This window comes from Pipistrellus kuhlii, unplaced genomic scaffold, assembly GCF_014108245.1.
Source record: "Pipistrellus kuhlii isolate mPipKuh1 unplaced genomic scaffold, mPipKuh1.p scaffold_m20_p_1, whole genome shotgun sequence".
Lineage (NCBI taxonomy): Eukaryota > Metazoa > Chordata > Mammalia > Chiroptera > Vespertilionidae > Pipistrellus > Pipistrellus kuhlii.
The window spans coordinates 58,694,254-59,763,674 of NW_023425404.1; the positions used below are offsets into that span (position 1 = coordinate 58,694,254).

General features: G+C 40.9%; 6 protein-coding genes, 2 non-coding genes and 2 pseudogenes across 12 annotated transcripts in view; 5 read left to right on the plus strand and 5 right to left on the minus strand.

The window, feature by feature from the left end:
• FMN1 (formin 1) overlaps nucleotides 1-156,104 on the minus strand; it is a 373,318-nt gene extending 217,214 nt beyond the window's left edge. Inside the window, exons 1-4 of one of the 4 annotated variants that reach the window (XM_036446920.2) lie at nucleotides 154,117-156,089; nucleotides 75,599-75,777; nucleotides 55,451-55,568; nucleotides 12,987-13,048 (exon numbers count right to left, since the gene is read on the minus strand). In XM_036446920.2, the coding sequence (XP_036302813.1) occupies nucleotides 12,987-13,048; nucleotides 55,451-55,568; nucleotides 75,599-75,777; nucleotides 154,117-155,944 (2,187 nt within the window). In that variant the 5' untranslated portion in view covers nucleotides 155,945-156,089. Of the gene's footprint in view, nucleotides 1-12,986; nucleotides 13,049-55,450; nucleotides 55,569-57,207; nucleotides 59,803-75,598; nucleotides 75,778-154,116 lie in introns of those variants that run through there. The other 3 variants (XM_045583848.1, XM_036446945.2, XM_036446936.2) reach the window with 3 other exon arrangements.
• Nucleotides 18,468-23,965, plus strand: LOC118703051 (annotated as a pseudogene).
• Nucleotides 122,028-122,129, plus strand: LOC118710156. The gene has a single exon (XR_004985321.1). It is a non-coding gene; the product is annotated as a U6 spliceosomal RNA (small nuclear RNA).
• Nucleotides 156,105-433,846: 277,742 nt separating the features above from the next.
• Nucleotides 433,847-783,997, plus strand: RYR3 (ryanodine receptor 3). The gene is given in 106 exon segments (XM_045583784.1): nucleotides 433,847-433,858; nucleotides 434,701-434,820; nucleotides 465,226-465,333; nucleotides 489,063-489,137; nucleotides 491,317-491,395; nucleotides 497,178-497,290; nucleotides 498,428-498,527; nucleotides 501,409-501,502; nucleotides 506,706-506,780; nucleotides 508,902-509,058; nucleotides 519,455-519,628; nucleotides 523,482-523,603; nucleotides 536,472-536,640; nucleotides 538,256-538,391; nucleotides 542,255-542,350; nucleotides 544,069-544,187; nucleotides 550,073-550,206; nucleotides 552,661-552,902; nucleotides 560,258-560,450; nucleotides 570,811-571,027; nucleotides 574,608-574,712; nucleotides 577,195-577,298; nucleotides 579,296-579,379; nucleotides 581,005-581,164; nucleotides 582,495-582,642; nucleotides 583,429-583,601; nucleotides 583,603-583,634; nucleotides 584,208-584,245; nucleotides 584,248-584,382; nucleotides 592,875-593,083; nucleotides 594,744-594,919; nucleotides 595,798-595,834; nucleotides 597,519-597,682; nucleotides 600,986-601,151; nucleotides 607,628-607,714; nucleotides 608,047-608,273; nucleotides 609,806-610,601; nucleotides 612,607-612,807; nucleotides 616,110-616,212; nucleotides 616,985-617,122; nucleotides 633,986-634,259; nucleotides 635,790-635,904; nucleotides 637,404-637,533; nucleotides 638,873-638,976; nucleotides 642,110-642,245; nucleotides 656,120-656,300; nucleotides 657,482-657,590; nucleotides 660,887-661,007; nucleotides 669,461-669,630; nucleotides 671,880-672,100; nucleotides 676,745-676,835; nucleotides 678,741-678,881; nucleotides 680,520-680,683; nucleotides 682,899-682,977; nucleotides 686,922-687,011; nucleotides 687,941-688,087; nucleotides 688,255-688,317; nucleotides 689,319-689,394; nucleotides 689,504-689,627; nucleotides 693,202-693,317; nucleotides 693,912-693,979; nucleotides 694,869-694,990; nucleotides 699,283-699,332; nucleotides 699,716-699,776; nucleotides 701,500-701,738; nucleotides 703,093-703,174; nucleotides 708,069-708,199; nucleotides 714,820-715,140; nucleotides 717,297-717,537; nucleotides 723,885-723,972; nucleotides 724,075-724,167; nucleotides 728,377-728,391; nucleotides 731,002-731,172; nucleotides 731,463-731,522; nucleotides 733,304-733,435; nucleotides 734,093-734,205; nucleotides 736,979-737,075; nucleotides 738,631-738,737; nucleotides 739,113-739,164; nucleotides 740,309-740,365; nucleotides 741,316-741,415; nucleotides 741,580-741,659; nucleotides 743,240-743,316; nucleotides 746,299-746,372; nucleotides 746,651-746,668; nucleotides 747,093-747,173; nucleotides 747,614-747,702; nucleotides 749,511-749,639; nucleotides 751,842-751,946; nucleotides 753,653-753,734; nucleotides 754,378-755,708; nucleotides 757,866-757,924; nucleotides 760,215-760,383; nucleotides 761,532-761,618; nucleotides 762,365-762,565; nucleotides 766,205-766,335; nucleotides 770,660-770,702; nucleotides 771,179-771,306; nucleotides 771,728-771,788; nucleotides 772,091-772,237; nucleotides 775,925-776,059; nucleotides 777,777-777,933; nucleotides 779,065-779,129; nucleotides 779,615-779,715; nucleotides 782,008-782,059; nucleotides 782,964-783,997. Coding segments are annotated over 106 exon segments (14,568 nt in total). The 3' UTR covers nucleotides 783,060-783,997.
• A 412-nt stretch (nucleotides 783,998-784,409) lies between these two features.
• Nucleotides 784,410-929,211, minus strand: AVEN (apoptosis and caspase activation inhibitor). The gene is made up of 6 exons (XM_045583858.1): nucleotides 928,908-929,211; nucleotides 886,741-886,918; nucleotides 793,226-793,296; nucleotides 788,613-788,708; nucleotides 785,311-785,671; nucleotides 784,410-784,517 (listed from the first exon to the last, which is right to left on the minus strand). The coding sequence occupies exons 1-6, from the start codon at nucleotides 929,127-929,129 to the stop codon at nucleotides 784,411-784,413; spliced, it is 1,035 nt and encodes a 344-aa protein (XP_045439814.1). The 5' UTR covers nucleotides 929,130-929,211; the 3' UTR covers nucleotide 784,410.
• LOC118703244 lies at nucleotides 871,721-878,787 on the plus strand (annotated as a pseudogene).
• Nucleotides 884,851-884,952, minus strand: LOC118709982. Its single transcript, XR_004985228.1, has one exon. It is a non-coding gene; the product is annotated as a U6 spliceosomal RNA (small nuclear RNA).
• A 9,598-nt stretch (nucleotides 929,212-938,809) lies between the features above and the next one.
• On the plus strand, nucleotides 938,810-943,439 carry CHRM5 (cholinergic receptor muscarinic 5). Its single transcript, XM_045583859.1, has one exon. The coding sequence runs from the start codon at nucleotides 938,913-938,915 to the stop codon at nucleotides 940,500-940,502; it is 1,590 nt and encodes a 529-aa protein (XP_045439815.1). The 5' UTR covers nucleotides 938,810-938,912; the 3' UTR covers nucleotides 940,503-943,439.
• An 8,984-nt stretch (nucleotides 943,440-952,423) lies between these two features.
• On the minus strand, nucleotides 952,424-969,934 carry EMC7 (ER membrane protein complex subunit 7). The gene is made up of 5 exons (XM_036446990.2): nucleotides 969,623-969,934; nucleotides 965,700-965,819; nucleotides 961,330-961,468; nucleotides 958,938-959,018; nucleotides 952,424-952,884 (listed from the first exon to the last, which is right to left on the minus strand). Exons 1-5 carry the CDS (start codon nucleotides 969,856-969,858, stop codon nucleotides 952,732-952,734), a joined length of 729 nt encoding a protein of 242 aa, XP_036302883.1. The 5' UTR covers nucleotides 969,859-969,934; the 3' UTR covers nucleotides 952,424-952,731.
• Nucleotides 969,935-1,002,582: 32,648 nt separating this feature from the next.
• On the minus strand, nucleotides 1,002,583-1,048,523 carry KATNBL1 (katanin regulatory subunit B1 like 1). 2 transcript variants are annotated; one of them, XM_036447098.2, is made up of 10 exons: nucleotides 1,048,372-1,048,523; nucleotides 1,017,505-1,017,635; nucleotides 1,015,166-1,015,206; nucleotides 1,010,680-1,010,959; nucleotides 1,009,004-1,009,122; nucleotides 1,007,593-1,007,643; nucleotides 1,007,412-1,007,501; nucleotides 1,006,981-1,007,070; nucleotides 1,006,032-1,006,125; nucleotides 1,002,583-1,004,045 (listed from the first exon to the last, which is right to left on the minus strand). In XM_036447098.2, exons 2-10 carry the CDS (start codon nucleotides 1,017,619-1,017,621, stop codon nucleotides 1,004,013-1,004,015), a joined length of 915 nt encoding a protein of 304 aa, XP_036302991.1. In that variant the 5' UTR covers nucleotides 1,017,622-1,017,635; nucleotides 1,048,372-1,048,523; the 3' UTR covers nucleotides 1,002,583-1,004,012. The 2 variants fall into 2 exon arrangements, with proteins under 2 accessions (XP_036302991.1, XP_045439821.1); XM_045583865.1 differs by lacking the exon at nucleotides 1,048,372-1,048,523 and adding an exon at nucleotides 1,018,087-1,018,138.
• Between the last annotated feature and the right edge of the window lie 20,898 nt (nucleotides 1,048,524-1,069,421).

Genomic DNA, 1,069,421 nt, shown 5'->3' on the forward strand with positions numbered 1-1,069,421 from the left:
AATCAAAGGCACTCATTTTTAAACTATTGCCTTCTTATTTTAAAATAAATCCTTCCTTTCTCTACCCAGAGTTAATTTAGCATCTGGAGTCCCTATTCTCACTCTCCTCCACTTTCTCAAGGATGTTTTCTTATCAATTTGTTCCTGACTGGGCAGCTCTCCCCTTCACCTACACAGATTTCCTGTGGACAGTGCAAGGCTGGCTCCGCTGGTTCCAGGCCTAATCTACACCTAGCGCACATCTGTTCTTACTGCTGGGTGGTAACTTCCTAAATATTTCACTACATAATCTGGATTATGTACTCTGTTGGTGAAGGTAGGATCTGTGGACTGTCTGAAACCACAATCACACACACAAAGTGTCAGGGCAATGCCTCAAGGCTGGGTCTGACGCTGAAGCCTTATGCTGCTTTCTCATGTGCAAGCCTCTCTCTAGACACTTGTCAAGAGGCCGCGGTAGACTCTGTTTCTGTCTAAACATTACAAAGTACTGGCTTGCTGTCAGAGACCAAACGCTAAATGGCTGCAATCACTTGATAGATTGTGTGAAAATTTTATGGTCCTTCCGTCAGACACCATAATTTATTATCACATAATACACAGTCAGAAGAACCAAAAGAAACCATCCCACAAGGGCAAACAATGTGGAGGCAGTGGCCCTTTGACACTCTGAGGCCACAGGCATTACATGGATCCAATAAGAAAGCCGCCTCCAAGAGCGAGAGAACCACCTCTTGATCTTGCAAAATGTTTTTGGACACCTAAAGGCTCTTTTATTGCTGGAGCTGATTAAAATGAAAAGCTTAAACGACTAAAATGTTCTTTTTGATGAGTTTTTGCCATGAACTATGGACCCTGTAGTCCAGTGGGATTCAAGCCCTTTGATCCTGGGCACTCACATAAATTCAGAGTCATAAAACAACATTGGATTTGATTTTACTAGTGCGGCTGATGTGCCAGATTTGTAATGCAATCTTGTTTTCTCCCCTCCTTGTTTCTGGGCCCGTCCACCATTGTTTTATAGCAAAAGGAAAGGAGTTTCCATTTGCTTTTGGCAACCAAGCTTCAAGATTGAGCCACTACTCTGCAAAGTGGTAATTTCATACAAAAATAATGATACTCTATTACAGTCATCACCATTAGAATCCATGTTATTTTATGTGCTGAAAATAAAATACAAAAAAAAGACACCACCCTTTTATGCATAAAAAGAATTACAGTTTCAATATTAAAGAGGGTTAGAAGATCATGTGGTTGGAAACTATAATACAAGTTTTAAGTAGGAAAAATATAATCAGGGGTAACATTCATAAATTTATAGCAGGACTAACTGAAAATAAAATTTAAATAATAAAAGACCTCCAGGTTATTTAATATGTTAGTTTTCAAATTTCAATTATCTAAAAAAAAAACTGGTATCTGCGAGGGAAGTAAAGGAAGTAGTCAGAAACATTTGTGAAAATATATGAAAGGAAAGTAGCTGAGATATTTAATTCACTTCCTTTCCTAATAGTCTAATCATTTTCCTGTGTCTGTATCCATACAATAAAATAATCCTATATCTTCTAACTTTGGAAGTGAAAGTGTAACTATAAGACGTCTATTAGGAAATAAAAATGCAAATAATTTTACAAAAACCTGTATTACAGAGACCAAACTGATCAGTAATAGATCACAATTATGTATTTTTTCATGGCATGAAACATCAGTTTGGGCTCATTTAGAAAGTGCAATGATATATTCAGCCTGTTCATTAGACCAGGGAATGCTAATTTAAGTTGTATAAATAATTTTTAGCAATTTTATTTTTCATAGATTATCTGAATACTGGAAAATGGCTCACCAAAAGTATTTTGTAAATGACATGGGCACAAGAGACATTAGAGGGCTCAACGATTCTAATTTGAAAAGAAATAGGGTTAAATATAACAGTGTCATTATCCCATGGGCAATGCAAGATGAATTTTCAGTTACAATCTCTCAATCCATGTGTGAGGCTCAAGAATATCTCAGAGAATGTTCCATCCGGAGAATAAAATTCCAGCACACATTCACCTCCTTGCCTTTATGTGTGACTATATTAGAGTAAACCATATGAAATGTTTATTTTATCAGTTAAAATAGGTCAAATATCAGCAATTTCAGATGGATAAAATCCATAAAAATGGGGGAAAAACTATTAATTTGTTCTTCCAATTAATACTTCAAATTGTTATTCTATCTATGTATTTGCAGCAGATCGGGGGATCTTTTGAAAACCCAAATCTATTTTTGTCACAGTCCTCTGCTCAGAATTAGCAGATTCTCATTGTTCTGAGGATGAAATTGGGAAGCCTTAAAAAGGACCAACAAAGCCCTCCTGAATCTAGCCTCTGGCCCTCCTCCACTTCATTGTTTTCCAAGCTTCAGTCTAAGCAAACCACCTTATGCTTTATCACAGCATTTTTTTTCAAGAGAGTTGAATATACCAGGAGATCAGATTAAACAAATTCTGTTTAATAAAATTATTTCTCATATAGACACACATACACATGTAATCTGGGTTTCAATATGAAATGTGTTTTTTATTCTGAGATGCAGCCTAACAAGTCTGAAGTATGCTACTCCAGAGCTTCACCTGAGCCTTTCTCCTACTTGTCACTTACTGCTCCAGTCACACTGTCTCTCCGCAGTCCTTCAAACCAGCCAAGCTCCTATTCACCCTTTGGACCTCAGCTTAAATGTCACTTCCTAAAAATTATCCTCCCCTGACCTTCCAAATCTACATTATAGCCTATCATAGCATCTCGTTCTATATATTTCTCCAAAGCACTCATCTAATTAGATTTATTAAGTAGCTATTTTATTAATATCTTTCTCTCTGACTGGACTACAAGGACCAGAAATTAAGGACCAGGTCTGTTCTGCTCCCTCCAGCATCTATGGTGGTACAGGACCTGACACCCAGTACGTAATATATAGTGAGTGAATGAATGATAAAGTGACCTCTAATTTCCTTTTGATGACTTCATTCTTAGATGAAAGACAGATAACCAATTTCATTAGGCACTGTTTTTAGGTGGCTTTGTCTTTTTTGCATATAGAATGTGTGTGTGTGTGTGTGTGTGTGTGTGTGTGTGTGTGTATGCGTAAACACATCATATATTGCTTCTGTAAGTACATTAAGCATTATGCCTATGAGTACAGACCTATATGCACATATCTGTGAATGCTGCTCTGTGAAATAAGCTAAGGGAAATTTTATTTTTCATGTGTTTTGAGCAAAGCTCTGAACTGGAATGCTGTTTCAATCATCAAAAGAAAATCTACTTGAGTTTTAAGAGAAAAGGGGTCAAGCTGACCTCCAGTGGTGAGATTGGGAAATGCCTTCTAAAATAATTGTAAAATATCCAGATTACCTATCACACAAAGGGATACATGATGCAATATACCTGTCACAGTTGATACTTTCAATTATACATGTTATATCTATTTGAAACAGGTAGAGGTCACACCATACAGGGTATTAAAACAAAACAAGCACCAACAGTTTTTATAGAGATACCTACAGCAGTTTCCAAAGACACCAAAAGAAACTGCCACTCATTTATGGCAATCACTAAAATCTGAGACTTCACAAATCTTAGTTGAGATGTAAAATCTGGAATTCACAAAACACATTAAAAGCAGATAAATTCTAGATACTAACAGTCACAGTAGCATAGGTCCTAATATTAGCTCATATTAAAAACTTAGTTTAAGCTGCCTTAGTTTAAGTTATCATTCAGTTATTGCTTCTCAGGCTAGTATAAATTCTATTCTCCCAATTAAATGGTAATCACTGAGTCTAGAATCCAGGTTATGAGCTGAGTATAGTGTCTGGTATATAGTAATAGGCAATAAGTGTTTTAGCTGCTATTGCTATCATCATTATTAAGTGATGTTTTATTCTCTAGCACATCTCTTATATTTGACAGATGCTCAATTAGTATTTGATTACATAAAAGATAAATAATAAAAAGTACAGTTAGCTTATAAAACTAGAGGTCCAGTGCACAAATTCATGCATCAGTGGGGTCCCTTGGCCTGGCCTGTAGGATTGGCCTGAAACCGGCTCTCCAACATCCCCTGAGAGGTCCTGGATTATGAGAGAGAGCAGGCCAGGCCGAGGGACCTACTGGTGCACGATCAGGGCTGGGGAGAGACTTGGGAGACTGGCTAGCCAGGGAGGGATGGCAGGAAGGCTCTAGGGTGTGTCTGGCCCATCTGGCTCAGTCCTGGATCAGCACTCCAGCAGCAAGCTAACCTACCAGTTGGAGCGTCTGCCCCCTGGTGGTCAGTGCACATCATAGAGAGTGGTTGAGAGGCCTTAGCATATCATTAATATATTACACTTTGATTGGTTGAATGGCTGACTGGTCAACCAGACACTTAGCATATTAAGCTTTTATTATATAGAATTATACTTTAGAAAGTTAATCTTCATAGCAAAAACAATTTTGAAATGCAAATGCAACATCTTCCTCAGGCCCCCCAAATCTATGCTATAACTATTTGGGGTGTTTTTACATATCAGATATTTTCTTCATAAAATCATGGCAGCAGTAATAAAAATAAGATAACAATGTTATAGCAAAAATATTAAAAGCAATGCTCCTTGAAACATTAAGTGTACATTAATCACATAATTTTTTTCTTTTAGATAGGTACATGGTTTATATTGGGAGAACTTTGCCACCATAAAATACTCAACAGTCACTGACTTAAACTAAATGAAACCTGCTGCTCCTCAGAACAAATGCAATAGTTACCACTTATTGGACATCTACCACTTGCCATTGTACTTCCGATCCCATACTTAACGATCTCAACACCTGCAATCAGTATTCTATCCACCAAGTTAAGATATCATCACAACCACTTTTCAGAGGAGAAGCTGAAACTCAGAAAGGTTTAAATAATTAGTTCAGCAGATAGTGGAGACAGAATTCAAACTCAAGGAAGATTTCACATCTGTGTTTCTACTCGCTGATCTGCCTATAGTTATGCTGCATTTCTTTCAATGAATGACTAGATGACTTCAATATACAGATTTATTCTTTTTTTAATATATTTTTATTTTATTTATTTTTTAATAAGTTTTTATTGTTCATATTATTACAAATGTTCCTTCCCCCCCCCACCATTGCTCTCCTCCACCAGGTTCCCACCCCACCCTCTGCCCTTTCCCCACTCCCCATTGTCCTCATCCATAGGTGCACAGTTTATGTTCAGTCTCTTCCCACGCCTCCCTCTCCCCTTTTCCCCAAGAATTGTCAGTTCACTCCCCTTCCATACCTCTGATTCTATTATATTCAACAGTTACTATTGTTCATCAGATTTTTTTTTAATTTCCTTGGTTTTTAGATTCACTTGTTGATAGTTACGTATTTGTTGTTCATAATTTTTATCTTTGTTTACTTTCTCTTCTGAAAGAACCCCCTTCAGCAATTCATATAATTCTGGTTTGGTGTTGACGAACTCCTTTAGCTTTTTTTTTTATTAGATTTATTCTTTAACATATTTTTCTCCTGAAGTCAATAACTTTTAAGGACCAATATTCTATCCAGGGACAGGTCAAAGAAATAAGATCATGTCATGAATACTCTCCAGGAAAGGACCTTTAAGGTAGAGAAACTTCCATAGGCAGTTGAGTACAGAAGTCAAGAGTGCCACCTTATAGGGTTGGCATAGTAATTCATTTGATCCTAATTTAATTCTGGCACAGAGTAGGTGATCAATGAATACCACTAGGACTCAGAGCAAGCTAGGACACAGAATTGCTGTGAAATGGTCAAAGCATACACATGCTTACTTGTATGTACACAAAAAGACAAAATAAATTCACACTATGGACTCCAAAACTCATGAGGTTGTACTTATTTGAAGAGGTCCAGCATTAGGTCTAAACAGGCATTCAGATATCCCTCTCACAATCCAGGACTGCTGGTTCCCAACTGCTTGCCTTCCTGCCTGCCTGGTTGATCCTAACCGCTTCTGCTTGCCAGCCCGATCACACCCTAACCACTCCCCAGCCAGTCTGATTAATGAAAGTTGTCATTTTCTCATGGTGAAGGGACTGGAATCCATGTTGATAAAAACACCTTGGCAGCTGTGGTGGCCGGCATTGGCAGCAGCAGCAGGTAATGGGGGTGGCACCATCCCCTGATCAGACTGGTTGCCTCCTATAGAGGGATGCCAGACAGCAGCTTAAGCCTGCTCCCCATATGGAGTGGGCCTAAGCTGTCAGCAGGACATCCCTGAGGACTCCCGGATTGGGGAGGTTGCAGGTCGTACTGAGGGGACCCCCCTTGAACAAATTTCGTGCACCGGGCCTCTGGTTCATTATATTTTGACCAGTTGCCTAGCATTGCTGCAGGAAATGTGGGACATGGAGACTTCCAAATCTTTTAGATTGAGTTGAGGTAGACACATGGAACCACTCTACACAGTCCACAGTAATAGAACTTCAGAAGTAGAAGGAAACTTAGACCACTTAGTCCTACACTCTTAATTTATAGCTGAAGAACCTATTATTCATCCAATGGTACAGGATTATAGAAAACTCACAGAATTATTGGGCGAGGCAAAACAATTCTGGAGAGAAGGAAGCACCTCCACTGGCGCTAACATACCTCCCTTCCTCCTTTATGAAGAGTTAAGAAAGCAAAGGATACCACTCAGAAGGTCACCTGCTACAATATCAGTCTGTCACCTAAAGTAAAAAACAAAACAAAACAAAACAAACACAAAAAAGCAAACAACTATTGTAAAAAGGAAAATTATCTTAGTCCACACAAGTGGCTCATGTTTAGACTTTAAGACTCAGACTCAGCAAAGGTGATTGGAGCAGGTGGTGCATGAAGGGGGCATACACAACCTGCACCAGCTTCCATGATACAAATGAGTAATACACATATTCTTTGTTCTACAACCAGCTTTCCTCCATTTGCAAGCATGGCTTGACATACTGTCTGACTCACATGGGGCCAGACAGCACCCTGAAGGCTGAAACAAAGGACTCCTGGGTAAGCCTGCCAGGGAATTAATTGCTTTGTGTTTTTCATGAAAATTCAACTCCAAAGATGTCTTATGGCTTCGAGGTAGCCAGCGGCCTAAAAGACATCGCAATACCAGTGAACTAGCAAGTGTACTAAATTCATAATACTGTATTATACACCCACAATGAAACAATGAATTAAAACATTTCTCAGCATTTAATTTTCTTTCCTTCTTTTTGGCATCTCAGAAATGAGTTATACTAATATCAGCACTTAGGGGAATACCATAAGGGTTTGATGAAATCATTATATTTCATTTTTGTGAAAGATTTGTTTATTGTTCTATAAATTAGTCCTTTTTCATTGCAGTAATCTCCAGGAATTAACAGATTTGAATGTATTGTGTTGATAACAAAGAACATAATAAATGGAAAAGGCTCAGGATTTATGTCTCTATAAATTTAAGCTGTATCAGCCTAAGTGTAGTCTGCACTCAATTTTGTTTCAACGACAGCAATGTGTAACCAGTGGAGTGGTTTGAGAGAGAGAAAAGTAAGGAAACCTGTAAGTTTCTCTTCGTGGAGGCCAACATACCATTTGGTTCTCTGGGGGACAGCAAGGTACAGAGTAAGTTAATTTCCAGTTTGGCATTCATCCCTGGATCATTTCACAGAGAGAGTTACCATATTAGAAGTGTGACTGCATTGCACAATGAGCAGGGCCTGCCAGAGGCCATTGCTCAGCAAACTTTCCCTCAGTTTAGGGCTATGGTTATGATGAATGGGGTACAAGGAAAAGGTTCCTCTAAAGGAAATGTCACTGTTGGCTAGTCCTTTGTCTTCTAAACCACAACCCAAAAAACATTAGTTAAAAACAGATAAAAACAATCTGTCATTTCCATGGCACTTATTTCCAAACTGCCTAAAGTACTGGTCAAAAACCAATATTCTTAAATTATCCAAAGCTGCTCAGAGCCAGACAAGGGGTATGCAGGTTATTTTTCAACTTTCAAAGTTGAGGAAGCAGAGAGCCAAAGAAGCCCTACCCATCCTAGGCTCCCTCTCCCTCTCCCTTCCTTTCTGAAATCAATAAAAATAATAACAAAGTAAAATTGTTTTTAGAAAAAGTTCAGTTCTATTATTTTTCAATCACAAGTTGTTATATAAGAAGTATTTGCATGTCATCTATATGCCAAGCACTTTGGTAGGCACTTTGAAGAGATGTAGAGACAAACACCACTGCTCCCCCAGGGTGTGTGGCCTTGTTGGCATGAACATGATGCTGAAACCACTTCAAGAGCTTAACTTAAATCTGACATTGAAATGATAAGATTATATAAATTAACTTAGAATTGTATTCCAAAACATAGGTTATTTGGGGAAGGGGGGGAATTATGTGGGAAACAAGTTATACAATTTTCTCTCTTGTAGTTCTTCTCTATATATGGTAAAGACCCAAAAGGAGAATCAGATATTTCTCAAACTTATACAACCGTGAAATCTTCTTGTCAATAAGCATTTCAGAGGCTCCCAGTTCAGTTGAATGAGTTTCAGGAAACCTGGCATAAACTACTCTGATAGAGAGCACATAGGCAGAGAACAGCTGAAAGATCATGGAAAAATCATCCTAAAAGAATAAGTCAAATGTCCCAAGGAAGTCCTCAACCGAGAGAGTCCGAGGATCACTCTAAACTCAATCTTGCTTAATCATAAGGAGATCTGTGCAGATAAAAGGAACAAGAAATAACACATAACTAGTATGATTGGGTGTGCCCTGTGCCAAACAATTCTAGAAAGACATTATCAGCAGCAGCATGCGTATTATTGTACAGATGTAAAAACTGAGAAAACTAAGTCCCAAAGAAGTTGATTCATTTCTTAATGTCACAGTGGAAGGAGCTGGACTGAGCCCTAACTCAAAGATCTGAGTTCTTTCACATTCTCATCACGCATAAAGTAAAATCTCAGCTTTACAGCCATACAACCTGTACAACAGCCATGATGGTGGTTTTCAAATGTGGCTCCTAAGCAAACTCTCAGAAAAAACTCTATGTGTAGCATGAAAGATTTAGTTTTACCATATGCTTTGGAAGGGCATCTCTGAAGTATGTTTCTACCCAGCAGTCATGAACTATGTTTCTACTCAATCATCATGAACTCGTGTAATGGCTACCACAGGCAAAACTTCTCAAATAAGTGAAAACTTGTAAAGGTAGATGGTAACGTTTTAAAATTAAAGTCAGTAACACAGAATTATCTAAAATAGGGGTGTCGAACTCAATCAGAGAAGGGGCCAAAATCTAAAATCCAGCCTAAATCGCGGGCCGAATGGTTTACTGAACAGTCATAAACTGTCATTGTGATGGAAACGCAGCGGAGTGCAGTGATGACAGCGCGGTGCGGGCCACATTGCAAGGCCTGGCGGGACGGATTTGGCCCTCGGGCCTTGTGTTTGACACATGTGATCTAAAAGTTAAAAATGAACCAGATGATGCCCAGGATCATGAAGTAAGAATCATAAATTCTCAAGGTACAATTTGCTAAAGAAAGGACCCACTTGGACAAAATTTAGTAATTCTGCTGTGGCTATTTATCAATGACACAAAATAGTGAAGCCATAGGGAATGTTCAATGCAGGAAGCCACTGCTTGCCAATACTATCATGAGAGTGCACCAAGGGATGCAGAAGGCCAATGGACCCTGAGCGTTTGCAGGGCTGACATTAAGCACTGATTGTTGGTGTTGAGAGAGTGGTGGCTCGAAGCAATCTCCTGACCTGATAGGCTCCAAGTAAATGTTTACTGGACCTTACTGATCTTTACTGACCTTAGAGATAGTCGGTCTGCTACCTGTTTTTCGTGCTTTACTGAGGGCAAGATATGTACCTAAAACTGAATAAAAGCAGACGGGACCTAGTTTTGGTGTGTCTCTTCAAGAAAGAGGCTCCACATGACCCCAATGCCTTCTAAATTCATATTTCTTGTATTTTCATTTGTGCGTCAGCCCCTCTTTCAGAACCTGAACCCCACCTCGAAGGTAATGGCAGTTCAACCTGCCACCACTCTCCTACCAGAGATTGTAATAGAAAAGTCAGCTAAGTTGACTTTGTGTAGAAAAAATAAAAACATAGGATTCCTGAAATAGATTCATTCACATAAACAACAAACCTATGTTTTTTTATAAGGGGAATCTGTATGTTACTTGTTACACATCTTGAAAAACTGTTACCAAGACCAAGCCCTGTGTCCTCTCTATAGTATAGCACTTCGCAATGGCAGGCATGCGATTTGGAACTCCCTACTCTCCCACTTACAAGAGTTGGGACTCTGGGCTAAAAATTTCAACCTCCAACCAAATTATTGTAGGTGGTAAGAATCCCTTTTGCAGGTTGGAGAACTGAACAATTAAGGTTCTCTGAATTTAAGGTCTCATGTTGTTTCTTTAAACTCTCTGAAAACATTCAAAAAATTAAATGTGATACATGTCAATTCTTGTATTTGGTCACATAATTAATCACTTTTCCCTAGTCCTTTACTCATGAAATCTTTCTTATTCTAGAAGGGCATGCTGAAGAAGTCCTGAAACACGCTGGGTTGGCCATGAGTTATAAGTGGAGAAAGAAACTCTAACAGGCAATTGAAGGCTGCCAATGGAAACCACATATTAAGAAATGGACATCGTCACAGCAGTCCTCCCACCCATTCATTGCCTTCCACAGCTCCTGTGACTTCGTTGTTTTGTAGACTCAAGCAGGTAGAGGTGATATAATGGGGGTGCCCATGAGGACAGCCAGGCCAGATTACTGTCAGTTTTATGCGCACCTTCTGTGCAGACTAGTTGTGATGCTGCCAATCTAGTTACTGTATTTTCAAGATCTCCCAGAGAACAGAGATTAATGAAAGCATATAGGAACCAGGCCAGTGAAATGGCCCAGAGTAGGACAGTGGCAAACCAGAGAACAAGTGTACCAGTTGAAGTGGATACCTGCTATTTAACCCCTGCAAGTTGAAGACGTACAGGAAAATAAGCCACTGTAGACATATTTTCCTTTAAAACAAACAAACAAACAAATAAAAACAGCTAGAAATCCCTGCATATTTTAAAATATTTATCCCTAATTCAATCTTTAAAATGTTGTTTGCCAATAAAAACTAGAATATGAGTTGCCAGTTTCCTGTTGAGGGTTATCTGTGACTGCTAAAACAGTTCTGGACTACAGTTAACTGTACAGACTGGGCACCAGGCCTTGCCCTAGTGACCTTGGTATGCCATGGCAATTAGGTATAAATCACAGGTATATGATTTCAGCAATTAGTTATAAACCACAAATATGGGACAAAAATATTCCTTATAGTTTACTGGAAATAGCATTTTAAAGAGCAGATAATTCTTTCAGAGATACATAACACTTAAGATATAACTAGAAACATTTTTTTAACCTTTACTCTTGCCAGTCATACCTTGTTCTGATTTTATTTTAAATAGAGATCACAATTCCAATATACTTTTTTCTTTTCCATTTACTCTTCTTTTTCCCTTCCCCAAGCTTCCCTTCATTTGAGATGGAAGATTATAGGACTTTTATGGAGATGACACAAACTAAAGTATGTAATGTCTAAAACAATGGCCAGCACAAAGTGAGAACTCAAAAACTGTAAGTGCTTGCTATTTCTATGAATATCATTGAGCAGTCAAAGTCCTCTACAGGGCTGGTCTATAGCCTGTGGAAAGCTAGTGTTAACTTTTAAAACCAAACTGTTACATAAAATTTCTGCTCACAGAACCACTCTGTACCTATTCGAGTTAGCAACCTGTTTCTTAAATTAATCCCAGTTCAGCTCCTCTGAGACAGCTGAGAATCTTTTGCACATCAGAACACAGATAAAGAAAGAGAGGTCTCTGTAGAGCATTTTGCAACAAAGGAGATAAGGGCCTCTGCCTCTCTTTTTCCCTTAGGAGACTGAGGTACTTTTCCACCTTTTTATTTCTTTGTAAAATAGACTCATTCTCTCTTCCAAACTACTTAGACCCAGCTGGATGGGGGTGGCATGAATTTATACACCATACGATTTAATGATCTTTTTGCAACTTGCAATTGTTTCATGTATATTCCAAGACACTGTCTGAATTATTGTAAAAGTTATTTCAGCATTATTACTTACTGAAAAGGAGAATATCTGATCTACTATGTTATTTAATTAACAAGCAATCAGTTAACACTAAGCACCAAGTTTTATTTAAAGTTTGCTACTGTCCTCTCCTGAAGGACGGAGTCCACCCAGTCATCAGTGAGCTAGAATCGGTGCCTGATTCGATATTCACTTATTTGAAATTAAAACTCTGAAACTTCCTGTTACAGGCACAGCAAGCAAACCCCAAAAATAAGGGATTGACAATTACATGGTGGGAGGAAATGAGGCCTCAGTCTTTCTGAGCTTCGCCAAGGAGGATCAAGTCAGCCATTTCCAAGCACACCCCAGGGACACACAACTCAACACAACTCTTCCTCCTAGGAGGCTCACTTCCTTAATGCCTTAATCTGCATGACATCATATTGCAGGCATGTGCTAACAGGCAGACAAATACAAACACATGAGTGGAAGTAAGCCAAACAAAATGATTTACACTGTGCCTACAAAAATAACTATTTAAATACTTCTTATAAACAGCAAAAGACTAAATACACCATCATCTTTCCTGCTTTACAAATAAGCCCATCATTTTTCCTGATCAAATTCTTTCCTCAGGCTAATGCATTTGTGGTATTTTTTAAAAATAAGAATTGAATTATATTAAAAACAGAGTCCAAGGGTTTCATCCCCAGGGCAGACTCAGTGCCCACTGGCAGGTGCAAGCTGCAGGTGCCGTCCAGGTAAATATGCCTTCAAAGGGGACGTGTTTACTTCAGCACACGAGGAAACTAAGAATCAGCCTCAGTAACCAGTTCAATAGAATCAAAGAGACATACCTGTAGGTTTTCAATTTCCTCTTTGTGCTCCCTCTTCAAGTGTAAAATAGCAGCTTGATATTCTGCAAGATCACAAAAGAAGCCAATTACAAAGAAGCACAAAATGATACACAAAATTCCAAGTGAGCATCTCCAAGATTCCAGAGGTGCTTCTACAAGTAAACTTACTGAAACACATACACACAGACACACACACATCTGAGGAAATAAATGCCACAATTTGATATTCACTTGACAAGAGATGTTGCAAACTGAGACAAAACAGAACAAAGAGCTCAGGATAAAAGGAAGATTTCCTTCCATTTAGCAAACTTTGAATTATCATAAGCTTCAAATTAGGCAGATAGGAGAGGGTTAAAAAAAAAAAAAAGCTTGATGAGTGTTCCAGATAAAGACTGGGTCAGGGTTTGTCTTTAAGGAGGAGTTGGAAGCTAAGGCCCCACAGAGAACAAATACAGATGTGTTAAGAACAGACACACAGGAAATAAAACTTTCTATGTAAGATCAGAGAATTCAACTTTTAACTCCCCCATTCACTCCCCTCTCCATTTGAATGCAAGGCTAAGCAAGCACCCAAGGCTGATTTTAATCTTTAGATCAACTTCAGAAAGTCAAGACCATTTGTCATTTGGGTGAGAGAATAGAATGTAGGGTAAGTTGAAGTTGAAAGGAGGTCAAAAATAAAATCCTGGTCCAATTTTAGTCTGAGTCTAATAATGTTTATTCTAACAATAAGTCCCAAGTGTACACAGGAACTGCAGCCAACCACTAAAACGGCCATTCCCTGGCTAAGCATGAAGCAGCTATGACAACTTGATTCCCAGCAATACGGCTAAGTATGTGGGGTCACAGAACTATGCAGGCTGCAGAGAACCACAGAGCAAAATGCTGTGAGAAAACGTTTTTGTGGCATAAGCCAGTTTTTTACAAATGGGTGTTGGTTGTGAGTATGAATAAGAAAAATGTCAGTTAGATGTCATTTCAAGATGTGCCAAAAGACAGGCTATTTCTTCAAGTGAATTTCAGAATGAAAGGCTAGATTTCAGTTCCAAAGTTGATGCGGGAAATCTTTGGTAAAGCCATAACAAGAGGAATGTTGCTGTTGATAATTATGACTAGATACACCACTGCTCTTATGGGGAATGTGGTCCACTGAGCTGGGAATCCACCAGCAAATTTTGAGGTGTCTACATCCATACCATGTCCTGAATCAAACCACTTCTACCATCTCACAACCACCACTATGGTCCAAGCCACCAGCATCTTTTCCCTGGACCACTGAAGTAACCTGAAAAGGTTACCTGCTCTCTTACCACCACCAAAACTCATTCTCCTCACAGCAGCCTGAATGATCTGTTAAAGGCATGGACCAGATTACCACCCATCTCTGGGTTTCTGCTGCACACAGACTGAAATCCAAACTCCCCCCTACAGCCCATAAGGCCCTTTGGAACCTGATTCCTACATACCTCTTCCTGTGTTTTCCTTGCTCATCACACTCCAGGCACACTGGCTTTCTTACTATTCATTGAACTTATCAACTTCTTTTCTACTTCAAAATCTTTACTAATATTGGGGACAATAATAATGAATTATATTTATTGAGTACTAACAATGTACCAGGTGTTACCTAAGCACTTCACATGTATTAACTCATTTCATCCCCACAATAATCCTATGATGTGGGTACATTTTCCTCAGTAAAAAAGAAGAAACTAAGTAAGTTACAGAGCCAGAAGACACAGATAATTCAATGAGTGAATGTATAAACAAGCTGTGGTATATCGATAGAATGGAACACTCAGCAATAATAAGGAATGAACTATTAATACATACACCAACATAGATGAATCTCAGAAGCATTATGTAGAGTGAAGAAAGTCAGTCTCAGGAGACTAACTATTGTTTAATTCAATTTATATGACATTCTGGATGAGACAAAACCATAGAATGAAAACAGATCAGAGAAGAAGAAGTGGCTAGAGGTTAGAGATGAGAGAATGTTTGACTTCAAAGAGTCAGCACAGCACAGCTGGTGTGCCTTAGTGGTTGAGCATCAACACATGAACCAGGAGGTCACAGTTTCATTCCTAGTCAGGGCACAAGCCTGGGCTGCAGACTCGATCCCCAGCAGAGGTTGTGTAGGAGGCAGCCGATTGATAATTCTCTCCTATCATTGATGTTTCTTTCTCTCTCTCTCTCTCTCTCCTCTCCTCTCCTCTCCTCTCCTCTCCTCTCTCTCTCTCTCTCTCTCTCTCTCTCTCTCTCTCTCTCTCTCTCTCTCCCCTTTCTTCTCTCTGAAATAAGTATATCATATAAATATATCATATTTTTTTAAAATAGTCAGCCTGGTTGGCATGATTCAGTGGTTGAGCAACAACCTATGAACCAGGAGGTCACTGTTCAATTCCCAGTAAGGGCACATGCCCAGGTTGTGGGCTAGATCCCCAGTGTGGGGTGTGTAGGAGGCAGCCAATTGATGATTCTCTCTCATCGTTGATACTTCTATTTCTCTATCCCTCTCCTTTTCTCTCTGAAATCAATAAAAATCTATCTATCTATCTATTTATCTATCTATCTATCTATCTATCTATCTATCTATCTACCTACCTACCTATAATACCTACCTACCTACCTACCTAAAAGCTTATATGCAAATTGTCTCCTCGGGAGTTCAACCAGGAGACTGGGAGTTTAACGCTCGCTATGATGGCACTGACAACTAAGGGGGTGGTATGGAATGAAGGAAGGCCCTGGCAGGCAGCCAGCAGCTAGGAAAGGAAGGCCCTAGCCAGTAGCCAGAAGAAAAGTTGCAGCCAGTACCTGGAAGGCCCTGATTGGCCCTGATCGCTGGCCAGACTTAGGGACCCTATCCGTGCACAATTTTTCATGCCCCTGACCTCTAGTATGTATATATTTGTAAAAAGTCAGCACAAAAAGGGCCATTTGGGTGATCTGACTATTTTCTATACTGTCTATGATGGTGGTTACATGAATCTATATATGGGTTAAAAATTAGAGTACACCAAAAAGAAAAAAGAGAATTCTATAGTATATTAATTTTTTAAATCTATATCAAATATTATACTTATAAATATTTTTCCTAGAAGGTTCAGCATAACACAAAAATACATGTAATTATACTTTTATTCTTTGTTTTCCTAAGAGAACTACCAGGTGCAGTAGGACAAGAAAAAAGAAAACAAATATGCTCATGAACACATGGCATACACATGTATATATATGTACATATATAGGAAAATAAAAATTCCAAAATTCTCTAGATTTAATATGTGAGTTTAGTAGGGTTGCTTGATTTAAAATCCATATATAAAAATTCTTATACCAGCAAGAGTATGAAAAAATAAAATTTAAGATAACATTTACAGTGCCATTGCTTAGGACAACATACTTAGAAAGAACCTTAATAAAAATATGTAAGACCTGATGAGAAACCAGAAATGTTATATTAAAATATATTACAAAGGAAAATATAGACAGGTAGTGGGCAAGCCATTTTTGGTAAAACTCAATATTGTAAAGATGTTAATTTTCTCAAATTGATCTATGGATTCAGTGCAATCCCATTCAACATTTCTAATAGTTTTTGTGTGTGTTTTTTTAAAATTGAGGAGCTCAATCTAAATACCAGTTGAAGCACAGAAGTGAAAAAAAAAAAGAGCAAAAATAATCTTTAAAAAATAAATAAAAGGTAAGACCACCTAATACAAATTATTTTTTTAATATTTTATTGACTTTTTCACAGAGAGGAAGGAAGAGGAATAGAGAGTTAGAAGCATTGATGGGAGAGAAACATGGATTAGCTGCCTCCTGCACACCTCCTACTGGGAATGTGCCCACAACCAAGGTACATGCCCTTGACCAGAATTGAACCTGGAACCTTCAGTCAGCAGGCCAACACTTTATTCACTGAGCCAAACCAGTTAGGGCACAAATTATTTTTAATTATCACCACATAATTAAAGTGTTGTGGTACTGACCCAGGGATAACAAACACACTAAAAGAATAGACTAGAGAGCCCAGACATAAACCATGAATCTATGGTCGCTTGGTGTATGACAGAGTAGCATGGGAGATATTTGTTTACAATAATTATCTTATCATTAACTATGAGTTGGGAAAAATAAATATTTACATGGAAAAACATGAAACTGGACTCCAAATTTGTACCATATAATAATCTATTCTAAGTTAAGAGTTAAATTATAAAAAACAAAACCATCATTGTTTTAGAAGATAATATAGCATAATTTTTTAAAACCTCAGGCTAGATAAGAATTTTATTCAAACTGCATTACATATTAAGAAAAATAATAAATTTCACTACATTAAAATTAAGGACTTTTTTTCATAAAAATACACCATAAGAGAAAGAAAAGGCAAGCCACAGAGGAGAATGTACCAGAACTTGAAACAAATAATACTATAAATATATATATATATATATATATATATATATATATATATATATGTGTGTGTGTGTGTGTGTGTGTGTGTGTATGTGTGTGTATATGTGTGTGTGTGTATACACACACACATATATCAATAATTTCTACAAAATTATAGAAAATGTCAATAAGACATACAAATAATGTATAAATATATTAAAAGGTGCTTATTCTCATTAATATATTTAAGGCCCAAACTGAGTGTCAGTGAAGATGTGGAGCAATGGGAAATCTCATACACAAGTGCAAATTGGTACAATCCCTGTGGAAAAGGTTGGGCTTTTTCTAATAAATTGAAAAATACGCCTACTCCCTACCCAACAATCCTAATCCTAGGTACACATGAATGAAAAGCCACTATAAAAGAAAAGAAAATAATATTAACAAAAGTCAGGATAAGTGGTACCCAGGAGAAGAGAAATTGAGTTAGGTCATGATAGATTGAGCAAAGTGGTGTCACATAGGCATTCGACGAAAAGTTATCTTTTTAACCTCTGTGTTTTATGCCATTTTATGCATACTTACAATGTAAGAAATAAGATTGCTCTGGTTATTATCATATATCAAATAAAGAGTATTACATAGGCACAACAGAGCCTTTAGATTCATAAAATAAGAACAATTTAGTAAATGTGAGTCGTATAAATGTTGAGTCCTAAACAATATGATGATCAATAACTAAACCTTAATCAATTCTCAGATTCTATAAAGTATGCAAAGGATGGTTAGCTAAACCAACCTTCTTGCAAAACGATGCTCCTTAGAAACAATATCTACATTCTAAAAATAAATTACGTAGAATATATTTTGAAATGATTAATTTTGTGTAAACTGTGCCTGTAAGGGTGTGACAGACATGGTTATGACTAATTAACAGCTTGATAAAGGAGATCATCACAACGCTAACACCCAGGAAATATTGATTCATCTCCTCCTTAAACAAATAAATACTTTTACCAACAGCCCCAGTGTGACAGCTGGCAAGAAAACACATCCCCATTCGTGACAAGGATGACGCAATATGATGCCTGGGCAGCACGTAGAAGCAGTAAGCTAACGCCCTCTCTTGTAGAATACACATTTTGGGAGACCACAAGAAAGAAGATGAAAGAATAAAGATTACAGAATAATGAGGTAGGGGCTTTGTTATTGAAAGCTCCTGGGTTTTAGCATAGTTTGCCACAGAGCATTATTGCAGCAATAGCTGATGAATTCATTTGTTAAGTGTCTAGCTGGGTTTACTTTGGAAGATCAGACCATTTTGGAGGCTTAAAATAACTGGAATGGAGTCTCACCAACCAATACAAATAGACAGGGCTCAGGAGAAGAGGATAAATGAAGCAGGGGAAGAGCAACATACTTATATCATTTATGTCAAAAAATTATCTCAGTACAGCAATGGGTCTTTATGTACTAGAATGCTGGAATAAAATATACACAAAAGTCAGCTATGTCTCTTTGATTTTTACCTGGATTTCCTAGGTAAGTATTAAAGGCCAAACACTATTTGATGGACAGCTTACCTTGGAGAAAACAGTCATTAAATTAACTCCTAGCTGCCAACACTTTGATAAACTATCTTTTCATTTTGCTTCTCCTCTTGTATTTATTTTCTAGTCATTAAAATAGGGATGCCAAGAAGTTTAGAACTCTAGGGACACAAGCTCAGATAAATGTATATTCCCTTTTCTATCTATGTAGATTTATGTATGCAGTAAAGTATATGATTGTCTAACCACTATGCTGTCACCTGAAAGCTAATAAAAAATAATATTTAATATAGACTGTAATTGGGAAAGAAAAAAAAAGTCAAGCTAAATAAAATAAATAAAAGCCACAAAACACCTAAAGAGACACAAAACTTGTCAGAAAAACATTTAGTCTACCCAATGCCTGCCACTAGGTGGCAGACACAATACTTCATATTTAAACAAAACTTGCCACCAAGTGGCACAGTAACACTTGGAGTTGGCAGGGGCAGGCAGGTAGGGAGAGATGAGGGTGCACCGCAGCTATGAAATGAATGTTTTTATTTGATATGAAGGATAAACTAGTATGGATATGGTAGCTATATGAGAAAAATTAGAATCAGTAGGGGATATTTACAGCTACATTTCCAAAGTTAAAAGTGACCCAATAGACTTCCAGATGTTATAGGTTCACCCTTTTTTGTTCTCTCCTACGTCTGCATAGCTATGAAATCTAAAATATGAAGCAAGAAAGTTTAAAGTCATAGGCGAGTACCAAACAGAATAACATCTCTCAGAAACAGCAATGGAACAAAGCAGCAAAGGGGTGCTCTGGGCCGGAAGCTCTGGGCCTGCTGCTCCCCAGTCCCAGAGGCAGTCAGGTGGCCTGGAGTTAGGTTACTGCAGAGAACAGGGGCTGAAAGGGACCCTGTGGGGCAGGAAACCAGGGCCAGCCTTGTGGCTTAGGAAAGGGGACAGAGTGGGATTCCCAGAGGGTAGAGGGAAGCTAGGAATTGCTGTCAACTATTCCCTGGGGGCTTAAACAGGAAGCTATAGACAGGGATTAAGAGCCATCTCCAGGCCCTGTCCATTTCTGTCCCCAGTGACAAGACCTGCTACATCCATATCAACACCTTGGGTTGGGAACCCCAAACACAACTGTAAGACCCCCTTCTGGGCTGGCTGTCTTGCAAGGACCAGGGGAAGCTAATGCAAAACAGATCAGTATAAAGGGGAAGAGGAGACATCTTTTTTTAAAAAAAGCATCTACATGTCATGAGACTTCAATCCAAACTTCCAATAGACATGAAGGAACCTAGATGTCCAGACAGACAACAAAAACAACTGAGACAGGAAATCACACAAAACAAATTTTAAATGTTAAAAACTGAAATATTTTAGTAACATTTAGAATCCTTACAAAGATAAAATTATAACAACCATTATAAATAATTATGACAGGAACAGCATGCTGTGAAAACAAAATAAAACAATAGTAGGTGACTATAAAATTTAGAAATATTATAAATGTAAAATACAGTCATTAGAATGCAAAGGTCAAGAGCTGAATAAACTCTAGCACAGTCAAGGAAAGGATGTGTGAATAAAAGAAAATGCTAAAGAATAATAGAAATGTAGCAGGAATAAGAAAGGGAGAATACAGATGAATCATAATTAAGAAACTGGCACTGATATAGGGATATCAGGGTAGACCATAAAACAGAAGAAAAGAAAGTCTGTAAAAAAGAGACATGCACGTATTGAAAACTGACTGTGTGATCTCAGATTGCATTGAAGACTGGGGGGAGGAGGAAAAATAGACTATTTTTTAAATCCAGATTTAAGAAAAATATTCATTCTTTAAAAAGAACCAATCCCATGGGATTAAAAATCTGTGAAAGCTTAACAGAAAAAACCTTGGAAGAACATTAGATTTCATTTTTTATTGATTTTAGAGAAAGAAAGAGGAAGAGTGAGAGAGAGCAAGAGTGAGAACGAGAGAGCGAAAGAGCAAGAGCGAGAGCGAGAGCGAGCAAGTGAGCGAGAAAGGGAAAGTTTGAAGGCCTATGTTCTAACCATTGAGCCAGGGCAAGGAAAACATTTTTTAAACCCAACTATATTAAAATTACCAAATTTAATATATTAAAAGATATCATTAGAAAATGTTAACCCACAGCTTGGCAGTGTGGCTCACTGGTTGAATGTCAACCTATGAACCAGGAGGTCATGGTTCAATTCCTGGTCAGGATACATGACTAGATTATGGGCTTGATCCCCAGTGTGGGGTGTGCAGGAGGCAGCTAATCAATAATTCTCTCTCATCATTAATGTTTCTAACTCTCTCTTACTCTTCCTCTCTGAAATAAAGAAATCAATAATTTTTTTAAAAAAGCTTTTTTTTAATTAAAAAAAAGCAATAAACCCCATACATAAATGGAGAAACATTTGCAAAACATATGACAAACAAAAGATTAGTTTTCAGAACAAGCAAGTACTATAAAAAACTTTTGAAAAGCAATCAATATAAAAATGAGCAGGGAAAAATTAAGATGGCGGCATAAGGTATACACCTGTATGTGCTGCCTTTCACAACCACACCAAAACTACAGCTGAAAGACAAAACGACTATCACCCAGAACCATGGGAAAGCTGGCGGAGTAGAAGTTCTACAACTAGAAGGGGTAACAGACTGGCAAGGAGGTCAGTTAGGAGCAATCAGGACAACAGGAAAGGGCAGTTAGGGATGACAAGGCCAGCAGGGAAGGGCAGTTAGGGACAATCCGGCTGGCAAGGTGTCGATCAGGCTGGCAGGCAGAAGCAGTTAGGGGCAATCAGGCAGGCGAACGGTTGGGAGCCAACAGTCCTGGATGGTCTAGGATAGGGCCTAAACAGGGTCCCAGATTGGAGAGGGTGCAGGTTGGGCTGAGGGACACGCTCCCCCGGCCCCATGCACGAATTTTGTATACCGGGTCACTAGTAAACATATATGAATAAAAAGATATGCAACTTCACTGGTCCTCAGGATAATGCAATTAAAACTATAGTGGATGCCATTTCAGACTTATCAAATTTGCAAATATTAAAAAGTCTGGGTAGTTCATTTGAATTTGACTGTTTTAATATCTTTTGTTAATAAAAAGAAATGCTTGCAAAACAAAAAAGGTCTGCTAACACTATTTGCTGGTGAGAAAAAGTGGGATTGAGAATCCCACACACTGTTGATGGGAGTGTTGTTTAGAATCACTTTAAGATCATTTTTAGAATATCTAGAAGGTTAAAGGTGCACATAAATAAAACCAGAAATTCTACTCTAAACTTTAGCCCTAGTGAAGAATTTATTTACAAATGAACACAAAGGTTTAAAAGGACACTTATGGACATATTGTTTCAAATCATAAAAAATAGAAATAAACAAATTTTCATCAACAGCTATACAGATAAGCAAATATTGAGTGACACATTCACTCAAAGTGATGCATTGAAATGAATGAATTAGAGCTATACATACCAATACAAGTAATCAAACAAATAATCTTGAAAGAAAAAGTTGCTGCAATATGCCATTTCAAACACATAACCATATTTTTCGGACCATAAGACGCTCCGGACCATAAGACGCACTAGTTTTTAGAGAAGGGGAATGAAGAAAAAAAGATTCTGAAACAAATAGTGTCCTAAAATATTTTATGTGCATTTTAAAACCCAACATCACAGTCATAAACACATGTAATCAATCCTGTAAAGTAAACAGCAGCATTTAGAACCATTTTAGAGCCGGGCAAGCACACAGAGACCACACAGAGCCGGGCAAGTAAAAAAACTTTTTTTTTAAAGTATATGTGTAGGCTATATTTGGACCATAAGACGCAGGGACTTTTTCCCCCACTTCTGGGGGGGAAAAGTGCGTCTTATGGTCCAAAAAATACGGTATATATTGTTTGGGGATTTTTTTCCTAAGTATTAATAAGTACATAGGACTAAGAAACAAGTTCACCTAAGATAGAGGGCACATGGGAAATTTTAAATGTATTTCTAATGTTTTATTTCTTAACTTAGCTAATGAGTATAATTATGAACTTAAATTCAACTAACATCTTAGCCTTAAAATATATGAAGTAAAAACTAACAAAAATATAACAAAATTAACAAATAAATCAATAGGAGATAAGTAGTACCAGTCTATTAGACATTGATAGATCAAGCAAATGAAAACAGTGATTAACACAATTAACAATCTTGATTTTATATATCTCAGAGCCCAACCAAAGACAACATGCATCCTTTCAGGAGCATATATTTGCAAAATATTGATGATTCATTGGAACAATGCCACTGTGACGAGCCATAGTGAACCCCACCGTATTCTTCGACATCGCCCTCAACAGAGAGCACTTGGGCCACGTGTCCTTTGAGCTGTCTGCAGACAAAGTTTCAAAGACAGCAGAAAACTCCCGTACTCGGAGCACTGGGGAGAAAGGATTTGGTTATGAAAGTTCCTGTTTTCACAGAATTATTCCGGGATTTATGTGTCAGGGTGATGACTTCACACGCCATAATGGCACAGGCGGCAAGTCTATCAATGGGGAGAAATTTGAGGATGAGACTTCATCCTAAAACATACAGGTCCTGGCACTGTGTCCATGGCAAATGCTGGCCCTAATACAAACGATTCCTAGTTTTTCATCTGCGCTGCCAAGACTGAGTGGTTGAATGGCAAGCATGTGGTCTTCGCCAGGTGAAAGAAGGCATGGATATTGTGACTGCCACAGAATGCTTTGGATCCAGGAATGGCAAGACCAGCAAGAAGACACCATTGCTGACTGCGGACAACTCTAATAAATTTGACTTGTGTTTTATCTTAACCACCAGACCATTCCTTCTGTAGCTAAGGAGAGCACCCCTTCACCCGATTTGCTTGGAATATCCTCTAATCTTTGTGCTCTTGCCATAGTTCATTGAGTTCCATAATTTCCTTACCCCCTCCCAGTCTAGCTGGATTACATAGTTAAGTTTATGATTATGAAATAAAAACTAAACAGTTGTCTTTAAAAAATATTTCAAATATTATCATACAGATGATGTTCTTTTTCTATAATGTGGTTTCAAAAACAATAAAAGAATAGACTGTAAATGAGAAAAAACTAAAACTAGCAAATCTAAATAACAAGTTTGTGAAAGCAAACAAATCATACAACTATGCAGAGTTTATTCTAAGAATGTAAGATTTGATATATATTATCTGAAAATTGTATCAGTGATATATGCCACATTAATATACTAAGAGAGAAAAACCATTGCCTCAAAATGATACAATGATAAAGAAAAGTCTTCATAAGCTCAACACTTATTCTTCATATTTAAAAAATAACTCTTAACTAACTTAGAGTAAAAGAGAATCAGATTCACAACTATCGATCAAAAAATTTCAGCAAACTTCAAATGAAATAGTGAAACTTGAATAATGCCCACCATTGTTCTTATTTTTCTACTAGTGGCTAGGTGCATGAAATTCATGCATGGAGGGGGGTTCCCTCAGCCCAGCCTGCATCCTCTCCAATCAGGGACCCCTTGGGGGAGGTCTGACTGCCAGTTTAAGTCCAATCCCACAGGGCAGATCAGACCCTGCCTCTCTCTCTGGGCCTAAACTGGCAATCAAAAATCCCTCTCACAATCTGGGACCATTGGCTCTTAACTGCTCACCTGCCTGCCTGTCTGATTATCCTTAACTGCCTCTGCCTGCCTGCCTGATTGCCCTTAATCTCTCTGTCTGCCTGCCTGATCACCCCTAACTGCCTCTGCCTGCCTGCCTGAATGCCCCTACCTGCCCTCCCCTGCTGGCCTGATATCACCTCCCACTGCTCTCCCTCTCCCCTGATGGCCTGATCCTGCACCCAGTTGCTTCTGCCTGCCTGATCATTCCTAACTGCCCTTTCCTGCCAGCCTGATCTTGCTCCCAACTGCCCTCCCCTACCAGCCAATTTGGTTCTGATTGGTTGATTTCTATGCCAGTCAGTGTCAAAAGCTCCACCTTCTAATCAGCCATTGGCTCCTTACAGTTCACCCATATTTGGTTCTGATTGGTTGATTTCTATGCCAGTCAATGTCAAAAGCTTTGCCTCCTAGGCAGCCAATGGCTCCTCACAATTCATCAGATTTAGTTCTGATTGGTCGGTTTCTATGCCAGTTAGCATCTCTGGGCCCGTTCAGAGATACGGGGCTGATCAGCACCTCCCATGGAGGCCCAGAGAAAAACAGGGGCGTGGCAGCTGCTGGTGAAGCCTGGAGAGAAAGGGAGAGGCAACAGCTGATCAACAGCTGCCATGGAGGATGCAGATCAGACCCTGCCTCTCTCTCTGGACCTCTCTCCGGGCCTGATCTCCAGCCCCCCCCTCAGCAATCAGTGCTGGGTTGCTGCACCCAAACTGGCAGCAGTCAGTGCTGGATCACCATGGCAACCAAGCACTGACTGCAGGACTGACTTCCGGTATTCGTAGAGCCTTCGGTCATTTTGGACCCTGGGATTTTATATATTAGGATATGCTAGTCTGGAACAATGCAATATGAAGAGAAATGAGATGTAAAAACTGGAAAGAAAGAGACAAAACTGGTATTATTTACAATGATATGACTGTCAAAATTTAAACGGTGATACTGATACCATTATAATAGCATAGTTATTATTTAACAGGAAGGGAGCAAAGGGGAGAGTAGATAATATAGGCATGCGTTTATATAGCTTTGCCAGGAAGCTGCAGTAACATTCTCCAAGTCTGTTCCTCACAGATCACCAGGGGAAGGGATTGGGCAATAGACACATGCCCAGCAAGTCTGGGTGACATGGAGAGATGCTTACCTGTCAGTCACACCTGGGAGGGAGTCATTGGCCAGAAAAGGCGTGGCCATGGCGAAGGCCTGGAATCTGAGATCCCTTCCTCCTGAACAAAGACAGTTCTCTCCTTAGCGCTCCTGGCCCTCTTGCTCTCTTGGGATTCCAGTTGCAGGGGGTGAGCTCCCCTGCACTCATCCACACAATGGACAAATGGACTAAATCTAGCCTGATGCTACATCAGACTCAACTCCACTCTGGAATGGAAACTCTGGACACTGGCCCTGCTTTTAGCTCTGCTAAATGCCCAGCTGCACCTTCTTCAGGTCTGGTTTAAGGGACATGGGACGTTTGAACCTGAGGGATAGAATTCTACACAAATAAAGCTTTCTAATAACATCTCATCCTCCCATGGGGCCTTCACAAATTCTTATTCCAGCGGAACTCCAAGAACCCCACTCCCATTCCAATGAAGGAATTCCACCCACCCAGTCCTCCCACAGCAATACCATGTGTACAGGGTTTAGGAAACCTATGCTACGTATTGCCTGGGGGCACATAGGTTGATTGTGAATGGTACCACCCCAAGTTCTGCTGGTGGTGAACCCCACACAAACCTTGGGAAAGTGGCTATCTCTGGGGAGACAAGCAGATGAATTGAATTAAGAGGGATTTAAAAGAAAGCCTCAGCCACTGGCTTTAAAAGCCTGAAGAAAATATGGCAAACTGTTTAAATATAGATGGCTAATATTCAAGTGTACATTCACTTTGTTATTTTTCTATTAGTTTGAAAGTATTCAGGATTCTCTTCTATAAATGGTAATGACATGTCCAAAATTTCACATATAGATTTTTTTTTTACTTAAGACTAGGTTTAGCTTCATAGTTAGTGAGGCAAATTATCTACCTTCAACAGAATGAATATACAAAATCCTAATTAAAAAAAAAAACAGAATAGAAATAAAAAAGAAAACAAAACATATAAGCATTAGTTGACTTGACTGAAAACCCTGGGAGAAGTTCCCTGCTCTGTAGAAGGTGCCTGGACTCAGGAACTGACAGAGTTCTTTATTTGAAGCCGAGAAAATGAACTTCAGGAAGGGGGTGAAGGGCAGTCTCTGGAGAGGCAGGTGAAAGCCAGCCAGCTTTAACTCGAATGAGAATGGAATTTTCTAGTAAACCAGGCCAGACAAGTACCCAGGAGGCCAGGCCACCTGCCCAGGTTTCTAAGGGAGACTGGACACTTGAGTCTCCCACATGGTGGAAAAGTACTCCAAATGAAAACATATTGCACCTGCCACTGGGCTTGGTGCCTATTAACTATAAGGTCTTAACTTGCATTACTTCTACCATGAGAATTTAAGGGCTGACTTTTGTGGCTATTTTCAAGTCTCTTCTTATCAAATATAAAAAAAGCTATTAGACCTACAGGGGAAAATAACAAAAAAGTGAGAGCTTGGGATGGAAAGCCGTGTACATGTAAGGTCTTAACTCACATTACTTATACCAGTCAGAATTTAAGAATTGGTGTGTGTGTGTGTGTGTGTGTGTGTGTGTGTGTTTAAATCTGCCATTTCTCAATCCTAATAAGAAGATGAGATGAGAAGACCTATGAGATATATAGGAAAGCCAGTACAGCAAGCATTTGAGATGGAAAGCTTAGTAGCTTCTCAGTAAAAATATGGTGAGAGGTAAGGACACACCAAGGAGATCCAGCTCAAAAAAAAAATGGACATTTCTCTGGCCCTCTGGTTCAACCTCCACAAGGCTGTCAGACTCAGAAAATAAAGTTAGAGGATACTCAGTTAAATGTGCACTTCAGATAAACAACAGATACTTCTTTAGTATAAGTAGGCCTCATGCAATATAGGGGATGTACTTATACTAAGTAATTATTCATTGTTTATCTGAAGTGCACATTTAACTGGACATCCTGCGTTTTATCTGGTGACCCTAATCTAAGATCTCTTAACACTCTTAGCGGAAACTGTACAATGGGCCATTCCAATTTCTAGAAACTGAAGACTGTGTGCACACAGACAAAAACAGGCATCCCCCAAATGCTCCTTCACATTTCAGTGTAACATCATCCTAAAATCTGATGTTTTAGTTTTACCGTGGTAGTTTTAGCTTTATTTCCCCCCATGTAATCTGATTTTTTCCTTTTTTTTTTTTTTTAAAGATAATTCCTCACGGAAACAGCTATGATGAAGTCGATTATCTAGTTTTCCAAATGAACAGAAAGAATAAGGCACCAAATGAAATGGAAACAACACACATCTCCCAAATGTACACACCTCCCACTTTCATTCTGATACAGAGTGAGGAACACCACCGATAGAGCGTGTGAAAGAAGTGTACACTCACTCACAGGCAAAACACAGTTGCTACTCAAAGGTTGTAAAAACACTTCTGAAAAATCAGTCCTGTGCAGCTGGCCACCTCGGATCCTGCTACTGTGTTACGAAAGCCAGAATCGGCACAGTTAAACTGGAGAAACAATAGCTCACTTCTGAAAGCCAAGACTTCTCCACCAGCCAACCAATTTAATGCTCCCCTATAAAGGCTTTGTCTTCAAACTACGGCCCTCGGGCCACATGTGGCCCACAGAGGAGTCTGATCCCGCCCGCCAGGTTTTTTGGGCAGTGAGCGCAGCAGAGGTGTTACAGTAGGAATTAGTAGTTCATATAGTCTGGCCCTCCAGCTCTCTGAGGGACTGTGATCTGGCCCCCACTTTAAAAAGTTTGAGGACCCCTGCGTATTCAGTGCTTCTCAACCCTGGTTATACATTAGAATCACCTGGCGAGGCTTAAACACTGTGCATGGACCCAGGCCCAGAGACATATTTAATGGGTGTGAGATGCATGCCAGGCACGGGGATTTTTTAACTGTCCGGGTGATTCTGACACACAGCCAGGCATTGGTATTATCCTCAAACAACGATGTCAGCGAGGTGGAAAGCGATGCATTTGCCTAGGTTGTAAAGGGCCTGCTCCTCCATTCGTTAACTCCAAGCTCTCTCCTCTACCCGCGCTGACGAAGCCACAAAGGCCAATTGCATTGAGCCAAGAGCTTATACAAAGGAACCACAGTTTCTCTAAAATTTCAGAATCCAGAAATAATGTTCAAACACTGGGAATATATAAAAGGGACTTCAGATGGGAAAACAAAACAAACAAACAAACAACAACAACAAACACTCTTTGAGGAAATCCCACTTTTATCAGAAAACCCCAAACTTAACCAGCCAGATTATTGTTTTAGAAATGGCAGCAACTGGCAGCATGTGAAGGCTATCAGCTGGTTTCACAGAGATCTTCAGTTTGGTCTGCAGCACAGCTCCAGGCCCTGCTGGCCCACACGCCCCACCCACCCTTTGGAGTAGAACCCAGTCCCGAAGCACATCCTTCTTCCTCTGAAGCCCCAGGCTGAGGTTCAAGGCAAAGCTTAACTATTATAGAAACAAGACACTCTTAACTCTCTCCTCCTTCCTATTGATAAAATAAATGATGTGCCAAACCATAAGAAGTCATTTCACCAGTTCAAAAATAATAGAATAGTAAAAGAATCGGTCTGTCATATTAAAAGGTAACATGCCTTATAGGTTCCCATGATAAGTGAGACTATTCCTGTTTTACTTAAAAAATAGCATTGTCAGAACTAGTCTCTATCTGAAGATTAAAGCTGGTTTGAAAAAAAACACACACAACCATATATAAAACTTAAATCATAAAATCACAGAACCTTAAGATAGTCTCCGAATTCACTTAGTCCAGCACCCCTCCATCAAAGAACACAGGCAAAAACTAATACCGAAATAAAATCACTTACTAGTAACTGCTTTACAGCATAGAGAACCTCCGATCAGCACCCGGGGGAAACACATGTTCTGACTACAAGAGGAGAACAAGGTCACATGACTGTTCGGCGGTGTGCAGGTGTCCTGACCACTTCCAATCCACTTCCCACCGTGTTTCGCAGCCTCTTTACAGCGGTTAAGTGAGGTCAAGTGTTCAGACAAGAACTAGAAGTCCTGAAGCAGTAGAACATTATTTGAAAAAGCAGCTGCTGCAAACCGAACAACAGTACAGGCTAGGTACACATATTAGGGTCGGGAGTGAGAGATTGAGGGGAGGGCAGTGAGCAAGGCCCACTAGAAATTAGAGACCAAAAGTCACAGCGGCAGATCCTGGACAGTTGTGTCATTTTCTCCAATAGCTTCTCCCATTCAGACACAGGTAGGGGGCAGAGATTTGGATATCTGCAGGGCCAGTGCTTTGTCAGGTGGCTGCTGTGGGTGGTGACGGGGTACAGAAAGGAAGAGCATCATGAAGAATGTCTCTGAAGCCATACGGAGATCACAGAACCAACGTCATAAGAAGGAAGTGAAGACAGAATGGTTGGCAGCCGTGTAGAAAGGTGGAAAGATGCTTGGGGTCAAACTCCTGAGAGAGAAAAGGGAGAACTCGGGGAGTTCTATGATAGAATGATGGACAGAAACTGGGTTCTGCAACTTATCACTTCAAAGTTAAAGCTCTCTTGAGTAAGTTTAAGGTCTAGGATGTGGACAGAGCATTAGCTGACTGGAAGGGAAAAGAATAGCACAGGAATGGAGGAGAAGCCAGGATTTGAAATAGGTTATCCATGGGTCTGACAGGAAAGCAGAGGGTGTGGCCTGGCCTGGGAGGGCCATGGTAAGTGCAATAAGGAAAGTCACACAATTCAGCCCTGATGCCCCAACGGACCAAAAGTTCATGTGAGTCTTTGTGGATATATCTTCTGCCTTCTTACTTGGGGTTTTGTTTTGCTTTAAAGAACTCTCACAGTACAAGGATATGGAGCTTGCAATAAATGTATCCTTTCAGGTTTATTAAGGCCTTTGGATCTGGTTGTGATTATAAAGCCAGGTAAATGGTAACTAACAGTAGCATTTTCTATTACAAAGTCATGCCTAATGCTTTACTAATAACATATTTCATCAAATACAGAACACCATGAATCCTAAGATGCATCAGTATTTATATGTCCATACTTTCTTTATAAGAAAATAATTATAATTCTAAAATGTAAAACATGCCAGAATTTCAAATGTGGAAAATGTGCATCGGACGTTAGATAAAATAAGTTATTAACTCATTGAATTCTCATAAAAATTGTATGTGGGAAGTGTTGTTATTGCTACCCCAAATTAGAGATAAGAAACCAAGACAGAGAAGTGGAGTATTTTCCCATGCTCACACAGATAAAGAACACAGACCAGATTTGAACCCAGAAAGCTTGGCTATAGAATATACTCTTAATATCCGCACCATTCTATCCCAGCTCAGTAAATATTCATTCTAGAGGACAACAAACAGCCGGATACACCAACCTACACGTGCCTCATTCCCTGCGGGAGGGAGCTGGCATGTGTAGCACCTGCTGCTGGCGCAGCCTTCGGACATGGACTTCCTGAGAGACTCACATTCCCTGTCCTGACTCAGAGGACCCACCCCAAATAGTGGTTTCCTGAAATTCACTGCTCCAAGCACCAATTTCGAGTCATCCCCAAACATCCACAGGTGTTCTCCACGTGGCCGTTCCTATGCTCATACATCTACAGCCACGTTTACTTTTCCTCTTCTTCCAGTTGTCATCATGAGCCACACTTCACCAAAGGCGACTCCCGGAGCCACATTCACAGCTGCCACAATAAAGAAGCCTCAGCTGAACGAGCACCAGATGCATGCAGCCATCAGATCACACCGCCTCAGGCTGCTCCCATCTCTGGCTCTCATAAGGCGTAAGCTGGGCCGGGCTCATGAAAACCACACACTCCCTTTACAGCTCGCTGCCTTAGTTACTGTGGGAACAGATATCACACAAACACAAAGTCCGTGTCACTGTTTCCATGTCCTATAAACATACGAACAAATGTTCAACCCTGCCAGGCATTAAAGAAATATTAATAAAGCATAACATACTGTTTTGTCCCTCTATGTGAAAAACAATTTTAAATCAAGAAATCTAGTATTGTCTAAAAGGCAGTAAGTCATGAATTGTCAACAAAATCAACAACAAAAAATCACTGCAGTTAGAATTACTGTTAGCATTAACATTTATTGACTATCTCCTATGAACTAGGCATTGTGCTAAGCAGTTTACTTTCTCTAATCCTAGGAATTAGGCACTAGAGTATTCCATTTTGTAGGACACTGAGGGTCACTGGTTAAGAGAAATGGGTACTGCCTTTTCGAACAGGGGTGGGGAAATGTTTTTCTGCCAAGAGGCATTTGAATATTTATGACATCATTTCCTTAATATAATTCACTTAATAAAAATTTATGTTGCTATGATAAAAGCTCCTAGATTTATTGAATTTCGAGTCATTCCTTATCCCTATTTTAAAAGGTGAATTTGGCAATTGGTATCATCGTGACTGAGAGCAGATTCTGAACCCAGGAGGCCTGGTTCGAATCCTAGCTCTGCTACTTATGCACAGTAGGGTCTGGATTGTGTTTGTTTACCTCCTGTGTCTCTGTTTCATCATCTGTAAATGGTGATAATGATGATTTCTATCTAACAAGGTTGTTGTAAAGTTGAGATCTAATATTTGTACAGTGCTTACAGCAGTACCTTGCATATAGGTACTTTGTAGGGTATCCCCTGAAAATGTATATACACACTTTGAATAATTATAAAGGCAGTGTTTATTAAAACATATTTCGTTTTCAAAATTGAGTTATCAACTATTAAAGTATATATACATTTGGGGGACACCCTATGTGTTCTCAGATATTATTACTATTATTATTGTTTCATCTTCATTCTTAACTGATAGCTTTGCTTACTACTCCATTGACAAAAGTGAAACAGCCAGATGAATTTCCACATCTGCCCAACTCCCAGAACTGATGATATCCACGTTCTCCACCTTTGAATTTATTACCAGAGATGACTTTCCATGGTCCAATCAAAGCCAATCCCTTTGCTAGTCCACAACATCTCCATGAATCTCCTAATAACTATGACCTTGGGTCAAACCTATCCTCACACCTTCTCACCCCCACCTCATCCCCAAACTCTAGTCAAACAGCAGCCAGAGTGAGCTTTCCAGACACAAGAATAAACATGCCATTAGACAAGAGGAGGAAATAAAAGGCATCCAAATTGGAAAAGAAGAAGTAAAGTTATCCTTATTTGCAGATGACATGATATTGTACATAAAAAACCCAAAAGACTCCATTAAAAAACTAATTGACCTAATAAATGAATTTGGCAATGTAGCAGGATACAAAATTAATGCCAAGAAATCCATGGCATTTCTATACACCAACAGTGAAACTGCAGAAACAGAGACTAAAAAAGGAATTCCATTTACCATCGCACCAAAAAAATTAAGATACCTAGGAATAAATTTAACTAAGGAAGTAAAGGACCTATTTGCGGAAAACTACACGACACTGAAAAAAGAGATAGAGGAAGATGTAAGGAGATGGAAGAACATACCATGTTCATGGATTGGTAGAATCAACATCATCAAAATGTCCATACTTCCTAAAGCAATCTATAGGTTCAATGCACTCCCCATTAAAATACCAACGACATATTTCACTGACCTAGAAAGAACTCTCCAAAAGTTCATTTGGAACAATAAAAGACCCCGAATAGCCACAGCAATCCTGAGAAAGAAGAGTAAAGTAGGAGGGATCTCAATACCAGACTTCAAACTATATTACAAAGCCACTGTTCTCAAAACAGCCTGGTACTGGCACAGGAACAGACATATAGATCAATGGAATTGAATCGAGAACCCAGATATCAACTCAAATCACTATGCTCAATTAATATTTGACAAAGGAGGCACGAATATACAATGGAGTCAAGACAGTCTCTTCAATAAATGGTGTTGGGAAAATTGGACAGACACTTGCAAAAGAATGAAACTAGATCACCAACTTACACCATTCACAAAAATAAACTCAAAATGGATACAGGACTTAAACATCAGACGGGAAACCATAAAAATACTAGAAGCATCCACAGGCAGCAAAATCTCAGACGTATGCCAAAAGAACTTTTCACTGATACTACCCCTAGGGCAATGGAAGCTAAAGAGAAAATAAACAAATGGGACTACATCAAAATAAAAAGCTTTTTTACAGCAAAAGAAACCAACAACAAAACAACAAGAAAGCCCACTGTGTGGGAGAACATATTTGCAAATGATACCACTGATAAAGGTTTAATCTCCAACATCTACAAACAGCTTATACAACTAAATAAAAGGAAGATGAATAATCCAATTAAAAAATGGGCAATGGACCTAAATAGAACATTTTCAAAAGAAGACAGAAGGAAGGCCAAAAGGCACATGAAAACATGCTCAAAGTCACTAATTGTCCGAGAGATGCAAATCAAAACAACAATGCGGTACCATCTCACACCTGTCAGAATGGCCAACATCAACAAGTCAACAAACAACAAGTGCTGGCGAGGTTGCGGAGAAAAAGGAACCCTCGTGCACTGCTGGTGGGAATGCAGACTGGTGCAACCACTGTGGAGAACAGTGTGGAGTTTCCTCAAAAAACTGAAAATGGAACTCCCATTTGACCCAGTAATCCCACTTCTAGGAATATATCCCAAGAAACTAGAAACACCAATCAGAAAGGATATATGCACCCCTATGTTCATAGCAGCACAATCTACAATAGCCAGAATTTGGAAACAGCCTAGGTGCCTGTCAGCAGATGATTGGATCAAAAAACCATGGTACATCTACACAATGGAATACTATGCTGCCATAAAAAAGAAGGAATTCTCATCATTTGCAGCAACCTGGATGGAATTGGAGAACATCATGCTCAGTGAAATAAGCCAATCAATGAAAGAGAAACACCACATGACCTCACTCATTTGTGGATGATAAAGAACATTATAAACTGAGGAACCAAAAGATAGATATAGAGACAGTATATCAACAAGTAGACTGTCAAATTACAGTAGGGAGGGGAGGAAGATCTGGGAGAGATAATAGATCAACCGAAGGACTTTTATACATGCATATAAGTACAACTAATGGACACAAAACTCTGGGGAAGGAGGGGATGTGTGGGAGGAAAGGAGGGGGGCAAAAAAAAAAATCAATAAAATATATTAAAAAAATAATAATAAATAAAAAAAAAGAAAAGAATAAACATGCCAAAACCTCCCTAATAGTGCCCCATTTCACTCTCAGCACAAAGGCCAACATGAAACAACATCCTACATTGGCCTACAATGTTGCCATCAGAGATTCTTTCATCTTTTTGTGCCATAGAAAGTGGAAATGTCTACTGACCCCTTTTCAAAATAATATTTTTAAATGTATAAAAGTAAAATACAATAGATTATAGAGGAGACCAACTGAGCTATCAAAATATTTTTTATGTAATACAGTACCACTGTACCCCTTTCTTAATACATCAAATAACAAGATCTAGTGGCAGGTCTAACTGCTAACATAATTTCAATGTGACATGGTGATGAACACTATCACTACCTATGATGTGGTAATATCTGTGACTTCTGACAAGGTTGTAGACTTTATTAAGTTACTGAGGTTTTTTTGGCCTACAGTCATAACTGAAAGAAATGTTAAATTTCTTTTTTATTTATTATATATCTAATTTATTACATCTAAATTTCAGTTAGATGTAATTTATATATTATTATCCTATTAATAAAAGAACAATATGCAAATTAACCCAACCAAGATGGCTATGGAGTGAGCAGGAGGTTTGGGTTTCCTCAGCAATGAAGGAAGCCAAGCTTTCCGCATACCCTGGCAGGCCCAGGCCTCCACTCAAGGCCACAAAGTTTCAATTATAGAAGATAAATAAATCCGAGATACCAGGGCCTCTGCTTGGGTGGCCGGGAAGAGTGGCCAGCCTGCAAACCATCACCAGGCCCTAGCCCAGGCCACCGCATGCCCCAAGAGAATCCCCACCCTGATCCGGGACCCCTTCAGGGCAAACCAGCTGGCTTCCTTCCATGCACCAGGACTCTATCCTATGTAACAAAAGAGCAATATGCAAATTGACCAGCACTCCAACACACAGATGGGTACCCCCATGTGGTCAAAGATGGCTGCCACAAGATGGCCAGCAGTAGAGGGCATTTGAGAGGGACCAGGCCTGCAAGGGAAGACAGTTAGGGATGACCAGGCTAGCAGGAGAGGGCAATTAGGAGTGACCAGACCTGCAGAGGAGGCAGTTAGGGGCAAACAGGCTAGCAGGGGAGCAGTTAGGCATCAATCAGACTGGCAGGAGAATGGTTAGGGGGTAATCAGGCTGGCAGGCAGAAGCGGTAAGGGGCAATCAGAAAGGCAGGTAGGCAAGCAGCTGGGAGCCAGCAGTCCTGGGTTTTGAAAGGGATGTCCAACAACCGTTTAGGCCCAATCCTACTGTAATCGGGCCTAAACAGGCAGTCGAAGAGCCCTCAAGGCAGCTGATCAATGATTCTCTCTCATCATTGATGTTTTTCTATCTCTCTTGTCCTCTCTGAAATCAACAGAAATATATTTTAAACTAGAGGTCCAGTGCATGAAATTTGTGCAGGGGGAGGGGGGTAGAGGTGGTGGTCCCTCAGCCCAGCCTGCACCCTTTCCAATCTGGGTTTCACTCTCACAATCCAGGACTTCTGGCTCCCAACTGCTCACCTGCCTGCCTTCCTGATTGTCCCTAACCACTTCTGCCTGCCAGACTTATCACCACCTAACCACTCCCCTGCCAGTCTGATTGATGCCTTAACTGCTCCCCTGCCAGCCTAGTCACCCCTAACTACCTTCTCCTGCAGGCCCGATCCCCCACAACTGCCCTTCCCTGCAAGCCTGGTCCCCCCCCCCCCAACTGCCCTTCCCTGCAGGCCTGGTCATCCCCAACTTCCCTCCTCTACCAGTCTGATCACCCCTAACTGCCCTACCTTGCAGGCCTGATCCCTCCCAACTGCTCTCCCCTCCTGGCTTGATCGCCCACAACTGCCCTCCCCTGCTTGCCATCCTGTGGCAACCATCTTGTATCCACATGGGGGCAAGATCTTTGACCACATAGGGGCAGCCATCTTGTGTGTTGAGTGATGGTCAATCTGCATATTACTCTTTTATTAGATAGGATAGAGTCCTGGTGCATGGATGGGAGCCGGCTGGTTTGCCCTGTAGGGTCTTGTGTGTTGAGTGATGGTCAATCTGCATATTACTCTTTTATTAGATAGGATAGAGTCCTGGTGCATGGATGGGAGCCGGCTGGTTTGCCCTGTAGGGTGTCCCAGATCAAGGAATGTGGGACGGCCTGGGCGAGGGGCCGAGGTGGTTTGTAGGCTGGCCACACCCCCTGGTGACCCTAGCGGAAGCCCTGGGATCTGGGGTTTATTTATCTTCTGTAATTTAAACTTTGTAGCCTTAAGTGGAGGCCAAGGCCACCCAGGAAATTTGGCTTCCTCCATTGCCAGGAAAACTCAAGCCTCCTGCTTGCTCTTTGGCTGCAGCCATTTTTGTTGGGATTTATTTATCTTCTATAATTGAAACTTTGTAGCCTTGAGCAAAGACCAGGGCTGGCCAGAGGGGGTGGAAAGCTTGGCTTCCTCCACCACTGGGGAAACCCAAGCCTCCTACTTGCTCCATGGCCAGCCACCATATTGGCTGGGTTAATTTGCATACTTACTCCTGATTGGCTTGTAGGCATAGTGGAGTGATGGTTAATTTGCATGTTTCTTTATTATTAGTGTAGACTGGAGACCTGGTACTCGAAATTCGTGCACTCTAGGGGGAGGGTGGTCCCTCAGCCTGGCCTGTGCCTCTTGTAGTTCAGGAGCCCTCAGGTGATGTCCGACTGATTGCTTAGGATGTCAGTCATTCTTAGCACTGCCACAGAAATGGGAGAGGCTCCTGCCACCATTGCTGCATTCACCAGCTGGGAGCCCAGCTTCTGGTTGAGCAGCACGCCCCCTGTGGGAGTACACTGACCACCAGGGGGAAGATCCTGAATTGAGCATCTGTTCCCTGGTGGTAAGTGCGTGTCATAGAGACTGGTCATCCCACTGTTTGTTCAATTTGCATATTAGCCTTTTATTATATAGGAGAAAATCCCACCAGGGTTGTTACCATTCACATCTATTTTTTTTTTAAACAACATTGAACTCTATAGCAAGAGACTTATTTTTGACCCTTAATAAACTTCAGAAATGAAGTAAGGCAGAAACCACACTCCTGTCTTGCTGATCCAGAGACCAAGCTCATGTTTGGAAGACCAGCTCATGCCCCAGACAGAAGCCAGTTGGTTCCCCATGCACAGCACACAGGACAGACTCCTTTTGTTCCTGGTACAGACATGGGTGTTCTGACACTCTCCCTCAAACACCTTACAGATAATCAGAGGGGAAAGAGGTGTGGAGGATTAAAGGAGAGAGATTGGAAGTGTCTTCCCTAAGGCCCTACAAAGACAGGCTGGCTCCACAGGCAGGGGAAGGGAGGGACACAAGTTCTGAGCAGGCTCATGCTTGAGGGAATTGATTGTGTCCTTTGTAACCTTAGGTTGCAGTTACAGCCACTGAAAACCAGGCAGCAAGCCACGGGGAAGGAGCTTTGCCATGCCCTCGGGGAAAGACAAACATTATTGACATGTTTTGTAGAAATAAACGTCGCGCTTTCACTAGCTCTGACACAGAGCTATATAAATGTCAGCAGTTATCATGCACATTATCATTCCCTGTGGGACACAGTAATTTACATTTTTAACATGATCCCAGGAGACTCTCATGCAGTGTGTTCAAAGAATAAACTTAAACAGTGCTTTTCAAATTCTTCTGCTCATGCAAAACATTTTTCTAAAAAATAATGTACTTCTTACAGATTTTTAAGTTGACATCTAAAATTTTCATTACAAGTTTAAGTAGCTGCAAAGCACAAAATCATGGGAATTTATGAATGCTGATACCTTAAAAACAAAACCATTACACTTAATTTTTTTTTTTTTTACATTTCATCTTAAATTTAAATATAATTTATTTTTAAAAATAAATATTAACCCAGTGGTTCAAAATTCAAAAGACAACAAAGGGTAAACATTAAAACATAAGATAATTTGAATTTAAAGTCATATCTTTGTCCAACCTGAAATGAATGTGGGACTTACTAGTGATGTATGTTAGCCTTCATTATGTTTATGGATTACCCAGTTTTAGATAAAATGTATGTTCAGCTCTAGGTCAATTTGCCTGAAATGAACTCACATAAGAACATTTGTCTAACAGAAGTTTATCTAAATTAATATTATCAACAACATTTTTCTATTTTTAACAGTAATTGTCATGCTTGCAACAATCAAACCAAACAACCACTGCCATTGCACCAGGGTCTCTCTCTCTGATGAGCCACATACAGTGGAACCTCAGTTCTCGAACTTAATTCGTCCCAGAAGGCTGTTCAAGAAGCAATCTGTTCGAAAACTGAATCATTTTTCCCCATTAGAAATAATGTAAATTGAATTAATCTATTTCAGACCCACAAATAATTCCTTGTCTTAACTTTTGTTACATATAGTACATGACTAATGTACTGTTTTATCTATAAATAAACATTTATTTTCTTAAAGTTGTCAAACCACCTCCTACTAGCCTTAAACAAATCACTTTCAGCACTCATTTCAGAGGTGTCTTTAAGATGGTTAGCATCTTGACTTTTGCACATACCCATTGCCTTTGAAATGCTATCATTGGCTAATGGCTACCTGCTTTTCATTTATCCAAATCAGCAACAATATTTCTACTTCTTCAATTGCCTGTGATTGTTGTTTTGTGGGTGCTTTCACATCCTTAGCAATGTTAGCACTTTTTTTCTTCTCTTTTGTTATATTTATATGTTTTGTTGAAAGTATTACAGATGACCCCCCCCCCCCCCTTTTTTCCCATTGACCTCCTCCACTCCACCCCTTGCCTCTCCCAGGCCTTCACCACACTATTGTCTCTGACCATGGGCTATGTATATATCCATATAAATTCCCCTGTTAATCTCCCCCACCCCCTTACTCACCTTCCAACCCCTTTTTCCTCTGATCTACACCTCTGGATCTATTTTATTCATCACCAACATTAGCACTCTTGATATGGCCTCTATGTTTTAAAATTGTGCTAATCATGGATTTTGGATATAACTAGCAGCAAAAGCGTTCTCTCCTTTGAGGACTGAAAGGGTTGTCTGATGGAGAACCAAACTAACCACTAACTCCCCCCACCACCACCACCACACACACACACACACACACACACACACACACACACACACAACTGAGACATTTTTTTCCTTGAACTGAATAGTTCGAGTTGGGAGATATTCAAGAATCGAGGTTTGAATGTACTTTCTAAGGATGTTAACTGCTACTTTCTAGCCTACAAAATCAATGTCACACTTTTCAAACTTGGTAAGTTTTTTGCCTCTGCCTAGTTATCTTTAAAACCCTCCCGCCTTCCCCCTGACTCCCCACCAGTGTAGTTTCTTTTATAAAGCCTTTGGCTATCTGATCCGCTCCTGAGCTCTTCTGAATATCTTGGCTACTAGACATTGCCTATGATAGGTGTTTTATTATTGAAATTTATTTAAATATTATATTGTTTAACATCTTATGTGTTTGCTTTATTATCCAAATTTAGTTTCAGTCTTCACTGGGGGAAATAATCATCTCAAGAGTCTGTTATAATTCAAATATCTAGAGTGGGGTCTGGATATTTGTTTCTTTGATAAAGAAAGCACCAAAAAATCTGTCCTAATTACTCCAGACAGGATTGACCAGGCTCTCCTTTGTGTTTTACTATAAGCCACGCGTTCTTCATTAAGAGCATCAGGATGTTTTATTATACTTACTAGTGCACATTTTACCTCTCCTGACCCTACTCTCTACCACTTACCTACACTACCAAGACCACCACCACAACAAACCCAAAACAGAACTATAAGCTGTTTGAGTACAAGGATCTTGTCTTATTTACCTTTGTATTCCAGTACCTATCCCACATAGTAAATGCTCAGTAAATATATGCTAAATGAATAGACAAATATGTTATTATTTGTAATAATAGCATTAGCAACATCAATAAATGAGACACTAATCATGTGCTAGATGTTACTAAATAGAGTTAAATGTGATCTAGGAGCATCAGTAACTCTGATGTCACAGCCATTTACCTGAAACTCTGAGATTACAAAACAAGATAGAACATGTGTTCGAAGTCAAGAGAAATCAATCCCCTAGGAGTCAATCTTAGCCTTTCCATGCAGCTCAACACACAATAGCAGCTTTTTTTCTTTTCTTCTTTTTTTTTTTTTTTTTCCTATTCAAAGTTCACTTCTACTTATCCTGGTTGATGGTATACTGAAGTAGTTTTAACATTAAGGGTGATAAAAAAAAATTTTTTTTTTAAAGGCAGAATAACAAAGAGCAGATCTGAAAACCATTCTAGTGCTCTGCTGTGAAGTCACTGAAATATGGTAGCACTCATACTTGGGTAAAAACTGCTGTTTGAATTTTAACCTTGCTATCTGACTTCGACCTTCGATTACTTGCTTGAACAATAGGGTAGTTGCAGGAGATTGACTCCCACTGACTCAGTAGATAACCTTTAGTTCTGCTTTTGTATTATGGGCAAGATAAGGCCACATTCCAATGTCAAGCAGGGTGTGACTAGGAACCAACCCTGCAGGCGGTCCCCAAGCTTTAGAATTTAGTCCTGAGGGGCCAATCAGGGTTAGCCGAGGCAGTGACATCATCGACCTGAGTAAAACTTCTGGACTGAGCAAAATTCGCTCTCTTCCGCCATGCTGCCAGCATGAGTGGGATAGCCCATGCTAGCATGGAGATGGCTCTTTTGTTTATTGCATCGGACTCGGCTCCCTGGTGGTCCTTGGGGATCATGACTGGAAACCCCAGCCAGGACCATGAGGGACCCCCATTCCGGAGAGCCTGACTGGCCGCGGTAGGTGTGTGTTTGTCTGTGTTTTTGTGTGAGTGCTCTGAAGGGACTGCCCCTCCATCGGGGCTCTCACCTGGGTGTTTACCGGCTGCTGCGTCAGCCATGGTTTGAGTCCAGATTCAAATCTGTAATAAATTCTAGCATGCTTAATCAAATTGGCTCCGGTGGTCCATCTCTTGGGGACTTGCTTCATAACAGTAACTGCATATTTTACTACTGAAAATATAGAAAATGTCCCCATCATTTCCTTTAGTTTTCCTTTAACTTGAAGTCACAAAATTCATTGTCTTTGGCTAAGACCTTTCCTAATTTAAAATGACCAGAAAAATCAGTAAATCAAATTCAGCAATTTATCATGACAAAATAGGACTATTTCAAAAATGTAGAGATGGTTCTTCACTAGTATCTATAAAATGTAATCACTAGATAATCAGGTTAAAGAAAAATCACATGACTCGCAAAGTAATTCCAATAAATATAACCCTAATACATACATTCAAACTACTTTTTGTGATGCCAACACTAATGAGCCGAGGTATATAAAGAATGTTCCTTAACTTGATAAAGGTTATTGATAAAAAATATGACCAACATGCTTAACTGGAAAGCATTAGAAGAAAGCCTATATAAGCAAGAATAACACAAGGATGCCTACAACTCACTACTTTTCTAGCTTTGTTTTGGAGGTCCTAGGCAGTAGAAAAGGATTAGTAAGAAAATAGGAAGCAATTTGTGTTTTATTTTCTAATGTTAAAAACCTGCTTAAAAATGAGCAAAAGACTGGAATACAAATTTCTCCAAAGAAGATACACAAGTGGCCAATAAGCACATGAAAGACACTCAACATCACTTATCATTAATAAAAAATAAAAATCAAAACTACAATGAGGTACTACTTCATACCATTAGAGTTTCTACTAGTAAACAAACAAGATAAAAAGGGGGGGGAAAAAACAAACAAAAAAAACACCAGAAAACAAGTGGTGGCAAGGATGTGGAGAAACTGGAATCAGTGTGCACTGTTGGTGAGAACGTAAGGGGTGCAACCATTGTGAAAAACAGCATGGAGGTTCCTCAAAAAATAAAAAAGAGTTACCATATGATCTAGCCATCCCCCTTCTGGATATACACCCAAAAGAACTGAAAGTAGGGTCTCATGGTGTACATCTTTGTAAACCCCTGTTCGTAGCAGCATTATTCACAATAACCAAAAAGTGGAAGTAACCAAAGTATCAATTGATATTTGAACAGATAAACAAATATACATACAACAGAATATTATTTAGCCTTAAAAAGGAGACTGCCATGTTACAACACGAATGAATCTTGAGGGTATTATGCTAAGTGAAATAAACCAGTCATAAATACTGTATGATACCAGTGATTGCCCCTTACGAATGGTTTCATTTTCCACAGTTTCAGTTACCGTGGTCAACCAAGGACTGAAAACACAAAATGAAAAACTCCAGAAATAAACAATTCATAAGTTTTAAACTGTATTTCATTCTGAGTACAGTGATGGAATCTCATGCCATCCAGTCCCATCCCCCGCAGGACATGAAGCATTCCTTCATCATATTCCTTCCGCATATTCACCTTTTATAGTATTGCAGTGCTGGTGTTCACTTAAACCTTATTTTACTTAATAATGACCCCAAAGCCATTCACAAAACTTCATTACAGCATATTGTTACAACTGTTTTACTTTATTATTAGTTTTTATAGTTGATCTCTTACTGTGCTAATTTACAAATTAAACAGTATCACAGATATGTATGTATAAAAAAAACATAGTCTATATAAAGTTCAGTACTATCTGCAATTTCAAGGCATCCACTGGAGGCCTTGAAAAGTCTCTCCCACAGAGGAGGGAACACCTAAAGTATATGAGGTAACTAAACCCATAAAAAATGCATAGTAACAGAAAGTAGAATGGTGGTTGCCAGAGTCTGGAGGAAGGGAAGAAATGGGAAGTTGTTTAATGGGTATTGTTCATAAAACTTCCCAGGCCAAGAGACCAAAGAAAGGGGCTGACAACTCCATCATTACATCAAAAGTTTGCTAAGGGAACTTACCTTCCATGCAGCAAGGCAGGCACTAAACGATTATATGGATATAGGAAGGATGGATAAGGGGAAAATGCTTTGCATTCTTGCCCTGGGAAGGCCAAGGGCCTGTTCCAGAAACCAGCAGGCCTGGGGCTAAAGGGAGGGGTCTCTCAGACAGTCTCGGTGGGGATTTACTGGACTCAATCTCTGTTCTGACCTGGATCTAGTTGGTGGATCCTGCAGAAGTGACCTTATGGAACAGTTTCCTCTCCAGGAGTATAGTTTCAGTTTTATAAGAACAAAAAGTTTTGGAGAGCCATTGCACAACATGAATATATTTAACACTACTGAACTATACTTTATATTTTTTTAAATTTTTAAAAATATATTTTATTGATTTTTTTACAGAGAGGAAGGAAGAGGGAGAGAGCGTTAGAAACATTGATTAGAGAGAAACATCAATCAGCTGCCTCCTGCACACCTCCTACTGGGGATGTGCTTACAACCAAGGAATATGCCCTTGACCAGAATCGAACCTGGGACCCTTCAGTCCACAGGCCGATGATCTATCCAGTGAGCCAAACCAGTTAGAGCTGAGCTATACTTTAAAATGGTTAACACTTGCCCTGGCCACTGTGGCTCAGTTGGTTAGAGCATTGTCCCACACATAGAAAGGTACGGGGGGGTCCGATTCCCAGTGAGGGTGCATATGGATACGGATCTCTCTCTCGCTCACCAATAAAACATATATCCTTCAGCCCTGCACATGAATCGGTGCACCAGTAGGTCTCTCCTGTAGCTCTCTGCCCACTGCTCCATCTTCCTGTAGCTCCTTCCGTTCCCCCCACCCACCCCCTTTTCTCCCCATCAGAGCTTGCTGCCCTGCCCCCTTGTGTAGCTCTGGGCTGTCAGCTTGTAGTTTGCTGCCCCACCCTCCTGCAGATCTGTGATCTGGTCTTTATGTGGTTGGTTGTTATGCCTCAGGGCATAACAGATAATTTGCATATTCCTCTCTTATTATATAGGATATGTGCTACATAGGCAAAGTGAATAAATGCTTGTGAGTGAAGTGATAAATTTTAATGGTTAAGATAGCAAATTTTACATTATGTAAATTTTACTACAATTAAAAAAAATAAAAAAAATTGTTATGATTTTTTCTATCTCTTTGCCCAAAAAATCCAAGGCTCTCAACTAAAAAACTAGTGGAACTAATATGAGTATAAAGTCAGAATTAGAAAACATAAAAATCAATTGCTTTGCTAAACCAACAAGACAGACTTGAGCAGAGCAAGGATGGGCTAGGTACATTAGGTCAAGGGGTGGACAATCAAGTGTTGGGTGGGACCTCACCCCAACAGTGACTTTTCCTCCTCAAGCATATCGCAGACTTGGACCCCTGACCTTTCCTCCCTAAAGATAACATCTAGGCCTCTGTTATATTTATGCTCCAGGCCCAGATAAGCAACAAAACAGCCACAGCCCTCAGGACCAACTGCATTAAATAATGACCCCCTATTGCTGGCTAATCCATGGAGATCACAACCCTGAGAGGACATGCCTAGAAAGCTACTGAATACTCTACTGAGATCTTCTCCTAGGACTTCCCCTAAAATATCCACCCTTAAAACCCTTAGGAAGGAGGACCGAGTGAGCTCTCCCTCCTGGGAGCACATCAAGGCCTTTCCCTTTCTCTTCCCTCTCCCCTCCTCCCTCAGGAATGTTACCTTTAGTTGTCTAACTCCCAAGCTCCAGGGGGCTTTCCTTTACCTCTATAACTTGTTTCCTAAGCCCATTTCTTCTAGGAATTACTTCTACCTCTGTGATTTGCCCAATACATGTTTTTTTTTATAGTTTTGGGTCTTGGTTATGAATTCTTTCCTAGCCAGAACCCAAGTACTGAGGTTGCTGAACTCAGGTTTGATCTGACCCCCCTGGCTATATACTAGGGGCCCTTCCTGTTGCCACCAACAAAACAAATTAAAAGCAATTAAACCAATTTAAAATGGGAAATTAATCCCATCCTATCTTAAAAAAAAAAAAAGAGTAATATGCAAATTGACCATCACTCCAACACAAGATGGCTCCCCCCATGTGGTCAAAGATGGCTGTCCCCATATGGACACAAGATGACTGCCACAAAATGGCCAACAGGGGAGGGCAGTTGGGAGGGACCAGGCCTGCAAGGGAGGGTAGTTGGGAGTGATCAAGCCTGCAGGGGAGGACAGTTAGGGGTGACTAGGCCAGCAGAGGAAGGAAGTTAAGAGGTGACCAGGCCTGCAGGGGAGGGCAGTTAGGGGCAAACAGGCTGGCAGGGGAGCAGTTAGGCATCAATCAGGCTGGCAGGGGAGTGGCTAGGGGTGATCAGGCTGGCAGGCAGAAGCAGTTAGGGGCAATCAGGAAGGCAGGCAGGTGAGCAGTTGGGAGCCAGCAGTCCTGAACTGTGAGAGGGATGTCCGATTGCCCATTCCTAAACCAAGGGTCATCCCTCGAAGGGTCCCAGATTGGAGAGGGTCCAGCCTGGGCTGAGGGACACACACCCCTGTGCACAAATTTCATGCACTGGGCCTCTAGATTATAATAAAATATGCAGAAATTAATTTAAGTATGCACAAGCTATAAGAAGAGAATTATACAACTCTTCAGAAGAACATAAAAGAAATTCTGAACAGTTAGATAAATCATGCTGCTGGATGGAAAGATCTTATTATCAGGCCCCTTGATATTGATCTTAAATTTAATATAATTCCAATGGGATCAGATCTTGAGAAACTAACTTTCAAATTCATATATAATAATTTATGTTTAAAACTATCAAAACAACATTTAGAGAGGAAATAAGAATACAGGTGAATTGAATCACCACATATTTGAATAACTAGAAAACCACATTAATTACAAAGACATGCAATTACCACTGGGTCTAGCTAATCACCTCAACAACAACAACAAGAACAAATATTAAGGGATCTAGAAATAGATTAGCAGGTAGAAAGGAATTTATATATGAAAGTTGGCACTCCATATCTGCTGAGCAAGAATGATCTATATTAAAGAGTGTTGGAGCAAGTAGTTACCAACGGAAAACAAATTAACAGCAGTTTACAATGTTTGCGTTTTACAATGCTCCAGGCTAAGGTGTTTAAATGCAATATTTCATTGAATACTAAAAACAACATTTTTAAAAACATATAAGGAACCCAAGGCATAAATGGGTGATTAGCTTGCCTAGTAACTTGTCCAATAAAGGTGTGACTGCTTCAGTAACTACTAAAGCCTTGAATTTGACTCCACATTAGATTTCATAGCCCAAGCTCCCCTTCATTACAGCACACTGCCACCCTTAATACACCTTTATTTATACAAAAACAAATTCTAAATTAAAAAAAAAAGTAAACAAATATGTATTATTTTAGCTAAAATATATTTATTGTTAAAGTTTAGGTTAGGAAAAACTTCCTTAAACTAACAATAAATCCAGAAAAGATGTAACTATATAAAATATAAAATGTCCATATAATGAAAGAACGGGAGATAAAAGACATAGCAAGCTGGAGATTAAGAACGTAATATAGCCAAAATCCGTTTGGCTCAGTGGATAGAGCGTCGGCCTGCGGACTAAGGGTCCCAGGTTCAATTCTGATCAAGGTGGGGGGGTGTGGGGGGGGTTTGCAAGAGGCAGCTGGTTGATGTTTCTCTTTCATCGACATTTCTAGGTCTCTATCCCTCTCAATTTCTCTCTGTGTAAAATCAATAAAATATATTTTTTAAAAATAATGTAATATATACAACAGTCAAAGGATTCATTTCCTTGGTATATAAAAAGCTCCTTCAAGTCAAAAGAGTAAAGACTAATGATGCAATTTACAAAAAAAGCTAAGCAAGTCACAAAAGAAAATAAAATGAACAAGATATCCAACCATGCCAGTATCAGAAAAATAGACACTTAAAACAAATGTATGCAACTTTTAATTGCATAAATTGGCAAAAATTAATGAATATTGGTGAAATGTGAGTAGTGGTCATTCTTATTTTAATTTAGAATTGGTTCAATATTTTGAGAGGGCAATTGTGCAGTGTCTACCAGTGGTTAAAATAGGCAAGGACTATAACACAGCAATTCTGCTTCTATCCTATTGAACTATTTTTTAAAATATATTTTATTGATTTTCTTACAGAGAGGACTTGAGAGGGATAGAGTTAGAAACATCTATGAAAGAGAAACATTGATCAGCTGCCTCCTGCACACCTCCCACTGGGGATGTGCCCACAACCAAGGTGTATGCCCCTGACCAGAATCGAACCTGGGACCCTTCAGTCCACAGGCTGACGCTCTATCCACTGAGCCAAACTGGTTTTGGCTTATCGAAGTATTTATAAGTATGCACAAAATAGACATGAGAATTTCATTAAAGCACTGTTTGCAATAGTGAAAGAATCTAAGTGATTAAAACATCTGTCAGTAAAGGAATAAATCAATATTTTACAGTTACTATTTTATTAAATACTATGCAGCTATTTAAAAAAATAAGGTCGCCGAAGCAGGTTTGTCTCAGTGGATAGAGCGTCTGCCTGTGGACTGAAGGGTCCCAGGTTTGGTTCTGATCAAGGGCATATATCTTGGTTGCGGGCACATACTCAATGGGAGTTGTGCAGGAGGCAGCTGATCAATGTTTCTGTCTCATTGATGCTTCTAACTCTCTCTCCCTCTCTCTTCCTCTCTGTAAAAAAATCAATAAAATATATTAAAAACAATAAAAATAAAAATAAAAATAAAAATAAAAAATAAGGTAGAATGAGAATACTCTTTGTATATACTGCAAAGATCCTTATTGGGAAGAGCTCCTTATTCTTCCAAAAGAAAAAAAGCTGTGTGGTAGTGTTCGTGTTCTCTCTCTCTCTCTCTCTCTCTCTCTCTCTCTCTCTCTCTCTCTCTCTCTCTCTCTCTCTCTCCTCCTTCCCTCCATCCATACATCTCTTCTACATGCTCTAAATATCAATAGAAAAACAACAACAAGGAGCACACCTGGAAAGCTGATGAATATTATTTTGAGACCCTCCCCTAAGACCTCTCTAAGAATCCCCATCAGTAAGAGAGGGGACCCAGATCATGCCCCACCACCACCACCACCACCACCACTACACTACACTATCCCTTCTTCCCTCTCAGGGACCCCAAGCACTTGCAGCCAGGGGAGCAATGGTCAGTGGCAGCTCATCCAGGCTAACCCCCTGAAGCTATCCTCAAGGCCCTCTCTTCTCTCACTTCCCAGTGAGCCAAAGCAGCCCAGCCTAGGCTCACCTGCTTCTTCTGTGCGCTTCTGTCTCACTGCCCTAAGTGTATTTTTACTGTGGCCAAGAAATCATTGGATTGCTTTATTGCACTTTGTCTCTTGACTGAAATCTTTCCTTCAAGAAAACAAGAACAGAGGTTTCGTCACCTGGCCCGTAACAGTAACATACCACACAGGCCTATAAAATATACAATGCACAAACTCATTGCCTAAACCGAGAAAGAAGAAACTTAGCATAATCTTGTCTAGACACAGGACATTAAAGGAAAATCCATTCATGGCTAATGAAGCCTGTTAGCTATGAATGGAGAAATTTTTCATAGTATAATAGGCCACTAAAATATTCCAAAATATTTATAGCTTTCCCTGGCTAGTGAGGCAAGGATGTCTGGCTCACTAAAAAGGGTAGCCAACAGCTCTATAACTAAGGGAACCCAAATTAGAAACAAACCAAAAAGTAGGCACTTGATGAGAGAGGTGATTTATTTCTCTATTGGATCCAAAAATACTCTGAATAACGATGTTCCTGAGCTACTCCCAGGTTCTGGGTGCTGTGAGTAAGCCCCACATGCATCAACAGCTTGCTCTCCAATCTCCAGTGGCCATGGTGCCCCCTGCTAGGGCCTCTTTCCCATGCGCTTACTCTCAGGAGGGCAGTCTATATGCCATGCCCTGGCTGCAGGCCAGCTCTGAGGTACAGCCAGAGGAGAAGAGCTTTTCCAGATGTACACTGGAAAAGAAACCAAATATGCACAGTTCATTTTGTTTCAGAAAATTTGAGTACTTTTTTTCTCCCTCATTTCATGGGTAATTAAGTTACTGCCAGCTCCCCAAATGGTACCATTTAATCTCAAAACATTAACTTCATTAGGAGGACATGGGTCTGAAATATATGCAAAATTAACTGCAGTGTCTTCTATCATTGCTCTCTATCATCACTGGTTTTTAAAGGCATCACAGAATATTAAGAATTACTAATCAGAGCTGGTTTTCATAAGTCACAAGATTCTTAGGAACGAACTTGACTTTTAAGGAAAATAAATCGCAAGACACAAATTTATTAATTGTATTTATTTTTTTTAAAAATAATAAGCCTTGGAATATATTTAAATAAAAATAATAAAAGAAAATTTGAGTAGTTTTATAAGCTATGTTCCTAGGCAAAAATACTAAGCATTTTAAAGATCTCAGCTTTCATACCCCCTCACATCAATTTAAAAATTAATGCAATTCCAATAAAGGTCCCAAAGGAATACTTTAGAAACTTAACCAAGTAAACTAAGATTTTCTGTAAGAATAAATAAGAGAAACCCACAAGCATATTTCCAAAAAGTATGCATGACAACTTGAACAGATTCTGAGATACAGTATCATGCTGCAATAATTAAAATGCTGATACAAAATTTCAAACACATCAAAGAGAGCAGAAAGCCCCAAATAGTCCCAAACGTAGCACACAGAGGGATAATTATTCCAGAAGCCTGCTGTAAAATTAACAACTTAGAAAAAAAGAGATTGGCTTGGATTTCTACCTCAGGCTACGCACCAAAATTATTTTTTTATATGAAATTGAAGGAAAGCGAGAAGAAAGGAAGAAGTAGAAACAAATTATTTAAGAAATTTGAAGGTATAGATGATCTTTGAATACAGAAAATCTTCATAAGCCAATAGAAAAGATACACAATAAAATGAGAATATATGACTACATAAATATTTAAAACTTATGTACCCCAGAAATTACAATTAAAATTAAAGGCAAATGATAAAGGAAAACATTATTTTCAGTGTTCTAAAAATATTAATTTTTATCTAAAGATATTCAGTATGAAAACATAACTTTGGCTATTTATTAATATGCATCAAAACCTTAAAAATGCATATACCCTTATATTTAGCAATTCTACCAGAAGTAATTTTGTTAAAATATAACAAAAGTCATTAAAAAATAGTCAAGTTTTCAAGTGAAAAAAGCAGCCTGCAGAGTGTGATCAAATAAAATTTTAAGTCTTAAATTCGCATTGGCCTATCATGATGCAAAATGTTGGCAATGGTTTCTCTAAGGAACAGGATAACAGACAGTTTTTTTTGCTTTCTGATATTTCAGGATATTTCCAAAATATTATTTTGCAATATACAAAAACATTTCTAAAACTTTGAAAGAGAATGATCCTAGATGATGATCTGAGATGAGAAAACAAAGCCTCTATATTAAGGAGAAGTAGATATCCACAGAGCAAGGCTCTGAATGATGGCCATTGTATTTCCTATGAACCAACTGGAGCAGAAAACATAATGCTTCTACAGGATGATAAAAAAACAAACAAACAAGAGTTTTTGTTCATGCCATTGTATAAAGCCTGTGTGGTCAGGGGTACTAATGTATGTACCAATCCTGTCCATGCAGGCCAAAGAAGGGACTGGTGGGAAACCACAGAGCAGAAGAGGGTCAGAGTATAGGAACCCGCTTCCCCTCCCCTCCCCCATACACACACATTCCTCTCCCTCCTGGGGAGATCACTGCAGTCCTGCACCCAAGGCTCAAGTGCCCTGCTGGGTTCCTGTTAGGCAGTGTTTTCCATACTACTAAGCTTCTCTCTGAAGTTCTGGGTTTCCCAATAGCTTCTCCAACACTTGCCCCTTCAGGTCTAGGACCGCAAAATCTTCTCACTATTACCAACCCAAACTACTACTTTATCTCTTGTTCAGTTTCCTAAACCCGGTCCCCACCTTTATAAAGTCTAATATGCAAATCAACCAAACTGAGGAAGGACCGGTGGAATGACTGGTGCACTGACCACCACAGAAGCCATCCCCTGGTGGTCAGTGTGCTCCACAGGGGGAGCACCACTCAGCCAGGAGCCGGGTTCACAGCTGGCTAGTGCAGCAGTGGTGTGGTGGCAGGAGCCTCTCCTGCCTCTGTAGCAGTGCTAAGGAGCAGCCAGCCAAGAGGTAAGGGGCAGCAAGCAAGCGGGTGGTAAGAAGCGAGAGGTCCTGGACTGTGAGAGGGATCCTGGACTGTGAGAAGGCACAGGCTGGGCTGAAGGATCCTTCCACAGCCCTGACCCCCTAGTGCACGGAGCCTCTAGTTCTCTAATAAACTCAATCAAGTCACCCAATTGGCGTGTTGCCTGATTCCCAATGGGACTGTGCTTGATGTAGTAATACACACAATGAAAAGAAAATAAGGTCAAGTGCCTTTATACTGCACAAAATATCTGACCTAAGGTGGTTAATAAGTTATTTTCATTCAAGTGTGAGATAAAATGTTTAACCCTATGTTAACTCTTATTATTCAATGATTCTATGATACCGAGAGCATCTAATGCTTTCTAGGTTTTTGTTTTTAAAGACTAAGGAAGTTACTAACCCTTATATAACCTCAGCACATACAGGACAGTGTATTAGAAAAGGGACAGAATACTGGCTATCTATTTCTCATGAGACAAATTGCTTTTGCCACAAATTTAAAAGGTAGGCATTTTCCTCTCAGGTCCCCCTTGTATGTGTCACAGAACACCTTTTTACTTTGATGTGATTGGGTTTTGCTTAGCCCCGAGCTCCACAAGTTCACTGCTATTTCTGGTCGGCTCCACAGGAAAGTGGCAAGGACTCACACTGGGCTGACTATCTGTGAAGATGTGAAAAGTCCACTAAAGAATTCCTTCTGAAAATGTACAGGAGCTTGTTTCAACAGCAAGCTCCTGTGCTCTGAGGGGAAAAGACGGTTCTGAGAAGAGAACATGGGGTTTGTCATTCAGGTGGTCTCCAGCTCAAGTCCAAGGAAAAGGGGGTGGGAGGATTCTCTTTTCACACAAAACTGCAGTGGGGCATTCCAAACACAAGGAAGAATGTAAGAAAGCACAGCCCAAGAAATGGGAGGAAGTGATTCTCTCTCCTGGAGCAGAGCAATTCAGGCACAACAGTGAGCCAACACTGGGGCCCTCCCAGAGTAGTGGAGGTCAGCTCCAACACCTGAGAGTCCCCTGAGTGACAGCTCTGGAGATTCTGGTGTTTCTCTCAACGGGCACATCACCAAGGCTCCAAGAGCTCAGAGATTGGCAAAAGAATTGCCCTTGATGGTGGGCACAATGTCATCAAAATGGCATCAGAGACTCTTATGGGAGCCAAAGGCTTTAGCTGCCAAGGTAGTCACAATGATGCCGAAGGCCTTGGGAATGACAAGAGAGAGAATCCTTGGCATTGGCACCAGCAACAGCGGCTAGCTACCATCCTGTGGCAAAGAGGATTCAAGAAGCAGTAGTTTATGGAGACAGCTTCTCTGATATCAGCTCTCTCTTACTTTTTATTCTTGAACAAAGTGAGTTTACAGTATTAGGTGTTATCTTAAGCCTCAGAAAAAAGAAGATCATTGAACGATAAGCTCTGAATAGAGGGAAATCTAAGCAGTGGCAAGTCCGAAGTGGCCGAGGGCAGCATAAGGACAGCGTGAGACTCATGATGAAAAACATCATCTCTTTTCCATCTCTGCCAAGAACTACTAGTAGGCTCAGATGTCAACAGCTCACAATTGCTATCGCACAACAGAAATATGAATGCTAAAGTCTTGACCTCCTGTTTCACTCATTTAATGAATAATACACCCTAAAAAAAGTAAAAGCACTGAAGGCATAAAATTGTAAGACTTCAAATACCTGGAAATATTTTGTATCTAATTTTTCTGTCTCTGTGATTCCTATAGTGACAAATTTTGTATGTTTCCCTAAGGGCAGGGGAATCAATGAAAATACCATAGACTGCGTTGTTATAGGCCAGACACTTATTTCTCAACAACAGAGACAATAACAAGGAAAATGTTAACTTCCTCAAGATTAGCAATAAGTGACAAGGCCACCATGCTAATATTGAGTACTGGGTTAAAAACAAATTTGCTTCAGACATGGGGTATCTTATTCTTTTTATATATCCACCCCTCTCTCTCCAAGCCTATCCACAGGGCATTGTGTACCCCCAAGGCTCTCAAGAACCTGAGCACTAGCCCGAGGAACACAGTAATTAAGCCACAGTACTGTCACTCATGAGAACTGGCTGGGGACCTAGATGCCTTTCCTTAATAGTCATTCTCTTTCTGCTGCATGATGTCATTGTGCCGTCAGAGCCCAGCTAGGAGAGCTATCACTGTCTGGCCCTTCATCCTCATTTTCCCCATCTCACCCAAAACCTCAGAGACCTCTCAGGACACAGATCATTATATTAAAACAAGAAAGTAAGGAAGACTGGAAAAGCCACATATGAGGTAAACTAGGGTGCTCCGCTGAGCTTCAGAAATAAAAGAAGACAGAAGTGAAACCTATGGAATCTCTGTAGAAGTATAATCACCCCCCAAACACCACTGAGGTTTATTTCCTTCTCTATTACCAAATGGAATTTGGCTAATTATTCCCTGAAAGTAAACATGTTAATTCTAACATTAATAAAATTAACATTAATGGCCAGTTACAAGGAGGATGCCATGATACATTGGTGGGGATGAGACTATTACTAAATCACCTAAACTTTGATCCACTATATCTACCTATGAGTAGAACTGAAGAAAGCACTTTTTTATAACCAAATAGATTGACCTTAATATGCACACATATCTAAGGCAACCAGCAGAATATAAGCATGCATAGGTAAGCTACAAATGCTAGGATGACAGAGGATTCATTAGAGACACATGCATTCACATATATGCAATTAAAATACACTATCCTCTCATCTTTCATTTCTCTTTACAATTTCATGTGAACCTTTCACTTACAGAGTAAAAATGTAAGTGAAAGGTTCCCCACTCCACTTAAGTGAAAGGTTCCCCACTCCACTTAAATATATTCAAGCAAAGCTCTTAGGAAGGTTTCCAGAGAGTTAGGTTCCTTTAAAAATGGCCATCCATGAAATAAAGCTTTTGTCTAACACAAGTGAAAGAGTAACTGATATGGGATCTGTGCATTCACTCTGCACAAGGTAACTGTGGCTGAAAAGCATCAGTCACAGACAAACAGCAAATCAGATTACAGCTCTGGAGAACCATACTCTGCCTCTTCCAGAAACCCAGCCAGCTCACACATTATAGAGGGCCAGCCACCTGCTTCCTGAGGAATTTGTAATCTACCTTCTCCATTAGTTCCCCAAAGGGTCTCTTACTTCACACCGGTGCCCCCCTCCATTCATTCCACTGCATTCACCTTTCATTTCGAAAAGATTCGTTAACGATAAGAGTGTAAGGGTTCCCTTTAAAGGAGCAACCAAAGAGAAAAGCCTTCGGCATTACATTTTATAACAAAACAAAAACTCAAATTCCGAGAGTCTCCTGAGTTAGAACTAAAAGCCACTGCAGCAGAAGACCCGTTCCTGGGTGCCTGGCCTGCTTTCACATTACCTGCTTCAGTGTACTTCAATCCCACTTTTTCTTCGGTGTCCTTTGTCTTTGGGGGTGGCCAGACAGCTTGGAGTCTGCCAGGAGTCCTATCGTCCTGCTCAGTGGGGCTGTGCTCAGGCTGTTTAAAAAGCAGGCAAATAAAATAATAAGATAAGTGAAATACGACTAAAGCTAATTACTCCCCAAAATCAACATGTTAACTCTAGCATTAATAAAGTAATGGCCAGTTGCACATTGCATTCAATGATCCTTTCCCAGACATCTAAAGTGACCAGTGGGAGTGAAAATTAAAAAGAAAAAACACCTCAAGGCTATAGGAATATAATTAATGTACAGCACAGTAACTATGGTCAATAGAGTTGTAGTTTAAATTTGGAAGTTATTAAGAAGGTAAATTTTAAATATTCTCATCGTATGAAAAGAAATTTGTAATTCCGCATGGGAATAGAGGGTAAAAGCCTTACTTACTGTGCTAATTGTTTCACAATACATACAAATGTCAAATCATGTTGTATACCGGAAACTAATATAATGTATGTTGATTATACTTCAATAAACACACACACACACACACCTCAAGGCCAAGTATTACACAACCTTTGATAGATGATTTTTATGATGTAACTATCTTAAAAAAAAAATCACAAATACACTTTCAGCTGAAGATATACAAACGTAATCCAATCAAGTACACGTATAGAAATGTATCCCAAACAACTCCATGCTTATTTATGACATAATGACTACTTTTCTACTTTCCATCAACATTAGCTGTAGGCCAAGATACACTTCTCAAGCAGCCCACACTGCTATTTCAATCATCTTTTTCTTTCCTATTAAAAAAAATATAGTGAAATAACCTTCAAGCTATTTTTATCCACTGATTTTTATAACTATGCAAGTGTTACATAGGGTTTAGTTAAAAACTAAACTCTAAAATAATTCTACCAAAAACTTTTTAATTTTTAACATTTTAACTGATAAACTATATAAGAGGAAATAATTGTATTCTGAGTTGATATAACCCAAGACATTCTATTTGTTGTCCTTATGAACCTCTAAGAGTTCTTGGACAGGTAGTCTATAAATTACCAAATTAATTTTCTTTGAGTAAAAGCTTTTATTAATTAGTCACCATACACTAACTTTGCTTAATCTTCACAACCAATGTATAGGTTGAGGGTTAGCACTTTCTTTTTTTCTTTTCTCCTCATGAGGAGTTTGAGGCTCAGAGGTGATCAGGGTCACCCAGACAGTAAATGGCATTGTCAGAATTAAAATCCAGGTATCATTTTAAATCCAGTGCTCAGTCAGGATGCCTTGTCACCAACACGGAACATTTCAATTACATCACAAACAAGTATTCCGCCGAGTGAGTGGCAGACATATACAGGAAAAATACTTCTCATGGAGGTATATAATTAAGTGGTGAGGAAACCTGAGCTGTTTCCATATTGCATCGCATCCTCATGCTGCACAGTTTTATAAGAACATTTACTATTAATGTTTAAACTCCGAGTGACAGCTTCCCTTTCCCACCAGCACATAATTACATACACCTCTCTTATACCAACCCATAAAAATATAAGGAAGAAAGCGCTGCTGTTCTACTCCTTACAAGGACAATTTCAACAGTAGTCATCATTCACCTCAAAGACAGTCACTAACAATAGGTGACCGGAATTCACTTTGACAGGACACCTTAAATACAGCAGCATCACATTGCATGACAAAATGGAAGACCCAAGTCTACATACGCTTTTGGAATCAGAGGGGCCGTCCGCTGGCCTTGCCTTGGACCGTTCAAACACGGCCCTTAGGGACTCCTTCTCGTGCCTCATCTTGCGCTTGAGAGCCTCCAGCTCGGAGGTGTCCGCTGTGGTCCCCTTTTTGGGGGGACGGATGAACAAGGCTTTGAAGGCCTCCAGGGCGGTTTCCGGTGGCTTTGGTTTGACCTCTCCACCCTGGGTCTGTGCTTCTTCTCCTGGACCGCCCTGGCTCTCCTGGCCAGCGCTGCAGCCCATCTCTCCTTGCCTGGGCAGCTCAGGGTCTTCTGCCTTCACCTCGGCCCTGGGCATGTCGATGCTGAGGAGCTGGGAGAGCTGCTCCAGGAGAGTGGGAGTGGCCTTCAGGTCGCTGGCTTTCTCCCCAGTCTTCCCTGTCTGGGGCGCTGTCTGCGGCCCTGTCTGCGCTAGGGACTTCTGCACGGGTTGGGTCAGTTTGAGCAGAGCCAGGTCCCCATCCTTTGGTTTAATTTCGGTGATGGTCTCCCCACCGTCGGCGGGAACCCCCTTCTTCAGCACGCGGAGCCCGCTGAAGAAAGCTGGCAGCTGGAATGACTTCTCTCCGGGAGCTTCTTTTTTAGAAGAGGTGTTCTCGGTGACACCAGCACTCAAGGTCTGGTCTGTCCCCCCAGGCAGACCTTGGGCACCTTCTTCCCCAGCCTGTCCTGGCCTGGGGCTGTGCTCCGTCTGAGGACCACCATCACCAGGTTCCCGTGTGCTACATGTCTCAGGGGGAGTCCCCCGAGGAGGACCTTCCTCCCCGGGCTCTGCAGCATCCCTGTCCCCCGCGGCAATGTCCTCCCTACAGTCTCCTGGCTTTTCTTGGGGCTCCTCAGATGGCTCGGATAAAACAACACTGAGGGACTCTGAGCCATTGGTGTTGCTTCCCTCTTCTGGCTCCTGGCCACCATCATCCTCATCAGAGTCCGAGTCACTGGTGGTGGTCACCAGGGTCCCGCGAACCAGGATGGCATCGTCTCTGCCCACACTCAGAGCATTGAGGGGAAGAAGCTCTTGGCCAGGGAGAGGAGTCCCTGCCTCTGCTTTTCTTTGACTTCCCTCCGACTCCCTCTCTGTCTCCTCCTCCCTTGCGGTCTTCCCATCACCTCTTCCTCCAAGGCCGCCGGGTGCAACCTGAGCCCCTGCCTCCTGCCCATCAGAGCCCTCGCCGGGCCCATCCTGGGGGTGCGCGGGATCCACCACCAAGGCGTGGAAGGCTTGCAGCACCACGTCTTCCTCTTCGGGCTTCGCAGGCTCCAGCTTACTCGCAAAGCCGAAAAAGGATTTCATGGAGAACTTGCTCAGGATCGACTGGGCCATCTCCGGGGCAGCTGCAGGCGTGTCCGGCTGCAGGACATCACTGCCATTCACAGGGTCACCCACGGCCTCCATGCCTCACAGCTGTGCCCTCGATGGAAGTCCCGGCTCCGGTTACCTTCCCCTGCTCTCAGTCTATCCACTCCATCGGCTCTTCACTTACAGGACGGGACGGGAGCAACAGGAGCCGCAGCCCGCTCCGCGGCCGCTCCGCAGGCAGCACACTTGGGTTCTTTCAGGTCGGTCCCTGCGCTCCCCTTCCGGTCGGTCTGTGCGCCCCGGGGCGCCCGGGGCCACTGTGAAAAGTCCGCGGAGCTCTGCGCCCCGGAGCTGCCTGGGCTGTGCACCTTACTACTCGCGCGGGCCGGGAGGCTGCTCCTCTGGGACTTCCGTATTTATTTCCTCGGACAAAAGGCTTTTTGTCGTAAGGAAAGTCAGCCAGGCCCCAGTCATCCCAGCTCAGGACTTGGCCGCAGCTCCGCCCCAGCGCCCGTCTTTGCTCCTGGTTGCTTTCAACTTCCTCATTGGTGAGCAAGTGAGGCTCCAGAAAGTGCTGAGCCGGCAAGCTGCTCCTGACAGCCCTCCGCCACCCCAGCAGCCCAAGACATTCAAAAGTGAATCAGCAGAAAATGACTGAAATACTTTTTTTTTTTCTTTTACGGGCCCCAGGTTGCCATCTAACTTTATGGTCAGAAGCCTGTGTCATCCAGGCCAAAACACACAAAAAAAAAAACTAGCAGTGCACACAGAGCAACAGCCACTCACAAAGCCCAAGGCAAAGAAGTAAAAGTAAAGAAAGAACTAGATCATCTCAAAAACCCTGGAACTCAAAAGCAGTTAATTTACTGCCCTTGAAGTTTTTTTTTTTTTTTAAGTGCTTTCTTCCGCTTCCCTGCAGGTTTCATCTGGAATGCAGATTTTAGCTGCGGAGGCCAGAGAAGGAAAACCAACGAGACTGGTTTCAGATTACTGCTGTTTTAGCTCTGCCCTGGTGTCTCAGTGTTCCACAAACAGGTACTTAGACAAGCACGCCCACCACACCCAGTGTCCACCAGCCTCAGGGTGGCAGAGTAAACAGCCCCAGCCCGGCAGGATTGGTTCTTCTCCATGCTCCCTGCCAACCTCAGGCTTCTTCAGCAGCGCCAACTTCCTGGATCTCTCAGGAATCCGGGCGACTAAAGGGCACCTCTCTCTGCTTCAGTGATCCAACCAACTAAAGGAAGCCTGGCATGGTACATGGTAACACACAACCTGCCTTGTTAGGCAAAGCAATTCACAAAGTCCCCGAGGAGCCACATTCCTCTGAGGGACAAAACATCTGAAAGGTCTCTACCAGTCGGATCTCTATCAAAGACTCAATTTGCCTAAAACAGAAACAGAACAGACAAAACAACCGCCCAGCCTCAGCTCAATGTAGTTCCCAATCCTCTGATTATACGCTGGGAACCTGGCAACTGAGGTCGTGGAAAAAGTGCAGCCCTGTTTCCCAGCTGCATAGTTGCCTCTTGGGACAGCTTCCTGTCGCACCTGCAGCTCTCAGTGTTTCTCTTTCAAATCCTGTCCAGTCAGCAGGCATTGAGTAAGCACCTGGGATAGGCAAGGCACCATGCTGGATCAGGAGAGGCAAGCTAGCTTAATAGTTACCATCCCTCAAAAGTAATCACAGACTCTCTCTTTGAGCCCAAGTGTTAAACACAAACAGCAATTAATTCTGCAAAATAGTTGTTGCCACAAGCCAAAGTACAGTCTTGCCTCTTCTGTAGCAGGGAATGGCTGTGGGTGCCACGCTGATAACCTGTATCATGTTCCCCAATAAATATGAACACTAAGAAATTCTGATTGCAATAGCACGTCTAGCAATGTGTTCTGAGCTAAAACAGCAGTACACAAAGGAACCCTGGCACAAAGAGGGTACATGTTGTATTCCATCAGTCCTTATAGGAAAGTTAAGATAGCACTTCCTAATCCTGGATTTCACTGTGTCTAAATGGATACTTTCCTGTTTGCTAGTGATCCTAGTATATTTTGGGATAATTAACTAGGGAACGTGCAACAATAATAATTTAAAAAGTCCACCACACATGCAGAAATATGCATTGGTGCCATTTAAGTCTCAGAATCAGATTCCTGTCCAGAGAAAATGCACATTGATCAAATCAGACTTCTGCTTCAAGGTGGAGGGGAAAAAAGGAATCATCACACCTGCCCATAAGATCAGTTTTCCAATATATGGGTGACAGGAGGAGACATGGCACATATTTGGTGCTTTCCTTCTTTAACTGAGAAGGCTCCATTTTCTCAGACATATCAGAATACGTTTCAAGAATCCTCAGATTTGGCAAAATGTCACATAAACTAGAAAGACTTGTTGACCATTCTACACTATAGCGTGGAGCAAAATTATAAAGTTTCAGAATCCTCTCAATACCCACAATGCCAATACATCATTGGGGGGGGGGGGCAGTGGGAAAGCCATGGGTCTCAGGAGAAGATGTGACTCCAGCCCCTCAAGGTGGGTAAGGTATTATTAGGTTCATTTTTAAAAGTGAAGCAGCTATGGCCAAGAGAACATAACTGCCCCAGGTTGCACAGCTAATGAGTGGAGAATAGTAATCATATCTAACAGTTATTAAGTGTTTACTATGTGTCAAGCACTTTTCTACATTAACTGACTGATACACATAACTATGAGGTCGGTTTTATTCTCTTTTTCCTATTTGGAAGCACAGGAGGATAAAGTAGTTTTCCCAAGTTCATAGCATTGGTGAGCAGTGAAATGAGAACCTGAGTCCAGGCCATCAGGCTCCAGAATCCACACTCTTTATCACTCTCCTAAAACCCTGACTTCTACCTCCTGCCAAAATAGGATGCCACACATACCTGAATTGTGAGATATAAAGGCATATTGGCTTATGTGGTTGGTGGTCTCAGTAGGATGCGTAATGTACTTACCCTCTGAGATGACACAGAACACTGACTTCACAAAAAACGTAAGAACAGCCATTCTTTTCTCTTACTTTAATTTAGGGGGAGGGGGGAATCTAAAGGCACTGCTTAGAAAAATCAAGCAAAAATTCCTAGCTGGCCCTGGCTGATGTTGCTTAGTTGGTTGAGCATTGTCCCATGCACCAAAAGGTTGCTGGTTCAATTCCTAGTCAGGGAACATGCCTGGGTTGCAGGCTCAATCCCTAGTGGGGGCTTGCAGGAGGCAGCCATCAATGTTTTTCTTTCCCTCTCCTTTCTGTCTAAAATTAATAAAAACATTTTTTAAAATTCCTTTTTAAAAATATACTTTTTTATTGATTTCATATAGGAAGAGAGAGAGAGAGAGAGAGAGAGAGAGAGAGAGAGAGAGAGAGAGATAAAAACATTAATAATAAAAGAGAATCATTGATTGGTTGCCTCCTGCATGTTTGTTACTGGGGATGGAGCCCACAACCTGGACATGTGTCCTTGACCAGAATCAAACCTGGGACCCTTCAGTCTGTAGGCTGATGCTTTATCCACTAAGCCAAACCAGCTAGGGCCCTAGTTGACTTTTCTGCTGGTTACAATCAAGACATTGAATCCTCTGGACTAAAACACATCAAGAGGTTGTCCAGCTTGCCCCTATAATTCCTGTTCTTTCAAGAAGCATGACTCCTGCCCTAGCTGGTTTGGCTCAGTGGATAGAGGGGTCCCGGGTTTGATTCCAGTTAAGGGCACATACTTCAGTTGCAGTTCCCCAGCCCTGGGCAGGGTGTGTGCAGGAGGCAACCAACAATATGTCTCTCTCACATCAGTGTTTCTCTCTGTCTCTCACTCTCTCTGAAAGTCAATGGAAAAGTATCCTCAGGTGAAGATTAATAAAGAAGAGGAGAAGCATGATTCCTATCACAAAGATATATTCACCCAAAAATAATTATTAAGTGCTGACTATGTACAAAGCTCTGGTGATATAAAGGTGAAGAAACTCCAGCCCTCCACAATCATGGAATGTGTAGTTTAATGGGGGAAATCAGCCAAGAAAGAGGTGATTCTATCCATAGACTGTAACAGCTATACCCCAGCTCTAGACTGAACAACAATAAGTGGACCTAAAACAATTTTGAATGAAAGCAAGCCATGACTGCCTAAATATGAAGCTAAGAAAGAGCAGCATGTTTGTTCAAATAAATCTCTGAATATTGACTGTCTTGCAGGCCACTGGTCCTCATGACCATGAAAAATATTACTACTTCTGGGCATTTAGGGAATTAAAATTTATTTCAGACTGTAATGTTCAAATAAGCAACCAACAAATTTGATCTTAGTTGGTTTGAAAAATGATTCCATTTACAGTGCTATAACATTTGCAGGAGAGAAATATCATTTCTCTTGGACATTATTTAATTCAGTGTCTTATTCCACTATAAATACTTATTAAGCACCTAAAAACTACCCCAAACCAGGGACAGTCAATACTGTCATATTTACAGCCTCGCCTGATTTTTTTTTTTTGTTCTAATCTCAAGACACTTCAGCTCTTTGATGCTACACTTGAGAGCAGAAAACCAAATAAAAATGATCTACCTTTGACAACTAAGAAAACAGGCATGATAAATAATTAGGTAGCATTTGGCCCACATGATGTTCTTTCAACTATTTGTTAAAAAACAATCAGTACCCAGCTTCTTGAAATTGGAACATAGTACATATTTGTGTGGAGAATTTACTACCAGTAAATTTTCCATGTTTATTTCATCTCACTATCCTCTCAAATTGAGGCAATAAGAACATCTCATAGCAATAAGAACATCAGTCCAACTTGGTAAGATAAACCTTAAAAAAGTGATTACAACAACAAAAAAGATGCATCACCTCATGGGAGCAGTAGAACCAAGCTCCTTGATTCTCACAAGATTAATCAGCATTAAAAACTAAAAGAAACAACAACAAAAACACAAAATAAAATAATAAAAAACACACATCTATAAGCAGAAGTTGCCTAAAAAGAAAACTTCCTAGAACCACTTCCCCTTACTTTGTGTGACTTTCACCTATATCATTCAGTTTCGATAATCCCTTCCCACATTCTCATAAAACCCTGAAAGGCAAGAAAAAAAAGTAAAGCAAATGAGATTACATTTCACAGCATTAGGCTACTTAATTCTCATGTTTCTCTTTATCCAATTTATTTCAAATTCTGGGTCTGAATTGAATGACTAATAATTGCTTCCAGCTTCCTAAAGTGGTTCAACTAGGTTCATGTGAGGCTTGCTAGAGACAGCAAGTAGAATTTACATTAGTAAGAGAAAGTAAAAGAGAAGAAACTATATCTGTGAAAGAAAAAAGTTTGAGCAATAGATTGGGAAAAGTAAACTATAAATAAGGTATGAGTGGGGTAATGTATGGAGATAAGTTTTGAGGGTTCAGGAAGTATGTTTTAACTTACCAAATGAAGTTGAGATCTGAGGAAATTATGACATCACAAGTACTGATACTCCAAAGACATTTGTTACATGAGTCAGAGGCCACATGGAAGGAGTAGGTTATGAAAGAATGTTGGTAGAATCAAATAGTTGGGAGGTTGAATGGGACTTCAGAAATATTAGAAACCAATTAGCTTAACCTTATTTTATTTTATTTTAAATATATTTTAATTGATTTTTTACAGAGAGGAAGAGAGAGGTTTAGAGAGTTAGAAACATCGAAGAGAGAGAAACATCGATCAGCTGCCTCTTGCACACCGCCTACTGGGGATGTGCCCACAACCAAGGTACATGCCCTTAAACAGAATCGAACCTGGGACCTTTCAGTTTGCAGGCCGACGTTCTATCCATTGAGCCAAACCAGTTTCGGCAGCTTAACCTTATTTTAAAGAGGAAGTCAAGAGAAGCTAAATAACTGGTACCAGTTCACACTTCTCAAGCACAGCAGCAAGATGGAAATGGGTGTCCTGACCCCTGTCCACCCCATATCACACCCCCTGCTCCTGCCTTGGCATGTGTGACCTTACCTTCTTACAGGTCAGCATCCTCCTTATCCTCATTCTCCACATCTTCAAAATCAAATTATGAGGCCAAATGAAAGACAAAGCCAGAGACTTCCATAAGCTTCCCTTCTATTTTAGTTCTACTGGTATAGCACTTCCCCTGCCAACTAACACAACACTTAATACAGCCCCTCTGCATCAGCCTATCAGAAGCTGGCAACTGTTTTTACTAATTCGTTAAAAAAGAAAACAGGCCCGGCTGGCATGGCTCACCAGCTGAGTGTCGATCTATGAACTAGGAGGTCATGGTTCAATTCCCAGTTAGGTCACCTGTCTGGGTTGTGGGTTCGATCCCCAGTGTGGGGCGTGCAGGAGGCAGTAGATCAATGATTCTCATCATAGATGTTTCCATCTCTCCCTCCCTCTCTCTTCCTCTCTGAAATAAAAATATATATGTTAAAAAAAGAAAGAAAGAAAGAAAGAAAGAAAGAAAGAAAGAAAGAAAGAAAGAAGAAAGAACGAAAGAAAGAAAGAAAGAAAGAAAGAAAGAAAGAAAGAAAGAAAGAAAGAAAGAAAGAAAGAAAACAGGCTGCACTTGCACTTGCCTACTCAAAGAACAAGTTGCAGTGATTAAGGCCTTTTTCTAGTGAGCAGTATCAAGGATTGTGTGGAAATGTGTTGAATGTAGGTAACAAACTAGAAGACTCTTAAAGGGAAAAGAAGCTGTGGTGAAGCTAAAAGAAAGAAGAGAGCAGTGGGTATGTGATCTTTCAAGGATCAATTTAAGAACCTTTCCCTGAGTCCTGGGCTTACATCCTACTCTGCTCCTTCAAGAAGCTTGACCTCAATAACTGATATAAGCTCCCTCCTCAGCTTCCTTGCCTGGAAACTGGGAATGAGAAAAATACCTTATGGGTTGTTAAGAGCATTAAATAAACTAATATCTGTTTGACACCCTCATCAATGCCTGACACATAGTAAGTACTATATGATACATTTTCATGGGAAAGAAACTACTTTCTTAGAGATGTCAACCAGCATCCAAAAAAATTTTTTTTAACTCTGTCAGTATGAAACAGATATTTACTGAGAGCCAGAACACGAAGGTGCCCCTCCCCTACATGTGCACTTGGGCAGAAGGCCATTTGGTCTGAACAGGATTGTTCACTATAGAAAGACCTACTAAATATGCCTCGCCACGCCACATGTGTGCCACGAGTGAATGGAGTTCCAAAGAAAATTCTTTTAAGGGACCCCTTGGGGTGTTTCAGGGCAAGTGCTCTCTGGATTGTTTTTTTCCATCATCTGAAAAGAATAATTAGCTTAAAGCTTTCCCAGGTCATCACTGTAAAAGGTGACAGAGTTCACCCTGTTCTTTATTGCTTTTCCTATGTCCCACGATGATTTTTTTAAATCAACTCAATCACTCCAGGGAGGAAAAAAAAATCCATAAATTTGGATTCTCTAAAGAAAATCCTTGCCCTAGCCAGTTTTGCTCGGTGGAAAGAGCATCAGTCTGTGGACTGAAGGGTCTCAGGTTTGATCCCAGTTAAGGGCACATGCCCAGGGTGCAGGCTTGATCCCCAGTGTGGGGCGAGCAGGAGGTAACCTATCAATGATTCTTTCTTATCATTGATGTTTCTATCTCTCTCTCCCTTCCTCTCTGAAATCAATAAAAATATATTTTTAAAAATCCTTTTCTCAAGAGCCTATTGATAGACACTGATGATGAGACTGCATATGCAGTCCCTTAGCCCTGTTATGCTGATGAACAAAAAATGTAAGAGGGAAAAGGAAAGGCTGGGGCTTACTTGTGAAGCTGGAGAGGAGAGCTGGGGGAAAGCAGGCATTGTTTAAGGTAAAGATATCCTGGGACAAGTTTTTGAAGGATTTTGAGCTTTTCCAAAATGAATAATATGATGTCCCCTGTGAATAATCGCTGCACAAGCCATGAAATCCATGCAGAAAGCATTTTATTGTGGCGGAAGTTGATTATAATAAACATTTTAGATCACATGTGTCAAACACAAGGCCCGTGGGCCAAATCCGTCCCGCCAGGCCTTGCAATGTGGCCCGCACCGCGCTGTCATCACTGCACTCCGCTGCGTTTCCATCACAATGACAGTTTATGACTGTTCAGTAAACCATTCGGCCCGCGATTTAGGCTGGATTTTAGATTTTGGCCCCTTCTCTGATTGAGTTCGACACCCCTATTTTAGATGAAGGTCTGGATTCTAATAAACCATACGTACTTATTGCTGCCCATATGCTCCTGCTTCCCAAGTCATTAAACTAGACAGCCATTGGCTGTATTGTTACTGGGTATCTTTTTTTTTTTTTCCTTCCTTAAGTTTTTTTTTTAAATTTAAAAAAATATATTTTACTGATTTTTTACAGAGAGGAAGAGAGAGGGATAGAGAGTTAGAAACATCGATGAGAGAATTATCGATCAGCTGCCTCGAGCACAACCCCTACTGGGGATGTGCCCGCAAACAAGATACATGCCCTTGACCGGAATCAAACCTGGGACCTTTCAGTCTGCAGGCTGACACTATATCCACTGAGCCAAACCGGTTTTGGCCCTTTCTTAAGTTTTTAAAGTAAAATTTATTTTGAGACTAATATTTCAAACAAACAATGAAGTTCCAGGTATCATTTTCCCCCTTTTCTTTCAGGTATCATTTTTAATTATTTTTTAAATGTAAAGGATGCAATATAAAAATTAGGAAATGTGAGGACTTACTTAAAATAAAATGAAGGTAGATAAGAAGAGCACCCATAATGGGGAAAAAAAAAACTAGCATTTTTTTAGTGTCATTCTTGTCTTAAGTAGATACCATCCTAGATTCTTTAGGCAAGTTTTCTTGTACCTTAACTCCCTCATAACTCTAGAAGAAAGGTATCAGTGAGTTCATTTTATAGGTTAGCAATGTCCAGTGCAGTTCTCTGCAGTAATGGAAATGTTCTATATCTGTGTCATCAATATAATAGATACTAGCCACGGTGGCCTCTGAACAGTTAAAATGTGGCTAGTGTGACTGAGGTACTGAATTCTTAATTTTATTTAATTTGAATTAATAGTCATGCGTAGCTGGTGACTACTGTTTGGACATTGATGGAGATGTTAATACTGAGGTTCAAAGAAATTAGGTCAATTCTAAGATTGAACAACAAATGATTGGCAAAACCAAAATTTGGACTAGATCAATCTGATTCTAAAGGTTCATTCTTTTCATTACAATAAGTAAAACAAAAAACAAACAAACAAAAACTATGGTATTTTAAAAACAGTTCTCTCTCACATTGAAACATCAGAATGGGGGCTGAATAAATCACCTGGTTACCGGAACCAAATGGCTACTGAAGTTAGAAGGAATTTGCAGAGAATAGAAAGGACATAAAGATTATGAGTCCTGATTTTATCAGTAATGATTTCTTGAAGTTAATACTCACATGAGTTAGTCATTTTAAGATAAAAAAATGGAAACAAATGTAAATTCATTAAAATCACAAAGGAGAAAGGAAGCTAGGCATTGCCACAACTATGAACCTATTCTTGAACACAGCTGAGGTGAAAACAAAGTCACTTAATGTCTATGAGTGAGTGTCTGCATGTATAAAATAGAAAAAATAATTAACTCAGAAGGATTGCACTAGGAATTAAAAGCACTAATAACGCAGTGCCTTCTTGATTCACCACAGATCCAGCGTGTTGTTGCAGGAATCATCCGGTGGGAGAGAGGCATCACAGTTCTGAAATATATTCGCCATTGCCTCCACTTCGTACACCATTTTAATTTGGTGTTTAAACAAAACAAGTGCACACAGAACTGCTATCATTTTCAACACTTTAAAAAGTATCATGAAATATTTTGAAGAAATGTTCTAACAGTTCCTAGAATCTACAGCTGGAGAGGAAAGGTTATAATGTTCATGCACAGAACAGTTATGTAGCAGCTGCAGTTCGGGCCCTTTAAAAACTGAAACCTTATGTTAACATAGACATGATCTAACATTCTCTAGGCAAAGGCTACTACACTTCATATTCTAAATAGGTCATGTGGGACTGAGATTTTAAGCACAGATTACCATTTTTATCCTGGAGAGAGAAGAAAGAAAATGCTTTTCAGAAATATAAACATGGAACATAAATGATATGTGTAGAAAGAGACCAGGGTTTAAAAAGACCATATGAAGTTTATAGCACCCCAAGTCCAATAAATGCACAGGATACTGCAGTTTTTGTTTTAAAAACAAAACAAAACAAAACAAAAAAACAGAGAGGCTGAAAAAATTGAACTCTTTGAAAAGGGGGCAAAAAAGAAATTATTTTGATTTTAGAGAAACCAAATAAGATATTTCAGCTGCAACTCATTTAAATAAAATTCCTAGATAAATTTCTCAACAGTCGTATAAAATTCAACTCTATTCTATGTGCTCTCAGGCTCTGAAAGCATACCAATACTAAGTGTTCTCTTTGAAACTCCCAAAAGTCAAAACTTTACATGAGCAACTAATATATTTTACATCAGAATAGACCTGTGGGCAGCAAACTCATTAGCCAACAGAGCCAAATATCAACAGTACAACAATTGACATTTCTTTTGAGAGCCAAATTTTTTAAACTTAAACTTCTTCTAACGCTATTTCTTCAAAATAGACTCGCCCAGGCCATGGTATTTTGTGAAAAAGCCAGGCCATGGTATTTTGTGAAAAAGCCAGGCCATGGTATTTTGTGAAAAGGGGCCAAAGAGCAACATGTGGCTCGTGAGCCGCAGTTTGCCGACCACTGGAATAAACAAAGAGAGCATCAGCACACTGAATGTTATCAAGATCAAAGAAAAGAGAATCTGAGTTCCATTATCCACTAAGGTGGTTCAATGATTAAGCCAAATTTACTGTTCCTTTTGTTTTACGGAGAAATTTGAGATGATGCTAGATTTGAGAGGACAGGTGGGTGTTAAGGGAAGCAAGGGAAATGGCATAAGAACTGAACTTTATGATTGCCTACATTTTCCATTTAATTTAATGTGATAACAAGCTCCCACACCAATTTCAAAATTGGTACTAATTTGAGAAAACTGGGTAAATTTCATGGGATTTAGAAGTGAAACCAGATTACTTTTTATCAGTTGTTTTATTATGACTTAAAGTGACGAGGAGTTTGTAAGGTAAAAAAGGGAATTCTCCAAATTGATCATTAATTCATCAGTTCCCGCTGTTATTTTTCCCTGTGTCATTTCTTGATCATTTATCATACAGCCAACAGACACTTGATCTCTGTCTTTTGTTGTTAATCCTCACCCAAGGATATGTGTCCACTGATTTTTAGAGAGAGCGGAAGGGGAGAGAAAGTGAGAGAAAGAAACATCAGTACATCAATTGGTAGCCTCCTGCAGGGCCTGGGATCAAACCTGCAATCTAGGTACATGTGCCCTTGACCAGAATCAAACCTTGAACCCTCCAGTCCACAAGCTGGTGCTCTATCCACTGAGCCAAACTGGCGAGGGTGACCTCTTTCTTCCTTTCTCTGTTTTTCTCATTCTGTCTTTCACACGTATATACTCATATACAAAATAGCACACCCCTTCAAAAAACAAGCTACTTTGCAATTTCTGAATTCACTTGCATATACAAACCTCATTGTCATGATTATCCTACTGTTTTGGGTAAGTCTAGCTGTGGCCTTCAGCCTTAGGTGGAGGCTCCCATTGGCTTCCATGAAAGCAAGACAAGGAGGTGGCCCTTTTCCTGTGCTGGAAAGGCACCATCCAGAGAGCACTGTGCACTGTTTGCTGTTGAATTAAATTACCCTGTGGAGTTTGACATTTAGGAGTGAAGGAAGGTCGAAGCACTGATATCTGCTCATGCTCCCATCAGTGTTTCTCATGCATTTTAAAGGGACAGGATCGTTAAAGGGCACGTTGAGACATCTAGTGTTCCATGGTAGCCACTGCAGAATCTTCACTGGACTGAGGGGGTGATTTGGTTGTGATCTTAGCTGTTTAATTCTGAGCCTGAGTCTCAATCCTTCCCACTGGTTATGGGAGCTAACTTATACCCATTAAATGCATGGCTTTGTTTCGTACATTATAAGCAAAAGAAAACAAACAAACAGAAAAGTATCTGTAATAATGGGGAGGTAGAGAGGCTTACCATTTAAGCTCTTGGGTCTAGACCCAGACTTAGGTTCAAGTCCCTGCCCCTCACTTCACTGAGCCTCTCTCTTTATTTGTACAGTAGGTATAATGATATCTCAAAGGATGGTGCCTGGCAGTTAGGAAGTAATCAGTACCTGGAAGTTTTTGTTACTGGGTGAGACAGTAAAGGTTGGGTGTGGGCTTGGTAATTATGTCATTCCATTCATAAGATACAATTACTTGAAACCTGATGCTATGTCCTTCCCATCCACTTAGGCCAATTCAGTCAGAAGAGTTCAGGGCTCCACAGGTGAGAAGGAGATTGTGATGATCTTTGGAAATCAGAATCACTAAGAAGAGGTCAAAGTTTGTGTTTTAAAAACTGGCAAGCAAAATCCTACTTCCAGGATTTGTGCAACCAATAATAATCATAATGACTGCTTATCTTTTCCTATCTTTTTTTCAATCTCAGGCCACACCTTTTTTAGTGGGGTTTCTATCTCACCCATGTCCCATGTTTACAGACACTTTATAAACCATCCTCCATGGGGAGAATCCTCTCAAATGTGATCTTCGGGAAATTTCACTTATAAGAAATTAGGCTGCATTTGCTCTCCAGTATGTCCATCTTCAGTGACTTTGGCATTTCGGGGCATGGCTAATGGTAGCTTCTTGTTTGGTGGATACAAGAAACTTTCCTGCCGAAACTGGTTTGGCTCAGTGGATAGAGCGACAGCCTGTGGACTGAAAGGTCCCAGGTTCAATTCCAGTCAAGGACATGTACCTTGGTTGCGGGCACATCCCCAGTAGGGGGTGTGCAGGCGGCAGCTGATTGATGTTTCTCTCTATCCCTCTTCCTTCCTCTCTGTAAAAAATCAATAAAATATATAAAAAACATTTTTTTTCCTTTAAGTGTAACTTTATAATATTCAGCTCTAAATGGGGATTCTGGGGTGACTGTTCACCATACACAGATGCCACTGAGGGCAATTCACACAGTTGGTGCATTTGAATGCTGCCTGAAAAGTGATGCTTAGGGTTGCCAGATTTAGTAAATAACATACAGGACAACCAGATAGATTTTAATATGAGAAAAACAACAAGTGATTTTTCACTTTAAGTTCATCCTATGGACTATTTAGCAACCTCGGGACCTGAATGGAAACTGACTAAGCACTGGGTTGAGTATTTCAGGAGTTTTGTAGATCACCCAGAATGGTCCACAGAATTTGCTTGTACAGGTGTACAGGATAATCACCTAAACAGAACCCCTCTACATGACAGTCTGGCTGACATTCACCCAAGAGGCATCAAGACTAGCACTGGTTGTTTGAACATTAAAATACATACTGGTTGGTAAACAGATGCTGCCCTCAATATCTTTAGTGTCTATCCTACACCAGCCTCACATCCTGCCATTTCCCCAAGGATGTCCAGGACCTTTTCACAATTTAGTGATTGAAAGACAAATATCACAACATGGATGGCTCTGAGGCATATGCTATGTTAAGTGAAATAAATCAGACAGAGAAAGACAATACTGTATGTTCTCACTCATATGTGGAATCTTAAAACACACACACACACACACACACACACACACACAAATCAAATCAAACAAACAAACAAAAAAACAAGCAAACAAACAAAAACTGAGCTCACAGAAACAGAGAATAGATGGGTGGTTGCCAGAGGTGGGAGATGGGGGGTAAGAGAAATGGGTGAAGGCAGTCAAAAGATACAGACTTCTGGTTATGTGATTAATAAGTTCTGAGAATCTAATGCATAATATTGTTACTACAGTTAATAATACTGTATTACATTGTTAAACGTTGCTAGGAGAGTAGATCTTAAAAGTTCTCATCACAAGAAAAGAATTTGGTAATTGAGGTGATGGATGTTAACTAAATATACTGTGGTGATCATTTTGTAATATACACATATATAAAATCATTATGGTGTACACCTTAAACTTATACAATGTTATATGTCAATTATACCTCAATAAACTGGCAGGGGGGACTGCACTGGAGAAGCAGAAAGCAGTGGTGGGTGCCTTCCGAGTTAGCAGACTACAAATTTTGGTCTTACTATCAGAGATGTGACATTATTTCTCACATAAGAACAAAGATTCACATTGGGAATATTGAAAGGTTATTTGTTTCCTTTAAATAAACTAATTTCCATTCTAAATATCATTGCTCTGGTTGATTTATGTTCCTATAATAGAATCAGGAAAACCAATATTTAAGCTAAAAGGAACTTTGTTTCATCTGTTCCTGGTCCTCCCCATTCTGTTAAAACACATTTGATAAAAACAAAACAACAAAAATAACACACATACAACAAAACAAACGAACCAACAAACAAAACCCTGAAGCCCACAGAAATGCAGCAATGCCCAGGGTGCCATGGCTAGTTAGTGATTGAGCTAAGAGGAGAAGTGAGAGAGATCTTCAACTCCTGGTCTAGAGCAGGGGTGGGTCCACTTCCAGTTTCTGAGTGGCCTGGAAGCTAAGAATGACCTTTATATTTTTCTTAATTTAAAAAAATTGACTGTTATTGTCTTAAATATTGATATTCCAAGTAAGATTTTCCATTTGGAAGGGTTCTAGTGACTTGGTAAAAGTTTATATCCTGTTAATAATCAGCACACCAGCTTACAAGGACATGTTTCTCCAGGGGGACTTTGAACACTCGGTCAGGGAGGTGTTTATGACTGATATTGTGATCGGCCTTACAGCTTTGACAGGACTGCTCTGTTATGCATTGCCACCATCAGAAAGTTCCTTTCCCAGCCTTTTCCTATGGATGCGCTGCCACTCATTTGTATGCAGGGCGATAGCTAAACCTTAATAATCAGTGGGAGTCTGGCATCCACCAATCAAAATCGTAACTGGAAGCGGGGCTGGTGCTACTATGAAGACCCTTTCTTTAGCTTTGTTTTTTTTTTTTTCCTATAAAAAGCCGAGAGGCAATAAGAGTCAAATGGTACTGAGGGGAAAGGGCTTGGAGGTGAGGAACCCTAGGGCCCAAAGTGTAAAGAAAAGATAATGTAGAAAATAATTTTTAAAAAATTATCCTAATTTGTAAAAATTATAATTAATAGTAGACTAAGAAACATATAAATATATTTTATTATAATGTACATAATATGTAAATTATGTTTTATAAATGCACATATTTGCCACTAAAGGCTAGTTCAGGAAATAATTAATGCAATGATATGTATCAAAAGCGTAAAAATACTCAGAAGAGAAAGGGCATAGGATAAATTATATGTGTGATAGTGCTATTTACTTCCATATTATAGTATACTATTCCCAAATTGGAAAGAACTTCAACATCCAATAATAAAGAGTAATTAAATAAATTTTGGGATATGATATAGTGGGACAATATACAGTCATTTAAGATACATCTAGAAAGAATCTGAAGCAACATGGGTAAGCAATGTAAAAGTGATTGATAGAGAAAAAAAGAAAGAGAGAAAGAAGGATATAAAATCTATGTTTATATGTCAAAAAAATTCCTTACTGAACATAAATAATACATAGTAAAAAGCACAAAAAATTATCAAATTTTAACACTATTCTTGGCTATTGAGGTTACAGATTATTTCTTTTCTTTCCATTTAAATACATATTTCAAGTTTTCTAAAAGGGTTGGGTAAGATTCTTATAACTAAAAATAAACTAAGTAAAATGAAGAAATAATTTAATTCACAGGGGAGAAGGCAAACTATTTAGCCAGCGCCTAAAAAAACACACACATAAACACATACAAAAAATAAGTCTTTCAGAATCCGTTTCTGAACTTCCATGTTCTAGGCCTTCTGCAGCAGCAAGCTGCACTGAATAATCTGACCAGGAGATGTCACTGTTACACTTCTTACTTGGAGCACATCTCAAGATACACAATTGTACTCTTTCAGAGGGACAAAACAAACTACCAATTCCCACATCACCTCATGAAGGGTTGTAGATTTTCCATCTTTCAGTTCCATTCCAAACCTCCTTTTACAATAACTGGGATGTCAAATGCTTTTCTAAAAAACATACTGTGACTAAGGTTTTATAGTTATAATACAAGGTTTTATTGTTGGTTGCTTGAAAAAACCCATCACCCATATGAACATCACAGACCTAACCCACACTCGTCAAACACATACTTCCAGGCCTGAAAGTAATGAATTGAGAAGTATTCAAGATTGTCAATAGGCATGAGAGTTAACGGGGGAAATAAGTGCTTTCTGGATTTCTAATGCTCAATTCCATCTCTGACAGGAAACTGGAAGGTGAAGGGGGTGAAGAAGGGTGGTGAGAATGGGGCAGTTGGTCAATTCTGTCAGGTCACTACAATGTGGAAGTAGCTAAAACTGAGCCCCCTGCTTTGTATAGGGTCGTCAGTGCTTCTGTGTCAATGAATACAAGAATGCTGAGAAAGAAGAAGGCTATGTTTTTAAAATGGGTCATCTTGCATTCTGCAGATTTCCTGCCAACCACCTGTTATTTGGGTAGCTGAAGAGAGAAGAAAAAAGGTTTAGGAATATGCAAGAAAGGCAGACTATTTGGGTTTCACTGGAAAATCCAGAGCCTATCAGTCAGCTAACATATGTCTTCACCTTTTAAGAAAAAATGATATTAAGAGATGAACAGCATCAAATGATCATTCCCACAATGAGGTTTAGGCAGCTGAGCTGATGTGAACAGAGGACTTGAAAGGCTCAGATAAAGTGTAAACACAGTTACTTTCTAGCACATAAACTTTGGATAAACCAGGATCTGTTTTCTGCCATCAGTTGATTTTTAGACAATGACAGCTCCCCCCCCCCCCACACACACACACAATGAAGCTTCAGCAGCTTTATGAGCATGGTTTACATTAAATGCATATTAAATGAACCTATGTTGACTGCAAAGAATCACAGCACAAACACAATATTTCTACTTACATGGAGATCCAAGTGCAATTCACTTCTGTTTGTCTTCTCTCTCTCCTCAAGGAGCAGAAAGGGACAGGCTGGTCCAGCTCTATGGCCCAGGACCCGCGCACCTCCATCCCTGATGGGAAGGTCCTTAGTGGCTGACTGCTCATTGAAGCAGTCCCGGGGAAAGCTCTCGGAGGAGATGCCTAGACAAATACAGAGAAGACTTTCAGTGACACAGTGGCCAGAAAAACATCAAGCCACCATGTTTGGGGACTCATGTGGGCCATTTCATACTACCTTCCTTTCTGTAAGTTCTAGAGTTTGCTTTCCTCAAAAGTGCTTTTCTTAATTACTCTTCTGAATCACACTAACAAAGAATTAAAATATGTGTCCTCATACCTGCTTAAAAAAATAAACCTATTAGCTCAAATCTGTGCTCCCTATTCTTGCTTACCAATCTTGCTATGCATACCATTCTCATTCAGGATTGAATCAGGGAATGAGCTGGAGGACAGAGGCAGCCATAAGGCTGGGTTGTTGGCTTTGTTACTAAACGCTGTCACATGAGCCATGTCACTAGTGTGTGTGTCTTCTGGGTTAGGAATTACCCGGTGCTCATCTTCATTGTGGGGGATGGAATCATGAGTGGTGCATGTTGGCAGTTGGTCAGCTTGTTGAATGTGTGAGGCTGCCTGAGTGAACTACGTGGAACAGAACTCACTTTTCTCATCCCCAGAATGTTCATATCTACCTGCTAGGATGAGAATAGGCAAGTGTGTGCCAGGCACTGTTCTCAGCCCTGTGCTTTGATTTTTTTAAAAGGACTCTATTGGAGGTATCATTAGTGTTCCAGTTTTAGAAGAAGAAACTGAATCACTAAGCTCATATAGTCAGAAAACGGAAAAGCCAGAAATTGAACCCAGGCAGCTAAATGCTAGAGGCCATGCTCTCAAAGACCAGACTATATGGCCTCTGCCTGGCATTCTTGTGACAACAATGTGTGTTCTATCACAAAAGGACTTTGTGGTTGAATAAGTGTGAGAAAAGTGGCATGTCTTATCCCTTGACCTATGATTCATGTTAGCATATTACAGACCTTGAGTGTCCTTTAGTAAATAAATTTAGCTCTGTATAATAGTATTTCCACACTCATCTGACCACAGAATCCATTTAAAGGGGCACCCAATAACCTTGTTGAAAGCCATTAGCGTTCCAATGGAACACAGTTTGGAAAAAACTAAGTTAGATCACCTCTAAAGTTCCATCTGACTCTCAAGTTCCTGGCCCTCTTTTAATTCCTGGTAAGCAACCCTGGCAAAATATTATGCAACTAGGCAGAAGTTAAGGGTTTAGGCTCAGTGTACTTTCACAATAGAGATCAGCATTGGATATATGATAGGGTGTTTATTACACATAATCCTTGTAAGAACGTCTCTTTGGCAGTGACCCAAAGCCAGCCAATGACTTCCGCCATGCTGCAAGCCTGACTTACCAGTGACCCGAACTGAGAGTAAGCCAGCTAACAGAGGAATCATGGGGTGAAATGTTTCTCCTTTCTATGAGAATTGCATTTTAGAAAAAAATAGTATTTAAAAACGGCCAAGATTTTGCTTGTTGTTTGCTTGTCCAGTCAGCTGATTTCCAAACACCTCAGAGTGAAAGGTGAGACAGGTCCCAGCGTCTCTACAGTTGCCCTCTGGCAGGCTGCCCATAGAACAATCTCTGTGGAGACTGAGAACGTGGGAGTCCAGGGCCTCAGGTGTTTACTCTGCTGACATAGGGTGTCCAGATTATTATAACTAAGCTCTTCCTTTCTCTGTGCCAGATGTCTTAGAGAGTTTTTTCAGTCACCTGGCCTCACCCTCTCCATATGCTCCTTAGTATCTACACTCTCCAGAGCGTTTGCTTTGCCTCTCCTGTTGGTGCCCCTACTCTGGCTCTAAGAAGAGCACTCTGCTAAGCACCTTCCCTTTATCTTCATGGTGACCCTGAGAGGAAGGTTGCTGGCCATGCTTTCATAGACAAAGAGATTCAAGCCCAGAGCCTTTTTAGCTGCCATTTATATGGCTTATCACTCTCCCAGAATATTTCTGCTCATATTTGGCAAGAAATGGGAAAACAGACCTTGTTAAATGTATGGTATACTCTCACCACACTACGTTATCCTCAGAAATTAATTACTAGCCCTATTTTTCATTTTATGGCCCTCCACTTTTCATTTTTATTTTGGAATAGCTGCTGGCTTTGAGTAAAGTTTATACTGGTTAATAAAACGACATAAAGCATAATATATACATCACAGAGAACATAATGTACAACACCTAAGTTAGACATCCAGATCATCAAAGGCACATTGTCTGGTGAGCAGAAGTTCATCATTTGGGTTTAAGAGAGTGGTGAATTCCCACGATAACTAGTATCTGTGTCCTTAGAGAAAAGGCAGATGCACACACAAACTAACTCGTACACCCTGAGTTGCTATCCGGCACAGCATTCATGAGGTGTGGAGTACAACCCAATCCACTCCTGTGCAGAGGAAAGACAGTGTGCAGTTCAGGTAGAAACAACACTAAGGAACTTTGTTTTAGAAATAGTTTTAATTTTAAAGAGCCAATTTCTCAGTCCTAGTGTTTAACCAGACAAAATCCCTATGAAGGAAACATGCAAGGTAAAAATCATGGCGCACAGTAATTTTGGTGAGGATCAATTTGATAGCACAGGACCAAGGGCAAACGTAAGTAACATTAAAACATTATTCTTAAACGTCTGACAACGTAGGTTAAGACATGGGACAAATTCACCATTAGAAAGCACATAAACTTATAAAGTAAGTTTTTTAATGGAAATTTTAATAACACCAACACAAGTTTTTTTTTTTGAATAGTTAGAAATAAAGCACATGTCTATATTTATTAAAATGGGTAGTAGCCACACTCCTCTCTTCAACTGAATAAATTTAATACAGAGAAGGAAAACTTACCTAAAATTAGGTAACTATATTCTGTCAAAAGTCAAATGTCATTTAATTTTCTGATACAGATTTTGAGGTATTTGATTTTCATTCAACATTTTGTAAAAAGTTTACAAGTCTAATCAACCTAATCATGCATCTTTCCCTTTCATGTGCATATTGTGTATTTTTTTTTACTCAATATTTATTGCTTATTTTGCTTCTCAAAGACATCCCAACAGCTGGATGGGCCACACATACACACACAGGTTAATTCCACAGCTGACCACCATTAATAACACACAGCACAGTCACAGTACGGTAAGGGCGACTTACCTTGGGACAACCTGGAAAGTCTGCTTGTCTCAACCATTCAAATGATGAGCTGCACTTCCTGGTGCTAACCTACGACATCAGACTGGGGTTTTGCTGTCAATTATCAATGTAATAGAAGCAGAAAGAAAGGAAAGGTAATATGCCATTTACAACTGAAAGTAGTATCCTTACCTTATCTTTCCAAAATTGAATGTCTCTCTACCTATGGAGTATTGTTACCACTTCTTTACTCTCACCCTGTATGATTATTATGCACTCAGGGCCTTACCAGTTGTCTTGGTAGTTCCTCCCATTGGCCCATGGATATTGGACCTGGCCTCATGACCTGTTTTGGCCAAATTGAATGTGGGCATTGTGACACTGTGCCAATTCTGAGGCAAAGCCTTACTAGTAAGAAGCAGTGTGTGTTTTTACACTCTGCTTTGTGTTTATGCCATCATTATTTGACAAGTCCATCCTAGAGAGCCTAGAATTAGACATGCAGAGCAGACCCAAACACAGTCTTATTGCCTGGAGCCAACCTGGGTCAAATCAAATGAACCTTAGCCAACTCCTAAGCCAATGAATGGGAACAATACATTTTGCTGTGAGCCATTGAGATTTGGGGTTCACTGTTGAAATAGCTGCCTAATATACTCTCTATCACCTCCACCAAAAGTACTACACTTTAAACCATTTCACTTGAGCAGGCTTAAAGACTATGGTAATCTAATTTGTACTAAAAATAATTATTCAATGTATTAGCTTTCAAAAAAAAAAATCAAGTGAATACTCATAGCATGACCATTTCCTCATTCATACCAAGATTCACACACAAACTACATTTCATTTTAAAAAGTTAAACTTATTTATCAGGTAATGCTTTTAATTATCTAAAGAATTTATGTCCACATATATAAAGACATTTTCAAATAGAAGCTTGCAAACATACCATGTAATTTTACAAAATTATAGTGCCTTTTAGCCTTCCTTTGTTAATTTTTCTGTAATACCAAGCCCTCACTTGACAGCAATGAAGTAGTTATGCCTCCAAAAAGAAAAAAGGGAAATAAAGCCTGAAACTCTCAGGATTTTTTTGTTCTGATGCTGTAGTTCCCATGGCTATGCATCACACTCGACTTAAAATAAATCCAAGAGGTGAAGTTTCCCCAACCGTGAAAATCAGAACTGATATGTAAATGTAGACAGGTTGTCTTACGTTATGTTATTCAAACATGTACTTACAGGCAAGAGAGACAGCAATCTAGATGTGTAGCTAATGGAAAGTGACTTTAAGTACTTGTAGGGAGGTGTGTGCCTGTGTGTGCAATTATTCATGTCTATATCAAGAAAGGCAGTGATTTGGCAAAAATACAGTCTTGTGGCTGGTTTCTGTCAATTAGGGATCAACTCTTTCTCATTCTATTGCCCTCATTTTTATTTCTAGTGATGTTAAATGATACAATCCCAGCTAAGTAGATATAATTCTGAAAAAGCCTCTTATCTAGCCATCCCAGTCTCTAACTCTTCTTGCTAGAAGTATGTGGAAAGAGAAATTATGAGCAAGGCAGGTAGGTAGAAGGCTGACTTCCCCTGCCTGGGATTGTATCATTTAACATCACTAGACATGAAAATGAGGGCAATAGAACGAGAAAAAGTTGATCCCAAAATGACAGAACCGGGGAGTAAGCTATGTCAATTTCAGAATCCATGGGGAAAGCATCCATATCCACTAACAAATGCAATGTTGTCAATATTCAAATTCAAGTAAAATATAATAAAAATTAGAGCTGGGAGGAATTTTGCATATCTTCCCACCCACCTGCTCATTTTATGGTTGAGGGAACTGAAATCCAAGAAGATTGTGATATTTCCAACACAACCATCTAGTGGCAAAGGCAAACTAAAATCCAGATTCCAGGGAAATCGTGAATGCTATTTAGAGAACAATCCATAAATGGGGATTATTGCCAATCCATAAATGGGGATACTGAGGTCTAAGAAAGATGATGTCAATGGTTGAACAGGTGGGTTCAGCTCCTGACTCTGACCTTGGTTAATTGCTAGACCTTGGTGAAATTATTAAACCACCCTGGATATTTATGTCCTCATTAATAAAATGAAGATAATAAGAATATACCTATGCTCAAAATTGTGGGGGTTTTTTCAAGAACTTTTCCAGGGGTGGGGGTGATGTATTCATGAGAGATACAAACAAATCCCTTTTTCAAATAAAGAAACCTGTATGTAATGAGAGCATATTAGACAACACAGGCTGATGTTAAGAACTATTTTTTGTCAAAGAAGACAAAGAGAAAAATTATTAAACTTATAAGAGTTCTCAGTAGCACTGCACTGCAGCAGATTCCAAATCTGTTTAAGTCCTAAAAATAGAACTCACGTCATCAAATGCAATAGCTCCAAGAACATGGATGAAAATCTTCAAAAAGAGCAGCTCTTCAGGGGCCTTCACAGACACCCTATGACAGTCAAGCATGAGCCTGGAGCCATGAATGAAATTATTTATAGACATAGGTTTAAATGAAATCATATTTTAAAGAGGTATATGAATACATATTGTTATGATTATTATATTAACCTCTCTCCATGATGATTTCCTGTGAAGAATACAGATGATAGGCAAGAAGCAAATATTACTCAGGTCAGGACTCATTTACAGCAGTAGTTATACTGAGTATTTTAAACACCTGAAAAATAGGGGCATGTATTTAAAGTAGCACAAATGATGCTGAGTCACTCAGCTTTAAACTGAATAAAAGGTAGGAGCAGATGCATCAAAGTATGGTTTGGTACAGAGAAGACCAAGAAAGAATAAAATTTGGAAGACTGCAGAATTCACTGAGATTTAAAAAATATATATTTTATTGATTTTTTTTACAAAGAGGAAGGAAGAGGGATAGAGAGAAACAGCAATGAGAGAGAAACATCGATCAGCTGCCTCCTGCACATGCCCTACTGAGTATGTGCCCACAACCAAGGTACATGGCCTTGACCAGAATCAAACCTGGGACCTTTGATTCCACAGGCTAATGCTCTATCCACTGTACCAAACCAGTTAGGGCAGCATTTTTCCTTCTTATGTAATATTATTTTAGTTATTATGGGGATAGATGAACCAATGGGGAAACTGACTCTTGAAGAGATATCACATAATCACTAATTATCTCAATATCTAAGAAGGTGTAACAAAATCTACAAAATACTAAGTCTTGGATAAAAAAAAAATATCTACACTAATAAAAAGAAACATGCAAATTAACCATCATTCCACTATGCCCACCAACCAATCAGAGCAAGTATGCAAATCAACCCAACAAAGATGGTGGTTAATTTGCATATGAAGACTTGGGAGTGAAGGCTGAAGACAGAATAGAAGGAAGAGGGAGACACAGCTGAAAGGGAGGCAGCTGTGGCAGCAGGAGGGAAAACACAGGGCGGGGCGGTGGCTGTGGGAGGGAAAGCATAGGGGGAGGCGGTGACAGCAGGAGAGAAAGTGCGAGTGGGAGGCAGCAGCGAGGGGTGGGGGTTCGGGAGGGGTGGCAATAGCAGGAGGGAAGCCCGCTGAAAGTCCTGTTCTTGCAGGAATATTCCTGCAATGGCCTTGTGTGTGTGTGTGTGTGTGTGTGTGTGTGTGTAATGACTTTTTAAAGAACTCCTTTTAAGAAAGAAATGATTTTAAAAGATTCACAAAGACCAAATATATATAACAAGATTAATAAAAATAAATAAAGGCACATATGCCAATATTAAGGGTAAATATTTAAGAGATTAAGAACAAAATATGCCTTTGAATGTCCTTGCAAACAAAGCAAGAACATTTGGTTATTTCACTCCTATTATCAAAAGAAAGAAACAGTCCAGCTGGTGTGGCTCAGTTGGATGAGCATTACACCATGATAAGATAATCTGAGTCCCAGCACCATGATGTTGGTGAAATAGCACTAGAATATCACTGGCAATTGGAACTCAGGTCAGCAACCTCAGTTCTTGAGTTCTGGCTAAGAAAGAATTTGGATCCAAGACACTATAAGAGAAAGTTTATTTAGAAAGTCACATAGAAAGAAGAAATAAGTGGCAGAAGAAGTGAGCTCAAGTTACAAAGGGAAAAAAAGAGCCTTTGGAATGTAGGAGAGAGAAAGGTAAAGGGTGAAGAAGAGGAAAAGTAGAGAGGCATGGGTGTATTTCTAGGAGGGCGAGTGCCCACAAATTCATGTTCTTTAGGGCCAGCTGTGTCCTACTTGTGGGACATTTACTATATGTCACACACTTTACGTACATTTCACATTATTGAGAATCTTTACAATAATCCTGAAAGGTAGCTATAAGCAATCCCTACTTTAAAGATGAGGAAACTAATGAAATAGAGATGTTAACTTTGTCCAGGTTTAATCAGTAAGTAGTAGTACTAGCTTCTGAAACCAGAGCCTAGAATTAACCTCCTGCCATAAATAACTAGGAACTAAGCAAAACATAGCAAACAACTATTTTTAAATATTCTATTGCAACCAGCACAGTATTATAATACTTGAGATATGTAAAATAAATTAAGTGAGTCTAATAATTGCCTCGGCTAAAAGGTGATTTCCAAAAATAATTGATAGGGTCCCAGTTACCTCTGGAGCAGTATCAATTAGTCTAACATATGTAAAATTAGAAGCAGGGGTGTAAGAGAAACAGAAAATTATTTAAGCCAATACTGGCTAGAATTTTACAAATTTGATAAAAATTATAAACCTACAGATCAAAGAAGCTCAATAAACCATAAAGGAGATAAACACCAAAAAAAAAAAAAATCTCTCTATATAAAAGGCTAATATGCTAAGTGTCTGACTGACTGGTCACTATGATGTACACTGACCACCTGGGGGCAGATGTTCATTGCAGGCGCTGCTGTAATGTGCACTGACCATTTACAAAGAAACAGCACCTTAGACCTGATATACACAAAGCAACACCTAGCTTCCCCCAAGTGGAACAGAGGCCCGGCTACCACCACAGAGCAACAGCCGACCAAATCACAGCCCATGCTCTTGAGACCTCATGGTGCAAAATATAGCCCACAGCCCAGCCCAGCCCAAAAACGGTGGTTATGGATGCTGGGTAATGATGTCATGTAGCAATGCCCACCTTCCTCTTCCTAGTGACAGGCCTTTTAACAATAAACAGCACTATGAACCTGGTGCCCACAAACCAACACTCAGCTTTCCCCAAGTGGGACACAGGCCCCACCAACACCCCAGATTGATACCCCACCAATCACAGTCAATGATGCTGAAACCCCATGATGCAAAATGCAGCCTACAACTCAGCCCAGCCAGGAAACGGTGGCTGTGGGTGCCAGGTAATGACATCACATAGCAACTCCTGGTTTCCTCTCCCTAGCAACAACTAGCATCCTTGGAATTTCTTCAGCCCAGGAACACAACTTGCTTTATAGCAAGGTGGAAACATTTTACACTTTAACCAAATGTCTGTGAAGCATTTTCCCATGCCTCATCTCATTTGATCTTCACAAATGTCCTCGAGTAGGTAGATAGGACACTCAGTGAAATCCTATTTTTTTTTTTTTTCATTAGTTGGAAAATGGAGATTTAGAAAGTTTAGAAACTTGACCCAACTTAAAATAAGTAAAAAATAGTGGATCTTGAAAATGACTTTAGGTTTCCCCATTGCTCAGAATATAGTCAAACTCTGCTACAGTTAAATATTTTACCCTGTGTTCTTCCTGTGTGATTTACAATAATAATCTACTTCATGTTGACATTTACAGCTGTGTTGCTAACAATTACCTGAAAGAGAAGATAGGGTGCTTCACTATGCTAGAAAAAGTTTAGCTAAACCAGAAAGCAGGTCTAATTAAGTTTATTCTATCCTATACAAAAAAAGGCTAATATGCAAATTGACCAAACTGTGGAATGACTGGTTGATATTATGCACACTGACCACCAGGGGGCAGATGCTCAATGCAGGAGCTGTCCCCTGGTGGTCAGTGTGCTCCCATAGGGGGAGCGCTGCTCAGCCAGAAGCCAGGCTCATGGCTGGCAAGCAGAGCCTCTTCCTGCCTCTGCTGCAGCACTAAGGATGTCTGACTGATGGCCTAGGCTTGCTCCCCACAGCAAGTCAGACATCCCCAGGGCTCTCAGACTGTGAGAGGGTGCAGGCCAGGCTGAGGGATGCCTCCCTCCCCCAAGTGCATGAATTTTGTGCATCGGGCCTCTAGTAATAAATAAAATTGCTGAAAATCAGTGGTAAAAAGAATATTGTAAAAGAAGTCAGAGAAAAAAGTAATATTATATATAGAAAACCAAAGAATTATAACAAACTTCTTGTCACAACATGCAAGCCAGAAGACAATGGAATGACAATACTGAAGTACAGAAAGATTTTTAAAAAAATGCTAAAAAATAAAATATTTTAAAATTTAACCTAAAACTTTATTTTATTTGTTATTTTTTGTTCAACCTATAATTATATATCTAGCAAAAATACCTTCCAACATAAAAGAAAAATCCTACAATCAAAAGCTGGACAATTTATCTCCATTTGACTTAGACTAAAGAGAAGTGTTAATTTTTTTTCAGGCAAAGAAGGAAAAAAATGACCAGAAGAAAATATAGTAAACATGAAAACTAAATAAACATACGAATAAGTACAGAAGACATTTTTCTCAATATTAAAGTTATTTTAAAAATATAATTAACTATAGCAAAACAAACGAACAAAAACAATGTATTATGGAGCTTATAACATATGTAGATATAAAATATTGACAATAATAGCACTACATATAAGAGGATGAAATGGAAATATTCTGTTGTAAGATTCATATATTTATGAGAAGTGGAAAATATTATTTGAAAATAGACTGAGATAAATTAAATTTGTATATTATAAACCCTAGAGTAACCAGTTCTTAAAAATAATATCTTCAACAGCAAATATAATATTAAATCCTAGAAAGTACTCAATCCAAAGGAAGACAGAAAATTATGTAAAAGGAACAAAGAACAAATGGAAGGTAGATTAAAATCCATAGTGATAGTTACTTTAAATATATATAATCTAAAAATCTCTTATTTAAAGTCAGAATTTATCAGACTTGAATAAAACAATAAGACTAAACTATATGCTATCAACAAGAAAATTTTCTTAAGTATAAAAATCATAAATAGATTAATCCTAAAAGTATAGAAAACATTATATGGTGAAAACACTGGTCACAGAAAGCTTGAGTTACTATTTTTTAAAAATTAGTCTTTATTGTTGAAATTAATACAGATGTATCCTTTTTCCCCCAGTGATCCCTTGTAGCCTGCCCCTTGCCCTCTGCCCCGGTGACTATTTTAATATTAAAAAAAATAAACTTCAAAATGAGATATGTTAACAGGAAGAAAATCACTTAATAAATTTAAAAGGCTCAAAGTCATTAAACATGTTCATGCCCAGCGGGCATGGCTCAGTGGTTGAGCATTGACCTATGAACCAGGAGGCCATGGTTCAATTCCTGGTCAGAGCACGTGTCTGAGTTGCAGGTTTGATCCCCAGTGGGGGGCATGCAGGAGGCAGCCAGTCAATAATTCTCTCTCATTTTTTTAAAATATATTTTTATTGATTTCAGAGAGAAAGGGAGAGGGAGAGAGGGAAACAATTAATGAGAGAGAATCATGTACAAACAATTAATGACTATGAGACATCTGAGGAGAATGTTTTTAAAAATATATAAATAAAGAGCAATAAAGTAGAGGGGAAAAAAATAAAAGAGGTTGCATCACTCTAAACCTGCTGGTTCAAGACTGTGGAGGTGGCAGCTTTCTTTGGCAGCTCTTCCACATGGCTCTCTTCCCTTCCTTCAGCCCTGGCCAGCTTCCTGTGATTCTGTCCCCACCCTTTTCTCCTAGGCCCAGGTGAAAATGGCTTTTTGCCATTACTAATTTCCGGTAATCCCACAAACCCATGCTGGTTTCCTTAATCAGTCTGGACTTGATCTCTTCATTAAGTTATTTTCAGTTTAAACCCTTTTGAATGTACATCTCTTTTCTGCCAGGACTCTGACTGATAGGGCAATTGTTATCAGAAGTATTTCCCACCCTTTAGCATGCTGGTGTATTACTAAGGCATCTAGTGTGCTTGCTACCTGATGTTTACCATAGCCAGTGAGAATAATAGCAGCAATATAATGGGCCAGTGTAGACTTTTGTAGCATATGAAAATGATCAAAGTCCTTTCAGATTATATTATGAGAAAAGGAAAGTTGCCAAAGCCTTAAAGTAAGGCAGTGACAAGTGTACTGGCGTCTTTTCCAATTGAAGATAAATTGGTTGGTATGAAAACAAAGCATCTTCTGAATCAATAAGTGCACATAGCTCCCAGGGCCTGTGATGATATACTCAGTAAGTGAACCATATCTGAAACAGTGCTTGTAACTTGCACCCTTGTGTAATTAAGTTTACAATAATCCAATCACTCTCTAAAAGCCATCTCTCTTCTCACAGCCCTAAGAAAATTTAAACAGAAGTATGATAGGAATCACCATCCCTGCATCTTTCAAATCTTAGATGGTGGCACAAATCTCTGCACTTATCCCAAGAATGTAGTATATATTTTCAACTACTAAGGGGAATACAGTACTATTTCTCCCTGAACATCCAAACCTGGAAACCCAAAGTAAAGTGGCCCTTCTCATTGTTATACCTAAAAAATCACTTGGAAAATTTTTGCAACCTTGGGCTTGGTGGGTTTGGAAAACTCAGTGCCTAAAGGAGGAAATGCTTCCATTAGGACAGTGCTCGGCAAACTCATTAGTCAACAGAGCCAAAATCAAAAGTACGATTGAAATTTTTTTGAGAGCCAAATTTTTTTAAACTTCCATTTCTTCTAATGCCACTTCTTCAAAATAGACCTGCCCAGGCTGTGGTATTTTATGGAAGAGCCACACTCAAGGAGCCAAAGAGCCGCATATGGCTCACGAGCCACAGTTTGCTGACCATGGCACTAGGGAACAAAGTCATGGTTGAATGAAGCTGAGAGTGCTCCCAGGCCTTTTAGGTTCTTATACATTAGAGATACATTTATTTGACTTTAGTGTCTCATGAAATAAATGTCTTTAGTAGAATACCTTGAGCTGGACCTAAAATATTAAACTTCTGTAATCAAAGAAATAATAGCAGTTGTTGAAGCTGCATATTTTGAAAAATACTATAAAATGAATGTCCTCATATGAATATTAATATGATTAAAAAAAAACTGCTGTGAAGTAAATACTTTCAAAGCTTCCCAGTAAAAGAGTACATTGGTATACATCCCTGAAAAGTTATTGACAATATATATCTGAAACAGCCTGTAAGCTAAGAATGATTCTTTCATTTTTTCATGTTTAAAGGAGAGGAAGAGGTGGAAGAGAGAAGGAACAGAAGAAGAGAAAGAGAATCAACAGCAGTAACAGAGACCTATGACCTTAAAGTAAAAAATATTTACCATTTTTCTTTTTACAGGAAAGCTTGCTAGTTCCTGTTCTAAAATGTTAACATATCCTTTAACTAGCAAGATTGACTTGTGTGAATCTATCCTAGAAAAACAGGTGTTTTGCTGTTCAAGATCTTTGTGAAAAATACATTTATGGACCAAAGAGGGGGCTCTACAGAAAGTAACCTCACAGGATGATCCCATTATAAATTCCTAAGTGGGCAGGTCACAGTGGGCAGTCATGGCCCAGGCATGTAACTTCTTTAGCAAAAGTTTTTGTGCATCTAGTTTAACACAATTTTGAAATAACCACCCTCAAGAAAGCACATAATCTTAATCTCTTCTGTAATTCAATCCCTGCTTCACTTTCTCTCTCCTTTATGTAATCATCCTTACTTTTCCTCCTTAATTTCAAATGCATAAAAGAAATGCAAAACTCATCATTTGAAGCATTTGAGATTTTGCTTCTAGTAACTGTTGCCAGTTTGACTCAAATAAAATATTATGAAATTTCTTGCCTTGGCTAGTATGGCACTAAGAGGTCATTGGTTTGATTCCCTGGGATGCAGACTCGATCCCTATAGAGGGCCTGAAGGAGGCAGACAATCAATGTTTCTCTGTTTCCCCCTTTTCCTTCCTCTGACTGTAAAATCAATAAAAACATATTAAATTTTTTTAAAATAAAAAAATCTTATGAAAATTCTTTTAAGCTTTCTACATTTCTTACATCAATATATTATAAGTATAGGTTGCATATCAAAGTGTAATTTATGAAAGAAAAAAGTAGAAAACTAAACACCATAAACATATAAACCCTAATTGTAAGAACTGTTACTTTTTAAAATATATTTTTATTGATTTCAGAGAGGAAGGGAGAGATAGAAACATCAACGATGAGAAAGAATCACTGATCAGCTGCCTCCTGCACACCCCCAACTAGGTATGAAGCATGCAACCGAACAAGTGCCCTGACCTGGAATCGAACCTGGGACCCTTCAGTCCATAGTTTTACGTTCTATCCACTGAGCCAAACCAGCAAGGGCAGAATTGTTACTCTTTGTTCAGTGCTCACTGGAAGCAAAAAGGAAGAATGAGACAGAACTCCATTTCTCCAATGTGTTTTCTTTCAAGTTCAAATGAATAGTTTAATAAGTATGTTTTCATGTTCTATTTTATTCATTTTGAAATATTTCTCTCTTTGTTTTCATTTTGAAACATTTCTGTTATCATTTTCCTTCTGCTCAAAACAAACAAACAATAGATCCCAAATGAAATCACTTTGCTAAGCCCCCACCAAGACTTAATTCCTAACCTAACTGCAGTGTCAGCCTGTCCTAGGAGTGGAATTGTAGACCAACCAGTCTAGAATTTCTTAGTGGGCACCAAGGGGGTAATCTGCCTGATAGACCCCCTAAGGGAAAGTGACTTGCCTGAAATAATCCACTCTTTTAAATTTCTTATCCCACCATATTTCTGTCTCTAAAAACCTTCCATGTAGTACAAGTCCTTAGTGCACTCTTCTAGTTGCTTTTTGGCATACTGCTTGGTTCATGAAGACAATTAGATCTTCAGGTTTACTTGGTTGGATTTTGTCCTTTAACACTTTAAAGTATAATATGTCCCCAAACATTACAAAACAAAACATCTAAGCCTCCAAAATATATTTCAGGCAGAATATTAGAGGATTTAGTGTGGGGTTTTTTCCCCCTCAAATTTTTATGAGAGAGAGAGAGAGAGAGAGAGAGAGAGAGAGAGAGAGAGAGAGAGAGAGAGAGAGAGAGAGAGAGAGAGAGAGAGAGAGAAACTTATTTGTTGTTCTACTTATTTATGCATTCATTGTTTGATTCATGTAGCCCTAACCAGGGATCAAACCTGCAACCTTTGTATATGGAGACAACACTCTAACCAACTGAGCTACTTGGCCAGGAAGTGTCTTTTCAGAATGTTTTGTTCAGTTAATCTTTTGTTTATCATAGTTTCTTTTTCTTTATACTTTTCATCTATTTGTCAAACATAAAATCAATTTACTAAAAAACAATTCACTTGATAGGCAAATTTTTCAGCAAAGCAACTGATCCATAAAGTAAGCTAAATCTATACTAAAAATAAAATGGAGTTCAACATATATTTTTCAGCCAAGAAGAACTTATCAATATACTCAAGTTCATGATAAACATTTCTCTGGAATGACTCCAAACAAATAATAGAATAGAAACTTTTGAATCTATCATTGCTGAGAAATTATAAACAAGCACAAGATGGTCAATAAAGGCTTCAGAAGAGCAAAGAAAATCAGATGGCAACAGCATGGATGGGCCTGGCAAGCATTATGCTAAGCCAGTCTGGGAAAGATAAGTATCACATGATCTCACTCATTTGTGGGATATAATGAACAACATAAACTGATGAACAAAAATAGATCCAGAGACAGAGAATCATCTAACAGACTGTCAAAGCTCAGAGAGAAGAAAGGGGAGGGTGAGTGGGGGGATGGGAGGGTGGTGAGAGATCAACCAAAGATCTTGCATGCATATAAGCATAAACAATGGACATAGACAATAGTGGGGTGAGGGCCTGTGTTGGGGGTGGAGGAGGCTGGGAAAAGTCAATGGGGGGAAAAGAAGACATATGCAATTATTTCAACAATAAAGAATTAAAAAAACAAAAAGCAAAGAAAATCAGCCTGAATTGTATTGTGCTGACAGTATTTTAGGAGTAAGACTTTTACGATGGGTTCATGTTTTATTTATATACATAGAAGTAGACTTTCTTATAAAATGATCACAATTTACAATTTAAAATATAGTATTGGGCACTGTAGTGACTTATTGCTTATGAATGGTGGAAATGTAGAAAATTCCTAGAAAAAGCTACAGTCACTGAGGTACAAGGTTAGGGAAAAGTACTTATCAGAGGACTGAGCACAATTAAAACATGAGCTGTATCCAAGCTGACTCCAGTCATTGAGAACTAAAGAAAATGGAAACATAATTACTAGGGAAATTTGTAATATGTATCTATTACTATAGCAATGTCTTCCAACTAATTTAATTTTAAAAATAGTTTTGTAATTTGCCAGGAAAGCAAGCATATATTACATTAACTGAAAAGAGAAAATAGTAAAGAAAAAAAATGAATAACTTGATGTAAATCAGTAAAGGTATTAAACTTTGCTGAAGGGATTTGATGCTATTTTCTTTGTAGAAAAAAAAAGAAAAAACATTTCTATTTTTAAAATAATGCCAACTTGCATATTAAAACAAAGAGCAAAAGAAAGATTTCATTGTGATGGCTTCTGTGGTAAGCAGAAGGTAGAATTATCCTCTCCAAGGGTTGGTTCTCAGAGAGATGGTGGAACTGCCCTGAGGGGCAGCATTCATAAGCTGGGAAGTGTCTGGAAACATGAAGTACATGCTTTGACCTAATGACCAATGTACATGATGCTATCTCACTGCTTGGATACAGAGAACCAATATCCAAGGGGTTAATAGCAATGTTTTTATTCTAGTTCTAATGAATCTAAGCCCAATGCTGTGGGTGGTCTGGATGTTTCATTACCGAATGGAAGTATGCTCCCACTGGACAAGGGCTGGAGGCAAGAGTCTCCTCCAGAATTAGAGACATTCTCTGGGCCATTTTTAGCTTTTCCTGTCAGGAAATGAACAGGTAAAAGAAGGTCAGGGGTTATGATTAATAGCTAGCATGATTTATCCTATTAAAGGGAAGTAGGATTATTGGAGAATAATGAGAGGAATCCAAAGAACAGGTTAGCAGAACACTCTCATGACATTATCTAGTCTATACTGGATCATGAAAGTTCAGATCCCTAAGAAATAAAGGATTTCCCATGCTCCAAAGAAATTCAGATCAGCTGAAATGCTAGCTAAAGCCAAGGACAACTTGACATGGGTAATCAATGGGGAAAGACCCAATGCAGTTCATATGATTAGGTGGATAGGAAGGGAGAGGGAGAGAGAGAAATATCAATGATGAGAATCATTAGGTATGCTACCTCCTGCATGCCCCCTACTGGGGATTGAGCCCACAACCAGGGTTTGTGCCCTGACCAGGAATCAAGCTGTGACCTCTTGGTTTATAGGTTGACACTCAACCACTGAGCCACACCAGCTGGGCTAAACCTAATATTATTTACATTTTCTTTTTGTTTTCATAACCTACTGTCTTACTACTATGCTATATTAATTATAGTAAAAATATTCATTTGATTCATAAATTGCAAAATATTGACATGGATTGTGATGGGAGAGAGGAGGAATGAACACTGCCCAGTAACTGTGAACTCAAAGAACAATGTCCCCATAACATCACTTCTGGACTCAGTAATTGTATGAGCTTGTGTCATCTCCTAGTAAGGAAAAAGTATTTGTGTTTCTGCATGGCAGAACTAGAGCAGAACTATTGAGGATCTATTTGGATATATAGATGTTTAGAATAAAGAAGTAAGATCTAGAAGGTATCTCTTGGCATGGCTGTCTGTCCCTTAACTGTTCTCCTTTTTCTGGAAAATCCTCCCTGAATCAAAGGAGAAGCTCTGAGCAGCCATGCCCTAATGAAATGTGGACTTTTCAGAGCTGAGTGGTCAATAAACAACTATCTAACCCAGTTGATGCTAAATTTATGCTAAATATATTTTTTAATACATTTTTATTGATTTCAGAGAGGAAGAGAGAAGGAGCGAGAGATAGAAACATCAATGATGAGAGAGAATCATTGCTTGGCTGCCTTCTGTATGCCCCCCACTGGGGATCGAGCCCACAACCCAGGCATATGCCCTAACTGGGAATTGAACTTTGACCTACTGGTTCATAAGTCAATGATCAACCACTGAGCCATGCCAGCCAGGCTACATTTTTTTGTTGTGGTAAAAACAAAACAAAAAAGAGAGAGAGAGAGAACAAAATATTGAAAGAGACTGAAAGGGTCATTGGATCTGGGTTATGTAAATGATAGAAACGATCTATGGAATCTTGAAAAAAAAAAGGTGGATGTAACTTTCTTCAATATGTACTTGGTTTTTAGAAAAATGTATAAATATCATCATTTGAATTTATTAGTCTTTAAAGGAATCTTGGATCCTATAGATGTATCCCAAAGTCTTCTATCTTACCAAAAACCAGTGGTCAATCCTCAGACCTCATGTCATGAAATTTAGTAGTATCAAGCAGAGTTGAACACATTTTCCCCCTTGAAATTCCTTTCTAGAAACCATATCCTTAACACTCTCCAAGTTTTCCTCTTGGTTCATTACTCACTCCTCTGTCACCTCTTCATCCTGTCTACTTTTAAATCAGGGTTCTTAGCCTCAGTGCTGTTGACATTTGGGGCCAGATAATTCTTTGTTGTGGGAGGATGTTCTGTGCATTGTAGGATGTTTAGTAGCATCTTTGGCCTTGACCCTCTAGCTACCAATAGCATCCCCCTGTTCCAGCCAATTGTGACAATTAAAAATGCCCCCTGACTCCGACCTTACCAACTATAACTTGGATGAAAACCACTGCACTTATTGTTCCAACACCCAGAGATCTATCCTGATCCCTCTTCTCTTCTTCATCTTCACTCATTCCCTTGATTAATACTATTGAAACTAGGGACTCCCAAATTGGTATACCCAGCCAGAACTCTCTCTTCTCCTATCTCATACAGGAACTGACTACTCACTGCAGGGTTCAGATGTATTCTTCTTAATCTAGATTTTCCTCCTAACCTTGCTTTTTCTCAGTCTTTCTTACTTAAGAAAATGGCATCAATATACATAGTTTCTAAGATTAAAAATAGGTTCCAACTGTAATAATTTCAACAATAAAGATAAATTAAAAAAATAAAAATCATATAATATATGTGGAATGTGAGTCCTTTCTGTCTCTCACATTCCACATACATTATATGAACAAGACCTGTTTATTCTACCACTAAATGGTAACCTAAATCTGACCAGTTGGCATATGGCTACCACTCAGTCTAAGCCACTATCTACTCTCATCTGGGCACCTGAAATAATCTCCCAGCCCATTTCCTTTCTTCCACTCCTGTCCCCCATAATAGTCTCCAAAAGCACCCAAGGGATCCTTTAAACATCACACTAGCCCTCAGATGAAAATCCTGCAATGGCTTCCCAACCTCACTCCTGCCTGTGGCATTGGCATGTGTGTTTCCTCTGCTGGAATTCTGTCCCCCAGATCATCACATGGCTGACTTCTTTGCATAATTGATATTTCTGTTCAAATACCCTTCCAAAAGAGGTCTACTTGTCACTGCTCCTCTGCCAACATTTTTCTTTCTGAAGTATTGTATCATGACCTGACACTATATAACTAATGAGTCTCAGACAAAATTTACTATAGCAATGAACATTACCAGATCAGTTTTCCTCTATACAGATGGCATTATGGTAGTCCCTCTTTTAAGAAAAAGGAGAAAAATGCCGGTATATTTCAGATGTTTTATGTAGATATCTGGTGTTGGAACAATAAGTGCAGATGTTTATTACAGTAAACTTGAAATCCCAGAAGCATCTCTGTAGATCTTATATTAAGACAATAAAATAGGTTTTAGCTTGGAAGCCACATTATTGGGAATAATGGCTAGAGTGTAACATTGGCAAGAATTCGAGGCCATGTTCAGGCTCAATGGGAAAGAAGCTCAGTGATTGATTATTAATGCCTTTCCTAACACAAGAGTAAAAGAGTGGTTGTGCATGTGCCAACTCTTGGATCCTTCTTTTGTCTGCTCACTATCTAGCAGTTCTTAGTCATTTGCATCCTCACCAACTAAATAAGAAAACAGAAGAGATATGAAACTCAAACAGACAACTCAAATACTTGTGACTCCAGTAATAATTTTGATGGAGGAGGGGGAAAATAACCATGTAAGGCTAAAGGATATGCTGAAATAACCAGAAGGTGTGAATCATCTATATAGTGCTTACCTCCCACAATTAGAGAAAGGAGATATGGCATAGGAGAGAGAGAGAAAAAAAGAAAGAAATCAGTTTATAAGAGAATGGGATTTTATTTTCCTTGTCCTTCAAGAAAAGACAGATTGAATAATGAAATTATGAGATTACAATGTGAAGATATTTGAAGAATCTTTATTTTCTAATTCCCTAACTCTGCTGTTAAATAATTAAGCAAGGACAGACAGAGAAACTGAAGATGGAGGAGAAAGAAAAAAAGTGAAAGAAAAGGTCAATATATGACAAAAACTTCCCAGTCATCCATACTCCCCTCCCCACACTTCAGAAAGGTCAACTGATAGCCTTTGACTCCTGACTTGTAACTATATCCCATTCCTCTTTTGATGTTCTCACCAAGAGGGATTTAACTGCCCTTTCCTTGATTCATTAGATGATTACTTCAAAGAAACTCCAAAGAGGCATCATTTGCCCAAACAACTCCCCTGTCTTAATAAATCCAGACAAAACCTTAAAAGCAATTAATCCTAAACTTCACACATTATTATCTTTAGCCTCTGTCAGTGACCTCAGCCTACAATATTGATTACCACTCTGCCTTTTAATATGAATCATTCAGACGATCAATCAGTTTCCAGAACAGGGAAGAGTTATAGGCATTCTAATACTGAAAATATGCCACGGTCCACAATTAGCCCAAGAACAAACCAAATTTAGCAAACTTGTCATAAGTTTATTACAATTTATAATCAATTTCTTACCCCAAACTCAAGGAAAGAATAATCCATATTCAGTCTAAGGAAGCTTCAAGAGGGAGTGCATTTAAAATGAAGATGGGAAATAAGCCAGTTGGAAAAAGATATATATCACATGATCTCAATCATTTGTGGAATATAATGAACAACATAAACTGACAGAGAGGCATCAAACAGACCATCAAACCTCAAAGGGAAGGCAGGGGAGGGTGGGAAGGGGGACGAAGTAAGAGATCAACCAAAGGAAGTGTATGCATGCAAATATGCATAACCAATGGACACAGAGCATAGGGAGGTGAGGACATGTGCTGGGGTGGGAGTGGATGGGGAGAGATCAACGGGGGAAAAGGAGACATATGTAATACTCTAAACAATAAAGAATTTAAATAAAAATAAAATAAAATGAAGATGGGGGATTATGTGAAAAAGGTGAAGAGATTGGGAAGTACGGATTGGTAGTTATAAAAGAGTCATGGGGATGTAAACTACAGCATAGGAAATATAGTCAGCAATGTTGTAATAACTATGTATGCTGCCACGTGGATACTGGAAATATTGAGGGAATATTTTGTAGAGTTTGTGATTATGTGTGCTGTACATCTGAAACTAATATAAAATAATATTTAGTATAACTTGTATTGAAAAAAATCAATTTATAAAAAAATGAAGATGTGTATTTGATTTAGTAGCAAATGTACTAAAACACTTTTATTAAATGAACAAATATTTCCAACTATTCTAACATATAAATAAGATTTGTGAGGCCTCTGTGAAAGGACAACATACAAATCCATGTTAGTTTTCATGTTATTATATATTAAGACTTTAAATAGTCAAGGGGCAAATAAGATCAATGACCAATGAATATGGAGAAATGTTCAACATCATTAGTAGTAAGAAAACAAGTACAAGTGAAAGGAGCAATAAAATACATTTCCCCATCAATTCAGAAAGATAAAATCTTGAAAACGTGAACATGCAATGTGGGGAACAGAGCAGTCTTGTAGGCTCCCTGCTCTAAAATCACAGCTCAGCCGAGATCGGTTTGGCTCAATGGGTAGAGCATCGGCTTTGGGACTGAAGGGTCCCGGGTTCCATTCCGGTCAAGGGCATGTACCTTGGTTGCTGGCATATCCCCAGTAGGGGGTGTGCAAGAGGCAGCTGATCGATGACTCTCTCTTATCGATGTTTCTAACTCTCTATCTCTCTCCCTTCCTCTCTGTACAAAATCAATAAAATATATTTTAAAAAAATAAAAATAAAAAATAAAAGCACAGCTCAGTGCCAGCATGCTCTTTAGCTCCAGCCCTCCACAGGGGTGAACATAGCAAGTTTTCATTAAATATCTGTTGAGTAAATAAATAAAATAAGTATACATGGTTCTTGGCTGGAGGGAGTATACTGAATAAAATTTGGAGAAGCAATTGGATAATAAATATTAACATACAGATGATAGTCATACTTTTGACACTGCAATTCTTCTCTTAGGAACCCACTATAAAGAAATTCTTTAAAAATGTAAACATCCTATCCAAAAATGCTATCACATTATTAAAACACTGAAAAATTGTAAACCCGCCAAGATCCAAAATTAGGTAAATGATAATAAACAGATGGCCCATTCTCTGTACAGAATATCTTACAATAATTAAAATATTATTTTAAAATGTTTGGAAATATGGGGAAAGGTTTATAATATGTTAAGCCAAAAATTATGTATTAAGTATAGGAATTTTATATAAGCATAGTGAAAAATAACTTTAAAATGCAAATTTTAACAGTATTTTTTCTAAGTGTGGTGATAATGGAAAGGTGTTTTCTAGTCTCATAAATCTATCTATATTCTATAATTCTGTATTAAGAAAACAGAAAGATCATCTTCTCAGGATTATTCTGTCCCCCCCCCCCCCAAAAAAAAGAAAAATAACAAGTAACAAGGATAGGATATATCCCCCACAGCCTCTCAAATCAGGGCTTCTCTACTATTTTTCAAAATTGTAAGTAAAAAAAATAACTTATTTGTTTATTTACTAGAGGCCCAGTGCACAAATTTGTGCATTGGGCGGGGTCCCTAAGCCTGACTGGTGATCAGGGCCAATTGGGGCGTCCGGTCGGCTGCGGGGGAGAAACAGTGGAAGGCTGGCCTTGGGAGGTGGGCCAGCGGGGTGGGGGTGCCCATGGGAGATTGTCTGCTGGCTGGGGGGAGAGACTGCAGTAGAGGGTGGGAAGAGGGACTTCAGGAGGTTGGATGGCTGCAGGAAGGTGGCTGTGGGAGCACACTGACCACCAGGAGGCAGTTCCTGCATTGAGCACCTGCCCCCTGGTGGTCAGTGCACATCATAGCAACCAGTTGACCAGTCGTTTGGTCATTCGGCCGCTAAGGCTTTTATATATATATATATATATATATATATATATATATATATATATATATATATATATATATATACACTTGAGGCCCGATACACAAAATTCATCAATGGTAGACCTTCACAGCCCCGGCTGCCCCGTAGCTTCGGCAGCCAGAGTCTTTGCAGCCCCAGCTGCCTCCTCAGCTCTGGCTGTCTCCCAGCTGTCTCCTGACCCCACCTCCAGATCCCATGTCTGCATCCACCTTGGCCTGGCACTGCCCACATCTGCCACCACACACCCCTGGTTCCCTGGTTCCATGGAGCTCCCCAATTGATTGCAGAGGGTGGCCTGGGTGTCCCTCTTTAGGGTGATAGCCCCCTATCTTATTGATTGCCCCCTGGCTGGTGGTCTGGGCCTTCCTCTTTGGGCTGATCACAGAGCCCCCCGATTGATCACCCTACTGGCTGTGGCCTGGGCCTCCCTCTGCGGGGCAATCTTGGGACAATGGCAGGCCCCCCGATTAATTGCATTACACCCACCTTGGCTGGCCTGGCACCAGTGTGTGTCATAGCATGGTTGTCTGGACTGTCCTTTTGCTGTTTGGCTGTTTGGTCAATTTGCATATTACACTTTTATTATTATGGATTTAAAAAATATGTTTTTATTGATTTCAGAGAGGAATGGAGAGAGAGAGATAGAAACATCAGTGATGAGAGAGAATCACTGATTGGTTGCCTCCTGCACAACCCCTACTAGGGATCAAGCCTTGACCAAACTTGAACCTGGAATGCTTCAGTCCACAGGCCAATGCTCTATCCACTAAACCAAACTGACTAAGGCCCATTTTTCATTATAATGTTTGACTATTATTCAAGAAAGGTTTTATAAGTGTAAATCAAAAAGGCATATTTTTTCATTTTCTTTTTATTAAATTTACTGCATGGTAATTTACAGCCTGATACCTCCACCCCAAATGCTCCCCTTGCTGACCTGCTCACTCCCAACTTCCCCCCCTACCAGCCTATTTGCCTCCACCTGCTGGCCTGCTCACCCCCAACTGCTCTCCTGCTGGCCTGCTAACCCCCAACTGCCCCCCCCACACACACACACACCAGCCTGATCACCCACAACTGCCCTGCCCTCTTGGCCACTAACCTCCCCTCTTGGTCCTGTCACCATGGCTTTGTCCAAAAGAACATCTGGAAGTTCTTCTGGAAGGTCTCCCAGTCTAATTAGCATATTACCATTTTATTAGTATAAATAGAGGCCTGGTGCATGGGTGGGGATGGCTGGTTTGCCCTGAAGAAGTGTCCTGGATCAGAGTGAGGGTTTCCTTTGGGGGTGGGGTGGTCTGGGCGAGGGGCCTGTCATAGTTTGCAGGATGGCCATGCCTCCATTGGGGTGGGGTCCCCACTGGGGATGGTGCCGGCCTGGGTGAGGGGCTGAGAGCCATTTTCAGGCTGGTCACATCCCCTTCAGGGTGGGGGTCCCTACTGGGGTGCCTGGCCAGCCTGTGTGAGGGGCTGATGGCTGCTTGCATGCTGGCCATGCTTCCCAGTGGAGACTCTCACCCCATGGTGGCATGGCCAGCCTGGGTGAGGTGCTGAGGGCTATTTTCAGGCCCCTCCCTCAGTGGCTGGCCTAGGCAACCCAAGCCTCCCGCACACTCAGGCTGGCTCAATGGCCACCACCCACAGGCCCTTTCTTCAGCAGCCAGCCTAGGCGGTCGAGAAGTTTGGCTTCCTCCATCACCGAGGGCAGCTCACCCATTCCAGCTGGCTCCGAGGCTGCTGCCATCTTTGTCCCACTAATTTGCATATCCCCTCCTGATTGGCTATGGGTGTTGCAGAGTGATGGTTAGTTACTATATTTCTCTCTTATCAGTATAGATTGGCATGACATTGGTTAATAAAAGTACAGAGGTTTCAAATGTACAATTCTATAATACATCTTTTGTATACTGCACTGTGTGTTCACCACCCCAAATCAAGTCTCCTTCTTAACCTACCCTGTTCTACCTCTCTCCACCCACCTTTCTCTCTAGTAATCACCATATTGTTTGCTGTGTCTATGAATTTTGGTGGTTTTTTTTTGTTTTTTTGTTTTTTGGCCTAGTCTCTTCAACTTTTTCATCATCTAACCCTCCCTCCATCTGACAGCTGTCAGTCTATTCTCTGTATATATGAGTCTGTTTTTATTTTGTTTGCTAGTTTATTTTGTTCATCAGATCCCACATATAAGCAAAATCATATGGTACTTCTCATTCTCTGACTGGCTTATTTCACTTAACATAATACTCTCCAGGTCCATCCATGCTGTGGCAAAATGTAATATTTCCTACTCTTTTATGGCTAAGTAGTATTTTATTGAATAAACGTACCATGGCTTTTTTTTATCCACTCAACTACTAATGGGTGCTTTCAAATCTTGAATATTGTAAATAATGCTACAATGAACATAGGAGTGCATATATTCTTTTAAACAAGTGTTTCAAACAAACTCTTGTTTGTTGATTTTTTGATGGTAGTCACTCTGGCAGGTATGAGGTGACATCTCATTGTGGCTTTAATTTGCATTATTCTGCTTAGTGAAATTGAGTATCTTTTCATATATCTATTGGCCATCTGTATGTCACTTCAATAAATTTTTTTAATAAGCAGCATGGTATTGGAGTAAAAAAGACATATAGATAAATTGAGCAAAATAGAGAGTCCAGAAATAAACCCACACATATATGGTCAATTAATATTTGACAAAGGAGGCAAGAACATAAAATGGGATAAAAACAGTATATTCCGTTGGACAGATACATGCAAAAAATGGAAGCAGACCACCTTCTTACATCATTTACAAAGATTAACTCAAAATGAATTAAGGACTTAAATGTTAGAGTCAAAACCATAAAAATCCTAGAAGAAAACATAGGCAATAAAATCTCAGATATTTCTCATAGAAATATTTTTTCCCCTGATATATTTCCTTAAGCAAGGGAAACAAAAGAAAAAATAAACAAATGGGACTAAATCAAACTAAAAAATTTTTGCACAGCAAAGGAAACCATTAACAAAATGAAAATACAACCCATTTTGCTCCCACACACTTTGGTTCTGCCTGGCGCTTACACCTGCTGCCAGCACCAGCACTGCTTGCATCCACTGCTGGCACCGGAGCTGTTGCTCTCACCCACTGCCAACACCTCGCACCTGCCAGTCCCGATTACCCCTCAGGGCTTCTCCACCTCCACCTGCTCCTGAAGGGCAATCAGGGTAGCAGCAGCAGCAGCTCGCACCCGCTGTTGGCACCAGCCTAAATTGCTCTGCACTGTCAGCAGGTGTGAATGGGGCCAGGGTCACAAACACATGGGAATAGTGGTGGCAGGAGCACTGCTGCTGGCAGACAGGAGACCTGAGGCCATGGCAGGAGGGGCTAGGTGGGAGCATGGAGAACGGGCAGAGACCTCCCCTGTGACCACTGTAGCCTTGCAGCCCACAGTTCCTTACAAGATACACGAATTTGTGCACTGGGCTCCTAGTATAAAATAAATGACAGTAAAGTCATGTAAAAACACTATAAAAAGAGTTGAGATGATTGGATTGTAGAACATTTTTATTACTGTCTTTTTCTAATTGTTTTCTTATATAAACTTTTAAATTAAAAAATAGAAATTGTTATTGTTTAAACCACTAATAAGCACAGAGATCCAATAACATTAAAAGGTTCTCTGGAGATACCTAATGAAAGAGCATTTGGTACATTTGGGGGAAAATTTCAGGCACCAGTTTTTATTTTTAAATCTATGACAAACCAAAACCAAAACACTTTGATGACATTAGAGGCAACAAGGTGGTTACAAAAAGCCCAGTTCATCAAGTGAATGGCACATATACCTCTGGTATATACTATCTTGTGTTTTTCCAGTGCTGCTCAATCAATAGAAGTGCAAGATATTGTCCTTGTTCTCCCAGGGCTCATGACTGGAAGTGTAGGAATAGCATAATAACTAGTACTTAAGTAATAGGAGTGTGCACACTGATGCTGTGGATGTGCTTTGCTAGGAAGTGATGTGGGGAGATGGCAAGAAATGAAGGACATTCAGGCAGAGAGAGGTATACTGATCTCTAGGGTTATAGTTACTGTGCTTACACTTCTGAAAGATTTAGCCTTCACATTGTAGTTGTCCTTAGCAGTGCAGATGCACAAGGCATCAGTTGAAAGTAGAAAGATACTTACTAGAATATTTGCATTAGGTGTATTGACAAAAGGCCAGTAGGTATGTATATATATATGTATATATGTGTATGTATGTATGTATACATGTATATATTTTGCAGGGAATGAGGAAACGAAGTTCTTATAGGCAAAGTACAATAAAAATATTTGACACCCTCCAGGCACATGTACTTAAATGCTAAATAATTGTTTTCCAATGTCTATATTGATTGGTGTAACCTGGATACCATACTCCCAAAGCTTGACCTGTGTAGTGTGATCATTTGTTAATGAATCACTCACTTTCTGACATATTCCCCAAAGGTTAACTGTCTCCTTGACGTGAATTCAATCAACTTCCACATAGGAATTAAACAAAATGAGTATCTCCATGAATTTTGACTTAGGTGCATCACAATCTTTGAATCATCTGTTGTTTTTAACTATCTAAGCATCTTATCCCTTCAATGAGTAGTTAATAAAAATGAAGTAATACTGTGAAGCCTGAAAAATTTGGTTACTATCCTTCCTATGTACCTTTTTCAATTAATTGTTTTATTATTCATTATTAAGGTAGAATTTGCTTATGGTGAAGATTTAAAAAATATTATACCTATGAGTAGAAAGAAAAACAGCCAGCCATAGACTCCATATTCAGGAATGACTATCACAAACATTTCAGTGAATTTCATTCTGGTCTCTCTATACACAATTTTTGTTGAGACCCTGTATTATTTCTTTAAGTAACATAGCTTAAACATAGGTATACACAATTATAAAGTGTACTTTCCCCAATGACAGTTTGCTTCTCCATGAAGCACAACTCTGTTCCCCAGCCTCCACCTCTAGTCCATACCTGGGCATCTGCCGAAAACAGAAAAATCGCTCTGGGTCACATACTCAGGCACCATCCTCCATAGCCCACACCATCCCCCAATGTAAAGGGTCCTACTGCTCACCTCTGCTACTACTCTCTCCCTTCTAGGCAAGAGCCCCTGGGATAATACTACCAGTCACCATCAGGCAGACATACCATGTCAGCTAGAACATTGCTCGCTGCTTGTTGGATTTCTGGCATTACATCTCAGAGCCAGCTAGAGGCTACATCAGTTTCTTCAGCCCTGTTTCCTTCTAGACCTTAGAGTTCAGGTCCTTACCATAATTCAAAGCAGAGCCTTCTTTAATAATACAGCCCTGACTGAAAACTGATCCTACTGTCCCTTTAATTATTAACATTTATGTTTTTATCTACAAGTGTGGGAAACAAGATAAAGGGATCCTTAGCTCAGGAATTGCTCCAGGCCCAGATCTCCCTTCCCCCACCACACACCCACCCAAGTCCTAGTCAAGCTCCTCCCTGGTCAGCTCTCCATGCATTGTCTCCTAGGCTGGTTTCCTACTTCTTTCCTACCTTCCTGCTCTTGGAATAGTTTTGTTCAGAAACTCAATCTGGAGGGCCTAAAGCAGTGTTTTTCAACCGCTGTTCCGCGGCACATGTTGCCTGGTGTGCCGTAGGTGCAGACAAGACAAGAATTTTATAATTTTTCACTATTTTGTTTACTTAATATTTAATAATAAAGTAATTATAAAATACTTTCTTTGTGTTTATTTGATTCCTATTCAAGAGAATTACTTTATATATAGTCAATATAGGCACAGAGTTAAATTTTTTAACATTTTCTAATGGTGGTGTGCCTCGTGATTTTTTTCATGAAACAAGTGTGCCTTTGCCCAAAAAAGGTTGAAAAACACTGGCCTAAAAGACACTGCTGCTGGTGCTTTCTCTTGATCTCAATGCTCTGCAAGTGTGGACAAGAGGTTGCTCAGCCTCTGCCCAGTCCAGGCCTCTGAGGTATTACTTCCGGGTCCCTGCCTGTCCAAAGAGGAAGAATCAAGCAGCCAGGACTCGAAGAAAGTACTGTAATAGGCTAATTTTAGGGTAGTGACGTAAAAATAAAATTGGTCTCTCACTTCATGAATATTTAGACCTAAATATAAATAGAGAAAAACCATGAATATCTGAATATTTTCTAAGAAGTTTTCAGAAAAGAGTTTAGTATGTAATGTGTTGTTACTGGATTCCCAGAAACCCGCCTCTGCCACATCTGTTCCTTCTCAAGACAAGTCATTATTGCTTCAACATCTGAATCATCCAGCTGCTTATTTGTGTACACCACAGAACACCACGCAAACGTGAGTCTCCTCGCCTCATGACCGAAGCACTTAGGATTTCCTTCCCCGGCCACATGACTACAAGGCTCCTTTCTTAAACACAGTGAGTAATGGCTGCTGCGATGTCTCACCCAAACTATAAAGTCTGTATTTCTCATTACCTGAATGAAGGCACAGCCCTAATACGCATAAATACTGTAATTAAAAGAATGAAAGCAATCCTACTTTTACTGATCAGTGGAAGGTGTTTGACTTCTGGAAACACATTTTTTTCCCTCCTTCTTTTTGCCTATTGTGTTAAAAAGATGCAAACATTTATATAGTTACTGTTCAACCAACCACTGAAAAATTGAGGGGTCTAGGTTATTGAATGTACCTTGAAAGGTAACTGACCTGTGCCCATCTTTAATTGAATGCTTAATCAAAGCATTGATTTAACACATAATATTCACAAGGTCATCAAGACTTCACTTATCCATTCAGTCAAAACACTGATTAAGCACCTATTAGGTCAGGCACTGAATCATGCAATACAAAGATAACTAAGACAAGCCCTTGCCTTCACAGAGGCCAGTAACCCATAGGGAAAATGATGAAACAAACAAATCCTTGAGATGTAAATGCTACAAGGAGAATACTAAGGAAATAAAGAGCAGAACTAACTGAGTCAGTCCCAAGGAGAGTGTGTGTGTGTGTGTGTGTGTGTGTGTGTGTGTGTATAATGGGATACTTTTCAGAAGAAATAATACTTGTTACATAAAGAACAAGATTGTGTGTGTGTACAATGAGTTTATACATATGTATTATTAATCCTCATCTGAGGATATTTTTCCATTGATTCTTAGAGAGAGTGGAAGATAGAGGGAAAGACAGAGAGAAATATCAATGTGAGAGCAACTCATTGATTAGTTACCTCTTGCATGTGCCCCAACAGGGGCCCAGGCCTGGGAGGAGCCTGCAACCAAGGTACATGCCCTTGACCTGAATCAAACCTGGGACACTTATGTCCACAGGCTGACACTCTATCCACTGAGCCAAATCAGCTAGGATGAGTTCCTATATTTTGAAGAATAAGATGTAATAAGAAAGGACATTCACATGTAAAAGAATGTGTCCACTCAGCAGATGGCACATGCCTCACTATGACTGGAATGTGGGCTGCCGTGGAAGAGGCAGGTGAGAGCCAGGTGGCTAAGGCCCTTGTGTACAGCTTTGCTAAGGAAACTAAATTTCATCCTCAAATCACAAAAATATTTTTTATCAGAGGAGACCTGATATCTTGTCAGTCCTCTTAACTGCCTTGCCCCTGCCTTTTAAATTCAAATGGTTTATTTTCCCACAAGCCACAATGCACTAAGCCTGAAATCCAGCTTTGGACTGTACCTGCAGGTAATTGTCTGGGAACAGCTTACCTGTTTCATTAGACTTGTTCTTCCTTACTCTTCTTTGCCTCTCAAATACCTAAATCTATTCTTAGTTCCCGTATTGCTGCTTTCTGCCATGTTTTAGTTTCCACTTAGAAGTTTTCTTTCTGCTCACTACTCAACTCTTTTTAAAAAAATATATATTTTATTGATTTTGTACAGAGAGGAAGGGAGAGAGATAGAGAGTTAGAAACATCGATGAGAGAGTCATTGATCAGCTGCCTCTTGCACACCCCCCATTGGGGATATGCCCACAACCAAGGTACATGCCCTTGACCGGAATCGAACCCGGGACCCTTCAGTCCCCAAGCCGACGCTCTATGCATTGAGCCAAACGGGTCTCGGCTCACTACTCAAGTCTTGACTCTTTCTGGTCAGGTGACCTTACAGGCCTTAGCTTCAGGTTACAGGCATTCCCCATCACAGTAACCTGTGACCCTTTGCCACCAGACCCATGGTTGCATCACTGTTCCACTAGAATCCATAACATGCTTGCAATAATAATGTTTCTCAGGGTTTTTAGCTGTGTAAGAGTTTTCTTATTATGGATGGGGATTGTAGCCCTTTAACTTGAAAACACACACACACATACACACACACACACACACACACACACACACACACACACACACGAAGACTAGGATTGAAGGGCCTATTGAGAAGGAGAACCCAAATTTTAGCTATGTCCCCGGTGCTTGGTTCATCCTATGACCTTTTTTAGCCCTAGTTACTTGAACCCTCATTTTATAGAGAAGATAGAGACCCAGATACATTTTCTTACTGGAGTTCATCAAGACTAGAAGTCTAATTTTCTACCTTTCCTTGCATCTGGTTGGGAAAACCTTCTAGGTCTTTTAAAGTATCATTGGCTCACATTATTTCTTGCTTCACCCAATGACAAAACTTGAAAAAATTTAGATTTGCATTCAACCTCCCACAATTAAATTATTCATGTTCACTATTTGGCCCTCCATTCCAACTCTCCTAGCAAAATTAAAAGATCTAATTTTGAGACTGTTCCAGTAGTCATAGGGGAGTTTCTAGATGATTAATATAGGAAAAATGTTTATAACTATTGAATGTTGGCAAAGAACTTACTTCCCTCTATCAGCTCCCACTAGCACTCCACAAGTGATAAAAACAGGACTGGAGGGGAATTCATTTTAAAGCCCAAACATGATTACCATCCATATATTTGGGCAAGTTCTTCATCTATAAAATGGCGATAATAGAACTCTCCCTCCTACCCCAAGAATTTTGTGAGGATTAAACAAGATGAAATAAAAAAAAAATTGTTGTTAAGCCCTAGTCAGTTTGGATCAGTGGCTATTGTTAGGTCTGATCAAATAATTGAATCGATATCCCACCTTTGGGAACTGGCCTTTAGGCCATTTCACTATGGACATTTCCTTTTGCTGAGACCACACTCAGATGATCGAATAAACTGGTAATTTTTCACCATTCTGGCCTCGTGTGTTTCTCCTTCAGTGACCTAACAGATAGAGCATTGGCCTGAGGACTAAAGGGTCCCATCTAGTCAAGGGCACATGCCCAGGTTGTGGACTTGATTTCCAGTGGGAGGAGTGCAGAAGGCAGCCAATCAATGATTCTCATCATTGATGTATCTGTCTCTCCCTCACCCTTGTGACTCTTTCTGGTCAGGTGACCTTACTGGCCTTAGCTTCAAGTTACAGACATTCCCCATCACAGTAACCTTCCTCTCTGAAATTAATAAAAAAAATTTAAAATATATTTAAAATTGTTAATACTTTTATTACTATTAATACTACTAATATTACTTTTACTACCATAACCAATGAAGTATGACACTAAAGTCAATGGCCCACCTTTAAGATGAGCTAATGGATGATTCTGCAAGGATTTAGAAATATTTTATTTAAAACTAAAGTTAGGCTTATATCCAGGCATATCACTTATGTATCAAGAGGATGAGAAAGTATAGTGTAAGAAAAAATGAAAAGATCTAATTTTGAGACTGTTCCAGTAGTCCTAGGGGAGTTTCTGGATGATTAATATAGAAAAAAATGTTTTTAACTATTGAATGTTGGCAAAGAACTTACTTCCCTCTACCAGCTCCCACTAGCAGTCAGCACCCACTCCAAAAGTAGGAGAAAGAAAACAAATCCAGTTGCCACTGCTGGAAGCTATACGCCCTCAGTTCTGGCAATAACAACAAAAGCACTTGCAATTTCCTGCCATAAAGAAGACAATGCAGAAATCCTGCATCTAAGTAAGAGTAATTTAAAGTCTGGAGGTTATAGAAACTGCAGATGCATTTTGATTCCTGGCATTCTGGGAAATATAGGGTTGTCTGTGAGATTGACAAGATGCATTCATTTCTTGGAGTATTCTTATTGAACTAGGATATGCTATTAAACATCTTCTCCCCAAAATACATTATTTAACCTTAACAATTGCTGTTGGAAAATCTCTATATGAATTGAGTTTATTATTTGTTCCTTGCAACTCAATAAATTTGAGTTCACTTCTGAGATCAAAATTTATAGATATATAAAATAACAAATTAAAGTTAATAATAAATAAATAAATGATTCCAATAAGTAAACATTAACTTCTGAAATGGGTTTCACCTACATCTAGTAGAGATAATCATACTGCAAACAGCATTTTTTGTATCATTTTGATGAGCTAGAAAATGCACACTTAATCTACTTATAGGAAGAACTACTAAAGCAAATAATGGTCATAAAACATATTCAGGCCCTAGCTGGTTTGGCTCAGTGGAAAGTGTGTCAGCCTGCAGACTGAAGGGTCCCAGGTTCGATTCTTCCAAAAGCACATGCTCGGGTTGTGGGCTTAATCCCCAGTAGGGGGGTGTGCAGGAGGCAGCCGATCAATGATTCTCATTATTGATATTTCTATCTCTCTATCCCTCTTCCTTCCTCTCTGAAATCAATAAAAAGAATTATGTTTTAAAAAGAAAACAAAAACATATCCAGGATCATATAGCAAATTAGTGTTTGAACTAGGAATAAAATTCTGATTTGCATTCAAATGCCTATTATTAATCTAGTCTAGGTTATTGGTGATGGGATGGTAGTAGGGAGGGGAAAACATACTCCCCCTTCATGATCCTAGAAAGAGAATATTTGTTTTCCCAAATCAAAATAAATGTGTTACAAATTTAAACAGACTTTTTATAAAACTTTCTGATTGTCACAAGATGAAATCATATGAATTCTGAACAAATATGTATCTCTTTAAGAAATGCTTTTAGGTTTTAGGTTACAGAACATAGCTTGCAAACTTAAAATTATTTGACTCACTGCCTAATATTCTCCATACAAAACTTCAGCCTTTTCTATTTTAATTACTAGTTCCTATTAAGCAATTATAACTCAAGGAATTTTCTCATTAGCTTTATTAATAACTTTCCTCATAGTTTACTTTCTACTCTATTTGGAACCCTTAATGATCCCCTTTCCAAACACAGAGATTCTCAATGGCATACTAAGAAATCTGCCTAAAAGTTTAGAGAAACCAGAGAAACAGAGATTATGGCTTCTAACAAGTACCAGCAAATAGGGAGAAATAGGAGAATAAAAAATTGTCAATGTCTCTCTTAAGGCTAAAATTAATTTAGTTTACATAACTTATTTTTTCTAGGTAACTTCTCTAATTTGAATATAAAGTTAGATAGTATCTACTTCACAACCACAAAACTTTGTTTAATAGGAATGAGGGACTGGTCTTGTAGGAAAGAAGAAAATCTCTCCCTCTTAGATTTTTATAATGTCCACATTAGATATTGAAAGCAAAGAGCATATTTAAACAATGTCCATGTTAAAGATTAGATGCACAGTGTTTTTATATACTTTGGCTAAATAATACGGATTAAACATTTCTTGATATTGAGACAGCTTTTTATGACATCAACTTATCTTTAAAGAACTGTATAAAATCTTCACATAAATACAACTATCAATAATCACATTCACACTCCAAAGTCTTTTTAAAAAAAAATCTTTATTGTTGAGAGTAACACTCCAAAGTCTTTACAATGAAAATCTCTCTAAATGAAGATTATTCCTAGGCCTTCCTTTACAAATTAATCAATACACAAACTCTTAGCTTTGTTCAATAAAATTGAATGAGTATATTAATACTCAGCTAGTATGATTTCTAAAATTTGAGATCAGCAGCCCTGCAGGTTACAACTGGAGAACACCCGAACCTACTTGTCCTGTGCCAAACAATGACCTTCACCAAGAACTCTTCTTTCATGGTTCAGTCCATAAACTCTAGCAAATTAAAAGCATTGATTAAGTAAAGAGGAATTTAAACTCTGATAATCTGAAGAGATTTATCTCAACTTTAATAAGAAGCCTCTCTTTCCCCACCTGCCATCGAGAGCACGGGCTTCTGCTTACCTTCCTCTGGGGCCGCTGGCCTCCTGTGTCGGCACTTCCAGATCTTGGGAACTGAAATTGACTGACCATGTCTTGGGTTATAGTAGCAGCATGCACCCATGGTGCCAAAGGGCGGGGAGCCTGAGGCAAACATGATGGGCTCTCAGGACAGTTTGAGAGGAAGGAACGTGTGGAGGATGCCCTTCCCTGGCTCCATCGAAGGAGCAACTGGTACAGTGCCACCTGGGAAGAGACTCTGCCAAGCACTAATGAGTCAACCTTCCGTATGCACAGTGGGCCAGACAGGTTTCACCACTTTACAGTCATATTAATGACAAGACCAAAACTATTTTTCAAGAGCTTCTTTTTATTTTCTTTCTCTTTCATGGGAAAGGAGGTGATCAATTTTCAAAAGATGTTTTCAATTAAACACAGAAACTTAACTTTTTTTTTCACCTTTTTACCTATGGTTTTTTTTTTTAATGTTTTTTGTTTTGTTTTGTTTTTTAAATCATCCCTGAAAACTAAGTTATATATGAACTGTCCCTTATTCTATTCTAAAAACAGATGATTCTAGTATATCTGTCTTCAAAATGTGTTAGGGACTTCATCTTCAGATTTCAAAAGCCAAATCAACCTCCTTCCCTTCCTCCATGAAGTGACCTGCAACACTACATTTAGCCTTTTATGTAGATCTGAACTATGAAAAATCACTATATAATTACCTTAATGAGACTCTGTGTTTGTATATCGAGCCTTTTATCTAAAGAGCTCAAAGCCTTTGGCTAAGATGATCTTATGAAACTTCATAACACCCCACTTAGGAATGCAATAATAAGGAATATTACTATCAATTTGAACAGGTGGGGAAAACTGAGAGGTTAGTGATTACATGACTCAATTTGAGATCACAATGCCAGCTGAAGGCAGTGTGAGGACTCTGACCGTTCTTTTCAAGGACATACCCAATTGACCATAGGAGGGCTTCATGTTGAAATGAGAATTAGCTTTCACTTCTTTTGCTCTATGGTTTTAAAAAACATAAAAATAAGGAGAATATAAATTATTTTGTTTGCAAATTCTGGCACACGTGCTGAAGATAGCAGATGTGCTAACTCCAGTTACTTTATTGCCCTCTTTCCCTTTCCTTTCCCAAGGCCACCACCATCTTCCAAATAGGATGGTTAGCCAGTGCACTTTTTTCATACACCAGGAAGAAATAAGTTTTCAACATATTAGCCATCCTGTGCATGTTCACTGTGAGATATTCAAACACTATGGAATTATACCGTATTTTAGGTGGACTTCTAGTATGCCCTTGAGAATCTCTATGTTTGGACAGGGGATCATCAACAGTTCTAAATAGAGTTGATAATAAACTATGAGGAAAGTTATTAATAAAACTAATAAAAGAATTCCTTAAATTATAATTGCTTAGTAGGAGCTAGTAATTAAAATCTCATTTTGTCACTCCCAGAGATTAATACTGTCATATGTGGGGATGTATGAATACACACATGCAGTGAAGCCAGACATTCCATTCTGCATGTTTTGGTTGTCTTCATTTTCCTGTATTTCTTGGTCATCAGTTTTTGTCAGCTCATATATCTGTACACCATTCTTTTAAATGACTACATATCCCTTTCTTTTGTAATCCTCATCTGAGGATATTTTTCATTGATTTTTAGAGAGAGTGAAAGAGAGCGAGGGAGGGGGAGAAAAGGGGAGAAGAGAGGAAGAGAGAAAGAAATATCGATGTGAGAGACAGATCAATTGATTGCCTCCCACACATGCCCCAACCAGGGCTGGGATCGAACCTGCAACCCAGGTATGTGCCCTTGACTGGAACTCAAACCCAGGACTATACGGTTGGCACAGGCCAATACTCTAACAACTTAGCTACACCAGTCAAGGCTATATACACCCATTTTTATGTATATATGCATAAGAATATATTAAAATTTATTTTCCCTAACCCCTTTTACTGGACATTTGGGCATTCCTTTTCTTTTTCCATCTTATACAATGCAGTAAATATCCTTGTATGCTAACATTATGTGTTTCTAAAATATTTCTTTGGATCTACTTTCCATTTTTTACATGATCCTGACCTCTTGTTTGTGAGAATATACCTGTTGCTCTATACACTGAGATGCTGATGGTATTGTGACCCTTTCCAACTCTGCTTGGTTTTGTTTGTTTATTTGATTGATTGATTGATTGACTGATTGATGTGTGTGTGTGTGTTTACTTTATTGTTGATAGCATTACAGATGTCTCTTATTTTCCCCCTTCCTCCCCCTTTGTCCAGCCCCTACCCACACCCCAGGTTGTTTTGTGTGTGTGTGTGTGTGTGTGTGTGTGTGTGTGTGTGTGTTAATATGTTTTATTGTTTAGAGAGAGAGAGAGAGGAAGAGAGAGGGATAGATGGAAACATCAACCAGCTGCCTCTGGCACACCCCGCCAACTGGGGATTGAGCCTATAACCTGGGCATGTGTAATAACAGGGAATCAAACTGGTGACCTCCTGGTTCATGGGTTGATGCTCAACCACTGAGCCACACTAGTCAGAGGTTTTGACTTTATTTGCAAAATACTACTTTGCTTTATCCATATGACCAAAAAAATGTGAACTGGAGAACATTCCACATGAGATAGATGGAAGGACAGCTAGTGATGTTCCAAGAAAACAATATATACAATCACCCATATGGGACTCACAGCCCATTTTCTCCAAGACAGTCCAACAAAAAAATTAATTCCTGGACTTCTACCAAGACAGAGTGGTGGGTCCTATGTTTTTCTATTTGTTTTCCCAAGGGGGGGTATTATACAAATAAGACTTAGATAGTATGTCTAAATTTGAATTTGTGCAACATAGTAACTGATTACATTGTGCCTCTGCCCCCTCAGACCAAATGGAAGATTCAGTGTCACATTCAATCCAATACCAATGCCCTTCACAATGTTGTGGATTGTCTATAAATTGAAAGCCCAAAGGAGTGTTCTATTCCCTTGTTTCCAATGGTATTACCCCAGTATCACAATTATTTCCACATGGATATCCTGTGTCTATTACAGTGTTTCCCCGAAAATAAGACATCCTCCGAAAATAAGACCTAGCACATGGAAAAATAAGACATCCCCTGAAAATAAGACCTAGCACAACTTTGGAAGAAAAAAATTAATATAAGACACTGTCTTATTTTCTGGGAAACAGGGTATCTTACTTCCAAATAATGCACACAGCTCAAATTTTACTTTGTATTTTAAAAACTGAAGAAAAAGAAAGTAGTAGACTTAGAGAGCCACAACATGCAAAATCTAGAACTTAAGGCAGTCACCATTATTGTTTTTCCTATTAATTAATTCATTTGTTCACTTGCTAAATATGTACTGCAAGTAAACAATGTGAAAAAGACACAGTCCATGCTTTCAAGGAGCAGACAGAACATTCAGAGCCACTGACAAAGAAAACAGGCAATAAAAACAATACTCCTGAAGAGCAAGGAAGGGTTCCCAGAAACTGTTACAGTTAGCAAATAGAGAAACAACAACAAAAAACACACACCTTGCTAACACAATGGAGTGCAGTGTTCTTGGGCTTGTGAAGCCTAAAAGATTTTGAATACCCTTAGATCCCCTCACCAAGAAAGTGCTTTAAATGCTCTTTAAATGCTCCCCATAGTAAGTTTCATGCCTGCCTGCTAGGTTTCCTGAGAGTATAAAACACAGCAGGATAAACAACCAGGCCATTATCCTAACATCATCTTCTAAATAGTTCCAATCAATAACCTAGCAATGTTTGAATCTCATTGCCACTGACAACCCATACAATATGTGAGAGAGAAACCTTGTGTCTATGTCAAGTCCATGAATGTTGAATTGACCCATGTTGCCTGTCCTACTTCAAGTATGCTCCTCCAAAGAGCTGAGAATAAGGGTCTTTGTTCTAATTGCTGCCACGATCTTGCTATATAATTTAAAAGAAGAGGGAATTGATAATATTTCTTATAGTAGGGATGGCAGAAGATTGGCATAGTATAGACTATTTAATCTTAATAAAGGACACTAATATTTATTTCATACATATCAGATATTAAAACTAAGTATTGCTGTAGTCTTACAAGTAAAGCTCAAATTTTGGAACCATCTAGAACCATTCTCTCTCAATGCCAGAACATTAAGCTTTGTGGATTTATCTGTACAATCTATATAATAAAAGCCTAATGCGCAAATTATCCCCTCAATTGGGAGTTTGACCAGGAGGGTGCCAGCCAGCCTACTGTGGGACAGGAGGCCCTGGCTGGTGGCGGTGGCAGGCAGCTATAGGAAGGGAGGTCCCGGCTGGCAGCCAGCAGCCGGTAGGTACCCTACCTGTGCACGAATTTTGTGTACTGGGCCTCTAGTGCTTTTTTTTTTTTTTTTTTTTTTTAATATATTTTATTGCTTTTTTACAGAGAGGAAGGGAGAGATTTAGAGAGCTTTTCATGATCCATTAAATTAGGTAAGCATTCCCTCACATGGTGTTCAAAGCCCCCTACACTATCTAGGATATAGATTTGACACAACCAATGTTCGGTGAATGAATACAGGACACGAAATGAATGCTCACTGTATGTGCAAATAGTTCTCCAAAGTAGCATAATAGCATATCAAATATTGAATATATCTTCAAGAGATAAATAATGTCTGGATCTGTTTAGCCCTAAAACCAAGAATGTCTATTGAGAAAAAAAATGAAATCTCATGTATCTGGGCTGGAGAGATGGTATGGGATATTGCCCAAATAGAGGTGGCTATTTGAAGGAATGTGCACTTTAACACAGACTCACATGTCCCAGAAATATATGTCCCTTCCATGACTCCAATAACAACATATTACTTTCTCATTTGGCCTATTGGACCCAATGAAGAGAGTCACTTAGCTAGAATTCTTTATATATTTAATAGAAATACAACTAAACTAACATAAGAAAAAGGGAATTTATTAGCTCATATAATAAAAAAGTCCGGGGTATAGGCATGGCTGGTTCTAGGTACTCAAATAATATACAGAATCTCAAATGATATAAGGCATATTTTGATCCTGTTTTCTTATGTAGAATTAAGATAGTTATTACAGCTTCAGAATTACAGCCCTTCTACCATAAGTTACAAAGTATCCCAACTGTTCTAGAGAAAACCCAAAGATCACTCCTCGTAGAATAACTTGAAAAATGTGTCCATTTCTGAACTGATCATAGCAGCCAGGTCTTGAGTCACATGACTGGGTCACATGATCTCTGGGAGATTAGCCTTATCTTTTTTTCTTCCTTTTTTATTGAATTTATTGGAGGGACACTGGTTAACAAAATTATACAGGTACACAATTCCATTACACAACATCCATACACTATATTATGTGTTCAACTCTCAAGTCAAGTCTCCTTCCATCCCTTCATACCCTCCTCCATCTCCCCTACCCCCCTTCCCCAGGCACTCATGCTGACCATGTAAAGTGAGAGGTGGCTCCTGGTAAGAAAAGTAGGGCACTATTATAAGCCAAAGGGGAAATAGATGCCATGTGAGAAAACACATTGATGCCTACTGTAAAAAAGTTCTGAGACACAGAATGAGACAGAGATGGTCAGCTTGTTATGTTGTTATAACTTCTCTGTGCTATTATAGCTTCTGACCAACGAGGGAGCCCCTCAGTATGTTTCACCCACCCTTGTCAGTTGACTTCTTTACCAGCAATGCTTTCGATGACCCTATCACTCCTCAGGAGAGGGCCCATTGACTTCCCCCCTGGGAAGGAGTCTGAGGATTTCTTTCAAGTTCCCAAGTGATCTCAATGTATGGCCTGGGCTGAGAATCACTGGAGTAAAGAAGCACTTGGTCTTCACCACCAAGACATATAAACACTGCTTCAATCTTACAGCATCTGTTTTGTTTCATCTAATCTGCATTCTGAAGACAAATTTTGGGTGGCTGCTTTCATTTTCAGCAACATATCCACAGGTTTGAAGGAAGAAAGAGTAACATCCACAAATCAGATACTAGGCTCAACAGCACTCTGTTGCACTCTTATATTTTTTGAATAAGATCAATTTAATATGAGATGGGGAAAAGGGGCAAAAGTGGGCTTACCATAATTTTTATTACTTACAACTTTTCTTTATTTGGGAAGAGAAACAAACCATGGAGCCTTGCTTGACACAAGGACAGATGTTGAAGTTACTGTGTGCCACTTTCATCTACTGAAGTCAGAAGCAGTTCAAGGAGGTTACATCCTGCAGTATACCACTGCTTCCCTATCAAAGAACTCTGAGATAATTTAAAAGGACTGAGTTTATCTGTATCACCCTTCTTTCTATAATAGCATAAATCCATACAACAGATTATATCCAGCGGGGAGGTCATATGATAATAGTAGAATGCAGAGTTTGAATCCCTGATCAAAAATGTACTAGCTGTAGACACTCAGGTTAAGAAAGTTAACCTTTCTAAGCCTAGTTTTTGTCATCTAGAAATGGAAGCAATATATAACCTTTCTCAAACACTCTTGAATGGCTTCCAGATAATATACAGAAAGCATCTGACACACAGTAAACTGTAAGTAATTATTAGCTATTATCACCTGGGAAAGTAATTTTTTTTTTTTAGCCCAGTCTTTGAGGATTAGTTCTAAATGAAAAGTTACACTATTCCTGGGTTGTAAATGCCAAGACAGTAGAACAATACCTGTAAACAGTTATTTAAAGGAAATATCTATGGAAGAATACAAATTAATGTTTGGTGTTTAAACAAATGCTCTTGAATCTGGATGTCTAAATTATACTTTAAAAAATAAGAATAGGGCTCATTTAATGATCAACTTTGTATGGTGAAAATTTCCTAGCAGCTCCCACAGTTTCAGTAACTGGGGTGTTTTCCTCTTTATTTGAGTTTATCAAGGAAGTGTTTCATTAACATTAAATATCTAAATTTTTAACTTCCTAAATAGGATTGATTGCTTATTTACATCCCATTTAAAAATGCCTAATTTCTTTCTAAAACTATCTCTTTCATAATCCATGATTAAAAGCTCTTCTTTACAATAAGTCACTGGGCTGGGACTAAAGATCTATACGTGAGATAATAATAATAACACCAATCTTACAGTGAAGTTTTGAGAACCAGATAACACAGATGAAAGGGCTTTGCAAATGATAAAGCACTGTCTAAATGCCTCCCTTTGGTAGTTGCAGATGCCACAGCTGCTGACCAAAAGGAGTTTATCCTTGGTCACATGGGGTGTCCACCCTCATTAGAAACACAATTGTGATCAAGCACCGTGTGATGAGATACAGAGAGTTCTCCTAGATTGAGAGTTACAGAAGTAATACCGGGAAGGAGGCAGAATAGGGGGAGGGGAGTGGCCTCAAATGGGCAAGAGAGGGATGAGAGGAAGGAGAATGTCACTATGGGAAGGTGGTCCAACAGAGCAGCATGGAGTGTTCACAAATAATATGGAGCCTTTAGATACAGAGTTGGTGCAGGGAAGCAAATTGTGAGGTAAAGCCATAAAGGAAGGTGATTACAGGTGATGAAGAGCGAATGCCTACAACATCCAATATTTTTTCAAGTAGGTCAACTCTACATGTATTCTTACTATCTACTGAGTACTTATATTACTTACTAGAGGCCAGGTGCATGAATTCGTGCATGGGTGGGGTCCCTCAGCCTAATAGGGAGGAACTGCAGAAGGTTGGCTGCCTGGCCTTGCCCCTCATTGAGGTGATGGGAGGGTTGGGGGGAGAGGAGAAGGGCTAGCCAACCAGCTGTGGGAGCGCACTGACCACCTGGGGTCAGTTCCTGCATTGAGTGTCTGCCCCCTGGTGGTCAGTGTGCATCATAGTAGTCAATCCGGTCATTCTGGTTGTTCAGTCATAAAGGTCATTTAGGCTTTTATGTACTACATAGATATTTAAGGTTATCATTTATCAGCCTCCATAACTCATTGTAAAAGTCCCTCAGATGAAGGATATAGCTGAGGGGTCTTGCGCTTCTGCTATTCTTCAGTAGGTCAGAGAGATAAAGGGAAGAGACAGGAAATTGGCTGAAAAGGGAGAGCTGCATATCCTGGCAGCATTCCCAGGATGGAGGCAGCTCCGTGGATGTAAAGAGATAGCAATAAAGCAGCAGTGTAGGCTGCAGGCAGGTTGGAGCAGAAACCAGGGGAAGGAAGGAAGACAAATGACTGTAACTACCAATTTGCAGGGCCATGAAATCTGAACTCTTCTGGATCTGCCTTCCTGTTGAGTCCTCTGGCTCCAAAGCCCTGGAAAGGAAAACTGATACCCATAAAAAAACTGGCTGAGTAACTACAAAGTGTGATAAATGCTTCATCTTGATTAAAGGCAGTGGTTTTTCTGACAAAGAAAAATTGTGGCTGGTTGACTCCGCAGAGAGGTTATAATGCATGGTTACACATGGGAGTTTGAGAAAACTGAATAATGCATGTTGCAAACAGCATTAGGAGCTGGGAGGAGAGAGGCAAGTAAGACAGAGTCCTATCCACAATGAGCAAGGAGGAAATGTCACATCTTACATTCCCTCTAACAGAGGGGAAGTCAGGCTGAACTTGTTTTTCTTTGGGACTGTGATCTCCAATTGTATCAATAGTAGGCTGAATTATCGTAACTCAACCACAGATATCCATTAAATTTCAGTAATGCCATGGTTAATGCTCCTCTAGTTTCCACCTGAACCTTAAGCCCTTTTAACCTACTTTATTCTGTCTTTACATGGACTGTCACTTAACCCCAGTCTTCAGGGATAGACAAGCATAACCAACAAGTTGAGTCAATAAGTGAATTAAGATTTAACTGTCAACAAAACAATCCCTATTACTCACTAAATAAAATTCCAGTGTAGCTGACTTTGTTAAATTGAAGAAATATATTTTAAACACTGGTATACCTTTTAAAATAGAAGTCAAATCTGTATGTGTACTAAAGCTACTCAACCAGGATTAAAGTTGAAATAAATACTATGTTTCCAAATCAAACTCAGCTCCATTCTAACCAAAGCTCCCTTGTTTGAGCTCCTCTCTGGGACTGTGGAGCTTCCTTCTCGTGTATAGGCTGTGCTGTGCCCAGGAGACGATTTCAGGCAGGTTTTATTGTAGTGATACTTATGAGGACACCAATGCCACATTCACTTGCAGTGTCAGTGAGAAGTAGGTGCAGCAAATCCAAGATCCTATCCTTAAGTTTTCCTGAAGGGTTACAGAATGAGATGGTGGCTATACCTCTGAGGGATGTCATGTCTCTGTTCATGCTAAAGGAGGATTTGGATGGAGGATTTGAAAGAGGCAGCAACAAGATAAAGGAGACATGCCTGGCCAGTGTGGTTCACTAGCTGAGACATCAACCTATGATTCAGGAAATCATGGTTCAATTCCCAGTCAGGGCACATGCCTGGGTTTTAGGCTTGATCCCCTCTCTCACCATTGATGTTTCTATCTCTCTGCTCTCCCTTCCTCTCTGAAATCAATAAAAATATATTTAAAAAAATAAAAGAATAAAAAAAAAGAAGAGAGAGGGAGAGAAGGGAGAGGAGGAGACAGATTGAGGATATAAATGAATAAGAGACAGAAAAGTAGATCAAGGCAGATGTTCAGACACGGAGATGTGAGAGGTATGCAGGCTGCAGGCTTGTTGAAACAGAAACCAGGAATGAGGCCAGAGGAAGGAAGAGGAGAGCATGGTGGTGGGAGCAGGAGAGATGCCTAACAGAAATAGGATGGAGAAACAGAGAAAGCAAACAACTTGCCCTGGAAAAAGAGAATAGAAATCAGATCTGTGGATCACCGAAGGCCATAATTTCTAACAACCTCAGAGAAAGGCAAGAAACAGATGATCACTTGAAAATGTGGTTATGACTGTTTCTTAGACAAGACCAGAAATGAGGGTTCTAATTCTGGGCTTTGGATTCCTGAAGGATCCTGAAGATTCAACACCACTCTCTGTGCTCCCATAGCCTGCTTTTGTTCACCAGGGAATGCTCTCTCCATCACTTTATATTCCTATGATGTCTCCAGGCCCATTTATGAAATGCCTCACAGCAGTTACCACTGTCATTACACTGAGACATCTAGATAGTTTATGTAAAGACGTATTTTAAAGCTGAGGTAACACAACTCTCAGTGGAAACAGCAATCAGGCAGCTCCACAATGTGATTAACTATCAGAATTTTGGAGCAAGAATTGAAAAAACTCAGTGAAGTCTCAAAACTTTAGATTATAAATAAGTGCTTTACATAAAAATACTTTAATATATCAAATTAGAAAATGTTGGTAAACCACCAATCTTAACTGAGCTGAAATAAACCTGAGGCTGGAGTGGCAGTCTGTATAAATAATATTATTGATATTTTTTAAAAATGCTTAAAACTCAGTAACTTTTAGACCTTTGTCAGTACTTGAGCCCTCCCTCATTACTAATTTTTTAAAAGTATATTTTTATTGGTTTTAGAGAGGAAGGAAGAGGGACAGATAGAAACATCAATGATAAGAGAGAATCATCAATTGGCAGCCTCCTGCATGCCCCAACTGGGTATCGAGCCCGAAACCCAAGCATGTGCTTTGACAGCAAATCAAACCGTGTCCTCCTGGCTCATAGGTTGACACTCAACCACTGAACCAACCCAGCTGAGCCCTTATCACTAACTTGAAATACTTATTTTTAACATACATTTCATTAGCAGGTTAAACTGGCATTTTCTGATGTCTACTTTATAGCACACATTATGTGAGACACCCACATGATCTCACCTAATCTCACTACCGGTGTTATTATCCCAATTGTACAGAAGAGGAAACTAACTCTGGGGGTGGTTAAGATCACATGACTGGGAACTGGCAGAGCCAGGATACAGACAGAGGGCTCAGAGTCAAAGTCTGGCACATTTTGTAAGATACCAGACTGCCTCCATCATTCATACCTGTGGCCAGAAAGGAGCTGGCTACCATCCAGAAAGTAGGATGCTGGAATGTAAATATTATCTTCTGTTCATCTACAAGCATGTCAAATATTTCACAATAAAAATATATAAGAAGTAATGTAATAGTTCCCCCAAAATCAGTATGTTTCCCTAACCCTTAGGACTTCAGAATGTGACTTTATTTAGAGATAGGGCCTTTAAATAGGTGATTATATATATATAAAAGCCTAAGTGATCCTTGACCATCCAACCATCTGACTGTAGCTATGATGTGCACTGACCACCAGGAGGCAGATGCTCAACACAGGAGCTGTGGTGACTTGGCAGCTGCAGTTCTCAGGTGGCACACCCAGAACCAAAGAGGAGGGAGCCTGATTCCAGGATGCATCAGCTGAGAACCACCCTCTTGCAATCTGGGACTCCTTGGGGGATGTCAGAGAGATGGTTTCAGCCAGATCCCCACAGGTCAGGCCAAGGGATCCCATTGGTGCACAAATCTATGCACCAGGCCTCTCATATACTATAAAATTGGAACCATACAGAGATTAGCATGGCCCTGTGCAAAGGTGACACACAAATTCATGAAGCGTTCCATAGTTTAAAAAAAAAAAAAGTATAAATAAATAAATAAATAAATAAGCAAGCTGGTGTGGCTCAGTTGGTTGAAGCAATCATCCCCATACACCACAAGGTTGTGTCCAATTCCAGGTCAAACAATTGATGTTTCTCTCACACACCGATGTCTCGACCCCCTTCCCCCTCTCTCTCTCCCTCCTTCCCTCCCTTATTCTCTCTCAAAAAATTTTTAATATTTAGAAAATGGACTGACACCTTTCAGAGGAGAGGGGGTTGAGGAGCTGGGTGAAAAAGGCCATCAGGATATTGATCAGAGCAACGGAAAAGTGGGAAAAATTCAGTTAACATTAGATTACCACTAGGCAAATGCCCTCTAGGGGTAATCCAGGCTCTCATGACAGAAACACCTCTCTCAGCCACTAAATATTATTTAAGTAGATGTGAAAAAAGCTATTTCAGACCCCAGTAGAAAGCCACTGACCAGATGTAGTATGTTATCAAGATTTTCCCATGCCTGGACCCTTTCTACAAAAGAGAAAACAGAGATAAGGACTCTAGGAAGTGCCCTGAAATGACCTATGCCACTTAAAGCAATAATTTTCTTTTTCTTTCTTCATTTCCACCACTAACTCAAACTTGTCCCTCTTCCCCTGTCTTCCTTTCTCCTTCTTTCCTGGTTGTAAATGCTTTTCTGAATTCTGATAGTCCAGATTATGAGCAGCTGAATGTGTCCAGTAAGACAGTAATTCCCTAAAACTCCTCTCCAGCTTCAGCATCTCCAGTGAGAACTCTATTAGTACTTCTCCTTTCTGCTCTTCCATGCTCTGTACAGGGGAAATGGGCATCACATTTCTTTCTTGGGACTCTGTCTTCATGCACTGTGATCTGTCACTTTAACAAAAGATGGAAGAATCAGCTGGTCTTTTACCCAGGCCTCAGCACACAGGTCTCAGGTGTGAAGAAGCTACCTGCGTGCCACTGGTGTCAAGAGGAAACATTATATTTCTTCCAATGTAATCCACACTATGTCTTTGGAAAAGGAGCCCCAGACTGGGATTGGCATGACATCATGCATATTACTCACTACTCCTAAGAGCAGAGGGGAAAATCTACAATAGAAACATTCAAACCTGCAGCTTTTTAGTCCGCCATTCTTCTTGGTCAGGCATTAACCTGAAAAGAATTTCTGGTACCCTGGTGATCTGTTTCCCAGGAATACCTTTCATCTCCTCTGCTGATTCCGAGCAGCACAGCTTCTTGAACTCTCCACCACAGTCTCCAGCTCCTCCCAGGTGCTGTCATGCCCAGACTTGCATCTCTTTCACCACACCCTCCAGGTTCCTCCACAATAATCCAACTTGAAGAGGAGCCTGGGGGTCTGTTGGTCTGTGAGCACACACTACCCTCTACTGGACAAACACAAAGAAACATACAGGGCTGGAGGACCACAGAATTCCCCAACAGGAAGAAACATCTAAGTCACTATCCTTACCCTGTATATGAGAAAGCAGAGTCTTACAGAAGTTCCTGGAATCAACAGAATTACAAAGGGAATTGGAGGTTGAGCCCTGCATCTCTCCGCCTCCCATGTCAAGCTCCATCATGTGAAACTATGTCCTTCTAGTCACAAGAAGAGAGCACTGACTGAGTTCATGGGAGTCTCTAGTTCTGAGATGAAAACCTCTCCAAGGCACAGCCATCTATGAAGAAGTAGAGTGTTGGTTAAAAAGCACTGGGTTGGAGTTAGAGGACCTGGTCTCTAGTTCCATGTCTAGTATCTACAACCTCTGTGAAGCTGGACAAGACCATTTAATGTTAGAGAACAGATGATCTCTAAGGGGGCCTCTCAGAATAGGAGCACAATTGTGAATGAGTGGGCAAACAAGTGCAAACAGAATCACAGCACTCAAAGGAAAGTGCATTAACTGGAAACCTTATCCTAATCCTGGCTCTAGAACCAACCAGTTGCTTGACCTTAGGAAAATCTGTTCATCTTCAGAACTCTGTGTTAATACTATGGATCAAGCTAGATGATCTAGGTAGAAAGACTATACCTTCTCAATCCCTAAGTTCCTACAATCATGAGTAATGATAACTCTGAATATGAATGCTTTCTTCAAAGGATCCTAAAGCCACAGGGGCAAGTTAATACATTGACCTTTCTACTTGTTTATAATATAAATATAACTAAGAGTACATAAATTCAAATTATCTACATGAAGTTCAAAATTATCTGCACACTTACTTCAAACCTGTATAATGGATAAGATATTAGTCTAAGATCCTACCATCAAGAGCTTCTGTAAACCACATTACAGAACATCCAGAAGATCACTGTTTTCTATGAAATAGTAAGTATAACTAGTAAATTATCAAATTAGATAATTAATTTCACTAATTTTAAATTAGGCTGTAGGAATTGACATAAAGTTTAAAAAAAGAGAGACAAAGGAAAACAATGGCAAGGTTATTTTCCAATGGCCTAAGGATGACTCTGGAAGCAGAGGGGAAGGGCCACTGAACTATCAGGTCCAGCCCACCTCACTCCAAAGGCTCGATAAACAGAAATCCATATAAAAATAGTGTGCTTGCCATGGAAATGCAGTATCAAAACAGGTTCTGTAGGTGTATCACCATACACCTCCAACCTGGCTGCTACACCCTTGAGTTTGGATTCCTGCAGATAAAAGGGGACACAGTCCCCTGGAAGAACTTCATCACCAAATATAGGACTGGCAGCCACAAGTTCAAGTGGAAGGACAGTGAAAGGTTAAAGAAAACTATGATCCTGGAAGACTTGCTTAACCTCTCTGCCACTCATCTATCTCACCTTTTCTTAAAAAGACAAAATTAAAAATAAAAGCAAATACATCTGAGTCATAATGTTTTGCAGCTAAATTTAAGGCAGCCTATACATTTAAATATTTTCTTTATTGAGTTTCTCCATCCAAATTATTTTCCAATATCCCTACCTCCTTTCTGGCCCCTCAAAAAATTTTTTTGAAAGTGTTAAAATTCAAATGATGTTCTGTTTGACCTGTACCTACCAAGACTAATAAGCACTTTGGATGTTATATACACAACTGTTTGAGGACCTTGTTCCAGAAGTTTCTCTACATATTTTTGTTCCAAAAGGGCAGTGTAAAGTTTTGAGTCTTCAGAATCTCACTCCCTGTCCTAAGTCTACTTTTGTAAAGATGCATTCTGAAAAATAGAGAGAATATTGCTGTCAAATGTTGGTACAAACTGAACAAGGGTAGGAAGATCGCACAGTGAGATAAGCCAGAGCACAGACTAACCCAGTTAGCAAGGAGAATGTTGGCTCTGTCAGCTTGCCATGGAAATGCAGCCTTCACTGCTGCTGCTTCCCACTGGCATCCAGTAGGAAAGATCCCTTTCACACCTGACACAAGAATGCACTGTCCTCTGAAACATGAGCAAAACCATCCCCTGGGGAACAGGAGGCCTCTTGGCAGGAGTGAAGCTAGAGGAACCAAAGCGTAGCTGGCAGGGCCCACGTAAGAAGTGACTCTCCCTGGAATACTGTTGGAATCAGTTAGGTTGTGCAATATTCTTAAAAATATATTATTTAAAACTGGGTAGAATCATCACTATGCATTATGTTCCAATACAAAGCTTCCATAAAGCTATGGAACAGTATCCTGTTTTTTGCCTTGTTTCTCTCCATTACACATATCCCCACCAAACCAGTACAGAAATGACTGATTTTATTTTGGTCCACAATGTGAGCTTCATGAGGACAGGGATTAGCTTATTAACTTGTTTATTTATTTATTTATTTTGGTTTGTTTTGTCCACTACTGTGCCCACTATATCTAGAATAGTGATGCATACATGATAGGTAGTCAATAAATACTATTGAATAAATGAATGATTTTTGAGTGCCTCGCAGAGATATACACACATCACCACAGTGACAGGGCTGTGTTTGCTGTTACAGTTCAGAGAAGATGGCTCCATGGCCACAGGGGACATGGCAATGTGATGAACATCATCTCTCCTCTACTATTTAGCAAGTTACGCTCTCTGAATTTTACTTCCATCCCCATTCAGGTGGAGATGGCATTAGGAATCATCCAGAAAGTACATGGCATTGAAGAGGTTTAAACCTCTTGGGAGATTATGAAAAATAAGCATTTTATGCACATATACTTCATACCCATATAGACAAGGACAGAAGCATAGGCATAAAGAGAGATGGAAGGGTTTGGGAACAATTTCAAATAGGAATAGAAAGTAAGTACCTACTTCTGCCTATGGAATAGCTTTTAAACTGCTGCATTCTAACCTTATATGATAATATTTCTGGATGAAAGTGTCTAAGCAAGTGATTTTATTGATGAATAATGTTATTTTTTTCCCCTGAAAATGGAGCAAGGGTGGTGTTAAGGGTCCCAGAGTGTTTTGGATACAAAATTTAGGAAGGTCAACAGAACCCAACCAAAAGAATGTTTTTTTCTCTATTTCTTAACATTTTTTAAAAAAAAGCATTTTATCTCCTATATTGCATGCAAATTTCTTAAAATCCTTTCAGAAACAAGGTAGGAAATAAATCAATAAATGATTTTTAAAAAGCAGACAGAAATGTACCCACTCATCCAATGGGGGTTTCTGTGTGGATCCGATGATAAGGTATGTGGAAGTTCCAAGTAAGCAACAGTATGTCCCCACAGATGTCACTGCTGTGAGGGGTTCTTACCCACAGCTTTCTTTAGCCAACACAACCCTGTCCCCTGTCCCAGTGAGACCTTCACTACTGTCACCACTCTGCAGGCAGCTGCTCTTCCACATCTGCCTCTTCTGAGAGGTAGGGGCCACAAGGTAGGGGTTTTGAAAGCATTCTGGAATGGTGTCTCCTTTCTCTCTGACTATCTTAAGTGAGAAGGGTAGTTATAGATTCCTGAGAGAGGAAAAAAAAAAAAGAAATCTACCTGATTGTGAACCCTAGTAACCCCTGAAGAGTAAGCATGACACAACTAGTCAATAAAGGCTGTTGATTGATGTCACCAAGGAAGTGTCCTTCCCAGGGAAAGATTTTGAGTCTTGTTCATATTCCACTCAAGAAATTAAATTTTTCTGAAAGTAAACAATATATTTCCTTTCACCAAAGCTATGTGAAAGTCTCGCATATTTCTTTACACTGGGCATAGCTTTTCTATGTGATATTAGGCCTTAGGGAAACTAGGGGAGCCCCAGGTCCTGCAACCTCTTCCAGCAGCCTCCACTATGTGGCCCTTTTAACACACTACCCTGCTGCTCTGGTTCCTGGCTTTCCTTCCAGTCCATGTCACCATGGAAGAAGTACAGCAATGAGGCAGAGAGATGAGGGACAACAGTGGTAGTCAGTTGAACTTTAACTGCCACTTATTAGCTGAGTGACCCAGACAACTTACCTCATTCTTTCTATTTTTTACCTATAAAATGGGGTAGTAGCTATTGTATAGATTGTGGTTTGCACTAAATGTAATATTTGTCAAGTGTTCAATTCAGTGCCTGGTACATAAGTGTTCAATAAACAACAGTTGCTGCTGTTGTTGCTATTACAATATATTTTGGCCAATGTCCATAGGCATACTCTGTCTAGGACACAGGGAGGGTCAAAGTCAGTGCAGGAAAATGAAAGGGATGAAGGAACATGAGAAGAGAAAATAAGCAAATGCCTTCACAGGAAAAGGCCTCCAGGAACTGTCTGTCAGGGGAAACACGATCACTGATTGCCTGCACTTGTGGGAATTACACTTCTATCAGGTAATCTAAAGAGGTGTAGGGAGAGGATATATCACCATCTCCTGCCAGTGGATCCTGCAGCTGTTGTTCCTCATCCCAAGAGCTTCCTCCTGTTTCATTTTCCCTTCCTCTTGCCAATGGGATGTGTACCCTATACACTCACCTGTTCCTATATTCCCATTATCTCCTCCTTTGTTGTCCTCTCCTCAAGACCAGCCTGATGTGTCCCCCAGAAAGCTTCCCAGAGAGATGCTGCCCTCTTCTTGTCTAACCTTTTAACATGGATACCCAGAGGCTTGAATTAACCAAGCAATTCTTAATTTTCATGGTTTTCTAGATAACCTGACTCCACCTAGCAGTGAGGACACATTGCTGTCTGTCCAACTAGGCACACAGCTTTGATTATTCTAATCAACAGGCTTGTTGAAGTATGATAGCTATGAATTAGGGCTCCTGAACACACTCAGAGTTACATCCTGCATGAGGAGGTGAGGACCATGGCAGAGGTAAAGGCAAAAGAAAGGGCTCAAGGCAAATGACAGGAGCAGCAGGTACTTAACTCTGCTCTGGACCCTCGCCATCTCTGACCTAACCTGAAGGCCCCTCATATTTCAAATCCTTGGAGATCTTCTTCATGAAATTTCATACCTTGTCTACTCTGTCACAGGGTGACATGCCTGGGCTTCAGCCATCCCAGAGAATGTTGCTATTCTCTAAGATGGGAAATGGATTAAAGAGGGGGGTGGAAGGAAGAAAAGAAAAGAGGGGAGGGGAGGGGAGGGGAGGGAAGGGGAGGGGAGGGGAGGGGAGGGGAGGGGAGGGAAGGGAAGGGAAGGGAAGGGAGCATGCTCACTCACAGATCCAACCCCAGACCTGCTGAGGAACCTGACCATACACCTGACTGCTCAGTGAATCAAGAAGAGCAGCCAGAAAGTACCTTCAAAACAGATCACACATTGAACCTCCTTATTTCATGAATAAGAATGATGAGGTTCCTGGGAAACAGACTTACTAAGACCATCCAAGCTGAGACTTACTCCAGTCTTAGGCAAATTTGAAGTTTTATAAAATTTAAAATCAAGTTTTGCTTGTTTGTTTTCTCTGAGGATTCTGCTTTTGTATGTATGTATATGTGGGTGTTGTAAGGTTTCCAAAAATTGTCTAATGAACATTTACAAATATACATAAAAATAGAAAGAACATATAATGTAGCCATAGAAAAGTCTTACTCAACAAAACAATTATCAAGATTTAGCCACACTTGCTTCATCAAATTTTTTTAAACCTCACCCAAGAATATTTTTTCCATTGATTTTCAAACAGAGTGGAAGGGAAGGAGGAGGTGGGAAGAGAGAAACATCGATGTGAGATAGACACATCAATTGGTTGCCTCCCAACCAGGGCCGGAGATCAAAACCACAATTGAGGTATGTGCCCTTGACCAGGAATCGAATCCGCAACCTTTAAGTCCGAGGGCCACTTTCCATCCACTGAGTCAAACCAGCCAGGGTGCTCCATCAATTTTTTTACCTTCATTTTAAATACTGTAAAGCCATTCCTAGACCTTATATCATTTCACTACTGCATACTCTTTTAAAATGTGGATATTTTCTTGCTCAGCTGGCATAGCTCAGTGGTTGAGCATTGACCTATTAACCAGGTTCAATTCCCCATTAGGGCACATGCCCGGGATTGTGGACTCGATCTCCAGTGTAAGACGTGCAGGAGGCAGCCAATTAATGATTCTCCTCATTATTGTTTCTATCTCTCTCTCCCTTTCTTTCTGAGATCAATAAAAATATATTTGTAAAAATATGGGTATTTTCTTATATCAGTGATTCTCATATTTTTGTTTTCCCTTCCTCCCAAGAGTTTTATATTCAGTAAGTTTGGGGTGGGGCTGAGAATTTTCATTTCTCACATGCTCCCAGGTGATGCTGGTGATACAGTCAGAGGCCACACATTGAGAAGCACTGTCTTACATACTCACAATGCCATTATCATATCTAACAGACTTAACAATAATTTCTTGGTGTTACCAAATATCTAGTCTGTATTCAATTTTCCTGATTGTCCCAAAAATGTTGGTTACAACTGGATTCTTTCAATTATATTTTCAAGTCTACACATTATATTTTCTTGTTATATTCTTAAATTTCTTTTATATGTTTACCAGACTAATCAGTTTCCCCTTCCTCCCAACCTGTCTCTTTCATTTACTGCCTTATAATCTTCAAAGTTGATAAGATTTTAATTATTCTCACCACAAATAGAAAATAATAATTATGTGATATGATGTAGGGTTATGTAATGCTATGGTGGTAATCATATTGCAATATATAAATTTATCAAATCTACATTATAACTTATACAATTTTATGTCAATTATCCTATATAATAAAGAGGTAATATGTAAATTGACCACCACCACTCCAACATACTAAATGTCTGCCCTCATGTGGTCAAAGATAGCCACCTCCATGTGGACATAAGATGGCCACCACAAGATGGCTGGCAGGGGAGGGCAGTTGTGGGGGACCAGGCCACCAGAGGAGAGAAGTTAGGAGTGACCAGGCCGGCAGGAGAGGGCATTTAGAGGCAATCAGGCTAGCAAGGGATGGAAGTTAGGGATGACCAGCAGGGGAAGGCAACTGGGGATCACCAGGCCTGCAGGGGAGCCGTTAGGTGTCTATCAGGTTGGAAGGGGAGTGGTTAGGGGGTGTTCAGGCTGACAAATAGAAGCAATTAGGGGCAATCAGGCAGGCAGGCAGGCTGGTGAGCAGTTGGGAGCCAGCAGACCTGGATTGTGAGAGGGATGTCCTACTGCCTGTTTGGAATCGGGCCTAAATGGGCAATCAGACACCCCTTAAGGGGTCCCAGATTGGAGAGGGTGCCCGCACATGCACAAATTTCATGCACCAGACCACTAGTATCTTAATAAAAAAAGAACTTCAGTACAGTCCCACATATGGTCTTATTTGTTTGCTTGCTCATGGTGCTACTTAACATATCTCTCTAGCTTCCATATTTCCTGTGGACTGGAAATCAGCTCTGGGTGTCTAATTACCTCTACATTTAGCTCTTTGGTAAGAATACTCCAGAGATGGGGCTGGTGTGTGGTAAAAATCAAGGTTTATTTTAAAAAAATTATTGAGAGAGAGAGAGAAGATTGATTTGTTCCATTTTTAATGCATCTGTTGGTTGCTTATTGTATGTATCCTGACTGGCATATTGGGGTGATGCTCTAACCAATTAAACCTTGAGCCCAGGCCAGCTACCTGGCCTGGGCTCAAGGTTTAAATTTTAAACTCAGATCTGAAACATACATTTTTATATATTTGGAACATACATTTAAAAACACTAACTTACCTATCTTTAAAGCATTTTAAAAATAATCTATGAACGTTATACTAAAGCATACCTTTCTCACTTGTAAGGTTATGGATCCCCCTTTTTTTCTAAGGAAAAAAAAAAAAGAATTTCTCAGATCCCTCAGTAAGCCACACACCTGGAACTCAATTCTTGGTGACACCACAACACAAATGTTATAAAACCCAATACAAATTAGCATGCATTCCATGAAATGCCTGCAATCTAATGAGGATACTGATTTAGTTTGTAAACCACCAATACTACTATTTTCTACTATTACTACTGTTTCAACACCCACCTCTAAGCTACTCAGATCCCAACAGAAATGTCCTCTGGCTTATGCCAAGCAGGAGCCTGCCTCTCCAACCAGCACAATTCCCCAGGTGGATGGTGTCCTGATGGTGAGGAAAAACAGCAAACTGTTGGGGATGAAATGTGATCTAGTGGAGGAAAGTGACCAAAAAGAGCCAGCAAACAGAATTCTCCTTGAGAATAAACTGATTCTTAAAAATTAAAAAAAAGCATGGATGGCATTTTAAGTCATTTTGGCAGATTCAACTTTTATCAAAATGGTTTATATTGGCAAAATGACTTTCTCAGTCATAAAAGAGCACTTATCTGAGTAATTTTTTAAAAATATTCAAAAGATAGAAGTGCAGAAGGCAAAAACAAAACAAAAATTATACAGTACTAGGGCTCTGCATCAGCAAATCTCATTTCTTTTCTTTAAATTTATTTTTCATTTATAGATTGACTTTAGAGAGAAAGAGATGAAGGGAGGGAGATAGATGATAGATAGATGATAGATAGATAGATAGATAGATAGATAATAGATAGATAGGTAGATAGATAGATAGATGATAGAACGGGAATAGATTTGTTCTTCCACTTATTTATGCATGCATTGGTTGATTCTTGTATATACCCTGACCCCGAAACCCCCACCTTTGATATATCAGGACGATGCTCTAACCAACTGAGCTACCCTACCAGGACCATTTCTTTTCTTGTACACACACAGGCATGAGATGGTGTGAAAAGCACAGGCTCCTAAAGGTTAAGTGAAATTTCCATGTAATTAGCCTAGCAGAGTAGGATACACTATAATAAACGTTACTTCCCAGGTCTCAGTCAATTTTATAAACTTCCTTGTTGATGTTTCTAGAATTTTATGCCTAGGCAAAGGAGGGAAAAAGAGCTGTATTCTGGCAGTCAATTGACTAATGATGAATAGATCCTACTAATCTCTTCTGTTGAAATGGAGAAATAGAAAACATTGGTAAGCGCAAGCAAAGATAAATAAATTTTGTACACTGTAGAAAATTTTCAGTTGTTTAAAAAAAATAACTGTGAGTTGTAATAATCAACACTGAGCAGCAGTAGGGCACTGATAAAAATACTTATTTTATTTTTAATAAAGAATCTATATTTTATTTTATTTATTATAGTTTTATTGATTTCTGACAATAAGGGAGAAAAAGAGAGAGAAATAAGAAGGAAGAGGAGGAGGAAAAGGAGGAGGAGGAAAGAGAGAGAGAAAGAGAGAGAGAGAGAGAGAGAGAGAGAGAGAGAGAGAGAGAGATGAGAGAGACTTATTGATTAGTTAACTCCTGCATGAGCCTCAACAGGGGCCCTGGGATCAAACCTGCAACCCAGGTACATACCCTTGACTCTTCCTCCCTCCCTCTCTTCCACTCTCTAAAAATCAATGGGGGAAAAAAATCCTTTGGTAAGGATTAACGACAAGAAAAAAATCTTGTTTGAAATAATTAAGGTTTCTTATGTATTAAAACATTACACAGGACATGGGCTATGGTTTAAGTTATGAAATTTCCTACATACAAAATATTTATCATTAGAATTTAGAAGGAGGTTTTTCCTCCTCTCATAAGCTCTATAAAATGTTCATTACTGAATCTATTTATGCCAGCTGGGTTCTGGAAATGCAAACATGAACAAAACCTAGCCTTCTATGAAAGAAATTCACAGTCTACTGATTCCAGCTTCTAGGGAATCTACCCATTGGTCTTTTTGAAGACCTTTGCAGAAATCCAGCAATCTTTCTGCTATGCTATTTCAACAGAACAGAGGGGTGGGAAAGGAAAGTGAAAAATTTGTGGTGGAAATCAGAAACAATTACTCCCATCTTCACCAGCATATAATATTATGACCATTGTGAATCCACAATTAAAAAGTAAGTTTTTAAAAATACTTACTGCAGGATAGTAACAGCAAAGCACTTAAAGCTTTAATTAGATCAATAGGAAAAGTGGATTTCAGCACCAAAATGAACAATTGTACTGGCATTTAGAAGATCTGAAGTATTTTATCACTAAACAGTTAAAGCACTTTGGATGGAATCTCATTTTCGTTACCTTTACCATGAAGGCACTGGGCCAAAGGATCCCTCTCAACTTTACTCTTTTATAATCACAGTCCATTTGGTACACCCTAATGCTTGGCCTCTTATTTACTCTTCATAGGAATGCTATGCAGTACACTTGGTTACTCACAAAGTAGAAAAGAGAAAACTGAGACTAAGAGAGGTTGTATAACTTGCATTAGGCCATAACAGCAGAATTCAGATCCAAATATATACATCTGTGTCCTTCCATATAATGCCCCGTTAGAACCTTAAGTCCATCCAACCAAGCACAGAAAAGCCATGGGGTCTGGAAATTGTAATTTGTTTACTTTCAATAAATTGCAGTCATACCAAGTAAATGAAGGACAGAAACACATATATGGAGACTAATAAAGACAAAACAGAAAGACAAGGCAGCATTTCAGTGATAGTCACTTTTCAAAAACAATAATGAAGAAAACCTTCTTTGTTAAGCAATACCAAACATCAGCTAACTTTGCAATCCAAACCAAGTCTAGACGACTCCTCTGTTATTACAATCACAAAATGAAAATATTTAGACTTGAAAGATTCTCAAAGATAGATTGTCCTCAGAGATTTGTTATAATTATTCATTTTACCAATGAGCAAATGGAAATACAGATATATTTTCAACTTTATTTCAATTATCATATGAGTATTACATTTAAAAGAATATCATAATTTACTTAATAAATGATTAAGTAAAAATTTAATTTATTTTACAGGCCTTCACCTTTTACAACATATTGACATGAGCCTAAATAATTATAATCCTTTAAATGGAGTTATTTTATCCCCTTGAGTTTAGGTGTTAATGAAAATTAATTATTAATGGTACAAAGGCCATCAAGCAATTGCTTATTGGGGAAATTTCCAGGGCTCTAAAGTAAATACTTAAGTAGTTATTGTAACTCAAAGTCATTGAAAATCCAAAGAAGCTTCTTGTTACCTTCAAATTGGTGATGAGGACAGGATATGAAGATAAGGAAAGAAGCATAATTGAAGTTAGAAGATCTGACGTACTCTATCACTAAACAGTTATAGCACTTTAGATGGAATCTCATTTTCATTACCTGTACCATGAAGGCACTGGGCCGAAGGACCCCTCCTAACTTAAGTATTTTATAATCACTATAAGAGGTGACAAATAACAACTAAATCATATTCTCTCATGTGGAGTTTGTAGAACAGCTGCTGTCTTTTAAAAAAGAAATTTAAAAAAATTTCATATGACTTAAAGGTCAGTGTCTCCAAAGACTTAACTTTCCTGAGGGATATACTTATATATACTTAAACATGCCAACATATTTCATCTCTCTGGGCAAAGTATAATTCTTTCATTTTTTTTTTCAGGATTAAAAATAAATCCCAATAGTACCTCTAAGCAGCAATACAACTGGAAGAAAAGCAATGAATAATAAAGAAAAATAACATAGGGACAAAATAAGTGTTATTTTTCTTCATTATTCATTGCTGTGGTGAAAAGAACCAGCTTACTTTAAACTAAGGGTGGGAACCACATCTAATAATATGCTCCGTTATAGGTAATGAGTATTAAACGCTCTTTTCAAAATAAGAGTTTAATAATATTATGGTGCTGGGTGGATACTGGAAATATCAGGGGGAACACTTTGTAAAGTATATGATTGTCTGACCACTAGGCAGCACGCCTGCAACTAATACAAAATAATATTGAATGTAAACTTTAATTGGAAAAAAATTGTTTTAAAGGATAAATTTTTTTAAAGAAAAAATCTGAAGCCCAGAGAATTAATTTCTTTAAGGTAAAAAAAAAAAAAAAATTAAAGCTGATCATGAACTAATTTTAGTGATTTGATAAAAAAGAAAACAAAGCAAGCAGGACAATGACTTGCAGCTCCTATTTTATTTGTTGTTGTTTCTTAATATGTTTTTATTAATTTCAGAAAGAAAAGGAGATGAGGGAGAGATAGGAACATCAATGATGAGAGAGACTCACTGATCAGCTACCTTCTGCCCTTGACCAGAATTGAACCTGGGACCCTTCAGTCCCCAGACTGATACTCTATCCACTGAGCCAAACCAGCCAGGGCTGAAACCCCTCTTTTAAAGAGGTCTGATCTTATGGAAGAAACCACTGGAACTAGTCCATTCACCCACTGAATACATACCAACTGGTCAAGCACTGGACAGTATGATAAATGCCGGGGGGCACACAAACATTTTATGATTCCTGACATCCAGGGGCTCATGATCTAATTAGTGTCAGAGACTTGCCTGTAAACAACATGTCAATGCCAAGTGTTTTAAATGGAAGAAGCACAAATTCTAATCTGGAAGATTAATGGAAAAGATAACATTTGTGCTGTCTTCATGGATGAGTAGTTTATCATGAAAATAGCTTGTGAAAAGTACAGAAGCAAAGAATGGAAAGAAGGAAAAGAAGAAAAGGTATTATAAAATACATTTAAAATCATTTTTTACAATCCAATATGTGTGAAATAGGATCTTATTTTAAGTGTCATTTTCTTTCTTTTTTTTAATATATTTTATTGATTTTTTACAGATAGGAAGGGAGAGAGATAGAGAGCTAGAAACATCAATGATAGAGAAACATCGATTAGCTGCCTCCTGCACATCCCGCACTAGGGATGTGCCCGCAACCAAGGTACATGCCCTTGACCGGAATCGAACCTGGGACCTTTCAGTCCGCAGGCCGACACTCTATCCACTGAGCCAAACCGGTTTCGGCTTTAATTATCATTTTCCTAATTGCTGTGAGACTAAGCATATTCACATACTCATCATTCAGACTTTCTCTTAAGTGAAGTGACTATTTATCATTTACCCCCATTTTGTCCTCCTGGGTAGTTTGCCTTTTATTAATTTGTATGAATTCTTCATATATTTTGGATACTAATTCTTTGTTGCTCGTAAGTACTGCAAATATCTTCTCCCTGCTTTTCTTATTACTTTTAAAAATATGATACCATTTGTGACAGTAAATGAGTTTAAATTTACTTAATTTTAATTTCATATTATTTAGAGGCCCAGTGCACGAAATTCATGCATGGGGAGCCCCCTCAGCCCAGCCTGCACTCTGCAATCCAGGACCCCTCAGAGATGTCTGACTGCCAGTTTAGGGATTAGGCCTAAACTGGCAGTCAGACATCCCTCTCACACTCTGGGACCACTGGCTCCTAATTCCTCATCTGCCTGCCTGCCTGCCTGATTGCATCTAACTCCCCCCCAACACACACTGGTGGCCTAGTCACCCCCAACTGCCTCCTCTGCAGGCATAGTAGTCCCCAACTGCCCTCCCCCCCCTACTGGCCTGATCAGCTCCAACTGCTCCTCTGCTATCCTGGTGGCCCCTTAGTGCTCCCCCCACCAGCCTGGTCACCCCTCACTACCCCCACCTCCCTTGCCGGCCTCATTGCCCCACACTGCCCTCCCCCCCCCAATAATTTTCTCTATGGTTTGTGCTTTTAAGAAACCTTTTCCTGCTCGGCTGGTGTTGCTCAGTGGTTGAGTATTGACCTATGAACCAGGAGGTCACAGTTTGATTCCTGGTTAGGGCACATGCCCAGGTTGTGAGCTTGATCCCCAGTGTAGGGCATGCAGGAGGCAGCCAGTCAATAATTCTCTCTCATCATTGATGTTTCTATCTTTCTCTCTCCCTCTCCCTTCCTTGCTGAAATCAATAGAAATATATATATTTTTAAAAAAGAAATGCTTTCCTAAGACTTACATATTTTCTACAAAAAGCTGCAAAATTTTGCTTTTTACATATTGGTTCTAAATCCATCTGAAATAGATTTTGTGCATGGCACAAGGTAGCTCCAACTTCATTTTCTCTTTTCATGTAGATAATCAATCCTTCCAGCATCGCTTATTCAATAATGTATCATTTCCCAGTCTTTGTAACATCAGCTGTTGCAGGTAGGATTCCCTGGGAAATGGACTGAGAAAAGATTCTCATGCATGCTGGTGGAGAAAGGGAGGGAGGCAGGACCGGGCAGAGTAGGTGCAGCTGCCACAGAGGCCTCAGTTCACAGGGGGAGCTCTGAAGCAGGGGTGGCCCTTCAGAGTTGCCCTGCACAAGGCACCAGGACTGAGCCTTTGGACTGTCACACACAGACCAGTCACTGGACAGGACTGCCCTTGAGGAGCAGGTGGAATCTCAGGAGAGGCAGCTACTTTTGGCAGAGGGCAGTTCTGAGGGGTGAAGTTGGGGTGGGGTTGGGGAGAGATGAGATGACTCAGCCATGAACCATCAACTAGCAACTCTCCCAGCAGCTGAGGGAACTAGGGCCTTGATTTTAATGGAGAATTTGGGTGGCACACACAGTATCTTCTATAGCCTTTGTCATGTATGCCCTTTCCAATTTTATGGGCTCACTATTCTTTTGGAGTCTTTTTCCTATTAAATAACTTCCAGAAATGTCTCCATTCTGGTCCCCTGCATGTAATCCAATTTGTCAATGGCCTCCTTCCAATATGTTCCCATAATTACATCCCAAATGCCGTATTTGTCAGACTATTTACAGTAGAGTAGTACATTTTTTCCCTTGATATCAATATCTATTACTAATGTAGTCTGGCTTTTGCTTTAAACAGTCACATCACCCAACTGCCTCAAAAATCAATATGTTGTCAACTAAAACTGAAACTAAAGTCCCTGATATCCTTTGCTGGTAAGTAGATATTTTATTCTAAATGCAGGGTGTTTCCAGTATCCTCTTGAATTCAATCTTGTTCCATTTAGCTTAGGAAGGATTTAACAAGCTCTGATTCTGTCATCTAACACTTCTTTTCCATCTCAGTTTTTCTCCATTGACTAAGAACACCAATAAGATGTTGAAAAGAAAATAACTGAACAGGATTGGGAACGGTGAGGAGCCTTGGGACATGCAAATGATACCTTTCCGTTTTTTGGCACAGATCCATTCATCCACACTGCAAGGCTGAGGGCTCCTGGCTGCAGACCCTGTGTGTCTGTACACAGCACTTGTCTTCCCAGTCACTGGAGGCAGGGACCTTAGCGTGATCCTTGACTGTTTCTTTCCTCAACTTTAGAGCCAATCATCTTGTTTTGAGTCCACAGAATTTTGGGATCTATTTCTTATTATTAGCAAAACCAAGACAATTACAGACTTATTTGATTATTACTCCTATTTGTAATTTAGGACATTCCCACTGTGGCCAAAGCTATTTGCCTTGGAATAAAAGCTGATAGCTATTCCCCTTTAGGGGTTCCCCACCGGGAAGAGATAAGGGTAAATAGTGCCGCTGCGGGAAGAGAAGATGCATGTAGCTTCCCAGGATGCAGTCTGCTGAGAGCATCCATAGAGCCTCCAGACTATTGGGCTCACTGAGGATAATGGAAAGGCGGCAGCTCTTTGTGAGGCTGCGATTTGTAAACATAAATCAACTCTTCACATGTGTAATGCACATTCATGTATGCTGTCTCCTTTCATTATCACAGCAACTCTGAAAAAGTGATATTATTGACCCGTTGTTGAGTATGAGAGCTGGAGGAGTATGTTACTCAGGGACACATAGTTAGTAATTGACAGAGGCAAGATTTAAACGTGGGCTTCCTCATTTCAAGGCAGCTGTGAATCGGGAAACTAATTTCAATGAAACAGTTGTGTGAATTATGGTTTATTTTGCACAAAAAAGAAAAAGCCATCTAAAGGCAGAGGGGTTCTGAAAGAACAACCCCTAACTTGTGAAAGGAAAATATTGCCCAGAAGACACAGGAAGTGATTTTTCTTGTGACACAGAGGCTGAGATGGGTCAGCTGCTGCAGCTGAGAAGCAGATGCTTTCCTGATTTGGGCTCTATGTAAGATTAGTCATACATTATCATATGACTTTTCAAGACATTTGCTCTTAAAGGAATTGGAAAGATGGCAACAAAATAGCAGTGCTGTTCTTTAGAATAAAACTGCAGATGTGTGATCGCAGTATCATAGTTACTTACTAGATAGAATCCTGCAACTCCATAATATTTGCTGATAACATAAAACTGGTTGTAAAAGCTATATACTCAAAGCTTAATGGATGCTTAAAGACAATTTGGAAAAGTAGCATCTTGGACCACATGGCAGCAGCTGGCACTTGGAAGGTATAGGTAGTAATTTGAAGACATCTGTATTGAGGCCAGATATTAATATTATGATTAATGCAAAAAATAAGTTGTGATCACAGTAACAAATGTTAAACAAGAAACTAGCATTCTACCTTCAAGAATAGCAGTTTACCTTCCTATATTATGCAATGTACAATATCAGTAGAATAATACAAAAACAATAAACTTTTCATGTTTACAAGTGTATAGGTCCCTATCTCTGATACAGTCTATAATAATTATTACAAAAATGGTTAAGTGGGAATTAAACTGTTTCTCAAGGAAAACTCATCTATATCATTTCCCTTTAATAAAATATTTGCACTTACAAGATTGTGAATTCATTTAACAAAGCTATACTTAGTATAATAATTTATATTTTTACCTTGGTCTCCACTAATGTGGCTTAAGATAGAGAGCTCAGCCCCATCCCTAGGAATTCTGATGCAGTAGGTCTGGAGGATGGGGCCCAAGAAACAGCATTTTAATAAGTTTCCAGTTCTGGCTATAACACTGAGTGCTTAGAAAACCACACTTCTTTATAAACACCATTCTATAGCACATTGACCCTCCCTTTAGTTAAAATTTCAAGTAATCACATGTCATCTTGTCACAGTGAATCTTGTATGCACAATAAATAAAAACCCATTTAACAATCAGCATGTATATAATAATAAAGGCCTGGTGCACAAAATTCATGTATAAGGGAGGGGGAAGGGAGGTGGGTGTGTTTATCCCTCAGCCCAGCCTGCACCCTCCCCAATCTGGGATTTCTCTCACAATCCAAGACTGCTGGCTCCTACCCACTCACCTGCCTGCCTGCCTGATTGCCCCTAACCACTTCTGCCTGCCAGTCTGATCATCCCCTAACCACTCCCCTACCAGCCTAATCAATGCCTAACTGCTTCTTTGCCAGCTCGATTGCCCCTAACTGCCCTTCCCTGCAGGCTTGGTCACCCTTAAATGCCTTCCCCTGTCAGCCTGGTTGCCCCCAACTGCCCTCCCCTGCAGGCCTGGTTCCCCCAACTGCCCTCCCCTTTTCCTGGGTCCCACCCAACTGTCCTCCCCTGCAGGCCTGGTCACCCCCAACCTCCCTTCTCTGTCAGCAAGGTCACCCCTAACTGTCCTTCACTGCCAGCCATCTTGTGGTAACCATCTGAGTCCACATGGGGGTGGCCATCTTGTGTGTTGGATGATGGTCAATTTGTACATTACCTAAGGATATGTTTTAAGCTGTATCAAATGTGATGCTGTACTAGAGATACAAAGGTAAATAAAGCTTGGTCTCTTCGTCCATAAAGTTTACAGTTAGATGGACATGCAAACAAATAATTATGGTGTAATACGATAATGTGTAAAGTTCTATGAAATTTTTCATGCTACAGTGAGGGATGTTTTATAATGGAGATAACATTTAGAACTTTTAAAAGACTTTTTACCTTGAAATCATTTTAGACTTACAAAAAAGTTGAAAAATAGAGAGCTCCCTGTACCCTTCCCAATATTATGCAAACATTTACATTTTGTATAACCAAGGTTAGGGTGGATTTTGAAGAATGCCTAGAAATTTATCAAGAATCTCATATAAAGAAAACATTTATGAATAAACCCACTGAGTTATAAAATACTATAATAATATCTAAATATTTTTGCAGAACTATTGTGCCAAGCTTTTTAAATATATCACATAATCCTTAAAACAACTCATAAGTATTTAAAATATTATATCTATAACCACTCCCATTTACATACTGAGGCAGTTGCCAATCTTCTGGTAAGTAGCAGAGTTGGAATTTGACACTGAAGTGTTCAGCTTTCGCACACACACTCTCAACCAGTACACTGTGTTTAATGGTCCATAAATGGAGAACAGTCTATTGTTCATACACATTAGGTTACATTAGGGAAGGCTGTGGGGACAGTGGAAGGAGAAAATAAGACCAGAAAAAAGATGTAAAACCCTAAATAATGGAAGGATACCGGGATAGGCAGAATTCTAAGCTAGTTCCTGTCCCCTGGGGGACATGCCCAGAATAATCCCTTCTCCTTAAATGTCAGCAGAATCTGTGAATATGAATGCATATCACTTCCATGATCCAGTTATGTTATATGACAATGGCAATGACAAAGGAATTCTGCAGATAGAATTGTGGTCCCTGGTGTACTCACACCACTCCATTGGGCCTCAAATTCTCAAGCCATTTTCTAGACCTAATTACTCTTTTCCTGGCCTTGATTCCTGCTTCCACTCTTGGAACCCTGTCCCACACTGTAAGGATCCTGCTCTGCTAGGTAATAACAGGCGTTTTATGGGCAAATTAATATAATGAGTTTTGTGCAATCACACAACCTCAACTTATATTTGCATTGTATATTCTCATAACAGTGCTTTCACACAGAAGGCAAACTTCAATGGTGGACACCAGGCACCCCATGGGAGAGCCTTGTAGGACCTTTGAATCAGCCTAGAAGAGCTCCAAGTAGCTGCCCAGTCTTCTGGTTCATCAGCGTGTGGGTCATAAAGTAGCTTGGTGCAAATGTGCCGCCCTTTGATCATGCATAATACAACATTGCTGGTTAATCTGTGACCAGCAAAACACATGACACGGTAAGCTGCCTCTGGTTTCCATTTCAAGTTTGATCACTTGGCTCCACCTCAGTGACTGCTGTTGACAATAAAGTTAAGTCTCACTTAAGATAAAAAAAGGTCTGTTGTAGTAAAACTGATTATGTTGTAAAATTATTCCAAATAAAAGAACAGTTTCTTTGTTCACACAAAAGTTTGGCTTTGAGAACGCAAATTTTATTTAATTTCAGCCCCATCCCCTGAGCATATTCAGATTCTTAAACCTATGCTTTTAAGGTTAGTTTAAAAATAAAGCATCATGTACTAAACTAGCATGATAGTAATCACATAATATGATATGAAACCAATTTCATTCTGTTTAACATAGGATAGGTGAGGAAAATTTACCCGTTACTGGTTTGAAGACCAAGTTTTCTTATCATCTATTTGTTCTTCTACTTATACATTCATTTAATGAAACATTCATTGAATACATGCCATTGTCAGTTACTAAACCTGACTCCAGGTAAATAATGAGCATGACACTGTTATTATTTTTTATTTAAAAAAATAAAAAAAATATCTGTTTCAATTCTGACATACTCTATCACCAGCAGAAGCAGGTTCCAAATGAAGAAGGAACACAAAGAGTATGGCAGGGACAAACCCACTTCACGCTGCTGTATGGCAGGGCTGCTGAAGGGATTCTCAGACATTTTGTTAACTGCTCCTGGGGCAATTTGTCACTCACAGTCACTGCCTTGTCACTTGTAAATTGGAGGGTTTTTTGTGCGTGTTTATTTTTAAATCCTCACCGGAGGATATTTTTCCCATTGATTTTTAGAGAGAGTGGAAAAAAGGGGGAAATACAGAGAGAAATATTGATGTGAGAGAGACACATTGATTGGTTGCCTCCTGCACATGCCCTACCAGGGCCTGGGCCAGGGAAAAGCCTACAACCATGGTATGTGCTTGCCTATGGGTAGAAAGACTCTTCGGGCCACAGGCCGAAGCTCTGTCCAATGAGCCAATCCAGCTCAGGCTGGAGGGTGATTTTTTAATATACTTTTATTGATTTTTTTACAGAGTGGAAGAAAGAGGGATAGAGAGTTAGAAACATCAATGAGAAAGAAACATCAATCAGCTGCTTCCTGCACACCTCCTACTAGGGATGTGCCAGCAACCAAGGTACATGCCCTTGACCAGAATCAAACCTGGGACCCTTAGTCCACAGGACAATGCTCTATCCACTGAGCCAAACTGGTCAGGGCTGGAGGCTGCTTTAAATTAAAGTCAACAACCAAAAATTTAAATTAAGTCAATGCAGATTGACCACCAAGGAACTGCAAATCATCCATTTGAAGTATAAGACAGGGTCCTACGTTCAAAAGCTTGATGGGAATTCAAGACTGACATAGAAAACAATGAGAGAATACTGTAAAAATACACTGTATATACTAACATAATAATCTATATATATAAAAAGCCATCGCTATAATGACCCTAATGAACAGTTGCTATGACACCTTCTGTGTCCAGTTAAGTGGCCTGATCAGGGGGTGGTGCCAGCTGGCCAACCTTACAGCCCCTTCCCCTGCTGGGTTGCCCCTGTTCAGACTCTCCCACCCCAATCAAGGGTGGGGCCAGATGGCCAAACATCCTCCTTCCTCCCCCATTCCCTCCAACCAGCCCCACCCCTGATCACCAGCCCCACCATGATAGGCCCAAACCCCCTCCCCCCGGTTCATCTCACCCCTGATCACACCCCACACACCAATAGGGGATGGGGCTAGTTGGCCAACCTCCCCCAGCCTCTCCCATCACCTAGCCCCACCCAAGATCGCCCCCCCACCCTGATCAGGGGCAGGGCTGGCCAACCAACCACCCATGGCCTTCCCCCAGACCTCTGGCCCCCATTCAGCTGGGGCTGGGGCTGGGGCTGGTCAGCCTACCTCTCACAGCCACTCCCCATGGCTGGCCCCAACCCCCAATGGATCCCCTAACCCCAAAAGGGGCAGGGCCTGCTGGTCAATCACCTGCGGCCCTTGCCCCCAGCTGGCCAGCCTCCTGTCATTTCCTCCTCCCAACAGGCCTAGCCCTGATCCACCTTGATTAGGGCCGGGCCAGCCCAACCCCACCCATGCATGAATTCATGCACTGGGCCTCTAGTATGGAAATAATAGAAGTCCAAAATGTATTGCCTTCACAAAAAATAATATAGATATCAAGAGGGACCAAATTATTTTTTGGTTGAAAAAATTGAAAAAGCTTTGTAGGGGAACTTATGACTTCAGGTGGCTCAGAAATAATTGGTAGGAAGAAAGAGGACTTTAGTTTTTCTTATTCTATATCACCCTTTAACTTATGATTTCATAAGGGAATGATAATTAGTATTTGAAATGCAATTTTAATTTCTTTTTACTTACTTTAATATCAAAATAAAATTTCGCTGATTAAATTCAAAAGCTACTGAGTGAGCCAGTTTCAAGCTAGACTGTGTAATTTTTTAAAAATTCACTGGAAAATCAAAATTAACCTACAGAAAACAATGAGACCAAAAAAAAAATCTATTTAAGTGACTTAGAAAACAGAAGTAAATGTAGACGCTTTCATTGAGAACAAATTAAGAAATTCACATTGAACAACCAGTTGTGAGCTATTATTTGTAGCATCGTTTCATCACTGAGAAACAACAAAAAGTAAATTATTGAATTTTTTTCTGGTCCTCTGAGTCAACACTGGTCTGTAATTATAATAAAGCTATTACTTTCTAATATTATATGAAGTATTTTCATCAACATTATATTATTTGGTTCTAAAAAGAACCCTATGAATGTGATATTATTCTTTCTAGCAAATGTAGTCAGGGAAGTAGCAACCAGGTGCAAAATCGCTTTCTCTGGCTTTACCAATGCTGGTGCTCCCCTCCCCTCCAAAATTTCTTCTAGTTATTCTAGGAATCACATGTACTCTCACATGCAGTCCTCCCATCATCACTGCTGCTCTCTCCTGTTCTGTTTACTGTGCCTCTAGACACGCTAGAATCGTCAACTGGGCTTTTGCAGCTAAGATGCCAGATGCATTCCCAATGGACTACTGCCCTCCTTGTGCTCTTCTCCTTAGTATGAGGTAAAGTCTGGTTCACTCCACAAGCTTCCAGGTCACACTGCTTCAAAAGCATTTCGAGTAGGGATTCTTCATCCCCAAGTTTGTTATGCTGTTATGAGACCCTGCCTTCAATATCTAAAGGACATGTTAGTGAAATTACTCTGTAACTTTCTGCACTGCTTCTTTCATTGCAGTCTTCTCTCCCTATCATCCAGTCACTGAGAGCTAGGTCAGCAGAAAATCTGGAGTACATCCATCATGCTATTTTTACTGTTGTTCCTCCCCTGAGGTTGATACCCTCTCCTGCTCCACCCGGTGACAATCTTCGGAGCACTGAGGCAACAAGCTCTCATTAGGTCTAACCATCTCATTATCCAGACATGCAGAGACTCCTGTCTGAACTCCAGACAGCATATGTTTAGGCTTAAGCCACATGTGTTATTTGCTCTCTCCACAAGCCTTCTGTGCTGACCTGGAAACCAACAGCTTTAATCGGTCACAGGATTATTTCTGGGGCTCTCTTCCCAAATGCAAAACTCTGAGTCAAAATTTTAATTAAGGCTTAAAACAAAAAAACCTACACCACAACATTTTAGAATAAAATATGTGAAACCTTTATGATCCAACTTACTGCCTTAAGTTGAGAATACAACTGTCACAGGAATCACAATAATCTGAATCTCAGTAGCTGAAGCTCTCACTCACTAGCTTGGTAGGAAGTGAGGTCTTAGACTCTTTCTCCCATTATGCCCTCCAGGGGGCCCACAGGTTTCCTGCTTGGGAGTCTGTGGCCCTCGCCCCCTGGGGATCTGTTACTCTGTCACTCTGCCACCTTTGGGTTGCAAACAACCTCTTACTGACCCGTGTAGCCGGGACTGTGCTCTCCCTCCGATCAGAAAGTTTCTGCTTCTCTCAAATAGCTCTTCCAGGATGTGAGGGCGATCTGGCTTCGACATCTGTCACCCCATTGATCGCCAGGGTTGATTCGGCTGATCTGGCTGGCTAGGCAGGTGTCCCCCTCCTCCCTCACCGATCCATGTGCGTCCCTCCTGAAGCTGCGCGCTCGGTCGAAGAGAACGACTTTCCCCAAGAGGAGAGGATCGGTCTTCGGTCAAGGGTATACGAGTAGCTGCGCTCCCCTGCTAGAACCTCCAAACAAGCTCTGAAAAAGCTCTTTCACCTGACAAAGCACTGGGCTTCTGATGACTAAGACATTTCTTCCTAGAGCACATGTGTCAAACACAAGGCCCGCGGGCCAAATCCGTCCCGCCAGGCCTTGCAATGTGGCCCGCACCATGCTGTCATCACTGCACTCCACTGCGTTTCCATCACAATGACAGTTTATGACTGTTCAGTAAACCATTCGGCCCGCGATTTAGGCTGGATTTTAGATTTTGGCCCCTTCTCTGATTGAGTTCGACACCCCTATCCTAGAGCATAGTTAGGGCCCTTCCAGGAGTTTGAGAAAATATCTGTACACAGACTCTTGGTCCAGACTTGATCTCTCACAATACTGATACTTCCCTTTCCATTGTCCATTGTTCCTACCTATTATCGGGTATCCTTCAAAGACCCCACAGGTCCCTCTACATCCTAAGCATATCTGAATTCCAATCTAATGCGGTTTCAAGTTCTTTCCTATAAGGCATGGGGCCACAGAGACAGCCTCTGGCCCATGTGCAGAAGCAATGCATAACTGTGGGGAACTCCAAGGACCTTCGGGAGAGTGAAGAAACTCTGGAGCCTGGTCTGGCGGGCAGCTGAGCTACCAGGGCACAAAGGAACGCCAAGGGATGGTATGGCCTAATGTCACAACCCAGAGACCACAAAAGTGTACTCAGTAGCATGGGTTGATTCCCATTTGAGAACTAACAGGAGTTAAGATCTTTGTAAGTGATCAGAGAATGAAGTAAAATAGGCAGTGAAGGTCATTTACCTGATTAAAAGTGATCAAGAAGAAGAAAGTGGGCCCAGAGTCGGTGTGTACTGTTTTCAAAAGCACCCTCTCCCAGAAGGGTCCATGAAGAATAAAACAAAACATACAGCTTTAATATTCAGTACTTTACTTTGTCAACTTGATTAAATGCTTGTAATTCAATTATAAGCTTTAAAGTTTGTCTTTTTTAATGCCTCCCAGCAATGATGCTATGAGGTATAATAGCTGAGTCATGTGAAAATACAGGATGGGAAAAAAAGCAGGTTTATAGTTGTTCCTATGGAAAATAATATAACTGTTAATAAATAATAATACAAGAATAAACTGTGTTTGGTACACTCACAACTGTAAACATACTTTTGCCTCACCTTGTACATATGCAATAAATCTTCAAATTTTAATCTCTTTATTTTAAAAATGGGTTCTATCTCTCTTTTTTTTTAATGGTCTTTTCTTCTAGATTTTTCAGTGGCTATTACTTTTAATCACAGTGTTAATTCTGCTATTTCTATATTTCTTCAGAATCACTTTAGATGGATATATTTGGCTTAGGACCACAGACTTCCACCATTGCTTTAAATCTTATACTCTGAATCCAAGAATAGAAAAGAGACAAATAAAAAACAATTCAATAGAAGGTGTTATCTTTATGGCACAAATGGATACTATTACGGGAAAAAAACCATTTACCTAAAGCTGGTTTGGGATTTTAAAACATCAGATCTTGGTCATAGTCTTGGCCTTTAAAACAAATTCTCTTTTGAAAAACAAAATCTTAATAAGAGCAGCACTTTATTTTATATAGAATCTGACTCAAAATATAAATTGTTCATTTGTAGAAAATCTATTTCATATTTCATATGCAAATAAGTTACTTTCAATTTGCCATAATCGGAGAAGATATTTCTAAGTTATTTTTGTGCTTTGCATAAAAAGCAACCAAGTGCAATGTGTTGTCAATCACTGGTAAACATAAAAGCTATGCATTTAAAAAACAGGTTAACCTTTCTGAATTAACAGACTGAAACCTGAATCAGAAGACCTTCCAATTCTTTCACTTCCTCTATACTTAAACTTTAAACAATAAGACAGTTGATCTAATTAAATTGAGAGGTAGAAAGGTCAAACAACAAATAGATGAAACAGTGCAGTGATTATTTATTATCAAGATAACCAGTGTTCTATAACAAAACATATACTGCACATACACACATCCTTCTTTACCTCATTGCTCATTTAAAATATCATTCTATCTTTCTACACTTTTTGGTCCTCATGGCGCAGTCTATCTGCATTATCTTGTCTCACTCTTGCCCACCCTCCGCCTTTCTGCACATGCTCTTGGCTCCAAAAGCTGACCTTTTAGATCGCATCTACCAACTCTCTTACACTTTGCTTTATGGTTGGTTCTGTGAGAGGAGTTTTCTAGGCGGAAAAATCAAAGAAAAGTGAAGCCAGGATACTTGTTCCCAAAACTTCCTCTCTGCCAGGTACCTCTACCGCAGGCCACTGTTCCTGCCACATGGTCTACCTGATTAAGCTCCCCTGTCAGGTTCCAGTGACCCAAGCTGCTTCCCTTGTTCCTTCAGATCTGGGGATGTGAGTTATCTGTCAGGACCCTGTCTAACCCAGGAGCCTTTCTAAGCTTCCTTCTTCTCTTGGTTTCTGGATGATGCTCTGTCCTCATCCAGTCCTACCTCCCTGACTAGTCCTTTTTGGGCATTGCTTTCACAGGGCTCCAGCAGCCTGAATTTTCCTTCATAACATTGCTGTGTATCAAAGCTGCACTTTTGCTTCATTAAAGGACAAGGGTAAAATAAAAAAGTGTGGTTTTAGCTAAAATCTTACCATACATGCACATCACTCTAGAGATATCTCTTTTCTTTAAAAAAGTAAGTTTGGCTCAGTGATTAGAGTGTCAGCTCATGCACTGAAGTGTCACAGGTTTGATTCCCAGTCAAGGGCATGTATCTGGGTTTCAGGTTCTATCCCTGGTCCCAGTCAGGGCACATGTGAGAGGCAACCAATCCATGTGTCTCTCACAATGATGTTTCTTTCTCCACCCTCCATCCCTCCTCTCCACTCTCTCTAAAAATCAATGAAAAAATAAAATAAAAATCCTCTGCTGAGGATTAACCAAAACCAAAAAATAAAAAAGTAGTTACAAATCACTCTTTAAAAAATCATAGGTGGCCGAAACCGGTTTGGCTCAGTGGATAGAGCGTCGGCCTGCGGACTGAAAGGTCCCGGGTTCAATTCCGGTCAAGGGCATGTACCTTGGTTGCGGGTGCATCCCCAGTAGGGGGTGTGCAAGAGGCAGCTGGTCGATGATTCTCTCTCATTGATGTTTCTAACTCTCTATCCCTCTCTCTTCCTCTCTGTAAAAAATCAATAAAATATATATTTTAAAAAAAATCATAGGTGACACATTCACTACAACCAGTGCAACAATGTAAATATAAATAAAGAAAAAAGTGAGCCGAAACCGGTTTGGCTCAATGGATAGAGCATCGGCTTGGGACCTGAAGGGTCCTGGGTTCGATTCTGGTCAAGGGCATGTACCTTGGTTGCGGGCATATCTCCAGTAGGGGGTGTGCAAGAGGCGGCTGATCGATGACTCTCTCTCATCGATGTTTCTAACTCTCTATCTCTCCCCCTTCCTCTCTGTACAAAATTAATAAAATATATTTAAAAAAAGAAAAAAGAAAAAAGTGAGTGCTCTTCCCCAGTGCTTCTGGAGTCTTCATCTCAGTCCCCACCTTCTCCCTGCCTTGGCCATAAATACAGCATTGAACAGCCTGGCCAGTCTTCTCTGTACCGGTCTCCATGATATTCAAACCTAGACCAAAATATACACTCACACATGGAGAAGGTGATACACTCTCTAAAGGAACTGAGAGCATCTTACTACAATAGATGTATTGAATAGATCTAGTTCGCTACCTTAAATAGTCTCATAATATTACAGAGTATAAACATACTATAATTTATCTAACCATTTCTCTACTGATGAAAATTCAAAAAAATTTCAGCTGTCTTTGGTACTACAAATAATGCTGCAATAAATGCCCTTATGCATATATTCTTATTAATGCGTCTATTTATATAAGCTAAATTCCTAAAAGTAGGTTGCTAAATCAAAGTTATATATATATTTTTCAACTACTTAAGTAATTTCACTTACTTTCTTAAAAGTATATAGCAATGTATTTCCTGTTATCTTAATTCCTTATTTGTTCTATATGGATATAAGATGGCATATGCAGTTTTTGAACATTATTTTCTTTCTTAGCATTAATTACAGATAATTTTCTATATGTTTCCTGCAATAACTTTTCTATAGTAAATCTTAACATCTGTCCATTAATGTTGTAAAGTTTTTTTAAAATTTTATTGGAATTGCCTCAAACCTCAATATTACATCTACTCCCCTATAATATATATGTAGAGAAGAATTAAGGGTTTGACAGTAGCATTAGATATAATAAAATCTATTACACATATGCCTCTCAACCCTCAATCAGTTGACTTAACTACATCTTTTCATGGGCACAACAATTGGACAAGTGAGTCACCATATCAAGAAGAACTATGCCTGAGGCATATGTTTCAATCAAAGGAAAAGATCACGAGATGGCTGAGGAGCACACTACAGCACTGGACATTTTCCTGAGGATGGGGAGCCAAGTTCCATGTGATTCTGCTGGCTTTAAAAGGATCTACTGAAGATCAAAGGTAAAAGAAACCATCGAAACAGAAAGGAATTCAGCCCCAAGGCTGCTGCTATGCAGGCTGGCACAGCTAGAGTCTCTCAAGGTTTGAGAAAATATCACAAAGGCTTGGGAACATACTACAGCAGTTTCCACCCCAAAGTAAAAGACCATAAAACCAATTCTAAGGTGGGGGAGCGGGGTAGAGAACGAGGATGAGAAGAGAAATCTGGCCACTACTCATTGTTAGTATATTCTCTATTTGATCATATCACCACCAGACAAGAAAGTCCTGTGTGTACCCCTTGGAATGGAGAGTAAGGAAAATTACAAAGCTAGCAGGATGTGGACCAATAGGCTCTGTGATACCTCTGAGCTATCTCCTCTGTGGATGGAGATGTTGGCTTTAATGGCTTGGTCCTGTGGGAAGGAGAAGCGGATTTCACTCTTTCCTGGGAATTACTACTTGTCCATAACACTTAAGAATCTTCCAACTGGAAATGGGTCTGATTACTTTTGCCAGCCTTAATCTCCTACTAAAGCAGTTAATGGGAGCTTTCAATAATGCTAATCACATCACTTCAGTAAAATACCTTTGTGTTATTTCCACAGGAAATAAATGTCCACAGACCATAAACTCAACCTAGTAATAGCTGATGTGGGAGAAAAGCGGGGAGTGGATGCAGATAAAGGCGCACTGTACAAAGATAGTAAATGAATTACAGACCCCTCCCTGGGCTGAGTCCTCCATGGTGGGAGGAAAATAAAGTTAAAAAGGCAGCTGGAAGCAGGAAAGTCCCCCTGTCTAGATCCATCAGCTGCAGGAAGTCACTGATGGGTCCAGAATAGGAAGAGGACTCATGGCTGCAGAAAGGGGGAATTAAAGGGAGGGCAGGGGACAAGAATCCCTCCCTTAATGGTTTTTCAAAAGAGGACCAAGCTAAGAGCTAAAATTTGGATGTCCTGGGGCAGTGGTCGGCAAACTCATTAGTCAACAGAGCTAAATATCAACAGTACAACAATTGAAATTTCTTTTGAGACCCAAATTTTTTAAACTCAAACTTCTTCTAACACCAACTTCTTCAAAAGAGACTTGTTCAGGCCGTGGTATTTTGTAGAAGAGCCACACTCAAGGGGCCAAAATGCCGCATGTGGGCTGTGAGCCAGTTTGCCGACCACTATCTTGGGGGAAGGTCCTAGCAAAAGGGAAGTTATTCAGGCCAGGAAAAAAAAATAGTCCCTCCGAACCCCTATTTTCCTTTCCCTTTCCAACGCCTTTCATAAAGTTGGATGCACAGGGGGTGTCCCTGCCAAGGAATCCCTGTGATTCTAATGACTGGCTCAAGATCCCAATGGAAGACCTGGGACTAAAATACAGGAAGTGGTTTGAGCGATTGTATGGAAAAGCCAAGGAAGGAAGTGATCATCTGTTGAGCTTGCCTCTCAGTGGGCTCATGGTCTGTCACCTAGAAGCTGAATGTCCTTCGGGTTCCTGCATTGACCCACGTATGGCAGATAATATCTTTTATATAGAAAGAGAACAACAAAATAAAAAGATAACTCTAAGTCAGGGGGAAAGGTTTATGGATGCTCAATGCATGTACACTTTCTGGGATCAGGAACACATAGAATCCTAGGATTTGGTGATTTCTAAAAAGAACCGTCAGAGTGAAGATAGCCATTCTCCAAGAGCCTCTGACCTAATAATAGCAGAGAGCTTATGTTCCAAATATTTCAAAGTATGCATAGTATTCAAGAATTTTCATCACTAGGGTTTCAGGATACATGCTTATAAAATCTACAATTCTATGGCTTTCTTGATGACACAGATTGGTTATATTATGAAAAAAGCAAGAGTTATCAAACTAAGATCAATATATTGCAAAAACAAGATGAAACCATATACCGCGTTGTTTAAAAGCCAGCCCCTGGACCAATGATTTAGAAACATTTATTAAAATGTCAAGAATTCAAAATAGAAAGCTTTTGAAGTTTTTCTTTACTACGTAAATATTTTTATCTCAAAAAATTGCCATGATGTTTGCTCTAACCCGTGAGAGACCATATATTATGTTACAACTATTCCCTAGACAGAGCATTGACCATATGGTGCTAAAGCGCTGCTGAAAAAGAACCTGTTATCTGCACGATGGCACACAAGACCCTGCGCATCTGGCCACACTGGCCTGGAAAATGTAACGAATACTTCTTACACGCTGCCGTTTTGGGTCTTATTGGACCCACTTACAGAAACCCCAAATAATGTTCATGTAAAACCTTAAAATCACATTAAGCACATGAGCCAGACTGTCTCTGCAGCACCTTTTGCATAAGAAATGATGTTGCACCAGGAGTGGTAGGAACCCATAAATAAGTTATAACTTCAGAGTAAATGTTGCTTTGTGCTCCTTTAGGAAATTTAAAAAGAGAGAAGTTAAAAAAAATCTGAGTTATTCTCTTCAAAGTAAACTGAATTCATCTCTTCTCTGGTAAAAAAAAAAAAAAAAAAAAAAAAAAAAAAAAAAAAAAAAGTTTTGGTCATAAAATAATGATGTTACAAAGGTGATTACTAAAAAGAAAAACAAACAACAAAAACCTCTAACAACAGACACAGCGCGCTTTTGCTCTTCTCCTTGGAGAATCCCAACAAACTCAAGCCACTCAGCAGCACTGCAAGCAAAATGTGGCCAAGGGGCAGATTACCCAGGGTTTGCATCAAAGGCAGCGACAAGTTGCTGCTTCTCCCTGCTCGTTTGTTCCTGTTCCTTTGAGTCCTGTGGTAAGCAACCACGGAGGCAGCCTTAGCATATGCCCACCAAAATAAAACAAAACAAAGACATTTACAAAGTATTGCTTCTGGAAGCAACTACAACCTTGACTCCGTAAGTAAATACCGTCCCCTCAATCTCAGCACTCCCCTATACCACACCCAGTTTTCTTGCTAAAAGCAGAATTGACTAACAGGCCCAGGAATGTTGGTCCATTGCTCACTGACCTGTCCCTGAATAGCACAAGCAGTTTGTGAATCACCCCCCAAAAAAACTAGGTAAAGCATCTGAAACAGGGACTAACCTGGAGGTGACTGGTGCTGAGGCTGAGCTGTGATCCTCCCGGGCCCCAAGATCTTTTCCAAAGGTTCCCCAGGCACCAACCGAGGTTGGTCTGCTCTGAGGAAGGCCGAGCTGGCTCCTTTGGTCTCCGTGACCTTCGCAGTGGATGATGGCTCCAAGGTGTCAGCAGGGGTGGACTCAGGGAAGGTACCACTCTTTCTGCCAGGAGAGTCATCAAGAGTGGCCTCCCTCTCTTCAGGCAGCCGGAGGAGCCTGTGGTGCTGCGGAGGGCTGGGGAGCCTCGGAGAGAGAGGCGAGGGAACAGGTGACATCCGTGTGTGCGTGCCAGACTGAGAGGATGAATTATTAAATACCATGCCCAGAGCTGGTGGGGGCGGCCTCTCACCACCTCCGCCCTGTGAGGAGTCAGGGCCAGCACTGCAGGGCAGATCCAGAAACAAGGTCTTGTGGCCGCTCAGAGACCGCCCAGCTCTCCTCTTGCTTCCAGTGTCCGGGAGGGTGCGGGGGGCCGTCCTGCTGAGGGGGAAGCCCAGCCTCTTGCCCTCAGTGGCTTCAACTAACTTCTCACTCTCTATCACCTTCAGGAGGACCTTGTTCACAGCCCCCTCGGTGCTGGCTGGAGGACACTCCCAGGCCGGTGACTGCCATGACCCGTCCCCGCGCTGCTCCTTGCCCTGCTGCTTGGAACCAGGAGCCCCAGCCTTGGCTGCTGGGAGGGTGAGCAGGTCTGCACTGGGAATGAACTCAGCTTGGGCTGCTAGGCGAACAGCAAGCCTTCCTTCGCCTTCAGGATGCGTTTGAACTACTCTGTGCACCTGAGCAGACAGGTCCTGGACTTTGGCCACCACTTTGGAAACATGTTTCTTCCTGTGAGTCCGCTCAGCACACTTCTCCCTCCGGCCCCTATCTGTGGGTGGATGCTTCTTCTCGGGGTGCTTGTGACTTCCAGAGAAACCGGTCTGCTGATGTGCCGGCCTGTGAGGCGCCCTCGGTAGCCCCCCAGCACCACGGTCCCCTGGCTCCGTGGAACTGCAGTCAGGGGGCGACCCTCCTCTTCCAAGCTCAGCATCCTCAGAAGTGAGCCCGAAACTCCCAAAGCCAGGGTCAGGGTCCAGCGTCCTGGCTATCCCGGGGGGGCAGCTTTCTCTCTGCCGGGAAGAGGAACGGGCCCTACGTGGGAGCAGGTAGTCTCTCGCCTCTAGAAGCCCAAGATTAGGCCTCTCTCCAGAAAGAGGAAGGGAGTTGCCGGAACAGATATGGTCCCTCCCCATCGGAGGAGCCGATTCCTGGCCCCCACGCCCTTTTCTTCTTGTCCTCTTCTGTGGAAGCGCCTCTGTACTCTCTCCCCCTCCCCCAAACCTCCGGGGCTTTTTGCTCCTCTTATTGAGACAGCCCACGAGGGGCTCTCCCTGCAAATCGCTAGCACTCTGGAAACAGTCGTCCTCAGGGGCCAGACTCACGGACAGCTCCGGCAGCTTCCCCTCCTGGCTCCCCATCGTGACCCCCAGGATGTGGTCTGAGCTGAGGAGATTGGCCAGCAGTCTCTCCCTCTCTGCTGTGAGTTTGTACAGCTCAGTTAGGATGTCCTTCGTGGGAGTCTGCTTGAAAAATATGTCCCCTGGATGTTCCTCCGGCTGTAGACTGAGGCTGATGGCGTCTGACCCCTCCCTGACTTGGTAGCAGTTCTGAAATGCCTTATTGGATCTGTCTAGGGTTACAGTGCCCTTGTATGAAAATCCTCGGACTTCTCCCCGTGGAAGATAGAAGCTGATGTAGCAGAGTTCAGTAATGGGCTTACGCAATCGGAGGGAGCAGTGAGTGCCTTCCATTATGCCTGCCTAATTATTCATGCCTCAGAGATGCTGGTCTGTGGTCAGGCTTCCCAGGCTCCAAGGCTGGGGCATGTGATGGTGGCCACGCAGAGAGAGCAGCTGACCGTCATCTCCAGCAGTGAGACTGCCTGAGGAACAGGGGAAGAAAGTAGCTTGTCTAACAGAGTAGATAAATCACACACCAACATAAATCAAAGCATCCCCATGACTTAGCCTTCCTCTCGGGCAGACCTCAACCAATCCAGGCATTAGCCAGGAGGCTGGCTGCAACCTCTTCCCCACTCCCACCCCGCCCTGGACCAGGCAGAGCTTCTCTATAGCTGAGAGATGTGAGAGTGCTCAAATTTTAGCCCCAAGAAAAAAGTTCCTTCTCCCCACATGGGAACTCACTATATACCTTAGAGAAGGTCTCTCAACTTCACTAGGCTTCAGTTTATGTTCTTCTATGTATCTCCCATAAATCCTATGGTAAGGGGACTTTGAGATCCTTGGAAAACAGAGGCATTTTAATAACCTGTTTTTGGAATATCGTTTTTGCAAAAATAAGACAAGCCTTTTTACTCTCCAAAAAGCACTTTCTAAGATTTGACATTATCTATTTAACTTAGAGTACAATTGGGAAAAGGTATTCAGTCACATATTTGGATTTTTTTCTAAACACAATTCATATTTTGCCAAAAGAACTAAAAGTGAAAAATTTAAAGTTTAAAATTTAAATAAGTGATTCAGTAGTTTTAATCAAGTTTTTTTTTCTTTTTCTTTCATCCTTCTTGCCCACTTAAGACCAAATGGAATCAAGAAAAAGCAAAAATCCGACAGCCAATGCTAGCCCTATATGGGTTTTCAAATATCTTCACTATTGGAGTGACTAAAACATCACATAATCAGTAAAGGTGGCTGTTCTCTCCTGTAATTTGAGGTATTCCAGGAATATCTCTGTGGCTAACATCTTTACACATAAGCATGGAGATTAGAATTCTGTAATATAGCACTTTATTTCTTCATTTAAGGCTTCCATGCTTAAAGGAAATCTCCTTGGGAAGGAAAACACAATAGTCATTTATTCACCATTGATATCTTCAGTGAATTATTTTTCTCAAATCTTTTCTAACTGGTTCTAAAGAGTTAAAAGCTATACAAGGGTTCATTTTAAGTGGAAGAAGAGTAAAAGGAAGATTAATTTTATAATTGAATCTCCTCGAAGAAGAGTGATAAAATGAAGGTAAAAAAAAAAAACCAAACAGAAGTGCCAGGTGGGCTCAGAATATTTTCGGAAAAAGAAGTGGAACAACATTTTTAAAGTACTGAAAGAAAAAACCTGTTATCCCAGAATTTTATATCAAATAAAAAATATTTTTCAATAATAAAGATAAAATAAAGGCATTCTCAGATGTAAAAGTAAAAAAATTAGTTGTAAGCAGACTTGCTCTAAACAAATTTCTAAAGAAAGCTCTTCATACAATGAAAATGTTACAGGAAGAAACTTGTAACATCAAGAGTGAAGAAGAAGCAAAGGAAATGATAAATATGAATATAATATTCCTCCTTTCCTGAGTATTTGAAAAGATGTTTGGGGAGGAGAACCAAGATGGTGGCATAGGTAAATGCAGATACTCACTGCCTCTCACAATCACATCAAAATTACAACTAAAATACAAAACAGTCTTCATCCAGAACCTCTTGAAAGGTGTCTGAATGGAAATCCTAGAACTAGAGAAGTAAAGAATAAAGTACATTGAGACTGGTAGGAGGATAAGAGGCACAGAATGAGCTGGAAGGTGGGCTGCTTTTTTAATTCAGAGGGAGATTGTCTCAGCAGGGGCCGTCATGAGGAGCAAGGGATCACAGACCCACATCAGATACTCCACCGAGGGACCAGAACTAGGAAGAGAAGTCACCATAACATTGGGCTAATAAAAGAGTAATATGCTAATTAGACCAGACAGATTCCAAACATCCATCCTGACAAAGCCAGGGGCATCGCCAGCCTGCAAAGGACCCTAGGCCCTTCGCCTAGGCTCGCCATGCCCCCCAGTGGGGATCCTCACCCTGATGGGGGCATGGTCAGTCTGCAAACAGCCCTCAGCCCCTTGCCCAGGCTAGTCCCACCCCCAGAAGAGACCCCCCACCCCAAAGAGGGTGTGGCTCGCCTGCAAACAACCCTCAACCACTTATCCAGGCCTGCCTTACCTTCCAATGGGGATCCTCACCCCAATCAGGGGCATGGCCAGCCTGCAAACCACCAGGCCCCTCGCCTAGGCCAGCCCTGCCCGCCAAGGGGACCCCTACCTTGATCAGGACCCCCTTCAGGGCAGACCAGCCAGCCCTCACCCATGCATCAGGCCTCTATCTATATTAATAAAAGGATAATATGCTAATTAGACCAGACGTCCTTCCAAACAAAGTCATGGTAGCAGGGCCAAGGCAGAGGTGGTTAGGGATGATCAGGTCTGCAGGGGAGAGCAGTTAGCAGGATCAAGCCGACAAGCAGGCAAGCTGTTAGGAGCCAGTGGTCCTGGATTGTGAGAGGATTGGGCCTAAACCAGCAGTTGGACATCCCCCAAAGGGTCCCAAATTGGAAAGGGTGCAGGCTGGGCTGAGGGACACGTCCTCCACATGCATGAATTTTGTGCACCAGGCCTCTAGTAGAAGATAAAAGGAGTGAATTTTGGATTGTACAAATGTTAAGTTTGTGGCAGGGTACACAGAAAACATAAGTCCCCATCAATTGTAAAAGAAAAGTGTCCCATTCCTGGAATTATGAAAGAATTTTTAAATGTTGCAGAGTACCTGGCTGGAGTGGTTCAGTTGATTGAGCATTGTACTATGCACCAAAAGGTTTCCAGTTTAATTCCTGGTCATGGCACATACCTGCATTGTAGGATTGTAGGTTCGATCCTCAGTTGGTGAACATAGGGAAAACAACCAATAGATGTTCCCCCCCCCCTCTCTCTCTTCTCTCTCTCTCTCCCTGCCCCTTCCTTTTTCTACGTATATCCTCAGTGAAGATTCAAAAATGTTTTACTTTGCTTCTAAGGTAAAGTACTCTTCTAAAAGTTTCTGGGGAATCCAAATCCAGGTGCAAATAGGCTCTTCATGCCATGTGTTCATAATTTCTGAGTTTCCAATGATCATATAAGCAAGTAGAAAAAATACTTCTAGTACCTCTTTCTCTAGGCCTTATCCTTTAACAAAAAGTTAAAGCATAAGACATTATAAGCAATGAAAGGTATGGGTTGACAACTGAAGTGAATTATTTTAATTATAAGGATTGTTACTGGAAAAGAAGTTTCTCCTCTGAATGCACAACTGCACAGGTATTAATACATGAGTGGCACAAAGACAATCTGACTTGCCTGAATTTGGCAACAATAAAGCATGTCAGAGGAAACTTATTTTAAATTTTTCTTGTTTTCTGATCATAGGAGGAGTTTGCTTTGCTACAATTGGGGGCATCCAAAGTCTAAATGATTTAAGATAGATTACTGCAAAGAAACACAAACATTTTTCAAACGCTTAGTTTCCCATTATCTTCCATAGTTTGGACTTATTTTTACAAAGTTGTTGTGCACATCCTCCACTACCCTCAATGAATATTTACTGAGCTGCCTCCATCTGGAGCACAGAATAACTATCCATGGGTCTTCCCAACTCTCTCCTCAATCAAAGAGAAGACTGTCAGAATTTGGCCTAGCATCCTTGCCTGTGACTGTATCTAGATACATGCATCTCATGTACTTTCTTCTTTCAAATTTCATGTCCTTTGTGAAATGAGAAATTTAATCTATAAGTTTCCAATCCAATAATTAAAAATATTATTTGGTGATACCTACTAGATGACCAAAGATCACAAAACTCCTCCTTTTTGAAGAAGACAAATGTATGCCCTGAGAAAATGAACTTGAACCTCACACTTTAGTGCACACCATGTCACAGGAAGGCTTTGGAGCAAGGCACACTCTTGCCTGTGACAGTCCATTAGCAAGTCAGAGTACCATGCTGAATCATCACACATATTTTCCATCGGAGAAACCAAAGGTAAAAGGACTGTTAAATCTTAAGAGGAACAACAAGAAGAACAAGGAAAGCACTATGGGGTGGAGTTAAACACATCAGCACTGCAATTTCATGCTGAGTTCACAGGACTATTTCAAGCAACATTGCGTCATTCTACTTGAACTAAAAGGCAGCAACTTCACAGGTTGCACACACTAAATTACACATCTTAATTTGGTCTACGAAGTGACCTTCTTTGCTTGTGCTCAACACAAGAGCACTTTGTATCCTAAGAAATCTTCTTGTCTTCCATTTCCTCTGACAGAGTGCAGGCTGACATTCTCTACAAGACAATATTGCTAATGGTGACTTCTTCCCTGACTGTTTTTGTGACTCTACCCAAAATGGAAAGGTCTATTGTATCTCATTATAATGGGAAATTATCGCCTTTTAGTAGATGCTATTCAATGCTCATAACATATTTCACCAATGCCTAAAATAAGATCCAAGAATTAGTTGGAGTCATTCTGTCTGCTTATGTCTGCAGATTTTCTAATTGATTTTGGCCCTAAAAGACAATCAGTGCAAAGCTTTACTCATTCAGCTACGGGCACAGTCATACCCTATGACTCCATCTGAGCCAAATACTGCTAAGATAGATAACTATAACTTCCATTATTAAATTGCAAATTGTCTATTGTCCAATCAGATTCAAGCTACACCCTTCCATACACAAATATAAGTAAGCATCAAGAGACCAACTTTTATGGATTCAATCAATATGTTCCATTGAACTCTGACTTCTACTGGATATAGCCATTGGTAAATACTAGCAGCAGATGGAAGGAAGAATGGAAGAGGGTTGGAATACAGTGGTGCCTCGCATAAAGAACGCCTCGCACAGCGAACGCTGCACACAACGAACTTCATTTCATGATTCATACAACGAACTTCGTTTCACACAACGAAGTCGCACGAGCTTCCACGACCGCTTTGCCCGAGCTTCCACGACTGCTTCGCCCGAGCTTCCACGATCGCTGCCAATGTATTGCATCCTTCCGCGCAGGCACTGCAGGCAGTCGTTAGTCACTTAAGAACGTATCGTGGCAATCGTTCTTCATTACGAATTAAATCACGCACGTATCACGGCAGTCGTCCTTTTAAGTTAAACTCAATATTTTTTTTATATCATGGCTTCTAAAAAAAGCAGGAAGGTGATTTCTGTTGAAATGAAACAGGAAATAATTAGAAGGAGTGAATGTGGGGTAAAACAGTGTGACCTCGTCAAAGAGTTTGGCCTCAGCAAGACCACCATTTTCACCATTTTGACAAATAAGGATGCAATCAAATCAGCCAAAGTAGCCAAAGGAGTATCAAAACAATTTCATGAAAAACATAGGTCTTCAATCCACGAGGAAATGGAGAGGCTATTAGCGATTTGGATTAAGGACAGGCAGGTGAAAGGTGACGTAACAACCCAAGATATTATCTGTCACAAAGCCAAGAGAATTTATGACGATCTAAAGAAAAACGTCCCTGGAAGTAGCAGCAATCAAGATAATGAAGAAGAATTCAAAGCCAGCAGGGGGTGGTTTTTTAGATTTAAGAAAAGGTGTGGAATCCACAGCGTTACTATGCATGGTGAGGCTGGCAGTGCTGACAAGAAAGAAGCAGAAAAGTTCTCTATTAACTTTCAAAAATGTATTAAGGATGAAGGATACTGCCCACAACAAGTGTTCAATGCCGATGAAACGGGTCTTTTCTGGAAAAGAATGCCGAGCAGAACCTTCATTACAAAAGAGGAGAAGAAATTGCCAGGACACAAAGCCATGAAGGACAGACTTACCCTTATGTTTTCGTCTAATGCCAGCGGAGACCTCAAGATTTATCACTCTGAAAATCCAAGAATTTTCAAGAAAAATAACGTTATTAAGTCCAAACTGCCCGTCCATTGGAAGTCCAATCAAAAAGCCTGGGTGACCCAAGTTATCTTCAACGAATGGATTCTGGAAACCTTTGCTCCTGCCGTGAAGAAATTCTTGCTGGAAAAAGAACTGCCGCTCAAAGCCCTTCTGATACTTGACAATGCCCCTTCTCACCCAAAAGACCTAGAGGAAATATTGCAGGAAAATTATCCTTTTATCAAGGTGCAGTATTTGCCACCAAACACCACATCCATTCTTCAGCCAATGGATCAGCAAGTTATTGTGAACTTTAAAAAACTCTACACTAGAGCCCTCTTTAATAAGGTGTTTGAAGAATGCGAGTTTGGTGGAGACAATATGACTGTCCAAAAGTTTTGGAAGGATAAATTTGATGTCCTTATGGCAATACGACTTATACAGAAGGCCTGGGAAGAGTGTCACAAAGGACCCTCATTTCTGCTTGGAAGATGCTTGTGCCTTCGTGGACCCAGGAAGAAGCAGTAGTTGATGACACAGAAGTGGTGAAGGACATCATCACAGTGGCCCAAAGGTTGGAATTAGAGGTAGAGGAAGAGGATGTAGAGGAGCTTATTGAGGAACACAAAGAAGAGCTGACACCTGAAGAGCTCCAAGCACTTCTGGTCCAGCAACAGGACAATGCTCAAAGGGAAGCGTCATCTGATAACGAGGAGCAACAATCAAACAATCAACCAATCCCAACTGCTGACATCAAGAACATCCTGGTCAAATGGAAAGCAGTTCAGGAGTTTACCAATGCCCACTATCCGGATTCAGCTGAAGCAAACAGGATCAACGATCTTTACTCCGATACTCTTGTCCGTTATTTCCAGCAGATGTCGGAGAAAAGAGAAAAACAAACGACTTTGGACAGGTTTTTCATGAAACCATCGGCCAAAAAGCAGAAAATGGATGAAGATGTGCAAGATTCGGTAGACTCTACTTAGTCTGTCTTAAAATTAAAAAAATGTGTGTTTTTTTTAAAAAAAATTATGTTTTTAGATGTATCTAAATAAAAATAATAACAAAAAATTTATCTTTTTTTATGTCATCTTAGCATATTTTATGCTACAGAACGAATTATTTTTTTTAACATGTATTGTTATGGGAAAACGCATTTCACATAACGAACTTTTCGCATAACAAACTTGCTCCTGGAACGAATTAAGTTCGTTGTGTGAGGCACCACTGTATACATTTCCTGGCTCCATCCTTCCTAAGCCATGGTTTTTCAGTAGGTGTGTCCCAGCTCCTCTTGGGTAGCCTTTCCCCAGCTATGCTGTTTCCTCTGGGTATCAGTTACTGCTCCCTTCAATTACTCATTCAGGTCTAGATAGCTTTGAATCATGCCTCCCATGCTTGGTTTTGAAGGAGTGAGTACCTGCTTGTCTCCTTACCACTCACCCTAGAATAGAGTGCAGTGCTCTTGTTCTTCAAATAGAAGATATAAAAACAAAGGTAGATCTGCAATAGCATTCTAGCCCTTTTCCCCCTAGAGGAATTTTTCTTTGAACAATCTACATACTATAAGAGTACAAGAGTAATAACTAAATTACAACAATACAAAGTATTGTAGAAAGAGGCCCATTTAACAAGATATCAAAGAACAGATCAATAAAGGTCAAAGAAAAGAGAGACCACATTGTGTGTATAGATTCAAGAAAATCCTCAGGAAGAAGAACACATTTTAAGTAGCTCCTCACTAAAGGGTAATATTTGGACAGGTAGCAATTAAAAAAGGGAATTCCAGAAGGAGGAGCATAATTTTAGACTGCAAGATTTGCTAAAAAGGGAAAATTACTTACTTTGCTTTTTGTTACATGTCAGGAGAGATAAGTCAAGAGATAGAGTGATAACACATTGTGGAAATATTAAAATCCAGTTAGAAAGTTAACACTAACTTCATAGACAAATAGGAAGCATTTGGTGTGTTTTGATCAGGGAAGTGGTATGTTGAGCACTATACTAAGGAAGATGAAGTTAGCAGTAGTTTCAGAATAGAGTGGAGCAGGAAGAGACTAGTGCTAAGAATGAGGAGCTCAGAAAAACATCTTCAATGTCTTCAAAGAGTTTGAAAAAGAAACAATTAGAAAGGGAGATTACAGGCAAAATCTTAGATAGTAATTTCAATGGAGGAATAAAACACCAAAATACATTGCAAAGGGCAAACAAAAAGCTGGTGGTTAGAGAAGGAAGAGTAATATCCTGTACAGCTATCAATGCTTTGTTATTACTTTTGTCTTTGTTATTACTTTTGTTTTATTTTTTAGGACAAAGGAAACTTTGGCATGCTTTTAAGTTGAGAAGGCAGAGGTAGTAAAGAGAGAGATGTTGGTGATGCAAGTGATAGATGTGATAAAATATGGGACAACAGATGAAGGAAGGCACCAGAGGAAGAAGATATGGGCTGAAGGACACATGGGGAGGATCAGCCTTGCCAAGAAAGAGGGTTGTTTCATGCTCAAAGACTGAGGTTAAGTAAAGGAGAGAATATGATTATGCGACAGGAAGCAGTGAAATTGAGTTTACATATTTATCATTTCAATTATTAATTTTCTTCATAAAGACTACTGTAATTGTATGATTTTCTTTCATTCTTACAATGTTACACGAAAGAAAGCACCAAACCAGTTTATACTGTAGAAGCAACACTTCTATCTTTGAACTCTGACTTGACTATGAAACCACCAACACCTCAGGCTAGGTCTTATAACATACTGGCAAATCTCTACAAAAATAAAACAGAAGCCAAAGCTTATTCTATATAATTATTTTTGGTTGTGTGGTTCGGATTTGTATTTGAGTCTACAACCACTCTGTGAGGCAGACATGACAGTTATCATTGTCACTGCATACATAGAGGTTAAAGGACATCAGAAGGTTCAGAGTAACTTGTCTGTGGTTACACAACAAGTGAGTGATAAAATGGACTCTAATACCAGTTTATACACTCTTGGTTTGGTGCTCTTTCTACTATCCCACTACAGCTGACAATTAATTAAAAAACAAACAAACAAAAAAATAGCCCAGCCAGCATGGCTCACTTCATATGTCAATATTGACCTATGAATCAAAAGGTCATGATTTGATTCCCAGTCAAGGCTTGATCCCCAGTGAGGGGCATGTAGGAAGCAGAAGATCAGTGATTCTCTCTGATCATTGATGTTTCTATGTCTCTCTCCCTCTCTCTGAAATCAATAAAAATAGTTTTTAAAAAAGAAGTAAATAAAATAAAATTGTCCAGTGGTGAACTTGAGGGGGTGGGGGTGAAAGATTAAAGAAAACAGATAAGAGAATATAGCTGGGGCCAGATGGGACACTGTTTTTGGATGGATAGACAGTGCCCCAGCCTATAAATGGAGTCTTTATTTTATAGTCAGACCTCACTAGGCAGAGCAAGGGCCTGGACAAGATGCGAGTTTCAAATCTACTTGATTATGTACATCTGAGAACTCTATCAAGCTTTGTTTTGGCAGCACTTGCTGCACTTCCCACAGCCTACATCACTCAGCTACCTGGGATCACAGGTTAGGACCAATAGGTCAAGTTTACAACCATAGCCTTTGGCTCTAATTGTGCTGAGAGGGCTTTGCCACGAGAAGACTGTGCCCTCTCATTAGTCCGAGGCTTGAACCTATCTAAGCACTGTAGCTGCTCTCCACAAAAATAATAAACAAAATTTTATAAAAATATGTTGTTGGATAGAACTTTAATGTGATGTAGTACTACATAGAGTGAAGGAAGTGGACTCAAAGCCAACTCCTTGGTAAAAGTTTCTCATTTAAATATGACTTTAGAAGAGGTCTATGTCTGAGCAAATATTCAGACTCCTACAAAAGATTATAATTTATAAATACTAGTATTGTGTGTCTGCTTCCTCTTTGCTTTGCTGTGGGAGACATATTGGTATCAGGGTTTCACAAACTTTTACATTTACCATGGGAATCAAGGAATGCCCTTAATCATCTTAATCTAATGCCTTTCCATAAAATCTGCTTTAAGAGTTAGTTATTTTGAGATGTATTTTGCACAATACCAGTAACGCTATATAGAGTAAGGGTTAAATAGAAGACTCTCCCAAGAAAGGGACAAGGCAACCCCACACTGTATTCTAATTCAGAGTTCATGGCCATTTCCACAAAGACAGCTACAATCACCAGCATTATCCAACAGGTTCATTTCCCTTAGTTGACTAATTAAGAGGCGGAAAGATAATGTAAGGATAAGCAAAGGATAAGTAAAAATCCATAAACATTAAAGATAGAGGTGTGGCAATAAAATAGTTAGATTCATACCTGGCTGAGAAGAAAGGAGAGGAAGGGAAAGAGGAAGAAGAGGGGGGAGGAAAAGAAAAACGGGGAAGAAGAGGGATGAGGAAGAGGATATTTGCCAAAATTTCACAAGTTCTTAAGCAGGGCTAGGCTCTAGGCTAAGTGCTTCATATGCCTCCTTAATTTAATTCTCACAGTCCTATGAGATGAGTACCAGTAATTCCCACATTTTACCCGAGAACCATGTAAGCTTAGAAAAGTTAAGTAACTTGCCCAAAGTTACAAATTATTAAGTAATAAAATTTAACCTTGAATCCAAGCCTGAATGTCTTAAAAGTCTGCATGTAGTGGTTATAAAATATTATATTTTTTAAAACTTCAGGGAAAGATAATGAATCTGTGATGAGAGACCCATACGAGACTTCTAACACATTTACATAAGGATTATTTCTCTTCTCTTTAGAAAATAACAGTTAACAGATTAAGGTGATTTAAGAAAGTAACACCATGACCTGCTATGCCCCTCAGCCAGAATATAAATTATGGCAGCAAGGAAAAAAAGCATGAAATGTTTACAACATTCCCGCTAGTACTGCATGTAAGATAATTTCCACAGAAGGTAATTATCATTTCCCCAGTTTCACCAGTTCTAAGGCTGACACCTTCTATGTCACAGCAGCCACAGCCAGACCCAAAGGCTTGACTTAACAAAGAAAGCAGGACCCTTTTGGGCTCAATACACATCTTCCAATTAATAAACTGAGTTTCTCTGAGAATTCCATTTGATTGCTCCTCACAAATTTCACCACTTTATGCAAAAATATCATGTCCACTCTTCCTATATCTGTAAATGTTGCATAAAACATGTCTAACAGGTTTTTTTTTAAATTCTATTTCCATATAAGTTTAGCAGCATTTCCAGATGATTCCACAATTGAAAGACAAACATAAAAAGTGTATTACTATATTAGAAGTAAAAAATTGCAGCTATCTGAATGGCAGGTTGGAAAGAGTAAAGGTGAAGATAAGAATACATTTATGTAACTAATGAAACAGTTGATACTTTGAGGTATAGATGGTTGCCCTAGATAATTTGTTATAGCAACCTCACACTGCTTCTAGAAATTTCCCATGTTCCTGGGATTCAAAACACATCTAACGGGGGAAAATCCTTTGGAAAACATAAAACAATTTAATAAGAACATTTGTGAATTTGAGATTACTACGACCTTTACATAGATTGAAGAAATAGCAAAAAATTTTAACTGCATTTTGAGACAAATGGCTGTTGTTCTGGTTCCTAACAGAAAGAGTGGTGAATCTCTCCCTCTTACCAGCACACAAGGGAACCCTGGAGAACTAAAGGACTCTGAGCAGATTTCTGCTAGCAGGAAGATTTTACAAGGTCTGTAGCAAGTTGCAAAGGCAGCTTGAAATGAAAATAAATATATATAATAAGTACAGCAAATATGTCTGAAAATGTTGTTAAAATGCAGAATGAGAAGGAAACTAAGGCCTACAGTTTCATAACTTTTTATAATCTTCTATAAAAAGCTGCGATTGGCACAAATTTCTGTCTCATAAGTTGTAAAGCAAATCATGAATCACTAGGGAGTACACTATTATTTCTTTTTATAATCAGGTTAAATGATAATGTTCTCTAAAATGTACTTGCATGATTAATCAATTTTCCCATGGGGGGAGATCGTATATGGATTAAGAGATAAGGGTTTACTAAGAAAATCCCTCTTAAAGGGCCTCCTGCCACCAGGAGAAACATCTGTTTGGCTGCACTGGAGGACTATGTGAGCCAAATAAATTTATAGCATTCAAGTCATTCTTTTAAAAAGCATGTTCTAGGGCATTACCTATTTCATTTTATAATGAAAGAACTGCGGGGCATGGAAACTCAATTCCACTAATGGTTCTTTAAATGTAATTATTAACAGAGGAAAGATTAACTATGGTTTTTTTTAAATTGGATATTGGGAGACAGGACACAACATTTACTCATTCTTTTTCTTCAGTCTCAATTGCCTTCCCAGAGCCAAAATGTTACCAAGATACCTTAAGTACCCTAAGGTGTTTCAGTAAAACCTACACAATGAACACATTCACAAATGCAATTAGAAATGGTGTTAATATCACTGGCTGTCATCATAATTTATAGCCATATGTAGTGTATAAAGCACAATGATTCAAGTAGGAGATGTTTGTTTTACATCTAAGGGGTTCACAAGTTTTACAGTATTAATGAAAATTTGACATGATCACTGATGTACAAAGAGGTGGAACATGTGGATTTATGACTAATTGATCAACCCACATACTAACTCAAGGTTCCATGATGAGCTTCATAGAAAGGCCATTGATACTGAGTGACCTGGGAGACTAAGAGGAAGATGAGGAAAGGCACAATACATGCTGGAGGAGGGTTACATGGATCTGCATGCAGTGATGAACCACAGCTGTACAATGCTATGCACCTTGTCACCAAGTGATGAGACACAAAAGGGAAGAAGGAGGAGATTGACAGTGGTTATATGGTTTGACATTAAGTTAGAAATTCTATACTTGTCTCATTTCACTCTAGCAATTATCTTCTGCCTCTTAAGGTTGTCTATTTTCATTTTATATATCATAATAAATAAAATTCACAAGGAGGAAGTGGCAGTTAGGATTCAACACAAGGTTAGTCTAACCCCAACATTAACAGTCCTCTCAGCAGAGCACATTCAAGTAAGTGGGGCTTGAAGACTATCTCTCGGTTATCAGAAAATATTTTTAAAAAGAAAAAAAAAGTTAAAAAGAAAATTATTTCAATAAGGCCAGAGAAAAATTGAGGGATGGAGAATTAAAGAATGCCACTTTGAGGAAGAAGAGACTAGGGTGGGAGTGGGAAGTGATATCGCTTAAATACTACAATAAGTGCAAAAATGTTCTTCCTAGAGGTCTTCTGATAAAAGAACACCATCATATATATCCCACAGGAAAATGATGGTGTAGCTGACCAATCTAAAGCTGGTGTGGAACGGAGTGACCTACCTGAGCCTGGGCTGCGATATCCAGTCCACCTCTTTGTGAAACTGATGGGCGAGGAACCCTTCATGAGCTTATTATGTGAGCAAACACACAGGGAGAAGTTTTTGTATTGGAGGGACAGGAAAAGTAAGAAGACGTATCTAGTTATAGGAATCCAGAAAGGGCAAATTGTGGGTAATGGAGAGAGAGAGAGAGAGAGAGAGAGAGAGAGAGAGAGAGAGAGAGAGAGAGAGAGAGAGAGAGAGAGAGAGAGAGAGAGAGAGAGAGAGAGAGAGAGAGAGAAACACCAAAAAAAAAAAAAAAAAAAAAAAAAAAAAGGGAGAGTATGTGAACCAAACAGAAGAAGGCTGGAAATGTCTTTGTGTTCATAAAAGATTTTGTAATACTGTGGCTAATCAGTGCTTCTTCAGGTTCCAGGTGAGCAAGCATTGGAAAAGCGGCCATTCTTCCCCAGGCACCATCTTCTTCAGTCCCCTAAAAACTCAGAAAGCCCATTACAGAAGCCCGCTGTGCTCAGCAGTGTTTTCATGGAGGGCACTGGTGGCAGAGGCCAGGCCAAGATGAGGACAAGGCTGGAGCACAGTGAGATGAGTCTGACTGCTGAACATACGAGGCTCCAGGACACAACGACGGAGGTTTTCTGAAGTGGATAAAGTCCTAAGTAAACAGGAAAAAAGGAAGGCTCGCCATAATATGATATTATTAATGTGGCCTCATTGGAACCCATAAATAAGTGAATGAATGCTGGGTTACTAAGTTTATATATGGTAAAAAAGAAGCGAGTGATACAAAAATGATGAGAAGAAACTCAATGATAAATATGGCTCCCTTCCCAAAGAAGGGAAAATCAAAGTTACCCAAACAAAATGGGTTTCTTTGGAGGACTTGCTATCACTGCACATTGGAAGAGATCCTAAGGAAATTCAATTATTATCCAGTTCTATAAATCTACCAGTCCTCCTTAATGCCTCCTCCTCCTCATATTCCAGTCCATGGGAGGTCCTACTGATTTTACCTCTGTGGATGACTAGGTGCTTGGATGAAGTGGCCTTCAGAACCACTTCCATCCTGAGTGGTATTATTTTCTGCATATGTTATAATATATATTTCTCATGGAAAGTCAAAGCATCTTTCTTCTTTTAATAATATCCCACATGATTACATTTTCATTTCAAATAAAAGCAGTAGACCTCAATAATCATTAACATTTTCTTGATACAGTTACTGGGATCACTTAATTCTATAACACCCAAAATTTGATCCACTGATATTTAAAGGCAACCAGCCCAATAGTACCCACCAGATTCTTGGGAGCATAGAATCAGATGAGCAAATATCATAGAGTTTTTCATATTCTGAACTCCCATACTGCATGGATGTTATTAATGACAAGATCCTTGTGTATGATCGACTCCTTCATATACAGACTTACAGAATAGTTGGGCAATCAGAAATATGCCCATGTTCCACACTACACCGTTTCCTAAAGCCAAGGGTAATGGTTCGATTGCATGAGGAATTCTGTTTTAAAATGGATGTGGCCCACAGGGTAAATAAGGAGCCCAGGACACTAAGGGCACTTTCAGATAGAGAGACCTTTTCCTACCACATATTTGCTTTGATGAATAAAATGAGATTACTTTCCGAGGAAAGAACTATTCTTCAATAGCCAGGGTCTCAATCATGGAGAAGTCCTAGGTTATTTCCAGGGAGGGAATTGACAGACTAGGAGAAAATCCTCTTGGTCTTCTCAGTGTTTTACCTCCTATTTTCTCCTTTTATTACTCCTTAATAAGAAATTCAAGAAGCCAGGTGGCCCCTATTTCTCCACATCCACTCCCCTTTTCTTTGTTTTTACATAAAGAAGTAAATCATTAAAAGTTAAGAACACTTGACTGAAAACAGTTCACACAGTGCTTGCTGTGTGTCTGCAGCCTGGGAACTGGGCACAAACAGCTGGGAATGGTTCCAGTGAGGTCAAAGTTAATACACATCAAAGCAGAGACATTCTGAATTTACCTAATCCTCCTTCTGCCACATACACTTTGTAGTGCTCTCCAATGGAAGTCAAAAGCATCAAGAGATTCCCAGCTGTGTATGTCAACTCCCCCAAATGAGAGGCTCTGCCCCAACTGGATTATTTATTATTGTCAGAATTGAACTGAGGCTATGATGCTTCAAAATTCCACAATGCCTATGCGTTCTGAAGAAATCTCACATACACAATCACATTTAAATAAGCAATTTATCTGAAAACTAGAGGCTCAGTGCACAAAATTTATGCATAGGGTAGAGGGCATCCCTCCACTTGGCCTGCACCCTCTCTAACCTGGAACATCCCTCTCACAATCCGGGACTGCTGGCTCCTAACCACTTGCCTGCCTGCCTTCCTGATCGCCCCAACTGCCATCCCCTGCCAGCCTGATGGCCCACAACTGTGCTCCCCTGCCAGCCTGATCTCCCCCAAGTGCCCTCCCTGCCAGCCTGATCATCCACAACTGCCCTTCCCTGCCAGTTCTTTTCACTCCCAACTGCCCTCCGCTGCCACCCTGATCACCTCCCTGTCAGCCTGATCGCCCACAATTGCCCTCCCTTGCTGCAACCCACCTCCTCTGCCGGGACTGGCCTCCTCTGTGCTGCATGGAGGAGGAGGTCTCACCACTGCATTGCAGCCACCAGGCTCCACCTCATCTGTCTACACAGCCATCTTGTGGTGGCCATCTTATGACGACATCGCATAAAGGCATGACACTACCTAGCCTTTTATTATATAAGACTAGAGGCCCTGTGCATGAAAATCAGCCCAGCCTGCACCTTGTCCAATCTGGGGCATCCAGGACTGCTGGCTCCCAAATGCTCGCCTGTCTGCCTTCCTGATTGCCCCTAACCTCTTCTGTCTGCCATCCTGATCACCCCCTAAACCACTCTCCTGCCATTGATGCCCAACTGCTCCCCTGCCAGCCTGATTTCATCTAACTGCCCTCCCCTGCAGGCCTGGTCACCCCTATCTGCCATCCCCTGCAGACCTGGGTCTATCCCAACTGCCCTTCCCTGCAGGCCCAGTTGCCCCCAACTGTTCATCCCTAACTGATCATCCCTAACTGGTCATCCCTAACTGCTCTCCCCTGTAGGCTTGATCACCCCCAACTGCCCTCCCCAATTGGCCTGATCCCTCCCAACTGTCTTCCCCTGCTGGCCATCTTGTGGTGGCCATCTTGTGTCCACATGGGGGCAGCCATCTTTTATCACATGGGGGGAGCCATCTTGTGTGGTGGAGTGATGGTCAATTTGCATATTACTCTTTTATTAAATTGGATTGTAGAAAACAAGATGAGCATAGGAGACTTGGCTGAAGGAGGTTTGAGAGGAATATTTGGGTGCAGTGCCACTAAAACAAAAGGCCTATTTTCCATGGTAAAACTCATTCCCTTTCTGGCCGGTGTGGCTCAGTGATTGAGTTTCAAACTATGAACCAGGAGATCATGGTTCAATTCCCATGCCTGGATTTTGGGCTTGATCTCTAGAATAGAGCATGCAAGAGGTAGCAGACCTATGATTCTTTCTAATCACTGATCTTTTTATCTCTCACTCCCTCTTCCTTCCTCTCTGAAATCAATAAAAATATATTAAACACTCAAGAAGGAAGGTGGCCCCTATTTTTCCACACAAGGGCCAACTGTATGTCAGAAATTTTATCCACATTATTCTAGATTTGTCTCTGGCTGTTCTAACCGACCTCTTTGTGCTTCCTTTCTTCTCACTTATACCACATTCTCTTTCGTGTCCATAAGAAAATTCACTTTTAAAATATGACCAGATATGCATCATTTAGCTTTTGACTAAACTGATTTGGCCATCCAAGAAGTCTTTTCATTATCAGGATTACCCTATCAAATGGAATGATGGGCTATGGAGCCAATTTAGAGAATTCCAGCTTCACTTAAGAAGAGGTACTGAAATGGTCATGGGTCTTTCAGCATTGATAAAATCCTAATTTGTCTGCCTGCAGCTAAGACGTGACTTAGGAGTACTAACAGTGTTTCTGAGCTTTCGTTCTCAAGCAAAAGTTGAAGAAATAGTCTACATCTTTAAACACTTAAGGTAATTGCTATTATTTAGTGATCACTCACATGGTACCGGTCACTCTTCTTAGTGATTACCTGTTTTAACATGTTCATGGTCACACACTCACACACACACACACACATACATACAAAGTCTATGAGGTAGTACGATTATTATCCCATTCTAAAATGAAGAAACTGAGGCACAGAGTGAGTAATTCACTTGCCTACTAAGTGACTGAGCTGGGATTTGAACCCAGATGGTTTGCCCCAGAACTCTGGCTCTGAAAATCCTTTACAGGACTGACCAGGCTCACTGAATCTCATTCAGAAGACAGACCCACTCATTTAGTAATTCCTCTTCTTTAAGGCATATGTTGGGGACCACTCACCCCATGGCACATCTGGGATTGATAATTTCACGTAAGAAAGTTTCCATCCAGGTAATGCAGACCAAGGAAAAAGCAATGACTTCAGAGTGAGAAGGCTTGGGCTCAAGTCCAGCTCTGCCAGTTCCCAACAGCGATCTTTTGTGAGTCACTCTTCTTGAGCTTTAGTGTCCCCATCAGTAAAACAGCTTTGTATTGTCCCTCCCAATTCCATCACCCCTCATGCAGAGAAATGGAATCCACTCTCTGAATTACATTTCTAGGTGGATGACAAATTCAGGTCACACGTGGGATCAGAACCCAAAGATGGTAAGGGAAGGAAGTAGGCAAGGAAAACAGAATAAGAAATTTACAATGAGGGTTTCACAGCCAAACTGTCATTAGTAATGCAAGAAACTAGAAAGAAGGCAAGTGAATTGTGGAAAACAAGTAACACTAAATGTAAAAATAACATGGTTAAAAAATAAAAGAGTTAACCAAGGTCTATTATTTCCACCTCTATTGTAAACGGAAGTTCACTGTCAGCTTCAGTGAGACCCAGCACACAGTGATCTTTTCACCCTTGCACGTCAAAAGCATTTTTCACCTGTGGTCCAAACACTTCTTTTTTTTTCTCTTCCTTTTCCTCCCCTTCCTTCCCCTCCCCTTCCCTTCTCTTCTTTCTTTCTTCTTCTTTTTTAAAAATCCTCACCCGAGGATATTTTTCCATTAGTTTTAGAAAGAGTGAAAGGGAGAGGGAGAGAAAGAGAAAGAGAAAGAGAGAGAAAAACATTGATTGGTTGCCTCCCAACACGTGCCTCAATCAAAGCCAGAGATTGAGCCTGCAACTGAAGTATGTGCCCTTGACCTGAGTTGAACCCAGGACATTTCAGTCCATGGGTCGACGCTCTATCCACTGAGCCAAACCATTTAGGGCCAAACTCTATCTGGCACTTAGCATGCACTATATGAAGAGGTGTTTTAATCACTTCATGCACAAAGGCAAAATCTGTAACTCAAGATCCTTCTCAGGGTCTTACAGTCTAAACCAGCCTGTGATGTCTCCAGGCCCTGCTCTCAGTCTCCAATATTTTAGCCTTCTCTGGCAGAATGTTTGGCTTAGTCCTAACTGTGCCAAGGAACTCAGACTTCAGATGTCCTTGGGCTCCATGACTTATAGCACAGATTTAGGACCTATACTGCTATGGTTCAAATCCTAGCTCTTCCACTCAGCATCGGAACCTTAGCTACATAATTTCTATGTGCCTCAGTTTCTCATACCTAAAGTAGAGGTTATAATGATACCTCACAGGCCTGTTGGCATTTAGAATATATAGTTTAATACATCTAGGGACTATGTAAATAATTGACATTTTTGTTATGTGGTCCAGATTTACACTATCCAGAAATGGAATCCCAATACACTCTGGCTCCTATTGTCCATTAACCTTTTTGTATGTATTTTTCCTATTTGACCAAAATCTCTCTAAGGCAGTGGTTCTCAACCTTTCTAAAGCCACGATCCTTTAATACAGTTCCTCGTGTTGTGGTGACTCCCAACCATAAAATTATTTTTGTTGCTACTTCATAACTGTAATTTTGCTACTGTTATGAACGTAATGTAAATATCTGTGTTTTCCAAGGGTCTTAGGCAACCCTGGTAGTGGGTTGCGACCCACAGGTTGAGAACTGCTGCTGTAGAGCCTAAGACCATTGGAAAACACAGATATTTGCATTACGATTCTAACAGTGAGATTCATAACAGTGAGATATTTACATTACAATTCATAACAGTGGTTGAGAACCACTGCTCTAAGGGGAGGATGGTCATCATCATTGTTGTTTTCCCTACAGCACATGCCTTAAAGATGGAAGCTTTTCAGTAAAGAGTGGACCAAAGTATTATTATCTGAAGGTGTAAATCTAATGTGTTTCTGTCTGAAGATTCAGGTATACCATAATGTAGTCAGTGCTAATGATTAATGATGACTCCAGTTTTACTTTCCAACCAACACAATTAAAATAGACCAAAAAAAAAATCATAATCATCTCCATCATTACACATGTGCCAGGAAGAGAAAAATATAAAAATACATGCAGTCATATAAGAGAGTCAAAGACTAGATTGATACCAAGTTTTCCAATAAGGATCAGATTGAAATGGAAGCAGGAAATGTGAAAAGTGAATATAAGATATATTTTTTAATATATTTTATTGATTTTTACAGAGAGGAAGGGAGCTAGAAACATCCATGAGAGAGAAACATCGACCAGCTGCCTCTTGCAAACCCCCTACTGGGGATGTGCCTGCAACCAACGTACATGCCCCTGACCAGAATCGAACCCGGGACCTTTCAGTCCGCAGACCGACGCTCTACCACTGAGCCAAACCGGTTTCGGCCTAATATAAGATATTTTTTAAAAAACACTCCCAGATAAAACAAAATGTGGAAAAAAATAGATTTATGAAACCTTGACCCATACCGAAAAGAAAAATGAAAGCTGTGATTTCAGGATTTCAACATAAAATGAAAATACATATTTTCACGATTCCCTTTGCCTGAACTGCCCCAGAATCTTTATGATTCAATCTGTTCTCAGATGAGGCCTCATTGAAATACTGTCTTGGTGACTCAACACAAAACATGTCTATGACCTATGTCATTCTCCAGCCCTCACCTGATGCACCTGTGTCCATGAAACTTATCAGCTGCCTCGTTATACATCTCTGGTACTCAGTCTCTCCCCATGCACTGTAAGATTTACCATGAAAGGAGAAGCTTGCTCCCTGCTGTGTCCTGTGCTTGACAGGTTGCCTGGAAAGTTATAGGTGCTCAATAGAAGTCTGTCCAATGAGTGATCCATTTATTAATATAAATATTAATAAATATCTATGTAAAGTGTTTAAAATAGTGCCTGGCACACACAGTGGGCCCAATTAGCTATTTGTAGTGAGAGTAGAGTAGCCGTATTTCTTCCTCAATTCTTTTTGTTGGTCTAGTGATGTAAGTCTTCTGCCTTTGGGGACTTGGACAAAAGTGGGAAGAGTTAGAAAAGGGGGCAGGGGAGGCAGCTTTAAAATCTAAGAGTGGAGCTATTTACTTTACTTACGTGGCAACTGGAAACTGCTAAAGTGCTCTGTAGGGCAATATGGTCAAAGAGCATGCTTTAGTGGTATTGGGGATGTTACCAATGTGTGTGTGGGGGGAGACTGGAACCAGGAATCTGGGGAAAAGACTGGAACCAGGAATCTGGGGAAAAGAGTGGGCCAGGGGCCAGGGGCCAGTGAACAGAAGTACAACATGCGGCAATGATTTAATCCACCTTCTTACCTAGGTCTACATTTAGTTGGGCAGGCTCCAGGATTTGAGACGTCAAAAATGTGATGCCCCCAGGCCTGTGCAGAAAAAAAAATCAAGGCTTACCTGAACCAGTTTGTACATTAGGAGTGTGTGTGCACATGTGTGTGCGTGTGTGTGTGTGTGTGTGTGTGTGTGTGTGTGTGTGTATCTGTTGCTGCATTGCTTGGTGTATTTGGGGGCAGCCAATTCTAAGGGGCTTTAAGAAACAGGGTGTTATGATGCTGACCCTGTTTCCTCTGATGTGAACCTAGGAGAAAAAAGATCCTTCATCTTCCATGAGGCAGCCATAATCTCCAGCTGAATGGTGGCATAGCACAGGCTGACTAGTCGGCTGGCATGCTACAATGAAGAAGTTTCTAGGATGTGGGCCTTTCAAGGCTAAAACCAGCGAAGTCCTGGGCAAACCAGTACCAGGTGGCAACCTGACCACCAGAGTGCCTCCAGACTGACCTACGCCCCTTTATTTGTTATTCACAATCCAACCAGCACAATCTTTTTAAAACAAACATCTGACTTTATCACCTCCTCACCAGTCACATGCAGTCAAAACCCTTCAGTGGCAATCCTGTTCTTAAGACAGATTTCAGCCCTTAGCATGGCCTGAGAAGCCTTCTAGGAATAATGGGCCCCTAACTAATTTTCCAGCATCATTTCCTACCAGGCCAGGGCCCCAGCAGCCTGTTGGTGGTTCACGGGCAGGCCACTTCCTCCCCATGTGGCTCTGCAGACGCCGGTCCCTCTGCACAGAATGTGACCGCTGTCTTCCTTCACATGGTTAACTCATAACATCTCCGTCACCATCACTTTTCCAGAGAAGCCTTTTCTGATTTCCCCAAACAGAAAGCCCCCCTCCCTGTGCCCTTTGGTGCTGTAGCCACTGCCATCGCTGTCCACCCTTACACACTTAGGAGTTATCTCCTCACACCAAGTGCCACCCACTGCAAACACCTGTGGCTTTCTGCTGATGGCTGTGTCTGTCCATGGAGCACCCTCACCTGCACAGAGGCTGGTACCCGAGAGATCAAAGTGATAGGCAAGAGCTCCATCAGGTAGACCTGGGGGGTGGGGGGAGAGGGCATCATATAGAGTCCAAATTTTATTCTAAGTCCATTATGAAGCTATTTGAGAGTTTTAAGCTAGGGGGAAACGTGACCTGATTACATTATAAAAGGTCACTCGGGCTGCTATATGGAAAATCAACCGTGAAAGGGCAGGAGAGGAAGGAGAGAGAGAGAGAGAGAGAAAGAGATTGAGAGAGAGAGAGAGAGAGCAGTTTGAAGGTTAAGGAAGTAGCCAGATTAGTCTTCTGGAAAGAATCGCTGTGGGAGTGCACTGAAAGCAGAATAAAAAGTGGCAGTTTGTAGCACAGAGACAGAGCCTCAGGCTTCAGATCAGCTGCAGACCTGCAGCTTACCTGAGAAGGCCCTCTGGAGTCTATTTCATCGAGTTGGTTCTTAGGAGGGAGTTGAAAATCTTACTCTTTTTAAGCATGACATATAATAGGGATAACATATAGTACATAATCAGCTAAGCTAGGGGTGTCGAACTCAATCAGAGAAGGGGCCAAAATCTAAAATCCAGCCTAAATCTCGGGCCGAATGGTTTACTGAACAGTCATAAACTGTCATTGTGATGGAAACGCAGCGGAGTGCAGTGATGACAGCGCGGTGCGGGCCACATTGCAAGGCCTGGCGGGACGGATTTGGCCTGCGGGCCTTGTGTTTGACACATGTGAGCTAAGCAGTCTATTTATGGTATTATCAATTCATAGGTGGGGGTGGGCAATTAAGGAAAAGTCTAAAGGAGAGGGACAATGGGGGGAAAAGAAAAGTCGAGGAAGTGATTCAGAGCAGGCAGACTGCAGGCTCCTTAGGACCAGCAGGTGCTTGTACGCTGGCCTGGGATGGCCCCTGGCCTCCTGGACCAATAGCCCTAAATCTGCCCTGTCACGTTCCCTCAGAGCTGTACAGACACTGACTGATTCACCCTCTCAGTGGGAAGATGGTCCAGTAAGATACGATGGTCATTTGCAAGTCAGCCTCTCTAAATACAGATACTCCTGTGTGCACACTTTCGAGAAGTGCAGTGGAGGAAGGATGTGCTAGCAGTTGCAAATGCTGTGGGTCTCAGCAGGATCTCTTGTCCTGTGTTTTGTGTTTCTCTTCCTTTCCAGGCTCCATCTACCTCTCACCTGATGCATTCCTGTGCTCACAGCAGAGCCCAAGCCCAAATATCTCCTCCCCAGGAAATCCAGGGTACAAAACTGTCCCTTCCTTTGAGTATCCAGAGCACTTTGTAAAATAATATTAATGGCACCTATATCTTGAGCACTTGGGGCAGGCATTAGAATAAATATTTTACCTGAATTTACTCCACATAATCCCTTCTACTATTAATTCCATTTGACAGATAGGAAACGGAGGCTTAGAGAAGTGAAAGAGCTTGCTCCATGTCATATGGCAAATAAATAGTAGAGATTCAACCCCAAGCAGCCTCTTAACCTCCAGACTGTATACACATTATTATAGTACCCCACTGTATTATAATCAGCAGTCCACGTGCCTCTTTCCTCTATTACTCGCAATATAAGTGGCCCAGGCCAGGTGTAATGAAGCAAGAATGAGTGTTACAATCAAATTCTGTTGTATAACTCCAGGATATTACTGAGAGAGATTAAGCTTCCTCTCCTATAAAATGGAGAGTTAAATGCCTACCTAATTGGTTTATTGTCAAGATAAAATTAGACATAACTTTTAATGCACTTACCACAGCTCACAGCACATAAAGGCCCATTCAATTAAACAAGTATTAATTGAGGGCTTATGAAACACTAGGCTTTAGGATGGGCACTGAGGCTAAAAACAGTAGGAATTTAATATATTTTGGTTGCTCTCGCTTCTAGAGGGCAGGGACTATGTGCTATTTAACATTGAAATTTTGAAGATCAGTAATGCCCTAGACCAAAGAGGCACTTAAAAAATTGTTAGTGAATGACTGAAAAATGGCTTAAATGGTTTCAGAGATCCTAAATATAAGGGATTATGAATGACTGTGTCAAATTAGTTGGGTGAAATTTATCTACCGTATTTTTTGGACCATAAGATGCTCCGGACCATAAGACGCACCAGTTTTTAGAGAAGGGAAATGAAGAAAAAAAGATTCTGAAACAAATAGTGTCCTAAAATATTTTATGTGCATTAAAACCCAACATCACAGTCATAAACACATGTAATCAACCCTGTAAAGTAAACAGCAGCATTTAGAACCATTTTAGAGCCGGGCAAGCACACAGAGACCACACAGAGCCGGGCAAGTAAAAAAACTTTTTTTTTAAAGTATATGTGTAGGCTATATTTGGACCATAAGACGCAGGGACTTTTTCCCCCCACTTCTGGGGGAAAAAAAGTGCGTCTTATGGTCCGAAAAATACGGTAATTGTAGGTAAAATAACTGAAAATAAAGTGCAAGGATATCCCACCCAGAGTATGTACACATTAAATTCATTTAAACATAGAGTTACTATTAAATAAATCTTAAAATTAAATTCACAGAGACAAATGGAATTCTATAACTTGAACAAGAACTAATAATAATATATCTAATAATATCCAGGAGGTAGAAGAGAAAGAGGGGAGAAAGTTTCAAAAGTATTACCCTTAAAAAATAAAATCGGGGGCGGGGGTGATCAATTTATACTGTTTAAAGAAAAAAGTAGTCATAAAATCACCAATGAAATTAATGATAATAACTCCAACTTCTTAATATTTTATGACACTTTAGCTATAGATTTTTAAAAAGAAATAATATACCTTGAAATGAAGTAGCTATTTGAAGTTTGATTATTCTTTAGTTTCAATCCAGTTTTTTTAAATTGCTTTAAATTTTAATTATTTTTGTTATAAATAACATCTCTATTCAATTTTTAAAGTTTTTAAAATTATAAAAGTATTCCTATCTAAATTTCCATCAATAGATAGATATTTGTCTGAAATGATGTTCACCTAGGATAACAATGAGAATTGTATTACTATTTGAGAGGATTTTTAAAAATTGTCTTTTGTACCTTTCTGCCATATTTTAATTCTTGATAATAAACATAATGCAATTTTAAAAAATATCTGTTCCCTAAAAATAGAGAGAAAGAATATGACAAAATGTATTTGTTTCTTGAATATAGATCATTGTTATTTTCTTCTTTGTACCTTATTTGTAATTTTTACATTTCCAGAAATGATTTCTAAAGGGCTTTACATCAGACTCTACATTTATGATTATGTTTCTTTCCTTTCCTTTAAAATAGAAAGTAACTTTTATACTTATGTTGCCAATGGTGTCTTAAAATGACTTGAGAATCCAATTTGCAAAGCGGAAGAGACTGGATCCTTTTGAATGTTTTTTTTTTTTTTTTATAAATGCAACCCACTCAAGTAAAATAAATAGAGAGATAATAAATGGCTAAACGCATGTTTACATTGTAAAGGTTTTAACATGAAGATGAGATTATGAAAGAGATTATGAAAAGCTTCATGTTGTCAGACTTTGTCTGATGGAATCTTTAAGACCAAATTTCAAACTAAGTGGCTTTCCTTGTCCCTTTGTGTTTAAGGCATCCTTATTGAATGTTGACATCTGCTTGCTGTGGTAAATAACAAACTAAATCAATCCAGTATTATCCTCTAGTTAAGAATAATAATCTACCCGAGACCGGTTTGGCTCAATGGATAGAGCGTCGGCTTGGGGACTGAAGGGTCTCGGGTTCGATTCCGGTCAAGGGCATGTATTACCTTGGTTGCGAGCATATCCCCAGTAGAGGGTGTGCAAGAGGCAGCTGATCGATGACTCTCTCTCATCGATGTTTCTAACTCTCTATCTCTCTCCCTTCCTCTCTGTACAAAATCAATAAAAAAATATTTTTTTAAAAAAGAATAATAATCTAAAATACACAAATGGTTGCATAGTTGTTAAAGGGACTAACTTATTTACACAAGACATTTGGGGAATGGTGGCTAAAGTCTGAGCTTCTTAGGTTTCACGGAAGATGCTGTAGTAACAATTTTCCATTATAAAGGTTTGGGAGGAAATTGGGATTCTGATTTATTTCTTAAAATAACTCAACAAACATATTCAGTTTCATGTAGCCTAGAATTCTAGGTATAATAACTTAATAAATCTATTTAGTTTCATAAAGCCTAGAATTCTAGGTATCATTTTGTATTCCTGGGTTTTCTACGGTTTTGCATGGTTACCATTAGAGAAAGTTGTTGTTGTTTTTAAATTCAGTGAGCCATCTGGATGTAAAATCTTTAATAATCATCAATTTCTCTCTTTAATTTATAGAATATAAAATACATATACTTTTTTTTTTTACTTTCTGTTACTTTTTGGAACTGTCTTCTCTTAATAAAAGTTTGTAGCCTATGGTTCCTTTTCATCTTATAAAGAAAAAGGGTTTTCATAAAACGATATTTGTGAAATGCTTTAATCCTATTGCATTCTGTCAAAATGGGGGTTGATTTTTTTTTTTTTTTTTTTTTTAGCTAGGAGTTAACAATAATCAGAGAAAATATTGGAATTTTAGATTTAAAGAAAGTCTAGAATATATTCATCCTATTCCATCTCCCTCCCAACACAGGATTCTCCTTCATTGTAACCCTCATGAAAGACCACCCAGTCTCATCTTGAACACTTCCATGGCAAAGCATTCTCTACCCACAAGGAAACCTCATGGCATTCCAGACAGCCCTAAATGTAAAAAAAAAAAAATTTTTTTAAAAAGGCCCTTATTCTGAACCAAGTCTGTTTCCATTACCCTGGTGCTTGTTCTTATTTCCATTGTTTCAATGACAGAATCCAACTCCTCTCCTGCCAATAATCCCTTTGAACACCTGAAAGCCAGTCCTGTCTCCTGAGACATCTCATCATGACTAAAGCATCCCAGTCTCCTCAGCAAGCCCTCAAATGGAAGTGTTTCCATCCTCAAAACCCTGCATATCATCTCACTGTTCTCTAGTGTGTCACTGACAAAGCAGTGTCCACAGCTAAAAACAGCTTCACAAAAAATGCCAAAAGTTGTTCCAGGATCACAAATACAATTCTTGCAAGAGTCACTTTAAATCACTAGACAAATAAGTGTTAAATAGTTAGATCCTATCTTACTATCTCATTACCTATCTTGAGTTTCAGCTTCCTTTTCACCATGTTTTTCTGCCTTTGCAATGTTGAAGACATTCTTAAATTACTCTGGGTTGCAAGCAACTGAAACTGATTGTGTCTACCTTAACAAAAAAGAAGTATATCCGATTTCATGAAATTCATGGGCAATTTCATGAAATCGGAGAAAGAGTTGAAAAGCCAACAGCAGGAAGAACAGGAAACAGAGCCTACCAGTGGCCTCCAGCTGGGCCTCCTATGTTGTCTCCCTGAGGCCTTCACTTACTCTGACTTAACTCCAGAGATTCTTGGTCACTTCAGTCCTTCAATCAAAACTCTAACTCCTGGAGATGTCCCTGCTTTAGGTAGCTGGAGCCAGGGATAAGGTGCTGGGTATACGGCACCCATGCAGGTATCTGGGGATCATTTTCAGAAAAAAGGAAAACGGATGTAAACAAGGCAAACAAAATTACTTTACTTCTATAAGAAAGTAATGTCAGATATTTATCTCTTTCTTTTAATTTCTCTTTTGCCAGATCCCCAATGAGGCAGGTGCTTTGAAATTGGTGTTCACTGCATCAGGGGAGGTATGTAAGAAGAGGAAAAAGAGAAAAAGCAGGAGAATATTTCTGGATTTTGTTTTCTAAAATCCTTCATGGATCTCGGGGAATTTCTTAAAGCCGATATAAGGGAATAAGATTTATGAACACAAAGAATCTTTGAGAAACATAGAGCAATGTCTCTCCAGGGCTGTTGGGCAGGGAGAGAAGGAGGCCTATGAATATTGGAGGAGTGGGGAGCCAGGCCCTGCTGCCTGGCAGTGCCTCCAGAAAGTCCACAAGACCCCAGAGCTGTGTGTGGTGCATCTAGGTAGAAGGAACCATTGGAATATCACCAAAAGTTTTCTATGGACCAAGAATGACCTGGACAACTAAGAGTGCCATGTGAGCAGAAATCCTGGGTGCTACAGTGTAACCTGTGTGGTCAGGGGCCTCTGTGACCAAACGGTCCCCTCTCCCAATGCTGCCTGCCCTACAGTGTCAGCCCTGGCCTTGGCACAACTCTGGGGAGTGGTGTGACCCTAAGAAGGACTGCAGATAAGTCTTCTGCCTTCCCAGAAGGAAGATGCCTGAGACAGAAATGAACATGGTTTATAAAAAATAAAATAATATACAATATATAAAATATATAATATATAAAATAAATATATATAATATATAAAATTATATATAAATATATGTATTTTTTTACAAACCATGTCTCTTCCATTCAAAGGTAGCAGTGGAAGAGACAGAAGCAAAATGAGAATTGAGTGGTTCTGCTTACTCTCTCTGAATTTGACCTCATCTTTTTCAAACAGCAGAATCTGTATATCATTCATGATTGTAAAGTTAAAACCCCTCTTTTAGAAAAACTGGCTTAGCAACTTTTGTCAAGTCTCTTCTTATTCATGACTTTACTTTTCCTGATGCTGTTCTCCTGGGTCCATGCCATACCTCTGTATGCGCAGTCTTAGACATAGTCCCCTTCTTCCCTTTCCTGTGCATTTCTTCCTCCTCAGATGCGGTTCGAGAACAAGCTCCCTAAGCAACCCCTTTGGAGTCTTCACCTACTTCTCCCTTTTGCTTTGTCATTTGCCCAACTAGCGACTATAATATTTTGTTTATCTTTTTAAATTTGTATTTGTTTTGAAAGAACACTCAATATGAGCCATACCCTCTTAACAAATTTTAAGTGTGCAATACAGTATTATTAACTATTCATACAGAATTTTGTTTTTCTTAACAAATTTTGCATTAGTTAAGATCCTAAATCTAGTCAACACTGCAGCAATTTGGCAGCTATTGATAAGTTTTCCCAAAAATACCAAGCCCCAAATATTGCATTTGAGTGTTGACTATCCTTCCATTTTTGTAGTTGGCAGGGCTGTTACTTCCTGAAGAGAAGTTGAATGATGTAATGAACAAAGCCTGGGAGTCGGGTGACCTGACCTGGATCTATTCTTGGCTGTGCCACTGCCCATGAGTGACCTTGGGCAAATTACTTTTTATCTCTTCATCTCCATTTCCTCCACTGTACAACTAGATAAATATCTTGTCACCTACCTAGAGAATAATTTGGGCACAAGAATTACGGAATAAGAAATAAGATAATGCTGCTTGAGAAAACAGTAAGTTTATTTTTTTTTCCTATCTACCACAGTTTACCTTATGACATTAGAGTATCTTCAAATAATCATGAAAGTTAGAATTAACCTATATTTTCAGAACTTAAAAGAAATCAGGACCAGCTTATGAGAAATCAAAAAGTGACCTTGACATAAGTCCGGAGTCCCCTATTATGCATGATATGTCCTATTCAGATCATTGAGGAGTTGGTTGGGTAGGAAAGAATGGATTCAAAAGCCCAGCTGGTCTCCTGTAAGTAGAAGATGCTACAGCAGAAACAGACATAAAAGGAGACAGGGACATTGGCAAATGGGGACAGGACAGATGCCAATTCTGTAAATGAATTCTGTTTTTTGCAGACCTGTGGGCTTTTAAAAAATTATGTGCAAAGCTTTCTAAATATGAGCCAGGCTTAGAAAACTTTCTAAAGTGGCTGTCTTTATTTAAAAAGAGAAAGGATAATCATTTTAATACCTAAAAAAAAAAAAATACACCCACTCTTGCTTTGCACTACATCCATAACCAGAATACTAAACTATATTTATGGTTTATTCTGCTTTGAAAGTTTAAAAAAATTGAAAGTTAGGAATATTATCTGTGGCTTACTAGACAGAAGGTGGATTGCAAGCCCAGCAGGTAGAGTAAATGCCACCTGGATCTCATTTATAGCCATACTCTTAAGCAAGCACATTAACTTCTCTGAGCTCTGATTTGTTCATCTATACCAGAGGTATAGTACCATTTACATACTGCACAGAGGTACCTACTGACAGATTAGGAAACCCAGGGAATGTGCTTAAAGCTCCTGTTTTAAGCACAGGATGAACACAGAGGGAACATACCACTCATACTCACTGCTTGCCCTTGGAATAGACTCAAAGGGCATTGTTTTCAGAATATAACATCAAGTTATATGGACTCCATAGTGTAGAGATGAGAAGTCGGCCTTATTAGTACTGACAGAGCCAAGACCATAGAGCTTTCAGTAAGTGAACAGATCAAAGCAGCAATGCACCCTTTGGAAATGGGGACAAAGATTTTAGTTACTGCCTTCTGGGGACCAAACACATTTAACATAATATCCACCCTGTTGAAATTCTCAGAGGGTAAAGATCATTAGATGCTGAGATAGCAACTGTCATTCCAAAATACTTTCCCCATCCTTGCTCAGCAATCTTTACAACATCAAAGAACAGACAAGCTGTTCTGTAATACTTAGAGAAGCTGAGACACTGGGAAGAGCTCTTGGGGAGCATGGGAAAGTGCCATTATCTTCTATGTGCTAGTTATTCAGATGGCTTTCTAGCATACATATTTCAGAGAATTTCATTGGAACTTCACTTGTGCAAATATCAAGGTTTTGGAAACAGTGATTTCCCAAAATTACCATGGAGAGTGGATCACTGGGATTAGCTTTTCCTAATAAGTAGGTTCTCAGCCCTCTCACAGAAATAAATCATTGGAGAAAGCATCTGAGCCTGGGTAAGTGTGGACAGATACTCATGTGGGCAAAAAACAGGGCAAGCATAGCTAACGAGCACCCACACACTGCTCTGTTAGATGATTTTTAAGTATTCGTCTGCAGGCCATCTCATGTTTTCTGGGCTGCTTTCACATGTTCTCTGTGCTGCTTTTCACTAGAGTGCTTCTACTGGGATATTAGTGCCAGTGCCTTCAGAGTAGCAACAAGATGTTATTTCCTGCCCCACTTTAAAGTCTTATCTATCTTCCCCAATCAACTTTCTGGCTGCATTTGCTACGTGTCCATATCCTAATGGCCAATATGAAGATTAAAAAGTCCTGCTACCCTGCATTCCTGTTGTTGTACGGGCCACTCCAAAAGTTCATCTGAACATGCTTTCACCAGAGACAGACTATTGCCATGGACTCTTCTCACTCGATCTCTAAGGGTGCTTGGAGGCATCTAGAAATGTTTACTGACTGTGCTCTAGTCTAAAAAACTGGAAATACAGTGTTTTAACCATTTGCCTTTGTTTCTGTAAACATCTCCCCTCTATTAATTGCCTGATTGCTCACACTATTGTTAGAAAAGAAACAGGCCCCAAATGAAGTCACTTGTGCGAAGTGATGTCACCAAATCAAGACTGAATGCCTAACCTAACTACAGTGTAAGTCTCTCCTAATAATATAATCTTAACCAGTCAGTATGGAATGACCTGGTCAGCACTAGTGAGGTAATCTCCCTGATAGACTCCTGCCTCCCCCGCAAAAGGAAGGTGACCTTGCCTGAGAAAATTTACTAGAATAACTTCCTTGACCTGCCTTCATCTGCCTATAAAATTCTTTCTTTTGTACAGCTCCTCAGAGGTCTTTCTATTTGTTAGATGAGAAGCTACCAAATTAATGAATCATTGGATAAAGCTAGTTAGACCTCCAGATTTATTAAGTTGAATTTAGTTATTATAATTTTTTTTTTACACACTATAGCGTTCTAACTTAGGTGCACACCTGACTCCTTCCTATATCACTCTTCCCGGAAATGAGATACACTTGTTTAACTGGACTAACTTAGTTCCAGGACTGACAGACTGGTTCATCAAGATGGGCAATGCATTTAAATTTGTCATTTTTTGCTTTTTCACTCTTATTCCAATCTGTTTGTTTTCTCTCTTCCTTTGCAGATTTCTTATTTTGCAAATCCTAACTCCAATCTCTCTATTGCTATCAGCTTGGCTTTTGATACATGAAACTTCCTAAGGGGAAAAATGAAGTTTCAAAGAGCAGAATGCACAGTATGAAAACACACTACCCCAAAATATGCCTCTTGGTATATAGATTATTCTGTGTTAAAGGCCATTGAGAACCAACAGATGTAGGAAAAGTTCTAAAAACAGTGCACAAGTTTTCCTTTTGTAAAGGAAACATATATATATATATATATATATATATATATATATATATATATATATATATAAAGATATTTCCATTCATAAAAAAATATTTCCTCCCATGCCAGATAGAGGAAAACTCTTAATAACACTTATGAATGAAGAAGAAACTGACTTAAATCTCTATAACAAACCTTACTAAACAACCCTTGTTTATTGTTCTTTTCTGGTTACATTCCCATAACTTGCTTCTCTACCCAGAAGCTCCAAACTCTTTTTCCTTTGGCTTAAGTTGGTATTTAAGCCCAAGTTCTCTCCCACCCCTTGGAGTTACTCTTGCCCGGGTACTCTCGTATATAAGTGCGATACACATGATAATAAACTTCTCTTTGTTTTTCTCTCATTATAAAAATAAAGTCCTACTTGCCTCCAAAATATTCCCTCCAATAGTCTGTGACTCAGAAGACCAAGGTAAGAAAATATTTAATTTGAAATATATTGGTCTTTAATAATGATCTATGATTCTTTAGAAAAGAGAAACAGTTATAGCCTTAATTAGATGGGACACAGTACAGGTTAGTTTTTATTAAGGTCAGGAAACAGATGAATTGGTTTAAAAAAGCAAGAATAAAAACTGGCTAGCAGTCCAATTCCTGCAGAGGTGAATGAAGAGATCTTAATAACTTTAATAAAGAGGTTTGGTGAGGTGGCCCAAAGGGAAGATCAACTCTTTTCCCTCCACTAGTTTCATACATATATACTATAGCATGATATATCCAAAGCCTAAAGGAATACAAAAATACAGATTACTCAGGGGCATGCTTTACATCTAGTCAGAGAATTTGAGAAACCCAGGTGGGATGGAATGGTCCATTTCCAAGATCTTGCCTTTTACATGTTGATAAGCTAAAGAGGTTCATAGCCTTTTCCAACTTCCTACTTTTATAATCATCATATTACAGGCACACAGATGACTGCTTTGTCAGCTCTCCTACACAGACACTAAACACAGGGATGCTTCAATTCCCTCACAAGGCCAGCCTGTTGGTGCAAGCTCATATTTGCCTCCTGGAGGATACAATTTACATGGTTTAGCATCTCTACAAGATCAAGCAAATTAGATTAATGCCTGTAACTCTGTCAGCATACAGGCTGAGGCCTGCTGAAAACAAAGCTGATTTTTAAGACAGAGATTGTGTGCATCCAAAAATAATAACTCCTGTGAAAACTAAGGCCCAACAAGAGATTTTGAGTAACCCCCAAACATGATCTGCCAACAGTGGGATCTCTGAATATTATCAAATATCTGTGATGAATTTTTATAATTATACAAGTAAATTTTTAATAAGAAAAACAAAGGCAAGATCATCTAGAACACCTTTGCCTGGAGTGACATGCACAAGTCCAAAGCTTGAACAAAACTGGACTCTGAGGAGACAAGTGTTTCTGAATCCTGTCAAGGTTGCTTACCATCATCACATCCAAATCCAATATGTTCCCATTCCTCCCATTCCCCTTTCTTCAGGTCTACCAATTTTAGTCCTAGAAAAGGAGGAAGGCCAGAATATGAGATCCGCCCTCAGACAATGATAGTACTCATAGGACCCCATTCCCTGGCTAGAAGAGAGTTAATCCTGTAACCAGGACTGATCACAGTTCTTTCCTGAGATTTACTTTGGAGCCAGAGAAGGGAGCTATCCTTAGGTTACAGAGCTAGATGGATGTGAATCTAGAGTTCATGAAGGCACTGAGAGGACAAGGTCTGTGATAGAAGAGAATAAAGCCAAGGCAGAGAAAGAAAAGCCGACATAAAAGACAGAACTGAAAGAGATAGAAACAAAGAGACCGAACATCGCCAACCAACCACAAAAGCATCTGAATATCAGGACTCGCTGAGGGTAGACCAACTTCCTCACCAAGACATTGTAGCTTGCTAAATGACTCAGTTATGTTAGTCCAAAATGCTCATTTTTGCTTAGAGTTCTTTCTGCTGTCTAGCTAATACAATAGGCAATACACTAAATTTCAAAGTATCCAAAAAGCAGATAAGACTTTTAACCCCTCTTTCTAAATGAGAAAATGTATGCATATAGATATGTGGTAATCACTTGCTGTTTTCTGCACGGGCAAAGACAAATATATTATTCTTCAAGAAGAAAAATATTCTTAGACACAAGTTCTTCCATGCTGGCAAATTAGAGTTTCTTCAATTCCCAGGGACATTAGAAGATAAGCAGTTTTGTTTCTCCTGGGCAGAAGCCAATGCATTCACTAGTGTGTAAAAAAGCACAATTTACCAAGTCAGTGCACTGAAGAGCCAAGGAGAAAGGAGCAGCCTAGGACAGGCCCAGAGGTCCAGAAACCTTCTCAAGAGCTGCATCTTCAATGCATCTTTAGAGAGCATGCTAAGCATTTGTGCAAGCTGATGAGAGAAATGTCCATCCAAATCCAACACATGTGGCTTTAATGGTGCCACCCCTCTGAGACCTGATGACTGCCACCCCCATTAGCATCAGCTTTAATAACTAAAAAGGGGTAAAGACAATGGGAAAAATACACATTTCAGGGCTAGAATACTGGCCTTTATTATCATTGTTGGCAAGTATTATTAATATTAATAATAGTTACCATTCATTTCCCACTTACTATGTGCCAAGAACTACTCAGCATTCTAATTATATTATCTCATTACAGTTTCCACTATGAGGCAGATAATATCATGATTTTACAAACCAGAAACTAAAGTTTAAGAGAGTAAGTGACTTGACAAAATCACTCAGCTAGTAAGTGGTTAGTCCAGGATTTGAACCCATGAGACAGGTTTATGAGTTTGGCCTTATGATATACTGTCTCCCAACTGTTATCTATTGCTTCTCTCCAGTGGAGCCACTGTTTCTTAGTTCCTAGAGTATATCTAAAGGCATTTTATTCATGGGATATAAACACAGTTGAGAAAAAAAGAGGCTAGAGATTAGATATCTCTGACCAAGAGACCAAGAAGACCTGGGACTTTTTTTTGAGAGAGAGAAGTGAGCGTGCTTGTGTGTGTGTGTGTGTGTGTGTGTGTGTGTGTGTGAGAGAGAGAGAGAGAGAGAGAGAGAGAGAGAGAGAGAGAGAGAGAGAGACAGAGACAGAGACAGACATTGGTTTGTTGTTATGCACTCTTGGTTGCTTTTTGTATGTGCCCTGAGGATCCAACCTGCAACCTTGCATTTCGGGGCAATGCTTTAACCAACTAAGCTACCCAGCCAGGGTCAAAGACCTGGGACTTTTATAACATTTTTCGTGTGTCAGCAAGGCTCCAAACAATTGAGCCATACCAGCCAGGGCTTTTATAACATGTTCAAAGCAATATCTTCCACAATGACAATCTGGTGTACAACTCTCAGCTTTACTGTTTTCCCTCCTGGAAAAAGGTAGGTCTAAGATCCAAATGATCTTGTAATAAGTCCTAAGAAGAGCTGAAAACAGTTATTGAATCCAAATGGTCTGCCCATAAGATGCTACCTGCTGTAGGTAACACAACATAAATTCTCTCTCCCAAGAACTTAAACCCTCCTAGGTGGCAGGTAACACTTATCTTGTATACAAACATGGATCATGCTTTCATGCAACTGAACCGCTGTGGATGAAAGTCAGATGCTAAGCTACTTGATCTGGTCCTCCTAAGGGCCTGGGTCTGGACATTTACCTCTCCAAGACGGAAGCACCCATATTGCACAGGTCTGCAGCATAGGCCTGGGCCTCTGCATTCAGCCCTTCAGGAATGTGTGAGTGCCAGTGTCAAACTCCCCAAAGGCAGCAAGCAGCAAGGTGGATGATTAAAACCAAGGGTGCTTTTATTTCTTTCTTTCTTTCTTCTTGTGGCAATCTCAACTGGGAATGGAGATACAAAACTCCCCCAATTTTCACTCTGCTGCCAGCTACTTGTCCTTTAGTTAAATGAGGACTTGGCTCTGGCCTCAGAGGGCAAGCGCATTACTTGTTATTTGAGGGATCAGCACTTACATGCCTGAACAGATTCTGACCCTGCAGAACTTGAGGAGCTCTGATGACGAAGAGAAAGTATGACGGTGGAGGTGATGATGATGGTAATGAGGATGATGATGAAGGAAGAAAATGGTGATGATGAATGTCACCTATAAATATAAGCACAAAGCAGCAACAGATACCTTTCTATACATTGCCAGTCATCATCATGAAGCAGCTTCCGTCCCCAAACCAAACCCACTGAGGTGCTTGCTCCCCCTCTGAACTAAACACATCCAGCTTCAAAATAGAGCGCTGCATCCCTCCCTCCCCCGCCGGCCCTTCTCCCCATCCACCTTCCCGAGCCAAGCTGGGAATGAGGCTGCAGTGGCGAGTCAAGAGGGCTGGGACCTGAGAGTGAATGACAGTTTTGTAGTGAAGAGCATCGGGGTCACCCTGGGGTCCCCACCAACGCACTTCAAAACCGCTCTGCTGGGGAGCTGAAGGAACGGACATAGAAGGGTCAAAACAGATTTGGTGCCTACTTGCGAGAGCCCTGAAGCCCCGGGAGGCGGAGCAGGCAGCCTTCGGTCTGAGGTGGGGGGAGAAAAAAAGGAGGGGCAGACCGCCAGCAAGGCACCCAAGTCTCTCTCTTACCTGAGCAGGTGCAGCAGCCCCAGGCGAGGCAGCGAGGATGCTGCACCGGAGTCCGGAGCCAGAAGCTACAGCGGCCGCTGCACCGGCCTCCGCGGAGGCCCCGCCCTGTCCCCGCCCCCTGCCCCGAGGTCCCGCCTCCCTAGCACGCGCCGGCCCGATAAGCTGTTTGTGGGAGGTGAGCTGGGGACTGATCGGCAGGGCTGCCGACCAATGGCAACGTGCAGCGGCGCCCGGGGTGGGCGGACAGCAATTGGGGCGGGTGGCGACGGCGCCCATTCAGGAGCCCAGAGCGCCCTGAGGTTAGGGGGCAAAGCGAGTTCAGGCTGCTGGGTTGCAGGCTTAGGTCAGAGGTGACAGCCCTGCACCTAGCCAATCTCCTGAGTCCTGGAAGCGGGGAGAAGGCAGGTCCATGACTCCCTGATTCTCCAGGTGTCCACGCCTCCAGGACCCAGCGTGCCTGTGCAGCTCCAGGAGTCAAGTCAACGCCCCTGCCCCTCTACCCACAAGCTGGCCATTCTCGGGTTATAAGCCCTCAAGCAAGCCAAAGAGGAAAACTCAAGAAATAGAATCCACACGTAATCCCAAATTCATGTTAGTCTTCCTCACACCCCCAATTCCACCTCCAAATAACTGTCAGCAGGTAAATTATCTTGACTATTTAGAGTTAAGAGCTAAATGGGTTTGGAAGAAATGATGAGCCAGGGTTTTGGATATCTGGGAAAGAAAGACTGAGTCCCCGTGTCAAGATGCCTGGGCATCACAGCGGGGGCTACTGCTTGCTGGAAAACCACGGAGTTCTATAATAGATCAGGTTGCCCCTGTTTATGTGCTGGTGAATCAGTATGACCCAAGGTAAACTTTTGTCCCCCAAAGGTCAAACCATTCCTGAAATGAACAAACTAGGTATCTTCAAATGTTTCATAAGAGGATTTTAGGCCCTAATGGCATTGTGATTTGGACTGTGATTTGGATGGCGTTCCTTCCTGTTTCAAGTAGGTAGGCAAGAAAGAGCATTGCTTTTAATCTGCTTTTGGATAAATGCAAAGTTTATCATTCATCTGGTATGAAAGAAGAGACTATCCTGAACAGATTCTGTTTTCAAATAAGTGAGAAACACTTTGGTAACTTATTTTAAAGCGATTTTTCTCCCTCAAAATGTAATTTTCCCCCTGTCCGGTGTGGCTCCACTGTTTGGAACCTCAGCCAATACATCAAAAGGTAAAGGGTTTGATTCCTGAGGGGACACTTGCCTGAGGCAACCCACTGATGTTTCTCTCTCTCCCTCCTTCTTTTAAAAATCTATTAAAACACACACACACACACACACACACACACACGAACTTTTTAATTTTTTTTTCTAGAAATAATAGCTTATGGGAATTCTGATTTATTCTTACCCACAATATTAACCAAACAGGCTTTTTATCTATACTTATCTCCTCCAATCCATACATCTACTACGTGTAAAATTTATCTTATAGATAAGAAAACTGAAGGCTCAGAGAGATCAGTCAAGTAATTGTTCCAGGGTCACATAATTAGGAGTTGAGTTGATACTAGGTTAACAGTTCTGTTTAAAACTTATCATTATGAATTAGAAGCAGCACTAACACAACTCATTTATTTGAACTTTTGTTTGGGGTTTTATTTTTATTGTTGTTATTATTTGACAAACAATGTTAGAGGGACCCAATTCCCACACTACTGACTTCTCAAAACTGCAGCTTCAGAAGCACTTCCAGGAGGGAAGCAGCACCTCTGACCTATGTTAAGAACAATTGCAAGTCAGTTTGTTCATAGATGGGAGGTGGGATTTGATATTGATGGGAAGGAGGCACATTTTTTCCAGGGCTTGAGTCTAACTGGATTTTCATTGAAGTAGGAATCTTTGAAAGTAAACCAACAAAATATCATGGCCATAAGAGTTTAGTCCTAGGAATAAAAAAGAGAATATAACCCAAAATCTTATTCTAGCATTGTACCAAAGCTTTCTGAAGAGATTCATAAATCCTATTGTGACCTTTAATTAAACTTGGAAATAAGGTACTTGTTCTAAAATTGAGAGAGAGGAGTGTGTAGGAGGTGGTTCAAAAAGAAAGAAAAAGAAAAATATTCCCCAAAGAGTCTATTATAAAGACAAAATATAAATAAAATAAAGTTATAGCTCAATACAAAAATATACACTAATTAAGAGTTAGTGATTTGGACATTTAGGGTTGTATATGCTCCTCATTTAATAAACAGTTACTAAATGCCTAATACTAGATGTTAGATGATGTACTAGACTCTGGGGATAATTAATTTCAAAAGATTAAACCATCCTTTTCCTGCAAAAAATAAAGAGAAACATAAGCCAGGCTCTAGATTCAAATGGCTTCTAACATATACCTAAAGCTCCTCAGTCCTATGGTTGTATACTTCTACAGTCAATGAAAGCCACAGATGTCATAATTTAACCACTAAGTGCTTCCTTTCAGAGAATGAGATAAGTTTTCCTATTAATGTTCCAGCTTACAAGCCACTTCCTCCTGAAACCATCCCTCATTCCCTGTCAGAATTGATTTCCAACTCTGTGCTTCTGTAGTGTGTTGTTTGTACTTCTCTTCCACCCTTACCCTCCATAAAGGGCAGCAGATGTACATGTTTCTGCCTCTGGATTAAAAACAACTCATGGGAGAGAATTGGTTGCTCTTTACCCTTTGACCTCCAAAATGCCTTGCATATAATAAGTGATCTGCTTTGTTCAATTGAATCTCTGTTCTTCCTGGGGTGGGCAACATCAGTGTGTGACCTAGAAAATCAGAAGAGGGTCAAAAAAGAAGCAGAGAAACCAGACACACAGAAAACACAAACATTTTGGTGGTTCCATTTGGAAGAACTCCAGTCCAATGGGGATAAAGAGATGGGATGTGGCATGTTACATCATCTTTTCCTCAGGGCCCCGCATTCCCATGATATGGTCAGTCAGGAGCAAGGATTTCCTTTTACCCAAGAGCTGATTTCAGGGAGCAGGCATCTGTGGAACCCACGTGTGGATGTCAAGGAGGAGGACAGCTGCAATGAAAATGGGGACTAGACACTGCAAGTGAATTCTGGGAGATGTGAAGAGAACACAGACAGGAAGAGCACCCCAGCAATCACGCCCTGGGGAATGGCCTTTGTCCTCCCACAGAGAAAGACTGTATTCTGACAGGATATAACAGCATAACAAATAACTCTAGAAAGGGCCCATCATTTCATTATACTCACTAGTTACATGGCCTAAATCACCTCAACCAATCTGGACCTCACCGCCCTCATCTGTCACAGATTGGGGATGAGGAAGTTATTCCAGAATACCTACCATGCAACCCCCAATGTTGATGTTCTCTGTCCTGACTGAGGTAAATTTATACATGCAGCTTTCTCCAAGATAGATTTTGTTAGATTTATTTCAACTACAAGACAAAGGGAAGAGAAAGGCTATCCATGGGAGACATTAAACATGAAACCAATGATCACATCCCTGTGAAATGTAGGACACTGGGAGCAAACCTAATCTCCAAGATGTTTCCACCTCATTTGCCCTCAGCTGTGTAATCAGCTTTTCCTTCCCTCACCGGATAAGTGCAACTTGCCTGCTGCCACATTCATCCTAATATAGATGCTGTCCTGTTGATCAATAGCTACTCATCACCCACACACTTCCTGAAAATACTCAATGGCATCAGAATGTCAATCTCTGCAGCACATCTAGGGATCTAACTCAGGTAAACAAGGCTTTGTGCTGTGACAGTGTCACTTACCGTGGGTTCATAGTCTGAGAAAAGATAAGCCGGTCTGTGGAAAAGCCAGGACTTACATAACAGTTGAAAATACTTCCTGAAACCACCAGAATGGTACCACTTCATATTGAGTGGGCTCAATCTCTTCTGATGTATATTATTTATTTCCCAACTAATTTTGAAGAGGATTTGAAATGATAAATTCTCCTTGTAATGTTTCAATATGTAGGTGAACATTGTAGAGGATGGTAAAATGTTTGCAGACTGACAAGATTTTTTTTTTTTAGCTCGCCTACAGAAATATTAAAAATAACTTAAATGCCACCTGAAGCACCATATGGAGAAATTACTCTCACTTAGCTGCAACCATAATTGCATTTATGCAGTCCGTTTGTAGGAATATAGCAAGAACTTGGATCTTAAGCTGAAACCATTAATTCACTCACATAAATTCCCTGAAAAAGTTGAGATTTGACTCAACAGAAGCCATAATGATTATAGTTCTCTTGATGATGGGGGAGTAGAGTGGGATGATGTGTGAGGGTTTCATGCCCAGAAATATATCCTCAGACACTACAGCAGGGCTGACAGTCGGTGAAATCACACTGGCTCTTCATTAGCTGGCTCACAGGCGTGGTATGCAGCTTTGTCAAAGCCATGGAAGCCACCAGGATGCACCCTGGAGGGCAGGAGAGAGAGAACAGCAGGATTCCACGTCACCTGCTTTGTGGCAAATCAGCTAAGGTGATGGGCAGGAAAGAATAACCCCACTTGGGGAAGAACTTCAGACAATGCAGCTTAGTCATATGCCAGTTCGTAAACTAGCCCAGAACAGAAGCAGCCAGGGGGATCAGTGCCAAAGACAGAAGGATCTGCAGAGGACAGCTGCAACCTCACAGGGAAGAGAAGGCTTTTCTTTGAATTTTATTTTTATTATGAAAGTATCACATGATCATTGTAATTTGAAAAAATACAAGAAAGCAAAAAGGAAATAAAAACTGATTGTAATCTCACCATTCATTTACCTAACAGTATTTCTTGAGCACCTTGTAAATACCAGGACCTTGTCCTGGCACTAGAGATGGCAAGGTGAACAAAAACCTGCTCCTCTTGAGTGTACAGTGCAGGAAGAGAGACAGTGAATAATATAATCATACAAAGAAGAATGTCAGTACTTGCTAGGCTAAGTACCACAAGGAAAGGAATGCATTCCCTAAAAATGAAAGATAAGGGAACCTGTTCTCCTTAAGAGATAAGGGGACATGGAGTAGTGGTCTGAGGAGGCTTCCTGAGATGACTTCAACTGAGATCTGAGAGATGATCATGAATTTATTAGTCAAAAGAGAGATAAATAACCATCCAGGCAGAATAACTAATCTATGCTCCCTGACAGGAGGGACCATAAGGTGTATTGGAGAACCGAGAGAAGCCAGTGTTTATAGACTCAGAGCTCAAAGGAGAGGCTGAAACATGAGTCTGGAGAGGTCGGCAGGACCAGATTACACAAGGCATTGTTGACCATATGAAGCCTTAAAATATTTTACTTATGTATATATACGTACATATGTGGGTATATATGTCTACTTTAACCATTACTGTCAAACTGCCAAATTTCTTTAGAAAATATAAGCAAATCAATACTCTTCCACTATGAGTATCAACACTTCATCCTTGACAGCATTCGTTATCTATTTTTAACTTTAACTTTTGATAAGAAAAAAGCATATTGTTTAAATTTTCATTTAATAGTTCACAAATATGAGTTGCCAGCTGTTTCTTCACTTGACTCACAGAGAGCAGGACTTTCCTCCCAATGAATTAAGTTCAATATTGTCAATGTCAGACTAAGGCAGCTGGAATAGCCCCTCTGTTGGAGATCTCCTGCAGAGTTTCAGCCTGGGTACCTAATGTCCCCTCATCATTCATCCTTGAATGAAGGCATTATAAAATGTGAGAGCAATCCATCAGATTAGTGTTACCCATTAGTCTTAGTTCAAATTAAAACATGAGATTAATTTCCTCCTGGCCAATCACATGGTATAGTCCTGTGTTGAGAAGAGAGAAAAGAGTCAGGTCTGAGCTTGATGGGCAATGGGCCAATGTGAAAGAGATAAAGGAATAGTGGGACCCAAACCAAGGATGCCCTGAGGAGATTCATGCTAAGGAGAAAGGGATGGTCAGTGAGAGAGTTAGGCAGCAGAGAGAAGCAATTTGAACACAAGTTTGATGGCTTCACCATTCTGCCTATAGGAATCTGCGCTCATTTGCATATATATCACGGAAAGGCTCACTCCTTTTACCCTAAAGTTCTTTCTTCCCAAACAAATTTTGATCTCAGAAGATCAAAACTGTGATTGAGGGTGTGTAAGGGCTGTAGTGGCTTACGCAAAAGTCACGTGACTTATCTCTAGGACTGAAGTCACACGATAAGACTGGCAAAAGTCACATCTATAGGCAAATCTGGGGAGATATAGGAGTGGGGCAGGGAGGTTTACCTATTTTCACCCACTGGGATACCAGAATTTTGATAGTGTGGTCAAGAAGGACTCATCCAGAAAACATGCTATAAGTAGTTAACTTGATAACTTAATGAAACAACTAGAGGCCTTGTTCATGGAATTGATGCAAGGGGAGGAGGGTATCCTTCAGCCTGGCCTGCACCTTCTCTCAATCCTAAACCAGCAGTCAGACATCCCTGTCCCAATCTGGGACTGCTGGCTCCTAACTGCTCACCTGCCTGCCTGCCTACCTGATCGTCTCTAACTGCTCACCTGCTTGCCTGCCTCCCTGATCACCCCTAACCACTCACCTGCTTGCCTATTAACCCCTTACCACTCTGCCTACCTGATTGCTCCTAACCACCTCTGCCTGTCTGCCTGATCATCCCTAACAACTCACCTGCCTGCCTGATTGCCCCTAACCACTCATCTGCCTGCCTGATGGCTCCTAACCACTCTGTCTGCCTGCCTGATTACCTCTAACTGCTCACCTGCCTGCCCGATTGCCCCTAACCACTCTGCATGCCTGATCGCCCCTAACCGCTTGGCTGCCTGCTGATCACCCCTAACTGCCTCTGCCTCTGCCCCAACCACCATGGCTTCATCCGGAAGGACATCTGGAATGACATCCAGAAGGTTATTCAGCTGTCTGGTCTAATTAGCATATTATGCTTGTATTACTATAGATAAGTCATGAAAGATTGAAAGCTCATTACCCATTGAATTATACATACATCTTACTGAATAATCTATATTCTACAAACTACAAATACAAAAAAGTGTGCTTCCTATATAAATTTCCAGTTCTGACTAACTAAAGGGACTCTGAGGCTGTATATGTTCTCTCCTCTCATCTATGTCAAATTCATTTGTGTGTGTGAGTTGTTCTGTAAATGACGTTCTGTGGGTTTCAGTTCCATATTGTAATCCAAGTACAACTTCATAGGCATGTAACTTGTGCAGTCAATATTGAACTATTTTAGAGGATTCACAGTATAATTGTGTGATTAAGAGAATATGTTTGGAACAAGACAGATCAGGGGTCACATCTTAGTTCTGTCACTTCCCAACAGTGTGATTTTTGATGTACTAGGTGTATTGGTTAATAATGTGGATTTTGTAATCAAAGAAAACATGATAATTTCAAGAGAAACATCAAAAGTAATGTACATTGTTAGCTACACATTTCCCCCATCTTTCAGGTAATTTGTGGATACTGTCCCAATAGAACTCTTCTTGTGTTTTTTGTTGTTGTTTTGTTTTTCAGCAAAGGAGACTTTTATTAGCTTTTCATCTCAAGGTACCTGTGTGTACTGTATACAAACAACAGAAGTTAAAAGAAGAGTAACACTCAGATTAGGTATAAGTCTCTATGTAGTAATTAAAACCAATGTATATAACAAACAAATATAGATTATTAACTAAACAAGTCCCTTAGGTCTGACAGATTCAGTCATTGCTTTCTGTGGGCAATTCCCTTTTGCTGAAAACCAATACTCTTACCACTGAGCCAAAACTGCTAGGACCATTTATTAGGCTCTCAAAGAGGATCATAATTAATATCTAATATAAGTTAAGGAGCTGGGCTAAAATATTTTAAATGATTTTCAAATGAAAAGATGGCATCTATACAGTTAAATACACTGTTACATTAACCTGAATAGTAAGTTACCTGTCTGTGTATTCTTCCTGAACCAGAATGGATCAGGGATCTGTGTATAACAGTATGAGTGAATGACTGACTGAGTGAATGTGTGTTTAGAAGGGAAGGTGAGATTCACTGTAGATGAAGGACTAGTCCTCAAACACTCTATGAGCCAAGCACTAGGTGTCTGTGTTCATGTGCATACATAAGGCCCGTGATCACCAGGAAGCATCTTATGTGTATACAATGCCAATATAACAAAGCATTTTGGTGAGTCATATCTTAGATATTAACAGTTTCAAAACTGTTTCCCTCTTCAAGTCCTAGCTCTAAGAATGCCAATAATATCTGTATTCCTCCCCCCAAAAATAGACTCTAAGATTTCCTAGATTTGTATAGATAGTGAGAATTTATTATTCAAAGTCATACCTTGCTCATTTATGTCTTCCCCTCTTCAAGAATGTAAGACATAACCAAATGCTTCCTGTAGAAACTAGGGCAGTGGGGCTCAGTTGGTTGAGTGTCATCCCTATGTTTCAAGAAGGTGTCAGTTTGATTCTGGTCAGGGCACATGCCCAGGTTGTGGACTCCCAATTTAAGTTTCTATCTCTCCCTCTCCTTTCCTCTGTTTCTCTCAAAATAATCAATAAAAACATATTTTTGAAAAAAGAATATAAGCCCATCTACTGTGGCTCAGTGGTTGAATGTCAACCTATGAATCAGGAGGTCATAGATTGATTATTGGTCAGGGCACATGCTGGGTTGTGGGCTCCATCCCCAGTGTACGGGCATGCAGGAAGCACTAGATCAATGATTCTTTCTCATAATCGATGTTTCTATCTCTCCCTCTTTCTTCCTCTCTGAAGTAAAATATATATTTACAAACATATTTTAACCCTTTGCACTCCGCTGTCCCCTCTCAAGGGACATTGGAATTCTAGCATATCACTTGGATGTCCCCTCTCAGGGGGGACATTGCAGTTAATTAGTGATTATGGGGAATTGAGTTAATTCAACGCACGTGTCCGCCGCAAAGTAGCGTCGAGTAGCTGGTAGCCAATGTCCAGAATGGTTCGGAGTGCAAAGGGTTAAAAAGAGAATATATTCAAAATATGGGAAAAATGATATATATATATATATTTTTTTTTAATATATTTTATTGATTTTTTTGCCCCCCTCCTTCCCTCCCACACATCCCCTCCCTCCCCAGAGTTTTGTGACGATTGGTTGTATTGTACTTATATGGAAAAAAGATATTTTTAAAAAGCATATAAGAAGAGGTAGCTATTAAACACAGTTAACCTTTTCTTTTTATATGCAATTCTTTCATCAGCTTGCCTAATCCTACATAATAATTAGGTAATATGCAAATTGACCATCACTCCAACACACAAGATGGCCATTCCCATATGGACACAAGATGACCAGCACAAGATGGCCGGCAGGGAAGGGCAATTCTAGGCGATCAGGCCACAAGGCGGGGGGGGGGGGGGAAGTTGGGGGGTACTCAGCCCTGCAGAGGAGGGCAGTTGGGGGGGATCAAGCCTGAAGGGGAGGGCAGTTGGGGGTGACCAGGCCAGCAGGGGAGCAGTTAAGCATTGATCAAGCTGGCAGTGGAGTGCTTAGGGGTGATCAGGCTGGCAGGCAGAAGTGGTTTGAGGCAATCAGGCAGGCAGGCAAGTGAGCCATTGGGAGCCAGCAGTCCTGGATTGTGAGAGGGATGTCTGACTGCCTGGTGGGATCAGGCCTAAATGGGCAGTCAGACATCCCTTGAAGGGTCCCAGATTGGAGAGGGTTCAGGCTGGCTGAGGGACACCCCCCATACACGAATTTTGTGCACTGGGCCTCTAATCTTTCCATAATTCTGAGTGAACACAAACATAAGGAAGAAATGGATTTTATTAATATTTGATAATGTGTATTGTGAGCCTACCATGTTTCATGCAATGTGCTAGTCTTTGGGGATAAGAGAAAATATGACTAAATCCCTATAGTCAAGGAACATTTGTTATGAACACTATTGCATTGTTGCTCTGAAATATTACAAAACACATCTTTAAGATTCTGTAGTGTTAGAAATATAGCATTTTGCTTAAAGTTCTGGTGTGGATTACCAAAATATTAATTTTACCAATCCTGAGGTTTTGCCTTTCAGACCTTTCCCTAATCCCTATTCTTCAGAGTTAGTCACTCTGATTTAATCTCATGAAAACCCCCTCTCCCTCAGCCTATAGTGTTCCCAGGCAGCTGTGATCATTAGAGTTCATCAGAGTCTGGCCTTGGTGGTTGTGGGTGTATGGGGGAGGCAAGGCACAGAATGAGGCACATATCTAGGGGCAAAGCAAGCATTGGAGCCAGAGAGGTCTAGTGAAGGCATCAGTCAAAGGACACAGGCAGAGAAGTAGAATTTAGTTAAGAATCAACAGCAGGAGCTAAAATAGAGGTACCTGAATGGAGGGAATAAGTGGAAATATATAAAGATTATATAAGGCACTTCTGAAGCTTCTCAGAGGCAAAAGGGAACTGTCATGATTTGTGGCACATTTATACAATGATCTCTTGGGTCAACAATTTCTAGGCCTTTAGGTATTCCTCAATTAGTCATTAATATTTGCCATCTCTCTATTTTTGCTTCCCTTTCATAGTAAGCTCAGCCATTCTATCAATAACAGTCTTCTGAATCATTCTGTCTCATCACTTCTATTCTCACTGTATATAGGCACATCCATAAAAGTCAGTCTGGAATCAGACAATGTTTCCAAAGTTCTTCCAATGACAGAACCAAAACAAGAACTTGTACTTTAAGATTAAGCATAACTTTTAAGAAGTGACTCTTCTTTACTTAAATGAGCTGGAAGAGTCTTTGTAAACCCAACATCCTATATAATAAAAGAGAAACGTGTAAATTGACCATACATCTGCTATGCTCACCAGCCAATCAGGAGTGAATTTGCAAATTAACCCAAAGATGGCGGTTAATTTGCATACACAGGCACAGGGCAGAGAGCAGAGCGGGATAGCTGCAGGGAGTGTAGTGGCTTGGGGAACTTTGCTCCCCAAGCCACCAGATGGAGAGCAGAGAGGGAGAGCTGGTGGCTTGGAGGACTTGGCAGAGCAGAAGGCCATGAAAAGGAGACAGAGCAGGGAGGGAAAACCAAGAGTGTGGAGAGCACCAGGAATTCTGGGGATAGTAGTTCTGGTGGCAATCGGAGACACTAGAGCAAAGTGGGCCTGGAGCAAGTTACTGTTGCGGTGGGGGACGGAGGGAAAGCAAAGGTGAGAGACATAAGTAAAATCAGAGGGTCTAGGAAAAATTAAAGGGAAGATATCCTAAAACTTTCACGAAATCAGCACCACTGAAGCAAAGGAAAAAGAAGAAGAAGAAGAAGAAGAAGAAGAAGAAGAAGAAGAAGAAGAAGAAGAAGAAGAAGAAGCAGCAGCAGCCTCTATTATTCTGTGAGCAACAAAGCAAACTGAGTTGAGGTCTCAGACAATTCACTTAAATGATTGCAACAACAGAAACTCCTGGATTGGAGAGGGCTCACCTGTGGGCTCCCAGATTGGAGAAGGTGCAGGTCTGGCTAAGGGACCCACCTCACCCCCAGGCAGGAATCTTTGTGCACCAAGCCCCTAGTATTAATATAACACCAGTATATCACTCCATCTAAAGTTTATGGTTATGACCAGACATCCAGGCCCTTTGAAATAGGTACCAACTACTTCTGTAAATTCTTCAGCCATGTCCTCCTATTCTATTCATCTACTAAATTGGGAGCTGAGGCCAGTGGACACTGACAATCAGATCCATATATGACTCAGATTAACATGAACTTGCTCTCCCCAAAATCCTGTACCTACCCCTCCCTAAATCTTTTACCTACTCAGGAAACTCAGTAAAGTTTTTATTTCTTAGATTTCCTGAGTAAAGCAGAACCAAGAAGATGAACCTAGGCAGGATTTCTCAGCTTCATACTATTGACAGTTGAAGCCAGATAAGTCTTTGTTTGGTTGGGGAGGAGGAAGCTGCCAATTGCATTGTAAGACATCAAGAAGCATCCTTGGCCTGTACCCACAAGATGACAGGAGTACCATCTACCACCCCATTGTGAAAACAAAAAAAATCTCCAGATATGTTCAAATGTCCTATGGGGGCAAAGTCATGAGTGCTTCAACATTAAATACATCATTTAATTTTATATCAACACTTTATAGCTCAGAACATTTGAGATAAGGTAGAGAAGAACTGACTCTGGGCTCTATCCACCACATCATAACTACCCCAAACAATTGCTAAAATGCTAATGGGCCAAGTGTCTTTGGATTTTTTTCTCTTTAATGCTAATCCAGCTTTTAGAGATCAGAATGCAAATTAAAGTCCTTCCAGATGTCTTCAGATCTCTCCAGATCTCCAATCTCTCCAGATTGGGCTTACTGCTTTAGTGACTCAGCTTCACCTCAAGGTAACCCAATGTACTCATCAACAAATATCACTCCTGCTTTTGGATTTTTGGGTGGATTTCTCATTTAACACAAAGCACCTAATGCCTGGATACTGGAGTCATGTGAGGAAGAAGACAATGCTAACTACTGAGCTGGAACTTACGATTCCCTGTGGAAAAGGGAAAACAGGAGCAAGAGGAAGGCACACCTAATGGGGATCTGATCTTTCCTCCCATCCACACTGTTTATAGGCACTGCGGCCTATAAACCAGCAGGTGGCTTAGTTTACTGTTATAGTGAAAAGCATCTGTTTAGTCCTGAATTCTTGACAGGCCAGCTGTTTTACTAACTGGGATCATTAACAAAAATGCAATTATTTGTACAATGTCTCAGATGATTTTTTTAAAAACAAATCCACACCTGGAGTGAAGGTAGGATTAAGGTGACCAGGTGCCACTTCTGGAATTTTTTCCCCCAGGACATTCATTTGGCTCCAGATGCTGCAACAGAGACTCATTGGCTCCTTGCCAGAGGACACATGACATGAATTCCCAAATCTCACACAGTTCTAGAATATGAGAGAGGGAGAGGAGATTACCTGATAGGAGATAGTCTTCACCTTTGGCATTGCTTTTTTTTTCCCCTTCAAGTTTTATTCAAGATATCCATACACTCTATTAAATTAAAAATTATCAAGCCCCAAACAATGTCTAAAAAAGTTATAGAACTTTAACAATTTGAGTCAAGTCCCTGGCTTAAAATAATAGCATCAAACTGATAACATACTATGTCAACTGAATCCTGTAAACAGGACAGATTTTAAAATATCACCCAAATGTCAGACAATAAAAACGTACTGAGAGTAAACCTACACAAATATATAGACCTAAGACCTTGATGATTAAAATAACAATTCATGAAGACTTATTGTAAACAAACAAGTCAAGGAACAATCCACTCAGTTTATAAAGCCCAGTAGTATAGAAAGATGTCATTTCCCACCAGAAACATTTATGGATTTAATTCAATTGAAATTAAATGGTCTGCGAGGCTGGACTAGGTCCTTTGGAAAGTTTGTGGGCATCACCATTAAGTGGGCATCCATCATGAGCAGCAACTCTTTCCTAGACCTGAAAACCCACAGAAATGTCATGTGCACCCTGAGTGATGAGAAGGGGACATTGCTGTGCAGGACTCCGAGTGGCCTCACGGTGAACACAGCAATGCCACCTCCCAAAGTTGGGTAAATGGAGGTTCCTTCACGCTGCAGGAGAGTCACATGCAGTCACCACCTCCCTCACCCGCCTGAGTGCACCAAGCAGGCCAGGCACCTCTACAGTAGTTTGTGAGGACACAATCCCTTAAAAAGCCAGGGCCGAATCCTTCTAATCCACAAAGTCATCCCTTTCTTAGGACCCAGGTGGTGGAGGAAGAAGGTCCCTCCAAAGGGTCTTAGGGTGAGCGAAGCTCTGTGAAATCAGGAGTCACAACAGGGTCTGGCACAGGGCCCTGAAGCCAGATTGGGGCTCAGCTGAAACTGGAGCTGGTGCAGCCTGGACTATATTCCGGGTGCCCTGCGCAGAACATCACCAGGCCAGGCTGTGGCCAAACACAGTGGGTTCTGCTGCTGGGAAGACCGGGAAAGAACAAGGTGGAGGGGCGCTGCAGAAACATGGGCTCTCAGAGAACCCAGGGTCCCCGGTAAGCACAGGACCCTCTGGGGAACATAGGGCCCTCAGGGAACATGGGGTCCCTGGGTAACACAGGGTCTTTGGAGACCTCAGGGTCTGTGGGGAGCACAGGTTCCTTCGAGGACTCGGGGTCCTCAGCGTCCTCCAAGGGCTCAGGGTCCTAAGGATCTTCCCAGAACTCAGAGTCTTCAGGGGCCTCTGAGAGCTCAGGGTCCTCAGCATCCTCCCATGACTTGGGATCCTCCGAGTCTACCCAGAACTCGAGGTCCTCAAGGTCCTCAAGTTCTTTAAATAACTCTGAGTCCTTAGATAATTCGGGGTCCTCAGAGTATTGCAAAGACACAGGGCCTGCTGGTGCAGGACTAGGTGCAGGCGGAGACAGAGGTGCAGGCGGAGGCCGAAGCACAAGTGCAGGCGGGGGCCGAGGCACAGGTGCAGGGGGGAGCGGAGGCACAGATGCAGGCAGGGGTTGAGGCACAGGTGTAGACGGAGGCCAAGGCACAAGTGGAGGTGGGGGCCGAGGCACAGGTGCAGGCGGGGGCGGAGGCACAGGTACAGGCTGAGGCCGAAGCACAAGTGGAGGCGGGGGCCAAGGCACAAGTGCAGGCGGGGGCCGAGGCACAGGTGCAGGTGGAGGCTGAGGCACAGATGCAGGCAGGGGTCGAGGCACAGGTGCAGACGGAGGCCAAGGCACAAGTGGAGGTGGGGGCTGAGGCACAGGTGCAGGTGGAGACACAGGTGCAGGGAGAGGCGGGGGCCGAGGCTCAAACGGAGGCCCAGGCTGAGGCCCAGGCAGAAGGAGAGGTGGCCAGGATCCCGGGTCTTGGGGCACAGTCTTGGCTTCCGGCCTGGATTGTTTCTGTAACTTAGCTTCTTTGGCCTGGCGGTTCTCGAACCATAAACACACTTGGTTCAGATTGCAGTTCATACTGGTCGCCAGGACCAGGATTTCGGTAAAGGATGGGTCATAATTGCACTTAAAGAAGTTCTCCAGCTTTTGCAGCTCTTTTTGCCTGAACCTGAACCATGGCTGCCTGGTCCCGAAGTAAGGAAAGGAACCCTGGAGAGGCCTGGATTTCTCCATCCTGGATGCTGCTGGGCCCTCCCCACATCCCCGTTTTATTTTAAAGACGCATATTATTGGTTTTAGGGCAGTATTCTGCAATTCATTCTAATTACTTAAACTACTGACAAGATAAAGATACTTTATCTTGACCATATGAAATATATTTACATTAAAAAATTGGAAGAGTGGGGGATGAAGCAAGCACCTTGTTTTCAATTATTTACCCCAGTAAACTAATTGGCTTATCTTTGATGAATGTAAGGGGTTAAGCTAATTTTAAGCGTCCTTTCTATCTGAGTTCTTGGAAGAAATGGTTGGGGAGGTTTATACATTTTAAAAAGCCCCACATAAACATATCATTTACGTAAAGTCAATAGTAAGTTGAAACTTTTTAAAAAATAAACCTCTTTCATTTTGTGTATGTGGGAGATTAAAAATCCCCACCATTGTCAGATGGTTGATAGATTTATTGGGGTGATCACTTTGTAAATTATATAAATGTCAAATCACGATGATGGGCACCTGAAACTAACATAATATTGCATGTCAATTGTAATTATATAAAGGTTCCACCATTGAACTTTTACCACTAGACAAACGTTTTTAGTTTGACATAGTTGGATTACTCCCTCTTCTTTTTCCTTCATCTTTATATTAATGCATAAATGAAGATACTGTAGTTGAATTTTGAGCCTTCAAGAAACTGGGTTCTGCCTAGAGATAAACCTGGCAAAGCTACACCCTCGGCCCTACGGAATTTATTTAACCACACCAACAATCAGTGCCCTTGCTGAGCTAGCAAATCCAGTTGAAATTTAAGTCACCTGTCCCATAACCTTCACAAACCAGATTCTAAAGGTTCCCCCAACTGGCTAATCTGAAATAAAATAACTTGGGCAAAAAAAATACACACACCTATTAACCAGAATAATAAACCTAAGAGGACAGCAAGGCCATAATTTGACTCATTTGAGTGGAATTAAGCTCAGTTCTATGCCATTTTCATGTTTTAGTTTAGTTTTCTTTTTAATGTTTTTCAATTATAACAAGAAAGAAAAACCCTGAATAACTTTAGATCAGTAATTATGGATCATACTAGGGCTTAGACACTGAATATGCATTTGGGGATTGTTGGGGAAAGGTTGAGCTCATGGTATTAACAATAGCATTTTCCAGTACCCTCTAGAACCCATGTTCTTATAGAGAGAGCCTGAGAAAATATACCTTTAATTAAGATTAATATGAGAACACATAAAGGATATAGTTTTATCAAATATTCAATTGTAAGAAAACTCTTTCCCTTTGGGAAAACCTAACCAATCTTAAAGATTTTGACATCAAAGAATAAGAAATAAGAAAAAGTAAAAACTCTACCAAGATCAGAGGATCCCTATCATCTTATAAAGTTGGAGAGAAACTCCAAGGAAAAGGAGCTGAAGTATGGGTTAAAAGTTGTGTTTTGCCTGGCCAGTGTGGGTCAGTAGTTGAGGGCCAAACTATGAAGGTCACAGTTCAATTCCTGGACAGGGCATATGCCCAAATTTGGGGCATGCAAGAGACAACTGATCAATTATTCTCTCACATCATTTATGTTTCTATATCTCTCTCCCTCTCCCTTCCTCTCTGAAATCAGTATATATCTATATATAAGTAGATATGTAGACATATAGATATATAATCTTTTTAATAAAGTGTTGTGTTTTTATAACCTTCAATTTAGAACATAGATCATAAACAATAATTTTTTATTTATTGAATTTATTGGGTTGACATTGGTTAATAAAATTATATAGGTCTCAAGGATATACAATTCTATAATCTGTCATCTGCATATTGTATTGTGGGTTCACCACCCAAAACCAAATCTTCCCCTTTTCTACCCTACGAGCCCCCTTTCCCTTTCTGTTGTCTGTATCTATGAGTTGTGGGGTTTTTTTGTTTTTGTTTTTTTTGTTTTTATTAATCCTTTTACCTTTTTTCACCCAGCTCCCCAGCTCCCCTCTCCTTCAAAAGCTGTCAGTCTATTCTCTGTATCTATGAGTCTGTTTCTATTTTCTGTGTTAATTTTATTTTGTCATTTGATTCCATATGTAAGGGAAATCACATGAAAACAAACAAATAGAAAGATCTTATTTTAGTTGTCTAGCAAAGATTTTTACTCCATTCCTTGACTTTAGAACCACCTTGGAATTCCCCCCCTCCCCAGTTTTATATGTCCCCATTTGAATTTTTAGGTAAATAGTTTAAGATGAAAGTTAACCTTCTCAGACACATTTTTAGTTTTTCTCTGCACATCACACTTACCCATTATGCTTTCAGAAGTATGATTACTTTATGGCTTACTTTAGGCACTTCATCATGTGTTCTACTTTTATATTTCATACTATAGTGTTAGAAAGAATAATTTTATCTAACAAATATATTCAAAGGCTTATAGTTTTTATTTTCTTTGCATTTAATCTACAAATATGTAAAACACTCCAGAGTTTTCATTTTATTAAAGCTTAATATCAAACCTCTTATTGCTGGTGAAATTATATATATATATTGCTCCTGACTGTGGATCTTTGACTCTTTCATTTATAGCTCCTAAATTTTAACAAGAATTCAACTTAATCATAAGAACATGATCATTAATTATGGCTAATAATTCTTGGAAACCTAGTATCTGCCATACACTATAATTATTGGAAGAGGCAGTATGCTATGAGGTTTGAGCATTCCTGCATGTTCTTGGTGGGTATGCCAAGAATGCAAGGCTCTGACCACTCTAGCCAGACCATTTTTCAGAGTTGTGTTTGCAGCAAGTAACAGTGAAGGATAGGTAATGTCTTTCCCTGGGCAATGAGCAAGCTTGCTCCTGCTTATTAAAAAGTGGTAAACCCACAAATTTAGTGTCTCTCTCTTGTAAGTCAACCCAATGTGTATTTTAGTATCACAGGCCTTGTCCTGTCTTCATAGGACTTGGGGGACATACAGAACCAAATTAAACGAGCATGAAGCTCTGGCTACTGCTTTTGCTGTAAATAATAACCTTTTTTGTTTCTGTTTCAGGAGTCTCCTATCTCTTGTTAGCATCCTGTGGCAGGGTAGCTTGTAAGTAGAGTAAAATTATAGGCCCTGCCTACATATTATACTTCCTTATAAAGATTTGTATGTTGATTATTATATTTAATTTTCACCAACTCCCATGAGACTATGATCCCCACTTTTCTGAAGTTACCACAGCTTTCCTTTATTACTAAGTCTGGACCCCATTGTCAATTCTCTCATCAGTACCCTCAACTTTGTATGCTTGCCTTCCAACCAACAGGTAATACCCATAAAGCTGGAGCCATTCCATTGAAACTTCTCTACACCTGTGCTGTTGACAGCAGTCCTTTCACCTGTAGTCACTAAGATTCAGAACCTCCAGCCTCAGCTGTGCCTACAGCACCATTGATGACTCCTCTTGGCTTGTCCTTGGACATCTCATTCTATTTTCTTCAGATGCTAAAACTCTACTCCCAAAGATTCTTCTAACTCCTTGACTCCAGAGTCTTATGTCATAGGAAGAGTAGAAATTTCCAGAAAATATCTTCATCAACTCTTACACACACACACACACACACACACACACACACACACACACACACTTGAAGGTGTGTCCATGAACATGGCCACCACCACAATTTCATTCCTTAAAAGCCCAAGATGGTCAAGTCAAATCTGCCCCCACCTCAGGCTTTTGATATGGTCTCTGCTTATCTATTTATAGTCACATTTGGCTCACATTTCTTCAGCCTTTAAACTTTCTCAGGTCTCTAGCCTAAAATCAAAATCTTTTTCTCAAAACTTCTCTCCAAGGAACTCTTCTCATATTTCTTTCTCTTCTTTTCATAGCCAAGATTATTTCTCCTCACTTTCACTCCTCCTCCAGGTTTCCCATCCCTTGTACCAGAAGTGCTCTGACAAAATTCAGCTAAGATCTCAGTCCAGTAGATCTCTCTCTTCTCCACACACTTACACCACAGAGACCTAAGTTACCAGAACCTTGGAGGAGGAGGGCTGAGTTCTATCCTGGGGACACAGCCAGCTGGAAGTAACCTCAAAGGAAATAGTCAGAATAATTAATATCCTGCTCTCGTCCTTCTCTCTCTCTCTTATCTGCTACTGGTGCTCCACACTGACTGAACCCAACTGAAATTGGGGAGCTATATTTATGAAGCCCATACAAGTCAACCTCCAGGGCCAGAGAGAACATGTAGAAAAGGGTGAGAATTGACAGGAGAGCTGGTTGCCAGAGGCTGGGAGGAGGAGAGAATGGGGAGTTATTTAGTGGGTAGCATTACTTTGGAAGACAAAAAGTTCTATAGATTGGAAGTGTTGATGATTGCACAAAATTGTAAATATATTTAATGCCACTGAGTTGGATGCTTAAAATTGTTAAAATAGTAAAATTTGTGTTATGTACATTTCACTGCAATAAAAAAGTTAAAAATGTCAAATTTCAAAATGAGTACTTAATGCCAAGGCATTTTTTTCCTGACTCCTTCCACTTCCTACAGACTCACCTCACCCTGCCTTGATTGTGTAGGTTTTGTGAACATCACCTTTTTCCCCTCTGAAAAATGACACCAAATAGCTTCATAACTCCAGAATTATGTTGCTTTACCCCACAGGCAGACTACTTATTTACTTTAAGAGAGTGCAGTCCCATAACAATGCAATGAATGCCGCGGATGTATTTTAAAATTCTTTAGAAGTCATATTAAAGAGGTAAAAAGAAACAGGTAAGATTAATGTTAATGTTCTCTCTAAGTTAACACAACAAATCCATGCTTCAAAGAATTTAACACTTGATTTTTCTACAAAACAATGTAAGGGCTAGCATATGGAAATTTGTATCTTGTTCATTTTGTGATTTTTAAATTAGAATTAGAAATGGTGTGTGTTGATGATATGTGTCAGTTTAATTAGCAGTGTCTGTTCTTCCTAATGGTACATAATATAACGGTGAGCTTTATAATTACTGACATTTTGGAATTTATGAAATGTAAATCTTAACCCTCAGAGTCTTTGGTTCCTTCTCTATAAAGTGGGGCAGTAAACGGACCTTTGATATAAGATTGTCATTGAGGACTAAGTAAAATAACGTGTGTAAAATACTAAGCACCTTCTGGAGGCTGCCTGCAATCTTTGGCTCATGGTCTCCTTCCATCTTCAAAGCCATTGCTGTGACTTCTGCTTCTGTCAATCATATCTCCTCCAACTCTGACTCTCACTATTTCCTCCTTCATTTGTAACAACCTTTGTGATTATTACATTGATTTCACTTGGAAAATACAGGATAATCTCCCAAGATCCTGAATCATATCTACAGAGTCTCATACACGGTACATTTTGACACCTTTCAGAGGTTAGAATATGGCTATCTTGTGGGAGGGCTTTATTCTGCCTCCTACATCTGGAGAGGCGCTTTCCCCTGATCTCTATAGCCTTTCCATTCAATAGAAAGTACTCAGTATGCTAAAGAGACCGTTCTTACCAATAGGTAGGAGCAAATGTAGACCCAGTGGGAAAATGTCAAAGCAGCTGTATTATGAAGAAATAATAATTAGGATGGTGGCTTCATACTGAGGTGAACTCTGTCTTTCCATATAGAGCTGTCTCCCTGCCTCTTCTCACTTATTTTCCCAATTTGGAAATAGCTCTCCTCACCTCTGTGTTATTTTTCCATAGAGTCTGGCAGTTTCTCTAAGTGATTTTAGAGCAGTGGTTTGCAATCTTGGCTGCATACTGAAATCAGCTGGGGTGGGGAGGTGAAAGGTGCTTTTAAAAATTAACACTGCCCTTAAATAACATCAAAATACCTGGGTTGGGGCTCAAGCACCAATATTTTTAATATCCCCAGGTGACTCTAATGGGTGACTAAGGATACAGGGGTCTTCAAACTACGGCCCGCGGGCCACATGCGGCCCGCAGAGGAGTCTGATCCGGCCCGCCAGGTTTTTTGGGCAGTGAGTGCAGCCGAGGTGTTACAGTAGGAATTAGTAGTTCATATAGTCCGGCCCTCCAGCTCTCTGAGGGACCGTGATCTGGCCCCCACTTTAAAAAGTTTGAGGACGCCTGGTAGACTCTAGTATAAAGGAAATAATGGATTCCTCTTTCACAGGCCCACAAAATGCCCTTTACTTTTTTATTTTCTTTACTAAAATTTTTTTCACTTTGGTCTGAGTATCTCTGGGAATCAGTAGCGTGGAATATTTATGAATTCAGAATGATCAAAGTGGGAGGGTGCTGGAGGATCGCTGAGAGGACTTGACCACCGATGGGCCTGCAAGTTGGGTGGGGCAAGCATGTCCTTGGATTGTGCATTCTTCCTGCTTCCCCACACTGGAAGGTGCCCCAGGACATAGCCTTGAGAAAGTAAGTTGCAGTTGGTATATGTGACTGAACTCAGTTAAGGCCTCTATATAAACTTGAAAGGTTCTGGTGGGCAGATGTGGAGATCTACTTGTGTTGGAGCCATTCTAAATAAACCTTGTAGGGATATTCCCTTTCTTATGAAGCCTGCCACTTACCAATCTCCAGTGATGTATCTTTTTCTCCAGTCTCTCCCTGCTCTTTGTGTATGGGGGCCAGTTTGTGAACCATCAGAGGTCCCTTAGGGTTATTTGGTACATTCTCCTCCCACCATCCTGTCAAGGTCTAATCTATTGGAGACAAAGGTTTATTGAGTCTATTTTGAATGATTAAAAAAAAACCACACTTTTTTAATTGAATTTTTTTTTTTTTTTAGAACGAGAGGAAGGGAGAAGGAAAGAAACATTTATGTGAGAGCAACACATCATTGGCTGCCTCCTGCATGTCTCCTACTGGAGATCAAACCTGTAACCTGGGCAAGTGCCCTGACCAGAATCAAACCTGCAATCTATTGGTGTACTAGAGGAAGCCCAACCAACTGAGCAACACTGGCCACAGCTGTTTTGAACTCTTTCTTGCATAGCAAATATAAGTGAATAATTAATAATGTCTCTTGAACAATTACTAATCAAGTAAGCTGCTGTTAAGATTCTATGTTGGAAGAATTTTCTTTGAATATTCAAAGGATCAGGGTTGCTCTAGCCTAGCCTCTCCCTGAGCACTTTAGTTTATTTAAAAGCCTGGGGGAGTATTTGGATCACTATCCCTTACCTTCCCTTCCTCTTGCACGGGGTTGAAATTGTGTCTCTCTGTCACTGCTTATATCAAATAACACCTCCCCATTAGCTCCTTCCTCTTCTAGATGTAATCTGTTTCCTGTGAGCCTCCTAGGCACTCTGTGTCCTCTTAATGATACTTCCCTCTGTCTTCTTTGCATTACAGTGACTTCAAACTTTCCTTTTTCCTTGCTAATAGATAAACTCTTTCAAGGTAGGACTTACATAAAACACAATCTTTCTGTACCTAAGATAGATAGGAGGGACATAACATCTTGTTGAAATGGCATTTTCTCTTGTAAGATTGGTCAATGGTGATCTTCCTTATGGGTCAACCTTGGGGAGAGGATAAGTTTCCCATTATATAGGAAGTCATGGCTAGGCTCCAGGCTTTTGTTGGTTCAGCAATGTTCCAGGCCATAGGTACCATAACCCATGTCTGGAGAGATTTACCCCTTATGTCCATACAACAAGCTAACTGTGAACTGTAGATGTTCACACTGTCATGTGGTTTTGTTTAAAGCTGATTATAAATATAGTTCTAGTTTAAACTGGTTTAGAAGGTAGGGCATCTCTTAACCATCTACATTTGCTGCAGGACAATTCTAGCCAAAGAGAGGATCCATAGCCATGGAATTATTTCCCTTTTCTGTCAGATTCTCTCATCTGCCATGCTCCCCTAGCCCTCACCCCCACCACGTCTCTTCTTGCCCTGCATTGTAATTCTTCCAAGAATTTCTTTATATGTTATTCTCACAAAAAGAAAGCCACTGCCATTATTCCTTTTACTCTTCTGTGGCTTAGCTCAGTGGCTCTCAGAAATCCAGGGTCTAAAAAAAGCCTGAGACGAGATCCAGGTTTCACCAACCTTCTAACAAACCTGCCAGAATAAAAATGAATACCAAGCTCCAAGCTGGGGGTCTGGCTCCTACAGATTTCTGGCAAAGGGCAGACAACCCCACTCTAGGGCAGTTCTGTCAGCTGAGACTCAAAAGGACAGCACTCCAAAGTGAGTCCAAGCAGCAGCGTCTGCCCCCATGGTCCCTGCTCCCAAGGTCCCTACCGCAGAATTAGTGGCTCTCGAGTTCAAGGACCATAGGGCCCTCAGGATACAAAAGCACTGAACCAACTCCCATAGGGTAGAAACAACTTTCCTGTTGTTCTTTTAAGCTAACATCCACATACAGGGGGTGATGACCACTGCACAAAGGCAAGGGTTTCAAAGGAACTGATGAAATCCTAACTGGTGAGTATCTATGGAGTGTGGGAGAAAGACCAATCACGACCATTTCATTTGGGCTTTGCAGGTTATCAACTGGCAGGGGACAATGCCACCCTGTATTGGGCTGAGTTCCCACCGAGTCCAATTATGTTATATAAAAAGCTGTAACATGAAGGTGGCATGGCTTTGTGTGAAAAGTAAAGCTTTCACATGGGCTCCCTAAAGGCCATCCCAGACAAAGCTGTTCTCAATAGATTCATCATTCCAATGACCCTTCACCCACCTGTAGTGACATTGGCCTTAATATATCCTTAGTCTTACCCTAGAACAGTGGTTGGCAAACTACAGCTCGAGAGCCACGTGCAGCTTTTTGGACCCTTGAGTGTGGCTCTTCCACAAAATACCATGGCCTGGGTGAGTCTATTTTGAAAAAGTAGCGTTAGAAGAAGTTTAAGTTGAAAAAATTTGGCTCTCAAAAGAAATTTCAATCGTTGTACTGTTGAGATTTAGCTCTGTTGACTGAGTTTGCTGACCACTGCCCTAGAAAATTCAAGTCTCCCTGGTAACGCCTTAAGAAAGCATTTATCCAAGCCATTTTAATTTTAATGAGAATCAGTAAAGTATAATTAAACTCCAAAGTAAAATTTAAGACAGTGAATGGAAATGATATTGGATCTCTATAGCAACTGTAAATGGCTTACAGATGAGAGAGGAAATAGATAATGAAAAAGTAACCGATGACAATTAATATTCAATAGTTTTACTAATGCAGACTAATATTGGATTTGAAGATGACTTCAAGAGTCTATTATATCTGAAAATGAAAGGCAAATGTCCTGGAGAAGCCCAGAGGTGGCTTTGAGCTCTGGCTCTGCCATTTACTAGCTGTGAAATGGAGACCATATGAAAGTGTCTAACATAGTGTCTGCAATATAGTAGTGATCTATAAGTGAGGCTATCGATAGTTCTGAGCCCTCATTAAACCAGCAGTTATACTTCAGAGAGACTTCACAGTTACCACTAACCTCGATGTTGAGTTCTGGGATCTGATACAACATTGAGAGTTGCTGAGGACATGATTTATTGGCTATTTCTTGAATTGTCCCTCCCTCCCCCACTTTTCTCTGCATTCCTATGTATTCATTGTGCAGTGCTTGGCACAATGAACTTCCTAACTCATTCTTAAGATACACTATTTCTTCTCAAGAAGATAAGAATTATTACAGCATCACCCACTAAGACTCCTGATAAAAAAAAAAAAAAAAGTGAGAGGAGTACTTCCAGGTTTCGAGAGGGATCCCCGGTAAAAGAGGAAAGGGCAGGAAAGGCTCAGCTCACTGGAAGGGCCGAGGCCTGACAGGCTGGAAGAAGATGAGGAAGAAGGTTGTTTCTCACTCATGTAAGGATCTGAATGGACTAATTCATAGAAGCAAAGATGTCAGAATGAGTGATCTTAGAAAGCACCCAGAAATCAACCACAGGCCCAGAGAGTGTATGTAGCTGCTATAAAATCAGCTAACAAAGACTGGGACCAGGGTCTAAGGTTTGATTCCTTATTCAGTGCCTTTTTCAGGACAACACTAAAGTTTTCAAAAAGGTATTATAAAGTGCATTTTTAAAAGACATTTTCAATACTGTGTTTGAAATAGAAATGAAAGGGATAGTTTACTTAGGGTATGCGGTATAATGTTAAGAGATAAGAATCCTATTTCACATCAGCTTTCTCTTTTAAGGAAATTGATCTTTACCATGATAAAAAAAAAGGGGGGGGGGAGGGGTAAGTCCAAAACAGTAAACAGGTAATTAAGTTTTAAAATAGATGAGAAGATCATAAGGAGAGTGTCTACCTTGTTTAATTGAATTCAAGTCCCAAAGAAATTACACTTCAGAATAAAGGACTTGCAGCTGTTGTAACTCACTTCTGGGAGACAGTGTTATTAACCACTTAAATGGTAGGGCTAGCTAGCTGCCTGAGGTCACCAACTATTACAAGGCCAGTCAAAAATTTCATATCCACGCTTCTCTATACACAGAGTTCAGCAATTTCTACTGTAGCAGTTACTAGTATGTCTGGTCACCAAATAAGCTAGTTCAGTGGTAAGCAAACTGCAACTCTCGAGCCGCAGTATGCTGCTTTGTTGACTAATGAGTTTGCCAACCACTGACCTAGACTCTTGATTCCAAAAATTACAGGCTGTTGTTGATCCTGGTGATTAAGCCCCTATCCCAGTAGTTGGCAAACTCATTAGTCAACAGAGCCGCTGTTTGCCAACCACTGGGCTAGTTCATTTCTTCATACAATCAGGATTTTGAATGATGATGAAACAAGCAACCAAACCAATAAAATGAAATGTATAAGAGCACGTGGGAAGTCCAGCATTTCATATTGTTTTCAACCTGTACAAATACAAAACAGAGGAGATGTAAAGTAAGAATAATTCATCAAAGGGGTTAGGGATTTTGGTTGACTCCAAACTCCTATCTCTGTATGATATAGCTTTCCAAATGGATAATAAAATCTTAGGAATCACTAAGAAAGCCATAGTGTTCAGAATAAAAGGAGAATAGTGTTACTGTCCTTTGCTAGTCAGATCTCATCTGTAGTATTCTGTTCATTTCAGTGAGTGTCAAGGGACGGGTAAATCAGATAATATGAGATCTGGAAGCCATGTCATGTGATAGTTTGGAAATGCTCATTTGGAGAACAGAAGTCTGTTTGATTTAGAGATTAAAATATGAAGGAGGCAGTCATTTTTCTATGTGGCTTTATAAGACAGAATGAAGATTAACTATTGGATGGAGGCAAACTTTCATCTAATATAAGAGAAAGGAAACTCAATTTGTTTGAATACCCACCATGTGCCCTTTGTTGTGCTAGGTGTCTTATAATCTCTCAGAAAATGGTGGCTATTTGGTGATGATAAGCTCCCAGATGTTGGAGTCAGATGTCCAACTCAGCACCGCTTATTTAAAGCAGTGACCCATTTCTTCTGTTTCCCAGACTTGAGAATGCCATCCAGACCCTTCTAGAGCCAGGTTCCTACCTGGAAGCAGGTTCTCTGGTGGCAGAAAAGCCCACTGTGCTTCTGCCATGTGGACTTCCAGCACAGCTTCAAGGTTTCAAATCCCCACTGAGCACTGACTGCCAGTGAGGGGCCACCTAGTCTCTATTTTCCCAAGTCAGTCTTATCTAGGATGAGTCTGCAGGAAGAGCTGGGAGGTGGAGGAGAGCCTGAGCTCCATAAGCTTATGAAGGATTGTGTGACCAGAGATGGGAAGGGCTCAGGAAATAATACGTGGTGTGTACATTTCTTGGCCAGTGAGCCTCTGGTCTAAGGAATGTTTCTGGCCAAGGGACAATGTATCAGCCATGGTCCTGGCAGGAACCATAATTCAACTCAGAAGGTTTCAGTGAAGAGAGTTTAATGAAGGGACCATCACAGAGGAGTGAGCAGGAAATCAGCTAAGGAACCTAAATGTACCAGGCACACTCCAGCCTCAAGGCCATGCACTTGCTATCTCCCTGCCGGCCATGCTACCACCTTGGTATCCACATGACTTTCATCTCATTCAGGTTTGAATTTAACGCCAACTTCTCAAGTTAGCTTTGCAAATGCTGCTCCTAGGTACTCCTTTCCTCCTCCCCACTTAGCTTTTTTTTTTTTTTAATATCTCCTAATGTCATTTGATATTTCTATATTTTAATTATTATCTGCCTCTACCCTAGAATATGCACAGATATTTTTGTCTGTTTCGCTATAATCCCAATGCCTAGAACACTGCCTTCCCCAAGAAAGAGGATCAATAAATATTGAGGTATTTGTCGAATGAATGAACACTAATAGGACTTATTAGAGCTCATCAAGAAACTTGTCCAGGGGTGACAAGTGATCCATCTTCCTTTTTTCAACTTGCTAATCACACTCTTGCCTTTTTGGGTAAAGCACCCTTTGCTTTGATGCATTTGGCCACAAGAGGGTGATGTTGATCAGTTTTCGCTTTTTTAAAAGCCTTGTTCTGGGACAATTCACCCTCTTCCCTCCAAAACATCCTCAAGAAAATCCCAAAACATGGGAGAGCATCATGTCTACAGCCAAAGCAAACATGCACTGTGTTTTTCTTACAACATTGGTATCCAAGTGAAATTAAAAATAAAAATAAAACCTATATCAAGAATGGTTTTGGCCTAAACCGGTTTGGCTCAGTGGTAGAGCATCGGTCTGCGGACTGAAAGGTCTCAGGTTCGATTCCAGTCAAGGGCATGTACATTGGTTGCGGGCACATCCCCGGTAGGGGGTGTGCAAGAGGCAGCTGGTCGATGTTTCTCTCTCATCGACATTTCTAGCTCTCTATCCTTCTCTCCTCCTCTAAAAAATCAATAAATATATATATTTTTAAAAAAAGAAAGAATGGTTTTGAAAGGAGCTTCAGTAACCTATAGCTGTATGGGCAAAGAAGGTGCTCTTTTTGTTAATCCTCACCTGAGGATATTTTTCCCATTAATTTTTAGTGTGTGTGTGTGTGTGTGTGTGTGTGTGTGTGTGTGTCGAGGGCGTGGGAGACAGAGAGAAACATCAATGTGAGGGAGACATATCAATTGGTTGCCTCCCACACATGCCCTGACCAGGTCTGGGGATTGAGCCTGCACCTGAGGTACATGCCCTTGACCAAAATTAAACCCGGGACTCTTCAACCTTTGGGCCAATGCTCTATCCACTGAGCGAAACTGGCTAGGGCAAGAGTAGCTCTTACAACATAAGGTCTAGGCTTATGGTTCTAATCATCACTTTCTAGATGCTGTAGAAAAAAAAAATGAACTCTCCAAGGAATCATTCATTCTTTTACTAGGTACCTACTTTGTATAGATACTATGCTAGGGGCCACACAGGATGATGCAGAATAAAGTGATCAGAAGACCTACAGTCAGGACATAGAGTAATGACACTACAGAGTAGCAATAGGCAGGCCACTAAGGGAAGCCCAAAGATGATGCAGGGAGCAGACAGAAGAGGGCAGGTGAGGCTGTCTCTGGGCAGGAGGGATCAGAAGAAGCATTGTGGGAAAGATGGCATTTTAATTAGCACTTGAATTTCAGGTATGTGCAAAATTGTGTTTAGTCATGTCTAAAGTATTTTCTGATTTTACTCACTGCTTTTTATATGGCACTTAAATTTTAGGGTAATTTTCTTCTCAGTTGAGAAGAATAACTATCTGTGTACATGAAAAAGGTCATCTTTTCAGGACATCCACATTTCTAAGACATAGCATTATATAAAAAGAAACATTTTAAGGATTATAATGTGTTGTTAAAATATTAGACGAAAGCAATCCTTATATCCACCTAGTAGCTCCTCAATTTAATGGCCCTATGGGCCTACCCCAGAGTGAGTAGAGTAACTAAATTAAGAAATAATTTTTTCTCTCCTTTTTTTTTTTTTTTAAGTATGGGGAAGTTTTTTATTTCGCTTTTCTCAAACAGCACAGGGTGGAAACTGTGAGTGCCTAGAGAGGCCCTAGGATTCACAGACCAACACAAGCTCTGGTCAAATGTATTCTTTATATTAAAGGGAGTCATTTGAGAGGGAAAGCAAGGCAAGAGGATGAAATGCAGAGGTCATATGTCAGAGGCTCTGAGGCAAGGTTTCCACTTCCTTCCTGGCCCATCACCCACATGGAGCAAAGCCACACACAACACCCACTCCACTGGGGTGTGGTGTAAAGCCCTCATGCCACGCCTGACTAGTATGGTAGAACCTCTTCTACCTCTAGAATGAGGAAGGGAAATAAATGTCCCTCAGCCTCTTCCAGGTGTTCCTGCTCATTACCACAGGGAGGGCATCCATCCACCGGAAGGTCAGGTTTGTGCAGCAGTTGGAAAAGCACACAACCCAGCAGCCTAATGAGGATCATGACCATGAAGCCAGACACCGGAACAGCCTGCAAAGAGACATTCAGCATTAGCATGAGGAAAGAAACAGCCTAGGGTCCAGTAGTAGGACGTGAACCACACGCTAATAAATGACTGGGGAATTACTTTCTTCAGGCAAAACTGATGAAGAATTGGGAATGGAGATAGAAGGGGTAGAGAAGAGGTGATAGCAGAAGTTTGATGTAATGCTTAGGAGTTGAATTCAACCCTCCTGACAGTTAAGCCCTCCAACCAAATAGATGTCCACAAGGAAAAGTTGCAGGTGCAAAAGAGACTTCATAGGTAATGTATACGGGGCAGGCCTTTTGGGGTTGTCAGACACACTATAGCAAGATGTTCTAGAATTTGAAGTAAGACTGGCCATTTCTGAACTTAACAATCAGGTGAAATAACTAAGATTTTTTTTTTTCTAAACATCAAGTGCCAAAGAGACTAATATGTGCACTCAAGAAAATTCCACCCTGAAAACTTGTCTTTTCAGTCTTCAACTATCTTGAAATGTCACAAATCAAAACTTTTCTTTAAAGTGCCACATGAGCTTATCTCCTTGTTTCAAAAAACAACAAAAAAACACAGTTGTTCAAGTGATAAGAAAACTTTATTATTAAAAGTATTACATATGTCAAGTGATTTTTTTTTCCTCTAAAATTTTAGAGTCTTCAGTGAAAGAACTAAAAAAAATGAATGCACCAGGAACACTCTTCCCAGTAGAGTTTAGCAGAGATGATCAGGTTCAGGACCTGAATAATGGAAAAGGGCCATACCCAGGATCACATGAATGGCAAGTGCAGGTGAAATGCACCATTCAGCCTTCATCATGAACTTCTTAGAAACAGCCACTTTCTCCAACCACCAACTTCTTATAACTTTGGGGTTGAAAACAGAAGGAAGGAAGGGTTGGGAGAAATCTGGGGCTGCCTCATATTTTCTGGATGATGGATGTATTTATCCTGATTCCTTGTTCCCTTTTCAGGGCACTTGCTTCTACAGAGTCAATGTGGCCTGAACTAGAAAAAAACAACCAACCAAAAATCCCCCACAAGATTCTGCCACTTTCCCATACCAAAAGATTCTCCTCTGTTTCTCAATTGTTCCTGTGAAAAGCAATAAAAGCCACCTCTGTGCCTGTCTCCTGTTCACAGAGAAGCAGAATAGCCAGGTGCCTAAGAGCTTAGACCCAGACACAGACTGCCTACATTTGAATCCAGGCTGTGCCACTTTATAGCTGCCACAGGGTAGAGTACTGTACTGAAGCTCTTTATTACCCCACTCTAGAATTTTTGAAAAAGGAGGGTTGGAGACAAAGGAGGAAGGGATAAAGAAAAACTCCAATTTGGGAAAGGAAGACTTACCATGTTGTTCAGAATGGTTTCTACCAGAATAGATCCAAGTTTCATTACTTGGGAAGAGTTGTTCTGGGCTTTGAATCTGAATCAAAAAGATCTGATTAAGAATTAGTAACAGAATCTGAGGGGCTATTGAAAGGTGCTTTTCTAAGTCATGTGGTATCTATGATTTATTTCTTAGGTTCTTGATAACATTCACAATACTGAACATTCAAAATTCATAATGGCTCAGCATACTAAGAACCAGGAAAATGTGTTCCATTCTTAAGAGAAAAGGCAATCAATGAAGAGTAGCCCTGACATTGCCCAAATGTTAAATTCAAACTGCAAGGACTCTACTCTTGGTGCAGTTCAAGTTCTTTTTGTAAAATATATTTTTATTGATTTCAAAGAGGAAGGGAGAGAGAAAGAGAGAGAGAGAGAGAGTGCAACATCATGAGAATAATTGATTGGCTATCTCCTGCATACCCTACACTGGGCATTGAGCCTGCAACCCAGGTATATGCCCTGACTGGGAGTTGAACCATGATCTCCTGTTTCATAGGTCAGTGCATACCACTGAGCCATATTGGCCAGGCTCAATTCTGTTCTGATACTCTCTGCTGGGCTCCTTGCAGACTGCCTGGAGCATGCAGGGTTTTGAAGTTAGCCTACGAGCTGGGGTAGCATATAGACACACAATGTGAGGCTCTCCAACTCTGGCTCTTTACTTTTTATCTTGGAACTTTGACTGTCCCTAACTCTGTCCTCCAGGGTTTTTTTTTTTGTTTGTTTGTTTTAAATATATTTTATTGATTTTTCTTATAAAGAGGAAGGGAGAGCGATAGATAGAAACGTCAATGAGAGAGACATCGACCAGCTGCCTCTTACACACCCCCTACTGGGGATGTGCCCGCAACCAAGGTACATGCCCTTGACCGGAATCGAACTTGGGACCTTTCAGTCCACAGACCAACGCTCTACCACCGAGCCAAACTGGTTTCGGCTGTCCTCCAGTTTTGTTTTGTTGTTTTTTTTTTAGCTCAGAAAGACTACAGGTTTTCTCCTCTAAGTTCATTGCTCCCACAACTTGTCCTCAGGCTGATGGTAATAAAAATGGGGGAATCAATGGTTTCTCTGATATAACACATCCAACAAAACTTGGAATAACTTCTCATGGGTGGCAATATAGTCTGATCTTCCTGTGACATTATGCTCTACACATGTAAAAAATAAAATTGGGGAATTACCCACTCTCATTTCCTTCTTCTCAGTGTCAGCTTCCACCAATTTATGCCTTCTTTATTCACTCTCCAGTGCCTCCTGAATGCTCATGTGTTTTGTTGTCTAGGGTTTAGAGCTATTTCCTGCCAGAGGGTCAGCTCCAGTCAATCTTATCAGCCATTTCATGGGAATATTGGTTATAATCATCAGACAGGAGAGAAGGGAGAAGTAGCACAGATTTCGGGTTCTGGCATGATGGAATAGCCATCTAGAATTCATCGTCAAGCTCTAGGACCCTAAGATTTTCTCCTATGCTTTATTCTAAAAGTTTTATAGTATTACAGTTTATATTTAAATCTATGATCCATTTGGAGTTAATTTTTATATAAGGTGTGAGGTTTATGTTGAGGTTTGTTTTCTTGCCTATGGTGTCTAATTGCTCCAGAACCATTTGTTGAAAAAAAATTATCCTTTCTCCATGAATTGTTTTTGTCTCTTTGTGAAAATCAATTGGTGAGGTCATAGTCTTTCAAGAGTTTAGCTGGTTAGATCCAATTTTGGTGATACAGCATTTAGTTTCCCTATCTCCTAGGCAAGTGCTATTGTAAATGGGATTTTTTTTTTTTTAAAGGATTCAGCCTCAGGTTTATTTGTACAAAGAGCACAAGAGAACACTAGGCCTATGTAGCTCGGGGATTACACCAGTCCTTCCATCCTTGCATCAGCAGACAGTCTTCTATTCTGGAGTCTTCATGGGGGCCTGAACATCTTTGGGTTCCTGAGCCAGAACTGTAGCCACAGCCACAGCCTGGGCCTTGGTTTGAGCCTTGGCCTTGAACTTTGGGCAGCAGAGCCTGGTGATGTGGGCATGAGCACATTTCCCATGCTTGAGGTGAGCAATGTAGGTAAGTCAATTGAGCTTACAGCTGCTGCCCTTTGGAATCCTGGGCTTGGCCTCCTTGGGCTTTATGCGGGATTTGATAGCCTCAGAAGTGCATTCATGGTCTTGGTGTTGTTGGCCTGCACCCTCTTCAGGCCTTTCTTGTTGTGCTGCTTGGCAAAATGCATGTGTTAGTGGAGAAAAAGCACCAGGTGTTACTGGTAAAATTAGACTGGGTCTCAGTTCAGTAACCATGGTACTTGAGTATGGCAAATGAATTCAGAGCTAAGGAACTCAAATCAAAGGAGAAAGTTTACTTAGAAAATAACAGAGGTAGGGAGAAGTGAGCCAGTTGGGCTGTATGGGCTCAAGAAACAAGTTACAGAAGCCAAAAAAGGGCCCTTGGTGCTTAGAAAGAAGAAAGGCAAAGTGCCTGGGGGATGAAGAATGGGGAAAGGAGCTGGCTTTCTCCTTTTGATTGAGCGTTTTTATCTGGAAGTTTCAGGGGAGGATCTCAATATACTATTTACCAGTTTTCCAGGTGTGTTCCCTCATGGTCATGGTCTTTACTGATTGTTGTTGCCAGGATAAGAAGTCATTAGTCACTGTATCTAATCCTGCTGTCAGCCATTGCATTGCTCCATGTGTTTCTCTGGGCCTGAAGCTGAAACACATCTGAAGCCTAAATGTAATGTCTAGTTTGACCAAAATTCTGACTCTGTGGTCAGCAGCTCTAAAGTGTTGTTCTTAAGATTATTTGATGTGGACCAGAACCTCATTGTCCTGAGGGCTTCATGTGTAAATAGGTTATCATACAAGGGCTTGGATGGGAGTCATATGAGGCTAGTCTCCTGCCCCTTTTTCCTTCCATAAGGATGTCTATCACATGACTAGCAACATGCTAGGGAAAGGAAGATCAGGGAAGGGTCCAAATTGCATGAACAGCAGTATGAAAGTCAGGGAGTCTAAACTGCCCTGGTGACATTCCGTATTTTGTTCATACCTATCTTACTGTCTGCTATACATGTCCCCAGGAACTTGGGGTTTTCCCCCTAAAACAATTGGGGTTTCTTAGTGCCATTTCTGTACCATTTGAGGACTGGTTGTTTGTAATGTGGTTTTGGACTTGGCCATGTCTACACTGAAGCCCAAGGTTCCTGGAATACCTGTGATCAGAAGAGAAAGGGGGAATTTTTTTTTTCTTTTTCAGTGGCAAAGCCAGTGTAAATATATATAATTAAATATATTTTTCTTGGCTTCTCAAGTAACTCTATTAGCACTGAGATATGTATGACTAATTAGTAAAGTGTATTTTGGTCTTTCTACGGTATGTAATATATTTTGAAGTCGTGGGTCCCCATAGATACAAACTTTTAAAGGTATGGATCATGTATTTTATTCTCTTGGTTTATCTCTCCATAGTACTAGTTTATAAGCCATAAAAGTGAACCATTTGCTGTGAATACATACCCAAATACTCTCCTGCTTGCTATAGTTTCATTCATGTCATACTAGCAACTAAAAGAATGTTATATTTATGTATGTATGTATCTCAAGATGACAAAAGCATTTTAAGCACCTCAAATTTTTAAAAAATAAATGTAAAAACAGTCAGCACTTTGGATTTCCCATGGCCCTCCTTATATCTGGGAATACACTTGCAATGATGCACCAGGGAACTCTAAGTTTCAGCAACTTAGGAAAAGAGAATCTAAGTCTCCTTTTACTGTTTTGTTCTGACTTTTTATTCTCAGAGGCTTAGTTTTATGGAGAACTGCTCCTGTTTCCTTCTGGTATCAGCGGCTGTAGAGGATGTGTATGCTAATTTGCATAGCTGCAAAATACAGTTTTAACCTTTTTGTTAGAAATTCCACAAGTCAGAAGAGTTTGTGTCATTATGCTATTTTAGTTCTCTCCAAATACCATATCGTGGCAAGACACATATTTGCAGTGTGAAGAATTAACTGTTTTCTGATTAAGGAAAATTAGTTTTCAGTCATTAGACTGTATACTAGGAAGGTCAATAATATAAATTTAATGAGTTTTAAAGATTTTGCATTCATTTTTTACATGCAAATATGCAAAAAATAAATCTTTTGAGATTTAGAAGAGATCTAATTATTTTGCATTTTGTATAACTTTTCATAATATTAAGACTAGGTTGTCAATCAAAACTAATAGAATAAAATAAAAATTTCCTGTATTAAGAGAGAGTTGTTTACAAGTAATAATGGTATGTACAATTTTAAATCAAAGTTTATACCAGGATAAAAATGTAATGAATGGCTTTATCACTAAAGAAAAAAACTATATAATCATGATAACATTTTTTTCTCATGATATTTTCAATATTTGGGAGAGATCTATACTCTAAGAATCCCTCTACTATTTTTAGGACATCAGGATTATTATGATAAAAGTAATGATAACATTAGATTCTTGAAAACTCTAAAATCTGACTTCTCCTCTGTAAGACCACCTATAACAGACTCTGTAGTTGAAAACTTTGCTGTCTTTTATCTTTCTGGAATCACTGAAAAATAAAAATTTCACTTAAGAAATGTTAGGAATGGCCTAATAATGTATGCAGTAACAAGAATCTTTTTTAAAATATATTTTTATTGATTTTTTACAGAGAGGAAAGGAGAGGGATAGAGTTAGAAACATCGATGAGAGAGAATCATCGATCAGCTGCCTCTTGCACACCTCCCACTGGGGATGTGCCCGCAACCCAGGTACATGCCCTTGACCAGAATCGAACCTGGGACCCTTCAGTCCGCAAGCCGACGCTCTATCTACTGAGCCAAACCGGTTTCGGCAGTAACAAGAATCTTTTACACTGTTAGTGGTGTGTAAATTGGAAAAACCATGGGAAACACTTTGGAGAAAACAATCACTTTGACAATACCACTTTGGAAAACTATAAATGGCAAAATAGAACATGTACCCATCCAAAAAACCAGTAATGTCATTACTATTATACTCTAAAAAACACTCTTGCAAAGGTATCCCAACAGGGAATGACAATAATTTTTACACAACATTGTTAATAATAGAAAAACACTGAAGGCCCAAATTTTCATCAACAGTGGATGAAGAAATAAGTTGTGACATACAACAGAATAAATAATCTTCAATTATACTCAATAACATGGATAAATCTCCAAAGATGCAGGTAACAAATAATGTATGCATTTTAATTTGAAATATACAAAATTCAAACTAGATTATACTAAACAATCTATTTTAGAGTACTTATGCAGATAATAAAATCTACTAAGAGAAGCAAGGGAATAATTATTACAAAATCCATAATAGTGGTTAATATTTTGAGGGAGAGACAAGATAGGGTACAGGAGACTTATGGAGTATATATATATTTTTTTCTGGTGTATATTTTATTAGTCAATTGAGTGTTGACTAATTATTTCTTAAATACTACATATATGTTTTTGTAATATGTTTATTCAGTATTTCACAATAAACCATATAGAGGAAAGGCCTGGGTTTTGGGTTCCTGATGTCTGAGTTTAGTATACCCTTGGGAGGTATGGGGGATGAAGGAGAGGTGTTCACAACAGCTGAAAGGAAGAGAAAGGCTTTCTAGAAAAGGCAACTGCCAAACAGGTTTTTTTCTTTTAGCCCAAGTGTAATATAGGACTGCTGAAACCATCACTGAGAATCTACTAAGATGGGAAAGTCACAGCAGACATTTTCTTTTCTTCATAAAGTCAAATGAGCCAACTTTCTAAGATCAATGAGATGCCCAATATCAATACATTTCCATGGTTTCCTCTAAAAAAATTTTGACTTTATGAAGAAAAAAAGATAGATGGTCTTTTTTGCAGTTTGGTATGGTGGCAACATTCATTCATGTCTTTTATAAGGTGTTTTACTATTATCTTTTTTTTATGGGGGCTTAAATAAAAGATTAACATATACATGCTTCATTTCCCATTCAGAAAAATGAATCTTGTGTTTGCTAGTTTATCTTTTTGCTCTTCATTGCTCTCTGTTTATGGCTCAAAGAACAGATCATTGCTCCAGATGACAGGAGGAACAGAGAGAAAGTGAGGGAAAGAAGCCAAATTTGTCTTCATAATAAAGCTCAGGGACAGAGGAGAGGAAGAGAAATGTGGCTGGGTAGGAAGAGACAGGGAGGTGGCATGCGGGTGAATCAGTCTGAGGACCAGGTGGGGAGCAGGAAGGTTGTGGAAAACAGATTGAAAAATGCAAGGGTCACTAGTCATGAAATAAGGACCCCTTAATATTTAAGTTTTACTTAATATTTATGACAGACAGGAGTTCAAGATTAGAATTTCTTGCTATTTGGCAGTAGGTGAGGGTGAGAATCTGAATTCTCTTTTTGAATCTGATGCCAATACTTAGAAAAACAGAACAATGAAAGTCTAGGACTCATGAGTTACCATAGTGTGGAATCCAACAGACATAGGCTCTCTAGAGAAAATAAGAGGACTTTTAATTAAGAGGGGGTACCTGTGCAGCTTTAGAACTGGGCAGACAACAGAGCAGATCCCAATGGGACAGACAGACCAGACATGGACAAAGTCCTGAATCAAAAAGAAGACAGAAAAGATGGTGCAGGCAGCAGTGTGAGCAGTCAGTGCTAAAACAGAAGCCAAGCACTCTCTTCATTTCTAGACTGTTTGCAAGGGCGAGAGGCTTGCCTGCTGTGAAGTCAGATGAAAACAGAGAAGCCCTGTTGTGAAGTCAGATGAAAGCAGAGTAGCTCAGTTGGTTAGAGCATCGTCCTGAGAACCCAAGTCTGTGGGTTAGATCACCAGTCAGGGCATATACAAGAAGCAACCAGGGTGTGTGCAAATAAGTGGAACAACAAATCCCTCTTCCTTCTCCTCTCCTCTCCTCTCCTCTCCTCTCCTCTCCTCTCCTCTCCTCTCCTCTCCTCTCCTCTCCTCTCCTCTCCTCTCCTCTCCTCTCCTCTCCTCTCTTTTCTCTCTCTCTCTAAAATTAATAAAAAATAATATATTAAAATAAAAGATGAAAGCAGAGAAACACTGAGTTTAGTTTTCCATAAGTCACTAAAGAGCCTCACTATTTGAAGAAGAATACTTGGTTAAATATATTCTATTTATTTGCCTAGCCTGACCCTGCCTTACTGCTACTGGTGGGAGGGTATTTATTTGGAACATAAATAATTGTTGATTTTTATGATTATTGTAATATCAGTCATGCCACTTTAAGTATTATAATTCAAACATATTAAAATTAGATGAATTTAAATTCAATACATAGTTGCATAATGCCTATTACTTATATAGTATTTGAATTTTGTCAATTGTGCTAATAGTGTTCTTTATAGCATTTCCCTGTATCAAGGGTCCCATCCACATTGCATTTAGTTGTTACCTCTCTTTAGTCCCCTTATATAATAGATGGAATAGTTCTTTTGCCTTCTTTTATCTTTCATGACATTAATAAAAGCCAGTTGTTGCATAGAAAGCTTTTCAAAGTATATATATTATGTACTGTACTTTGTATATATAATCTTAATACTAAGAAAGATACAGACAGGGTTTAGTGCTCAAGGGACCTGAGAAATTATTCTACAGTGCTTAATTTTAAAGAAAAGAGAACTAATCTACAAGCTAATTTAAATGTAGAAGAGTAATTCAGACACTAATTTTCCATTAGGCAGTTGGCAGATAAAGAAAGGTTTGGTGAGGGCTATAGCATATTCAGAAGGTCCCATGGAGGAGCCATGGAACTGAAGACTGGGTGGACTTGGACAGAAAGAACACAGAGCATCAGGCACCTCACAGGGGCAGAGCACATTTCCAGAGAAGACGACAGAGAGAGCTTTTTCTAGGACTGGCCACGCCCTTATGAAGTTCAAGTCCCTTCCTCCTTGAATGTGGCTGTATTTCTAACTGCTTCCATAAATAGAATTCAGTGTAAGTGACACTGAATGGCTTCTGAAGCTATTAGAAAATGCCTCACAGCTTCTGCTTGGTTCTCTTTGAATTGGCCCCCACGCTTTGAGAAAGCCAGAGGTACCCATGGAAAGCACCAAAATGTCGGGCCCATGGGACAACTTTCCAGCCATGTGAGGAAGAAATCTTGAAGCTTGGTCCTCCAGCCCCTACTTGACCAGCCCAGATAACATTATAGAAAAGACAGTAGCTATTCCTGCTTGGTCCTGCTCATATTATAGATTGAGGAAAAAGATATTGTAACTTTTACCATTTAAGTTTTGTATGTGGTTTGCTGTCACATAGCTTTGGATGACAGCTGTGAGTTAGAATGCTGTCTAATCAGCAGGTGTCACATATGGAGGCAAGAAACTGAGAGTGAGGTGATTAGAATCTCTCCAGATACAAAAACAACAAGAGTATTTCAATTCAAGAACACTACAACTGAAGAGACCTAATGAGAAGTTAAGCAGGGGGATTTTTATATCCACTGGACCTCATAAGAAAGAAGCAGCAGGCTTAAAAAACTGACTGTCATCCCAGGTTCACAGCATGGCTCCAAGCCTTGCTGGTTAACTCTTCAACCTCCTGCACTCCATCCTAGTCCTTCACGGTAAAGACCACGTCTCGCCTTTCTCTGGTTGATAGTGACTGTCTTCCATGCACCTTCTTCCTCACCCTGAGGGCTTAACTCCAGGTAATTGAAACTGGAACACTTGAAAATGTGAACCTTCCACACTATAGTTCCAAAGTCAACAAAGACAAAAATAGTCATCCTGCCAATGAACAACCCAACTCCACAAGAGTCCATGCACAAAGAATCCAAGTCTGAAGACTGTCCGGGAACATAAAGATGGCCCAGATTCAGGGAAGAATTATCTCCCAGGCATTAATAGTGGCCCCTTGACAACCATAGAGCTTTCAATCATTTCTAAAATTTATTAGTAATTCTTTTTCCTTTTCTCAAGTACATCTAAGGGATAGTTGAAATACTTAATTGTAATACAGAATCTGATTAGAACATTTAATTAATGTATCGATATTACCACTATACTTTTACTTACTAGGGATAAGGAGGGGGACCAGAACAGTGATGAAAGGTTTTTCATAGAAATTTTTTAAAAGTTAGGCAAATTACCTCTTTTAAAAGCTTCATTAGAAAAGAAAAACACTTAATGCAATCTTGGTAAGCTAAATGAGTAAAAATGCTTCTTGGCACATTTTAAAATTGCCATTCCTCTTCCTAGTTTTTAAACAAATTAAGGCTCAAAAAGGCATCCCAGCTTCCAATGAAATCAGTTCATCATGGACTGAGAAAAATAAAATCTTGATTATAAAGGGCAAATGAAACAAAGATTACCATGGCTAACAGACAATATTAACATCTGATTATTCAAAGAAAGGATCATATTTCATATATTTTTTCCTACACAGTTTTGTTTTAAGTTTTTTGTTAATCCTCATCTGAGGATATTTTTTCTTTTTTTTTAACCTATATCTTAAAAAAAAATCTTTATTTTAAAAAGTATTACAGGTACCTCCTTTTCCCCCATTGACCCTTGCTTTTCAGAGAGAGTGAGAGGGAGGAAAGGAAGGGGTTGGAGAGAGACAGAAACATGGATGTGAGAGAGATAACATTTATTGGTTGCCTCCTGACCAGGTACATGTCCTTGACTGGGAATCAAACCTGCGACCCTTTGGTGCACAGTGCGGTGCTCTAACCACTTAGAACAATGGCCAGGCTCTTTACACTGTTTTAACAGACATTACTGCACTAAAATATGTCCCCAACAATCTGCCCAAATTCCAGCAATTTCAGAGATAAAGATTCATTAGTTTTCATTAAACCTTTTTGCATTTAGGGTCAACCTGTTAAAATATTACTATTTCTAGAAAAAGTACTCTATCAGTTATTATCAGTCACTAAGGTTTTATCTTGGACCTTTTATCAAAGTATACATTTTCATTGATTTGAGAGAGAGGAAGGGAAAGGGAGAGAGAGAAACAGGATCTGCTGCTTCTTGCGGCTCTCTACTTGAGATCAGACTGGAAACCCCAACATGTGCACTCAGTGGGAATTGAACCAGCAACTTTTCAGTGCCTGGGATGATGTCCAACCAACTGAGCCACAGCATCCAGAACTATCTTGAACCTTTTGAAATGAGAAATTGTTGCCTTGGAAAGCTAAAGCTAATGTCCTGACTGAAGGAGGAAGCTAGACAGGTACATTTTGATGTAAAAAAGGAGTTGAATAGTTTCTCAGGAGAGCTGGTCTTTGTGAGATGAAACAGATGCATAAAGTTGAAGATCAGTCTCATCATTTTTCAGGGTTGGCCCTCATCTTCTGTAGCAGACCAGAGTAAACTGGATTATGATTCCTTAAAAATAATCACTGAATTAAACATAATGAAAATTTACCCCCTCCATGTCTTTCCTCTTTACCTGAAGTCCCCTCACTTGTTTCTCTGGCAAACACTGAAGTCTTTTCTCAAGGGTTAGCTCTTCTCTGAAGCCTTTGTAAACCCCCAACCCCTAGAGCAATTAATTACCCCCTCTTCTTTAATCTCACAGAATTATGTATTGTATATACCTTCATTATAAATGTATAACCCCTTTAAAATTTGAGCTCCTAGAACTTGAATGGCGTCTAAACAGAAGTGTGTTTAAAGATTAAGAGATGAAAGAAGAATTGTGGCACCTGTAATGTCTTTCCAACTCCAAATGCAATACACATGTTATTTTTTCTGCAAATGCTTCAGGGACATTCAACTAATGAGTATATATTGGCAAGCATTTTGCCATTCTGGCTTAACACATGGCAATTTCTTAAATCTCCTAATAAATAAAACTAGTGGGGACCTCATATAACATATCAACCTGTACATCTCCTAATCAGAATGTGTTCTTTGAAATTGGCAACAAGTGCCTTGATATAAGGAAGCAGCCATTAATGGCCAGACCAGCATGGAGCAAGAATTGCTCCCAGTAGAATCTCAGGGAAGAGAAAAAGAATTTGGAGCTGAAGAGAAATAATTCACTAATTTGTAGTAAAGATGGATTAGAAGTTAATTCACAAACACCAGGATATAGCATTTTATTTATTCTATTTCTATCTCTTTATCTATCTGTCATTTAGTTATATGTAAGTTATCCACATGTTAAATTATTATTCTTGTTCGTCAATGTGAGTTTAGGCATTTTCAATCCTTTGATTAACTTTAAAATAATTAGAAATAATCTCTTAAATATTATAGACTAGAGGCCTGTGTACAAAATTTGTGCATGGGGGGAGGAGTGTCCCTTAGCCCGGCCTGTACTGTCTCACAATATGGGACTCCACAGGGGATATCTGACTGCCAGTTTAGGCCCAATTCCTGTGCAATCCAGGACCACTGGCTCCTAACTGCTCGCCTGCCTGCCTGCCTGATCACCCCTACCCACTCTTCTGGCTTCCTCATGGCCTCTAACCACTCACCCACCTGCCTGATTACCCCTAACCAATCTACATGTCTGCCTAATTGCCCCTAACTGCCTATGCCTGCTTGTATGCCTTCATTGCCCCTAACCACTCTGCTTGCATGCCTGATTGCCCCTAACCACTCTGATTGCCCCTAACCACTCTGGCTATCTGTCTGATCTCCCCTAACTGCTCGCCTGCCTGCCTGCATGATCGCCTCTAACCAACATGCCTGCCTGCCTTATCACCCCAACCACTCTCCTGCCTGCCTTATAATCCCTAACCACTTGCCTGCCTGCCTCATCACCCCTAACTGCTTGCCTGCCTGTGTGATTGTCCTTAACCACCTCTATCTCGGCCCCCGCTGCTGTGGCTTCATCCAGAATGCCATCAGGAAGGTCTTTTGGCTGTCTGATCTAATTAGTATATTCTGCTTTTATTATTTTAGTCTCTAAATCAATTCAGCCTACCTCAAAATTACAAAGGCAATCAATATTCTGGTGTCAGAATGAGTCCACCAGATAAGCAATTTTTTTTTTTGTTATAGAATTTTCCCTTACCAAGGTACACTTAACAAGAATGCTATGTATCTTTCAAGCACCCATGTGCCCTAGTTTTGTATTCTTTTTTTTTTTTTTAATATATTTTATTGATTTTTGTACAGAGAGGAAGGGAGAGAGACAGAGAGTTAGAAACATCGATGAGAGAGAGTCATCGATCAGTTGCCTCTTGCACACCCCCTACCGGGGATATGCCCGCAACCAAGGTACATGCCCTTGACCGGAATCGAACCCGGGTCCCTTCAGTCCCCAAGCCGACGCTCTATCCATTGAGCTAAACCGGTCCCGGCTAGTTTTGTATTCTTACTGGTACAGTGACTGACATATATCAGGTATTCAATAAATATTTGTGGTATAAATAAATTTAAAAACAGTTTACATTTTCACTTTCTTCTTTCAGCTGAATCCCCAAAACAAATTATTGAATTATGGATTGAGGATACACAATCTATCTTGCTGCTGCTGATAAGTGTCATATAATAAAACTATTGGTGCAACAATGACATTGATTAGATAAAACTATTTTGTTTGTGTCTTCACATCATTTACTGAATAACTGATGTGAATGCTGTCTTTTTTAAAACAATAATGGGGTTTCTATATTTTTTCAATGTGTTTTTGCAGAACAGAAAAAAAATTTTCCAAACCGAAATCAGATTGATTTGGATAAAAGTCTCAAAACTAGAATATGAATGGGGTTCTTAATGTTAGATTTTTTGTTAGGCTGCTTTAAGGCATTAAATACAATCTTTCCTCATGTGTTCTTCCAAAAACAGAAACGAAGATATTTCTTTTTCTGATAAAGACATGTTTGCTACTTGATAAAGTCATAATTGCTACTTGAAATGGAGAAGACTTAAGAAAGATTACTGTAGTTCACATTTGGCAGATATGCACGGTTACTCATATTTTTGATTAAAGTATTTGGAACTGTAATGATTGTCAACACAATCAGCTGTCACTACTTACACTGACACATCAAAGTAAAATTGTGACACTAAGATTGAGAAAAAGCAATGAATAGTGACAGTAAAAGAATACTTTTATTAATTGGTAAGTTGAGTTATTCACAGAGACCTTTTCTCAAATTAGAATCAGAGAGGTGATTCATGCAAACATGATCAGCTTGAAGGACTAAAATGCTAAATATTTCAATTTTCTTCTAATTGGATTAAAATAGCCTCTATTATTCCTTAAGAAGGGTCCTAGACTTTGAGACCCTTCTCACACAATGCTTTTGTGTAGTGATCCTATTTAATAAAAAAGCTATTGAGCTAGAAACAGAAGTATGCCAGCTTGTGAAAAATCTAAGTGGCAGGAGGGTTCAGAAATGACCCATTAGATGCAAATGGAGCTCCTGCCTCTTGTCATATGGTCTTACTGAGAGAAAGAGAGAGAAAGAGAGAGAGAGAGAGAGAGAGAGAGAGAGAGAGAGAGAGAGAGAGAGAGAGAGATTTAAAATATAATACTATGCTAATTGGACTCTTTATTACATTATATGGAATGAAGCCTTAGTCATTGAGTTAAGACAAATAAGGCAACTCATGAAGACACACAAGAACCAACTGTTGGGATCTGAGGTAGATCTGTTAACCACCTGCTCCTTGTTTCTACTCATGAGTCTTGCTTGACTGGGCATATCTCTTTCTTATTTATGCATGAGTCTAGTTCCTACTTTATAGAGCTGTTACAAGGATTAATGAATTAATTAATAAAAAGCACTTAGAGCAAGTTAGCATTCTTTTAATCCATTCATTCTCCCTTTCCCTTCAGAGCAAACCTTGCAGAAAGAATTATCTATTATATTTCCAATTCCTCTTCTCAAATGCTATCTTGAAACAACTCCCATTAAGCTTTCATTCTTCAATGCCTCCATTGAAATGGCTGTTGTTGAAGCCATTAATAATTTCCTCAGTGCCAACCCCACTGGTTTCCCTTCACTCTCTGCAGTATTTAACTCCCTTCCCTTATCCCTCACTTTGGCTTCCTATTCCTTGATTTCCTCCAACATCACTAGGTTCTCATGCTCAGTTTCATCACCTGATGTTTCTTTATCTCCCTGATCTCTAAGTAGTGGTGTGACTCAGAAATAGGCCTTTGACCTTTTTCTTCTCTACATGCTTTCTTCTTAGGTGATCTTCCATCTAACAAGCTGACTGCATGTTTATGCCTGTAGGACAGTTATGTCCACTTTTACATAAAATAGGTGCCTCAAATTTAACGTATTTAAACTGTACACTTGCTCTGCTTCTCCCACAGTTTTCTTTGTTGCAAGAAATGGCAACTTTATCTTTCCAGTTACCCTATCAGCCTTGATTCCCTTCTTTCTCTGGACCCCATTTCCAATCTGTCAGCAAGTCCTGACCCTGATGGTTCTATCTTTGACACATACCCAAACCTTGCCACCCACCTCTATGCCATCGTCCTCTCCCCTGGAGTATTACAAGTTCCCCTCTAACCTGGGCCCCAGCAGTGTGCTCTCAGCACAGCAAGCTGGAGGGGTCTTGTAAAAAGGGAATCAGAATGTGTCACTTCCCTACTTCCCTCTCCCAGGGGCTTCCCATTTCAGTTTAGGGTAAAAGCTAAAGTCATTATGGTGGCCTATAAACAGGGCCCAACACAAACTGTTAGCTCCCACCCTGGAGTCCTCTATCCTCCTGGCTTCCAGACTCCAACCCAGCCATTCTGGCTGCTCAGGGCCTTGTCACATGCTATTTCCTCTTAAAGGAATTCCCCCACCCCCAGATGCTTACATGGTTCTCTCCTTTACCCCCTTCTGGTGCTTAGTCAAATGCCACCTTCCCCAATACAATGCTTCTCCTAAGCATTGGATTTTAAAATTCTACTCTCCTCCAGTCTACCTCTGTTCCTGCCTTATTATTCTACATAGCATTAATCACCATTTAATACATACTACTTATTTTACTTGTTTAAAACTTTGTTTACCTCTACATGGGAATGGAATTTTGATGAGAACAGGGTTTCATTTTGTTTTTTCCTTTTCATTGAATTTATTGAGGTGACACTAGTTAACAAAATTATAAAGGTTACAGGCACACAATTCTACCACATATCATGTGCACACGGTAGTATGTTTACCATCCCAAGTCAAGTCTCCATCCATCACCATTTATCCCCCATGCCTTCCTCCACCTCTCCCCACACCCATTTTGTTTTATTTTATTTCTGTTTCTGGTGTGTGAAAAAAAAATGCTTGGAACCAAGTAAGCACTTAAGAAATATTTAAACACTGATTGGCATAGGATAAATGGTCCATAAGTATTATTAATAATTACTACCTCGCTCCCCACTGACAAGTTCTGCTTTCCTGAGTAGGGGCAGTTCATGGGAAATTTGTGGCAGATTCCCAGAGGGTTTGCCTCTGTATTTTTGTGCAACAGTGCTGCCCACTCAGGGTGCTGCCACCTCTGAGAAGGTATGGAGTTGTGTGCTCTGCTTGCCGCCTCTGCCTTACCCCAGGCTAGGATATACCCCTGGTTGGGGAGGGGAGTGGGAGCAGGAGCTACCATGCTCATAAGAGATCACAACAACAATTGATAGAAACAGAAGAGTCTGGAAGAATCTCCAGGTTGTTAATAGTAGTTTTTTCTGAGAGGGTGTCTTTTATATAGTGTGCTTTGATGAAATGAGTTGTGTGTTTTTTTAAGAACCTTTTATTTTATAGATGTATTAAATATGTTTTTATTGATATTTTGTTGTCAATACTCACCTGAAGATATATTTTTTTCCATTCATTTTTAGAATGAATGGAAGGGAGGGGGAAGAGACAGAGAGAAACATTGGTGTGAGAGAGACAGTGAGAGAGACACATCAATTGGTTGTCTCACACCTGCAACCCCCCTCCAACCCAGGTATGTCCCCTTGACCAGAATCAAACCCCAGACCCTTCAGTCTGAGAGCTGATTCTCTAAGCACTGAGCAAAACCTACCAGGGCTGTTTTCCTTCATGAACAAATAGGAGAAAATTTTTGAAAACTTTGTTTTGTAAAAATGAGGAAGAAAAATTAGATTTAGAGATTCTTATGCCAGATTGTGTCTCAGAAGTGTCCAGGATAGAAAATGCCTCACCCTGGGAGTGAGACCTACCGAGGAGGGACAACTGTGTCCCTAGGGAAAAGGAAGATTCATTTATCCCGACATCAATGGGCACTTGTTATAATGCCATCATCACCAAGCAATGTTCCTGGGAAATTGCCTGCAGGGAGAGGGTTCATCCATCTTCCTGATAGTTACATTTTCTTCATTAAAACATGAACCTATTAGCTTTCTGAATTTGGTTTCCAGGGTGATGGGATATTTTGTGTATTCTGGCTGAGAAAATCCTACCCTCAAAGCTACCCCATTCAGAAATCCCACCTTAGTCTCACACATTTGCTCTCCTAAGCCCCATGTGAATGAGGACCCTGAGTCATCTGATCGTGAGAAATGGATCTGAGTATCAGTTACAACTGTAACCAGTTACTGGGGCTCCTGCAGAAGAAGAAATGTTTTGTTGAAACTATGGCTGGGAACACATGGGAAACTGCACTGAAAGACGCCAGCATGTCTTCTCATGATAGTGAAGTAACTAAAGCTCGCTTTGGTGGATAGCTGCATGTTACACACTTATTGCATGCCTGAAGCTGCAAATGTTAATCTTCTTGGAGGGTGAATGGCATAACTAATGCCCAGCAATGTCTCTACAACATAATTTGCATAAAAATCTCCCAGGGAGCTTATTTCAATTGAAATCCCAGGCCTCACTCTCAGGCTCTGCTTTTGGTCAGCACCCACAGAGAGTGGCCAAACTGGAGCTTCTTTGGCTGCTCTGTTCTGCATTTGCTAATCCAGCAAGGCTCAGCCCCCACCCCTTGCCCTGCTTTTCCTCTCTTCTCCTCACTCACTCATCCTGGCCTATTTGTCCTGCAGCTTCCCCCTTGCCCACCCCTTGGGGCTGATGCTTGCCAAGTCTCCTTCAGCATTGAGCGCAGGCTTCTCTCTTTGGTCCATCTTTACTCTTTAAACCCATGGTTTGCAGTCATCCATGCCAGAATGATAATAGTATTTGGGAGCCATTGCCATAGGCACATGTATTCCCTTTCAGAGTTAAGGAAAGAAATGAAGGCCTCATAACATGCATTTTAAAACAAGAACCCCAGGAGGTTATGATATAGTGTGCATGGGGCGTTGGGGGGTGTCTTCGGATCACATTTTGAGAAACATTTTTATAGGCATTGTGTAAATGTACCACAGTTTTTTTATCCTCTCATCTACTGATGGGCACTTGGACTACTTCCAGATCTTAGCAGGGAAAAGAGAACACCTGTAATAATGTCAACAATAGAAAATAAATTTAAAAAATAAAGTCTGTATGTATTTTTTAAGCTATAGATGATAATCTACTAGAGGGCTATGACATTAATTTAGTGAGTCATTACCAGCATTTAAAAACAAACAGAATGGAGTACATCACAGAAAATAAAATGAGCCGAGACTGGTTTGGCTCAATAGATAGAGCATCGGCTTTGGGACTGAAGGGACCCGGGTTCGATTCCGGTCAAGGGCATGCACCTTGGTTGCGGGCATATCCCCAGTAGGGGGTGTGCAAGAGGCAGCTGATCGATGACTCTCTCTCATAGATGTTTCTAGCTTTCTATCTCTCTCCCTTCCTCTCTGTACAAAATCAATAAAATATATTTAAAAAAAAAAGAAAATAAAATGAATTTCTTTTTTTAAATTTTTTGAAGAGTTTTCATTTGTTTATTTTATTTTATTTTAAATCAATCTTTATTGTTCATATTATTACAAAGGTTCTTCATTTCTTCCCCCCTCCACCAGGTTCCCAACCCACCCTCTGCCCTTTCCCCACCCCCCATTGTCCTCATCCATAGGTGCACAGTTTATGTTCAGTCTCTTCCCTCATCCACCACTCCCCTTTTCCCCGAGAATTGTCAGTCCACTCCCCTCCTGTATCTCTGATTCTATTATAATCAACAGTTAATATTGTTCATCAGGTTTTTTAATTTCTTTGTTTTTTTTTTAATTAATAAACTTTTATTTTTTTAAGAATAAATTTTAAAATCTAATAATTTTAAACCTTGTTTTTTCTGCCCTGGGAACTGAGAAGCAAACTTGTTTACATGTAAACTTGCCCTTAGGCTATCAAAAGGCATAGCCATTTAAATGTAAACGGACAAATTGTTTAAAGATAGCTGCTGGCTGAAATTGGATTACCTGTTCTGGGTGGGAAGGGCTTGTCCTCCCCTTTCTCCATTGAAATTAAGGTGTTAGCTTTAAAACCTCTTTTTGGCAAGAGACCTTAAACTTTCAGAACTTTAAATTTTTCAGGTAGTAAATCAATTACTTAGTATTTTCTCAAACCAATAATACCTCCACATGCCCAAGGATACACTTCACACAAAAGACACTTCCAAATAGATCAACCAACCTCATCCAAACCCCACACAAGGCACTCAACACCCCAGCGCTATAATAACTCAACACATCCAGATCTAAGCCTTCATCACTTCATTCAGCAGACCCTCAAGTTCCCCCAAAAGTTTCCAGCCATGTCTGAGAGGCAGCCCTGGGGCATGGGCAGGCGAGGAGCGAGCTGTTCCGGGCCTGGCTGCTTCGGCCTGGCCTCTGTTGCTCTGGTCCGTTTCACAACCAGCTGCTCTGGGTCTGGCCACTGCCGCTTGGGGCCTGGATGCTGCTGCTCTGGGCCCGGCTGCTCTGGGCCTGGCTGCTCTGGGCTTGGCTGCTGCTGCTTTGGGCCTGGCTTCTCCGGGCCCGGCCGCTCTGGGCCTGGCCGCTCCCAGCCTGGCTGCTGCTGCTCTGGGCCTGGCCACTCTTGGCCTGGCTGCTCCAGGCTTGGCTGCTGCTGCCCCAGGCCTGGCTGCTCTGGGCCTGGCTGCTGCTGTCCTGGTTCTGGCTGCTGCTCTTCTGGTTCTGGCTGCTGCTATTCCGGAGCCAGGCTGCCACTGCCCTGGGCCTGGCCACTCTGGGCCTTGCCACCGCTGCTCCAACATTCTGTCTTTTTTTTTTTTTTTTTTTAAACGCATTTATGTTGCAATGTTGGCTGCTGAGTTGAGTTCTGCCTTAATCTTTGATTTTTGAAGATCTTTTTATTCTTTCTTAAGTAATTTTACTATCTTTTGCTATAACTTGATTTTCTTCACATTGAAAACTTCTTCGGTTTCTTCCTCCTCGTCCTGGAAGCTCAGTAGGCTGGCCTGTGGCGCCCCTTTGTTCTCCGTGGCCTTCTGCGTGGCTTCAGCCTGTTGCAGGGGTTGGCACCGCCCAGGAAGCAGCCCCCAGCCTCGGTTCCGTGGCCCGCAATCAGCGGTCGAGGGACCAGTGGCACCTCCCCCCCAGGAGCCCTGTTGCCTGGCTCCTTGCTGGCTCCCAGCTTGCCGGTGCCCAGCAGCAGCTCCCGCTCCTCATCGTGTTCTTCCCAGGCTGGAGTTTTTGTCTCCTTCCCGCTAGGGCAGTCTAGCATCAGAGTCAACAGATCGTCCTCTACATGCAATGTGCGCGACTCCGGGGGCTCTGCCTTTTACCACTCCCCTGGGATTCCACCTCACAGCCCCGTCTCCCTCTGTTTGAGGCTGGGTCCCCAGGGTCTGGCCTAGAACTGGGGTTCAGAGCAGTCGGAACTGAGGCTCAGCACAGCCGGAGCTTTTGTTTCCTTCCCGCTAGGGCAATCTAGCATCAGAGTCAACATTCCATCCTTTGCGCGCAATGTGCTTGACTCTGGGGGTTCTGCTTTTCAACGCTGCCCTGGGATTCCACCTCTCAGGCGCGTCTCCCTCTGTATGAGGCTGAGTCCCCAGGGACTGGCCCATAACTGGGGCTCAGCGCTGTTGGTTCTGGGGTTCAGCCCAGTCCAGGGCTTTTATTTCCTTCCTACTAGGGAACACCAGCAAGGAACTCAGCCTCCCTCTCCTCTCTGGCTCCATCCTCTCCGTGCGCGCACAGTATGTCTCCGTACCTTAGGCTTTTACAGCTCCTCTGATTTTCGTTCTGGTTTTATCTTTCCTTCTTGTAGAATTTTCAGTCAGTCGACTTCCTGTAGCTCTGGGCAATGTCCATTTTATATTTTAGTTGTATTTTATTGAAATTGTTGTGTGTGGCTGTGATTAGGTGTTTACCTGAGCAGCCATCTTGGATCCTCGGTGTGTGTCTTTTTTTCTAAAATGAATTTCTTATTATGGGTTGCAGTTAAATAAACAAACAACAACAACAAAAGGAAAGACCGTGGGTTAAGGAATTAAGGGATAGACTCTTGAATTAGCATATTCATCATTGAATGCTGAATTAATGTTCTATACTGAAAAAGTTAGCAATTTCCCCCTACCTTTCAGTTCAGTGTGTGCTTTGATATTGGATCTATCCCATGACAATTCCCCAACAAACATGGCCTCCTTTATTTTAATTTGAGATTCATTGAGACAAATTTATAGACCTTCTTCATTTAAATAGTATTTTTTCAAAGATTACCTGTAGCTTTTTTAATTTTATTCCTTACTGTAACAGTGGAGAAATCTGCAAGACTAATTTTAACTGTTCATCAAATCATTTAGAAAGGATGTATCAGTGATTAAAAACCCCAGAGAGCCTGCATTTCTGAGATTGGCAATGGGGCTATGGGAGAGGGGAGAAAGTGTTGTTTTAATGGGTAGCTAGGGGGATGCCACCCCCAAGTGTTTCCATTCAATCCCTAAACCTGAGTATGGCTAAATACATGTATACGGTATAACATAATATAATAATATTAACTAGTATATAATTACACATCTTTTTCTAGACAGGTAGATATAATTAATTTATTGTCTTTTTTTCCCTTTAACTCTAATACTCTGTGACCTCCTACCTCTAAGCAACCTTGGGACTCATTGTCCCACATGAGTACAAGGTTAATACTACATTTTTTAAAAAAAGGTAATTTTAATTTCAAACCTAAAGTTTTGTGGGGGATTTTGCTTAAGTAATTTAGTAAATTAAAAAGTCTTAAAAGGAAAGCTTTATGGAGCTAAAAGAGATATTTCTGTGTATAAAATCTCCCTTCTTTCGTAGATCTACATGTTGATAAACAAAAAAAAGTGTCAAAATCTATAGAAAAGTTTGATAAGAGTTTATTTAACCCAAATTTTGAGGACATTCTGGAAGCAAGACCTCAACAGATCAAGAAAATCTCCAGAGGATGGCAGTTTTGAAGCTTATTTTATACATTTAGAATCAAAGGAGAAAATATAAGGAAGGTATATAGAGTCTCCTGGTGGCAGATGAGGGAGAGGAGAGAAAGTAAAGTGGAGAAACATACCTTTTACACTGGTGGGTACAGTATAATCAACATTGAACATTCACAGCATACAGAGATGGTATCAGGCAACACGAGAACAATGAGGGTTCTGTGGCCCTGTGCTCTGGTACTCTTAGCTATGCCTTCAAATGGTCTTATAAAGAAAATTACTCTGACATTTCAAAGGTATGTTATCATAGATGCATAAGAATAATGGGCAGAGCTCATTTATGTAAGGACTGGCCTTTGCTAAGGAAACTATAGGCCTGCAGCATAATGACTGCTATGATCTGTCCAGATAGGAATTTGTTGTCAGATCAGCCTGTGTGGTTTCTTTCAGTTACTGAGCTGGCCAGGCCTGCCATGTGGCCCCCAAGCTTGTCAGATTTGTCCCAAGCCTCTTTTTTTTTTTTTGTTCACAGATGACTGGTGGTCTTGATCCTAGAACCTTAAGCTGCGGAGGCCTGTAAAATAAGATGGAGAAGTGATAAGCCCAAATTTTTTTTAACACCTTCAGGATTATGAAGAGAAGAAAGTAATTGACTACGGTATGTCCAGAGGGATTTTCTCCTCCTCTGGAGCCCAAACCTTGAGTGAGTGAAAGTGTGAGAGCATTAAGGCTGGTATTGAGGCATCCACAGTCCTGGAGCTCAGGGCTGCTTTCCTGGAAGAGGCCTGAGGAGGCGAAGCTTCTTGGGGAGCCCTGGTGTGCTGCTTGGCTTCAAGTACAACATGGGTCAGAGTGATGGAGAGGAGCCAATGGGCTTGGCAGGCAAGCCTGGGGCAGTGCTCCTGGCTCCTGCAGAGATACCCCCCTGCCCTGCTAAAGGGATGCGAAGGGCTGGCAGAGCCAGAGCACCAGTAAGATAAAGAGGCTCCTGTAAGAGGGGCCTTCAGAGGGACCAGGTGTCTAGGACCACTGACTCCAAGAACAGACACCATCCCATTACAATGATTAGCAGTTAAGGGTGCAGATTGGACATGGCTTACTATAGCAAGACAGCAAGGCCCCAGAGGACACCCACTGCAGGGACCCAGTCAGGTGCCTCGTGTACTGCTTGGGATGCTGAGGAGGGTTAGAGCAGCACCCTGGAAGGCTGAGAATTTACCCCAGGGACCAAGACATCCAAAATGCACGATTTATACCAGCCCCACTAGGAAAGTGAACTTTGAATGAACTGATTGCTTAACTAAAAGGAGACTGTTTAAACCCTAAGAGACAGAAATTTAATTAGTAAGTTAATTAGCAAGTTTCCCTGGTAGCTAGTGAGGATGGAGGTTTATAGAAAATTAACTACAGCTTCTCTGTACGTATGAGTATAGAGCCTGTGTTACTTATAATATAACCCTGGTACCCTGACTGAGAAAAATGCACATGAAATCTCAAGGAAGTTCTTTCTTTCAGTTTTGATTTGCTTTGCTTTTGCTTAGTCATGGAGGAAACTAGAGTCCCCAGTCTACTTAAGATACCCCCATGCCCGTCTATGAGCTCAGGTATGACTGTCCATCATTAAGCTTATGCCCTGGGGTTTTACCCTCACCCCACAGCCAGTCACTCCCCTGGCCTTTTATCTCTTCCCAGCTCCAGTGACCTGCTGATAAGGAAATGTATAATCTCTATAACTGAAGTGCAAAGGCTTCAGGCTTATCTGATTCTGTGGCTTGGCAATGCCATTGAAGCTCTGGTCTGTTGTCAGAGAGTCATCTTAGCTCTGAGATTGGTAAAAGGCGGCTGAGGCAGCTCCAAGGGTTATGCGGTCATAACAATGTCCTAAGGAAGTGACCATTTCTTCCTAGGTTTCCCCAAAGCCCTCTGCAGACTTCTCTCATTAGCAGAATTTTGTTGCCAGTCAATTCCTAGCCAAATGCTGAGGATGGAATTATAAAGATAACATGAACTTGTCCTGACATGAGTCCAGGGTTTGGTCCACACGGAGAAGGCTGAAAGCAGCCATTTGTTAGTGCACAGGGTTCTGGCAGAAGGTGGAGGAGAAGAGGGGCATCAGAAACCAGTGATGCTTCTGCTCAGAGCCTGCACCTGTCTTTTCATCCACATGGTCCATGTGGTGAACTAGGGCAGGTTTGATTGAGCAATCTGAATTGATAGCCCTCCTCCAGGAACTGACTTTTCAGGTCACTTCACTATGGATATTCCCTTTGCTGAGACCACATTTCACTAGAGGTGACCACATTCCATTATATCCCTTCTGGGTATGCATAAAGAAGTCTCTGCCCAGAAAAAAAGCCCACCAACAGTCATTTAAAAGCCGCTGACTCCTGTCACTGGATGCTGGAGCCATCCAGACTCAGCCACTTGGTGTACAGATGATAGAATAAATTTGTAATCCCTCACCACTCTGGCCTCATGAGTACCTCATTTGGTGACCTAACAGAAGGAAGAACTGTGAATAAAGAATACATTTTTTAATAATAAGAAAAACAACAACAAATGAACAAGAAATCAACCCCCACAACTGTTGAGAAGCGAATAAGCTTGTTGGGAAAAGCAAAGAGAGTGGACGCTTGATACTTCAGGATATGAAAGTGCAGTCAAGAAGGTACCAGCAAGTTCTGGTCATGAGGGGCCTCTCTTACTGAGCCTGGTCACCTGAGTGAACAGATAAAGTCACAGAACTTGGCTGAGGCAGACTTTCAGAGAGGGGAGTCAGAGAGGAATGGGCAGCCCAGCCAGCACCTGCCCTGTTTGGAGAGCTTATCTCACAATTGTGGAGGTTGATTTCTTATTCATTTGTTGTTTTTCTTATTATTAAAAATATCTTTATTGCTAAAAGTATTACATAAGTCCCCTTTCTTTCCCCTTTGACCCCTATAACCTGCTTCTTCCTCCCCTCTGCCTGACTCTCCCATCCCAGGCCTTCACCACCCTATTGTCTATGTCCTTGGGTTATGCATATATGCATTCAAATTCTTTAGTTGAGCTCTTCCCCCACAACACCCTCCCTCACCTTCCCTCTGAGAGGGGCTTGTTTTTACCTTTCAGCACTCAATCTGCATCTTTTCATCTTCACTGGGGATTCATGCGATTTTTTTCTGGTTCATTACATTGAATAAAAATTTATCAGCTAGACCACAATTAAATTTAATTGGATACTTTTGAGAAGGCTAACCCCTATTTTTTTTTTAAATACTGTTTGAAATTCTCTGCTATTAGATGGTCCCTTGCCTTTGAGTCAACTCAGTTATTTTTTAGATGACCACTTACTCTGTTAATTAACTGCTTTCTAGCTGCTTGAATAATAGGGAAGATAAACTTGGCTGTCTGACCTTGTAAGCTAGTTATCTGATATAAAGTCCAGAAAAACCCTTATTTGGGAGACAAAGGGAGTGGAAAGATATAAATAGGGAAAGCTTCCTCCATGTTTTTGCTCAGAAATTTGGGAGACATCTCCCTTTGGGCTGAGAGTAATAATAAAGTGGAACTCCATTTCTCTGGGGGTTGCTTGGTTTTTCTCCAGTCTTCTGTAAGCATTTCTTCTGTAACACTTTAACACACACACATACAAACAAACAAACAAAACAAAACACCCCACCACATTTTACTTGTCTATTAAGTGTTCAGTGATTCTAGACCCAGTCCATATTGAAGCAGAAATTTTAGGTGGACACATAGGCAGGCTTAGGGATTTAGAATTGGGATCCATGGAAAGCATGGGGCTGCAGACAGGGAGAAGGTAATTTCCATAACACAAAAGCCAGATGCAGTCATAAGACAAGGTAGCCAGGTGCAGTCACATCTCCATAAGACAAAGAGGCAGCAACAGGTATATTTCCATAAGACAAGGGAACTAGAAGTAGCCAAGAAAGGTCACACTTACAAAATAGAGAAGGAAGCCCTTCATTTAGAAGGAAGGAGGGTTGAGGTTCAACCTTTGAGCCCAGGAGTTACTGAAGTAACCAGTCTAAGGAAATAGTGACCAGTAAGAGGGGATATTAAGGCACCAAGTTTTGCAGCCTATATAAGCAGGGGGGAAAAAGAACCAATGGGACCCTTCTCCACCTCCCTACTTGGGAGTCCACTCTGTGGGACCCTTCCCCTCCCCACATGGGAGTCTGTACTTGTTCGTCAATAAATCTCCTCCTTTACTATACCACTTTTTTGTCGGTGGATTCATTCTTCGATTCTGGCGGACAAAGAATCCGGGTCCCAGTTCAAAAATTCGGTATCAATATTATTCCATTCACACTTCTTTTCTGGAATTGGAGATTTTTTTGAAATCTCTTCGGTAGCTCTCTATCAGAACCATTAAGTGGATGTTTCCAACTGTGAGCCACCTTAACTTGAAAACTTCGAGTCCTTTGAGCTCCTGCATCATATCTGCAGAGTTGCCATGTACGGGCAACTTGGCTTGTGGACTGTCTCCAACTTCCTTCTCCTGTCTGCTCCTGCCTCCACCTGATACTTGGCACCTCCACCTGGACACTAGCCTTTTGGGAGCCACCTAGTCACTACACTACACTCCATTACTACATTATGTGCTTTTTTTTTTTTTTTTTCTTTTAACTTTTATTTGGTATAATTTTAGATCTATAGAAACGTTTCAAAAAAGTACAAAAGATTTCAGAATACCTTTTACCCAGATTTATCCCACTTCAACAGGATCTCATTCCTTTTTGTGAGAAGGTTGGTTGTAAGACGGATGTCTCAGGGAAATAATAGAGGCATCTCCAACTGACCAAGGCATGTGACCACCTCTTGCAATAAGTACTAAGTAGCTCATATTTCTATAAAGACTGGGTATATAAATATGAGCTACTTATTACTGTGGATATACAGATCGCTGGCCTCTAGAGCCCTTCTCTCCCTAATCCTGGGACCACTCATTCTCCGCATAGGCTCAGCCTTACTGTTTCCAGGTAAGAGTTGTCAAGTGGTCCAGTCCAGGTCACTTGTTGCATTTCTAGGCTATTTTCTTGCTTCTGAAACCAAATTCTCACTTGGTGTTCAAGTTCTGATAACTACTTCCAGTACCTACTGGCTTCCTATGCTTCATTGCATTTTTGGTTTGCTTTCACCTCCAGGGCCATATTTTCACCTTCCTATATATTTTCCTCGGAATTGGAATTCTGCCCATAAACTTGACTAGTAGCTACGGTTCTTCTAGATCATAGACTATTATCTTGATTCTGAATGTCTCCTTGGATTTCCAAATATCTGCTCTATCACTAGGCTCTACTTCCATTTTGGAATTCCATTAGGTTATGAAATCCTCGTTCTCTGTCTTCCCCAGTTGACTACTTGTTTGTTGTCTGTTACCACAGTTTTCAGATACTGCTGTGCTGCTTGTTGGACTAGATTCCATCCAGAATTGACATGTAGATCTATCTTCATATGCCTGGCCTCCCCTTGGGCAGGTGCATGTATATGTCTGGGTCCTTTCCAAGTTATCCTAACCTGCCATTCCTGGCTATAGTTGTCATACTGTTTCTCATTACTGTGGAGTGTTAGCTAATTTAACATTTATATGTGTAGGATGTTGATTGCTAGATCAATGTCAATTTGGCAGGAGATCTCTAGAGACTACTGAAGAGCTCTGGACTTGACACTGAAATGTTCAACCATTTTTTTTTTAATTGAGGACTAAAAGGAAGCTAGAAAAAGAACATTCATCAAATTTTCAGATAATCTATAGCCCCGGAAAATAGTGAATCTAGACCTTTGATATTTTGAGAATATTCTAAGACTAATATGAAAGGGCAAAACAAATAATATAACTGTTAAGATTAATAAATGTTGGTCCTAAACATAATGTCACAAGTACAGGAAAGGAAAAGTCTGACTTACAGTGATTAACACTTGACAATCCAACAATGAAGAACTGCAGTGGCTCCTGTCCATGTCATACTGTGTCTCATTTTCTGGGCCTTCTCCTGATGTTTCTCATCCATACAGAAAGTCCTTTCCAATTCCATTCATCCATCTACCTCCCAGTTCTGTAGCCCCATGTGTTTCTGTGTCATTGTGCTGCCCACACAATGAGTAGGTAGATGGCCTGCAAAGAAGGCTGTGGGAACTCTGAGATCTGGGCATGGTCTTCATCATTTATAATCAGTGCTTAGCCTAGGACATGGTACATAGTAAACATTGATTAAGTGAAGATGCTGGAACTGGTTCTCTTAAGAGCTTCCTCTTTCTCTCTGAGCTCACCCCTGGAAGACCTAAAATTGCTTCAAGTTCCCTTTCTAGATTCTACCTCTGAAATCTGCTTTCCATCCTTGTCAGTTACTTATTGACACAATTTCATTATGTAGCTTTATGCTTTTTAAAATATATTTTATTGATATTACACAGAGGGGAATTGAGAGGGATAGAGAGTTAGAAACGTCGATGAGAGAGAAACATTGACCAGCTGCCTCTTGCACCCCCCAACCCCCCACTGGGAATGTGCCCGCAACCAAGGTACATGCCCTTGACCAGAATCGAACCTGGGACCTTTCAGTCCGCAGGCCGACACTCTATCCACTGAGCCAAACTGGTTTCGGCACATGTAGCTTTATTTTTAACTTGACTTGCACTTTAATGTTAAATTTTTAACTTTCCCTTGCTTTCTGGCCTACCCTCATCCAGGGCACCCTCTTTTAATTTCTTCTTAGCCTGGGTCCTCTATCCCAGGGCCAGGGCTAGCTTTGCCCACATGCCCAGATTCTGTACTTCAGATCTAGCTAGTGGAAAGACTATTTCATTAACTAGACCTGCCTGGACCCCTCTCCCTTCCATGGCACAACTACTTCTCCCAGCAGGACAATGGCTGCAGCAGCAGGAGCCGGGGCTTCAGTTGAATTCAAGTATAACACAAGTCATCAATGTGCCACAGGTGCCGCAGAAGCACATGCTTGTGAATAATTTGTTAGCAGGCATATAACAACTACCGTGAGATGAAGTGGCCCGTTACACTTCAACTAGATCAGACCCATTTTGACATCACGTTAAGGACAACACAAAATTAGTTTTTTTTTTCTAGAGGAGGGAAGCAGCACACAGGGAGTTTCAGGCCCTCCCCTGGAAACCTGACAACCCAGGGGGAGATGGGTATATTGTTAGAATATATATCATGAAGAAAATTTTACAAATTGTAAGCAAAGCTTTAGAAAGTAAAGATTAAATTAAGGGAAGATTTTGTTTGCTTAATATCAGGAGGAATTTATTCTTGGTGCAAATGCAAAATGGGTGGTTTTCATTTATATACATATATTACAGGGACATTTCTAAACACTGCTCATATATTTCAGGAGTATTAAGAAATGACCCTGGCCGAAACCGGTTCGGCTCAATGGATAGAGCGTCGGCTTGGGGACTGAAATATCCCAGGTTTGATTCCGGTCAAGGGCATGTACCTTGGTTGCGGGCACATCCCCAGTAGGGGGTGTGCAAGAGGCAACTGATCAATGACTCTCTCTCATCGATGTTTCTAACTCTCTATCTCTCTCCCTTCCTCTCTGTACATAATCAATAAAATATATTTAAAAAAAAAAGAAAGAAATGACCCTGGATACCAAGTATTCTTTAGAGTGTACATAATTTCTAAAGCCTCCTAATGTTCTAAAATTTCAATCCTATGAATGTTGAAAGCATCCATTTCAGCTTATTTTCTATATCTATACATATAGTTGCCTGATTGGTCCCACTATATTTCAAGCTTTTTAAATACAGGAATACTTTATCTTATTTACCTTTGCTACCCTTATAAAGATACATAAGGAATATATAGATTTAGTCAATAGATGTAACAATGGATGGTTGAGTGGGTCAAACAAGAACCATGTGAATTTTCAGGAGTATTTTTGTTACCTTGAGAAAGCCTTCAAATTTTCCCCCCTAATTAATAAAATTGACATAAACTAAAAATTCTACTCTCTGCAAGGTTAGAGGAAATAGCTAATATAAGACACTGGAAACATAAACCTGTTAGACAAAAACATAGTAAAAGAATACTTCATCAATGATCTTCGTTCCTGCCTCAAACTCTTCTATTAAAAATAGACTTTAAAAAACTATGGAGTTTTATAGCAAACATTATAGGCTCAGATGTATTTTTATCTGAGAATTTTTTTTTGTGCCATAATTGTTGTAATAAGTCTTCACAGAACCATAAAACCTTGTTTGTTTGTTTTTTTGTGGCATAAGTTAGAATATATTAACCAAATAATATAGCTCAAGTTTTACTACCTTATTCAATGAGATAAATTAAAAAAAATCCACTTCCTTATTAACTATCAAAAACGGCAGCAACACTTATCAAGGATCAAAGCAAGAGATTATTCACTTTTTTAAAAGAATAATATGACTTTGCCTTGCAGTGGACATCTATTGAGCTATCTGCCCCAGCCCCCATTCTCATACCATTCATTCCATTCATAGCTTCAGGCATATAGACCTGGGTTGTCCATGACCAAAGCTGGAGTCATCACAGCCTCTGCCTCCAAAACCTGAGCTTGATACCACCTGTCAGGCTCTCTCCTTGAAGCTGTGTCCATAACATGTCAGCTTTGATCTCACTTTGCCATATTTTCCAGTGCCTTCCAAATCAAGGAAGCCTTCCTCATACATTCATTGTTTTTTATTGTCTTTATAATGTAGATGCACATATTTTATTAGGTCTATGGTGACTGCAGTCTCCTGGAGAGTATTAATATTGAGTTAATATTAATTTCACTAATATTTGGGTTGCTAGTAATATCAGAGGTATTTTAAGAAAACAATAGGAAATTTATTTAGACTATTGGAGCAACTAATGAAATCCAAGAACACAGAGGTAGATAGCAACAATATCATGAATAGAATCATGTTTGTTGATTACATGTGTTTCTGGGACAATTATTGAAAGCCAATTATTAAAATTTATTTTTATCTCTTAGATATTGTCAATATTTGTTGGTCTTTTATTTCCCAGTATTTCAAGTAGGTTTATGCAGGTTGACCAGAGAATTTTTGATTGCCATAAACAGTGAACACTTATTTATCAGACATGGTATCAATCTCAGTACTATAGAATCCCTATTAATAACACCTCTTTGGATAGTATATTACAATGAGTATCACTTAGGTTCTTCAAGATCCCAAAGTGCTTTCTGAATTCTTTACAAGTAATTAAACAGAAACTATACTTAGGTGTACCCTGTTTCTTCATTTTGTAAAAATGATGAGGTTTGTATTTGCTATATACATATGAAAACACTACTTACCAGAATATTGAATTCAAATCAAAATAATAGCAGAGGACACGCAAGCTTTATCAGAGGCCAGAGTAGCTCTGTGCCACCAGAGGGCGACCTAACCTAATTATGTCTATGTGCAACTCTCAGGAAGGATAATTTGGAATGTGGAGTGAGCCCCAAAATGCGGAGGGAGGAGTGCCACAAACAAGAACAGATGCTGAAAATGCCCCCTTCTCACCGTTCCTACAGTACCAGAGTTCTCCTGGTATAACCCAATTGCTAACAGTCGAGTAGGAACCACTTCCATCGCCTCCGTCCATTAGTAATGAAAACAGCTTGTTAAATGTACAGTGTTTTGTTAGATCTTTTCCTTCATCTTTTACTTTTCTTTTAAAATAATATGCATTCTTTTTAGCTTCTTTTCAGACATTATCTAGTATTGCTACTTTCCAACTTTTCTATTATTTTGGTGCCCTCTTCTGAAACAAGTAGATTGGTTGATTTCATTTTCCACATCCTCTTGCTATGTCCCCTGCCTTAGTTTGCCTCTGTGGAGCCAAGCACATCACTGGGGCAAGAGCAGGTATTTTCTTGTTTACTTTGGTTTTAATTGAAACACACACCAGAGCCAGCCATTCAGTCTGAATCTATGCTGCTTTCTATTCCTTTGAAAGCAGTCCCCATTGCTGTCTCCATGCAAAAGCCTATCGTTGCCATAAATCAGCCCTTTGATTCTCCAATGCAAAGTTACGGTCCCCTCTCTGCTGACAGATCTTTTGGGGGCAGGCTGAGGACACAGCCCGTTTGCAGGGGCCTGTGAGGGAAGGAGTCTTTGAAGTTAGGTGGCTGCTGTCCCTGGTGCATACCGCTCACAGCATTCATCCCTAATAATATCTCATGAAGACAATCTTTCCTGAGAAACAAATCAGATGGCGGCTGCACCCTATACAGTGCATCCAAGCCCAATGTCATTCTGCAAATATGTGGGTATTTGAGAAGTGTGTTTTCCTGGCTCCAGACCTGAAAACCAATTCTGCCTGGAGACTCAACCAGCAGCCCCAAGACCAAACAAACATGCTGCCTTGTCACATGATGTCCTTTCTGCTCCCTCAGAAGCTCCTGTTAAAAAAAAATTGGACTCTGTTGGATGAAAGGGGATTGTGGCAAAATCACACAGCAGATGGTCAAAGTGAAAGAATGTTTTCTTTTGTAAATGAGTGGCTGTCCCCTACCTCCTCCTTTTCCTCAATCTTTGGGCTTTTGATCCAAGTAAGAGGAGATTTGTTTTTTCCCTTCCCATTCTCAGTAAGCATTGTGGATACTAATAGGTCTCTCTAGTGCTTAGCATATAATTAAATATTAGCTATCAAATAAGAACAGAGAGTCCATCTTCTAGCCCCTTTATGTTGCCTAACACAAGAAATATCTATACTAATAAAAGGGTAATATGCTAATTAGACCAGACATCTTCCAGATGTCATTCTGGATGTCCTCCCTGACAAAGCTGGGACTGGAGAGATGCCAGCCTGGGTCCTGAGTGCCTACAGGCAGCTGGAGGAGGGAAGCCTGGGTCCCAGGTGCCAGAGGGAAGGCCTACTCTTGCATGAATTTTCATACATCAGGCCACTAGTTAGATATATAATAGTCATAGTAGTTTGTACTTATTCTTTGCTATGCCAGGCTCCTATGCTAAGCACTTGGCATACATTTAATTTTCATTACAACCTTTTCAGGTAGTATTACTATCATTTCTATCTTACACATAGAGGAACTGAAGCAGGTAGAGTGTGAAATATTTGCTCAAGATCTCACAGCCAGTAAGGTGAGCTTAGATTCAGCACCTGTAAGTATATTCAAATCTGGACTTAACCACTGTACTAAAATGGAACACGTATACAAGTAGCACACCTCGGGGTTTATATCATTAATTACTCATCTACAGTTCATCTAAGACCCCATGCTCTAAAAATAGGCATATATCCGACCAGCTTCTCTAGCCAAAGGAACACTTCAGAATCTCCTGGACTTCATGACTCCATGCACTGGGGACTATCTCTAGGCTGGGGAGACCAGCTCCAGCTTCTTGAAAGGTTACTGGGCCTTCTTCCTGTCTCCTTCCCCAACCATTGGATTCACATGGCAGCTGCAATAAGCTGAGAGAGGGGGTCTCTCCAGTTGCTCAGGTTTTAGCTCTTGTGGTTACATTGAGCTTTTTGAGCTATATGGCTGGTATCTCCTAATTCTAAATTAATACATTTTACACAATTAAAAATGAACAAAAATCAATATATTTTTTAGAATGTATATAGTGTGATCACAGCCCTGATGGGCTCTGCCGAAGGTAAAGAAGGAAAATGAAAAAGTACCTCTGTTGTAGATATGGACATTAGACTCAAGGCTCCATGTCACTCTAATTTGCTCCTAATTCCTGAGTCTAGCCAGTCACCCCTAGGGGCCCACTGTGCTTCCTGACCCAGTAGAAATATAATCAGTGATTTATAGCAGCAGTTTTTCAAGCTTAAAAATTGAGGACACAAAGAGCTTTTGTTTATTGTGTTACATCTAATGACATTTATCATACTCAAAATTAAAGCAGATACATTTAAAATATTTATTAATTTATTTTAAAATAGCAATAATAAATTCATTGCCTATAACATGTTTTATGAAAAAATAATTGCATTTTCCCCCAAGTTAATGAGAAAAATTGCATAGTTTTACATTTAAAAGAATATCTTTAATTAAAGACCTCACAAAATACATCATGAATCTTACAATTGCTCTCCTTTATTTATAATCTATTGGGATATGTTGTTTTGATTGAAGTATGTGAAAAAAAATAGTTTCACCACAGATATGTAGCTAGAAAAGGATGACCTACTATTCCCCCCAGAAGTGTTTTAGGGACCTCTAGGGGTCCTCAAACCACATTTTGAGACCAATGATCTTTGTGTTGAGTTTGGGCACAGACACTTTGCAAGGCTTTATGTAAGCCTATGACGACATTGGCACAGATACGGAAGTGTGTGACGGGATGGCCACTTAGGCAGCTACCTGAGTGATAGAATTTGAGAAGCATAAAAAGGTACTCCTATCCCAAAGTATCTCCCTTTCACTGCCCCTCATGATGCCATAAATCTGATCATTAGTCTTATTTTTGGGTTAAGACATTGAATGCTTCCATTTAAATGTAAACTTAGCCCTAGCCAGTTTGGCTCAATGGAGAGAGCATCGGCCTACGACTGAAGGGTCCTGGGTTTGATTCTGATCAAGAGCATATGCCTGGGTTGCAGGTTCTATTCACAGTAGGGGTCCAGGAGGCAGCCGATCAGCGATTCTCATCATTGAAGTTCCTATCTCTCTCTTCCTCTCCCTTCCTCTCTGAAATCAATAAATATATATTTAAAATAAATAAATAAATGCAAACTTATCAATCATCTTCTAAATAAATTAAATGGGCATAAGTAAGACTTAGAGCTATGAACATAAATGTGAGTAAAAAAGAATAATAGAAAAGTTTATTAGCAAATTGTTCCCAGGGAGAATGAAAATATGACAAGTAAGATTTGATGGGAAAGAGAAGATTTGATGGCTGAATAAGACATCAAGACCTAACTCAGTCCAAAGTGGAGGGGGCCAGAAGGGCATAATTTAAGGGACATCCAGAATTCTCCTCTGGGAAAAATAAGTACCTCTGAAAACTCATTTTTTATAGTTATTCAACTCTTTTTTATTTTAATGAAAGCATGTCATCTGTAATTCAGGAATGTGCCAGAGAAAGAGTCACTAGGTTCTGTATTTATTTATATATCTAGATCTAAACCACAATGTCACCCCCCAACAATTAAGACTAATTGCTGCCCCTGAGGGAGTTAGACCTAAATTTTCAACATTAACTTCCCAAGTTCCCACTAAATCTAGATCTAGATATGTACCCACATATGTACATTACACACACACACACACACACACACACACACACACACACACTACTGAAAGAACTTGCCTTATAAGACTGCAGGATTGACAAGTCCTATATTCACAGGGCAAGCTGTCAGGACAAGAAAGCTGGAACCTCTGAGGCAGGAGCTTATGTCACTGTCCACAGGCAAAATTTCTTCTGCAAGGAAATCTTACTTTCAACTCATTGGATCAGGACTGCTCAGATTATCCAGGATAATATTTATCTAAAGTCCTTAGACTGTAGATCTTAATCACATCTACAAAACATGTCATTACGACATCTGGATTAGTGTTTGATGAAATAACTGAGTATAATCACCTAGCCAAGTTGACACATAAAACTCACCATCATACTACTTTTTCATGAATTTGTTTGATAGACTTCTTCCTCTTAGAAATTAAAATGTAAAAACATCCTGACTGAAATGCTTCATGATTAGAGTATTGGACCGCACACCACAGGGTCTTGGGTTTGATTCCAGATCAAGAGCATGAATCTGGATTTCCAGTTCATTCCCTAGTCCTAGTCAGTGCATGTTTGGGAAGCAACCAATTGATGTGTCTCACATCAATATTTATTCTCCCCCCCCCCGCCTTACCTACTTTCCATTCTCTTTAAAAATCAATGGAAAAAATACCCTCAAGTGAGGACTGACTAACTAACTAACTAAATAAATAAATAAAATACTAGAAAAAACAACCAAGACAAAGAATAAAGAAAAATCTAGAATAAGAAGATAGCATGTGTGTGGTGATGATGTGTATGTGGGAAGGGGAGGAGGGGGAAGTTGGGAGGAGGGACAAAGGAGAGACACAAAATAAAAACAGAGAAATTGCCACAGAGGTGTGCATACATACACACAGAATAATAGAGGGAAAGACAAAGAACTGGAAGAGGGCTGTAGCCAGTTTTGCTCAGTGGATAGAATATGGACCAAAGGGTCCCGGTTTCAATTCTAGTCAAGGGCACTTATCTCTGTTGCAGAGTCCTCCCAGGCCCAGGCCCTGTCAGGGTACTTGCAGGAGGCAACCAATCGATGTATTTCTCTCACATCAATGTTTCTGTCTTTACCTCTCTTTTCCACTCTCTTTAAAAGATCAATGGAAAAATATCCTCAGGTGAGGATTAACAACAACAAAAAGAACTGGAAAGGGGAGGAAGAGGAAAGAGTGACTATTCCTGAGTTAAACTGCCCCCATCACTAACTTGAAAGTAGGAATTAGGGAAATGATCATTATTCACAACTCTTCATTTTCATTACTCCGAGCTAAATGGCATAGGTGTCAGAGTTTGCCAGATGGGGAAATATAATTCTAGAGGCTCAAGTAACCTGAAACTACTAACTTTAGATTCTGGCTGGAGCTAGCCTCCCCATCCCTACACTCTTTATTGATAGGTTTGGTTCTTCTGAATTTAAACAGGAAAACTGTGTGACTTCGGTCCTCTCTTAGTCAAGGCTTTCTATCTACAGTCAGGTTGAATGGGAGGCATGCTTTAAGGTGGTTTCCAGAGAGCATGTCATCTGGTATTCATGACTTTTTTTTTTAAATTCTCCAGAATTTTACTTTATTTTCTTTTTCATTTTTTATTAAGGTAGTATATGTGTACATATCTTACCATTGCCACCCCCCTCCCACCCATACATGCCCTCCCTCTCCAGAGTTTTGTGTCCATTGGTTATGCTTATATGCATGCATAGAGTCCTTTGATTGATCTCTTATCTCCCCCATATCTCCCTACCTTCCCCGCTGTAATTTGACAGTCTGCTTGTTGCTTTACTGTCTCTGTATCTATCTTTTTGTTCATCAGTTTATAATGTTCTTTATTATCCATAAATGAGTGAGATCATGTGGTGTTTTTCTTTCATTGACTGGCTTATTTCACTCAGCATGATGTTCTCCAATTCCATCCAGGTTGCTGCAAATGATATTCATGACTTTTGTATTATCTGCTTTCCTTGGGTGTGGGTTAGAACTAGTGAATCACCTTTAATGAGTATAATATGGCCCAATGGGCTATCACTTCTGAGATTAGGTTTCAAAAGACTGTGACTTCCATCTCTCTCTCTCTCTCTCTCTCTCTCTCTCTCTCTCTCTCTCTCTCTCTCTCTCTCTCTCTCTCTCTCTCTCATTCTTGTTCTAATGAAGCTGACTGTCATGCTCTAAGCTTCCCATGGAGAGGCTGGAGAGATGAGAACTGAAGGCAGCCTTTAGCCATCAGTCAGAGGAGCTGAGATTCTCAGTGGCATGATTCACAAAGAACTGAACCCTGTCAATAAACACATGAGATGTTAGCAGTGGATCCTTCTCAGGTCAGACCTTCATATGACCAGCCCTTGCTGATCCCTTGAATGTAGCCTGTGAGACTCAGAGGACTCAGCTAAGCAGCACTCAGATTCAAGTCACTGACTTTTGGAGTAATTTGTTATATAGCAATAGATATTGTAACTAATACAGACTGCCTGAATTTAAATCCCACCATTTATTAACTATGTGACCTCAGGCAAGTAACTTGAATTCATTGCCACATTGTATGATGTAGACAAGAGTAATATCACTGCCTGCAGAGAACGATACTAGAAATAAATGATTTAATACACATATAAAAATGGATAGTACCTGGCACACAGTAAACGTTACCTGTTACTGCTACTACTGCTGTTATTATCATCAACACCATTAAAAGTTTAGGGAAGAATCTCTATATATATCCTTCTAGAGAAACACAATGTCACCTCCAGGCAATTAAGACTACTCACTGCCCCTTAGGGAGCTAGCTTAAATTTTCAACATTAATGTTCTAAGCTCCTGCTAGCTTCATGAAATTCTAAATTTGAAATGGCAGGTCCACACACAGAAGTGGTTTTAGCTCAGTGCCTTGCTAAGCCCAGAATATCCTAAATATTTCTGAAATATTTGGGGAGATGTCCTCTACTGATATCTTTTCTTTTTAATATATTTCCATTGATTTTTTATAGAAAAGAAGGGAGAGGGATAGAGAGTTAGAAATATTGTTGAGAGAGAAACATCCATCAGCTGCATCATGTACACCCTCTACTGAGGATGTGCCTGCAACCAAGGTTCATGCCCTTGACTGAAATCAAACCTGGGACCCTTCAGTCTGCAGGACGACGCTCTATCCACTGAGCAAAACCAGTTAGGACTAGGGCTACTATCTTTGTGTATTTGAATTATTTCATGTGGTGTGATTTTACCGAAGGATTTTTAATGCCCAGTCATGGGATTATCTTCTGAAAAACTGGAAAAGACCTTTAGCCTCTGGGATTAGCAAGCCATCATTTAAACAAAGGTGAGCAGAGCCTGCATCTGCCCTGCCTTGTGATCTACTCCAGAATCTTGCAAAGCCTTTTCCTTTGGGGATGCTGACTAGGTCAGGAGGAGGGAGATGTCAACAGAAAAAGACCAGCCTGGCCAGAGTAGCTCTGTGGTTGAACAAGGTATGAACAAGGAGAGCAGGGTTCAATCCCAGGTCAGGGAATTGCCTGGTTGCAGGCTCGATCCCCAGTGTAGGACATGCCGAGGGAAGCCAATTAATTGTTCTCTCTGATCATTGATGTTTCTATCTCTTCCTCTCTGAAATCTATATCTATATATATCTTCCAAATAGAAGGATCATTAATGGTCATCTCCCTTTTCTTCTAATGAATAATAATATTTTACCCTCTCTACTTTTTTAACCTGCCTTGTTAGGAATGAATGGATGAATAAATAAATAAATGATGGTATCTTTAACACATCTGTTACTGCAAAAGGAAACTTCATGTAAGGAGTACTTTTGATTAAAGAAAAATATCACAAAAACAACTGCCAAAAGGTAACAGATGGAATGTTAAATACTAGCTGAATAAGCCTTGCAATTTTTGTACAGATAGGGTTGAACTCAGATCTCAAGGAATTCTTCTACTTTTAGAGATCCAAAAATGCCATAAATGCACCATCTGTTGATCAAAGCCAAAAAGCACTCACTCAAATGGATTTAAATCTATTCTTCATTTCCTGTCTCAGTTTGTTGTCTATAAGCTTGCAGCAGTTGGACTGATGTAGCCTTAGAAGGAATCACTCTAGCTGTGTTGAGGGAGACTAAATAACATATAAATACAAGTGCTATGGATCAATCCACAAATTGAAAGTAACTAAGAGTTCTTTTTCTTCTCTTTGCTTGAACTGCAAGTATCAAAGCATGATTTGGTCTGGCTTTGGAATCAGATACACTAGGATGCAAATCCAAGTTTAGCTGTGAAATTTCAGGGGAATTCATTAAACCTTATTATCAATCTCTTCATCTTTAAAATGGTGATAAAAGTGCATGCATCATCATATTATTACTAGTGCCCCAGTGCACGGATTCTTGCACATTGAAAGGAAATTAATTAGGAGGTAGCTGGCAGGGTGGGACTGTGTGAGATGGGCCAGATACATCCTGGAGCCAACATCCTGTGGTCCCTCTCCAGTGGACCACACTTGGAGTGGTGCTGGGCTCGAAGGGTATCTTCAAAATGAGTGGAGTCTCTCAGGCAGGTGGGGTCCCTCAGCCTGGTTTGCGGGAATCAGGCTGAAACTGGCTTTCTGACATCCCCCAAGGGGTCCCGGATTACAAGACAGTGGTTCTTGGGTGACGCACCCTGGAATCAGGCTCCCTCCACCTATGGTTCCAGCATGCATCACCAGATCTGCTGCTGCCAAGTCACTGCAGCTTGGCAGCTCCTGCACTGAGCATATGCCCCTGGTGGTCAGTATATGCCACACCTAACAGCCTGTCAGATGGTCGTTTAGCCTTTTATATATGTAGATTATATGAAAGATCAGTGCAATGGTGGAGAGAAAGACTGAAAGCTGGATCTGCCTCTGGAAGTGGTATTTGGGGAAAGTAGCCTCACCACCAGCATAAGGTATTTTATTCCAGCAGAACTGAGGGACTGTGATAAGCAGCAGTCTCCGTATCTGGATCAGGGAAATTCTTGGGCCTAATGAATGTATTTCTACCTTCCTGGAAATTGTGCCTTGACTCTCCTCTTCTAATCTAACTCTAATCATTCTGTAGGGCTGAATTGACTCCTATTGACTCAGTGGAAACTGTTACTGATCCACAGTCCATGTGCCCAATAGACCCAAAGGCCAAAACTCAAAACCCCAGTTTGGAGTAAGGAAAGGTTTATTGATAGAGAAGGTGCCAACCAAGAAGATGGGAGACCTAATGGTGCCTGAAACCCATCTTACTTGCTGGACTAGGTTAAGTGTTTTTAAGGGGTTAGGGGGACAGGAATGTGTAAGTGGTGGTAAGGCAAGTTTTAACTGGAGGACCTTGGAACTCAGCCATTTATGGTAAAGGGGAGTCAATGTGAGATCTTCCCAGACAATACACCTTCTACTTCTGAAAGGATTCCAGTGTTGAATTTCAGGTTATGTCTTGGTGCTTTGGTTCTGTGTGTGTGTGTGTGTGTGTGTGTGTGTGTGTGTGTGTGTATGTGAAGACTTTGATCTGAGTGCAGCTGGAGGTCAAAATTCTTTCCTCTACAACATGATGCCACTGCATGATTTTTGGTTTTGGTCTGTTGACTCTAAAAAAACAACTCAGTATATCGTTAAAAAGAATAGCACCATTTTGAGGTGGTTCTGTGGTTACAAACCCATCTGACTGTCACAGCCAGTAGCAATCTCACCCCTCCAAACAATTGCTGCTCCACTCACTGAACACTTAGCAAACATAGCTTCGATTGCTGTACACCTTACTGTGTTATGTTTATAGTTTATCGCTGAAACTAAGTTACAGTGCCTTAAGGATAAGAAGTGGACTTTTACCTTTTTCGAATTACCCTCAGAGGTATGCAACATGAACTGTGCTCCATAAACTGCTCTGTGGACCTCTAATCTGTAGAGGTGACTCAGATATGTCACCTGGGATGAGAGAAATGAGCTCCCAAACCATGGGTTCATCACCTTTTCCTACCAGCTTCAGCCAGAGGAGTCTGGCTTTCATCTGTTTTACCTTTGGACTTTATGGCAATAACAGCAACGTATTTATTGAGCATGCTGGTAGACAATGTTCTCATGTATTTCCTTGGGCCCTACCACTGTGGGATATGTGCTAGCTCAGTTTTCAACTGCCTGAGGGTTTTCTCTGGTGGCCAGAATAGGTGGTAGTGCCAAAGTATTCACAACCCTGAGACTAGCTTTAACCACTGACTGACTGGAGGCAGTAATATAAAGACTAGTTTTCTTGTCCTTCAGAGGGTGACTATGCAATAGATGTTCCTCACTAATTCCCAGAGTTCCCATGTGAAATTAGGCTTGTCTTCCTCACAATGATATCTAGCTTGATAACTTACCTCTTACTGCCTTCCTTCTCTGCCCTGCCTCATTTCCTCACTGATAGGTATTTCATGGGATCATCTCCCAAAAACTTGCTTCAGGGTCTGCTTCTGGAAAATCAAACATTAACTTAGCATCCATTCTAAAAGCTTTACAGATATTGATTGCTTGTGTTCTTCAACCACCTTATTAAAATGATTTAATTTTATTTTCATTTTGCAAATAAAAAAATTGAGGCAAGGAAAGGTTAGCTGTCATACCCAAGTTCACATAGCTAATATATGTTGAAGAAGGATTCAAAACATAAATTTTCATAATGAAGAAACTCCAAAATTTGCTGATACAAGTAGATATCCTGCCTATTGGATAACAGTCGCAGCTTCCTCCATGAGTCCTTGGCAAAGCTCATTTTGTCTTATTAACTCCCAAATCTTGTCTTTGCTTTAAAATTTTTAGACTAGGTGATCTTGGTCTGTGGTCTGAAGGTAACTTTTTATTGGAGGCATTACTTTTGTTTCTCATGCGGCAAACTCTGTTATGAAGACCAAAGCAGGGGTGGAAAAACAGCATGTTCTTATGTCTTATTATTTTTTAATCTTCATCTGAGGATATGTTTATTGATTTTAGAGAGAAAAAGAAGGATGAGGAGGAGGAGGAGGAGGATAAAGATCAATCAGTTGCCTCTGGTATGTGCCCCAACCGGGATTGAATCTGAAGATCTAAGTAAGTGTCTTGACAGGGAATCAAATCAACAACCACCTCCACTCTTTTTTTTTTTTTTTTTTTTTTTTTTTTTTGGATAGGGCCTGGTTATTCCAACCAACCTTGCAACAGGTCAGGGTTCCTTTTATCTTGACTCATTATTTTTGCTGGTTTCCTTGACAGTGTCACTGGAAGAAAAAATGCCTTCATTCTAATAATTGTTCATCCAGGACAATGGGACCAATGATGGAGATAGAGATTTTGGGAGGAAGAAGCCAGGTGATATGGAAAAGGAATCAGTGGGAGGACCCCTACTATGGGATAAATTTTGTTTGAAGAAATAATAACATACACAGTTGTAAATATTTAGCATGAAGTTAGAAAAAAGTGAGTTTGGAATTTGGAAGAGCTTATAATAAAGAACTGGACATGGAAATAGTTGTGGCTGAAAGTTTAGAAGATAATAACACTTGAATTTACAGAGAATGAAGGTCAAAGGATTGAATCTTGGAGAAAGCCAAGTTTTGATGTCAGGATGAAGAAGAGGAGCCATCAAAGGAGGCATAGAAGTAGGAGAGTCAGAATGGTGCCATGATATAGAGCCCAAGAATGGGGAATAGTTCCAAGAAACAGTAACTACTCAACAGGTCCAAATACTGCAAGGTTCATGTTGTAGAATGAAGATCAAAATGAAAATGTAGTACTTAGGATGTCTCTCTTAAACTTTGAGCCCGGCAACTAGAATGTTAAGATAGAAACTAAGAAAAGGATATGAGAAATGTTAAAAGTGATATGTAAGTCATGCAATCTAGTAACTCAATCCTTTGGTTTTGCAAAGGATATTCTATAACCACCCCAAACTGTGGGCTTCAATAATCCTCAAACCTCCTCACCACATTGTTGTATTTAAGTCTTTAAGTGAAGAGTCTTTAAGATTGACCACAATTTTAACTTCATAGATTTGTTTTGTTTCTTCTCATTGGTTTTAACAGCTAGTAAATAGTTGGAAATCAGTACTCTAGCTGGCTATTAGAGAAGTTCCATATGTGTTGTATGTCTTTAAAGAATTAGACTATAGCAAATTCACTTAACATTATGACTTTATAGAAGACAAAATAGTTGTATTTGATGATTAAAAAGACACTCCAAGTTCTTTCTGTTCCTCTGGGCTATTACCTGAATTTCAATATAAAGAAGGAGGAGAAAAGAAATACTACACAAGGAGTCAGGAGATCTGGGCTCTAGTCCCAACTTTGATCAATTCAGTTAATCTCAGAGACCCTCAATATTCTAACCTTAGAACAGGGAGATTAACTTCATTGATGATTCCTAAAACAGTGTAACTCTCTGATGATATTTACATTTTCTTTGCAGCAAATGGGGGGAGAAGAGGGGAGAGAGAGAGAGAGAGAGAGAGAGAGAGAGAGAGAGAGAGAGAGAGAGAGAGAGAGAGATCAATGAGTTATTCATAACGTCAGATTTATTTTTAATTCCAAGATTTGTCCTTTCTACTATTATACAAAAATGTTTTCTCTTCTATAAAACAAGTGTCATAAGCATTAGCAGTTGGATTTCTCATGTTCTTAAGTAGCATCAAAGAAGGCTGGTAACATCATGGGACTACTGAAAATTTTCTCTAGATTTTTACTTGACTATGGACCCACTGGACTAGAATGCTTATTTTCTCTTCAATTCTAGGTCGAATGTGGTGAGTAGAGCTTAAAATCTCTGGCTTTTATTTGGATCTTAGATAAGAGCAACAGGAGTCACCCAGCAGCACTGTGTGTTTCCCGAACTCTTATTAGAGTTCTGTCATAACTGTCAGCAACAGTGACATTTTGGGAAGGAATGTGAAATGCAGAGCATACATCCCAGGACACTGGAGCTCTGAATGCCAACAGAAAAATGTGCATCCTAGTAGAGACAAAAAAGGTTCACTTTGTTAAATTATTTTATTTTTTAAATTGTTTTATTTATTGAATTTATTGGGGTGACATAATTAATACAATTACATAGGTTTCAGGTGTGTGTTATTATAATACATCATCTGTATATTGTATTGTGTGTTCATCACCCTAAGTTAAGTCTCTTTCCATCACTATATATATATATATATATATATATATATATATATATATATACACTTCTACACACAGACAACAGTATGGTAATTACCAGAGGGAAAGGGGGTTGGGAGAGGTAAAGAGGATAAAGGGGAGATAAATGGAAGGAAACTTAACTTAGGGTGGTGAACACTATATATTGTATATATATATATATATATATATATATATATATATACACACACACACACACACACAGGCAGTTCTTGAGTTACGTAGGACTCGGTGTACATTGTTTCATCACCATTTTCCATTTACTATTTATAAAATAAAAGTTCTGTCATTTTGATGTATGTACATATGTGCTTTTTTAAAATTTATTTTCCACAAGGAAAGGTGAGGAATTATTATTTTTCTTTTAAAGAAAAAACTGCCCTCGCCTGCAAGCCTGGTCTCACCAACTGCCCACCCCTGTAGGCCTGGTTCTTCCCAACTGCCCTCCCCTGGTGGCTATCTTGTGGTGGCCATCTTGTGTCCACATGGAAGTGACCATTTTGACCACATGGGGGCAGCCATCTTGTGTGTTGGAGTGACAGTAAATTTGCATATCACTCTTTTATTAGATAGGATATATATACACACACACTCTCTCTCTCTCTCTCTCTCTCTCTCTCTCACACACACACACACACACACACACACACACACACACACACACGCGCGCGCGAGGCCTGGTGCACAAAATTCGTGCACGGAGGTGTGGGGTGAGGAGTGTCCCTCAGTCTGGTCTTGGCCTGCAAAGACACCAGCATCCCTCACCTGGCCTCTAGCCAGAGGTTCCTCCCCTCCTTCCACACAGCCTCTGGGAAGATGCTTGTCCTGGGGCCTCCTCAAGGCCCTGGATCATGAGTTTATTCTTATGTATGATGTTAGAAGGTGGCCTTGCTTCATTTATTTTTTGTATATATCTTTCAATTTTTCAAACCATTATTGAATAGACTCTCTTTTAAAAAACATGTTTTTTATTGATTTCAGGGAGAAAGGAAGAAGGAATGAAAGAGATAGAAACTTCAAATGAGAAAGAGAATCATTGATTGGCTGCCTCCTTGCATGCCCCACACTGAGGATTGAGCCCACAGCCTGGGCATGTGCCCTGTCCAGGAATTGAACCATGACCTCCTGGTTCATAGTAGACTCTCAACTACTGAGCTGGGCAGAACAGATGATCTTTAAGCCATTGTATATATATGTGCCTCCTTTATTAAATATTAATTGACCATAAAGGCAAGGGTTTATTTCTGGGCTTTCTATTCTCTTCCATTAGTGTACATGTCTGCTTATGTGCCAGTATCATGCTGTTTTGATTTCTATGGCCTTATAGTAAAGTTAGATATTAACTAGTATGATTCCTTTAATTTTTTTTTATTAATATTGCTGTGGGTATTCTGGGTCTTTGTGGTTCTATACGATTTTTTGGAATAATTGTTCTAGTTCTATGAAATAAGCCATTGGTATCTTGATAGGAATTGTGTTGAATCTATAGCTTGCTTTAGGTAGTGATTAATGATTTTAATTCTTCCTATCCATGAACATGATATATGTGATTGTGACAAGTGACAACAAAAAATTCAAAGGATTATAAAAAAATATGAACAGCCACATGCCAATAAATTGGACAATCTGGATGAAATGGATAACTGCAATCTTCCAAAACTGAATCAGAAAGAATCAGAAAATCTGAATAGACAGGTTACAATTAATGAACTTAAAGAAGTAATAATAATAATAATAATAATAATAATAAAAAGCTCCAAGCAAACAAAAACTCTGGTCCAGATGGCTTCACAGGGGAGTTTTACCAAACATTCAAAAAAAGAAATAGCACCCATCCTTCTCAAACTATTCAGAAAAATTCAAAAGGAGGAAAGCCTCCCAAGTTCATTTTTTTTGTAAACAAGGCCAACATTATCCTAATTCCAAAACCAATAAATACAGTACAAAGAGAGAGAGTTACAGGCCAATATTCCTGATGAACATAGATGCTAAAATCCTCAACAAAATATTAGCAAATCAATCCAGCAACACATGAAAAAGATCATATGCCATTACCAAGTGGGATTTACTCCCAAGATGCAAGACTGGTACAGTATCTGCAAATCAATAAGTGTATTACAGCACATAAACAAAATGAAAGATAAAAATCCCATAATCATATAGATAGATGCAGAAAAAAACATTTGATAAAATCCAACACCCGTTTATGATTAAAATGCTCAGCAAAGTGGGAATAGAGGAAACATACTTCAATGTAATAAAAGCCATATATGGCAAACCAACATCATACTCAATGGGCAAAAACTAAAAGCATTTTCCTTAAGATCAGGAATAAGACAGGGATGTCTACTTTCTCCACTTTTATTCAACATAGTACTGGAAGTCTTAGCCACAGCAATCAGGTGAGATGAAGAAACAAAAACAATGGAAACCAGAAAGGAAGAGGTAAAACTGTCTTGCAGCCCTAATTGGTTTGGCTCAGTAGATAGAGCATCAGCTTGTGGACCAAAGGTCCCAGGTTTGATTTCAGTCAAGGACATGTACCTCGGTTATGGGCACATCCCCAGTGGGGAGTGTGCAGGAAGCAACTTAATGTTTCTCTCTCATCGATGTTTCTAACTCTCTATCCCTCTCCCTTACTCTCTGTAAAAAAATCAATAAAAAAATAAAAATAAAAAACTGTCTTGCAGATGACATGATACTATATATGCGGAACCCTAAAGATTCCACCAAGAAACTACTAGAACTGATAAATGAATTCAGTAAAATATCAGAATACAAAAATATCCATAAATTGGTTGCATTTTTATACATCCATAATGAATCATCCTTAGAGTCATTTTTGTGGAAATTTCACTAGCTCGAAGATACTGGAAATGGAATCTGCTCAGAACAGGCTGTAGGAACAAATTCAACCCTGGGGTTGTCCATAGAAACATTACCCTGAAGCCAGAATAAATTTACTTACCTATATTTTTTACTTACTGAAATGTGGGCTTTACCCTGCCACCTGAAATAAATGACACAAAACTTCATTGTCTCCTTCCCACTGTGTACCCACCTATTTCAGCAAAACTATTAAAACTGTAGCAGGTCAGAGCAAGTTGTTGCTGGCAGCAGCTTTAGTAAATCTGTGCCACCGAACTGCAGGAAGAATTAAAATGCAGACATTAGAAACCAAAGGCATTGAGTTTCATGTGAGTCCTATCTGATTAAGTGCAGTTTCATAAACCGTTAGATCTCAATCTCAGAAAGCCCGAGGGAAAACCTGAGGGGGTTGGAGGCTGACAGCCCCACCTTCCAGAAGAAGCCTCCAATTTCAATATGCCATAGCAACGGAATGCATTTCTCATTTAAGATGCAGACATAATACAGCTCAGAGAAAAACTCCTTAGGAAACAAAGGCGGAAACAGCATTGTTGTTCACCATTCACTTAACACGCATGAGATCTGCGCAGAATGTTTTGTTTACTGGGGCAGTAAATTGCTTCCTTAAATCAAAGACACTGTGTCTTATTGTGTGTGTGTGTGTGTGTGTGTGTAAAGGCCTCATGAAAAGTCAAATGCGAATGGAACTTTTAGAGACAGGAACAAACAGACCTGAAGGGCAGTCATCGGAAACCAATACAAAGGAGGAGGAAGCGGGGAACAGATCTGCAAGAAATACCTCAGGATGGTACACTTTTACAAGACACTTGCAACCATTTTCCAACTACTAAGTGATTTATCCTTACCTTGAGACGTGGGTATTTTTATCCCCATCTCCCAGGAGATGAAATAGGCTCTGAGGGTTAAAATTACTTTCTCAGGGTCATAGAATGTTACCCAGGACTCAAACCCTCATCTTCCTAAAGTCAGAGTTTATGTTACACAGTAGCCACAGTACAAGTTTGAGGTTAAACAGAGGTTGACTGGAGGCAGATAAAAATGAGCGATGATACTGTGGTTGGCTTAATCTATTGCTGTACCGAACGGTTCCAGCTGGAGATGTCCTGAAGATGGATCAGCTCAATGGATAACACATGGTGGGAGGATCCGCCCCCCAGCTTCTGCAGGTGTGCCCCCAGTGTACCTCCATCACCGTTAAGACTCAGAGTCAAAACCCCTCTCAGACTGTGTCCCCTTCTTGAGTGGTTTGGGTTCAGGAGCCTTTCCCCAGAATGGCATATTAATTTTGATCTTCTGATTTTAAGGTTACAAAAATAAAAAAATAAAAAAAAAAATAAAGACATTTCATGTGTTAAGTTACAAGAGGAATCCTTAACTGTGGATCCTTGCCTGTGTTAAGTAGCTGCAATGAGAGATTAAATAGCTGATAAAGCAGATATCAGAAAACTAAAACTATTTTTCTGCATCTGTCCCCTCCCTACTGAAGAAAGGAATTTAAGTCAAGGCTCTTTGGTCCAAAGGTATTTTATTACTCTGTGGGCACCTCACTGAATGACTAGTGTGGGCACATGACTAATAAGGTTCTTGGCTTTCAATTCTTGGAACCAAATGAATATATCAACTTAGTAGCTTATTGCAAATATCTTGGAAATGAATGCTAAACATTTCTTAATGTCAGCATTCTGTAAGTGTCTATGCCATCCTTCCCACTGGCGCCAAACCAAAGGCAAGGTGTTCCTTCAGGAATAATTTAAGTTCATGGGCTTAAGTCGTGACAATACTTTCTTGCCTTATCGCCAATAAAAGAACTTCACAATTTGAACACTTGAAGAAAAAGCACGAATGGGAAAAATAAGCAAATTTTCAGTAAATATGTGGATAGTATTTATATATATGGTATTATATAAAAAAAAGATGACAGCCAGCAGAGTCAGCCCCTCATGTCTGCAGTTACTGTCATTGTCCTTTATACTTTCCCTAGGCAGAGTCTGGATCAAGGCAGACCAGAGCCATGAACACCATTCGCTGGATAAATCTATTTTCAGCAAATAAATGACTCCTGTAGTTGGGAGATGAAGCTGAAATGGATATTGAAGACTGATTCAATGTTGTGTAAAGGTTAATGTAACTCCAATAATCTGGTGGAGCTATCTTTATACAGTGTAGTCTCTTAGCTTTTGTGCAGGTCTTAGTTAGTCACCAGACTTGGGCCTGCCTTCCCTATGGTTAAATCAACAATGATTTTTAAGGCTCTTGTCTAGAATGAAGGGACTGGTCTCTTTGGCCAGTATACAGAGTGAAGCTAGCCAGTCCTACTGGAATTAAATCCACAACCCTCATTAACACCAGGTGGGCAGTGGGCCACCATGAATAATGAAGCATACCAAATGAGATACTGAATTACATGACCATGGCCATTTTTCACCAGTATTTTAAAACTACATCAATCTTGCTGGTAAAACACATATAAGAAGCCCTGTTATGTGAGAAAACCCTCAAGACCAATATTTCATTTGAAGATCTTTCAGAGGGAAAAATAAATACACAAATTTTATTTCAATAATCAGGTTTCAGATTTTATCAGGCCTTTGAAAATTATATATGTAAAAGGTACAGCAGTGTTAAAAAGATAAAACGAGAACATTCTAATCTGGCCCTGCAAGCCTAAGACTGTTGTTATGTGCTTTCTATGTGTTTTCCAGTTGCTGTTGGCACCAGCTACACATACCCCGACATTCAAAAAAACTAAATACCCAAAGGTATTTTATTATTCTGTGGGCACCTCACTGAATGGCTAGTGTGGGCACCTGACTAATAATGGCTGATGACTTTCTCCAGGGGTTTAAAACCTGGGAGGCTTGATTTTTTCAGATGAGAATACAGTAGCTACTATATCCTCTAAGGCCTAAGGCCCACGTTTTCTGCTCTCTACAAAGAGTAACTGGTTTGGGAAGAGACTCAGTTTTGAATCTGACATCTTCCATCTTTCTGTCCTGAGACAAAGTGGTATAGTATGAAAAGTACTGGAAAGTATTAGACTTAGACAATGCAAGTCTGAATGCCAGCTCTGTCACTTACCAGATGTATAAATTTAGACAGGTAACTTAACCCTACTTTATTCTCTCCCAGGCTTGATGGGAGGACTAATAACAAAACATATGTCAGAGCCCAAAGTTTCAAATAAATCTACCTACCTACCTACTTACATACCTATCTATATCTTACCCTAGTTTCCTTTCTTCCCACTTTTTTCTTCAATTATTCCTGAGAACAAGAACTTTGACTTTCACATCCAATGCTATATATGCAGACTTGGATGAACTAACTTCTAAGAGTACAACATTATTATTGGTGAATTTTTGGAAAACCTTAGGAAACTGGCGAGGATTTCATATAGAGATATATGTGCTACTTTCCCCAAACTTTAGGTTGAAACTATAGGCTAAGAAACTATAGGTGGAGCACCAGAATATATCTTAGACTGGCTAGTTAAACAGCTCATATCTGAGCACACTAATGGAATTCTGTTGTGTGATCACCAAGAATCTAAGTGGGTGTTCTTATGCTGTCACAGCCCTCCTTTCCCTCTTCCTTTTGTAAAAAGAAAAGGTATTTGTAGTATCAAAATGAATAAGAAGAAATTTTCTCTGCAAATTAATATATTTAGTTAGGTTATTTACCTATTAAATAATCATAAAGAAATATATGAAAGTTAACCTAGAAGGTGTCTAGTGGTACTTCAAAGGTATGTCATCTCATAGTTTAGGTATAATTAGCAATTTGGATGGGAGGATCTATCAATAGATTTTAAAAAATCTTAAAGAAGCAAATATAAACAGAACTAATAAAATAAATTACAATAAAAAGAAATATTTTTTAAAGCTTGTACTTAACTGCTTGAATATGACCCAAATGGGAAAGATTTGACTTTAGTGGTTTATGTGGAAGAGATAAAAACCAACCCTAGAAATTCTAGTTAAATGCTAAAATAATTGGTGTCCTTAAAGCTGCTCCATAGTCCATCCAATCCTAAGCTGCATGTAGAGACGGTCTAAAACAAGGAGAGCACTACAATTTAGGAGGAAGATGACCAAGAAGGTGGAGGTGCTGCAAACTGTGCTACAGGGGATGGGTGAGGGGAAGAGGACTCTTCAGCCAAGAGAAGACAAGACTAGGAATGGTGGTCACAAAGGTGGGCATGACAAGTGCCCTCCAATATGTGAAGGGCTGCAATGTGCAGAGGGTTTGACTTACTCTCGGCAGGCTTCAGATAAGAAAGTAGGCTGAAAGTGCAGGCTCTAGAAGGAAGCAATTTGGATTACAACACAAGAAAAAAAAAACCACATAATTTTCCTCACATTTCTGATGTCTAGTAGATAACGTGGGACTTGAGCTCAGGAAAGAGATCTTAAGACCGAAAGGAGAGAGAGAGAAAAGTCCACAAGGAAATGTGAAACTGGTTGGTTTTCCAGTTTCCTCTGCTACCATCAGGCCAGAATCGTCACCCATACATCCTCTGGGTTTCTCTCCATCTGAGGTCCTCATCTGTTCCTAGGACCCCTCTCTGGAATGCTCCTCTTGCCCTGGAGCTTGCTGGCCAGCAAACAGAAGGGGGCACCCTGTACCCTCAGCTTTAGCGAGGACCAATCCAGACAGCCTTCAACCCGTTAAATGCCTAGGGCTGGGTGGGATGTCAGCAGCCCAAGGACACTGTGCATACTCCCCTCTGTCCTTTTTAGTGTTCTCAGAGCTGACATCAAACAATGCGGAATACGTTTAGGAAATGAGAGGTAGGCAGAGAGAAAGGATTCTGATGCCGTCTGACCTCTGAATTGCAGATGGAGTGGGAGCCTGGGAAGCTTCCTAAGGCACGGAGAAAAGTTCCCCTGTCCTGCAGCAATTGACAATCAAGGGGGCTGGTGAAATAGACTATTTGGATACGGAGGGAGCAGGGGCTCTCTGACTGCAGAAAGGGCTGTCCCTGGAGGAGCAAACTTTCTTATGAATGGGTAGACACCCTCCCTGCACCGTTTTCTCCTTGCCTCTCAGAAAGCCACAGGCACACCCCTCTCAGCCTTCCAAGGCACTGAGGTTGGAACAAGGCGTTCGAGTTCAACACACACATACACACACACACACACACACACACACACACACACACACACACAGCAAAGTGGGCAGAGGGTTGGTGCTCGGTTTTGCTGCGCTGGACCTAAGCAACTGGCCTTTGTGTGTGGATCTGAGCTGGGTAGGGGGGCACCCTCTCGTCGCCGCGGGGTGCACGCCTCCGCTGAGTGTGCGGCGCAGCGCGGTGCGGTGAGGGGAGGCCCCCACTCGCGTTCCCCGCCGGGCGCAGCACTGTTCCCGGGGCCGCGGCCGCAGCGCACTTGGCTGGGGCGAGAGGTGAGAGGGGTGGGCGGGCTGCGCGGTTGGCGTTGGCGCTCTGCAGTGCAGTGGGGTGTTAGCCCGGCTCCCTATATATGGTCGGGGATTAGCTCGGCGCTGCTGAGCTGAGTCGGGAGCCCAGGAGGAGGAGGAGGAGGAAGAGAAGAGAGGAGAGGAGCGCAGCAGCCTCCAGCGCAGGCAGAGCGGCTGCGGGGAAGCAGAAGCCCCGGAGGCTGGGGCAGCGCCGACGTCTCGGGAGCCATGGCCGAAGGGGGAGAAGGCGGCGAGGACGAGATCCAGTTCCTGCGGACTGTGAGTCTCCGCGGCGGGGCAATGTGGCGGGCCGGTTGGGAGGAGCGCGGAGCCGGGCGCGGAGGAGCTGCGCTGCGCCGAGGTGCCCGGTGCCCGGTGCCCAGCGCGTTCTCCGCACCCAGGGGCTGCAGCGGCGGACCAGTCACCCACCCGCGTGGCCGCGAGGGGCTGCGTGGGAAGAGGCTCTTTCTCCTGCCTGTCCCTTTCTCCCCTACCTCCACCCCCATCCCAGACCTCCACTTCCACCTCTACCGCTCTCCTGGCAACTTGCTACTTGACCTGAAACCTCTGGTGCCCAAACTTCCAGCCAGGGCTTGCTTGCTCCTGGTTGCCCTGACCCAGAGGATCAGAAGTAGAAGATCTCGCCCCAAAGTCGGCCCACTCTGTCAGCCCTAACTCTGCACCCCAGCTCCCTGCCTCGGAGGCGGCCCCGCGCACTGGGGAGCCTCTGGTAGGAACCCGAGGGGCAGGGGCCAGCCAGGGAATCCTAGAGCCCAAAGCGGGTACAGACGCTCTGTCTCAGTCCTGGACTCGCTGGGAAGGAAATTCACCCAGCGCCGTCCCTTTGCACCTTAAGCCCCAAGCCCACAACTGCTAGGGAGCGTTACTTGAGGAGCCTTGGCTTCTGCTCCGGGCTCCTTGGAGCCAGCCCTGCAGGACAGGGAAACCCCGGTGTGTGGCTCAGCGTCACTCAGGTCCCCTTCCTGGCACCGGAGGGCGCTGCTCTGCCCCAGATTTTAGGGGAAGCAGGGGTGCGGAGAGAGGGGTGTCTGTTGTAGCCACATCAGCCTTGCCCTTTAGAAGTTAATGAAAAGACTTTCAAGGTGAATGACAACTAGGATGAGTGTGTGGGAGGGTAGATGGGGGGGGGGCGGGGAGAGGGGAGAGGAGAGGGATGGGGTGCACCTCAGCTCTGATTTCAGCCAGGTGACCTTGAACAAATCAATGAATCCGCTCTTTTTAGCCTCTATTTTCTCGTGTAAAATGGAGAAAAGATAACCAGCGTTTCAGAGTGATAAGGATTAAATGAGATAATGACTGTCATAATGTTTAGTAAACTGTAAATTGCTCTATAAGTGTTAGATCCTTTTATATGTGCTGTCTGGCTCTGCGAAATTAGAACAAAATTCTTCTCTTTCTCTCCCTCCTTTCTTTTTGTGTACCCTTCTGACCTGGTCTCTGAAATTCATAACTTAGCTCTTGTCCATCTTTTGGACCATTCCTTCTTTTTCTTGAAGTGCGTTCTTACAATTCCTTTTCATTTCTCTTCCAAACATGGCTTCTCTATCAGGGCTGGGACTTGGGTCTCATTTGGGAGCTAGAGTGGTACCCACCACCCTTTTGGTACTGCAGTATAAGCCATCTGATCCGCAGACGCAGACCCCCTCCTCCTCTCTCACAGTGCACACAAGATGGGGCCCAAAATCGCCCTTGTTCACAGCCCGTTTGTTACAAAGCTGTCCGTCCTCCCAACGCTCTGTGGAGTTCCTAGGCCTTCCTTCTAATAGGTGTATTGGATGGGTGGCAGCTCAGGTACTCCCTTTCTTGTGCCCTCCTCAGTCTTTCATGTCTCTGTTTATTATCAGTGATCTTCTAGGCATTATTGATTGAAAAAAAGAAATCCCTTCTGACAGACAGAGTCAGTGTTGAATAGATGACCCAGAGGGTCAAGGCAAAATCCTGGTGCTTTTCTTGAGATCCCAGTCCTACATGTTCCTCTTGGCCTCTGTGGCCACCTCCCTGACTTTTCCTCTCTATGTTAAGTATACCTGCAGCTAAGGCTTACTGCAGAGCAGTGGTTCTTCAACTTTTATGTCTTAGGCATCCTGCTCCTTTTACTGGGAAAGCCCAGCCATAGCCCCTGGGTCCCAGGACCAATGTTAAGGGCCCCGGTTGCAGAGGTACCACGTATCAGTTATGGCTTCCAGAGAGAGCTACCGTGTTTCCCCAGAAATAAGACGTCCTCCGAAAATAAGACCTAGCGCATGGAAAGATAAGACATCCCCTGAAAATAAGACCTAGCGCAACTTTGGGAGAAAAAATTAATATAAGACACTGTCTTATTTTCGGGGAAACAGGGTAGAAGTAAGCATGGAGCGAGGGACTCCAAATGTGACATTACTGTTTCTTTTTCTTCTCGTAATCACCTTAAGTATTTTTAGGTGTGTTCCTCCGTAACCCTGTGAAGCAGCTGATCTTCTTCATCTTTGGCTTATTGGAGAGAAATAGGCTCAGGTGACCAAACCGAGGCACAGAAAAATCAGGGACTTGGCCATGGCTGCCCAGCAAGTTACTGATAATTGTCATTACATAGTGACAGATTAAATTCCCGCTGGAGCCGGGCATTGAGCATTATTCCAGAGGTAAGAGCCTTGAAAATATACTGAAAGGAAAACTGCTGTTTTCCAAATTCTGACCCTCTCCTTTGTTATCCATGAGTAAAACCAAATCATTTCTTTGAACCCAATCACCATAAATTTTGATCTGCGTAAAATTTTGTCTTTATCTTGCTGCTCTTAGGGGTTTCAGGAATGACAGGGCTGTGCTAGCACAGGAGTTTTCTCACTTTTTAATATGCCTTGATTTGAGAAGTTATTTCAGTGTGAATCTTAGGGTTTCTTTCTTTCTTTCCCAAAACAAAATCTTTTAAAGCATTTTGGTCATATGTCAGTCATGTAATGCCTCCTCACCGTAACATTGGTGGTTGATATAATGATGAAATAGAATCCTGTCTTTGAAACCCTGGAACTTTACAGGTTTTCCACTCCAAAAGCAGAAGTTTTTAAACCTGTTAAAAATCAATAGACCATAGAATAGCATTATGTCGAGGATCCTCATCACATTGGTGGTTATGGTGTTCTGCTTATTATTATGGTGACAGGCATGAAAGCAGCGAGACCTATCGATGGGATGAAATAGGCCAGGATCACTGCAGCCATGACTATAACGCATGGGTAGTGGGGCCTTAGTCTTTGGACGTGGGAGGGGTGATGTTAAGTAAATGCTCCTGTGCCCCAACGTTGAAAACAGCTGTGCAAAACTACACATCCTCTCCCGGTCTCTGAAGTCACTGGCAGTCGTACAAGTCAGTGAGAAAGAGTCCGCCAGACAAATAGACCTAAGAATTTTACTTAAGGCTAAAATTTTCCTCCTACCGCTGCTGGCCGTGGCATCAACCTCCCTTCCAACCGCTCTTGCTGACCGTAGCCAGTGTCACTGACGCGGCTTTGAAGCTGCTGCTCAGAGGCAGATAAACCTGCCAGCCGCTGATCTGGAAGCAAGAAGTTACGGTTAGAAGAGTGACAATTACTCTATCTCCAGACAGTTGGTGGAGCTGGCACCGCGTCATGCTTCGGGAGAGCCGGCCAGAGATGTTTTCTCCTCTCAGTGTTCCCCCGTATAGTATCCATTTAAAAAGAAAGGGAGAAAAGCCTCTAAGCTTTAAAATACCCCAGCTTTCTCTTTTCAAACGCCGCTCCGCCACAAAGTTCATTGAAACAGGACTATGTAGACATTCGTTCCTATTCATTTCCTACTGAAGATTGGTTTTTAGCCCTCCTTGTAGAAAGTTGTCCTCCTTTATCTAAATTTGCTGGTCTCATTGAACAAGAGAAGGAGACCAAGGCTGAGAATGGAGACCAAGGCCATCGTTAGGGTTCTGCCCTGCAGCGTGAGCAGGACTAATCCCTGCATCTGAGCTGCGGCACTAGTGTGAGTGCACGTCCTTCCAGAGCGGGCTCTCCCAGGTTGGGATGACTGGGAACGTCCACTTGGTGGTTTATAGATTACTGCTTGCTTCTTCCGTCAGTGGAGTCTGTGTACGTAACAGCTGTGTGATGCCAGCGTCATGCTTTTGATAGCCTTTCCTCAAGGAGGCAGGGGGAGGGAGTGCACACAAGTGACTTCTTCCTTCAGGATCAGCAGCTCAGGGTGACACTGAGCAGTAATGGATGGAGTGCTGGAAGGTAGGTCCATATGCCCCAGTGTATGATTTTGGAGAGCTGTTGGGCTGAATTAGTTTGATGGTTAAAATGAGAAAACTCACAACATTTCTAGACTGAGTCTCCCAACGTCACATCCTGCCCTTCCCAGACTCTCCCTTCCCTTCAGAGAGCTCATAATAAAGAGCAGCTGGGCGTCCGATATCTCCTCCTTGTCAGGGAGATGACCCTGGAGCTGTGAGAAGGAAGCTAGATCCTTCTCACAAAGGAACTAACTTGTGTCAGAAAGCCACATCAGGACTAAGGGTGGTGGCTCTTACCTCCAAGGCACTGACGGTCCATGGTGGTGATGTTCACCTTGGGGTTCAGACGTGGGAGCGGTAATGTTAAGTAAATGCTCCTGTGCCCCAACGCTGGAAAAGCTGTGCAAAACTACACATCCTCTCCTGGTCTCTGAAGTCACTGGCAGTCGTTCAGGTCAGTGAGAAAGAGTCAGCCAGACAAATAGACCTAAGAATTTTACTTAAGGCTAAAATTTTGGTTGTCCCAAGGGCTTTTAAGCTGCTGAGCTACTGGGAAAGAGGTGACAGTGACAGTGAACTTGGAAATATTGGGAATGTGTTGTAGCCCAGTGTAAGAGTGGATAGGCAGGCCTATAGTTGAAGTAAGTATGCCTGATGTCTGTGGATTTTTTTTTCTTTTTTTTAATGCTAATATGGTCTGGCCAGCATGGCTCAGTAGTTGAGTGTCAACCTATGAACCAACAGGCCAGGATTCAATTCCCAGCCAGGACACATGGTCAGGTTGTAGTCTCTATCTCCAATAGCAATCGATGATTCTCTCTCATCACTGATGTTTCTATCTCTTCCTCTCCCTCCCTGGCTGAAATCAATAAAAATATATTTAAAAATTAAATGCTAAGCAGAATGAGGACACTTCAGGGAAATACATTTTTTAAAAACAATTCTTTACTTCTTTTTCAATATTGATTTAGAGGGGGAAATATTTCTCAGGTTTCTTAGAGTTGATCTGAAGATAAAAGATGTTGAAGAAGAATATTTTATCTGGAGAGCAAAATACTCTGATGATTATTTTTGAAGGATTTGTATTTAAATGGGTCTTTATTATGTTTATGTTCATTTACTTTTTTGATTTTTTTTGTGATTGTCTGTTTTTACTTATTTCTGGAATGACATTTGATTTCATAATTTAATTGTTTCTTTACCTTACTATTAATACATTTGGCACCCTCCTAGTTAATTGTACCAATCTCTTGTTTAGGCCCAGGAGGTCCCATGTCTTTAGATACCAATACTTTTTAGTTCATTTCCCATAATTCCACATCCATATAACTCCTAAACTAGCTCTATCATGAAGGTACCTTTAATACAAGATTTACCCAGTAGGATGGAATGATGTAATTTAAAAATGTACTTAGAGGCAGGAATTCTTCTTTCTAGACCTAGTTCACTGTGACCTTGGATGAGTTACTTAAGAAAATTGAAGTTTTATTTGCCCCACCATATGGAGATAGAACATGCTTTGACAACTTCACAGAAGTATGGGGAGAGGCAATGGTAATTTCAATAATACCCTTAAAGAGTGAAGAAGGTATGTTGGAGATTAGCTTTGTGTTTCTCCTGCACTAGGAAATAACCCTACTGTGACTGGATCTTGTTGAAACAGAGCTACATTTCTTTCTCATATGGTCTCTGCCACAGGCCCACCCTTTCATCTTAGTGTCATTACGTCGTCTCCAGTGTTGGTCTAGCCCCAGTACATCTATCTGGGAAATTACTTGACTAAAGCAATTGGCCACTTTTCTCAAGTGATTTGACTAAAAGACTTGATGGAGAAGGTAAATCAGTTGGCGCAATATTCTTCATGAGGCTACGTAGGCTTCCTCAATTCTGAGCCAGAAACAGAGCATTCAGTTATTTTTTGTCTTCTTAGAAAATAACCTGAGCAATTATTTCCCATAGGACCACCTTTTCTTATTGAATCCCATATCTCTTCCTTTCAAAGCTATCCTTCCCCATGCCTCCCTTCCATTTCTTTTATGAGCCCATTCTTCCTTTTCCCTAGAGAATTGGGACCAGCTTTCCTGTAAACCAGCCCTGCTTCTCCTCCCAGGACTTTGCTGCTTCTTTCATGTCTTTTTAGGGAGTCAGGGCCTCTGAAGAGTTCCTGTTGGCTGCACCTGGATGAAGCAGATGCTTTTGCAGTGGGAGCCCAGCCAATGCTGAGGCTGCAGGGCACTACTTCTGCCCAGCAAGCCAAGTCCCATGTTTAGGGCTTCGAACTAGTGTCCTCTCAGCCATCCTCTTGTTTGGACGTCAGTGGGATATTTTAGGGACAAAGACATTTCCAGCCACTGCAGTTTCCCTTGCCCCAGTGAGTTTTGCCATCATAGCATCTCCTCAGTTCAGAGCAAGGGAAGAGAAAGTGCTGGCACCTTATGCCTGATCCTACTACAGGGATGAGCCTTGTGAGGTACCAAGACTATTTTTTCCCTCCTTATGTCATTTCTGATAGTTAGAAACCAAAGTTCAGATCAGCTCTGAGGCTGGTGATGCAATATTCAAAAACAGAAGATCTGTGCCTCCTCTCCTCACATGCTGTTCCTCCTGTCTCTAGCTCAGGGCACATTGCTGACTCCGCAGGACTATGCTGGGCTCTTTTCCTTTTAGGTGGGACACAGCCTTACAGGTAGGAGACACTGAGGCACCAGACCCCTTTTATCTGTGTGTGTGTTTTGTTTTTCATTCACCTTCTACCTTCTTAGACAGTGAACTCCTTGTTGATTTCAGGGCTTATCTGTTTAAGGAGGTCATATTTTTATTAGACTCGGTGCTCCAATAGAGGCATCCTTTTGGGGTGACATCTGCTTACTGTTGTTATTTTAAGAGTGCAATGGAGACAGGAGAGAGCTCTGGAGATAGAGCTGTTGCTGCCTGTAGAATCTTACTAGGCATCAACAATTTCTCCACTGAGTTCAGTTTATATGTTAATCTATGCTATGGAACTGACCAGGGATGAGCAAGGCAACACAGCTGTAAAGATAGTGTTAGAATAAAAATCTGGGTTGGTATCGATGTCAGTGTGACACATGTACAAAGGCTCTCTTTCTCCTTGGTCTTCCTATGGGATAAAGCACTGACTCAAGAAATTCCTTCGATCAAAATATAGAGATGCAAAGCTGTTACCTCAGCGGGTACCATTAGTGATTAGCATCATTAACAGCTGAGCAGAACCAATTCCTGAAGGAATAGGAATTGAATTGGTGAAAGATAAGAGCACTTGGGAATACTATCGAGAGGGACAAACCTCATGGCAGGCACTGGGAAAGCACTCTTTGCAGCCAGGACTGGTGCTCATAAATACTTCATTTTAGATGGCTCAGAATCAGAGACAACTATCAGAAAAAGAAAGTCTCAGATTTTTATAAGATGAGGTGTTCTACATCAAAGTGAGAACTAAGACACAGCCTTCCTGAAGTAGAAAAATGTTTGAGCAGCAAAATTTCACTATTAGTAATCATATTTGTTGATGTATTACTCATCATATCCCAAGAAAGTGATCCAGAGTCCCTGAAACCAACTTAGCAGTTCCTACAGCACAAAGAGAGAATGCCAAGAAGACCTGCATATCTCCCAATGCAGCAAACAGGAAAGGATCTTATTGGAAGGCTCAGGCTTCTCAACAGACCAGTGACAGGGTCTGACATTTACTCTCCAATAATTTCACAGCTGAGTTCTCTAATGGGCCTGAACTAAGAGAGCTACAGCAAGAAATGGAAAGTTCTCCATCAATGGCATGTGAGTGTCCACAGTGTAAGAAGTATTGATTGAAACTGCGGCACTCTAAGCCATGAGCAGGTCCAGACTGTAAGTAATACTAGGGCAGTAAGAGAGATCCAGCTTATCTCAACTCCATATTGGACCAAAGGCTGAATCCAAGAGGTCAATTCAAATAGGACAGCTACTCTTGGAGGAGGGCGAGCCCCTCATCACCCCCTTCAATGTTATTATTCAGGGCACGTGGCTGTTGTTCGTAACCTTAGAAGTGATTTCCCACCAAGTCATCCTCTCTTCTGTCCTGGCAGGCTAGAAAGGAGGTGTTCAAGGATAAGTCATAGTGATGTCTTGAACAAATCTCATTTATTTGTAAGAGGATTTTAGGATGAAAAACATAACAGAGAACATACCAGTCAACTGGGTAAAACTCAGAGCTAAAGTGTTTCTCTATTTGGTGGCATTTCTACTGCCAGATACATGCAGAATTGTCTGTCCTTCTCTGGGTTTTAGTTCATCCACTTATCAATCATGCAATGATGATTATAGATGACTCAAAAATAGTAGTGAAGTGACTCCAAGTTTCTTCTAAGAGAACTAGGTGTGTATATAGTACATGGAGGGAGTAGCTTGGAATAAAGATTATTTATTGCCAGATTGCCTGAAAAGGATGCTATCACTCTGAAGCATGAACCATAGATTATAAACTCCAGGGACACAGAGGTGTTAATTTCAGTAGACTTCAAATCACTAGGTACATTTAGGTCAGAGCTCACAAACTTAAAAATATTTTGAGTCCAGGCAGGTAACTAAATGCGTGAATAGGCCTTCTCCCTACCCCGACCCCCTTTTATTTTTATAAAAAAAGGTGGGTCTGGTCTACAAATTCATTCAAATAACAGAATTCTTAAACACTGCCAACCAAGCAAAACACATCTGCAGCAGGATTGTGAGCTGCCTGCCAGTTTGCAGCTTTGGATGAAATCTCAGATTCGGAGCAAATGCGCTCCCTAGAATGCATGAATATTTTTATGAGTAGGATCAGGCTCACAATCAACGTCCTTGGATGAGAATGTCAATGTAAATGACAACGTGTCATTAATCACAGAGTATAAGAGAGATATGGGCAGGCAGACAGATGAATGGGGTTTAATAAATGATAGACTTGATCCTGAAAATGAATTCTGATTGTGCTAGCTCTTTAAACACCCTTTAAAATTGTCACAAGGATATAGATATCATGAAATTTAGAGTAAGTAAGGTATCTATTCAACATTTACTGACCAACATCCTGATGCCTGGCTCTGAACAAGTCACGGGGAGAATTTTATAGGTGAGCAAGACACCTTAACATCCCATGCCTACCCCAGCTGAGTGATAAGAGGGAACTCAGTCTCGTTTTGAGGCAGCTAGGACATCAGTCACTTCAGGTGAATTTATAACAATTAACTTAAAATTTTTATACTTCTATAATACAAAATGTTCTTATTAAATGTGTGACCTTGGAGACATTTCTTAACTTCTGTGCCTTTTTCCTTATGTGTTAAATGAGAGTAATAATATTGCCCGTCTCAAAGGGTGGTTGTTAGAGTAAATGAATTAATCCTTATGAAGTGCTTGGAAGAGTGCCCAACATATAGTAAGTCTTCAATAAATTTGTATTAGCTATTAATATTCTCTCAACAAACAGTGTAAACATTGACATTACTCCAAATGTCATTGCACATTCATTTTATTGTTGAAAAGTATAAAGGGATGATATCATATAGCTATTCTGTGATCTTAAATTCTGGCATCCTGCTGAACTATAATGAGACCAGACTCTGCGGGTGGAAAGGTGTCTGGAATGGACATGGCCTCAGGAACACATATTGATAGGCCGATTCTCAGAGGGCCTATATTGTAAGGCTTCTTGATGTAAATGCTGATTGGCTTTTCCTCCAACAATTTTTGGTTACTCAAGGGATGGAAAACATGATTTAGAGAATCCTAAACACAAGCAACTCATTGTCCTTGGTTTGGGAGATTTCTTTTCAACTGTGTTTTAAATCTGGAAATTTACCTTCCTGGGAACTTGCTGTATTTTCAGCAACGCAAGGTCATCCCACTGTAAAGGTTTGGCTCTGCACCTTCTCTGATCCGTTCTCGTGTCTGTGGATATGAAGCATGAACCTATTGGAAAGCTCCATTCTTGTTACATATTTAGTGCCCTTTCCTCTGGGGGTCTTGTTGCTGGGCAGTGGCCCAAGCCTCTGAGTCTCACCCCCTCCTCTCTCAAACATTATTCTCATTTTGCTACTCTCTGATATCCATGAAATTAAGTTGGATGATGTTGGCTATTTAGTAACTCTTAAGCATTTTCCCCTCCTGGATAAGAGTAAATATTTACCTACTTAAACATTTAAAAGTGACAGACATACAGGGGGTCTAGGTACATCTTGTTTTTCATTAAATTGCATCACTCAAATTAGCTCTTCATTTTCACTCATAAAGCATGTCTCAATCACTGAAAGCTAAATTGGGCTAAGTATACAGGAAATTTCATTTAAAAAGTACAAGTGAGATTTCCCTATATGACACAGAATGGGTGGGCTTTTGATTTTTTTAAAAAAAACAATAGAGATTTATTTTGGTGTTAAATCTGGGAATTTTATTAATTAGCAATATATTTCACCATTTTAGTTGTGGATATAGAACTAAACTATATAGCTGAGAGCTATTTTATCTATTCCAGATTCAAGTTTCCTAATCTACAGAATCATAACTAATTCACTGGGGAGGGTCAGGCTAAAACGATTGGGCCCCAATATTCTCCAGAAGAAGGTCTATTTATTACTATTAACTACTCCTTCACCAACATCTGATAATGTCTGGCCTAAGGATGTGCTCTGAGAGCATGCTTTATAAAGTATAAAATACTGAGGAGATGTCGCACATGCATATCAGAACCCGGGCAATAGTGAAGCCTGACTATACAGAGAGCTCACTATTCTAAACAAATTAAATTTAAATCAAAGTTATTCTGACATTAAATTTTGTATGTAAATATTTTATTGGATCATAATCAGGCATAATTGTATAAAATTCATATAAATAACTATTAGTATAAATTTTGCCTAGCCAGACCAGATTTTTTTCTCTATTGAATTTCCTAGTTCTTTCCTATTATCAACCTAAAACTTGATGATTTCTCTGGAACCACATGTTACTTTCAGATCACCATGATCATTGTCAGCAGTGCCAATGTCATTATCACATGTGGTCTCCATTAAGAGAGTAGTTGAGAGCTTCAGGTAAGACAGACATGGGTTTGAATTCTGGATTCTTCATTTGCAAGCTATTTACAAGCTATGAGACCTGAAAGTTTCCTCATCTCTAAAACGGGAATAAATAACATTTCTCATGACTGTTGAGATATTAAATATGGTAATGTTTGTAGAACTATAATGAAAATAGCATCTGACTCATCTATGCATATTTTCTCTTCTCTGCTACAAAATATGATTTGATATAATTCGCATCTTGATGGTAGAGCCTACGATCCAGTAGCTGGGGATTCCCCTAGGCAGGCCCCCAGCACCCATGCTCAGACCTGACTTCTACAGCCACCTGGGATCCCGAAGCAGCTGCTCCTCAGTGATTTGGGAAACATTTGGGGGAAGGAGAGCAGAAGATTTACTTAAAGTGTTTATTTACTATAATTTCTAATTCAACTAATTGGGAAAATCTAAACAGCTCTCCCACCTGCTCCTTGGAAAACTTTGCCAAATGCAAACTTGTGGGTGTGCATGTGTTTGTGCTTGATTTTCTGAACCCGTGAAGCCCAGAATCACACTTTTAATGAACAACAAGAACCTATGCCTGACTGCCAGCTGTTTGTAGGTGATGACAAGTACGCTGACTGATCCTGGTGCTTTGCTCTGGTCTCTGACTGAGCTGAGTGCATGGTGAAGCTTTCAGAATGCATATGAGAAAGCAAATATCACAAAAAGCCAGAAGAGCCTCCCAGAACTAAACTCCCAAAATCAAAAGAAAATTGAAAAGTAGGTTTATTGGGGTTTTAGAGTAAAAGAGACCTAGGTTGGTATATGTCCTTGGGAAGGATGTGGGCCTTTTGCCTCATACTTGTCTCTTATCCTATGACAAGGTGCATGGAATTCCTGATGTTCAAGATACTCTAGGATTAAGGTATTGTCTAAGGGTAAAGGAGTGGGTTTAGATGTTGCTATACTTTTTTCTTAGATTGTTTGATTGTGTAGGAATAATATCTTGATCTGGTGATATGGCTATTGAGGTTGAAAGATAAGGAATGGCCGAAACCGGTTTGGCTCAATGGATAGAGCGTAGGCCTGGGGACTGAAAAGTCCCAGGTTCGATTCTGGTCAAGGGCATGTACATTGTTTGGGGGCGGGCACATCCCCAGTAGGGGGTGTGCAAGAGGCAGCTGGTGGATGTTTCTCTCTCATTGATGTTTCTAGCTCTCTATCCCTCTCCCTTCCTCTCTGTAAAAAATCAATAAAATATATTTTTAAAAAAAGAAAGATAAGGGAATGGTCACTAGGCACTAGCAGGTTTAATTCTGTAGCAGCTTACCCTGGGTCTCCTAGAGAAACAGGAGCAAGAGAGGCTACATTTTTAAAAAGGATAAGGATCAAGGAGCAGAGGCCAGGCATCACTGATTTCATCACTGATTTCATAATTTTTATGTCAATCTTATTTTGTAGATGCCAGTATATTAGATGAAACTCAATAATACGTTTCTATTATTAGAGGAGTGATTCTAATGTTAAATATCTCTTTCTGATGCCTACTTTTCTTCCTTTTGCCACTTATCAACATCTAAAATAACATACTACTCAATATATATTTTATTTACATATCCTGTTTGTGCCCCATGGGCAGAATTTTGTCTTTGTCTTCTTTGCTAAATTCTTACTACTAAGGATTGTGCTTGGCACATAGTAGGTCTCCAAAAATACTTGAATGAATAAATGATTCCCCACATCCCTAGTTCACTGAGTTATCTCTAAGTTTCTCTCTCTTTGCCCTAAGGTTGGTGAGACTGATGTAAATGTTACCATGAAGGTAAAAACCCAGCCATATCATGATGTCACTCAGACTTGGATTATGGAGACTAATGTCTCAGTGTCTAGCCTCAATGACTTACATGAAGTCAGTTTGTGAAAACAGAAATGAAGATCGCTGTGCCATCACATACATGTGTGCCCAATTCTCACTAGTTGAATGACTATTGATATTTTTGTAGTTTTGTGTTTCTAGGTGTTTGCAAACTGATGCTTTATTGAGAAATGTTTATTATATTATTTACTTTGGGAAGGATTTTTGTGTGCTTTTCAAATATCTAATCTGTACTGTACACAAACCAGAAACCACTTTAGATGGCTCTTTTATTTCCATGGGGTTATTGGGTGCTGTAGACAGCAGACTCCAGCATCCTCCACTGGCATGTGACCATGTAGGCTTAGAGGAAAACTTAGCTTCACTCCTAGCCACAGATAAAGAGAAGCCATTTTATTAATAGTTTGTTATTGAATCATTCAGGATTGATTTTTATTTGGCTTTGAAATATACTTTATTATTTTCATGTTGCTTAGCTTTATTTCTACTTCTATATTATCTCTGCTTCTCCCTAACCCTGGTCCCTTTTTAGGACCTACAGGTTCTATTGAACCTTCCTCTGAGATTTCCTCCTGAATAGACTATGATGAGTTTTCTTTCTCTTTCTTATATGAGTCAATTGAGGTTTGTTTTTTCAATGTCTGTTGACCTAGATAATAACTAATACCTTTATAAAAGGATTGCAAGACATTTATGATTATTATTATTACATTTATGATTTATTATTATATTATGCAAATAGGTAAAGGCCTTGACAATCCTCTGTTAATTTTTGTGTAGGGAAGCAGAGATGCTATGTGTTATTTGTCCATCCAACTCTCTAGGTGGCAAGCATTTGTTGAATATTTACTATGTGAAAGGCACGTGTAGGGACCAGAGATTTAAAAGTGAGCAAAATACATAGGGTAATCTTATTTCAATGGATCTTAAAATATAGATATACTAGGAGAGTCAGACATTTAAATAACTAACAATAAGTTGGGAGAAAAATGTGATAAATAAGTTATGTACTCTAGAGGGAATAGTTAATTTTGAATAGGGAGTCAGGGAAAGCTTGAAGAGAGGGATTATTTTAACTGGGTGAATTCTATAAGGTGTTGGTCAATGGAAAATGGACTTAAAAGTATATTTCGGACAGAAGGATCATTATAAAGTAAAACCCAGAGGTGTGAAAGTATATGACATGTTCAGGAAACTATAAAGATTAGAGTATAGGTAGTACATGGAAGACTATTGGGAGATAAGGTTGGAAAACTATTTGGGGAGCAAATCAAGATGATCTGGCCTTTACCTATAGGTAATGGAGAACTCTGTAATATAAATACAATTCATTCTAAAGATTTAAAAAGATATGCTTATATTAATTCAATATGCATGATTTTGGTAAAGTAGAATATATAGATATAGATTATGTAAGAGTGATCTTTTAAAAATTGGTTTCTTTAAATCACAGTTGGATATCTGATGCTTTGAGAATCTGGTTGGCCCTTTAAGGACAAACATAGATCACTGAAGCAAGTGCATCTGTAAAGACTGGCCTTGAGAGGTCTGGGATGATTAGCAAGAGAGAACCTCCCCTGACAGGGAACTGGCCTTGCCCCTGGAATGGAAATGAGAGAAGAGTCTCACGTCGCACCTAAACTACTTCTTCGTGGAATGAGAACTACTCTATAGCTACAGAAGATGATTCACCTTGGCTCAGGCCAAGGGGTTTGAGATGACAGAAAAAGAAGTAGGTACTTCAAGCCCATCTAGAAAATAGAAACTGTTTAGTATTGAAGGGTTATAGCCCTATTACAGGCCTTATTGAGGACTCTGTTAAGTACCAGCGGTGTCCCTCATACCTTAGATTGCTAAACTTGGGCTCCTGCACTCCTGCAATCCTAGTCCATGGAGTGCACAGCCCTCTAAAGCCACTAGAAGTGGCATTTTGCAACCCTTTCTTGGACAGACTTCATATACTTGCCCTTTAGTCATGGAAAAATAGATAAAAATTCAAAACAAATTCAAATTGTTTGCTTAACATTTTGCTAAAAATCTAGTGAGGAATATGACTGGAAAGTAATTGTTAACTATTGTTGCCTGCACTAAATAATCTGGTACTTCTTACATTGCACAAACTTTGTTTCATGGTAGAAAAATCTTTTCTTCATAAGACTCTTCTCCATGTAGTTTAAAAGGAGTGTGTGTATCCGAGATTAAGTCAAAGACTGGATTTTTATTGTTGTTTCTGATGTATCCCCAAATGGCCAACATAACACAGCCCATGGCATTTGCTGGATAAACATTTATAGAACAAATTAATAAAACAAAATGGAGAAAACATACGTTTATTTGAAATCTGATACCTCATGTTCCAGCTAAACTCTACCTCTAGGTCCACCTAGGAGGAATTATTGATTCCCTAGAGTGGGCTGTTATCACACAGCTCTGCTCACAAACATCCTTATCTTTCTGGAGTGCTTTCCAAGTTTAGCATTGTTCTCTTGTAAAAGTGCTAATCAAGAGGGCCATTCATCATTTTCTAGATGGGCTTCCTTCTCTCACCGAGTTTTCAGGTACCCCTTCTCAGATCCCTCCCTTCAGGTCTAAGATCCTGTGCTACATCTTCAAATGAGCCCCCTCTCTATTTCTAACCTACAGGAACCGTTAAGGTGAATGCTGCAGATATACTCTCTTTGCTTTCACCAAGAGCCTCCTTACAGTTTGGGGGACATTACATTTATGCAGTGAGGAGTCCACATATTCCCCATGTTTTAGTTAAGATTGATCTGCAGCATTCCTCTCCAAAAGTTACAATGAGTACAATTATTGTCTTACTTAGTCTTTGGGTCCCGGATCTAATATTGCCACTGAAATGTCGGAATCATTTTGCAGTGTTTTAATAAACCCAGATGCACACTCATTCAGACGTGTGTATATCTATAAGACTACTTTTCCCCCCTCCTCCTTTTCATGCATATGTTTTCCTTTATCCCTTGCCCACTTGCTTTTATATTGTGTTTTCTCTCTTTTGTCCTTGTTATCAGCTGCGTCTCTATTTCCTCATTTCTAGCTCTCTTTTTCCCAGTCTTTCTCTGAACATAAGCATAAGTTCACGTAAAGCATAGCTCTGGAATAATAATGTAGGCCATCAGGGATCCAGCTAAAGGAGATGTAAGGTCAGAGCAACAGCAGCTGTCCCTTGTTTACTGGCCTTCCGTAGTTATCCAGCATGTCTGGTCTGCAAGCCTACGGACTGTTTCTCGCCTCCTCCTCTTTCCCAAGCCCATTGCCTCCCCCTTGACTTAGAGAAGATTTTTAAATCATGTATCAAACACAAGTGCTAGTATTTCCCCCCCTCTTCTTTATATAGAAGTAAGAACTATGTAGGTAGTGAGTTCTGAGTTGGGTTTCCACAGTGGGTTAGCATCAGATATTTAATGTTGTCTCTTAAAAAAACTAAAAATGTTATGTTCCCAGGGACATCACTTCCTAAGGGACATGAGTGATGCTAATAAAAGTGCCAAAAAATTGATATAAAAATGAGAAAGTCAAGCTTCATATTTACCAGGAGAAATTACTTATAGGATTTTTTAAAGTTCATTAAACTGATGAGTGAAGAATTGATGGTGACAGATGGAAACATATTCCTGAAAGGATATTTGTGTCATGCTTACTCATTTTAGTGTGTGGAGAGATGTTCTACTCGGGTGCATATTATATACTTGAAGCTGGAGCCAAGCTAGTAAATGCTTAATCTCTAGTTCTCAAAATTCTCATTATGTATTTTAGCATTAAACCCTTTTGCTATTACAGTATCTGTTTCTTACAACCTGGCAAATGGTAATGTATTTTTTACTCAATGTCTGACCATAGGACTGGTTTCTTCCCAGTATAAGCAGCCCAGAATTGCAGGAGACTCCAGAGATGGTTGCACAGAGAGATATTTGTGGTTATATAACACCAAGAAGGAGCTATTTTGCAGAATCTAAGAAATGGAGCCAAAAGTTGGGAGTTAGGAAGGCAATAGTTGCTAAATCAAGACGACAGTGCAAACAGTCAAAAGGAAGTGATCCTGTGTCTAAAGACAAAGACCCTGAGGGTCCCTCAGGACCATCTGCTTGTACAGGCTTGAGGCATTCTGGGCAGGAGCCAGGTGGTCAGTTTTTGTGTTACATTTTATGGAGTCATCATCTGACCAATTAATCTCACGAGTAACATCTGAAGAAAATTCTTGTTGACTTCATTCCAGGGTAACATTTCTTTGTCCCCAAATTATTGGCGTATAACCTTTATTGGCTATTGTCTTTCATGTACCAGTCAAACCTACCTAAACTTCTCTCTCGTGCCTTCTAGTCATTCCCATAAACAAACTGATACTAAGATAAGAGAAAAAAAGAGTTTCTTTGTTTTTGTTTTCTCAATCCTTGCATCTCCCTTTATGAAATAATCTTATAAGAACAGTTGCCAGAATGCCATTTTTTGCTCCCCAGTGTGCCTCCCACTGGCTGACTGTATCTTCATACACACATACTAGAGGGCACAGCTCAGAGTCTGGCTCTCCTGTGCTCTAACTCCTCCTTCCAGAGCTGACCCATGCAGTGTTCCTTCACTTTGTGGTTCTGTTTGATGTCTTGCTACTGTACCTGTGAATTAATCTGAGCTAGAGTATTAAAAATTGACAAAGAGCTGAAACCTGTTTGGCTCAGTGGTAGAGCGTCGGTCTGCGGACTGAAGGGTCCCAGGTTCGATTCCAGTCAAGGGCATGTACATTGGTTGTGGGCACATCCCCGGTGGGGGGTGTGCAGGAGGCAGCTGGTCAATGTTTCTCTCTCATCGATGTTTCTAGCTCTCTATCCCTCTCTCCTCCTCTCTGTAAAAAATCAATAAAATATATTTTTTTAAAAATTGACAAAGACTGTGCCTAGGTAGTTTTATTTTAAAATCAGTCTCCATTGCTTTGATCCATATAAGTGGGCTAATAACTAGAATTCTAGGCACACTACCAGCAGGATGGCAGAGATCGCAGTTGCAGTAGGAATAGCTACTTACAGCCACGCTAGTCCCAGGTTATTAGTCCCCTTCATCAATCTTATGGGAATAGTTGCACAGAATTCAACTTTGAACAAAAACCAGTTAAATCTTAGTTTTCTCAGGATTTGCTCTTAAAAAGTATACTCATTCATTTAGCACTGGGGTCATAGTCTTAGCTCTGCCACTAGTTTGGCAAACTTGGTCTATTGTTTGTCTGGAGCCAATCTTTAAATTCAGTTCCAGGTCTAATATTATCTCACAATACTAATAATTGACAGGTTATTTATGAGTAACCATATTCTGTAGTAAGCACTTTATTTATTCTAGTATTTAAGAAATACTTTTGAGTTCCTACTATGTGTCAATTACTGCAGTGGAAACTAGGGATATGATAGGAACCATGGCATTTAGTACTCTCGAAGCTTACACTACAGTGAGGGAAACAGACAATGAACATAAAAAAAGGAGTAAATATAATTTCATATACTTTTAAAGGTTAAGGAGAATAAAATAATACAGAATCAGGGGAGAAGTCTGGTGGTTATTTAAGGCAAAATGATAAGATTATATCTTAGTCAAGTTCTGAATGGTATGAGAGAGAAGTCGCAGAGAAAAGGAGAGACAGAGATAAAGAGATAGATAGAGCTAGAGCTAGAGCTAGATATATAGATAGATAGATAGATAGATAGATAGATAGATAGATAGAGATTGTCAGTGGCCCAAAGGCAGGAGAAGCTGGTGTGGAATGAGCAAGGGGAGGATGAAGTTAGAGGTAAAAAGATGACATCATATATAACAGGACCTTGAAGCCAAGTTAATAGATCAAGTGGAGCATACTATTCTAAATGCCTTATGTATTAACTCATTTAACTTATATTTCAGGCTTATACATTAGGTAGGTATTGTATTATTAATTACCCTAAGTTCATATTGTATTAACACACCTGAGCCAGGATTCCACCCTTGACTACTGTGTTCCACTCTCTTTCTCTAGTAGGGAGTTAGGATGTAATTCTGTTGAGAACCCTTTGGTAGTTTATTCTTTTGTTTTTCTTTTTGTTAATCTTCACCCATGGATATTTTTTCCCATTGATTTTTAGGGACAGTGAAAGGCAGGAAGGGAGGGGGGCAAGAGAGTGAGAGAGAGAAACATTGATGTAAGAGAGACACATAGATTGGTTGTTTCTCACACATGCCCGGATGAAACTAGAGATCAAACCTGAAATCCAGGCATGTTCCCTTGACCTGGAATTGATCCAGCGACCCTTTGGATGTGTGGGCTGCCACTAACCACTAAGCAACACCAGCTAGGGCCTTTTGGGAGGTTTTAAGGAAGAAGTGACATGGTTAAGTACTCTGACTTCCACGTGGTAGGAAGGAGTGGAAGCTGGAAGACTAGTTGGAAGGTGACTAAAGGGTCCAGGTGAGGTGGCAGTGGCTTAGGCCAAGTTTTGCTGAAACACTGATCCATGTCAATGCTGGTCCATGTGCTTGTGCATGTTTATGCTTAATACTATGTGTTTTGGTTTTGTCTTTATTTTGGTGAATGAGGTATAATACATTTGATTGTTGTAATGCATACAGACTCATCAGTGCTCTATAAATTCAGAGGACCACACTTCATTTTCGAGTAGCTGCTTCCTCAGGAGCCCAGCTCACAAGTGACAAAGCTTTTTCTGCAGTTTTATGAGCAGAGTTGAAAGAACCTATTTTAAAGGTTGATGTTTAAGGTTTTCAGCCTCTTCGTCCTACTGTATATTTTTTAATACATTAGAGCTAATAAGTTTTTTCCAAGACAAATATTCTTTGAGCCTTTTGGAAGAATAACCTTTTTAAACCTGATTTATTCTCTTCCAAATATTAATGTAAAGATGTTCTTGATGCCTAGCCCTTTTAAGAGACATCCATATAGTCAAGAAGGCAAAATAACCTGTCCCTAAATTTATTCCATCTATTCTCTTATAGCTATTTGATTTGCTTATGTTTCTATGAAGTAGATCACTAGCTAAATCCACATTTTAGGGAGATGTACTGAAGCATAGTCCAGTTTAATTAAGTAATTTTTGGTAGCATATTAGAAACAGACTCTTAGCTAGAAAATAAAATAGACTCTTAATAATTTAACTAAAAATAGACTCTTAGTGTCTATGATTCACTTAGTGATGACAATGCTTCTAGTTATTTTGCTTTGACAAAAATAATGCATGTATAATGTATACATTCAATATAATAATTTTACAATTTCTTTAATAAGTATATAATTAAATAATTCTACTGTGACAAAAACATATACATATAACATATATTTGTACCTTAACTGCTGAAAATAATATATCCAGTGAAATGGTTTTTTAAGAGTAAAGACTAAACAAAAGCATTTATATACAAAACAAATCTAAGAAAGTTTGCTACCAACAATACTTCACTAAAGGATATACTATATGAGGAGTAAAAATTATCTCAGAAAGAAGATCTGAAAAGAAATAGCAAAAGGCAAGGAAAACAAAACTGAAACAAATAAAAATGGTGAACAAGCCAGGATCGGTTTGGCTCAGTGGATAGAGCATCGGCCTGCGGACTGAAGGGTCCCGGGTTCGATTCTGGTCAAGGACATGTACCTTGGTTGCGGGCACATCCCCAGTGGGGGGTGTGCAGGAGGCAGTTGGTTGATGTTTCTCTCTCATCGACATTTCTGACTCTCTGTTCCTCTCAATTCCTCTCTGTGTAAAATCAATAAAATTTATTTTTTAAAAATGGTTAACAAGTTTATATGAAATAGTAAGTTTGGGGTAAAAGTAAAACTACATATTCAAAATTCTGGACAATCAGAATATATAAATTAGGAAGGAAGTGATTGATGATATAGAATTATTGGGTCCTTTTATTGTTGTACAAAGGTAAAGATCTAACTTTAGACTTTAAGTTAAATATACAAGTTAAAAATTTAATCAGCCTATTAAAAAAAAAGCAGAAATTGGCAAACTTTTTCTATAATAAATAAATCATAAATATCACTACTTACCTTCACAATTCTCTCACAGCTACTAAGTTTTGCCATTGTAGCACAAAAGCAGCCACCAACAAGGATAAAATGAATGGGTGTGGCCATGTTCCAATAAAACTTTATTTATAATACAGTCAGGGGCAGTTTTGGCCATTGCTCTCAATTGCAGACTTCAGCCTTAAGGGCTGCTGTTAAAAAAAGAGAATAATTAGAATAAATGAATTAACCATTTAACTTAGAAAAAGAAAAACTAAAAGAACTTAGAGAAAGAAAAACAAAAACCAGAATAAACCAGAGAAAGGAAGAATAGAAAATGATGAAGTCAAGAGCAAAAATAAAAATAAAGACCCATAAAACAAAGCCAAAATCTGCTCATTTGAAAAGACTGCTTTATCTGGGTGCTCGTGAAAGCAGAACCTCGGGTAAAGACTACTTCCCATCTGGTCATAACTGAGTAGCCATCTCAGTTATCAGATGGGTTATCAGAGAGAAATTACATTCATATTACTTTTATTTTATTTATTTATTTTTAAATATATTTTATTGATTCTTTACAGAGAGGAAGGGAGAGGGACAGAGAGCTAGAAACATTGATGAGAGAGAAACATCAATCAGCTGCCTCCTGCACATCCCCTACTGGGGATGTGCCCGCAGTTAAGTACATGCCCTGGACCAGAATTGAACCTGGGACCCTTCAGTTCGCAGGCTAATGCTCTATCCACTGAGTCAAACCAGTTAGTGCATAATTTTTATTTTATTAGAGCATATTATTGGGTATTGTTAATCTGTTACTCTGCCTAATTTATAAATTAGACTTTATCATAGATATGTAAGTATAGGAAAAAACATAGTTCATAGAGGGTTCAGTACTATGTGTAGTTTCAGGCATCTACTGGGGTCTTGGAATGTGTCTCCCATGGATAAGTGGGGACCACTAAAAAGCACAGAGATGCAGACCTATACGTGGAAAACTATACTGAAAAAAAGAGAGGAAGAAATAAACAGATTGAAGAACATACCATGGTCATGGATTCATAGAATCAACATCATCAAAATGTCCATACTTCCCAACATAACTTATAGGTTCACTGCACTCCCCATTAAAATACCAACGGCATATTTCACTGACCTAGAAAGAACTCTCCAAAAATTCATTTGGAATAATAAAAGACCCCGAGTAGCCACAGCAATCCTGAGAAAGAAGAGTAAAGTAGGAGGGATCTCAGTACCAGATTTCAAGCTGTATTACAAAGCCACTGTTCTCAAAACAGCCTGGTACTGGCACAAGAACAGACATATAGACCAATGGAATAGAATAGAGAATCCAGATATCAACCCAAATCATTCCCAATTAATATTTGACAAAGGAGGCACGAATATACAATGGAGTCAAGACAGTCTCTTCAATAAATGGTGTTGGGAAAATTGGACAGATACATGCAAAAGAATGAAACTACCGTATTTTTCGGCATATAAGACGACTTTTGAAACAAAAAAAAGTCATCCGGGCTTTTTCAGTGGTCTGAACTCAGGTCTCAGCAGAGGGAACAGAGAAAAGAGGATGGATAGAAAGCACCTCACTTGGAAATCTAGGATAGCACTATACCACAGCCCTAGCAGGCTTTTTACTAGAACACAGTGTAGCTTCGGGTACAGAACATGTATAATTTGCATGCATAAAAAGCCTGCTTGGATTGGCCAGAGTCAGAGAGGTGGTCTATTAAAAAAAGAATTGGTGTTGCCTCGGAAGTGGGGGGTAGTCTTATACAGCGAATATAGGCCTAAGCCTATGTTTTAACTGTAAAATTAGGGGGTCATCTTATATGCCGGAAAATACAGTAGATCACCAACTTACACCATACACAAAAATAAACTCAAAATAGATACAGGACTTAAACATAAGACAGGAAACCACAAAAATACTAGAGGCATTCACAGGCAGCAAAATCTCAGACATATGCCAAAAGAACTTCTTCACTGATACTGCCCCTAGGGCAATGGAAGCTAAAGAGAAAATAAACAAATGGGACTACATCAAAATAAAAAGCTTTTTTTGCAGCAAAAGAAATCATCAACAAAACAACAAGAAAGCCCACTGTATGGGAGAACATATTTGCAAATGTTATCACTGATAAAGGTTTAATCTCCAAAATCTACAGACAGCTTATACAACTTAATAAAAGGAAGATAAATGAGCCAATTAAAAAATGGGCAATGGACCTAAATGGAATCTTCTCAAAAGAAGACAGAAGGAAAGCCAAGAGGCACATGAAAACATGCTCAAAGTCACTAATTATCCGAGAGATGCAAATCAAAACAACAATGCAATCCCATCTCACACCTGTCAGAATGGCCAACATGAACAAATCAACAAAGGACAAGTGTTGGCGAGGTTGTGGAGAAAAAGGAACCCTTGTGCACTGCTGGTGGGAATGCAGACTGGTGCAACCACTGTGAGAACAGTATGGAGCTTCCTCAAAAAACTGAAAATGGAACTCCCATTTGACCCAGTAATCCCACTTCTAGGAATATATCCCAAGAAACTAGAAACACCAATCAGAAAGGATATATGCACCCCTATGTTCATAGTAGCACAATTTACAATACCTAGGATTTGGAAACAGCCTAGGTGCCCATCAGCAGATGATTGGATCCAAAAACTATGGTACATCTACACAATGGAATACTATGATGCCATAAAAAAGAAGGAATTCTTATCATTTGCAGCAACCTGGATGGAATTGGAGAACATCATGCTGAGTGAAATAAGCCAGTCAATGAAAGAGAAACACCACATGACCTCACTCATTTATGGATAATAACACCACATGACCTCACTCATTTATGGATAATAAAGAACATTATAAACTAATGAACCAAAAGATAGATATAGAGACAGTAAAGCAACAAGCAGATTATCCAATTACAGTGGGGAGGGGAGGGAGATCTGGAGGAGATAAGAGATCAACCGAAGAACTTGTATGTATGCATATAAGTATAACCAATGGACACAAAACTCTGAGGAGGGAGGGCATGTATGGGAGGCGGGGGCAATGGTAAGATATGTACACAGATAATAATTTAATTAAAAAATGGTAAAAAAATAAAATAAAATAAAAAAATAAAAAGCACACAGAACTCTCAACAAGAACAGCATGTTGCTGGTCAGCACATCCAGTCAGCAGTGTGATTCTTCATCCAGATTTGATAGTGAAGAAGTGATCCAGAATAGATGGGCTCTGTGCAAGAGCAGAAGAAGAATGTGATACACAAAGTTTGTGTTGCAATGCAAAGACTAATAATGCTTCTCAGAGTCTGAAAGACTGATATTAATAAGAAAGGCATGAGTAAACAATATTAAGAATAATATTGTTAAATTTCTGGTGCAGTCAAAATTTAAAAGATAAGGGAATACACGAATAACAGTGTGATGAGTACCAGGGGAAAATGATGGAAGTGGAGGGGAGTGTGGGCGGGGGGCGGAGGGGAAAGAGATAAATGATAATGGACTAAGAGTTGATTTGGGGTTGTGAACACACAATACAGTGTATAGATGATGTGTGGCAGAATTATGCACCTAAAACCTCTATAATTTTGTTAATCAGTATCATCCCAATAAATTCAATAAAAAGGAAATAAATAAAATAAAAGACAAAGGAGTATTATAATCCACTTTATGCCAATAATTTTGAAAACTTAGGTGTTGGATCAAATTCCTTAAAATGTATAAATTATCAAAACTGATTCAAGAAGAAACAAAAAATTGGAATGCTCTATAAACTATTAAATAAAAAGAATCAACATATCAAAAATTTCCTCTGAAAACACAAGATTTAGATAACTTTATAGGCAAGTTCTATAACAACAGCAAAAGTTTAAACAACAGATATCTTTTCAAAAAATATATATTTTATTGATTTTTTACAGAGAGGAAGGGAGAGAGGTAGAGAGCTAGAAACATCAATGAGAGAAACATCGACCAGCTGCCTCCTGTACACCCCCTACTGGGGATGTGCCCACAACCAATGTACATGCTCTTGAGTTAAATTGAACGTGGAACCTTTCTGTCCCCAGACCAACACTCTACTCACTGAACCAAACTGGTTTCGGTGCAACAGATATCTTACAAAATCTTTTAAAATATTGTGAAGAGAAGAAACACTCTTAAATTAATGTAAGAGGTCAGTACAACCTTTTTTCCCCCCAGTACAATCTTTAAAACAGAATCAGTCGATGATTATTTTAGAAAGGAAAATTATCAAGTTCACTTTGAATACAGATACAAAATCCTAAACAAAATATCACCAGACTGAATTTATCAATAGGTGAAAAAGTTAGTACATCATGACTGCCAATTAGTGCAGCCACTTTGGAAAACAGTGGGGTTACCTGATAATATGGTACAGTTGAACATACACATATCCTGTGGCCCCATAGTTTTCTTAAATACAGCCTCTAAACTCATGCACATGTCCATGGTCATATGTTCAAGCATGGTAATAGTGTTTAACAACTGGAAACAACCCACACACCCATCAACAATAGAATGGAAAAAAGTGTACATAATATATAGAGAACAAGAAAGTGAATAAGCTGAAGTTACCACAATGATATTGTTAAATCTTATGAACATAACAGTAAAAAAGCAAGTCCTCAAAATGTACAAACATTTGGTTTTTCTTATAAACAAGCAAAACTAAACAACATATTATTTATGGATACATGTACATGTAGTAAAACTATAAAGGAAAGTGAGAGACTAAAATACCCTGGCAAATTAAAGGTATCTGCTACCTCTGACAGATGGAGGTGGGGAGGTAGGAGGAGAGAGCTTCTTAAGATTGGTAATATTCTGGTTCTTATTCTTATATTGGAGGTGGCAACACAAGAGTTGTTATGCCATAGGACATTACACACACATACACAAACACACACACACACATACACACACATGCACATATACACACCACAGAAAAACAGGCATTTTTCAGAAGGAGTTGGGACTACTACATATAGACCCAGAGGAATGAAGGAGCATGGGGAGTCAGGACTGGGGAAGTTAGCTGCTGCTCAGCAGGTGGAGGTGATGAGGGTGTGCCCGAAGGACAAACTGGGAGGACAGATAGGATTCCGAAGAGCTTTGTATGAGATTTGTGTTTTGGAGGGAAGATTTCTGACCATATTTTGAAGAGGATATGAAACAGTAAGGCCAGTTGCAAGTCTTCAGGTTAAGTTCAGGCAAAAGATGACAAAAGTGCCATCCAAAGTAGTGGTAGCCAGGATAGAGAAGGGATGAAGGATTTGTAGGGTATCTCGGAGGCCAATGGGCAGGATTGGTGCTGCCTGCTGGTTACGGGGGATGAGGGAATCAAAAAGTCAAAGGTGACCTCAAGGGTTCCAGGCAGCATATTCAGAAGATTAAAAATGCCAACATCTGAGCTGTGGAATGCCAGAGGAGGGATGTTTTGTGGCCCAATAGGGAAGAGAGAAGAAAGACCACAGATTGAGCTTGAAGTGTATACAAGGCGCTTTTCTCCAGTGCTGGCCTATCAAAGGGCATTTGGCTACTGCCCTTCCTAGAGACCTGTCCCAATACTACCACGTGCTCCTTCTGGAGAGACAAACAGTGCTTCCCCTGTGTTGTTCAATCTTTCCTCGCTTCTCCTGCTTTAGTGGCTGCTTTGAACCCTTCTATGAAGGAGCATAGCTCTCATGTTACTGTGATAAATTCGTAACCCAAGTCAGAATTTGTGTTGTAACCTTCAAACTTTGTGAGCAGAGTCTGACCTGTGTGCACGTTTGTGGTCAGGGGCATTGGGAGCCCTCCTCTCTCTGTCTGCTACACCGACAGAACAGCTATCCTAGAGATGCCTTTGCTTCTTTGTGCTTTGGAAGCTTGTTCCAGAACTCTAAAAACCACTTAATTAAAATGAAATATTCTTCTCAAGAGAATCAGAAAGCCTGGTGTATTCTTTTGCTAATGCTGTTACAATAAAATTCCACAGCTGAGGTGGCTTAAACAACATAAATTTATTTCTTACAGTTTTGGAAGCTAAAAGTCTGAGATCGGTGTGTCTATAGGGTTGGTTTCTCTTGAGGCCTCTCTCCTTGGCTTGCAGGCAGTTGCCTTCTCTGTCCTCACATGGCCTTTACTCTATGTGCACACATTCCTGGAGTCTCTTCCTCTTATAAGAACACTAGTCCCATTGGATGAGGCCCCAGCTTTATGACCTCATTTAACCTTAATTACATCTTTAAGACCTGCCTTTCTTCAATACAGTCCCAGTGAGAGTTACGGCTTCCACATATAAATTTGAGGAGAGGATATATTTCAGTTTATAATACCCCAGTTCTAATTAAAGAACCAGAGGTACCATTTTGGGCAAGTGACTTTTCCTGCACTCCTGTTCCCCACACCTGAAAATAAGGTGCAAGGACTGGAGCAGTGATTCTCAAACAAGAGCATTTGTCTGAATGGCTTGTTGAACTATATAGATTGCTGAGCCCCATTCTCAGAATTTCTGAATTGGTGCACTGAGGTGAGTGAAAATTTGCATTTGAACAGACTTCCAGGGACTATTGCTCCTGGTCTAGGAACACACTTTGAGAACCATTGGAATAGAGTGACCTTTACAGGCTTTTAGTTTTAATATTCCATAATGATTCTATGGGAAGGTGACAACTTGCAGTCTTTCTAAATCACACAACCTGAACATGGATCTGAGTGACTATTTGCTCAGTTCTCCTAAGGATGGTACATAACTAGTCTGCACCAATCTAGATGCATAGGAGGGAAATCATTCACCACAGAGAGGGGATGGCTTAGGGCATGAGAGTTTCACTCTCTCCTGGAACCCCTGTTGAAAAAGGCTCATGTGAAAGGCCCAAGAATGCGGAGAGGAAGGACTCAGTGATTAACATTACTTCCCTCAAGGTGGTGTCCACAGCCTGTAGGAGACTAGAAAGACTATCATATCTGTCACTGCCTTCTGTCCAAAAGGGATTTTAAAAAATCAAAAGATGTTAGAACTCAAAGAGATTGTAAGTCATTTCTAGACCAGAATTATGCTTTCTCAGAGGAAGCAACTGAGGTTCAAAGATGACCTAACCAAAACCTCCCAGCAAATTAGTGGCAGGGCCGGGAATAGAATTGAGGTTTGATGATTCATCTGGCCAGTCCAACTGCTCTATACCTACTTAGCATGCTAACCAGGACTCTGCAGGGGGAGAAGGAGAATTAACATGGGAACGGACGGGCAGCGTTTCTGCTTCCCGGTGAGCAGCAGGTCCTTCTCCTGCAGCTGTGGTGGGTGGATCACTTCAGCACTTAGGAAGGTGGCATATGTTACATAAGTGCTCCTGCCGGGAGCCTTCGCTGACTTCTGGCCCCTTCCATCTGCACATTTCCAACGTGGGGTTTAGAAAACAGACAATTGTTTGCATGGCCTCAAAATATTTTTAGAAATTAGGAATAAAATATAAGATGATGAAAGTTAAACTTACAGAACACATTTTTTTCACCTGTTGAAAGTTGAGGCATGTTCATTCTTTTCGGATGAATTGGGTTTTGACATTAATTTCTTGTGCTAAGAACTCAGCCCCGATGCCGGTTTTTCTTTACACTTGTGCTTGATGAGTTGCTATCCACTGATTAAGAATTTAAAATATACCAATACGTGGAATCCCCATACCTTGCAATAGTTTAAAAAATCATTTTCAAGGAAGGCTGGTCTCTAGTTTCATGTACACAATATTACCGATTATCTTGTTTACTATATTTAAAATAAATTTGTATCTGTCAGTGTCCTCAATTCAGAATCCTTCTTGCTTCCCTTAAATTCAAAATCAGGAACAAGATGCTTCTTTTCAAAATTACATGAGTTTTTATTTTAAAAAATATTCTCTAGCTGCCTGAATTTATGCCTCAGATTTCTGGTTCACATTGCTATTGAATTCAAACCATAAATTTCCCAGCCAGACTCTAAGACTTAACCTCACCACCAAAGGAAAAAAAGACATTTCTTATTGATATTAACTCATAGCTCAGAAGTTCTGTTCAAACTCTGACCCCTAGGTCCTTCCTCATAGTTAATGTTGGAGGACAAATTGCCTTCTGTGAGGAGGAATCTAGATACAATCCCTCATCTCAGGGGCAGAAGTGGAAGGCTTTGCAAAAAACCGGAGTGGATTGTTTTTAATATTCTGTTGCTTCAATTAATTAAGACACAAAAGAACATCCACAGCAAAGCTCTTTTTTTGATAATGGAAATGAGAACTTGGAGTCAGGAAGCATCATTTTATTACCTCTCACGCAAAAATAAATAAATAGAAAATGCTTAAAAGAACAGCCCATGAGCTAATTCGTGGAGCTGTCCATATTAGGGCTATTTGGCAGCCATGGTGGGAGTAAGGAGAACTGTTCCCACAGGACCTCTGAAAGTTCTGAACTCCTTAACAACATGGAGGTGGCTCTTTGCCTCCCACCAAACTCCATTCCCCTAAACTGCTCTTCCTTAGCAAATGCAAAGTTTAAAAAAGTACCTTCATCTTTTATTCAGTTTGCTTTTGCAGCCTAACAAACACCTCCCATTGTGCTTTGCTTTACACAGTCTTCTTTGTGGTACTTCCTGCTGAATCACACAGAGAATTTATTTTAGGTTATTTTGTCTCAGTTTCATGCTCTGTGCTCCCCCACCACCCATTTGACTTTTCAGACGCTCTTACTTAACTGTCTTTTGAATGCTCCAGCCTTTCCCTCTTAAGTGTGCTTTATGATTATCCTTGCTTATTTTTCACTGTCTCAGGAAAAGAGATGGTTTCTATCAGTGGAAAGATACCCATTTCCTTCAGATTATTTCCTGTCTACACATCTTGATATTTTCAGAATACTTTGCCATTTATTATTATACTCAGTCCTTCTTGTTTCAATTCCATTTTTCAGAGGAAGGAAGTTAGGGGCGGGGAGGGTTTCTAATTCCAGGAATGGAAGCAGGCTTTTGCTTCAGTTTCTGATTACCTGGCCCAGTTGCACATAGCTTGACTACTTAGTGATTCAGAAAGATGTCTGGGGCAACTGCATTTTTCCTATACAGAAGTAATTCTTTATATTTTCTGGCTTTGGAGCTGCGATTAGTGTAATGGAGAATGTTAAGAAGATTTCTGAAGATGGCAGCTCCTAGCAAGCTTATTTTAAGCTTCAGACAATTTTCAGCCAGAGGAAGAGAACCGAAATGCTGTCGCAAGTGGAAATTCAAACTGGCTGGGATTTTTGTTGTTGCTTTTCACAAAGCAGCTTTACTGCAGGCTACCTGTCTGCATTAGCAGATGAAAACTCTTTTCCTTCATTGAAGATGGGGCTTCAATCCATCCTTGTAAACCTGCATTGACAAAGGAAACGCCCCTGTTGACTTCATTAAACAGCTTGTATCTCGGAACCTAATCTGCCAAATGGTTGAATAAATGCGTTTTGGAAACATTGGGTTGAGCAATGAAAAGTCATTTCTTTCTAGAACATATTCTCCAGGACTGACCACTTGACAATTTAAATCTAATTTAGGAAAATTAGATCCAGTGATGGCTGCAGGAACACTGGCAAGTGTGTCCTAAGAAAGCTTTCAGTTATATATATTTTAAAAATATTTATCCTTATCAATGAATGCCCCTTTTCCCCAAAAAAGAAGTTTTGAAATCAGCCAGTTTGTATAGAAAAAAAATAGTGTTGGTTGTTTTGTTTTGTTTTTTTCTTAGGCAGAGTTTTATTTGTTGTTTTTGTTTGTTTTTCTGGGTGGTTCTTAAGACCACTGCCTTCAAGATGCTTCTCAAATGTTTCCATTCAACTCTAACTTCAAAAACCGGTTCTGAGTGAAAGTCTATTGATGAGTAAAATAGTACAAACATGCTAAGTTGGTCTCTTTAGGCAACCAAATCTACATTCAGTTCATTCCACTTTCAGTTGGGTTATCAAATGTCCAGCCATTAAATAGCTAAAGTGGTAAAGTGAGGAGATGTGACTTAATACACAGAATAAGAGACCAATATATAAAGATAATACTTAATAATATTGAAAAGTTCTGAGCTTAGGTCTGATTATTCATATTGTATGGCAGAAGTCCTAATACTGCTGTAGCTTGTTTTCAGAATTTTATTGCTAAAATCCACCTCCCCAGTCCTCCCCACATCTTACTGGTAGAAAAGAGGAGTTCAAAAGTGTGAAATGACTTCCTTACATTTGTACAGACAATAACTAGCACAACCAGAAACAGAACTCATGTTTCTTGGTTTCTGATTCATTGCTTTTTTGTTAGTTCACTATGACATAACTGTGTGATGTAGTGGCCCAAATATATGATGTGAACACGGGTGAAAGAAGAACAGAACAGAGTGAACAATCAACTAACTAATTCAATAATTATTACTTGAGTAGCTACTATATGCCATGCATTGTGCTAGGCATAGCATTAAAGTAGTTGTTTAGGATGTCATTGGAAGGCTACATTTTTAAGCAACATTTAGAAATTTGATTGGGGAGGGGCATTTATCATAAAACTCTTATGAGCACAAAGGCTGTTTTAGGGTACTTCAATCCCTGTGCCAAGCCAGCCTCTGGATAACCTCCAGGTAGGGATTCAACAGAGCATTTTAGCAATGTATGGAGGTTGAGTGAGATGGCCTTTAGAGTTCTTTACAGCTCAAAGGTCCTATGGTTCCTGGAAAGCTCCTATAAATGCATTTATATCCGAGTGCTAGATAACAACTGAGCACTGGAGGAGGCAATGTGTAACATAGGACTAAGGAGGAGGCCTCAGACTTCATTCTGTCATTCATGGGCCCTCTGTGGGTCCTGGCAGAAATTGAAAGGGAAGAGAGCACAGCTCTCTCTGTATCACCAGCACCTCATTCCATGAGGCCACATGGTATTCAGAAGGTATACCTAGACATTTTCAATATTAAACATTTTTCAAATTACAAAATTAATATGCTCCATTTATAAGTTTCAACATTACAGGAATCAAAGAAAGTGAAAATTATTTATCATAACACCCACCCTTCTACAAAGCAGTTTGAAGTTTTTTAACTTGCCATTTTTTAATAAAATCAAATTATGTTGCCCTGACTGGTATGGCTCAGTTGGTTGAATGTTATCCCCTATACCAAAGGATTGTGGGTTCGATTCCAGGTCAGGGCATATGCCTGGATTACAGGCTTGATCATGATGGGGGGTTGGAGGGGATAGGGCAGCACATATGGAAGGTGGCCTATCAATGTTTTGATTTCACATCGGTGTTTTTCTCTCTCACTCCTTCCTTTATCTCTTTTTAAAAATCAATACAAATATTTTTAAAGAAAATAAAATTATGTTTACTTAGTCTACAAATTTTTTTACTTAATTACCTCAGACATCTTCTCATGTTAGTATATTTAATTTTAAAAGGCTACCTTGGCCCCATCTGGTTTGGCTCAGTGGATAGAGTATTGGCTTTCAGACCGAAAAGTCTCAGGTTTGATTCTGATCAAGGGCACATACTTCTGTTGCCCCAGTCTGGGCTCATGTGGGAGGCAACCAATCAATGTGTTTCTCTCACATTGATATTTTTCTCTGTCTTTCCCTCTCTCTTCCACTCTTGCTAAAAATCAATGGAAAAATATCCTCAGATGAGAATTGAAAAAAAAAAAAAAGGCTAACATTCCATTGAATGGGTGTATCATAATTTTAAACTATCATTTACATATTTTTTTCTGTTTCTAAAACAGTACCATGCCAGCTTCTAAAAGATACTGACCATTCTTTATCTTTTTAAGATAAAGATGAAAACTGATTTTTAGAATATAAGGGAGAAACAAAATTGGATGCGTGTGTGCATGTGCAAGTGCATGTGTGTGTCTCTGTGTGTGTGTGTGTGTTTGTATAAGAGACACATAGCTGATGGGGAATTGGTCATACAATTTTATTGAAAAAAAAAGAATTGTAATTTCTCTACAGACGACACTCTGACATCCCATTGCTCATTCATACTAACCTCAGTGATTTCAAAACAGTGGTATTGAATGAATGGGGGAAATCAACTTCTCTTAATTATGTATCTGAATCCTCAAATAAAACTTGCACCAAAATATAACAGTACTATCCATGAAGCTACAAGACCAGGAACCCCAGAACCCTTTGGGAGGCAGTATAGTGGATTGTTTAAATGTGGCTTCACCTCCTAATATTGAACATCTCTATCCAGGGGAAGATTTCAAATATTCACATCCAGATGTAAGAATTGGCATGTATTTAAAATACTTCCAAATGCCCTGTTTTGAGGGGTATATTGTCATAAATAGAAGTCTGTTGACATCAAGGTAACTGTTAGGCAAGTTCTCCTGTGACTCTCTGTGAGAGACAGCAGAAAGAGCAACAGTCAACCAGCATAATCATGTTGCTTTATTTGTGCAGATCCTAAAAAATAGCATATTTGAACACAAATTAGTTTTGTTGATTTTGTTCATTATTGAGCTTTATTTTTTTTAGAATAATTTTCCATTTATAAAAAATTGAGCAGATAGTACAGAGTTTCCATATTACTCCCCTCTCTGCCCCAGTTCCCCTATTATAAACATCTTACATTAGGATGGTTCATTTTTTACAATTAATGGACTGATATTGATACATTATTATTAACTAATCTCCATAGGTTATTCAGATTTCCTCAGTTTTTAACTAACGTCCTTTTTCTGCTCCAGGATCCCAGTGAGGACACCACATTTCTTTCAGTTGTCATGTCCTCTTCAGCTCCTCTGGGCTGAGACGGTTTCTCAGACTTTCCTTGTTTTAGATGACCTTGACCATTTTGAGGCATATTCATCAGGTATACGGTACAATGTCCCTCTTTTGGAATTTGTCTGATGTTTTTCTCATGATTAGGTTGAGGTTCTCAGTTTTGGGGAGGAACATCACAGGGGCCAAGCACCGTTTTCATCACATTACACCAAAGGTACATACTCTCAACATGATTTATGACTCTTGGTGCTGACCTCCATCATCTGGCTGATAAAGTGTCTGTCAGGTTTCTCCACAGTAAAGTTGCTTTTTAGCCCCTTTCCACACTGTTCTCTTTGAAGGGAAGTCACTGTTCTTAGGAGTGGAGCATCTATGTAAATTATTTGGAAGTCTTCTGCCTGGAGGTTTGTCTCTTCTCCCATTTACTAATTTATTCAATAACATATTTATATCATTATGGAATCGTGGATAATTATTTTAGACTTTGAGTTATAATCCAATGTCACTTTATTTTTTTGCTTAAGTTGTTCTAGCTTTGGCCATTAGAAACTCTTTCATTTGACTCCTGTACCACTTTAATATCTCTCTCTCTCTCTCTCTCTCTCTCTCTCTCTCTCTCTCTCTCTCTCTCTCTCTCTCTCTCTCTCTTTCTCTCTCAGAACTTCCCTAATTTCTGGCACTTGAATATGCTCCATACTCACCTTGCATATTTCTTGCCCCAGTCCTAGAATCAGCCATTCTCCTTTTGTTGGAGAATGATTTTAGAAATCAAGTGCCAGATGCTAAATGAGCTTGTTGCTACTGGCACTGTGTTTATTTCAGGTTCTTTCAACTGACAAACAAATATATATGTATATATTAACCTTTATATGCACATATGTCTATAAATGTCTATACTAATAATAGAGGAATATTTAAATTGTCCAGGATGCTCTCATAGTAACAGTATCAGTAACAACCAATAGGCTGCCTGAGGTGACAAGGCTAGCGGGGGTTAGCGAGGGATGACCAAATGACTGAATAGCAGGCTGTATTGAGTGACCAGGCCTGCAGGGGAGTTAGTGAGGGACAACCAAACAACTGAACAGCAGTCTGTGTGGGGCGACCATGCTAGTGGTGGTGGGGGAGATAGTTGGGGGTGACCAGACTAGCAGGGGGGCAGTTAGGAGTGACCAGGTCAGCAGGAAGAGGCAATTAGGGGTGATCAGGCTGGCAGGCAGGGGGCAGTTAGGGCCAATCAGGCAGACAGGCAGGTGAGCAGTTAGGAGCCAGTAGTCCTGGATTATGAGGGATGTCCTACTGCTGGTTTAAGCCAGATCTCTGGGATTGGGCCTAAAGTGGCAGTTGGACATCCCCTGAGGGATCCTAGATTGGAAAGGGTCCAGGCTGGGCTAAGAGGACCATGTCCCCATGCATGAATTTCATGTACTGGGCTTCTAGTTCTGTATATAATAATATATATCTCTATTAAGTTAAACATGAGTGCTTTTGATGTCTCCAAATCTGATACATTACCACATGGATCGTTCTAGGCTTTCCCTTTGCTTATCTATAATTTCCACTCCCACAGTGAGAAACCTGTTTCCCACCATCTGCCATCCATTAACTTAATTGTTCAGTTCCAGTCTACCTATACAGCAGTATTAGAATTGTTAACCTATACCCCTGTGGGAAACAACTACATCCACTGGAGTACAGTGCTATGTATAGTTCATTTTGCTTTAGTCCTACAGACAGCATTTATTTCCAAAGTTACTTAGGTTAGCGAAGTTGTTTCCTCTCTCCTTTCAGTGAAGTTGTTTCATGTATTTGTATTACAAATAAATTTTCATGTCATTATCTTCATTCTTCTCTGAGTTTTTCTGATCTCCTAAATGATTTTTAAAAATTTGTCAGAATTAAAGTTTTTTTTGTGTGTGTGTGCTGTGAATTTCATTGAGTTCTGACAGATACCATGTATCAAGCATTAGAATATCATACAGAATAATTTCATCACCCTAAGAATCTCCTATGCTTCATCCCTTTCCTTCCCCTGAGACTCTGGCAATCACTGATCTTTCCTCTTCTCTGTTGCTTTGCCTTTTCCAGAAGGTCATATATTATTGATAGTAGTTAGCATCATACAGTAGGTAGCCTTTTCAAACTGGCTTCTCTTGCTTAGCAATATGCATTTAAGATGCCTCCATGTCTTTTTGTGGCTTGAGAGTTCATTTCTTTTTTAATCAATAACATTCCATTGGATGAATGTATTAGTTTGTTTATCCATTAACCTATTTAAGATCATTTCAGCTATTTCAAATTTTGGCAATTTTGAGTAAAACTGCTATAAATAATATTAATGTGTAGGTTTTTGTGTAGACATAAGGTTTCAACTCAACTAGGTAAATACTTAGGAACATAAGTGATGGATTGTATGGTAAGACTATGTTAACTTTGTGAGAAATGACCAAATTCTTCCAAATGTTGAATTTCTGGCAGCAGTGAATGAGACTTCATGTTGCTCAGCATCTTGCCAGCATTTGGTATGTCAGTTTCCTGGATTTAGTCATTCTAATGACAAATGATGTTGAGGCATCTTTTCATATGCTTTCTGCCATCTGTATATCTTCCTTAAGTGACTATTCAGATCCTTTATTTTTAAAATTGTTTGTTAATTGTTAACTGCTTGTTAAAGTTGTTTGTTTTCTTATTGTTGAATTTTTGAGTTATTTTAAAAAAATATATTTTAGATACAAGTACTTTACCAGATATATGTTTTGTAAATATCTTCTATTCTATGGCTTGTCTTTTTACCCTCTTAACAGTGTCTTTCATGTTTTGTTAATGATATTAATATTTTATTTTCTATCAAAGAGTAGCTTTAGCAACCTATAGATCAACACAATTCCTATCAAAATATCAATAGCGTATTCCACATATCTAGAACAAATAATCAAAAAATTTATATGAAATCACTAAAGACCCCAAATAGCCACAGTAATCTGGAAAAAGAAGAACAAGTTGGATAAATCATACTACTTATTATCAAACTATACTACAAGGCCATAGTAATCAAAAACAGCATGGTACTGGCATAAAGACAGACATGTAGATCAATGGAACACATTAGAGAGCCCAGAAATGAACCCATGCCTATATGGTCAATTAGTATTTGACAAAAGAGGCAAGAACAAACAATGGGGTAAACACAGACTATTTAATAAATGGTGTTGGGAAAATTGGACAGATATGTACAAGACTAAATTTGAAATAAAGATTTTAATGTAATTCTTAAAACCATAAAAATCCTTGAAGAAAGCACAAGCAGTGAAATCTTGGGCATTTCTTTTAGCAGTAGTTTTTCTGGCATATCTCCTCGGGCAAGGGAAAAAAAAGAAAAATAAATGGGACTACATCAAATTAGACAGTTTTCACACAGCAAAGAAAATTGTCAACAAAATGAAAAAACAAACCACTGAATGGGAGAACATATTGTCCAATATTACATCTGAAATGTGTTAAGATCCAAAAGTTGTTGAGTTGTATAAATTTATAAAAAACATATACAACTCAACACCAAAAAAATAAACAATCCAATTAAAAATGGACAAAGGGCTGAGTAAACACTTCTCTAAAGAGGACATACAGCTGGCCAATAGACATATGAAAAGATGCTGAACATCACTAATAATCAGAGAAATGCAAATTAAAAACACAATGAGATATTACCTTATATCTGTCAGAATGGCTATCATTAATAAATCGACAAATAACAAGTGTTGGTAGGGTGTGGAGAAAAGGGAGCCCTTGTGCACTATTAGTGGGAATGCATATTAGTGCAGCCACTGTAGAAAACAGTAGTTTCCTCAAAAAAAAAAAAAAAAAAATAGAACTGCCTTATGACTCAGCAGTTTATTGTGGGTATATGTCTGAAGAAACATGAAACACTAATTCAAAAAAATATATGCACCCCTATTTTTATTGCAACATTATTATTTTTTTTTAATATATATTTTACAGAGAGGAAGGGAGAGGGAGAGAGAGTTAGAAACGTTGATGAGAGAGAAACATTGACCAGCTGCCTCTTGCACACCCTCTACTGGGGATGTGCCCGCAACCAATGTACATGCCCTTGACCGGAATCGAACCTGGGACCTTTCAGTCCGCAGACCGATGCTCTACCACTGAGCCAAACTGGTTTCGGCCATATTGCAACATTATTTACAAATGGAAGCAACCCATCAATAGACGCGTGGATGGAAAAGCAGTGGCACATTTATACAATGGAATATTACTCAGCCGTAAAAGAGAGCAAAAGCTTACCATTTGTGACAACATGGATGGTCCATTATGCTAGTATAAACAAGTCAATCAGAGAAATACAAATACCATACTACTTCACTTATATGTGGAATCTAAAGAACAATATAAACAAGCAAACAAAATGGAAACAGACTCATAGATACAGAGAGGGAAATGGGGTTGTGGGGCTGGGTAAGAAAGGTGAAGGGATTGAGAAGTACAGATTGGTAGTTACAAAATAGTCATGGGATGTAAAGTACAGCATAGAGAATATATTCAATAATATTGTAATAACTATGTATGGTGCCTGTTGGATACTGAAAATATCAGGGGGAACTCTATAAATTATATGATCGTCTAACCACTATGCTGTACACCTGAAATTAGTATAAAATAATATTGAATGCTAATGTAATTGATTTTTTTTAAAAAGTGTGTTAGAATTGAAGCCTTCTGGTAGCAGACAAGATCAGTTGTTCTGAGTCAACCATTGCTTTCTACTCTGCCCCTCCCTGCCCCAGTCACTTTCTATCTTGATAACCACTGGTCTAGATTCTCACTGCTGCCAAGCTCATTACTCTTTGGAGCCTCCCTTGTTGATCTAACTAGGTTAAACTAATGGGGAGGCAGATACACAGAAACCTGTGAGATTCGGTGCTTAGTTCTGGCTCTGCTCATTATTAGTTGTATAGCTTGAAAACACAGTGGTATTAGTTCTCTGTACCTCAGTTATTTTGTATCTGATACTCTTTAACCTAATAGTTTGTGAGATGTTATTCACAAGCAAAAGCTTTAGTGTCAAAATATGTGATTTGTTTCACTGAGGTTCTAAGATGGCTATTATAATTAGCTTTTGTTCACACATGGTGCTTATGTAGAGAGTCAATGTTAAAGCAATAAATGGACCATTTCTAGAAAATATGTATAAGCAATTCCCAATGCCTCACTTAGCATATTAGGACTTTGTGGACCTGTTTGCTCTTCTCTCAGTGTATTTACTATAGGCTTTGAAATCTTTTCTAGACCTATGAAGTCTCCTGTGGAAAATGCTTCCTAAGACAGAGAACCTACTCTCTGATGTTTTCTTCTGACTTTTGTCTTGTCAACTAGAAAGGTTTAGAGCAGCAAATCCAGTATTGTTTCATCTCTATTCTTCTAAGGGATATGGGTATAATTTTTATTTAGTTTGAATTTCAGAGAGAACAGCCTAATATGTTTGTGAAAAACTAGTAATGTACAGCCAAGTCTGATTTTGCCTTGGTAAAATATTTCTAAATTATTTTATTTGCAAAAAAAAAAAAAAACAAATGAAAGATTTAAAGGAGGATATTGATGTGACTTTCTTTTTTTTAAAGAGGTTATTCTTATTGGTGTGTACAGAAGGGACTTTAGGAGGACAAGAATAGAAATAGGGAAACACATGAAGGAGCGACTGTGATAAGCAAAGGTAGACAGCAGTTTGGATTGAGTGGAAGCAGTGGAGTTGGAGAATAGGCATCATAAAGGAAGGAGAGCTACTTAGACTTGCTGACACATTGAATTTGATTGGGAAATAAGACAAATACTGTAGTGGTTTGCTCAAAACTGGTCCCAGTTTTTACACAGGTCATAATAGTGAGAGATTATCCACTCTTTAAAATCAGGTATCAGCTGAAACTGGCTTGGCTCAGAGGCTAGAGCGTCGGCCTGTGGGCTGAAGGGTCCCAGGTTTGATTCCGGTCAGGGGCATGTACCTTGGTTGTAGGCACATCTCCAGTGGGGGATGTGCAAGAGGCAGCTGATCGATGTTTATCTCTCATCAATGTTTCAAACTCTCTATCCTTCTCTCTTCCTCTCTGTAAAAAATCAATAAAATGTATTTAAAAAACTAAAATAAAATAAAATAAAATAAAATCAGGGATCAGAAGACTCTGTCCAGTAGCTCAGTTGGCTAGACCAGTGTCTTGATACCCCAAGGTTGTGGGTTCAATCCCCAGTCAGGTCACATAAAAGAAACAACCAATGAATGCATAAATAAGTGGAATAAAAAAATCAATGTTGTTATCTCTCTCAAAATCAATAACAATTAAAAAATAATAAAGTCAGGGATTAGATTCACAAATCATGATGGTTCTTCTTAGCTCTAAAGTTCTAGATGTCTGTGAGTCTATGAAGTACTCCTGCAGAGCAATTTTCCCCCAGGGAAGAGATAATGGCAATCCTGGTATGTTTTTCTGTCAGAACTAGAGCAGAAACCTCGGAAGGCATCCTAAGAATAACAACCCATCCTTATAACATCTATGCAAAAGAGAGCTCTTTCTCAGTAGGAAAGATTTAGCTTCTAAAAAAGAAATAATTTTCTAACTCTATAGCTCTAGGATATGGAAGCTTGTGAGTCCTCCCTTTTGAAAGGTCTTTGAAGAGCAGATTGGACAGCCAGTCATCTGAAGGCTGCCCAGAATCAAAGGAAAGATCGACATAACCTCCTGAGATCACTTTTGTGACTGTAGCAAATGGTTTAAATTGTGTAGCAAAAGAAATTGGCGAATACAAAATTTAGTAAGTCTTTATTGTCATGACCCAAGATACACGTGGCCTTGATGAGAATCCCTTAGAGACGCATTCAACCTTACAGATGTTAAATTCAGCTGCTCAGAAGCACCTGCCAAGAAACCTCCTGCAGAAACATGCCCAATTGTTACTGTTCCTCTGTCCACACAGTTCTATTTCTCTTTAGAATCTTGTCTGCCCTTCCCCCACTTCTGCAATCGTTTTTTTTTTGTTTTTGTTTTTGTTTTTTTGTGTTTTTTTTTTTCTCTTTTCTTTCTCCTATTTGCTTTCCTTTCTGCAAACCACACACATTAAGGGTAAACATTTTGACTGTTGCAACCCATGAAGCCTGGAACCTACATATGGGGAAATATCAAGAGGCTTTTCAAATCCTGTCAATGAGATCATCTTTACACATAAAGAACTGCTAAGTGTCAAGTATCACTTCATAATGATACTCTTAACTTTTTATTATTCAAGAATGCTAGACCTTTCATCTGCTTTGCAAACCTGCTTTAGACTTGATTTAATCAGCTTTCTGAGCAGGGCAGGAAGTTATGGTATAAGAGTGGGGGTAGGGGGGAGTTTCTTACTAACTCTTGCATATACTCTTTATAAAATAAGTAGATTTGTATTTCAGGGAATTTTAGCAAGATTGGTCTGAAAATATACCCTTTTCTGTGATCCTCAATTTTCTTAACAATTCTCAAGTAAAGCACTTGGATTTCCTTGCCCAGTCTAATATAGAACCATCTTGCGGCAGCATTCACCATGTACTCTGACGGCCAAAATCATGTAATTAGTTGCTTTGGATAGACTTGTCTTCCTTTTATCTTCCAGATGAAGCATGGGATTAGGGGAAATAGTGTGTTCAATATTTAATTATGAAAGTTTCTTACTTTGCAATCATTTAAAAGCAAAGAGAATAAGATTTATGCATCTAATAATACCTAGTATTTATTTAGCACCATACAATGCCTCATTTAACAGCCTACTACCAGCCCTGTGTGGTTGAATAGATGAGGAAACTGAGGTTTGAAAACTTTAAGGGGTTTTTGCAGACTCACATTGCTGGTAAGCATTAGAAATGGGTCTGCTACTACTGTGGATACCATAAAACAAAGACATGATGCTTACCTTCAAGATTCTCTTCTGCCATATTCCCTCATAGACTCTTTAATCCAGTCATAAGAATGTCTGGGTCTCCTGGCTGGTGGCCCTGTGGAGGCCCTTTGTCTCAAGCTCCCAAAGGAAATGGCTGCCTCTCACTCCTGGTCTTCTGGGCTGGGCAGCACTAATGCCAGTGATACTTAACTGGGTGCAGAGGAAGAGAGCTTAGTATCTTCCAGTACCTCCACTGTCCAGGTCCCTACTACACCACTTAGCTCAGTTGTAAGAGTTTATATTCTTTAAAATCCTTCATTTATTTATTCAAAAATTGTTAAATGCCCAATTCGTGCAGGATCCCGTTGCAGACACTGTGAGGGAACCAAGGGAATAAGGCCTTCAGTTATGACATTCAGATAGATATGCCAGCAAATGGACAGCAGAGCTGTAGTTGAATTTGAGAAATAGATAAAGACTGTGAGTATAGTTCTATGAATCATACATATAATGAGGTCTGCTGAATCTAAGTAAAGTAGCGTCATTTATTGGAAAGAGCCCAGAATTTGAAGTGAAAGGTCTGTGGTATAGCCTCATTTCTACCTCTTACATACTTGACCTTGGCAAGCTATGCAACATCAACTAAACATAAAGCTTTATTTCTAAAGCAGAATAATTACCATTCCTTCTTTACTGTGTTGTCATAAAGATAGCAATAAAGGTGCAATTTGCTATAAAAATTTCAGTTTTTCTCCTTCTTCTTCTTCTTCTTCTTCTTCTTCTTCTTCTTCTTCTTCTTCTTCTTCTTGCTATAAACAACTGAGAAAAACAAAGTAGGTGGGGCTGGATCCACGTAGAACCAACCCCCTGGTGATTGGCTGCCACTTTGGAGGTAGGCTTTAAAATTCAAATTTGAGTTTGTAGACTTTTCTCTTTGGATAGATGCAATGGCAAAGATGGAAGAAACAGTGATAGTTAAGAACATATCAACATAAATGTTTATAAGTAACATTTATGTTGATAAATAAATTACGTATGGGAAAAGATTAAATTGTTTAATTTCTATGAATCTTGGTTTCTCCCTCAATAAATGGAAGTGATTATATGCATATGTTCATTTTGAGTATTAAATGAGAGTTAAAAATGCATATAAAACTCCTTAACATAATCCTTGGCACAGCATAGCCAGGCAAGAAGTTGGCTCAATGGCTATTGAGAAGCAGCCTAGTGTACTGGTTGGCAAGCCCCGTCACTTGCTATGACCAGTTACTCAAGTTTTTCCCCCTCTGTTCCCTCTTCTCTATATAGACAGTTTATTGTGACAGTGACTGACACATAATAAGCATGCAATAAATAGTATGTATTAATAAAAATAAGTTTATATAATGAGTTAGTAGTGGAGTTGAAACCCATGGTAGCTAAATATTTAGACAGATGGAACCAAGTGGGAATTTCCCATATGTTTTTTCCATTAGTCAAGACCAGTTGTCAAGACTGGTAGGATGACCTGGCTGGCATGGCTCAATAGATGAGCATTGATCTATGAACCAGAAGATCAGGGCTCAATTCCAGGTCAGGGTACATGCCAGGGTTATGGGCTCAATCCCTGATGTGGGGTGTGCAGGAAACAGCCTGCCAATGATTATCTTTCATCATTGATGATTCTCCTTTTCCCTTTCTCACTGAAATCAAGAAAAATATATTAAAAAAAAAAATAAAGACCGTTAGGGCCTGCTTCTCACTATTCTAATATTCAACAGAGCTGGATACAAAGGTCCTAAAAAAGCCAGGTAGACATGGAATTGCCACGGGTGAATTATTTATAGGTAAACAGGAGAAGCACACATAGAAGCACAAGTTAGCTGGGTTTACTGCCCAGAATTATGTATGGAAAAGGAAAGATCAGCTAATTTTACTCACTTGAAAGAATATAGCCAAATAAAATATTAGCTTTATGGGCTTGTGGATTCATTAATTTCAGTAAGCATCACAGGCTGTCGAACAACAAAAGCTGTTAACACCAAAGCAATAATTAGAATAATGGATTGTTATGATAAATCACAGTTCATCAAAAATAATTTACAAACACTATTGTTGTGATTTTATGTAAGCAGCCCTTAGTTGTATTTATTATATAAGAAGCACTAGGATCTTTCTGAGTAAAGATCTATTAGCAAATCTGAGAATGGTTTTGTTAAAACCTGAAGATTTGGTGATTTCTGAAATTTAATTCTATGCAGCAGGCCACTAGAATTGACTGAATAAATGATAAAAAATATTAACACTCTGTAAACCCAATCTACTTTCAAAAGGTGTCATTTTGGATTAGGTTATCAGCTCTATGGCGCCTTGACTGAAGGGAGATTCACTTTGGAAGTGAATTTAATAATAGCAACATATGCTTCCTTTGTAATACCATATGCCCATATCTGTGTCTCTTTCCCTCAACACTGGCAGAGCTCCCCTTGTACTCAGCAAGGCTAAGCTCCTGAGGTCCTGGCTGAGGGCAGAGGTCAGGTGGGGCTGACCACAATGCATGGGTCAAGGTGACCTCAGAGGATCCTGAGAGTGAAGAGGAATTCAGAAGCTGGGCAGCCCTTCTGAAGAGGCTCCCAGGATAAGACCAAGATATAGGATGGAGGCCAGGGAATGAAGGGAATGAAGGCTCAGATCCAGGGAATGAAGGGCGAAGAGGTTCCCAGAGTTGCTGGGGTGAAGTATCCGATAAATCTTAGGTGATACTCATAAGCCTCCACTTAAGCTCTGGCATCTGAAAAGCAAACATTTTCCCAAGTCTTAAGGAAGTTGTTCAGCAGGACATGACTGAGATTTGCCGTCCAGAGACCAATGCAGCATTAATGTCCCTCTAACTTGGCTTACAGTAAGCATCTAAAAATGGTCAGCAGTAATCTATACATATAAAGAGGTAATATGCTAAGTATCCGTTATGGTGTTCCAGTAATGACCAATTTGCATATTGACAGACCAGCAGGAGGCTGCACATGCAGCAGGAGGTGGGCAGCTGACTCCAAGTTCCTGAGGGTCTGAGGAGAGTGCCTGACAGGAGCCTGGACTGCAAAGAAGGAAGAGGAAGTGGCCACAGGGAACACTTCCAATCCCCCTGCAGGGACACCCTACCCCAATCCCTGCAGCCTCAGAAGGACTGGGAGGCTGACTGATTGGGAAGAAGACCCAGCCTCAGGGTAGCTGCAGCCCAAACCTCCTACTCCTGATCTCTTCCCCCCCCCCCCTCCCCCGGGGCACCCATAACAATAGCACATGGGCGACCAAGCATCAGCGCCCTGAGGCACCTGAGGTCTCCTCTACTGGGGCTGGGCTCACCTCTCTTCCCTACAACTCCAGACTCAGGTGGAGGCAGGCCTGAGCAGCCCCCTTAGGGTCAGACCACCTTCCCCCACCCCTCCCACCTACCTTCCCTTCTCCCACAGCAGCAGCTCAGTCTCACTTTCCTCCTTGGTAAAATGAGGATAATAATGCCAGCTTGATGGACTTGTCTAGATTAACCCACAGTGGATCAAGCTACTACACCCTTAAAAAGTGCTAGGTGGGGTGCAAGTGTGACCCTTGTGCTGGATACCTACCAGTTGGGGCACCAAATGGGAATGTTTGACAGTTACTCCCTCTTTGGCCTCACCCCCCCTTAGTACCCCTTTAACACCCTGCTCCCACTAGTGCCTCCAGGGCCAGCCACCTCTACAGGGCTGCTGGCTAGAGCCTGCCCCTCCGAGACCTGAGAAACCCTCTGCAAAGCTTCCATAGCTACACTCCCAGGAAACAATCATGCCCTTCTCCCTAATCAGATATTTACATTATGATTCTAACCGCTGCTATAGAGCCTAAGGCCATCGGAAAACTAAGATATTTACATTATGATTCATTAACAGTAGCAAAATTACAGTTCTGAAGTAGCAACGAAAATAATTTTATGGCTGGGGGTCACCACAACATGAGGAACTGTATTAAAGGGTCACAGCATTAGAAAGGCTGAGAATAATCGCTCTAGAGGGAGCTGAGTCTTTAATTCCTGCCTAAGTCTCTCATAGTTACAGAGTTTTTACTGAGTCTCCTTGTAATACCTATTGAAACAAAGGTAACAGGGGAAAAAGGGGAGGAGGGGCAGAATTATTTTACTTAAATTTAACACTTTGTTAAAGTTTGCTTCTCTTCAGTCCCTAGCCCCTTTGCAGTAATTAAGCATGTGTGGGTGAGGCCCGCTCAAAACCCTTTGACCAAAGAAATGAAGCACTGCCTTTTCCCAAGGGATGATGGCTATTCTACCAAAAAGAAGCAAGAGTCCTAGCTCACAGGGCTGAGCACTGAACTCCCTGCCAGGTGCTACTCTCAGCACTTTCAGGGCCATTAGAATATTGGAAGTATTAGTCTAAGCAATATTTCAGGTGCTTAGAGTATGTGAAGGACTTTCCAGTTTTTCGTTAAAGCCACCCTAGAAGATAGGTTTTCTTTACTTCCCAAATTTATGCTGATCCCCTTTTACCATGACCACAGTTACACCTTAGTCCAGGTCACCATCACCTCTTGCTTGGGTGCTACAATAGTCTTACAACTATTGCTTCCATCTTTACCCACTTCCATCTCTTCCTATACATAACAACCAGCATGGTGCTTTTAAACCATTAACCAGATCAGATAAAAAAATATTCTTTTTAAACAAAGGAACAGCAACAATAACAAAATAAGCCTCAATGCATTTTCCTACATTCTTCATTTCAAATCCCTTGGACCGTCTTCAGAGCCTCTGCAGGATTAGGTTTTCATTGTCCCACTCACAACTTTGCTCTCTTGGCTTCAGCCATAGTGGTTTCTCCCAGACACTGTTCTCTCAGGGCTTTTGTACTTCCTGTTCCCAGTGCTTGGGATGGGATGCTCTTCCCCCACATCTTCCTTGGCTCACCCCTCCTCCTCTTTCTTCCTTTTTCTCTCTCTTTCACTCTTCATCGAAGTCTGTATTCAAATGTAGTTTCTTCAGAGAGGCCTTCTCTCGGCTTCCATCAAAATCTGCATCTCTGTCACTCTATCCCTTACCCTATTTTATATATGACATTTATCACCAAGAATCTATTTTTGTGCATTGATTATCTGTCTTCCTCCTTAAAAAGTAAACTTCAAGCCTCTTTATAGATTAGGTTTCTCTTTACTAGAATTTTATATAAATGGAACCTTGCAGTATTTACTCTTTTGTGTATGGTTTCTTTTCTAAGCATTAAAGATATAATAAAAAGCTAATATGCAAATTGTCCCCTCAACCTGGAGTTCTTCCTGGAGTTTGACTGGAGGTGGGCCTGGCCAACCTCCCATGGCTCCTCCCCCAGGCCAGTCCTACCCCCGACCAGCCCCCACCACCCTAAATGGGGCATGCCGGCCAGACCCCACCCATGCACCAGGCCTCTAGTATTTAATATATAGATTTAATACATAGACTTACCTTTGTTATTACAGTAGTTTGTTCCTTTTTATTTTTTAGAGAGAGAGAGGAGGAAGGGAGAGAAAGAAACAAAACTTCAATCACCTGCCTCCTACATGCCTATAGGGGATTGAGCTCACAACCTGGGCATGTGCCCTAACAGGGAATCAAACTGGCAACCTTTTGGTGCTTGGCACAATGCCCAACCAATTAAGCCACACTGGCCATGGCAGTTTGTTCCTTTTAATTGCTGAGTAGTATAGCATTCTGTGGATGTACCACAGTTTATCAGTTTACCAGCTGATAGATATCTGGGCTCTTTACAGTCTTTGGCTATGATAAATAAATCTGCTATGAACATTTACCGTATTTTTCGAACCATAAGATGCACTTTTTTCCCCCCAGAAGTGGGAGGGAAAAGTCCCTGCGTCTTATGGTCCAAATATAGCCTACACATATACTTTAAAAAAAAAAGTTTTTTTACTTGCCCGGCTCTGTGTGGTCTCTGTGTGCTTGCCCGGCTCTAAAATGGTTCTAAATGCTGCTGTTTACTTTACAGGGTTGATTACATGTGTTTATGACTGTGATGTTGGGTTTTAATGCACATAAAATATTTTAGGACACTATTTGTTTCAGAATCTTTTTTTCTTCATTTCCCTTCTCTAAAAACTGGTGCGTCTTATGGTCCGGAGCGTCTTATGGTCCGAAAAATACGGTATGTACAAGACTTCATGAAGATATTTACTTTCACTTCTCTCTAGTGCAGTGGTTCTCAACCTTTTTAATTCTGAGACCCTTTAATACAGTTCTTCATGTTGTGGTGACCCCCAACCATAAAATTATTTTCGTTGCTACTTCATAACTGTAATTTTGCTACTATTATGAATCATAATGAAATATTGGTGTTTTCTGATGGTCTTAGGTGACCCTGCTAGCGGTTCTCAACCTGTGAGTAAGTAGGTTGTTTACCTACTTTCCTCCTCAATTTCCTTCTTTCTTTACTCCCCCCCCCTCCTCTTCTTCCTTATTAGTAATTTCATCCTCTGACCACATAGCAGTCGTATTGAGGGAAAAGCTGCAGCAGCAGCTCTTGTTCTAATGGGAGCATGTGGCATGTTCCTCGCTAGAGGCCTCTCAGCTGCACCCCATGGAGCTGAGTTGCTGGTGGGCCTGCATGCAAGTCATCAGCTGGGCTGTGTGGCTTTGCTACTGCACCTTCCATGTATATGGTGAGAAACAGACACTAGATCTGAGTTCTCCCATTGGATAAAGACGTCTTTGTCTTCCTCACCTGGGGATCTCCACTGGGTGCTGCTGAACATGTGAGAAGTATTACAATGGACAGGTCCCTTAGCCATCTGCAGCCAAATTGGAAGGACGGCAAGCAAATATTCACTAGAAACATTAGAGGAATAAAAGTACCTGTCCTTGAATGGCTGTCTGCAGTCTAGCAGTGTGGAGATTGCATACTGGTATCAATAGGTGTGACTTCACAGAGGAGGGTGAGGAATTCTGTATTACACCTTTTAAAGAGCAGCCAGAGCAGAGGAAACGAAAATAAACTGCCCACTTTTTAATTGGGCTGTTTGGTGATGGTTGCAGGAGGGCTGGGTTGGTTCAAGGTGGAAGAGGGCATAAAGGGGACAAATGGTGATTTAAAAAAATGAAATAATAAGCTAGAATAGACTGTTATGTGGACAGGTGCCCAAGTCCCAGGCAGCATCGTAAGTGTAAAATATTAGCTAAATAAGCAGCAGAACACTTGTTTCACAGCTCTTCGGCCTTGAGGAGCCCTTTTATTCTATGATTTTCCCCTCTGGAGTGGGAGCAGCTTGGCCAGTATAAGAGCCAATGGTACCCAGTTCCTAGTGTGCGAGGAATAACCTGGTGGTGTGTTAAAAACTCCTACCCCCGGAACCTACTCCCAGTGGGTTGGAGCTAATCAGTCTGGTTCGGGACCCAGGAATCAGCATTTTGGCAATTCCCAGATGATTTGGAAGCTTGTCAGGGAAGTATATTAGGGAAAGAGGGATCTAAGCCTGACTTCTTCCTCTGTGAGCCAGGTTCAGTGGGAAACCCTTGAAAGTAACTGAATGGAGGCAGAACAGTGACTGGGCAAAGCCACCCAGCTACTGGCCATCTATCCGCCTGGCCACTGGCCAAGCCTGACCCTCTTTAGAATGTCTCAATGGAATCCCATGAGAGGTGAAGCTGACAGGGTTAATGCTGTGTTATTTATAGCACATCACTCCTGCCTCACGCAATGTGTCACCTCTTATTTTTTTGTACCGAATGCTCTGCAGCTCTTGTAAATAAGAACTCCCTGTTGGCCTGTGTTGCTGCATTTATTGTTTGGTATTTTTGTCTTCTGTTCTCTTTTGCTTTGCTGTGTTCCAAAATGAACAGCCTGATGTTTCTCCCTCTCCTCTACATCAAAGGGGTGTTGGGCAAATTAAATTAGATAATGCATATAAACCCTTTAGACAAGGCCTTCGTACATAATCACTCAGTAAGTATTAGTTGTCCACATCGTCATCATTATCACTATATCATGACTATAAGCTTGTACATTTGTATAAATACATGTATATGTTTCAACCTTCTATTCAAAGGGCTTTATGAATTCCAACTTTCCATTTAATAGGACTCAACTCCTAGCCTGGCAGCCAAGACAGACCTGCCTTCCTCGTCAATCTTCACTTCATCTTTCACCCACATGGTGCTTTGAGTGAGCCTAATGGCTCAGTGTTCCTTTCCATGCTTGTCTGTGTGTCTGCTCACACTAGATTGCACGCTTAGCAAACCCTTCCCTGAAGCATCACGCACTGTGACCAGCTTCAGTGCCCAAGATAAAGCACTCCGGTCACCTCTCCCCTAAGTTTCCCCAACCTCCCTGGACAGTTTTAATAGTTCCCTCCTATGGATTCTCCAAGGGTTGCCTGTATAATTTATTTGACCTCCCTTATTCCACCTATATTTTCTGCCTAGTGATGGAATCAGTTGGATTTGAGTCTTCTCTTCCCTATTAGAGAATAAGGGTAGTGGCTTTAGAATATATTTAGTGAATTACATACTTCTTTGTATCCTCACCCTGTCCCTTTCCTGTCCCTTTCCCAACACAGTGGTGGCATATGGTGGCATCTCCATGCCCATTGGTAGAATGTATAAATAAAAAATATAATGGACATCACGAGGTGCCAGGCCTATCAGTCAGCCTTAGAGAAGGTGGGCTGTTTAAGTAGCTCCTGCCTCCTTTCCCACCTCTCCTCCTCTTTGCAGAGAGGCTTCCTCAGCCAGTGTGGCCTTGGCTCCAAATTCTCTTGTCCTCCCTCCCTCATTCCAATTAAAACATATTGGTTCTGTGGTATTATTGGCTCGCTTACATTTGATGACTGATTTTTGTGAGTATGTTAAAGATTATTAATGGCTCAGGAGCTGTCTCTTGCATTTTTACTGGTAAAATTTTCTTTCTTTTTGTTTGCCTGAGGATATTTTTTTCGTTGATTTATTTTTTAGAGAGAGTGTAAGGGAGGGAGGAAGAAAGAGAGAGAGAGAAAAAGAGAGAGAGAGAGAGAGAGAGAGAGAGAGAGAGAGAGAGAGACAGAGAGACAGAGAGAGAGACAGAGAGAGAAACATCAATGTTAGAGAAATCATAAATTGGTTTCCTCCTACACATGCTGAACTGGGGCCAGGGGTTCAACCTGAAACCCAAGTATGTGCCCTTGACAGGGAATCAAATCTGCAACTATTCAATTTGCAACCCAGTGCTCTAACTACTGAGCAACACTAGCCAGCGCTTCTGGTACAAATTTCTAATGCTTGGTTTTGGGATACAAGGAATCCTTTGGCCAGGGGATTCTAGCTTGTGGCATAGAGCTTCTTGGGGTATGGTAGGAGTTAAGTACAGTAAGTTTTCAAATTCACATGTGTACCATATTAAGAAGTATGTGTTGGCTAAAAGAAATACTCTCTCTTGAGATGTTTGTACTAGAATTGTTTTCAAGTACATCTTTGTATTTCCGTGATGAGTAAAATTAAATTATTTGAAGGGATTACCTAATGCAGTACATTCTTTCCGTCGATTTGTATTTTCTCAGTGACAGTATGTCAGCTTAAAAATGACACTTATGAGTTGAGTCCTAGAAACTTTTTCAAGAGTGGTTATCACATTTAAAACTTGCTGTGTATCTAGACCATGCTGCCCATTGGGGTAAGCCACCAGCCACATGTGGCTAGTGAGCATTTGAAATGTGGCTGATGCAATTGAGGAATGAAATTTTATATTTTGTTTGATTTTAATTAATTTAAATGTAGTAACTGATACTGGATCCAGCTATTGGAAACCTTTTAAAGTATGTTTGGAACAACTTAGGATATAAGAATCTACTTATTACACATGGTCCAAATGGAGAGTAATTGGGCTGATCTGCAGAAAATATGGGAGATGCATTTTAGCCCATCAGAGGGAAGCATTTTCTAACAGCTCAGATAGAATAGAGCATCCCAGAGGGAGACAAGCCACCTTGTCGCTAGAGCAGTGGTTCTCAACTTTCCTAATGCCTCGGCCATTTAATACAGTTCCTCGTGTTGTGGTGACCCCAACCATAAAATTATTGTCGTTGCTACTTCATAACTAATTTTGCTGATGTTAGGAATCATAATGTAAGTATCTATGTTTTCCGATTTTATGGTTGGGGATCACCACAACATGAGGAACTGTATTAAAGGATCGTGGCATTAGGAAGGTTGAGAACCACTGCTCTAGAGGAATTCAAGGATGCCTAAGAGGCATTTCATATACCTGCTATCATAGAGGCCATTCTAGCACTTGAGCGTTGGACTCATTCATTCATTTAAATGCTACTGAAGACATTGCAGTTGATTTAAGAACTGTGAAAATGGATAACAAAACATTACTTTTATTTTCATAAGTAAATTATTTTAATAGCCAGAGGCTATAATACCTCCTAGTGGTTATATCATTAGAATACGTGTAGTCTATTGCTAGATGTTAAATTCTGTCACATTGCATTTCTGAAAAATGTTCAGGAAGTATAAGAAAAATAAATAACCAATAAATAGATATAGGGACATCATTTTTCTCCTCTGAATTCTCCCTTTTCTCTTTCTCTTTTTTCCCCCTACCTCCCTGCTCCTGCCTTTTTCTTACTACATATTCTTTTTGTGATTCTATTGTCATTTTCAGAGTTTTTAGATGTAGTTTACTTAATTTGTTTTTATTAGTTAATTAAGTAATTTATTTTGGCCTCAAAGATTAAACAAAGTAAATTAAAGGTATACAACATGATGATTTGAAAAAGTATGTATTATAAAATGAATTTTACAATATGGTTAGTTCTCACCTCCATTTCCTTACATAATTACCACTAGAGGCCAGTGCATGAAATTTGTGCATTTGGTGCAGGGGCTTGGGGGGGGGCCTCAGCCCAGATTGTGAGAGGGGGCAGGCCAGGCCTAGGGACCCAACTGGTGCACAATCAGGGCTGGGGAGGGACTCAGGAAATTGGTCAGCTGGGGAAGGACCTAGGGAGAGCTCCAAGACATGTTCTGCCCATCTCACTCAGTCCTGATCAGCTGGACTCCAGCAGTAAGCTAACCTACTGGTAGGAGCATTTGTCCCCTGGTGATCAGTACATATCATAGCTAGCAGTTGAATGGCCTATAATTAGCATATTATTAGCATATTACACTTTAATTAGTTGAATGACCAATTGGGCAACTGGACACTTAGCATATTTGGCTTTCATTATATAGGATTGTGTGTGTGTGTGTGTGTGTGTGTGTGCTGATAACATTTAAGAACTCTCTGAACAACTATTCTATATAATAAATAGATAATATGCAAATTGACCCTCACATCCTCACAAGATGGCTGCCCCCAGATTGTCACAAGATGGCCAGCAGGGGAGGGCAGTTTGGGGTGACCAGGCCTGCAGGGAGGGCAGTTGGGGATGACTGGGCCAACACGGGAGGGTAAATGGGGGTGATTGGGCTATCAGGGGAGCAGTTAGGGGGCAATCAGGCTGGCAGGCAGAGTGGTTAGGGGCAATCAGGCAGGCAGGCAGATGAGTGGTTACAAGCCAGCAGTTTGGGATTGTGAGCAGGATGTCCCAGATTAGAGAGGGTGAAGGTTGAGCTGAGGAACACCCCTCCCCCCACACGAATTTCATGCACTAGACCTCTAGTCTATAATAATAAAAGTGTAATATGCTAATTAGATAAGACATCCTTCCAGACGAAGCCTGGACTGTGTGGGAAGCCCAGGTCCCAAGTGCCTGCCAGTAGCTGGAGGGTAGCCTGGATCCTTGGGTGCCAAAGGGAAGTTGGTGCCAGCACCTGAGGGAAGGAAGGCCCTTCTCTTGCATGAGTTTTGTTCATTGGGCCTCTAGGCAGGTATAAAATATTGTATTGTTAACTATAGTCACTATGCCATATATTAGATCCCAGAACTTATTCATCTTATGCATAGCTAGAAGTTTGTATCCTTTGACCAACATCTTCCCATTATTCCCATCATTAAGGCCCTGGTAACCACCATTCTACTCCGTTTCTGAGTTTGGAATTTTTAGATCCCACAGAGAAAAAGGAAATACACTATTTGTTTTATTTTACTTATTTAGCATAATGCCTTAAAAGTCCATTCTGTTGTCACAAAAGGCAGGATTTTCCTTTTTTTTTATGGCTAAATAACATTTCATTATATATATTAAATATTATACATATCTCACATTTTTAATCTATTGACCCACTGGTGGACACTTAGGTTGTTTTCATGTCTTGGCTATTGTAAATAATGCTGAAATGAGCATGAAGTTGTCTCAAGATAGTGATATCATTTCCTTCAGATAAATACACAAAAATGTGATTGCTAGACAACATGGTAATTTTTTATTTTTATTTTTTTGAGGAATCTCTATACTGTTTTGGATAGTGGCTGTACCAATTTACATTACCACCAGCAATGCACAAGTGTTTTCTTTTTTCTGCCACTTTACCTGCATTTGTTATTCCTTGCCTTTTTAATAGGTGTGAGGTTATATCTCATTATGGTTTTGATTTGCATTTCCCTGATGATTAGTAATGTTGGTCATCTTTTCACATGCCTGTTGGCCATTTGCATGTCTTCATAGGAAAATGTTTATTCATGTCCTCTTCCTATATTTTAATTGTATTATTTGTTTGTTTGTTTATTTTTTGCTATTGATAGATGGTTTGAAATATTTTCTCCCATTCCATAGTTTGCCTTCTTATTTTGCTGACTGCTACTTTTGCTGTGCAGAAGCTTTTTAGTTTGATGAAATCCCACTTATTGATTTTTTGTGTTGGCTGATTGAGCTTTGATATCACATCCAAAAAATCTTTGCCAGGACTTGTCAAGGAGTTTTTCCCCTATGTTTTCTTCTAGGAGTTTTATGGTTTCAGAACTAGCATTTAAGTTATCAATGCATCAATAGTTAATTCTTGTAAGTCGTGTAAATAGGGGTTAAATTTCATTCTTTTGCATGTGAATATCCAGTTTTTTCCTACACCATTGATTGACAAGACTACCCTTTCCCCATTGAATGCTCCTGACTCATTTGTCAAATACTACCTGATCTTATATGGATATATCTCCCCTCTCCCCCCCCCCCCCCGGCTTTCTATTTTGTTCCATTGATTTATGTGTCTGTTTTTTATGCCAGAACCACACTGCTTGGATTACTATAGCTTTATAGTATAGTTTGAAATAAGAAATTGTAATGCTTTTAGCTTTGTTTTCCTTTTTCAGGATTGCTTTGGATATCTGGAGTCTTTTGTGGTTCCATAAAAATTTTAGCACTTTTTTCTATTTCTGTGAAAAATATCATTGAAATTTTTATATAGATTGATTGCATTGAATATCTAGATTTTTTTGGGGGTATTATAAACATTTTTAATAACCTTAATTCTTTTGATTCATGAACATTGATGCCTTTCCATTGGATTGTGTTTTTTTCACTTTCTTTCATCAATGTCTTACAGTTTTCAGTGTACAGATATTTTGTCTCCTTGGTTAAATTTATGTTTATAAGTATTTTGTCATTTTTAAGGCTATTGTGTATGTGATTGTTTTCTTTACTTTTTGGAGTGCAGACTTCTTCTCGTGGGTCCTTGTCCAATGAAGTTGAAGAATAAATTTATGGACAAACAGATCTCTTTAATAAAAATGTGGAAGTTTATTGGAAGCATATACAAGCTCCATCTGGGCAAGGGTGTCCCAAACGAGAACCCCTTGGGAGGAGCCCCCAAATAAAATAAGCCTGTATCCTCTCTAATGGGAAAAAAATCAATCTAAAAAAATCTGAAATCTTTAATCTCTCTCATGTCTCTATGTCTCTTATTTATAAAGATTGCAGTTCTTTATCTGGACCTGACCCTTTCTAACTGGACTCTTCCTTAATTTAGGGCCCCTGTGCTTTCCTCCCTGGTCACTCTGCTACATAGTACTAGTTTCAAAGCCCAAAGTCCAGTGGTGCCTTCCACCTCCTCTTCCCCTTATTTTGCAACATTATCCATCTTATCTGTTCAGATTGGAGTTGCTTTTGATCCCCCTTATGACTCTTTCAGCTGCTCAGGTCAGGGCTGCTTTTGATCTACCTATGGCTATTTTAATTGCCCAGGCCAGAAATGCCCCCATCCTCCCTGTATCTCCTCCCCTTCCTATCTGCCTAATTAAGCTAGCTAGCTAACCTTTATCAGTTTGTTCTTAGTGTACAGAAGCATGACTTAGTTTTTTTTTAATGTTGATTTTGTATCCTGTAACTTACTGCATTCATTTATTAGTTTTAAGAATTTGCTGATGGAGTCTTTAGAATTTCCTAAATGGAAGACTAAAGAATCTGCAAACAGAGACAAATTTACTTCTTTTTTTATGAGTTGGATGCCTTATATTTTTTTTTCTTGCCTAATTTCTCAGGCTAGAGCTTCCAGTACTATGCTGAATAGGAGTTGTAAGAATTGCCACATTTGTCTTCTTCCTGATTTAGCAGGAAAGCGTTCAAACTTTCACCATTGAGTATGATATTAGCTGTAAGTTTATTACATGTAGTACATGCCTTTTTTATTTATTTTGTTCAGAATGTTTATTAAAAAATGATGTTGAATTTTATCAAATGCTTTGCATCTATTTTTGCATCTATTCAGATCTTATGCTTTTTATTCTACTAAAGTGCTATATCACATTTATTGATTTGTGAATGTTGAACCATTCTTGCATTCTAGGGATAAAATCCCAGTTGATTATGGTGTATAAATCCATTTAATGCTATTGAATTTAATTTGACAGAATTTTGTTGAGAACTTTTTCATCTTATTCATCAGGGATATTGGCCTAGATTTTTCTTATGGTGTCCTTATCTGGCTTTGGTATCAAGGTAGTGCTGGCTTAAAAAAAAAAAAAATTCTTTCTTGTCATTTTCAAAAGAGTTTGCTGGAGGGCAGGTTTTGTGTCTGAGGCCAGCAGGTGGGCAGGCATGCTGCCTGGGTCTCTGGGGATAGTCCTGGAGTCTGGGGTCACTGTAGCAGATCTGGCATTTTAATCTTCAATGATAGGCCTGGGATATGGGTCATCATGAGTAGATCCGGATTGTGGGTCCACAAGGACCAGACAGGTGCTGGGAATCACTGGGGTGGTCCTGGCATCTAAGTCTGTGGGGGCCAATCTGGAACTGGGGCATGCTGGGAGCCTGGTTTCATAAGAGCTTAGGTTTGAGGGTGGCCAGCCTGACAGGGGTTTGACTTCTGAGTGGTCAGCTTGGCACTGGGCCCAGCTGGAGCCTGCGTTAGTGGGTACACACCTGGAGCCTACGTTTGCAGGAGCTGATGGCGAGCCTCAGGCTATAGGAGGCACCTGATCCTGGGACCAGGCCAGTATTAGAATGTGCTGGGATATGGGTTTGAGAGCACTGTGGGAGCCCCTCTAGGTGGCAGGAGTTAGCCCGGTGCTGGGGAGCATTGGTGCTGGGCCTGCAGTAAAATTAGGAGCCCATTTCATGCTCCTTCTACAGAGAAGGTGTCTCTGTCCTGCTGCGGGGCAGAGTGGACTGACAGGGATAATGTGAGCCTATCTCTCCTACCTTCCTCAATGCATTCTTTCTCATCTTTTCACTTCCTCCAGGGGCTATAATTCACCACCCAGATTTCTTAGCTCTAATAAAGGTCTTTTCATACATGGATAGTGTTTAAACTGATATGTCTGGGAGGGGACAGGTGTTAGAGATTTCTGTACTGTCGTTTTTCTGATGTCATCTCCATTTATTTAACTTAAATGTTGGAAAGCTGATTTAATTAATAAAAAGGTCTGAACTATAGGACATTCCATAAACAGAGTTTTTCCAGTCATAAGAACGCATCACAGAGTAATCCTGCAGCGAGAGGAAAGAGAAACGAGGCCCTAGAATTCCACCATTGCTGATGAGCACAGTTGTTGGTTGGATACCAAGGTTGACAGGAAATGGATTTGTTCTTAAGAACTTAAACAATGCTGTGCACTATGATTTAAAAACAAAACAGCTAAGTTCTTTCTTCATACCCACATAGTCTTGTAAATTTCTGAACTGCTCCCTGTATTCCTAAAACTATATCCAGGAGCAGAGTTGGTTGATCTGGTGATGACATATTTCCCTAAGTTTCCCAGACCTTGTATGTTGCAAGGAACCCAGAGACCTCCCTGTTCAGCCTTACCCTTTTGCAGATGTGAACATCGAGGCCCACTGAGAAAACGGACTTAAAAAAGGTTGTGTGGCTTCTCTGCTGCTGCAAATGATCTTTCACATGAAAAGTTGTCTTTCACCTCACTCATGTGACGCATATTTTCCATACAGAAAGAATAGAATATAGGTATTATGAGCAGTGTAGGTACAAAAGGGCAACAGAGGTTTAAACTGAACTCTAGTTTATTTATATCTCACTATTCTGCCAATAGATTGCAAAAACTCTTTAACTTTCCACAGTGTGCTTAATCATCCCCTTTGGAAAAACCTGCCTAGCAAGGAAAAACCTGCCTAGCAACCAAGTCACAAAAGTAAATCACAGAGAGATGTAAGGGCCCAGTGCAGGGAACAAGCGAACCCCTGCTGAGTTTGAATGACCTCGGCTCATCCAGATCTAGAAGTAGGACTAGATTCTGGGTCATGGCCTGGTTGTGTGGCTAGAGGACGGGAGTCGTGCCTCATTGCTGTAGTCATTATTTTCCTCTCTCTTTTCCCCACGCTGGTTCCCTAGCCTGAGGCCCAGCGAACCAGCGCCACCCTCTCCTGTAGAGTCAGCGGGGCGTGCATTTAGATGGGCATCAGGGCTCAGCGGCCAGCAGCCCCACATCTGCTCCCCGCCTTGCTGAGGCTGCCTTGCTGAGGCTGTTTAAGCTGCCACCACAGGGAGTGGTGAGGTGGATAACTGCGCCTCCCAGTCCACGTTAGTGGTATTCAATTAGGTGATCATACTCAGTATATAATGGTTGCACCATCCCAGTGAGACACGTCGTTTCCAAGAGAACTCAGTGCGCAGGCGTCTGCTCCACCTCGCAGGACTGCAGTCTCTTCCCCTGTAGTGGCCACAGCGTTGCGCCCAGAGCCAGCTGCTCCCTCAGCATGGAGAGCAATGGGAGAAAGCTTCTTTCTGGTGCGGGGTCAAGGGCTTTGAAATCTGAGAAGCAAGCCTTCATTCCAAACTTACAGCAAGGCCCAGAAGAATGAAGTATCCTGAAAGCTTTACCTTCCTCAGTCACCCCAAATAATGGCCTCCAGTCATCACCAGGGACATTTGCAAGGCTCGGGGCAGGCCTGCATGAGCTCTGGCTTGGCACCAGCACTGTCAGAGGCTTTACCTGACACCACCATTCTGTGCTCAGTCATAACATGCATTGCTAGCTGCAGGTACTACCTGACACATTTGAATTGTATAAAATCACTTGATCCTTAAATCACTCCATAACCCCCAGTTTATTGCAGAGAAGAAAACTGAATCCCTGAAACGTTAAGTCATTTGCTGAAGACCATACACCTAGAAAGTGACAAGCCAGGCAGGCGGGCTCCAGAATCAAGTCTTAACCCCTGTGTTCTGCTGTCCCAGCACAGACCTTATTACCTCTCTCCTTCCTCCTCCAAGCTCTCTCCTTATATTCTAACCAAACCCAATCTCTGTTGTCCACAGTACCACTGATAATTCAGACCTCGGCGCCTTTGTCCAATTCCTTGTCTTTGGATGCCCTTGGTTCATTTCATGTTTATTAAAATCTCATCATCACCCGTGATCGAGCTCCCCTACTGCCTGCCTCTTCCGTGAAGTTTGCCCATCTTCTTCCAGCGAAACTTTCCCCACCTCTGTGCTCAAGGAACATTTTTGTCATAGGATCTTGTCTGTTACCTTCAGTTTATCTATCTAGCTAGCTATCATCTATCATCTATCATTTATCACATTTACCATCATTCATCTATCTACTCTGTCATTGACTGCTCAGGTCTCTCCCTGCCCTGTACTACAAAGAAAGAAATCCAGTTTATTTTTCTTATTACAGAATACCCAGTGCCTGTAAGACAACTTGGATGCAAATATACTTTGATTGAATAAGTAAATAAATGAATAGGTTTTGTACCTTTCCTTTAATAACAATCATATTCTGCCTTATGTTTTACCTCTCCTTGTGAAATGTTTCTCTGCCAAACTTAAGTATAAACCAGTTGGGCTCTAAAACTTAGAGCATGGACAGTATCATATTCATCTCAGCACCCTTCTCACACCGAATATAATGTGCTCAGGACATAGGAAGAGCTCACTGATGTGCGCTTATTCACTCGAGTGGAAGGGACCTAATGACACTTTCAGCCATCTTACTGCCATTTAGTTGAATACTTTAAACAACTGTTTGAAAATGCATCGTTTTCCCCCTGTAGGATTCTTGGTACCATGGCAACCAAATCTGTTTGACTTGGAAGTATGTCTTAGTTTCTGAAGGCGTTTTCTTCTACCTGCTGCTATAAAAACCATATGCTGGAACACTCTTCAGAGAAAGATATTGTTTCCATCTGAGCAGATTTGAGGAGGTAGAGCCCTTCACCCTGCCTCCCTCTGCAGAGATCTACCTGGTCTGCACCACCTCCACCTCTCACCTGCTACTGACAATAATCATAAAGTCAGAAAATCACCAGCCATCATTGGCTCAGAATCCAGAGGTCCAGGCCCTAATGAGGGATGAGCTGGAAAATCCTCCGGCTGGCCATGCTGCTTGCCGACTGAACACAGCTGGCCATCGAGAGTGCTAACTCAGTTCCTGGCTGTGGTTCTCATCCCGTACATAGGCAATCACTATTGTGGCAGAGATGCAAAATAAACTTACTGGCAATGGAATATGTACCCATTTTTCCATTTTTCAGCTAGGCATTTTATGAGAATTGTCATGCCAGGATGTTGGCAGCTTTGGTGCAAGACAAGCAAGGCTGTGAGCCAGGATGGAAAAAGTCAAGCAAAGCATCCAGAGGAACCGCAGGGAAAACTGGAACCAAGGCAAAGTCAGGTTTAAAGAAACTTAAAGCAGGCAGGGAAGACCGCCATAAGACCCCAGGAAGGAAGAGAACTCATAACCAGAGCAATAGCTGTTGGAGATGGTGTGACCCAATTGAACATCATCTACATTCCAGGGAGATTAGGCCCTCGACCATAAGCACCACTAGGCAGGGATTGGGGGCTGTTTTGTCTCCTACTTGACCTCTAGCACCAAGAACAGTTTCTGGCACATAATGGGTACTTAGTAAGTATTTGACCAATGAATACGTGAGCCCAGGACAGCTATATTTTTATTTACTATTTACTTTGTAACTTAGACTTAGCAAAAGCACTCATGCATAGATTTAGCAAAAGCATCCATGTTTTGTGTGATCCTGCAGCAGCCCTTTGAGGAGGTACATTATCTTATTTAATGAATGAGGGAACAGGCAGGAGCTTCAAGGGACTGAGGGCCAGAGGGTCGCTCAGCTGGGAAACGGCAGTGCAGGGCCTTGGCCTCGGTCCACAGCTTCTTCTGTCACTTGTAGTCAGTTGCCTCTCAGCAGACAAGATACCAGGGACAAGGAGAGCTGGGAACTAGGGACAGGCTGACATCTAGCAAGAGGAATCTTTATCTGGGATGGGAACCACTGACTCTTGGAGTGAATGGTGCAAACTACAATTAGGAAGGCCTGAATTCTAGACTACTGCCCAGGAGTTCAGGGCCAGCTGGGAGGGAACAAAGGGCTGGGGAGCTGAGCCAGCAGTGATTATTGGGCATTTCTTCCAAGAAGCTAAGGCCTGGAGGTTCAGTCAAAGCTTACTCACCCCATCCAATGAGGCATTTACCTTCCTGAAACTGGTCTGCAAATGGCACCTGACATTTCACGGATGCTCACTGCATTCCAGGCACTGTGCTAACTGCTCCATGTGGGTGAGCCCAGTTAGTGCTCACAGCAGGGCTGGGGAGGAGGCACCACTGCTTTCCCAAGTAAGTGAGGAGACTTGGGCTCTTCCCTCGACATAGCATTTACAGAGCTTGAAGGTCCTATCTTTATTACCAAGAACCTGGCCTCCTTCCACTGGCGACTCAGGCGATACTTTGAGTGTGCCCTTTCGCTCTCTCCTGCTCCTCTCACTATGCTTTGCTGGCCTCTCACCTGCCAGGTCCTCTCCTCCAACAAGTTAAAGCTCTGCTCAAGTTTCAACTCTTTAGAAGCCTTCCTGAGTACTCCAATCTATGTTGTTTGCCTTCTCCAAAATTATACGACTTTTAATTTAGCGCATAATAATTGTATCACCCTTGTATCAACCATTGTCTCTGTGTTTATTTTGATGCCCAATCTGGATTGCCCATCCTTTGCAGGCAGGGACATTGTCTCAGTCTGCTTGGGCTTCCATACAAAATACCAGAAACTGGGTGGCTTAAAAAAGACATTTTCTTTCTCACAGTTCTGGAGGCTAGAAGTTCTAGAGGATATTGACATGATTAACTTCTGGTGAGAGCTCTCTTCTTGACTTGCAGGAAGCATCTTCTTAGTGTGTCCTTACGTGATTGAAAGGAAGGAGTGAGGAAGGGAGGGAGGGACGAAGAGAGGAAGGAAGGGAGGGAGGGAGGGAGGGAGGGAGGGAGGGAGGGAGGGAGAGAGAGAGAGAGAGAGAGAGAGAGAGAGAGAGAGAGAGAGAGAAGAAGAAGAAGAAGAAGAAGAAGAAGAAGAAGAAGAAGAAGAAGAAGAAGAAGAAGGAGGAGGAAGAGAATAAATGAATAAATTGAGGACAGAGGAGCTCTCTGTTACCTCTCCCTATAAGGGCACAGATCCCATCATGATAGCCTCACCCTCATGAACTCATCTAAACCAACTTTCACGCCAAAGGCCCTGCCTCCTAGTACTAATACCATCACTTTGGGGTTAAGGCTTCAACATGATTCTGGGGAATAGCACACAACATTATATTTCCACTTCCCATATATCTCTCTGCCATTGCTTCTTTCTACCAAAGACTTTACTGAGGGACCCAATCTCTTTGAGTCCATTATCTGGGAATTGAAAATGATCATGCCTTCTCATTCCTGCTCTTTCTAAAATTCACCAATAAGCATCTGCAAGTGGCTGACCTGAGAGTCCTTGTTCATCAATTTGTCTTAGGAATACATCTCCATATGGTGTTCTTAGAGTCCTTACTTGTTTTTATCTTCTTTTTCTGCCATCTGTATAGAAATGCCAGAGAAAACCAAGATCATGTGATGCATTTATCCCTAGTTCACCTAGCAGATGACAGACTTTCAACAAGTTATTTAACTTCTTTGATTTCTTTGATGATTATTTCTGTGTCTGTACATTGGACTGAGTAATACCTATTTCATAAGGTAGGTACAAGGTCTAACTGATACAATTCATGCAAAGGGTCTGGTATAGATGATCTTCCTGTTTTTATGAAGTATCACAGTGTTGGTGGTACACCACTGAGTGGAATTTTAATATGTTTATTTCTAGGCATTTGTCAGATATTGAGACAGCAATCGCTTGATGTTTTGTTTGGTTTTGCTTTTTGTCCAGGATAAGTTTCCAGGAGGTGACTTGCTTTTTATATTCTGATGTGCTTTAAATTGCAGATAGTCTTAGAAAAAGGCACCATCATGCTTAGTTCTGCTGCAGACCCACAACAATTAAATTGGATGCCCTTGAATAGTTCCCAAATGATTAAACTGAGGGCTGTGGGAAGTAGCAAACACGGGTGAGAAACAGGCAGTACACTGCTTCATTTGTTTCACAGTTACCGTGGTTACATGAAGATGCAATTGGTCCCCAGGGCTGGCACTGAGTGAACCAGGGAACGTGTTTTTCAGGACAGTGCAGCCCACCCTGTGAGCTATGGGGTGCCATAGCAGTGAGAGCTGTCACTCAGAGCAGAGGACGTCCCAAAGTGCTCTAATGGCTTAATTTTTAAGCAGCTTACATGGTATGAGGTGCTGAAAACATAATGTTTCCTTTAAAAATAGCCAAGAGTTCGGATACTGCACCCTTTAAAATACAATATACATCTCCAGGGGATTAAGCAGCCAGCCATTTAAATCCCGGCAAGGGATTTGGTTCTACAGGGTATCTGTTTCTAACTCCAAATACAAACCATTTAAGACATGACTCATGCCTTCCTCCAACAGCTGCCAGCATTCATGGTATTTTGTAATAGCACAAGGCACCAAATGGAAGTGAAAACCAGAGTTTAATGTGTTGCAGTAGAAATAGAGAATTAGAGACTGGAAGCTATAAAGAGTAATTGAAATTTACAGATAGTTAAAGAAAAGAAATCAAATTTCACCTGATGGTTTAAACCACCTTCTTCATCATGTCTTGATCTTGAATTGGGGCTTCTGTCAGGAAGCTGGTTTAATTTGGTATCTTTATTTGCTCTTTCAAATCTCCAGTGGAGCCCTGACTAAGTAGCTCAGTTGATTAGAGCATTGTCCTGATATTCCAATGTTGTGGGTTCGAATTTCAGTCAGGACACCAACCAATGAATGCATAAATAAGTGGAATAACAAACATCTCTCTCTCTCTCCCTCCCTTCCTCTATTCTTTACTGTCACTATATAAAAATCAATACATTAAAAAATTCTCCAGTGGAGCAGCTAGCTAATCAGTAGTGAAATGTTGATAAGATAGGTAACTAGAGAGAGGAAGATGAGTAATACAGAAAAAGTAATTTTAAAAAAAGGAAAAAAAGTTAATTTCAGAAGCTGAATCCCCAGTATGACCTGGTATAACCTGGTATGAACTGTGGCTGCCTCCCCAGCTGAGTGACATGTCACTAGTTGTCAACTCATCTCGCTAGCAGCCTAACAGAGGAAGTGGGAAATATCCACACTTAATGGCATTGATAAAGATTTCTCAAGTCTGCAGGTCAAGCATGCTCCTTTGGGACAGTTTCAAGTTGTGTCTGGTGGTCTGAATTTAATTTAATTGGGGTTTAAAAAAATAACACACAGCAAATTTGTGCTCTGAACAGTAATGAAATGGTAATGTTGTAATTGAGAGCAGGTGAAGTATATTGCAGTAAACACTCAATGGACAGAAATGTAATTGTGCTAGTGTGTTCTGGGGCAAATCTGAGGGCTACCAGAACCCACTGCTTGACCCATATAAGCACTGGAGAAATGGCAACTACTGTTATTGATGCTGTTATTAAGTCCTCACTGATCTGGGGATGGAGTAAAGGCTTATTCTTTAGCTGGAAAAATAGTGAGTCTGGTCAACTGAGCTCAGAGTAGGAGAGTATATGGAAAAGAAAGTTGTCACAGCCCTCAAAGAACTGTAAAACCCCTTAAAATAAGGAAATACAGCCAGTTGAAACCCAGGAGTGAATTAAAGAAGAGGGGCAGAGTCCTCGATGAAGCCATAGAGGGAAATTTCAAGGCTTCAGACTTCAACCTTTGGGAGTTGTGTTAAGAACCACTCTTTGGGAGTTGTGTTAAGAACCACCCTTTAAATCCAATAATGGTAGAACACCCTGCTCATCTATGGAAGGTAAAAGAGCCAGCCCAGATGCCAGGAAAGCATTTTTTTTAAAAATGTGTATTTTTATTGATTTCAGAGAGGAAGGAAGAGGGAGAGAGATATAGGAAAATCAATAATAAGAGATAATCATTGATTGGCCAATTCCTGCATGCCCCACACTGGGAATCAAGCCTGCAACACAGGCCATATACTCTGACCGGGAATTAAACCAAGACCTTCTGGTTCATAAGTTGATGCTAAACCACTGAGTCACGCTGGCCAGGCCCAGCAAACATTTTTTTATTGAAACATACAGGAAAATGTAGAGATCTTGAGCATAGAGTTTGATAAGATTTGACAATTGTATACCCCTTTGTAATCACCATCCTCACTAGATATAGAACAGTCCTAACAACCCAGAAAGTTTGTTTTCTGCCACTTCTCAAGCAACTTTCCCCTCACCATCCCAGAGACAGCCACTCCTAATTCCTAGTGTTATAGTTTTAACAGATGTGGTGTTTCATATAAATGGGATCATGCCATGTGTACTATTTTCTGCCTGGCTTCTTTAATGCAACCTAATGTTTTAAAGATCATCTAATACATCCACTGGGTGTATTAGATGTTTGTTCCTTTTTATTATTGAGTAGTATTTCCTTGTGTGAATATCCCACACTTGGTTCATTCTCTGATGGACATTTGGGTTTGCAGTTTGGGGCTGTCATGAACAAGTCTGAACCATGAGTACGTCTTTCTGTGTGCTCATGTTTCATTTCTCTTGGGATAACCCTTCAAAGTTGTCTCAACTTGAGACCAGGGGGCATGCCTTTGTATCCCAGTTTGACCAGTCATTGGATGAGGGCTACTCCTAGGGACAGAATGTAACTCTAGGTGAAGCAGATTTCTTTTTCTGGGGAAATGTCTAGAGAGAGACTTGTCTGTGAGTCACAATAGCCTACATCTGCAGCCAGGGGCCTGAGGGTTTTGGTCAGAGTGGGAACCTGGATGGTGCCTCACAGTGTCTACCAGAACTGTCTAAGAAATGTTCTTCAACTACCACGTCATGTTTTCTCCCATTTTCTTTATGAAATGTTATGGTTCTTTTATATTTATGTCCATATTCCATCTCAAATTCATTTCTGTGAATGGACTGAGTTAGGGGTTGAGGCTTGTGTTTTTAGATACAGACATCCAGTTGTTCCAATACAATTTGTTGAAAAGACTTTCTTTTCCCTATTGAACTCCTCAGTGTCTTTGTTTTGGATTCTCTATTTTTGGATTCTCTATTCTGTTTCATTGATCTATTTACTTATCCTTACATGAGGCAATGTTTTGAAAGAAATCTAGCAGAAACAGTAACCTCTCTTGATCAGGAAGGTAATTTGGAGCTTAGGGAAGCAAGGAAAGCAGCATGGATCATCCAGGTTCTTTGAGCAGATGCAGACAATAATGGGCCCTGAGATTTAAACTTGAAGTAGATCACATGGCGTGTGCTCAGAATTTGCGAGGCTATGCTGTAGTTACAAACTGATTTTGAGATCTTAGTGGCTTAACTCCATAAAAGCTTCCCTCATCCTCAGAGCACCGTGAGCTGAATGGCTCTCCTGGGTAGCTCTTCTCCAAACAATGAATGGGACACTCTAGTTCTTCCCATCTTATACTACACCATCTGGAACTTGTGCCTATTGAGGCTCTGTGGATGGGGAGGAGAAAGCTGAAGGATGCAGGAGACATTTTTTAGTGTCTGGCTTAGATGTGCTCACATCATGTCCATTCATATCTAGTTGTCCATTACCCAGTCACTTGACCCAACCTAACTTTTAGGGAGACTGGAAAATGCAGTCTTTGTTAAACATGAACATTGTTTCTGCCACAGGGGAGCCTGGGAAGAAGTTAGATTAGGAACAAAGTAGAATTTGGTAATATTCATTGTGGGACATTTTATAGCAGAGCTATTAAATGCATGAGCTAGATTCATCCACGTTCAAACTCCCCTCTGCCCCTTACCAAATGAGTGACATAGAGCATGTCACATACAGTTCCTTATCTATTAAAAGTCATGAATAATATTACTTACCTTAAGGGGTTGTGGTGAGAATTTGAAGAATTAGTATACATATAGCCCTTAACATAGTGCTTGGCATAGCATAATCATATAGTTAATAGTAGTTGTTGTCATGCACATCCATAGGGGCCTGTAGGCATTGCATTGAGTTCCAGGGGAGCCACCCCAGTCCAGCCAGGTTCTTCCCCTCTGTTCAGTATTTTCTTCCACAAACCCTGGGACTCGGAGGGATCAGAACATCAGGACTGAAACACCTCTGAGCCCCACAATACTTTAAATTTATGAGTTGTTTTCTGAGAGAAGTATTATTAAGTGGTTAGAGGCCATACATAGCAGACTTCTTAAAGGATTTCTGGTCCCAAGCATCTTGAATTGTGGGTCTTTTGAAACTTTCTCCTCATCTGTGACAGAGGATAATGTAGTTGCTGATAAGCTGGTTTGCAGTGATAGTCAGTGAAATCCTAGGTAGATGTGCAAAGGAGAAGCAAATGAGGAGTGAGAACCTATTATTTTTTTTAATGGAATAAATGAGAAAGGTGTTTATGCTCTGAGTATGTGTTTGGCTTTTCAGAAGTTAATTATAGGAAAAGAAGTAGGTTGAAAATATGTTTTAATACATTTAATCCAATAAAAAGCTTTTGAGTGGTTACTAAAAATGTTCTATTTTCTTCCTTCTAAGTGACTCTGGATAAATTATTTTATCCTTCTGGATGTCAATCTTCATACCCATGTAAAATGAAGGTGGTAAAGACAACAAATTCTGATATTCTGGTCAGGAAAAAAAATGAGTACAAGCAGTTCTAGTTGTTGCTTGGTAATTTCATGAAAGTGAAGAAGTGCTCGCCCATGACATTGTATAACACTAATGAACTGATGTAATATTCTGAAATAAGGTTAAAAGGGACACTTGGTTAATGACTAGTCATGTGGCCATTGCTTATTACAGTTTAGAAGGAGTGGAATTGAAGGGCTATGTTGAGAGAATTGGAACAAAATAAGCACTAAAAAGAGACTTTGGCTTGGTTTGATGTTGGGGGAAAATGCATTTGTCATTATTCTGTTAGCAAAGTCCACCTGACTTTGCCTTGAATTGTCCTGCAACCCTAGACTAAAACACTCATCAGTTTGTTTGTTTGTTTGCTTTTTACTGGATTGGGAGCAAACAATGGAATTTATAAGCCAGTCTTAGCGAAGGAGCTGACCAGAGAGAGTGCTCTTGGAGGCAGGAGGTAGAACTCGGGATGGGTGTTCTGAAGTAAGTGCCTATTACTCGCACCAGAGAGATCCTTACAACATTCTATTTTAAGGCACTTCTGGCAGAGACCATTTATCTTTGAGTGACTTCTAAAGTCTTTTAGCCATGGGAAGGCTGAACTTGAGATGGCTTAGCCATTAACTACTAGGGTGATAAGCACACTAGAATTTTCTAGGGAGAGGGCTAAAGATAGCAAATTCCACATGATATACTTATCAGAATACTAGGGAAGACAACTCCCATTACTTGAGCTGCATTCGTCTTACACAATACAGCCAGTCATAGTTATACTCAATGTTAAGCTATACCCTGCATAGTGTTTCACAATGGGAGGAGGCTGGTTTTTCCCTGGTATGCCATATCCTTTGGAGCTCAGGAATCAACACTTATGCAGTTAAGCTTAGTCTTTTACAGATCCAAAATTGTCTTTAGCCTACAGATCTCTCCCAGTTCTGCCAATTTTGGTTAGTATCATGGTTATGAAGTCATTATAGCTCACTATGTATTAAAGCTAGTATTTATTTTTTTTTAGGAAAACGTGCCTATTTATGGTCTATCAAATTTGTGCTTTTCACCCATGATTTTGAATCTTAAGATATATGTCTGAGGCTTCATCACCTTATAAAGATCAATTATCTTCTATACTGATTGTAACCTCTAGTTTTCTCTCTTCTGTCTTCAGTGTATTATACCAGTCTTCCTAAACCTCCTGAACTTCCAGTGTGTTCCCCATACACAAATCAGCAAGGCCCTCTTTGCCCAGATGGAATCCAGCTCCCTCAGCTCAGCATCATGTGATTCCACAAACATTTCCAACCTCTTCCTATTCATCTCAGAATATTGGAAATTGAAGGAATCTCAGAAATTCCCAAGGCACATTTGTTATAGACAAGGTGGCAGATACACAGTAGTGAAGCAATTTTCTCAAAGTGACACTGGCAATTAGCAACAGAACTAGAATAAAGAAAGCTCCATGAGGTCAGGGTTCCTCCCTTCCTTCCTTCCTTCCTTCCTTCCTTCCTTCCTTCCTTCCTTCCTTCCTTCCTTCCTTCCTTCCTTCCTTCCTTCCCTCCCTCCCTCCCTCCCTCCCTTCCTTCCTTCCTTCCTTCCTTCCTTCCTTCCTTCCTTCCTTCCTTCCTTCCTTCCTTCCTTCCTTCCTTCCTTCCTTCCTCCTTTCTCCCTTCCTCCCTTCCTCCCTTCCTCCCTTCCTTTCCTTCCTCCCTTCCTTCCATTCCTTCCTTTCCTTCCTCCCTCCCTCCCTCCCTCCCTCCCTCCCTCCCTCCCTCCCTCCCTCCTCCTTTCTTCCTTTCTTCCTTCTTCCTTCCTTCCTTCCTTTCTTTCTTTCTTTCTTCTTTCTTTCTTTCTTTCTTTCTTTCTTTCTTTCTTTCTTTCTTTCTTTCTTTCTTTCTTTCTTTCTTTCTTTCTTTCTTTCTTTCTTTCTTTCATTGTTGTGTCACCAGTGCCCAGAACATTCAGAAATTCAATAAATATTTATTTAATGTATTCAAAGTCATCACAATCTCAGGTCAGCCCTCTGTCCACCTTCCTCCTGCCCTGGGCAAACCTCAGCTGCCCCAGTCTAATTGTCCTCCAGGTGATTGCTCCTAGCAGTCTTCATACCCTGAGATTTTCTCTGTGGAATGTTTCCTTCAAGGCTCAATTCAACCCTACCATTCATTGAAATCATTCCTATAGCCCCAGATTTCAGGTCTCTCACTCAATTGGCCTCCTGTGGTATCTGCAGTATTCACAGCTCACCTAGCCCAGGCTGCTGTGTGATGGTTGTCTCCCATGAGCATGGTCTAATGTTGCCCCCACAACATCCTTTTCCTGCAGGAGCTCTGTTTGTTGCATGGCAATACCACAGAGTGTGAGTGTTGACTTTCATTCATGCTCCATTAGGCCTCATCTCATCTTCTTTCAATCCTCTAAACCCCTATCATTGTACCAAGTTATATGCCTGCCTTCATCTGTTTTGTGTTTTGACTGCTGTGCAGGGGTAAGTATGAAAATTATTACCAGAATGCATAGAGCGTACTGTAGCACAGGAATCAAGGGCTTTCAGAAGGGGAAGAAGGGACATCAAGATTAGAATAAAATCTGAGTACTTTTAAAAGGTGAGTGAGAGTTGGCCAGACAAAGAAGAGCAAAGAGCACATTATAGACAGTGTTTTAGGGAACTGCATGTAGCTTGGTGCGGCCAGAAGGAAGACTGCATGTGGGGAAGTAGAGGGGATGAAGCACATGTGTAGGCAGCAGCCAGATCCTAAAGGACTTGTCTGGAAGTATTTGAACTTGATTGAACATTCATTGCAATTTAGACATTTACTCTCAGAAACAAACAAAAAATACCCATCAAATTTCCACAGAAATGTGATTACATATATTAAAGTTTATTCTTAAATTGAATACTAGTCCAAAGAATGAAGTACCCCTGACTGGTTTGGCTCAGGCAATGGCCTTCGGACTGTTAAGATTCTGGTCAAGGTCATGTACCTTGGTGCAGGCTCATCCCCGTGGGGGGTGTGCAGGAGGAAGCTGATCAGTGTTTCTCTCTCATCAATGTTTCTAACTCTCTATCCCTCTCCCTTCCCCCCTGTAAAAAAAATCAATAAAATACATTTTTAAAAATTTTGATAAAAGAATGAAGTATTACTACTCGGCCATAAAAAGGAAGAAAATTTTACCCTTTGCAACAGCATGGATGGACCTGGAGAACATTATGTTAAGTGAAATAAGCCAGTTAGAGAAAGACAAGTACCATATGATTTCCCTCATATGTGGAATCTAATGAATAAACTGAACTAACAAGCAAAACAGAGACAGACTCATCAAGAGCAGGCAGACAGCACTGGTGGATGGGGTGTTGTTGGGAGTAGTGGTGGAAGGATTGAGCAAGAAAGAAAAGAAAAAAGAAAGAACTCATGGTCATGGACAACAGTATGGTGATGCTAGGGGAGAGTGGGTGGATAGAGGTCAAAGATGGGATAATGGGGATAAATAGTAATGGGGAAAAAAGATTAAAAAGGAAGTATGTCTATATATTTAAATGATTTAATTGTCAACATAAATTAGGTAAAAATGTAAGATTATATATATGTGTATATATATACACAGAGAAATTTTTTGATATGTAAGAAACAACAGGAGCTTTCAGGGTCTGAATTGAGGTAAAATTTGACATGAATTGCCATTGAATATCCATTGGTATTATTTAAAAATTTAACTTAGCTAAAAAAAATCATAATTAAAAGATGAGCAAACCCTTACACCTTGAACCACTGGCACTGAGATTTTTAAATAAGGAAGTGATGTGATCACATTAAAAAAGATCATAGGACAAATACAATATGATTTTATTTATATGTGGAATCTAAAGAATAAAAAATATGAACAAACAGAATTGAAACAGACTCATAGATACAGAGAATAGATTAATGGTTGCTAGAGGAGAGACGGTTTGGGGCACTGGGTGAAATAGGTGAAGGGGTTAAGAAGCACAAATTTGTACTTACAAAACAGGCATAGGATGTAAAGTATAGCATTGGGAATAAAGTCCATAATTATCATAATAACTATAAATTGTGCCATGTGAGTACTGAAAATATTGGGGGAACACAAGGAGACTTGACTTGGGATAGTGAACACATAATACAATATACAGTAAAGTATATGATTGTCTAATCACTATGCTATACCACTGAAACTAATAAAACATAGTATTGACTGTAAACTGTAATTGAAAAAAAAATTTTAAAGAACATAGGACAGCAATAAGAAAGGAGATGGAAGAAGTGCCTAATGGAGGCAGGGGGACCAGGTGGTTGTTGGAGACTACTGAAGGAATCTCAGAGCAAAATGATGGGAGTGCAGCAGTGGAGGTCAAGGTCAGTGGATGGAAAATAAATATGAGTATGTCCGAGCTCCAGGACATACTAGTATAGGAGGAGTAAGGAAGGGTGTAGCATGACTGCCAGCTTTGTAGCAACTGTCTGTCTGGTGATGTCACCAGAGAGAGAAGGAACATAAGAAGATGCCCCCCCCCCAAAAAAAAAAATGACTACAGTTTTGAAATCTGTCAGAGTTTGGGGACATGTCACATTTGAGGTGCTTCTGTTAGATAATTAGTATTCTTTGACTAAGAGGACTGGTGGTCCTTGTTGGTATCTTCAAGAATTTCCTTTTGGTCTTCACACCCAATAACATAGGTCAACATCTAGCATTTTTATGGAGTTCATAGCATCTAAGTCTTACCTTTACAACTATAGGAATCCAGTTCATCTCTAGTTAGTGGGATCATAGAGAGATAATCAAAGCAACATTATCCCTGTGCACTCTGCCCCTGTTTGATAGGGGAGTTAGTTCTGTCTACTCGGAATTATTTATTTATTTATTTATTTATTTATTTATTTATTTAAAAATCTTTAATGTTGAAAGTATTACATATGTCCCCCATTGTCCCCCCCAAATGACCCCTTATAGCAACTCCTCCTCTGCCCAAGCCTTCACCATTCTCTTGTTTGTGTCCATGGGTTATGCATATATGCATACAATGTCTCCTAGATTTTAAATCTAGGTCTCCCTTGAGAATCTTGCCACTGTGGATGGGGAAGCCAGACTGAAGATGACTTGACTGCATATGTTCTTTTTAAAAGCTTTGGAGAGCCCAGCAATCTAGATCAGCTGCCTCTCTCTTGGCACTTGAAAGGGAAAAGGAAGGGGTAGTTAGTCTACTAAACAGTACAGGCCGTGGGCATCAGAGTGGTTTTTGTCTGAATTGTCTGGATAATTCATTTGCTTCTCTGATTGTAATTCAGTTTTGTGAACACAAATGGAGTCCTTTGCATTTGTTTGGACTAATGAATTTTTACAGGTTTATTAAGGGTAGTGTGGAACTTATGAGGCTATATCATAAGCATTTAAAAATGAAGGGTAACTATGGAAGAGATGATAAAATATGACTGCAGTACATTAGCCTTGATCTTTTTCCTCTACATTTGGATGATCCCCAGAAGGTATAGAAAGAAGAAAGCTAACTTATTCCTGTGAAATTTATTATAATACCTGTTGCTACCATTTTTTCTTATTCCCCAACTTTTTTCCCCTCTATATTAAGGGTTATTTTCTGGATTTGTACACTTGCCATTCCGTTTAGAGAACTGAGATGCCACATGATTAGTTAATAAGTGTTTATTGATTACTTCTGGGCCTCTTGGCAGAATTGAGTTAGAGCCAGGTGCTATTCTTTGTGCTCAATGGTAATTTTTGTTTTTTTGTTTTCTTGTAGAAGATGGAAAAATATGTTCCTTTGGCTAACAACAGGGATAATGGAAATTTTCTCTTTTATCCCTGTAAATGCCAGAATACTTAAGCTCAACAAATTACTTTTAGCTGAGTGATTCGAATCATTTTGTTCTGTAACTGCATTCACTATGCTTTTATAAGTGTAGTGAGGAGACCCTGAAATTAACAAGTGTCTAATTATCTCCCTACATTAAAACAAACAAACAAACAAACAAACAAACAAAAACACCTCAGAGTGTTTTTAAAATCTGAATGGCAAAGCCAAATACTCATCTTTTAGGTTATTACTGTTTGTGGGAGGAAATGACTTGCTTCTACAGCAACAATTTTAAAAAATGAGCTGACACTAATGCCCTCTTTTCTTCTAAAAATGTCTAATTTTGTAAAACAGAAACAATATTTCCTTTTTTTAAAAATTTTATTGGCTTTATGAAAATGACACTGGTTAATAAAACCACATAGGTTTCAGGTGTACAATTCTATAATACATTATCTGTATATTGTATTGTGTTCACTATCCCAAGTCAAGTCTCCTTCCATCACCATTTATCCCCTTTTACCTTCCCCGATCCCCTTTCCCTCTGGTAATCATCATATTGGTGTCTGTGTCTAGGAGTTTTTTCTTTCTTTCCTTAATTTCCTCACCTTTTTCATCTGACCCCCTAAACCCTCTCCCTTCTTACAGCTGTCAAGCCTGCAGTCTGAATCTATGAGTCTGTTTCTATTTTGTTTGTTTATTTTGTTTATTAGATTTCACAAAGCAGTGAAATCATATGGTACTTGTCTTTCTTGACTGGCTTATTTTAGTCAGCATAATACTCAGTAGGTTCATCCACGCTGTCACAAAGTGTAAGAGATACTTCTTTTTTCTTTTTACATTTTTTAAATCCTCATCCAAGGGTATTTTTCCATTGAATTTTTAGAGAGAATAAAAGAGAGATGGAAATATAGAGAGAAACATTGATGGGAGAGGAATACATTGATTGGTTGCCTCCTGCACAAACCCTGACCCGGTACATACCCTTGACCAGAACCTTTTGGTCTGCAGGCCTATGAAGAGATCATCTATTGGAAGGTGTCTTTACTACATTGTGTACTCTTGCCTTGTATTTGAAATATTAATTGGCCATAGAGAAGTGGGTTTATTTTGGGGCTCTCAATTTTGTTCTATCAATCTATGTATCTGTTTTTATGCCAGTACCATGCTGTTTTGATTACTATGGCCTTGTAGTATAGTTTGATAACAGAAAGCATGATTCTTCCAACTTTTTTTTCCTCAATATTGCTGTTTCTATTTAGGGTTCTTTAGAAAAACAAACTTTATGGATTTAAAAGGTGAATCTTTAGAAAAATCTTTTTACCTTCTATGTCAGTTTTTTTGAAGTTAGTATCATTTAATTATGTCCATACACTCTGAAATTATTTCCCTCCCAACACTATCTGCTTGCTTGCTTTGTATCTCCCTAGGAGATGTGAATTAAGAATCAAAACTCCTGAGTTGTGAGCAGTTTTTCAACTAACTGTCCTTCCATTCCTTGGTGCCTTAATTTTAGCAAAATTATGAACATTTTTGCTTCCAGAATAACTTTAAAGGTGTCAGGCAGCCCATTTTCTTGGAGAAAAATGTGTATATGAATGTATAATATTAATATTGAGCTTGACCACATTTCAAATTGATAAAATTTCCATGAACTGGTACATTCAAATCTAATTGAAATTACAGCAGCATGGGATGCAGTGGTAATTACTGAGAAATAATGGGTAGGATCCCAATGTTTCTGCTACAGCTTTCTGTTTGTTTTTTAAAAAACCGTCTTAACTACTTTTAGATGTACATTCAGTATCATTAAATATATTCATATTGTTGTGCAACTGTCTTCAGAACTTTATCTTGCAAAACTGAAACTCTATACCCATTAAACAATCCTCATTTCCTCCTCCCCTCAGCCTCTGGCAACCACTATTCTATTTTCTGTTCCCGTGAATTTGATCTCTGTGCCTTGTATAAATGGAATCATACAGCTTTGTCTTTGCTACTGGCTTAGTTTACTTTATTATAATACCTCAAAATTTATTCATATTGCCCTAACCCATTGGTTGGCAAACTGTGGCTCACGAGCCATATGCAGCTCTTTGGCCCCTTGAGTGTGGATCTTCCACAAAATACCATGGCTGTCTATTTTAAAGAAGTGGCATTAGAAGTTTAAGTTTAAAAAATTTGGCTCTCAAAAGCAATTTCAATCATTGTACTGTTGATATTTGGCTCTGTTGACTAATGAGTTTGGCTCAGTGGATATAAAGCATTGATCTGTGGACTGAAGAGTCCCGTGTTTGATTTTAGTCAAGGGCATGTGCCCTGGTTATGGGCTCAGTCCCCAGAGGGGGGCATGCAGGAAGCAGCCAATCAATGATTCTTTTTCATCATTTTTAAAAATCTCTCTCTCCCTCTTTCTTCCTCACTGAAATCAATAAAAAATATATTTTAAAAAATTATTAACATTGTAGCATCTGTCAGAATTTCTTTCCCTTTTTAAGGTTAAGTATTCTAGCGAATGTATATACCATATTTTGTTCATCAATTCATCCATTGATAGACACTCGGGTTCCTTCTACCTTTTGGCTATTGTGAATAATGCTGCTATGAACATGAATGCACAGATAACTCTTTGAGACCCTGCTTTCAATTCTTTAGGACATATATCCAGAAGTGGAATAGTTGGGTCATATGATAACCTTTAAAAAATTTTTTCAATGAACCATGTATTATTTTCCATGGCAGCTCTACCATTTTACATTCCCACCAACAGTGCACAAGGGTTTCAATTTCTTTACATCCTTGCCAACATTTATTTTCTGTTTTGTTTTCAATAATAGCCATCTGATGGGATGTAATGCCTCTAAGCTTTTTATTGATGGAGTCTTAAATAGGAGAAACTAAGGGTCACCTGATATTTGAAGATGGTCTGAAAAATGATAAAAGAAAATAAGATGAAGAGACAGAAAAAAATACAGCCTCACAGAAAACAGAAATAAGTCCAATGAAAATGTGAATAAGTACTACATCCATAAAACAAGATGCTCTAAAAAAAAAGGAATGAACAACAAAACATTTAAAATATGACTTGAAATTTTTAAAATATTGGAAATGTTGAGGACAGTATTGAAACAATTCTTTTACAAAATAGGAGAGAGATAACAGTGATGGAAAATATGAAAGAAATATAGTAAGAGAGGATAAATCCTGGAGGCCCAGAAAGATTTAAGATTTAAGACAATTTCCTAAAATTGAAGGACCAGAGTGAAAAACATCATAGAATGTCTAGCACAAGTGAATCAAACACCATCTACAGAGAAAACACTGTTTCTGAAAGTTCACAACACCTGGGGCTGGTATTTTGAGCCTTTGTGAACTTTTTAAGGAAAAAAACAAACAAACATAAAAGCAGGCCACGCACAAAAGAACAGAATCATAGCCACAAGGGAGACAATATTTTAATAGTGTTAAAACTTCAAAATTTTTAGTGGAAATTATTTTCAGTTTAGATTTCTCTGTACTGAAAAACTATTAGACAAGTGTAAGGGTAAAATACAAATATTTTCAGATAAGTTAGAAGAGGGATGGGGGGAAACAAACAAGCAAAAGGGAAGGAGTAACCCTGGAAATAGTTTCAACCCAGGAGTGTAATGAAAGAGAATTTAGGATGATATTATAGCTAGGTGGTCCTGACCGACGGGTACCAATTAGACGTAATTCGAACAGGAGAAAAGATTGCTTTATAAAGGATATATCAGAGAATAAGGATAATTGGGGAAAGATTCTATAGACATGTTACTACCTTAAATTCTTTAAATAATATAAGTATGTGATATAGCAAACCATTGCAAGAGGGAAAACAAAGATGATTAGGAACTTCAGGAATAATAATAATAAAAAATGTCCAGAAAGGAGGTGTGAGCACACTATACAATTTAGCTCTAAAATAAGCAATATTCAGTCGATGAGTGGATGAAAAAGATATGGTATATTTACACATGGAATACTATGTATCAATAGCTAAATAATTTCCACTAAAAAGAAGAATCTCTTATCTTTTGAGACAGCATGGAGGCACCTGGAGAGTATTATGCTAAGTGAAATAAACCAGACAAAAAAAGACAAGTATCACATGATCTCACTTTTATGTGGAATCTAATAAACAAAATAAACTGATGAACAAAATAGATCCAGATTCACTGAAGCAGGCAACAGACTGTCAAATTTCAGGGGTAAGGGGTAGAAAAAGATTAATCAAAGAACTTACATGCAGATAAGCATAACCCATGGTCAGATAATAGTGTGGTGAAGGCGTGGGAGAGGGCTGGACACAGAGGTGGTCAATGAAAAAAGAGTAATACTTTCAACAATAAAGATAAATTTAAAAAAATAAAGATAAAGTGAACAATATTTATGGAGTTATCATCATATAGATATTGTTTATTAATTTCAAGTTTTAGAATTAAATTATAAATAAGCCATAGAAGACAGCCATGACCATAGAATCCATGTAAAAGATATCAATCTTACATATAAAAGCACAAATATGAACTACATAAGTTCAGAATTAGAGATTGGAAAGGAGGAATGAAGGGGAGGATAAGGGAAATCATAACTCTTCACATATTCACAAAGTGGGAAATTTAAAAAGTATTGCCTTAGTAGATAAGAAGAAGAAATAAAGATAAGTATGATACCTACTTATGAAGAAAAAGAGTAAAGACACTAAAAGTAATAATAGGTAATCTCTAAAGTCAAATTGATAATCACATAAGTATGTTATACAGTGAAATGGATATAATCAAAGAAAAAATTTAAATAGAAACTCTTAGCCTGGCTGGTGTTCCTCAGTGGTTAGTGTCAACCCATGAACCAGGCCATGGTTGATTCCCAGTCAGGGTACATGCCTGAGTTGTGGGCTTGAGCCTCAGTAGGAAGTGTGTAGGAGGCAACCCAGTCAATGATTCTCTCTTCCTCTTGCTTCCTCTCTGAAATCAATAAAAACATAAAAAATAAAATAAAACAGGAACAGTTATAAGCAGTTGATTTTGAGAAATGACAGCTGGTGGGATGTGGTATGGTAAGGGGACTGTAACATTTCAATATTACTCATTCTTAAATATGTGATTTTAAACAATGTGTACAGATTAAGAATTTTTAATAGACATTTATTAAAAGTAAAATGATTCTAAGATAGCAAATAATAGAATGGAATAATAACTATGATATTTATAGAGATACTTGCAAAATATTTGTAGTTTAAAAATCTGGGAAAATGGATGTACAACATGATCTTAAGTTCACAAAATATATATACATATGGACAGAGACCAAAAGTAACATGTAGATCAAATAGGTAATTTGTGTGAAATTTTGAATGCTTCTTTCCTTGTAAAATTCTATTTAATGTTTTTACATTGTTTTCTCAAGGATAGAGCTTAGTGTTTATGGGTTACTATTTTATGCAGCTATTTTAGCTTTCAGGAATATTTGTGAAATGTAATGTGACAGTGAGTTACATGAGAAAATAGCATCCCATAAATATGCTGTGTTAGCACTAAGAAAGGTCACTATGGCTATAAAAGAGTGACAATGGAGAGGGTCGTTTATTTAGGGTATGCTGATCAGTTTCCAATTTCTTTCATTTCGGATATGCAAATCATTGCTGAAAAATTGTTTATGTGTGTGGTAAATGGATTTTATGTCACTAGATGACTTGGCTTCATTACTGGAAATCTGCACATTTATTCCAAGCGGAGTCTTGCTGTTGGGAGGCAGGAGAAGAGATGGTGTCAATTTTAAATGGGTTTTTCAAATGAAAGCAAGCATTAAGTGTAGCCTATTTGTGTTGTCTGTTTGAGACTTACAAACCAGGAGTTCTTGGTCTATCTGTTATTCTATCTTGGCTTCAATACCTGAATACATGAGGGGCCCACATTTCACCCGAGCTGCTTAACACACTGACTTTTCCCAAGCACACAGGGCCAAGCTATAAATTCCTATAAAATGTCCTAGTAGATTGTTTATTTTTATCTGCTGATCTTCTGAAACTGAAAATAGGGGGAAATTAGGCCCATTTGTTTAACAGTTTCTCATTTACAGGGGTGGTGGCAGTGCAGAAGAGAGCTAACATAGCAGGCCAAGGGCCTTCTTTAGAAGGGTCTGCTTCTGAGGCTGGCCCTCAGCTGGCATTTGGGGATTTGGCTGTCACTTATTCTCCATAACATAAGGGTGGTCCACTCTGCCCAGACTGCTTGCACAAACAGTGTGATTGTGCTGGACACGGACTTACTTCTGGGATCCATAATAGCAATGTGCGCTGGAGGAGGGTGCCTCCGTGACCACACCCCAGGAAAGCTTGGGTGCTGGATCTCTAATGGGCTCCCTGGGCAGAAACATCACACGTTATTGCACTTTTAGTTTCCAGAGAAAGGAGCACACACAAATGCATCCCCTCAGAGGAGGAGAGGGCGTAAGGAAGTCTGATATTGATTCCTCCGCCTGTTGCTTTTCCCGTATGATCCAGCTGTGCATTCTTACTGTGTGGCTGTAATAAATCATAGCCAAGAGTCCTATAAGCAGAGTCTCATGAATCCTTCTAGTGAACCTCCAAATATGGGGGGATGATCTCTGGAACACATGAAACAATAGAAATTATATTAATCATGCACCTTTCCCCTCAGCCTTCCAGACCACCCAGCTGTCTCCCCACTAATCCACCCTCCCCTCCACACACCCACACCAGATCAAGGATTAGAATAATTCTCAAACATAGACAACATTTTCTAAGAAAGGACTAGTAGTCCGACCATTCTGAACTGGTGTGCCTCCACCGAGGCTTCACTTTCCATGAAGCCAAGTAATTTTACTTTAAAATAATTTTATCATTTCATGTTTTTAATGTGCAGTTTCTAAGTAATCACTTTTTGGAGGGCTGAGCCAAACAGAATTGAAAAATCAATAGATGGAAAAACAAAACAAAACAGTGTTGAGTTTTTATTTTTACTCCCAAATGAAATTAAATAGTCCTTTCAGTATTTTTTTAGGGTGTTTTGTCACAAGGGATTAGAGAAGGTGTAGGCTCTCCCACAATGCTCCAGCCCATTTGTCTTCTCCCTGCAAGCTGTCTCCTTAAGCCTCAGGGCTTTTACACTTGCTGCTTCCTCTGTGTGGGATACTCTTCCACCCACTGTTTACTGTGCTCATTCCTACCCATCCCTAGGCTTTTGGCTCAAAGCTGCTTCCTAGGAGAACGCTTCTCCCCAGACGTAGATAGGTCTCATTATACATTCATGTGCTCTGCACTTTGTCTTTATAGCATCCATCAATTGAAGCCTTGCTAGTTTGATATCTGTCTCTCCAATTGTAGGGGTGTCGAACTCAATCAGAGAAGGGTCCAAAATCTAAAATCCAGCCTAAATCGCGGGCCGAATGGTTTACTGAACAGTCATAAACTGTCATTGTGATGGAAACGCAGCGGGGTGCAGTGATGACAGCGCGGTGCGGGCCACATTGCAAGGCCTGGCGAGACGGATTTGGCCCGCGGGCCTTGTGTTTGATACATGTGAATTAGAGTATACGTTTAATGAGAAACAGATACTGTTTTGATAACTCTTACACCCCCTAGAACCTAGCACAGGGTCAGGTAAATGATGAACCCTCAATAATGCAAGCTCTGTTGAATAAATAAATGAAGAGACTATCTTGCGGTGATGGTAAGCCTTTTTGGTCATATTGAATGAATCAGTGTCTTATGTTGGACAGACTCACAAGCATATCTTGAGATGAGTTTGGAGTACAAGTAGTTTCTTTGGAAGGTGATTCCAGAAAGCATTGGTAGGGAGAGGGCAAGTGAGGCAGGGAAGGGAAAGAAGCCAACCCAGGGTAAGTAGCAGGTCATCCCTGTGGAACTGGGACTGAACCCCACGTGGGGCCTTGGATACTGTGTAGAACATGCCTCAGAGTCATTAACTGAGGGGTGAGAAATTGAGTATTTTTTTTTCACAAGTTCTTTTCTATCTTGTCTGAAGGCTACAAGATCCAGGGATCATTAACTTCCTGACACTTCCAGCCTATTCCACTTGTGGCTTCATTAGCCACAGGAGCTAATGAGTAAAGAGTAGAAAATGTTTGTAATAGCAAGACCTCAGCCTCCACTGGAATGGTATTACAAAAATGTTTGTAATAGCAAGACCTCAGCCTCCCCAATCACCTGAAATGCACCCAATCCATTTCAGGTGATTGGGGAGGCTGAGCCACTGGCCCCTATAGGTCACCTGCCACGCAAAGTCACTCCTGAGTGGGTCACCATCAGCATCTGCTACAGTCTAGAAACCCAGTGGATGAAACTGAAGCAAGGAGAATTTATAATTGTGTCATATGTTGAAAATGAAAGGAAGAAAGTTTATATGTGTATATGAAGTTATGATTGCTTAAATATATTTTAGGGACGTGCAGGGGCAGTGAGTTGCATGAGCAGCTGGCACGCTACAGATAAGTAGTTGTGGTAACAGCAAAGCTTACGTTGGGTATAGAGTTGGAAACTCTGCAGACAGGCTTCCCTAAGGACCCTGATGAGAAGCTGGTACCACCTCACCTATGTCACATGAGGCCATCTCTATCAAGAGGGATGCTGTTGACTGCAATTGTCTTTGAGCGTGTATCTTTGTGACTGGTTAAACATTTTAGAAAAACAGTTCTGTTAAGTAGATGTTAACAGGTAGAATCTAATAGTTGACCCGACTTAAGGGACTGAAACATCCGAGGACTGAGAAAACTGCAGTATTGTCTCATAATAATTACTTGTTTTCAAAACTTCAGCATAAATATCAAGTGAACTTTCTCCTTACCTCTCAAACATCCCCTCAGGGAGTGGTTTTATTTCTATAGGAAGCTTGTTATAAAGAGCACAGGGAACTACATAACAATTGTGAAAATGCAACATTTCCTAAGCCATTTCTGGAGAAAAAGAGAAGAATGAAGCACATATTAAAAAATAGAGGAGAAGCCCTAGCTGCTTTGGCTCAGTGGATAGAGCATCAGCTTGTGGACTAAAGGGTCCCAGGTTCAATTCCAGTCAAGGGCACATGCTCAAGTTGTGGGCTCAATCTCCAATTGGGGGCGGGCAGGAGGCATGTTTCTATCTCTTCTTCGCCTTTCCTATCTGAAATCAATAAAATATATATTTAGGAAAGAGAACTATGAGAGTATAAATTTCTGTTAAAAAAAATTGAGGAGGGAATCAAAAAAGTGTATTGTTTATAGTAAGGGAAACAAGTTATTTATTCAGTGAACCTCAATAATGAGCCTACTTGAACCCCTTATGGCTGAGGAGCAAGATGAGAACAATTCAAACACATGGAGTGATTATTTAGTAGGACTCAGGATTAGGAACTTTCCATTATGGATTTTAGGTTGGGCATGTTGCCAGGTAGAGAAGTTCTCAGAGTCTGTTGGACACTGGCAAGCTCCCAATCTTGGATCTTTGGAACATAACACGCCTTTTCCTATTGGCTTTTCCGATACACGGCTACTGAGCAAGGAACATGTTCCAGACACAATGTTCCACAGGGTGGTGTCTGATAATGCATCTAGCAGCCCCATGAGACAGATGATGCAATCCCTTTTACAGATGAGGAACCTTGAGACTCAGAAAGTAAGCAATTTTCCCAAGGTTGACCAACTTGTAAGTGGCAGGTTCCAAAGTCTGTGCCTCTGCCGACTCCATGTGGCACAGGTTACCTGTCCACTCTCCGCAGCCTTAGGAAGTCAGCTGAAGTGTTACTCTCCTCAGTTTCCATGTTGGGGAATGTGGAAGGCCACGCACTTAATACTCTATGGCAGTGTCTCCATTCAGAGCAAGGTGACAACTCCACGAGGGGCTGAGGCAGCAGGCAAAGAAACAGGGCATTACACCACACATGGACTTTTCACTTGAATTTAACAATGTTAAATTTTCTGCAGAGCCAGAAAAGAGAGACGGGGAATCGGAATATCAGAGCATGTAGTAATTTGGGTCCAGTGGTCAGGAGAGAGAAAAATGATTCCCATTTTACCTTCCATCTTCCCAGGCAGCTCAGATTGGCTCAGATTACAGATCTTTTGTTTTTAGGCCAGGGAGCATCTTGTTGATTTTTTTTTCTTTTCTATCTTGTTGAGTCACAAATTGTCACTTTGGCTGCTGAGCTGACTTTCTCCTCAGTATCTCTTTGGGGTGTTATTCTGTGAAGAGAACTGTAAACTCGGTGGAAGAATCCTTTCCTTCCTTACATGAGGTCCTTGGCTAAAGCCACAAACTAACTTGATTCTAAAATGATGCTGTATAAAAAAGCTCATCTTCGAATCTCTGGGGCTTTTACGGACCCAAGATGTGCTGATTCTGGTTTGTACAAGTCAAGCTAATTTCCAAATAATGTAGCAACCATATAGGGCAATAACAAAAGGGAGGGAAATTGAATTTGAAAGCCAATTCTGAGAGATAGATAGAAATAAATTTGGAATTTCAAAGAGAGGGAGAGTCAGACTGGTATAGAGTATACCACTTGTCTTAAGGAATTTTGTTGTTATTGTCAGCACTCACCTGAGGATATTTTTCCCATTGATTTCTAGAGAGTGGAAGGGAGGGGGAGAAAGGAAGAGAGAAAGAAAAACATCTAGTGAAAGAGACATATCGATTGGTTGCCTCCTGCATGTACCCAACCAGGGCCTGGGATCATACCTGCAACCTTGGTATATGCCATTGATCAGAAATCAAACTCGAGACCCTTGGATGCGCAGGTCAACGCTAACCACTGAGCAACTGGCCAGGGCATCATGGCTTTTTAAAAATACTGATGCCTGGGTCTCAGAGGTTCTAGTTTAATTGGTACAATATTATGTACAGTTTTGGAATTGAGATTTTACAAGTTCCCCAAAGTTTGAGAATCACTGGTCTAGAAAATAACATGTGTTTTCCAAAGATTGAGCTATCAAGGTAATTTTTAGAGGAAAAACAAGACATTTTGCTCAAACACATAAGTCTGCTTTAAGTCCCATTGTGAGAAACTAGTGTCCACTGTCATAGCTGTGCACACATCAAGGTAAGATTTTTTTTTTTCTTTTCTTCATAAATCTGGGGCTCTAGTTTCCAGCCATGGACCGATTATTGAAAGGTGCTTCTAATGCAGAGGTGATGTTTTTCTGCATTATTCTTTCTCACCATTAGTTCCTGGAGCACTGCTAGTTTCTTTAAAAATAAAACTTAAAAGTGGAACCCATCCAGGGCCCTTTTACCTCAATGACTGCTGTATAATCCTATGCACAGAAGTACTTAAACCCTGGGCATTTCTTCATGGCAGGCTCAGCTCTCAGATGACTGACAGGCAAACTAGGGAGACAGGCAGAGCATAAAATTTGAGCTGGCGATAGAATCAAGGCCAGACTCATGACAGACAGGCTGCCTGTAACATGGGCAGAAGCTCTGCTGTCCTTCCTCTGTAGCTAGCCCCTGTGTTTGTCAGACAGCCTAGAAAACATATCTGGTTGCTTCGTGCCCTGGATGTGGACATAGTTCACTCTGAGGATCTTGCTTGTTAAGTCCTGTCTGGTTAGCTAGGTGATTTATCTTGAGGACCGCTCGCCTTGAAATTGAGTTTTTATCTGTCCTGCCCTGCCTGTCCCCTATGGATGTCTGGGCCACCTATTTGTCATTCAGGGACACAGGCATTTTGAATTTATGAGTTTTCTCCAATGCCTGGAGGGATGTACTAGTAGGTATTGTCTGAGCGATCTCATATTCAGTTGTTGGTCCACTTGAGTAGTTCTGAAAGCTGGACATACTCTGACTCAGAAAGGCACACCTCACTAAAAGAGCCTGCACAGGCTTTTGGGGATTGCTCTCATTTAAATTAAATGGAAAATATAGCCAGTTTGAATGGGTGGGGAGTAGAGCACCTTCAACCCCTTTTGTGTTTGTTTCCTTGGCTGACTGACACCTTGCCCAACCGGGACAGTTGTGATTTTCACCTCAAGTGTCTTTTTCTGGCCTCTACCCACCTGAAAGCCATTCACCTGCTCTTTGGTAAAGTAGGGGGATTACTACAGATTCTCTTCTTCTCAGCTCCTCTCTCTCTAGATCAGAGGTCTCAAGCCTGAATGATCACATAGCCAGACAGCTGACAGGGAGTGAGACAGGCCTGTGGGAGGTGCTAGGAGTGCTTGGGCCTGTGGCACACGGAGAACATGTGCCTCATCTACAGGGAACACCTGCTGCTTCACTCCAGCCAGTTGTTACTGAGAAGGAACTCGAGACCAAAGAGTTTCAAGGGAAACTTTAAATACAAAATATTATATAAAAATCTCCTGATTTTATATGTTGACAACAAATTCATATTTTTGAAACTCTATTGGAGACAGGCGCAAATGTCTGTAGGTCAGATAGGGTCCGATCTTCCAGTTCTGACCTTTTTCAGAAGCAACCTCTTTGTGCCTTCGGGCCTCAGTGACCCCCAACCCCACCTCTGCTTCTCCCTGCACCTCTATGCTAGACATCAGCATGTAGGAGGGACCTGGCCCTGGTATCTATGCTGGCTGGCATCAGTGAGACAACAGGTGACCTGGGTCTAGAGTCCTAGGAAGATTTTAGCCTTTAAGCCACAGACCTCTCATTGTATAAGAAAGAACACTCAGAAAGTCACTTTCCTCCTTCAATCCCCATTATGGACGTTGAAACCCAGAAAAAGAATGCTTACATGGCCAAATATCACAAACCAACTCCTTTATTTCCTTGATCTAGAAACTAAGCCAGACATACTCTATTAATCCTATATAATAAAAGCCTAATATGCTAAGTGTTGGGTCATCTGTTCAACCAATCAAAGCATAATATGCTAATGATAAGCTAAGGCCACTCAATCACTTGCTATGATGTGCACTGACCACTAGGGGGCAGATGTTCCAACAGTAGTTTAGCCTGCTGAGTGGGGGAGGGGGGGGTGTGTTCTGGACAATCAGGACTGAGCAAGATAAGCCAGACATGCCTGGAGCCCTCCTGTGGTTTCTCCCTGGCTGGCCAACCTCCCGTGTCCCTCCCCCACTTTGATTGTGCACCAGTGGGGTCCCTTGGCCTGACCTGCCCTCTCACAATCTAGGTCCTCTCAGAGGATGTAAGAGAATTGATTTGGCCCAATTCTACAGGCGTAAGGGTGCTTGATGTTTTAGTCTTAAAACAAAAATTGGCTTCAAGTTACCATCACTCTCTCACTTTCTTTCCCTAACTCATAACTCAACACATTAAAGCTATGACTTGAATGGCAAAAAATACTCTGTGAACCTTCTTTTATAAATGTTTAAAATCCCCCCCCCTTCCCCCCCTTCACTTTTGCTCTCTGCACTACTGCTTGGGTCAGTCATACTCACCTAGAGGCAAAGCACCTTGGGAAGGTACATTTTAAATTAACAATTTGTCAGGCCAGCAGCCTTCATCACCACTGTGATCTATCTGGTCACCCTGAAACAACTGTTGGCTCTGTGAGAGAGACTGTCTGTTTACCGGGACATAAAGGCATAGCAGCCCTGGGCCACATGTGAGCGGGGGCTCTTCTCTGTGCTGTGTGTCCCTGTATGTACATTTGTGCTTTATGTTTTTTATTATTTATTTATCACAAGTAAAGGTCAGGAATTGTTATCTTTCTTTAAAATTTTTTTTACTGTTTCACTTCATTACTGCTGTGTATTTGCTCCATGTGAGTGATGTAGATGCTTATGTAGGTTCCGACTTACTGTGAAAATCACCGTAACAGATTTTTGACATAACCCAAAGACATACTGTATTTCAAGGAGATTTTCTTGGTCACAGAGAGTCTGTACAATGTACGAATATCAGATGGGAAAGACATAATAAGGCACTAATCAATTTATACTTGATCTGTGGTTGATTTCTTCATAAGTGCCTTCCTAGTAGGACAGGGAGACTGTAACAACTTCCATTTTATAGACCACTGAAGTGGTTGGATTAGTAAATGATAATGGAATTTAGATTTCCTAATTTGATTTTTACTCCCAAAATGTTGAAGGTACAAAGGAATCTTTTATAAACCAGTTGCATCAAGTACATGAAAAGCATTAACCAGGTGACTCTGTCCTAATCGTACAGTCACAAGTTGCCTGGATAAACATTGCTTCTTCCTCAGCTGACCCCAGACTTCTACTTTCCAGATGATTTATGGTGGAAATAGCAGACAGGCTGTGGTCGATTTTGTTAATATGAGGCTGAATATTAAACAGCTCTGCTAGACTTAGGCCTCTACCTTCGACAGTGAAAATCCTGCACGGACTATGAGCATGTCAGCCAGAACAGCCCTAAGGCAGGGACGCCAAGATTCCACCTCAAGGACTCAGCAGATTGGCTGCTGGGATGTCAAGTTTGTGTTTTGTCAGGTCTCAGTGGGACATGGTGCTATTTGTTGTTATGAAATCATATGTCTGATAGGGCCCAGACTAATTAGGTTGACCGTGGTGTCAGCTACAGAGATGTGGGCAGTTGTGAACTTACCACAGATGGATGTGGATGGGCAGTGCCGACCTCAGTCATGACCCTGCCATGGGTGACACAGTCCACCATCAAATGACTAGAGGCAGAATTAGTTAATGGCATTTTGCATTGGTATTTTAGTTTAGCTTGCATCTTTATTATGAAGCAGTGTAGGAATGAATGTGTGGCTGGAACTGCTGATTTGGACATGAGAAATCTTGAAGACTTTGTTTCTGAACCAGGACTCTATAAGGATGTTTGAAACCCACTAACTGAAGCCAGATCTCTTTAGCATGTCTGAACTGTTTATATTGTATTTACTTTCTAACCATGCATAGGAAGCAGATTAAACCAGTTTGAGATAATGCTTTTTCTTTTTTTAACCTTGGAACCAATATCTTTAGTTAAATTGATAAAATATTTGGGCTTGTAAAGATAAGCAAGTCGAAACTCTAAATAAGATAGATGCTTAAAGCTATGAAACTAATTCTGAAAACTATACTGAGAAATGCTGAGATTTGATTTTTTTTTTCCTATTGGTAGATGTCAGATGTTCTTAAGTAATCAAACAGATCAATTGAAATATTTTTAAAGTATCTATAGTACATTTACCCAGTGATGTATTATGCCTGGTACATATTAAATACAAACATTTTTTAGTACATGAATATATATACACACATATAAGAAATGAAGATGAGTCTTTCAATACTAACAGGTTTGATGAAATCTCTGAAAATTATTCTAGCTCAATTTGTAAAGTTCACTTTAGAATAATAATTCTGTAACAAAACTCTCAGATATATATGATGCATTGATCTAAATTAATAAAATTTTAGAAAACATAAATTGAATTATTTTTCTTTTTCAGCAAAATTGAGACATAATTTTGTCTCCCACCAGCTTTATGGACAATAATTATATTCAGGTATTTCTGTGTCTATGACATACAACACTGAACTTAAGTGATTAATAAAAGTAATATATCTGTGCATATTCCAGTAGTCCACTGTTTTCTCCAGTTTCTTCAAAAGATCTTTACACTTAGTTGGATTTGGCTGAATTTGTCTTTGAAGTATATTTTGGATGATTTCCAAATTACTGCCAGAAGAGATACACTTAGCAAACCATAATTTTAAAGAAGTTGTAAAAAATAAATATAACTGCCAAAAAGCATTTGGAATATCTTGTCAACTCTGAGACAAACAGTTATTTTGTATGCGGATTTCTCGTGTATAAAGCAGGCCACATGTTCTTGTTTTTTTTTTATGTGCTTACCTCTCCTTTTCAGGGGTGATGGGGAGGTAAAATGACAATTTGCTTGCATCTGAAATGCTACCTTTCATTAGTAGAAATGATAACAGGATGTAAAATCAAAATATTGCTTGCATTGTTTTTTAGCTTATGTTCTTGACTATAAATGAGGAACCATATTGATGATCTTAAAAGGGAAGGAACTTTTATTAAACATTTATGTGTTCATGTGTTCATTTAATCTTCACAAAAATTCTACATGGTAAATAAATGGTCACCCCTTCTTAGCCAATTAAAACAATGGCCCTCAAACCTGCTAACTCACCTAGATGGAAAGAGAGATTGTGATCTGAAAGTAACTTTATCTGATCTAAAAACTCATTATTGGGCTAGATTCACATGCGGCTCTTTGGCCCCTTAAGTGTGGCTCTTCCACAAAATGCCTTGTGCGAGCATTCACTTACAGTGCGATTGAAACTTCGTGGCCCATGCGCAGAAGTCGGTTTTCGGCTCTCAAAAGAAATTTCAATTTTTATACTGTTGATATTTGGCTCTGTTGACTAATGAGTTTGCCCATTACTGGGCTAGACCATTCTCTTGAGCCAGCTGGTTGGTTCTTCCTGGCATAACTATCATTGAAATAGCTAATTCACTTAGCACAATTGATATATCAATAAAATAGAGTACCTATATGTTATTTTATTTATTTTTAATATGTTTTTATTGATTTCAGAGAGAAGAAGGGTGAGGGAGAGAGTGGTGGAAATATCAGTGATGAGAGAGAATCATTGATTGGTTGACCCCTACTGAGTATTAAGCCCACAACCCTCTCATGTGCCCTGACCTCCTGATTCATGGGTCAACTCTCAACCACTGAACCATACCAGTCAGGCCTATTTATTATTTTAAACAAAGAATGACTATTAAATTGGAAAAACACTAGGCTTGAGTCACTGTTAAAAGTGTACTAATCAAGCAAATTATATTAAAAAAAAAAAAACACCAAAAAGTATTAACCACTATTGCAAAGTCTTAAGGCAAATGGAAAAAAAAAAAGTCCATAATAAAAATATAAACAAGACTGACACTAATTAAATTGATTTTTTAAACTTGCAGACTAATTTTTGTTTTTTTCAGACAAAACATATACCTTTACTATATGCATATAATCTCATAATATTTGTTTAAAAATGTCTTTATGTTTTTTAATCAGACATCAAGTGTTTGGGGGAAACTTGGAAGCAGAATGAAAAGAGCATGAATCCTTAAGTCAGGTGACTGAGTTAAGTCCTGCTTCTATAACTAACTAGCTTTGTGACCTTGGGTAAATGGCAACATTAGAAAGCCTTTGTTGTCTCATTTGGCAGATAGGTTGCTCCAGTGAGATAATGTTTATGGAAATATTATAAATGTATTCTCTAAATCAAAGGTGATGATTTTTTGGGGGGTGTCAAACAAAGACAAGAAAACTTCAGTCTTCTTGGGTGGGTATTTTTAGTGCAAGAGGTAGCTTAGTGCTCTAAGCAAGCAGTCTTGGATGGATGGTTTTCATTCTTTAAGGCTCTAAACCCCAGTCCTGACACACTGCCTTAAGCATGTGGTTTGGAGCTGACCCAGGTAAGATGTGACCTTATAAACTGTCTTGTGGTCACTCTCTAGGGATATTCCCTCAGCCTTTTCAGTAAGTTATTTGGCTAAGATGCCAGGCCAAAGACAAAATTCTAGGACCACAGGAGGTTTACCTTGGCTTTCATAATAGAAAGCAGGAGGATTGAACAAATCTGGAGAACCATGAAATCTCTGCTGGTGTGATGATGTATTCCTTTAGCCCGTACATATTATGTGTTCAACAAATAATTTCTCCAACAGAAAGCATTGTAGTCAGCTTAATTAATAGACTGATGCCCCTGATACAAGCAGATAAGGCCTGTTGATGTATATTAACGATGTATATTAACGATACCCATTCACTTGCAAGTGTCAAAAACCCAACTCAAATGAGCTTATAGAGGCAGAAACTTATTTGCTAATGTAACTGGATAGTCTCAGCAGTGCTGTTGGCTTCAGACCCAGTTGACAGGAAGATTTAGATGATGTCAGAACTCTGCTTTGCTTCCCTTGGTTGGTTCTGCTGTCCTCTGCTCCATTTTCAGGCAGGTTCTCTCTATGGGGGCAAAGAGACCCACAGTGGCTCCAGGCCCATAGCATCCTCACCACTGTAGACAATGTATCCTGGCTCTATAATTCACTGTGTTACCGTGGACAAATGACAACCTTGGGGAGCCTTGGTTGACTCACTGAGGAAATAAGAATGATAACACTTACTTAGAGAAAAGAATGTGTTCCTTCCTTCTCCATCATCCATATTAGTTCTGAAAAGGCCCTGTTTAGATCGTGTGCCTAGCCTTAAACTTAGCCATGGACCTGGAAAGATGTGCTATTCTGGCAGTTCAGCCTGAGTTACCAGATCACCCTTGTGTCTGGAAAGGGGGTTGGGGTGGAAAGAGTATCAAATTGGTTCATTTGAGCACTCTCTGTGCCTTGGCCTGGGTACATGGAAATAGGAGTCCAATTGGATGCCAAAGAAATGCTTTCTTCTCATTGCCACTTTCTCTGATTACATAGGTGATTAGGAAGGAAAGAGTCTCAAGGAGTACACCACCTGATAACAGATGGGCCAGCTCCCTTTGGCCTGACAGCTGGGCCTTTGGTGTTCCAGGTCTCCTCTCAGGAATCCTCCAACTGTTTTTCCTCTACTTCCATGAAACCTCTGTTTGTGATCTGTTCTCATCAGCCTGACAGTGAAAGTGCTGACCAAATGGAGATTTAATTGCCTCCCAAGAACATTTGCACTGGAGATTTTTTTCCCTCCAAAGATAAGCTTTTAAGAGCCAAAGACTAAAGAATGATCATGAAACAATGGACAGAAGTTATCTATTGGGTCGGCAGCTAAGTAATTGCGGATTTTTAAAGAAAATCAAAGACAATTTTTTCATGGAACTAAATAACTTTATTCTGTAATGTATTGCCCATTTTGATCAATGACCTCTTGCCATCTTTCAGGCAGCATCATAATTCCACGTTCAAAAAACTTCTGGTTTTTATTAGCAAAAAACTGAATCAGGTACGATTTGACATCATCATCATTATTGAAATTTTTACCATTCAAGGAGTTTTGTAAAGATCGAAACAAAAAGTAATCAGATGGTGCAAGGTCAGGACTATATGGTGGATGTGGCAAAACATCCCAACCAAGCTCCATTAATTTTTGCCGAGTGACCAAAGATGTGTGTGGCCTTGCATTGTCATGATGGAATACAACACCTTTTCGATTTGTCAATTCGGGCCGCTTTTCTTCAACTTCATTGTTTAATTTCGTTAGTTGTTCAATGTAGACATCAGAATTGATCGTTCGGTTGGGTGGTAAGAGTTCAAAGTAGACAATTCCTTTGTAATCCCACCAAACTGATAACAAAACCTTCTTTTGATGAATATCAGCTTTTGATGTTGTTTGAGTTGGTTCACCTGGCCTGCTCCACGATCTTTTCCGCTTGATATTGTTGTAAACAACCCATTTTTCATCGCCAGTTATCAGTCGTTTTAAAAATGGATCATTTTCATTACGTTTCTTTAGCAAATCGCAGCTGCTAATGCGTTGCGTTAACTGTGATTCTTTCAGTTCGTGAGGAACCCATGTATCGAGTTTTTGAACATAGCCAAGTTGTTTTAAGTGATTTTCAATGCATGTATGTGATACATGAAGCTTCTCTGCAATCTCACGTGTTGTACTGTGACAGTCCAAATTGATTATTGCTTTGATTAGGGCGTCATCAACTTCAACTGGACGACCAGAACGTTTTTCATCTTTGAGTGAAAAATCACCAGAACGAAATTTGGCAAACCAATTTTGACACTGCCGTTATTTTAAGGCTTCGTCACCATAAACAGCACATAACTTTTTATGAGCTTGCGATGTGTTTTTCCCTTTGCGGAAATAAAAAAACAAAATATGACGAAAATGTTCCTTTTGATTTTCCATTTTTCAACGAATGCCAAACGAAAACTACAAAACAGATCAAAAAATTTTTTTTACTGATTAACAGCTGAATAGCCAACTATCAAATAACAAAATGTGTTTTACATTTGTACTACGTCTGCAAACCTAAAAATTCAACTGAAGCCATATATGTGTGAAACCAGCAATTACATAGTTGCCGACCCAATATTTGTGGGTCAGGCAGCCTTGCCCTGAAAATCCTCAAATAATACAGTGTAACGCCTAGTCTGCTTCAGGCTACTGTCTCAAGCCCTGTGTTTTGAAGGATCAGTTTGGACACAGCTGAAAGCTAATTGTGGAGCACCACCTCAGGCCAGTCCAATGATCCCTTCCACAAATGTTTCTTGAATTCCAAACATGTGCCAGATTTGAGCAAGTTCTGAGACTATATTAGTGAATGAAGCAAAGTTCCTGCCTTTCTGGACTGTTCATTTTAAGAGAGAGAGTGACAGTAAATAAGCAAGAAAATGTATATGTCACAAGAGAAGTAAAACAGAGTAACAGGTGGGCTATGTGTGGGGGAAGGGAAGAGCCTCACTAGAAAAAGACCTGATGGGAAAGGGAGAGAGAGAAAGAGAAACAGAAAGAGAGAGAGAGAGAGAGAGAGAGAGAGAGAGAGAGAGAGAGAGAGAGAGAGAGAGGCTCTTCTCTAAGATAGTTTCAGGCAGAAAGAACAAGAAGTGTCTGGTCCTGAGGTGGGCAATGTTTGGTGTGACCAAGGAATAGCAGGTGGGGGTGAGAGAGCCAGATTGGAGACCACTGTGAGGATGTTGGTGTGTACTCTGAGGAAGATAAGAAAGCTTTGGAGAGGTGATGTGCCATTTCACCCTGATACCAAGACCCTAGTTGGGTAACTTTGATTTTGTGTCATTAGATTGAGTTGGATGGTAGACACATAGCTTCATACTCGCTAAGTAGAAATCTTGATACATGGTAGCAAAAGAGATGAGCAAAGAGAGAATGATGGAGTCTATAGAAAAGAGGCCTGTAAAATCATTTACTCCCAGCATAGTCCCTGGATTCTGGGTTAAGCTGTGTTGTGATGCTTAGACACACAGACACACTTTGAAGTAGGCTTTCCAGATTTAGAAGAAAAAAGAAAAAGGAAAAAAATAGACACCCAGTTAAACTCGGATTTTAAATAAATAATAACTTTTAAGTATAAGTATGTCCCAAATTCTAGGTATCATTTTATGTTTTATCTGGTAACCCTACTGAGTAAAACAATGTTGTAATATTTCCTATCTGAACTGCAATCACAGCTCCTCTAGAATGGAAAAATGGATCTTTAAGATTTACAGTCACCTTCTTACTCAGAGTTATCTGTGCCTAGAAATGTGCTACTCAGAGATCCGGCAGAAATCCACACTTTGCATGTTATCACCAGCTGGGGGTCAAAAAAGACCTAAACATCACTCCTTCACAAGGCAGCAGGCACTCTACTTTTTGATTGTTAACCACTGGCCCTTCTGTCTGCAAGCACTGACAGGCAGAGGATGTCCAGTTTTCCCATTTGCTTGGCCAATGGCCTAGGTGACAGCATTCTGCTTAGAAATTTAGGACAGACTTTCTTAACTCAGGATATTTTCTGGTCCCCTCTCTGCAGCTCTCGCCTCTCTGGCACTTGGTCTGTGAAACCTAGCTGCCTTGGTCTCCCCAGATTTGTAGCTCTATCTCCTTCACTCAGGCTCCTCCCGAGCATCCCCTCCCCATGTCCTAGCCTGGAATGACCTCAGACAGAAAGCTGGGGCAGTTTTAGGGTTCACAGGCCTTCCATGTCTGATGTCCAGTGTCTTGAAAACTATTGTTTCATATACAGTATTTTTTTTTTTGAGTTGTTTCAGGAGGGAGCATAAATCTAGTTCTTTTATTCCATGAGGTATGAGACAGTATTTCAAGGATTTTTTTTCATTCCTGGGGTTCTAGCTCTGCCTTCCCCTCTTCTCCAACAACAACAACAACAAAAAAACACTAAATTAAGACACACTTCTTGGAGGAAATCAAGAATTTATCTTGTAGACCAAGTAGGCCTGATTGGAGGAGGATTGTTACCTGAGAGACTCCTGAAAGAACTAGGATCCAGTTGTTCTGGGATTTAAGATATATCCCTAACTTAGAGCAGTCCAAAGCAAGTAGGAACCCTCCGCGCCCACCCCCCCCCCCTCCAAAAGTAGAGGTCAAGTTAAAAGAGAATACTTTCTTTCACTATTTGATTTTAAACATGGAAAGATTATACACCCCCTGAATAAATGCAATCTGAGGATTTGTGTACAGTGATAAATGATAGCCAGAGGAATATTTTGTAGTCAGAAACTCATAGAATGCAGCCACCTAGGGAATAGACATCACAGCCCTGATTAAGTAGATATTTGGTCTGCTCTGCTAGCTCATCAGACTTGGTGACATTTTTGCTCATCATGTATTTTTAAATAACTGAACATGATGCTTTGCTTATTTGGAACATTCAACAGTGCCCGGGCTCCCTATTTAGGATCATCTGAGATGAATTGAAATGAAGAGGCAGGTAGTCTCCATAGTGGAAATTAATTATTCACTACATGTCAAGATATTGAAAATGATTTGTTATAAGTTTAAACAAACTTTTTATCACTAAAGTTCATCCTCATTATTCAAACACCAGACCAGCCGTTTATAATGGATTTAAGAAGAAAGGCTTATCAGGTGAAGAAAACCAGCTACTGAGAAAGCAGTGAGCAGGGTATTCCTGGTTGCTTTATGTTCATCTCATTATCACTGAGACTCGGAATCCTATATAATAAAAGCCCAATATGCAAATTGTCCCCTTGACTGGGAGTTCCATCAAGGGCAGGGCTGGCCTGCCAACTGCCTGAAAGCCCTCCCCCCAGCCAGCCAGGCCCAGTTAGCCCAATTTGGGCAGGCCAGCTAGACCACAGCAGTCCACAAATTCATGCACTAGGCCTCTAGTTGAAATATAAAGATCTCTCAGAGAAGTTTCTTTTTCACTATAAATTCTTTCAGCTTCAGAGTGATAGTAGCAGTGCCCTCCTTTACCCATTCACAGCTCAGACGTGGGTATAGTGCCCATTGGTATACCATTGCTACTCACTGTCCAGCCCTGGCTCAGAAGCTGATCTGTTTGTGCCTCTGTGCCTGGGTTTCCCTGGTTCTGGGTATTTAAAGTCTGCTTCCCTAGTGCTTAAGTGTCTTGCTGAGCCCCTGAGAAAAGTTATGAGATGTCCCAATTAAATATAAATAATATATTGTTCTTGTCTGTACACAGCATGTGACCATCACCTTGGCATCTTTGGGGTATTAAGTAGCACAGGCAAATGTGCCTCCTGCCTTTAAGAATTATTTCCTAGCTGTGTGGCTCAGTGGTTGAGCATTGACCTATGAACCAGGAGGCCACTGTTCGATTCCCAGTCAGGGCATATGCTCAGGTTGTGGGCTCGATCCCCAGTGGGGGCACATGCAGGAGACAGCCAATCAATCAATGTTTATCTTTCATCATTGATGTGTTTCTCTCTCTCCTTTGCTTTTCCTCTCTGAAATATATATATATATATATATATGATTATGAAGACAGACATTTTTAATTGCCAGGATTGAAGGAAATGAATCAAAATATACACAGTGAGAGGGGTTAATGTGCCACATAGGAACATCAAAAGGAATAAGATACAAGGTTGGCTTAGAAATGAGACATGCAGAGTGATTAAGAAGCACCACTTGTTCCCTGGGCATGCTGTCTTCCAAATGAACTTTTTCAGTAAACTCACCACAGCAACAACGTTACCTTAAGAGTTAATTTCCCTTATTGCCTATGCACAAAAGGTTGTGTTTTCTGAGCTGCTATGTCTTTGATGTTTCTGAGCAGGTCTTTCCTTTTGGTTGTCCACTGATATGTACCGTGCTGATGGCATCACTCTACCATAAGTGTCAAGAAACGAGAAAACTATGAGACACTTTGCAAAGGTCTGGTCTGTCTTTCCTATCTTTTGGTTGTTTCCTATAGTAATTAGCTTCATAAAGACATTTTAGAGCTCAATTAACCCTACAAAAGAATTTGTCACAGTTGTCTGTCAAGAAATCTCATATTACTGTGGATGTAGTATCAAATTTAGGTTTCTCATGTGTCAATTACAGGCTCCTTAGTGAACAGTTTCTAAATTATGGGGAATAGTTCCTCAGGCAGAGAGATTATAAAATTACCCATGAAATGAAATAGACCCATTTCTTTTTTAGACACAGTTATGAGTCAGTAGTTTCTGGTGAAGGAATGCAGCTTTTCCATTTAGTCACCCTTTGGCCTGACACAGGGAAGGCCACAGGTTGTTCTGGGCACTGACTTGCTGGTGACCTCATCCAAGTGCCAGCGGTATGTTCTCGAGCTGGACCTGGGGTCTGATGCCATTCCTCCCAGGGGAGCAAACCGACAGCGGAAACCCCGGCTCTTTATGGCCCTGGGAGTAGCAGCAGGTGGTTGGGTGAGTTTTCATCAAATAACTTGGTTGTCACCAGTAGGATCACACTGCAGACATCCTAATGTCTGTGCTTGTTGACAGAGGTCTCTCTGCCCTCTGGTGAAAGGAGGGGAAAGCCCCATGGTTTCCCTTCATGGCCCAGGGTTTGTCAGCAGGGCCTAGGAGGATGAGACCGGGCCCTCTCCTGCACTACTGGGCATGCACCGGTTTGGATATAACTTTAATGCTGAGCGGTGTGGCTAAATCAAACTACTCCACAATTTCATTTTTCAGAACTGTCCTCCAGTTTGCAGGTTTCACACCCTCACACTTTGGCAGCTTCCAGTTTGCAAACAGATTTTCTCGTTAAATGGAGAAAACCAAGTTTGTTGGCATCTGTGTCAGGGAAAGGGGAGGAAAGCCAGTCTCCCTGGAGGGAAGCAACTGGGGTTGTGTGTGTGTGTTTTTTTAATTTCTTTATTGATTAAGGTATCACATATTTGTCCTCAATCCCCCCATTCCCATCCCAAACCCCTCCCCACGCATGCCCCCGCCTCCCTGTTGTCCACGACCACTGGTTAGGCTCATATACATGCACACAAGTCCTTTGGTTGATCTCTCCCCCTTATCCTCACCCTCCCCTATCTGGAATTGCATCTTGATCAAGAGAAAAAGATTCTGTTCATGCAAATAAGATTCCCTAATCCATTTTCTCCATATTTTTATTGCTGTGCTCTTGTGGAGGACAGGAATGATCTGCCCATATCTGAGCCTCAGAGGCAAGTGTACTATCTTGATAACTATGAATTTTAATTCAGAGATTATTTTTTAATAGATAAAATGACTGTCTTCTTTTGAAGAAAAAAAAATGCAGTGTTCATATAACATTTCATGCCACTGATGGGGAAATAGGAGTGGTTATGCCGTGTCAGAAAAAGAAAGTGATGCATTTCTCAGGAAACTTGGTAAAAACATATTTATTTTCTCCCAAAACTCATCTCACTAATTCAGATGATTCTCAAAAGATTTATGACTCAGACAAAAGTTCATCATATTTTAGCAACCTTCTCAAGGGATGAACGATAGGAAGAGATGCTATCTATCTATGGCAAGTATGGTTTCCAAACACATTGAAGAACTATGAAACCGAAGTAGAGAACGGTTAATTCCTTGGGGAAGAGCCATGCTTGTCTGATAGATGGGGTAGTCCTCTTTTAAAAAATAATCATTATGGTGCAGTATGTTAATTGTTGTAATAGAGAGTGTTCTGGTGCTTAGGAGCAGAGAGGACAGCGAGAAAGGAGATGGCCATTGCAAGCCAGGGAGGGAGGGAGGCTTCAGGGAGGAATCGACATGTGAGCTAGACTTTAAAGGAGAAGTAGAAATAGAGCAGGTGGAGAAAATGGGAAGCACTTATTTCAGGTGGTGAGAAAAGCATAAAGGGAGATAGTAAGACCTGAAAGAGCTGGACCAAGGATTCTAGCAAAAATTCAGTGTGGGCAGAGGTGAGAGCAAGTGGATGAATATGATCATGGAAAAATTGGGGAAACTGGTCTTTATCCTAGAGCATAGCCTATAGAACAAACTAGGCTATAGTGAGGCTTCTGAGCAGGGGGTGGCATCTGATTTGTATTTTTTTAAGACAACTAGCCCTGGAAGCAGTATCAGTGTGTTGCTGGGAAAGGCAAAGACAGAAACCCTCAGGAATAAAGGCCATTGTCCAGAGACATGATAGCCTTCACTTCAGACATTGGGAAGAGGTGTGAAGACACTCACAAAGTATTTAGATGGTGTAGAAACAGGAATTGCAAGTTAAGGTGCTTTGGGGAATCAAGGCAGTCTGCTAGCATGGTGAGGGCAGAGCCAGAGGTAGTGAGATAAGGGGTAAATGGAGTAAGGAAGAGGTATCCATGAGGATAGATGACTCCTCGAGGGTGCAGGAGAAGGCAGGGAGGTGAGTAGCCTCTGGTGGGAGAAAGGGGGTGGTGCACATCCACCCTGCTCTGTGTGCTTCCTGCTGAGGCAAGCTTAAGTTCCTGGTAGACAGGAGGACAAGACTCTAAGGGGAGAGAGAAGAGAGAAGATATAGAAGAGCAAGGGGGAAATTAGCAGGGGAAGGGTTCCAAGGAGTCATGGGCACACATTAGGAATCAAGAATTAGGTAAAGAAGTCAAATTTGAAAGAGCCACTGTGGTTCCAGAAACCTGCTTTATCTCTTTTGGTAACAGGAGCACATCAGACTTGACATGACATTCTTCCACTTGCAACAAGCATCTTAGAGGCTTCAGTCCTGTGTCTGCTTGCTGTGGGCTTTCTTGGAAGGGGCTGGGAATCCATTTCAAGTAGGAACGTTAGTATTGGTTATTGGAGGTAGACTCACTGCCACAAAGCAATCAGTTGGATATTGGACTCTCTTGTCTTTCATCACAAACACAGCTTCTCCTCCCTCCCTGTTTTAAAAAAAATAGATGTGATTTCCTTTGGACTTTCGTTTGAAAAGTTGTAAGGAAATAAAGTATCTTTCTGGTGAAAGGCACTATCAAACTTAATGAAAAATAGTGCCTTTACCTGACAATTATGACCACTAGATGCTCATACTTTCTTGGCTTTATTATTATTATCTACCTACAAAAATTAGGCATTAGACCTGATTGTTGCTAAGACTCCTTTTCATCCCAGAAAGTTGTGGTGGATGTTTCCAAGTTGCATTGGTGCCTACTGACAAGATGTGAAACAGAAGGAAAGTGTGACGCAGCATGTGCTTGTCAAGAGGGAGCTGGTGTCACTGGGCCGCGTGTTCATATAGTCCCCCGTTGCTTCCCCAGGCATCTGCAGTACAAGGACATTTTGCCTGCATAAGCAGCGTGTGCTTCGGCTCAGAATATATGCCAAGCATACTTGAGAAGGTTCATATTTTGCAGCTGAAGTACAACACAGCTGGTCTCTTAAATGATTTAACGTCTTTCTCCCCACCAGCAGAATTAAAAACTGAGACTGTTATGGTGCCTCTGAGGGAGCGGAGATGCAACCTATAATTATGAATTTATCAGACAATAGGTGGTGTCCCACAGCAGCCCTTAATGTGTTACCCCAATCACATTTTCTCCTTTGGAGAACCCAGCCTCGTTCTCAAGAATTTGAGTTGCAGGGAGGGTTGAATAGAAGAAAGGGATGTGTTACTTATCCAACAAAACTGAAAAAGAAAATTTGATTTTCTCCCTACATGCAGCCAAGCAACCCAGAGACAGAAGAGTCAGAGTGTCAGAGGAAGGTGCTCAGATGGCCTGGGGCTCTCGGCCCCAGGGCCCTGTGTTCATGCTTCAGCAAAGCATAATGCATTCTATGTGTAATGTTACTTGTATAGGTATTCAAGTTTGGCTAATATTTTTATAATGGCCTACAAGTGCAAGGCAAATCTGTTGGCTTTTTTGTAGGCCATGCTTTTCAGAGTTAAGGAACCTTCATATCTCTTCTTATTTGTTCTTGCAACATTCTGACAAGGTAGATTTTATCGTCCTCATTTTGCACAAGAGAGAGTTAAAGCACAAAATAGTTTTAGCAAAGCAGGTCAGGGACAGGTAGAGCATGAAAATAAGGTCTCAGAGATTCAGTATGTTCTTGTTCCTTTCCTTTAGAAACAGAAAGAAATGAAATTTTAAAAATCGAACCAATGTTTGCCTAGTTCTTTTCCTACCATATCAGAAAGGGATCTGTTTGCTTCTGTTAGGGCCCAGGATGAAATATGCCCAGATAGAAAAAATAAAAAAGCAAAAATATCCTGGCTCAGCACCCACCGTTGGTAAAATAGAATCCAAGCAGGCCCATCGCCTGTATGTAGCAAATGGCAAGCTGCTGTTTTAAGAGTGGTAGAAAGCACCTGTGTTGTGCTAGAGACTGAGGATTCATGGGGAAGAACAGACACTCCCCCTGCCCTCACAGACCTCAGACTGGTGGGAAACAGAAGCAAGTAAACAGATGATTCAAATTATATGAAAAATGCTATAGTGGCAGTAGTACAGGTATCATGGGAACAAAAAAGATGTGCCTCTAATCATTTATTGGGAGTGGTGTTTAGTTAGGGAGAATTGCCTTGAAAAGATGACTGAGTGAGACCTGAATAGGTTAGTCAGGTCAAAAAGGGGAAAGCGTTTGGAGAGGTTGAGAAGAGGACTTCACTTGTTATTCATTCTATCCAGAACACAGGTCTGGAGATAAGAAAAAGCCTAGTGAATTAGAGGAGACACCTAGGTCTGAATTTTAGAGTTGAGAGAGGTATTGTTGAGACTAGAGAAAGAAGCAGAGAGCAAATGCTATAAGACTTTGCAGGCTGTGTCAGGTACATGGAAGGGCCCTGGGCACGGGATTTATCCAACCAGGGCTGTTTTGAGTTAGTCACTCTGGGGCTAATGTTAGGTTGAAAGGAGACAAGGCTAAAGGCAAGTTGGAGTTGGTTCACACTCCAGATTGAAAGTCAAGGCCTAGACTAGGAAAACAGCATTGAGAACAAAAGTAATCTGGATGACTTTGGGAAGATGTGATTGGGCTTGGTGATAACTGGATGTGGAGGCAAAAGGCAAAGGAGGAAGACTTCAAGAATGATGTCAGGTTTCTGATTCTGAAACCCAGGTAAATGGTGAGGGAAGGAACACTGGAAGAGGAGGTGGTGGCTTTGAGGGATAATAGGAGACAATATGCTAAATTTTAGATACGTTTTAACTTTAAATTATCTATGATAAATTCAAGAAGAGATGCCCAGAAGGCCAGGAATATATGTACCAGAGGACTGTTGTGAGAGAGCTAGGCTAGAGATAAAGATCTAAGTCTTCCACAGAAGAATGAAAGCCTGTGAAGAAGCCCTAACCAGGTAGCCCAGTTGATTAGAGTATTGTCCCCAGATACCAAGGTTGCTGGTTCAATCCTGGTCAGAGCACATATAAGAATAAACAAATGAATGTATAGATAAGTGGAGCAACAAATCAATTCTTGGTCTGTTTCTCTGTCTCTTAAAATCAATAAATAAAAATTAGTGGTTGCCAGGGACTAGTATAAAGGGGACTGACTGCTAATGGGCCTGGCATTTCTTTTTGAGGTGATGAAAATGTTCTAAGACTAGATGGTTGTGAAAATTGCACACATTTTGTGAACTCACTGAAGCCACTGAATTGTACAGGTGGAAAGGGTGACTTTTATGGAATGTAAATTATGTGTCAAGAAAGTTGTCCTATGAAAAAGGAGCTTCATTAAATCAAGCACTTTAATTATGGGAGGGGAAGGGTTCATGCCCAGTACAGGGAGGGGCACAAGGATAATGTAAATTGGTGTCCACTTTCACCTGCTTTTTAAATCCTTCAGTAATCTGGCTGGGCCCATTACATTTCTCAGAATTGCTAGTATCTCGAAGTTTATGCTTGGAATTCAATAAATTAAATTAAAAACAACAGACCAACATGAGAAGGAGATCTCATTTCAAACCCATGAGACTGTGAAAGTGTTTTCCTTGGTACAATAAGCACAAAGCAGCCACAATGTAAAAGGACTCAGAAACATCCGAGTCATTGAATTACCATCATTTTTTATATCACCCCTGAGTGAACAGTGTTATCTTTATTTTTATTTAACCATGGAATAAACCGAACCTATTCTTGAAAAAAAGGCAATTTAAAGTCTTTTGACTTAAAGTCAAGAGTGTTTTCTCTAATATTGCTTTTGTGGTTTGGCCGCAGCCCTCAGTCTCCCAGGGACCCACACTGAGCTGTTGTCTCCTTGTTGCTTCAAGTCTCTAGAACTCCACAGAGAGTTAAAATGGATAAAATAAAATGGAAGCAATACAAGAAGCATCCAGCCCAGACTATAGTGAGAACAGCCCTGGGGCTTCAGATTTGGAAGAGCCAGGCTCATGAATCCATCTCAGTAATAAGTCAAGTTCAAGCTTCTGGCCCTTAATGTTTGTAATGGTCAGTTGTTAGCAGTGCTCTTTTGGGGGCCAGCTTTTCATGTTTCTGTTTGCCTAAGTTAAACTGGGAATGCAGAGGCCTAGCAGTGAATAACAGTGCCAGGTTCCCACATGGGATTAAGTCAAGGAGCCAGAGTTAAAACCCGAGGGCTTCAACCCTCCTATGCATCTCACCGTCTTTTCTTGCTGTGGCATCAGCTACAACATGGGTCTGGCCTCAGAGTGAGAGATGGGGAGCATGTGAGTAAGGAGTTATGAATTGGACTTGTTGAAGGACATATGGGAGCCTTCTCTGACCCTGGATTTATGAGCCTTAGGACTAGGCCAAGCCACGTCCTTCTGAAATGAGCACCTTAGGAGCCACTGTGAAGTTCTGATGAAATGTGGCATGACCTTTAGGTAACCTTCTCAGGTTGGCCCCTGGGGACAATCACAACAGAGTCCAGCTTCTTTCTTTTGGGGATGCCTCTGAAGACTAACAAGGCACCTGCTGCAGTGTCAGGTGGCACCTCCAGGAGACAAGACCCAGGACACAGTCATTTTCAAGTGCTTGGCAGGAGCCAGGCTGCCACATTGGAGCAATAGCTCAGGCTTCTCCTTGGCTTATTGATAACAAAAAGCTCTGAAGAAGCGCAAGAATGAGATTTTTTATGTGCATGTTTAATTTTCTGTTTTGCAGAGATCTACTTAGCAGGACCAGAGTAGCATAGGGGAGATAGAAATTCAATGATCACATCTTTAGTGGTGGTTCCTGGCCAACTAGGCCAAGGGTTCTTAGGGGACTTTAACTCATAAATTTTCAAATGTTTACTATCCCTCCATGCTGTCCCAAAAGGTAAGAGATCCTTCTTTTTTACTGCTGTATAGTATTCCATGGTATAAACATACCACGACTTTTATAACCACTCATCCACTGATGCGCACTTGGATGTTTCCAAGTCTTATCTATTATAAATTGTGCTGCTATGAATATAGGGATGCTTATATTCTTTCTAATTTGTGTTTTGGGTTTCTTAGGATGTATACATAGAAGTGGGATCACTGGATCAAATGGTAGTTTCATATTGTTTTCTATAATGGCTGCACCAATATGCATTTCCACCAGCAATGTATTAAGGTTCCTTTTTCTCCACATCCTTGCCAGTACTTGTCATTTGTTGATTTGTTGATGGTAGCCATTTGACAGGTGTGAGGGATAGAAGCCAATATAGGCAGGAAAAATCTTAGACATCTCTGGTAGCAATATGTTTGCCAATACATCTCCTATGGCAAGGGAATCTAAGGAGAAAATAAACAAATGTAACTACATCAAAATAAAAAGCTTCTGCACAGCAAAAGAAGCCATCAACAAAATAAAAAGGGAACCTACTGTATGGGAGAACATATTAGCCAATGATTCATCTGATAAGGGGTCAATATCCAAAATATATAAGGAAACAAATACCCAATTAAAAAATGGGCAAAGGATCTAAATAGACGCCATTTTAAGTCAACATACAGATGGCCAAGAGGCATATGAAAAAATGCTCAGTCACTAATCATCAGAGAGATTCAAATTAAAATGACAGTGAGGTATCATTTTAACTATTTTAAAGTTTATAATTTAATGACATAAGTAGTTTCACAATATTGTGCAATGGTTGGCACTATCAATTTCCAAAACTTTCTATACCCCCAAACCATTAGAAACTCTAACCATTATGCAATAACTCCCCATCCCCAACCCCCATGCCTTGGTAACTTCTAATCTTCTTTCTTTGTCTATGAATATGCCTATTCTAAATGCAATCAGACAATATTTGTCCTTTTGTGTCTGAATTGTTTTTTTCAAGTTTCACTATGTTGTAGAATTTCATTTTTTTTGTTTGTTTTTATTTTTTATTTTATTTTTTTAATAAGTTTTTATTGTTCATATTATTACAAATGTTCCTTTTTTTCCCCCCACCATTGCTCTCCTCCACCAGGTTCCCACCCCACCCTCTGCCCCTTCCCCTCTCCCCATTGTCCTCATCCATAGGTGCACAGTTTATGTTCAGTCTCTTCCCATATCCCCCTCTCCCCTTTTCCCCAAGAATCACATTCTATGTTTATACAGTAATCTGTTGGTAGAAGTTTGAGTTGTTTCTCTCTTTTGACTATTGTGAATAATGCTGCAGTGAACATTGGCCTAAACATATCTGCTTGAATCTCTGTTTTTAGTTCTCTTGCATATGTATCTAGAAGTGGGATTTCTAGGAGATATGATAATCCTATGTTTAACTTTTTGAGAAACCACAAAAACATTTTCCACAGTGGCTGAACCACTCTACACTCCCACTGACAGTGTATAAGAGTTATAATTTGTTCACATCCTGGCCAACAATTATTTTTCATTTTCTGTTGTAGTTTTGTTTTACTATTATAGCCATCCTACTGGATGTGAGTACAATTTCATTGTGGTTGTGTGCTCACTAATTGGGATATGCAAAGATGTTTTCTAGTGAGTAATACCATCCTTTGAAGACTTTTTTGTTCATGAGGCTTCTTAAGCCAAGTGTTTCTGCTTTTGCCGTAGAAAATGATGCTTGATTGTAGACTGTGTGCCTAAGTTAAGGCTTGTAGTTGGAGTATTCTTTCAAATTTTTTAGAGAATCATTTGTTTTGAAATCCCTTCTGAAGCATTCAGGATCAATTTGCTAAAACGGAAGCTCCTGGCTATTGCAATATGTCAAGCTATACAGCCCCACTTTCCTTGGCCTGGTTCAGACCCTCCTCGTCTCTGGGCTGGAGATCCTATTTGTGGTCTCCTCTCCTTTTACTTGTATGAGCACAAGCATCAGAATCAGACCCTGCTCTGAGTCCTAGCTCTGCCACACTGCTGTGATAAGTTGGATAAGTCATTTAATCTCATTAACTCTACGCCCTTGCCTACAGAATGGAAAAACCATAGTATCTACTTGATTGGCCTGTTGTGAGGACACTGCATGATGAGCTCTTGGTACTTTGCTTGGCACATAAAGCATGTCAGTAATTGTTAAGTTGGGGCCTGTTATGCAGCCTGCACTTACCTTTCTAAAATCATGATGATAGATCTCCTTTGTTTGAACTACTTGGTATTTCTATTTTCCCCAAACAAAGTTCATACTGCTTGGCAGTTCATAAAAGGCCCTTTGAGAGCCTGGGTTGAAAGCCTTTTCTGCTGCCTCACTCCTTCGCCTCAGCCCTCTGAGCCACTGGCTGCTATAGACCAGCACATTCATGTGACCAGAAACCAGTGCCTGCTCTTCCCTCTGCCTGATTGAACCGCATTTAAATAATGTATCTTGATTCTCAAGCCTATGGATGCCCTATCTGGAATGCTGGGTGGGTCATGGCTCACTTTTCTCTGATACAGTGATTGTTCAGGGGTGCTTTTGCTTTGGACAGCCTTCTCTGATAGATCTCATTTAGCATACCTATTTACTGTATATCATGCATACTGTAGGGGCTGGATCAGGATATGAATATGGAAATTACTTTACCAAGTCTTTTACAGAAACCAGCCTTTCTTTCTCCCTGTGTTCTCTAGCTTGACATGGTTGCTCAGACTTGGAAATACTGTTTCTGTGTCTTTATACTTATCTGTATTTTCATGTGGTCATGGAGTCATCAGGACAGATGCCTTAAAGGTGAACCAAGGGGAAATATTATTTGCTGCTATTACTCTTGACATTGTTTTATTTATTCAACAACTTTATTGAACACTCAGTTTGTGTAAGTCACTTAATAGTCTCCCTAAGGAGACATAGAATTTTATAAGATGCTCCTGTTAATGAGCCCTCTCAAGATAAATCTTCTTGCTCACATCATGACTCTGAGAATGTAAAATCTAGGAGAAATTGTAATCTCTACCATTTTTTTGAGAGGTACTTGGAAATTCTGACTCCTCATGGCATTATTTTATTTCCAAAATAGTGAGCAGATGGAACCACTTGTAGTCCTGACTCGGCTCTTCATTTTCTGGAGAAATCTGAAACTAGAGAGACAAGAAAAATCCTGCTGTTTACAGGTCAAGAGGGAGATCACAATAGGTAGTAATTCAGAAATAAACACTCAACAAGCTCACCCTGCTTTGTCTATAATCTCCAATGAGTTCTCTAATGCTGACTCTGTAGTCTGAAGTTTTTCTATTAGGTTGAACTCATAATTTTGTCACTTTATATATTTAAAGAAAATGTGTGTGTATATGTTCCTTCATTTTTTTTTTTACAACCTCCTTCCTGACTCTCTTGTCTTATAATAAGAGCTACAAAATCAGTAGCATACTTCTGAAAAGACATTAATAAAAGGGGGAAGAGATGTGAGTCAGGAGAATAGTTCTAACAAAAAGCAGAAGCTAAGCATTCTCTTCAAAGCGAGGCATAAAACTTAGTTCTGCACTTCTTGATAATTAAGGCAAAAGAGAATAATAAAGTCAATGTCAATGACTGAATTAGCACTTGGAAATACTATGATTTCAAAACTTTGAAATTGCTTAGTTGAAAGTTTTCTTTGTTTTTATGAAAATGTGTCAATGGTGGGCATCCACTGCTGTCCTTGATGTGTTTCAGCTCTGCTTTCAGATTTGGGATGAGGTTGGATCCAGCCTTGGAAGTGAGAATGGACCTTTGTTCCTGAGTTTGAAAGATAGTAGGCTACAGCCACTCATTATTCCATGTGTTTTTTGTTGTTTTTATCTAGTTATTAAAAATTATTGCCCTTGAAGTGGTACCTTGTCATCCATTTAGAAGAGTAATATTTTTGTACTAAAGGCAGTTTCATAGTTACAAAAACTATACAAGAGTTACATGGTTTGTTAAATGCTTTTACAAACCTCTAATTGTATTCAACCCTTTCAATAACCCTCTAAGGCAGTGGTTTTCAACCTTTTTAATGCCGCAACCCTTTAATACAGTTCCTCGTGTTATGGTGACCCCCAACCATAAAATTATTTTCGTTGCTATTTCATAACTGTAATTTTGCTACTGTTATGAATCATAATGTAAATATCTGTGTTTTCCGATGGTCTTAAGCAACCCTGACAGCGGTTCTCAACCTGTGGGTCACGACTGCTGTGGAGGCAGAAGATCACTGCTGTGATCTCAAGCCATGAACCAGGCTTTTGGCTTAGCGGCTCCCCCACTTGTAGGAGTGCACTGACCACCAGGGGGCAGCTCCTGCTTTGAGCGTCTGCCTCCTGATGGTCAGTGTGCATCATAGTGACCGCCCTTTCCATTGCTGGGCTGAAAACAGCTCTCTGACATCATACCCTGGATTGTGAAAAGGTGCAGGCCAGGCCGAGGGACCCCACCAGAGCAAGATTGGGCTGGGGAGGAACACAAGAAGTTGGCCAGCTGGAGAGGAACTGTGAGAGGGCCAGACACAGGGTGTGGGATCACTCATTCCTGATCAGCTGGACCCCAGCAGCAAGCTGACCTGCCAGTCGGAGTGTCTGTCCCCTGTGGTCATTGCACATCATAGTGACCGATTGAATAGCCTTAGCATATCATTAGCATATTGTGCTTTGATTGGTTGAACGGCCAACCAGATAACCAGACACTTAACATATTAGACCTTTATTATATAAAATTATATTAGTTTCATGTATAAAACATTATCCTATATTATAAAGAGCTAATATGTTAATTAGACCAAATAGCAGAACGATCGGATCACCTTCCAGATGAACTGGGGCTTCGAGAAGCTGAGAGGGCCAGCCGAGGCAGCTGCGGCTACAAGGGCCAGCCAGGACTTTGAGGGCAAGTCAGGACTGTGAAGGCTGGCCGAGTCAGCCAGGCTGCAAGAGCTGAGCCCCTTGCCTGAATTTTGTGCACTGGGCCTCTAGTGATTAGATATGTCTACATTTTGCAAAGTGGTCACCACAATAAATCTAATTAACATCCGTTACCATGGATAACTATAAAATTTTTATTCTTGTGATCAGAAATTTTAAGATCTACATTCTTAGCAACTTTCAAATACCCAATACAATATTATTAACTATAGTCACCATGCTGCATCATTACATCCCCATGACATTTATTTTAGAACTGGAAGTTTCTATCCATTGACCAGCTTCTCCTGTTTTGCCCACCACAGCCCAACTCTGACAACCATGATGTTTTCTATATATGAGTTTGTGTTTTTATTTACTTTATTATTTTTTTAATTCTACTTATAAGTGAAATCATATGGTATTTTTTTCTCTGGTTGATTTATTTCTCTTAGCATAATGCCCTCATGTTATTGCAAATGGCAAAATTTCATTCTTTTTATGGATGAATTTCATTCTATTGTGTGTAGCTATGTTTCTGTGTGTATCACATTTGTTTAATCTATTCATTTATCAATAGCCACTTAGATTATTTCCATGTCTTGGCTATAATAAATAATATAGCAATGAACATGAGGTTCAGATAGCTTTTTGAGTTAGCATTTTCATTTTCTTTGGATAAATTTCCAGAAATGGAATTGCTGGATCATATTGTAGTTTTATTCTTAATTTTTAAAGTAACCTCCGTGTTTACCATAGTCACTACACCAATTTATATTCCCACCAACAGTACATAGGATTACCTTTTCACCACATCTTTTACCATTAGTTCTTCTTGGTAATAATCATTTTAATAGGATAAAGTGGTATCTCCTTTGCAAATGAGTTCTTTATATATTTTGAATATTAATAACTTGTCACATATGTTTGTAAATATTCTCTCATTGAGTAGGTTGCCTTTTTATTTTGTTGAGTGTTACCTTTGCTGGGCAGAAGCTTTTTAGTAAAATGTAATTTCATTTATTTATTTTTGTTTTTGTTGCCTTTGCTTTTGATACCAAATCCAAAAACTTATCAACAAAACCATGTCAAGGAGCTTATTGCCAAGCTTTTCTTCCAGGAATTTTATGGTTTCAGGTCTTGAGTTCAAGCCTTTATTTTGAATTAATGATTGTGTAAGATCTAAGATAGTGGCCCAGTTTTATTCTTTTACATGTGAATGTACAGTTTTTTCAACATTTATCAAAGAGGCTGTCCTTTCCCCATTGTATATCTTGGCATTTTTGTCATAAATTAATTGACCAAATATGTATAGGTTTATTTATGGGCTCTCTATTCTGTCTTATTGATATTTGTTTTTGGTATTTTTATGACCACACCATACTATTTTGATTACCAATGCCTTGTAGTATATCGATACTTTGAAATCAGGGAGCCAGGATGCCTCCAGTTTTGTTCTTCTTTCTCAGAATTGCATAGGCTATTGGAGGCCTTTACTGGTTCCATGAAAGCTTAAGGGTTATTTGATCTGTTTCTGTGAAAAATGTTATTGGTGTCATGTAGGGATTACATGGATTTGAATATTTCTTTGGGTGGTATGGATATTTCAACAATATCAATATTTTATTATCAAAAGCATGGCATATCTTTCCATTTACTTGTGTCATATTCAATTTCATCAATCAGTATCTTACAGTGTTTAGTATACATGTCTTTTACCTTCATGGTTAAATTTATTCGTACCTTAAAAAAATGTCATGGGAATATAAAATACAGGATAGAAAATATGGTCAATAATATTGTAACAACTATGCATAGAATCAGATGCATACTAGACTCACTGAGGTGATCAGTTCATGTTATATAAAGGTCTAATCACTATGTTGTACACTTGAATATAATACAACATTATGTCAACTAAAATTGAAAAGTAAAAAGTTTTTTAAATTAAAAAAATAAAAGTATTTGAAAAAAGTTTATTTAGACACTTTTATTAAAATTTAGAAATGTTGTTCTTTATTTTTTCTTTGATTAAGGTAATACATATGTGTCCTTATCCCCACCATTGTCCACACCACTCCCGTTCATGCCCTCACCCCCCCTGGTGTTTGTGTCCATTGGTTATGCTTATATGCATGCATGCAGGTCCTTTAGTTGATCTCTTCCCTTCACCCCCTCCCTCCCCTACCTTCCCTCTGAGATTTGAGCATCTGATCGATGTTTCTCTGTCTCTAGATCTGTTTCTGTTCATCAGTTTATATTGTTCATTATAATCCATAAATGAGTGAGATCATGTGATATTTACCTTTCTCTGATTGGCTTATTTTGCTTAGCATAATGCTCTACAGCTCCATCCATGTTGTTGCAAATGGTAGGATTTCCTTTCTTTTTACAGTAGCATAGTATTCCATTGTGGAGATGTACCACAATTTTTTAATCTACTCATCTGCTGATAGGAATATTTTTTGATGCAGTTATAAATAGGATTATTTTCTTAATTTCTTTTTTTGATAGTTTGTTATTATTGTATAGAAAAATAATTGATTTTTTTTTATATTGACTTTGTATCCTGAAACTTAACTGAATTTTTTTGTTATAATAATATTATGGAGTCTTTAGGATTTTTTATATATAAGATAATATCATCTTCAAAGACAGTTTTACCACTTCCTTTCTGACTTATATGTTTTCTTTCCTTCTTTTATTCTATTTTTTTGCCTAATTATTATGGCTAGGACTTCTAATACTATCCTATATAGTAATCTTATATAATAATAGAGGAATATGCAAATTAGCCAGGATGCCATAACATCATGGCAGGTCAGCAGGAGGCATGCACAGCAGGAGCGGATGGGCAGGGACTGCCATCACCAAGAGGGCCTCCACGCAGCCCTGCCTAGGGTGGCTCCCCCGGCGTAGGCATGCATAGGCCTGCCACAATGCCTGGCCCAGAGGCCCCCTGGTCTGGGGGACCCCCCAACTCTGCTATCTTGAGTTTGTGGTTACCAAGGAAACAGCCAGAAGGGATGATAAACCCTCCACAAACGGCTCAGCCAACACCTATCTAAGCAACAGTTTCTTTTAAATCGAGCCTTTCCCACAGTGAATGACCCCAACCCTCTCTGGATCAGTCAGGTTCCTATGGAGTGCAATCTCCATGCAATACGACGGGGCCCGCAGTTTCTTTCGTCCCTGGTGATCTCATGCACGTTGGCTCGGGGCAGCGGAGAAGGAAGGGAAAAAGCATCACTTGGGGCATCTCTGGAGAGTAAGCAGAAGGAAACTATGTCTGGCAGACACCCCACTGCTACCCCCTTTAACATATAAGGAGAATCAAATAAACCAATACAAACCCCCCTCCCCTGCATTTTGGGAAAGATCTGGGACTGAGGGATATCCCGCCCAGGCATTGCGTACCTGCTTCCCACACACTTTATCCAAATGGACAGGTTAGGGGGTCAAGGGGCAGAGGAGGAGCCTCACAGGAAGGGGATCCCCAGAACTGCACCCCTTCCCTCCCTCCAGACCTAACCTCTCCAAGCACAGGGCCTGACCCCGCCCTTAGCAGATTTGCATATCCCATATCCCCTGGTGCTTCCAGGCACTGGGCAATCCCATGTCTTCCCTGTCTCCCAGCTGCTGACCCTCACTGTCTCCTACCCTAAAAGCACTCTGCCCTCCCCAACTTTCATTCTTTATAGCCTAAATGCATGGTGGGCATAACTGCTTCTCCACAGATTTTATTTGATAAGAACCCAGTGAAGTCGCTTAGCAACTGAGCTGCTCAGACTTCATCAGGGACAACAAATGACACACTTTAGTTGGCTTTGATAGCAAAGCAAGCTTATCCTTTTATTTTTTAAAATATATTTTTATTGATTTCAGAGAGGAAGGGAGAGGGAGAGAGATAAAAACATCAATGATGAGAGAGAATCATTGATCAGCTGCCTCCTGCATGTCCCCTACTGGGAATCAAGCCCGCAACCCAGGCATGTGTCCTTGACCAGAATCAAACCTGGAATTCTTCAGCCCACAAGCTGAATCTCTAGCCACTGAGCCAAACTAGCTAAGGCAATCAATCCTATTCTTAAAGAGTTGATTTTTGTCATAAACAAGTGGATTTGAATCATATCAAACCATTATACATTTTTAAATGAAGTATCTCTTCATTTCTACTAATGCAATTCTACCTTAAAGCTTAGGTTGTATAATCTATACTAATAAAATGTTAATATGCTATTTAGACCAGATGTCTTCCAGACATCCATCCAGATGTCCTTCCGCACAAAGCCACTGTGGCGAGGGCCAAAGCAAAAGTGGTTAGGGGTTATCAGGCATCAGGGGAGCAGTTAGGGGTGGTCAGGCCAGCAAGTAGAAATGGTTAGGGGTGATCAGACAGGCAGGCAGGTGAGCAGTTAGAAGCCAGAGGTTCCAGATTTTGAGAGGGATGTCTGACCGCAGGTTTAGGCCCAATTCCAGGCTTTTGGAAAGGCAGTGCTCTGTTAAATATTGTATGGCATAAAAAAGACTTCTTTTCAAAAGATGGGCCATTATTAGTGTTTCTTTAGCAAAGAAAAATAGTATCATTGGGATAAAGGTCTTTCTTTGTTTTCTAGGATACCTTTAGCCAGAGGGTCTCCAGATACCTATAGCCAGAGGGTCTCCAGAGCACACGAGGCCTTCAAGCTGGGTTTACCTGGAGTTGGTCTGAAATGAGAGAGGCATGTGTGCAAGTGGATGAGCGAGATTTCCAGCCAACATCAGGGGAAACTGGGGAAGAGGAGAGTATGTGTTTGTTTTGCAAGATGTGATTGCTTAAGCTCATCGACTGCTGGCAGCCTCTAAATTGCTTTCTTATCTCTTTGTTTTTATAAAAGCTGCCTTCTCTATCCCTGCCCAGGAAAATGACTAAACTCAGGGACCCAAAAAAAGAGTGGGTTGAAGTGCAGCGTCCTAAATAAAAATACTGAGAATATCAAGAATAAATGAGAATGTGGAAGTATAAATCAACACAGCCATATTAGAAGGTGACTTGGAAGTTTCTATTCAACCCACCCTTTCTACTTCAGTATATCCAGCAGGGGGTAAGCATAAGCATGTCCACTGACAACTAACAGAGGCATTTCCATACCATAGGAAACGAACTATGAAGCAATTAAAGGGAATGGTTTAGATCTGTCCAAGCTCAACACAGAAAATCACTGAGTAGAGGGGAAAAGTTGGCATATATATGAGTTTTATGAGATACCATATCATTCCTATTGCTGCATTTATGTACAAACACACATAGATATGAGTGTATGTGTCTATAGGTGTGTCTGGAAGGAGACAAATCTAATTCTTACCTCTGAAAAGAGAGAGAGGAGATAAGAATGGAGGATGATCATAGAGGATTTAACTTTTTCTGAAGTGCCAAGAAGACAAATAAATGTGTGTCATAACTGATTTAATTTAAGCTTAAAACAAAAAAAAAGAGCATTGCCCCTTTTGGGACTGGGTAGTTTGTGGGGCTTTGGAGTGGGGAGGTTGCATCATCATTGGTATGCTAACATATCCTATCTAATAAAAGAGTAATTTGCAAATTGACCATCACTCCAACACACAAGATGGCCTCCCCCATGGCTGCCACAAGGTGGGTGGCAGGGAGGGCTGTTGTGGGTGACCAGGCTGGCAAGGGAGGGTAGTTGGGGGGGGCACCAGGGGAGGGCAGTTGGGGGCTACCAGGCCTCCAGGGGAGGACAATTTGGGGTGACCAGGCCAGGAGGGGAGGGGAGTTAGGGGCAATCAGGCAGGCAAATGGTTGGAAGCAAGCAGTCCTAGATGGTGAGAGGGATGTCTGACCCCAGTGGGATTGGACCTAAGTGGGCAGTCAAACATCCTTTGAGGGGTCCCAGATTAGAGAGGGTGCAGGCTGGGCTAAGGGACCACCACCCCATGCACAAATTTCATGCACCAGGTCTTTAGTTTCAGATAACAACTTGACTTATTGAAAATATGGATTATTTCTGCTGCTAAGTCAGTGGGTTACCATCACTCATGGTCCTTTCCCAGGACTTATTTCAGATTTGGCTACTTGCAAAATACTATTAAATAACCGATGGCTCTTGTTTAATTTACAGGTGCCTCACAATTACTAATTATGCACTTCCAAATTAAAATAAATGCATGTTCTCTCATAGCTGAGTGAGCTTTTTAGAGAAAGCCAAGATGAGTGCCATGAATAGGAACTTGTGAGGATCATAAAATCATAGGTGCCAATGTGAAAAGATGACAAGCACAGAAGAAAAAAAAGCCAAGTGTCTGCTTTACGTTGAAAGGGAGAGGAGCTTGATATCTAAGGAACCCAAAGGACTACATAAACATAGTTTTGAAAATAGCACATCGACATTTAACCTGCCAGCCTTAATCCTGTAGCTGGATTATTTGTTTGAGAAAAATTGCTGTTCTAACACTTTTCCTTTCCTCTAGGCTGTGAAATTTCTTGTCAGTTCAGATTCCCATTCCTGAGCTTTGCAACAATGCTGCATTTACGTCAGCTTCTCAGGTGACTGTGGAACTAGTCTTGAGATAAAGTCACCCATCTTACCCATCAATTTTTAATTATGGGAACCACTTGCATCCCACCAGATGTGAATACATCTAGCCCCAATAATTCTAATTGAATGAATTGGTTTTATCAATGTCTGGCTTATATGAAGTGAGGATAGAAAAATCAATAGACTCCAACTCTTTGGCCTAAATTAATCTAGTTGGATAGTCTGGAAATAATGCCAGTCATGTTTGCTGCCTCAAATTAGTGTATTGATCAACCCTTTAACCCAGGGTGTCCATTGCCCAAAACCTATATTGACTTTTTCCTTCATTAGTCCTTGATCAAGCAAACACACTGGAGGAAGATTAAATGGGCTTCTAAACTATTGCTGTCTGTAGCAGAGAGATGCATCTTACATTGGATATAGTCAGGTACGTGCCTTCTGTCAGTGTGTGCGAGCATAAAACTGCTACCTGGACTGGATCCAAGTCCCTACACTGCTCAGCTTTCTGTCTCTCTGTTCTTTCATAAGAGCATCCTTGTGTGACATTTTTACACTAGAGGCTCAGAGCACGAAAATTTGTGTCCTCGGGGAGAGGGGTTCCTCAGCCTGGCCTGCACTCTCTCACAGTCCTCAAGCCCTCAGGGGATGTCCAGGGGGAGCAGGTCTAAACCACAGTCTGACCTCCCTCTGTGGGAGGCAAACAGGCGGGCTGATCAGGGGAAGGTGCCACCCCCATTACTCCACCGCTGCTGCCTGCCTCCCTCCAGGCAGGTGCGGCCCCGAGCCCCCTGCCCCTGCATTGCCCCTCCACCACCACTGGTCACTGCAACTTCTCCTGCCATCCCTTCCCTCTGCCCGCTGGCACACACCTTGGTTGGCCTGGTGCCATCTGCTCTCTGCCCCCTTTCCCCCTCCCCCCAGTCATTCCATAATTCAGTTGATTTGCATATTACACTTTTATTATATATGATTAGTGTCAGCAGTTAGGCATGTCTCCCAAAACTCTTTATTCATTATTATACCATTTGTATAATAGATTTACATAAATCTATTTTGTTCATTCATTATCTCATTTAATTAGTATATACCAGGTGTTCAAAAACTTGTCAGGTACTCTATGCTGGACATAAAAGATGAAAAAGAAGTAATACTACTCTCAAAGAGATTACAGGACACTACAAAAGATTAATGTGTAAAAATGAATGCAGTAATAGAGGTATGAACAAAGGGTAAAAAAAAGTAGTTAGTACATTTTAGACTTCCAGTTATAGCAGTTTTCTCTTCCTTCTCTCAAGCTTTGAGAGGCCTTGTCCATACCTTTGAATACATTGATACATTTCATTTACATTTCTTTTCAAATCTCACCTTACAAATTTGCAAACTCTTGAATTTTAGTGTGACCTGTTGGACAACTTCAGCTCTTTGATTACTATACTTAATATTATTAAATCTTTACCAGCTTGGTTACATTTTCTTCCAGTGCAACAATTTGAACTGTTCCAATTTGAACTGCACATAAGGTTCCAAGTTCAGAAGGACCCCTGTTCTCCAAAATCATAGGAAAATATTTTGTATCTTTTCTGATGGAAGTTGACAACTGGTTGACCACTTTTTTATTTTATTTTACTTTTTTTAATTAATATATTTTATTGATTTTTTACAGAGAGAAAGGGAGAGGGATAGAGAGCCAGAAACATCGATGAGAGAAAATCATCGACCAGCTGCCTCCTGCACACTCCCCACCGGGGATGTGCTCGCAACCAATATACATGCCCTTGGCCGGAATCGAACCCGGGACCTTTCAGTCCGCAGGCCCACACTCTATCCACTGAGCCAAACCAGTTTCGGCAGGTTGACCACTTTTTTAGACAATAGCACAGGAGGTCACTGTCATTAAAAATAGTTTATGAGGTCATCAAGTTGTCCTTTCTAACTTGTGCCAGAGAGAAAGCTCATCAGGCAAACTGTAAAGTATGGATTATATTTTCAGTAAATATTGACTGGTGCTTGCTTGCCCTTGGTGAAATATACAAGTTGTTTGCTTATTTGTTGATTGCTTGCCAGTTACAGCCTTTGGTGTTTGCTTTGTAGATTACCTCCAATGTCCTGGTGGTTGCAGTACTTAACAGTTTTTATTAGCTGCAAGAGCTTTGTGCCATCTGTACACTTCAAGATTTAAAAGTAGACCAGCCTGTGTGACTCAGTGGTTGAGCATTGGTCTCAGAACCAGAAGGTTACTGTTTGATTCCTGGTCAGGGCACATGCCTGGGTTTCAGGCTTGATCCCCAGTAGGAGTCATGCAGGAGACAGTCAATCAATGATTCTCTTTTATCATTGATGTTTCTATCTCTCTCCCTCTCCTTTTCTCTCTGAAGTCAATTTAAAAAAATAAATATTTGAAAGTATACTGACTGTCTCTAGAAGGTTGTAGAACTCCGTTGGATCTATTTATTCTTCACCATATTTCCATGCCTCTAAATCTATCTCTTCTCTGTAATACAGAACATTGACCAATTTCACAGCAATGTTTTGGAAATAGAGTTTTGTGTGGAATCGTGGCAATTTTATGAATTATTTTATTCAGATAAAACTTATATTATCCATATGTAAGGTACAAAGAATAAAAATTTTAAAATCCCATATACTTACTATTCAGCTAATGCAGCAAAATATTATCAATACCTGTATGTCTCTCCCTAATTGAATCTCTCCTTCCTCAGAGGTAACCTCTGACCAAAACTTTGTATTTGTTATTCTCTTGCTTCTATTTAGGGTTTGTTACATGTAGATATCTATCTAAATCCTAATAAATAATACCGAGTATTGAGTGAGTCAACTTAAAGTGCCAGCCACAGTGGCCTGTTTCTGAGCTACATTTTTTCACTGGTCTGTATACTTATATTTGCCCCAACACCACATTATCTTACTATAACTTTAAAAGTGTGTTGTACATGGACAAATGTCCCTTCCTTATTCCCTACTATTCTTCTTTCAAATGTCTTTGCTATTCTTGCTCCTTTTAACTTCCATATAATTTTTAGAATCAATTTCTCAAGTTAAACACAAACACTGGGTATTTTTGTTGTGTTATGCTGACTTTTTAGATTAATTTCAGGATAATTGACATCTTAAATATATGTTTTTACCTTTAATCATGGTTCATTATTCTGGTCTTCTTTAACTTCAATAAAGGTTGTGATTTTCTCCTGAAATTTTTAGATTTTAAAGTATAATAAGTAAATGAAAGAATGGAATCAATAGCACATTACCATTTATGTCAGGTAAAACTGTAATCTATACCTTATGAGAATTCATACTAAAGGGTAAACATCAAACATTAGAATGTTTTTATGGGTTTCGTGGAATTGAAGTAGAAAGGAAAGGGGATGGACCAATATTGATTTAAGAGCCAAGAGGTAAGGATTTCTATTAGTTTGAAGTTCACTATGTTAAAAAAATAAATAAGTCCTGTAATTGGTATTATATTTTCCTTGTTTATGCATTATTGCTATTGTTGTTATTTAAATCTGGGCATTTAAAAAAACAAAACAAAAACTTTGTTTTGTGATCCTTTACTGCTGTTTTGGACGTTGATCTTAGAACCAGAAGCCTTGTAAATTCTTAATATATTTATTTGTCTTTGAACTCACTTGGGATTTCTATGTAAGAAATTATATAGACTGTAAATAAGGACAAGTTTTTTCTTTGCCACATCACACAGTGCAATTTTGAATAGTACTACTGATAGTAGATATACTTGACTTCTTTTAATCTTTAAGAAGATTTCTTCCAATGTTTTTAATAAGTTTTAATTAATTTTTTAGAGAGAGAGGAAGGAAGAGGGAAATAGAAACATCTATGAGAAATATCAAATGGCTGCTTCCTACATGTCCCCCTACTGGGGATCAAGCCCGCAATCCGGGCATGTGGCCTGATGGGGAATCAAAACCCGTGACCACTTGGTTCATGGGTCAATGCTCAACTACTGAGACACACTAGTCAGGCCTTCCAATGTTTTATCATTGAATATGACTTAAGCAAGTTCCCTTTACTTCCTAGTTTGGTAGAGGTTGTGTTTGTGTTTGTGTGTGTGTGTGTGTGTGTGTGTGTGTGTTGTGTGTGTGTGTGTATTCCAGTGCTTTTCTTGCATCTATAAAGATCATCATATGATTGTTCTATTTTATTCCATTAATGTGATTGGTGAAACATCAGAAAGTATATTTGTATACTCAATCTTAAAATCCCTGGAATATGCTCAATTACATTATGACATAATATCTTTTTCTTTATTGGATTGAGCTTGCCATTATTTTGTCATTTTTTTAAATTTATACTCATTAATGAGAGTAGTCTTTGATTTTCCCCTATTCTCCTTAAGTGCTTTTAATCACATAAAATGGGATGGGGAACATTCCCTATTTATAATCTTTATTCAAGATATTTTAACACTAGATCAACTGCAACTATAAAATTGTTGTGTGATCATAGACAAGTTATTCAATCTCATTAAGTTTCTACTTTCCTTATAAATAAAATGGGAATGATAATAGTGCCAGTGTTATGGGATTATCGGGAGGATTAATTGAAATAATCCAAATGAAGCATTTAGCTCATTGGCTGATATATAGAAAGCAAGCACACACACACACAATGATAGATATGATTATATTATCATTCATTAGCCCCTTCTTGTCCATAAACTTACGTGCTTGCTCTTTCCTTATTGTAAACAGGTTGTCTTTTGCATGTTGTAATTACACAAGTAAGGCTATTCGTAACCACTCTATTCATAACCACTAAATGCACTGTGATTAATTTTCTTACACCACAGTTATAATAACCATGCATCAGAGGGCATGTCTGTGAGAGATTGCTCCTTGGCTTCAAACTCTCTGGGTGTGGTTTGATGTCAGAGCAACTAGCAATAGGGAGCTCAAAACAAAGTCCTTATGGCCCTAACTTGTTCGGCTCAGTAGATAGGGCGTTGGCCTGGGGACTCAAAGATCCCAAATTCGATTCTGGTCAAGGGCACAGACCCATTGAGGAGTGTGCAGGAGGCAGCTGATTGATGTTTCTAACTCTCTATTCCTCTCCCTTCCTCTCTGTAAAAAAATCAATAAAATATATATTTAAAAAAAAAACCCATATACAACAAAGTCCCTGTAAATTCCCAAGTTATAACGCTTCTTTTTAACAAATGGAGTCCAACCTCATGCAAGGTGTTATGGGAAATACAAAAAAGTATGAGCCTCAGTGTGTGAAATGCTACCTTGAACCCATTTAAACAAGGAAGCAGATGAATGAGCATGTGAGGCTCATGCTTCACTGGGGCAGTCCTCCAAGCCTTGCCCCCATGTGTGTTTAAGGATAGGCTAGCTCAATGGTTTTAGTCCGAGGGAACATTTGGCAATGTTGAGGAATGCTTTTGATTGTTGTTACTATGAGTGTATTGGTAGTGCTATAGCTTCTGGTGGGTAGAAGCAAGGGATGCTGTTGAACATTGTACAATGCACCAGGCAGCCCTGATAACGAAGAATTATCTGATCCAAAACGCCAATAGTGCTACCTTTAAAACCTGCACATATCAAAGTGACTCTCCCACATACTATCTCTAGTATATAGCTTTCGGGATTCTTCTTCAAAGTTCTAAAATTCTAAGGCCCACCCCTAGAGAATCTTTCTACTTGGTAGAGCCCTAAAACCTGGATTTTGAAACATGCAGATAAGTCTGGTGTAGGTGGTTCTGGGAGTTCACCTTAACAAATACTGAAATAGACACAGTGAGAGCATTTTAATAAATGCATCTGCCAAGAATGTAGAGGGCAAAAGGGAAAGAATGACAGTCAGGTCAGCAGTAAGAGTGCTTGGAGCTCTGCACTAAGGAGCAGCGAGAGTCATTTGCTCTTTCTTGTCATAACAATGATTTCTCAAGTCACCAGGCCTGTGTAGCCTGGTTTCTTACCCAGGTTACATGCACAGCACAGCTGAACGGCTTCTGTCATCATCAAGCACTTAGTGTTCAGCCAGACACATCTTCAGGGTCACATCAGTGAGGATCTGCCATCACTCTAGGCAGGCGCAAAGAAGGCTAGGTGCTATGGACAAAATGTATGGGACAGTTCACAGAAATTCACTTATTGAAATCCTGGTTGCAGTTAGAGTGAAGACTACCTAGAGGAAATTTCATGTCATGTTTTATTCTATATTTGACAAATTGTCATGGCTTTCTGACCATCCATTTCAGTCACAGAATTAACTAATGTCACTTTGACTAAAACCCCATTTGTAGAGATCATCTGTGCATAAAAGGTGCATTTTAGCCACTGCTTAGCACTTACAATTTTCCAGGAATTGCTCCAAGTACTTTCAATATATTAGATGATTTAAATATCACAGGTATCTGATGAGTATGTGCTATTACTATCCACATTTTTTAAGTGAGGAAACTGAAGCAGATGGGGATAATTAATGTTCCCTTATCACACAACTGGTACAAGTAGGGACTCAAACCCAGACATTCTCATTCCTAAGCCCCTGCTCACAGCTACTTGACAAAATCAGGTTTCCCAAATATTTTCTGTGATCATAGAATTAAATTTACACAGTGCTCATGCCCTATAAGTTCATTGTTTAAAAGACCTCTTCTTTTAACTGAATGCTCTGCTTTATGCATTTGGGTTTCTAGTTATACTTTATTTTGAAAAATGCCCTAAGGACCTTACCTCTATTAAATATGAAATACCTGTCTTAGATCCTTACATGGTCACCAAATTGGATTCCAGAGACTGAACCATTTTTTTTTTTCTGAAAGAGTAGGATAGAGAATTATTTATACAGAAAAAAACATACTTTTTGGACATATTGTTCAGTATATTAATTGTCAGTTATTTCTGTTTGGATTATGCATAGAAACTTCTAAGTTTTATTTTCTCTACCAATCAGTTGGGTCTTAGGGTATTGACTGTAGAATTAAACCAGGGAGAGTTCAAAGCCAGAGACTTGGGTTAGTGTCAGTGAGTGACTTCAGTGTGTGTCCCTACCAAATAGAACATTTTTGATTTATCAACTTGGTGTCATCTGTTACTTACATATGTATTTGAGAGTTGACAATAAACATACAGTAATCAATATAATAAATTATCTTTTTTTTCCACCTTAGAGAAAAGATGACTGTGAAAATAATATTCAGCCAAGCAGTTGGCATTTCCACTGTGAGTTAGGTACATTGTTTTATGTCATTTCCTATTTATGTTCTCTGAGAACCAAGTTAGCAGTTTTCATACAACTTATCTTGGAGCATTTGTGTTCATTGTTTTTTTTTTTTTTGGTTTATTTTGCTTACTATTAGGTAACTTAAAATTTTAATATATTTAATGCCACCTGACTTTGCTTCTAACATTTTTTAAAAGTTTCAAAAAATTACAGTTGAGGATTTCAACGGGAAATGGTGTTCTGTGATGCTTCTGAAAGAATAAAATAGGGGAATGAGTTTGCAAAGAAGTGACATTCAACAATGGTGATGCTGATAACAAAGACAATTAGAACCACCGGTTATAACTACGTGACTGTGTCAACAACTTGCTTGGAAATGCCACATTTTTTAAAAATTTCCTTTCATCAAGACATAAGTTTCAGACAAAAATTTCAACAATAGCAATACTTCATTTACTTGGAGATCACTTAATATCTGTGAACATTTAAAATATAACTGCTAATCTAATAATAAGCTAAGACGTCTGAATAGACAAAATAGATTTCACAAAGCCAAAACACTGAATGGATGTATTCATCCATAGAGAAGGCCATACTTAAAGTATATTTGTTCTTAAATTAGAATCATTATTTTACTAATGTGGATTCCAAGACCACAGCACATTAAACAGTGGGAGAAAGGTAGGAATTGCAAACTATATAAACAAAAGCAAAACATTTCTAGTTGACATTAGAAAATGAACCAAACCCTGGAAGTCAGAAAAATTCACAGGGCAGAGTTCTGGGGCTGTTCAGATAGGCTATCAGACACATTAAGGACACAACATAAATAATTAACTTGATTACAGTGGGCCTAAGTTATTAACATTGGACTAGATTATGTTAAACATGGGCTGCTTAATAAAGCAAGAGTTTGTAATCCACTTAAAAAGAGATTAACCCATATTCTGAGAAATTAGCAAACAGCCTCTAATAATGAGACAATATCATATCAGAAGTGTTGCTTACTGAAGAAGGTAAGGAAGGTTTTGATGTTGTTCAGAGTAGTACTCGTCAGGTGGTCAAGTCCTTTATTGTTTTACAAGACCCAGGGACCCCAGAGTCTGAAAATGATGGGGCAGACACAAAATGAACATGCCCATATTGCTCATCCACTCAGGGATTCACTGGATGTGCTGCAGCCACTGCGCACAGCAATAGAATGCTCTTTATTGCATTTGCCTTATTATTCCCTCTTGTTTTCAGTCTTCATGCTACTCCTGCCACCTTTGGTGATTCCAGCCTATGTGTTGACAATTCTTCTGGGGTTCCATGTAAGACAGCCTGAAACCCACTTCCGTTGGGACACAGCACTATTCTGGAGGAGGCAGCTGGAGCAGGAGATTGTTATCTTATACCCCATAGGTTATATTGGAGCAGTAATTGCAAGATGTCCCGTGTGCCTGAAATGAATTTGACAGCTTTGTGGATAGCATTTTTTGAAATGAAAATTTTAGCCAAAAAAAACCCAAAAAGTTGTTTCCACAATAATGAAATTTTGGTGGGATTTTGTTCGACGTCATGGGCTGCTGCTGACAGCATCAGTGCGCAAAGCTGGCCCAGGAGGCTATCACAGACTGGGCAGACAGGTAAGGGACATAGTTATTTGGCTCCACTTGTTGGAACAGGAAGTTTTCTTAGCAGCAGCTCCTCAAATGAACCTGATTTGCATTTTAATTTGCTTTGGGGAACATAGGAAGTTTAAAATTATTATTTTGCTAATTTCAGTTTTAGAGCAAGAAGCAAAAAATGCCCCATTATGCTGGGTTCAGCGTGAAGGGCCACACCCCTCCGCCAAGGTAAGGCTGCTCAGAGGCCACCAGCACAGCACAAGCTCAGTGGTGGAGGCAGAGGGGCAGGGAAGACAGGACCTGCCTGCCCTTGCGGAAATAACATATGGGCAAGGCTGTGGCAGGTGCCTTGACACATATACTAACAGCATGTGAGGGAGGTTAAGGCAAAGAGCTGTCTCAGCAACTATTATACATGTGAGCAGTGAGTGAGCTGCTGCACCCAGAGCTCGCAGAAGAGCATCACAGGCAGAGAGAACAGTAGATTCTGAGGCCCTGAGAGGGGGAGGGCTCGTCACATGGAAGAGACTATGATTGGGCCCATCCCAGTGAATTGGCGGGAGAATGATGGTAGCTGAGGTAGTGATGAAGGCAGTGGATGGCTCATGCCATGCCTTGTGGGACACATAAGGTCTTTGGATTTACCCAAAGAAAAATGACACCTTTGAAGGGATTTTAACAGAGGAGTGAGTTGTTGTGAAAAGATTCCATTTGTGTACCAAGGTAACCAGCCAGGCTGGAGAGAAGAGGGAGGTGGGAGGATGAGCTAAGAAGCTGTGACCGTGGTCAGAGCAAAGGTGGGGAGAGCATGTGTCTGACAGTCAGCAGTGAGGGTGCCATGAGACAGAAAGATGGGATATGTTTTAAAGGTGACAGTGATGTAACAGATGAGAGGTTGGGTGTTGGAGGGGATTAGGGAGAGGGTGGAATCAAGAATAAATCTTAGGTTTGAGGTTTGAACAACTGAGTGAATGATGGTATTTGCAGTATTGGGGAAGACAGGAGAGGAAATTAAAATATCTGTTTGGGGCATATTCACATTAAAATGCCTTTTAGCCATCTAAGTACAGAAACACATCTTATTTTTCCTGGTTGAGGTCCACTGTAAGGAATGTGGCAGACACATAGAGAACCTGCCTCTCAGTTTTCAGCCTCAAATAGTGAATGCCAATTCCTGTCCTTCCTCACTCATTTTGCCCCCCAAATACACACACACACACACACACACACACACACACACACACACACACGCAGCAATGTGAAAGCCCTTTTGAGACTCAAATAAGAAATTCAAGGGAAGATGTAATGAGTATTGTTTTGATGAAAGTTAAAACAAAGTTATTTTGTACGGTGATATTTTATACATCTTATAGAGGAGAATTGAGGTAATTTTTGTAATGTCATAAAGGACAGAGAAAAGTGTTTTAAGTTAGATAATGAAGATGAGCCTTAAGGCTCTTGGTCACTGAGGGGACTAATTAGATGTTATGGACTTGCTTCCCTTAAACCTTTACCTGTCTTCCCAGGAGTAGCTTCAGTGTCATTCTCCAGGGTACAGTCCTGAGGACAGTGGAGGCAGTTTCTTTACTACACTGCTATAAAAAGAGGAACTTTTATTATTTGCCACAGCATGGATGGACCTGGAGAGCATTATGCTAAGCAAAATAAGTCAGTCAGAGAAATATAAATATCACATGATCTCACTCATATGTGGGATATAATGATCAACATAATTTGATGAACAAAAAAGATCCAGAGACAAATGACAGGGGAGGTGGAGGGGCTAGAAATCAACCAAAGGACTTGTAGCATGCATGTTAGTGTAACCAATGGACACAGACACTGGGGCAGTGAGGGCTGGCTCAGGGTGGGAATGGCTGGGTGGGGGGGGGGTTCAATCAGGGAAAAAGGAGACATGTAAACTTTAGACAATGAATGAATGAATGAATGAATGAATGAATAAATAAATAAATAAATAAAAGAATATTTCTACCCCTGCCCAGCAGATGTGGCTCAGTGGTTAAGCGTCAACCCATGAACCACGTGATTCACCGCATCAATTCCTGCTCAGGGCATGGCTGGGTTGCGGGCTTGATCCCCAATAAGGAGTATGCAGAAGGCAGCTAACCAATGTATCTCTCTTTCCTTCCTCTCTCTCTAATATCAACACATATCTAAAAGCAAAACATATTTATTAACAAAAATGTTTTTAAAAAAAATATTCCCATCCCTAATATGTATTTTCTGCATGAGGGAATTCTAGGATGGAAACTAAGAATCAGTAGAAAATGTCGTTAATTATCACTGGCCTCACTAACTTCTATTTTCCTGATTCTCTTTCTCAAATTAGTGTTCCAATGGGGACCAGGCATAAGAGATTGGGGGAAAATATTTCCCTTTAAAATGGGAGACATAGGAAAGCTGAGCTTCTCCCTCCCAGGTATGGAAGTTATAGAAAAAATACCAACATTTCCTTATATGGGTGAAAATCAGTATAAAAATAGACTTAATATATAAAGTACCATATACTGAGTAACTTAAATTTATTTTCTCACAGTTCTGGAGGCCAGAAGTCTAAGATCAAGGTGTCAGCAAGTTTGGTTTCTTCTGAGGCCTCTCTCCTTGGTTTATATATGGCTGCCTCCATCCTATGTCTTCTCTGGCCTTACCCTCTGTGCTGGACTGTGTCCTAATCTCTTTTTCTTATAGAGAGATATTTGATTGGGGGCAAGCTTAATGAGCACATTTAATCACCTCTTTAGAAACTTTATCTCCAGCCCTAGCTAGTTTGGCTCAGTGAATAGAGAGTTGGCCTGCAGACTGAAGGGTCCCAGGTCCAATTCCACTCTAGGGCACATGCCCAGATTGTGGGCTCAATCCCCAGTAGGGGTCATGTAGGAAGCAGCCAATCAATGATTCTCATTATTGATGTTTCTATCTTTTCCTCTCCATTATGCTATGAAATATTTTTTTGTGGGGGGTGGGAGGAGAAAACCATATCTCCAAATATAGGTACATCTGGATGTACTGGTGTTAGGACAACAGATTAATTTGTGAGGATCAAGTTCATAACAGTATTTCAAGTTATCTAAATCCCTTCTCCCATAAAACTCAACCATTCTTTTAATATTTTAGCACTTTTAACCATTGTTGATTCCCCATATCTGTCCTTCCTCTCCATCCCGACCCTGACTTCTCACCTGTGTTAGTGAAGTTGTCTTCTAACTGACCGCATGCCTCCAGTTTTACCCTCCCTCCAGTCTTGCCCTCCCTCCAGTCCATTTCCCATACAACATTCAGAGTGATCTAAAACACAAATCTCAATGTGACTTTCCTATTTGACATCCTTCAGTGTTTTCCCATTTTCCAAAGGATAAAGTCTAAACTCCTTAGGATGGTCTTTGACATTCTAACCCCTCACTTTCCTTATTCTGCTCTTATTTGCCCCTCAATGTCATCATGAACTACTGATACTGCTTAGAGGTGTGGGGCTCGGCTTGTGCCTTTTGTCTGCCAGGAGCACTCCCCTTTTCTTATACATTTTGGAGAAGGCAAGTTCTATAAAAAGTTCTCAATTTTGCTCAACCAATTCTTGCACTGATTTTAACAAAAACAGTTGATTATGGACCCTTTTATGCAACCATATTGTACTTCTCACCCTGTACCACAACTCTTTAGTTGCATTTCTAAGTTTGATTAGAATGAGAGAAATGAGGTCAAGAACTGTGTTTACCTTGGATTCTAGTGTTTAGCTTGCCATAATAAATACTTAATAAATGAGAATAAATAAGGCGCTTATGTTAGAGCATCAGAAACAGTTTACATTTCATATAGTGTCATAAAGGTAATCCATTGTTCATAGTTTAGAACTTGATTTAATTACATTAAATTCTCATACTCTCCTTAGCCTCACATAGAGAACCCCATGACTTTAGCCAGCAAGTGCCATTGGGGTAAGTAGTGATAATGATGATAACTGGGTACAAAATAACCCTTTTCTTCAGTACAACTAGAATGGAATATCCTACAAATAGTAGGTCAGATGCAAAGTTTTTGCCTGAAAGAACTTTCCTCTTCATCCCATGCCTGCATACAAAGGGGTCTCCTCTGAGAAATATTAGGCTTTGAAACTCATTAAGAAGTAAAGGTTATATTTTGCTGTGCTCTCTGGTCAGTGCAGGCCATCTACTTGTGTTCCCTGTGAGTTGAATGTGAGAATGCTAGGCTTATTCATGGATAAGATATTCTTCTAATGCTGCATTGTCCAGTATGGTAGCCAGTGGCCATATGTTGCTATATAAATTTAAATTAATTAAAATTAAATTAAAGATGTGTTTTCTCACTTATGTTAATAACATTTCAGGTTCTCAGTAGCCACACATGACCAGTAGTTAACACATTGAACAGCACAGACTATAGAACATTTTAATCATCACAGAGAGTGCTGTTATTCCACATGGTTCTAAAGCTTAGGTCATAACTTTTAGTGGTCATTAACTTCAGTAGATGATAATTGTAATAATTGCCCTTTTGTATTTCATATGCACTCACCATGTATTAGAATCTAGTAAACCTCAAATTGATCAGGTAGAAATGGAGGCTCAGTGAATTAACTATTTTACCCCAAATTCCCAAATTAGAAAGTAGCAGAGCTAAGATAACAATAGAATATGCTATTTTTAAGATTACTAATTTAATAGATAGAAAATGGTACTGCACAACTTGCATGTCTTTGACAGTGAAGTTAGATAGTACAAAACTAGACATGTGAAGTGTTTGTGTCTCTGACTTAAGCTGGTTTCAGGTTTCTGCTGGCCACCTTGTCTTTGTTCCCAGTGCCTTGTGGAGGCTGAGTCTTCTATTGAGAGTCTTCCAGAGTATGATCAGCTCCTCCCAGGGAAAGCAGATGTCTGCTCAGCTGCTAACCAGGAGAGAGTGTGGAGGCATTTCCCATCCTGGCATCTCATTTAAACAGGTCCAAGTCATGTTTAATTGGGACCTAGAGTAGGATATGACTAGACAGAAAACACTCTGAGGCTACCTAATCTAACACTGAAAAGATGCACTGGCTGAAACCGGTTTGGCTCAGTGGATAGAGTGTCAGCCTGTGGACTGAAAGGTCCCAGGTTCAATTCTGGTCAAGGGCATGTACATTGGTTGCAGGCACATCCCCAATTGGGGGGGAGGGGTGCAGGAGGCAGCTGGTCTATGTTTCTCTCTCATCGATGTTTCTAGCTCTCTATCCCTCTCTCCCTTCCTCTCTGTAAAAAAATCAATAAAATATATTAAAAAAGAAAAAAAGAAAAGATGCACTGGTTGAACAAGAAAAAAACCCTAAAAGACTAAAGGAGGCCAATCTTTATGCATGTTTCTATGTGACTTATAAAACACCCTGACCAGAGGAGACTAGGAGACTTACTAGAAAAATTAATAAATATTTCTAAAGAAGGGAACAAAGAAAAAGCTTTGAAAGTGAAATTTGAAGATGGCTGAACACTAAATGAAGATGGCTGAACACTACATAAAATATCAATTATGGGCAGGAGTTTTTATGGATAGTGACAAAATAATGAAGATGCACCGGTTTCAGCCAGTGCATCTTTTCAGTGTTAGATTAGGTAGCCTGATGGAGCAAAGGTGAGATTTATTCAGAAGTCAATTATTTCTGTAGTCTTACCCTTTCAATGTAATTGGGCTCCTGAAGAAAATCAGAGAATAAGGGAACTGAGGGCACAGAAATATGATTGTAGGCCTCATTAGGTGATAGATGTTGACAGGTGATAGTACTTTTCATGCAGTAAGCTCCTGAGGACAAATGACTTTGTTTTGGTGGCCCTTTCTGATGGATTGGAAGTGGCTGCCTGGAGTGTGGAGGGAGAATGTGGTGATGGATTATCCACACCTTCCAGAGGTCCAGAAAGGGAAGTAGTTGTGACTTAAGGGTCTGAGAAGAATATCCTGGGGAGAGTTTCAATGCTCAGAATATTTAATGTGCAAGGTAAAGTGTTACCTATTATTATGCAACTAATTACCCACTAACTTAGTGACATAAACAACAAACATTTATGCTTTCCCAATTTCTGTGGGTCAGAAATCTGAATGTGGCTCTGCTGGATCATCTGATCCCAGGTCTCTCACAGGCTAAATCAAGTGTTTCCAGGATCGATTGTCATCTTGGTATTCATCTCAGTTTAACTGGGGGAGGATCCGCCTATTAGCAGACTCATCTGGCTGTTAATAGCCTCTGATTCTTGCTGACTATTGACCACATTAGCAGTTTCTGACCACATGGACCTCTCCATGTGGCAGCTGTCATTCACCAGAGAAAGCAAGAGAGGACATGCAATATGGAAGCCACCATCTCTTCGTAACCCAGTCTTGGAAGTGATATCACACCATTTTTTTCTGTATTCTTTCATTCAAAGGAAGTCACTAGCTCTAGCCAAACTCAAGCATCAGGGAATACATGAGGGTGTGAACCCCAGGAGGGAGGAATCACTGGAGGTCATTGGAGGGGGTGTTTATGAGGCAGGATATTGGATATATTAAAGAAATACACTTGTTTTCTCAATAATACAATATATTTTAAAATGTAACCTTGCAATGTGTAGTCCCATACTGAATATAAAAATAATATAAATGCCATAATAAAAGTAAAAGAATTATGATAGTTTCCTAAAGTTTAATATCAGATTGTTTTTGGGATAACATCAAGAGCATGGGTATTTGTTTTTTAATAAAATTTATTTCTTTTTTATTTTTCAATTATAGTTTACACTCCATATTTTTCTGTATTAGTTTCAGATGTACAGCAAAGTGGCCAGAAAAATTACGTATCCACTGACCACATACATCACATGTGTCAAACACAAGGCCCGCGGGCCAAATCCGTCCCGCCAGGCCTTGCAATGTGGCCCGCACCGCGCTGTCATCACTGCACTCCGCTGCGTTTCCATCACAATGACAGTTTATGACTGTTCAGTAAACCATTCGGCCCGCGATTTAGGCTGGATTTTAGATTTTGGCCCCTTCTCTGATTGAGTTCGACACCCCTAACATACATAGTTATCGCAATGCTGTTGACTATATTACCAATGTTATAATCTACATATTTGTGACTATTCTGTAACTACTAATTTTTACTCTTTAACTCCTTCACCTTTTTCACCCAGCCACCAAATCCCCTCCCCTCTGACAACTGTCAATCTGTTCTCTGTATCTGAGTCTGTTTCTATTTTTATTTATTTGTTTATTCTTTAGATTCCAAATATAAGTGAAATCGTATGGTATTTGTCTTTCTCTGTCTCACTTATTTCACTTAACATAATACCCTCTATATACATTCATGCTGTTACAAAAGATAAGATTTCTTACTTTTTTATGGCAGAGTAATATTCCACATCTTTTTAATCCATTCATCTATTGATGGGTGGTTGGTATTGTAAATAACACTGTAATGAACATAGGGATGCATATATTCTTTCAAATTAGTGTTTTGAATTTCTTCAGATATATTCCAGAAGTGGAATTGCTGAGTTATAAGGCAATTTCATTTTTAATTTTTAAGGAAACTCCACATTGTTTTCCATAGTGATTGCACCAATCTGCATACCCAGTAACAGTATACTAGGGTACTCTTTTATTCATGTCCTCACCAACTCTTTTTTGTTGGGAAAATTGGTTAGATAAATGCAAAAATAAAGTAGACCCTTTCTTATACCATATACAAGAATAAACTAAAAATTGATTCAAGATTTAAATGTAAAACTCAAAACCATAAAACTGCTAAAGAAAACATAGACAGTAAAATCTTGGACATTTCTCTTTAACAATAGTTTTTAAATATATATCTCCTCAAGCAAGGAAAACAATAGAAAAAAATAAACAAACGGGACTACATAAAACTAAAAAGTTTTTGCACAGCAAAGAAACCATAAAGTTTTTTAAAAAGAGAGATAACCTACTGAATGGGAGAAGATATTTGCCAATGATACATCTGATAAGGGGTTAATATCCAAAATGTATAGATAATGCAAGACAACTTAACATCAGAAAAATAAACAAATAGACACTTCTCTAAGGAGAGCATACGGATGTCCAATAGATATATGAGAAGATGGTCAATATTACTAGTCATCAGAGATGTGCATATTAAAACCACAGTGAGATGCATCTCACACCTGTCTGCATGGCTATCATCAAGAGCATGGACATTTTGACAAGGTGTGAGGGAGTAGGTCAGCAACTTTGGAACATGGATCTCTTTGCCCCAAAGATTGGGTGCCCATGCTGGCTTAAAAGGAAGGTATTGAGCCAGAAGGAAGCATAAAGACACTGACATCTTTAGAGGAGAGGCTAGTGGGAAGTGCGATAGGCAAGTGGGAAGTGCAATAGGTTCTGGATTAGGTAGAGAAATAATCAAAAGGAAATTCAACCTATTTTGAATGTGTACTTATGGGCAGTCCTACCATTCCCTACTAGAGAGGAAAGTATTCCCAAGTTCTCTCTCACCTCAATCCACTCGTCCTTACTGTGACTGAAGCACTGAGACCTAGAGAGAAGATGAGGCAGCAGGGAGCTAGTTCTGTTGACACCTTACAAACAGAAGAATGCCAGGACATACACACCCTACATGGCCTCTCCCAAGCAGAGGTTTGTGGGCTCAGGCTCATCAATAATCTGAGATTCTCTGATGCCCTTCTGCACAAAGAAGACATCCAGCTATATAATTGAGTCAGTCGGTTAAGAGTCTGATGGTGAGTTCATAACACACTAGAGACCTGGTGCACAAATTCATGAACCAGTGGGGTCCCTCAGTTGGGCCTGCAGGATTGGGCTGAAGCCAGCTCTCTAACATTCCTCAAGGGGTCCCAGATTGCAAGAGGGTGCAAGCCAGGCCAAGGAATCCCACCAGTGCATGATTGAAGCCTGGGAGGGACACAGGAAGTTGGCCAGCAGAAGAGGGATCATGGGAGGGCTCCAGAGCATGTCTGACTTGTCTCACTCAGTCCTGATCAGCTGAACCCCAGAAGCAAGCTAACTTACAGGTCAGAGCATCTGCCCCCTGGTGGTCAGTGCACATGATAGCGAGCAGTTGAGCAGCCTTAGCATATCATTAGCATATTACATTTTGATTGGTTGAACCAACTATTGGATGACTAGACACTTAGCATATTAGGCTTTAATAATATAGAATAATTGATTCCTAAGGCTCAGAGACAAAGAAGAGAGGGATTGGATTCCACCACGCCTTGCCATCTGCATGAAGCAAAGGCCCTCCAACCCCTGTCCTCATCTCAAGCTGTCCTAAATCAAGTATTTCCCCAAAACAGTTTACAGGGCCCTGAGCATAGAGAGGAAACTACTTGGAAGTTACTGAACCTTGCTTATAAGAAGTGGCCTTGCTCATTACTGGATATAGTGTAGTAGGCCTGGTCTCTTAATGCATTTGTTTGAATACAGAGGTGGTTTATGGGCTAATATGTAGGCTTTATTCAGATGGCAGAGCCCAGAGGATCTTACCTTTGCAGAAGCACTCAGTCCTGGCCAGGCCCAATTCACATGTAGATGCCAGAAAAAAAAAGCTTTCCAGAATCCATGATCCGAACCACAAAACTGTATGTCCGTACATCTCCTTCTCTGGTAGCTTCTCACTACTTTGAGGTAAAGATGCATATTTCGTGATTCTCCAGCTCACAAATTCAAGTGCCTATGCCCATCCCCTTTGAGACTTGCAGTGATCTCTGAAAGAAGCAGAATAAAGATGCCCTGTAGCCCTTACCAGAAACTTGTTGAGGTGGCTGAGGCTACCTGAAGCTGACAGAGGAGAAGCAGAGATGAGCTGACTTTTCTCTTGATTCATTCCAGCAGACCTAGATTCTTATTTCATCTCTACCACTGTGTAGATAGGGGTTGACGAAGTATACTGTGAACCCTATTAGTTTTGTTACTTATAAAATGCATGTGAGGTTATTGTTAGTATTTCATAAAGTTCTGTTTATATAATGCCTCTCATAGAACAGGCTTGTATAGGAATTCAGTAAATGGTGGCTTCCTTCATCTTTTCCTCAGCAGTTAGCAATCACTGGCAGTCGTTGCCTCAAACTTGCACCCTATTCTGTTCCTCTCCATCTCTTCCTACCCCCATACACCTTTCAAGTAGTAACAGTTCCATTTGCCTAGTAGAGGTTCAAATATAGAAATGGAATGCAAGCATGCAATTGGCTGAATAGCTCTGTTAGAATTTGTTGAGATTGTCAGGAAAGAGGAGTCCAAATTTAAACACAAAACTTGGAAAAATAGACTGCACATGAGATGAGGAGGCAGGCAAACCGGTTACATTCACTCCATGATTATTAATTCATCCATGACTTGGCTGAGTGGAAGGGAGCCCAGAAGATTTAGAGGCCAGAGATCAAGTCCAGACAGGAGCTAGGGGTTACAGGGCAAGGACAGTAGGACCCCAGGCAGATCGGGAGACTAAACAATAAAGTTAAAGGCTAAGAACTTGACTTATTTATATTTATTCTTGTCCTGTGTTTGACAGTTTATAGAATGCATCTCCACACAAGGTTATGTACCTCTCACAATAGTCTTTGACTTGTGCATGATTAACTTCACTTTGTAAGTAAAGCCTCATTGCAGTAAGGACTTACCCAAAGCCAGGCAGCTAGCAAGTAATCTAATCAGCTCTCAACCCGGAGACTTTGGAATTTCATTTTGGTTCTTTTTCTATTAAATCATGATCACAGACTTAATCAAACCGTCGAGGGCAATGGATGTCTGGTTGGAGGACAGGAAAGGGCCTTTGTACTCCAGCAATCACTGAGAACTGGAGTGCGGGGTGAAACCTTATGGGCCAGGCATGTTTATTTGTCTCTTCCCCAGAATTAGAACTGACTTCAAAGAATGAAAATGATCTAACCTTTATTTGGAGTGAATGTACAAGCTTAGTTATGGCGTACGGATGGGGCACAAAGCTAGTGGAACAGTTGTTTCTGGTTGTTTTTTGAGTCAGTCTTGGTGGGTATCAGTACCCAGGGTGTTGGCAGTTCAGTGTAAGACAGAAAGAAGACTTCTTTTCCGTTAACTTCCAAAAGCAGGACTGATAGAGTAGGTTTAGGTCAGTAATCTATTTAGGGGATTATATATTGTTTAGGTTTAAGGGGCATCTCAGTTGTAAGAAAAGCAACCACTAGATAACCTCGATCAAAACCAACCCGGTCAGCCTCCCCTCGGCCCTCCCGGGTCGGGGGGCGGGCGCCGGCGGCTTTGGTGACTCTAGATAAGAAAAGCAACCAAAACAAAACAAAAAAACACTAGGAGTGAGGGCATGTGCTTGGGAAAGGAGGTGGCAGGGGAAAGGTCAATGGGAGAAAAAAGGAGACTCATGTAATACTTTAAACAATAAAGAATTTAAAAAAATAAATAAAACACTAGCCCAATTTCTTCTTCTAATTCATGGTTGTAACTTTGGAGCCATCAGTGATATGTCTGTAAAGAGCAGAGTAGTCTATTGTTATAAGGAGACAGAGACCCTTGAATTCTGCATATTCATAAAGGGCTTCAATAAAATAATAGTAATATAAACAAAATACTATTATCAGTTGAGTGCTTGTTATGTGAAAGTACTGTTTCAGGGGTTTTATATTTACCAACTCATTTAATCTCAAACAATGCACAAATAAATTATTATTTACATTTCACAACTGGAAAAAAAAAATTGAGGCAAGAAGTAAATACAGTTTGCCCAAGGCCACATGACTCAATTCACAGATAAGCTTCCAACCTAGCCAGTCTGAACTCAAAGCCTGGTCCTCTTCTCCACTCTGCTATAATGGATTTCATATGAAAACCAAAGTAGCAAAATCAGTCAATGCACAAGACAGACTTTAAAAACATCTCAGTGCTTGAACCATGATTACATAAACACCTGCAGTAAAATGCATTAGTGCCCGATGGAGACTTTTTCTCTCTGGATGTGTAACTTATCATATGAACTCTCCTGAGTCACAGAGCCCAGGGCACTTTGCTCTGTCTTCTTTTCTCTCTTCAAAGACTCCAGTGAGGTTTGCTGCTATTGAAACTAGAATTTTCTTCTGGGGTCAAGACTTGAATAGTAGGTTATAGTTTCAAAGGGGAATATAGTGAAGCAACAAGTTCTATCTCAAAGCTCTAAACATACATACTAAGACCTTTATTAAAACATCCATTTGTCAACTTAAATTGTAGAAAGTTGAGAAGGTTAAGTGCCATCTTAAAAAGCAAGTCTTGTAGGAAAACAACAACAAACCCTTAACTAATGTTCAGATAGCTTTTAGGCATTTAGTTCCCATTTATCTGTGATCCTGGCCCCGATGCAGCTGATTCTGCAAGTTTTTCCAGTGGTTACCTTTAGCTGTTTGGGTGCCTTTTATAGCTTCCTTCTCTAGAGCAATCTCTCCATAAAATATATGATATCACAAGTGATAGACAGCATCTGCTCCCATGATGGCCTGCATGAGAAAGTCCTATATGCTAATTGCTTATCCATAAAAAGGCAGAAGTCTCAAGTAGAACATATGACAATTCTATAGGTTTATTGCGAAAAGGACCAACTGGTATAAACAATGACAATTTAGCCTTCCTAAAAACGTCCATCTGTATGCAGATGTTGACTGCCTTTCTATCACAGACCCTGTTATTTTTGGAAAATGAGCAGGTGGTGTTGCACTGTCCTTGTGTTTCTGCAATGGTCACATGGATTTTAGTTCATGAATTTTTACCTAAAGGAAAAGAAATGAGGGTGTTATTGCAAAAGGAAGCATTAGCTTCATAGTTGAGAGGCAAACATATGCTTAACTTGTACATAAAGGAGCACACAAATGATTAACCCTTTGGCTCAGCTGGAGAGGAACAAGTCTGACGTGGCCTTGCCTTTCCATTGTCTCCTTTCTGAGTGTCTCTAGGTAAATGAGTGACTCATTTTGAATAAGCTTTTGCTGGGTTCTTGTCAGACTGAGGCTTTGAGGATAGAATAGCCCCTGAAAATTGGCAATTAACCCAGAATCTGAAATGGCATCATGAGAATTTGACTTAAGGCTAGGAGACATCACCTCTTCTGGTCCTTTGGTTCTTTCTGAGGTTGGGGTTCACTCGACAAAGGGAAGATACTGGAGAATTGAAAAACAGGGCTCCTGAGAGAAGAGAAGATTGGAGGCAAAGAAACCAGAGTTAGACTGTCGAGCACTCTCAGTCAGAGTGCTGGCATGCTCCACAGATATTGTGGGCTTGGTTCCAGAGTACCACAATAAAGTGAGTATTGCAGTAAAGCAAGTTGTAATTGTTTTGCTATTGGAGGGTACTGCCTTCAATTTGTAAAGATTGCAGCATCTGTGATGCTCGAGAAAGCATGGAGAGTAGCACGAGATATGCCTGTTAACTGGCCAGACTAGGCAGCGGAGGCACTCATTTGTAAAACTTGGTTTAAACCAGCCTGTTACTCCATTTCATATAACATTGGCCTTTTCTTTTTACCTACTTTGCTATCCAATGACCTGGCCTAAATACTAAAAGGTAGAAATTAAATTGTGACTCTATCAGTGTAACATGCTGAGTTTAATCTTAAGATCCTGGGCCAACTAAGCTCCATCATCTATTCACTGGGAATTTACTGGGCACCTCCTTATGTAAGACCTTTTTCTAGGCACACAGATGAATCAGATATAGTCCTTGTCTTCAGTGATCTAACAGCCAACAGAAGGAGGCAGACAAAGCTGCAAAGAGCTGCTACAGAAGTACGTGATGGGCCTTCCCAGATTAGGTGAAGTGTATGATATCTTAGAAAATGAGGAGTGTGGCAGAGACAGGAAATCTAGGCTAAAACAGTGTTTGCAAAGGCTTAGAGGTAAAAGAAAAACTTATCACTTCAGCTAGTAGCTCCAGAGGGCTGAAGGTTAGGATTGGAATGGCAGGGGGCCTAAGGAGGGAGCGGTATGAACTGAGGCTGTGGAGCTGAGAGCAGGAGACAGACTAGGAGAAAGAATTTGAATTCTCTTCACAAAATCTGAGTTACGGGCAAACCACTTGAGATGTTAAGCTCTGCAGTGGTTGTCAACCTTTTTAATGTCTCAACACTTTAATACAGTTCCTCATATTGTGGTGACCCCCAACCATAAAATTATTTTTGTTGCTACTTCATAACTGTAATTTTGTTGCTGTTATGAATCGTAATGTAAATATCTGTGTTTTCTGATGGTCTTAGGTGACCCTGCTAGCGGTTCTCAACCTATGAGTCACAATGGAATGGTTGAGAACCACTGCTGCAGAGCCACAACATGAGGAACTGTGTTAAAGGGTCACAACATTAAAAAGGCTAAGAACCACTGCTCTAGAGTGAGATGCTCAAATTTGTCTTCTGGGGATATCACTCTGTCAGGAGCATGCAGAGTTGATGGAGAGGAGTGAACAGAAGGCCAACCTCAGTAAGGAAGCCATTGCAATTCTAGGGGCAGGGGCAATGGGAATGGAGAGGAGAGGCAAAGTAAAGGAAATTCTAATTGGATATGTAAGGAAGAGGAGCTATAGATGACTTCCACACTTCTGCCATGGGTATGTGGGTGAAGGATGATGCCTGTCAACCACACAGGGAGTGGAGAAGGAACAAGTCTGGAAAGGAAATATAATGAGTTTTGGATGAATTGACTCACAGTGAGTCAGAGATATCCAAATGGAGAAGAACAAGCAGCCTTCATTCTAACATAGAGATAAGAGAGATGGAGGCGTTATTAGTGAAGGATGAATGAGTTGAAATCAGTCATTTGGATGGAGTCAATAGGTAAACAGTGTGAATACAGCAGAAGCCTTAGGACAGAGACTAAACGAGAGGTAAGAAGAGAAGACAACTGGGAGATCAGTGCATTCCCTCAAAAGACAAAAGAGAAGACTTTTCCAGGAAAATGAAGGTATTGATAGTGTCCATTGTCACACAGAGAGGTCAGAAAAAACAGGATCAGAAAATGTCCTCAGATATGACAAATAGGAGATTGGTGACAACCTGAAGTGTAAGCAATTGACTCTAGAGCAGCTATAACATTGAACAAATGGATAAGGCTTGGTCACATTGTCACAAAGAACAGGCCCCGGATCCTGGTCTCTGGATATTGGTTCTAGAAAAAAGTATTAGGCAAATCAGCCTACCTTCTTATAACAAAGAGCAGTAAGAATACGTTATTGCCTATTTATTTGCACATAATGCCATGCTAAACAGAGTAGAGGGAGAATTAAACACAGTTTATGCATTCATGGAGCATGAGGCTCAAGACTCTAAAGTTGGGTAAATGGACCAAAAGTAATCTTTTTTAATGGCTATTTTCATAGAATATGTTCTCATAGAATTCTAGTCACTAGATACTTTACAAATCCCAGAAAAGATAATTCTGTATTGTTTGTAAGTAACTGGAATCCAATTTTGATAATTTATGGTAGTGTTTAACCCTCACTTTCAATAAGTCCATTTCCTATCTTATTTCATTCTCTTCAGATATATTTTTAGGGCTACCTTGTCTCATTTTGACCTCAGTGGATAATAGATGGTTACCATTTTCCATATATTAATCCTTTCCCATACTTGCAAGTGAATAATAAATTTACTTTCTGCTGGGAATTCCAAAGGCTAAATAACTCTAATAAAGATTAAAGAATTTATCTTGCAGAATGCCAAGAAGATTAACTAGTTATTGGACAGTGACTGTAGGCAGAACAGGCAAGCACATAACAAGGGAAATTTTAATCAAAAAGAGAAGTGTATAAATTTGTATTACATCTTTCAGTTGATTTTATGTTCTCTGTTGTTTTTTAATATATATATATATATATATATATTGATTTTTTTAAGAAAGAGAGGAAGGGAAAGGGAGACAGAAAACATAAATGAGAGAAAACATGGATTGGCTACCCCATGCATGCCCCTTACTGGGGATCGAGCCTGCAACCCAGGCATGTGTCCTAATTGGGAATGGAACCAGAGACCTCTTGGTTCAAGGGTCGATGCTCAACCATTGAGCCACACTGGCTGGTTTCAGCTGGGTTTTATGTATCTTTTGGTGCTTTGCATATCAATTCCTTGACATTTGTATAGGTGAATTCCCAAGAGATTTGGATTTAATGACTTTTGAGGTGCTCTCCCCCTAAACATTCTATGATTCCATATGGACCATTTTTCTTTCTTTATCTTGGTTTGGAGGTTTATTTGGAAGGCTTATGGTAATGTAGGAGGAATTAGATCATGAGCACTTTCTTAGGATTTTCCTAGTAGAGATGGGTACTGTTTTTGGCTGTTACTGGTGTGGTCTACTCTGTTTTAGTGGGTCAAGTGTGAATCAGCAGTCATAAGGGCCGCAATTAGTGCCCTCCAGGACAAAATAGGGGCCTTTCTGTATCACTGATCTGCTTTATGGAAAAGGAGCAAATATTGGTGATTAATTCTAAATTGGCTAAAAGACTTACAACCTAAAATTATTAAAGGAAAGGCTCTCAATCCCTAGGACTATAAACACTGCATAGTGAACAGAATGTTGCTTGTGTTCAGCACATGGATAGCTACCCTAAGATGAGCTATAATTTCAAAAGTTTGAAGTATACTCTGTATCATGCAAATTATTTAATATGTATGATACCAAACGAATACATTTCCTACATTTTGAAAAGAAGGCTAACGTTGTCTTGTCCATATTTCCAGGTAGAAAATATGTGCCTAAAAAAAAGTAAGATGGGTTAACTTTGGAGCATTGTTTAGATATTCTAACTTCTGCCACTGAAAAGGAAATGTGTTATTGAAGAGAGAGCAGGAAAACTTGATTCTTTTCCAAAATCCCTGTGAGTTCCCTTAGACATTTTGAGGCTCAATTAACCCCAACTATAAAGCACTTCAGTTTCTCTAGGGAATAGAAAGAATTTTATTCATTCAAAATAGTTTCACTTATTTTCTTTTGAAGTTATTCACAGTTTTCAAGGATGGGTTGGGAGAGAATTAGGAAGGGAGAGGAAGGATCCTTGAGTATCATGGCACAGATAGTGCCAGGGGCATTGAGGGCATTCCACAGGTACTTGCTGGTTGGTTGGCTATTTTTCTGTTTCAAACTTCTTGGTCCATTGTATATTTAGAATTTTCTAGTTTTGAAGAAGTCTGTGAGATATTAGTTTCTCCTGCTTACTTATAGCTGACAGATCATCTTACTAGTCCCTGTATTCAGGGAAAGAAATCTTATGAGGCAACATTATAAAGGCCTAGAAAGAAAGAGGAAGGGAGTCAGGCTATGTTCTAGAGCAGAGTGGGAACGTTCGGCCTGTAGTCCACATAAGGCCCTCGAAATCATTAGGTCTGGCCTTGCCAAGGCACTAAGGGTGAGTTATTTAAATGTCTGACCAAATATAGCAGGCTAATTTTTAAATTAACAATTTTGTTTGGCCCGATAATGATGTTATAAATATCCCAATGGCCCTTGGCAGAAAAAAAGGTTCCCCACCTCTGTTCTAGAGGAATACAAATGAGGGTATAGGCACATGGTATAGGCATTGTTGCTTGGAGGCTCTTGAGTCCATAAATGGCCTCTTCAGGATCCTTGACTAAAAGGAAATGAGGTCATACCTGATCTTTCCCCCACTATTTTCCTTTTATTACATCTAAAATGGAAGTGTCTTTTTTTATTTCATACCTGGAGAGGATATCTGCCAGCCTACTCTGATTTCCCCAGCTGTTACCTTTGACCTGAGTCACCTGGGGAGAGCTTAATTACCTGCACCCAGAACCCCTCCTCAGAGAGTCCCATTCATTTGAACTGGGGTGGGGCCCAGGCATCAGTATATTTTTAAAGTGCTCCAGAGGATTCTCATGTGTACATGGGGTTTAGCCCCACTGCTCTAAGTAGAGCCAGGTTTATTTTGTCTCCCTGTAAACTTATCAAATCAAGAGAATTTCAGGAAAAATATAGAATAAAAAATGAATTATTTCTTCCTTTCTTTGCTTTCTCCACAAGACAACAAGTGCTTTGTGTCCTAGAGATCTGGGGTTTCTTTTTATTTTGGACTGGAACTGAGACATGTTCCAAAGTCTCATGGAGGTGAAAATTTTGGTGGTCCTAGTGGCAAATGGACCATGAGGCTTGGACAGTGTAAGGCTAAGTGCCCAAACCTGGGAAAACCTTGCTTCAGAAGATGGAGAGAAAAGTGGGCGTTTTACAGGTAGCAGAGACCTACAACCCTACACATATACTCCACCTGGGAGATGGTAGGCCTGTGAGGGCCAAGATGCATGAGGACCTTAGGTTCCACATTCTCTGTGGCTAATAACATTATTAAAGAAGCAGTGGATACTTGTCATCAGAAGGACTACACAGATCTGGACAAGGGGCGTCTCCGCAGCAATCTTGATGGACTGTTGACAAGGTGCTTTGCTCCAAATTTCATGGAATATGTGAATCTCATACAATTACATAGCCATAGGAAGAATAAAGTTTCCCCAAACATGACTGAGATTGAAATTATTGCAAGTAAGGATTCAGAGCCAGACATTGCTGTTTGGAAGTTATTCTTTTCTTTTTTTTTTTTTTTTCATCTGAAGGATCTGGTGTATCTTCTAGTCTCCGTAGCAAAATGAATCAAGTAATGAGGCTTAAATTAATTGAATAACCACATCTCATATGCTTTTAATTTTATTGGGTTTTTATTAGCTTTTGGGTTGGCCAAGAGCTCTGAAAACTTTTGTTGCAGGAGAATGCTTGCATTTTCTTCATCTATCATAGGATGTAGTGGTTGCTCAGAAATTTTTATGGCAGGGCTAAGAGGTTGGAGTGTGGCCATGATTGGGGAGGGGAGCAGAGAGAATGGCCCAGGGGCTGAAAGTTTTATGCTCATTTGATAGAACAATGATAAACAGTTGAGTGTTTATTTGTTATTTAAGAAAGAAGAAGCTGTCTCTTTGATTAAAGCTTTCCAGCTGGAGCCTTTCCTCTGCCCCCCCAATAAGGTGAGAACTTGAAAAGCTGCATCACTAAGTGGTGGTGGTGAATGTCAATTATAGGAGCTACTGAAACACTTTCTTCCCAAGAGGAACTTCAGTATAGTTGGAAAAACTTAGGTTTTAAATTTGCACTGAGCTGGATTTAAATAGCCACTTTCTAGCTTTGATGTATTTTTGTATTCTCAGGACTTAACAATGCATGGTGTATAATAGGCATTTAATGAATACTTAATAAATTAATGAATAATGGATGGACTGAAAAAGTCGCCATCTGACTCTTTGCAGTCACTTAACATATATGAGCCTAACTGAACTGTCTTTACCTGTAGAATGATATTTGGGCAGGTTTTTTATTTTTTGTGTGTGCATGTTTTAAGGAATTTATGTTGGGTTTTAAATCTCATTTCTGTTGTTTTATCTTGTTAGAGAGTCTTTAAGTCAAACTGTCATATCATTTTACCCCTTTTTCTTTTTAAGTACTCGGCAATTATTCTTCCAATGTCCTGATTTTTTATAAATATCTACAAATGCCAGAAGGCAAATAGGAAAGGAGATGAGTCAACTTTGATTTTTGTTTTAATTTCTATCCAATTTTATTAAGAGAATCTTAATGGTTAGCCATTATATCAATATGAGACCTCTTTAAAAATTTTTTCTTCTCAATTTTGAAGTTATTCCAATTCAGGATCAACCTCTGACCATTCAGGGGCATGATTTATTCATCTTAATAGCTACTCAAACCGATAGACCTTTCATGGCTTAACCAAAGACATAAGAATGCAAAGGATGCAGCCCTCATTAGTTCCAAAAGTTCATTGCCAGAGTTAGCCTAAGAAAGATAAGGGGGCTGTTTCCAAACACAGGGGATCAAAGATGGACTATTGCATCTGCAACAACATGGATGGATCTTGAAAATATCAAACCAAATCTTTACTAGAGTTGCATTTGCCTAAGAAACTAGTTTTACCAATGCTTTCTCCTGCTAGTTTAAATTTAGAAAGACAATTTTTTCCTTTTTCTTTTTTAAACCAGACCCTCAGATAAAGATCTTAGGAGCTAAAGAAGGTAAGAAAAGCTTACCTGTTTGCCTGCTGAATTGTCAAACACCCAGATCTCTTCGCTGCAGTTGTCTCAGAAAAATCACTTTTCCAACTGGGAAATTCTCCTGGCTGGCTCATCAAAACTGTCAGGGAGAGGGAGGACTAATTTTATTATTAGTCCTACAGGTGGACTAATAATAAAATGATAAAACTGACACAAGACTAGATTAACAGGAGAGAAACCAAGTTCGTATGTGCACGTGGGAGAATAATAAGATGCTGACATCATAAAATGAGACTCAAAGAAATGATCAAACTGGGCAGCCTTTAATACCTTTTAGACCAAAAAAAGCAAGAAATTCACAAGAACTTGACAGGACAAAAAAAAGTTGCTGCTCATTAGAAAGGAACCTGTGCAAGATTTGGGCTGGGGAAGTAAATTAGGGAGGGTGTTACAATGTTTGTTTTTATAGGCTTCTTGACTCTGGATTTTTTAACTCTCCTGATAAGGTGGTCTTTCAGCCCTCAGGACAGGGAGGGCACCTTTAGGGGAACAGAGGAGAGTCAGAGAGCTCCTCTCACTCCTGCTGCTTCTCTAGGGATATTAATTCTGAATAATCACTATGCCATTGTGGGATGTCTTGGGGCAGCCTGCCCTGGGCACCAACCATGGGCATAGTGATAACTAATTTGATGAAGATTTTATGAAATATAAAGTGATTACACTAGTGCCTGGTGCAATCTCCTTATATTTGCATGGCCTGCCCACAGACGACTTCCCTTGTGCTGTTTATTGTGTCCGGATAGAAGGAGCCTGGTGGAATCGAAATCTTCAAGTACAGGCAGTTGCTGCGTACAATAGCCTACTTAACCCCACATGAGACTGAGAGCTAAACCCTGAGCCCAGCCGCAGGAGGTGGTATTGAGGAGTAGTCCTGTCAGCAGAAATAAGCTGGGCTGTCCAGGGTCCGCTGACTCCCCGTGAGGCGGGACCTAGGATCCCTGGCAGTGTTTGGATTTAATTCCCAGCTTTTGGGGAACCCAGTCTCTAGATTTTTCACTTAGATTTGACCCACATTCTGATCCACTATTTTTCCTGACTTTCATTCCTTTCAATTTACAAGCATTTGTGACATGTTTGCCTTCTGGTAGGCATCAAGGATACAAACAAACAAATCCTTTTGGGGATAGAGACAAGAATTCTGGAAAAGAAGGATTTAGATAAGAAATCCAAGAATTACTATGTAGATGGAGACACCTCTAATAGAATCATATACATGGGAACTCATCCTAGGGCAGAAAAATTGCCAGGGAGGAAACAGAAGTAGCTCAGACATTCCTCCTCTCTGTCATAGATTTTTCTGGTCTTCCATTATATCATTTCTGCAAACCACAAGCCAGTTTGACTCCGAATGTTCAAAAAGAACAGGGAAGCTTCAGGAGGACAGATCCCTGACCTGTCTTGTTCACCACTGTACCCCAGGTCATAAGACAGAATCTGGAACATCAGTAGGCATGCAAATACTTTTCTCTTGGATGTATGACTTAGTTCTCAATGGACCTAGAAGAAATGGTTGATTTTTTAAAAGGAATAAGTCCTGGACAGTTCATATGGCTTTATGTACCATTCAATTATAAAAACACTTCTTTTGCCTTTTAAGTGATCTGTTTTCAAAGACTTACCCACCTAAATGTCAGCCCTCTAAATTCATTAAGATCTACTAACATTATCAGCATCCTTTTTGAAAAAGGCACAGTGTTCATAGCTATTAGATTTTGTGTGGAAATTGCATGCTTTGTTCTGGCTTTCAGTAAATTGGTGTGATTATGCACATACACAGAGTATCTGAGTGTGTCCTACATGTTATGTATTGATATTTTCATTTCATTTTTTTCTACAAATCTTAAAGGAAAAAATTCCCAAAAGTACCCTGCCTGAGGCACTGCCTCATATAAGTAAAACGAACATCAATACTTACTTTATTCTCTAGAAAGAAGAGCAGATGGTAACATGGCTCACTCCCATAAGCATAGGTATTGTCAGGACATCAGGCTGTAAGTGGGTGGGCTGTCACAGGTGAATTGTATGGACAAGGGAAGGAACTATGCCTCAATTTAGAAGCCAAAGGTCCTGGAACCATTCATACAAGTAAAGAAAATTTACTTAAAAGTAAAGAATAGATCCAATAATATAAAAATACAAGTATCATTGTGCAGTTTTATCAAGGTCTCTCAGTAGTGCTGTAGTAGAATCAGAATGCTCTTTGTGTCTTTCTGGGGTCACAAGGCTTAGGTTGCATCAAGGTGGAGACAATGAAAACATCAGCATTTATAATGTGAAACTGGGAAGTTGAAGCTTCCTGGTCAAATCTCTTTTATAAAATCAGGTTCAAGGCAATGTTAGATCCAGAGACCTGAATTTTCCTTCTGTAAGTTTATTATCAACCCTTGCCATCTCTGAGGTTAGACATGGACCATTGTGATTTGCATTAGTATATTTCCTCATTCATTCCTCCTCTGAATGATATGCCTAAAGGAGAAAGAAACCAAAGGAGTGTGGGCATGTACCTAGGTGTGGTCACTGCCTCATATGTTCTCATTGGGTTGGGAGAGAAGTATTCAAAATACTGATATTACAATTCAATAGAAAACCTTTTTGTAGCAGTTGGAAGAAAATGATTTTTTAAAAGAAAAACATATTATGGGCCTGAAATTCCCTTGGTACCAACCAAGTCACTATTTGTCTATCCCATGAGAATAGAAAATTTTGCAAATTGACCATTGCTTCTAGGAGGACATTTTGTAGGCTACTGAATACTTCCATGTCAGGTAAGGGCATGTTCGACCAGACAGGGAATTAGTTACATATATAAACCCTAGGACCTGCTTGTCTCTCTAATCAATTTAGGGCAAGGCATGTGTATCTCTTAACTGGCTTCACTGCAAGTTCCAAAGGGACCCATCCATGGGAGATGCTGAGTAGATTTTATAACCAAGCCCCAAACTCTGCTTTCTTGGCAATGGGAAGAGGTATAAAGAGGGAACAGAACCTTCCTCTGGTGGTCCTATAGGCCGTGGTCCTCTCCAGCAGAGACTGAGGATTGTTTGTCACTTCCCATAAATAAATAAAAGAGTATAATGAATTCATAAATTTTTGTGGGCATTGTATTTAATAGGGGGAAATGAGTAATCTGTCATTCTGTAACTATTTGAGTGCCTACCATGTACTGGGCATTGTTTTAATCATTAGGAATATAGTGGTGAGCAAAGCAGTGTCCATGAGAATTATACCATCTAATAAAAGGGTAATATGTAAATTAACCATCACTCTGCGACAAAGATGGCAGCGCCCATAGCACCAAGGCAGGATGTTGGCATCATTGCCCTGGTGACAACATGAGCATCTCAGGCCACAGAGGGAAAAAGGGCTGCTGACAGAATGCTGGGCCATTGGGACATGGACATGTGACTTGGGGCACACCCCTGGCCCATCAGACAGAAGCCCAACTGACAGAAGCTCAGCTGACAGAAAGCGGGCCCTAGGCAGGGGCAAATTCTGAGCCACTGCTGCATGACTTAGGATACACCAAGCAGACAGATGCCCAGCAGACAGAACATGGGCTGCTGGGCCAGGGGTATGCTCAGAGTCACCACCACACGCTCAGGGCATGCCCCTGGCCCAGCAGGTAGAAGCCTAGCTGACAGAAAGCAGGGCCGCTTGGCTGGGGGCAAGCCTCCAAAAGACTCCACAGTGTGTTTTGGGGACATGCCCCCACCCCAGTGGACAGAAGCCCTGTGGACACAATGCAGGGGGTCCTCTATGCATGAGCTGCAGAAAAAACACCTTTTCTGAAGGCTCATTGGCCAAGCTCCTTGTAAGCTGCCTCTCACAGTGTTCTTGGTAACTTGAGTAATAAGAATCCAAGAAGGGCCGAAACTGGTTTGGCTCAGTGGATAGAGCTTTGGCCTGTGGGCTGAAAGGTCCCAGGTTCAATTCCGGTCAAAGGCATGTACCTTGGTTGTGGGCATATCCCCAGTAGGGGGTTTGCAAGAGGCAGCTGATCGGTGATTCTCTCTCATCGATGTTTCTAACTCTCTATCCTTCTCTCTTCCTCTCTGTAAAAAAACAATAATATATATATATATATATATATATATATATATATATATATATATATATATATTTTTTTTTTTTTTTTAATGCATTGTTATTAAAAAAAAAAAAAATCCAAGAAGGTAATCTATGGTTTTTCCACCTCACTCCTGGAGGAAAAGTTAAGGTCTGCTGCTGGAGGGGCTAAGAAATGTCATATCCTGCCCTTGCCAGTTTTGCTCAATGGATAGAGCCTCAGCTTACCAACCCCAGGGTCCAGGTTCAATTCTGATCAAGGACATGTACCTAGGTTGCAGGCTTCTCCCTGGCCAGGGTCCAGGTCAGGGCCTAGATCAGGGCTCATTCAGGAGGCAACCAATCAAAATGTCCCTCTCACATTGATGTTTCTGTCTTTCCCTCTCTCTTCCAAGCACTCTAAAAATCAGGAGGATAAAGAAGAAATATAATAAATGTAATATCATATGAAAGACACATCTTGAAAATGCCTAAAGAAAGTTGTCATTTTTTCATTATGCAAAGACTGGAGTCCATGTTGATGAAAACACCTTGGCAGCTGTGACAGTAGCAGCAGCAGAGGGGTGATGGGGCTGGCGCCTTCCCCTGACCTGCGTCAGAGGAAGGCCAGACTGTGGCTTAGGCCCACTCCCTGTCAGTAGGACATCTCCTGAGGGCTCCCAGTCTGTGATAGGGCTTAGCTTAGCTGAGGGAGAACCCCCCACCCAGTGCACAAATTTCATGCACTGGGCCTCTAGTGTTCTAATAAAGGAGAAGAGAGATAAGAAACAAATAAGTATACTGTATATTCTTAAGTAGAAAGTGAAGTTGGAAAAAAAAGGACTGAGCAGATCCTAAAGAAAATGAGGATGGGAGCCCTACTAATATCTGACAGAAGAGCACTATGGGTAAAGGGTTTGAAGAAGAGTCATGCTTCAAAGATTTGAACTCCTAGAAGGAGGCCAGTGCAGCTGATGCTAACCAAGCAAAAGAATGATGGAAGAGAGATTGTGGAAAGTGGACATATTTTTAGGACCTCGTAGATACTGATGAGACACCACTGGAGAGTTCTGAGTAGTGGAGATTTCAGTTTTATTTTCAAAATCTCCCTCTGGATACAGTGTAGAGAAGAAATGTGAGTGGGAAACAAGTTCAGAGGTGATTGCAATAATCGTAATAATAGATGATGGCATAAGCCAAGTGGTGGTGAAGAGGATGTAAGGCAATCCAATTGGATATATTTTAAAGGTAGAATGAGTAGAATTTGTGGATGTGAGGGGAGGAGAAAAAAAAAGGGGGGGGGTCAATATGACTCTAAGATGTTTTCCATTTCAAAATACCTATTTTTCCTGAGCCACCTGAAGAATGGAGTTGTCATGTCTTAATATAGAACAGACTACAGGGAGAACATACTTGGGAGAGATGATCAGGAGTCAGATGTTGCACATACTAAACTTGAGATGTCAATTAGACACCCACATAGAAATGTTAAATAAACAATTGGAGATAATGAGTCTGTAGTTCAGAAAAGTTTGAGCAAATTTGAAAATTATACAAAAGATATAAATTTGGGTGTCCTCAGTATACACATGGTTTTCAAAGCCAGTGGCAGTACAGATAAAGAGAAGCCTGAGGAGTACCCCTGGAGCACTATTTCAGCACTGAAGAGGAAAAGGTAAGGATGAGCCAGCCAAGGACACTGAGAAGGAATGCTACTATACAGGAGAGAAAAGCAAAAGAAAGTATACTCACCCTATAAGACAAAGGAGTAAAGTATTTAAACAAGAAAGGAATTATAGAGTATATCAACTTTGTCTCTTGGGATTCTGAAATTTCTATTTCACTAAATTTCGCAACAATCAACGAATAGCAAAGAACCAGAATTGGAGCCACTCTTAATTTTTTACCAATTCAAAAACAACAAGAATCTCTAGAGATGTCCCAGGGACACAATATATTGTCATTTTCTGAGAACTGTACATGGCACTAGTTAGCCTCTTCCTTTATGTATAATCTTTGGCTTCATAATTTTTTAAATTAGATTAAGAATATTTGTTTATGTCATGAGCCATTGTGGAAGCAAATAGGGTATAATAGATCACTTCATGTAATCTTGATTTTTTTCATGCTGGTATCCCAGATACTATGAGTAAGAAAATGTAAAAAAGATCTTTATTATGCAATTTAATGCATAATTATTTTGTTAATTGTATTAGTTGTTTTTTTTTAAAAAAAAATACAGTTCTTTCATTATTTTCACAAATATTTGTGCTTTTTACTCAGTACCAACCACTATGCTAGACACTGTGAGTTCACAGAGAAATGAGTCTCCTGCCCCCAGGAGCTCAGAATCTAAGGAAGCAAATAGTCAAAAACGATTGCTATTTAGAATATGCAAGTACCCACCTGTGTCATTAATCCTTGTGGAAAGTGGGGATAAATAATCTCATCATCCAAAAGCCCCCCCCCCCCTTTTTTTTTTTTTTTTAGGAGATGCTTTTGGGTAAAGCCTTAGAATTAGCTCTTTCACCTATGTCTTTGTTATATGCTAAATATAACTTAGCGTCAGTTGTCTAAAATAATCCCTGATGTTTAAGGTGAATGGCTAAGACACATCTTCCATTTTTAAAACAATAAATGACTATGGATTTTTCTCTGCAGTGATATCTGCACTTAAATGTGGGCCATGAAATCTGCTGGCCTGCACTCTGTCCCACATGCTCCCTGCTCACAAGCTTCTTGGTATCAGTGATATGCAGATCTAACTACAGGGCTGTCATCAGCTGCCTAATGATCTACCTTTAATAAGGCTGTCAGCCATTTTGTATTGCACCAAAAAGTTCTTTACAAATGATCCAGAGAGAAGAGAGAGACCCCCAATATCCCCAGCCATCAACTCAGAGATGGCAAACAAGCTTGTTCTGGCCTTGGGCTCTGAGCCAAGGTGTAAGAAAGAAAAAATAGGGATAGAATAGGCAAGTTCCATTCATTTTCAAGTTATAGCCAGAGGAGGGCTATAGTAAAAGCTTTACTTTGTCAGAGCTGACCTGTGATGATAAGATGAAATCTAAGCAAAGAGAGCCAATGACTGTATATCCATGTCCAGGGACAATCACTCAACACCATCACAAGCTGCATCTATAACAGGAATAGCTGGTGTTTGTATATTGAATAGCTTGGAGGGATGCAGACATACAATATACCTTGAATTTTAATCATCTTCCCCTTCTGCTACAAGTTTTGGGATGATGTTCACAATGACTATAGTCATTGGGCACAGAAAAATGTTGTTTTATAAGATTTTTAGCTCCCAGACTGTTCTCTCTGGCATTGTGCTCTGTGGTTAGGTTACTTTGCAGTGTTGTATGGCCATGTGAGAGGCTGGAAACTGTCTATTTTTATCAGCACCATCACCATACCTAGAGCCAGGAAGACATGAATTCAGACTTATTGGGAAGATCAGTCTCTTGGGGTTAAGAGAGCCAGTTTGGCACCATGGGAAAGAGGACTGTCTTCCAATTAAGATAGCCCCAGGTTCAAGGTCAGGATCTATTACTTACATGCTATGTCATACTCTCTGTACTTCAACCTTTTTATCTCTATTTTGAAAATATCTATATTAGTACTTCCCAATTGTAAGGATTACACTGAAATACATACTATGATAGCACATAATAACTTCATTAAATATTCATCCTTTAAAATTGCCTAATTCCTCTGAGCTTTGGTTTCCTCATTCTTATCATAGTTGTGTTGTGAATATTAAACAAGCTAGGGGGACATCTCAACAGTGTCCAATATAGAATGAATAGTTAATATAATCTATATATATAAAAGACAAGTGACCATCGCATCCAAAAAAACCGAACAGATGACCAAACTAGCTGTGTGGGGTGACCAGGCTGGCAGGGAGGTTAGTGAGGAATGACCAAATGACTAAGCAGCATGCTGCATGGGGCAACCAAGCTGGCAGGGGGGTTAGTGAGGAGTGACCAAACAACTGAGCAGTAGGCTGCATGGGGCTACCAGGCCCAAGGGGACAGGGGGCAGTTGGGGGCCATCAGGCTGGTAGAGGGGGGCACTGAGGGGTGACCAGGCTGTCAGGGGAACAATAAGAGACAACCAAGCCAGCAGGGGGTGGAGGCAATTGGGGCCAACCGGGCTGGTGGAGGGGCACAGTTCTGGGCAACTATGCCTGCAGAGGGGGAAGTTGGAGGTGGCCAGGCCAGAAGGGGGGGCAGTTAGGTGTGACCAGGCAGAAAGGCAGGTGATCAGTTAGGAGCCAGTGATTGTGAGAGGGCTGTCTGACTGCCAGTTTAGGCCCGAACCCCAGGATTGGGCCTAAACTGACAGTTGGACATCCTCCGAGGGGTCCAGGATTGGAGAGGGTGCAGGCTGGGCTGAGGAGAACACCTCCCCCGCCTACCCCTGGCACAAATTTTATGCTCTGGGCCTCTAGTTATCAATAATAATAATTAAGCAACAGACTAAAAATGTTTGCTCCAAAGCCTCATTATTGCTTATTCCTCATTACTTCTTTATGTCAATATCTGTTCTTTTTTTATTCATTTCTGACTCATGAATGAAACAGTGACTCTTTCCATATTAACTCTTGTGATATGGCTGAGAGTGGAGAAATCTCTTATTTCATTCTTATTCCATATTACAATCAGTCAGCATGTGTTTACCAAGCATTATGTTCCCAGCTTGGATGGGGGAGCAGTTTTCTGCTCTAACAGAGTTTATAATTAACTGGCATTACAAGTTAAAAAAATACCCATCTAATAAGTTACAATTGGATGTGAAATGTGCATAAGCTATTATGCTAGTGAGAAATCTGATAAGTGTAAACATGAACCAGATGTGGACCCTGCCTCCCAGGGTTACAGAGGCAGCTGAGAGGAGTAGGAGAGAGAACATGGATGCAGACTGCATGGACTGCATGCTTAGACAATTACTTAACTGCTCTGTATAAGGGCTCCCTGTTTGTCAAATGGAGATAACAGTATTTATCTGAAGCTTAAATAAGTTACTGTGCATAAAGTACATTGTCTATCAGAGAGTCAGAAATCAGTAAATGTTAGCCATTTCAAATTATCTTGTATAATGCGGATAAGGCATGCATGTAAATAAGCATAACACAGGAGTCTGGTAATATTGTTATGAATGTTCAGAGAAGAGAGATTACTTGGGTTTCATGAAAGAAGGTGGGATTTGAGCCCAAACCGGTTTGGCTCAGTTGATACGTTAGCCTGCGGACTGAAAGATCCCAGGTTCGAGTCCAGTCAAGGGCATGTACCCTGGTTGCGGGCACATTCCCAATGGGATTGTGCAAGAGGCAGCTGATCAATGATTCTCTCTCATCGATGTTTCTAACTCTCTAACCTTCTCTCTTCCTCTCTGTAAAAAATATCAATAATATATATTTTTTTTTTTAAAGAAGATGGGATTTGAGCTAAGCTTGGGAGGATAGGTAATATGTAAATATGGAAAAAGGGGGCAAAACAGGGCAGCTTTTGAATTAGAGATAGCATGAGTAAAGGTATGGAGGTAGAGAACACCAAGGAGTTCTACTAGTATAGGGAAGAAGTTGGGAAAGTAGGTGGGAAAGTGAAGGCCCTTGAATTTTATATTTATTATGTGGATAGTGGCGAGAGTGCCATTATGGATTTTCAGCAGGAAAATGAGAAGGTCAGAGCTATCCCTCAACAAATCAGAGGAAGAATGGTCTGGTGTAAAAGCCTTGACTTGGTCTTTAGACCTCCAGTCTCTCCTTCCCCTGGCCCATTTGCTATAGGAGGAAGGGAAGAAGACTCAGAGACAGGAGATACTGTTTGAGTCTGGGTTGCTGAGAGGTTAGATGTGTCCTTAACAAGCATAGGGAGCATAAAAACAGGCTGCAAAGGAAACCTGTCCGTGCACTGGGTCATACTGAGGTGTTCATAAGTCCATGTAGTTAAGAATAGGTGAAGGTTTGGAATCTTAGAATATCACCAGGTTGGAGGTAAAGATGATATAATAACTGCTGTGAATAAAACTGGAAGCCTAAGGAATAGATGAGCTTGCTAAGGGAAAATGACAAGGACCTACTCTTGGGTAATTCTTATATTTACAGGTGACAAAAGAAAGAGAACACGGGAAGGCTCCATCGGAAAGGCAGGAAAACCAGAGGAATTGAATAAAGGAATGGAGGGGTTTTCAAGAGGCAGCATTTTATGGAGGCAGAGCAAGACTTACTTGGGAGATAGTAAGGTAATAGGAATGAAGGAGAGATAAGGTTGGAGGTGGGAGGGAAAATTCAACTGGTGGGGAGGGCACCTTAAAACTCAGTCAGGGACCTTTGAATTCCTTGGTAGAAAGCAGAAAAACGTTTGTGATCTTACAGATATTGTTTCTTGGGAACTTAAGAGATTTTTACCCCTCACCCTTAAGGATGAGAATGGGTTTGAAAAGTCTTACCATTACTGATTATTGTGCCCTCCAACCTAGCACTTTCTTCTCTTTAGTTTGTTTCTCTTTCTCTTATAGATGGGAGGCGTAGTTATTTGATATTGACTGAGTTCAATCTGCTGTGGGTACTACAAAAAAAAAGGGGGGGGGGGTGGGAAATATTTTGGTCTTATTCCAGTGAAATCAGAGTTCAAAAAAGCTAAACATAATACAAAAACCCATAAATTTTTAGAAGAACAAACCCCCAGAGTTGTGATATTTTCTCTATCAAAAAATCTATCATTCTTCAGAAAGTCAAGAACTATATGATTTCACTCATACGTGGGATATAAAACAGAACACAACAATTGAACAAATAAGACAAACAAACAAAAACTCATAAGCACAGGCAATAGTATGGGGTTATCAGAGAAAAAGAGGAGGTAGGAATAGGTAGAAGAAGGTAAAGAGGGTCAAATACATGGTGATGGAAGGAGACTTGACTTTGGTTGGTGAACACAATGCAATATACAGGTGTATTATAGATTTGTGAACTTGCAACCTACATAATCTTATTCACCTAATTTTTTTATTAACCAAAAATTTTATCAGATTTTTTTATTGTCATTAAGTTTCAGGTAAGTGGTAGCTAGGCTGTAGATAAATTTTCAAAGAAGATGTGGAGATTAGCTATCATCTACTTCAAACCATAAGAGTGTTTGCACCTGAGTAAAAGAGTACCAATCTGAATTTGACACTGAAAAATAAAGGGAGAACACAGTCTTCTGGGGTGATATCAAATATGGAAGAATTTGCCATTAAAGGGGCTTCCTTGGAAATGGTCTTCTCTGGAATTCCCAGGCTTGGTTTAAAGCAAATGGAAAAAGGAAGGTAGATCATATAAGAATGAGTAAACTAAGTAGGGCGGGTAGCTGGAGAGGCTTGTGTTCTGTGCTTCACTAGGGAGTGAGAGAAGAAATGGGGTTAAATTAACTTATCCAAATGAAATGGTGGTGCAAAGATTTCAGTACTGGGCACTTGAAGACTCCAGATGTCTGTTTCTTAAAGGTTTGTGGCGATAATAGCTTCTGTCTGGTACAGGCTGCCACTCCAGGTGGTGCCTGTAGCCAGGTCAGCACTGAGCATACAGTTCCAGACAGCAGGTGGGGAGCAGTGAAAGTGTTTGGAAAGGGTAAATCTGACTCCAAGTCCCATACCCATCTGTGTGTCCCCCTGAGTGATGACCTAGGGAAGGACTTGTGTTGGACTGCTCTTCAGCAAATGGCTATTGAGCCAGGTTCCTTCATTGCATTAGTTGATTGGCAGCCTCGGTTATGAAGATGTGAATTATATAATAGGACAGGTACATTTCAGAAGACACATAGAGGCTCAAGGCAGTTAATGCAAGGGAAGCCAAGGTATTTTGGGCTCCTTTGGGTGGAAAGGACATGAGAAATGAAATCATGGAAAGAGATTCTTTAGAAAAATTCTGAAGGGAAACTTTTTTGACTTTCACTAGGTCATGAAAGTCTGGTTTTTTGCAAATCACGCTTCTGTGATTTGCAGATGCCTGTTTATTACGGTGAATTCTGTGTAGGTGTAACATATTTAATATTTATCAATAGGGGGTCCTCTTGACATTTTTTGGACAGAAAAATTATAAGTTTTGAAGACTACAATACAGACCATTTAACTCGCACTACCCCTGCTTCACAATGCATGTAGCACCTCTCAATCATTTTGACAACTGCAAGCACTCCACAATGCCCATGCCCTTTAGGAGGATGGTATTGCTCTGGTCATTCTAGGATCTGGGGGAGACTCCACCTGGGGAAAGTCTTTATTCTCTTCAGAGTTTTCACTGAATCCACATTTTGAAAGCAGTGATGTTCTAAAGTTTTCTTCTGTCTCGTTCAAATAAAGTCCATGAATCCTGACTTCATTATAAGCAGAGGATCTGGAATTTATTACTGATTCACTTTAATGATGAGCAGTGACATTCCAATGCTAGAAGAAGCATGGAACTTTTTCCTTCTCTCAATATTCATTTCATATTTGATTTTTATCTGTGGTTTGTGGCTTCTCTCATATCCTTGTGGCCCCCGACCAGTCTCTGGGCACCAGCAGACACCTCTATTGGAGTCTGGTGCTACTGAATCTCATCTTCCCACCAGATGGAAGGGTTTTATTTTTCCAGATGGCCAGGTACAGTGCAGACACCATTTCATAAAGCCTTGTTTCTTTTTCGTCTGCCTGGATAAACATTAACACCAGGGGACATGGGGGTGAAAGAGAGGACAGGAGAGGGAAGCTAAGGAGGAAGCTCCAACCGGCTCATCTCTGGTTAAGCCTTTAACTTAACCGCACCTGACATCTTTTTGAGACTTGAATTTCAAAGTCAAGTAGTGGTTCATACAAGGCACAGATGAGTAGATTGGAGGAGCAAGAATGGAGGAATTGGTAAGGAAAGGTTTTCCTCTCAGCCTCAGGCAGAGTTATGCAAGAAAAAATCATATCAGTGTACATGGAGGTCAGTCTTCTTTCTGACCATCGACAAGAAGGATGCAATTCAAACAAGATCTCTGAGATTGTAAGAGGCTGCTTATGAAAATGATGCACAGGAGGGAGGTATTTCCCTAGGAATTTAGAATGACTCCTCTACTTGACCTCCAATTCCTTCTTTTAATCTCAACTTTCAAGAAGTCTCAATCTTCCTTTCCCATATGTCTAAAACATCTGTTACCCTCCAGGTTCCTTCTGTCATATCTGGCAAATACACCCCCCTACATATACCCTCTCCCCTGACAAAACATGACTCTTGCCTCCTCCACAGCCCCCCACACAAAAAAGACTTTCCCTCAATGAATTCCACTTCCTTCCCATCTCTGCTGTATTCTCTTTTCCTTCAATCATATCTTATTGTTGTATTTCATATCTGGAGAGATAGTTTAGATTTTCTTTCATATTCACTCAAGTGTTGAAATGATCTGCTCCTCTGGGTTGTGTGTATTTATACATTTTACAAGTGAGGTCTATGCTGTCTGGATATGTATATAGTATGTCCACTCCATGTAGTACTTGCTCCTGGTGTCTCTATACCAGAATCTTCATCAGGGGAAGTTCTCAGTAATACCATGTGAACCAGGCATGTGAATAAAAGTCTCCTTTATCTATTTAATATTTAAAAGCATGTGCCTCTTGGTGCACCTGTTAAAGATAAAGCAAGGTGACTCAGGGGCTTGGTTCACATTGGGGCGGGGAGTCCCTGACCACTCACATTTGTGTGTCTGTTCTTCCTGCAGGAAGACGAAGTGGTTCTCCAATGCATCGCCAACATTCACAAAGAGCAGAGGAAGTTCTGCCTGGCAGCCGAGGGCCTTGGGAATCGCCTGTGCTTCTTGGAACCCACTTCAGAAGCCAAGGTGAGATTGGTTACCTGCCCGGCACCTTCTCCCAAGCAGTCATTTAAGGAATGGGGCTTCCAGAAGATGGTGATGAGGATGGTGGAGAAATGTGAAAGGACACATTTACTTATTTTTATTTTTTAAAGTTTCAACTGTGTAGCATTATAAGTCAACATCTGTATATACTACAAAATGATCCAAAAGTAAAGCCTAGTTACTATACATCAAAATGCATTTGACCCCTTTCACCTTTTCTATTGTTTAAAGTATTAGATATGTCTCCTTCCTCCACCCCATTGACCACTTTCTGACTGTTCCCACCCCCCAGCACATGCCCTCTACTGTCTTTGTCCATGGGTTATGCTTATGTGCATGCATACAAGTCCTTTGGTTGTTCTCTTACCCCTTCTCCTATACCCCACCCCTGCCTTCCCTCTGAGATTAGATAGTCTGTTCGATGCTTCTATGTCTCTGGCCTAGAAGTTCATCAGTTTATGTTGTTCATTATATCCCACAAATGAGTGAGATCATGTGATACTTATCTTTCTCCAACTGGCTTATTTTGCTTAGCATACTGCTCTCCAGGTCCATCCATGCTGTTGCATATGGTCAGAGTTCTTTCTTTTTTACAGCAGCGTAGTATTCCATTTTGTAGATGTACCCCTTTCACCTCTTTTACCCATCCCAACCTCTTTTCCCTCTGGTAACCACCAATCTGTTATCTGTATCTTTGTTTGTTTTTGTTTTGTTTGTTCATTTAAAAAGAAAAGGGCAGATTATTTCTCAAATGGGAAGCAGATCAGATTTAAAGCATAACTGTCTCCAACCCAGGTCATGTTTCAGTAGGAACCTAGAGCATTGGAAAGCATTAGAGGGCTTTGTCTGTCTGTGTTCACCAGGACATAGGGAGGCCTTGAGATCAACATCAGAACTCATGGAGGAGATTCTTTTAATACTTCCAGAACTCCCTTTCTGTTATTAATTCCTAGAAATCTGAGTGTGTGTTCTTAACTGCCAGCTGTCATTTATTGCTATGGGGACTGGGGACTGTGTTTTGTAGCAAGAAAAACACTCTTAGTTTTGACTGTGCTGAGACTGTTGTAATTATCAGCCTGTTGTGACCTGAGGGCAGAGAATATTTTGTTCTGGTCCCTGCCTGTGTGATAGCATGTGATGTCATGTCTCTTCAGCCAAACTTTTTGCATTTTTGGATTGTTTCTACTTTTTATGATCTCTATGTCAAGTAGATCTGTGTGCTCAACATTCTCAGTCCTGTCAAAATGCTTATATCATTTGGGGTTCTCCAGAGAAAGAAAACAAATAGAATCTCTCCCTCATAGATGGGTGGGTGGGTAAATAAGTGGGTAGATAAATGGATAGATAGATGATAGATAGATAGATAGATAAGATCAATGATAGATAGATAGATGATAGATAGATGGATAGAGATTTATTTTAAAAAATTGACTCATGTAGTTTTGGGACTGGAAAGTCTGAAATCTATTAGTTCAGGTCAGCTGGAACTTCAGGCAGGAGTTATGCTGTCTCAGGCACAATTGTCTTCTTTTAGTTTTTATTGTTAAGACCGCTGATTGGGTGAGACCCACCTTTGCTATCAAGGGCAATCACCTTTAAAATAAACTGATTATAGATATTAATCACATTTATGAAATATATGTTCACATCAAAACCTAGATTGGTATTTGATTAAACAACTGAATACTGTAGCTTAATCAAATTGACACACAGCCAATCACCACATTTTCCAGGCTCAGCTTTCCTTGCAGAACCATTTTTTTTTAAATTTACTATATTGTTGAGAGTATTAAAGATGTGATCTTTTTTTTTAATCAATCAGAAAATAGTTACATTTTCCAATAGGACCAGCTGATCTGCATGGCATTTCTCCACATGAACATATACAATACAAGCACATATGCAAAGTTTGATCCTATCCTAAAACACATCTTCCAGAGGCCTGAAATCAAGAAAGTGTATTCCCAATTATGCTCACTCCCACTGATCTGCACACAGGGCCAATACCAATAGGACAGAGTCACATTAAAATAAATGGCAGAACAAAGACACAAGGAAGATTTTATCTTTTTAAAGATCCTAGACTTGATTTCCCTGGCCTTTTCTCATTTGCTTTTGGTCTGAGTTGTATATTTTTTCTTTTCATTCCCAGCAGTCTGGAATATTAGGAAGATCATTTGATTAGAAGTCAAGCAGTTAATTCTCAACCTTTAGCTAGTCATCTGACTATGGGAAAGTCACTCAGCCTTGATTTCAGTTTTCTCATCTGCCAGAATGGCAGCCTGATACAGGAGAGTGTTGGCCTGAATTAGAAACCACTGCTACCATTTTCTAATCATCCACTGAGTGGGGCATAGGACAGAGGTGTAGGGCACAGGCTCTGGTGACAGACTGGCAGAGTTTGAATTCTGTCTCCATCATGCAGCAGATAAGCCAAGACCTTTCTGAGCTTAGTTTCTTCATCTGTTTAATGGGAATTTTGTAGTAACTACCGAATAAGGTTGTCATTAGGATAAAATAAGTTAATACATGTGAAGTGCATAGCACATGTAAGTTGCCTAGTACACTGTAAACTCTGTGTAACCATTGGATATTGTGATTTAATCTTACCTAAGCCACACACTGTAAAGCAGATTAAAAATAACTATATCTCATAACCTAAAAATGCTTTGTATCCTTTAGGTCAGTGGTCAGCAAACCGGGGCTCACGAGCCACAGTTTGCCAACCATTGCACTATTTATAAAAATAATGGTTCTTGGTTATTAAAAAAAAATTCTTGCATGTGGTTTTATTGGTTTACTTTTGCTTTCTGGAATAAGTTAAGTGTCTAGGGTAGAAATAATGGTGTCAGGAGCATGAACAGTATTAAACTGCTTTCCTAAAAGAATTTACCAATTGTTACAGTTGGCATGCCCACTCTCATTTCATGAGTGTATGCCTCTTTACACATAGTAATAAGGAAAGTGCACTATGAGAGCTTCTTACAGAGAAACAGGGTCAAGTTCATAGAAAGGCTAGAATAGGTAGGTTTTTGGAAATTTTGGGGAACAGCCTGCTAGATGAACCCATTTTCTGTGTCCTTAGTCTTTCCTGCAATCAATTACAGCTATACATACATCCCTCTGGTATGTCCCCTTCCTTTTCACTGAATATCTCACCGAATTCTCTACCATCCAATACACAGCTAGGTGAGCTATTGTTACATTCTTGGAAGCTAACTTAAGATCACTTCTTGCAATGAAGTGAGAAAGTGTATTCCTAAGCCTGGCACTGAACATGAGGCACAGACATTAACCACTGCTCTTATCAGAGTCAACCAATGACCTTGGGCTTTCCAATTCAATGGTTTTTAAATCTAGTTGAAACTCAGAGAGAGAATATTGAGCTGCACTCTAAGGAGAAGACAAACCTCAGAGAAAGAATGGATGAGATAAGATTGTCAAAGTATACATTTAGTGGACAAGCCCTGAGACAAGGAGGTCCTCTTGAAGCAATGAGAGAGGTGGTAGAAGAATAAGAAGCAAAAGTATAAGAATATTAACACTCGCTACACACATGGAGACTACTTAGTGCGCTGGAGAGCTCTTTTCACTTTGATTCCCATATGCCATGGCCCACCCTTCCCCTGAAACTGAAGATGTCAATTGATGGATATGCCAACATTCAGTGTCCTTTTCAACTAAGCACAACTATAGGAATTAAAAAGCATCTTGTTTTGTAGGAAAGACTCAGAATTATATCAAGACTAGGAAACATAGAGAAAAACATTGCTTCTTTATTTTATTTATGATAGCAGCAAATGTTTGTTTACTGACATTTTTTGGTAGAACATCTGTTCCCAGGAACCAGGATTAATTATTTTTCCTCTGGTCTTGTGTGTGTGTGTGTGTGTGTGTGTGTGTGTGTGTGTGTGTGTGTGTGAGATCTGTTGTGTATCTGCAACTTCCACCAAGAGATCTTGTTTTATAATACTTCATATCCAGACTCAAAAGACTCTCATAGATCACTTGGCACCAGTCTGCTCAGTGGGACTGGAGCTGCAGCTTGCCTGCTGGGAAGTGTAAGACATTCCTGTAAAGATTCTTGCAGTGGTACAGGTATTGGCTTCTGAATCTCTCCATTTGCCCCCATCACCTCATCCTCCCTAGGTGACAGCTTAGGTGTAAAGAGAGAGAGGTCCATATCAGGTGGGTATAATAATCACTATGGCTTAAAAGCCTCATGAACCTCAGGAACCAATGTATCTTGTAATAGTTTTGGGGCTCACAACAAAGGACCACAGCAGCTATAAGAGTCTTTATATTTAGGGAATCACAAAGATATGGCTTCCTAATAAGGTATTGGTAGTGTTCCCAGTCAAGAATCAAGATACTAATCAGGGATCATTTTTACTGTAAGCAATGTTCCCTAGCAACATAATTATCATATCAACTTTAGCAGGTTGTCCCAAAAAACAAAATTGGACAGCTAACTGAAGGTCGAAATCTCATGCAGAAGGGGAAAAGAATTTCATAAGCCATAGACCACAGTAATCTTTATTGATGACAATTATTAAACCACTGTAGTCTTGTCAGATGTTCGGGGAATACCAACACCTTTCTAAATCATTATTTCTACCATCTTTAATTTTAGATCATCAGCAAAATGTAGGAAGAATATGGAAACTTTTTAAACCAAGAGTTATTTGTTTGTTTCGCTGATTTTCGTGATGATAAAACTGAAATTGATGAAGTGAAACAATTTACTCTGGTGTCCTTGAAAATCCAGTGACAGTCTAAAGTCCTTGGGCTCTAGGTGTCTCAGAATGAAGGTTGTTCTCTGTTGGGTAACACTTTGTCTATCTTCTTGATTATGTTTTATTCAAAATAGAATTTCAGTTTCAAATGCAATATTCAAACCATTGTCTTCACCACCTTTTGAAAATGAAGAACAAGATGCTATGGTTTCTGAAAAGTTGTATAGGCTCTCAAGACCCCGGATTAAACATCTGAGATTTTGCAAACATCATTTTGCAGATAGCATAAATTGTGATATCGATAGAATTCTAGGCTAAAAATAACTTATTTTCTATTATCTTTATCTTTCACTTAGAAATAGATTTACTGTTTACTCCTAAATAACTAAGACTGTGTAAATTTGCAGTGACAAAGGTTCATCCCGGTATGTACACTGAACTTCCGGTTGGTATTTTAGTGTGTATTGTTTTCTAAGAGGCCTGATGCACAAAGATTACTGCACGAATGGGCCTTCCTTCCCCTGGCTGCCAGCACCACCTTTCCTCCGGCCAGAGCTGCCTTTTTGCTCCAGCCTAGAGCTGCTTTTCCACCTTCCCATGCTGCCCAGAGTTTCTGAGCCACTGGGGCAGTGCAGAACACCTGCGTTCCGCTCCCAGCTGGTTGGCCAATGAGTGTCACAAAGATACGGTCAATTTGCATCTTTCTCTTTTATTAGTATAGATGGGTTTGAGGCCTTATGAAAGGCCAAACTAGCATAAAACTTTTTACAAAAATTGCCCTTGTCATGTAATATAAAGAGACAAGTTGAAATTTTGAACTTTTTTTTTTTTTTTTTTACATTTATCAGGATCATGTTCTATATGCCCTGTACTGCAGTGGGTGCTGACATTCTCTCGTGTATTCCTTACAATCCCACAAGAAAGGTACAAAACTTTAGATAGTCCAATGACTTTCTTTGAGATCATTTCCAATCTCAAATCTCTGATTTCTATAATACTCACTAATAAAAGTATCATAGATTCAATTTAAGGCTAAAGAAGACCTATTTCTCCATGTGGTTAGAATTTAGGGATACCTAGGAAGCTCTTCATTTCCCTCCCACAGCCTTCCAGCATCTGTCCTCTAAATGCCTGACATTCCAAAGTTAGAAATATGTATTTTGCTTAAATCCAACAAATCTCTACAATGCAAATATACTGAGAGAGCACCTTAAGCAGTGTTAAAGTTTTATAGCTAATTTTTTATGGTATAAAATAAACTATATATTTTCTAGAAAATAAATTTATAAATGGGGTTGGTCAGATTACAAAATGCCTGTGTGTTAGTATATAAGGTACAGGTATACTGTAATTGGGGAAGTCAGAACACCTGCTGCATTGAATTATGATGGTTTACCTGTCCTCTACCATTCTGGGAGCACTGAAGTCCAGTACTGCAGTTCAGCAGTTAAGAAATATGGCCATGAAGCTAGTCTTCCTGGGCTGATAATTCTAACTCCACTATTTAATAGGTTTGTGAGGTGGGCAAATGACTTTCCTTTCTTTGACTTAGTTACCTTATCTTTAAAACTATATCCACCTCTTAGGATTATTATGAATATTTAGTTTCATAATTATACAGTTGACCCTTGAACAACACAAGGATTAAGGATGCTGATGCCTCCTACTTCCGCACAGTTGGAAATCCATCTATAGGTCCTGGCTAGGTAGTTCAGTTAGTTAAAGCATCATCCCCATACACTAAAGTTGCAAGTTTAATCCACAGTCAGGACACGTATAAGAATCAACCAATGAATACATAAATAAGTGGTATACCAAATCAATCAAATCAATCTCTCTCTCTCTCTCTCTCTCTCTCTCTCTCTCTCTCTCTCTCTCTCTCTCTCTCTTTCCCTCCCTCCCTCCCTCCCTCTTTCCCTCTCAAGAAAAAAAAAAAATCCATGTATAATTTTTGACTCTCCAAAAACTTAACTACTAATAATCTTACTGATACCATAGTCAATTAACACATATTTTGTATGTTATATACTATATTCTTACAATAAATTAAGCTTTAGATAAGAAAATCATAAGGGTCATCTACGAGTTTTGTTCAAATCATTGCAGATCTTAAAAACAAACAAACAAAAAAAACTTCCAGTACATTTAGTAAGAAAAATATGCATATATAATAAGTGGGTCCAGTTCAAACCTGTGTTATTCAAGGTCAGTTGTAAAGTGCTTATGACAGTGCCTGATACACCGAAAGTACCATTTAAGCATTCACATTTATTATCCCCAGCAAAGGCCAGACACATATTAGGTCCTCAGGAACCATTGTGTAACTCGGGTTTCCCATGTACTAAATCAATTAATTAAATAGTTTAAAGGCCTGAATTTAATGATTAGAAGGACCTTTCAAAGTAAAATATAATGAAGAATTAGAGAGAAAAAAAGTTAAACAATGAGTGAATGGTTTTAAAAATAAAACAGGGTATAGATTTTTTGTTACTGATTTCTAATTTAATAATAATATGGTCAAAAAACATACTCTGAATGATTTCAATCCTTTTGCAATTTATTGGAACTTATTATATAGTCCAGCATATGGTCTACCATGATGAATGTTCCATGTGTACTTAAAAAAACACCCTGTGTATTCTCTAGTTGTTGAATGTTGTGTTTTATGAAGATCATGATGGTTGATTGTGGTGTTAGATCTTATATAGCCTTACTAAGTTATACCTCCTTGTTCTATCAATTACTGAAAGAGGTGTTCAACTGTTATCTCCTTTTAGCTCTATCACTTTTATTTCATACATTTTAAAGCTCATTTTTAAGTTCATATATACTTAGGAATATTTTTGGTTGTTTTCTTAATGAGTCAATCCTTTGTTATCATCAAATGTCCCTGTGTCTCCTTGATCATATTCTATACATTGACTAATATTAATATAGCCATAAGCTTTCTTATGCTTACTCTGTGTGGGATTTGTTTTTTGTATCTTTATTTTCAACTTGTTTATGTCTTTATAAATTTACTGGAGGCCCAGTGCATAAATTTGTGTATGGATGGGGTCCCTAGGCCTGGCCAGCGATCAGGGCCAATCAGGGCTAGGCCAATTGGGGCCTGCCAGTTAGAGAAATTGACAGGGAAAGGGATCACAGGATGTTGGCAGCCAGCCATGAGAAGGGAGCCAGCCCTTGGCCCCCCTGGGAAAGAGGTCGTATCCTCCACCACCTATCCCTGGGTCCCCTTCCCAGCCCGGGCACCAAAGGCACTAGGGGGATAGGAGAGGAGGCAACGGTCACCAGGCTGGGAGGGGAAGGAACAGATGCTGATGCCACCATTGGCATTCTGCCACCATGCATTCCCCTACCTCCTCTCTCTCCTCCTTCCCTCTCTGCCATGCTGCCACCACAGAGGATGGATGGCCCCTGGGGAAGGGAGAGGACGAGAGTGAGACAAAACCTTGTGTTGAGGGCTGACTTTCAATAGATCACCATGAGAGAGCTGCTTTACTACAAGGAAACTCTAACCTAGAAGCAGGTCAACTATGAATGGTTTTACACCAGGGGCCAATAAGCGCTGGCCAGCCAGGGCAAGGGAGTTGGTTGGCCATAGGAGGTTGGTTGTAGGAGTGCACTCCTGTATTGAGTAACTGCCCCCTGGTGGTCAGAGCACATCATAGTGACTGGTTGACTGGTCTTTCCAGTCGTTCCAGTCATTCGGTCATAACAGTTGATTAGACTTTTATATATATAGACTAGAGACCTGATGCACAAAATTTGTATACTTGGGGGTGTCCCTCAGCCTGGCCTGCACCCTCTTGCAATCCAAGGCCCTCGGGAGAATGTCCAACTGCCAGGAATCCCTATGGGATTGGGCCTAAACTGGCAGTTGGACATCCCTCTCACAGTCCAGGACTGCTGGCTCCTAAACGCTCACCTGCCTACCTCATTGCCCCTAACTGCCTCTGCCTGCTTGTCTGATCACTCCTAACCACTCTGCCTGCTTTCCTGATGCCCCTAACTACTTGCCTGCCTGTGTGATTACCCCTAACCACTTTGTCTGCCTGTCTGATTGCCCCTAACCACTTGCCTGCCTGCCTAATCACCCCTAACCACTCTGTCTGCCTGTCTGATTGCCCCTAATTACTTGCCTGTCTGCCTGATCACCTCTAACTGCTCACCTGCCTGTCTGATCACCCCTAACTGCCTCTGCCCCGGCCCCCACCGCTGCAGCTTCATCTGGAAGGACATCCAGAAAGACATCCAGAAGGTCATTTGACTGTCTGGTCTAATTAGGATATTATAATTTTATTATTATAGATATTTAAAGTATGTCCCTTATAAACAGCATATATTTATATAAACAGCATATAGTTAGGTGTTGCTTTTGCCCACCATTTAAAATCTCTACTATTTTATTAGAGTACTAGAGGCCTGGTGGACAAAATTTGTATACAGGTAGGGTCCCTAAGCCTGGCTAGTGACTAGGGCCAATTAGGGCCTTCTGGCTGCCAGCTGGGTCCTCCCTTCCCTGGTTGCCAGCTTCTGGTTTGGGCCTTCCTTCATTCCACACTGCCCACTGGTGGTCAGCACACGTCATAACAAGCAATAGAGCTCTCCGTCAAACTCCCACAGGGACACTTTGCATATTAGCCTTTTCTATATGTTGATTCAGTTCATTTACATTCGTTGTAACAATTCATACTATTGAGTTTTTGGTGCACATCTTTGCTATTTGTTTTTTTGACCCTCTAGTTTTTGTTCCTCTGTTTCTCCTTTTCTGTCTTTTTTTTTTAGGATAAATCAAGTATTTTTAAGTATTTCACTTTACTAGTATATCATTTATTGGCTTTTTAAGTATTTCACTTTACTAGTATATTCTTTTTGGCTTAGTTCTACCTCTTTGTATTATTTTTTGATAATTCCTTTAGGGATTACAGTATGAATTTTTAACTTGCTATAATCTCCCTTGAATTAATAGTATACCACTTTCCTTACTTTTTTGTGCTATTATTATCATGTATGTTATTTAATGTGCAGTATTTTATTACTTTGTTTTAAGGATTGACTTGTCTTTTTAAAAAATTAAGAAAATAAAAAAATATACTTTTATAGAAAATGGTTACCATTTTTAGTGCTCTTCATTCTTTCCTCTATATCTAGATTTCTATCTGATAGCAACTTCCTTTATCTGAAGGATATCCTTTAGTATTTCTTATACTAAATTTCTTATAATTGGAGACAAACTTGCCCAATTTTTGTTTCACTAAGAATGTTTTTATTTTGTCTCTATTTTTGAAGGATTTTTTCTCTGGATATAAATCCTGGTTTGACTTTTTCTTTCAGCACTTTACAGATGGTATTTTGTTGTCTTTTGGCCTCTTTTTTAAATGAAAAATTAGCTATCAATTCCACTGTAAGTAATGTCTTTTACTCTGGAAGTTTTTTTTTCTTTAATTGTCAGAATCGGAATGATGTGTTTGAGGGTAATTTTCTTTGTATTCATCCTAACTGGGTGTTGCTGAACTTTATGGATTGCTTGGTTTTTGTGGTTTGTTTTTTCGTTTTTTTTTTTTTTTATTTCTTTTTATCAAGTTTGGAACTTTGGGGGGCCATTATTTATTAAAATATTTTGTCTGCCACAATTATTTATATATTAAACTATTTTATGTTATTCCATAAGTCACTAAAACTGTTCATAATTTCCTAAAATTGTTTTTCTCTCTGATTTTCAGCTTGAATAATTTCTGTTGACTTAATTTTTACTGATTCTTCTTTTTTTTAATGTAAATGTGCTATTAACGTTCTCCAGTGAATCAAATGTTATAAATTATAAAATTCCCATTAATTTATTCCCATTACATATTCTCCTCACATTCTCATTCTTTTCTACATTATTCCCACTTTTCTCATGAATTTATTATCATATTTATAGTAGTTCTTAGATTGTTTGTGGGTCTGCTTTTAATGACTATTTTTTTCTCTTGAGTATAAATCACATTTTCCTATTAATTTGAATGTATAGTAATTGTATACTGAACCTTGTAGGCAATGTTACTCTGGTTTATTTCATGTTACCCTGAAGAGTAATGTGTTTTTTCTGGCAGTCAGTTAAATTACTGGTGGGGTTTCCCTGATTGTGTAGAGGTTCGGTCTATTTTATTTTTGTCTTTAACTCTAAAGTATTATCATTGATCTGGGAATGCAGCCTTCTTGGGTTGTAATGAAAATCCTGAAGTGTTTCCTAACTCCTTCTATATAGCAAGACTTGAACACCAAATTATGACACTTCAACACTGGTAGCTGCTGAAACTTCTACTCAATTTTGCACTGCAGCTGTTTCTTTCCATCAGATACTTAGAGTGTTGCCTGTATAGTTGATGAGTTGAAAACCATTTGAGGGGAATTAGTATGCTGATTTGGGGGTTTTATTGTCTCTGGTGATTCCCTTCTTTCCAGCATTCTCCTCTTTAATTTCCTGACATTTTGACAGCCTCAAATTAAGACCTCTGACTGCATAGCAAGTTGTTTGTTTATTTGTTTTTATTGGATCTATCCCCCAAAGGATCCATAGACAGAGAAGTGAAGAGGGGAATGGGCAGGCAGAGTAGGATTTAGTTAAATGTGGATATCACCTAGTTAGCTTCCCATCTTTCAAGAGTCATATTCCCTCCAGCTTCCCAGTGCCTGCAAACAATTATATTTTAAAAAATTTTTCTGGGGTTGCCAAAACCGGTTTGGCTCAGTGGATAGAGTGTCGGCCTGTGGCCTGAAAGGTTCCAGGTTTGATTCTAACCAAGTACCTTGGTTGCGGGCACATCCCCAGTAGGGGGTGTGCAAGAGGCAGCTGATCGGTGATTCTCTCTCATCGATGTTTCTAACTCTCTATTCCTCTCTCTTTCTTTTTGTAAAAAAATCAATAAAATATATATTTTTTAAAATCTTTTCTGGAGTTGATAATTGTTATTGTCAGTAGAGTTATTATATTTTGAGCTTCTCTATCATCACCTGGACCTCATCAGTGAGTGTTTGCTACTCTTGAAAGGAGCTGAGTCATAAAAGAAGAGAAAATAGTCTTGAAGCAGAATCTAGGTTGTAAAGGAGTTTTCAAGATGAGAAATCCGACCATGTTTCTAGGCAGAGAGGAAGGAGGCTGTAGAGGAGATATTGAGGTTGAAAAAGAGAGAGGGAACTAACATATGATATTGAGGGCATTAAATTGAGTATAGCTTTGGCATAAGCAAAAGAAAGCAAGGAGGTAAAGGCACAGATTTTGAAGTAAGGACGGGGGCTGAACAAGAACAAGGGATTACTATCTGAGGAAAACATGAACTTGTGGAAGCTGTGTAGGTTCCTCATAAATAGAACAATGATGAATAGACTGGGATTAAATTTAATAGTTATAATTAATGGAATTCACCGGATGGTAAAGGGATTAAGGTAGAAGAAGTCAGGTGTGACTCTAGAGTTATGGGCTTTAGCTGCCTATAAAAGGTATATTATTTAGTAAAATGGAGTGTATTTAGGAAGGAAAGTTTTAGAATAAATGGTGGTGATGATGCTTATAAACTGAATATTGGGTATACTAAATTTAAAAGGCCTGGAAAACATTCAAGATAAAATTTTGATAGACATTTGGATATGTGAATTGGGAGATTAGAAGAGACGTTGAGTTGGAGGAGTTGTTGGCTTAAGGGTAGTAAACCAAGCTTTGAGAATGAATAGGGGAAATATGAATTAAGAAGAACGGATAGCCTGGAATAAGTTAATGTTTTAAAATGAGGGAAAGAAGAGAAACACAACAGAGAATAAAGAAAAGAATTCTGAGAAATAAGAGGGAAAATAGCCATATGAAATATCAGAGAAGCCACAGAAATCAAGGGACTAGTGTCAATAAGCATAGTCAATGGAATGCCACTTGGAGATCAAGTAATAGGATGGGGTATGTGGCATGGAGGCCAATGGCAACTTTGGTGAGAGCCCTTTCAATGGGTTTATTAGGGCAGAAACCAATTTAGCAGCATAGAAGAGTGAGAGAAACGTAGAAGAATAAAGACAACCATTGCAGACATCTCTGAAAGAAAGAGAGGGATAGCTGGAGAGGGTCTGGGGGTGGAAGGATTTTTGTAATAGGAAAGATGTAAGCATGTTTAAATGCTGGAGGGAAAGTACAAGTCGAGAAGGAGAAGAAGGTGATACAGGTGAGGGAAGGAATAGTTTAGTGTGAAAATTGATGACATAGTGGAAATGATTATTATTATGAACAGAGATAAGACATTGGCCTAAGGAGAGGAAGAACTCCCATTTCATTTAATAGAAAGAAAGAAGGCTAGGATGGAAGTACATCTGTAGGTTTTTGTGAAGAGTGAATTTTGGAGAGTGAGCTGCCTAGAGAAGAGTAATAGGATTGCTGGCCCAACATTGACAGCCAGCCGAGGTTGGTAACCAAGAATTTTTAGTGCTACCAATTTTCTGCAGCAGCCCTCAGCAGTTCCAGCATAGTCATGAAGAACATGGCTAGTTAAATTTAGCCAGTGTCAATGTGTTGCCAAGAGAGAGTAATGGACAACAAAGGGGCAAGAGAGTTTAAGGTTTCCGAGGCCCAACTGGACCATGACATCTGTAATTTAAACAGAATGAGGAGAGAATTAAAGATAGGGGAGAATGGTATTGCAAAAGGATATAAATAGTAATGGGAGAATTGAGTGAGCAAGCAAGCAAGCTGGAAGATGAGTGGATGGGTAGACAGTAAAGTGTGTCAATCAGAGGTTTCGGAGTGGAACTTTTTGGCTGAAAACAGGCCCCAGGTGTATAACCAGGATAGAGAGTGGCTGAACTAGAGTGTGGAATATCATGGACCAAAAGGAAGCAAAATAACTGAGAGACTATAAAATGGGGTAGATTATTCATAGAGCACATTACTTTCCTAGGGCTGCTGTGACAAATTTCCATAAACTAGGTGGCTTTAAAACAACAGGAATTTACTATCTTACAGTTCTGCAGAATAGAACCTGAAATAAAGGTGCTGGCAGAGCCATGCTCCTTCTGAAATCTCTACAGCATGTTGGTCTACGTGCGAATTCATCAAGCTGAAGGGCGGGAGTACAATCCTCACTGCGCTCAGATTCTGTAAAACATGGCACCATCTTCCAGACCTTCCCAAATAACAGCCAGACTGTTTTTCCCAGAAGTTTTATTTCTACATCCAACTGAACCACATGCCTGTTATTACTTGTAATCCAGTGTTGAGAAGAGAAGCAGATCCGAAGAAATAGCATAAAAGTCAAGCACAATACACATCAAATTTATTAATGCATTTGTCGTTTGCTGGCCCCAAGGACCTACTTAAAAAGAAGAAATAAAGTCCAATCTTTTAACCCTGAGATCTCTCCTCATCTATATTGTCCTCCTTCCTACTTGAGTTATTAATGCTGTCATGATAACGTATCTGCTTGAGGCAATACCAGCCCCCTCTTTTTTACTTAAAGAAAGCCTGTACCTTAGTGTAGGAGATCTTCACAAAGAATTTATTCGGTGTGTAAGGTGGCACTGCCACTCTGCTGTCCATTTGTCATTTACTTTTTCACAACAGGCAGGTGGCCCGGGTGAATTATGCACAGATATTATTCATACCCCCGCTCTTCTGCCATGCTTAGTACTTTGGTCTTCAGACCTAATAGCTGCTATTTTGGTCTCAATTAGCAGTATTTTTTTTTTTTTTTTTTTTTTTTTTTTGTCCTCCACTAACTCCTGAACTTACTAATTAGATCACAAAGACTTGCCAGTTTTTCTTTTTCTGTGATTAGGAGAATGTCTCTTTCCTGGTTGTTGCTTTTTCAATGGAAGAAAAACACTGCATCGCCTTTGTGTTAGAACTTGAGTCTTAAGTACCCAAGCCATGTCACATGTATCTTTTTCTCCCCCCATGATTATTTAAAAACCTGGTGATGAAACTTAAGTCACAATTAGGACTTTTTGCATGATCTTGTGAAGTTGTGCAAATCGTCCTAATTCACAGATCAAACTACAATATTATTTATAAAGAACACTGGATAGTGATTTAAGAGATCTGGTTTTGCTCTCCCTCCAACTTGCTATAAAATGTTATGCTGCATAGCAGCTCAGGTCTTCTTGCCTACCTGCCACACAAGACGAGTTTTATAAAGGAAATGTTTAAAACTGATTAGAAATTAAAAATTTCAGACATTTGTTTTTTTATATATTTTTATTGATTTTACAGAAAAAAGGGAGAGGGAGAGATAGAAACATAATCATTGATAGATAGAATCATTGATCAACTGCCTCTTGCACACCGCCCCCACTGGGGATCAAGCCCAAAACCCTTGTATGTGTCTTGACCAGGAATCAAACCATGATCTCCTGAATCATAGGTCAGTGTTTAACCACTGAGCTATGCTGGCCAGGCTAATTTTCAGACATTTAAATAGACAAGATTATTTCTCTTTTTCAGTAGTTTATTCGATCATTTTATTCTTTCAAAGTAGTGACTGGAAAAAATTATGTGAACTGGAGAATTTACTGAATCACAGGCAAACAATACCTTGTTTTTTCTTAATTTCCTGACAGGCAGCAATTTTAAGTAATTCAGAACACTGTGGAGGATTATTTTGTTTTTCTTCATTCAAATTCAGAGAATGATTTTTTTTTTTTTAAGTGTTCCTAATGCAGTCATTCCAGGACTTACCTGCTTTCTCTGCTAGGATATTTTCAAATCGTTTTCTTCCATTCTACTTAAACTCAGCTCAGCTTTATCCAAAGCCTTTGGAAGACGAAGACAACTGCTACAAGAGAGATGTTTGGAAACCTTTCTCAAACAGCTGTTTTCCAGCTATGGAGTGGATGACAAAATTAAAAAAAAAAAATAGACCTAATGTCCCATGTTTTATTGGAGCTCTTTCATCAAGGATTTTGCCTCAGTCCTATTTTAGCAATTCCCTGTACATCCCAAAATATTTCTACTTCAAAATAGAACAGATTATTACATCTTCTGGGTGGTTGAGGTACTTTCTGCCTGAGAGCACAGAGGGTGGAATAATTGATCTCTACCCCACCTCTTACATCCCAAGAGCAGTCACTTGATATTTGAAATGTGAATTATTACCCTAATTAGCTGTGGAATCTAGGTTCAAGCAATTTCACTTCTTTTGCCTAAATAAAGGTGAGGAAGGTTTTTAATATTTAATGCCATTCTGAAAGTGAGTGAATGCAGGAGGTCCAATATTATCCTTTAGCAAAGCCTCTAATAAACAGCTAAAGGTTACTACTTTTTGGTGAAAAATGCAGCCAAGAAAGATGAGAACTTTTTGATGCTCATGAGAAAGTGTCCACAATTTCCTCCCATCACGTTTCAAGTTGAGAACTTAGTATTGCTGCATATTTGATCGCTACCCAATTTCCAAGGAAGTTATGTCAAGAATGCTTTATCCTTAAAGATCATAAGCCCAGCCAGCATCAGGGGGTTTGGCACAGAATTTGCCCAGAAGGGCAGCCATTTCTAAATGGCATATCCTTCAATCCCCATCCTGGTTTGGGGTAGGGCCAGAATTCAGCTTTTATTTTTCTGAAATTCCTGAATGATTCTTATGGAGAGGTGGTCCTCGAACCAGACTTTCAGAAATTTTGGCAGGGCTGAATTTGTAGTCATCAGCGTTATACAACACTTGTTTCCTTGTCTGATTAAGTATTGACAAAGTACTAGTAGCCAGCCAACTTAGGTGGGCAGAACTCATCTCAAAATGAAGCAAAGCTAGGACTTTGATTTCATTAGGATCACGTTCACTTGCCTGAAGCTTGCCATGGAAAGTTTTCAATTGTTATAGTAATGAATGTACTTGCTTCTTTCCCAAAATGTGGGAGTCTAATAGGAAGCCAAACACAGCTTTCATCTCCCTCTTGTTCACTCAGAACGTAAGGACAGATAGCACTGGAGAGCAATCGGCTAATTTGAAGCATTAATCTTCGTAGTGTCTGACAAACTTTGCGAAGGTCACCATGAACAAGGACTTACTTTTCTGAGATATGACATTGCTTCCTTTGTTTCTATCAGTATGTTCATTCTCTTTCATGGCACCAAATTAACCATTATGTATTGGAGGTAACTCCTGATTATCCAGGAGGGGAAGAGAAAGGAAAGGTCACATTCTGCTCTCATTATGGGTGGGGACCCTCAGTTACCTGGGTTTCCTACTGGAGCTAAGGGAAAGAACTCAAGTGAAGGCCCAACCATGGACCTTGGATAGATGGGCAGAGGCAGTATTTGACATGGAATTTTCTGGCCAGCTTCACCAGATGCAGAGTGATGGGTTGGGTCCAAGAAGGAAGAAAACTGAGTCTCCTAATGCTTTTTCTTGTGTTGATCAGAACTGGCTCATGCCCAGAGTGACTTCAATAGGGGAAGGTTTGGAAAGAGTGAGATTCAACAGATATCCACCAAAACCAAAGCATTTTGATGATTGCCCATCCTCCATACTTGGATGCTTCCTGGTGAGGGTGATGGTATTAAAGAAGATGCACCCTAATGAGGTGATAGGTCTCTGTTACCATCCACTGGAGCAGTGCTTATTATTATGTGAATGTTTTTAATTCATGTAGCTACTGACTGGCAGTTCTAAATCTCTGCTTTAGGTGCATGTTTAAAATATCTGTGTTGAGCCCGGCTCTTATTGCTCAGTGGTTAGGCTTCAACCTATGAAGCAGGAGATCATGGTTCAATTCCTGGTCAAGGCATATGCCTGGCTCTGTTCCCCAGTAGGGGGCATGCAGGAGGCAGCTGATCAATGATTCTTCCTCATCATTGATGTTTCTATCTCTCTCCCCGTCTCCCTTCCTCTCTGAAATTAATAAAAATATATAAAATATATCTGTGATAAGAAACACATGCTCCCTTCCAAAGGGAAGCATGTAGTACTAATCCTTGCATGTAATACTAATTCTTGCAAATGTAAACATCTAGTGGTAGGAGTTTAGCTCATACTATGAGGTAGTTGGAGGGTGGAGTCTAGTTTAACATGAGGGTAGAGAAGGGCTTTTCCCATATTGGGTAAAAATATTTATCACTGCTATCTACTTCCACAAAGATTTTTAAAACTGCAACCTTAATGAACATCTATTCACATCTTCCTGCTAAACATGTTTTAATCCAGAACTTAGTTTATAGTAATATGCCAATTTGTATTGAAATATTTTCGCCCCTACATGGAAAAACCCATGTAGGGGCAAAAATAAAAACTGAATCTCCACACTATAATTTGGATTCTATCTGAGAGTGGGAAGGAAGCATTGGGGGAAATTTTAAGCCATTTGGAAACCAAGCTGCTGTCTTGCCCTTGTTGTTCTGAGCTGTGTGCCTACTTCAGATCATGAGTCCATGAGCCCCACAAAGCTGGCAATGCAGTCAGGGAGGTCCCAGTACAGTGGGATTCTTCCAAACAGGTGATCCTGGTGACAGCTATGCCTCAGGGGACAGCACTTCCTTGGACACCCAGTGTCTCCCTTCTTTCTGTCAGCCTTCAGTTCCAGCTCAGCATTTTCTCAGCTCTCCTGGGCGCCTCAGAATGCTTTCCTCAATCTTCTTTTCCTGTGTGCAATGAAAAGCCTCCTGTCCTGCAGCTGCCGGATACCACTGCAGGGTGATAGGGAAAAGCTTCACCATGGTTTCTGAATTCCTTCAAAACCACATCATGGGTCCAAAGAGAGGAGAGTGTGAGCAAAACAGAAAGAGACACATGGGAGGTGCATGCTCCACCCAAACTAAAGTAACCAAATTCAAGTCTGAAGTATGAAGGGTAAGCTGAGACGAGGCTTTCCTGCCAGCCTGCCCCACTCAGCTTTTACCTCATCCCTTGATTTGCTGCCCATCAGACCTGCTTCTAACCCCACCACCCTGGACGCTGGGCTCTTCTTTAGTGGATGCTGTACCCCTGATTTGTGGAGCATGGAACATGCATGCTGGTTTCATCTCCTTCCTCACCACGTGTGCCTTTATTCTTTCCAGATCTCAGCTATTTTTCTAATATGCGCGTTCTTCAGAATAACAGCTCTGGTTTCTCAGGGGAGTTCCCATTGAAAACTGGGAACTTCAGGATCCCAGTACTTATCCACAGAATTTGTTGCATTCTCTATGCCGCTCATCAAGCTGAATTTTCATTATGGCCATATTTTTAGAATCATAAAAAAGAGTAATTGTTTCGGTTTTCTCTGCCAACAAATAGTATAATTTGCTGCCTCTCTGTAAGTTTGTTTTTCCAGGTGCAAATGTTCCAGGTGTCCAGCCCTGGCACCTTTATTATTTAACAAGCTGACCATGCCAGGCAGGGAGAAAAGCTTGGCTCAATCAAGAACCAAATCAACCCTCCCGCCGTCAGTTATGCTTCCCCCAGCAGGCAGGCAGACAAGCCTCGGCCCAGCATTTTGTCTGATTTTCTTCTGGCCTCCCCTTATTTTAAAGAACACGAGCTTCACAGCAGCTCATTTTTGCCAGGCCCTTGGTAACATTTTTCTTAACTTTCCAGAAATAACTGATGCATGGCAGAATAGAGGTGACCAGGGCACCTTGGTGTTATTTTTGGTTGGGACCATATGAGGTAAGATCATAAAAGCAACAATCACATGCATTTCAAATAATAGGGTTACTCATTTGAAAGAAGGTCCTATATTTGGATGAAACCTTTAACAAAAGACCTAGAGGAAATCAGTTGCTCTCCAGGGACTTGATTTTCCTTGTTTGATCCAAGTGCTACACAGAGTCTCTCAAAGAGAATCAAAGGCCTCCTGGAGAACACCTGGACTACTGTTCTTTTTTCTTTTCTTTTCTTTTCTTTTCTTTTCTTTTCTTTTCTTTTCTTTTCTTTTCTTTTTTTTTTTTCTCACCTGAGGATATTTTTCCATTGATTTTTAGAGAGAGTGGAAGGGATCAAGAGAGACAGAGAGAAACACCGATGTGAGTAAGACACATTGATTGTTTGCCTTCCTCATGCCTGGATCAGGACGGCGAACCTGCAACCAAGGTATGTGCCTTGCCTGGAATTGAACCCAAGACTCTTCAGTCCACAGGTCAATGCTCTGTCCACTGAGCCACATTGGCTAGACCCTGAACACTCCTTAAGTACCCACTGGAGAAGGGTCCCAAGGTCTGGAATGTTAGCAGCCTTACCCAGGAGATCCTTCCACCCACCATATTTCTGCATCAATGCCTCCAGAGAAAGCTTATATTTATGAGCTCTACTGAGAAATCTCTGAGCAACATTACAAGGATAATCAATGTTGCAAATGTTGCTGTCACTTGAATTAATAAACATTCTCCCTAAAAGAGGCTAGATGTAATGGTTCTGTCGATCAGTGTCAGTAAAACAGCCAGTACCTGGGCACTTGAGGGATGAGGTAACGGAGCAGCAATTGTGAGTGTTTTCAGTGCTTTATTACCTGGGGTTGGCATTTCTCGGCAAGACTTTTATCAAGGGAAAATTGGCCTGCAACTTGGATTTCCTGCTCCTAGGTGGTGGTGTTACTTCCCTTACATAGAAAATGTTTCAGCAAGTGTTCTTAAGTAAATATTTAATTTCCTATTAGAAACCTTTTATTTTTAAAAATATCAACACCTTTCTATAACTTGATAACATTCTTCCTTTTCCTTGCATATAGCCAACTGTTATCGCTTCCCTTCTGAATACTGGCTCTTGTCTTGGAGTAAACCTCAGGCCAGAGTGGCATCAGATGCTGTAATTGCTCTGTTCGTGGCTGAGAATGATTCTGCTTAGTAAGTCTCCTTGCAGCGCCGTAGTGATTTTCCACAGCTTAGGTCCTCCCAGGGCAGCTCCCTCATCCTTCGAATGAAGAACCACTAGAGACTGCTCGATGCTGAGAGCATCACATTCCTGTGCTTGGTTCCTCAGGCATCAAGAGGGACCTTATTTACTTCATTTAAATATATATATATATATTGCCGAAACTGGTTTGGCTCAGTGGATAGAGCATTGGCCTGCAGACTGAAAGGTCCCAGGTTCGATTCCAGTCAAGGGTATGTACCTTGATTGTGGGCACATCCCCAGTGGGCACACCTAGGCAGCTGATCGGTGATTCTCTCTCATCGATGTTATAACTCTCTATCCCTCTCTCTTCCTCTCTGTAAAAAAATCAATTATACATATATATATATATATATATATATATATATATATATATATATATCCCTCTTCTCTTCCACAAAAATAAGTTTTTCCATTCATTTTCAATTTTGTGGACCTTGCAGTCTACATATAATGGCTTTTGTTATAAAAATCAAGCAAAAAGTTGAAACTCAACTGTTTTGAATAGTTTCTGTATGTATTTTCAGAAAGACTCTCTATCCTTTACCATAGCAAAATATTTAAAGAATAGAAAACCTAGGCAAAGTTTTATGTGCTGCAACCTTGTTCCATGGTAACAGCTCTTAATACAGGCAAAATCTCTTCCTTAAAAATGTTTAGAATCTGGATAGACACAACTTAAATGCATACATGTATGTCCTTAGATGGAAACTGTCCCATTATGCCCAGAATTGAGGTGCCTTTGGGAAGAGAAAGCTTACATGGAAAGTTTGTCTTAGATATTGAAAGTTCATGAAAAGATGGCAATGATCTTGCCTGCCAGAAATCTTGATTTTTATAAAGTTCCAGCACCCTAGGAGTCCCAGCAACTTCATTCTGGAGTCTTTGTATTCCTAGTTGTCATTCTGAAATAGAAACCTCTTTCTGAAATAGTCAAGAACTCAATATAAATTCTTTAAGTTTTTATTAGAGTATAAGAGTTTGCAGAGGGCATGGGAATAGAATTCTGTACTCTTGATGTCTGGATGCGAAACTTCTCTGCAGGAATGTTGACACAGCATGAGTCAGAAAGAGTTGAGTTTGAAATTCAGGATTTAAATGCTATCCACAGCATATGACTGTGGAGAAGTGTTTCAACCTTGCTGAGTCCCATTTTTCTCATCTGTAAAATGGCTATAATTTCTTTCCTTCAAAGGTTGAGGTAAGGGTTAAATGAGATAATATTTATGAACATTTAGAATAATACTTAATATAATTATATAGATAGGTAAATAGAGGCATTTAAAATGTGTTATATTGGTTCTATTCTTATTTCTCTACTTGCCCATAGAAGTTTTACCTAATATCTTTGTATCTCAGTTGACCCACCTCTAAAATGATTGATAACACCTAGCAGACAGATCATGAGAATTCTTGCTTCATATTACACAGTGTTTTATAAAGTATCATGCTTTTAAAAGATACTAACTTGTAAGAGCATGTAATAAATAACTTCAAAATGCAATGGGCACTTAATTTTAAAGTGTGCCTTTAACATTTATGTAAAACATTTTTTGTACTTGTCCAATAAAAATTTATCTGGCCACTGGGTAAAGCTAGCAATAAAACTACTGGTCCGCGATGTGTTAAGCTATCTGTTTTCATAGAAATCCAGAGACTTGCAGAAGCTTTCAATTTAAGCATCTACACAAATAAAAGAGAAATATGCAAATTGACCATACCTCAGTGATGCCCACTAGCCAATAAGAAGTGAGTATGCAAATTAACCTGGGTCCTGAGTGCTCAAGGAAAACCATTGCCAGCAGCCAGGGGAAGGAAGGCCTATTGCATGAATCTTTGTGCAATGGGCCTCTAGTCTATCTATATAAAACCCTAATATGCAAATCAACTGAACTGGGGAATGACTGGTGGAATGACCAGTTGCTATGACATGCACTGACCACCAGGGGACAGATGCTCAACACAGGAGCTTCCCCCAGCCCACAGGCAGCACCAATGGGGGGCAGGACTGGCAAGTGGGTGGCACCAGGCCAGCCAAGGCTGGTATGAGCGGGGACCCCAATCACCTTGCCGCTCACCCCACAGATCGGCCATGATCACCAGCCAGGCGTTGGGACCCTACCCATGCATGAATTTTGCGCACTGGGCCTCTAGTTCACTATATAACTCTATTATAAACTATCAACAACTTAGCAGAAGTGGCAAAGGTAGGTTTAAAAGCACTGAACTGCCTAAATGCTTAAATAAAACCTGGTTGGGATGGATGTAGGTATTAGGTTGGTTAATGACTTGCTCTAGCTTTGAAGTATAAACACAATACAAATAATTATGTATTATCAATAATAGATATGGTGTCTGTTAATGAGCTCATGTCTGCTGGAGGTGGATGAGATAATGTCTATAAAGTGCTTAGAGCTCCTGAAATGCAAATTACATGTGCCATCTCTGGCTATCCTGAGGCTATTCCATGGACAGTGGTCCTTCGCCAACATCACACTGTACCCAAGGGAGCCTGGTTGAGATGGAACATTTTCTGGAAGAGAGAATGGTTTTCTGCTCATGATGGCTTAGGAAATCATCTCATCTATGGTCTCTGAGTGGGACTACATTAAGCCATCATAGAGAGATGATTATCAGTCCTCTTTGAGGCAGTGCAGTGAAATGGAACTCAAATTATGTAGAAGACTGAGACCAGCTCTGACTGTTAAGACAAATTGCCCTTAGAGGAACAGTCTCCTTTTATACACCCAATTTGAAATCTAGAGCCGTGAGACTTGAGACTAGGCAGTCTCAAGCAGCATGAAGAGAGCACAAATGAGTACAATTGACGTAGTCTTCCTTAATAAAATCTAGAAGTTTCAAGGCTTATTCTTGAATAAAGATATCCTGTTTGTCAAGGACCTCCCCCTCCCACCCCCCATCCCCCCTAGCTTTGTCCCCTGAGTTTTGCGACTGTCTTATGGTTCTTCTGTTTGATTACGCCTACTAACATCTTGTAGGCCATGGGGGAGCACTTTTCTCTCTTTAATGTTCTGGCTAACTTACAGACCAAGAATTTTTTCTCACTTTACATAATCTAACCAAAGTAGACTAGAAATTCCAAAAAATTGTTTTTGTTAAACCCTATGGAAGTACACAAGAAAAGTAAAGATGGAAGGGCCAATGTATTCCTATATTCTGGATTAAAATTTCTGATTCTTAATTAACATACTCACTGCTCCTGTCCTTGTTTACATGGAACCCCAGAGGAAAGAATGACCTGTCTGAGTCCCTTGCTTTCTACCTTCAGACTTGTCACTGATTGGATGTTTTTGCAACATCTGCCCACGGGCTATGTTGACTCTTCATAAATGTGGGTCCAAGAATGTGAGATTCACTTCTCCCAGCTATCTCAGCTCTGCTTCCTTAGGTGTGATCTCTGTTATCATAGTCACTCCTCCTCATGTGATTGACATTAGAAGTCACTTCACTTTGCAGGTGAGACTCTGGAGCCTGCCATGGATGTAGGGCTGAGTTCGTGTAAACCCACAGCCCATAAGTATGGCATTAATCTAGCTGCTCAGTCCTGGGACTGACGTAGGAGGTATAGGTACAAAAATTAGTAAGCAGGAGTTATCTACTACTTTCTCCTTCCTTTGCTCACTCGTTTGCTGACTCATAATACTTCCAGTACTTGACTTTTTCTTTTGGTGAAAAAACAAAGGAAAGTAAGGGAAAAGTTTGTGTAAAGCCCATAACTTAATAATGCTATTTCAACTAATGGAATTTTAAACAAAAGAGAACACACACACACAAAATGGAAAGAATAACTCATCTTATTCATTTATTAAACAAAATTTTGAGTTTTGCTGTGTGCCAGGAACTTCTTGCCTACATAAACCCTCTTCAGGCCAAGAGCCAGCCTGGGCGGGCCTTTTCTAATCATAACATCTTTTAGAGGACCCTGGGTCCTACAAGACATATTCATACCCCTCAAATTCACATTGAATATACTCCTCTGCATTGTTTCATAAAGTGTCATGCATAGCAGGTCTGTCTCTTGAAGGTTAAAAATTCCCTAAAGGATAGAAAAAGTCTTACTTTTCTCTTTTGTTTCCCACAGCTGCTAGCACAGTCCAGAATGCATATTATTGTGCTCCCTACATGCTGACTAACTGCTTGAGGGACATGGGAAAGGAATGTGAGGTTAATTGGGGTGATTTTGTTTGCTAGGTCTCTAGGAATTCTCTTTGTAGAGAATATGTGTCATTTTCTCAAACTCTTCCTCTCCTCCTAGATGACCCTACCTTAGTGGCATCTGCAGAGATCTGCATATATAGTTAGAGCAACTTCTTTACCCTCCCATTATCATTGGCTTAAATGGGAGATTCCAGTGGACATTTTGCCAAGAGTAATTACTGTCCCTGTGGTACTTTGGACACTTGGTGTGGCTTGTTCTCACTGAATCCTACATTTTTTCACTCTGCACCATCCAATAGAAACACTGGTCTTCTTCCACTCCTTTCTCATCATCTCCCATATCCAATTAATCACTAAGTCTTATAACACCTAACTTCTCCAGATATTTCAAATTCATTCCCTTATTTTCATCTCCACTGCAGTTGATTTAATGCATACCATTGTCACCTTGTAATTACTTTATTGCAACCATTTCCTAATGTGTTTCTCTGCCTTTATCTAGCCCCCTTCACACCGGACCTTAATGATCTTTCAAAGATGAAAATTTTGTCACATTGCTTCCTGCAATACTTCCTTTAATTGTGTTCCATTGTTATGAAGATAAAGTCCAACCCTCTTGACAAGGAGACACAAGACTCCTCAATCTTACACCTATTTTTCTTCAGCTTCACTTCTCATCTTCCTTTGCTTGCTTCCCCATCCCCCTTCTCCTCCCACTTTTCCTTCTACTATTCCAGACACATTCATCTCTGTGTGCTTCTTTACATGCATTCTTACTCACCTCTGAACATTTTGAACCATATTTTGGAAGTTGTCCATTTGTTTCCCCAACTTTCCACTAGACCACACAGCCTTACAGAGCAGAGGTTTTGCCTATCCTTACACAAAATAAGACTTCAAAAATATCTATAATAATAAAAGTATAATATACTAATTAGACCAGACATTCTTCTGGATGATCTTCCAGACAGGGCTGTGAGGGAAGCCTGAGTCTCAGGTGCCTGCTGGTGGCCAAAGGGAAGCCCGGGGCCCGGGTGCCAGAGGGAAGCTAGTGCTGGCAGCCAGGGGAAGGAAGGCCTACTCTTGCATGAATTTTGACCATGGGGCCCCTAGTCTATCTATAAAAAAAGCCTAAGTGACCATTATGACCGGACACTGAATGACCAGCCAGTAGTTATGTTGCACACTGACAACCAGGAGAAGACGCTCAATGCAGGAGCTGTCCCCTGGTGGTAAGTTTGCTCCCACAGCCAATTTCCCCTGGCCAGCAACCTCCTACAGCCCCTCCTCTCACCAGCCGACCCTGATGGGCCCTGATCAGGACTGGGTGAGATGGCCCTAATCTGCCCCCATCACCAGCCAGGCCAAGTGACCCCACCCATGCACAAATTTGTGCACTGGGCCTCTAGTTGGTTATATAAATGAATATTTAAGTGAGTTATTGATTTTGTTTCTCTGTGTGGAATGAAATCTGACATTTATGAATAGTTATTATATACCAGATCCTGTTTTAATCTCTTTAAATATAAAAATGTAGTTCATCCTTAGAAGTAAGTACTATTACATCTTTATTTTACACATAAGGAAACTAATGTGCACGGAGACTAACATCATTTAGCTAGTAAGTAGTTGAACAGAGACAGGACCTCAGGTAGTATACACTAGAGTGTTCACTCTTAACCAATATGCCCTTTATTGCTTTTAATTCAAATTTACTGATGCATTTACAGGGCATATTATTTAGGCGTGTTTGGGAGAGAGCCAGATTGATTAACAGAGAAGTGGAAAAAGTCTCATGATAATGAAAAAAGAAGGGTCTCTTGAGCAATAAGCAGGAGATGAGAAGGGACTCAGCTGGGCAGGTGGATGCTCCATGCAATTCATCTGCAACCACAGCCACATATTGAATAGTGTTTTGGGACACAGAGAGTCAGTTCAAGAACACTTGTATTGAGCACTTACTGGTCTATGTATTGGGAATACCAAAAGTAGAATTAGACATACATTTTTCAAGATACCTGCAATCTAGTGAAACAGACTATAGTTCATAAAGAATTGTATAAGCCAAAACATACTATAGCTAACAGTGTAATAGAGGAATGTCAATCCCCCTTCTTATAATTAAGTCGCCTCTTCATTTCCCTGAAGGCTTGTCTGAATACCATACTGAATGCTTATTGTGGGATACTAGGTAGAAAAATGCTAAATAAATCTAGTAAGAGGACTATCAGATTCCCACAATTTAGATCTAGTAAGTCCCAGAAATTACTTTTATTGCAAGGAGGAAGATGTTACATAAATTTGTGGGACATGAACAGTCCATAGGCCTTCTTTTTCACTATTTTTTATGTAGTGGGGCTAAATGAATACCTAGTTCCTGGCTTACCCAGGGCCCTGGCTTTTCAAGGTTTTCTGTAGGACATTTGGAAACATAGAGCTTCTGTAGTCTGAGGACAGGTCTGGGGAGAGTGATGAGGAGCTATTTCTGAACAGATGTCAACAGAGCTCTCCTCTCCGTGCTAAGAATCATCAAATACATGCCCCATGCCTGCCAGACAGAGTGACTGAGGCACAGACTCCGGAGCACAGAGACAATGAGCTGGCCTCCTAGGGGACTATCACGCTGAAAACAAATTAGCTTTGCTGGACCAGTGGCTTTTGCTCATTCTTGGGCAATGTGTAGAAGGGAGCTCAGGTTGGTGTGGAGTTTAATTAAGGATGGCAGCTAAAGTAGCGGGTCAGATGGCTCTGTGCTCTGCACTCCATTCATGTCATGAAGATTTGTTAATGGCATTTTGTTTTTCTTCAGATATTCCTGTTGCCCTGTTCCTTCCTTTGCAACTGCCCATGTGATGTGATCTTATCTCTGAGTATAGAGTCCAGGCAGGGAGCACATTCCAGAGGTAGTAAAACTAACCTGTAAGGAAACTATGTAAACCAGTGGCAGATGGAGTGCTCCCAAATAAAATGCTTCCTCCCCTTGCTCACTGTGACCTGGTGTAATGTGCCCTTTCATTGCCAGTGATTAAATCATGACCACTATGGGCCTTTTAAATCTGGAAGGAAAAGAAAAATATGATTGAAGCATGCCTAGTGTCCGTGTTGTCAGTGGTGCTCCATCAGGATGGGTGAGGACAGTGTTGGGGAAGAGCTTCTCTCTTCTGTCCAAGCAAATAGGCACAGGGAGGAAAGAAAGCTGATTTAGAATTGCACAAGCTCGTGTGAAGGCAGAATCTCGAGCACTGGAACTGTGAAAAGTTTCCAACATAAAGAGAAAGTACTTGTAGAAGTGAGCATGAATGTTGAGATCATTCCATCAGTCAAAGAGCATACTGAAAAGTACTAGCCTAACTACAAGCATTTTTGGAAATCTTCAAATCACATGCTCCAGTGAAGTGGTGGAGAAAGAGTAGACAGTCAAACCGGGCTTTTTTTCTTTTTTTTCTTTTTTTTTTTTTTTCTTCCTATTCTGGTTACATGAAATACAGTAGACTAAGAAGCAGTGGGAAAGACCTCCTTAAAATCATCTGAGATGGCATCATATTTGGGGAGAATTGGATGATATGTTTATGGCATAAGGTCTTTAGAGAAATGCCTTATCCTATTATTGTATGCTTCTTGTAATGATGCTATATGTGCTCTAAAAACACTGGGTGTGAAGCTCTGCCCTGCATCACCTGCTGTCTGCTTGCTCAAGTCCCATACAAATGAGTTAATTACCTATAGCAAGAACAGACTTTGAAAACAAAGCAGGGGGTGTGAGGAATAATTGTTGCCTGCTGGTGTTACAATTTCTCCTAGGTTACAACACTTTCATAAAGAGAACTGGGCAATTCCCTATAATACCAAAATTCTAGAAGGAATGGGTTTTTAGGATTTCTGACTGTCAAGACCCTAAGCAGAAAAGTTATTGAAGTAGAAAAGTACTTAAAATGTATGTCACCCATGGACTAATAGCCTTTGGGATAGGATTACCCATTCTTGGCTTGGGGGAGGTGGGGTGGGTCTTAACACTTTAATGAATAGGATCAGTAGGCAGGACCAGCAAGTAAGGCATTGAGGTTGGGGAGGGGGATAAAGAATGTATAAACACTTGGAAATTAAAGAGGTATTTACAGATTACCAATTCTATAATCTGTATTTTAAAAATGAAAATGTTGGTGTCAGAGAGGTTCTCTGTGCTGGTTTTAACTTTTGAAATCGAAGCTCCATGGAAACAGCCCTACCTGTCTGGGAGTGTTAGACATAGCTGCTGGTGACTTCTGGTCCTCCTTCCTCATTCCTGATATTCTCATGGTGTCAGGGTTCTGCCAATATCACCTAGGAAACAAAGGCTTGGTATGCAAACTGATTGTAAATCATATTCCCAGAGAAATTTTGGGAGACTGGATTGTAAACTCCTGAAGAACAATGATTTGTTTTGTGTGACTTTTTATCTTTCTCAATCCCAACCACTGTCTTTTACATAAATGTCATTCATACTTAAAGATGTGCTGATTGAAAGTATTCTAGTTGTGAAAAATATCTTAATATTATCATCAGTGGCAGACACAGCATAGAGTTTAAGTGTCAGGGCTAGGGAGACAGACTACCTGTATTTGAATCCTGCTCAGCCAAATAAAAGCCTTACCTTGGACAGATGATTTTCAGGCGTCCTCAAACTTTTTAAAGTGGGGGCCAGATCAAGGTCCCTCAGAGAGCTGAAGGGCCGGACTATATGAACTACTAATTCCTACTGTAACACCTCAGCTGCGCTCACTGCCCAAAAAACCTGGCGGGCAGGATCAGACTCCTCTGCGGGCCGTAGTTTGAAGACCCCTGATACTTCTCTGTGCTTTAGTTTCCTGGGCAGGAAACTGGAATATCAACCATCTCTACCTTGTAGGGAAGTAGTGATATTTAAGTGAGGTAGTTATGTAGAGCACTTAATGTCTGGCAAAGAAAGTACTCAATGAGCATTAGACATTACTAGTCACAATACAAAGAAGGCTCTCTTTAATTGTGGTTGATAATGTTCCAGAACAGATAAGACATATCAAAACATGACCTGAGCACATAATAAATTAGAATGACTGTTATAGAGGTCATCAATTCTTATAATTCTGGACATTTCTTTGTCCATAACTACAATATATTTATATAGCTCTTAATTCCCCTTATTGGTTCTTTTTACACTGTAGTATTAAGGTGTGTTTTTTTTTAAATAAACAAATTTTCTAATCTGGTTATCATTATCTAGGTGCCACATTCTAGTCTGTCCATCAACATCTTAACAAATTTTTATGATGAGATCCTGGTGGCTTTCTTCCTTTGGTCCCTCCAAGACATCGGTGTAGCTCAGCCTATCCTTCCTGTCCCTTCTTCACTGAGTTATATGTGTGTTCTCCCCCTTGTATGCCTCCAATCCTCAGTTAAATTGATCCTGACATCTTGGTCACTGTTCCCTTAACACTTGAGAATTTTATTTTTCTCACCCTTTAGAATCCAGCATAAAACCCATCTTAACATGAACAAGAGAAATTCACTTTCTTTCTTCCTATTCATCCATTCATCCAACTGTCACTTTGATTCATAGGCTTTTGTCCTTGACGTGTTATTACATGACTGATCCCTAACTGATATGAGTAGGTATCCTCATTCTGATTTTATTTCCACAGTGTGTTCCTCCAGATCTCTGTGTCTGCAATTTTGTGCTGGAGCAGTCCCTCTCGGTGAGAGCTCTGCAGGAAATGCTTGCCAACACAGGTGAAAATGGTGCCGAGGGGGTAAGTACCTGAATTATGGCTTAGGTGAGGATTGGGATGCACCATAGCCCAAAATACATATATCATTTTGCTCCTTGAGCTTTGAATGGGAAAAACCTTAGGGTCCTTGGGGTGATTCATATGGAGACAGTAAATCTTTCTCTCTAGGTTTAATTCCTCTTATTTAGCAATTCTAATCTTTCTTCCTTTTGATTAACCAACTTACACTAAAAAAATAGAAAAGACCACCATTGATGCTGCCTGAGCAGGGAGTTGGATATTGAACCTACTCCCCTTCTTTCTTCCATAACCCACCAGGAAATGTGAGGGACTCAGAGGGCTTTGAGATAGAGAGTGCCTATTAAACGGGGTCTTTTTTCTTGAAGAGTTTTGACTGCCCCCATATAACACCAGGTTACAGCAGTTTGGAAAAGATTTCCTTGGAATTCAAAATTTTTGAAATGTGCCCAGATCTCCACAGTTTCACTTATGATGACTAAACACAGAGCTATCTTGAGGTTCTCTTACTTGGGCCAGTAAAATGACACCTAAGTATTAAACTTAGGAGTGATTTGTCATACCTCCTGTGTCAGAAGGTCCTTGGCCAGAGACTTCAGAATAATATTTTACCCTTTTTTTCCCTTAATGACCCACTTCTATTTATATAAATTTATCATCAATTATTTTAATTTTATGGCTTAAATATTTCAAAAACAAACACCTCTTTCTATCTCCATTATACACTGTATTATTCCTTCTTTTGTTCTTTTATACTGCTATTGTTCCTTCCATACTTACTCCTCACCACCACCACTTTTTCCCATTCAGCTGTTTATAGTGTTCTTTCTAAAATGCAGATTTAATCATTATACTTCCCTGTTTTATTTTTTTAAATATATCTTATTAATTTCAGAAAGGAAGGGATAGGGAGAGAGAGACAGAAACATCAATGATGAGAGAGAATCATTGATTGGCTGCCTCCTGCATGCCCCCATTGGGGATCAAGCCAGCAATACCAGTATGTGCCCTGACCAGGAATGGAATAGTGACCTCCTGGTTCATAGGTTGACAACCATTAAGCCATGCTGGCTGGGCTACCTCCCTATTTTAAAATCCTTTGTCAGTCATTATCTTGAGAAAAATTCCAAGTTCCTTAAGTAGACAAAAAGGCCTTCAGGATTTGGTGTCCCATCTCTCACCATATCCCCCCAGGACACTTGGTGTTCCAATCATATTGAATTCGTTTTACTTCTAGAAGAACAACAGTTCTCTTTGCCTATGATCATGTGTATCAGCAAGTCCCTTCATCTAGAACAGCTTCTTACTCCTCTCTTCCTGTAGGTCATCTATACTTCTCTTTAAAGGAGCCAATTTAGGTATTAGATCTACTGAGAAGACTTTGCTGAGCCTGCAGTTCTAGGATGGGTACCTTGCTTGAGCAAAACTCAGTAAATAGTTATTATCATTCTCTACCATAATTGCAAGTCTAATTTTCTGCATCTTGTACTGGAGAGTAAGTGCACATAGGTAAGATCTATTTGCTATACCTAGCATGGATTATTTTTACTTGATTCTAATGAACTCCTGCATAATAAAGAAGTATCTCATTTATGGTATAAGAGACAATGACTAGCTCAAGAGAAACAATATTTACATTTAGGCCATCTTCCAGCTCCTAATATAATCTCACACAAGTCTTCCATCTCCTGAGACCAGTGGGTTCTCATCTATAAAATTAGAATATTTAATTAGTTGTCTAGGGTTATTAACACTAATATTTGTAATTCTTCACTGTTTTGGTTTAGAATAAAATGCTTTCATCAGCCACCAGAAAATAGCTTTGTTTTCTTCATTAGAGTATGAACACAGGTGAATTTTTTTGTGTGCTTTTGATATTCACTGATGTCTATGTTCACTTCCTCCTTGCATTGACCTCAGTACCCCATGCTTTCCTCCAAAGGCACACACTCTCAAACATTTCCAGTTTAGTGGAACAAATTTATTTTTCATTGTGAACTGTTTTTCCAAGATGAATAACTCATCATTTACAGATTTCTTTGATGAGGGCAGACTGGTTGATTTGGAATATCATGACTTTCACTGCCAACCAAGATCAGCTAGACCTGCCTATTTATGTCCCTAGGATAGAAAGTGGGAAGACAGAAGCTATATTAACTGGAGAATTGTCTCTTGAGCATTCTGTTTTGTTCAAAAACTGCATTTCAAAGGACTTTGTTTCCTTTATCATTTAGCATGAGTGAGTCAGGAAGTCCTGTAGATGACAAAGTAAATTCAAGTGTTCTGATTATAATCCTTGTTCTTCTTTGTTGCCAAGAACTTAAATAATAGCCTTAATTAATTTGTCTTTAAAAAGAATAAATGATTTATTTTCCAAATAGAAGGCAAAGACCAATACTTAGTTTTGGAACGTATGAATGAGACCTTCCTTAATTACTAGCCATGTTATAGCAGAAGTTTACTCAATATAGCTATATATTTCAGGGCCTATCTTTAATATATACTATGCAAAAACCAATACATTAAATCTTATTGGGGGGGGGGGTATTCTCTTTGAAGACTCAAGTCCAAAATAAACAATTCATGACATTTTTATTATTAAATATTCATTGGATAATATGTCTTATTGCCTTTTTTGTGCTATTTTACAAAAAATAAATAAACAAAAAGAGATCTAACAGTTATTTTACTTCTTGACACATTATATTATTATTAACTAGAAATCTTAGAGCTAGCAGGAAAGGAAAAGAGAGCTGGAGTAAGGTGGGACAGAATACTCTTTTTAAATTATTAAGGTTTTATTATTTATTGGCAGCTCCACTAATTAGTTACCTAAACAGCAGCTTCAGTAACTCCAAGCTTCTTGGAACTCTCTCACAATTCCATCTGGGCTCTCTCTCTTTGTTATGAGAAATTATATTTGTATATAACCTCTTGAGTATGGTTGTTTTCCTTTTCTGAAGTGATTGCTGTGCACAATTGCTATTAGAAATTAATTTGATTTTAGATGATAATATTCAGCAGGGAAGAAAAAGAAAAAGAGGAAAAATAAAGAAGGAAATAAGTTAACATGACAGACCATAATGATTCGCTGAGGAGCCTAGGGGTGTTGAAATGGCGTAACACCTCCTTTGTATGCCAGTCCCTTCAGTTTGGAAATAGGTACCTACTGCATTTAAATAGATATTATGTTCACTAATGATCATGGCTGCCACCAAAGGGGATGCTTTGATGAGTGTGGGTTTTTTCTTGCAGCCATAAATTGGTCCTTGCATGGTATGTCTGTTCACTGCTGTGCAGCAGCTGAACAATTTAAAAATGACTTCAGTTGTTTATTTATTCACGTGATGAGTGTACAGAAGTCCTTTTACAGAGATTTACAATTTTTCAGGAACTCTTGCTAACAAAAAAAAACAAAACAAAATGTCCAGCTCCACATCTAACAAAAAGAGTTTATTATTGAAATGTTCTTAGCTGCAGCCAACAGCACAGGGGACACAGCTTTATGCTGAAAAGGAGAATAAATGATGAGGAGGAACTGGGGGCAGAGAACATTGGGTGCGCTTCAGAATCCACCCTAGTTAAACTCATCCTTGGGTCTCTATCTCTGATTCAATTTTATCTGATTTTATTCTGGGGAAAACTGCCAACAAATAAATATTTGGCACCGTGACCAATTAAATGTCTGGAGTTTTTAAAAATATATTTATATTGATTTCAGAGAGGAAGGGAGAGGAAGAGAGATGGAAATATCAGTGATGAGATAGAATCTTTAATCTCCTGCCTCCTGCATACCCGCCAATAGGGATCAAGTCCATAATCCGAGCACGTGTCTTGACTGGGAATTGAACCATGACCTCCTGGTTCATAGCTCGATGCTCAACAACTGAGCCACACCGGCTGGGCTAAATGTCTGGAGTTTGAAATACAATCTCTGCTTGCAAACATTAAAGTATTTTTTACATTTGTGATTGATGGGCTGGACAGTATGTGCAATACCCAGTCACCTTCAGTAGGACATGGGGCCAGGGGTGATGTCACCATTTCCCTCTGAGTCTTTATTCACATCATCCTATAGAAACAACCTTGAATATAGTCAGTCACCAGAACAGGCTGCCTATTATGAGCAAATTTGTAAGGTGAATTCAAGCCCAATGCAAATTTTAAAGAGTAGTTGTCAACATAATCCCCCCAAGCTTTTACATGAAAGAGCAATTATACCAGGTAGATTTGGTTGTTATATTGTAAATACAAAATATTCTTTTTGGATGATCAGAAAATAGATCAAAACACACAATAGAAGAATTCAAAATCAGAATGTTATTTTTTCTCCCTTTCAAAAGAAAAACAGGGGAAAGTCAATAAAGTTGATAATTTAATACCGTGGTATATAGTTCCCACAGACTGGACAGTTGGCAGGGGTAGTAACCCCAGATTGAACAAATAACCTGCTGGATGCTGGCCCTGGGGTGGGGAAGTCCTCATTGGGGGCACCAAGAGATACTTGGAGAGCTTGATGCAGTGGCTTTTTACCAACTAGTGCAAAAGAAATTCAGTTTAAACACCTCTTGGGGTTATGTTGGTGCATCCTGGTTACCCTGGTATATGGGCAGAGTTGCAGTTTAACATGAGCTTCTTGACAACAAAGAAGCTCATGGGATTTACATCATGCAACTTGCAGAAGTGATTGTACTTTTTCTGAAAAGGATATTTTATATCCTATTCTAAAAGTATAATTACTGTTAGAATTTACCTGCCTAATGTTAGATTTGACTCATTCAATGATTTTCCTCTTTTTAAAAATGTTCTCTTTAACAAAATGTCAATGGAGATGAGGTTTATTTAGAATTATGTACATAGTTCCTCCACCAGTCTTCTTCTCTCCCCACACACATGCCAAAATAAATTTTCATTTTGCCTCTTTTCTGACAATTATGAAGGGAAGGCTAAAACCTCACATTAAGAGGCTAAATCTGGATGAGGGGATATCCCCTCTCTTCTATAATATAGAAATGACAGACAGTGGGAGCTCAGGGCCCCAGAAATAGAGGTAGGGATCTTATTGGCCTTCTTTGTTCTGGATGACTACAAGATCTCTAAATGTGGGCACAGCTGGAGTTCAAACTTTAGATAAGGCTTCAAATTACTCTCATCAGCATCTGTTTTCATTTGTTTATTACATAACAATGTCAGGTTAAATGCATCTTTAGCACATTCTTTTTTAATGATGTTTTCACATTTTTGTGACTAAAATTATCTATGATGATAAGAAGAGTGAATGTCCTGAACTTGGCTATAAAGTTTATGACCTGTTCTCTAAGGACCTTTACATGAATAGAGCACAATGGAAGGTTATGCCACACTGATTGTTCACAAGGTCACATGATGTCAGAAGACAACCTCCTAGCTTCTAAGAAGGCATGGGAACCTTGTCCTCGGGTATGACAAATGTGCCATACCATTTGTATACATTTCTCTAGCAACTGTGCTGTGTATAGTATTTCCACTCTGAAGACAGGGGCAAATGAAAGGAGCCTAAAGCTTCTTTTTAGGATTAATAGGACTTTCACATAAATAATTCAGTGAAGAAGCAAAGAGAGAGGAGCCAATAAATAAAACCAGAAATGAAAGAGATGAAGTAACAACTAACCACACATAAATACAAAAGATTATGGAAAAAAATACTATGAACAACTCTATTCCAATAAACTGGACAACCTAGATGAATCCAAAGACTATACTTTCAGGGATCATTTCTATAATTCGTTACTCCCAAAACTCAATCAGGAAGAATAAAAAACTGAAATAGCCTGATAACTACCAAAGAAATTGAAGCAGTAATAAAAAAGAAACCTTCCAGCAAACAAAAACCCTGGTCTGGATGGCTTTATAGGGGAGTTCTACCAAACATTCAAAGAATAACTAAAAGCTATCCTCCTCAGACTATTCCAAAATATTCAAGAGGAAGGAACACTTCCAAACTCTTTCTATGAAGCCAGCATTATCCAAATTCCAAAACCAGATAAAGACACCACAAAGAAAGAGAACTACAGGTCAATATCCTTGTTGAACATAGATGCTAAAATTCTCAACAAAATTCTAGCAAATTGGATCCAGCATTACATTAGAAAGATCATACACTATGACCAAATGGTATTTATTCCAGGGATGCAAGGCTGGTACAATATCAGCAAATTATAAATGTGATATATCACATAAACAAATTGAGAGACAAAAGTCACATAATAATATCAATTGATGCAGAAAAAGCATCTAACAAAATCCAACAACATTTCTTGACAAAAACTTTCAGTGAAGTGGGAATAAAGGGATCATACCTCAACATAATAAAAGCCTTATATGATAAGCTTACAACCAACATCATACTCAATGGGCAAAAATTAAAACCATTTCCCTAAGAACAGGAACAAGACAGGGATGCCCACTTTTACCACTCCTGTTTGAAATAGTACAAAGTGCTAGCCATAGTGATCAGACAAGAAAAACAAATAAGAGGCTTCCAAATTGGAAAAGAAGTAGTTAAACTGTCACTATTCAAAGTGACATGATATTATACCTATAAAATCCCAAAACTCCATAAAAAACTACTAGACTTAATAAATGAATTGGCAATGTAGCAGGATTAACACCCAGAAATATATGGCTTTTTTATATACCAATAATAAACACACAGAAAGATAAACTAAAAAAAAATCCAAAGACTATACTTTCAGGGATCATTTCTATAATTCGTTACTAGAAAAAAAATCCAATTTACCATTGCACACTCACACAAAAAAATTAAGATATCTAGGAATAAACTTACCCATGGAGGTAAAAGACATGTGCTAACTAACCACATCGTTTAGATGCAGAAGTACATCCTCCTGTCTGTGAAGATTGCAGTGTACTTCAAAGAGCCAGATATTATTTTCAAAAATTAAATAGTAATGAGAGATCTCCAAACTAAAGCTTTTAATATGTTTTTTCATAGACTAAATTGCCATTAAACATATGTCCCTTCTCTTGTCCCCCCCCTTACAGTTCTTTCTCGTGTTATGCTATGATTTTAGGATTTTATGTTGATACTGAATTGATAATGGATTTTATTGATAATGAATTTTAATGTTTCTCTGAGAAGCTGATACTTATGAAAATGTATGCAAGTAACTCATTTTACTGTTGAACTGACCTTTTGATAACATGATATCTAATTAATATCTAATATGCCATCTGAAAGACCTACTTTGTGGTAAGAAAGCCCCTTTTTAGTATAAGAAAATTCTAATAGATTATTTACAGTATTTCTAAGAAAAAAATCCCAAATAACATAATGTAGGTACTGACCATTTCCTTAGGGAGGATTTTCTTGCATAATGTAATTATGAAAAAGTGCTACAGACAAATTTAGACTACAGCATATTGCTTGCTTGCTAGTTTCTTGTTGACATCAGCACTGAACCAGGAAAAGGAAGTAAAGACAAATTTTTGCATTTAAGGCTACTGCTAGCTTCTAGCTAAAATAAAATCCTCACCAAGTAGGAAATCCACTCTCTTTATTCTCATTGGGTTTTTTTTTCCTATGTAGTAACTATCAGTAGATTCCTCAAATTATTTAAAAGCTTTCAGCAAGACCTGCACTCACTAACATATCCATTGACTGTTTTGTTTTTGATTTGCTAGCTCAGTGACCTCTCAGAATGGGTATGTTATTCACTCCTTTAATCTACATGTACTTTGCATGGACAGCTGGCTTCAGCTGTATTTGTAATGAGCTGGGCCTATCACTTGTGAGTGTCCAGGGCAATTTTCATTCTTTGTGCCTCTGCCATGTAAGAAAACACGACACACTTCAATCTTGTGGAATTAGACGTGGCTGCACACTTAGAAATCTGTTGCCAAGAAGCTCATGTTAAACTGCTATTCTGTAATTAGAAGAAAGGCTTGCCTGTGGATTCTTTTTCCTTTCCTTCAAGCCACTGAAAATTGTTTTAATTCTCTCTTTTCCCCCTGAATGTGGTCTAGATGGCCCACGGTCATAGGTTGGGACTTGGGAAGATAAGTGTGCAGCCTTGCCTTAATCCAAGCTGCTTGGTGCTTCAGACCTTTCCCAGGGCTATTATGCAACTCCAGCTCTGCTCCTCCATGAGACTGGAATTCATAATAAAAATGGAAAAAGCTAGTTCCACATTCTCCCTTTCTCACACGACATCCCCAAAGTGAGCCAGCAAAAGAATTGAATGTTAATTCCAACAGTTGAGAATAACCATTAAGTTTAACTAGCTTTTTACATTTCTTCATATCCTGAGGAGAAGCATTTTCAAGTGAAAGAACCCACAGAATTAATTTTTAAAGTCCAAACTCTGTCAAATACCCCACCCCCCTTACTGAATACAGTGCTTCAGCTTTAGAAGGAGTTGCCTCCTCGCTGGTGCAGTTTTTTTCATTCTGAAGTCAGTGCTTCATATTCAAAATCAATATGCCTGTGTGATCCTGGTGTTGTTTGGCAAATGTGATAGCTTAGAGCTTTGCTCTGTAGTTCTCCCCATTCGTGCTGTGGACTTTTGAATGCTCTGTTAAGTGTAGTCACCTCATGGTGACTTTAGTCAACCTAGAAAGCTTGAGCTTCTTCCCATCACTGGACTAAAGGTGGTTTCTTGTTTTTGTTTATGTGTATGTGTGTTGTGTTTTACATTTTAATTGCAAAAAAATATAAAGGTTTTTTATTGATTACAGAGAGAGAGAGAGAGAGAGAGAGAGAGAGAGAGAGAGAGAGAGAGAGAGAGGATAATGAGAGAGAATCATTGATTGGCTGCCTCCTGCATGCCTTCCACTGGGGACTGAGCCGGAAACCCCGGCATGTGTCCTGACCAGAAATCAAACCCTGACCTCCTATTTCCTAGGTCAACCTGAGCCATGCAGGTGGGACATAAAGGTTTTTATTAAAGTTTCTCAGAGTAGTGAGAAGGAGTTAGGGTGTCTAAACTTCCTCTAGCATATAGTACTAAGTAGGTAAATAGTTTTATTCTTGGGGGAGGAAAGTTTTGATGGGAGATTATACTGAAAGTTTTAAGAAAAATAATGTTATTGGAGGGCAGTGGCAGTGAAGGTTTGTAAAAAAAAAATGGATTGTTAGGAATGTGTTTTAATCTTAAATTGTAAGATATTTGAATTTGGGGAAAATATTTTGTTTTAAGAGATCTGCTTATCTTTTACAAATAAAGCCCATCTGGAATTCAAGAAATTCTGGGAGCATGGAAACCTTTCAGTTTATTTATTATACTTTTCCTTTGTGTGATTTACTTTTAATAGCTACCAGCATTTAAAATATATATTTGTGAGGAACATTGTAAAAACTAGAAAAAACTCTAACTACTTTCCGTCTCATGGATGTTTAAGAAAGCACCTCTGTGGGTATTCTGGTAAAGAAAAATTAAGTTGGTTCCAAAGAAGCCCTGATCTCAACAGGCATTTTAATCCTCACTGGAGTAGAAACTCCATGGCCAGCACCCTAGCCCTGGACTCAATTGTCTGGTTTGAGAGTGGAAGAGCATGAAATAACCAGGTGGCATCAATGGAAAAAGACTGAGAATAAGAACAAAAATATGGGGGGGGGGGAAAGATGGTGTAAAGGCCTCTGCTCCCCAGAGGGCTAGAGTGCCACCTGAGAGGAGAAGGAAGCTGAAGGCAGAATGCTTCCATTTCCACCTGACATCTTCTGCAGCTGATTTCAATTACATTTGACATTCCATATAACAGCGACTTTCAACTTTTTCATCTCAGGGTACACATAAACTAATTACTACAATTCTGTAACACACCAAAAAATATATCTTTTTTTTTTTTTTTTTGCCAATTTGACCAAAAAAAGTATAATTTTGATTCATTCACACTGGAAGGCTGTTGTTGTATTGGCTGCTATCTTTTTTTATTTGACAATGTAAGGGAAAAACAGGTTAATGCCCTAAGTAAATAGTCAGCTATTGCATGCTTTAAAAATTCTTGCGGCACACCAATTGAAAACCACTGCTATGTATTAGTTTCAAGTGCACAGCAGTGGTTAGACATTTATATAACTTATAAAATGATGAACCCCCCCCCCAATAAGTTGACTGCCCCCTCTGACTCTGAGACTATTTCCCAGTCCTGAGATGTTGCTCTTGTGGAGGGAAGACAGTGCTGGCTTGGTGGAAGTGGGATGTTCTGGCCTGGGCACTGCCATTCTCTGGGCCTGGTTCTGGCCATCAGCAAAATGTGGGCTCTGGGCTGCATTGGAAGCTCCTCAGCAGCTCTGGCTACTGTCCCAGGGTCTGTCCTTGAGGAAGGATTCAGAAGTGAGCAGGGGGAAATGAGGACAGTAAAGACGATGTAGGATTTGTTTCATTTAGCCAACATTATAAGTGGGAAAGCCTACCTTTTTTATTTTCTGTGATTATGTCTTTTTAGTAGTATAATTGTCATAAAGCGGGGTTTGTGGAGGTTTGGGGAAATTATAGTGATGGTTTAGGTAACAGTTTTCTTCCTTTCGTTTAATGCCCTTTTGGCACCAATGCTGATGATCGGTTTTGCTCCTGTTGTTGAATTTGCACAGGTTCTTGAACTTGTTACAGTGAATACCAAGTTCTTAGTTGTTTACCCACATACTACCTTAGCTCATTACCTGCCTTTTCCTATGGCTTAAAAGCTGTTGCTTTACAAAATATTTGTAATACTAGTTGGTGCCCTAGTTGCAGTTATCCTTCTCTTTTTGTGTGATGGAAGGGAGCGGTGCTCTGAGATGATAGGCACCAGTTGTGCCTCCCCTTCTTATTATGGAGAGAAAAGTAGAACCAGCATGTTAATAAGAATCACCTGCTGCCATCTCATAAATGATGTGTAGCTGGGTGTCCCACCCCCGTTTCTCTAAGGCAGGGGTCTTCAAACTTCTCTCATTATGAGAATCACCTGGTGGAGTTGTTAAAACACAGATTCCCGGATCCCAACTATAAGAAGTGCTATCAGGAATCTGTGTTTTAACACCTCCACCAGGTGATTCTCATAATGAGAGAAGTGTGAAGACCCCTGCTCTAAGGCTTTTGTGGTAGAGAGCTCTGGGCAGGAGAGCAGGGATGTTGTTCTAAAGAGGTTGAGCTGTTACAAAGGCAATGCAGCCATACCGCACAGGTTTCTGCTGCAGAACAGTCTGTAGGAATTTGCTTGAGAAAGTGCCTTCTCTCCTGACTTCCTGAGCATGGAGGGGGTGGGGATAAGGAGGAGAACCCATGGCATAGCATTCCTGAAAATACCCATTTTCTTGTATTTGGTGAGATACTACAAAGGTAAGTTGAATGCACTACTTAAAAAAAAAACTGCATGTATTTCTCTCAAATAATTGTTTATGAATGGTATTCAACATTTTCAGAATTGCTACTGGGGTACAGAAATCCAGTCTTTATCTGATCAGTCCTACAGGTAACTGCATCCTAAGTACTGAGGCACCATCAGTCAGTCAAGCAGAGAGAGCTCTGAGCTGATTCTCTAAAACTTAAGGCAGCACTTTGCACTTGTAGTTGGGGGCACATAGACGAGCAGAGAGAGCCAGCTACTTTGCTACAAAGTCTGTAGAACTGTCTCCCTCTGGTTCAACACTGGCAGCTGTGCCCTGTGTCCTGCCCTCATGGGGATCTTCTCATGACAGCTTGGCAAAGAACTATTTGCAAACTCTGGTCCAATTTTAGGTTTTATACAAATTTGGGGGAAAATGACCTGATGCAAATAAAATCTCAAATTCATATTCTTTCTCTCAGCCTTTAAATTAAGGTGACCAGACATTCCGCTTTTGGCGGGACAGTCCCAATTTTTAACAATTTTTAAAATGCCTCGGGTTGCAGGACAAATTGTTAAAAATCAGGACTGTCCTGCCAGAAGCGGGACGTCTGGTCACCTCACTTTAAATGGGTTCAAAACATGTTTCTATACCTATTTAATCTAGAGATTCCAATAGTGGAGGAAAAGGAGGATGAGTTTTAAACAAAATGTTAGCATTTCAGAACCTCTGCTCTGCCCAGGGTTGTCAATTCTATGAGGTATTGACTCCCTGTTCTATCCCAGAAGCCCACCCAGGTGGGCTTCCCTTGTGGACCCTTCTCTGACCTCAGACAATTGACCCAGGTCACCACAAGGATGAGTAACTGCTGTTTCCAAGTTTATTGTTCCTTCAGGGCTGCCATTTGGATGTGCAGTGCAACAGGCTTATACACATCCATGAATTATTAGTAACATTGATTTCAGTCAAAGTCAGTAGGTGAGCAATAGGACAACAGAATTCCTGGACTCTCTCAAGAATGCAGTCTCATTACCCTGTGTATATGGAATTCTAGTTCCATATCTCATTACCTGAATTTTTCTATGGCACAGATCCCTTTTAAGCTTTTTACTGCGTGTCCCCTAGATGAGATACCCTAGACCATGAGGGAGGGCAGTTGGGGGTGACCAGGCAAGAGAGGGCAGATGGGGTGAGCAGGCCAGCACAAGAGAGTAGTGGGGGCAATCAGGCAGGCAGGGGAGCAATTAGGTATCTTCAGGCTAGCAGAGGAGTGGTTAGAGGGTGATCAGGGTGGCAGGCAGAAGCAGGTAGGGGTGATCAGGCCGGCAGGCAGATGAGCAGTTAGGAGCCAGCAGTTACAGATTGTGAGAGGTATGTTCGATTGCCAGTTCAGGGATCAGGCCTAAATCAGCAGTTGGACATCACCTAAGGAGTTCCATATTGGAAAGGGTGAAGGTTGGGCTGAGGGACACCAACACCACCACCCTGTTCTCATGGCTTTAAGGGCTCAGAGGTACCTCTACTATCCCTAATTTATCTGAACATCTCAGATTTTTACTTACTCCCTGGGCCAATATGTGAAAGAGATTTCCTGGGATGGAATTCCTCCTTGCTGTACGGGTTCTTTCTGAAGATGATGCTTATGACCCAGACGTTATGCTTTCCTCAATCAGTCTCTGGCCTTTTATCCTGAAATCCTTCCATATGGCTATGAAATTAATAACATGAACAAAAATGAGATTGCCAAATCTCAGCCAAAATAAAATAATTCTGAATGCCCCCAAGAAGGTGGGTTGGCTGAATTCACTGAATTATAAAGCCTGCTAAGAAGGGGGAAGTCAGTCATGAGTAAGTGAATTACTTGGTTTTGCCTATTTTCCCTTCTTAAAAATGAAAGAAAAAAGGAAAAGAGCCTGTCTCCCTATACAGTTTTTGGAGCACTCCCTGTTTCGGTCCTATGATATGTGCTGATAGGGAGTGGGAACCCTAAGGGTGTGGGAGGCAGGATCCCTGGAGTCAAGGTCACCTTGCTGACCTTGCAGGGAGAGCACAGCAGCGGAGGGAGCCATGACTGCCATAGGCCCTCTGCCAACCAGATTTAGCCTTTTCTCTTAGGGGTCCCATTGTGCTTTGCAGCCTCTGATATGCGGGCCCTGCTTTTCAGTAAGGCAACCCGGGAGACTGCCAAGATCACTGAAATTGGAGAAGTGGACTGTCAGCTACCACACCTTCCTCCTCTTTTCTGAACTTGATTAAAATTCTATTTCATAATTTTAATTTTTAACATTATCTTGGAAAATGCCAAGAATGAAGCCTCCTTTCAAGGGTCTGTGCCTTCCTGGTTGGACTGCCCCAAACTCTTTCAGGGGATTTTGTCCTGATGATGGGGCCTTCTGTGGCCAATGATTCGGGAACCGCTGATTAAGAGTTTTAGATCCATATTAACCACTACACTGCATGTAGAAAATAAAGGTATCAAATTTTTTAAAAGATTCCTTATACCTGTATAGTGTTTTTATGTCCCAGGAAGGGGAGCCCAAGAAAAGCTGGACTTGGTTACTACTTAGCTGAAGAATAGGGTATTTGATCCAGCAAAAGTGGTGAAGACAAGGGTTTAGTGTCCTGTGTTGGGTTTTTCAGGATTTCACATGTAGGGAGGGGATTAGGAGGACTGGAATGTGCTTATTGAGTTTCTGTTGTCATGGTCTCTGGTTCTGACTCCAGGTCATGGGTGCGACTAATTAGTGCATGCTTCCTTCTACCCTTGGAATACACTTTCTAAACCCCATGTGCCGCTCTATTATAAAAGAGGCAAAATTGTCCCTGTTATCTGAGTTTATACTCCAATACCTATTTGGAAAATGCCCCAGCAGTTCCTTGGATGCCATTTGAGCTGGACAGTCCCATCAGTTTACCCCACCGAGAAAAGTGAGGTGACTGAGTGTGGGGTCTTGGGAGTTTGGCCCGAATGGGGTTGATGGCTTGTAGTAGTAGGGAGAAGTCCAATCTGTTGGCTGGAAAAGTAGTCTTAGGAAGCATGAAGCAGTGTTTTTACAAGGCTCAGGGAACAAGGATGGGATCCCAGGTGAAGGGTCCACCAAGCACAGTCAGTAGAATCAGGTCATTTGGGATCCATGCAGGAGTGATTCCCTGTGGCAAGCAATTTATTTCCTACGGAGTCTGGAGCTGGGCCTAAGGGAACTAGGAGGGTGTTACAGGTATCTTTGATAAAAGCTACCTTTGTGGGGTTTCCATTAAACACTCTGGAATCAGTGCCTGAAAGCAGGCAGGCTAGCTATCCATCAGCCCATCTTTCAGGTAGCGAAAGTCATTTATTAAGGATTCTAACAAATTACATCTTGAGCAACTAAAATTGTAACCAATAGACAAAACAGTTTTATAGAACTCCATTTCTTTAAATACATGAGCTTATTGCTCCCTCCATACACATATATTTTTTGTTAAAATGATAGTATGGCAATAGTGTTAAAGAAAAATTCAGAAAAACAGTAGTCTGATGGTCCTCAACAAACCAAATTGCTATATTCATTTTCATAGGTTTTCTGATTATCTACACCACATGTGTCAAACACAAGGCCCGCAGGCCAAATCCGTCCCGCCAGGCCTTGCAATGTGGCCCGCACCTCGCTGTCATCACTGCACTCCACTGCGTTTCCATCACAATGACAGTTTATGACTGTTCAGTAAACCATTCGGCCCGCGATTTAGGCTGGATTTTAGATTTTGGCCTCTTCTCTGATTGAGTTCGACACCCCTAATCTACACTAATAAAAGAGAAACATGCAAATTAACCATCACTCCACTATACCCACAACTCATTCCCACCAGCCAATTAGAAGTGAGTATGCAAATTAACCCAATCAACATGTCAGCCAGCCACGGAGCTGGAGCAAGCAGAAGGCTTGGGTTGCCCCAGCAATGAAGGAAGCCAAGCTTCCTGCCCTGGCAGGCCCTGGCCTCAGCTCAAGGCTACAAAGTTTCAATTATAGAAGATAAATAAATCCCAACAAAAATGGCAGTGGCCACAGAGCTGGAGCAAGCAGGAGGCTTGGGTTGCCCCAGCAATGGAGGAAGCCAAGCTTCCTGCCTGCCCTGGTCAGCCCTGGCCTCTGCTCGAGGCTACAAAGTTTCAATTATACAAGATAAATAACTCCTAAATACTTGTTTCCAGCTGACCCTAGCCTCTGCTCAAGGAGGTACTGAAAAAAAAAAAAAAAAAAAAAAAAAAAAAAAAAAGGAGGGACTGGGACCTTGGGTTGTGCGGAGGGGGGGGGGTTAATGGGGGGGATCAGGCCAGAATTGGATGGCAGGGGCCATTGGGGGTAAGCAGACCAGTAAGGGGGGTTAGTTGGGTCAGTTGGAGGTGATCAAGTCAGCAGTGGGGGGGGAAGGTGGGGGCGAGCAGGACAGTGGGGGGGGGGCAGTTGGGAATGAGCAGACTGGCACTGGGGGCATTTGGGGGTGAGAAGGCTGGCAGGCAGAGTGATTAGGGGCAATCAGGCAGAAAGGCAGGTGAGCGGCTAGAGCCAACGGTCCCAGGTTTTGAGAGGAATGTCTGATTGCTGGTTTAGGCCCAATCCCTGTAAACCAGCAGTAGGATATCCTTTGAAGGGTCCTAGATTGGAGAGAATGCAGGCTGGGCTGAGGAACACCACCCCCTCCCCATGCACGAATTTCATGCATAAATAAAATTGTTAAAGGCATTTTGTCTTCTGCCTTTTTCCCAGTGGTTTATGGTAAACACTTTCTGTGTTTCCATTTGCTCCTGTAATGGTTGTTAATGGTCACAGGATAGACCATCCTGAAGAAGCCTGTGATTTACTAGATATTTTTTTTTCAGATATTTAGGTTCTTTCCAGGTTTCTTTTTGTCCCTGTTATAATGCTCTTATCACAACTGTATGTACACTTTTATTTGTTTGCTTCTCTTGAATTATTCCCATAAATAGAATTATCACTACAAAGATTATGGTCTTCTTATGGCTCTTTCATGCATCCCAATATTGCTTTGCAAAAGGAGTTTTGCTCAATGCTAACTTCTATTGGATCACACTTGCTAAATTGCAGCTCTGACAGTATTAGGGTCTTCCCCTATTTTTTCAAATTCAAATGATGTAAAACGATATACCAAAGTTGCTTTAATAATCATTCTTTTCATTTTATCTCCTCTGAGGAAATAAAATCTCTCCCATATGTTTTAATTTTATTCCTGATATGAATTGCTTACTCATATCCTTTTTCTATTTCTTTATTATGCTTGTTTTTCTTCTACATTTCAATGAAATGTTACCTCTTTTGTCAAAATGATACAAAGAATGTCTATAGTCTATTAAATGTTGATATTTCCATTGTTTGAAGTCTTGTCATCTTGGCATTATCTGTCTTTTGTTTCCTTCCAGTTCCTCTGTATTTCAAAGCATGGATAAGTATTAGGGCAGTAAAGGGATGTGGACTATTCATTACATGCTAGTTGCTTTAGAATTTGATTTTTAAATGAAGTATTTAACTCTATTTCTATTCAGAATCTATCTTTCATATTTCTTATGGATCTTACTGAATGCTTTTCTGATTTGCTTTCCACATATCTGTGCTTGATAATCTTGCCATTCCCCCATTATACTAAAAATCTGCCTTATTGTATGCTACATTTGAGGTTGGTTTATGAACTGCCGATACTGTGCTACATTCTTCTTTTTGAACCATTACCAGAATGAATTAGTTTTGCTTCCTACTGTTTATATTTCCAGTTAATTTTATAGCAGGTTATTTCCAAAATACTCTCTTGGAATTTTTATTAAAACCACATTAAATCTATAAGTTAAATTTAGGAGAACAAGCATTTACAAACATTACTAGTATTCTCATTCTGTAACAATGAGAATGTAACCAAATCTTATTTCATTTTATAATGTAAAGGTTTGACATTTTACATTAAAGATTTAGTTCAGGCTCGTTTTAAAGGTCTAGCTCATCATCTAAGTAAATTCCTTAAAAAAAAAAAAGTAATATCTTGTAGCAATCATGAATGGAATCTTTCATTATGTTTTCTAACTGAAAATGCTGGGTTACTTGCTTTTTCCCCCTTCTATTCAATGTTACTTGGCTGTGTTTTTTTTGTTTGCTTGTTTGGGTTTTGTTTTTTTGGTGTGGTTTTTGTTGTTGTGTTGTTTATTTTTTTTTTTACTTAAATGGCATCATTCTCATTTACTTGTCACATGTGTCAAAGTAAACCTCTTAGGCAAATATACAGGGTCTCTAGCATGGATAGGGAATGTTATTCTGTGATAGCCTAACAGACTGGAACTGAAGTGGGGATGGGAAGAAAAGAAAAATGCAAGCGCCTGTGCACATCCAGAAAATGTCATGCTGCCCAAGCCCCCCTGGGGAGGCATGATACATTCAGCAAGGGGCCTTCTAGAACCTGAGACCTCCAAAGTGGAATTTTGGGTTTCTGACTACAAGAAAAGGCAGTTTAGAGATCTAACAGTCTTGAAACATTCATGAGTGTATGCATGGAGAGAAGCAGAGTTCTCCCTCCTCTTTGTTGCTATAATAGGCTCATCTTACCAGGAGGCAGTGTCCTCCAGGCATCACTAAAAGAAATGTCAGTGACGGAATGAATTTTGAAATTACTAGTGAGATGATTGAATTAATGATCTAGTTGAACATTTTTCCTCTGGACATGGCAGCAGGGCACTTCACCAGCTTTGCCCTGCCCTGCCCCCATTCTTTGAGGTGGGAATACAAGTTCTCCTCCTGCCAGTGGCTGCAGCCAATGTTGCTCCTGGCAGAGACAGGACAGCCATCCCATTAAAGTCTCCTGGTCTTGAGTCTGGATCCTCCTTGTGAATAAATCCATGCAGTCTTTGTTCCTAGAATGTTATTCCAGAATTAGCACTAAGTAGTGAAAAGAGTGAAATTTGTAGCTAGACCCAAATTCAAATCCAAGCTCACAAGATGACTATGGGAGAGTTTCTCTTTTCCCATTTGTAAAAGGGATACAAAAAGACCAATTATTATTTATTCCTTCAGGGAAAATGAATATGAAATGTGAAAACGAGTGCCTCCTATTGCCAGGCACTGATAAAAGTGATGTTGATGTGATTCATTAGGGAGGGCAGATACACATCCAAAATAACATATGAATTCATATCGGCTAATAATAAATGCCATGAGAAGGAGTGATGAGAGAAGACTTCTCTAATGAGATGTCTGAGCACAGGACTGAAAGAAGGCTGGGAATGAGAATATTGAGGAAGAGCATTCCAGGCCATGAGGAACACATGTGCAGGGCCTTCAATGGAGCATGCCTGTGTGAGCAATAGAGGAACAACCATGTGACAGAAGCAGAGGGAGTGATGGGAAGCATGCCTAGTAGGTGAGGAAGTCAAAGAAGTGAAGGGAACCAGATCCAGTAGGATTGCAGGGACAGCCAGAAGGCCAGGCCCAGCCTATGGTCTGCTTATGTAGAGAATCTCTAGGTACAGGTGGCTTTTACATTTTGAAAAAATTGTTTAAAATAAAGAAGACTATAAGAGGAACCATATGTATTCTGCCATGCCTGAAATATTTACTATCCAGTTTCTTTTTTTCTTTTTCTTTTTTTTTTATGTAAAAAAAGATGACCTATTGTAGGTATTATTTTTTAATTAAATGTATTGGGATGACATTGGTTATTAAGAATGTATGGGTTTAAAGTGTACAATTCTATGGCACATTATCTGTACATTGTACTGTGTGTTCACCACACAAAGTCAAATCATCTTCTGTCACCATATATTAAACTCCCTTTACCCTTTACTATTCTCTCATACACACACATTTCCTCTCTCTGGTAACCACCATACTGTTGTCTCTGTCTATGAGTTTTTGTTTGTTTTTCTTGTTTGTTTGTTCATTTGTTGCTTTCACTTTTATATCCCACATATGAGTGAAATCATATGATCTTTAACGTTGTCTGAATTAGCATGATATTCTCCAGACCCATTCATGCATTCACAAATGACATTATTTCTACTTTTCTTAGGGCTGAGTAGTGTTCCATTTGTGTATGTGCCACATCTTTATACAATCCCCTATCACAGGACACTGGCTGTTTCTATGTCTTAACCACCCTAAATAATGCTACAGTGAATATGTGGTGCATATATCTTAGCAAAGAAATTTTTCAAATTTTGGGGTAGATACTCAGAAGAGGGATTGTTCCATCATATTGTAACTTGATTCTTAATTTTTAAGGAACCTCTGTAGTATTTACCATAGTGGCTATACCAGTTATGTTCCCACCTCTTTCCTCACAACCTCTCCAACAATTGTTATTCATCTTATTGATAATAGCCATTCTAACAAGTGTGAGGTGGTATCTTATTCTAGTTTTGATTTACATTTCCTTAATAGCTAGTGAGGTTACGCATCTTTTCATGTATCTGTTGGCCATTTCTCTATCTTCTTGGGAGCCAAAAACATACAATGGAGAAAAGAAAGCCTCTTCAATTAATGGTTCTGGGAAAATTTAGAAAACCACACACAAAAGAATGAAACTAGACTACTGTTCCTAATTTTTGTACAAAAATTAACTCAAAATAGATCATAGACCTGATACTATCCGGTGTTTTATAGAGAATATTTGCCAACTCCTGATCCAGTGCCCTGGAGGCTATGGTGAAAGGAAGTTGGAGGTTGCGGGTTGGGGGTGGAGGGTTGAGCAAGAAAGTAACAATGTGATCAATGGTCTTTAAAGGATGCTCTGACTGCCTGCCATTTTAACTCAGAATATAGAAGGGAGATTACAGCAGGAAGCAGTGTTAGGAGCCATGATGATGGTCCAGGTGAGAGAGGCAACAGTGGACTCATCTGGTAGCAGTGGGGTGGTTGGATACAAAATCTCTTTTGAAGGTGGCATCACAGCAGCTTCTGAATGACTGTGGAGTATGATGTGAGCAAGAAAGGAGTAAAGGATGACTCCAAGATTTTTCATCTCTATTCTCTCCTTATGCTTTCATGGAAACTGAATGAGTAAATGATCTTTTCTGCCCCTAGGGTTTAACACCCGAGTTTTTTCACCATTTCACAGTCAGGGTTCTCTCCTTAAGGTTCAGTTTTGATGGTGACACTGACCATTGTCTCCTCGGCTATTGAACAGTTATCATAGCCCACTCAGCATTTGTGTCCTGACTCGTTTTCAGCTGTTTTCTTCCATTGACCACAACACTGATCACTGAAACAAATGGCTGCTTGTCCCCATGTGCACTTCATACTTTCCACCTCCAGGTCTTCACCCATGTGGGTTCCTCTTTCTTACCATTGTTACATGTCTACAGTCCTATCAGGATGTTATGGTCTACCTTTTCCATAAAGTTATTCCTTAATACCCTCTTTACCCTCCTGGTCTGTCCCAATGCTCTGTGTCTTTAATTCTTTTAACAGACATGTTGTTTCTGTTCATAACAATGTTTTTATGCAGTCTTATCTCCCCTACCAGACTATACAGAAGGAGACAATGGAGCATATGGCTAAATTCCTGGTCTTTGTTAAATCCTAGTCCTGCGCTTGGAACCTGTACAACTTTAAGTAAATTACTTCATCTCTTTAAGCCTCAGTTTGTGTTGCTGTAAAATGGAGATAATTACCATAGTTACTTCACAGCACTAATTAAGAAGATAAAATGAGTTGATTCATGTACAACACTTGGTATAATTCTGTGCCTGCTGTATAATTAGGGCTCATTTAATTCCAGCAATGATGCGAATTCCCCTTCATTGTGGAACTGCGGAAGTATTTTGTATCCTATTTTCCTGGTGCTTTGTACACCCATTTGTACACAGTAGGCTAATGAATATGTTATGAAAAGCCAGGAGAAATGAGCTCAAGTTCTGGAGTTAACTTTGAGTGCAGTTCCCACCACGCCCATCTGTATGACATGCGCCAAGATGCCATCTTTGAGTTTCAGTTTCCTTGCATGTGAAGTGGGAAACATTTCTACCTGGGAGCATTATGAGAATGAGCTGTGATGGTACATACAGCACCTGGGCATAGTGTGTGCCCAACAGTAGTTGGTACCTCGATGGTCCCCCACGAGGAAGAGGAGGAGGAGGGTCAAAGTTCCTGCCTGGAAAACCCCTCCACTTCTAGCATGAAGCTTGGTCTTTCCTTAAAGTAGTGGTTCTCCGTGTGGTCACCAGACCAGCAACATCAGTGTCCTGCCCCCTGCAACGGGTTATAAATGCAGGTTCTCAGGCCCCACCCCAGGCCTGATGGCATGAACACTGTAGAATTTGGTCAGAAGCCTCTGCTTTAACCAGTGATGTGCACCTCTGGCTGATAAATGTGGCCCCAAAAGAGGGAGGAGCTGGGCTGGGAGGACACTCCAGGACGGTACTGTCCCCTTCAATCCCAGTGGGGGAGTGATGTCTCTCTAGTGTCTTTTCTCCTGTCACTATAGTAAAGGACATGAGGGCCAGAGAAGGGAGGAACACAAGCTCTTTAGTGCCACATTTTGGGGTCAGCAACATTTGGCTCTTTACTTATGATTACTCACAGACTTGATAGAAATGAAAAGGAAGGTGTGACCATGGTCAGCACTAGGAAATGTGATTTAGTCTGTAGTTCAATTTGAAACATGGGACTCGTTTGGGAGCATACACCTACAACATGAGCTATCATGATCTCTCAGTTAATGTGTGATAATACAGTGTAGAGTGAAAATATCAGTTGGACTGCCAAGATGTAAAAATTTAATATGACTAATTTTAACAAAAGCTGTTAATACATTTGTAAATATAGCACCTAAGGTTATTTCAAATGATTTCAAGCAACTTGGAAATATTGTGAAGAAGAACATTTAATTCCTCCACAATATTAAAGTCTTAAATAGCTCCATAGCCACAGTTATGTATAGTTATGTAACTATATAAAGTTATATATATATATACAGTTACAACTGTGTATATATATATATATACAGTTACAACTGTATATATACAGTTGAGAGTTACATATAGTTATCCACTTTTTTTATCTCTCTGTATATATACAGAGAGAGTTACATATAGTTATCCACTTTTTTTAAACAAGATACTATGTTTTTTTCTTTAGGTTTATTGTATGACATGAAAAATCATCTCTTTGACAGAGTGATTCTATTCATCCAAGTTGAGTTGAATTAAAATCACTCCAGGCTTTATTATCCAACCTCTGCCTTCTCTCCACACCCCCTGCTTTCCCCTATTGCTTGTGGCTCTGATAGAGGGTAGATACAGGAGAGGTACAGCATCTCAGACCAGGCCCCTGGGCTGTGAGTCTGTAGCTTCTAATAAAATGTGCTGCATAAACGATGCCCTTGGCATATAGAAGGAAAATATAATTTCTCTATATGATTAATTTTAATCATAAGCATTGGATTCTCTTTTTGTGTGTGTTTGGGGATGGGGGGGGGCTATGTGCAAATATTTACCCTAAAAGGGGTATGTAATCAAAATAATTTTATCATATCTGAGAATTTGATCATATCTGAAGGCAGGTTATCATGACAGAAAGATTTATGCAAAAGATTGAAAATGTTGATGCCAAAATATTCTAGAGTTTCTGTAGATTTCAGTTTTCCATGTTACCTGGGAATGATAGTTTTGTCTCATATCATGTACTCAGTTGAAATGGTTATATGTGGATCCGACTAAGGAAAAAGGTAGGAAGCAGCACAGTGGCTTTCTGGAGGGCTACCTCTTCTCACGTGCGTTCTGCTCCGACTGGGTGGGCTGCCACTGGGTGAACAGCCAAAGTGAAGTTGCCCAGTGAGGCAGCCAAGGTAACTCGATGGTCCCTCAACTGAAGGATCTATTTCTGCAGAATTTGCCTTTTTAAAGCCTTGATGCCCAAGCTATCTCTCGTTGGTGAGATTTGGGTAAATAGGATGCTTTAAGTGAGTGGGCAAAAGGCACAAGAGCCATGAAGGGAAAAGATCACCAGTCACAGCATGTGCCCATCCACCTACCCCAAGCTGCCTTTCTATGGTTAGCATATAGTTACATCATATTTGTTTCTCTCTCTCACTCTGAATGCTTCTGAGAAGTTTCAAAGGAAGGTAAGGAGTGCCTATCTCATTGCCATGCTGCTCCTGTAGAACAGCCCTGCGTCTCTGCTGATACCAGGCAGGGGCCCTATTGGAAAAGAGGTTTGGTCTGACACACCCACTCCCAAGGATGTTGCATGACTGTGGTCATGAGTTTTCTCCCCCCACTCCTACCCCAACCCTGCCCATAGGCTGTCTACTATCTTCTAGAATGAATTTCTTGGGAGCTTTGGAATGTGTCTTTTCCTTGTAGTTTGTCTTGTAGGATTCTTGTGCTGCTTTGCTTTGTGAGAGGCCACAAACTGGCCCGTGCTGACATTGTCCCTCTCCTCCCCACCAGGCAGCACAAGGGGGTGGCCACAGGACCCTGCTCTATGGCCATGCGATCCTCCTGCGGCACTCTTTTAGCGGAATGGTAAGCACATCTGGGTGTTCACTTCTCACCATTCCAGGAGGAGGGAAAGATAAAGAGGGGGGAAGTACAGGAAACCAGCAAGTGTCTAGATCAAATTAACAGCAGAGGTAACATTGTTGTCTTGGCATTTCCTTTGTATAACTTACCTCAATTTGCAATTCTATATTTCATTTGCATAATGTCTGACCCCACTCCATGAAGGAAAGGACCATGCCTTTATTTAATTAAACATAATCCCACCAAGTACAGTACTTCGACATACTAGATTCTTAGTAATGATTTGCTTCATTGATCAAATAAACTATGGGGTAACTGACTTCTTGGTTATATAGGATAACCAGCACAGGGGGAAATCCACCAAATGAAATTTTCATGAAATCTTTCCTCTTTCACTAGCTAAAGGACATGGAATTATAACCATTGCCTCCAGTGCTGGAAGAGTTTGGAGGTATTATGTTAATCCAGAGGCAGGAGGAAGCTGACTAAACTATAGCTAATTAGGGATCTAAACCCCAAATTAACCTGAATGGTGAAAATTTATGTAACTTGAAAAACTTTTCCAAGTTTTAAATAAACTTGTAAACAACAGACATTGTATATCTTTGGAAGGGAGTTAAGGAGATTAGTGTGATCTCAATCAACTATAATCTGTGCCAACTTGAGTCACAATCACTCCTAGTCTCTGCCCGTAGCATCCTCACTAGCTATCTATGGAAGGAAGATTTGTCTTCTTTCTCTGTTCTAATGGAAACTGTTAAATTCATTCAAGACTTCACTCTTACACATTTACACCTGCAGCACACTGCAAAGTTCATCTCAATGCTTAAACTATCAGATTGGCAGCGGGAGCAGCAGCTGCCTCTTAAATAATGCATTCATTACAGCATTTCTTTCCCTGAGCACTGGTAAAAAGTTGACCTTTTCAGCTTGAATGTTCATCTGTTTCAGTCCTTCATGGCAAAGGACAGAAAACAAGAATGACCAAATACAAGGCTGTCCAAACAGGAGATGGGGACATTTAGCGAGTGGGGAAACTGTACTCAGACTATCTCTAGGACTAAGAGGTGATCATTTTTCTTTCAGAACCTAGTGCTTATTTATAAGGGAAAATTAAACCTTAATACCTCTCTTTTTTCTGCCTACACACAACAATCAAAACCTCAAACAGCACACTTTTCCCTGGCCTTAAAAACTCAGGCTAACATCGTGGTAGAGATATGCAGGCCCATGTTATTCACCATTAGATTTACTGCCCTTCCAAAAAGCCCCACTCACTTTTAATATAACCTCTACACTGCTCCTTCAGGAGCAGCTCTGAGGACAGGGCCTGTGAGACATGGATCCGCACAGTGCAGTCATTCCATCTTCTGGATGCAAAGGACTAGGAATAAACCCAGAAAGCTTGTTCCAAGTGCATGTCTGACTCCCAGGCTAATCCTAAGGTCAGCCTCTGGGCCTGTCAATAGAGGAGATGGGGAATAGGCCAGGGTTTTGTTTTCTTCCTTTATTAAGTTACTTTTTAAATCATTGTTAAGTTTTGCATTCCCATGTATTTTTATAATTAGACATAATTTGAGATGTTTTAAAGGTCACAGAAAATTTGAAGAATGAGAAATAAATAGCAGTGGTGGAATCATCATAGTCTGTGCCTCTGTCCAGGATAACTTCTGCTGTCAGTTTGCATCATTTCCTTTAGTCTGGTTGCTAGGCATTTTAATTTTGCATATATGTTAACCCTACAAATAGGCTGTTTTGTATTTGTTCCATGCTATTACACAATCTTGATAAAAGCACTTAATGGTAACATAATAGACCATAAAAAGGAAGTACCAAATTTGATCAGTCTTTTTATTATTGTTGGTCATTTATGTTCCATTTATATTGTTTCCAGTTTAAAGGTTTCTCAGAGAGTTTTTGAACTAAAGCGTACCTAATATGTCAAACTTATCTCTATAATATATAGTCACATAAGCTAAGTCACAGGACCATCAGACAAGAATATCTTTGAGATTTTAAATATATTGTAAAAGTATATATCAAAAGTATTATAATAATAAACAAGGGAAGCGCTTTTCACAGTAGCTCAATGTTGACATTGACAACTGAGAGCCAACTAGTGTTGAGATGCCAAGACCTGATAGAAGAGTATGATTTCACAAGCATCTGTCTTGTTTCACAGTATCTAACATGTTTGACTACATCAAGATCCCAGACAGATAAACTTGCCTTTGATGTAGGCCTGCGGGAACATGCCACAGGTAAGTCCACATTCCCAGATCTCCTGCTCAATAGGGTCTCAGGAAGGATATAGAATATGTTATTCACTTGTGATTTCAAACCAACTAACCACTGAGGTCAAGAAATAGGTCTGATAAAATTTTGGAGAATGCATGATGGAAACATAGGAACTAAGACTAAGAGAAAACAATGCTTTAAGCACTGCCTGTCGGTCTCAAATAAAACAGTTTTATAGGGTTAAGTACTGAAAATAAATGGTGAAGTTATTCCTGATTAAGAAACAATGGTAATAACTGCTAAAAACACAAGTAGCACAATAAGGGCTTCAGTAATGTAGTGGAGGATGCAGATCAAAGGAGTAGTCCCATTTTATTCTACTGTGAACCAGCTATTTCTAAAGAAATATTCTCAAATGTTAGTGGCATGGCCATCATGGTGTTTAGCATTCCAATGCATCAACTTCATTATAATTTACTTTATATTTTTTTTAAAATTTACCTACCTTTATATATAAAGTTTTACAACTGCTTGCCATAAAGATGAATATAATGAAAAGAAACTCATGTCATTAAATAATTGAAGCATTGTTGTCAAATATTATAAAAGTGTTCATGATACTAGTATAGAAGCTCCAAATTTAAACCTTCTTCTTTTTTAAACAGAAGGTATAAAGGAATAATAAAAATAATATAAAGTTCTCACTATATGATTAAATGTTGCTTAATTTGTTTTTTACCACCAGCAATATACATCATATGCTTATTTTTAGTTTAGTCCCAATATTGACAGTCGAGAAAACTATAGTTATTTATTTATATTATAGTTATAGTATCAAAGAAAGGTCTGACTTGCTGTGGGTTATTCCAAAGACCAATGGAGCAGTGGATAGGAGTTGAAAGGAAGTATATTTCATATCAGTGAAGGAAACCGCTTAATAATACTGCAGTTTCTCAGCAGAAGAGCAGCTTGCCTTGGGATGTAGAGTACTCCCTATGGCTGGAAACATTCATGGGAAATCTGGGCATCTGCCAAGGGCATCCATATAGAATTTCTGCTCAGTTTAGAAATTAGGCTATGTACCAATCCAGATTCTGCAGAAACTGACTCAGGCTATCTCCAGCAGAATGAGAATTTACTGAAAGAATGTTGGGTAGAACCCACCCTAAAGCTGAAGCCCCAGTCTTGGAAAGGGGGCAGGAACAAAGAGAGACCAGGGAAGAGAAAACAGCCTAGGTCCCATGGCAGAAAGAGTCTTCCTGGATCCAGTCTTTGACATCATAGCATTTTGCCTAAAAGAAGAGGAAGAGATCATTGTTAGGTAGCCAAACAACAAAAGATTATATGAATGTTCTAAAACTGTCAGTTCAGAAGGGAATGATGCAGATTATCTTATTTTGCAAATGATGTTTACAAAAACTCTGGAGTTTAAACCATGTGTACCTGCTGTTCCTACATTAGACACAGTGGTGTCTCAGAATCCCTGAGGAGAAACCCTTTCTCTCCTCCTATTTGTACAAAGTAGAAGATGGCCCTACCTCAGCTCAATATATATTTTCCCCTAAAATAAGAATATATTTGAATTTGATTTAAGGTTGCTTTGTTTTCAGCTAAAGTGTTATTCTTAAGATACACTTTCCTCTAAGTTGCTGTCAACATTTTCTGAAAATTATAAATTGAGTGAAGTACCACATTCTGAATGGAAGTTAGCATTTAATATAAGCCAGCTGTCAGTCTTGGAGAGCAGGTAATCAGAAAAGTTATGAGGTCACTCTATTTACATCAATTAAATGACTTTAGACGTTTTGAGATTTGGGAAGAAAGTGAGAAAAAAACACTTTCTATTCATGTGTTTAGGAAATCTTTTTTTTTTTTTTTTAATATTAGAGCCTCCAATAAAAATAGAGGAATTTACCCTGTAAATTCCTAAAAACAGATATGATATGAAGTCTGCTGACAGATGAGCACATGAGCCAACCCACATTCAAGTTGGCTGATCAGAAGCTGAGTTTAGCAGAAGACAAGTGGAAAAGGGTTGACCAGTGTTCACGAAAACCTAGAGCCTTTTAAAATAATTTATTTTACTTCCCTCTCACAAATCCATTTCAAATTCATCCTTGAAGAAGGCCAGCTTAGTAGTTGTGAGGGAGAAGGAGAATGCATGTACAGCACAGATAAATTTGTGTTGCCTGGGGAGGGACTTCTCACTTCAGGAGAAGATTTGCTCAGAATCCAACAGAGTGCCATTGTGTTTCCTGCCAGGTCATTCTCTGAATGCACCTTTGGTTCAGAAACCTCTTTTCTGAGTTGAAAACAAGTAAATGCTCAATAGTTCAGTTTAATATCTAGGAGAATGTGAGGAGAGAAGTTTGGAGGCAGTTTCTTGAGCAATTCTAGAATCACCACTACATGGAGGATATTAAATAATTTGACTTACTTAAAATAACTTGTGATAATTTCCCCCTTGATTTTGATGACTGAGTTCTTTCTTTTCTCATTTTAAGGGTTTTTGGTGTTGCTTGTTCTTGGCATATAGACAAAATTGTAGAATTAGACTTAGGAAGAAATAAATATGAAAAAACAATGCTTTTAGTGTTTTCCTTGTATGTATTTTAGGGTCATCAATTGGCCCATTATCCTATTGATTCTGGGAGCAGCCCTGAGCACTGAGCTGTTCCAGGAGAGAGCAGGAGAATGAGCACACTCCTCCCTTATGTGCCTACTTAAGACCTACTTTATCCCAAATGCCTTTGGTGGCCCAGAGTATAGAATAGTTACAAGTATCACATTTCCCTGCAAATGTAGAGGTCAACTCTTTTGCCATGAAATTTTAAATTTAATCAAAGTAATATTTACACATAGTTTAAAGAAATAGAGAGTCTTCCTATGCCCGTTGAAAGCATCAGTGTCCTGCTCCACCTCTCCCTGTTTTGGATTCCTGCCTCTTTCTGTTGCATCTTCTTTCAGTATTGGTTAGCATTTTTTATGAATATTACTAGAGGCCCGGTGCATGAAATTCATGAAGTCGGGGCGAGGAGGTCCCTGAACCTGGCTTGCACCCTCTTGCAGTCCAGGAACCCTCAGTGGATGTCCGACTGAGGGCTCCAGTCATGTCTGGCCCATCTCACTAAGTCCAAATTGGCCAGACCCCAGCAGCAAGCTAACCTATCAGGCAGAGCATCTACCCCGTGATGGTCAGTGCACATCACAGCAACTGGTTGACCGCCTGTCCCCTGGTGGTCAGTGCATGTCATAGCAAGTGGTTGAGACACCTTCAAATATTATTAGCATATTACACTTTGATTGATTGAATGGACAACTGGGTGACCAGATACTTAGCATATTAGGCTTTTATTATGAATAACATAATATACTATAATACTTAGTTATTCTTTCCAGATTAGGTATTATCTTTTGGTGAATCTAAATGAATAATAAAAAGCAACTCTTACCTTCCACTCTTTCCTGTCTTCTTCCTACTCTCCCAATATATTTATTCATATGTAACTACCAAATCAACATTAACTACTTATATTGCTATAACTGTGACTTTTATTTGTAAATGAAACTCATTATATGCTATGCTCAGTTCACTTTATTGTAATATTTTTGAGTTTTCTGGTAGTTAATAATTGTCTTGTTTGTTTTCTTTTCTGTGACACAATCATTCATACATTTCTAAACTATTTCATAAAACTGACACTCTCCCATGGTTAGATTCCATCTTATTCCATCATCCCGAGAACTCCCTTTGCCTCTTTCCTAGATTCCATATTTCCAGGATTGCCTGTTTTTTCCCCTCCTGGTTAGAGCCCACTATGTAGTAGCTTTAACAGAAAAAATTCATGGGTGGTCAGTTGTCATCTAAAGTTTCTTAATTTCAGCTTCCCAAGTAATTCATAGTATTTTACATTAGAAATTTTATTTTTTCTCAGCACCCCAAAGGTTTTTGTCTATTTTCTCCTACTTTATGATCTGGCTGTTAATTTCTAATTCTTTTTGTGTGACCTGTTTATATTTTGGGAGGAGCCATTTAGATTTTCTCTTTTGCCCTGAGGTCTGAAATGCCACAGTGATCTGGCTACACATGGGTTCCTTTCTGTTCTAAGTCTCACAGGAATGGACACTGGTGTGGGTCTCTTTTCTCCATTGTGCTAGGCACTTCCTAGGCCTTTCCAATATGCTTGTCTTTCAGCTCTAGGAATATTTTAGTAGTATTTCTTTGTCAATTTCCTCCCTTTTCTCTGTTCTTATTTCCTGTATCCTAGAAATTCTCTAGATTGGTTTTCTAATTTTATTTTCTCTATTATTTCTGCTTTTCTTCATTCTTTTTGAGGGAGGATTGTTCTACTTGATCTTATAATCCCTTTCTCTCTCTTTCAAGATCAGAGAACTTTTCTTTTTCTCTGACTGGAGCCTTCATGAATACATTCATTGTTGTTTCATTAATGTACTTTTTCTTATTTCTCTGAAATGATTAATTATGAGATTTTTTTTTTTAAGTTTTTTTGGCTGCCTGTAATCTTTGTTTTTTTCCAAATCCCTTTCCCCCTTTTTGTTTTACTCCTGTCTTCATGTCATCCTTTCCTTAGACAAAAGGGATCATTGGTGACCATTAAGGTTTAGATCACAGCAGTAAAAGGTGACTGGGAGCTCGGAGTGTGAGGCTGTGACTTGCCATCCCTTAAACCTCACCTCAGGTAATCCAGATGGGACTGAGGCACATACCTGGAGGCACCCAAAGAGCAGTACCTTTTATCTTGGGTATTAGACTTCCTTAAAGAGTAATCGAAAATTTGTGGGAGTTGGAGGCGGGTGTTTAGCATCACAACTATCTGAGGGACGGAATTGAGGGACAGGCAAAGAGAAGGGCACTGGGGAACACTAATCAGGACGTGGAATCTTCGTTATTCTCTCTCTTCAATATTCCTTACTTCTTTGTTTGATAGAGCCTGGTGTTTCCAAAACCAGACCTCTAATGGTTTGTCAGACCATGGATCGAGCTTCCATTCTTCTTTGGGTGGAGGAAGAAGAGATACCCATCTGGCTATACACACCTGAAAAAGGGATGCAGGGGGTTAAACGTTCCTTTAAAACTTTCAGCCAGTCCTCCTGTTTTCAATCCCATTTTCTACTTTTTTACAGCTTTCACAGTAACTGTTACCTCCAATTCTGGAGGCTTTCTGGGGAATATGCAACAGGAATGCCTTATTTATTAAGATTGGTTTCCCACCCATTTTCTTCCCCCAAAGACTTGAGTCTTAGCTTTCTCTTTGCTAAACACCACCTACCTGCTTTCTTTGTATCAAGATGCCAATTTCTCTTCATTGCTGTCAACTTCACACCTATCTTAGTTCCTGTAGATCTAGGCCTTTTGAAAATCTCTCCTCAGTAGAAATACTGAAGTTTCAGTAAAATTTATAGAGGGGTTGGGCAAAGATAAAAGTCTATAAGTGATCAGTCATCCAATGGAGTCAATCCTTAAAGCAGAGATTTGTAAGTGCCTGTGAAGAAAGCATTTGTCTATGTATTAAAAGTACTCAGGCTCCTGTAGCTTCTGGCCTCCAAGACTCTTTCCCAACATTGTCTGTCTGTCTCTAGAGGAAATGAGAATGATAGACTTGGCAAAGGCAGACATTGAGTTAACTGGAATGCTTATAGGTAATAGAAATTGAGGTCTGAAGAGGAGAGGAGGGAGAGAGATTATGTTTGAGGGATCATCATCAGGAGAAAACAGAGTGAAGGACAGAATTAGAGACAATGGCTTCTATGAAGCAATGACTAACTCAAGGAGTCTCTATGTAGGAGAAGCCTGTTGGTGGACCATACATCCCGCTTCCAAACAGAGGTCTGAGGGAGAAAAAGTTCGAATTGGAGATGACCTTATCCTCGTCAGCGTATCCTCTGAAAGATACCTTGTAAGTACCTCCTAACATAGACATCTTTATTCTCAGAATATTTTCCTTTAGGAACGGTTGATCAAGAAGAACAGAGCCACAGCAGGGTTGCATGGGATCAGACAGGCTCCTTTACCTAATGTACTTGAGAGGTGATTAAATCCTCTCCCCTGCCAGATTGTCTAGGGACCTGGAATTTAACTGTGAGTTATCCTTTCAGCATAAGGTAGTGCACCAGCAAACTCTGCTAAATTGCCCCAGGCACCTCCAGAGACAGCCAACTCTTTAGTTGCCATCACTGTGAATTTATCACCTTGCTTAGCTCTCCTCCAGTGAAAAACAAGCCTGAAAGAATGGGATATAGGGAAATAAGATTATCTTGGAGACAGAAAGAGAATTTAAAGTGTTTCAGCATGTGAGATGTCATAATTTGGAACATGCAGGTGAGATTTTACACGTGGGAATAGGTAATAGACAAGCATCATTGACATCAAACCCTTGGCTGGTGCGGAGGAGGGGTGCATGTGTGGAATATCTCAAGATCAGAGAAATGCCAGAGATAAAATTTTAAGCTTCTTAATGCCAATCCTATTAGCAGATTTTACATTGCCTAGACCCATGATTGGCAAACTGCAGTTCTCAAACCAAATGCAGCTCTTTGACTCCTTGAGTGTGGTTCTTCCACAAAATACCACGGTCTAGGCGAGTCTATTTTGAACAAGTGGAGTTAGAAGAAGTTTACGTTTAAAAAATGTGGCTCTCAAAAGAAATTTCAATCTTTTTACTGTTGAAATTTGGCTCTGTTGACTAATGAGTTTGCCAAACACTGGCCTAGACCAAAGACTGGAGTAATTTTTCCCATTTGTGAGTTCCTGTATCCTACCAAGAATAAACATTTTATAAATTCCTATTGAATCAGGGATCCAGCTACAGGGATGAAGTCAACATTTGTCACCTCTGTAGCTAAATGTTTCTTCTTCCCTGAATAAAGTATCCCATTTTAAAGCCACTTCTAGATTGGGAAGGAAATCTTTCACAGCTATGTAGAAAGAGTCAGATGACACCAAGGCTGTTCAATCCTTGAAATTCCAGGTGAGTGGCTTCTGTCAGGACTGGCCACGTGATTTAAAGGCTATCTCATCTTTGTTTCTGCCACAGCACCTCTCCATATCCAATGCTAACATACAAGTGGATGCCTCCTTCATGCAAACACTCTGGAATGTACATCCTACGTGCTCAGGAAGTAGCATCGAAGAAGGTGTGCTTTTTATATGCATGCAGCCCTCCGCCTGCCAATCTGTCCTGTGTTGTCTATATTGACATTTTCTGCTGCTTCCCAGCTCCCGCATGAATGTCTTGACTCACAGTGAACATGATTGAGTTCACCTGAATTCCCTTCTCTGATGTTGGTGTGGATTATTTTCTGTCCTGATTTCTGATGACCTGAGCATTCCTGGAACTATTTTTAATCCTTTGGAATCACTTATACCTAATATTTTAGCACTAGATGCATTTTGGACTTGGATATGCACCTTCCTTCACCAACTGACTTTTCATTTTTATTTATGGTTATAGTTACAAGTGAATAGACTAAGCAACTTCAATTTTAGAGGAGGTTATTTGCCAAGAAGGTGGTGTTGTTAAAATTTCTTCCCAATGCATCTCTCCATACAGGTGGGAGAAGGACTTTCTCTCTGAGAAAAGTATGTTCGGCCATTTGTTCTACTTGTATTTATGGAAGGGTATTTAACAATAATAAATGAAATATTCTCAGTATTGTATTTTTCCTTGGAAATAAGATCATCAAAGTCTATTCGACATACCCTATTTCTTGGAGCCAGGCAAACTCAATGCACCTTCTAAGCTATGTAATAAATATACTGGCCTTACCTTATTCACGAGTAGTATCATATTTGGGCAAAATAATCAAATGTCAATGACCTGTAGGTTATCACATTACATTGTAACACTTGAGAACAACATCATTTTTTTTAAAATACTCATATCACAGACTTTAACCCTGTTTTTAATCCTGAGCCTAGTAGTTTTAAATTCGGAATGCCCTCCTGTGACATGATGTTTGAAAGTGGTAAGCTGAAAGTGGCAAGGTGATGCCCCAGTTTCAGATGGCATCACAGCTAAGCTGACTAATCAGTAAACAACAGACTTTTACCTCTTTAGGCGACTTGCACCAGGCTTTAAAAAGGCTGGGTATGTTTATCCCCCTTGTTTTATGTAAAAATTAACCCACCACCCTATGTTAATTGTCAGTCATTCCCTTTCTATGAGGAATTAAGAAACTGGGTTTAAATCTTTCCCAAGGAAGTTTTGACTGAATCTTCTCCATGTTAAATTTTCCATGGTTACTGTAGGAACAAAATTATTTTCCATGCCCAACAGAGGGCTTGTGGATATTAATTAAAAAATATTTGCAAATCATGTCAGAAAGGTCCTTATAGAAGTATTGAGTGCCCGAGGGTAGCTCATCACATGTCATCTGGGTCTGCAGACAATTGCCTGTCAGCATCCACTGGTGAAAAACACACTCCAGTCCTTGAGAGTGTAAGTGACCCTCATCAGGACCCTTATTTCCTGCCTATCACCCTGCATCTTTCAATTAAGAAACATGATGTGCCAGCACTTGGCAGTTTTCTCCATGTGGATAGAATATTGATTAGAGGAGCCTGAGAACTATAAATGATTATCTCCAAGTGGGCCATGGTCTCACCATCATGAGACGACGATGGAGAATTTAATTAAGAAAATGATAATAAATGATTTTACTTTTCTAAATAAATTGACCATTAAGAATTCCCTTACAGTATATTATGAATTATCTTTTTTGTAGTTATTTCCTCACCTAGAGCTATTTTTTCCATTGGGTTTTAGAGTGGAATAGAGAGAGGGGGGAGCATAATGGAGGGAACGTAGGAGAGAGAAAGAGATGTGAAAGAGACTCATCAATTGGTTGCCTCCCATACACACCCTGACCAGGGCCAGAATCTAGCCTGTAGCCTTGACCAGGAATCAAACACACGACCCTAGAGCTGACACTGTAATCGCTGAGCACCATGGGCCGGGCATGAATGATCTTAATGCCAAAAAAGATGCAACTGGAAATAGTACAATAAGTTAAAGAAAAACTGGAAAAATATGTTTGAATGTTTGGAAAGTTTAAGAAAACTTGCCTTGCCTGGATGGATAGAAAAATGAAAGGGAATATCAGCCTGTCCCTGCACAAGATACACAGCTAACACATTTCTCTTCTGGCATGACTTCTCATTCCTACTGTTTTCATGCAACACCCAAAATAGTTTGACCAGCTCCTAGAGTGATCTAAATATGTGATTTTAAACCCTACTACAGACACTGAGCATATTAAGTTCATATATCTTCTGAGAATAGACTAGCCCGAAGAATTGTTTAACTCAGTGGGATAAAAAATGTCCATTTGTTTTTGCAAGGGGCTCAAACTGGAGCCCCTCTCTTGCTACTCTGTGCTGTGAACTAAGGCTCAGAATTTATTCAAAGCTAATTGGTCATCAGGTCCTTGAATCTCATTGTCTCCTCTCTATCTCTGAGCTCCATGGCTATTCAGATTCCTTTGGTGGGATTGGTGTCCAGGTTTGATTTGCATTTGTTAAATGCTTTCCAAAGCTTGCTTCTCCTAAGACAACTTTTAATAACAGCTTGCTACCCTCTTCCCAGCACCTTCTTTCTTTCCCAGCAACCTGATTTGGATTTTTCCACAAAGCATACATAGTGAATTGTAAGGGCCCATCCGGGGTTTTGGTGTGGAATTGTTACAAGCAATTGGAAAATCCTTATCTCCTTAAGAGTAGCAACTCAACTTTTCTTTTGGTTTTTAATTATATGAATGGACATTATTTTCACCTTATCTTTTGAGGTTGGACTTGCTCACCCCTGAAGCCCTATTTAACTTTCAATGTCAGAATTGTTTTGACATCCTTGTCTTTTCTGCCTGAGGCCTGAATTCATGGAATCTGTAATTTCCCCAATACTTCTCACTTGGTGTTTTGAATAACTGAATCAGACTTGAACAAATTTACCCTTTTAAACATGGTGTTCTCTTTATTAAACTTAGCATCAGTTTATGGTAGAATATAATTCTCTTATAGGATACCTACTTGGTGGGCATGTAGTACGTCTTTTCCACGGTCATGATGAGTGTTTGACGATACTATCTACGGATCAGAATGATTCCCAGCACAGGTAGGCCAATAGCTTCCTCCTCCACCTCCTACCTCTTTCCAGTTTCAGATGACTCACACTGACGTGCTTGCATTTGGAGGTGGCCACAGATGAATTCTGTAAGTGGTGGTCAATAGCAAACCCCACATCAACCATGGGACACAGTTTGTAAACAGGAATGGCAGGACACTAGAGCTGACTCACAGATACATAGGTACACTGCTCCTTCAGCATTTAGTTCTATGCTTCTCTACCTTTTCATTTTCTCTGGTTGCTCCTGTCACTAAGAGATTCTGATAGCATTCATTGTAGACTGAAGAATTCATTTTGGTATTGGAAATTGACCTAATTCTAGTAGGTCTGGCAACTAACACAAATTATCCACCTGGCTCTTCATAGGCAGATCATCACTATTATTCCCTTTTCATGAGCTAAGTAACTAATGTAAAGTTTGGGGATTTCCTTTTACTTATTACAAAATAGAATTCAAGGAAACAAACGTCATATCCACCAGCAGCTGAATTTAGTGCAGGGATGGTGCCAAGGGCAACACTGAGAGGGTGATGCTGAGGGTGATGCTATCCTTGGTCCTTTAGTTGATCCCTCAGTGAACGTATTTTAAAAATTCAAACCTAAAGATGAAATATATTAATTCAGGTCTTAAACTCATACAGAAGGGTGATTTAGTATTCTGTTTATCATCAGAGGAAAAGAGTATAAAGAGCTTGGCCCCTACAACTATAGAAATCTTATATACATTTATTTTTTAAATTATTAGATTTTAAAATTTATTCTTAGAAGTGTAAAAGTTTATTAATTAAAAAAAAAAAACAACAACAAAAGGAGATTGAAAAACCTGATGAACAATAATAGGGATTCGTTGTATGGGAGGGGAGTGGACTGACTGTTCTCGGGGAAAGGGAGGGAGGAAGAGACTGAACATAAACTGTGCACCTATGGATGAGGACAATGGGGGGTGGGGAGAGGGCGGAGGGTGGGATGGGAACCTGGTGGAAGGTGGAAGAAATGAGGAACCTTTGTAATAATGTGAACAATAAAGATTGATTTAAAAATAAATAAATAAATAATAAAATAAAATTGAAAATAATAAAAAATAAATAAATAAATAAATAAGAATCAAATCTCAAATCCAAATTAGACTGAATTTGGGACTGCATTGAGTCTGGTATCCTGGTGGTAATACATTCTTCGTTTGTGCACCATGCCTATGGGAACCATGTTAACTGTCCCTTTCGCTTTATTAGAAGCATGGACCACATCCACACAACTTAGAAATAATCTTAGTCAGGCTCCTACCTAAAGGTTGCACACTGGCTGACAGGAGATGGGAGTCTAGAAGCCAGAGCTGCAGACTCTCCATCCAGGGCTCATTCCTTACTTGATATATTAAAGGACCATTTGGAGAAATGAGCTTGAACATATTGTTATACATCTTAGAAACCATCCACTGGCAATATGTATCCCTTATTGTTTCGAATCTTCTTCCTACTTGTTCTGTCCTCTGAATATCCCTTCTTGGGAACCAGATGTAACACAGGAGCCAGAACAGTGTCTAGGACACACAAAGCACAAACCAATCGCAAATGCCTGATTAATTCACTCACTGACTCCTGGCACTGGTCCAACGGTCAGGCAAACTTGATTTCCCTTGGAATTCAGGACTCCATGCTCTGCACAATGTCATGTGATCTTATTTGGTTGCAATTTCTTTTCCCTATCTTTAAACGGTGAATTATGCAATAGCCACGTATTGTCTCTTTAATATTTTATTCTGCTGCATCAGGGGAAAGTTTGCAGGTGGATAAAGAATTGAAGTTTTGTGGGTGAGTTTCACAGAGTTACATCTGAGATGGAATATCCTAGTGCTTTTTTCTCATACCTGTTCTTTTAAGAATAGGAATATGGGGGAAAATGAAATACTAACTTTGCACATAGCCCTTTTACCCCACTCTACCCCCACCCACACCCACACCTGTTATTGAGTTTATAGCCATATTAGAAGCAGCCTGTGCAGAAACTATATTGCTTAGAGAAGCTTGTCATTTGGTGGGTACTCCAGTGAGGTGGTTCAACAAGATCCTGGCAACCAAGAAAGGCTGGCAGGTATTTGAAAGGAGGCACTTGGTAGAGTGAACCAGATGGAAAGGAATTCCCAAAGTGGGCACCTGAAGCAGGCACTCATGCCTTGATTGAAATGAGAGTGAAGGCGGCCCTCCCTCGGCTGAGGATTCCATGAGATCTAATTTATATTTTGGGTAAAAAAAAGAAATTCAGATGAAAATAAAAATGATACATACATTTCTTTGTAGAAATATATGAAGGGGTTGAGACTAGAATTAATAATCAGTTTTGCTTTGTTTGTTTTTTTTTTGTCCTGGAACTTGAATTTTTGTGTCAACTGGCCTCTTAATCAAAGTGGGATGCCTTGGTAGTATTTGATATCTAGGTAAGGTGAGTGAGAAGCCATATGGTTGTCTTAGGTCATCACGTAAGTTCTCAGTACTGGCCAGGATGGCCAGGAAGACTGAAATCTGGGAGAGCACAAAAGAATGGGGAACAGAGAACACACTAAAGACCCCATGCAAGTGATTGCACTGTAATAGGGCTGACTTTCAGGGGGAAGTAATTTCTGTTCCCTCTGAAGCCTGAGAGCAGAGTCAGGCTGGCTAGAGAGGCCGATTGTCCCAGGGTGCAAACCCAAAATCAATCTGGCTTTCTGAGCTCTGATCCTTGGCTCTGCCTCTGGTTTGTCAAGCACCCTGGGGTAAGTCAAGTAAGCTATTGAATTCAAAGCTTAGCTGTCAGCCAAGCTTTTAAAAGCACTTCAGCTTACCACCCACTCTATTCCCCACCCAACTGGGGTAATTGTTTTAGAAAATGGGAACAGGTTGTTTCAACCTTTGTAACCTTGAGAGAATAAATGGAACACATTGCCTGTATTTTCTCCGTGGGAAGGAGGAACCTTCCAGAATTCTTTAGAGGTCAGAAGGAGAGTGTTCTCTAATACTGCAACCTTAGGGGACCTGCTCCATGCTCTCCTTCTTAGAGACCCTCCAGCCTTCACTGAGAGGGAGAAGCATTAGTGAAAATCCCAGCATGTTGTCTTGTGTGGCGGGAAGGTTAATGCGGTATCATTACTATTCTAGGTATGGCACAGAGACTCCTGGGGTGGTAGAGCAAAAAGTAATGTAGGATTTCTTTCCTAATATTTACTATGTGTTTTCTGATAATGTGTTCATTTGAAAAGATTTCAGAATGACTTCTATCATCCTACCACCCAGAGTAGCCACTGTTAATATAGTTTTTGTATCCCCATATCATTAAAGGTATTTTTCTATGCATGTACAAATATCTAAATTTAAACAAAATTTGGATTAACCCACAATGCATAGTATTTTGTACATCTGGGAGCATCTTTGGGCACACCTATAATAATAATAAAGGTATAATATGCTAATTAGACTGGACAGCTGAACAACCTTCCAGACGTCATTCCAAACAAAGCCACAGCAGCGGGGGTCCAAGGCAGAAGCAATTAGGGGTAATCAGGCAGGCAGAGATGGTTAGGAGCAATCAGGCAGGCAGGCAGAGTGGTTAGAAGCAAGCAATCAAGCAGGCAGGCATGCAGGCAAGTGGTTAGGAGTCAGCGGTCCCCAATGGCAAGAGGGATGCCCAACTTCAGGTTTAGGCCCAATTCCTGCCTAAACTGGCAGTCAGACATACCCCAAGGGGTCCCAGATTGCAAGAGGGTGCAAGTGGGTTGAAGGATACCCCCCATGCACAAATTTTGTATACTGGGCCTCTAGTTGATTAATAAAAAACATTAAGTTCTCACAACTGTTCTGTGACTTAAGTCTTTACAGATGAGAAAAACAGTGCACTGAGAGCTGAAGGGACTTGATTGAGGTCACACAGCTGACAGAATCAAACTCAGGTCACCTGACTCCCAAGCCCTGTATTTTAACTATTTCATAATTATGCTGCTATGTTAGAGAAAAATTTTCTCTTTGCCTCTATTGATTACCTGTTCTCAAAAACTGCTAGTTTCTTCAGGGACTTGAGAGATCCAGTTGATGTATACAGATCCTCTACGGTAGAAAAAGGACTTAACTTGGTAAACTTAAGTGCAGTTAAGTGATCAGTCTTAATCTAAGGTAATGAAATTCTCAAAATGTGTCTGGATTTAAAATTCCAGGTAATTCAGGAAAAAATAGAATAGTTTATTTAATTTTCCATAATCTGTGATACAGATAGGTTGGTCCCTATCATACAGAAAAGCAGACTTTGCTAATTATCAGATAAACATGGGGCAAACCCAGATGTCCTTATAGAATACCTGACCAATATTCCTCAAAATTGCTAGTCATGGAAAACAAGGAAAGACTAAGAAGTTATAACATGCCAGAGGAAATGGGGGAGACTGACAGCTAAGTGCATTGTGGTGTCCTAGAACAAATCCTGAACAGACAAAAATTCAGTGGAGAGACTTGTGAAATCCAAATAAAGTTTTGAGTTTAGCTAGTGATGATGTACCAATGATGGTTTCTTCATTTTGACATGGTACCATTGAAATGTCAGATGATATCATTAGAGGAAACTGATGGAGACTATCTGGGAGATCTCTGTACTATATTTTCAACTTTTTGTAAATCTAAAATTATTCCAAAATAAACATTTTATTTAAAAAACACATTAGAAGCTTATCTTATTGCAGGAAATGAGACAACACAGTAATAAAATCATGAATAGTATAGCCACTGAGCATAAACTTTTGTTCCAAGCTTTCTTGAACAGTGGAAATGAATTCACACTATGTTGCATATATGTTTTAAAAGTGAAAATACATTTTAAAAAGATGTCAAACATCAAGGCACTTAACCTGAAAGAGCTGGAGCACTCAGTATTCCAGTCTCATGTGACTGGGCTGTTTTGACTCGTGGTGTGGAAATGGAGACAATCCCTTCATTGTATACCTGATGGTCTGTGAGTGTCCAAGCTGTGTATATGGCAAGTTATTCCCTCTCCTTGAGCACTTTTTCCTTTCGTAAGAGGGAGACAGTGGGAAAGTGTGCCTCCCTTTGACTCTTGATTTTAGCTTTGCTGACTTAGAGAAACAGCAGTCTGAGCAACCTCCGCAGGGAGCTGTCCCCTGCCCGGTGCTGATCGGTGTCACACAGGAACTAACCTCCAGCTCTGCTCACAGGAGGATATTCTATGAAGCAGGGGGAGCTGGGACGCGAGCCAGATCTCTGTGGAGAGTGGAACCCCTACGGATAAGGTAACAAGGGTCAGGGTGGTGCTGTTTTCAAGATTATTTCCTTCCTGGTACAGTCCATTCTCTTAAATATTTCATTAATCACCTGGCAGATTCTCAAGTTCTTGGCCCACATCTAAATCTAAAATGCCTGTAACTTGGTTTTTAAGAATCACACACACACACACACACACAATTTCTAAGACCTCTGTTTTGATTAAGAACCCAGCTGGCTCCTGCTGCCCTTGCAGTGCCTGGGTTACAGAACACAAGCTCCAACGTGACTGCTGAGCCATCAGTGCCCTTCTCCCACTTGTTTTCTTAAACAGATTCTCTAGAATCCATGTAAGTCTTCCCCTCAGCATCTTTATTGGCTTCAGGGAAAGTTAGCTTTAAATGACAGTGTAGTGGTTGTGAAGGTGTGAGGTAGGGAAGAATAAAACATTGTTGGAAACATAGCTGTGAAGAAGCAGTACTTACCAGAACTTGTCATGACCAGTGTTGTACGTGGATGGAAGGAATATGAGGCTGAGATTTTGGAGCCATGTGCTTGAGTAAAAATACCTGGTCTTCAAATGCTCAAGTAACAAAAGGGGATCCAGGTAAGCTCTGGATCTTTATTTTGCTGAGACTGCAAGTTAGGCTAGAGCTAAACTTCTTGGAATCAGAGAAGGGGATCAAGTGTTGCCATCTTGGTTTTCTTCTCTAGGTCTCTGCTCATTCTCCCCTGGACACATGTTCAAAGTAAAAGTCTCTCTCATAAAATGTTCTCAAAATAATCCACTAGGGATCAGAACAATATATTGTAATTTTTCTTACACACACACACACACACACACACACACACACACAGATTTTTACTGAAAAACTCTGGAGATGGCTAGTTTAAAGAATACTGGTTTTAAGGGGCACCTACTTATTATCTGTTTGAGGTATTTACATTGTTTTTCCAGCACTGTTCAAAGTTACAATTTTATTCCCAGGATATTAGCCCATGATTCTTTTTTAAAATATATTTTTATTGGTTTTTTACAGAGAGGAAGAGAGGGGGATAGAGAGTTAGAAACATCGATGAGAGAGAGTTATCAATCAGCTGCCTCTTGCACACCCCCTACTGGAGATGTGCCGCAACTAAGGTATATGCCCTTGACCAAATCGAACCCGGGACCTTTCGGTCCACATTCCAATGCTCTATCCACTGAGCCAAACCGGTCTGGCTAGCCCATGATTCTTAGTTGGTGGACTGTTAAAAAAAAAAAAAAAAAAAAAAAAAAGGTCAAACTAAGTATGTTTATAGAGTGCTAGTAACAGGTGTTTATTTCCCTAGCATCCTAAACGTGAAGAATTTAAGCATTTTAACAATATAATTTGGATTTGCTTATGCTCCAACAAGTCAGATAAAGAGAAGAGTTATTTTAAAATTTTGCATATGTATTTCTTAAATGTTTTATTCTAACTTAAAAGATAAATGTATTATAGGATATTCAGTGGGTAATTTATCCCTGGCACTTTTGTTTAGTGCCAAACTTTTTTATGTAGGACCATTCTTATATCAATCATCCCACTTTACTTTTCTCCCATAGAATTTATTGCCTTCTAATATAACATAATATTAATTTATTTACCAGGCTTGTTTATTTTCTTCCTCTGGCAAGTGTACGCTGCACAAATAGTCCTGTTTCTCTGAAGATAAGATTCTTTGTGGTAGAAAAATGTTCAAGTTTAGATGGCACATTTGGAAAGGCTTTGCTTTCCCAGAAGCAGATTTCCCTTGAAAGGCAACCTTCCCATTCTTTTTGTGGTTGGTTTCTTGTTGTTGTTGTTGTTTTGTTTTCATTAAGATGCTTCAGTAGAGTGAAGGAAAAATTGAAAGCTTGGAACTTCCAGTTACATTAAACTATTGCCCTACCCTAGGATCATGTTCCTTGTTGGAGATCTTAAAAGAGGTCACAAGGGAGCACATGCTTTGTTTTAGGCAAACTGGAAATTCTAGAGCCATCCAGGAGACTGGTGCTTTGTCCCATAGGGGATGAACCCCAGAAAGGTTACGAGTCTGCTAGCATGTGTATGAAAGCACAGGATAAAATGTGGAAAAGGACTTATCTTTGTGTAAAAGCAATTTTTTTGTCTGTTTCAACTGCCCAGCTGGAGTGGCAGTAACATCAAATGGGGCCAGGCTTTCCGGCTGCGGCATCTCACCACAGGCCATTACTTGGCCTTGACTGAGGACCAAGGCCTTATACTGCAAGACCGGGTAAAGTCAGACACCAAGTCCACGGCCTTCTCTTTCAGAGCATCAAAGGTAAGGTCTGATGAAGTGAACTTTGACCTTGTTCTAAAAGCAAAAGCTCTGAACCATCTAGGTAGAAATCTGACTGAAAAGAATGTAGGCTAGAGCAAGCTACAATTGGAAATTAAACCAATAATAATCACCTCCTTTCTGTATCTGTTGAATTGAGTTCATAGAGGAATGTGGTACCTTAGATGTAAGTTGACATCTTAAGGGAGACTTTAAAGAAGAGTGAAAAGTAGGAAAAAAACAAAAGGATCACAGAGATGAACATTCTTGCTCAGAGGCTAATGGAAATATTATTTAACACTTCATTGTAAGTAGTTTTTAATAGTTTAAGTCACAGATTCATTCCTATACAGCAGTAGTAACATACTCCTATGAGTTTCAGTGCTACATTTGTTTGAATCAAGGATATTGCTTCTTTCGAAAATATTTAGAGAAGGCATAATTCTGGATGTGGCATTTTTTTTTTTAATCATTGTTGTTGAAAGTATGACACAGGTCCCCTTTTTCCCCCATTTACCTATCCCCACCATCCAACCCATGCCTTCTCCACACTATTGTCTGTGTCCATGGGTTATGCATATATGCATATAAGTTCTTCGGTTGACTTCTTCCCAGCCACCCATTCACTCACACCTGTCTTCTCTCTGAAATTTGACAGTGGAGATGACATCTTCTTACAGTTACTTGCATTATACCAAAGTTACCCATACCTGTCTCATTCTTTTCCTAGGTCATCTCTTCTCTTCATATCTCTTAGCTCTCACCTCTTCATCCCCAACCTTCATTAAGAGTGAACCTTGTAAAAAAAAAAAAAAAAAAAAAAAAAAAAAAGTGTGAACCTTGTGTTAGTTCGCTTAACCTCAAACATGTAGCTTTTGCTATTTAAAATGTTTATGAAAAACTATTTTTTTTAACTTCTACCTTGAATGTTCAGCAGGTTTTGATTCCTCATAACTCAGAGGATCTAGTTGGATAGTCAGAATGGCAGGTTGAGCTAACTTCTGATGGACAGTTGGATGCTCGGTTGCTTTGATTGTTCTGGAAAAATAATCCAAGCATAAGAAATGCTGTGCACGGACGTATGCATATTTATCAGGGAGTCTGCACCTCACGAGAGGATAGCTCAACATCTCCGTGGGGAGCTTCATCTCTGGTTTCACTCGTCCTTGCTCTTTTCTGAAACAAACCTTGAATTGTGTTCTCAACATGATTTCAGAAAAAGGTTATTGATAATTCTGTTCACGTAGGACTCAGTATGAAGCTGACAGCCCAGTTTTCTATGGGGCATCTCTGCCTCCTAATGAGTCAGAGGAGGACAGGCTTTCAGCACTACCCATTTTTTAGCAGAGGCCTGAGACTCATTTTCCCTCTTTCCAGTCCTATAGTCTTTTTAGGCAGCAATCCTCTTAGCATACATATAGGTTTTTCTCCCCAAAATTGCCCTATACCAAAGTTAGTCTTTTTCCATACCATATTTCAAATACTTAAAGATGCGAGCTTCCTTCCATAAATTCCCCACCAACATCACCTTCATTTTCTGCCTCTCTTTCAATGGTGTGTTGGCTCCTTGACTTCATTTTGGTTTTCTGAGCACACTTCTTTCATGTTTGTTTGTTTAAAGATTCCTATCACAAGAGGATTAAATATATATATATATATATATATATATATATATATATATATATATATACACACACACACACACACACACACACACACACACACACATTTTTGGCCTCAGGAAGTGGTTTAGGGCAGTACAGCTTGCTTAAAAAAAATCACTGAAACAAAGCAATGGAAAAGTCCTAAGAACAGAGATAAACAAGACCACATTCTTCCCTATGACACACCTGGGACGTGGGTGTCAGGTCTGGGATGAGAGTGGGTAAAGGGAGTTGGGGAATTGGAAAATAAGAAGTGTTTCATTGTGGTTGATGTTCAAGTAAATGCCTTTCTAAGAATGGCTGCTTGGCTTTTTTCTTATTTGAACCCTCTACCCCAGCCTCCTCAGCCCACTGCAGATGTGCTGACACTGAACTTTACCTTTTCAGAAAAGGGCTCCTCTATGGCAGCAGATAAGTCTGGTGGCCTTCCAGGCAGCTGGCAAGATCTTGTTCCAAGGGGACTCTGCATTTACTCCTTTCTTGGTCAGCCTTGTGGAGATGGCTCAGTGCTATGCCCTAGTCTCGAGGAAAATCCAGAAAAGCTCAGAGCACCATAGAGAGTTCTTATAATGCTCCTTCCACTTGGTAGAATGGCCTATGATCACATTCTACCTCAGAAGGCCCACTGCCTGTTATGCCAAGTCCTTTCATTCCCATGCACATGGAGACAAACAGCCGATGTCTGAATGTTGCTGAGATACCACGGGGCTGCCAGCATAGTGGAGCTGGATGTAAAAGTTGCCCTTAAGTCACATCATCCTATACTTGGTAGTGTGGCTATATTTCATTGAAGTTACTATGTTAGAGGTTTTAAATAACTCAGTGCAACAGTATTCATCCCAGCTACCTTCATTCTAATTTGAAAGAAACTGACATTAAAATGGCCTATGCCCTGTGCAGGCCAGGATATATCTGTGTTCCCACAGGCGATCAGGGCTTCCTTGGGACATGGTGTGAGTATGACATTACCTGTGAAGCTACAGGAAAAGAAAGAATGTGTGGGGGACACACAGTTCTGCCTTGTACAATCCAGAGAACTTCTGGGGAAGAAGGCTAGCAATGCCTTGATTTCTCTGGGCTTCCAGCTTCCTCCTTAGTGAATGTGCCTTACCTAAAAAAGCACAGGATCTCCTCTGTAAGTGGGCTCTCCAGTATGCTTCATCTCTCTCTGGGAAATAGTCATTGTCCCCTGCAGAAAGATGGTTTTATTTTTCAGTGTTGTGAGGGCATTGAGCCGTCTTGCCAGCTTCTGCCTATTCCAAGTGTTATGTTATAAGAGACTAGAGAGTGCTTTAGACCTGGGTGGTGATGCAGGTGTTGGGAGCACTCATTGGACAAGCTGGGAGGTAGAGCTAGGGTGCATCATTGCCTTTGTTAATGGGGTTCAGTAGGGCATTCTTCCGATCCTCTCTGCTTGTTGGATGCTCCAATCTAGAAGACAGAAAAGAGACTCCCAGAGGAGCACTGATGGGGCTTCTGTGTTCTGGGATGACACTAGGTTAGCTGGGAAGTGAGTCATTTGGCAACAATGTGCTTCCCACTCTGTGTCCATGCTTCCTGTCAGGTGGCCTTAGCCTGTGACAGCCTTAACTACTTAGTTGAAGGCTTTGGAGCAGCTACAAGTGTGTTACCATCCTTAACAAGCTGCCCTTATGAGAAAGGTGCCAGGTGTCCATGTGAATCTTGGACAGGGGTGTGGCTAAGCCTTAGTTGGAAGGTGACCAGACCAAACAGCTTCTAGTCATTGGGATGGCCTGGCTCAGACAGACTCAAACTGAGGTCTTTGAAGCAAGCTATGTGATCATACAGAGTGGGGAAAAGTAGATTTAGAGTTGTTTGTATGGAAAATAATAAAATAATTAATAAAATAATAATACAAGAATAAACTGGGCTTCATGTACTCACAACTGTAGCCCTACTTTTGCCCTTTCCTGTACAGAATAATGAGCGGAGTATTATTCTGCTCAATGTTCTTTCCCCTGTCCATGTCTGGGATGATCTAAATCAGACCAGAAGTCTGGGATGTATTGTTGCCTCCAAATTGCAGCATTAAACGTTATTCCTGTAATCTGAAAGGGGTGTGGGAGAAGATAGAGTGTGGCCTCCAGGTCACCTAGATCTGGCCTTGACCCTCATGTATCATATGTGAGATCTTAATTGAGTTGCATCTTATTTGAAGTCTGTTATAAAAGATTAAGATCCCACCCTTCCATCATGCCTATTGCCACTCACTCACCATTGCCTTGAACTCTATTGTACTAAATGTTTTTGTGAGTCTTCAAGCATGCTGTTTATTTTTCACCACCAACCTATACTGAAAATGCTTTTTACCCCTCCACATGCCTTGATGAGTGAACTCTTCATCCTTCCAGGTGAATGTCAGACGCCTTTACAGGAGAAATGCTCTCCCTTGTTCTCCAATGGGCCCTGTTCCTGATTCCATTAAAGCCACCACTACTGGCTTGTTAACCAGGAGCCCTGGATGACAAGACCACACATACCACCCCCTAGTTCTAGCCTTGGCTCCCAGCACAATGTGAAGCATGGATGTTTGAAAATTATTTGGTGAAGGGACAGATGAATATGATCACACATTAAAAGAGAGTGAAATCCATTTTATTCTAACCCCTGCCATCTTCATAAAAATATCCTGTCATCATGGAATAATCATTTTGGGTCATAACACTCTTTCTACAAACATTGAGGGAGAAAAGATTTATTATTTTGAACATCTAAGTCACGTTTCTATGAATTTGATTTCACATCATCTTCCCATGCTCTCGACATTGCAAGGCCATTTTCCAGAGATTGTCAGATAACTTGATTTAATATTTACTCTGGCATGGCAGCACTGTCTATTTAGATGTCATGTCTCAGCATCAGTTTACAACACTGAATTCATTTCAGAGAAGGGAAAATTAATGTTCAAGCAAATCTTGAATAAATGACAGAGATAGAACCTCAAATTGCGCCTATTTTATTGCATAAATGCATAGAGTTATCACTATTCCCCATTAGAGGACATTTTCCCTCAAGGTTTAAAAATCTAAAATTCTCTTTCATCACCATTTAGCAAATACCTACTATGTGCTAAGCACTGTCATCTTCCCTACCACCAACTACTCTCTCTCTGCTGGGAGTGAAAAGCATCCCTGCATTCTGGATCCTCAAGGTACCTTTAACCTCTGTGACCTGAAACAAATGGCAGCTGAGCACATGGTGCCCCTCTCAATGGATAGGTTGATGCTGAAGTACTGCCCTTGTGCCAGGCTCCTGGCATGCTCAATTTCCTCACCATCCTGTCATCTGGGGAAAGAGGGGGTATGGAACAAATGAGGGGGGAGGAGGGGAGAAAATTTACCTTAAGATCCAAACATCTAAAGACAGCACCACTTTCTGAAGTTTTATTTTAAATAAATCTACAAAGAATTTTTATTTTAAGTTGATGTTTCCCCAGTTTTTACTGTTCAAAGTGGACCAAATAAGCAGGAAAACTATGGGCCTTGAAGTGGGAGAAATCTGGCCTTGAATTTTGGTTCTGCCATTTGCTGTTCAGCCTTTATGTTCCTCCCTATAAAAAAAAATGGGGGTGAAGAACTGTGCCTTGGAGGATTATTGTGAGGATTGGATGAGACCAGAAAGATGACCTGTGAGTCTATCTCCTTGGGCATGAAATATCAATAATGCTGCCTACCCATCGGGGAGAGGAGAGATTGATTTGCAAGGATGGAGGAAGGAGCTCAGCACAATGACTTCCACTCATTGCACCTTCACAAACGAGGCAGACAGACACATCCACTACTTCTGCATGCAGAGGCCCTTGTCAGCCACCCAGCAGAGGCTCTGCAGCCATCCAGACTCTAGTAGTATCTATTTAAGGACATTTGATGGTCAGAAATTCAGAAAAGGATTATATTGGTGGAGAAATGAATCCAAAGGTGATTTCTCAAGTATCTCCAGAGACATCTTGGAAGGAGGGTGGTAACAGGGATTTTTTGATGGCTTACTCTAGTACCTATGAATGGGCCCCATCTTCCCATATCTACTCTTCTGAAACATTTCGGGTGCTTAGTCTGTTGGAAAGGAACTTTGTTGTCCTCTGTGGATACAGATGGGTTAACTGTGTCAAATAACAAATTTTACCCTAATTAATACAGATGAATTAGGATTTTCTCTGTTCAAGATCTCATGCTCTCTACTAATGCCATAGCTAACAACTCACTCATCTCTAACCTTGTTTCTTTTCAATCCATCACTCACACAGCTGCTGGAACAGTTATTCTAAGATGCAACCTTTTTGTTATGCCCCTGCTTTAAATTCTCAGTAGATTTTATTACCTACACTGGCTCTTCCAGAAAGATGTTCCAAGCAATAATTCTATGACAATAAAATTTGATGCTACCTTAAACAGAATTCAGAATTTTAAAAAATTATTTTTGTTGTTTGCTTTTTACTGTAGGACTCATAAGACTCCATATTAAACTATTCTAATGTTCTCTTTGACTTCTGAAAGAAGATACATTATTTATCCAATATCTTCTTTCCCCAAAGTTTGTTGACATTGAGAAACATGAACCTATAATATAAAGTTCATAGACCTTGTTCAAGTCTCTTTCAGGATTCCCATCTTCGTAGAATGCTATGCCCTTCCATATTCCTTCTCTCCTCTCTCTCCTGGCTGAGTTCATATCAAGTGTAAATCTTGAATAAAATCATCTATAACTTCCCAGACAGTCTGAGTTTTCTCTCTTCCAACCTCCTGTTATACCTTGAATATAAACCATATCACTTTATCTGTAAATGTAAAAGCCATATATAAAAGCCAAGCCACCAGAACCACCCGAACAACCAGTCACTATGACCCATCCAGCCAACCAGTTTGATCAGGGGCAGGCCAGCCAGCCAACCTCCCATGTCTCCTCCCCCTGGCTGGCCCAGCCTCAATTGGGGCAGGCCAGCTGGACCCCACCCATGCACAAATTCATGCACCAGGCCTCTAGTTGTCATAAGTTTGTATGTACAGTTCCTAAAGTTTAGACAAACCCAAAGCTATTTTTCATAAAATAATTTTAATATATATATTTAATAATATAATTTTAATAATAATTTTAATATATATTTTAATAATATAATTTTAATAATTTTTAAAGTATATTTTCAATTTATTCTTTATCATCACCTTTAAACAACTAAAATATTAACATAATTGATATGTATCTATGATAATGATAACAATTCAAAAAAAGTATGTTCAACTGACAAATGGGCTTTGGATTTACACTTGATTTTGAATTGTTTCACTACTTACCAGCAACTTGTTCAAACTCTGCAGCCCTCAGTTTCATCATCTATAAAGTAGGAGACATAAAAACAACAGGGCCATTGAAATGTTAGTGAAAGTGTTCTTAAGTGTCATATATAATACATACCACTTTGTAGGTCTTTTGTAAGTTCACCTGATGGTGATATCATTGTGAAGTGCTTAGCAAAATATTTTATTCAAAGTAGGCACTAGACAAACACTCATTCCAGTTTTCTTTCTTATCCTAGAAAGCTTAAATCAATCTAGAGAGCAGCAACTTAGTCATCTAAACCAAATATTTATGTGATAATCATGATGTGGTCATAAGCATTTCCTTAGTAAGCTCTCAATGAAAATGGGGATAATGATATTTTTATCCTTCAACACATATTAGAATAAATAACCTGTTCCTTCTTGGAATCTAACACAGGAATGATTGTGCAGATAAAAAGATAGACAAATTGATGCCCATAGACCAAGAAAATAAAAGCAAATTATTTGCAACCTATTTTAAGCAGAGTATTGTGTGGAATACAAAGACAAGCAAATCTCAGGCTTGCCCTTGGTGAGTTTTCAAAGTGGCAGGGGACAGGGAGTGTACCAGCAAAGGGCTCATATTGCAGAAGATGCTAAAGATTCCTGAGAGAGGTGAAGAAAGCTGCCATAAGAACAGAGAAAATCTAAAGGACCTGTTAAAGGCTTGAAGGATAAGATGTGAAGATGCAGAAGGGAGGCAGGGGAGTTCCAAACAGGAAGTATCATGTCAATAAAGACCTATAGGAATGTAACACTTCACATATCAAAGCACCATAGGCCAATTCAATTAAAGCATATGGTATATAAAAGTTAGGAATGAGAATTGTATTCTGTAGGCACTAGGGAGTTATTGAAAAGGAGTGACTGAATTATCCCTCTCCTTTGGGAAGGTTCCATTTCCAGGAGCAGAGTGAGAAATCTGGAGCATGATCAAATGAAAACAGAGAGGGGAGCATTAGTTCATGCTCGAGTCAGAAGAAGATGCCCAGTCTGCTGTCCACCAAGCCAGGCTTCTCTCTATTGTGGACTACTCCTTTTCCTTAAGGATATGTCACTGTTGTTGTTTAGGTTTCAGTTGAGTAGGCTTTAGTGTTGGTTTATCTGCATGTGTTAGATTTTGTTGTTGCTCCTATTCTTTTAAATTAGAAGCAGCCACTGCAGTGACTGTCATAAAATCTGGGGAGTTGATGCTATTTTGTAAAAGCAAAGACAGAGTGAGACACTTCATTCTCTATATAATAATGATCCATTTATTTCAGGGACTCTAGAAAAAAAATCCTAGATATTTTTTCACTTGGCAAAGTCATATTTAAATAAATGAAAAGTGAAAAAGAAATGAAAAATCCATCATCATGGACAGTTTGGGAGCATACAGTGTTTTAACTGTGAGCTCTTCAAGATCAGTGTAATAATTTACATTTACCTGTTGTAGTATGTATTATTTTTATTTTGCTGCACTGCCTATGGTTACAAAACAGGCTGGTGATGAAAACTTGACATACTTAAATATTTTACTGGCCTGAGTAGCTACAGAATTATGGGTATTTCTGAAGTGAAAATCAAGTAGTCACTGTGTTATTTTTATTTAGAATAAATGTACTCTTAACCACTTGCCTGTAAAGAAATCTTAATATATCAAATTCTGTTTTCCCATTAGCTTTTTTATTGGAAAGCAGGAATAAAATCAAAATAAGTTTCTTTGGAAATATTTGTGTTGAGAAAGAAGTCATATTTAACAATCTAGCCAATGTTTCAACATACATTTAAAATAAAAATTTCTTGTGAAGTGTTAACATTGCTCAAAATGATCCTGTAAATATGTGAAAAATAACTAATTTTGCTTTTATGAAGGTTTGAAGAAAAAGAAAGGAGAGCTGAAATGAAAAATATGTTAGAAAGGGAATATGGGAGGGAAGAGATCATCCAAAGAATTTATATGCATATATGTATAACCCTGAACACAGACAATAGTAGTGTGAAGGCCTGTGGAGGGGACAGGAGCAAGGAAGAGGGAGGTCAGTGGGGGGAAAGGGGACATCTTTAATACTTTAAACAATAAAGATAAATTATATATATATATGTGTGTGTGTGTGTGTGTGTGTGTGTGAAGAAATTACTCATATATTCTTTCAATATATGTTTATTAAGTAATTGATAGATGCTAGATTCTGTGGACTAGCCCTTGATTCTTTTACAGCTTTGCAAATGGAAAGTGTCATCTAAACAAGCACATTTACAATTAGAGTTGCCAATTGCGCAGTAGAGGAATGAGATTGTGTTGGGGACATACAGAAAGAGAGAATAACTCTGCCTTTACAGAGAAGGTGACATCTGAGCAGGGTGTTGAAGGGTGAGTAGGAGTTGAGAGCAGTGGGAAAGAGCAAATCTCTGGAACTGGACTTCCTGGTTTAAATCTTTGTCCTTTCACTTATTGAGTGACCTTGAGCAAAGTATTTACCGTTATTTTCCCCTCTGTAAAAATGGTATGATATCTGTAGCTACAACAGAGGCTGCTATGAAGAGTTAATATATGTAAAGAATTTGGAACACAGCCTTGCTCATGGTAAGAGCTCAATACATATGTTACTCTTATTCTATCAGTAAGAATGAGAATGGAGTTGTCACAAGCAGAGGAAACAGTACACAACATTTTCTGTAGAAAAAAAAAATCCAAATACAAACTAGAAATAGAGTAGAGCCATGCAGGTCTTGATTGATGAAGAGGGGACAGAATTACCAAGCATAAGTCTACTTCCAGACTCATTCTGTGACAGGCACCCCAGGTTGTTACCAAGGGGACCCCTGATGCATGCTAACTCCTTTTTTCATAAGGTTAGTGAAACAGTGTCAATGGAAGAATGATACCATGATCCCAGCACACACTGAGAAGCCCATAAGTGACCGGCATGACAATTGTGCCCAGTAGCCCCACATGCTCGAGAAGTCTGCTTTTCTGACTTCTATAAATGATATTTTTAAAGTCCCTGAAACATTTATATAAGATAGCCATTAAAATTATGGAAGATACAAAACTTTATGAAAGTTAATTGACCAGTAAAGAGTTAATTATCAAGATGAGTCAGGAGTATAAAAGTAGAAATATAATGGAGAATTATATAAAATCAGAACCAAAGAGAGGCCGACCAGCCGTCTCCTTTTCCCATGGACTTAAATAATCACTAAAGTAGCCAAAACTTGAAACCACTGATTTTACAATTAACAGCAGATAAGGGAAGCAGGCACTGCTGAAATCCTGGCTTGGCCAGAAGCAACATGATGATTTTGGTAATCAGTTTTCTGGCTTACAAATTCAGCATGGGTGATTTGTTTTCTGTGTTGTGTTTCTGTTTAATCAGACATGCTGGCGTTTGTTTCTTTTCATTTTCTGTGAAATAGGAAATCAAGGAGAAATTAGATTCTACTCACAAAAGAGATATAGAAGGCATGGGAGTTCCAGAAATCAAGTATGGAGATTCTGTCTGCTTTGTCCAGCACGTAGCCAGTGGTCTGTGGGTGACCTACAAAGCACAAGATGCCAAGACATCCCGTCTTGGACCCCTGAAAAGAAAGGTGAGGAGTCAGAAAGGCTGTCCAAATTGTTTTACACTAAGGTGGAAGCTACGGGGCAAGAGAAGTGATTGTGAGAATTAGATGAACATGATGTATGTTTAGTTGCTGTTCTGTGACTGATTCTAAAGGCTAATTTCATACTTTGACCTCATATTCAGTTCAAAAAGAAAGTTAAACAGATAGCAGACATATGTGTGAGGAGTGGCAGAACTTGTTCAGTGGACTCTAAAACCTGCACCAAATGGCTTTTGGTGGTATGGTGTTTGGGGATTAACCACATCATTGTTCCCTCCATTTAAGTCGATCATTGAGTTATTCTGAAGTTTTTGTAATATACAGACTAAATAGAATCTTTCCAGAGAAAAAGCAAATGCATGATAATAAGCCCACAGGAACCAATATGCAGAGAGATGAGATATTGTGGGATGACGCTGTCTCCACAGAGAATGTATCCTGATCTGAGTGGTCCATCATGTGATCATGGGAAACTGGCTTGAACACACACACAGAGCATCTTTTCTTTCTTTCTTTCTTTCTTTCTTTCTTTCTTTCTTTCTTTCTTTCTTTCTTTCTTTCTTTCTTTCTTTCTTTCTTTCTTTCTTTCTTTCTTTCTTTCTTTCTTTCTTTCTTTCTTTCTTTCTTTTAACCAGGAAATCAATTGTCATAAGAGAGTTTCTTTTGTTTGTTTCTTTTTAAATATATTTTATTGATTTTTACAGACGGGAAGGGAGAGAGATAGTTAGAAACATAGATCAGCTGCCTCCTGCACACCCCCTACTGGGTGCATGCCTTTGACTGGAATCAAACCTGGGATCTTTCATTCTGCAAGCTGACGCTCTATCCACTGAGCCAAACCAATTTCTGCGAGAGTTTCTTTTGATGGGAACCAAAAAATAAATGCCATGGGCACGATGCTATTTTTTTCTTGGAAAACCCTCACAAAACATGGGATTAGTTAGTCAAGGAGTTTAGATGAGGTTCTAGATGGTATTATAAAAGTTAGTTCAGGTATCCCAGCCCAATGTAGAGATAATGAAAAGTTTAATTTTCCAGAATGTTGATGATGATAAGAGAAGAGGTTGGTAGCAAACCATAAGGTAATAGCTTACTTTTGCATAAAATAAAACATACCATGAAAATATACAGAAAAGAGAAAATAAAATGATGAGGAGGAAATAGAAAAGAGAATAAATGAGAGGCCATACAATAGCTGGTATGAGCCCAACCCTTTCTCTGCAAACAATTATAAAGGCTGGATAAAACACAATCAAAATTAAGTGAACCATTTGAATGTTTCAACTACCAGAGCATCCAGGACATGAGCACTAAAGATCTCAAATAGAGCGTAAGTGCATTAAGATGAGCTCCACCTGTCACCACTTCACCAGGTCTATTTGCTGAGTTGCAGCACCAAAGAATGGGGTGTGTGCTAGCATCACTGGGATGGAGAGACAGGTTAGGGACCAGGTCAGCCAAGGTTTCTGTGACTTGAGGGGCCAAGGTTGCAGAATGGAGGGAAGTGTAGAAATGTGAACCTGAAATTTTACCTGCAAGTTCCTCTGGGATCTTGAGCTGCCCATGGATGGGCTTTGAAGCTAAGACAGCAGACAGATAGTATCAGCTGCGAGGGAGACGAACAAAGCAGCGATGTGAACAGTACGGCAGTACTAGGGAGACAAAGGTTGGGGTTCAAGGTCCCTCAAGTTGGAATGACCCTTGAAAATACCATTTAAATTTCAATTAAATCCCAAAAGGGCTCTATTCTGGGAACAAAAACTATACCTAGAAATAAGCGCAAATTTAAAATAAATGCCAAAAATCCATCATCTATCCTACCAAACTAACAGAAAACTAAATCCTCTACAGAGTATGATAATACCATCTAGAGCCTCCACAAGTTTTCATACCTACTAAGATAATAGTGACATTTAGAGGGAGTAGATTATGTGGATCTAAGCTGTAACTCTGCCTGGGAGGGGACATGCTCAAAGGACCCTTGACATTTGGTGAGGAATAGGTGAAGTTTCCCTCTAAAAATACAAAGGATGTCTATCTCTGTGTTCAGTATCTTATGACACAAACAAAACAGAAACCCGGGGAAACCAATGGAGAACAGACACAGTGAAAAACCTCAAGAATGGTCACTTACCTTAAAGGAAGTAGCCTCTCTCCCATTCATATCTCAGGCTTGTGCTCTCTGCTTTTGGGCTATGGAATGCCCCCGGGGGGCTGAGAGGGGGCGGGGGGGGGGCGGGGGGGAGGGATGTGGGGGGAGGACCTTAGGAACTGGGCTGCAGAGATCCTTGGGGACATAACAACAATATGCTAACAGCTGCATTTCCCCATTTCTCATTACTTTCCTATTTGGCTGGTCAGCTGGAATGTGTTATATGAGCAAATAAAACCTAAGGATTTGAGTCTGTAGGGACTAGAAAGCTAGGAATGAGGCCAGAGTAAACCTATGGCAATGATTTGTCAAATCCAAATGTAGCACTGTTAACCAGTTGCTGGGAAGTTCTGGCAAATTAATGTTTTGAAATGGTGACTCGAAAGGGCATCATTTACTACTGATGCTGGAGCTACCATATGTAGATGGGATACAACGTATTTTTACAAAAAGAGAACATGAACTATTGCAAGCCAGTATTCTACTTCCTGTGTGAATTTGTCCTATCAGGACATATTTTCAGAAGAAAAAACAGGGAAGAGATTTTCACATGGGAAGGAAAGTACGTTGTTTCTTTGTGCTAAGAATGAGAAAGACCAAAAATCCTTATTCTAAAGGTATTTACTAAAGCCATATGTGTTTGTTTTATTTGACATATAGACTGACTAATCTATCCACTCCAAATCTCCCAAGACCTGCAAATGGTCTCCCTTCGCTTATTCATTTCAAGAAGAAACTATGACAGGAACTTGAATCTTGAATCAAGATTTGATCCTGATTTTAACTAGAGTCAAACCATCCCGGTTAATATCTGCACATACTTGACCCTTTTAGGGGAAAACACTACTGACCTCCATACCAAAAGCTGCTAGCCTTACCCAAAAATTGTCATGATGTCATTAGTAATCAATAAGTATGCTTAGCTCCCAGATAACCAATCTGAGATCAGTAACATACTGCCCCTTATAACAAATATTCATATTCTAGGAAACATACTAAATTATTTACATTTAAATCATTTAATCTTCCAAACACCCCTTTAAGATATGTCCATTTGCAGATGGTAGAGTTGAAGCAGAAAATGGTTAAGGAACTTGCCTAAGGTCGCACAGCTAGGAATTGAGTAGCAGGACTAACTCAGGTTGCTGACACCAGAGCCTATGCTTTCAGGTCTCTCAAGCCTCCCTGAGAAGCAGATACCACCTTGAGCTACTTCCCTAGTTCAACAGTGAGCCAACCCTACCAGCCTCTCTCTCTTTCAAGCCTGATCCTAGCAGAGAGATTTTCCTTAATGTGTCTTTCTTCTTTCTCAATTTACCTCTAAAGGATAAGTCTCTAAAAAAATGACCTTTTCAATGACCAAGAGTAAGGTTTTGTGCTCACTTTAAGAGAAATATATAAAGTATTTTTATCCTTTCAAATTCACCATCTAGTCTCAAGGAATTTATTGTAATTCATAACACAGTGACACATAAAATTTTATTTTCATCAAAGAATCATGCCTCAAGGACAGTTCTTGTCAGTACTAGGGCAAAATAACTTTGTAAATGTTCCATTTTCAAAATGGGCCTAAGGGAACTTGGTTGGGGAGAAGGAGGACAGGGGTGGAGGGAAACGCTGCAAGAAATGTTGGCTGCCCAGCTGTGGACTGTATGTGAGCTGGGCCCGGTGTGCTTTGCTCTGCAGGTCATCCTCCACCAAGAAGGCCACATGGATGACGGATTAACACTACAGAGATGCCAGCGCGAGGAGTCCCAGGCTGCTCGGATCATCAGGAACACAACAGCCTTATTCAGCCAGTTTGTAAGGTATGTGCATTTCTTCCCTTTCTATCTCAGTTTCTACTCTATGACCTTCTGATCCCACCTGCCCACTTCCCTTTAATACTGTGAGTGTTTTTAGGAACTACAATAATTAAACACTAGCAAAGAGTTTTACCAAAGAGAGCTTGGGATTGAAACATATACCCCATGCAGGTGACCTCCTACTGGCCTCTCTCTTTGCCCAACAAGTGTTCAAGCCCCATTGGTGGTTCAGGTTGTCATGAATACTCAAGGTCTTCTCATGGAAATTAAGTGAAAGAGCTGCAGTGCTCTAAGTATTAGAGTGTTAAGAGGAGAGGAGGGAAAAGACATAGACCGACTCCCTCCTGCTATTTAGAAAGGCTTTCTACATCATTCAGAATCATTGCTATGGTTTACATTCAAGTAAATTTGTATTGGAAGCCTTGAGCTACCCAACTATGACTGGGACTTAAATGGGAGAGGTAACTGAACTGCCTGCTTGGATTATAATCTCTCGGCCTCAACAATGCTGCCAAAACAGGGCTCTGTGGATTGTGTTCACCAGCTATCACAAGACACGCACTCTATCGTAAGCAGTGTTCCTAGCCATCCTTCTTTTGTAGGCAAACATCTCTAAAGCCAAGAGGGTTTAGATTGCGCATGTGAATTTGCATAAAATGGGGGGGAGGGAATTATACCTTTACTTTTCTTCCTGTTGAAACAATGTGATCCAGGGGGATGTGTGCTGGGATGTGAGCTAAGCTGTTGTTACAGTTCAGGATGAACTTTCATTTCTCTTTAAGGTAATACTATAGGGTAGGGGAGTGTTTTAAGGGAAGTTGTTTGGATACTGGGGCTCCAGTTCCTTCTGTCTTGCTACTTTGAAGTTTCCTATAGGCTTTTGTTCCTGGAGCAGCACAACAGCATCACCTGGGAGTTTGTGAAAAATACAAGTTCCCAGGTTTCACCCCAGACTTACTAAAATGAAACACCTGGGAGTGGTACCCCAGAAAATATTTTTAATAGGCCCTCCAGTTGATACTGGTGCATGCTGAAGTTTACAAACTACTACCTCAGAGTAGAAGTCTTAACCTTGGCCACATATTATATTTATCTGTGGAGATTTTAACACCCCCAATCCTGAGGTGGCACTTTGTATCAATTGTATCAATCTCTGGGCTCAGATCCAAACACCAGAGTTTTGTTGTTTTGTAGATTTTTTTAAATGTATTTTTCAGTAATAGTTGACAATATTATGTTAGTTTCAGGTGTATAACATAGTGATTAGGTATTTATATATCTTATTTATATATTTGATAAGTCTAGTAACCATCTGACATAGTTATCACAATATTATCCTATCTAATAATAGAGTAATATGCAAATTAACCATCATTCCACGACAAAAATGGCAGCCCCCATAAGCCACAAGATGGCAGCACCCAGTCCCCTCAGCTCCGCTGCAGGAGTGTCTGACCTGTCTGCAGGAGCAGCAAGGCTGGATCCGTTTCTGGAGGGCTTTATGATTCGTCCCATACATAGCAGTCAGAGCCTGGACAGCAGTTAGCACGGTGGCGGCGGCAGGGAAGCCCCAGGACCAGCAAACAGAGCCCAGATAGCAGAGCATGAAGGCTTCTGGGAAGCAGGAAAGCCCCAGGCCCAACAAATAGAATCCAGAGAGCAGGGGTTGGGGGCTTCCTTAGCAATGAGGTGATAGGAGCACCCCTGGGCCCGGCAGTCAGAGCTCAGACATTAGGGCATGGAGGATTCCTTAGTACAGAGTGGGCAGGAACACCCCCAGACCCAGCAAACAGAGCCTGGACAGCAGGGTTTGGAGGCTTCCTTAGCACAGAGGCAGCGGGAACATCCCCTGGCCCAGCAGACAGAGCCCAGACAGCAGGGCTTGGGGGCTTCCGTAGTAAGGTGGCAGAGGGAACACTCCCAGGCCCCACAAACAGAGCCAGGACAGCAGGTCATGGGAACTTCCTTAGTGTGTTGGTATCAGCAAAGCCCCCAGGCCTGGCAGACAGAGCACACTGCAGGGCATTGGGGCTTCCTTCACATGGCGCATGGTGAGGCAGGCAGAGAGCAGGGCATGGGGGCTTCATCTCCATGGCTGCATTGAAACCTCCAGGCCCGCAGAGAGCAAAGTAGATGGCAAGATATTTCTTGCTTTAAAAATATCCTAAAGTAGATCACTTTATTTTTAAGTTTGTTGGCTAATACTTAGTCACATGGCCACACTTAGCTGCAGGAAGGCTGGGAAATATAATATCTGGTTGGTGGCTATGTACCCAGCAACTCAGAGGCCGTTACTAAAACAGAGAGAGGAAAGTAGACAGTGAATGCATCCTTGCCACAGGGTAGAATTAAGACCTGCAAGTCAACCATCCTTTGTCTGCTTTTGGCTCTGTCACTGGTTTCCTGTGATCCCTTAGGAAAAATTTTCCTCCTTTCTCTGCTGAATTACATCTAGGCATGTTTCCCTTCTTCAAAGAAATGATATAAGAATGAATGTTTTGGTACATGCAAAACAGATAGCTACACACAAACATGAGTTTTTCATGCAGTCTAGGCTATTGCCAGAACTGTCCCTTTAGAAGTAGGCAGTTTAATTTATCTGGCCCTTAATTCTCTCAACCCCTGTCCCTATAGCTTTTTTAAAAGTTGGTGACCCTACCTTACACATGTACCAAAAATAATAATTCAAAATGGATCAAAGACTTAACTATAAGACTTAACACTATAAAACCTGCAAAAGAAAAAATAGGCTTAAACTTTCATAACCTTGGCTTAGGCAGTGGTTTCTTCAATATGATACAAAAAACAAAAACAACAAAATAAAAAATAAATAAATTGGAGTTTATCAAAATTGAAAACTATTTTGCTGTGAAGGGCACCATCAAGAAAGTGAAAAAAGCCCTAACCGATTTGGCTCAGTGGATAGAGCATCAGCCTGCGGACTCAAGGATCCCAGGTTTGATTCCAGTCAAGGACATATACCTTGGTTGCGGGCACATCCCCAGTAGGGAGTGCGCAATAGGCAGATAATCGATGTTTCTAACTCTCTATTCCTCTTTCTTCCTTTCTGTAAAAAAATCAATAAAATATGTTTTTTTAAAATAAAAATATGATGACAATTCTTTAAAAAAAATTTTTTTTAAAGAAAGTGGGAAAAAAACAACCCACATAATGGGACAGAATATTTGTAAATCATATATCTGATAAGGGACTTGTATCTAGATTAAAGAACTCTCACAACTCAACATTAAAAAGACAAATGGACCAATTTAAAAATGAGCAAAGGATGTGAATAGCCACTTCTCCAAAGAATATGTACAAATGGACAATAAGCATATGAAAAGATGTTCAACATCATTAGCCATCAGGAAAATGCAAATCAACACTACAGATAGTTAACAATACTTTATTCCCAGTAGAATGACTCTAATCAGAAAGACTTATAATAAGAAGTATGGGACAGGATGTAGAGAAATCAGAACCTTCATATACTGATGATGGGAATGTAAGATGTCACAGCCACTTTGGATTGTCTCAAAAGGTTAAACATAGAGTCACTCTAAGGCCCAGCAATTTCCCTCAGCAATTTCTCATATGTCCATGCAAAAACTTGTACACAAATGTTCAAATCAGCATTATTCGTAATGGCCAAAAAGTAGGAACAACCCAAACATTCAACTGATGAATGGATAAATTAAATGGAATATGATTTATCTGTAAAAAGGAATAGTGTACTAATAGACACTACAATATAATGAACCTTGAAAACAGTATGCTAAGTGAAAGAAGTCAGTCACAGATGACCACATATTACATGATTCCATTTATATAAATGTTCAGAACAGAAAAATCTGTAGAGATAGAAAGTAGATTTGTGATTGTCTAGGGTAGACATCGAAGACATATGGGATTGGGGTGGAGAGAGCTGATGAAAAAGTTCTAAAACTGATTGAGGTAATGATTATACAACTCTGTAAATTTACTAAAAACCACTAACCCTTTGAATTACACCCTTTTGATGGTAGGATATGTGAATTATATTTCAATAAGCTGTTATTTTAAAAAAGTAGGTGGGAGTTAAATGCCTGACAATGAGAAAAATATTTTAAACAGCTTTATTTGGCTATAATTTATTACATATCATAAAATTTATTCTTTTGAATGAATCTTAATAAATTTACAGACTGTACAACCATCACTACAATTCAGTTTTAAACATTTCCTTCACCCCAAAACAATTCCTTATGTCCATAGCAGTTTATACCAGTTTCCTCTCTCAGCCTTAGGCAACCTGTGGTCTATTTTCTGTCTCACTTGATACATTAAATTGATAAATTAAATCATATAATTCTTTTGAATTGGGCCTTTTTACTTAGCATTACATTCTAGGGTTCAACCCTGTTCTGTTATAGCTCATAATGGTGTTGTGTTTCTTTATATAGCTGAAAAGTATTCTTCCTGTATGTGTACCAGATATAGCAATAGATATAGAGGTGCATCTATAATAATAAAAGTGTAATATGCTAATTAGACCAGACGACCTTCCAAACAAAGTTGGGGCTGTAAGGGAAGCCTGGGTCCCAAGTGCCTGCTGATGGCCAGAGGAAGTCCGGATCCCAAATGCCAGAGGGAAGCTTGTGCCAGCAGCTTGGGGAAGGAAGGCCTACTCTTGCATGAATTTTGTGCATCAGGCCTCTAGTATACACCTAAATGTATAAATGTTTGTATATGTATGGTTGTGTGTATAAAGATACATATCCTATATAATAAAAGCTTAATATGCTAAGTGTCAGTTGGCCATTCAACCAATCAAAGCATAATATGCTAATAATATGCTAAGGCTGCTCAACCGCTCACTATAATGTGCACTGACCACCAGTAGGCAGACAATCAACTAGTCGATCAGTTTCTATAACATGCACTGACCACCAGAGAGAAGACAGTCAACCAGTCACTATGATGTGCACTGTCCACCAGCAGTCAGACACTCTGAATGGTAGGTTAACTTGCTGCTGGGGTCTGGCTGATGGGACTGAACAAGATGGGCCGGACATGTCCTCAGGCCCTCCCATGATCCCTCTCCAGCTGGCCAACCTCCTGCATCTCTCCCTGGCCCAGGTCATGCCCTGGTGAGCCCCTTGGACTGGACTGTGGGATTGGGCCCACATTGGCTCTCCGACATACCCCAAGGGGTCCCAGATTGTGAGAGGATGCAGGCCAAGCTAAGGGAGCCCACTGGTGCACAAATTTGTGCACCAGGTCTCTAGAATGTATATATGTTTACATTTATATTTAGTTATTTATAGAGACAGAGACTGACATACTTCGAATTCTGTATAATTCATCAATTGAGGAAAAATTGGGGTGTTTCTATTTTTTTTATTATTATCAGTAATGCTTCAATGGATCTTAGTGCAAAAGTTTTTTAATATATATTTTCATTTCTCTTGGGTAAATACCTATGAGTGGAATTGCTGAGTCATATATAAATTTGTGTTTAACTTTTTAATACTTTTGTGGTAAAATATTCATAACAAAAGTGACTATTTTAACCATTTTTAGTATACAATTTAGTGGCATTAAGTGCATTGAAATTATTGTGCAACCAGAACTTTTACATAATCTCAAATGAAATTCCATAACAATTACTCCCTTTCTCCCCTCCTTCCAGCCCCTTGTCACCACCATTCTACTTTGTGTTTATGTGAATTTGCCATTCTATTGGGTCTAGTAATAATTAATGTCGTTTTTAAACATTCGTTTAAAATCTTGCTTGGCGTTGACTTGTATTGACATAACCTTCAAACACGTGGTATCTACAGAACGTGTGAAGTGCAATTAACAAGTTTTGCTTGAAAAAGTTTGTGTTTGGTTTGGTTTTTGTTGCAAAACTAGGGCTAAGAAGATGGCGGATGAAGAGCATATTCGGCACTGCATGCTTTACGAGTTCCAATTAGGAAGAAAAGCAAGTGAGGCTGCAAAAAACATCTGTAGTGCTCTTGGTCAAGATGCAGTTAGCGCCAGAAAATGCCAGCGTTGGTTTGAGAAATTTCATGAGGGAAATTTTTCGTTAGATGACAAGAGTGGTCGAGGCCGTGTGTCCAATTTTGATCAAGAAGCTCTTCAAGCTCTTTTGGTGCAAAATCCTCAAATTACCCAACAAGAGCTTGTGACAACTTTAAATTGTTCACAAAAAACAATTTCCAATCAATTGCGTGCACTTAGCAAAGTCCAAAAGTTTGGAAAATGGGTTCCTCATGAGTTGACCAACAACAACCGTAATCAAAGAGTCACAATTTGCAGTTCGCTCCTCTCTCGTCAAAACCGTTTGCCGTTTTTAGAGCAAATTGTTACCGGAGAGGAACAATGGGTGCTGTATGTTAATTTGAAAAGGCGGCCTCAATGGTTGGACAAAAATGAGGCTCCGCAGCCCACGCCAAAACCTGACTTGCATGTGAAAAAAGTGATGTTGTGTGTTTGGTGGAATTTTAAAGGAATTCTTCATTATGAACTTTTACCATCTAACCAAACCATTACAAGTGCAGTGTATAGTGCCCAATTGGAAAGGTGAGCCCAAGCTTTAAGAGAAAAAGAACCCGCGCTGATTAATCGGAAGGGCGTAATTCTTCACCACGATAACGCACGACTGCATACTGCAAGAATCACTGCTAAAAAACTGCGCCAGTTGGAATGGGAAGTTCTCCCTCAACCTGCATATTCTCCTGATATTGCCCCTTCTGATTACCCTTTGTTTCGTTCTTGCAAAACTTTCTTCTTGGAAAAAAATTTAATAATGAAGAATGCCTCAAAAATGCATTGACCGAATTTTTTGCATCAAAATCACAAGAATTTTACAACAGAGGGATTAAAATGCTTCCTGAGCATTGGGCACAAGTAGTAGAAAACAACGGCAACTATATTGTTGATTAAATTTTGTTGTATTGTTTAAATAAATTCGATTTAAAAAAGTATTAGAAAACAACATTAATTATTACTAGACCTAATAAGTACCTCATATAAGTGGAGCTCTACAATATTTGTCTTTTTTGGTTTGGCTTATTAACAAAAATGTCTTCAGGTTCATATTGTAGCATATGTCAGAATTTCATTATTTTTTTATTTTATTGATTTTTTTACAGAGAGGAGGAGAGAGGGATAGAGAGCTAGAAACATCGATGAGAGAGAAATATTGACCAGCTGCCTCTTGCACACCCCCTCTCAGGGATGTGTCCACAACCAATGTACAAGCCCTTGACCGGAATCGAACCTGGGACCTTTCAGTCTGCAGACCAATGCTCTAGCACTGAGCCAAACCAGTTTTGGCAGAATTTCATTATTTTTTAAGGTTGAATATTATTATATTACTAGAAGCCCAGTGCATGAAATTCATGCATGGGTAGAGTCCCTAGGCCTAGCAGGCAATCAGGGCGATCTGTGGGGCAACTAGCAGGGTGATCAGGGTCAAGCTCACACCTGCCTTAGTTGGCCTGGTGCTGCCCGCTTGCTGCTGGGGTCCTACTGCTGGTCAGGACCTGTGGCCTGGGGGGAAGCTTCTGTATTGAGCATCTGCCCCCTGGTGGTCAGTGCACATCATAGCTACTGGTTGTCTGCCAGTCGTTCCACCATTTGGTCAATTTGAATTTTAGGGTTTTAGATAGATAGATCAATAGATCGATAGATCGATAGATCGATAGATCGATAGATAGATACTACATTTTCTTTAGCCGTTCATCTATCAGTGGATAATTGGGGATGCTTAGTTTTAAGAAACTGAAAATTTAGTTTTCCAAAGCAGATACATCATTTTACATTCCATTCAGAAATCTATGAAATTCCATTTTCTCTTCATCCTTGCCTGAAGTTGTTATTTTCTAACTTTTTAGTAGTAGTCATTCTAATGGATATAAAGTGCTATGTCATTGTGGTTTTAATTTGCATTCCCAAAATGACTAATGATTTTTGATGTTTTCATCAGCCATTTATATATCTTCTCTAGTAAAGTGCCATCAAGTCTTTTGCCTATTTTTTTTAGTTGGATTGGTTGTCCTCACATTGAGGTTTGAGAGTTTTTTGTATCTTCTGGTTGTTTTTTATAGATTTATGATTTTCAAATATTTCCCCACAGTTTGTGGCTTTTCTCCTCATTTTCTTAGTGGTGCTTTTTCAGCATGAAAGTTTTAATTTTGATGAAGTCTAATTTAACTTTTTGTTTGTTTGTTTATGGATCATGTTTTCAGTGTCATATCTAAAAACTCTTTACCTAACCCAAAGTCACCAAGATTTTCTCCAAGGAAGGAAGGAAGGAAGGAAGAAAAGAAGGAAGATTTTCTCTCTTTCTCTCTTTCTTTCTTTCAATTGTGCCTGGCTAGAACATCATTGAATAAAAGTGAAGAGAACAGACATCCTTATTTTGTTCCTAATCTTAGTGGGAAACATTCTTTGACCATTAAATGTAATGTTAGCTATGCAATTTGTGTAGATGCCCTTTTATCAAGCTGAGGAAGTTTTCTTCTATTCCTGGTTTGTTGAGAGGTTTTGGGTTTTTTTGGGTTTTTTTTTTTTTTTTTTTTTTGTGTGTGTGTGTGTGTGTGTGTGTGTGTGTGTTGTGTTTTTTTGTGTGTGTTTTTTGTGTGTGTGTGGTTTTTTGTTTTGTGTGTGTTTTTTATCTCGAAAGAGTATTAGATTATATCAAATTTTTTCATTGTCATTTGAGGTGATCATATGGTTTTGTCCTACATTAATATATTTATTACATTAACTGATTGAGAATGGAATACTGAAATATCTGCGTGTTTTTTTTTTCCCAAACCTCAACTGTTTTTATTTTCTTAAGTAAGCAATGATATATCAGTCTTTTAAAATGTTTCATTTTGGAATGACTTATAGAAAATGGCACCCTTTGTCCCAAAATATTTCAAGAATATGGCCCATGAAGTTTCTTAAAATAAGATAATAGATTTAGTAGGTCAAAACAATCAGAAAAATAAATGTACCCTGCAGAAAGCCTGGAGACTTTTCAAGTTCTCAAAAATGCCACTCTACTATAGGTCACGGAGGCTGGCTCTTCAAGGGTAACACTTGCTGATACTTATGGGTTGTCTGAGGTATGGCCATCATCACTAGTTGCCATGCATCATTTCTTGTAGGTAAATATTAAAATAGTATACGTGATAGGCTGTCATCCACCCTGAATGACTCTGAGCATTCCAGTAATAGGACTGAGAATCATCAGAATAGTACTCACACCAGGTCCTGTAATTAGTTCTCCAGTTCTCCTCGTAATCAGGATAGGTCCCAGAAAAACCCGCCTGGTACCTATCAGGATTTCCATAGGGTGGTCATACCACTCATCTTCCTGGGGCTCTGTCTGTGACCCATAGGTGGAGCACCTAGGAGGGTTTCTGTGTCTCTGCTTAGCTCTATAGCTAGGCCCCTCTTTATGCCTGCTTTTGTCTGGGTTTCTAACTGTTCTTATTAAATTGTCTATTTCTCCCTTAATTCTGTCCATTTTTGCTTCACATGTTTTGAGTTCAGTTGTTGGGTGCTTATGTTTATAATAGGTACATTTTTCTGATAAATTGAGTCATGTATAGTTAAAAAGCGTGTCTCTTTTTCTCTATGAACATTGTTTTTCTTAAAGTATGACTTTTAAAGTGATTCCAAATGTTTTATATGCAGATTATTGTTACTGTTTAGATGATAGATCTTCTTCAGTCCTTTTTATTTCCAATCTGTTTGTGTCTGTGAATCTACACCGTGTGTCTTATAGATAGCATACATTGGATTTTTTAATGAAGTTTGACAATATTTTTCTTTTATTGGTGTGTGTAATCTATTTATAGATAATGTAATTATTCAAAGGGTTGGGTTTATGTCTGTTATTTGCTATGCGATTTTGGTCTCAGGTCTTTTATAGTTCTCTGTTCCTCCTTACTGCCTTCCTTTGTAGTAAATATTTTCTAGTGTATCATTTTCATTCTTTTGTTGAGTTTTTGACTATTTTTTTTTAGTTATATTCTTTGTGGTTGTTCTAGGGAACTCACTGTGTATTTAACTTGAAACAAATTAATATAAACTTAACAAGTGAAATAAAGCAACTTTGCTCCAATGTTGTTTTAGTCTCTCTTTGCTCCTTTGTCATAATATTGCTATGCACACCACCTCTCCATGTGTTATAAGCCCAGCAGTACAGTTTTATAATTATTGTCTTATCACTTGTTTTTTAATCAGTTATAAGAATAAGAGAAATACTAGTATAGCTATATGCATTTTTATATTTATACTATCTTTTATATATTTACCTACATACTTACTTTATCAATGCTCTCTCTTTCTTCATTTGATTCTAGTTACTGTCTGGTATCATTTCCTTTCAGGCTGAAGGACTTCACTTAGTATTTCTTCTTCTTTTACAATGATTTCAGAGAGGAAGAAAGAGCAAGAGAGAGAGATAGAAACATTATTGATGAGAGAGAATTATTGATTGGCTGCCTCCTGCACACCCCCTACTGGGGATCAAGCCCAAAACCCAGGCATGACCTCCTGGTTCTTATGTTGATGTTCAACCACTGAGCAACACAAGCTGGGCTTCCCTTCCTGTTTCTTATATGACAAGCCTGCTACCCATGTGGATTGGATAACACACAAAAGTTGAGGTAGTTTTTAAGTTTTAAGGCTGTGGTTGGCAAACTGGGGCTCTTGAGCCACATGCAGCTCGTTGGTGTGATTTTTCCACAAAATACCACAGCCTGGGCAGGTCTATTTTGAAGAAGTGGTGTTAGAAGAAGTTTAAGTTTAAAAAATTTGGCTCTCAAAAAAAATTTCAATCGTTGTACTGTTGATATTTGGCTCTGTTTGCCCACCACTGATCTAAGGCTTTACTATCTGCTTGTATAGAGAAGGCTGATGTTTAGCCAAGATCAATAGAGAGCTAAGTTCCTCTCTGATTTTCCCTGAGTGTGTGGGTGGCCTTACACACGGTCTTCTCTGACCTATTAGAATTTATTTTCTTTAAAATGGGAAAGGCAAGGGAACAGCTTCAGGCTGAAACACCATAAACTCCCCCTGTTCTTACAAGGTTCATACTTTTAAATACATGCTTGTCAATTTGTGGTATGCCTTTGCCTCAGTCCAGTGGCAGACTTGTATTGATCTTTTCTCAAGGAGAAAGATGAAGTGATCATCAGTAAAAAGCAACAAAACAAAACGTTAGACCCAGAAGGGCCCTGGCTAGCATAGAGTGTACCTGTCCTATTTTCCAGATGTGAAACTGAAAGATAAGAGGTCAGGAGGCACTCAAGCATAACACGGTTAATGGCAGTGACTATCACTGGGGTTTTCCACCCCTCTGTGTAGTGCCCTTTAAAGCTAAAAAAAAAAAAAAAAAAAAAAAAAAAATGCCAACAAGTATCTCCTTTCCATCTTTTCTTAGCACTTGAAGAAACACTGCTGACTTAACTGGCATCAGTGTCTTTAGTAAACTCAAAATGTTGAGAGAGAGAGAATATTAAGGAAAGTGTGTTCATCCCTTAACTGAATCTAGAATTGGAAAGTCATTTCTGTTGATTTTTATAATCCCAAACCTTTGCCTCATGTCCTCGTGATATTCTCTTCCCCACAGTTTTTGCATGCAATAATATCCCAGATCATCATTTATAACCACTTCCTGAGCACCCACAGTGGGCCTGAGCATGCAGTGTGAGAGTGCTCTGTGCAGTCCACTGGTGTTGGGTGTTCTGTCTTCACTGTATGTACCTGGCATTTTTTACACAAGTTTGGAGTTGTTGTCACCTTATAACCTGAGTATTTTCCAGGATTGTTTAATCTTTGCTTCAGGTCTAGAGAACAATCTTTACTTCTCATATGTCCAGGTTAATATATAACCAATAAATGCAAAGAGAACTGTTGAGAAATTGACCCAAGGTAAAGATCTGCCATTATTTACACATGCAATCCGTTCTTAGTCCATTGGGACCAATGCTGCAGTTCCCTGGGGGCTGGTCTGTTTCTCCAACTTCTTCATATCCTTTATTCTCAGAAGGACTCACCAATATACCCCACAAGGGAAGGGGAAGGTGAGGGCTGATTTCACCCTTTGTGGACGTTTGTGATCTCTTTGTGTTGACAAGATTAATTACAAGTCTTTTTTAAAAGTATGATCAACCGTGTCAGAGAGACTGACACATCCAGGAAGAGAATACAGTGCAGAAAGGGAGATGGTGAGGGCAGCAAGGAGGGGGCATTGAGGCAGAGAGGAAGGATGTGGAGAAATGGTGGGGATGCTGAGCAAGAGAAGAGGGAGGAGATACAGAGGGAGGACACACAGGAAGTCAGGGGAGAAAGAGACAGATACAGATTGAAGGAGATATCAGCAAATGCATGGGGGAAACAGGTGAGTGCATGCATGCCCACAGAAACTTTAAGTGAAAAACACACCAATATCAAAGACACATGGAGAGAGACAGAGGGAAGACAAAGATCTAGTGGAGGGGGAGTCCATTGATGGAAACCCTCCCAGCCTTGTTTAACCTCTTCCAGGAAGAACATGTAATAGTGAAAAAAAGCTACGGATTAAAAAGTTGATTATTTTTAAAAGTGTTTTTGTTTTAAAAGGAAAAAGTGTGGCAGACAGCCAGGGACCATTTTCCTTTATTTAAAACGTGGCTTTAAAATGGAATCAGAACATTCTCTTCTGTTACTCTGTTAGTTGGTAAATGTCAGTTTGCTGCCATGCATGCAGTGACTACGTTAGGAGACAGTGCCCTGTGCCAGAGGGCAGGGGAGGTGGCATGTAGAACCAGGGCCCAGTGGTTGCTCCCAAGGTCCCGCTGGAATCCCAGTGCCTGAGCCCTGTCCATGTTGGGTTTTTCAGTGGAAACAATCGCACAGCTGCCCCCGTGACGCTGCCGATAGAAGAGGTCCTGCAGACCTTACGGGACTTGATCGCCTACTTCCAGCCCCCGGAGGAGGAGATGCAGCATGAAGACAAGCAAAACAAGCTCCGCTCACTCAAAAACAGACAGAATCTTTTCAAGGAAGAGGTATGTCCAAAAAAATTAAACATCAAGATTCTCTTTGTGCCCAAGGCTAAGGTATCCCTGGGACCACATTACCTTGTCTCCATGCTTGCACATGTTTATGAAAGAGACACAGAGCACAGAAAAAGAGCTCACTGGGAAGGAAGGCTTCATGGGCAGCTGACCTTCCCTGTCCACCACCCCGGCTTATGCCGCAGTGGACATGGTAATAATGTACATTGGCACATTCAAGCCAGGTTAGATTTTAAAATGTCAGTGCACATGTGCACCCAAAGTCCATTTTCAGTAAATCTCAGCCATTAGACCATGGCAGTGGCTGCAGTTCCTCAATTTTGGAAGTCAGAATTATATAAGAAACCTGTCTGAAAAAATACAAATGCCCAGTTTCCATATTATAATAGAAATGACTGAGGAGCTGGTCTAAAGACACATGATGCTCAGTCTTAGATGCACCTTGAGCCTCTAAGTCCCTAGGGATGGGACCTGGATATGAGGGGAGCACTAACTTAGGGCTCCAGAGGCCCTAGTCTCACTCCATCCCCAATGTGCATGACCTTAGACAAGTCAGTCACTTGCTGTCTCTGAAAATGGACATGGCGATTTAGCACTAGCAGGCCAAATCTGTGTTGACAGGATTAATTACATACTCCTGCAGTGTCCTGCCCCATTCCTGGGGACAGAGCCTGTCCCTTGGGCATTTCCAAAGTTACTGACATGGGATAGAGCCGCATGCTGCTCAGTCAGTCTATGGTCTAAGCAGAGAAGCTCGGGGACATTAGGCCTTATAGACCATTGGAACTACAGCTCCTTAAGACCAGATTTTTTTACCAGGTGGTGGAGTATTGTAATTTAGATTGAACGTAGTTAAAAATACTCTTTCAGTCTTATCTCTAAATCCCACTTTTCTTTTGGGGGTGGGTGCTGAGGAGGAGGAAGCAAGCATGGTTTTCTTGTGTAGCTGACTGGAATTTCTTGAACTTATTTGAGATTTAAGAGAAAAAATAGGTAGGCCTGGATGGTGTGCTAAGTGGTTGAGCATCTACCCATGAACCAGGAGGTCATGGTTTGATCCTGGTCAGGGCACTTGCCTGGGTTTTCAGCTTGATCCCCAATAGGGGGTGTGCAGGAGCAGCCAATCAATGATTCTCTCTCATCATTGATGTTTCTATCACTCTCCCTCTCCCTTTCTCTCTCTGAAATCAATAAAAAGCATATTTTAAAGAAAAAGAGAGGAAAATTAAATAGTATATCCAGGGCTCTGAGTGAGTCAATCATTTTGCACGGGGCACCAAGCAGGCATTTGTGATACTCATTTATGTTCCCTCTTCCTCAACTCACCCTCGGTTTGTTAAATGTGTGGGGCAGCCCTGATAGGGGAGACTGCTGACTCACTCCCCAAATGGATGCTATTTAGGTCTCTGAGGCATAGAAATGAATATTTTATTTTTAGGAGGAAAAAAACAAAACAAAACCCAAGCTGGCAGCATATGAAGGCCCATTTGCATATTAGCATTATTAAGACTTAAAAACTGCGTGTTATGGGAGGAGAAAGAACAGAATGGAAGGGGTCCACTTCCTTCATCAGGAATTGTTGCTTTTCCCCCACTTGCTGTCACAGGGAATGTTGGCCCTGGTGTTAACATGCATCGATCGCTTAAATATCTACAACAGTGTAGCACACTTCGCAGGAATTGCAAGGGAGGAGAGTGGCATCGCCTGGAAGGAAATCCTGAACCTCCTGTACAAACTGCTGGGTAAGTGCACAGAGCCCTCTCCCGGGAAGATTTTCAAGGGCGGTCTCCATGGGATTTCCACGGGACAAACCAAGATTGTCATCTGACTTCCTTCCTTGGAAGCCTTTCATTAACCACTTGATTCTAACTCAGCCATTTATTCCATTAACTAGTAGCTTATTGTATTTTCTAAACTGAGAGAGCAAGAAGTCAGTAGCAGGTGAATCAGATGGTGATCAATTTTTCCAGAACTACCTGTGAAACCCTGGGCAGACACTTAACATTCTCTGAACCTCAGCTCCTCATCTTTAATATGAGGTGTCTCCAGTTCTACACTTCTGACACCTCCACTTTACAGATGGTCATTCCCTTAAACCCGGTGACCTTTCACTGTTGGCTTATTGATCAGTCACGATTCTTGCTGCTTTGGCCTATTCCTAATTTCACTTCAGTGGGAAAATTAAGGTGGTAAAGATGTCTCAGCACCCAGACTTTTTTATCACACACTGAGTGTGTGGTCATGTTCTGGTGCTTGCTATACCCCCATCGGAGCCCAAACTGCCAGGCAGTGGGAGGAAGACAGCAGACAACAGTACTGGCCTCTGTGAAGAGGTGGCCACCAGTAGTTGATCAGACATGGTGACAAGGCAGCATTTTAGGGCTTTTCTCTACAATGTCTCTTTCATTAAAGGAAATGCTGCCTTGTCACCATGTCTGATCATCTATTGTTTGGCCACCTCTTTGCAGAGGCCAGTACTGTTGTCTGCTGTCCTCCTTAGACTTTCTGTCAGTTTAGGCTCCTAGGAGGGTACTGGACATAGCAAGCACCAGAACATGACCACACACTCAGCATTAAAAGGGAGCCAGAGAGGAGTCCAGAAAAATCAGGTTAGACCCATTCTCCATGTCACAGATCAGGCTGATGCACTGGGATCATGGCCTCCATCGAGCCAGGAGAGGCTAGGAGGCTGTGTCACAGGCACACGGTGGCCGAGCCTGTGCACTTCAGATCTGACAGCTGGGAGGAAACTGGAGGAAAGATGCCCTCCAACTCTTACCGTTTGGCTCCACTTGGCTCCAGATGGTTGAAAACAGGCATATATTTCATTCACAAGAGATGGGCTCTGTAGTCTGTGGAATGAAATGGTTAATGAGGGGAAATTAAATATGCTGAGACAGAATCAGCCCAGAATGGAGACTTCCTCCTAGAAACCATGACATTGTTGATACTCGAAGTGGAACAAAGAGAGAAGATCTGAATGACAAAGAGAAAAAGGATGAATAAGAAACTCCTGCACCTGCCTGTAGAGCCAACTCAATCCTGGAGGACTGGGGTGGGGCAAGCACCCAGGCATTAAGATCTTTTGATATCCTAGCACTTTGGAAAGCTGATCTGCATCTCACTTTCCAGTTACCATAGATGAAGGAGTTTCCTTTGGTCATGAAATTTTTTTAAATTGTTATAAACTGTACATGATATACAACCATCACTACCATCCATCTCCGGAATCTTTTCATCTTCCCAAACAGAAACTCTGTGTCATTAAACCATAACTCCACTTTCTTCTGTACCCCCACTCCCCGGAAACTACCATTCTACTTTCTATCTTCAGGGTTTTGACTAGTCTAGTTACTTCCTCTATGTGATAGAATCATATAATATTTGTCCTTTTGTGATTCGCTTGTTTTATTAGCATAATGTCTTCCAGGTTCATCCACGTTGTACTGTGTCAGGATTTCCTTCCTTTTTTAAGGCAGAATAGTATTTCAATATATGTATAGATCACATTTTTTGTATTCATTCATCTGTGGATAGGCAATTGCTATGAATATGTGTGTGTCAAGTATCAGTCTGTTTTCAGTTCTGTTGGTGTATACCTAAAAGTGGAATTGCTGGACTATGTGGAATCTTCTATTAGCTTTTTGAGGAGCAGGCAAACTTTCCCACAGTGACTATACTGTTTAATATCCCCACCAGCAATATCTGAGCAATGCAGTTCATTGGCATCCTTTCCAGCTTTTTTTGTTGTCACTATTTTTATTTTGGCTATTCTGATAGATGTATGGTGATACCTAATTGTGGTTTTAATTTGCAATTCCTTATGGCTAATGATGGTTCTTTTCGTGTGCTTACTTACCCTCTGTGTATTTCCTTCAACTGGGTATTTTTTTACTATTGAATTTTGCAAGTTCTTTACATATTTTGGATACTAGTCCTTTGTCCTACATAGTCATGTGCTGTATAACTACATTTCGGTCAATGATGGATAACATATACAACAGTGATCCCATAAGACTGTAATGGTGCTGAAAAATTCCTATTGCCTGATGATGTTGTAGCTGTAATCACTTTGTAGTACTCATGTATTTGTGGTGATGCTGGTGTAAACAAGCCTACTGTGCTTGTTCTATAAGAGTATAGCACATACAAACATGTGTATGTGATACTTGACTATGTACTTATCATACTGTACTGTCTATTGTTGTTTTAGAGTGTACTCTTTCTACTTATTAAATAAAAAAATTTTCTGTAAAACAAAAATGTATCAGGCTGATTGGACCACCATGATATTGTGTGACCTTGTAAAATCTCTTCCAACTCTAATATTTTGTAATGATACAGCTCAAACTCAGTAATAATTATCACAATAGTAGCTAACATTTACTGGGTTCTGTGTGCCAAGTACTGGAATATCTCTGATCCTAAGAGCAACACTTTGAGGTGTAAATACTACTATTATCCTTTTTTTATTGATAAAGAAACTGGTGCTCAGAAACTCACAAGGTTATACATGCTGCAAGTGGTAGAACTGTGGCTTGAGCCTGGGCAGACTGCCTCCCTGAGCTTAAGCTGACCTGAAAAGAAGATTAGGAGCTCAGGACTAATTCTTGCCTCCACTGACTGCAGACATAAAGCAGAGGTCCTGAGGCAGACCTTTCTTTATCCAAATACCTTACAAGCATCTGTAAAAGCCCAGTCTGAAAATCAACAGCATCAAAATCAAGCTACTAGGGGCCAGTCAGTTTACATGGATTTGTTCCAGAGTTACATCTGCAATTGGCTTATAGAAAGAAGGTTACTTCCTGCTCTAGATTTGGTGAAAATCTAATGACAGCATATTTCTCCTCCCCTTAGCAATACTGTCTATCATTGCTTCTCAAACATGAGCAGGCATCACAATATGGTGGAGGGCTGGTAAAAACTCAGATGCTGGGCCCCATTCCTGGAGTTTCTGATTCAGTGGATCTAGGACAAAGGCAGAGAATTTGCATTTCTAACAAGTTCTCAGGCAACACTGATTTCTGATCTAAGAGACCACACTTTGGGAACCGTTGTCCTATATTGATGTGTTCTATATATTTTAGAGTTTTATGTTTAATTATTACTTACCTGGTAGTTTTACCAACCTGTCCACCTGTGTTCATTTGGGTGCCTTCTTTTAGCACTGAAAAAATATTAAATATCTAGCTAGGTTTAAGAGAACGTTGCAAGGAATTGAGTTTTTTTAAGCAAATAACCAAGCAGATACTATTTTTTTGTGTTTGTTTTTGTTTATCATCATGTGAAGTAATTTTATTGGCTTGTGTGTTTATTACCTCTTTATCCTATTTCATGAATGCAGGAACTCTGCTGTTTGTTCCCATTGCTCTATTCCCAGCAACTAGACAGGTACCTGGTACATAGCAGATTCTCTGGAAGTATTTGAATGAATGTTAGATTTATACTCTTCTAAATATAGAAAGTAGATTGTATCAAAAGGTTAGAGAGGGAAGATCATCATTCAGCTCCTTTTAGTTGCTAAGTAGCTGAAATATATTTAACAGCTTCCCAAATTCTTATGTCCATCATTGTGTCCTTTAACCAAACATTTCCTTGTTCATAGCTGCCCTCATCCGTGGAAACAGAAACAATTGTGCTCAATTCTCCAATAACCTTGATTGGCTCATCAGCAAACTGGACAGACTAGAATCCTCCTCAGGTAAGATTTGACAGGACACCAAAGAAGAGGATGGCCTTTTATTTATTTATTTTTTATTTTTTTTTGTAAAAAAAAAAAAAAATGTTAAATCTTTGAACAATGCTTTGTCCACTGGATTGCAATCAAATAATTACTTCAACAACAAAAAGAGCTAAATCTTCCTGACACCCCTATAACTTTTAATAATTCTAACCTGATCCCAAGTCTGTTTGTGTTTCATGTTTCACTCTGTCTTCATCTTTATCCCATGGATCATTTTATCGCCCCCCCACCAGGGTCATGATCTCCTGCTTAGACTCTCTCTGGGTTTCTAAATGCTCTCTGGACATGGTCCTCCTAACAATTTGGGGTAGAAGCAGGACTGAAAAATAACTGTGGAATAAGAGTAATGACAATTATCCCATCCCTGAGTCACCATTGACTTCATATCTAGAGCCGTTCATGACTCACAGAGAATTTGAGCCAAGAGAGTAGTCACTGGCCAAGTGACCAGGCTCAGCAGTTGGCTTCCTCGGAGATGAGTGAACATGACAGATGTGGGCCCCTCTGTGAGAAGCTGAAAGGTTTGGATGCTTTTTCAGTGTCTAGAAGAGACAGGAGCTTGAACAAGACAGACCAAGGGAAGGTTCTCCTAAGACTGTCCACCCATTCATCTTTTAAACCTATTTTCTTCATTATCTCTTAGACATGGGCCACACTACATTTCGGGGCAATTTATGAAAACCCTTGGGGGGGAGGGGGAAGCAGAATGATGAGAAATTTTTTCAATAAACCCAAGGAAGATACTGGCCAACTTCTTCCCCTTAATTTTGTTTAGTATAATTTTTAAAAATCTTTATTGTTGAAAGTATTACATTTGTTGCCCTCTTTCCTACACTGACCTTTTCTAGCCCTCCCTCACCACCACCCCAGATCTGCACCACCCTGTTGTCTGTATCCATGAGGTATGCATATATGCATACAAGTTTTTTGGTTGATCTCTTCTTACCCACCCACCTTCCCTTGAATTTTTATCCTGGTTTTACCCTTACAGATGCCAGGCTATTGGGGCACCAGTTAGTTTTTCTTAAGCCTTTATTTAACACAAAAAATCTTTTCAATGTTCTAAGAAAAGGAAGGAAAACCAAATAGTATTTTTTAGTGAGCTAATAAAATAAAAATAATTTCTGGGTTAATTCCTAGATAAACTCTTAATTGAGGAACACTTCAAATATTGACTGTCCCTTCCCCTTTGCCCCCAACCCTGTCCCCCAAGGCCTTCACCACATTACTGTCTGTACCTATGGGCTGTGCATGTCTGCATAAATATCCTTTGTCTAAATTACTTGAATGACCTTTAGAATTTATAATAACCTGGGCATCTGCTTTTTTATTTTTAAATTAAGTATTTCTTGGTTTGATCAAAGTAAGAATTCCAGTGTACAGCTGCTCTTCTATATTTTGACACAGAAGTGTTGTGCCTTTGCTCAGGAAAGGGGAAATGGGGATGGTGCTGAATAAAATTCAATGCTAATTCCAAACTGGTTGGCCCTCAGAGGTTCCTGAAGTCTACAAGAGATGACTGCATCTTCCTTCTGGCTGGAAATATTTAATAGATTCAGAGAATTGATGATATTCTGTCCCCTCAGGATGGTCTTTTCATTCTCGTGTTTCAAAATTATGGCCAAGTAAGTAAGTTATTTAATAATGTCCCAATGATTTTTGTGGCATTCACATAGGCATCTTGGAAGTGCTGCACTGCATCTTGATTGAAAGCCCAGAAGCCTTAAACCTGATAGCAGAGGGCCACATCAAGTCCATCATCTCCCTGCTGGATAAGCACGGACGGAACCACAAGGTGGGTGATTGGCTTTACCTGGCTTTTCCCTTTCCCTTCCTGCCACTTAATATCCATTGGGTGTTATTGAGACTGTGTTGCCTGCTCTCTTTCCTGGCAATAAATAAATAAATAAATAAATAAATAAATAAATAACACATTGGGAAACAGGTTCTGAAAGATCCTTCCTTGCCTAGGAGATACTACAAGCCAGACAATCACAATGGATCTTAGATATCTCCATTTCCAAGTCTTGCTCATTATCATTAGCCCTTAACAAATAGCAGACTGTGTGAGGCACTTGGCTAGAGTCCATACAAGGCCAGTTAGGCTGAACTTCTGCCCTAAGGTCTAGGAGCTTAACAGTATAACAGCTAATTCAAGCTATATGAAGAAAATACACAAAAATCAGATACAAATAATGTAGAAAGTCTTGTTATTAAATGAAATTGGCTTTACCATGAGTCAGACCAAGTGAAATAAATAAATGCACATGAGCCAGCAAGAAGACTAAAGCTGATACAAAACAGCTGTGTGACTTTAGACCTCAGTTATTTTTTCTGTAAAATGAAAGCACTTCACTTACTAAGGTGGAATGCTACATCAATTTTTTTTGAGGTCTCTACATCCTAACCTCTATTTTTATGGAATTATATGTCTAAAGACACAATGATCTTTGAGAAAAGTCTATTAAAATACATTTTACCCTGATGATTTATGTATATTCCCCTCATACATGAAGGTTGCTACACTGACTATTTAGATTGAAGAAGTGTATTTCAAAAGCAGATGGCATGACTGGACATAGGGGACAACAGCTGGGATCCTGCAGAGTGCAGGGAATTAAGCTTGATATTTTTTGGTTGCCATCATTTAGGGCACTTCACATTTAAGACACACCTGAGGGGGCCCAGGAGAATGAGCCTTTGCAGCATTGCTTGGATTATATGTATCATCCTTAGGAAGTAAAAAAGCCAGGGTTCTTAGCATCTGTGAAATTGCTTGGCAAAGACTAGAAAGAAATATGAGGGGTCTGTAATTGCTTTCACAAATGTGGTGAATCAAAAGCAGGCATGAAGTTCCAACTGCAATCTAGCTTCTCAGTGTCCCAACATGTTTCTTTCCACCTGCAAAATGTAATGAGAATAATTGATAAGTACCTGAGTAACACATTGCCTGAGCCATGAGCTATGCGCAGATGTCAAAGGAGCCTTAGACAGGGAAGCTGTTGTCATGTCATTATCCCCAGGGCTTCTTTGTGACCACACTGCCTAATGCATTTCATAAAAACCAGTTTGTCAGAGCATCTTTTAGCCAAAAATCACAAAGCATTAATGGATGTCACTTGGCAGCAGGTTGATGACTATTCTGCCCATTCTACAGTTGAATAAGTTGAGGCTTTACTAGAAATCTATACCTGGTCTTATATGTTACCTACGTGCACCAGCAGATTAATCTAATCGTCTAGAGCAGTGTTTCCCAAACTTTTGACATATGTGTACCCCTTCTATAATATTCGGAATGCTGAGTACCCCTCATACTCATGAGAACATGTAATTAGGCGCAGCTAAGCATGGTACAGTGCATACCCCCACCAAATTCTTCCCGTACCCCTGGGGGTACGCATACCACACTTTGGGAAACACTGGCCTAGAGCCAAGAAATCTTGTTTGAAAAATCCTGGCAATGTTGTCAAAGCTCAGGCAACATGGTCTTGATACATAGATAATCTCTTCAAGGTGTCCCCTTTTTGATTTTTGATAGATTTTTGGTTGAAGGCTTCCTTGCCATGAATTTAGTTCTATTCTTAGAGATTACTCAATTGGAGAACATATTTTCAAAGACAAGTCTAGTCTCAAATAAGCAAGAGGGGTATTTGTAGTAGCTTTGCAGAGAATGTGCCGAGCACAGGCCAGACTACTATTGAGAGACTTTAACTTTGCTTGGAAAATGCCAACGTAGTTACAGTTTCCTATCTAGGCAGCTCTGTTTTCTCCAGTCCCAGGTGTCTCTGCACCTTCACTTAGTTTTCTATGAAGACAATGACAGAATATGTGCAGAAATTTACAGCCACAAGGCACCTCCCAACTCTTGCAACAACAGCAACAGTAATAATGAGGATGATGGTAGCTAACATTTATTTTGTATTTTACAAATGCAAGGTACTGTCTTCAGTGTTCACATGCATTTTCTTTACTCCTCATTATGAGGCTATAGAGCAGCGTTATTAATATTTTCACTTGACAGAGCTGAAATCAAGGGCTCTGGGATAATAAGCAACTTGCCAGAGGCCACAGGGCTAATTATTGGCATATAGGAGACCAGCATTTTGGTCTCCTACCTCCAAGTTTAATATTCCTTCCAGGTTTATCAAGCTGAAGTATATAAACATGTTATTCAGGGCCGACATGCTCTGTGAGAAAGTTTCATTTGTGTTCTTATTTTTAGAGTTATCTTGTATACCAAACTCTTTGTAGTGATGAGTTCACACTTAGAAGGCATTTTCATATGATGAGTTCATGTTTCTCAGGTTAAAGTTTTAGAGTTCCTAAAAGTGGTCTTCAGAGTCATGATATTTTTCTTTTTAAAAAGGTTTTTACATCTTGTGGGTTTGAGAAACTTCTGTCTGTACCATGTTTCCTGTAATAACATGCTTAGAATGGAGAGTATCTACAATACTGGTGATTAGTATACCTCCCTTCCTCTCTTAAGAATTTTCTGTCTCTACTATAAGAAGCATTGCTACTCATCTAAAGCATAATCAAGTTAAACATAAACAGCTTAGAGGGAAAGAACACAATCCTTGAAGTGAAAGGGACATGAGTGGGGTACACTGCCCACTTCCTGTTTTCTGAATGCGCTCTGTCTCTTGATCCCTCAGCATCACCTCCCTACTTTTCAAAATTCTTCCCTTCAAAACTTAGTCCAAATGCCACTTCCTCTATGAAGTTTTTTTTTTATTCCAATTGGCCATGGTTTCCTCTCCTAAATCCTTATACCACTTGCACTCTGTTACATGGTGGTCCCATTCTGCCTTTTATTATAGTTTTTTTTTGTTTGTTTTTGTTTTGTTTTACACACGTATTTCTCTCACAAAGTTCCTTCATAGCAGGTGTTATTGGAGAAGCATATGGCTTATCTTTTTCCATTGCTAGTGGGTGTGGCATCCTTAGGGATCAGCTTTGTAATCCCCATAGTGCCATATGTTATACATGGCAGGCATTTGATACACGTTAGTTAAAGGTATAAGAAATGAGTAAAAGAAATGAATGAGTAGAGCCAGAATCCATTTCCACCTCACCTTGAATGGATAGAAACTCACATATATGGACAGGTCTTGTCTCAGTTCAAGACTAATCAATGGGAGGGCTCCATTCTGTGTGGTCAAAAATAGGTTCCTTCCCTCTAGCTCCTTCCCCATCCTCTAAGACAGGGCTTCACAAACTGTAATGTGATTACAAATCTCCTAGGGTTGGTATTAAAAAAGTCTCTGATCTAGTGAGTCTGGGAATAGGAGGGGTGGTACCTAAGCATCTGTATTTTTGGTAAGCTCCTCAGATCATATTTGGAATAAGGAGACCATTGGGTTTTATCATTCTTGAATTTCTACAACCAGTTGGAAAGAGACAGTGCATGAAGGACTTTGTGGGTTTTTAGGGGCCAGTACATTAGTGTAAATGAAGTACCCATTTTTCATTGGTAAAAACTCAGTCACATGACGTCACATTACTGCCATGAAGGCTGAGAAATGCAGTCTCTTCTGTGCTCAGGATATGAAGGAAAACAGAGTCTGGTGACTTACTCAGCAAGTCACATATCCCAGACGTCCCTGAGATGTTATTTCTCCACTGGAAAGTACAGATGACCAGTAGGCACAGTGCCTATGTCCCCATGATGGACTGGCCCTCGCTACACTCCTTTCGCTTTCAAGAGAATCCATTTAAATTTCCTAGGAAAGGAGGTGTGTCGCCATTCCTTATTTTACCCAAAGATAAGCCTTCTGAAAGATAGCCTAAACCAGTGGTGGGCAAACTCATTAGCCAACAGAGCCAAATATCAGCAGTACAACAATTGAAATTTCTTTTGAGAGACAAATTTTTTACACTTAAACTTCTTCTAACACCACTCCTTTAAAATAGACTCTCCCAGGCCATGGTATTTTGTGGAAGAGCCACACTCAAGGGGCCAAAGAGCTGCGTGTGGCTTGAGAGCAGCAGGTTTGCTGACCATGGGCCTAAACAGTGTCAGCCACAATACTTTAGGGCAGTGGTCAGCAAACTCATTACTCAACAGAGCCAAATACCAACAGTACAATGATTGAAATTTCTTTTGAGAGCAGAAAACTGACTTCTGCGCATGGGCCACGAAGTTTTAATCGCACTGTACGTGTGCCCCCGCACGTGGTATTTTGTGGAAGAGCCACACTCAAGGGGCCAAAGAGCTGCACATCACAGTTTGCCAACCACTGCCTTAGGGCACTAACTATTCCTAGATGAGACATTATTAGGCTATATATTTTCTGGGAGCCCTTTTTCTCTGCTGTTATATTGTATATAGATTAAGCTCTGCTTCCCTCTGGCTGTGACAGCAAAGCTCCTGCATCTGTCACTCCAAGGCAAGACAGATGAAAACGTATGATAGACTGGATGATAAGTATTTAATTTCCTGCCCATCTATGGCTCTTTTCTTTGAGAAATTACCCTCTGGATTTCCAGTTTTACAGCACATACATTCCACAGACTGGTGATGGTAAGAGTCCATAAAACTCGATGGCATCCTTTTCTGCTTGTCCCATAAATGTGCTTTGTATTTATGTGGAACAAAATTGACATTTAGGGAGTCAAGTAGAACTCTGGTTTCTGAGAATTATGAATTCAGATGCCACCAACAACCTGAAGCTATCCAACCCACCAATCATTGGGTCTTCCAGTGGCCACTTAGAAAAACTGAAATGCAGCCACCTCCTCCTTGTCATTACAGCTTGCCATAGCCCTGGCTTTTACTTATGGACTGCTGTTTGCCCGTGGCTCCCTGAAGGGGAGATAGGGAGGAGCAGTACCTGGTCCAGCATAGTGTGCTCTGCTGTGACAGGAACACAGAATCTGAATGAAAGAGGATGATGCACAAGGAGTCAGGGTGGGCGAGAGGCCAACCTGTGTGGTGGAGGAGGCCAGGGTAACCGGCAAACAAAAGGAACAGAAGCTGCTGGATGGTCTCAGATTCAGGCACCACTGTGCTCTTGCAAGTTTGGCATCACTCTAGAGGGGAGAAGGAGAGAGGGTGAAATGCTTTTGAAGATGGATTTCTAGGAGTATCTTCACAGTGAGAGACCCACAAACTGGAACCTGCCCTGCTATCACATCTACCCAACCCATAGGAGCTTTCCTAGCCTGCTATGGGACTTAGCCCAATGGGAACCCAAGTGCCTTTCATGGAGGGCTGCATGAGTGCCTATTGATTCTGGTGCAGAGTGCAGCACGAATTCAGTTTGTGACCAATGAAGAACCTTTCATCCCAGGTCTCTACTTGTGCACAACTCCAAGAGGTGCCTGGATTTTCTATCCTGGATGCCTCTTCTCACCCTGGTTCCAGCCCTAGAAGGGGTATTAATCTAGGCAGTCTGTCTTCAGAGCCCACTCATCCACTTTAACAGAACAGTAACCACAAATGACATGTGCAATTTGGAGGAAAGGGCATAAGACCAGGACAGAGGGGATGGAAAGAAGCCCAGCCTCATTTCCTAAGAGGCTGAAGACTTGGGGGCATTACTCACTCATGCCTGGGGTGGAGGGAAGCTTCCTTGACTCTGATCAGGTCTATCACCAGGCCCTCAACCTGCAGGAAGCTTGCTTCTGTCCTGTCACCTGGCAGTCAGGCCCTAAGTTTGTGGGCATGTCTTGTTGCAGGTTCTAGATGTCCTGTGCTCCCTCTGTCTCTGCAATGGGGTGGCTGTGAGAGCCAACCAGAATCTGATCTGTGACAATTTGCTGCCCCGGAGAAACCTGCTCCTGCAGACACGGCTGATTAACGACGTGATGAGGTAAGGCCACCATCATTATTCCAAAAGGGGTATCTTGTCTCCAGACACGGAAGAGGGCTGATTTGAACTCCAAAACCACCCACCATCATTTCTGTGATGATTCTGGCACATAAGATGAAGGCAGACACATGTGTTCTCTTTTAGGGCCTTGGTTTCCAACCCACTTTCTCCTGAAGTGCCCAAGGAGTATATGTACCACCCAAGGGCTGAAGAATTTGGCCAGAAAGAAAATGTGGCCCACCACATTTTATTTTAAACATCAATACAGATCTATCTTGTACCTTCTTCATAACATATTTATTTTTATTTCTATATACCAACTTTTTTTCTAAACATCTCTTACAGAATAGAAGTCCCATGTTGATACCATGGCTTATTGAATCCTCTGGCACATGGCCATTTACCCAGGAATAATTGTGCTGGTCAGATGGAAAGCATGGGCACAGGCAGAACTCTAGGCCGATGGTCCGCACTTGAGAGTCATGTGAACTCACTAGGTCTGGACTAGGCAGGCCCAAGATTCTTCAGCAACTTTCCACTTGGGCTCACTTTCTAATCTGTAATGGTGAGAGGACCTTCCCTCTGAAGTATAGAGCAGGCAGCAGAGCTAAGCCATTCATACCAACATTTTGCTTCTTGGGACCAGCCTGGTTTTTCCCTGTCCACCCAAAATGGAACACTGCCCCAGCCCAGAGTAGTAGACACCCAGAAAAACTCCGAGTATTTTGTCTCAAGCTCTTAAAACATCTGGCCATTAACAAAGTTGCTTAAAGGTGACTTCTTCCCCCATCCCCTTTTCTGTCATCTAGGTTGAACTTTATTTTTTTTCAGCTGTATTGAAGTATATCTAGTAATTGACCAACAATATGATAAGACAATTTAAAGTATAAAACATGATGATTTTATATACATGTACATTGTGAAGGGACTCTACCCAAAGTATTAAATAATACATCCATCACCCCATATAGTTCCCCTTTTGGGGGGAGGAGGGTAAGGACATTTAAGTTCTCTCTTAGCAAATTTCAATTAAGCAATGTCATCAACTAAAGTCTCCATGTTATACACTAGATCCTCAGACTTCATTTATCTTATAACTGAAAGTTTAAACCCTTTCATCAACTCTCTCTGTTTTTCCTGCCTACACCTCAGCGCCTGGCAACCACTTTTCTATTGTCTGTTTCTATGCATTTTTATTTAGATTCCACATATAATTGATACTAGGCAGTATTTTCTTTTCTGTCTGGCTTATTTTTAATGTGACTTCTTAATGCTTTCAAAAGGCCATTGTTATTAATAATGCTTGATGACAAAGCTACTGTTATGGAAATGGGGGTGATTAAACCAATTTACTGGAAGAATGGAAGAAGTCATTTCTTTCACTTACTACAATAAGAAATGAGGATGTGTAATTGTGCAGCTCTATATGACATCTTTAACCTCTTTACCTGTGGCTGACACTCAGTAAATGTTGGTTACCTTGAGTGGAACATTTAAAGAGAGATAGGTTTGCCCAAACCATTTGGTTCAGTGGATAGAGCGTCAGTTCTTAGTGTAGAAAAGGTCGCTAAGATCCGGGAAATCCTTAATTCGAGTTAAGATAACATGAAACACTGTATGAATCCTATATTGTTTACATAAAGGAACCTAGAGTGGTAAATATGTGAGGACTCAAGGGTCCCAGGTTGTATTCCAGTCAAGGGCACATACCTTGGTTGTGGGCACATCCCAAGTAGGAGGTGTGAAGGAAGCAGCTGGTGGATGTTTCTCTCTCATAGATGTTTCTGACTCTCTTTCCCTCTCCCTTCCTCGCTGTAAAAAAATAAAATATATTTAAAAATAAATAAAATAAAATAGACAGGTTCTCTATATTTTATTATGGAATTAATGTTGTCCTGACACCTTCCTAAAAAACGTGATCAAGTGTTGGAGCTTGCCATAAGCCAATATTGCTCAGTGATTAAGAGCATTAGCCCATGCATTGAAGGATCTTGGGTTTGATTCACAGTCAAGGGCATGTACCTGGGTTGCTGTTCCATCCCCTACCCTTATTGGGGCATGTACAGAAGGCAACCAATCAATGTCTCTCTCTCACATCAATGTGTTTGTTTTTTTTCCCCCTCTCTCTCCTCTTACACCCCCTTTCCGGACCCTTGCACTTCTTCTACTCTCTGAAAAACCAGTGGCGGGGGGGGAATATATATATATATATATATATGTTTCCACACACAGAGACACACAGACACACACACACACACACTGGTGAGGATTAACAACAGCAACAACAAAAAATCGTTGGAGGCTCAAAGCTTTTTCTACTTTAGAACAATATGAAAAACACAAAATTATTCTTGCCCTTGGATTACTTGAGCAGTGCCTCCTCTGTTCTGGTTCAATTTACTTTCTCAGTTTTTAAGAGTCAGTAAATGCCACCTGCCCTATGTTTAATTTCAGTATCCGGCCAAACATCTTCCTGGGAGTCTCTGAGGGCTCAGCACAGTACAAGAAGTGGTACTTCGAGCTCATTATTGACCAGGTGGACCCCTTCCTAACGCCAGAGCCCACACACCTGCGGGTGGGCTGGGCCTCATCCTCAGGCTATGCTCCGTACCCAGGAGGCGGAGAAGGATGGGGAGGCAACGGTGTTGGTGATGACCTATACTCCTATGGCTTTGATGGACTTCACCTTTGGTCAGGTGAGTACTTTGCCAAAGCTTTGGCCCCTTATCTCTTACTGGAGGGTGACTGAGGCTTGACTGGTGTGAGCTGAAACTGTCACTTTCTGTATGAATGAAATAGACTCAAGTGTAAACTACAGATGGTTAGGTAGGAAGAGCATCAGATCTGAAATGAGACACTTGCTTTAGCCATGACTCTGTCACTTCAGCTGCCTGATGGGTATGGGCCCCTTCCCTTTCCTCAAGCTCTGTATCCTTACAAGCAGGGGCTTTCAGGATTATATGGACAAACAGGGAAGGAGAAAGACAGCATTTATTACTGAGCAGTGAGCTACGTATCTTTTGTACACATTTTATCCCATGTTATCTTTACAATGACCCCTTAAGGTAGATAATATTGACCCCGTAGTACAGATATGGAAGCTGAGGCATAAAAATATTTAAGTCACTAATTCACAGTCACCTTGGGAGGTGTCAGGATCTGACAAAAGCCCGACACCTTGTCAGTGCAGTGTGTTATTTCATGATGCACTTCATAAAACTTCTGGGTCTGTACCTGACATATCGAAGATGGTGATCAGTTAAAAAATAACCTGAAGCTTCCTTTTTAAAGATAAACATTGTTTTCCCCAAGTGTGTCCACAGCCATGGCTGTGCGGGAATGAGCTGGCTTCTGCTGGGTGAAATGCAAGAACGCCCAGGCTCTCAGCCCAGCACAGGAGTTCTCCCTCACTGTCTGTTGTCCGCAGTGTGTCTTACCTGTATCTTTTGCAAAACTGCAGTTGTGTTCCTTATAGAAATCCCTTACATAAGCATTGTGCTGCGTACCTCTTACATAAGGAACCATGACACACATTCTACCTTAAATTCAGTAGGAGGGAAAAGTTTGTCTCTAAATGACGAACCTGTCCATTTTCTTATGTAGCTGGGAACCCATTGTGTTTCCCTTCTGCCCTTAGCTATCAGGCCAAAACCATTAGCTCAGGTCCTGATGACAGGCTTCTTGCAGTGGGTCTTTATTTTCAATTTGTGTGTGAAGGTGTGGGTGCTGTTTTAAATTCATTTTAAACATCTTTAAACTCTTAGGAATGGTGTGAATGTATTTACATACTTGTCCTGGGTTATTTGTGGGAAGAAAGAGAAAGCCCCATCTCTGTCCATGTTTTGTGTGTCCGAGGGTCAGCATGGTACAGATAAAAGCAGATGCTAGAACAGGTGAAATTCTTGTCTTGTTCTCTTATCCTCCCAACTCAATCTTCCCTGGTTTCTCTTCATGGGGTAGTGGTGGGTCTTGCCTTCTCAGTTCTCAGACCCCCATCATGTGTGGCTGTGCCGTAGTAGCATTTAGCTTAGGTTATCATCACATCTCACAAGGTTCTCAGAAAGTTGTCTTTAGGGAAGTGATTCGTGGAGACATCATCATGCTCACACCCACCCATAGCTCCTAAGTTTGGTGAATTTAATCTGTGAAGGAATGAAGAGCCATGGACTTGAGACAATGATTACCCCATTACTTGCTGATTGTTGCTCATCTCCCACCATCTCAACAACACAGTGCAAGAGTATTTTTTTGAGTCCCAGTCTACTCCCAAAGAGAACTCTGCATGAGGGTTGGTTAAAGAAATGTGAAACACAGTTACACCCATGGATGAAGCAAATGGATTCTTGTTTCAAAGGGAAACTAACAATTCTCAACTGGGGGGGGGGGGGGCGCGGGGGGAGTTTGGCCTTTTCCAGACTTTGCAGCACTGCATGAAACCCCAAGTATATGCCTTTGTAGAATTTCCAGAACGAATACATCAATTAGTCAGGAGGGCATCAGAGAGCCTAATCATTGTATATCCAGAAAGGGCTGCTGTCCATACATTTAGGACCTGAGTCTCATCTAATAGTGTATCATTCCAGGAGTTGACATAGCACAGAAATGGACAGTGCACATGAGAGTATAGCGATCCCCTCATTCCTCTTGTCCTAACTCCTCTGAAGACCAAGGATGTGGGCACACTCACACCAGTTATTGTTAGCAATGCCTCTATTATTGGGGATGAGGAGGAGGCTTGGGTCTCAGCTCTTCAGAAGCTGACAGTAGCTCTCTGAGCATTACCCACACTTAGTAATATAAGTACATTTAGAGGACTTCACCCCTCAGTCTTCAGTGCCTGATGAGATGTAGGGAAACCAGTGCCTGTGAGATTTATAATTTTCATGCTCACTAAAATACAAAGCTTCCTTGGGCCTGAATTCTCCAACCGGCACACAAGGAACGAATATCTCACAGAAGGCACTGCAGGTAACTATGTCAGCAGGTGCTCCAGCTGATGAAATAGGGTTCTGTTAATGACTCCCACCAGGACAGCAGTGAATTCCGGACTATCTGATGAAAGGATAATTGTCTGATGAAGAAATAAAATGGAAATGACCCTCCAACTTACTCGCTATAGGAGGAAATGGAGGGTGGCCAGGAAGAGAGATTGGAAACTGGTTATAACAGTTTTTCTCCTTTTCCTTGAGATCCAAATGCCCAGGCCCACTAACTTTCAACTTACATGTTGAAGGCATAAATTAAGCCACTGTCTTGAACTGGTTTTCAAGGTGCTTATGGAAGCACAGTAGAGATGTTGTCATGGTTGGAGAAAATGGCAGTGCCTCCAATGCTTTGTCATTGCAATGATAAGAAACAATAGGACTTTGGAGTTATGCCCGGTTTGAGTCCCAGCTCCTCTGCTTACTGGGCAAATGACTTAACTTCTCAAAGTCTTAATTTCCTCAGATAAAATGAAGATGTGCTATATGCTCCTGTAGAATTTAAATGAGATGAGGGACATGACTTTTTTAATTGTTTTTAATTTATCTTTATTATTGAAAATATTATAGATGTCTCCCTCTCTCCCCCCACCTCCAGTGACACCTTCCTCCCCACTGCTGGCCCCTCCACAGGCCTTCACCACACTATTGCCTGTATCCATGGGTTATGCATATATGCATATAAATTCTTTGTTAATCTCTTCCTAGCTACCTCCTTCCCTCTGAGATTCGTCAGTCTATCACATGCTTCCTTGTCTCTGGATCTATTTTGTTTTTCAGTTTATTTTGTTCTTTAGATTCCACTTATAAGTGAGGTCATGTGATATTTTTATCTTCTGTACTCGCTTATTTCACCTACCATAATAATCTCCAGGAGGGACGTGTAGTTCTTGACACACACTGGATACCCAGTAAATATGACTTGAACTTCCCTCCTTGTCTGCACATCCACTCTTCTCCTAAAGACCAAGCCTAGAGTCTGGGCCCTCACTCGAGACCATAAGTATACCCCCATCTTTAGGGGATAAAGAACCCAAGTCCCATATTGAATGAGAAAGGAAGTTTCAGAGTGACATCCTGGGAGTAACCATGAGCTTTTTCTCTGTGTAGCGAGAAAAAGCCTATGAATTCTCTTTCAAGTATCTGCTGTACAAATATCCCTCTTCTCAACCCTGACCAGCCCTCTCTACAGAATCCAAGGTCAGCTCAGCCTCTGTATTTTCCCTCTGGGAGGAATGGTTCTTTAATTGTCATGGCACCATTGTCCCTCTCCTGGCATGGCCTTTCAGGTCTGCATTTGGAAGTGAATGTGACTCAGAGAAGCCTAGAGTATGTTACTGGCTAGGGAGCAGCTTCACAGGAAGAGATCACACCTACCCTGCCCTGGATTTTCCCTTGCAAAATCAGAAGTAGAGGAATTTACCTTCCCAAGAGATGAATGATGATAATAAGTGAATGAATGGAGTACAATTATGCCTCTTGATTTAACATGACTTCAGACTCATCAAGATAATGTGTCTCTACAGTCAAATTTATATAAGAGGGTCTTTATCTGTCTCCTTACTAAGATGAACCCCAAGGTACCAGTTTGTCTGTCAAAACTTACCCCATTATGACTCAGACCTTTCCAGTCCCAGTGAGGCCTCTCTCTTTCCAGTTGTCTAAGTATTTGTGTTTATGTTATAACTAGTGGTCCAGTGCATGAACCCCTCACCCCAGCCTGCACCCTCTCCAATTGGGGACTCCTTGGGGGATGTCCAACTGCCGGTTTAGGCCCAATCCTACAGGAATTGGGCCTAAACCGGCAGTTGAACATCCCTCTCACAATCTGGGACTACTGGCTCATAACCACTCACTTGCCTGCCTGCCTGATCACCCCTAACTGCCTCTGCCTGCCTACCTGGTTGCCGCTAACTGACCTCCCGTGCCAGCCTGATTCCCCCCCCCCCCCACTGCCCTCCCCTGCCTGCCTGATCATCCTAAGTGCCTTCCTCTGCCAGCCTGATCTCATCTCCAATGACACTCCCCTGCTGGCCTAATCTTGCCCCCCCAACTGCCCTCCCTTGCCAACCTGATCTCACCTCCAACTGTCCTCCCCTGCCAGCTTGATTTAACCCCCAACTGTCCTCCCCTTCAGGCCTGATCTTGTCCCCAACTTCCCTCCCCTGCTGGCCTGATCTTGCCCCCAATGGCCTTCCCCTACCAGCCTGATCTCATCCCAAACTGCCCTCCTCTGCTGGCCTGATCTCACCCTCAACTGCCTTAACCCTCCTCAGTCCTCACTTTAAGTTCTGCCTTCACAGTTCACCCAGCTTAAGTTCTGATTGCTCAGTTTCTATGCCTGTCAGCATCAAAAGCTCCACCTCCTAGGCAGCTATTGGCTCCTCACAGTTCACTTGGATTTGGCCCTGAATGGTTGGTTTCTATGAGAGTCAGCATCTCCAGGCCTATCTCTAGGCCTGATCAGAGAGGCTAGATTGATCATCAGCCCCCATGGAGGCCAGGAGAGAAAGAGAGGCATGCTGCTGGCCATGCCCAGAGAGAAAGAGAGTCAAGGACTAATCAACAGTTGCCACAGAGACTACATATCAGACCCTGCTTCTCTCTCCAGGCCTCTCTCTGGGCCTGATCCACAGCCCTCTCAGCAGTCAGTGTTGGGTCACCATAACAATCCAGCACTGACTGCAGGACTGGCTTCCAGTGTTCAGTCAAGCCTTCAGTCATTACAGCATTATAGTCACTATATATATATATATATATATATATATATATATATATATATATGCCAAGCTCTGCAGTGACCAGGGTAATAGATGTGCTGAGCATCAGTGTTTCCAGATGCCTACATTACTCATCAAAATAAACTAAATATGCAATAATATATCCTTGGGTTAATCTGAAGATGTGCAACAGATGATAAAATGGTTTTTTTTTTTCCTTTATTTTGTTAGGTTAGAAATGGCCTTTCCTAGAGTTCCAGGTGGGCCTGAGCCTATCAGACAGGTGTTCCTTTAGACCAGCAGAGCCAGGACACCTCCCAGCCTGTCTCTGTGCGTGGTCTCTAGGATTACTCTGAGTTCCTAATATATTGAAAAGAAAGCAGTTGAGGCAATTTAGAAACACTCTCTGCACCAACTCTGCTTTTTTTGCCACAGTATTTTCTGTCCATTGTTCTAAAAGGGGTTAAATTCATTAAACATATTTGAAAGTAACTTTTTTTTACCACGATCAGTTAAGGGACTTAATGATTTTAATAACTCAAATGATTTTCGAATCACTTTATAGAACAAGTTTTTAATGCTATGATTCTCCATATTGTTATTTCTTCCTAATATTACAAAAGACATATAAATACAGTGCTCTGGCAAGATTATTCACTGCTGGCTTGGTAACAAAACAAAAATAATAACTAATAGCATTTGTTGTAGGTTACAATGCATCAGACACTCTTTTAATCACTCTACATGGAATAATTTATTCCACATTCACAGCAAACCCACAACAGTAGTATTATATTTTTTTGACAGAAGAGGGCAATTGAGTCGACAAAGGTAAGTGACTTGCTCAAGATTACACAGTTAGCAACCGAACCAAGACTCAAACCCAGGGAGTCTGGTTCTAGACACATGTCCCTTAATTGCTATTCACTACTGCCTCTTGAGTGATATATAGCAATATAACACATCAGTTATTCATTTCATCAAAAGCATAGGAATAATGTACCTTTCATATAACTATTGACATAATCATGGAGGCATCACTGTACCCATTTTACAGATATAGAAGCTGATTTTTTTAGTAGAATCACAGGTCCAGTTTTCTGTAACAGGTAAAGACTGGAGCTTTATACTCAGACTCAGCCTTCTGCACCTTCAAGATCACTCCCCACCCCATGCCACTTCATTAGAGAGCATTTGAAAGGACAAGTATGCTCTTTAAAACAAATAAGCCAACTCTGCCAAATAGTGTAATGGCTAGATGGCTTTGCTGTTTTTGACTTTGATGGCTCCTGCACCCAATACTAAAGTGGCTATATCTACCCATGTGAGGGCTCTCAAGGCTCCTAACAAATTGGAAGAGTCCTGCACCCACATTTAATGTGGGTATCCTTCCAATTGCTCTGTAATAAGGTGGCATGGGGATGAAGTTGGCAAGAGGTCTTGAAGTCACAGAGGACTGAATTCACATTCCAACTCCTTACCTGCTACATGTACCTGAGCCTATGATTTTACCAAAAACATCAGTTTCTACATCTGTAAAATGGGTATAATGATTCCCTCATGGCTGTCAATAGTTGTTAAGGTACCATTATTATTCCTATGCTTTTGATGAAACGAATGACTGATATATTCTATATACCACTCAAGAGGCAGTAGTGTGTAGCAGGTAAGGGGTGTGTCTAGAACGAGACTACTTGGGCTTGAGTCTTGATTCTGTCACTTACTAAATGTGTGATCTTGGTCAAGTGACTTACCTTTTCGGACTCAATTGTCCTCATCTGTCAAATGAAAATAATACTATTGTGGGGTTGCTATGAATGTTGAATAAACTATTCCATGTAGAGTGATTAGAAGAGAGCCTAACACAGCGTAATCAACAACAAATGCTATTGCTATTGTTTTTGTTTCTATAACTCCAAAAATGAAATACTAGGCTAGTAGTAAGTAAGCTTGCCAGAACATTACTTAGAAGAAATACTAATAGAGAGCACACACACACACACACACACACACACACACACACACAAGGCAGTTTGTTCATTATTTCAGACACTAGGCCAGATTCTGAGCACGCATAGAGCAGATTGAAATCTTACTTGTTCTCATTTCTGGCAGGTTGAGAGTTTCCTCTGAGACTCATATTGTTTAGGCTGCCTACTCACCAGCTTAGGAAGTCATTTCTCATTGCTCATCTCACACTGTTTCAGAAAGCCAGGTTGCATCTCAAATGCAATAGCATGTCCAGACCTCATGTGTGACATCTTACCTCCCATCTCCCACAGGTGGCCTGTGAGCATTTCCTTTAGCTCTAGAGTCCCACACACCGTTTTCTTGTTCTTTGCTCCCCAGGCCGCATCCCTAGAGCTGTGGCCTCCATCAACCAGCACCTCCTGAAATCAGACGACGTGGTGAGCTGTTGCCTGGACCTAGGGGTGCCCAGCATCTCTTTCCGCATCAACGGGCAGCCTGTGCAGGGGATGTTTGAGAACTTCAACACAGATGGGCTCTTCTTCCCTGTGGTGAGCTTTTCAGCAGGTGTCAAGTAAGTTATGGCCGTGACCTCATGGAGAGTAGCTGTTACCCCACCTCCCACCACTCCTAGTAGCTGGAAGCGTGGAAATCTCCTTCAGAGCTTCACCACCCCGAACCTAACTCTCCCAGGAAAGGAAGAGCGATGCAAAGCCATCCATTCACTCCATATATACTTGTGGAACACATACCTCCTACCAGGGTTAGAATGTCCACAGATAGATAGTAAGATGAATAAAATAAATCCTTTATAGAAAATTAACAATTATGAAAAGTATCACGTGCTCATTATAAAAATTTTACAAGATACAAGTCATAAATAAAACAATGTCACCCATGATCCCATCATTGAGCTATAATCTCTTGATATTTTTATGTATTTTCTTCAGGTCTTTTATTCTACAAATATGTGTGTATAATTTTAATCGACATTCCCCTAAATCTGAACTTTTATGTCTTGATTACTTTTCATTCAGGAGTAAGTAATGAGTATTTTCCTGAGTCATTAAGTATCCTCCTGCACACGATTTATATAGCCATATAATATCCTTTTATTTGGCTCTCCCATTATATAGCCATTACTTTGTTGTTACACTTTCATGCTGATTCCATTTCATTATAAATTATTATAAATATCCTTGAGCATAGCTTTGTCTGCATTTCTATTTAGTGCCTCGTACAAGTAGGTCAGAAGGAATGAACTTTGTGAAGTCCAAGTTTATAATTATCTGGCCAATAGATTTTTGGAAAGATTGAAAAGTTTGGAATTTATTATCAATAATTTTGAAATCTAAAAGGCTCTGAGAAACAAACTTCTTATGATTTATTTCACCCACAAAATCTGAACTAAACTCATTTTGTGGCAAAACTATGAGTAACAGCTGAAACCAGTTTGGCTCAGTGGATAGAGTGAGGACTGAAAGGTCCAGGGTTCGATTCCGGTCAAGGGCATGTACCTTGGTTGCAGGCACATCCCCAGTAGGGGGTGTGCAAGAGGCATCTGATCGATGATTCTCTCTCATCAATGTTTCTAACTCTCTATCCCCCTCTCCTCCTCTCTGTAAAAAAATCAATAAAATATATATTTTTTTAAACTATGAGCAACAAAAATGAGGCTATTTTTAGTCTTTCCTTTATTTCACATCTTATGAATATTTACATGTTTAACTATAGAAATATTAATGTATTTGATTATGGGGTACAGCTGCCCACCTGACTGTAGTAACTTTTTTAATGTATTACGTGTTCCTTCTTTCTTTAAATCTAAAGAATTCTGCAGTCTAATACACAGCTCCAAACTTTTCATATAAAGGATTGGCTCTAGTCTAGAGTATCATTTAAAGCAATAGATGGAAACACCCAACTGAATGGATCCTCGTGAACTTTTTGTTATTGGTTATTTTTCATCTTTGCTAATTTGGGACACTTGTATCTTAAAGTCTTAATTTTCTATTTAAGTAGCAATATGGTTGAGCTTGTTTATGCTTACTGTTTTTATGTATTATTTAACCCAATATCTTTGTTAATTTTTTGTTTTCTGCCTTTCTGGTATAAATTTTGGAACAATTTTTACATATATTAAGGCTATTAAACTATTGCCTTACAGTTTTCAAATATTCTCAGTTTGTGATTTACTTTTGAATACATAATTTTTCTATTTTGTTTTTCCCTTTTACAAAAGTAATATAAGTTAAAGAAAATAACAAGACCCCATAATCATACCACCAGAGATAATCACATTACCTTTTATTTATGCATCTCAATATTTTTACGTTAAATTGGACTTGTAATATTGGTGTGTACTACATGCTGATTGTCTACCTAGTATTACTAACTATTGTATTCATTGCTCTCCCTCTTCTTTGCACTATTTGGATGCTGTATTAACAATACATTTTAACATCTGGAAGGCAAAATCCTAATTTAACTCTTTTTTCCCAAAATTTTCTTAGCTATCTTGCTTCCTGCCTCTTAAGGAGATCACCATCAGTTAAGCAGGAAACTAGTTAGGATCACTGTGGTTTCCTGGGAAACCACCAGAAAGGGCCATACAAGAAGGAGAGTTGCGCAGAGCAAAGCTTTTGTGGGACCACAGAAAAGCCATCACAGAGCTCCCAGCATTCCAGTGATGGGATTTCTAGAGTGACAGCACTGTGATGTGCCTCAGCACCTCCTGCAGACTGAAAAATCAAGATATGTTCACATATTTATAACAGAGGATAAAAATTCTGTCCTGTTTCCAGTAAATAAACTATTTAGGAATAAAATATTATCCTTTGGAAATGACATTCAACCTTTAGAATTTGACAAGCATGCACAGTATATACAGTAATGTATGTTTACAAACACACCTAGTAACACAATAGCCATGTACATACCCACAAACCCACACGTGCATATTTGTAAGCATTCTCATATATTAGATGGGTATAATATATTGAAATTAACATTATCATTGCTGGCTATTCTTGTAAGAAAAGGAGAACCACAATAGTAAAAGTTTGCTAGGTTTGTAAATTTACTTATCACAGATTTTAGCAAGAGGATTTATACATTAGCCCCAGGGACTAAATTCTAAAAGTTGGGAGTTGTTTCCTGTATCTCTCTGTGCGTATTTCTCTGTGCTGATGATATTTCCATGAGAATTTAATGCCAATTCTCCCTTCATATGTGTGGTGTGACATATCATTCCTCGTTTGAATCCTTAGGAGCATTTAAAAAACCCGGAGTATATTGAAAGATATAGGCACCCATAAGCACAAAGAAGCTGATTGGACAAAGACCCCCTGACAGCTGGGAGAAACCAGTGTAAGCCCCATTGCTCATCTTCCCACTCCATTCCCCAAAAATAAAGAGAATGAGTAGAAATCTAAATACAAGGCAAGAGCGTTTGGCCATCCACCTGTGGACTCAGTGCCTTCTTCTGGAGAAACTGCTCACTCGGAGCCGTCAGTGCCCAGGCCAGCATTGCCCATTTGCCTGGTGATTGATGGCCTTGGAGGCCCAGCACCTGTGCTCCTCCTGTCTTTATCTTCGCCACATCCCATGTAATGGGTTTTGCTTCCCATCTGAGAGAAGCACTTAGCTAGAAGTCAAATCTCTCCAGAGGGGTCTTTTCCAGTCTGCTGGTTAATGGACTTTTCCGAATGTTCTGTGTTTAGAGAATAGTACATCCAATCTTGCCTGTTGCATAATGATTTTTTAATCATTAACTCATCCATCTAATCTCCCTCAGAGCTATGAGATAGGACTTTTAAATGTGTGTGTTTTTGGTGTGTATGTGGTGGTGGGGGGGTGATTTAAAAAAATCTTTTCTTGGCAAGGAACTGCAGCTAGCAAGTGAAGAAACAGGTGACTGATAGGTATCCACCTGTAGATCTTTCTAGCAGCTTGTCCCTCGGTGTGTAGATCACACAGCTTCTCCATGCATGGGAGAGAGAAAAGCAGAGTTCCCAGAGGAGAAAAATGATCTGATGATATGGCTCACCCATTTATAAGGCACAGCTGCTGAGAGAATTTAAGAAACTGAACTGTGCAAATGTGCTGACTTGAAAAGCTAACACCTTAGTTATGAGAGCTTCTTGCTTATTGCAACTCAGCAAGCTCCAGCGGGACGCCAGGGGCTTGCAGTCTCTCAAGCCTCCTTCCTGTCAGGAAAATATCACCTCTGAGATATTTCTGTCTTTGGTTCTCAGAACATGATATGATCTGAGAAGAGATGGATCGCAGTTGGCCTGCATTCTTGGGAAATACCTTTCACTAAAGTACATCCAATCCATCACATGGTGTCACTAGTCAGGGTCAGTGCTGGTCCTGTGTCGGTTTATTTTCACTTATGAGCAAATAGGATCAATGTCCTCATACTGACTGTCACGTCAGCTGGGGAGGTGTGATTTGTACTGAAACGCAGTAGTTCCTACTTTACTTTAGTCCTCTCCTGCTTTAGTTCAGTTGTGCAGAGAGCTAGAAAGAAAAACCAGGATCTTAACTCCAAGTTAAAGGATCTTACTGAAAATAAATGTGTTAATAAAAAGATTGAAAACAAATTATTTTTTACCCAATAGAGTAGAATTTCACCTGTTGTTTAGTGTCTCTCCCGGCAAGGTGCAAGGCTATGCTCATCAAGAGGAAGATTCCTCTCCCATCAGAGATGAACTTAGAAATTGCCTCAATTCTAACTTCTGTATGGCTTCTAAATAAGATTTCTCTTTTACGGGCCCATTGCTCCTATTTAGTGGTCTTTACTGAGGTGGAAGTCTTGTCTTGGTGACCCCGCATTTTGTTTTTGTAATTACAAATCATCTTGTTTAATAAGGACACCTGATTAAGATGTCCCTCCCAGCAGTCATCAAAAAGAAAAAATATTTTCAATTAGATTTACCCACAGTGGAGACAAAGGCAGCATGAGTAGTTACTAACAAAATCCACACATCAATACGTAATCTCTCCTATTATGAATATGCCTTCTTAGCTTTCTTCCTGGTGTGATTTGTGGCCGGTGTGATTAGTTAGCAGGGCTTCTGTGTAACAGCCTTGTTCATTATAAGACAGAAGTTGGGATGAGGCATAAGTACCTTGGAGCCCACCAAAAAGGTTCAGCTACCTAGATGCCAGGAAATTCTTATTAAAAGATGGTCTGACCCTACCAAACGGCATCACGGCATGATCCACGGGGAGCATTATGCAGAAGCTGAGGATATAGTGAAATTTGGGCACTACATTTTGTTTTGCAGGAAATTGATGAATTAATCACTGTAGTAGAGTGATTTTCAACTAGTGTGCCATAAGAATTTTAAAACATGCAATACCTGACTATATAGTGAGGGGCACTGACCTCTTTTCTCTTAGATTGTCAAATTAAAAAAATGACAACAACCAACACAACAATAGCTGTCCAGTGTGAATGAATCAAAATTAGATCTGTTTTTATGTCAGCTCAGCAAAAAATATACATTTTTGGTGTGCTGCAGAATTTTAATAATTAGGAGTACCATGGGATGAGAAAGGTTGAAAATTGCTGCTATAGTAGAATATATGTTATATCTATAAACTCCCAAAATATTACATTATCTTACATAACTCTTTTCCAGCCCTTGCTAATTTATAAAAACTTAAATATGCAAAGATGGTTGGTGTTTGCAGTTGCTTTTTGTTTTCCCTTGGTATCTACGGATTTGGCTGAAACTCAGGTAACCAACAGCTTAGTTATTTCCAGCTTGCTGTGGTCAACGCTGTGGAAATTGTTGCTGAGATAAATATACTTCTGTGAAGAACATGTTGAGCACTGGCTAGGTTGCCCTGGGCTCTCATTGAACACTGGCCAAGAAGAAATACAAATGTGGGAATGTAGCATAACTCAGGTTGGTCTCCTGTCTAAGCAATACGGACTAAAGAAGCCATTACAAATCATGACTTATGAGTTGAATTCAGGTCAACAAAAGCTTGCTAAGTTTTTCTCCTCTTAACCACAGTCTGTATCCTTTTGTTCTTTGGAACATCATCCTAACTCTCTGGGAGGGACTCAGTAGCAGGTAAGAGTAACTAAGACTAAACTATCTTCACACGATTGCTAGTAAGCTGTGAATAAGAAAACCTAGCCCTTGCTGAGTACAGCAAAGCTTTGATTTTTACTGTATTTTTTATTCATGGGTCAGTCTTTCAAATCTGAATATTTGCAATAGGTATTCTCATCTCTTCTGCAAACTGGCAAGCAAAAACGCACACATCTCAAAAGATGAAAATGTTCATGAGGATTTTTTTCAATACAATTTGCTCTTATTTTCAAAATCCGTCAAGTAAATAGAAAATTTTTCCACACATCCCGAAACTCCAGTACTCCCAAGTGGCCATTACTGAAGCTATTGCTCATTCTGAGGTGGAGGAATCTGAGGACACAATTGCTTACTCTAATCACTGTAGGAAGAAAAATCTTTGAGAGCTGATGGAGTGTCTGAGCCATGGGAAGGACCCCAGAAGATGACACAAATGCTTTAGTGGAAGAGATTAAATTGATTAATGAAATTGATTTTAAAATTTATTAATGCAGAGAAAAATCTGAGGATAAAGAAGAACTAATTTTAATTAAGAAATCTATTCTTAAATTATCTTTTTAAAAACTTTGACCTTTTCTGTGATGCTGGGAGAGTCTGTGGAACCCAAGGAGCAGGAAAGAATGCACCTAGAAGAGAGAGACTTACATTCTACAATAATTGGAAACTTCTCACTTATGAATGAGGCAAATGATTCCAAAAGACAAATATTGAGTGCCAGATAATGGATGTATTGATAGGAATAAACTATGGGGGGTGTCATGTGGCATCAGACCTTTGTGTAGCAGCTGTGCAATGGCTGCCTCTCCCTTCTGGGGCCTTCTGTAGTTTTCTTGAAGGGCCTCAAGCTGGAAGCCTCTGACATGGGCAATTCTTTTGACACAAGCTTTGCACTTGTGTTGGCTGCTCCCTCTGACTCCAAACCTCCCTCTGCATTTTCCCAGGTCTCCCAGCTCCTGAGCCCCTGGGTTTCTGATCTCTATTCAGTAATTTTCCTTTCTGGAGATAGCTGGCAGCTGGCTCATTTAGATTCTCTATCTGGCTTTCAGAGGCATACTCCTTGGCCCCATCTCTCTCTCTCCCTTTTTTCCCATGAGCTCTCTCCCTTCCCTCCACCCTCCCACCCTCTCCTTCCCTACCACCAGCCCCATCACAGGCAAATGTGTCCCTTACTAAACCTTAGGGGCCAATTGCAAAGTTTCTGAGTAGGTCCTTGAAGCCCTCACCCTTTCACTTCAGATGGGAGGGAACCCCCACCTCCTTTTCTCCCTGACAATTCTCTCTCTCCATGTGAATTTCTTACCTCGCTTATCCCTGTGGAGGTGCACAGTGAGCTGAAGCTAACAGAACTGGGAGCTCCTCTGTAGTTGACCCAGCACCTCATTCCAGGATGTGAAAAAATTAGCATTCGCTCAATTATCCTCCTTTGGAAGCTCTGCTATAAGTCTGAGACAGAGGGGAGCCCACCCTAATATCCTCAAATAAAGTGATTTCAGCCATTTCATTCCTTTCCTTTGATTATTTCCTTCATACCTACATTTCATCCCTAGTTCTTTCCTTCGACCTGGTCAGTCTAGATTTCCCTGAGTGAGCCAGTGAGTGGGAGGACCCCCAATAGTGGTGGCGACTTGCTGGAGCCCATCCCACAGTCTCTGGGCAGCTCCTCATGGGCTGTGGGGGAAGGAGTCACAGACTGTGGGTGTGCCTGGCACCAGCTCCTGTCCAGTCCCACCTGCTGGGAGCTGGGCTCCTGTCTGACAGGCCTTGGAAGCAACCCAAGACCAATCCTGCCACCCACTGAAGCATAGCATAATGGCTTGGAAGACGATGATTCAGCAAGCAGTAAACACTGATTACTCGCTATGTAAATTTTTCATTTTACAGTTTGTGTGGCCATTACAAGAGATAAGATTAAGATTTATCTTCATTGTTGTTCTCCTTTTAATAACTGAATATACATGCAGAAGCATTGTTCTCCTTACTGCTACATGGAACTCCACCTTTCTTGATTTGTTATCTTTCCAGAAGAGGACAGCCGATTTTAAAACGTAAGAGAAATTTTAAAACGAAACAGAGCTCAAGAGTAATTGAGTTCCGAGTAACAAAGAACACACTCGCTGTACAAGCTCCCAGCTCAGCTTCTTGCTAAAAGGATGCTCAATGAAGAGAGAAAGGCAAAAAACCCACACTCATTTCTTGCTCAAAAAGATCCCGTTTTACCCCTTCCAGATGTCAGTAACACAGTCTGTTCTGTTATGGATGGATTGGGAAGTTCTCAACAAATGGTTGCCAGGCTTAGTCATTATTTCCTGAAGGTTCACAAAATTAGTAACACTGCAGGCTAATGACTCAATTTTGTTTTAATGTCATTGTTCATATTCTTAATATATGTAGATCATGCCCTGTTGCATAATATTTAATGTAGGAACATGGGTAAGGAATAATTGTGGTGCTGACTCTATAGCATTGTGGTTTAGTACTTTAAAATGGGAAAGTGGGAGGATTTATATTCCTATAATTAATCTTAAAATAAAGAATGTATTTGTGTTGTAAAGGAAAAACCCTTAAGGTCTCTCACTTGCAGAGATTTTTATTTTTTATTTTCACAATCAGGCTATTTCTACAGTCACAATGACTCAGCCCACACTGAAATTCCTCTCACAAGGCTGCTCTGCCAGGATGTTTCAGGTGAAGGAAGTGAGGCCTAGTAGAGAGTTTTGCTGGATTGCAGTCTTTCCTCTGTGTACCTCACCTCGCTTCACACACACATGCCCACTCCATTAGCAATCCCTAACATTCCTAATTCCCTCCCCCTAAAGGGGGGTCTCTATGCTTGTTTCCATGTTGGCCATCATCATCCCAGTCCAAACCCACCCTCATCTCTCACTGTGAGTAGAATGGTGTTGATTTCAACTGCCTCCAAATTGTTCCCCAGGCCTGTCTACATAGAGCAACTTGAATTTTTTTATCTTTTCTAAAAATCCCTTGGAAGTTTTTCACCTGGAAAAAAATCTTAACTCCTCATGGCTCACAGACCCTGCCTGATCTTGCCCTGCCGCCTCCCACCTCATCTTCTGCCCCTCAGTCACTCCATGTTCTCACCATACCACCTCTTCCCAAGCTCTGTCTACTTTGGGGCCTTTGCACATGGTTTTTTGTTTTTTTGTTTTTCTGCCTGGAATGCATTCCTCCAGATTTTGAACTCATTAGCATCTCCTTCATCCTAAGGGTTTACTTATATGTCTCTTCCTTAGAGACACCTTCCTTGACTCCAACCTAGTAGCAATCCTCTTCCCCAATTTATTTGTCTCCCTCTTTATTCCCTCACTGCATGTCTCCAAATAAGAAATTAGACCTGTTTGTCTAGTTGGATGCCTACTCTGTGCTTTGTTCGGTGCTAAATCCTTAGTGTGGAGAACACTGCAGATTCCAGGAGCTCAGCAAATGGTGGTCAAGTGGAGGGGGTGAGCATTGTGTGCAGATGCTATGTGTGTGGATTGATTTCTCCTGTGTGAAATTATTGTTGACCCTGCAGGGCTGCACATCTTACCATGTTTTCATTACTTAAAACTTCAGTCACATTTCCCCATCAATTTAACACAATTTCAGTTGACTTGGAAAAGCTGTATTTCTAGTTGCTAACTTAGGAGCATGTGAATATTATTTTGAAATGGTTCCCTTTCACCGAAACCGGTTTGGCTCAGTGGATAGAGCATCTGCCTGTAGACTGAAAGGTCCCTGGTTCAATTCCGGTCAAGGGCATGTACCTGGGTAGCAAGCATATCCCCAGTAGGAGGTGTGCAAGAGGCAGCTGATCGATGATTCTCTCTCATCGATGTTTCTAACTCTCTATCCCTCTTCTTTCCTCTCTGTAAAAAAATCAATAAAATAAAAATAAGAAGGTGCTTTATGAAATGGTTCACTTTCAACCTCTGTTCCTTGTGGTCCAACCCTAATGTTGACCTAACCTATAGATGTGGGGCTGAAATTTAGCCAGAATGCTGAATTAAAATATTGAAAAAGACTTCAACGCATGGTAATTAGTGCCTGCCCTTACTATGAGCCCCAATTGTCTTTTCTCCCTCCTTTGGAGGGAGGTCCCTTCAGGCACCAGAGAAGGGAGCCAGGGAATCTGGCTTGGAGACCAGCAGGGTGGTTATGCCCCTAAGAAAAGCACCAGGACTCTAATAAACAAACATTTTGTTTCCATTCGGCCTCTCTGGAGATAGCCACCTAAGGATGTTTCCTCAGAGTCGCCCTCATATGGCTGCTTTGGAGAACTGCAGCCTCCGCAGTGTATTTCTATAAAAGCAGCCTGGCATGTACACCATTTGTATTTAATACTCTGGTGCTACTAAATCCTTTGCCTTCATATAGAAATAGGAATTTCCTATTTTCCTCAGATACTTACATCGTCCTTCATTTCATTGGCATGTGACTAATCTCCCCCAGATTAAAAGACTTAAAGTTCCCATGCACTAATTCCAATCTTATTTTTAGAGAATACTATCATTATCCCTGTTATTATTTTTAATACTTTAGTGATAATGTGTGTAGTAATTATTTATCTACTAGAATTGGATCTTTTTCACTCTAGTGAGTTTAACAGTCTTTTAATAATGTGGCTTACATGGTCAACTAAGGACCACAGTCCTCTGTCCACTGCTTTTGTTTCACACTTTAGGATGTTTGCTGTGCTGAGTCTGAATCCAGTCACTTCCCACAAAATAACTTGGGTGTAGGGGAAACTGATCTTGAATTTGTGCATATTTGGACTGGGATATTTTTTAACCTCTCTCTTCTTGGTCTCTCCAAATGACACAGAGTACGTTTCCTGATGGGTGGACGTCATGGGGAATTTAAGTTTCTGCCTCCCTCTGGCTATGCCCCTTGCTATGAAGCCTTGCTTCCCAAAGAAAAGATGAGACTGGAGCCTGTCAAAGAATATAAACGTGACACTGAAGGCATTAGAGATCTGTTGGGAACCACCCAGTTTCTCTCCCAAGCTTCTTTCACCCCATGCCCCATAGACACCAGTCAGGTAGGTTCAATCTGCCAACAGGAGGCAACCCATGAGGATGAAGTAATAGGGCCACATCATTCTTTCTCTGTTGTCTATAGAATTGTCATAGAATGTGAACCATTGTTATTCCTCATGTTTCCACCATAGGTGTAGGTTGTTCTCTTTAAGGATTTCTCAACTAACGAACAAGTTAAGCACTTGCTACTCACAAGGCACTGTACTAGGCTCTCTCTGTGATGCATAGGCAGAACTGTTTTTGGTATTCTCTGGGAATTCACAACCAGGTTTAAGAGATAAAAAGTGAGTGTATTACTTTTTAAAGTCTAAATGTAATAACTGCAAAATTAAGAGTATGCACAAGGAAATGCTAGACATCCTTTCAACAAGAATGGTTTCAGAGTCTGTGTAAAGAGGATAGAATTCAATCAGGGCCCTCAATAAGCTTAAAGGGGGATGAAGTAGCAGGATTGGGATAAGTAAGGAACTAGAAGTAAAAACTCAACTAGGGCAGGTGGTAATTAGTACTAGTACTCCTATGTGGCTGGATGCTGGGAAGAAAAGTATATAGGAAAATAGTTAGAAATAAAACTGAAAGAAATTGGATAGAGAGAAGGGCTTTAAAAGTGCTGATAAATGGACATTTTCCCCTTCTAAGGTCTATATTTTGAGAATATGTTATGATAAAGGGCATAAATAGCTTTCAGTATTTTCTATAAGCCAGTACTGCTCAAATCATTATTCTAGATGTTAGAGAAAATACATGAAAAGGGAATTTGTTTTTGAGGTGCTTGGGGTAATGGTCTGGAGGCACAAAGCTCTTTTGCTGTATAGAAGGTCTCAAGCACACGTTTTTTCATATAATTTGTATGACACTGTTACATTCAGGAGTGTGCACATGCTCATGAGTTTCCTTCGCAGGTTCTGTAGCTCATAATTTGTGAGGTCCCATAGAACAGAAACTGTAGCATTGCTTCACAGAGCCTAGTACAGCACCTAGTAAAGTAGTTGGAGTTGAGAATGTACTAGTAGATGGGAAACTATGGAGTCTGTGAGTCAGGATGATCTTAGAACTCCATCATCTGGTTCTGTTTCCTGGCTATTCTAGACAAGAAGTTTGAGGACCAAAGAACCCAATTAGCTTTTCTGTGTATACAAGGATACTAATGCCCAAGTTGGGGAAGAACATGAACAGGAGCATGACTCCTGCTTCCCTGTGCTGCTCTTCTTAATAAATTACCAGATCAGTCTGTGTTACTCAGAAAAGGCTTATTGGAACAAATGGGGCCTCTAAAATATATTTTTTAAATGAGGGGAAGTTTTGATGAGGGAGGAGAAGAGGGCTTGACCAAAGAGTGAGAAGAGTTACTACACATGCAGAATTGAACATTTGGAAATCAAAGAGCAGAGATAGATCCACAAGCCAGAAAGGTTCTGTCAGGACCCAAAGGTGAATTGGTATGGGAAATAAAATAATAGGGGAGCTCTCATTGGAAAGGTACAATTTATTACCTCGAAGGAGACCTTGTCATTTATTAGAATCTACTATCCTGTGAAATTATTTTCAAAGAAGAAGTTAAATACATGGTACTTACACATAGTCAACTCCATTCTTTCTGGGGTACATTAACCAATATGCCGATTAAGTATCACTAACTAGAGCCCTGTGGTTACACAGGAACAGTGCCCAGGGCTTGAACCACATGGCCCCTGAAGAGAAAGGAGCCCAGCTCTGAGCAACCCAGTCCCCAGATCTCTAGGAGGCAGTTATAAAGCCTGTGTTACTCCGTCCTAGGTAGTCACCAGCTGAAGTCACTGACATTGTGATCTGGGTTATATGTGGAGGCCTCTTTCCACATTTTCTTCTTTCACTGAAGCATGTGGTTCCTCAGATGTGCAAATCTACTTCCAGACTATAATCAGTTAATGGAGCACTTGGTTTTAAGATATTATCTTCGTTAACCAGTAAAATCCAGTTGTAATTTGTTTTATTATTGTAGTAGTAAACTAAAACTAAAATGGGGGGCAAAGAGAAACTACTTGGTGGGGCCCACAGTTTGTAACCTCAGTGGAGAGACAAGCAAAGTTCCAGGAAAACAAAGAGAAATTCTTCCCTGATGGTAATTGTGGAAGACTTCCCAAAGGTGGTGATGACATTTGAGCTAAATTGAGAAGGATAAATATTGAGGGTGTTTGTGTTAAAACCAGAGCTGGACAGCAGTTAAAGTGATAAAAACAAATTTTACTTTGAGTCTATTGCAATAAAGGGAAAAGAACTCCAGCACAGAGCTGGGTCAGTTCCGAATGCAGCGAGAACAAATGGGGATTTACAGCCAAGGAGCAGGTTGAGAAGTAGGGCCTGGGGTGGTCAATGATGGTCAGTTACTAAAAGGAAATATCAGGGGTTGGATGGATTCTTGCCAAGCTGATGTACTAGGATTCTAGATGAGGGCAGGAGGGAGTGATCTGCTACCTGGGAAATGGCAGGGGATAAGGAAATTTGATCAGATATGGAAAGTGATCAGATAACAAGAGTAGTAGATTCTCATTAAACTGATTTAGCATGATTCTAAAACTAGGGTCTTGAGGGCAGGGCCAAAAATGGAGTCTAGTCAAAAAAAGGCTCAGAAGTACCTGTCCAGAGTTTGATCAAAGAAAGAGTCTTTGTCATTTGTGTATCATGGTGAGTATAAGGTAAAGATTGCATATGCAAGGGCACCAAACTGTTGAACAGTGTGTGACCTTTTAGAATTTCAAGAAGTTTGGAAAGAATATGTTTGGGAGGACCATGATGAGAAAACTAAAGAAACACACTTAGTTAAGACAGCTAGTCTATGTCTTAGGAGTGCCAAGGAACACTTGGAGACAGGCAGGAAGAATGTGTTTTAATGTGGTTTTGCTTTTATAGACTTATCACTCTGACCAGAGAGAGTATGGAGTATAGATTGATGAGAAGGACCCATTATGAGGTTCTTACAGTGTTCTAGGGAGAAAATAATGAGGTGGAATGATGTAAAGAAGAGAACCCTTCAGAAATATGCTTAGTGAATAAACATGGCATATTTCATGACTGATTAGACAGGGGAGGTGGATGGGGAAACAGATAATGCCAAGGGGGAAGACACTAAGATGACTTCCAGGCTTAAAGCAATGGTGAGGCCCTTTAACAAAAAAGGGGGGGGGGGGGAAACAGGAAGAAAAAAAATTGTTTAAAAGGAAAAATAATGAATTTATCTTTTAATAACACATTGAGTTTACTTTGGTGGAAAAATCCTGTAGGCAGTTGGAACAATGGGTCTGAACTTCAGGAGAGACCGTGACTGGAGAAGTACTTACTTGAGAGTACCCATTGCAGGGAGGTGAGATCTCCCAGGAAGAAAGCATAGAGAGAGGGGATATATGGCCCAGGGAAGCATTCACAGGTGAAGAACATGCAAAGAAGACTGAGAGGAGATGGGCAGAGAGGAAGCCAAGAGCGGAAAGAATCCTAGGTTACATGTAGGAAGTCAACTAGAACACCTGATCCATAGAGATATTATGGTAGATTTAGTACAGTTGGCTCTTGTAGTTCTGACTTCACACTTCTTCCTTTTCCTTTTAGGTGGTTTTGCCGCCTCACTTAGAGAAAATCCGAGACAGACTGGCTGAAAATATCCACGAGCTTTGGGGAATGAACAAAATAGAGCTTGGCTGGACTTTTGGCAAGGTATGGCTTCCAGTGGCCAAGCCGAGGTGGACAGTTGGATTGCCTTGTTACCTGGAAGGATTCTCCAAAGACTTGAATGAGGAAGGGAGCCTCATATGCTAAAATGCGCTCCTGACTACCACCCGTCTAGCTGCCACTGTGTGCAGCAGCAGGCTTGTTTGGTCATTGGTTTAGCATTGTCAGAAGTGCTGGGAAGGCCAGCTCTGCACAGACAAAACCAGGAACCTACTTCTCTTTCTACTACCAAATGATGGTTTCCTTTATCAGGACCTCAGAGTGAGGTCCATTCGGAGCACCGCTTTGATAGCCCAGTCATCTCCCTTTCCTTTAGGAAAGTTGTCCTCTCTGCATGGTTGATAAAAAGAAACTGATTCATTGTCTTGAATCAGAATTTGTTTAATATGGTTTTTGGACGTATCACTTAGGTTAATGGACACTCAGAGGAGGTTAAGGAGCCTCTTTCACCAGAAAGCTTTTTTCACTGAGGCTGAAAATTGATTTTGTTCTGTGATTTGTAAGGTCATGTCTGAGGCAGAAGTACTAGAATTGGTGATTTCTGAAGTTTCCTGTGACCCTGACAGTCTCAAATTATGCATGGTTCAGCTAAGTTACTGCCAGGGTTCCTGCACTCTAGCACGTATGTTGGGATAGCTACCATGAAATATTCTCCTTGAATCTAACCACCTCTCTGCTGTATGCTCTTATAATACTGCAAACCTCTCCTGTAGAAAACTAAGCACAATTGTAACTTTTCCTTTATTTCTATTACTAGAAGCCCGATGCATGAATTTGTGTACCTTGAATAGAACTACAGTGGGCACAGGGACAGGTCTTAGCCCATCTTCCACAACCCGCCTGGCCCCTCCCACCACGGCCCCACTACCTTGTCTGCTGGCAGCCCTGCTCCTTTCTCCGCCACTCCCATATGCTGATGCTGACTGCACTAGCCCTGCTTGCACCCACTAATGGTGCTGAGCAATTGGGGCCAGGACCATCAGTGAATGCAAATGGCAGCTTCTGCCTCAATTTTCCCTCAGGAGCAGGGGGAGAAGGAGGAAAAGCCCTCAGGGGCAATCTGGGCTAGCAGCCACTGCTCACACCCACTGTTGGCTCCAAGCAATTGGGACTGGTGCTAGATGTGAGTGGTGGTTCCAGCAGTGGCTGTGAGTGTGAGCAGTACTGGCACCTGCATTGGATGCAAGCGGGGCTGTTGCTGGCAGCAGGTGCAAGAAGTGACTGCCAGCCCTGGTTGCCCCTCTGGAGCAGGGGGAAGTGGAGAATCCCTGAGGGGCTATCAGGGCTGGCAGCCACTGCTCACACTCACTGATGGCACCAGCGATCAGGGCCAGGGCCAGGCGCCAGCAGTGGGTGTAAGTGGGACCAGCAGTGAGTGCAAGTGCGAGCACTGGGTGAGACCATGGTGCACGGGGGCAAAGAATTTTCAGTAATCACCAGAGGCTCACCCCAATGACAGCAATGCCCCACTTTGCTGTCATTGGGGTGACTGAACTAGCCCTGCTTGCACCCACTAATGGCGCTGAGCAATTGGGGCCAGGACCATCAGTGAGTGCAAATGGCAGCTTCTGCCTCAATTTCCCCCCACTCACCTCCACCATCCCACCGTAGCCAACGCCTGCCATGTTTCCCACATGCCCCCTGGTGGTCAGTACATATCCTAGCGACTAGTTTGTTCAGTTGTTTGGTTGTTCCACAGTTCAGTCTATTTGCATATTAGCCTTTTAGTATATAGGATTATTTTATTTCATCCTGTCCCATTAGACTTTATCTACTCATGGGGCTAGCGCTATCCCAGATCATCATTGAACTCTTAGTGTCTAGCTCATTACCAACCACATAGTAGACACTCAACAAATATTTGTTGAATTAATGAAGTAATTCATTAACTAAATCAGTAGCCATAGCGTGAATTGAGATGCACTGTAAGTATAACGAATGCCAGATTTTGAAGATTTATTATGAAAAATAATATAAAATATCTAATAAGTTATCTCATATTACTTTTAAAATGGCAATATGATGGATATATTGGGTTAAATACATCATTTATATTAATTTCACCTGTTTTTTTCTCTTCTAATATGGCTACTAGAAAATCTGAAATCATAAATGAGGTGCATCTTTATGGCTGACCTTGGCCTGGTCCAGCTTCTGTAGTCCTTTATGATCTAAAGAATGCTGCCTTCAGTAGCATTGCAGTTCCATGGCTACATGTGTAAATTTGCTTCTCTGGAAAAGTATGTTCTGAATGCAGATACCTGGCTTTGCACAGAGCACAAGCCACTGGCAGCTAGGGGACTGAAACATTTACTAGAGAGATCATCTATTTGCCTATCAGCAAATAGCTGTCTTTGCCTTGCCTGATAGAGATTACCTGAGTCATGTTTCACACTGTGTCCTTTTCTGTTTTCCAAGGCAGTGCCAGCTGTCAAACTTAAATGGTATTCTTTATGTTGTCACCTAGATACGGGATGACAATAAAAGGCAACACCCCTGCCTTGTGGAGTTTTCAAAGCTTCCCGAAACTGAGAAGAATTATAACCTGCAAATGTCAACTGAAACCTTAAAGTGAGTGTTCAGTGGAATTGAATTTGGACTAAAGTGAGTGGATGACTTAATGCCATTTAACTAAATTTCAAAGACATGTCCTTTGCCTGGAAAACATGACCCATTCTGATAAATTAGAGGGTGATTAGTCATGCCACAAAAGGATTTAGCAGAGTGAATGACACCCACCATTGTTATTTAGCATATATATTTCTTTAGAGTCCATTTGCTATTTGCCAGAGAAAAGGAAAATGTTGCGGGGGTGGAGGGGAGGGGGAAACAGAATCAAAGCACCAACTGCTTTTTGTAGTTAAGTTAAATCAAGAAAACAAGATATGGTTTTTGAAAAACCAATGAGAAAACATGGTTTGATTCACTAAAATTCAATTTAAAAACCACTTTTAACTTATCTGTGATCCCACACATGATTAAAAGCCTAATTCAGACTACATTTTTTAGCCCAAGTTGATATCTCCCAACTTGAATTTCCTTTGTTACCTCTTCTCTGTGTATTGTATCTCTGTTCTCTAGGGCAAAACATTTTAACACTGTGGTTTGTTGGCAAAACAATGCTGGGTCATCGTGCCTTGCCAGGGGCTCATACATGTGACGTCTTCAGTCACCCTGAGGCTTCCTGAGGGTACGGCTCTGGTACCTCACAGTGACTAGTGCAGCTCAAGGCCCTGCACGGGGAGGGGGGGGGGGGGGGGGCTCAGTCAGTACTCGCTGACTCAGGAATTGCTATTATGATCCTATCTGTTCCCTGGAATCAGAGAAGCAGGATATAATTCTAATTCAAATTTGTAAACTCCAAAATGTCTCAAAGTGGGATTATGAACCAAGATTTTTAATATTCTTTTTTTTATTTCTTTATTGATTAAGGTATCACTTATTTGTCCTCAACCCCTCATTCCAATCCCCCACCCCCACCCCACTCATGCCTCCACCCCCCTATTGTCCTTGACCACTGGTTAGGCTCATATGTATGCACATAACTCCTTTGGTTGATGTCTCCCTTTTATCCCCACCCTTCCTTTGTGGTCCAACAGTCTGACCCATGGCTCCTTATCTCTAAGTCTGTTCTTGTTCATCAGTCTATGTTGTTTACCATTTCCCCTAGATAAGTGAGATCATGTCCTACTGGAAATATACTTATAAGAATCAAAAAATGAGACAAGCAATAATTGTTATGCTGAAAGGCTTATGAATCAGTCTGTAGTGAGCTTCTTTCTGGGCCAACAGTTCTTTTGAGACCCAATTTCAATGTCAAACTGTTCTTTATGTGTACATGACAGCAATGATATTTCAGTTCTGGATGGTGGCCAAATGGTGGTAATGCAGGTCCAAACTTCTCTGGTTTGGTCCTGGGCAACCTGCAGTGATACACAGCTGCTGACTGCTATTATGGCAAGGTGTCGTCAGCGACTTCCATCTCTGGACTGCTTCTTTTCTGTCTTCATGGTTGGAGTAGTCCTGTCAATTCCTCTCTATTGCCAGAATCCACATGGTCTCAGAGTTGTTTTCTGAAAATATGCAAACATATTCTCAACCAAAAGTTAATAAAGGAATATTTCTATAAATTTGACTTGGGATCCTTTTTCATTTTTTGCCCACATGATTTTCCTCTGGCTTGTTTTGACACCATGTGTGTTTTTCATGGCATTTTTAATATTCTTACACTTACTATCATCTAAATCTGGAGTTGGCAAACTATGGCCCATAGGCCAATCTGATTGGCCACCAATTTTTATAAATAAAGTTTTATTGTAACAAAGCCAAGGTTATTGGTTTGCCTATTGTCCATGACTGCTTTCATGTTCTAGCCTGGCAGAGTTGAGTAACAGACACATGACCCACAAAGCCTAAACATTTACTATCGCCCTTTGCAGAAAAGCTTTGGTAAGCCACTGGTCTAAATGAATGACAGTTGTTTGCTTTTATCAACTGGGATGTGAGATAGGGTTCTGGCTATCCTATATTTGCAGCTAAGCCTAAGCTTTCCCTCTGTTTCATCACAGAACCCTCCTGGCCTTGGGGTGTCACATCTCTCATGTTAACCCAGCTGCTGAAGAGAATCTCAAGAAGGTCAAATTGTCCAAAAAGTAGGTGATTGCTTTTAATGGTCCAAGACTTCAGTGCTTCAGTCTGGTTTTCAAATTGGGAGGATGGGAGACCCATGCACGAAGACAGATAACAACCCTGGTACTGATAGTACCAGGCCAGGGTGACTCCTCCAGTTCCTCAGGCTGCACAGAAACCCCCAGACAGGAGCCTGCGAAAGTACAAGTGTTTCCAGGCTTTCCCTTTTTCTGTTCCTTCTCCCCAGATCTACACTACTGTTCATTTTGAGCCAAGAGATGCAGCACTCTCAGCTGGATGTGTTGCCTTTGGTCTATAAATAGCAGTTGGCACAGGACCCTGAAAATGGTTGGTAGCCACAGCAAAGATCCACTGCTCTCACATCGGGCCAGCCTTCCAAATTCTTTGTGAAAATGGGTGTCTCTGCCAACATTTAATTTGGTCCCTAACTCTGGATGTGCCCTACTCTTCCTCTTTCCTGCACATTCAGAGTCACATGGGCTCACACATTCAGATACATGCTCAGGGGCACACTGGCTTGCTCGAATGCCCTCCCTCGTATGCCAGACTTGAATGCTCACACATTTGCACAGGTGTCATAATTAGTTATGGAGCCAGAGCATTGCCAGAATTAATCAAATGCTTCTCTCCCCCTTCTTCCCTGTTAAATTCCCAAGCTCCTCTCTCAGAGCCTGAGAGCAGCACATTTAATAGGCAGCAGCAGGAGGGGCAATCTGCTGGCCCAGGCTGCTGGAGTCAGTGTGCAGCAATCAATGCATTTTGGCTAGTTCATAATCAGGCATCCTGAAAAGATGGAGGAGGGGCAGTATCTTATGCCTACAATAGACCCTGAATCTCACCCTGCTTAGAGGTTCCTGGGTAGTGTGAGCCTTGGTCTACAAGTCATCACCATTAGGTTCTGGCCCTGGTCTGGGAATTCATTGATCCTGAAGCCATGGGCTCCTCTGGACTCACATTCCCAAGTGGCATGATCATCTGATCCTCTGAGAGTCGCTCTACAGTGCACCCTGTCCTTTGCATTCACACACGCATCTACATGGACTATACTGCTTTTTCTCATCTTCACGTCATCTTTAAAAGAAAGACATTTGAGGCTGTGACTCCTGGACCAGACACCTAACCATTAAGGTTACTTCAAGATCAGAGATTCTCTAGTGCCATGATTTTTTTAATTCCCAAAGTAAAGGTTTAATTTTTCAAGACTGAACAATCATTCTCTGCTGATTTATAAGAAACCATTGGCTCAAGGTCCTGTACTTAATGATTTGGTTAGAACCTTTTGTGTTTTAAAGTAGAATGGAAGAGTTTCTGGTGGTGTTATAGCATTGCTAACGGTACCCATTATTTGTAGGGCAATAAGTGTTTCATTACAAATAAGGATGGATACATACACTTTCTTCAGCAGACACCTTTGAGTCTGTGACACTCACTGACTAAAATGATGGTGGATGAGGGCCTTCATCTATTGACTTGAAATAGAATTGACCTATCCATTCTGCCACAGGAGAGAGGCTGCGACTAGAGCCCAGTTTTCAGAATTCTCTTACTATGTGCTATTGATCTAAAATCTGAAATGGGGAGTCATACAGATCTGTTCAAAATATAATTTTTTTCTTTTTACTTGTAGCTATATCATGTCTAATGGCTATAAACCAGCCCCTTTGGATTTGTCTGATGTGAAGCTATTACCTTCTCAGGAAATCTTAGTGGATAAGCTTGCAGAAAATGCACATAATGTCTGGGCAAAAGACAGAATAAAACAAGGATGGACTTATGGCATTCAACAGGTGAGAAGTGCTGGGTCAGGCCTGCTGGGAAAGTTAGGAGACATGATCCTCCATCAACATGCCATTATTTTGGTGGGTGTTCTGTCCTCCCTGCCTCAGTTCATTCATTTTTTATAGAATCTTGGGCCTGGACAGTTTTCATAATCATCACAGTGATATTAACTCCCAGCACCATTCCAATTTTATAGAAGGACAATTTTACTTTCTTTTATTAGTCTGGTTCACTTGTGATTGTGTTGCCCTTGCATGTGTGTGCCTACTGGCTGCATCTGCCTTCATCCCCTCCCTGTCTTGCTGCATGCCTTGTGGAGAATTGAGCTTTCATGCCACTCTCCAAGGCTCTCACAAATCAACATCACAGCTCAGCCGTATTTCTGGAATGGTCTCACATATCTACCACTGAGAGTGAAAAGGAGGGAACACTAACATAGGCAAGGGGCAAACCAACCTTCTCAGAATCCTGTGCCCTTCTTACTTCAGTTCATCAGGCCAAGATTCCTGGGCAGTCAGGATTCTTAGCTTGAGCAGGAGGCAGCCTAAGAGCCAGGGTGCAGCAAGGAATTAGGAAGAGTTTAGAGCCAGATTTCAGCTCCAAACCATCTGGCACACTCTCTTCTTGAAATGCTTCCTTCCTCTTGGTAAATACCAGGATTAGAGTCAAGGAAGTTCAGGAATAGCTGTGTGTACTCATTTTCATTCATATCTGAGTCTCTGAATCTACACATGTGCAGAAGCAAGAAGACCACTACGAAAGGAACCATTGTAGGGAGGGAATTAAAGGGCTTAATGTCAGGCTGAATATTTATTTATAATGACTTATCACTGCAATTATCTTCTTAGTCCTCCCTAAGGAACTGAGGCAGACTCTGATATGAGTATGTGTCTCTGCAATGAAATGGACCCACTATGGTTCTGCCACCTTTTCTAACATTTCTCTGTGAAAAGGCTGTTCTGAGGAGGCTCTAACAGTTTAAATCATGGCATGATTGTTCCATGGGGGGTAGTTACATAAATCCCCATCTGCCTTGCCTTGAGAATGGAGGTTTCCAACTCTTTCATGACACTTAATTTTACTTCTAGCCTGGCATTATTTAAAAAGTGTTTCTTTAATGCTGGCTTTGAATATAATTAAGTTTTTTTTCCCATTTATACTCATTTAAGTCTGAAGAGAAGTAATAGATATGTGTACTGCTAAATATCCCAGCACTAGGAGAAGAGCTAGTAGACTCACAAGGAAGAAGGGACTGTGGCTGGGAATGTGTGAGTGGGACAAGCTATTTGTAAAACAGAATGTATTTTCTTCAAACCTTTCTTCTCTGGCCTTGCCTAGGATTTGAAGAACAAAAGAAATCCCCGCCTGGTGCCATATGCATTACTGGATGAGCGTACCAAGAAGTCAAACAGGGACAGCCTTCGCGAAGCTGTGCGGACATTCGTTGGCTATGGCTATAACATCGAGCCATCAGACCAGGAACTAGGTAATGAGTGGAGATTGCTCATTCTGGTCCCTATTTAACTTTACCTGTCCTCTTCTGGGGAAATGCTACCTTTGAGTAGGTCTAACTTGTGTCATTAAAAATGATACTGGTGCTGAAGAGCACTAAACTAAATGCTAAATGGGATATTTTAAGAAGCAGGGTGATGGGTGGGGAAACCATGTTTGATAATAAAACACTGTCCCATTTACAGATGTGTCTGTAATGAGCACCTCTATGACTCAATCCTACAGGGAGTAAATTATCATCCAGCATAGCTGAACTTTTCAGGTTATTTGGTCACAAAAACTTCATTTCTTTTATTTTCCAAACATGTGAATATTAGCTTAATTTTGGACCAGATAATCTCATCCCTAAATGAAATTCTCTCACTGATTTAAGTCACCAGCCTATAATTTATATGTCATTGTCATCCCATACCCCATAATGTGCCGCCAGGCCACTGGAGCAGTATTACAAGTGGTTACAGGGATGGGTTTGGAATAAGACAGATCTGGGTTCAAATCCTTGCTCTTGAATTATTGTCTCTGTGACATTGAACAAGTGATTTATTAACCTCTCTGAGTCTCAGTTTTTCTTCTGTAAAATGATATGATTCAAATGATGATTATTATATTATGAACAGAATATTATATTAAATAGTGGGAGATCTATCATCAGTCTTTGTTTTCAGATTCTTTCAGGGAATGATACCTAATTAATAAAGTTTTGTCTTTTTTCTCTCTCTTTCCCTTCTGCACCCTCAACTCCCCTTCCTTCTCATGATAGCTGACCCAGCTGTGGAGAAAGTCAGCATAGACAAGATCCGATTCTTCCGAGTAGAGAGGTCTTATGCAGTGAGATCTGGAAAGTGGTATTTTGAGTTTGAGGTGGTGACCGGAGGAGACATGCGTGTGGGCTGGGCCAGACCGGGCTGTCGGCCTGATGTTGAGCTGGGGGCTGATGATCAAGCCTTTGTGTTTGAAGGCAGCAGGGTGAGTCTGGACAGTGTCCACACATCCTCAGTCCAAGTTTTTTTCTTGCTCCAAACACTTCACTGGAAGTTGAAACTACTGAGTGTCTGGGTCTCTGGCTTCAAAATCAGTGGCCACCACTACTGGTTAATTTAAACCACTATTAGGTTATTACCTAGTGATTATCATTTTGCTCTTTGCTCTGGTGAAGGGGAGAACTATACACCCAACTTCTTTCTGTAATCACCTGTACATCTATCTGCCCTTGTCCTTCACCCCAGTGCCTCTACTCCAGAGGAGGTTCACAGAACACTATGCCGCCAGTATCTGGGAAAGTCTTACCACTTTGCCTTAGGGGGAGGCCTGCTTATTGTCATAGCTGACTAAGAACTGGGAAACTTGGCCCACCTTTTCTCATGAGCCTTTTGTATCTCAGTTTCATTCATCTGTAAGATAGATCACTCTTCCCTGTGATTTGGCCTTGGTAGAGAAGTGAGTGCCTTGTAGAAACCAGGTACCACTACCAGTTAGGAGAAATTGCTCCTTTGGTCATTTCTCTAGCATTACTCTGAGCTCTGGGGTCTTGTTTCCTAGGGCCAGCGTTGGCATCAAGGGAGTGGGTATTTTGGACGTACCTGGCAGCCAGGAGATGTGGTTGGATGTATGATTAACCTGGATGATGCTTCAATGATCTTCACACTGAATGGGGAGTTGCTGATCACCAACAAAGGCTCAGAACTTGCCTTCGCAGATTATGAGATTGAGAATGGTAAATCGACCACCTTTCCCTTCCTTCCAACTCCATGAGTTGTAGAAAAATCCAGGGAGAGTTGGGTGAGCTCATCTATCTTCTTATTTAGGATGCTCTGTCTTTTGCATATTTGAAACCCTGCTGGTGAAAACTAGCCCTTATACTATCATTATTGAAGAAATCAAGATAATGAGGATAGTTGGTATATATAGCATAACTATAAGTAATACTAGTAAACTTCCAGGCAGATTGAGTAAGAAGCTTTCCTCTTATTCCCTGATATGCACCTTGGCAGTTTAAATTTCCCCAGGGTGCCTAGTGTTACAGAGGACATGCTAATTGCATGTGGACTAATGACCCTGGCAGAAGAGAAGTCAGTGAATTAAAGAATTATCCTTTTATTCTGATTTAAATTGTCAGTCTGCATGTTTGTGTGATTGAACTTGATGCTTTGATGAGAATCATTAAAACACTAACGTTCAACTTAGCTGTTCCCTTGAATGAAATATAATACAATTTATTTTGAAAATCAAACATGCTGGGAAGCCCGAGCACAGTGGCATTTATTAATGTCCATCAATAGACCACAATCAGAGCAGTACTTTAGACACACAAAGGAGCAATTGACGCTCTGATTCCCTGTCCACAGGGCTTCATTGTGTACAAAAGTCGTTCACACATAGGAGAAGGAGCACTGGACAGAAAGGCAGCTGACTCCCTCTTCACAAGCTGTGTCCTGGCTTAACTGCTCTGGACTTCACTCTCTCCATCCAGACCAGATAATAAGAGGACAGACACCCCCCCCCCCCTTCAGTTACAACATCCTCACCAGATATAAAATCCTACAGCAATGACTTACTAACTGCTGAGTGCACACCATTGCTGTGCCCCTCTCTGCTGCTTCGTTGAAGACAAGGAAGGGGCAGAGTGGCTGAGAGGGAAAGAGGCTACTCTGGGTCAGGAGACCTGAGCTCTCCTCCTGCCCCTGCCATTCCCCACCTGTGGCATCTTGGGTCAGCTTGATTTAACATCTGAACATCTCATTCCCCCCTCTAAAATGAGCTCCTTGGTAGTTCTAAATGTCTAAGACATTACAAAAATAAATAGTCCCTACTGACAAAGCTAAAAAATATAAAACTGCAAAGGCAAGAGTGGTGGAAATATATGAAATTGTATACATAATAATAATATAAATATTTCTTATTTACAGAATGCTTTTAGCTTTATAAGTCACTTTTTACAGATACCTGTTATCGACAACATTCATATCCAATTGTACCCTTAAAGAGCTTTAAAGATTCTTCTAAGAGCAACATATTTGGGAAAATGAAAAGGTTGTGAGTCAATGTATTTTCCTAGAAAGACAGGATGGCTAAAGCCAGATTAGGTCATATTTTAATGCCTCTGAAAGGTTTTAAATCAGAGTTCTAATGAAAGAATCCTATTTTTTGGAAATGTGTGGGAAGACGTTGCCAGTAGAGAGCAAGACCTGTGGGCTGGTTCAGAGGCAAAGGGGAGGAAATATATAGGTGGATGAGGGCAATGTAGAGGAGACCTCTTCTGACACTGCTCTTAGGAAACAGATATTTACCCAGCAACTCCCCAACCACTACCACCACCACCAGTGGAAGAAAATGAAACACTAGGAGGTTTAGGCTCCTCCTGGATCTGAGGAGCTCCCTGGGATAGGAGGAGCCCAAAAACAGGAGACTTTTTCCTAGCCCTCCTGTGCATGGACTGGGGAAATTGACTAACTGGGAGACTTTAACTCAACATAAGGACGAGCTAAGAATTATGCCTGTGGTGCAGGGTTAAGAGAACTTTGTAAGTCCAAAGCCTTGCTACTCCAATGTGATCTGCTTGCTAGAAAATGCAGACTTGCAAGCCCCACCAGATCTGCCGAACCAGAAACTGCACTCAGCCAGGAGGCCCTGGTTTGTACGCACATTAAAGTCTGAGAAGTAAGTAGTGTGGTGCCTGACTGAAAGAATACATTTTCCAGTTGTAAAATTAAATAAGGTGCTCTCTTCTGGGGATGGTGTGTATCCACAGATGTCCAGAATGGTCCTGAATTTGATATGGCATCCATCGGAGGTTGCCCTACAATACAGCCTCAAACAAGAGTGAGGCTGTCCTGACCTCTTGTAATAGAATGGTTTACCTTTATACCAAGAAGGTTAGGAAAGAGCCAAAGTCTGTATATGGTATGTGCCCAGGTCAACTTCTCAGAGTTCATGCTGAGGGACCTAAAGTTCTAATGAGATTGTCTAAGAAGAAAAACCGTGTCTGCAGGGCCAGTGCTAAATGTGTCAGCGACTGGATCAAGTGTGGAGCAGAAAACCATTGTGAATGTATTGAAGACACAAGCACAGAATCAGAAAGCTAATATTCTTTTTTAAAAAGAAGCTTTTGCCCTAGCCAGTTATGTTCAGTGGTTAGAGCATTCACCTACAGACTGAAGGGTCTTGGGTTTGATTCCAGTCGAGGATGCATCCCTCTGTTGCAGGCTCCTTCCTTGGCCCCCATTGGGCACATGCAGAAGGCAAGTAATCAATGTGTCTCTTTTACATTGATGTTTCTCTCTGTGTGTCTCTACCCCTCCCCTCCACTCTTTCTAAAAATCAATGAGGTCTGGGGAGGGCACTTGAGTAATTAAAAAATAAATAAATAAGATAAAAAAATAATAATGCGCCTAGACCGGTTTGGCTCAATGGATAGAGCGTCGACTTGGGGACTGAAGGGTCCCGGGTTCGATTCTGGTCAAGGGCATGTACCTTGGTTGCGGGCATATCCCCAGTAGGAGGTGTGCAAGAGGCAGCTGATCGATGACTCTCTCTCATCGATGTTTCTAACTCTCTATCTCTCTCCCTTCCTCTCTGTACAAAATCAATAAAATATATATATTTAAAAAAAATAAATAATAATAATAATGCAAAGCCATAGGTTATGAATGACTAACACAGAAGGAAAATTCTATAGGAATGGGATTGACACTGAGCATTAAAGAATCTGAGGTGTCTACCTCTCAGGAGAAGGGTACTCCACTCAGAGGATATAACTAGAGAATGGCTGTGGACTCAGGAAACTGCAGGAAAGGGCAGGATAGTTTGGCAGATTTGCATGTGGAATTTTTGGAAGACAAAGCTGGAAAGACAGACAAGGTGCAGATTTCAGCCTCAGTTACCAAGACTCCATCTTTTCATTCAAGATAATTTTATCATCTAATTTGGTCCAAGCACTCTTGAACTTCCCTCTCTAAGACATGGGGGATGGGGCTGCTATAGGGTTTAAACAGAGGAATACTATATAATAGGAGGATATATTAGGATAGCTCTGCTTTTAGAGATCATCTATTGTAATGAAAAAGATGTCTCATAGGCTTTGTGTGTGAGGGGACATGATTTGACCTTCAGAATAACAACAAAGTCTATTACTAGGAAATGGTTTTAGAATAGAATTGTATTATGTTGACACATTATACTGTAGTATCATATTGCACTTTAATAACAGAGACAAGATAATTGGAAGGATCTTTCAGTTAGCTCTGTGATGGCTCAGAAAGGGAGGTTGAAGAGGAATCTGCATGCCATTCTTTGATAACAATAGCACAGCAGCCTAGAATAATCATACATCTCTCTATTTGCTGTATAAAGTGGAGAGAGGCAGCAGTTCTCACCTTGAGCTGCTAGGAAAAGCATCTGTTGCAGGAAAAAAAACACAATGCTTTGTGCACTGTAGCCCCCATAAGCAAAATCCCCTATGTGTTTGTGTTCTGGTCACTAGCTTCCTGGCCTTGATTTGGGCCGTTATCCCAACGGGAGTTGTGCTGTGGGAAGTTTTTAGTCCTTTGAGAAAAGGAATGGGAGAAGACATTAAAATTCATGGCTATTCTTCTCTCTGAGTTATTTCTAAGTCCTTATCTCCATCTTCTTCTGCATTGTAAATGATATACTCTTATCTGCCTCATTAGAGTTTTTCTAATCACTGTTCCTGACCCCATCCATCCCTGGCCTAGACCAACACAGTTCTCGTTGGAAGCCCAGCAGCTCCCATGGCAAAACCTTTGCTATTAGCCTTCTCTTTTATTCCATTTAAAGGGAAGGAAGATAAAATCCCGAACATCCTGCCAGACCTCAGAATGTAATGTCTGGAAGAGGCTTTTGTGCCAGTCTCCTGTCCGGCCTCTCTGCCAGTACTCCCCTGGGGGACATCCTGCTCCTGCGGCAGCTTTGGGGTCTGAGGGGCAGCCTCCTGTGCTGTTCCTGCCATCAGCCTGTCGGGATTTAATAGCTCCCCCAACTCTGCTGGTGGCTCTTCCATAGGCAGCAGATGAAATGTCCTTGCCAGAAGTGTCACTGCCACTGCACACAAATATGTTGGTACCAAGGGTCCCCTGCCATTCTTTCCGTTGATGGGTGCCATGCTTCAGAGAGTGGCTGTGGCAGGGCAAACATGCCTTTTGTTTCCTGTGTTTTCTGCAAGGCTTGTGGCAAACAGTGCTGGCTCTCAAATCCGTCTTTGGGAAGCCTAGTGGGAAATGGAAAGTATTGGGTAACACATGTGCTGTTGGGCTGAGACATCAGAAACACCCCAGAATGGTCTGGGCAGTCATCTAACCACTTCTCTCCAAGATCTGTTTTTCCATAAGTGGCAGTGATTTGCTCTCGTGTCTTTCATCAAATTGAAATGGGTTAAAAGTGATTCGGGGTTTTCTATAGAACTGGTTTCCTTCCAAGCTCCTGAGTTATAAAAAGATGACTTCCTGGCTACCTCCCTCCCTAGTCACAAAGTCAGTATGAAGCCTATAATGCAAAGTGTATCAGAAGCTGGGATCATCCCTAGGACTCAAGCACAGGTGTTCCTTCTGTTCCCTTTCCGGAAAAAGACATCTGTACACATCCTGGTTCAAGGTAATGCCATCTGAAAATTTTCTCCTCACACCTCTTCGAAAAAGGAGGGATATTTCTGTCCCCCTTCAGTTGTCCCTCTTGCTTCTCCTGTTTCATTTGCTGCTGTGGTTTAAGTGCTTAGAAGAGTCAGTGTTCACAGTACTGGCCCAGGGCCTTACCAAATGGAACTACTTATCCAGGTCAACTCTATGGAGCCACTTGGCCAGCTGGGAAGCCCCTTTTCTTCTAAGCTGTCTGCTGTCATCAGTCCTAGGTCTTATGGTGATGGGCCTCAGGCTGCCTGCTCTATAGGCACACTGGGCAAAGATGTGACACGTAGGAAAATCGCTTGAAAAGCGAAGGAAGACTTAGTCACAAATCAAGTCATTGTGGGTAAGAATTAGAAAGCTTCACTCCCCACTTCTTGCTCTGGACTGTGCTTCAAACTGACTTGTCCATGTGCTGGCTCTGCAGCTTCCGAGGTGACAGACCTCCAGCAAGTCATTTGACTTGCTAAGCCTTAGTTTCTGTATCTGTAAAATGGGGCTGATAATGAAATAACCCTACAGAGCCCTAAACCCAGTGCTTAGAAATTACTTGATAAGTATTATCTATTGTGATTTATTGTCATTGTTCCCCTTTTCTATCATGAAGAGTTATAAAGGTACATAAAGTATTATTGCCTCAAATGAAGTTGTAAATATGGGTAGATCATTAATTGGAGCCTCTGCAACAGGTGGAGGGAAGCTGATCTAATATAGCTGGTTATTGAGTATTTGCACCAGGAGGAAGTGCTGGTGCCTTATAAAGATTTGTCTCTGCTCTCGGTCCTTTCTAGGTTCTCTCTTTTCTGACTTAAGGTCTGAATGTAGCTTCTCTTCTGCAGCTTAAGGAGCTGTCCCAGCTGTGCCCACTTAGCCTCCAGGAAGTACCCCCACTCTTACCCTCCCATTGCTTTCACCTCTAGGACTCCTGTTCCGCACCTCTTCTGGTGCAGTGTTGTGCTCTCCCCTATAAAAAGGGCTCCCGCCCTGTAGGGATCACACTTTACTCTGTGATAAGTGCAGCTCCCTGCCCTGGCATAGAACTGCTGTTTGCATTAAGGTCCTATGATGTTTACTCCTGCTCTTACACACTGGCTGGCAGCTAGGCTATGAGTCAGAGGGTGTTGGATCTTGTCTTGTGTTACCACTTGCCCTTCTTATGACCTTGGTCAGGTCTATTACCTCTTCAAGTCTTTAGTTTTATCCCCAGTAGAGTGCTATTTCTTCTACTCATGGCCTAGAGATGATGAAGAGCCCAAATTCTATTAAAAAAAAAAAGGCCCCATGCTAATATTACCTTTCTGCATATACCTTACATTGTTTGCCTGACTGTGACTAGGAAGTTATTCATATTCAGAAGCTTATTGCCCCATTCACGTTAATAGACAAGAAAGGAAAAGAGAGCCGAAACCGGTTTGGCTCAGTGGATAGAGCGTCGGCCTGCAGACTGAAGGGTCCTGGGTTCGATTCCAGTCAAGGGCATGTGCCTTGGTTGCAGGCACATCCCCAGTTGGGGATGTGCAAGAGGCAACTGGTTGATGTTTCTTTCTCATCAACTTTTCTAGCTCTCTATCCCTCTCAATTCCTCTCTGTGAAAAATCAATAAAATATATTATTTTTAAAAAAGAAAGGAAGGAAAAGAGAGATTTTTCTTAAGACACCCTATTGCTGCTCCCACAGGCTGAAACACTTTATGATCATGGCTCCAGGGGGTGGTAGTCTCCTGCCCCCATCTAAGACCAAAGCACTGTCCTGGGAGTAGCGGTGGACTCTCCTCTAGTCCATTTGCCATTTTCATATCCATAAACTCCATGAGATCCGGGAAGTTTCTTTTCCCTCCTTCACATCTTCTCATAGCATATTGCCAGGCCTCTGTCCGAGCAGGGACAAGAATTTTGCCAATAAGCATCCTTACTTCACTCGGTAGTCAGATTGCCAAAGACTCCTAATGTATAAAAATCTCTGTCCACAGAAAGGAGATGGTTTTACCAATCAGACCCCCTAGTGCAACAATTCCAGAAGCACAGCGGTGCCTGGGAGGGTGTGTGAATGATGTGGGTTTGACTGACCTGTCCATCTACCTTCCTGAGAGCCATGGCCACCACCTACTCTCAGTCCTTGGTGGCCCGGAGAGGACAATCTCTATATAGACATCACCCTCACTCTACTCGGAATGCAGTGAAGCTCTCTTCATTTAGAAATGACTTACACAATATTAAATAGTGTCCTAAACAAGTTCATCATTTCTGAAAGCAACCAAGTTCGCTTGTGAGGGATTTACTTCCCACTCACTTCACGGATTTACACACAACTCTGTGGCTTAGATAAAGCATATAAGCACCTGTGCTCTGAGGAGCGCATTTTGGTCCCGGTCTCTACAATGAAAATGGATCTGCTCTTACTGTTGAATGTAAATGCTAACAAAATTGGCTTTTAAATTTCCCCTTAAATAAACATCCCTGTGCTAGCAGGGACACCAATTTCTAGCCCCTGGGTCAGCCACCAGCCTCAGAGCCCGTCCTCCCCTCTGAGCGCTCTTGGTCGCCTGCCTGCCATGTCCTCCCAAACCCGGGAAAGAGTGCTTTTCCAGCTCTGCTGATTTATTGGTCCACAATTATGATTTATAAATACCCACAAAGAAGAACACCAAGCCATTTGAACTTCTGCTTTGGCCTATTTGGCAGTTTTTAAATTGATGTGAGCTTGGAGAGAAAAGACATGCAGGAGGGAAGAGAGTTTCCCACAGCTCCTGCTCAAAAATTATGCCTTCCTGCTCAGGCAGGGACCATCTCGGTAATTAGGAGGATGGGGAGCTGGAAACTGTGTTTGGTAAACAGAGGCATATTGTCAGCATTTGAAACTTCTCAGAATCATACTCTGGGATTGATAAAAATCACCAGAGCTCTTATTTCCCTGGGGGATATGGTGAGGCCCAGAAAAAGTGAGGTGTTTGCACCAAGTCCTTCTTTAGGCTTCTCACACTATTCTGTTTAGGGCAGTATTTAAAATTTCCCAGGGCCCAACAGCAGTTTCATCTAAGACAGTGTTTCCCAAATTTTTGACATATGTGTACCCCTTTTATAATTTTCGTAATGCTGAGTACCCCTCATACTCATGAGAACGTAGAATTAGGCGCAGCTAAGCACGGTGCAGTGCGTATCCCCACCAAACTCCGGTGCAACGCGTAACCCCACCAAACTCTTCCCGTACCCCTGGGGGTACGTGTACCACACTTTGGGAAACACTGATCTAAGACATAGATAAAGAATTTAACTTTTTCTCTTATTGGTTTTACTTTTCCAGCTTATGTTTATTTACAGTTTAAGGAGAATCTTGCCTGGATGATTGTTTTCTTCCCCAAAATTATTTTGAACCAAAGTACTTTTCCTTCCCACATACACCATAGGCAACCATCCTCTCCATGTGCCTGCTGTTGTTCAGTTTACCTGCCAGGAAGGGTGGCTTCCCATCTTTCTGGCCAGGACTCAAAACTGTTAAGGAGGCAAAGGTCAGGCTTCCTCACAGTCCTGGGATGAGACTGCAGGCTGAGGCAGGGCTCTCGTTCACCATTCTGCAGGCTTTGTGCCCATCTGCTCTCTGGGGCTGTCTCAGATTGGCCGCATGAACCTCGGGATGGATGCCAGTACCTTCAAGTTTTATACTATGTGCGGCCTCCAAGAGGGCTTTGAGCCTTTTGCTGTCAACATGAACCGAGATGTTGCGATGTGGTTCAGCAAGCGCCTCCCAACATTTGTCAACGTGCCAAAGGATCATCCCCACATAGAGGTAATGTTACCCATCACGGGCAAACCTGGCAGGGCACATGGGCCAAGTCACTGAGCTCCTGCTAATGCCCCTGGCACAGGGCAGCTGCTTACCTAAGCCCGTGCCCTGGCTGCTTACCAGCCTCCTCCTCGCTGGCCCGCAGAGCTGTCATTGCAGACACCTTAATTGGGGCAGCTCAGTGGCATCTTACAGATGGCAACCGCCTTGCAGACATACCCTTTGCAGCTCAGGCTCCAAGCCTTTTGGGCCACTGTGTTTTCTCCAGGCATTCCTGGACTGCCATTGTCATAGTAATACAGTATTCGGAGACCTCAATGTCATTTTCCTTAAAAAGTTCAGTGCCTGTTAAGATGTCCTGGACATGCTTCTCCTCTGCTCATAAACTGGTTTAATTTCTCCAGAACCATTTCCAGCATTTTAAGCTGAGGTAGAGTCATTGGTTATGATGCTGGCATCTCACAGGGGGGCTGAGCAGAGCCAAAAACTATAAGAAGCATGGTTTGGGTTCTGATGCTACATCTTTTTGCCTCTGTTTTGCCTGTGCCCACCATGTTTTGTTTTTGTTTTTGTTTTTGTTTTCATGATTTGGGGTTGGGGGTAGGGGTGCTGCTTAAAAGTCAGACAGATCAGCTCCATGGAAGCATTAGACTGAGTGGCTTGCTTCTGCCTAACTGTAAGTTCCTCTAGCTCACCTTCCAATCTAAATTCCACAAGCATCAACTCTCAACCCCCCACTTTTCCCCACAGTCTGACATAGTGGAGAGGTTTCTTTCTCAGATTCCTACCTGGCCATTGCTTTAGAAAACTGGCTCACAAACTGATGGGATTTAGAGACGGTCCACAAAGAAAAATCAACAAACTGCACAAAAAATTTTAAGCACATCCATAGACCACAGGATAAAAACTAGTCTCTAGAATTCAGGGAGAAATGCTTGGAACATGAAGACATTATTATTATAAGTCCCATTTTACTTTCTCTTCCTCCCCAATGCCCCCACACACACACACACACACATACACATACACATACATTTTTAAATTTTAGTTTTGACCTTTCTTCCTCCAATCCCTTTCCCTGCACTGTCCATGCCCTGTGCTGGGAATTTCCTCAGTGTTTAGAAATGCCTTGGTGAGCCTCAGTGCTCAGGCTGGGACTGTGGCAGAGATGGGAAATGCACAGATGGGAGACAGCACCCTCCAAGGGAGCTGTGATTTTTTTCTCATGAGCTTTGGGATTTCAAGTGTCTTCTCCTTTAGATAGTCTCAAGCCTACTGACAATGGGAATCTTTGGAATGATTTTCTTTAGCCATTTGCCCCTTAACCTGAAAGGTCAGCCTCAATGGAAACCATGCTGCATTATCCAGAGACACTCCTCCCGCCACTCCCGCCATCTTGGACCTATTCTCCACCCTTGACCTTGCAGAAAACCCAGTAGGAGGGTTTTTAAATCTCTAATTTCTCCAGACAGAGAAAGACCTGTTATTTTTCTATTGGGCAAGGTCCAAGTAATAATGAGAATAATGATTTGGTCATCACTGGTGACCACTTTTATCATTCACAGAGAGTCTTGACATATGTAATGTCAGTGAGGGAAGGAGGGACAGAGTCAAGGTCAGGCTTCTGTGGGTGCATCAGATAAAGGACCCATGGTATTTTCAGGTCATGAGGATCGACAGCACAATGGACAGCCCTCCGTGCCTTAAGGTGACCCACAAGACATTTGGCACACAGAATAGCAATGCCAGCATGATCTACCTCCGCCTGAGCATGCCCATTGAGTGCCACTCCTCCTTCAGCCACGGCCCCTGCCTGGACAGTGATGCTTTCCAGAAAAGGTGAGGGCCAGGCCTCCAGCCCTCAGAGGCACTTATCACGTCTGTTTTAAAGTTGGCTTTCCATCTGTCTGTTTCTCACTCTACCTCAGCATAACTAGGACTCTGTGGATAGGGTTCCCTTTGCCCTCAGGTAGGTAAAGAAATGGGAATTTGAATGTATATACCCACTTGTATGTACACATGTGTGTGTGCAATGCATAATTAGGGGAGGCAATCAAGCTAAACAGAGTCACCTCTAGTGGAAAAGTTTCTGCTCTTCTGGAGCCTCTGAGTCCCTGACCTCCTTGCACGCTAAATTACTACACTTTTGGTGTAAAAGGAGAGGCTGCAGTTGTTGTTGCCTGTGTGTGAAATTAGAAGCTTCTGAAGGCAAACACCGCCTTCTTTGTGTTACTATGGCTGGGGTCCAGCCCAGAAGCCATGTGACTCTTGAGTGAGTGACTTCTCCCTCCCTGCTAAAGAGTATATTCCTTGCCTTCTTTCTTTCTTTCAATGTCTATTTTTAATCATTGAGGTTTATCTGCCTGTTTGGAGCTGTGTTGTCCAAGTTTTCTCTAGAGTTTTGCTGTCTACCAAGCTTTAAACAAGCACAGCTACTTGAGAGAACAGGAGAATATATCCAGAAGTATCCCCACACACGTTATTACAATTGTTTCAACACCCTCAACCCCTGGGCTGAGGGACAGGAGTTGGGAGTCATAGTCCTGGCTTGTGGTAGCAGGTTACAAATGAACACATCCCAAGACAAGTTGGGATTACTTGTGTATAGGAAATAGTTCTCTAAACTCACCTTCATCATTAAAGGGAGATCAATTGCCTATCAGAATTGTGGGATTCTCTCTACAGCCAAATAACTAAATGGATTCTCTTCCCTCCAGGAAACAGATGCAAGAACTACTCTCTCAAACAACAACAGTAAGTAAATATACTTAATTATGGTTTTAATTATTTGAGTCTTTGCTGTGCCTGGTGATATGCCCCTTCTAGCAAAGATCTGTCTAGAGAGTCTCTGTAATTGCCAATTACTCTGTCTTTTAATATGCATCTTGATGCTTCCAATACATGTCTCTGGCATTTCTCAGATAGAGAGAAGAGACAGTAATTCAGTGTGAGGCAGAAGCTCTACCTGGAGCATCTAATTGGGCATTATTGTATACTTGTTGCCCATTTGCCACCAGGGGCCCAGCACTGCCTTTCTAATGGAGATGAATATCAGCTGGGGGATGTCTTAATTTAATCCTTTTCTTTGCTCTTTTATGTAAACTTGTATGTATCAACTCTCCCATCTCTCTGAGCAGTGCCAGGAATCATGTTGAAAGCATTCAAATGAGAAACAGGAGCCAGGGAACCAGCCTGAAAAATGAAGGCAGCTTTTGGCTCCTTTTCTAGAGCTAGATAGTAGTCAGAGAGCATCACTTTCTAATTTCTCTCTGATTCTTCTTTTAGCACTTGACAAAAAACATTTTTTAAGAAATTCATGTCATCCTTCTATTATGTTGTCCTACATCCCAAGTTCATAGGTTAACTGCCATCAGGAAGAGAATTCTTGCTGCGATGGTCACACGCTTAGTATGTGCAGGGCACTGCGCTAGGCACATTGCACCACCTTCCCAAAAATTCCCACAGCAGCCATGCGAGATGGGCAACATTACATATCCTGAGACACAGAAAGGACAAAGGACTTGTCAAAAGTCCCAGGATTAATAGCTGCCAGTGCTAAGATTCCAGCCCAGCTCTGACTGGCTTATCCTTTTATCTTCCAGTTTAAAAAAGAGGACAGATGATGAATAGAAGTAACTTCATTAAGAATGAATGTGCTCAGTTTCATAAAGAACATGGTGAAGGAATCACTTACCTTAAAATTTTAGTTATTGTTATAACATTTGCCAAGAACTGCTGTGTCAGTGAGCCTGCTGACCACATAAAGCATGTTTGGCCAATCTAATAGGCTTATTTCACAGCATCTTTTTCAAGACTGTCCCCAAAAAATGCCCTGGATTTCTCTGTAGAAGTGGAAATGTAGCAGGAGTTCTCTGAACCTCAACTATTTTCTCTCTCAGGGCAAAGTCAGTGCCCAGGAAAGGGTTGGGGTCCTATGCTGGCCACTCTGAGTGGCTGCCACTTACTTCCCCAGCAGCATCTTCTCAGAAAAGGGTGGTAGTTGCTCAAGTCCAATAGACAACAGACAAATAAGGAAGCCAAAACTAACCAGGCCTTCCTCCTAGCAAGAGTGCAGTGCAGCCGAAACCGGTTTGACTCAGTGGATTGAGTGTCGGTCTGTGGACTGATGCGTCCCAGGTCCAATTCCAGTCAAGGGCATGTACATTGGTTGCAGGCACATCCCTGGTGTGGAGGGTGTAGGAAGCAGCTGGTCAATGTTTCTCTCTCTTCAGTGTTTCTAGCTCTCTATCCCTCTCCCTTCCTCTCTGTAAAAAATCAATAAAACGTTTTGTTTTGTTTTTCAAAAAAGAGTGCAGCCGTGCCCCTCAAGACCCCAGTATGCTTTTTAAGAAAAGGAACCAATAGGCTGCAGCACTATTCCTATTTTCTGAGCACCACATTCCTGAGGGTCACTCACTCATCTGCGGTCTCTCTCTAGCAATGCTACTATGCAATCCGCATCTTTGCTGGACAAGACCCCTCCTGCGTCTGGGTTGGATGGGTGACTCCGGACTATCACTTCTACAGTGAAAAGTTTGACCTGAGTAAAAACTGTACGGTGACTGTTACTCTGGGGGATGAAAGAGGCCGGGTCCACGAAAGGTAAGGGGGCTCCTCACCCCCTCCCCAAGCAGCCGTTTTCCCCTTACCCCCCACAACCCAAAAGGAAACATTCAGCATCTATTAGGAAGGGGAAATTAAGCACAGGCTTAAAATCCTTAACTAAACAGGTGGGGGTGAGTACTACATGTTATTAGTGAAAATCGTGGATCATTTCATCATATCTATAAAACATGACCCACGGGTGGGTGATACAGGTGCACAATTGGGAGGTCTGAGCTCCATTTCAGACTCCTCCCTGGTTTCTGGGAAAGCCCAATTTCTACAACAGAACAACACAGAGAAACATCCCTGGGTGCCTGAGAGAAGTTGCTTCAGAAGAAAATGAGGCACCACATCACACAGCAACCAATCAAGTCAGGACTCCTCATCCCAAAAGTGTGTCGTGGCTGAAGGCAGGAAGAACATCAAAGAGATACTGCAAATTCATGACTAATAACCACTGAGTAAAAATTAGGGTCTTTAGGGAAAACATATTTTAGGCACACCCACACCCTCCCACCAGTCCACTGACATCACCCCCAGAGAGAGCAGCCTTGGCTAGCTGTGGCCTGAGGAGACCTAGGAGACCATGTCTTGTTTCTTGTTTCCGCCTGAGAGTGGGGAGTCTTTCCCCAGACAGACATGTAAAGATACACAAAGTTGTTTTTTAAGCTGCCCTTTAGCCCTACAAAGTCAGGAATGTTTCTGCAGTCAGTGCTTGTTAGATGCTACTCGCTCATCAAAGATGAGTGGTCAGGCTCAAGTGCTATGTCAGGAGGACCGTTGTGGGCAGGTGGTTAAGAGCACAGACTCTGAAAGCAAACTGCCTGTATTTTAAACTGGGTTCCAGTACCAACTAGAACTGTGACTTGGGGCCAGTCACACACTTCCCTGGGCTCAATTTCCTTGCCTGTAAAGTGAGAACAGTTCCAGTCTTATAGAGCAGCGATTTTCAGCCAGTGTGCCACAGCACATTGGTGTGCTGCAAGGATTTTTAAAACATGCAATACCTTACTGTTTAGTCTGAAACACTAGCCTCTTTTCCCTTAGATTGTCAAATTTAAAAAAAAAAATGACAGAACAATGGCCATCTGCTGTAAATGAATCAAAATTATACCTATTTTTTTGTCAGATGGGCAAAAAATATGATATATTTTTCAGTGTGCCACAGAATTTTAATAATTAGTTTATGTACTATCATGAGGTGAAAAGGGTTAAAAATTGCTGCTAAAGAGTATTGTGAGGATTGAGAGAGATAATACATAGAAACATGCCTAGAAGAGTGCCACACTAAAACATGCCTAGAAGACATTAACTACAATACTTCTATTACTACTAGTAGCCCTGCGCACAAATCCATGCACCAGTAGGTCTCTACCACCCTCTTGTAGTTCTCTGCCCACTGGCCCACCCTCTTGTAGCTCCCTCTGCACCCCCCTCATAGGTTGCTGCCCTGCACCCTCCTGTAGCTCTCCACCACCTGCTTGTAGTTTGCTGCCCCACCCTCCTGTAGACCCATGATCTGGTTGTTACGCAATCAGTTGTTACACTTCATGGCATAATGGATAATTAGCATATTTCTCTCTTATTATATAAGATTACTGAACATCTTTCATATAATAAGACCCAGAGTAGATGCTATAAGCAACACCTGGTTCAGGTTGATGAGGAAAGTATGTGAAAGTTGTTGACAGCCCAGGCTTTCCTTTTCAACCAGAAAATCAAAAGGCAGATGTGCCCATCCCAGGTGGGTTTATTTCTCTAGTTTGCTGGCTCCGCCTTGCTGGCCATGATTTATCTGAGAGCCTCAGTGACAGTTTTTATTGTGAAAACTAACTGACACGTTAGCACCTGGAATAAGACCCTGTATATCATCGGTACTCAGTAATTCTTCTTTGTCTCATATAACAAGAAATGCAGTGTTGATCTTCAGATGTTTTTTGGTATTTCAATTTGGGGCCCTTTAAAATATGATCAAAGCATGACACTCCACCCTCTCCCCGCTTCAATACATTATTAATTGAATTCTATAGTAGTGACGAATGTACTCAGTCCCTAATCACTAAGAAGCAGTAGTAACATGGCTGTGGTTTAACCTTTATGGAAATCTAGCAACGGCTGCAATGCATTGAAGGAGCACTTTGCACTGGCCCTGCCTGGGGGCATTCACATGGAGGAACAGCCCAGTAGGGGCCCTAGAAGAGAGGAGGGAAGACTTGATCATTGGGAAGTGGCCATGAAGTGACTTACAAAGGGATTTCCAATAGGGGATGGGATTTGGGGGGGGGGGGGGGGGCACAGGCAGGGAATAATAGAATTCTACAGCTGGAAAGAATCTTGAAGAACTCTAACCAAACCTTGACTTTCCAAGATCAAATTAGATTGACCATAGTATGTTTAAAAGGACTTCCCTTCCATCAGGTACATACTCACTCTCTCGTTTTACCTGAGAAAAATCTCTTTGTGTTACTTCAAGTGACCAGCTACGCTCAGGACTGAGTGTAGGAGGAGACCCAGTCAGCTGTCCAGTGCCCACAGCCATTGCAAAAGGCTCAGGAATCACCTTTACCCCTGTGCCACTTCTCTAAACCAACCTGGGATTTGAAATCTTACAATTAAGGAACCAGGCTTTGGAGGCTTGATGGTGCTTTCGTTATTATAGTTGGCTTTTAAATCTACATAATGGTGCCAACCATAAAGATTACATACTGCAGGGTGGTGGACAGCTAGCGGAGAAAGGTATTCTTTCCCAGCTGGTAGTTAGGGAAGAGTGTGGGGTAGAACTCTAGGGAGCTGTGAGAGCATCAGAGACCAGTGTGACCTACTCCACAAGTCTCCCCAGGCCCAGGCCTGCCATCCTAAAAAGTGCAGCCCTGAGTGTCCAAGTGCCCTGACACTAGGTTACGACTCTGAACACAGAGTTTTGTTCTGGCCTCACATGCCAAATGCCTATACAGTGTATAAATCTGCCTGTGGAGGGTATCCTCCTTATGCCTCCTTTTCCCATCTCTAAGGGGAGAATACAAACATCCCATTCTCTGGTTCAGAAAGCCGGAGTGATTTTGAACCAGGAAACAGTTCCCAAATATTATGCTCTCTGGACCAAAGTGGCCTGATTGACTGCCACATCCCTAAACTGAGAGGTTTGTGCCTGAGGAAACTGGGTTGAAGCTAGATGAATTAGTTTAAGAAAGAGTTACATGGGGGCAAACTAGAAGGTCTGGAGCAATTTATCCCTGAGTCCTGATTGCAAATGGCCCCAGTCCCCACTCTGTGCCTTTCTTTCATCTTTTTGGCTCCTAGTGTGAAGCGCAGCAACTGCTACATGGTCTGGGGTGGGGACATTGTGGCCACTTCCCAACGGTCAAGTCGTAGCAACGTGGACCTGGAGATTGGCTGCCTCGTGGATCTGGCAATGGGCATGTTGTCCTTCTCCGCCAATGGGAGAGAACTTGGCACCTGTTACCAGGTAGGAGTGGCTTCTGGAGCCAAGACAGCAGTGTTCCTGTCTTAGGTCTCTGCTCCTCACTTGCCATATTCAGCATCCCATCTCAGCAGGCGATGAGAAAACAAAAAAAAAGCAGAGTTGCTTCATTTTGTCCAGAGAGGGGGAAAATAGGGGTAGGGAGATATATCATATTTATTGACTGATCAGATATGCTGTTCATCTTTCTAGAAGATAAGGTTTTTCATTGGTGATGGTCTCTAAAGGTTTTACATTTATTTCATAAACATTTCTTGTGCAATTTTTATGTTACCTGGGCAATACAAGATGCAGAGTTTCAGAGGTGAACACAGATACTCCTTGCTTTAAGAAACTTCTGGAATCTAATGAAAAAATAAACCTAGGAACAAAATAGATCCAGAGACATGGAAGCATGCAACTGACAGACAGAGGGAGGGTTGGCCCGGCAGGAAGAGATTAACCAAAGAATTTGTATGCATATATGCATATCCCATGGACATAGACAATAGTGTGGTGAAGGCTTGGGGTAGGGGCGGGAGCAAGGAGGAGAGGATCAATGAGGGGGGAAGGGGAACATCTATGATACTTTCAAAAGTTAAAATTAAAAAAAAAAGAAACTTCTGTGATCAAATATAGACCCATAAAATGGATTAATTTGCCAGGCAGCATTCACTTGGCAGAGGTTCCTCTCATTCCCTATGGATTCCTTACAGGTCCTTATAATTATTTATGCATGTGTGTAAATTATGTGCTTCCCTATTACCTTACTGTGAACTCTGACAGAACTCCTCAGGAATACCACCAGTTGTACACATGTAGGTTTAGCTGTCATTAGCACAAGAAGCCTGTAGTCAATAATACTGTAATAACTACTGGTATATATGGGGTCAGGTGGATACTAGAAATATCCAGGGGACCAGTTTGTAAAGTATATAATTGACATCCACTATTGCTGTACACCTGAAACTAATTTATAATAAAATTAAAATATGGACAAAATAAAATTATGAGATAATGGGAAAAAAAGAAAAAGCACAAGAAACCTGGTTTCCTTTAAGCAGGATTTTCATCCCTGAGGCCAGGTAAGCTGGAGAATGCCACGTATTATATCCCCCATTTGAAGTTTTCAATGAACACTGACTTTGAGAAATACTTTAAAAATAGTCTGAGAAACGCTTTTCTAACCAAGCATTTCTCATACTATTTGACCAAGAATAGCTTTTTTATTTTTTTTACTGTAACAGTAATATTCTGTAAGCCTAGAGCTCAACACAGCACATGCCAGAAAGGCTAAGATAAGGAGTTAAATTTGTATTAAACCTTCTCAACATTCTGAGGATGGAATGGGGAGTCTCATGTATGTGTGGACAGTGTCATTCGACTTCAGAGAAGGAAGAGCCGGCCTCCATCAGTAGTGGTCAGGAGTGTTTAGCGTGGAGGAACCTTAATTTTGAAGGAAAAAAAAAAAACTTCCTATTGAAGAGAGAAGAATATACAATATACTAGGTTGAAAGAATGGCACAAGAAGCATTATGCATATAGGGAAGCATAAGATATGTTACAGCAACAATGGACAGACTGATAGACTGGCATGGGACCTTTGTGGTTAGTGGTTGAGAACACCATTTAGAAAGGAAGGGTCATGGATAAGAAGTGAGGACATTGCTGGCCCAGGACAAAGACATGCCCTGTTTAAGGAAGCTTAGCTAAGTACAGCTGATGAAAGCATCCCACTGCTGTGTAAATGGATAAAGCCCTTTTTCTGGTTCCAGCTTGGGGAGAGGACATCTAGAGAGGAGTGAGAAAGCGGCTTCCCCAAATCTGAGATGTTTGACGGCTAGGAGCAGATGGGCCCATCCCTTTCGAGGGTTCTGGGACAGCCTGCTGCAGTGGGTGAGACTGTACCTGCCTGGGTTCCCGGAAGAAGTGGGATCCTCACCACCACGCAGGCAGCACAGGCCAGCCCTGGGGCCCAACCAGCTGTTCCTGGAAAAAGGCCTTTGGGAACCAGGCTGTTATTCTTCTAGTGTTTTCTCATGATTGCACCCTCCCCCAAGTCCCCTGAGAAACTGCTTATATACATTAGTCTGTCTTCAGAATCCATTAGCTTTTTCCCATTAAATTTGAAATGAGTTTGACTGCAGGGTCCTCCCTGAGCTGCAGAGAGCTCTAAAGCATCTAATAACTTTTAAGGCTGGTTGGGCGTCGAAGGTCCCTAAATAAATCACTACCCATCGCGTTCGAAGCAGCGGTGACTAGACTTCCCATGATGTTGAGATGTTGTAACAAAGAGCAGGCAGGACTGTGGCTGTTTTAAACCTCCTCTTTCATGGTAGTTCCTGGGTGATAGTGGGCTGGCCACTTGTCTTCTCTGACTGTGTGTCGATATCTATCCCCAGCCCCCAAACACCTGCCTCTTTATACACTTTGCATGTATAAACCCTGATTTCTGGCTCTGGGTCCTAGGCCTGCCTATTGTCCTAAGGAATGTTGCTGTGAATGGGGAGAAAGCCAGGCTCTGTGTGGGGGAGAGGATCTGAGGAGGCTCACACACAGCCAGCCCCTTCTCATAACAGGCGAGATGCTGGCATGTGTGGCTGTGCATCTGGTCTCCTGGCAGCGAGATAATTGTTATTCTGCAGATGTAGCCATTTTCATTTTTCAATTACCTCGAAGGAGCAGGACAGTGATATTTATACACTGTCTCTTTATTGGGAAAGGACCAGTAACCACAATAACAAGAGAAGGGTTCTCTCAAACAAAGTGTTTAGAGCTCCCCCGTTAAAGACTGCTCGGCAATTTGAAAACCTGTCTGCCCCACTTAATGTAATCACGGGTGAGATGGGAAATAAAATGTATGTTTAAGAGATACTGCTCCTTGGTGGCTGACACCCCAGCCACCCTGCTCTGAGAACTGAGCCAGAGTCACGCGAGGAGGTAGCTTTGCATTCAGGCCAGTTCCCATGCCCGGATCTGTATACAGGATTAGAAATAGAATGGCTATTATTGCAAGGACAGTGTAGATCAGCCAGGGACAAAGCTACCTCAAACACAAAGGGAAACTGTCAGCGGTGCTCCACCGCAGACCCGAATCTGGGCTCGTCATCCATTCCACTAAAATGTGAGCTAACCATCCAGAATGGGAATTCCTCAAGCGAAGAGGCCTGCTCTCATGTTCATGGCCAGGTCTCCTGCACATTAACACAGCCCCTGGCACCTAGCGAGTGCTGGCTAAACCTTTGTTGTCAAACTTCCCAACTCCGCTGGAAAGCCACTGTATTCTTTAAGTGTTGCCTAATCAGTTACCCCCAAATTAGCAGCTTTTGACAGCACACGTGTATTATCTTGCAGTTCTGTAGGTTTGACTGGGATCTCTGCTCCAGATCTCACAAGGCCAAAATCAGGTGTCAGCTGGCTGAGCCGGCTCTATCTGGAAGTTCTGGAAGAACTTGCATTCGCATTGTTGGCAGTGTTCAGTTGTGATTGTAGGCCAGGCTTCTGAGGTTCCTGTGTCCTTGCTGGCCTTCACTCAGGGTCACTCTCTGCTCCCAGAGGTGCCCACATTCCTTTCTCATGTGTTCCCTTCCATCTTCAAAGCCCCAGAGCATGTGGGGTTCTTCTCAAGCTTCTAATCTCTCTGACTTTTCCTCTTACCCCAGCAATGAAAACACTGGTTTTGAAGGGCTCCTGGTACTAGATTAGATCCTCAAGAATAATCTATCTCTAGGTTAACTAGTTGGTACCCTTCCTTATCTCTGCAAAACCCCTCCTGCCTTGTGACATACACCATCACAGAGTAATGCAGGAGTCATGAGAGTCAGCTAGGATTCTGCTTACCACACCCCCAGTTAACAGTTTTATCATTGTATACATCCATCATGATCCCACACTTGTGTGGTCGCCTTATTTCTGTGATAGAAGAGAAATTTCCATTGTTCCTCATGGTGGTAGTGTCCTCTGTGGGGTAGAAAGCAGCCTCCCCCAGGGTGTTGTGAAGCTCTCAGATCACCTCCCTTCTGAGGAAGGTGTGAGGAGGCGCTGGTGCTCGGCTGGGTGGTTTGTGATGTTTGTAGGGACCAGTCCTGAGGGACCTAACATCATGCCCTCATCTTCAGCCTCTAGCTCCCCTACTGATGTGATAGTGGTCAGCACAGAGAACTTTCAGCTGGTTACATTTCTCCCCACAAGAAACACAGACTCAAGGGCTTATTGCTGGTGCAGGTGACGTTTTCTCAGTCACTAAGCTCTGTTTTCTTTGGGCTGCAATGATTTGAGGGTCATGCATTGTTCTGGATGTCACTTAATGGGTATTGAGAAATCTAGGGCCAGTCCAGAAATGAGTCCTGCTCTATGGCCAAGGTCACACCGGCATCAAATCAGGGTTTCCTAGTTTCATCTCTCACCACTGTAAACCCAGTGTTTGGCATAAAGCCAGTGTGTAATGGGTACTAACTAATTATCTGTTGAATGTCTTTAATAAAGCATCTGTCGCTGCTATTTGTTTTTACAGTTGTTTATCTCTTCCTATTTCCCAGATGTACCTGAAGCATTTGGGGATAAAGCAAATATTTGCACTTCAACTATGAGCCCACTGTTGTGTGCTAGAATGACCATGTGCGGGGCACAAGGCTAGGGTTTACAGTTTGGCCTGTTTCATCAGTGCAAATAATAGCACTGAGCCATGCAATCTTTTAAGTCACAGCCATGAAAATGTGTTTTTATGAACTTTATATTTTATTGTATTGATGCAGTTCATGATGCAAAGGAAGCCTGTAACAATCCTGACAGGAAGACAACTCACTGTATTCATCTCCAGTGACTGCATAACAAGTTACCCTGAACTCAGTGACTTAAACAGCACATATATATGGTCTCATGGGTTCATGGGTGAGAACTTGGGCATAACTTAGCGAGGTCCTTGCTCACAGTCTCACAAGGTGGCCATCAAGGTGTCAGCGAGGCTGTGTCCTTGTCTGGAGCTCACGTCTTCCCCAAGCTCCTGTGGTTGTTCACAGGACTCAGTTTCTTGCATTTGTGAATGGAGGCTCCATTCTTTGCTGGCTGCAGCCAGGGCCAGCCACTCTCAATGCCCTGAGATCCCCTGGAATTCCTTGTCACATGGCCTTCTCACAACACGGCAGTTTCCTTCTTTCTGTCCAGTCTGCTGAGATGGAGTCAAATATATAATGACAGTCCTTTCTCTTTTGCCAGAAAGAGCACACAGGTTCTAACACAGGGGATTGTACATGAGTGTGACTCACTAGGAGCTCTGTGACAGAGGGGGCACCTCAGGGTATGTCCATAGTACCCACCATCCCATAATTTGGTTGGTTAGAAAAGTTGCAAGAATCTCCTAATGTATGAATTCTCTTAAAGGCAAAGGACTTCAGCGAGTGGAATAAGAGTCCCATTTTCTCCTCCACTGTCTGATCAAAAGCCATGCATCAAAGTTTGCAAATGATAAGTATAGCCCCAATGTCATAAATAAATCCACATGCCTCAACTAAGTGGCAGCTAGGTAGTCAGTGAATCCACATCATTTATGTAAGAACTACAACCTGGGAGAGAAGGGGATGGAGAGAAATCCAGAGGAACCAAGGGAAAGAGAGACTTTGAGAGAGGAGGCAGATGGTGGAGGCAGCCCTCTATTCCAGGGAAGTGCCTCACAGCCCTGCCTGCAAAGCAGCAGTGTTTAAGTGAGGCTGATTTTCTCACCAAGAGACATTTGGCATTCTTGGAAGACATTTTTGGTTATGCCAACTATGGTAGGGTGAGGAGCACTACTGACATCTAGTAGGCAGAGGTCAGGGGTACCAAAAGATCCCACAATGCACAGGACAGCCCCAACAATGAAGACTTTCCAGGCCCAAAATGTCAATCATCCCAAGGTTGAGAAACCCTGCTAGCCCTCCTGGGCTTGTCTGACCAATGTCCATTTGCCTTCAGAAATTACCTTCCCAAGAACCCCCTCCTCTGGGTATTTAAGGTGGGAAGCAGAGACAATAATTACCAGCAGGCACCAGCTCTCAACGAATTTCTGAGCAGTGTAGACCTACCAGTCCATGACCTCTCTCTCTCCTCTTCTAGCCAAAGTTAGAGTGGGGCGCTGATTAAAACATCCAGCGAACAAGCAGACTGTCAAATTACAGCGGGGAGGTTGGGGATATCTGGGGGAGATAAGAGATCAACCGAAGGACTTGTATACATGCATATAAGTACAACCAATGGACACAAAACTCTGGGGAGGGAGGGTATGTATGGGAGATGGGGCCATTGGTATATGTACAAAAATAATAATTTAATTAAAAAATATATTATAAAAATAAAAAATAAAAATAAATAAAATAGGACAATTATAACAATAATAAATAAATAAATAAATATTTAAAAAATAAAACAACAAAAAAAAAAATCCAGCGACTTCGCCATCAGTGATTTTATCATTCTGGACAAACCTCTCCATTTGTTCTGATTTCCAGGTGGAGCCCAATACCAAAGTGTTCCCAGCAGTCTTCCTGCAGCCCACAAGCACTTCTTTGTTTCAGTTTGAACTTGGGAAGCTGAAGGTATCTATCTGTCCCCTCATAGAATGGTTATGAAGGGGAAGGCACGTTGACCATTAGGCCTCAGAACAAGAGGGACTCTGTCACTTCTCATGTGCCCTTCTCACGTTCTCCTTCTCTCACTTCTATTGGATGCTAGAAGAATTAATGCTTATACAATATAACTCATTAGGTGAGGTCTTACTTAATGTTGGGAAAGGCCTTAGGGGTCCCTGGATATATTTGTTTCTCTTTAATTTATACTAACCCTGTTGGTTAACATGGGCCAGCGTCTGAGAATCTCTGTATTGCACATGTGTTCTTCCCTCCTCCACATGTCTTCCTGCCTGGCCCAGACCGCATTGCCCCTGTCAGCAGCCATATTTAAGAGCGAAGAGAAGAATCCAGTCCCACAGTGTCCCCCACGGCTGGACGTGCAGACCATCCAGCCCGTGCTCTGGAGCCGCATGCCCAGCAGCTTCCTGAAGGTGGAGACAGAGCGGGTGAGCGAGCGCCATGGCTGGGTGGTGCAGTGCCTGGAGCCCCTGCAGATGATGGCGCTCTACATCCCTGAGGAGAACAGGTAGTGGTGGTGCCCAGGTGGAGGGGCCAGCTTAGGGGGTGAGGAGGCAGAGCCTAGCAAGCCCAGTGGGGAGAAGGAGCATCCTCATTGGCCAAGGGCCCTGCTCAGTCAGCCCCAAGATGACTATTGGTTTCCTCAAAGCCTCAGTTTCTCTACTTTCCTTTCTCAGCTTTAGTTATTCACTCAGAAACAGCAGAGTATTCGCTATGATATGCCTACTGCAAGGCCTTCACTGCAGCTCTGAGTGCCTGTACTCAGGGACGTGTCCATGCACTTAATTAAAAATCTTAGTGTGACTATAAAATATATGTTTATTAGTGGCCAGAAGGAGAAGGAGGTGTGCCTAACTTGCTCAGAGATGAAGAATCAGGCTGCTGGTCTCCCCTCATTAAGGGGCACTCTTGGATGATAGCTTGGGTTCAATCTCAGCTCTCTCACTTTCTGGTTGTGTGGCCTTGGGTAAATTACTTATGCACTCTGGGCCTCATCTCCTCATGGACACAGTGAGATCAATGTATGCCCGAAGGATGGCTGGGAGAAAAAAAAATGAGATTGTGTAGGTAAGAATATAGTATAGTTCTGTACATAGTAAGAATAAATAAATTCTATTTTGTGGATATTATGACTCCTTGTCCTCTTGGACTATAAAAAAAAAAAAAAAAAAAAAAAAAAAAAAAAAAAAAAAAAAAAATAGAGGGTGAAGTTTTTTGACACTTGCCCAGATCCCAATTGGGTATTCTGTTGGGTCATGGACAGCATCCAGACAGGCTAATGTAGGGAAGGAGCAGAAAAGATCAGAAGTCCACCCATGGGAGCCAATGCCAAGGGTCCGCAGATTCAGACCTCCCATAAATGAGGGAATATGACACAGACAAACACACCTCTAAAATCAGGAGGGAGAAAGTGAATTGATTATGCCAGCTCATCTCTAGTTAGAAACTTTTTCTCTGTGGACAAGAATGCGGTGTGTTTGTTTTCAGGGGAAGGAAAGCCCCATGATGATGGCAGATTGGAGATTATAACGATGAGGTAGATAGTAGTTTGACGGAGGGCTTCAGCTACATCTTCTGAGGCCTCTTCCATCAGGAAACAGAAGATCCCCTTGAGCTTACAACTAAGAGGACCAAGTCACCTTTGTCTTATACCTGAATGTTTCTCAGTGTTCAGATTTGGAGGGGTTCCCTAATAAAGGAAGATTAATATTTGGTAAGCTAGTCTTGTTAAGGCCTATAGACTTTGGAAACCCTCTTAGTTAGATATGGTAAATTATCAGAAATGAGATGTGGACCAGAACTTGGAGAGGAATGATAATCAGGAAGAGAAAGTGTAACAGATGCCTTCATCCTTCTATGCCCTCTGCCTTTATTGGGTTGGGTAAAATCCCTGGGGATTCAGAGAACAAGAATTCTGCTAAATTCACACACACACACACACACACACACACCACCACCACCACCACCACCACCACCACCACCACCAGCAGCACCAGCACCACCACCACGCAGTGGAGTGATTGATTGTCTCATTCTCAGGTGTGTGGACATCCTGGAGCTCTGTGAGCAGGAGGACCTGATGCAGTTCCATTACCACACGCTGCGACTCTACAGTGCCGTGTGTGCCCTGGGAAATAGCCGCGTAGCCTATGCCCTATGTAGCCACGTGGACCTCTCCCAACTCTTCTACGCCATTGATAACAAGTACCTCCCTGGCCTCCTGCGGTCTGGTTTCTATGACCTGCTCATTAGCATCCATCTGGCCAACTCGAAGGAGAGGAAGCTGATGATGAAGAACGAGTACATCATCCCCATTACCAGCACCACCAGAAAAATCCGTCTGTACCCAGACAAGTCAAAGAGGCACGGGCTGCCTGGGGTGGGCCTGAGAACGTGCCTGAAGCCAGGCTTCAAGTTCTCCACTCCTTGCGTTGTCATGACCAGTGAGGAGCACCAGAAGCAGAGCCCCGAGATTCCCTTGGACATTCTGAAGACAAAGGCGCTGAGCATGCTGACAGAGGCCGTGCAGGGCAGTGGGGCTCACATCCGAGACCCCGTTGGGGGTTCTGTGGAGTTCCAGTTTGTGCCTGTGCTAAAGCTCATTGGAACCCTGCTGGTCATGGGGGTGTTTGACGATGATGATGTTCGGCAGATTCTCCTCCTGATCGACCCGTCTGTGTTTGGGGAGCACAGCGGGGAGACAGAGGAGGGAGCAGAGAAGGAGGAAATGACTCAGGTGGAGGAGAAGGCAGTGGAGGCTGGGGAAAAGGCCAGCAAGGAGGCTCCAGTGAAAGGCTTGTTACAGACCCGATTACCAGAGTCCGTCAAGCTGCAGGTAACTCGGGGCATCAAAGATCCTGCCCTTGGAAAGGGCTGGGGAGCGAGACAGTGGAGCCTAGCGATGCTGAGGCTGGGACTGTGGATACTGGCCTAAACCTGGAGGGTAACAGAGATGCTCAAAGTGCCCACCAGTCATGCTCATTTCTGACATGGAATATGTCTCCCCATGCCAAGGTGAAAACACCAGCTCTTGTCAATAAGGCACTTGCCTCAGAACTGTTTTTCTGGCACTAGTGATGGATTTGCCCTGGTCTTATCTCTTGCCCTTTGAGGCTAACGGGTGTATTTGTGAGATCCTATCTAGAGAGGAAGGAGCCTTTGGCTGTGGAGTAAATCCAAGGAATTGACACTTAGGGGGCCACACTCACCACCAGCTCTCATTTGTATCCATGCTCTGATCACCAAAGGAATGTGGACCTGTTACACTCACAGGTACTAGGAACTGCCATACAGCCAAGGAAGAGAGGCAGGGTAATGTAGCAGCGTCCCCTTAGCATCGCCTAGGAAACCTCAACATTTCCTAAAACATAGTCTTGCCAGATGTAAGCTAGCATCAGTAAATAACTGATGACAATAACATTTGTCTTCTAGGAATTGAGGAAAGATCAATGGAAACGAGGAGAGTAAAACAGTCTGCCTCATGAGTGAGCCCTGCTCGGGCATCCCTAAATTTCAGCTCCTGCTCCACCCTCCATCCTTAACCACCTATGTAAACTTACCAAGTCAGTAGCCCATCAGAGTCTTAGCTTTCTTATTTGTAAAATGTGGATGATAATATAGTAAAGCATATTTAAAATGCATTTTTATAAAATACAGTATGAAATGTGTTTTATCATAAAATGTACTACCATCAAATAATCCATCATTGGAGCTCTCTTATCCAATATGATAAAATTGGTAGGGGGTCAGTTAATCAAGGTATTAAATATGGAGAAGAAGCACAACAAATTTTACATATAAACCTTGAATGCTACATTAAAATGTATAACTGTGCTAGTCTCATATAAGGCTGAGAGACTTTTCCTTTAATGTGAGTCTCTGGCTAGCACTTAGAGCCCTCTTTTGTGCATGGATGACACCTGTCATACACCATCTACAGCTGCCAGTTCCAGTAGACTGCGTGCAGATTTAGAGATAATTGGAAAGCTGAGTGCAGAATGCTTCTAGATTTTTATGATTTGCCCCATTTTTTGTAGTTGTCTAACACCCAATTTTTAGCATTTAGGGGTGGGGGAAAAACACTTAACTTTTACAAAAATCCCTTAGTCATTTAACTTAGTTTTCCTGTTTCATTGGTTCTGACAGTTTTTAATTAACTGTTGTAGTTGCATCACATGTGTGACTGGCATAAGCTTTGGTCCTAGTTTGTCTGGCAGGAACGGAGCTTTGCAGATAGGCCAGAGACTGTGTACAGGTAGGCGAGAGTCCTCGCTACCCAAATGGAGAGTGTTGGTTAATCCCATGAAGGATTAAGTGGGGATAGGTTAATAGAACTGCTTCACTAAAAATATCAGGGACATAGGGATTAGAGGAGACAAAGGATAGCAAATGCCTGGCTCAGTGTCCTGCGAACAGTTAGTGCTCAGGAAGGATGGCTATTGTTTCTCTTACTGGTGTAAAGTCTAATAGTGACAAGATTAGTGACAACAATCCTAAGGAACTAATCACAGCAATGCAGTGCTTATAAACAAAAACAGTGCAAGAGCCAGAGGATGTCAGGCAGGAGCCATGCTCACAGTGCAGTACATAGTAGGTTCTATACTAAGCTGAGGAAAACATACTTAGAAATGTTTTCTCCCCTCTCTCTCTTGATTCTGACCAACTTGTTCCTATTGTGTGACCCTGGTGAGGTTACTGAAATTACCTATGTCTCAGTGTTACCATCTCTAAAATGGGGATGCTAGGTGCTTCCTCCATAAAGCATTATTTGTGTGTGTGTGTATATATATATATATATATATATATATATATATATATATATATATGCACTTTTATTGCAGATGTGTGAGCTCCTCAGCTACCTCTGTGACTGTGAGCTGCAGCACCGAGTGGAGGCCATTGTGGCATTTGGTGACATTTATGTCTCCAAGCTCCAGGCGAATCAGAAGTTCCGCTACAATGAGCTCATGCAGGCCCTGAACATGTCTGCGGCCCTGACTGCCAGGAAGACCAAGGAGTTCCGCTCACCCCCACAGGAGCAGGTGAAACCCCCTTTCTGAGCCTCCATCCCATTCCTAAGGAAGAATGTGAACCCTATGGGTGCAAGGCACTTGAATCCTTTCTGTGCCTGGCAGCACAAAGCTGTGGGGAGTGAAAAGACCCAGTGCACCAGGAGACAGCCCCCATCTGACAACTGAGGAGCACCTGCCAATTATCTTTTGGGTGGGAAATAACCCTTCTCAACCTGCATGTAGGGCAGCACTCTCTCCCTTCCTTTACATCTATGTCTCTCTCACTAAGTCAAAGCCGGTTCACTGTCAGTATGCTACTTGCACCCCAACAAGGATCCACCACTTTAAAAATTTCAGTCCAATCTTTCCAGAAATCACTGTTCTCTATTAGAGATCAACAGAATATGGTCAGCATTATTTCCCAACTATGGGAGTAGGTGCCCTGTCCTCCTGAGTATAGCTCACAATCCTGGTTCCTGGAAAGGCGGACTCCTACCCTTTCTTTCCCCTTCTGCCTCCTTACCTTCTCTTCTGCCTCCCCTAGGCCAGCCATCACTTCCTCCTTTAGCCTTCTAAACAATCCACTGCCCAGTCACTTCAGACTCAATTCAGAAGTCTGTAACTCAATAAATTCTTCCCTAATGTGTTAGCCCAGTGGTTCTTGAACAGACATCAGAATCACCAGAGGAGTTAATAAAATACAATTTGCTGATCCAACCTCTAGGGTTTCTAGTTCAGTGGGTCTAAATGTGAGGCCCAAAAATTTGCATTGTTAGCAAGTTCCCAGGTAATGTTAATGCTGCTGGTCTAGACATTAAAAGAAAGAAGGGATAGTAACTGCTGTCAAACTCAGCTTTCCCATCTGCCACGCCTCCCAGAGCATTCATTTCTAGAAGGAATCTAACCACGAAGCTTTCTAAACAAGAATTTAATATCAGCAAAGGATGTGGAAGATTGAAATCAGTTTTAGGGGAGAGCAATGCAAAATCACTTGGGAAATAAAATGCATAAGAATTAGAATTTTAAAACAATGATATGATTATCTCATCCTTCTGTAACCTTTGAAGATAAAGATTTTCAGTCCTATGTCCAGAAAGTAATCAGAGAGATGAAAAAAACATGCTTGGGGGATGGAACTAAATACAAGAGTAAGTAAAACTAAGTCTAGAGATATGCAAAGTACATGTTGATTAATGGTTTTTTAAATATATTTTATTGATCTTTTACAGAGAGGAATTGAAAGGGATAGAGAGTTAGAAATATTAATGAGAGAGAGAGATACATCAATCAGCTGCCTCCTGCACACCTCCCACTGGGGATGTGCCCGCAACCAAAGTACGTGCCCTTGACCAGAATTGAACCTGGGACCTCTCAGTCCGCAGGCCGACACTCCATCCACTGAGCCAAACTAGTTTCGGCAATGTTGATTAATGTTTAAAATGATAATTGCCCAACAGAAAAATGGAAGGAGAACATAGTTGGGATATTTCTAAAATGTGAAATAAAAATGGTCCTTATTGTGGAAAAACTAAGTTCAGCCTCACCAATTAAATGCAAATTAAAGCAACAGGGATATGACATTTTTCACCCAATAAATTGGAAAATATTTGAAAATGTGTTAACTCTCATTATTGTAATGGAGATGGCAAAGAAATATACACTCTTGTATAAATTTGATGATAATACAAACTGCTGTGAGCTTCCTGGAGGGCAATTTGGCAATTCATATCAAAAGCCATGAAACTGTGCAAACCTTTTTATCTCAAACTTTTGCTTTTAGTATTTTATCTTAAGAAAATGGTCAGAGATGTGAACAAAAATTATGTAAAAGGAAATTAAAACCAACTTTATTTATAAAGATAAAAAATGAAAATAACAAGTATATCATAGCAGGTCATTAATTTAACATAAATTTTACATAAATTGCAATTTATTCATATAATGAAAATGCAATGCACCTATTAAAAAATAGGTTAAGCCAAAACCGGTTTGGCTCAGTGGTACAGCATCGGTCTGCAGACTTGAAAGGTCCCGAATTTGATTCTGGTCCAGGGCATGTACATTGGTTGCAGGGGGTGTGCAAGAGGCAGCTGGTTGATGTTTCTCTCTCATCAATGTTTCTAGCTCTCTATCTTTCTCCCTTCCTCTCTGTAAAATATCAATAAAATATATTTTTTTAAAAATAGGTTAAGGCCTGGTCAGTGTTGCTCAGTGGTTGGGCATTGATCTATCAACCAGGAGGTCAAGGTTCGATTCCTAGTCAGGGCTCATGCCGGGTTGCAGACTCAATCCCCAGTGTAGGGCATGCAGGAGGCAGCCAATCAATGATTTTTTCTCATCATTGATGTTTCTATATCCCTCTCCCTCTCCCTTTCTCTGTGAAATCAATAAAAAAAAATATTTTTTAAAAAATTAGGTTAAGGAAATAAGAAAATGCTCAAGATAAATTGTTAAATAAATTTAAAAAATGAGTTTCAAAAGTGTATCTAGATCCCCCATATATAATCTCAGCCCATATACATAGAGATTTGGAAGATATTAACTAAAATCTTAACAATGGTTTTCTTTGGTTTTATCAGTACATTTTCTTCTTTAGGTATTTTTCAAAATTTATGCAATTAATAAACTTTTATAATCAGAAAAATTTACAAGCTACTTTTATTTATATTTTATCTAACTTTTTATTTAATTTTTTATCACCATTTATCTCTTCTATGCTTCTTTTCCCCCCTTCTGTAATCACCAGACTATTGTCCATGTCCATGAGTTCTCTCTTTTTTTTTTTTTTTCATTTTTGCTTCATCCCTATCCATACACCCTCAACAGACTTCTCCCACCAGAGCTGTGTATTTTTTTCTATCTATGAGTCTATCTCTATTTTGCTTAGTAGTTTAATTTGTTCATTAAATTTCACATAAGTGAAATCACATGGTACTTGTCTTTCTTTGACTGGCTTATTTCACTATGCATAATAGTTTCCAGGTCCATCTATGCTGTTGCAAAGAGTAAAATTTTCTTCATTTTTATGGCAGAGTAGTATTCCATGGCGTAAATGCACCACAGCTTTTTTCCCCCATTCATCTATTATACTTACTGATGGACACTTGGGCTGCTTCCAAACTTAAGCTATTGTAAATAACACTGCAGTGAGCACAAGGGTACATACATTCTTTCAAATTAGTGTTTCAGATTTTCAACATTGACCATTTAAAAAAAAAAAAAAGGAGTTAAATAAAAGTTGCGATGAATGTTGGGTATCTGTCTAGGGCAGGATCTGAGTTCTTTGGACCACCACTGAGAACAAACTAGCCATTGTTCTTTGTCCCTCAAAGATCAACATGCTTCTTAACTTTCAACTGGGAGAGAACTGCCCCTGCCCAGACGAGATCCGGGAGGAGCTGTATGACTTCCATGAGGACCTTCTCACTCACTGTGGTGAGCTTCCAGCATGAAGCTTGGTCAGAGACAAGTCGGTTCCTGGCTCCTTCGTTAGAAGCCAGTAGGGGGAGGGGAGGTGGGAAGTTATTTTTCCATTTAAAAATTACAATTATAATTATTTAAAAAATGGTTCTATCCAAACTACTTGGGTCAGAAAAGATACAGGAAATAATCCTGCCATAATTCATGTCTGAAATGTCTTCTACCTGCAAGAGACTGTGCTGAGATATGAGAAGGGACTGTGTCTCTGAAGAAGGAAATAAAGTAATTTGTTCTATGTAAACCTTACCCAAAACATTTTCAGTGAGAGAGTTGGGTTTGGAACTCTGCTTCTGATCCCCTTTGCTTTGTACTTTGGCAATGATACACTATTGTAACGTCTGTGCCTAAAGGATTCTAAGCCAGCAATTCCTCCCTTTGATACATATCTGTTGGTTTTAAGTGGCTCTTAGCATTTGTGCTGCTTACATATCAGTGGATTGAATAATATATTGGATAACAGATGATCTTTTCATTTGAAATAACCCAATGTTAACTCTTTCTAGATACTTGAGAGTGCTTTGGAAATATAGGTTAGAAGAGTTAAGTTTGGGGGTTGAAATTACTCGATGTTCTTAAACACAAGAAATCATCTTTAAAAAAAAAACTTGTGAAAAGACATTCTATAGGCAACTACTTAAGGATGAGAAACAGAGTTCTTATGTTATCTCATTTATTTCATGGTTTCATATCCTGTTCAAGATTTTCACTGTGTGCTGTGACTTGCTAGGGGTTCCCCTGGAGGGAGAGGAAGAGGAAGAGGAAGACAGCTCTTGGACTGGCAAACTTCGTGCCTTGTTGCAGAAAATCAAAGGCCCTCCCAAGCCAGAAAAGCACCAGCCAGCAGTGGAAGAAGAGAGATGCCCTAGTAAGTGACCTTTCAATCACAGTACTGCCAGCACAGGGCTCCTCTGAGACCTAATTAAGGGAATTAGCTTTCTAACAAACATCTATGATAGAGATGGGCCATCTAGCTTCAAAGAAAGTATCTGCTATAATTGGTGGTAGTTATTGTTGTATATATTGAATTATGCTTTTCTTCTCATTGAAGCAATTTACTTTCAGAGTTTTTGAAACCTGGGGGGTCCATTGCATAGTGGGTCTGCTCTTATTGTATCTATTGAATAGTTTAAAAATCCCTGGACAAATGTTTTTGTGTTGTGTTCTCTGTTTCCACCATCTTCCTCTTCTAACCATTGTTGTTTCTGTCACTTCTGCTTGTAGTCCCTGAGCACTGAAAATTTCCCAGTGAGGAAACAAAGTAATAGTAAAAGGGGAGTAAAGGGAATAGGATGTGGCGTTTTAGGGAGGTGTTTGTGTGTGGGCTTTTTGGCTACAATTTTCATAATGTAATATCCTAAAGGACTTTGACCTTCTATTTTTATATCAATGCCAAACCTTGATCAAATTCATTTCTTTAGTTCTTACAGTATGGGTGACTTCTACCATCTGACCATGTTGAGACAAGATCCTAATTTGTTCTATGGGGCAGTTTATTGTCTACAAACCATTAACATTGCAAAAGGAGCGTTGTCTGCATATTACATATAATCAATCTGTCTTTAGTATCAGATTCTGCAAATATATCATTTGTCTAAAGAAGAAGGATTTTCACGGGTTTAATATAGTTGCCTTTTGTCTTGTTCCCTGTTCTTATCCATCTTAGAATATGCTTTCAAATCATAGTCTAGAGCAATAGCCTGTCAAGATATGATGGGTTTGTCTGAAAACACTAACTTAGGGGTTCATATGTCTTATTGCCCTTTATATTGACCTTCCATGTTCATCAGACCATCTCTGAAAGGAAAGATTCCTCACCATTTATCAGCAGAAGTGTTGAAGCCTCTGGAAAAGTATATGGGGTACTTGGCAACAGTTGTCCTGGCAACCCTTGATCAGACCCATCTGTCACCAAGGACTGGGTAGGGTGGGTATTTGGTGAGGATATGCTAGGATTTCTAAAAGCACAAAAGAATGTGAAATTAGTCTCCCTTTGTGGTTCCTGTCAAAGCAGAACTAAAAATAGATTGAGCTGACCCGTATTACCTGCTGAGTCTATTTTGAAAGTGAATGTTTCTTTCTAATAGAAGATGTCACGACTGGGTTCCCTCCAAGGGGGCCATCTCATGTTAGGGAAACAGAGTCTGTGATGAAATCACCTGGCTCTGTGGAGCCTCCCTGACTCTAAGAATGGTGCCCAGGCTCCAAGCCTTGTAACCTAGCACTAGACCCCGGACCTTGAACCTTGGGCCTTGGGCCTTGGGCCAAAAGGCCGGGTTCTGACTGCTCTGATGGAACATGCAAACCCAAGAGGCCACCCCTGTCGAAGACCATGTCTTCAGCACATATTTCTTCCCTTCCACAAGCAGGGTTATGAAAGGTGCAAGATTTGTGTCATACATTTTCCATCTTGGAGTCCCAGAAATAGAAATAAAAAGTGGTGAAGCATGTCTGCTTGTCAGTGTATAGATTCCCTGCTGCATGTTCCAGATAACCTAGGTCTCTCACTCAGAGCTGACATATTAAGAGAACATCTTAGGAATGGTTTAATTGCCACACACCCCAAATTGTTTTTAACTTGATGGAATGGAGAAAATATTTTTTAACATGTAGCCAGTTGAAATAAAGGGGTCAAAATCCTTTAAAATATTGGCTATATTGTCCATGTTATTGCTTATCTGATTTTCTCTTAGCCTTGCATTTCATAAAATATGAAAAGTATAGATGAGAATAACATGCTATTGTGAGTTGACAATACTTCACATAGTCAGTCCTCTATATCTTTGGGTTCTGCGTAGTTATCTTGTTGCTTACATCTATTACCAGGTGCACCACACCAGTTAATAATAGCAGATTTTTGTGATAAAAGAAAACACAATTATTTCAAGAAAAACATCGAAAGTGCTTTATTCAAAGTAATGTCCATCTCTAGCTACACATTTCCCCATCTTTCAGGTAATTTGGGGATTCCGTCCCAATAAAATTTTTCTTGTTTTAAGACAAACCATTCAGAGACCCAATTTTCCACTTATTCATATGTTTTGAAGTGCTGTTCAGAAAGTGCATGTGCCATTGATCAGAACAAGTGATAATGTGAAGGAGCAAGGTCTGGTGAATATAGTGAATAGGTTAATACTTCCCCGGCAAGATCATTTAATGTGTCTTTAGCTGGTTTTGAAGTATGTGATGGTGCATCATCATAAAGCAAAATTACTTGGCCGTGTCTTCTGGAACATTCTGGTGGTTTCACAATCAAAGCATGGTTCGAATTGATTATTTGTTTTTGGTAGCTATCATGTATTAATGGTTTCACCTGGTCTTAAAAGCGCATATAATACACCACACCTTCCTGATCCTACCAAATGAGAGCATTGTCTTCTTTCTGAAGCAATTTGGCTTTGCAGTCAATGTTGATGGTGGACCTGGATCAATCCATGATTTTGTGCATTTGAGATTCTCAAAATAATCCACTTTTCATCACCAGTCACAATTCAATGCAAAAAAAGACTTTCTTTTGTGTAATTGAAGCAACGTTTTACTGATGACTTCTCGGTTTTCCATTTGTCTTTCATTCAGTTGATATGGCACCCATTTTCCTTCCTTTGAAATATTTCCCATTGCTTTGTAAATGATTGGAAATTGTTTGCTGAACAACGTTTAATCTTTCTGCAAGTTGTTTTTGAGTTTGACATGCATTTTCATCCATTAATACTTCTAATTGTTGGTCTTTAAACTTTTTCAGTTGACCTGGACTTTCTGTTTTTCACATTGAAATCATCACTTTTAAAGTGTTTAAATCAGTGTTCACAAGTATCTTGAGATGAAGTATGTTCACCATAAGCTTCTCAAAGTATTCAGCAGCACTTTTCTTCAAAATAATGAATTAAAACTTCCCACAAATGCTCTTTTTTTTGGCACAAAATTCGACATTTTTAAGTATAAAAATATCTATGATGTTAACACCTTCAGAAAATTTGACATGAAATTTTGAAACTTGCTGTCAATACAACAAAATAGCATACATATCAAATCATCTTATATATCAACATATGTGTAACACCATCTATTGAAAAAAAATCCGCATTATTAACCAGTACACCTAGTATGTAGTTTGGTCTAAGATAGTTGTATCTATACTGAACATTTATAGACTTTTTTCTTTTCATTGTTCTCTAAATAATACAGTATAACAACTATTCATATAGCACTTACATTGTATTAGATATTATAAGTAATCTAGCGGTGATATTAAGTATATGGGAGGATGTACACTGGTTATATACAAACTAATAGCCTGGTGCACAAAATTCATGTGTTCCTCTGCCTGGCCTGCATCCTCTCCAATCTGGGACCCCTTGAAGAATGTTCTACTGCTAGTTTACAGGGATCAAGCTTAAACTGGCAATCAGACATCCCTCTCACAATCCTGGACTATTGGCTCCAGCCATTCATCTACCTGCCTGCCTGCTTGATTGCCCCTAATCATTCTGCCTGCGGGCCTGCTCACCCTCAACTGCCCCCCACCCTGCCAGCCTGACCACCCCCAACTGTCTCCCCTGCTGGCCTGCTTGCCCTCACCTTCCCTCCCCACTGGCCTGCTCAGCCCCAACTGCCCTGATGGCCTGCTCACTCCAAACTTCCCCCTGCTGTCCTGATTACCTCCAGCTAATCCCCACTGATGGCCTGCTCACCCTCAACTGGACCCCTGCTAGTCTGCTTACCCCCAACAGCCCCTCCTGTCCCATCCTGGCCTAATCATCTCCCACCCCACCCCCTCAACTCAAGGTCCCAGCCTCTTCTTTTTTTCTTTTTCTTTTTCTTTTCTTTTTCCTTTTTCTTTTTTTTTTTTTTTTTTTTTTTTTTTTTTTTTTTTGTGCCTCCTTGAGCTAAGGCCAGTGCCGGCTGGAAACAATTATCTAGGATTTATTTATCTTCTATAATTGAAACTTTGTAGCCTTGAGCAGAGGCCAGGGCTGGCCAGGGCAGTCAGGAAGCTTGGCTTCCTCCATTTCTAGGGCAACCCAAGCCTCCTGCTTGCTCCACCTCTGTGGCTGGCTGCCATCTTGGTTGGGTTAATTTGCACACTCACTCCTGATTGGCTGGTGGGCATGGCTTGTGGGTGCAGTGGAGTGATAGTTTTCATATTTATCTTTTATTGGTATAGATACTAAACCATTTTATATGAGGGAATTAAGCACCCATCCAATTTGGTATCAATAGAGGGTCCTGGAACTAATTCCTTGCAGACACCAATGGATGACTGTTGGGTTTGTGTTTTGTTTTATTTGTTTGTTAACTCTTCCATTGTTTAATTAATGAATATAGGACTCAGAATATTAGGGATTCTTTTATTCTTTCCACATTACCTGGTACCAGAAAAATTTACAGGTGACTGAATGTCACCAGCTTCAGGTAACCAAGATGCGTAGAGCTGTGATCCAAGTCTTCTGACTGATTCCCCCTCTTTCCATTGCCTCATGCAATTTGCCAAAGAATTTTTCACTGTATATATCAGGCACCCCCAACATTAGTATTACATACAGAATGGTTTTTTAAAACCATCACATTTTACCTTTCCTACTGCATCTGTGAGGTAACTCACTATTTGACTTATGGTTATGTGTACTCAGAAGGTCAAAGTTTTAACATTAAAAAATCAGCCAAGCCAAATCTCTGAACTCAGAGCTTCCAGGGTAGGTAGTACAATTTCTCCTCTATGAGAAGGTGGTGTTTCCCAGATAATCTGAAGGGAAACCTCAACATTTCTAGGAAACAGAAAGCAACAGTGTCCTGCACCCATGAGAATCCTGCTGGCTGGATTTGCCTAAACTAACTCCAAATCCATTGAGGATGAAAGCTGTACAATCTTATCAAAGATCATCTGAGAATGAAGAGAGGAAATCTGATAGTAGCAGCCCACTATACTGGGTTATGCTTTGTTTTCATATCCCAATTCAGCAAATTCCCTAGAAAACCATTTGCCTGCTAGTTCTAGGCCAGTATTTCCCACACACTACAGTTTAAGCAGGGTTTCCCTGAATGTAAACATGCAGCCACTGAGTTACTCCCCATAATCAGTTTATACAGAATGTATCGCATCATGTATCACAGTACCTGACACACAGTGGGTCCTAGATAAATGTTAGGTTGTTCTCTTCCCTGACAACCAGTCTAGTTTAGCCCAGCTCTGGGTCAGACTTCTGAATGACAGAACTGTGAGACTGTAAATTTCTGTTGCTTTGTCACTAAGTTTGTAGTGATTTGTCAGAGCAGCAATGAAAACCTGACATGGGTGGCAACAGCAAGAAGCGAATACTAGGTGTCAGACATCTTGCAAAGGTAAGGTTGACATATATTGGCAACCATTTAGAAATGTGAGGAAGAGGAGGGTGTTATAGATGGTCTTTATGGATCCCTTGAGGTAGGCGATTGAGTTAACAGAAGGAAAAAGCAGAGTCTGACTTTTATTTAGCTCCTTAGAAGTCACAAGATTTCTCACACCTCTCTCATTCACCTGAAGAGCCCTGTGAAGGAGATGCTTGGTGTAATGTCCTAGTATTTGGAGATGAGGAAATGGAGAATCCAATGCATTAAGCAACTCACCTCCATGGAAGGCAAGGCAGGGAGCAGAACTCATTCAGATAGCACACTGGCTCTAATCCAGTGCTTCTCGGCAGGAAATGCATAGCAGGTAGTATTCTGCGTCTGTTGAATCAGTCAGTCAGGCCTGCCCTTTGATAGCCTGTATTTTAGTGATGGAGAAGAAAGCTTGGTTGTCATGGGAGTGAAAATATATTGAGCACCTGCTTTGTTCCAGGTACTGTGCTAGATACTTCACATCCCCTCATCTGATTTTGTCTTCATGCAAACAACCGGATACAGTGGCAGCCAGGTTCCTGGTTTGTTTTTTTTGTTTGTTGTTTGTTGTTGTTGGTTTTGTTTTGTTTTGTTTTGTTTTGTTTGTGTGTGTGTGTGTGTGTGTGTGTGTGCGCACGCGCGTGTATGTGTGTGTTTTCCTCACCTGAGGATATGCCTATGTTAATTTCTAGTGAGAGGGGTTGAGGATAGGAGAAGGAGGGAGAGAGGGAAACAGGGAAAAAGAAGCATCTATCAGTTGCTTCCTGTACTGAGGATTAGACCTGGCTGAGGATTAGACCTGCAACCTAGGTGGGTGCCCTGATCAGGAATTGAAGCTTCAACCTTTTAGTGTGTGGGACCATGTTCTAACCAACTGAGATACAGCCAGGTTCCTGACCTGCACACCAGACAACTAAAGCTGAAAGAAGCCAAATAATCTGGACAAATTTCTAGCCGTAAGTAAGAAAGAGTCCAAAGCTGGAATCCTGCTCCATGTCCAGTCCCTTACCCTTTCAGAACACTGTGCAGGGGTGACTGGGAGGGGGCCTAGGGGTCAGGGGAGAGGCTAGAGAAGCCTAGATACTGAGGATGCCTGGTCCATAGCTTGCCCCATAATCAGTTTATACAGAATAGATCGTAGAAACTAAAATAAAAGCAGATCGATTATTTCCCCTGCAGAGTAAAGACAGAGACCTCAGTCCCCTGAGTCCTTTGTGGTCCCACCTCTGCTGCATGTTCATTTCAGAGACATACCTCCCAAGCCCATCAGAGACGTCATATAATCTCTCTGCTCTTTTCCCCATTGTCACCATTGATCATTTAATCGCCTAAATGTTTTTTGAAGAAGTGATCATGGGGCTGGTTGACTGCTTTCATAAACAGCAGGCTAATTATCTCCATGTGATGAATGAGACCCAGGGGGCCACAGAGGTGGACTGGCTGAATTGGTGGTTTCACTGGCAGTCTGGAGGGCTGCTCTGGCAGGGAGAGTGTGTAGCAGCTGGAGAAACAGTCCTTTTGCTTCCACACTTGTCTCCCTTGGAGGCTCTGGCCAAGGTAGGACACCACTGAGGGAGGGAAATTTAGAAACAGACTTAGCAGAAATACCCAAGTGCCACTCAACTGTCCATACCCAGCCGGCCCTGCAAGCCAAGGTCAAGGGTGGCCAGGCCAGGCCTGACTGACTGGGTAAATTGTGGGGATGATGCCAGTTGTGGATGAAGGCGGGAGGCTCCGGGTCCAGGCCTCTGTCCCCAGCCCTCACCCACTGCTGCCTCAGCAGTCTGCCTATTTACAGAAACCTTGGCTTGTTAATTAAATTGAGTGTTTCTTTGCCTAATTAAAAAGTGAAGTGAGAAGAAGTCGAATAATGACCACCATTGTTGAGGAAACTGTTCCTGCTGTGTCTTTTTCTATTCCTCTGTGGTGATTGTGAGGGTTAAAGGACAGTTCAGGTGCAGTGTTTAGCACAGAGTCTGTCTGACAGATGGGAAGCTCTTATTATAAAAAGAAATAGAGAGTTCTGGCCAGCCTGAACTTTTACCCTCATTGCCCAGCCAGTGGAGCCAATAGAGAAGGAAACACGTGTGCACATCCAAACATCAAATAGAGAGTGGATGAATGAGAGCTGGCGCTTTCTTAGATATTCAGCACCTGCTGCAGGGCCTGAGGCAGGCCCTAAACCAGCACTGCCTCTGGGGTTCTGACTGGGCAGCTAGTGGGGATCAGTGCCAGTGCCCCGTCATTGGGCCCTGGGGACATGCAGTAAATGGGCAGTTATTTCTTGTCATTCAGGAACAATGCTCTACACATTGTCTTTGCAGGCTTTTCCTTTCAGATTTTCAGAGACTTGTCACTGGTTCTCAGGGTTTCTGACAGCAGACAGCATCCTGTTCTAGTGAAATGAGACAAGCTGGTCCCTACTACATCAGGCCAGAGAGGCTTCAGAAAAGCACAGAGAGGTTAACATGATGAACTGCCAAGTCCCTTGGAGTGGATGGATTTCACTTCCTACCCTGGCCTTCTATGCTAATAAGGAGTAGATGTCTGGCCACTTTTTAACGCAGAGCAGACTTCAGCCCCGAGGAAGCTCTGGGGCATAGAGAGCAAAGGGTATGAGACCTTCCCCAGGAAACCTTCCCAATTAAATCAGCAGGCTGCTGTGCCACCTGACCCCTGACATAGGAAGGGTTCTCCCTCAGCCTTCGGTCAGGGCAGTCGTCAGAAAGGCCATCGAGTCGCCACAATTCATCTCCTCACAGAAGCAATTAGTGGTGTCTTAATAATGGCCACTCACTCTCTGTGGTCAGTACCCCTAGGATGTTCAAGTTTTTCTCAATCTCAGGTTTCACTATTAGTAAATGAAAGCTGGGTAATGTCAAGGTAGGGTCAGTTGGCATTAAAATGTGATGGTAAAATTCTGGATGCTCATTAACTTCCCAAGAAAGCCTTAGGCCTTCCTTTGCTATTTTAATAAGTTAGTACAATCCTTCTGAGAGCTCAGTGGGTCAGAGAGACAGAATACCAGAATATTAAGTCACAAGTGACTTGACTTCATAAAAGTGAATAGACACAGAGAAGTTAAACAACTTGACCAAGGCCTCACAGCCAGAGGTGGAACAAAGTCCGCAGCACTCATGTCCTGGGGTTCTAAGATCCAACCACAGTTTACAAAACAGCAAGTGGAAACAAGTAAATAATAATACCTGGGCTCCCAAACTGATGTACTAAGGCAGCTCTAACTTAAAGACATTCTAATCCTTTCTTCTTTTTTTAATATATCTTATTGATTTCAGAGAGGAAGGGAGAGGGAGAGTTAGAAACATCGATGGGAGAGAAACATCGATCAGTTGCCTCCTGCACACCCCCTGCTAGGGATGTGCCCACAACTGAGGTACATGCCCTTAACTGGAATCAAACCTGGCACCCTTGAGTCCGAAAGCTGATGCTCTATCCACTAAGCTAAACCAGTTAGGGCTAATCTTTTCTTGAGTGGAATATCCCACCAATCCAGAAATCATATAGTGAAGTAGCTATTTTTCTTTTAAAGTATCTTTCAGGCATCAAGTCTTCCTAAACAATACAATGCCTTAGAAATATTTCCATTTCGAGTTAGCCTGAACAATAATTTCAAGTGCAGTTTCTAGATCATATATTTGAAATAGTTGACTAGCTGTGACTCTCCCTAATTACATTAATTGTGAAAGTGGTGTGAGCTAGATAGAATGTTAATACTTTCATAAATGAAGCTATTTATAATCGCCAAGGAAATCACATGCACATGACTAGCTTCCCTAAGGCAATGTTTCATAGGATTTATTTTATATCTCAGCAGAAAACATGTGTTTTATTACTCATCTTTCTTTCTCTTTTCCTTTTGGAAAGAACATTATAGCTTTAAAAATAAAAAAAAATTAAAAAAACCATGAGCTGAACCACCTAGTACGCTTGACAAGTCCTCCTTGAAACAGGTAAATCAGTGGGCAAAAATCCTAGAGTTGCAGCAAAGGCTATGGAAACAATTTAATTACATTAGTGGAGTATTTAGGTGAGAGAGAGAGAGAGAGAGAGAGAGAGAGAGAGAGAGAGAGAGAGAGAGAGAGAGAGAGAGAGAGAAAGAAAGAAACTGGGCCATAAATGTATCAAGCAGTAGATTTGAGCTCTCGTCCTTACCCTCGCCTTCTCTTGAAGTCTGTCCTTTTTCAGGAGTTGTGTTTTCTATTAATATAAAAATGTTTTTAAGTCATTAAAGGGAAGCATTTCCAAGAGGAACTTAGAAAAACAACAAAAAAGTAAATCTTTTTTTTTTTTTTTTTTTTTTTTAGTTGTAACTGTTCTTAATGTATCTGCCTCTCTTTGGTTAAGAAAGAGGTTCACCCTAGCCAGTTTTGCTCAGTGGATAGAGCATCATCCTGTGGACTGATGGGTCCTGGTTTCAATTCCACAGTAGGGGACATGCAGGAAGCAGCAGATCAATAATTCTCTCTCATCATTGATATTTCTATCTTTCTCTACCTTCCTCTCTGAAATAGATACACTAACTTTCTAGCAAAGTCTTCTGGAGTGGACAATCTGGTTTCCAGTATGAATGAGAGTAAAGTCATTGCTGAAGGGTCAGCTAATGTCAGTAGCAAAGGTTTAGGATTAAGTGTCCATCCAGGCAGTAGTGTGCCTTTCTCTGTGTGCCCCATTTCATTGCACTATCTGCAGAACAGGCTGAAGAAGGCCACGCAGCCTCTGTGTGCAAGGTACCTGGCTCCTCCCTTGCTCTGAAGATGGCTGATCTTAAACCCAAATAGAAGAGGGAAGCATTTAGGGCCCCTCATGCTGGTGGAAAACCCTGTAGTGATGAATGAATAATGACTGGGGCCCTTGCTGACTGCCAGAATTCAGCTTTTAAAATAATGATTCTTTAATCCTCTCTTTATTTCTCATTGTGAGATATCTCACTCTTCTTATGTTCTCACTCTTCTTATGTTCACATTTACCCTACCTCCCCTCCAGAAACAAACACAGGAAGCTTCCTAAGCTTTTGCTCTCGAGGCTCCTGTCTCAGTTACTTAACTGGAGACACACAGCCTCATGGAACAGTTTCCTCTCAGTGGAGGGAAAGCGTTCCCTTTCAGCCATGGCTGTCCGTCAGCAGAGACCTTGTTATATAGATCAGTGGTTCCTAAATCTTTTGATCTCAAGAACCCTTTACATGCTTAAAATTTTTCAAAGACATCCTAAAGATTTTGCTTATGTGGATTGTACCTATCAATATTACTGAATCTGAATTTAAAACAGAAATTTTTAAACAAGTGTTAATTCATTTAAAAAATAATAAAATAAAATAAACACATTATCCTATATAATAAAAGCCTAGGTGACGTCACGCCATTATATGACATCATCACAAGATGGCCAGCAGGGGAGGGCAGTTGGGAGTGAACAGGCCAGCAGGGGAAGGTAGTTGGGTGCGACCAGGCCTGCAGGAGAGGGGAGTTGGGGGCAACCAGACCAGCAAGGGAGGGCAGTTAGTGGCAACCAGGCTGGCAGGAAAGGGCAGTTGGGGGCCACCAGGTCTTCAGAGGAGGGCACTTGGGGTCCATCAGGCCAGCAGGGAAGGACAGTTGGGAGGAACGAGGCTGGCAGGGGAGGGTAATTAGGTTTGACCAGGCTGGCAGGGGAGGGCAATTTGGGGGGAACCAGGTCTGCAGGGAAGGGCAGTTAGGGGCCATCAGGCCTGCAGGGGAGAGCAGTTTTGGGGGAACCAGGTCTGCAGGGGAGGGCAGTTAGGGGCCACCAGGCCAGCAGAGGAGGGCAGTTGGGGGCCATCAGGCCAGCAGGGAAGGACAGTTGGCATGATCAGGTGAGCATGGGGGCAGTTAGGAGTCAATCAGGCTGGCAGGGGAATAGTTAAGAGGCGATCAGGCTGGCAGGTAAAGTGGTTAGGGGAAATCAGGCAGGCAGGCAAGCAATTAGGATCCAGCAGTCCCAGATTGTGAGAGGGATGTCCAATTGTCAGTTTAAGCAGTCAGACATCCCCCAAGGGGTCCCAGATTGGAGAGGGTGCAGTCTGGGCTAAGGGACACCCTCCCTCCCATGCACAAATTTTGTGCACCAGGCCTCTAGTGTTTTATAAAAACAACTAAAACTTTTACTACAAAAACAATAAGAAGAGTGACATTGGTTTGCATTTTTATATGTCTCTTTTATATGTCTCATAGAAGATAGTTGGGTTCTTATACCTGATAAAAGAGTAGGAAGAAAATCTACCTCAAACAGATACATCATTAGAAAAGGGAATGTTTTAATAGCTTGTTTAGGTAATTGTGGAAATTCTCCTTTAATACTATAGAAAAACTCAACAGGTATAATCTCTCCCTTTCACCTTTGTCCAAAACTGTCTTATATATCCAATGTTGCCTCACTGTCTTTGGACTTTTTATGGAATTATCATGCCTATGTGAATTCCCCATGCGAATGTATTAAACTTTGATTTTCTCCTCTTTAAAAATTAAACTCAACAAGTAGGAGTTTCTCAAAAGTTAATTGCCATGTGGAATCTAAAGTTACATTAAATAAAGTCTTCTACTTGGTTACATGAAAATGCATTGATGTGTCTTGCATGTTGAATGGATCTTCTACCCATGAATGATTTTGTAGGTAACATGATGCATTGTTCATTGGGGAATTATTGGTTCACCAAGTTATGCAAAGCTTCCAAATGTCAACATATTTATATTATGAAATGTTTTTAAATTATATTTGTTAATAACAATTTACTAAGAAAAGTATTTTAAGTTTTGGGAAACTGTCAAGGTCACAATGGCAGATAAACTTTTTCCAAAATTCTAGTTTTCACTTGAAAACTCAAGTTATATCAGAGAAACAGACACTGTCACTGGTTTTTCCGTGATGTGATAGACTCATTTCTTTCATTTTTAAGAAAGTTATATTTCATGAAGCAAGCAGCTAGTTTTCCTTGCAGTTCAATCACACAAGTTCTTTTCCTCAAGGAAACCACTGCCATTTGACATGGAGAAGTGCTTCAACATACTTCCTCCTATTTTGTTATAATGGAGTATTAAAAAGATGTATACTAGCTGGCACCAGTTTGGCTCAGTGGATAGAGTGTTGGCCTGCGGACTGAAAGGTCCCGGGTTCGATTCCCGTCAAGGGCATGTTCGTTGGTTGCAGGCACATCCCCAGTGGGGGGTGTGCAAGAGGCAGCTGGCCGATGATTCTCTCTCATCAACGTTTCTAACTCTCTATCCCTCTCTCTTCCTCTCTGTGAAAAATCAATAAAATATATATATTTTTTAAAATAAAAATAAAAAGATGTATACTCAAAAGTTTATTATTAATAAAATTGATAATTATTTATATCTTATTGAGGACATTCTTAAGAGAAACTGGGCATTTTCCTGGGGATGTGACAGTAAAGATAAGAGTTTGGTGCCACTGACTTGATTCATGCTAAGATACCAGCAGTTTTACCCACCATTGCTTTTGCATCATCAGAACAGCTATCAGCACAATGAAAAAAGCAAATAATGCCTTTGAATTATTATGGAAGTATATTTGGCCTTACAAGCTGCCTAAAGGATCTTGTTTACCTCAAGGGTCTGTGGATCACAATTTTTATCACTGCTGTTTAGATAGCGGTTAACCTATATAAAGCTCACAATATGTGCCTGGCATGGTTATAAGCATTAACTATTTTAATTCTCAAATGTGCAGATACATGGAGAGCCTACTAGCTTCTGATATTGATGCTGTTTTGCCACTGGATCTTGGGAGCTAATTAAAATCTGAGGAATTTTCAGTAGCATTATTGCCAGTGGTGTAGAATTCCATTTTCAGTTTCAGAGGGTTTTAGACCCTTAGATATTCATTGATTCAACCTAGGCTTGCTTGGTAGGTGCTAGGTCTCTAGCATGTGTCAGGCCACAACATACATTGCTTTTCAGGGGTCTTGGGAATGTTTCCTTACAACACACATACACACATACACATACACACCCACCCACACACACTTTTCTTCCTATTTCTTTCTTTAATATTCTTTCTCACACTTTCTGGAAAGTGTGAGAAAGAATATTAGTCTCACATCTGGAAAGCCTGACCAACAAGAATAGCCTTCAGTGTCATGCCTTCAATGAATTACCTCTGCCAATCAATAACACAACAGTGATGAGTCTTGCTTTTTCTATTGTGACCTTGAGGTCACATTATGTTTTTAACTGAGCTTTGTTCCCACTCATATTTCTTTATCCCATTCTCTTATTCTTACCTTGAAGGACAAAGAACCCATGGGTGATCCCTTCTCCATCTTTTCAGGCAAAGGGCTATTTCCTTTCTCATTTGCCCTCAAGTGAGATATTTTGCCATAAATGTTCCATATTCTGGACTATACATATTGATTTGGATTTTTAAGGCATTGTGAGTCTAAGAGCTCACCCAAATCCTGAATTAATCTGAAAGCCAGTTTGAGTAAAAGCTAGTATTTACTTAGTTTCATTTTAACTCTAAATGCCCTGTTGAAAAGAGGATGGACCTAGATTGATTGACAGTTCTGATTGTTGTTTCTCAAGTGTGGCAGGGACTGTGATGATGTGTATTATCTCTGCAGAGAATTTGCTTGTTAGTGCGGAGACGATAATTCTTTCAGCCCAAAATGTAGGCTAAAAGGAGAATTATACTTACAGGACTGAGAAAACTTAAGTTGGGTCCAAGAGTGTCTATGTTTTTGTCTCGCATTCATTCCTTACTGTAAATAGTACCTAGGAGAAAGGAACTTCTACATTTGGCTACTGAGGAAATAAGGTTATGAGAGGAGCCCAGTCCAGCCCATAAATAACTTTTCCCCCCAGGGGGTTCAGATATCATCTAACCTAACAGCTATTAGTCAGCAATCCCTGCCTAGTGAGATCTCTTAGGAACATCTTTTAACTGTACTCTCTGCCTTCAGTATCCATTTTTTAAGTTTTTCAGCTTATGTTTCCCATTTGAGCCTAAAATACCTACAGTGTTGATAGACACAGTGGTAAGTTAAATTAATCTTTTACATCTAGATCTCTTCTGGAGCTCTATTTTTATATCCTTCTGATGAACCAAGATTGGATGTAGATCAGACACCTGCCATATATAGTATATGGAGGTAGAAAACTAGACTATTAGAAATGGCACAGGCAATGAAGCATCCGTCTAAGTTTATCCTCAGTCCTTTCACTGATAGACTGCCTGACCTTCATTGTTCCCTGAGCTCTACCTTTATTCCAAGCTCTGAATTCAGGCTGTTGATGCCATTCACATCTTGCAGAAATATGATAGGCAGAGCCAGACTTAGATTGAATTATGATTTAAAAGCAGAATTTCTCACCTCTGTCATGGCACTCTGTGGAAGTATGTCTGGCATGAGGAGGGGTGAGCAGTGCCTACCCAGCCATTCTGGTAGGGGCCCTTCTGCTCTCTCCTCCTGCTCAGTTCTCCCTCACCCTTCTGATCATCCTCCCACACCAATGTTGATCAGCACTTTTCAGGGCCATTTAGTCCAACCTCTGAAGATCCCACAGCTGATTTGAGTCCTACTTCAGCAATTTTTCCTTGTACAACCAGTGGTATTTCTGGGCACTGGTATGAGCCATAAGAAATTCCAAATTCAAAGTCTACTGGTCTTTCTCTCTTGGAGCTTGTAAAAGTAGTCCACGATGCAATGCCCACTGACTACTGCTGAGATCTGGGCAGCACAGTGCAGGATGTGATGGTCCAAATGCAAAGCCTTTAGGCCTGACAGAGTATTCTTATCCATTTTGTTCTATTTTCCAGTGTATCTATATGTTTATATCATCCCTTACAATTCTTGAATCAATGGCATGGCCTAATCAGTTGTGGTGTGTGGTATTTTTTGTATATGTGAAGGTAGTGCCTATGGTGGAGAAATTCCAGTGCTTAATATTGCTTTACTCTAAAGAGGCAAAACCAACATCTTCTTCTCTTGCCTTAATCCACCAGAACTTATCACTCCCCGCTCTACCCCATGGCACTTGCACATGCCCCATTTTAGTATTTATTACATGATGATATCTATATATAAAAAGCCTAAACTTTTGGCTGACTGGCCAGTAGCTATGATGTGCACTGACACTAGGGAACAGATGCTCAATGCAGGAGCAGAAACCACAGGCATGGAAACATGGAACAGACTGATGAATCTCAGAGGGAAGAGAGGAGGGGGGAAGGGGGAGGGCAGTAAGAGATTAACCAAAGATCTTATATGCATACTAGAGGCCATCAGCCTGGCCTGCAGGAATCAGGCCAAAACTGCCTCTCTAACATCCTCCGAGGGGTCCTGGATTGCGAGAGGACACAGGCCAGGCTGAGGGACCCCACTGGTGCATGAATTTGTGCACTGGGCCTCTAGTAAAAAATAAAGATAAAATTTGATTTTTATAAAATTAAAATGTAGCCGAAACCAGTTTGGCTCAGTGGATAGAGCGTCAGCCTATGGGAGCAAAAATTAATATAAGACACTGTCTTATTTTCGGGGGAAAAGGGTAGCTAGTGAGGTTGAGCATCTTTTCATATATCTGTTGACGATTTGTATGTCTTCTTGGGAGAAATGTTTGTTCAGGTCCTTTGCCCATTTTTAATTGTATTGTTTGTTTTTTGGTGATAGGTTGTATGAATCTTTTATATTTTGGATATTAACCCCTTGTCAGAGCTGTTGTTTGCAAATATCTTCTCCCATTGGATTGGTTGCCTTTTAATTTTGTTGATGGTTTCTTTTCCTATGCAGAAGCTTTTTAATTATATATATAGTCCCATTCATTTTTTTGCCTTTATTTCCCTTGCCTTTGAGCTCAAATTCATAAAATTCTCTCTAAGAAAAAGTTCTATAAATTTAGTACCTGTGTAATTTATTGTTTTAGATCTGATTTTTAGGTCTTTGATCCATTTTGAGATAATTTTTGTATATGGGGACAAATAATAGTTTAGTTTCATTTTTTTGCATGTGGCTTTACAATTTTCTCAGCATCATTTATTAAAGAGGATTTCTTTTCTCCATTGTATGTTTTTGGCTCCTTTGTCAAATATTATTTGTCCATATACACATAGGTTTATTTCTGGGCTTTGTTCCATTGGTCTGTGTGTCTATTTTTCTGCCAATACCATGCTGTTTTGATTATAGTCACTTTGTAGTGTAATTTAAAGTAAGGTAGTATGATACCTCCGGCTTTGTTCTAAAAAAATTAAAATAAATTTAAAAAATTGTTAACCTTGATCAGCTGATGATCTGTCTTATGCTTGAATAAAATAGCTAAGGTACACAGCTCTCCCTGAGCTGAGTTGGCCACAGTACTGGTCCTTTCTATTGTCCTTCTAGCGACACTGAAGGAACTCATCTCACAGACAATGATCCGCTGGGCCCAGGAGGACCAGATCCAGGATGCAGACCTAATCCGTATGATGTTCAATCTCCTCCGGAGGCAGTACGACAGCATCGGGGAGTTGCTGCAGGCCCTGAGGAAGACCTACACCATCAGCCAGGCCTCCGTGAGTGACACCATCCACCTGCTGGCTGCCCTGGGCCAGATTCGCTGCCTCCTCAGTGTCAGAATGGGCAAGGAAGAGGAGCTGCTCATGATCAATGGGCTGGGGTAGGTCATTCATGGTGAAGTGCAAGTCTCCGAAGAACAACACTTGGGAAAAGTAGTTTACCTTGCTGTTCGGGTGCTCCAGAGTCAAATCATATACCATCTCTGTGTGCCCCTCCTGCAGGCACCCCTGTGGGATTACATCCTTGCCACAGCAGTCACCTTTCATAACCTGACAGACCAGGCTACCTGCCAATCAGAGTGAAGGGACATTGCCAGAAGAAGTGAAGAGGAGTCTTGGAGAAAAACAATTATGTAGCTCAAATCTGATGCAAATAGTCTCAGGAAAGCACTGAAAAAAATTTAGAGGAAGGGACAATGTTCAACCCAATAAGAGAGACACCTTTTGAGCCTATCTGCTTGTGACTAGAAAAGTTCTGGGACTTCCCTCTGAAACATTACTATCTACACCTTTCTTTCTCGGGGTTATCCTAGAGTGTCATTTTTGTCAATTCTGCGATACCTTTTCCCATAACAATAGCTTGTGTCTCATCCTTAGAAGCCGTGTTGTCAAAAGGATAGCATTTTAGACATTAAAAAGACCTCCTTTACTTGGGTATCATAGCACGCCCATTTTGCAGGTGAAAAAATGAAGGCCTAAATAGGTTCACTGACCAGCTCACAGTTTCACTTTATTTAAATCAAGAACTAGAACTGCAGCCTTCCCGCTGTTGACTGTCCCATCCCACCACCCTTGAGCCTCTATCACCAGGGCCCTGGGCAGAGACTGTGAGGATATCAGATGGGGTGTGGGTATGCGTGCATTCCTCATGCTCATTTCCAAAGAAGAGTCATCCAGTAGAAATGAAAAGACTTTATGGAAAGATAGAAAAGCTACCGAATCAGCCTTTCCCTCAGCCCTTGCAGAAGACATAGCAGCAATAAAAGCTGCTGGTGTCTTCTCTTAGAGGCTGCAGCACTGGCAAGGGATGGGTAACCTCTGCCAGACATCACACAGCCAAGTCACCAGCTGCTCCGGCTCTCAGATTTTCCTGCAGCTTTATTTTGTGAATTTTTGTTAAATTACTTAAAAACATAATTCCTTTTGCATTTTTTTGTTGATAATTTACATTGGATGCTAAGGACCGCTGTCCTCGTTGTTATCTAATACAAATTGCCCTGAGAAAAGGGGTACAGCCCTATGGTTAAGAAAACTGAAGTACATAGAGACATAGACATAAGAACAACAGTAGGGAAAAAAGTACTTGGAGGGAGGGAAATTCAGTGATGTAGGCTGCCAAAAAAGTATTATAAGTACAAAGACCAAGGAGCTTACTATGTCATTAGAAGGAAATGTTTCAAAGAGAGAAAGCAAGTCCTTACTAGAGATAAGAGCAAAGACTATTCCTAACAGTTAAAAACACACCCCACACATGTTCCCACTGACCTAGTGCCTTCTTACTATATTTTCAGCCTGTCCCATTTACCCTGTTTCACCATTAGTGTGTGTATGTGCATGTGTGTCCTCATCCCTGAATTTCCGTGGCATTGAAGTAAGCACGAGCTGACATCTCTCTCTGGTCCTTACCCTAGAGACATAATGAACAACAAGGTGTTCTACCAGCACCCCAACCTCATGCGCGTCCTCGGCATGCACGAGACGGTAATGGAGGTGATGGTGAACGTGCTGGGTGCAGAGAAATCTCAGGTAATGCCAGAACTCGATTCCTGGGCGGGGACACAGGAGGCGACCTGCTTGCAGGCACATGGCTGGAGCCCATTGATTCAGCTATTCTTCTCAGGGAGAGGGAGGGGCGTACACAGTGCCAGGAAGGAGCCCACAGCTGGATGATGCTGCTCAGTGGCCTCCAGCCAGAGTGAGAGCTTCAGCCTCAGAAGCTCAGGTATTTTTCTCACTGTTCCACTAGCTTTCAGCTGCTCTATGTGCAGCCCTGCCTTTTCCCAGCTGGAATTCCTCTTGGTCCACTTAGGAGCCTGGTGTGTCTTGTGCTGTGTCAGCAGGTGGCTGTTTTAAAGGAGAATAAGATCTCAGTAACGATCCTGGCAGCATCCCCTTGGGAGTGTGCGGGTTTCCTCTGTGAGCCACGCTCCTGAGGATGTCCTGACCAGTCCCCATAAGGTACCTGCTGTCAGGGGGAGATCCTGCTGGCAAGGAGGAAGGAGGGAACAGGGCCCAACTTGTCTGGGGTCCTCCTCAGAGTCAAATAGCTTCTGAAAGCAGAAGGTGGGGTATGTTTTCAAAAATAGGCTGGAAGTTTTAGAAAGCTGGGGTCCTAGGAAAGCGGTCTCTCGAGTATGGAGAGGCAGGATGTGACAGAAGAACAGATGCCAAGCTCACTTGCTCCCATCTGCACTCTTGGGAAAGTAGATTCTCTCCAGAAGATTCCTGAGCAAAGGTTCGGCGCCTGAGCAGGTGTCAGAACATTACTTCTTTGAGCACCTCCATGTTTCTAATGGGGGAAGTGAGGGTTTCCTAGGATCCTGAGTAAGATTAACTCTCTGACACCATTTACTGAGCACTACTGGATCAAAACTAAGACAAGGCCAGGCCCTGGAGATGCTAATTACTTTGATCAGCAGAGAAGCCAAACACAGTCAACAGTAAGAGAAGATGGCATCTCAGTGCTCAGTTGGGTGAACCCAGTTACAAGGGCTGTAGGAACGCATAGGAGAGAAGGACAGCACTGGTTGGGGAAGGCTCACAGACTGAGAAGGGGATGCCTTGAGGCTTCCACAACTGGAGGGCCAGCCTTTACCCAGAGGACTCGGGTTTGACCTAGCGCTGGGCCTCATGTGTCTATGACCACCCATCTCCCTCCTGAACTTTCCCATCACAGTCCTGTCTGCCCCCTTCCTAGTTAGAAACAATCATCTGCTGTGGGGTCGTGCAATTCCACGTGGCATCTGAGCATGACTGTGATTCTTGTTTGATGTCTGTTTCCTTTGAGAAAGATATTTCAGGAGCTATAACTAGCTGTCAGTATTTTTGGAAGCCTCTCCTTAGGTGTATACTCTCTTGTCTCTCCTATGAATAAGTCTTGGCACAAGCTGGAAGTAAGGAGAAAACTTATTTTCCCAAACTGTTCACAGCTTGCCAGACTTCAACCTAGGACTCCTTGAAGTCAGACTTTCCAGAAAGACCTCATGATAGATTCTTTTCCTGACACTTCCTACTTCTCCCGACAGATCGCTTTTCCAAAGATGGTGGCTAGCTGTTGCCGCTTCCTTTGCTATTTCTGTCGAATTAGCCGGCAGAATCAGAAGGCCATGTTTGAGCACCTGAGTTACCTGCTGGAGAATAGCAGTGTTGGCCTAGGTATGTCACGTTCTAACTTCCACATTGGGGCTCAGAGGTGGCACTCCCCCTGCTGATCACTTACTCAGGAGGTGAAAGGAAAGAAGCAACATGCATTCTGTAGGATTATTTTTAATATTTTTTATTGATATTAGAGAGGAGAGGGAGAAAGAGAGATAGAAATGTCAATGATGAGAGTGAATCATTGATTAGCTGCATCTTGCATGCCCCACACTGGGGATCAAGCCTGCAATCTGGGCATGTGCCCTGATCAAGAATCGAACCGTGACTTCCTGGTTCATAGGTTGATGCTCAATCACTGAGCAATACCAGCCAGGCTTTGTGGGATTTTTTAATAGGAAAAGGACCCCTACCTGGTCTAAAAACAAGTGAAATAATGAGTCCATGTCTCTGTTCTCCATTGAGTAGGGATGTTGCTCCCAGCCAGCACTGGTGACAGGTTTGTGGGCATAGTCATACAGTTTTACCTCCTCTCTCTTGGGACCAGGTTTATAAAATACTGCCTGAAATTGCAGATATAATCTGGGACATAGCTCCTCCCGGCCCACTGAGTGGACCATGGAGCAGTGCTAATGAGACCAAGGTCATGGATGCAGTCCCTTCCTGGCAGCCTGGCTGTAGGCGGCATGTGTTATTAGCATGGCTATTAGCCAACCAGCCAGTGCTTTCTGTAGCTGCAAGGTGAATAAACACTGTGAACCCACCACCACCACAAGAAAAGCAGCATGAAGCACGTGCCTCACTCAGTGTTCTGTATGTAAACCAAGTGGCGCAGACACACACATCCGTGCACGTGAAATCTGAAATTTCAGGCTTCTAATTTGTCAGCTGCAAGCTCAGGCTACCGACCTTTTTGTAAAAAGCCACCCAAAGGTTTTCTTAATTCTGGCCTAAGAACCAGACAATGAAAAACCAGACAACATTGGTGACCTGATAACTATATGAGCAAATGCTGTTTGAGGCTATTTTTAAATTCTTGGCGGTGGCTCCAGAAATGGCCAAGTCACTTGAGCTTAGTTGTGGGGTGATCATCAAATGGAAGTTTCACGCTAGAAAAGCACTTGAAAATAGAAAAGCACTTGAAAATACGTGGTCCCAGATGATCCTGTGAACTGATTTTTCAGCTTAATCTGTACTCAATCAGTTTTGGGAGGGCGGGGTTATAAGGAGAGGGAGGTCGGAAGAAAATATAACTGTTCTTAAATTGGGCAAGAGAATAGTGATCTGAGCCAGGTTTAGGGTTTGCTGTCCTCTGCTGGCCAGTTGTGTGCATTGCAATCTCAGCTCAGCAAAGGGTGTTCTCTTGGTCCCTTTTTCTCTTTCTTTCCTCCTTCCTCAGCCTCCCCGTCGATGAGGGGATCCACGCCGCTAGATGTGGCCGCTTCCTCCGTGATGGACAACAACGAGTTAGCACTGGGCTTAGAGGAACCAGACCTCGAAAAGGTACCGGCCCTGGGGAGGCACTGTGCTTGCTCTTTTCTGTGTACAGCGCAGCCAAGCCAAGCAGCTGCAGACCAAAGGCTCAGTAGTTCCATTATAACCTCCTTCACCCTCAGTGAAAAGGGATGGAATGTGAGTAGCTGGCAGCACATGATAGTTCGGAGCAGAGTGTTTCCCGTGGGCAGAGATTGCCAACCTCCTCATAGGCACAGTATATGGACAGTTGTGTACATGAGGCCCAACTTCACGGGTCCACATGGAACCCTACCAGGCACCTGTGGTTTCTGATCAAGTTCTGGGTCCTCAAGTTTATACTCACATTCCAGAAAGACATGATAGAAAACTGTATAATCAGCATAAAGGAAACAAATGCTATGCATGACCTGTCCATGTACAAATAAGACAGAACTGAGCTGCCCATGCTGGGACCATAAACTGCACCTCTGGTGGTGGTGGCCAGGGCGGACTCACCCAACCTCTCCCCACCCCACTCTGGGACTGCTTCCTTGACCGGGCAGCTAACAAGAGTCACAGTGTGTTCTCTGAGTGTGGGGAAGTGCATCCTAGTGAGTGGGGACAAATCAGAGGTCATCCCCTGAGGGGTGAATTTGGGAGCATATGTCAGAGCAGCTCCTACCCCACTCCCCACCCCCCCACCCCTCCATACACCCCCCCCACTCTCTCACCTCCTCCACCCCCCCCCCACCCTCGGCTAGGGGATCAGGACGGAGACTCAGCAAGTGGTGAGCTAAGGGGTGAATAGGAGCTAATCACCTAAGTGCCAGGAGTGTCTGAGGTTCAGAGAGGAGAGCATGGGGTGCCTGGGCATTGGGGAGCTGTCTATGACAAGAGCACAGAGTACATGGTGGGAGTGAGAGATCAGGATGATGAAGGAATTGGACTTTGTGCTACCATCACAATTAATAACAGAAGCGTATGCCCTACAGAACCCCACTCTGAATTACCTCACGTGAGCCTTGGAACACGCTGTCTCATTATTGCCCCCAGTGACAGGAGAGGAAACTGAGGCAGAGAGAGATTAGGTAGCATCTTCAAAGTCGTGGGGCTTGTAAGTGTTGTCAGGGCCAGGCTTCAAAAGTATCTGGGCCCAGGGGCCATGCTCTAGTGTAGGGGTGTCGAACTCAATCAGAGAAGGGGCCAAAATCTAAAATCCAGCCTAAATTGCGGGCCAAATGGTTTACTGAACAGTCATAAACTGTCATTGTGATGGAAACGCAGCGGAGTGCAGTGATGACAGCGCAGTGCGGGCCACATTGCAAGGCCTGGCGGGACGGATTTGGCCCGCGGGCATTGTGTTTGACACATGTGCTCTAGTGAAATGGCAGGGCCTCACTTCAGAGCCAGGAGGAATGGAACCACGGGAGGTCTTCAAGCAGAGGAGCAGCACCACATGATTTGCATTTTAGCACAGCCTGATTTCAATAAGAGGAAGTGATTAGAACAGAAATAAGATAACCCTATATACACACACATTCCAATGCTGTGCACAGTGCCACATACATCCACAGTCTCTGCCTCTGATGGGACAGACTTAACTCGAACTCTGTTATTCTTACATTTAAACAGTAACATATAGCAATGTTTTAGGTGGTGAGGTGAAAACTGGCACCTGTATAAAAAGGTAGCTAATGGTTCTCTTACAGTCAGACAGAGCTACAAGGTGTAGTGCTCAGTTCCCCTCCTCAGCCATCTTTTCAAATGACACTGCTCAATAAAGACCCCAAGCCTCTCTTGAAAGGTGCAGATATAATCAGTGGAGGCCAGGGGGCTGGGAGAGGGGAGAAGCAGGGACTTAGGAAAATCTGCAAAGGGGATGATGAGGTGTGCCGCCCCCTTTCAAGTGGTTCCAGCAGCTTAGCACAGTGCACAGACTTTGTTTAGACAACTGTCAGGAAATTTCCCAAGCTTGCTCCTGGGAGAGATGGAGAAAGGGCCAATAAATGCTGCAATTCCTTCCTTCCTTTTGAACACAGCAGAAATTATGTCCCTTAAAACTGAACTACAGCATCAACAAGAACACACACACAAACACATATACACACACACACAATCACTTATTTTAGGGGCCAATGAAGTCGCCCCTAATATTGAAAACTCTGCCTAATTCCTGCCTTGATTGATGTTTTTCCTGACATTTTAAAGGCCAAATCAATTCTATACTCTAAACAGAATAGTTTCTTTATTGGTTTAAAAAGGACGATAGTTTCTTACTGGGTTTTGACTTTGATTCATTATTCTTGCAAACTGAGTTCAAGTATTTGACATCAGCAAATATGTTATTCACTTGACAAACATTTATTGAGCACCTAATATGCACCAGACCCTGGGGATTTTTACTTTGTAATAAATTTGTCCGGGTGACATTGGTTAAAGACTGTGGAGGTTAAAAAATGAAAAAGACACCATTCCTGACTAGGAGGATTTTGCAGTCCCATGGATTTTCCTCTTCTCCCTGTATACATAAAATATCCAAGGTTATATTAGAATAACAACTGAATGTCAAGAAAAATGTCTATTTGCCAGGCTTTTGCTTGACACCTTCTAAAATTGGGCAGGTTCTAATATTTTACATGATCACAGAGCTGAGATCTTTTGGTGTCTGGAAGCAAAAGGAACACTACTAGTCCTAATCTATCACTGGCTGCAGCCTCTCTACTCCAACCTTCATTTCTTGGCTTTTCCCTTGGGAAACTGTTGTTGATGCAGAACTTGATTAGTTAAAGGTCCACTGAGAGTCGACCAGTGACTGGATATTTGGTCATGAGATACTATGGCCAAGTGTACCTGGCCAGCCTAGATCCACCGCTGTCTCCCCAGGTGTGCCCTAGGTAGGCCTATTTTTAAAAGGCAGCTCCCTCGTGCCAGGACAGGGAAAACCAGGGAGTGGATAGCACATGGTGTTCTCAGACACGAGGGTGATCATCAGTCATTTGATTACTTGGAAACAAAAATGAATTGGAGGTTCTGGCTTCAGATCTACTAAATTACTTGCTTTAAAAGTGTTGGGTCCTCTCTAGCTTTTAGGGAAATGAAAGCCTTCCAGTCCCAGAATTGCACAGTACTTAAGCTATTTTGTAAAAATCTTGGGCACTTACTTTTGTACTGTTCTTGGCAGGTGGTGACTTACTTGGCAGGCTGTGGCCTCCAGAGCTGCCCCATGCTGCTGGCCAAAGGATACCCTGACGTCGGGTGGAACCCCATTGAAGGGGAGCGGTACCTGTCCTTCCTGAGGTTTGCCGTCTTCGTGAACAGTGAGTCCCAAGGGTTCTATGCCTTTTAGACCAATGATGGCGCAGTTGTGGGTAAATATGGGAAAAGAAGATCCTTTGTGTTGCTTCCTATTTATAAAGATGATAGATACCTACAGACAGATGGTAGATGGTGGAAAGATATTAGAGAAAATTAGGCCAGACGAGGACTAAGAGAAGCATCCAGTGGACTGAGTACTCAGTTCTAGTGCCAGATGCAGCAAGAAACTTACTCTGTGGGCTTGGGCTTATCAGCTCTCTGTATCTCTTCTCCTATCAATAAAAGAGGGACTTATTAATATCTTCATCTTACTTTACTAGTTCACAGAGTTAAATGCAGAGATGCCTCCAGATCCTTAAACTATTAGATGTATGGATGGATGGATGGATGGATGGATGGATGGATGGATGGAATGATAGCTAATGAATAAATTAACAATGGAAATCAAAAATAACTAAATAACTATAAAAGGTACTTAACTCCATAGAGAAACAAATTGCTTTAGCAATACTAAATATTATTCTTCTTAGTGCAAGTCACCTCCCATATTTAGTGAATTCCAAGTCTACAAAAATTTTGTACTGCCGAAACCAGTTTGGCTCAGTGGATAGAGCGTCAGCCTGCGGACTGAAAGGTCCCATGTTCAATTCTGGTCAAGGGCATGTATCTTGGTTGTGGGCACATCCCCAGTAGTGGGTGTGCAAGAGGCAGCTGATCAATGATTCTCTCTCATCAATGTTTCTGGCTCTCTCTTCCTCTCTGTAAAAAATCAATAAAATATATTTTTTTAAAATGTGTACTTGCCCTAGCCTATAATGTGCTGAGTATTGTATAAAATAAGTGGACTGCTTTCTTGAAAATATACCTTCTATTTCAAGATGATTCTGTTATAATACTCATTCACTTGTTTTAACATTATAGTTATGATCATTCTTCCTTCTCTCAGTTTTGTCTTGCAGGCTAATAAATCCAGCTGGGCTGATTAAGTGATTTAAAAAAGCAATTGCAGCTAATAAGCAATCATAAGAGTTGTTTTAAGTATAATAATTTACCTCAAAATATATTGACATGATAGGACCTTTAACTAGAGGCCCAGTGCATGAATTCATGCACAGGTGGGGTCTGGCTGGCCCATCTTGATGGGGGCCAATCAGGGCTAGGATGGCAGGGAAGAGGGGATGTGGGAGGTTGGCTGGCCCTGCATCTAATGGAGGAAGGGGTGATATGAGGTGGAGCCAGCTGGGATTTGGGGGAGAGGGGGTGGCACGGGCTGTTGGAGCACCGATCAGGCCAGTTGGCCACTGCAGTGTACATCATAGCAACCGGTCATTCTGGTCATTCCAGTTGCTTGGCTTTTATATGTATAGATGTTATTTTCTCATTTCTCTTCACCCCTATCCCATGTGCTTACCTTCCTACACTGTAATATAATCTATTCTTAACATTTGAATGATTTCTATTTGCCTAGTTTTCCCTTTTTCTGCTTGGGTCACAGATTTTGAGATGTTTGCATTTTGTTCCTCTGGATCTCATCCAGCCTAGTTCTTAATCACCTGTATTTGCTTCTGTCTGTTCCCTATCTGTTCATCACCAGAATTGCTGAATTCCATTTTCTCTGGGACTAGTTTCAGAATAGCCTCTATGTCTGTTCTACTTCCTATCCAAGTGGTCACATGCCCAAAATTAATGCAGTTACTGCAGTAATAAAGAGAATTTTCTTAAAGTACATTTTGAGGATGCATAACGCTCATCAAATTATGTAAAAAGACAGGACCAATTTATTCATCTTGGCCACCTTTGCAGTCAAGATCAAGAACTTTATTGACTCATTTAGTGGGACTGTCTGTATAGGTTAAGAAGGCAAAGGAATCCATTGGCTATGTTCCCTTCTGGATTTCTTCTACTGGTTACATAAACTCCAGACCAAAATGTCAGTCTGTCTCCTTTGCTAGTAAGTTGTTTTATGCCCTTAGAGACGACAGTGCCATTTCATAATGCAGCTAGCTCTAGCAAGTTGGTCAGTCAGTAGGAAGACACGTGCAATTTGCTTTTCATGTTTATTATGTCTCTGTAATACTAAGACACATTTGATTTGAGCAAAGAATTTTAGCATCTGCTTTCAAAGAATTTTCAGTGGAGTAAGGCAGAGACAGAGGGCTGGAAGGCTTCCTGAGAGGTAACTCCCTTCTTCTTGAGAAGATCATAAGAGGCCTCATGAAGGTGGTGATGTTACAGATGAGCTTTAAAGGGATCAAATGTCTAGGGACAGAGATGTAGGAAAGATGATCCAGCTGGGGATGAGCATGAACAGTGACTGGAAGGTTAAAGCATGCTATGCTCAGGAAACACAGTGACCTATTAGTCTAGAGTAGGGGTGTCGAACTCAATCAGAGAAGGGGCCAAAATCTAAAATCCAGCCTAAATCGCGGGCCGAATGGTTTACTGAACAGTCATAAACTGTCATTGTGATGGAAACGCAGCGGAGTGCAGTGATGACAGCGCGGTGCGGGCCACATTGCAAGGCCTGGCGGGACGGATTTGGCCCGCGGGCCTTGTGTTTGACACATGTGGTCTAGAGCCATGGTCGGCAAACTGCGGCTTGTGAGTCACATGTGGCTCTTTGGCCCCTTAAGTGTGGCTCTTCCACAAGACACTACAGCCTGGGTGAGTCTATTTTTGAAGAAGTGGTGTTAGAAGAAGTTTAAGTTTAAAAAATTTAGCTCTCAAAAGAAATTTCAATCGTTGTACTGTTGACATTTGGCTCTGTTGACTAATGAGTTTGCCTACCACTGGTCTAGAGGATAGGTAGATACATGAATGACTCTAGTAAAAGATGTCTTTTAAAAGGTAGGCCTGCTGGGCAGCTCCTTTGGGGGAAACCTAAATGCCAACCTGGAATGTTTAGTTTTGATTCAATGTGCAGAGAACTTGGAGATCTTTTTAAAAAAAAAATTACTAACGGGAAAACTGGCTACTTCTAGACTCAGGTTTGGATAACAAGCTTCTGAGTTATAATGGTGGTAGTAGGATTGAAATATAAAAGATACATGTAAAAGAAATTACAGAGAACAACCAAGATAGCAGCATAGGTAAACACCTGTACTTGCTGCCTCTCACAACCACATCAAAACTCCAACTAAAAGACAAAATAAACATCATCCAGAACTACAGAAAACATGGTTGAGTGGAATTTCTACAGCTAGAAGGAAAGAAAAAGTGCATTGAGATTGGTAGGAGGTGCGGAAGTGCGGAGGCATGTAGGCACATGAAATGGGCTGGCAACTGAGTGCACTGTTGTTTTCAATCAGGAGAGAGATACAAGCTCCAGATTGCTCTGAACTCCAGCTCTAGGAAAGACTCTGGGGACCCAGACTCATACATGGAGAAACTGGACTGTCTGACATTGGGCAGGAAGACAAGGGCGGCTTTGTCTCAGAGGTGCTCACAGTGATCATTGTTCCTGCATGGGGCCGTGGGACACAGAGACCCGGGGACTTCTCCAAGGCAGGGTGGACTGGCAGCCATTGATGTTTGCTCCACCCAGGTGATTCCCTGAGACCCTGCCCCACCCAATTTACAACCCCATCCAAGCTGTGAGCAGCATATTTTGTATATGAATGGCCTGTCACTCTTGCAACCTAAAACCTAACAAACTGCAGCTGGGTCAGAGAGTCCAAATGTCCAAAAGAAGGCTTAAGGCCCTGCAGCAGCAGCCTGCATTGCTTCACAGCTGGGCCTCATCTGGGCACCTCCAAATCCCAAACAAATAGGAGGAATCTGCAGATCTCTCTGTAACTCCTGCTGGGTAGTCTCAAGCAGTGGCTGACTTTGCACCTCCTTGGAAATCCAAGAACCATTGTACCCAGGGGTCAGTGTAAGACCATAACAGATTACAACTCTTCACATCCATAAGCAACACACTCAGTGAGCACCAAAGCCCCACTGAGGCAAGTCCTGCACTATAAGGGTGTCTCCAGCACCATAGTTCTCTCATTATAGACACAGCTGGTCCTCACAGCCAATTGAGCTGGAAGTGAATTCCTCCCAGTGATACCAACAACAATTAAGGCTTAACTACAACAAGACTATGCACACAGCACATAAAGGGGTGCACCAAGAGTGTCCACCTCAGATAATTGAAAAGCTGAGCCATTGGGCCCTATAAAACACCTAGCACAAAAGGCCACTCTATCACACAGGGAAGTATCCAAAAGGCAGAGACAAAGAAACATGTCACAAATGAAAGAAATGGAGGAAAGCAAACTACTGGATGTAGAGTTCAAAACCAGTTATAAGGTCACTCAAAAATCTTCTAGAAACCTCTGAGAAATTTAGTGAGACCACAGGGATATGAAAAGGACCAATCAGAAATTAAGTATACACTGACTGAAATAAAGAATAATATACAGAGATCCAACAGCAGACTAGAGGATCCCAAGAATAAAGTCAAAGATTTGAAATACAAAGAAGAAGAAAAAAAACCAACCAGAAAAAAAAAGAATCCAAAAATAAAGACAATGTAAGGAGCTTCTGGGACAACCTCAAGCATACCAACATCTGAATTATCGGGGTGCCAGAAGAAGAGAGAGAGCAAGATATTGGAAACATATTTGAAGAAATAATGACAGAAAACTTTCCCCACCTGGTGAAAGAAATAGGCCCTAGGGGACCAAACAACAGTCTAATCATTATGCAGTATTGTCTTGGTAGCACTGTCTCCATAATGAACAAGGAGAAACAGCATTTTTTTTTTCCTTTGAGCTTGTCAAAAAAAAAATGTGGCATTATTAAATTACTGCTTGGTGCTAATGCTTTCTTAAACACATTTTTTAAAAGCCAAGTCAAAGCTCTTGCTCTATCAAAGTAACAAAATTTGAAATTTATTTTTAACATTATTTCCTAGTCATTCTTAATGTTTGTATTAAATCTTCTTAAACAAGATTTGTCTTTAAAAGAACTTTATGAAGTATATAATTTATCTACTTTATTTTTATTAGCTAGCTGGAAGCCTTGGGATGTGTTTAACTGAGAATAATGACGTTCAGAAGCTTCTATTTACTCGGCAGTTGCAAATTCTATAATCAATGTAGACTCAGATATGTCTGGGTGCCTGATTAATCCCTTCCTAACATATCTTCCAAGAAGTAATAGATTTCTTACTAATCTGCAAGAAGAAGGAAAGAGTTCTTCTGTGCTTCTTTGAATCCTTGGAGTGTTTCAGTGATATATTCCCCAGGCTACAAACTTTGTTGTTGAAAACATAGTATCTCTTAACTTTGCTGAATTTCTCTGGGCAGATTTATCATCAGTGATCATAACTTGCACATCCATCACATGACATGTGAAGATTTTATGAGAATCTATGAGAACTGAGAAGAGACTTACTCTACAAGTTCTGCCTTGGTGTCAGTTACAAATTAAAGCAGGAAACAGAGCAAACCTAAGTTGAATTATCAGAAACATATATAAGATAATGACGAAAAGTTCTATTATCAACCACACCTACCTACATAGTTGCGCACATGATTGTTGGCATGCCAAAACTGATGGTTCTTATTGGAATCTGGTAGAGTGAATCTAGGAATGTCTGGGCAAGAAGGCAAGTGTTGAATAATGTCTTGAAGAAAAATATTGACACAATTTAACAGTGTGAGGAGATCATACTGATGGGCCTTTAAGTTGGGAGACATAAATCTTTTAGGATATGTCAACTATCCTATATAATAAAAGGATAATATGCAAATTGACCCTAACAGCAGAATGAGCAGGAACAACCAGTTGCTATGACATGCACTGACCACGAGGGGGCAGATGTTCAATGCAGGAGCTGCCCCCTGGTGGTCTGTCAATCCCCACAGGAAAAGCTCTACTCAGCCACAAGCTGGGCTGAGGGCTACAAGCACAGCAATGGTGACAGGAGTCTCTCCTGCCTCCTTGGCAGTGTTAAGGACGTCCGACTGATGGCTTGTCCAATAGGGAGTAGGCCTAAGCCATCAGTCGGACATCCCCCAAGGGCTCCCAGGATGCCAGAAGAATGTCTGACTGCCAGTTTATGCCCGATCCCCCGGGGAGTGGACCTAAACTAGCAGGTGGACATCCCCTGAGGGGTCCCAGAATGTGAGAGGTTGCAGGTCAGGCTGAGGGACACTCCCCCTAAGTGCACAAATTTTCGTATACAGGCCTCTATTATCTCAATAAAGCTAGAAAATTATTTTAGGGACAAGTGTACAAAATAGCACATTAGCTTTGAAGGGCATAGTCAGTATAGATGCTTAAAAGAATCCACTGGTTCATTTCTGCTTATGTATTCACGTTTTTAGAGTAGGAAAGGATATAATAGCCATTCTTCAGTATAATTGGTACTTAAGACTGGGGATGGTTAGGCTTATTCTCAAATTTACAATACAGTTGGAAAGATTCAGCAAATTTTCAAAACATTAACCTATGTAAATATTTAAATATTTAAAGACAATTATGAATAACAGTGTTGTACTCAAGAGTAAGAAGAGAAGGTAGACTGTGAGACATATTTGAGATAGGGCCAGTGGGGTATGGATACTTAACATTTATATTACACCTTCTCACCTATTATAAGACATGTGCATTCTCTTCTTCCCCACTTCCTTCATTCTCCCACTGGACCTCTTGAATCTCTGTGCCTGAGAAGGGGAAGGAAATCATTCAGTGGGGTCAGGTAAAAGCTTATAGACACAAAGGCAAGGAAATGTGACTCCATCTATAAAATCTCAAAATAAAAGAGCACCAAATCCCAGAAATAAGTAGTCAAAACAAAACAAGTAACAGAAATAATTTATTCAAAGAGGACAATAGCAAACCAATGCCCAGAGAACCGAAATCAGGAAGTTTGTGCCTGAGTGAAAAGATGTTTGGCCATGTTCTTTTCATGCTCAATAAATTGCGCAGCAGTTCTTCACCACAGCTCCCTGTCTGGTCCCAGCAGGAGAGTGGCTGAGCAGCTTGGCAGTGGGCTCAGACATCCAAAACCCATATGTGTATATGAATTCTTTATCAGTCATTTTACTGATAAGAATGGTAAATAAGGTCTGATACTTAAATAAAATTGTGCATTTTAGATGAAATAGTAAAGCAGTAAAAAAAAACTGCTGCATTGAAACTATCCACACAAAATGGTATGAGCTCATCACAGTTAGTTTCATCAATGCGATGAGAATACCCATTTTTAATAGGTGGATTCCATTCTATCAGAGCATTCCTCAGTTCTGATTTCAGGCTCCCATATCAACCAAGTTTTATTTCATACTTAGTGAAAAATTCATAGGACCCCCAAATTCTAGACACCATGGCAAAATTGTAGCATGATTCTGGGATTGAATATTGGTCTCTGTAATTTTATTACTGTGTCATTATACACTGCAATTTTTATTTAGTCCGTTGGTTTCAAATTTCACATAAATACAGATCATCCCCTAAATGTACGTTTCTGACCTTTTCCTTTTCCCTGAGCCTTAGACTTGTGTATCCAGTAGCCTATTTGATATTCCCACTTGGCAGTTGAACAAGCATCTCAAATTCTGTACATGTTACAAGCTGAATTTATAATTATCAACTCAAACATGTTCTTCTCATAGATTTGACTTCTCTCTTACTAGCTCAACTAACTTTGCAGATATTCAAGTCAAATCTTAGAAGGCATCCTAATTCAACTTTTTCCGTTTTCCCCACATTCAATCCATCAAGAATTCTGTTGATTCAAAGCCTGAAATGCACCTGAAATCTCCTGACTTCTCGCCACCTCCACTATCCACATCCTGCCCCATGCTATCATTATCTTCCACCTGGGCCACTACAGTTGTAGGGAAACTGGTTACCCCACTTCTGCTCTCACCCCTGTATCAATCAGCCTCTGCTATACAACAAACAACTTCATAATCTCACTGACATATACTTTAAGCATGTGTTTTTTGCTCAGATATCTGCAAATTGGCTGGAAAGCTCTACTGTAGGCCTGTGGATCTGCTGGGGTGGCCCTGTTCCACTCATCTCATTCTGCTATCCAGGCTTAACTGTTGTCTTCACTACTTGCCCATTGTTCCTGGATCAGCTTCTGGCATGTGATACAGGCTCAATGAGTGATTGGATTAATGACTAAATGTGCCACCAACCCCTATTTTCCCTATTCTGTCACAGTAAATTTACTGGCATTGGCACACCTTTAGCTCCCTTCCCAAGCACTAACAGGGTTATTTTATGTCTTAACTACTTTTATTAATTTGTTTATACAAATTTCCTACCACCATATTAAAGTTGGAACTTAAAAAAAAAAAGTATTGAATCCTGACCATCAGTTCTGCCTTGTGATTCTCTAAATTAACTGAATGAGAGCATCTCTAGATTCGTTCATGCTGGGTCCCCAGTGATTTCCCTTAATGCACTTGGACTTGAGTGAGGATATGTTCACTTCCTTAGACTAACTGAAGTCTGAGAAATCAGGTTCTTGTAAACAGAGGCTAATAATTGGCCTGATGATGTAGTGATGCATGGTCACCCTCCACTTTCCATCCAATCACTTCAAGCTTCTATCTTGAGTCTCAATGGAGTCTTTTCATTTGTTTGGAAAATATTTTCTGAGTACTTGTTATATGTCAGGCGTTACCAAGATACTTAAACATACAGAGACATAATGCCCTGCTCTTATTAGATATAGAGTCTAGTGAGAAAAACTGACACAAACAGATACCGTATTTTTCAGACCATAAGACGCACTTTTTTCCCCCAGAAGTGGGGGGAAAAAGTCCCTGCGTCTTATGGTCCAAATATAGCCTACACATATACTTTTAAAAAAAAGTTTTTTTACTTGCCCGGCTCTGTGTGGTCTCTGTGTGCTTGCCCGGCTCTAAAATGGTTCTAAATGCTGCTGTTTACTTTACAGGGTTGATTACATGTGTTTATGACTGTGATGTTGGGTTTTAATGCACATAAAATATTTTAGGACACTATTTGTTTCAGAATCTTTTTTTCTTCATTTCCCTTCTCTAAAAACTGGTGCATCTTATGGTCCGGTGCGTCTTATGGTCCGGTGTGTCTTATGGTCCGAAAAATACGGTACAAACAATTAATTAGTTATACTTGAGTTCAATGCTTCAAGGAAGAGGAACAGATGTTTGAAAAGACCAGGTCCTTTGGGACTTCCAAGAATAAGCTTGCTCTGAAGGATGAAATGGAGTTAACCTAGGTCAAGGGTTTATATCAAGGGAATGAGGAGGGAAAGAGCATTTCAGGTAAAGGACTTTAAAATGGGGACTATAGTTAGAATATAGAGATTAAGGAAAGTGATGGTCTAAAAAGAAAACCATTGCATCCCTACTAATCATCCCTGTGGTGAGAATAACTGCTTCAGGGTAAAATAGCAATCATCCCATTTCCATACAATGTTTTGCGAATGTGGAAAAGAAGACAGTAATGTGAAGACAGTGTTGAGAGCCTTTGAAGAAAGTTACTGTGAACAGTCACACTGTTATGAAGCTTTATTCTTTTTGGAACTCAAGCAAAAGCATTGTTGTAAGCCCTTGGGCAAACCTAATTTATCTCAGATCTCTCACTCCCTTGAAAAATGCCCTCAGGGTCAATATTCATCTTCCCTACAGTGGATTTGGTTGGTAGTCCAGCCTGCTAAGCTATAGGTAATTAAGAAGAAAATGTTCTCTCTCTCTCTTCTAATCATGCCAGTCTCTATACCTTCTGAAGCCTTTGGAAATTCTTTCCCACGACCCCCTCTCTAATTAACAGCAGTAGTTGCACTTTAGTTCCTTTCTCCTGCAGGCTGCCTTCTGTATCCCCCACTATTCAGTAATCAATGAATGACTTCCTGGGTCAGTTGGTAGAGCCAACCTAATTGGCTTAAATCTGAACCTGAGATCCAGATAAAATAAGGCTCAAGTGGCAAAGAATTTCAATAGCAAACTCAGTATAAAACTCATAGCCTATTTTTTTTTCAAAGTCTTTTGAGCATTGTGGTCCATGTCTCATCAAACTCCATGATGCTGATGACAGTGTGAAAAGCTAAGTTGAAGAGCACACTGATAAAGGCTAGCTGATCCACAAGTATTTCCATCCTGACAACTTAAATAATTGGTACAATATGTAAATAAGCTGATTAATGTGGGAGGGGAGTCCCTCTTATTTTAACATTGGAAATTTCAGTGTTAGCTTCATTATTCTTATTTTTATATAAAAATGGAAATTTATTTCTTATAACTGTAGAGGCTACAAAGTTCAAGATCAAGTCACCAGCAAATCTGGTGTCTTCCTACTGTGTTCTCACATGGTAGAAAAGCTAGCCTCTTTATTCTTAAGATAAAAAATGATACTGGAAGGATAGATATATGTGCTACTTGATAAGTTTTGGGCGTCAAAAACATTTGAAAGTAGTAAACTATTAGTTTATCTATGTGACTAAGAATATTTGCTTTCAAATATGTTGAATTCTTGGTGCTTTTCTTTAAGTATCCCTCCATCACTTTATCTGAGCTTTTCTGCAAATTGCACAATTTGAAATTATGAAACTGAAAAAATTGAGTAATTTTTTTAAAAGAAAGGATATCAGCAGGCAAACCTCTGGACCAAGAAGGACTATGGCTGGGACATAAGGTTGGGTGTCCAGGGCTGTAAGACCATCAAATGTGTTCAAGAATGAGTTCATGGGGAGATGAGCACAAGCTAATTTAGACAGCAAGCTCAGCCCTGTGTATCTTGGACATTACAGGAGAAATCTCTGCATATTAGTTAAACTAATAGACTCATTCTAAACCTAGAAGAGGCATGAACATCACAACAGTGCAGATAAGACTCAGTGAGATTGTGCAGGGTACATACTCTCACCGTGATTTGCTAAAAGGCTGGACTGAAAGCACATGTTTTCTTGGTTCCCATACTGATGCTCTACTCATAACACTTCTAAGTTGATTCATAAAAATTGTTATTAAACAGAAAAACTTCCCTGATGTGCATATAGATTTTTCAGTGCCCCTCTCTCCAAAAGATGGAACCTGCTTCTTCTCCTGCTGAGTGTGAACTGGACACGGAGAATCACTTCTAATGAATAGGACATGGCAGAAATGATGTATATCAAAACTGTAAGAGGCATTGCAACTTCTTCCAGCTCCCCCTCTTGGGGCTTTTGATCTGTGGGGATCCAGCTGTCATGCCATGAGAACACTCAAGTCTCCCAGTGGAGCAGTGACATGGTGAGGAACTGAGGCCTCATGCCAACATCCATGTGAGTGAGTGTGGAAGCTGATCCTCTACGTCCAGTCAGGCTTTCAGAAGACTGCAGCCCTGGCCAGCATCTTGGCTATATCTCACAGCCTCGCTTAGTCACTCTAGTATTCCTGACCTACAGTAACTGTAAGATAATGAACGCTTACTATTCTAGCCTGCTACGAGTTAAGGTAAATTTTATGCATAAGTATCCTTTCTAATAAAGAGGGAATATGCTAATTGACCATCACTCCATCACAAAGATGGCTGCATCCACAGCTGAAGCCAAGTTCCCATAAGGAGCCTTAACAAGCAATCAGCAGGGACCTGAGGCTATGCCCTCCCCTACCCCCATGGGGCTTGACAGGGGACCTCAGTCTGTGCCCCCTCTCCCTGGCGTCAGGCTGGGGGACCTCAGGTCACACCCCTGCCTGACAGGGCTTGACTGGGGACTTCAAGGTATGCTCCCCCACCCCAGCACCAGGCCAAGGGACCTGAGGCTATGCCCCCCTGCCTGGCAGGACTTGGCAGGGGACCTCAGGCCATGCTCCCCACCCAGCAGGGTTTAACAGGGGACCTCAAGGTGCACCCCCAGTGCTGGGTCCGAGGAACTCAGGCCGTGCCCCACTGCCCAGCAGGGATTGGTGGGGGACCTGAGGCTGTGTCCTCCTCCCAGTGCTGGGCCAGGGGACCTAAGGCTGAGTCCCCTCACCCCCACCTGGTAAGGCTTGACGGGGGACCTCAGGCCATGCCCCCTACCCAGTGGGCCTTGACAAGGGATCTCAGGCCATGTCCCCCACCTGGCAGGGCTTGACAGGGGACCTCAAGGCATGCCCCCTGCCTCAGTCTGGGCTGGGGGACCTCAGGCTATCTCCCCTTCCCTTCTCCCCGCATCCTGGTGCCAGGCCAGGGGACCTGAAGCTATATCCCCTGCCCAGCCAGGCTTGACACGGGTGGGACTGGCAAGGTCTGGATCTAGGTCAATAGGGGCAGGAGCCAGCCAGGTCTGGGTCTCATATGATTTTTGAGGCGCATGTGGGTGGGCAAGGACTTGACTCTGGGTCCCATGGCATGCCCAGACTCTGACAGGTTGAAGGTTTTCATATACATTTTACTAGTTTTCTTTTATCTCTGTCACTTCTATTATAGAGAAAGGACAAATAGCAATATTAAATTATTTCCTCTAATTAATCCCCCTATATTGTGCATGAATTTTGTGCACCAGGCCACTAGTTTAATATAACAGCATATCAGGATGCAACCTCTATTATAGAGCTAATCCTCCAAAAAGTATCTAAAGATTTTGTGAAAGTTTTTCTTCTGGCTCCATCCAATGTATAACATCAAAAAGAATTGTCTTTTGAGTTTTGTCTGAGAGATAAATTCTCAGACACAAATTCAGATTGTATCTAAGACAGAAGGTATGTTTTATGGCACTGTTTGGACAGCTGCCAAACTGCTGTACTGAGAAGCATTGGCTGTCCCTTTCTAGGTGTGACAGGCCTGCTGCTTAATCACTTCTTTGGTGGTCTATGGTTCTTCCAAAGAAAAATACCAGTAGACTATAATTCTCCAACCTTTAGCTTCCTGCAGAGCTATTTTAAGTATAACCAAGGCAACTTTACCAAATAGATTTGTTTCATGGAGAAATAATTTCAGGAATGCCCTGAGTTCCATCCACACAAACTTGGCTGTTCTGGGGCAGGTATTAGACTGAGACTACAGCTCAGGAGCTAATATGTCTCCTCTCACAGGTTAATTGAGGCACATCAGCTTGAGTTACTCTTTTACCTGCGCTCACAGAAGGAAGAAGATACTTTTTAAGTGCTCCTCAAGGAGTTAGCAAATATATAAGTTTTTTCATTCTCTAAGTCAACTGTAAATTAATCTGTAGTTGGTGGGAGATTCTGTGGTGTTATTTCTTGCCCTCTGAGGACATAAAGATGGTGAAATAATCTGAACAGCACAAAAGCCTGAATTTAAAAGCAAAATTTTATTCTATAATGGTTAATTGTTATACTTCAAATAAACAAATTCCAATCTGATTTATCAAAGCTCACCTTTCTTTCCATCAATATTACCTCCTGATCTTGCTGAAACCAGTTTGGCTCAGTGGATAGAGCGTCACATCCTTGGTGGGGGTTGTGCAGGAGGCAGCTGGTCAATGTTTTTCTCTCATTGATGTTTCTGGCTCTCTATCCCTCTCTCTTCCTCTCTGTAAAAAATCAATAAAATATATATTTTTTTAAATATTACCTCCTGATCTTAAGAGTGAGTGGCCAGTTTAGCTTAATGGTTACAGCATCAGCCTACACACTGAAAAGTCAAGGGTTTGATACTGGGTCAGGGGCTTGTGTGTACCTAGGTTGTGGGTTAGACCCCAGCCCCTGGTCAAGGTCATATGAAGGCATCCAAATGAAGTGTCTTAATCACATCAATTATTTTCCTTTCTCTCTTCCTTCCTCCTCCCTTTCACTCTCTCTAAAAAGCAATGGAAAAAATATCCTCAGGTGAGGATTAAAAAAAAAAAGAGTGAGTGGCAAGCTCAGTCAAATGCTGTTCTCCCAGCCTCACCAAGTAGAAATAAATTGTGAGGTTGTCCTTCCCAAAGAGAAGGAAATGATGCCTCTTTTCATAGGTGAAAGTGTGGAAGAAAATGCCAGTGTCGTGGTCAAGCTGCTCATCAGACGCCCCGAGTGCTTCGGCCCAGCCCTGCGGGGTGAAGGAGGAAATGGTCTGTTGGCCGCCATGCAGGGTGCCATTAAGATCTCTGAGAACCCAGCCCTCGACCTCCCCTCTCAGGGATACAAGAGAGAAGTGTAAGTGAATGGAATTGCCTTCAGGTGTGGATTTAGTTGGTGAACTTCCAAATATCAATACAGGAATTGTTAACAACGTGTCACTAATTCTCCCCGCTAGAGGAAGCACAGGTTCTGTACAGTTGTGGTGAAAACATTTTAAATCACTTTGTCAAGCACGTTGCTGTCTTTACTCTTGCAGTTAGCCCAGTGATCAATATCGCCTCCACCCACTTCCATTTTTCTTACCCCACTCAGACCAATTGGCAAATTGAGTTTCTCGCCAGCACTGCCCTCCCTACAACACTGTCCTCCCTACAGGGGAAGCTGTGCAGAGGCTACAAGGCCTGGACTGACAAGTTTACCATAGTTGTCTAAATCGAGACTGTTTCCTTCAGTATTTTAAAGCTTGGTTTCTCTTCTCATACCTCTCTTTTATTACTTCCTTTTCTGAAAGTATTTTGATTTTATTCTTTAGGTAAAAAAAGAGAGCTGCCAAATATGAAACATCACAGCATCCCTAACCTTGGTATTTAAAGGTTAAGATCATTGGTGCATTGGTGGATTGCCTTGTGACTTCTTTCATTGTGTCTTCTGTCCATGTCCCTTTCTTCAATCACAGCCTCTAGATTGGACCCAGAATCTAAAGAGTGGGTAGAACTCCAGCTGGTTGGCTTTCTTTTTTTTTCTTTTGTCACTTATTCTGTCAGATGGCCTAGTACAACTAGAAAGAATCTGAAACATAAGCTGCCCCAACTCCCTCATGTAACATGAGAAAAAAACTGAAGCCCAGAGTTATCTAGCTTGTTAGCAACAGAGTCTGAGCATGGCCGCAGCCCTCCTGACTCTTTGTCCAATGTGTTCCTTGTGTATTCAGGAAGGAAAGGAGGAGGAATGGTTAGTAGGAACTATGGGGAATCTGGTGCCTCACCATGAATATATATGGTCTGAATGATAGCTGATATCAGTACACATGCCTTAAAGTTCATGGGACCCTAGGAATGTCATGCGTGATTATTTGGGTCCTTTGAACTTAGTGCCTAAGTTGGCTTCTGGAGGAAAGAAAGGTGTCCAAGGGGAAGGATGCTGATGCCCAGGATGAGCAGAGCATTTTCATATCATGTAACTCATGTCCAATGGCATGGCCATGGCCCTACCTGCCAGGCTTCCTCACACCTCCTTGTGTTGTTCTTTCTCAGCAGCACAGAAGATAGTGAGGACGAAGAAGAGATCGTACACATGGGCAATGCAATTATGTCATTTTATTCAGCTCTTATAGATCTACTGGGCCGCTGTGCTCCTGAAATGCATGTAAGTAATTGAGCTCTCAGAGGGCAACTTGGAGCGGCTTGATCCAAGAGCACTGTAGATTTTCTGAATGTAAGTTTTTCTTCTGTCATGTGCTGTCATGATGTTCTCTCAGCTCCTTTTAGCTAACATGAAAAGTAGCTTCCAGCTCTGGTACCTGCCTCTGCAGCTTTCTAGGGAATGTGTGTATGTTACCTGTTGTTAAGTCAGTTCTGAATCCTGGTGACCCTGTGAGTGAGTGATATCCACAGGGCTGTCTTCAGCAGCCCTGCTCAGCTCCTGCAGACTCCTGCCTGTGGTTTCTTCTATGAAGTCAAACCATCTAACATTTGGTCTTCCTTTATTTCATCTGTCTTCTATTTTCCCCCACATTATTGTCTTTTCCAAAGAACCCTGCCTTCTCATGATGTGCTCAAAGTGGGACTAAGGAATGACTCCTGGGCAAATCTCTGTGATGTGTGATTTCTCTGTGGCACTAGTTGGTCATATCTTCCCCATATCCTGTTTCAAAAGCCCCCAAAAATTATATGCCATATGCCTCAATTTCTTCAAAATGTTACCAACTTAATTCATTTTTTATGATTTTTCTCTTTTTCTTTTTTAACTACAGTTTACATTCAATATTATTTTGTATTAGTTTCAGGTGTACAGCATAGTGGTTGGACAATCAGATACTTTACAAAGTGATTCCATCAATATTTCAAGTACTCACCTGGCACTGTACATAGTTATTATAATATTATTGACTGTATTCCCTATGCTGTACTTTATATCCCCATGACTATTTTGTAACTACCAATCTGTCCTGCTCAATCCCTTCACCTTTTTCACCCAGTCTCCCAACCCTTTCCCCTCTGGCAGCCCTCAATCTGTTCGCTGTATCTGTGAGTCTGTTTCTGTTTCCCAAATTTATTCTTTATGGCGGCCATCAGGCTACTCCACATGGAAAACCCTATTTTCTTTATGACTATGGAATTAAGTACCAGGAAAGTAGTCTTTTCCCATAATCTATGATTATTTCCCAGGGATAAGCTTTACAGACATGCCAAAAAGGGATGTTTTTATGGGATCTCTTCTCAGATTTCCAGTTTTGATCTTAAAACTTGTTTTTTTCTCCTCCTTTTTTTTTTTTTTTTTACCTCTGCTGTGGGCTGAAAGAAAGTGTCCTTATTTCATATAAAGTCTCATGTCATAAGTGAGAGAAGAAATAACTGCTTATTTTATGACAACAGTAAAGATTTATTTTAAATTTAAAAAAAACTTAATAATTCTTTGGAAGAACTGTTTGGCTTGCTCATTGGGCTCTGGATCCTTCCTGCCTCTCTCTGTAGTGCTCACAGCGTTGGGATTATTACAGAGCATCTTCCAAAAGCACTTGCAATGCAGATTAAGCTGAACTAAACAGTTGTATCTGGTGTTGATGAAATTGTACAAATGGTCACTGCCAAGTGGGTGTTTTACATTTTTTAATACTAATGAAAAACAAAACCCATTAAAGTAGTGGCTTTTAAAGTTTTTGACTAAAACAATTTGTTTTGATCATAGTAAGAAATATAATTTATCTTGCCTCCTAGTATAGGTGTATTCCAAAAACAAAATTTATCCTTACTATGGACATTGCACTCTAATTTCTTCTACTCCATAATACTCTCATGCTCTTTAATGCTGATCACAGCCCACTAACTTGATTTTACAACCCACTAATTGGTCATTGCCTATAGTTTAGAACACTGCATTAAAGAGTCCACTCTTACCTTTCTTCCAGGATTTCATGGGTCTTGCTTAATACATTGTCTGGCCCATTTGCAAATCCATTGACACATGTTTAGGGAAATGATTCCAACATGGAAGAATCTAGATCAAGTGTTGTTAGAAGAAAGTCAAAAAAATTTTTTTTAATATATGTATTGATTTCAGAGAGGAAGGGAAAGGGAAAGACAGATAGAAACATCAATGATGAGAGAGAATCATTGACTGGCTGCCTCCTGTGCCTCCCCCAATGGGAATCAAGCCCAGAACCCAGGAATGTGCCCTTGACTGGAATCAAACCCAGGACCCGTCAGTCCCCAGGCTGATGCTCTTCAGCTCTTATCCACTGAGCCAAACCAGTAGGGCAAAAGTCAAAATCTTGATAAAGAAGGCTGGTCAGAATCCTTAGAATTCTAGTTCCTACTATGATAAACCAGCCTTATCCACATGGGCTCATATTTTTATTTCTGTGCCTTAAACAAGTAAAGAAAACCGAAAGGAAGTCAGGGAAATATTAGGTGTTCTACAGTCTTGAGTGCAGGGATGACAGTTCCCCTGCTCACCTGTCATTAGTTCAGAAAACAAGTTATACAGTTTGCTTATTCTCAGGAAGACAGCAGCATGGGATAGCTGCACCATCAGAGCCCCATCTGGGAAGAAGTTCCTTCCTTCCTTATTTCTCCTCTGGTCTGACACTTATACACACACACACACACACACACACACACACACACACACACACACACATACACACACACCTTGCCAGATCCCTTCTCTGGACCCTACTCTGTGAGTGGTGGTGGGAGGGGAGATGCCATCATCACTGACAGCTGTCCCTCTACCTACAGGAATGAGAGGTGGCAGCTGGGCTGAGTGCACAGGCATTCTTTCCCTGGGGCCTCTGTGCATAATATCCCAGCATGCCATGCAGCTGACCTAGCATTGATTCCATTCTGAGATCATGGCAGTTCAGTTCTCTGCTGAGGGCCCAGAAGCATACTTGTTGCCCCCATACTTGCTGTCACCTATACATGCTGCTTATCCCATTCCTGGCTGTATGGATCATGCCATCCATCCCAGAATAGCTCCACTGAGATTCCAAGTTTATCTAGGGCATTCTCTATGCTCCTCTTGCCTGCCTCCAGTCCCACATTAATCATCCCTTTAGGAAACTAAAATCCATAAGTTTTTCTACATTCAGCAGCATTCAGGAGTCTGAAATTATGGCCACATTCTCAACACCTCTGTCACAGCCAGAGAGCTCCCTGTTGCTGTCATACCAAGAATCACCAGCAGGGTCCACATTTACTGCTGAGACTTGATACCGTAACTGCATGACCATTGTAGTTGCAAGTGACCTCCTTAGTAGCACCTCTTCTAGAATATCAGGAGAAAGCTCCTCTCTTTCCCTGTGGTCATGTTATTGCAGTTACAGAAATTTAGAAGAGAACCCACCCCTTAAGTAGAACCATTTCACTGCCAGAGATTTGGAGGGGGTGGAATGAGAGTGTAAGAGCGCCTTTATCTTATTCTCTAACCTTGTATTGCAGCTTATCCAGACAGGAAAAGGGGAAGCCATCCGGATCAGGTCAATCCTACGCTCCCTTGTCCCCACTGAGGACTTGGTTGGGATCATCAGCATTCCCTTGAAACTGCCCTCCCTGAACAAAGGTAAGAGAAGCAGCTCAGGGTTGAGTGCTGCCAGTTCCCATTCTCTTGGGGTCAGGCCTCTGCCAGTGTTGTCCTTCCATGCTCCTACTTGCAGGGCAGGCAGCATCCGGGAAGGTCTTGCTCCTTTTCTGCTGATGAATTCTCTCCTCTCCTGGCTCCAGCTGGCTATTGTCTCCTCTGCTTCCATGTCAGAGATTCCTGTACATTCCATAGATATGGATAGTCCAGCTCTCACAGTCCGCGAAACACCCTAACCCTCTGCAAGGATGCTGATGGAATGGGACCAGTGAAAACTCTCACCATCTTTCTCTGCCTCCACATACCCAGATAGTGCAGTCACCTGGGGCAGCAATAGGGCCTGAACAGGCTCCCTTCTGCCACAGTGTGATCTATGTACTTCATAGGCACGGAGCATAAACAGATTTTCCCCAATGCTACTTGTGACATTTGGCAATAATTCATGTTAACTTTGCAAAATATATACTCCCCCAGAAGCCTTCAGTTTCTCCTCCTCACTCCACCTGCTATCCAGGCGATTTCATCCAGCAGATATGGGAATTGAAAAGATAGGATGACTCTGAATATTATAGTGTTTCCCAAACTGGCATTCTTTGGAACATTTTTGTTGAAGATATTAATTGGTATACAAGAAGTTTGGAGTCAAATAAGTTTGGGAAATGCTATAGAATGTGGCACATTTTTTTTTCAGCTTTATTGAGATATGAGTGATATATAACATCATATAAGTTTAAGGTATGCAATATGATGATTTGATACACTTGTATATTGCAAAATGTTTACCACAATAAGGTTATTTAATACATCTTTCACCTCACATAATTACCTTTGTTGTTGTTGTTGTTCTTTTGTTCTACTCCTATAGCGACTTTCAAATACACAATACTAGAGGCCTGATGCATGAAATTCATGCAAGGGCCTTGGCATTGGCCCCTGACCACCACCACTATAACCAGGGGCCTCTGCCATCTCAGTCTCAGCCTCAGCCCCCACCCGCTGCAGCTTTGTCTGGAAGGACATCCGGTCTTATTAGCATGCAATTAATATGCAAATGGTCATCATGCAGTGACATGCAATGACTAATCAGCAGGGACCTGAGGCTGCATGCTGCCAGCTGGGGCAGGGGACCTCAGGCCATGCCCCTTGCCCTGGCATTGCCCCCCCTCCTGTCTAGCGGGGCTTGACAGGGGTGGGGCCAGCCAAGTCTGGGTCTCACCCAGTGGGGTTGATGCCAGCCGGGTCTGGGTCTCAGGTGAGATTTTAAAGTGTACTCGAGTGGGCAGGGACTTGACTCTGGGTTCCATGGTATGCCCCAGACTGACAGAAGGGATATTTTCATATACATTTTACTAATTTTCTTTTATCTCTGACACTTCTATTATAGAGAAAGGGAAAATACCAATTTAAAAATATCTCCTCTAATTAATTCCCTTTTAATGTGCATGAATTTTGTGCACCGGGCCACTAGTTAACTATAATCACCTTACTGTACATTAGATCCCCAGAATTTATTCATCTTATAACTGAAAGTTTTTAAATCTTTGACCAACATCTGCCCATTTTTCCCACCACCCTAATCCTTGGTAACTATCAGTCTACTCTCTGTTTCTATAAGTTCAGTGTTTTTAGATTCTCATATGTGAGATCACACAGTAATTCCTTTCTCTGTCTGACTTATGTCACTTAGCATAATGCCCTCAAAGTCCAGCCATACTGTTGCAAATGGCAGGATTTTCTTATTTTTTATGGCTCAATATTCCAGTATGTGTGTGTCACATTTTCTATGTCCATTTATTCATCAACAAATACTTGGATTATTTCCAAATCTTGGATATTGTAAATAATGCCACAATGGACATAGGGAGGCATATATCTTCAAGATAATAACTTTATTTCCTTTAATATATACCCAGCAGTGGGATCAAATCGAAGTCCTATTTTTAGAGGAACCTCCTTATTATTGTCCATAGTGACTGTACCAGTTTACATTCCCATCAACAGTGCACAACAGTCCACATCCTCACTAGCATGTGTTAGCATTTGTGTTTTTTATAATAGTCATTATAGTAAGTATGAAATGATATCTTGTGGTTTTGAATTGCATAATTCATAATTCCCTGATAATTAGTGTTGTTGAGCACCTTTTCATATACCTGAGGGTCATTTTTGTGTCTTTGGGAAAATTTCTATTCAGGTCTTTTTCCCATTTTTAATTGAATTACTTGTTCTTTTGCTATTTTATTGTATGTTCCTTATTTTTTTGTGGGTGGGGAATATTAACTCCTTTTCAGATATGTGGTCTGCAAATTTTTCTCCTATTACACAGGTTGCCTTTTTGTTTTATTGTTTCTTTTGCTGTAACAAAGGTGTTTTTTTTTTTGTGGTGTCTGTTGTGTGTCCTACCTGTTGATTTTTGCTTTCATTATCTGTGTTTTTGGTGTCATAGCCAAAAAAATCATTACCAAAAATCAAAGTCAAGAAATTTAAGACTGTTTTCTTCTAGAAGTTTCACGTTTCAGGTCTTAAGTTTTCTTAACTCATTTTGAGTTAATTTTTGTGAATGGTGTAAGACATGGGTTAATTTTATGCTTTTGCATGTGAATGTAATTTTCCAATACCATTTACTGAAGAGACCATCCTTTCTCCATTGAGTATTCTTGGCTCCCTCGTCAAATCTTTCTTGACTTTGTATGTATAGTTTTATTTCTTGTCTCTCAATTCTGTTCCATTGATCTATGTGCCTGCCACAGTATACCAATAATACACTGTTTTGATTACTGTAGCTTTTTAATATAGTTTGAAATCAGGAAATGTGGTGCCACCAGCTTTGTTCTTTCACAAGATTGCTTTAGCTATTCAGGGTATTTTGTCATACCATACTAATTTTAGGATTGTTTTTCTATATCTGTGACATTGGAATTTTGTAGAGTTTGCTGATTTTTATGCTTATTTGTGTGCTGTCAATGTGTTCTGTTGAATTCATCCATTCAATCATTATATTCTTCAGTTTCAAAATTTTTAGCTGTTTTTATGTTTTTATATTTTCTATCTCTTTGTTGGATTTCTCATTTTGTTCTCATATTGTTTTCCTGGTTTCATTAAATTGCTTTTCTGTGTTCTGTAGCTCTCTGAGCTTTTAAAATAATTATTTGAAATTATCAGGCAATTCATGTATTTTCATTTCTTTAGTGTCAGTTACAATAAGTTTATTGTGTCCCTTTGTGGTGTCATGTTTCCTTATTTTTTGTGATACCTTTAGCTTTGCAGTTATCTGCACATTTGAAAAATCAGTCATCTCTTCCAGACTTTATGGACTGACTTTGGTAAGGAAAAACCTTCACCTGTGGGTGGGGCACTTTGGAGTGTGCTGTGACCCCAGGTGTAGTGAAGCAGGATGCCAAGTGCAGGGGTGTTAGCAGCTTTGGGTCTTGGGGGAGGAGTGATGTCTTGTCAACTCAGGGACACTGGAGTCCTCAACATTGACAACTGTATGGTCCTTGGTAAGAACTGCCAGGAATCCTCAATGACTGCAAGAGCTATTGAGGTCCTTAGTGGGCTTTTGAGTCTAGCAAGTAGGAACAGGGCAGGCAGTGGTGATTGTCAGAGCTAGTGTTTGCACTCAGCTGCAGGGACCAGCCACAGATATAGTGGCACAGAGCAATTGCATACCCACGCATAGTGGTAATGGTCAAAGCCAGCATCAAAAACAAGAGTCACTTGTAGGTACACTAGCAGCTGCGGGGACCATGGCTGTTGGTGTGCATATGTGTTGTTTCAGAGTCTTGCCACAGGTGCACAACAGTGGATGCCAGTAACAAGACTCTGGCCAGTGATGTACAAGTTCACCACTAAAGGTTCTGGCTATAGCCTAGCTGGTGTGACTAAGGGGTTGAGTGTCTACATATGAACCAAGAGGTCACCTTTCGATTCTGTGGTCAGGGCACATGCCTGGATTGCAGGTTCCATCCCCAGTGGTGGTGTAGAGGAGGCAGCCAATCAATGATTCCCTCTCATCATTGATCTCTCTCTCTCTCTCTCTCTCTCTCTCTCTCTCTCTCTCTCTCTCTCTCTCTCTCTCTCCTCCCCCCTTCCTTCCTCTCTAAAATCAATTTGAAAAATGTTTTTAAGGTGCTAGCTACAGCAGTGCAGGCCATTGATAGGAGACAGGACCAGAGCTGGGCCCACAAGCAGTTATGGCAGCCCTGGTTGTCAGTTTGTACTCGCATGGCTGTAGGGCCTCATTATATTACATGGCAATAAAGGCCAACAATTGGAGTCTGTTCCCATGCACAGATGGTAGTGGGTGTCTGCTACAGGGGTCTAAGCTGGCATCTTGAAGTTACACAGCGGCAGAGGCTGCCAGTGCAGATCTTGGGTTCTAGCAGTGAGGGGGGTAGGAGTGGAGGAAGACTCAGGCATCTGGACATCTGCCAACACGGATACCCTATGAAATGTGCCAGGGTCTGTGGTGGCTGTGCTGGCTGTTGGTTTAGTCAGTGGCCAAAGCTGCCGAGGTTCTCTGCAGAGCAGGTCACTGGGGACCACTTTGGCTCCTCCTGATACAAGTAGCCCTGCCCATCTTTCTTATTCTTAACCATCTCTAACATCAACTCACCGTGTTAAATGCTGTACTTAAATGACAGAAGAATGGACATAACTGGAGGAGAATTCCAGATAGCATGAAGTAGACCCCATCTGCTTCTGCTCCCTGTGAATATTCAGTGTCTTAAGGGTCTTTTTTAATCATGCTGTTATTTTGTAGTATAAACGGCCCTGTAAATCAGAAATAGACAAGCTCCATTTAGTAAGCACAATTGCAATTAATTATTTTATTCTTTACATAATTGCCAGCAGAGTAAATTATTTGTACTTGTGGACTTAAGCGTGCCTCCAGCTATTCTGCCTGACAGATTTTGCTATACTTCAGGAAGAATGCTTAGCTACAAAGAGGGCTCTTTGGTACAATAGTTTTCAAAACCTAATCAACCATGTTGAAAAATGTTTACACATTCTGACCTAATTTAATATTAAATGACAACAGTTTTAATGAAGTCATAAAATTGACTTATAACCTGCTATTACAGCGTTTTCTTCTACCATTATAAACTCTTCTGCTGTGCAAAAGGGCTCAAATTCATTAGTTAAAGGAAAAGGTTTCTTTCATTCAGCCTGGTGTTTCTGGAGCAATCTCGTAGATGAATGTTTGGAGGTGAGATATATCTGAACTAAATTATCATGTACAAAACAAGACAAGCTGAGAAAAGTTCTCATAAGATTCTAGTAGGTACTGAAGGCAAGGTGTGTCCTATATAGCTATTGATTAAACAAGGTATTTTAATTGTTAGTAATTTGGACTGACTCAAGTGTCAGTCTTGAACTTATATCTGTCCTCTGCCCTACATATTAGCCTCTATATACTCACAAATGGAAAAGATGAGAACAGTCAGGAAGTCCAGCAATATTTTTAGTAATATATTTTAACCAAGTATGAAAGCAAAGTAGTGCCCCAATAGATTGGAGGAGCTGATTGCTCCCCCACCCCCTTTTCCATCATGGGGATACCTTTCTAGCTGAGGTGTTCGCTCTTGGCATTGAGCAGTGCTGCTTGGAGCATGGGATGATGCAGGCAAAATAAAGCTGCTCTTCCTTCCCTTTTTGGACAGTTATTCTCGGGTGTTTTATTCCACTGCATTGCTAAAGTTTCTTAAGTGGACTTCTGAGCTCTACCAGTGCTATTTCTGTTCATGGGTGGCTGTTTAGTTGTTGATCTTTGTGGGGTACAGAGACTGGGATCTCCTATTCTTCAATTGTGGTGACATCTCTCTCAAAAATGTCACATTTTTATGAAATTTCATCAAGTACATTGGATTATAGTCTCTGAGAACATGTATGGTTAAAAAGAAATGTTGAACTAAGTGTTTCCCAAATTTTTTTAACACAAAAAAAACTTAGTGATATACCACAAAAACGTTTTTAAGCACACCAGGTGTATCTGAGAGGTTAACTCGGATCCAGCTCCCCTAGTCCTCTTAAGGTACCTCATGAAGTATGGTATTTAAACATGCTCTGACTAGAGATTCATCATTTAAGGACTGTGTAAGAGGAAGACTTTTTCTTTGTTATCATATTTCAAAATCCTTCTTTATTCTCCAAGTCAAGCAATTTGTATTCTCTTCATGTTATTCCCCACTTCACCTTTGAACTTCTTCATTAAGATAAGGTTAGAATTATTGGATGATCTGATCCAAATTTCACCTAAATCAGATAATACTTTTAAAATACTGGAAGATTTCCTCAGTTTGCTGCTACTTATGATGTAACAGCTATAGTCATGATAGACTTTTAAATTTATTCTGCCTTACATTTTCTCCCTCCCTTTCTTCAATCAATAAAACAGTAGAATCAAGCCCTGACTCCTGGTATTTGCTCATTTCTGTGATGCAGATACTCTCACCATGGACAATTTCAAGTTACCACTGTGATGTCACTGAGCAGAGGGTTGGCACATAGCACACTATTGTATTGTAATTCCAACTTACCAATACAACAGATGTAAATAACCTCAAGAGAATAATTAGGAAGTGATGAATTTTGAGTTTTTGTTATCTTTTTAAATATAATTTACTTAATTGTAAACTTTATTTTAATAACGAGCATATTAAGGGGGGAAGTCAAAATGGCAGCCAAATAGGTGGATGTGTTCTGTGCTTCACGGAGCAGACTTCAAACAAATAAATTGAATAACATCCACCCAGAATTGGCGAGTTAAACACAGCTAGTGAGATTATATGCGGCTGGAAAGGACAAAGGACTTCTAAATAACATTTTTCTCTTTCTTTTTACCCCTTTTTAAATATTGATCTTCTTTATCTGCTTTATTGACATGATATTATTGTAGTCTCTGTTGGCTTACTCATATATCCTTTCTGAAGCATTTTATTGTGCACACTACTACGGCTTACTCATATATCTAATTTCCTCTCCCTGCTCCAAGTCTATGCACCCTTCTCTTTTCTCTTTCTTTGCTAGCCATTTTTTCATGCTTTTGTTTTTGCCTTCCTCTCTTGCTCTCTTCTTCTCCTAATTGCTTAATTAGTTTCACTCACTAAACTCAAGCCTATCTGCTCTCTCCTCTATTCTCCTTTTCCAAAAATAGATGAATATATAGATAGATAATTATTTTATTTTATCTTTTTATTTTTTTATTGATTATTTTGTTTCTACTTTTCTTCTTATCAACTCATTCTCTTTCTACTTCCTCTATACTGATCCATGGTCATTCCCCAATTTATTCAATTCTTTAACCATACATTCTGGATATACTCTCTGCCTCTATATATTCTGCCCCCCCCCTTTTTTTTCTGGGTGTTGTTTGCATTTTTTGGTTTATCTGCTTTTTGTGGTATTTTCTCCCATATATGCATTTTTCCCTACCTTTTTCTCCTTTTTATTTTCTCTCTTACCTTTTTTTCTTTTCTCAATATCATTTTTTGCTCTCTTTTTTCTATCCTAACTCTCTTTTCTCTGGTGGTCACTTTTATTGGGGTTATTGGTATCATGAGTGTATTGTGTCTTGTCAAGTTGTATTTTGTGCTTTTCAGTGAATGTGGTAGAAAGTGAGCCACATAATCAGACACCCTGAGAGGAGACTCCATCCACAAATGGGAAAGTAACACTCAAGACCCAATTGTACCAAAAGAACCCAAATATCCCAAGTAGGGGGCCTCCCTAGAATACCCAGCCAAAAGACTAGAGGGATTGCACCACTTGGTCCCACAAAACATTGACTATATAAGACAAACTCAAAAAAAATGGGTATCATACATAGAAATAACCACAAAGGAACAGAGAGAATGGGGGGACAAAGAAACAACCCCCATACAAACTCAACAACATGTGTAAGAATCAAGAAGAAATAAAGAAACCCAATAGGAAATAAAGAATGACATAGCTGCAATAAAGAACACAATAGAAAGTATCAACAGGAGACTATAAGAATCTGAGGGCCACATCAGTGAGCTATTGTAGACAACAAGGTAGAAAAAACACCCAAGCAGAGCAACAACTGGAAAAAAAAAAAAAAAAAAAAAAAAAACTTGTAAAAAGCAGGAGGAAAGCCTAAGGGAGCTTTGGGACAAAATGAAACAAAACAACATGCACATAATAGGTGTGGCAGAAGGAGAGGAAACTAACCAAGGAATAGAAAACCTGGTTAAAGAAATAATAATGAGCATATCTAACAACTGGTTCACAAAACTCCTAAAATTTTAATAATCAGCTCTTTCCACCCAGTATAAGCTGGATTCAGCACAATTTTATATTGTTTCCAAAATTCCTGTTGCCTGTTAGTAGAACAAGTCATAGACAAACTCTGTGTTGCCTTTGTGACTGTTGAGATACAAAAGGGGGAATGACATTCTCTGTGTGTCTTTCAGATGGGTCTGTAAGTGAGCCCAATATGGCAGCCAGCTTCTGCCCTGACCACAAGTCCCCCATGGTGCTCTTCTTGGACCGTGTCTACGGTATTAAGGATCAAACTTTTCTGCTCCACCTGCTGGAGGTTGGATTTTTACCTGATTTAAGAGCCTCTGCCTCTCTCGATACAGTAAGTGACTAAAATAAGAAAAATATATTTTCCCATCATTGTAAATAAGTAATATTGGATTTAGAAGTGAGCCCTTATTATCTGCTCACTGGTTACATCTTAGTAGCATGCTTTAAAGGGTAAAAAAGCAGAGGAAGCAAGTAAAGGAAGATATTAATTTATTGGTCAGAGACTTAGATGTATGTAAACATGATCTCAGATATTCAATCCAGTTCCCTCTATTCCAAAGTTTCTCAACATCAGCACTATCTGTTGTGGGGAGTAATCCTATGAATTGTATGGTGTTTAGTAGCATCCAGGCCTCTACCTGCTATCCCCCAGACTAATTCTAGATTTCACTAAATGTTTCCTGTGAGACAAAATCACCCTCATGTGAAAAGTATGGCTCTGTTGCTTATGAAAAGGACTGGATGGCAGCATTAGAGGCTGGAAATACTCTTCCCACATTACTCCCGAGGTTTAATGCACTGGCCATCAGGCAGGATAGTCTGGAGCTCAAGATATGACACAGGACAAGAAGCCATGGGAAAATCCAAGTTTGGCAGTCAAGTGTAAGGTACAGCCATGCAGTATTAACAGACATCAAGATAGGAGGCCCCAAGAGTTAAAGATCTTAGATGCCTCATGCCCCAAGTTAGGACTAAGCAGAGACAGTACATACCAGGAGTACTGGATCCAAGGAGAAAAGACAATTAAATCAGCTTTAGTCTAAGATCATCTCACCAGTTTAGGCTTGTTTTTAAAGAGCCAGAGCATGTCTTCCTGAACAGTTTCTCAAAGGTTCCACCTGGTGTCCAAAAGAGATAGCAATCTAAGTTCTGTTATGGGTGTCAGGTGGCCAATACCTTAGCTGGAATGGATTCCATGGGAATGGGTTGCTGAGAATGGGTGGGATGACATGGAACTGGAAGCAGTACAGTCCCCAATCTGAATGAGAGCTTCGCCCCTGCCTCTGGCTTGAGATTAAGAGATGGTAAAACCATGAAGGTGTTCAGGGCATATGATCCTTTTGGATAATTACAACAATGCTTCCACAGCTTCTTTTGTGTACAGCTTTTTCTATATATAATATAACTTAAGTATAATAATTTTTTTAACTTGTGGGACATTCCTAAGGTTCTTGATAAAAGCATTTGATTTTTTTTATAGGTCAGATAAATAGTAAATGCTATTCTAGCATTTGATGTCCAGATCACATGCTTACCTCAGCACTATCTATCTACAAAAAAAAAAAAAAAAAAAAAAAAAAATTCTATTCAGTTCCTCAGCACACAGGTTTTCATGCATTCTCTTCTGAAAACGTTTAAGCCACTGTAATAAAAGCTCTGTCTTCCTCATTTTAACAACTGTTAAAGTGATAAATGTGGAAGATTAGCTCTTTCAGTATGATTACTCAAGCTTCTATGAGACAAACTTCTGATAATTAAGAGGAACACCAGCAATGTGTGCACTTTATCAAATCACAAGTTACAAATATAATTACTGTGATGATCACAGAAAATAAGGATAATATTTCATCTCTGCATATCTCCAGGTTTTTTAAAGTTTTGCAGATGATAGTTAAATATGCTTTTGCTAAATTTCATGTCACTAAGTGAGCCCTTCCCTGAATCCAGTTTAAGTGACCAAGAGAGAGCACCATGTGTGAGCATTACACCATTTTAGAGAAGGTCCTTCATTTCTATTCCTTGGACACTTATTCCCCTGAGGTCTGCCCTCATGTCATTTATTAGGTTATGAATTGTTCATAAATGAATGACGGGAGTCAGAGCTCCTCCACTGTCTCTTTGAAAAACCAGTGAGTTTGAGAGCTCCCATGGCCTCCACCCAGCTACTAATCTCAGAATCACTAGAGGACAACTTGTGAGTCTCCCTAAAGTGATAACAAGAAAAAAAGGAGCTAGAATGAGATAATAATGTAGTTGAACTTCACAAACATCAAGGGTATGGGTTAGATTGGCCGTCACCTTATTTGAACAGTTTGGAATTCTTGGAGGAGGCACGATACTTGTGAATTAGCCAGCCTTTGCTTTCTTCTGTTTATTTATTTTTAGCAGGACTTTTATTTTCATTTAAAATGCAAAAGAGAAATCAGTCTGTTGAGAAGGTACAACGTTGTTCCCTTTGCTGCTGTGATATGTAGATAGATATGTGTGTGCTTCCTTGCCCGCTAGGTGGGCGCTGGATACACGGGGTAAGCTTAGCTCTTTGCTGGAGAGATTAACCAATGTCCCAACACCCTTTCCTAGGTGTCCCTAAGCACCACAGAGGCTGCACTGGCGCTGAATAGGTACATATGTTCTGCTGTGCTCCCGCTCCTCACGAGGTGTGCCCCTCTCTTTGCCGGAACGGAGCACTGTACCTCTTTGATTGATTCAACACTGCAGACAATATACAGGCTGTCCAAGGGGCGCTCCCTCACCAAAGCTCAGAGGGACACCATAGAAGAATGTTTGCTTGCCATTTGCAAGTAAGTACCCCCTCCCACGTGTTTCACCTCTGCATACACATCCATGTCACCTGTGTGTACGCACCCATGTCAGCTGCATTCAATTGTATTATCAATCTAAAAACTGGAGAACCACCGAAACTGGTTTGGCTCAGTGGATAGAGCGTCAGCCTGCGGACTGAAAGGTCCCAGGTTCGATTCCAGTCAAGGGCATGTACCTTGGTTGTGGACACATACCCAGTAGGGGGTGTGCAAGAGGCAGCTGATCGATGTTTCTCTCTCATCGATGTTTCTCTCTATCCCTCTCTCTCTCCCTTTCTCTCTGTAAAAAATCAATAAAATATATTTTTTTTAAAGAAAAAAACTGGAGAACCTAGTGTGAGGAAGCTTCCATGCCTTTGCCATACACCAACCCGACCCCTAACATCCCTTTAATTGCCCCAGGATATTTTTAATCCCTGTGAGGAGTGAGGCGGGGGCACTGTTCAGGCTCTATCCCATAGAGTTGGTGGACCAGGAGCTGAGACTGTCTTTCAGGCCTGCAGTTTTAGATTAAGAACTACTGTTTTCGTTACTAAGAAGCAGGCCTTCCCTCTAAGTGGACCTTCACACAGAGGCCAGCTGTAAGAGTGAATCAAAGCAGCCTACCTCCTCAGAGCATGGGAGCAAAGAGAAGAAGTCCCAGTGGGAAGTAAGGACAGAGGGTTTCACCACTGCCCACAGGCATCAGAGCCACCAAGGACAGAGGGTTAAGTCTACCCAAGAGACTTGGGTCCTCAGGAAACTCCGTCGGGTCTGGTGGCAGTCTCAGCCACTGGCCCAGGAACAGGTCTCCTGCTTTAAGCCAGTTTTCCACCTCCACTGCATATGAGAATTGCCTGGTGCAATACTAGGTTAATATCCCAGTGCCCAGGTCACACATCCACCCCCCAAACTCAACCTTTATGGATGGGACCCAGACCTCTATCCTTTGAAGCTCCCCAGTGATTCCATAATGCCGCCAAGGTTGAAAACCTCTGCTTTAGGTTGTCCTGGAGACGGGACCCACAAACCAGTTGGGTATGGACCTGATTCTTGTTGAATAAGCTGTTTCCTAATCACACAAGGGGTGACCATGTATTGAGGAGCTAGGGTCACCTAGAAAAAAAAACAGTCAATTGGTTCTTTTAGAACATTAAACTAAAAAGCAGTCTCACACTTATATTTTAAATACCAGAGGTCTGATGTACAAAATTTTTACAAGGGGCTCAGCCCTCACAGCCCCGACCAAAAGGTTGTTCAGCTGTCCAGTCTAAGTAGCATATGATGCTTTTATTATTATAGACAAAGTTTCTTTTATTTAAATCCTTTATTAAAATTAAGCTATATCTGCTGTCTTTCTATCATCTGGCCTACAGGCGTTAACTACTTCAGGGAACCAACTGTGTCCTTGTTCAGTATTATTTGACTGGGATGTGGAATAGAGGGCAGAGAATGGATAGAGAGAGGGACAAGGCTGAGAGGGATGGGCCTCCCCTAGGCCTCATAAAAGATATTTCTCTCTGAGCAACTCCACCAAAATCAGGGCCTATACTCTGAAATTCTTTCATTCATTCCAAGATTATTATAACTGGCAGAGAATTACATTCATAGAATTTTTTATCTTGAAAGAGAGAAAAAGCTGGGTAGAAGCACTAGCATGCCTCTAGGAATCAGTAGGGTGCCTGGGTTTCCACTCTGCCACTTCCAAAGGAAGAGTAATGGCCCAGTTACTTGTGTAGATGGGTCTCTGCTTTTCTTCTCAATGGTGGCAAGGGAATAAATAATGAGTTTACACACTAGAAATCCTATCACTATTGATTCTGTAATTGGCTGGTAACTGCATCAGGAGCAGCTGCAGATCTTGCTCTGCCTTTGCTAGATCTGAGCTCAGCAGGTGTCTTAGGAACCAGACCAATCAAGGAGCCCTTGTCTCCCAGCATATGCTACTTCCTGCTATTAAAACTATGTTGGTGAGACTGATATCAGCTGCAAATACTTTTAAAGAATCAGACCTTGGGGAAATTAGACTCTTACATCAAACTGAAACGGTAGCTAACAGCCCTGTTACTACACTCAGAAGGGCTTCCACACTCCTCCTCTTGGCCCACGTGAGCACTAGATACAGTGATGAGCTGGTTGAATTTAACTAGTTATTTACTTTTAATAAGTCAGGAATTAATAGAATTAGAAATTTATTCCATGCCTTGATTTCATTCAAGTTGGTCAATCTTAAGTGATATTTCTAATATGTTAACCAATAATGTGAAAGTTGAGGGATTTTACATCATAATTACTAGTCAGCTACAAGGCCATTGACTGGCTGTGTATTTTGACTGATCCTTTTCACTCCAGAGCTTTTTATCAACAGAGCAGCTCTAGGAAAAGTTATGAAATAGATGAGTTTTATTGCCCCTTTCAGTTTCTGTTCATCTTCCTTGTAGAGGCCTCCAAGGCTTTTTTTCCCTGACATTCCAGCTCTTTACCCTCAAAGTGACTAACTTTACCCCCATGGACTTAGGCATCTGTGGAAGGAACTCATGGGTTCACAAACTGACCTTCTCTGTCAGATTGTGTGTATTATGTACCCATACTTTTCTCTGCAGAGTATCCAGAGATTCCACTAGATTTTTTTAAAACCTTGGTAATCTAATTTGGGACAATATGGATGGGCCTAAAGTGTTTTACGCTAAGTGAAATAAGTCAAACAGAGAAAAACAAATACCATTGTTTTCACTTATATGTGGAATCTAAAAACAAAATGAATGAACAAACAAAAGAGAAACAGACTCATAGATATCTAATCTAATAAAACAGTAATATGCAAATTAGCCATCACTCTGCTACACCCACAAGCCACACCCACAACCCAATCAGGAATGAGTATGCAAATTAACCCAACCAAGATGGCTGCTGCCACGGAGCAAGCAGGAGGCTTGGGTTTCCTTGGCAATGGAGGATGCCAAGCTTTCACACACCCTGGCAGGCACAGGCCTTCACTCAAGGCTATAAAGTTTCAATTATAGAAGATAAATAAATCCCAACAAAAATGGCTGCAGCCACAGAGCAAGCAGGAGGCTTGGCTCTGCTCAGGCTATAAAATTTCAATTATAGAAACTAAATCCCAGATACCAGGGCCTCCCCTTGGGTCGCTGGGGGGTGTGGCTGGCCTGCAAACCACCACAGGCCCTTCACCCAGGCTGCCCCATGCCCCAAGAGAACCCCACCCTGATCTGGGACACCCTTCAGGGCAAATCAGTCACCCCCCACCCATGCACCAAGCCTCTATCCTATCTAATTAAAGAGTAATATGCAAATTGACCATCACTCCAACACACAAGATGACTGCCCCCATGTGGACACAAGATGGCCAGCAGGGGAGGGCAGTTGGAAGGGACCAAACCTGCAAGGGAGGGCAGTTGTGGGCGATCAGGCCAGCAGGGTAGAGCAGTTAGGAGGGACCAGGCCTGCCAGGGAGGGCAGTTAGGGGCAAACAGGCTGGCAGGGGAGCAGTTAGGTATCAATCAGGTTGGCAGGCAGAAGTGGTTAGGGGCAATCAGGCTGGCAGGCAGGTGAGCAGTTGAGAGCCAGCAGTCCTGGATTATGAGAGGGATGTCCGACTGCCCTTGAAGGGTCCCAAATTGGAAAGGGTACAGGCTGGGCTGAGGACACACACCCTCATGCACAAATTTCATGCACTGGGCTTAAAGTAGAGAATAAACTGACTGATGGTCATTGGGTAGAAAAGATGAAGGGATTAAGAAGTACAAATCGACAGTTACAGAATACTTTCAGATATGTAAAGTGTAGCATAGGGAATATAGTCAGTAATATTATAGTGCCAGATGGGTACTAGACTTAGGATGATCACTTTATAAGTTATATAAATGTCTAATCATTGTTATACACCTGAAACTATTATAATATTGAATGTCAATTATAATTGCAAAATAAATTTTTAATTCTAAAAAAGAAAGATTTAAAAAGTTAGGCAATCTGAAAATAAAGGCTCAATGTTGCTTATCTCTCCTTTATCTCAGAATTCACCTGCATCCAATGCCAAGGCCATAAACTCTTCAATAATTGGATAAAACATTCTCTAATTAGTGCCTTTGCTGTTTGAGGGAGTGTTTTTGAGGATGGAGACTTGGCCCAAAGAAATGAATCTAGTAATGAGAATTTCAAAGATCAGATAGTAACTCAGGGGGCCTTAAACTTCCCTTCAGATCATTCCAGTAGGTGGCCTCAGATTCCACCTAGGCAACTGGTCAATCCCAGCTTCTCCCTCTGCAGAGCTCAGCAGGATTTGGGATTCTTAGAATAAAAGCTCCTGCCCCTTTTCTCTGTTCCAGTGGCTGTACTTTGAGTGTGCGTAGACCCTAGAACACCCTTTCACCTGGTGATTGGAATTGAACCTTAGATACCTCAATTTATTAGCCACATGTCCCTCTTTCTGTATTTACCTATACTCTGTGTTTAAAGTGTTCTATCATAGGCTGTGCTTTACAAGATCATGTCTTTTAGTAGCTAATTGTTTTGAGGCTTAGTTCTAATAAATGGTTATTTTTGAGTGTTTCTTATATTCTTTCTTACTTTCTTCCTTATTTTTTTTTTATTCTATCCTGTTCTTCCTATTCCTTGCTGCAGTCACCTGAGGCCTTCCATGTTACAACAGCTCCTGCGACGCCTTGTTTTTGATGTGCCGCAGCTCAATGAGTACTGCAAAATGCCCCTTAAGGTAAACCCCGCGCTTGTGACAGAAATACAGTAAATGGCACAGGAAACTGGTCTTGTAGAACAGGATGTCCTCACGATTTGGGAGCAAAATACATGCTAAATGGGCTTCACTCCTTTGAGAACTAATAAAATGCAACCTACAAAATGAACCCCTCCTTGAGTGTGTCTGGTGGAGGAAACTTCCAGATTCATTAACTGCTCCAATTTTCTGGCATGGCTTTCCACCAAGTTCTTGTTACTTAGCAGAGGTTAGTGAGGTGATGTGGATTTTGTGCTTCCCTGCCCTAATCAGGTTGTCAGAATATTTTCAATCTCAAAAACCTTTGAAGGTTTGTGATTATTCATTTAAGTACAACAACTAAAATGTCCCTTTTCTCTTCCGTACTATTTTGTATGTTTATTTTATAACAGATCCCCTCCCCCCCCTTTTTTTTTTTACTTCTTTTTCTTTACTGACGAAAAGGAAAGCCACAGAACCTTCCCTTTTCTTTCTTTATTTCTTTTTGTTTGTTTGTTTTTTTGTTTTTTGGATTTTGTTTTCCCCCTCATTCCTGAATTTCTCACTAGCACCGTGAGCATCTGAGCCTGGGGGGCAGGGGTCATCAGAATCACCCCACACACAAAAGGGTGGGTTTTGTTTGTTTTTTTTAATCTTTTTCCTTTGTGGCATCTGCAATATTAGCATTTTCAAAAGTGCCAGACATAGCCAAATATTCTGCCTGGTGATTTTAACAATTTTTTTCCTTTTTTCACAAATAGTCCAAGCGAGGATTTCAAGAAGCATTTTACTGAGATTAAACAGAATTCCCAGGAGCCTTTAGTTCAGTCCTCTCTCTCCACACCTGCAGAGAGCAGCTTGTTCACGGTCAGAGATTCCACCGCCCTCCAAGGGCTCATTTGTCTCTCCAACCCTAACCGCCCCGTTCTGATCTCAGAAAGCACCGCGGCTGAAAGCCAGGGTTCTCACAGTTCAAGCTGGCCTTGCCTCCTCAGCAGGCCTGGCTCCCACAGAGGAGCCTATAAATAGTGCTCAGTAAACTCACTTTTACTTCTAAATCAGGGATTTTTTATGGACTGTATAGGAATGACATTGGTCAATAATATCATGTGGGTTTCAGGTGTACAATTCTATAACACATCATCTGTGTATTGTGTCCACCGCCCCAAATCAAGTCTCCTTCCATCGCTGTTTACACTCCCTATACCCTCTTCCACCTTCCCCAAGTCCCTTTCCATCTGTTGTCTGTGTCTATAAATTTTGGTTTGTTTGTTTGTTTGTTTGTTTGTTTGTTTTCTTAATCCATTCACCTTTTTCACCCAACTCGGAAACTCCACCTTTCCTCTCTCCCACCTGCTGGGATGGGAACATTGGCAGTGTACTTCTGCCCTCTGCTGGCCAAACGTGAAACTGTTGTTACATGGATGGGAGTGAGAGGAAAGTCATGAGCAGAGGAAAGTCATGAGAGAAAATCTTCAGACTTACAGTCCCCTCCCCCATAGCAGCATGACCCAGCACCTTCCAGATTCATAGGCAAAGGTCTCAGACGAAATTCTTCCTACTCCGGACTGATTGGAACAACACACGGTGACTACTTTCAGAGTGTAGAATTCTCTCATTTGGAGTGGAAACAGTGATCCATTTTTCAGTAACTGCTAGGGGCACCTTAGGAGGCCCATGGATTAATTAGGCGGCTTCAGTTCGGGCTGGAGCTCATTAAGCAGGAAAGCAGACCATTCCCAGGGTGGGTGGCTGAGGGCCTGTCTCTAGATGGCCCACCTGTTTCCATGTGCGTTTCGCTCTCCTGATGGCTGCTTGCTGTTTTATTCTCCCCGGCATGGCATGTTGTTGATGCCTGTGGATCTTCGATGCCCCTCCCCACTGGTGCCGCCCTGCTGGAACCGCCAGCTCCTGACGAGCCACTATGAGCAGTGCTGGAAGTATTACTGCCTGCCCTCGGGGTGGGGCAGCTACGGCCTCGCCGTGGAGGAGGAGCTGCACCTCACAGAGAAGCTCTTCTGGGGGATTTTTGACTCCCTCTCCCACAAGGTAATGGCAGTGCTTCTCCAATAGAGGGTGGGGGCCCTCAGCCACCCCCAGCTGCTACCCATCATAACGACTAACCGGCTAACTGGCTAATCGATCTCCGGCTTTACCCTGTGCTAGGCACTGCGCCAAGTGCTTGCCAAGTGTGTGACACTCATCCGTGCCCCCACCCCCTAAAATGGGAACTGCTCTAACCCTCCTTTTACAGGTGAGGAAAAGTCCCAGAGAAATTGAATAACTTGCCAGACACTCCAAGCTAGTATAGCAAGGAGTGACTACCAGAGTGAATCACAAAAACACTCTTGGCCTCAGTCTCCCTGACTGAGCCCACTGCCACTCCTTCCCGGAGGTGGGGCCCCGGTTAGCAGGTCTTCGCCAGGTCCAGCCAGAGGAGAAGTCCTGACATCTGCTCAGGTCGGGATGTGGGATTCTAGGAGACTTAATCCACAGGGAGGGAGGTTATTCAGAACCACTCGTTTAAGGAGGAGAACTGAGCCCCTCTGACCCTAGCCGAGCCTCCCACACTGCCTGAGGGAAATATACCTACGACTCAGGCTTCCCATGCCCCCCAAGCCACTTTAAAGTTCCCAGGTCATCAGCTTTAGAAGTAGAACATGAGTAGGTCTGGCTTTCTTACAGAAATCTGGAAAGTGATATACCTTATTTTCCGGTGTATAAGACGACCCCCTAATTTTACAGTTAAAACATAGGTTTAGGCCTATATTCGCTGTATAAGTCTACCCCCCACTTCCGAGGCAACACCAGTTCTTTTTTTAATAGACCGCCTCTCTAACTCTGGCCAATCTGAGCAGGCTTTTTGTTTGTTTGTTTGTTTCAAAAGTTGTTTTATACACCGGGAAATCTTCACTCCTAAAGTCCTTTGGTCTGGGTAAGCAAAGCCAAAGCTGTCCCTACCCCATGTTATTTGACTGGAATTCCTTCCTTGCCAGTTCAAGAGAGAATAGGTGTACTATAAGCAGTCTGCTGCTGATATCCACACAGGTCCCACATAAGCTACTGAGAAGCCTAGCACAGCTTTTTATGCCTTCTCCAGCTACAGGTTGGGTCAATTACTATACACTTCTATGCTACTGCAAGCAGATTTATAGTCATTTCTGGCCTACCAAGAACCTGTTTAACTCTTTCTTGAAATTAACTATTTATGAGATATAGTTTTTTGTAAAAAATCCTCACCCAAGGATATGTTTTTTGTTTTTAAGAGAGGAAGGGGGGAGAGAAAAAGACATTGATATGAGAAAAAAGCATCAATTGGTTGCCTCCTGTGGGTACCTCAACCAGGGATTTGAAGCCTGGTGCTACTTACAGTGCCTTGACCAGAAATCAAACCCACAACCTTTTGGTATCAAACCAACTGAGCCACCTGGCCAGGGCTAGGAGATACTGATTTAAATCTTGATTTAATATTTTTTCAACTTGAAGCAAATGGTGGCTAGAGGGCTTTGCAGACTGTGATGGCATCCTCCAAGGACCCCTTGTTTCCATCAGGCTTACCTGTTCCCCATACAGGTTGACCTGGACAAAAGAGGGCATGGTGCTTTTGTCAGCTAATTGGGGAATGCTTCCACCTGCTGGCCAGGGTTCTGGTTTCTGTACCAACACACTCTTTGGTTTTCCTCACAGAAGTATGACCCAGATCTTTTCCGAATGGCCCTGCCTTGTCTCAGTGCTATCGCCGGGGCCCTGCCACCAGATTACTTAGACACCAGGAACTCAGCCACATTGGAGAAGCAGATCTCAGTGGATGCAGACGGCAACTTTGACCCCAAACCAATCAACACCGTGAAGTGAGTTCAGACCACCTCTAAGATGGTCTTATATTTTGCCCAGTGGCTAGTGTTTTTCTTTCAGAAGGCGGCAAGAAATTTAAGTCTTTTTCTTTCCTCCTGCCAACACTTTGTCATTTCTCTTGACACCACACGTCATATCAGGCGCTGGATCTTGTCCTCGATTCCTGAAGGATTAATCCATCCATATCTGATTCCATACTGTATAATTGATTATATGCTAGGCTTTTGTTTTAGAGGGTGGGGTTGGTTTATTTATTATGAGATGCATACTCTCCACAATAAGTGACATCTGAGACATTGCAGAACCACCCTAACAAATGAGGCAATTAATTTATTAATGAGGTTTTGGGGGGTTTTTTTGCAAAATCTTCACTTTTTTTAATTAGGCCTGTATAGTTATAATTGCATCATACATCAAAACAGCTCTGTAAGTAGCACAAGGCTCGGGTGTAACGGCAGAACAGCATGGAGTCCTTACCTGAGAGACTGGCCCTGCTCTCCCCCGTTCCAGGGGATGCTGAAGCTTTGGAACAGTCCTACAACAGCATCTTTAATTTCTCCCTCTGATTCTCCAGCATCACTCCTGGGGGATGATTAGGCCTTGGATGGAACAAATGCTCAATTTTGGCTGGTGGCAGGTCCACCCCAGTTATGATTGTGTGTCCGTGGGGCATCTCCAGGTACATTCTAAGAGAAGAGCTCCAAACTGGCTTTAGAATGAGCAGTAAGACATCCTATACGGCCCCTCAGACTTGTGGTTTGTGGCAATAGTTCTCAAATGAAAGCCACAGCCTGAGCTCTTCCCTGGGACTGTCAGCTTTGATAACATATAAGACTGTTATATGTTAACAATTAGTACACAGTCCATCAGATGAAGCCTTGAGCTGAAGGGATGGTGAGAAAGAGAATTGAAGCTGCTATAAGAAAGAGATAAGAGGCATGGTAAGCCATCGAGCTGGGGCCAAAAGAGAAGGCAGGTATTGACTTTGGATACCTTCACTCAATGAAAGTATAAGTGTGCTGATGGATACAAATGGTGTAATAATGTGATGCTTTAACAAACATTATGAGACAGTAATTTGTGTGCTAATGATGAGTGGTTCCGTGTTAACTTGAGAGTTCTGGTTTCTTTGCATATACCTTGACATCAGTGTGGTTCTTTAAGTGATGTGAGTAATAGAAACTAATTTTGGATAATATGAGCAGAAAGGGGCCTTATTGTAAGGATCAGGGGTCCTTATCAGAACCTAGTGAAAGGCTGGCTAACCAGCCTCAGCAGGAACAGACACCAAGACAGAGTGGCCAAGTGGGCAGTCTTCAGACGTCCCCATTGGATGAGCCCCCTTGAAGAGTGTGTTGCCCTGGTCTCCCCTGACTCAAGATTCAAATTTCTGGGAGAGTGTGTCTGAATGGCCCAGTCAGATGCCATAAGACTGCATGCAATGTAGGGTTTGTTCCTTATGGGAAAACGGAGGTGCTGTGGCCAACCAAAGGTACAGAAACTGCTGAACTAATGGAAACAACAGATGTCTAGTGTACTTCCAAAATTCTAACATTTAAAGGTGAGTCATTGAAGCCAAAAAGGTAGACACCCAGGTTTTTGTAGCATTTGGTTCTCTAGCCACCATTCCTGCCACTCCTAGATTGCAGCCACAAGATGACAGGCCAGTGTTTTTGGATGATGGGGTTCTCACTGTGTAACCTAGACAGGTCTGGCCCAGGAGCCAAAGTGGTTCTTCAGGAGCCAAAAGAACCCAGAACAGCTAGCAGGCATCTTCAAACTACGGCCCGCGGGCCACATGCGGCCCGCAGAGGAGTCTGATCCGGCCCGCCAGGTTTTTTGGGCAGTGAGCGCAGCCGAGGTGTTACAGTAGGAATTAGTAGTTCATATAGTCCGGCCCTCCAGCTCTCTAAGGGACCGTGATCTGGCCCCCACTTTAAAAAGTTTGAGGACCCCTGAACTACACAGCAGAGCCTCCTACAGAGTGGTCCCCCTAATTGGATCTGGGTGTGGCTAACTGAGTCGGTCAACCACTCCTTCTGCTCAGAAAGTTCCAGGTACCGGGAGTCCAGCTTTGGCTTTGGGTTAGCTGACTGATCAAATCCAGCTTCGATGGCTGATTGTTGGTTCTGGCCATCTTTTTTAGCACATGTGGCTGAGGTGCTTGGCAAGGTTGTAATTTGATTTTTTTTTTTTTCCTTCTCATTTCAGTTTCTCCTTGCCTGAAAAATTGGAATACATCGTCACCAAGTATGCTGAGCATTCACACGATAAATGGGCCTGTGACAAGGTAGGGATTATCCTCCAGCTGACATTTGTCAGAGGGGAAAACAGCCCAAGAACATTAGAGGGTCCAGTGCTGAAAATCTGCCTGGCGTGTCTAAGTGACAGGCTGGCCAGGCCGAGAGCATTCATTATTTCTGAGCCGCATGCTCCCAGGGTTGGTGGAGGTCAGAGAAACAGGCGGAAGAAGCTGGAGGTGCTGCTTTCTGTATTTATCTCAAGAAGATCATCCATTCTGTGAGTGTTCAGTCCCTCCTCAACACTGCATTCCCTGGAGTTTACACCCAAGCACATGCTCGAATGTGTTCGACCTAAATGCTTAATACAGGTTGGGAGGCTTCTATTATAATTTCTCTTTGACATTTTTTTTTCTTTTTTGGAAAAGGGAAAATAAAATTTAAATTCTTACCCTTGCATTTTGCCAAGAGGCTGGGTTTTATTCTAGGAGGGGACACACATCTTCCCATGGCAGGCAGCAGCATAAGTCCCGGACTCTCCCTTATTCATAAGGCTGTCCATCTGGTGTTTAAAATTCCTCACCACATGAGGTCAGCCTGCTTAATGTGTATAATTGCTCTGACAGCCCTTTAATGCTGGCGGGAGAGTGAGAGGAATGTGCCAAAGACGTCCAGGATTCCTGGGCACAGCCGGCTAAGGGTTGGGACCATTGCTCAACTGCAGCTTCAGTATGGAGCCAAGGAGCAAGCTCAGAGTGGGCCACAGACACCACCTCCATGCCACGTGCCCTGGAAAGGGACACCTTGCACCACTGGCTCAGCCTTGGAATGGTCTGGGCTCAGTTTCTATTCTTCCATCATCCCTGTTGGGGTCCAATGATGACAACAATCATTGTAATTGTAGAATGGGCCAATACCTTATGGTTAGAGAGCAGGGGTTGGCTAACCTATTCTGTAAAAGGCCAGATAGTGGGCATTTTAGGCTTTGTGGCCGGAGAGTCTCCATTGCAACTGCTCATCTCTGCCATCACAGCACAGAAGCAGCCACAGATGTTACATAGATAAAGGCACATGCCTGGGCCCAATAAAACTGTCTTTAAGGAACAGATGGCCAACCAGACTTGGCCCAAGAGCTGTAGCTGGCTGATCCTTGCTTAGAGCATCTATATTTTTTCAGTACTCATTTCATATGCCATTGAGCCAGCTTGTGGAAGAGGGAAAAGCAGCCCCCCATCAGTCCATGGCCATGACCCATCCATCATTAAGCCATGTGGATTTACCTCCTTAGTCTCTCCTCAGTGCGAATCCATCTCTGGCTGCACCCCAGGGCTGTAGTCTGAACTGCTGTCCTCTTCCGCCCAGACAGTTGTGATGATCTCCTAACTAGTGTCTCCTCAAGCATTTTCCCAGCCCGCCCTGTACACTGCAGGCAAGTGACAGCTTCAGTGTGCGGATCGGTCATATCCTACCACTGTTCTCCATCACAGCCCCTTCTCCTTGCTAACATTCCTTAACAGCTTCTAACTATTTTTTTATATAAAGATCAAAATCTTTAATGTGGCCTGATAAGCACAGCCTAAACTGGCCTCTACTACCATCTCTAGCATCACCTCTCCTTTCACCCTCTGCCCTCTGGCCACATCCTCTTTTTTCTACCCACTGCCCACCACACACACACACACACACACACACACACATGCATCACACATGCAGTGCACACATGCATACACATGTACATACATGCACACATGCGTGCCTGAAACCCTCCTCGGCCTGAGCCAGTGCCCATCTGCACTCAGACACATGCACACACCATTCATCAGCTCATCCTGCAAATACCCATCCACATGTGAGTTCCCGGGATGCCTCCTTCCCAGATGTCTCAGATATTAGCCCTGTGGGTACCTTGTTCTTTTCCATCATAGAATTTCCCTTTACATGGTTATACTTACAACAGCTATTCATTTATGCCAGTTATTAACTATACATTTACTGGTATGGTATTTTATTATTCTCTCTCTTCGCTAGACTTTAAGCCTCACATTTGCAAGGATACATATTTGTTCACCATTGCCAGATGGGCATCAATTATCTAACAAGAAAAAGAATATTTTCCCTGTCCTCAAGAACTCCACAGTCTTACAGAGACTAGACTGGTGGCTGCCAGCGGGAAGCCAGGGTGGAACAATGTGTGAGAGAGGTGAAGGAATTAAGAAATACAAATCATTTGTTACAAAATAATCCATGGATGTAAAGTAGAGCATAGGGGAATATAGTCAATAATATTGCGATAACAATGTGTGGTGCCAGGTGGGTACTGGAAACATCAGAGGGACTACTTTGAAAAGTTAATTGCCTAACCACTATGCTGTACAGCTGAAATCAATACAAAATAACACTGATAGTAAACTATAACTGAAAATAATTTTAATAAATTAATTAAAAATAAAAGAACCCTGCAGTATTGTGGGAGAAACAGAATAAATCAGCCATGGTGGCACAGGTCATATCCTACCACTGTTCTTCATCACAACTCATGCTGTGATGGGCATGAGCACACAGGAGGAATCCCTAATCCCATCATGGGGGTCCCAGGATACTTCCTCAAGCTGGTGACACCTACAGGAAGTGATAAAGGACAGGTAGTTGTTCAGGCACAGGGTAGCAAATGTATTGCAACCTATGGGGGCAGCAGGTGCAGATCTAGAGAAGCAAGAGAGAGTGTGGTGGGTTTAAGGAACCCTAGTTCAATATGGCAGGACATGGAGTGGGTCAGGGGAAGAATGATGAGATGAGTCTAGACAGTCAATGAGTTCTTTGCTGTAGCGTTAAAGGCCAGAAAGTGTTTGCATTTTGCCATGATGGCAGCTTGGAACCAGAAAATTTTAACATCACTGGATGGGAGTGATGTAATAGATCTCATCTAGCAGTGCTATTAAAAAATGGGTCAGAAAGATAGTGGACTGGAGGCAGGGGGCCTGTGTACAAAGCTGGTGCAGTAACCCTGGTAATGGCTGGTGGTGGCCTGAATCAAAATCCTGGCAGAAGATGGGAGGGGAACCATGTGAGAAGATGCAGATAAACAGGGGCAAAGATTCTCACATTTCTGGCTCATAAAGTGAGTGTAAGCTGGTGCCATTCCCTGAGGTCCAGGGAACCCCAGAGGAGGAGCCACTTAGAAAAGTAAAATGCAGGTTCTGTGCAGACATGTTGGAGGAACCTGTAGAAACATGGAAGCAGAGCTTAAGCAGTTTTGGAAATTAGGAGAGACTTCTGGGCTGGACATACTGAGTCCTCATATGGAATGGACTGTGAGCTTTGATTGGATCACCCAGGGAGAGTGTGCCCAGTGAAAAAGGACAGAACCTTGAGACACATGCACATTAACAGTTGGCTAGTGGCAGAGACTGAGCAAAAGCAGCCAGGAGTCTTTAAGCTGTGAGGTTACAGAAGCCAGGGACTCGTGCTTGCTTCTGTGCCTATGGTGCCTAGGACTGAGTCTGGCACCTACAGTAGTAGGCATGCAAAAGATGTTTGTTGAGTGACTCTTGAAATTCTTAAACTTCTGCGATTCCCTGCATTGCTCCAGTTTTGCTTCGGGTTGGCCGACAGGGGTGCCATGGCCAGTGGGTCTAGTCCTCACAGGCCTTTATTTAGCCCTGACTTCTGTCCCTGCCTGAGACCGTGGCACACTGTGAGAAGCATTGTTATCAGGTCTTTTGAAACCCTTCTGTCTGTCGTGAGCCTGAAACACAAGCGAGTCAGTGGAGGGGACAGCAGCTAAAACAAGAAGAAATAAAGGAGCGGAGTTCAACATTCAGGGGCAGAGAGCCTGACAGCCTTAATGGATCCATTAGACGTTTCACGGGGGCAATTTCCAAGCTCTGTCACCCTCCATTACTCCATACGTTCAGTGAAGGTAGAAGCTGGGATGAGGGTCACATAGCGGGACTTCTTGGGTACCAAGGATATTGAAGTGAGAACCTTTCTACAGAGTCACAGCGGGTGGAAATATGGAATTTCCCTGGACGAGAACGTGAAGACCCATCCACTGATAAGGCCTTTCAAGACCTTGACGGAGAAGGTAAGGAACGGGCCTCAGGTCACACTGCGTGGCTTCTGGTGTCCTGCCCTGGGGACAGTGTCAAAGGAGGCCACATTCACCCTCAGCTCCTTAGAGACTTTCAAACACAGTCAACTCTTCAGGGACTCACCAGCAGGCACCACCAGGATGCCAGCAGGCCAGCCCGTGGTCTGTTCTTAGGCTCTGAGAGCCCTTTGGGGAGAGAAGCATAGCTCAGCACATAGGGGCTGAGACAAATGCCTTTGTAGGCCACTTGCAGCTGAACTAGGAAGGGCTTTTGTTCGATGGTTGAGGTGAGGAGAGGGGCAATGGAAGATAAACAGGGAAGATAATAGGAGTAGAGAAGAGAGTCCCCAAGGAAATACACAGGACTCTTGGGCTTTTTTAACTAAGAAATGGGGTTCAGCATACAAGGTGCTCGGTACACGTTAGGCGTGGGGTCACACGTAAAGGACGGCATTCATACCTTTGTGTGGTGCCAGGTGGGTACTGGAAACATCAGAGGAACTACTTTGAAAAGTTAATTGCCTAATGTGTGTGCATATTGACCACCTATGAAGCTCTGAAGAGAATTCTAAATCTCAGAAACTCTGTTTCCCATGCTAAAAGGACAGCTTTGGCAAATGCGTTCTAGCGAGTCCCCTCTTAACCAGCTACTAGTAGGAAGAAGTCACTCTCTGTTCTTACTCCTCTTTATCACCAGCCTGTGGGTGATGTCTGGGGGCAGGAGACTATGGGGTCTTATATTTAAAAACACCAGAAAGACTGCATGCCGTGGGTGAAGTGCCGCGGAGGGATTCTGAGCTAGGGAGAGGACTCTGGAACCAGGTAGCACCCGCACAATCGTGGGACCCACTTCCACAGGGAGACAGGCTAGGCAGAGGGCTGGGCGTGCCCTGCAAAGCTCTCCTGCTCCAATTTCCTTCCAGGAGAAGGAAATCTATCGCTGGCCAGCCAGAGAGTCCCTGAAAACCATGCTGGCTGTGGGCTGGACTGTGGAGAGGACCAAAGAAGCAGAAGCCCTCGTTCAACAACGGGAAAACGAGAAGCTTCGAAGCGTGTCCCAGGCCAGCCAGGTATCACTGGGCCCGACTTGGTAAGCTTTCCTGGGGGTTCCCAGGCCAGGACCACCATAGGGAGCCCTGGGGGATCTCTGGGATCCATCTCTGGTGGCTGATGTTGGGATGCTGGTGAGAATAAGGAAAGTAACGCCACCCGGTCATTCTGCCTGTGCTTCCCCTAGGGCAACAGCTACAGCCCCGCCCCGCTGGACCTCTGCAACGTGGCGCTCTCCAGGGAGCTGCAGGTCAGTGTCGCTGCCTCCAGGACAGCACAGCTCGCTTCCTAAAGCCCCACGTGCAGAATACATTGCCCTCCCAAGAGGTTGTGTTTTAAAGAATAAGAAGAAGGGAAAATGCCTAGAACATCTCACCACTAAAATACAAATCTTGAAAAGGGGGCACATTGGGCAGAGGCCACAGGGAAGGGCTCAGCAGAAGTAAGCAATCATCTAAGAAGCTGAGGCTTTGTACTTCGACCAGGGACACCCTAATAGGTAATCACTCAACAAAAGGAAAAGAAACAAATTAGTGTTTTAAAACTCACAACAGAACTGATAACAGGCGATAATCTATGCAAAGACCCCTGGGTCAGGGTGCTTTCCTGGTCCCAATAGGTCCCCCCAACCATGAGGACACTTGCATATCCCATAGCAGGTTCACTTGACTTCCCAGAAGGTGCAGACAGGCAATCGAGTAGGACTTAGGCACGTACACCAAGAAGATGAAATTAAGGGCCTTAAAGCTGCCTCCTCCCAGTCCTGCCCTCCTGCACACACACTGCCAGGTGTGACCGGCCCCAGCCAGGGGCCATTGCTCCTCAGACCAACCCTTTGGCTTTAGAGAAAGTTTTTTTTCCAAAGTGCACATTCAAGGTCACTGTTTCATGAACCTTATAGAGAGAATTCTATCTGGGAAATCTAATTTGCAGTAGTCTTCCCCAAGACATGACTATTTTTAGTTTGCTAAGCTAAAGGCTTTCAGGGATTTTAGACTTTTTTTTCACCCACACTTCCAGCTCTCAAATCTCAGGTCCTAAGGCAGATCAAGTGCCATCAAAATGCACTTCCAAATGGAAATGTGTGTCTCTCGTGAATGCATCAAACCACCAGGATAATAAGTTATAAACAAAAGGCAGAATCCAGAACTGTTTTCTGTTGTATGGGAAAATATAAAACTGAAAAGCCCGGCAGGCATGAGCCTGTTATTTTGCTTTCTCTCTGACGATCCTCTGTCTGGTGGGACACAGGGGATGGTGGAGGTTATAGCTGAGAACTATCACAACATCTGGGCCAAGAAGAAGAAGCTGGAGCTGGAGAGCAAAGGTGAGCCTGGTTCCCAACATCCCCTGAAGGTGAGCTGGGGCAGGTGTGCTTCCCCAGAAGTGCAAAGGAAGAGCCAAATGTGTTGTTATCTCTCACTTTACTGACCCAGGTGGTGGCAGTCACCCTCTTTTGGTTCCATATGACACCTTGACTGCCAAGGAGAAGTCTAGGGACCGAGAGAAGGCACAGGACCTGTTTAAATTCCTCCAAGTGAATGGCATCGTGGTTTCGAGGTAAGTCATTTTCCAGGTGATGTTACCGCGGCTGGGCAGGCTTGGAGGTGTGGCCTCCCTCTCTGGGTATTTAATAACCTGCCTACAGAATGGGTCAGAGCAAGGATAGTGGATGTCTTTTGAAATAAGAAAAAAAAAATTATTTTGCAGGATGAAGCCCTCTTTCCTGACATAAACAGAACCAATCAATATTAATTTTAAAAAATCAGTTACAGCACAATATAAAGCAAACAAAACAGAAACAGGCTCATATACACAAAGAACAGATTGAAAGTGGCCAGAGGAGAGGGGGTTGAGGAACTGGGTGAAAAGGGTGAAAGGGTTGAGAAGTACAAATTGGTAATTACAAAATAGTCACAGGGACCTAAAGTACAGAATAGGGGTTGTAGTCAATGATATTATCTAATAAAGAGGGAATATGCTAATTGACTATCATACTCTCACAAGATGGTGGTGCCCACAGCCAATAAAGAGGGAATATGTTAATTGACTGTCACACCTTCACAAGATGGTGGCACCCAGTCCCCTCAGCCCCACCTCATCCAGCCTCAGTCCCCCAGTCACTTCAGGCCCACCTCATCCAGCCAGAGTCCCCTGGTACATTCAGCCCTACCTCACTCAGTCCCCACAGCATCCAGCCTCAGTCCTCCAGTCCCCTCAGCTCCCCTCATCCAGCCGAAATACCCCAATCCCCTCAGCCCCGCAGGAAAAGGCAGTTGGGGGCGATGGGGAGGGCAGTTGAGGATGATCATGCTGGTAGGGGAGCAGTTAGATGTCAATCAGGCCAGCAGGGGAGCAGCTAGGGAGCTATCAGGCTGGTAGGCAGAGTGATTAGGGGCAATCAGGCAAGCAGGCAAGTGAGTGGTTAGGAGCCAGCAGTCGCAGGTTGTGAGAAGGATGTCCAGATTGGAGAGGGTGCAGGTTGGCCTGACACACACACACACCCTCCCCCCAGTGCATGAATTTTGTGCACTGAGCTTCTAGTATTGGAATAACTATGTGGCCAGGTGGGTATTGGAAATATTAGGGGGAACAACTTGTATATGACTCTCTAAGTACTAGGCGATATACACCTGAAACTAATACAAAATAATATTGAATGTAAATAGTAATGGGAAAAATATTTTTAATAAAATAGAAAAAAATCATTTACAGCAGAGTCATGACAAATTATACATACACACTGTAAACATTTCATTGTAATTTAAAACATGTAAATATGCAGTCATTCACAAGTCTAGGGCTCTAGGCCAGGCCTTTCTGCATATGCTGCCCCATTGGTTGCAGTAATAAACCACATCCATTGTGCATCCTCAGAGCTTTGCAATCATGGCTTTACAGCAATGAGACTTATGGCACATGCTAAACAATGGAAGTGCAGTATTATTCTAGGTGTTTGGGTTTTGTTTTTTATTTCCTCCCCTATCTTTTATAGTTTTCTCACCCAGACCTACTTTAAAAACTATGCATTTGGCCCTGGCTGGTTAGAGTGTCATCCTGTACACCAAAAGGTCAGGATGCATATGGGAGACAACCAATCAGAGTCTCTCTCTCTCTCTCTCTCTCTCTCTCTCTCTCTCTCTTTCTCTCTTTCCCTCCCTCTCTATCTATCTATCTATCTACTTAAAATCAAAAGTCAAAAGGCAGGTCCTCAGGTGAAGATTAAAAAATATGTACATATATGTAGATATTTGGTTGCAATTGCAGGTATTTGCAAAATATGCAACTTAGTTCTCATAGAATCAACAGTTCTCTTGACACTTTTATTTTGTTGTTTTATATACTATTTAAGTTACATAACAATAATAGTAAGCATCAGTGACGTTTTATCTCAAACTTAGGTTTGTCAGAATTAACTAGGTGAATGTTTTATATGAGAATGGTCTTGGCTGCTTACGTCTTAAAAGTAGAACCTGTTTTCCCACTTGTCAAAGGCCAGTGGTGGCTGTGCTGCACAGGGACCTGTGTGCTGTGCACTTTGTGGAGTGAAAGGCAAGCCAGTGTCCCTATCTGATAGAGCCATTCCTCCTAAAAGAAATGTTTGCTGAACCAGCTGCTGTTCCTTTCCGTTTCCTACAGAATGTTGCTACTGAATAGCAGAAAACCAACTAAAAGCCTATAAAAATATTTCAGTTATATCTCACATAGAAAAATAACTAAACATATTTGCCATATTGTTGAGCAGAAAAGGTCAGACCACAGGAGACAGCCTCCAGGAAGCATGTGAGAAAGGCTCCCATCGTCTTTTTAATCCTGATCTTACCACCAAAAATGCGTCCGGTGATTTGCTGATAAATCACTTGCTCACAGAAATGAAAAGTTCCTCTTTACTGTAACTGACAAGAAAATCAAGGAAATAGAAGGGAAAAAGAAGAAAGATAATTGAATTGGGGAAGCATGTTCTAGTGGCCATTTACCATGGGCCAGAGTCTGTGGCGGGCACTTGGACAGGAAGCGAGTCCCTGTCACTGCTGAGAACTCCTGGTATCTGCTACTCACAGCTCAGACCTGTTCCAGCCTCAGCTTCCCCTCCCTCCGTGGCAGTCCCTTCTGGTGCTCAAGCCAGAAATCTTGGCTCTTCTCTTTTTCTTCCAACCTACATCCAACCCTTCAGGAAATTCTGATGGTTCTACCTTAAGATACCTAATATCTGATCACCTCTCACCACCTCCATGCTGTCATCATGATTGCTGAAAGAGCCTCCCACCTGGGCTCCCTGTTTCAATCCTTGTCCACACAGTCAACCTCAAATCTAGAGTAACTCTGTTACAGTGTAAGTCATATCATGTCATTCATCTATTCAAAGCTTTCAATAGCCTCCCATCTCGGAGGAAAAGCAAAATTTGAAGGATGGCACACAGGGCCCTAATGATTTAGTTTCTGCCCACCTACACCCTCCTGATTGCCTGCTCACTTCCATGCTATCCACACTGCCCTCTGCCATATGCCTTCAACTCAGCATGCATGCTCCCACCTCAGGACCTTCGCATCTCCACTCCCTAAGATGCAAAGCTCTTTCCCCAGATGTCTGTAAGCACACCTTCTCACCTCCCTCAAGCCTTTACTCCGATATCCTGCACCCCATGAAAGCAGCACTGAGTATTCTCTACAGTCCGCTCTCCCCCACTTCTGACACTCTGGGGCCCCTTCCTCCTGCTTTAATTTTTCCTTTCTTTTTTTTTTCACAAAACTTATAAACTTCAAGGATTCCATATAATTTATATCTTGTTTCTTTTTTTTTTCTTTTTTTCTGTCTATAGCTAGCATGTAAGTTCCAGGAGGGCAGGGGCTCTTGCTTGCTTCGTTGACTTATTCTCAGCTCAATGTCTGTTGAATAAATAATAGTTATTTTTGAAAAAATATTTTCAGAAATTGTTGTAGTATAAGTGTACCTGGAACTGCTCAGGGAGGCAGTTCCAGGTACAAAGGGAAATTAGTCAAATGAGTCAAGTCACTGAGCCAGAATAGGGATTCTCATTTGGAAAATGAAGTCAATGCAGGTAGGATTGCTGATACACCAAAGTCACGTAGTTATCTCTGTTGCTTCCCGGGATTTACCCGCTTCCAACCTTAGAGGTATGAAGGATATGGAGCTGGATGCCTTCTCCATGGAAAAGAGGTTTGCCTATAAATTTTTGAAGAAGATCCTGAAATATGTTGATTCTGCTCAAGAGTTTATTGCCCATTTGGGTAAGTATCTTTGCAATATGTCACAAACATGTATGCTCCTCATAATATTTCATTATATCAAAGCATTTGATATTTCTTTATCCAGGAATGAGGCCCTCATACTGTAGCTGTTCATGATTCATTTAGGCATATGGTTCTGGGGAGGAAACAGTGGCAGAGATCCCACCCCTACTCCACCTACCTTTAAAAAATCAGTTTCATGCTGGTTTCCATGCTGGTTTTGATTGACCTACTTGTCATTTATTTTCATATAACTTGTCCTATTTTAACTTTCTCTTTGTTTTGCTGTGAGGCCATGGGCATATGACTTACCCTCTCTGAAGCTCCCTTCTCATCAATAACGTGGAGAAAGAGAAAATAATTATTTCTAATTTTTTTTAAATGAGTGGAGAAAAGGATAGTGAAACAGCTTAGAGAACTGACACAGGAAGTAACTAACCAGCACAACTGTAAAGTCCTTTGTAAAATAAAAGATACTTTGTCAAATGGCCTGTTCGCGGCCTTGGGAAGAGCTGCTCTGTTTCTAAAAACAGAGCTGTGACTGGTTCTGGTTTTTTAACGCTGACCAACTCTGTGTTACTTGTGTCTTTGTAGAAGCCATTGTCATCAGTGGGAAAACTGAAAGGTCTCCCCATGACCAGGAGATCAAATTCTTTGCTAAAGTAAGTGACTCTCTGTGCTTACTTAATTACTTTCTTCTTAGGGTCCATACGATTTAGGGTACAAGTTAAGCCGACCCCACAAAGATATCCAAAAGTCCAATGGCTTCGATGAGACTGACATTTCTCATGTTTCTCTCCTGTGGAACATTCCCGAGGCAGGAAGGTGGTCCGAGGAGGCAGGCAGCCTGCTCTGTTCCACGCATCACTCAGGGTAGCAGGCTCTTCTCTGTTGCTCCACCGTCTCCTATGGTGTGGTCTGTGTCCGTGTGGTCCTAACCAGCTCACCTGTACCACATCTGTGGGAAAGAGGGAAGGGAGTTGGGAGGGCAAGCTGCTACTTTTTTAAAAGCTCAATCCCAATAGCTAGAACTTAGTCACTTTAGCCTTGCCTAGCTAGAGGGGAAACTGGATAGTGCATTCTCCAGTTTGGTGACCTTGTGCCCAAACTGGGGGGTTTCTATTGCTAAGATAAATACGGGGGGAGGGGTAAATCTGAGAGCCAGTAAGCAGTCTCTGCCAGACAGCCCCATTCAGAGGACTGACTGCATGGGCAGCAGCCTTGGGTCAGCCGTGTTCTGAGAAGCAGTGATAGAATGTGCCAGGCTAGTATTGCTGGACCAGGTACCTATTGGTTGCCATGCCCAGGAAGTCATGTCTCAGTGCAGGTGACCCACAGGATACCCCTGACAATGATGACTCGGATCTGTGCTCATTGGAGGCCTGATCCTTTCATACACACGAGGACCTCTGGTTCAAGCATAGGAGAGGAAAATGTGTTAGAAAGCCACCCGTCAGAGGCCTTTGCTCACTGAGCATGAACTTTGTCAAAGGAACCACAGGAAGGGCTTTGGCTGGCTTCCTAAAAGTTAACTTCTGCTGGGTTTTCCAGGTGCTCCTCCCGCTGGTTGACCAGTACTTCACCAATCACCGCCTCTATTTCCTGTCATCCCCACTGAAGCCCCTTAGCAGCAGCGGGTATGCCTCCCATAAGGAGAAAGAAATGGTAGCCAGGTGAGTCCACGCAAGAAAGAGAAGGTCCTGGTGCTGATGTGCTTTATATAAACCCCAGGTTCCTGGAGACTCAGTGAGTCTTTTGGAGAAATAAATTGTATCCTGATGATTGGTGGCTCAGAGGTTTTAGTTATCACCTGCTTTTTTTTTTTTAAGTAATTTTATTAATACTTATCTATGTACTAGAGGCTCAATGCATTATATTCATGCAAGGGGCTTGGCCCTCACAGCCCTGGCTGCCTCAGCTCTCACAGCCCCAGCTTCATCTGGAAGGTTGTCTGGAAAGTCATAAGGACGGTTGGTTCACTGTTTGGCTGTTCTGCCGTTCGGTCAATTTTCATATTACACTTTTATTATTATAGATTGTTATATTGGCAACATAGAAAAGTGCACTGTTTGGGGATTTTAGTAGGGCTAGGGGAAAATTTATATATCAGGTTAACTTCTATCCTGAAATAACATTTAGATAAAGGTGAAGGTAATTCTCAAACTTAAGGAAAGCACACACACAACATTGAGAAGAAGCAAATTAATGCTATGTTCAGTCCCTTTCTTATCAGGCCTTTTAAGCTTAAAATTTAGGAACAGAATCATATCTTACAAATTCTGGTGTGGACTATCTGAGATTTACAATATTGAGCAACATAATTCAAGTTAAATTCTTAATAAGGAAACATTTTTCATCAAAAGCACCAGCCCTTGCCCAGCCAGCATGGCTCAGTGTTTGAGCATCCACCTATGAACCAGGAGGTTATGGTTCAATTCCCGGGTTGCAGGTTAGATACCCAATGTGGGGCATGCAGGAGAGAGCCAATCAATGATTCTCTCTCATCACTGATGTTTCTATCTCTCTCCCTCTCCCTTCCTCTCTTAAGTCAATAATAATGTTTGGTTTGTGTGTTATAAAAAAAAAAAAAAAAAAAAAAAAAAGCACCAGCTCCTTTACATTTTACGGGGCATAATACATGGATGCCTCAGCAGAGAAGAACAAAAGGGATGCTTCATGATCAGTCTCAGAGATGGACTCCACCATGCCTCAGGTTCTCTCTGTGTTTAATTTATGAGTTCAAGGGAGGGTTAGATTTATAAATGACAAAGAGTTAAAGACTATAGTGAAAGCAGATAATCAAATCCTTCCCTAGCATCCACTGATGGTGAATAGTGTACATGATCCTATCTAATAAAGAGGGAATATGAAAATTGATCGTCAGGCCATAACAAAAATGGCTGCACCCACAGCAGAGGCTGAGTTGAGCCTTCATGAGCAATCAGCAGGGACGCCTCCCCCAGTGAGGCTTGACAAGGGACCTCAAGCTGCACCCGTGCCCTGGTGCCAGGCTGGGAGACCTCAGGCCACATCTCCCCCTCTTCCCCCCCCACCCCCCGGCCCTGCCTCAGTGCCAGGCCAGGCAATCTGAGGCCGTGCCCCTGCCCCCACCCACCCAGTGGGGCTTGATGGGGCTGGGGCCGGCCGGGTCTGGATATAGCCCAGTGGTGGTGGGGCTGGTCAGGCCTACATCTCGTGTGATTTCAAGACGCACATGGGTGGGCGGAAACTTGACTCTGGTTCCCATAGCATGCCTCAGACTCTGACAGGAGAAATATTTTCATACACATTTTATTAATTTTCTTTTATCTCTGGCACTTGTATTATAGAGATAGGGCAAATATCAATATTAAAATATTTCCTCTAATTAATCCCCTTTAATGTGCACAAATTTCATGCACCAGGTCATGTACTAAATAAAAGACCCAGCTGTTAGGTATCAGCATCTTTGGGAAGATATTCAACATTAGGATTTAGCTAGCATTTATTAAATACACATGGCTAAGCAGTGAGCTTAATTTTTCATAGGCAGAGTGTGTCCACTTGGGTATCATTATCTCAATGCTTTAAATTCTAAGAACACTGTGTATTATAATCTGCACTTTGCAGATGAGGAAACTGAGGTTTGGTCAGGTTGACGCAGTGCCTGAAGCAACAGTGAGTAAACTAGGGCAGGAATGAAGGCCCAGTCCTCGGTCGGGACCGACTGTCATTTTCACTGCACTGTCATTACTTACCTCACTTGCTGAGAGAGGAGGAACTCATGCTATCAAAATGGGATACCCTTGTAATCTACTGCTGGCCAGCGATTTCTAAATATTTTTAGGATGCACCCAGTGTATTTTGTAAGCAGTTAGGAAATTGAGGAGAAAAATGAGATACTCATATACATCAACAGAGGGCAGGTGTGTCTGTTTTCTTCTTTTTTTTTTTTTTAGGTTATTAATTCATGGAAATGTAACATTTGTTCAGCAGGTACCATTTGTCACGGCTGGCATACAACCTGGAGCTGATCAGCCTTGCAAATAGCTCTCAGACCCAGCAGCGCCTGCTGCCCTCTGAGTAGACAGTGGTGCTCACTGCACCTGCTCACATTTTCAGACCCCTGTTGTTTGCATCCTTCACTCTGCCCCACCTCTTGTGCACAGAATGCTATTCACAAGGTTTTCTGGGCTCTCTCCTGGGGTCCCTTTAATTTATCACCTTCGTATTCAGAGGGGACCAGGCCTTTCATGACTCTGGGCTAAGGACAATGCTGCTGCTTAAATCATGGGCCCCCTACGGGACATGGAGGAGCCTGTGGAAGTTTGGGGCCCTGGCCTTGCTGGCCTGAGAAGGCACATCCCACAGCAAGAGGAGCCATGTTAGCACTAGGATCAAACAGCAAACCATCTGCTTCAGCTAGAGAGGTGTTATTTTGTACTTATACAGAGCATGTGTTTATTTCACCAGAAATAAGAAAGCCCCTAACTCTGAAAGCTAAGGGCAGTGTGACTACTCTGTACTTGCAGATGAGAAAGCTGACACACTGACCACCATTAAGTGGCTTCACCCACAGCCCAGCTGGTCAAGACAGAACCACAGAACTCCCATTCCTCCTGATGGACCCCCTCCCTCAACTCTGCGAGTTATTAGATACCAGATACAGAGGGGGGAGGGGGGAGAAACACTGGAAGAAGAGATAAAAAGAAAGAAGCAATCCAGATTTCATTTTATACTAGCTGGATGCCACGTTTCTATGAACTCATTCTGAGCCTCTTAAGCTCTAGGCTGGGGGTCCTAACTTATTTCCACTGCGGAAATAATGACTAACCATGAGGGACTTGGGCTGTGATTTCTAGGGGACATCCCTCAAAGGCCCAGGGTGGTCACTGGAAACCACGGTAAGGTGAGCAAGTCATCATCCCCACCCGACTCGGGAAGTAGTAGTTCTCTGTTTGAGCTGTCCACTGAAAGACTTCCACCCTGGGTGGGGCACGGAGCCCATGAGAAACGGTGAATGAGACTTCAGCTCAGCCTCACCTTGGAGTACCGAGTGTTTTATTCTGCTTCCCCTCTTTCTGTTCCCCTGGGAAGGGCTACTTTCTGAAGGGGTCGTCAGGTTGTCTAGTTGTGTTAGTGTCAGGTGGAATTCAGAGGCATCTCCTCCTATGCGCACAGACAACACAGGTCAAATGACAGGGTCCATCAGGACCCATGGACAGTGTGCTCAGAAACATCCATGGGCTCCTTTCCAGCTCCCCAAGGCCCTCTGTTAGGCACTGTGGAAAGTAAAACAGTAGACACAGCTGGCCTCCAGCACTTCCATGGCAGACAATATGGGCGAGAAGCGTGGCGTAGGGACAGAAAGCACAAAAGCAGAGCAGATGGGCATTCCTGGCCTCCAGGGACCCAGCTAGGACAGCAACCCAGACAGGCTCATGGATGAATAGGAAACGACAAAGAAAAGCAAATTCCTTACATTTGGGGCACCACACGGTATTGCTCATACCTGAACCATGAACATTTCTTCCAGCACCACCTTCCCGCCCATCTCCCAGCAAAGAGCTCACACCCCAGTGAAGGCTGCAGAATAGTTTGCCATCTATTGCAACAATGGAGAAATTATGCCTCCATCCAGAGTCCTTGTTTATCCCCAGATGTCATACAAATGAGTATTATAGTACTCTATAGCAAGGGGTGGTTTGCAGCAACCGGCTCACTGCAGAACACTGTAACTGTTCCAGAAGGCTCATTCTCGGTAAGGTTGGAGCTGCCTGTGAGATGCCTCTCATGACTCTCCAACAAGACTATGAGAACCACCTGCTTTCCAGGTGTGGTCCAGAGGCTTGTTTGAGGAGAATACAGTGCATCTTGCTAGAGTGCCATTCAGTGTTCTCTGTGTCACAGCATGGGGGACAGAGGGAGGGACGAATTAATCCTTGAATCTCCATGCCTCTCCGACTCATGCTCTTTTCTGCTTCAGCCTGTTCTGCAAACTTGCTGCTCTTGTTCGGCACAGGATTTCCCTCTTCGGTGAGTGAGACAGGTATTGCTGAAGGGTGCAATTCTTCTTGTAATTATCCTGAGCTCACACTTTGGCTTTGTTTGTGGCTCCTACAGACAATCTGAGCCTGGGGACCAATGTGTCGCCTTAATTTGCCATAGAAAATTAGTCTGAAGTATGATAAATGACCTCTCTATCCCTTGAACAGTTCAGATTTCCCACACCAATGAATGTTTTAAGCTCTGCCTTCAACATCCATCCTAAAGCAATATGTTAGGCCAGAGATAAATGCATCATCCTTGCCCATAGGCATGTGTGTGTTGGTGGTTAATTTCAGTGGGGTGTGGTTGGTTGTGTTTGAAAGATGGGTTGAATGGTTGAGGAAAGTCACAGTGATATTTTTTTGTTCTAGGGAGTGATTCTACTACGATGGTGAGCTGCCTTCACATCTTAGCTCAAACACTGGACACAAGGTAAGTCTGCCCAGTTTTTCCAAACATTTCTCAAGTCTCCCTCTCTAACCCTCTCCTCTCACACATGATTTTACTGACAAGAAAACATGTCACTGCTCTGCAGGAGCTGTTGGGGCAATATGGGGGGGACACAGGGAAAAGATGATTCTCACCCTGGCCTTGGCAATCTCATTTCTCAGTTCACGTGGCAGAGGGCTACCACTGTGGTGTGTGCTGAACACTAAAAGCTGAGCATCTGGCCATTCTTGTCTTCTCTTCCTGAGAAATTCATCTTTGAGAAGATAAAATAGATCGTGAGGCACAGTGCCATGCCACTCTGTACCTAATTCTCCACAAAAAAAGCAAGTGCTGCTGATGGCTGGCAAGGCCTAAGAGTCCTGGGGAGGGAGGAAATGCAGGGTCGCAGATAGAGTTTGAGCCCATGGCCTGAGGATCTGGTAGGAAAGATGCCTGAACAGGAAAGAAGTCTTAAAAATATATGTAGTCAGATAAAATAAATATTTTATATTTGATGAGATAAAAAAGAGGGAAGCCGTGAAAAGGACTGACAGGAGCTTTCATCAGCACACTGTGCAGAGCCCTTGTCAAAGGCATACTTCCTGATGCAGAGGAGAGGCCCAACCTCGGAGTGGCCAGGGAAAAATCCACCACAAACTAAGAATGGTTACAAAAAGAAAAAAGGAAAACCTCAGGGGATTTTTAGGTTTTTGAAAGAAACAGCACAAAGTTTGCAGGATCAGACCCAGGAGACTGAAATCCCTTGCAGTTGGGGTGAGTGAGGGAACTTCCCCCCCAGAAATGTGCAATGACTTCAGAGAGGGAGTCCACTTTTTTAAAAAACGCAGGTCAGTGTGATCATCATTCCTGAGAAAACCTGCGACTGGGAAGTCAGGAGGAGGATGGAAAGCTCATGACTACTTTCAGGAAAGGATCAAGCCTCGCTGACTTTATGTCCTTGTTTTTACTTTTCTGGTTAATTGGGTGATCATAAAAGCAAAGATAAAAAGCAGCTGTGCTTATAGCAAGCCTGTCATCATCTCATGAATAAGATGTAGACCTGTGAAAAATAATAGAGATTTGTAGGCTTTGTTCCAATTCTAAGTTTTATAAAATAGTTTTTGAAGGAGGGCCTCAGATATCCATAGCTCTTGAAGTGAATTAAGTTGTCTGTTTTAAAAGGGCTGGCTGTCCCTTTTCCTTCCCTCCAAGTGAGGACATCCTGCAAGCTGTAGAAATCCACACACCACTTGGCTTGTTTCTTTGTTCTCTCTCAGCTCTGGCATCATAGGAGAGCGAATATTAATATTTCTCGCCAGGTCTTATCAAAGTTGCTTATCCTGCTGAAAAAAAAAAAAAAAAAAACCCTTCCCTCACTGTTCTTTTAATTAGATTTTTGCAAAAGTAGGTAGCCTGCTGTGACACATACAGACACCAAGTGACCAATATCAGTTTCATTCTGAATCATCCTCTGTGTTCCAGCGAGTTGAATACAAATTCCCTCAAACTGAGCACACAGTCCAGTGCTAGCCTTACTCTTAGGGACTGTGTGGTCCAGGTTCCCCCAGGCCGCTCACGGCCCTCTCCCTCTCTCCTGACCCAGTGTCATCAGGTGGCTGGGGAGTCTAACGTCTGCCCAGTGTGCACTGCATGTCACCAGTTTCAGGAAGAAGGTTGGCCAAAGTTTCGGGCTATGCTCCTGGTTTTGAACGTTGTTTGTTTACAGGACGGTCATGAAGTCAGGCTCAGAGCTGGTGAAGGCTGGGTTGCGCGCCTTCTTTGAAAATGCTGCGGAAGACTTGGAGAAGACTTCGGAAAACCTGAAGCTCGGGAAGTTCACCCATTCCAGGACGCAGATCAAAGGCGTCTCTCAGAACATTAACTACACCACGGTGGCGCTGCTCCCCATCCTCACGTCCATCTTTGAGCACGTGGCTCAGCACCAGTTCGGGGTGGATTTACTCTGTGAGTCAGATGCCGTGGATTCACAGGCACCTGGCCACAGACAGGAAGAGTGTGTGTGTGTCTGTGGCTCAGTCTCTGAGGTTGACCTTGAGGGAGGGGTTGAGAGAGAATCATTCCACACGTTTTCTTTTTATATTTAAAAATTAATTATTATAGTAAACTCTTGGAAGAGATGAAATCCCCAAATTTGAGTATATATAGTATTTAATCTTTTCCTACTATTATTCAGGACCAAAATTTTCCACCCTCTGGTTTAGCTCCAGGACTTTTGTTCATACTTAAATTGAACAGGTTATCTGAATAATCCAGTAGGATTGCTCCCAGGGCTTTTCAGACACCACGTTTCCTCTTAAGAAGCCCTAATTTATTCATTGAATACCAGGAGCAAAGGAAAGCTGCTACCATTTCTTTATCTGGGGCTTCAGAAGACCATATTCGATTGGTTTTACCTTAGTTTGTATTCAAAATCATGTACAGAACTCTCCTGCAAATATTCTGCCACCAAGGTTCAGTTTCACACTTTAAGTGCTAGCACAATTTAATTTAATTTAGCCAGTTGTCGGTAGCTAGAGCTGGGTCTTCTATATCCCTGAACAACTGAAAGTCAGTATTTCTGTGGGGTTGGGGGAACATCTCAGCCCATTATTTCCTGTCATGGAAGTAACTCACCTCCGTGTTAAAAAATAAAATATTGAATTAGTTCTCACTGTGGTTAGTCCCAGCCATGTGATGAGTTGCAGACATTACCAGGGACATGTGGCCTGCAGATAAACTTGTGAGTTCCCAGGTGGAACAAGTCCTTCCCTCAGGAAACGTGGCAAAATCACAACCTGATTAAATTACCTCAGAGAACTTGGGACAGGTGAAAATGAGGAATTTTGCTCCAACTTGGAAGAGGTAGAGACATTGGATATATCTCCTTAGGAAATGAATAGAAGGCTCATTAAAACTTCAGATTTCTTGCATTCTTTTTTTTCAAAGCAAGGAAATATGTTCCTCTGGCTAAAATTTGACTGTGGTGTCTCCTCCTACTCAGAAAAAAAAAAATCCCATATGAAAGGGCTCGGTGGTCTAATGACTCCTTGTGATCCCCAACCTGAGCCCCACGGAGGAACTGGGATGGCTCAGTGGAGGAGAGTCTTCTATCAATATTTTTCTCCTAGTTCAGCAACTATAACCTGGGTAGAAAGAGGCTCTAGGGATGGGAGGTGGTAGGAGGAGGAAGAGAAAGAAAAATATCTCTCTGGCTCTCGGGTGATGCCAATGCCTTTTTCTGTTGTTAGACCCTCTAGGTGTGCGGGAGGTGGCGAGCTGTGATGGTGCAAGGCGGTGATGCTCTTTTTGTTCTTTCTAGTGGGTGACGTGCAGATTTCCTGCTACCACATACTGTGCAGCCTCTACTCCCTTGGAACAGGAAAGAACATCTATGTGGAAAGGTAATGAGTGAACACAGGAGGCTAACACGTTCAGGCCCAGAAAAGCATTACTTAACCATAGCATCTTTTCAGTCCAGCAAAATCAAAATGCTCACTGAAATGGGATGGTGACTGTGAGCCTAGGTTACGCAATGTTTATGGCAATGTTAAAAAGTGGAACTTAGGACTTTTGTGAAGATAGCTGGCGAAGGAGAAGTAGAGCGAAGCTAAAAATCATGTGCTACTGACCAAAAAAGGTCCCAGAAATGCCCATTTCTTCATGATCACAGCTTCCAAATTGCTTCCAGGACTCCTGTGGTTAAAGCTGGCTGAGGAACTCGAGGTACATGAGGCAGTTGCTTAGAGTTTAATGAGTTTCTATGTGACACAATCCTGGGTCTTGACCGTTCTCGGCTGACAGATTAGCTATAGTTTCAAAGGAGGCCACACTTTGGTGGCAGAAATGCTTTTCAGTAATCCTGAATCTGAACAAGCTGATTGACAGAGAGCATGGGTGTCAGCCTGGCTCTCTAATCTGCCTGGAACGTGGAGGCCTTTGTGACCCCCTTCCCTGCTTTTCACCATCAAATGCCATGCATTGTGTTATTCTGTTTAAGTGTATGGGGAAGATCAGAGGGATAAACACAGTATTAACCAAACTCTGGACTTAGTCTTATCCTTAGAAGTGTTTCTTTTCCTCCCCCCCACCCCCTTTTCAAATGAGGAAACTGGAAGGAATTCAATCTGTGCCTGAAATTATTTTATTTATACGTCTTGGTATCTATGCCCCATGTGCCTTCTCAGTTTATAGTACCGTTATCATGTCAATAATAAATCCTTATTTAACATCAAAATCTACATAAATTCTTACTGCAATTTCAAAAAAAAAGAACTCTGATTCTTTCAAAAACTCAATAACTAGCCCTAGTCGGTTTGTCTAGGACTGAGAGAGTGTGGGCCTGCGGACTGAAAGGTCCCGGGTTTGATTCAAGGGCCCATGCTGGGGTGGCAGGCTCAGTCCCCAGTGTGCGGTGTGTAGGAGGCAGCCCATCAGTGATTCTCTTATCATTGATATTTCTCTCTCTCCCTCTCCCTTCCTCTCTGAAATCAATTTTAAAAAACACAACAAAAAAACTCAAGAACTACGATTTGAAATCATGTGCTAGTAACCTAAACATGTCCAAGAAATGTCTGTCTTCATAATCACAGCTTTCACACAGCTTCTGGATGTAAGAGTTTGAGAAACTATTGACTACTTTATTTTGATTATGATTTTAATTCCTTGTAGTTGCACAGCTTTCCTTATTGCTTTACATAAAATATGGATGTTTGTCATTTAGAACTGGGCAAACAGAAGTTTCAACCATATTATACCAAGTCAACTAGAGAATTAAGTTAAAATTTTCCATTTGATGGGAGTTGGTCAAGAATTTTACTTAGGGAAGATGTCTTTAATTCCTTCCTTAAACATTTGTGAATCTTTTCTCAATTTCTTATTCTTTCATTTTTATGTATGTATATACATGCATCTATATGTGCATGCGTTTCTTTGTACATTTTTTTTTAAAGCTTGTGCATTATTCTCTTGGAAAAAAAGGTCAAATAAAGGTCAACTCTGAAATGTCAGACCAGAAAAAGATTCATATGACTTTTCATGCTTTATTCATGTATTCATTGCAATTTTATTATGTATCTGCTCCCCGCAACGCTGTGAATATTGTGCCTGTACACTCCGTAGTGGTGGGAGTCAGCTGGGAGAAGCACCTAGCTTAAGGCTGCTCCAATTGTCTGTCTGCTAGTTAATGATTTAAAATCCTACACTTCAGATGCTACTGCTATTAACCACCTTTGTTTGTTTTCTTTTGTTTTGTGAAAGTGAGACATACTTTAGAGATTTACTTCTTTTTTCCCTGGCTGCTTTTGACCAAGGGTGCTCAAACATTGCAAGCTGTCCCTAACCCTTTGAGATTGCTTTTTAGTACCATCCCTGCCCCTGCTTTCTGCCCTCTGCAATGTGTTGTTTTCTCTTCTTAGCATCCTCTGCAATTTACATGCAGGAACTTTCACAGCTGCAAATTCCCAGATATGTGCAAGGCATAATTATTATTGCTGTGATGACTTTGTCTCTGCTTGTGTCCCTGGCAACAAGGTCCCGATCCATGGAAATAAAATTGAAAGAATGACTTGGAAGTAACAAAAACTGAAATACAAATTGAACCCTCCTCATTCTGTCACCATGACCAAGTACTATATATGAAAAATACTCTACTAGACAGGGTGAACTGAGAAAGACAAAAGAGTTTCCACATCCAGTGAGAAACTCCCAAGAAGACAGATCCTTTGGTTGCTATGGAGCTGTTTGTGTAGCAAATGCCGTGATTGGTCCACAGCCACGCTGCCCTCTGGGGGGCGCTAATGACCAGAGAAGCATTGTAACAGCAGGCCTTCATCAGCTCAGCCTCTCTGGGGCCTGGAGATCACAGTCATTCACACTGGTATCTCACAGCCAGGAGCATTAATTGGCAGACTTCTGAGCTTTATTTTTATAAAACTTTCAGGCCAGAAGTGTTGTTTATATCCCTTTTGGCCCAGTGAAAACTTTCAGGCCAGAAGTGTTGTTTATATCCCTTTTGGCCCAGTGGCTAATTAGCATCATTGTGAGCTCCAGACTAGAATGTGTCCTGGAGTGAGCTGGGAGAGACTCTGGTTTCTCAGTAATTAATATCGGGAGGATGGGACATGCGTGCCCCTCGAGTCAGTGCAGCACTGGGAAACTGTCTTCAGTCCTGAGGACTGCCTTCATATGAGACTGACGTTCTAGAAATTCACTGTCATGAGTTCATGACTTTAATTTTGGTGAGAGAGTAAGAAAGAGGGGAATAACGGGTCCATTTAGCACCAAGATGACCCAGGGCCTGCTATTTCCCAGGTTCATCTCCCTGGACCAGCTCAAATTTGCTCTCAGGTCTGCTCTTCCTTTCCATCCCTGACTTTCACCCAGGATTGTTTCCCTTCGGTGCCCTCTCCATGGTATTTCTTTTCCATCAAGATTTAGCTCTTTATTTCCTCCTCCACCTCAAAAAGCAAGACTGAAGGAGAAGAAACACAGTATCTCTCTTCATTGGCCACGGTGGTTAGTTAAACAAAAAGAGTGTTGACTGAAAAGTGAGCAGCCTATTGTAGATCCTCGTGTGTGAGGGAGACAGGCCTCGCCTAAGCGGTCACTGGGGTGTTGGTCACTCAGGCTTGAAGTTAAGAGGATGCCTGTCTTCTCACGTTTTCCCACCACCTTGAGCTTAGCCAAGAAGGGAAGACAAAAACTGTCTGGCTTACTCCTCAGGAAGCACTGACTCCCCTAGTCACCCCCACCACATAGTAAATGCTTGTTATCTGTGCCTAGAGACCTTGCAGTTTTGACATTTGTGTGTCTTAATGCTGCCAGATGTGATGTGTTGGCTATTGTCCCCTGGAAGGGCAGGTTCCACAGCCTTGGATGCAGGTTCTGGTGGGAGCTGCAGGGAACCCGAGGGCTGAATGCTTTTCTGTTTCCACAGAAGTGCGGTGGTGGGTTAAGTGTCTGCTCTTGGCTGCAAGTGTGCGCACTCTTGCTGGCAGTTTTCTCCATGGTGCTTCCCCAGAGATACAGCCCGACACCCTCACATCAGGGGGTTAGCTCGTGAGCTTCATGTTCACAGCATTAGTGCACAATTTGAGTTGATCAGTCACAGAGCAAAGCGAACAAGATGGGCTTGAGCACTCTAAGCCCTTCCAGTTCTTAATTATAGACCAATTGTCTACATTTCCCACTGATTATCTTGGCATCGTGGTCTAACGAAGGACTCACAGTATTGGTTTGTTTGAAGAAATGTTTCCCTTATATGGGAGCTGACATCACGTATGTAATTCACAGAACCAGTGTGTGGTCTGTCCATGATTGTATTCCAATGGGTGGTGAAGAGGAGATATTTGTGAGCGAAGAACAGATGGCTCTGCTTTCTCGTTCACCAGAAAGCAACAGATAAAAGCCCCACACATGGCCCTCAAGCCAGCTCCATCACTGCACTGTCTTACCAGCAGAAAGAACCCACTGGGTTAGACAGTACAACTCGAGGCTAAGCCCAGTTCTGCGAGAGGGAAGCACTACTCAGTACTAGCTTCACGCAGACCAGCCAATGGCTGGTTCCCGTCACTTACGCTTGCAGGCTTGGTCATCCCACAAGCAAGCACAAATCCTCTCGGTGGGAAAACCAAAAGTCTGAATTAGGGAATCCCAAGCACTTTATTTTTGTTTGGTTGCTTGTTTCAGAGGAAGATTTCAAACCCAGAACTTAATGCATTACATGCTGGACACTCAAATGTTCGTGAAAGGAAGAGATAGAAGTAATAGGTGTCAGAGGCCTTTCCTCTAAATCAAGCAAGATGCTCTGGGACCTATTATTTTTATTATAAGTTAGGTATCTTATTTTGTGTCTCATTAGTACTTTTGGCCCATTATCTACTGTTCCCACTGGTGAACACAGGCTCCAGCCATATCAGAGAATAGACAGAGAAATTACACAGAAGATTTCAAAGCACTTTGAGGATAAGGAGGATCAGATTCAGTGTGGATGCCAGCAAAACTTACTCTCAGACATGCTGGGAGATAAGTTTAAAACTACAAAGCATATTATATCACCTTAGCCAATTGATAACTGGATTCCAAGTAGTGAAACCAATACAGAGCATTGGTTAATGTCCAGCAAAAGATGGGAGGGAAAGATGTGCATGCAGCCCTGCTGAACCTAGGGCCCAGGGATGTCCAATGGATTCACCAAAGAAAAGCGCCTGAGACATCCTAGGGAAGGAGCCTGGCCTGCCAATGCATGGGGCCAGCATGTGAGTGGCAGCACCTCTAACTGGACTTGTTTGTTTACAGACAACGTCCTGCCCTCGGAGAATGCCTGGCTTCCCTGGCAGCTGCCATTCCAGTGGCATTCCTGGAGCCCACCCTTAACCGCTACAATCCGCTCTCGGTCTTCAACACCAAAACCCCCAGGGAGAGATCTAGTAAGTATCTTCCCACACACAGGTCATCAGCTGTGTGCTGGGAGGAGAGCCAGGAAGGAACAGGAAGCCGTGGCCTGCAGCACTGAGGCTTGACATGCTCTGAGGGGCCAGAGGTCAGGGCTGGATGTGTTGCATGTCTTCAACTTGCTGGGAAAATGAGCGCGGGCAAGTCCTTTGATACTGTTAGACTTTGGTTTCTTCCTCTGTAACATGAGGAGGCCTGAAACCTCAGGTTCACTTGTCTGCCCTGGGCCTTCTCCTCCTGTCCCCTGGGGATGTGATCACTTGTTCGGTGTCTCTCCAGCATCAGCAGAAGGGCAGGTCTGCACTAATAACCTAATTATGCTCTTCATGTCCATGGAGAGACTGTTTCCAAGGATGATGGCCACACGTTCTCCATCTGCATGGGGAATAAAGCAGGAAAACACCAGAGGGAAGTGAAATCACACAAGGACAGATCATTGTTCTAAGTTCTAAGAAAGCAGTCGGCAAACTGTGATGAGCCCACTGCCTGTTTTTGTAAATAATCTCTTATTGGAGCAGATCACACCCACTTGTTTAGATGTTGCTGTGGCTGCTTTAGCACTATCTTAGGAAGGAAAAGTAATTTCCCTCTACCCTGCATTATTCTTGGCTAAAACCCCTGTAAAAAGACAGATGAACAAGAGAAAAATAAAACTATTTTAATCACATATATATATATACATGTGCCCCACAGAGATATGAGATTGGAAAAGGAGCCCTAGGAATGAACCTTAAAAACCATCAGGGCTAAGGAAAGGGCCAAAGGCATGGGGCATGGAAGGGAAGGAGGCAGTCAGGAAGGGAGAAGAGGAGCTGTTTGTAAACAAAGGTTGCCAGGCCATTCAGGGGTCTCTCAGGTAAAACTCCTGCTTGATAAGAGCCCTCTTCCTGGTAGACTGCCTTTTTAATGTAAATCCCTTATATAAATGTAGAGTTCTTCGACAAAAGGGTAACTTCTAATCCTTCTTCTGAGATTCTGTGTGCTATTTCTTGCTCAAAATAATCCCTGTGCCTAAGAGGCGTATTTGCAGCGGCACATCTGCTCTCCTTCCACTCCAGCGGCAGAGCTGAGTCATGGCAGCAGAAACTGTCTGGCCTGTGATGCTTAACATATTCACTCTCTGGCCCCTTGCAGAAAAGGTTGTCCACCCCTATCCTAGAAGAACTTAGAACTGGAATGCAAGGCAGGTTGTAAACCTGCTCCTGGAGGATGGGAGGGAGAGTCCTCACATCTGGATGAATTATGATCCCACTGAAGGGCCATGGAATAGAGGAGCTTCACACAGAAACCTTGAATCAACTAGAAAGAACTATAGCAATTTGGTGTAACATGAAACAAAAAGTAACATGAAATAAAAATTACCACACCATGGGCCTAATCAATATCAAGAAAAACCATGCCCAGCCAGGGTGGTTCAGTTAGTTGGTAGTTATCCCGTGCACCAAAGGGTCACCTGTTCTTTTTCCTGGCAGGGCACATACCCTGGTTGTAGGCTCGATCTCTCATAGGGTTGTGCAGGAGGCAGCTGATCAACATTTCCCTCTATCTCCCTCTCCCTTCCTCTTGCTCTAAAATCAATAAAAACATAATCCTTAAACAAAAAAACATAATTAAAAAAATAGTAATCCATTTAAAACCAGAACCAACATTTCCTTAAAATATTGATATACCAGACCTGTGGTTGGCAAACTGCGGCTCGAGAGCCACATGCGGCTCTTTGGCCCCTTAAGTGTGGCTCTTCCACAAAATACCACGGCCTGGGTGAGTCTATTTTGAAGAAGTGGTGTTAGAAAAAGTTTAAGTTAAAAAAAAATTGGCTCTCAAAAGAAATTTCAATCATTGTACAGTTGATATTTGGCTCTGTTGACTAATGAGTTTGCCGACCACTGTACCAGACCAACAAGTGATGGACAGCATAGCGCTTCTATTTAGTCCGGGCCCCCTTCTCAAGCTGCTTTGAGATCCTAAGGGAGAAAGTGCTAAGAGAGTACAGGTTCATGCTCCACTCTTTATCACCAGTCTCCCCACCTAAGAATGCAGAGCGCTCAGCCAAGGTGGGCTTATCCCTATTTGCTTTTTCTACTTCAGATAAAAGAAACACCTTGCCCTCAGAAATGATCACCAGGATGGCTTAGATAAGGCCACTTTATAAAACTCTTCTGAGCAAGAATACAATGGGGACTGGTATTCTCAGGGCTGGTGAAGAAAGAAACACTGCTAAGATGCCTCAACTTTCCAAAGTCTCTGATGAAATTTCCAAATTCATTCCCTTCAGCCTCATCTCACCCTTCCTCCCCTTTTCTTGAACTAGCAAAAATATGTTTCGACCTTGGGTTTTTTTCCACCCTCTCATGATTCTAAATGAGTCACATCTTGCTGCTGAGTGGGAGATGAGCAACTGAGTGGCTTGAGTAACGTTGAGAAGGACTGTGACATCTGTAGGCAAATGCCAGACCAGGCATTACTCCCCAGTTCCAAAGAGATATGGGTTCAGTCACGACTGTGCTGGACATTTATACATTCATTCTGCTCCTACTTTGATTCAAGAAATAGTGCACCTTTGTCTCAGTATCACCAACATGTTGGGAAAGAGAGAGACCTACTCTGCTCTTGAGCTCATAGAGGCACAGCAGCAGGCAAAGTGAGAGCTTGACAAATAGATGGAGGAAACCTAGATTGGCTTTGGGAGGGAGGGTATCAGCTCTGTCCCATTGTTCTCCTTCTCAAGAGCTATTTGAAAAATGTTGCTTCTTATTTTACATACCACCACATTGATTTGATAAGACATGTTCATAAATAAAAAAAATAAGTACCCGTCATTGCTTATCATACTTACAAAGAAGAAAAGGGACAAGGTTGTGATTAGAGATGACATAGTTCTTCATCCATCAGTGACATACTGTGCGACTCAGTACCCAAGTCCCCTGGGCCCATGTTTTTCAGCATTCAGTGAATCAAAGAGTGAATGCTGATCAAGTGTAAGGCTCTTGGAAAGTAGACTGTGCATGAATATGTATTGTGGGGTAACCAGGTTTGCCTGGAATCAGAGAATGAGTGATGGCCTAACAGACTCTATTAAAGTAGATTTCATTCATTATATAAAGTGGATGGCTGAAAGGATCAAGAAGGGGCAGGAATGTATAGGGTGACAAATGAGGTAAGTCTTCAGTTTAGAAATACAATATGAACTGATTTATCAAGCCTTCAGCCAAATGGACATCTCTATTAATTGACAGTTAGTGTTCTGCCAGCAGTTAGTTACATTAGTAACTCTTTTACCCTATAAGATCCTACTGCAAGTTCTGACTCATGCAAAAAGTATAAAGAGATGCCTAGAAAGGGTTTAATACTGTTATGTACCAGTTATTCAAAACTAGATAAAATCTTTGGTTATGTGTGGCAGTGGTCTATTAATCAGAACATTAGATTGGCCAAAACATCCTAATCACCAGCCAGTTTACTTTGCACGCCCTAATTGGGATAATCAACCAGAGGAAGGAGGTGCAGTTTCTGTGGACCTCTGCTGCCCTCTTCTTGAGGGAAGAGCTGTTCAGTGAAAAAATATACATCTTCAGAATCTAACTCAGTGGTTCTCAAACCCCAGCATACATCAGAATTCCTCAGAGGGCTGGTTAGAAAGACGCTTGCTGAGTCCAACCCATAGAGTTTCTAATCCAGTAGGTCTGGACTCAGAAGGTCCTATCACTACTTTGCTGTTGCTGTTGGTGGGAGGACTTCACTTTGAGAACCACTGATGTAGAACAGCAATTTTCAACTGGTGTTTTGCAAGAATTTTTAAAATATGCAATACCTGACTGTTTAGTCAGGGGCACTGACCTCTTTTCCCTTAGATTGTCAAATAAAAATAACAGTAGCCAACACAACAATAGCCATCTGGTGTGAATGAATCAAAATTAAACCTATGTTTTGTCAGACCAGCATAAAGTATATATTTTTGGTGTGCTGCAGAATTTTAGTAATCAGTTTATGTGTGTGAGATAAGAAAGGTTAAAAATGGTTTATCTAGAAGATGGAAGGGCAGTGGTTCAAATGATCCTCCCTAACAGTCTTTTGTCTGATTCTGACAAGACCCAGCTAAGGCTGTTTTTCAGGTAGATAACGCAGCAGCATTCATTCTGTGGTGTTATATGGCATTTGAAGTACAAAACACCATCTGAATCTCAAATGTTTCCTCTAGTCAAGATCCAATTACATATAAATAACTTTTAAAGGTCATTATAATAACTCCAGTGCAGAAACCTCAAGCAACACTGTGTTTTCCTTAAGAAAAAAAAAAAAGTATTCCTATTGAGGTATTGTCTACATGCCACTTAAACATGCGCATGTACACACACACACACACACACACACACACACACACACGAGCCTTCTTATTTATAATTTTATAGCAAACTATAAGCTTCAGTTGCACTGTGGTGGTTGGCATTGCTCTGTGTGCAGAGCTGGAGGTAGACAGTTTGACCCCTCTGTCTTTACCTCTTTATCTTGACACCGTATAAAATTATTTTTGACAGTCTCTCCAGGCCCCCATGTTGAGGTCACCCCGGTTGTTGTTGTTCTGCTAAAAGACAGGCTAGACTTGTTCTCTGCAAAAGCCTGGATGGGCAGGGGACCATATCTGGCCCAAGGAATTCCCTCCCACTGTAAATCACGGGAACCCAGGGGTCTTTGGCTTTTGTGTTGTGAATCCTTTTGAATGGTCTGGGTTTTAAAGAATACTGCCGAAACCGGTTTTGCTCAGTAGATAGAGCGTTGGCCTGCAGACTGAAAGGTCCCAGATTTGATTCCAGTCAAGGGCATGTACCTTGGTTGCAGTTACATCCCCAGTAGGGGGTGTGCAAGAGGCAGCTGATCGGTGTTTATCTCTCATGGATGTTTGTAACTCTCTATCCCTCTCTCTTTCTCTCTGTAAAAAATCAATAAAATATATTTTTTAAAATAAAATAAAATAAATAAAGAATATTGGTCCACTCCTAACTTCCAAGGCAGAGAGATCCTTAGCCTGCTACTTATCAAAGGCCGTAGTGATAACAACAGAAAGTTGTCCTAGGGAAAGCGTGTTGGGACCTCATGGGACTGCTCCGTAGCAGGGAGCTCCCCGGGGTCCATTGAGTTGCCACATGCCATCCAGCAGAACCACCTGTCTCTGCTACAGATTCATTCACTTCACAGGAGCCAGGGCTATTCTGTATGTCTGCTCTAGGCAGTATGATTACGAGGGAAATCAAAATAGTCCTTTTCAATCAGCCAGTATTTCTAAAGGCCAAAGAATTTGCCTTGGCCTCTCACTCATTAACCCTTCAGCTCCTGTGGACTCAAGGTCTGAAGCAGACCTCCAACCAGCTGCAACACCAATAGCAGAGGGCCTACAGGAATAACCCACTTCACTAATCACAAACTTCTATTTGAAGGCTCCTGCTTTGTCCTGAGAAATTCATGAGAACTGTACTTCTAGTACCAAAAATCATTTCCTCAAATCTTCAAGTGGAACTGATGCTCTGGGAAAATGTTCTACATTTTCCTGTGGCTTCTCAGACTCCCTGGCCACTGTGGTGCCTGTTACTTCAGCCCAGTGTGAGAAGTTTGGCCTTTGGGTGGCATGTGCCACCCCCAAGTCCAGGTGAACTCTGTGGGGAGCAGTAAGATGAAGGGATGCACCTGTAGAGCTTTGGACTTGTGCTTCTTTCTCAACCCGCCCTGTTACTCACTCAGCGCCCTTTTTATCTCCTCACCTGTAAGGAACCTCAGGATGCTTTTAGTCTCTCTTCCCAGCTTTGAGGGGGGACGGAGGGGGAGTGTCCTTTTCCTTACAGAGAACCTGTTACAGCTAGCCCTTGGCTTCTTCTATTGGCTCCTCTTGTATCTGATAACCTTTAATGTGGAACTCTGTTGCAACTTCATCCCTTCTGTCCTTGTTCAGTGAAGTGATTGCAGTCATTCAGAGTGAAGAAAGGGCAGGGCTATTCATTATTCCTTGCACATATTCCTGCAGGAACAAAAAGGCTTCAGTGATTGACAGCTCACCACAGGTCAGTTGTAAATGTAGAAATCAACTCATGTGCAATGTTCCTTTCCCAAAATTTCCAACTGGATGGAACGTATTGTCTCTGGTCCAGCTAAGGCAACATGTTTTCCTTTTCTTTTCTAAGCAGTGCAGCTGCCATCCTGGTGATTGAACCACAAGTTGGTAACCGAACACCCATTGGGGGGTTTGGTCTAACTAGACCCGCCTTCCCTACAGTGCACGCACTCAGGACAGGAGGGAGAAGCCCAGAGACGAGCCTGGTCATAGAGAGGTCTTGGGAAATGCCCCTCATCCGGGTCCCTGTCATGCTCCTTTAACCTTATGTTTAAGTGCTTCAAACTTAGTCTGACATTTGAGAGGATAACCAAGCCTCTGGAAGCTACAGTCTTCAGCTGACAGAATCTCCACATCCAGGGCTCCTTCGTGCAAGGCTCTCGGCTGAAAACTCACACCTACTGACCAAAGGGAGGGTGGGGCAGAGGAGAGAAGGTTGCACCATTGTGCTTTTGAATTATTGTGCCTTTGTTCTTCCTGTATGCTCTCGGCCAGTTCTGGGGATGCCCGGCACGGTGGAAGAAATGTGTCCTGACATCCCCCCGCTGGAACGCCTCATGAAGGAAATCCACCACCTAGCCGAGTCCGGAGCCCGGTACACGGAGATGCCCCATGTCATCGAGGTGATCCTGCCCATGCTCTGCAACTACCTGTCCTACTGGTGGGAGCAGGGGCCAGAGCACCTGCCCCCCAGCACAGGGCCCTGGTGCACCAAAGTCACCTCAGAACACCTCAGTGTCATCCTGGGCAACATCCTAAAAATCATCAACAACAACCTGGGCATCGATGAGGCCTCCTGGATGAAGCGCATCGCAGGTACCACAGATGCCTTTCTCCCCAGCCCAGCTCAGGGACCACAATGCTTAGAGCTTCTTTTCACCTCTTAGACTATATTTAATTTGTTCTCCCTACCCACCTCCATTACTTAACAGTACAAAGAATTGACTTATTCCTCTGTAGAGTTTCTTGGAGCAAATGCTCGTGCTCTCTCCCCAGCTAGTCCAGGCCTCTGAGACCTTCTTGATAAATTCTACCTAACATACATAATCCAGGCTTTATTTGCTTTTGGTACTTAAGAATCCTCTTTGCTCTTCTGGTAATAATTGTGCCTATTTTCTTGATAAGTGGTCCTTTATGTTATCCACATCTATAAAATTCACTGCCATCTGGGCTATGCTGTAAGTTTCTGGCAGTTGTGTCTTACTTTATGCTCTCTTGGACATTCTGTAATTTAGGTTCATAGTCGTATCACTTTGTTTTGGGATGATATTTTTAGGGGGGAGGGTTATGTTCCTCTGGAACTCCTTGCATGCAGTAGGTTCTTGGCAATGGTGTTAGCTGATTTTCTGTTCCTAGAACAACCTCAAAGAAAGGAAAGACTTAGAAAACAAATAATCATACTTTCCACAGTCAGGAATCCTTGAGTATTTAGTGTCCTCTGTGTCAAAGTAGAGTCTGAGGAGATAGGAAAGTCCTTGCTTTGGATGGACCCATAGTTTAGATAGAAGAGTCCACCAGAACAGCTTCACCCATATAGTCTCCTGGACCGTGACACCCGGTGACCAAGTCCCAGGGAGTATCAGCCCAACTCTGGGTATTTTCCTTCCCAGATAAATTAGTAGGCATTCCTCTGCATGACCAAGGAAGAAAAGTTTCTACCTCCTTCTTTTCTCAGAAATGAACTGAGATCAAAATTATAAATATTTGAGTGCTAATGGCTACTAGATAGTAGAGATAGGCTTCTGAGAGACATGAATAAATAAAATTGGCATTCCTTTCTTACCTGTTAGCCCAAGCATATTGTTGAGCTTGAGGCATTTGTTGGTACGCTTTCATTTGTAAATCTGGATTAAGGGAAGGAAAGAGATAAAGAAACAGCTCCATTAGTCCCCTAGAGGAGCCAGAGAAAAGATGTCACAGCAAGAAAAGCACTGATGTGAATGGAACTTGGCCTTTTATTCCACAGCTGTATTAATTCTACGATCAGGCTACTTAATTCCTGGTACCTGAGCAAAATCAATTTTGAATAGTAATCCCAAATCACCCACATGTGGAATAGCCATTCTTATAGCTCCAAGGCAGAGAAGCACCTCCGTGAAAGGTGAGGTGTGAGGTGAAATCCAAGCCATCCCAGCTCTGAGTTTCAACTTCTTAGTTAATGCATCTCAACAGAGAGCTACTGTCACTTTCTCTTTCTAAAACAGTCTTCTTTATGAAATTAAAAATGAAACAAAATGATATTTTTAAATGCTGAAAAGTAGGCTGTTTTCAGTTAAAATGCCCTAAGCTAAAGAAACTTTGAAATATACATGAATATTGTCACTTCATTCATTTCAGTGAAATGACTCATTCATTTCATTCCACTTTTTTAATATAAGCACCCAGATTCTGCTCTTTATTATGAATTAAACCTCAATAGGATATTCCATTTAAGAAATAGGATAAGTCATAAAGTTTTTATCTTTCTCATTAAGAAGGTCAGGATGATAGTCCCAAATCCCACTGAGACTTGTTTCTGTTCTTTGACACCTCTCCCTCTCAGCTCATTATTGCTAATAGTTTGTCTGCCTTCCTCAGGGTCCCAGGAAGTCTCCAGGCATTGGGCTGATAGTTCTCAAGTGTTGAGTGCTAAGAACTGTGGTTGGGTTAATGTATTTTTAGCAACAAGTTTTTTCTATAAAATAACCAGAAAGCATAGAGTTCAGTGCTTACTCTTGGCTCAGCACAGTACTGGTTATTATGAACAAAATGCTTCCTTCGGGGAGTTTATAATCTAGCTAGTGAGCCAAAACCAACATGAACATACTATAAAATGATTTAAGATATCTGTTAGGAAGAGCTAGGAAGTGTGAACAGGTGCCACCCTGAGTTGCTAGATTTTCAGAGCTTCGATCTCTCAGGGGCACTTCTTTCCTTTCATCCATTGTCATACTATATGAAATGAGGGGGAGGCCTTTTGTTTGCAAATGCAGTGTACGCCCAGCCAATCATCAGCAAAGCCAGGCCTGACCTGCTCAGAAGCCACTTCATCCCAACTCTGGAGAAGCTGAAGAAAAAGGCTGTCAAGACTGTGCAGGAGGAAGAGCAGCTGAAAGCTGACAGCAAAGGGGACACTCAGGAGGCGGAGCTCCTCATCCTGGACGAGTTCGCAGTCCTCTGCAGAGACCTCTATGCCTTCTACCCCATGCTCATCCGCTATGTGGACAACAACAGGTATGGGGGAGGCCTGGGGAGCATATCCACAGGGAGGAAAGTGGTGTTTGGTTGTGTTAAAGTGATAGAGGGAGGTCACAACGGCCCCACCAGTTCCCTCCCCCAATAATCCCTAGTGTGAGACCTCCAAGCTATGCTTTCCTTGACCAGTGATCCTATATGGTCAGTGGCATGGCCACCTCTTCCATCCTCAAATACCACAGGTGAGAGGGAGTTGGTCGAATAAGGACAGCAGTGACCCACGCCTGCCCTTCTGCTGTTCTGTCACACAGTCATTCAGTAGATATTACTGACTGTCAGGCATTGGGGAGCAGGATGAATAAAACAAACAGAGATGTCTGGTGTAGGGAGCTTTTATTCTGGGAGGGGAGTGGGGCATATAGACAATAAATAAAATAAGTACTTATATCATTATATATACTTATCTATTTAAATGTTCACTTAACTTATAAAAGTAATCTGGGCAAAGCAGGGTAAAGGGAATTAGGAGTCCAAGGGTAGGGTGGAGTTACTGTTGTAAACAGAACATTACTGAGAAAGCAACATTTGAGCAAAGACCTTTATGAAGTTAGGAACCCTGCAGATCTGGGAAAGGTATTCCAGGAAGAGGGAACATCTGTTGCAGGCCCTGAGGAAGGAGTGTGTTTGGGATGTTCAAGGGATCACAAGGAGACTAGTGCCGTTGGGGAAGAGTGAGGGGTGCAGAGAGTGTAGATGTCAGAGAGGCAACATGAGTCAGGGCCTTGGAGGCCACTGTGAAGACTGGCTTTTACTCTGAGTGACATGAGAAGTTGGTGGAGGTTTTGAGCTCATCTGTGATGTGATCTGACTCATTCTTTGAACACTATGGTGAGGGATGAAGGCAAATAAAGAAGTGAGGAAACCATCACAATGATCCAGTCAAGAGCTAATTGAGACAGAGCAGACTAGAGGTTGCCAGACTAGAGGGAGATTAGTGGGGGATAGAATGAGGAACAACTGCTTAATGTGATTAGAGTTTCCTTTTAGAGTTCTGAAAATATTTTAGAAATAGTTGCCTAACATTGTGAATGTGCTAAATATCAGTAATGGCCAATTTTATGTTTTATGTATTTTACCATAATTAAAAAGAGGTGGGCTATAAGGAGTTAATGGGGAGGAGGGAGGCAATACTTTCAACAATAAAGATTTAATTTAAAAAATGAAAAAGAAAAAGAAAGAAAAAAAAGTTGATGTTGGCTGAGGCCACCATGGTAATAATGTTGACAGAAGATATCAGATTCTGGGTCTACTATGAAGTAAAGCCCTCAGGACTTCCAGATAGGGAATGAAAGAAAAAAGAAGAGTCAAGTCAAAGATGATTCTGGCAAATGGAAGGGTGTGGTTTTTATCAGCTGAGTTGAGGAAGATTGTGGGTACAAAAGATGTTTAGAGGAAGATCAGGTCCTCGCTTTTGGACATGTTAAATCTGAGTTGTCTCATCAATATAGAAATAACAGTGTTGAGTGGGCAGTTGAATATGAGTGCAGAGTTCAGGAGAGAGGTCTGGTGTAGATATAGGAATTTAGGAGTAATCAACATATTGGCATGTAATCTTTAAGAACTAGGAGTCTGGATGAGATAAAGGATTGAAGGGAAGAGAGAGTTCTAAAGACTCAGCCTTTGTGCTCTCCAACATGAAGAAGTCAGACAGAGGAGGTGGAACCAGTTCCTGAGACTAAAAGTAACCAATGAGACAGGAGGAAATCAACAGAATGATGTGTCCTGGGTGCCAACTCTATAAGGCACTTCCAGTAGGAAAGGATGATGGAGTTCATTGGTGACCTTGACTGGAGCAGTTTCAGTGGAGCAATGGAGATGAAAGCCTCTTTGGAGTGGACTAGAAGAGAATGGAGGGAAAGGATTTAGAGACAGCAATACAGACAACTTGTTTAAGGAATTTTATTATAAAGGAGGACAGAGAAATAGCTGGAGACAGAAGTAAAGTCAAGAGAAGAATTTTAAGATGAGAGAGGCTTTTCAGCTTGCTTCTTTACTAAGGGGAATAACCCAAAACAGAAGAGGAAATTGATCAGAAAGAGGATTTCTTTTTATTTTATTTTATTAAATTGTATGGGGTGATTTTGGTCAACATGAACATATAAGTTTCATGTGTGGGTTTCTATGTTACAAGATCTGTTTCTAAAGCAATGCCCTTAAACAGTCAAAGGATCAGCCTCATATAGTTCATTCACAACAGCAGTCAGGAAGGCAGAATAATTATAAAGGCAGTGTTTATTAAGTACATTTCATTTTCAAAACAGCTATCAGCTATTAAAGGGTATATACATTTTGGAAGGGACACCCTGTATGTGGATGGGTAGAATCTGTAGGAATCCCTTTCTGACATTTCCATCCTCAGTGAAGTAGGAAGCAAGATGATCAGCTACAAGTGAGGGTGGGGAGAGGTTGCTTAGAAATTTGAGGGGTAAGAAGAAGATATAAGACAGTGACCAGGGAGAGGTGGGAGAGCAGATGGACCAAAGAAGTGTGGTGTGATGCCAAGTAGCATTAAGGGCTCCACTTGAGATTCATGATCATGAATTTAAAGTCTTTTTCTCTAGTCTATTCTGCTGCTAGGTTTTGGCCCAGAGTAGAAAGAGAGGTTGATTTGACCAGGGTTGGAAGTTTGTTAAGTGAGTATGACAAAGAAAAAATGGGTGAGGGTAGTGGTCGGCAAACTCATTAGTCAACAGAGCCAAATATCAACGTTACAACGATTGAAATTTCTTTTGAAAGCCAAATTTTTTAAACTTAAATTTTTTCTAACACCTTTTCTTCAAAATAGACTCGCCCAGGCCGTAGTATTTTGTGGAAGAGCCACACTGAAGGGGCCAAAGAGCCACATGTGGCTCTTGAGCTACAGTTTGCCAATCACGGGGTTAGGAGTCAAGAGTATATGTAAACTGGTGATTATAAAGATTGACTAGAGAATTTAAACAGAATGATGAGGGAAATGAGCATATAGGAGACTAATGATTATAAACAGGAAAAAAAAAAATCAAAGTATTGTTGGTCCTAGTGGGAGTCAAAAACCAAATAGATCTTTTTTATTATACCACACCCTTTAACATTTGCAGGCCTAAAATACAAATTTGGGGAAGTTTGATTTTAAAATACCTCATTGTAGATAGTCAAAAGCTTCAGGAATATCTGAGGGAACATTCCTAACATTTTGAGTGTTATGCCATTCTGTCATGGGCAGAAAATAGGTCCAAATATGCCCATTTTAGAATTTATTTTATGTACTATTTAAAATAATTTAAGATTACTTATATTTAACATTTCACAATAAATACCTTACAAACACACACTGTGTATGTGTGTACATATAATCCCTTACCTATCTATGGGACATTTGACTCACTTTCTCAAAAGAAATCCTGCTTTGAGAGTCATCATCTTAGTCATTTCTGATTAACATATTATGTTAACAGTTCAGGGAAGGAATTTGTCAGAGTTCGAGGTGAAAACAAAAATGAAAGTAGAGTCAGGTTGCTCCGAGAATAGCTCTTTAATGTCATTTGTCACTATTGATGATCAAGACTCAGGATAGAATGTGTTCCACCTGCACCGTGTTTGACAGTGCTAAAAATGGCAATGTCAGAGAGTCTTTGAGATCATCATTAATTCATTCATCCCTGCTTTTCAACCCGTTCTTCCCTGAACATCAGCGAGCATCATGGTCATCTGAGCCTGGCTTGGAAATGCCTCCTTCTGTGTGTGTGTCTTTACCTTTTTCAAGTTCTTTCTTCACTCAAAAGAACTAGCTGACTTGGGATTCTAGAATGGTGAAGGTGGCAGGAATATTTGAGGTCATTTCACCCACCCTCTAACTGGATAAATAAATACCCCCTTTCTTTTTCCAGCAGTGTATTCTTTGCCTCTGACTATCCTCTATGGCTATAAACAGCAGGTACACCTCTCCCAGCCATCACCCCCACTGATCATTACCTCTAAACCCAACCTTCTTCCCACCTACAGCCTTGCGTTTTCCCACAGCTCTTTGGCAGCATGCAGTGCAGATGAAAATAGACTCAGAAACCAGCTTAGTGCCTCCAAAAGGATCAAGAGTCTGAATATTAAGAGATCATGAATTCTGTGGGAGATTGGGATCAGGTGAAGATGAGTCTAGTACATCATGTTAGGGGAAGAAAGGCTTTGGGCAAATAGGAGAGGCAAGGTCAGGATCTTCTCACCTACAAAAAACATTTAATCTGGCTTGAGAGAGGTGCAGTGAGTTTGTGAACATTGTTGGAAGACATTTAATTAGATATTCTTCATGCACACCCACCACTCTGAACCTGACGAAAGGAGTTCACCAGAAATAAAGAGTAAAGATTTGCCTCTTAGGAGAAGAGTGGTGAAAACAAAATTCATTCAGCAGAAACTGCCTTCTCATATGAAGGCAAAGGAATCAAAATCGTCTTCTTTCTCCTGGGAGGAAATTTTGACCTAAGGTTGTTTTCAGTGCTGCTACTACTCACACTGCCTGTGGCTGTGCTTTTCCTTGGTAGGAGAGAATATGGCTCTCATCTCTTCCCACTCAGGGCACACTGCAAACCTATAAGGCTTATTTAAATGGAAATACTAAAGAATGAATAGCTGCCAGTTCTGATCAAACTTGGCACTTGACCATGAAAAAGTGCTCCTGAAAAATCAATATGAAAAAAAATCAAAAAGCATTATCGATCTCAAGCCTCAAGTTTGGATTGCATTTGGCTTCCGGCTAATGGATACATGATTACAGTGGCCTAAACAAAGTAGAAGTTAACTCTCACATATAAAAGAAGTCCAGAGATACCCAGCCCAGGACTAGTGTGGTGCTGCTCAGAGACCCTCAGTGCTTTGCCTTTTTATCATTAACATTGGCTTCCATCTTCAAAGTTACTTTATAGTGCAAAATGCCAATTAAACCATCATATTATCATTCCAGACAGGAAGCAGGAAGGCAAAAAGGCACTTTCAGCTATCTGATCCCTTTTTAGAAAGCTTTTCTAGAAGGCTCATCCAACAACTACCACTTCCAGCTCATTGATCAGAACTTAGTCACATGGTGATCCCTCAGAGGAAGCTGGGTAATGTGACCTTCAGCAGGGCACAGTGCCATCCTGAATAAAATGGGGTTTTGCTCCTATAAAGGGAAGAGACTGAGTAAACAACCTATAGTGTCTGCCACATAAAGGAGAGAATAGTAGGAAAATAAAACAAGGATTAGATAAGAACATCTGTGAGGCTGGAACTCAGAGCAGTAAGGAATTCAGGAGATGAGAGAGAGACCCAAAAATGGTCTTGGCCTCATAGTCTCCACCTTTCTTTCTCAGCCTGGTGCGTGCTCTCTGTGAATGGGAAGAATGTCAGGCTGCTCAGGGCAATTCATTCTGATGTCCCAGGACTTAGAGAACTGGCTTTTGATAGCTATTACCCCACATGTACCATAGGACATTGAGTTTTTCAGGCCATCGTGGAAGCCAAAGTCTTCTTTAAGGAAGGCCATAGACAATTTAATTTCTACCTCACTCTTTATAGATATTTGAAAATTCCAGCTCACCCAGACCTTTCCAAATATAATTTAAATCAAATGTACAAGATACTTAGGGGAAAGAGAACTTTTAGAAGTTGACTGAATTCTACTGCAATTTAGCCTTCTTGCTGCTACTGTGTTTGCTTTTTTAAATAAATGCAGCTGGTTTTGTTTAGCCTGTTTTGTGTATGTGTATGTTTTTTAAACAAATGGATAATGCCCATTTATGGGGAGTTTCCAAACAATTTCAGAAGGCATAAGGAATATTTAGTCTCTGCCAAGCACTTCAGTCAACAGTGAAAAACATATTGTCTTACAAATTTTATTCATAAAACTGGCTTTGTAAAGAAAAGGGATGAAGCCTGAACTGTTTGTAAAGTGCTCAGCATTTCAGAGGCCTGACAATGACAAGTGTAAATGACAAGACTAGATGACATAATGACCAAGACTTTCCTGGTTTTGCCTGCTTTATATATTAAAAGGCATTTGTCCCAAAATTTAGAGTGTAATCTTAATCACGTCATCAATTTAAAGAAAAAAAAAACTATCTTTGACAGTTTTGAAATGTTGATTTCTGACATCTGTTTGCTAAAATAATCCTTGAATCCTTTAGAGACAATGGAAATGATTATTGTAAGTCCTCTAAAATATCTACAATGTCTATATCTAAGCATGGAAGGAGAATATTGATGATATATAGGAATATAGTTTTATCTGGATAAATGTGTGCATCCAATATCCAATGAGTGTGATTATTTTAATTGTACTGAATTTCATATGCATATTCCTTTACCTTTCAACTCAGATCCAACTGGCTCAAAAGCCCCGATGCTGATTCAGACCAGCTCTTCCGCATGGTGGCAGAGGTCTTCATCCTGTGGTGCAAGTCTCACGTAAGGACTCCTGGGCCCTGGGCTTAGGGACAGCGTGAAAGGTACAGGCCTCAGGGAACTGTCTTGTAATGTTTGCTTTTTTTCCCCCCGCCCCCCACTTAGAACTTCAAGAGGGAAGAGCAAAATTTTGTGATTCAGAATGAAATTAATAATTTGGCATTTTTAACTGGAGACAGCAAAAGCAAGATGTCAAAAGTAAGTTCTTAGAAATCAATTCAAAAGACATTTCAACCTTCACCTAAGCTATGTATCTCTGATATATGACATAATCCACTCTGTACAGCATTTAAGTCAAACCAACAATCCCCATTGTTGTTTCTTTGAAAATGAACAGAAGAAACTATTCTCAAGTTTGGTAATCACATTTTTATGAATAAATAGCTGCTTGTATGTCCAAAAGTTTATGTTTCAAGGCTTGCCTAATAAGGCATTTGGGAGGCCTCTAAAACAAACCTACTGTCAGTAGTTTTAAAACAGAATGACTTCCTGTGTGGTGACATTGCAAAAATACAGGTGCCCAGAGTCACCTTCTGATTAGAAAATTACTTTGCTTTGAGGATTTCATTAGCACATATTCTTACATGTACTTTTTTCCCTCCTATCTGGAACATCCAGTGGCTGCTCTGTTTCAACTGTGCTGACCTCTTAATGCCTTCTGTTTATTTTCCACATGAGTTGCATTCAGAAACAGACATTTGTCCATCTCCCTACAGGAAATGTTTGAAAGAGGGCATACCAGGTAGCTGTCTGACAATAAAAGTTACATATAAGGAGGACTATAGCAGGAATATGGGAAGGGGAGCTGACCTCCAGTTCCTTCTAGGTCAGCTCTGCACAGAAAGGCTTTACTATTTTGATTGGAGAGAATTCTGAGATACACTCCTTCGGGTGTATATACAAAAGCCAGGCTTACTTAAATGGGATGTTTTGTTACCAGATGTTTTGGCTTACCTTTCACTCTCTTCCCTTGAGAAGCATGCCTCAATGAGTATTGACAATGTATGTCAAGTATAGGTGACATTGTAATACCTGGGATGTGTGTCTCTTGTTGCTGGTACAGTGCTGACTTAGAGGAATATGAAGGAGTATGCATGGAGACCCCTCAAAACTGAAAATCTGTTCTGGAAAGATGGGTTTATAGTGTAGTTCTGGGGCATCGTTTCAAGTAATCTTTTGAGATGGAAGACTTATATATGTGGAGCTGCAGACAAGGGGCTGGTAGGACCCCAAAAATCAACACTCATCTCCACCATGTCTGGCTAGCTCTGATCAGCTCAGTCACTCTGAACTTCCTGCCCTTCCATCATTTAGCTATGTTGACACTAATACTTCTTCCAGCACCCAAAAAAAAAAAATGATTCTTGGAGTTTTTGAATCTGATACACACTTTTCTATAAAGTTTTATAAATAAAATTGTGTATATGCAAAGTAGAGCAATCAGGAGTGCATATTTACATTCAAGAGGAATCTTAGAAATTTTCCCTATGATGGGTTCTTTTGAGCTTTATATTATTTATTTTATTTTCAAAAAATTATTTTGCATTCAACTTTTAGTGAACACATCTGCTGCTCGTGTCAGGTATATAGAATATTTTAGACTTCTGATCCCTGGACATCTATCTTAAGTTCCCTCTGAAGGGTCTTCTTACAGCCACCATAGGCTCTCCTTTGACCCTGCCTACCTAAGTAAATCCCGGGCAGATCCCATGCTACCTTCAACTTGGAGTATATCCATTGGCTCAGGACTGAATCAGTTAGAATTGATTGTCATCATCAGCGATGACAGCAAAGCAGTAGAAATGACTCTGATACAAGGATTCATATCCCAGAGGAGCAGAAATGGCGAAGACATCTCAACCTTCTGGTGCTGAGTAGATACTTGGGTCCTTGGGTTTATACTTGGAAAGAGATGAGGTGAAAAGAATTGACATTTCACAACTAACCTACTAACAAACTTACTTGAAATCATGTTCATTCACATCACTGAGTGAGGAAAAGGGGTATGTTTGTCTTGTCAGAGGATGATCATATTCAGAATCTTTGCATCTCTCCTGTTGAGAATGTTAGTCTATAGGAGCAAACACTTTCACTTCATTCGCATTGACATTGTATGCCAGTTTTTTCTGAGCTACATGAGATAAAGTCAAAGTTATAGTGTAATGGATGTGGGGACCCTCCCTAGATATTAAATAATATTTGCCATGTTCCACGGGGCAACAAATATTACTATTGTTCCTTTTACATCTGTTGAGACACAAAATGTGATAGTAAATAGGACTAGAGACTAAAAGTAAGCTAAGTTTTACCTTTGGCCCAACTCTTGACTGGAGGTATGGCCTTGCCTCATTCACTTACCTACTCTGGGCCCCAATTTACCTGACTCCCCACAGCTCTACTAAGATGTTTTGTTTAAAAGTCAATATCAAATTGTATCTCTAGGGGAAAAATAATATTACGTGCATGGCACTATTTCAGAGAGATACATGCCTCCAAAACAGCAACTCATAATCATACTGCTGTTTTTGAATGTAGAATTACATATTGAGAAGCCAAGGAAGGGGGATATTCTTTCAATTATCAATTGAATTCTCATTGCCTTTGCCTCCCTGAAATGAGAGGTTCTCCCTTCTACCTGATCTGAATGGTCACTTGTCACCTGTGCTTGCTTTTATCTCCGCTCGTAATTGAATTCTGGTGTGTAAGTGGACTTGGCCACAGTGCACAAGGCAGCCGTTATTCTGGAATGCTGCATGTCCACACACTGCACTCACCATTGCGAATGGAAGGGAAGCAGAGAAAAATATACAGTGGGCCACCCTTCTCAGACTTGGTTAACTGAGATCAGTTCAAAGACGTGTGAGTTCTCTGGAGGCTAAAGCAGATTGGTTTTTGAGAGCTCATTGTATATTTTGTTAATATAACATCAGTTTGCAAATGTATGCTAAGCTAAACATCACAAAGCTGAGCACATGTTTTTTTTGTTTTGTTTTGTTTTTAAACTGGTTTTGTTTTCTCAAAAAATGGCAGCAGCTTCCTCGGAGGGCAATGGTAAGTTAGAATACATTTAGCCCAAGAAATGCCAGTTCTTTGACCAAGATTTTAAATGAAAAAATTGTGATGCAGGAAATACTGGAGTGACTCATTATTTAAAGCCACTCCACCCCATGAGTGGTTTCAGAGTACTGTAAAAGGACAGGGAATAGTTTAGATGTCTGTTTTTTAAGGGTATTCGGAATTGTGTGTGTTTCTTTTTACTCCAATATCTCCTATTATTCACTCTTTCCTTCTCTTCTCTCCTCTATTCTTCTCTCTCTCAATCTAAATCTCTCTCTCATCCCTCCAGTCCCCCACCTTTTTTGTTTTTATTTTTATTTCTTTTGTTCCTGTACATTTGCAGCTTGAGTGCTCTCTATCTCCCTCTCCCTCTCACATCCTCTCCCTCTTTTCTCCCTTTCCTTTCTCCTTCTCTCTGCACCCTTTCCTTCTTCACCTTCTTAAAAGTCTGTGTTTTTCCTTAAGTTCACACATAAAATCATCTTAAACTACTGGGGGAAATGAAACAATTTTGAAGTTATAGGAATTCATAGATTTTTGTTTAAAAAATAAAAAACTTTAGGCAACTTTAAAAAAAAACAAGCAAACCTATTTCCAATATTAGCAAAAATGAATTGAGTTAACTAATCTTAGTGACATGTGAAGAAAAGAATAAAATGAGAACTTGTGGGATGTGGGAGGCTTTGGCCTAAGGCATATAAAGGCCACAACACAAGAGGGGAGGTGCTCCATCCTTCAGGCTGTGGAGTGATTCTGAACCTGAGATACTCCTAGAGCCCTTGTTTTAAACGCAGACTTTACACCCATCACCCTTGAGCACAGGTCTGCCTTCTCTTTTTCTTCTTTTTTTAAATTTATTTTTTTAACTATAGTTGATATATAATATTAGTTACAGGTATACAACATAGTAATTAGACATTTACATGTTTGGTGACCACAGATCTGCTAGAGGTGATAATGTGGGTGGAAGGAAGAAAAACAAAATGGGGTCTTTGGTTACATGACAGATTGTCTGCAGCTCACCCAGGTGAACGTAAGGGGGAGCGGGAAAGACTTTAGGTCTAAAGCCTTTATCCGAAGGCCTGGGTGTTCTCTGCAAGGCTGGTCTCTGAAATGATGCATTGCTCTGTCTGGGTATAAGTCTTTATACCCAATTAACCTCCATCCTAATCTCCCATTCACTCTACATGCCATGTTCAGCTGGCTCCCAGAGCGGTTGAGTTTCTGTTGTGTTGGCTGAGGAACTGGGGCTCAGAAGCTATGACTAACATGTGGTACCTTATGCCTTGGACCCTCGCTTTTACTGACTGACTCTTCTCCTTGTTTCTTTTCTTTTGTCTTTCCACACAGGCCATGCAAGTAAAGGTACAGGTCAAATGCATGATGTGTCTTTTCTGTTGTAGTATTAGAGATCTCGGGCTCTGGCCACCCTCTGCCTTGTGATCACCAGCGGGGGGTGGTACATGATGGATGTTCTCACCTGGATCTCCCCAGGCCTGCAACAGGGAAGACAACTGCCTGTCAAAGAGTGAATGTAGGCCTACCCACCCTGGAAGGGGAAAGCCGGGGAAGCCAGCCAAGCCTCGCCCTAACCTGCCCGAGTTCTCCTTGCTACCTCTGCTCCCTTCCTAAGCTGCCACTCTGCGGCCATCATGCTAACAAGGATAGGGATACTGACAGGGCTTGAGACCTGGGAGATGCTTTCCTGCTGTGCCCTGCAGAGTCAGAATCCCACTTACTGTCGGTGGTCCCAACCCTTCACACTGTACATTCCTGCCTCTTGTGCAAGGTTCCCATGATTCAAAGCGGGTTTTCCAAGTCCAGGATTTGAAGTCAGCAGATAACCATGAATTTTTGCATAAAATGTATATATGGTATAATAAACCTTAAGACAATTTTACAGGGAATCCATACAGGTTCTTGCTTGGAAATATTTTTCTATCTCTTCATTAACGTGTATCTGCTGCCATTGTCCCAAGCACTCTCCCTCAGGGATGTGGAGAGAGGGGGGTTGTGCAGGAACTGGGCCCCAGGGAGCCCTTGGTTTGAAGGGGAAAGAGAGCCATGGCCAGAGAGCTGGGGTCTACATATTGACTCAGATGCTACTTGTTTTGTGACCTTGCAAAAATCACTTCACTTTCTGAGCATCATGTTCTCATCAATAAAACCGACTTGTTTCTATTTTAGAGTTGGGAGGATTAGAAATGTCTTATTTCAGTAGCAGGCACATTGGAGTCACACATCATAGAAGCAGCATTTGATCATAAACTGCTGGGACTGGTGAGATAAAGTAGAGAGTGAGCAATCAACTATTTAAATTGTGAATTAATTCCACATCATCACATTTTGCACATTTACTGTATTGTAAACAGCATGCTGCGAGTTATCTTTTAAATTTATAAGATGTACAAGGAATCTCATGATTTATATACTTAAAACTGAGTTGTATCCTTCATGAATGATTTGAAGCATTTTCAAGGGTAATTTAGACTGTAAATGAGTCTAGCCTTAGCTGCAACCTTTAGAATTCTGTACTGGAGGTAGGACATGACGGAACCTTGCAAGCGCTCGGGAAGTGATAGCGAGGACTCCTGTGGTCCTGTGTGAACCAGCTTTCTGACCATGTTCTGGAACACACGAAGCCGCTGCTTTTTAGCCTCATTTCTTCCTCCCGCTCAGATTTCTCACTGCTGCCTCCCACTGCGGTCCGGGTCTGGCCTGCTGTTTTGGAGCACCTGGCCCACAGTGGCCCTGCAGCCAGAATTCCCTCGCTGGTCAGGGGCTTTGCTGAGGTTTCTGTGATATAACCACCTGAAGGTGCACTCGCCACGAGCTGGGTGGCAGAAATCGCATCATTTTAAGAGTGTCTATTAATCATTATGAACCTCTTTCACATTTCGGAAAGTAATTTAAAGAGACCCTCCCAAGGCACTGTTCATTTTGACTCCCTCTTCTCTCTGAAAGGCAACCCTGTATGAAATGAACTCTGCTCCTGCCCAGGGTCCCAGGTCTTAGATGCCAATTCGAGGTTTGGCTTCTGGTCTCTGCACTGCTCTGAGGGCCCTGGGGCTCAGTGCCCATGGCAGGGCTGCCATCTCATTGCTCAGATACTCTTGGGCACCTCATGAAGCAGAGCTTTGGTGGGCACCAGTTTGCTCTTCCTCGGCATCCCTGACTTCATTTTCTGGCTCTGCAGCCCCCGCCCCCCCATCCCTCTACCCCCACCTCTATCACTCCCCCACCACACACACACACTCACACACACACTCACACACACACTCACACACACACACACACACACACACACACACACACACTCTCTCTCTCTCTCTCTCTCTCTCTCTCTCTCTCTCTCTCTCTCTCTCACACACACACACTCACACACACACTTACACTTTCAGCAGGTGCCCATTAGCTGAGGCAGAGTCTACTACTAAGGCACCACCTGGGAAGCTTTGCTCTTGCAGGGCCTGACATCATGAAAAATGAGGTCACCACAGTGCCTTGTCTGATGGAACCCCCCACCCCACTGCCCTGTGTTGTAGACACTGAGGGTCCTGGGTTGGTTGCCTCAGCCAGTGCTCTGGACTCTCCTCTGAAACTCACTGCTTCCTTGGATGAACTCTCCCTGTGAGGGATGAGAAAGTGTGAACCAGGGTCATTTTGGCCAGTTCTCACATCATTTGTTAAAAATACCAGTTTATCTGTTCATTCAGCCAGGAAGTGAGTGAGCAGAGACCATAGGCGTCCGTGGTGTGTGTGTTCATGTGGTCCTGTGAGCATGTGCACAAGAAGGGGGCTTGGGGTTTTAGGGCCACCTGGTTGGCTGTTGAACACAATCCTTTTACTGCCCTTTGAAATGTCCCGAGGCCCTGCCTGTACTGACAGGGCCACAAGGAGGTAGGTTGCTCCTGAGGAGAGGCAGTTCCCTTCAGAATCACTGAGCCCCTCTGTTTATGTCCTCTCGTCTCCTAGTCTGGAGGGCAGGACCAGGAGCGGAAGAAGACGAAGCGGAGGGGAGACTTGTATTCCATCCAGACCTCCCTCATCGTGGCTGCGCTCAAAAAAATGCTGCCTATTGGTTTGAATATGTGCACCCCGGGTGATCAGGAGCTGATCTCCCTCGCAAAGTCACGATACAGCTGCGTAAGTGGCCGCCTGCCATGGCTGAGCATGTCAGGCCCTCCGTCCTCCTCTGGGTGGAGGGTGGGAGCATATGGACAGAATCCAAGCTGTGCAAAGACAGCACACCCTCATGGTTGCAGCTGGTCCGGGAGTTAGCATGTTCCCTTTGGAGCACGCCTGTCGTTTCTCTTCTTCCATTCTTGTAATAAAGATCCCAGCAAAACTCTCCTCTGGCTGTCTGTACGTCCTGCACCCTACCTTACATTTTCACAGTGACCTCTGGGAATAAAACGGAGCATCTCTTTCCACAGAGGGACACCGATGAAGAGGTAAAGGAGCACCTGCGGAATAACTTGCACCTGCAGGAAAAGGTGATGCACAGGAAGGCAATGAGGACCCACACAGGCCTCCCTCTGGCTGCCGGGTGCCATCTTCACACTTAATTTACTCAGGTTTTCCTAGAAACAGTCTCAGAGTATTTGTGTCAAATTGTAAGACTAGCTCTCCGCCCTTAATTTTTATATTTTGTTCTTTCCTTTGCTGTTGCAAAGAGGCATCCAGGAAAACATTCTCCCCACTCCCATTCAGCCAGGAAGTGAGTGTGCAGAAACCGTAGGTGTCCGTGGTGTGTGTTAATGTGGTCCTGTGAGCATGCAAACAAGGAGGGGGCTCAGGGTTGGGTCAGGCCTCAGCTTTACTGACAGTGGTGCTTGCTAAACTGTGAAGCAAGACAGGGGGCAGGGTGGGGGGAATCTTGGCACCTCCTGCTCTATAGAGTTGAAAACAAACTATTTTTATATCTGAGTTGGTATAATCAGAAAAATAAAGATAAATTTTTTTTTATTGTAAAGGCTATCTGATATTTTCCCAGGCCTGTGAATCTGAACAGCTCTTTCCTCAGATACATTATTCCCTGAGATGGAGAAATAGGCTGACACAAATAGCCTCTTCTTTTCATCTCAAACATATAAAAATGATAGGGGAGCAGGACATACTATACAAAAAAAGGGCAGTAAAAAGAAATCCCACCGAAACCAGTTTGGCTCAGTGGGTAGAATGTCAGCCTGTGGACTGAAAGGTCCCGGGTTCGATTCCGGTCAAGGGCATGTACCTTGGTTGTGGGCACATCTCTAGTAGGGGTTGTACAAGAAGCAGCTGATCGATGATTCTCTCTCATCGATGTTTCTAACTCTCTATCCCTCTCTCTTCCTCTCTGTAAAAAAAAATCAATAAAATATATTCCAAAAAAAAAAAAAAGAAAAGAAATCCCAAGTGCCAGAAAAAAAGAAAAAAAGAAAAGAAAACATACTAACTCATAGTATTGAGGAGAGGGTGATGCAGTTGGGAAAACTTGTAGAGTTCTCTGTTCTAGATATGTATTTTAGGGGCTGGGGTTTCTAATAACCTTTAAGGAAGATAGCTGTGGAACTTAATTACTCATATTGTGTATAATTTCAGAGCAAGAAACTTACATAAAATTAGCCTTGAACCAGTGAAATACATGAATCTCCTGCAAAAACAACCATGAGACCACTGGTAGAGACTCCACCTCCTGGGATATGGGCCGATTAATAGAATTCTTCCCAAAGACAAGCTCATATTTAAAAAATACAAAGTGTGAAAGGAAACCCACTGCTATTAGCCAGAAAAGAGAAGAATTCAAGCCTAAGGAACTGCAGAAAGGAGTTTAAATGTGGTTAAAATATTTAAAGAGATAAAAGTAGCAATGGAATCCATAAATCAAGACTTGGACATAATTTTTGTTAAAAAAGAAGGAAGATATTATTTTAAAAGACCTCATAGTGATTATAAAAATCAAAAATAATCATTGAAACTAGAAATCCAATTTATGTGTTAAAAAAAAAATAGACTAGACACAGCTGAAAAAGAATTTATGAATTGGAAGTTTGCCTTAAGGAATTAGGATTCAGTACAGAGAAAGGAATAGAAGAGTTAAGGGACATATGGACTAGAATGAGAAGTCCCTGAACAGCATCTATGGTATTCCAGAAGAAGATAATAGAGAAAATAAGAGAGGGGCAATAATAGAATACCGTCTTGATTAATATGAAATCGTGCTAGACATGAAAGGCTATTTCAATACAAGAGGTATCGGAGATTCTTCATCTCATGTATGAGCTTTAATTTTCAGTCTGATGATCCAGCTGTAAAGTGGCAACTGAATCTGTATAAGGATGTTTTGAAGAGTGAAGAACCTTCAGATCCAGAAAAGACTGTGGAGCGTGTGCAGAGAATTTCAGCAGCTGTCTTCCACCTGGAACAGGTAAGGAGCATCTGCTGAGGACTGGGGAAGCAAGACTACCTTGGATACTACAAAGCTCCTGTCTACACTCAGCTCTTAGTTAATGTTCTTGTAAGACAGAAAATAAGAAGCAAGGATCATTCCAGCTCACACCCAGGTGTCATCTTGGCGGTTCATGGTAGCAGACTCCTCAATTCTTTTCCCTTCCAGCATTTTACAAATGTTTGCCATTAGCTCAAATGAAATACCCTACCCATTTGTAAAGCTTCTGTTAATCAATAAATAGCCAACCACAGTGAGGAGAAGAAAGCAAATTTAATATCTCCACAAATTAAATCTTCTACTAATGCAGTGGTTGGCAAACTGCGGCTCTTTGGCCCCTTGAATCTGGCTCTTCCACAAAATACCACGTGTGGGCACACACGTACAGTGAGATTGAAACTTTGTGCCTCATGCGCAGAATTCGGTTTTCGGCTCTCAAAAGAAATTTCAATCATTGTACTGTAGATATTTGGCTCTGTTGACTAATGAGTTTGCCAACCATTGTACTACTGGGTACATCTTACTGACTACAGTTGAGAAATCAAAATTCTTGCAGGGTTGAGAAGTCTTGGCTGAAGATGACCACCTTCGCCACCCTGTCAGCCTGTGCTCCCTGCCCATGTGATTTCTCCTCAGGTGGAGCAGCCTTTGAGGTCCAAGAAGGCAGTCTGGCACAAGCTGCTGTCCAAGCAGCGGAAACGGGCGGTGGTGGCCTGTTTCAGGATGGCCCCTCTCTACAACCTGCCCAGGCAAGTATTCTGTCATCTTCTGTATTGTGAGCCAGTGGTGGGAATTAAGGTATCCTCCCACAGCTGGGCTCTCTTCTGGCCCCGACACTCATGATCCAAGAAATTGGAGTCCGTCACCCATGGAGCCATTATAGTCTTCATGTGGTATAAAGGCCTGCTAAGGCAATCAGGGTAAGCATAAAAACTGAAACCAGATGAGATTCCCTAGTACCCCATACCTTACTCAGCTCACTGTTTTGCACATGAAGTCAGCCACATAAGCATATGGAAACTCTCTAGTTTTACCTACGTGGGATTCTTTGTGAGGATGTAAAGGTACCCTGGAATAAAGGAACTGTTTTGTCAACTGCTTTCTTCTAAATTCCATCAACAGATCAAACAATATTTCTCTGCTCAGGCACTTGGATGACACCAAAATCACTGCGTTTCCTCAGCAGGTACAGAAATGTAACTTGAGAATCCTTTGCACAGTGTATGTGCCTTCAAGGTGAAGAAAGGGCACTGTCCCAAGTGGCTAGTCATGGACATTATGCCTTTATCCTGGTATTTAGTCCATATCTGAATTTAATATTATGTGAAGGCTTATCTGGAATGTGTGTGAACACATGTGCTGAGTACCGGTACAGATTTGGCCAGCACTGACCCCTTGGACTCACTGTCATTGGTGATGTGATCACATTCCATCCTCAGACTAATTTCAGAATTAGGGAGGTCAGGTCTGTGGTCAATAAACAAAGCTAATATTTATGTATCAGCCTCTGCTTTATCAGCATTCAAATCAATAGGAACATCCTCACCTGGTTTGGAAAAATAAACTGATTTGGTTGAGTACATTCTGATTCCCGGGTAGGTTTTTGGTTTTTTGGAAAATCAGATAAAGTACTATTTCTATGCTTGACATTTTACTTTTATCAAATTGTGCATCTTGACCATCATTTGTCCAGAGTGTCCTGTAACCCTCTCCCGAGTCAACTGACCATTGGGCTTCCCTAGTTGGGGCCTTTGAAGATGGTGGATAATCATGGCCTCTGAGACACACCTGCTTCTCCAGGACTCTCAGGAAAACAGACTAGTGTCTTTGGAAGGGGATCAGGCACCACAGAATCAAATAGAATTCATTAATAAAACTCAGAAAATTTAGTCAAGCGGTCATGGGAATGAAGGCTCACTGAAGTCCTGGCCAAAAAACAACACTGAAATTCATAGCCCAGTAGAAAAAGCAAAAAGCATAGGGTTCTGTCTGTTTTTCAAGAAGTGGTGAAACAACAGAAGGCATGCACACTCCTCTCTGGTGGGAATTCGTGCCTGACATTGTGCTAATTTGGCCTCCAGAAGAGCTCAGCTCTAAGCACATATCTCCAGGACCAGCTAGGCAGAAATTTCACCTCTCAAAAACAAGTAGTTTTTTTTTTAAAATACACTGAGGATGCTACTACCCTTTCATATTTTGGTTGCTCCTTCAGCAACTCTACCCTTGTGTGGGTAACAGAAAGTTCAGGAATTCACTGTGTCATTGATGAAACATAGCCATCCCACCCCTAACCCAGTTGTTTTGGGGGCTTGCCCTGGATTTCCCCTGAGGGTGGAGGAATGTAAGGAGATTTCATAACAGCAACAATAAAAACTGGCTAAGGAGCTACTGGGGGAAACTACACCTCTTCTTCATTTTGTGATGTCGTAGACTGCATGGAACCTTCCAAACTAAAGGGCTAAAGGGATTGCTTTTATGATGTGGAAACTGTTTCTCTGATGTTAGTTTTTAAAAGAAAACCTGTATGCTTTTCTCCAGACACAAAATTAACAATTTCTTCCTGACCACCTTTCAACGGGTTTGGCTGGAAAAGGTTAATGAAAAAACTCAGTATGACAGGCTTATACCCATTTTAATGGTAATGTAACCTATGAAGTGACCTGCTCATTCTCTGCACACTCCTCCTTCCTTGACCATGATTTAACATTACCATAAAGACACAAAGTTGTACAATTTTTTTTACATAACTCTGATTGGTCAGATTTTAAAGAATGCTAAGCAACGGCTGTGTTTTACAGGAAACTATGGCAGGTTGATGACTCTGGTTCTGACCATCTTCCTTTTCTCTCCTTCCCTCCTCACCGCTCTCCTCACATTTGGTAACCCATTGACTGCTATTCAGTGGCTAATTTTCTCAGAAGTCAAACCTGGCTTCTAGGGAGCCAGTGGCTTGTGCCAGTTATTCAGCGTTTTCAGCAACCAGGGCCACAGCCAGAACCCACAGGGCACACTGGAGGCAGACTAATGAGCGCAGCTCGCCCAAGCCTTGACTTCATAAGTAAAAGCTGGAGCGCCTTGCAGGCATGGCTCCTGGGAGGCCCGGTAAAGTATATCTGAGACTAATCCACTCCCTGTCAGCATGATTTAGATGGGATCACCTGGAGAGGTGGTCAGCCAAAAAGAAAGAACCAAATTGCTGTATTCAACAAATACTCTGAACTGTTCCTAAAGCGGAAATGTGATAAAGACCTTGTGAGACCAGGATCGTGGTTACCTCCTGGCCTTCCACTAACCATTGTTAGTTCATCCAGAAGGTGCCCCAGACATTCAGGAAGCACTGTGTTAGAGGGTTTTGGTTTCTTTGAATTAAATGCTTATGGTGGTGTACTATTGGCTACTCTGACCAATCAGAGGATAAGAATTGTACAAAAGTCCGTTCTGCTTACTAACTGTTAACCTCCCAAACTAAAGTAAGGTGTCCCATGGATCCCTCTTGACCTCACTCTCACCCCTTTCGCTCAGGCACCGCTCTATTAACCTCTTCCTCCATGGCTATCAGAGATTTTGGATAGAAACAGAGGAGTATTCCTTTGAAGAGAGACTAGTGCAGGATTTGGCTGTAAGTACTGACTCAATTGGGAGAAGATATGAATGTGAATGGATTTGATTTCTGTATTTGTGTGTGCATTATAACAATCAAAAATTCACAAAAGTCAAGAGTGTAAATTTGAAAAGAACTAATGGCATAAATTACCAGGGGGAAGCCCTGATAATGGCCATAAGAGCCAGGGAATGAATTTCACTTGGAGGTGTTAATCACTGTTGTCCTGTTCGTCATCATTATTAACAGCTAATATTTCCTGGGATGCACGGTCATGCCATGGGAAATTCTCGCTAAGTTTTGAGCACCATTGGTCGCAGGAGGCCGCCAGCCCGAGCCCAGGCCCTGCATCTGTGTCAGGAAGGCACATCTAAATCCCCTTCCTACATTCCACGTTTCTGTAGTTGGCCCTCAGAAAATGTGTCATGCCCCATCTCTAACAGACATCATACTGTAAAACTACTTACAATTATACCCAAGGAGGAAGGCAGGGGGCTCTTGCAGACCACAGAGCTTCATCCTGGTCCAGGAAGAAAATAAACCCTCCTCTCCTTTAGCCAAACCATGGTTGATTATTTTTTCACTTTTTCTTATTTCTCTCACTTATCTTTTTCTCTTAGCCCTCATTCTCTCTGTTAGTCTTGCCCCGTGTTTCTCATATTCACTGTTTCCCACATTTCTTCCTCTTTTTATATCTCCCTATAACTCTCTTTCTCTTTCCTGCTGCCCCTCTTTTTTTCCTCCTTTCATATTTCCTCCCCTACTTTCCTTCCATTTGTCTTTGATGGCCCTCATTGTTTTCATATGTGCCCTTCAGTCTCCATTAGTGTGAAGTTGACAGTGAGCATCATTTTGGCTGTGTACTTCTTCTGAACCATTCACACAATCTATGCAGTTTTCACCAGTTTGCTGAATATGGTCCACCCTGCTGGCTGTGCTAGAGAGCTCACTTTTACCTCTGGCATCAACTATTGTAGCCCTTTCTGTAAAAAGAGAGACTCGATAAGAGAAGAAACTGTAAGGCTTGCAGCTCCTGGCTGGCATCTCTCAGAATTTTAGAATCAGGAGTGAGGTTAGGAAAGAGAAATGTTGGGCCAGGTTGAGTCTAGACTAGTAATAGCCCCCAAATGGCCCCAGGGCTGTGTCACTCTTGCCTCTTTCCTTTTCCAGCTGAGTTCTCCAAGTGCAAGTTCAGGTGAGAGGCCCAGCCTCTCAGTGACTGTCCAGGGCTGCCCTCCTGAGCTGGGGTGCCCAGAGCTTGCATGCATCTTGCTGATTGGGGTGTGGAGGGCCTTAGCTGTAGTCAGGCTTTGGCTTTTCCTTTCATCTTTTTTTAACCCAAAATTGGAATGTTTCTTTGACTGAAAAAAAACATACACATATCCATTTATATGCTGAACCCTGCACCCTTAGGGCTTCTGTCCTGAAGCAAATACGTGACATAGTGGTTTCTCTTTGTGCTTGTAGTCTGACGCACTCTGTGCCTTGCGCTTTGCCTTCTCTCTGCTAGCATGCAGTTATGTGGCACGTGCTGAAATCCACGCCTAAAACCTGTCTGCATTGGTCTGTGTAGAAATCCCCCAGGGCGGAAGAGGAGGAGGAGGCAGAGACGGAAAAGCAGCCAGACCCACTGCACCAGATCGTTCTCCACTTCAGCCGCAATGCTCTCACGGAGAGGAGGTCAGCACCACCAGGGCACCCGCCCCTCCCACGTCCTCCTCTCATGGATGGCAGTGCCTGCAGAGGGGCTGCCAGGCTCAAGCCATCCTCCTTGCTGCCCTCATGTTGGCCATCAGGAAACATCTAGGGAAACCCCATAAGCCACAGCCCTCTCATCATAATGCCAGACACTCACTGGTCTAATAGATTCTTCCCTCAATTCCATGGCAAGCCAGTGCCCACCCAGATCCCCAGAGTAGTTTCTCAGAATTGGGGTGGGGGTTTGAGGTCTAATTAATTCACTAGTACATATATCATTCAAGATTTATGTGGCTCTTAGTCTTTTCCTCTGGGCCTTGAAGGTAGCCTGCTAAATATTTCCTTTCTTCTTTCCAGTAAATTGGAAGATGACCCTTTGTACACCTCCTATTCCAGCATGATGGCCAAGGTACACCTGGTTCCTGCCCACTGTCTCAGTTATTTTCTCTCCTTAGAGCTCTTCAGCACAGAATCTGTCATGCTGAGCAGCAGGCCTGGGACTCAGTCATGACGAGAGCTCCAGGCAGAGCACAGTCCATGTGCCATATGGGTAACATTAGTAAACCACCCCACTGTCCTCCTAGGAAACCTTGGGGCTTTGCAGAAACAGTGGGTACTAGTGGCTAGGATCACATGACAGATCTAAACTAGCTAACCAGGGCTTGGACATACAGACCACCGTAGCATTTTCACTCAGTGTTCAGATGCATCCAAATGTTCAAACACATCTGTAGGCAAAGGAAGTTCAATACGTTTGGAAACAGGCTCAGAAACTAGAGGGAGATCCTAGGGTTCTCTAAAGGAGGCAGCAGGGCCAGAGATGTTATTTCTGTGTAGCATGGAGGGACAGTGACCTCTGGAATGCTGAGTGGTTAAGGTAGGGGTGTCGAACTCAATCAGAGAAGGGGCCAAAATCTAAAATCCAGCCTAAATCACGGGCCGAATGGTTTACTGAACAGTCATAAACTGTCATTGTGATGGAAATGCAGCGGAGGGCACTGATGACAGCGCGGTGCGGGCCACATTGCAAGGCCTGGCGGAACCGATTTGGCCCGCGGGCCTTGTGTTTGACACATGTGGGTTAAGGGAACTGCTCCTTCTCAAATGTGTCAGGCAAAAAGGGGGACATGTTGGGGTAGAGAGCACCTTTTCCTTGACCAGATGTACCACACAGCCACGATGGGAAGGGCACTTAGGGATTTACATTCTAGATGTCTCTGATCTTCTTCCCAAGCCCTGGTTCTTGTTCAGAAAGGGACAGCTCCCTGTGCTCCTATCTCTTGATTTATACTAGAACTTGACTAGGTGAGAGAATCTAAGTCTCTGTTTAAACCAGATGGGTCCTCATTAATTGTGTGGTCTTAGAGTTCCCATTCTAATTTCTGAACCTCTTTGTAACCACCCTGCAGTGGTCAGAATGTCCTTGGTTTTACAACATGCATGCAGTCCTGTGAATTACATCCTGTCCCCTGCCTCACAGTGGGACAGTCTTGATTTTCAGGTCCACGTGTAATGTGATTGTCTGTCTCCTTTCTCTGTTCCACCAAATCCAGAGTTGTCAGAATGGGGAGGATGAAGAAGAGGAGGAAGACAAGGAAAAAACATTTGAAGTAAGTTTTCACTAAGATTGAAGATAGAACCACCTTCCAAAGCCAACCTTCAGAGGTGGGTGTTGACAGCCATGTGGCCCACCCACCATGTGTATCTGGTAGCAAACACAAAAGTCTGCCTGGATAAAACACTCTGTTAGCTGTGGCTCTGCTGTCTGTCTGTCTGTCTGTCTGCCTGCCTGCCTGAGGAAAGGTAGCAGGCAGCCAGTCAGTCAGCAAACCACCCATTAGATTAGTTCTTCTGGGAAAGTTTATACTTTATACCCAAGTTTATACTTTATACCCAAGTTTGGTAGTAACGAACCAAAGAAGGACAAATTCAAACATCCAAAAATGAAAATTCAAAGCAATGAAGACACTGGGATGGTTTTAGCCCTATTGATCTGTAAATGTAATACAATTATAGCAGTTTTTATTTTTGAGGCAATGCAGAACCCTAAATCTCCCAAGATAAAACTATTAGTTGACTTGTACTCTTTTATAGACAAAATAAACAAGAGTGACAATAAATTAATATAATTACAGTTCTGTAAAGCCTTGGCATTCTGGTATCCCATATCCAATAGAGTTTCTGTTGACTGTGGTCTGGACTCTCTAGGTATGTGGGTGTTTTCTATAGTCTCACAGGTAAACTTCAGGTGACCATTCCGCCGGTCTCTTTATATGGCAGGACATTAGAATCAAGCACATTTTAATCTGAGGTTAGTTCCTATAATCATAGTATAAAAGAAGAATTTTCCACTTACCAGAAGTGGAAAATTAGTCATCAAAATATGAGTGAATTGTGGGTGGACAGTTCTGGAAAGCTGAGTAGCATAAGTCAATAAACTTCAAAGCTCTGCTTTGTGTGCTGCCTTCCTTAGGCAGGTAAAGATCCTCTCTCTCAATTTACCTTCCCACAGAGAATTCCCTGGGGATAAGCAAATCTTGTCCCTGTGTATGTTTTCCAGGAAAAAGAAATGGAAAAGCAGAAAACCCTCTATCAGCAAGCTCGGCTGCATGAGCGTGGGGCTGCCGAGATGGTCCTTCAGATGATAAGTGCCAGCAAAGGTAGTTCCCAAGGTTTCTGGACAGGCCCATGTCACTTCCACCAAGAATTCATACTGTGAAATGAAGTCATTATGAAAGAGTCCTGATAAAGCCCAGTTGGTGGGATTTAGGTGGGCTTTACCATCTCTTTCCTTGGTGATTCAACCAAATCTTTACCACGATAGGTGAGCGGAGCCCCATGGTGGTTGAGACTCTGAAGCTGGGGATTGCCATTCTGAATGGAGGCAATGCCGGTGTGCAACAGGTAATGGGGACTCTCAGAGGGAGTCAGGCTTCCTGGGGTATTCCCATCGACAACCATCCCACTTCAGGGAAGTCATTGACTCGGCTACGGGGGCCACCACCCAGAAACATCTTTGCTGGTATTTGTCCTTAGTGACCAATTAGATCAGATTAAGTGTGGACACCAATCAAGCCAGGCTGGGAGTTGACAGGCAAATGTGTACTTAATGGAGAGAGTTTACACAGGGTTCAAAGAGAAAAACATTTTTTTTCAACAGTAAGTTGTTTTTTACGCAATTACACTCTAGAAGACATCTTCTAAACCTTAAATTATTTACTTCAATTCTATTGTGAGCAAGGAGCCTGCTCAGTTAATCCCACATACCGGTTGTTTGCTCATTCATTAACTCAGCAAGTATTTAGTGATTGCCAGCGATGCCCCGAAGGCAGGCTGTGCTTTAGGGGTGCAGGGTGCAGCAGTGAGTGATGCACATAAAATCCCCTGCCAGCAGGCATTACATGAGAACACATTAGCATAGAGTGTCTGGCACAGGGAATTCATTCAACAATCTGAATTGGAACTGGATGCAGGAGATAGGCATGCACCGGTGCCACTGTTGCTCTGGCTCAAAGCATCTGTATGCAGATGTCTGTGTGACATTTCAAATATTCCTGGCATTTGTGAGGCTTAAATCCCAGGGCTTTTGAGAACCCAAACTCAAATTATACCACTATCAAATATAATTCTTCCCAGCCTTTATTAATCCCAAACAAATGTCTTATTAATAACTACCATTTTCTGTCCTACCAGTTTGGCTCAGTGATTGAGAGTCAATCCATGAACCAGAAGGTCACAGTTCAATTCCCAGTCAGGGCACATGTGCCCAGTTTATAAACTCAATCCCCAGCTGGGGGCTTGCAGGAGGCAGCTGACAGATGATTCTCTCTCATGTGTGATGTTTCTCTCTCTCTCTCCCTCTCCCTTCCTCTCTGAAATAAATAAAAACATTTTTTTCAAAAAGAGAACTACTATTTTCTAAGACACCCTTGTCCATCACCACCTCATCAGTTGATTTTCTTAAAGGGCCGTTTTTAAAAACAAAGAAATATTATTATGCCAGACAAAGTTCCTGCCCTCACAGTAACAGAGAATAGAGGAGACAAAATCTGATTGTGAAAGAAATGCTGAGCTCTCAGAGAGGCTCATTACTGCTAAGCTCCTTGCTTCAGTGTGTCAAACTCATTGTGGGAGCTGTTCAACCACAAACATGACTAAATCATGATCTCAGTGCTTATTCCCAAATAGGAGAGACTTCAAGCTGTAAGTCTATGAATGTGAAAGATCTACACACTGCCCTAGCAGGAATTCCAGTGGATTTTATAAAAATTTCCACCCTTAACAATCCAGGTTCTGTTGAGTAGAGGATGTGGGGGTCAGACACATGGCAGGTTTAAGTCCACAGGGTAACAACCCACCACTGGATCTGACTCAGTGTGCCTGCTTGACTAGGACTTTGCCATTTCTCCATTACAATTAGGAGGGTCAGTACTTGTGGTATAGTTTTCATTGTTTTTTTCTTTTAAAATGTGTCTCCCTTGCAGAAAATGTTAGATTACCTAAAGGAGAAAAAGGATGCTGGATTCTTTCAAAGCCTTTCTGGTCTTATGCAGTCTTGCAGGTAAATATGGGAAAATTACCCACATCAGTTTTTAAACTCTTCATTATTCAAGGGAAGGGGAAATGATATGGGGAGGGCCATGAAGTTATTGAGAAAGAAGTCACCTACTGGAGAAAGTGAAGAGGATGGATGGGTATTGTTCCTCCAGCCTTCAGGATGATATTCAAATTGTGTTCAGAGGGGGAAATGTAATGTCCATTGGGGAGACACACACACACACACACACACACACACACACACACACACCTGTTTGTTGGATTGGTAATCACCCTCACCTTCTTTTTTTGTTATGTTGTTATCCTCAGAACTGAGTGTGAGTTTCTCCTGAAAGCATCCTATCTAATAAAAGAAAAATATGCAAATTGACCATCACTCCAACACACAAGATGGCTGCCCTCATGTGGTCAAAGATGGCTGCCTTCATGTGAACACAAGATGGCTGGCAGGAGAGGGCAGTTGGAAGGGACCAAGCCTGCAAGGGAGGGCAATTGGGGACAATCAGGACTGGAGGGGAGGGCAGATAGGGGTGATCAGGCCAGCAGAGGAGGGCAGTTGGGGGTTATCAGGCCTACAGGGGAGGACAGTTCGGGTGGTGGTGGTGGTGAGGGGGGGACCCAGGCCTTCAGGGAAGGGAAGTTTGAGGGCACTAGACCTGCAGGGGAGGGAAGTTGGGAGGGACTAGGCCCATGGGGGTAGGCAGTTGAGGGGAACCAGGCCAGCAGGGGAGAGCAGCTGGGGGGGGGGGGGGGGGGGGAGAGGCGGACTACAGGGGAGAGCAATTAGAGATAGCCAGGCCTGCAGGGGAGGGAAGTTGTGGGTGACCAGGCCTGCAGAGGAGGGCAGTTAGGGGCAACCAGGTCTGCAGGGGAGGGCAGTTAGGCATCTATCAGGCTGGCAGGGGAGTCGTTAGGGAGTGATCAGTCTGTCAGGCAGAAGCAGTTAGGGGCAATCAGGTAGGCGAGCAATTGGGAGCCAGTATTCCTGCATTGTGAGAGGGGTGTATGACTACCCTTGAGGGTGCCAGATTGGAGAGGGTGCAGGTTGGGCTGAGGGACACATACCTCCCCTTAAGCCCATGCACAAATTTTGTGCACCAGGCCTCTAGTATGCTCATAAAAATCAAACCAGAAAAGAATGGAAAAGAGGAGGAATGCCTCATTATGACTCAATGCCATGTTTTCATTAAGCACTTTGTTAATCTTTAGTCTTAACTGGCCTTGGAGCCTGAATAGATATTTGGTGGGTATATATTTTGACAGAGGTACATCCTAACATGAGAACATTTTGTCATAATCTAAAAATCAAAGCATTAAACTTTCCAAGCATATTACAAAGTGTGTAAGCCTCCCCTCATGGTGGAACCTACTGACAAATGAACAGTTTGTAACCTAAAGTCAGGTTACCATAACTGCTCATTTCAGAAATGAGCCAGAAATCTAAGAAAAGTGTCAGTTTATTCTCTAATTTTCACATATATTTCTGAATAGTCTGCAACTCATTCTAAAAAAAATAATTCAAAGATATAATTATCTGGCTCATTTGCCTCCAGTTAATATCCTTTAGAATGGAACATTACATTTTCCATTTGAAAATTTGGAGGATGAACATTCTTTCTTAAGGTGGACTTCATAATTTTACTAACCTTACTTGATTGGGTAAGTATTGTACTCTGGGGCTGGAGGGAGTATATTTGAGCTGCAATACAGTCCCTTGTTCTTACCTCCCCAACCCACACTGAGAGCCAATTTGTTTATTACCTCTCTTAGAAAAAAGAAAATGTAATATTGCCAGTCCTGACTCACTGAGGGTAAAATTGTGCATGTGCACTCAGGTGGCGAAAATCATGGCAGTTCCATTCCATATTGCTCATGAAAGTCTCAATTTAATTCCGAAGAATTCCCTTGGTGGTCAGCAATACTCAATATTGTTAAACTCATTTATAAGGCTGACTTGGAGGGAGGAACAGGTGACATACCTTTATAGGCCAAATGAGTTCTAACACACGTTTGAAGGTATTTTAGTTGTCTGAGTCCAATTATAAACATAATACATATTTGTAAAACATTTAAGCATTAGAGAAACATAAAGATTTGAAATGGGTATTTCGTGATGGAGTAAGGGTCAGAAATGTCTGTTGCTTAGATTGCCTCCTGAATCAGAACTGCTGCTTCAAAGCAAATGTCCTTTTCTATATTATCCTCTTGGACAGCAAAACCAAAATGAAAGGTCATTTGTGTTATTGAACTTGCCCTTTTGACAGTAAGATCTGTGAAGAACCAACAAGATGGCAACAGGAATTTTCACTGTTTTCTCTTTTAAATTCATCTAAATTAAAGCATGTCTGTGACTCCCTAAATGGGAAAAAGAGGCTCTGGGTTTTCCAATAATGTCTTTCCAAGCCAATGGCCATTTCCATTGCCCAATGATAAAAGGCATGGTAGGTTTTGCAGAATCTTAATGGGTTCAGCCATAAGCTTCCCTAAGAGCTATAGTCTTGTGAGATTTTATGTTCTGTGAAACCTTTCAGATCAGAGAAGGAGCTAGAGTTTTTTAGAGAAATAGAATGAACCCCAATTGGAAATAATATGAACACACAGTCTGCTCATTGTGTTTTGTTTTTTTTAATATATTTTATTGATTAGCAATTGACTATAAATTCCCTTTGAAAGATCTTAGAAACAAATCATTTCTTCTTTATTTGAAAAGCCTTTTTAAATCTTCATAAGAAAGGATTTCAACTGGACAAAACGACAGCCACCACAAGTGTTTCTGCCCCTCTTCACGGGTGTGAAAAGGTCTGTGAGCACTAGGCTTCCTTGGGAAACATTGGCGGCATAAAACCTGACTCAAACACACTGTGATGTGTTAGTGCATTTGTGAAAACCCAAGGACAGGATCTTAGTCAGTAGGTGCATTGACATTAGAAATCTATTTTCCCAGTGTGCGCAGCCCTGAAACTTGCTTTCCTTTGTCTATTACAAGTGTCCTTGATTTGAATGCATTTGAGAGGCAGAATAAAGCTGAAGGCCTGGGGATGGTTACTGAGGAAGGAACACGTAAGTAACTAATGAATACGAAGGCCACTCTCTTCCTGAAAAAAATTCTTAATTATTTCCCGTTAGAGCCCCTGCTCCTTGATCTTTGAGGACTGGCTACATTTCATACATTTCATACATTTTATAAATAGTTTAGCAAAATATTCCCATCAGTAACTTTGATAAAACCATCATCCAGGCCGGATGTGTTCATAGAGCCAGTGCTAGCTAAAGACAGTTTGTCATGGTGTTTATGGTTTTCTTACTTTGTACTCTCCTCTTTTTCTCTTATTCACCAGTCATTGTTCGTGAACGTGGTAAGTGTGAGTTTCTGGCTGGAGTTCCTACCATGGGTGCATCCTAAGAGATTGATTTAATTGCCTCAGTTCCAACACATTTTGGGCTTGGTGGTTGCATGACTTGTTTAACTCAACAGTTTGATGCTTAATTAAAGAAAGGTTTTTCATGTAGCAAGCAAGGATTATGGTCTGGGAACCATTCCTGCCACTAGCCCGGTTATTTTCCTTACAAATGTATCTTGGGGCTAAATATTTTAGCTTTGCCGATTGTTGTGTTGTGCAGCCTCAGTTCTGGGTTAATCGGGTTGATCAGCATACATCCAAAGTTCCCTTTCCAAAGCATTCGGACACAGCTCCTGAAGCATTTTTGTAGTCATTTGTCTTAGAAAGTGTTCTGTGTTGAGAAGCAATCAAATGCTCACTAGTGTCCTCTGTTTTCAAGGTGAAAAAGTGCTTCAGAATGACGAGTTCACACGAGATCTCTTTAGATTCCTACAGTTACTTTGTGAAGGACATAACAATGGTAAGTGGAACAGAGAGATTTGTCAAGGGAAAACAGCATTCAGGTGCAAAATTTTGATTCCATTCAGGAAGCCACATTCCATTCCAGCAGTAGCTAACTTAAGGGCAACAGTTAACTCACTCCTAAATAAGAAACCCTATGTTAAATGACCTTGGACTCGTGACTAAAGTTATTTAGTACTATCCAGTCTAAGTGGCTTCCAGGATCTCCAGATGTGAAACTAACAGCCCTTTCTGTCAAGGCCCTCAAGGCTCAGTAGGTCCGGTTTCTGGTGTCACTGGGATAGGAGGGCTCATGTCAGAGTTCTGTCCTGCAAGATCCACCAAGACCTAGACCTAAACCTTGTAAAGTTTTTCACATAGTGTGCTTCTGTTGAGTTTAGCAAAGAAAGCATAACCGGCTCTCAGAGACAGGTTCTGATCCAATCCTGCTGTTGTCAGACTTTCAGAATTTCCTGCGGACTCAGATGGGTAACACCACCACCGTAAACATCATCATCAGCACTGTGGACTACCTTCTGCGTCTTCAGGTGAGTGGGCCTTGAGTGTTGGCATGTCTCAGATGTACTTCCAAAATCTAAAGACAGTTAATCACATGAGGTCAGGGAGGCCCAGAGGATAGTAAAACCCCAGTAAGAGGCAGTAAAATACAGTAAGTCCTCAATATCATCAATAGGTTCGATGACTTTAAGTGAAACAACATTTAATGGAACCAATTTTGCCATAGGCTAACTGGTTTAAACAAGAGTTAAGTTTCCATAGCATCTCATCAATAATGTAACCAAACAGCATTCAACAAGACAATTATTCAAGAACCTGCTGTGCCTAAAATGTGTATTTGAGTGTTTGAAGACTGGCCTGAGGGAAGTGGTTTAAAACCATATAATCTATTATGAAATGCTGGTTTATTTTAGTTTTGCCAGTGAAAACCTAGCCATGGTGTCCTGGAGCTATCAAACAACCTGTGACTGAGAAAAGATTCTTCACTAGGAAAAGGTTACAGAAAGCAGTCCGAATTAAGATGAGTCTACAAGTTCTTAGTGTTGAGAAGTCACTTGGTTTAATTGTTTGATAGAAAATCCAAATAATATCAAGAAAATCTACATAGCCAAAACTGGTTTGGCTTGGTGGATAGAGCGTCGGCCTGTGGACTGAAAAGTCCCAGGTTCGATTCTGGTCAAGGACATGTACCTTGGTTGTGGGCACATCCCCAGTAGGAGGTGTGCAGGAGGCAGCTGTTCAATGTTTCTCTCTTGTCAATGCTTCTAACTCTATCCCCATCCCTTCCTCTCTGTAAAAAAAGAAATATATATGTGTTTCCCCGAAAATAAGACCTACTTACAGGTTTCCTTCTTAGTGAAATATAAGGCATCCCCAAAAAAATAAGGCCCCCCTAGGCTAAACATGAGAGATTTGGTCCACCGATTCTGAAAGAAATGGAGTCACAAGAAATTCACCAGAAAATTCAGGAATTGGATTGTTATGATGATGTTCCAGATGATGATGACATGATTGTCATTGAATAAATGAGTAAATTCTTGATACTGTAGGATTCACAGTTTGTCTGGTTTGTGTTGACAACTACCATACTAACGTACCGTATACAGGTAATACATTTCCTTTATTTTCATTTAACAATAAATGTGTACCGTATTCTTCTTCATGGAAAAATAAGACATCCCCTGCAAATAAGACCTAGTGCACCTTTGGGAGCAAAAATTAATATAAGACACTGTCTTATTTTTAGGGAAACAGGAGATTATATATATATATATATATATATATATATATATATATATATATATATGAAAATCTACACAAACATAAAAAGGATTCTCTTTTCTCTCTGCTGATTCTTCATGCACTTCTGCCATTTAATAGAGCGATCTATGTGACCTCCCTGTGTTCCAGTTTTCTTGTCTGTAAAATGGGTTTCAATGGGCGATGGTAAAGATTGAGAGATTTAATATATACAATAAGCTCAGAACAATGCCTGGCACTTATAGCATTCGTTATTGTGGTATTGTTATCATGATGATTTGGATGATAATCATGATCTTTATCTTTAGGGCACATTTTTCCTCTGAGTAAATTGTCCTACATCATAGTCACCCGGGTCCAGCTGTCCTCTCTCCTATCTGTTCTTTCCTACAGAGGGACATCTGTCTTCCAAGTTGCCAGGGATCAGCTATCTTTGTGCTTCTTCCCAGAGTGCCAGGCTTCTGTGTTAATGAAGAGGTCTTAGAGATGAGGATTACCTTGTCTTCTTCCTGAATGTCGAGTTTAGCTACACTAACTGAAGCCGGACAAATACTAAACTCTACTTGTCTGTTCTTAGGAATCAATCAGTGATTTCTACTGGTATTATTCAGGGAAGGACATCATTGATGAATCCGGACAGCACAATTTTTCCAAAGCTCTAGTGGTCACAAAGCAAATTTTCAATTCTCTTACGGAATACATCCAGGTATGTGCACAGGATGCATGTTCAAACACAAGAAGAACATTATCAACATCCCTGTGCTCTACATTCCCTCCAGAACTTGTGGGTGCGCGGATGAACTGGGTATCTAGCCCTATTGCTGACAACACTTCTTTTCTGTCAATAGGAACCAATAGTACCTACACTCTGTGAGAAGCTGTGGTTCATGAGTCCCCCACTGTGACTCATTCATAGCATTGTCACACTTGCATTTATCTAGTTATATTTTGCTTTCCCTCCTTAACTGAAAATGTTTTGCAGACAAAAAAGTTCTCATTCAATTTAAAATTCCTCATTTCTAGCACAATGTCTACATCACAGGTGTTCCATAGGCATGGACAGTGGAGTAAAGTAATGATTGTTAGAATGAAGGAATAAATTATGTCACCTTGAGTCTTGAGATTAAAAACAGAATTAATGGCATTCTATGAATTTGTCAAAAATGAACTCTATGGATAAGGTAACTTCAGAAGTACATAAGCTATATGAATGCCAGTTAAGTCCACAAGTGAACTTCAGGTTGAATGTCTACAACTTGCAACATCCTTTTTCTGTTCACAGTATTCTCTGTTCATTGACTACAGCAGTCTAGCTATCATGAAAAGAGGTCATACTGTGGCATAATTTGCTATGAAATCAGTAGCCATGTTGCAGTCCTCAGTGATGTTACATATGTTTCTTAAAGATCCGTAGGAGGAATCAACTGGCACAGTCAGATAATATTTGCTTATTAAGATAAACGTAAAACTAAGACTATTAAATTTAAAGGAAGGTTTTAAGGGAGAGATTGATCATTGTCGCCCAAGGATGGTAAAAACATGGAGAGATAAACTTAGGAACAGGTGACTCATCTGAAGTGTCACAGAATGGGAGATGCCTGCGAAAACCAAGCACCTGATTTGCTCTCTGCAGAACCCATTACAATTTTCAGAATGCCCCATGCAGCATTTACCTTAATGTAAAGCAGACACTTTGTGTGTTTCTTTGTACAAAGGGTTTTGTTCCGAAAAGAATCTAGAGTTTTCTAGGAATCAGATACCAAATGTACATGAACAGTGATTTTTAAATAAGGCTATATGATTTAAGGAAGCAGGCAATATTTCTTCTGCTCACCTCTCCCCTGGGAATTCTGTCAAGACTCTTCCAGAACATGAGATAGTATTAGTGTTCTTTTCGGAAATTTCTTACTGAAGGGTGATTTGGGAATTGATTAAAAGGTAGGAAAAATGAACTATAAGGAAGAGTTTACAATAAGAAATATCAGATCAATAATCTGTAAAAATTGGGAAGGATATTAACAAGAAAAATGCAATCTGGTCATTGTCTTCCCTCTGTGTATGGCTTTCAGAAAATATAGAGATGGTATTATACCTGAAGTTCAGGTTAATGTTAAGAAAATCCTAAAAGTATTGACCAGGAATATTATTCAGTATTTGGGGTTTGTTTTGTTTTTTATTTGAATAGATATCCATGTGGTCATAGCATTCTCCAGGCACCTTTGCCAAATAACAGTCAATGTGCTAGGGCTTGATTTTCTCATTGGCCTCCACAGAACCCTTGAGTTCCTCAGACCCCTTGTATGTCAAGGTGTGGATGAAAATGGGCAGGAGTGCCGAAACCAGTTTGGCTCAGTGGATAGAGCAACAGCCTGTGGACTGAAAGGTCCTAGGTTCGATTCCAGTCAGGGACATGTACCTTGGTTGCCGGCACGTCCCCAGTGGGGGGTGTGCAAGAGACAGCTGATTGATGATTCTCTCTCATTGATGTTTCTAACTCTCTATCCCTCTCTCTTTCTCTCTGTAAAAAAAATCAATAAAATATATTTTTTAAAAAGAGAGAGAAAAAAGAAAGAAAAATAAAGTGGACAGGAGTGACCTTCACTCTTGTTCAGCCAGAGTACTGAGCTTTTTCAAATGATGTTCTTCAGTGTAAGATTTTCTTTGAAGAAAATATTCTAAGGCTAAAAGAAAACCTCTGGATATTGCTGGACTATGAAATTTCCAGTGGCTTTTGTTAGACATAGGATCCTATGATGAGGGTGCAAATATCTTGGGGAAATATTGGGCTCAAAATATGTGACTTTGGGGAGGAGCTATCTGTTCATATCAGCTAGTGTCAGGGGCCCTTGCTGAGCCCTTCAGAGCAGCTCGTGATGTTGCAGTGAAATAGGATCCCTCCTCTCCACAGGGCCCTTGCATTGGGAACCAGCAGAGCCTGGCTCACAGCAGGCTGTGGGATGCAGTGGTCGGCTTCCTCCACGTGTTTGCTAACATGCAGATGAAACTCTCTCAGGTACTGTGGCCTGTCCCCAGTGAGTTGTTGGTGTGAAATGCTAAATTAATCCTCACCTGCTTGGTGTTCCCATTGTGGATGTGGCTGCTTGATCAAATGGCTGAAAAAGCCAAGCAGATTAGGTCTCATTTATAAATCCTGGGTCTAGATGGGAGACGGGAGTGAATGTCCCAGACAGGCTTTTGCATGGATGCAGCTTCCTTCCTTATGTCCCACCAACTTACCCTTTTCATAATTGCCTCAACATTTGCTTTTCATGATGCTAATCCTTTTGCTTCCTTGTCACTGTTTTGTCAGTTTATAACAATTGATGGTCCTTTCTGATCTGTCTGATACCTGCATGTCTCTTTAATTCACCTATGCCTTCGCTCTCACTTTTGCTTCCCCTTCCCTCCCCCTCTCCGCCTTTCCTTTCCACTCCCCATCTCTCTGGCAAGATGATTCAGACTCGCTCAGAGCATTTATTATGAACAAATAAATGTAGTATATGTAGTAGATGATCGTCTCTCTCCATGGCAACACATGAGGGAGAACTTCAGGATGTTTCAGGTTGATTAGAATAACATTTGTAGCATCTATTTAAATAATGTGTACCTACAGTGTTCCAGGCTGTCACATCTGCCTCCTCCCTTCTGGAATGTGCTATCTAACCCTTTCATTTTGTTTCCCCTTTTGACTCTGGCCTTATGGGAGGAGAGAGTTCTTGGGAGGGCTGCTAATTTGGCAGTAACATGTCAGCTGATTAACTCCTATGTCAACCCAGCTGGGGCAGCATGGTGAGGGGCTCTGTAGACAGGAGCCTGGTCCTGGCACCTCCTCACTGGTAAATTTCAGAAAGTCAGGACCCTTTTCTTGTTTTTTGCTTCATCACTTGTAAAATATTGGGAGTTAGAATATCGAACCTTTGAGGTATCTTCCAGCTCAAATATTCTACACATCTATTTTGCATAAAGCCGTGACATACACCAGAGCTGGGGGGTGTCCCTCTGAAATTTAGAGAGCTAGACAAGTAATTATCTTTACAAAGAGAGTCTGTAAGAGGAGTGTGGCCCAGATGCATTTTTAATCTCACCCTCTGATTGCCCACCTCAGATCCTCCAAGGATTATTTTCCTTCTGTGATGTAGGGTACAAAGCACAGTGCTAGCTTAGCAATGCCCTGTCTGCAATGCTGAAATTAAAACCAAACAGACTAGGATCAAAACCATCCAGAGGAATAGCCTCAATTATATAACATTTTAAGGGACCAGTGGCACCTAGATCACCACCAACTAGAATCAGGAGAACCTAAATTAATCCATTAAAAAGAGGAGAACCACTTAGTGATTTTAAGCTCAATGCCTTAATTGGATTGCAATAGTATTCCCAAAAAGCTCATTTGCATTTCTCCAGTATCAAGAACAACAACATAAACTATAGAGATACCTAACAGCTCTTTGGTGGATCGGGTTGTTCAGTAGTTTTGGACAATGAGTGGTATATCTGCCACATTGTGCTAATAAAAGGAAAGCTGTAAAGGAATGCTATTGGCCATGCCCTGCTGCAGGCAACTTCCTGATGCTACAAGCAGTGGATGGTAAGACCTCTGCATTCCCAAGATTGACGCAACCCTCACCTAGTATTTCCAGAGCAGGCTCTTCTTGCTCGCTGCCCTGTACTTTGCTGAGGGATCAGATAGCTCAGGGGTATCTCCTGTTTCTGTTCTAGGATTCCAGTCAGATCGAGCTGCTGAAGGAACTCTTGGATCTCCTTCAGGACATGGTGGTGATGCTTCTGTCCCTCCTGGAAGGTTGGGCTGTTTGGTATAACTAGGCATTCACACAACTGTAATTGGTCCAAGGGCTAACCATACTAATCACGCAGATCATCCTCCTGACAGGTCATTCATGCCATATAACATTGATTAGAAAGCCAAATTTTCATCAACAAAACATGAGTGAGAGGAACATGGTCTGATGGACAAAGTCTGAAACCAACTTATTTTATGACAATAGGAAAGCCAGAATGAACTGGGGAAAACCTCTAAGCTTTGCTCTTTCCTATTCTCTCCCTCTCCCCATTGCTTTTCAATACATCTGGCTGCCAGTGTGTATGCCAGCCATCTAGTTGGTCACTTTCCTAGGTCTAAGGGGATGAGAGGGGCACCACTTATTCCTATGTGTCCCTAATAATCTAATAACAAAACCAATTCTCAGGCCCCATGCCAGATAAAAGACACTGGGGTAGCCATCTCCTTCTCCCTCTGTTTCTATCCCCCTTGGCTCCTAGTGATGTAGTCTTTATGGCTTGCTTCTCCCTCCTGCCCATTTCCAAATTATCACAGTCAGAAAAGAGCTGACTGATTTGGTACATAGTCTAAAAATAGCTTATCAGTTACAGAATGGCTTAGATTTATTGATATATTTGTATGTCTTTTTGAACCTGCCCCACAGGGAATGTGGTAAATGGAACTATTGGCAAGCAGATGGTTGACACACTGGTGGAGTCATCTACCAATGTAGAAATGATCTTGAAATTCTTTGACATGTTCTTGAAACTTAAAGACTTAACGAGCTCAGACACCTTCAAAGAATATGACCCAGATGGTAAAGGGATTATCTCCAAAAAAGAATTCCAGAAGGCCATGGAAGGGCAAAAACAGTACACTCAGTCAGAGATTGACTTTCTCCTTTCTTGTGCAGAAGCTGATGAGAATGACATGTTTAATTACATTGATTTTGTCGACCGGTTCCATGAGCCGGCCAAAGACATAGGGTTTAATGTGGCAGTGTTATTGACAAATCTCTCAGAACATATGCCAAATGATTCTCGCCTTAAATGCCTGTTGGACCCAGCAGAAAGTGTGCTAAACTACTTCGAACCATACCTAGGACGCATTGAGATTATGGGTGGTGCCAAGAAAATTGAGCGTGTTTATTTTGAGATTAGTGAATCCAGTCGAACTCAATGGGAAAAGCCCCAGGTGAAGGAATCTAAGAGACAATTCATCTTTGATGTTGTCAATGAAGGTGGGGAACAGGAAAAGATGGAACTGTTTGTGAACTTCTGTGAGGATACCATCTTTGAAATGCAGTTAGCATCTCAGATCTCTGAATCTGACTCAACTGACAGACCAGAAGAGGAGGAGGAGGAAGATGAGGACTCTTCTTACACACTAGAGATTGAGGGAGAAGAAGAGGATGACAAATCCTTTGAGTCTGCCTCTGCATTTGCCATGGCCTGTGCCTCAGTGAAGAGGAATGTTGCCAACTTTCTAAAGAGGGTAACCCTGAAGAACCTCAGGAAGCAATACAGGAAGGTGAAAAAGATGACTGTGAAGGAGCTGGTAAAGGTGTTCTTCTCGTTCTTCTGGATGTTGTTTGTGGGGCTGTTCCGGTTGTTCTTTACCATCTTAGGGGGAATCTTTCAGATCCTGTGGAACACAGTATTTGGAGGGGGCCTGGTAGAAGGGGCAAAGAACATCAGGGTGACCAAGATCCTGGGGGACATGCCTGATCCAACCCAATTTGGTATCCATGATGATGTTTTGGAGGCTGAGAGGGCAGAAGTGACGGAGCCGGGTATCACCACTGAACTAGTGCACTTTTTAAAGGGTGATAAAGGAGATGCGGATATTATGTCAGATCTTTTGGGATTCCACTCTAAGAAAGAAGGTGGCTCAAAGCATGGGCCGGAAGTGGGTTTGGGTGACCTCTCTGAGATTGTTGGCAAAGATGAACCCCCTACACTAGAGAGTACTGTACGGAAGAAAAGGAAAGTACAGGTAAGCATAATTTGTTTCCATCATCCTTCTTTATGCCCTGAAGAACACTTGCTACTATATTTTGCAACTAATACTGACACCAACTCCCTGAGAGCCAACAATGTATTAGACACCCACTCTCCTATGATTACCCAGACCTCTTCATTCTAGCTCTACTATGTCTAGGAAGTGCAAGGTGTAAATGGATGTCTCAGTGTCAAATTGCTGGGTAGTCTTCAGTTTACATTGTAGAGTTCAAACATGGTGATCTGTGATGATCACTTTACTTCCACGCTTTTATTAGAAGGTTAGTTCTCATGGTGTACAGGTTCCTTTAATAAACTGAAAGCATAGAAAACCAGGTATAAGATAAGTGGAGGGTTTTTTTCTGGTGAGACAATAATTTTGCAGTGTCTCAAAAGGTTCAGATGGTATCATAATTTAGCACAATGTCCCAGTGAGTCTTACTGGCTAGGACACTGTGCTAAATATCACATTTCATTATTGTGATGCAGCCACTATTAAATTTGGGCTTTAAGTCAGTTGACTAGATTAAGAGAATAAGATAATTGTAATTCAGAGCCCCTTGGTCATAGATATTGACCTTGATCAACCCTTGGTCATAGGTGTTTCCTGCTGTTGCATCATCCAACTCACAGCATCATACTAGCACTAAAGGGGGTATGGAGAGAAGTGTAAAGAGATCAAAGCCCAAAGACAACTTTTATTCATTCATTACATTAATATTTGTTAACTAGCTAACACATGCTTGTCATTATTTTTGGCTTTGGGGATATAGGGATAAGTGAAAAGTGCATTGTCCCTATAATTCAGTGAAAAAGAGATTTTGCATAAATCTGTATAGGCATGAAGAATGTTGGGAAGGACGAATGCCAGGTGCTAAAGATATGTATACAAGAGAACTCTCGCCTGGCTTTGCAAATCAGGGAAGAAGGCATCAGAACTATAGGCATTCTTACAATATTAATTTATTTACTCGTTTTGGCTCCCTGATGTAGCCTCAGGGCACAAACATAATTGGATTCATTCAAGGCCTGCTACATGCCAAGCTGTGTTCTGAGGCTATGAAAACTCAGTTAACAGGAAAGATATTTTTGCTTTAATAGAGTTTAAGTTCTAATGGAAGAAGACAACAAATAAATAAGATAATTACCATTTGTGACACATGCTAAAATAAATGAACAAGGACACGTGTTACAGAGTGAATGTGGGCCCTACTTTAAATAGGATAATCAAGGAGGCTTCTGACAAGCTGTCCTATGAACCATGTCCTGAAGGATATCAGGCACATGCACAGCAGTCACACTCCAGGCAGAGGAGATGCTTGATGCAAAAGTCCAGGTGCAGGGAAGGATTTAGAATGTCCCAGGAAAAAAAATGAGGTCTGGGTGTTTGGGTGTAGGAAGTAAGGAATCAAGAGGTGTAAGATGGAATGAAAGGCCATCATCCTGCAGCCATGTAGGCCTCAGTAAGGAGCTTGAATTTTCTTTGAAGTACAATGGTCATCAGGCAGAAGGCGTGGGGATCAGGTGCTAAGAGGATTAAAGACGAGGCAGGTATCCTGTCTGATGGAAGCAGTTTCTGATATGGTCCATCTCTCCCTGACCCCATGGAGTAGTGGGACCACTGCCTCAAGGCTCTGACAGTATCCAAGCACAAGTTTTCTCTTTGAGTTGACTAATAATAAGAGGGCAGTGGAGCCGAGACCGGTTTGGCTCAATGGATAGAGTGTCGGCTTGGGGACTGAAGGGTCCCGGGTTCGATTCCGGTCAAGGGCATGTACCTTGGTTGCGGGCATATCCCCAGTAGGGGATGTGCAAGAGGCAGCTAATCGATGACTCTCTCTCATCGATGTTTCTAACTCTCTATCTCTCTCCATTCCTCTCTGTACAAAATCAATAAAATATATTTAAAAAAAAAAAAAAAAAAAGAGGGCAGTGGAGTTTTCAGGTTTGAAATCTTTGTCTTGGCATCTCTCCAGAGCACCTGGATAGGTAGCAGGACACTCGCCTTCCATGACCCTGAGAGAAGCAGAAGCAGGAGAAGAGAAAGCCATTGGGACTTCTGACCAAGGAGATGAAAGTGGCCAGCGATATGGCTCTTCACCATGAACACACTGATTCTGGGAGAACTTAACTGACTGTTGTTTTTATCTAGGCAGCAGAGATGAAAGCAGCACATGACTCAGAAGGAAAAGTGGAACCCGAGAAGGCAGAGTAAGTTCTTGGTAGCTTCGAAAACTCAAACTCATGTTAGACAGTTCTTGATAGCATTTACTATTCTATTGCTGTGGTAAATAGCTATAGTAATGCTATCCTGTATAATAAAAGCCTAATGTGCAAATTATCTCCTTTCGTGGTGGTTCGACCAGGAAACCAGGAGTTTGACTGATTGCTATGATGTACTCTGACCACCAGGGGGTGGCAAGGAACATGGCGGGTGTCAGCAATGCACTGTGATCTCTCACCAGCTACCTGGGGGCAGGGGTGACAGGGATAGAGGTGTAGTGACACTGTGAGGTGTCCGCCGAACTCACTCTTAATGTCCCTGCACTCTTACTGATGCCAGGGCTCACATACCAGGGAAGCCCCCCAAACTCAAGTGCCAGGCACCCACAAGGAGTCTACCCCACACCTGTGCTGCATCTTCCAGGTGAGCCAGGCTTCAGCCGCTGGGACCACAGGGGCCGGTCAGGCTCCCTGAGGGTTCACACAGGAACTGGTCTGCACAGCCAGCAGAGAGAGAGTGCCCTGCCCACCCAGCTTCCATGCAGTGCTGCTGGGTGGCCCAGAGGCCCAAGCTGTACCCCAGCCTGCACTCACCATATCTCCATGTAGGAACTTGGGCACCATGACTCAGGTAGAGGAAAGCATGTGGGGGCCAAGGGACCCAGGCCCAGATGTCAGCTGGGACCTGTCCTTCCACACCAGACATTTGTGTTTTGATCACCGGCCAGGCCTAGGGACTGCCATCATGCACAAATTTCATGCACTGGATCTCTAGTAATAATATAAGAAACTAGAGGCCTGGTGCACGAATTCATGCACGGGTGGAATCCCTCATCCTGGCTGGCCATGGAGGCTTATCAGTGGGCAGCAGGAAGTTGACAGGCCAAGGGGGAGGCACTGGGATGTGGGAGGTTGGTGGACTAGGGAGTGGAAGGGCCACGGGAGGTTGGCCGGACAGGGAGAGGGGCAGTGAGAGATTGGTTGTGGGAGTGCACTAATCACCAGGGGGCAGCTCCTGTGTTGAGTGTCTGCCCCCTGGTGGTCAGTGCACACCATAGATCACATGTGTCAAACACAAGGCCCGCGGGCCAAATCCGTCCCGCCAGGCCTTGCAATGTGGCCCGAACCGCGCTGTCATCACTGCACTCCGCTGCGTTTCCATCACAATGACAGTTTATGACTGTTCAGTAAACCATTCGGCCCGCGATTTAGGCTGGATTTTAGATTTTGGCCCCTTCTCTGATTGAGTTCGACACCCCTACCATAGATCATTCCAGTTGTTCCAGTCATCCAGTTATAGAGGTCCTTTAGGCTTTTATATATATAGATAGGTATTTTTCAAGCTCTGAATACATTTATTTTTACCCCAGCTATATGATAAAAACATTTCATTAATCTTAATTATATCTCACTGGAAGGTCAGAATTTCACCATCTGGCCAAATTATCAAACACCAACATTTCATAACTTTTGTATAATGTTGATTATGATGGTATCTAATATACCATATTTTTCAGCGTATAAGACGACCCCCTAATTTTACAGTTAAAACATCTGTTTATGCCTATATTCGCTGTATAAGACTACCCCCCACTTCCGAGGCAACACCAGTTCTTTTTTTACTAGACCGCCTCTCTAACTCAGCCAATCCAAGCAGGCTTTTTATGCATGCAAATTATACATGTTCTGTACCCAAAGCTACACTCTGTTCTAGTAAAAAGCCTGCTCAGATTGGCCCGAGACAGAGAGGTGGTCTATTAAAAAAAGAACTGGTGTTGCCTCGGAAGTGGGGGGTAGTCTTATACAGCGAATATAGGCATAAACCTATGTTTTAACTGTAAAATTAGGGGGTCGTTTTATATGCCGGAAAATATGGTGTTCAATACCTATTACATGCCAGGTCTTATGCTAAGGTCTTTTACACAATATCTCATTTAATATCTGCCACAAATTTGAAGAATATGTACTATTGCTAACTCAAATGAGGTCTTAAAAAATAAATAATAAAGGACCTTTCCAAAGAAGAAATAAAAGTTAAAAGTTAAACCAAATTTCAGAAAAAGTCTACAAACATATTGATAACTATTGTACCTATGACCATGGCTCATCAAAGTGGACACTACTCATTAAGTGCACAGTTGATGTCCAGGCACTGTGAGTAATAAATCGCTGAGGCTTCCACCTCCCAAGAAAGAATTACTAGACTTGAATTCAGTCTCCCTGTCTGGGCCGGGCCTCCCCTTGGCCTCCATGCTAAATGGGTTTCTTGCTCCTGCAGCATGGAAGATGGGGAGAAGGAGGAGACAGCCGGAGAAGAACAAGCCAAGGTCCTGTGGGCAGAGGCAACAAAAAAGAAGAAGCGGAGACGTGGGCAGAAAGTCGAGAAGCCTGAAGCCTTCATGGCTAATTTCTTTAAAGGGCTGGAAATCTATCAGACCAAGTTACTGGTAAGCGCTCCAGCCCAGGCCCCACTTCTGGTGCAGGAGTTGGCCCGAGGAAAATCTCAGAGAAATGGCCATGATTTTGTTTCAAAATGTGGTTAGTTATGCTCCCTCACTTTCTCATTCCTCTTCTTTTCCTCTTCTCATTTATCTGCCTGCTCCTCTTGTGTTGGAGGAAAAGCAAAAGAGGTTAACTTGGCAAAAGCCAAGTGCTCCAGTTCCCCTGCCCAACTGTGGGTACCCTCTCTGCCCTGCGCTATCTCAGACAGCATGGGAATTCCTCTTCCTAGCTGTGTCATGTGGGGACTTAGCTGTTCCTCGGCCAAAGTTCATGAGTAGTGGGATCATTAGGGATGCAGAAAGAATCTACCTACATCAAGTGGGTTCTCACAACAAACCCCAAAAGCTGTTCTTCCACATGTAGTTAGCCCTCAGCCTAGCTTCTGCAGTTCTTGGATGATTTACCTCCTGAGGTACAGCTGCTGATACCAGGACAACCCCTTCCCGGGCACCTGCGGTGAGAGCTCTCCACAGAGAGATTGAGCGCTTTCCCCATGCAGCTGCCATCCTAGTCCTCAAATGCTGATCTTCCCAGGAAGGTGGCGGTGAGGATGGAAATGGTGCTCCTGGGAAGGGAGAGGCAGGGGCTCTAGGATTGTGGCTTATAAAGGGACAGACACCCAAAGTCAGTCTGGTTGTATGCAGGGTAGGAACTGCAGAGAGGTTTTTTGTGAACTTAGGTCATCCATAATGTCCCAAAAGACTAATGTCTGTGCTCAGTGCTCAGTATATGCACACACACACGTGTGCGCGCACACATACAGATACATGCACATGCAACACACACACACATGCATGCCTTCATAGCAGCATTTGAGTCTGCTGGTGGCATGTCTGGCATTTGGCTCCAGAAAGAACAATCTGGGCTAGGGTTCCTTTGAGCATCATTCTAAGCAATTTTTTTTAAGTCATCATTTTTGGTACCTCTCTCAAATAAAGTCCCAAGAAGGCCAGAATTGTCCTAGAATACTGGTTACCAAAGAGTAGAACTAGTTTTGTGTAAACTTCTAAAGAGAAGCAACCGTCTGTGTGAGAGAAGGAAGTCCCCTTTTCCTTGCAAAGCTCCTCGCCTCTGCCTGTCCTTTCCTTTGCAGCATTACCTGGCCAGGAATTTCTACAACCTGAGGTTCCTCGCTCTGTTTGTAGCCTTCGCTATCAACTTCATCCTGCTCTTTTACAAGGTGATGCTTCATTCAAAGATCATTTACTAAATGTACTTCACTAAATGTACTTCATTTTTTAAAAAATAGAAATTGGAGCTAAGATTCTAATATCTAAAGACATTTCTAAGACTCTGGCTTCTACAAAAGGTGTCATTCTTCAGCAAGGGGAAGAATGGAGACTCTTTTCCAGTAGTTCACAGTTGTTCTGTTCATTACCTAATAAATTCTTCGAATATTTTGGGGGGATCTGCTATGTCCTTGAGCCTTTATTAGGAACTGGTAGTCATTTCAAAATGCAGTTCTTGCCTTGTGGAATAAGGTAGCAGAGAGAGCCATTATAATTGGTCCCCATGTTAGAACCCTAATGAAGGGAGAATTAACAGTTGTTTCTTGAGTGAGGAAAAGGAGGGACTAATCAAGAGAAATGAAGATGGAGGGCATTGATAAGTGGGTCTTGTATACTGCAGGCACATAATAAATGTTCATGGAATGAATTCATGAATGATAGGCCTTTACTAATTTTTAGTAAAACTTCCCTAATTTTTAAATATTTTTTGCTTTTTCTCAGAAGATACATATTGTCTCTTTAAAGTGTTGTTTGCGATTATTAGAACTACTGGGGATTTCTAGGAATAAGTTGCCCCAAAACCTCACACTCAGCAAGTAATGCTGAGTCACCGCTATTTGCACAGCAACATAGTCCATGGGGAGACCCAACGACGGATGCTCTTCCTGGTGTTTGTAAGAGGATGTGTCTTGGCCAGGTCACTGAAGAGCCTTTAGAAGAGGACACAGAGGATGTGGTGAACCTGTGGCATTCCTTCAGTGACGACGAGGAGGAGGAAGCGATGGTGTTCTTTGTCCTCCAGGAGAGCACAGGGTACATGGCCCCCACATTGCGAGCTCTGGCCGTTATCCACACTATCATCTCTTTAGTCTGCGTGGTGGGCTATTACTGCCTCAAGGTGAGTTGCTGTCCACTCTGAATCTTATCTGACTCCGTGGGGAGGAGGCATCATTTCTGCACCCAGCCCTTTGTTCTCTAAGGCTGTTCTAATAGACCAAGGTTTGTGGAGCAGCATCCTGGGTATCACCTAGGAGCTGGTTAGACCCATACAATTGTGGGCCCCGCGCCACGCCAGGCCTTTTAAATTGGAATCTGTACTGTAACATGATCCCCAGAAGATCTGCATCCTCATTCTTTTGAGAAGGCTTGCTCTCTAAGTCTCATTTCAGGTACCACTTGTAAAATTTTATAAAATTAGAAGCATCAGTCTAAATCACAGATGGACCTTGTCATGTGAGAGTCTTCTGATCTTTGCATTTATATTGGAGTTTTTTACAAAAATGCTTTTCATCTTTCAAAAATTATTAGGTTTTAACTCTTTGAGACATCAGGAGAACACTTAATGAGTTAGAGTTTCAGTTACTGTTTATTGCTGATAACAAATCACCCCTAAACTTCGTGGCTGAAAATGATGTTTGATCTCTCTGATTCTGTGAACTGGCTGGGCCATGTGAACAGCTCCTCTGCTCCATGTGAAGGCGGCTACATCAGCAGGCATGTGGGAGTTCGGCTGGGCTAAATTGTCCATGCTGGCACTGGCTCACGCCTGCACAGTGGAGAGGTAGCGGCTGGCAGGCTGGCATACCTGGGCCTCTCCACACAGACTCCGGGCACTGCCCTGTTCATTTGCCTCTCCACATTCTCTCCCTGGCCAGGTAGCTGGACTTCTTGCATTTGGTGCCTTGGAGTTTCCAAAAAGAGCACAGAAGTGAAAGCTGCTAGCTCTTCTTAAGGCCCAGAACTGACAGAGTCATTTCTATTGCATCCTTCCGGGGAAAGCAAGTCACAGAGCTGGCCCAGCTTCACTGTGGCTCAGGGGTGAGGAGGGCTGCACAGGGCATTAATACTAGGAGACCAGGTTAGCTGGGCCATGGTTACATCTTCAGACACTGCCCATTTACATGAGTCTTCAGTCATTCTGTGTTTGGTGTTCTAAGACCATTTCTTTTTCTATTGTGCCACATATTTTTCTCTTTTCTTTTTTTTTTTTTTTTTTTTTACTTCTCTTTAGTATGATAGGACATCTCCTTGGCTCTTTACCAAGCCATCTTCTCCCAAGGAAAAACCCAGGAAATATATTTCTATCTGTGTGGCCCTCACTTCCCAGTGTACTATGGTATCAAGTTCAGTTACCCTGCTGAAGAGAGCACATGCCCTACCTAACCCAGCCGTCACCAACTGATGGTCTGTGGACCACTGGTGGTCTGTGGGTCAGAAAGGTTGGCAACCGCTGCCCTAAACCACACAGAGGACCCAACTATAACAATAAAAACACAGATTTGTTAGCTGGGCTACCTGAGTTGGATTCATAGCTCAGCCATCTCTCTGTTTCCTCCTCTGTAAAAATGAGTATCATAATAACACTGATCCCTGAACATTGCTGGAGGATTAAATGAGCTGCTATGCATAAAAGCATTCAGAATGTCAGAGAGTAACTGAGAGTGCCAGCTGCTGCTCCCTAGGTCACCATCCCAGAGCTCACCTGTTGTGTAAAGTGCAGATAACACTGCTGGCCTAGAGAAACACTCTCTGGGGAATAAAATGTGAAAATCCTGCTTACAAAGCATACAAACCCCTAAAAGACTGAAGGGGAATGCTTTGAATCCCAGAGATCAGAACGGCTCTAAAATTTGGTATTACTATTGTTATTCAGAGTCATTTCAAAATACAGCAGAAATTAGTCAGCATAGCTTTATCTTTGTTTCCCCTCCCACATCATCCATTAGCTGACAGCAGTCATTGATTCCTCCCAGTGTGCTACGCCTATTATTAGCCTTTGCCATCTTCCTAGCATTAGTCTTTTCTTTCCTCAGTGTAGTTTCATTGTTTTAAAGAAGAAAGAACAAGAGGTAACTCTTTACAAATCATGATCTAAACTTTGTCTTTTTGTCTTGGAAATAAAGGGGCAGAGTGAGGCATTTGGATGTCATTAGCTTTAAGGAACAGTTATTGGAAGAAACTGTGTGGAGACCAAGGTCTCAAGGATGTTGCTAAGTAACCAGTGGCTTCCCACCAATGAGAAAGTGTGGTTCTGTCTGAGTTAAGCTTTTCTGGCTAGAGGTGCTCTGGCACTTCTGATTTCCCCTGGGATTTCAGCAGTAGCCTCTGACCTCACTAACTCTGTCCCATATTTGAAGTGTGTGTGTGTGTGTGTGTGTGTGTGTGTGTGTGTGTGTGTGTTGGTGATGGTTGGAGTGATGAGTTATTTCCCCACCCTTCTGTGTGGTAGATCTCTATAGCCACCCCACCAATTGCATCTAAAATCAGACTTAGAACAAGACAACAGGGAGTGATCGTTGAGAGCAAATAAGGGCACTCCTACCTAGCATGCACTCTCCTGGGAAAGCCTCTGAGGAAGAAAATCTCAATCCAGAAAGACTATGTATGGGGCCCAGTGAGCACTCTCCTTCTGTCCATCAATCCATGTCTCATTCACCAAATTTCAAAGCCGTGAGATGAATATGACCCTAGCCACTGGAGGTGGGGATGAGGGTGAAATATTTCATGGTATTCCCATGGGTAATGAATTGTTAACAAAAAAAAACATTGAAACCTGTAAAGAATTTTTTTGTGAGTTTATTTGAGCCTTACTGTCGACAAATGCCAGGAAGCAGAACCTCAATGGATTGAGATAATGCTTCGAAGAATGGCGGGTTACATTTCTCTATTTATACACTGAAATCAAAGGAGGGGCATAGGTGGGTTACATGAAATTCATTGGTGATGTAGTAAGGAGGCGGGAGAAAGCAAAGCGGTGGGAAACTCCTGGGATTGGATAAAAAGTAAAATGATGGACATGTACTCAGGTGAGTGCAGGAACAATTAACATGATAACGAAGGAATTTGAGGCATCTATCCTGGCACTCACTACATTTGGTTGTTCTCCAGGGGCTCTGGAAAAAGGGAAGTTACAGGTTACCCAGACATCTCATAGATATGTTATCTTAAAGGCAAAAAGGCAAATGGGCTCAGTAAAAAGATCAAAGTTGATCTTTGTCTGGGAAAATATCTGGGATATGACTACCTACTATAACCTGTTAGATATTTAATTTTCAAACCATCTTTTGTGGTTATCTTAGGTCTCTGGGTTTGCAAGACTGCCATGCAGGCCTTTCCTGAGCTTGTCAGGTTAACATGTGGCTCTTTTCTTTCACAGAATCAACTACAGAATAGTCAATCATCCCTTCTGAGTTCAACTCCAGCCTAGGAGTCTGAGGAGACCTAACTCATTCTGCCCCAGGGACCCATCTGCATATGGCCTTCTCACTAGGATGGCTCAAGAGTCCAGTTTGCATTAATATTAGTTGTTTAACCCAAACCTTAAAGGATGGCTTAAGTAAGATCAGCTTTTGGAAAGGAAGCTGTACTAGTCCAAGGAGTGATAAGAGGTTTTACTCTGGACACATAATTAGGCACCCTAAGAATTCCACTAAAAAGAGATTGTTGTCCCGAAGGTGGAAGGGCAGTTTATTGAAATGCTTAGGAGAGAATGCTTTCATTAGGAAGCCTCCTGAGGAACCGTGTCCTCCCCTCCTAGGTCCCTTTGGTGGTATTCAAAAGAGAAAAGGAAATTGCCAGGAAGCTGGAGTTTGATGGCCTGTATATCACCGAACAGCCATCTGAAGATGACATCAAAGGGCAATGGGACCGCTTGGTAATCAACACACCGTAAGTTATCACCTCCCCCTCCCCCCCCGACATTTACACACACACACACACACACACACACACACGCACACACACACGCACACGCACACGCGCACACACACACATGCTCTAAGCCTAAGTTCCCTCTTCAGTAATAGAGGGATGAGAATACCACCTTCTGCAGTCTGGGGATATTAATGCTTGGCCTAGTGCCTGGCACATGGTGGCATCAAGCTAATCTCTTTCCCTAACTAATAAAAAAATGGCCATCATTAGTGAAGGTAATGCTCTAATATTAGTGTATTCATTGCAAAAGTGAGAGCTGCAAGATAAACTAATGTCCTGAAAACAAAGTGAAGAAATAGAGCTGGATAGGTAAACAAAGGCGACTGTGTTGAAATGCTTAGCTGGGACAATTAGAACAGGCACATCTAGAAACAACAGCTCTGACCCCTACAAGAAGGAAATTGCTTCTTCCCCAAAGATGCTCAGCAGACTGAGAGAGGCAGCTCTACAAAGATGCGACTGAGCTTTGTAGATAGTTTCTAGAAAGGGAAGACTCTTCTCACAGGGGAAAATTAAGTGTGCACGCCAAAAGTCTGTGCCTACCAATCTCTTCAAGTAAGGAAGAGGGTCAGGCTCCATTTCGGATCCTTGGACATTATGGCAAGAAATATTGGGCACTATGATATAATTTAATTCTTTAGTTGGCTTTCTGCAATTATCAGTAATGTTTGTGGCACAAAATGATATGGCCCCAAAATACCAGTAAAAAGGCAGTTCAGTTTTGAGAAATTTATCCTAAGGAGATAGGCAAGAACACTAAAATGTCTCAACAAGGATAGCTGCTAAAACTTATTTGAAATGGCATAAGTGTCCACAAGGAGGACAATGCATAAATAAATAGATGTTTTAAATTTTTTTTTGATAAATTAACCTTTACTTTTTTCATAATAACAGCATTGCAGTATGTGTAATACTTTGTAACCTGTTGTTTTCAGTTAACTATATGAAGAGCTTTCATTTTTAATATTATTTATATCTTGTTAAACACACATTTAGAAGACATAAAATGTATATGTATATTTTGAAGTATAATAATAAATTGAACTAGCAAGGTTAAAAAATGGAACATTGCTGAAAGCTTTGTGGTCCTAGATGTTATGATCCTTCTTTATCCTATCTCCCCAACCCCTAGCTAACTGACTTAAGTCATAATCATTTCTTGCTTTATGTTTTAGCACTTAGGTGTGTGTCCTTAGATATTGGTTCATTGTAACTATTTTTGAACTGTACATATATGTTAGTCGCTTGAATCGTTTGTTCAGCGCCATGTTTGAGAACTCTTTTTTTTTTTTACATCTTTATTGTTCAAAATATTACATATATCCCCTTTTTCCCACATTAACTCCCTCCAGCCTGTCCCCGCCCCCTCTCCTCCCACCCCCGGCTTTGACCAGCTAATTGTTTGTGTCCATGTATTATGCATACCAGGTCTTTGGTTGATTACCTCCCACCCTCCCACCCTCTTCTACCTTCCCTCTGAGATTCCACACTCTGTTCCATGCTTCCATGTCTCTGGATCCTCTCTGTTCATCAGTTTATTTTATTAATTAGATTCCATATGAGCAAGATCATGTGGTACGTGTCTTTCTCTGACTAACTTATTTTACTTAGCATGACATTCTCCAGATCCCTCCATGCTGTCTCAAAGGGTAAGAGGTCCTTTTTTACTGCTGCATAGTATTCCATGGAATAAATGTATCACAGCTTTTCTATCCTCTCATCTACTGATGGGCACTTGGACTGTTTCCAGATCTTAGTTATTGTAAATTGTGCTGCTGTGAACATAAGGGTGCATACATTCTTTCTGATTAGTGTTTCTGGTTTCTTAGGATATATTCCTAGAAGTGGGATCACGGGGTCAAACAGCAGGAGAATTCACCTATGCTGATGTGTGTACCCATAGTTTTGTCATTTGCAAAACTGAAATGTTTCAAAACATTTTCAAAACACTGATAGGAGGATGTTATCAGATATTTACAGGCAGTGTTTTCATTTCTGGCTATTACAAACAGTGCTGCAATGAACATTTTTATAACTCATGCACAAGTAAAAGAGTTCCTGTAGATAGAGACCCAGAAGAATAATTTGCTGACTAGAGTATCCAAATGTCTGTCCCAATTTACCTGCCAACCAGCTCTGTCGGAGAGTTCCTGCTCCTCTGCCTCCCTGCCAGCACTTGCCATCAGCTTTGTGAAGCCAGGAGGTGAGCAGTGGCATCTCATTGTGAATTCCAAAGAGGTTGAGCATGTTATTTTTCTTGACCATTCATATACTGATGTATCATTAATTTATGTACTTCCCTTTTGAAGTTTCTTTTCTCTGTCCCACACTCCAAGGAATATCGCCAAGTAAAAATGTTTTCTATCTCCGAGGAGCTTACATACCTAGTCAGGGGACAAAACAGACTTGGACCAAAGGAAGATCATCTGCAAAAGGGCTTGCTTGGAACCTTTGGTCAGTGGCCCTGCACCACTTGTGTCATTTTCCACTTACAACAAAATGTAACCAAGACTGGGTTGTATGTTATGGACCATTTTTATAATGGATTTAAGAGAAAGGGGTATCAGTGTGGACAGAGGAAGTGTGGCTTGATTTTTGTTTGTTTTATTTTATATTCTAAATCCAGTGCATAAAAAAATCAAGTAGCAGAAAAATATACAAAGAAGAAAGCCAACACAATTACTTCTGTCCTCTTATTAGTAATTTACTCTATAAAGCCAGCATTTGTTCTTGCTTTTAGGTGGCATTTGGATGTTTAAGACAAGAAGCTGCTTTAACTATATTTAAAAAAAAAATTTTAACTATCACCTGCTGGGAAGAGGTGGCATTTGCTCAGGGTTATTCTGGGAGGCCAATGCAGAGGGGGAAGCCCCCATTACCCTCCACAACTTGGGTGATTTCTAGAAGAGGAGACTGTGTGTGCCACATCCAACAAGAATGACTCAAAGGAGAGCAGAAGGAGGAAGTTATGTGCCAGGGCCAGTAGTTCCTTGGCTGCAATCTAGCCTCACAAGGAACCCTCCCAGGAAGAATCAGTCATTCTGTAGAGGAGCAAAATATGTTAAATGGTTTTGCCTACATACCTAAAAGTGACAGTTCTTTCCAGACTTGAACAATAGAAATCTGTAGTGGAGCTAGTGGAAGATGCCAAGCAGAAGAAAGAAGTTCCCCCTGGGGGGTAGGGATGGGATGTTTTAGGGAAGCACCTCCAACAGAGAGAGAGATCTAAAACCCCAAGGAAAGCAGACCCCGCAGGATTATATGGGAATGGAGAAGGGAATTGAAGAGCATTCCGGTTAAGCCACATGCTATGGAAATTAACTAAAGATAATTCCCAGACTGGAAACTTAATGTAGTTAGGGACCTTGTCTATGTGTTGCCCCACTGATCCCCAGCACCTACCCCAGCTACTGACAACACTAGAAGCTCATTGAACGAAGGTTAAAAACAGCTGTTTCCCAGCCTAGGTGCCCATCAACAGATGACGGGATCAGAAAACTATGATACATCTGCACAATGGAATTCTATGCTGCCATAAGCAAGGAGGAATTCTTACCATTTGCAGTAACCTGGATGGAGCTGGAGAGCATTATGCTAAGTGAAATAAGCCAGGCAATGAAAGAAAAATACCACATGATCTCACTTATTTGTGGATAATAAAGAACATTATAAACTGATGAACAAAAAGATAGATACAGAGGCAGTAAAGTATCAAACAGACTGTCAAATTATAGTGGGAAGGTTAGGGAGAGATGGGGGAGATAAGAGATCAATCGAAGAACTTGTATACATGCATATAAGCATAACCAATGGATGCAAATTACTGTGGGGTGAGGGCATATATGGGAGTGGGGGGGTGGGCATTGGTAATATATGTACACATATAATACCTTAATTTTAAAAAGTGGGGGGAAAAATAAAACAAAAAAGAAGAAGAAGAAAGCTGTTTCCTACAGGGTTCTGGTTCTACTCAATACTGGGATCAATAAACATATATCTGCTTCTGTCTAATCCTATCATCACAGTCCCTGGCTCTTAACCATAATTTTAAATAGAAAATGCAGAGCGGCTTTCCAAGTGCTTAGAAGTCGGTTCAAAGTAGTGGAACCATATGTCAGTCCTGTGGAGACTCTGAAGTTCAATCAAGTTTTGAATCCTTCAGTGAGCGGGACAACCACCAGGGATCACAGATCCAGACATACCAACTATGATACAAAGGCTCTCGATGTGCTTGGTCTTGATGTTAAGAACCCCCCTTTTTTCATTTTCTTTTTTTCAGATCTTTTCCTAATAACTACTGGGACAAGTTTGTAAAGAGAAAGGTATGCCTTGTCAGTGGGGTGAGTTCCATGCCCACCAAAGAAATGTAGGCTTTAAGTTCTCCATAGACAAACATGAGTAAAATGGATATTGCTTTTGTGACGGGGAAGAGTAAGTCACAGAAGGGGTGCATATGAACACATGTGGGTGTTTGGTTTCATTCCTCTCCTTATCTGCATTAAGGAGATAATGACAGCTTAACAGTCATTGTTTTCTGCACACTAGTTTTTTGTTTTGTTTTTCTCCCCACCTAAAAGCTAGCAGCTCAAAAAGCAATTTTCTTTTGATTGCCTTTATCATTTCTGTTTTCTTTGGAGGTTATTTTTTCTCTTTATTTTCCTGTTGCATTTTGAATCATGTCTTTGTGAACCCCTTGGAAGAAGAGCCCGGAGTGCAGCAGACTCTGCGGACACTGGGCTAGAGGAAGCACGGCTGGTAACACGTGGCCTGACTCACCCCATCCTCCTTTCTGCTCTAGGTGATAAACAAGTATGGTGACCTCTACGGAGCAGAACGCATTGCTGAACTCCTGGGTTTGGACAAAAATGCCCTGGACTTTAGCCCCGTAGAAGAGACCAAAGCAGAGGCGGCCTCGCTGGTGTCATGGTACAGAGCTTAGGCATTAAAATCCGGTCTGGCTAAAGTAGACCCTTTGATTTCTCCAGCCCTTTCAAGGTGCTAAAGGGGAAAATCTCAATCAGATCTTTGTTCTCCCAGGTTCCGGTCTGGCTTAGGGGTTTCCTCTGGATTCTAACATATTGGGAGAGTACTGCTTTAAAAAAAAAAAAAAATGTAAGGACCTATCAGCCTTTATGCCTGATTCAAAGAGGAAAACTAATTAAATTTTCAGGATGGGTGATTCCACCTTTCTCAGTTTCCCAGGGAACACATACAACTTGGTAAAAAAGCTCAAAGTCATATTTAGATTATTAAACCTGAGAGAGAAAAAACTTAATTTCCCCCTTATTAAACACTTTACTAAAGCCTGACATTTACATGTTTTAAATTTTTTTTTATTCCCCTTTAGGCTAAGTTCCATCGACATGAAGTACCATATTTGGAAGCTAGGAGTTGTTTTTACTGACAATGTAAGTATGGCATCTGGACAAACAAGATTCTGTGCCCCAGGTTCAGGGAAGGCATTAGATGCCACAAGGAAAAAGCTAGAGAGCATGTGCAGAAAGATTGAGGTCCTGACAATGCTGGGACATGCATCTCTTGTGCAGTTGTATATGACAAACAAGGCTCCACTTGGCAATTCTTAGGCCCGTTCACAGCACCTCGGTATCTAAAAACCTCTATCCTCACTCTGTTCCCAAAGATGAGAAAAAATGGTAAAGTGAACATCAGGAAGCTCGAAAAAGCCTCTAAATGTCTTCCATCCTCACAGTCCTTTCTCTACCTGGCCTGGTACACAACCATGTCCATCCTGGGCCACTACAACAACTTCTTCTTCGCCGCTCACCTGCTGGATATCGCCATGGGCTTCAAGACACTGAGGACGATCCTATCGTCTGTAACTCATAATGGCAAACAGGTACTGGGTTTATACTAACTCAGGACAGAATGGACCTAGATGTGGAAAATTAACCAATACAAGTAGCACAACTAGTGTGTAACAGGAAGGTACATGTACAGTATATAATACCCCTTTCTAGTGATCTTTTTATAAAATTGCAACCAATCCTGTATAATAAAAGGCTAATATGCAAATTGACCAAACAACCAATCACTATGCATCACTATGACATGCATTGACTCTAGGGACAGACGCTCAATGCAGGAGCTGTCCCCTGGTGGTCAGTGCACTCCCACAGGGGGAGTGCTGCTCAGCCAGAGTCCCTGAGCCAGGCTCATGGCTGGTGAGCACAGCAGCAGCAGCAGCCTCTCCCACCTCTGGGGCAGCACTAAGGATGTCCAACTGATGGTTTAGGCCTATGGGCCCAAGCCATCAGTCAGATATCCCACAAGAACTCCCAGACTGAGAGAGGGTGAAGGCAGACTAAGAGATACCAGCTCTCCCTCCCAAAACCCCCCACACCCAGTGCACAAATTTCATGCACTGGGCTTCTAGTTAAAAATAAAATTGTAGCCACCATTTAAGAGGTTACCTCAGAAACTCCTAACATTTAGGTCAAGCAAGGAAGAAGAGGAGAGAAGGAAGTGATTGACATATCATCACTTTGAGATCCCTCTCCCTTTCTCAATGGATCTGATGTACTCACTGGAGATTAGCAAGTGTCATTGCAATTTAAAAACTCCCCAGTCACTTCTGGTATATGTGTCCAACTAAGAACTAATGATTTAGACATGTATATATAAACATACATAAATAGCTATACATATATGTGTGTGTTTATGTATAAAAAGCTGAGTTAATATAGATATACTAATATATCTATATACAGATTAGTATAGTAAATGTTAAAAGACATATATCTATATCGCCATTGCCAGGTCCACTCTCACCAATCAATATCCAGTCTGTCTTGGACAATATTGTCAGCGTGAACCCTTGATTAAAATCCTCTAATGGCTATTTCTGACAACAAACTCAGACCCTTTAGCATTCCAATTAAGTGCAATTCCATGACTGAGACTTGTCCACACACTTCTAAACCTTTGTAGGAGGAGAGAAGGAAATCATACTGTGCCCAGTTTGGTGCAGCCATTTTGGAGAACAGTATGGTGGGTCCTTACAAAATTAAATCCTGAACTGCCATGTGATCTAGCAATGGGTTTATATGAAAAATTTCCTTTGCATATAAACCCATTCTGGGTTTATATGCAAAGGAAATGAAATCAGTAATATCTTGAAAGAAAGTTACATCCCACATTCACTACAGCATTATTCTAAATAGCCAAGATATGTAAACAACCTAAGTGTTCATTAATGGAAGAACATAAAGAAAATGTGGTATATACATGCATGCAATGAAATATTATTCAGCCAAATAAAAAAGTAAATGCTGCCATTTTAATAGCATGGATGAGCATTGAGAACATTATGCTAAATGAAATAAGCCAGACACAGAAAGACAAATACTGCATGATCTCACTTATATGTGGAATTTTAAAAAGTTGAACTCATAGAGCCAAAGAATAAAATAGTATTTACCAGGGGCTGGGGAGTCAGGGAAATGGGGAGATGTTGGTCAAAGGGTATGAACTTCCAGTTATAAGAGGAATAATTTCTTGGCATCTAATATAAAGCAAGGTGATTATAGTTAAAAATACTTACCATGTTTAAAATTTGCTGATAGTAGATCTTGGTGTTCTTACCATACACAGAGAAAGAAATGATAACTATATGAGGTGATGGATATATTAATTACCTTGATTTAGTCATCATTTTATATGTATAGACATATTAAATCATCAGGTTGTACACCTTAAAAATACATGAAGATTCCAAGCAGAAAAAAATCAAGTTGACCTTTGTTCTAAAATGAAAAATGCTAGGTCATCAGGTATTAATTAAGGTATATTAGATCATTCAGTATTTCTTCTAGGCTTCTGGTAGTCACAACAGTCAATATGTCTATTGATAGTTTGGGTTGGTGATAAAGAAGAATGGAGAAAGCTAGAGATAGAAATTTGCTGCCACATACAAAAAGCTGAAGTTTGGGGAGGTAAGAACAGAACCTGTGATAGAGAAGTTGGCTTAGAGTTGAATGCTTATTTACAGGTTCCTGGGAGAAGGCATCATGTATTTAACATGGGCATCTTGGGAAGTTTGATCCTATAAAGGTGGTGTTTCCCAGTGTGGCCTGCGGAATGCCAGTTCAGTATGTTCTTTTAGAATTATTCAAATATGCAACTTCAGTTTTTATTGATTTGGCTTAATGGCATTAAGACTGTAATTTAAATGGAAAGTTTAAACAGTGAGTTTTTAATATGGCCTTGCTGAATACACTCTGGCAAGATTTTTTGTTTTAATGTGCCCATCTTGTACCATGGGCAAGTACTGCAACAGGCTCACAGCTACTTTGTAAGGTAGATGTTATGCACACATGGCAGGTAAGAGAATAGAGGTTCAGGGAGGCCGTGTCTCTCCCAAGACAGCACAGCTGCTAAGTGGCACAACTAGCTTCTTTCTTCCTTTAGTGCAAAGCTCGGGATCTTTCTGTTTTTCTAAAACCAGCTGTAATACCTGCTATCGGAGTTAGGTAGCTTATCATTCATTGTTCAAGAAATCCCTGTAGATGTCTCTTCTGCTACTTATCTTAGTGCTCATACCCACCCATTACAGAGCTCCTTCAGGACAGATGTTAAGTTATTGATTCTCAGAGTTCCTGCTCAGGACCCAGTCCCTCTTCCAGGCCAGGTGGGCAGGTCCTGTGCACTCCTTGTTTGTAGAACCCCTAACACCAGGAAATGAACATGCCCTTTGACCCCTGCAGAGGTCCTGGGCAGATGTCTTGGTTATGAAAAATGTCACTTTACTCAACCATCATAAATAATTCATAGTAACCTCAAAGCTGTGACAATTATCCAGTCCGTGGTTATTTATGAAACAGTGTAATGTAGGGCCACCTGCCAGTCCAAGGAACTTTTCGTTTCTTCAGAGGCAGAGTTCAAGTAGAAGCGGCATCCTGAAGCTTCAGGTCTCTGCTCTCGCTGTAATAAAGCTAGGTAACCCTCTTCCTGCACCTTCACTGTTTGATTCTGACATCCCTAGTTTACACCGGCCCCAGGTACCAGCCTGCTCAGGCTTATGGGGCTTAACCAACAGACAGATCCTCTCAGTTTTGGAGGCGGGAAGTTCGGGAAGCCCAGGTCAAGGTATGGTAGGTTTGGCTTTCTCTGAGGCCTCTGGGGCTCTCATCTGGCTGCCTTCTTGCTGCTCTTCCATTTGCTCATCCCCTATGTCCATGCAGCCATCTGCTGCCTCCATGTCCTAATCTCTTCTTCCCATATGGACACCAGACAGACTGGAGGAGGGCCACTCTGCAGGCCCATTTAAATGCAATTACCTCTTCAAAGGCCCTACCTCCCCAGTCACACTCTGAGGTATTGGAGGTAAAGGCTTCAATGTATGAATTGGGGGAGACAATTTAGTCCTCAGCACCCCGTCATTACTCTTCTCTCCCAATAGCCTGTTTCTACCTACCATCTCCTCTGCCTGCCCCCCCTCTGCCTCACCCTCCTGTTTCCTTGGCCTCGCCCAGGAACACCTCAAGGTGGAGAAGACCCACCTCCTTCCTTCTCTCTCCCCCCGCAGCTGGTTCTGACCGTGGGCCTCCTGGCCGTGGTGGTTTACCTCTACACCGTGGTGGCTTTCAACTTCTTCCGCAAGTTCTACAACAAGAGTGAGGACGACGACGAGCCCGACATGAAGTGTGACGACATGATGACGGTGAGAGCCTCTCAGGCCCGGGGCCGCCTGTCGCGTTAGGAAAGCGCTGTGTGTGGTCTGGGGGACCACGAGTGGTAGGGTTACAGAGCAGAATATATTGTAGATGTCGCGTTCCCAGGGGAAAGCGTCCCAGAGAGACCGTGGTGATGGAGTTTCCTGAGCACTCCCCTGAGGCTGTGGCAGAGCAGCTCAGCTAGGAGCAAGTCACCGCTTGTTGTGTTTGTTTGTTTGTGGCAATGTTCTGAATCCATTGAATCCATATCTAATCCATAGAAGGCAAGCTTTGGATTCTGTCTCTGAGAGCAGAGTCCCAAGGATCTGGTGCCCAATTTATTTCCCTGAGCCAAAGCGGATTCTTTTTTAAAAATATATATTTTTATTGATTTTAGAGAGGAAGGGAGAGGGAGAGATAGAAACATCAATGATAAGAGAGAAATCCTTGATTGGCTGCCTCCTGCACGCCCCCTACTGGGGACCAAGCCTGCAACCCAGGCATGTACCCTTAGATGGAATCGAACCTGGGGCCCTTCAGTCCACAGGCCAATGCTCTATCCACTAAGCCACATGTGTCAAACACAAGGCCCGCGGGCCAAATCCGTCCCGCCAGGCCTTGCAATGTGGCCCGCACCGCGCTGTCATCACTGCACTCCGCTGCGTTTCCATCACAATGACAGTTTATGACTGTTCAGTAAACCATTCGGCCAGCGATTTAGGCTGGATTTTAGATTTTGGCCCCTTCTCTGATTGAGTTTGACACCCCTACACTAAGCCAAACTGGAGAGGACCAGCATGGGTTCTTTCAGCACCGTAATCTGACAAAAACCTAGCAGCAGTAGGATCAGGTGGGCATTCCCAGTGAGAACCCCTTTGGACAAGAAGGGCACCGCTCAGAGTGAGCGAGCACAGCTGCAGTAGCAATTCTAGAGATTCCTGATGACCAGATGTCCAGCTAAGAACGTGAGGCAGCGACAGGTGACAGTGAACTGCCCCAGCCTGTGGTAATTCCTCTAGAAAATGGGTCAGACTTCTTGGCTATAAACTTTGCTATGCTTTCTTGGTGGCGGTGGGGGAGAGATACTCATGTGACACCAACACTACAGTTGCCAGAGCACCAGTGTGACCCATCTCTGTGCTGCCCCTGGCTTTTTATTTACCGGTCGTAAGTCTCCCTTTTCCTCTGGACATAACCTGTCCAGGCAGGAAAAGGGACAGGAGGCAAGATGCAGGGTGCCCTGCTCTGAGAGCTGGAGGCCAGAGGGAGGGAAAGTCTATTCTCGGATGCTACAGGAGTTCCTCCCCTCCCAGATTTAAGGGGAATGCAGAATTAGAAGGGGCCTCTTTCCAGAGGCTGAAGCCCAGCGCCCTTACAATTAAATGAGGAGAAACTCACATCTGGTATATGCCATACTCATCAGGTTTAAAGGCCTTTTAACTTACACGTCTTAAATGAATTCTCTTGTATTTATCAAGAAGTTCAAACCTTTTTAAAATGAGCAAAAAATTGTCATTTAAAGGCTACATGTAACAGCACTCTTACAAACTGGCTGGAGGGTGCAGTGGAGAGCAGTAAGAGGCAGGAATACTGATATCGTTGGTGGGCACCCTCCCCCGGGCTCAGAGCTGACATACGTTGATCTAATTAAATGAATGATCTGATCATCTTGCTAAAAACAACTCTGCAACTTGCATTTGAATGGACATTATTTTTCTTGCCCAGTGTTACCTATTCCACATGTACGTGGGAGTGAGAGCTGGAGGCGGCATCGGCGATGAGATCGAAGACCCCGCTGGGGATCCTTATGAAATGTACCGCATCGTCTTCGACATCACCTTCTTCTTCTTTGTCATTGTCATCTTGCTGGCCATCATTCAAGGTATGTTTGCCAGTTACATCAAGTATGCACAGGGCTTAATCTAGTCCTACCATCCTGCATCTGTAGCCTCGCTTTATAGAGAGAGGTTTACGCACTCATTTGTTAATTCAACATTTATTGAGCATCTATTACATATGAGGCCTTGCCCATATAGAAAGACCCGCCAAGGCACTGATATAGGCTTACCTCCTTTCATTGTGTTTTACACAATAAAATGTTGCATTTACTTTCACAAATTGAAGACAAGGCCTTCTACCAGTAAAAAAACAAAAACAAAACAATTACGACACACTCTATTGCGGCTCACCGTACCATGGTGCTCTGGAACAAAATCCACAAATCTCCGAGGTTTGCCTATATGAGAAACTCGAGAATCCTTACAGAGGGCCACTCCTGCCACTCTCCACCCATCACCTGCTTGTCCTGCTTCCTAGAGGCCCTGGGTCTAACCTTGGCCCACAGCCTCCTGACTCCTGGGGGCTGGGAGAGGAGCTATGAACGTGTGACAGGTTTTCTCTTCTCTTGGGGAAGGGATACTGAGATTTAGCCAGTGCTTGTCAGGAATTAGAGGAATGGGATGACTTTAGTTGAAGTCGTGGTGCATTATGGTTCCTGTAAGACATTCAGGGTGTTGGGGCTAATAAGTAGCTAGCTAGCTGTAATAGGTCTTTCAAGGAACAAGTCAGGAATGAAATACCATAAGACATGTAAAGTAATAAAAACAACAGAAATGAGGCCCATCGTGGTGGTCAAATAAGTGTTGGTGCAGAAGCTTCCCAGCAGGAGAAGCAAAGAAACTGAGGAGAAACCCTGCGTCAGGTGCGAGGAGAAGGCAGAGAGCTCCAGGGGAGGCAGAAGAGAGGGGAGCCACACAGGGAGGAGGGGCTGGCGGAGAGGAAAGTGTTTCTATTGTAGGAGGGAGTTAGCACATACTGCAGAAAGGTGAGGTGAGAGGAAGAATGTTTAGCCAGGATGCAGCATTTAAAAACAAGCACTGTTTTTTTCTGTTTTCTCTGAATAAGCTTGATGATTTACTTTACAAAACCAAGTGGCCAGTGCCATTCCCTCTATCATTCCTCTACCCTGAACAGATTTAAAACACTTGATCTGTCTTTATATTTAAAATCCCAGGTCTTATTATTGATGCTTTTGGAGAGTTGAGAGACCAGCAGGAACAAGTACGAGAAGATATGGAGGTAATATTCTCCTGAGTATTCCAACTCTTATTTCTGTATCTCACAGCCAGCCCTAGGCAGAATTACCAATAAAATTTGTTTCCCATTCCTGGTGCCTACCTACCAGCTCTGGGCATTTAGTGCTACACCCTGTGTTCTACACCAGCGGTCGGCAAACCGCAGCTCTCAAGCCAAATGTGGCTCTCGAGCCGTGGTTTGCTGCTCTGTTGACTAGTGAGTTTGCCAACCACTAACGAGTTTGCCGACACTATCCCATCCGCTTCACCTGCTGCCTTCACCATGCCCCATGCCTGGGGTAGGAGCAAGTATCCTCAGCTAGCTAGGAGCTAAGTGTGTGGCACCAGGGAGTGGATGACTAAGAGCCTGAACCATCTGAGAGAGAAATATCTTTCAGTGTCTCAGTTCAAGCAGATATCATCGCCCTTTTCCCACCTGTTGAAATGCCATGCCTGCTAATACCTTTACTGCCTCTGTTGTTTTTCTAGACTAAGTGTTTCATTTGTGGGATTGGCAATGACTACTTCGACACAACCCCTCATGGCTTTGAAACACACACATTACAAGAGCACAACTTAGCCAACTACTTGTGAGTACCGTCAGTCGATAGGGATGACGGGGGGGGGGGGGGGGGGTGGTAGAGTAATGCCAACAGTCATTTAGTTCAGTCTCTGTTGATGCTGTTTCCTCCGTCTCTGAGAAACAGTGGCAATTAGGCAAGAAGGCCCAGGAGCCCGTGTCCTTGTGCATGCACCCCGCCTCCCATGTTTCATAGATGTGTGTCATGACTGTTCCTGCTCTGAACGGAGGTCAATCCCACAATCCATCTCAAGGTCACATAACTCCAGCAATGTTTTTCCTTTGCTGGAATTTTCCTATCCGAATACAGACTTTTAAAATCCTAGACAAAGACAAAAGTCTGTGGCTGCATTTTTACATACAGCCATTGCCCTGCTTCTTCCTCTCCCTCCCATTTGCACTCGTCAAGGTGGCCTTGGGTCCACATGGTGCCATGTTCCGTAGCGAATTTTTAGTCCTCACCAGGTCCTCCTCCCCTGGTGACACATGGGCTCCGTGAGGTTTGGGGACATTTTCACACAGCTCTATCCCAGCACCTTAGGTAAAGCACTCACTCCAGAACAAGTTATTCAGAGCTTATGACGTTTTGTGAACTGCCTGTGAAGCTTATAACTTATAGAATGTATAGAGAACACAGATTTCCTGATAATTCAGATTCTCTAAGTGATCATTTACAAGAAAAGAAAAAAGAAAAAACAACAACAACACTGCTGGGGTTGGCTCCCTGGCCTAGCCCTTCCCCTCTGAGTCCACATTGTATTTAGAAAATCCTAAACTTCCTTTAAGATGGAACAGATAGCCTTTGGGAACGGTGTTATTGTCAAAGAGACAACAGTTTAAGAATTTCTTAAGATAAAAACACAAATTTTTAAACTCTAACGTTGGCATGCCTTCCCTCAAGTCTGGGTAGTCATCCTTGTTCGTTCTCATTAAGAGAGTTTGCATCTTATTGGAGGGGGTCCAGTGAATGTCCTTCTATGAAAGGTGAGCACACGGCCACATGTAAGGACCAGTGAATAGAGGAGAGAGGAAGAGCATTATGGTACTTGGGTTGGGACCCCTTCTACATCTTTTGCTAGCCTTCTATATTTAATAGTCTGTGTCTCTCTGTGTGCCTCTCTAGCAGAGAGCTTGAAGGGAAAGAACCCATCTTATGGGTTTAAACACTCCTCCCCCCAACACCCAAATGGTGCTTTCTCAAATAAAAGTGCCTAAGTCTTCAACAAGGTCAGATACTGGCCATGCCTGTTTCTTAGTGTGATAAACAAAGGAGGAAACTAATATATGTTTACAGCCTCTACTGTGAGCCACAATCTGAAGCTATAAACTCAGGGGACCCTGAGAGAACTCAAAATCTGGGTTTAGCTCTCCCCACCCGCCGAAGAGAGTTATTTCTACTTTCTCGTTCTGACCGAGAGCTCAATCTTTTTCCTGAAGGGCACGAGGCCGGCTCCTCTGGCAGCTGTCTCTGAGGCAGTGTAATGCAAGCTGTGCGCCCGGCCTCCCGGGATGCTTGCGTGTTCCAGACAGACCCAAACCTCAGACACTCGCAGCTGAGCAAGTGAAACCACCTTGGCATTGCTCAGTTGTCTATAACAAAAACAAAACTGTGTTTCTGAAAGTATCGGGGCAACTTGAATATTTTCAAAAAATCCCATATCCTTGACATCATATACTGGTAATTTTAATTCTATATTCTTTTTTTTTATAATATATTTTATTGACTTTTTTACAGAGAGGAAGGGAGAGGGATAGAGAGTTAGAAACATCAATGAGAGAGAACCATCTACCCGCTGCCTCCTGCACACCCCCTACTGGAGATGTGCCCACAACCAAGGTACATGCCCTTGACCAGAATCAAACATAGGACCCCTCGGTCCACAGGCCGATGCTCTATCCACCGAGCCAATCTGGCTAAAATATCTACATTCTTATGTCATGATGAAAATTATGCGGGAAGAGTTTGGAATATCACTTCATTGTTTGAATTAGGATATTTTAAACAATAAAATGGTAGAGAAAATGCTTCCCCACAGGGGATCTTAGCTTAAGCTCTGGGGACGGTAAAAAGGATCTCTTCTTGTGAAAAGGCTAATTTTAACATTATCATCAGAAAACGACGGTTTGAGTCTATGCCACATTTGTCCAATTCAGAAAGGCCTTGTGGACAGCATGACACTAAAAAGCATATTTTGAAGCCTTCCTCTGGTTCCTTTAATTAAGTAAATGAAACTAGGCTTCCCAACAGAAGTATCTAACATTGTCTTTTCCCCATTTTTTATACCTTTTTTCCTCGTTCCAGGTTCTTCCTGATGTATTTGATTAACAAAGATGAAACAGAGCACACGGGTCAGGTGAGGGGAAAAGTCTAAGCATCACACCCCCCACAGCAGCACTTCCTTTGCCTAAGTGTCAAGAATCGGCTGAGCACAGGCTATTTGACAGGGACAGGTGATCCCATCAGCATCCACACTGTTCCCCACTGCTTTCTGCCTCATCCACCATGACTTAAGAAGCCAGAATTCTAAAGCAATTCCATTCTATCCCAAAAGAGTCCTGGTTATCCTTCCAGCCGACACTGACATTTTCCACACCCTTCAGAGTTAAGGAGCTGGAGGTTGGGGGCATTACAGAGCAAAAGACAATGAGGAGCTGAGCGAGTGGTGAGAACACAGAACAGGGGAGCAGAGGCAAATGCTGTGAGGATGGCATAAGAAAGATAATCTTGAGTGGGGGAGGGGTGGGTGTGAGAGTATGAATGAAGGTGTGTGTCAAAGGGATTCTGTGATTGAATATGAGATGTAAAGACAATGAACACAGGCAGAAGAGGCAGGTTACCAAGTTTTCAACCTTCACTGGGTTTGTAGGAATTCTTCACAGCTCGAGCATTTATGAGAGGCAGCTGGTTTCCGGAGCTGGCTTTAATCTACCTCAGCCAGGCCTCCATGGTCCCCATCGTGCGTTCTTCCACCAATTACAAATTATGTAATCTTTTAAGTATTTTTATGTCAATCACTGAGCTGGTTTCTGTGTTCGGGAGGAGGAAATGGGAAGAAACCTCTTGCTGCCAAAATGGGCTGTGAACAGAACAAGAATGAATGTGCCAGTTGAGACTCATATTAATCCACATCAAAATTTCTAAAGGGAGACAAATAGAGCGAAAACAAAGTTTTCGAGCTCCAGCTTACTGTGGTTTAAAAAGAAGTATTTTCCTCTCCCCTCCCACCCCCCAACCCCCCAACCCCCCGATTATTTCAGGAATCGTATGTCTGGAAGATGTACCAAGAAAGGTGTTGGGATTTCTTCCCAGCTGGCGACTGCTTCCGGAAACAATATGAGGATCAGCTTGGATAAACCTGAATGACACTCCCTGAGTCAGGACTGACAACTTAAAAGTGAAATTAAAATCCTCTTTTACTCTTCATATGCAACATTTCTGAAAGGTGACATTTTCTAAATACCTCCCTTACATCAAGAAATAGTTTGTTTAAAAAATCTGTGTAAAAACAACCCCAAAAAGAAGCCACAAAAAAAAAAAAAAAAATCTGTGATATTCTGGAATTGATTGGACTCTTATGCCTAATGGACAAACCCTGTAGGAGATAACCGTTCAAAATGTTAAGTCAAGGACTTGAGTTGAATGCCTTCAAGATTTTCAGTTCTCATGTAACGTGCTTGTCAAGATGGCAGCGTTGAGAAAGGGACTAGAAGTATGAAGTCTTAGATGCATAATACATGAAATTTTACACACTTGAATGCCAGCCACATGACAATATCCACGAGTGACTCATGGCCTGAACTACAAAAAATCATTTTAACTGCAGTCTAATTTTTCCCATGGTACTTACTTGTGAATGTACCCAGAATCAGCTTGAAAAGCTTTAACCAGTTAAAGAAATAGAAAACAGAAAAACCAACACTTTGTCGACACTGAAATATCGATTAAGTGCCTTAAAACCTCTTTAGATATAGCTATGCAAGTTTTTTATGTTTATGTTCCAGATGGACAGTCCCATTAAATAATTGTGTTGATATTCTGTCTTACTTTAAGAAACTGCACTTGAAGGTTATTCATATAATTTTTCTCTCAGTAACAGCTTGTCGATTGCTGTTATTAGAAGAAAAGTACTGTACTGAAAACTCAGAAAAATCTCAATCTGATGCCAAATTGAGTAATGCTTTATGGTCCCTCTTAAGTAGTGGAGCCACTATGTTTAGGTGAATCTTAAGTAAAATGAAGTGCCCACTGCAATAAAGTGATACATGCTGATCTGTGGTTTGGCCTCTTGTAATTCATCACCTCTGGATGATTCTACAACCACACTGTGGCTGCTGGGAAAGGGACATGAGACAAAGAGAACCCCTAAACCCCTTCACAAAAAAGGAAAACACTCCTCAGACCAGCATTGATTTATTTCGCCAAATGCATGCCCAGTTGCTTGCTCTCTTCTCTTCAGCAGCAGCACTTGCTGTGCTGGCAACAAGCGCGTCTCCGCCCTCCCTGAGTCTGAGATGACTAAGTCAGAGAAAAATGCCCCGAGCCTCGTCATGTATTCCTGTGGCTGCTGTCAAACACAGAGGTAGGTGTGCACTGTGTGAGCTGATGGAACACACAAGCACTGGGCAAGCTCATAAGCTAGCTGCTCTCAAGGACAGCCATGGGCCCGGCCTTACACGTCAGGCGTGTTTTTCTTCCTCTTTTTCGTTAGGAAATCATACTGTCTAACCAGTCTTCCAGCTCTTCCTCGGTAACATTTTTGGATGTGCTTGGTTGCTTGGGTTCCACAATCTTTACTTCCGCCACAGGTGGTTCTGCAGGAAGTAGGAAATAAAGGTAAAATTAACAACTTCACGTTAGTCCCAGGACAGAGGGTGACAGCTTCCCTGGGCGTTGTTCCATGATATAATTCAGCTATAATTATTACTTTGCTTAAAGCAAGGGAAAACATTCCATTGTTGTTTCTACTCCCTAAGGAGATACAATGATACCCAAACAAATGAATAGGGTAGAAATTTGTCCTCTATTCATTCTCAAGTTGAATTTCACAGTTCACTAGTTTGTTAAAAAGACCAACGCTCGGTTTTCCGTGCACTATTGTAGCAATCCTGGAGAGTATTAAGGCTCTTGACCACAGCATACGCTGAGGCCTCACGTTGGGCCTCTCCACATCAGATGGGCCACTGCCTCAGGGAACATGCACACACAAGAAAGAGTCCTTCTCTTGTAAAAAAACAAGATCAAACAGTAAAAGGAAGAGCTGGTTAACAGGGCTGTTCAGACAGCCGGTTAAAAGGCCTGCTGCCGCACAGCTGAGGGCTACAAATATCTCAAGGCCAGTTTATAGTTCACGTTCAGTTCACAGCCCCATATTTAACACTGCGATCAGGCAAGGTAGCAGCTCTAGGAGCCGCTTATCGAGAGAGGAATGTTGTCAGAAAGGTCAGGTGGAGGAAGCGGAGACGGGAGCACAGAAACATGTCAGTGGATGACGCCAGAGTGATGTCAGGCACCAATGGAGATGTGTGTGGATGTGACACGGGTGAGGCTGTTCTCATAAAAGCACAGAATCAAGAGGATGGATAGGGAATAAAATGAAAACCCTACCTTTTTCTTCTTGAGCCAGCACCTCCCCGTCTTTCTCAGATTCCAGGTCCTGAGGCATCTGGTCTGGTAAGATGTTAGCTCCTGCTTTTGCAGGTGCATCTAAACTGAGCAGCAGGTCTAATTCTTCCTCCAGATGGTCCGCTGCTGGCTGCTGAGGGGCAGCTTCCTGGGAGCCCTCTGAAGGGCCTGGTCCGGGGCCAGCTTTACCCAGGGCCCCGGGGCAGCCAGCAGGCGCAGATTTCAGCTCAGACATGGACCCCTTTCCTCCAGGCCCCAGGGGCCCTCTTAGCGGCATGCCTACTCCCTTGCCTTCATCGTTTCTCTTTGGTTTCACCTGAGGAAGCTCTAAAGGAAGGGTGGTCTGAAAGAGAAGCATAATAACCGAGTTGGAAATGTGAGTTCTGTGCCATTTGCTCAAACAGAAACAGAAGCTAAAGAAGCCATCAAACTGCCTTAGAATCGGACAGGAAGTTCACAAAGGGTGTCCAGTGGGGCCTGTCACAGCACCCTCCTTACTAACATGGGGTAAATGCGGGCGACCTCACTGACACATAACAGGGCTGTACCCCCCACTCAGCTCTGTGCCGACTGCCTCGAAGTTGAAATCAAAAGGGCCATGTCCTCTCTCAGGCCTGAGAAATCACAGTACCACAGGTCTACCAAAGGTACACTAAAGTCTGTGATGAGAGTTAAATTTAAACTCTGGAAAAGGACCAGGAGGTAACTAGCAAATCAGATCTGTTCATTGTACTTGAAAGCACTAATATAAAGGTGAAGAGGCAAATTGAATACAAAAATGTCAGACGTGAAAGAAAAACATACTATTTGATTGCATTTGTAAAAAGCCAAAAGCAGGCAAAACTGATCTTTAGCATTAGCAGTCAAAACAGTGGTTTTAGGGGAACTGACTCAGAGCAATGAGGAAATGGTGGCTTGAGCAGCATGGGCAACATTCTGATTCTTGATTTGATGCTAAGTCAATGGTAAGTACTGCCTTTGCATGCACTTTTCTGTCTCTACGTTATCTATATGTATAAAAGCCATTACAAACAAATCACCAGTTGACCAGTTGCTATGATGCGCACTGATCACCAGGGGGCAGATGCTCAACACAGGAGCTAACCCCTGGTGGTCAGTGCACTCCCACAGCCAACCTCCCGTGGCCAGCCAACCTCCTGCAGTCCCTCCCCCTGAACTGCCCCAATCAGGACTGGGCAAGATGGCCCTGATCGCCCACCAGGCTGAGGGACCCTACCCATGCACAAATTTGTGCACCAGGCCTCTAGTGATGTAATAAAAGGTAAAATTTTGCAGGTAATTGCAATGCAGAGTTAGGCTGAGAACAACGTCCTGCAGGAGGCCTTGTGACCAACACGCATCGGAGTGGATAGGTTTAGAATGAAGGTCGGCCACTATTGGCAGCACCGTCCCCTCTTTGGACATGTAAGCACCCTGAGCAGATCCAATTTGCTAACAACTCTTCAGGCTTCTGACAGTATGACTAGACGCATAAACGTAAATGTTCATACTGTCAGTGTGCCGGACGAAGCCGGGATGTGGTCCTCTATTCCAGTCCAGGGATTTCGCTTCCGGGTGTCTGGAATTGGACACCTGGTTTGGTTGTTTATTACCTGCCCGGGAGGTTCTGATATAGAAACACAGTTGAGAATAACTGCTGTGCATCATGGCACAGAAAGCAGAGGGGCGGGGGGGGGGGGGGGGGGGGGGGGGTGTTCCAAAACAAAGTTAGCCTGGTTTTCAAAGTTATTGCAGTTATTATTTACCTTTACTCTTAAGGCCTACCACCAATACATCCTTCACTTTCAAATGCTCACAACACTTCCTGTTTCTCTCCTGAGTCCTGGGTCCCCATCTCTGTGGTTCCTTCATCTCTGTGGTTCCCTGTGTGCTCTGTTTAACCATTCTTCACCGTGTGGGACCAAACCAAACATGTCAGAACCCTGAACACCGGGACACCCGGCCTCTCTCAGTCACAACCCCAAATGCACCCCACATTCCTACAGAACAGTGATTCCCCTCAGAGGCCAGTGAAATCCCTCTACTTCTCTGCCCTTACCCCTCCTCCTCCTTGCTGCCCTAAATGTGAGACTAGTGATTGCAATAGAAATAGCATCCCATTCAAATGAAGGGCAAAGTTAACCATTTTAGCTGCTGGGATCCTATTTAAAACTAGTACTACCCAGGGTTTCTCTTATTTAAAAAGTCAAGCGAGCCACACTTAAATCCTGAAGCTCCTTATATACAGTCCGTTCCTCTCAATCACTATCTTACAGGAGCACCTCCCCAATTTCTATTTCCAGCCCTTAATTCTGAACTATAAATCTCTATGTCTATTTGACTTCTATTTTCACTTTCATATCTCAGAGGCACAAATCTCTAATATCCCAACCTCACCCCTCCTGGTCCCACCTAGCAGTGTTGCACAAGCTGGGGAAAAACCTAGAGTAATTCTTTGCCCACTCTCTCTCCATTTCAGTCATTCTCTGAGTCCTCTTAATTTTTCTTTGGAAGTTCCTCTTAGAAAACTCCCAACTCTGCGCCACCTCTCTCATCATCACCCTTTCCAAGCTCGCCTGGACCCGAGCAGTAGCCTCCCAACTTGCATCCCCTCTTTTCCTCTCTTGTAAGTTTGGATTAACCAATAAACACGCCCACCCCAACCCCGCGGCCCACATGCCTCCACAGCCAGCACGCTCTTGCTAGTATCAGCAGTAGCAGTGCTGTTAATCAGATCCTTGTCTAAATTCCAACTCAAATGGCCTTCTACCTCGGGTCTCAGCTTATCTGTCCCTTCCTCTGAAAATCCATTCCTAATCTCGGCAGAGTAGATCAGGTTCAGTGTTATATAAGCCCACAGTACACTGTGCTAGCCCTTCCTAGCAGTTATCACGATTTGTACTTTTGTGTGATAATCTGTTTAATACCCACCTTCCCCATAGATTAAGCCCCACAGGGCAGAAACCATGTCTGTCTACTCAACTACTGCTTCCTTAGTACCAAACATAAATATTGTACCAGCCAGACTTTATACTTTTACATTTCATTAAACTCTATTACATCTGATTCTTAAAAATGTTTCGACTATAAAATGTAAAGAAAAAAAAAATCTTTAGAAAATTAACACATTCTCCCTTAAAGCTTTACAAAGTGCTACCTGATAAAAACCCTCAGCTTCATAAAAGGAAAAGCTGAGTCTGAGACATCCTGCCAGGGGCTATTTTTCACTCTTCCTTCTCCTGCCCTAACCCACGCCAGCTCGAAGATGCCATCAGGGCTTTTACCTGGACCAATTCAGCAGCAACATTGAGTCGGAGGGAAAGAGGCAGTTCTTGAAGGGCTTGAACCAATGACTCACAGTCCACATAAAATGCTGAATTCTATAAATAAATAAGAAAGATACATAAATCATACATATACATATGTATTCCTGGTGATTATTACATGTGACCTTCTAGAAATGAAAGAGAAGACGGAAATAAATTCCCCCTGGAGTTACTTTAGCTGGGAGTAAGTCAGATCATAGATCACACTTGATACGGTTGATATGGTTATATCTATCACCTCTGCATTAAGATGAGCAGAACCAAGCACCACCTTCCTAAGCCACAGCTCACGCCGCTGGAGCAGCAGCAGGGAGAGCGCACCCCACCGTCAGGAATGCACAATAACCTGGAAACCGGATACTCTTGGACTTACTGCAAACTGAAAGAAAAATTAGCATTCCGTGGAATCTAAGTGGATTCTCAAATGCAGGTGCTGACCCTCAGGAGAGGAAGGAAGAGCTGTCTAGGCAGTAAGACGGTGACGGTTGAGAGGCAGGTCCAAGGAGCCTGTGAGGTACCTGCTAACAAGAAAGCAGAGGATGGAAACTCACCCTTGAGCAGTCAGCATGCTGTGTGTGGCCAACACTAAAAGCTCCCTTTGACTCCCTTCCCATTCATACCCTTACAGTGACCTCCCAAACTGACAGTATCTGAAAAAGCATTCCAGATTACCACCTGGCTTACCTATAGTACAGCAGCTGTTCTGGGAGCCCTGGCAGCCAAGAGAAGGAAAAAACTAGAAGGTGGTTACAATGACCTCACATTAGAGCCGTGGTCAGCAAACTGCGGCTCTTTGGCCCCTTGAGTGTGGCTCTCCCACAAAATACCACGGTCTGGTCGAGTTTATTTTGAAGAAGTGGTGTTAGAAGTTTAAGTTTAAAAAATTTAGCTCTCAAAAGAAATTTCAATCGTTGTACTGTTGATATTTGGCTCTGTTGACTAATGAGTTTGCCGATCACTGCATTAGAGGCAAACACCACTGACACCTCATCTACCAAGGACAGCACAGCTGGAAGCACGTCTTATCCGATCATCTCCGACATCAAGAGAGAAAATCCAGCACTCCTCTATCCAGTCTAACCTCGATCCCACCGCAGGAATGTCTCGGGCAGAGGAGTTTATGATGGAAATACTCCATCATTCCTGCTGTGCTCAAGAAGGGCCCCGAAATGAAACCCAGACCCACTCTAACCCTAATCCCCACCACGGCACACAGATCGCAAGAAACAAAGTGGCTTTTCGACACCCTGCTGAAATTTTCCGAAGATGGCTGGCTTATTCGGGAAGCAACACTGACACACCAATTGGGGCCCCTAGTCCTGGGAAAGTTAAATTTAAATCTTTAAAAAAGTATTTGGGGAACAAGATGGAGGTAAGGAAGCCCTGATGAGAAAGTGAGAAACTCAGTAGGTGTCAGCCCTTCCTCAGCCCTGACCTCAGCACCCACGTGCTCTGATCACACCCAGCATGGCCAAGCTCCTGATTCCCAGTTTGGAGAAACTCCCTCAGCCCACTAGTAAGGTGTGATCCTGAATGCTTAACACCTGGGTCAGTCAGCAAATTACAACCTGGAAATCTCACCCTCCCCACAGCCACGGGATCTGCAAAGTACATGGGTATACCCCCTTCATTCAGCCTACAAAGAGCGAGAACTTGCCCTCTGCGGCCTGTTGCTCTCAGCTCTCAGGAGAACCGCTGAGGCGTGCTGGGCTCTGGCTAAAAGTATCCAAACTTCCTCCGCCCTTTTGCATCATGTGCAGCATGACTGTAAGGTGCATCATAAACAAAGAGGAGTCTGTGAGACGACCACACAGAGATACGTGGACGGCCTGCTGTGCTTGTGAGCTGCATTCTGAATTTTGAGCATTTGGCTGTGTTTGCTACTGGAATGTCTCCTCCCCCCACATTTCTAATCCCCACTGTCACCCAAGGCCCAGCTGGCACTGTCCCACCTCCATGATGCCCAAGAGACACTTGGAGCCACCAGGGTGATTGCTCCTTGTCTCCCTGCAGGAGTCCCGGAGCCAGGAGCTTGGCATCAAACACCACTGTAACACTGTCCCCCTAAAGGGCTAAAGCTGACAGCCTTAGAGAGCGGAATGAAATAAATTGTGTAAAGCGTGAACTTTAAAATAGGTTTAATTAGAATAATAACCATGAATTAGCTTTAAAATCATTCACAGGGTTTTTTGCCTGGAGAGCACAGTCTCCATAACCTACTTGGGCAACTCTGATGGTCACTCACAGCTGGAGTCACAGCCTGGTCTGCAGTGGGACACCCTGGTGTCTTCTCTCCTGCACAATCCTTGCTGACAGAGGGGAGCAGCCCAACTCAGACAATCCCCCTTCCCATCCCCACCTCTGCCCTCAGTGTGCACAGAAGCCTGTCTGGGGAGTGAGAATCTAATCCTGCAGCTCCGTTCTGTCCAGGAACCTCATTATGCTCCGAGTCTCTGAGTCTGTGTAAAGGTACAGTACTTGGTGAGGAAAGAACCTGCTAGAAACTCCACTTTGCAGCTTTAAAAAAAAAAAGTCCAGCACTGCTTTCCTTTGGTTCTTCTCTTCTTCCTTTCTGAGAGCAGTCACCATAGCCTTTCCTCAGCCCAGCCCACCTCCCTAGGAGCCAAAGCACTGGCCACATTCGTGCGGGACTCAGGGACCCCAGTCTGGGGAGCTTTCCAGACACAGATTCTCAGCCTCGCTCAGAACCAGAGTCTGGAGGGGGATCTGGGGGCTACACCTTTAGAAGCCAGGCTCAGGAACCACTGCATCTGGCCCAGCAGGCATGCAACACTTCCTCAGGGAAGCTCTGCTGAACAAGTCATTATGTCAACAAAAATGAAAGATGAAATAGAAAAAAAAGTGATTTTTAAAAAAACAGATCTATATTTTCACCCAAAGAAGTTCTCCTCCTGCCCTTTCTCTCCACACATGTCCCGCAATGTCCAAAGAAAAGACATGAAAATCCCACCCATGGTCCTCAGGGGAACCTCCCTATAGTGACGGAGCCAGCACGCTAAACACCGACCCTGCCGCCAGGCCACCGTCCCTGTCAGCCTGCACCTGAGCACAAAGAAGCGAAGGCAAGTCAGCAGGAGGGCGCTGGGTCCCTCTCCCATAAGGATGTTTTCTGAGGACCTAGCTTGACTCGGTTGGCTGGAGCATCATCGCATGCAGCAGAAGGTCGATTCCTGGTCAGGGCACATTCTAGTACCTAGGTTGTGACTTCACTCCCCAGTCGGGGCACGTGCAGAAGGCAACTGATCCATGTTCTCTCTCATATCTCTCTCTCCGCCTCCTTCACTCCCTCCCTCCATTTCTCTCTCTAAAAATCAATTTTTTGAAAATACAAAAGGAGTCAAAATGAGTTGTTTGGTTTTCACCACATTCATCAGTGACCTTAGTTTGTGATTTCAACTTGTCCTAGAACTCTAAACTATATTTCATGTATATGCCCAAAGAGGCGGAAACAAATACAAATACTTTTAATTCCCAACTTTGTGCATAATACATACTCTTTGCAAAGTTACAGGCAGTACTTTTACAGTAACTCCTCAATTTGTATAAGACAATGTCCATCTCAAACAACTAAACACACCAGCCCAGCCATAGATGAGCCGTCTGCAGAGTGTGTACCGAGCCACCTGTCTGAGGCAGGACAGACTGTCTAATCCCTGGGATCTAATCAGAGAGTACATGGCAAGCCACCAACAATTCTCTGTGCATCTTTTTTTTTTAAATATATTTTATTGATTTTTTACAGATAGGAAGAGAGAGGGAATAGAGAGCTAGAAACATCGATGATAAAGAATCACCGATCAGCTGCCTCCTGCACACCCCCCACTGGGGATGTGCCTGCAACCAAGGTGCAAGCCCTTGACCAGAATGGAACCTGGGACCTTTCAGTCAGCAGGCAGACGCTCTATCCACTGAGCCAAACCGGTTTTGGCTCTCTGTGCATCTTAAAGGTGTGAAAATATCTGTTATCTTTAATAAGAAAAAAATCAGTGAAATCGTGCATGAAAAAATAATCAAAATTCCTAAGGAGGAAAACATAGCATGAACACAAAGCAAATAAAATATCTGGGCTTTATGGATTCACTGAAAGACATACATGATATTTGTTCTTATTTTATAGCTTTAGTCACCTAATTCTGGAAGACAAGTTATTTAAAGCTATAAAGTAAAGGATTTTTCTCAACATGAAAAACAATGTGGAGGGAAAATTAATTTCCAACCCTAAGAGGAATTTTCAGAAATGGAAAAGAAGGAAGCCCCAATGGCAAAGTAGTCCACTAAAAACCGTGACTCTCAGCTTTCTCCTTTGCAACCTAGTCTGTGAGCAAGTCACACAGATGGCCAAGTATAAAGGTTAACTCTAGCTCCAAGGATCTGTAAAATGTAAGCTCCCTAAAAATGTTCTGAGCAATTGAGGTAATTGAGACTAAACTATCCATGAATTACTGAAGTTTTTCCTACATAAAGACTCTAGCTCAACAATAATATCAGAGGTGTTAGTTTCCAGACTTGAAAAGAGCCAACTCCCCCACATTCAACACAAAGCATCTTACCTGCTTTGGACATGAAGCTTCACCATCCCACTCTTTCTCCTCAGCAAACCGGAACTGTGAGAAGGAGTCCCCTAGAAATATAAAAAACATACAACTTCACAGAAAAGTCCAAGAAAAAGGCTCAGTTCTCTAAACTCCCCTTGTGGGATGGGATGAAAGTGCCATTTCTGAAGAGCCAACCATCCTGAACTCAGGAAGGGTCTGGCTTCCACATCATTGCACAGCAGCCTGTGCATGGTGCTCACATGAAATAGTGTTTGAACCTGCACTTACTGCTCCATTCAGCTCTCAGAAAGGCACTATCCTACATGCTCATTGAGAGATGACAAAAACAGTTCAGGCCATCTACCCGTATTTAGCATACTTCATCTGCTTAAGGCAAGCAAGGAAACGAATATTTACGATTTGGGGAGTGGGCACAGCAGAAAAGGAGAAAAATAGGACTGAAGGATAGCAGTTCTAGCCTGATCCACAATATGAAACTTAAAATCTCTCTCTGAGGTGAGGTTATGAACCTCTATCATCATTCCAAAAATCACCTGCTTAGAATGACAGAGGTAAGACCAAACTCAAAGAATGTGTCTTAGATTAGTTAATATGAATCGTGATACAGTGAACTCTCGGAATAAAGGAAAATGAACATGTAAGATCAACATAAGCGCATGAAAAATGATCCTGTACAGCGAGCTTTGACATAGGCTTATTTTGTAAGTGTTCTTATCCTATTATTTGCATTAAAAACTCCTAATTTATAAATGAAGAATTATTTCTCTGCCTAGCTTTCAGAATCCTCCAAAATGTGGGCCTGCCTCATTAAGCCACTTCCTATTTCTTCAGACTTTCTGTTTCAGAATCTGTCTTTTCCATATTCCAAACATACTTCATATTCCATTCTATTCTCATTTTCTTTAATCCATCCCTCTTTTCAGAAGACCCATACACTTCTGCCCATTAATATTCTATTTATACTTCAAAAACTCAGGTCCAGCCCACTTCTCCCTCCAGTGACCCAGCACTGATTGCCAAGGGGGCTACGGATCAGGCCTGAAGAGAGGCCCAGAGAGAGAGGCAGGGTCTGATCCGTAGCCTCCATGTTGATCATCCCTTGCCTCTCTCTTTCTCTCGGGGCCTGGCCAACAGTGATCAGCCAGGCAGAGGCAGTTGGCGGCAAAATCAGGCTGTCAAGGGAGAGTAGTTGTGGGCAAGATCATGCAGGCAGGCAGTCAGACAGGTTAGAGGTCATCAGGCAGGCATGCAGGTGAGCGGTTAGGAGTTAGTGGTCCCAGATTGCGAGAGGGATATCCCCAATTGAAGAGGGTGCAGGCTGGGCTGAGGGAACTGCCCCCATGCATGAATTTCGTGCAATGGGCCACTAGTATCTACATATATATAAAAAAGCCTACGCAACCAAACAACTGAACAACAGGTCAACCAGTCACTAGGATGCGCACTGACCACCAGGGGGCAGATGCTCAATGCAGGAGCTTCCCCCTGGTGGTCAGTGTGCTCCTACAGCCAACCTCCTGTGGTCCCTCCTTCTAGCCAACTGGCCCCTGATTGTCCCAATTAAAACCTCCTGCAGCCCCTCCCCCCAGCTGGCTGGCCCCAATTAACCCGATCAAAACCTCCCATGGCCAACCTCCATGGCCCTGATCGGCCTTGATCACCAGCCAGGCCAAGGGACCCCATCCATGCACGAATTCATGCACCGGACCTCTAGTATATATGTATAAAAGCCTAAGCAACCATTACCACTGAACAACCAGTCGACCAGTCACTATGACGCACCGAACAACCAGTAAGCAACCGTTATGACCAAACAACCAGTTGACCAGTCACTATGACGCACACTGACCACCAGAGGGCAGATGCTCAACGTAAGAGCTGCCCCTGGTGGTCAGTGCACTCCCACAGCCAATCTTCCATGGTCCCTCCCCCCAGGCCACAAGATCAGGCCAAATTCCTGTGGCTCCTCCCCACCCCTGGCCAGCCAAACTCCTACAGGCCTTCTCCACTCCCACCCCCTGCCAACCTCCCAAGGCTCTCCCCCTTGGGCAGCCAGCCAACCTCCCATGGAACCCTCTCCTCAGCTAGCTAGTCTCCCCATCGGCCCTGATCTGGGGGCGGCTGGCCAACCTCTCGCAGTCCCTCCCCCTGGCCAGCCAACTTCCCCACAGTACCTCACCCTTGCTGGCCAGCCTCCTGATAGGCCACAATCGCCAGCCAGGCCGAGGGACACCACTTGTGCACAAATTCATGCACCGAGCCTTTAGTATATATATGATATATAATAAATAATAAATTAATAAAAATCAATAAATTAAAAATTAATCTGGCTACCTGATATCAAACTATACTTCAAGGCTATAATAAGAAAAACTGTATGGGACTGGCAATAAATGCTGGGAAATTTAGAAAAATACATGCAAAAAAAAAAAAGGAGCTAGACTACTTTCTTACAACATATTCAAGAAGAGACTCAAATGAATCAAAGACTTAAATGTAAGACTCAAAACCATAAAACTCCTAGAAGAAAATATAGACAGTAAAACCTCTGACATTTCTCTTATCAACATTTTTATGATCTATCTCCTTAGGCAAACAAAAGAAAAAATAAATAAATTGGACTAAATCAAATTAAAAAGATTCTATAGAGGGGGGAAAAAATCAACAAAAGGAAAAAAAAAACACCTACTAAATGGGATAGAATATTCACCAATGATACATCTGATAAGGGATTAATATCCAAACTATTCAACATGAAAAATATCCAATTAAAAATGGGCAGCCAACCTGAATAGACCCTTCTCCAAAGAGAGCATACAGATGACCAACAGACATATGAAAAGATGCTCAACATCACTAATGCAAGTTAAAGCCAGTGAGATATCACCTCCCACATGATAGAATGACTGTCATTAATAAATCAAAAAACAACAAGATGAAATGTATAGAAAAGAGAACCCTCAGGCACTGCTGGTGAAAGGCAGACTAGTGCAGTCACTATGAAAAATAGTATTGAGGTTCCTCAAAAAATTCAAAATGGAACTGCTGTCTGACCCAGCAATTCTACTTTGGGAAATATATCTTTGGGAAAGAGACCCAAAACATTAATTGGAAATGATACATGCACCCCTATGTTCACTGCAGCATTATTTACAATAGCCAAGATCTGAAAGCAACCCAAGTGCCCAACAATAGATAGTGGATAAAAAGGTTATGGTACCTATATGCAATGGAATATTACTTAGCCATAAAAAAGAAGGGAAAAAGAATTAAATCTTACCATTTGTAACATGGATAGATATAGAAGGCATTATGCTAAGTAAAATATGTCACAAAGAGAAAGACAAATACAATATAATTTCACTTATATGTGGAATCATAAAGAATAAAATAAACAAAATAGAAACAGACTCATAGATACAAAGAGCAGACTGATGGGTGCCAGGGTGGAAGAGGGTTGGAAAATTGGGTGAAAAAGATAAAGAAATTGAGAAGTATAAACTGATAGCTACAAAATAGTCACAAGATGTACGTAACTTTAGTACAGGATAGGGAATATAGTCAATCATTCTGTAATAATTGTGTATGGTACCAGCTTGGTTCTCAAAATATTGAGGGGGAACACTTTGTAAAGTTATGATTGTCTAACAACTATACAGTCCACCTGAAACTAATATAAATAATAATAAATATAAACTATAATCAAAAAATAAAAAATTTTATAAAGAAATTAAAAATGGCAAAATCAAAAATATTCTTTTGAAAAATCAATCCAGTAGATTTTTAAAACTTAACCAAATAGCTGAATAGCTTATCTTTGGCATTCCTGAACTTCTATATTATAAATGATCCTATGATTGCACAAATTACTATAATACTAGTATATAATTAGCAATGCAAACAAGGCATTTAATATCTGAATATTTACTTTCAAATACAGGTGAGATTCCAACAATGGCTAAATAGCATGTTGCAAACTAATCTTCTTGCTAAGAACTAGGAACACTGGGCCAAAAAAAAGAAAGAAAGGAAAGAGAGAAAGAGAGAAAGAGAGAAAGAGAGAAAGAGAGAAAGAGAGAAAGAGAGAAAGAGAGAGAGAAAGAGAGAAAGAAAGAAAAGGAAGGAAGGAAGGAAGGAAGGAAGGAAGGAAGGAAGGAAGGAAGGAAGGAAGGAAGGAAGGAAGGAAGAAAGAAAGAAAGAAAGAAAGAAAGAAAGAAAGAAAGAAAGAAAGAAAGAAAGAAAGAAAGAAAGAAAGAAAGAAAGAAAGAACCTATTGTATTTGCAGACATTAGAGAGCTACCATAGCCGTGAGGACATAAGGGACAAAGATCTAGAAGAAAAGCACAAGGAGGTAAGTTTATATTTAGAGCTGCTTTTTCCTTTGAGGCATTTGTTAATTTCCAAAGAGGGGTAGAGGGAGCTGAAAGAATGAAAAACTGAGCATAACCAGGAAGGTTGTGAAGCTGCAGGGATCTTCTGCCAGCCTATTGCATTGGGCGAACCAAAACTGCAGTTCAGAGCCTATGAAAGAGAAAGAGTTTAAAAACAAACAAACAAAAAAACAAACAAACAGGGCTTTCACATGTGGGACCCCTGACAACTACATCTTTGAATAGGGATGATGTAGGAATAGGCCAGCCCCCACAAAGTCTGAGGCAAATCTGTGAATCAGATCAAACTGATTCTGCCTATAAGAAGCAAAAGAAATACTTTTTAGAAGAAAATGGCATAGCCTAAAATTATCTCTACCATCTTTTATATACTGTGTCCAAAATTCATTAAAAAACAGCAGGCTTATCAAGAGATGAGACTGAGATAATAAAAAACTAAGAGAAAGGAAAATAAACAAGTTATTGGAGTTATCAAAATTGGATTTTGTGATTTTGCAAGGTGAAAATTTCAAGACCAGGGAAAACTATAAAATCATACACACACACACACACACACACACACACACACACACACATACACACACACACTGACAGCCATGAAGTCATCTTCAATTCATATAAAGTATACACATTAAAAAATACAGGAAAAAAAGCTTTGAGGAAAATGAGATACCCAAAACACATTTGATTACAGTTATCAAACTTCAACAAAATTTAAAACTCCAATAAATAAAGCATAAAGTGGCTGATTTTTAAAAATAAGCTAGTTAAAATGACTACTGAGAAATGGAAACCCCTCTAATCCTCTCACTGAATATGAAGGTGTTCACACTTATCAAAATGATGAATCCTAGAATTAAGAGTGCTTCCAGAAAACATTTCTGAAATTCTTCCTGAATTTTATCACAACCTGCACAAAAGCGATGGTAGTGTTACCAAATGTGCCACCCCATGTCTTGAACATCACATATGTGCACATGCAGAGACAACTGGAGACACTGGTGAAGTGAGACAGCACAGTACATTAGCAGTGATTCCATTCTGCTCCTGCTTTATTCCTTGTCTGAGAGCTCCTGGTCTCTCACTCATGGTGTCGCCAACTGAATAAGTATGGAATGGAAACCAGTAGAGAAGGGTGACAGCCAGCTATTGTGGACAATGGAACAAATGATGAAGGGAGCATGCCTTGGGAGTCATACGCATTCAAAGTTTTGGAAGCACTCACCAGCTGTGTGTTCAGAAAGTAACAGCACAGTGGACTGACCAGAACTAGGAATCACTAAAGGAGTACAGCACTCTCTTCCCTCTTCTTCAGCCAAAGACTAATTCCATGACTTCTAAGAGGCAGTGGAACTCATACAATGTCCTCAAACGACATGAAGGAGCAGCAAGTGCCCATTAGGCTGCTTGAACAACAGCAACAAAACCCCAGACTCTTCTATTTTGCAGATAAGAATACCGAAGTAGCAGGTCTACTAAATCCAATGATTTTGTTATTAAAAACAAAATTTGTTCACAAGGATATGCTTTAAAAAAGTGAAACTGATTTATCTTGAGGGTCCACATTTTTTTTTACATAATAAAAAGTCTCACATAATTCTATTCCTGTCACAATGCTGAGGTTAGTGTGCATGCAATGAAATCTGAGATGCAGTTGACATTGAGACAATCTTGTTATAATTTAAAAGTCAATTACATTGCTCTAAAGCCACATTTCTAGAGGCAAAATTAATGACAGATTTTTTTCAATTGATTGTGTGAAGCAGCAAAAATGTTGGACAATTAGACATGTAGGATTGCAGCAATCTTACATATGCTTCTGAAAATACTCTGAACAAATGTTTCAAGCAGTGCACAATGCTTAAATTTCTGGGATTCCTTCAATGAAACTCATGATCAGCAAACAAATCTCCAAGTCTAGGATTTAATGAAGAGATTAAGTCTTTACCTGGTTGATAACCTGCTCTTTTTTTAGTTACCATTAAATAGAGAACAAGTTTAACTGCTAAGTATCACCACCAACACTCCATCCTGGCAAAGCTAGTCAAACATCTTGCTCCTCTACCCACCTCAGCTGAAAGCCACCATTTACTTAGCATCACAGTATCTGTGGGGACAATCTAACAGAAGACAGTGGTGAGAAATGAGAATGACTGCACATCATCAAAATTAAATCCAGTTGCCAAAACCTATTATAAAAATTTTTCAATAAGCATCAGCCTGTGGTTCAATTCTGGTCAAGGGCACATGCTCCTGTTGTGAGCTCAACACACCCCCTGCAATAGGGGGAGTGCAAGAGGCAGCCAATCAGTGATTCTCTCTCATCATTGATGATTATATCTATCTCTCGCCCTCTCCCTTTCTCTCTGAAATCAATAAAAATATATCTTTTTAAAAATTTCAACAGGTTTATTCAATTTTAAGATATTTTTCTTGTATTTTGGAAATCCATTATACAACAGCAATATTTCACTTTAGCTTCAGCTAAATATGATTTCACACTTGACAATTTGGTCAGAGTATGTATTTGGTGTGCCTCGAATTTTAGTTAATGACATTCTATGAGGCCATTTTAAAAATAAGGTAGCTTTATATGTATAAGAATAGATATCCATTGCTCAAGTGCTATGTGAAAAAAAATCAAGTTTTTTAGTTTAGTATGAGTAAGATAGAGATATACTTATACACACAAAAATGCTGATATATGCATAGAAATAAGTCGAGATATTATATACTTATTTTAAGAATGATTATCTCTCAGAGGATGGAATTAAGGGAAACTTTCTTCCTTTATGTACAATACATGTCCCAGTTTGTAAACAACAAGTACCTATTACTTTTGAAACTGAGCCAAACAGAAATAAGGAAATCTGGAAAAAAGCTAAATTTCCTAAAGGCAGAAACCTTCTCAGAATGCATTTAAGGCAAAACATCCCTAGATCTCAAAGTTGGAATCACAGATGCCATTCATGCAACCTTCTCTTTATAGAACAAGGAAGAACATTGGGTCTGGGAGGCTCGATGGCCTGACTATGGCCACAGAGCCAGTTTATGGCTGGACACCAAGACCTCTTTGCTCCTAGCATTTATTATTATATCTACAACTAAAAAAGCTCTTTCCACTGTTTCCACTAGGCTTCTCAGCTATCTGAATTCCCTAAAACAGTGGTTGTGAGCCACGGTTTGCCGACCAGTGCCCTAGAACAAAAGCAAACAATAAATAGTTTATGCCATTTCCTTCACTAATATTTGACATGATGACAATATTTAAAGGTATGAAAATCCAAACTTAAAAACTTAGGAAAAGAATCACTCAGGGTTCCTTTAAGTAACTACTACAGTACTTTAAAAAATGAGTGTTTTTGTAGAATTCTAGGTATTCTAATGATAGCATCAGGGAAATAAATACACAAACACTTTATTTATAATACCCGGGATTCTCATTCTGCCTCTCTTCTTACACTGGTCTAACACATGTATTATTATCAATGGCAACATGGACACTAAACTTGTTAGAATTCTGCAGTACTATCTTTCTAAAAGTTTAGTCATAGGTAACAAGTCTTTGAATTTTAAGCTTACCCTTTCAGCCCGATCAGCAAAGAAAGGCTTTCTTCCAAACAAAAGTACTTAACATGACTACACTCTCCAGTGGAAGTTAAGACAGGGTTACAAGGAATAATCTTTATCTGGACAAAAAAAAAACCTACAAAGACTTTCAGCTTCGACAATACAGATTTAGGTGTATATGAAGATGGAAAACGTGCCCCAACTAATAACACTCAGCTCCAATGATAGGGCGGTGACAATTCCCATAACTGACATCTGTCCTAGACATTTGGATCTTTTTCTCACAAAACTGGCCCAGACCTTCGTGGTGCATTCTTTTGGAAACCAACACTTGAAAGCAAGAGGAATGTACCACTAGTTCTGGATGAGTATTTCACTTTCAGCTACATGGTCTTAGCTTTTCTTTATCATGATCCCCTTCCTTTATTTCCCCCACAGCCCTTGAAATACGCCCTCTGTCTTTGTGAGGAAGTCTATACAGCCACTACAGTGATTAACTTAAAGTCAGCGTGAGCCAAAAGAACAAGAGAGAAAAGAAAAATATCTCCTTCTGCTCAACAGTGACTTATAATTAGCTTTCTCACCAGGTGTGGGGCCCCCAAAGCCCCTGAGCATCAAATATCCACATTGAGCACTACATAATAGGTGTGCCTATCTTCCCAATGGCCCTAAAAAGTTGCTTCCCCATCTGCAAGGATTATGTAGAAGAGAAAGCCAAATCTACTCAGGTACGATGAAAGGGTTCTAGGCTTTATGATAGAAGAATGATGCTGACATTCTAGAATCTAGCTGTTTCCCTCAAAATAGTTGAATAATTTATGTTAACCCTGTCCCACTGTAGACAATCTACATAGTACAATTTCTCAGGGCAAATATTTCCAGAAACGACAACATCAAATCCAGGGACAGAACTCTACAAGATAAGAGAAAGTGATTAGATAAAAGTGAATAAATAAAAATATAAAGATCAATCCTCAAGACTACGTATTGTATGGTTCCATTTTGGATCAGGAAAAACTATAGAGACAGCAGTAAAAAGGTCAGTTGTTTCCAGGCGTTTCGGGAGGGGATAAAAGTAGGTGGAGTACAGGGGATTTTAACAGTGAAACTATTCTTATGATACTATCATGGTAAACACAAAACATTATGCATTTCTCAAAACCTAGGGCACCTGCAACATGAAGAGTGAATTGTAATATATGTAAATTTAAAAACCAATCTGGGGGGTCAGGGGATACCAGGGGGGGAAATGTAGACTCTGATAAGCGAAACTAACTATATTATAAATGTATGAAACAGCCTTCCTGAAGGAAGTAGGGGTGGGAGGGCAGCTGTTGCCCTAAATAACTTTGGAAATGAATGGAATCTGTAAGAAAAAAGACCAAAGAAATTGAGCACAGTACGTACTGTATTCCAGATGATAAAATTGTTTCGTTTGGGGAATTCTGATTGCCATACATATGTACTGGACTTGAACAGGAAGATAAACTGATGACAGATGTGGGGGGCAGGTTATTACCCAATACGTTCTGATGAGCACTGTTTGGTGCTGGCATTATTCATATCCGTGATACACACTGCTTTCATTGGAAAGTCACAAGTTGCCTAGTATTTGGTAGATTTGTTTGAGAAAGTCAGTACCAGGGGTGTAGATTCTCATTATTTACAGCTGCCTTAGAGCATGCCTGGCTTCCTCTTATCTAAATTTGCCATTCCTTATCTAAAAGACAGAGTACAAGTTTTAAGGAAATCTGATATACAGAAACATAAAATTATAAAACAGTAACTTGAAAAACTAAATAATTTACCGATTTACAAAGGATTCATGAGCAGATTCATCTGCTGAGACTCCATGACATATTTAAAATGTGACTGAGTTTCCAGAAGCTTTTCTTAAAACTTTTCAGAAAGCATTCATTGTGAAGTTGCAGCAATGTCGGTGGATTAGCTATGAAGAAGCACTGGTGTTTGGATGCTCCCTCTCAAGGGTTTCTGCTTTGAGGAGTACATTTGTGTCCTATTGTATTCTCAAAAGAATTGCTTTTCATGGGTGTTATCAAAAGTAGCAATATTTTTCAAGATTTCAAAGCTCAGAGTAGAATTTGTGGCAGTGAATTACCAGAGTAGTATCTCTATATCAGTGGTGTACCTCTTGTGTTTTAGCAGTAAGATGAGGGTAATAAATGTTGGGTTTGCTTTTGCTATTTCAAAGGAAGAAATATCTTCTAAACCTTTTGCCACTGTATGAGAAACTTTAGCTAGGGAAGGTGTCAGTGGAATCTGTTTGCCAAATGTTATCTGACAAGTTTTAGCAATCATTTTTTACATAATTAACCAGGTTTGTTCAGTTTCATGTTTACTGTGTTTCAGAGAGATGCCATTGGGCAGAATTCAGCAAGTTAAGGGCCTTTTTAAAAAAATCATTCAACTCTGCAAATTTAGCCCCATCTACGGCTTTTGGGTATTAACCAAATAGTATCTTTTTTTTTTTCTTTTTCTTTTTTTAACTTTAGGATATACCTCTAAAGTATGAGGTCTTTTTTAATACTAAAATAATATTTTGTGAATAAATTGCAGTAATTAAAAATGATAAATTAGACTGACAGCTGTCAGAGGGGAGGGGGGCTGTGGGGTTGGGTGAAAAAGGTGAAGGGATTAAGGAAAAAGAAAACTCATCAACACAGACAACAGGATGGTGATTGCCAGAGGGGAAGAGAGATAGGAGAGGCAGAAGAGATTAAAGAGGGGATAAATGGAGATAGAAGATTTGCCTTGGGGTTGTGAAAACACAATAGTGTGTACAGTTGATGTATTATAGAATTCTACACCTAATAAAACCTAGACAGTTTTATTAACCAACGACACCCCAATAAATTCAATTTAAAACTAAATAAAAATAATACATTATCAAATATGTAGATAATATTTAAATATCTCCATAAAATGTTTTGGGTTTCTCTTGGGGAGAGGAGGATTGTTTTTTATAGTTGCTGAATTCAAATCATGATCCAAATAAATACCCCAGGATGGATTTAATTGATGTGTCCCTTAAACCTCTTTAGGGTTCACAGTTAGTTGAGGAAACCAGATCATTTAACCTATCTGTTTTTTCACTTTCTGGATTTTGCTGACTTGCACTCCCATATCATTGTCCAATCCGTTCTTTTTTTTTTCCCCCTCTACGTTTCCTATAAACTGATAGTTAAAACTAGAGGTTTGATCAGATTGAAATTCAATTTCTGGATGAATGCTTTTTAAATCAGAAAAAAATTAATGAAAATGTATAAGGACAGAATCCAATTTTAGGTAAAGATGTGATGTTGGCTTTTAGAGTTATCTGGACAGGAGGAAAATATCCCAAACCCACTGTCTGTCTGAATGGTTAGGAAATGAGTAGGACCTGAAGTTGCTGCTCATCAGTAGTATCATTTTGTAATGAAATTAGAATAAGTTTAAGTTGTAATAACGTTTTTTAAAAGGTGAAATGATTGATAATATGCCCAGCCTGTATGGTCATCAATAGTAACATCATATAAAATCCAGGATGGTAACTGACAGGCTTTTTCAAATGAGAAGAGATTAGATGATAGTCACCCAGGAAAATGGTGGTGTACTTGTATCTAATTTTGAACCCATTTTGTTTTCCAAGAAAATGGGGTAGCAAGTAGAAGAGATGACAAGTTACTTTCCAAGCCATTTTCCCATCTTGGTAATTCAGAAATGGATGCAAAGAAAAGTAGATTTGTGTCCAAGGTAAATACAGGAAAATTCTGTTCTAGGAAAGTTAAAAAAAAAAAAATGGTACATAATTAAATTGAGATTTCTAAAGAGGGAATTATAAGACATCTGAGTTTCTTCAGCCCGTGCTCTGGGCAGACTGCTCTGTGGGACGTATGGAGCGGCAGGACTCTTGTCCCTGCTACAGAGTCCACAGGCTGAAGGGAAGGAAAGGGAGCACCCACTGCACACAGGTCCCCGTCTCAGGACACATATAACCCAATGTCTACAAGTCTGCCTCTGCTGAGTATGGCACCTGGGCAATCTCCTTTCCCTCCTCTGACCCAGGGCTCCCAGTACCAAAGCAGGGGAACCTAAACTTCCTGCTTCTCCACGTACCTATTTTCCAATAAACTATACTAAGCATTCTTTTGTGTTCACAAATTAAATTGTAGTGAATGATATATAATTAACCTTATGTAAATATTTATAGCTGTCATTGTGATGATGTAATATTGCTAAAATTGCCTTTAAGTCAGAATTATCATTGAATTGTAAAGGAGAATTTTGTTGCAAAATAAAATTTCAATTTGTATCACCCCTTTTCAAGAGAAGATGCTTAAGTTTTCTCTTTTCTGGTGGAGAGTGCAGAAAAAAAAATAGCTATTTGAAATGTCAATGTTTCTAAATCCAATATATATTTAAAACTGTTTAAATAGAATAAATTCTGGCATTGCTTTCCTTTGGTTTCTTTTCCGGAGAGGGCCATCTCCTGCCAAATGAGAAATACTTTTTTTTTAACAGTTGTGACATTCAAAAGCTTATCATTCTATAGCTGCAAAGTATTTCCAGGTAACTTACTGTCTCTAGAGAAAGAATGGATTATGCGGTTTACATATATTTTGTTATTTCTAACTTTAACTTTTTGATAAGCTGTATATCATTAACATGGTTAACTTCTCCCTTTTGTTGGGTTGGTTGCCAGGCCTGTGATTAGCTAACAGCATGAAGACCATAGTAGACTGGCTTCACAGTGCAGTGAGAAGTCATAAACTACAACAAAATACAATATGTACTAGCCATCAATGTGAAGGGGGGAAAGCCTTAGAATTGATATTGAATAAAATGGCAGAGACCAGCATCACGCAGAAGGCCACCAATGGAGAGAGGAGATCTCACACTGAGACTTCCTAACTTTTCAAAGCAGCTCTCCTCAATAAATACCATCAACCATGCAAGTCACAAAAGGCCACATGATTTGCACAAACAAGACCCATGACGACATGCTTACTCTGACTCAAGACTGAACCAAAGCCCAGAGCTTACTGGTTGTTTGGTTTTTTTTATAGTTTAATTGCCCACTTTAATCACTTTATAAATCCTTGAACATTTCCCTATGTAATTATTTCTGAAATGGAATAAATAACCGAATATTATTTCATTATATGCATGTACTATTATTTATTTTACCAACCCCACTATGAATATTCTTTTTTCAAATTAAATTCTTTATTGTTTAAAGTATTACATGAGTCTCCTTTTTCCCCCATTGACCTCCCCTGGCCACTCCCTACTCACAGCACATGCCCTCACCCGCCTACTAGTTATGCTCATATACATGAACACAAGTCCTTTGGTTGATCTCTTTTCCCTCAGTGCCCCACCTTCCCTCATAGGTTGAACAGTCTGTTCAATGCTTCTATGTCTCTGGTTCTATTTTTGTTCATCAGTTTATGTTATTCAATGACATTTCACAAATAAGTGAGATCATGTGATATTTATCTTTCTCTGACTGGCTTATTTCACTTAGCATCATGCTCTCCAGTTCCATCCATGCTGTGGCAAATGGTAAGAATTCCTTCTTTTTATAGCAGCATAGTATACCATTGTGTATACCAGTTTTCCAGAGCTTACTCATAACTGCTCACGCAACCCGTCCCCAGCAAGATCCACAGGGACCAGAGTCAACTTTCAGTCTGAGAGGTCCTTCATGGACACTGTTATTAGCACCAGGTAACTGAGTCTACTGTCAGATCCAATAATCACAGAATGTCAACACTGCTGACAAGGAATATAGTAGCTAGATATAAAAGGAAATTCACAGAGTATACATTTAAGACTTTACTATCCACTTACTTATAATGTTTCCAAGAAACAGCAAAGGTTTACCTGACAGATTCAATGACACTATACTATGTCACTGAATAGTCAATGACACCTTGAAAGGTGAGGGGCTGCATTTTCTCAAATATAATCAGGGGTGCCAAGGGAAAAAGTGAGACCAGCCTGAAGGATACCAAATTAAGTCCTCAGACCTAATATTCAAAGAAAGGGGAAAAAAGAGGAAAGAAGTGAAGCGAGCCCAGAATTGGGGGTTTTATTTTAGGAATATTTGTTTTGAAAAGTCAAGTATCTGAGTTTGAATCTTGACCCCACTATTTAGTAACTGTGTTTCTTAAAGAAAGTTGTTTGAACTTCCTGTCAAATGGGGATAAGAATAGTCCCTAGCCTTGTGAGATTCTGAGCATTCAATGAGCTATGCACATACAATTGTTTTAACACAGTCACTGGCAGGTAGTAAATGCTTAGTAATATATAGTTGTTAACATAATCACTAAACAAACAGTAAGTAGAAATTATGATGCTGCTCCATCCTGAGATATATTATGCCCCCAAACCAAGTGACACCAAGGCTCTCCCCCAAAAATGTCAATTATAATATTATAATCCATCTCAGACTCAGATTCAGTTGCCTGCACCAATTCTGTAAACAGATCATAGCAAACAAAACACCTTTGCCATGGGTCCACAGGATGAAATGAAATGCAAACAGGATAGCCATGTACTATGACTGACTGTTCGAAAGCTCACATTTGCTTTTTACAATAATACATTTCTACTATAATCTTGAATGAGAATGAATAAAAAAGACTAAGGTTAGAAACTCTATCTGAGTAACTCACTGCCTTCAAAGACCAAACATCAACTATTAGCGTAAATTATGAGGACCATAGGAAGAACGGCCACTGTTGTAAGGCATTCAAACTACTTTTCAAGACTTGATGATTTTTTTTTTAAATCCCATTATAAACTGCTCCATCATAATAAAAAAGAAAAACATATAAATACTAAATATTAAATTTCTTTTACTTAGAAACTAGAGGCCTGATGAATGATGATTCATGCAAGAATGGGCCTTCCTTCCCCTGGCTGCTGGCACTGCCTTTGCTCTAGCCAGAGCCACCTTTCTGCCTTCCCATGCTGCCCAGAGGCCCAGAGTGGCTGGGGCAGTGCAGAACACCTGCATCCCACCCCTGCCGCTCAGCGCCTGTACATGCAAACTAACCTGCCATCTTTGTTGGATTAATTTGCATACATCCTCCTGATTGGCTGGTGGGGATTGCAAAAGTACGGTCAATTTGCATCTTCCTCTTTTATTAATGTAGATAATTCTACACCAAATAACAGTATATAATTTATCACCACAAAACATTATTATGGAATAAGAAGGAAAAGACAATCTCAAAATTCACACCCATTAATGTATCAGATGTTCCAATGACCAAATCAACCTCATGTTCACCTTGCTCATCTGTATAACTCATTAATATCAATAACAGCAAATTTCCTCACAACTATATATTTTTAATGTTACTTAATCACTTGGCTCAATGATATAACATGCATACATACACACACACACACACACACACACACACACAATGGAATAAAAAAAAAAAATGAAACCCTGTAATTTGAAGCATTATGCCAAGTGAAATAAGCCAAACAGAGAAAACTACAATTGCTGCATGCTCTCACTTACCTGTAGAATTTAAATAAGAAACACATCAAAGTGGCTGCCAGCAGCTTGGAAAAGGAGAATATGTAGATCCAAGGACAGAAACTTTGTTAGAATAAGTTCTAAGGATCTCATGTAACAGCATGGTAACTATAGTTAATAATACTGTGCTGTACTGTGTGCTTGAAAGTTGCTGAGAGCAAGATGCAATTTTGGTTCCTTGAGTTCTTGTGACCAGTGTTTTTCTGTCTTTCCTATGGAACAGAGCTGGTGCTTCACATCACACCAATCGTACTTAGATAATGAATCAACCTCTTGGCTCCCTTTGTGCCACCCTTTGTAAGGCGCTTGTTCTTGCCCACCGCCATGGAGTTGCTCAGAGAGCCAAAGGGCCCCTTACAGGTGTTTCTTACACGGATACACTACTGTCACATCATATTGATGATTCTCTGCTGTTGGTCACCACGCTCTCTTAATAAATTATTGCAATAATGTCCTAATTGTTGTACCTTCCTTTAATATCGTTGTCTCAAGTCCCCAGCAAGTCCACTAGGTAAGCAAACAATCCCTTTTCTATATTATATTCAAATGCAAATTGATCCTGTCGCCCCATTTTTTAAAGCTCTCATCAATTGCCCTCCACTGATTTTATTTTTTTCATATATTTTTATTGATTTCACAGAGGAAGGGAGATGGAGAGAAAGACAGAAATATCAATGATGAGAATCATTGATTAGCTGTCTCCTGTGTGCCCCCTACTGCACATTGAGCCAGAACCTCCAAACTCAGACATGTGCTCTGACCAGGAATCGAACCACGACCTCATAGGTCGAAGCTCAACCACAGCCCTTCACTGAATTTAGATAAAAGTTTAACATTTATTTCCAGCTAAGATGAAACATGAGGAATCAACTTATCTTCCCACCTGAAACAATAAAAAAATCTGGGAGAAACTAGGCACAGTCCAGCAGACTACCCACAAAGAGATGAAACTAAGAATCCAGGGAATCCAAGTAAATAGTCTTTAGGAGAGAATTCCAGAAAAGGGAGAGCTTCAAAGAGAGGGAATGTGGCAATCAGAGAGGGTCTCCCTCGAGTATTCAGCAGACTCTGATCACTGCAAAGTGTGAGGAACTGTCCAACACCAAGAAAAAAAACCAAAATGATTATAGGAAAGCATGTGAGTACTCGAAACAGGGCCAGGAATAGTGCTGTTTCTACCAGCACTAGAAAACCTTACAACTCATGGGGCATCAAAAAGAATATTCAAATGGGTCTTGCTGAAGTAGTTGGAATAATTAACTTGATGCTAAACATTGCTCTGGTCTCATCCAAGGAACCTTAAAAGCAAGACCCCAAAGGACCAAACTTAACTGCATCCTAGAATAAAACTACCTAAGATGTATAGGACTACAAGAGTGTGAAATACCCAAGAAGATAAAATTCACAATTTTTGACATGCAATCAGAAATTACCTGACATATTAAAATAAGCAGACAAGGACCTTATGCCTTATTAACATAGCTTGTATTCCCCAATACATCTGGTCCCTAGCTAATTCTCTGGCCCTAAAGTCTCCCCTCAACATTTTAGGTTTCATATCTACTGAATTTGTTTTAGTTCTTCAAAAACACCAAGCTCTTTCTTGCTTTCATTGTTAACTATCTCCCCTGTTTGTCCTGGTATACAGGAAAACTGTCAGGGCGGGGGAGAGTCCTGATTGGATGTGCTCGACAACATCCATTGTGTAAATACTACCAACTTCAAGCTAGCAATGGTTTAACAATCAGCTTGAAAATTTTCTAACTTTTTAACAATCAATTCTCATGAGCTGTGACAAGCTTGCATTTGTTCCTCCCATCACCTGCTTGGATTGTAAACACTCATCCTCCGGTGTCAAGTTCAACATCAGTTACTCTGAGAATCCTTCCATGGTCCATGTTCCTTCAAATCTAAGTGAAATGTTTCTGCCCTGTACTTTCGCCATTAAAGCACTTGTGATATTCTTCATTCTTTTGTTTTGTACCTGTCTGACCCATAAACCTCAAGAAGGTAGGTATTCATTACTGCATCTGCAGAGTATCAGCACAATAGCCAGTGCATAAGAATACTCAATGAAAATTAGCTGAATGAGCAATAAAAAGAAACATATGGATACATACAACAACACAGATGAACCTCAAATGCATTATGCAATGTGAAAGAAGTCAATCACAAAAGGCTACATTCTATGAAAATAACAAAACCCGCCAATCAGTGGTAGCCAGGGGCTGGGGTAGGGAGAGGGATTTGCAAAGGGACACACAGAAACTCTTGGGGTTGATGGAAATGTCCTGTCTTGATATTGCCTAAAAAGGGTAAATGTTACTGCACATAAATTATACCTCAAAGACAAAGACATGAATTTATTTTTAAAAATAGCTGAAGAAATGATGAGTAAATCAGAGCCCAAACTTAATCAATTTTCAGCATAATGTGGGCAGGGCAGCAGTAAAGATTAGATAATACAATGGTTTCCCAGAGCTGCCTTAACAAAGTACCACAACCTTAGGGGAGCCCACAACAACAGAAATGTATCCTCCTGCAGTTCTGGAGGCTAAAGGTCTGATATTAAGGTGTAGGCCTTGCACCTCAAGAGGCTTTGGTAGAGCAACTGATGTTGCTGGCAATTCTTGGTGCTCCTTTCCAAGTCACTGCATCACTCCAACACTGCCTCCTGGTCACATGGCCTTCTTCCTCTTCTGTCTTTCTCCTCTGTCTCTCTATGTCCAAATTTCCCTCTTTTATTAAGGACACATGTCATTTTATTAGAGCCCAACCTAATCTGGCATGACCTCATGTGAACTTCATTATACTGACAAAGACCTTATTTCCAAATAAGGTCATATTCACAAATACTGAGGGTTAAAGCTTAAACATAATTAGCAGTGAGTAACTCACCAGTTCTCCCTCAAATAGCTCTGATATAGCTCTCCTCCCTTCCCCAGATTTCCTGGTTGGGAGCCAGAAAGAAGGAAGAAGTGGTGAGATGAATGAGTCGAAGTACTGCTGCTCTAACTGCAATTCAATCCATAATACCCAGAAATAGCTATGAAACAAGGCAAAGATATGACAACACAAAAAGACATAGAAAGTGCAGTGGTTCAGAAGTGCTAGGGGGCTTAAGAGAAGGTTTCATGGTATTTTAAAAACAGTATTTGAAATGGTCCTGGATAGAAGATATGAAGAAGAGTAGGATGTGCTAAGTCAAGGTCGTTCTAAGAAACGCTATCATGTTAGAAGACAGGGGCAGGCAAGAATGATAAGAGGAAGGGGTCCAGTTGGATGAAAGCATTAGCTCTAAGAATGATATATTGGAAAGGTAAGTGAGAACAAGGTCCAGGTAGCAAGAGGTAAAATGCCTAAATAAGGAGCCTGCAGTTCATTCCACAGGTGTTATTGGGAGGCCACTAAGGAAGCAACAGCAGTAAAAATTGATCTTTTCTCATGCCTGCCCAGAAAACACAGCAAAGAGGTTCACATAACAAGACCAGTAACTTTTCAAATGAATAGCCTTTTGGGCTGTTCACATCACCCAGGTTGCAATTTGTCCCACTGACCCAGCCAACATGCAATATCAGAATTAGAAACAGGGGGAGGGCCCCACTCTGCTACTGTGTGGAATGCATGTCATTCATCTGCTGAAATGGTTCCCCAGTGGAAATACAACAGTAATTCAAAGGTGTTTATATCTATTTGCTTCAGTAAAAGACTTTTCTAGTGTTAAATTGCAACCTACAGTACAGAAGTTAGTAGGATTTCTAACCTGATGAGAAAACTGTTTCCTTAGGTAATGCCTCTCTCCAAAAGAGTGTTCCCAGAGCGCAAACCAACTCATCCTTTTAGGTTATAAAGCTGGACATCCTCAAATGATAGCATTTGTTTTTGTTTTGTTTTTACAAAAAAAAAAAAAAAAAAAAAAGAGCACAGAACAAAGAATCTAACTGCTAACAATTCTGCTGAAATTCACAGTCAGAGTGCCAAGGCCACAGTTATTGCATGTGTTCCTGTCCTTGCATCTACACCTGTATTTAAGCACCTTCTTCCCCCCACCTCAACCCCTTTGTCTTCTCTCTAAGCCCTTTTCTGGGACTACGCAATTGTAATTGCTCTATGGAAATTAATCCTTGATACCCTCGGGGATCTAGAAGGTCAACTCTCCCACAAAGCTACATTGTGTCTGAATGTTCCCAATGTCTGAGATTATAACTCCAGTATGGGAAAGTGGACAGTTTCAGAAAAACAATTCTAAAAAATTTTTAAACAAGAAATACCTGATTGCATCGCCAGATAAGTCAATTAAAATATCATTTTGGTGTCATATTTCTCTTCAACCACAATAGGTTACAAGTTTAAATCAGATTCTCTTTCTAACTCCTAATTGTTCAATTTCATAAATGGCAATATCCGTCAACCAATCATTAGCAGTGAGCAGCTCATCGTTTCTCCTCAGCCGTGCCCAGGACATTGCTCTCCTCCCCCGCTTTCTTAGATTCCCTGGGCCGGGGCCACAAAGAAGGAAGAATTGGTGAGACAAAAAGTCCGAGTGCTGTCCCTCTAACCATATTTCAAAAACATATACTCTGTCCCCAAGACAGCCATCGAGGCCAGTTGGCATGACACGCTCTGGGAATTTTAAGGGGTGTCTCAGGGGAAAGCCTGGGACACCAAGGCCAGTTATTTTTCTTCCAAACTGGATTGTGCACTTTAGATGACAAGTCTGTTTCTTAAGGGTCATTGTCAATCCCTGGTTCCATGCTTTTCACACATTGAAAAAAAGGATTTGCTCATCAAGAAGGGAGGAAATGGGATCTTGTTTAGGCCAGCATGTTAGCAAAGTCCTCGTAATTTGTCGAATAGTTGCCTGGGAGGCACACATTCCCCTCACCTCCATCCCAACATAAGCACACAAGTTAAAATTCGGCAGTTCATAAGAATCCAACAGAGAGCCGAGGCTGGGTCCCTAAAGTCCTAAAATAAAAGAAGAAACTGTTTTATTACCACAAGATTGACAACCCAAATAGACTCAATATGGAGCAGAGACACAAATATACAAAGAGGTGACAGTGCTAGAAGAAAACATGGGTAAATTTTACATTTCATAACCTTGGCGGTGAGGAAAACCTTTATAAACACAATACAAAACTCACGTAACTCCATAAAATGTAAAGTGGCTGTAGAGCCCAAAACTATGAAGTCAAAAGACAAGTGACATGTCTTTACAACCAACAAATAAAAAACTATTCCTTCATCTACACTTTACAAATCCATTTTTTTAAAGATTTGTGGCAAATAAAACATACATGACTAAATACCCTGTTTCCCCGAAAATAAGACAGTGTCTTATATTAATTTTTTCTCCCAAAGTTGCACTAGGTCTTATTTTCAGGGGATGTCTTATCTTTCCTTGCGCTAGGTCTTATTTTCAGGGAAACAGGGTATACCTCTTCAATCATTTTTACTATACAGTCCAATAGCATTAGGTACATTCACAGTGTTTGACAACCACCACCACCATCCACCTCCAGCACTTTTTCATCGTCCCACACTAGAACTCTGTGCCCTCAAACAAAACCTCCGCCCCACCCCAGCCCCTGGCAACCTCCACTCTACTTTCCGTCTCCCTGAATTTGACTGCCCTCGGAACCTCACACACATGCATTCATATAGCACAAGTGCTTACTGTGTCTGGCTTATTTCATTTAGCATAACGTCCTCCAGGTTCATCCGTGCTGCAGCATGTGTCAGAATTTGCTTTTTTTAAAAAGCTGGATAATATTCTACTGTACATATGTGCCACAGATTGTTTATCCATTCATCCATCAATGAGCATCACCGTTTCCCCTCCTGGCTACTGTATACAAATCAATGTTTTAAAAAACACATGTAATCCAGTTAGTGGACAAAACTACAGAAGGTCTGACTCTTGGCTCACACAGGGGACTGCTGCTGGGGAAAGGAGAAACCATCAAAGATGACAGCGGTCACATGGGTCTGAGCGACACAATGGGGACCTGAGGCATGGCCAGTTTCTCTCAAATTATCTCCCTAATTACTAGGTACTGTTTGGGTGCTTGAGCTTGTTAGTGATCAGTTTACAAAGCTATTGAGGCTCTGAGGGGCCAGCTCTGATCTCTATTGTCCCCTTAAGCTAGGGGTGTCGAACTCAATCAGAGAAGGGGCCAAAATCTAAAATCCAGCCTAAATCGAGGGTCGAATGGTTTACTGAACAGTCATAATCTGTCATTGTGATGGAAACGCAGCGGAGTGCAGTGATGACAGCGCGGTGCGGGCCACATTGCAAGGCCTGGCGGGACGGATTTGGCCCACGGGCCTTGTGTTTGACACATGTGCCTTAAGCCCTTTGCCAGCCTTTTACTGTGCGATTCTACAGGAACCCGGGTTTCTGGGGAAGGCACAGAGCAGAAACATCTTTCCTTCCACACCCAGAAGAAAGGTGACACTTTGTGCCCACTGCCTTGGAGAGGGGCAGAAAGACAGGTAAAAGGCTGGCAATTCAGAGAACAGGACAAAGTAAAACATGCAGGGGGAAAGAAACATAAGGGTTCTCCTGTGAACAAACTACTTGCCCACTTGCTATTATAAAGTGATTTTATGCTATACTGATGCACTAACAGTAATGTGATAAATACTGACATGTTATAGTTCAAGGTTTGAATAAGAAAGCAGGACTCTCCTCTTCCTGTTAACAGTAATGTTTGCTGTGAGATACAAAAACATGTAGACAAAGAGGAGAATTTCTTAACTGCAGGCACTGTCTGCACATGGCTCCTTTGAATTAGCAATTTAGTTTTGGAAGTAAAAAAAAAAATTAATTAGATGCTAAAAGTGTCTGCTATATTTCTATTCCCCATCAACCCACCAGTGAAAAAACATTTATGTATTATTTCGTTTTTCAAATGTTTAAAATCAAAAGAATTTTTGAAAGACTAAAATTACTACTAAGTCCACCAGGTATTAAAATTATGAACACCTAACTTTGCATTTATCTAGGATTCTTTTTTAGCATTAAAACATCTGCTTAGTAAGCAAGGTACTGCCTGTCAAAATGAGTCTGTTGTGGGGGTCCCCTTGGCACCTGTGAAAGGCACACACTCCTGTCCTTCCGCCAAGACCTGCCAACGGGAGCTAGAGGGAGCGTTAAAAACAGACGAGGCGGGCAGCAGTGAGGTAGTTATGTACTTTGCTCCACAACTATTAAAGTATCTACTTAGAAATCACCAGCAGAAAGAACAAAAGAGAAATGAAAACGATACAAAGCCAACACATTTACTCCAGACACAATACTTGCCAGGCTCTGGCCTGCTGCTGGAAGAACACCGGCCACAGAGGCAAAAAGTGGGCAAAGTAACTGTTACCAGTGATAGTTCTAGCAGTATGCATGTGCATTCATGCAGCCCACGGCGACAGCGATGGTGGCACAGGCTTCCTCTCTCACAGAGCACGCATGGAAATTCTGGTCTAGGATCTAGAAAGTGACAAGAAGAGAGACTGCAGCTCATAAAATGCCCAACTCACCTGAGAGAGCCTTGCTCATGCCAGGATCTCTGTCTAATGGGACACGCTGGTGAGGCTGGAATAACAGGAACATTTGCAGCCGGACTGAGGCATTTACTCCTGCAGGGACAGACCTGCCAGGGAATGGGTGTTTTCTGAGGTCCGGCCGGTAGCTCTAAGCAAGAGGCAGGAGGCACACTAGTCCCACTGCCACTGCTGGCTACCTGTCACTTCAACTCTCCACCTGCCCACTTCTGGGCAGCCACCACGATCACAGATATTCCCTATGGAAGTGCTTTGAGCTCTTGGCAAGAAAAGCAACTTTAAACCAATGAATCGCTGTGACTCAACATTGAATTAGAAGGGAGAATCTAAAACAGTGAGAACAGTTCCAGGAACTAAACTGCACTGAATCCAACTCATTAAAATCTTCTCTCAAAAACATCTAAACTAATAATAGAGTGATATGCAAATTAACCATCACTCCGTTATGCAAGCCACAACCACCAGCCATGCCCACCATCAAGTATGCAAAGTAACCCAACAAAGATGGCAGTCAATTTGCATACTCGGAGAGAGGAGTAAAGACTGAAGACAGCACAGAAGAAAGAGGGAGAGAAAGTGGGAAGCAAGGCGCCTGCAGCTGCTGGAAGGAAAGCACTGGCAGCACATGCGGGGTGAGGTGAAGTGCGCAGCGGCACTGGCACACAGCCAAGGAGGCCGCGGCGGGAGGCAATAGGAACAGTGGACGCAGCGGGTCAGGTGGGCAGGGCGAGGCGTGCTGTGGTGGTGGCAGCACGTGCGGCTGTGGAGAAGGTGGTGGAGGTGGCCCCGGGCGCAGTGGGGCAGGCGGGATGGATGGGCACCCATCCCGCCTGCCCCACTCTGCCCACCACAGCGGAAGGGCAGATTCTACAGGAACTCTGGGGAAGGCACAGGGAGAGGTGGGGGTGGCAGGAGGGAAGCACACCAGAAGTCTTGCAGGAATATTCCTGCAACAAGTACCTAGTTTATAGACATTAAATAAATGTTTCCTATTCTTCTCAGGACACACTCCGGCATCTCCACTTTTTCTCACCATGCCAGGATCAAAACCACCTCCGTGCCGATGCCACTCTGGTCAAGCCAACTCCATGTTATAGCTTGATCCCCAGACCAGGCAGCGCCACTGCCTCTCAGCAACGGAAGAGACTCCACAGCAAGCACAACAAAATCCGCACACAATCCCGCCTCGGCTGTTCCCATCTGTGCATTCATTTCTTCCCTTTTCTCCTTAATGAGTCCCATGTAAATGATAAAATATTTTACAGAGCCTTTCACATGGCACTAGACACTTTTCATTAAAAGTGGCTTTTAGAAATAATGCAATGTCTGGAAAAAGAGGTACACATTTTATTTAGTACAGCAAGGCCAAGTGGGAGAATAACTCTTTGTTAAAAACATAAATTACATTTGAAATCTAAGGACAAGGATTTATAAAATAATTTCTGAGCCATGAACTAGGACCATTGAAGAGCTAAACATAATGGTTAATAATACAGAGCTCTGAGAATAAAAGCATATATATAGTATGCAAATCACTGTGTATCCATCTAATTGGCAATATGAAAAGAGGGAAATCTAATTTGTTAAAAATTACACACACCATTGCAATAACAATTAAGAATCATCAGTAAACTTCATGTTATTTACAGGCTGACAGCTAGTGAATGACTTAGTTTCTTCTCAGTTATACATCAAAAGAGAGATGTTCGCTCAAGGTACACAAGAACTTTCAGAGGCAGAGAGAGAGCGAGTGAGAGTGGGAGGGAGGGAGGAAGGTGAAAGGCTAGTCTATTCACTATTTTATGCTGGACCTTCCAATAACTGTATTTGATGAGGGGAAAGGGCAGAAGCACTAGCCTTTGGGAAAGATGTGTGTCACCTACAGACTCCTTGCATTATATAAATTACTGTGGATCTTCGGAACAGGCATCGGTAACAGAAGTCAAAGAGACGTGTGTCTAAAACTCAGCTCCACAACTCATTAGCTCTGTGACCTGAGGAAAGTTATTTATCCTGTTAACTTTCTCGTATGTAAAATAAGAATTCATACTATCGACTGCCTAGATCTATTGTCAAGTTCAAGTGAAAGAACACATGTATGTCTTTTAGAAGAGCCATAATAAATGCCAGCGCTCCCCGTACGCTCTGTTTTACAAATACATAGTTGGAAGATATTCTACTTCAAATGGTAGTTTTTGCTTAATATATAAAAGTATCATTTAAGTAATAGTAGTCATTAAAATTAGGTTTATGAGAAGTTTTTAATAAAATTGAGAGATGTAAAATATTCATAGAAAAAGTTACTTAAGTATAGGCATCTAAATGAGATTTCTCATAAAATTATTTCCTATAACACTAAGGACAATTCTTGGCATAAGAGAAAAGTACAATATAAAACATCACCAAGTATATAATTCCATCAACGTGTAACATAATCCCTCTCAAATAGGACGCTTTAGTTGAAGTTCTGCCCATTTGAAACACTTAGCTGCTCTAAGCTCAGCTCTGTCGTGGTTTCTAGGAAGGGATAAGCCTGTCTTTCACTGTGAATTAAACAAATCTATCATCACAACCAGACTGGTGACATAAGGCACTCATGTGCACGACATTCCCACAGATGGCAAAGGGGAAACTGAGTCTCTCTAGGGCAGCGACTAAAATCCATATTCGGTGAGAACTTTCTAATATTCACTAGTGAAAATCTAACACTTGTTTATAGATAGAAATACGCTGTTTAAAGATTATCATGTAAAGGACATAATAAGAAAAAGGATATAAAGAGGCTTTAACAAACACAGTACGTTACTGCAAAGGGGCCAGGCCCTAGCGGGTCTACTTCAGACTTTAGTGTAGGGGTGTCGAACTCAATCAGAGAAGGGGCCAAAATCTAAAATCCAGCCTAAATCGCGGGCCGAATGGTTTACTGAACAGTCATAAACTGTCATTGTGATGGAAACGCAGCGGAGTGCAGTGATGACAGCGCGGTGCGGGCCACATTGCAAGGTCTGGCGGGACGGATTTGGCCCGCGGGCCTTGTGTTTGACACATGTGCTTTAGTGTGTGGGTTCTTGACTTCCTGCAGGAAAGATTTCACAGTACAACTCCAGCTGAGTTTGGGAGCACATTTATTAAATCTGGGGACGGTGGAACAAGGAAGGGCTCAGAATAGAAGAAGCCGCAGGAGAGAGACGAGGTGGGGCTGCTTTGCCTCTCTAGAAACATTATGGGAAAGAAGTGAGCCAACCTGGGGCTGCTATCAGCTCACTGGAGAGTCAGAGACAAGAGGGCCTGGGGGACAGTGCAGGGGGTCAGCCCGGGACAAGCTGCTGCTGCCCACTGCTCCCCTGGTTGCCAGTCTCCTGGGGACACAGAATTCAGGAGACGCATGCCTCTGGGGGAAGAAGGTGGAGAGGGAAAGGCACAGGCGTGCTCCCAGGAGGGAGAGCAGTGCGGGGCCCTTTGTTTTGAGGGCTCTTAAAGGCTGGGAGTTCAGGGGTGGCCTTAGAGGAAGTCTCAATAGGATATTCACCAGCTTTCCCAGGCGTGCCCTTTCAGTGCTGTGGTTTCCATTGCTCGGTCAGCGCCAGGGTCATGACCTATTCCTGGCATCCCCTGCCTGCTTTTGATGCTTTTCTGAGCCGGGAGCTGAAATACAACTGAGGCCCAGATGTTATCTCTACAGAGGAAAGGTCAGGGGTCTAAACCAAAAAACCAGCAATATGCCAGGGGAGAAAAGGCCACCTCCAGAGTGAGGTCGGGCACCAGTTTCATCCCTTGCTACACACCCGGAGCTTTCTGCCCTGTGACCTTCGGTACCTGGCAGCCAATTGCTCATCCATTTTCAGCTGTCTGTCTCAGTTTCCACATCCCACTTGCCAGGGAATGTTCCTACAATAGCTTCTTACTTTCCTACCTCAACAGTAGCCATGGCTGCTTTTAAACAAAGTCTGAAACCAAATGTGAAAGTTTTAAACTGATTTGGTAGTAAAGAGACCAGAAATATGCATGCAGATTCCAAACAACACTAATTCCCAAATATTCAACACTACAATTGTTCTCTTAATGAAGAAGATAATAGAGACAACCAAAACATCATTAATTTGGGACTGCACTGCACATTATGGAACCTCAGGGGATTTGCGCAGATTTGTATTCCTAATTATGTTTTGCTTCACCTAATATTAAAATCACGTTGCAGTATTTCCTAAGCCCCGTGATAGGGTGGCTAGCAATATGCCAAGTGGCAAATACAGCGAACCTGACATGAGATTTAACGTGGTGGTAACTCTCATACACAAATTACTTCTGTCACTAACGTGTATACATTGCCTGTGAAACTGAAAATCAGCCCACTGAGTCAAAATGAAATGACCAAAAATAAAATCAGAAACAAGGCAAGACTGCCCTCTCCACCACTTCTAGAACACCAACCTAAACTTGAACAAGTAAAAAGGTAGCCCTTGCACTAGAAATGGTAAATATGTGAGTAGATATAAAAGACCATCTTTTCTTCTTTTCTCTTAATTTCCTGAAAAGATCGCTCATGTTTAAAACAAAAATAACAGCATTGCAATGTGGGGTCCTCAGCATATTTGGAAGTAAACAATTGCACAAAGAGTGGGGAGGAGGTGAATGAATTATACTTACACTAGAGGCCCTGTGCACAGATTTGTGCACCACTGGGGCCCTTCGGCATGGCTTGGGGGGATTGGGCCAAAACCAGCAGTCCAACACCGCCTGCTCCTCCTGGCCACTCTGCGCTGCTGCCGCTGTAGCTCAGTAGGCTGGCTGTGGTCTCCGGGCTGCAGCCAGCCAGGAGCCCTGAGTCTGGCACCCCTCAGTCAGCTAAGCAGTGCTCCCGCTGTGGGAGTGCACTGACCACCAAGGCCAGCTCACTTATTGAGCATCAGCCCCCTGGTGGTCAGTGTGCATAACAGCAACTGGTCAACTGGTCGTGCGGTCATTCGGTCGCTTAGGCTCTTATATATAAAGATTGGAGGAGTGGAAAAGAAATGTCAGTTCTTCCTAAGTTAATGTAAAATTTAATGGAATCCCCCAAGATAGCAATGAACTCTTTTAGAGTAGATTTATAGTCATTCTTTTTTTTCCTTTTCTTTTCTTTTTATTGAATGTATTGGGGTGATACTGCTTAACAAAATTATATAGATTTCAGGTGCACAATTCCACAACACATCATCTGTATTGTGTGTTCACTACCCCAAGTCAAGTCACACTCCATCACCATTTATCCCCCATACCCTATTCCACTCCCCCACCACCACCACAGCTTCCTCCACAGCAATCCCCACACTGTTGTCTGAGTCCATGAGATTTTTTTCCTCTTTTTTCCCTCCTGTTTTTCCTCAATCCCTCTACCACCACCACACAAGCCTAGAACCCATCCACCCAAACTCAACCAAAGCTATCAACTTGCTCTCTATCTGTATCTCTATTTTGCTTGTTAGTTCATTTTGTTCATTAGATTCCACATATAAGTGAAATCATAAGGTATTTGTCTTTCCCTGACTGGCTTATAGTTGTTCTGCATAAAGTCCAAATGTAAAAATAAACACACAAGAACAGATAGGACACATTGAAAAGGAAGAACCATGAGAAATATTAAAACACATTAAAAAACCTCTGTGATTATCGAAGCCAGTTTGGCTCAGTGGATGGAGTGTCAATCCACAGAAGGGTCCCAGGTTCAATTCCAGTCAAGGGCATATGCCTTGGTTGTGGGCACATCCCCAGTAGGGGGTGTGCAAGAGGCGGCTGATCGATGATTCTCTCTCATCGATGTTTCTAGCTCTCTATCCCTCTCTCTTCCTCTCTGTAGAAAATCAATAAAATATATTTGAAAAAAAAACAAAAACAAAAAAACAACCTCTGTGATTAAAACAGTGTGTAAGTACATGGATACAGAGATGCCAATAGAACAGAAAGTCCAGAAATAAATCCATATCTTGCATATGTTAGAGATATATCTCAAACCACTGAGATAAAGACAGCCTTTTGAATACATAGGATTGGTACAACTGAATAGCTATTTGGAAAAAGATAAAATTAGATATTTCTAACTATGCAGAATAAACTCCAAATGCATCAGAGATCTAAACGTAAAATACAAAACTCAACAAATACTAGAAGAAAATACTGTATTGGCGAGTTCCTCTTCAACATGAGTATAAGGAAAAGCTTTCTCACTATGATTTAAAATCTAGGTATGAAAATTTGGCTAAAAATTAAAACTTTTGCATAGGCAAAGTCAAAAAGACAAGCTGTGAGAAAATATTTGCAACATACAACAGAGAAAAAGGGTAAATGACTCTCAAAGAGCTTTCTAAAATATATTTTTATTTGTTTCAGAGAGGAAGAAAAAAAGAGCAAAAGACAGATATATCAATGATGAGAGAGAATCACTGATCAGCTGCCTCCTGCACACCCCCTATTGGGGATGGTGCCTAAAACTCAGGCATGTGCCCTGACCCAGAATCACACCATGACCTCCCAGCTCATAGGTCAATGCTCAACCACTGAGCAACATCAGCCAAGCACAGAGAGTTTTTTTAAATGGCAGAACACGAACAAAAATTTACAGCAAAACAGGAAGAAAAAAAAAACATGAAAAGGTGATCACAAAAAGATATAAAAGTGGTCTTTATAATATTAAAATATATTCAATTTGACACAAAATTAGAGAAATGCAAGTCTGAAACATAATGAAATACTATTTTCCAGCCATCATATTGACAGCAATTGAAAAGCTAGATAATATGCTCTGTTGGTAAGGTTACAGAGAGACAGCCATTCACTATTGCCAAGTAAGACACCAGGGTCTCTATGAAGGAAAATCAGCACTACTGATAACTACACATGTATTTTCTCTTTGCCCCAGCAATCCCACTTCTGGGAATGCACCCAGGAGATAACCCTCCAACAGCGAGCGGGAGCATGCAGGTGCACATGGTTATTCACTGTGGTCCATTGATAACTGAAAACCAGCTAAATCGAAGAACAGGATGTCACCTGAATAAGCTATTTTATATCCACACAATGAAGAACTAAGAAACTATTAAAAAGAGCAAAAGATCTCTATGAAATTATGGGAAGTGATTTCCAGGAGATATAGTTAGATGTAAAATAAGCAAAGTACAAAGAGTACATCAGACATGCTACCTTTTTAAAAAAAAATAATAACTTTATTGAGATGTAAGTCACATATCATACAATTCACCATTTAAAGTGCACAATTCACATTCAATGGTTTTTAGTACCTTTAGAGTTTTGCAACCATTACCACAATTTTAGAACATTTTCCTCATCCCAGAAAGAAACTCTGTGCCCATTAGCTCCTCATTGACCCCAACCTCCCTACCCCGCTAAGGTAACCGAGTATCTACTCTCAGTTTCTATAGATTTGCCTAGTCTGGACACAGTATGTGAGAAGGAAAGGTATTCTTACAAAATGAAACATAAGAATAAGCTAGAAAACAGTGATGGAAATTGCCTACAAGGGTTGGAGGAACTGGGTTAGGAGAGATATTGGAGGGAATGTGACTTTCCTGGGTGTGTCTTATATAGTATTAACTTTTAAAGATGGCAATGCTCCTTCATTAGGTAATTAGATAGATAAATAGGCAGATAGATGATGATGATGATGATGATGATAGATAGATAGATAGATAGATAGATAGATAGATGGATGGTAGAAATTAAATCAGTAAGAGCAAGTAGAGGAAGAAACACCTAAAACCAAAATAAACAAACATACTCCTTTGTATTTTAAACAAATTCTATAAATAACCACACTGAAGGAGGGTGGGGAAAAGAACTAATTCAAATTTATAAAGACCATATTTGATGTGTCTCTGAATTGTGGGGGCAAAATAGACAATAAATCCTGAATTTTTTCTAATAGGTTTTTTTTTGTAGTGGTGGAAACTATACTACATGAATTACAGCACAGTGCAAATAAGTGAATGGATTGATATCGCTGAGTGTCAGGGTTCTCATTCTGTGGGGAGGGACATACAAGTATGGAAGAGAAAAAAGCAAGAAAGAACCCAAGGGGATAGACTGGAATTGGAAGTACTGGTGTGAATTCATGATTACAAAAATATATACTATATATGTATGTAGAGATGTATACATGCATGTGTGTGTGTGCTCTTATGCATGTATCAATAAATGTATATATGTGTATATACACATATATCTATTTTCTAGCTCTGGCCACTTAGCAAAGACACCCCAGGAACAACGTATGACCTAGTGCCCATACCTTGGTCTTTAAAACTATTAGAACAAAAAAGAACTTGGGCTCCTGAGAGAAATGGCCAATTCTAGGATTGGGATAGAGCCGGTACAAGATGAGTTTGGTACATCCTGAATGCGAGAAAGTAAGGAACAAAAAAATTATCAGGTATGTCACAAGTAGAGAAGAACAGCTAGCTAAAGGGGCTTCCAACAGGCCAAATCTGGGATACCTGATGTGCTTAAATACCTCTGCAATCACCACCTGGGTCATGAAATAGAAACTTCCTTCTGCTGCAGCCCATTCACAACCAGGTCTTCCCCTATTACTAACCCCTGCCCTCGGTTTGTAATAATTACTTCCTGTGTTTTAAAAAATAGTTTTGTGGGGGGCAAGGGTCAATTGGGGGAAAGGGGGATATAAGTAGTACTTTAAACAATTAAAGTTTTATCACCCAATGTAGTTCTAGACAGTATAGTTTAACTCATTTTAAAAAGTTGATCTATATTTGAAATTTTTCTTGACAGCAGCATTGCTGAATAATTGGCACCATACATGTAAGTTTTAATTTTCTAGACATATTATTTAAAAAATAGAAACAAGTGCAGTTAATACTAATATATTTTATTCAACTAAATATCTCCAAAATATTATTAAAAAATTATTACAAAAGTCATATATAAAATCAATATAAAACTATTGAGATATTTTACATTCTTTTGGAGGGAAGGGTACCCATTAAACAACTCACCATCACCAACTCCAACCCACCATCCCCACATCCTGCCTCTGGCAAACACCATTCTCCTTTCTGTTTCTCTGAGTTGGATTACTCTAGAGACCTCATATAATGGGATCATACAGTATTTGTCTCTATGTGCCTGCCTTACCTCTCTTGGTCCTATTATTATTATTATTATCATTATTATTATTATTAGAACATTATACTACTACTACTACTACTACTACTACTACTATTAGAGGCCCGTTGCATGAAGATTCATGTAAGAATAAGCCTTCCTTCCACTGGTTTCGCTCCCAGTCACCCAGGAGCCTGCAAGTTTTCGCTCCTGTAGCTCCCTCTGCACCCCACTCTCCCCCTCATAGCAGGCATCCTGCCCTGCCCAGCAGCTCTGCACCTGTTTATGCAAATTAACCCACCACCGTTGTTGGGTTAATTTGCATACTCACTCTTGATTGGCTCATAGGTGTCATGGAGATTTGATCAATTTGCATATTTCTCTTTTATTAGTGTAGTTTTTTATCATTATTATTATTATTATTATTATTATTATTATTATTTTGGTCAATACTTTATCATGTTCCTTATTATAGTAGTCTCATCCCTAAATCTTATTTATATCTTAACCCCAGTACTCTTTTATTTTTCTCCCACTATCTTTAAAAGGCCATGTTCCTTTTCTGATGATAAAAGTAATCCATGTTCAAAGCAAAATACATGAAAAACACAAAGAAAAAATTCCTACTATCTAAAGATAATTAACATTGATGATGTCATAGTCTTAAAAAGTTTTTACTTTACAGTTATTTTTTTCTGTGTATGTATACACAGATGCAAGAAATTTTTAACAAACTAGTGTTAAAATATACATACTTGATTTTTCCTTTCTACTCTTATCAATCCTGCTCCCTGTCTTGTTTACTTCAATGGCCATTAACTGCTTGCTCTTTCTCCTTTAGAGGTACAACTTAATGTACCTCTAGCCACATGCCATATATTCTACTACAGAGCCTTCCTAATTTGCAAATCTCATGGCTACTCTGTGCTTAAAACCCCTGAAAGGCCACTATGTAGAAAATAAAGTCTAAAATCTTAAGGACAGGGCGGAGGGCACTGTTATCTACTCTCTGCCTATCTCCTCAGTCTGACCCCTACCTGAACTTCACACTGTAGTAACAGTCAGGCCCCCTCACCCTCCCATTTACTGGGAAGTGTCTCCACTCCATGCCCTGGCTCTTGCTATCCCTTCTCTCTGGAATATCTGTCGCCTTCTTCTTCATCTACCTCAATCCTATACACTTTACATTAACCGTCATCTCCCTTCATCATACCCTTCCAGAAAGAGTTCCTTTTGCCCACCCTACTCTGAATTAGTGGCCCTCTTCTGAGACCACACAGCCTAGTCATCGCTCTGCCAGAGGACTTGCCACCTGCCTTCCTAATGACTCACTTGTTAGAATGTCCTTCTGACTCACTAGTCTGTGAGCTTGAGGACAAGGGCTACCTGATTCACCTTTGGATGTTCTAGCATAGTGCAAGTACATAAAAGATAAAAATGTTTGATGATTCATTTTCTCAATATTCTTCCTCATCTCTCAATTTTCAATCATCAAATTTATGTTTGACCTTGATAATTTTTGAATGCTTTACTATAAAGTCTAGCTTCAACCACTTATTGGGACCATAGTTTTTCACATTGAATTTTAGTTTTTAACAAAGTAACACTCTACGTTAAGGTTCCTGTTCTCTTTAGACTACTGAAAGAGGCAAAGTAATTAGGTCTACCTCCATAGAGATTAATTTGAAACATAGAAACATGCATAGAACACCTAACTCAAGCCAGGCTGGACTCAGTGCAGGCAAACCAATGCCTTTGTTGGCTGTCTGAGAAACAAGCCATTAGAGAGCCCACAAAGGGGTGCACAGATTACAGGGGAGAACAGCTGTTCATTTTTAATAAAATTTTTTCTAATTATAAAAGTAAAAATAAGGATCTTTTTAATATCCATAAGATATTTACAGAAACCTCAAATTACCGGTTATTTAGCCATCCTGGGATAAACCCTAATTTCATTTTCATCATGAAAGTCCTGAGTTAACAATTATATGATAACAAGGACACTTTCTCTTGTTTCCACCTTGCTAAGCCTCCTGAGCTCAAATTCTATCTAATAAAAAAGTAATATGTAAACTAACCATCACTCTGCTATACCCACAAGCCAATCAGGAGCAAGTATGAAAATTAACACAACCAATATGGCTGCGGCCACAGAGAGAGCAGGAGGGAGGATTGGGTTTCCCCAGCGATAGAGGAAGCCAAGCTTTCCCCACACCCTGGCTGGCCTCTGCTAAAGGCTACAAAGTTTCAATTATAAAGATAAATAAGTCCCAACAAAAATAGTGGCAGCCAGTAGAGCTGGAGAGAGCAGGAGGCTAGGGTTGCCCCAGCAATGGAGGAAGCCAAGCTTCTACAGCCCTGACTTGCTCTGGCCTCCGCTTAAAGCTACAAAGTTTCAACTGTAGAAGATAAATAAATCCCAGATACGAGGGCCTCTGCTTGGGTTGCTGGGGGTGTGGCCAGCCTGCAAACCACCACAGGCCTTTTGCCTAGGCTACCCCTTGCCCAAGGAAACCACCACCCTGATCCAGGACACCCTTCAGGGCAAACCAGCTGGCCCCCACCTAGCACCAGGCCTCTATCCATCTAATAGAAGAGTAATATGCAGATTGACCATCACTCCAACACACAAGATGGCTGCCCCCATGTGGTCAAATATCCTGCCCTCATGTGAACACAAGATGGCCACCACAAGATAGCCAGCAAGGGAGGGCAATTGGGAGGGAGCAGGCCTGCAAGGGAAGGCAGTTGGGGGCAATCAAGCCTTCAGGGGAGGGCAATTAGGGGTGACCAGGCCGGTAGAGGAGGGAAGTTGGGGGCAAACAGGCTGTCAGGGGAGAGTTAGACATCAATCAGGCTGTCAGGGGAATGGTTAGGGGTGATCAGGCTGGCAGACAGAAGTGATTAGGGGCTATCAGGAAGGCAGGCAGACCAGCAGTTGGGAGCCAACAGTCTTGGATTGTGAGAGGGATGTCTGACTGCCCATTTAGGCCCAATCCCATCCCTTGAGGGGTCACAGATTGGAGAGGGTGCAGGCTAGGCTGAGGGACACTCTCAGGCCTCTAGTAACTTAATAAGGAGAAATTTGTCCTAGCTAGGTGGCATCTCCATTATAGAAAATTTGGCTTTTGACTCAGTGTCTCTGATTATGTCTTATATTTAGGAGGCATTAATTCCTCTGGCATCAGAACTCATCTTCAACACCCCTTGAAGGCATAACGAGTTCCCAAGTAACTCAACCTCTTTCAGGATGACTTTTTAAAACATTTTAAGAAAAATGTTGACTTTAACTTTTCCTATTTCAACAACAACAAAAGAATCCTGATCTATGTAATTATTTTATCAGGACATACCAATTCTTCCTAGGATTATTTACTGTTATTAAATCTGGAACTTTAAATGATATGACATATAACTCCTTAAAATATGTCTTACAAATTGTGTAACCAATTATTAGTAAATTATCAATAAAGCCTGATGTGGGATAAGATCTGATTGTTATGGATCTATGTTCTCAAAGACTCTTATATTTTGAACAGTTTATTTCACGATATGCATTTTCTGCTTCACTCTTGATATTTTAATGTTTTTTCTCTTTCCTTTTTTTGTCCTATTAACTAAGCTTAATCAAAATTTTGTTAGGAATGAATAAATTAATGTTGACTTTTTGTCTGCTTTACAGGTATTCTAATCAGTATTATATATGTTTTAGTAAATATATAAAATAGATCTTATACTTCCTAAATTGGCCTAAGAACACATATTTTAAGAATGTAAATTGTATTTTAAAATTAGAAAGTTTTTACAAGATTAAGGCAAACTGCATTAGAAAGGGATAAGGTAAAAAAGAGTGGGTATGAACTTGATAATTACCATTCTTTGTTTCATTTCAATGAAACAATCTTATTTGGCAGAAAAAAAGAATCAGTAAGGTAAGATTTAGTCAAATATTCTTTGAGCAATTAAAGGAGTACTTGGGAATTTATTCTACCCTGAAACATGTGTTTAACTTCCATAATGTTAAGGATAATTATATGTAACCTTACAATATAATAGTCAAGCAAATGCATTAATAAAAACTAATCAGCCAAAACCGGTTTGGCTCAGTGGACAGAGCATTGGTCTGCGGACTGAAAGGTCCCAGGTTCCATTCTGGTTAAGGGCATCTACATTGGTTGCGGGCATATCCCCGGTAGGGGATGTGCAGGAGGCAACTGGTTGATGTTTCTCTCTCATTGATGGTTCTAGTTTTCTATCCCTCTCTCTTCCTTTATGTAAAAAATTAAAAAATTTAAAAATTAAAAATAATCAGAGTCTCTTCATCTAGCACAGTGGTTCTCAACCTTTCTAATGCCTCAACCCTTTAATACAGTTCCTCATGTTGTGGTGACCCCCAACCATAAAATTATTTTCATTACTACTTCATAACTGTAATTTTGCTACTGTTATAAATCCCAATGTAAATATCTGTGTTTCCCGATGGTCTCGTCTCATAAGACCATCTGAGCATACTGAGCATAACTAAAGTGGAAGAATGTAGGAATTAGAGAAGTGGAAAGCAGGGGGTGCTTTCAGGTGGGAGAAACAGCCAAGTGAAAATGCGGAAACGTTTTAAAGTGACCGTGAGTATATGTCACAAATCTTGAGAGAAATGTGGGGCAGGGGTGAGAGCTTGGACTAGATGGGTCTAACACATCCTCAAGAGCAGCGCTGCCCAGCAGGACGTTCAGCAGTGATGGAATGTTGCACATCTGGCTGCCCAGGACCTGGTGGGAGGCAGAGAGATGTTTCTAAATTTTACAATGGGAATGAGGCCAGCAAGATGGGGCTGTGAAGTTGGCAGGGAAGAGGTTCCCTCCGCGCACACACACACACACACACACACACACACACACACACACACACCGCTCCAAAGGACCGAGGTATGGAGGGCTGTGGCCAGTAAGTCTAAGCTGAGTGCACTCCTAGGACTAACAAATGGTACAGAAGCTTGGAGTAAAACAGGCAGAGAGCTCGCCAAGAAGAAACTGACAGGGGAGAGGGAAATGGTGCTCTTGGTGGGGCTTTAGACCCAGGGAAGTGGAGAACGGAATGCCTGACCCAAAATCATCAATACGTTCAGCAGATAAAGCGTGCATTTTATCACCTGAGCACCAGAGTCTTAGTTGTGCTTTGACGCATTCTGCTTCCCACACACATTGTGTGGACTGAGTCACTGAGGCACAGAAACGTTAAGCCCAGTCACCCAGGAAGTCTACCATCATACTGCCAAGGTCCTGACTTCATAATGGGAGTGATTTCAAGCGATTGGCGGACACCTCATAGCTGTAGATTGCCTTTCAATAGCCAGGCCCGGGCCAACTCCCGGGTCAAAGGAAAACAAGAAAAACTATGGACTGGTGCTGGCGCCCGCCTTGTGAGCTGCCCAGGAAAGGAGGCTACCTGTCAAGGCTGCTGCATTTACAAAGGCTTCAAGGATTTATCGGATTTCTTATTATTTAAACAAACCACGAAACTAAAGCAAGAATTCTCCACCACCATTACAAAATTAGAATGTTTCAGCAAGCAACCTAAATTTGCACACAAAATAGAAGAAAAAAAAAGGCATTCCTATGATGAATTACTCTTTACTACCCTTTTCAAAAGTAGATCAAAACACCCCCTAACAAATGTCATTTAATCTCACTGCTGAAGATTAGCCGCAGGTGATAAATGGGAAGCACAGTATCCCTAAATACACAGTGAAGCAGGCAAGTGAAGTTTAATCTTTACACATCTCAGAAGGAAAATTTATTCAGAACAAATAGGAACATAAGGCATTAAACTACTAGCGAACTGAATTAAAATTATGTGATTACAGAATGATGAAAATAAATATGCTCAGTTATAACAGACATCCCTGCTGGGGAGGGGAGGGTGGACAGTCCTGTCTGTCTGAGATCTACCAAAGGAATCCCATAAATGCACCGCATTTGAGGAACAGATTAGGAAATTGTCCTAATATGGCACAGTAAGTGCCCAAGACAACAGAAAAAAATTAACAAATACCTTGCAACATTTTACAAATAATCGTCTGCTCTCTTTCTCTGTCCCTCTGTGGTTTCCTAATCTTTCAGGAATGAGCAGAACTATGTACTGGAGTTGAGACTATTTAATTGGGGAATAAAAGAAACTGGTACATTTACACAGTGGAATACTACACAGCTATAATAAAAAAGAAAAAAAAACCTCTTACCATTTGCAACAGCATGGATGGACCTGAGGGGCATTATGCTAAGTGAAATAAGCCAGTCAGAGAAAGATAAGCATCACATGATCTCACTCAGATGTAGAATCTAACGAACAAAATAAACTGATGAACAAAGTAGACCCAGAGACATAGGAGCATGGAACAAACTGTCAAACCTCAGAGGGAATGCGGGGAAGGGTGGGAATGCAGGGAAGGGTGGGTGGATGGAGGTAAGCAACCAAAGACCTTGTATGCATATATGCATAACCCAGGGACACAGACAATAGGGTGGTAAAGGCTTGGGGTGGGGGATAGGAGCCAGCTGGAAGAGGTAAATGGGGGGAGGGGAGCGGGGAGACATATGTAATACTTTCAACAATAAAGATTTTTTTTAATATATCAAAACACCAAAAAAAGGAAGGAAGGAAGGAAGGAAGGAAGGAAGGAAGGAAGGAAGGAAGGAAGGAAACAGGAACGAAGAAGGAAGGAGGAAGGGAGGGAGGAAGGAGGAGGAGAGAGGGAGGGGGGGGAGGGAGGGAGGAGGGAAGGCAGAAAAGAGAAAAGACAAGAAAAGAAAGCATCTTCACAAGTGCAGCACAAGACACATATTTTGGGTCAAAAAAAAAAAAAAAAACCCTTTAGTAATCCCTAAAGACAGTTTATTAACTAAATATTAATGCGACGTTCAGTTTAAACCAAGTAAAAGCCAGGTCCTGGACACAAAGAGACTTTCTACAAAAGAATGTTAGCATGAATAAAATATGCATAAATTATAATCCATAACTCTTTTCTTAAAGACTTTGAGCAAAATACTCCTTCTTCCTTTCATGTAAAACAGCCTATGAATACCTTCCTGCTAAATGAAAAATGATATGGGAATAGTTACTGTGAATCCAAAACTTAGGATGATACTACTAAATATGAAATTCTGAGTGAAAAGCAATATGTTTCAATTAAATTCTAAGAACTAATGGCATGATAATCATGATAACCATGAGCTCATGATTTTTAAACACCCCCTTTCCTTCCCTCCTCTGGGCAGATCCTGTGCTTTACTTGCATACACCACCTACCCCTTAGAAAAAAACAGAAGATACAAGCTCCTGTAGGTGCTTTTCTTTCAGATGACTGCCAATGACAGGTATAGTGTAAATAATGAGTACATTATCTGTAGTCTGAATCATAAACCATTATCCCTCTTCACTTAAAAAACAAGGCAGCTTTCAAAAACTGAAATTCCACTTATAAGATCTTTTGTATAGGTTTATTTTTACGTTATTTCACCCAGCACATAACTATCAAATTAAGACACCTCTGTGTGTGTGTGGGTGTGTATGTGTGATTTTTTTAGATTTTTTTCTTTATTAAGGTATTACATATGTGTCCTCATCGCCCCATTGCCCCCCCCGCCCCAACTCATGCTTCACCCCCTCGTGTCTGTGTCCATTGGTTAGGCTTATAACACACCTTTTATTTATTTATTTTTTAAATATATTTTATTGATTTTTTACAGAGAGAAAGGGAGAGAGATAGAAAGCTAGAAACGTCAATGAGAGAGAAACATTGACCAGCTGCTTCTTGCACACCCCCTAACCAACGTACATGCCCTTGACCGGAATCGAACCTGGGACCTTTCAGTCCGCAGACTGACGCTCTACCACTGAGCCAAACTGGTTTCGGCATAAGACACCTTTTAAAACCTTTTTAAAAATTTATGTGTTTGCCAAAAAATAAAGTATGCTGGATGTTTTCACTAAATTCATTAAAATAAATAAGGTTATAGCCCTAGCTGGTTTGGCTTAGCAGATGGAGCATCGGCCTGCAGACTGGGGGGTCCTGGGTTCAATTCTAGTCAAGGTCACATGCCCAGGTTGCGGGCTCAGTCCCCAGTGGGGGGCATGCAGGAGGCAGCCAATTAATGATTCTCTCTCATCATTGATGCTTCTATCTCCCCTCTCCCTTTCCCTCTGAAATCAATGGAGGTATATTTTTTAAAAAATAAAATGAAATAGCAAATACAAGGTTATAGCAAAACCAAGTATTTAATTTTAAATATTTAATTTCATCTTTTTTTCTTCTTAAATATATTTTTACTGATTTTAGAGAGGAAGAGATAGAAACATCAATGATGAGAGAGAATCATTGATTGGTTGCCTCCTGCACAATCGGGAATCACACTCAAAACCTGGCATATTACCTGACCAGGAATCAAACCGTGACTTCCAGGTTCACAAGTCGACACTCAACCACTGAGCCACCATGGGCAGGCTCACCCTTTTCTTTTTTTCTTAATAAGACCTTGGTCATTAGAATTCATGTAGTAGGCAAAATACAAGAGCCAACTGGTTAGAAAGATCTCTTTCTCACAGCTAGAAGTACAGCTAATTTGCAACAGAGAAAATGGCTCATTATAGTCCAAACAATCTCCCTGACAGAAAGGCACAGAGATCACAGAGAGAATAAAACACCAGAGTCGCCACACTGACAAGGACAGGACTGATTCAGAAATGGCACTGACCTCCATGGAAATGTACTAACCAGTATCCTATAAAGTTAGTTTGTAAAAATTAGAAAATCATCAAATTGGTTAATAAGTGCATCTTACCAGGTCAAATCACTAACAGTAGCATCAGATGTTATAAATAAGCTATCTCTCACGATACAAATGAGCAGAAATCTGAAGAATAAAAACCAGTGCGGCCAGACCCGGAGCAGCAGCTGCCAGGCTGGGAGCAGCCAGGCCCGAGCAGCCGGGTCGAGTGCGGCCAGGCCCAGAGCAGCAGCTGCCAGGCTGGGAGCGGCCAGGCCCAGAGTGGCAGGGCCCGGAGCAACTGGGCCCAGAGCAGCCGGGTCGGGTGCGGCCAGGCCGGAGCAGCAGCAGCCATGCCCAGAGCAGCCAGGTCGGGAGCGACAGTGGCCAGACCCGGAGCAGCTGGTTGTGGAACGGACCAGAGTAACAGAGGCCAGGCCCGGAGCAGCCAGGTCCAGAACAGCTCGCTCCTCGCCTGCCTCCGCCCCACGGTTGCCTCTCAGACATGGCTGGAAACTTTTGGAGGAACTTGAGGGTCTGCTGAATCAAATGAGGAAGGCTTAGATCTGGATGTGTTGAGTTAGTATAGCGCTGGGGTGTTGATCTGTGAGTGCCTTGTGTGGGGCCTGGATGAGGTTGGTTGATCTATTTGGAAATGTCTTTTGTGTGAAGTGTATCATTGGGCATGTGGAGGTATTATTGATTTGAGAAAATGCTAAGTAACTGATTTACTATCTGAAAAATTTAAAGTTCTGAAAGTTTAAGGTCTCTTGCCAAAAAGAGGTTTTAAAGCTAACACCTTAATTTTAATGGAGAAAGGGAATGACAAACCCTTCCCTCCCAGAACAGGTAATCCAATTCCAACCAGCAGCTACGTTTAAACAATGTGTCCATTTACACTTGAATGGCTACACCTTTTGATAGCCTAAGGGCAAGTTTACATGTAAACAAGTTTGGTCTCAATTCCCAGGGCAGAAAAAAAAACAAGGTTTAAAATTATTAGATTTTAAAATTTATTCTTATAAGTGTAAAAGTTTATTAATTTAAAAAAAAAAAGTGCTGAGAACCTTTGGTCCTTTTTGTAATATGTACTATTTAATAACATATACCCAATTTGGCAAATTTGTAACTAATATTACAAAATATTTTGAAGTCTCCATTTCCACCAGTGGATACACAGGTTGAAAAGTCATACAGTAATTGCAACCACACAGAAACTTCATATATATATATATATATATATGCATGTGTATAATATACAAATTGTCTGGGACGCTGTAACGTCACAACTGCTCAGGAGGCTGCATGCACAGGTGGGCGGGAGGGAACTGTGTGCGTAGTGAGGCAAGCCCGTGGTGATGGAGCTGGCCCAAAGAGAACAGAGAGAACACGGGGAACAGGCCTAAGCCGTCAATAGGACATCCCCTGAGGGCTCCCGGATTGGAGAGACTGCAGGTCAGGTTGAGGGACCACCCCCGCCCCATGCACAAAATTCGTGCACTGGGCCTCTAGTGTTTTAATAGGACCTTTTTCTCCTTTCTTTCCTTTGATTAAAACTAGCCTAGTACTGCACAAGACTCATCTGCCTCTCTCCTTCCTTGCACGCCTGCCTGCCTCAACTCATTTAATCATTAAGTCCTCAGGACACTTAGGTTCTGGTCAGCATCAGTCTTAGGAGCAAAGTCTCAGGAGTGTTGACCACAGAGTTTCCAGTCAAACTAAAGATAACACGTAGGCCTCGGTTGTGTTTACGCCCCAGGCTCAGAAAAGCAGAATGACCCCACTGACCACACCTTTGTGAAACCAGGAAAAGCAACCCTATGGCTGATATCAGGACCTGATGATCAACTACCCCCTACTCTGGCTCCAACCCATTATTATCGACCAGGACCCTGACTCCCTGAGTCACCATGATTATGATTTTCCCCTACAGAACCCATCCTTAGCAGCCACCAGGAGCCAGGTGTTCTTAGAGCACTACCTCACCTGTGACTCCAGGCTTGGCGCATTTCCTTAAATAACCTTTACTTTCTCAGATGCAAACTCCCGTTTGCATTTGGTTGGGCTTTGATGAATGCACACAGGCAAACCAACCCCTTCAGTTCAGTAACATGATCTTGTCAGTTACATGTAGACACGCACAAGACAAACTGTATGTATACAGACATTACAACAGACACGTTTTGGAGCATTACTTTTATGAGGAAGTTAAACTGTAACAGGAATAATATGCAATTAGGAAGGAAAATAACAAAGGTCTCCTTCAAACCAGAATTATTTTTCAATTGCAGGTTTCGACGTATCAGTGGTTCGTAAAATCAATTTTGTGGGTATCAAAATGAAATAAACAATAGAATACATCAAAGATACCATATATAGTAAATGTAAGGTATGTTTCATGAATCTTTTATGTCTGGTATGTGTGGAGAAGGGACAGCATTATAAATTGTTATTTCTTACTTGGATCCTGCTCAAAAAGTTTGAAAGTCTCTGCTTCAAACATTCCCTTTACAGGACACAGCCTGATGAACAAGGGCTTGAGATGGAGGAAACCTGGGAGAACCGTGCTCCTCCTCACAGCCTGGCAGCTCCAGGATGACAGGGGTCACAGCCTTAGTCTGACAGGGCTTCCCCCAAGCCACCAAGCGATTCTCAGACACCAGCTGGGCATCCTACATCTCAACTCACTTCCGATACTATCTACCCAGAGACAGCACCAGGTTCCACAGTTAAGGACTCTGTCCTTCACTTCAGATGCCATTCACAAGTCCAGGTTGTCACCTGTGCTTCTGGTCTACTGACTATAAACCAAAGGGTCCCTCAACCCGCTCCTTGGGTTTGATTAATTTGCTAGAGTAGCTCACAGAACTCAGGAAATGAGTTTATTCTACTCACCAGATTACCAGTTTATTGCAAAGGACATAACTCAGGAACAGCCAGATGAAAAAGATGTAGAGAGCAGGGTGTGGGGAAGGGCACACAGCTTCCCTGCTCTCTGAGCATGCTGTTCTCCCTGAACCTCCATCTGGTCACCAGCCCAGAAGCACTCTGATCCCCCTCCTTTTGGGTGTTCATTGAGGCTTCTTTATTAGGTGTGGCTAATTAAATCATTGGCCATTGGTCGAGGGTCATATGGGAGGCAACCAATCAATGTGTCTTTCTCACATCGTTATATCAATGTCTCTCTCTCTCTTTCTCTCTCTCTCTCTCCCTCCCTCCCTCCCTCCCTCCCTCCTTCCCTCCCTCTTTACCTCCCTCCTTCCCTCCCTCCCTCTCTCCATCCCTCCTTCCTTTCCATTCTCTATAAAAAGCAATGGAAAAAATATCCTCAGTTGAGGATTAAAAAAAGCAATTTTTAAAAAAAGAAACATAAGACAACAGGCTTATACTCAATATTCATGTTAAAAATATAAACACTTGAACTAAGATTTACTTCGAGTCACACATAATGGGCAATACTTGCAAAAAGTAGAACATTTTGTTAGGTATCTAAATATTTCAGTTTTTCAGCTTTTGCTCTCTTAATAGTAAGTGTTCTTTCTTCCTTCTGGTTATTTCAAAGAAGAAGACAATAAAGGAACAGCCTACCCTAAATGGCCATCATCAAAACACTTGGTCATAATAGATTAGTTAACAAAATGGTGTTTGTCAAGTCTTTTAAGTTCACTCCAAGGATTTTGTGACCCAAATCATTACGGCACTTGAAGATTTAGTGTCAGATGAAATATCACAACAAAAATACTGAACCTGTCCTCATTAAATAAACTCACAGTCACTACATCCAGTTGCAGAGAAGAAGCAGCACAGTAAATTGGCTCTCAATGTCAAATTCTCTGACTGTAAAATTATGAGATCACTTTTTTTTACTAATGCACCTTCTTCCTGCTGTCAATTCCCTTTACCATCATTCTTCCAGCTCCCATTCAGGAAGTCACTTCCCTCCTACATGCCTACGGTGCTAAGTGTTTAAAGATGGAGTTGTACTTTGAGACATGCTGCCTTAAGAAGATGTTCTTTACCTCCATGTATGCACATGAATTCTCCTCATCTTGATTACCCTGAGCATTTCTTTTGTAATCCACATCTTCTCAAATGTTTCCACCAAAGTACTTTTGTTAGAGGATCTATCATCAAGTCAAAATTTACGTGAAGTCTTCTGTTTAACCTTTAAAATTCATTTGAAATCCATAATATTCAACAGCATAGTATACATGTTTTAATAGAAATGTTTTTGTGATAGTGAGGAAGTGGAGAAATTAGAATCCTGTGCACTGTTGTTAGGATAATAAAATGTGGTAACCACTATAAAAAACAGCAGAGGTTCCTCAAATAATTAAAAACAAACTGCCATATAATCCAGGCATCTTACTTCTGATTATATATCCAAGAGAACTGAAATCAAGAACTCCAAAAGATATTAGCACTCCCATGTTCATAGCAGCACCATTCACAAGAGCCAAGAGGGAGAAGCAACACAAATATCTATTGATAGACGAATGGGTTAATAAAATGTATACATACAATGAAAAATTATTCAGCCTTAAGAAGAAAGGAAAGCCTGTCACATGCTACAACATGGATGAACCGTAAGGACATTAGTGAAATAAGCCAGCTGCAAAAAACTAGGTATGTCATGATTCTAATTATATAAGATATCTAGCTAGCTAGAGTAGTCAAATGCATAAAATGTAGAATGGTGGTTATAGGTAGAGGAAGGAGGAAAGGGGAGTTATGTAATGACTAAAAAGTTTCAGATCTGCAAGATGAAGAAGTTCTAAGGATCTGTTTCAATTTTGATTATATCAATACTTAACACTATTGAATCATACACTGAAAAATGACCAAGATGGTAAATTTTAGGTTGTATGTATTTGCCACAAATTTTTTAATGTTTTTAATCACTTTCTTCAGCCCAAATCTTTAAGTAAAATTGATGTTACCGTATTTACTAAACACATGCAGACACCTGCTGAATGAAGTTGCCTGCAAGTCCAGGCAGCTAATGTGGCTCCCAGGACACAGCCTTCCATTTCCTCGGCTCAGTTCAACAGTGAACCAGCAGCTACTCTACGACAACTGCAGGGAACATAAAAACTGCTTAGGCCAAACCTCTGCCCTTGAGCAGATCAGAGAAGCCCACTGTGCCTTGTTCAGAGCTGGGGACCTATCACCTGTGCAAGGAATTGACCAGATCCGTAATTCTTCTCAATACCCGTTATACTATAATATATGGGAAAACTAGGATCTGTGTGGACTGTTGTTTTAGATGAAGTTCCCATAACAGTAAGCACAAAGAAAAATACCCACATGGGAATGGAAGTCAATAGAAATTTTACATTTTCAATTTACCAAAAGTGTTTTTGTTAAAAAAAAACAAACAAAAAAAAACTTGTGTTGCTCAGTAGTTAGAGCATCAGCCTACGCACTGGGGGGGGTCTTAGGTTCGATTCCCGGTCAAGGGTACAAACTTGGGCTGCAAGTCTGATCCCTCTCCACATGTGCCCCTGCCCCCACCCCCTAAAATCAGATCATGTTTGAGAGGAACCTATTTATGTATCTCTGACACATGATGTTCTTCTCTCCCCACCCCCTCTCTTCCCCTCCCTTTTTTCTTTCTCCCCCTCCCCTCCACTCTCTCTAGAACCAATGGGAAAAATATCTTCAAGGAGTAAAGATTTTTTTTTTAAAGAGAGAGAAACACTTGAAGTAAAAATGACAGAAAGGCTCTTCCAAAAAGAAGATATATAGAGAATCCGTAATGCACAGATTAGCCTAGCATAGCAGGGACAGACTCTCCATAGCAACAAGAGCAAGCAAAGGCTGTCCAGTGATATAGAAATATGCAATCCAATATAATAGGGTTATAATACTTGGCTGAGATAACTTTAAACAACTGTATTAGTGCAAATTCCAATATTTTCTCTATCGGACCAATTGAATTTAGTCTGGGCAATGTCTCAGAACTGCAGCCACGGAGCTGTCAGTAATCACCCAGTTACCTTCCGGCAAGTCTTCCTGCCCACGGCAGTGCCAATTTTGTCATAAATCCTAGTGCCATTTCTGGGTGCCACCACCAGAGACCCTTAGTCTGTAAGAACAATCTCACTTTCCTTAATAATGGGATGTCAGTGGGTTCTGTTACCACAGAAACAGCTTTAGCTCCCGGGGAATCCGATAAAATGGATATTAGGGGGAAAGCTGCCTTTGTCTATCCTCAGTGTCTCGTTTTAGGCCCTCATCATTTCTGGATTACTGCAAAAGCCTCCAGCCTGCTCTCCCTGCTCCCAGTCACATATACCTCAAACCCATCCTAGTTTACGCTCAGAGTTATTAATCTTTATAGTGCTCACCTGCCTTAAACCTTCAATGGTTCACAGAGACATCAGGCTATCAGACATGCCATAGAAGGCTCTTTATCATTTAGTCTCTGCATGACAGGTTTTTTAAAAGCATTTATTTTTCAATCATGTCAAACTTAACAAAGACAAGAATAGTACAAAAAACTCCTGAGCTTTCTCATCAAGATTCACCACAGACTAACCCTAGGACACAGCCTCAATGAGAGCAAGAGCTATATGCCTAGCACAAAGTTGATATTTTTAAAATGCATGGAAAAATTAATGTATAAGTGAATGAAATAGGAATTAATAAAGGGCCCAACTTCTGGTTTGACAGAGTGAACTAAATACAAATCTCACCTCCACTCCCTCCTGACCTCTTACTTGAGTAACTGCGATAGACATTTTTAAGCCTAAATCCGGAAGATCAGAGAAGAAATGACAGCAGTAAAAAATGGGAGGTAATTGACCTGGCAGCCCTAGTCACGTGAGCCTTAGATGGGAAGCCCAGATGGGAGGCACAGATGTCTCTGAATGTGTGCTGGCAGGGATGGTGCAGCTAGACTCCCCAGATCTAACCAATCACGTAACCAACCCTGCTCCAACGCCAGCTGGGATACTTCTACAGAGAAATTCATTCAACTGATCAACTGATAGAGAGCAACTGCTCTGTGCCAGGCTCAGTCTGGAAGCTCCCAAACCTGAGGGAACAAAGCTAAGGCCCTGCCCCCAGGCACTTCCGTTCTAGTGGGGAGAAATAGCACTGAGCCTGGCAGATCTGATGTGACTATGGAGCCAGGGGGAGGAAGCCGGGCAGAGAACAGGGCATGTGCTGTGGCTCTTGCTACCAAGCAGAAATCTGAAAGAAAGAAGTGGCCCAGGCAGGTGTCCAGAGAAAGAACATTCCAGACAGAGGGGGTGGGGACAAGATCTAGAAGTAGAAGCATGGTCAAACAGTATAGCCACTGACGGGCAGGGAATGTGAAGTGCAAGGGCAGCCAGGTGTGAAGTGGGGTGGGAGGCCAGATGACAGAAGGGTCCACTGAAGCAATGATTCCTCCCTCCTCCCCTTGCCCGGGCTGTCCTCCACCGAAATGGGAAGATTAAGGTACAAGTGGCAAACACAAGATCACCCTGCCAGCCCCTTTTCCCGTCTAACTACAAGAACCCACTACAGAAAACACAGGTGGCCAGACACATATGCCTCAGCTGGAGGCTGATATGGGCAAAACACAAACGATGATTGCTCCCCGTGTGAGGAAGGGAAAAGCCAAGCAGCTGGGGTAGTCTGAACTCTTGCAAACTGAGCACTGTACCCCAACTCATGGAATGGGAAAAGTGAAAAAACATCATGAAAAGGTGAGAGAAAAAGACAAGAAAAACAGAAATATCTATGATATACAGATGCACTTGGGAACTACTAAATTAAATAAGTAATTTAACCATGAAGTATAATTGCTTAGACTCCCTTGGAAACAATCATTTGGAAATGAGTGATAGCTATGCAATGTCTGTATGGATGGAAACTATTGCAATAATGAGTGTCTGCTAGGTAGGAAATCCATGAACAATTCCAACCATTTTAAAGGTTTTTCATTTTCGAGAATGACAGGAAAAATCTTTTGATTTTTGTCTATATGTGTCGACATACTCAAGTATATACACAATCAGATATTAACATGAAACAACACACAATTTCTAAAATATCCAATATACATATAAATACTGTCTCTTAATTGTCTATATCAGCTTTCTCAGTTACAGTACAAACTGATATAAAGAATCAAGCATCACTAAACTAATCATTTATTTTGTATATTTAAAAAGTAAATTTTAATTCCTAAATGTCTAAAGAACATCAATATTTTAAAGATATAAGAGGCATAACAATAAAGAGAGCAACTATACTTTTAAGTAACACTTTTAGTATCTTTCAATAAATAGCTCAAGATACTAAAAATGTAAGAGAAAAAAAACTACCACTGTAGTGACAGGAGCTAAAGAACACATCTAAAAAAAAAAAAAGTTTCTGAAGGCTGTTTAAATCTGACAATTCATATAAATATACTAATAGCCCTGCGCATGAATCCATGCACCAGTAGCTCTCTGCCACCTTCCTGAGCTCCCCCCAAGCCCCTCTTCCTCCCCCGCCAACCCATGGCTTGCTGCCCTGCCCCCTCCTGTAGCTTTTCACTGCTCACTTGTAGTTGCTGTGTGTGTGTGTGTGTGTGTGTGTGTGTGTGTCCCCACAGATCTGTGATCTGGTCGTTATCCTGTTGGTTGTTACACCTCAAGGCATAATGGATAATTAGCATATTCCTCTCTTATTATATAGGAGGATTCTGATCAACTCCAAAATCAATGAATAACAGTTCAGATTATTAATACAAGTGCTATGACATGGTTGCTGTAAAGGTAATTATCAACTTTAAAGGAACAAAAATAATTTTATTTAGCTCAGTTCTTATGAACCAAAAAATTTAAAGTAAACCGATAGTACATATTCTCTAATAGCAAAGTGTATATATACACTTTTTGGAACACCCTATTGTTGTCTGTGCTTTTATTCTTAAAATACTGTTAAAAACTCAATTAACGGAGAACATAAACATCTACTGAACTCTTAAATAAATATGACAATTCAACTCATTTCACTAATGTTTACTATTATTGATAGTCTATCATATACCAAGTATCCTGCTAGGCCCTGGGACCTCAAAGATGAAAGAAACTACCTCTGCTCTCAAGAAGCTCAAAAGCTGTAAGGGAGACAGACACTCAAACAAGTCATGACAATCATTGTGAGAGCACAGGTCCGAGGTAGGGAGAGGATTCAGGAAGGAAATATCCTTTTATTATTGTTGTTAGTGATTTGAGAAAGAGAAGAGACATCAATTAGTTTCTCCACTTATTTATGCATTCATTGGTTGATTCTTCCATGTGCCCTGACCACATGGGATCGAACCCACAACCTTGGCAAATCCAGACAATGCTCTAACCAACTGAGCCACCCAGCCACGGCCAAGAAGACAAAGAAAGAAAGGATTAACTGACTGCACTGGGGCACTGGGGGAAGTTTCAGGACGGAAATGAGAATTGGGGAGAGTTTTTAAAGGAAAGGGAAAAGTGGATCCAGGAGAAAAATCAGATAAAACAGCAGTAAAAGGTAGAGATCGTGGTGTGCCAGGAAAGCATAATTAAGAGAAGGGTGGGTGTGTAAGAGAGGTGACGGCTTCAGCAGCAGAGCTTCATGAAGGCCTCTGTGTGGGAAGGAGGCAAATACCGTTCGGTCCCTGGGTTCCACTGCTTTGCAGTCTTCCTAAAACGGGTTCTTAACAAGTGCTACTTTGACCGTGTCAGTGTAATACTTACTGCCTTTATTCCCTGAGCCAAAATTAAATAAAGATAAACAAGCCTTCAACCCCCTGCACAATCCCCATTTCTTTTGTGTGGGGCCTCTCATCTCAGTACTCCTCAGCCCATGTTCTTCCTGTCCCCTTGAAGGCAGGAGACATTTTGCCCAAATGGCTCTAGATATAACTGAACCAAATTTTCTCCCCAATCTATTTGAGACAGATATTCTCAAACAGAAACTCCACATCCATCATCTTCAGCACATTTTCTCTGTATAACTTCAATAATTCTATAACCATTATGCAAATTTTTAATACCCTCTCTTTCTGAATTCATCTAGCATGTACAGTGCACCCTTGTCAACAATGACGCTTCTAATGTTACCTCTCCCATATCTCCAGCAATTTGAGCATAAAATTGCTCTTTATCCTTAGGGTTCCAAAAGAGCAAAGAGTAGAAATACAAACATAGCATTATTGACCAACTGTATTACTTATCCTATATAATAAAGAGGTAATATGCAAATTGACCATCATTCCCCCAACACACAAGATGGCAGCCCCCATGTGGATACAAGATTGCTGACAGGGAAGGGCAGTTGGGGTGACCACACCTGCAAGAGAGGGCAGTTAGGGGCAATAGGGCCATCAGAGGAGCAGTTAGGCATCGACCAGGCTGGCAGGAGTTGTTAGAGGGTGATCAGGCTGGCAGGCAGAAGTGGTTAGGGGCAATTAGGCAGGCAGGCAGGGGAGAAGTTGGGAGCCAGCAGTCCTGGATTGTGAGAGGGCAATCGGACATCCCTCGAGAGGTCCCAGATTGGAGAGGGTGCAGGCTGGGCTGAGGGACACAGCCCCCACCCCTCCCCTCCCATGCATGAATTTCATGCACCAGGCCTCTAGTATTATATATCCTCCTTTCTTCCTTTCAGACTTCAATGTACAGATTCCCACCCCTTTTTCTTTAATATCAATCTCATCCTTTAGAGCACATGTGTCAAACACAAGGCCTGCGGGCCAAATCCGTCCCGCCAGACCTTGCAATGTGGCCCACACCGCGCTGTCATCACTGCACTCCGCTGCGTTTCCATCACAACGACAGTTTATGACTGTTCAGTAAACCATTCGGCCCGCGATTTAGGCTGGATTTTAGCTTTTGGCCCCTTCTCCGATTGAGTTCGACACCCCTACTTTAGAGCTAAGAAGAAATTGTTTAGGTAAAACCATGAGAGGACAAGATAAAAATTTCATTCATAAACTTCAGATGTATTTTAACTGAGAAGGATGCTTCTATTCTTCAGAGAAATAGCTGGGCAAGACCAATACCAAACTTTAATTTCCTAAATACTTACCACACACAATTCACCATCCCCACCCAAGTAACCACAGCTCTAGAGCTCAAAAATCCATTCAATTTCAATAGCAAGATCTCTGGATAACCCAGGGTTTACGTGGCTGTAGGGACAAAGGATGTATATAGAAGCAAATTCTGTCTGGCCTAGTTTTAGAGAGTCTGTAACCAAGGTGGCTATACAGATAACAGCAGCTCACCAATGAGAGGAGGGGGATTGAGAGCGCCTTCACTTAGAAATATAAGTCAGTTCTGTTTTCCAGGTCAAAAGAGAAAACTATTCCCTCTAGGTTCCAGGGGTACAGATGGAGGGAGTTGGAAGAAGCAAAGCACTTAGAAGACAGAATATACCTTGCAACCTTTTCCCTGAATCTTAGAAGACAACTCCAAAATGTATCTTGCTTTGCCTGCCACATAGATTCTTGTCATGTTTGTTGGTTAGAGGGAAATGAGAAATTAAGTCGCATTCACTGCAATTTCAGTATTTCTTCTCTTTCTGAGTCAGACACCAATACATTCAATGGCAAAAATTTACAATGACTCTTTGAAAGGATATGAAATTGCATGAATGATAAAACAGTATTAACTTTTAAAAAAATGGTTCCCCAAACAGCCTAAATGGAAAAAATAGCATAAATAAAACATGCATTTGCTTGAATGCCAACTCAATTTCACCTAATTTTCTGATATGGACAAAAATGTGTCGATCGCCAATACGACATGTGCGTGCCTAACATGGCACTGTAAGAGGACAGCTACATACTCACAGGAACAGCGAGTCTGGCGTGACCCTGTCCACAGGGAGCTACAGAGGAAAACAGAACACTTCAAGGATACACACAGATTCCTAAGTATTCCAGTATCAGGAAACAAGATTTTTTCCCCCATCTACTTCAGAGTCTCACAAACCCAATTCTTAATTGAGATGAATAACACCTGAGTTATCAATATCACCATTTCTCCATCATTAGATTTTCTGCCTAGACACGTTCCTGAAAGGACCACTAAAAGTTATCAAACGGGCATCTTTTCGACAGCTTTGCACTGGACAGAGTACTAGACACCTTAAACTTCTAAAAATCCAATACAAAATAATACCTGCTTTTCAGAAGCTATAGAAGATAATAATTATTTAACATCCCAGTCTTTTTTCTTTTTTAATAGCAACTTCAGCCTTGCCTATCAGAAAATCCTATGGGGATCTATACTGATCAGCATTCAAAGTACTCTAGTAGGTTTATCTTTTTTGCTTAAGCTTTTGCCTTAGTAACTCAAAGGAGCTATCAAATGTACTTGGGCACAGAATTAAATTTTTAAAAGTCTAGACAGCAACCAAATTGTGAGTGAGAAGGAAAATGTAAATTAACTTCTTTGATTGAGCATATAATTAAATTCTTTGTTAGAAATATAAGTAGCCAAGAATCTCATTAAATATTTGGTGCCCTATTTGCCCCTAATACTTGTAAAATCTGAAGGCACAATCCACAATGTACAACGCTTACTAGTACAACCATGGAGTACTGCAGAGAATGATAATTCTAGGCCAAAAGGCATCTCAAGTAGTTATCTGATCTAACCTTTTGCCTCCAATACTAAACTAATCATGAAGAGTGATATAACCTCATTTAAAAGAGGATCATAATTTTAGAACTCTGAGAGTAGAATGGGCAATGAAGCAGAAGTAGTAAAAGGATAAGAAGCATGGGGGAGTAGAGAGAATGGGAATAAAAAATAAAAGCACCATTCTGTCAAATTACACATATTACTTGCTTTTTCAAGCACTGCAAAAGCATTGTCTTTCCTTCTTGCTATAACTCCACTTCCTTAGCAGTAAGTCTAGTAGGAGTCCCTCCCAACCTGTAAATTATACCACCTATTCTTTGGCAACCACAGAGAGACAAAGAGCTGGCCACTACTGTCTTAAACTTTCAGTGCTGTAACAGAAGTGACTGTAAGAGAAGCTAAGAATAGCAATAAGCAACTAAAACAGTTACGATATATTCCATTTATTTGTCATCTTCAAATACAGTTTTCCCTAAAAATTAAATTGGAGAAAACTGAAAATAAAATCTATCTTTAAATTACCATTTATTAAGTGTGCTTAATTTCATTTAAAATTCTACTTCAATGCTTTCTTAAAAGGAAAATGCTGGATATATTGTAACCTTTGTGACGACCCTGATCAATCATTATAAAGTGACATTTTGGGGCTGCTGATACCTACGTGGCTGTTGGTCTCTACAGTAATGAACATTTGTAGTTATTGCTTTTCATGTGTCTGGTTTCCCAATCTTCTCCTCTGACATTAGCTTGCTGTCACTCCTTGCTAGTGTCAGCAGACTTGCCCCCAATCCCCAGTCCATGCCCTGCTCTAATTTGCTGACCCAACTTCTCGGTCTCCATTTCTCTGCTCCTGCCATTCCCTCAACCCAAACGCCCTTCTCCAACTACCCAACCTCACCTTTGCCAACAGTGTTTAATCAAACTTTCTGATCTCTGACAGTCTGATAGCTGAAAATAGGTATTCAGTTTAATTTCAATTTGCATTTCTCTTATCATGAGTGGGTTGAGAATTTTTCATTTATTTGCATTTCATTTTCTGTGAACAGTCTGCTCATAGCCTTTGCCCTTTTTTTAATAAAATTGTTAAAACTCATCATATAGATTAGAAATTAGTTCTCTGTGATATAAGTGATGATCCTTTCCACCAGCCCCATCTCCATGCACATAATCATTTGGCTTTTGGCTTTCATTATGGTTGCTGCCATGCAGGCATTCTTAATTTTTATTAATCAAATTTCAGTGTTTTCTTTTATGGTTTCTGAACTTTGCGATATTTAGAAAGACCTTCCCCATTCAGACACTCTGAATTTGTCAGTGATTTGTTCTAATATTTTTTTTTGTTCTAATATTTTATGAATTTTTAAATTTATATTAAATTTTTTGACCCACATAGACTTTATCCTGCTATCCAAACAGTATGAGTTTTTAATCCCTTTTCTTTTCCGAGGCAATAACTCCACTTGGACTAACATCATTGATTGACAAATCCATCTTTTTCTCAATGACCTGAAATGCTTTGGAGTTTGGGAGTTTGAGGATTTTTGCTTATGTCAGGATTTCCTGATACATAGAATTTCTGAAATGACAGTCAGATAAACTAGGTTTAAGAGCAGGTTAAACTTAAGACATTGATTGTCTTAAACCTTCTTAAAATACAAGAATGTTACTCTATCAGGGTAAGTATTGGGACCAATATACTGTCATGTGACCAGCACACAGTAACGGCTCAATAAATGTTATTTGAATAAATAGTGATTTATATTTTTAAGACCACCCACAGATTTACATTTTTTTAGGGTTTGCAGAAGAGATGCATCTCTATTGATTAACTCAGCATATGACCCAAAGGGTAGTTTTGCCAAACTTCCCTGTCCACCCAGCCCTTTCTTCCTTGACAAAAGTCTCTCAGTCTAGTCCAGCGATCGCCAACCATTGGTCTATGAGGTCCAAAAGGTTGGCAACCACTGGTCTAGACAATATCTACCAAACTCACTAAATTCAATAAATATTTAATCAAAATTCAACTAGTTATATTTACAACCACTATGAAAAAATGATCTGACCATTTCTTAGAAAATGAAACATAAATCAACCCTATGAACCAGGATTTCTACTCCTAGATACTTAACCAAGAGAAACAAACATATATGGCCACAAAGAGTTGTACATAAATATTCACAGAAGTTGTATTCATAATAGCCCAAAATTGGAACTAAAACCAATTTAGTTCCAATAAATAAATGGTCAATAAATAAATGGTGCTGTATTCATATGATAGGATATTCTTCAGCAATAAAAGGGAATAAACTACATGCAACAACATGGGTGAATCTCAAAATCATTATATCATGTGGGGGAAAAAAGCCAGATTATATACTACATAATTTCATTTGTAGGCCACCCAAGAACAAGCAAACTAATCATGATTATATAAATCAAACCATGGTTCCATGGGGAAGGGGGGAGAGAGAAAAAAGCCTTTCTGATGTGACCACAAAGTTCAGCAATTTTCCAAGTGCTGCCCCTTAACCAGCAGAACCTGTGATTGTTAGAAATGTAAATTCTCAAGGCCCTGCCCCAGAGCTCCTGGATCTGAAACTCTGGGGGAGGGTGCTACAGACTGTGCAGGTGTGCTCCAGATGTCTCTTTAGCATTAAAGGTTGAGAACTCCTATTCTACATCTTGTTTTAGGGGTGATTGCACAGGTGTACACAATTGTAACACTCATCAAAATTTTTGCCTAGGATCTGAGCATTTTGTAAGTAAACTACACCTGAATTTTTAAAATTTGGATGATTTTTTAAATATTATCTTTAACCCAAATCTATCTCCTCCTCCTGTTTTCCTTATAAATGGCAAAATAATCCACCTAAAAGCTTGAATGAAAAAACTCCCTCTTCCAATCTTTCCCCTCCTTTGCTCTCTGCAGTCAATCACCACATCTGATAAATAAATTCACCTCTGAAATGTCTCCACGCTTCAATTCTTCTTTTTTTTTTTTCTTGGAGGTTATGAATATGTTTATTACCTTGACTGTATTGGTGGTAACATGATTGTACACATATGTCCAAAAATCACCAAATTGTATATATTAATTATGTGCAATTCTTAACTACTCAATAAAGCTGGGGGTAAAAACAAAACAAAATGGAGAAGGCTAAAATCCACATAATTGCTAATTGTGACCCTGGTGCTTCCTATTCAAAGTAGGGGACAGTGTCAGCTCTTCAATTCTTACCCTCCATTTCTAATCCTTCTAATCCCAGCACCCTATCTCAACAGACACCTTCACTTTTGACCTGGTCTAGTAGAATAGGAACCTCTACCGCTCTCCTCGTCAGTGGCAGTCTCTAAATTGCCAGAGCTATATCTCTATGTCGGCTCAATGCCTTCTTGCTCCTGAAAGACCATGGCTTCCTTCTATCTATTCCAGACCATGAAGTCTGCACTCTTTGATGAGGCACAAAAACCTTTAGCGAACATTTTACAAGCTTACATATCCAGCCTTATCTCGAGCCATTGGCCCCCTCAGACCTTACACCGCACCAACATAGGTGCACCAAGCATGTCCTTGCCTCCAATCCCTTGTTCAAACTGTTTCTCATCTCTCCAATGCCATCTCTCCCACTTCACTGCCTGGTGTAATCCCAGTTACCCATTAAAATCCAGCTGAAATGTCACCTCTTTTGTAAAAGTTCCCCATCATTATACCCCAGACAGAATTCATTGCTCCTTCTGGGCACTAACATTTTTCACTTTGGGGAATGTGTATCTATCTATGCCTCACTTTTGTTATTCACATTTCAGTCTTCAATTCTAGTAGTTTTAGGTAATCCCATACCACTCCCCTTATGACCTTTCAATCGGTCCCTATTACCTACTAGATAAAGTTCAACTTCCTTAGCAGTAAGCCCAGTACGAGTCTATGTTCAGGCCACTTAGTGTCTCCAACTTGTCTCTGACCACTATATACTTCAGTCCAAGTAACAGCCCTCCAAATGCCAGCTCCCTCGAGTTCCCAGACTTCATGTGCTTCTCCTTCTGCCTAGGAGTCCTGCTCACTTCCTCTGTCCCCAGCTCCTTCTCTTGTATCCTCATGGAAAAGTCAAATGACAACACACCCATGACAGGCCATTAGGTCTAAGAACTAGAAACAGGCAACTCAGAAGATGAGAAGCAGGTGAAGTGAGTCACAGCAAGAAGGAAGAAGAGGCTGAGCTGTTCTTCCGCAGCAAATGCTGGACCAGTGGGTGAGGCAGGTGGCTGACTCTGAGAAGCTCAATTTAGTGGAGACTGGACAGACCTATCAACAAACTTTCTCAATCCAGACTGTGTGTGACAAAAGAATGCCATTAGATGAGATAGGACATACATCACACATACAAAGAGAAACATATCTAAGTAAATCGAAGGCATGTCATTGTGAGATTTAATCAAAGGCCGAAGGGTTCACAGGCTGCTGCTGACCTCCACCAGTGTGGAAGGGTGTTGACTACTAAATTCCTTTGAATTATTTGCCCTTGGGCAAACTATTTAATCCCCTGGTGCCTCAATTTCCTCATTAAAAAGGAAGAGAACTTGATCAGATATGGAGGTTTCTTTTAACAAAAAAAATATTCGCAAACCAAAGCAGAATCCTGAGCACTAAATATATGGACTTTTTCAATAAGAGGGGAAGGGAGAATGACTTTTGGGTACTCAACTATACTGAAAAATGAAATCAATAGATAGATGGAACTTACATGTCATTGAAGAGAACATGACTTTGAATTTAAAATCCTGAAAATTGCAGCTTATAAAGGAACTGCTGACACAATCTCAACCACAGTCACAAGTGCACTACCATAATCAGGTTGTTATGGCAACTAGAACACATGGGTTAAAGAGAGGAAAAAGGAGTCTGTGTGTGCAGGGCAGGTTTTGTTGTCATACCCATAAGAAATGTTTGCAATGTTTTATATATAATCTCAAACACATTCTTCACTTCGTACACAACAAACCTCTTGTTAGTGTTTTGCAATAAACTAGAAAAAAATAAAGTGGGCTTCTTAGAATTAAGTCTACTGAAGGGTTTCAAAAAGCACCTCGCCAACTCGGCTTAATGCACCGCCTCTGGAAAACCTCCCAGGTCTCTCCAGGCGAAACTATCTTTTTCCTCCGGCCTGCAAGCCCCATCTTATCTCCAACCCAGTGGCTACTTCAGTGAGTATCACGCTGGGGACAGCGCTGTTCATTTAGATGCATGTCTCCCCCTCTCCATGTCAACTGCTTGGGAACAGAGTTTCTCCTCAGTCACCTTTGTTCAGCCTGTGCCTAGAACAGTGCAGCTATATTAGGTGTTAAGCTGTTCACCTGAGGACGTTGCATCAATCCTCTCAACTTACAAATATAAAATATCTCTACAGAACAATAGAACTGTTTTTAACTTATCAAGCATTTCTTGTAAAACGTTTTGTTCCTTATTCATAAGAATTTCTCTTAGGAGAAAAATTAAGTAAACAGAACTATAGGCTGGGATTCCAATGCTTGGGGTTATCTACTTGTTAACCTGTTGCAAGATCTGCATCCTTGAGCAAATGCCAACCTCGCAGATGTGCAGCTTTCTTATCTAGAAAGATTAGGTGTCTGGACTATCTGAGAAGGAAAAGTCCTTCCTGCCTATAAGCCAGTGCAAACAAGAAATTTAAAAAAAAAAAAACATTGAAGAATATGGATAACAAATAATAATAACTTGGGCAGGTCAAAAGCATTCATAGAAGTTAAAGAAAGTTTTCTCAACCAGGTTGGGGAATATGGAGGCAGGGAGGAGCACACCCCATTTATTCCTAGAGTGTGTCTTACAAGCCACAGCCCCTAAAGGAAAATTGAAAGATCAATTACTTCCCTACTTCCCTGGACTACATGCAAGGAGAGAATTATAAGTATCTGTTGCATGTAAATAGCTGAGACAAGAAAAAAACATCACTTAATACAAGAAAAATACCTATTTCCAAAAATACCTATAACATACAGGAATATATTGATACTCAATGCAATGATTATACGGTCTTCTTTCACATGCCCAGTGAGAAGGTAAGAATTATCAGACCCACCACCTGACTTGTTCAATATTCTCTCCCTTGATCTTCCTCTTCCCAAAGCTGCTCCCACCCAGCTAATGGGTGCAGCAAATGGCATCTCCAACCGCGGTTACTCCAGACACATGTGAGTCATTCTAACACTTCACTCTCCTTCACACCCAGAAGCCAATTCATCAGCAAGTTCTATCCTTTATACCTCCAAAATATTCCTCTAATCTGTCTATCTCTTTCCTTTCCTGTTACTATCTTAGTCTAAGGAACTGTTATGGACTAAATTCATGTTGAATCCCTAGTCCCCTGTGTGATGGCATTAGGAGGTGGGGCCTTTGGGAGGTAGGTAATTAGGTCCAGATGACGGCAGGAGAGTCGGTCCTCGGTGATGGGATTAGTGCCCTTTAAGAAGAGGCAGAGAAACCAGAGCTTCCTCTCTCCGCTATGAGGACACAACAAGGAGGAGGCATCTGAGGGCAGGAAGAGGCCGCACCAGAACCCAGCCATGCCGCACCCTGAGCACAGGCTTCCCAGGCTCCAGGACTGTGGGAGACAAATGCCTGTGGACTAAGCCACCCAGTCTGTGGACTAAGATAGAAACCATCATATTTTGCTTAAAGCATCACAATAATCTCCTTGCTGGTCTACCAATTTCTTACCATGACACACAGGACTCAGAGAGATTCTTTAAAAACAGAAAAGCATGGTTAAGGCATGAGAACCTTCCTATAACCACCCCCTCACTTTCCTACATATCATCACATAGTTATTATCAAGATTGTTTTCACTTATTCCCGCCCACACTAAATGCACACTAAATTTCTCACTCGTACGCCCTACCCTAGGACTCATCCCGAATGGCATTATATATTACCGTGAATCTTAAAGCTTTCCTCTTGCCTCTACCTGTCAATTAATGTATTAAAATGTTAACTGAAAACTTTCTCGTATTAGAGAGTCCCCAAAACTTCTCCAATTGCAATAGCTGACATCTATTCCTATAGTTTTCTTGCTGGTTCCAACAATTACCTATTCACTTAAAGGCACCCAAGATTATTTATATATTTAGTCATTTATTAACTTTTTTTTAAATAGCCTTTGCTATCTAAAAATTAAAAGGCCTTTCAAGTGAAAGGCAACAAGTGTTTGAGATCAGGATGCACTGATTCAGGCAGAAGCTCAAACAATGTCTGATTAGGAGACAAAGGCAATGGGATATTTATGAGAAAGAAAAAGTGAACAATTACATCAATAAAAGGAAGGCATTTCTATTGGTGCAGATATATAGCATAGTGATGTTAATTCCAAGCAATGTTTTTAATTTCCAGTGCAGTAGTCAGAATAACTGATTTCTTGTTATCTTTGCAAACAGTTCTTTGGGGTTCAATGTTGCTTTAATTCCAGTCCAAAGGTTGTTTTGACTTGTTTTAATATTCCAAAGATTGGAGGCATAAGACATGCAATTTTAAAGCTCCATTTTAAAGTGGCTCTGTTAATTATTTTTTGACAACTTTAAGGCATAAACTGTGACCAAATATTTTTTAAAATCTAAAATACAATCCAATCTACTTTTTTTTCCAATAATTGTTCACCTGAGTATTTGAGAATTCTACACTTTAAAAAACAGTAGGTCTACCCTCTAAAAGGCCATTATCCTGTTTTTCAGAATTCCCCTGGAACTCTTGCTACAGATAAAAGGCGAACAAATTGCCTGGCTTTCTAGAGCAGCACTGTTTTTGTGTTGAAATATTTTTTTAGTACTTTCCCAATTTCACCCTTAACTTCTTTTAAAGTTCAAAATTGCCATTTTGTTCAAAATATTTATCCACATTCAAATTACTATGAAATCCTGTAATCAATAAGTTGATAGTGACTGGGTCAAAATCCTAGCCTTCCCGATATGGGACAGATAGCACTGGAGATAACAACTCCGTTACACAGCCTGAATGAAAAAGGGAAAAAAGACTGAAACCTGTTGTATGAAATGAACTAAATTATCCCTGAAGGCCCTTCTAGCACTAAAATTAAATCAAGTTCCATCATAACAATGGCAACTGCTGACAGCAAACATCTGCCCTCTATGTGCCAGGCACTGTGCCAGGGGCTTTTCGTGGCTCATGCAGAGGAAGTGCACAAACACGTAACCATGAGACATTTCTTAACTTAAACACCCTAACCAGGTGGTCGGCAAACTCATTAGTCAACGGAGCCAAATATCAACTGTACAACAACCAAAATTCTTTTGAGAGCCGAATTTTTTTTAACTTAAACTTCTTCTAATGACACTTCTTCAAAATAGACTCGCCCAGGCTGTGGTATTTATTTTGTGGAAGAGCCATACTCAAGGGGCCAAAGAGCCGCAGTTTGCCAACCACTGCCCTAACCTATAAGAAGTGCAAAGTGGACCCAGACTCTCTCTTAAAAGAAATCTCTTAACAAAGCAAAATGGAAATGTCCCAAATTGTGGAGGGGTGCCTTATTCCCAGGGATTAGAAGAGACTGACTCTTTATGAAGTGCTTCCCTGAAGACCCGCTGCTGAGAAAGGCATCAGAAGCAAAACCCGGAGCCTAGCCGAATAACCTGACTTGCCCTTGAGCATCAGGCTGGCGGGAGCCATTAAGATGCATCATCAGGCTCAGCAAGAAAGCAGAAGGGACCTCACTGTTGATGAAGAGCTACGGAGAAGGTCAAGAGTATGAGTGAGTCTGCTAAACCGGGAAGTCTCAACGACCCCGGCAATTGGGATCTAAGAGGATGTGAGGTGGCCGTGCCTGACAAGCGCTCTGTGACCACCGTGTGCGCTCACCTCCGTGTCCTCACTGGACTGCAGGGTTCTTGGAGGCAGAGACCTCACCTTTTTTGTTTGTTTGTTTAATTTACCCCAAGACATAGCCTAGTCTAGGACCTGGAACATAAGAAGCATGTAATAAATACTTAATGAGAAATATTAATAACCAATCTCCCAAGTGACATATCCATTCCACTGAGTAGGGTGTGCCAGCAAAATCAGAGCTTCCTACTGTGTGGGCTGGAGACCTCTAGTGGTGTCTGCACCTCACTGAGAAAAGTCAGAATCAGGAGGAGGACAGACTGGAAAGAACCAAGCACCAGGACACAGGTGAAGGCCCTAGGCAGTGCTGTGACAGAGTAATGATCTAAAGAAGATTAAAAATAAGCATAAAACAAGCCCAAATAAGAAGGTGAAAACACAGTTTATATGATTGTGATACATTATGAAGAACGCAATTCTTTTTAATCTTTATTGTTGAAAGTATTACATATGTCCCTTTTAATTGTTTCTTAATAGTTTTATTATAAAGTACAGCAAATCTAGTTCATAAGTCTCTCATAGCACCACACAGAGTTTAAATGTCTTTAAACATAAATGACTAGTATTCTAAAATATATTGTTACTTGAAAGGCTATAAAAGAACAAAGTAAACGATTCTGAAAGAAAAAGAAAATCACCCCTTTATAAATTCTAAGCATGGAAGCTAGGATGGAAACAGTCCTTCTGTATTAAATTCACTGTCTTTTTCTCAAAGACAGTCAACTACTTGGGTCATCTGCCAGTCATCTGTGATCTCAGACCCCATTTTGATAGAATGTTGGTTATGCTGAAGAGATACCATTCTCAAAATTATACTCAAGAGCCTCACACTTAAAGGGGGTGTCTCCCAGGAAGAGAATCTGACTTGGATTCATACCACAATTCAAGGTCTAACTAGTTGGGCCAACTTGAGCAAGTTACTTCACCTCTCTGCATCTGTTCCCTCCTTTATAAAATAGAAGTGACTGTGAATGGTGCCAAATGGGTGCTGGAAATATCAGGGAGAACACTTAGTAAAGTACATGATTGTCTAACCACTATACTGTACACCTGACACTAACACCAAATACTACTAAATATAAACTGTATTTTGAAAAATAAAATGTTTAAAAATAAAGTAGAAATTATAACAGTTTCTGCCTCAAAGCTATGAAAAAAATAGATACATTACACATTCAAAGAACCTAGAGTAGAGTCATGTGCCTAGTAAGGAATCAAGTATTTGTCAATTATTACAATTAATGAGCTCCAATGATCTAGAATGACCCATGTAAGCCAACAAAGATTTGACATCTTTTTTTTTTTTAATATATTTTATTGATTTTTTTTACAGAGAGGAAGGGAGAGAGATAGAGAGCCAGAAACGTCAATGAGAGAGAAACATTGACCAGCCGCCTCCTATACACCCCCTACCGGGGATGTGCCCGCAACCAACGTACATGCCCTTGACCAGAATTGAACCTGGGATCCTTCAGTCCGCAGACCAACACTCCACCACTGAGCCAAACCAATTTCGGCAGATTTGACATCTTTAACAAGAGCATCAGCCAAGCATTTTTTAAAATATATTTTTATTTACTTCAGAAAGGAGGGGAAGAGAGAGAGAGATAGAAACATCAATGATGAGAGAGAATCACTGATCAGCTGCCTCCTGCACACATCCTACTGGAGATCAAGCCTGACACCGAGGCATGTGCCCTGACCAGGAACTGTGACTTCCTGGTTCATAGGTTAATGCTCAACCACTGAGCCACACGAGCATGGCAAGCATATTTTTTTCATATAATTCAATTTATTTACTTTTACAACTTAATCCAAAGGCTTAACTTGTAGGTATTACAGCTTTATTAATTTAAATCAAGACATCACAAGTTCTAGCATCAAACATATTTATTTTAAAAAGAGCTTTCATGACTCTACAATACTCTTTTAAAATACAACATTTTTTTCTTGGTGCATTAACTAAAAAATAATTATATTTAATTGATATTATAAATATTTAAAATGCCCTTTAAAAAAGTAGTTGCCACAGATGAAATCTTTAATCACAAATCCTATTCATCTAAGAAATGAAAGACATACTTTTTTCTTTTTAAAAGCAGTTATAATTTCACAAAGACTCAAAAATAGCTGTGAGCAGGCTTCTAGGTATGGATCAAATATACCTTAAAAAAACTTAGGGGGAGATTTTATCTTATATATAAAGCTCTTTAAAAGTCTATGATGCTTATGAAACTTGCTTGACCAACTTCATAGTGGAAATGGGAGCGTTTAGATTAAACATGACAATAATGGGAGTTGAAACATCTGAACAAAAGAAAATTGTGCTTTATTACATGCATCAAAGAGAAACCCTCATATGGGAGTTTGGGGGTGAGGAGACAAGCCAACCATGCCACTAGCTACTAGATCTTCTAGATTGCTCAACAATATTATTCACAGCATCAAGTCCATTCTATAGAAAGTAAAAATAAATGTAGCTTCTAAAAACAGATCAACATCAGGAATACCAGCAGCAAAATCTTGGAAAAGTGACTCAGGGGCAGAGGTCCCCTCCTTTGGTTTGGAACTCTACAGTCATTGCTTCGACCAATGTTTTCCTATTAACTCCACTCGCAGTTAGTCCACCGGGAAATGATGATTTGAAATTGAGTGGGGATTTGCATCCAAAAATGCACTCACAATCTATTCATCTAGTTTCCTCTAGAGCCACTCTCACCAACCATACAGTGGAACCTAGACATTTGCAAAGTTCACATGTTGAGGAGAAAAATTACAAAGAAAACTTAGAAAAAGAAGCATTTTGGCTCTTCTTTTTCTATTCAGCTTACCTGTATATAATGGTCATAGTAACTACTTACTAAGCTCTCAGTAAAGCACATCTGTAGGTAATAAACACATACCTATACTCCTTGTTCAGCAAGATATGAGACAGGGCATAATGTGAAAAATAGAGTGCTACACAAAGCTACCAAACAATCACGCCATAACATGACATATGACAGGAAACATGATCGAAGACCTCTGGAGGGATGTATTCTGTATCCCTCAAATAGACATGGGAGCATGGTCTTCAGTAGTGGCTTTGAGCCTAGGTATAATTCCCATCCATGCCCCTTTAATGGCACCCCATATTTCACCTTCACATTCTCGTTCATCTAGCCAACTTGGAAGATGGGGGGTGGAGGAAAATAAACAGAGAGAATATACCTAAGAATGAATTTCAGCAGAAGAGAGGACAGCCGGACAAAGGCTTTGCTTTTTCAGAAAGGAGCAGTGAGTTCAAATCTTATAGGAAATAGAAATTCATAGGGGGGGAGGGGGGATCTGATATTGTTGAAAAAATATTTAATAATTTATCTATCAATATAATACAATACATAGTATTATAAGCAATAGTCATGAACACAACGGGGCCATCTGATTTTTACTTCTCTTTTTCTAGATCTTCACAGAACTCTAAGTCACATTCAAATGTTGGAAATGGCTTCATAATCATTGGCTTAACACTTGGAGTATTTATTATAGAGATGTATTGTTTTTGATGAGACAAACAAGCAAAATGGTCTTTTTCCAGCAATAAAGTAGAACTGGCCCTGGGATGTGTTTGATTGAATTTGTCCAGCTCCAAAGGGAGTCTCAAGAGCGTGGGGCAGAATCATGAACCTCATCCTCCAGAACAAATCAAGAAGAACTTAGAGGAAACAATGAATCTAACCAGGAGCCAATCGTTACCCTATAGAAATGGCTTTTTTTTTTTCAATATCATGAATAATGTTAAGTGGAAAAACTTCAAGAAAATATTCTAGAGATATGTTTCTTATGTAGATATTCATAAGTACATGGAGAAGACCACTATAAAACAGAATTTTACTTCTTTCCCATATGTGATCATAGAAGTCCATGTTTAAAATTCTAAGGTTTAATAACCATTTACAAAGTATGGACTGTATCTAGATTCTAACTTTTTTTAAAATCTATGATTATATGACCCCAAAGAATTATTAACAATCAACCCCACTATTAATTTTAATTATTGCTACTGTTGGGTATGATAACGGCACAGTGGACATGTGGGAAAGTGTCCATATTTTTTAAATATACATATTAAAGTATGTGGGGATGAAATGAGATTTATTTTAAAATAGTTCAGCTAAAAAATAATAATAAATGAGGCTAAATGTGGCAACAGCTTGGTAAATGACTGAATCTGGGCAATGGATTTATAGAAGTTCACATATTATATTTCCATAGTTTTATATATGTTTGATATTTTTCCTAATTTTTAAAACATAAGCATTCTATTGTCCAGAAACACTCCAAATTCTGTGGGCAAGTAGGAAAAAAAAAAAAAAAAAAAAAAAAAAAAAAAAAAAAAAACAACAACGAAGTACAAAAATCATGAAGTTGTCATTTTTAGATCTATTCTTTTATACAGCTACTCAGAATCCCATCTAATTTAAGAAGCATTTTAAATGAAGACCCTACTAAAATTGTCTACCTAATGTTGACTCGAAATGTTTTTTCCACAACAACAAAATGCATGTGCCCAAAGATGTGTACAAACAGGCTTGCCTCTCCCAGAAAGCAGTCTTTTCCTTGCTGCACATCTTCTAAACTCATGACACACTTTTCTATCTCAAGACTTTTAAAAATGATTTCCCTCCTTTAGGGAAAACTATATCATGAGGAAAGAGCACAGCAAATACTGCAAACAATGCATAGGTTAAATGCAGAGTCCTTTCCTCCAGCCCAAAGGACTAACAGGAGAAAAGGAACATTTTCCAAAGCATGTTGGAACCTTATTCCAGCTCACTCTGTGCTCTGCTCTCTTTTTCCTCCCAGGATACGTCATTTAGCTGTCTGCCAAAACACCTCTAGCCCATTCTACCTGATCATATTCCAAAGCTGCAGCTTCGCTTGGATCCACTTGTCAGTGACAAGCTGCTCAAGAGCACCTAGCAAGCCAAGTGCGATCATCTGCTCCGTCCCCGTTCCCTTTCAGGCACACTGCTGTCCATCAGAGGAGTAATTAATGGGCTTATTGTGTATGACAGCGTCATTCCGTCAGTGTGCTGTCTGGTGTGAATAGCTCACATCAGCTCTTCATTCATGCCAACTACACTCACTGTCCGGAGATGTGATAAAGCTGTACTTCCTTTTGGATTTTTCCCTCCCTATTCAAAAACAGTGTAGCAGAGCGGTGTGTTACAGAAGCAGGAGGAGGACAGAAGAAATCCCTGTCTCTACAGAAAGAAGCTAATGGACTGAAAAGTTGGGGAAAACAAGGAAATGCTTCTGTCCAGGTAATTTCTTAAGCAACTTGATTCTGGAGTGTGTATCATCCTGCAGTATGGATGGAACTTTTCCAGAAGGCAGAACGTCTATAGAAAGAACCAGGATTGCTCATTGCTGAGACACTCAATGAATTTTTAATAAGTTCTGAACACTCAGGTTGTCCGTGGTCAGATCAACTGCTGCCATCAGATAAAGGCAAAACACACCGTCTACTTCTCTAGCCCTATCCGAATGGAATCTTCATCTGTTGCATGCTGCCCTGACTAAAGCTACAGGATTACCAGGAATACAGATACAGGCACTGCAAGAAATCAAACACAGTGGCAAAAGAAAACACAAAAGGCACGTAGAGAAGGCATCTCAAGTATCGAAGCTTACAATTTCCAGCCAGAGTTTGGAATCACTGAGCTTCAAACGAACCACTACCAGGTAAGATTTAATTTTATAACACTAAATTATATGTCGACTGTGAAACCAAACCTGCTGATGCTGTGAATGAGCCGGGAGATTTCAATTTTACGCAATCCTTATGCAAACTCAAGCCTTCTGGGGTGAAGTCTTATTTTCACTTATGCTACATAAAATAATCATTCCTAACTATAATAATACAACAGCCAAGTAATCCCCATTCAATTTTCACTGGCTTGGTCCCATCTTTGTCTTTGTTTTTAAAATCCCAATTCTGTGTATTTAATGGCTGGAAAAAATGCATGGAGAGAGCCCTGAATGGGGCACAAGAGCCGTTCACAGATGCTATTAACTGAACATATTCAAATGAAATTTGTTTCCAAAGACACTTGGTAAAACAGGAAAAAATTAATGCGTGTTTTATATTATTTCTATTAGTGCAAAAGGACAAAGCTCAATGACTGATTTTTGTCATAACAAAAATAGAGCAGGCTGTGCTGTCACTCTCATTCACACTAAAGAAAAACAATCTCTAGTGAACTGGGTATAACCCTTCAATGGAATGGGCTGAGTTTACCTTGAAGGTCCTGGGCATATTTATATAAGAGACTAAATAAGGACTTTTTTTTATTTAACAATAGAACAAAAAGATGTCTAGTATTTTAACAGTTTTAACTCAGATCAATGGTCCAACTGTAAAATGCAAAGAACTACTGAAGCCATCAAAGAATTTTAAAGGGTACAGTGCCTTTTAGAAATTCCCTAGAAATCACCCCATAAGGAGACTTCTAGACAGACACACACACACACACACACACACACACACACTCACTCACACACAGGACTGTCAGAATTTTAATTCCCTACATAGATTTTTAGCCAAAATTCAACCTTATTAGTTTTCTTATAACTTCAATAGGAAAAGTCCAAAGGCCAATCTTTTCATAAAGAAATTCTATAACAAACAATATATTCCTATTATCTTAAAAGACGGGAGATAGGGAAACAAAAGCAACTCACACCTAACTATGGAGATCTGACAATATAAGGAAATTTATCAGAAGTAATTTTCAGTACTTTTCTAAAAAAACAGTAAAATTTGAAAATATTCTCTTCTATTTCACGGAATTCTTTCTTTTCAAATTTTAATAGAGAGAATTACATGATCCATCACTCTTTTCAAGGCAATCTATAAATAACCTTAAATATCATAAGTCTTTTGCATCTGAATTCATTATAGAATTCAATTTCCAGGACCAAAATAAAACAACAATTTAAATATAAGCAGTGACACTGTAATGTACCAATTTGTTGCAAAGAAAAATGTTTATTAAGAAATTTAAATATAGTTACTTTGTATTACCAGCTCTAATTAAAAGTAAAGTATTACTTTTTGCCTACATTGAGATTTACCTGAATCCTTAATTCTTTTCATCTTTTCCTCATTATGATCTATTTTGTAAACTGATATGCCTTGAAAGTCTGTATATTATGTATTTGGTAAGTAAAAATATTAATATTTCAACTAATTGAATAATTTAATTAACTTTAGCAAAAAAATATGAAACTAACATTATGTTCAACAATTTGTTTCCAATGAACAGAATTGAAGGGGGTATAAAATTATATTTCTGAAGTCTTCTGGATTTTATGCCTTTATTGTAAAATTCAGAGACTCATATCCCACCAGTTGGGGGACTTTGCTTCTATGTCTTATCTCCTAATGACAATCAATGGGCAAACTGATACAACTCCCCTCCCCTTTCATTCTGACCAGCAACAGTCTCAATGAGTCTTCATTTTCTTCCCATCTAAATCAAGGTTTTTCTCTATCATAATCCATTCTGAATAATGATCACTGAAGTTTAAAAATAGCTTTTAAAACACTACAGTAATGTGGACTAACCTACATTTTCCTCTTCATTTTAGTGAAAAATAAAAAATATTAGCTAATTTTATCAATTAATTACATTTCATCAATTAGCTAACTTTATCAATTATGTATTAAAAAGCTGAAAATTGCTTAGTATCCCATGGGTACAAATGGACAAGGAATTTTATGCTAGTACCTGAAGATTTGATTAATGGAAGTTTTGCCCTTGTGTTGATAGATTTAACAAATTTTTTTAAAATGTTGAAGGTTCTTGGGAAGTAGTCAATGGCTGCCTAATGTATTTTATGCATGCTATGTAAAAGTATATTATAAAAATAATAGGATTGTGTGTTATTGGATGCTTTATAGAAATGGAACAAATATTTTGTCCTTGCAATTTATCACCATATCCTCATCTTCTGCACATTTTAAAACATCTGAAAGCTATAAACTTTTTATTTAACCCATGAGGAGATGAAAGTAGGTATTCAGGTCAAAATGAGTACTTCCATTTAGTGTCTCTGTTGACCTTGTATGTTAACTTTGTCTGAAATATCAAGCAATATAGTTTTGTTTATAAAATTAGAGCTATACCTACAATTCATGTTTAAGTGTTAACGTTTTATTTAATGGTACTGACACTGCATGTTTACTGGCATCTGCAATACTATAACTTTCAAATTTTCCTTAAAATTTTTGAAAGGCCTTCTTTGATATTCCAGTATAATGGAAAAGTTTTCCAAGCTTAATTCAACCAGATATTTCAACTAGCTGGCATGTTTGATGCTTATTATGGCCACTTTTCTTCATGAATCGACCAGCTTTGAATAGGATGATAGTTCATCATGGGGATTCAGCTCCTCTCCAGAGTCCCCTGCTAAGAGAGAATAGTCTTTGATGTGTGACATCACCACCAAAGGAGCTGGGGAAGTGGCTGTGATATCAAACAGATGATTATATCCTTTCAGTGTGAACTAGCTGTGAGACATGTGAGCACTATCATTTCAAGGCATATCATAGAGGCAATACAGAGGCGCAGTTTAGAGAAAGACCCTTCCATTGCAGTTGATGCTTTCATAACATCAACTATTAAAAATAAAAAGTACCATTTCACAGTTTTCTTCATTAATAATTTTCAAAAGGCAGTAAACATTACATTAATAATATTCACAGGTGATGGTAAAATGAGAGTGAGGAAAATACCAGCAACTAACCAGATAATAATGGAAGTGGAACCTAGAGAACTGAGGAATTAGGAGCATAATTTCACCTGAGTTCCAATAGTAATACTGATGCTACTCAGGAAACTGAGAAGATCATTCACACATTCAAAATGAAAAATTCTCTCTCAGAATGAGAGACTACTAAAGAAAGATTATGAGGTGATCCCATGACATAGATTAAATAGTATGTGGCAGGCACATATTATAAAATGGGGGTGGGAAGAAGAAAATATGAATTCATAAAAGAGGAAAAAATCTCTTTAATAAGCCAAACTACTGTGTTCTACAAGTCTTTAAAAATTTGCAAAAATAATAAAAACAATTTGGGAGCAAGAGCTCAACAAAGGAGACAAAACGAGAGCTGCTGTGTACCATCTCTCCTTTTTTTTTTTTTTATCATCTTTTATGCAGCTCTAGCTGCAAAGGACAGTGAACAACCAATACTCCACACAGAGCACAGGTACAGTTTATCCTTTGATTAGCTACAACAGTCTCAGTTCAAAACAACAGTCACTTGTGTCTTAGCTTCTAGACTCAGACAACAGAGATGATGTATGAGAAAAGAATAACAATTCTATGAATAACTACAAGCCAACCTGAGGTCTTGTTCTCTATAGTTACAGTTTGCTTGAACAAAGGTATGTGACAGAATTCTTAAAGCATTCTTCCAGTCTTATGTCCTGGTTAATTACTACCACTATTATTCAACAGTTGTTTAAACATCTTGCCAAGCTACATTTTTCATATGATATTAGAGGTGTTAGTGAAATAACTCAAGAATGCAGATCAATCAAAAAACATTACCACTTTAATAGACCCATAGTTTGAGGTCACACTGTCAGATGTATACATGGGCTTCCTCTTGACTGGTTATTATATGAATGTATAATATGCTCTTTGGATAGTGAAGATCAAAAACAGTTTCCAGTTCAGTCGTCTCCATGTCTTCAGTTGTTTACAGAATTTTCTTGGTGTAATAATCTAAATACGCCAGGGCAGGGGATGAGGTGCATCGTCTAAATCTATCAGGCTTAGGACCTAATCTAAGGGTTAAATATTAGATGGTGCTACTCTAATACTTAATCCTTCATCAGCTGCATGTCTTCTTTCATGTGTTGCAAGAACATAGTCCTCTACATGCAGCAATTTCTGGATAACCTGTAGTAATACCGAAGTTTTTCATGCCTATAAACTTCCACAGCATTTGGATCACACCTCTTTTATGGCATCTTGTTGTACTGCATTGGAAACCTATTTATACATTCACCTTGCCTACCTAACTCTGCATCCTCATGGGTGAGGGCCTCAAGAATGAGGATTACATCTCATTAATTTGTCTATTCCCAAGTAAGCCCAGGACTAGTTAATCAATAGATGTGCAAAATGAATTTGGAAATGTATTCTAATACATTCTCAAGGGCAATCTCATCAAACAAGCGGGAGAATACAATCCTAAAATATACCTGATCTTCTGCTCACTAGTAATTAACAAATAGGACAAGTACAGAACAGTCCCCGAGTATGGAACTTTCTGGGGCAATTAAACTAGACTATTGGCTATAATGAGATCAGGTCTGTGAAGTGTGCTATTTATGCTAGAGGCCTTCCTTCCCCTGTCACCGGCACGGCTTCCCTCTGGCACCAGGACCGGGACTTCCCTCGCAGCCCTGGCTTCGTCTGGAAGGTGGTCCAAAAGGATGTCCGGTCTAATTAGCATGTTCCGCTTTTATTATTATAGCTGAAGTGTACAAACACAGTCATCAAATATATCTCCTATTTGCTGTGTTAGACATATGGAAATCACATTTGCCATAACATTGTGATCTAGAACTTCATCAATAGTCCAAAAGGATCTAAATTGGCCCTGCTATTAGAGAAGTGATTACAGGAGAATTTGCATAAGCATTTTGCCAAGGAAACTGAAGTGATACCACAAAGATGAGAGTGGCGAAGGGGCAGACTTAAAATCTTACTATTGTTCTTTGCTCTCTCCCTCCCTGAGTGAGGAAGGAATCTATGCAAGTACCCAAGCCCAATCTCCTTTCTGAGTTTCAGAGCCAACGTATCCAATTTACTATGAAATCTATGCCAACATGGTGATCTCTTTCACAGCAGGGATAAGAACTGAAGCTTATTCTACACCTTATCCTCTCTGATAGAAATTAAGGTAGGAAGAGCGATGAAGAAGGCCCGCATTCACTCTAGAATTCGCCAACATGTGTGTCAGGATGGAGTCCACTAGCCTCTAGAGATGCTCAGGCACAGGGGTGATGTGTACATTAAGTCCCCACAGAAATCTGGGGGTTGATGTTGGTGTGCACAACTCAACGTTTTTGACCTTTGATATCCCATCATTTTCAGTAGTATTGCATTCTTCCAAACAAGATCTTAGGTAAACCATCGAGATATACTAGTATAACGCATACAAAAGCAGATCTAGTGTGGCTGGGTTGAAATGGAAAGCTTAGGACCCTGCTAGCTAGAAGAGACCTTACACATCCCATCTCTCCTTGCTCTCCCCTCCCCTTCCTGGACTGGCTCCTAAGGTGTATGTGCTGTAATTGCTGTGCCATCTAGAAGATCCACAAAGGTATTTTGCATTTTAACATATGAATTTGATTCACTACAGACACCACCAAATACTCCAACATTCCTGGAGTGAGGTATGTGACGCAATAGTTTTTGCTAGCCTGGGGGGCACAGGTGGCAACAGCACTGCTGAGACCTGCAGAATACGACTCAATTAGTCTGTTGTCTCAACAATGATCAAGCAACAATTCACATAAATCACAAGCAGGTAAACAAGGACTAAATATCTATAAAGCGGGTTAAATTTTCACAGAGGTTACTAAAATTAACAAAATCTCGGAAAATTACATCACTTGCAATTAAGAAGGCATGGAAATGAAACTCAGAATTTGCCAAAATAAGAGATTTTAGTATAAAAAAATCAATGGAATTTAACTGTTGGAAGTACCATGAAGCCCCCTTTATAATATGTTTTCAACTGAAACATAGTGCCAAACATTTTCGTTTCCTTGAGCTGATTCCAGGTTTGTGGGCTCTGTAATTTACTTGACTTTGAGAGTGAGATAGAGCTTACGTATTTAAACTACAAACTATATATATCTATATATCTAGCAGGATATGTTGAAGAAAAGCAACCTTTTTTTTTTCAAGAGGAAATATCATTTTCTACCCCCAAAAAAAACATGTTTCAAATATGTTTTTGAAACATATCCTATCTAATAAAAGAGTAATATGCAAATTGACCATCATTCCAACACACAAGATTCCTGAACCCGTGTGGACACAAGATGGCCAAAACAAGATTGACAGCAGGGGAGGGAAGTTGGGAGGGACCAGGCCTGCAAGGGAGGGCAATTGGGGGCAATCAGGCTTGAAAGAGAGAATAATTAGGGGTGACCAGGCTGGCAGAGGAGGGCAGTTGGGGGAAAACAGGCCTGCAGGGGAGGGCAGTTGGAGGGATCAGGCCTGCAGGGGAGGACAGTTGGGGGGGACCAGGCCTGCAGGGGAGGACAGTTGGAGGGATCAGGCCTGCAGGATAGGCATTTGGGAGTGACCGGGCCAGCAGGGAAGGACAGTTGGGGGTGACCAGGCCTGCAGGGTAGGCAGTTGGGGGAGACCAGGCCTGCAGGGGAGGGCAGTTAGGGGCAACCAGGCCTGCTGGGAGGACAGTTAAAGGCAACCAGCCTGGCAGGGGAGGGCAATTAGGGGCAATCGAGCCATCAGAGGAGCAGTTAGGCGTCTACCAGGCTGGCAGGGGAGTGGCTAAGGGGTGAACACGCTGGCAGGCAGAAGCATACTATTTTGACACATAATTTTTGCAGTAACAATTAGGGGCAATCAGGCAGGCAGACAGGCAAGCAGTTGGGAGTTAGCAGTGTTGGATTGTGAGAAGGATGTCCGACTACCCGTTTAGGCCCGATCTCACCAAGATGGGGCCTAAACGGGCAGTCAGACATCCCTTGAGGGGTCGCAGATTGGAGAGCATGCAGGAAGGCTGAGGGACATTCACCATGCATGACTTTCGTGCACCGGGACTCTATATATATATAAAAGTTAAATGAATGACTCTACGTCCATCCGACTGGCGGGTACATACGATGCGTACAGGCAATTTAGAAATAAACATTGACTCACACATGTGCAATACATATAAAGCTCTTGGAACCAATTGTACACATGTTTTAATTTTATAATACTATATTATATATACTATTTTGACACATAATTTTTGCAGTAACATAATTACCACACAAATCTTTCTTCTAATTAATTTCCTTTCTCTTTTTTTTAAATATATTTTATTGATTTTTTACAGAGAGGAAGGGAGAGGGATAGAAAGCTAGAAACATCGACGGCATCGGTTTGGCTCAGTGGATAGAGCGTCAGCTTGTGGACTGAAAGGTCCCGAGTTCGATTCCGGTCAGGGGCATGTACCTTGGTTGCGGGCACATCCCCAGTAGGGGGTGTGCAGGAGGTAGCTGGTCGATGATTCTCTCTCGTCGACGTTTCTAGCTCTCTGTCCCTCTCTCTTCCTCTCTGTGAAAAATCAATAAAATATATTTAAAAAAATAAAAAATAAATAAAAAAGCTAGAAACATTGATGAGAGACACATCGACCAGCTGCCTCCTGCACACCCCCTACTGGGGATGTGCCCGCAGCCAATGCACATGCCCTTGACCGGAATCGAACCTGGGACCCTTCAGTCCACAGACCGACGCTCTATCCACTGAGCAAACCGGTTTCGGCATTAATTTCCTTCAGTGTGCACAAATCCATGCACCAGGCCACTAGTTATGTCATAAATGTATTATGTAACATTTTATTATGACTATGTAATAAATTAATGATTTCCATTTACTGATCATCTCCAGCACTATTTCCTATATACTAAGGAAGTTTCATAACTGTTATTCCAAAATCTCAAATGATTCCTATTTTGAACCTAATCTTCCAAATGAGCAATCTCTTTTTCTCCCTAAAAGGCTTTAAAGTCTTGAAATATATTCTTGAGATTCTATTTATTTTTAAATATTTTACTATCAATTATTTCAACCCGTGTACTTACCTCTCAGCTTTAACAAATATCAAGTTTTGCCATTTTTGCATCAGATTTTTTTCATGGTCTGGGAAGAAAAACTCTAGCAAGCAATACTTGAGATACGTGCGTTAGAGCTAGTTATAACTTATACATCTTTATTAAGGTTTCTAAGTATCAGGAGAAGGACCTTCGTAACCATAATATACAATTATCTTCAATACAAATACTTTAAATAAATGTAAATACCAAGACAAAGGTTTTTTTAATTGATTTTAGTGAAAGGGAGAATTTGTTGTTCCATTTATTTATTCATTCAGTAGTTGCTTCTTTTTAAAAAAAAAATTTTAAGTATGTTTTTATTGGTTGTAGAGAGAAAGGAAGGGAGAAGGAGAGATAGAAAATCAATCAGCTGCCTTCTGCAGCCCCCATACCCACCCTGAAGATCAAGCCCACAACCTGGGCCTGACTGGGAATTGAATCAGAGGCCACTTGGTGCATAGATTGACATTCAAACACTGAGTCACCCAGCTACATCATTGGTTGCTTCTTGTATGTGCCCTGACTGGTGATCAAACTCGCAACCTTGATAAATCAGGATGACACTCTAACCAACTGAGCTACTGGATATGGCTGAGACAAAGATTTAAAAAAAAAAAAAAAATGTATTGGCCCTGACTCGGTGGCTCAGTTGGTTGGAGCGTCTTCCCATACACCAAAAGATTGCGGGTTCGAATTCCAGTCAGGGCACATTCCTAGGTTGCAGGTTCAATCACCATTAAGGGTACATGGGAGCCACAACCAATCTATGTTTCCCTCTTCCCTTCTTCTCCTTTCCCCTCCCTTCCCCTTCCTCCTCATCATTCCACTCCCTTCCCTTCTCTCTCTCTTTCTTTCTTTCTCTCTCTCTCTCACTAAAAATCAATTTTAAAAAAAATATATCCTCAGGTGAGAATTAAAAAAAAAACAAAAAAAAAAAAAACAGAAAACCATTCATTGTACTTTCCTTTCTCAGATGCCCAGAAGAACTTTTGAAACAATGTCCTTGGCAACAGAATCAGAGGCTAGTTTCTTTAATCTTCCCCCTGAGTCAGCTTCCTGTGACACAGAGACATCTGGATAGAAAGAAAGTAATCAATACTACAGGATCCCTTGGGTAGGAAATCAACTCTCAACAATGATTTCTTATGTAGAAAAGAAATACATGAACTTGTGGTCACAAAGGCACAAGCTAGTTGTAGCAAGTTAATAACTTACTTTAAAACAATGTGTTCCTGGAATATAGGAATAAAACAGATCAAAAATAGACAACAGATAGGACCTTTTGACTTATATAGTACCTCAAGTTTCTTTCGTACTCTCTATGAATATTTATGAAAAAAATATTAACATATTTAGGAGTATCTATACACTTGAAAATATTCCTAATTTTTAACTCAGAACAAAAAGAAATTATCTCTACTTCCTTTCTACATACCAATCTGATAATAGTTTATCCAAAGAAACCTACTCAAATTCCTCTCCCAAATAAAAACTGGAATTCAGTGGAATGTATACTGCTATGATTTAGAAACCACACTATTAATGAACCTATAGAAAAGATACTTAGCTGAGCAATTCATCTCCAACAAATATCTATGTGGCCTTAGGTTAAACCCCAACTTACATGAGTCTGTTTCCCCATCTGAAAAGATATGGACCAAATAATATGTTCTGTTTCTGGATGTATATTCTATGATGCTCCTTGAAGAATGAGGGAAAAGACACCAAAAATTCAAAATACACTAATATCACTCAACTGAAAGAACACAGTTTGGCAACCTAGGGCAGTGGTCGGCAAACTCATTAGTCAACAGAGCCAAATATCAACAGTACAACGATTGAAATTTCTTTTGAGAGCCAAATTTTTTAAACTTAAACTTCTTCTAATGCCACTTCTTCAAAACAGACTCGCCCAGGCCGTGGTATTTTGTGGAAGAGCCACACTCAAAGGGCCCAAGAGCCGCATGTGGCTCGTGAGCCACAGTTTGCCCACCACGGCCCTAGGGAATCTAAAAGGCACATGCAGAGGAGCAATAGAGACCTTACGTGCTCAGGGAAAAAGCAACTTATATGTGGCTGATGTTTTTCTTAAGTCATCTGCTGGTTATTGAATAGCAGGAGCAATGCAAGAGGCTGAAAACTGGTCTTGGAAGAAACCCTCCAGGTAAACACTAACTTGTCCCAGCTGTGAATTCATTATGCAATGAAGAGTTTTTAATTATCTGTTCTCTGGTTTCAAAGCAAGAAACAAGTCACTTTTTCACTCTGACTATGAGTTTTCAAGTTAAAAAAAAAAAAAAAAAGCCTAAAGGTAACACAAGAGAAGACTTCAAATAAGGTCTAGTAATAATTAATGTCGTTTTTAATACTTTTTTAATCGAATTTATTTAAACAATACAAAAAAATTTAATCAACAATATAGTTGCCGTTGTTTTCTACTACTTGTGCCCAACGCTCAGGAAGCATTTTAATCCCTCTGTTGTAAAATTCTTGTGATTTTGATGCAAAAAATTCGGTCAATGCATTTTTGAGGCATTCTTCATTATTAAATGTTTTTCCAAGAAGAAAGTTTTGCAAAGAACAAAACAAATGGTAATCGGAAGGGGCAATATCAGGAGAATATGCAGGTTGAGGGAGAACTTCCCATTCCAACTGGCGCAGTTTTTCAGCAGTGATTCTTGCAGTATGCGGTCGTGCGTTATCGTGGTGAAGAATTACGCCCTTCCGATTAATCAGCGCGGGTTCTTTTTCTCTTAAAGCTTGGGCTAACCTTTCCAATTGGGCACTATACACTGCACTTGTAATGGTTTGGTTAGATGGTAAAAGTTCATAATGAAATTCCTTTAAAATTCCACCAAACACACAACATCACTTTTTTCGCATGCAAGTCAGGTTTTGGCGTGGGCTGCGGAGCCTCATTTTTGTCCAACCACTGAGGCCGCCTTTTCAAATTAACATACAGCACCCATTGTTCATCTCCGGTAACAATTTGCTCTAAAAACAGCAAACAGTTTTGACGAGAGAGGAGCGAACCGCAAATTGTGACTCTTTGATTACGGTTGTTGTCGGTCAACTCATGAGGAACCCATTTTCCAAACTTTTGGACTTTGCCAAGTGCACGCAATTGATTGGAAATTGTTTTTTGTGAACAATTTAAAGTTGTCGCAAGCTCTTGTTGGGTAATTTGAGGATTTTGCACCAAAAGAGCTTGAAGAGCTTCTTGATCAAAATTGGACACACGGCCTCGACAACTCTTGTCATCTAACGGAAAATTTCCCTCGCGAAATTTCTCAAACCAACGCTGGCATTTTCTGGCGCTAACTGCATCTTGACCAAGAGCACTACAGATGTTTTTTGCAGCCTCACTTGCTTTTCTTCCTAATTGGAACTCGTAAAGCATGCAGTACCGAATATGCTCTTCATCCGCCATCTTCTTAGCCCTAGTTTTGCAACAAAAACCAAACCAAACACAAACTTTTTCAAGCAAAACTTGTTAATTGCACTTCACACGTTCTGTAGATACCACGTGTTTGAAGGTTATGTCAATACAAGTCAACGCCAAGCAAGATTTTAAACGAATGTTAAAAAACGACATTAATTATTACTAGACCCGACTAGTCTAGTTGAATTAGTGCTATTTTATTAAATGATCCCACTGCAATCTAGTATGGTTCATAGCAACCAGGCAGCGTGGTGATTAGGTACAAGAAAATCAAATATGTAGCGCTGAAAACACATTATTTTAAAGTTCCATCAGGAACAGCAAATTCTCATTTAGGAATTACACGGTATAGCTGACAGACATGCACACTCCTACACACACCAGTTTAATAATATCTTTGTTAGCAGCATACCTTTCAAATACTCAGCTACCAGTGCACTGGGAGTGTCTTCACTTGACAAGAGCTCACCAAGCAGCCTACTCTGAAATGATTTCATTTTACCTGTTGCTTTACTTACATAAGGGTGTCCTAATACACACAGTCCCACTCATGAACACTCCAAATGGACTGCCTCTCAAGCAACACTCCCTCCCATTTCCCTAGTTGTGTGTGGCCTGCTGGCCATGTACAGCATGAGCATAAAGTATGGATATTAAACATACATGCTTGGGTTTCCTAGGAGACGCTGCCCGAGAGCAGGCAAAGCATAAATGAGTGCATAAGAGCCTCAGGTACTAAAATAGGTAGTCAGGTACCTAATGGTGAGAAAAGCAGTGCCACGGAGGAAAAAAGAGGTGGAGGTCTGAAGATAAATGTGCCCCACAACATGGTCCACTTATCATTATCATCTATACACAGAGAGAGCCCCCGAATTACTTCCTGCTCTAAGGATAGGTATAGGCAAATACCTTAGCTAATTCCCAAATCCCACCTAAATAGCATGCAAATTAAAGCATTACTAAATTGCAATACCATTCTGACTTCCAAATATAAGGGAGAAAATATAACTTTTATATAGTTACAACTAGCCTATGCTAAAAATGATATCACTCAAGCCTCCAATCAAAACTAAAAAAAAAAAAAAAAAAAGATTAGCTTGGGATTCAGAAACTTTGCAAATAAGTACTCTGTTACTTTAAAAGAGAGATCATCAACGCTAACTGGTTTGGCTCAGTAGATACAGCGTCAGCCTGCAGTTCGATTCTAATAGTCAAGGGCATATGCCCAGGTTGCGGGCTCGATCCCCAGGAGGGGGCATGCAGGAGGCAGTCAATCAATGATTCTCTCTTATCACTGATGTTTCTCTCTCTCTCTCTGTCTCTCTCTCTCTCTCTCTCTCTCTCTCTCTCTCTCTCTCTTTCTCTCTCTCTCTCCCTTCTTCTCTGAAACCAATAGAAATATTTTTTTAAAAAATAAGATGTACAGTTTAAAAAAAGAAATCTTAGAATATGAAAAATATTAACAAGTGATGCCCTAATGAATTTCATTTGCACATACACATGATACGTAGTTTAACACATAATTATCTTTTTGCCTAGTTAATAATTATAAGCAGTGAAGAAAAACTCATTTTTCATATTAGAGCACCTGAGTAACTTTATTAATAATACAAGTCAGAGGACTGAAATAAGCCCATATTTTGTTTTCCATATTTTTCAGTATAAATGAAACAAGTAGCAAGTAAGAAGAGTAATGTTCCCCTAGTCATGATCCCTCAGCCCAGCCTCTTGCAGTCCAGGACCCACGGGGGATGTCCAACTGCCAGCTTAGGTGGAGAGCGGGCCTAAGCCAGCAGTCGGACATCCCCCAAGGGGTCCCGAGAGGCTCCCACCACCACCTATATAGGATGGATATACACTGAATGGCCAGATTATTATGCATTCAGAGATCATAATAGGCACTCGTGTATATATTGTATAAACAGAGATGAGCAAAGGTAGATTTATAGTTGTTCCTTCTATTATTATTTACTCATTTGTATTATTATTTATTTTCCTTCCAACAACTATAAACCTACTTCTGCCAATCCCTGCATATATAGTTTAACCTGTTAACCACAAATGCTGAGATGAAAGTAAGCATTCTGTAACTAATTAATGAGGAAGAAATTAAAATCAATTATTGATATTTTACCTTGTTTCACAGATGTGCCCTCATTACCCCCTTCAGTTAACATAAATGATTCCACTCTTTTAAGAAATTGACAGAAGAGTCAATAACACTTGAACAGCACTGTTTATAATACAGATAGCTCTGCAATAAAGCTTAAACAAAAAGGTCAATTATTTAATCATCACAATTTGACTTTTTCTTTTAAATAACTTTTTTTCAATTACAGTTGACATACAATATTATATTAATTTCAGGTATACAACCCCATGACTAGACATTCATATATCTTATGAAGTGATCACCTAATAAATTTGGTACCCATCTGACACCATACATAGTTATTACACTATTATTGACTGTATTCTCTATACTAGGGGTGTCGAACTCAATCAGAGAAGGGGCCAAAATCTAAAATCCAGCCTAAATCGCGGGCCGAATGGTTTACTGAACAGTCATAAACTGTCATTGTGATGGAAACGCAGCGGAGTGCAGTGATGACAGCGCGGTGCGGGCCACATTGCAAGGCCTGGCGGGACGGATTTGGCCCGTGGGCCTTGTGTTTGACACATGTGCTCTATACAGTACTTTACATCCCCATGACTATTCTGTAACTACCAATTTGTACTTTTTAATCCCTTCATCTTTTTACACACATCCCCCAAATGCCCTTCCCGTCAGGCAAGCATCAGTCCACTCTCTGTGTCTATGAGTCTGTTTCTGTTCTGTTTGTTCATTTATTTTGCTTTTTAGATTCCACATACAAGTGAAATCATCTGGCATTTGTCTTTCTGATTTTCTTCACTCAGCACAATGCCCTCTCGGTCCATCCATATCATTGCAGATGACAAGATTTCATTCTTGTTAATGGCTGAGTCACATTTCATTGGCTCTCTTCTTTACCCATTCATCTGCAATTTGAACTTTTATCTGAGGCAATCCTCTCACTCAGTCTGAGAGAACTGGTTCCCCTGAACCTTTAAAGAGAACCCGGGTAGCCAAAACCGGTTTGGCTCAGTGGTAGAGTGTCAGGCTGAAGGATCCCAGGTTCGATTCTGGTCAGGGGCGTGTACATTGGTTGCAGGGCACATCCCCGGTGGGGGGTGTGCAGGAGGCAGCTGGTTGATGTTTCTCTCATTGACTTTTCTGGCTCTCTATCTCTCTCCCTTCCTCTCTGTAAAAAAAAAACAATTTATATATATATATATATATATATATATATATATATATATAGAGAGAGAGAGAGAGAGAGAGAGAGAGAGAACGAACGAACGAACGAACGAACGAACCCGGGTATTTGCACAGCCTCAGGCTACTTGCTATTTACAGTCACTGTTTTAACATATGCTCATAAATTCCTTCATACTAGGGGTGTTGAACTCAATCAGAGAAGGGGCCAAAATCTAAAATCCAGCCTAAATCGTGGGCCGAATGGTTTACTGAACAGTCATAAACTGTCATTGTGATGGAAACGCAGCGGAGTGCAGTGATGACAGCGCGGTGCGGGCCACATTGCAAGGCCTGGCGGGACGGATTTGGCCCGCGGGCCTTGTGTTTGACACATGTGCTTCATACTCTCCCTTAGATAAAGCTTAATGCCCATCCTCGTGAGTGTGAGTAGCAATTAGTCACTCATCTAATAATAGGAAGTGATTTTACAATGGAGAAACCTGACAGACACCATCATAACCAAGTGATCAAAGTTAACATTATTAGTAATGACGTGTTGGTGTTATGTGTTCACTGATAAGATCCAACAAGGGAGGCACATCATGTCAGTAGTATTTTCCCCTAAAGTCCACAGCCTTAGTCCATGAGAAAACATCAGAAAAACCCAAGTAGAGGGACATTCTACAAAATACCTAACCAGTATTGTTCAACAGTGACAGGTCCAGAACAAGCTGAGAAACTACCACAAATTAAGGGTAGACTAAGGAGATAAATAAATACTAACACAGTGTCCTGATTTGGAACAGGAAAAGGATATCACCCTAGGTCAGTGGTGGGCAAACTCATTAATCAACAGAGCCAAATATCAACAGTACAATGATTGAAATTTCTTTTGAGAGCCAAATTTTTTCAACTTAAACTTCTTCTAACACCACTTCTTCAAAAAAGACTCACCCAGGCTGTGTCAAGAGCCGCATGTGGCTCTCAAGCTGCAGTTTGCCAACCATGGCCCTAGGTGAAGGGGATAAGGGAATTCTTTGTATCTTTGCAACTCTTCAAAAAAATATATAAAAAATTAAAATTAAAAAAATAATTGGGCCACAGTGCCACTCAGTTAAATGGGTCCATGTTCAAGATATTCTGCAACTCCACAGCTTTCCTCACTTGTTGAAACTGAAAATGGTGACTGAAAAAATGGCTACTCCCGGAGCAAAATCTATCATCAAATCAAGTATTATTTTAGTAACTAATTTGCTATGTGACAAAATTTAAAGGAATTGGTCAAATTGAATGAAATCTGGATACCTGTGGAGATAATAATAAAATTCAATATGTTAAACTTTAACAGAAGCATTAAGAAAATCAAAGGAAATAAATGAAGATAAAGATAAAAAGCAGAAGCTCTCCATGCAAACCTCTCATGAGTATAAAAGGTCTTTCTGATGACTCATAAAAGAATTATGTAAAAATAGACCCATTTATATAAAAGACTTCCCAATTGATGCAACCCTTGGTGACATAAAAGAAAGATTAAAAGATAAGGGTCAAAAACAAAATCTTCAAATGAGTAAAACATTACACAAAGCATTTAAGGAATCGATATTTTCAATGTCTGATAGTACTAAAAATGCTAAAGTTTACAAAAACACCTGTCCAAAAGCATAAAGCCATGTGCCTTCAAATACTATTCAAGTAAGACTACTTTGCAAAAAAAAAAAAAAAAAAAAGCATGAAGCAAAATAAAATGTAAACTAAATTAAGAGCTAAACAAGAAGAAAAACAGAAGTACAATAGATGCTGAAATGAAAACTCTAGAAGAAAAGAGAGAATGTTTACTGAAATTGTGGGTGATAAATCAAACCTCAAGAGTAAATCCACATTTCCTTTTCTCAAATTGTGGGGAAGTAAAATTAAATGGACTTTACAGGAGGAGATGTGACTTTGGATGGTGGGGCACACTCTGCAATATATAGATCTTATAACATAGAAACCCACACCTGAAACCTACATGTTCATATTGACCAATGTTACTGCAATCAATTTAATAGATAAATACTAATAAAAAGGATAGACTTTATCAGAGAAAAAAAGAGGGAATAATCCTATTTTTTTTAAAAGCTGAAGTACTAGAGAACTACGACGCCAATAACGGTAACCTACAATTCAGGAACAAAGGAGAGATATGGGACGCCCAGGGAGAGGTAGAAAAGTGGAACTGAAAAAAGTCTCAGAGGATCAACAAGAATCCCTAAACAAATGGAAATCAAAAAGTCACAGAAGAAAAGGAAAAGGAATTAAGCTGCCACGGTGGGGTCTATTAAAGGAAAAGTATAGTTTCAGGGCAAGAGAGTGAAAGCTGATAACCATGATGACCCTGATGAAAACGGTGCCGCTGGACCAGCAAAAACAGAGAAGAACCTGCCTCCAAACAACAGAACACACAGAACGGTGCAGACACCAGTAGTTGAGTAAACAAATTTCTACGTAGTCAGCTGCTTGCATCTCGGGAGGTCTAAAAGAGAAAAGCCAATTGGGCAGGCCCACTTCAAGGTCTAGTTGTAAGAAAGGAAAGATTGTTTTGTGTGTTTTAACCTAGACAGGTTAAAGATTCCTTAAATGCTTTGGTTGTTGTTATCCAAATAAAGAATTTTTTTCATGTCTAGTTCTGTCTGTGTAATTTCAAATGCCTCAGATGTCAAAGGAAGATTCTTCCATTAAATTGCCTTTGTAATATGAGGCTCTATTATTAAAACTAATAAAATGCCATTTAAAAAGAGGAAAAAGAAATGAACTGAATTGATGAGGACAATACCACTATCCTGCTGCTTCACGGGAAGAAAAAGTCCAGAATTTAATTTAAAAGTACAGGCTGCTAGACTGCTATGCTTTCTTTTCCTGTCCAGGCTAATTGCTAGCAAAAGGACACAAAAGTCATTATATTCAAATCTCCCAAAATTAACTTTTCATAAAATTACACTGAAGAAGACACATAAATGAAAATATGTAGAGACAACTCTGCTGATCAAACTGTAGTCTGTTTCATTTTTATTTGTGCCACTTAAAAACAGCTTATAGACTTGCACATAGTTTTTTTTTTTTTTACATGATCATCTTCACTATCGCTCCAATGCATTTTGCTCATGCAGTAAACATTTTTTAACTCTAGTTATCTGTGACATCTTGAAAGAAAGAAACAAAGCATATGGCATTAATTCAATGACTCATCATTTGGGGGGGGGGGGGGGGAGTAGAGGGGTGGATTGCTTAAAGATCTAACATTTTATGCCTGAATGTGAAATGAGAGCATGATACCATCCTCAAAGCTTGTTAAAGGTAACACAGAACTGAAAGAATACTGTTTAAAAAGAAAGGCTGAAGGCATCATTATATTCCAGAGACTTACAGAAAGAGTCCTAAAAAAAAAACAATGAAGACTCCTAACCCTACCAGGAAAGGTATGATTTCAAAGCCCCCTTCCTACATCCTCCACTTAGAAGCAGGAGCTCCCCCTGCCATGGCCAGAAACGCAGACAGAGCAGGCGCCTGCATGCTGCCTGCACGAGCTGAAGGGTGCTGCCAGGACTATCTCACCAAAAGCACTTCCCACGGTCTGTGGTGGCAACTAAAATTCTATCATTTTTAGATATTTTTTGTCCTTGTACATAGAGAGATACCTAAATAAAATAGGTAATATATACACAATGCAAAGAATTATTAAACAAACAAAAGTAACCATCATCCAGGTCGGAACTAGAATACTGCCACCATCACAGAAGTCTCCCCACCCCCTGGCCACCTGCTCTACGCCCCTCCCCGGTCACTACCCCTCCTCTCCACTAGGTGACCACAATCCTGATTCTGTTCTAATCACTTCCTTGATTTTCATCTTACCACTGAATTAGGCATCTCTAAATAGCACAGTTTACTTTTTTTCTAAGTTTGAACTTATATATAAAATAGAATCCTACTGAGGAATTGGGGGGGGGGGTTTACTTCACTTTAGGTTAGTCTGCTCATCTATATACCTATTCCACCGTTCATGGGCATTTGAGTTGCTTCCATAGTGGCTCTTCTGAAACACTGCTATGAGCATTGGTGCACATGTCTAGAACTCCTCTAGACTGGATCTTCTACTTTACTGTAAAATGGCAAACAGTTTTTCCAAAGTGAATATACCAATATACATATACTCTAACAGTGTGTGCAACAGAAATTTACTCTTTAAATGTATGAATGGTCTGCAAAAATTGTTACAATGGAAATCCTACTGGGAGAAAACAACAGGTTAAACTAGATGTGCTCTCAGCAAAAGGTCTGCCTTCAAAAACAACATTTGAGAATTGCAGAGAGGTGTGTGCCTAGCACAGCTAATTCTAGAATGAAAAATAAAATATAAAGAACAGTTCAAAGCGCAGAGTCCTTGTCTGAGGAACCAAGTCTGAATTACACATTTGCCACATGGCAGACACTGAGAATGAGGAGAAAAATAGAGGAACAACCATAGGTGGCAAAATGGAAGAAAGAGGAAAAGACTTTTTATGAATTAACCTAAGACCATCAACTTTTAAATGCTCAGAGACTCAGACCATCACCACTGGTTAGTTGATAAACACACTCAATAATCAGTTCTATTATACCCAAGAAGAACTTTTAATTTCTCAGAAAAATGAGGATATGAAAATTCTACTGGCAACCATTGCTATATGTCTAACATTCAAGGAGGAAAATGACTTTACTTGACTTTACATAATACAGTTAATTAAACTATCAACAGAAAAAAAATAGATAAATACTAAATCTAGGCACCATAGTTACATTTAAAGCAGAAAAAAAACTAATGGTGAATTTCAGATAACATGTTGACATTATCAAATCAAGCACTTATTTCTTTCTATTCTTGCATTTCCTAGTCATAGAAATAGTATTGCCTAAAGTTATACAGAAACATGATAGAATAGCATTCAAATCCAGACTTGTTCAACTTAGAAGCCTGTGATCCTTATATCGGGTCTAGTAATAATTAATGTCGTTTTTTAACATTCATTTAAAATCTTGCTTGGCGTTGACTTGTATTGACATAACCTTCAAACACGTGGTATCTACAGAACGTGTGAAGTGCAATTAACAAGTTTTGCTTGAAAAAGTTTGTGTTTGGTTTGGTTTTTGTTGCAAAACTAGGGCTAAGAAGATGGCGGATGAAGAGCATATTCGGCACTGCATGCTTTACGAGTTCCAATTAGGAAGAAAAGCAAGTGAGGCTGCAAAAAACATCTGTAGTGCTCTTGGTCAAGATGCAGTTAGCGCCAGAAAATGCCAGCGTTGGTTTGAGAAATTTCGCGAGGGAAATTTTCCGTTAGATGACAAGAGTGGTCGAGGCCGTGTGTCCAATTTTGATCAAGAAGCTCTTCAAGCTCTTTTGGTTGCAAAATCCTCAAATTACCCAACAAGAGCTTGCGACAACTTTAAATTGTTCACAAAAAACAATTTCCAATCAATTGCGTGCACTTGGCAAAGTCCAAAAGTTTGGAAAATGGGTTCCTCATGAGTTGACCGACAACAACCGTAATCAAAGAGTCACAATTTGCAGTTCGCTCCTCTCTCGTCAAAACCGTTTGCCGTTTTTAGAGCAAATTGTTACCGGAGATGAACAATGGGTGCTGTATGTTAATTTGAAAAGGCGGCCTCAATGGTTGGACAAAAATGAGGCTCCGCAGCCCACGCCAAAACCTGACTTGCATGCGAAAAAAGTGATGTTGTGTGTTTGGTGGAATTTTAAAGGAATTCTTCATTATGAACTTTTACCATCTAACCAAACCATTACAAGTGCAGTGTATAGTGCCCAATTGGAAAGGTTAGCCCAAGCTTTAAGAGAAAAAGAACCCGCGCTGATTAATCGGAAGGGCGTAATTCTTCACCACGATAACGCACGACCGCATACTGCAAGAATCACTGCTGAAAAACTGCGCCAGTTGGAATGGGAAGTTCTCCCTCAACCTGCATATTCTCCTGATATTGCCCCTTCCGATTACCATTTGTTTCATTCTTTGCAAAACTTTCTTCTTGGAAAAAAATTTAATAATGAAGAATGCCTCAAAAATGCATTGACCGAATTTTTTGCATCAAAATCACAAGAATTTTACAACAGAGGGATTAAAATGCTTCCTGAGCATTGGGCACAAGTAGTAGAAAACAACGGCAACTATATTGTTGATTAAATTTTGTTGTATTATTTAAATAAATTCGATTTAAAAAAGTATTAGAAAACGACATTAATTATTACTAGACCTAATATTAAACCACACTAAGGAAAGACCAAAACATCATCGCTGAACTTGAATGTCTAATATTAAAAATCAAAATGTTCAATGTTGATAAGTTCCTTCCAATTTTGGTTACTTTGTACTTAGTAAAGAATTTATATGCTGTGCTGGGTCTCTTCCATTTGCTACTCCAGATCACCCCCTAACCTTCTCCATCCTGTCCTGCAGGATGTTGATCTGTATGGATGACAGTAACAGGCCTCCCTTACCTTCCAGCCTCCAGCAGGCTAAGCTTAAGGGAGGCCCTGGCAGGAGCCTGGAGGAGACAGTTAAAAACCAGAGTATTTATTCCCCTGTCTTTCTCCCTGTGGTGTCTCCTTCACTGGAGAGATCTCTTGACCAAAGGTGATTTATCCTCTCGTGGTAAACTGCTCTCCATGAATCTCCTTCAGAGTTCTGGGAGTGGTAACACCTCTGCTGTTACCTGCCCTCCCCAGACTGTACTATCTCTGTGCTTCCCCTACAACCTACCCACATCTTTGTAAATATGGGGTGGGGAACCCTATTTCTGCCACGGGTCATTTGGATATTTATAACATTATTTGCTTAATTCACTTAATATGAATTTATGTGCAAAACTGAGCACTTCCAACAGTTTCAGCCATATCAAATAATAGCAACCCCCTTCTTCTAGCTGTTTATGCCAAAAACTTGGTGTCATACCTACGCATAGTTTTATTTTATTCTCCATAGTCACAAGACCTATATGCAATTTTCTCTAAATAGATTCAGAACCCAACCATGTTTCGCCACCTCCACTGCTACCACCCTGGCCACAGCCAACATCACTGTCTGCATTGTTGCAATAGCCCAACTGGTCTGCCTGCTCCCTCCCTCACCGGTCTTCAGGTTACTCCACCACAGCAGCCAGAGTGATCCTGTTAAAATATGAATTAGCTATATGACTCTTCTCTTCAAAACCCTCCAGTGGCTGCTCATCTCAGAGACTCAAAGCCTTTGAACTTGCTACTCCTTTTGCCTGAAACACTTCCCACCAAGCCTCAATGCCTGCTCCCTCGCCTTCCTCAAGTCTTTATTCAAATGCCACCTTCTCAGAAAGACCTTCTCTGTTCACCCTTTCTAAAACTGTAACAGCCCCTCCCCACTTCATTTCTATCCTGAGCAATTATCACCATTTAAGATCTACCATGTTTCCCCAAAAATAAGACATCCCCTGAAAATAAGACCTAGCACAACTTTGGGAGAAAAAATTAATATAAGACACTGTCTTATTTTCGGGGAAACAGGGTATCTACTTTTCTTTTCCTTACTGAGTCTTGAACGTTAACTCCCGTGTCACAGGTGTTTTTGTCTGCTCTGTGCACTGCTGTTTACTTGGCTTTTAAAAACAGTACCTGGAAGCTGCCCTCTTAGCGCAGTAGGCAGCGCATCAGTCTCATAATCTGAAGGTCCTAAAACAGTACCTGGAAACAGTGGGGGCTCAAATAATTGTTAAACAGACCACAACTAGATACCATTCAACCAGCTGGCCACAGTGAAAAATTCTAACAGTGCTACATATTGGCTAAGACAATGGACTCCAGGAATTGTAGCTTGTCTCAGCACTGGAGAGCAATTTGGCGATACCTAGAAAGTTTGTGATGTGCACATCTAATAAACCAGCGATATGTTTTCCTGGGTTGTTATGCTGACTTACACAAACAAGCCAAGGAGTATGGTCAGGCTGTCTAGAGGATATTCTTAATATTTTATGACCACAGAATGAAGTCCACTTCTCAAAAGTAGACCAATACAGTCCACTCTAACATATATGAAGACAGCAGGACAGCTATTCCCAGGCTAATGGTATGTGACAAGAAAATAATAAATCAGTAGCAGAGGAAGGAAGAAATATAAGCACATATTAAAAGATGTGGCAATTGTGATCTCCCAAAAACCAATCACAGATAAGCAAGCCACTAAAGAAATCAGTAAGCAAAAAGACTACAAACATATATACACATATTTTTACATATAGATATAGATATAGATATAGATATAGATATAGATATAGATATAGATATAGATATAGATATAGATATAGATATAGATATAGATATACTTAAACCATGCCAGGTTTAAGTTTAAAAAAATGCTAAAATAAATAACCAAAACCATAAGCCAATGTGCATAACTGCTGCCTTAGACTAGAATTCTGAATCACCTTCAAACATTTATGCAGGGTTTTTTTTTCAATTACCGTTGACATTCAAAACTATGGAATGCTTCACAAATTTTCATGTCATCCTTGCCCAGAGGCCGTGCTAATCTCTGTATCGTTCCAATTTTGGTACATGTGCTGCCCAAGAGAACAGTCTGCAGTATCTTTAGCACCAGATACTGTTGTGACAATGACTGCACAATTGATTCCATTAAATCCACAGGTAGCCCACATGCTAATTTTATTGCACTGCCTCAATTTTCCCGGAAATTTTTAAGCAGAACAACTGATAAAAATTGAAGCTAACCAGCACGCATTTCACATTTCTCCAACCTTGAATAAAAGTGCTTTTAGACCCATAATGGGCCAAAATGCAGATAACAAGAGAAAAATACTCATCTGAGTGGAAAAAAAGATGAGTCACCAGGCCCTGAACAGTCATTGAGTGGATGCCATCAGCAAACCTCTACATAAGGTGGTTACGCTGTGTGCCCCTTACAAATAATGACACCAGACTGAGCCGCTCCTCTGACTCACAATAATCTCGCTCCACTTACCTCTTTCTTTCCAACTAATACGCTGGGAGAGAACTCATCACTTTATAACTCTCAGTCTGGTTCAGGCACTCAAAATATACAAGCAGACCGGAATTAAAGGCAGAACTCTTAGCAACATAAAGGTTGGGAGCAGGGAATTCAAAACAAACTGAAAATATTATTTTCATATTATCTCACTGCTTCTCACATCTTAATCCTTTAGGGTTTTTTTAACCTGGCAGTATTTTTATTGAGGTATTTATAGATTCACATCTTTAATAAATCTATAATAATAATAGCATAATATGCTAAATAGACCAGATGTCCTTCTGGACAACCTTCCAGATGAAGCCAGGGCTGCAAAGGAAGCCCGGGTCCCAGGTATCAGAGGGAAGCAGGTGCCAGCAGCTGGGGAAAGGAAGGCCTACTCTTACACAAATTTTGTGCATCAGGCCTCTAGTACATTATAAGACATAATACAGAGAAATCTCATATGCTTGGCCCAGTTTCCTCCAATGATAACATTTTGTAAAACTACAGTACACTATCACCTCCAGGATATGGACATGACACAGGCAGAACCCACCAATCTTATTCAGACTTCCCCTGGTTCATTTGCCCTCACTTGGGTGTGTGTGTGTGTGGGTGTGTGTGTGTAAGTTCTACACAATTTTATCACTTGCACAGATGGAGCACCACAAGGCTCCATCATACTGCCCTTTTATAACCACATTCACCTCCTACCCTCCTATCCCTAACCCCTGAAAACCACTAGGCTGCCCTCCATTCATCCTTCAATTTCTTATGTCCCATCCTACAGGGAGTAGCCATCCATAAAACCAGCTCTCCCTATTATCTCCTGTAACTACCCTCCAGTTCCACATCGATGAGAGTCAATACAGTTGGCCATAGGAGGAATAAGATTTTTACTCTATTGAAAGAGAAGACTGTCCAAAGCAAAAAATAAAAGTTTTGTATATGTCTCCAAAATGTGCGTATCCACTAATATGCACACTTCTGGCTATAAAACAAGGGGGAAAATATCATATATTCTAGAAACTCTATAAAGCTTTTTATAAACATAAGTACCAATTCCTCTGAAATCAAAGAAAGCCCTGCTGTTTCTCAGACTGCCCACTTGAGAGGAGTATGATTCAGCATTTTTCATTTCTATGAAAACTATTATATTATCCACTTCAACAGCAACTTAAGTCATTTTATCAGCACATGGAAACTCTGCCTTCCACGTAGAGAAACACCATTCTATCCTTGCAAGCTATTAGACACACTGTCCTTTATCTAGATTTAAAAATCCATAAGACAAAAGATGTGACTTAAAAAGGAGCATCAATGTTTCTGCAACGTTCATGGCATAACCAGTGTGTGAGCAATTGGAATTCATACCTGCAGAGCTGAGGAGAACACTGAAGTCCGTCCCCCTCTGCGATTCTCCACTTTCATTATCGACTTCTTTTTCAGTATCTTGATATCGATCCCAGTTAGAGACTATCTTTCTCTTAGAATAATTTCCCTGTTCATCATTCTCTTCTCCATAGGTCTCTGCATCACTGCCATCTTCCACCTGCAATCATTGGAGAAAATCAACACATAGTCAAAGTAAATCTTGACCTCAGTAGCCTCAGCAGGAGTACAAGGTATCACATTAGAGAGCACATTACTGACCGAGCTCTCTGAGGATAGTAAGCAATATTTCAAGACAATCCCATTACACCAGAGTGTACTTTCAGGGGAAATTTTCACTTAGCTTTGAAAAGGAAATCTGGTGAGTTCCTTCTTTAAAATTTATGTGGCTTATATATCTCAAGTTCACCCCACTGTATCCTACTTCAATAGTTGTTTCCTCCTACTAAAATAATCAAGGCTGTTAGAGTGTTAAACTCAAAGGACTTCAGGATAAAAATGGACCCTTTCAATTTACAGATTTTACAAACATGCCATAAATATGTTATATTGTAAACTTTAAATGGGAACCCTGCTCAGATGCATTCTACAGAACAGTTTCCTGTCTTAGGCATTCAGAGGTTGAGAGAGAATGCAGATTGTGAGAAATTATTAAAAATAAAGGGCCTAGTTTTTTTCAATAAATAAATTGAAAGGGAAAAAATGGTAGAGAAGAAGGAACATAACCAGTTGTGATGTCGGGAACTTATTTGAACTCTGATTCAAACAATATAATTAGAGAAAATTATTTATGAGACAAGTGAAGAAAGGTGAGCAATGACTGCATATTTGATTATAATAAGGATATTACTTTATTTATATATAGTTTAGTATTGTGTATTATGTTTTTATCTTTCACAACTAAATAATGAACTATTTATGAATGAAAAGAAATGATGTGGGATTTGCTTCAAATAATGGGTGGAAAGGAACGGTGGGTACAGATTAAATAAACTGGGAATAACTCATCATTGCTGAAGCCAGATATGGGAACATAAAAATTCATTATGTTATTCTATCTACTTTTGTATGTGTTTAATATTTTCCATAATATAAAGAGAGATGCATATAGAATCTAAAGACCAGTTCAAAAAAATAGCTTAAAAATTATAAAATCAAGAAAAACTTGTGAAATATACTAAAACAACCCATCTGTACAGGATGGGCAAGTATACATTTTTTAAAAATAAGTTTATGTCAACACAGAAACAGGACATGCAAAAACTTGGGAGGGGAAAACAAGCAAAAAAATAATATATGAAACCCCATCATTCCATCACCTGAAAGTACCACTACTGACACTATATTGCGTATACTTCCAGATTTTTTTCTATCTACATATTTTTCTATCTATATACTATTTTTTGGTAACCGGATTTTTCTCATCGATATTTTGAAAAGGAAATCTGGTGAGTTCCGACATCACCATTTCAGTAAATTTTATTTCATATGATATCTAGACTATTTCCAAATTTCCCTAACCCCAAAATCCCTTTACAGATAGTTTACTCAAGTCTGTGTCCTATTCAAGACCATGCACTGTATCAAAATTGTTTGTCATTTAAGTCTCTTTGAATATAACGAATCTCTATTTTTATTATATTAATTTACTGAGTGCAGAAGGACTCATCTTCTGTCTGACTACTTCCCTAAAGTGCTTTCTTGTAGATTAGTTTCTAGGAAATATTAAATTTTAAAAATCTAAAAAAAAATCTAACTGCCCAATGGAGTCATGTTAAAGTGTATGTTTGTTTGTTTGTTTGTTTTTGGGCTAAAATTCATCAGAGATGGTGCTCTGAACTTTATAAAACATCACATCAAATAACAGATGATAAAAGGCTAAACCAACGTAAGTAATGCTAAGATTAACCAGAGTTTGGATAATGAAAACTGACCCACCCACTATGTTTCCACCCTTGCATCTAGGAATTTCTCTGTGTGGTGTTATCTTGTTCCACTAAAAATTTCTAGTTATCCATCAACCATTCAATCCTCAATTCAAATTGCATACGTTTTCATGAAACGCTGAAATAACTGAGCTTCCAAGATCACTCTCAGCCCTCAAATATCATCAGAAGCTTCCTTGACAGCACAAAGACAAAAATGGCAATCTACATTATAACCAAGGCATTGCAAAAAATGCCTAAACCCTAGAGCTTTCCTGTCATTGCTAGAAGTTTTTCAGAAAGAAAAGATGCTAGCAGGTGAAAGGCATGTGACTGAATGAGATATGCTATATAAATAACAAATACCAGGGACATTCTAAAGAAAATAGCTTTGCAGCTAATAAGAATTTGGGGGCTAGAGCTAGAGCTGAAAATACTAGAAAGGTTTAATCAGGGAAAATCCAATATTCTTTTGTTGGCCCACTGGATAATCAGAGTTCAGAGACCTCCCCAGTTAATACAAAACTGAACACAGTTGTAACACATGGCAAAAAATGTAAACCTGGACAAAGTAATTAGCTTGATATGAAAGAGGGCTCTGATCTGAAACACCTAAGGAACTATGAACTCAATGAAAGAAGCACTGGCATGGGAGGCAGGAGACCTAGAGAGAATTAATGGTCCTGCCATCATCATCATTTGATATTAACCAAATGTTTATAATAGGCTGGACTTCACAGAATTGAATAACTCACTAATCCCCAACTTAGAAAACGCACTGACAAGGATCTCATTACCCCCACCAACTGCAGTAACAAGGACGGTTGTCATTAGCCTCCATCAGAGGGTACGTAGTAAGAAGTAATGAAGATGAGAAGACATTTGATGCAACTTGGGAAAAGGTGTATTTTAAAAACTCCTAAAGATTTTATGTTTGGTTCTTTTTGCAAAAATCTGAGATAAAATGTGAAAACTATAAATATATAGACAGCATTATTATATTAATATCATCATTCTGAAACATGTCTGGTATACACTAAAAACTAGAAGACATTGATGAAAAAAATTAAAGAAGACACAAATGGAAAGATAGTCTGTGCTCATGGACTGTAAGAAATAATATTGTTAAATGTCCATATTATCCAAAGCAATCTATAGATTCAATGTAATATCTCTCAAAATTCCAAAGGCATTCTTCACAGAAATAGAACAAACAATCTTAAAATTTGTATGGAACCACAAAAGACATCAAATAGTCAAAACAATCTGAGAAAGAAAAACATCAGACTCTATTACAAAGCTATCATAATCATACAGTATAGTATTGGCATAAAAACACACTAATGGTCAACTAATTTATGAAAAAGGAGCCAAGACTATATAAAGGGGAAGGACAGTCTTTTAATAAATAGTGCTAGGAAAACTGCACAGCACACCATACACAAAAATCTACTCAAAATAAATTAAAGACTTGAAAGTGAAACCTGAAACCACAAAACTCCTAGAAGAAAACATAGCTCAGAGGCTCCCTGACATCAGTTTTGGCAGTGATGTTTTGGATATGACACCAAACACAAAGGCAATGAAAGCAAAAATAAACAAAAAATCTGCTGCACAGCGAAGAAAACCATCAGCAAACTGAAAATGGAACCTAAAAAATAGGAAAAAATATTTGCAAATCATGTATCTGATATGACCTCTACTTCCATAACTGATTTTTAAAAGCAATTTTATAAAACAATGTGTGCATAATTATGTTTCTACATGTTATAGGCCCAACAATACATTTGCAAATACCTGCTCATGGGAGGTAGCTGGGAGCAAAACTGCACTGGACTAAGGAAATGACTCCATATGGAAACTCAAATACACAGAAACAAATGAACAATACTAGAAATCCTATATAATAAAAGCCTAGGTAGCATCACGCACAACATCACAAGATGGCCACTACAAGATGGCCACCACAAGATGGCCAACAAGGGAGGGCTATTGGGGGTGAGATCAGGCCAGCAGGGAAGGGCAGTTGGTGGTGACCAGACTTGCAGGGCAGGGCAGTTGGGAGCAATCAGGCCAATAGGGGAGGGCAGTTGGGGCTATCAGGCTGGCCAGGAGGGCAGTTGGGGGTGATCAGGCTGGCAGGAGAGTGTAATTGGGAGTGATCAGGCCAGCAGGGGAGAGCAGTTGGGAGTGATCAGGCCGGCAGGGAAGCAGTTATGTATCAATCAGGCCAACAAGGAAAGGTTAGGGGATGATCAGGCTAGCAGGCAGAAGTGTTCAGGGGCAATCGGGCAGGCAGGCAGGCAGGAGAGCGTTAGGAGTCAGCTGTCCCAGATTGTGAGAGGGATGTCTGACTGCCGGTTTAGGCCCAATCCCTGGGATTTGGGGATCAGGGCTGGGGAGAGACGTGGGAGGTTGACTAGACAGGGGGGCCCTCAGGAGGGCTCCAGGGCGGTCTGGCTCATCTTGCTCAATCCTGACCAGCCACCCTGTGATCGGGCCTAAACCGGCAGTCAGACATCACCCAAGGGGTCCCAGATTGAAGAGGGTGCAGGCCGGGCTGAGGAACACCACCACACCATGCACGAATTTCATGCACCAGGCCTCTAGTAGGAAAGTAAAAAGGCTAATATAACAAAAGTTATAAAAACATGCTTATTCTTCTTCTCTCATAGCTTTTAAAAGATATAAAATTGCATAAGGTAAGAATTATAACAATTTTAATAGGCTGGACTTCACAGAATTGAATAACTCACTAATCCCCAACTTGGTTTTATTACATACAGATGTAATGTGTATTAACAATACCATAAAAAAGAGAAAGGGGAACAGTCAATATAGGAGTAATGTTTCTTTATCTCATTGGAATTAAGCAGATTCTGATAAGCTAAAATGTACACAGTACATTTTGCACATTTATATAAGAAATGACTGAAAAGTGAAAAAATAACTGAAGAAATTAAAATGTTACATTAAAAATATTCACTTCATATCCAAGTGGTGTGGCTCAGTGGTTGAGCGACGATCTGTTGAGGTCACAGTTCAATTCCCAGTCAGGGCACATGTGCAGGTTTGGGCTCGATCGCCAGAAGGGGGCATGCAGGAGGCAGCCAATTAATGATTCTCTCTCATCATCAATGTTTCTCTCTCTCTCCCTCCATATCCCTTCCTCTCTGAAATCAATAAAAATATTTTTTTAAATCAATAAAAATACAAAAAAAGAGATGAACAAAATATACTTGAGACAGAGAAAACAAAAGATAAAAAGGCAGACAAATATTCAACTATATCAATAACACTAAATGTGAACAGAATTCAAACAGCTTTATGTACAATAGTATTTCAATCAAAAAGCAGGTACTGATAGAATGAATACAACTTATGAGTTCTACAGGAGACACATTAAATTTGAAGACAGAAATGTCATTATAATGAAGTATAGATGAGAAAAAATTTCACGCCAATAGTATGCAAGAGAGCTATAATGACTACACCAATATAAGAAACTAGAGGCCTGGAGCACATTGACCAGTGGGGTCCCTCGGCCTGGCCTGTGGGATTGGGCCGAAACCGGCTCTCCGACATCCCTTGAGGGGTCCAAGATTGCAAAGGGTACAGGCCAAGCCGAGGGTCCCCAGTGGTGCACGATCAGGGCTGGGAGAGATGTGGGAGGTTGACCAACCAGCGGGGGGACCTCAGGAGGGCTCCAGGGCGTGTCTGGCCCATCTTGCTCCGTCTTGATCAGTCAGACCCCAGCAGCAAGCTAACTTACTGGTTGGAGCGCCTGCCCCGTGGTGGTCAGTGCACATCATAGCAAGTGGTTGAGCAGCCTTAGCATATCATTAGCATATTAAGCTTTGATTGGTTGAACAGACTTCCGGACACTTAACATATTAGGCTTTTATTATGTCAGATAATGGACTTTCAGGCAAAATTGTTATAAGAGACAAAGGAGGACAATATATCGGGTCTAGTAATAATTAATGTCGTTTTTAACATTCGTTTAAAATCTTGCTTGGCGTTGACTTGTATTGACATAACCTTCAAACACGTGGTATCTACAGAACGTGTGAAGTGCAATTAACAAGTTTTGCTTGAAAAAGTCTGTGTTTGGTTTGGTTTTTGTTGCAAAACTAGGGCTAAGAAGATGGCGGATGAAGAGCATATTCGGCACTGCATGCTTTACGAGTTCCAATTAGGAAGAAAAGCAAGTGAGGCTGCAAAAAACATCTGTAGTGCTCTTGGTCAAGATGCAGTTAGCGCCAGAAAATGCCAGCGTTGGTTTGAGAAATTTCGCGAGGGAAATTTTCCGTTAGATGACAAGAGTGGTCGAGGCCGTGTGTCCAGTTTTGATCAAGAAGCTCTTCAAGCTCTTTTGGTGCAAAATCCTCAAATTACCCAACAAGAGCTTGCGACAACTTTAAATTGTTCACAAAAAACAATTTCCAATCAATTGCGTGCACTTGGCAAAGTCCAAAAGTTTGGAAAATGGGTTCCTCATGAGTTGACCGACAACAACCGTAATCAAAGAGTCACAATTTGCAGTTCGCTCCTCTCTCGTCAAAACCATTTGCAGTTTTTAGAGCAAATTGTTACCGGAGATGAACAATGGGTGCTGTATGTTAATTTGAAAAGGCGGCCTCAATGGTTGGACAAAAATGAGGCTCCGCAGCCCACGCTAAAACCTGACTTGCATGCGAAAAAAGTGATGTTGTGTGTTTGGTGGAATTTTAAAGGAATTCTTCATTATGAACTTTTACCATCTAACCAAACCATTACAAGTGCAGTGTATAGTGCCCAATTGGAAAGGTTAGCCCAAGCTTTAAGAGAAAAAGAACCCGCGCTGATTAATCGGAAGGGCGTAATTCTTCACCACGATAACGCACGACCGCATACTGCAAGAATCACTGCTGAAAAACTGCGCCAGTTGGAATGGGAAGTTCTCCCTCAACCTGCATATTCTCCTGATATTGCCCCTTCCGATTACCATTTGTTTCGTTCTTTGCAAAACTTTCTTCTTGGAAAAAAATTTAATAATGAAGAATGCCTCAAAAATGCATTGACCGAATTTTTTGCATCAAAATCACAAGAATTTTACAACAGAGGGATTAAAATGCTTCCTGAGCATTGGGCACAAGTAGTAGAAAACAACGGCAACTATATTGTTGATTAAAGTTTGTTGTATTGTTTAAATAAATTCGATTTAAAAAAGTATTAGAAAACGACATTAATTATTACTAGACCTAATACAAGAAAAAAAGGGTCCATGCTCTTAAAAGACATGATTATAAACATAGAAACATATGCTACTAACAATAAAACTCCAAAATCTATAATATAAAAGTGTAATATACTAATTAGACTGGACGGCCAAACAAGGGAATGACCATCTGAACGATCTTCCGGACGATCATCCAGGACCACACTATGACACCCACTGGCGCGAGGCCAGCCAAGCCGGGTGCAATGCGATTGGTCGGGGGCTCGGCCATCACCCCATGATTGCCCCACAGAGGGAGGCCCAGGCCACCAGTCAGTGGGCTGAGTGGGTGGGCAGGGCCTCCCTCTGTGAGGGAAGCCTGAGTCCCAGGTGTCAGAGGGAAGCCAGTGCCAGCAGCCAGGGGAAGGAAAGCCCACTCTTGCACAAATTTCGTGCCTTGGGCCTGTAGTAGATAGATAAAGCAGAAGCTGACAGAACTGAAGGGAGAAACAGTAGAAGTATAATACTAGTTGGAACTTCGACATCCCAGTTTCAATAATGGTTAGGACAAACAGACAAACGGTACTCTATGCACAACAGAACCAATAAAAAGATGCATTCACCGAAGCTGTGGTCCTATTTAACGTACAACAATTTACATTAATTTACAGTCTGCTTAATTTAACTGGCTGGTCTTTGAACAGTATGTTTGGCCACATTCCTTTTAAAATATCCTCTATCTTTTCTTTTAAAAAAGCAACAGTCTGACAGGAGTTATTTAAAAGATGATCTTTCTCATGAAGAGCTTTCAGATAAACCAGTAAAACTTCAAAAGTTGCCGAAACCGGCTTGGCTCAGTGGATAGAGCGTCGGCCTGTGGACTGAAAGGTCCCAGGTTCGATTCTGGTCAAGGGCATGTACCTTGGTTGCGGGCACATCCCCCGTAGGGGGTGTGCAAGAGGCAGCTGATCGATGTCTCTCTCATCGATGTTTCTAACTCTCTACCCCTCTCTGTAAAAAAATCAATAATATATATTTTTTTAAAAAAACTTCAGAAGTTATTAATCCTATACAATAAATGAGTAATATGCGAATTGACCAAACAGCAGAACAACCAGTCACTATGATGCGCACTGACCACCAGGGGGCAGACGCTCGACGCAGGAGCTGCCCTCTGGTGGTCAGTGTGCTCCCACAGAGGGAGCACCACTCAGCCAGAAGCTGGGCTCATGGCTGGTGAGCACAGCAGCTGTGGCAGGAGCCTCTCCCGCCTCTGCAGCAGTCGGACATCCTCTGAAGGCTCCTGGACTGCGAGACAGCACACGCCAGACTGAGGGGGACGCCACCCCGCCACCCCCCAGTACACGTTATGTCGTGCACTGAGCCTCTAGTAATATATAACAAGAGACAACAGATGCAATTCAAAGCCTTTTGTACTCAGGTTTTGAAGGTTCTACTTTCCTCTGGAGTAAAGGGCTGTAAAGGCTTTCCTGCTTTGACTCTAATAAAGAGGTTGAAACAGGCAATCACATTTTTTCAAGTTTCCTATGTTCCTCACAAAATGTAATTATACCATAGAAGGGAACAAGTGGAATAGAAAGACATGAGAGAGAACACATTTAAGGAAACCCTCCAACACAAAATCACTGGAAACCGAATTCAATTAATGTCAAACATATCCAACCGAAAATGTTACAATGTGTATCACTGGAAAATTATATTAATGCACCCTACTTTAAAATTTTAAATGTTAGCAAGCTTTAAAATATGTCATTGTTTAATTACCTTTACATTTGTAAATCATTTTCTATTGAACTTATTGAAGCGACCGTGGTTAACAAAACTTACATAGGTTTTGGGTACACAATTCTATAATACATCATCTGTACATTGTATTTCGTTTTCCCCACACCAAGTCACATCTCTCATCATCATTTATCCCCCCCTTTCCCTCTCCTATTTCCCCACCCCCTTTCCCTCTGGTAATCACCACACTGTTGTCTATAAGCAGCAACTGTCGCTTCACTACTTAAAAAATTATCTTTTTAACAATAGAAACTTTCATAAACCATTAAAATTAAAGAGCTCAATGCCCAGCCAGCATGGTTCAGTAGTTATAAACCAGGAAGTCACGATTCAATTCCCAGTTAGGGCACATACCCAGGCTGTGGGCTCGATCCCCATGTGGGGCGAGCAGGAGGCAGCAATAGTGATCTCTCTCATCATTGATGTTTCTATCTCTCTCTCCCTCTCCCTTCCTCTCTAAAACCAATAAAAATATTTTTTTTTAAATTAAAGAGCTCAATAGCAAATATTGTACTAGAAAAAAGATCTAGCAAAAACAGCTTTATGTATTATTTCAATAAGCTAAATTTCAATTTAAAAATGTATATACTGCCAAAACCGGTTTGGCTCAGTGGATAGAGCATCGATATGTGGACTGAAAGGTCCCGGGTTCGATTCCGGTCAAGGGCATGTACATTGGTTGCGGGCACATCCCCAGTAGGGGATGTGCTTGGGGCAGCTGGTCGATGTTTCTCTCTTATCGACATTTCTGGCTCTCTATCCCTCTTCCTTCCCCTATGTGGAAACTCAATAAAATATATTTTTTAAATGTATATACTAGCCGAAACCAGTTTGGCTCAGTGGATAGAGCGTCAGCCTGCGGACTGAGGGGTCCCGGGTTCGATTCCGGGGGCATGTGCCTTGGTTGCGGGCACATCCCCAGTAGGGGGTGTGCAAGAGGCAGCTGATTGATGATTCTCTCTCATCGATATTTCTAACTCTCTATCCCTCTCTCTTCCTTTCTGTGAAAAATCAATAAAATATATTTTTTTAAATGTGTATACTACATATATAGTATACAGGTATACCAAGAAGAATGTTTCCATTAGTCATTGTGTATTAAATATAACACACATTAGTAGAGGTGTCGAACTCAATCAGAGAAGGGGCCAAAATCTAAAATCCAGCCTAAATCTCGGGCTGAATGGTTTACTGAACAGTCATAAACTGTCATTGTGATGGAAACGCAGCGGAGTGCAGTGATGACAGCGGGGTGCGGGCCACATTGCAAGGCCTGGCGGGACGGATTTGGCCCGCGGGCCTTGTGTTTGACACATGTGCATTAGAGCATGATCATATGTGAAAAATAGTAAATGCAACATATGGCATACATCTCAATTATCTATTAAGCCTCAAACAATGTACATAGTATCTGAGAACCAAAATCCTGTGGCCACTAAGAATGGGGGAAAGTGATCCAGACTACATTCAAATTCCACTGACAGCAGCTTCTGTTCTCTCCCTCCCTGTGATCAGCCCATGGGAGAGAGGAGGGGTAGAGGGATCTATGCCAGAGAATACAGTGTCCAACCCCAAGCAGCTGTTCAGTGACACCTCACAGGCCTCCTCACTCATCCCAAATCCCTGCATCTTCTTTCCCTAAGCCCTTACATCTGTCTCAGGTGGGTGATTTTGTGCCACAGAGCTGGCTAAAAATAGGTGGCACAGAAAAGTAATTTTACCATTTGCTGTCAGCCCACACAGGGCTAGACTTACTGTAAAGACCTTCAGCATTTTATGCTTCCATGACCTAAGGGTAGTTTGGAAAATTAAACTGCAGCAATTGGACTAATTGGAGATTTTAAACTACACTCCGTGGAAGTCCTTTTACACGGAGTCCCCGAGGGAAGGAGGGGGAGAATAGCAAAAGAATCAGGTTCATTTTATCTGTTTTACATCTTGAGCCTTGGCTGATGGGCTCAGCTTATTGGAGCATCGGCATATGTTCACGGTACAATGAAAGGTTGTATGGGTTCAATAGCTGGTTGGGTGTGGGAGGGAACCGTGCAACCTTTCTCTTCTCTTTCTCTCTCTCTTCCTCTCTCTCTCTCAAATAAATATATCCTCAGGAGAGGATTTAAAAAAAAAAAAAAAAAAAAAAAAAAAAAACACATATTCCCTCAACCAGCGCCGCTGACAGTTCCCTCTTTCTGCTAAGGAGGCATGTGATGGTTCAGGTCACCTCCCTCTTTCACCTCCCCCCAGGATTGCAATGCATGAGCTTAAAGCTGAAAAGTGGCCAGATTTTCTTTTGACTCTGCTCAGTTAAATTTTCATCTCTCTTATCCACTAGCATAGGACTGGTTTCCTTGGTTACTGAGGTTTTAACCTTCCATTTCCCAGAAAATAACTGTTCACCTGGCCAACTTTAAGATTCTCCCCAAAACCCTCAACTCACCAGGGGAAGAGAACTTAATTAACAAGTAAAGAATTATGGAACCAGAGGGAACCTGGTAGCCCTAGTCCAGCCCTTAGGCTGAATTATTAAACATAGAAATCACATTGGGCCGGTCTACCCTAGGCCTGCGTCTGTGACTGTGTTCTCTACCCAAACTGACGATATTGCTTCCTTCATAAGCACAAACTTCCAATTCCTTAATCAGTATCACTGTTTGTTCTAAATCTCTTCAACTCCAACGACCCCTTCGTGCTTATAATCAAAATGGACTCAGCAGATGTGACTTGGCCAGGGCCGCTTCCTTCCTACAGTCTCCTTTACAGTTCCTTCTCAAGACACTTCTTTCTTTAAATATAACTCTAAGTGTCACTTATCTTTCCTCCTGTCTATCCTACAAAGCATCCAAAGAGGGCTGCTTTTGTCCCTTAACTACACGGTTGCCAAGATTCCCCCAACAAGCATTTCTTGAGTAGTTACTGCAAGCCAGGCACCAGGTCAGGTAGTGAGGATACAAAACCAAGACATGCATAGGTAACTCACAACAGCATAGGTATTTTCACAAAGGTTTGTTTCTTCTTCGCATCCAAGTTAAACCGCTGCCTTTTCAATCATCTCTTTCGCTTATCAAAATAATATGATTTCCCGCCGAAACCGGTTTGGCTCAGTGGTAGAGCGTCGGTCTGCGGACTGAAGGGTCCCAGGTTCGATTCCAGTCAAGGGCATGTACCTTGGTTGCGGGCATATCCCCGGTAGGGGGGTGCAAGAGGCAGCTGGCCGATGTTTCTCTCTCATCGACGCTTCTATCTCTCTCTCTTCCTCTCTGTAAAAAATCAATAAAATATATTTAAAAAATAAAAATAAAAAAATAATGATTTCCCAAATGTCTTTTTATCTGCAAGAACCCTCCCACCCACCCCAGATTCACCCAGTCAGTCCACTTGTTAACAGTTCATCAGAAAGCCTTGAACAGAGTGCTCAACTCTCCCTACAAAACAAGGCAGCAAAGTAACCACCACCATGTGCCATTTTACACAGCATGGAGAGCTTGTCCTTGTTCCAGTAATGTTATTGAACAGTTTCCTCAAAGACATCCCTTATCAGCAGCTATTTTGAAACGTTTATCACTTAAGATTTTTCATGGGATGTCCAATTTACTGTGTAGCTAACAATTCTAATAAGAAGCCAATAGCAAGGTTATTTCGGTATGCCTTATTCAGAGGTTCCAAAAGGATTGAAAACTCTCTTGTCCAGCAATTATTTATTCCAGCCACACTCAAAGGATCTGCATTCTATATATATAAAAGGCTAATGTGCTAAGTGTCTATCTGGGCAATGACATCATGTAGCAATGCCTGGCTTCCTTTCCCTAGTGACAACTAGCCTCCTTGCAGTTTCTTCAGCCCAGGAACATGATTTGTTTTAACATTTTACACTTTCATCAAATGCCTATGAAGTGTTTTCTCATGCCTTGTCTCATTGGATCCTCACAGAAGTCCTGGAGTAGGTAGATAGGAGACTCAGTGGAATCCTATTTTCTTTTCATTAGCCAGAAACAGAGATTCAGAAAGTTTAGAAACTTGACCCAACTGAAAAGAAGAAATGATGGACCTTGAAAATGATTTCAGGTTTTCTCACTGTGCAGAACATAGTCAAGCACTACTGTAGTTAAATATTTTACCCTTTGTTCTTCCTGAGTGATCTACAATAATAATCTGTTTTGTGTTGATATTTACTGCTGTGTTGCTGACAATTACCTGAAAGAGAAGACGGGATACTTCACTGGGCTGGAAAAAGTTTAGCTACATCAGAAAGCAGATCTAATTAAGCAAGTTTATCCTATACTAAAGCCCCAGTGCACAAATTCATGCACAGGTGGGGTCCAGCAGCCAGCCCCAATGGGAGCCGATCAGAGCTGGGCTGGCAGGGGGGAGTGAATGTGAGAGATTGGGCAGCCGGCCCTGTCCCCAATTGGGGTAAGGGGGCAATCGAGGGCAGAGCTGGCCAGGGGGAGGGGCCATGAGTGGTTGGGGAACCAATCAGGGAACCAATTGAGGCTGGTTTGGCCATCACAGTGAATGTCATAGCGACCAGTCATTTCAGTCATTCCGGTTTTTCTGTCGTTCTGGTTGCTTGGCTTTTATATATATAGACATATGAAAGGCTAAGTTGACTTGCACATGGGTGATACATATAAAGCTCTTGCTGGTGCCAATCACACACGTGTTTTGATCTGTCATTGTTGATCGTGAATTTGGTTGACACTTCTATTATAGACAAAGGGCAAATAGTGATAATAAGTATTTCTTCTAATTAATTTCCTATCCACTGAGCCAAACCAGCTAGGGCTCCTTTTCTACCTTTAAAAGAGACCTTCTTACAATACCTTTACAAAGTTGCTCCACAATATTAATCCAAGCAGGCAAATTGGAAATTTGCTTTAAACAATTCTCTCTCTCTCTTAAGGCATCCTTGTAGATCATCTGGTTTAAGCCCCAAGGCTTTAGATATGAAATGAGGTTCAGAGAAAACTTGGCCAAGGTCTTTATAGCAGAGAAAGAAGGAAAATATGCCTAAAATGCAATCCTGTCTCCTGCAAATACATCTCTTTGCTAAGCAAAATTTTAGTAAAATAAATAATTTTCTCTACTGTTTTAAGACTCTTAGTTTCTGTTTATATATAGATATTTTTTATTATTATTGATTTCAGAGAGGAAGGGAGAGGGGGAGATAGATATAAACATCAATGATGAGAGAGAAATCATTGATCAGCTGCCTCATGCACTTCCCCTACTGGGAATCCAACCCTCAAACCAGGCATGTGCTCTTGACTGGAATCAAACCCAGGACCCTGCAGTCCCCAAGCCAACACTCTATCTACTGAGCCAAACCAGTTAAGGCCAAGTGTCTTAGTTTCTAACATCTTTGTGAAGGTTCTACACAAAGTTCTGAGCATCAGGAGAAAAATAATGAGACTGTTCAAGGGGCAAAAGAGATGTAGCAAGCCAGAGACTGATGGTTCAAAAATCACCTGAGCTGCAAAACTGCCATTCTCCAGAGCTTTTTCTCAATCCGTTGAGATCTTGCTTCCTGACAATTGTTTGTCCTTTTAGCTTGAGTAAAGTCTCATAAAACTTTAAAAACAAGGAAGGAAGGGACGGAGGAAGGGAAGCAGGGAAGGAGGGGGGTGTTCCTCCATATCATCTGATGTGTTCAACCATATTCCCTATATCAATAACACTATCTTGCTTCTCTCAAAACTCACTCATTCAATTATCTTATTTAACTTCAAGGAAGCCCTGGAAGATAGGCATATCAATTACATATACACAGGTGAAATGCAGTTGAAATAGGCATGTACTCACAACAAAAACCTACCAACCACACAAGAGGACAAATCTGACCCAAAAAACACAGCAACCCATTCATAATAATCATTTAAAATAGCAAGGCTTCATAGTAAGAAATCACTAACAGAAGAAATAAATATGACCAGAGGTTGGAGAGAGAGGGACACACATAATCAATGACAATAAATAAAACTGTGCAATTACACAAGGGAGTTAGGAGCATTTTTGAAAAACCTGTGGGAAGTACCTCAGAGCAAACTAAAACAGAAGATGAAGTCATCCAGTGACAAACTGGTGAAATGTGAAACAAGGAAACCATACCAAACAGGTATGCTCTTCATCTATCCCTGTTAATTACAGGATTGACGCCGCCTTCTGGTAGAACACACTTGCCTCGCCTCACAACTCGGGCAGGTGGACTGCCAGTCTCACTGCTTGCCCTAGTAACTGAGCCCGTTTCAGCTGCACAGCGCGAATTCATGGGCCTCATGAAAGCTCCATGCATTACCTCCATTCAGGCCCCCTGACTGCACTACAATCTTACTCTCCTTATGGCCGGAAGCTGTAAGTTTAACAGGGTCCAATTTCAGATGATACAAGATAATATCTCCACATAACTCTTAGTGGTTCTATCTTTAGACAAGGACCACACGTGAGCCCTCGCTGATAAAAGCTGCTTCAACTTGCCATTTCACACTAAAGTACAAGGGCCAGGATCCTCTTCCTTCTAAGCATTTCACTCAGGTGGGACGGCCCCTAGACACACACTGACCGAAGGATGAGGAATGACTCACTACTAGGGGTGTCGAACTCAATCAGAGAAGGGGCCAAAATCTAAAATCCAGCCTAAATCGCGGGCCGAATGGTTTACTGAACAGTCATAAACTGTCATTGTGATGGAAACGCAGCGGAGTGCAGTGATGACAGCGGGGTGCGGGCCACATTGCAAGGCCTGGCGGGACGGATTTGGCCCGCGGGCCTTGTGTTTGACACATGTGCATCTGAGCAGTCTTTCTCTGTCCGTGTATCTTACTGGCATCTGTGAGAAAATGTGACACACACTTCCTCCTTCTCTAGAGAGCTGGTCTCCACCATCTGCAGCTCCTCTTTGACTTTATCCTCCTTTTCATCTCTTTCCTGGTGGACAGAATTGTGTGAAATGCATAATGTTTCCTTTGTGGACTGGATGAATATTGTGTATATTCAACTCTTTTCTCTTCAAGAGCACTTACCCAGCCCTAGCTGGTTTGGCTCAGTGGATAGAGCATCAATCTGTAGGCTGAAGGGTCCCAGGTTGGATTCCAGTCAAGGACACATGCCCAGGTTGCAGGCTCGATCCCCAGTAGTGGGATTGTAGGAGGCATTGGATCAAAGATTCTCTCTCATCACTGATGTCTCTATCTCTCTCCCTCTTCCTTCCTCTTTGAAATCAATAAAAATATTTGAAAGAGAGAGAGAGAGAGAGAGAGAGAGAGAGAGAGAGAGAGAGAGAGAGGGAGCGAGCGCGCACTTATCCAGCCAACATTAACATGAAGAGAAAGGACCAGAGCACTCATGGCACTCATGTCAGCGGGCTCCCAGAAAGTCTGTGGAAATCAAATAACTGCAAAAATCGTACACAGAGATTTCAAGTGCAAATATTTTATAGCTGAAATACGACAGCATTGTCTGCTATGAAGACAAGTGCATGCATTACAGCCAAGATCTTTTTTGCCACACAGTGCTTGACATGTAAGAGGCGCTCGGCAAGCAGGGTCTTCTGTTCTGGCTGAACGGTGTTCTCTTGTTCCTCAGCCTCTGGCTGAATGACATCGTGGCTATATATTAGCAAAAAAGCCACCTTCCTTCCAAGCCACACTATTTTAACCAAAATTGAGAAATACAAAAAGAAAAGAAAGAAAATGCACTTTTCAGACATAGAAAGATTCGAGAGAAAATGTTCCCCAGAAAAGAACAAAATACTATCATCTGCATTTCTCTTCAGCAGCCCTTTTCAAGGGTGACCTTTAGGAAGCTCCTCCAACACTGGGGAGGGGAAAAAAACTTTAATTAAAAGAAAGGGCAGCAAAGATGCCTAAGGAAGGGGGGTGGCTTTCTACCCTGCATTAGAGAAAGGTGGATTTTCCCAAAGCTCTGGAGCCACCAGGACAGAATGAAAATCCCAGGGCCAGGATTATGCAGAGCACACAGCTTCGGGCCCTGGGGCTGGGCGGGCACAGCAAGCCTAAAGAACTGCATGCTGTTAATATCCCCCCAGAGCCAGCAACACTGATGGGACGCGTGCCTTATCTTTTCTGGAAGTGCGAGGCTCTCTCTGCTCCACAGAAATGTAAAGTAACGCTTTATTCCACCTTCTCTAGATCCACCAGCAGGATCCAAATACGCTTTTGTGGAAGAAGCATAAATTAAACTCTAGTATTGCTTTCCTCCAGTGAGGAGGCATGTGAATTTAAAATGATAATCGCCACGCTCAAGAGGATTAAACCTGAAAAAGCTAAAGCCTGTTAGGTCGTGAACTCAGCTCTGACAGGATGAAAATGCTGTATCTTCCTGTAATATGCTTAGCACAAGAACACTGACTAGATGGAAGGAACTTGATATGTAAAGCCCTTTCCTGAGAGTGACTCGCTGTCACTGTCACGACTTTGACAAGGAGAGAAGAAAAGAAAATGTGCAGGGTGCAATGTTATCAAGATAGCTCTGAATGGGAGTCTCCCACAGCCCTAGAGAAAAGAGGGACAGGAAGGAGGGCCTAGGAAACAGAGTGTATCCCAAAGAAAAGGTCACCAGCAAGATAAACCTTGCTTCCTGCTACACAATCCCCAAGACCAGTCTTGAGACGTTATCCACATTTAAGGTTAGAGAGAAAAAGGGAAACTCCTCTTATTCTTATCTACAGTGCTCCTGACGCCACTCAAAAAGCAGTGACAGTGAGAGTCTACACACAGAGCCCTGACCCAGAGAAGCTCAATCGCTTTAAAAAAGAAACCAGGGATTTACGAGTCTGCCGGTGGCCAGGCTCGTCCCTTCCACCTCTGAAGGGGGCTGATGCCCCTCTACTAACTGCCAACACACTTCCTGAAAAGTAACAGTCCTCTCGGCCTAGTATACTTACCCGTTTAGGATCTGGTCAAAATCATGACTAGATGGTTCCATGATTATTCCCTTTGACCAATCTGCACACAATAAAATTCAAAGTTCTAGGCGTTTAGACAAGTGGAGCCCCCTGAGCACCACCACAGTGAGAGGCAGAGCAGCCCCATCACCCCTCCCAGACGCTCTTCGTTCACACAGTGCACTCAGGGCAGGTGGTCCGAGTTGTAAGTAACGGTGGTTCATTCCTTCGGATTGCCAAGTTGCAGTCCATGGTGTAGAAGTGCCTAAGTTTGTGTATCCACTCACCAGCTGAAGGATCTTTGGGTTATGCATGGCTTTTAGCAATTGTGGGGGGGAAAGCCACAATAAGCATTCACACACATAAGTTTACATTTCTTTTGGGTAAACACACACCTAAGAGTGGGACTCCTGAGTCATGTAAGTATATGTTTTCTTGATAAGAAACTGCAGAGATGTGGTACTGGCAGGTTTTTACGCCATTCCAATGCACATACAGTTGTTTTTCATTGCGGTTTTAATTTGGATTTCCTTAACAAATGATGTTGAACATCTTAGGCCATTTGCCATCAATATATCTTCTTGGGTGAATTGTCTGTTTAAATTAGGGGTGTCGAACTCAATCAGAGAAGGGGCCAAAATCTAAAATCCAGCCTAAATCGCGGGCCGAATGGTTTACTGAACAGTCAAAAACTGTCATTGTGATGGAAACGCAGTGGAGTGCAGTGATGACAGCGCGGTGCGGGCCACATTGCAAGGCCTGGCGGGACGGATTTGGCCCGCGGGCCGTGTGTTTGACACATGTGGTTTAAATCATTTCCCCATTTTTTTAATGGATTATTTATTTCCTTATTATTGTGTTCTGAGAGTTCTATATATTTTCTGGATACAAATCCTCTTTGGATATGTGATTTAAAAATATATTATCCCAGTCTGTGGGCTGGCTTTTTTTTTTTTTTAATAGATTTCTTCTTTAGAGCAGTTTTAGGTTCATTACAAAATTGAGCAGAAAGTCCAGATATTTTCCTTATACCCTCAGTCACTAAAAAAAAAAAAAAAAAAACAACAGAGGGACTCTGCTACACTTTCTAGCCTGCATTTTCCTGGTTTTCTGGCCAGAAGAATGGGATTTTCTAGGATTTTAGCTGCCTTTGCATCATGGTGGCAGCTCTGGTGAGAGCCTGCCCTTGCCTCCAGGCCGGAGAGAAAAGAAAAACAATAAGGAACTCACCCCACTGGTCCCTCAGACAGGTCACTGCTCTGAGTTTCCACTCCCTTCTCCATTTGCCAGCTTTTCTTTACTTTTCTGAGTCCACAGTTTTCCATCGCAGTCGGCAGGAGAAAGAGGCCGCAGTGGGCTGCCTCCACCGTGGCCGCGTCCTCCCGGTAATTTCAGCTACTTGCCGAGGCCGCATCTCTCCTGACCACTTCAAGTCAGGGCAGCTTGCCCGCCGGGCCCATTCACTGTCCACTTGAGGGTATTGCCAGGGTAGAGAAACCCCATCACTGATTCTTATGAAGCCATGATAGTTGGCGCACATTTTTACCCTCCTCTTAGCTGTCACTATTTTTTTTTTTTTTTTTTAAAGTTTATTGTGTCTTTTTTTTTTTTTTTAATTATTTTTTTTTTACATATTTTAATGATTTTTTTTTTGCCCCCCTCCCTTCCTCCCCCATAGCCCCTCCCTCCCCATAGTTTTATGTCCATTGGTTGTACTTATATGCATGTATACAAGTCCTTCGGTTGATCTATTATCTCCCCCAGATCCTCCTCCCCTCCCCGCTGTAATTTGACAATCTGCTTGTTCTTAGCTGTCACTATTTATGTCAGATCCATAAATAGTGACAGCTAAGAGGAGGGTAAAAATGTGCGCCAACTATCATGGCTTCTTAATAAAAGGAGGCTGGAAAGGTAAACAAAACTACCTCAGGGCTGTAAGCCTCCATGGTTTGCCTTCCCTCCCAACCACACCTGGCTTAAGAGGCCAGAGGGTAGGTCGCTCATTGAAAACAGCTGCTCATCATCAATAGTGTGGCCTAGGACCTCTGTGGCTGGCAAACTCCGGCTCGCAAGCCACGTGCGGCTCTTTGGCCCCTTGAGTGTGGCTCTTCCACAAAACACCACGGCCTGGGCAAGTCTATTTTGAAGAAGTGGTGTTAGAAGAAGTTTAAGTTTAAAAAATTCGGGTCCCAAAAGAAATTTCAATCCTTGTACTGTTGATATTTGGCTCTGTTGACTAATGAGTTTGCCGACCACAGGTCTAGCCTAAAACACTAATCTACACATGTTCAGGCTGTTAAGGCATCAAAGAAAGAAACTGTTAGGGATTCTGTAAGAGGCTTCTTTCTTTGGCAGAGGCATTGTAACTCATTCTGGCTCTTTTCGTTGATGGCAAAACAGTGAACAGTGTCCAGGGAGGAGCTCCTAGGGTGGGTTTGGCTTCCCTTTACTGCTTTTAGCAAAAGCATAAACCTGCTAACAGAAGATGAACACAATTGCTTCCAGAATACTGGAAGTAACACCAGAATCCATTATTCAATCACAACTAGCTACTGAGAGTCTGTACCATGCCAGGCACATTTAATGTGGAGGAATACAGCGGCTTCCATTCTACCACCGGAGTCAAACAACAAGCAAATGAATAAATAAATGCACAATGGTTGTATAAATATGTAAAACACAGTGATTTCAGGTAGAGTAGGGTAACTGCAGGAGGAGGAAGGCACTGTTATACCGAATAGTCAAAGAACACCAGGCAGGCTAAGGGAGCAAGCCAGGCCAGGTTCTGGGGGGTAGAGACAAATGTTCCAAGCAGTACATGCACAGGCCGGCAGGAGAGAACAATCCTGCCACATTCAAGAATCAGAAATAAAGCAAGCATCATAGCTACAATGGGTCAAACTCAGAAGAAAAAGCAAAGCAGTAGGCCTAAGAGGCAAGCAGCCATCAGATCATAGATCTTATAGGGTATAGTTAGGAATCTGGATTGTAACCTAAATGATGGAAAGGCAGACCTACAGAGCATAAAAAATGCAAGGCTAATCTCACCACCTTTACTCTCCATTCAGAGCTAAACCTGATGTTAAAATCCATTTCAAACCCAGTCTTAACAGATCAAGAAGTCAAAACAAAATCAAATCTGATTTATTGATGATAGCTCTTTTGACAGGTGTGAGATGGTACCTCATTGTCTTTTTGATTTGCATCTCTCAGATGATTAGTGACTTTGAGCATCTATAATAATAATAAAAAGGTAACATATAATACTAATTAGACCAGATGTCTTCCGGACATCATTCCTGATAAAGGTGGCCCTGGAGGGAAGCCAGCCTGGGTCCTGAGTGCCTGCTGGTGGCTGGAGGAGGGAAGCCAGTGCCGGAAGACGGGGGAAGAAGGCCTACTTTTGCACATATTTTTGTGCATCAGGCCTCTAGTGTTTTCTTATGTCTCTTGGCCTTCCTTATGTCCTCATCTCAAAAGTATCTATTTAGGTCCATTGCCCATTTTTTGATTGGTTTTTTTTTTTTTTTTTTATCTTCCTTTTGTTAAGTTGTATGAGTTCTCTATAAATGTTGGAGATTAAACCTGTATCCGAGATAACATTGGCAAATATGTTCTCCCATGCAGTGGGCTTTCTTGTTGTTTTGTTGATGGTTTCTTTTGCTGTGCAGACACTTTTTATTTTGATGTAGTCCCATTTGTTTATTTTCTCTTTAGTTTCCATTGCCCTAGGAGCTGTATCAGTGAAGAAATTGCTTTGGCATATGTCTGAGATTTTGCTGCCTGTGGATTCCTCTAAGATTTTAATGGTTTCCCATCTTACATTTAAGTCTTTTATCCGTTTTGAGTTTATTTATATGTATGGTGTAAGTTGGGTCTAGTTTATTTTTTTTTTTCATGTATCTGTCCAATTTTCCCAACACCATTTATTGAAGAGACTGTCTTGACTCCATTGTATGCTTTTACCTCCTTTGTCAAATATTAATTGGGCATAGTGGTTTGAGTCAATTCTGGGTTCTCTCTTTTATTCTATTGGTCTATATATCTGTTCTTGTGCCAGTACCAGGCAATTTTGAGAACAGTAGCTTTGTAATACAGCTTGTTATCTGGTATTGAGATCCCTCCTACTCTGTCTTCTTTCTCAGGATTGCTGCAGCTATTCGGGGTCTTTTTTTATTCCAGATCAATTTTTGGAAATTTTGTTCTAGGTTTGTGAAATGTGCTGTTGGTATTTTAATGGGGAGTGCATTGAACCTATAAATTGCTTTGGGTAGTATGGGCATTTTAATGATGTTGATTCTACCAATTCATGAACATGGTAGGTACTTCCATCTGTTTATGTCTTCCTCTATCTCTTTTCTCAGTGTCCTGTAGTTTTCTGAGTATAGGTATTTTACCTTCTTAGTTATGTTTATTCCTTAGGTATCTTAATTTTTTTGGTGCAATGGTAAATGGGATTGTTTGGGGTTTTGTTTTGTTTTTTAATCTTTCTGTAAGTTTACTATTGGTGTATAAAAATGCCATAGATTTCTTGGTGTTAATTTTGTATCCTGCTATACTGCAAAATTCATTTATTAAGTCTAACAATTTTTTTATGGAGTCTTTAGGGTTTTCTATGAACAGTATCATGTCATCTGTGAATAATGAGTTTTACATATTCTTTTCCAATTTGGATACCTTTTTTCTTCTTCTTGTCTAATTGCTATGGCTAGCACTTCCAGTACTATGTCAAACAGGAGTGGTGAAAGTGGGCATCACTGTCTTATTCCTGTTCTTAGAGGAAATGGGAAGTACAGATGGCTTTGGCACCAAAAAAGTCACTATATATGTAAACTGCAACTGCAAACTCAGTTTTTACAATCCAGAAAAGGTAGTGGACACAGAGTTAATACATCAGAAGAAGCTAATAACCCAAAAGAAAAGGACGACTCCCAAAACCTGCGATTTTTTTCCACAAAATTTATTCTGTACATTTCACTTCTACCTTGACTCTTAAGCCATCAGAGCTCAGTAACAAATGAAACTATATTGAAATTTCATGAATATGATAATCCATAACAGATGTGGAGTTTATACTTCACATCAGTCTCTAAATTTGGGACACCTATAGTAAAAGAGTATCAATTCATTCTTTCTCACTTATAAACATTTAAATGTAAAAAGCCTTTAAGAGTCTATTCAATTCTAGAATGCCATCATTATAGTTTACCAGAGGCCCAGTGCACAAGTTCGTGCACAGGTGGGGTCCCTCAGCCTGGCCAGTGATTGGGGCCGATGTGGGAAGAGGGGCTGGCCAGCCGGGAAAGAGGAACTGCAGAAGATTGGCCAGGTGTGGGAGGTTGGCCAGCCACGGGAGGTTGGCTGTGGGAGTGCACTGACCACCAAGGGCAGCTCCTGCATTGAGCGTCTTTCCCCTAGTGGTCAGTGCATGTCATAGCAACCAGTCTACTGGTCATATGGTTGCTCGGTCACTTAGGTATATATATATATATATATATATATATATATATATATATATATAGACTAGAGGCCCAGTGCACGAAATTCGTGCATGGGGTGGGGGGTGTCCCTCAGCCCAGTCTGCACCCTCTCCAATATGGGAACCCTTGAGGGATGTCCAACTACCTGGACTGGGCCTAAATGGGCAGTCAGACATCCCTCTCACAATCTAAGACTGCTGGCTCCCAATTGCTTGCCTGCCTGCCTTCCTGATAGCACCTAACCGCTTTTGCCTGACAGCCTGATCACCCCTAAACACTCCCCTGACAGCCTGATTGATGCCAAACTGCTCCCCTGACAACCTGTTTGCCCTAACTGCCCTCCCCTTCAGGCCTGGTCACCCCTAACTGCCCTCCCCTGCAGGCCCGGTCTCCCCCAACTTCTCTCCTCTGCCAGCCTGGTCACCTCTAACTGCCCTTCCCTATAGGCTTGATCACTCCCAACTGCCCTTCCTTGCAGGCCTGGTCCCTCCCAACTGCCCTCCCCTGCTGGCCATCTTGTGTCCACATGGGGGCAGTCATCTTTGACCATATGGAAGTAACCATCTTGTGTGTTGGGATGATGGTCAATTTGCATATTACTCTTTTATTAGATAGGATAATCAAACCATCCTTGTAAATATTTTTTTAATATATTTTATTTATTTTTTACAAAGAGGAAGAGAAAGGGATAGAGAGTTAGAAACATTGATGAGAGAGAATCATCTATCAGCTGCCTCCTGCACACCCCCTACTGGGGATGTGCCCACAACCAAGGTACATGCCCTTGACCAGAATCAAACCCAGGACCCTTTAGTCTGCAGGCTGATACTCTATCCACTGAGCCAAACCAGTTTCGGCCATCCTTGTAAATATTTTTAAAAATTGTTAGATTCTGATGTGTTCTCAGACAACATTTTCACCTAAAAATACCTATGTTAAGGATAAAATATTAAATGGCATATTAAACTCACACATTTACTAATTATCCTTGCCTGAATTACCCTTGGCCATGACATACACATTGATGATCAATCAGAGGTAATGCCCACACATGCAAAAGATAAGAAACCCCCGTCAACAAAGGATGATATTCTTCTGTAACTTGTTTCTCTGATTCCTACTCTTTTCCCCAATGAGTAAGACTGTACTATTCTAACAAAAGAAGTAACACAAAGGAGAATAATGAGTATACATCGTTCCTTAGATTTTCCAGTCTGGTTTGAAATAATATCAACAATCCAGGAAGCAATCAGAATTGACAAGTAAAGAATTATAATCACACTTGGCCAGTGTGGCTCAATGGTTAAGCATTGAACCATGCACCAAGAGATCAATCATAGGTCCCATTCCTGATCAGGTCACATGCCTGGATTGGGGGATTGACTGCCAGTAGGGGTGTGCAGGAGGCAGCCTAGAGATGTTACTTTCTCATCACTATTCCTATCTCTCTCCCTCTTCCTTCCTCTCTCACTAAAAAAAAGAATTATAATCACTAAGAAGATATTGTTGCTATTGTTTTAACCTATTCAGCTAAGATTTGAACACACTCAGCTTTGCATGCATTCCATGATTGTTCCCTCGATGACTCAAGTATGAAATGAATGTTACTTCCATTTGAAAAAATGTTGGACTTCTTACCCCACCTGCTGTTCACTGCTAAAACTGTGCTTTGGTGGCTGTTTCATCTCAGCTGTGAGCAGACACACCTTCTGTGCAACAGACAGTGCCTGGGAGCGGCCTGAAATGTTCTTTCCATTGTTGTTTGCTGCTGGTCAAGGGCCTTGGAGTTCATACATCTAGTCCAACCTTCATTTGACAGATGGCTCCATGGCCTTTTATTTGAACAGGCAAAAAGCATTAACACATTTGCTTTTAACTACTATTCACTTGTTAAAAAAAAAAAAAAAAAAAAATCCTGTAAACAGAACTTTTGTAAAAAAAATATATGTATATATATATATATAACAATATGGATGGATCTTTAGAATATCATGCTAATCAAAATAAGTCAGATAGGAAAAGTCAAGAAGCATATGATTTCACTCACATGTCAGATATAAAACTGAAAGCAACAAATGAAAAATAAACAAAAAATCATAGGCACAGACCACAGGGTGGTGGTTTCCAAAGGGAAGGGGGGTGGGAGAGACAGTAAAGGATAAAGGAAGTGATACAGTGCTGGGAAGCAACTTGACTTTGGGTGTTGGGCACATGATGCAATATACAGATGATGTGTCATAGAATTGTACACTTGGAACCTATATAATCTTATTAACCAATGTCACTCCGATAAATTTAGTTTTTTTTTTATAAAGGGGGAATGAAGCATCACCATCACAGTCATTTTTAAGAAATTTGAGCTTCCAGAATGTTTATTAACAGAGCATTTCTCAATCTAACTCTTAAGCTTTTTAATCAACAAGGATAATTTAATTGATTACAAGCTATAAAGATGGCATTCTAAAGACTTTTCACGTTTAAATGTTGTTTAAGTGATTGAATGAAAATGAATTAATACTTGTTCTTTATAAATGTCTCCAATTTAGGAAGAAAAACTTTGAGAAGGAAAGGCAAATGGGAGTTTCAAAAATCTTTTTAATGTCACATATCACAGCAGCCCACTTAGAACGTATGTTTAAGGAACTAGAACCTGGGGATGGGAGTATGACTTTTTCAGCCTGGGAAGGAGTGCGGTGAAGTCACACACCTCGACTTTAGGTACTGGGCAGAAGCCTCAATTCCTAAGTCATTTAGTAGACACCTTAAATTCCCATCTCCATATTTTATTGCTGTACCTGTTGCAATCTCAAGGAATATCAAGATACATATTAAATAAACTAGAAAAACTGAAGTCAACAGATCTAAAGGATGAACTACAATTCAATACAGCCAAACCATTTGCTATATTCGAAAGGAAAAGAGAAATGCTTGATAGGAAAGCATGAAAATAATTATATTAGGAGAGGAAGAAACAATTCAAAATTAACAATTCAGAATCAGTTATTTTGCTCATTCATAAACAAAGAACAATAAATCTCAATCTAGAAGTCAGAAACCTCGAGTTCAAGTATCAATCCCATCACCAATTACTTGGCTGTATCCTTAAAAATGTCTAAGTCCACCCAATTACTATTTCTTCCTCTGTAAAACTACATCTAAGACTGCCTGCCCCTTTCACAGGGAGGTTCTGATAATAAATTAAATGTGAGTATTTCTTTCAGGTGCTACCCTGAAGAAGCACTTTCAGTTAATTTAAGGTGGTTTTTTTTAAATATATTTTATTGATTTTTTACAGAGAGGAGAGAGAGGGATAGTTAGAAACATGGATGAGAATCATCAACCAGCTGCCTCCTACACACCCCCTACTGGGGATGTGCCCACAACCAAGGTACATGCCCTTGACCGGAATCGAACCTGAGACCTTTCAGTCCGCAGGCCTATCCGCAGGCTCTATCCACTGAGCCAAACCTGTTTCGGCTAATTTAAGTTTTATTGTTTAAGTAATTTCCTCAACATACGAATAACGCATGCTCATGGTAACAAAATAAAAATTTAAGTAGTACAGAAGATATTAAAAGAAGTTTCCTCGCCGAAACCGGTTTGGCTCAGTGGTAGAGCGTCGGTCTGCGGACTGAAAGGTCCCAGGTTCAATTCCGGTCAAGGGCATGTACCTTGGTTGCGGGCACATCCCCGGTGGGGGGTGTGCAAGAGGCAGCCGGACAATGTCTCTAGCTCTCTATCTCTCTCCTTTCCTCTCTGTAAAAAATCAATAAAAAATATATATTTTAAAATAAAAAGAAGTTTCCTAATCCTCCTTATCACCAAAGGTGACTACTTCATGCTTCCTAAAGAGCCTTCCAGAAATATTCTATGCATATAAATGAGGACCTTCTTTTCACAGAAATGGTGTGATACTATACTAGCTTCTCTGAAGTGTTTCCCCTGGTATTGAACATTTTCCAAATCTACCCCATTCTTTAACAGCTGCATGGTATTCCTGTGCATAGACATACCATCTTTTACTTAACCAGTCCTTCTAAATAGATATTTAGGAAGTTATTTCCAGGTTTTCCTTATTTTAAACAACATTGCAGTGAACAATCATCTGTGAACAATTATCTACTTGTATTTGCTAACTTGTTCGGTAAGATAAACTGCTAAATATAGAATTTAGGGCCACACACTAGGGGTTGCCATGGTGCCACCCCCCAGAGTGAACCCTCATCCTCGAGCTCCAACAGCACCTTCTCCTCCTGCCCTGCCCACCAGGAAGCCACGTGGAAAACTGGTGAGGTGCAAACCCGAGCTCCACTCCCCACCAGGTCTATCTAAACACCACCTCCTCTCAGTCTATTATACTTCCACATTGTCAAACTGAAAAACAAATCAACTCGGCTGCTTAACCTCTCCTTCCAATGCATAGAAAATATGTGCTCTTCAAACAATGTTTTCTGGTCGCCTCTTAATTCAATGATTCTCTTGGCTGTGAAGAGAAAAAATACTTTCTAAAAACTTAATAGGAATTGCTCTGCAAAATCATGCTGACATAGAAAAGCAGCAACAAGCTAAAACATAACCTGGGAGCTTGGTGAAGAATGGTAAGGGAAACTGGAAGCCAAGCTTTCTCTTCAGGAAAATACTCATTTTCAGCAACCTTTGCTCCCAGAAAACTTGTAATTTCTTTGAAAGGACTTGGAGTTTATGAATCTGCAACAGGGGTTAAGCCTTCCTCAATAATATAAGACTAGGCTCTAATAAGCCCACATATTAAACAAGGACATGTTATTTTATTGCCAGCCTTGTAGCAAAAGGAAAGTATGAGGGTGAAATAGCCTACTCCTCAATATCATTCCAACTACTGGGTTGTGAACTTGAGATTCACACTCAACAGAACCACAGATTCCAAATCCTCTACTTAAATGAAATTCACACCACATTAAAGTATTTTAAATTTTTCCCAAAATGCAGCTGTAATTGTTCCTTTTATACCAAAGATGATCAAAATCTAACTATGGCGACTATTTCACAGAAAACACACCCATTAACAAAACCTCTCAGCATTAGTAACTGTTCACAGTTAAATACCAAAATGGAGGAATCACAGCACTGGTAACCCATTGATATGTGGATTTTTGGTAACAGTCCTGTCATCCAATGATGCTTTACTTAGATTAATTACATTAAAATGTGGTTACTGCCCTAGCTGGTTTGGCTCAGTGGATAGAGCATCAGCCTGTGGCCTGAAGAGTCCCAAGTTCAATTCTGGTCAAGGGCACATGGTCCTGTTGTGGGCTCAACCCCTCAGCAGGGTGCGTGCAAGAGGCAGCTGATCAATGATTCTCTCTCATCACTGATGTTCCTCTCTCTCTCTCCCCCTCTCTGAAATTGACTTTTTTTAAAGTGTGTTTACTATCCCACAACATAAGTTTGACTTGGTGTTAAAAAGAATAGGAATCAGCCCTGGCTGTGGTAGCTCAGAGGTTGAGCATCGACCTGTGCACCACGAGGTCACCAGTTGGATTCCCCCACAGGTCACACGCCTGGATTATGGGCTCAATCCCCAGTTGAGGGCATGCAGGAGGCAGCTGATGGATGTGATGTTTCTCTCATCCATTTTCTCTCTCTGTCTCTCTCCCCCTCTCCCTTCCTCTGTCTCTAAAATCAATAAAAACATATTTTATAAAAATAAAAAAAAGAAATAGGGATCAGATATGTTTATATCAGTACTTAATAGCAAGAGGACACAAATGTAGGACTTAGTGTACAACAGGAAACTCTATCAATCTCCTACGTAGTTTTTCATTTTCATCCTGGGTGCACATACTGGCAGGGAAAGCTGGCAGGGACAGCATCCCTGGGAGCGGTGTTCTTTACAAAAGTTGTCTTTTTAGCAAGTTAAGGCTGACTGACATCAGGTTGGTCAAATTCTGAAAACATCATCCTAGCAACATCAGGATAAAATTAAGCACATTGGTTGGTTTGTTTGTTTTTCAACATCCTCTGACAAAATCCACTCAAAAGTGAAATATCTATAACATATATTTACCTAGTACTCCTTTTTCAGACAAAACCAAATTTTTAATTATTTGCATCAAAAAAAAAAGTATAATGTCTTTACTCTTGGCACCTCAAAATACACACACACACACACACACACACACACACACACACACAACCACGCATATGACTGCTAGCAAAAGAAAATGAAATTTCAAAAGGAATGAATCTAATGCCCCAATAATAAGTTTAACCAGTAGCTTCTATAGAATAGAAATAATTGTGGTCAGCATGGTCTTTAATTCTTCCTTTGATATTTCAAAGTGCATCTGGGAATAGTGCCATCTGAATAGAAAACACCTTTACAATAACTTAATTTCTAAAAAAAAAAAAAAAAAAAAAAAAAACAATGCTAGAAAGTTATGCTGTGGTGCATTTAGGATCAAATGAGCTACCTAACCTCTTTAGAGGCCAGCCGCCCAGTACAGGGGGAAATAATCACAGGAAAGAGCACCAACGGGCTAGTATCTAATTCTCCTGGAAACACAAATTAAAAGCTTGCCATTTTCCATCCTAGCAGAGACTGTGTCTGTTAAGAATGACAAATAACTGGAAACCATAGTCTACAAATGGTGCACAGCCCAACCCCCCTCGAAACACCCTCCCTCTAAAAAAAAAAAAAAAACAAAAAAAACCCTTCTCAGCTATTCTCACTCTGACTATGGTGTGTTCCCTGAGTCCCCAAGCAAAGAGGTCATTTTTAAAATGGCACAGATATTGAGAGAGTATAATTCTAAAGACAGAGTAACAGGTCCTTTTGCAAATCATATAATTTCCAATTCCTTGCTTTCAACAAAATTGAAGGAGAACCTAACCCAGTTGACAGCTGACAAATCATTAACATTTTTTATAATAATTATTTTGGCATACAATTAGAAAGATATTCAAAGAATGAAGTGACACATATAATGAAACTCCAACCATTACCATCTACCAATGTTTCTCAGTGCTTACATCTATAAAAACAAAAATTAGGAAAACAACTGATGCTAAATTCTGTCTCATCCAGGCAATCCTATATAATAAAAGGCTAATATGAAATCGCCTGAACTGTGGAATGACTGGTCGCTATGGCACACACTGACCTCATTCAACACAGGAGCTGCCTCCTGGTGGTCAGTGCGTTCCCACAGGGGGAGCGCCACTCAGCTACAAACAGGGCTCACGGCTGGCGAGTGCCGCGGCCGTGGCGACAGGAGCCTCTCCTGCCTTCAGGCAGCGCTAAGATGTCTGACTGCTTGCTGGCTTAGGTGGGGAGTGGACATAAGCCATCAGCCGACATTCCTCAAGGGCTCCCAGACTGTGAGAGGGCACAGGCCAGGCTGAGGCACAGCCCCCTGAGTGCATGATGGTCGTGCACTGGGCCTCTAGTCTATACACACACATACACACACACACACACACACACACACACACAGATATACATACATATATATAGTATGTATATATATTACTATATATATGTATGTACGTGTATATATATAGAGAGGGGGGGGGGGGCGTTAATATGCAAATTATGCCGGGACTCCATAAGGTCACGACTGAACCAAACAGGAGGAGGCTGTGTGCACAGGTGAGGCCCAGAGCGGAGATGGAGGCAGACACAGGGGGCCTGCCTGAGCCGGCACAGTGTCTCGAGCGTCCCCGGAGAGGACACAGGCAGGGTGGACCGGGGGACACTGAGAGTCAGGCCCCCGCAGCGCCGGTCCGGCCTGACTCCCATGGTGGCCAGCACTGCACCCATCAGGCGTGGGCCCCAGCCACCCACGGGGTGCCTCCTCACACAACGGGAGGCCAGGCACCTCCTCACGTGATTTTAATTGCGAGCTGGGCCTTAGTAAGTAACATTCATCTATGGATACCTTAGGGAAATTCATTAGGGAAAATAAGAACATGTACAATAAAATTACCTTTATGTGTAATAATTGCTAACCAAAATAAACTGTATCTTAATCCACGCAATCTTAACTCAATATAAAGAAAAAAGTATACCTAAGGTTATAAAACATGTTTTTCATTAAAACTTGTTACAGGGAAGCAGAAAAGATGACCACTAAAATATGTTTTAGAACACACTGAGACTCAGAGGAGCTGCAGGAGGCAGAGGTACTGGGACACACATGCGGAGAGGACTGGCAACTGAGTGCGCGCCTGGCTTTCTCAAGCGGGAGGGAGACAAAAACTCCCGACTGCACTGAACTCCAGTTCCGGGTGAGACCCTGGGGACCCAGACTCATAGTGGGTGAAACTGGACTGTCCGGAAAGAGAAAAGCACACTGAGACTCAGAGGAACTGCAGAAGGCAGAGGTACCGAGGCACATTCATGGAGAAGGTGGGCAACTGAATACACGACTGGCTTTCTCAAGCGGGAAGGAGACAAAAGCTCCTGACTGCACTGAACTCCAGCTCCAGACGAGACTCTGGGGACCCAGACTCATTCGGGGAGAAACTGGACTGTCTGGGAGTGGGTGGAACTCGAGGGCGGCTTTCTCTCTCAGAGGTGCTTGCAGTGATTACCACTGAGACCCAGGGGCCTCTTAGGGCAGGGCTGACGGGAAGCCATTGCTATCTCCTCTGCCCTGAGACTTCACACGATCCAAGCTGAGCACAGAAGCTATTGCAGGGCTTGTCTCATAAAGGTGTCTCCAGCACAGAAGTTCTCCCACCGTAGACAAAGTTTATCCTCACAGCCAACTGGCCTGGAGGTCAATTCCTCCCAGTGATACCAACAACATTCAAGGCTTAACTACAGCAAGATTGTGCACACAGCCCACAAAGTGGTACACCAAGAGTGTCCACCTCAGGTAACTGGGAGGCTAAGCCACTGGGCCCTATAGGACACCTCGCACACAAAGCCACTCTATCAACTCAGAGAAGCAGCCAAAATGCGGAGACAAAGAAACATGTCACAAATGGAAGAAATGGAGGGAAAAAAATGACTGGATTAGAGTTCAAAGCCACGGTTATAAGGTTTTTCAAGAATTTCCTAGAAAAGGTCAATAAATTTAGACACTCAAGGATATGAAAAAGGACCAACTAGAAATTAAGCATACACTAACTGAAATAAAAAATATTATACAGAGACCCAACAGCAGACTAGAGGATCGCAAGAATCAAGTCAAAGATTTGAAATACAAAGAAGCAAAAAACACTCAACCAGAAAAGAAAAAAGAAAAAAGAACCCAAAAATATGAAGATACTGTAAGGAGCCTCTGGGACAACTTCAAGTGTACCAACATTATGGGGGTGCCAGAAGAAGAGAGAGAGCAAGATACTGAAAGCCTATTTGAAGAAAGAGTGACAGAAAACTTCCCCCACCTGGTGAAAGAAATAGACTTACAAGTCCAGGAAGCACACAGAACCCCAAACAAAAGGAATTCAAAGAGGACTACACCAAGACACATCATAATTAAAATGCCAAGGGCAAAAGACAAAGAGAGAATCTTACAAGCAGCAAGAGAAAAACAGTTAGTTACTTATAAGGGAGCACCCATATGATTGTCAATTGATTTCTCAACAGAAACTATGCAGGCCAGACAGGAGTGGCAAGAAATATTCAAAGTGATGAATAGCAAGAACCTACAACCAAGATTACTCTACCCAGCAAAGCTATCATTCAGAATTGAAGGTCAGCTAAAGAGCTTCACAGATAAGAAAAAGCTAAAGGAGTTAATCAACGCCAAACCAGTATTATATGAAATGCTGAAAGGTATTCTTTAAGAAGAGGAAGAAGAAGAAAAAGGTAAAGATAAAAATTATGAACAACAAATACATATCAACAAGTGAATCTAAAAATCAAGTGAATAAAAAATCAAGTGAACAGAATAAACTGATGAATATAATAGAATCAGGGGCATAGAAAGGGAGTGGACTGACAATTCTTAGGGGGAAAAGGGTGTGGGAGTGCCGGAAGAAACTTGGCAAAAATCATACACCTATGGATGAGGACAGTGCGAGGAGGGTAAGGACCGAGGGTGGGGTGGAAACTTGGTGGAGGGGAGCTATGGGGGAAAAAAGAGGAACAAATGTAATAATCTGGACAATAAAGATTTATTAAATTTAAAAAAATAAAATTAAAATAAAATAAATAAAATATGTTTTAACTCAAAAATACAGAATAGGGCAAAAGTAGGTTTACAGTTATGAGTATGCAAAAAGGTTTATTTTTATATTATTATTGTTATTTTCCATATTCATAAATGTAAACCTACTTTTGCCCCACCCTGTATATTACATTAAGTTCTGTAGGAGGTGCAGAATTAAAACACAAGCTAATTATGTGCATATATGCACAACCCATGGACACAGACAATAATAGTGTGGTGAAGGTCCGGGGGAATGGGGGCAGAATAGCAGAGGTCAGCGTGGGGGGAGAAGAAGACATCTATAATACTTTCAACAATAAAGATAAATTTTAGAGGATCCAAGATGGCTGCGCCCAGGTAAACACCTAGCCGCAGCCGCTCACAACAATTTCAATAAAAAACAACTAAAATATAAAACGGACATTGCCCAGAGCTACAGGAAGGTTGACTGACTGGAAATTCTACAGTGAGAAGCAAGGAGAAAACCAGAAGGAGGCGCGGAGGAGCTGGAAAAGCCCAAGGTACGAAGACGCGGCCCGCGGAGAGGACGGAGCCAGAGAGGAGGAGGAGGCAGAGTGCCTGGCGGGTGTTCCCTAGCGGAAAGGAGATAAAACTCCCACTGTGCTGGGCCCCCGACTGCTCTGAACCCCAGTTCTAGGCCAGACCCCGGGGACTCAGGCTCAGCCATAGGGAGCCGGGCTGTAAGGCGGGACTCCGGGGAAGCGGCAAAAGGAGGTCCCGGAGGCACGCACACTGCGTGCAGAGAAGGGACGGTCGGCTGTGCCGCGGGATTGCCCTGACGGGAAGGAGACTGGGGCTCCAGACTGCTCTGAACGCCACCTCCAACTCCACTTCCAACTGAACTGAACCCCAATACTGGGCTCATTGTGGGAGAGCATAGACTGTTTGGCAGCAGGTGAAAATCGAGGGCACCTTTCTCTCAGAGGCGCCGGCAGCAAGCACTGAAGGACCCGCATAGGGCGGGGCTGACGGAAGCCAAAGCTGCAGGCTCCACCCTGAAACCCCGTCCCACCTGTAACTGTGAAATGCGACAACAAAATAGATCACAAACAAAAGAAATGGAGGACAAAAAGCGACTGGATTTAGAGTTCAAATCTACGCTTATAAGGTTTTTCAAGAATTTCCTAGAAAAGATGGATAAGACCTATGAGGATATGAAAAGAAATCAACTAGAATTAATAAGGAGTCATCAAGAAATGATAAGGGATCAACAAGAAATAAAGAATACATTGTCTGAAATAAAAAATATTTTACAGAGTCCTAAAAACAGAAGGGAAGATCACAAGAATCAAGTCAAAGATTTGGAACATAAAGAGCCAGAAGACACTCCTCCACAGAAGCTAGAAGGCAAGAGAATCCAGAAAATTGAAGATAATGTAAGAAACCTCTGGGACAACTTCAAGCGAACCAACATCAGAATTATTGGGGTCCCAGAAGATGAGAGAGAGCAAGATATGGAAAACATACTGAAAGAAATAGTGACAGAAAACTTCCCCCACCTGGTGAAAGAATTAGACTTACAAGTCCAAGAAGTGCACAGAACTCCAAACAAAAGGAATCCAAAAAAGACTACACCAAGACACATCATACTTAAAATTCCAAGAGCAAAAGACAAAGAGAGAATATTAAAAGAAGCAAAAGTAAAGAAGGTAGTTACCTATAAAGGAGCACCTATACGATTGTCAGCTGACTTTTCAACAGAAACCATGCAGGCCAGAAGGGAATGGCAAGAAATATTCAAGGTGATGAATAGTAAGAACCTACAGCCAAAGATAATCTATCCAGCAAAGCTATCACTCAGAATCGAAGGTCAGATAAAGAGCTTCACTAATAAAAAAAAGCTAAAGGAGTTCATCAACACCAAACCAGAATTATATGAATTGCTGAAGGGGGTTCTTTCAGAAGAGAAAGTAAACAAAGATAAAAATTATGAACAACAAATACGTAACTATCAACAAGTAAATCTAAAAACCAAGGAAATTTAAAAAAAGTCTGATGAACAATAGTAACTGTTGAATATAATAGAATCAGAGGTATGGAAGGGGAGTGAACTGACGATTCTTGGGGAAAAGGGGAGAGGGGGACGTGGGAAGAGACTGAACATAAACTGTGCACCTATGGATGAGGACAATGGGGAGTGGGGAAAGGGCAGAGGGTGGGGTGGGAACCTGGTGGAGGAGAGCAATGGTGGGGGGCGGAAAAGGAACATTTGTAATAATATGAACAATAAAAACTTATTTAAAAAAAAAAAAGATAATTTTTTTAACACAAGTTAAAAGGAATAAGAAATCATGTAAACCTTATCGCTGTTAAATAGCTGAGTATGATTCTTAAATGAATGACTGTGACTATGAAATAAAGTATTTAGACTCTATCCAGGCATAGCAATGATGTGATGGTTCCATTTAATGTCTATATATTCAATATGCTGGAAATTTTATATTCTAAAACTATCTGAACCTTAAAATGTTGGAAATGTTAAAGTACAGAATCATACATAATTTATCAAAAATAGTTCAGACAGAATACAAACAGAAAGTTTTAAGAATGAGTTAGCTGTGTCATTAATGGAAATACGGCCCTGACCAGTTTGGCTCTGTGAACAGAGCATCGGGCCATGGATTGAAAGGTCTCAGGTTTGATTCTGGTCGAGGACATGTACCTTGGTTGCAGGCTTGATCCCAAGTAGGGGGTGTGCAGGAGGAAGCTGATCCATGTTTCCCTCTCATCAGTGTTTCTAACCCTCTATCCCTTTCCCTTCCTCTCTAAAAAATCAATAAAAATATTTTTTTTAAATAATGGAAATATATAAGTGAAATGACGGTAAGAAAAACAAACCTTGCTCTGGTTTAAGTTCTGTAGGAGATGCAGAATTAAAACACATAAACTCAGTGGAAAAAGCGTCGGCCTGCGGACTCAAGGTCCCAGGTTCAATTCCAGTCAAGGGCATGTACAATTCCAGTTGCGGGCACATCCCCAGTGGGGGGTGTGCAAGAGGCAGCTGATCCATGTTTTTCTCCCATTGATGTTTCTAACTCTCTATCCCTCTCCCTTCCTCTCTGTAAAAATTAATAAAATTAAATTAAATTTTAAAAAAAAAGAAAAAGAAAATCTCAAAATGGGACACATTAGAAAGGATAAGGATACCAAAACAGCTCTAGTGTCTGAGCAGCAGTTTGCAACAGGAGAGTCAATTTCATGAGTTGGGTTTTGAAGAGTTAATCTTAAAGCAATTTTGGGGGGGATACACATTCGGCTTTTAACCAAAAGTGCTTCAATCTTTCTTAAAAAAAAAAAAAAAAAAAAAGAAAGAAAGATATGTAGTCTAGAGGCTGTCATTTAGTTTGAGCTTTTCATCTCTGTCTGACACTATAAGGGTGACTCCTTCCAGCAACAATGATGGGTAAAGTGCCTTAGAAACCTGCCAGCAACTTTGATTTGACATCTGTCTTCGTCCAGGTTCATAGTAAACTTGAACATCAAAGTCAGAGATTCCTTTTACTGAGTGAAATAGTAGCAAAAAAAATATCAAATGTCAAATCCTCAGGCAAAGGGTTTACACTATTGTCTGCAAAGCAAAAGTTTGGTCAGAAAAAAAAAATGCCTCCAATTACTACCTTCCTTAATGCAGTTATAAACAGCTACTTTATCATTTATTAGACATCCTATATAATAAAAGCCTAATATGCTAAATGTGCAGTCGTCCATTGAACCAATCAAAGTGTAATATGCTAATGATATGATAAGGCTGCTCAGCCACTTGTTATGACGTGCACTGATCACCAGGGGGCAGACAGTCGACTGGTTGACCAGTTACTATGACGTGCAGTGACCACCAGGGCGCAGACACTCTGACCCATAGGTTAGCTTGCTGCTGGGGTCTGGCCGATTGGAACTAAGCGAGATGGGTAGAACACAACCTGGAACCCTTCCACGGTCCCTCTGCAGCTGGCCAACTTCCTGCATCCCCGATCATACATTGGTGGGGTCCCTCAGCCTGGCCTGCACCCTCTCACAATCCGGGACCCTTGGGGAATGTCGCAGAACCGGTTTCGGCCCAATCTCACTCAACACAGGCAGTGCCCCCTGGTGGTCAGTGCACTCCCACAGGGGGAGCGCCGCTCAGCCAGAAGCCGGGCTCACAGCTAGCGAACGCAGTGCAGGTGGTGGGAGCCTCTCCCGTCTCCGCGGCAGCCAGACATCCTCCAAGGGCTCCCGGACTGCGAGAGCACAGCCTGGCTGAGGGATGCCCCCCGAGTGTACAAATTTCATGCACCAGGCCTCTAGCAAACTATTAAAACACATGAGGCCCAGTGCACAGATTTGTGCAGCCATGGGGCCCCTCGGCATAGCTTGTGGGGATTGGGCCGAAACCAGCAGTCCAACACCGCCTGCCACTCCTGCTTATCCCCGCCCCGCTGCACCTGCCACTGCCGCCGCCACTCGGTAGGCTTGCTGCCACTCCACTGCGGTCTCTGGGCTGCGGTAGACAGCCATGAGCCCTGTGTCTGGTGCCTGTTGGTCAGCTGAGCATCTGCCTCCTGGTAGCCAGTGCATGTCATAGTGACCAGTCCACCAGTCATTCGGTCACTTAGGCTAGAGGCACGAAAATTTGTGCAAAGTAGGCCTTCCTTCCCCTGGCTGCCGGCACAGCTTCCTTCCAGCACCCTGGACCCGGGCTTCCCTCCTCCAGCCGCCAGCAGGCACCTGGGACCCGGGCTGCTTCCCTCCTCTGGCAGCTGGCAGGCACCCAGGACTCACGCTGGCTTCCCTCGGGCCACCCACAGGCACCCGGGACCTGGGCTGACTTCACTCCAGCCACCCACAGGCACCTGGGACCTGGGCCGGATTCCTTTGGGCTGCCTGGAGGCACCCAGAACCCAGGCTGGCTTCCTTCTGGCCTCTGCTTCGTCAGGAAGGACGTCCAGAATGACATCCAGGACGTCTGGTGTAATTAGCATAGTATCCTTTTATTATCATAGACTAGAGGCCAGTTGCACAAAGATTCATGCAAGAATAGGCCTTTCTTCCCCTGGCTTCGCTCCCGGCCACCTGGGAGCCTGCAAGTCCTCATTCCCAGCCACCTGGGAGCCTTCAAGTCTTCGCTCCGGGCCGGAGCACCACTCCTGTAGCTCCCTCCGCCCCCCATCCTCCCTCTCATAGCAGGTGTCCCTCCCCGCCCAGCCACTCCGCACCTGCATATGCAAATTAACCCACCATCTTTGCTGGGTTTATTTGTATACCCACTCCTGATTGGCTGATGTGTGTCATGGAGGTACAGTCAATTTGCATATTTCTCTTTGATTCGTGTAGATGATTAAAAGCAGCTGCTATATAGATATGGAGCAAGAAAGCTAAGATCTGACATCTACAATAATTGAAGATGGTATCAGTATTACCTTAAAGCATTATAACTATATCGAAACCACAGGATAATAAGTACAACCAATGGACACAAAACTCTAGGGAGGGAGGGGATGTGTGGGAGGGAGGGAGGGGGGCAAAGAAAATTAATAAAATATGTAAAAATAAATAAATTAAAAAAAAAAGAAACAACAGGATAAAACAGGTTATGTGAAAAGCATCACTCAACAGTCCTTCACACATCCCCTTTTCAAATCTCAAAGTCACTGCAGAGGCAGGTTAGGATAGTTGTTGAAAGAACAGGTCCTCAAATCAAAATGCCTGGGTTGAATCCAGGATTTGCAATTTGCTGGTTCAGTGATAAAGGGTAAATTATTTAACCTCTCCTAACTGTGAGTTACTTAACTGCCTAAGTTTTCTCATCTCATACCAGATGCTGATTAATTGTGAATTATTATCATTAACTATAGGGAGGAAAAGATGGGGAAATTCCAAGGAAAGCTAATAGGCCTTGACTTTCTCTTTGCTAATAGCTCATCGAAAAGATGAATATAATACTAACAAACCCCAGTATCTAGGTTTTGGGGGGTATTTTTTAAGTTACTGATTGCATCAAGTACCTCATGCTCCCAGTGGGTATTCAATGAAGATAATTAGTCTTATGATATACTAGAGGCCTGATGCATTAATTTATGCACCAGTGGAGACCCTTAGCTTGGCCTGTGCCCTCTCGAAATCTGGGACCCCTTAGGGGATTTTGGACAGGCAGTTTCAACCCGATCCCGCAGGCCAAGGCGAGGGACCCCACCAGTGCATGATTGGGGCCAAGGAGGGACTTGGGGAGGGCTCCGGGGCATGTCCAGCCTTTCTTGCTCAGTCCCCATTGGCCAGACTCCAGCAGCAAGTTAATCTACTGGCCAGAGCGTCTGCCCCCTAGTGGTCAGTGTACATCATAGTGAGCTGTTGAGCAGCCTTATCATATCATTAGCATACTACGCTTTCGTTGGTTGAACAAAGTGACCGGACAACCAGACACTTAGCATGTTTTATTACATGGAATGCTTACTCACACTCTGCAGTCTTTGGGTTTGTACCATCTGCAGGACTGATTTAGGAGCAAGAGACTCACAGATGGTATGTACTCAACTAAGTTACTTTGGAGTATTATGTATCTAGAAGTTTTTTTTATCTAGTTTTATTTTGACTTATTTTCCATTTCCAAGCCATGTATGTGATGGTCAGTCTAAAACAGAAAGCAAAGGCTGTATTTAAACAGTACTAAATTCCAGAGTTAGGCAACTGGTCCTTACACAGCTATGACTGTATTATGATTTTTCTTCTTTCTGATCATTTCAATTAATCCCCATTTTGGCGCAAATGCACCATGAGATATGAGAACAAGGTCTCAGGTAGGCCATCTATCTTATCCCACCTAATCTTTAGGCACCAATAATGTTATTCTTAGCAAGCCTGAATGTGAACAGTACTTCAGAATCTGAAAGTGGAAGGGACCTTACAGGTCACCAGCCCAAACCAAAATGAAGGAGTAATCTTTCCCACATCTCTTCATCTGGCTTTGCCTGAAAACATGATGTGGGGCACACTCCCTCTTGGGAGCATGCCAGTGCCTTTCCTATCTTTCCCCTCCCTCCCCCCCAAAAAAAATACTACAGTGGTGGTAACAGTGGTAGAAATGGTAGAGGCTGCAACTGTTATTTATGCCCCAGGCACTACGTCCCACATTCACATGCACTAACACATCGAATCAAACTGTGAAGTGAAAAACTCCTAAAAGATAATATAAGATGAAATTTTAAAAACCATTCCAAAAATGATAAAGCCTAAAAATTTAATAGAAAGGATTACAATATTAGCATAAATGAAAAGAATATTATTCATCCTCTAAATGATAGGCCGTCATTTTACTCAATTTAGTTCCACAGAGATAAATGCAAGAGAAGCACTTTCATTCACTCACTTGAACGAGGTAAAGACAGTTGTTATTAAAGAAAGGCCTTTGCACCAGGCACTTCAGTAAGTCCCAAAAGAACCATTACTACAATTTCTACTAAAATATGATCCCTGTACACAAGGAGTGTCTACTTTGTTCTCAGTAAAGAGGTGACTGGTTCACAAAAATTGATAAAATGTAGTGGAGTCCAGGGCAACTCAGTATAATATATCCCAGTCTGCCACTAGCTATGACAGTAGGCAAGTCCATCCAAGTTGAAGATGTTACATTTATACAGATACATAAAGTTGTTTAAATAACTTTAAGCTGCTTTAAAAATAAAGTTGTTATAGTTATATAAAGTTATATGTATATATAAAATAATGTTGTTATAAAGGTATCATGTGCACACTAAATTGGTCTGTGTTTTGACAGGGGATTTCAGGCCATGTCCCCCAACTGGCGGGGCTTGATGGAGAACCTCAAGGCATGCCCCCCCCCCCCCCCCCCCCCCCCATCAACCTGGTCTGTGCCAGGGGACCTGAGGCTATGCCCCCTGCCCTGCAGGGCTGGACAAGGGTGGGGCTGGCCTGGTCTGGATCCAGCCAAATTGGGGGAGGGCCAGCCGGATGTGGGTCTCACAGGATTTTTGAGGTACATGTGGGTGGGTGGAGACTTGACTCTGGGTCCTGGGGTGCGCCCTAGATTCTGACAGGAGGGAGATTTTCACATACATTTTACTAATTTTCTGTCATCCCTGACACTTCTATTATAGAGAAAGGGCAAATAGCAATATTAAATTATTTCCTCTGATTAATCCCCTTGTAATGTGCACGAATTTCGTGCACCGGGTCACTATAATAAAAGAGAACTATGCTTTATCAAGGGCAACTATGCATCTGATCCCATCTCCAAGAATTATGAGTCGAGTCCATCGGGGCCATTCTTTCATTCTATAAACATTTATTCTGTGCCTACGGTGTGCCAGGCATAGCACAGTGAGCACAACAGACTAAAAAATAAGTTTAAAAATCCCTTCTCTGCTAATAGCAGGAATGTCTCCCCAAGAGTTACCTCCTGCAGACCGCGCCCTGGCCCCACTCCCCCCCACTCCCACTGACACCCGCCGGAAGCCAGCGGGCCCCTAGGCTTCCAGCCCCAGCACCGCCCGGTCCGGGACCCCTGTGCGTCCGGCCAGCCCGGCGGGCGGAGGGAGCGGCGCCCGGGGTGCCACGTGCCCGCCCGCCCGCCCCGCGCAGGCGCCGCCCCCGCCCCGCGCGCCGGGGACGCCATTCGCGGCTCTTGGCTCGCGACCCGCACCCCACGGGCCCGGGCCCGGCTCCCCCACCACCGCCTCTTACCGGCGCTCTGGCTCCGGCGCCGCGGCCTCCCTGCTCCCGGCGTCCGCCCCGCGGGGCGCCTCGTCCCCGGCCGCCGCGGAAGCCCCGGCCGCGGCCCCGTCGGCCTCCGTCCCCGCCGCCGCCTCCCGCCGCCGCCGCCCTCTCGCGGTCGCGGTCCCCGCCGGGCCGGTCGCGGCCGGGCCGGCGTCCGTGGCCGCCCCGAGCGCCGCGGTCCGCCTGCATCTGCCCGCCGCAGCGGTGCGAGCGCGGGAGCCGGGCCACCGGAAACGGCGCCGGAGCCGCGAGGGGCCGGGGCCTGCGGCGTACGGCCCGGAGGAGCCCGGGCGGGGCGGGGCGGGGCGGCGGGCGGCAGGTGGGGCGGGCGCGGGCTGGGAGGGCCGGGGGCTCCGCGGGCGGCCCGACCCGGGGGAGCCCGCAGCGGGGCGGGGTGGTATGGGGTAGGGACAGTGATAGTGAAAGGACAGGTTATAAAGTTTGTATAATATAAATTCGCTTTTGTAAAAACGTATAGATATATACACACACAAATATGGGAGTATTTGCATAAAACTACTTTTGCAGTTTAATTTCCTGATTATTAAGTCTGAAATAGCCGAAACCGGTTTGGCTCAGTGGATAGGGCGTCTGCCTGCGGACGGAGAGGTTCGGTTCGATTCCAGTTAAAGGCATGTATTGTACCTTGGTTTTGGGCACATCCCCAGTAGGGGGTGTGCAGGAGGCAGCTGATCGATGTTTGACTCTCTATTCCTCTCTCTCCCTTCCTCTCTGTAAAAGATTAATAAAATATATTTTTTTAAAATAAAAAGAATGAATATAATTGTAAAGGTACTGAACTCGGGGTTCAAGAGCGGGTGTGGAGGAAAAGGCGGGTGGGCCCAGGGGAGAGGTGGTGTGGACTGCAGCCAGCAACCAGGAGGGGAGAGATGGGCCCCAAACTGGTGATGGGGAGGCCAGGCCCTGAGTCCTCAAGAGAGTGCCCGCGGAGTGACTGCTTTCGCTCTCTTACTGAGCACATGGGCATGCAGCCCCGCTAACAGCCCTGTTAGCCCCATTTGCATGTGAGGAAACAACCCTAGAGAAGTTAGCTCGCCTGGTGTAACAGGGCTAGGTAACGGGAACTAGCATTCTCACTCACTGCAATCTATCCGAGTGCTTCTCTTACTCGGCAGGAATTTTTTGAGACTCGTTATTAATGTTTGGTTTCTTTTATACCTAAATAATAAGTAGTCCATTTCATGGATCAGTCTATATTTTTAACCAAGGGGAAAAGGGCAATTAGTTACAAGAAGTCATGGAAGTGACTTGGAAATCATTTTTAACTTTGTATTGCAGAAATCACATGAAATAAAACCAAGGACTTGCCGAAACCGGTTTGGCTCAGTGGTAGAGCATTGGTCTGCGGACTGAAGGGTCCGGGGTTCGATTCCAGTCAGGGGCATGTACATTGGTTGCGGGCACATCCCCGGTAGGGGATGTGTAAGAGGCAGCTGGTCGATGTTTCTCTCTCGTCGACATTTATAGCTCTCTCTCTCTCTCCCTTCCTCTTGTAAAAAATCAATAAAATATATTTAAAAAAAAAACAAAAAAATAAAAAACAAGGACTTAAAATGTCCATCATGCAATCAGTGTTGTAAAACAAGTGTTTTCTTCCTCCACAGTCTTTTCTGGCTTAAACACACACACACACACACACACACACACACACACACACAATGTATTCATTGTTTTAGTTGTCTACTCAGTGTCAGGCACAGTGCTAGGTCCTGAAGATTAAAAAAAAAAAAAAAAAAATGTCTGCCCTCAAATAGCTCACTTCCCACAAGAAAAATACTCCTGTAAACAGATGATTGCAGTAGAGTGGTGAGTACAATGGGTGGCTCAAGGTGAAGGCCCAGGGGAAGAAAATTCAAACTATACCTGAGGAGTTGCGCGAGGCTTCATGAGAAATAGACCCTTAAGCCAGGGCCTGAGGCTTGAGCAGGAGTTTGCCTGGTTGATATTCTGTGGAGGAGAATTAGAATTCTAGGCAAAGGCATTTTGGAAACCAGTGGGAAAATCTAGGCCACAAATAGTGCCTGAATTAAGTTAGGCACCAAGGAGGCAGATAATAGGGACAGAGAGGAGACTGAAGAATTAACAGGACTTTGTGTCCATTGGGAAAGTCAGGGGAGGATAAGAAAGTTAAGATTGATTCCCAGGTTTCTTGCTTGAATGACCAAATAGTTGATGCCATTAGTTAAGAGAGGGAAAGCAGGAGAGACTGTTGTTAGGATAATAATATTTTTTTTAATATATTTCTATTGATTTCAGAGAGGAAGGGCACATCAATGATGAGAGAAAATAATTGATTGGCTGCCTACTGCACGCCTCCCACTGGGAATGGAGTCCACAACCTAGGCATGTGCCCTGGCGTGGAATTACGCCATGACCTCCTGGTTCATAGGTCAATGCTCAACCACTGAGCCACACTAGCAGGGCAGAATAATAGTCTTTCCCCTTTTTTCCCCCTTGTCTCTACTTGTAAAATTAAGACTTACCACGGTGTTCAGGATTAAGTTATTCATTCCCATATTGAAATCAAGTAATCCTTCCTCTAGAGAAACGCTAAGACAACAGGAAAACGAGACGAGTAGAGAGCATTGTATCCTTTTCTCTGCACACCATAAAGGAGCTAACAGGAGATAGATGGATATGAATATTAATTTTTAAGAACCCAGTGGACAACCTGTCCCCCTTGTGTGGCCAGAACTGATAAAGGTTTGGTACATTGTCTCTTCCTAATCCCATGGTCAGTACATAAACTTGATATCTTGAAATGGGCCACAGTGGAAACTGCTACACCACAGAAATGGGCAAACTTCTGCCAATCAGGGCTTTGTTGGGGGTGAGGCAGAAACAGGTTGTTAAGTTTCACGCACACCGCAGATTTGGGCTCTCCTCAAGGTGAACATCCACATATAAATCTCATGCCAGACATTAGCACAAATCAAGAGTTTCTCAATGTGGGCACATTTAGAGGTAGGCCATTTTTGTGGTGGGAGCTTGTCCTGAGCATTCCTGTTTAAGAGGATCCGGCCTCTACCACTCAGCTGTCCCCCTTACCTGGGATGTGTTCCAAACCCCAGCAAATGCCTGGAACTGGGGATAGTACTGAAAACTATATACTGGTTTTTTGTGTGTGTTTTTGTTTTGTACTTACAGACCTAATATAAAGTTTAACTTATAAATTAGACAACAAAAGCCCTAGCCGGTTTGACTCAGTGGGTAGAGAGCTTTGGCCTGTGGACCAAAGGGTCCCAAGTTCGATCCTTGTCAAGGACATGTACCTCAGTTGCAGGCTCATCCCCTGTCCCCGGCCTTGGTTGGGGTGTGTGCAGGAGGCAACTAATCGACGTGTTTCTCTCACACTGATATTCCTCTCTCCGTCTTTCCCTCTCTCTTCCACGCTCTCTAAAAATCTGTGAAAAATACCCTCAGGTGAGGATTTAAATAAATAAATAAAATTAGACAATAATAATAAAACAATATGACAATATGTTGTAATAAAAGTTATCTGGCCAGTGTTGCTCAGTGGTTGAGCACCAACCCATGATGGTTCGATCCCCAGTAGGGGGCGTGCAGGAGCTACTAGTCACTGCTGAGCGCCTCCCCTCCCATCAGCGCCCCCCCAGCCCCCTCGCTCCTCTGGCAAGTGACTTGGCTGGACTGATGCTGCCTGCTCACCAGCCCCACCTGCTCGCCAGCCCGCCCCCCATCGACCCGTCAGTTCCACCATTCAGTGATTTGCCTATTATGCTTTTATTATATAGGATACAGCATTCTCTCAACTTACTGACCATGGAACCATTTTCTTTTCAATCAAGCATCGTGAAATAGTCTTAATGAGCAGACTTTGAGGAAGACTGGGCTAGCCTTGGCTCTCTTCAAGGTTATTGTTTTGCTGGTTGGGAGCATTTGCTCTGCCCCTAGGAGAACACCAGCTGCACAAACTAAAGGGAGACCTATCACTTGCACCACAAAGTACCTCACACAGCCAGTACCTCAAACACCAAAGCACTGCCTCGTGGTCTCATCCCACTTTGTCCCCTAATAGACCACGCCTCAGATCCATTCCCACCGCAGGAAGAGTCTCTTGATGCCTGCCTGCCAGATGGCTTGCAGCTTCGTAATGAATATTACCGTGTCAGGCACTTTGAGAAACACTTCACATGGATTATCTCATTTAATCCTTAAAATATTCCTATGAGCTAATGACTTTTTATTATCCCCACTTTAAAAGTTTGAGTCTGAAATTTAGGGAGGGTAAGTACTATGCTGAAAGCCGTAGCTCAAAGCTGTGATTTGGACCGGAAGCTCCCAATGCCAGGTTCAGGTGTATAATTATGAGATGATGTCGCCACTTTAAATGTGCTGCTTTTCCATGCATCAACGAGTTTATTCTGCTTATCAGAGAGAGAGATAGGAAGAGAAAGAAAGTTTTAAAGAATTGGTTCGTGCAATTGTGGGGGCTAGCAAGTCTGCAATGTGCAGTGCCGCCAGAGGCCTAGAAGTTCCAGCAGGAGTCAGCGCCATAGTCTGGAGTCTGGAAGCAGAATGCCTTCTTCTTTGGCAAACCTCAGTCTTTACCACGATGGCCTTCAACTGATTGGATGCGGCTCATCCACATTCTGAAGGGTAATCTGCTTTACCTGAAGCCTACTGATGTAAATGTTATTCACATCTAGAAAATACCTTCACAGGAACATCTACATGGCTGTTTGACCAAGCAATTAGGTACCTAGCCTAATCAGGTTGACAAATACAATTAACCACCATATTACATAAAATACAAAACCATAGAAATGTAGGTATCTTAGATATTATAGTCCAATTTCCTTATTTTTGCAAATAAAGAATCAGGTCAGAGAGAATATGCACTCAATTTATCTGTTATAAATTGCTCACTAAAATTAAGTGGGAATTAAATCCTTCCAAAACACCAATTATTTCTATTTTGAAGACTTGATTCGAACAGCTCAGCAATCAGTCAGTTCATTTTGCTTTGTCGCCCCAGCACCATGGATGTCGGGACCACCTTCAGAGCAGGTGAGGCATCTGGAAACAGCTGACACAGTTCTCCCAAAAAGCAGACTTGTCTCAGGTCCACTCCTGTCCCTCTCACCCCACCCTCAACCGCTCTGGGCTCACCTCTCCCATCGCAGGCTTCCTAGGACTGGGCGCCTCCTTTGGCCTTTGGGCTTTCAAACAAGCTCTTCCCAGATGGGGCTGAAACATTCTCCCCCAACTCCACCCACCCCTTTTGCCTAGCTAAAGCCCATGCATGTTTCAAGTCTGGGCTTGGAAATTTTTCCTCAGATTGTGTTTTCCCACCATCATTTGACAAGGTTAGATGCCCTTCACATGTGCCCTCTGGCATGCAGAACCAACCCCCAGATATTTATCTACACCCCCACTAGGGTCTTGTCCATAGTATCCCCATCATTAGAGCCTAACATGTAATAGACAGTCAATAAATGTTGATTGAAAGGAGGGGGAGCCGAAACCGGTTTGGCTCAGTGGCAGAGTGTCGGTCTGCAGACTGAAAGGTCCCAGGTTCGATTCTGGTCAAGAGCATGTACGTTGGCTTCGGGCACATCCCCGGTGGGGGATGTGCAGGAGGCGGCTGGTCGATGTTTCTCTCTCATCGATGTTTCTGGCTCTCTATCTCTCTCCCTTCCTCTCTGAAAAAAATCAATAAAAATATTAAAAAAAAAAAAAAGAAAGAAAGAAAGGAAGGAAGGAAGGAAGAAAGAAAGAAAGAAAGGAGGGGAAGAGAGGGGAAAGGGAGGGAAGAAAGGTAGGAGGGGAGGAAAGAAAAAAATTCTTGCACTGCACAGCCTGGTACTGACAACTGGGAGACAGTCTGTGATGGCATCTGCCCAGATAATTGTAGGGTATGAAGTAACTTTGGTCTTTTCAGGTTCTGGTGAGTCTGTGTCTGGTGACCTGGCACTCTTGGGATTTACTTTGCCAACATTTGGATGTTGGTGATATCAATAAGAGAAATATTTCATAGGTAAACTGGACTGCATTAGTCGGGATGTGAAAGAGAAGGGTACAAGATGAGGAAGGTGGGAGAATCTGGATTCTGTTATAAGACGATGTCTTCAGTGCCATATTGAATTTGAGTTTTAAAAATCTAAAGATTCAGTTTAAAATATAAAACAAAAATATATAATCCTTCACAAATTTTTCACCTTTATATCAATTACTGTTACTAAAGAAGTCAAAACCAGCCAGCAGGTATTGCCACATAGCATGCTCTGAGGGCCATCAAAAAGCCTCCTCTCTCAGCTTCCTATCATCATGCCATGGTGCCTGGAATTCTGTAATGCTATTTTCATATATCACCAAATATATATTATATGCACACGTTATTGTTTGGAAGGAAAGATAAGAAATGGTAATTGGTCCTAGCTGGTTTGGCTCAGTGGATAGAGCAACAGCCTGTGGACTGAAGGGTCCTAGGTTCAATTCCAGCCACAGGCACATGATTGGTTTGCAGGCTCAATCCCCTACAGGGGACGTGCAGAGGGAGCCAATCAGTGATTCCCTCTCATCATGGGTGTTTCTATCTCTCTCTCCCTCTCCCTTCTAGAATCTTCTCTAAAATCAATAAAAAGGCATTAAAAAAAAAAAAAAGCTTAAAAAAAAAAGAAATGGTAACTGATTACCTCTGGAAAAGGGGGCATAAGAGAGTATGAAGGTCAGAGATGGGAGGAAGACCTATCTCTTACCATTTTCCCTTGTGTAGCCATTGAAGCTCTTATCATGTACATAAATTTTTAAATTAGAAAAGAAATTTTTCTTTTTAGATTTGGAATTTATCAATGGGGAATTGATTAAATAAATTATAGTATATCCATTAAATGAAATAATGCAAAAAATATATTTCTTTGATCCCAAAAACACTGATGCAAAAGAAGTCTGTGATGATTTTTTAAGTAAAAAACAACATTCAGAGTATAAATATTAAAAATTCACCCACTTAAAAAATTTAACCACTTAAAAATAACTGTATTTAAATGTTGGTTAATATTCATAAAGAAAAGCTGTCAAAATACACACTTACCTGTTAGCACTGCTACCTCTGCCGGAACTAGAAGAGACTTTTGTTTTCCAAGTTATACATTTGGACATTGTTTCAACTTTTACAAAGAGCATATTACTTTATAGTCAGATTTTAAAAAGGTATTTGGCCCTGGCCAATAGGGTCAAGGTATTGCTCAATGGTTGTTCAATGGTTAGAACATCGACCCACACACTGAAGGATCCCAGGTTTGATTCCCGGTCAAGGATTGCAGATACAATCCCCGGCCCAGTCAGGGTGAGTTCCAGAAGCAACCAATCGATGTGTCTCTCTCACTTCAATGTTTCTCTCTCTCTTTCTGTCTCTCTCTGTCTCTCTCTCTCCCCCTCTCTTCCTCCTTTCTTCCCTCCTTCTCTCCCTTCCACTTTCTCTAAAAGTCAATAGAAGAAATATTCTTGGGTGAGAATTAACAATAAATAAATAGATAGATAGATAGATAGATAGATAGATAGATAGATAGATAGATATTTGGGTGGTGAACACATAATACAATATACAAATTATGTATTATACAGTCATTAATTTTTGTGCAAGTGTACGACACTTCTGTTATAAAAGCAGTGTTTGGGAATTATTAAGATGGTCACAGAATTATTAAGATGGTCACAGAATACTAGTTAATTTCCCCCCCCCCCCCCCCGACTTTTCCTCCCTTAAGCGTGCTTTTGCCAGCTGAAGGGTCACCTCTGAGTCACTGCAGGATTCTTAGGAAAAAACGTGTTTAACCTTCTTACATCCACTTGGTTCTAAAGTCTGTATTTCTCATTTGGGGAACGCGGTTCAGTTCTGTGGGGTGCAGAGCCCGAGCTGTGAGGGGGGGGGAGAGGGCCTTTCCCGCTGTATCTAAGATGTACGGTTCCCCGTGTTTTGTTTTATACAGGTTTTGGATTTCTCTAACTTTTATTGTGTGTACTGAAACTGCATATGTATTATTCTGATAGTTTGCTCTAGTTTACTACCAATAAAAGACCTGTTAATCACAAAATGGCAAAAAAAAAAAAAGTGATGTATTATAGAGTTGCACCAATGATTTTATTAAACAATGTCACCCCCAATAAATTCAATTAAAAAAATTTAAATCATGCAAATATAAAAAAATATAAAGTACAGCATAGGGAATATGGTCAATAATATTGTAATAACTGTGTATGGTGTTAAATGGGACTAGATTAATCAGGGTGATCACTTCATAAGTTTTATAAATGTCTAATCACTGTTGTCTACCTGAAATTAATATATGTCAACTATAATTTAAAAATCATCTTAAAAATACAAAATAAATTTTTTAGAAAGATGTTTTAAAACATTTCTATGGCATTGCAAATAGCCCAAGGGTGGGTCACTATCTTATCATATGGGACAAACTTCAAAACTCTCAGTGAAAACCAGCTCCCCACTGGGAGCTTGTGCACTAAGTCAGGGTGAGGTTTTATAATACAGTCTTGGCTCACAACAATGCCTCAATAATGTATAATAACTGAATTTATAATTAGACTCAATAATCTAAATCAGTGTTTTTCAACCTTTTTTGGGCAAAGGCACACTTGTTTCATGAAAAAAATCACGAGGCACACCACCATTAGAAAATGTTAAAAAATTTAACTCTGTGCCTATATTGACTATATATAAAGTAATTCTCTTGAATAGGAATCAAATAAACACAAAGAAAGTATTTTATAATTACTTTATTATTAAATATTAAGTAAACAAGATAGTGAAAAATTATAAAATTCTTGTCTTGTCTGCACCTACGGCACACCAGGCAACATCTTGCGGCACACTAGTGTGCCGCGGAACAGCGGTTGAAAAACGCTGATCTAAATAATTGGACTATAAAGTTGATATAACTTGTCTTACTCTCCAGTGTAGAATTGGCTAAATACTTATCACCAGGAGCTTAAAAAGTGTCTGACCTTAAAGCTATTGCAGTAGAAAGTAACAATGTCACCTGCTTTCTCTTCATTAATACTCCCCAACTATCCAATTCTCTTTCCCTTTCCATTGCTCTCATCCTCCCAGTTCATTTTAAAAACTGCCTTTCAGAACCACAAGAGGGCAGCAGCCCCTTGTACATGAAAATCACTCAGGCATTAATCATAAGCAAAGGCAGGATGCCCTTATAAAAATGTTCAAAACTTTAGAGATTTGCCCTGACCAGGTGGCTCAGTTGATTAGAATGTCCTTATGTTCACCACAAGGTTGCAAGTTAGGGCACATATGGGAAGCAATTGATGTTTCTCACATCACTGTTTCTCTTCCTCTCTCTCTCTCTCTCTTTCTCTCTCTCTCTCTCTCTCTCTCTCTCTCTCTCTCTCTCTCTCTCTCTCCCTCCCTCCCGCTTGCTCTCTCCCTTCCTCTCTTTCAAAAAAATAAAAAATAAAAATATCTAGGGTGGCCCTAACTGGTTTGACTCAGTGGACAGAGCATCAACCTGCAGACTGAAGGGTCCCCGGTTTGATTCCAGTCAAGGGCATGTACCTTGGTTGTGGGAACATCCCCAGTGTTTCTTTCTCATCGATGTTTCTAACTCTCTATCCTTCTCCCTTCCTCTCTGTAAAAAATCAATAAAAACATATTTTTAAAAATATCTAGGGTGAGAATTCTAAAAAAAAACTTTAGAGATTTTATTTTAGCATCTTGCCCCAAATATGTATGGGACCACATTCAGTATTTTGTTAGAATTTATAAACAATGAGTGGGAAAGAAATTCATGCTGGCAAGTGAATATAATATGTCAACTATAATTTAAAAATCATCTTAAAAATACAAAATAATGTATTTCCCTCTCTTCCAGATGCTGTCCCAGAAGAGGTGTTAGGTAAACAAGAGGACAGTAGAGAACCTGACTCACTCCTAATGTAAGTTCTCGCACCAGGATGGAAGGAGAATCTTACCACAACGCAACTACTGCCAACGGCACCCCGGTGAACCACCGGCCTCTGGGACACCATGGCTTGTGGGAAGTCGTCACCATTGCCGCTGTGACTGCTGTGGTCAGCCTGATCACCACCGTGGGCAACGTCTTAGTCATGATCTCCTTCAAAGTCAACAGCCAGCTGAAGACGGTCAACAACTACTACCTGCTCAGCCTGGCCTGCGCAGACCTCATCATCGGGGTCTTCTCCATGAACCTCTACACCACCTACATCCTCATGGGGCGCTGGGCTCTCGGGAGTCTGGCCTGTGACCTTTGGCTTGCCCTGGACTACGTGGCCAGCAACGCCTCCGTCATGAACCTTCTGGTGATCAGTTTCGACCGTTACTTTTCTATCACAAGACCCCTGACGTATCGGGCCAAGCGTACCCCTAAGAGGGCCGGCATCATGATTGGCTTGGCCTGGCTGATCTCCTTCATCCTCTGGGCCCCAGCCATCCTCTGCTGGCAGTACTTGGTGGGGGAGCGAACGGTGCCCCCAGATGAGTGCCAGATCCAGTTCCTCTCCGAGCCCACCATCACCTTCGGCACCGCCATTGCTGCCTTCTACATCCCTGTTTCCGTCATGACCATCCTCTACTGTCGGATCTATCGGGAAACAGAGAAGCGGACCAAGGACCTTGCTGACCTCCAGGGCTCTGACTCTGTAGCTGAAACTGAGACGAGAAAGCCAGCTCACAAGGCTCTGCTCAGCTGCTTTGGCTGCCCGCGGCCCACGCTGGCCCAGAGGGAGCGGAGCCAGGCCTCCTGGTCATCCTCCCGCAGGAGCACCCCCAGGAAGCTGGCCCAGGCCTCCGGCCCAAACACTGAGTGGGACAAAGCCGAGCAGCTCACCACCTGCAGCAGCTGCCCCTCCTCGGAGGATGAGGACAAGCCCAGTGCCGACCCTGTTTTCCAGGTGGCCTACAAGAGCCAGGCCAAGGACGGCCCACAGGAAGACTTCGGGACTGAAGAGACCAAGGAAACTTTTGTGAAAGGTCAAGCTGACAAAAATGACTGTGACACCCCAAAATACTTCCTGTCTCCAGCGGCTGCTCATAGATCCAAGAGTCAGAAATGTGTGGCCTACAAGTTCCGCTTGGTGGTGAAAGCCGATGGGACCCAAGAGGCCAACAACGGCTGTCGCAAGGTGAAAATCATGCCCTGCTCCTCCCCGGTGTCCAAGGACCCTTCCACGAAAGGCCTGGACCCCAACCTCAGCCACCAGATAACCAAGCGGAAGAGAATGGTCCTCGTCAAAGAGAGGAAAGCGGCCCAGACCTTGAGTGCCATCCTGCTGGCCTTCATCATCACGTGGACCCCTTACAACATCATGGTCCTGGTTTCCACCTTCTGCGACAAGTGCGTCCCCGTCACCCTGTGGCACCTGGGCTACTGGCTGTGCTATGTCAACAGCACGGTCAACCCCATTTGCTATGCCCTCTGCAACAGAACCTTCCGGAAGACCTTTAAGATGCTGCTTCTCTGCCGGTGGAAAAAGAAAAAAGTGGAAGAAAAATTGTTCTGGCAGGGAAACAGCAAGCTCCCCTGAAAAGTTAACAACTCCCCTCAAGAGAATGACCATCATCCACTTCCTGATTCCGGTTGGCTGGTGTTCAAAAAAGACATCTGTCATTTTGAGTCCCTGAGAACTCTGTAAAGGCTTGGGATCTGCTGCCCATAGAAAGGAGGCACAGCTGCCACAGCTGCTGCCCCACTGAATTATTCCCGTCTGTGACTAAGGTCGCCTGATGTCGCAGGAGTTTGCCATTGAAGTGAACGGGCTCGTGGCCTCACAGGCGGGAGTCAATGCTGGGTCACGGTGGAGTGACTGAGGGGACTTTTGTCTAACCTTCTGTGGGGAACAGCAGGGACCAGTTAGAAATGTGTCCCCTGTGCAAACATGTCATAGACTTCTGTGCAGTCTGTATGTGTCTATGACGTTGTCTTGTGTCAGTGAGAACCAGGGGAATGTAAGTGTTACCTGTTAACAAGAGTGGTATTCAACTGGCTTCTAAGACTTTCTTTATAAAGCGATCAGTATTTATTCACAAAGTATTTATTATACAGCTATTATGTGTTCTGCGCTGTGGTATGTTTTCCTGTCCCTACACCTGAGCAAAGCTCTTGCTATTCCCTTTTACAACTGATGCCAATTCCTGGTATCCACTGAAATCGAGCTGGCCCCCATCCTTCCTTTCAGAATCCTGTGCCTGGAAGGACCTGAAGCTTGGTCACACCCAATCCTAGAGAGGGGACTCTATTCTGCTAATAAATATGTTCCAGTCTCCACAGTCACTTATTGTAGGTTTACCAGTGGGGATTTCCCCTTTTTTCCTTAAATATTGTGCATTCTATTTTATACCCATTTAAGCCCATTTTATTCATGTTCCGTTCTTAGGAAGACTAGTTGTTAACACAGTGCTTCACTGATTAAAGATCTTCTCTGGGCGATTCCTCTGGATTCTCTTAAACTGTTTTCAGCCGTCTTGATTTCTAATCTCTTTGCAAGGCCAACCTGAAGCAAATTGTAGAAAACAAATTTGGTCTCACCCTATGCCTTTGAACTTATTCCTTGGTCATTTAGCAGACCCCCAATTTCCCTCATTTAACACAGACCCCAGTTCACTCCCAGGCACAAGCAGGTCACTGTGGAGCCTCCAGCCTCCCTTCACTGTGGAGGGACAGCAAGGGAAGGGTTTTATTACTTTCTCAAATAGGTTCTGGAATCAGGGTTCAGACTTACTTATTCATTCCACTCCAAATTCATGGTCAAAGATGAGAAGTCTAGAAAAGTACAGTTGAGTCTGGTGAAGCTGGCTACGGCCAATAAAAATATATCAGTTATATCAACATAATATACATTAGAGTATCAGGATTATTAAAGCCAAATTTAATTGAAATCTGTGAACATAAACAAACTGAATCTAAGTTGTTTCTTTGATAATTTTGAAAACAAACCAATGTGCAAGAAATTGAAACTATAAACTAGTGCATATAATTAAAGGTCCACAAAGAAAGCAGCAGGGCAGTTCTGAGGAGAGATTTAAAGATGAGCCGGCGGGTCTCCTTATTTAACCTGTTGGCTGTATCTGCCGTGTTTAAAAATCTCCGGACGTCATTTCACAGAATATAGGCCAGTTCTTTCTCAACCTCCTTTGCTAAGGAGATGTAAAAATAGCTAGCTTAGCTGTCCTGGGAACTGGGCATGTACTTGGGCAAAGGAGAGCTGCACCAGACACCTGAAGGGCAAACCTGCCTCTCACTAAGTCCCAAGAACGCTCCGGGGCAGCAGAAGCCCAGGGCGCCCCTCCAGCCCTGTAGGGACCAATGCTGAGGTGTAACATCTTGGAAGCAATGTAGCTGCTGAGCCTTTGTGAGGGCAGGTTGACACCTGCCAAGAATTTGCTAGAGAATCTTAATTGGCTCAGTTCTCCAGCAGAGACGGCCTATGTGATGCTAATAGGGTGTAACTTCATGAGCAAACCTGCTCCACCAGATCTAGGTAAACAGTTGGGGTTTTTTTAGGTTAAGGCTTTGGGTTCCCGAGAAAAATGAAAATCCCTCCAGGAGAGGAATAGCACTTTAAGCCCATGTTGGGCATTCACTGTTCAGAGAGAGATAAGAGAAACAAGCCAGTTCAAACAAAAGATTGCAGAACTTGAAGTGGGGATGGGTGGCGGAGTTGAAGGTACACTTTCACACTCCACAGCAATCTGAGACCTTTTGTTCATCATATGTGAAATTAATGGAGAGGCCTATGCTTCCTTATTATTGGCTTTTTAAAAAAGTATTGGGATGACATTGGTCAGCATGAACATATAGATTTCAGGTGCAGACTTCTATGTTATAACATCTGTTTATTACCCACCACCCAAGGTCAAACCTTCTCCTGTCACCATATATTAAGTCCCCTTTCTCCCATCATTGGCTTTTGCAGACTTCCTATGCCCTTTGACATTGACCAAAATAAATAAATAAATGCCCACACTACTAGGGGGCACAAGCATTGGGCCTCTGGTAGGTCCTCAGAATGAAGGCCCAACGGGGAACGGTAGGAACCTGCGGGGTGGGTAGGGTGTGCTAACTTCAAATCTGTGACCTGCTATGGACTCTGACTCCCAGATTCTTCTATGGTAAACTATGTAGAGCTTTGTTTGACTACTTACATACTGGATGCTGTTATGTTGCTAACATCGTGTTTCTCGTTGGCTGTGACCTTGATGGCTTGTGAAGTAATCTCTTTTCAGTACAAATTTTGGTTAAAGCATTTTGTCAATATTCCTGCCTCTGCTTTGCTCCTTTGGTGAATGTCCTTTGAGGGAGTTGCTGCTGTTTCACTCTTTGTAATTGTGAAATCTGCACCTAATCTCTGGATTGGAATATCCAGTTGTCTATTATAAATACTGGAATTATAGCAAAGGATGTGGGGACTGGGCTGCTTTTTTGTATTGTACAAGCATCGTTCTGGAAATTAAAGAAATTTAACCACGCAGTATTCCAATACAAAGCATTTAAATATGAAAATGGTCTCAGGTTAGCCTGATAGATCCATATGATTAGAGATCCCACACACATTTGCATGGCCTGGCCACTTAAGAATAGATACACATCCCTCTTTGTACCTCTGTGGTTTCCCCCTTTCCTCTCAGTTACCAAGGACCAAATTAAGATGAAATAATGATGACAAGATTCCTGGGACTAAAATGCTTCCCTTTCCCTCCAGGACAAGGGAGTTGGGGCAGACCCCAAACCACAGCCCTTTAGCTGGTACAGACCCTGCAACAAAACAGCAGCAGCATTTCCGCTTCAACTGCTCCAAAGGCTGGAGCCCTAGTCATTTCACCTCCATTGTAAGAGACACCAATTTCCATCCGCCACCCCTCCCCCAGACGTCCCAATTGTAAAGAGCAAGATTACACAAACTCTTACCTAATAAGGACCTCAGATGGCTAGTGGGAGAAGGGAAATACATTTTTTAAGTATCAAAGAAGGAAATTAAAAAACAAAATTTTTCAAAATAATTTTAAACTTAGAGGAAAGGAACAAGAATAGTATAAAGAACTCCTATATCCTTCACCCATGTGCCCCAACTGTTAACATTTTGCCATATTTGTACACTCGTGTGTGTGTGTGTGTGTGTGTGTGTGTCTACTCACACACTGTTTTTCAACCACTTGGAGTAAACTGCAAACATTGTGTCCATTTATCTCTAAATATTTCAGTGGATATTTCTTAAAACAGGAGATCATATTACATAACCACAATACAAATATAAAAATCAAGAAATTTAGCATTGCTAAAATATTATGTAATACAGTCCATACTCAAATGTTGCCTGTTGTCCAAATGATGTATTTCTTTTCCAGTTCAGGATCTAATCCAGGATCACACTTGCACGAAATTGTCATGTCTCATTAGACTCCTTTAATCTGAAAGAGGTCTTCAGCTTTCCTTTGTCTTTCATAACATGGTCATTTTTTAAGAGTATGTTCAATCTAATTTTTAAAAAGAATTTCCATCATTCATGGGTTTGTCTGATCTTTCCTCATTAAGTTAAGTTTAATGTTTGTCTCGATTTGAGCAGGAGTAACACATGACATTGTGTAATAATTTGCCATCCATCTGGGCAAATTATCCTCCATGTATCACAGAAGGAAGTGATGTTAACAATGATCACTTGGTTTAGGTCTTACCCAATACCCTACCAGGTTTCTCCAGTATAAATTTACTATTTTTATCTCTGCAATTAATAATTTGGGGAAATAAACTGAACCTATATAAATTCCCTGTGAGTCATCAGGTTTTCACCCAATAAGTATAGCATATATTTATCTCACCCAAGCATGTTATTACTATGATGATTGCCAAGTGGTTGACACTATTGTGGGAATGCTTTTTCTTCCTTTCTAATTTATTTATGTACTTATTATCATTATGAACTCATAACTCTTATCTTTTTTTAATGTATTTTTATTGATTTCAGAGAGGAAGGGAGAGGGAAAGAGAGATAGAAACATCAATGATGAGACAGAATTGTTGATCAGCCACCTCCTGCACACCTCCTACTAGGGACTGAGCTGCAACTCGGGCATGTACCTCAACTGGGAATTGAACCATGACCTCCTGGTTCATAGGTCAATGCTCAACCACTGAGCCACACTGGATGGGCATAACTCTTATTTTAGTAATTGGGTTAAAAATCCAACCCTGTCTGGTGTGACTCAGTGGTTAGAGGGGCAGCCTGCGCACCGAAGGGTCATGGGTTCGATTTCCAGTTAAAGGCACATACTTGGGTTGCAGGTTCAATTCCCAATGCTGGTTGGGGTGTATGCAGAAGGCAACTAATCAACATGTCTCTCTCACAATGATGTTTCTCAATCTCTCTCTCTCTCTCTCTCTCCCCCCCCCCTCCCTCCCTTTCTCCCACTCTCTCTAAAAATCAATGGAAAAAAATATCCTTGGGTAAGGAGTGAAAAAAAAATCCATTCCCATCATTTCAATGCTCAAATTGTCACAAATTTAAGCAGTGAGAGCTTCAAGATGACTGACCCTTAGACATATCCTATTATTGTAGCACTCCCTTACTTTCTGGAACAATAAAAAGTTCCAGGCTCATCTTGACTCTCCCTACCCCAGCCCAGGAATCTGCCACTTCCTCAAGGAGCCCTGGTTCCTTTAGGTAGAGAATGGTCCTGACTCAGATCAGGACTCAGGATATACTCATTACTATTAGACTGAAACTAAGAAATATGGCCCAGTCAGTATGGCTCAGTGGTTGAGCATTGACCTATAAATCAGGAGGTCACCCTAGCTGATTTGGCTCAGTGGATAGAATGTCAGCCTTCTGACTGCAGGGTCCTAGGTTTGATTCTGGTCAAGGGCACATGCCAGGGTTGTGGGGATCCCCAGTAGGGGGCGTGCAGGAGTCAGCCGATCAATGATTCTCATCATTGATGTTTCTCTCTGTTTCTCTCTCTCTCTCTCTCTCTCTCTCTCTCTCTCTCTCTCTCTCTCTCTCTCTCTCTCTTAAAAAGAAATATGTACATGTGGACACTTATTAAAAGCAATGAATTCATATTGACACCTGCAATTCTAATCCTACACCAAAGGAGTCTTCTTTTTCCATATGTGTATCTCCCTTCTCCAATAGTTAGAATCATCACTTGCTCATTTGCTTAATCTTTTAAGAGTTTCAGAATTGCCACTCTCATATCACTGTGAAAAACTAACCTTTTAGTAAAGTTCCAATATTTGTTTGCAGGTTTTTTGGTGGTTTTGTTTTGTTTTGTTTTGTTTTTTTGTTTGGGTTTTGTTGTTGTTGTTGTTGTTGTTGTTGTTGTTTTTGTTTTATTAAGATTGAAGGGAGCCGAAACCGGTTTGGCTCAGTGGCTAGAGCATCAGCCTGCGGACTGAAAGGTCCCAGGTTCAATTCCAGTCAAGGGCATGTACCTTGGTTGTGGGCACATCCCCAGTAGGGGGTGTGCAAGAGGCAGTTGATCCATGATTCTCTCTCATCAATGTTTCTAACTATCCCTCTCTCTTCCTCTCTGTAAAAAATATATTAAAAAAAAAAAAAGATTGAAGGGATAGCATCAAATTACTATGTTCAAAAATTGCTTCAGTTAATGAGGAGGACACAAGTAGAACAAGTTGAACAACTCTGGTGACATTAAATAATAATTAGCAAAAGACTTACACTCAAATAAATATTCATATTAAAATCAAAGAGGGCCCATCCATCTAGGCAAAGTATCCTCCAATGAACTGCACTGTCCCATCTCCCTCAGTGAATTAATGTGTGGGGTGGGGGAGGCATCCATCTTAAATTTATCTTCGATAATGAAAAAGCCATCATCCAGACTTATCTACATTAGTGTGCCTTATGGCAATCCATTTGTCCAAAAAGTCCTAATCTTACTTTAGATGGCCCTCATTTAGATTAGCCCCATACCATCAGAGGTTCCCCCCCGCCCCCAACACACAAATGCCCTTATGGTCCTGCTAAGAGCATTCCTCCAAAGAGTTGTATTAGCAATGATTTTCTATACATATACACTTTTTAAAACACACAATGTTGCTAAGTACTGTTCAGCAATCCTCACGTTCACATCAGCCCTCGGACTGAAGGGTCCCGGGTTTGGTTCTGGTCAAGGGCATGTACCTTGGTTGCAGGTTTAATCCCTGGCCCTGGTCAGGGCACGTGCAGAAGGTAACCAATCAATGTGTCTTTCTCACATCGATGCTGCTCTGTCTCTCCCTCTCCCTTCCACTCTCTCTAATAATCAATGGGAAAATATCCTTAGCAAAAAAACAGCAATAATAAAAACTTTACTAATTGTGACTTATCAACGAGCCACAGACTGAGAATTGAAAATAAATAAATAAAATTTGTTTCCGAGGGCTACCATAACATAGTACCACAAACTGGATGATTTAGAAACACAGAAATGTGTTACCTCACAGTTCTGGAGGCCAGAGGTCCGGCATTAGCAGGGCCCTGCTCTCTCGGAAGGCCTGGGGACCGTCTGCTCCAGGCCTCGCTCCCAGCTCCTGGTAGCCTCGGGCATTTGCAGAGGGCCTCCTTTTCCCGGGGTCTCTTCACGTTATCTTCCCCTGTGCATATCTGTCTCTGTGTCCAAATTTCCCCCTTTTATAATCACACTGGTCATACTGAATTAGGTTACCCTAATGATCTCATTTTAACTTGATTATCTCTATAAACACCCGATTTCCAAATAAGGTCATATTCTGAGGTACTGGGGGCTAAGACTCTAACATATTTTGGGGGACACAATTCAATCCATAACAATATCCAAGCAAGGAAAACACTCTATTTTGTAGACGAACAAACTGTAGACCAATGCTGGGCAGTATCAAATGGGAAGGATTTCAGAGCCACTGTTAACGTATGAAGCATCAAGGCCAGCAGAGAGACCGGGCAGGACTAGGCAGTCTTGATTGGCATGGGACAGTTACCTAGCATTTTTCAAGTACGTTGGCTTCTTCTCTCCTGGCCTCAGGAAATACAGGAAACTAATGGAATGGAACCAGATTTTTAAAGCTTCTTCTATATTTGCAAGGAGTACCTCTGGAGGCGTTAGTCCCACACATCTGGAGCCTCGTTTGAGCTAAGCTCTCTGAGTGTGCAGCTCAGAAATTCAAGGGAAAGTTTCCTTCCTAAATTCCCAGCACCATCTCTCAGGGGACCTGAAGGTTTAAATCTCAGATTGGGACAAAATAACGACCTTAATCTATTCACTATCCATAACCATTATTAACTTGATCCTGATCTATAAAAGTGGTAATGAAAGCACTTGGGTCTTTATCTCCATAATGAATACGTTCTATTCAGAATCAGTAACCCTTGCTTCATTTTTAATCATTTAATCATTTTTTTTCTGTCCTCTACTAGTCACTGGAGCCACCTCCTCCAAATGCCCCAAACCTTTGCACCATTTCCTTCACCATCTTCTTAGATCCAAGAAACACCACCCAGGCAGCCTAAAAACATCCCTTTGTTCGGCAAATGATTTTTTAACCTATGTGGGCACCTTAGGGATGCAAAAGGAAATAAGACACTGTCCCTGCCCTTCAGAAATAGAAACCAACAGAATGAGGGACAGAGAATCACCCCAGCATTGGCTTGAGATTCTCCTCCTCCCCAAGCACAAAGATTTCCCTTCTCCAGGCTTCTCTCACCATACTCTTCGGCACAGAAGAGGAAATTAGCACCGAAGTCTGAACTGCAAAGGGTAGAGTGCTTACCTGATTGAAGAGAGAGGGGAGTGAAGAGTAACAAAATGAATCTGGATTACATGCAATGTCCCATTTAGAAGCTCTTAGGAGCACAGTTCTCTGGGATTTTTTCCCAATTTGTTCCAACTTCCTGGGCCACATGCCAGGTTGCTATGCCTTTAAAAAAAAAAAAAAAAAAAAAAGGAGTCTTGCCCAGTCTGGATATAGCCTAACTGTCCTATACCGTATCTCAAACCCTTCTCTAGGGCAGAGGTCAGGTGGTAATGAAGAAATTAGAGTTGTCAGTAGGATCCTGCAAGAACACTTTGAAAATCAAATACATAAAGTCACATACATAATTCTATACAGACAACCTGAAGCAGTGAAGACAGAAGATTCTCAAGTTGAGCAGCTAGTTCAGAGTCAGAGGACTGAGCGTGCCACCTAGGAGCTGAGAGGCCTTCCCAAAAAGGATAAAAGGAAAAAGGCATCTTTATGCCACAGACCTCCGCTGGGCCAGATCATTTAAAGATCTGAGGCTGAACCAGAGGTGGGTAGGGAGCAAGGCAGGAAGGCAGGCAAGGCTTGTTTTTCTTCCAATTACTATATTATCTCAAAAGTTCTGGAATTCTGAGGTTTCTGCCAGATTCTAGGCAACTGGCAATGATTTTCTCATAACAGTTTGTTCTAGGACCGATTAGCAGCAGGCACAGCCAGGTGGTGACCTCAGAACTCCCCCGCAATGCTTTCCCTTACCGTTTGTCCTGAGAGGGCCAGGTGTGCTCTCAGGGATCAGGTGAATTCGGGCCTGCACTGCATCTCCAGGTACCCCCCTCCTCTGGAGTGCTCCGGCTGTGCTGTTCTTGCGGTATAACTCCTTCTCTCTCTCTCTTCTTTTTTTCTTCTTTTTAAAATATATTTTATTGATTTCTTACAGAGAGGAAGGGAGAGGGATAGAGAGTTAGAAACATCGATGAGAGAGAGTCATCGATCAGCTGACTCTTGCACCACCCCTACTGGGGATGTGCCCGAAACCAATGTACATGCCCATGACCAGAATCGAACCTGGGACCTTTCAGTCCACAGGCAGACGCTCTATCCACTGAGCCAAACCGGTCTCGGCATAACTCCTTCTCTTTTGTCTTACCTCACAGGTCCCTCCTCAGGAAAGTGGCCCTCCATTTGTCCTCTACCTTCTCATCATGGCCCATGTTATGAGCTTTTATAGCACTTCCGACTTTTCCTTGAAGTACCTATTAATGTTTTCATTATACATCTGTATGAATTTGGTCTATTTCTCCCACTAAATTCTAAGCTGAGACCAGAGTTCATGTTATTTTGCCCATCATGGTGTCATCTCACCTAATAGCCCTTGGAACATATATACCCAATAATAGTGCCAGAGGCCCAGTGCAAGGAATTCGTGCGGAGCGGGGGAGGAGGGCACGGGGAGGTTCAGCCCAACCTGCACCCAATTGCTCACCTGCCTGCCTGGTTACCCCTAACTGCCCCCTCACTGAAATCAATAAGACTACATTTAAAAAAAAAAAAAAAAAAACAAGAAAGCTGGCACTGATCACTGATCATGTGATTCTTTTTTTAATATATTTTATTAATTTTTTACAGAGAAGAAGGGAGAGGGATAGGGATAGAGAGTTAGAAACATTGATGAGAGAGAAACATCGATCAGCTGCCTCCTGCATACTTCCTAATGGGGATGTGACCACAACCAAGGTACATGCCCTTGACTGGAATCGAACCTGGGACGTTTCAATCCGCAGGTCAACGCTCTATCCACTGAGCCAAACCGGTTTCGGCTTATCATATGATTCCTAAGGGTAGGAAATAACAGGACGGGGTTAAAAGTAAGTGGAATTTTAGATCTGAGAAGGAACTTACAGATCAAATCCCAATCCTCAATTCACAGATGAGGACCCTTGAGGCCCATTTATTTATTCACTGAACAAATATTTATTGTGTGTCTACATGCTCAATGCTGGAAATACATGAACAAGACATGGTCCGAAGAGGGAAAGTGGCTTGCCCAAAGCCACAAAGCAAGTTAGCAGGTAAACAGGGGCTCTTCGCACTAAACCCTATTTTCTAATAATATACAATCATTTCTGTATCTGTAAGTACACTAAGCTTTGATAAAGGTTCTATGCAAAGATAAGATTTTCATATGCAAGTGATATAATACAATATAATAACATTCCGCAACATAAGGGATATATATGTATGTTATCTTGCACAAAAAAAGTTGTTTTGCACAGTAACTACCCAGGTTTAACTTAGTAGATTTAAAATATTTTAAAATATGCTTAAATTTCAAAGGAGATACTACATGTAAACTGAATCTAAGGCAGGCCCTAAACAAGAGCAAATAATATTGTCTCCAAATGGGAAATAGCAGAAAGAACTCTAGGAAGTAGGAAATATATGTATAGATGTGTATATATATAATATTCAGATTATGTTAGAATTTATGTAAAATAACCACACATAGATTCTTCATTAACACTTGAAATGGTAATTTCCTTGGAAGTGCTTTCTAATTTCTTTGTCATAAGTCATTAGGGATTTCATATACAAATTCTGACAATCTGCTTCTTAAATTTTTTCAAGATGACTTCTGGTCATATAACTATGACTCTTACTATATTCTTTCTATTTTAAAATATAACTTTCACTTAACTAGTGTTCTAATATTTTATTTTCAATAAATTACTCTATTTAAAAGACCTAGTTCTCACATTAATCATTCATAAAATAACCAGTTTGGTTACTTTAGTGTTATAATACAAACAGAGATTTAGTTCCTCCTTTATACAATGTAAATATCCTGCACTAGGGCTTACTTCTTTAAAAGAAAACTTACGTACCTCATTTCAAAATGAAAATGGCACCTATTATAAAATGAAAAATGAGAACCAATCTTTTTTGTAGCTTTTTGCTGATTTAATAACCTGAAAAAAAGCAATAGGGGAGGTCTTTAATACAGGAGAGGACAGGAGCCTCTATAAGAAGCAATACGATAGCCTCGGAGTTCCTCTTTAATTAAAACAAACCATAAGAAAAGGTGTGAAATTTTTGTGACTTATTTAAATAATAAGTTTTTGAGACACTCCTGATTGGAAAATAGTAATTTATATTCCAACAACTCTTGAGAATCAGAGATGGAGAGCTGAGGGAATTGAAAAGCTACTTGTGCTGTAACTCTAATATTACATGAAGTTCTAAGGTTGGTTTTCTGTCCTCGGACTCTAGAAGGCTCTCCTACTGCTGCATTTCCTTCCCCTGGCCATTCACTCCCTATTACTGTTGTCCTTCTTCTCTTCGTGGTAAACTCTGTTGAGACAGGCACCTTGAATCAATCATAAGCAAAAAGCCGATACTCAATAATGAATACCATAGTTGGTAAGCAGAATTTAAAAATCGATAACATGTATTCTAATTTATATATCCATACTCTGAAACGAACTATAATAATAAAAACTGAAAGTATATCAGAAACACGTGGTTTTACCTCAATCATCGGGGTATGCTAAATGGCAGGGCAGGGCTGAGAATTTTGAAGGATCTGGCTAAAATAACATGGTATATGCTGTTCTAAAAATATCAACCACTTTTTAAACAGGAAGAATCAACTTCAAGCCTCAGATAATGAAAGACAGAAGAGAACTTTCAGGAATAAAAGAAACATTAAGTGGAAAAAAATGACAAGATAATTTTATCTCTGGGTTAAGACATTTTAATATACATAATGTATAGTACTTCATATAATTTATTAATGTCATTTACTATAGGGCACTGTAATTAATTCAGTGACATCAATATTGACCTCACACAAGGATAAAAGCTGGGTTTTCTTGTGTACCAAGTTCAAAACATGTACTGAAGAGTTATCGCACACAACAGTTATAGGAGATCAACTTTAAGGATGACTCAAGTTTACAGTAGTTGCTTCACATGGTTTTCCCTCAAGACTTGAATGCCACCCAGTGTTGCCATGTTTGTGCAAATGCCAGCTCTGGACTGCCCAACTACCTCCTTTTACCAGCCCCACTTTTGCCTGTTTTACTGCTGCTGCTGCTAGACTTGCCAGATGATTTTGAAGAGAAGAGTCTTGTCATGAACTCAGAAACATCAGGCAGTTCATGATTGGAATTCAGCATATTCATCGACTGCTCCATCTCCTGCAGGAAGAGAAAGCATAATGACATGAAAGGCACAGGGATCCCTGGGTCACTGAACAACTGACACTTCCATGAAGGAAGAAGGAAAGGAGTAGAACAAGTGAGAGGCACTGGTTCTAAGCAATGATGCACTGTTATACCCAAAAGCACTTCAGAAACCATGTTTTGTGCCTCCTTTATACCAGTACTAGAGGCCCACCCAATGCATGAAAATTCATATAAGAGTAGGCTTTTTTTTTTCTCCCCGCCCCCAGCTGCCAGCACCAGCTTCCCCCAGGCACCCGGGATGCAGGCAGCTTGCCTCTGGTTGCTGGCAGGCACTGGGACCTCGGTGGCTTCGCTCCAGCCCCAGCTTCATCTGGAATGATGTCCAGTCTAATTAGCATATTACCTTTTATTATTATAGATGCATTTTGATCCTTAGTAAATGTCCAATAAATGCTTGCCTAGGGTCTGCCTCAGCTTATCCTTCCTATATAATAAAAGGCTCATATGCAAATAGACCAAATGGCAGAACAACCAAACAACTGAACCACCAGTCGTTATGATGTGCACTGACCACCAGGGGGCAGGCGCAGAACATGGCAGTGTCAGCAACAGGTGGCAGAGTACGGAACACGGCAGGTGTCAGCCGCGGAAGGATGGTGGAGGTGAGCGGGGTGCCAGACCAAAGCAAGGTGCCAGTTGCTGTCATTGGGGCAAGCCTCCGGTGGTTACTGGAAATTCTTTGCTCCTGTGTGCCATTGTCCCACCCGGTGCTCGTACCCACTGCTGGCACCTAGCACTGGTCTTTTTTTTTTTTTTTTAATAAATTTTTATTGTTCATATTATTACAAATGTTCCTCTCCCATCCCCTCCATTGCTCTCCTCCACCAGGTTCCCACCCCACCCTCTGCCCTTTCCCCACTCCCCATTGTCCTCATCCATAGGTGCACAGTTTATGTTCAGTCTCTTCCCACATCCCCCTCTCCCCTTTTCCCCATGAATCATCAGTTCACTCCTTCAATACCTCTGATTCTATTATATTCAACAGTTACTATTGTTCATCAGTTTTGTTTTGTTTTTAATTTCCTTGGTTTTTAGATTCACTTGTTGATAGTTACGTATTTGTTGTTCATAATTTTTATCTTTATTTACTTTCTCTTTCGAAAGAACCCCCTTCAGCAATTCATATAATTCTGGTTTGGTGCTGATGAACTCCTTTAGCTTTTTTTTTTTTAGTGAAGCTCTTTATCTGGCCTTCGATTCTGAGTGATAGCTTTGCTGGATAGATTATCTTTGGTTGTAGGTTCTTACTATTCATCACCTTGAATATTTCTTGCCATTCCCGTCTGGCCTGCATGGTTTCTGTTGAAAAATCAGCTGACAGTTGTATAGGTGCTCCTTTATAGGTAACTACCTGTTTTGCTCTTGCTGCTTTTAATATTCTCTCTTTGTCTTTTGCTCTTTGAATTTTAAGTATGATGTGTCTTGGTGTGGTCCTCTTTGGATTCCTTTTGTTTGGAGTTCTGTGCGCTTCCTGGACTTGTAAGTCTAATTCTTTCACCAGGTGGGGGAAGTTTTCTGTCACTATTTCTTTCAGTATGTTTTCGATATCTTGCTCTCTCTCATCTCTGGGACCCCCATAATTCTGATGGTTCGCTTGAAGTTGTCCCAGAGGTTTCTTACATTATCTTCAATTTTCTGGATTCTCTTGCCTTCTTGCTTCTGCGGAGGAGTGTCTTCTGGCTCTTTATGTTCCAAATCTTTGACTTGATTCTTGCAATCTTCCCTTCTGTTTTTAGGACTCTGTATAATATTTTTTATTTCAGACAATGTATTCTTTATTTCTTGTTGATCCCTTATCATTTCTGTTGATTCCTTATTAATTCTAGTTGATCCCTTTTCATATCCTCACAGGTCTTATCGACCTTTTCTAGGAAATTCTTGAAAAACCTTATAAGCGTAGATTTGAACTCTAAATCCAGTTGCTTTTTGTCCTCCATTTCTTTCGTTTGTGATCTATTTCGTTGTCTGGGCATTTTCACAGCTTCCCTGATGGGGCGGGGTTTCAGGGTGGAGCCTACAGGCTTGGCTTCCGTCAGCCACGCCCTATGCAATTCTGAGTCTCAGTAATCCCCAGGGTCCTTCAGTACTCATTGCAAGCGCCTCTGCAAGAAAGGTGCCCTCGATTTTCGCCTGCTACCAAACAGTCTAGGCTCTCCCCCAATGAGCCCGGAACTGGGGTTCAGTTCAGTTGGAAGTGGGGTTGGAGGTGGCGTTCAGAGCAGTCTGGAGCCCATGTCTCCTTCCCACCAGGGAAATCCCGCGGCACAGCCAACGGTCCCTTCTCTGTGCACAAAGTGTGCGCCTCCGGGGGCTTTGCCTTTTGCCACCCCCCGGGGGTTCCGCCTTACAGCCCAGCTCCCTCTGTGTGAGCCTGGGTCCCCGGGGTCTGGCCTAGAACTGGGGTTCAGCGTTGTCGGGTCTGGGATTCAGCACAGTCCGGAGCTTTTATCTCCTTCCTGCTAGGGAACGCCAGCCAGGCACTCAGCTGCCCCTCTTCTCTGGCTCCGTCCTCTCCCCGCGCTGCGTGTCTCCGTACCTTAGGCTTTTACAGCTCCTCCGCGCTTCCTTCTGGTTTTCTCCTTGCTTCTCGTTGTAGAATTTCCAGTCAGTCGACTTTCCTGTAGTTCTGGGTAATGTCCATTTTATATTTTAGTTGTATTTTATTGAAATTGTTGTGTGCGGCTGCGGTTAGGTGTTTACCTGTGCAGCCATCTTGGATTCTCCCCTAGCACTGGTCTTGATGGCTTGGTGCAATGAGTGGGTGCGAGTGGCACCTGCCGGTCCTCATCGCCCCTCAAGGCTTCTCCACCTTCCCCTGCTCCTGAGGGGTGATCAGGACTGGCTCTTGCACCCACAGCCAGCACCAGGCACCAGTCCCAATCACTTGGCACCATCAGTGGGTGCAAGCAGCAGCTGCCAGCCCCAATCACCCGTGAGGGCTTCTCCATCTCCCCTTGTTCCTTAGGGGCAATAAGGGCAGCAGCCACCGCTTGCACTCGGTGACGCGCCAGCCCCACTCACTCTGCGCTGTCAGCCGGTGTGAGTGAAGCTGGTGCCGTGCCGTCAGCACATGGGAGTGGTGGCAGCAGGGGCCAGGTGGAGGCACAGGGGATGGGCCAAGACCCACCTCTGTGCCCACTGTAGCCCAAGTTCCTTTCAAGATACATGAATTCATGCATTGGGCCCCTAGTGTTTTTATAAAAGGCACTAGAGGCCCAGTACACAAAATTCATACACTTGGTGGGTGGGTGGGGGGGGGGAAGGGGCCCTTCAGCTCAGCCTGTGCCCTCTTGCAGTCTGGGAGCCCCATGATTGATTGCCCCGCAAAGGGAGACCCCACTCACTGCCACTGGCCGGATAGCCTGGGCTTCCCTCTTTGAGGCGATCATGGAGCCTCTGCGGGGGACCACCTGACAAATCGCATTGCACCTGCCTTGGCAGCAGCAGTCAGTGCTGGATCACCACGGTGCCCATGACTCAGGAGGGACTGGGAGGTCAGCAGTTCAGCCCACTTGCCAGTCCCTGCCCACCCCAGCCTGCTGCATGCGCAGCCTGGCATTCGGGCGTCCATTCAATCATTTTGGACATTACGGACCCTGGCTCTTTATAGATTAGGATTTCCTCTAATAATGGACATATGTTATCATATTCCAGCCACCTTATTTGTTTTCTGATTACAATGTTTTGACAAGTGTTTTTTAAACTCACACTTTCTTTAGATACATATAACCAGAACATCAATCTTTAATTACCTATCAAGGTATCAGCATAATCTGTATTTCTAAGATTTGATTGATTCCTAAGGCCCTTAGTAATACAGTTATGTCATATGACCTTGGTAGCCTCAACTATAACATCTAAAGCAAGCAACACAAATCCTACAAACAAGTTACTGGCAGGACAGAATAAGGGTCTGACACTTTTATTTTGAGGTCTGTCTTCCCCTTTATTAAGCCAAAAACCCACAAGTACTGTTCCACTTTTGCAATATTATTATAACGTCTGCTTCATTTGAATTTTATGTGGCATTCCAAAAGTGAATTTAAAACGGTTACATCAGATATGAAAAAATAGCAAATACTATATTACCTATCATTTAAAATTTAATACCTTTTGGGTATTAGCTTGGACTTTCTCCCCAAAGGAAGAATTTATACATAGGTTTTCAAAGAGAAAGTGCTTTACAAATAAGGTCAGGAAAAGAAACATTATAAATATAAATCAAATATGTTTAATGTGTCCTAATAATAAAGAATTAAATGTATATGGTAATAAGTCTTGAGTCCCTGCAAAAATATATCAACTCTATTTTTTTTAAATATATTTTTATTGATTTCAAAGAGGAAGAGAGAGGGAAAGAGATGAAACATCAATGCTGAGAGAGAATAATCGATTGGCTGCCTCCTGCACACCCCACATTGGAGATCGAGCCCACAACCTAGGCATGTGCCCTTGACTGGAATCGAACCTGGGACCCTTCAGTCCGCACGCTGATGCTCTATCCACTGAGCCAAACCAGCTAGGGCTCAACTCTATTTTTTAATCTGTTCAGTTCTGAAGCTCTTCTTTTTTTTTATTCTGAGATTACATTTATTAAAGATGGGGACAATGAAACAAGGAATAGCTTAGGAAAGAAGTAACAGAAGAACCTAGGCAGGGCTGCTTTGGCTCAATAAGAAATCAGGAAAAAGGGGGGCTTGGAGACAGGTTCAGGGGATTAGTCCAGCATGAGCTGCCACTGACCATTGCTCCCCTGGTTGCAAATTTCATGGGGACCCTTAGAGTTTAGAAGGTGCATGTCTGAGAGAGAAGAAGAAGGTGAAGGAAAGACACAGGCATGCTCCTGGGAGAGGGAGCACACTTGAAGCTCTTGAATGAACAACTTTTTATATTGCTTACCATGTGAAAAGTACTTTACAAGTAAATTAATTTTTAATCCAATGTGACTTTTAATGCTGTATCTGTTGATGCCACAGAGAGTTAAGTGGCTTAACAGATATAAGGAATCTATAGGATGTACACTTTCTGACCAACAATGAAGCAGATGCCAAAATTTAGCAATAAAATATTATAAAACATTATAAAGCTTTCTTTTTCCACAAAGCTTTTTCTGTCATTCCAACTTGGAATAAAATGCCTCACCTTCTACACAAGTTATTATCTTAGCAAACATTTTTATTTATTATATGTTTATCTTAGCAAGAAGAATTTTTACAAATTCATTCTATTTCCTACACTATATTTAAGTGGATTATGAACTTATTGATGACAGAGATGACATAACTCATTTGCATATTCCCCAGTATCAAGAACCTAGAATTAGTAAATGTTTTTCAGCAATGAATAAGATATCAACACATCAATACATTAATTAATTATAATAGGGAAACTTGGAACTAAGAAGATATTTATTGATTATTTTAAGTGGAAGAATGGACAATGATTTTTTAAAAACTGAAGATTTTATATGGAAGCCAATTTAAAAGAGACAAAGCTGTGGCACTAAACTTGAAGCATCCTACTCGTATCTCCCCAGTCCAGTTTTGTGATACAAAGTCTAAAAGCCACTATTCTATTTTCAACCTTAGTCTATTCAAATTTCTTTCATGTGTGTGAACACATAAACTAAATGTGTACTCTAAAGAGTTTTGTAAAGTAAAAACAGAATATAGGAAGCTATCATTTTGTAAAATATTTGGGTTGAGAATACCAGGATTATTACACATTTCAACTCTATAACAAGTGAGGCACAGAGTCTAATACTAAGAATGTTTTAGCTATATGAAGAGACACCAGCCTTTATTAAGCTGAAACAACTGAATTTATCTGGTGCAATGGTAATGACTATCTAAATGCCAGGGATATAATACTGTATTAGCACAACCTCTAGTTGAATTTGGCTTGGGAATTAGGATAAAGCTGAAAGATCCAAGCCACCCAGCCACAACAGATGGACCAGGCATCAGAATATGGTTCAAAAACCCACAGCTAGGCAATCATCTTACCCGTCTCATGTCAGGATCACTTGTGTTGACCACTTTGGGCAGAAGTACAAATATCAACAATGGAAGAACCATCATCATAACCTGTGAGAGGGAAAAAAAAATCAGAAAATGTTTCTTTCCACTTAACAGTAGAACAAAATCTGCATCTAATCAATGATAAAATTAAAGATTTAAATGTTGTATTTATATATATAAAACCCTAATATGCAAATAGACAGAATAGAAGAACAACCTAACAACTGGTTGCTATGATGTGAACTGATCACCAGGGAGCGTGCACAGAACATGGTGGAGCAAGTGAGAGGTGGCATCAGACCAGAGCAGAGCACCAGCTGCTGTCATTGTGGTGAGCCTCTGGTGGTTACTGAAAATTCTTTGCTCCAGCATGCTGCTGTTCCACCAGGTGCTTGCACCTGCTGGCAGCACCAGTCCCACTTGTACCCGCTGCCGGCGTCAGAGCTGCTGCTCATACCCGCTGCCGGCACCCGGCACCAATCTCTCAGCACCATCAGCAGGTGTGAGCATCAGCTGCAGGCTCCAATCACCCCTCAGGGCTGCTCCACCTTGCCCTGCTCCTGAGGGGCAATTGGGGCCGGCAGCTGCCTCCCACACCCACTGCAGTTGCCAGCCTGAATCACTCCGTGCCATCAATGGGAGTGGGGCCGGTAACAACAGCGCATGAGAATGGTGGTGGCAGGAGCTGGGCTGCCAGAAAACAGGGGATTGGGGACTGTGGCAGGAGGGGCTAGGTGGGGGTGCAGAAAATGGGCTGAGATCCAACCCTGCGCCCACCGCAGCCTCTCGACACATAGTTCCTTTCAAGGTGCACGAATTCATGCACTGGGCCCCTAGTATAGAATAAAACTAGTAGCAACCACCTCAATTCTCCTGAACCAGTTTTGCTGATTACACGGTACTCATCAATGTCTGACTGTTGCAAAATATAAAAGCCTTGTCTATATGTATGTGTTTGGATTTTATAGACACCTTACTCTGAGTTTGTGCCATCTACCATTTTGTTGTTTATAGCTTTAGTTAACACAAATAGTTTGGTCTTAGATGACCTTGCTAGTGGTTCTCAACCTGTGGATTGCAACTGCTGCTGTAGAGTCTAAGGCCATCGGAAAACACAGATATTTACATTACGATTCAATAACAGTAGCAAAATTACAGTTAGGAAGTTGCAACAAAAATAATTTTATGGTTGGGGGTCACCACAACATGAGGAACTGTATTAAAGGGTCACGGCATTAGAAAGGTTGAGAACCACTGCTCTAGAGCAATATATTTCTAGGCAACTATTTTAGCAGATCAATTCAAAAGATGTCCTAGAAGCTTATAGCTTTGGATATGCTTCCATGAATTTCATTAATTAGAATACAGCCCTGACCGGGTTCCTCAGTTAGCTGGAGCATTGACCCAATACACCAAAGTTATGGGTTCGGTCTCCCGTCAGAGCACATACTAGAATCAACCAATGAAAACATCAATGAGTGGAACAATAGATCAATGTTTTTCTCTCTCAAATCAATTAAAAAATAATAATAATAATAAAAGAAATTGGAGCCCTAGCCACTTTAGCTTAGTGGATAGAGCATCAACTGCAGATTAAAGGATCCCAGGTTCAATTCCGGTCAAGGGCACATGCCCGGGTTGCAGGTTCCATCCTCAGTGGGGGAGGGGGTGGGGGGGGTGCAGGAGGCAGCCAATCAATGATTCTCTCTCATCACTGATGTTTCTATCTCTCTCTCCCTCTTCCTTCCTCTCTGAAATTAATAAAAAATATATATATATTTTTTTAAATAAAGAAATTGAAACATGAAGTCTCATTGCTGAATTCTCCTATCTACTCTATCCTTCTGTTTCTTCATCCCTGATAGGAGATTCTAGGTACTAATTTATTCCTCTCTAGAGGATATACAGTCCTAAACATTCCTATTGGTAATCTGAATAGCTATCAGCAAAGAATGATCAAAACTTAGACAATTCTAACAATAACTCAACTTTCAAAAGCAGAAAAAAAAAAAAAGTCAATTTACCTCTAAAGAATGTACTCTGTTAGTGTTTTTTCTTAATTCTTTTCTATTGATCTGAGCAAGAGAGGAATGGGGGGGGGGGGGGGGGGAATAAATACTGGTTACCTCCCACAAGAGCCCAGATAGGAGGATTGAACCCACAACCTGGGTATGTGCCCTGACTGGAAATTACAATGTCAAATCTACCATGCAATTCTCATTATATTCTTTTCATTAAATATTCCTCAAATCTACTAATTATACTTTCACTCAACAACCTGATGTCAGCTTTCTATCTCATAGGGGTTAAAAGTTTTCAACTGCTTAGAAGCAAATTAGAGATTAGTAAAGATACTTTGGTATAACCTGATACATACCATTGGGTTCATCAGAAAGTCTGTCCAGCCCCATGATTCCCTTTTAATAAAGTAAGAAGGTGGGCCTGAAGATTTCATTTGAAGCGGATAGGGCAGTCTGACCACTTCTGATGTTTTAATATAATTCACATATCTTGCTCTGATAAAACAACACGAAAAATCAGTAATTCTACTAAATACATTACTAGTTCAAAGAACTGCCTATAAGCAATGGTTTATAATTACCTATAGCTTTTCCCAAATACTTAGATATCTAAACTTTTGACGAAAGTCTGATCAAAGTAGCTTTACATATGTCCAAAATATTTAGCAAAATGTAAAGAAAAAACACAAGACTTGGAATCAAGCTACACATTTAAAAGAAATAGCGATACATATTTTATCCAGCATTCTAAGGTTTTACATTCGGCCAAAATGTCAGAAGTGAAAGTCTCACATATACTTTAAACTAACTTACCAAGTATGCTTATAAAGCATTGGTCAAGAATATTAGGATCTTTTTTAAAAAATGTTTTTTATTGATTTTAGAGAGAAAAGGGCAAGGGAGAGGGAAAGAGGAGAGGGAGAAAGAGAAACACTGATTGGCTGCCTCCCACAAAAAAACCAACTGGGGATTGAACCCAAAACCTGCGTATGTGCCCTGACCGGGAATTGAACCAGCAACCTTTTGGTGCATGGGACAATGCTCAACCAATTGAACCACACAAGCCAGAGCAAGAATATTAGAATCTTATACGAATCCCACTTGATAAGGTCCTTGTTTTCTTTTTATCTATGCTTCAGGCATCCAATCATTAGGAATGGATCTGAGAATAAGAATCCCACTGCTGCAACCAGTCCTTAAATTAGGGGTGTCAAACTCAATCAGAGAAGGGGCCAAAATCTAAAATCCAGCCTAAATCGCGGGCCAAATGGTTTACTGAACAGTCATAAACTGTCATTGTGATGGAAACGCAGCGGAGTGCAGTGATGACAGCGCGGTGCGGGCCACATTGCAAGGCCTGGCAGGACGGATTTGGCCCGAGGGCCTTGTGTTTGACACATGTGCCTTAAATGCTAAAGCAGGAAGTACTCTTTCCCCAAGGTAAAAAAGCAAATAAAACTTCCATATTTAGAAAAATATTTCTATTTGCTTAGACTACAAATTCAAAATTCAAACAGAGTAAAAAGAATAAAAATCATTTTGTTTTTAACAGGCAAGTATTCCCTTTTAAAAATTCTCATCCCCTCCAGAATTCAGTATTTGCTATTTAAAAAGTTTTTTAAGGATGGAGGGAGGCAATGGGGGAAACGAGGGACATCCCATTCCCATCCCCTCCCCAGGCCTTCATCCCACTGTTGTCTGTGTCCATGAGTTCATGTACGTATGCATGCATATAGTTTCTTTGGTTGATCTCTTCTCTCCTCTTCCCTCTCAGGGAATCCTCAGTCTGTTGCATGCTTCCATATCTCTGGACCTATTTTGTTTGTCAGTTTATTTTGTTCATTAGATTCCACATATAAGTGAGGGGGGAAAGTTTTCTAACCTGTATATAATGTATACTGTAATCTACATATTCTACCACCTCCAAGCTTGCAATTCAAAATGTGTAAAAAGTCATGATAAGTCCTTTAAGATTTAATTTACATACTAGAATTTAATTGTACATTTTTTTTTAAATCTTTATGTCCCTAAAAAGAATGAGAAAGTTGATACCTAACGAGGTTCATGTACTTTAAAGCAATCCATTTATCATTTAGTTCGTCAGATTATTTGTGAACATATTTGCAAGGTATTAGCTTCAATTCAAGCTTCACTTTTGCTCTAAATAGCCAACATCAAGAAATATGATTAGAATTTGGACAAAGTAGAATAATCTAAGATAAAAACTGAACTTCAAAAAGAGAGGAATTTGTTTCTAAATAATGAATTTTTAGCCCTGGCTGGTTTGGCTCAGTGGATAGAATGTTCGTCTGCAAACTAAAAGTCCTGGGTTCAATTCTGGTCAAGGGCACATGCTGGGTTTCAGGCTTGGTCCCGAGTGGGAGGCATGCAGGAGGCAGCCAACCAATGATTCATTCTCATCATTGATGTTTCTATCTCTCTTTCTCCCCCTCTCCCTTCTTCTCTGAAATCAATAAAAAAAAAATTTTTAATGCATTTTTAATGACATCTTGATATTGGTTTCGTTATAACATTAAGAACTTAGCCTAAACTGGTTTGACTCAGTGGATAGAGCGTTGGTCTCGGACTAAGGGGTCCCAGGTTCAATTCCAGTCAAGGGCATGCACATTGGTTGCAGGTGCATCCCTGGTAGGGGGTGTGCAGGAGGCAGCTGGTCCATGTTTCTCTCTCATCGATGTTTCTAACTCTCTACCCCTCTCCCTTCCTCTGAAAAAAATCAATAAAATATATAATTTTAAAAAAAAACTTAAAATACTATGGAATAACTGTCTCTGTTGACTATACATGCTAAAAGAGAGAAAGAAAATCCTACATGTCTATCAGTAGGAGCTGGTTATGAAAATGATGGCAAATCAACTCATGGTCTAATATGCAGCTGATATAAAGGATAAGAAAGCTGTGTGTTACTCTATTTGAATTATAGCATATTTACATATTATACTTTAAAAACTTTTAACTAAAAAAAAGCATAAAAAAGAAGAGAAACATTTTAAAAGTAAACACTAATTCAACTGTAAATATTATGGTATTAAGTGAACATATCTCTATGTCATCTCAATTTGGAGTAGCTATAAATCAACCTGAACAGGGGCTTGGCACATACTGAAAAGGTCAGTAATAAAATGTAGCTCCTCTAGCTGGGACCGGTTTGGCCCAATGGATAGAGCGTCGGCTTGGGGACTGAAAGGTCCCAGGTTCGATTCCGGTCAAGGGCATGTACCTTGGTTACAGGCACATCCCCAGTAGGGGGTGTGGAAGAGGCAGCTGATCGATGACTCTCTCTCATCGATGTTTCTGACTCTCTATCTCTCTCCCTTCCTCTCTGTACAAAATCAATAAAATATATATTTTTTTAAAAATGTAGCTCCTCTAACCCCCAAATTATTTTTGCCATTACATGACTCTTGCTTTATTACAGCAACATGCAATAATTTTGTGATAGCTCAAAGAAGAGATATTACCATTTAAAGCTGTTTCATATTTGTTAATTATACCTTAATAAATCTAGAAAAATAAATATATAAAATTGCTTCATATACTTCCTGGTGAGATTAGACAAAAAGAATACAATAATAAAACAAATAAATATATTGGAGGTTATAACAAAGGCTGAATGAATCTGAATATTATGGATATCTACACAACCAATTCCAACTGCAAATGTATTTGTGGTATTCCATATTCACAGCCTGAATTAATCCAAAATTCTTTTCACCTCAAATTCTAAAATTTTTCCTAGTCTGTCAGCCTCTAACACTGTGCTTTTCTTTTTCTTCTTATGATCTCATTTAAAAATAAAATTAAAAATTCTACAATATGGCCGAAACCGGTTTGGCTCAGTGATAGAGCGTCGGTCTGCGGACTGAAAGGTCCCAGGTTCGATTTCGGTTAAGGGCATGTACATCGGTTGCAGGTACATCCCCAGTAGGGGGTGTGCAAGAGGCAGCTGATCAATGTTTCTCTCTCATCAACATTTCTAGCTCTCTCTCTCCCCCTTCCTCTCTGTAAGAAATCAATAAAATATATATTTTTTAAAAAACACAAAAAAAAAACCTCTACAATATAATCTATTATTATCCCAAAAGATACTGAATTTCCATTGCACATTAAATATTCCAAAAAATAATAATAGAAATGTCTAGGTCAACACACTATGAAATAGGTACTAAGATATTATCAAAATATCCCAATGGCTCTGGCCAGTTTAGCTCAGTGGATGGAGCATCGGCCTATGGAATAAAGGGTCCTGGGTTCAATTCCAGTCAAGGTCACAGGCCAGAGGGGTTCGATCCCCAGGGGGCATGTGGGAAGCAGCCAATCAATGATTCTCTCTCATCGTTGGTGTTTCTATCTTTCCCTCTCCCTTCCTCTCTGAAATAAATTTTTAAAATAATAATAATAAATAAAAGATTTACTCTCTCAAAAAAAATCCCAATGAAAAACAGCTGATTAGTAATATTTCAATTTAGAAAAATTAAATTATTCCCAACTTTAATCACGTTTCATTTACAACTTTCACAGTGCTTTTGTTGTATAGTATGCAATCTTATCTCTTCTCTATATAATCACATTAAGACATTTACAATAATTTTTAAACCAGAGCAGAAAGAAGTTCAATTTTACAATATTATCAATCCTCAGATTAAAACAATTTAAGTAATACTGTAGCCCACACTTTGGTAAAAATTAAATCAGTTGCTCTGACCTCATTTTTCCTTTTGAAGTAATATCCACTCGAATGGGATCAAACCTGTAAGCAGGAGATATAACTTCCACTACATAAGATCCAGAGGGTATATCATGAACCACAAAACTCCCATCTGTCCTGGAAAAATGAAAATCATATTTAGTCACTTCTGATCAATAGCTTACTCTTTTCTAATGTTTTAGATCATCTTGTTAACCCACAAACCAAGTTCCACAAGAATGACATTCAGAGCAATTAGAAAAAAATACTCCCAAATTAGCAAGAGTTTTCCCATGCTTCAGCTTCCATAATTACACTGAATGGGTTCTGAAAATACCCCAGGCACCCCACAGTAGCAGAGAACCCTGACATAGAAAGTGCGTCGGCTTGGGGACTGAAGGGTCCCGGGTTCGATTCCGGTCAAGGGCATGTACCTTGGTTGCGGGCATATCCCCGGTGGGCAAGAGGCAGCTGATCAATGACTCTCATTGATGTTTCTAACTCTCTATCTCTTTCTCCCTTCCTCTCTGTACAAAATCAATAAAATATATTGAAAAAAAAAAGAAAAAGAAAGAAAGTACTTCTATTCCCTCTGAGGACAGAGATAACAGGCACAGAAGCACAGTTCCTGTTCTGAAGCCATGTATTCATTCAAGGGAAACAATCAATATGCATTACTAGAGGCCGGTGCACCAGCGGGGTCCCTCGGTGTGGCCTGCAGGGATGGAGCAGAAACTGGCAGTCCAACATACCCCCAAGGAACGTAGTAGTGCGTGAAGCGGCAGGCACACTGCCACTCATCCTGGCCCTGCTGTGCCTGCTGCCGCTGCCGTCGCCATCGCCCACTAGGTTCGCTGCCACTCCACTGCAGACTCCGAGCGCCCACCCTAGGGCAATACCGAGCACCCATGACCGAGAAGCAGCTGCGGAATTGTGCCCAATCAATCCCGATGCTGGTCCGATTCCAGCAGTCTGAATGGGGTCAGGGCAGGGGGAGTGTCCATGGGAGAGGCTTGCGCTGCCCCAGCTGCACTAGCCAGCCACTGACCTGATCACCTTCAACTGCCCCCCCTGCCAGCCTCATTGCCCCCAAATGCCCCCCACAGGCCTGCTTGCCCCCAACTTCCCCCTTCTCCCATCTGCCCACTCCCTGCCGGCCTGCTCACCCCCAACTGCCCCACCAACTGCCTCCCCACCAACCTGATTGCCCCCAACTGCCCCCCTGCCAGCCTGATTGTTCCCAACTGCCCCCCAACAGGCCTGCTTGCCCCCAGTAACTACCCCTCGCCAGTCTGCTCACCCACAACTGCCCCCCACCACCATCTGCTCACCCCCAACTGCCCTGTGCCCTGTCAGCCTGATCGCCCCTACCGCCTCTGCCTTAGCCCGCCACCATGACTATCCAGAAGGACATGCAGTCTCCCGGAAGGTCTCTTGGTCTAATTAGCGTATTACCCTTTTATTAGTATAGATTTATTTTGTTAATCCTCACTTTAGAATTATTTTTCCATTGATTTTTTTAGAGAGCGTGGAAGGGAGGGAGAGAAAAAGAAGACAGGAAGGGAGAGAGGGAGAGAGGAAAAGGGTAGGATGAAGAAAGACATACATAGATGTGAAAGAGACACATTGACTGGTTGCCTCCTACACTCACCCCAACCAGGACCTGGTATTGAACCTGCAACCCAGGTACATGCCCTTGATCTTGAATCGAACCTAAGACCTTCCGGTGCACAGGCCAATGCTCTAATCACTTAGCAACACTGGCCAGGGCCATAAAAACATTTTTAAGATAAGTAGGAAAACATAAAAATTGACTGGGTATTAGTAGAAGAAGTTATGGTATTAATAATTTTGTTGAATCAATAATGGTGTTATTTTTTAAGACTATCTTCTAGAGATACAAAATAATGTTTTTATAAGTGAAATCATATCATCTTTAGGATCATATTTAAATAGCCTAGAAAAAAACAAATGACGTATAGAGGACACATTAAACAAACAGTAGATTGTGATAGGTACCTAAGGATTTACTAAGCCATTCTGTTTATTTTAGTTCATGTCTATAAAGGAAAGTATAGTACATTATCTTCCTGACAAAAATTGAAAACTGTCGCCTTAGCTGGTTTGGTTTATATACATAGTAATAAAAGCAAGAAGTGGCATGGGGAGTCCTCAGGCCAAACTCCTTTCATCTCTACTAACAAAGTCCCAAATAACCTCCAATAAGCATAAATAGAAATCAAAACTGCATGCTGGTTATGCATAACAGGTACAAGACAAATTACCTATCTCTTTTTCAGGAAGTTTGCCTGGACAAACTCCTTATATTAATTCTTAATGAAACTTTCTACACACAAATGTAAAAACATAAAATGGTATCAGGAGCTGCTCACAAAATAGTAAGCAAAAAAAAGCAGGTTACAAAGTGTATATGTTGTATTTTACTATTAAAAATATAGAAATATGACTTCAAAAAGGCTGGAAAAGACACAATGAAATATTAAGGTTTGTTATCTCTACTTTATTATTTATACTTTCTTCAATACATGTTACTTAGATGTTATTTTTAAATGGAAATAATAAATGCTTTGAAAAATAATTGTATACTGCAGCAGAAACAGGCCAAATGGCCAAGTAAGGCTAATTTGCCAAAGCTTAATGAAAACTTTATCATAAAAACATTATTTAGGGCAAACCTAAAGAAAAACCTAATGTCAGATCTTTAATGACAAATAGCATTAAAATAATGGTTGTAAGCTTCTTGTCATTATTTATTAATCTAAGGTTGAAATTCTCATTCAAATACATCTGAATGATCTGAATATTTGCAAATCAAATTTAGAATTCAATGTCCACATTGGTTTGGTTTTCAGATACTGCGTGGTGGTGTACAAACCCACCAGATAAACACTTCCTCTCCTAGATATTTTCTTTTTTTTAAATTTTATTTTATTGATTTTTTTGTACAGAGAGGGAGAGAGATAGTTAGAAACATCGATGAGAGAGTCATCGATCAGCTGCCTCTTGCACACCCCCCACTGGGGATATGCCCGCAACCAAGGTACATGCCCTTGACCGGAATTGAACCCGGGACCCTTCAGTCCCCAAGCCGACGCTCTATCCATTGAGCCAAACCGGTCCCGTCCCTCTCCTAGATATTTTCTTTCAGTTCGCGGTTTCCCTTTCCAAGCAGCAATTAAAAGAATTTAAAACACATTTGTTGTCTAGACATCCGAAAAGCGGGCTGCCTCAACACGAGAGCGCTAGTAAATTCAACACGTCTTTTAAGATAGGTTGAAATCTCATTTCTGCTAACGGCTAGAGAGGACAGAAGCATGTAAGCAACACAGAGAAACCCTAGTCTTACATAAACGCCGAGTGTGAGGTTGCCAATCCCACGATGAATTCAAGGGTGAAAAAAAGAACAACCGCCCCACCTCCAGGCGAAAAGGGTGCTTTGATTAGGGACTTCGGGGCCTATTAACTTTAGAAGCAGCATCAGCCTCCCAATCGATGTCATCACTAGAAGCCCGTTGGGCTTTCATAATTCCCTCTTGCTTAGCATCTTTCTACACAACATCAAGCTGAGAGAGAGAGAGGAGAGAATGCAAAAAAAGGCCAGATTCCAGGGAAGCCAGATGAGACTCAAAGGAAAGAATTCAGCAAGCGGCACCTAATGGTCCCTCTGTCCGCAGAGCTCAGGAGTGCTGGTCCCCAGACAGGGCCCAATGGAGTGAATGCAGCCGCCCCGGCTCCGGCCCCGGCCCAGCACCGGCCGGCGCGTTTCGGAGCCGCGGGCCCGGGAGGGGCAGCGTCTGCCCTCCTAGCAAGGTCTCCCGGCCCCTCCACCCGCCGACAGCAACGCCGCCACGTCTTGACACTTAGCTCTCCTGGGGGGGTGTCCCCCTCCGGCTTCCATCCCACGCCCTCGGGACGCTCACTTCAGGAAGCCGACGTGCTCCTCTCCGTCCACCAGCACTCGGGCCGCCGAGATCCAGTCCTGAGGCTTCACTCCGGGGACCACCGCGCGCCCCTCGATCTTGAAGCGATCTCCTAGGCCGGCCCCAGCCCCTGCCGGCCCCTCGGTGGCAGCGCCGGGCGCCTCCGAGCCGCGGGCTCTCCCTGCCAGCTGCAGCAGCAGCAGGGCGCAGAGCAAGACCCACCGGGTGGCCGCCATGACAGCAGCTCTCCGCGGTCCGACCCGCGGCCCCGGAAGCCCTCCCCCGTCTCCCAGGCACCGCGCCGCCGGCTGCGTCATCACAGCGCGCCCGGCCTCAGCGCGAGAAGCGGGCTCAAAACCGGAAGCTTTGGCCAATCGACTAGCGAAGCGGAGACGAGGCGGACGCACCCCGCGCTCCTGATTGGCCCGCGGGCTGAGGAGCTTGTCAAGGGAAAGGACCGCCCCCTCAAGGGCGGTGGTGCAAAGCGTGTTGCTGTGGCAACCGCCGAGGTTTGGGACCACTCGGGAGTGATAGAGGGTAAGACAGGGAGGGCCGAGGGGCTGAAGGAGTGTCTGCAAATGAGGCGGAGGCTTCGGAAAACATAGATCCAGAAAAAAAACAACACTCGTTTAAAACAATTTCTAGAGATTCCCCAAGACGTATGAGATGAAAAGGCCCCCGTTTGTGTGCTCAAGAGAGATAATGTCTCTACAGAGAAAACATCTGGGAAAATGCGTAAATTTATTTACTAAGGGTTGCCTCTGGTGAAAAGGGAAAGAGTTGGGGAACATTTATCTGACACTACACCCTTCGTCCTCGAGTGCTTTTTGGTGAGCATCACAAGGTTATGGGGAGGGGGGTAAACCTGCCAATGTTGATCTTGGGGCTAAGCCGGAGATTTCAGAGATCAGCAAGCCTTTCGTTTTCTTTTCCTTGTTATTGAATTTATTGGGGTGATACTGGTTTACAGAAGTAAACAGTTTCCAGATGCACAATTCCACAACACGTCATCTGTCTGTACACCACCCCAAGTCCAGTCTCCATCACCACTTTGCCCTGTTCCCAAGGCACAGGAATGGTGGTCCCCAGGCGGGGTCAAAGGGAGATGAATATAACCGGCTCCCTGGCTATATTGGCCCGGAAGGTGTGTGTGTGTGGTGGCGGGGAGGGGGGGGGGGGGTTGGTAGGGAAGGTCCTCTATTCTCCTGAACATCAGCAACTGCCTCCTAGGAGAACATTCCCTAAGTCTTTTGAAGATAGCCATTTTTTCACATTTGGTCTTTGGAAGGAGCAAGTCTGCTATAAAAATACTATCATGTGCTATAACCCTTCCCACTAGCAGCAATCTATGCTAAAGTATGAAATAACATTTCACTTTTCTAAAATGATACATTTATAACTAAGCTGAGATACAAATAACTTCCTCCCCAAATGTTCTGATTTTCTTTCACATATTTTTGGTGACCCTGCTTTGCTGGTATCTTAAGCACCCATTTAGTCTGACTAATAATCAATGCTGGCCTCAATACCCCAAGTAGGATCTGAGAAGTTTACTTTCCAAGTTTGGCAAGGGTGGATGAAGACCAGCAGCAAACAGCAACTGAGCTCTTTATGTCCCCATTTCTGCCTTTCTCTTTTCCCCCGTACCTTATTCTCACTCTTATACCAGAGTATCCAAGGTTTTGAACCCCTAAAACTTATACCTCCACAGTCATTAGATGGAGGAGAGAAGCCTAAGCAATGTTTTCAGGTAGCGTGAAGTTTTATCTGTTTTCTTCCCACAGGAATTGCATAGGTATTCAGTGAAAAATTATACAATAATTATTCCAGAATGCAGTCCTTGGACTCGTACCTTATAAAAGAAACTATAATTGTAAAGAACTATGTTAGAAAGATTTTGTACTGGACTTGCTCTGTTTGCCCAGCCAGATCCATTTTCTAACCTTTACTGCTTTGTGCCTTGGAAGGGGGATTGTGAAGGATTGCAAAAACTTGGTTCAACCAACAGGTCACTGGTTCGATTCCTGGTCAGGGCACATGCCTATGTTTCCGACTCCATCTCCAATAGGGGGCATGCAGAAGGCAGCCATTCTATGGTTCTCTCTCATCATTGATGTTTCCATCTCTCCCTCTCCCTTCCTCTCTTTGAAATAAATAAAAACATAATTTAAATTAAAAAATGATTGGTTTCCTTTGTCCTCTGGGTGTTTCCAGTTGGGTTTAGCCATGGGAGGTATTAGTAAGACATCCTTTTCTGTTTCCCTTACCACTGCCCATACTTCTAAGAAAGTTTAATGAAAAGATAATTTACAATCACCCCTTCAAGTCTCCCATGTATTTCCCGGCAAGACCCTGACCCATATAGGTTTCAAGGAGATCCATGTATCTTAATTATGGAAAATAACGTGAAAGTGAGAGGTATCCTGTTTATTACCCAGGCCCTTTGCTTTTCTCTCTTTTTTTTTTTTTTTTTTTTTTTTTTTTTTTTGCTGCCTGGCTCTTGGCTTCTTCGTATCATGGCCACAAGGGGGCAAACAAGGATAGGAACAGAGACACTCAAAACACACCACAGAATTTTTATAAATGTTGGGTTATACCAACAGAGGTTCACTCTGGGTTTTACAGTTGATATTTTATTTTTTCTCGTTTTTTTGATTTTGCGATTTTTTAAATATATTTTATTGATTTTTCACAGAGAGGAAGAGGGAGGGATAGAGAGCTAGAATCATCGATGAGAGAGAATCATCGATCAGCTGCCTCTTGCACACCCCCCACCGGGGATGTGCCCGCAATCAAGGTACATGCCCTTGACCGGAATCGAACCTGGGACCTTTCAGTCCGCAGGCCGACGCTCTATCCACTGAGCCAAACCGGTCCCGGTGATTTTGAGATTTTTAAAAATAAATACAAATTATACAGATAAAGCTATTTTAAAAAATAAAGGGAGAAGCTAACTCTGTGTGTGTGTGTGTGTGTGTGTGTGTGTGTGTGTGTGTTTGTGTATCCTATGTAATAAAAGCATAATATGCAAATCTACATGCCCAAACAGCAGGATGACCATCCGGACAACCATTTGGGACCATGCTATGACATCCAATGGCACCAGGCCAGCCAAGACAGGTGAGATGTGTGATTGGTCAGGGGACCGGCCATCGCCCCATGTTCAACAGAGGGAGGCCCAGTTCACCGACCAGTGAAAGGAAGCCCTACTCTTACCCCAATCGCTCATCAGCCTGTCCTGCGCCCTCTCACAATCCAGGACTCCTCAGGGGATGTTGGAGAGCCAGTTTCAGCCCAAACCTGCAGGCCAGGCTGAGGGACCCCTGGTGCATGAATTCATACACCAGGCCTCAGTAGTGAATAAGAAACCAATGTGTTAGAATGAAGGAGTCATGTGACACTAAGTACCCTGTGTGCTTTGGGCTCCTCTGGCCTGATGGACCCAGCTTCTCCAGGACCTATAGTGAGAGCACAGGAATGTTCAATGCACCACAGGAACTGAGGCTCAAGGATTGGCTCTAAGACCAGTCACAGGATCTGAGAAGTGCAATAGTAGTTGAACTCCAGCTTCACACAAAGCATCCCTAACCCTCTTTGCACTCTCCCTGGGTCAATTGCCTCACATGCCAGCCTTTATAAAACATTAACACTCTTTACGTCTGTGCGTAAGTCTAAAAGCAGCGTCTTCTTTATGCCTTGATTTGAGTCTTACTGTCCTTTTATAAAAACTGTGGTAAAAGACACATAAAACTTCCCTTCTAACCATTTTTCGATGTATGGTTAAGTATATGGACATTGTTGTGCAACTGCTCACCTGCCTGCCTGCCTAATTGCCCTTACCACTTCTGCCTGACAGCCTGATTGACACCTAACTGCTCCCCTGCCAACATAATTGCTGCTAACTGCCCTCCCTTGCTGGCCTGGTTGCCCCTAACTGCCCTCCCCTGCAGGCCTGGTACCCCCCACCTGCCCTTCTCTGCCAGCCCAGTCACTCCTAACTGATCTCCCTTGCAGACTTGATCGCCCACAACTGTCCTCCCTTGCTGGCCATCTTGTGGCGGCCATCTTTGACCACATGGGGGTGGCCATCTTGTGTGTTGGAGTGATGGTCAATTTGCATGTTGCCTCTTTATTACATTTGTTAGAAGATTCCTCTGCTTCTTATGGGATCTGAACTCATTTTTTTAGGGGAGAGTTGTTGATAAAAGATTTTTTTTTCCTCAATCACATCCTTTATGAAGAAGAAGTCCTATTATTTAGAATGCAGGGTACTCCCTAGGTATAGATGCTTCTAAAATGGACATTGTTTCTCAATTTCCCCGTGTATGTATGTATGTGTGTGTGTGTGTGTGTGTGTGTGTATATATATATATATATATATATATATATATATATATATATATATATAATTTGAGGATTTTTTGGTAAAAACATACATTCTGATTAAGTGTTCTGTTTTTGTTTTGGTTAATCCTCACCAGAGGATATTTTTACATTGATATTTTTTAGAGAGTAGAAGAGAGGAGGGGAAGAGAGAGAGAAAGAAACATTGATGTGAGAAAGACATATTGATTGGTTGCCTCCTGTGTGCACAAGAATTGAACCTGCAACCTAGATACATGTCCTTGATGGGGAATCACACCTGAAAGCCCCCGGTGCACAGGCCAACATATCTAACCATCGAGGAACAGCAGCCAGGGCAGATCCTTAAGGGTATTCATTTCTAACAAATTCATGTATGCTGCTTTGGACTACACTGAACTATACTTTGAGCAGGGCTCTGTGGGGGAGAGCTATGATCATCAAAGTGTGGCTCTCTGCTTATGGGTAGACTATGAGGGTCCCCCAGTCCAGATACTAAAATACAAGTTCTCTCTTTAGTTCTTATGATCACACACATAGAATTTCATATGACACTAAATGCTATATTTTGTGAATTACTAAGAACCATTCCATTTTTGTATTTATGAGCTACATTAATAGAGTATTAGAGCTTACCACAGAGCCATACATGATTATAGGAGGCCCTAGGCACTTTTACCTTTGTAGACCTCTTCCTACACACACACACACACACACACACACACACACACACACTTCTATTTTATGACTACATGAGTATAAAGACATATATAACTCAGGCAGATTCATTATTATATACTCATTATTTTATTTATTTTATTTTTATTTTAAAGGAAATTAAGACACACTCCTAAAAGTATTCTGGGCCCTAGGCACTGTGCTTACTGAGCGTAATACATAAGTTGGCCCTGGTTTACTGAAGACCAGAATTCTAAGAGGAGGACTGGCAGCCACACAATACTTGGCAGGCTGCTGCGCTCCCACAGTTAATGAGCAGAGGGCAGATAGTTAGAATTCCTACAATTTTCAGACAGGATGCTGTCTGAAACACTGCACCAGCAGTGCTCTGAGTTGGTCATAATTTTCAGTTGCTGCTATTCCTATTCTTAATTATGAGTCACTGTTAATGCACTTTACCTGTTAATTTATATGGGAGTTAATCTAGAAAATTTAGTGATACAAATCAACATAAATTTCCAAAACCAGACCTTAAGACACATATTACTCTAGTTAAAATGTCATTCAATCCCTTAATACTAAAGCAGATAGAGAATTTCCCACAGTGTTTTTCAGTTGTCAGAACATGTCTCCACTTGGTGGAGATGCCATAAAGGAGAATTCAAGTAACATGTGGCTGTATGTGATGGTTTTAATCTTGGGATTTGGCATCTTAACAGTTGTTGTTTTAAACTTCTTGCGATCTTATTAATAGTGATTTCAGGAAATACAATCATCATTTCTCACATGCCAGATGAAAAAGACTCAGTGCATATAAACCTGAGTGCTAGCTATTATCATTACTAAGCAATCTCTCAAACAAAACAAAAAAAGGAGACAATAAATTCTATTACGTAAGGTCATACCACCGATGTTGCAAATTGAGAATTATTCTATACATTTAGCTAGGATAATGGCTTGGAATTTATGCATTGTAGTTTAGTCACTCACAAATTTCCTGTGAGGTCCTAAGTAAATCTACTGAGTATTATCATTTCTAAAAATAACCCTCCTACTGTTCACATACCTCAGTGATGCTCAAACTTCCATGTGTGTCAGAATCACCTGGGAAGCTTATTAAACATCAGAATCCTGCCCCCCACCCTCAGGGAATGTGACTCAGTGGGTCTGGGATGGGGCCTTGGGCCTTCCCATGTTTGCAAGCTTCCCAGGTGACTAGTGCTCCACATTGGAGAGCTACTGAGCCATCGCAGGAGTAAGCATTTTTATTTATATTTTTTAACTTTTTAAAATATATTTTATTGATTCTTCACAGAAAGGAAGAGAGAGGGATAGAGAACCAGATACATCAATGAGAGAGAATCATCCATCAGCTGCCTCCTGCACACCCCCCACCAGGGATGTGCCTGCAACCAAGGTACATGCCCTTGACCGGAATCGAACCTGGGACCCTCCAGTCCCCAGACCGACGCTCTATCCACTGAGCCAAACCAGTTTTAGCAGGCGTAAGCATTTTTATTTTTATTTTATTTATTTATTTATTTATTTATTTATTTATTTATTTTTAGGAGTAAGCATTTTTAAATAAGTAGAAAACTTAGAAAACAAAGTATAATATAAATGTTTTTCTCTTTTAAGTATTAAAATTTTTAATATATTTTTACTGATTTCAGAGAGAGGTGGAGAGGAATAGGGAAACATCAATGATGAGAGAATGATTGATCAGCTGCCTCCTGCACACCCCCCTACTGGGCATGTGCCCCTGACGGGAATTGAACCCAGGATCCTTCAGTCTGCAGGCTGACGCTCTATCCACTGAGCCAAACCAGCTAGAGCAAATACTTTATTTTTAAGCAGAAAGATTCCTGTGTAGTCAACATTCCAGAAATCAAAATTATTATGTCCATATATCAGGATACTAACAATTTTTTTCTCCAGCTCAACTCAATGTTTAGAACAGTGCAGGGGTGACGAATATATACACAGGCTTTGAAGTCAAACCAGAGTTTAAATCTTGGCTGTGTCCATTACTAACAGTGAGGCTTTGGCCAAGTGGCTTCGTCTTGCTGAGCCTCAATTTCTCACAGAGAGAAAACAGGAATTAGAGTGCTTACCTCACATGGTTGTTATGAAGATTAAATGAGATGATAGAATGGGCATGTAGCACAGCTACAGGCATGTGAGAAGCACTCAATTAATGGAAGTATTATTAGGGTGACTAACCACTAGATTATTTCAATGTGACCTTGTTATGATTAATACAGAATTAGAAATATCGATAGGATCAATTTATTTTTAAAAATATATTTTATTGATTTTTTTTTTCAGAGAGGGAGAGGGAAAGAGTTAGAAACATCAATGAGAAAGAAACATCAATCAGCTGCCTCCTGAACACTCCCTACTAGGGATGTGCCCTCATCCAAGGTACATTCCCTTGACTGGAATCAAACCTGGGACCCTTGAGTCCACAGGCCAATGCTCTATCCACTGAGCCAAACTGGTCAGAGCAGAAATAGGATCAATTTAATAAGTTTTCTGTGACCATATATTAGTACCAGGAGATGGCAAAATATACATGTGTTTTAATTATACACACAACAAAGAAATGTTTTATCTATTTTATTTTATTTTAAAATATATTTTATTGATTTTACACAGAGAGGAATTGAGAGGGACAGAGAGTTAGAAACATCGATCAGCTGCCTCTTGCACACCCCCCACTGGGAATGTGCCCACAACCAAGGTACATGCCCTTGACCGGAATCAAACCCGGGACCTTTCAGTCCGCAGGCTGACGCTCTATCCACTGAGCCAAACCGGTCCCGGCTGTTTTATCTACTTTAAAGTAAGTAATTTTATCTAGTCTCTTCCATTCCTCATAAACTCCCCTATAATTACACAAAGAGATCATTTTACAGAAAGACATTAATGGCCTGAAATGGACATGTGTCATATCCAAGATTTGGGAAACTAATGTTTCCTGACCAAACATCTATCCCTGACCAAATATCTCCCTCAAAACTTGCATGTTTTCCTAAGGAAAAAAAAAAAAAATGGTCTTACAGTGATGAGAAGCCTATGACCTGATACCAGATAGAAAAGCAATACCAGTAATCGGCAATCAGCATTAATCATTGTTCTTTTAGCCAGATGCTCTAATGCATGGGGTTAAGCTAAATATGAACACTGTTCAGATAAAGAATCTTCAGCAATTGTATTTCCAATAGAGCAGTTCAATGGCCCTATCCCAGACTTACCCAATTCTGGTTCTCAAAAGTCCCTAATCTTTTTCTATGAGAACAACTTTTCATTTCCCAAACACTTTGTGATTTTGCATCGGTGGGAGGTGGAGGGTGATGTGAGGCAGAAAAGGGCAGAAGCTGACAGCGAAGTCAGTCCCTGGCAGAGCTGGGGGACAATACAGTTACCGAGCCCCCTATTCACACCCTCCCTGGGAATGCCTCAGAGGAAAGAAACTGGTGTGGTGGGGGCATCACCCTCCACAGAAGACCTGCCAGCAGAGATCCTGGTGAGCTGCTAGAGGTCCCCTGGGTTTTATCAGAATTATCAGCACATCTATCAAACAATGGAGCTGTAAAGGTACTGTGTGGGTGTCTCATTGGCACAGCTATTGTCTATTTGTTATCTTCATCCTGCAACAAAATATGCCGTCTTACAATGAATGACCCATGTGTAAGGCAGCGAGTCCCCATGGCCGTGACAGAGGGTTTGCAGATGTGCTCATCCGCAGCACGGCGGGTCCTCTTACAGCAGCTCCATTACTGCGACTCTTCCCCCCACAGAGAAGCAGGTGCCAGTTGGTGGCTACAGCCAAGAAGAATGAGAGACCGATAAGTACAGGCACCTGGGTCTTATCTGAATATTCTGGTTGGCTAAAAGTACTCAGTAGCCCTTTGTTCCTTTGTTTTCTCATTCTTCAAAAACAAATTTTATTGAATATTTTTCATTTAGGATGCATGGTGCTGGGAGCTGGGGATACAGTGGTGAGTTAAACAGACTGATCCTACCTAAGAAGCTACTAACAAATAGGTAAACTACAGTATAGCCAGGTATACCTATGTGCCATCATTGGCAGGGGTACAGAGCATTCTCAGAGCACAAAGGTGGCACACATGATGTAAACAAAAAATTGGAAGCGAAGAATAAGTTAAGACTCATAGATTCAAGAAAGTTATTTTAGAAGGTGGGGAGGGGAGAAGCCGAGAGGGAGAGGGAGGGAGAAGTGATCTTGGCAGAAGGAACAGCAAGTTTGAAAGCTTGGAATTGAAATTGCAGGGCGTGTCAGACAAACTGGCTGAAGAGTACACTGGCACCTGGTGGTGTGGCATGTGTGTGTGGTGTGTGTGCGTGGCGTGTGGTGTGTATTGTATGTGTAGTATGTGGTTTTAGTGTGGTATGTGCTGTGTGCTGTGTGTGTGCATGGTGTGTGGTGTGTAGTGTGTGGTATATATGGTGTGTGTGTGGTGAGTGATGTATGTGTGGTATACGGTGTGTGGTGTGTGTGTGGTGTGCATGTGTGGTATGAGTGTGCGATATCAAGATGAGATGAGCAAAGCCAAGAACATGAAAGGTCTAGTAAGCCAAGGTACTTTATCCTGAGGCAATACACCACCACTGAAATAGTCTAAACCAGGAAGTGACTTGACTTTCTTATAAAGTGGAAAAACCCCTCTAGCTATTTGTTGCATGAGATAAGGGAGAAAACTTAATAATTCTGTTAAACTCCTGCCTCAGACAACTTGCCTAATAGAATTATAAAACTTTATCATCCAAAATAGTAGCCTATAGTATTTTTTATATTTATTAAAACCACACATATTAAGGTTCAAGGAAGGTCCAGTTAGGTAACTAGCAGCAGTGAGTTGAAGTGATTAAATCAGACAGATTCTGAGCAAATTAAAGAGGGTTGGACTTTTGTTTCTATAATACTAGAGCAGTGGTTCTCAACCTTTCTAATGCCGTGACCCTTTAATACAGTTCCTCATGTTGTGGTGACCCCCCCACCCACCATAAAATTATTTTCAGTGTTGCTACTTCATAACTGTGATTTTGCTACTGTTATGAATCACAATGTAAGTGGTCTTAGGCGACCCCACAGTTATGAAGTAGCAATGAAAATAATTTGTTGGGGGTCACCACAGCATGAGGAACTGTATTAAAGGGTCGCAGCATTACAAAGGTTGAAAACCACTGACCTAGAGGCTCTATGCACAAAATTCATGCAAGAGTCGGCCTTTGCAGCCCCGGCTGCCTTGGCTGCCCTCACAGCCCTGGCTTCGTCCGGAAGGTCATCTGGGAGGTCATCCAGACGGTCATTCCGCTGGTCAGCTGTTCAGTCAATTTGCATATTATGCTTTTATTATTATAGATTATTGGTGTGGGTGCTTTAAACCCTTTTCTTTCTAAAGCCTATGTTATCCCAATCAACTGTAAAATAAGAAGAACACAGCAATTTAGTCTACATCAGTAATAAAACTATTCCAATTAGAAGACAAAGAAATTCTGTCCACAGCAATCTTATAAAGTGTCTGTCTGGAAAGCAATTGCTCTTTGACCTATACTAACAATTTTCAACTAGTACGCTGCAAGAATGTCTTTTTAAAATATTTTTTGGTTGATCCCTTCCCATCTTCCTCCCTCCTGCCCTCTGAGATCTGTCAGTCTGCTCCCACAAGGATTATCCATGCCTCCCACAAGGATTTTTAAAATGGGCAGTGCCTGGCTGTTTAGTCAGGGACACTGACCTCTTTCCCTTCGATTGTCAAATAATGACAACAGCCAACACAACAATAGCCATCTGGTGTGACTGAATCAAAATTATACCTTTTTTTTTTTGTCAGATTGGCAAAAAATATATATTTTTTGGTAAGCCACAGAATTTTAGTATGATTAGTTTATGTGAGTTATGAGATGAAAAGGGATGACCTGTACTATCTGAAGTTGCTATTTGAGTTCGAAGAACTTCTTTCCCAGATTCCTTCCATCTAAAACAATCAAACAGTATTCAACTGCATCCACCAAAAAGGAAAACAAACAAAACAACAGCACACACAATCACACTCCTCCCTCCACATGCTTTCTGCCATTTCCGTCACTTCCTTTTTCCAGGTGTGTACCTGCTTACTAGTGCAGAGCCCATAAAGGCCAGCACACAGCAGGTACCGATTACAGGGTCTTTTTCAATGAAGGTATCTTTTTTGTTGTTTTAAAATATATTTTATTGATTTTTTTTTTTTTTTTTTTTTTTTTTTACAGAGAGGAAGGGAGAGGGCTAGAGAGTTAGAAACATCGATGAAAGAGAAACATCAATTTGCTGCCTCCTGCACACTGCCTACTTGGTATGTGTCCGCAACCAAGGTGCATGCCCTTGACTGGCACTGAACTTGGGACCCTTGAGTCCGCAGGCTGATGCCCTATCCACCGAGCCAAACCGGTTAGGACTGAAAGTATGGTTTTAAATCTCTGTATTTACATGCATAACAATCTGTTAGCCAAAACTGCTACTGCCCTTTATTTTTCTGAAAGAGCATGTCACATGGTGAGAGTCACCTGAAAACAAGGCTGGCAGAGACCTGCCTGATTTTAGCATGAGGATGTTCGAATCTTAATTTTCCTTCTGCCATCTTATTAACACCTCCTTCATGCTAACAGCTTGTTTCTTCTGTTAAGATCTTAGTTGAAAACAAAGAAAAATAACAAAGAACAAAACACCTATAGGCATTTTTTAGAGAGGCATCTGAAATCAGTGTGGGTTTTTTTTCCTTTGGATTTTGCTTTAACACTCCAATCGGGAAATCTTGATCTGTAGCATTTCCCATTTGTGTGGTGTAAATACTCCCACCATGACCAATTACAGCTACCAGGTCAGGCCACTGATGGTGGAGCTGGGCTGTGTACGGTTGGCTTTCCCGGTTTCCAAGCTGGTTCCAGCATGCCAATGCCTATGACCTGAGTTGAGCCATACCAGGCAATTCTAGCCAGTCAAGTCACTCCAGCTTAGGATCCAGTCATGGGGAGTAGCTAGGAACTGTTCTGGCTATGTGCCCTGCCCACATTCCTCAGTCCTGAAATTGTGAGCATAATAAAACAGCTGTTATTTTACTTCACTAGTTTTAGTTTGTGTGTGTGTGTGTGTGTGTGTGTGTGTGTGTGTGTATGTGTGTGTGTGTGTGTTTACTACACTACCGGTAAGTTTTTTTTAACAGCTTTATTGAGCTATTCACCCACTTAAAGTGTAAAATTCAATGGCTTTTAGTATATTCGTAGAGTTATATGACCATCACCATAATCAAATTTAGGTTATCCTTCTTATTCCCCTTAACTGCCACTTCCTAATCTTCCCACCTCACCCCCAGGCAACCAATAATATATTTTCTGTCTCCATTGACTTTCTTGTTCTGGACACTTCATATAAATGGGATCATACAATGAAGTCATTTGTAACTGGCTTCACTCATTTAGCATGTTTTCAAGGTTCATCCATGTTGCAGCATATATCAATACTTCATTCCTCTGTATTATCAAATGATGTCTCATTGTATGTATATACTGCATTTATAAGACCATTGTTTTTTTTGTTTGTTTGTTTTTTAATATATTTTATTGTTTTTGTACAGAGAGGAAGGCAGAGAGCTAGAGAGCTAGAAACATGATGAGAGAGAGTCATCGATCAGCTGCCTCTTGCACACCCCCCACTGGGGATATGCCTGCAACCAAGGTACATGCCCTTGACTGGAATCGAACTTGGGTCCTTTCAGTCCCCAAGCCGAAGCTCTATCCATTGAGCCAAACCGGTTTCGGCTACAATACCATTGTTTATCCATTTATCAGTTGGTGGACATTTGGATTGTTGATACTTTGTCTTAGGCCATTCACGCCAGTATAAAAAAAATCCCATAGGATAGGCAGGTGGTTAAAACAACAAATATTTGTATCTCACAGTTTCAGATCTTGGCAGATTTGATACCTGGTGCCAGGCTGCTTTCTGGGTCAGAGATGGCTGTCTTCTTAGTATATCCTCACATATCAGAAGGGGCAAGAGAGTTCTCTAGGGATCTCTTTTATTAAGTCATTAATTACATCCATGATGCCTCCACCCTTATGACCTCCCAAAGGCCCCCTAATAAGACTCCTAATACCATCACTTTTGGGGGTCATGATTTCAATGTATAAATTGGAAGGGGAAACAAACATTGTCCATAAGGCACTTTGGGGCTATTGTTGTAGCCAGACAATCAATGGATTTGAGCTGTCGCCTGTCACTACTTGAGCCAATTAAGCAGAGACAGGGTTGAATCACGTATGAGCATTTATTCCAATACTGCCGGCAGCATAGGAGAGCAGCAGGTCATCCACAAAATCTGCTCTCCTTCTTTTCATAAGTCAACTGCTTATATTGGGTAGAAGAACAAAGATTACATGGGGAAGTAGGTATGTTAAATGGGCAGTTAACAGGTAATATGGGCTAGGGATCTTCAAAGGGCTAGTGATATGCAAAGGGCTGGGGGTCTTCAAAAGGCTGGCGATTCTGGTTTCTGCAACAGTTTTAATCTTCCCATGATAATAGGCAGCTCTCAATGGGGAGGATGGGCTGCCTTTCCAGGTGAGCTCCCAGCCATGTGAGAATGTGTTTTCTTCCCCTAACTGGTTTGGCTCAGTGAATAGAGCATTGGCCTGCGGACTGAAGGGTCCCAGCTTCGATTCCGGTCAAGGACATGTACCTTGGTTGCGGGCACATCCCCAGTAGAGGGTGTGCAGGAGGTAGCTGATGGATGTTTCTAACTCTCTACCCTCTCCCTTCCTCTCTGTAAAAAATCAAAAAAAAAAAAAAAAAAATATATATATATATATAGATATATATATATATATATATATATATATATTTTTTTTTTTTTTTTTTAAAGAAAGAATGTGTCTTCTTTAATCAGAATAAAACATTCATGGTTGACAGAGCTTGATTTAAATTTCTCACAATTCTAGCTGGTCCCCAATATTGTATTTCTGCCCCTAAAATTATGAATTATTCTTCTATAGGCCTTCGTGTACAAGTTTTTAAAGGACATATGTTTTCATTTCTCTTGGGTAGCTAGGAGCAGAATTCAAGATCACATGGTAACTCCATTTCACTGCTGCGAAACTATCAGACTGTTCCAAAGTGGTTGCACCACTTTATATTCCCACCAGTATTATCTGAGTGTTCCAATTTCTTCACATCCTTGCCAACACTTATAGTTATCTGTCTTTTTTCATCATGGTGAGTTAGAAGTGATGTTTCATTGTGAATTAGATTTGCATTTCCCTGACAACTAATGATGTTCAACAACTTTTTATGTGCTAATCTGTCCTATATATCTTGTTTGTAGAACTGTCTATTTTAGATTTTTGTCCCTAGTTTAATTGGGACTTTTAATTATTGAGTTATAATAGTTTTTAAAATGTGCTCTAGATATGTTTCTTATCAGATATATGATTTACAAAAATTTTCTCCAGCCGAAACTGGTTTGGCTCAGTGGATAGAGCGTCGATCTGCGGACTGAAAGGTCCCAGGTTCAATTCTGGTCAAGGGCAAGTACATTGGCTGTGCATATCCCCAGTAGGGGTGAGCAGGAGGCAGCTAGTCGATGTTTCTCTCTAATCGATGTTTCTAGCTCTCTATCTTCCTCCCTTCCTCTCTGTAAAAAAAACAAAACCTATATATATATGGTATCACATATTTGTCCTCAACCCCCCATTCTAATCCCCCACCCCCTCCCAATCATGCCCCCACCCCCCTATGGTCCTTGACCACTGGTTAGGCTCATATGTGTGCACGTAAGTCCTTTGGTTGATCTCTCCCTTTTATCCCCACCCTCCCTTTGAGGTCCAACAGTCTGACCCATGGCTCCTTATCTCTGGGTCTGTTCTTGTTCATCAGTCTATGTTGTTCACCATTTCCCCTAGATGAGTGAGATCATGTCCTACTGGAAATATACTTATAAGAATAAAAAATGAGACAAGCAATAATCGTTATGCTGAAAGGCATATGAATCAGTCTGTAGTAAGCTTCTTTCTGGGCCACCAGTTCTTTTGAGACCCAATTTCAATGTCAAACAGTTCCTTATGTGTATATAAGGAATGATATTTCAGTTCTGGATGGTGGACAAATGGTGAAATGGAAGTTTTCTTAATTTCATTTTCAATTTTCTCATTGCTACTGTATAGAAATATAGATTTTTCTACATTGATCTTTTATTCTTCAATCTTGTTGGTATGTCAATAAAATTTAGGACAACAGACAACTGAAATACCAACTTCACTTATTTCTACAATGTCCCCTTTAATCTCCTTCTTATCTTATTCTTTATTTCATTGCCTCTGCTTTATTTCAAATGACTTCCCTTCTGGCCTGGGTCATCCTATAGTGTTCTAACAGAACATTTTTCTTCTATTGAGCCTTGTGCAAGTCTTTTTCCACAATATTAACAGAATAAGTTGTCTAATACATAAATTTGCATGCAATTTAATTGCTTTGAATTATTAAATACTAGAGGCACATTCGTGCATGGGTAGGGTTCCTAGGCCTGGCTGGAGATCAGGGCCAATCGGGGCCTTCTGGCTGCCAGCCTGGGCCTTCCTTCCCTAGCTGCCAGCTGTCCGCCAGGGCTTTCCTTCATTCTGTGCTGTCCCCCAGTGGTCAGCGCACATCATAGCAAGTGATCAAACTCCCAGTCTCCTGGTCAAACTCCCGAGAGGACAATTTGCATTTTATATGCAAATTATATTATATATGCATTTTATATGCAAATTATATTATATAGGCATTTTAGGCATATACATACACATACATATATATATATATATATATATATATATATATATATATATATATATATATATATATATGTAAGGACTTGGAATATTATTCTCAAAACTCACAGAATCTTTTATTATCTGGCCCCTCGTATAAATCTACTGTCACCTTCCACAGTGTGCTTTTGGCTTCATCCACAATGCCTTCAGACACACTGGTTACTTTGCTTGGACGGCCATTCCTCAACCAGTAACTCCTACTCACTTGCCCTCAGCTTGGGTTACTTCTGTGAATCTTTTCTTTATGGCTCCTTTCCCACAGTCTAGGTAGATATTCTTACTCTGTGAGCCCCACAAAGTCTGAGCCTAACACACTCTGCTGAAGTTGGAAACTGCTTGAGGGCACAGCCAAGTCTGATCTTTATATTTCTTTCTTTTTAAAAAAAATATATTTTATTGATTTTTTTTTTTTTTTTTTTTTTTTTTTTTTTTTTTTTACAGAGAGGAAGGGAGAGGGCTAGAGAGTTAGAAACATTGATGAGAGAGAAACATTGATCAAACACCCCCTACTGAGGATCAAACCTCGGACCCTTCAGTCCACAGGCCAATCCTCTATCCACTGAGCCAAACCAGTTAGGGCTCATCTTTATTTTTCTAACACCTAGAACACCAGTAAACAGTGTCCAAGAGAAAGAGGGGAGGACAAGAATTTGAAGCTTGAAAAGGATGGTTTAACTTAAGAATTTTTCTCCAAACTCACTTTTGGGGAAAGAGGCAGAAAATGTAACCATTTATTCCTCATCCTTAAGCTTCCCAGGATCAAAGGAGGCAGCCTTTTGTGAAACTGATTCTCACTCATGAAACCTGTATCCCTGGCAATAGAATTCCCAGGAAAATTATCCTCCTGTTCATTTTAAGGATATTATGGTGGGGAGTAAGGGTGAAGTAGGTAGAATGTAAGCCTTCTAATTTAAGGAATTGAGATTAGAAAGGAATCCAGTATCACTTTAACTTTACCTTCAGATTAGAAGTCTTATTTTGTGACTCTTACTATAGTTGTCCTAGTTACATTTTTGATATGTTCTTATTGGTTTTAGAGATAGAAAAAGAAAGGGAGAAGGAGAGAGAGAAACATGGATCGGCTGCCTCCTGTGCACTCCCTACTGGGGATCCAACCCAAAACCTGGGTATGTGCCCCGACTAGGCATCGAACCTGTGACCTCTCGGTACATGGGAGGATGCTCAACCAACTGAGTCACACTGACCTGATCATATTACTTTGCCTAGAGATTTTCTGCCCTCTGGTTTTATATATTGAATAATGAATACCTTTCACATATACAAATAATGAATACTTTTCACAGATTAAACTATAATTAAAAAAAAAAACTCCTTTAGATATAATAGCAGCATAATTGTTTCTTTCCCTTGCTTTAACTTAAGGCACAGGCTAATTATAGATAGTAATTTCGGCATCAATTTTCTTAGTTTTGCTTATCTCCATTAGGGTATTGGTAAATTGTAATTTAGCAACAGATTAGACTTGATCTTGTCAATTTTAAAGCAAAAGAGATTTTGATATCTTCTAAAATGTTCACAGTTAAGGAAAAATAGAAGAAATATATTTGATTTCTTGCTATATTTAGCAAAATTAATTTTAAAGAGAAGTTTTTCTTTCCTTGATCTACCTATAGCTAGGAAGGCACAGCACTTTGGGAAATGACTGTTTGGTGCTGTAGTAGCAAAGATACATTGTTAATATTATTTTTTATATATATAGTTTATTGATTTTTACAGAGAGGAAGAGAGAGGGATAGAGAGTTAGAAACATCGATAAAAGAGAAACATCAATCAGCTGCCTCCTGCACACCCCCATATGGGGATGTGCCCACAACCAAGGTAAATGCCCTTAATGGGAATCGAACCTGGGACCCTTCAGTTCACAAGCGGACGCTCTATCCACTGAGCCAAACCGGTTTCGGCTAATATTATTTTTTATAACAGGTATAAACATGTAAGATATATTTTAGATCTTATAGAAAAGTGATTGCTATGGCCGAAACCGGTTTGGCTCAGTGGTAGAGCGTCCGTCTGCGGACTGAAGGGTCCCGGGTTCAATTCCGGTCAAGGGCATGTACATTGGTTGCGGGCATATCCCCAGTAGGGGGTGTGTAAGAGGCAGCTGGTTGATGTTTCTCTCTCATCGACGTTTCTAGCTCTCTATCCCTCTCTCCTCCTCTCTGTAAAAAATCAATAAAATATATTTTTTTTAAAAAAGAAGAAAAAAAAAAGAAAAGTGATTGCTATGAAGAACAATTGAAATTTCATAGAAACAAATCAAAATATCCATGTAAGATTTAATATGTATAATGCAAAAGGAAAAACATTACACACATATCCTGGGAGAATAAAATAGATTCTCTGAAGAATAACAAAATTCACATAACTGCCAAGGATGATAGTAATACCTATTTAATTAAATGCCATTTTCAAAGGTAGAATTTTGCTTAGATTGCCCTCATGCCCACATTCTTTCTCTTACTATTCTGGGAGAGGACTATAGCTTAATGGTTAGGAGCACAGACTCTAGGTTGCCTGCTTTGCCACTTAGGAGCTGGGTAGCCTGGGACAAGTCAGTTAAATTCTCTATACTCCCGTTTCCTCATAAGGACAATTATAGTACCAAATGGTTTTTGTGAGGACAACATGAGTGAGTATATGTAAAGTACTCAGAACTCTGCCTGGCACTCAGCAGTCAGTGTTAGCTATTATAATTTCCAGAAACTCTTTATTCTGAGGGCCTTCCATTACAGCAAGGGCTTTTATGCTTCTAAAAAGGGTTAAATACTTGCGTTCTTTAGCATTATCTTTGATCTGCAATAACAAATGTACAATATCAACAGCTCAAATGATTAGAAAAATGTGCGGGGGTGGTGAGGAATGAGTGGAGCTGGGAAAGGGCATAGAGGCTATAAAAGGTGATAGAAAAAAATAAATTAAATTAAAAACTTAAAAATAATTAGGATGGTTATTAATATAAAACTGCAATAAAATACTAACAGCTCTTGGGAGAAAAATAAATGGGAGAGATTACCTGAATCTCATAAATCTGACTTGTCTTGGGTAAATATGTATAAAATGTTATATGTATATGTAAATATGTATAAAATGTATATATACATATACGATATGAATGGAAATTAAGATTTGAATGTAAGAGTAAAAAAAAAATGTTCTTGTGGAACACAATTATAGCTTTGAGGTTCTTCATAGGAATAATGTTTAAGTTCTCTAAATGTCCTGAAGTATCACAAACAGAATCAAGTGACTCAGCAAATCCTCTCAGAAGGTAATGAATGCATGTACCAGGTGCTCTTCCAAATAAAGTGTTGTAATGTTTCTATAAATACAGATAGTCAAAGCTTATAATTAACTGGCTATTGTATATTTATTGAGGTCTTTAATATCTTAAATAAACAAAAAATGGGCAGGTCAGACTAGAGTGAAGGAGCTAATCTTATTAAGCATTGCAGATTTAGCTCAGCTTCTCACCAAGTTTCAGAAATATAAAAAAAGATTTCAGTTAACGTAAAATATTGTCTAAATCTGTCTTTCGAAGCCAAAGTTAGCATAGTTTTATCAAGATATTCTTCCTCTGTGGTGTCAAAGCAGAAATTGTATAGAATGTAGATGACATCACAAATCAGGGTTAATTATTATTTGGGGGTATTAAGCTAAAGTCAGACTCATTTCTCCTACATAAATGAAACCCAGTTCACCTGAAAATCTCTCTGAGCCTCAATTCTCTGAAGTTTTCATTTAAATATAGTTTTATTGATTTCTGAGAGAAAGGGAGAGAGAAAGAGAGAAACATCAATGATGAGAGAGAATCATTGATAAGCTACCTCCTGCCTGCCTAACTCTGGGGCATGAGCCATTTCCACTGGCTCTCCCATATACCTGGCCTCTCTTGGTTCATGCTTTGGACTTTCTTGAAGTCTCTCAAACAAACAGCAGCTGGCCTCAGTGTGCTCTGTACCTCTCGCTAAGTGCCCCCAGGCTTGGCCCTAGCAGCAGCCCACCTTGGTTCACAGCTTGGCCTCTCCTGGGCACCTCCAACTAGTAGCCATTTGCAGATTGCTCAGTAGCTCATGCCAGGTGGCCTCAGGCAGGGCAAAGGCAATGGCTGACTTTGCATCTTCCAGAAGGCCACAGAACTTGTGTACCCAATAGACAGCTTCAGGCCATGCTAAACTACAACCCAACTACCTCCAAGAATGACATACTGAAGGGGCACACTCAGTGAGCACCAAAGTCCCACTGAAGTAAGTTCTGTTCCATAGGTCAATACCTGCATAGCAGCTCTTTTGCTATAGTTGCAACTGATCCTCACAGCCAATTGTCCTGGGGAATCAATACTTCATAGTGACACCAACAGCAATCAAGACTCAACTACAACAGGACAGTGCACACAGACCACAAAGGAGCACACCTGGAAGGCTGCATTACTATGCCCTACAGGACACTTACTACACAAGGCCACTCTATCAGTTCTAGGAGACATGGCAGTTCTACATAATACATAGAAACCAACACATGGAAGCAGCCAAAAGGCGAACTCAAAGAAACATGTCACAAATGAAAGAACAGGAGAAATCTCCAGGAAAAAAATCTAAATGAAATGGAAGCAAGTAAACTACCAGATGCAGAGTTCAAGACAATGATCATAAGGATTCCCAAGGAACTTACTGAGAACTTCAAGAAACTTAGTGAGAACTTCAACAGCATGAAGAAGGACTTAGGAACCATAAAAAAAGAACAAGTCAGAAATGAAGGATTCACTAACTGAAATGAAGACTTATTTACAGGAAATCAATGGTAGAGCAGAGGACACTGGGAATCAAATCAGAGATCTGGAATATGAAGAAGCAAAAACACCCAATCAGAAGAGCAAAAAGAAAAAATAATCTAAAAACATGGAGATAGTGTAAGGAGCCTCCAGGACAACTTCAAGTGTACCAACATTCACATCATGGGGGTGCCAGAGGAGATGAGAGAGAGCAAGAAATTGAAAACCTATTTTAAAAATGCCAAAACCGGTTTGGCTCAGTGGTAGAGCATCAGTCTGTGGACTGAAGGGTCCCAGGTTCGATTCTGGTCAAGGGCATGTACATTGGTTGCGGGCACATCCCCGGTAGGGGGTGTGCAAGAGGCAGCTGGTCTATGATTCTCTCTCATCGACGTTTCTAGCTCTCTATCTCTCTCTCCTCCTCTCTGTAAAAAATCAATAAAATATAAATAAATAAAATAAAAATAAAAATAAAGCACCCTTTTAAAAAAATACAAATAAAAAAATAAAAAATAAATAAAAGTGACAGGAAACTTCCCTTCCCCAATGAAAGAACTAGACATAAAAGTCCAGGAAGCGCAGAAATCCCAAATAAGCACAGGAACCCAAAGAGGCCCACACCAAGACACATCATAATTATAATGCCAAAGTTTAAAGACAAAGAGAGAATCTTAAAAGCATCAAGAGAAAAGCAGTTAGTTCCCTTAAAGGGAGCTCCCATATCAGCTGATTTCTCAACAGAAACTATGCAGGCCAAAAGGGAGTGGCAAGAAATACTCAAAGTGATGAAAAGCAAGGATCTGCAACCAACATTACTCTATTCAGCAAAGCTATCATTTAGAACTGAAGGTCAGATAAAGAGCTTCACTGATAAGAAATATCTAAAGAAGTTCAAAACCACAAAACCAGTATTACATGAAATGTTAATGGGTCTTCTTTTAAGAAAAGGAAGAAAACAGATGAAAAATATGAACAATAAAATGTCAATAAATAAATGAACAAGTAGAATAGAAACAGTCTCATAGATAAAGAGAACATTTTGATGGTTGCCTGATGGGAGAGGGGTTGAGGAATGAATGAAAAAGGAGAATAGATTTAGCAGTACAAAGTAAGTAGTTATAGTAGCATTATGGGGGTGAAAAGTACAGCTAATGAAATATTTTAACAACTATAGGCATGGTGTCAGATGGGTATGAGGTTTTTTGAAATGATTACTTAGCAAATTTTATAATGTCTAGTCACTGGGGTGTAAACCTGAAACTAATTTAATATTGTATGTCAATTGTAATTGAAAAATTTTTTAAAATGATCAAAAATTTAATTAATTAAAACAAAAAAAAGGAAAAACTCAAGTTCACAAGAATTTAAGCAATTCTGGAATGGAACGTTCAGCAATTTCATTTGAGAGAGTTCACAGAATGCATTTATTCTAGGCTAACCACACCCCTACAAAGGGAGTGCTTTTGGCAGATGGCTTTATCTTGTACATTAAGAGCACAATCTGCAGGCATTGCATAACCACTGTATAATGCCAATTCTCCAAGGCAGTGATACTTGAGCTAAAATGGTATCTCAGGGAAAAGGCGAGGGATAGATATATTTAAAGTTTATGATTCCACATAATATATACATTTTTTTCTTATAAAAAGACTAGAGGCCTGGTGCACAAAATTCCTGTGGGGGTGGGTTGGAGTGAGGGGCAGTCCCTCAGCCCAGGCTGTGTCCTCTTACAATCTGGGACCCCTCAGGGGATGTTGGGCCTAAACCGACAGTCAGACATCCCTCTCACAATCCGGGATGCTGCATGCACCAGTGACCATACTTTTCATACAGGTGAAAGGCATCTTGCTGTTGTATGGGCAGCAACATGTTTTTGCCCTGATTATAAAGAGTAGTACATAGCATCATCCTTTTGAGGCAGTACTACCATTTCCCCCATCTTATGGGTGGAAAAACTGAAGCAGGTCCATTAAATAGGTGCAGCTTTTGTATATCAATTACATCTCAATAAAGCTTTAAAAACTGAGATACGTTTAAAATGATCTGGAAATGGTGTGACCAGAATTCTTTTGGATCAAGATCTTATAAGGATAACTTCCAAGCAGCTTCCCATTAAACAAGCATTAATATGCAGAAAAGAATACAAAATGTCCTTGAGTTGTACCTTAATCCACTTGATGCCACTATTCTCAAAAGACTTAAGGGTGAATAATGAACCAATATGCAAGTCTGAATATCATATATCTAATTTAAAAATAAACAGGGATGGCCATGGTATACAAAACTCCCTATTAATCTTAATTACTACTTGAGTTCTTATTATAGGGTCTGAGGGACCTATAAACACCAGAGTGAATAGCTTTACTCTTCTGCAGCCAGGCATGAAGTAAAAAGTAACATGTACTACATAAATAAAAAATATTATACTACCTTATGCATTTGAGTATGAAATTGCTAAGATCTGGTTCTTCCTAAAAGTGTACATGAAAACTAAAGATTTCAAAGTCTTTTCTATAGTACAGTTTTAGAATTGTAGTACATTTAGAATTTTAGAACAACTCTTTGAGTAAATTGTTGTAGCCAGTATGGAAAACAGAAAGGAGGTTTCTCAAAAAATTAAAAATAGAACTATAATGCCCTGGCTGGTGTGGCTCAGGTGGTTGAGTGTCATCCATGTACTAAGAGGTTCTATTCCTGGTCAGGGCACATGTCCAGGTTGCAGGGTCAATCTCTAGGAGAGGGTATGCAGGAGGCAGCCAATTGATGTTTCTTTCTCTCATCATGTTTCTCTCTTTCTCTATCTCTAAAATCAATAAAAGCATATTTTTAAAAAACAGAACTATCATATGACCCAGCAATTCCACTTCTACATATTTGAGGAAATCTAAAACACTAATACAAGAAGATATATGCATCCCTGTGTTCACTGCAGCATTATTTACAACTGGAGGCCTGGTGCACGGGTAGGGTCCCAAGCCTAGCCGGCTATCAGGGCTGATCAGGGCCTTCCTTCCCCAGGCTGCTGGCTGCAGCTGTGGCCTTCCTTTGTTCCATGCCACTCCCTGATGGTCAGTGCATGTCATAGAGAGCAGTCAAACTCCAAGGGACAATTTACATATGAGCCTTTTATCATATAGGATGGCCAAGATATCAACCTAAGTTTCTGTTGATAGACAAATGGATACAGAAAATGTGATACACATATACAATGGAGGATTAATCAGCCAAAAGAAAGAAATCTTGCTACAGTGAAAACATAGATGGGCCTAGATGATATTATGCTAAGTGAATAAGTCAAAGAAAGATAAATACATGATTTTTTTTAATATAAAAACAAAATATAAACTCATAGATACAAAGAACAAATTGATTGTTACCAGATGAGAGGGGCTTTGGCGGGATGGTTGAAAAGGTAAAAGGTATTAAGAAGTACAAAATGCCAGTTATTAAAATAGTCACAGGTATATAAAGTACAGCATAAGGAATATAGTCAATAACACTAATATCTAGTATGTATGGTATCAAATTGGTATTAGACTTAAGGGTTGATCACTTCATAAGGTTAAATCTAAACACTATATTGTACACCTGAAACTTATATAATATTGAATGTCAACCGAAATGAAAAATAAATTTAAAAAATAAGGGGGAATCTGAATTTGAAAAAAGGAATAGCTCTTTGAAGACAGTGACTGTACCCACATAGTGCTTAACATCAACAAGCATATAGCAAGTAATCTGTTTATTACATAAAGTCTCACAGCTCATTACCAGAAACAATGACATGCAGTAAATAGAGAGCTTTAGGCATAGCCCCAATCATTCCTGTTAGCAGTCATTGGGACATAAAACCAACTTCTTAATTTTCTAATAAATGTTTTAGAAAATTTAATTGATATATGATGTTTAGAGAGCTGTATAATCAGAATGAGAAAATAAATTTTAAGTAATCTAAGTAAAAGAAAAAGATTCAACATTAATTTTGAAGCTCTTTCTTCATATAGATTTAAACACTTGTTAACAACTTAACTGTTAAATGTTGAAACAAATGTGTTTCTTTGCTATTTTAAACATTTGGCTTATAGTGGTTGTATATATATATATATTTCTAAATTATCAATGTTACAATTTACCCAGACAACTGCTAATAAATATTACCAGACTATAGCTTTTTCTTCTATATAGTCAGCTGTGGCGTTTTTCTTGAAAGAAAAGATGGATCAAGAGATAAAAGTAGCAGACATGAAACTCATACCACATGTGATATGACAAATGTGGGTGTGCCAGCTGCTACAAGCAGCTCCTGGAAGCTGTAGACATCTTATAAATATCTTTTAATTAAAGTATTTGATTTCAAATACAGTTCCTTAGTTGGCAGCTGAATTAACATTTAAAAGAAAAACCCTAAAAGAAAAGAAAAGCCCTAATTTTTATGTCATTTAAAAACAAAATTTATAAGGTGCCTCGTTAGCACAGTAGGTAGCGCGTCAGTCTCATAAAAACAAAATTTATACTGAGTCCCCCCATATCAGGTCATAGTTTCAAAGAATTATTAGGTTCTACTAACCTAATAAAGATAACAACAAGAAGCCAGGCTATTTTCATTTAGTCCTAATTACAAAATTATATGATTTGTCCAAGAAAAGCTTAAGAAAATATATGGTGTAATACTAATCTAAAACTTTAGCTATTCTCCTGAAGATTACACCAAGCACATGTCAATTATTAAAATCACTTTAGCTATCATTATTTAATTCCAAACTTACATGTATATTTAATGACATTTACAGAAAATAACTAGTTTAGATAATGTACCAAAGCTTAATTTCTAGTTATCACCAGAAACTTTAAAGCAAACTTTAGCTATTTCATATTTGGAAGATTTGTAGAATGAAATTATTATACATTAATCTAACCATATGGATTCTGACAAAGCAGAAATGATTTTTTAAGATTTCAACTATTTGTTTTTGCTATATCATTCATATACTGTAAAATTCAGCATAGAATTTTTTTTTTTTTACATACAATTTAGTGGTGTTTAAAGTATATAATTCAGCCCTAGCTGATTTGGCTCAGTAGATAGAGCATCAGCCTGTGGACTGAAGGGTCCTGGGTTCGATTCTGGTCAAGGGCACATGCCTGGGTTGTGGGCTCCATCCCCATGCAGGAGGCAGCCAATCAATGATTCTCTCTCATCATTGATGTTTCTATCTCTTTCTATCCCTTCCTATCTGAAATCAATAAAAATATATTTTAAAATTAAAAAATAAAGTATATAATTCAGTGGCTTTTAGTATAACAAAATTGTACAACCGTTACCACTAAAAATCCCAAAGTATTTTCATTACCCCAAAAAGAAACCCCATACCCATTCACAGTCACACTCCATTCACTCTCAGGCATTCCTGGGTAGAGGCCAAGTAAGAAATGATTGATTAATTAGACTAAGACAATAATTAAATGGCCCTGAATCAATACTGTCAGACATTCTTAAAAGCCTAACAGATTTATTTTGTTTCAATTACTATATCAGTGTTTTTCAACCTTTTTTGGGCAAAGGCACACTTGTTTCATGAAAAAAATCACGAGGCACACCACCATTAGAAAATGTTAAAAAATTTAACTCTGTGCCTATATTGACTATATATAAAGTAATTCTCTTGAATAGGAATCAAATAAACACAAAGAAAGTATTTTATAATTACTTTATGATAAAATATTAAGTAAACAAAATAGTGAAAAATTATAAAATTCTTGTCTTGTCTGCACCTACGGCACACCAGGCAACAGCGGTTGAAAAACGCTGTACTATATGGTCATCTTTCATAAAATATTTGAATATTTAAAGTAATTAGTTAGAAGGGTACTAACATTTTTCTATTGATCTGTTTTGCTGTTAATTGGTTTAATAAGTGTGAATCAAAACAAAACTATATCAGATTAAATCACCAATAATTATGTAAAGTTTAATTGTTCTTTAAAACAAACATTTCAATGGTATTTGTGTGATCTTAAGAGTTGACGAAGACTGGGTAATTCTGCCTAGTTAATACTGTAAAAAAACTAATACACTATTGGAGAATGATCATTCACTAGTGTGCCCATTTGCAAGAAAATCGCCCTCTTTTTATGCCACATCTATCTCTCTATATAAAACCTGAATATGCAAGTAGACCGAATCGCAAAACAACCAACCAGTCACTATGACGTGTGCTGATCACCAGGGGGTGCACAGAACATGGCAGGCACTGGCCATGGTGGGATGGTGGAGCAGGTGAGCGGGGGCACCAGACTAAGGCAGGGCGCTGGTCGCTGTCATCAGGGCAAGCCTCTGGTGGTTACTGAAAATTCTTTGCTCCTGCATTCCATGGTGTCGTGTGTGTGTGTGTGTGTGTGTGTGTGTGTGTGTGTGTGTGTGTGTGCATGTCCCTGCATTCACACCTGCTGCTGGTGATAATCCCACTTCCACCCACTGTTGGCGCCAGAGCTGCCGGTGCCCGGTGCTGGCCCGTCGCTCGGCACCGTCAGTAGGTGCAAGCTGCGGTTCTTGGCCCCATCACCTCTGAGGGCTTCTCTACCTCCCCCTGCTCCTGAGGGGTGATCAGAGAAGCAGCCGCCACTTGCACCCATTAACAGCGCTAGCCTCACTCGCACCCACTGCTGGCATCATCCCCAATGGCTCCGAACTGTCAGAGGGTGATAGTGGGACTGGCGCTGTCAGCTGTCAGCGTGTGGGAGCAGCAGCAGAGAGAGACGGGAGGGCTCTGGTGGGAGGGGCCAGGCAAGGGCTCAGAGGATGGGCCGAGACCCGCCCATGCCCACTGCAGCCTCATGGCCCAGTCTTTCAAGGTGCTCGGATTCGTGCACTGGGCCCCTAGTAAAGATATAATAATCTTTATGTTTGATTATAGCATAGAATAGTGGGTTGATTCTAAGCAAAGGGTAATAGTCACATATATATTAGCTTTACCTACCTCTGTTGATATTACTATTAAGGTTTTTCTCCATTTCTAGCATTAAATTTCCTCTAGGACAGAATGCAGATTATTTTTTTAAAGTTTTTTATTCATTGATTTTAGAGAGAGAGGAAGAGAAAGAGAAACATCGATTAATTGTCCCACTTATTTATCCATTCATTGGTTGCTTCTTATATATGCTGTGACCAGGGACCAAACCCCACAACCTAAGTATATCAGGACGATGCTCTAACCAACTGAGCCACCTCCACCAGGGCCGGGTGTAGATTACTAAGCATGCAGAAACTAAAAAAACAATTATTTAGACAGAAGAGAAATGTATTCAGTTAGAAGCACCTCAATAAATAGACTTTGAAGAAAATGTTTTATGCTTGTGTTTTTCCCATGAAAAAAACCTTTTGTGTATTTGATTAAACAAAAAGCTTTTCTAGTGTACGGAAAGGAGGAAACTATACTAAATATATGAAATCCATTTGTATTAAAAACCCATACATATAAGAGAAAATCTAGAAGGAAAGACATAATTGTTCCTCTAGGTCAGTGGTTGGTAAACTCACTAGTCAACAGAGCCAAATATCAGCTGTACAACGATTGAAATTTCTTTTGAGAGCTGAAAACCGACTTCTGCGTGTGGGCCACGAAGTTTCAATCGCACTGTACTGTGCACCATACATGGTATTCTATGGAAGAGCCACACTCAATGTGCCAAAGAGCCTGATGTGGCTCTCGAGCCGCAGTGTGCCGACCACTGCTCTAGATGGATGATATTATGGTTATTTAATTTTCCTTTTTCATTATTATACTTTCATAAATAGGTATAAAAGTATAACAGTAATTTTAAAAAGAAACATATTATTTCATATGATTCTCAACCATTCTAAGATGAAAACAGAAAATAAACATAAAGGGATAAACTTAATCCCAAGAAAGAAAACCATATATTTTACACATTATCAGAAAATATTTTATACATATATATGGTCCTCATTTGCATGGATTTTGGGTGGAATGTTGAAACAATAGAAAAACAAATGTAACAACCTTAAAGAATCAAACATATGTTAGCTGAAGTTTTATTTTGTTATAGCATAAGCATTTATAAACTAATCTAAAACAAAAAAGTGAGAGAAGAAAACAGGATATATTTATTTTAGAACCACTCATTTTCAGCTGCTATGCTATTAGAAATAGCTTTGGATTACTAAATTACTTCCTCATATAATGTATTCCCAAAGATGCTACATCCTTCCATTAAAAAAAAATATTTTTATAGTTAAGAATATTACAGATGTCCCCCATTTTCCTTCTTTCCTCCTCTCCCCCAGGCTCCTGCGCACCCCAGGCCTTCAAATGCCTACTAATTGTCAGGCTTTATGTTATGTACTGGGGATGTGAAATGAGTTCCTGATCTCATGAAACTATTAATCTAGCTGGGAAGATAGATAATAAGCATTACAAAACACTAATAGTGTTAAGAGAACAAGGTTGAGACAAGAGTCGTGGCCAGAGACCTCTCACAGCTGACGAGGCCCCAGAGAGGGCTTCCCAGAGGAACTGTTAGGCTGAGACTTCAAGGCTAAGAAAGGAATAACTGTGAACTTGGGGATCAATAGTGTTCGGACAAAGCAAGCATTTGCAGAGAAAGTGTAATGCTTTCTGGAAAGTGAAACAAGTTTATTCTAGCTGGAGCACTGGGAGAGGAAATGTCAAGACAGTAAATCCCACTGTTGAGACTCTGTCCTAAGAGGGCTCAGGAGTGACACGGTAAGACTTGTGCTTTACAGACTACTCCAGGGCAGCATGTATGGAGAATGAGCTGTAGAAATGAAGGCCCAGTGCCAGTCAGGAGGCTGCTGTAATAATGGAGACTACAATAATGGCAGGAAAGGTGGGGAGATAAAAGTAAAAGTTAGGGGGTGCTCCGACAGGATTTCAGTGAGTTGGAGATGAATCAAAGATGATTCACAGTTTGTGGCTTGATAAATGCTGATGTTAGGGCTATTCAGTGAGAATGGAAACCCAGGGTACAGCAAGAACAGACTTTTTGTCCCTCTGTATGGGGGTGGGAGTGGGTAGGGTTAGTGGAAGGAAGTGGAGGTAGAGAATGAAGTCAATTCAGGATATATTGCCTTTAATATGATCTACAAGATACCCGATGGATGATTCCAGTAGGCAATGAATAAATAATTTATAAGCTAAGTTAGGTTTAGGGCAAGATATGTTTTTGAGAATGATAAACATACAGTTCAATATTTTCTCAACCTTTAAAAAAATCCATGTCTACTTGAACCCCAAAATAGCCTTTCTTCCACTCCCAAAATGAGAAGAATTGATATTGATTAATACAATGTATTCCCAAAGATGCTACATCCTTGCATTTTTTAAAAAAATTTCAAAGGAAGCCATGAAAATAAGAGAATTTTTCAGGGAAATGGAAGAGTGAGAAAGGCCATAAGACAGAATCTTGAAGAACACCAATATCTAAGGGTTAGGCAGAGGCACCTTCAAAGAAGAGATTAAGAAAAAAAAAGTGAGTTGGTTTCACTCCTTTGATGATTTCTTATCATCTATTCTAAATAGCAGAAAAGGAATCTGGATGGCTAAAGAAAAATGATAAGCCTCTTCTAAACATTTTGTAAGCTTTACAAATAATTGTCCCACTTATTTATCCATTCATTGGTTGCTTCTTATATCATTAAAAGACCCAAGACCCAGCAAGACCCAAGACCCAGCACTAGCACTAACCTGCCTTGCTTCACAGCTGGGCTTCACCTGGGCAACTCCAAGCCCAATACAAATAGCGGATAGCAGCCATCTGCAGTTCCCTCTGTCGCTCCTGTCAGGTGGCCCCAGCCAGTGGCTGACTTTGCACCTCCCTGAGGCCCTAGAGCTAGTAATCCATCCAAATGGACCACTCCAGTGAGTCAGCTGCTTGTGATTCTATTTTTTTCCCTTTAAATCAATAAAGGTAACTGACATTACCATCTTGTTTTTAAATAGGAAGAGATACTGGTAATAACAAAATATTAATTTAAATTAGTGTGTATGTGGTGTTGTTTTTTTGTTTTTTTTCAGATACTTTGACTCATTTAAGTAACTAAATAAATATTAACATGATGCCGAAACCAGTTTGGCTCAGTGGTAGAGCGTCGGTCTGTGGACTGAAAAGTCCCGGGGTTTGATTCCAGTCAAGGGCATGCATCTTGGTTGCGGGCACACCCCCGGTAGGTTGTGTGCAAGAGGCAACTGGTCGATGTTTCTTTCTCATCGACGTTTCTAGCTCTCTATCCCTCTCCCTTCCTCTCTGTAAAAATTCAATAAAATATATTAAAATAAATAAATAAATATTTACATGATTTCTATTCCAGTATTCAATAGGTAGTAATCTTTACTCAAATTAATTACCATTAATATTAATTATATTAATAACTTGCCAAATGTAGAAATGCTCCACGTTTCAGAAAATTACCATTTCAAAGGCAAGAAATATAGCCTTTAATACACACATACACACACACACCCCAATTCTTAAGGTTAGGATATGGCATGTACCAAATATGTTTAGGGGAATGGATAAGAATTTAATTCCTCAGCCGAAACCGGTTTGGCTCAGTGGATAGAGCGTCGGCCTGCAGACTGAAGGGTCCCAGGTTCGATTCGGGTCAAAGGAACGTACTTAGTTGCGGGCACATCCCCAGTAGGGTGTGTGCAGGAGGCAGCTGATCCATGTTTCTCTCTCATCGACGTTTCTAATTCTCTATTCCTCTCAATTCCTCTCTGTGTAAAACCAATAAAATATATATTTTTTAAAAAGAATTTAATTTCTCAGTAGCCCTTAGACTTCAGTGCTGACATTAATGATTCCCCGAAGTAGATGCAGATATCCAAATCCTCAATCTCAGGACTCATGTAATAATCTGTCGATTTCCTTTAAAATTACTGTCAAAAGATTAATTTTTAAAACCATCTGAAAATGCTTGCTTCCTAACTTTTAACCCTTTTTCTGATCATGATCACTTATTACAAAATCCATTCACTTTATTTCTAGTAGAAACAAATTACTTGATTACAACCCTTTATCTCTTCAATAAACTGTCCTTAAGACTTGCAAAGTTAGCAAAGTTCAGTACAGAAAACTGAAAAGGTAGAAGAGGTAGTAAGACACAGAAACCGTGGGTAGTCTGTACACTGCTTAGCAGCACAGCCACAAATGAGAGATGACAGACAGCAATTGTCCTAATCTAGGTCAATACAACAGCCAAAATACTTTGCAAACACTTTCTTTGGCTCTTTCTGGATATCAACACTCTTTTGATTAAATAGCATGATAAGAGCTTAATCACAACAGAAGTGTTCAATAATATTTACTTATCTAACATCTTTTATCAACAATCTTAAAATCAAATAACACTAATCATAACTCAGTCAGTGAGAGGTAGGTATTAAGGCCAATTGCAAAGACCAAGAATTAGGAATGTGTGCTATTGAATAATCTTTGTGAGCTAAAGACTGCTGCTTTATATTGCTCCAAGTAAATAAAATGGAGTATCAACTCTCCTTCAACACACCCAAAGTTAGGCACAAGAACTCAGAGTGAATGAGGAAGTGCATTTTCTTAATATGTTTCATTTGTACTTAATTTTTACTAAAGTTTGATTTATTGAAGTTTAATCTTAGAAGATATTGTTTACTCAATGATCTTATCAGAGAAAATTATTAATAACATAGTGTCTTAGATATTATACTTTTTAATATTATATTGTTTTAAATATTAGATTCAAATTCTACAGTATTACATATACCAATTATTTGAGATATCTTTTTATGTGAGGTGAAGGGTTTATGCTAAGTATACACACAATCTTCCTTGTGACCAACAGCTGAATCTGTGAGACAGATACCTAAGAAAGCTGCGTTCTGTAACTATGAATAGTTCTGTATATGTGTGTAAAATGAATGAACCTGTACTAGTAAAGCTCCTGTCCTTAGCCTCAGTAGCATCATGCTCTGAGTTAACTAGTTCAAACTATTAGATAAAAGTGGTAACTAATGAATAGGAACGAAGAAAGGTTATATCTCATCATCTTAAGGTTTCACAGAGATGATTCAGATTTCCGATTCAAATTCCCACCTCCTGAAAAATGAATTCTTAAATAACTGAACTCTTAAATCACAGAAGTGCAATACTCTGAAATTATCCTAAAGACTTAAGAAAATAGCCAATTACTACTGTGAAGAATACATAGCTATATGGAATATAGCTAAACAAAAGGAGAACTCAGTAAAAGAGAACATTTTTTAATATTTTTAAACCAATAAAAGATGTCTGTTTAGGATTCACATCAGTAGTCACTAATTGGGTAAATGCTAAAGACTTACATTCAAGTGCTTGAAGGATTACTGCACAGAAATTCGATACTAAGAATCTTTGCTCAGATGCATCTCCAGCTCATTAAAGATGAGATGATGTAGGAAACAACAGTGGTATTTAAAGCCCAATCACTCTCAAAGACAGGCTAAAATATACAGCTGTGAAGACATTCCACAAGTGGAGTCATTGACACCAAAAAATGGTATTAAGGAAAAAAAAAAAGACCTCATACAGTCTGCTGGCATTTCATACCAACCATTGGAGGAGGTAGTAATATAAAGTATTGGAATTAAAAATATAAGGTCAGCACTAACTGTAAACATTGCTAAAGCAGTATGTAATTCTTTAAATCATAATGTAGTGAAAAACAATTAGAATTCATACAAAATAAGATTTTTAAAAAGCAAAAAATGGAAGTATTTAGTAAATTTACTCAAATGAAGCTTAAATGATACAGAACTGAAAATATTAGAAATCTATATACAATAGAAAGTGAATATAAATTAGCCAACTCTATGAACATTTCCAGCTAAGCACACATACAAATACATAGTCACCACTTTCTTTTATATAGTAATAACACATACATACATGACATGACAATTCTGGCAAAAAAAATTCAGAGACATTAAAAATATTCTCAAGTTTTAAAGATGGTGTGGAATAAGTTTTAACAACATTCCACACAAATGGAAACCCCTGATTTAATTCCATAACTTTCATGCCAGAAGCATGGTTGGTTTTACTTTTCTTTTTTTTTTTTTTAGACAGATCTTGGTATCATATACATTGGCTTATTAATAATTAAGGCATTTTGTTTACACAGTATCTCAGTGTGGACAAAAAACTTTTAGTATTGATTATTTGCTATGATGTTTAAAACTTTCAGTCTTTCAAAATAAGAAAATAGCTGCACATATTTGAGTGTTTTCTTATAAAACACAATCTTAAAAAAAAGTAATGATGATTGGTTTTTGCTTTTCCTAGTTGTAAGTTTTGTCTTATTTTTTCACATAGTATAAAGTATATTCTTATGAAGGATTGCATTAAGATCCAGTAGTTCTTGCCAAGAAACCATATAAATCCCAAATGCAGCGAAGGTGAACAATCTTCATAGTGCACTTTCACCTTATTAAAGTTGAAGCTGCTTCCTTTCGGATATTTTTCCACTTCAATGTGAAGTAGATTGTTAGGGTTTTGTTATTGGTTTCATACGTGGCTTTAAAAGGAAAAGGTTTTGATTTCTTCCACAGTTCACAGTTCTCCAATGAGACTTGTTTGGAAATCATATAGTCCAGGGATGTTTTGAATAACCAAATGTTCTTTAGTAGATGAAGTCTTTCAATGCAACTGTAATAAATAAGCATCTACATCCTTAGAAAATAAAACAAAAACATTTCATTAGCTAGTACAGTAAATACATATATACACCACCCCTTTCTTCTCCCTTTAGTTACTTGATTTGCCTCAGTTTCCCTTTGTAACCTTTGAGGGTAAATGATGTGGTGTACTCAACTTGTTAATCTACATTTGTTTAGCACAGGGCCTGGCACACAACAAGGGCTCAATAAATGTTTGCTACGTGCTGAGTAAATGGTTTGGTTCTTGTGATCAAGCAATTCTGCCTTTTTAGCTAGGCAAGATCATTAAATCATTCACAACAGTTCTTTCAGTTTGATGATAGCCTATCTTTCTGATTTCTACCTTCAAGAAAATTAATTTATAATTGAGTGTTTAATCTTATAAAAGAGGTTTTTTATCACAGTTTAAGGAACTTCATAGAACTTTTAATCACTCCATATTGTCTTTATCTTAATCTCATGTTCACAATAAAGCTTCTTTATTTATAAAAAATTATGACCAAATGCAAATTTCTAAGAAACTATTAATTTTTCAGTTCTGTTACTACAAGAATATAAGACCCCTCCAGAACAATGTGATATATCTGGTATGCTCTAAAGCATCCCAATTTCTTTCAGCTTTTATGCTTCATTGTCTCTCCTCCCTCCCCCCTTATCAAAAGAACAGAAAAATACTTCTGGAAAACTGATTTCTGTTTATAATATTTTAATCATTAAAAACTCTACAAAGTTGCCGGGACCGGTTTAGCTCAATGGATAGAGCATCGGCTTGGGGACTGAAGGGACCCGGGTTCGATTCCGGTCAAGGGCATGTACCTTGGTTGCGGGCATATCCCCAGTAGGGGGTGTGCAAGAGGCAACTGATCGATGACTCTCTCTCATCGATGTTTCTAACTCTCTATCTCTCTCCCTTCCTCTCTGTACAAAATCAATAAAATATATTAAAAAAAAAAAAAAAAAAAAAAAAAAACTCTACAAAGTTAAATTATACACAGTGGTAAAACACACGCTTGGTACATCATTTTGCTTCTTTCCTTGAAAAGTATCTAAGACAGCCGAAACCGGTTTGGCTCAGTGGTAGAGCGTCTGCCTGTGGACTGAAAGGTCCCAGGTTCGGTTCCGGTCAAGGGCATGTATCTTGGTCGTGGGCACATCCCCAGTAGGGGGTGTGCAAGAGGCAGCTGATCGATGATTCTCTCTCATCGATGTTTCTAACTCTCTATCCCTCTCTCTTCCTATCTGTAAAAAATCAATAAAATATATATTTTTTAAAAGTAACAAAAAAAAGAAAAGTATCTAAGACAATTTTTACAATTAAGTCTATAACATAAATCCTTATTTAGTATATTTTTTAAAATTAAAAAACAATTTTATATTTCTGACTAATGTCCATTTATGATAGCAATATGCTCAGTAAAAGGGTGGAAACATTTAACAATGACTTTTTTCTGCAATTATATGTGTTTTATATACCAATGTTTTCTATAGTTTAAATATTAAAATCTAATGTACCTTTTCCTTTAAGAGACAAATATACCAATAAAGACCAATATCAAATTAATATCATGATTTGAACAGTATATTTTCCTAAAAAGCATGATATTAGCAACAGTCAAGTAAAATGTAACATCCCCAAACCACTTAATTTATTCCTTACTATAATAAATCTTTAGATCCCTTTCTTACCTGAATTTTTAACTTTTTCAAATATTTTTCTTTTATTAGAACTAGGTCATTAAACAACCTCCAACACATTATTTCTGTGGCTATATTTCAAACACATTCAATGGGTAATTTTGTGCTCCCTGTCAAAGTCACATTCATATCCAGAAGACCATAAGCATTTGCAAATATGAAACTGACTGTAGACCTTACTGAATAATACTGAATTACTTTGTCTCAAAATTTGAAAGAATTCATTTATAAATGCATACTTCCATATTACTTCTAAATTTTAATTAAGCTTAAATATTAATTTTTAAGCTTAAATATAGATTACCTTAGCTATATTACCAGTATATCCTGGAACCAAAGTAAGATGGTTTTCTTGTTCCCACAATCTGCTTAATTGTTGTTTTAAAATATGAATATTTCTAGGAGGAAAAAAGAAAATTCAAATATGATATGAACTTTGGTAGTAAATACATTTAATGAAAATAGTTTTAAATTTTTCAAGTATTTATTAGAGAATATTATACTACTGAAGTCAGCCAACTCTTTAAAATAATATGCCAATCACAAAAATTAAAGGTTATTTGTTAATGCAGGTTAGAATACTAGGCACGAAGCATTTAGACAACTTGTTGGGTATAAAGTAGGACATTTTGTGAATTTAAAAAGAAAACTGTAAACTTTAAAGAAAACTTTGGGAGACATTTTTAGTAGCTTCATGATAATCTTGCTCATTTGGTAGAAAACCTACGTATTTTCATAGTAAGGCAATACTCAAATTATGATGGCTATAATAATATAGTTTTTAGATGGCAAAACTCAAAGTTCGATACTAAACCTAATTGCAATACTCAAATTATGATGATTATAATATAGTTCTTAGAACTGGATTCTAAGGTTAGTATCTAGATAGCTAAAGTACTCTGAAGGATACCTCTATTCCTGTACCTCATTACTTATTCCTCTAAGGACTATCTCTTTTTCTCTCTCTTATTCTTTACAATGGTTAAATCATTACTGTGCTTTTTTCTTCTAAAATGAGGAGTAGGGTTCTGCTAAACAAGAGGTTACTGGACTCTGAAATTCAACTTCTATGTGTAATTTTCACACATGAACAGTATCCCAATTTATTCCCTGAAAATAAAGAGAATATTATATACTGATGATCACAGAATAAAATTATTATCTAGTTAAATACAACTGCTCTTCTGGAAAAAAAAAAAAGTAAAATAAAATAAAATTTAGAAGCATAAGGTTATCTTTAAAGGTATACTCACCCATCATTTATAATTTCTGTTTTGGATGATAGTTCTGACCACCATCTTTTTATGACTGCTTGAAGCCAGTTTAAACCAACTATTATATATCTGAAATGACATTTTGTTACAAAATTCAAGTATTTTCACTTGGCTTCTTAGCCTTTACACAAAATAATACTTCCACTACTCAAAAATAACCCAATGCAAACATTACACTGATCTTTCCCTCTTCTAAACATTTATTTCACAAAACTGTATTTTATATAACTTGTTTATAGATGTTTCTGTAATTGTCTTTAGTCACTTCATATTCTTTTCCTAACTGGACTATAAGCAAGTTAAAAAGAGAAACCATGTATGTTTTCAGGAGCTCAATCTACTACTAATGCACTCACAGGGCACAGAAAGTTGAAAAAGAAAAATGACTTGAGATTCAGATCAGCACTTACTCTTCAAATTTGCTTTTAAGTAGTGACTTCACAAGAGGCAACAAGTCTACACAGCAGCCAAGTGAGATGTATTGTTTTTCTTCCTGTAAACTAAAATAAACACAAGTCATAAAAATATGAATAAGTCATAATTTATCTTTTGCAAACTAATTTGTTTTCTGGAAAAAAAATATTTTTTTACCTATTGGTAAGCACAGGAAGACAATCCACCACCACTCCAAGGTCTTCTATCCTGTGGGTACAAAAAGAATAGCATTACTTAAAGAGATAATTTCTTCAATTATTTTCATATTAGAGGCACGGTGCACTGGAAGAGGGGTGTCCCTCAGCCAAGCCTGTGCCCTCTTGCAATCCGGGACACCTCGGGAGGTCTCCAACATTCTATTATACAGGATGACCTTCACACTGCCTGTGAGAAATTCACTCATTCAACAAATTAGCCTGATGTTGGGGGTACAACCGTAAACAAAGAGATAGGACTTGCCTTCTAGTGTGTGTGTGTGTGTGTGTGTGTGTGTGTGTGTGTGTGTGTGAGAGAGAGAGAGAGAGAGAGAGAGAGAGAGAGAGAGAGAAAGAGAGAGAGAGAGTAAGTTAGAGGTGGGTGGGAGAATGCTGAGTCAGACAATCTATATAATAAAAGGCTAATATGCAAATCAACCAAATGGTGGAACGACTGGTTGCTATGACACGCAATGACCACCAGGGGGCAGACACTTAACATAGAAGCTGACCCCTGGTGATCAGTGTGCTCCCACAGGGGGAGCGCTGCTCAGCCAGAAGCCAGGCTCACAGCTGGCAAGCATAGAGGCAGTAGCAGGAGCCTCTTCTGCCTCCGCAGCAGTTGGATATCCCCCCAATGGTCCCAGAATGCAGGAGGGCATAGGCCAGGCTGAGAGAACCTCCCCAAATGCATGGTTTTTGTGCACCACGCCTCTAGAAAACATGTAAACAAATAAAATACATAGAACATGAAGATGGTGGTAAATGCTACAGAGAAAAATAAAACAGAAAAGATGGGGAGTAAAGAAGTATATACTTTTAAATAAGGTGGCAAAGGTAACATTTAAGAAGGTAATATTTAAAATTTTCACTCAAAGGGGATTCTTAAAGATTTAGTTTTCCAATATTGGTATCTCTTAGTATAATTGACAAGAAGCTTAGAGAAGCCCTGGTTGGTTTGGCTCAGTGGATAGAGAGAGCATTCGCCTGTGGACTGAAGGGTTCCAGGTTCGATTCTGATACAGGGCACATGCCCAGGTTGCAGGCTCGATTCCCAGTAAGGGGCATACAGAAGGCAACCAATCAATGATTCTCTTTCAACACTGATGTTTCTAACTCTCTCTCTCCCTTCATCCCTGAAATCAATAAAAATATACTTTAAAAAATAATCTTAGAGAAGGTAACAGCTTTATTCATTCTGATAAAATTGACGGTTTTCTTTATTTTGGTTACTCTTTAACTGGTGTTGAATTAATTTAAACTATATTGTTTCTATTGAAGCTAAAAATAGTTTAGCCAGTAATAATAAAAAAGAGGCACTTCTAAATAGCATATTAAAAATTACTTTTTATTGAACAAAAAGGTCCACTTACCTCACCAAATAAGCTACAAATTCACTTATACTTCTCTTTTTCCAGAAGGTTAAAGCTACATTCAATCTCAAATTCCTGCTGAACAAAACTTGTGCCATTGTTTCATGATCCTGAGATACCTGAAAGGTAATCATCTAATTTCTTAAAAAGCACACTAAAACATGATATGAAATAAGTTTCTTAATTAAATCATTCCTGTAGACATATTGTAAAATTATACAAAGGTGGTGATTTTTGGATGGAAGGAGACTTGACTTGAGGTGGTAGGCACATAATACAATCCTATCTAATAAAAGAGTAATATGCAGATTGACCATCACTCCAACACCCAATATGGCTGCCCCCATTTGGTCAAAGATGACTGTCCCCATGTGGGCACAAGATGGCCACCACAAGATGGCCAGCAGGGAAGGACAGTTGGGAGGGACCAGGTCTGCAAGGGAGGGCAGTTGGGGGCAATCAAGTCTGCAGGGGAGGGCAGTTAGGGGTGACCAGGCTGGCAGAGAAGGGAAGTTGGGGGCAAAAAGGCTGGTAGGGGAGCAGTTAGATATCAATCAGGCTGGCATGGGAGTGGTTAGGGGGTGATCAGGCTGGCAGGCAGAAACGGTTAAGGGCAATCAGGAAGGCAGGCAGGCAAGCAGTTGAGAGCCAGCAGTCCTGGATTGTGAGAGGGATGTCCAACTGCCTATTTAGACCAGATCCCACCAGACATCCCTCGAGGGGTCCCAGATTGGAGAGGGTACAGGTTGGGCTGAGGGACAACCCCCCCCCCCACTCTGGCACAAATTTTGTGAACTGGGCCTCTAGTATACAAATAATGTATTATATGGTTGTACACCTAAAACTTATATAATTTTATTAACCAAAGCCACATCAATAAATTCAATAAAAATTAAAAATAAAATTTAAGAAATTATTCAAAGGTGACTCCATTTACAAAACATATAAACAAATACACACACACACACACACACACACACTAAAGCCCAACTGGCATGGCTCAGTGGTTGAGCATTGAGCTACCCAACCAGGAGGTCATGGTTTGAATCCCAGTTAGGGCACATGCCTAGGAGAGAGAGGGGGGGGAGAGGGAGAGAGGAGAAAAGGGGGAAAGGGGGAGAGGGGGAGAGAAGGAGAGGAGGGGAGGGGTAGGGGGAGAGAAGAGGGGGGAAGGGTGAGGGGGAGGGGGAGGGGGAGGGATAGGGAGGTAGAAACAACAATGAGGAGAAAGAATTATTGATCAGTGGCCTCTTTTACGCCCTCCATGGAAGATCAAGCCCATAATCCAGGCATGTGCCCTGACCAAGAATTGAACTGTAACCTCCTAGTTCATAGGTTGACACTCAACCATGCCAGCCAGGTTGGTGGTCTATTTTCTAAGCAAGATTTCTTTTACATTCCTTTAAATCTCTACTGGCCAATCTGTCATTCTGGGTATTTACAGCAGCTTGTCAATCATTTGAAGTCACCTCAGATATCACTAATTTAAGAGAAATGGAATAAACTACTGAATCAAATTTGGTTAATCAGGAAAACTTTGTCAGGAGTTACAACCATTCAAATAAATCTGGATTCAATGTGTGGTAATTATTCAAATAGCAGAATATGGCAAAGAAAAAAACCAAGAGTATAACCAGAATAAAGTTAAGTTTATAAACTTAAATTTATTAACTTACCTCAGAAAAAAAACCACTGTATTTTGATGATGCACTTTCTGTCTGTGAAGATCCAGAATCACTGGAGTTAAGCAAATATGTTCGACTATCATGGTGTAATTTTTCAGGCAGGTGGCCTGCACAAGCCAGTTCATTTTCTTTATTTGCCATGTCACAGCCCCCAGTTCTAGGGGACTGTTTCTTTTTAAAACAAGAATTTGGAAAAGGATAATGAACTTTCTTTCTGTGATACGTCACCTTACGTAGTTTATCTGGACTTTTAACAGCGTGTCCAACTGTTCTGTAAAAAATGAAAAAAGATCCACATTCAAACCTTTAAAGTTTTTAAACAGAAAGATTTTATAGGTCACATTTTGTGATTACAATCCAATAAAATTAGAAATAAACAGAATTTTTAAAAATCTTAAATTTTAAAAAGGGAAATTACAAACCATCTGAAAAGCAATTAACAGGACGATACTTTATGCCAAAAGAAAATGAAGAGGCATGCCGAAATCGGTTTGGCTTAGTGGTAGAGCGTCGCTCTGCGGACTGAAAGGTCCCAGGTTCGATTCCGGTCAAGGGCATGTACATTGGTTGCGGGCACATCCCTGGTAGGGGGTGTGCAAGAGGCAGCTCGTTGATGTTTCTCTCTCATTGACATTTCTAGCTCTCTATCTCTCTCCCTTCTTCCTCTCCGTGAAATATCAATAAAATAAAATTTAAAAAAGAGGCATAATAACTAGTTCCTTTTAATTTTTTAAAATATATTTTATTGATTTTTTTTTACAGAGAGGAAGGGAGAGAGTTAGAAACATCTGTGAGGGAGAAACATTGATGATAGAGAAACATCAATCAGCTGCCTCCTGCACACCCCCTACTGGGGATGTGCCTGCAACCAAGGTACATGCCCTTGACCAGAATTGAACCTGGAACCCTTGAGTTCACAGGCTGACGCTCTATCGACTAAGCCAAAATGGTTAGGGCAGATGCTTTTAAAATGAAATATTACAGGTCATTTTTGGAGTAAGAAAATTATAACAATTTTTTTTTTAAAGATTTAAATAGACATTTAATGAAAGAATATATATTATATAAACTAGAGGCCCGATGCACAAAATTCATGCAAGGGGCACGGCCCTTGCAGCCGCAGTGGCTTGCCAAAGCCCTCACAGCACCAGCTTCGTCTGGAAGGTTGTTCAGCTATCCGGTATAATTAGCATATTATACTTTTATTATTATAAATGGCCAATAAGCACATGAAAAAATGAGTAACATTAGACATTTGGAATATATGTATTAAAAACCACAGTGAGAACCGAAACCAGTTTGGCTCAGCGATAAGAGCGTCGATCTGCGGATTGAAAGGTCCCAGGTTTGATTCCGGTCAAGAGCATGTACATTGGTTGCAGGCACATCCCCGATAGGGCTGTGCAAGAGGCAGCTGTCGATGTTTCTCTCTCATCAATGTTCTAGCTCTCTATCTCTCTCCCTTACTCTCTGTAAGAAAAATCAATAATATATATATATTTTTTTTAAAAACACCACAGTGAGATACACTCCTAGAATGACAATTATAACAATTTCTAATCACCTAAACTTTTTCTAACAAATAGACAAATAATTATATATATTTGAATATTTTAAAGTTTATTTTTATTAAGTTGAAGTATACTTAATTTTATTTGAATAAGAAACCACAAAAGAACACATCTCATGGTTTAGTATAGTGGTTTTCAAAAGTTTTGGCCTCAGGATGCTTTGCACTTTTAAAAATTCTTAAAGTCTCCTGAATAGACACTTCTCCCAAGAAGATGTAGAAATGGCCAACAGGTCGAGACCGGTTTGGCTCAGTGGATAGAGCATCAGTTTGGGGACTGAAGGGTCCCGGGTTCGATTCCGGTCAAGGGCATGTACCTTGGTTGCGGGCATATCCCCAGTGGGGAGTGTGCAAGAGGCAGCTGATTGATGACCCTCTCATCGATGTTTCTAGCTCTCTATCCTCTCCCTTCCTCTCTGTACAAAATCAATAAAATATATTTAAAAAAAAAGAAAAAAAAGAAAAAGAAATGGCCAACAGATATATGAAAAGATGTTCAATTTCACTAGCTATTAGGAAAATGCAAATCAAAACTATAATGAGATAGCACCTCACACCTGTTAGGATGGCTATTAACAAGACAAGTAATAAGAGTTGAAGAAGTTGCAGAGAAAAATATCCTTATTCACTGTAGTGGGAATGTAAACTGGTACAGCTACTATGGCAAACAATATGGACGTTCCCAAAAAAGCTAAGAATAGAGTTATCCTAGGACCAGCAACCCCTCTTCTGGATATCTACACAAAAACCTTAATTTATTTTAAAAGATATATGTACTCCATGTTTAGTGCAGTATTTATTCACATTGGCGAAGATAAGGAAACAATGGAAATATCCTTCGATAGATGATCTGATAAAGAAGCTGTTGTACATTTATATAGTAAAGGAATACTACTCAGCCACAAGAAAAGATGAAATACCGCCATTCCTGACACATGGATGGATCTTGGGAATATCATGCTATGTAAAATAAATCATATGGAAAAAGTCAAGAACCATATGAATTCATACATATGTGGGATATAAAACTGAAAACAACAAATGAACAAACTAACAAAACTATAGACATAGCTAACAGTATAGAGGTTACCAGAGGAAAAGGGGGGTGGGAAGGTAGTAAAGGATAAAGGGAGTTGGTGACAAAAGAATAGACTTTGGGTAGTGAGCACACAATGCAATATACAAATAATGTATTAGAACTGAACTCTTGAAACCAACCTATATAAGTTTATTAATCAATTCACCTCAATAAATTTAATTAAAATTTTTTTTAAATTCTGAGGTCTCAAAATAATTTTTTTATGTGGGAAATATTTGATATTTACTGTATTAGGAACTAAAACTGAGAAAATGTGTTAATTCATTTAAAAATAATAGACTTGCCCTAGCCAAAACCGGTTTGGCTCAGTGGTAGAGCGTCGGTCTGCGGACTGAAAGGTCCCGGGTTCGATTCCGGTCAAGGGCATGTACATTGGTTGCAGGCACATCCCCAGCAGGGGGTGTGCAAGAGGCAGCTGGTCGATGTATCTCTCTCATTGACGTTTCTAGCTCTCTATCTCTCTCCCTTCCTCTCTGTAAAAAATCAATAAAATATATTTTAAAAAAAAATAGACTTGCCCTAGCTGGTTTGGCTCAGTGAATAGCATCAGCCTGCGGACTAAAGGGTCCCAGATTCGATTCCGGCCAAGGGCACATGCCTGGGTTGTAGGCTCGATCCCCAGTAGGGGGCATGCAGGAGGCAGCTGATTAATGATTCTCTCTCATCAATGATGTTTCTATCTCTCTCCCCCTCTCCTTTCCTCTCTGAAATCAATAAAGAAATATATGTTTTAAAAAAGAATAGACTGCCGAAGCCGGTTTGGCTCAATGGATAGAGTGTCGGCCTGCGGACTGAAAGGTCCTGGGTTTGATTCCGGTCAAGGGCATGTACCTTGGTTGCGGGCACATCCCCGATAGGGGGCGTGCAAGAGGCAGCTGATCGATCACTCTCATCGATGTTTCAACTCTACTCTGTATCTCTCTCCCTTCCTCTCTGTAAAAAATCAATAAAATATATTTTATAAATAAATAAATAAATAAACATATTTGTTTGTTTATTTATAGACTTGTTACTTATTAACAGATTTAAAAAAATATTTATATTGACTTCTAGAGAGACAGGAAGGGAGACAGAAAGAGAAAGACTAACGTGAAAGTGAAACATCAATCCCTTCAACTGGGGATCCAGGCATGTTCCCTGATTGGGAATCAAACCAGTAACCTTTTTGATGCATAGGACGATGCCCAACCAACTGAGCCACCATCGGCCAGGGCTCACACTCTCACACACACACACACACACACACTGAGAAGAATGGCATTGTTCTATATTTTTACAAAATCTCTAATATTTAACAGAAGACAGCTGGATTCTCATTATTTCCTTCTCTATCTGTGATATCAAATGTAGCTTCTGGAAAACTCTACAATACACTTGTAAAAGAATAAAAATGAAAAAGGTGAATAATGTCTTAGTATTGATATGACTCCATTAACCTCAAAAACTCCCTGAAAGTGCTTCAGGAACCCCAGGGTCTCAGATCACACTGTAAGAAGCAGTGGTTTGGTAGAAAGTTCGGCAAATCTGAGAAGGAATGCCATTTTTATCACTTTCTTAGTGCATAACCCTGAACAAATCACTTAACTTCTCTAATCTTTAGGTTTCCTCATCAATTGTTAGGGGAGAGAGGGGGGAATGAAACCTACCCAATAGGACTGTGGTAACTATTAGAGATAATATTTATGTGTTTAGCACAATGACTAGCAAAAAGGAAATGTTTGAGAATAATATAATTATTATAATATAAAAGAATACTTATCCAGCTTTCAACATTTGCTGTGTCCCACAAACTTTAAAGATGCTCTTACCTATTTATGTAAGCAGCCAACTGTTTTGGAGATTTCTTAACCTGAAAAATTAAAATAGATAGTTGTAACAAATTTAAGATTTTAAATAAAACTATGTAAACTCTGTGATTGATCTTAACAAATCTGAGATTCAACAGTTAAGTTTTCAGACTAAAGCTTTATCTCAATCATTAGTTACAACACTGTATAGAGATGTTTTTGGTATATCTATTTCCCTATTTTCTATGCCACTAGTCACATATTATACTTACAGGGTACTTAAATAAGTTGAATTTTAATGTGGTTTAAGAGAAATTATATCAGTGCTGATATGCCTAACAATGGCAAACAAAAAGCACTTTTAAGATTCTTCTTTAACCCAGAAATCACCCCAAGCCATTATGCTCAATTAATATTTGACAAAGAAGGCAAGAGCATACAATGGATTCAAAACAGTCTCATTAATAAATGGTGCTGGGAAAGTTGGACAGAAACATAAGAAATAAATAAAATAAATAAAATAAAAAGGAAGAAAGGAACTATATCACCAACTTAAACCATCCACAAAAACAAAGCCAAAATGGCTAAAGGACTTGAATGTAAGATGGGAAACCATAAAAATCCTACAAGATTCCATAGGCAGCAAAATAGCAGTCATCTGTCGTAGCAATATCTTTACAGACACAACTCCTAGGGCAATGGAGACTAAAGAGAAAGTAAACAAATGGGACTACATCAAAATAAAAAGCTTCTGGAGAGAAACTAAGTTGGCAGCATAGGTAACTATGAACTTGCTGCCTCACACAACTTCAAAACTACAACTAAAAGACAAAACAGACATCATCAAGAACCACAGGAAGGCTGGCTAAGTGAAATTCTACAACTAGAAGGGAAGAGAAAAGCACACTGAGACTCAGAGAAGCTGCAGAAGTAAAGTGCAGAGGTACGGAGGTGCGTGAAGAGAGGGCTGGCAATTGAGTATGCAGCTGGCTTTTTCAATCCGGAGGGAGACACATGTTCCCAACTGCTCTGATCTCCAGTTCCGGGCAAGACTCATACGGGGAGAAACTGGACTGTCTGGCAGCAGGTGGAACTTGAGGGTGGCTTTCTCTCAGAGGTGCTTGCAATGATTACCAAAGGACACTGAGACCCGGGGGCCTCTTAGGGAAGGGTACATCTACACTAGGGGTGTCGAACTCAATCAGAGAAGGGGCCAAAATCTAAAATCCAGCCTAAATCGCGGGCCGAATGGTTTACTGAACAGTCATAAACTGTCATTGTGATGGAAACGCAGTGGAGTGCAGTGATGATAGCGCGGTGCGGGCCACATTGCAAGGCCTGGCGGGACGGATTTGGCCCGCGGGCCTTGTGTTTGACACATGTGATCTACACAATGGAATACTGTGCCGCTATAAAAAAGAAGGAACTTTTATCATTTGCAACAACATGGATGGAACTGGAGATCATTATGCTAAGGGAAATAAGCCAGTCAGAGAAAGATAAATATCACATGATCTTACTCATATGTGAGATATAATGATCAACATATATTGATAAACAAAAATACATCTAACGACAAATGGTAGGGGAAAAGGAGTTAAAGAGCAACTAAAGGGCTTGTATGCATGTATATTAGCACAACCAATGGACACAGACACTGGGGCAGTGGAGGTTTGCCCGCGGTGGGAATGGCTGTGGTGGGAGGTGGTCAATTGGAGAATAAGAAGACATGTAAAATTTTAGACAATAAAAATAAATAAATTAATTAATTAAAAAATTAAAAATATTCTTTAATATTAAATTATAATATCAAAATTACATCCTATTAATATAACAGTACACAGGTAAAAAAAATTTAGAGCTTTCAGAATATAATATAAAATTTTCAATATTTAATTAATTCCACTTAATTCTGGCAAGTTAAACAAAATTGGTATCTCTTGTTTTTCAAATAATTTAATCAGAATTACCCATACGCCTAATAGTTTAAATTGTCTGTGATGAAATGAAAAAAACCTGTGTCTCCTCAAAATTCCAGTTTAAATCCTATTACAAGGTTGGCCTCTTTGAAAGGTGACTGGGTCATGAATGAGATTACTGCTCTTATAAAAGACCCCAGAGAGCTCTCTTACCCCTTTCACCATGCTAAGACACAGTGAAAAGACAGTCATCTGCAGGCCCTCACCAGACACCAAATCTGTCTGGGCCTTGATCTTGAACTTCCCAGCCTCTAGAGCTATAAGAAGTAAATTTCTGTTGTTTGAAGCCACCCAGTCTATAGTATTCTGTCATAGTATTCTTAGCCTGAACAGACTAAAATACTTTCTGTCTTACCTGTTACCTAGAAACTGTAGACTTACCTCCTTCATGTTCTTATTAGTGAAATTAGAGATCCTTTTTCTAGGACGATCAATGGAATGATCCTCAATATTATTAGAAAAGTTCCGTTTTTTAACATTGTGGGTTTCAGATGCCATAATCTCTTAAATACCTAGACAACAAAATAAAAATAATAAATGGAAAATACAAAAAGCAAAAGAGCCTATTTCCTTAATACACATACAAAAATATAAAAACAGCTCGCTATGTAAAAACTGCTTATGAGTAAAGCAGAGAACACAGTTCTGATCTACACACTTTAACAAAACAAATACAGAGCAGGGCATTTCATGAAATTAAGGGTCTTTCTAGACATCACCAAAAATAATAACATGGCATGCATTTTAGCCCAACACAAAATGTCAATCTCCCCATTTTCTATATCACTAGCCATATATTAAATTTAAACTTACAGGTCATGAAATCAAGTCTATGTGTATAGTAGTAATTATGAAATTCAAATCTACAGAAGCCTAAAAATTTTTAACCAAATCACATATACCACCCCAAGCAGCAGAGGAACCAAAATCAAACTATAAATATCTAATGTGTTTATGCCTAACCCTTACATTTTTCTTTCATTCTTGTAGCTAGCTCTCCAAAGCTTTCTTCTACCTTTGAAAAAAAAATAATCCAATGTACTCTGGGTTAAGAAACCTCTCAGATGAGACTTTAAAAATAAATAAATAATTACATTAATATAATAAGCACTGGCTGAGGGGCATCCATATGAGTGAGCAAAACTTCACTGAGGAAAGTCTTAAAGAACAAACAGCATGTGCACAATTGAAAAGCATGAAGCAACAAGGTTTGTCTGGCATTATCTTAAGCAGATACATGTGACTGGGGCTTAGGCTGGGAGTGGATTACAGCATGGTGAGAAATGAGGCTGGAAGAGATAGGCAGATCTATCAGGGGTCCTCAAACTTTTTAAAGTGGGGGCCAGATCACGGTCCCTCAGAGAGCTGGAGGGCCGGACTATATGAACTACTAATTCCTACTGTAACACCTCGGCTGCGCTCACTGCCCAAAAAACCTGGCGGGCAGGATCAGACTCCTCTGCGGGCCGCATGTGGCCCGAGGGCCGTAGTTTGAAGACGCCTGAATTCTAGATCATAAAGGGTTTGTTCATGAGCTAAGCTTTTTTGTTGTTAATCCTCACCTAAGGATACACTTATTGAATTGAGAGAGAGAAAGAGAGAGAAGGAGAAAGAGAAAGAGAAAGAGAAAGAGAGAGAAGGAGGAGGAGGAGGAGGAGAAGAAGGAGGAGAAGGAGAAGGAGAAGGAGAAGGAGAAGGAGAAGGAGAAGGAGAAAGAGAGAGGGAGGGAGGGAGGGAGGGAGGGAGGGGGAAGAGGAAGAGGAAGAGGAAGAGAAAGAATGAGATATCCAGAGATCCAGATAGAACCTGCAGCTTAGGTATATGCCCTGACCAGAAATTGAACCAGCAACTTTTTGGTATGCTCCAACCGAATGAACAACACTGGTCAAGGCTTTTTTTTTTTTTTTTTTTTTGTTTTTTTTTTGGGGGGGGGGGAGGGGGAGACATTTAAAAATAGGAGATGAAACACTTCCACCCTTACCTGAGACCCAATTATAATGACAGAAAAAAAATTTTAAACACATAAAACCTATTAGAACAAAGAAGAGGAAATGACGACAACATTTTGGAAATGGCAAAGCAGAAATGACAAATGACTTGGCAGATCTGAGAAAGCCAAATCCTAAATCAACAACAGTAAGGAAAGGTGAAAAGGAGAATCCCCAAAAGGTTCAGTAACTGGCAATACTGAGGACCTCAATAAGTGAGGATAAAGGTGGACTTAAGAACAAGTAACATGAATATCCATTCAAGACACCTAGATTCATCCCTACATCCCCTTCCCCATTCCAGTAAAAGACTAGTTTTATGGTATGGAAAACTTAAAACACAACCTTTGGGATGGGTAACACCAGTCATGAATGAAGGTGAAAGGAGCATATTATAAACCAGGGTGGGGAAGAGGATCAAGTGAAAGTTTACAAAGTAAATATTAAGACCTCTAACCTTTATTCTACCACTTGCCTCATAGAGGCCTGCAGCCAGGCTTATAGACTTCAGAAAAGAGGGCAAAAGCTCAATCCCAGAGGAAAACACATCCTACCTAATAAAGAGGGGATGTGCTAATTAACCATCACGCTTTCACAAAGATGGCGGAGCCCACAGCCAATGAGGAGGGAATATGCTAATTTACTGTCAAGCCCTCAAAGATGGCAGCCCCCTCAGACACAAAATGGCAGCTCCCAGCCCCCTCAGCCCCACAGGGGCAGCAGGCGCAAGGCACAGCCAAGCCTGCCCTCAGACAGGTCCAACTGCTCCACACGCCTGCCTCCGGAGTCCCCTCAGCTACCAGCTGCCCAGGGCTTCCCAAAGCTCAGGTAACCAAGGCTTGTGCTGCTGGCAGTGGCAACAGAAGAGGTATATGGGAGCGTCGCCTCCCTCCTCAGGGCTCCCGGACTGTGAGAGGGGGAAGGCTGGGCTGAGGGACTCCGCCACCTGTGGATGAATTTTCATGCACCGGGACTCTAGTATATACGCAGATATCTAAAAATATTGACATCAGTGATGATTAAACTTCACAAAAAACTTTTATGTCTTGATTATGGTGGGAGTTACCCAACTGTCAAAACCAAGCAATATAGACTGTGTAAAATTTTATTAGATGTATATTACATCTTAATAAATCTGCCTTTAAAAATTCCTTAAGACAGTGGTCGGCAAATTGCAGTTTGAGAGCCACATGTGGCTCGGGAGCCTTGGTTTGTCACTTTGTTGACTTATGAGTTTGCAGACCACTGCCTTAAGAGATAAGAACAAACTGCATCCATGAAACACAAATGAGGCAAAAACTGAACTAAGACCACTGGAAATTAATTACTATTACAGTAGACCCTTGTTTCTGTCAAAAGATACAACCTGATTACTATTCAGTCTATAAAAAGTCAACTTTTTGTAATCCAACTCATCAATAAATATGAAGTTGCCCTAGCTGGTTTTGCTTAGTGGACAGAACATCAGCCCTTGGACTAAAGAGCCCGGATTCAATTCTGGGCTAGAGCACATATCTTATTTGCAGGCTTGATCCATGGCCCAAACATCAATGTTTCTCTCTCTCCTCTCTCTCTCTCTCTCTCTCTCTCTCTCTCTCTCTCTCTCTCTCTCTCTCTCTCTCTCTCTCTCTCTCTCCTCCCACTCTCCCTTTCCACTCTCTATAAAAAAAAAATCAATGAAAAAAATAACCTCCAGTGAGGATTAACAACCCTCTCCAAAAAAATCTTAATACAAATGAATAAAATAATATGAAGTTGCCTTTATCACAAAAGAACCTTGAGAAATAAAATTAGAGAAAGAGGTCTCTGATGTCATTTTATCAACTTAACACATTGCAGACCAGTAGTTTTATTGCTAGCTTTACCCAGTGGCCAGATAAGTTTCTAATGAATGATTATAGAAACGTTTTAATAAATGTTAAAAGCACGTTTTTATTTATTTTATTATTTTTTTATTTTATTTTTTTTTGTAGCCATTAAATATTTATAAAAATCTAATTAGTCATTGAATCATAGAGATGATACCAAAATAATTTGGGAGATTCAAACAATTTTTTCATGACCAATCTGACAAAACCGTACTAGAATCTTGTTTGATATAACATGATTACATGAAGTTATATTTGGCATTTTACGGTAAGCCTGTGTGTGTGTGTGTGTTTGAGTGTGTGTGTGTGTGTGTGAACCTACAACAGGAAGATCATCTGAAGCAGATTAGAATTTGAATATTAGCTACAGGAATGATATTTATTTATTTTTGTCTATTGAATAAATTAATAAACATCATAATTTATATATTTCTTCTGGTATGAGTATCAGCTCCAAAATGCTTTATATACTGTCCAAAAATAGCATAAACTTTGTTTTGAGAAATTACTTGTTTATGAAAGTATTGCTTTGAAAAGATAAAGCTCAAATGAATGCATTAGACAAAATAGTTTGTGGTAACACCTTAGGAAATAAAGTGGCAATGTAAAGGCACGTTTTTAAAATTAAATGCCCAATGAATTTTGAAGTTATTTATTACATGTTTTTATAAGCTATTATACTTTTAAAGAATTTTCATGATCGGTCACAAGCCTTATACCAGAAAACACTAGAATTCTTGTGATCTGTCCGCAATTTGTTAACATGGAACTATAGATGTTTTATATTCAGAATCTCTTTTATATTATAACTAGAGGCAGGGGTGTCCCTCAGCCCAGCCTGCACCTTCTCCGATCTGGGACCCCTTGAGGGCAGTCGGACATCCCTCTAACAATCCAGGACTGCTCACAACTGCTTGCCTGCCTGCCTTCCTGATTGCTCCTAACCACTTCTGCCTGCCAGCCTGATCACCCCCTAACCACTCTCATGCCAGCCTGATTGATATCTAACTGCTCCTCTGCCAGCCTGTTTGCCTCAACTTCCCTCTTTTGCTGGCCTGGTCACCCCTAACTGCCCTCCCCTACTGGCCATCTTGTGTCCACATGGGGGCAGCCATACTGAGTGTTGGAGTGATGGTCAATCTGCATATTACTCTTTTATTAGATAGGATAGAGGCCTGGTGCATGGGTGCCCTGAAGGGTGTCCTGGACCAGGGTAGGGGTTCCCTTGGGGCATGGGGCGGCCTGAGCAAGGGGCCTGTGGTAGTTTGCAGGCCAGCCATGCCCCCTGGCAACCCAAGCAGAGGCCCTGGTATCTGGAATTTATTTACCTTCTATAATTGAAACTTTGTAGCCTGGAGTGAAGGCCTGGGTGTGCGGAAAGTTTTGCTTCTCCAGTTGCCAGAGGCAACCCTAGCTTCCAACTCTCTCCAGCTCCGTGGCTGCCGCCATTTCTGTTTGGATTTGTTTACCTTATATAATTGCAACTTTATTGTCTTGAGTGGAGGCTTATGCCAGCTAGGGCAGGCAGAAAGCTTGGCTTCTGTTGACTGGGAAACCCAAGCCTCCCTCCTGCTCTCTGTGGCCGTAGCCATCTTGGTTGGGTTTATTTGCACACTCGCTCTGATCGGCTGGTGGGCGTGGCTGGTGGGTGTACAGGGTGATGGTTAATTTTCATATTACTCTTTTATTAGGTAGAACAGAGGCCCAGTGCACAGAAATTTGTGCACTCGAAGGGGGGGTCCCTCAGCCTGGCCTGCACCCTTTCACAATCCAGGACACCTCGGATAGGGCTCCTAGGCTTGGCCTGAGATCAAGGCCTACCAGAGCTTCCATTCCCCAGGCTGCAAGCAGCTGGCCCCACCCTCACCACTGCCACTGCTTGCCATCTGTGCACCGCTGCCCAGTAGCCTCCCTCTGCAGGTGACAGGCTGGGGTGCAATGGCTTAGCTAGCCTGGGCCTCCCTCTTTCTTTGCTGGGGGGCAGGGCCAGCCCTGCGAGGGGTTGTCTGCCTACCTGAGCGCCCCTAACTGCTTACCTACCTACCTGATCACCCCTAACCCTTCTGCCTGCCTGCCTGATTGCCCCTTACCACTTGGTTGGGGGCGGGGACAACAATGACTTCCGGTTGGTCAGCTTCCAGGTGTTACTGGTCATTACAACCCAGAGTTTTTATACATTAAGACTAGAGGCCTGGTGTGAGGGATTCGTGTACTGGTGGGGGGGAGTGTGAAAGGTGGGGATTAGCCCACTGTGGGAGTACTGCTCATTCCAGTCAAGGCGCTTCCACTGTGGGAGTGCACTGATCACCACGGGACAGCTTCTGCTTTGAGCGTGCATCATAGCGACTGGTCGACCAATCTTTCCACCATCCCATCGCTAGGCTTTTATTATATACTAGAGGCCAAGTGCACGAAATTTGTGCATGGAGGGAGGCATCCCTCAGCCCAGCCTGCACTCTCTCCAACTGGACATCCTTCTCACAATCTGGGACTGCTGGCTCCTAACTGCTCACCTGCCTGCCTGCCAGATCACCCCTAACTGCCCTCCTCTGCCAGCATGGTTGCCCCCAACTGCCCTCCCCCTACAGGCCTGATCTCATCCCCAACTGCCCTCCCCTATTGGCTTGATCTCACCCCTAAAGGCCCTCCCCTGCCAGCTGGATTGCCCCTAATGGCCTCTGCCTCGGCCCCCACCACCATGGCTTTGTCAGGAAGGAAGTCGGACGTCTGGAAGATGGCCTGTTGACTTGGTCTAATTTAGCATATTACCCTTTTAGTGGTATAGATAGATTACATAGGATAGGATTGCTTAAACGTGGCAGGGGGAGCCATTTTCATCAGCAGATGCTCTTGGCAAAGATAAATACATAATCCCCATATCTGGACTGATAGTCAGCCATATGCACTATACTGCCAAACCAGTCATTAAAAAATTGAACCGCTTTCTTACATCTTACACAAATCAGCTATTGCCCTTAAAACCCCTCCTTAGCCCACACCTTAGGTTCTGCCTTTGCAGTTCACCCAGATTAGGTACTGATTGGTCGGTTTCTATGCCAGTCAGCATCTCTGGCAAAGCCCCAGCGGAGGTCCAAAAGAGAAGCATGGCTGCTGACCAGGCCCAGAACGAAAGAGAGAGGCAAGTACTGATCAACAGCTGCCATGAAGGCTTGGATCAGACCCTGCTTTTCTCTCCAGGTCTCTCTTCAGTCCTGATCTGCAGACCCCTCGGCAGTCAGTGCTGGGTTGGGGCACCCCCAGTGTTGGCAATCAGTGCTGGGTTTCCATGGCAACCAAGCACTGGCTTCCAGTCAGTAGAGCCTTTGGTGTTTTGAATGTTATGGACCCTGGATTTTTATATATTAGGATGGTTTGCTTCCTTAGTGACTTTCCCTGACCCACAGTACCTAACTTCACTTCTCTATCTCCTTACCCTTCCCTACAGCTTTTCTTGATAATACTTGCTACTCTAGATATACAGTATATGTCTGTTTAGCATATGTTTTCCCTACTAGAATATAAACTCTTTGAAAGATGGGATCTTGCTTGTTTTCATTTTTACATTCCCTGGGCCTACAATACCACCTGGCACATACGAAGTGCTCTATAGACACATGTTGAATGAATAAGTCCATTCTATACTATATAAAAATGATAATTGGTTGAAACAGCTTTTATCTTTTGTATTTAATTCAACCTTTTCTAGTATAAACTTCCAGAATCCTTTATTCATAAATTAATCCTGATTACACACACACACACACACACACACACACACACATTTTTTAAAATGTATAGAACTTAAATATTTTGCATTTAGAAAATAACATTTATTGATAGTCTAGCTCCCTTTTATATAGAAAAATATTCATTTCTTCAGAGGCTAAAACAGTTTTTTTAAAAACCATACAATGTTGCCTTTTTTTAAAGAGTGAAGGACTTTACATCATTAGAAAATTGCAAGTCAAAACCACAATGAGCTATTATTTCACAACCACTAGAATGGCTATAATAAAAACAACAGATAAGTGTTGAGAAAGATGTGAAGAAACTAGAACCCTCATATATTACTGTGGAAATATAAAATGATATAGTAGCTCTGGAAAACAGTTCGTCAATTTCTTAAAATGTTAAATACAGATTTACTATAATATATAATCCAGCAATTCTACTCCTACATACTTATTCATATGAAATGAAAGTTCATGTTCACAGAAGACTTGTATACAAATGTTCGTAACAACATTATTCAGAACAGCCAAAAATGGGATAGACCCAAATGTCTATTAATTAGTAAATGGGTAAATAGTATAAATTATATCCACTTGAAATACTACTCATCAACAAAAAGGCATGAAGTGCTGATACATGTTACCATATATATGAATACCGTTCTAAGTGAAAAGAGCCAAACTCAAAGACTACATATTATATGGTTCATTTATATGAAATGCCCATAAAAGTAAAATCTATAGAAACAGAAAGTAGAGTATTGGTTGTCTAGGGCATGGGTAGGAGTGAGAATAACTACAAGTGAACACAGTTTCTTTGGGGGTTGATGATAATGCTCTAAACTTTGATTGGGTTGGTGATTGCACAATTCTATATATAATCAGTAAACTGTATATTTAAAACAGGTGAATGTTATGGTATATAAGCTATCTATAATAATAAAAGTGTAATATGCTAATTAGACCAGACAGCCAGACAACCTTCTGGACATCATTCCAGATGTCCTTCCAGACAAAGACGCAGTGGCGGGGGCCAAGGCAGAGACAATTGCATCAGCAAGTAAAGGCCGAGGCAGAGGCAGTTAGGGGCAATCAGACAGGCAGATGAGCAGTTAAGGGTGATCAAGTAGGCAGGCGAGCAGTTAGGGGTGATCAGGCAGGCAAAGTAGTTAAGGGTGGTCAGGCAGGCAGATGAGCAGTTAGGGGCGATCAGGCAGGAATGCAGAGTGATTAGGGAAAATCAGGCAGGCAAGTGGTTAGGGGCAATCTGGCAGGCAGGCAAGTGGGCACGAGCCAGTGGTCCCAGATTGCGAGAGGGATGTCTGACTGCCAGTTTAGGCTCGATGCCACAGGGATCCCTGCAGGATCAGCCTAAACTGGCAGTTGGACATCCCCTAAGGGGTCCCAGATTGTGAGAGGGATATCCCCCAAGGAGTCCCAGATTATGAGAGGGTGCAGGCTGGGCTGAAAGAGCCTTCCCCTCGTGCATGAATTTCATGCACCAGACCTCTATGATTTCAATAAAGCTTAAAAAGGTGAAGGAAATAATCAACATTATAATGGTAGTCTTTTTACAAAGGATTTTTATATTACAAACTCTATTTTGCTTTATGCCTTATAAATTTGGTAGTACCTTTCTTGGGCAATAATAAAGGATTCTCTTTTTCCCCCAAGAACATTTGACAGTGCTACTCAGAGAGTTTAAAGCATTTATTGAGGCTCCTAGGTATTTCTGAGGTGCCATTTGATAATATACAAAAAGAGAATAATCAGAATGAGATCAAGAGTGGTTGAAGAAATTGATTATAGAAAATAGAATAATCTTTTAATGAAAAAAGAATAAAAGGAAACAAGGCCTTGAGAGATAAAGGACATATCAAGAAGAGAACAAAATACTAATTTTACTTAACTATTCTGAACACTTAATATAATATTTTCTTAACTAAAGACAATAAAGTAATTGCTATAGGTATTCTCTTGAGAATGTAGAAAAACAGTGGCATGTAAAAGAAGCTGGAGGGATGAATTGCCTTAATTTAGTAGTCATTTCATATCAGAAAGATGAAAAGATATATTCAGATAATTTACTATAATGGCTGCCAAATCAAGAGATTAAACAGCTCTAAAGTGTTCAGATACTCTCTACCTACTTCCAATGAGAAAAGCTCATCACACAGGAATGAAACATGTCTGGACTTTTGTCTCTAACAACTTGTTACTTAGAGCTCAAGATCAAATTAAGTTAAACTTTCTTTTTATATTAATATATTATAGCATTTCAATTATTTATATTGTATTTAAGCTTGAGACTTAACTAGGTAATTTCATTCCTCTTCTTGAAAAACAAAGCATGATTGTATACAAAGAATTATAATAACTAATATTTCTGGTATCAGTGATTCTCTTCCAATTACCACCACCAAAGTCATGCTCATTACAAAGGGCGTGTATGGTATTCTTGCCAAGAGTCTTGAGGTTAAAAATTTATAACCACCATTCTATATAATAAAAACATAAATGCAAAATTGACCAACTGGCAAACAGCGGAATGGCCATCCGAACACCATCTGGGACTACACTAAGACACCCACTGGCGCCAAGCCAGTCAAGATGGGTGCAATGTGATTAGTCAGGAGCCCAGCCATCACTGCAGAGGGAGACCCAGGACACCAGCTGGAGGGGTGATCAATTGGAGGGTTCCACAATCACGCCAAAGAGGGAGGCCCACGTCACCAACTGGTGGGCAGTGGTGGGTGGGCAGGGCCTCCCTCTGCAAGGGAAGCCCAGGTCCGGGTGCCGGAGGGAAGCTGGTGCTGGCAACTGGGGGAAGGAAGGCCTACTCTTGCACGATTTTCGTGCAGCAGGCCTCTCTCTAGTCTTATAATAATAAAATACATAAAGAGGTCTTAGAATTTAAAGCTTCAGCCTAATTTTTTTTTAATCCAGAGATCAAGTAAGTTGCCCAACAACAGTCAGCCAGTTAGAGAGGCACAAAATCAATCCATGTCATTCTACCACATCTTTGTTTTCATTAACTGAATACAATTCATTACCAACTAGAGCAGCGTTTTTCAACCGCTGTTCCGCGGCACACTAGTGTGCCACGAGCTGTTGCCTGGTGTGCCGTAGGTGCAGACAAGACAAGAATTTTATAATTTTTCACTATTTTGTTTACTTAATATTTCATAATAAAGTAATTATAAAATACTTTCTTTGTGTTTGATTCCTATTCAAGAGAATTACTTTATATATAGTCAATATAGGCACAGAGTTAAATTTTTTAACATTTTCTAATGGTGGTGTGCCTCGTGATTTTTTTCATGAAACAAGTGTGCCTTTGCCCAAAAAAGGTTGAATAACACTGAACTAGAGTGTAGTCAACACTTTTCATTTCTGAATAACCAAAGATGAGAGTGCCTTTTTCTCTGAGGAAATGACAAAGGAGGGACAGATGAACATAAACTATAAACCACCTCCCATCCTTTCCTCCCCTCCCTATAAGGATAACCTTTATTTCTCCCTATAAACTCCCAGAGGGAATTTATAGAGCTAAAAGGCAAATCATTGGTTTCTCTATGAGGCAGATACCACACAAAAAGTTAAAGGGAAGAATGAACTTGGACTTTTTTCTTCAAGGACTTCAGTGAAGGGAAAAGGAACAGAAGTTAAAGATTAGATTTTCTGCCCTAGATGGTTTGGCTCAGTGGATAGAGCATTGACCTGTGTACTGAAGGGTCCCGGGTTCAATTCCAGTCAAGGGCACATGCCCAGGTTGAGGGTTTGATCCCCAGTAGGAGGCATGCAGGAGGTAGCTGATCAATTATTCTTTCTCATCACTGATGTTTCTATCACTCTCTCCCTCTCCCTTCCTTTCTGAAATCAATAAAAAATCTATATATATATATATATATTTTTTTTTTTAAAGATTAGATTTTCTGAGACAAACTTTAGAGCCTGGGGATACTGATTCCTTCCTCCTAAATTCAACTCAGACTCTCAATGACTCCTCTGGTCATCTGTAGCACTTATTTATATATATTCTATATATATATAAGGCTAATTTGCTAAGTCCCTCCAATCATCCAACTGTTGCTATGATGTGCACTGACCACCAGGGGGTATATGCTCAACACAGGAGCTGCCATGACGTGCACTGGCCATTTACATAGAAATGGCAATGTGGACCTAGCACCAATAAGGCAACACCCAGCTTCCCCCAGTGGGACACAGGCCATGCCACCACCCCAAAGCGACACCCCATCAAATTGCAGCCAATGCTGCCGAGACCCCATGGCACAAAATTCAACCCACATCCCTGCCCTGCCCAGCCCAGAAACGGTCACTGTGGGCTCTGGGTAATGATGTCACATAGCAACACCTGGCTTCCTCTCCCTAGACTAGCCTCCTTGGAGTTTCTTCAGCCCAGGAACCTGACTCGCCAGGTGCAAACATTTTACACTTTAACTATTCTGTGAAGTGTTTTTCCATGCCTCATCTCATTTGATCCTCACAGAAGTCTTGCAGTAGGTAGACGGGAGATTCAGTAGAATCCTATTTTCTTTTCATTAGCCAGAAAATGAAGATTTAGAAAGTTTAAAAACTTGACCCGACTGAAAAGAATTAAGAAATGGTGGACACAATGCTCAGTAGTGTTTATATTGAGGTTCTTTAACCTCTTCATTTTAATGTGATTTACTTTCTTCTTTGTTTTACAATAGGCACATCTAAAACTATACATTTTCCTCCCCTCCCCCATATGGTTTTGATTTCACACCTTGTTTCCATTATATAATGTACTTCTCATTATTTTTGTAATAAATTTGTCATTTCAGAAAAAAGAAAAGAGAAAAGAAATGGCAGACCTTGAAAATGACTTCATGTTTTCTCACTGTGCAGAAAATATTGCTGCAGTGAAATATTTTACCCTTTGTTCTCCCTGCATGATCTACAACAATAATCTGCTTCGTGTTGATATTTATTGCTGTGTTGCTGACAATTACCTGAAAGAGAAGTTAGGGTGCTTCACTGGGCTAGAAAAAGTTTAGCTAAATCAGAAAGCAGGTCTAATTAAGCAAGTTTATTCTATATCTATAAAAGGCTAAGTTAACTCCTGCATGCTCAATACATATAAAAGCTCTCACTTGTGCCAATCATAGGTGTGAGTTTTGATCTGCCATTGTTCATTATGAATTTGGTTGACACTTCTATTACAGAGAAAGGGCAAATAGCGATATTAATGTGCATGAATCTGTGCACCGGGACACTAGTGTTTAATAATGGAATTCGGGTCAGGTAAAATAAGATTAAAAAGAGAATTGAGAAGCCACGGTTGACCCAAATGGGATCAATCCTTACAATGGAAATATTAAACACACTACTTACAAGGACTATTTCGTGAAGTGGAAGAAGGTTCCAAAACAATAGCATCTTAAAAAGCAGGACAGAATCCTAGCCAATTTGTCTCAGTGGATACAACTTCAGCCCACAAACTAAAGGGTCCCCTGTTTGTTCTGGTCAAGGGCATTCCTTGGTTGCAGGCCCAGTCCTGGCCCTGTTCAAGATGCATGCAACAATCAATCTCTCTCTCTTCCACACTCTCTTAACAAAAAACAAACAAACAAACAAACAAACAAAAAAAAAAAGTAGTAAAAATATCTTCTGGTGAGGATTAAAACAAAGAAACAAAAGCAGAGCAGGAAACTGAATATATAGTATAATTCTGGTTTAAAAAAATATATAAAGTCAATCAATTCAAAAGGGTTCTATAAAACCATTAACAAGTTATGAATTACAGGTGATTTTTTTCTTCACTTACAGGTTTCTCTATTTTCTACAATGAACATGAATTATTTTTATAATCTGAGGAAATATTTTTAACATAATAAAGTCACTACCTTATAAAAAGTAGCTTAATTATTCAACCCCCTTAAAGTAAAAAAAGTGAAAACATTGTAAATGCCAACACACAAGGGTGACATTTTGTAAGAAGAATCTATTTTAACTTTTCCAAAATTAGGACACTCCCATCTAATTTTCTCAATTCTTGCCTCCTCACCTCATCTGGGAGTCAGCTCCCACATATACTTTCTACTTCGATTTCTCCCTTTGAACTGATTCCTCTCCTTCTGCTTTCAACCATGCTCAGGTTTCCTCTATCAACACCTATACTCTTTCTCCACTTCTCTTCCCTGCCAAATTTCTACAATGAGGGCTTTTTAGTTTCCATTTTCTTTTTAACCCTTTACGACCTTACTTTTATTTTGCCTTCTCCTCTGAAAAAAAATGCATCTTCAAGGTCACTTAAAGCTATAAGGGAGCCTTTAAGCAATGATAATGCTTATCAAGGTCAGCCAAGCCAACTCTAAAGACTGCTCATTCTTCATCTACCATTTAGAATTTTTATCATGTCAATGCCATTGTTCTATTCACATGACACAGCGTTATCTTGACTCTCCTTGTTCCTTTACTCCCTTTTGGTTCCTTTATCTTCAATGACTCTTTTCTCTCTAAACTAAAATTGGAAAAATATTCTTTCATGGTTTCAGCTATTTCTCTAGACCGAGTATCTTCACTAACTTCTATGTATTCAGCTTCCTGACCTGCCATTGCTGGGTCCAAGTCAACACATCTAAAACTAATATTTTCAACCTCTTCCAATATCAAACTAACTAGTTGCCTTTCCTAGCTACATTTTAAATTACTGGCATCAATCTTCTCTCAGACTAGAAACCTGATTTGACTCCTCTCTCCTTCCTTCCAACAATCACTAAATCTTTTTCAATCTTCCTTCAGAATATTTCCTGGATCCATTCTGACCTTCCCTTTTCCACTGTCAGATCTCCAGTCTCATCACTTCAAACCTAAATTACTGTAAGAATTATATGATTTTTCCTAACAACATTCTGTTCCTGGCCCCTATAGATCATCCTTTACTATCACTGCCTAAAGTGTTCATGGCAAAATCCTCAAATTGCCAAGTTTCCTACTGAATTTTCCAAACTATGTTTAAAGTTTTTTTTGTGTGTTTTTTTTTTTAATTTTAAAAGAGAGATTTTAATGGATGTTTTACTCTGTTCAAATAAATTTGAATATGCTGCATGTTAAACTACTTCTTACATTATTATTATTACTAGTAGCTTGTTGCAGGAAGATTCCTGCATTGGGTTTCCTGCTGTGGTCGCTGCCCCGCTCCTGTCCCTTCCTTCGCCCCTACCCCGCTTGCTTGCTTCTCCGAAGCTTTGCTCCCACTGCAGTGCTTGGCTTCTTTCTACACTGTCTTGATATGCAAATTAACCATCTTGATTGGGTTAATTTGCATGGTTACCCTGATTGGCTGGTGGGCGTGGCTTTGTGTAGCAAAGGTGCAAGCAATTTGCATATTACTCTTTTATTCGGTAGAATTTCCACCCATTTATTCATTTATTGGTAGATTCTTGTATACATACACTGACTGGGGATGGAACCCACACCCTTGGCATATTGAGACGATGCTCCAACACACTAAGCTAAACTAGGGATAAACTACTTCTTTTTTTCTTTTTTAAAAAAATATATTTTATTGATTTTTTACAGAGAGGAAGAGAGAGGGACAGAGTTAGAAACACCGATGAGAGGGAATTATCGATCAGCTGCCTCTTGCACACCACCTACTGGGGATGTGCCCGCAACCAAGGTACATGCCCTTGACCGGAATCGAACCTGGGACCTTTCAGTCCGCAGGCCAACCCTCTATCCACTGAGCCAAACTGGTTTCAGCTAAACTACTTCTTGAAAATTAATTCAATATATTAAAAAGGCTCTGTGGCCTGGCTGGTGTGGCTCAGTGGTTGAGTATCAACCTATGAAGTAGGAGGTCATGTTTTTGATTCCAAGTCAGGAAAAAGGTTTCGGGCTCTACCCCTAGTGTGGGGTGTGCAGGAGATGTGCAGAAACATCTCTCATCATTGATGTTTTTCTCTCTCTCCTTCTCTCTTCCTCTCTGAAATCCGTAAATATATCCTATATTATAAAAGGCTAACATACAAATTGACTGAATGGCTGAACAACTGATCGCTATGACATGCACTGACCACCAGGGGGCAAATGCTCAACACAAGAGCTACCCCCTGGTGGTCAGTATGCTCCTACAGGGGGAGTGCTGAGTACAGCGATGGCAGGAGCCTCTCTAGCCTCCGCAGCAGCACTAAGAATGTCCAACTGACTGCAGAGAGTGGGCCTAAGCCATCAGTCAGACATCCCCCGAGGGCACCCCAACTGCAAGAAAGCGCAGGCCAGGCTGAGGGACACTGAGCCTCTAGATTAAAAAACAAGTCTCTGAGGCTGCATAATTTTATTCAACTCTGGGTCTCAAACTTAGCCAACATCCTTTTTTTTTTTTTTTTAATTCTGCCAAAGATACATAAAAAGATGCAGATGTTCCAAGGAACATAGTTTGTGAAATTGATTTACTACAGCAAGACTAAACTATTTATCTAAATGTAGAAAACCTTCACAATCAAGCACCTTACTAAGAGAAATTACAATAATATATTTTTTTAATTAGATGGGGGGGAAAAGAGCAAAACATCCCCCACTATTTTTTTTTTTTTTAATATGGGGAAGTCAGGAAGTTTTTGTTGAGGCAGGAAAATTCTACTGCATTGGTACCAATCAAATAACAATAATATTATTAAAAATAATAGCTAGACTTTATTTAAAAACTTACTATATGTTCACCATAGTCACATTATGCCCTTTCTATAGGTGACAAAACGGAGGCACAGAAAGGTTACATAATTTGCCCAAGGTCAAAGAGCAATAAAGTTTAGTCAGGACTCAAATCCAGGCATTCTGTCATTATTGCTTCTACTTTCAACCAATATACTATACTGCCTACCTCTCCATTAAGATGAGAGATTAAGGGTGAATGTGTAGACAGGTGATGCAGGTTTATAATATCCTAGCTCGTTACTTTGGCAGGTCATTTACTCTATCCTGAATTTGTTTTCTCAAATGTGAAATGGAAATATGGTTATGAAGATCAAAATGAGATTACATGTAAGTTATTACTGATCACTCAATATTTATATGAAACGAGGGATCCGGTGCACAAAATTCATACATCAGGGGAAGGGGTTTCCCTCAGCCCAGTCTACACCCTCTCCAATTTGGTACCCCTCGAAGGATGTCCGACTGCCCATTTAAACAAGCAGTCACACATCACTCTCATAATCCAGGACTGTTGGTTCCTAACCACTCGACTGCCTGCCTGATTGCTCCTAACCACTTCTGCCTGACAGCCTGATCACCCACTAACCACTCCACTGCCAGTCTGATTGATGCCTAACTGCTCCCCAGCTGGCCTGATTGCCCCTAACTGCCCTCTCCTGCCAGCCTGGTCACCCCCAACTGCCCTCCTCTGCCAACCTGGTCATCCCAACTGCCCACAACTGCCTCCCCTGCCAGCCATCTTGTGGTAGCCATCTTTGAGCACATGGGGGCAGCCATCTTGTGTCTTGAGTGATGATCAATTTGCATATTACTCTTTTATTAGATAAGATGAGAGAAGCCAGACTCTAAAGACTAAGTACTATACAATTTTTTTTTTAATTATTATTATTTTCAGAGAGGAAGGGAGAGGGAGACAGAGACATCCAAAGAAACATCAATGATAAGAGAGAGTCATTGCTTGGCTGCCTCCTACATACCCCGTACTGGGGATCAAGCCTGCAATCTGGGCATGTGTTCTGACTGGAATAGAACCATGACCTGCTGGTTCATAGATCGATGCTCAACCACTGAGCCATAAAGGCTGGGCTACAACTTCATTTTTATGATATTCTAGAAAAGGCAAAATTATAAGAAAAGAAAAATATCAATTGTCAGTCTGGGGAGAAGGTAGAAATTGACTACAAAAGGATAAAAGGCAACTTTTTGTGGTGAGAAACAGGTTCTGTATCTTGACTATGAAAGTGATCACACAACTGTATGTACAATAAAACTCATGTGAATGTATATCAATAGCCTGACTTTAAAAAACTGGAGTGCAGCTGAAACCGATTTGGCTCAGTAGATAGAGCGTCAGCCTGAGGACTGAAAGGTTCCGGGTTCGATTCTGGTCAAAGGCATGTACCTTGGTTGCAGGCACATCCCCTGTAGGGGGTGTGCAAGAGGCAGCTGATCAATGATTCTCTCTCATCCTCTCTGTAAAAAATCAATAAAATATATTTAAAAAAAAACAAAACAAAAACAACAACAACAAAAAACTGGAGTGCAGAGCACATGTCATTCATGGTTTTTCTTTTTTTTTAATTTATTTTATTTTATTTTATATATTTTATTGATTTTTTTTTGCCCTCCCTCTCCCTCCCACACATCCCCTCCCTCCCCAGAGTTTTATGTCCATTGGTTGTACTTATATGCATCATTCATGGTTTTTCACCAGGCTCCTTGGACAATCAGCTATGCACATGACAGAATATGGCTTCACTGAGCCATATCCATTTTTTTTTTCTCCCCTATGAAACTAGCCCACCTGCAAGCCTGGAAGTTCCAGAAATGTTCCTCAAAGCATCTGTAATATTTATGTTTTGACTGGTTATTACTAATGCCAGCCCCTCTGGCTTTCTCTTTGTTCTATTCAATCATGTGGACTAAGTCTTGCCCTGAGGATGGTAGATGCCCTCAGTGCCCTCTCTGTGCAATGAAGTGGAGTCCTCTAACTTGTACCAGTGGGCATTAATTTGCAAAGGCCTTTAGGTTGCCTATGTTTCTCCCAGCTCTCTAAAAAGCTTTGTGATCACTATGCAATAGCTATCACAACTCACTATTTGGGTGAAAAATTAAAGACTCATCCGACCTTAAAGGCTGATATAGCTAAAACATTAGGTCAAACAGACCCATGTTCAAATTTTTACCTTTCCCATTTAACTAGCTATATGACCTTGAAAGCAGCTGAGCCTCATTTTCCTCAACTATAAAGTAGAGATGTGTGTTTCTACCCTCTCTCACTCCAAAGGAATAAAAAACCTTGCTCACAATGAATTTTTTATTAAACTTATTAGGGTAACAATTTATGAAATTATATAGGTTTCAGATGTATAATTCTATTGTACATCTGTATATTGTACTGTGTGTTCACCATCCAAAATCAAATATCTTTCTGTCACCATGTGTCTACCCTTCTACCTCTTCTTCTTCCCCAACCCCTTTCTCTCTTGTAATCATCATACTGTTGTCTATAAGTTGTTTTCTTCTTAATCCCTTCACCTTTTTTCACCCAGCCCCCCAACTCTCCTCCCCTCTGAGTCTGTTTCTATTTTGTCTGTTAGTTTATTTTGTTCATTAGATTCCACATGTGAGATCATAGGGTATTTGTCTTTCCCTGACTGGCTTATTTCTCTTAGCATAACACTCTCAGGTCCATCAATGCTGTTGCAAAAGATAAAATAGGAATCTCTACTTTTTCGTGTGTGTGTGTGTGTGTGTGTGTGTGTGTGTGTGTGTGAGAGAGAGAGAGAGAGAGAGAGAGAGAGAGAGAGAGAGAGACACAGAGAGAGACAGAGAGAGAGAGCGCTTCAATGTGTTTAGTTTTCATTTAGCCATCTTCACATGACTCATTTGATCTCTCTGTGAAGTTCCAACACTAGTACTCTTTTTCTCCTCAGAATTTGCCCATTACTTTGAAATCACATTGATCACTCAAAATATTATCTCAAGTTTTAATCATTTGGTAGTAACTTATTTAGCCCTTCTCCCCACATCAGTTTCTTTATCCAACTAAAAAGATCAAGGAGTGAGTTTTTGAGAAGATGGCAAAACCTTAAACTAACCACATTAAAGCTTTCACAAAAAGACATGGAAAATGGTAGGGACTCCTAAACTCACTATAAGCATCCTTGAACACAGAAAGGGTATTTATAACATTAGGTCTTTATAACATTCTCTGAATTTTTGCTATAAAACTTCCTGCCTCTCCTAATACTTGATTTTTATGGATACAAATTGTTTCTTCTCCCTGAGAAGTCCCTTTCCCTACTTTCTAGTTCATCACAGCCTCTGACTATAACGACTGAGTTCAAATCTTCCTCTCTTAAGCTTTTCTTGATTCCTATCTTCACTGATCTCTTCCTTCACCACCTTTTAATGGAACACAGTTATTATCACACAGCGTAGGTCTTTAACAATTAATAAATAATTGAAGGCCTACATGTAAGACATCTGGCACTAACTGACTCAGTTGTGTTTCCTCTTGCCAACTAGACTGCAAAACTTCTCATGAGAAGGGCCTGATTTTATACTTTTATATACACAACCTAAAGCAATTCAACAACTTTTAGTTAATTTAAATATATACAAAAACTCCAATGAGCAAATGAAGATCATTACAAAGTCCTAGATTTTAAGGTTCATTTTTAAATGCTTAAAGGAAAGAAAGCATTATGTATTCAATTCAACGTACATTTACTGAGTACCTATCATGTCAAGAGATGAATAAGAAGTACATGTCTTGCCAAAACTGGTTTGGCTCAGTGGTAGAGCGTCGGTCTGTGGACTGAAAGGTCCCAGGTTCAATTCCGGTCAGGGGCATGTACGTTGGTTGCGGGCACATCCCCAGTAGGGGATGTGCAAGAGGCAGCTGGTCATCGACGTTTCTAGCTCTCTATCTCTCTCCCTTCCTCTCTGTAAAAAATCAATAAAATATATATATATAAAAAAAATTAAATCTTCCCTTCAAAAGAGATTTCAATTCCTTAAAAAAAAAAAAAAAAAGAAGAAGAAGTACATGTCTTAAAGCAAACAGAAAAACTCATAAAGACAACAGATTGGGGGTTAACAGAGGAGAAAGGGGGTGGGAAAGGATGAAGAGATTAAAGTGGATCAAATATTTGGTGATGGAGGAGATTAGGCTTTAGGTAGTGAGCACAAAATAAGAGTATATAGATGTTTTATAAAGTTGTACACTTGAAATTTATATAATGTTATTAATCAATATTATGCCAATAAATTTAATAAAAATAAATGAGAAAAACAAAGTGTATGTCTTATTTCTCAAGAAGCTTATGGCTAGTGGGGAAGAATAACAAGAAACTCAATAAATATAAAATAATTATGTGCTATAAAAGAAGAATAGACAGTATAAGTTGCTGAAAAAGCAGCAGCAATGCATCTAATTTGAGAAGAACCAAAGCATCCAGGAAAATATCTCAGGTCAAACTAGATTTGAGTCCTGAAGATAAACAGGAAATTGTACAAGTGAAATGAAGCAAAGCTCTCTATTTAAGCAACCATAGCAAAGCCATATACTGATACTCAATATATCAGCATCTACAGCTTTCCTTATTTCATACTTTGTGTTTCCCAGAAATGATTACTTTGACCATAAATAAAAGCAAAAAAAGATATAGAAGCTGATGGGAAATTTCATAATGGATAGATCAAGTTGACAACATCTAAACCACTAATCAACTTTAGCATCACAAAAAAGGAGACAACCAGACATTATATGCCCTTGATGTGATACACAGGAAACACTATAAAACAAGACTATTAAATATTCTTGTGAAAAAAATCTACCCTGAACATAATCAAGTCTCACCTACCTATTACTATCTAACAGATACAGAACACAAAAAGGAAACTAATAACACTACCATGGGGATAAATCTAGAAAATCTTTGGGACACAAAACTCAGTTTCCTCAACAAATACTTTACAAAGAGAGAGACAGAGAGAAATATTAAAAAAAAAAAAAAAAAAAAAAAAAAAAAAAAGACTGTATTGCCTGGCTGGTATGGCTCAGTTGGTTAGGCGCCGAAAGACTGCCAGTTTGATACCCAGTCAGGGTACATGTCCAATATGCAGGCTCATCCCCTATAGGGAGGATGCAGAAAGCAGCCACACCATATTTTGTTCTCACATCAATGTTTCTCTCTCTCTCCCCCTGCCCCTCCTCTCTTGCTAAAAAAAAAAAAAAAAAAAAAAAAAAGGAAAAGAAAATCAATGGAAGAAACTATATCAACTGAATGCAATGTGTGGACACTGCTTAGATCCTAGTTTTTTAAAATCTGTTTAAAATCAAGGATGTTTAAATATTGGCTGGATATGTGATTAAGGGGTTAATTGATTTTGTTTTGTTTTTAAATATATTTTATTGATTTTTTTTTACAGAAAGGGAGAGGGATAGAGAATTAGAAATATCGATGAGAGCGGAAACCGGTCTGGCTCAGTGGATAGAGCATCAGCCTGTGGACTGAAGGGTCCCAGGTTCAATTCCCATCAAGGGCATGTACCTTGGGGGGGCAGGGGGTGCAGGAGGCAGCTGATCAATGATTCTCTCTCATTGATGTTTCTCTTTTGGGGGGTAAAGGCGGTAACAGTTTCCTTCACTCAACATACTTATTTTGAGATTCATCCATGCATTACATGTATTAACAGTCCACTCATTTTTTACCACAGAAGCAGTATTCTATTGTGTGGATATACCACAATTTGTTTCCAGTTTGAGCTATTACCAATAATAAAGCTGTTGTGAATAGTCATGCACTGCCCAGCTGGCATGGCTCAGTGGTTGAGCATAGACCTATGAACTAGGAGATCATGGTTCTGGTCAGGGCACATGCCTGAGTTGAGGGCTCGATTCCCAAGTGGGAGCCGAGCAGGAGGCAGACAAACAATGATTCTCTCATCTCCCTCTTCTTTCCTCTCTGGAATCAATAAAATCATATGGTGTGCGTGGCCAGCCTAGGTGAGGAGCTGATGGCTGTTTGCAGGCTGGCAATGGCCCCTGGCAACCCAAGCTCCCAGACCCTCCTTTTTTGCCTTTTTTTTTTTTTTTTTTCAGTGCCTCCTTGAGCAGAGGCCAGGGCTGGAAGAAAGTATCAGGGATTTATTTATCTTCTATAATTGAAACTTTGTAGCCTTGAGCAGAGGCCAGGGCCGGGCCAGGGCAGGTGGGAAGCTTGGCTTCCTCCATTGGGCGGGAGAGGGGGGAGAAACAAGCCCCCTGCTTGCTCCAGCTCCATGGCTGCTGCCATCTTGGTTGGGTTAATTTGCATACTCAATCCTGACTGGCTGGTGGGTGTGGCTTGTGAGCATAGCAGAGGTACGGTCAGTTTCCATGTTTCTCTTTTATTAGATAGGATGCTTTTATGCTCCTATTTTAAATTATTATATTTAGAGAAAAAAACAGGATGGTGGCATAAGGTATACACCTGTATGTGCTGCCTCTCACAACCACATCAAAATTACAACTAAAAGACAAAATGTCTATCACCCCGAACCATGGGGAAGCTGGCTGAGTAGAAGTTCTACAACTAGAAGGAAAGAGAAAAGAGCCGTAGCGGTAAGACCACAGGTGCGAAAAAGCAGAGGTCCGGAGGCACGCGAATCGGGCTAGGGACTGGGTGCACTGTTTGTTTTTTTCAATCTGAAGAGACACGAGCTCCTGACTGCTTTGGACTCCAGTTTCCGGTGAGACTCTGGGGATCCAGACTCCTTTGGGGAGAAGCGGGACAGTGTGCATAGCGGCTTTTGCATCCGATTGGCCTGCCCTATCGCAGTTTAACCTAACAAACTGCAGCAGGGTCAGCTCCAAAACTTCCAACCCCCAAGCAAAGAGGAAAAATCTTCAGATCTTGATGTAGCTCCTGCTGGGTGGCCTCAGACAGTAGCTGACCTGCACCTCTTTAGAGATCCAGGAGCCACTGTACCTAGTGGTCAGTGTGAGATGACACCAGATTTCAACTCCTCACATACATAAGTGACATACTCAAGAGGCAGAGTCAGTGAGCACCAAAGCCCCACTGAAACAAGTCCTGCCCCAGAAGGGTGTCTCCAGCACAGCAGTTCTTCCATTATAGACACAGCAGGTCCTCACAGAGAACTGGCCTGGAGCTCAATTCCTCCCAGTGATACCAACAACAATCAAGGCTTATACCTACAAGACTGTGCACACAGCCCACAAAGGGGAGCACCAAGAGTGTCTACCTCAGGTAAGTGGGAGGCTGAGCCACCGGGCCCTATAGGACACCTAGCACACAAAGCCACTCTATCAACTCAGGGAAGCAGCCAAAATGTATAGACAAAGAAACAGGTCACAAATGACAGAAATGGAGGAAAGCAAATGACTGAATATAGAGTTCAAAACCATGTTTATAAGGTTTTTCAAGAATTTTCTAGAAAAGGTTGATAAATTTAGTGAGATTCTTGAGGATATGAAAAAGGACCAACTGGTAATTTCCTGCCTCGTTTCTGCTTGTACCCTTAAACTTCCCTTTCCAGTAATTAAATTCTCATCATCTCCACAAGGTTTACAATGGAAAAAACAAAAACAAAAAGTTGTAATAAAATATGTTAAGCAGGGCGATATCCCTTATGATTTATCTAAAGAGCTTAGGAAGAAAAACTGCTCTTTGAGTTAAGCTATGAAGTAGAAGAGCATGGTTTAAAGCAAAGATATTCATAGAATCATTTTACAAAGTAATAGCTTCTAGTACAGCAGGATTTGCCTAGTGATTCTCAGTAGGTGTTCCACTAAATTTTAATCAATGTATAAAATTATTTTTCATAACTATTACAAGTGTTCAAAATAAATGTTGAGCTGAAAAATTATGTGACCCAGTATAGAACTGTTATAACTTATCATAAGACTGCAAAACAAACAAACAAAAACAAAATCCCAATTGGGATTAATAATGTGAAACCAGATTCAAAAGACCACATGATTCCCTAAGTATGATATCTCTTTCTTAGGTATATCTGACTAGGGGTGGGGAGGGGAGTTTGTACAAAGGCAGTATCTAAAAGTGACCAAGAGAATGTTAACACTGCTTTTATAAGCTATGAGACACTATTAGATTGCTAGAATAATGATACATTCTATTGAGTTTTAGTTTTGTCTGGAGCCATTTAATCCTTTCTAAGGTTCTAATCTAATTAAAGTTAACATTTTTAAAGAATATTTCAGAGAGGGCAGGACTGGAGGAAGGAGGTGAACACTGAGAAGAAGAGAAGCACAGAAACAAATACAAGCAGTACTTATTCATGACAAATCAAGTTACCTGGAATGTCTCCTACACTTGCTAGGTTTATTATAGGTAATTAATTTACCAAGTCATCAGAGCCTGATAATCATTAAATATTCAAAATATAAAAATAAGTCCCCTTAATCTGATTCCATGTTCAGAACAAGTCAAAACCCTGGTACCTGAAATAAACCCTCACAATGTTTGTATTGGCTGAATGATGATTCATCACACAGCCTTCTCTTAATTCAATTTCCCATGGAAGGCTGGTCTGAGAAACAATGTCAAATTCAGGAAGGCAAGTCAAGCATGAAAACAGATTTTTGGAAATTCAGCAGGTACAACATAACACATCATTACAATCAATTAGACCAAACCGAATTTCAACTTTCTTATGACCAAGTAAGTCACCCTGAAATAAAAAGTATAAAGTTGATGCTAAAGGGGAATTGCCATTCCCACCATCTCCTCTTTAGTTTTAATAGCGAGGTCCATTGAGCAGACTCCATTAAGGAATTGAGATTAAAAATGGGAACATGAAGTTAGCTAAATTCTGAGAGCTAGGTGGTTGTTTATTATCATCTTTATCGTGGTTTTGGACCAATAAATTTAATTTTTTCAATGACTTTATAGTGGAAGAGGGGGTGGGGAGCAAGTGCAGAACAGTATGCTATCACTTAGGTAAAAACAAAATGTGTACATGAGTGATTGCTTATATATCCACTGATTATCTTTGGAAGGATATACAAGAAATCAGGAACGCCGAAACTGGTTTGGCTCAATGGATAGAGCGTCAGCCTGCGGACTGAAAGGTCCCAGGTTCGATTCTGGTCAAGGGCATGTACCTTGGTTGCGTGCACATCCCCAGTAGGGGGTGTGCAAGAGGCAGCTGGTCGATGATTCTCTCTCAAAGATGTTTCTAACTCTCTATTCCTCTCTCTTCCTCTCTGTAAAAAAATCAATAAAATATATTTAAAAAAAAGAAATCAGGGACAAATATCACTTCTAGAGAGAAGCTATATGTGACAGGGGGATTAGGTGAGAAGGAGATGTTTCCCTTTTAGACTTTTACTTTCAACGAATACTACTATTAGTATACTATACATTTACTAATAATATACTATACATTTCTTCTTCTCACTGGCCTTCAGACTGAAGGATCTACAATACTTGGCTATATAAACATCTGAATCTTTGGGAACACTTGGGAGTTTCTTAAGCCAAGTAGATGATTATCTTATTAGCAAATTTTGGTAAATATCCCTTACTCTCCCTCTTAGAACATTCCACTGTTTTTTCTGGAAATATTCACAGGGAGGAAAAATACTCTAAACTTTTCTAAATGTCTTCTTAAACTCAAAAATGAAAGTACGTATATATAAATACATATACAAAACAATGTCACCTTAAGGATCCTTTTTCACCCCTTGTTTAACTACTAAAGATATTTCTGAAGCTTTCAAGATAGACAGATTCTATGTATGAAAGGATATACCATTAATATATATGACTCTCAAAAACATAGGTTAATATACTAAGACACTAACTTTAACACTATCTTCATGATTTGAGACAAATCTATTACCAATCTGTTAACACTTGTGATTAATTTTTGTAGTACCTGAGCAGTATGTGAAGGATACCCTAAGACCTTGATATGAGGGCAGATTGTCCTTTGAGAATTAAAAAAATCAACAAAAGATTATGCTAGAGTCCTTAAGAACAATGGTTCTTAATCTTTCTTACTCTCCAGTGCCAGTAGCTGGGGGAAGGAAGGCCTACTCTTGCACGAATTCCATGCATTGGGCCTCTAGTTAACTGAATAAGAATCGATAAAGTTGCTGAAACCGGTTTGGCTCAGTGGTAAAGCGTCGGTCTGTGGACTGAAAGGTCCCAGGTTTGATTCCGGTCAAGGGCATGTACACTGGTTGCGGGCACATCCCGGTGAGGGGTGTGCAAGAGGCAGCTGGTCCATGTTTCTCTCTCATCGACGTTTCTAGCTCTCTATCCCTCTCTCCTACTCTCTGTAAAAAATCAATAAAATATATATTTTTTTAAAAAGAATTGATAAAGTAGCAATGTAATATTAATTGGTGTGATATTATGAGGCATTCCATCACTGGACAAGCATTTAAAAATATATATATATTTTAACTGATTTCAGAGAGGAAGGGAGAGGGAGATAGAAACATCAATGATAAGAATCATTGAGCCCTAGCCAGTTTGACTCCATGGATAGAGCACTGGCCTTCAGACTGAAGGATCCGGTTCAATTCTGATCAGGGGCTCAATCCCCAGTAGGGGGTGTGCAGGAAGCGGCCAGTCAATGGTTCTCTCTCATCATTAATGTTTCTATCTCTCTCCCCCTCTCCCTTCCTCTCTGAAATCAATAAAGATATATTTTTAAAAAGAATCATCGATTGGCTGCCTCCTGCACACTGAGGATCCAGTGGCAACCCAGGCATGTGCCCCTGACCAAGAATCCTACCATGAAGTCTTGGTTTATAGGTCAAAACTCAACCACTGAGCCACACCAACCAGGCCTTGGCAAAGCATTTTTTTTTTAAATGTATTTTATTGATATTTTACAGAGAGGAGAAAGGGAGAGAGAGAGAGCTAGAAACGTCGATGAGAGAGAAACATCGAACAGCTGCCTCTTGCACACCCCCCACCGGGGATGTGCCTGCAACCAATGTACATGCCCTTGACCGGAATCGAACCCGGGACCTTTCAGTCCGCAGACCGACGCTCTACCACTGAGCCAAACCAGTTTCGGCCTTGGCAAACATTTTTTAAAGATAATTTCTCCTCCCTCACAAAGAATTATACTCACCTCTTGCTTATAAACTGTAGCAATCTATATGCTAAAAAAAAAAAAAAAAAAAAAATCCCAAACTAGTCTTTTAATTCTCAAAGTAAAATTCAATATAAACGAGCATTATTTAGGTTATTAATAAAAAATGTATTTCTAAAAACCTTTCCAAGAATGGGGAAGGGAAGATTTGCAAAGAAAGAACTGAAAAAAAAAAAAATTTAAAAGGAAAGGAAATTAAAGGAAGATTAACTACTTTAGGAGTTTTAGGAAGAATGTGAGGTGATAGGCATCAAGGATCCTCATTAAAATGTTATTATGTGCCTCTGTAAATGGCAGTTTACATACCTAAAACGAAAAGCATTACAAGTGTGTATACTTATTTCAGTAGCTCCACCATTCTTTTAGTTTTCCAGATTTAAAATCTTGGAGATACTATAGACTTTTACCCTAATTTTTTCTCCAGTTAATCAGTCATCAAATTCTAATATTTTTTCCTTCAAAATGTCTCCTGTGAATACAAAGCAAAATTCCCAATTTCAAAAGAATAAATACAAAAAGCGAAGACTATTAAAAAGAACATTTTTCAAATGAAAAATGAGAAGTATTCATGATATACTGAGTCAAAACAAAACACCCAACCGCCATAGGGAGAAAAATGTATAATCCTAGTTTCATAAAAGAGAAGATAGTTATCAACATAAAAAAAAAGATTTGAAAGGAACCACTCTACATGAAAATGTTAACAGTTGTTCTTCCTGTTTGAGGGAGTTTATAACTGTGTTGCTTTTTCACACTTTCTCTATCCACATTTCCTAAATTTTTTTTATCATAAATATGCACTATTTTCAAACTTAGAAAAATCCTTTTTTTAAAAATTGTCTCATTTTGCCACTCGTTGTCTATTTTCATTGCTCTCATCCTATTCCTTCAGTCTGCCTTCCCCAGGACTGTAACAACAGCCTCCTTCCCCTTGAGGTCCCCCATTTCTCCCCAACTTACTATTACTTGTATACATGCTCCTAAAACTCAGCATTCATACTTATCTACAGCATATGGAAACAGAGCTGACCATATAAACAATCAACTTAAAATAGTGATTCTCAGACTCAGGGCCACTGATCTAGGGGTAATTATTTCTTATGAAGGGGCTAGCCTATTGCAGGATGTTTAGTAGCATCCCTGGCCTCTACCCACTGGATGCCAGTGGCTTCTCCCAAATGTGTGTGTGTGTGGGGGTGGGGATCCCAATTGCCCCCAGTTTTTTTAAAAATACATTTTGTTGATTTTTTACAGAGAGGAGGGGAAAAGATAAGAGAGTTAGAAACATCAATGAGAGACACCGATTCAGCTGCCTCCTGCACACCGCCAACTGGGGATGTGCCCACAACCAAGGTACATGCCCTTGACCGGAATCGAACCCGGGACCTTTCAGTCCGCAGGCTGACACTCTATCCACTGAGCCAAACCGGTTTCAGCATATCTCTCATCATTGATGTTTCTATCTCTCTTTCCCTCTCCCTTCCTCTCTGAAATCAATAAAAATATATTTAAAAAAGGAAAAGTTATAAAACTTCCAAAATTATATATGTATCTGCATATATATATGGCCTACACTTCTTGATATGTCTTTAAAAACATTCCTCAGTCTTGCCCACATCTTATTTTTCTCAGTAGGAACTTCCTAGAAGAATCCTTTTCATTCTCAATTCCAAGCCTTTGAACAGTTTCCTCACTACAATTCCCATTCATATTTTCGGCTTATATCCATTCTTCAATTGTCAGTTCTTTGCAGAAGCTTTACTGATTTGCTCAGTTCAGTTCAGCATACGCCCACTAATATAGAGCATTACATATACACATATATATTTGTTTGCTTGTTAATCTCATACCCCAAATTAGAGTAACCTCCCTCAGAATTTTAGGGAGATTACTCAGGCACATTTCTGCTGTATAGCTATTGTGCTAACACTGTCCTGGGCATAGAGGCAATTAAAGCTGGACAACTGATGAATGAATTTAAATGCACTGCTGTTAATGGTGTAAGCTATTGTTTTCTTTTTTAATAAGTTGCTTTTGAACCTAATGGAGCGATTGGTTAAGTATAATCATTCAAAATGCTCAGTAACCTTCAAAACGTTTTCAGAATGAAAACATTAATATTTAATGGTATATTTTCAGGAACACCTAGTGGTGGGCTTTTTTCCTTCCCTTTAAAATTTTTGGAAACATGTAAGTTTTGAAATGTTCTCTACACTTTCAGGAAATCATACAAAGAATTTAAAACTATTAATTTAAAACTATTAAACATGAACTTTATGAACTCCATTTATTTTAAAATACCCAATGGATTGGATTTTTTCCTCAGTGTACAAAACTTAAATATGGCCCTGACTGGTTTGGCTCTGTGGATAGAAGGGTCCTAGGTTCAATTCCAGTCAAGGGCATGTACCTTGGTTGCGGGCACATCCCCAGTGGGGGGGGGGGGGGGGGGTGCAGGAGGCAATTGATCAATGTTTCTCTCATTGATGTTTCTAGCTCTCTATCCCTCTCCCTTCCTCTCAGTAAAAAAAAATCAATAAAATATATGAAAAAACAAAACAAAACTTTAAGTATGGTCAACAAGAGCAGACAACTCAATTTTATTAGTGTCTGGATATACATCGACACAAATACACTTTGCACACATCTATATTATATCCAAGCCGAGAGAAGTAAATGAAATTAAAGTGCTTTGTGAACTTAAAAAAATAAAAAATAAAAAAGCCACATACAAAGAAGGCAACAGACTAGACAGGGCTGCATAGTCGCACGCTGGAAGCCAGCCTGCGTGGGCCCCGGCAATGATCAGCTGTGTGTCCCAGTACACGTCACTTCAGCTCTCTGTGCCTCGGTTTCCTCCTTGTCAAATGGGGGTCATAGTACCTGTCCCACATCGAAACTCCAGAAACAGTGCTTGCATACAGAAAGCACAACATAAACAGTGACCCCTGTTATTACTACACCATTCGCTATTAGCCTAGTAAGAAGCCTTAATGTCTCAAGTTCTGGTTCCAGTCTGGAGCTGGTTTCACAAAAAGCAGGATAAGCTGTTTACAAGTTTAAGCTATTACGTGGACTAGTCGCTCAAAATTTCTGCCGGTGCCAAGCCGGCGATTATTCCAGAATTCCTGTCTGTCACAGTAGCTTATTTTTTTTTTTAATCTGCTAGGAAACTGACATAGACAACCCTGTCTTCAAGGAGCTTTACAAGCCACCAGGAAAACAAATCCGCTCTTTGTTATCTCCATATGTAAGTCCATTCGGGAGCGAAGAAAAAGGCTTAGGTAGTGACTTGACCAACTTCTCAGAAAGCACAATGAGGTCTTTTAAGGTTGCAATCAGCAATTCTTATGCAGTTATGTCAAGTTTTTGTCCGGCTACACAAAAGCTTATCAGTCCGGGCACCGCGAGGCCGGCGGAGCACCGGGAGCTCGCGGCGGCCGGGCCGGCGGCGGGCGGCGGGGAAGCCCGTCCTCCGCCGGCGCCTCGCGCTCCGTCCCCGCCCCGGCTGCGGCCGCCGGCTCCGCCCGAAGACAAACAGTGACAGCAGGTCCCGTCCGCGCCCCGCCCGCCCGCCCGGACCCCCCGCGCCCCCGGGGCCGCAGCCCCGACCTCCCCGCCGCGGCCGGGCAGGGGGTTCGCCCCGGGGACCGCAGCCTCGCGCCCCGGCCCCGGCCCGGGCAGCCCCGCCGAGGCCCCGCGGGGCCTGCAGGTGGGCCCGGGGCGCGGCCAGGCCCCAGAAGGAGCCCTGCCCGGGCCCGGCAAGCTGCGGGCGGGGGCGCGCGCGGCCCGGCCGTCACTTACCGGCGCCTCATCGTCCCGCGGCGCCTCCGTCGAGCCCCGGCGCTCACCCTCTGCGCCCGGAAGCCTAGAGCGTCCCCGGGCTCCCGGGCCGAGCCCCACTCAGGGCCATTCAAACGCGGCCGCGCGCGGGGCCCGCCGGGATTGCTCCCCTTGGGCGTCTCTCAGGCCCCGCCCCACGCTGGCCCCGCCCCTCTCGGGGAGCGCCGGAGGGAGGGGGCGAAGAGGGCGTGTGGCCACAGTGCCCCCTGGTGGTCACAGATACGCACACTGGTCTTGCTACGTCGCGGTAATAACTGCTTCGGGGGACGGGAGGAGACTGTACCTTAAGTGTTTCAAACTATTTGCTATAAAAATATGGTACAACGGGGAGAGCTAGTCACTTCCACACTGGACAAAGGATTTAAATGCATGGACTCTGGAGCTATATGACGTGTGTTTTGGTTTCCTCATCTGTAAAATTACTAGGGGTAATAGTCATAGCTGCCTCACTACTGTGAGGATTAAATGAGTTAATACATATAAAATGCTTAGAAGAATGTATCTGGCACATGGTAAGCACTATATAATTGTTCCTAATATGTGTCAGACTCTGTGTTAGACTCATAAGAACACAAGAAATATGCATGATGCAGATGCTGTCCCCAGGAGGCAGGCTTAGTCTCTTTGGAATGGAGTACACTCAAGTATGAGGTCAAATTTGGGTCTATCCCTGAGATGCTTTTAATTACTGAGGGTAATTATCTTTATTTTAGTGGAGTCAGAGTCTACCCATCTTCAACAATGAGCCACTGGTCAAGGTTAACCAAAATGTAACAGGAGCAAGTAGTCTTTGATGGGCCTCTCACCCCTTGCAGAAGCCAGTCAAGTAGTGCATTTATTTTAATCCTCACCTGGGGATATGTTTTTTTTTACTTTCCTTTTAGAGAGAGATAAAAACAAACAAACATTAATGTGAGAGAGAGATACATCGATCGGTTGCCTCATGGCATGCTCCTAGACCAAGGATCAAACCTGAAACCTACTGTATGTATGTGCCCTGACAAGGAATAGGACCCTCAACCTTGTGGTGTACAGACAACACTCAAAGCCACCCAGCCAGGGCTCAAGTAATGCACCTGATGGAAAATATCCTCCCTGCAAGACTACATCCTTTGATGCACCTTTTTAAGGCTCTCCTCACAGAACTCTCCTGGGCTTGCCTAAGAAACAGGTTGGTTATGTTTGGCACAGCAATATTATTGAGGATCTACTATGTGCCACACTGAAATTGTGCCAGGCGCTTGAGATAGCCTGGAGAACCTCACAGTGGCTTGGGAAAACAGGGAAAGAGTCATTCCAATACACTATGGTGATTGCAGTGATAAAAGGGTATATTCTAAATATACTATGGGGCAGATAAACTAATCGGAGCTGAGGTGTCATTAGGTGAAAATAACAATGTATTTTTTTTTAACTAACTTAAACCTTTGTATTCTTATATAGTGACAGCTACAAGGTACACAGGCGGGAAATGGCTATTAAATGAAGGAAAAATAAAAAGTCAGCTCCCTGTTAAATCACTTTATGTAAATATTCAGACATTTACCACTTTAAAAAATATCTATTATCTATTAAATGTAGATGATAGGCAAAGATGAAAGAAGTTTTATTTTTTGGGGAAAGGGGATTGCAAGGATGCCTACCGTATACTGTTTTCAAAGCTCTTTACACCATTGCCATAGAATCTAACTGACAATTTCACCTAAGTATTTAAACCAGAAAGAGACATCTTATAATAAATATAAGTGGTTGTTTGTTTCCAAGTTTTGGCAATTATGAATAAAGCTGCCTCAAACATCCATATGCAAATTTTTGAGTGGACATAAGTTTTCAACTCCTTTTGTTAAATACCAAGGAACATGATTCTGGATCCTATGGTAAGAGTACGTTAAGTTTCTTAAGGAACTGCCAAAGCACCTTAATATTAAGATGAAAGTTGTTTGAACCACATCAATAAGCTGTCTTTTAGAGTGGCTGTGACATTTTGCATTCCCATCAGCAATGTATGAAAGTTCTCATTCCTCCATATCTTCACCAGCATTTGGTATTGTCAGTGTTCTGGATTTGGGCCATTCTGACAGATCTGTTCTATCCTATTGTTTTCCTTTACATTTCCTAATGACAAAGGATGTGGAGCATCTTTTCATATGCTTATTTGCCATGTGAACATCTTCTTTGATAAGGTGTTTGTTAAGGTCTGTCAACCAAACTTTTATTCAGTGCAAAGAGCTTAATTATGTTACAGCATGGCGGCCACTCAGTAGTGATACAGCTCGCTGATGAGACAGCACAGCGCTAGAACAGCACAGCTAGGCAAGGACATGGCTATGCTGTGTCCCTGGGGTGACTTGCTTCTCTGGGTAGACAGCAGTGCTTCCTTCCAATATGGTCGAGTCCACTCTGTCCTGCTCCAGTTTGTTCTGGATGCACACTCTGATCGCTCTGTTCTACTCCTCTCTGGCCCTGAGAATAACCATGTGTTTTTCCTCCCTAGTAACAGGGCTCTTAGTGTAAAAATGTAAGCAATGGTGAAATTTTTCAGGCATGAATTTAGGTCCATGGGAGAAATATTTTTAGGATATGTTTTTCTCGTAAGCAATGCCTTTGAACTGCTCTCGGATTATACCAAGCACAAGCAGGAACATGCCTCTGTGTGGGGCCACACCTGTTAACAAATGGGACTGGAGAGAGAGCCCAGCAGGGTGAGCGAAGAAAACAGGAGCCCGGGGTTCTAGATGTCTGCAACGTAGAACATTCCACTAAGTAGGAGTGCAGCTGTAAAGAAAATAAAATTCGGTACACATGGGTGAAGTCACTTTCTCCCAAGCTATTTCTTCATCACCATTATCAGAAACAGGAATTTCCTGATGGCCCACTATAGAAGAGACCTTGTACTGGGCCCTCAGCAGAAGGTGAGAAAGGTATGAGACAGTACTTACCCTCAGGGATGCTGCATGATGTGGTAAGACAAGTAACGGGGCCTCGGGAAATCTGCTGGGTTAACACAGAAGCATCTCCCCTGTGTAAGACCCAGGCGGTCTGAAGGCCTGACAGAATCTTATGTTCTCACCTCTGGAGCTTCTTAGTGTCTCAGGCAGGTTCATCTCCAGACTTAGGTTTGGAGGTTTAGACCAATGGGTGAGTGGCCCTGGCCCCTAGAGCTCAGGTGACTGCCAAGTGTCAGCAGAATTTAAGGTGAAAAAAAAATTTTTTTAATGGCCTTATATTGCTACTTTTGAAATATATACTATTTTAATGATGAAAATGCAGGTCAGGGGAGACACCAAGATGGCGGCATAGGATAGACACCCGAATGCAGCCTACCACAACAAATTTGAAGTTTGAACTGAAAAACAGGGGAGGCATTGCCCTGAAGTGCTGGACGGCTAGCTGAGAGGAGGCTCTGCCATCTGGGAAGGAGAGAGAAGGCACGCTGAACCTCAGGAACTGTGAAGGTACAGAGAACTGTGTGCGCGAAAAGGCGCTGGCTTACTCCCAGCGCGGGGAGAGGAAGGGCCGGACAGAGATTGCTGCTGGCTTACTCCTGACGCAGAGAGGGCGGGCCGGGCTGAGTTCGCTACTGGCTTACTCCCAGTGCACAGAGAGGGCGGACAGCTAACTGGCTTTCTTGTTCAAGAGGAAAACAGAATCAGCCTATTGCTCTGATAGACGGCCCCAGACAGGGAGAGGCCAGACTGTCAGGCAGTGGGCAGAGATCTCTCAGGGGTGTGTGAAGCCAGAGGCCATTACTGTGGGACTTGGGGAGGAGCCCAAGGGAAAACAGTTTGTCTGCACCAACCTGAGACTCCGCCCAATCTCTGGCTGAGCACAGAAGCTCTCCCAGAGGCTGGCTTTCTCTAAGGAGGGACTGGTAGGAACCCAAAGCTTGTCTGTGCCTTTACCAAAGAGGTGCGCGCGCCTGCAACCAATCTTCCGAAACTCTCCGAGAACAGGTCTTTTCTAAGGCGAGACTGACAGGGAACCAAAGATTGTCTGCGCCACCCCGAGACCCCGCCCTATCCAAGCAGAGTACAGAAGCCCTCCTAGCTGAGACTCTGCTGATCCTCACAGCCAATTGGCTTGGAGATCAAAGCTTCCCAGTGATACCAACAATAAGCAAGGCTTTACAACAAGACTGCACACACAGCCCACAAAGAGCTACACCAAGACTGTCCACCGCAGGTAACTGGGAAGGCTATGCTACTGGGCTCTACCAGAACATCTAGCACACAAAGCTATTCCATCAAATCAGGGAAACAACTAAAATGCAGACAAGAGGAAGGAGACAAAGGAAGGAGATGGAGGAAAAGAAAAGATTGGACATTAAGTTCAAAACTACAGTCATAAGATTATTCAACAATATCCTAAAAAAAGGTCGATAAAATAAATGAGACCTATGAGAATATGAAAAGGGAGCAACTAGAAATAATAAGGGATCAACAAGAAATGAAGAAAACATTGTCTGAAATAAAAACTATTGTACAAAGTCCTAAAAACAGACTGGAAGATCGCAAGAATCAAGACAAAGATTTAGAACACGAAGAGCCAGAGGACACTCCTCTGCAGAAGGGAGAAGATAAGAGAATCCAGAAAGTTGAAGATAGTGTAAGAAACCTCTGGGACAATTTCAAGCGAAACAACATCAGAATTATGGGGATTCCAGAAGAAGAGAAAGAGCAAGATACAGAAAGAATACTGAAAGAAATAGTGACAGAAAACTTCCCCCACCTGGGGAAAGAAATAGACTTACAAGTCCAGGAAGCCCACAGAACCCCAAACAAAAGGAATCCAAGGAGGACCACACCAAGACACATCATAATTAAAATTCCAAGAGCAAAAGACAAAGAGAGAATATTAAAAGCAGCAAGAGAAAAGCAGGTAGTTACCTATAAAGGAACACCCATACGATTGTCAGCTGATTTCTCAACAGAAACCATGCAGGCCAGACGGGAATGGCAAGAAATATTCAAGGTGATGAATAGCAAGAACCTACAGCCAAAGATAATCTATCCAGCAAAGCTATCACTCAGAATCAAAGGACAGTTAAAGAGCTTCACAAATAAAAAAAAGCTAAAAGAGTTCATCACTGCCGAACCAGAATTATATGAATTGCTGAAGGAGGTTATTTAGGAAGAGGAAGAAGATAAAGATAAAAATTATGATCAACTATCAACAAGTGAATCTTAAAACCAAGGGAATTAAAAAAATCTGATGAACAATATTAACTGGTGAATATAATAGAATCAGAGGTATGGAAGGGGAGTGGACTGATGATTCTTGGGGAAAAGGGGAGTGAGGGTGCAGGAAGAGACTGAACAAAAACTGTGCACCTATGGATGAGGACAATGGGGGATGGGGATGAGGACAATGGGGGATGGGGAACCTGGTGGAGGGGAGCAATCGAGGGGGGGAAGAGGATCACATTTGTAATAATCTGAACAATAAAGATTTATTTTAAAAAGAAAAAAAAAAGAAAATGCAGGTCAATTTTCTTCATTGACACTTCTAAGTCAATAAAGTTGAAATTATTTTTGGGAGCTCAGTTAAGTAATTAATTAATTAATTTATTTATTTATTGTTAATAGTTTTATTTATTTCAGAGAGGGAGGGAGAGAGAGAGAGAAAGAGAGAGAGAGAGAAACATCAATGATGAAAGAGAATCATGGAGTGGCTGCCTCCTGCATACCCCCTACTGGAGATGGAGCCCACAACCTGGGCATGTGCCCGTGACTGGAATGGAACCCGGGACCCTTCAGTCCACAGGCAATGCTCTATCCACTGAGCCAAACCAGCAAGGGCTATTTATATTTTTAAATTGTCACCTGAAGATATTTTTTAAATGGATTTGAGAGAGAGAGAGAGAGAAGCATCAAAGTGAAAGAGAAACATTAATCAGTTGCCTCCTGTATGCTCCCCAACTGAGGATCAAACCCAAACCTAGTATGTACCTTGATTATGAATCGAACCAGTAACTTTTGGTTCATGGGATGACATTCCAACCAACTGAGCCACCCAGCCAGGGGCAAGTTTTAAATGTTTTTGTTGTTGTTGTTGTTGTTGTTAATCCTTGCCCAGGATAATCTCTCCCCCCGTCCCTCCCAATTGATTTCTAGAGAGAGTGGAAGGGAGTGGGAGAGACACAGAGAGAGAAACATTGATGTGAGAGAGACACATCAATTGATTGCCTCCTGCATGTGCTCCACCCAGGGCCGGGGATAGGGCCTGCAGATGAGGTACACGCCCTTGACTGGAATTGAACCCTTGACCCCTCAGTCCATGGGCTGATGCTCTAACCACTGAACAAACCAGCAAGGGTCAAGTTTTTAATTTTTTGGCGAATAAAAAAGTGCAGATCAAACATATGTTTATTATCCCTGTACCAGTTCTTGTGCACAGAAAGAGGGTTCACTGCAAGCCTTCACAGTGGAGTGTCTCTGAGGGATCTTACCCAGGCCATTCCCTCATTCCTTCCTTCTCACTGCCTTGCACATTCCTTCCGCCTGACTGAAGGGCAGCAGTTAGCCTTTCTGCTCTCACCCTTCCTTGGAAGGGTATGGATGTCATTCAGGGGCCGTGTATGGAGTAACCTAACCATAAACACTCCCATGAGAAAAGAAGTCTCCTGCAAAGTCACACATCCATTTCTTGGAGAGTTAGGGGAGGGATTGTGGAGGAACGTGGGAGCCAGGCCTGACATGTTAGACAGGATTTCGACAGGCAGGGTGTTCCAGACAGTGTGTGTGTGTGGGGGGGGGGGGGGGGGGGGGAGCGCAAAGTAAGTGAGGCAGGAGAGTAAAGAGCTAGGAAAATTCCTTGGCAAGTGTACAGGCAGGGGGCGGGGGGGCGGAGGGGAAGGGGGACAGAGACAGGTAGCTGAACAAACTTGCTGAGCAATTTACAGCCAGATACAGGTCACTAGGCTGGAAAGCCCGGGCTGCCTAGCAGTGGGCAAAACTGGCACTGACCTCGCCCCCAGGGTGGTCTTTCCTCCCCCGGCATATCACTTGCTCTGTGGTTTAGACACCTTGACCTTTCCTCTCTGGAGATAACATTGAGGCCTCAGTTGTATTTCAGCTCCAGGCCCAGAAAAGCATTCAAACCAAGGAAGTGAATGACCCTGGCACTGGCCAATCAGCAGTGACCATGACCCAGAAAGGTCACACCTGGAAAAGCTGATGAACATTCTACTGACCTAAGACCTCTAGCCTTTAAAATCCTCAGGACAAAGGACCAAGTGCTGTTCTCCTTCTTGGAGCATGCCCACCCCTTTCCCTTCCTCCTCTTCTCCCCGCACAGGGGTGCATCTACTAAGCTCTAAGGGACGCCCCTGCCGAGAACCAATTCCAGCGTGCAGTAATTACAGGAGTTTTACCAAAAGGTTGGTGAAGCTTGGGGAGTTCAACAGGGTTGAGTCACATGTAGTTTACCTGTTGGAAACGGCTACACAGCATCTCTCCCAAACCTGAATAGGATAATAGTTTGCTGCCAGACAGCTCAGGGCATTTTATTGCCTACTGTTGGCCAAACACCTGAACAGCTGTAGGCTATTCCCCAAACTGATAATGTTTCTGATCCTTTGATACCTTACCCTTTGAAGTGTATGTTTCTATCTTGCCTTGGGACAGATTGTGTTTAATAAAAGCCCGGGGTCCTGAGACAAGTAGAGTCTTCTAGCTCCTTCAGCTGGAAGCTCCTCTGATCCCCAAAGCCTCTCAAAAATATCTTTCATCCACGGACTCCTTCTTAATCATCTACGCACAGCCCTTTCTCCAGAATGCTGAACCCTTTGTAAAGCTGGGGGCAAAGAATCCTGGCAATTGATGCTCGAACGAGGAGCTCCAACCCCCCCCCCCCCCCCCCAATGAGACTTACAACCAGAGGAGCAATGGGCAGCAGCAGCTTGTTCCGGCTAACCCCCTGAACCTGTCTCCAAGGCCCCCTTTTCTCTCTTTAGTGAGCTGATATGAGCCCCCGTTTGGCTCACTTCTTTCCCATAATGTTTCTAGGGAGGCAAAGTATCCTCTCCTACTCTCGCTTCTGTTGCTTCTATCCTAGGCCCTTCCTTGTTTCACTGTCCCCACCTGTAATAACCATCCTCTCAAAATCACCTGGACTCGTATGTCAAAATCTTTTCTGCACCAAGTCAAGAACTCACACCATAGGCTGCCGGCTCCAGACCCCATCCCTTTCCGGTAACACCAGGACCACTGTCTATCCTGATTTTATTGGAATGAAAAGAGCTCTGGAGAGTGGCAGGAGTGAAGATTGAAAAGGTATGCAGTCACCTGGCAGGTTTTAAAGATCTCAAATGATCAAATAAAGGTATTTGAGAAAGAAAAAAAAAATCATTAGAATCCCTTGAAGGTGTATTACTCATGGATAAGCACTGTTTCTACTTGAAAATATATTTTCTGATTTACTGTACTATGCAAATGTATATTTAAGAACAAAAGTGAGATATACTAAGTATCATATATATTATGTAGACCAATCCATGCCAGTCTGTAGAAATGCATATAATAAAAATGGCAGTTGAAGCGTGGGTGGAACTAGAGAGCATCATGCTATGTGAAATAAGCCTGTCAGAAAAAGATAAATATCAGAGAATCCAAGATGGCTGCATAGGTAAACACCTAACTGCAGCCACACACAACAATTTCAATAAAATGCAACTAAAATATAAAATGGACATTACCCAGAACTACAGGAAAGTTGACTGACTGAAAATTCTACAACAAGAAGGAAAGAGAAAAACAGAAGGAAAATCAGAGGAGCTGTAAAAGCCTAAGGTCAGAATTGATCATCACAGAAAATGTTTATAATCTGAAGCAGTTTGAAAAAGAAAAGAAAATCACTTCAAATTCTCCTCCTCCCCAGTTAAGGACTTAAGAATTCGGAAGGGACCCATGCAAGTCATATTGTGGCCCTGCCCAGTTTTAGCATCTTTTTTCAAAATACATGGATCAAACCTGGTTGCTTCTATGCAGAATACGTGGAATCAAAGTGATAACTTGAATCTTAGTGCATAAAATATTCAGAAATTTTCTGTCAACAGCGATCACTTTTCAATTTTCACATGTAACTAAATAAAGATGAGAAATAGTTCACATCCCTTTTCAAAAAGAAAAAAAGAAAAAGAAAAAGATAAATATCACATGATCTCACTCATAGGTGGGATATAATGAACAACATAAACTGATGAACAAAAATAGAACCAGAGACATAGAGGCATCGAGCAGACTGTACAACCTATGAGGGAAAGTGGAGGGTGAGGGGGTAAGAGATCAACCAAAGGACTTTTATGTGTGCATATGAGCATAACCAATGGACACAGACAGTAGGTGGGTGAGGGCACGTGCTGGGGGGAGTGGGAGTGGCGGGGGAGTGGTCAATGGGCGGGGGGGGGGGAGACTCATGTAAATTTTAAACAATAAAGAATTTTTAAAAATGGCAGTTGAAACTTAAAAAATAAATGGCCCTGGCTGGTGTGGCTCAGTTAGTTGAGCATCATCCCATGTACTGAGGTTCCATTTCCAGTCAGGGCGCAAGCCTGGTTTGCAGGCTTGATCCCTAGCAGGGGCTGTGCTGGAGGCAGCCCACTGATGTTTTCTCTCTCACATCAGACAGCAATAGCTCATCCATCCCGTGAGTAACTACATCCGCTGCTCAGCATTTGAGCCTTTGGAAAATTCCAGGTGGTGATTTTGGCAAAGTGAGAAGTTGATTCCTTTTACCTGCTCCTCCCTTCCTCACCTTCCTGTGCTGACTGTGGAAGGAAGTAGGGAGCATTTCAGATAAGGCAAAAGCAACAAAAATGAGCAAAATCTCACTGCTAGTTTATAAGAATCATGATTTTTTTAAACACCACCACAGTACTAACGATCTCCTTGGTGGCAGAAGCATCAGGGTGTTTTTTTCCCTAATGTGTAAATATGTATTTATCTTTTAAATTATATTTTAAATATATTTTTATTGATTTCAGAGAAAAAGGAAGAGGGAGAGAGAGAAACATCAATGATGAGAGAGAATCATTGGCTGGCTACCTCCTGCATGCCCCAACTGGTAAATGATCCTCCTCTTATGACAATTTTTTTTTTATACAGCTGAGAAGCAGGTAGAAATATTTGCTATTTATAATTTTCAAACTGAATCCCAAGATTCAGATTACCTACAGTTAGGGTACACTCACCAAGTGGAAGATGGTTCAGGGCAGCAAGCTAAAAGGGAAAGAAAACTAGCTTTGGAGCAAGGTTCACCTCCATTGGAATCCTAAATCACTGCCTTAGGGCCCTTTTACACCATTTTTACTTAACTGCACAAAGGGGATAATAATACTCTTTTCTCCAGTGTTGATGGAAAATAAGATAAGCTATGTAAGACACTACACCAGTACCTAGCGCAGTGATTGTGTCTCTCTCTGCAAAACATCCCCGCCCCTAACTATTTGTTCACTGCTTTCCCCCCTCAATATAGAGAGCACAATATGGTTGGCTGCTGCCTCGGAAAATGTTATTCTGAGCTAGAAAATGTAGGACCAGCTCCCGGAGTCGGGGCCAATGCTGGGGAGACAGACTCGCTGTGATACTGACAGCCAGGAAATCAGTACTGAATATCTGAAAGGTATGACCATACAGTAAGTCTAATCAGGCAGTTGCTTAGGAGGTTCAATACTACTGCGGTCTCTTAACAAACAGGGAGTGAAGAGGAGTTCAAGGGCAGGGGGCAGACAGGGAGAGAATGAAACAGGCAGAGCAACAATTATCAAAAGCAGGATAATGTGCTTGGGAAGGGAACTTAAAGGTACACACACAGCAGGTCTCCAGCCTCAAGAGATGCGAGCTGTAGGAAGATTACTGATTAGATTCACTTCAAGGCAAAACCACTCTTGCAATAATAAAATTGAGTCTGAACCTAAACTGGCTTGAGTTCTTACTTAAATTAGCTGTATTCTTCAGAACACCGGTTCTACAAGATGTTGACAGGTTGAAAAAAAGAGAAAAAGGAAAGGCCTCCTTGGCCACAGAAGTTTGGAAACTGCTAGATTAACAAATACTTCTTTATTATAGCACTTCTCAGACCCTTTAAATACTAACATTAACTGTGCCTATCTAAAAGAAAGATTTATCTAGTGCTGCTCAAACTTACTTGAATTCTGAATATTTTAAAAAGAACACAAATATTCTAAACAATTTCTCTTATCTAAAAAGAGGAGTGGGACTAGTAGGGGTCTTGGGAAAGAGATGTAGCTCCAGCTGCAGGCTGGGTGGGGGTGGAGCTTCCTGATCATAGCCAGGGTGGATAAAAGCAACAGAGCCTGAACAGCTGGCAGAGCTGTAAGAGACATTTAAAGAAAAACTGAAATAAAAATTTAGCCATACCTTTTGCCTTTCTAATTTTTAAAAGAATATACTTTATTGATTTTTTTTACAAAGAGGAATGGAGAGGGAGAGGGATAGTTAGAAACATCAATGAGAGAGAAACATTGATTCAGCTGCCTCCTACACACTCCCCACTGGAGATGTGTCCTCAACCAAGGTACATGCCCTTGACCAGAATTGAACCTGGGACCCTTCAGTCCAGAGGCTGACACTCTATCCACTGAGCAAAATCAGTCAGGATGTTGCCTTTCTAAAAAATAAAAATATGTATCTTCATGAAATAGTGTTATAAAGCAGTATGCTAAATAAGTATAAATATAAATCAAAAACATCTAGACAAATCAAAATAAAAATGTCTATGAAAAAATGTTTTTTTGCATGGCAGGATTTATTGATTATCTTCTTTTTTACTTATTTGCATTTCACATTTTATACAATAAATGTCCTTTGTAATTAAACTTTTAAAAAAAATCACTTTATTAGCCTTGGCTAGTGTGGCTCAGTTGGTTGGAGTGTCATCTGTATGCCAAAAGGTTGCAGGTTCAATTTCTGGTCAGGGCACATACCTAGATTGCAAGTTGAATGCCCAGTCAGGGCATGTATGGAAGCTGACCAATCGATGTTCCTCTCTCTTCCTTTCCCCCTTTCTAAAAAAACCCAATAAGCATATCCTCGGATAAGGATTAAAAAAAAAAAAATCACTTTATTAGAGGAAACAATCAGCAATTAGGAAATTAAACTTTTCGTGCAAATTTTTGAAAGTTTAGGATTTGATTTGGCAGCTTGTATTGTTATTTCCCACTTGAGCTAATCCTGGTTAGCTTAATTCATCTGTATGGATCCTCTCTTAGAAACCTGTACTATTTACACTGGAGATGCTGTAACAAAGTGCCAGAAACTGGGTGGTTTAAAACAATAGGCACATAGTCTCTCACTTCTGTAGGCCCGAAGACCAAAATGAAGGTGTTGGGAGGACCATGCTCTCCCTCTGCAGGCTCTAGGGAAGAACCCCTTTGCGCTTCCTAGCTCTGGTAGCTGTTGGCTTATCGTTGCATCCCTCCAATCTCTGCATCCATTGTCACATGGACATCTTCCCTGTGTGTATGCGCCCTTTCCTCTTCTTATGTTGCCAGTCATTGGATTTAGGACCTACCATAACCCACCTCATTTAATGAATTACATCTGCAAATACCTGATTTCCAAATAAGATAACATGGTTCTGGGTGGGTGTGAATTTTTGTCTGACACTATTCGACTTACAAAAAATATTTAGTCCACAATCCCTTAAAAAAGTAAATCAGCACATTTCGGAGGGCCTATTTGAACCTATGAACATTGTAAATGATAACCTCTGTGATAAGCAATTCTAATTGTATGATTCCCCTACAGAACTGTGTTGACAATCTACTCAGGGATTTTCACAGTAACTTTTCTTTATAGTAGAGACAAATGGAACCACCTAAATGTCCATCAATTGTGGACTAGTTAAATAAATTATTCTACATCCATGCCATGTATGCTCCGTAGACTTTAAAAAGAATGAGGTAGCCCTAGCTGATTTGACTCAGTGGATAGAGCATCGTCCTATAGACTGAAGGGTCCCCAATGGCACATGCTGGGATTATGGGCTCAATCCACAGTAGGGGGCGTACAGGAGACAGCCAATCAATGATTCTCTTTCGTCATTGATGTTTCTATCTATTCCTCTTCCTTCCTCTCTGAAATCAATAAAGAAATATTTAATAAAATAAAATAAAATAAAAAGAATGAGGTAGATCTGAGTGACGGGCATAGAAAACACCCAAGATAGACTAAGTGGGGGGTAGGAGGAACAAGTCAGTGGACAGTGTGTAGTATGTTTCCATTTACAAAATAACCTCCTATGAATTAAACAACCCTACACTTATGCATATCTTTTAAGGTAGGACTTTGTCTTTCAAGTACCTAAAGTAGGGGTGTCGAACTCAATCAGAGAAGGGGCCAAAATCTAAAATCCAGCCTAAATCGCGGGCCGAATGGTTTACTGAACAGTCATAAACTGTCATTGTGATGGAAACGCAGTGGAGTGCAGTGATGACAGCGCGGTGCGGGCCACATTGCAAGGCCTGGCGGGACGGATTTGGCCCGCGGGCCTTGTGTTTGACACATGTGACCTAAAGGTACTAATGTTCTCCTTCAATTCTTCTGAATCCAACCTCATCCTTGTCTGCTCAGGCTGCCATAACAAAATACCACAAACTCGGTGGCTTAAACCACAGAAATTTATTTTCTTATAGTTCTGGAGACTGAGAAGTCCAAGGTCAAGGTTCTGGCTGCTTCAGTCCTTGGTGACAGCTCTCTTCTTGGCTTGAAGACAGCCCCCTTCTCATTGTGTGTCCTCACTGACTAAGTGAGAGAGCAAGCCCTTGTGTCTCTTCTTATTTCTTTTTCTTTTTTAGTGAACTTTAAATTTTATTTTTCAATTACAGTTTATATTTAATACTATTATATGTTACTTTCAGGTGTATAAAATAGTGGTTAGACAATAATATACTTTTTCTGTGTTTCTTCTTATAAGAACACAAGTCCTATTATGAGAGTCCTACCTTCATGACCTTGTGGAACCCTAAGTAGTAATTCCCAAAGGCCCATCTCTAAATACTATCACATTGTGGGTTAGGGTTTTGACATAAATTGTGGGAGGACACAAACATTAAGTCCATTAAAATCCTCCTTCCAAAAAATAAACAAACAAACAAATCCAGGCTATAAAAAATGCTTTATATTTGAAACAATCAATTAAAGTTTTTAAAAATTAGCACATAGGAAACAATGCCACAAAGGACCTAAATTGGTCATTCAGATACTTGATGTAGAGACAGTTTAGACCACTTTCAAGATAGCTGAAATTAATTACCAGAGAATCCAGAGTAACAAGCTTGAAGAAACATGTTGGGCCATCAGTAATACATCATTGTGACTCATGCTATGGTTCATTCTTATCCTTTAATGGGATCTGTGGGAATGGCAATCCTCCCAGCTTCGTAAGCAAGCATTGGAGGGAAGTGCTATAATGGGAACTTGTTAAAATGTGAATTACACAACAGTCCTCCTGAAATTAAAAAAAAAAAAAAAGTTAATTGCTAAGGAAGAATGCTTTTGTTAACCAACATCTGCCAGCACCGTACTAGTTCAGGCCACTGCTGATAGGGTGACGTGACACTGCAGGGTCATGAACCAGAATTTGAAAAAAATGTAATCTGCACAGAAATGATTCAGAAACCTAGCAACAACTCGCAAGCTGGGATCTTATAATAAAAACTTTTTTTTTTTTCAGTAATGAGGTTTGACCATGCAAACAGACAAAATGGACAAAAATCTCCTCTTGTTAAGGCTCCATCACTGACATGAAATAAATTGCATCATGAATAAAATAGTGTAGGGTAGTCCTTTTCAGAAGGCAATCATGATAGTAAACACAAATAACTTGGATTTGCAATGGAAGCCCATTTACTGAAGCTGTCAAAAGGCTTAAAAGCTTTTAGAGCACACCGGGGAACTGGTTGGACCAGTGAGGATAGCAGAATAGATTTATCACAAGACATTGTTAAATGGCAGAGACTTAAAACATATCTATAAAGCTCCTTTTCCCCCCCTTAGAGAGATCTAGACTTCTAAATATGGTTGTTTGAAAAGAAAATGTACTTGATCAAGTTTCAATCCAAAGGCAACTGCTCTGAAGAGAATCGCATGAAGTAGTATTAAAACTAGTCAGCTTCTCAGACTCCTAAAGAAGTGGTGGGGAGGAATGAGATACAAACACAATTACAAAAAATGTGTAGGTGGCACAAATTATAAAAGTCAAGTCAACTGGTATAATCTATGGAATCATGGTGGACTAGTTAATTAAACTCCTCTCAGTTTCTATAATTAAAATCACATTTGCTCAAAGGCACAAAGCAAACAAAGTTTAATGTATATTTTTACAATTTCAGTATTCCCATTATTTTCTAATTCAAGTTTAGTCCGGTGGGAGGCATGCAGGAGGCTCTCAAAAACTGATCATTTGCTTAAATTACTTTGTGTAAATTCAAACCTTGTTATTTTAAAGCAAGAAAATGCTCTAGTCAGTGCTTCTCCATCCTTGAGGAGAATCACCCTGAGAACTATAAAAAACTTGATGCCCATGTTCTACCTTAAGAAAATGGATTAGAATCACTGGAGGTGTGGCCCAGGCATCACTATTTTTATTGTTTAAGGTATTACAAATAGTAGTACTTGTCTCCTTTCCCCCCCCCCCATTTACCTCCCCGCAGCCTCCCCTACAACCGCCCTCCACCCCCAGTGTCTTGCCTCTGTTGGTTGTGCTTTTTTTAAATTTTTTATTTTATTTTATTGATTTTTCACAGAGAGGAAGAGAGATAGAGAGCTAGAAACATCGATGAGAAAAAATCATCGATCAGCTGCCTCCTGCACACCCCCTACTGGAGATGTGCCCACAACCAATGTACATATCCTTGACCGGAATTGAACCTGGGACCTTTCAGTCCGCAGACTGATGCTCTGTCCCCTGAGCCAAACCGGTTTCGGCTGGTTGTGCTTATATGCATGCATACAAGTCCTTCGGTGGATCTCTTACTCCCCTAACCCTCCCCTACCTTCCTGCTGTAGTTTGACAATCTGTTCAATGCTTCTTTGCCTCTATTTTTATTTATCAGTTTATATTGTTCATTATATTCCACAAATGAGTGAGATCATGTGATATTTATCTTTCACTGACTGGCTTATTTCACTTAGCATAATGGTATCCAGTTTCATCTATGCTGTTGCAAATGGTAAGAATTCCCTCTTTTTTATAACAACCTAGTATTCCATTGTGTAGATGTACCACAGTTTTCTAATCCGTTCATCTGTTGATGGGCATTTAGGCTGTTTCCAAATCTTAGCTATTGTAGATTGTGCTGCTATGAACATAGGGGTGCATATATCCTTTCAGATTGGTGTTTCTGTTTTCTTGGGATATATTCCTAGAAGTGGTATTACTGGGTTAAATGGCAGTTCCATTTTTAATTTTTTTGAGGAAACTCCATACTGTTCTCCACAGTGGCTGCACCAGTCTGCATTCCCACCAGCCATGCAGGAGGGTTCTTTTCTCTCCACATCCTCTCCAGCACTTGTCGTTTGTTGATATGTTGATGATAGCCATTTTGACAGGTGTGAGATGGTACCTCAGTGTTGTTTTGATTTGCATCAGGCATCAGTATTTTTAAGAGGTCTCAAGGTGAGTCTCTGGTTACGCCAGGACAGAGAACCATTAAGCTTCTAGGTTTAAAATCATGTCATGTTATAATTGGGTGAAGAGAGGGTGAAATGGGTAAAGGGTGTCAAATGTATGGTGACAGATAGAAACTAGACTTTGGGTGGTGAGTATCTTATTTAATAAAAGCCTAATATGCAAATTGTCCCCTCAATTGGGAGTTTGGGAGTTCCAACAGCCTGTGGACCCTCCCCATGACCGGCCTGGCCCAATTGGCCCAACGGAGCAGGCTGCCCGGACCCCAACCATGCATGAATTCATGCACCAGTCCTCTAGTACTATAATATATATAGATATTGAATTATAATTTGTACACCTGAAACTTATTAACCAATGATACCTCATTAAAATAATATTTTTCTCTTTCTTAAATTTTTAATCAAGATATAAATACATGTAACACTGAATTAGTTTTAGGAGTGTAACTTAATGATTTGATATATGTATACAAGTTGGAGCAAAAGTAGGTTTACAATTGCTCATATGGAAAATACCGTATTTTTTGGACCATAAGACGCACTTTTTTCCCCCCAGAAGTGGGGGGAAAAAGTCCCTGCATCTTATGGTCCAAATATAGCCTACACATATACTTAAAAAAAAAAGTTTTTTTACTTGCCTGGCTCTGTGTGGTCTCTGTGTGCTTGCCCGGCTCTAAAATGGTTCTAAATGCTGCTGTTTACTTTACAGGGTTGATTACATGTGCTTATGACTGTGATGTTGGGTTTTAATGCACATAAAATATTTTAGGACACTATTTGTTTCAGAATCTTTTTTTTTCTTCATTTCCCTTCTCTAAAAACTGGTGCGTCTTATGGTCCGGAGCGTCTTATGGTCCGAAAAATACGGTAATACAATAATTAAGAAATAATAATACAATATAAGAATAAACTGTTGCCCACACTCTCAATTGTATGCAAAAATACCCTATATACTCTATATATTTACCTCAATGAACTTAGTTAACATCCATCACCACAAATGATATTTAAAAAACATTTATATTTTTCTAAATCCACAATGCAGAAAACTAGGAAAAGTATGGAAAAGTACTTTATGAGATTTTTAAAATATATATATTTTATTGATTTCACACAGAGAGGAATTGAGAGGGACAGAGAGTTGGAAACGTCGATGAGAGAGAAACATCGACCATCTGTCTCTTGCACACCCCGCACTGGGGATGTGCCCGCAACCAAGGTACATGCCCTTGACCGGAATCAAACCCGGGACCTTTCAGTCCGCAGGCTGACGCTCTATCCACTGAGCCAAACCGGTCCCGGCGGAAAGTACAACTTTAAAAAGTTCTCTGAAATCCCATTACTCCTTTATGTGTTTATCATTTGAGTTTTTCAATGTATATGAAATAACATGCAAAATGTTAAAAAATTATACATTTTAGAACTGGAAGGTAGCCTTAAAAGTTAATTAGTATAAGTCCCTCATTTTATAGATGAAGAAATTAAGGACAAGAAAGTTCCAAATTCAAAGTGACTCAGGTAGTTAGTTCATTTGAAGTCAGGATTAGAATCTAGGTTTTTCTTAATTTTTCTTGCAAAATAAAATTTGTACCAAAACTGGAATCCCCAAAAGTTTAATTCCAAGTTAAAACTCCATTTCCATAAAGGATTCTTCCTAATGATCCTATATAATAAAAGGCTCAGATGAAATAGACCGAATGGTGGAATGACCAGCTGCTATGGCACACACTGACCACCAGGGGGCAGACGTTCAATGCAGGAGTTTCCCTCTGGTGGTCAGTGCACGTCCACAGGGGGAGTGCTGCTTAGCCAGAAACCGGGCTCATGGTTGGTGAGCACAGTGGTGGTGCCAGGAGCCTCTCCTGCTTTGGCAGCAGTGCTATGGATGTCTGACTGTTGGCTTAGGCCCACTCTCCACGGGGAGCAAGCTGTCAGTCAGACATCCCCTGAGGGCACAGGCATCCACCTCTCCACCCCTGCTCCAGTGCATGAATTTCATGCACTGGGCCTCTAGTATTCTTATAATCTTAAAAAAGCAATGTTTTATAGAGAGTGCCTTCATCTTTCTCCTGAATTGTAGTATACAGCATTGTCCCCACTGTGTTTTACAAAACATTGATTCTATTGGGCGTTACAGATGTAATAAGGAGTGGGCTCTTATTTAGGTAGATTGGAAAACAAAATTAAAGGAGATTCTTATGGAATAATTTCTTGTAATTTTAATGTTATACTAATAGCACAGAATCTCTGGGGTGTATATGCAAAATATAATATGCAGTATTTAACCTTGGAATCCTTCCTCAGCTCAGTCCTAATATCTTCATGTTCTTTGGAATATGTTTTAGCAAATTAAACACTATGAGGACTCCCAGGATAAAGAAATAAAAGATCTCAATAAAAGACTATTGAGGCCAAAGCAACTTTGATTCAGGTTACAGTTAAACTCATTTTAAAGAAATAAGGGAATACTTTATTTTTATTTATTTTCAAATTACAAGTGAAAGTTAAGAATGTCACAGAGGTAGAAGTGGGCCAGCAGGGCTGCAGGGACTCAGGAAAGAGCTTAGGAGAAGAAAGGCAAAGAAGGTGCAGCCAGGGAGCGGGAAGAGGAGGAACGGCTTGGGCTGCAGGAGATACTTTATTATTATTTTAAAACTTATTTTTCTTGATTTTACAGAGAGGAAGAGTGAAGGATACTGAGTTAGAAACATCAGTGAGTTCATCAGCTGCCTTCTGCAAGCCCCCTGCTGGGGATGGAGTCTACAACCAAGGTACATGCCCTGGCTGGAATCAAACTCAGAACTCTTCAGTCCCCGGGGGCCAATACGCTATCCACTTAGCCAAACTGGGTAGGACATGTGGGGGAGTACTTAAAATGGAAGGAATATATGATTCAAGTGACTAACAATGTTTTAAAGTGTTCCTTAATTTATTAAAGAATAAGACAAGAGCCCTAGCTGATTTGGCTCAGTGGATAGTGTGGGCCTTTGGACTGAAGGGTCCTGGGTTTGATTCCGGTCAAGTGCGCATGTCGGGGTTGTGGGCTCCATCCCCAGTGGGAGTGTGCAGGAGGCAGCTGATCAATGGTTCTCATCACTGACATATCTACCTCACTCTCCCTCTCCCTTCCTCTCTGAAATCAATAAAAAAATACTTTTTAAAAAAGAATAAGACAAGAATAGCTTGGAAACCAGACAATATTACACAAAATTATTACCAGAATACAATGTATAACATTTTATGTACTCCCTCCGTTCTAATTTTTACCCTTTATTTTACATAATGTAATTATAGTATACTCAGTTTTGTATTGAATATTAGTTACCTATCTTTTTTAAAAACAATATATTATTTGATTGATTTCAGAGTGGGAGAGGGAGAGATATAAACATCAATGATGAGAATCATTGATTAGCTGCCTCCTGCACGCCCACAACCTGAGCCCACAACCCGAACACCGGAATCAAACCCAGTCCACAGGCCCACGCTCTATCCACTGAATCAAACCAGCTAGGGCTGGAATATAAATTAATGTAATTTTTTAAAAAGTGGGCGTTTTAAATGAAAATTCCTTTAAAACGTGCATACTCTGATCTACCAATTGTAGTTCTAATAATTTAAGGAAATAAGGAATGATGTGCAAGGATGTTTACAGCAACATGGGTTATAAAAGGGAAAAATAAAACAATACAACGTAAGTATCCAATATAGGTGTACAACTGAACACAAAACCCACTCAGTACAAATAACGTAGATTATTTAATGACTTAAAAAGCACACCACGCGTGTGTGCTGAGCACACCATTTAACCTCACAACAAACTTTTTTAAAAAATATATTTTATTGATTTTTATACAGAGAGGAAGGGAGAGAGATAGAGAGTTAGAAACATCGATGAGAGAGTCATCAATCAGCTGCCTCTTGCACACCCCCTACTGGGGATATGCCCGCAACCAAGGTACATGCCCCTGACCGGAATCGAACCCGGGACCCTTCAGTCCCCAAGCCGACGTTCTATCCATTGAGCCAAACCGGTCCCGGCAAACCTCACAACAAACTTTTAAAATAGGTACATTATTCAATTTTTGCAATATAAACAATTTAACTTGCCCAAGGTCACAAAAAAATAAGTAATGAAGCCAGGATTCAAAAGGAGGCGATCTGAATCTCGAGCCCGCGAGCCTTCCCACGCCCCCTGCTCGTAGCTTCGGTGCAGAACGGGGTACCACCATCCACCTCCCAGGGCTGCTGTGAGACTCACATGAAATAACAAACACAAAGTCCCAGGAACACAATGGGCATCCACTCTATTCGGAAGCTACTAAATAACTCAAGGTCCCACAGTCCGTGGTGAAACCA

What these genes read in the sequence shown, in the direction of transcription:
- CHRM5 (XM_045583859.1), top strand. Translation starts at nt 938,913, where the DNA reads ATGGAAGGAGAATCTTACCACAACGCAACTACTGCCAACGGCACCCCG.
- EMC7 (XM_036446990.2), bottom strand. Translation starts at nt 969,858, where the DNA reads ATGGCGGCCACCCGGTGGGTCTTGCTCTGCGCCCTGCTGCTGCTGCAG. An exon ending in ACTTCAAAAGGAAAAATGAG is followed by an intron (nt 961,469 to 965,699) that starts GTCAGAGCAACT and finishes TTGTTTTATCAG; the next exon opens with AGCAAGATATGTGAATTATA. An exon ending in ACTTTCTGATGAACCCAATG is followed by an intron (nt 959,019 to 961,329) that starts GTATGTATCAGG and finishes TCCCTCTCACAG; the next exon opens with GTTATGATGATGGTTCTTCC.
- AVEN (XM_045583858.1), bottom strand. Translation starts at nt 929,129, where the DNA reads ATGCAGGCGGACCGCGGCGCTCGGGGCGGCCACGGACGCCGGCCCGGC. An exon ending in TGTTCTCCTCAGCTCTGCAG is followed by an intron (nt 793,297 to 886,740) that starts GTATGAATTCCA and finishes TTATATTTCTAG; the next exon opens with GGGACTCCTTCTCACAGTTC. An exon ending in TTGCTGCTGAATTGGTCCAG is followed by an intron (nt 785,672 to 788,612) that starts GTAAAAGCCCTG and finishes CTTCTCTTTCAG; the next exon opens with ACCACCCTTCCTTTAGAGCT.
- KATNBL1 (XM_036447098.2), bottom strand. Translation starts at nt 1,017,621, where the DNA reads ATGGCATCTGAAACCCACAATGTTAAAAAACGGAACTTTTCTAATAAT. An exon ending in ACAGTGGTTTTTTTTCTGAG is followed by an intron (nt 1,009,123 to 1,010,679) that starts GTAAGTTAATAA and finishes ATTACCTTTCAG; the next exon opens with GTATCTCAGGATCATGAAAC. An exon ending in CTTCCTGTGCTTACCAATAG is followed by an intron (nt 1,007,502 to 1,007,592) that starts GTAAAAAAATAT and finishes TGTTTATTTTAG; the next exon opens with TTTACAGGAAGAAAAACAAT.